Raw genomic sequence first — 870,000 nt, forward strand, 5'->3', positions numbered from 1 at the left:
TTCTTCCTCATCCTGGTGAATAGTCGCTAGTTTCTGTTTCTCCGACAGCACCTCCATAACTGAAGATGTCACAAAATCATTACCTCTATAGAAGACGATATACTCCTTGTTCCTAGAAACAAGCACTCCCCCTGTCAATTTCTGCAGATAGATTTGTGAAGTTAGAACTATATTGCAGTTATAGTGACACCAATAAACAGACAATTTTTAACCCAAAAAACAAAAAAAATATGACATGCACATGCAGAGAGAAGGGCAACATATGTACATTAGATTAGTTTGATGTACCAACCAAATGTCTGTTACATCCTAAGTGACCATGCAGATCAATTGTACATTAATTATTCAGGATAATTCTGCTGAGGTTTATTCATCTTTTTAAGTAGTATAACTTCATGTCATTTTCTTTGCACTCATATATACACTAATATATCATGTTTAGCAAACCAAATCTGCTGAAACATTTTAAAGGACATCAAACCTTATAATTTGAGTTACTATTACAGATGAAAACACAATTCTCTTAGATGGAAAGAGAGCATTTCTTAGTAAAGCTTTTTATTGTAAGTCAACTCTTTTTTTTTTTAAATCTGAACTGATAATTTTTAGCACCTTGTTATCATTAGCAAACCACCAAGTATAAACTATGAGAACATGCATTCAAATGTTCAATTACAAAGGGATCCAAATCATTACTCTGCCATGTAATTCAGAGCCAGGAGTAACTTTTGGGGGGGTGTGAATAATAATAAATAAGTTATTTGTTAAAAATTCTAGAAGTATCGTAATTAACCTTAAACAAATTAGTCTTCCTTAAGCACTTATTTTAATATTGCAGATGAAAGATATATTCTCCTGGAATATTTCAGGAATTTGACAATACAATATTGTTATTTCAATTTGGTTAAAGCTTCCATTCTTTGGCATCAAAATATCATACTTAATGGTAAGAAGTTTGTATCCAGACACATACAATTGCCATATAGAGGAACTTATAGTAATAGTAATTTTGCAATTGACAATGAGGCAGAAAAGTGGAATCTTGTATGTTAGGGTAAATACACAGAGCTTACCATGAATGACATTATACACTAGGTAACTACAGATGCATTTGATACATGTGCAGCTTGCCATAGATTATATATCAGAAGGGTAACTACAGAATGTCATCTAAAACTAAAGGACAACCAAGGACAATGAGGCACTTAAAGGAATAGTAATTTTGCAATTGACAATGAGACAGAAAAGTGGAATCCTGTCTCTTAGGGTAAATACACAGAACTTGCCATGAATGACATTATACACAAGGTAACTACGGATGCATTTGATACACGTGCAACTTGCCATAGATTATATATCAGAAAGGTAGCTACAGAATGTCATCTAAAACTAAAGGCCAACCAAGGACAGCAAAATTTGGACCGCCACAGGCAGAAGTCCAAAAAAATTGAAATAACTGTTGAGAAGCTGCAAAATGGAAAAATAGTTGCCAGGATACTTGAAACATAACCAATGAGAGGCTGAAAAATGGAGAAATTTTCTGCTTCAAGAGAATAAACATCAATGTCAAAATTCTCTAAGCACTTCAACTGCTGCAAGAAACTGACCTCCAAAAACAATATTAACAGCTAGTGGATCAGCACTAAAAGGTATAGTTTGTAAACTTAAATAAATTAGAAATACCATGAAATTTATAAATTTGCTCATCATTACTGCTGGACCAGCAACTTGCCATGCCACCAAAAAAAAAGTGTAGGAGCAAAAAAATCTTAAGCACAGTATAACAAAAAGGATAATCTCTAATCTTAAAGATGCTCCCTTATTCTTATGGGAACTTGTGCTCAGGAAACAAAGCATCGGATGGAAAGACTAACCAAGGAATCCAGACATCTTTGTGCAAACATTTAAATGCTTGATCTCGAAAGGCTTCAAGTTTACAAGAGGTTTACAGATAATATGTAGCTATTGCAAATTCATGATTTTAGGGCCAAACTTGCAAGTTATAACCTGAACCACCAAAGAACGAAGAAATAATCCTCTCCAGAAGCAATAGCAAAAAAATACAATGCAAAAATCAGACTATAAGGTACTGTAATACAGAAAGTATGTGTATATAACATAGCCTTTATGCCAATGAAATTGAGTAATTAACTAAGAAATTTATTCAAGAACATATTCAAATAAAAGAAAACACTATCATATGTCTAATTCCTACCCAATGTAAATCATGTAATATTATCCACCTTGATTTCTTCAGCCATTCTCTCATTAGATGTATTTGGTATACCACGTTTAATGGCTATCTTTGCGATAGAACTTTTCTCCCATAACTTCACAATAGCAGCAGCTAAGCCTTGGTGTTGCCTATTTCTTCCTACAGAATGGACAAATAATGATGGCATCTTACAAGAAAATGTGTATTATGTAAAAGACGGAGTAGATTTTTCATGAATTTGATAATCATGACATACCTAGAGCAAAATGAGGAGGCATTGTTCTAGCAAGTCTTCGCAGAGCTGTCATTTCTCTGTCTCTAAGAGTACTTCGGGTCTTGTAAGGAAGAAGTCTAAATGGTCGTGCATAACCAGGAATTACACCAGGAAGCAAGTCAGCATCAACTGGAAGTGGGTTACGACCAGACCAATCTTGATATCGTGGTCCCAACTGATCTAATATATTGTCAATATCAGAAGTATCTGGAAATTGTTCAGATGGATTTCCGCAGGTAGAAGAATCAGCTGCAGATCTTCTTGAAATGTTAAATGACTCTTCTGATGGGTTCCCAGTAATATGAACGAAGTAATCCTTGATTGAAGGGATACAGTTAGAGTCAGTATTAGCAAGTTTTGAGTAGGTCTGGATGCATGGCAGTTCATATGTCATTCCCCTATATAGCACAACTGACCTTCCAGACCTCCAAATCACCAGACCTCCCGTTTTATTCTGGTAAAGTAATTTATGTTAGCTCTTAAATAAAAAGCCTTAGAGATGAAAAGTATTAATTTAATAAAGAGATAACAAAAGCAACAGAAACTAAAGCCAGGCCACTTGGAACAACAAGCAAGAATAGTCTTAGAATCAATTCTGCACTAAATTTAAAAACAATCATTTTTTCTTCAGAACTCGACAAACAAAATGAGAGACAAGGACTTATTAAGAAAAGCTCAGATGCCACCAAGGTCCAAGTAAAGAGACTAGAAGTCATTAAAGAGACTGCATGCGGTCAAGGTCTGTAATTAGAAGAAGTAAATGCACTCAAACAAGTCCATGAGTAGAGCATCAACATGAAGACAACTTTGCTAAAGACTTCAGATACCATGAGTTAAAAATGGCTAAATACCAATGCCAATCTCTTATCAAATGATTAATTATATACTGAAAAATTGTAAATCCATTGGAAGAGAAAAACACCATATATCCTAAGAATTGCGAGGAAAGATGCACTGATGTTTCTGTTTATAAAGGCAAATGGTTCGAGCTGATGGCTAATACAGAAGGGAAATTCAAAACCACCACTGCTGCATGAGATGGTTTCTATTAAAAGACAAAACATAAGCCACCCAAAATAGTATCTTATTTAAAGCATGGAATGATAGGATGCAGAGACTGTAAACTTCAATATTCAAGAATGGCCACCCACCCAAATGAAAATTTAAAAACATTAAAAATCGATCATGATAAAATGATGAATTACAGTGATTTGAAACCTCAAGACCTCAATCTATTGCAGAAAATTATCTTTCATTAGTTCAGGCAGGCAGAAAAAGATGCAAATACCTAACTAATTTCCCAGAAGAGTGCATGCTACTATGTTTCTATTGGTTGATCAAATTCTAGATGGAATCTTTAGTTTCGAGAAACACAATGCATGCATATAAAGAAACTACTGTTGCAGATGCAAAATAAAAGATTACTTATGGATGAACTAGATTAACACAATGCATATATGGAACGAAAGATTGATTAGACAAGTTCTTCCTATAAGTTATAAATATAGATATAAGATAGACTGCTTGAGGATAACACACGAGACACATGGAGGATCTTATAGCAGCTGTCAAATATGAGACTTTGAAAGAACATCTACAACCATAAAAGATCCATAAGGATACCCACATTAGGAATAACAATACATAATTCACAAAGTTGAAATGGTCCATAAGCAACAGATACACACACAGAAGAGGAATTAGTTGCATCTAGTTTCTCACATTTTTAAGCTTTGTAATGCAAAGCAACAGATCAATAATCTTTTTCCATTCTTTTTGCTTGAACTGTCTTCGTCTTGTTAGGTTATATACTTCTTTATTCTTCGATCAGCTTGCTCAAACTTCAACAGCATTCTGAATTATGACATTTTGATCAAAACCTCTACACTCTCTTACAAGACAAACAACTTGGTCCAAGTGATATTAGTGTGAAATGGATATCAGTTAAGCAAATTGTGATACTATTATCTTCACTTTTCCCAGAATTAATGCTATCACAGACTTCTTTAGCATCAATGAGCTATCCTTTTGACAAATGAACATGCATTTAAAGACTGCAAATGCAGATTCTTAGAATGCTTAAAGATAGTTTTATTCGAGGGGAAGAACAATTACATGACAACAATCAATGTAACTTTAGTAAGAAAAACTAACCTCTAAAATCTCATGTGTTCTCTTCATGTTCAAACTAGGTGTGCCTTCAAACCTTAACTTGACCACCTCGGCCTCCTTCCACTTCTCATGAATGCTTTTCACAACTGCCTCAGTCACCCCTGCTGGCCCCACAGTCATCCTTTCTTTCATCCTTAATGCAGCATCTCTGAGCCTTCGTAGCTCTGGCTCTGGAATGGTCCTCTCTGCCAGTTCAGTGTTACTTCTGTGCAACTGCTCTCCCTCCTTAGAATCAGTCTCTCTCTCCCATGGTAATAACACTGGACTCACCAACTTAACGACATTATTGCCTGGATTAGACCCATGTTTAGAAGCAGACTTATCGAAAGAAGCACACACATTAATTTTGGGGGCACTTGAACCCATAGAATCCTTTAGTTTATCAACTATCACACTGACCCTACTCTTTCCTCCATTTTCATTCAAATCATAGTCTCTTATAGGCAACTGAAATGCAACTTTGGGGTCTGTATCAGCTTCCAAAAGATCAACTCCATAGTCTCTGAATGAAGCACCTCCCACTGAACTCGTTTGAGAGGTCTTGTCAGTGGAAAGGACATGGAATCCTCCCTTGACAGAGACACCGGAATTATCACCGAAATTCAAGCTAGTCTTATTTTGGTCCAAGCAGCCTCTCCTCGTCGCATCCACAGAGGTCCCCTTGTGCCTCTCATCCTCTTCACCAAACTCAAAATTCTTCATCAAAGTCTCATTTACAAAACCAGAATGAATATGTTTTTGTCCATGTTCAGCTCCATGATCCCATGGAGCTGATATCGACCGCTTCCTAAAAGGAATGCTCCTGCCATGGTTCGGAGGAATTTCATCAACAGAACGCTCCCAAGAACCGTCTGAAACTCCTGAATCTGAACATTTATCAACCACACTTCCACCTAACTTCTCAACAATTAAATCCAAACTTGTTCTCCGTCGCTCTTCATCAAAGTTCTTAATTTGATCCCGAGAATCCAAATCGGCAGCCCCATAGTTACCTATGGATCGATAGACAGGTGTACCCGGTGCAGACAAGCCCTGAGATGGCTGAATCTTTTGGTTCTGCCAGGGGAAAGAGGACCTGCAGGAGGAGATCTTTACGGACCATCGTTCGAGAGTCTGGTCGCAGAAACTTGGCCTGAGCTTTTTCTTCTTCGTATTCTTTTTCTTATTATGGATGTCCGTATCCTTCTTCTCGAATTCGACTGAGTCTTCGTCGGGTAATTCCTCACCGCCTGTCCGGAGAGCTTGAGAGGAGAGGCAAGCACTTGAGCCACGGAGACAGGAACGGGAAAGAACCGATCTTTGGATTCGAAGAACAGGAACGGAAGAGGAGGCGGACGATAGGAGAGGTGAGGGAGATGGAAAGGGAGAGAGGGAAAGCCGAGGGTTGAAGGCAGCGAAGGCAATCGCCATGAGAGAGAGGAGGGAGCAAACACACTTGGCTAAAAACAGCGGATAATATCCGCGTGTACAAGGAATCCGGATCATGATCCATCTTTGAGGATCCGATTCGAGCCGAACCCATTTCGAGCGGAGCCCACGATCGTGGTCCGATTGATGCGTTGACGTTGGACCCAGAGAAGCATCCGATTAGGAAACACGGATCAGGTTACAGACATGAAAGAGGATCCGAATCCAGCACGCTGTGATTTTTCTTGTCGGCTTACATGTGGATCGGCCAAAAAACAAACTGTAGTAACAATCGTAACAGAGAAAAAGAGTAATGTCAAGAAGAACAGTGATAGTGAGATAGAATCCAAGTGTATATAGAAGAACAAGACCATGTCTGTCAATTATTAGCCCTCGCAGGAGAAGCATAATGGCCCCTCCAAGCACCAGCACTAGAATCCTAAAAGGATGAACAGCATCCTTAATTCCATGATAGCATCTAATTTAACATGTACAGCATCCATTATATCATCCTTAGTTGACCATATACAGCATCTAATACAACACTTTTGAGATGAGTTTCTGATGGCAAATGCATTGCTAGGGCACATGCAGTACAAGTGTTACTCCAACCAAATGAAGAACACTGATAAATCTCTTTCTGGGAGGTCCATGACTTGATACAAGTCAACTAGATGATAAAGCAACAAAGGATTACAATTAGCTAAAGCATATAGTACACTGAAAAGTCTAGAGTCTAGACTAATAAAGATTGTTATTGCTTTACCTTCCAAGCTGGAAAAGAATGAGACCATCAACAAACAAACCACTGTAGTACACCAGGATCAGGCGGTGACACATGCTTTAGAGGATTTGGGTGATTAATGAGATGTAGTTATCTTGAACCAGCTTCTGCAGGCTGTTGTTGAGGTGGCGAGCTTTCAAAGAGGTCGACCTCCCCCACACCAATAGGTGGCCCGATGCTGCATCGATTGGTGTTGTGTATTGCAATGGCATCCTTTATCTTCTGAAACTGAAAAGATAAAAGAAGATGATCAGTGCCCATCTTCCTTCCATGAAGCATGTGAGACCACAGAAAATGGCTTCGTTATCATTGGCATATGTTTCTCATTCAGCAAAAAACCACTATAAATCCAAGATATTGTCATTCAAATTCAAACCACACAATTTGCCATCTTCTGTGCTACTGGTGATTAAAGATAACAAGAAGTCTCTTCTGTCGCCAGGTCAAGGAGATGGCAAAGGAGTTAAATGAAGTCATTAACAAAGAAATGAGTAACACCACAAATTTAGAACTTGAATTTGTGCCAATTAACATTATAAACCTTAAGTTACAGTCAAGCTTTGTTGTTAGTTTCTCTAGCCACAACTAAATTTGCTGACCTAGAATAGATGTCGACGACAAATGTTGTTTGACGTATATATATACCAATCGGAACATCAAGGAAATTGATGTCTGACATGCCCTAGATGTATGTTCTTGAATTATATTGAACTCCTCTCATAACTTTTGTCATCGACGTTTATGCTAAGTAAGCAACTCAAAGCCCATTGTACAACCACATTAACTTTCTGTCTTGCGGATGGATGTTGATGATAGGACTTGCTTGAAATGTTAACTAAAGTTTAGGGAGATAATTGGTACAAATAGAAGTTGAAAAACATAATTTAATTTTTCCAAAGTTCAACAACCCCAAAAGTACATATATTATAATACGACTTGCTCACCTTTGCCAAGGAACATGAAAAAGATTCCAACAGTCCATCAGCACCTCGATAGAAATGGAAATAAGGAAGCACTCTAACGTTCAGCCTTTTGCACATTGGCTTGTTCTCATCAAAATTCACCTTGATGAATACTATGTCTGGATTTTCTTGTACTGTTTTGCAAAGCTGTAGTGTATTTGAAAGAAGGAGAAAATGAATTAATCTACTCAGAAACTCAATCAAGAAAAGGAACACGATAAGTTATTTTTAAAACAATTCTGAGTATAGTGGAATTAAATAAATAAAAAGATCAGACAATCTCCATATTCAAGATATCCAATGCAAGTGCTTAAAATTCAAAATAATAGATGTTACTGAATGTTCATAAACTTGTCAAGGAAATTAAAGGTAAGTCTGCATTTGTAGTTGATAGTTCAAAATGCATACATGTTTCTGGCATTGACACATTTATAAGGCTTACATGTTGTCAAAAACAATACTCATTTCAGTAAACTCAATAAAGCTTGAAACAACAATCAAAGATCAAGGTCATATCTATGTGAAAATAATGGAAAATGATGAGGACAGTATAATAGATGTATGACAGGCACACAAAATACAGGAAATATGCTTGCAATATATGTTGAGTGCTTTGGTAATCCAGCAAGCTCTTCATGTAGAGCATAACTCAGATATGCAATGCCTAATGATGATAATGATAATGACAACAAGAAGATGTTGAAAGGCCCAACTATTTCAGGGTCACGATAGGAGACAAACCGACAACCTTTTAATCCAGTCATATATAGTTGTCCACTATGCCATGTGGTTATTGCATAATACACCAAGTAATTGTAGATGATGTTTTAAGCCTTATAGACTAGATAATAGAAATAAATTTTATTGCCATCTTTGAGTAGGAAATCCTATTTTTTCACCTTACATAGTATAGTTGGAAAGTTCTTCGAGCTCTGACGTCTAGTTTTCAAGAGAGATTGAAATCAGTGTCAGTGTTTACCTTGTTGAACTTAAGCAGCCTTCAAAGAAAAATGATTAACAAATTTTCAAATTAATGTTAGCTATTTGAGTCTAGCTACTTATTCCATCCCTATCGTCTACCAGATATCAGGGAGAAAAAGCATATCACTGTTGTTTGACAAGAAAAGAAGGATAATAAACAAGTTACTAGAGGTGCTACACCAGTGATATTATCCGATTTATGGAATTACAAATCTACGATCTCATAGTACCAAGATAACTTGCTAATACAACCTATAAAATATGAGGGAACCAATTCTAACCCATGATGTTAACTGGTCTAGAAATCAGTATATAAAGTATCATGCGAGTTGATTTGTTCCAAAATCCTGGCTAGATATAAGTTCATGCAATTTTTCTCATAGCACATTCAGAATTGGAAAATTCCACAATAGTTGATGCATCCTGAACAAAAGAGCCATTAACTAAATACAAATAAGTGCATAGTTCGAGCAGAGGGTTGCTCTAAAGCTTTTCATTTTGAGCATTCCTCTGACTGATTCCTATAACTGTAATATCCCACTTCAGTCTCATGTCACAAGTAGGAGACTTGGATAGAATTATATGGGCTCTATGGGTCTGATATCAATAACTTGGGCTCCAGTATTAACTGATGGTTCGAGCCCAATAAAGTTAATGGGTTTGTCCATGAGTTAGAACAATGACAAATAGTACCAGAGGCAATGTTACAATATGAAGCCATCGATGAGTTGAGTGTCATGTGCACCATGTTAGAGTTTGATTTTATGCTATGTTGGTCTTTGTTGGGACATCAGGTCTTCACCCTGATTTAATTCCATATAAAAAATTAGAGAAGACTTGGATGAACTTAAGGCTAGATGACCTTATTACCATTAACTTAGGTTTAACTATTTTGAGGCAGTGATTCAATGTCAACAAATTATGCTTCACTTATCTCATTGGGTCATGACAATAACTCTCTTGATTTATTCTTGTTCTTGCATACGCATTGGCCATAATAAAGTGCAATTTCCCATATTATGCATAACACAGCAAAAAACAACGAAGGATATAGTTTGAAGATTAGAGAAGACTCGGATGAACTTAAGTCTAGATGACCTTACTACCATTAACTTAGGTAAGTATTTTAAGGCAGTGATTCAAACTCAACAAACTATGGGTCACTTATCCCATTGGGTTGCGACAATAACTCTATTGATTTATTCTTGTTCTTCTCTACACATTGGACATCATAAAGTGCAATTTCCCATATTATGCATAAGATAGTAAAAAACAATGAAGGATATACTCTGTGAACAAATACAAAAGCCTTGATCACCGAGAACAACGAATAAAAGAGGATTATGCTTTGAAGGTAAAACAAAGGATATGCAACATAAAATCAACACTTAACCAAAGAAGACTAAGAGTATTATGTTTGACTTTGCAAAGCAACTAAACCACAATAATTGAACTTTTAATCATGAACAATTTAACCAAAGCAGCAGAATCATAAATCCACATAAAGAAATTAAAGTAGTACTCGTAAAATGGCACAAGAAACTAAAAGGAAGAGCCAAAAGATAACATGAAGTTACCTTGGGATACAAGGCTCGACAAGAAGCACACCATGTGCCATAGAACTCAACAATTACGAGTTTATCACCAGCTTCTTTTAGTGCATGTATAAACTCTTCTGTTGAATGAACATCGATCATATTTGGCCCTGCATTTTTTTCCCACCACTTTGGCCTCTCATCGTCAGTGACAACTGCATGTACCTGAAATCAGTGTCCAGTGAATAACTTCCAGTGTGAAGTGCCGTACAAGTATTATTCTTGATTGTTTATATAAAAGTGGTATATCTATTCGCTAGAAAGGTAACTTCTAGAATGAGAGAGTGGCAGAAATTAAAATATGACCATCGAACACATAACAGAGATGTGCCTGATTTGACAAGATGACAAGCACCTATATGCTTCTCACACATGCGATACGGAAAAATCAATAGAAAGAATGAAAGTAAGTTACCACTAGCATGAGAACATCTGAGAAAATTTAAGAGGTTGTGTGTTGTTGCAGCTAAATAACATCAAGATGCATATTTTTCCTAAAAATTCATATAATGGATGGGCAGCCACTGATATTCTCCTCAGAATCAACTGAATCTTCCGAATATTATAAATCAGTATATTCTTCTTGGCGTTTACACTCCAGCAATTATTTTCTTCTTGTGTGATGGTTTCTCTGCTTGACTCGCATGAGACATATTTTATGATCGTCACACAAAACCACGTCAAGCATGACTCGCCTTCCTCAACAGAAAGTAATGCCTTGAGAAGTTTCAACATGATACGTATTCTAAATTTGAAACTCCTTAGTGAACTTGGCATGGCATAGTTATGTTGGTCTTTCAATGGTTGCCTTTCTTCACTATTAGTATGAAGTCTCAACAAATACGAACTTTTACTGCCACAAAGGCACAAAAATAGGGCTACTACCTTGCAAGCTCGCACCACAACACCAAGAAGGTATGCACGCTAATGTACTGAAACATAAAAAAGATGAGATCGTAGCTACATCTCGCAAATCAAGAAATCAACCATGGAATTTGATCGTACTAGAATTCATATAACAAATTCACCAAAATTAGTCTAAAGTTTCGTGGCTCTTTGAAACTCGAATCCCTCTCAAGAAAGGGAATCTGTTTTCTATTATTTTCACCACAAAGTGATATGTGACCAATTCATTAAAAAAGATTCAAAACATGAACAAGAACAAGAAGTTCGAAATCATTGTGGGGAGGAAAGAAAGATCCAGGAAAAGGTGGCCTCTACCTTCAAGTGATCCAATCGCCTGGGAGGGAAGGTGAGGGCCACCGAAGCCGCACCGTGGCGACGCTGGTGCGACACCCTTGATCGAGGTGAGTCCAGAACGGGCGGGTGAAGAGGCGGAGGAGGAGGAGGAGGAGAAGCGACAAGCGAGAGGCGGAGGTAAGCGTTGGCCATCTTAAGGCAGAGAGGATGAGGAGCCGAAAGAGAAGCCGTTCTTCTTCTTCGTCGGCTTCTCCAATCCCGGCCTCGGCCTCCTTTCCTCCCTCCGTGCTCTGGCTTCTCCAATCCCCGCCTCAATTGTCTCTTTCCTCCCTCCTACTGCCCACCGCGCTGGCCACGGAGGAGGAAGAAGGCACCAGGAGAGAGAGTCTTAACGAAGCAATGGGTATAGACGACTCACGTTTGCCCCCTGATGTGGCTCTCGTCGCGTGTGGAAATGGAAATGTTATGGGTCGAGACAGAGACCGGTGGAAGAAGAGCGGTCCAAACGCAGGTCGGGCCGAGGCTTTGCGCGTAGTGCACAAACATTTCCTCAAACACTTAGGCGACAGCGACCTTTTCCCCTTAATTTTGTGGAATTATGCGGCATGCATATTCTAAGAAGAATAAACAAATCCCATCACAAAAATATTAAAATGCATATTCCATGAAGAATAAATAAATCTTATCACAAAAAAGAATAAGTAAATAAGCATTTACTGTCACCCATGCAACAAATGTGTGGGAAAAGTATGATTTCATCTCTTCATTGCGCTTTCAGAAAAAAAAAATGCAAAGGCATAAGTGACCACAGATCATCAAGAACAAATATATTGTTTCAAACCAATAAAAAATTAACCTCCGTGAATGCAGCTGATAATGTTACAGGAAAGGAGATGACAACAACAAAGTTACAAGTGTTCTACAGCCAATCCAAGATACAAACAGCTCTAGTAACAAGAGCAACACCAGTGAATCTTTGCAGACTGCTTTCTCATGGTCTTGTTGCATGTTGCAACAAGACTCTGGTTTGGGAGTCTCTGCAGAGCCAACCCTGGTCAAGTAATCAGTTGCTCATCTTTAAATAATGGTACATGATCGCGGTCTAGAAAACAAGATAATGCTATAAAAAACGCAGCTCACGGCCCCATGTTTAATTCATGGGGTCTTGGCGAAACCGTCATTGGCTGCCATATAAACATGATAGACTTAAGGATATGCTTGCCCGTCTATCTATCCCAACCATCCGCTCTACTAGCAAATTCCCACTTCGAGGGAAGAGCACCGTACAAGGCTGAGAACTTGGACAAGCAGTTGGTACGGATGTCATAGTGCACCTGCGTGTTACGACTAATTGCAGCAGTCGACAGCTTGGATGTATCGATAGCCCAAGCAGGATGAACATACTCCACAGTTCTCTCTGAACTCGCATTTGAATACAGAAAATTCATCAGCAAGTCCTCGCAATTGAAGAACTGGTTGACCAAGGCTCTTCCTTCTGTTGCTTCCTGGCTCCCGTATCTCTTAAAAGCATATTCACTGTCCATAAAGGCCGCACCGGTCAGTATTACATTGTAGCCGTTTTTCCCCCGAGCATACCTCTCATTTCTATACTGCAAAGGACTGCCATCTACCAGCCGTGGATAGAAACCTACTAGCCTGTCAGGATTCTCCCTCCAGACCCTGAACCCTTTCTCGATGTCGTCACACGTCATCATTATATCATCATCTAGTTCAAGAACTGCTCTGGTTTTAATCAGAGGGTCCACCTTGAACCTGTTGTTGAGAGAATTGAGCTCTTCCACGCGTATCCTGACAGGCACAACAGAATCAAACTCCTCCTCACTAGGAGGTTTTCCTTTGTTCCAAACAACAACTATTTCTCTTACAGATTCACATCGAGAGTAGTGTTTGACATATAGCTTTAAGTTCCAAATACGGGCTTCATAAGTCATTGTAACCATCGTAAATTGAGAGTATTGACCTCCAAACAAGTAAGCCTCTTCTGCACCATTGCCTCCTAATAGAAAATGCACAGATGTGCATGCAGAAGCTATGCCCACAAGAACAAGGAAGCTGAGAACTACCTTTCCAGAGCATGTTTTAGGATTTACTCTTGCTCTGATAGAAGAACCGTATCTATTCATGCCTGCAAGATATCTCCGAGCCCTCAAGTTAATATGTGGACGAGTTCTAAGCCAAGATGATTCATTTCTCCTACTAAATGTCACACAACAGTTTACTGCACCAACAAAGAAGCCTATGGACATGATCAGTAAAAGGAGCAGCAGGGTAAACGTGCAACCTAGGAGAAAACGAGTTGTGGAATCACCAGAAGGAACACGATCTCCATCCATAACTGCAACCCAGTTACCTGAAGGGAGTTGCTGGGCATCCAAATGGTGGTATCTGATGCCATTCCAGGCATTTCGACCTTTCTTTGGTTCTTCAATACCCAGCTTGACAGGAACCTCCTTGAACTCTTCTCTGTTTAGTTTTTCAATTTTGTAAATTTGGATTCTTCGTCCATATGTCCCACCACAGTCCTGGCCCAAGCGATACAAAGAGCCTTCATATATAAAGGGTCTTCCCCCATTTCGAGCTCCCAAGCTTTTGTCAGCTCTATATATAGGATTTTTTGGATGTTGTTTCCAGGGCCCAAGCGGTGAGCTACTGTACCATATTTCAAGTTCTGCATTCTTCTCAATACCAAACCGAGTAAAATCTGAAGCAAACAGCCAATAGTGTCCCTCGTACTGGATTAATGAGGCATCTACAAGGGGTTTCCTTATGAGAACCTTCTCCAAAGTCCATTTTAGTGGGAAGTTTACTGCTCGGTAGAGTCGAAGCTCTCCCTTCTTGTTCCCCTCAGGCATCATATAAATCTGGGGAAAACATTTCAAGTTGGAAGTTAGGTTTAGGAAACATAAATAATGAGAAATGAGTAGAACATTCTTGCGTGCAACTATTATCTGACTCGTTGTTAGGATCTTACAATTCAATAATCCAAGTATTATGATGCAGACCAAATGGCCCAAAATGACCTCATCTGTACCATGCATTGACATTCCCTAGGTTCATAACAAACTACAGGTGAAACAACAACTTTGTTTCCTAACCGTATTCGATTCATATACAACAATTGATTAAAAAAAGTATCATATTTGTTTCCTAACCATGTGATCATAGACTTGAGGTAGGTGTGCCTAGGTTAGCTTCATAGAACTGATAACTGTGCTTCAGTCACACTTGTTAGACATGATGCTTCATTATTCTCTATTCGTATGCTTTTAGGCTAATGTGTTTCCATATAGGGCAAACCTTGAAATATCATGTTAAAAGAATTATTAGAATTATATCGAAGATTCCTTCATAGAAGCATTAGACTAAGGACCTCTGTGATATTTGATTTGATCCCGAACCGTGCTGTAGTAATCATTATATGTATATAATGCAGAAAACTACACATGTCAGCTTTGGATTACTTGGTTCTGGTAGCTGAAAACAAATGGATAAGACAAATGCCAATCTTCCTCTAAAGCAATGCCCAGAAATTCCCATGTGCCACCTTGATCAAAACTTCTTGCAACACCAATGTCACCTTTCATTGTAGTGGTACTTTTCGACTCAAAGAACAAGTACATAACAGAATCCTGAACAAAATGGACTGCATCAGATAAAACTGCAATGATGTAACATAGAAAATTATGTAGCACATATGGAACGTATAAGCATAGTGTGCACTAAGTCAGGCAAGCAAAGATCAGGTAGAAAACAATTCTCCAGAGCTAGAAAATCACAATACAATGACTAACAAATGACTCGATGAAATAAGTAGACTAAATAATAGGATGCAAACCCAAAGTCCCTTATAAACACTATAGAGACACAAAACATAAAAGGAACCTGCAGAAGTTTGAGCTTATCGAACATTAAGAAAACATAAAGAGGCACAGAATCTTCTTGGTGCTTTGCTATTTACAGAATGGTATAAGAATGTGTTCTGTTCTATTCTGAACAACCAATAAGCGGAAGAGAGCAGTTAGAACATAAACAGAACCTACCAAATGTAAGAATAAACATACACAGAGAACCATATCACCATCTATACAATAAGATATCAGTGTCCAGTGCCAGTAACGTCACCTGATGGGTGCTCAATTATGTACTGAACATGATTATCAAAGAGTTTTCATATGATACTACAATAAGCCATCCAAGAATCAACAGCCTAACAGGCTTGAAGTGATTTACTCGACAGACCAGGCCAAAGCAGCCCAAGTTCAAGATGGATTAGTAGTTGGTTATAGGAATTTCACCATTTTAAGTTACCTCTCAATGGTCCACAATATATTAACATAATAACAAAAATAAAACTCTTATCCGATTTATTTTCCGATTGAAGAGATTTAACCAGAGCATTGTTTTATTTGGAGGAATTTCAAAACAAATCCATGCACTTGGAAGTCAAGTCAAGATCTTGACACATCATGGAAGCCAAATCAGGTTAGATCAGTTCACAACATCTTCCTACACATTGGCAGACCCAGCATCCCTAGCAAGCGTTGTCTCTTTTTAAGCATACCAAATATAACATAATAATTCTGTGTCCAAGATTATCTTTATAGCTTAAAGTATCACCAGACTTCGTATCACGATAGGGATGGGAGAAGTAAAAAAGCAAATTAGGAGAATGGGCGTTACGGTTTTGTTATTATTGTTGTTGTAAATTATTAGTCAATAAACCTGTAGGTATCAAAATTGAATCAAGTCATCTTCTTTCTACCTCAAAAAATATATACTAAATATAAAATCCAAAAAAATAGCTCTTTCGATCCTGTAATCTTGAAGTAAAGAGTACTATAGTTGTATGTGCAAGAAAAAAGGTTCTTTCTAATAGATATGTGATCCAACATGACAACCGGTACAAGATTTTCACTTATGTTTTCTCCACAAAGTAGAGAATGGAGCAACGGACCTGAACATAAAGGAACGGATCCGCAACGAAATTGCTCGGATGCCCTGCTCTCGACGGTGATGCACAGGTTAACACAGGATTCGCGATAGGCCATGCTGAATTGTTGGCGTTGCTGCTACCAAGCTGCTTTCTCATAGAAATGAAAGACGATCATAAGCGTGAAGACTTCCCCATTGAGATAAAGAGAGCATAACCAAACCTACCAATTCGATAGGGGAAAGCGAAAAGGGGCTCTTCCCGTAGTACACGCCAACGGACCAAGAACCTTCGCTGTCCGGCCGGCAACCGACCAGGGTCGGATCGGAGCGGCGGGAGGAGGAGATGACGAGCCAGAAGAATGTGACGGCGACGAGCCCGGAGGCGGCGAGGGAGCCGAGGAGGAAGGAGACGGCAGAGGGGGAACGGGCAAGGAACCCCAAGGGCGCCCACCTCCACCGGATCCGCGGGGCCATGAAGAGGCAGCAGCGGCAGTAATCCCAGACAGCTCTCGGATTCTCCGCCCTCATCCCTTTCCTCCCCCCCATTTCCGCGATCGGAGCCCTCGCATCCCCGCTTCAGATCGGAGGAGGAGGAGAGAGGGAAGGTCAAAGAGTAAAGCAAAGGCGAAGCCTTCCCTGAATGCGAGCTGGCGGAAAGGATGCGAATCTACAAACCCAAGTGGAGGAGGATATAATTATTTTGAGGAGGCAGTGAGTACCAGTCGGGGGTGGAGGAAACGAGGGAGAGGAAGAAGAAGTCGGCGTCGCGTGTTGACTTGACGGGAAACCATGGCGACGGCGGAGAGTTCCTTCTTTGGGTTGATCTTCAATTGTCCACGAATCACACAGTACTCGTGATCCGGAACCTCCATCGGGCCCGCCAACGGAGACAGCGATGATTGGTGTCGCGACCGGACTCGCGACTTAAGTTATCTTGGACGATGGTGCGCCGATCACTACGCGCCACGTATAATTTTATTTTTATGATTTTTTAATACTTTAATATGCCTCGAGCTCATTTTTCTCTCCTTCATTAATATAATATAAGCGACACAAACCTAATCCAATCAATGAGTTGATTTATCACTAACAAGCGAAATTAAAGATAACTTTTAGTAAATATTACTGTGATATAATTAAATTTTGTTTTCCTATGCTAAGTAAGGTTAAATGTATTTTTAAGTTATATTTTTATGAAAAAAATTAGTATGGTATCACTTTATTTTCTTCAATTGTGGTTGCTTCTTTCTACTTTGTCTCTACATCTCTACTATTTCTCTTTGCCTTTTATCGTTGACGGATTGGATCTTAGATGTTGATTTGACCCAGCTTCATCTTAGATGATAAGTTATTTAGTTTCGTATTGAATTAGAACTCCAATCGATCAAATGCCTTGATGCATTTTGAAGATAAGAGTTAGTCTTGAGTTTGAATGGCATTTCACCCTCGTCGATTGTTCAAGTTAAAGTTCATACCTTCATCTTGATCATGAAAAGATCACATATGGTTTGAATATATAAGTGGTGACAATCTTATTTTTCACTTTTTTTTTTCTAAGTACGATGCATATCTTTTTAAAGTATCATCAAATCTGAGTTAATAGATATTAGAGTCTACTTATGTGATATGCTGACTTATAATAAAAGGTTAAGGTACATTTTAGCCCTTGTAATTTTAGGTATTAATCTTTTAAGTCTTTACAGTTTACTCGTGTATAAAATAATCCTTACATTTTTAAAAATATAGTATATAAGTCCCTTCCATCAAGTCTAAGTTAATAGACGTTAGAGTTTACTTATATGACATGCTGACTCATAATAAAAGATTAAGGTTCATTATAGTCCTTGTAATTTTAGTCTTAAACTAGTATAGTTTACTCGTGTATAAAATAATTCTTTTATTTTTAAAAAAATAATATATAGATTTAAAAACGTGGACCAATTATCTAATCAATTTTCTTCAAAACGAGCCTTAACCACGATCTGGTGAGCGACACGCTAGCCTTGCCTTGATATCTGTCGTAGAGAGAGGTCTCTTAGCCTTGCCTTGATAGCCTTGCCTTGATATCTGTCATAGAGAGAAGGCCACAATGGAGAGCTAATCCCCTAGGCCCAAAGAGAAAATCACTAGTCATATTGCATTTGGAACTTCTCCCCTGTCATACTTTGACTCGCGTCTAACACTGTTACTGGATCAATCAGGGCACGGAGAAAGGTGAAGGATTCTATCAGTGCGCTTTTCCCTTAAGAGCCACAATATAACTTTAATGCCTTCGCTCTTTCAAGAGCGATCGCTTATGGCATCACACTCACAAGGACACCACTAGCCTTAACCTCAGTGTCGACCGACAAAATACTCCTCTGTTAGTGCGACTAGCAAATCGGGCGTGAGGGGCCGAGAGGAGCCCATAGGACTCATCCTCTCATTCTATGTCCTCCGTCTCTTTGTCGTCGTAAGCTTGCTTATTCTTATCCTTGTTGGCTCTTTTGGTATATGATTGAGAATTATAAGATTGTACGATAATACCCAATAATATTAATTGAAATTTAAGATTTTAAAAAAATTTTTACATGTGCACATGAATTATAATTCTCAATTATAAGAATTATAATATTTTTTTTTAAGTCTTATCGATTTGTATATCAATATTATTATAATTTTGGAATGGATGATACATTTAAAGATATTTTCCGAATAACATTGAAAAGATATATATCATAAATTTAATATATTATTTTATTTAATTTTAAATTTTAATATAAATTTTTTATATATAAAAGTACTATAATCATAAATTTTTTTATGTTTATAATTCTCATCTTCGGTCATGTCGCCTGCCTCGTGTCCCGCTTGCCACCGTCAATCAATGACGGGACAAACACGTGGCCTCACGGTTTGTCCTGGTCCGCACCTCCATCGAGGGAACCGGCGGGGGTTGGGGTGATGTGTCTCAGGCTCTCCTTGGCCGACGTCGTCGTGAACGCCGGTGCAGTCGGGAGTCGAAGGAAGTCACGGGTGGAACGAAGAGTAATCTATTTTGTAGACAAAAAGGGATCTGAATTCCAATTATTTTCGTTCAAATATTATATAACATGCGTGCTTGGATCTGAATTCCAACGGCAATTGCATCATGATAAGATTATCCAGCTCAGTCTCGTTGTCTATAGGACCTTGCATGCCCATCGTCGAGCTCCGTCACTGCGAAGAGCCAAAGGAGGAAGAGATCGGATCGACTTAGAATTCCCACCGTAAATGGGTTCGGAGGAAGGCGGCTCCTCTTCGCCCCTCCTCCGCCGGCCCACTTTGTTCCCCAGAAGCCCCCAAAGCTCCCTCTTTTTCTGCTTCGCCCTTCTCCTCCTCCTCGCTGCCGCCGCCCTTTTCCTCTCCTCGCTCCTCTCTTCGACGCAGGATCATCGCCCCCCGGCCGCTCGACCCCTCGCCAAGCTCTCCCGCCCCGTCGTGCTCCTCATCTCCTCCGATGGATTCCGCTTCGGTTACCAATTCAAGGCGCCCACCCCCAACATCCGCCGCCTCATCGCCGGCGGCACCGAGGCCGAAGAGGGCCTCATCCCCGTCTTCCCTACCGCCACCTTCCCCAACCACTACTCCATTGTCACCGGTCTCTACCCGGCCCACCACGGCATCGTCTACAATTACTTCGTCGACCCGGTGTCCGGAGATCACTTCACGATGGGGAGCCACGAGCCTCGGTGGTGGCTTGGCGAGCCGCTCTGGGAGACCGTCGCCGCCCAGGGGTTCAACTCTGCCGCCTATTTCTGGCCGGGATCCGAGGTGATCAAAGGTTCGTGGACATGCCCTGCCAAATTTTGTCCCAAATATAATGGATCCGTGCCCTTTGAGGAAAGGGTTGATACTGTCTTAGGGTACTTTGATCTACCCAAAGATGAGATGCCCGCTTTCATTTCGCTCTACTTCGAGGACCCGGATTCACAAGGTCATATCGTCGGGCCTGATCATCCGGATATTACTAAGGCTGTAGTTCGAATCGACGAGATGATAGGCAGATTGATCTCCGGATTGGAGAAAAGAGGAATCTTTGAGGATGTGACCATAATTCTGGTTGGCGATCATGGCATGGTCGGCAACTGTGGTGGCAAACAGATCTATCTTAATGATTTATCCCCATGGATTAATATCCCAGAGAGTTGGGTACAGTCGTACAGTCCTCTGCTTGTGATCCGACCCCCTGAGAATGTCTCCTCCTCAGATGTGGTGGCCAAAATGAACAGAGGGTTGAGTTCGGGCAAAGTCAACAATGGGGAGTATCTGAGAGTGTACCTAAAGGAGGATTTGCCTGATCGACTACATTATTATGCGAGTTATAGGATTTCACCAATCGTTGGTTTAGTAGCTGAAGGGTATAAAGTGGCACGGGAAATGACAGACACTTGCGAGTGTGGAGGAGCCCATGGCTATGACAATGCCTTCTTTTCTATGAGGACCATCTTTGTGGCCCATGGACCACGGTTTGAGAGGGGCGCAAAGATTCCATCATTTGAGAATGTGGAGATATACAATTTGGTCACAGCCATTCTTAAGCTACAGGGTGCGCCGAATAATGGGTCAGCCTCATTTCCCAATTCTGTCCTTCTGCCAAGTTATTGACATATAGGCTGTGGAAACTTGTTTGCTAAAATGGTTATGTGCACAGTTAATTTAAGTTCGACCTTTATGTAATCACGATGATGACCATTCTATCCAATGGACAAATTTTCAGTAAGTCACGATTGCTTTCATTTTATGCATCCCTCCTTTTATGTTGGTAAGATAAAACTATGATCTATCATCAGTAGATGCTTCCATTGCCATTGGCAGATTATACATTATTTTAGTCTATAACACATGTGAAAAAACAAATTTCTTCCTGACTTGCTATATTTTTCTGTATATTAGCTCCTGATCTCAATTTTGGAATATGCCTCTTTGTCTGTGGGACAAAAGTTGCATTTATTTGATCCTCCTCAGATCTACGATGGCAGGATTCTCATGGTAAAACTGTACATGAAGAAATCAAAACATGTTGCACACCATATCTGGAATACTCTGCCTGTGGGTCTGAAAATACAAGTGGATTGCCTTGATAATGGATGAAGGGCAATTTACATGTGGTCGTGCGGCAGACTGTTATCATCATCTTTTAGTGCTGCATATTGTGGTGGGCTTAAACAGCTTGGCAGGTGTATGATGGTACCTTTGCTCCAAAACAGAGGCAGCAACTACTTATAATAAGCTGCACAGCCATGAGAAATGTCTATAATACTGTTTGGTTGTCAAACCATCCCATCAATTATAGTTTGGATGGTTCTTATTTCACATGTTCATGCCCTTATTGTATTGAAATATATTCAATTCAACCAGATCAATCTATCATGCATAACACCTGATACAATGTTTCATATATAAGTTGATTTTTATTTCTTCCGTTGAGGTATTTTTCTCCTTGTTGTTGCATGTAACAATATCAAAGAATACTGAATGACTTAGTTGGATTAGATGCAATGAACGATGTCAATGCTTTCTTTACTGAGTGCATCTCAACAATAACTTGTTTTATGAAATTATGTGTATTAATAGACAATGTGGAGGTGAGGACCATTTTCCTGGCATCTACATAACTATATGATCGAGCTGGGAGCTTGCTTCCTCCATCTTGGTCATTTTGCTTCTTGTTTATCTGTGCTATTTGTTTGTGTAGTTCGCTTATTTGCATGAAATGAAGCTGTTATTTTTTCTGGAGGGTCTTTCTCTCAAGATTGCAGAACCCAGCATTGCTGCACATGAAATTTTTTTCTTCTGCAATTTACTGTGAAATTAAATGTTCGGATGCAAAGGTGATTGCTGATGAGGCATGAAAGAATGAGATGAATCTTCGTTTCGTTGATGCTAATACTGTGTGATATGTCAAAATTATATATAACATTGGATATCATATGTTTGGGATAGATAGGCATATTTTGCACTTGGTGATACCAATTCTCATGTAGTCATTTTTGAGAATTTCAGATAACTGTGTCCATTGATGAGACTGCAACCCTGGCGGATGTTGATAAGCTGTGCAATTTTCTTGCTTGTGACAAGCATTTGAGTACCTATGAAGAATAGATTGTTTTCAAAATGAGATTTCACATCTCTCACAAAAGATATCCATCATTAATTGAAATTCTCAGGTCAATATCACTGCAGAATCTCTTGCTCCAGATGTCCAAATGGCTATCCCAAAGGGCTTAGTTAGAGAGAGCCCATGTTTAACACATCAAATTTTCAACTCATATGCTATTTAATTTTTTCTGAAGTTAGATGCCTTGTCAGGGCACTCAAATCTTTATGTTTCTTTTTTTCAGGTGCCACACACAGCATGAGCTTCAATGATACCTTTATAACACACATTCATTCTCATGAATTCTTTAGCATTGTGACTCCAATGCAAATCACAGTTACATTATTAGATATGGTTGCGGTTCATGGTTTTTCTGCTAGTTCAGCTTCTCAGTTTCTGTCTTTTATTTATTGTAATGCATTGTGCACATTATGCTTCATAAACCAGTAGTTATTTTCTTCTTAATTTTCCTATGATTTTTTTGATATTTAATTTCTAGAGTCATCCTTATTTGTGTAATTCTTGTAGTTGTAAGCAAATTTCTATACCTTATTATGAATAAATTGGAACTACTTCTTTCACAGTCATGGTTGAGTTGTTTCATTGCCGGTGTGCCAGCACTGCATATGTTAGCATCAGTTGAAAATCCACCCTTCTACAAATTGACATGACTTTCTGATGATGATTGTACTTTGTAGAATATATTTCTGGTCCTGTTTTGCTAAACAACTTTCTCAGTGATGCAATTATAAATGTAAAGCGTGTTTCTGCCTTTTGTGTAATTAGTATGAATGAATAATATTTCTCTTTCCTGTCTCTGAATAACTTCTGATGCCCTGGCAAAGAGTGACCTTTGTGATTTGGAGATCCTAGTATTTGTCCACTTGGTTTGGTGTTGAACATTTCTAGTAGTTAGATTGTCATTTTCATTTTGTAATCTTAGGTGCCTACTGGTGGGATTCCTCATCCTCAGAATGTCCAGGATCAGCAATTTTTCTGCTGATTTCTTACACATACATAGCAGTGATGGGTTCAGCCATTCTTCTACAATTGTGATTCTCAATGCAAACAACATGGCAAAGCGTCTAGAGGTCCTTCAATTTACTTTTTAATGTTTTATGAAAAGGTATGAAACTTCTGTTCCTCCAGCAACAAGTTTTTTTCTTCATAATTTTAACTTCTGACCGAAAGATATTCCTTTAAATTTTTAGTGTTTGCACCATTCTGGTGTTATCTATAACAATTCTATTACCCCATTCTTTTCTGTGGAGTCAATGGAACTGTTGCCCATGAATTCATTGTAGACTTGAGGGGGTTTGAGGTGCTTAAACCATCTTAACTGTCACTCATTCATTTAGTTCACTATTTTCCTGACCCTTTTATTTGCTGCAATTTGAATTATTGCAGACAACTGCTGGTATAGAACATAAAGATTTTGCTAAATATCTTATGGATTCCATGCACCAACACAATGTCTTGGTCAGTGCCAGGAACACTGATACGTGAATCCACAGAAAGTGAAAGCAAGGTATCGTGCCACCATTCCCTGTTTTCGAGTTGTCTTGTGGAGACCATTATTTTGAGCTACTTTGGTTTTTCCCTTACAGGCTGAACTGGATCGATTCTACTATACTCTTTTCTCTGAAAGGGAAGAAATTGCACGGATTGAGAGTGGAAAGCTGATATTAACAATAATCTCCTGAAGCATAAACATCCGAAATTGCTTGAGTGCAGTTCTAAGAATTCATTCACCTAATTGAATAAGTCGATTTTTTCAGGTAAAGAAAAAAAAAGAAATCTTGTCATTTTGATTTAATTGTTGTCTTTTTACCACCTTCTCTTTTGAAAGTTAAGATAAAGACCTTGCACAACGCATACAGCTAATGATCGATTTAATTGCTTTCGCAGAAAGGTTCTTCTTGTTTAACTTGGGATGATTAACAAGTTTAACTGCAGGGTGCTCCTCATCCTCCATCTCTGCTTATGGGTGATGCATCGAACAAACTCTACTCGAGGGAATACGCATCTTTCCCTGCTTCTTGGCTACGAGGTGCCTCGTTCTGGCTTTGATTCTCATTCATCTGGTTTCTATTAGCAGGAAGATAATTGAGAGTGACCATAATGTTGTGTGGTTCATTCACTAGGATGCGTCAACTATTCTCAGCTGCACTCTTCTTCATTCGGTCACAAATGTCTGAAGAAGCTACAGCTGCCACTGCATAGGGAAGTCTTCTCCTGCCACTCCCTTGCACTGTACACATGTAGAGTTGAGGAGTGGTCGCTCCTGCGCACCTGCCGCGTCTTGCAAAACACCATTCTCTACTGAAGAACAGGTTCTTTTTCCAAGTCAAATTTGTGCTCTTTAGTGTTGCTGTTTCTTTACAAGCCAAAGATACTTATGGAACATCTGCATAGATTATGTCTCATTTCATTCCTTTCTCTTATAATTCTCTTTGTCATGCTAAAATAAGTTGATATGGATGGTCAGTTTGCCAAAGCCTGCATCTTTGTAGCTTTGAACAGTGATAGAGAAGGAAACTTTTGTAATATGGTAATGTAGAACATTCACTTGACAAATGAGTATGTGACATCAGAATATAGCCTGTTGGTTGGTTTATAGAATTCAAATAGATATACTACCATTAACCTAAGCATCTTGCATCGAATTAATGTTTCGGTGTTCGCATTTGTGTACATTTTGATTTATATATGATAATATTTTAGTTTAACTCAAGACATCCAATTAGTAAATAATTGATTCAAATAAATCATGAGTTTCTTATGGTGTTTAGACCAAATTTTCTAACAAGCTTCCACATAGATTGATGAAACGAGTATGAAGTAGTAAATTCTATTCAAGTATGGAGATTGCTATTTACAATCCCTTTTTATTATATATTTTTTTTTCAATTTTTTAATATTTTTAAAACTATTTTTTCGTAAATAGATATAAATACTCTCAATTCTCCTCTTCTTCAAAATTTAAAAATATAAATAATAAAATATTATTTTATTATTTTTAAAGAATGAATAGTAAGGAATTGAGGCAAAGTGATCGAATCAGGATCCCCTCCAGCTATTGTAAGATTCCATGTGACAATTGGGACCCCACCATGGTTGCGCCCAGCGGCACACGGCTGTGATGCAGGAATTCGACGGTTCCAATTGAAAGGCATCCTTGGAGAGGATCTGTCGAGGAAACAGATCCGTCATCGAAACCTGCTTATACCCATCGCTCTGTAACGCACGCAGCTCGGTCTCGTCATGGCCGCCTCACCGGCGTCTTCAGCTCCTCCTCCGCCACCGCCGTCTGCAGCGAAGAAGGGCTTCCTCCGCCGCGTTATACCATTTCTCCTCACTGCCAATCTAGCCGTCGGAGGTTCTCTCTCTCTCGTGCTAACGTTTACACTTCTTTTTGTCCGCTCGTTCCAAGATCGAGAGTAGTTTGAGTCTCGATCGCGTTATATGCTCGTTATTTATGATCCAGGAAAGCGAAACTGGGTTTAATAGTCGCCATGGAGTCTCAGGTTTCGGTGATCTGATCTTCCCAGAAATAAGCCCTTTCGAGCTTAATATTTTCTTGCCATATATTCCTGTCATGTAACAGATAGGAAATGGCTGCATCAAACTGGTAATATCTTGGCATGACTAGTCTACTTTGATGTGTTCCTTTATCGTATGATTGGTACAGTCATTGTGGAAATAGGGTTCTGGACTACCACCCTGTTGTATGACTCAAAAGATACCCGAGACTGAATAAAATCAATATCCTGAAGGCAAATGATTTTTATGTTGGATCTATGTCTTAGGGAAAAAAAAGAAAACTTTAGGTAATGCCTTTCCGAAAATATAAATATGCGAGTCGACGATTGAAAAAGAACTAGAAAATAGTCCGCTAGGGATTGAAAAAGTCGTATGACATATATTTTGTTCGACCTATCTAGGAGCATTGATGTCCAATTTACATGAATGTTCGCCCTAACCCAGGTTGATTAGTTCTCAAATTCCTGAAAGAAAATTCCAACAATATGGTATCTAGGTTTACCCACAGGTAAAATTTGAAGACCAACGTTTGGTTATCCCATAGACTAGTTAAGGGAGATAGGAATGAGCATAAGAAATTAGTCCTATAGATCGAAACTTTAGCAACTGAATTCTGGGGTGATTTTTTTTCTTAATTTTCAAACACATTGCTGCTAGTTGTATTATGTGCCTTGTTTTTTATATTTTTGTAGGGAAAATATAGTGTTGATGAACTTGGTGTAAGTTTTCTGATCATGCCTGCAAGGATGAATCATGAGAAAGGATGCAGTCCATTTTTCCCATTGTAGCAATTGGCCAAGCATTCTCCTTTCATGTCCTAATTGAAGTAGCACACCTATCTCCTAACAAAATAGACCTGTGAAATAACATCATCTCATATTCTTTTGTTGCCTGCTTTTTTGGATCTTGCATAGTGTAGCAGCAATTGCTAATTATGCCATGCACAAACCATAAGATGACTGCTTTCACAACACTTTAAATGTTTCTTTTGAAGCTTGACTGTTGTTGTTGCATTTATAAAATACCCACTTCATTACTGTTCAATCTCAAAAGTTGTTTCAATTTTAAATATCTTACTTGTAAATTGTTGCCCTCAGATTCAACCAGCCTTATTTGACTTAACACTTGTTACATAAAGTAACTGTGAAAGTAACAACCGGCAATCTGCTTCATGTCCATTTTAACTTGTAAATGTCCAGATATTTACCGGCTATAAATGGCTCTATATCTAAATATGATCTTTTCATTTGGACTAACTAATCTGGGAGTTGATTTCTGGAGGTATTATTGTTCAATTGCAGATGTTACTCCTTAACAGCTACGAATTTGTCTTTGCAACAATCGTTTTTTCGTAAGATCAAATATTCATATTTATAATGCATGGTTCTCATCCCCAATTTAACAATCCTCTATTTGCAGTATATGTCCTTCTTAGGACCTCAAAGAAAGAGTCAACTGAGAAGGATGAGGAAGCTGTGGGAGAGGTTCCTGCTTCTCCAGTAGCTACCATCAAACCTGTGATTCCTGATAAGGAACAAGTTGTTGGATCTATTCCAGCACCCGTAAAGGTTCTGCCTCCTATAGCAGAACAAGAGCAGCGGGAACTCTTCCAGTGGATTCTGGAAGAGAAGAGGAAAGTTAAACCCGGTGATCGGGTTGAGAAGAAGAAAATTGATGAGGAGAAGGCTCTCCTGAAGCAGTTTATTCGAGCAAAATCTATTCCTATGATTTAAGAACCTCATCTTTCTTAAATCCTTTATGATGTTGTTGTACTTCACCGTAGCATGGATGCAGCTTATCCTAGCACTGTTTCTCTGTTATAGTGCTAATTCTTCATAAACTGATACTTTTGCAGTGAGTTTGGAAGGTATTGCTTTGGATCAATTCCGTGTAAGCCATAATTGATTGACCTGTTTGGGTACTGCTATGCTCCCAGTTAACTAGCAGTTGCTTGTAACCAAACGAGTTCTGCACTGGCCAGATGCTTCAATTGTCAAATTCTGATGTTGCTATTTTTCTTGAAATAATTCCTAGTCATACACAATTGTCAAGGGTCGTCAGATTCTCAGGCTGTGTTAGCCCGTCATTTGGATTAACATTTGTGCCAGAATGCAGTAAGGATTATGAGGTTTGCACCCATCTGGGTGATCTCAGTTATTGTGATATTGGAACATTATGAAAATTTTACTATGGATTTTTTTTTTCTGAAGTATTCTTGTGTGATTGATCGCAGCATATTTTTCTGGTGCTTGCTTGTAGACATTTTTATGTGCATCCACCGTTTTTCAAAAACTTTTACATGATTATGCTGATGCTGGAAGTTAAATTGTCACATTAACTTTACAGATTCAACCACAAGACCGGAGTCACCGTGCCGGTTTGGCACCAACTGCAAACATTACAGGTAATGTTTCCTTTTGTTTGCAGATCAGTGTTATTTGCAGAGTATGTATCCTTTTGTTACTCTTCCTGGAAGATCCAAGTCTTAATGTTTTATTTATTGTCTTGTATGGAACTCGATTCATGTTTCAGCCATATGAATTGTATGTTTCTGAGATATGTATAATCTCGTAAGCTCTCATGTTCACTTTCCCTAGTGGATCTGGCGTGCGCAGAGATCTCGTTTCTGTTTATGGTCTATTGTATCATGCATGGTGCATTGCATTACGGGTGCAATCTCTTTGTGATGCCGAGTGGCCACAGCCTGGAGGTGCTATCGACAAAGCATTCTTATGATGCTTAGACTGCTAAAGATAAACCCTTTTTGGAGGTCAGGACGATTCAAGATTCAGATTATAAATGGTCGTCATCTGATTAATCAAGATTCATGTGGACGATCAAAGAAGGGGGGAACAGAACCTATATGATACGGTAGTGTAAGTAGCGTTTGGATATCCGACACGATATCCTGGGCCCGGTAACAGAGTTTTGTTGTGGGCCCCCACCTAACATACCCATGTTGTTGGTTTGATATAATCAAGATTTTTGTATTACTAAATTATTTATTATTAAAATTCAAAGTAAAAAAAAATATTTTCAAGGGTGAATTAAAAAGAAAATCCCTAACTTTGGATTTTTCTTGTAGGAGTGTTCCAAACAAAAAAAAAAAATTCTCAATGTTTCACTTATAGTGCGGTCCCAACTTTAGTTGTGCTTGACTGCCCAATCCATTGATCCTCACCTAGTCGGTATTGTTTACCAATCCACATGTAGAGACCTAAGTGATCGAGGGAGATGAGAAAGCGATTGGTATTGTCAGCTCACATACGGAGGAGTAGATGGCCAAGGAAGAGAAGGGGGCAATTGACATTACAACCCACACGAAAAGAGCATAGATAGCTAAGGGAGAGGGGGTGGACGACGAGGCTAACTAACGCATAAAGGATACGATCGATCATGATGATAACCAACAAGTAAGGATTGTAAACGTAAAGCGAGTGAGCAAGGAGCAAAAGGTGATGATTACCACAGGAAGGTGATCGATAAGAGGTAAAATGAATATTTAAAAATATATATTTTTAGAATTTTTTTTATGCTTAGGTGCTCTTACGTCAAAAACCATTAAAAGATTTTTTTTGAAGAATTCATCATATATTAAATTATTTATTTATTCTGGTTTAGGTGATAACTTAAAATCATATTATATAGTATATATAATAACAACAACAGAAAAGTAATTGAATCTGACACGGATTCTATGATCCGCGATGCATATTAGGGCATCGATTTGTTGCTCCTTCCCCCTTAAACCTCGACCGCACGCCGCTCCCGGAGCTTCCTCTCTCGCTCCTCGTGGCTCCACGCCGTAGCCCTCGGAGCACCGCGAAAAGGAGGTTCTCTCTCTCTCTCTCTCTGTGCGCCAGAGCTTCGTCTCTGTTCGTCACTTCCTCTTTCCATGCCACTCTCGCAATAACACCTTTTAACGTTTATATTTTCGTCGATAGTACGTTTTCTGCTTTTGATTGCTCACGTTGTCCAAATAATTTCATCTGGTTGTTAGGTTTTTGTTGTTGATGTTCCGTGATCGAGAGCAAATATTAAGTAGGGAAAACACTATGTGCTTGTCAGTTTGGATCGGTTAATCTAATCTTCGGTTTACGCATGCCTTGTAGTTTGCTATGGAGCATGGCTCTGCGACAGATTCGAGCTCCTCGACGTTTTCCTTGATGGATGAGGACCATACGTTAGCGAACTCTGTCAGATACACACTAAATCAAGAGTGAGTACTCTCTTGTCCAATCAACTTCGTGTCTGTTTACGGTTTTTTTGCAAACAGATGGTTTTTTTTCTCTAGTTAATCGTTGTTGTTGACTCAACCGTGTTAGACTTGATTTGAATCGTTGCCGTCTGTTTGAGAAGGTAGAGCTCTTGAGAAGGGTATATGTATAACTATTAACTAATGCTGATAATAAAAGAATCCGCGCATAATTGTCATGATTTTGAGATGTTGAAATCGGTTTAGCCTATGATGATTTCATTGTCTGCTAACGTTGACATTCGAGAAGTTCTTCGACAAGGAAGTAGGATGACATTTGTCAATATTTATGTTGATTATTATCACTTTTCTGTCTTTACGTCTGATGCCTGTAGCAGATACTCAGTTCTAGTGGAGAAACACTTGTTCATGTTGATATTTATACGTGTACGTCATATAGGTTTTACTTTATGACATGTAAATATCTGTTGATATGTATTGCTCAGTTTATGATGGAACCCTTTCCAATTGGCTTCTGGTGTATGAATCTTGATGACACCGCATACTTGTTCATCAGTAGCAAAGTGGTTCTTTGCTTTCCTACTACCATAGATAATTGGGCTTTGTAAAGAGGTTTGGTTTTGATTGTTTACTGATATTTATTCCTCATTGAAAAAATCTGGCTTTTAGTATCATTTATTTTAAAAATAGTGTGATTTCCAGAAAAATGTAGTCATGGATGTTGATGATTTACAGGACATTCATTAACTATTTGTGCCTTTTGAAACACTTGTTTTCAGAATATTTGTATTTTATTTTGGTGATAAAGTATTTGATCTTATCGGTAAACTTCTTTTATTAACAAAGCTGATATGCTTACTGTTTCTGGACAGAGATTACCTTGCCAGAAAACTGTTTCTTGTTTACCATCCACAGGCTAAAGATTATTGTTATTGGCATATGAGTTTTTCTTGATGAATACCATTAATTAGGGATCCAATCAGAAATTTAGAGGCTCGTTCCTTTTATTACATCAAATCTGCTATTGAAACTTGTCAATTCAAAGTCATGTTGCAATCGATACAGTGTTGTTGTAGAGAGGTTTGGATGATGATAATGACAAATATTAGTTGCCATTTCTTCTAGTTCCTTATGTTCATTGTATCTAAAAAAACTGAATTTTTCACTCACATATATGAACTGTCTTTCTTGCAGTCCAAGGGTGATATTTTGTGGGTATAGCATTCCTCATCCTTCAGAGAACAAGGTCAACATACGAGTTCAGACTACAGGTACCGTATGTGCTACTAGCTTCTTCTTATGGTTCCCAGATAGCAGTAGTATTTTTGGTGGTGGTGATTATGACTGTCAGCTGTAGACAAGCTACCTTAGTGGAAACTTTCCTTCTCTGGTTTGCTATGGATTGTACACCCATTTAGTCCATGGTCGGGTTGTGCAGGAATTATAGTTTATAGACGCAACAGCTAACACATTGTTTTATGTATGCAATGATTTTTGGTCCTTTATCATGTGAGCATGCTATCTAGAATTTCTTAGCTGAATCGTTACCAAATTTTGCATATTTGAATTGTGGGGTTATTATCCAGGATGCAACAAAATAAATTAGGAACTTCAAGAATTGAGTGTCACCTGCCATCATCTGCTCCAACTGTTTCTTGCTCTAGTTGCTGATTATCTATCAGAACAATGGATCGCCCTGTCCGTAACATAATAATTTTTGATTGGATGGATAGGTGATCCAGCAAAGGATGTGCTGAAGGATGGATTTCAGAATCTGATGGTTATGTGCCAACATGTTAGGTCTACATTTGGAAAGGCAGTCGATGATTTCAAGTCTCCTGAAGGAATGAAGATTGATACTCCATGAAGTCCATCTGTTCACCCTGCCAGTGCTGAATTGTGGCCTATGTAATCAGATCTTCATCGGTTGCCGTGCAAGTTTTATTTGGATTAATATTTCACAGCTGGGTATAACAAGGAAACGAGTTGCTTTATTTGGGTTTAGTTTAACTAGGGTTTAGTTTAAATAGGCTTTCTACCTGTAGCCCCCTTTTGTTTTTAAGATGATGAGATCACTTGTGTTGCTTTTGTAATATCATCCATCCTTCACATTCTTATGCTCGGTTCTATCATTGCCCCATAAAAAAAAAGGTCTCTTTACTTTGTGATCTCTCTTTCTTTTCAAGATAACAAGATCTGTTGTCTTTGCATATAGATTGGCTATGCAAGTTGCATTTTGTAAAATCATCCATTTTTATGTTTGATTTTTGATTCTAGGACAAGTGTGGTGTACCAGTTATTTAAAATCAACTATATAAATCTTTTTGAATCATTGATCCAATTGTCTCACGGTTCCTTATATGAATTCTTTTAATGATTGAGCTTTTTGTACTCTTATGAAACCTAATATCCTTAGTTAAATCAAGGGTATTCAATATATATATATATATTTATTTATTTATTTCTTGGACCTCTAAGATCAGTTGTGTGTTTCATTTAATCATATTTGTATTATTTAAAAATCACTTATATTTCAGTTATGTAGTCTACACCAACGCACGTGCATTGCACGTGGTTAACACAATTCATTCTGTAACCAAACAAATACAAACAAGTGAGGTGACAATAATAATAATAATAATAATAATAATAATAATAATAATAATAATAATAATAATAATAATATCTAATAAAGGTTTATTATGATGGAAGACACCAAGCGCTTGGATGCCAACTGGTGCATGAGCTTCCATGACGGTCGAGCGATTAGCTTCAACCGGACATCTGGGCGGACTCGATCCGGGGCTGGTTGACCTCCGCCTTGGGAACCACTACGGTGAGCACCCCGTGCTCCATGGACGCCTTCACCCCCTCCACCTTGGCGTTTTCCGGTAGCGAGAGGCGGCGCATGAACCTGCCGCTGCTCCGCTCCACCTGGCGCCAGGTGTCGCCCGTCTCCTGCACCTCGCGGCGGCGCTCCCCGCTGATCTGGAGCACCCGGCCTCCGCTCTCCAGCTCCACCTTCACCTCTTCCCGCCGCACTCCCGGCAGGTCCGCCTTGATAACGTGTACCTCCCCCGTCTCCTTCCAGTCGACCTGCATGCCGGGGAGCTCGGCCGCCGCCGCCGGTGGCGCCGCGGAGGACGAGTCCCACAGCCCCTGCGCGAAGGGGTCCATTCCGCTGCCTTGCACGATGGACTTGGCTGCCGGCTGCTTCCCTCTTTAAGACCACGAGGAAGAGATGCGTGCGACGGGGTGGATCGGAGGGGCGTTTTATAGCAGACGACGGGACGAGGTCGGAGCGCCACATTTGCTGAGAACGAGAGGAAGAGGCATAGCCGCATCCGCTGCAAGCGCCCGATCGACGACTTCTCCAAGATTGACAGCAGATTGATTGGCTCTTTCTTTTTTCTTTTATTTTCAGATCGATGCGATCCACTTAAATCGGATTTGAATTGGAACAAAACAAAGCAAGAGAGTACATAGATTTAGGTAACTAAATAATTAGTCAAGTTTAAGTTCAGATATCAATGTATTATTATTATTATTATCCATAGATTAAGCATGTAGGATTTGAGCATTTCCTAGTCAAAATGGATCGAACAAATTTCTTAATATGAGATAAAAATGAAGGAACGCCAATTTCTTTTTTTTTTGTTTTTTTTAATGGTCAGATCCACCCAACCGACTTGAATTTGATTATATTAAATTTTAGTCAGAAGAATGACACAAACCAAAAAGTGTATATCTGATTCAATGTCAATCCCCAATCATCCCTACTGATGTGATGGTGATGGTGTTCTTACAGGAGTATCAAAGCCAAATATAACTAATGTGATCATCTCCCCCTTATTATTTCATTTCACATTTTGTGTGCATGGAAATGGAAATCCAAACCAGTATTCCTGGATCGAATTCGAGACAGATTTGGATAGAAAAATAGGCATTTGGAACATCAGTCCCTATATAAGAGAAAACAATATATAGTTTCAAGCTTCAAGAAGCAATATATGTTATTTTCCATGTATCATACAACAAATATACAAATTTATATACCAAGTGGCATTTGTAAGTACAATAAACAAGAAAATTCAAGCAGGCAATCACTGAGGCAGAATGGATGAATACGATGAACAGTAATCTTATGCTACCACTGAAAATATATGCAGCTTACATATATTCTTGGTTCCAAAATGAACAAGCATTAATGGTAGAATTAGAACCAAATTGATTAAACTGAAAGAGCATTGGTTATGTTAAAGGGCAGGAGAAAAACACATAATAAATCCAAGTAGCACATATAAGTATGTACGCACGACAAAGGTGGCAGACAGGAAAGACAACCATCGAGATCGAATGGTTGAATATGCAGTGCAGTGATCTTAGGTAACCACCCAAACACATTCAGTTTACATTTGTGATCGGTCGCAAAACAGTAAATTTTAGACCATGAACTAGAAACAGCATGAGCATTAGTTGTTATATAGGGAAGGAGAAAGCAACGCATAGGATATGTATGTTATTTTACAAGCACGATACCACTTGTAGTTCTATACCAAGTAGCATGTATAATTGCTACAGAGGTAGGAGGCGAGAAAATTCGTGTAGACAATCATTGAGACAGAATGGAAGAATATGCTGAACAAAGGATCTTTTGCTACCAGCCAGAAGTATTCAGTTTTACATCTATGCTCAGCTGCAAAATGAATGCCCACAAACACCAACAGTAAAATTAAGGACCAAATCGACGTAAACTGAACTGAAAACAGCATGAACATTACTCGTTATCAAAAGCAGGAGGAAGACACACATAGAGATACAGATAATATGAAGCTCCTTGCAATAGTTTTGAGCAACACAAAAATGGCAACAGGTACCAAGTGTGAAGTAGTAAAAAGCTGCTCAACAAAGCCCCAAAATGCACAACAGCGTAAATCCAAGTTCATAATATTGGTGTAACATACCAACCTTGGTTATGCTTCTGGGTCGCATCAGGCATATGTTTGTTCTCCCAGGAGAAGAAGACTTGAAAGTTGTAATTCAAAATGAAGTGTCTGCAGTACAGCTCTCTATTCCATATGGTGTCGAAGTTCAACGCCACAAATGATCAGTCCAGTTCCAAAAGCTTCTGCAGAATCTAGGGGCTTCATATGTACATGGTCTTATCTTTGCATGTAGACAAGATGTTCACATGATTTGGGCCGTTGATGCCTATGTCACGATGGAGCAACTTTAGTGATGTGCAGCTGAGGTGGTTCACTGTCATAGTCACCTCGAAAAAAAAAAAAAACTAAAAATGGAAAATATAAGAGCCAAAACCTCCAGAATAAAATTATGGACATGTAGTGTAATCTGAACAATGCATTTTCAAAACTATGCCATTACAAACTTGCAACTATCACCACTGACTCTAGGGTAGCTTGAACTAGCATCCAAACAGAAAGTCTCAAGACCTTGAACGACTGAAAAAGGATAACAGAGAGTAACAGCACCAAAGTCATACTGTGTGAGTAGTGTATCAATTATGTTCCTTTAGAACAATTTATTTATACATCCTTATCGACAAGTTATTTCGCTTCCATATTTTAGCATCCCCAGCTTTATGTTCCTGAAAATTTCTCCCTTTCCTCTCTCATTCATCTTGATGACAATGATATGTATTTAGTTGACATACAAATTGAATTTGATGAATAAGCACTTACGATTTCATTTACCATGTAGCATTGTCCAAAAGTTGTAAATTACAGAATATCCACTTTGGAATAGCTCATTATCATTAATTTCCTTCCTGTCATCTCCATATGCTTGTGCTTAAATCTACATCCATGTGTGATTCTATGATACAACTACATGAACCAAAGAATTTTATAATGAATGCTGCTAACAAGCGGGAGGGGATTTCCAAGAAAACATAGGTTGAAGCAGTGAGAAAGGATATGAAACCTCATCAGTTGATGAACATGGTTCTTCAGATATAGCCAAGTAATTGGAAAGAATCCACAGACAACTCACAATATCTGGACTTTAATACTTGCAGATAGCATGTCAATTATGTTAAGAAGATGCATATGGGTAGCTAACAAACATGATCTACTCATTTTCTGTAATGGATATTACCAATAAAAGTACAAAATACAGTCTTCCGAAAGACTAATCCAACTGTCAGATAAAGTCACTTACCCAAATATTCCTGTCAAGTGAGAGCCTAATTACATTCAATAGTTTGGAAACAAACAACTAACAGGCGCATATCATTAGTATTAACTTGATACAACATGAAAGAACAAGTCAATTTGACAGATGATCAACAAGGCGATGGGAGAGATGCACCTCTGTTGCACCTTTGCTGGATTTCATACGATACCAGAACCACCAGATTACATGACAAATATAGTCATCTCAATATTCAGTTGGCCCATATGATCAGTGGCAGTGACAAACTTGTCATGAGCAAAAATATGACAAAAAGATGCCAACCACAACAACATGTCTAGGACTGAACTCAATTGATAAAAGGCAATCTCAATAAAGTCTTCCAGTGCATTCAGGAGACCCACAATAGCAGTCTTTCTGTTTTATGTTACCATCTGCATCACGGACCTGATCTAACGAATAGTTATAGTGATATGTCAGTTCTTGTAATGGAGGAATATTTTCAGCAGCAAAAAGCATTATGTGTGGTACTCTCTTGTCGTCATGATCGTAAAGAACATTTTGTGCATAGAGGTTAGGTGAACAGCTATGATTAATAAATCTTCCCACATTCCCATACTCAGCTGCATCAATGGTGAAACCCACATCGTCCACAGTTTCACGCTGGGAACTAGTCTTCAAGCCTGGAATAAGAGAAGGAAGTCCCTCCCAGAGAGAGTGATCATCATAGTTATGACCAATATCAAAGAGATACTCATCGTTACTCCTCTTTTCAGCTTCTTTATCCTGAAGCAGCTCCCCGATGTACTCACATATAAAACTTCCTGATGGAATGGAATATAATGATCTCACCCCCCAGCCCCTTGTTTTTGTCCTGAAAATTTCTAGTGGTATTTGGATTCCATGCTGGCTCACCCTGTTGTGGCACGATGAGGGACACTTGCAGGACGGGCCACACTCATACAGAAGAGGTTTTGCTTGCACAATAGCACCATTAAAGTTGAAAGGAATTTCACCTCCATTCTTCACAGCACATGCACACCTCCCTGAATCGGAGCAGCCATTCACGCAATCACAACCTTCTGGAGGATTCTTCACATACCATGAAGGATATTTGATCTCTGTTATGTACTTGAAGGGAGGAGGGTGCTCATCATTTACTGTGTTGATTACACAAATTGGTATCTTCTCCTTCCCATCTGATATATCCTTCACGCACAAACCTTCTCGTACTTTTGACCTCTTTGTTTTTCTGACTTCTTGAAGAGCAAGTTCTGGTTGTCCTGGCATTCTTCTTAATTGGAACTTATAAACAAAGAAGCCATGAGGCCCTTTCTCCTGCCAGTACTTCTCAACCAAATACAAACCAGCATAAGTTAACGTTGAGACTAGTTTGGACCTTCCATCGTGGGAACTTCCTCCTTTCATCTCCTTGACTCCATGAATAACTCGAACAGGAGTGTTTGTGTCAATACTGTTCTTCAGTGCCAGATTTCCACGCTGAAGCTTTTGGTCTTCTGGTGGCTTATCTGTACCGGCAGGATTTCCTCCAGAACCAGAATATATCAAGACATCTGAGCTATCCATATCATCATTATATCCCCCAGAAGCCACAATACTTGTTGCAACGTATATACCATTTTTCTTTAGGGCATCTATGCCTCCTTGAAATGGGCGATGAAGACCAACAATGGAAAGCTCCACCCTGAAATGAAATTCATCTCCAACTTCAACGCCAGGAACAATACCTATGATCTGCTTACCAGTGTTAACCCATTCACCTTTTTGTTTAAGGATATCAGCTGCAGTCAGGTCAACCCTCTTTGTCTTGCCTAACCCCTTTGATTTTGCCTCCTCAGTTTGCAATAGTTTCCTGCAAACCACTTGAAAGAGCCGCAGCGCTCTTCTAACCTTATGACGAACCAATATGTCTTGACTATCAGCACCACTATAATTCCATCCAGAAGGAACAATCGGAGGGATGTTGACGGACAATTCTCCTGATCCATCAAAAACTGAAAGGGGTGGAGCGTCTATGACACTCTGATCATAGGATCCTTGGTAAACTGTAACTGCTCTTTCATTTTCTTCACCGTGAGACAGAATATCCTCATCCTCCACGTCCCTCAAGGCTAGTTGCATATTCAACTTGGTTCGTTCCCTCTTCGCCTTACGTTTATGCACCACAACAGAATGAGAACTAGAATATCCAGACACAGTATCCTCATCCTCCACTTCTTTCAAGGCAAGTTGCATGTTCAACGTAGTTTGTTCCCTCTTCACTTTGTGTTTTGGCATCGCAACAGAGCGAGAACCAGAATTACCTGACTTGAAACCCTGCTTCCATGGACATCTGGGAGCAGCCATGAGAGCTTGAATGATCAGCCTTTCGCCATGAGCTTCCAGCTTCTCAACATCCAGATTGTGGTCAATCCTAGCATCATTTTCATCCACAGTTGCATCTAAGAACTTTCTCTTGGTACTTTTACTAACCTTTTGATATTTCGTCACCATTTTATCAGTTGATTTCCCCAATGAAAGTCTCTCCCCCCTTGCAGCTACTTTATCAAGATCAGGTATCATGCTCCCTTGAGCATCCCTGTTAAGTTGTTTGATTGCCTGCACACCCAACCTTTCATCAGGAGCTGCTCTAATAGGTAATTTCTTCTCCCTATTTTCTCCAGAAAGAGACTGCTTTTCTGCTTCCAAACTCTTGATCTTGGGAGAGGGAAGGGGAGACTTCAAAACCTTAGCTTCTACCAGGAGAGTTTCTTCTTCAATCTTCTTGATCTCAGTCCTTTCCTCCATCCCCTTGGCAACCTTATTGTCAGCAGGAACTTCAACAGTAGCAAAATCTTTTGGGGCCACTGTTTGTTGATCCACAGCAGGCATCTTCTCCTCTATCGGACTCTTGCTCTTTGATGAAGCATTCGCTGCAAGTTTTAAGGCCTCCTCCCTGCTCATACGAGGAGCATTTACTCCGCAACCGATTGGATAATCCCGAACAGCTGAGACAGCTTTCCTTGACGGAGGAGGGTACATCTTCGGTGAACACTGCTTTACCAGATCACCGTCGGCATTCAGTGTTTCATCCGTTCTAGATACAACTGATGCTTTGGACTGTTCGAGTCCATTCTCCAAAAACAACGGCACCGGCAGCTCTAATTCACGGTTGTGAATAGAAGACTCCTCCATGCCCTGGTCCAGTTCCTCTTCTTGCTCCACTTTAACGGCTGCAACATTTCCCGAACCCATCGTCGAAGAATCCACAACGTGAGGTTTCATAGTACCGACCGTCAAGCAAGGCTTCCCCTCTATGTCGGCCGGGGCCCCCTCAGGAGGCCCACAAACGCCAGGCTCGGCGACCTCGTTACAGGCGGCAAGTTCCTTGGATTCCGGAGCAGGTGGGGGCGGCGGAAGAGGCGGCAGGGCCTCCTTCGGCTTCCATCCAACTACCACCGCGTGAGGGCCGCACCCTTTAGGGAAGTCTCGGACGCAAGGAACCAACGGCCGCCGGAGCTTCGCCGCCTCCGCCATGCTCTAAACCCTGCAGTTCCTCGCCCTATTCCACCACGCCACGATTGATATTAACAAGAAGACCAGATTGACAGGAACAGCAAACTAGGGCAAAGGATGAAACGACCCCATCGAAAGCCCTAATCACAATGGGCTTCACAGAATGGAATCGGGCTACTTCGCCTCCTCTTCCTCCTCCTCCAAGTGTTCTTGGGAAGAATGGAAGGTGAGTGGGAGGAGGGACGAGGGTAGGCGAGGCGAAGGGTTTCTGTTGGGAACGGCGATGGGATGAGTCAAAGTGCAGGCAAAATTGAGGTGTTGGTTCGATTTGGAAGAGAGAGGGAGACGGCTCATCAGACAACAACGGTGAGAGGGAGATGCGGTTTCGGCACCTATACATTCGAACCCAAACCAACACCCTCGTTATCATTTCCCCGTAGTTCAATCATCTTCAGGTGCATCCGCCGCTGGCGTCAGCAACATCCCCCCCGTGGGAAGACTCCGGAAATATGTCCACGTCATAGGACGCGTCGAATGCAGTGGAGCCCACGAGTCGAGGGAGTCCATACCGGAAGTCGATCGATCGATCGAATCTTTGATTTCTGGATAATTCATTGAACAAATGGATCAATAATTACCAAAGAAAGGCTTGATATTGTTAGAACATCATAAAAATGATTTTTGCAAGAAATTAAATATTTTTCTATTTCAGTGTCAACACAATAATTAGTGGATCGAACTGAACGAGTGTTCCGCCTCCCAGAAACTGTTAGATGACAACAAAGTAGAATTATTTTGCTCCCCACAGCTAAACATTTACAAATCTGCGAGTAAAGTTAGCTTATGAGCCAAGAAGTTAGTACTCTCTATCTATCCAGATGGGAATAGAAAATTACAGCCGGATCACTCTCGCAAGCTCCTCCATATCTTGTGGATGGGGCAAAGTGAAAAAAAAAATAATTAATTCAGAATTTTGAGCTCATGAACTACATACAAAGTTTGACCACAAAACCTGTCAAACTAGGTCTTATGTTTCTTGAAAGTTCCATTCCCTAAGCATGCATTGCAGTCTGCAAGAATCATCCCAGCACTAAAGTAATCAATACACCACAGAAAACTTTAAAAAACCTGCTCCGTCTTCAATGTTTGTCACCTCTCCCTTGATATAATTTAAAAAACTTGTTCCATTTTGCACTTAAGAAAACTTAAGTACAAAATGTGGCCCTTATCCAGCGCCTGCCATTAAAAATCGATAGATATAAGGCTACAACCATGATAAAAAAAAAATTCAAAAATTAACAGGATGACACAACTAGAAGCAATTAGTTGACTTAAGAGAACAAGAAATGATGGAGCCATAGAGAATATTTATCAATTTCTGATTCAAAGTTGGATCGACAAATATTATAAACTTATATAAGCATAATATTACTAATAAAGGAAAAAAAAATAAGAACCAAAAGTAATCTTGAACTAATCCTAGATCTCCCCCGAGAACATCAAACCACAAGGGTTTTAGATTGTTGTACCCTAAAGTTAAGTCACATCTGTTTATTTCCACATTATAGCTGGACATGCTTTCCTTGTTACCTTTCAGCAGACTAAATGTGTAAATAAATTCCATGGGTAAGGCTTTATGACTAAAACTTGAAAAAACAGCATTTGAGTAAATTAGACATGTTGCTCCAAAAATTCTTTCTTCAATGCTTAGCCAGAGATGACATACAGAGAGATGTAACTTAGGAAGGTGAATGCAAAACCTAGAGAATAAAGAAAAATAATAAAAACTGCCAATCATTTACTAATTATTGCTAATTTCCCATCGTAAAAATGAACTTGACTATGCTACAGGGTCACAGAAACTGGCACTTGTAATATCCTCTGTGCTATCGACAATGTACACAGATGACAATCAAAACCAAATAACAGCTTAAGATGATAGCACTGATCAGATGATGTTATATGATAGCAAGTGCATAAGATGATATATGACTGTCCTGATTATTGACAAAATCAAATATGAAAAAGCATGGAAATGCTCAATTATAATTTACCATACCGATCCATCACTATATCCCGTGAACGGTTCACAATCTGTCTGCAGTATACACTGATGTCCAGAGTGTTGAAACCAGTTCTTTCAAACAAGTTTGATAATGTGTCCTCAGAAAAGTAGAAAGAACACTGACATAATTACACCATATCATTAGCGGATATAGCCAATAAAAAGAAGTAAATATATGATGAACTGGACAAGATTCAGAACAAATCACCCACAGTGCCATCACCTCTGACATAGAAATTTTCGCTAATCGTCTGACCTTTATTTGCAAGTTTGATCTGAGTTTCAAAACCAGGAACTAAGTTGGTGCTTCATGACAAAAATTTACAAATGTTCTAAGAACATTAGCATATATACAATAGGCAGAAAATTAGTAAAAATCGTTACTAAAAACTACAATAGAAGTTTTCAAAAGAATGCAAAAAAGCAAATAAAAAAGTTCTGTTTTGCCTAAGGTTTTCCTTGGACGACTAACTTTACTTATTACCCATATATAATGAACCCTTAATCATATGAACCAAGATGCTTAATTGATATTACTAGTGGTGAGCTCATCTTGTTTCGTATAACATAAATACCCTTCCCCTTCTGATATGGGAGTGAGACTGATCAATGCACTGAAATCTCTCCTATTCACGGGCTTAACTTCCGAACAAATGCATGCTTGAAGACAACTCCTAGCCAAGTCTAAGAACTTAAAACTTATAAGTTAAAACCAACTAGTTTTTAACATGTGCAGTCCTTGTCCTTAAGAGCTTCAGTTTCATTATGGCCTCAATTAACACATTGTTACCCTTTAGCATACAGCAGATGCCAAACATAAAGGAAAAGGAAAACATTAGGCTCCATAGGTTTGGGCCACAGAATGGGTCATATAAAATTCATTGTCCAGCTGTTATATTACATATGCAAATATGACCAAGGAGACAGATAAATTCACTGGTAGAATATAAATGGAATATCTAGGACTGAATTTTGATCTAGATAAAGATGTAAATATCTAAACACAAACACAGATACAAGTATAACAATTGACGTTAATGTGCTTGACAGCTCAGAATATAAGTTCAAAATGCAAGTTAGGAGTCTTAAAATAATCAGATGAACAAACATCAAATGCCTCGCCCACTCAATGGCCGTAGGCATGACACACGTTCAGAGTTCCATATACATCAAAGTTCAGTTATAATAGATATATGGTTCACATCACTTGAGGACAATCAGCTTAAGCAAATAAGGAGATTAAAATGTTGGCAGATACCAAATGTAGTTGCCATTAAACAGCTTTGACACATATGCAATGATTTCAATAGGCGCTCGAGTGCTCGCCTAGGCGCTCGGGCGAGGCCCGAACACCTCACTTCATTTCCAAGCGACGCGCTTCAAAGAGGCGTCGCTTGGGCGCTTGCCCGAGCCCAGGCGTCGGGCGCTTTAGGCGAGCGGCTAGGTTAAACCAGGCGACCGAACCAGCATTTTAGATCTGATTCAGTCTCCGATGCTTTAGTTGGTTCAATCGAACCAACTAAAGCACCGATATCAGCGTGACTTCCCCAACCCTAACCCTGCTCGTCGTTCACGCTGCCGCTCCCGCTGCTCGCTGCTACCACTGCCACTGTCGTCGCTCTCACTGCCGCTGCTACCGCTGCAACTATCGCCGCTGCTCGCTGCTACCGTTGCCACTGTCTCTGCTCCCGCTCCCACTGCTACCACTGCCACTATCGCCGCTCCCGCTATCGTTGCTCGCTGCTACCGCTGCTGCTGTAGATGCTCGCTGCTAATGTTGCCACTATCGTCGCTCCCGCTTTCATTGTCACTGCCACTGCTTGCTGCTACCACTGCCACTGTCACCGCTCGTCGCTCCCGCTGTCGCTATCGTCGCTCGCTTCTCCCGCTCCCGCTACTGCTGTCGTTGCTCGCTGCTAACTCTTCTCACATCGACTCGATAGTATACTGTTAACAATATATTAACAGTATACCGCTAACTGTATACTAGTAACAATATTTTTTATTTATTAGATTAATAATATATTATTTTGATTTTAATACTGCTAATTTTTATTTATTTGAAATTATTGTTATTGTTTCGAATTTTGTTTTTTTTTGTTAATGTGATATTGTGATTTTGTAAGATTTTTTTAATTTAATGTCATATTTTTATTTAAAAAATTATATTTATTAATTATATTATATATTTTTATATTTTAGCGCCTCGCTTCGCTCGGGTGAGCGCCTCGGGCGTTTTTGGACCTTGGCGTATTTTGGCGTCTAGCGCTTTTTAAATCACTGCACATATGAGATGCTAGTTTAAGCGCTTTAAAAAAGTTCACAAACTCTCACCATGATGGATAGATATAAGAATAACCAAGATTTCAAATACTGGTCAACACAGTGCATCCTGATTGGTATTAACCAATTTGACAAAGCATTGGTATCATATCATATAATTCAGAACTGGTTAGTACTATCTTTTTATTCAATGATTTAAATAGCGCCCGGGCGCTTGCCTAGGTGCTCGGGTGAGGTGGGGCCTGGGTGCCTCGTGGGTGGACCAGGTGGTGCGCTTCAATGAGGCGCTGCCTGGGCGCTCACTTGAACCCAGGGGTCGTGCACCTTGGGCGAGCGCCCGATTTAAATAAAGCAACTGAACCAGACTTTAAAGTCTAGTTCGATTCAACAGTGGTTAGTTGGTTTGATTGAACAAACTAATTAGCTTCTTACTCGCAAAAGCCACCCTTGCACGCCCGCGCGACCCTGAGCCAACCCTAGCACTACTTCTGCCTCTGCCGCCGACGCTTTCTGGCGTTGCCTTCGCCGCAAACGCAGTGGACTGAGCCTTCCTTTGTCGCCGATGGACAAGTCTGATAGCCTAGCAAGAGCCCGTAGGTTTCTTTTACCACCGCTCCGTGTGCAGTTCCTCCCATCGTCGAGGGAGAGGACCACAGGTTCCTCCGCCATCGTCAGACACCCTCTGGAGCTTCCGCTGCTGCTTTCCGCAGCTTCCGCCGTTGCCGCTCGTAGCTTCCTCCACTGTCGCGGCTATCTTAAACTGAATCCTTCGCCGCTACTACTATCGTCCATAGCTTCCTTCGTCACCGCTACCTTCTTCCCCACTTTCCATTGTCAGTGACACTTTTATCCCCCTCTACTACTGTAACTAGTTCTTTTTTCCTCTCTAACTACTATTAACAGTAAATAATATACTATTAATAGTAGATTGTTAACTACTGTACAAAGTAATCTCTGTTTACTAGATTGATAATATACTATTTAGATTTTAACACTGTTAATATTTGTATATTTAAAATTATTATTAGGATTTCAAGATAAATGACAAGTGTACAAAGCAATTTAGTAGATCTTTTTAATTTAATATAATATTTTTATTTATATAATCATATTTATCAATTATATTATATAATTTTTATATTTTAATATTTCATAGCGTTTCGCTTTCTTCAAGCGAGCGTCTCGGGCATGTTAGGACCTTGGCGTTTTTTAGCACCTAACATTTTTTAAATCATTGTTTTTATTATTATCCAGCTAATACCAAAGGGTATGGGTCGGTATACCCCTGGTACATCAATAGTGTGTTGGCCCAGTAGAATATCAGAACTGGTACATGACCAAGATTTAAAACCTTGAGAGTGTGAATTTGACACTTTTGAAATGAGATGTTGTTCAATAAGCAGCTGATGACTTATTACTTGTCTAATCATGGTACATGGTAGGAAAATTGATCCACAGAGTTAACAATGCCAAAAGGTCACAAACAAGAAAGAAAACATATATTCAAATTAATGTTCCATTTAAGAACAGGTGCAGTGGAACTATCTAACAAAAGTAATGCAAAGTACAACAAAGAAAAATATAAGCTATTAGAACACATTGATGTCAGATAAAACACTACTCGCAATGATCAAATACCAAGTATTAAGAACAAACTTCAATGATCTAGCAAACCAATCAGCAGAACTCTCAGAAGACTTACCTGAGTAAAGTCCCCAAGGGCATAGTCTCGAAAAAGTACATGGCCACTTGGCTGGAAGATTGTAAAAGACATGATACTAAAAGTTAAGCAAATAAAATCAGCAGAGAAACAAACTTTGTGACTATCAGGTTGGATACTCACTTTAAGAATGGTTCTGACATTCTGTAACACTGCAGGCATATTCATGGGAGAAACTGCAGACAACATAAAGATCTGCTAAGGTGTCAAGTGGTAAACTGTGAGATTATCTAATAACATACACAGCCAACTGAATTACAAGTGAGAAAAATCAACAGTTAAGTCTGAAGAAATCATTTAAAGTAAAGAAAGGAAGGAAAACGTCAGTCGTAACAAGCCTAAAATCACCATTCAAAAAGAAATTCTGCATGCAAAAGACATTATTTTGTTAGAATGGCAATTGAAATGATTGACACACAGGAGGTTGTTGGAGATTGTTACAAATGCTAATATTTGAATTTACAAAATTGAAGTACATGAATTCATTCATTTGGTGATAAATAGCTAACTAAAGAATCGACAGATCCCACTTCCAGACTTATCACATCCCCAGCTTGTCATGGGAGCTGCCAAGGGTCAGCACTATATATATATATATATATATATATATATATATATATATATATATATATATATATATATATATATATATATATATATATATATATATATATATATATATATATATATCTCACTAGGACAGGTTAAAAATCAAGTCCCAACTGCTACCGGCCAAAGCAATCCAATGCACTACTAAGCAGAATGTTTATAAGAAACAAAATTACAGGTTTTCACAACCAGCACTATTTGAAGAGTGGTCTCTTCCACTAAATTAATCAGATGTGTCAGAATGTAAATACAGATCACCACTAGATGCTCCCAAGTCTCATCAAAATAATCTTAGAAACTGCCAATTGAGTGAATCTTTTGTTATCCCATGAAGTACATCTCTCAGAAGAACCATCTTAATCTTTGTAACATACCCTAGCTGGTAAAACCTCAATCCTAGAAGTCTTCACAATTCAGATCATCTTATACATAAAAATCTCATATTGAAAAAACAAAACCCCAAATATGTTCACATGAAATGAAAACAACTAGAGATTTCAGAATTTTGTTCACATGCTCTCTGGGTTATGAAACCCATAAAACACTGCAACTGATATGTCTAAATTTCAGAATTTTCAAAGCAGAAATTTAAGAATTAGCTCTTAAATATTTTCATTTTTTTCGCAACTTATGCCAGTTCAGTAGATGCATCAAACATTATCTTACAAAAATATAATCTACATTATTGCTGATTTGCAGCAGATAACCATACTACAGAATGGCTGACTCCAGGACATGAAGCTTTTGGTATTTCATGGAACCATTTTGAGAAAAATTACCATGGTAACAACATCAACTGATGATGGCATTATGATCTTGGAAAGATCATCCTTTGTCACATCACAAATAAAAGCATTCAATCTGTCTGAAACAGAAGCACCATTTTCCTGACAATTTAAAAAAATGATAGATCAAAAATTAGACTGCTACCATCCATTGAAGTATGCAGAACAAATGAACCTTTTCAATACTTCATTTTTTTTATATATACCTTAACAAAAGCAACTGCATGAGGTGAAAAATCGCAGGCATGAATAAAAACATTAGGAAATGCAGCCAGAAGGGGGAAGAGAGTGTTTCCAACTCCGCAACCAACCTATAGCAAATCATCGAAATCAATTAGCACAAACACCCATTGAATAACTAAATTTCTCATACAGAATAATCTGGAATTTAAGTAAAAAAAACATGCAAACATACACACACAATCATAAAGGTCCAGGTATAGTCACCAAACAATCAGAAAATGGCTGATAAAGCAAAGAAAAAAAAAAGAGAAATGAGAGGGACGGCAGCCTATGTATTCTCATACGTAAATGTGGGAAAACTGAAAAGGCAACTTGTTTTTCTTGAACTCAATGGTGACATCAGACAAACAGTGATAATCATCCTAGTTCACAAACTTTGTCCTAATCAAATAGCTTCAGCTTTTCTCTTAAAATATATTACATATTAATAGAAACATCTTTTCTATTTTTCCAATTCCTCATACACACATGGAGATTTTAGAAGAGACCAGTGATGCTCCTCACATCTGTGATGACTAGCAAAAATGTTTCAGATTATTCACTGTGAGCCAAGATATACATGTTTTAACCCGACTATAACCATATTATAAATGATTTATTTACATTCTACGACAAATCAAAATTTTGACCTTGTGACACAACACCAACAATGAGGAGAAGAAAACGCACCATGTGGAAACTTCTATCATAATATTTTATAACAAAGCAGAAAAAGGAGGAGAATAAATCAACCAAGAAAGTTGCATGAAAACTAGTTGGCCACAAATCATCCCCAAAATGAACCGAATCAACCGTAAAAAAGCGGATTACATCTAGCACGACATTAGAGTTTGCATTATCCAGGGTTACCTCTAGTACGACCTTAGGATCCATAGATGCCTGACCGCTCTCCCCGGAAGACTGCGAGAGGACAAGTTGAACCACCATCTTAGCTAACAAGAAGAATAATTCAGCTAAAAAAAGTCGAATAAATGGTAGTGGCGGTCTTTACAGCGAAATATCGTCGCCAATCCTTCTCCAGGTAGTGGCGATCTTTAAAGAACTGCTCCAACAAAACATTTCATCAAATGGTACAACGATTAAGAGCAACGGTAGATTGTCCAAGAGAGATGGCGAAGACGAACCTTGCCCTGGTGGCGCTTATAGAAATCGTCCCAATATTTGGTGGCGTTCCTCTCGTACTTTTGATTCTTTGCATTAGGGTTCAGATGGCTAGAGGCGGAGCGGCTGAAGTGAGGTCGGACGTTTTCCCCGATGCCACCGCCGCTGCCGAGACGGCGAAGCGATCGCATGCGGCAGCAAACAGGGCGGTGGCCGAGAATGGGAGCGAGCTGCATCGAGGGCGGTCGATCACTCGCCGTCACACCCACTCTCGCATCCGCCCACTGCGGACCGTGTAACGTATTTTGGAGTATCTTTACACATTTATCCTTGCACAGTTTGGAAATATCACGTTTGCCCTATATATATATATATATATAGTCTGTTTTTATGTTGTTTAATTATCTTTAAAAATGATAATTCTGTTTTTTTTTTTGTTCTGACCGGTTTAATTGTGTGAATGGAGCATCCATCCGTTATGTATATAAAATTATAATTTGTATAATCTAAGATAAGAGAGGAAATATATTTCTGAGAGGAGATAATAATAAATATAAGAGATGGGATCGTTGACGTTGCCAAGGCCTGCCTCGATGTCAGCCAGCCGTGCTGGCTGTAACACACGTCACGGTTTTGACCGTGACCACAGACAGAGCGGACAATAGAGACTACGTGGTTGACCGGACAACCATGCATGGCCAACGTCAATGACACGGGTGAGGTGCCTTCTATGGTCTCCCTTGATGCTCGTTTAAGGTCTTTCGTTATGGTTTGAGGGACAAAACAACGAGCAAGGAAAGAGAGAGAAGGGACGGAAGCCGTCTCCCTCTCTCCTGCTATTCACCCTTTAGCTTCCTTCGCCGTCGTCGCGGGTCGTCGTCGCGGCTTAACGAAGAAAGAACGAGCAAGGAGATGCCCATCGGAGCAGCGGACGATGGCGGCCGCCCGCCTGCGTCGACGGCGGTGGCCATCGACAAAGACAAGAACAGCCAGCAGGCGGTGAAATGGGCCATCGACCATCTTCTCCTCGGCAGCTACGCCGTCATCCTCATCCACGTCAAAACCAAGCCCCCACTCAACCGTAGGTACCCCTCCCCCTTTGGTTGCTCATGCGTACGAACATGTACCCGAACGCCTTCTTCCTCATGCGCCCGTTGCTCCTAATTCTAGTCTCTTACCTTTCGTCGTCGTAGCTGGTTGGTGTACATGACTCGGTTGTTGTTGCTGCAGATGAAACCACCTCCGATGCGATCCGAGAACAAGCGGAGAACGAGATGTCACAGCTGTTTCTCCCCTTCAGGGGATTCTGCGCTCGAAAAGGGGTGAGTAGCAGTTGCCCTCGGAAGCCACAATTTCTCCTCCTTTTCCCTCGACATTGTTCTGCAATAGCATCGATCGAACATGATCTTAGTTCATAGATACGTATGGCTGAAGCATATCATACCTTCAGGTGCACATGACGGAGGTCGTACTGGAAGACAACGACGTGTCGAAGGCCATCATCGACTACATCAATACAAACTACATCCAGAACATCGTTGTCGGTGCCTCCAGCAGAAATGCACTGACGAAGTACCGCCACTTCTTCGTAGTCTCTGCAATCTATGAATCTCTCGTATTGTTTTCCAACAGAAGAAGAAGAAATCTCTGGTTTGGCTTTGCAGGAAGTTCAGGAACCCTGATGTGCCCACAAACATTGGTAAGCTGGCGCCGGAGTTTTGTGCAGTTTACGTCATATCGAAGGGGAAGCCGGTGACGGTCAGGACGGCGAAAAGCCCACCTCCTCTTGCCGGTGTTCTTCCTCCACAACCGTCGGTTCTGGCTAGCCCTCAAATGGCAGACCCTGATGACTCGATCAAGTAAGACAAGTCGGTGTTTTGATCGTTATCACCTGTTCATGAAAGCATGTCATGGATGGGTAAATGGCATACCGTGCTGTTTTAGAACACCATTCACGAGGGCGGGCTATCGAGGGACAATGGCACCGGGAACACCAGATAGAAGGTCCTTCGAGAGGAACATGGATCATATAAGGACACCGTCGCGGGAGCGCCCGCTGTTGGGAGGCAGAACACCACCCGGCAACGTGTTGCTCGACGGCATCGACTCTTCTCATCGCCCGCCGAGGCCATCCGCCTCGCGCGATATGATCTTCGACGACCTGGACTTCCAGGGGGGCACCGGGTTCCAGTCCATGGACTTCGGCTCGATGGAGATCTCATCTACCTCGTCGGACAGCCCCAAGGGTTCCCTCTCCCCTACTTCAGGTGTAGGTGCTCCGATCGTTGTTCTTGCGCACATCTTTTAACGCGTGTTCCCTGGTGAAAGCTTCTTCCGATGCCAATGTAGGCACAGCGAGACTTGGAGGCCGAGATGAGGAGGCTGAAACTGGAGCTGAAGCAGACGATGGAGATGTACAGTACAGCCTGCAAGGAAGCCATCTCAGCCAAACAAAAGGTGAAAGTCTTGACCAACTCAGGGATGCGGTCGGTGCTAATAAGCTCACGAGGCGCCGTGATGCAGGCGAAAGAGCTTCACCAATGGAAGCTGGAAGAAGCCCGCAGGGTGGAGGAAGCAAAGCATGCCGAGGAGATGGCCCTTGCACTGGCAGAAATGGAGAAAGCCAAATGCAAAGCCGCGGTAGAGATGGCGGAAGCGGCGCAGCGGATTGCGGAGCAGGAGGCGAGAAAGAGGATGAACGCGGAGATGAAGGCCAAGCGCGAAGCAGAGGAGAAGGTCAAAGCGTTGGATGCCTTGGCCATGACCGACCTCCGGTACCGGAAGTACAGCATCGAAGAGATCGAGATCGCCACCGATCAGTTCTCCGCGAACCTCAAGATCGGTGAAGGCGGATACGGGCCAGTGTATAGAGCTTGTTTGGACCACACGCCCGTCGCCATCAAGGTCTTGAGGCCTGATGCTGCACAAGGAAGGAAGCAATTCCAGCAAGAGGTAGCCACAGAAAGAGAAAAAAGGGTTGTTTATATGCCATTGCTAACCTTGTTATGACGACGACGGAAGTTGCTGGTGGTGATCGAGTTGTTTGCAGGTTGAGGTACTGAGCTCCATACGGCACCCCAACATGGTGCTGCTGCTGGGGGCCTGCCCCGAGTACGGATGCTTGGTGTACGAGTACATGGACAACGGGAGCCTGGAGGACCGCCTCTTCCGGCGAGGCAACACTCCGCCGATACCATGGAGCGTGCGGTTCAAGATCGCTGCAGAGATAGCCACCGGGCTGCTCTTCCTGCACCAGGCCAAGCCGGAGCCGCTGGTTCATCGGGACCTCAAGCCGGGCAACATCCTCCTCGACCGCAACTACGTGAGCAAGATCAGCGACGTGGGCCTGGCGCGGCTGGTGCCGCCGTCGGTGGCCAACCAGGTGACGCAGTACAGGATGACGTCCACCGCCGGGACCTTCTGCTACATCGACCCGGAGTACCAGCAGACGGGCATGCTCGGTACCAAATCCGACATATACTCCTTCGGCATAATGCTTCTGCAGATCATAACCGCCAAGCCTCCCATGGGGCTCACGCATCATGTGGAGAGAGCCATCGAGAGGGGATCCTTCACGGAGATGCTCGACGCCACCGTGAAGGACTGGCCGGTGGAGGAGGCGCTCGGGTTCGCCGAGCTGGCTTTGAAGTGCGCGGAGCTGAGGAGGAAGGACCGGCCAGATCTGGGGACAGTGGTGCTACCGGAGCTGAACCGGCTGCGGAATCTTGGCCATGCTTATGAAGATAGTTTCAGCGGCGGAGGCGGGAGCGGCATTCCCTCCACCGCCAGCAGCAACAGCAGCAGCAGCTTCGGCACTGGGCCGCCAACTTTGAATGGAAACCTTCGAGCCACGTCTCTTGCCAATCAGGTGCTGCACTCATCACCATTACGAGAGCTAAGCTCAGATCAGATTCTAATGGCAATTGCACTTGTGTTGACCAGGAGAAGGCTTTGAACACTCCAAACGTAGGGACGCAATGGAAATCTACGATGGACACAATGCAGCAGTGAAGGAGGGACGGAGTGTAAAGCTAGGAGGAAGCTTAGGGCAAAACACAAAAATTACCTTGGTGCATGTATGACATCTCATTGTTATCTCCATGGACATGAAAGGAAGGAAGTAAAACTCATATCGATCAGAAAGAAAGAGACTGGAATTTTGCACACGCACTCCACGGACGCATCTGTTTCCTGGTGATGTATGCTGCAGTGAAAACACTTGTATGCGTGGGCTGTAAATTAACATACAGGTCACGTAAAGCTTTAACTCCGGTCAAGAGCAATAAAGGTTGTCTTTTATCTTAGACAAGGCATCACGCAAATATAGTGCAGCAAAATTTCGAACAGCAATTAACGTAGTGATAAAGGAGGCGTAGTTTAGCAGAAAGAAAGCATGAGTTCTTCTCTCGAGCAAAGAAAACGTGAACATACAGCACGCATTCATCATGACCATGATCTACAAAGAAGATAATATATTTAACAGCCTAAAAACAAGCGCACAAGAGGAGGAACTCCTCAACCTGAAGAAAGAGAGACAAGGAAAATTATCCAAGTAGCATGCATGGAACAACCACCTAGGTAGATCTTCTACTAGCAGACTAACTCTAATATAATTAGGCCGAAGAAGACTTTGGCAGGAATTATATGCAAATCACATGTACTTGTAGGATCCCAAGGTGGAATCGATCATGCAACAGGGTAAGGTTACAGTAGAATCTTGGACAGTGCACCTTACTGCAGCTACTTGTTCCTTAAGCTATACATTAACCATCAAGAAGTCAACTGAGGTGGAGTGGTGAAATTGGAAATAGCCGTTTCTTGTGCCTAAGAGTTATCTTAAAGGAGAGGCAGCAGTTTAGAAGAAGCATAAGTTTCAGGGACGGACCTTGTGTGCTCTCTCTCCATGGTTTCCTACGGCACTGCATCTTTCCTTACACAAGCTGATGCGTTGTTGAGGAAGAACCTGATCTACCAGGTGCACATTCCATGATGCTCTGCCTCCTTGTTTCTCCATGTTTTTGTTGTCTTGTGTTGCCATGTACTTCCATTGCTCTGTCATCCTCTTCTACACTGCTGCGGTGGCTTGTTATGAATGTTCACATCTTTTTTCTCCTCTCAGTAACCCTGATATCTGTGGCTTTTGTTCATTTAACAAATATAAGAGAGAAGAAACCCGGTTCACAACTTTTACAAAGTTTTCTTTCTTGTATAAAGTTTAGAAAGTAGAAACAGCAACAGAAGAATTAAATGTCATACATCACAAATACTAAAGCCTAGCAAACCTGAGGCATTGATTAATTTCCTGTACATAGGTTAATCAATGTCAGAAATCATCAGTGAGAATTAGATGTTTATTTTTCAGTGCACAGGCATCATATACCGTACGTATGATACCAATATCCAGGAAGAGTAGTTTGCCGATAGCTAAAAAGCAGAGAAGTTTAACCAGAATCCACCGTTTGTAGATTAAGTTCTCTGAAATTGAGTACAAAAATGTTTGATACATCAAGCCACTTTAGGCAGAACCAAGCTGTTTAATATAAAATTGATGTGTTGTTTGGGAGAGAAAGAAGAGCATATATCAGACAAAATTAGCTTCCTGAAACTTGTTCAGGCATCCTGACCAAACTTGAACAGGTGTGAAGCTAATGAGATCTTATCTCAGGTCAAAACTAGTGTGTTTTGAGAAAGATAATATTAATGCCCCCGTTAGCAATGATCATTGTGGAGACATAGCAAAATGATACAAGTTTTTACATTACCTAAATGATACGTGAGAAGTACTATCATCAGGTAACAAGCTCTCAATATCTTTAGGAGTAATGTAGCTAAGGACTGGCAACTTACCCTTTTTGGTGCAGAGAAGAAACATCAAGCAGAACATCATTTTGACCATCTACCCGGTATTCCTCTGCTTGTTAATCATCTCCATCCAATCAGTTGTGAACAATGAACTGGACAAGCCCAGATACCATTGTGGCTGCAAATGTATCGATGCAAATGGATCGGGGACATGTCGCGATGTATGTGGAGTGCAGTTCTCAACTTCCATTCAGGCAATTGCTTGCCCAGTACCAAGACCCCAGGAATGGCCTGCTCTAGTGCAGGTGCCCAGTGCCAAATATAGAGCAGTAAGGGCAGCCTCCCACAACTTTCGGGGCTTACCTGATGGCTCCTGCTTCAAGGATCTCTCTTGTGCAGCAACATCACTCTTCACTGGACAAAATGAATCCATTGCAAAAAGTAAGTCAGTTGAATTTCTAACAAGATCAGAAGAATTTGCATATTTTGAAGCAACAATCAGCAACCAAAATGCTATTTGCAGGTCTAGTGAAGAGGATACTCTTAAATTCAATTCCAGAGAACAAGGAAGATATTTCAAGCTTTGTTTCTGTAGCTTATCTTGTATGGATCTTTCTAATCTCAGTTCCTTATCTGAACCTCTATTTTTCGAAAATCTTAAGGTTCCAATTAACCGAAGTATGTTTCAGGGAACAAACAGCATTCCTGGTCCAGACAACTATGTAGAGCGCGGTCTACTCTCTCAATCCCCTGTGCACCTTATTTTACCTCTCTGCCCAGTAAAGTTTAACTTAACAGTTCCAGTAACTATAGGTGATGTTCAAAATAAAAAAGGCAGGTAGCATTACTTGGGAGAATTAATGAAACGAAATTGGAAGAACCATAATATTAGTTTCTTTCTTCGCAGAGGTCAACTGCATAAAAAACCTATATCTTTGGCGTGAAAATTCATCCATCATCAACGAAGAATTATTTCAAGGTTATCGGAAAGGAAATCCTGCTCATAAGATCAGCGAATATGTTGGAGGTCAGAGTAAAATAAATTAAGTTTGTAATAACAGGTATCAGCAGATTATGAAGGTATTCTAAATCTTGAATTCTCTTGCAGCTTATGATTTCCTGAATACAAGCAAAATTAATTTCAATGTAAACTTGTGGTACAACTCCACCTATAGCAATCGGGGCAAACCACGGCTATTGCGGGTACCAAGAACCTTGAATATGGTATGCATAACAATCCTAAAGACTCAGATTTTGATCATACAATGTGATGTTTAAGATTCTCTGTTCCTCTTCTATCTCTGTAACCATAAAGCTACTTTAAGAAGGCTAACTTTTAGAACCACCCCCACCTCACTTCCAAAAAAGAAAAGTCACACAGACAGAGAAAATAAAAGAGGTCAGGAATGCTGAAAGTAAGAAATAAGAGGCTCAAATATAAGTGCATGGATCTAGTATTTGTGTTTATATATAACGTGCTTTCAAACAAACTAACAAATAGAAGTGTATGGCTCAATTTTCTTGGGGAACATGGTAACCTGAAGCATCTGAACAAAACTAGTAATAAGGAAGAATGGGACTGGTTTGAGTTTGTTTGAGTACTAAGTGGTTGCACACTTGAGACATGATTATACTTCATAAAGAATTACTAAATTTGAGTAATTTAGTGAAATTTTGACAGCACCAAGGAGTTTCATCCTTGACTAGCATCCCACTGCCTTATTAACAGCACACACATAAAATTTTACGGTCATTTTATATATTACCACTAAGAACTCTTAATGATGATATATTAATCCAAAAAGATATTCTTTCCATGCTTATAGTCATGGCCCCTTAGGAATGGATTGTTTATCAGTTAGCAACTACAATGTGGAAAAAAAATAGGCTGTATGCCAACAATAATTTATGTCCAGGTTCAAAATTCAACATCCTTTTTGTTCATAAACAGAGTGTCTTATTTGGTTCAGGTCTCAGAAAATAAATAAAGAGAAGATATTTGTCTGGATAGGAATAAACTAAAGAACTTCAAATTCATCACCAAGATAATCAGTTGAGAAGTAATGTATATATACCACATCACACCTAAATAATGCACCGATGATCCTAATTAACATCATAATCAAGATTTATGATATTAAATGTTTCCTAAGATGCAACATAGTGTCACATAAAGCATTCTCAAAAATTTTAAACTAATTCATACATAAAATTGATACATGTTTTACAGTATGATACATTTTTTTCAGTATAATACATTTAGAAGTGCACTGGACCGCCTTTTGGTATAAAACATTTATAACAAAAGATACACATCTAGCCGAGTAAACAACATCCTCTGTTAAACATTTTGTCTCCACTACAACGACTACTTAAATCAAGTTTCAAGTTACAGATTTATTAATTACTTCCATGGGAATCAATATCAACTATTTCTTTCATATCAGTTGAAATGTTTTTCAACCAGATGTTTCCATGTGTTTCCCAAACATTCAGGTCTCAAATGCATTTCTTCGCCAATTTAAGTCTTCGAAGAGTAGAATCCTTCTTAGTTATGTCAAAGAAATGCCCAAGGCAGGGACAAGGATTGCTCTGGACTTGTCAGAATTACTTGGTCCACTTCTTTATTCATGGGTGGTCCAGTTGCTATTACCTGTAAGCAGGATTCTTCTCACCTATTTGTTTTTTTCAAATTATGTAAAACTTTAGCAAACTTTGGGTTCGTTCCATGTGGTAACTTCATGTTCTTTCAAAACAAAACTAATCTCTATGTTTCTTTTATAAGGAAAAAACTTTGGTTGTTGCATAGCCTTTTTTTTCACTAATTTGGTCAGCAATATATTTGTTTCTGTAACATCACATATTACTAGATGCATCAAAGAAAGCAGGGATGGTCAACTTCAACCTATAAAGATGCAGATAATCAAAACATGATGCTAGCAATGTTCTCAAAGGAAAGATTTGCAACGTAAACCATATTGTAACCTGGGTTGGTTTTCTAGACACCTCAAAATTCAAAAATTTACCTCTATGTTTGCTACTTGTCAGTGTATCTTTTCAAACTTGGTCCATGTCCTCGTCTTAGTCATTCATCATCTCATCAGAAACAAGTTAACTTATAGACAGAAAACTTTAAGAAATCCTCCAAGAAATACATTGTGAAAAAAACAAAAAGTTTCAAACACAATTTGAAGTTAAAACAAAAGCAAATTTTAGTATTTATCTCCATAGCAAACTTTGCCAATGGCACTTACAATCTCTTTGATGACAATGCAGGTCTTCTTGATTTCTCTAGTACATGACAAGCAGCACATGATACGAATTATGATGAAGGTACATGGGCTTGGAGATGGACCATATTGGGTGATCACTTACTGCCACTTTTTGTCCATATCATTTCTTTATATGCTGTGGTTGGCTACTTTTGGATCTATCATAGGTATGTCAATCACCAGTTTAAGAATATCCTGGATTTGGAAAATGTTTTATACACTCAACGCTTTCTTGCTGGACATCCTTTCCAGGCCTAGATATTTTCAGACTGAATAACTACTGTATCCAATTCTTATTCTATGGACTCTACATAAACCTACAGATTGTACTAGCCTTCTTGGCAGGGATTGGATTTTCTGATGTCCACAGTGCTGCAGGTAGTCTATATTCTCCATGTTTTTAGATCTATTACAGTAGTGACTTGCAAAAGTCATAGTTTAATAAAAATCTTATCCTCAGTTGTAGGCTACATTTATGTGTTTGGTTCTGGACTTCTGGGTTCCTTCCTTTTCCAATTCTATATTGAGCATCTAGACTTCTCGAGTAAGTTTTTAAATATTAAAAGAAATAAGAGAGTGCAGAGTTCCATGTTATGACATCATTGGATGTGATTGAAGGAAAGACGCTATTCATCATGGAGCTAATTCCTGGTTTCTCATTGTACCGAGGACTATATGAGCTCTCACAATTTGCATTAGGAGGTCATTACCAAGGAACCTATGGTATGCAGTGGAAGGATTTGAGCGAACATGACAATGGCATAAAAGAAGTTTTAGTCATCATGGCATTAGAATGGCTGATTCTACTTTATGTATCATATTACCTTGATCAACTGGCACTTGCAAGGAATGGAGCATGCAGATATTCATCAATTTTCACAAGAAACTTCAAAAACAGGAGCATTCAACCCACGGTGCCAATCAAAATTCCCAGTTCAACTATAACTGTGGATCAAGAGAACTCTGATATTTTTGAAGAGGTAACCCCTGTCACAATTACTCCCTTCAGATGTGATTATTTCATTTACTAGATGCTTTGGCATCTTGTGATTTTCCGGACAGGTCTGCAAAGTTGAGAATTTGTTGAAAAAATCTACCGGAGGTCATCCTATTATTTTAAGTAATTTGGAAAAGGTTTATACGGGAAAGGATGGAAACCCAAACAAGCAGGCAGTTCACAGCCTATCCCTAGCAGTTGCAAAAGGAGAATGCCTTGGCATGCTTGGTCCAAATGGATCAGGGAAGACCACCGTTATCAACATGGTACCTACTTCGGATCCTATTTTGACATTGGAAACCAGAATCGATTAGAAAAATCCTAGACTGAAGACATAACATTGATATGCATGTAAGATAATTCTGGCTCTTTAATAGAGGAATCCTTAAGGCTTCATTAACCACATTCAAGCTACAATTTGGAGATAGGTCAATGTAATGGTACATATTCTGAGGACTTATCTATAAGGCTTCAGTGTTTCAGAAGAAGCAAATTTCCTAGCATACTTTAGAACATTTTAAGATCAAATTCAGCATGATAGGATTATTCCAGAGGTCTTCTATGATCAAACATGTCAACATTCCACACTTATTTCTATGAAAATTCTATGTGATATGCCTACTTCAATTCAAAATTGTCAAATACATTCACTTGATCATGGCACACAAACGAAGTTATGGAAATGAAGCTATAACTCAGTGAGTAATTCACATCCATGACAAAGAGAATGCACTATTACCATAGTTACACACAGTCGATGAGAAATTAACTAGCAAATTCTCATAGTGAGATGGAGAATACATCCTAGAAGGAATGATAGCCATTTTCATTGATAACAATGTTGAAGCTGATTTGTTGTACTTGCCTAGAAGGTCTAGTCTTGATGAGGTCCTTCAAGAAGCTTTCTTGACTTGTCCAAAAAACTGATTAATAAAAAAGAAACCATAATATGTCAAAGAACAGCAGATACTCTTGTTCTCTTTCTAAGAAATTTTCCACTACCAAGATTCCCAATTTTTTTAGGAAAAGCTATCATCACTCTTGATAGGTTGGTTTTGCGAGGTAAATCCTCAGTGCATTGGATCAAAGTACTTGACAATCAGATCAAATAACAGTGCATATCTGAAAGTTGATTACTAACATTAACTTGTGTAGCGATAAGTTCCATGTTGCAATCTACATGTAACTAATTCTGGGTATACCTCTCTGTAGGTGACTGGACTGCTTCTTCCAACATCAGGAAGAGTATTTCTTAGCAACAAAGACATAAGTTCAAGTATGGACAACATTCATGCAAAGATCGGCATCTGCCCACAAAAGGAGTATGAGTCCCTCATCATTTTTCTTTTTTCTCATTTGCTCCTCATCTAAAGTAATAAGTTAAATGTGATGTGCCCATGTTAATATACAAAATCATCTGTGACATTGAACTACTCCTGTGACAATGTTAAAGTAAAGCATCCATTGTTTAATGGCATTGACATTTTCACTGCAGCTTGCTCTGGGATAGTTTGAGTGGGAGGGAACACTTGATGTTCTATGGCAGGTTAAGAAATCTAAAGGGTCTGGAACTACAACAAGTAAGAAAAAGATCATAGTACCAACTTCATATTGTAGCATATACCTTGTTCTACAGTATCAAAATGCTTGCAAGCTTTTTAATATTCTCTTTCCAGCTGCTACTTACAGAAAGATAATTCCTAACCTTGATTGGGCCAAACAGGCAGTTGATAATTCACTCAGAAGCTTGGATCTTTATGAAGGCAATGTGGGTGATCACCTTGCAGGAACATATAGTGGGGGCATGAAACGGCGGCTCAGCGTAGCAATTTCCCTTATTGGAGATACACAGGTTTGTCTGAGTAATTAAGTCTTACCATTTTTATTTAGCTCTCGTCCAGTATGTTCTTAAGTAATATTAATGGCAAATATTATACAAAGACATCACAAGCAGTTGGCCATGCAGGTTGTGCTTTTGGATGAGCCAACCACAGGTCTGGACCCAGATTCAAGGAATTACTTGTGGCACGCCATTAAATTGGCAAAGAGAGATCGGGCTATTATTCTTACCAGTAAGTTCGTACACTTGGATCTTGTTTAAATGTGATTGCAATAGCAAATCAGCCTAAATTACTTCAAGCTGACATAGATCTTCTTTAGGAAGACTTTAAGTATGTCATCAGCACCTTTTAGTAGTTTCTATTTGCTACGATGACTGTGTTGGATCTAATAATTAAAATGAGAAGTAAATATTTCTGTTGTATCATATTTTTTTTGCCTTCTTCATTGTACTTGAAACTAGGATTCGATCTCTTTAGTTTTACTTCCTCAACTTCAGAACTACAGACAAAAAATTGTTTTGTAACATCTAAAGAGTCTATTATTCCAGATTTTTAGTGTACTTGATTATCAGTTCTCGTAATTCAGAACTACAAGAAAATAAAGTATTATATTCCATTTCAAAGGGTCCTGGTTGTTCCAAGTTCTCTTTCATAGAGCATTAGATTCTTATAATAAAGTGGTTTGAAGGAGAAGATAAATGATAACAATATTCCATTTCCAGTTTGAATTTAGCATGCATCACCATGATTTTCTTGCTGCAAAGCCTTTAGAAAGTTACTTGCACACAGCTAGGTGTAGAACATAGAGAAGAAACGGACTGTTAAGCATAGGGAAAGAAAGCATCTGGATTAGCTACCAACTCCAATGAGATTTCAAAGAGGACTAAAAAGAAGTAAGAAATTGATAAGGACATAATGAGGTTGTTTGATTCAGGCCTTAGTCCTTTAATGATCGATTAAGGTAAGACTTAAACTTATGCATCTGCTGATCATCTTGCCTGGTCTCTTTAGATTAGAAAATTACGAAAGATAAAGTTAAGGTCAATGGATTATTTGCTTCAATCTTTTTACGCATTCCATATTTCATGAAACAATGGCATATAGATGAAGTAGGCATGATTTTTTATTTAAATTAGGTGTTAAACCCCACCAGCCTTGTTTATCAACAAAATGCACCATCCACCACCAGTATGGAACTAACCAAGGCATCACAATCTTTCCCACTCGGACCTAACATCATCATTAGGGTCTAAAATCTACAGATCAAAAATCATCTCTGAGGCTCCAATATAAGTTTCTCCCAAGAAAACTATGACTAGAATGTGCACAAGATAGTCCACATCTTGGCACGTGCTAACTCACGTGGGAAGCCAAAGTTGCTGTGGTACCAATTGTCAAAACCAAGCAATACACTAGACTGGCCCAATACTTTGGATGAAAACAAGCCTAAACCAGATGACTTAAAAAGCATAAACCCAAGAACAATTAGTAACAACTAACCATTAAGGGGAAAAGAAAACAAAAAGAAATGAAATGATGGAATAGTCCTACACAACTACAGAGCAAAACAAAACAATGACTCCAGTTGCTTTTGTCCAAACCTGATTTCCTTGTAGACTGAGTATAAGAGAGGAGTCTAAAGAATTTCTCATCTTTTTCAAGATATATGCAGCATGATACCATTCATATGAAAAATTGGCACTAGAAAAAAAAAAATAGCCCAAGATCAATTAGTAACAACTAACCATTAAGGGCAAAAGAAAAGAAATGATGTAATAGTCCTACACGACTACAGAGCAAAACAAAACAATGACTCCAGTTGCTTTTGTCCAAACCTGATTTCCTTGTAGATTGAGTATAAGATAAGAGTCTAAAGAATTTTTCATCTTTTTCAAGATATATGCAGCAAGATACCATTCGTATGAAAAATTGGCACTAGAAAAAAAAAGTTAGCCACTGTGCTGCTTTGATCATTACCATCCATTGCTCCAAAGAAGAATATAGAATGATGATGATTATGTGCCAAATTGAGTTTCAACAAAGGGATGGAGCTCAGCACAAGCTGGGGAAGATTGGAGAGCCTGAAATGCAGCAAATATGTAGACAGGGAAGAGCTTTAGCATTTGTGTCCTTTTCCCAGGAGAATTGTTCACTTAAACTAAGAACATGAGGGTACAACAAGTAGAAACTAAATGATATATGCAACAACATGCTTAGGGCGCATATGTGTTATTCAATAATCCATGGAACACATTCTCTTTTAGAACCCTGACTACTGGCATGTGAAAACAAGGAAGACAACATTCAAAAAGATATTAATGTAAATTTGAGCAAGTATTATTGGCATTAATCATTGGAAACTAGTTTACTCGGTAGTATATCAGAAATTATGATCAATTGATGAACATATGCTAGAGCCACGATTCCAAAACTAATTATTTTCCAAATTTCCCCACATACTAATTTAGAATATTTTTGAATCACTTTACTCTTTATTTATTATATGATCCATAAAACATGTAAATTTTAAGGTGCTCCTCCATAGCTACAGATTTTGATTTCCAAAATGAACTATCATCAACAGTTTATGATGAAAAACTGGCCTTGACGAGGACAACTTGTACACATGAATGCAAATTGAGCAGACAAATCTATGATTGATATTTCTAACCTTCACTTAACTCAAATTGCAGCACACTTAATGGATGAGGCAGAGTTTCTTTGCGACCGTCTAGCAATCATTGTGAATGGCAGATTGCGGTGTGTTGGAAGCTCAAGTGAGGTGATTGATAAAACTTATTACCTATGACTCGACATTTATCTCTTGTTCTATGATTAAGTACAACATATGTAGAGCTACAAGATTAATATGATTCAAATGAATGCTTGCTAGAACTTCTACATGTCGGTTATCAACTATTTAGAGCAATACATATCTATAAAATCAGAACATGAGGGCTGATGATATTGCTTCTCAAAAAAGTTCGATACCAAGAACCCAACAAAGTTACTCCAGCAAGTTAGCTAATTTCCAGAACTTATTCAGCAACCAATGAGTTGTTGGTCTCATCACTAAATGATACTACCACAGACCTCACAACACTAAGCAATTCCTTCACCAGTAAATGTATATAAATGTCTTTGTTAAGCATCTGGAACTCTTTACAAAGTTATAAAGCTAAAACATTCTCCTTTTCCATGAAATCATGCTTCAATTAGTTCACACAATTCTGGATATATTTGACAATAAACGAGTAGGTTTCACCTCACACCACCGGGCCAAATCTAGAAAATGAACCACGGAAGTGGAATTTTCATGTGAATGCATTTTGAATTTTTTTTTAATTGAAAATCTAGAAAATATGCAACTTTGCTTATTGCAGAATCATGCTAAAAAAAAGGCTTATTTTACATGCAACCATCCCTTTTCCAGTGCTTTCCTATGAAGTTTCTGTTTTAGTCACAACAAAGTTCAAGAAAACAACTCTTGCTGGTTATTGGAAATCTTTTCACGTACCTTTATGTATTACAGCTCAAAACAAGATATGGAGGATCGTATCAACTTACCATATCAGCAGATCCTATCAACAAGGACATTATTGAGGATATGGTGACTAGCCTCTGTTCAGACGCCATGAAGATTTATGATGTCATTGGGACCCAAAGATTTCGGCTACCCAAGCAAGTGGTAAGAGTTCAAGAGATCTTTAAGGCCATAGAAGTTCTCAAGAGACAGGTAGCAATTCATGCTTTTGAGGTGACCGGTACCTCTATGGAGGATGTCTTCAGCAATGTAGTTAATCACGCACTGGAAAGCGAAATAGATTAGATTTTGTCAGAATTTTGTTGCTTTATCATTTCCAGTGTAAAATTACTTTTATGCAGACTTAAGATGAATGTAGCAAAGAGTGAAAGTAGCATGTACATAAAAAGTGCATCCCTATGCAAAGCTCTGATGTGAAGGCCACCAAGAGTGTTAAAAGCAAATGCTAGCAAAGTTAGCCCTTCAGAAAAGAAAGTTGAGAGGGGAAAAAGCCAAATTGAATTACTGCAACTGTTAATAGTTTTATCATGTCCTCTATGTTTGTGCAGCATATTTTGAAACTAGAAATGCAAATAGTTGGATCTTATCGAACATTAGAACAATTACATTGAAACATAAAAGTAGGCTCCTAGAAAGATATCATGACAATCTCGAGTATAAACTCCTAATTCAGAAGTACCACCATAAGAAGTAGATCAGATCCACAGTGACCAAATGGAAAGTTACGGTGGTTCAGGTGAGAGTAGCCTATTTAGCATTTGCCTCCAAAGCGCTAGCTCATGGCCCTCAGAGGACATCCAGTAACAGCAATCTTAGTAACACAACTGCATAAACTTGTGTATCCTACGAACTTGGAAAATCCTCACCCGTCCGATGAAGAAAGAACCGAACGATACTAAGATGAATGAAGCAGAAGAAAAATTAGACGGTGGACGGGTATCAGATACGTCGATCTAGGGTGGTTTCAGATGAGGGTGACGAGCGGAAGGTCCGTGAGTGGTCGCCGGGGACGGCAGCGGGGCGTAGTAGCGGTGAGACTCATCTGATCGCGTCCGCGGCCCCTCTTGTCGGCCCGGTCGGAGGTGGCGGGAGAGGGGATGGATGGACAGATCAGGACGAGGCATTGGCGCCCGCGGGCGGGCGGGCGGGCGGACGATGGCGGGGACGAGCTTGGAATACTAATAACGACGACATCACAAAATCCCACGGCGCCTCCTGCGAACGCGGCTAAAAAGACATGCAACGATATTACAGAAGGAAGAGTATACATTAAATATTTCTTTTTTGGAGAAACCTCAAATTTCTGAGTTTTCTCCCCATAATTTAATATTAGTTCAACTACTAATATCTCATCTTTATTATTATTTTCTAAATAATATATTATGTTTAAAAATGAATAAATTCAAGTTTAAAGCTAAGCGAGAGAAAAAAAATTCTCATAGAAATCATTTTACGAACCCTGAAAATGTATAATAAAATTAACAGTTAAGATCAATAGAAACTTAAGCTAATTAAAATTTAAGTACAATATTTGTTTAAAGATAATTACAATGCTTTGATTTAGTAATTATAACATTTTCTAAAGATAATTAAGACCAGCTGTAATAAGGGTAATTTTGTTCCTGTGAAATAATTGAGACAATTCATGGGAAATATAAAAACATTACACCTAAAACAGGAAAAATCTAAAAATTGTTTCACAAAAGAAAACAACCAAAATTATTAGTCTATGATAATTTATGGTAATTGGGATTTTTGTAAAAGTAGATCATTCGAACAAAAGGCTTCAGTATTTACACAATTTTGTAATCTTAGCACAAATCTAAAAATTCTAAAGATTGTTTCACAAAAAATAAAAATCCCAAAATTATTAGTCTTCGATAATTTATGGAAATTGGGATTTTTGCAAAAGTAGGTCATTCGAACAAAAGACTTGAGTATTTACACAGTTTTGTAATCTTAGCACAAATCTATACTCGTCATGGGATTAGTCCCTGCCAACAAGCAGGCAGCAGCCCTGGTTTTGAGAACAGAACAAAGCAAATGGAGAACAGCAGTCTGCAGACCGGTAGAGGAAAGTGGTGTTGTCTGCAACACAACAAGCATTCGATGAGGGAACTCCGGTTGCAATTTGCTGTGTGCTAAGCAGTGATATACAGTGATAAACTAATGTACAGCTCCGATAGGAATGTTCTCCCACAGCAAAGCGAAACCCTATAGCCACTAACGTGGCACTGATGGTCTTCTCCTGCGATACACGACATACCAACAGATTTATTCAAGTTTCCATCGGCAAAAAATAAAATCTCCAATACCTACAAATGCACATTCTACCATGGAATGCATTTAAGCAAGAATTTTGGTTTTTTTGGTGTGTTGAATCGAAAATAAAGAATAATGTGTTTATTAAGTTAAACCAATTGTCTAAATCAAACTCTTATGATGGTGGAGAAAAAACCAAATATGAATAATAAGAAAGAAGTTGTCATTGTCAGAGGGCTCCCCCCAACCCCATTTTCGTCTGTTAGCTTTCTTGCACCTTGAGAATTTCCGCACCCCTTGACTGATGCATACCACACTTTCTTGGTTTCTATTTCAACTTCCTCGGTCCGTGTTTCAAGATGGGGCAGACAATAAATATTAAATACAAAACCAAAATAAAAGGAAGTCCTTTAAGAAGTCAATAAGCAATCACTTACTGAAAAAGGAAGAAACCCTAGACAAGAATGATGGAGAAAAGCCTATGGTTATACATTGATTAGGACAAGAACGATGGAGATAAGCGTATGGTTATACATTGATTAGGACTAAGGAGTATATGATAATGCAGTTATGATCAACAGCCAAGAGAATGCTAAATGAAATCCAGACTTTTATATTGAGAACCAACCACCTCAAAAATAATTAGCATATATATATATATACACACACACACAGGCAATTCAAAAGGCTGTTCAAAGCTAGACAAATGTCTCGATGTTGGGAGTTTGCTCTAATGGTGTTCTCAACCTAATCAAGTAATATAAGCAGAAATAATATTTTTATGGATTTAACTAAATATTGCTCAGCTTTTAGTTTCTTAAACACTGATACAACATCGATTTGATATGCATGTTACTTGTGATCATATGGGTAAGATCTTAACACACAAACTGACTGGTCAAAAAAATCCAAGTGTAAAAGTTAACAACCAGCATAACAGCAATCAACAAAACCAATTCAACATAAGAATGATTGAGAAAGCTGAGAGCATTATGTTGGACCTCATTCACGGAATAATTATGTGAGAGATTTGCCAGCCCACTCTCGCTCCCGTCGCTTGAGCTTAGCTTGCATTTTGTTAAATTTTTCTTTGCCCTTCTCTAGAAGAGGATCATGCACAACATATTCATTTGGGTCATCTTTCCTAGTCATGCCATCCTGCAAAGAAAGATCTCAAACTAAATTATCATGACAAGGGAGGACGGAAAAATCCTGAAATGGGAGACAAGTGGTGGCTAAATAACCTTCTCAGAGGATTCGGGAATGAACTTCAACTGGGTTGCCATCCATCCAGAATCATCTTCCTCGTTATTATCCTTAGAACCATTACTACTCGGTGAAGAGAGCTTTGTGGAGAGACTCTTTTTAAATCTTTGCAGCTTTGCTAGAGTCTGGTAGAAACACAACCCACTTAGCAATAATCAAGCCATGAAGAACTGTTAATAAGTAAATGGCAAATTAGTAGCTACTATTAATAAATCCAAGTTCACGAACACTTCATGAATCTCCCCAGAACAGCAAAATCGCATGGCATTGTGCTTATTAAAAAAAATTGTAGTGAATTTAATAGCAGAATAGAAGTTTCATGCATGTCAAGTGAGTACATACATCTTCTTCACGGCCCTGATTTCGTCGCTTCTTCTGCTTCTGCAGTTGTCTTTCTTGTTCAGCATGATTAAGTAGCTCCAAATCTGCATCTGCCTTTGCCATAAGTTCAGCCCTAGCTTCTGATCCCATACCCTTTTTCTTCATGGACAGTTTTTCAACCTTGGTATTTTGACCTTTAGTATCATCATCATTTCTCCTGTAAATATAAGGATATATTTAAAACAGATCAACAACAACAATAGCAACAAAGTCACAAGTCAAAAAATTAAATAAAAAAAGGCATTGCAGGTCCTCCAGTCCACGATACACCATCAACCTTTCTTGTTGGTTTTGCTGACTCGACTAAAACAGATAAAACAATTTTAAATAATAAAAAGAGCATGTTGTCCTCACCCAGCATCGTCTCTAAGACCATAGGAAACAAAAGAACCAACCACTCATTCAATAATCAGCCAGACGTGTGTCCCTTCCAAGAAAGGTATAAAATAATAAGCCTTGGTGGAGGAGGAAAATTTTCAGAAACAACAAACTGATATTTATGATCTCTAGCCTCTATACCACCACAACTGATGAACCTGAACTAAATTGGAACCAACACACCAGTAGGTTAGATCTGCTAAACTAATTTGCTTTCATAAGTTATCAGTGATGCGGTCTAGGTTAGTATAGTATCATGTTAAGTAAATGAGTCAAAGTCGGGTCAAAAGAGTCAGAACAGTGGTATTAATTTGGAACTAGTTTAAAATTCCATCACTTCTAGGTGAAATTGTTTCTAGGTCCTGTTACTTCCATAGGGTTCCACATTAATTTCTTCTATTAAATGCTAAAGACACTTGGATCACAGCAATTTAAGAATAAGGAAGCCTGATGACCTTCTATCAGATGATAGGCAGACCTAACTTCCCTTGTCAGAGAGAACTGGAAGGGCTCAAATTCATTAAAATAAGAGATAAGACGCATAGTAGGATAAAGGACCTGTCAGTTCCTTATTTCCTTTATTTATTGGCCTGACAAATGTTAGAAGTTCATGCACTCGAAAATGGTTGTAACTTGTACATCTGATTGGCGTTGGTTGCAGAAATCAGCTTACAGCAGAGATAATAAGATGAAAAGTAAGTGATCTTTGGAGTTACTGATGAAGTGATCTTTGGAAAACAAGGTTGTATCATTATTATGACATTAAAATGAACAGTCCAACTACTATGATGCACGTTATAGAAATGGCAAACAACCTGATTGACACAAAGAATCCTATATTAAACAGAAAAACAATTTCTGAAAAGCATGCAACAAAAACACAAGCATAGCAAATACATTGACTTAAAAAGACAGATGAAAACCTTGATGACTTTATAAATTATGACATTATGAAGATACAAGAGCTAATAAATCCATAAGGAAAAAAATGTGGAAGATTAAACACCCACAAGTATAAGGACCTATTGGGTAACAAATCATGGATGGCCATATAGAAAGAGGCCTAAAGGTCACATCATAGTCAACTCATCATCACATTCCATTGGTTGAGTCAATTAGCTAGATGGTGCTAACTGAGTTCATATCCCTTCTTCCACCAATTTAACTATCCTTCCACGCATAAAAGAACCAAGGTGCACTACTGCAAAGAAAAGCAAGCTGAAGCTATCAATGAGAATCCTAACCGAGAGGAAGAAACCGCACCACTAAATCCTAGAGTCAAAGCAAATCAATTGGCATAACTCATCACCGGATGCATCAAGAGGACATGAGTGAACTTTAAGGGATATAGCTGGAGGTTCAGTGTCAAGTCAACTCATTCAATGATTTACACAAAGAAATGAAAAATTGCAATTCAGGTTTCATTTAGAATTAACCTAGACTGAGGCCTAATTTGTGCTTGCACCCAGGGTCATGTTCATATACTGTTAGTTCAATTGCAGTACTACAGTCAAAGCAAATCAATTGGCATAGCTCATCACCGGATGCATTGAGAGGACATGAGTGAACTTTAAGGGGTATAGCTGGAGGTTCAGTGTCAAGTCAACTCATTCAATGATTTACACAAAGAAATGAAAAATGGCAATTCAGGTTTCATTTAGAATTAACCTAGACTGAGGCCTAATTTGTCCCTTTACCCAGGGTCATGTTCATATATTGTTAGTTCAATTGCAGTACTACAATCAAAGCAAATCAATTGGCATAGCTCATCACCGGATGCATTGAGAGGACATGAGTGAACTTTAAGGAGTATAGCTGGAGGTTCAGTGTCAAGTCAACTCATTCAATGATTTACACAAAGAAATGAAAAATGGCAATTCAGTTTTCATTTAGAATTAACCTAGACTGAGGCCTAATTTGTGCCTTTACCCAGGGTCATGTTCATTTACTGTTAGTTCAATTGCAGTACTATAGTATTTTTCTCAATATATTTTCTAGTGTTTAACTAGATTTATTATCATTATAAATTCTCTCTTTGCAGGTAAGCTGAAGTGTGGTTCATACCATACTGTACATCTACGCACATTATGATGTAAGCTTACCAGCCTTACCAGCATTGAACATAGACCATTAAGAAATAAGACCAACTTGCAGTAGTATGTCAGGCATATCACTTTTGGACTGATGGGAGCTTAACATAAACAGAAAAACTTCATTCATGGGTTATTTATAGGTGCTAAACTAATAGCAAGATATATTAAAAAAAGAAATGTCCAGGAATGTGAAATTTAATCAAACATATCTCAGATTAGATTCTGATACCTTGAAGGTGATGCTTCACGGTCTTTTTGCCTAGTTTTTTCTGTCACAAAGCGAGAAATATTTATCACCAAATACAGACATAAAAATACATTTTGTAACATTTGAAAAATTGTTACATGTAGACAGAATGGAAACTGAAAGAACAACAATTGTTAGTCAACTAAGCCCACTTTAAGCATGAAACCAGAGGAGACACCAAAACTGAAAACACTGAGAAGCGACATATTTGCTGTATTCTTCCTCCTAATACAAGCTTGTCAAACTGTAACCCTTCTTATATCAACAAAAGTTCACTACAGTCTACATTCCTGGGCATACAAATTTCTTCTTTCTACAAAGGTTTCATGAGTTGATTGTCCAAACCTCTCTTCTACATCAGCCAATCACTTTTATTACCGTTCAGAAAAGTGCAAGATAATATGGAAAGCAAAACAAGGGTATGCTATAATTCATATAAGCTACATGTGACTTAGGTTTTTACCAGTGATTAGATGGTCTCTGAAATTAGAACATGGTACTCAACCTACAACTAGATGAAAGTCAAGCAAACGGCTAGCGGAACTCTTTTAAAATTAAAGCTCGACTACTACATGAATTCTTCAAAAGATATATTTCCAAGACAAATTTTACATAGAACAGAACAAATACTTAATTGCCTTGATCGCCAACATTTTCACTTAATCTTAAATAATCAAAGATCAACATAATAACTTAATAAACTTGTCTTCACCAGTCTATGTAGACATAAGCAACTGTGGGTAATTTATCAGATGCATAAAAATACATCGAGTGAGATAGCACACATTACCAGCAGGTAACTTATCATGAGTGGCAACGTCACCCATCTCCTTTCGCTTTCTCAAGATTTGCAAACGCATTCTGGCATCAAAGTTGGCTTCATCATCGTCATCACTATGATCATCAGCATCTAAATCATCCATTTCATGTTCTCTGATGGAGTCAACTTTATTGGAGGTTAAAGCCTCTCTGACCGCTAAACGAATCTCGTTTTTCTTTTCTACTTCTGTGGAAGACTGCATGCCAGCAAAAGCTTTAGTGCTTCTATATTGTCTATTCATTGACTGTATCAAGCATAAAAGTAAATCATGTAAAAGATACGCATAATTAGACTTTAAAATGACCAAGTCGCAGACATAAGTGAAGATAGGTCCGTGGTGTTTTAACACATTGGTGCTGAAGATTATTACTTGAAGAAAAAGAATGTGTTCAAGAATATATATCTCGAGTTTGGAATTGTCACAGAATTGTTCACAGATAAACAAGAAAAGTGCTTTATTAATTACAAAATTCCAGGTACTAAGAAGTCCCATACAGATGAACTAGTAAAGCCAAAACATGCCTTTTTGCAGTTTATTCAAGACAGCATTATCAAATAGTTCACCACATCAGATTGAAATTTAGCACGAGACCAAAGGAAAGAAATACATTTTAACTGGTGTGTACTCACCAATGGTTCTGGTTTTGCTTCTTTGAGGAAACGAGGATCATCTAACACGTCATGAATGCTTTTAATTTTTTCCTTTATGTTTGCAGCCTCCATTTCGTCTTCTTCAACTTCTTCACCAAAGGATAGCATGTTTAGCTGCCTACACGATGCAAACAAATCAGTCCAACTTACTAGAGGCTACCAGTCATCTTTACGAAGATGAATACGGTGGTAAATGAAGAATATGAAAGCACTCAAGGAATTATATAATGAGCAAAAGTGAAGCAAGAGAGTATGTACTTGACAGCTTTCTTCTTCTGATCCTGTCCCTCAACAACAACCTTGGCATCAGACTGAGGTTTCTCAGGCAGTTGTCTCGGGACAATATCATCAAATGGATTCCACAGCACCTCAATAAATAAAGAAATTGACTTATTATTTCTTCATGTAAGAAGTTAATGGAGTAAAGGATATCTCCATAAAGAGAAGAAATTGTAGGTTGACCTAAATATACCAACACAACTTAAAAAGTACCTCAACAGAAAGAATCTTTGGAGGGGGATGCACTGGCCGATCATCTTTATCAGTTTCAAAATCACCCAAGCTTAGCAGATTAAATATAGAATCCCCAGTGACCTGCCATTATTTGATGTGAGATCCACAAATGCCATATTTAAAAAAAAAATCAAAAAGAAATTACAACATCCATCACCTTCCCAAAAATTGTGTTCTTCCGATCAAGCCAGTCACTGCGGTCTAATGTCATGAAGAATTGGCTTCCATTCGAATGAGGTGTGCCAGCATTTGCGCACGCGACCAAGCCCCTGTGGTTAAATCGAAGGCGAGAATGGAACTCATCCGCAAACATTCCCCCATAGATGCTTTCACCACCTGCCAGTAAGAGAAAAATGCCAACCAAAAACTTATACTGATGACAGCGCACAATAATTAGCAGAAGGCATGGAAGCAAAATTAGAGGATATGTACATTATACAGCGATGACTAGATCGATTACTAGGATGCACTGTATAAAGGGAAACCCTAAATCGATTGAGACCATACAAAGGGAAAGCCCTCAGTTGGTTGAAACCATACAAAGCGGAAGCCCTAAATCGATTGAAAAATAATGAATAGTGCACAAGAGGAGGAAAATGGATTCTTTAAATTCATTTCTATTCCTTTGAAGAAATTGATCATACAGCATCGATTCCTATCCAGTTGGTGCTCGGACGGACAAAAATAGATTCTTGGATATGATTTCGATTCCCAGCTTCTTTTTTTCTCTCTGAGACGAGTAATGCACCGAGATCCGATATATGGAATTAATCATAAATCATCAACCCCGATCGAGTGGTTTATCGGAATACAAGAGTGGGTTAGGAGGAGGAGAAACAACAAGAAAACACGCGCAAGTAGATACACACCTGTGCCGGTGGCGGTGGGGTCGCCGCCCTGGACGAGGAAGCCCTTGATGATGCGATGGAAGTTGGTGCGGTCGTAGTAGCCCTCGAGGCAGAGCTGGACGAAGTTGCGGACGGCCTTGGGCGCCTCCCTCGGCCACAGCTCGATATCCAGTGGCCCCGCCGTCGTCTGCAGCACCACCTTCCCCTTCGTCGGCGGCTCGAGCACGTACACCGACGACATACTCCTACCCCTTCTCTCCCTCTCCCTATCCCTATCCCTCTCTCCCGACCAAACCAAAACGGCACGACGTGGCGGTGGAGTTCGGATCGGGTCGATGTGGCTGCGAACCTGCGACTACGGGTCGGGTTTCGGGACCTTCTCGCCCGTTATAATTTGCTTCGTGCTTCTCGCACGTGAATACAAAAACCAGTGTAATCAGAAAAATATACGATACCAATAAATTTTGGATTTGTGAGAACAAAATAAAATAAGTGCCTAAGCATCAAAGTGATCCTTCTTTTATCAAGTTTATACGTCATAATAATAATATTTAAATATAATCAAATATATCCAAATATAATCATAATCAAATGAACATAAATACACCTAAATAAATCTATAAATTAATAATTTTCTTTATTAACCTCATTTTTTAAATTTTTATGCTCGATCAATAAAATATCTAACCATAAAAACTTAAAAAAATTATATAAAATAATATTTTTTTGATAAATTATAAGTGATAAAAGTGAGATTCGAAGCTAAGATATTACAATATACCATCCAAGTATTTCTCAATTAATTGACATCTTCAAAATATATTAATTGATGTTTCGACTTTTAACTTTTGGTAAGAGAGTGTAGTATATCACTGCAAATCAATGTTTAAGGTATTAAATATAGATCAATTATCGTGTAATCATTTTTTTTATCTTCGTATGTGTTGATGAGTGTCACAAATAATCGAGCCCATTTTAGGTGGAGGAGTGATACTCGGTGTCGCTATGGACGCTTGCTCGATTGAAGTTAGAGTTGATCATTTTCCCATTGATCAGTTCACATAATATACTTACACTCAAAGCGCGCGAGTTCACATGATATTTCACCCCAAGCCCTTTGACATGAAATGCATGAGCCATCGTCGGCTGTCGACGACGCTGAGGACGACGGGGACCAATCAACCCTCATGCCACCATCGCCCGAGAGCCTATCCTCATCTAGCATATATGCCTTTGATCATGAACTCTCTCGGCTGTGGCAGCCTCCGGTGGCTGCAGCTGTGCACCTGCAAGGGACCAGCGACGAAACAAAGAAAACGATACATCAACCCTATACTTCAACCTTATAGTCAACACCCGATAAAGCGGATATATGGTCAACCCACGTATCTCAAAACAACGATTCAGATGATCCTTCACATTCACTACATTAGCCATGCTATCTAGAAAACGTTATACCCAAGTAAATTCAAATAATGATTTAACCCATATCAAGATACCAAGTGCAACATTAATATCTTGTCTTTGGACTTCAATATTAATTGTTAGTGATAGTCTCATTGTAATGATCAAATACTGATAATAAGGCATATTAAATGATAAACCCTTCTTTGGATTGATTTATCATTTATATGTATAACTTTATAATTGTCACGTATTTATCATTACAAGTATATATAAAATCCTACTAGTCATTAACCTTCATTTGGACCGGGTAATTATCGCATGGATGTAAATACATAATATATTTAATATTTTTATGAGAAATATTATATATGAAAGCTCACTTTGATGACTTCATACATTAAATTACTCAATCTAATATTAAACAATCACTAATTGAATTCGAACCATATTAGTCAAATTGGTTTGATCTTAATTTGTTGACTAAAATATGTAATGCAGGTAAACCATTCAATTTATGTCAACAAATAACTTTATAAAACTAATATTATGTTTAAACCAATATAATATTTATAATAATATTATTATTAATTAAATTTATATATTGCAATAACATAATTAAGCCAACATAATATTACATCGATATTAAATTTGCATATTGTAACAACACAATTAAACCAACATACTATGTAACTTTAGATAAAATCTAAAGAAAATTTAGGAAATTTATGCCTTGCAATGCAAAAAATGAATTTGCATATTGATGAATAGGAAAGGACATTAGAGAAAAAGATATCTCATAATTAAAGTGATATAACACCATAAAAAGGCTTGAATGTGAAGCATGTTATGGCATGATTACATTAAACCTTCATCTTTTCTAACGGTGATAGGACCAAATCACTCCAAAATACTAATGAAAATATCATTAAAATACATGAAAAACAAGTTCAGATATTCATCAATCATTGTAGGATGTCTCCGATACCGATTGTTGATTTTTTTAACATATCAAATATGGATAAAATAATTATTTTATAGAATCAAAACCGAATTTTGATTAAAAAACATGCTTTATAGATCCAAAATAAGATTTCAGAATGTTTCAAATCTACTATAATATGTATGAAATCCTACAATAATTAATAAACATATTAACACAAAAATGTACCTGATGAATCTATTAGAGTATTTTCTGAATTAATCGGTGATTTGATTTTTTAATTACAGAGTATCCTTAAGAGCTTTAGATTAGATTTCTCTTTGACGGGTGAAGAAAAACTTCATTCGATACTGCAACTAGGGACCATAACCTTATTTACAATCATAACTGATGAATCTACAATTATGATTATATTCATAATTGATGAATTTGTAATTATGTCTCAAGAGTTTTATATTTCTAACTTATTTCGTCATTAAGTTAAAAATATGATATCCATACAATTAATTTTCATAATAATTATGTCCCTTAGTCAAATAATTTTACTTTAATTAAATCACTTTAATTTTAGCTAATAAAAATAATAACTTAATATATTTCATTATACATAATTATACACTTAAAATTCGCCACCTCCGGTGGCTGCAGCTGGTCAACCCATGTATCTCAAAACAACGATTCAGATGATCCTTCACATTCACTACATTAGGCATGCTATCTAAAAAACGTTATACTCATTGGACGCCAGTTTGCTTCATACTCGAGCAACAGCGATGTCTTGTCGGATTACTCGACCACTCTTTCGATCCCTCAAAGTAATCAATCTAATGTCACACATCATTACGAAACGAGTCGACTCAAGTGATACTTTAATTGTTCGGATTTACATATATTTCTCCTTATTTTACCTAAAGCATTGCATACAAAAGCCAACTCGTATTACTAAACGACGCATTTAAAGTTGATGAACTTGATTGACTCAGTACCTACCCCGGAATATTTTCAGGGTGATTCAGCTGGGTCAAACAGCGCTTCAAATGTTCAGGGGTTTGAAGGGTCTTTTTCTGCCCTTTGTCATGGGTTCGTCGGTGACGTCAGATGCTTGACGTCGGGTGGCGTGGCGTGTTCCGGTTGGACCACGAGAGCCGCTTCCCCCCCGCCGGACCAGCTCAAAAACCTACGTTTCACGTGCGCTGACACGCGCCGTCGCTGTCCCAACCGACAACCACATTAACCGCGACAGCGCCGTTGAGTGCGGCCCCCTCGGGGCTCGGGTCACCGCGGCGGAGTGCAAGCGACCGCACCCGCGTTCGTCCGACCGGGCCGAGCATCGGATCCGATTCGGCCAAGTAGTTATCATTATCCACGCCACGCGTTCGGCATAAGTGGGGGGAAGGACCTGAGGAGGGACGGGGCCCACGGGGTCCAGAAATATCTAGCATCCGACGGCGGGAACTCACGGCGTGCCGGTGCGACCCACGTGTCGAAGGATGAGCGCGCGAGTTCTCACATTGTCGTGGGGCCCCATGAAGTTGCCAGATGGGACACGTGTTGGTGAGTGCCTGCCGCTGATGGGAAGTCGAAGGGTGCGCTTCACGAAGCAGGTTCGGACGACCACGAATCGCTTCCTTATTGGTGCCTCAGATGGGCTCGAGCTTCCGGACCACCTCTTTGTCGGGAGGGCGTCGGCGACGAAGCAGCTAATCCACGAGTCTCGTGATACCCCCGTCGAAACCCAACACCTGTCCCCCTTCGCCCGCTTCCTTCCCTCTCGTCTCTCTCCAGGAATCTTCCCAGAGAGCGGTGCCTCCTTCCACTCACACCACTTCCCGTAGCTCCATCTCGTTCTTCCTCCTCCTCGTGTAATAATCCGTCCGCTTCCCGGAAAGAGTGGGTAGTGGAGTCGTCTCCTTGCTTCCTTTTCCTTCCTCCTCATCCGCTTGCAATCATGGAGGCAATGGAGCTACCATCAGATCCATGGAACTCGGATTGAGGGAGCAAAAGAAAAGCCCCCATCATTTGCTCGATTTTTCCTGTGACGCCCCAAATCTCCCCTTGATTCTGGACCCGCCTTCGTCCCCATTCTTTCTATTTTTCTGGCAGTTTGGTGAGATTATTTGGTGCATATATATCTACATAGCATCAAACCGTTTCATCCTCGCAATTTTGCCTGCTACGTGCTGTGGAATGCCCTGAGTGAGTAGGGAGACTGCCATGACTTGTTTGTTTCGTTTTCTCTTTTTCTTGTTGGCTGATTAAGCTAATTCCTAGGCTTCCTTGATTTCCTTCTTCCTTCCTCTGATCCAGGCAAGGGGGTTGGTTGGATGTTGTTGTCGAGGTCTTTAGGGCACGGGAGGCAGAGCTGTGAAACCCGTGAAACGTCTCGGCCGGAGACGATTCTAGAGCGACGAGGCCGCGGTGGACGGGGTTGACCTTGAGCAAAGTTAGGATGTGCGCGTGACTTCTCGTGAGGTCGACGCGCGCTGCTTCTCGTAGTCATTGGCTTCATCACCGCGACCACGGCACTCGGGGGGAGAGGGGAAGTTGATGGATGAGATGCCTCCCGCGCTTGCTTTGCCACCGCAGGTAGGCAGTTCGCTCTGCGATTCCCCCGTGGAGGGTGCTCGTCGCAAGCGTAGCGCCGAAACTGAGGACCTGCCTTCCAATCCCATGCCGGCATCGGGTTCTGGTTCGGCCGCGGATGTTGAGCAAACTGAGGTGATGGCGCCAGTGGCGGCGGCTTTGGAGGAAGACGGGGATGATCTGGAGGTCCGCACGATCCCGGGGAGTGATGAGGAGGATCCGTCATCCATCGAGCCTGAAATGTCCGTCGGAAGCTCTAGTTCTGTCGTTAGCGACAGCAGCAATTTAAGCTGTGCGATTGATGAGTTCTCGATTTCTGACTCTTCTGGTGAGATGGGGACACCTTCATCCATGGACGCAGGAACAGTCCATGGTAATGCTGTACCAGGGCCAGCTTCGTGGGAGCTGGGTGTCAACCCACTACCTGTAAGCTTGAATGTGACCACACCATCTGTCATCGAGCTTGGAAACCCAGAAAGCAGTCGGAGTGGAGATGGCAGCCATTTGCGGAGCTTGTTTTTGATGGAAAGATTACCACTTTGGGGATTCATAACAATTTGTGGGCGACGACCAGAGATGGAGGATGCTGTGGTTGTGGTGCCTTATTTCTTCGAAGTCCCACTTTGGATGCTGATTGGTGATCAATCCATGGATGGGCTAGACCCAGATGTAATCCGCACACCGTTGCACTTCTTTGGGGTCTATGATGGTCATGGGGGTGCCCAGGTACTCTCATTTTGGTTAAAACATTCACTTCTATTGCTGATTGCTGTTGAAGCTCTTGTGTGGAAACTGTAAAGTCTGTTGGGCTCTTATATGGCCTGTTGTCTAATATTGTAGGTTGCTAACTACTGTCGTGAGCGACTCCATCTTGTGTTGATGGAACAATTGGAAAATTTGGCTAAACATTTGGGAGGCACTAGTCGTAGTGATTGGAAGAAACACTGGGAGAAAGCATTTGTTGATTGCTTCCAGAAAGTTGATGATCAGGTTGGAGGAAAAGAAAGCAGAGGGAATATGGGAAGCACAGCTGAAGCACAAAGTGAAGGTGACATCCTTTGCCGTAATGTACTAATAGAAGCTGTTGCTCCGGAGACTGTAGGATCGACAGCTGTGGTTGCTGTTGTTTGCCCATCACACATTATCATTGCTAACTGTGGGGATTCGAGGGCAGTGCTTTGCCGTGGAAAGCAACCCATACCTCTATCAGTTGATCATAAAGTAAGATTAAATTTTAAATTTTAATGGTATGGATCTCCTAGATCTTTCTGATAATTTACTCTACTACAATACCATATTCTACTTTATGTTTCAGCCTAACAGGGAAGATGAGTATGCAAGGATTGAGGCTCAGGGTGGCAAGGTCATACAGTGGAATGGATATCGTGTATTTGGTGTGCTTGCCATGTCACGTTCAATTGGTATGTGTCTGTCCCTCCTAGAAATGTTTTAGTAGCAATGGAGTTAACTCATTAAGTTTACCTTTCCATAACAATTGGCTTGGTCTATTTCCAAATTGTCGATGATCATGTTTGTTAAATTCCATTGCTGTATACAATGCATCGGAATAGCGGTAACAGAATGTAGGCTTCAAAAGATATACAGTTGAATAAGCCCATCGATAGCTTGTCCATGCAATGGATGATTTCGAATATATTACCAAAGTTTCTATATATTTTATATCAGATTATTAGTTAACAACAAAAGTGACTTTTGTCTATTTGAGGGAAGAGGGCACCTCTGTAATTTTTGTATTGGGTGAAAATTACAGGCATTTTAGTATTTAAGGGAGATATTAATGATTAATATCATGACACTTTTGTGGTCAGGGTGAACAAGTATCCTTTGTTTAGAGCTCAAAGTTCAGAGTCTAGCATGAGTTAAACATGTATATTTAGTTAACAACCCCTGCATTATGAGAACCCTTTACCTTAGAAAATTAGACAAAATATGTTGAGGATGGAGGAGCAAGGAAACGAAAAAACAAAATATTTCCGTTATGGCTTTGTTTAGAGCTCATTATTTAGAATTTGTGTTTTACCATCATTAGTCTCCCAATTCAAACTTGTCCTTTCATCAAATACAATATTTCTGTTAATAATAACTTTGCTACTAAAAGGATTATACAATCGATATGCTTTGGATTATAAGGAATAACCAATTAAGATACATTTTTCAGATTTTTCATCAAGCTTGTGATGGTTTTGTGAATTTATCAAAGCATAAGCAATACAACCAAAAGTTCTTAGATGGCTTACACTTGGCTTCATATCATACCAAGCCTTAAAAGAAGTTTGATTCATAACAACTTTTGTTGATGAATATTCAACAAATAAACTATTGTTGTAATTGCTTCTGCCCAAAACTGATTTGGAAGATGCTTTCCTTTAAGTAAACTTCTTATTATTTCAATTACAATTCGATTCTTACGTTCAACTACACCATTTTGCTCCGGTATATATGGTGTTGTCAATTTCCTACGAATATAATTTTCTTCACAACAAGAATTCAACTCATTAGATAAAAATTTACCACCTCTATCTGTCCGAAGTGCCTTTATGCTTCTACCACTTTGCTTTTTTACAAGTGCCTTGAATTTTTAAAAATTATCAAATGTTTCATATTTTAATTTCAGAAAATATACCCAACTCATGCAGCTATAATCATTAGTAAATAATAGAAAATATCGACTTCCACCAAGTGATTTTATATTTATAAGTCCACATAAGTCATCATAAATTAATTCAAGACAATTAGATGCTCTCCATGCTTTTCTAATAAGAAATAATTTCTTACTTTGTTTATTATAAATGCATCCTTCACATACATTAAGTGTATTAATTTTGGACAATCCAAAAATCGTTTCTTTATTATTTAATAACCTTAAACCCTTAATGTTAATTTATCAATATCTTAAATGTTATAAATTAGACTCATTCTTTTGAGTTGTATCAAGTGCATGCATTTCAATATTTGAAATATCAAGTGGAAACATCTTGCTTTGCGTCATGCAAATATTTACTGTAATCAAACCAAATTTTTTATCTTTAATAGTATATGAACCACCATCAAATATAACTGAATATCCATCATCTATTAATTGTCCAACAATCTACTTTTATATGATCAAACTTTTTACAATAGTGACATTGAATTCAACTCTTTTAGTTTTTTTTATCATAATTTGATTGCTTTTGTTCATCATGTCCATCAAAGTGCTCTCTTCCTCTTCCTATTCCATTTTCTTTACCACAAAATCCTCTTCTGCCACGTCCTCTTCCTATTAATTTTTTGTTTTCTTTTGAAATAGAAGACTCCCCCTTAACTTGAAATGCTTTTTCTTCACTTTTTTCAAGTGACCTGTTCAACCTTGCTTCATGTGCTTACAAGGAACCCATTAGTTCATCAAATAAAAATATGAATAAATCTTTTGACTCCTCAATTACGGCAACAACATTATTAAATTTTAGAGTTAAATTTCTCAAAACTTTTGCAACAATTATATGATCATGAATATGTTCATCATAAAATTTCATTTGACTAACAATTTTAGTCACTCGAGAAAGAAAATATTGTACCGATTCGTTGCTTTTCATGAACAAAATTTCAAACTCACGACGAAGGGTTTGAAATTTTACCGTAATCACCCTTGATGAGTCTTGAAATCCATTTTGAAGTATCAACCAAGCTTACTTTGAGGTTGTCGTTGCTGAAATTCTTGAGAAGATTGTCTCATGTACAGCTTGTTGAAAGAAGAACAATGCTTTTGAGCCATTCTTTTTATTCTCTCTCAGCCTGGTTTCTTCATCTGGATCTGCATATCCATTCTCTAGTAAGTTCCAAAGATCCTGAAACTTGAATAGAGTTTCATTTTGATGCTCCAAAATTCATAGCATTTGTCCGAGAAGATGATAACAAGGAGTTAAGACATGGAATTGCCATTGAAAGTCATAATGTCGAGTTTAGATTGAAACTTAATTTTGATACCACAAATGTTGGGGATAGAGGAGTAAGGAAACGAAAAAAACAGAATAAAGACATTCCCAAGTGCACACATACTACCTTGCTTCATGAACTATGGTCTTATTTATGGGACCTAGTGGCACTGATAACTACCTCACTCCGCCATTTCACCCATGATTGAGTTAGGTGTATGAACTACCCTATAACTTCTAGATCATGGGCCACTACTTAGAACATGCCTATAACTACTTAGAACATGACAACTAACTAGATAACCACTATGAATCAATTCTCAACAAAATAGTAATATAACGATAATGATCCCTTATTTTACTTTTTTCTTTAGCTTTTAAATAATCCTAAACACTAGGTATGTACATTCTCAAACCTCATGCATCTACTAGCTAACAGAAATATAATCACCTTTATGCTCGGATGAAATTTATTTTCCTTTCTTCAATATCATAATAGTCACCTTGGTTTATAGGGCATGAATGAGCTTGTGGGAACAAAGATATCATGGTTATTAAGTCATGTCTGGATTTATCTTAACTAGTTTTTGTACTTACAAGTTAAAACAGCCAAGCAGCTACTGTTGGGGACACTGGCCATAGTGGAACCAGCAACTCATCCATGTACTAAATTGACACACGAGTTACTGCCAGGTAAACTGGTAACTCGTTTTTCAGGCTATGAACAAAAGAGACATGTGATGTGCTTCTGGTTTCTGTGGATTGTGTAGAACCGATAGATAATCTGTTTTTCATTTCTTGTGAAATCTTCAGATGGCATGTACTCTTCTTATTGTTAGATGTATTTTAGTATGCAACTAGGCACCTAATCTAGTTGTTTTATTTTTCCTCTCTAAATGTAATAGTTAGCAACAAACTGTAATTTCTTTGTCTCAAATTCTACATAAAATTTACATATGAGGACTCCTACAATCTGGCTGTGCATAAGCAGGTTAAAAATTTATTCAGGTATATCTTAAGATCTATCTGCAAACACCACTACAGGCAGCGGATCAGTTGCTCATGAACTTTTCCCAAGCTAATCATCTAGAAACCAAAACCCAAACCCGACTTGGTCACTGGGGTACCTAGAGTGCTGTATTAACCCATCCTAAACCAAATTAAAGGATACAAAAACCCTTCCCATACTCGATTACGGTGTACATAAATGGTTTAAACAGGTTGGTTAGACTTGGGTACCTAGAGAAAGTAAGAAGATCCGACCTGCTACCATCATACCTCTTATTAACAGTGACAACTGGTCGGGTAATGGGTTGCACAAACTATTATCTAGGTACATGAATTCGAGCATGATTTTGGCTTTGGTATCTACTAGCCTACCTGAACTCATTTAAAGCCTGATTGACGGTCAATTAACTAACTTAAGCACAGCACTACTACCAGTTGGTTATGATAATGATGAAATTGGGAGACATGGGTCGATAGTTGTGTTGTGTCCTGTGTGTGAGGCAGGCCACCTTTGACTTGTCCTATGGGTTGGATGCTTGTGTCCCTAGAAAAGTCACCTCACTTGGAAAGGGGAGCTATCTTGCTTACAACCTAAAGCTTCCTCAACTTAGTACTGATGGGAGACTATTGGAACTCCTTATTTTTACAACAACACAGCCGATTGCAGGTATGTATGAAAGCAAAGGATATAGCACCAGCTGATGATTATCAAAACTAGTGGATGAAGGGCGAGTATTGTGTTGTGTCTCATGTATTATTCTCTGCTTTGATCTGAGCCTTTGGGCCTCATGTTTTTGTCATGAAAATATGACACCTCATATGGGAAAGAAGGTACCCTGCTATATTCACAAGCTTCCTTGACTCACTAATAATGTATGGCTATTGAACCTTCTTGTTATTTTTTACATTGGACTTCATAGATTTTGTTTTCCTATTTGTTTTCTTTACTCATAACTGAAACCTGTTACACTATGTCATGCATGACCAAAAAACCCTGGTTGCTCATATTCCAATGTGCTGCTTTCTTGTGTCTGGAGTGTGACAAAGAATGTGCAAGTTTCTGTGAAACATTTTTCCCCTCGATTACATAGACCCATCTCTCTTGGAATAATTTCTTGGTAATGTTAGCATTTGGTGATTCATATGACTGAACACTTTTATATTTACCTACGCTGAAAGGTGGCACCTGGTGTTCTTATGTTCATCGCATGTTAAGGTTGTTCATTGTTTGTGGGGCATTCCAAATATAGGCAAAACTTTTTTGCAGTTTCAGTTATGTTTTCCTTCTTCTCTGACCTCAAAGTGTCTTGGAACAGCATTTGAACAAGTTAAAATTATTAATATGAATTAGGTCCTGGATTGGTTACATTGATACTGATCCCTGAGTTGTGGTTCTGAAATTAGGATGCAATATTTTATGAATATCATTCATAATGCGAACATGTACAGATTTTATAATTGCATATTTCACTTGAGAAGAAAACTTGTACTTAGGCTGCCAAAATCGCGGTTCATAAGATTACTAAGTTTCTGGATCTAAGAGTATTCATCTGTCTGTTTAATTTTAATGTCTAAACTGGCAACATGTTCTTTTTTTGTGTGTACATATATTAAAATCATAATTATAGTGATTAATGGAGCTGCTGTGTGCAGGGGACCGATACTTGAAACCATGGATTATTCCAGAACCGGAAGTTACAATTGTCCCACGAGCAAGAGAGGATGAATGCCTTATTCTAGCTAGTGATGGCTTGTGGGATGTCATGTCTAATGAAGAGGTGTGCGATGTAGCCCGCAGACGGATTTTGCTCTGGCACAAAAAGAATGGCCCGGTGTCAGCAGCCACTCAAAGGGGTGAAGGAACTGATCCTGCAGCTCAAGCAGCTGCAGAGTGCCTGTCGAGACTTGCTGTCCAGAAAGGAAGCAAGGACAACATCACCATCATTGTGGTGGATCTAAAAGCACAACGGAAGTTCAAGAGCAAGTCAGAACATGGTAGGTTGGACTTCACAAAAGAACCATGTACATGAGAACTTGAATTTAGTTGGTTATATTACTTGGCCCATCTCTTTCTTTATTTTTGGGCTCTAAAAAGGATGTATCCTTATACATACTATAGAACATTGCCAGTGTTCATATATCTAATGCAGGTGGCCAGAACCTTGTAAATGCATGTTCTTGAGATAGGCTCATAAACTAATTGTAAACTAAGTTTTCGTCGAGTCCAAAGGTGGGGGGAGATCCTACGGTGCCCTACATTAGTTCTGCATGCTCATATTGTTTTGGGAAGAGGCACTCAAAGCTCCAAGTCTGAGTTCAAGAGTCTCCGCTAGGTACTCTCGATATGCTCTTGTTGTTTCTTCTCTCTCAAGATCTTTTGTCTTTTATTGTAGTTCCACTTTAAGAAGGATATTGATTATTATTCCTTCGGTTTTTATTCAGGTAAATCTTCTGATCTTGTTGACCATCAACAACAAAGTAGCAGGCTTCAGTTTAGTCTGCTGGTGATGCCTCCTTGTGAACTCTTTCCTCTCACATGCTCCCTGTTCCACTTTATTTCAGTAAATTTACTTGCAGAACAAAAAAAATCTCTGTTTAAGATTTATTATATTTATAGTTTTAGCACGAACTTGGATGGTTGCTTCTTATCATTTTGTGACCAAGTGGTTTAGTGTGACTAACTGTTTAGGTTCATCTTTCTATCAAATATAACCTGCTATGTAATGAAAAGTTCTCTAGTTCCAGAACCTGATGACTGATGATATTATTAGATAACATGTAGAATGTTTGCCTCTAAATATAGAATTGGGTACATGGCACTGAAGAGTTTGCACTTGTACTGGTTTGCGCACTATATTTCTTATATAACATGCATAATTACTCTCAAGTGTCTTCTGCTTGGTGTGTGCTAGTGATGTGATTAGTTTCCTTGGCCTTCTTTCTTCCATGTCATTATTGTGATGCATCCTTCCTCTGTTTCAGGTTCCCTACCTCCAAGTGGAAGAACTCAAAGTCGATTCATTCGCAGCGAGGATTTCCCGACTCAAAAGTGGTAGAATAGAACAGTCTGCTCGAGATTCCACTTTCCAAGAACTCATACATATACCCAGGTGGATGCTCCTATTTTATCTTCTCCTGCCTATCTAAGAATCATGCTATTTAACGTGGGTAGAGGCGATGTCAAGTTGATGCTGTAATCCAAACTTAAGCTGTATTAGCCTTCAAAACATTCAGTTCACTGACCTTAACCCGTTCTTCACCTATAAACCATGCCTGATGGATCTTAGCGGTAAGGCAAGGCATACTAGAGCTGATCTAGATTTACAAATGGGAGTTATTAAGATCAAAGAAAGAGAAGAGGAGTTTTAGAAACTTGCAGAGTATGTAGGCTTAATATGATGTCATGACACTAAACCCTAACCCATATTTCTTTATGATACTAATTTGGTAAAAATTGCTTTTTTTTGGGGGGGTTAAACATAGAAATATCAAATTTATCCCTTCAAACCAAGTTTGAGAAAAAAAAATATTTATGAAAATGGTTTCATATAATATTTTTTTAAAATAATGTTAAATATATTATCATAATTTGTTCATATTGGGGTCCAGAAAAATTAGCATCGTTGAATTTAGTGGTCGAATGTCAAAGATGATAATATAATTCTTAAATTTGAATCGTGGTAGCGATCGGGTAAATTTTGGAGGGATAAATTCGGTATCCGAATATTTTGCAAGAATATGTATACATAATTTCCTGAAAATAAAAAAAGGGCCTTTATTTTAAGCGTGGCTATAAATTCGAGCGTAATATTTGATGAGTTAAACCGGGTCGGGGTTTGGATGGTTTCCCCCTTCCCGAGCGAACCGGTGAACCCTAGCGGACTCGAAGAGGAGGGAGAGCACGAAGGCCCGCCGCTTGGAAGCACGGAGCAGAGCGAGCGGGGGAAGGGATGGTTTGGTTTCAGTGTGAAGACTGTGGCGAGAACCTGAAGAAGCCCAAGCTCCCGAATCACTTCCGCATCTGCTCCGCCTACAAGGTCGCTCGCTCGCTCGGTTCACGAGTGTTCGCTTACCCTCTCCTTTTATCGATGCGTCGTTTGGAGTTCTTGTTCTTATCTGGTTTTTGCTGCCAATAATCTCTAGCTTTCGTGCATCGACTGCGGGAAGACGTTCGACCAAGAGACCGTGCAGAGGCACACGCAGTGCATATCTGAAGCGGTTCGTATTTGCTATCGTCCCGTCCCCCTCATGCTTCGATTGGATCTGTTATGATTTCGTTGTCTTCGTGTTGGTTGTTCTTTTTCGTTGATCATGTTGCTGTATATGTGTTGTTTTGTTTGTATAGTTAAGAAAGTTGTAATCTCTGGGATGAATGGCAGGCTCGCAATACAAATTAATTGTGTTCTTCTTCAAATACAGTTGTCATTGTCCTTGTTAATGTAGATATGAAAATTTGTTCATCTTGTTGGCATTTAGCTCATCACAAGGATTTCTTTCAGGAGAAATACGGTCCAAAAGACCAGGGGAAAGCTTCCCAAAAGGCACAAGAGAAGCCCGACAAACCTAAGCCAAATGCAGATGTTGATGTTAATGTTGGTTTATCTTCACGTCCCCCTTGGTTCTGTAGGTATGCAATTATGCTCCATCAATAACTCTTACATAAAACAAGCTGTATAGTTAAGGCACTCTTGTGGGAATAATTGTCTTATTGTCTTTTCATTATCACTGGGAAGCTGAAACTTGGTTTGTTACAAATTATTGATATCAAATCATTAACTTTAAAGTGGTATCTTTTGAGGCTGAGTATGACTGTTAGACATCAGCGTATATGAGACCAAACAAGGATAGATAAGACATTTGTATAACGTAATATGCTATGACCACTGTTTTGATAATCTTATTCACACATTATAATAAATAACAGATTGTCACCCGTATCTTGCACGGGTAGTAGGCCACTGCTAGGTTTTAGCTGGTACACTTGTGGCTTAGTGGATCCTATTGCAAAAGTAGAAGTGATGATTATCCTTTGGTAACATGTGATGATAACAAGGACTATACGGAAGTATGCAATCACCATCTTGGATGATACTTGTTCACGTTTAAAACTCAAATCTACTATTTGCTGATTTGTGCCCTACTTGCTGGGACACACAACTTGCCAGTTAGATCAAGCAAGCAAGCTGCATCAGTTTTTCTAATGTGAACATCAGGGTTTAGTGTGTGTGTATACATGTATACATATGGATACATATGTGTATACATGTGTATACACATATGTATACATATATATCCATTGTTCCATGCGTTTCTGCTTCTGCATGTCCTTTGATGAGATAAACATCAAACTTCATCAGCATAGGCGTAGCTTTTAGTGAGATGATAATGGTCGCTGACCTGTCTGGTATATAGACAGAAAAGTTTCTGTGTTGTGGATGGTTTTCAGCTCAAGATTAGGCCTAATGAGTGTAATGGTCACTGCAAATAATAATCAACATAAGCTGCTCTATATGGCTGGCCAGAATATAAATTGTGCTTGGTGTCTCACATTTTTAGCTCTGTCCAGCCAGAGCCTAATTTGTGCTTGTTGTAATCTCAACAAAATTTGGCAATGCATGCATATGCAGTCATGGATATTTCTATGTTGTCTAAGTTGAGAATTGAGCATCATATTTAGCTGTTTCATCTTAGAGATGGATAATAATGGAATATTAAATGAAAGTGCTTACTATCTTACATTTATTAGGTTATACCATTTATCTTTTTCTACAAAAAGATCCATAGTTTCATTCATCAGTCATGGATAGCTGCTTCAATAGAATGTGCTATGAAGATATTCTGTAATTTGTTTGTATAATAGCAGGTTCTTTATAAATGACATGTGGCACAATTGTGGTGCATGAATGTCGGTTTCTGAAAACTGTATTTAGAGTCCTTTTTTTGTTGGATTTCCATCTGCAGTCTTTGCAACACTAATACTACCAGCAAGCAGACTTTGCTACTCCATGCCGATGGCAAGAAGCACAGAGCAAAAGCACGAGCCTTCCATGCGGCCCAGAAACAATCTACTCAAACAGTGGAACCAACTTCAAATATGGAGATTGCTGATGGCAAACCATCGGCTAAATCCATTGAATCAAATGGTTTTCTGAAAGCAGATGAATCTAGGGATGAAGAAACTGCCAAGTTGGTTGCAGAAGTTGAAAATGAAAGTTCGGTGAAGAGAAAGAGAAAAAATGATGTAATTGAGGATTTTGCCAAAGATAATGAGAAAAATGTGCATGACTTGAGCAATGGGGAAGTGATACAAGCAAGAGAAACAGGAGCAGAGGGTCAACCAAACAAAAAAAAGCATGTGGAAGATCATCATGATAAGCAGTGCCACAGTAAAGAATTTCCCCAGCACAAAATCAAGTGGAAGAAGCTCGTCACTTCTACCCTCAAGATGGTATGTGCATTTATGAACTGTCGCATTTTTGTTGAGGATCACAATTCATGTAGATGGACTACATCAGTGTTCTTTTGCTAGTAGTGCTGATTCTATGATGTGTAGTCGTTCATCTGTTACTTTCGGAATATTGTTTTTGTAAAATATTTACCATGTTACTTTATATACTTAATAGGATGCTACACTTTTGGATGATACTGGCACTTAAACATGTACATGCTATTGCAGAATCCAGATCTTACAATGAAGGTCAAAAAATTACAAAAGATTGTCATTAAGATGGTCAAGGAGTCTGGTGTGACTCAAGATGAGGCACAACTTCGGGGGATGCTGATGAACAAGGTCAATTTTCGGAAGAATCTGCCATTCCCATTTTTTCATTCCTACATCTTGGACAATTCATTACTTTTTCATTTATTTCTTTTGCAGATCAATTCAAGCTCCCGGTTTGTGGTTGATAACAAGAAAATCCAGTTGGTCATCAAAGCCAAAGATTGCTAATGTCGTCAGCCACAAAGAAAGCCTGTCGGAATTTTGCACTCTTATCATATGTGTTGAGTTTGGTTCTGCAGCTTCTAGTTTTTGTTGGGCACTCAAACTTAGGCTTGCCTTTGCAACTATTTTTTGTCATGATTCTTGCTGATTTAAGTGAGAAAAACACAATTTAGAAATAGGGTAAAGGGTAAAGTTTCTCTATATAAGCAGGCATCAGCCATTTGGTTTCTCTGATGTTATTTATCAAGTTGTTTACATGGAATGTGTACTATGAAACATGGCTGGAGGTTACAGGGAAATTGATCACTGGATGCTTAGTTCACAAATGAGCTTAAGTTGGCTCAAAGTGATACTCTCAAGGCTGTACGTCAGTAAATTATCAGTCTGATGATATGGGTTAATGCTGGTTTGTATTTTATTATTTATTATTTATATTTTCTTAAGCTAAGTGCTGAAGATGATATTTGATCATAAGATTTTTATCAATTAAGTTAATTGTATTAGGTATTGATTCAATTGTTTGTTGAAGTCAGTATCTATGTCATGATTCAAAACTTTGATTTCATGCTGTTTATTGTTATTTTTATATGGTTCTATCATGCTAATTTTAAAAATAATTTCTCATTTTATAGCAATTATTGTTATAGTTTGCTGTGTTAAATGTTGATAACTAGCTACGAATGAGCGAAGAGGTTCAGCCCCCGCGTCACCCTCAGAGTCCAGTGTGCAGAAGACACGTCAGCAGTAATTGCATTGTTGTCGGTCGTGGCTGGTAATTTGAAGGGGTTCAGTGAGCAAGTCCATACATCCGATCTGAACCTCTCGTGGCCTTATTTCTGTGTCGTCTCAAGTATTATTTAGAACCAGAGAAGGAAGACTATAAGAGAAGGGTTGCCCTTGATTCCTTTCGACTCCGAATCCTTCTCTGTGTCTCTCGGGGCAAGAAGAAGCTTCGTCACGGAATATGGGGAGACGTACAGCTACAAAAGAGGAGGTGGGGGGAACAACTTGGTGGAGGTGCACCTTCTGAATCGTCACTACTTCAGATCTTAAGACCGACCGCTTCCAGCGGCGGATTAGAGCCAAGTATGTAACATGACCTAGTCCTCGATAGCTGTTTGATTAGCAAGTTCGTTTGTGGTTTTATCTTGTTTGTGATTAGCAAGTGTATGTGGCATAAATACATACACTTGGTGGGTTGGAGGCCCATGAGACGAGGACTTCCGGCCACGGGCTTCTTCTGTTCGGTTTCTTCCCTTATCTTGTTTCTTGTTATTTGGAGACTCATTCTGAAGCTGATTGATTTGATCTGTCGGTGGCGCTTTCTGTTCTTTATCTGTTTGTTCTCTTATCTGATGCTTTGGAAGAATTCGAGACATTCGATATCTGTTTGTTCTTATGCCTGGTGCATTCGCTTTCTTCATCCTTTGTCTGTTTCTTCTCTCATCCTGTTGCTTTGAAAGAATTCGAAACATTCGATATCTGTTTGTTCTCGTGTCTGGTCCGTGCGCTTGCTTTATTCATCCTCGTCTGCTTGTTCTCTTATCTGTTGCTTTGGGAGATATACCTGTTTGTTCTTATGCATGATGCATGCGCTTTCTTTATCCTTTATCTGTTTGTCCTCTTATCTGATGCTTTGGTAGAATTCGAAACGTCCGATATCTGTTTGTGTTTATGTCTGGTGCATGCTCTTTTATCTATTTGTTCTCTTATCTATTGGTTTGGAAGAAATGTAAACCTTCGATATCTGTTTGTCCTCATGCCTGACGCATGCGCTTTCTTCATCCTTCATCTGCTTGTTCTATATCCGATGGTTGATTAGAATTGGAAACGTTCGACATCGGCATGTTCTTGTGCCGCATGCGCTTTCCTCGCCCTTATCTGTTTGTTCTCTTATCTGAAGCTTCGGAAGAATTTGAAGCATTCGATATCTATTTGTTTTTATATCATAATTGCAAAATGTAACGAGAAGCTATGGAGTTGCTTGTTTATGAACAAAGGGGGAGAACTCCTCCTCACTGCCTACCGACCAACAGAGAGAGACCCAAAGAAGTATAAATCCGAATGTTCACATTCTCTCTTGTGTTCATTTTAGTGCTAAAATATGCCAAAAACAAAATTATATAGCTCAAGGACCCTTTAATTAAATCTAAATTATGTCTATTTATTGTGTCTTATGTCCCCATGATAACATTTATTGTGTCTTTTGTCTTATGTCCATTTCTTTTTGTTCTTGGACTATCCATCATAAAGCAAGTGGTTCTCAATCTTGACAATGCCCCACAAACAGCCATGGACCATTCATCATTACTTTGCTTGGATCGGCATGCGTTTACAGTCCCAATATGAGACTTTAGTTCTCAGACATGTTCTTGTTGTTGCCTTCCTTTAACTGACCGTGCGTGTTGCACGCATGCATCAATTGCAACAGCAAGCCATATGTATTAGAATGATGCTGTAGGTGAGTGCCTGAGGGGGGAGGAGAACCCGTCGGCCGCACCGCCCCGACTTTACGGTGGACAGAGTGGCCGTCCACTGGCGACTGGATTAGTGTCGGCAATTGCTGCCATATCGTACTTATTAACAAAAGATCAAAGTGGCATAACAAATAGGTAAATTTAGTTGACCAAATCTTATTATAGTAGAAGTTTTTCTTATTAACTAAGGTTTCTATGTAGTCGATCCTGAATAATACATTGAGACTAGATTTTGATTAGAAATGGGAGTTGGAGGGTTAATACTTTCTCAGGATAACAATAACGATTGTTAATGATAGTAGTAGGTTTGAGAAAAACTTCAATCTTATGATTTGGTAAGGTTAATTTAGTTTCTCTTGTTTTTGTTCTTGTTTGCATCGTACATGTGGGGCAATGAAGCCTATCGAGGATATGAGGAAACAGATGGCAAACTGGTGGACATTAGCATTTCTCTAATTAAATTAAACTCAGTAGAACAACAAAAAGGAAACCTTTGAATTTGTTCATCGATCTTATAGGTCAACCATGTCAGCCAGTGTAGTCGTGTTGATGAAAAGAGTCTGCATGTTAATCCTCTTCGGTCCTGCAGTGGTATGTTCGCATACAAGTACAAGGACTAGGGTATCATTTGTTTCTTGCAGCCCATGGGAACGAAGAGGAGGGAGGATAGAGGTGGAGGAATACATTCAGCTGCACTAACGACATCTCAAGATGTTGCTCTGCCACTACAACCTGCCTCCCTCTTAAGCCGCTTCTCCGCAAAGTACTCGCCATAGCTCATGATCCAAAACCTCTCGATCTCCTCTGCTTTCCTCCCTGTGACTCGACCGGCTATCAGACCCCACCTGCATAGCACCACAACGTCAGTAAATTTGCTTGCTCTACTCACTTATCGAGATCTAATTCTTGCTATCCAATCATATTTGTTAATATGCTTTTTAGTTAGGAAAATTCCTTTGAAAAATCTTTATTTTTAAGCTTTTTCTAAAAATATCCCCTATTTTCAGAATTTCTTAATAATATATATATATTTTTGACTACTTGGAATACCTTCGGTCCTCCTCCTATGGACCGTTATAGGGGATGTTTTTAGCAATATCGAAAAAATACTATAGCATGGTACAAATACTATATAACGAAATATAAAAATATTTTAAGAATTGATTTATAAAAAGAGAGAGAAAATGCATAGGACTGACTATCAAATCATTGGAAAAAATACTATTAGGAAATTCAAGAAAATAGGTTATTTTCCAAAATAAAAATAAAAAGGTTTTTTTTTTCTCGAAAATTCATCCTTTTTAATTTATTTGTACTTGTGATGTAGCAAATTACTTTAACCACGATAGTTTAACCGTGCGTTGTCTTTTCTCATGCAGGACTTGGGAGGTATCCGAAGGTTAAACTGAACCCTCTTAACATCATATATCTGTCTACTGTCCTGTAACTTTCGTACATTAACCTTAAAGAGTTGTCAGCATCATCGGTTTATGTGCATCCTCGCATTGCTATCTCTATCATGATCATCATCATCATCGTATTTCCTGATGCTAATTATTATTGATGCCATTAGCCATAAAACTTTGAATTCACCGAGAAGGAAGTTATGAAACGGAGACAGAGAGCGGGGTAAGAAATTGCTGCTATTGTAGTAAAGTTTTTAATGTTAGCAGGTCAGATGGATGGATTGAATCACCCACAGAATCTGTCACTTGCACCTGTCTGTACAGGTGAATTTAAGATGCATTTAATGGGATGATGTGATCTACTATAGACCTGATTGATAGGACATCAACGTATCAAGTCCGTGCAGCTTCGCAGCCTTTCCCGTCCCTCTTTTTTGCTGCTTCACCTTTTCAAATGAGAGCAGAGTTTCCAAGAATCATTTCATGTTTCACCTTCTCTCACTTGGAAAAGGTGGATTCTGGAACTCAAGCCCTCAGGATCTAAAAGACACATACTGTGATCATCATAAATAATCTCTATCGATGCTTTTTTATTCTTACTTTCGTTATGACAATTCCAAAGTTTATTTGATGGCTTTTACAAACAGATGGCCTTATACCATGACTGCACTATCATGATGAGATTCCTGTTTGTTGATGCAAGACATGCAAGAAGATGGCATGCTTGGCAGTCCACTAGTATGATATGAGTCTATAATCTTGTTTGCTATGTTTTCCGAAAGAGAAAATGACATGAATCTTAAAGCCAGAGAGGGAGATGGTAAGGCTTGCCTGTCGCCAACAAGCCTGTACATCCTGTGGATGAGGTCTTCCTCTTGCTCTGACATGTCGATGAACTCCCACTCCTTGCTACTGACATCTGCAGAACAAAGACACAAAGTTCATGAGATATCAAGCAAGAAGAGGAATGAAGACAGCATGAGACCTTCGAGTTCACGGTAGATGGTTTCCTGCTGCAGTCTGCAGCTGCGCTTGCCCATGGATTTAGGGAAGGAAGATTGGTCTGCCAAGAAGAAGAAGAAGCAAAGCAGGAGAAAGAGAAGTAAGATGGCTGGGACTTGGTGCCTTCATATGCTCAGAGAGGTAAGTGCCATAGCCTTTATGATGTCATCTACTTATGGCCACTCTTTCTTAGGTCTTTGACTGTTGTCACCCTCATTTTGACTGGAATTTAACTAGGAGTACTATTAAATAAAAATATTAAGTTGATTGTGATTAGGTTTTAATTAGAGATAGAGTCGAAGAATAAAATGATTTTACTATTTAGAACAAGAGTAGAATGTAGTTAGATAATAATAATGTGAAAACATTTCTAACTTGGTAGAAATAACTCATGACCTTACCTCAAATCATAAACAAACAGAGTACAAGATAGTGATGACATCATGAAAACGATTTACCATATCTTGTTTTCTTTTTGTTGACTAAATTTTTCTTTATTTCATCGATATCTCAATTAATTCTTAATTTTATTTTATGGAATTCTTTGGGACTAATTTATGGAGTTGTTTATGTTGATCAAGCCATGCCATAGGACTGGAAGCCATACTAAATTATGGATCGACGAATCAAGTGATATTTCTATTTCAATTCATCGGTGAACCAGACTTTTTCATTGGTAATGAACAACGTAGCGGAATCAAATTTTTCTTTGGGAATGAACAACGACCCAACGTGCTATTAATGTGGGTATTTCTATTTCTAGAGTAGCATCCACAACTCAAATTAAAGCCCTATGAGAATTTTCATGAATAATAAAATTGACCGAGAAATGGAGAAAGATAAGAAAAAGAAATGCAATCTAAAACTTCATCCAATCAACAACCTGCCAACCTGAAAATAATACAGACTATGACCTTCCGGTCATGGAACAATAAGACAAGGTGTTTATCGTTTGTTCAGGATGATTTTCGATTCTTGATTTTTACTTTTTTTTTTTTTTTCATGTTTTCGTGTTTTCTTTAGGGCAATGTGTACGAGGTAAAAAAATACTGTAGTTAGCCTTATTTTTTTGTTTATTATTAGTGTTTTTGTTTTTTGTTTTCATTATATAAAAAAGATTTATGATTGTGTGTGTCATGGGCTAATTTTTTATTGATAATCTAGTAGCGCAAAATATTAGCCAGCACGTTAAAACCTCCAAGTGCTACTGAGACTGATGGGCCTTTGGGTAAGTATCTGAGAGGTGATGCAACATCTTTAGTGTGCTTACTTTATGTTTGATGAAAGTGCTAAGTAAACATTGGGTGTATATTTACCTTCGGAATCCCTTTATATACGCTTGTTCAGTTTGTTTTCAAGAGAGAGAAAAAGGAGAGAGAAAATAAGGTTTTTGAGTTTTCTACTCGACAATCAGGGGTTAAATTTTATCAGTTTTAGCCTAAATTTTATGTGGAGAATCTTTACAGCAAGCTCTACAATCTTAATGGTGTTGATCTACAGTTTACCCTCTCTGAGGTACTTTCCTGTGATACTCATTTTGTAAGACCTAAAATTCTCTTAGAGATCCATATACGTGATGAAGATGTGCTATTCTTAAGCCAAGAGATATGATCTTGATATTATTGTATCCACTTGTTATTTTAGAGAAGACTTATTGTAAACATGTTATCATTACTATTGATAGTGGAAGTTTGAGGTGGACTACGGTCTTATGGTTTTTCCCGCATTGGGTTTTTCACATTAAAAATTTGGTCTCATTGTGTGATTGATTATTGCTCTACTGTTTATGCTGTTCTGGTTCATATTTGTTTTTAATATTAAGTTGGTATTTTGATGAGGAATCTATTTTGATACACAAAGAGGGAAATACTTATTTCTTTTTAACAGGTTTTTTCGAACATGGTGCACGCTATGAGAAAAAAATGCAGTAATGTTATTATACCATTGACCCTTAGGAAGCCTTAAAGAGGGAATTGCGAACTCAGTTCATGCTAGAGAACACAGAGTTCATGGCATGATGAATGTTGCGGCAACTTCGCAAGACCTTTACTATCCGAGGCTATATGAAGCAGTTTTTTGCATTAATGCTAAATATTTAAGACATGTTCGAGAAATATAAACTTTTTTGCTTCCTCGATGGTCTAAAACCATGGGCTCGCCATGAGTTGCATCGTTAGAATGTCCATGAGCTAGCATGTGTAATCAATGAGGCAAAATGGCTCACAGATTTCTCTACAGATTTCTCTACAATAACCTTACTACATTTTTTTCTCACAGTGTGCACCATGTTCGGAAAAACCTATTAAAGCGAAATAATTATTTTCCCTATTTGTGTATCAAAATATAAATTTAATATTAAAAACACACAATGAGACCAAATTTTTAATGTGGAAAACCCAATGTGGAAAAAATCATGGGACCGTAGTCCACCTCAAACTTCCATTATCAATAGTAATGATAACAGGTTTACAATAAGTCTTCTCTAAAATAACAAGAGGATACAATAACATCAATATCATATATATTGGCTCAAGAATAGCATATCTTTATTACATTGATGGATCTCTAAGAGAATTTTAGGTCTTACAAAGTGAATATCACAGGAAAGTACCTTAGAGAGGGTAAACTGTATATCAACACCGTTAAGATTATAGAGCTTTCTGCAAGGAATCTCCACATAAAATTTGGGCTAAAACTGACAAAGTTTAACCCTTGATTATCAAGTAAAAAACTCAAAAACCTTATTTTCTCTCTCCTTTTTTCCTGTTATTTCCTCTCTCTCTCTCTATGCGTCGTTGTTCTCACGCTACACTAACACACGTCGATGCACAAAACCCTTTTCTTTTGCTGCCAGAAATTGCATGTTTCTTTTTCCTTTTAATTATTGATTTGGGCTGAAAAGCTCAATTGTCCAATCCAAGCCCACATATGGGCTTGACCCAATAATTCTTCCTCTCCGGCTCATATAGTGGGCTGTACCAAGCCCGCTCTTCGCCTACATGTTTCAAGCTTCTCCTTAGACAAAGACTTTGTCAACATATCTAATCTATTCTCATTGGTACACACATTTTCCAACTATAACTCTTTCATCTCAAGCACATCACGAATCCAGTGATATCTCACATCAATATGCTTGGATATAGAATGGTATGTTGAATTCTTGGAGAGATGAATGATGCTCTGATTGTCATAATAAACAGTATATTCTTCCTATTTCAAACCAAATTTCTGTTGAAACTTTTTCATCCATAAAGCTTCCTTGCAGGCTTCAGTAATTACTATGTATTCTGCTTCTGTGGTTGATGGAGCAACACAATTCTATACCTTAGATTGCCAAAAGACTGCTCCCCTTATAAATGTCATTAAGAACCCCGAAGTTGACTTCTTGGAATCAGTATCACCTACCATGTCTGCATCTATGTACCCTTCTAACACAGGTTCATCACTGCCAAAACATAAACACAACCTGGAAGTACCTCTTAGATATCTTAATATCCATTTCACTGTTGCCCAATGTTTCTTTCCAGGATTAGAGAGAAATCGGCTGACAACTCCAACTGCATGAGCTATCTCTGGTCTATATTTATCATCTGGTAAAGAGCTGAGAAGTAATATTTTTTGCATCTCATCATCTATATTCATTTTCATAGCAACCAACTTGTTTGCAAGATTCTGAAATAGACTTATGTGTTCAACAATATTACCACTATCTTTAAACTTCAAATTTACAAGCCTTCTGAGGAGAGAAATTTTATTTCCTACTATCTTTTTCGTAAAGAGATTTTCTAACATTTGACAAACAACATCAGCACTGGTTTCATCAGAAATATACTCATGCAAGTTTATATCCATCTATCTTATAATATAGGAAATAGCTTTTCTATGTTGAACTTCTCATTCTTCATCGTCCATAGTAGAAGATTTATCTTTAACTTTGATAGACTTATACAAATCTTTGTAATAGAGCAAATCTTCCATCATACGTCTCCAAGTGGAATAATTTGATGAGTTTAATTTAATCATACCATATGACTATTCCATTTTAATCATACAAGAAAAAACTAGCACCAAATAACCTAGCTCTGATACCATTTGTTGGAAAAAAACCTGTTAAAACGGAATAATTCATTTTCCTCTTTGTGTATCAAAATGGGTTCCTCAACGACATATACCAACTTGATATTAAAAGCATATATGAACCAGAACATCAACATTATATGAACAGAACAACAACGCGTAGAGAGAGAGGAAATAACAGAGAGAGAAAAAGGAGAGAGAAAATAATGTTTTTGAGTTTACTGCTTGACGATCAGGGGTTAAACTTTGTTAGTTTTGGCCCAAATTTTATGTGGAGAATCCTTACAATAAGCTCTACAATCTTAACGGTATTGATTTACAATTTACCCTCTCTGAGGTACTTTCCTATGATATTCACTTTGTGAGGCTTACAATTCTTTTAGAGATTCATCTATGTGATGAAGATGTGCTATTCTTGAGCCAAGATATATGATCTTAATATTATTGTGATCCTCTTGTTATTTTAGAGAAGACTTATTGTAAACCAGTTATTATTACTATTTATAGTAGAAGTTTGTACGGTCCCGTAGTTTTTTTCGCATTGGGTTTTTCACATTAAAAATTTAGTCTCACTATGTGATTGATTTATTGCTCTACTATTTATGCTGTTTTGGTTCATATGTGCTTTTAATATTAAGTTTATATTTTGATACACAAATAGGAAAAATAATTATTTCGCTTTAATAGGTTTTTCCGAACATGGTGCACACTGTGAGAAAAAAATGTAGTAAGGTTATTGTATCATTGACCCTTAGGAAGCCTTGAAGAGGGAATTGCGAACTCAGTTCATGCTAGAGAACACAGAGTTCATGGCATGATGAAAGTTGTGGCAACTTCGCTAGACCTTTACTATCCGAGGCTATATGAAGCAGTTTTTTGTATTAATGCTAAATATTTAAGACATGTTCAAGAAAGATAAACTTTTTCTGCTAAATATTTAAAACCATGGGCTCGCCATGAGTTGCATCATCAGAATGTCCATGAGCTAACATGTTCAATCAACGAGGCAAAATGGCTCATAGATTTCTCTACAGAGATGATAGAGAAAAAGTACATATCAAGGAGAAAAAAGTACTTATCAGAGGAGAGATCTCCAAAAGCTTCCAAATGGAAGCACATGAAGAAGAAAGGTGCTCCGATGGGACATGGATCCAAAGAAAACATCTCGAAGTCGGACATGTCTTTTGTGAGGTGGAAAGCATCCGATGTTGGAATGCCCACAACGAAATGAGTTGCTCAATGCCCTTACAGCTTCTTTCCAGCCAGAGGAGAAGAGAAGGCAATCGGCTCGAGCAAGTCACGTTCAAGTAGTGACGAATTATCTTCAAGCCCTCGCACAAGAGTTATGCGTTTCTTGAACGCATTGCGAGATGAAGTCCAAGAGAAACCTAAGTAGAGGCCAAAGAAGAAGACCGACTCTTTAAGCTCTAGTTTGTCATAGTCTAGCAATGATGAAGGATCACCATAACAATCTTGCATTGAGATTGTGCAATTGTTGAATGCACTACTTAAGGGTTAAGTGGGGGAGCAGTCAAAGGCAACACCGAAAGAGATAAAGGCACATAATAACCTAATAATATTTGTGGACATCAAGTTGAATGGGATGATGACTCGCGCATTGGTGGACATAAGAGCCACACACAATTTCATAATGAACCGAGAGGCAAAATGACTCAGATTAAAGTTGGAAAAAGTCTGAACCGAATGAAGACAATCAATTTAGAGGTAGAACCTATTTTTAGATTGGCGAAGGGAGTTGACATCGAGATTGGAGATTAGAGTAGGAGCACCAACTTCATAGCGCTTCCCTTGGATGATTTCCAAGTCATCCTTGGGTGGAGTTTTTGCAAGAGGCGAAAGCAATACCCATGTCATTCTTGAACTCGTTTTTTGTTGGGCGATAACTCTCCATGCATGGTGACACTTTCGAAGAGAGCTTTGAAAGACATATATACTCTTATGCTATACAAGTGACGAAAGAATCAAGACGAGAGGACCTGACTCATCCTATAGCGATGCAGTTGAAGTTAAAAGGCCTCAGCGCGGGGTTAGTGTTTGTCGAGACAGTCACACTTAAGAATATGTCGGTGTGCTAAGATCTTAGTTGCCAAAGCCCTTTCCACAGAGGCATAAGGTGAAATGACAATTCAAACTCAATGAAGGAGTCAACAATCTAGTAGACCATCCACATTAGGCATCATTAATGCCATGCAAATTGTCAAAGAATCATAGTTGACAGTGGCCATGCAACAAACATATGGAGATGACGAGGTATGCAGACGCAGTTGATCAAGAGAGGTAAGGCATTACAACGACCTCGAGTCCAAGACTCAAAAAAGAACTTGGTCAAGAAAATGTTGAACTAAAGGCCATGAATATAAGGAGATGAGGTATGATACCGCAGCAGCAATTGGGACATGGACGTGGACGATCCCACAGCTTTAGACTTGGCCATCTTGCTCTTTTCGTTTGCGATGACGGTAAATTACCTATACGTTCACCTTTCTAATCTTTTCTTTGTTATGTAGGTCATTTGTGGATTGCACGAGATTAAAGTCTAGGCTGATCCTAGCGAACACATATCTTTTGAGTGTTGCATGCCTTAGATAATCCCAGTTAAGGATGTGATATTTCAGCTAAGTAATTAAATATTATATAGGTTAGATTAAGTTAGCTAAAGATGAAGCCAGTTACTTAGTTCAGATCATCCAATTAGTAAGCTTTAGAACCTTTAAGCCTAGGAAATTTCATCTTAGTGGTGCCTTACTTGGTAAACAGGATTCTAAATTGAAAGAATTATGTTCATTCCAATGACATTATGTGTCTGAATTGGGAAGGTTTTATATTAACTTCTGTTAATCAAAGTCAACCGAAATCATTGGCTTTTCCCAAAATATTATTTTATGATCAATCAGTTGAAGCTATAACTGTGGTAGTATTGCTGTTGATTTGATCTACTGATTTGGAGGGATTCTCAAAGGATGAAGACCATGTCATTGTCTTCAAACAGTGGAGTGAATAAATTCCTTCTTATCATCTTTGTCTGCAATATTTAAGAAAGCATGTGGGTTTGCACTGCCTGTTTTACATTACAATTAAGGGACCAAGAATAGACCTTGAAAGCATTCTGTTTGCTGAGTCTCATAGAAGCACTAAGAACACAAGTGATGGTGTATTGTCTGCTGAATCTAAAGAACATGTTCACATGAGATCTTTGCATGATTTGGTCCCCCATTCCATGGATGGATTTGATACCCAAGATCAAGAGGCTTTTTTTTATTTGAAAGCTAGCCCTGATTTATGGTAGAAAATGTCCTCTTGCATTCATCAGACAAGTGAAAACATCTTCTTATTGATTTGTTTTCTTAGATCAACTTGCTATTTACTCCTTTTCAGATGCAAATGGCAGCATTTTATTATATATATATATATATATATATATATATATATATATATATATATATATGTGTGTGTGTGTGTGTGTGTGTGTGTGTGTAATTTTTTTACACAAAATTAAAACTTGAACATTAATCCTCATTTGAGCCCTGCAATGACATCTTTAAAAAATTTAAAACTCGGACCGAAAAAAAAAAAAAAGTAGGAATCAAAATGCTCTTGATTTTATTCATTATAAAAGCCTAAAATTTTCAAGTATATAATGTTTTATCATAAAATTTTGAAAGGTAAATTTATCATTGTTTTTATAATGTTGTTCATAATATTTTATGTTATTTAACATAATATAAATATATTGTATATAAAAAAATTAAATATATAGTCTGATCCACTAACTCATCGATTCTAATAACTACGAGCGACTGCCAGTGTTGTAGGCATAAACTTCCGAGTTCCAGGGGGCCATGGTGATTACAGATTGCAGATCGCAGATTGCAGATTGCAGAGGTAGGAAATGGTGGAGGAAGGGATACAGTTCCATCTCGCCATGTCTATTAAGAAAGCAGCAGTCAACCAAGAACACAGCAGCTGCAGCTGCATCACCTCATCATCATGGTGCTCTTCTTCCCTCACACCGCCCGCCCTCACCTGCCTCCCTCTTCTGCCGCTTCTCCGCGAAGCTCTCGCCATGCCTCATTATCCAATACCTCTCGATCTCCTCCGCCTTCCTCCCCGGGATTCGCCCTGCTACGAGCTCCCACCTGCACACCAGTAAGTAATTATTCTATGATTACCAACAATTCTCTTTCTTTTCGTGCTGTCGTTATCAGCTCCATCACTAGTTTCATGTTCGTCATCATCACTCCCATCTCACTCACTGCTATCTCTACTGTCGGCGTCTTTCTCACCGACCAGGATGATTAAGTCATGGATGCAGAGAGAGATAGATAGAAATGTAGGAGGTTTTCTCACTCACTGCTATCTCTACCGTCGTCATCTTTTTCACCGACCAGCATGATTAAGTCATGGATGCAGAGAGAGAGAGAGAGAGAGCTGTCCCAAGTAGAAGAGTAAAAGGTTTATGGGGATGGAATGATGTGGTAGGACATCAACACGTGAAGGGCGTGCACGTTTCTTAGCTTTTCCATCCCCTCTGTTGTTCGACTTATTCACCTTATGAAATCCCACCAATTTCAGATCTTGTCTTCTCTCACTTTATCTCTAAATTTCACTTATCTTTAATCTTGTTTGCTCCTATCTATCTTGTCGATATTAATGTGTTGATATTAAATATATATATATATATATATATATATATATATATATATATATATATATATATATATATATATATATATATATATATATATATAAGTAGTTTAAAAAATAAATTTAAGTATTAGTTAGAGTTTTAAAAATAGTAAAATTATGAAAGAAAATATTGAGAAGATTGCTATGATTTTAGATTGAATGAGAGAATAATTATATGATTATGTGTCTCATTCCTTCTCTCCATTTAGAAATCAAACACAACATATTAGTCTTACAAATTTAATATTTTTTTTCATCTGATATCGAAGCTAGATTTTTCTTTTGATGGTTCTTAAATACTCAAATTACAAGGAAGAAGAAGAAGAAGATTTGGGGAAGATCAACTATGGCAAATGATAGCGACTCAAATCTCAACCTTATAATAATAAGTGCTTCAATTTTCAATGGTGACTGACATCTATGATTTTTGGTTTGTGAATATGAGAATCATGTTTCTTTCTTTCACTTGATTTATGGGATTTGGTTGAGAATGATTTATGATGATTCTGATAATAAGAAACCATGACAAAAGATCAAATAATCAAATTAAAAGAAGAAAGATTCAACAGGATGTTTCAGATGCAATCTTCTTCTTCTTAAGGATCATGAGGGCTACAAAAACAAAGAATGTATGAGATCTTTTGCAAGAAGAATTTCAATGAGATATAAAAGCTAGGACTATCAAATTTCAAACCAAAGAGTTAGGAGAATATGAAAATGAGATTTCTATATAAAGTTTATGGAGTTGATCAATCAAATGAAGTCTTATTAGTGACAAGAGAATTCTAGAGTATCATAGAAAAGTTTAATCCTATTGTGACTGTATGAATTATTTGAATCAGTATGAACAAGGGTTGAGTCAATGTTCATCAGAGAAATGGAGAATGCATTTCAATCAAAACTTAATGTTGCTTTCAAAAATAAAGAGAATAAATTAAATAACCAATCACAAAGCAAGAGGGAGTAACCAAACTAAGGAAGTAGAAGTTCATCAACAACAACAACAACAACAACAAATAAAATATGAATAAATTATGACAGAAATTTCAGTAGAAAAAGGACCACCAAAAGCATGTAGAATAAGCAAAAGAAATAATCATGATAATGTATCTTCTTCTTTCTCTCATCTTAAAATTTTAACTTAATATATTAATCTTACAAATTTAATATTGAGAGAGAGAGAGAGAGAGAGAGAGAGAGAGAGAGAGAGAGAGAGAGAGAGAGAGAGAGATGATGATAATGCTTGCCTGTCGCCAACAAGCCGATACATCCTGCGGATGAGGTCTTCCTCTTGCTCCGACATGTGGATGAACTCCCACTCCTTGCTACTGACTTCTGCAAAACGGAGACAAACCTGCATGAAATACGAAGCAAGAAGAAGAAGAAGAAGAAAGAATACAGCGGGAGACCTTCGGATTCACGGTGGGTGGTCTCCTGCTGCAGTCTGCGGATCCGCTTGTCCATGGAAGAGGAAGTAAGATGTCTGTGACTTGTGGCTTCAGATGCCAAGGGAGGAGGGAGGCATACAACCTTAAGGCGTTTGGTAAAAGGAATATATGGTACGTGCAACGGATGGCATTGTAAGCAGCGTCGTTATTTCATCAGCTGCAATGATAGATCAGCTTGAAGGAGGACCACTATGGGAGTTGATTCCTCCTGTAGATAGCTTCCCCACCTTCCTGAGTCCTTGGCCTGGCCGTCCTTCGACTCTGCTGTGCCTTCCATGTGTTTCTTTCTCCACCTCCACTACTATTATTCCCCTTCTTCGCTCAACCACCGTGCTGATGATGCCTGGAGATCAAGTACTCTTCTCTCTGTGTCTCCTATTATCTCATTGCAGCTGGCTGATACACTGATCTAGATGTGCGCGCACTCCTCGATTCAAGAGATCGAGTTCAACAAGAGCATGCGTGATGTTTGTTTGTGAGAGATACAGTGGATCATATAAGGTTGTCACAACTTTTTGTGTCTATGGGGAGGGACACTGTCATCCTCAAAACAGGACCAATTTTGCCGAAGCTTCCTTTTAGAGAATCTCCAAATAGTTTATGTCGATTCCTATTAACTTCCAACTTGCTTAAATAAATCATATCATTCACTTTGACTCTTTTAGCTTCAAAGACAAAACAGAGAATTATTTATTTGGATCAAGCCCAATTAGACCACCTAATCGAATAGGCCCGGCCCATTAATAATACGTTCTCTTTTGGCTTGAATTGGTCGATTGGGACAAAATAGTATGTATGACATATTAATAAAGAACAAGAACAAAAGATAGTACCTTTTAACATGTCCTAATGAAGCATATGCCTTTCCTTTCCTTCGAAAAGGAAATAGTAAACCACCATGCGAACTCCGAAAGAGTTTTCTGGCGCACCCACTCGGTCACGTGGCTTTCTCTTCATCGTACGCTAATCCCCACGCGCCCCCGCCCCCTCGTGATGCGGGCCGACGCCGTCCCCACCACCCAAGAGGAGGCAGCACCGGCTCATGGGCTCCCCCATCCCCCACCCTGACGCCGCCCTGCCTCCTCCGTCCACCGCCCACGTGATCCCTGTCGTCGTCCCCTTCCTGAGCCCACCCGCCGCGGTCCCCCCCCCCTCACGACCCCTCCTGCGTTCATGCCCTCCCGCAGCCATCCTCGACCTAATTCGGGTGGAATCCGGTGGTTGTCGGCCCGCCGCGGGAAGAGGGCAAAGGAGCGAGGCCGAGTCGCTGCTGCTCGGGAGTGCGCCGTCTGCATCCCCAGGTGACGACGTGTCACCTTCCTCACCGTTGGCCTACCCTGCCGGAACTTTTTCACGTACGCTGATCCCCTCCCACCATTTCATATAATAACTAATATCTTAATGGAATTAGTTTAACGGATTTCGAGTGTGTGGATTAGGGGGAGGGCTATCTGATTCACTAGAAGACTGAGCTGTAGGATCCTCGAACCAGTGGCAAGGGAAGGTCCACGTCGTCACCTTCTCACCCGCTCTTACTTTAATCTGTATTCCTCATCGTGATCGAGAGAGGACCCCACGCCTCGCGGAGCTCTTCGACGGCCACGTCGTCACCATACCCTCGTTTCCCCTCCTCCTCTCTGTCCGTACCAAACAGCAGCGTAATTTAATGATAATAATAATAATATATTATATATTATTAAACATAAAAAAGAAATGAAATTAAAAATAACAGAAATAAAATTCTCGATAATACAATTTGAAAGGAGGAAAAAAACGTTACACCGCCACGCGGATTGCATATATATATAAGGAAGAGTGGAATAATTGGGGGCAAAAAGATAGGTCGTGCTGTTTTGGTGTTGGCGATTGTCGAGCTTTCACCTCCGAAGCGTACGACGACGAGAGGGACGGAGAGGGTCGGGGTTGGAGGTAACGTTTGAGCGCCGCGCCCTTATCCGATCCTTTTATTGTTACCGCGATCCTCGAGTTCTCACCTCTCGTCTCCGCTTCTTGAAGGATTAGGGTCGTATTCTTGGATTCGGCGATCTGGTTTCTCGGCTAACCTTTTTTTTTTGAAGTATGTTTGACCGGTACGGAATTCGGTGCTATGCCGGTGGTGTTGCCGCCCTTTTTGTGGTCTGTGTCATCCAACCCTCGGCTACTTTCCATTTCTTGTAATATTAGGGTTGTGTTGTCTGGGTTTGGCGATCTGTTTTATCCCCCGACCCTTTGCGCGGCGTGCAAGTGGTGTGCTGTCTTGATCATCGAATCGTTAGCTCCTTCCCGGTTTCTTGAAAGATTAGGGTTGTTTTTATCCTGGGTTCGGCGATCTGTTTTTTCCAATGGTTTTGGGCGGTATGGAATCGGTGTGGAGGATTTGCTTTTTTGTGTTTTTGTTCGTGGTATGTTTCGGTGGCTGTTTTGGTGAATTTTTCGGTGGACGAGGTGTGCATGGGCGATTCGGGTTCTCCTATTATCTGGTCGGTTTATCCTGTTTCTTTCTTCGTACGTTTGCTTGCTTGCTGATGCTGCCGGCTGGCTTCGTTACGAAGCCTTATATTGAATCCGATGCTTCCACTTGGTGTGATCCAAGATCTTTCTTCTTGAACTCGATTTTAGGTGGTTTGTTGTTTCCGACCGAAGAGATTGTTTTCCTTTTTCTATTGTTTTCTAATATGTTATCGAATTATTTTACACTCTCGATCAACAATCTAGGAAAATATGTTCCATGACATGCGTAATTTGGATATCTTTTGTTGCGCTGGAGGAAAGTTTGAAAAATAAGTTTGAAAATAAGTTCCATGACATGCGTGATAAAAAAAAGTTTTCTTACTTTGTCATGGTTTTCTCTATAGTAGTGGATTTTGTTGGAAATCATGGTAGAAAGTATAATGCGTGTGTGATGCTTTCAGTTTCTTTTCTGGTTGCCAATTATTTGCTGTCTTAACTGGAGTAGCGTCGTGATGTGATTCTTCACTGTTCCTATGGGTTTCGAGAGCCAAATGTACCGTCAAAAGACTCAAAACCCTTTCTATGCCTTTTTTTAAAGTTATTTTGGGCATATTAATCGTTTTTACTCTACCTGAAATCTGATGCTGGGCTTTGTGTAGAAATGATATTGGCTCCTACAGTGTATCTTTTTTATGCTATTCCGACCCCATTTCCTCCACAGGTTTTACCTGCAGATGCTGAAGAACTCTATTTCATTACATGGAGGGGAATGAAGCCACTGACACAGAGATCTCAAAAGAAGCTGCTCTCTTAAAAACAGAGAATGATCGATCACCACGGGAACCAGTCACCGGCAGTGCAGTGGAGACATACAGTCTGTTAGCTTCCCACGACAGTGATTGGCCGGAACACTTATCTTTGCTGCGATCACCTGAGGTGGTTATTGAATCTGTTGCTGGAAGGAACTTCAATTACAATGTAGGTACACAGGCAGGTTCTCAACCACTTTGTGCAAGCCTTCACTCTTTGAACAACCCGGCAGTATCCGTGGAAGAGCTGACTCTGAAAAACTACAAGAATCCTTACTTATCACTGGATGGTAGCTCAAGTTTATCTTTAGGTGGCAGCTCGAGTAGTGGAGAAAAACCTTTGGTCCAGACAAGTTCATGGCCGAATTTTACAAGGATTGCTGGCAGACCAAAGCAAACAGCACCAAAGGATTATCAATTATTGGGTCGCAAGGATGCTGGAGGCAGTGCACTGCCTCCATATGGGTCTCAGACATTGCTTCCACTCCTGCAATCGCAACCAAAGACATCCAGGGTAGATGAGCATGTAGCTGGAGTTGGCAACCACAGAGTCTCAAGTAATTTAAGTGCAAGATCTCCTCATGAGATCCGACCTAAGTCTCTGTCTTCTTCTGGGTTTCAACAATTTTTTATCAGAAGTTCCTCAAATGGTAAAGCTGTTGCATGTAAACATCAAAAAGGTCATGATGTATTGGACAGTGCAATATCTGCGCTAACTATTGAAAAGTCTAATGTTGACAAAAGAATTTCTTCTAATTTGTCTCATGCGCCCGGTGAAGAGGCGGATAGGATGCACCTTTTAGGTGGTGGAGAACTGGTCTCCCATCACGGGGATATTACTTTGAGGGAGTGGCTTAAGCCTAAACGGCAAAGGATAAGTAAGGCTCAGAGGATGCATATATTTAAGCAGATTCTGGGTCTTGTTGATGCTTGTCACACGAAAGGGCTTGCTTTGCAGCATTTACGACCATCATATTTTCTTGTGCTACCCGTAGATCAGATTAAATACATTGGATCTTTTGTCCCTCGAGAACAGGTTGAGCAAGCTCCGAATATTCACCATGAGCAGCATCCATTGAAAAAGAAGAGGCATAGGGAACCAGATGAAGCAGTTAATGAATTCTTGAAACTAAAGCATCAGAAGCTTGCTGACGATGGTAGTGTTACATATCTTTGCAAGATTGGCTGTATAGGAAATGATCAAGGTGAAGAAAATGAAGTTGATACTTCCAAAGCAGGAAACTCCAGATGTGATTTTAGGAAACTTACAGAGGGTAAACCGTTCAAAGCTTATGGTACATCTCACCCCCCAAGTTCTGATGCCATTCGCCAACATCCTATGTGTGAATCAGTAATGTTGGAGGAGGGGTGGTATGTTAGTCCTGAGGAGTTGAATGGTCAAGTTGCCTCTTGCTCGACAAATATCTATAGTCTTGGGGTTCTATTTTTTGAGGTGAGGAGAACACTAAAATGAAATATCTTGTCCGTTTAGTTAGCATGCATTAGTTACTTGATAGCTTATGTTATGCAATTATACCTACCAACTTTAGCTGAAGAAAAGTTGTTCACAGTTTCTTCCTGGAGATACATGTAAGCTTTTATCCTGTAAAGCCATGGGCAATAAGCAGGAAGGGAAATCACTTGTATTGGAATGAGAATGTAGTCATTGCTTTCTTCAAAGACTGCATTAATTGAGACAATTAAATAATGAAAAAAGACACTGAGGTCGAAATGGGGTGGATCTTGAGGAGTCTGGTATGAGTTCATCTTCATGGACACAAAAGCAGCAAGAATTAAATAATATATTTAGTGTAAGCATGTAGGGGTACATGAAAGAGTGAGTTAACCCTTTAATAACTTGGACCTTCAGAGGGAATAGGTCCACTAAGAGAGTTTGCTTCTCAGAGTCAGAACCTGATTTAGTTTTCGGTGCTAGAGTTAGCCAAATCGCTGCACCAATGCAATTTCCAAGCTGTTGCAAAATGTGCACTGTGCAGGTTGTTAGAAGCAAAATCGACAGGGAACTGTGTTATATTAAAGGATTCAAAACTTATTTTGGTAGATAATCTGGACTAATAAAACCAGAGCAGCTGTATGCTCTAGAAACATGCCACAGCGTGCTTGAGAGGCTATGAAGGGAAGGATTTCCATGTAGGAAATATGACACAGTACAATTATGTGTTTTATCTATCAGCAATTCTTTGATGTATAACCAGACATTTGACTTTGGTTGTGTTTGATAAAACCTGTTTCTGCTTTGAAGGAGTAATTAAATTCCACTAGCTATTGTTTCCTCAACACTTAAAAGGGCTGAGGCTTTTGATGGAAACTCGCATTAAAGATGGTATATTACTAGCATATTTTGAGGGACCTGTTTTCTTGTTCTATCCGTGTTTAGGCAGTCCGGTTAGGTTTTGAAGAATGCCACTTTGATGTTTTAATAAAAAGAGTAATGGGTGCGCCAAATAGAAATATGGCATCTTTATGAAGAAATGAACTTCCTTTACCCATTTTGATGCTAACTCGTGCTCTCTCTCTTTTTCTTAACTTATCCAAACAGTTATCTTCTTTTCTACTTATCAACAATTATCCAAACACTTCTTTCGGTCAATTGTTTTATCAAAATTTTCTTATCCACTATATTCTTTTTACCTTCTTTTAGAGTGCAGAGATATGAGATTCCCTCTGCAAGCAAGGGAACCACTTGCCAGTTGGGCTCCTTATCGATGATATATTCATACAGATAAAAACATCTCTCTTCCTCTCTCTCTCACAGTCTCTTTTTTTAAATATATTTATCGATTACGATAAATCTTTGTGGCATGCAGATACATGCAAATTAGGATTAATGAATACCTATAGCAGATTATGTGGTTATGTTTTTTGATAATTGTTCTTTCTTTTCAGCTCTTTTGCTGTTCTGAAACATGGGAAGTGCATTGTACTGCAATGTCAGATCTTCGGCATCGGATTCTTCCTCCAAGTCTTCTATCAGAAAGTCCTAAGGAATCTGGTTTCTGTCTTTGGTTGTTGCATCCAGAGCCTTATTCTCGGCCAAAGTCAAGGTATCTGTTGCCGACTCTATTGGTGGGCATGCTTCCAGATGCCACACATGTATTAATTATAGACATTCATGTGACATTCTGCTGATCGACTGTGAGAAGAATAGACATCATTATATTCCTGGATGGTTCCTGTTTATGCTAATACACATGAAATAATGTATTCGCTAAAGATCAACTCGATGGCTACTAGAGAATCATTCATTGAGGATGAACAATACTGTTGGTTCAGAACTTATTGTGATTAAGCTAGCATATATAATGACCTTTGCCCTGGAATTTTATATTGATAGAGGTATGGGTTTTAGAACTTTAGATAGCATCTGTCCAATTGGTTGCATTATCCGAGTAGAGTCAGATGCTTTTACTTAATATGCAAATGTGTGTTCTTCACATGTCTGTATCATATAGGATATTTTCTGGCAGAAATTTTTGGATACAGATACGAAGATGGGTTAAGGTTATCTTCATGCTAGATTTTTTGGTTGATTTCAATGTTTTCATGTACATGAAATATCATTGATAAAATTAAGTTAGCTTCTTTATTGTAATAGTCACATCTATATCTGCTTTGAGTCTAATTCAATCGGTTTTTATTGTACATCCAATTTGTATATTGTACACTTAGACAAACATGGTTACAGAACCATCCAGTACATGTATTTGAATCGTATTTGAGATCATATATGCTAAGCTAAAGTGGATTTGCACATGGTTTTCTGGGATCCTGCTGCATCTTTGTGTTCATATCTGATAATGAATATCAGCATACTGCCTTATGATGATTTGAGAGGAGAGAAGGTATTATGATCCAATGTTGAACCACAGCTCATTTCTTTAAATGATTAATCAAATATAGTTTTGAGTTAAAAATAGAGAGAGGATAACAACGGAGCCTAGGAAAGGAGGTTGACACACCAACAAGTATGGCATATCGAGAAAAACAACACCCCTTGTTAAATGTATTTATGAATATTGGAAGTTGAGATTGACTGGTGATCTAGTGCTTCGTGGTGCACATAAACACACATTGCACCACAGTTGGACACGACAAAAGAGAATACAAAGTTAAAAAAGCAGCACATTTCAGAAGTTTGAAAATACCGAGATTTTGACTACATCAAAGCAAGTTTCTTGCTGATGGAATCTTCTTAGGTTATTGAGCATTGTTGTTTGTCGTACAGATCAAATTTCTAAATTTCAAGGCACTAAAATGTGCCAGTGATCGCTAGGAAAGGATCCATTTCTGTTAACAATTTTTAGTCATTTATATTGTTGCCCTTTTAAACCATAGATTCACCAGTTTCGAGTTTTTCAGCGCAGGTGCATGATGGTGATCGGTATGAATTCCATGGGACAGTGAGACCTTGCCGTTCTATTTTTGCACAATATGTAGGTCGAATGGAATGCCATCTTTTTAAGCTGTAACCTCATGGTTTCTGTGCTTGAGCTTTGTCCTTTTCTGTTAGTTTGTGCTCGAACTGAGACTTCCAGCTGTTTCTTTCCCCATTTTGTTCCTTCTTGATTACCATCTTGAAATTATGGCAACTTAATTTTGGTGGCATCATCAAATTAACCTTCCACAAGGTTAAGGTTCCGATTATTTTGATCTACATATTTCATTTCTTAAACTAAGTAATGTTTTTTCTTGGACAGGGATATTATTCTGAGTGACCTAGTAAGTGAAGGTAGAAATTTGTCGGCAATAGACCATACATCTGCATCGACCGAAGAAGAAGATGCTGAAACTGACTTGTTGTTGCATTTTCTATTATCTTTGAAAGAGCATAAGGAGAAGCAAGCAGCAGATCTAGTAGCAGGCCTTGAATGCATAAGAATGGATTTCGAGGAGGGTAAAAGAAGGCACTTAGCAAGATCTGAGTTAGTTTTGAGTGGCAAAGTTCCGTCATCAAAGTTTGGCGAGATCTCAGAGTTTCACTCTCTTGAGAAACCTGTGACACATGTGGAAACAATGACCAGATTATCCATGTCAAATTTACTTGATGAGAGATTAAATAAAAACATTAACCAACTTGAAAATGCATACTTCACCATGAGATCCAAAATTGAGATACCCAAAGACAATTCTGTAACTCGTTCCGACACTGATCTTCTTAAGATGCGAGATAGGAGTTTTCAAGTCCAGAATGCTGATGCTGAAATGGAAGTGGATCATCTTGGAATTTTTTTTGAAGGTTTATGCAAGTTCGCTCGTTATAGTAAGTTTGAAGTATGTGGTGGTCTTAAGAATGATGATATCCTTAACTGTGCAAATGTTATTTGCTCTTTGAGCTTTGATGGTGATGAAGACTACTTTGCTGCTGCTGGGGTATCAAAGAAAATAAAGATATTTGAGTTTAGCTCTCTTTTGAATGACACTGTTGATATTCATTACCCACTGATTGAAATGTCAAGTAGATCCAGGCTCAGTTGTGTATGTTGGAATAGCTATATAAAAAACTACCTGGCATCAACAGACTATGAAGGTGTTGTTCAGGTCTGTACTTCTGATGGTGTACAATTGTTTATTTCTTTTACTGTATTTTTTAATAGAATTTCAGAACTATATTAGTGAAATATCATGGTAGAGCACTTAGGTTTCTTCTCAGATGATCACTTTTATCATTCTGAATGGTTTAGAATTTTCTTATTATGTAACCTGATCCAAATTATAAATGATGCATCTCAGATAAAAGTTCTGCATACAAACTATTGCAGTATGCAAGTTAAATCTTACCCCAAGATGTGTTTCGCCTTGGAGTCTGTTGAGATTTTTGAACTTTGAGGTGTAATCCGGAAGGTAGCTTTTCTGTCATGTATGATTTTGTTCCTCAGTATGAACCTGATTATAATTGTTTAGTTGTGGTGTCAAACAAAACCTCTTGGCTTACTGTTGTCTTCCTGTCTGTCTTTTCTCTGATTATAGTAAATTGTACATGGCACAAATTACAAAAACAATGTTTTCTTGGTTCTTATGCCACCAAGTTGATCGTGTGTTTCAATGTGACCATCAACTCCTTGATTATTTGGGAACTTTTTAGAGGACCAAGTTGATTCATCTAATAATTAGGAATATAGGCCTGTTCTCTTTGATGTATATTAAGTCAATCTGGTCCCTAGAAGAACCATTATTAACTTCTTAAGTTCTTGGACTACAAAACAAGACGGACATGTATGATGTGTGTTAATATTCACTTCAGTTTCTTTGCTTTGTTGAGCACTGTAGCAATCATCCTGTATATTTGGAGATCTATTAGGTGTTCTCTTCCTTTGGCATGCTTCTTAGGTAATACTTTGATGGTATGGCAAAAGATTGCTCACTCTGTTTTTATATTAAAATTAGAATGAAAAGTTGGCTGATATATCTTATTTAATGTTTCATTGCCAACAAATGGAAAACCTAGCTTTACTTCACCTATCCAGAGTATATGAATCTGTTAAGTATCCTCGTAGATCTTCTATTTTATTTTATTTTATTTTTTGTTTCTCTATATGTTTCTAAACCTTATGATGTTGCTGGAGTTGTCCAGATTGGGCATCATCCCCAGCACAAATAATCATCTCAAATTTAGTGCTTCATTTTCTCCCCCTCATCAGAGATTTAGATCTCCTTGCTAATATTATTCGTCCATGAAGGTTTCACATTTGGAATAAGTATTCCAATTCACAATATAGCTAGTTGCAAGATGGCTAAAAGTCTCATGCTTCATGAAAGTGATATTGAAGCTTTTATGAGGAAATTTTATCCATGATGCTTTCTTTTTAGTCCGTCGGTATAATTTCCATTAGGCATCAATCTTGATGGAAGGGACAAACTAATAAATTTAAGGATGCTATCTAATTTAGTATCGATAAATTGCTGACATCATACTTAGCCTCCTTTTTCTTGCAGCCATGGACTACACAGCCTAAAGAACTGGTTTACCTGTCCCACTATAATTGGTGTCTTCATCTTATGAAAAATTTTGGTGACTGTTAGAGGTTGCTTGTAGACTTTCTCATAATAATAAATACTTAATTAATTTATCCACAATACAAAAGAACAATGATAAGTTGGTTAACATCTAAAACTACTTTGATTTTGCAAAGCCACAATCCGTTGTCTTTTTCTCTTTAGAAAGAAATGGATTCCCCAGGAAAAATGTGTATTTCATGTATTATACCCCATTCATCTAATATCTTGTCATGTTTGCGTGCTCATGGAATCTTTGCTTTATGATTTTATTAATTTTAATCTTGAAACTTTAAAAGGGTTTCTGAGATTCCATTTTTCTACCTATTTAGTTCCTTGACCTGACTATTTGTCAACTGCTTGATATCAATTGATTGATGGCAGATCTCAAATATTGTCTCCTTATGAGGTTTATGAAACTTTATGGGCCATGTTTTGTTGCTTCCCCTATGAGGAAGAGGTGTTCAGATTAGGGCAAGAAAAGGACAAGATTCTTGAGAATTTAATTGTGTTCTCTACCTAGTTAGTTCTTTCACTTAACTAATTTGTCAACTGCTTGGTATCAATTGATTAATGTCAGACCTCAAAAATTGTTTTCATCTTATGAGGCTTATGAAACTTTATGGGCCTTGTTTCATTACTTCCCATATGAGGAAGAGGTGTTCAGACTATGGCAAGAAAGGGAGAAGACTGTTGAGAATTAAATTGATTTTCTTCTTTGCAATTAAGATCAATCATTCTGGCTGTTGTATCTTATTGAGGCATAAATTTGTTTCCTTCAAAGGTCATCCCTACCCGTAATTTTGGATGAGTAATGATCATCAAACTTGCTCTTTTTTGGCTATGTTTCTTGGGTGATCATATAATTGAATTGCACAAATGACATGCAGTTATGGGATGCAAGCACTGGTCAAGGATTCACACAGTTCAGAGGACATCAAAAAAGGGCTTGGTCAGTCAATTTCTCTCAAGTGGATCCAGCTAAGCTGGCCAGTGGAAGTGATGACTTTTCTGTGAAGCTGTGGAGCACTAATGAGGTATATAATTATTGATGAAATCTATCCCAAGATGTAGACTTAATTCATGGGGTTACCTTCTTTTTTTCTAACATCATCTAGCATAACAAAAATAACTACTGAGGGATTTTTTAATTTTGCAGTCATATTTATTTGAACATCTAGTTGACCCCAAATAGTTAGGACTTACACTTTTGTTATTCTTGTATTAATTTGAACATCTATGTCTGTAATTGGCAATGCCGGTTCAATCACGTCTTTTGTTAGTCAAATGCTGGATGTGCATCCATATAGAGCAGATTGTAAAAGTGAGACCATGAATTAGGATAACAAGTTGCTGCAGGACTAGTAAAACAAAAATAAGCTTGTGTCGTAGATCTTCATTTATAAAGGGTGCTTTTTTAGACTTAATTGCATATCTCTGAGTATATGTTGAATCATAGTTTACCTTTAATGCAAATTTGATATATGTTCTGTTAAAAGCAGAAGAATTGCATTGATACCATCAGGAATACGGCCAATGTATGCTGTGTCCAGTTCTCTCCATATTCCTCCCATCTGTTGTCTTTTGGAACTGCCGATTACAGAATCCACTGTTATGATCTGAGAAATACTAGAATTCCTTGGTGTACACTTGGTGGACATGGAAAGGCTGTCAGCTATGTGAAATTCTTGGATGCAGAAACTCTTGTATCTGCGTCAACTGACAACACCCTTAAGATTTGGGATCTAAAGAGAACAAGTGGAAGTGGTTCATCTTGCAATTCTTGCAGTCTGACCTTACAAGGTCATACAAATGAGAAGGTTTGCTGCTTGTTTGTTATTGCACCCAGTTTTGGATATATGTAGTAATAACTGCCTTTGTTACCACTGAGAAGTGCTTGTGATTTCTGCAGAATTTTGTTGGTTTATCTGTTTACGATGGATACATAGCCTGTGGTTCTGAAACAAATGAAGTAAGTGCACTTACAATATGGCATTGCCTTTTTGCCCCACTGAGAAATGAATGACAGTCTTTTCTTGTAGATGGTCTTTTGTTTTTCATGCCATGTGGGTTATACTTTTCTCCTAAGATGCATCAGACTTCTTGTTCAGTATAGATGCTTCTGAATGATGAAGGCAGTTGTTGAAATTTCATGCTCAACTTTTTACTGATTATTGTTAGTGGTATTGGAAGAGTAGTAGCTCGTGATGAGATATCCTTTTAAATAATTGACTAGTATATAACTTTTGACTCTTTAATCATGATTGACATAGTGTGTTCTGCAACCTTCCCATGGAAGTCTTTGCTTGAACATCCAGGTTAGAGATGTTTTTGATTGAATAAGGCAGTTGTTGAAATTCATGCTCAATGTTTTTTCTGATTATTGTTATTTTCCAGTAGTATTGAAATAGTTGTAGCTCTTAGATGTACTACATTTTAGATGGTTGACAAATATATAACTTCTGACTCTGTAAGTATGGTCAACTTAGCATGTGCTGCAAACTTCATGTGGGAAGTCTTCATTTAACATCCAAGTTTTTTGGTTCTTTTGAGATATGCTTTTGGATTGTCAACATCAAATGTAGTGTACTACAAATATTCCGGATATGATTTCCCATTATTGTAAATCATAATTATTTTCTAAGTTTTGTTTTTCTAATATGCTCTGCAGGTATATGCTTACTATAGAACTTTTCCTATGCCAATGACCTGTCACAAATTTGGTTCCATTGACCCAATCACAGCACAAGAGACAAGTAATGATGGTGGACAGTTTGTGTCAAGTGTTTGCTGGAGAGGGAAGTCAAATATGGTTGTTGCTGCAAACTCCACTGGAAGCATTAAAGTGATGCAGCTGGTTTGAAAGTTGTTTCTTGCTTTACCAGATCCATTGATATTCTTACCAGATGAGGTCTTGGAGATGCAAAAGATTTGGTAATGTTCTTTGACAAAGTTTCTTTTAGATTGCTCCTATTCAGAAATGGTCTGCATCTCCGAATATGTATATATACTGCAATTTCTCTGGCTCCAAAATTAGGTTCATGGGTCTCTGCAAAGACCAGCATATGGTGTCGGGACATCTTGAGATTTGAAGCTACTTGCTCACAAGGTATTCTGCAGATCCTCGGCTTTCTTGAGTTCTTGCATTCTCTTTAATTGCTTTGTTGATTATACGCTTATGGCCTGGATATCCAAATTGGACCAGCTATAACTGAAACCAACACACTAACCTCATCTACTTGTATTCATTCCGAGCTGATAAATGATGACGGAGATGGTTTTACCGGTGAATCAGAAGAATTGTCCTCCAGACTTCATTAACCAGTGTTTCATCGAGAGATAATATATTTGGGCTGATTCAAGGTAAATAATGAAGCTGCAAACCAGTGGAGTTAGCAGATCAGAACAGTGATTGGATGTAAATAAATGAATTTGATGGAGACTTTCAGTTGGAATCATCAACCAATCAGTTATAGAATTTGATCTTCCCATGTTGGTGGATGTGCATGACATAGTGCTTTTTCTGGCTGGTGGTGGAAGGCACCACATATTTGCGATTTTGATTCCCCAGTGTTGGCATTCTTTTGAGGTACTTGATTAAACTTTTTGGATAGTGTAGATTAGATTAGAAGGAAGTTTTATTGCATGCTTTTCTTTATCGAGGAAAGTTTGTGCATATCCTTTTGATGCCATTATTGTAAATGAAAATGATGCTTAGATGTACATGCGAAATTAAGTAAAGCTTTTAGCTACACATTATTTACTGCCTGCTTTCTTTCAGGAAAGTTTGCTGGATGCTTTGATGCCATTATTGTAAATGAAAGTTCACTTCAGAAATTTTTATTTCAGATATATTCCCAACAGGATTAGCGCACGGTAGCAGAAGGGAATAGAGCAGCAGCGACGCTAGGCACGGCACAGGCGTTGATGGCGGCCGTGAGAGCTCAGGTCAGACTGAAGTCTCTCCTTCCGGACGTTGGTACATTATTCTTATTGCTCATGTATTATATATATACACACACGTACACAACAATATTGTTTGATGAGAAAAAGAAAGAAAAAATATTGGCCGAGATGAAAGAAAATAGATGGGATATGATTATAATTATTGGCTATACATACTATAATTCTGAGTTAAATGTGTCACCACTTTGTCATAGTCTTTGAAAATTGATCACCACCAAATGGATGCGGGGAGCTAAAAAATATTGATTCATTTCACACAGTTAAAATGTCATACAGCTGCTTGCGTGCTTGCTTCCGGAAGATAGCTTCAGAAACCCACCTAGGAAACCACGACCATCAATCAGAAAAGAAAATATCGCATGATTCCTTAGGTGGCTATCGTTATTCTAGAGAGCAAAGCAAGTGTCCATCAAGAAGAAGAAATAATAATAATAATAATAATAATAATAATTTATTGTTAGATCTTATATTTTTTATTTTTTATTTATCTAATTATCTGTCCTATTGTAAGATATGATAATTTATTGTTTTTGCTACATCTAGGTTCGTTGCGCGAGGGGCTATCGCTACCATGTGCGATCACCACCTTTGTGAGTCACAACCATCGTTGTTCGCATCCATTGCACGAGGTGCTACAACCACAATCGCTGCAGCAGGCAAGATTGCCACCATTGTGCACAGCCACCACCTGCACGGTTGCCTCGCCCACACGTGGTTGTGCAAGTGCATCGCTCACAACCCCCACGATTGTTTGCGACGTGATTATGCACAACACATGTCAACCTAGTGACCCCATTGGCCTTCGACATCCAGTGACGTTGTTGCGACGAGCAGATGTCATCGCAACAACATTGTTGCAATCGTCACAACCATTATAGGCAATTGCGATGTTGCTGCAGTCATCGCACGAAGTGACAATGCACAACCACTACAACCATCACGAGCAGTGGTGGTGCTACAATCGTTACCGCACCCCACAATGCTTGCATTGGGTATGCGGTTATTACTCACGACGGGGCTGACGACCATCGGAGATTACCATCTTCAATAATACTATTATCAACAATGGCTCATTGATCAAGCACGAGTAACTTTACATTACCCGTAAGCAGGTGATAGTATAGATCGAATAGAAAAGCATATCGATAATATAAATGAATCGTTCATACATATCATAAATAGAAATTGATCTACGAGCGTCTAAAATTTATAGTGATATCGATCTGCAAAAAGAACTAGACTCACATTTTTCACTCTTTCTATCCTTCACAAGATCACTATGAGCGATAAATTTAGAGACAAAGGGAAGATGAAAGAAGATATGTAATCTTTCATTAACTGGTTCACATAACTAAAAGGGAGATAAGAGAAGATTTCTTAATTATATCATGCATGCACATTATGTGTAACTCGTGATTTTAATTCCTCTATAGTTTAAATAATTTTATATATCATTTTTATTTTTATAAATTACTACTAAAAACTCCTTTATCAAATAAACTAATTAACCAACCTACTCAATTATCTCTTAAATTTTATTAAATAAACTAATTAATCAACCTACTCAATTTTCTCTTAAATTTTATTAAATAAACTAATTAACCAACCTACTCAATTTTTCCTTAAATTTTTTCAGACTTCAATAGAGATAGGCTCCACACTTTTAGTTATTTTTATCTTCTTTAATACATCTTTTACTTCATTAGCTATAATTTTATGAATAAATCTATAATTTATTAAATCTACAACTATTATTTATCATTAAATCTAGATCTTTTATGAAATATTCATTAAATAATTTATAAAAATAATTCTTTGATCTTTTCTTAATTTTGTTATAATTAACCATATTTTTTTTATCCTCCTCTTTAATGCATCTCATATTATCTAAATTTTTAAATTTTTTCTCTTAACTTTATTAAGGTTTTCACTTCAACCTTTAGTTTCTCGTAAATCTTATTAGCCAACATAATCTAAATAATATCAATATTATCCTCATCTAAATTTCAAGTCTAATAAATTTCAAATACGATAAGCAACCAAAAATCAGCATGTATAATATTATTGGTAACCAAAATTTTCAAGTCTAATAAGTTTGTTTCGTCGCTGAAATTAAAAGGCTAGACCCTAGTTTGTAATCTCCAAAATACCTCTTTCCATCCAGAACACCCTTGGGGATGCTATGAATAGACCGGCAGACTGACCAGATCATACCTTCGTCAGTTGTTAATGTCTCTATCTAACGAGAACAGCAGAGCATCTGTTAATGTCTATCTAACGACGCAGCAGCATCTTCATGAATCTGCATGGTGCTGTCGATGTAAAGCATACTTGACGACCTCATAGAAGGAAACAACAATGCCGACGGAAGGCCCTGCTCGTCCAACTCGTGGACCTACACCTGTGAAGAGACCCTTTACGCCCCCGCTCCTGCATGATATAATGGAGCACGATGCAATTAGTAGACAAAGTGGAAGGGCGAAAAGTATACATGTCACAACGATTAACAATCCTCCAACATCATCTGTGTTAAGCAAGACGCAGCGCTAAGGTATTATGGGACAGACAGCAAATCTAATTTGCAATGGATGCAAAAGAAGGCATTTTATGGTCTCGTTGTCTGCGCATAGCCTTTTCTTTACATTGTGAAAGAAGCTAGTGCTATATGATGAATTATTCCCGTACCTCCAAATCTCCATCAGAGTCTGCCTTGTAGTCATGTTTAATGCCCTTGCTGGATCCTTCTGAAATGAACATGCCAATGGCACAAATTAGTTAACACATTAGAGGTTGAAAGTATGCTAAATCTGGCCCTTTTCACACATTTGCTATAGTTCCAAAATAATCTCACAAGTGCAAGTTTCGATTATAGATACACTAATCCATTTCAATGAGAAGATGAATATTGAATAACCAAATCACAAACTCTTAGCTTATAATGCTGAGCTTCAACTGAAGTCACACCACATGCACATCCTAATGATAGAAAGAGAGAGTTGTTAACAAACCTCTATTTGTCTTCGTGTTTTTGCGACATCAAGTGGACATGTTGCAGCAGCAGCAAGGCTGCCTGCTACAAAACCAGCTGCGAAATTTGCCCCTAACACACTAGCAGAATTGCCATCCTCGTCAATAATTGAAAGTAATCTCCTCCGGATCTAAACAAAGAGCAAACCAAATATGTACTAGTACACAACTTATTTACAACCAAACATTTCAATTCACAAGGGCTACCCAAATAGAATCAGAGATAAATATTACCGGCTCCAGAGTTGACCAGCATATAGCAGAAAAGGGAACATCACGAGCAAGTTGTGCTCCCAAACCTGTCCATAAAACACGATAGCCTTGCACTGTTTGCAACAGCATTAAGAAATAAAAGATGTCAGGATTTGAAGTAAATGAGCCATTTCAGGTTCAGTTAGCATATTTTCAAGTGGGAAGCAAAAGAAGTGGTATGTTGGAAAGGGTAATGCAGAGTTGAGTTTATAAGTTGACTTCTCATAACAATGTAGTAAGCTCAAGAACTCAACATACAGCTCTGGTTACTTGTAGTACTGCCAGATGTCAGAACACCAACTAATGTTTTCCACATTCCTGGGGGCTTAGCTCCTTTGATAAATTCTTTATACGCCTGTTGGTGGCACAGCAAGTAACTAGTCAAAGAGTTGTCTCAAAAATTGGCTCTATAATATAAAAATAAAACAGAAAGAAAAATAAGAAACCAAGGTTATAATCAATTAACAGGTAGTTTTCAAGAATCGGGCAAGAAAGTAGCTTCAGCCAATTTGATGGCTCGATCAAATTTACCAATTTTATTGGTTATTTATTGCTCAAACATCATTCAACAATTTCTCTAGTAATCAATAAAAACTAAACAGAAATTGTAACAGAACCATTTAGATGAATGGAACATGTACATTATTCACATCCTAATTCATCGTTAACAAGGTGGAAGGTTCGACCACATTGATGGCTCAATCGAAGTTGTTATTTTAATTTGTTATTCCTAGATATCAAACAGCATGTGCTCTAGCATAAATTGCAAGGTAACATGCCTTCAGTTCCAACTAGATACAGAGCCATTATGGCATTATCAATGAACAAGAATACTATGGAACTGAACGAGAAGACCATTAAGAATGTTTTTAGATAACCATATCAGAGTTCAAAGCAAGTTCTAATATTAAAAAATATTAATGTAATATGTCATAATATATCATGCATTAAGATATTATACCAGTGGCTAAACCAATCAGAAACAGTTATACTTTGCCATCTGTTTTGCCTACCTCAAATGCAAGTTACAATGGCAACAAATTAACTTTTCAGTCCTTATCTCAAAGCAAAAGTTTCAAACTGTACCCAACAAAAAATCACCAATTACTATGCCAATCTATCAATCACATTTCCAGCAAATGATAATCTCCGGTTGAAAATATTTCTCACAAAGCTTGATGATGAAGTTCCACTTACACTTCTACAGGGCATTATTTATTCAAGTTTAATACTTTCATCCTAAAGAATCTCAGGTCACTGATGGTAAGAAGAAAGGTTTACGTATGACAATAAGCGGTAGACAAGTTTATGTTATGCTCTTCTCTACCAATAAAAGGAGATATTTAGTTATGAATTAAAATAAATATGAAGTAAAGTTAGCAGCAAAAGAACATACTAGGAATTCATATAAATTTCTGCTCCCAAGAAAACTAAACTATGGCAAGTTCATATCAGTAATGTAAACGTAAAGTAATCTCAAAAGTGTTGGCTTGGTAGAATACAAAAGTTCAATACAAGCAGTACTAACAATGAGAAGCCCCATAGAAGATGATGTGTTGATGAGGTGACACGATCCATAAGAAGTCATAACACATTATAAAATTTACCTGCATACGTGTTCTTGCCAGCTCAATCGGAGAACATGCTATGCATGCTAATGACCGTGCAGCTGAACCAGCAACTAGAGGGGCATAAGGCGTCAGATTTGGAGCATTGGTGGATGTGAACTCCTCAATCCAATTGCGGAATATGTCATAGCATGGTAGGTAAATTCCCACCTGTTTCCAAATTTGAAAAGGTGTCAAGAGGCATCTCCATGTACATGATTGCATATAACATGTGAAAAGAGCTGGACAAAAAGGCATTTCTTCCACATTGACTGGTAGCATCAAATAAGAAGCATAAGATTAAAACACCTTCTCACTAGCACAATGGGTAACAAAGCCCTAGTCCAAGAAAATAAAAAGTAATCCATTCTAGTTTTGAACTAGCACAATGGTAGGCTCAAAAAAAGACTAGCAAACAGGTTCAGGTCTGACTATTACCACTTGATGGACACTTGGTACCATGACTATTACGTGTTTGAAGAATTTGAATATTACAAGTCTACTTTGATCGGAAAATGTAACATGTGTACGAGGGTCCATATTCAATTGAATAAGTCCCTGACAGTAAAATGCTAGGAAGCTCCATTATTGATATTGACAAAGGTAGATTCTATTCAATGTTACAACCATCATCTCATTAAACTTTAGCATCTCTTAGCATTTTGTCATAGCATGGACCCAAATTGGAAATAATACATATAACAGTGTAAAAGATAATAAACAGGTATACAGTGACAATCACACAACATAACACACAGTGTCTACGTGATTCAGCAAAAAGGCCAACACCCACAAGTGGTGGTGGCAAGAGCTTCATTAAGGTGGAAACAAGTACAAGAATAGCGTTTAAGTTCAGAAACATATTTACTGCTCGCTATCAACTTGTAGTTAGATGTATTAGCTATAGTAAGATATGAAATAACGCAAACATCATGAACAAGATTGCCAAACAAAGATGAAAAAATCCACAATGTTAGAAGTTAGAACTTCTACCAAAATTATTAATTTCCATCATCTGACAAAGTGAGTTCATCCAACTAAAGGAGCGTCTTAATTTGCACTATCAAAAATAGGTCTGTTTGGGTTTTATTGAGTACTCTAAATTATAAAAAGTTGTCCATATTTAAACAGCAATAGTCATCTTTTAATAGTTGCTCACATAACATCTGTCATAAGACCAGCTTTTCCCAGGGTACATGGTAAAAACATGAGAAGTAACATGCTATTGTGCATCCGTGAGCAGAAGTTATCAAAGAAAAGTCAGAAAAGAAACTCACAGTTGGTACAGCCAATGCTAAACCTGCATTTGTGCCTCTCCAGAGTCTTGCAAAGCCTTCCTGTAAATTTAAGCAAACAAAAAGCAATGAGAATTGGCTTGTTGAAGTCAAGGAAGACAGGTGGACCAGTCACTATGTAAGATAAAAGAATACAGCACCTGTCTCACAACTTTGTGAAAGACATCTAGCGTTCCCTTGTACTCAAAACAATCAGGAGGGCAAACTAATTCAGCACGAATTATTCCAGCACGAGCACATGAGGGTGAACATCTGAAATCCAAAAACATCTGAACCACGTTGTCAACATTGGTCAATTTCCAAAATTAAATGAAACAGGAAATACCTGTAACTTAGAACTACAAAAACAATTACCATAGAACATTGAGATGGCATGAGTTCCACGAAGGGGGTTTCAAAACTTGAAATTGTGAATTCATAAAACATGGGTAATCTTAACAAACAAAAGTAAGAATTCCCTGGGGGGCACCTGCATAACGAAGCATAGTTCTATGTCCTCGGAGGTGTCATGCTCAAATGATTTGTACTTTTTACCTACAGAGTTGATTGCCTACTGAGGTACAACTTCATCAAATAAATTCATAGACAATGTGGTCTTATTTGCTAAATAGACAGAAATATATAGTTTTTTTCTTTTCTGTCTGGTTCAAGTGATGAGAGAACCAGAATAACAGCATAAGAGCTCCTAAATTGAGTTCTCACTTGAGGGTATGTTTATTGCTCAAACCCCTCTATAAATCTATACCAAGCCTGAGTGTCAATACACCTCCTATGAGATTGCACAAGAATAACATCAGACAAGACTCACTGCAAAATACTTAATAAATAGCTAAATCGTATGCAACTGTTGATGTCAAGTTATCTTTATCGTTTAGACTGGTTCGAGTCATCCTGTTGATAACTCTTTTAAGACTTGCCAAGCCCTTGACAATATCAAACACAAGATATTGAAAACCTAAAGGTGATCAAATAATGTCTTAACCAGATAATATGTAGGTTACGATCTAATAAAGTCTTCCCCTATCCATCTACTATAGGAATTGTGCATTGACGACCAATAAAAGCAACCAAAGATTCACGAGAATCGAAAGCGTTGTTCACATACTACATCAAATCACACAATATAAGAAGGGAAAGACGGACAGAGATCACAAGCACACCATGTTTGGTCCTAGCGATGCCATCTGTCTACCGAAGTGATGATATGGAACTCCAGCCGCCTGAGCTTGCAACCTTGTCTGCAAGAATCAGGCAAGAGATCAATCAGAATCAAATATCCTGAGCAAAAAGAGTAGTGAAAGAACAAATCTCATCATCGCAGCCCGTATATCCGAATCGAATTAACATGCCACCGATAGAACGCATCTCCAAATTCTCTACAGAGGAAAAGAATGGTCAAGCCAACCTTGGCAACGTCGAGGGGATTGACGAGGACGGCAGAGATGACGGCGGCACCAGCGGCGGAGAGAGCCCGCTCCCGGAAGCCCATCTTGTAGTCGGTGGCGGGACGTGGACGAGGGTCCGAAGTCGGCAACGCCGAGGAAGAAGTCGACGGTAGTGAGCGAGACGAATCATGGGGTGTAGAGACATCGTAGGCGCGATCATTAATGGGTCCGACGGCCATCCTTTCGGGGAAACCATGCTCGGAAGACGAAGAAGAACCCACCATTGCGTATATCTCGCTAATGCCTTCTTGCGACGATCGGTGCGGCGGAGGAGGGTTAGAAATATGGTGGAAACAAGGATTCAAACGCTAAAAGAAGGAAGAAATCGGGACAGACCGGTGAAGGTGGGATCGGGAGGTACCAAAGGCGACCCGAGGGCAGAGAGAGAGAGGGTTTCCCGGTCCTTATTCCTGGGGGAGCAACTGCGGACGATGACCTGTCCGCTTCTAGAACAACATAGAAACCCTCACGCCGCTCTCTCTCTCTCTCTCCTCCGCGTTATATTCCATGTAGGCGAAGGCGGGTTAGGGATAAAATGATAATTCAGAAAAATTAAATATTCTGTGAAAATATATATATATATATATATATATATTTATCACAAATTATTATAATTTAAAATTAAACCGTAGCATAGTATATATGAATCTTAGATTGATTTTGATAATTGACATATTAATTTCGTCGAGATTAAATAATTAAATATTTAAGTTGGGATTAACGATAGTAGACTCAGTTAACCTCTGTCAATATATGTTAACCACAATTAAGTTGGCTCTCTGTCATCTTAATGGCTTCCTTCCTTCCGAGCAACGCGAGATTGGAGTCAATCAAATCAAACCCCAAAGGTGTTGTCGACGGGGTGTCGTATCGCTCACTCTCTCGACACGTTTGTCCGTCATATTAGATGCCATAGATTTCTTGGATGAGAGATCTCATCGCTGCCAAGTCGCAGATTTCTTGTCTCTCCTCTGATCCACTGTCACCCGAGGAATGATGCCGGCGGCCGCAGCAGAGGTGGCTCTCGTGAAACCCAGCAATCCCATCGCCAAGTTCAGCAGAGAGTCACCCCCAGGCGCGCCTACTTGAGAGTCTCGGCTTCTTCACGGCCCAGAAGAAGAGGTCGGGCAAGACGGAGATCAAGGAGACGCTGCTGACGCCCAGGTTCTACACCACGGACTTCGATGAGATGGAGCAGCTGTTCAACACGGAGATCAACGGGAACCCGAACCGGGCGGAGTTCAAGACCGACTACAACCAGACCCACTTCGTCCGCAACCCCGAGCTCAAGGAAGCCGCCGACAGGATGCGGGGGCCCCTGAGGAAGGTTTTTGTGGAGTTCCTGGAGCATCGCTGAGTTCTCCGGCTTCTTGCTTTACGAGGAGCTCGGACGAAGGCTTAAGGTTGAATCCCTGTATCCATTGAGTTCTTATTGAGCTAGTTTGGATTTATTTTGGTTAATTTGGTGGCCAATTGTGCAATTATTTTCCTTATTTCTGCTTTCCAAAGCAGTAATTTGGGTTCATTCTATGATAGAATGATGCAAGACTTATTGGAATGAACAATTCTTTATATTTGTTTTGATTTCCTTATAGATTGATGAATAGTTAATTAATGTTGCTTCCTATGAGTTTCCTAGTGGTTTTTTCAAACATTTAATTGTTCCTCTGTTTAGGTTGAATCCCTTTATCTAGAGAGTTTTTATTGAGCTAGTTTACATTTTCTGGTTAATCTGATGGTCCATTGGACAGTTGTTTTCCTTATTCCTACTTTCCAACGTAGTAATTGTTGGTTCATTTTATGATCAAAGGTTGTAAGTCTTATTTGAATTAATTCTTTCTTTAGGTTTGTTTTGAGTTTCTTATAGATTAATGAACAGTAATTTACTGATCTATTTCTTGAGGACAGCATTAGTTAGTTCTATTCTGTAATGTTGCCTTCTAAGATCCTTCCTAGCCTTTTCTTCATCCATTTAATTGTTCCTATGCTTAAAGTTGAACCCTTTTTTCTATAGACTTCTTATTGGGCTAATTTAGATTTGTCTGATAAACTTTTTATGGTCCATTGCACAATTATTTTCCTGATTCCTACTTTCCAAAGCAGTAATTTGGATTCATTCTATGATGTTAGGATGTAAGTCTTTATGAATGAATTCTTATTTTCTTTATTTTAAGTTTGTTTTAGTTTTAGGATCATATGATCCATTCATTTTACTAATCGTTGACAAATTGTTGGACAGAAAACCAACCCTGTGGTGGCCGAGATCTTCTCCCTCATGTCGAGAGATGAAGCCCGGCATGCCGGGTAAGTAAAACAACTGACCACGATCTTTAGCTGCCATTTTCCTGTTTTCCAGTGAGGAAAACATTACAGCCGCTGTTATTTGATGATTCTGTATGAAGCGAACTATTTTCTCTTAGCTGAAATCATGTCAAAATTGCAGATAGTACATGTGGATTTACGGAAGGAAAGGTTAAGAGATTGAAGACAAACTTATAGTCCTGATATGTCCATACCATGTTGTTGCAATTGTGTAAACTTGTGCAGATTCCTGAACAAAGGCCTCTCGGACTTCAACTTGGATTTGGATTTGGGTTCCCTAACAAAGGCTTGGAAGTACACATTCTTCAAGCCAAAGTTCATCTTCCATGCAACATATCTATCTGAAAAGATTGGATACTGGAGGTATATCACAATATATAGGCACTTAAAGGCCAATCCTGGGTTTGAAGTGTACCCAATCTTCAAATACATTGAGAACTGGTGCCAGGATGAGAACAGGCACGGAGGCTTCTTCTCTGCCTTATTGAAAGCTCAGCCGCAGTTCCTTAGTGACGGGAAGGCCAAGCTGTGGTCTCGATTCTTCTGCCTCTCGGTAATCCTTTACATTTCAATCACCACCATAACAAATCAAAATCATTCTGACCTAGTTTTCCATGCACATGCCAATACATACTTTCATATAGTGACAAAAGTATGCCTCAAATTATGGCAGGTGTATGTGACGATTTACCTGAATGATTGCCAGCGAACAGCTTTCTTTGAGGGCATTGGTCTCAACACCAAAGAATTTGACATTCATGTCATCATTGAGGTAACCGATTGATCCCGTAGCCAATTCAGGCTAAGTGTTATCTTTCTCAATTTGCTGCTTTACTAGTCAGGTAGCACATAGAGTACTTGAAATCTATGCTTAAACCTAGTAATAGTTGATGCCAATATGATATCCCTTTTCAACTTCCTGAGATCTCAAGGAATGAAATGAGCTTAGATTCTTATACCAGTGAAGATCCTGCATGCTAAATATACAGCATGACTGGCATGGGTCTTTGATATTATTTGATGCTATTACCTAATCAGGCCACACACACACACACACACACACACACATGAGAAAAGAACTTTTTCTCTTTGTTATGTACTTCATACTTATTATGGCCAGTTTGTTTGCCACACATCTGGTCACCTTTGGAAAGTGTGATATATATGAGAAGCTTCCTATTTGTGGTGTTGTTTCTCCCTTGACGAGTAGGAATTCTCTTATAATCTTACTGTTCTTCAGATAATGTTGATAATTGGTTAGACTACACTAAGTATCACAATGCAGCACTATTTTCTTAGGAGATTAAAGGGTATAATTCTTTTTTCCCCTTCTGGGTTGGCTATTCTAAACGATGTGTTATTGTGTCATGGGGTATACTCATATGCCGTGATCCCCTACATAATTGTAGTAGTAGTTTCTATATTCACAAATGCTAAATCCTTTGTCCCAGACCAACCGAACAACAGCGAGGATTTTTCCAGCTGTATTAGGTGTGGAGAACCCAGAATTCAAGAGAAAGTTGGATAGAATGGTGGAGATCAACCAGAAGCTCATCGCCATTGGAGAGAGTCAGGATCTTCCTCTGGTGAAGAACTTGAAGAGAATACCTGTTGATTTTGCTGATTTTGAGCCATGACTTGCGTGCTGATTTTGTAAAAGACTAGTCCACAGATACATGATGCATTATTTTGTTTAAATGTTCGGAACAGATGATGATTGCATCAATTAGAGGTACGACAGACCTGTCAGAGTCTGCTTTGTATCTGTTGTAGATATATATGGATGCATGTTTCATTATATCTAATGTCAAGTGATTCAAAACTGTTATTCTGCATAAGCTGGTTCAATCAGATCGAGGGTAGATGGTGCAATTGAAGAAGTGATTTCTCTTTTTTTCTTTAATTTGTCTTCTTTGTTGGGTCATGTTCATACTTTCTAATCTGCATAACCTGCAAACCATGATATTGCTGCTTCTGCTCTCACAGGCATCTGTGTTTGCCTGAGAAATAAGAACCACAGAACCATGGGTTGCAAAATGTTGCAGATGAAGCTACTTCATGAAGCTTTTTAAGTATACAAGAGCACTAATATCGACACATAATAACCAGCAAGCTTGAAATCACCCTAGAGTTTTTCCTTCTGTTTCCTTTTCTTTTATGAAGCAAAATGCAGAATTCTGCAAGAGTGCAACCACCTGTGACAAATGCCTGTGGGTAGTAGATTTGTTCAAGAAATTTTCTAAAGGAATATTCTCGAAAAAGGAAAAAGATAGAGCATGGTGATCATAGTTCTTTAATGCCATCTCAAGCTAGCATTTAAGATCATGAAAAGTACTGTGTTGTCAATGTAGACATTTTATCCAAAAACTGAGAGACTATCCCCAATTGCAGCTCAGATTCCTCTATCACACAACTCCCAGTTGTGGTGGACTACCAGGAAATATTAGCAATGAATATCATTCTCTTTATCACCATAATAATATACTAAATCAACACTAGAACAGAAACAATTGAATCAGTGCCTGGTATCCCTGCATTATTATGCTCACTGTATACTGTGACCAGTAGAAGGAAAAATTATGAAGTTAGGCACTAAATAACGTCACAATATTAAAACATTAGGCTAGCAGAATTATGAAGCAAATGCTCAAAGGGTAATTTACTACAGAGGATTCCCACCATTATAGGATTGGAGGGATCTGGATGCAGATTACCCATTATCCACACAACATCATTTTTTTCTAATATCAGAAAAATCATATTTTAAGATTAAAAAAATTTAAAGAAGTTGCAAACACATAATAAAAAAATAACCAGAAAGTCAGAAAAAAGAGCAGAGAAAATATTCCACGAATTAGACCCCAGCAAAATTCATGGCACTCTGAAACAAAAAGAAGACAAGGAAGATTCCAATACACACACAACCTACCACAATGCGAGGACCATGAATAAGTATTAACTGGAAGAGGTGAGTCATTTTCCTTCAATCTCATAAATGCAGCTAGCCAGATAACTGCTAGAAGAGGTTTAATGGACTCATTTTGCCATCATGACCTTGACGGACTCCTCATAGTTGATTTGACCATCTCCATCGACATCAGCTTCACAAATCATCTCGTCAACTTCCTTATCTGTCAGTTTCTCACCAAGGTTGGTCATGACATGACGCAACTCAGCAGCAGAGATGAACCCGTTCAGGTCCTTGTTGAAGACTCGAAAGGCCTCCTTCAGCTATTCCTCAGAGTCAGCGTCCTTCATCTTGCGAGCCGTCAGATTGAGAAATTCAAGAAAGTCAATTGTCCCATTCCCATCTGCATCAACCTCATTTATCATGTCCTGCAGCTCTGCTTCTGTAGGGTTCTGACCCAATGACCGCATCACAGTCCCAAGTTCCTTCCTAGTGATGCAACCTACAGAGACACCAAAAACCAATAAATAGACTATAAAAATTGTGTAGCAAAGCTTTTACATATCTTATAATATTTAATTGTTGTAAAAAGATTTTGAAGATCCATCGAAAATTATATAGAAAACAGAATCTCAGGGGAGAATTTCTGCTCCTATCATTTAATTCTTGTAATCGAATAGATATTTAGCATGGTTTGTTACAAGTGCATTGGATAAAAAAGAACTATATTTAGAAACTTCAAAACACAGTCTTCCTAACATAAGGAACTTTCTCTTGCCTATATTACACACTTCAAAACATAATGATCAATAGCAATTCTTGATCATAATTTCCGGTATGAGTACTGCATCAAACACAAAACTTGTGATTGATAGTAAAACATCGATTTTCCTGTTGAGACACAGTTCTATCTTCAAAGATTTCTCGAGATATTTTCTTACCAAGTTTCGTTATAGCATCTATAACTGCCTAGGTGGGCAGCCCGGCAAATAGACATCGACAGGGATTAGCTTGTTGACTCCACGAACAGTACTGTAAGAATCAGTAAAAGAAACCTCTCTCCTGTAATAGTACAAGCTCCCATAGCACTGACATATTTTGGTTCATGCATTTGCTCATATAATCTTGCTAAAGAAGGAGTCATTTTCATTGTTACTGTGCCGGCCGTTAAAATTAGGTCTGCTTGTCTAGGACTCAATCTTGGTACCAATCCATAACGATCAAAGTCGAATCGCGAGCCTATTAATGAAGCAAATTCAAGTAATTTATCGCATGAAGCCAAAGAGACAAAAAAATTTATAATTTTGGATAAATATACTACTCATTCACTCAATTCATGTATCCCTCTAACATCTCAACCTTTAAATTTCAAGTCATCAATGAAGATTTTGAAACAATTAAACACAATCCAACTTTTAAATACCCAAAACAAAGAAAATTGCTCCTAGATTGTTTATAGAAGAGACCCTGTGAACAGCGGTACTGCAGCATACACATTGAGATATGTAGACACAACTAGAATAACCTCTGCTACCGTCTGTTTCATTTTTACCATCCTCATCAAAATTCAGCAGCGACAGTTAACAATGGGTTTTCCTCAACCAACATGTTAACACAGGCAACCTTATAAAATATGTTCTACCAAAATGATTAGATTGATAACCAATCAAAATAACCCATAGACAGCATATTGGCACTACTACTAGTTAATGAATCATGGATGTAGAATTTATCTTGTGATCAACATCTCCCACCAAATCATTTCTTTCTTTACTTCCTCCGTTTTCTAGTAGAAGAAAAACCAAGTCTAACTGCATATTAGGCATATCATGGCATGGATAGTTAGAGTAAAAATCCACAACATTGTAAATGCTGTTAAAAATTTTCTTCAATTAATCCCCAGATCGATATATCATCCTTGATATTATGAGCAATGAAGTCCCTATGTGCCCGAGCGCTCCAAGTGCTCGATAAGTGGGTTGGGCAGGAGACTTCAACGGGGCACGGCCCAGGCGCTGGGCGGGCCAAGTGCGGGTCAAGTCTGAGTCGAGCCACTTGGGATTCGTGGTTCGATCGAACCATATGAGAACAGTCTCACCCCTAATCGCAGCGACGACGAACGAACCAGTCTTCTCCAACGACAACGGCAACAGTGAGTGTTTCCCTGGCAAACGACGCCAACAACAACGTCGTCTTCCTCCGGCGAGGTAATATCATTGTTGTGTCTTCCTCTCCTAACGGTGACAGCGACATCTTCCCCTCGCGGAATCTCTCTCTTGCACCTCCTCTTCCCCCTTTGCCGTCGCATACTACCTTCTCCTTCCTTTTTCTTCATCGCAGCCGTCCTTGCTCCTCCTCCTGGACCACAGCTCCCTCTCTTTTCTCCTCCCTCTTTCCCTCCCAACCACCTAACCCCAGCAAGCTCTTCTCATCCTCCTCCTCCTTTTATGTTACTATTTTTATTAATATAATATATAAATTTTGTAAATGATTAAATTTGTCATTGGATTATTGTTACTTTTGCGGGGTTCTGTAAATGAATGGATTTTTGTTTTAGTCTACTGTTATAAATCATGATATATATATCTTGCGATCATTTTAGCACCTTAGCGCTTGGATTAGGAGAGGAGAAACTGAAAATAAGATTGCTTTACGTAGTCATCAATGTCAAACATTCATGACCACAATCGTGAGCTCCCAAGTTCAGCCTCACACTAGATGCGGAAGAAAATTGAGTTGACTTACAAGACTAGATGAATATTACCATTAACTTTGGGCTTTTAGCATTTGATTCATCTGGTTCAGACTTTTTTAAAGAATGCTATTGGATGGAATATATACTAGACATGATGAAAGGGCTCGACCTATTTTAAGTGGAAGAGATTTGACATCTCAAATTCCAACCTCTAAATGAGCATTCTAACCAAAGTCATCATCAAAATATAAATCTTGCATATGTAAGATTAAATGCTCAAATTAAAAGGAAATAACAACTAAATTATATACATAGAAACAACTTAATTTTTATCAGCCTTCCAAGTATGACGATATCCGATAAGGATTGCACAGATGATTCTGCTCAACCCATAAGAAAAATGAAGACAGATATACGCACAATCAAACCCTAAAATCAACAAAACAGACCGATATACTCAAAAGACGAAGAAGAGAAGAACAGCGGATCGAATGAACAAAACCAAACAAGACCCTGCTCCGCGAGAAGCAGAACAACCGAAAGATCAAACGGCGAAACCAATCGAGCCAAAACAATTAAAAATGGGACAGTGCAGGAGGGAATATCATCGGACGGAAGGGAGCTAACCATCTCCATCATCGTCGACCAAGCTGAAGGCCTCCTTGAACTCAGAGATTTGCTCGTCGGTGACTTGCTTCGCCATGCCTCCTAAGGGATCGAACACCGGAGCGATCCGAAGAAAGAGATCTCTAACGACAACACGCAATGAGAGAGAGGGAGGGAGAGACGAAGAGGGCGAAGGAGCGATCTCGAGCGCCTTGTGACCCCGACGTGGCAGAATTAGCGACGACAGTTATAAAATCCTCCAATGGGATAACGCCATGTCGATAATCCCTTAACGGACGTCGTATTTTTCTCTTGGTTCTTTTTATTGCCGAGATCATCCTTGATTGGATATCGACCGTCTGATCTCATACGGACGACACTCGTGCGCGTCATCGTCTTTTTAAGGCCTGCACGTGGTGAAGCCCACGAACAAATGCAGGTTATGGATATCTATTAGTTATTCCAATCTTTAACATTCATAATTGTTCTTCCAAGAGTTATATATATATATATATATATATATATATATATATATATATATATATATATATATATATATATATATATATATATATATATATATATATATATATATATATGGAGAGAGAGAGAGAGAGAGAGAGAGAGTTTTGGAGTTATCCATCAGCTCGGCTCAATCTCTGACTCGAACATGACATGAGAGAGGAATCCAAGACCCAGTCGAGATAAAGAAAGAAGAAGAAGAAGAAGAACAGAGAACTTGAGAGTGGTGGATTTCAGTGTGAAGTTTCAAGCTTCAGATCTAATACAACCTACTGAAGTGTGCACATTTCAGCATGCATGTTCGATCAAACACAGCCGCAGAACCTTAGCAACCTCACACGAGAGCTCATAACACAAACAGCGTCGACTGCTGCAGTCCCGGAAAGTTGTCCAACATCTCCGGGGTGAAGACATCGTCGTCGAACATCTCGAACGGCGCCGACGCCGTGGCCGTACGCGGATCCATGACGGTGCTGTCAGAAGCCACTCCAGATCCGGGCGCAGGCTGCACCGACGGCTTCTCCAGGCCATCGAACACCATCGACGTCGCTCCCGTGTCGCCGACGTTCGAGTCCCGGCCGGTGAGCTTCTGCACGAGGGCCCGGAATTTGGCGACGCTGGTGGTGAACCGCATGGGGTTGGAGATGTACACCACCTTGACAGTCTTCTTCTTGCCCTTCCCTTGCTTGGGGCTCCTCGTCTGGTGGACGCTTAGCCTCCCCATGGTGTATGGCAAGCAAAACTAGTGTGAGAAGCAGAAGGGTAGAAGAAGGTGGAGGAATCCGTTTAGTCCCACAGATATAGATGAAGCAATCTGGTAAGGGAGAGTTGGTCATATATAATGTATTTTGCGGTTAATTTCCTCCAATATATATATATATATATATATATATATATATATATATATACACGCGTCAAACACGAGAAGACACATCAAAGTAATCAATTATATGCCAATAATTAATGCGTTATCAAGGTGATAGACATGATTCAGATTTATTAGGTTAATGTGTTAATTATTTTATGGGAGACAATACACTTATATTGATGTATAAGCGTTATGGTAATGGAATATGATAATACATATCCATTTTCAATAAATATGCTTTTAAGAGTTAGTAATCAAATATTAAGAGAGAGAGAGAGAGGCTTGATGCCTGTGGCTAAAGATGGCTAAGACTAGTAGTATGTGAGCCTGCCCACCCTCTTGATTGAAAGAAGTAGGTCCTCTGTGTCAGACTGCTCCATGTCTAATCTCTGAATGCAACCTTACCTTGTCTTCCCATGGACCCTTCTACCACACCACACCCACTTCCTTGTTACATGAGGCCATGAGGTTAGGAGCAATTCCCACCCATGGGTTGCTTTCTAGGGTCTCCCACATGCAATCAGCCAAATCCATAATAGCTTTTATATCATCAGATATCGATGTATCTTTTAATCTTTTCTTGTGACATCAAATGTTGTTGGTCGATATTTTATTGAAAATAAATGAAATAAATAATTTGATTCAGTATTTAATTAGTTTACGTATCAACCCTTTCGATATGTTTCATATGGAATCAGATCAATAAGTCGTAGGAGTGGTTCTTGTTATTATCATCATATTAATATTATTTTTTATATTTAAAATTAAAATTAATTAATTTTTAATTATATTACCAACCAAAAATAAAGCACATGTAATGTAAAGTAAATGTTCTATTCATAACTATTTGTATTCCACCAAAGAACAAATGATATGTGATTCTTAAAATATATTATGAAATATAAAATAGGAATTAACCTATATGATAATATCTTTCCAATATAGTATATATATATATATATATATATATATATATATATATATATATATATATATATATATATTGTAGAAAGGTAAAGTCTCATTAAAACTTACTTCAGAGGTCAGTAATAAAAAAAGAAAAAAAAATATTTGAAGAAGATGACAACTGAGAATCCATCAGCTCCAAGGTGATGTTTATAGTTGGTGTACCTGTCCATCAAAATTAAGTCAGACAACAAGCATGGGCTTAAAGTGAGCAGAACTCAAGACGGTGACATCCCTGGGGTCACCTACAAAAACCTTTCGCCATTAGGAAGTCAAGGCAGCGGCAAGAACACTAGACAGCAGCGATATATGTATATAAGATTAAGATTAACTTATAAAGATGTGATGAGTATATTATGTTAATTTTCACTTAAGTATTTTGGTCAGTGGTTTATACCAAACGAAGTTGATAGATCAATTAACCTATTAGATCCAGATCATAATATTTGATATCAAAGCTGACATTGTATTAGACATGACGAGGGACTCGAGTAAACGGAATCAGAAAACTCAAAAATCTTATAAATTATATTAATGATACAAATTCGACATCTCAATCTTTGATCATTATTTTTAGACATTAATGACCTAAATAAAAAATATTAAAATATAAGTATACAAGCATATTTTATTTTCATCTATAGGGGCATGCCATTAGATGATGGTGATAAGTTACTTAGCACCATAAATATTTTTTTAATTAAATAATAGTTAATTTTCTGCTTAAAAGGCCCAAAGAAAAGAAAAAGAACAGCTATTGGTTAATTGCTCATTATTTTCTAAAAATGATTAATGAGTAACCTATATTCTCCAAGCATTAAAATATTTCATCTTAAGAAAAAGCTTGGATTAAACTATAACAACAACACCACAGTTATTCAAGGTTGATCTCTTGCAGCCACTGAGTGACTCATATGAGATGCCATATCAAGTTAAGAATATATGAATATTAATTTATATTTTTAATAAATTTTTTGATTTTTTATTTCTTATCCCATTAATACTAATTGTTTTAGACTATCACATCCGTATATTTATTCAGCACATATCCGTATTATCTTAAATAATTTTTTCAGTTTATTTTTAAAATATATTTTTTTAATAAATTTATATATTATCTTAATATTTTTACGTGAATAATTAACTCATATATATATATATATATATATATATATATATATATATATATATATATATATATATATATATATATATAAGCTTTTAATCAAACGATATCAAACAATAATAATTTTTAATAAATAAAACGGGATTCAAGCTCAAGTATCAAAATGTTAGCGTACGTCATTATCAATCAAATCAATGTTTTATGTCTGACAAAGAAAACTTTTATAAGAGTATGAATTCATCATGTTCTTAAGAGGAAACAGCATCATAAAAGCTTGAAAAGCCAGTTGGAACGAGCTGTCTGTCCTCCATAGTTTTCACCCTCTTTCCTCCTCAAAAAAAAACAAGAACAATAGATACAAGCAAACAACGCAACTTAAAGGTTGAAAAGCCTCTTCAAGCAGCACGTTGTCCTCCCCGTCGCTGCTTTATATCCACACAACATGGACCATCTACCTGCTCTTCCTTTGTCTTCTTCCCATATTATCTATCTATCTATATATATATATATATATATATACATATATGAATAATCTTTTTATAAAAAAAATTATTCTAAAAACGCCAATGCCAATGTTAGAGATCGATCTATTGAGAACTCCAAATAACTTTGGGCCTCCAATCCAATAAGGATCAAAAAGCGGGTCGTTGGATCGGCCCACGGCCCACGGCCCACGGCCCATGAAATAGACGAGCCGGACCATGGGCTGGTTTACCTTATAAGAGTGATGTATATTATGTTTCCATAATTGCAATAAATTTGTTTTTTCCAAAAATAAATTGAAGGTTTTCTAAAATTGCTGTCGTTAAGTGATTGCTTGATTACATTCTCCATTACTGCTATAGCAGTAGTGATTAGTGAAAGGAGACGACGTCGGACGGCGCCGTCAAGGTGTCGGTCAACGACAGGAATAGGTGTGTGGGCGCCACCGCCGTCATCAGAAGGGCCCATCGACGGAAGAGGAAGCAAAGCACGGCCACGAGTACCCGTATGCGATACACGATGTACGTATTCTGTACAACACGTGCAGGTACAGTCGATGATGAGATGGGAGTCACCCGTCAACTGCTTCATCCTTACACTGAACAGTCGCAGTAAAACAAAAATATATTTTCTTTTGATTTAAAAACATTTTTTTACATTAAAAAAAGTCCCCAATCGTCGACGCATTGCCCAAAAATAAAATAAGAATTGGAGGGGGGATCGAAGAGCGGAGTCAAAGTAGTGGTAGGAGTGGGAAGGAGTGGCCCTCCGCCGTCTCCTCGCCCCCCCCAAATCTAGGGTTTTAGGTGCAGGGGTTGCGTCCTATCCGCTCCAAGTCCCTCCAAGATCGCTCCTTTGTGGCTTGATTCGTCTCGATTCGTGGCGGGTTCGTGCTTCCTCGGAGGCCGACTTGTTTTTTTTGGGCCTCGATCTCCCTCCTTCGGAAGCCGACGGGTGCTGTTTGGACGCTTCCGTCCTGTGTGTACCGGTAGGGATCAAAGGGTTGTCGTTCTCGGTTAAGGGTTGCCCTTGCTTTGTGTTTGTTGGGAGATTCGCTTTTCTTGCTCCGAGAGGTTGGTGCGGAAAGGGGATTCTTCGTTTCCGGTCCCGTGGAAGCATTCTAGGTTTGTAAAGTTGAGATCTTGGGTGTTTTTTTTTCTCCTTTGGGGCTGCTCTGTGGCGGTCGAGGAGAGGATGGCGACGGTGGATGGGGTGTAGGATAGGTGCGGTTGGAGTCGAAGATGGTAAGCTAACTGCGGCCGGGGTGCTGAGCTCTATATCCTCGTTGATGGTGGTTCAGAACAAGTATGTGTGTAGCCTCTACAACTTATATGCTTTGTTTCTTCTTGTTACTTCTAGATGAATCTGGTATCTGTCAATGTTCAACTTGGTTTTGAATTTAGTTCCCGTGGTCATAATTACCCTTTTTTCTTTTCTTGCTTGACACAATTGCAATCAGCTTTATTTTTTCTAGGCTCAGCAGCTGCGATACCTTCTCTGTTTTCTCCCTTATAAATTAACTTTCTACCTCTTTGTCTAAGACAGCAACAATCACTATGCTCAGCGTTCCTTTTTTTTTTTTTTTTCTCATCCTCGTTATGGAATTGTCAAAATGTCGAGTGTGGACATTAGATAAAATAAAATATTAGTCGAAGCTGTGACTTGAAACTGCATCAAAACAACCAAATTTGTTTGACTGTGTTTATTGCATATCTCATCTTCAGTGTTTTCAAATGATTGGATCTTTGAAATGAATCTCTCTCAGTTGGAGACAATGCACAGAAAATTTAAAGGGATGAGAAAAAAAAAGATGATCATGCAGAACTTTTTGGAATGTGTGAAAAGGAGGGGATTCTTTATTGTCTACTTTGTAATGGATCTTTGTCATGTGATTGTTACTGACAGAACATATTACATCATCTAGGAACTCTGTCTAGCCTTTTTCTCAAAAATCAGACTTGAGTGAGAAAGGCCATCTATGCTTTCGAGGATGAAGAATACTATTGACTGCGGTTTTGATTAATGATCACTACACTAAAGTTTTGACATTGCTAAACAGGAAGCAATGTTTTTACTGTATTATTAGGTTGGTCTTTGAAGACGAGCCGGCATTTGTCATCAAACATTTTGGAACATTTAGTTGATGCATGTAATTCTTTTGTATGACCCACAGGTTTATGTAAAGGAACAACTTGGCAAAGTCTGTCAAGAAATCCAAAATGGGAAGAAAGACTAATACTATGTTATTGCATGGCTCTTTGAAGGTTACTAGAGTTTTCATTTCTTGTGAAGTTTTGTAATGTGAATACTTAGGCTTATAAAAGAATGACTTGAAGAAGTATGTGAAGATAAATGGATAAGTAATGTGCCCAGTGCCATAAACCTAAAATTCACTGTGGATAAGAAATTTTTTTTCTTTTGATCTTCTGTAGAAAAAGGAGATAAGGGGTTCATCAAGGAAACTTTTCACTTTGCTTAAACCTCCAAGTATCATGGTGCATCATGCCTTTCGATATGGAATTCTCAAGCTTAACCTGAAATATTTGTTTGGTTGTTGCAAGGTTTACTTTTTGTTGTTGCAATTTTAGATGTTATTAAACTTCCAAAATGCAAGGCTTGCTCAAAGGGATGGAGGAAAAGGGTTGGTGTAGCAAAGCTATATCTATGATTTTTGAAATTCAAAAAATTGGCAGATCCCAATTCCATTGTCATCTTGGGAGACTTGGCTGATATTGATGGGTTTCAGTTGTCTTTGGTTGATTTTAATTGATCTTGTTCTTTGTCAAGCCAATTCTTACTGATCACAGGATCAGTCTGGTGAAATTTTAGTCAAGTTGCACGTTCTTTCACTTCTACCAGCTTTTAGTAGAATTTGGTGGAGCTTTTAGCACCATGCTGATACTGGCCTACCGAGGAGGATCATTTATGGCAGATCCATCCAGATTTGGTAGTGAGACTGTCATGATATCAACCTCTTGTATCAGACTAGTTGTGAATGTGTACACTTGTTGATTTGGGTCAACATGCATATGGACACGGTCGAGTTAATTTATTATTTATCTCAAATCAACATCATTGTTGGTCCCTTTATAAGCATGCTTTTGTGCTTCAGAATGGTTGACGTAGCAAGAAAAGAAAGTAAGGAGAATGAAGAAATGTCTGGAGGGGAAATGTGTTTGAAGAGGAAAGAGAGGAAATTAGGGAAAGAGAATGTGGAAAATTGGAATAAACAACAGGGAGCCAGGTGGCTGGGACCCTCTGTCATGTTGTTCTGGTTAGTATGACCTGTGCCACACATCAAATGAATACATAGATGATTTGGTTCAGCATGCATAATTCAGTACGCAAATGGGTACCTTATGAATCACTGTTCTGTGTGCATCACATTTGTGCTGCTATACGCATTGGCTTTTTGAGCTTTAGCAACTGCTACTTTGCTTAATGGCAACTGCTATTTTACTTAGTAGATTCATTAAGTTAGCTAGGACGAATAGACTTGATTTATTTGGGTTTCAGACCTAAGACAAAGAATTGTGTAGGGATACATGATAGAGAAGTTTTCATTCTTACTGATAACTGCACAGGAGAATATGTTTTGGATTGATGTTAGAAAGTTGAGCTTCCAATAACAACAAAAATATGTTCTGAACCAAGGTTTTCTTCACCATAATATTAGCTCTTTAAATTTTTCTTTGATACTAGAAATGCCATCTTTTAAAAATATCTACAAAATATTGATGTAAGTAGTATGAAAAAATTGGAAATTACCTACTTAATTTTTCTTGAGGAAGCGTTGGATGCATCTTAAGCAAATTTCTATTGGTCCCAAATAAGATTATCTTAAACGGGAAAATATTCTAGAAGGCCGAAACTAATTAAGATTATATCCTGAACTCTTACCTTTAATCTAAAATGGTAGCAGGACCTATGAGTTGCCTTGTCATTTGTGCTGATCTGGCAGCTAGCATGCAATAAAGTGCTCGAGCCATAAATTCCTTCTCTGTTTCGTATTCTCAGTTAAGAAAGTTTTCACATATTCTTGTATTTTATAGCTTCACATGTTAGGCTAGCTACTTGATGCTGGTAGGAAAACACTCTCCTTATTTTTTATTTTCCTGGTAACAGACTCCACATTCAGCTGCTACTGTTGAGTGTTTGACTTCTCTCCAACAGAAGATTAGCTTGGTGCCATAATCTTGCAGTCACTTTGAAAACCAGGAAGATTTTCGACAATGGCAGATACTAGTCCTAGGACAGATACCTCCACAGATGTAGACACAGATGACAAAGATCAGATGGTGATTTTCTTTGCTCTTTTTTTGGAAAGTGATACAAACAACTGAATGTTATTATATGCATCATCTGAATGTTAGGTCGTCTTTCTTCCTTGGCTGTTTTTTTTTAAAAGATGAAGTGGGGAAAGTCTCATCCATTCTGTTTCTTTATTCTCTTTTTTTTACCTGCCCTTGCAATTTTTGTTTCTGCACTATGTTAAAGTACTGTAAACTGCATTACTTCTCTGTATGCTTTTCGTTAAGTGCATATAAAGTACGCCAAGTATGAGTAATTTTCGGTCAACAATTTGTATATTACTTCTTTCTGTGCAATATTTAAAAAACTGGGTTGTTAGACCTAGAAGTTCGGATGCCTCTTATGCATGCTTATATGCTTCTCTGGTTCATTACTTTGTTGATTTTCCATGACCACTTATCTCTACTTTTATGTCATTTCTGTATGCATCTTTCCTTAGCCTTAGAAATTATAAACGCATCATTGACATGATTTTTCCTGGATTAAGTCTGTATGTCTAAGATTTGGTGCTGATTCAGGATTAAAGGAGGTTGTTTTGGAATGGAATCCATTATGTTCTTTGTGGTTGTGTTTCTGAGGACTTCCAAATTATGATTCAAATCAACTTTGATGTCATCTATATTACTTCTTTTGGCATGTTGCATGAAACATACTGTAGAACACAACCTAGCGAATAATGGAACTTTAGAAGCTTTTAGATGTACATGTTGTAAGTAGAGCAGGCCACGATGATGATTTTTAACTATAAACCTGTTTTGATGAGTTTAATTGTCATGCATTGTAGAATGAACCTACTTGTTAAGTTTAAGCTATGGTCTTTTTATTGTCAAGGACCCAGTTTATACATAGTAACTTGGAGCATGATATCTTTATAGTATGATAGGTGGCGTTGATAGAAATGCAACCATGATTTTGTGTTCATTGTAGTTATATGTCAACACAGAATTTGACTGATTTAGAGGATTTATGGCCACAACATGTAAATGGATTATGCTAATATTTGTTTTCTGATTAGAGGTGAATGTACATCTTCATGTCACTTGAATTTAAATTTCATTGTCCTCTGCGACTTTGGATTTCTTTATCTTGATTTGCAGTTAGAACAAGGACAACTTGCTGTTGTTGCAGCATCTGATTCAAGTGACAGGTCGAAGGACAAAACACTGGACCAAAAAGTAACTATATTCTGCATTTTACAGTCAATTGTCACCTTCTGTATTACTCAAAAAGTACAATAACATCATTGAACATTTTTGCCGGACAGACACTTCGTCGACTTGCTCAGAACCGTGAAGCTGCCAGAAAGAGTAGGTTAAGGAAAAAGGTAATTCATCTATATCTCGCCGGAGGTTTTATTGCTGCTTTGTGGTAGCACTAATAAGAAACAGTATTTTATGTTATTGGGTAAAGAGTTTTGTCTAAGATGATGTCATTAGGAATTAGTTGATGCCAGGTTGATGACCCTGTTGTTAGTTCTCCATGTAGCCTCCACAATTTTAATTTGTACTTTATAGCTTACCTCACAATAGTAGGTAAATGTAATGACCTGTCTATCATTATGTTGATTTGGCATAGAAGTGAGCTCATTTTGCAAATGTAATTGAAATTTGTATTATGATGAACATTCCTTTTTTTTTCCTTTTCATGCAAATAAGATTTTTTATGTTAATTTTAATCAGATGTGTTTCTGATTAATTATATATTCACCTCTCTCCTTAAATTACAAGGCTTATGTACAACAACTAGAGACTAGTAGAATGAAGCTTACTCAACTTGAGCAGGAGCTCCAAAGAGCTCGCCAGCAGGTGTGACCCTTTTCTTGATCATCTCCTCTTATCTGTCCTATTGAGAATTATTATTTTTTAACATTGTGGATTATGTAGTCAGGTTGAGATTTATGTCCTTTTTGCAGGGAATTTTCATTTCTAGCTCAGGAGATCAAACTCATGCTATGGGTGGAAATGGTAATTTCTCTTGCATGATTTCTTGTTCTATTTTTGTGTTTATGATAACCTTGTCCATAACATACATAGACGAGTATATTTTGATTTGAACGACTGGCATAAGTGCATTTGTCACAAAGGTTTTTCTCCATGCTACTTGTACTTTTTGTCTATACTTAACCTGATATTTTCTGTTTTTGATAACTTATAGAAAAGTAGCGTAACGAGGGTTTAATAAGGGTTCATCCCTCAACAGATTTGTAATCTGAATTTACATTCAAACTGGCTAACTTTTGTTCTTTCATATGATAAATTCAAAATCATATATGGCTACCTTCGTTACATGCTAGCATAGATTGTGTTTTAGTTTATTTGCCACCTGTCCTATAATCAGTGTCTAAAAAAATAATCATTGCAGGGGCCTTGGCTTTTGACGTAGAATATGCACGATGGCTTGAAGAACATAACCGGCAGATCAATGAACTGAGGACTGCAGTGACTGCTCATGCCAGTGAAAATGATCTCCGTGTTATTGTTGATGGCATCATGGCCCATTACGATGAAAAATTTAAGCTTAAGGGTGTTGCTGCCAAGGCAGATGTCTTTCATATATTATCAGGGATGTGGAAGACACCAGCCGAGAGGTGTTTCTTATGGCTGGGGGGTTTCCGCTCATCTGAGCTTTTAAAGGTATGGGACTTTGTACCTCGCAATTTTTTCATGCTACCTGAAGTTTACTCCATCAAATGAATGTGCAGTGGAAGCAATCTAAATTGGCTAACTTTTTTTTTTTTGTAAAATGTCTAATTTGGATTCTCATTGGCTCCCCAAACAGTTGGGACGTACACATTGATGTCATCATCATTGTGGATCTCTCTTTGGGTGTTTTCTTTTTTCCTTTTCTTTTTGTTGGATCACTATCTCAGTTCTCATTATGCTGCAACTTCACAGCTACTTGCAAGTCAGCTGGAGCCACTTACAGAGCAGCAAGTAATGGGCATTTGCAACCTGCAGCAGTCATCACAACAGGCCGAGGATGCTCTCTCTCAAGGGATGGAGGCATTACAGCAATCCTTGGCGGAAACATTGGCTGGATCACTTGGTCCATCTGGATCCTCAGGAAATGTTGCAAACTATATGGGTCAAATGGCAATGGCGATGGGCAAACTTGGAACTCTCGAGAGTTTTCTTCGTCAGGTGAATTTTACTAATGCTCAGATTTTCCGTCTCCTATTTATCTATTATAGCACAGAGGCTACTGCATACTTTGGATTAGTTTGCTGTTGTGCAGTTTTATCATTTCTGTGTTCTCTTTCTATTCTCTAGGTCTTTTTGGTGTCTCATTTTGTATCCATGTAGCCTTGCTTCTCGCTGTCCAAAGAAGTACTGAACTTGAAATGATTATCATTCACGACTGTTTCTGTTTATTTTTTCCAGGCTGACAACCTACGACAACAAACACTGCAACAGATGCACCGGATATTAACTACTCGTCAGTCTGCACGGGCACTTCTTGCCATCAATGATTACTTCTCACGGCTTCGTGCCCTCAGCTCTCTTTGGCTTGCTCGGCCGCGGGAGTAAGCCAAATTTGTTATTTGTGCCTTACCTGAGCTCATTTCTTCCTACTCTTAGAGCTGATCACAAAAATATCTATCTTATCGGTCAGAGTTACTACTAGCTCCAGTATATCATGGCTGGCTGGATGCTTGCAGTGTAGTTTTAGACACTCGGTGGAGCTAAAACTTAACTCATGTACAGCAAGAATAGCCCACCATTCTCATGCGATGTACCATTAACTTGTGCGAGAAAACCCACCTCATGTTGTTGGCGTTCTGTAAGCTTGTATTGTCTCAGTTAGAAAAAAATGATTATTGAATAATCACGCAGAAATTTTACCTAATGTTGTTTATTGCGAATTGAAGCTGTTGATATGTTTATGAGAATGCCGTGCAAAGGGTGATGTTGTGTTCCTATCTGAGAACAAACAGGCTATTGGATCCTCTTTATGCCACCGATGCATGTGTTCTGAGAATGCCGTGGATTCTATATGGTAACGTTTATCTAACATTTTCCATGAAGATGTTTTGTAGTCGAACATATACATGCATCAAAACCAAAGAGACAAATCCAAACAAGAAGCAAAACAGTACAGAAGGGAAAGCCATGCATGAGTGCGTGGGCGGATCAAATGTATGCTTCAGTCGCCAAGCGTGGGCTCAGAAGCGCCTTGACAGGCACAGCCTTGGGGAGCGCCAACCCAAACTTCTCCTCCATGTCGAGCTCCTCCCCCTCCGGCAGCTTCCAGTCGAACGAGTGCACCAACGTCGCCAGCATGTACTGCACGAACACCATGCCCACGAGCTTCCCCGCGCAGATCCGCCGCCCGGCCCCGAACGGTATCAGCTCGAAGTCGTTGCCCTGCGGGTCGATCTTGGCCGCCTTGCCGGAGACGAAGCGGTCGGGGTCGAACGCGAGGGGGTCGTCCCACGCGGCGGGGTCGCGCCCGATGGCCCAGATGTTGACGAGGAGGCGGGTGTTGCCGGGGATGTAGTAGCCGTTCACCTCGCACTCCTCGAAGGAGAAGTGGGGGAGGCCGAGAGGTGTGGACGGGTGCAGGCGCAGCGCTTCCTTGCACACCGCGTGCAGGTAGGGGAGCTTGGGCAGGTCGGATTCCTGGACCATGCGGCCTCGGCCCACCACGTAGTCGATCTCGGATTGCAGGCGGCGGAGGATGCTCGGGTTCTTCAGCATCTCCGCCAGCGCCCACTCCACGATGACCGCCGACGTGTCGGTGCCGGCTGTGAACAGGTCCTGCATGCAGAGTGCAGACGTGATCAGCAACCAAGGTTTGATCAAACGAAGGTTAGAATCTCGAGGAGTGCTGATGGTGTCCTCCTCGCCCCACCGGCCAATTCAAGAATAGCCTTCGGAACCTAATCTAAAGATGGATGGTGACGCATGCTGGAGTGGAGTAGATTTGTAAGTTATTCGATGGGCATTTGGTCGAGCACCTTAATCAGACACCTAATCTTGGGAGTGGAAAGCTCAAGGAGAACTCACAAAGATGATAGCCTTGACGTTGACGTCCGTGATGGTCTCGCCGTCCTCTCCCTCCCTGTTGGCCATGATAGTGTCGATGAAGTCCGGCCTCCCTCTGCGCTCCTCCTTGGTGGTCTCGTGCTCCTCCAACAGCTTCGTCACCATGGCGTCGAACCGAACATGCACCCTCCGCATCTTCGCCTGTACCCGCTGCAGGTCCATCCACGCGATAGCCGGCACGAAGTCGCCGATGTTGAACAGCCCGCCCCCAGTCAGCAGCTCCACGATCATGTCCTTGTAATGGTTCGACTCGATGCCCTGGACGTCGAACACCCGCTTGCTCACCACTATCTGGCCAATGATGTTGGCCAGGGCGCACACCAGCATCTCCGGCAGCACCACAGGGCGGCCCTCCGCGGCCGCTCGGTGCATGGACACGACCATGTGGCCGAACTCGGCGCGGCGCACCGGGGCCCAGTCGGCAAGCGCCTTGCCGCCCAGGAGGTGGAGGCTGCAGAGCTTGCGGAGGAGCTTCCACTTGGGGCCGTAGTCGGCGAACACCATGTTCTGGCGGTGATAGGTGACGTCCATGGCGCTGATGACGTTCGGGCGGTTGGCGAACTGCGCGTCGTGGGCCTTGAGGAAGGCGCGGGCAGCGCCGGCGTCAGATGCCACGACGCAGCCGCAGCTTCCCATCTTGAGGTACATAATGGGGCCGTAGCGCTGGGCCAGGCGGGCTAGGCCGGTGTGCGCCTGGAGGCCGACGAGGGGCAAAGCGCCGAGGACAGGGTAGCCTCGGGGGCCGGGCGGGAGGGGGAGGCGAGAGGGCGACCTGTGAAGGAAGCGGCGGAGGAGGTGGTGGATGACGAGGCAGAGCGCGGCGGTTGCCGCGATGAAGGGGTCGATTTGCATGGTGGTGCTCAGCAAACAGCCACAAGCAAATTGATTATGTTATGTGATGCTTAGTGCCGAGCTGTCGATATATATACACACACATATATACATACATATATATATATACATATATACATACATATGTATATATATATATTTACATATATATACATACATATATATATACATATACATACATATACATGTACATATATAAAGACAAGCAAACGATATGATATACAGGGACATCATAATGTACACAGCACACACCACACCATTGAATGATTACAGTCACTACACATCGACTCCGGACCATAGTGGAGACTCGGTTGTGATGTCGGTCGACTTCTACCATCGAAAGACACAGGAAAACTCGAAGAGCATTGCTCACCAAACAAGTTGATTGTTTCATACTCCATCTATGATGAATCAAAACTATCATGGATCCATTAGCCGCTGTTGCCGTCCACTTTAGAAGGTCGGATAAGACATTAGGGTCTCCACCACGAACACACAAGCCGAGAAGGTTCTCAGCAAGTGGAGCAGACACCGAGTGTGCGGTTGGGTGGGTGCGTAGAGGTTGGTGGCAACTGTTTCAAGGATTTGCAATGGGAAGACACCAACGGCGAAGGAAATCATGGATGAGGAGGGCCAGACAGCAATGTGGTCTGCTGGTGTAGCTTCCACTTCAAACAAAGACAAAACTAAAAAGGCCTCAGAGGCGATTGATTCCATGTCACCACCGTCTGCATGGTCTCATAAATTAATTACTTTGCTCGCAAGTGTTTGAACGATACGATACGCTACCTTTCTTTCTCTACCAACTGTTACTTGATTGAGACTATATCATGTTGTAGTAATCTTTTAGTTATTGGCAACATGAGAGAGATTAAGCTATAGTTTTTTCTTTATTTTCGTCGTAAAGTAGTAACACACAAATTACTTTCTCGGGGAGATTAATGTACTCGGAAGGAAAGAATGGATGAATAGAGACAACAAAGTCAAAGATGTAAAGCTGCTAGCCGTCGCTCCCCTCTACCTACGACGCCCACAGCGGCGGTGGACTTCGTAGTTGGTGAGATAGCGTCTTGTGGGCCGTTGTTGGCCTTCTATTGTGGCGTCTGTCACTTCACGTTTGGGGTTCCTGTGGGTTGCCACTCCAACCAAATTCTTGCAGCCATCGAATTAATAATTGCCACCGGTTGGTAGTCATCATTGCTCTAAATATCGACATCCAGTAGTATTTGGTGGGTGGGTGAGTGGGATGGATGGATGGATGGATGGATGGAAAAGAGATTGAAAGGGGGCACACAATAAAACAATCATAAGAAGAGTAAAATTCAACTAGTTTGAAGACCCGTTACAGCAGCTTATTTGTAGAAGAATACTGTGTGTGTGTGACAACAAGCGTGTCATCGAAACCTTTTCATATGGTGGGATACGAACACATTTATATTAAAGCATGCAAGCTGATCACACTACATAAGTAGTATTTGCTTTTCCACACACCAATAAGTCTTAAAATAAGGTAAAAAAAAGTGAGACAACAGAATGAATGAATTGCACACCGATGTAACACTGCATTGAGTAAAAAAGACAGGAAGAAAAAGGTCCACGACATAGATATTATTTAAAGATGGTAAGACATCCTAAGCAGCATCCAATCCCCCATATTATCTTCTATCAACAAGAAGTCAGTATCAAAGGTTAGATACTACCTAGAGGACCTTCAATTGACACACACAAAGAGTTCTAGCGCTATATATAGATATAGATTATATATATCATGAAGAGCCACACCTAGGCAAGCACCAACACCTGATTGATTGCTTTAAGTTACAGGACCAAGTTATCCCTCATCCTTGTTGTACACAGATGATTCTTCTAAGCATCAACCAACCAACAGATGCCCTTCCGTCAGGGAGATGCCCATGCAAAGTAGTTACAGACAGCGCGCCTAGAAGCAGTCCAATTCCCGCACCCAAAGAAGCATCTGCCTTGGGTTGGTCCCGGCTTGCGGACGACACACTTGCTGCTCAACACCCCACAGTAGCAAAACATTTGCCTCTCCTTTCCACCAGAGCTCACAAAGGGATGAAACTGGAAAGGAGCACCTACCAGCTCTTTGGGTTTTTGGGTGTGCTGGTTTTGATCTAACAAAATATTTCGTGACGTCTCATATTTAAGGGGGAACTCTGAAGTCTGTGACATTAAGGAATTGGTGATGGAGAACTTAAAGCCCATATCCATGAGATGAACGAGGAGGCGGGCAGTATTACGAGCATCATCGAGGCCGCAGTGTGCACGGCCCTCCCATGTCAAACCGGCAAGCTGGACAGCCTCCTTGAGATTGCAGCGAACACCATGAAACATTTCCTGAAACGGAACCTTTAAGTTGATCCACCTGCTCAAAATAATGGAGAAGAGATGTTTTCATCACTTTGAAATCAATTGCATTCAATGTATGTTCAATAAAATGTCTTTGCTGAGCAGTGAATTAAGACATCAAAGAGATACATTGATGAACTTGTTGGAAGCAGATTTATCAACAACCTCATAATTAAATACACAACGATGTCGTCTGGCAAAGTGTCAACAAGCATTCTTTCCTGCTTTGTCATTAAGAAGCAAGAGCAGCATGGATTGATCTCGAGATTAAGTCAAATAGGTTTGATATACATACATAGAAAGAGGAGTATGAGAAGTTTATGGTAAAAAGTTCTGCCAGCAGAATCATGGTGACCAATTAATGAACTTCATGAAGAAAATCTACATTGTGTCTAGAACAACTATTACTAATCAGATGAAACACACAATCATGGCAAGGAAGAGTGGGTAATCCGCTGGAAAGAAGATTGGTGAACCATCAACATGCATGATAGTTACCTGTTAAAATAGGGAGGCTTCCTGATCCTTTTGAATTTGCATTCAGATTCTAACATAACACGACAATCCCAGTTAGACCATGTCACTACAGCAAAGTTTTTGTGCTTGATTCCTTTCTTTTCTAGCCATTTATCATGCATGAGTAGAGCTTCACTTAGAGGAACACCTCTGTCTACCTGAAACTCCAGAAAAGGAAAAGGTTAACACCTTCGTATTGATATAATATCAAGCAAACTATTCAACTGAACGTGACCAATCTCACGCAGTACTTTGTCCAACAAAATTCATTATGGTTACCGATTGGATAGTAGCAATGTTGTTAAAAGACTTCAATTTGCTACTAGAAAAACAAGTTCTAGATTTTGGGAATCAACACAATGACATTTGGAGAAATGAATTCAACATGAAAACTATAATCAAAAAAAGATTTGTCATTATTAATTTAAACCATGAAATGATAGGTCCCGATGGCATATGAATTTTGCCAATACTGAAATTGTCGCAGACAAGAAAAACAGAACCATCTTCAGGCTTCAAAGTTGGGCAGCATCACATATGCTTTGCCAATGACCAAGGGCATAAAAAACTTATCTTGATAGATTAAGCAGCTGTATCGAGCTTAAAACATATTAATAAGCCTTAAAGCAGCATTTGCAGAAAGCTTTTGATGTCTGCACAAACTGGATAGATATACATTTTTTCCCATCAGAACATGAGAAAGATGGGTACGCCAGGGCGCAGCCATAACAGTCAACTATTAATCAATGATTTAATAACCATCTACACTAACTTAAAGCATTGGCGACAGAACAGTTGCGTAATGACTTCTTGTACTTAACCACACATTCTAGAGTGAACAGAAATATACTCTTAGACAATCCTTTATGCAACCACATATGTCTACATAAACAACCATGAAGACTAAATGAGACCATCTAAGAGTTGAGTAACCATTTCTTTTACTTAAGCACACGTTCTAGACAGTGATTGAAAGAGGCGCTCGGGCGCTCGCCTAGGCGCTCGGGCGAGGCGAGGCGAGGCCCGAGCGCCTCGCTAATGTCCCAGGCGACGCGCTTCAAACAGGCGCCGCCTGGGCGCTCGCCCGAGCCCAGGCGCTGGGCGCTTCGGGCGAGCGCCTAGGTAAACCAAGTGACCGAACCAGAATTTTAGGTCTGGTTCGGTTGTTAGTTGGTTCAATCGAACCAACTAAACCGATATAACCCTTACCCAACCCTAACCCGCTGCCGCTCCCGATCTCGCTGCTCGTCGCTCCTGCTCCCGCTGCCGCTGCTCGCGCCTCCAGCTGCTCGCGCCTCCCGCGAGCCCTCCAGCTGCTCGCGCCTCCCGCGAGCCCTCCAGCTGCTCGCGCCTCCCGCGAGCCCTCCCGCTGCTCGCGACTCTCGCAAGCCCTCCCGCGAGCCTTCCCTCTGCTCGCGCCTCCCGCGAGCCCTCCCGCTGCTCGCGACTCCCTACTCGCGCCTCCCGCTGCTCGCGACTCCCGCGAGCCTTCCCTCTGCTCGCGACTAGAATTTTTATTTAAAATAGCATATTTTTATTTAAAATTTTAAATAGTTATATTTATTAATTATATTATATATTTTTATATTTTAGCGCCTCGCTTCGCTCGGGCGAGTGCCTCGGACGTTTTTGGACCTTTGCGCCTTTTGGCGCCTAGCGCTTTTTAAATCACTGGTTCTAGATTCAACAGAAATCACTCTTAAACCATCCTTGCTCATATCAAAGCAAAAAAAGAGAATCTTACTAGATTGTTTTTCTTTGGGTTAATCCGATCATGACTTAAAATGGCGAATAAACAGGTACAACATGGACTAGTAATTACTAGTCCAACCAAGCAACAGTGACAGGTCATGCAGCTCGGTGGCATTCCTTATATTACAAGGACAACAATAAACAAAGTCATAAGTCTCAACTATTTGGGATCGGCAAGGTAGCATCCTTATACTGCTCATTTTAATTTTGTATTATTTTATTCTGCAACAACAAGCAGTACAGTTAGTATACCGTTCGATGTCTCAGTACCGTACCATCTAACAAGTTATTAAAACCAGTATCTAAAAACCTCAAATCAGCAGATACAATTTCTTTGCAAACTTGGTAAAAGACTATAGAGAAATAACCAAATCCAATTATATCTGTGAAAAGAAGAAAACAATTAATCAAAAACTCTTTACACGCATAATGAAATTCAAGCAGAAAATGAGGATAAACTGATATGCGTAAAAATTAATAAAAACAGATCCTCAAATCAGCAAAAGATAGCATAGAAAATAGAGGCAAAATTTGAGCCTATATTAAATGCAGAAGAAAGGCCAACTCGAATCCTTTGCATTTGTGAACTTAGGTTCGGACTGGATTTAACAAGTTTTTCATTTTAGTCAACTTCTTTTTTTTCTTTCGAACAGTTTTAGTCCTTTGAAATGAACTTGGCTGAGGATCTCATCCTAATCAGTTCAGGATTGATTGAAGAATCCACGAATAAGGAAACCTATATCGATCAAGTATTATGTACAAAGGGTAGATAATCTTCCAAAATTCATTTAGAAGTATATCAACCCCAACGAAAGAAAGTTTATAGACCTCAGTTAAAGGGATGGAATTCTTGATTGTAATTTTTTTATTGTAAGCTTGTCAAAAATATTCTTTTCTTCTTGTACATAGGGGTATATGAAAAGGGAGAAAAAGGCATAATGTGGGCCATTACTGGAAAAGGGCAGCATCAATGTCTATTTCTCCACTCAAGCCTGGTATATGTTTGAACCTGCTATTTGTATTTTATTGTTCAATTGGTTTTTATATGAATTAAACATGTTTTCTCGAATCATCTTCTCCATTTTGTCTCTTTTATATTCTCTTGTTGCTCATTCAATTGCCAACCCCAATGAGCCTTAGCACCCTCTAGGTTGTCCTATATCAGTTCTACTCCCCAACAATCAATTAATGAATTCACATATTAATTCTTAACGAACTTATATCTAAACAAATTTAGCGCTCTTCACAAAAAACTTATCATAAAAAAGTTGACAAATGACTGCCCAAAAAAAGATAAGAAAATAAGCATACAGTAGATGCCGTCCCATATCATACTGACAGAGGTGGAAAGATAGCACAACAGCTTCAATTTGTTAAATGAGCCACTAAGCCATGCTAGCATACTATGCAAACTAATACTTTTACTTGTTCCTTAGTTCTTCAAAGTTCAAACTAAGCTAGGCCAAGGAACAAGGTGTTTACTACTTTAACATATGGAAAAGTTTTATTCTGTTAACCTTGGGAACTCCAAAACAGAATTGACTGATTCCATCTCTTTGAAAAAATGTTAAAGAGCCAACAAACATGTTTACAGCAATGTGGTTGTTGAACAAACAATGGAATATTTAACTACAATCTGATTTTTGGACCAGAACAAGCCATTTAACTTTTTTCTTCTTGTAGTATGTTTCATGAAATAGTTTGCTTCTTTCTTATACAATATGCCTTGGAGTGTTGTGTGTTGGCAGAATATATTCTATGCCTTCATAGACCTGCATGACACCATTTCATCGCAAGTCATTAGACAGTACCAAAAGAAGCTGCATTCAATGTCAATCTATACTATTCAGTGTCAACCTAAAGAAAAAAATGGTTAGCCCCCTTGGTTAATGTTTTTTGTCAATTGACGTTCACATCAAGCATGAGCAAGTATAAAAGTTGGAGCTGACTAGCAGCAAGTTGGTAAATCTCAGTATGTGCAAACTGTCAGAAACCAAAGAACCTCTTGCATTTAGCTAAGACAATGTTTTGATAAAAAGGAAAGACTCTCGGCACAAACAAGGGTTTTCAGTGATAGTCTCACCAAAAAATGCATATTAAGGAATGAAAATTCATTTCTCCTAATATCATGAAGCAGTCAGCCAATCAGTATGATAAGGAAACAGCCACCATTCAGAAATATGATGTTCCATAATACATGTATTCCGTGTGAGATTAAATATCATTAAAGCAACAATTTATATGGACTGGTATTGTCATAACCCATAGCTAAGAAATAAATATAATTATCCTATATTGAGAAATGTAAGAAATAACCAAAAAAAGGAGAGAGGGGAGGGGGGGACAGAGAATGAATTCATAACCTGAATTTGTTGTATCCCAGTGAGTTCCTTGCAGAAATCAGTAAGATGTTGATGATATGCAGGCCGCACATATGTTTGAAAAACAGCTTCTAGTTGACCAGTTGCACTGTTGACTAAGACAGATGGGAACTCAATGATCTCCTGTGGATGTGGATTCCTTTCCTTGTCACATGTGGCCTCGAAGTCAATAACTACAAAGTACTGAAATTCTTGAATTTGAAATTTATGTGGGTGAACTTGAGAAAACATCTTGACTGGTGGCATATAACTAAATCCGTTTTCAACAGGAAATGGATAATCCCGGGTTACTGGATAGACATTGTTCTCAAAAGCATTCAGTTGGACTTGCCGCAACATTAAAAAATCAGGATGGGGAAATGGCAGTGCAAGTGTTTCTTGTCTGTAGAAAGGTCCACTGTAACCTTGATTTAGTATTGCATAGGGCTCCCAACTCATTGAGTTATTTGCTTTTGTAAAATCACAAACAGGTAAATCCTTTCCATCTTTTAGCTCAGGAAACTGTTGAACAACATTTCCACTTTCTTGAGAGTTCGAATGAGATGCATTATCTTTAGGGCATCCTGGGGATGCCTCACGGTTTCCTTGCATTTTATCTGCACTCGAGTAAATAACATAAGCAAAAGCCAAAGTTGCATATATGTAACATGATTACATAAGAAAGATCCACGTGAATTGAAAATTGACAGCATTCACTAAATGTTCAGTCCACAACAAGCCTGCTTTGGCACTTTGCATGCCCCTCAATATGAGGTCAAAAATTCTTGATAGCAATTTATAGCAAAACAATGGCTGAGGAAAACAATTGTGTGCCAAAGATTTTGTGAGATAGCATAATAAACATCACAAACCTTTTGTTTTAATCAAAAGTCACAAGTAGTAGCTTACTTTATTGAAGTATGACATATGCAGCATACTCGAGGCAAAGTTTTAAAGAAAAGAACAATGTAAATATTGGTCAAAAGAATCACTGAGTTTCAAAAAGAAAAAGAAACAAGAGCACCATCCCCCAACCCATACAAGTTTGACATGCATGTGCAATGTGTTGGCAAAACACATAATTGGACAAACTTCCATCGCACTAAAAAAAATTATAAATTTACAACAAGGGTTATGTTGTTGGGACTCGGGGGATAAGATTACACAGCAATTATGAACACAAGTTATAAGTTCCTTTGATCAATTGTTTGATCAATGTTAACATAATGATATTCTTGCATCACAGCTACCTCTGAAAATAAATTCATTCCGTTTTTATCAATACTTCCACAAAAACTCAATAATGGATTCTTTTAAATAACTGAATTTTCTTTTCAATCCTCCTCTTTTGTTACATCTTTCATGCCAAATCTTCTCTGGTATTGGCATCATCACCTGAATAAAAGCAAAGAGCTCCTTCAACATTGCAAGTGCATCAAATTTCCACTCATGCTTCTTTTTCTCCAAGTGGATGAATGTTGCCAATCATGTATTCTGCCATTATTCTTCATGCATTGGAATAGGTTATTACATTTGAAATCTGCAACTGTAGTGCTTGAAAGTGAATAGTCTGGTGAACCACTAATTCAAATATAACCCATTGAACATGAGCTAATTCAGAGCAGCACTAAAATCTGATTGAATGTCAAAAATCTATATTTTCATATAGTTTTTACTTTTTAACACATATGTATGGGAGGAACGGAATGTTATAATATTAAGCCAGAGTGAGACTAGCTAATACAATCAAAGCAAGAACAGAATAAGGGGAGGCCAGCAAAAATCTTGTAACACCAATTTCCATACTGTTTATTTTGCATGAATAAGTAAGTGGGCCCAGCTTTATTTTGGTCATAACTATAGAAGAAGAGTACTAACACCTACCAAATTGATATCAGCTCAGCCACCTTTTTATTAAATAATTAAAAAGCAACAAGCAAAATCCACTTTAATAAGCATGAAATTTTAGACTTGAGGTTTCTAGTTCACTAATCAAATGATTCTAAAAAATAGTGGACAATAATTACCATATATAATATTCTAATTAAGACCTTAAAAGACAAATTAACACAAGACAAAAATAGTTGATTTCTAAGTAATAAATTAGTTCTTCTTGCTGGTCCTTATTTCAATATTGGCCTCCTACTTAAGCCAACATTAGGCATCCAAAAGTTGCCACATTATTGTTAGATTAGCTCTAGATGAACTTGATTTCTTAAAGAGAGAAAGATGCAACTGAGAGGAGTAAGGAAAAACTTTAAGCAGCTTTCCTTCCTTTTTCTGGTTAGCTGAGTGCTAATCTAGATCAGCAGCAATATACAGATATGTTCTTTCTTTCTTTGTTTTTTATTGGAAGTATCCATATGGTCATACCACAATCTGAGGACATGATTAGATTATTCTAAACACTGTAATGAACTATGAGAATTGATGAAAAATTCATCTGGTCATAGACCTGTTTCTTTTCCATTTCATTTCTTTATAATCTTCTTTTTTTAGAACTTTCTTTTCTTGTTTGCTGTAAACTCACATGTGGTTCACATATTATAGAGTCCACTGAGATCCTTCGCTTTTTAGAAACTGTTCTCTCTTTGTTTCTTCTCAATGTCCTCTGATAAGTTATATTAATAGGCACTGCTTTCTGTGCATAACAAGTATCTTGATAATTTTATCAATATGAACCAAAACTTTGAAATTAAACCAACTCTCTATACATATCCTGGATCAACCAGCACATCAACTACCAAGTTTGACTTACTCAAACTTCCTAGCTACTTCAAATTTTCTGAATTGTTTCTTGCACAATGATATCTTTATATGGCAACCTTTGCCTGCTAACAGAGGAATCTAATCATCCAGGCAAGTTGTCTCCATAGGCCCTTGATGTATCTCAAGTGTAGGATTAGATTAGTCCAAAATAGGTTTATCTTCAAGTTACTAGTCCTCAAAGAAAGTCAATTTATTTATGAATCTTGAAACTAGATTTCCTATTTCATATATTTTGTAGTTGATATTTTATCTAACTGTACTTTTAGGAAGTTCTAAGGTCGTTCAAAAGTGCCAACATTACATGATTCAGTCAATAGATTCCTAGAAGTCATGTCTATTTAAGAATCTTTGTTACATTTAACCATGGAGAATCTGTTATTATGAGATAGTAGTACTTACAGTATCCAAGTAATGGAGTCATTTTATGTAGGGTGTCCAATTAGGATTATGTTAAATGGGCCAAGTACCTGCATGACATGTAGCAAAGCAGGATGAAGAGAAGTATTATTTATGAAGATGTCCATCCAGAATGTGCATTGTGTGAAACACCACAATCTCCAGTTACACTCTATGAAGAATTGTTGGTTACTTTAAATAAAATTCCTAGAGTGGTACTGCTCCTCCCTTATGTACTGATCCATTCATGATACATCATAATCTCTCAGCTCTTAGTTATGTCAGTGCTCTTCAAACCTTTTCTATGTGCATATATCATTTATATTAATATTTCACTATTTTGTCATGTCCTCCTATGTTATTATTTTCCTTTTCTAAACTAATTTGCAGATGCTTTCCTGGTTCATCTGAGTAACACCATGCCTAATAGGTGGTAATTTATAAATGACGAGAAAGACAAATATTTGACATTACACTTCAAAAGCTTAATAACACTGCTTGAAGCACCATTAAATTTTTTCTCGTTTTTCACCTTCAAATTCAGTAAACAATGAGTATTTTCCATAATAGCTTCAATTTGCAAAACTTAAGGATGCTTGTCCATGACTTTGTATTGTATCGGACTATTGATAGATTAGCACAACATTCACAGAAGAATTAAACTGAGAGAAACTCTATATTATTTTGAGGATTGAATAGGATAACCAAACAAACTGGGGATGAACCTAAGAACTTCCTGATCAGTATATGTAAAATTTTTCAGAGGACAACAATTCAATGAGTACAGTCTAATTGACAAACGTAATCAGTTATTAACATTCCATAAAGAAAGAAAAACAAACAGCTATGTGATAATATGCTTCAGTATTTACCATCTCAAGCTGTAAATTCAATGTATGTTTGTGAGATAGTGTCCTTTTTATTCCACATTCTAAATTAGCGCAAACCTAAAAAAAATGAGCATAAGTTTCCACCCTAGGCAGAAAGTTTTCCAATTAATTGAAAGTTAGGAGACATACAAAGCCATATGACCTAAAGAAGGCATGTATTTTTTTACTGTATAACCCACTTCTGGGACAAAATAATTTCAATTGCTGATTTCGTCTAAGGATCCGATCTAAGAAAAAACACAAACAAGTTACAGTCAATATAAACCTAACAAAATTTTAGCAAGAATGACCAACGAAAAGAACCAGAACAACGTCCGCAGGTATTTCAGAAACCCTGAACAAGAAAAATAAAACCAATGTCCTTCGAACTACTCTCAGAAGGAAAATCTATTGATACGTCGGACCGTAAAAAAATTTCCGGATCAAGAACGAGTACCATCATCCCTAATTCTCACCGTCCCACCATCGCAACCGTCAAGATCGACCACTAACCCGAAAAGGGTGCCGATCTTTCACCCAAGAAACCAGTAAAGAATTCAAAGATCCGACGCGAGAAAACGATGAGAATACCCTACCTTGGGCCGCCGGATCAATCATGATCGCCGAGGAAGCTTGGTCCCTCCAAAGCACGGATCAGATTCTGCTCCCCATCGCTCGACCTAAAACCCACCAAGATCGAGACAATATCAAGATCCAGCAAGACAAACGGAACAAGGTGATCAGAAATCAAACAAATTGGGCTTCAATTCGATCGAGAAAAGAAGGAAAGCTCGGATCTTTCTCCGTCGCCGTTCTTACATGTGCGTGAGGGGATCGGAGGAAGAGGAGAGAGGGCAGCGAGACGAGCGAGCGGCCTCCGTGCACAACTGGGTCTCGCTTCTTCGCTATAAGACGAGACCTGTGTCAGGGTAAATGGTTCCGGATTCACTGTTTGCTACAGAACAGAGGACACCGATCTCATCCGAAGCCGAACGATCTTAATTTATACGTGGCCATCAATCGTTGGCGGATAAGTGCTGCTTTTCCTCGTGGAATTTAGAGTGGAGGGAATAAAGGGGCCCGCGCTTGTGTTTCGGTTCCTAGTGGGCCCCTCGTGAGAGATGTTTTCATTGCTTCCCGATAGCGCACCGGATGATCGACAGCTGGTGAATCCTACGGTCAGAAGCCAGGAGGAAGGTGCGGAGGAGCCACGACGCTCGCAGGGCATCCGTTACATCGAGGGGCATGGTGGGGCGTCCCAACCGTCACGGGGCGGTGGTGCCGCAACGGCGGGAGCCGCGGATCGCTGCGTGGAGGCCGGCCCGCTTACTGCGATCCAATGATACATCGGCTTAGGCGGGGGCCACAGTTTCGGAAGCGGATTATGACACGTTTGGGGACCACCGGCCCATCGTGGTGGTATGAAAGACGGGCACGGGGATTTGGTGAGCCGAGGCGCTCAAGAGGTGGGACATGTTTCTCTTGATATTTGACCCTCAACCACAAACGTGTGGATGTGTTCGATTCAGGGTCAAAATAAATATTTAAGTTATTTTAATTCGAGTAATTACATTTATTAGATGATGATTTAAGATACGGATATAATTTTGAGGAAGAGGAGACGAAGAGAGCGATGATGTGAAAGGAAGAGAAGAGACGACGATACGAGAGGTCAAAGGAGATGGAAGATAATTTATGACTTAATTGAATCGGACTAGTTTGATTCATCGAAAAAACACTTAGTCAAAGAATAATCATCATCTTTTTATATTTTTTATCGAGGATGTCTTAGTTAAAATTGAAAAAGGTATACTCTTTCATAAAAACTAAAATCTTGATTTTTTTTTATGAGTAAATTGGATAATTATGAATATTGAATATTAGTATATTAATGGTGTCAAAGGGAATCCTAAGAGTTAAAAGACCAATTTCTTTTATGAAATTATTGTTTAAATACATGAAAATTGAAGAATCTCCAATGGATTAAGGCACTTTAAATCTGCAAAGCCAAACAGTTGCTTGAGTTGGTTGTAAGTGCTTAATCTGTAAATGGTAGTCAAATCTCTGCAAGAAAGGTTGTGTCTTCTCATTTCAGTGATAAAGGGCAGTATGTAGCATAAGTTAGAGAATGATTCAAAGTTTAGAAACAGCAAACCACTAATAGCATAACAATCCATGTCCTAAGAATATGCAAAGCCAGCAAATTACAGAGGCATAAGCTCACTCTTAAAACAACCCTACCTGTGTCAAATTCTACAAGAAAAACCAAGTATGTTCACTGTGATTCTTTGTCTCAGAACAATTGCCAGAAACATTGTTTCTGTGATGGAGAAGATGGTGTAGAGACAGAAGAACTCATGCACTCTACTAACTGATGCTTAGTAGAAGGCTTCACCATGGGACAATGATTGCTTCATTTTTTTTCTGTACTGGGGATAGAAACCTGACTGAGGAAAACATACCAAAATGGAGTTGAAAAGACATACCAAGCTCCATTTCAAATGTTCAATTCCAAAAGATATAAGTTTCAATGACAGAGAGGTTAGGTAGTGTATGATTGTGGCTTACCACAAAGAGTACCTTAATAGTGTCAAGGCTTTCTATTTCTACTTGTAACCTTTCCAATTGTTTGCATCAATTACTATAGTGGTGTTGAGAAGAAGAGTATGTTTATCACTTTGATGGGAAAAAAGATTCCTTAGATAAAAACTAATTATAGGAGTATTATTTGGTAAAAATCCATCAATAAAACTTTTCTAATAAAATGTCCGATATATATACTGAACAAATTGAAGTTGAGCTTTTTTGTGTACCTGTTTGAAACTACAAGAGATCGAGAGATTGATTGTCTTCTCTGCTTTTCTTTAGATTCTCAAAGTCAAATCAGCTGATTACAGATAAACAAATCCTTGCAGAAACCGATTAATCTATACAATTTCTAATTGCAAAATCCTTCCCATCTCAATTTCAAGAGTCTACAATCGTTGATTTTTGAGTTATCTCCTACTGTCTGAAGTCTCTCTCTCTCTCTCTCTCTCTCTCTCTCTCTTGCCTTTTCATGCCGCCATTTATGGCCAATGGCAACCTTGGAAGGTGAACGGCTCAGCTTATTTCTACCAAGCCTTCTGTCCTAACAATCTCTCGTGTTTGATCTCTACATGAGAAGAAGCTAAGATGAATAGGGATTACATTTGTATCAGATCCTAACGAAGAAGATGCTGAGCTCCGGCCCGGCGTTGCCGTCGGGGTTGAGCATGTAGAACGTCTCCGAGTCCTTGGACCCGACCACCCGGTCGAAGAAGGCGCGCATGTAGGTGAGCTCGCCATCGGACGGGTCGGTCATGTCCCCCGGCAGGACGCCGGCGCCCATGGACACCGCGTGCAGCAGCTGCATCACGCCAAGGTCCAGTTCCGTGGGGTCCCGCCGGGCGGCGTAGCCGACGTTGCGCCCGTTGACGAAGGCGCTCCACATGGGCTCGTCCAGCACGCGGCTCTTGCCGGCGCCGGCGGCGGCCTTCTTCTCGCACTCGAGGGCGACGCGGATGAGGCCGGAGGAGCCCATGTCCTGCATGAACCTGGCGGTGGGGACGGCCAGCTCGAGGAGGAGGTGGGGGACGCTGCGGGGGTTGTCCTGGAAGGCGAGGGTGATGCGGGCCTTGCGGTGGCCGAAGAGGGTGCCGGTGGTGCGGGTGGCGCCGCGGACGTGGCCGTCGCGGTGGCGGGAGCCTTGGTGGGGAGCGGCAGCTGGGAGGTGGCAGCCGGGCGGGGCGAGGATGGGCAGGGAGCGGAAGGCGGAGCGGAAGGAGCGGAGGAACCTGGTGGGTTTGGATTGGTGGTGCTTCCGTTGCGATGGCTGCAGCAGGGTGACCGGGAACCGGTGCACACTGGACTCCGTCTCCGTCCCGTCGGAGTCCACCGCCGCCTCGCCCGGCGGGGGAGGGGGTGGTGGTGGCCGTGTCATGGGGTGGTTGTCGACGCAAAGCGGCCGGAGCAATGTCCGTCCGGTGGCGGCTGTCGGCACAATCCTAAATATATATGTATATTGAGAGAGAGAGAGAGAGCTTTGACGGATGGAGGGAGGAAGGAGGATGGCGGGAGAGAAGGATGGTGGTGAAGGGGGGAGAGCGGTTACGTTTCGTCTCTTAAGTTAGTGAAGAGTTATGGCTGTGCATGTTTTGAGGCGGGAAGAGAGGGGCATTGAAGGGGTGCGGGTTTCACACCGGAAACGCTTCTTCCAGCCAACGCCCCACAACAACTGTAGACTGTCTCGTATCCATCCATCTTATACTAATCGATAGAAATGAGCCCACACTGGTATTTTCTTACAAGCTTAACATAAATAAAAATTATTAAAAAATTTTGCCACACGGGGATATACCACACTGGTATTCGCTTAGCATACGAGAGGTACGGGGATGATAGACAAAGAAGATGCACTTGTTAACAAAAATCTCACCGCAGGATTATCTCAAATATGATTCCTTTGAGATAGACAAAAACTTTTGTAGTGGATTCTTAAAAAAAACATAGTGCTGCCATAATTTGACCATCCTTGTGTTCATAAGTAGACAAAGAAGATGCACTTGTTAATATAATCTTAATCTCGCTTCATGGTTATCTCAAATATGACTCCGTCGAGGTTGGCAACAACTGATCTTGTCCCATCCACTTCGTCGATCTGTAACCCATGACGGATAGCTTCACTGACAACCATAGCGTCTATCATGTTAACAAGAGACATACACATAATCATTAATGATGTCATTAATCACTAATAGTTGTTATATTACAAAACTATGAAACACAAGTAAAAGGAGGTATAACGTGAAATGGTTTGTAGCAGAAAAATGACTAATTGTATACATGATGAATATTCCACTTTGTTAACTAATAGGCGTGACAATGGAATACCCTTGAAGGTCCACCATTAGCACAGAGTCAAATGTTACACACGTGTGAATATTAAATGCCTGGATTAAGAATTGTAATTTGTTATATAAAAACTACACTGATACAATATGAACGGAGTTGATTTCTGTATTTCTGTCTTCACTTTGAAATCCAAATTTACAAATGACCAAATTAATATAAATAAAATCATTTACTTGACTATGTTCTCTCTTTCCTAAATAAAATAAATTATGGGGATGCAGCTCAGATGGTAAAACGCTCGCTTAGCATGCGAGAGGTATGGGGATCGATACTCCGCATCTCTAGTTTTAAATTTATGACAATACAACTACTGGGTTATCTCAAATATGACTCCTTTGATATTAGTAATAATTTTTGTAGTGGATTCTCAAAAGAAACATTGTGCTGCCACAATTTGACCATCCTTGTGTTCTTAAGTAGACAAAGAAGATGCACTTGTTAATATAATCTTAATCTCACTTCAGGGTTATCTCAAATATGACTCCTTCGAGGTTGGCAACAACTGATCTCGTCTCATCCACTTCGTCGATCTGCAACCCATGACGGATAGCTTCATTGACAAGCATAGCGTCCATCCTGTTAACAGGAGACATGCGCATAATCATTAATCGTGTCATTAATCACTAACAGTTGTTATATTACGAAACTGTGAAACATAAGTAAAAAGAGGTATAACTTGAAATGGTTTGCAGTAGAAAAATCACTAATTGTATACATGATGAATATTACACTTTGCTAACTAATAGGCGTGACGATGGAATACCCCTGAAGGTCCATTAGCACAGAGTCAAATATTACACGTGTGAATATTAAACGTCTGGATTAAGAATTGTAATTTGTCATATAAAACTACACTTATACAATATGGATGGAGTTGATTTCTATCTTCACTTTGAAATCCAAATTTATAAATGACCAAATTAATATAAATAAAATCATTTACTTGACTATGTTCTCTCTTTCCTAAATAAAATAAATTATGGGGATGTAGCTCAGATGGTAGAACGCTCGCTTAGCATGCAAGAGGTACGGGGATCGATACTCCGTATCTCTAGTTTTAAATTTATGACAATACAACTACTGGGTTATCTCAAATATGACTCCTTTGAGATTGGTAATAACTTTTGTAGTGGATTCTCAAAAGAAACATTGTGCTAGACAAAGAAGATGCACTTGTTAATATAATTTTAATCTCGGTTCAGGAGACATACGCATAATCTTTAATCATGTCATTAATCACTAACAGTTGTTATATTACGAAATTGTGAAACATAAGTAAAAAGAGGTATAACATGGTTACATGGTTACGTGAAATGGTTTACAGTAGAAAAATGACTGATTGTATACATGATGAATATTACACTTTGCTAACTAAATACATGATGGAGTTGATTTCTGTTTTCACTTTGAAATCCAAATTTACAAATGACCAAATTAATATAAATAAAATCATTTACTTGACTATGTTCTCTCTTTCCTAAATAAAATAAATTATGGGGATGTAGCTTAGATGGTAGAGTGCTCGCTTAATATGCGAGAGGTATAGGGATCGATACCATGCAACTCTAATTTTTAAATCTAAGACAATACAACTGAAGGAATATGGTGCTGTCACAATTGAACTATTTTTTTTATTCTGAATAGACAAAGAAGATGCACTTGTTAACAAAAATCTCACAAGGTTATCTCAAATATGACTCCTTTGATATTGGCAATAACTTTTGTAGTGGATTCTCAAAATAAACATAGTGCTGCCACAATTTGACCATCCTTTTGTTCTTAAGTAGACAAAGAAGATTCACTTGTTAACATAATCTTAATCTCGCTTCAGGGTTATCTCAAATATGACTCCTTTGAGGTTGGCAACAATTGATCTCGTCCCATCCACTTCATAGATCTGCAACCCATGACGGATAGCTTCACTAACAACCATAGCGTCCATCCTGTTAATAGGAGACATGCGCATAATCATTAATCGTGTCATCAATCACTAACAGTTGTTATATTACGAAACTGTGAAACACAAGTAGAAAGAGGTATAATGTGAAATGGTTTCTATAATTTGCTAACTAATATGTGTGACGATGGAACACCCCTGAAGGTCCACCATTAGCACAGAGTGTTACACACATGTGAATATTAAACGCTTGGATTAAGAATTATAATTTATCATATAAAAACTACACTGATAGACAATACAACTGAAGGAATATGGTGCTGTCACAATTGAACTATTTTTTTTATTCTGAATAGACAAAGAAGATGCACTTGTTAACAAAAATCTCACAAGGTTATCTCAAATATGACTCCTTTGATATTGGCAATAACTTTTGTAGTGGATTCTCAAAATAAACATAGTGCTGCCACAATTTGACCATCCTTTTGTTCTTAAGTAGACAAAGAAGATTCACTTGTTAACATAATCTTAATCTCGCTTCAGGGTTATCTCAAATATGACTCCTTTGAGGTTGGCAACAATTGATCTCGTCCCATCCACTTCATAGATCTGCAACCCATGACGGATAGCTTCACTAACAACCATAGCGTCCATCCTGTTAATAGGAGACATGCGCATAATCATTAATCGTGTCATCAATCACTAACAGTTGTTATATTACGAAACTGTGAAACACAAGTAGAAAGAGGTATAATGTGAAATGGTTTCTATAATTTGCTAACTAATATGTGTGACGATGGAACACCCCTGAAGGTCCACCATTAGCACAGAGTGTTACACACATGTGAATATTAAACGCTTGGATTAAGAATTATAATTTGTCATATAAAAACTACACTGATACAATATGGATGGAGTTGATTTCTATCGAAATCCAAATCTACAAATGACCAAATTAATATAAATAAAATCATCTACTTGACTATGTTCTCTCTTTCCTAAATAAAATCATCTATGGGGATGTAGCTCAGATGGTAGAGCGCTCGCTTAGCATGCGAGAGGTACGGGGATCGATACCCCGCATCTCCAGTTTTAAATCTATGACAATACAACTCAAGAAATATGGTGCTGTCATAATTTAACTATCTTTTTTATTCTGAATAGACAAAGAAGATGCATTTGTTAACAAAAATCTCACTGGGTTATCTCAAATATGACTCCTTTGAGATTGGCAATAACTTTTGTAGTGGATTCTCAAAAGAAACATAGTGCTGCCACAATTTGACCATCATTTTGTTCTTAAGTAGACAAAGAAGATGCACTTGTTAACATAATCTTAATCTCGCTTCAGGGTTATCTCAAATATGACTCCTTCAAGGTTGGCAACAACTGATCTCGTCCCATCCACTTCGTCGATCTGCAACCCATGACGGATAGCTTCACTGACAACCATAGCGTCCATCCTATTAATAGGAGACATGCGCATAATCATTAATCGTGTCATTAATCACTAACAGTTGTTATATTACGAAACTGTGAAACACAAGTAAAAAAAGGTATAACGTGAAATGGTTTGCAGCAGAAAAATGACTGATTGTATACATGATAAATATTCCACTTTGCTAACTAATAGGCGTGACGATGGAATACCCCTGAAGGTCCATCATTAGCACAGAGTCAAATATTACACACGTGTGAATATTAAACGCCTGGATTAAGAATTGTAATTTGTCATATAAAAACTACACTGATACAATATGGATGGAGTTGATTTCTGTCTTCACTTTGAAATCCAAATCTACAAATGATCAAATTAATATAAATAAAATCAGCTACTTGACTATGTTCTCTCTTTCCTAATTTTTCAAGTATATGTTTTTTCTCTTTCCTTGCATTTTGCTCTCTTAATTAATATTCAACACTTTCTAGTCAAATATACACGATTAGTTTGTCAACAAATTTATTATCATATACAAATATTTATTATCATATACAAACATTTAGTTTGTCAACAAGTGTTCGTAGCATCTGATGCTACAAAAAACAAACATGAACATAGGACAGTTCAATTGTATTACCTATGAGGATAAATATATTATACAATTTGGACAGTCTACAACCATTAGATATGTAGCTCACGACAGTTATCAGAACCCGCATAACCGATGCATTGTAATAATTTCTGCCTCAGAAAATATCAATACAATAACAAAAGTTGGAAATTCTTGAGGCAAATACTCATCAGGTGGTGTGGAGATGCATTACAAATGGTGTAATGCGTGTTTAATAAAAAAAATTATGCAACAAAGATAAATCGACTTATTCATGGAGTGAACAGTATATGCCCATGAGCCATACAAGTAATTGTTAGCAACATGGAGTTAGAACAAGTTCTAGATGAATTTAAAGAAAAGAAAGAAAAGGTAATGGCCATAGGATGACAATGAGGAACACACTTACAACTTAGCACGAGACACATAAGCCAGTATAAATTTGCACTCGCCACCCCTGTGACGCAGAAGCTTCTCTACAGTACTGAAAAGAAAAGGGATGCTGGACTGCTGAAAGCTTAGATAATGTCAAGGAAAGAAAAAGCATGACAGCTGAATAACAAAAGAAAAGGTTGCAAAAAATATAGGATATAGATATCAGCTCCAAGAACAAGATCAAATCCTGTAGGGTACTCCTCTAAAATTTTGCTCAAATGATCACTATTTCCCCATTCTAGTTTCTCAGCTCTTAACACTGCAAACCAAATGTATTAATCCACCTCAATTTTAAGTATATACAAAAGAAATGCCACTATTTTTGTCAAAGATGCTCCATAACTAAAAAGACATCAGATTCCTATGAACCTTCAATACATAACAAATTTACTGAAAATTAAAACATCTTACCAGCAGATGTTGGGGTGTCTGAAGTTGAGTGGAGTTCTATATTTTTCCTCATTATCTAAGAGGGAACAAACATCAGTTCTCACAAAATCACGACAAAGACTGCAGCACATGTACAAGATCCAAGTGCATAAAGAAATGCCTCTAGAAATTCTCAATCACATTTCAACTGAATATATTTTCTCGATTCATCGATTTAAGGTGTATACCATAGCTGTTTTCATTTTTTATCTATTGAGACTATTTTCATTTTCTTTGCATTTCTATAATTTAAAATGGACACATTAAGAGACTGTCATGTTAGACAGCTTCTCTAGTTAAGGCCTGCTATTGGACCTTGCCTTAAAGCATGTAACAGTATCAAGGTACCGGTTAGATGGTTTTTGGACCTTGCCTCAAGAACTTCCTCATTGTGATCAGTTAGTACAACCTCATGGCAGAATCTACTACATAAAATACCTGTAACACCTGAAAAAGAAAAGCATGTTTAGTCTAATAGAGGAAAGATTAAAGAGGAGAAAGACAGAGTCATTGTCAGCTCACCAACTCCAGAGCCTAACTCTATAACTGAACATCCTTTAAGTATACCAGCATTCTCTGAAAGGTAATTGTTCAGCAACACTGCACCAGGCCATACTAATTGCCCTGTAAGATCGAAGTCGGCTGCCAGAAATCGATAGACTTACTATAAGCAAAACAAAATCATCAAAGTCTCAAATATAGTTAGTGTTTGTCTTTCCTAAACGATCAAAACTGCTACCACACAAAGTACACAGTACTTTGTTCCATTATCAGGAACAGATAGAGGATAAAACTTTTCTTACTTTGAAACTAGAAGCATTTTAACTTGTGGAATCATCAGAGATGAGTAGTTCTAAGGTTAATCTTGAGACTAAGGAATCATTTCTGGCAATGATACGAGGGTAATGCGGAATGGATTTTGAAAAAAAGCCGATAATACAGTTGTATTTGCTGGAATAAGTTTTTCGGATAAAAAAAGAACGAACTCACTATAATACTTTAATAAAATCAAAAAATAACTCACCACAAGTTTAAAATCACAAAGGGATACAAAAATTTCACCACCCCAATGATAATAAATAAGGATATAGAACTGAAAACAAAAGACTCACCATTCAAAGAAATATCCAAGAGATACAGAGTTTAAGAGAGAACTCCAAGAGAACTTATGTCAACATCATCAGTTTCTAAACTCCTTTCTAGCCCTAAAACATCAAAATAAGTACTAGTGCATGAAACAATCCTTCATGCATAGGGAATTACGAAATTAAATGTTTTACAAGTCGGTAACTAACATCTTTAATGCATTCTTTGATCATGAAGAAAATCACTTTGAAACAGTTTTAACTTTGTCCAAGGAACATGTGCATGAATTATCATATTTGAGTGGACTGGATTAAAGGCTATGAGATGACATTGCGGACTGTAGAGAATACCATATAATCAGCAAGATCCACATGAGCTGATTGTAGTAAATTAGGCACTCCCATGTCAGGGCAGTAGATTCTGATAAGTTGATCAATGGTTTAAAACCAAGTTTTTACCTTTGTTTTGTACATTATGTGAGGACATAAATACACAAACTCCTATTTTTCCCAGAGATTTACTTCCAAAAGACTCTGGTACTGAAAAGAAATGGTTACTTTTGAGGATTAGGTGCTCATCTTCTACCAAGATAGCATCTTAATTAAATACAGAATAAAAGAGATAACTTTGTGTATTACATGATGAAATAGATCGAAATGTATAAGCGAGCATACGCTTACAAAGAGAAGGCAAAAAGAAGAGACAAGAAATGTGGCACTTACTGGAAGCAGAGCGAAGACAGAGGAGGTCGAGAGAATGAGACCCAAACGAGAAGGTGGTGAGCTCATAGCTGCAACGAGAGAATGAGGGTTTACGAGGAACCAAACAGAGGATGAGACGAAGAGACGAACACGGGTGGAGGGAGAAATACTCGCGATTGACGAAGAAGAACGAGGATTCGCCTAAGCAGACCGTATCGTCGTCTCCGTCTTCCATCTGTCTCTGCTGCGTCAGTCGCCTCGTCAAGCTACCGCAATCGCCGTCGCACCGCAGCAGAAGCATATGAAACCCCTCTTCCGAGTGTTGGGGGAATGGACCGCCCCCATTTGGTTCGGTTTTCTGAACCCGGTTCGGTTTATGGTTTAGGGCTTTGATATAGGAAAAATATTTCGTGTTTCTGTTTTTCTTTTCATTTTTAGGATATACCTCAGCCCTATCCGTTTTTCTTTTCATTTTTAGGCTCCTTCACCCAAGGCATCAAATGATCTCGAACAATAATTAAAGGTCGAACTATTGATAGAATGTGATGACGATCGATGAGGATGGTGCTCGCGAGAGTTAGTCCTTCACCCACTACCCTCACTCTTATTTCCTTCATGTATTCTCTCCCTCCACCTCACCCAGGATTTGATCTCTCGATTAGGAAGTTAGACTATTAGCTCTCGACATCATTCACTCTCCATCAAGATGATAGCGACACCATCATCATTGTGGTAAGAGCAATCTTGCTATCATCAATGATCGCATGAAAGTGATGGGGTAAAGTCGAACGATGACTAGAGGTATTTATTATGTTAAAAAAATAAATGAAGAAAAATTAAAAACTATGTCTACCTCTCATAAGAAGTCTTTTTTTGTTTTTTCTTTAAAAAAACTTGCCCTTTGCCTATACCACCCACACCGAGTAACATATAAACATAAATAAAAAAGATATTGGAAAAGTTTATGTTGTGCCTTTGAACGCTCCAAATTCCATATGGATCCTTGTTAGTTCTCATAAGGAGCCTCACGATAGGGCCTAAGGGTTCAAAAGTCTATCAGGTCTCTTTTACCCTCAGAGGCACCTTTTGAAGCTCACATGTTTCAAAAGGATAAAACTATGCGAGTACGCCATTGCCCAAAGCGGATAATTCTTCACGAGCTTATGGATCGCACCAATGACCGACCGACCAAATGATCTAGATATAACTACAATGTATATATATTTAATTATATTTACATGAGGTCCATCAGTATTCTGAATTGATACCAAGAACAAAAGACACATAAAATGGATTCGACTTTGCCATCAAATAGTACTCGGAGAGGATGCTCGAGATGATTTCCTATCACCACCAGAATCTCTAAGACAACATTTCCATCCCCACCAGCCCGAATCTTGAGGAAAGCAGTACCGTTTCTCCCACCTGGTTAGATAGATTCACCAAAAACTTGATTCCATATATATATATATATATATATATATATATATATATATATATATATATATATATATATATATATATATATATATACTATGAACAATCTGGTGGTTGTCGTAATTTTAGGTTTATTATCAATAGTAGGAATCCAATACGATCCCTTTCCTTTATGAGTGGTTGTCGTAAGAGGGAATAATGTATGGAAAATGGTCATTCTGATATGATCCAAAGGAATCTGTCGTGTATTCCTCAAGAAAGTTATTCCTTTTTTTTTCTATTTATTTAGGTTGATCCCTCTTCCCACTAGTTTACCTTCATATTATTGAAATTTTTTATTAATTATTAGGATATGTTTTTTTTATCCTTACTGTATTTATATAAGAAATTATAAGAAATTAATCTAAGAATAATAAAAATGTAGCTTGAGCCCATCTATTACTATTATAAGAAAAATATTATGTGTATCGTCATCCGCCGTTGATGAGCAAGAATCAAATACATGTCTTCCTTTATCAAAATTTTATTTTTATAACATTGATTCAGCTTTAGATATCATCATCATCGTCGTCGTCATTGTTAATAGTAATAAAATAGTATATATAATGAAAATTTAAAAATAATATCTTTTTTTAAGACGATTCTTTTTTTTTCATAATTTTCAATTGATCGATGTCCCTTTACATTATATTTCCTATAATATTCTTGATAATATACAATAGTAGCTCTCATATTTTCTGATCGATCAATCTATTTCATGAATCGATTCATTGATGCTAATATTTTTAAAATTTATAGAATTATTTAAATATATTATAGTTTTTTTCCTTTCTAAATAAATAAAAATATTTAAAGGTATATTTAAAAATACGGTAACTAACAACAGGTAAATCTCATACATTATGATTAGATTTATTTATCCCCTGATTACATGCTCTAATTGTATTGTTAGAAGACATTTCAAGATTTATGCTAAATAAAAAGTGTTTTTAGAATATATAAAAATAAAGATATCTATGGATATGTTTTTCCAAGAATTCATCCATCTACTTCGGAATTATTTTAATATCTATGAGAATATCGAAAATATTTCCGATAAAACTGTTAGCTATCGTTGGTTATATATATATATATATATATATATATATATATATATATATATATATCAAGCCAAAGAGATAGAAAAGAGAAAACGGGGGTGCAACCATCACTGTCCGTCCATTCATCGGTCACAGATCCGAACCGTTTGATCCTTCATCTGTTCAAGGACACCGAACGGATCACGACCGCACATTTGTCCGAGTCAACGACGAAGACCAACGGTTCGTGGCCTGAAAGTACCATAAAAGTACAGACGCTGAATAGTGCCGAAGGTTTTTCTTAAATTGTAATTTTGAAGTCCTTAGGGATGTAATCATAAAAGTACCATTTCAATCCCCAGCTGACACCAAAAAAGGCCGGACTTTTACGGTGCAGACGACAACACTGCGCGGTTGGATTCGGTGTCCTGTAGAGAGAGAGAGAGAGAGAGAGAGAGAGAGGGGAGTCTGTGGGTAATGTGGTCTTGGGTTCAAGTGTGTTCTTTACCTATTATGGCGGTTTTGGTTTTGTCGCAAGGGGTGGAAAGGAGAGAGAAGTGGTCCGTTTGTGTGTGTGTGGAGGTTTGATGAAGAAGATATCGTCGTGCGACCGGGAACCGCCGCTGCGCAATCGGGTTCTGGTCTCCTTTGGGATGGGAACAAATCGGACCGGTTGTCATTACCCTATAATCTCACGTTAGTAATTTTGAGTTCCGGAGGGTGGGATTGATTGGCACTGCATGTGGATTGTCGGAAAGGTCGGATCTTTCCGTTGTCTTTTTCGCGTGGTCTCGGTTGTGCCCATCGGAACCGCCGTTGATCGGCGAAAAGATTTGTACCCCATTAGTTTTTCCGGTCACCGGTCTCGGAGCCGGCGGCCAAGATTCGTTCTTGGAGTCGATTTCTGCCGCGGACTGCTCTGGTGAGACAGATTTGCCCTCGTATACGTCGGGTCGTTCTTCGCCGGTGTCCTCGCCGTCGCCACCATGGCGAGCTCGTCCGGGTCGGTTGATTACTGGAGGAAGTTCTTCCGAAGCGCCAACTCCGACATCTTCGAGGTCATCGAGCAAGCGATCCTGGTGGCGGCGTCGGATTGCCCCCGGCAGTTCCGGAGCAGGAGGGATCAGATCGTGGAGAAGCTCTTCGCCGCGCTGCTGCCGCGGTGCTTCGGCTGTGACCGCGTCGAGCTGAGAGGGGCCGAGGGCGACGGCAGCATGAGGAGGCTCGGAGAGAAGGAGAGCAAGGCGGACAGCAGCAACGACGGGCCCGAGTCCTTGAATCGGGCGGTGAGCAACTACACGTATGACGAGGCGGAGGCGCTCACCGAGGAGATCGAAGAGGAGGGCCAGATTGTTGGAGAGGTCATGAGGATCAAAGAGATCCTCGGAAACCAACACGATGAGGTAATTTGTGTGGCTTTTCATCGATTTAGTATTGCATTATGATCCAGAGAATGTAAATTGGCCGCATTTAGATGTGTGATGTTGGTGGAGTACCATTGAGCTTGAGCTTGCTGATGCTTCTTTGCAGTCTGATGCTGTCTTGTTGGAGTCTTTAAGGATGCTGCAACTGATGGAGCTTTCTGTTGATGTCCTCAAGGTGTTGATCTTGCATTCCTCTCTATCCCTTTTGTTCTATGTTGGACTCAAGATCAGGATGCGTACATTATTGCAGCAATTTGATGATTTCAAAGTGCCTGTAACTCCTTTGCATCATTGATCTGTTTTGGTTTCTTTTGGTTGTTAGGCGACTGAGATCGGAAGGGCTGTTAATGGCCTGCGTAAACACAACTCGAAGCAAATTCGCCACCTGGTTCGCACTCTCATCGAGTGAGTTTCTCTTGTCGTATGATATGGTTTACTGATGGTGGTAGAGCAAATGATATATTCTATAGAGTTTAGTGCACTGTTCTTTATTTCAGAACGGATGCAAGTTTAAGATGTTTTTGTTGCTTGTGGATAGTTTGTGATCCTTTCTTTCTTTAGGTCAAGTATACAATTGCACTTTGCATTGTGTGTGATCAGAAGATTTTTAAATCTGAGTTTAGACTGATGCATTTGGTCTTGCTGGAATCAGAAATGGTTTCTTCAGTTTCTTTTGCATTGGATGTTGGATGTGTTGTACCTGTTTGATACTCGGTCGTGCGCTTCCATTTAGTGAAAGATAAAAAGGAAGCAAAATTGTTTCCGGTTAAGAGGTGCATATACAAATTGTTCTTAGACTTTTCTAATCGCTTGGGTTTATGTTTGGGTTGCAGTGGTTGGAAGGTTTTGGTTGATGAATGGGTCAGTGCTGCCGCTGCCGTTGCCGGTATGTTATATGTTCATCTCATGTCTGGCACAGATATACATTTATGATCTCTCATATGTGAGTATGAACTTGTGATTTACAGGTAACTCTCCAGACTCTGTAACTCCTTCTGTTATCGATGATGAGGAAGGGCTTCCTTCTCCTCCATTAGACGAGGGAGCACTATTTGCTACTCAGACAACTTCCATCCAACTCTCGAAGGTACGATATGAAATATTTGTAGCACCGTTGCTCTATTCTTTACAATTGATATAATGTTCCACCTTTTCGTGCGCTAATTGGGTGCCGTTTTATGCGTCTTTTTACTCTTGGGTCTTGAAGTTCTTTGACGGAATGGATGATGACGGAAGTGAGTACTGGGGCTTTTCGGATTACCTTCTGGGTTTCCTTTTCTTGTTAATTTTCTGATTTATGGTATCATCCTTGTGCTGGCAATTCGCTGCAGATTTTAGAAACAGTGGGGAGTCTGACGAGGGGTGGGAAAATGGAACGAAGCCTACAAACTATGAAATATTAAAGAAACAACAGCCTATGCAGCTACCTGTTGCTCGAGAAGAGAACCGAGAGATGAGGCGAGGTCCGCAACAGTCTAACTTTGTAAAAGAGAAGGGACATGTAAGGAGGCGAGAGCCATGGCAATCAGCTATTCCAGAAGATAAGTTGCATATGAGAAGACGAGAATTAGAAATGAGGCAACCAGAGCTTCATGAAATCTGTGTCTGGCAAGCAACATCCCAAAGCATACTAAGCAAACAGAGCAAGGCTGTGATTGTTGAATCGGGACCAGGCAAATCAGCAAAGTTCGCCCCTGAGCAGAAAGCATCCAGCGAGGCGAAAGTTAAACAACAACAAGACACTGCTGCACTTAAAAGGAAGCCACCGATGATCCTGCAAGACGTAAGTTTAACCAAACATATGGAAATTTGAAATATGATAGGTTTTGAAAAAGTCTGAAACTTTTTCATCTATTAGAAATCAAAATACTCCGAAGAAGCTTCTGTCCAGGCTAAGCTGGAGGTCGTAAGGCGGAAGCTTCACGAAGGCTACCGGCAAGCAGAAAATGGTTCGTTTTTTACTTATAAGCTTCGATCAGTTGCTCACAACTTTTTCTCATGGCGCAATTGTAGAAGTTAATCTGATTCATTGCGTATGTTTCATATGATGCAGCAAAAAAGCAGCGAACAATACAAGTAATGGAGTTGCATGATATTCCAAAGCAGGCACACAACAGCCAGCCTGTTCCGAAATCCCGAAGCCACTTTAGGAATCGGGCAAATGGGTGGCAATAGTTCAGTCAATTATCCAATCGGAGTTTGGAATTGCAACCGATGGCGTTCCTTTCTCATTCAAAGGAAGAACCACAGCTCGCTGCATTTTCCTTGCATATGGTACTGACACCTTAATCATGTATCACCATAAAGAGGGCACTCAGGAAGCCGGAATGTCAACATTTATGTAGAACCAGGTGTACATTAATCTGAGATAAATTGCTGATCATGTACAGAATTCGACAAACCCATCACATTTCTGTGTTTCTCGATCTCTCCTTTACGACGTAAAAGCAATGCGTTTCAGGTAGCATCTCGCAGTTGCAGTTTCTCTGAATGCCTCGGCTGATTCTTGCACGATCTCTTGGTGGCTAACTGCTGCATTGCACTTCTTGTACAGCTATTACATTGTTGATTATGGTTACAGTGATGATCAATCATGTAGTTGCGGCAACTTCATTCATTATCTGGTAACAAACGACATATTCTGCAATGCATTCTGGTTTAGCCTATTTTACACACTGGGATTTACTGGACACAGTTGCTAAGATCACTGCTGTTTCTTGTTGTTGGGGTTGTCGATCAGATTCAAGCTAATGTTTCTGTGTCAACCAAAAGTGAAACCACATTGCAAAAAGCTTTGCTTGTGCTGCTGTGTTCTGTTCTTATAGAAACTACAGAACACAATGAAAGCTAGTCCTCTAATGGTGGCATGGGAGTCCAAGGCCATAAAAAGAACACCCAACTCCCCCAATTTAATTGGCAGCGCCACTTTCTTTGACGGTGGCCTGCTTTCCCCCACTATGTTCCTTCTTTTTGATGCTGTATTCCTTCGTCCTCCTCTCGGTGGAACTTTTCCTCCAAAGAAGATTTGGCCGCAGAGGAAAGGTAAAGTGAAGAAATGGCTGGTCCACGATGAACAGGAGAAGGCACATCTGCCTGCTCTGTTCCGGTAGTCAACTCATCAATCAGCTTCTCTTTGGTTTGGTCACCACAGAAAATGCCGGCACTGTGACAGTTTCTTGGGGTTGAGAATTCAAAGCTTATGTTGTTTCGTGGGTATTATGTCGAGAAGAATTATACGGATGTTAATGTTAAATTTAACCGTCAATGTGATGTCCAAAAGTTAGCTTCACATAATTGACTTTTCCAGAAGAAGTTATTTTCCAGAAGAAGTTTCCACATCAGACCTGACGCAGCCATCCATAATCACATCCAACACAAAGGTTGTGGAGCACTATTGACCACTCTTTTGACATGGCAATCATTCAAACAACAGAGTGGTAGGTTGGCCGACTCTGTGAAAAAGCACTTTGGGTGAATGAAAAGAGAGAGAGAGAGAGAGAGAGAGAGAAAAGATCAAGGAGCATAGTTGTTCTTTGAAGGACTTGCAAGTGAGAGCTCCACGCATTTTTGAGGGATTCCACCTTCCAACTCAACAAAATTGTGTAGCTGGCCATGACACTAATGAGATAGAAAGAGCAAGTTGGGTTGTCTCTGTCTCCTTCTCTTTGATATGTTTCTCCTCTTAATTTATTGTTTGGGGGAGAATGTGAACAGTGTGCTTTGAATCACAAGGAATGGAGGGTGGAGACACGTATAAGCTGTCAGCTGGTTCTACTCACCAACAAGTCGGCGGCAGGATTTGTAGTTTCTTGTGATAGGGCACAGGTTGCTCATGTTCAACCACACAACTTGGGGAGCAACAACTCACTAAATATAACACAGTTTGAAGGCTGCAATGAGATTCCAGGCTTTACCTCTTTGTAAAAATGGCCTTCCTCCTGCATTTAAGATGTTGTTTAGGTGACATTGCAGACTCTTTAGTACAGCATAAGAACCAGAAAATTGATTGTGGTACTCAAAACTGGCTTCTATGTGTCTTGTGGCAAACAACAGAAACACATGAAGAATCCACATCGATCGACCACATCCCCAGCCTTTCAAGCTCCTTCTGTACCAAAGCTGATGCCATCTCTTGAGACCAGAAGACCATGTTCAGTTTGCTCTCGGTACGGTTCATGGTGATAGCACCTAATTTCACACCAACGGCTGAGTCATCAACTCTCACATCAGCATTATCATCTAAAGCTTTCCTAGCAAGATACACAAAATTCTTGTGTTCCATCAGGTGGGAGTTGCTTCCTGTCAGGGACTTGCACTCTGCCACCACCTTGTGAATGTAATCATCATTCCACATCTTCAAGGAAGGTGGAGAGCTCTTCACAAACAACAGCCCCACATCTTTTACAACAACAAAGTCATAGGAGGGATGCGGCAACTCGGATAATGAGCCACTACCTGGAATCATGTTACCGTCTATCAACCACAAGTTATATCCTAATTCCAGGCACTTCTGAACTATAGTGGCTTTAACCCATATCTCCCTTATGATGTCTGTTTCATGTTCATGATATACTGACTTGTCGTGCCTAATGCTAGAAATCAACTGATCTGCATCGATTACAGGATATCCTCTTCTGGCAAGGTCAATCAAGAACTCTAGATTGCCACCAAGGAGAATGAAGTTCAGTGAACCAGCTTTTTCAAGATTGCAAATCAAGTTTTTAGCAATCCTCTCTGTTGTCTGGTACAAGCTTATTACGATTATTGTTTTCTGCTGCTTCAAGGAGTATAGTAAGGACCTGAGTCCACTAAAGTCGCTCACAATTCTGCCTGGCAGTGTTTCTGTGAAACAGAAATCATACCATTTTAAGTTCCTCAGTGGCGGCACTTCCCAGAGATTGAAACTAAGAGATTCATCTACCAACAAACTTGAATCAGGACCAACCGTCTTCCCATAATTTACACCTGCATCCCTGTGAGAGATGCTGAGTGCTCTTTCTTGCTCAAAGTTTGTATAGATATTGTAGTACCCTCGGGAATGGATGAATTTGATGAACCAAGGAGTCCAAATTCTCTCGCCAAACCTTTTGTACCATCCTGTTGTCACCTGCAAATATAGCAAAAAGAATGAAGGATAAGAGATGACATTCTTGTAATAGTTGATATGCCAAAACATGAAATAATAGGACAGAAGGAGAATGCAAATTTTTAAAGGAGTTCTTAGTGTGCCAATGAGGCTCCTTTTATTCGGAAAATCTCTTGTACTCAAAAACTTTAGCAAAACTTCTTTTGCTGCTCACAACAAATAAGATTACCATGCCTTGAAGAATTGGTTTGATTTCTTTGGATTTGTGCTCATCATACCACAGGCGGAATTCCTTCCATGGTTTTGGAAAAAGAAGCTGACCCCATGTGCCAACCATCTGGTATAAGAAAATTCGTGTTTCACTGCCCACTTGCAGCTTGTTTCCATTTTTACCTGTAATTTGTATATAATGAGAGTCATACATGTACCATAAGCCATAAGCCAAACCTTTGCGTTCACAAAAAAGTAACAAGAAATTGGCTTCAGAAATAACTGTGGAGTGCACACCAGACTTCTATGGTGAAGAAAATGAAGGCAAAGAATGCAATTAAATAATGCTTGCACCCTCATCTACTGCTTTGTTATCATCGTCCACAAAACCACTCTGTAACTGCTCCAGACTGATATATAGTTCAACGAAACAAATCATAACAAGCAAAACTAAAATTGTCCATTGTTGCAAATCCAACCATCCAACTTTAAAAAAAAGAGAAGCAAGTCCGACTGGTAGAAAATACTTACAAATCAACGAAAGAAATGGTCTTTCAAAAACAAAAAAAAGATTATAATCTGGTTGCTATGAGAATAAAGAAGTGTGTCCTGCAACTCAAGGATATTCCATGGAAGGAGGTGAATCCATCTTTCATGACATAGCAAAGAGATATAAGGAGTCCAAACATTTGAAGAAGGTTAATCTCCATTGAGAAAACTGAACTCCCTATATCTTCTTTAACTCCATTGAGTTGATACTTCTGATTGAACAGAATTCCAAGAGAAATTTTGCAACAACATATGCAATAACATGGCAGCAATAGTGCACTAATAAATGAAAAGTAGGTATATACCTAAAAGGCAATCAACGAACTGCTCAAAGTATCTGGTGAAAATGCATCAGCATCTATATAGATGACACTGTAATAGGAGTTTAACTTATGGCTTCTTACTTTATGATGACCGCAACCAAATATTCGAAAGTAAATTTTCAACCTGAAATCTGATACGATGGTGTCAAGATCAGCAACATAATTAATTAGAAGACAAGAAATCCCAATCGGAATACACACTGACCTTAAAGACAGGGTTAAGCTGGAATTAAAAACCAGATAATTTTATTGAATGCGGAACAGATTTGTATGATTCCATCGAGCAGTTCTGTAGATATATGATATTGATGAATATTATAGACTACAATAAGGCAAGATGGTGTACTATGTGCTAACAGTGCCAACTTTGACAAACCTAAATCCTTCTGAACTTGTATATCTTGTCATTTTCCTGCCTAAATTAATCCCACGAATTGCTTTCTTGAACATCTCAGAAAGATCTTCCAAAAGTCGGTTCCATAAGAACTAGGCATAAGCTATAACACGAAGAGAGGAAAAGGGTTCATCATCATACCAGCAACGAACCTCGGCCGCTGCAGAGACGCCCCATAGATGGACGGATCGTAGTTCGCCGGGTCGTAGTAGTACTTCAAGATCAGCCCTTTCAGGAACTTGTAGTACAGCGGGGACAGCTCGAGGTCGTCCTCCACCACGAAGGCGAACTCGTCATCGGAGCTCGGCCACCATGCCTCCAGCCACTGGGCCTGTAGCCCGGCATTGGCCGTCCGGTAGTGCACGATCTTGTCCCCGTGGGGCCAGTGAAGGCGGTCGACGAGATACAGGATCCGGCGCGACTCCTCCAGCTTGCGGTCGAGGGTGGCGCCGGAGGAGCCATTGAGCGGGCGGAAGTGGTCTACGAGGACGTGGAGGTGGACGCGGTCACCGGTGTAGTCGGCGGCGGCGAGCGATCGGAGACATCGGCGGAGCGAGTCGATGCGGTCGAATGTGAGGAGCTTGATGATGAACGTGAAGCGAGGATTAGGGTTGGGGCTTGATGAAAGGAGAAGGGAGGAGGATGAGGAGTGGTAGAAGAAGAGGAGGAGGGCAGAGAAGGAGAGGAAGAAGAGGAGGGGAAGGAGCGGCCTCCGCTTGGGTTGCATTCTTTGGGAACTAATCATTAGGGATAGCGTTTGAAGGAATCATCTACCGATCGTCCGCTCGGGGACGCACTTCTCCTCCTCCTCCTCCTTGCTTGGAGCGCAGCCCGACGGGAGTGGTAGAGATCTGAAGTCCCCCATCGATCGCAGGCAGGTAAATTTTGCCCGGTTCATTTCTTTCCTTTCCCCCTCTTCCCGGTTCAATGGACTCGCTGTTTGGTTCAACTCAAGCTTGGGTCGGGTCCTAATAATAGGACAAATTAGAATCAGATACTGTCGTAATAAATAGCAGCAGCTATCACTTTTATTGCCGAGTTGTACGGAACGAGCACCGTTCACTTTGCTGGATACCAGTGCACATGCTCGTAAGGTTGACGGATTGGAGACGACATCAACCTGTAGAAGGTCGATCACCAACAGAGACTTCCACATGACCAAACCTTAAATCTTGATTACTAGATACTAGATGTAGAACATCGATCGGATCTCATGACTTCATGCAACAAACGATGAACATACTACAAAGAGACACTGCACTGCATCCTACTGAAAACAGATTGATCCCAGCAAGGCCTAACTCATCAGCCACTGCTACCGTCAATGGCGTCAACAGCAACATCATCGTTGCCGGTGGCGTTGGCAGCAGCAGTAGCAGGAACGCTGGTGCTTGTGCTACTACTGAGGCTCAGCATCATTTGCCGGACGCCTCTGGCATACTCGAGCAACTTGTCGATGGCCGGAATGGTCTCCTTCACCTCATTCTGCTCCTCGAAGTCTCGCAGCCATGCATGGAACGCAGGGAAGGATTCAGGGTCGACGAGCTTCACCTCCATCACTTCTTCGAACACGGCGAGCCAGTAGGAGCCGCACCCGAGGACGACGTCCAACAGACCGATCTTGTCGCCTCCAAAGAACCTCCTGCCCTTGAATGCACCGTCCCTCATCTCGCACTCGAGTAGCTTCAGGTTCTCGTGGACTTGGTCGACGGCCGCCTTCTGGCCTTCGCCTGACGACGAAAACACCGCTCCGACCGCCGGCGCAAGCTGCATTTGCAACAGGCCCAAGCTAAGGATAAATCCAATTTGGACATGAGCGTAGATGGGATCACCTTATCCTCAGCGAAGTGGCACCAGAAGCGGGCAACGGCGCGCTCGAAGGGGTCGGCGGGCGTAAGCGGGTTGCCGGCCCAGGTCTCGTCGATGTACTGGAGGATGATGACGGACTCGACGACGGGGCGGTCTTTATGGAGGAGGACAGGGACCTTCTTGTACACGGGGTTGTGGAGGACGAGGGCGGGGCTGACGTTGACGACGTCCTCCTCCTGGTAGTCGAACTCCAAGCCTTTGAGCTTGAGAGCGAGCTGGACGCGGTGGGTGTGGGAGTCGGCCCATGAGCCGAGGAGCTTAAGAGAGGAGTGCTGATCCATCAATGCCGATCCTTGGAAGGAAGGAGAAGGCAAGGGGTCGATGCTTCTCTTGATCTCTTGTATGGCTCAGAAGCTTTAAAGCCTTTTTATAGAAGGAGAGGGGAGGTTAGTGTGTGTGTCACACGCAGAAACCCTAATATCGATCACTTGGAAGACTTGTAATAGATTGTTTCTGAACTTAATTCCTTCAGAGACAGAAAACAAACTGGACTAAAATGGTGATTATGACCAAAGGAGATGAGTACTGTGTGCATATCTGAAAGAGATATGGAGAGGTTGAGAAGCACAGATCAAGCACATAGAGGTGGGCATGCAGGAGGAGGATGGAGGTAAGCCAGGCATGTGGATGGAGTCAGGTGGAGTGGCATAGCATTATGAGGGAGGGAGGGGAAGTCTACCACCATTTCTGCCTGCTGCAAGGTACGCTTGTCAGTACTTGGCCACATACGCCAATGAGATGTTGCGATCATTAGCAAAGGCAAAGCTCCATCGGAGTACACAAGATCAAAGACTCTCTCTCTCTCTCTAGGTATAGAGATCGCCAAGATATCAAACATGGTTATGACCAGCCATGGAAAAGTTCCTGTCCGTCCATGGGACACTTCTGCATGATATCTCATTTTGCCCTGTCTTCATCCTGCTCCAAACGCTCTCATCCACAACACGACACCAACACCACTTAAAGGAGCAGTAGCTCTTAGTGGAAACAGAGCTTTAACGCAACCCCACGTCGAGTGGGGGGGAAGGGGGTAACGTGTGGAGGACGAAGGTCACCAGCTCCCGTCCTGGCACAGCCACAGGCAGGCGACGGTAGGTCGCCCTGTAAAACCCTCGTTCACGTCAATTCCACACAGCAAAAGAAGGATAGGAAGATAGTGGGTGTGGGGGGGGCCTTTCATGGCCACATCCATCTTTCCGTAGAGATATTCTGATTCCTACCACCCCCCACGTCTTCTCATCTCTCACTGTTCACTGCGGGCTCGGTGATGAATGCTGCCTGAGATGAGTAAAGCAAGAAACTTCTCTTCTTTGGATGGGAATCTCTCTTCTCCTAACACTGATGGCTCAGTGGCACTGTTCCAAGGTAAGGATGGGGAGCAGAGTGATGCACTTTTTACTGGAGCCCATTCCTCGACTTCCACTGCTGCTGCTGCCACTTGCTGCAGTTTTTCTCTGTACCCTTTATAGGACATTGCCGGACAAAGGAGCTGACAGAGCCCACTCTTTTGTTCTCAATGGCACGGAAGTGGCTTGCGCTCACCACGAGAGCTATTGCTTGAGTGGACCAGACGAGTCTCCCTTTGAAGGGAACAGAGCAGAGCTCTCTGTCCATGGGGATGTGCATGCAGGTTTGCACGCATACACAACACAAGCAATCAGCACTAGTTCTGATGACAATTTGATGGAACAAGGAATTTTTGGACTGCAGAAATCTCTCAGGTTATATAAGAACTGCAAACCAATCTCTTGCTACCAATCAACAACCAAGAACATAAGTACATGGCTTCTCCTCTACTCTTCCTTTCTTTTATTGTTGTTGTCTCCTTTTAAGCTTTCATCTGTTTAATATATTGCCAAAAAAATATAAACTATCTTCTAAATCCAACATATAATTGGCTACTAGGCTTCTTCATGTAAGTCAGTGACTGAGAATTGTAGTAAGAAGCTATTGCTCAAGAAAAGAAGTATTGAAGAGTCTGATGGGCCAAGCAATGTAGTGAATTGCATGTCACCATTAGAAAAATGCTCCAGGAGTGGACCAAGCATTGTTTTTCTGCGTGCAGTGGGTTAAGAGAAGTCAGACTTCTTCCACCTCCCCTCCTCATTTCTTGTCCTTGTTGCAGCAAATCAACCACTTCTCCTTGTCTAACTTGCTATTCTTATTGAGAAGGTTCAGATTGAAACGCTGGCATTCTCCTTTCTTTTTTGGCAGACTCAGGCGGTCTCCAGTAAACTACTGACTCTTCTTCTGGTCTCATGATGCGAAGTGGGAAACATGTCTTCTCGGGTTGGACTTGCACAGATTTTACTCTTCTTCGTTTCTGCATGTCATGATGGATCTTAATTACAAGAGGTGGAATTGCCTGCACTTCCTTTTGCTCTTCTCACCTGTTGTGTGGATGCTTGCTGACCCACTGTGGACTTGGCATCGGTTTCAGGCAGAGGGGACCGGCATTCCTTTCCCACACTTGTTGCTGGGTATTGAGCCCAGCCACGGAGGAATCGTCTGCATCTGTTTACCCTCTTCGCATGCTTGTCTTGATGCCTTAGCCACGGCCAGCACGTCACTCTGAGCTCGGCTGATGACTGAGAACACGGCGGCCGGAGGGGATGAAACACATGGGATCCGACTGTTATTTTATGGCCTCTTCCACCGCATCATCATCACTATCACCATCATCAATATCCCTAATGACAAGGTGAGTGCTTGCCACATTAAATTGGATTTCAATTTAATATGTCTTTTCAAGTATGTTGCTAGTCTTCTCCAATTGAATCTTTCTCTATATACTATCTAACATGAATGTCGAAAAGGATCTCATGAGATATACTGTTAATATAAATTTATAGAAAAATATAAATCAAGAAAATAAAAAAGGCATCTTGGAAAAAATCACCCTAAACAAGTCTTCTTAAGCTCCACAGATATATCATTGTTGGCCTTTCCAACAGCGAAGAGATGGTTTCCGGTTATATTACCCGTCACTATCACTAATGTCCTGCTAAATAATGATAGCATGATTACTACATTTAATCATACGGTTTGTTTCATTTAGATTAATAACGATAAAATGTTGCTACCAAAATCATTAACTTATCCTCTTCCCAAGGAAAAGGACAAGCGGTGCAGAAACCCCTACAGAATAACTGATTCGGATAAGGCTAAATGTTGTCCATAGATATTTCATGCACTTTTTACATGACATATATATAAATATATCATGCGATGAGTTACCATCATCCGCATCTTTGTCTGAAACGTGTGTCAAGCAACTTGTGCATCTCGTCTTGTTTGGGTCATGGATTGCATGATATCCCGTCCATTCATGACACTGTTTCACCTACATCTCATAGGCATGTTAGATTAAGAGAGAGAAAAGCAAGTATAATTTTGATTCTCGTCGGACGAATGATCAGAAACTGACACGTGAACAAGGACAAAAGTAACTGCATCGAAAGGCACAAGATCATGATGATCATCGAACGTCAGGGGCACGCAGAAATCATCCACCGTCCATGGTTCTTGATTCCCTGGGCCAACGCACGAGGACCACGACAAACTGGTAAAACCATTTGCGACACGAAGGCCACCCTCCACAGTGGAACACAGACGTACACCCAGAGCAGGGGATCCGGCGGGCCCACATTTCTGGCCACGAAACTCAAGCCACGTACGCAGAGGAGCAACCATTCGAGGGGCGATGAACTGCGTCAAGCATGCCGCGGATCACGTTAACGTGGCGGTCGTGGCGTCACCATCTGCTAGTTCGGGCGATCGAGTATAAAGAGACTGGAATTAAACATGATGATAGCAGCCGTCCCTTCCGGTAGTATGGTCATCAGTCAATAAAATAACCGAAATAAATGTCACCTCGCCGTTCCCAGAACAACCAACCTGAGCCAGAAATCAGAGGGAGAGAGAGAGAGAGAGGAGCCCAAGAAAACAAAAGAGAAAGATCCACCTCGAACCCATCTCCTTTCCTCTACTTCTCGTCTCTTGGAATTCACCCAATCCGTGCTGCTCTTAGATCAGCGCAAGCAACAGCAGCGGCGGAAGAGTTTATCGGTTGGAAGGGCACTTCGATCGGTAACGGATCTTGGATAATCCTTGGGGTTGTAGGAGGAAGAAGGGGAGGAGGGATGAGGGAGGAGGAAGAGACGGAGTGGTTCGCTCGCTGGGAGGAGCACCTGCCGTCGCCGGAGGAGCTCACGCCGCTGTCGCAGACCCTCATCACCCCGGCCCTTGCGATCGCCTTCGACATCCCCATCCCCGCTGACGGCAACCCCAGCCCGATCCTGTCACCGCACTTTCTCCACCGCCCGCTGCCCCCTCCCGCCTCCCCCCACCTGCCGCCGCCTCCTGACTTCGAGACATCTGACCTCAACTCCGCCTCCGCCGCATCCGGGAGCGGTGGCGGGGGCGACGAGCCCGCGCGGACCCTCAAGCGGCCGCGCCTCGTCTGGACGCCGCAGCTCCACAAGCGGTTCGTGGACGCGGTCGCCCACCTTGGGATCAAGAACGCCGTCCCCAAGACCATAATGCAGCTGATGAGCGTCGACGGCCTCACCCGCGAGAACGTCGCCAGCCACCTCCAGAAGTACCGCCTCTACCTCAAGCGCATGCAGGGCCTCAGCACATCCGGCGGCGGCGGCGGTGGCCCGATCTCCGCCTCCGACGCCGCCACAGACCAGCTCTTCGCCAGCGCCCCCGTGCCCCATCATTTCCTCAGTCGAAGGCCGGTCGCAGGGCTCGGGGGGCCTGATCCGTTCCTTCCGTATATGCCGGTGACGGCGCTGCAGCACCACCAGCAGATCACGGCTGCCATGCAGCAACAGCAGCACTACCACCAGAGGCATCTGGGGCATTTCGGATCGCCAACAGGCGGCGGGGGTTTTGACCATGGGTTTCTGAACCGGCCAGCCGTTTCACAATCGGGGATGCATCAAATGCTAGGAGCAGCGCCGGGTATGGGGTTGATGCAGTTAACGCCCTCGTCTGCGGCTTCTTTCGTGGATGATCTGGAGCCTGCAAGGGGAGGCAGTGGCGAGAGGAAGGTACTGACCCTTTTCCCGACCGGTGAGGACTGATTGGGCTATTCTATCATTCCCATGTCTATTCTAATTGTCATTATTAGTGGGCCTCAGTCGGAAAATTATTAAGGATCAGTTGATTTCTCTTAGATAATGTGATTCTCCCGGGTATGAGTAGTAATGCTTGAAGCATATCGTTTAAAGTCCTAGGATTCTGAATTCGTCTTCTCATATAGTGTATTGATCTGGCATTAGCAACCAATGATATTTGTTTCTACATCATCACATTCTGCTTACACTGGATGCCTTGTTTCAGTGCTTATTGACTGCAAGATTTGGGGTTAAGTCCTCGGGGATTACTGATGGATAACAGGTTTATTTTCAGAATAAACAAAGGAAAAAGCTTTGTTTATACCTTGAGAGAGGGAGTTAGGAGTTGAATGATACATGGATACTCTTATTGCTAGTGTGCTATTTGATCCCTAAGCCTCTGCTTCTGCAATAAGTGTACTTAATAAGTGATTACAGTTTTATTAGTTTAAGTTCTTCTTTTCCTTCTCTATCATGGGTTTGAGGTGATTTGAGTTTTTCTTTCTTCTCTAGGTTAGCTTTGTAGGTGATGTTTCCTTATTTAGTAGAATATTAACAAGAACAATGTCAACGAGGGTGGCACCTTTGGGTAATTATTGTTGTAAATTGCATGATGGAACATTTCTGTTTCATGTAGGCCACTTTTATGTTAAGGATGTTTTCTTACGCCATGACTGTCATCTGAATCTAGAGCATATGTTGCTGTCGTATGGAAATCCTTTTGTGTGTGATAGTCTTCTATCTTCCGTTAGATTCATGTCATTCCTGCTTTCAAAGAGTTGACTTCCTTGACGAGAGAGATTTAGCTTGGGTTTACAAAAAGGGATTTATGTTGTAGTTGTATTACTTTTCCATATTTATTTAGGTTGTAAAAACATAGGTCCGGTAGCTTCTAGTTCAGTTCTTTCCTAGAGACTTGCTGATCATTATAACTAATGGTCATCAATTGCCCTTTTTGTATATATCACAATACGATGAAGCCAGAGCTATTGATTCTTAGGGGAACACTGATTATTGTAATTATTTAGATAGTCAAGGAAATAATTATAGGAAACCAAGTACAGAATGAAACGGATCAAAACTTTTTATCACAACCCTTTCTATATTTACAAAATTTCAGATCGAGTCAGACTTAATAGAATCTGATCTGTTCCCTTTTGTATTTTAAAGACCAGCATTAATGTGATTATCAGACAAAATCAGAACATGGTGTGGCTCGAAAATATACGGCTGGCAATGTTGTGAAAGCAAAGTGTCGTAGGCAAGTTGATCGTAATGATGGATTGGATGTACAACTAGGTGAGGGTGCAGATGCTGGATCTCAGTGACACTGATAAATCTCGACTGTGATAGCTCAAATTAAGAGAAGCACTTCCGCAGCTTTTGGACTTGCCAAAAGCTCTTCAAATTAGGTTAATTTGAAGAGCTGGATGAACAGAATCTATTGGTTCTAAAAGTTCTAAATAAAGAGCACAATATACCCAACATAGCTATACATTCTTAAGCAAGAAATGAAATTCATTGGAAGAACATCAAGATTCATGATAGTGCAAGACCTAATTATTGTGATGATAGGCTCACAAAGCTCTATCAGCCATGCTCATTTTTTGAATATAGTACCCTTTAAATATGTTGTGCTATGACATCCATTCCTTCTTTTGAACGAACATTACACCCTTTCAACTCAGAAAAATATCGGTAACCTATTACTAGAAGCTTGTGGTGTTTTAAATGAGTAGGTGAAGCAGTGATTTTCTACTTTTTATAATATTTTTTGCTTTCTGACACAAATGCTTGCAGAATTAGTTAGCAGCAAAAGTCCACATTAAGCAGGCATTTAGCAGTTTGTTCCATTGAGTTTGTAACTATTATATAAGTCCAAAAGATCTTCAAAGCATAGGATGATATTGGTTCTAACCTATCATATCTGATTTGATATTATGTTCAAAGCTATATATGACTGACAAATTATTTTGTTGTCCTTATCATGTTCCGATCTGAATTGATGTTGCTCACCATGGTTAAATGGGTAATATGGACTTTACTGCTAACTAATTCTGCAAGATTATTGGTTTCACAATGAATAATAAGCTTATATGGATAAAACTCCACAGATAATAAGCACAAGATGCCAAGTATTCTTATTCCTAGTCATTTGAGGTTAGGTTAGCTCAGAGAAGGTGTTTTATCTATGGGAACACGTATTCGGGTGAATACTTTGAACTTTCTAGTTTCTAGAAAGTACCTAGAACCAAGGTTCGTTGTATCGTACCGTACCGGTATTTCGACCCGGGCTCGGTACGGGACCGGTGTACCGGGCAGTACATCAGGGCGTACCGAGCGTCCTGGTATACCGAATATTTTTTTATTTTTTTCATATTATAGCACTGTGATGGTACCGGGCGGTCCGCGTACTGATGACCTGTCGGACCGGTATGTACCGCCCGGTATGGGTGGTATGCTTTGGTACGACAAACCTTACCTAGAACAATCTAGAAAGTTACATCTCCTGTATGTCAACTATCACATCTGAAGTGATATATTATGTTCAAAGCTATTTAAGACAAATTGTTGTTTTTTTTATTCTTATAATATTCCAATCTGAATTGACATTGCTCACCATGGTTAAATGCGTGCGTAATGTGGACTTTTGCTGCTAACTAATTCTGCAAGAGAAGTGGTTCCACAATGAATGAGACCTAATGTAGATAAAACCTTATTAACAGAAAACAAACATAGAATGTGTAGAAAAATTCCTAGTCATTTGAAGTTAGGTCAGCGTTGGTGTTTTATCTATGGGAACATGCATTTTGGGTGAAAATGAAAACTTGCAAGCAACAGGACAGAAGGTTGATGGAAAATCTATGGTGGTTGTCATCCACGAAAACTGCTTTGAATGAAAGATTGTTGACTACTACTTCCTGTGACACCTGAAATTATTTGCACAGGTAAAATGTAGTTTCCTTTTTTTTTTTTTTATGAGACTGTAGTGTGGAATCATGTGTTTTCAGTGTTTGCCGGTTACTAAGTAGGAATAGTTTTTTGCGGTGTGTATCTTTCTTGAATCATTTAATCCTGCAAATAAAGATTTCACCTATGTGACCTTGTTTTTATCTTTTGAAGAAAAAAGATTTGCTTATACAATCCTTTGTTTGCCAACAGAAATCATGTGGGCTTTAGGATTGGGAATAACATGGCATGAATTACACATACCTCCTGTATGTTCTGCAATCGAATCATTAGATGCTTGCTTAATGGTCAACAATGAAAATAATTACGCTTGGGACTAGCATATCCCAGAATCTTTGGCTGGCATAAAATGACTTGGGATACTTTTTTATTATTATTATTATTTTTCCAAGGAAAAATAAATATGTATTACTGAATCAACCTAATACAGATTGTGCTTTGGACATCAATCAGCACACAAAAGGTAAAGAGCATCCTGCACTATTTAGTTGTCAAATATATTCTCATATGCTGGAAGTGCCTTTTTTTTTTGTGTGTCTGTGTGTGTGTGTTTTCATGTTGATGATCTACTACACATGAGAGTCATTTAGCGGTACAGTTCTTAAACAATAAAAATGTTTTAAACCGTAAACTAATATTTTATAATCTTTTAAGTTTAGATCACCAAATGAAGTGTCAGCAACTTGGAAGTCCTTGATTCTGAATCGTGCACGAACACACGCGTCATGTCTCTCATGTGTAGTACCAAACCAGAATCCAGTGCAGAGCATGTTCTGGTTGCTTTAGATTACCTTTTGACACTTGGTACTTGATGAAAATATAACATTGCCCCACCCGGGTACCATTTTGCCCGGATTCCGGTGCATGATGTTCTTCGTTAGTTGGTTCCAGATTTGGGATTTGTTGATTCTGCTTCTCTTTCCCAATGTATTGGGATGAATCGAAATGATGTTGAGGTTGAACATTGGTTTTCAATCTTTCGCGGTGTGCCCTGTACGGACAGTCACACCATTCACATGCATCTTAATATCCGAATTGTACTTGCCACAAATTTTGGATTTTTATGTAGCATAGATAGACGTTGCTTGAGAATTTGGTTGACACTGCTCCAAGAGGAAAGGAAAAGCAATAATACTTTAGCAAATGGTTGTTTATAGTAATTGATAGCGATTTCTGTATTGCTCCCCTCAAACTCTAAATGTCGTACAAAACTTACTCTTCAAATTGTTAGAACAATGACGTTGAAACTTAAAATAACTTCTTTTTTTTTTTTGTATTTAACTCTTTTAAATTTGTTTAAAATTAAACTACTAAAGAGTATTTTAGTTATTTTAATTTTTAATACTTTCGAAAATTCTGAACACTTGGATATGTATAAATGTTGTTTAAAGGGTCTAATAGAAATGACGATTATTGATTGTTGGCTTGTATCATTCATCAGGGTAACAGAAACAAACGCTTGGATGTATAGTGATTGTATCATTCGTTAGGGCATTGGGTTCTTGGTAATTGTGGCTTGCTTTGTCATATTGTGAGAAAAAGATATCGGAGCCTTAGTTCAGATAAGATCTTCAGTGATGAGCAATCACCCTCGGAGACTCTACGCAATGGCTTCTAATGCTGGAAGAATTTTAGCTATCGTTCAATTGCAAGATACTAATTAGTACAAAACAAAATAGAAGGTAATGAATGATCTATTCATGCAAAAACTAGCTAGGAAATTGTTCGACGTTGAAGTGCACATTTGGGCTTCATTCGCAGGACTATCATACATAGCACAACAGATTGAGTTTTGTTCTCAAGATTATCATGCGTAGCAGACCACATTCAGTTCTCTCAAAAGACTATCATATATAGCACAACATGCCTTGGAATGCAGGTAATTCTGTGTTGAAGCTGTGATGTTATTTGCACCACTAGTAACAGTAGTTATTGCTAATCCTTTGGTCTATCTGTTAAGTTTCATGCAGAATTTAGTTCATCTTTTTTTTAAAACGACGGTTGTAGAAAAAATCATGGCTCATGTTACACTATGCCTCTGTTATGCTTGTGCTAACAGGATATGCCAAAGAATTAAATATGAGATGATTCTAGAGTGGGGATACCATTGATCCTTCGACAACACATTAGGTGTGTTTTGCACGTTACTGGTGTATCTATGCTACATCTAATATATGCTTAAAATGCTCAACATAGGTATGAGAGGCTGATGAAGGGTTTCTTTGTTTTGATGGATCCAACATTTAACGAAGACCGGATCTAGCTTGTCCTCGAGAAAGAGATGGTTCTAATATCCTAAAGTGATCCAAAATATTATTATTTTCACCTTGTTGAGTTCCATCTCACTTTTTCTGACGCTCAAAATAACCTCTAATAGCATCAAGAATTTCGTAAAAATCATTTGAAGAGTTGACAAATGCTAGAGCACAAGGTACATTTTGATGTTCGGAAAACTAGCACATAATCGGTGATAGTGTATGTGGAGACTGAGGCTGCTCCATAGAGCTTCCAAGTTAAAGTTTGCTTAAACATCTTTCGAGTGTATAGGCTAATAGCATTATGATCACAAACACCTCGAGTGACAGAATTATTGTTCATTGAATTGGCTTCATTACTCTTATATTAGGTCAAATAAAAATTAAGTTAAAATTAACCTTAAAACGAAAAGACTTGCATAACTTAAACTATGCTTTAATATAATAAAAAGATGTCGAATTCTTCTTTCATATAATAATAGTTTTCTATAGATATATTAAGAGACAAAAAAAAATATTATTTTATTAATATACATAAATTATAAATATTTATTATAATTTATTTATTCATCAAAATATAAGTCAAAAGTCGAGAAATATTGTGATGTCAACTCAAAAATAAAATCCAATTAGCTCTACCTAACGGTGGAGGAAGGTCTGCTCTAATGAAATCTGATATATTACTATAACCCACTAGCATACATCAAATGTCCAAATGAGCACTCCCCCAAAGCAGAGAGAGAGAAATTTATCATACGGGATGAGTTTATGTTCTCCCAATAATAGATGGAGGCAAACTCATATCACACTCCTAATAATGGATAGAATGATATCCCTTACTCACAAAAATAAGAATATATTTATCCTAACAACGAATGAAATAATATATTAACAACGACCTGCTAATCATCTTTGAAGGGAATCATCCTATTTGCCCTCGATAAATAAACAAAATTATCTCATATTAATCATATTTATATCGAAATAAAATAATATATTAAAATATTTTAATTTATATTTTTAATATTATTAATATCATATAATATTAATCAGTCATCAATTGACTTGAATTCTAACTTAATCGGTTCAATTGAACTCAATTTAACTAGAATATAAATAAATCGAAACCATCTTAGATATATATAATTTAAATTAAATAAAACTTAATTTAGGTTAAATAAACTTGAATAAGCTAAGACCATCTCAACATGAGCATACTTGAATAAATTAAAATAGATTGAGTTAGATTGATACTAGGCTGAGTAATCTAATTTGGTTTAAACATGCCTAGTAAACATGACTGTGCTAGGCATCCATCGGTTGAGTCAAGCTACGTACGAGTTGGGTCGTGATCTACTGGCTCCGCTTAATCTGTTGGCTAAGTTTATGGTCCGGGCTAACCTACTGACTGATTTTAACATAAATATTAATTAATTCTATTAATTTTAAATTATAGAATTATGGAATTATAATCAAAACAATCAAACGAGCCGGATCCAACAAGCAACGTATATAAAAGGAACTAAATAGGGTTTCGGCTCCGTTCATGATCGAGATCAAAAGAATAGAACGAGCCGAATCCAACAAGCAATGTACATAAAAGGAACTAAATAGGGTTTCGGCTCCATTGTTGATTGAGATCAAAAGAACGAAATGAGTCGGATCCAACAAGCAAGCAACGCATATAAAAGGAACTAAATAGGGTTTCAGCTCCGTTCATGATCGAGATCAAAAGAACGGAACGAGTCGGATCTAACCAGCAACGTATAAAAAAGGAACTAAATAGGGTTTCGGCTCCGTTCATGATCGAGATCAAGATAATAGATCGAGCCAGATCCAACAAGCAACGTATAAACGTGAATCAAATGATTCAGAGAGCACACAGCCAGACATCGCATATCCCATAGAAAGGAAGACATAAAAAGAGGAAACAAGAAATCCATCATCAGTTTCGATCACTGCCTTATCCGGATCTAAAGAACAAAACCAAACAATCGAATCAAAAGCGCAAAGAACAAACCTGAAGGCTTCCCAAGAACCACGCAGACCAAAAATAAGAAAAGCGAAATCCATGTCCAAAAGTCCAAGAATCGAGTTGAGACCTGAAGCGAGGCAAGGGTTACACAGGAGGGATGCGGGAGGAGCTCAGCTGCCCCAATCGACTTCGCTCTCTTGGACGGCGATGAGACGATGTGTTTCTTAAGGAGCAGACAGTGTGACGAGCGAGAGTTAATTTCTTGATCGAGAGGAGGGAATATAAAAGCCGTTCCGATTCGTTCCAACTACGAATTACATTACGACGGATCCGTTCCGAACTTAGATCAGAACTTGATCTTGATCTGGATCCACGCAATCATGACCCTCCATTTAAGGAGTACATATATATATATATATATATATATATATTGATATGCTTCCTGCCACAAATTAGAAGATCTGTGTCTTCGATCTAATGATCGGCACGCATACTTGGCAGTGTTAATATGAAACCGTGCTGTGCTTGGTGGCCTCGATGCAAATAATTCCACGAGGCCTGTTCCCTAATCTTAAAGCTTGAAGTGGCGTGTCTGCCAGGATGCTCTCATGGCCATTCAAGTATTTTGAGGATGATCTCAGGAGTGACGTGCCTGCGAACAAGACGGGCTTGTCTTGTACTGAGACTCGGATTTCTCCTCGGTCACTATCGTGTGTGTGTGAGAGAGAGAGAGAGCGCACTGTCATCGCCTTGCGAAGCTGCTCAACTGCTTCCTTCCCAGCCTTATCTTATTTGGTTCTTCTCCCCACTTTGATCAGAAGAGGGCACTCGGAAAGCTCGTGTTTGCTGTCATGGACATCCTCTGTCCACAGTCCCTCATCCTTTTCTTCCTCCTCTTCTCCCTCTCTGCCCTCTACCTCTTCTTCTTCTACTTTAGGAACAACTGTCGTTCGGCCGGCGGCGGCGGGTGTGCATATCCCCCCCATCTCAGGCCATACCCGTTGATCGGCCACCTCCCACACTTCTTGAGGAACCGCCACCGCATGCCCGACTGGATCGCCGAGTCCCTCGCCGCCACCCCGACAAACACCTTCGTCCTGACCCGCCCCGGTGGCATCCGCGGCGTCTTGACCGCCAATCCCGCCAACGTCGAGCACATCCTCCGCGCCCACTTCGACAACTACCCCAAAGGCCCCCAGTCCATCTCCCTCCTCCACGACTTCCTCGGCGACGGCATCTTCAACTCTGACGGCGACGCCTGGCGCGTCCAGCGCAAGACCGCCAGCTTCGAATTCAACACAAAGTCCCTCCACTCCTTCGTCGTGCGCTGCGTCCAGCGGGAGATCCTCTCCAGGCTCCTCCCTTTGCTGGAGAGATGCTCGCTCAAGGATGCTGCCTTCGATCTGCAGGACGTTCTGGAGCGCTTCGCGTTCGATAACATCTGCAACGTAGCATTCAACCAAGACCCCGCCTGCCTCGCGGAGGATGACGACAACGGTGCCCGCAACAGCTTCTTCTCTGGCTTCGCACCCGCCTTCAGTGACGCCGCCGTGATCAGCGCCGGCCGGTTTCGCTACGCCGTACCGAGACTCTGGGTCATAAAGAAGCTGCTGGGTGTGGGTTCAGAGCGGCGGCTGAAGGAGTCGATCGCCACGGTCCACGACTTCGCCATGCAGATCATAGGGTTGAAGAAGAAGGAGAACAGAGCCTCTTCTTCGTCGCCCCAAGCCGAGGACCTTTTGTCCCGGTTCATCGCCAACGAGGATCACTCCGAAGAGTTCCTTCGCGACATCGTCATCAGCTTCATGCTCGCCGGGAAAGACACCACGTCTTCGGCGCTGACCTGGTTCTTCTGGCTGCTGTCCTCGCAGCCAGAGGTGGAGGCCAAGATACTGGACGAGATCAGATCGGTCCGAGCGCGGCGTCCCGACACGACCCGCACGGTGTTCGACTTCGAGGAGCTCAAGGAGATGCACTACCTCCACGCGGCCATAACGGAGTCGATGCGGCTGTACCCGCCGGTGCCGTTCAACACGGTCCATTGCCTTTCCGACGACGTCCTGCCGGACGGGACGGCGGTGAAGAAGGGGTGGTTCATGACGTACACCTCGTACGCGATGGGGAGAATAGAGACGGTATGGGGGCCGGACTGCAGGGAATACAAGCCGGAGCGGTGGCTGGAGGAGGAGACGAGGACGTTCCGGGCGGAGAGCCCGTTCAAGTACCCGGTGTTCCACGGGGGGCCGAGGACGTGCCTGGGGAAGGAAATGGCGTACATCCAGATGAAGTCGGTGGCGGCGTGCATGGTGGAGAGGTTCGCGGTGGAGGTGGTGGACAAGGAAGCATGCCCGGAGAAGATGAGGTCCTTGACGCTGAGAATGAAGCGTGGGCTGCCGGTGCGGCTGCGCTCGCGTGAGTGAGAGATGTGCGGCTCATGAGTTGGTGCTGTGGTTGTTCTCCTATGGTTTCCGATTCGAATTGGAACATTGGTCCACACACCTGATGAACTCGACATGAGCGGTGGATGGTTCCTCGGCCACCGGATGGTTAGCTTATTTTATGGTACAAGGAATCAAGCTGACGTAATTTTGTTGTCGCCTTTGTGATGGAGTCGTGTGAGTTAATTAAGAATTATTTTTATACTTTTTGGTGTGGTAAACAACATGGAGCCGTGGCCTCGGGGCCAACGCGGCTTGGTTCGGGTCCGGAAGGCGGGATCTTCTTGGTGCGGCCCTCGGGTTGGCCGAGGGGGTCGGTCGCGACGGTCCGATGGGGACGGGATCAGTCGACTCTGCCGGAGGGGGCTCCTCGGTTGGGGGCGCGCTCCGTCTGCGGTCCTGCACACAAGTCGGGTCGGGAGACGCGACCCGACCCCTTCGACGATTGAGTCAGTAGATGGTGGAGGGGATGGAAAGGAGAAGAAGAAGAGTTTGAGGTGTCTCCTTGGTGTGTTCTCTCCTTCGTCGTCTGTCCGGTCCCCTTGCTCGTTCAGAGTGCGAGGGTATTTATAGGGGAGCTTGCTGCTGTTTGATGTGCCCGCTTGCAGGGGCAGATGGTGGCGTCTGACATTGGTTTGGTGTGGCGTGAAGAGCCGAGCCTAAGCGGGTGTTAATGCGCCTCGGGCTGTGTTCTGGTCCGTTTGATCGGGTACCGTCGCGTCGATCGAGATGTGTGACGTCAGCCGAGCCTTATCGTAATTACTATCCTCATCACTTTTGACTCTCGCAATATCACGATTTTTTTAATCTAATTAAAGATTATCTTTACATTTCTAATATCATAATTTTTTATTTTTAAAAATTATATTAAAATATTAAAATAATTATTTTTTAAAAGTTGTAAGTTAAAATGATGCACATGATATCACGTGTTAAATAAAGCACCAAACTAATAAAATATTATTTTAAAATATTAATTTGATGACGACATATGTTAATAATTCCAAACCTTGCCGAATACAATTTGTCTGTCGTCATTTTTATGATCGAAATGGGCCCAAAACCGAGCACGACTTTTGACCAATTCACACGCCAAAGTCTTCTCCGTTATCACACAACTTTGATCTCACCCAAAGTCTTCTTTATTATCACAAGACGACAACACAAAATTGTCTCACCGCCCAAGTCGAGAATAACATAATGCTACGTTTTGTTTCAAAGCTTGCGACGTTGCTGAGAAATTACAAGGGGTGATTCCCACGTTAATATTATTATTATTATATATATATAATATAAATAAAAGAAATAAGCATGCATGGTACGTACCAAGTAACCATCGCATTAAATTTATAACCTTTGTTAGGTTTTAGTGGAGGGTGGATCAATGGTCAGTTCTCGGAGTCCATCACATATAATAAATTTATGATGTTGAATTAGTGTCTGATTTAATTAGATCACCCGTTTTTTACTGTTCCTCGTTCCCATAGTCGTTTCTATACCAACACGGTAGCTTTCTGAGGTCAAATCCAATGTGGAAGGTTCTCAGTCGGTTTTCGTGGTCGTGCTCACTGTTGACCGGCGTGAGTAATTACTCTCACATTAATTATAGTCAACCACACAAGTGGACACTGACCACGTGGCGTCAACTAATGCCTCCCTCTCTCTGCAATCGCAGTGAAGCTACGAGGAAGAAACCCCCCGACACGTCTATATAGCTCTTCCTTCCTACCCTCCCCCTTCTCATCGCAAGTCATCTCCTCCTCCTTGGTCTCGGTGTTTGTGACAACTGGTTGAGTGAGTGCAACATGGTTGCGGAGGGGACGACAGGCAAAAGGGTGGTGGACGAGGTCTCCGGCTGGCTCCGGGTTTTCGACGATGGATCGGTGGACCGGACGTGGACCGGACCGCCCGAGGCCCTCTTCCTCATGGAATCGGTCCCGGCCTTTGACACCCCTCGCGACGGCGTCACCCTTCATGACCTCCCTGGTGACCCCTCCCTCCGCCTCTACCTCCCTTCGCCGCCGCCCCCTGAAGGGCGCCGTGAGCCGCTTCCTGTTTTCCTCCACTTCCAGGGGGGCGGATTCTGCATCAGCCGCGCCTCCTGGTTGATGTACTATCAATTCTACGCCCGCCTCGCTGCCTCCGTCCCAGCGGCCGTGGTCTCCGTCGAGCTTCCCCTCGCCCCCGAGCACCGCCTCCCCGCCGCCATCGACGCCGGCTTCGCCGCCCTCCTCCGCCTCCGAGATCTGGCCCGCGACCCGGAATCCGAGCTGCTCCGCTCGGTGGACTTCTCCCGCGTGTTCCTTATAGGCGACAGCTCTGGGGGGAACCTGGTGCACCTGGTGGGTGCGCGGGCGTGGGAGGAGGAGGAGGCGTTCTGGTCGCCCCTCAAGGTGGCGGGCGGGATCCTGCTCCAACCGGGGTTCGTGCGCTCGACCCGGAGCCGGTCCGAGCTGGAGCTCCGGTCCGACTCGGTGTTCTTCACGCTGGACATGCTCGACAAGTTACTCGCTCTGGGGCTGCCAGAGGGGGCCACCAAGGACCACCCCTACACGTGCCCGATGGGGGAGGCGGCGCCGCCACTGGAGACGGTGAGACTGCCGCCGTTCCTGGTGGGCGTGGCGGACCGCGACCTGATAAGGGACACCAACCTGGAGTACTGCGAGGCGATGAAGAAGGCGGGGAAGGAAGTGGCCGTAGTGATAAGCGAGGGAGTGAGCCACTCCTTCTACCTCAACAAGTTCGCCGTCGACAACGACCCAACCACCGCCAAGAGGACGGAGGAGCTAATCGCCGCCATCAACGACTTCGTCCGTCGCCATTGATCCATCCATCTCTATCCGCCTCTGCCGCGATCGCCTTTTCTGTCGCTATCAATAAATAAAAGTAATATTCTTATGTGATGTGGAAGTGCTAAATAATGTGTTTTTCTGCAATCCCCACAATTGCCTTCTTCTCTACGTTTAAAAGAATTCATAGTATTAATGCTCGTCGATTTTAGTCTAATGGTCAATCCGATGCGTCAAACTTTCTTCCGATTTAGATTTCATTAGGTGTCTCAAATGAATGTTTACTCTCAACTTTCACTTTAACTCGCGAGACCACCTCGATCATGTCGTTCATGCTGTGTCTTCTCAGGAGATGTAGCCTGCAGAGAAAAGCTACATCACAACAGCGAGGAGGCTGCGTGTTTTGGGCAGTAGAAGCCGTCGATGTGAGAGGCGTGGAATGAGAGGGTCTCAGATCACTGCGGGAAGCGCTATGTTGCGGGAGAACAAAGCCTCATCTCTCGGTGTCGGCAAGGATGCGGGGCTGACCGCACGTCACACGCTTCCACGCACGCCATTAACGTGGAGACGCGTTCGAGACGCAACGAAACCCTAATCTGTGATGGTTTCGCTGTATAGTGTGACAAAGGCAAGAAAGAAAAGGTTGCGTGTGAGATCAAACCTTCGAAGCAATGCTGAGCATGAGATGATCGAAGCTGTCGATCGATGATTAGACTGGCCACGTGATCTACTGTCTCCATTTTTGCCTGTCAGATTCATCTTGGCAATGGTCGACAGGCATCAACTATTGTGCCAGCTGAGAAGCAGCAGTCGCATGCCTTCGTTCTCGGAAGGATTCATTGGCTTTCTTCTGTTCCCCTTACTGATCAGATTATTGCTTTGTTCATTCTCCACGAGTCTGCAAACCTATTACGTTGAGCTCCACCTTTTGCTACTCTCTACAGTAATGATCGATGTGCCTTCTTTTTGGCCTCGTCTTTCTTCTTCTTCGTCTTCTCCGTTCGTATACGCATGGGGAGCACACTCTCACGTTGATCGAAGGATGTGCGGCTTCTTCGATCCAAATCAGATGGTGGATCGCCTATGAACATAAAGCAGTTCAATGTCAATAAATCCCTTTAATTGGATTTAGATAAGCTCGAGTTCAGCTACCAAAGTAGATGAATAATTAAGGTGAATTTTACGAGTGCCTTATCCATTGTCATCCTCATCCATCCACTGTACTACTGTACATGTGGCGTGAAACCAGTCGACATGGATTTGATTCAAATACCATCATATTGGAATTTACAAGCATTTTATGTTTCCTTGGGTCAATGCTTTAGGGGATAAGAAATCATAGCGTGAGGAAATGAAATTTTAGATATTATGACTTGATTAAACTATAAATATTTCATGTATCTCTATATTTTATATTTTAATGGGGAAGAATAAAATATGAGAAAATATATAATTTTTTTAGAATTTATATGAGATAAAACTTGTGTTTGGATATATTCTTTTTTTAAATAAAATTTTATCTTATAAATTTTAATACTTTGATTTCAATTAAAAATAATAATTGAAAATATCAGTAAATATTTTGTGCCATCGTCATATGATCTTAGATAAAATGTGTCTTCGTCATTTACTATTTTTTTAAAAAATAATGATCATTCAATTGACTAAATATATATATATATTTTAAAATATTAAATTTATTTGATTTAATCTTATCTCTTAAATATATAATCTGTGTTAAACGACGATCTTTCAAGTCAGTAAAGAAAAACTATGTTACTGTACTGTTGTTATACCGACACTCGTCCTCTACTCGCAAGCTCCGTAGTCCAATAATGTCCTCCCTGAGGACCATCTCCACACACAGCAGGTGGAGGTGCCCTGTTTCCATAGAATATGGTGAAGCCTAACAGCGGCTACGGGTGCACCTCCTCCTCTCCTGCAGCCTTTTCCGACGCAACCTTCGTCTTCCCTCCCCTCGCCGTTCAACGTGGGACGTACCCTTTCTTCCCCTCACTCACACACACAGCCACAGCCACAGCCACAGCAGCAGCAGCAGCAGCAGCGGCAGCAGCCAGAAAGAGACACCACCGAGGTGCCTGACACCAGACGGATAGGAAGACAGAGCAAGGGCCATAGATGGAACACGTCGCGCGCGCCCACTGGCGACGGATCACCTCTGCTTTTCTCTCCGTCCAAAGGCCGACTGCGACCTCTCCTTTGGTGGATCATCCGTTGGCGCCTTCGTCCGGGGAGAAAGCGACGGCGAGACGAGGACACCACGAGCTACTACACTCCAACTGCAACAGGCCATTTCTCGACGTGTAAGAGCTGGTCGAAGCGGGTGGAGGAGCTTCGGCCATGGCCAGCGAGGGAATAATGTTGGGGAGATTGCCACGTACGCAGAGCATATCCACCACGGGAACAGCAGCGCCTGCTGCATGCATGCCTGCCATTAGCTCCCCTCTTACGTGCATGAAACTTCGCAAGTCATTTTGTCCGAGGAATAGATCAATTAGAATATTATTAATACTATCAACTCGATAGATTAATTGATTCATCAACTTCATTTAATCTAAATTACTTTACTTACTTTGAATATGAGACCGAGCGGGATATTTCAACTTAAAAGGAAATCTTTGTTTTGGTCTCCCAACAGTGATCAAAGTAGACGGGCAAGTCAACGCCGACATCATCAGCAACGACTGAGAACGCACGTCGACCGCTGTGTGTTAACCCCAACAGCATCTACAGTATCGAACACTGCGGGCAAGGGCAGTGGTGGTAATTTACCTGACCTTGCGTCCAACTCCAGGAAGGGTTAGAGAGAGAGCGAGAGAGAGAGAGAGAGAGAGAGAGAGAGATTCATTCCTCCTTATCCGTTCCTTCCTCCTAAAGAGACAAAAGCCAAGCAAACGAGAGGAGCATTTTTAATGTCCGTATCGATACTGTACATGTATTGTGTTACAAGAGGGGGAGAGAGAGAGAGTTCAGGAAACCTTTGTCTTCTTCCTCCCTTCCAGTCTCTCTCTCTCTCTCTCTCCTCACTTGTAGCCTTGTTGCCGCTGCACAGATCCAAACTGGGTTAAGAACTCGATCCCATACCACCGGTTCTTAATATACAAATCAAATCCAATCTTTCGCCAGCCTAACATGAGTTGCACACTAGTTTTCTTCCCAAGAACACTAAGCAAAGAGAATATGATGGGTTGGTTGCACAACGAGGGCATTACCTGCAATGAAGGGAGACGCTCCTCTCCCGTCACAGTACATACATCAATCTATCAACCCCAACTGGCCTACTCTTACTGTAATCATCCTCGGGATCATCTCGACATGAGATTTCTACGATCCTCCACGTTGATCGGCCCGTCTCATCACTTGGTGAAACACACAAATGCCTTGACTATTTGATTTGAGATTTCCTGGAGAGTGCAAAATATTTTATGCACTGTTTTCTTGCGTAGATTGGAAAAGAAGGCCTATAGATGTGATTGAGATGAAATCTACCGCTTTCTACTTCGTCTTCCTCCTCCTCCTCCACTACGCAGTGAGGGTGGGGTCCACTCCGCCGAGTTATTTCCATTAAGGCCGCCCGAATTTGTCGCCTCCTTCTCTGCCTTCGACAGCTCCCTACTCTCCTCGCGTGCTGCTTTCTACCTCCTCTCTCTCTCTGCTTTTTGTATCCGCGCCTCGTCTTTCTTTGCCATTGATAGTTTCCCCGGGATTAGCGGGATCGATGACAGGAAGAAGCGAAAGAGGGTACCGGGAAGAAGCGTAGTCGGTGCCGGGAGAGGGAGGAGCCCGTGTCATGAGAAAAGGAGAGAGCTTTCTTTGGCTTTGATGCTATTTCGTCTCTGCTTCTTGATCTTACCCGCCCGCTGAGCACGGTTTCGCCATGGCTGGAAGCAACGAGATTAACGCCAACGAGTCAAAGGTGCTCGCTCTCTCTTCTTTAATGTCTTCTGCATTAGATTTCCATTTCTGATGGGTCGGCAGCGCGGCTGTCTGTTCGATGTTAGGGTTTGGCCTACTTGATTTGTATCTGTCTGCGGGTTTCGTGATGATTCATTCTTGTTTGGTTCGATTTGGCAAAAATCGGAGCTTTGATGGATTCGATTCGATTTGGTAATCCCTTGTGCTTTCCATTCCGAGTTGGTAATCGAAGAGCCCCATTCGTTTCATCTCGTCTGCATCATCTCGTAGATTTCGATCAGGTAGAGCGAAAAAACACGCTTTTCGAATCGTTAGCGGCTCCTCCTCCTCCTCTTCCCAGAATGCTGGAAAGTTTGCTTTTTGATGCACATTCGCCTTCCGTTCTTCCTGTACTTGATCGAAAGCTCGAAGCAGAGGAAGGCCTTCTTGTCGCTCTCTTGATCTCACCTCCTCTTCGCTGTGTTCGATGACGGCGCAGACGGTGGTTCCGCTCAACACATGGGTCCTCATCTCCAACTTCAAGCTGGCCTACAACATGCTGCGCCGCCCGGACGGCACGTTCGACCGCCACCTCGCCGAGTTCCTCGACCGCAAGGTTCCCGCCAATGTCGCCCCCGTCAATGGCGTCGTCTCGTTCGACGTCCTCATCGACCGCCCCACGAGCCTTCTCGCCCGAATCTACCGCCCTGCCACCGCCTCCGCTGCCGTCGCGCTCCTCCCCGACCTGTGCCGGCCGCCCTCGCCCGACCCCTTCCCCGTCATCATCTTCTTCCACGGCGGCAGCTTCGCCCACTCCTCATCCAACAGCGCCATCTACGACTCACTTTGCCGCCGGTTCGTGTCCCTCTGCGGCGCCGTCGTTGTGTCCGTCAATTACCGCCGAGCACCCGAGCACAAGTACCCCTGCGCCTACGACGACGGATGGGCTGCGCTCCGGTGGGCGTCGGGCGAGCCATGGCTTCGCAGCGGAAGGGACGCCAAGCTCCGGGTGTTCCTCGCGGGGGACAGCTCGGGGGGGAACATCGCGCACCACGTGGCCGTGAGGGCAGCGAAGTCCGGAGTCGAAGTCTCCGGCAACGTGCTCCTCAACCCGATGTTCGGCGGCAACCGCCGGACGGAGTCGGAGAAGAGGTTGGACAGGAAGTACTTCGTGACCATCGAGGACAGGGACTGGTATTGGAAGGCGTACCTGCCCGAGGGAGCGAACAGGGATCACCCGGCCAGCAACCCCTTGGGTCCCAACGGCGCGAAGCTTGAAGGGCTGCCCTTCACGAGAAGCCTCGTGGTGGTGGCAGGACTGGATCTGGTTCAGGACTGGCAACTGGCGTACGCGCAGGGGTTGAAGAAGGCCGGCCACTCCGTGAAGCTCGTCTACCGTGAACAGGCCACGATCGGGTTCTACTTGTTGCCCAACACCGACCATTTCTACCAAGTCATGGATGAGATACACGACTTCGTCGGCTCTAACTTGTAGAAGCAACTGTTCTATTGGACTCTGAATCATAGGCGTGTGTGACTCGGTAGCCTGAGCTCGTGGTAGATGACCTCCTCATGGAAAGAAGGATGTTTCTTCAGATGAACATTGCTTACTGTAGCAAAGGGAGAGACACGAGCTGGATCACTGCTTGGTTAGTGTTGGCAGTAATTATGAGAAGAATCGAAGGCCATTTCAACTATATGATTGATTGCATGTATTATAAGTACTTTTCCACCGCTAGGTAATTAATTAAAGACCCAACAAGTGTCTCTGTCTCGTAACAGTTGCTCCTTTGGAGGTTCTCTTTTGGCAGTAGCGCTCGCTATCTTGTCAGCTCACCAGTGGCATGGTCTGGAAACAGGGTTGAATCATCTTAGGCAATTTCCTTAGTTGTTTGCAAAAAATAATAATAATAAAAAGGAAGAGAAGTTGGATCACAGTCAGTCTCACTACTTGGCAGCTTCTTTGGGAGCTGCACCTGTTGTCATGTGGCGGGGGCAGAGTTTGGGAGACTGGAAGGGAAGGGCTCAGAGACACATGGGTTTTTGTTGTGTGTCCAAAGGGGAAGAATCCACCTTTCTCGTCTGTGACAATCTAATGGGGACCTGGTCGGCCCTGTTCTTATCTTGACTTCCATGCTTAAGAGATGCATGGTTTGATGATTCATGTATCTCAAGTCTCATTCATACATGGGATAGGGTTTGATTCGATGAAGGTCACAGAATGGCGTCCATGAGAAAAAGTGCTGTGTAACAAGATGAAGCCATTAAAAATATGGAGCAGCATGTCGCTGCATATGCACTAAGACGAGCACTGGGCATACTGTAGTCCCATTTCTTTGACCTGACCTGCTTTATTCACTCGTCTAAGGACTCACTACTTGCAGCATATTCTTTCAAGTAATATAAAAGAAAATAAGAACGGAATCTTTGAATGATAAATCAAAATATATATATATATATATATATATATATATATATATATATATATATATATATATATATATATATATATATATATATATATATAACAAACTGAGATTAAGGAAATTAATTCTCTTCCAGACTCTTGACAATGCATGAATGACCAGTGCATAAAATCATCTCACTACAAGAAGAGATGCTATTTTCCTGAAAAATAAACTCTGAATGTGGCAACCTTACCATGAGGTTAAGACTAACTCTAAACGACTAATTTCGGTACTTGGTCAATCGGAGAAATTAGGATGATACGAGCATTGAATCACCTTCAAGAGAAAGAAAAAGTACCTCAAGTTTCCAAACATCAGCATTGGATGTAATTTGGCAGTCATCTGAGTGAGAGCTTCCAGGTGCCTGATATAAATCATCATGAGCAACTATTTGCTACCAGATTTGGAAAGTTTGTACCCAAGTGCTTCATTGTAGGGTACCTGCAACATAAGCATGTTAGCTCGGATCCTTGTCTTGGACTACCTGGGCGGCTTGCGGACCTCATCCGCCACCAAGAATTGTCCAATTGGACCACAAACCATGGAACAATATGCGATAGATCTGGCACATTTGCTTGGGCATGGGGACCTGCCTCTGTGTTTGGATGTATTTGGAACTTGTGATGCCTCCTGAAAGCTTGCTCGATACTTCTCTCTGTGTCATTCTCATTTGGCATGGGAATCTTGTCTCTTTGGAACATAAAGATTTCTTGGAGAGAGATATCTCACCTTTAGAAGAGGGAGCCAGAATCAATGACCTCAATGGAGAACATTCTTGGAGAAGATTAGGATTAGCCCATTTCAAGACTCAGATTGGTCCGAGGTTTAGTCAGATGTAGTCCCTGTCCTATTCCATAGGAAAGCCTGTCAACTTAACAAACAGATCAAGCTGGGTCAGTATAGGACAGTAACATATATTTATGAAAGCTGACTACTTTAGTACAGGAAATTATATTTGTACCCAACAAATAGGAAAAATGTACAAGTTAAAAGAAGACTATCAGGTGACAAAGAAACTTGAGAAATCAAAGTGAAAGCCAAAACCATAGGAAAAGATTGGCATTTTTCAAACACGACCAGCTGAGAAACACACATTTTGGTAAATTATTGAAAGACTGAATGGAGAAAGTATCCAAGTAGGCATTGATTTCCACTGAACAGCACAACTCATTAAAATCCGATCCAGATCCTGTCTGGGGCCACAAATCCTATTCTATCTTTCATTTAGTACACACTATGAATACATTAAGAATTATGATGGCCATGGACATAACAATACATTATTATATCCTGGTATCACACAAGTTAAGTCGCTTACATGTTCCATGACAAGGCTTTCCATAACCTGAATCTGAAACAAAACTGTTAGGATCAAGAGCACTAAGAGGGGGGGGGGTGAATTAGTGCAGCGGAAAACCTTCTACGAAAAATAAAAACTGCTTTCGTTCGTTAAAAGTGATTTTGGTAAGAAAGCCGATTCGTAAATCACTTTAACTTTTGTTTAAGCGAGATGCAGCAAAGATATAAATACGGTTTGCAGTTATGATTCTAATCAGATAGTAGGCGCAAACTGAAATATGATATTCGTACGAAAAAACTGATTTACGTCTAAATGCTGATTCGTAAATCACTTGATTAAGCGAGATGCAGTTTAAGCAAGGATATAAAGGCAGTTTGCAGTTATGATAGAAATCAAAACGTAAACGCAAACAGAAATATGATGATCGTACGATGAAACTGATTTACGTCTAAACGCCGATTCGGAAAGTGCAAAGTTTGAAACCCGATCGTATATGTGCAGAAAGCAGTAAGCTTTAGAGGAGGTTTGCAGTAAAGATAATATGCTCAAAGTAAATGCAAACCGAGATTTAGAGTGGTTCGGTCAATCTTGACCTACTCCACTTTTGGCTTCCTCCACCGACGAGGTCACCAACGTCAACTAGAGGCCTTCCTTCAATAGGCGAAGGCCAACCACCCTTTTACAGTTTCACTCCTTTTGACGGACTTAGGAGACAACCCTTACAGAATTTTCTCTCCTCTCTTTAAAGCTCAGAACTTGGAAGAAAAGAGGGAGAAGAACTTTTGGCCTTTACAACAATTTTGAGCTCTAAAAATCACAGAACAAGATCAGGATTTCGGTGAATATGTTGTTTTCTTTCAGTGCTGAATGGGTGGGGTATTTATAGGCCCCAACCCAGTTTGAATTTGGAGCTCAAAACTGTCAATTCCCGGAATTCCGGGATCTGGCGGTTGCACCTCCTAACTGGAGCGGTTGCACCACCTGGCAGAGCTCGAAGACTGAGCCTCTGGGCGGTGCCACCTCTGTCAGGGGCGGTTGCACCTCCTGCCAGAGCTCGAAGACCGAGCTCAGGCGGTGCCACCTCTTGTCAGGGGAGGTTGCACCGCCCAGTCTCGCTTGGAGATTGAGCCCAGGCGGTGCCACCTCTTGGCTGGGGCGGTTGCACCGCCCAGTCTCGCTCGGAGACTTAGCCCAGGCGGTGCCACCTCCTGGCTTGGGCGGTTCAACTGCCTGGCAGAAATCAGGGTCCGAATGAGTTGATCCATTCGGCCCAATTTGGGTTTTTTAGGGGCCCAATTGCCCCAAGATTAAGTTAATGGGATCACCTCCCATTTCCAACTTAATCATTGTGCTAACTACGATATTTCCTAAGACATTTACTGCAATCTTGCTCCGGTGCGTCAATCGCTTCTTCCGGCGAGCTTCCGACGAACTTCCGTCGATCATCCGATGAACCCTCGGTGATGCTCCTGCGAACTTCCGACAAACTCCTGGACTTGCGACGATCCACTTGGCGAGTTCCGACGAGCTTCTTTGGCAAGCTCATGGACTTCTCGGATTTGTTCCTGCAGAACCTCCGACGACTATCCGAACTTCCGTCGAACTCCCAACGTAATCATTGTCTTGACTCCGGCGCAACTTCTGCTGCATATCTTACTTTCATCGTAGTTAATCCTGCATACTTATCTCAACATATAGATTAGATAACAAATGACAATTGATTTCATCATCAAAATCCGAGATTCAACAAAAACAATTTCAGTAAAAATTAATAGAAGCCTTGCGATGCAGCAATATCCTAGACAACATGATCTGTTGTTGCTATCTTGTTCAAAGAAAGAATGAAATGGCCTCAATCGACAACCTTGAAAATAAATGCAAGCTTGTACTTGGGACTGACACCTATATTCAATGAAACAATCAAAACCAGTAAAATCAATTTAAAAGAAGCACAATTTTACATGTTAACATGACTCCTCCCCCCCCCCCCCACACCATACCACCAACCAATCAGTGCAAGGAAGATCCCAAAAAAATGAAGATAATGTGACATGATAAGAAAGACGGCCTGATTATTGACATGTTGAAAACATTTCATTTCTAGTTCCATGTCAAAACTATCTTACTAATACAAGTGTTAAACAAGCCACAATGTTTGATATATAGTTGATCAGCTGCGCATTGCTGTCTATCCAACCCACCAACTGACAGTGCACACAGTAGTAACATAGTACATAGGTTTTGTACTTACAGAAAAAACAGCTGTCACAATTTGAGGACCTCTCTTATCTTCAGTGCTTGAGATAATGACCACCAGATAGTGGCGAAAAATTTCCTATATGCTGACTTTACCTTGCCTTCATTATTTAATAACCACAAAAGAGAAGTGTTGTCCTATCTCTTGGTATCCATTACAAATTTGTAATATGCACAAGAAGTCAATCAAGCAAAATCAAGAACCATTCACCACTTTAGCAATCACCAATCAGCAAGAGTTTGCACATTCCCTGTGCCAGTCTGCAAGAACATCCAAAGCAGAAGCGTACTGCATTGAAAGCTAGAACAATTAAATAGAAGTAACAATTAAATGAGTGAAAAAAGGGTTCTATTGAAGAAACCACAGCGCAAAAAAAAGTAGCAGAACCAACATATACAAACAAATATAATCATTTATTGCCAGTATTAAAAAAGCTACATTACATGATCTCAATTAGATCAGTGTTTTGTCCAAGAGAATAGCAATGGGGTTTTGAGTCCCTTGCATTGGATTAAGACTAGAAAAGAGCTAGAGAATCCATGGCCAGTCTCCAAATTGATCAAGTAAAGGACATGATGACTCCTGGAATTATCCAACCAACAAACAATGACCAGACCACTTATCAAGCTCATTGACAGGAAGCTTAAGATGATGCAGAAATGGACAACCCCAAAAGAATACAGTGCCAATTATCACTCCCTGGTTGCCATATGGATGTTTCCTGATATGGTACCGAAGGCTTTGTCATCTCACTGATAAGCACAGAAATCAAGTCATCATTTTTGGCTAAAAAGATTATAAAAATTTAATATTGAACCGATATATTCAAATTTGACATGTTACAATATCTGCACGAAGCTTCATGTGAAGTCACATATTCATGACCTTTTGGTCATGACTAATTAATCATGAGAAAATCATCATCTAAAGCAACTACTGAAACTGTTCATTGCAAGAATCTGCACCAGATGGAACCTGGATGGTGAAGAGAGATATGCGTCCCCACTTTCTACACCTAAGCCTAGGACAGACCAAAACTTCACTATATTCTTAGATGATGTGAAGATTTAGTTAGCTGAGTTATATATATACATATATATACATATACATATATATATATACATATATATGTATGTATGTATATATGTATATACATACATACATACATACATACATACATACATACATACATATATATATATATATATATATATATATATATATATATATATATATATATATACATACATACATATATAAAATTAATGTACATATATAAGAAGAATAAAAGACATAAGAAACAATCTCCTAAAAACATCAAAGTAGGAGAGGCTTTATGACTGCATTTCTTTTCTTTCCATCAATCATCTATATCATTATAAACCTCTAAAACAACTTCCCTGTAGCCTTTCCCATCAACAGCAGAATGAAGTGATGCAAACTTAAATCCTACAGCATCTTCAGCAATACGAGCCCGTTCATACCACCTTTACTCCACAACCATCATCCACTAGTATAAGATATATTGTTTGCACTATCTTCAGCTCACTAAAATCTATCCGAGAAAACCCATCTAAAGCACTACTTTTCCACTGAGCAATAAGCTAATTCTACCAAGAAATGTTATTATATATTTTTTGAATTAACATGCATAAGTTCCTTGTTGAACTGTTCTCAGGTTCATTTTAGCCACAAATCATGGTTTTCAAGACAACTAAAACTCCAAATATATGGTTAGTCTACTATAACAGCAAATCATTTGGCAAACTAATGAAAACATGTCTTCCCTTTGTTCCCTTTAACTTATAACTAATTTTAAACTTAATGACCCTTAACTTATAATTAATTTTAAACCTCAAGTTATTGATTATTACCAGAATTTTCCTATACCCTTGATCTAGAAAATGCCCACTGCAAGATTGCTTTAACAGTGTAAGATCTTTGATGCAATGGTTTCATCATCCTTTTCCACCTCTTCTAAGGAGAAGAAAAATAGCGGGCAGAGGATGGTGTAGAAACTGATACGAGGAGAGGGCAGAAGTTGGCTATGGTCAAGATGGAGTTCCAAGTGCTTGAGGAGAAAGGTCATGATCTGGCCCGACTAAATCATTACTACCCAAAATACTCAATCTCAACTTAATATCAGCAGTTCCATCTAACGTTGTAAATACATAAAAATCTTCTACATCCAATGTGGAACTAAACTGGATGTCACTATCTTTTTTCTATAACCAAGATTTATCCCAAAGTTCAATGCTAATCTTAGATTTAATCCCTATCTTCAAGACTTCAACTTTATTGACCAGAGGGATCTATTACTGCAACCACGGTACATGAACACTTTAAAGGATATCAAATATTAAAATGTTATGGTGCTAGCTAAAGCATTATTCTGGATAATAGTTTTATCGTGGTGCTAGCAAAGATACACATTCAAACACGTAAAAATTATAAAAAAAATACATATTGGAATTGTTAGCTAAAACTCACCGAGTAATATCTCAATATCAAAAGCCATGGAACTTCATGATCAGCCATTCAGTTGTTAATTGTTAGTTTAAATAATTCCATCTGTAATCTGTCGTCAATTTGCTAGAGAAAAGGTAGGCCTTCATAATTTTGGAAATCATCTGGCATATGTCGACCATAATCTAATAATTCCATCTGCAGCATCCAATTAAAATTTTACGACACACACGCATCCTCAGGATTTCCATAGCCACGCTTCCACATCATCCCAATGACTGTCTCTGCCTCTAATCTCCTACCTATGTTGGAATATCCCTTGTACAAAATGAAAAAGGTTTTCTTCGTTCGACCAAATCTAAAATTCTCCATCTCATCCAGAACCCCATGCATCTCCTCCAAGCGATTCTGCTGTCCATACATCACCATCTTGCAATGGTACAATGACCGGCAAAGCCGCCACCCTGCATTCTCTGCCTGTCTAATGAACCCAGCTAGCCGGTCCACTGCATTACTTTTGAAGTAACTCGATATGATGGAACGCATCACCCCCACTGTAGTTACAACAGTGTTGTGCTGGAATGCCTCGGATATTAGTCCTTCCATCGCCTCAGTTAAGCCTTCCTGTGCATACATCCTGATCAAATGTACATTGAGACAATGTCTATACTCATCCCCTGGAATCAACTTCATCAAGGCCTCCACCTTTCTGACTCGATCAGGGTGACAGCTCTTAGTATAAGCATATATCATTGTCCGAATCAAAGGTGTCTGCCTATTGTTAATCATCTCCTTTATTTGATCATAAGTCTTTTCCATCTTCTCTAGATTGCTTGAGTGGGCATAACCTCTTAACATCAGGAGGAGGGTTTCAGCGTCAGGCTTGATTGGTCCCTCCACCATCGATTGGTACATCCTCTCCATTTTATCCCACATCCAGGCCGTAACATATGCGGCAATGGCAGTGTTGTAGGTGGTGATGGTGTAGGAAAGGTCCGAATCATCAATTGCTTGGAGGACAGTCTCCATATGGTCCACGAGCAAGGAGCGGCCAAATACCGAAAGGAGAATGTTATAGGTGACAATGGTTGGCTTGCAATTGAAGTCCTGCTTCAGATCCTCGAAAACTGAGACGGCTTTCTTGGTGAGGCCACTGTACATATAAGCAGACATGAGGGCATTGTAGAGGCAGGCGTTGCGGAGGCCGGCATCTATGGCGTCAGAGAAGAGCTCCGTTGCCAGGCCGACGTTCTTGGTGCGGCCCGCCAGGGTGATGGCCTTGGAGTATTCCTCGGATAGCATCGGGATGCCGGCGTCAGCCAGCTTCTTCCTGCAGTTAAAGACCTACAAGACGATGCAAGATACAACCTTTAAGGATGGTAGAATGATTCGGAATCCTAGGAAATGGAGAAATCGGGAGATAGAGAGAGTGGCGCGGGGGAAGAACCTGGAGGGCGAGGAGGGGGCGGGACTTGAGAAGGGAGAGGAGCTCGACGGAGGCGAAGCCGGCGGGGAAGCAGAGGAGTAGGGTGGCGAAGGAGACAGAGTCCAAGAGAGCCGCAAGATCCTGGTCGTCGGGCAGGGCGAGCAGCTGGTCGGCTAGGGCGGAGACGGCGGATCGAAGTGCCTCCTTGCCCTCGGTGGCGACGGAGGCGGGGTTCTCGGAAAGGAGGAGAATGCGGTCGCGAAGGTCGGAGATGCCGTTGGAGCAGAAGCCACGGGCGGCAGCGGCAGAGGTGAAACGTAGGTCGTAGGGGGAGCCGTAGAGCGGGGTTTGGAGGGAGGCTATACGACCGCAACGAAGAAGTAAGAGGAGGTGGCTCACTCTCGCCATAGCCGCCGCCGGGCGCATGGGGTGGCGTCGCCCGTGCTCTCCAAACTGCTGCGCTGTGGAAGGGGATTTGGAAATGAAAGGTTGGGCGATTGCCGGTGAACGGAACCACATGGGCCGGGCTTCCCATCGCAAATGAATGAGGTAATTACATCCCATAATTAGCAATGTTACTTTAAATAGTAACATGGAAGTCCTTATACTCACATTTATTCTCAATTCTTCTCAACTTCATCGATCGAAAAAATTACCCGTATTGTCACATACAAAAGGAGCTAAAATGAAAATAATAAAAATATAATTTTATTTTTTCAATTATTAATTTTATATCAATTTCTTGATCGTTTCCTCCTCTCCTCCTCATTCAAACTTGCTCATCCGTTGCTCATCGCCCATCGCCCATCATTCACTCGTTGCACCCTCTCGCTCATCATACATGCTTGCCCGCCACTCATCCATCGCACTTGCTCCCCTGCCGCTCGACCGCCACCCCTCTTTCCAACTTGATCGCCCATCGTCCTTTTTTCCAATCTGATCGCCCACTGTGCTTGCTTGCTCGTCGTTGCTTTTTCCAACCTGCTCACCCGTCATCCCGCTTTCCAACTTGCTTGTTCGTTACTCGTCATCACCATCTCCATCTCCATCTTTGTTGACGTAAAAACCCGAGTAGTATCAGCCAATTTGTTATTTTTTGCCTTAAGAACTAAGTTGGTGTGGTTGCTCCGCGATATGAACTCAAAAGCATTTTCCCAAGGATTAGAGAGACTTGGTACGAGGGGGTTCTATATAGACATAGCTTCATCTTATTTACCGCTCTTGCAAAAATAGAGATACACATGACATACACAGATAGCAAGCTTCGCTAACGATGATGAAATTATCATCGACCATGGTGGGGATGCCGAGGTGGACGATGAGGCAGGTGTGGGTGAGCATATTGGAAAGAGGGACGACAGGTGATTATATTAGAAAGAGGAATGATGGGCGAGCGACGAGTGAGCAAGTGTGACAAGTAAAGATGATTATATTAGAAAGAGGGGTGATGGACGAATGAGCAAGTGCGGCAAGCAAATGATCGACCAAAAGTTTATATAAAATTAATAATTAAAAAATAATATTTTTTACATGGCACCATACGTATGATTTTTTACATATAGACAAAATTAACGATATAAAAATATTAAAATTTAATATTATTTTTTAAAATATAAAGACAGATGTTAATCATAATTAATTACATAAAATAATTTATAATACCCCTCCAACGTATCATGCAACAAAGTATTCACATGGCCGGGCTGCCATCACAAACATGGTCTCAGAGAGACATTCGAATGGTCGTGTGTGGAAGGCTACAATGAGAATGCAAAAACGTCCCATCATTTTTTTTGGCTCCAACTAACTCGTCACAAATGTACAATCATAAAAATTACAAGTTTCAAATACTTTGATAAAAATAACAAGTGCAAACAGCGAGGAATCAGATTCGGCAAGATACCTGAGTAGTACGGTGTCTATCAGAGAAACTATTCATCGAAGTATATGATCTAACTGCGACAGACTTCATGTTAATATGATATAAATCAAAAAAGAAAAAAAAAAGACAACGTTTTAACAAACGTTACAGCTCCTCCTACAAAAGCCGGCCAAATCTGCAGTTCCAACCATGTACTCTGGATTCTTTGTGCACTCTCCAAGTGCAGCCCACCTCTCGCAACTTTCGTTCTCGTCTGTACAGTTTCCTTGACTTGTGATAATCTTGTCAAAGGAGGCTACGTGAATCCACTTTGTGGCCGACCATTTCTCACCTTCTATCACTGGGCACCCTGCGTGAAGGCTGCCTTGATCTGTAGTAGCATCTGGATGAAGGCTGAAGAACAGAAGAGCATTCCCTCGCTTCGGCTTAACTAAAATGTCAATCAGATGCAACGATCACAAATTCTCCAAAACAAGATGAGAAGGTGAAGCACTGTTACAAGTGTTTCAGTCTCCTGGACCCTCACCTGCTTTTCCTCGCTGGGCACATTCTGAAAAGCTATCATCCTTGGCATCTTCACCACGGTGCCGAGGTTCCTGCACAAAGCAAAAGAGACAATCACCAAAAGCGACACTCCAGATGAAGAATAAATGATGGAAGTTTGACAAATGGGATATCTGATGCATGACCATTTTGTTATCTCATTATAAGTTTCCTTGCGCTAAAGGAAACAAACAGAGGTAGCAGTAGAAATAACCTCAGCTGAAGGAAACACAGTTTCACCACCTTTGGCCACGTCTGTTAGATACATAAGAACAGTAGCAATACGATGACCACCACGAGCGATATTAACCTTATCAGAGAAGTAATCATAGTGGGGGTCATACTTCTGTCCAGGCTCATACCGTAAGACTTGAATGTCCTCACCATTTTCTGTATGAAAACAAATATCAACTGAACAATCTTTTAAAACACAAACAAAGTTATGTCACCATTTTTTAAAATGATGATGTCATTATCAGCAATGTGAATGGTGATACCTGTCAGAAAATAAATTAACTCATTCAATAGGATAGAAGCTCCAACCAACATGTTGAAGCCAAAACTACTTTTCTGTATCAGAGAACTTTCTGGTGACCATTTCACACTACTTAACATGACTTGGCTATTGGTTTTATCAAGAAAATGATTATGAACAATATGCAATCATGTTATTTATATGTACGACTGCAATACAATTGTGATTTTTTGAATAATGGAGGAACATTATATCTGGATGTTTTAGACAATCTATCTATGGTTATATTGGCTCCTTTCAATACAGGAATGCGCTACCACAGAACCCAACTATTGGTTTTCAAATATTGGTGGGCCTATCAAACACTTACTATTTTCGTACTCAGTTGTAGAGTCCTTGTGATATCGAAAGTACAGGGGACCTGTTAATAGTTCAGCAGCAGGAAATATCAACCTATTTGCTTGTTGGCAGTTGCTGCTGAAAAGAATAATCGCTGTGAGGATCTTCTCTGAGGTAAAATATAGCATTATGACCAGGAAATTACAGTAACAAACTTCAGGTTCACACAAGGACGAGCGTCATGATCTTGCATATCCTTTTCATCTAGTTCCTTAGAAAACCATGCTCCATGTATCAATGATGCCCATGGGAAGGCTTGCCATGAAGACACTAATTGGGCCTTAAAGTAATTTATGGAGTTTTATCAGGAAATTCAACCCATTGATGGTCCTTGATAGCTTGTGCATATGGTTCTTCTGGCAAAGTTCTTATTCAAAGGTGGTGTCAATCAATTGGCATGCAAAATTAGCCTCAAAACTTGTTCTTACACAGCCATTTTCATAAAAATATCAGTGCAAATGTCTATGCAGATCCTGATTAATCTGTGGTCTACTTCTTTTGGCAATTGGCAAACTCAATCCATTCACATTATCAGGCCATTTCAGAATTGTAATTTAAGAATTGTTCAGTCACGTTTTTGAGGTGGAATTTACCACTTTCCAGAATGTCAAAATGCTGGGAAACATTGCCCCTTTGTACATCACTTAATAGTTCACATTAAATTAAATGGTCTACTTTCACAATCAGAAAAACATAAAACCAACCACATTTATAGATATGCTGTACTGCCCCTTTCATTTCAACAAAGAGTATATTGTCACTCAAGTTGGAGGGACATTAGATTAACAATAAAAGTGAACTATCAGAAAGAGTAACTATGCTATCAGAGGACAACTGTCTTGTGATTTTCTCATGCCACTAAAGGTTAACTAAAGTTACTAAAGTTACTATAGTCCATTCTTCATGGTTCCCATTTTGTACTTTCAACAGAACACTGACTTCCCTTCGAATTGATCTGATGTTGGGTCACAAATTCCAAATCAGGAAAATGATCAGACATATGGATGACGCAGGAGCAACAATCCTAAGAACAGTACCTTCCCATTAAGCACTGTAAGTAATTTGGTATGCCTATAACATTCCATTGTTAAGAAAATGATTTTTCATTTGTGTATAAGCAGCTTTATGAAACTAAAATGGCTGTTAGTAAACCAAATTTAAAGGATAACAACATAACCTCTATAATTAGCTTGGGTTCAAAACAGAGGGAATGGGATGCAATAAAAGCTATTGTGAGTCAAGAATAATCGAAAGAGTAACATATAGGTAGTTTCTGTCAAAGCTTGGAGGGTATGAACTGTGAGTAATAGGACCAATGGTACTCTTATTACATGAATGGTTAACATAATTAACTAACAAACCAATGGTACTCCTGTTACATGAAAGTTTAATGTGATTAACTAACAAATATAAGAAATTTGAGAAAAATAACTTTGGTTCAGTGAGTGTTTTAGAGATGACAGAGTTAAACTTGAAAGGTACATTAACGTAGGTATCTTATGTATGATTAAGCAGCTCCTAGTGTCAAAAAATAAAGAAACCACGCAAGTGAGCAGCCAATCAATAGATTAGCATAGGCGTAAATCCTTACCTTTTGCACCTTTTATGTATAAAATAACAAAATATCAAGAAAAGGTTCCTTGGCATCTGATATTTGCTAATGGTTTAGTCGATGATAACCACGTAAGGAAAAATCATAAGAAATTGAGAAGAATCTTCCAAACCTAAGGGCTTTAGTTTAATTGGATCGACACAGAACACAAAGACAATACCTTATTTAAAATTAAGCCAAAAAATGAAAATAGAATATAGATTACTCCTACAAGTACCAAACAAATAGAGATTCTGATCCCTTTTATCTAATATACAACAAATATGAGTTTGAAAACTATATTCTTTACCACCATGAGAAGTAAAATCTTACAAGACAAAGATAAATCAGAACACCACACAGTTAGGAAGCAAAAGAACCTATGCAACTAAAACAAGAATAGTGAGATTGAAGATTGTAATTACTGGGAACTAAGACTTATCATATACCTCCTAAACCAGGGGTATTTCCATGAGGATACAATTTCCCAGTAGAAATTTTATAATGCATGAAAGAAAACATAAAAAAGAAGGACGCCTACCAAAAAAGCGGGAGTAACAAAAAGAAACAAATGAAAGATCAAAAACCAAAAAAAGATGTAGATCTTTATATGACTTGAAGAATAAAGACTTCACAGTTACATTTATTGAACAATGGGATTCCAACCTTACAGCAGTCTTTAATGGTAAGAACAAGGTTTGTTGTATGTTTATTTCACATTATACCTTCTCTTCAAATCCTCATAATATTCTCTCATGATTTAGGCCATAGACTCTTAATAGTTTGTAATCTGTGTTTATATTTATGAATAGGGCAAGCCACACTTGATGATTAAAAGGGTGGAAGGATAGAGTTAACTAACAAATTATACCTCAAAACTAATCGCATGGATGTATCTCCAGCATGATTTATGATTCTTAGTAGATCAGTTAATGACTAAGTTTCCTGTATCCACTATTTTCTTCACTTATTCTTTCTTTTCATATAAGAAGTTCTGTTTGAACTCTTCGTCCTAAAAGCAACTAGGTGGTCAAAACTGACATAATGAACAAGTAAATGGAGTTATAAACTGTTTCCAGTCAGACAAATAAAAAGAAAATTGCATTATTCTTGTCATCAATTCATCAAATGCTTGTTATAGCACCAGCAACATTGGCACATATACAAACACTCTATCCCTTCAAACAATTTCCATTTGATTGTTTGTGATTTCCAATTAAGGTAAAATGTTGGTGTTTTACTTGGATATGATGTAAGAAACTTAGTACTTTATTTCAGAATCCTCAGAAAGCAAGCAAGCTATTTTGGCTCTTGTGGCTAATTTATTGTTCCTGGCAGGCTGATGCATGCCACTAAGATATGCTATCTCTCTAGAATGTCAAGTGCTGATTGACACGAGTACTACTAATTTTTTTCTAGCGTTATAATGAACAGAGAAGCAATTATAGTAGTTCAACCATATCCAGCCAGGCAGCAAGACTGCAATCACTCAAGTATTCACTACATGAAAAAAAATTGACAACCATGTAGCAAGTCCATGTGAATAAATCCTTTCAGGAAATCAGAAAAACTATTACAACTATGGTTTAACATGTATAAATTTGATATGAATTAGAAGGTTCACCTTTAGGAAGAAAGGTCCATGCGGCAATTTTGTCCTCAATACCTTCAACAATTGAGTCCTGCAAAATGTTTATATCAGATGCAGCAAAGTCAAAATGATCATCCACTTAAATGCATAATAGATCCTTCTCCATCTAGTCCCTACTCTTCTTCCACCTGCTTTCCCCTTCCTTCCTATTTCTTTTTACACATATTTTTCTTTCCCCCAAGCACCCAATTTTTCCACTTTAAACTTCCCCATCAATTCTTCTATAGGACCAGACCTGAGAATTCAAAATACATCACAGAATAATTTTGTTGGGTAGTTTTTTCTAGTAAAGTCGCATGTATAACCTGGAAATTGCAATATATGACACCGTGCTACATTACACAAACAAAATGGCATCATAACAGCATATAACTAATGTAATACTTGTTCGTGTTTGTTATCTCAATTCAAGCTTTCTGATCTTCGTTTGTTGGCAAGATATCATATCTTTTCTTAGATATGCATTACTGTTACCATGAATGCTTATAGACACACCTTCAAAATCTTTAAAATGCTCAATATGTAAAAATGCATACACATCAGCATAAACATATCCAATTTACCACAATGAATCTCTATCTGTTCACAGAAAACTTCGCATCACTGTTCATCCTGTTAGACATCATGCAATATAATACAACTCTCTCTCCTGCCTCCCTCTCCCTCATTTATTTTTTGGGGGCAAGAACATGATGCAGGAACTAAGTAAAGCTCACCGACAGAACAAGATTTCAAACCTTTCCCTTGTTGATGAACATCCCGGAGCTAGTCCGGACTTCGCTCAACGTGCTTTTACCCGACAGATTATCAGCCACAGCCGACCGCTTGAGCTCCAATCTCGCCTGACCAACAGCATCCCTTCAGATCTCAGCTCCAGACCAAACCCCATAACAAATTGAAAATAAAAGAAAAGAAACGTGGCAGGAAAAGACGTCAAGAGGGGATTCGCAATATCGGATCGTACTCACGAGAGATATCAGGTGATCGCATTCTTCGTCCGTCAGGAACCTTTCGTAGACGAAAGCCCTACCACCACATTTCCCCAAACTTCACAACCGATCCAAGGAGAATACCCAAGAAACACAAGAAAAAAGATCAGCGAGAAAGGGTTTGAGCACTGACCGAGGTTTCCAAGAGAGCAGCTTCGATCTGGATGGATCAATGATGGGATGGGGCAAGGATCGCTGGACTAGGACGATGAAGAGAAGGAAGGGCAAGAGAAGGGAGAAGGGGGGAGCTCTGGATCTCCGAGATCCCATCAGAGGAAGAGCGGGAGCGAGAGAGAGGGAGTGTGGAGAATGAGGAAGGGACGGGGGATTGATCGGATCTGCAGCATGTAGGGCAGTCCTGCTATCTTACCTTCTCTAGTAAAAGAGGAGAAGCGAACGTGTCGCCTGATGAGGTAACCAACGTGTTCCGTTCGGAGCGTTGATGCGGGCATCAAAGGATCGGACGGCCAAGATTGTCCAACGCTTTCCCCTCCGGGTTCCTTATCGGGTTTATTAATTGTACTTGGTAGTTAATTGGCGGCGATCTAACAGTCTGCTCTAATACATTAATTATTGTGGGCATTGCAGTTCCCTATGCATTTCTAATTCAATATCAAGAAACTATCTACATCATTCATTTATCAGATAAGCATTTAAACCATCAATATTAATTGAGTTAACTATATATAAATTCTTTTAATGATTTCTATATCAAATCTTTATCATCTTTTCAATGTCCACAATTTATAGAGTTATGAGAAAAATCAACCTATATTTATTTCTTAACTAATAGGGAGGTAGGTAGCTAGCTAACCAATCTTGAAATATTTACACGTAGCACCAAGAAACGTGCATCGCGGGCGATCCGTTGCAAGAACAAATGGCAACGGGGCAAAAAGCACAACCAACGCCGTTGTGTGATGCGCCGCTGCACCTTAAATTCTACGTGCTGAACTGGGAAACCGATAAATCTCGACGTTTCCCAGTTGTGTTTCCATCCACGGCGTTCGTGGCCGTACTGCCGTGTGACATGGAAAGCTTCGTCCTGGTGGGGTCCATTGCCTTCCTCAATCGCAAGGCAGGTATCTGAACGAGTAAGTCATTTGCGTCTTGTTCAAGAGAAATAATCCATCCCTCGCTTTGAACCCCTACCTTATTATGTAAGAGAACAAATGAGGAAAACATGTGTTCTTTCCGATTACATCCCCCCAGCAGCTACCCTTTAAATGCACCCGTCTCTCTCCTTCCCTTTCGCACTGCACATGGAAGACCAGACGCTCTTCTTCACTCCGCCGTCTCAGTTTCCGTTTTTGGTAAAGAAAGTGAAGATAGAGACAGAGAGATAGCGAGCCATGCAGCGCTTATATAGGACCGTGCATGCCCTGCTGGGGTTACCTCATCGCGACGACCGTCGGCGGCAGCCGAGCCCGGGTCACCGATGCCGGAATATTCCCCCACCGTACGGCGAAGGGCTCCGCGTCGTCGCAGACGACCAGCCGCGTCCGCCGAACGTGCTCGAGTGCTCCGCCATCGGGAGACTGCCGAATCGCGTGGACCCCGGCGCTCGTGGACTCCACGAGCTCGACCGCCGCGGGGGCCTCCGCTTCCTCACCGAAGGCCTGGGGTCGGAGAGCTGCGACGGGGGGATGGAGGCGGAGGAGATGACGGGGAATGCGGATGCGTGGGGGTGGAGGGGCCCGCCGCGGCAGAGAAGGGTGGCGGAGTCGAGGAGGCGGCCGCCCCTCCCACCGCCGCTGCCTTGGCTGGCGGGGCGGCGGAGCTGGTTCATGCGGGCGGTGAGAGAGGGCGGGCGGATCCGGCTGACGGAGGTGTGGTTCGAGCGGCCGCCGAATATTCTCCGCGCCTCCCGCGGGGGCGGGCGCCTCCGGTTGGACCTCATCGCCGAATCAGATCGCAAGGAGGACGACCGCCACGTCGTACCGGGTCAAGAAGAGCGTGAGGGAGCAACAATAAAAGCAGATGAAGGAGAAGAAGATCCCTATAATGTCGATGTCGAAGAGGAGGAGGTAAGAGCACCGGCAGTGTCGCCCGAGAAGACGGTGACGCTGACGCGGAAGGGGAAGGAGCGGAGGTGTCTGATGATGGTGAGTGGTAACGGGGATCCCACCTGGTGGAGACGCCGCCCCGTGACGACCGCGTGAGCACGTGCGACGTCACCGTCTCAAGGGTACGGATTAAGGTCGAGGATGAGTAATATTAGGTTGATATTGGATATGTTGTATTTTTGGTTAATAATATTAGGTCGAATATTACAATATTAACTGAAATTTCTTTCAATGTTAATTATTTTTTATTTTGGAATATATATATATATATATATATATATATATATATATATATATATATATATATATATATATAACGGCAATTCCTTTCATAACAAAGACCAACAATGGCAGTATCTATTCGGAAGCAAAAGAATACAGCTTCCCGTGTACTGTGACACCACACACTTCTAATCCAATACATGATCAAGCAACAGCTAAAAAAGAAGACCGTGTCAAAATCTATGAACAGGAAAACGAAGAAGGAAGGAACGAGAACAACTACAAATCAGTATCCCATATTCCTTTGGATGAGGAGGCATCCATCTTCACAACTCTCTGTTTCCATGGATGATGCCTGCTGCTGCTGCTCCCGTCAGTCTTAGCTATCACCATGTCCACCTTCACAATGTGATGATCCGAAGTGCCTTTGGATGAGAGCACACCGTAAGAACCAGGCACAAATTTGTAGGGCGAGTATGGTGAGGACAGGATGTAATCTACTCTCGTCCCATACTTGCAGGTCCCCTGCACATCTACAAGTAGAATTGAGAGCAGAACCATTACTTCTCCTGCAGCAATCTGAGCTCGAGCACAACCAACTGGCGGGGGAATGGTTGATTACCTTGCCCCTTGGCGACCACAACAACAGCTTCACATTCCCCTGCGAAGTTCTTGGCATCCAGGTACTGTTTCCCCCTTAGGAACTTCATCACCTCAACTTTGGGCGTTGGCTTCCCAATTTCTTCATAATACTGCAAGAGATCAGTAATGTTCAGAAGCTTTGCATGGTACAAAGAGATGGCCTCCCCAACTTCTGCAGACAAGGATTCATAGGAAGACTACCTTGACGATATCCGCCCATCTCTCTGCAGAGTAGTCTGTTTCATCAAGAGAGTTGAGGCCACCAACCAGGATGTGAGGTCGGTCACTGGAACGTAGTATCGAGTTGATCTGTTTCATCCTCCAGTTCTCGTCGAGGTGATCGAGATGGGTGCAATGGAATTCTACTTCTCCTGCTCCGGGGACCTCGATGGTGGCTTTCAGCACATTCCTGTTCGAAGATTTGCAGTTTTCTTGAGCATGTGAACGAGTTCTTACGTGATCACCCACAAACAAGCCATTAAGGATACTTTCAGATGCTGGTCAATCTTGGTTTAACAATTGAGGAAAGAAAAATGGAAGGATCTGACTAGATTGTGAGAACAGCAACAATGTTCGTGATACCGAACATCAAAAAGTAGGGATGTTTGATCACTCAGAGAGGCGATGAGCTCTTTAATCTATACAGTAACAAATATTAGAACACCCGAAAGCTGCTATCAGCTAGTTCTAACTATGATTGCCCCAGTCATCTAATCTACAAGGTAAAACACATTAAATCTTTCTCTGGATGTCAAAAAGATTTCCTAGGGAAGCCAGGATATATAGAACTCTGCAATCAGAGCCAAGAAATTGGTGAAGGAAACGTGTTCCTTTTGCAGAAGAAAGAACATACCTGAAGTCAGCATCGTCCAAGATCTTCTCAGCTTTCCACTGCTTGATGGGCCACTTGGACAGTATCGCATTCCCGTACTCCGGCGCCCAACTCTCTGCAAACACGTACTTCATGCCCAGCCCCTCCGCCAAGTCCGACAGCGGCTTCATCCCTTTCTCCTCTTCTGCCTTCACGTTCTGCAGTCCGATCACATCGGCTCCTACCTCTCTCAGAACCTCTAAGATGCTCCTGTCGGCCCTCAGTTTCTCCGGCTCCTTCCCCAGACCATGGACGGCAGACATGCTAAAGCTGTGAGACACAGGAGCTTTGCCTTTCCACGCTGCGGTCGTCTCCTCGCCCACTTGCCTCCGTGAACTCGACTGCTTGCTCCTCTCCACCGAGATCTCGTTGTCGGGAAGATTGATGGACACCCTCAGCTTGGCCTTCGCCAAGCTCGGCTGCTTTAATATGCTCTTGGGCCTGTCGTTGGCCGCCTTGCACCGCATGTCAAGCTCCTGCTCGGCTCCGAGACACCTCCCGGACTTGGGGACGGCAGGCGCCATCGAAAACATGGCGGCGTTGAAGGTAGCAAGCCGAATTGGCCTGGTCGATTCGGGGACGCCAATCAGGTCACCGGACCGGACCGCAGGCTGATGACGATTGCCACAGACGGCTTCACTTTCCTGCGTTGGGCGGCCGAATCTATAGATCGGGACAGTCGTCTTGGCTCGGCGGCGCTTGAGGGGCCACCGGTGTAGGGAACAGAGGCGGCGGAGCTTGAGGGTGATCATTCTGAGCATTGGGGTAAAGTGGTCAGAGCAGGAGAGAGGTGGTGGCTCCCTTGAATTGGAGGAGGACAAGAAGCCTGCTATGGCTTTGGACAAACCATAGCTCTTCCTTCCTCTTCCCCTGCTTCCTCTTCCTGCACTGCTGGATGACATGGGATGGGAGAAGGAAAAGTGATTATTAATGTAATTAGTATTATTAGGTTTAGTTAGAGAGGTGGACTAAGTAGCCTTCATCCTCCCAAGGTTCCTTCTTTTTTGTGTGTGGAACAGAACAGTTCGACAGATGTCGAGGAGATAACGGAGGGAAAGATAATTATATGTCCTCCCAACTGCCCCAAAGATGGTGAGGGTCCTCCACAGGTCCATTGGCCAGCAGGGTGATGGTGTGATGCCTCCTTTTCAAGGGCAGAAACAACTGGCTGCCTCAACCACTCCAATGCATGCAACCAGGATCCTTCTTAGTCTTGCTGTGTTAGCTCACAGTCTTGTTCAGGCAATAGAAAACTCACAATAAGAGAGAGAGAGAGAGAGAGAGAGAGAGAGAGAGATGACTCATATGACAAGGGGTGCAGCAGCATGGACCCTATCTGCAATCAAGAGCAGTATGTACAGTGTGGATCAGAGCAATAACTTTCAGTTTGAAGCAACTGAGGCTACAGGTTATGCATGCAGGTTTGGAGTGCCAGGACGCAGATTATGGTCCCCTTGGGAGAGAGGCCAGCCATGAACCCCACTGCAGAAAACAGAGAAACATGTTTTCATTTACCTAAGACCTTGTCAGCAGCCGCAACCTTCATCTCAAGCTTGGATCTTTCTTTAAGCATAAGGCAAGCTGGCCTTGAATCCATACAAATGCATGTTGTCAAGAAGCACTTGGATTTTTTTTGTTCTTCCTTCCTATTCAGGGGAACTCAAACCAGTGGTTGGGGAAGAAGAGGCTGCAAATACTGAAGTAGAGAAACAAGAGGCGAAAGAGAGAAAGGTAAAGAAAAGGATAGAAAGAAAAGAGAAAAAGAAGGAAAAGGGCAATGGCCAGAAATAAAGCTTGGAAAGAGACAACCCACAAAGCCATTGTGCCTTTAGAATCCATGAGAATTCAGTCATTCTACTGTTACAGACCCAAACCTCCTTTTCAAATTGAGTCAGATTTAACCAAAGAATTCCGATCTGAGCTATCCTCTGACGAGTACAGATGAGAGAAACAACATGTTTACATGTTCAGCTATCAGTTGCAGAGTGCACAGGACAGTGCCTTGGCAGCTTCAAAGAAGAAAGAGAGAGAGAGAGAGAGAGAGAGAGAGAGAGGAGGGCTTCTTTCCATGCACTTTGCACCATATCATCACGCAAGACACTGCAACAGTGGAGCCGCTTGCGACTGCTTGCCGTGCATCACCCTCAACATCGATCATGCAGTACATATGATACCTAGTTTTTGGCATTTAGCCACTGCTCTTTGGACATCAGCAAGGACAAGACATGCTCTCATCTCATAAAATTCATGCTTGATGGTGGAAGGGTGGCCCAAATCTTGCTCAAGCTGCTTGGCTTCAATTTGCTGCTGGCTTTGAGGATAGCTTAGTGGACCTTTTGTTTCACTTTGTGATATAGAAAGCACTAGTCGACAAGGCCATCCCAGTATCTGTTCTTGCACATCTCAAAGCCCTGGAATCAACTTTTCTCTGGGATCGAACATAAAGGCTGTGGCAGCAAAAAGGTCAAACTGTTGTTAAGTCTACACCAAATGACCCATTGAGTGAAACAAATCTATCTTAGCTTGTCAAACAGTAGAATTTGGGTCATGCCAAGTGTTAACTCAAAGATCAGTACTAAGATGGATGTTGTTAAGCTCTGGAGCAAAAGGCTCCTTCTCTATTAGACATTGGGTTGACCATGCAAACAAGTATGGCTGGTGCTGTTTACCCTCCTTTTGTGTGTTTATATTCTAAGGTCTTTTGTTTCTAGTTGATATGCCTTCTGTTTTCCCATTTCAAGTCTTTCAAATGAGCTTTTCTATTAGTAAGAAGCTAATGCAAAAGTTACATCAGTGTGTGGTTTGGGTCTTTGATGAATATGGGTTTTATAAACGAAGTTTGGTTTTTAATTATTATAATTAAGGATTCAAAATATCATTTGATATATTCTAAAAATATAAATTAGTCTAGTTGATAATAGAACACTCATCCAAATTGGATAAGATACTCTAATACTTCTTAAAATCTAAGTATAATAATAATAATAATACGAATGGATTAAGATATTTACGTTTAACTAGAATGATCCTCATCGACTATAATATTTTTTTTATTAAATTTTTAATCCAGAGAGCTGAATTTTGGATATATTCACTCTGGAAAATAAAAATAAAAAACATTATCTTTTTTCTGAATTTAATCATTAGCTTGAATAAGTAGTTCTAGAGAATGGGCAAAGTACTTGTGCTTTCATTTCAGACATTAATCTCCATACTTTTATATTCTCCAATCAGTGATCTTAAATTAAATGTCAAAGACAACTCACAAACAGCCTATATCACATTATTAACACATTACAGTGTCATGATCTTTTAATGCTACTTTACTTTCCTAAAGATTACCCATGTTGTTGTCCTCTAATTTAGGTGGAGATAGTAACCCAAACATAGTCCACTGGATCACTTTGTAGAACCTCCTCCTTTTCTTTATGATTGTATATGTTTCACACTAATAATATATAATGATGATAACCAAATAGTCATTTCATTAAATATAATTTCATTTATGATTGTATGTATATTTTATGATTACACTTGATATGTAATAATTGACAGAAGCACAATAAGGACTAATAATAATTAGATGGTGGGTTATATTATGGTGTGACTAATAAATTTATATAGGTTTTAAATAGTTTGTGAATTGTAAATGCTCATTTATTTGTTCCTTATTGAAAGCTTGATAAAATAATAATTGTACATATAGATTCAATTTAATAGTAATTGTGTTCTGTGAAATTTTAAATCGAATTAAAATTAAATTAAATCTATATTAAATTTTGTAACAGGCACGGGGAGGGCACGTGTGTTGGACGCCACCCGCATCCGATGACTTGGAAATTAGAAGCCCTAATTTGCCCGCAACCCAAATACCAAACGTCGCCCGGCTCGGTTTCCACCAAAGACGAACGAAACAGAGAGAGGTGTCCGTTCGGCGGGTTGTAAGAACTTCACATGGAGGTACGCAACCTCTCTTCCTCTGAGTCTTCTTCTTCTTCGTTGAATTCTCATGTTGATCAGGAAGGAAGGCGGTGTGTGGTGCAAACAAGTTTTGAGACATTTTTGCCGTCACTGTCGTTCGATTCTTCTCGGGGGTTTTGTGCTAGCTTTTGGATCCGTTTTCTAGGGTTCGTGATTTGTCTGAAGATTTGATTTTGACGAACATAGTTCTTGTTTCGGAGTTAAATCTGCGTTGGACTCGTTAATCTGTAACCCTAGCATCATATGGGCGTGAAGATATGAAAACGACTGTGGTTTGCTAAGGTCGTACATCAAAATCCTTTTTCCCTTTTACCTGGTTCCATGGGTCAATCGAGTGCCGCGCTGCTGTTTTGTCTTGGATTTTTGGTTCTTTCTTGATCTCCCACCCTTATTTCGCTTGACAAATGTATTTTGTTCGTTTCCCGTTATTACGAATATGTTTGTGGTTCTTGATTTCTTCTAACAAAGATATAAACTTGGTAAAGCCTAAATCGTACACTTCACTTTCATGTTGGCATTTATAGAGATTTTTCTATTCAATTTCTTTAATTTTTTTCGCAATTTATGTCATAAATCCGTTATTTTACAGCACAATATTATTTTAAATGTTCTATGTCTCACATTCTTGAAAGCTTTTGCCTTCACTGCATCCTCTACTGTTAACGAACTCTTCCCTTTTGGTCCCGTTCATCCTTTTAATTATATATAAGTGCTTCTGAAGCTAACATCTATCTCATCTTTCACCCAAGTGCTTAACTTGCTTTCTAATGTAACAATCTTGACTTGGCCAGCTGGAATTGACAAAAATCGTCATATAACAACACTACATTGCGTCCTTCCTTGTCAATTTATCATGAGAGATTGAATGCAACAACTATCGATTCCCATGTGTTGCTGACAACTTAAATGGCAGAAGAGGGCTAACCCCATTGGTTTTATACTAGCTAACCCCTTAGAGCATAGCTTGCATTTTAGTTATTTAGGCTTTTGCATTAAGTAATATTTTTCCAAAACACAATGGGGTGAAATGGAACATGAAAAGAATATGGAACAAATTATAGATTTTGAGCATTCATGTGCGAATGAGGCATATCTGCCAGAATTGCCTTAATCACAAGATAACTAGCTGAATTTTGGGTATTAGCCAAAGTCAGTTACAATCAGGCGTTTTGGACATGTTATGCTTGAAAATGATGGTTCAAGTTTTGACAGCTTAGCTGTGCTGCTGGGGTTGACTAAGGTCAACCGGCTTTTATTTTATCTCTCGGCTGTTCACCATAATTGATCAAATGATTGATCTGGAGCAAATTTGGTTCCTTCTCTTGTTTCTTTTTGGTCTTCATCTGGTGACAAATAAAAAGATGGATAAGTAAAACAAGAGGAAGAATCAGTTGAGAAAAGAAGGACAAGCGGTGATGACGACAAACTCCACCACCTCTGGTGGTTCCCACACGAACTATAACCCATTTCGTAATCTTTAATTCTTAGAACCTATCCCCCACTCTATCCTACTTCAACTGCATCCAAGAAACCTGCTTTATCAATATTTAATGGATTGTGCATAAAGTACTTGACTTTAGGTTTGGCATTTGTGCCTTGTGATCAAATATGCTTAATTCTAATCCAATTGCATTTGTGCCTTGTGAGTGGGGTGTTCTCAATGCCTTAGCTAGCATATATGGATGAAAGATTTCTAATACGGCATCAGGAACATTTTCTGTTAAGAGGAGAGTCAGCATAAAACATGCATTTATATATATAAAAAAAACAAGATGGTATAGTGATTCCATTATGAGGATGGAAGGGATCAGTTAGCAAACTGCAAAGTCTTGAGTGTGTCCTCCTCCTGTTAAAAAAGCAGGTTTGCAAAGTTAGAATCAAACTTGCCAAACACCAGTATTGCTGTTCTTGTTATTAGAAGCAAGAGAACTTAGATAACACATATTTATGGACTATTTGGACCTGAGAAAAGCTCTCACTTTTCCGGTCTACATTGTGTGGAATGATTTCATCATAAGATCTCTGTAAGGATTCTTGCCATCCCTCATTTTTTGTGTCTTGCATTAGATCAAATGTCATAAGTATTGCTTTTCTCAACACCAGTATTGCTGTTCTTGTTATAAGAAGCAAGAGAAATTTGATAACACATTTATGGACTATTTGGACTTAAGAAAATATCACTTTTCCAGTCTACATTGTATGGAACCATTTCATTCTAAGATCTCTGTAAGGACTCTTACCATCCCTCATTTTCTGTGTCTTGCATGAGATCAAATGTCATAAGCACTTATCTTTCCTTAATGTCTTGCATGAGGCAAGTTCTCATGAGCATTATTTTCTTTTATATATCTTGAACTGTGTCAAATGTCATAAGCACTATTTCTTTCTATCTTCTGTACAAAAGTAACAAAACTACTTATTTCTCTGCTAAATTGGTTGTTGTCACAATCAGATGGGCCTATTGAAATACAAAATTGTTGTATGGTTAAGGATGATGCTCATCTCCCAACTGGATGAAATTAAGTATGTCTAAATTTCTTTGATTTAATAATCATCTCCCTTTTATTTCTGGTGGCTTTGTCTAGTCTGGCATGCCAACTGGTTCCCTTGATGTTTGGACGACCAGTTTTGTCTCCCTTTATTTTACCCTTTGCTTTTTTTTTTCTGATAACCTTACAAGCATGTTTTTTCTCTTTTTCTTTTAGTATGCTCAGCTTCTCTACTTGAAGATGTAAGGCTGCTTACATTTGATTCTGTCCAAGCCGCACATTGGAGAGAATACAAGGCTTTCCCTCAATCATAGTTTTCTTCCCTTTCCCTCTCTCTCTCTCTCTCTCTCTCTCTCTCTCTCTCTCTCTCTCTCTCTCTCTCTCTCTCTCTCCAGATATTATTTTTTCAACTCAAATTCCAACTTGTCCTATGTCATCGCTGGAAGGGTTTATTATATGACAAAAACCTTGTGATTTAGTTAATCTTGACTTCTCTTTTTTTTTTTGTGACAGAAATCACGGAAGTCCACCAACAGTGTTGGTTCATATGCAGTGCAGTGTGGTGAATGTTTTAAATGGAGGCTAATTCCAACAAAAGAAGAATATGAGACTATCAGGCAAAACTTCATTGAGGATCCATGGTTCTGCCACAAAATTCCAAATCTTTCCTGTGATGATCCTGGTGATATAGAGTATGACAATAGTCGAGTTTGGGTTCTTGATAAACCAAACTTGCCCAAGACTCCACCTGACACTGAAAGGCGGCTAGTTATGAGATCAGATTACTCTAAAATGGATGTGAGCTATATTATGCCTAACGGAAAGAAAGTAAGGAGCTCAGTGGAGGTTGACAAGTTTCTAGAAGCATATCCAGAATACAAGGGTAAAATGTCTGTGGCAGATTTTAGTTTTACATCTCCAAAGATTCCTGAAGAGATGGTTCCCAAGGATATGGAGGGCAAATCTTCATCAGCCAGAAGCAAGCGGTTGAAGACACAAAATTGATGCCATGCACAAATGTGGATTTTGTCTTGCCTGTAAGCAACCGAGCAACAGACTGAGTAATGCTTGTGGATGTTGTTCGTGTTTGTTCCCAGCTAGCAGGGAACATTCCCTGTGAACCGTAATGAAATATGTTGATCATCCAGACAGCATTTCAGTGACTGTTTCCCGGTGAGTTGGTTGAAATCAAGTTCTTTGTTGCCTAGTACCCTCACTATTTGTATCTTGTCAGCCTATCCTAGAAAATTTTCAACTTTGTCAAGCTACGTACTGCTAGCTAAATCATTGTACTAATATGTTAATGATGCTGCTGCACCAACCAAACGCTGTGCTTTGCTATGCTTTCTGAACTGTGTTGTAGGTAGAAAACGTGGTTGTGATATAAGTCTCTTGATAATCGTTGTCATGTGTTAGAGTTGCATGTCGCATTAGGGTGGGATCGCATCTGATGTTGTTGCAGAGGAGACTTTTATAAGGTTAGCATAGGAGACTATTAATAGATTATGTTGTTTTATTTAATTAAGTAGGATATATTATAGTTATGATTGGATTCTGAGTATGATTTTTAATTAATTAAAAAATAATTATGATATGATGTTAAAAAATAATTATGATATGATGTTTGGGGCGATGATCTTTTCTCTCGTTTATAAATAGATAGAATTTCTTAAAGATTATATACATAATGTGTATATATATGTGGATACGTATGTAAGTGAAAATGGAGAATGAGGATATGTGATATTATTGAGAGATTATAGATTTTTTTTATTTATTTTTAGTCATGTGAATCGATCAACGAGAGATTATAGAGTTTTTTTTTATTTTCTTATTGTCTTTAATTCATCGTTTATAGTTGTCTTGTGAAAATAGAAAGAGAGGAAAAAGTGAGTCTAGTTCTCGTTGCATATCAATATCGCTATAACTTTTGGATTTGACAACATATGCCTATCGATTATAACCTTTTGAATGACATTGAAAAGTACTCATTGTAAATTTGATATATTGTTATTTGGTTCAGGATTTTGGTATTAATAGTTTTTGTTCTTATAATTGAAATCAGAGTTATATTTGTGAAATCTAAATACTTTTAGAGCTATTCATTAGCACCCTTTGCTTATAAAAAAGTGTTATTCAATTTTTCTTTACGATGTATGATCGATTTGTTTGTATTATTGATCTGTTTTTTCTCTTTGGTCCGTTTTGTTGCTTACTTATGAGCGATGTGAGGTTCCTCGTGCTTTATCGATAGCTTGCTATTGACAACATTATTGTTAAGGGCAACAACCTTCGATGGTTGTTAGTCTAGTCGTAAGAAATACCTAATGCAAGTACTGTAGGGTGTGGTAGCCCTACGATAACACCACTATATGTGGTAGCTACAATAGTATTACTGTTAGCGACAACAATAGTAACACTTGCTGCCCATAATCGATGTCAACTAGACATTGAAGGTCGTGGTTCCCAGCGATTGCACAGCAAGATGTAAGGGCACAATCGTGCACCGCAACGACCGTGGAGGTCGTTAGTTAGCGATAGGGGCGTTCCACCCACGATGAATGCGGTGGTAGGGCGTTCCACCGCTAACCCGTGGAGGTCGTTAGTTAGCGATAGGGGCGTTCCACCCACCAATGAAGTCAACGATCAATCGTGTGAGGATAGTTGCCCCACAAGCGACGATAGACGATAGACGATAGACGATAGATGACCGCTGCATCGTCGACCCACATGCATGTGTGAAACGATGGTTACATTATATATCCTTTAGAAACCAAAATTTTAATTATATATCCTAAGTCAAAATTATAGTTTTACACTTTAATATTTATTTATTTTTAAATTATGTCCTCAATTATAAGATTATTTAATTTAATTGAATATTTTGATCGGACTTGATCACATCGATATTTTGATTGCTTACTAGATTTAGATATCGAATTTGGAGAAAATTAAATTTTGATTAATTTTAATTTTGATAAGTCTAATTGGGTAAATAATCGACTCAAATCTATGAGCCCAATTTGGATAGTCTAATTTTGGGTTTATCCAATTAAATAGGATTGATTAATATAAGGATTTCATACGGATATATATATATATATATATATATATATATATATATATATATATATATATATATATATATATATATATATATATATATATATATATATATATATATATATATATATATATATATATATATATATATATATATATTATGATGGTCTTTAATAGTTTTCTCATATGGTATATTGATAAAATTTTGTACATGATAAATAAAAATTTAATTATTATTCTTAGATATTTATTTAATTATTCACATGTATATATTTAAAATTATAAAATAATATTTATTTTTTACATAAACGTATGATTTATGTTTCATCATATTTATAGTTATCATATGAGTTTTTCTTTATACTGATTAATATATAATAATTATTATGATTACTATTATTATTAAATTATTTAAACATAAATTAGATTAAAAAATTATTGAATATTATTTATAACTCATATATTTATGTTTTCACCAGTAACTATTAAAGTGGCCTAAAATGATAGATTTATGGGATGTAAATTATAATAAATATTTTTATTATTTATATGATATTTTAAATTATATTTTAAATTATTATATTATCGTCAAAGTGGTTTAGACTAATAAGTTATAAAATTATATTAAAAAATTAATCATAAATAATATTAAAAAAATAATATTCATAATGACACATATTATCAAGAGATTTAGATAATCCTAAAAAGAATCTACTTTGAATAATAATATGATTAGGTATGAAGATGTTTTGAATATCCTTACAATCCTCCATGAATATTTTTGTATGAATATTAAATATATATATCAATTTTTTCACCTAAAGGTGAAATAGAGATGATATCAATAGTTCATTTATTGAAAAACTCAAATAATTAATATTATATTATTGTATTATAGTGATACTTGTCTTTATATTTTTTAGATTAAATTATTATAAATAGCTTGAGTGTATGTAATTTAGATTTAGATTAGATTAGTTAAAAAGATCACAAACTTAACTATCGAAAGTTTTATGAAACAAATAATTAAGACAAATGATTATAAAATGTTTAAAATATTTTATTTTTTGATAATTATTAATAATACTTAGACTTCATTAGAGTATACAACTAATGTATTGGAATATTTAAAGATCAATTTAAATTTTCTGATAAATCATTGACTAACATATTAATGTAAGAACCGACTAAAATTTAATATTATAATATTTGAGGAATTCAAAATTATATCGATATGTAAGCTCGAGAATATTGAGCATGAATATAGTTAAGTCATTTATCGTATAATTTATTCTTAATTCTATTTTTTCTTAGTTTGGCTCATTTAAAATTTACTATAATAATATTATGGATAAGTGAAACTTAATTAAACCAATTAGTATATGTGTTTGGAAAGAATTAAGATTAAAATAAGAAAGACTCATAATATTATGAATAATATTGAATAATAATAAAAAATTAAAGTATAAATCACATTAGTTTATAAATTCTATATAAATTTATAAAAAAAATCTTCACAGTAAAATGCTACTTCTATAAAGATCTTGTGAATGACTATAGAGTTTGGTTTGAAAGGAATATATAAGTATGATATTTGTATGTTTTAAATCAAACATTACAGAAATCCTATTCTGATACTTGGTAGATTGATTCTGACACTTCAATATATATTACCAATAATAAAGATTCAATTTATCATAGAAATCGAAAAAGAATGAAATATTCATCGTTATAATGAATCATCTTAAAACGAAAGCGATAATAGCTTGTGCTTATCGTCTATGCCTAGAAATAATTCATTTGATGGATATGAAGGATGTATATTATATTCCCATAGTTCTTGAAATTTGGGTTCATTATCTAAAATTGTTAGGATATTATTTTCTTATTGTAAACTTAATGTATTTATAATTCAATAAAAGTTAACTTTTGAATTATATATAATAATCCATACAAAATTAATATGAATATTGAGTTTACAATGATCCTGTAATAAAATATTAAAATAAAATATAGTTTTATAAACGCTTTTAGGTTATATATGCTTATATCCGTAGGTCATTTAATGTTCCATATTTTAGTGGTATGCATAAATAAAGTCGAAAAAATCAAAATTATCATATTTGATAGAGGTGGTAAATTTTATGGTAGTTATGATAAACCTTATCATAATTTTGATTCTTTTATTAGATTCTTAGAAAAATAAGATATTTATGTTCAATATGTTTTACTAAATGTTCCACCAATAAGTTTGTTAAAAAATGAACTCGTCCTATTATAAGAGCTTGATAAGTTATTTTTTTATATCTAAATCAATACAAGAAGAAGTTCTAATGACGGTTATGTATATCTGGAATAAGATTCCTATTAAATCAATTATATTAACTCTTTTGAGTTATATATTGGCAAGAATCCTAACTTGAGACATTTTTATATTTGTGATTGTCTTAATCTTCAAATCATATAAAAATAAATTTGCTTCAAAGGATTATTCTGGGTATTTTGTTGGTTATCAAAGAAAATTCAAAGAAAAATAAGATATTTTTAATCATGAATTTTCTTTGATAACATGACTTTTTAATCATGTGAATTAGTTAATGAGATATTATAAATCTTCTCATCTCTCCTTTGTCCTTAATACATCGTTCATAATGATCATGAGAATAGAGGAGAAAACAAGTTTAGTTTTCCATCGATATTATTATAGCTTTCAAATCCAATAACAATACACCCTAGATTAGATAAAAGTTTTTTAAAATACATATCATAAATTTGATATCTTGTTATTTGATTTCATATCTTCGTATTAAAATTTTTCGCATAACAAAAAATAAAAAAAATAATTTTTATGCTCATAACTATAATCAAAAGTAAATTTTTTTGTAGGATTAATGCTAGAGAGTGTTTAAGTTAAAATATTTTTATTTTAAAAATAAAAAAATATTACATCATAGACATCTAATTTAAATAAAAAATATAAGATAAATAATTTATTAAAGATAGTAGTTGTCTGGTACTCGAGGAAGAGATGGTTATTATTAACGGTATATAATTCAGGAAGGTGAGTATATTTCTGCAGTAGTTTGGTCTGATGATTGACTCGGGTTCCACGTGTCATGATACGATTGATGCAAAGTATTCATCATATTAATATGATGGAAGTCAAAACAAGAAAAGGGTAATCTTTTCCCCCCTTTCATTTGTGCGGCGATACGAGGATAGGGCAGTGGGCGCACGCAGGCCTTCCAATCTCTCTCGATCGCTCTCTCTCCTTCGCGCTGCCTCTCCTCTCCGCTTGGCTTATCGAGATGTACCCGTTATACGCGGCAGCTGCTCCTTCCGGCTTCAGGATTCCAAAGCTTCATGCCATCTTCTCCGCTCCCAAACCCACTTCCCGCTCCTTGGCCCTCATCTGCAGCAAACGAGTTCGAGCAGAGGCGCGACCTGACGGCGTAGATTCCACCACCGCCACCGCCGCCACAGCCGAGGAAGAAGGCAATCAAGAAGCGCCGGAGAGTAGCAGCGGCAGCGGCAACAGCAAGCCTACCTTGGTTACTCCCATCAGCGATAAGGAGATTAAAAAGGTAGGCTGTATTGTCATAACTGTTCCAATCACATGTATTAGGTTCTTTCTTTATCCAACATGCGCTGAGAGTATCTTAGCTGACGCAACCTAATACGCATTAAAACCGAAATTATTTCCAAACAAAGCCTTTTTTTTCTTATGGTGTCATGAGATGCTTTGATAACCCTATTATTTCAAACAATTAGGTGACACTAAGTTCTTAGAATACAAGTCAATCTTGAGGTTCTTGAATTGTTTGAAATGACAGCAAGTTCTTAGCATATTATGCCCATGTTTCCTGACTTCAATTTGTGTTGGTAGGTTGTTCAAAAGACTGCTGCAACCTTTGCGCCGAGGGCTTCCACTGCAACCAAGAACCCTGCTGTGCCTGGCACTGCACTCTACTCTGTGTTTGAGGTCCAAGGATACGCATCAATGTTGCTTGGTGGAGCTCTCTCCTTTAATCTTATATTTCCCTCAAATCAACCCGACATATGGAGATTAATGGGGATGTGGTCCATTTGGATGTTCAGTAAGTTTCTTTCATTCAGCTCTTAGAATATGTTTAGATCAGGTTTAGTTACAATCAACAATGTTGGCATTATTACCTCTTCTTCTTCCTCGTCTGTTTTTATAGTGGATTAGTGCCTAAAAAAATACTAGTACTAATTGTCTTGTTACAAACATCAGATGCTCTGTTTTGCTTTTCTTATTTTTTTGCCCATTCTATTTCGCTTAACATTGACTTCATGAAACTTAGCTTGCGAAAATACTCACCAGGTAGATTGCCAAGTTTGGTTATTCGTATGTTTCAAGAATATATTCTCAGCACTTATGTTCTACGATCTATTTATTTCTAATTAATCTAGCAGATTCTAGCATTTGACATATGAAATTCTTAAATTTTATCAGTTATGTGTTGATTTATGGGATATCCATTTGTTGAGAACTTCGTACTTGACTTATACTCTGGATTTCCAGACAATTGAACTCATAACTTCTAACTAGTTGTCCTTGTTTTTACGATGTTCCGATATATCAACATGTGTGTCGGAACTTATTGTATTTAAAAAATGAAAGAGGTTTTGGAGAGGAGGGGAGGTGCGATCAAAAAAAGGAATATGCAACCATAATGGAGAAGAAGATGAGAGACGGCAATAGTGGAGTAGGAGTAAGAGTACTAATGAACATGGGAGATCCAAGAGAGAGTGAAAGAGAGAGGGACGTTAAGAAGTTATATTTAGGATTTTTATTAGGGTAAAAAGTAAAATTACTAGAATTGTGAAAACTTAAGGTCCATATTTTGATCTACTAGGAAACATACATTGGGCAATCCATGGTTTGAACAATTACTTATGGTTTGCCAATTGAGCATTTTATTTACTGTCTTGAATAATAATGTAGACATTTAAGAAGAGTAAATTAGATTATGTCAATCTGTGGTACTTATGTTTTGATTCTCTATGTCCTAATATAATGACTCCAAAGTCATCCGATTCTGCAGCCATACCTTCCCTCAGAGCGCGTGATTGCTTGAAGAACGAGAAAGAAGCTCTCAACTATCTTTTTCTTCTCATCCCACTCCTGAATATATTGATTCCATTTTTTTGGAAGTCCTTTGCAGTTGTGTGGTCTGCAGATACCATTGCCTTCTTTTTGATGTATGCATGGAAGGTAATCTCTTGATTTCTTTTCAGCTCCATTTGCGTTTCCATTCTGCACTAATTCTGTCCATTAATCTACAGCTTGGTTGGCTTCAAAGATCAGAGTGACGGCGCACCAGGTAGAATGTTTCGAGCATATGGTGGTCTTAAGATTTCGTAGGACTATAACATGATGTCTTTCCAAGAGTCAGCTTCAGCTCAGAGATATGAACACGGTTGAGCCTGATTTCATGTAAAGTCGAACTGCACAGTTTTCGGTAGTTGCAGACATGAGGGACTACCAGAGAACTTGGCTTGGTAGGGATTGGGGGATCAGTAGCTAAACAAGCTTGTGGAGAATGATTGAAGGCAGAAAAAGGTTGCTTGTTGGATTCCTAAAGTTGTATATTGGCTAAGCATATTAATTGCATACCCTTTTGCTTAAAAGGAAGGGAAGGAACCCCAAAAACTGATGAAAGAGGATGCCCTCCCTGTTTAAATAATCTCAATCTATTTAAAGTGACTCTAAATAGGTTTTGTAAAAGCTGTATTAGTAGTGTTATAAACTCATAATTTGCATTATCTTGAGCAGGTACTTTTATATGATTTGAATTATAGCAATGATGATGAAGCCAAAGTTTTGCTCCATGACAACCATAATGTGAGATAGGAAAAACATTTCACAAAGCTTGCAGCAAAGGATCATGTTGATTCCATCTCCAGTGGATGGAATGTCTATTGTGCTTTAACTGAGCTTGGAAATAGATTACCTTCTGATATTAACCTATCATATATTAATTGGTTATGATATTTTGGTAAAGATTCTAATTGGATATTGACACAAATCTGGGTATGACTATTGGATAGAAGAGCATTTCAATTTGTATCATTTAATCACTGTTACAGACTGCCTATTTATCCTCCATTGGAGGCATTCAACTGCAGTCCTGATACTCATACCCCTCTGTATGTTCTAAGCTAATAGAAGTCCAATCAATGGTGTATACCAAAATGAGGGCAAACGCCAACTCCTATAACTCACAACTACTGCTCTACAAGTTGGAGAAGAAAGAAATAGAAAGGTTATGAAACAGGAGGTACACAAACAAAATGTGCATTAAGGTTGAGATTCAACCTTGCAGCTATTGAATGAGATCCAACAGTTTATAAACTATATTAAAACAAAACATAATTGTATCTCTACCTTACCAATTAGCTTAGAATCAAATCAAGCTTGACTAACTAAAAAGACTAGTTGAGTCATGATAATGGCAAACCACACCTCAAAGCTTGTGTTCATACAGGTGAATTTTTTGGTGATGCTTGAATAAAGAATTCCATACATCCATAAGGCAAAGGGAATAAGTTCCATTGACAACAAGAAACAGACAACAAACCAATTCTTATTTCTTGATCATTGTACTGGTAAAATAAGAGTGCCATACATACCAAAGAGGAAGCTAGTTGCTTTGGGAGGCAGGAACAAACTTAAGTGATATGCTATTGACACAGTGGCGCTCATCTGTGGGGGTGTTAAACCCCTCTCCCTTGAACACATGACCTAAGTGACCGCCACAAGCAGCACAGGTTATTTCTATTCTCCTTCCATCAGGGTCCGGCTGCAATTTCAAACCCAAACTTATTAGTCAATCACTACATGGACGCAAAAGAAGGGCACCAAGGCAACACTAAATCATCGAAAGAGAAGGCCACCACCGTTCGATTTATGGCTCCAGGAAGACCCTCAAAGAAGGCTGGCCAGCCACACCCAGAGTTAAACTTAGTAGTGGATTTGTACAGTGGTGTTCCACAACCAGCACACTCGTATATACCATCAGCAAAAAACTTGTCATATTGACCAGTGCCAGGATACCTGAAAAGCATCAGAATTTATAGCATAACCCTGATTTATACTACTTGATTTATACACAAACCAAAATAAGAACAAGTTTTGTCATTTATTTTTTTGCTAGATGTATTTCTAAGCTCATTCGCTTAATCATGCTATAGACAAACCTGGAAAAAGAATTTTGGCTCTAAACCTTGGTGTGCATGTGCCCAATTCCCTTACAACGGTTACTATGTGATTTAACATTCATGGGCAAATATTAGATATAATGGTTGTTACTATAGTGATTACCTGGAATGTGACAGGAAATCAACATATTGTAAATGGCATAAATAATTGGAATACATGAATCATCTAATGGAAGCTTTATATAATATCAAAGGTCCATAAACAATTGATAGTTCCATTTCTTTCTCTAATCAAGCCACAAGATAAATTGTTTATGCAAATAAAAATAAAAGCTTTTTTATGTGTTGTTGAGCAACTATGATTTTCTTATAATTCATATGCACACGATAACAAAACACAGATTGCCTATAACAGCCATAGCATACAAATCTGACATACTGTTCCTTTTCTTTCTTTTTTTTTAATCCTTTAAATGATCATGAACCAGTATCCATAGCGCAAGAATCAATATGGCCAAAGATAAATCAAATTGACTTTCGAATTTAAACTCAGGAAATTATTTGTTTGACCTATAAATCAATGTCCAACCAATAACAAAATCAAACCACCTTCAATCATCTGGCATATGATTATTCTAGAAGATCAACATAGGATGGGAACCTTTCACAAATATCTCAATTTAATTTCCAGTGGATGTTTTCTGCTACTATAAGATGAGAATACAAAATATGGTCTGACAGCAAACTTGCAAGGATTAAGTCATAAGGTAGGTAGTTGCTGGGCCATGCATCTAGGTCAATAACCGAAAGCAGGATTTTACATGACATGATGTTGGCTGAGCTAAGACAACATATTCATTGTGCAGTTTTCAGATAAGTTTAGTGCCTGAAACTGTTCATTTGCCCATGCATGTGACTATGTGAGCAGCTGTCTTCATGAAAAAGGCACTTGATATACACCTGTTTGATGTTTCGTTAACCGCAATGTATCAAAGTTCATATAACATACTATGAATAGCACCTAAATCAAGCGAAGACCCAAAGCATAACTAGTAGACAGGCTATACATATTTCTGCAGATTTGCAATAGAAATCTAATGGAATATAAAGATCATGATTGCCAAATCAACTAAAGAAACATTCAGTTTTTCTTCCAGTCTCATGATTTCCTTTAAACTTCAAGTTGCAAATTGTTATCTCCATCATGTTTGTGAAAGGGTAAATGTATCTTGCACATAAATCCTAATGCAACTCTCTATTCTAAAAGTCAGTCAAAGTGAATCAAAGTAACAACAACCAAGGCAGAATAAGCAAAGATTCTGGTCAAACTTTCAACTTAGGATAGTTCTTGTAATAGCCCAATTTAGTCTCACTTCGGAAGTGAGCAAAAATTTGGATCACTAATAAGGGCTTGATGTTATTTACTTGAAACTAAGCATTTTGATCATTTTTTTTGTTAGTGGTTCAATCTCAATGATGTCAACGAGTCAACTAATCCAATCCATCATGCTAGGTCATGACAATCCAATCAATAGATGAATAAGTTGGAATTAACTCAACCAATGATATCATGAACAATAGCATACTTTCATCTTCCGATCAGTTCTAAGTGACTTTTTTTTATAAGAATGTCACTATTCTTCAGTATCACTGAACAAAAATCGAGACAACTCCACAGATATTTACCAAATTATAAACAATCTTAATGAAATAAAATAAACCCCGAACAAGACAAATGTCACTTTGAATCATACAGTGAAAGAGTAACATGGTTTCTTGAAATTAGGCATATAGGATTACTTTAAAGAAAAAAGAACGATACTCTGGAAAGCCACACAACGAAAAGTAAAAGAAGGCGAGTGGAATTTAAAACGAAACAAGCCCAGAAGCATCTTTAAATCCAAATAGGCCCGAAATAGTCGAATAGATCCCTCAGAAATCAAACAGAACCACTAAAGGATTTAATCCGAGTGGAGCAACTTAGATCTCGATGGAAAGATCCCTTTAAAAAAGCAGCTTTTGGAAGGAGGCGCATGAGAACCCACTAAAATCATGCAGGCAAAACAACAATCACAAGCAAGGCCCAAAAAAAGCCACGCGAGGCTTACTCAGTCCCCTTCGACCGAAGGATCCGGAACTGCTCCGGCGACAGGATGGCCTGCCACTCCTCCTCGGACTTCTGCACGGGACCCGACGATGCCATCACCACGCCGATCAGCCGACTCGGTGGAACGAGGGGAAAAGGAGGAACCTTCGAGGGGGTTTTATAAGGGGTTCGCGGGGAGGAGTGGGACAGCGGGGTCTTGAAGGAACGAACGTGGACGGGAACCCGGGCAGGGGGGGTTAATGTACGGACAGCGGCGCTTAGGGAAATGGAAGGAGGGCGGCGGTGGATCGCATTCCTTACAGACTGGGGAGCGACTCCCATCTCTTCTCCTTCCTCTTTCTTTATCCTATTTGTTGATGACGCGTTTATAGCCTTTCCCCACTTTTGTACTCTTCTTTTTTGTTTTTTTATGTAGGATAAAAAATATTCAGATATTACAAATAACTCAAAAAGGTTATTTGTGGTTTCCTTCGCTTCCTCATTGCATTTGCACTTATGGAATTATTGATTTCATCTTAATTATTTGTTCAAATATATAAACCAAAATGTATTCTTATAAAATATTTTTAATTATTCTTTTTTTAAATTTAGTATTTTATATTGAAAGTTAGTAATTTATTAAATTAATAAAATCAGTTAGTTATATTATTAAAATATATCATAACATTAAGAGATTGTTAGTTCATTGTATTATGCCAATAAACTTGTGTCTGGATGAAAGATCAATCTTAACTTATTTCGGAGTTTGGTGTTTCTGGAATTGCTGATAAAAATTTTAATATGTTTTATCGAGTACGTCTGATCTCTTTTATCTTTATTTTCTACCATAAGATATATATCGAGTACGTCCGATTTCTTTAACGTTCAAGTTAGAAAATCTTAATATGAATTTATGTATGATCCTTTAAAAAAAATTTAAAAAAACATTGACCATATCAGTGCTGTAGATTGATGAAAAGGCTGATAGCACCTAGTCGTCGTTAGTGGTGAGGAAAATATTCATTGAATCGAGAAAATAAATATTGAATATTTTATACTGTGATCGATTCGCTTTTGTGTGTTGAATATTCTGTACTTTGATTCTGGCCAATGTGATAGATTCGTTTTCGTGTGTTGACTATTCTCTATTTTGATTTTGATCGGTACAATAGATACATTTTAGTGTATTGATTTTATTTCCTTTTTTTTTTTTTTGCATTGTTGTCGTTGACCGTAGAGTTATCGTGGCTTGGTTCGATCCCGAAAAATACAAATTCATCCGGGGAGTCATAAGAGGGTATTGGAGTAGAGAGCGGATCAGGTTGACATGATCCTAAGGCGTTGTCTGTGTGCCAAAGGTAGACTCGATGTTGTCTAAGGTGCGTCTTAGCCTTGTCGAGGTCTCTGCATAAGAGATCAATGTTGGGGGATGTTCCTGACCCAACCACTTCGATGGTAAAATCAGTTGGAGAGTGAAAATAATCGAGATGTTTACCCATTTAGGCTTTGGGGTTGGCTTTTATACTTACGACTAATGGAGTGTGGTCGACGGTTGGTCACGAGGCCCTCCATGTTGTGTAAAGACTCATTTATATCGATAACTAGAGAGCACACCTCTCTAAGGATAGTGTCAGGGAAGGACGATTGAGATAGCATCGTTTATTAGGGTTGGAGCCTATCTAGAGTAAGTAGGGGATGGTCCCTTGTGCCAACTGTCCATATAGAGGGAAAAGGGGAATTGGGCTATGCCGGCCAGGAATAATGCTCTCTGCGGTTTGACATGCATGCTTTCCCAAAATCATGGTTGACGGTGGGAGACGGGTTGCTTATGACAGGTAACCTATTCGAAAGGAGGGAGGGATGGGCCTCACTATCGAGGACTAATGCTCCCTACAGCTAGCTTGTACAACCTTTTTGGAGATCGAGGTAGGTAGGAGCCGTAGCATCGTGCTCCTGCCGACAATTGCAAGGGAGGGGCATAAGTTCTTCTGCGTACGTCATCGCTCAAGTGATAATCTATAGCTAAATGAGTCAGCAATGTGATGCTTACGTCATTACTTTTCCTATCATTTTTATTTTGATTTTGACTGATAAAATAGATTCACTATAGTGTGCTTTGTATTATCCATCTAGTAATCACATGTCCCAACTAGTTTTGGTTAATATTTCTATTATTAAAACTAAATAAATTATAATAAAACTATATATATATATATATATCATGTCATAGAGCCACAAACTTCGATAAATTTCATAATAACTTACATGATAAGTTACATTTTGTCTTGAGTCAAAATGTTATTGTTTTGGTGTCGTTGACTAGAGAGCCAACTGGTTTGATCTCAAAAGCAAAGATCTGTCCGAGGGATCCATTTGAGGGCAAGGGTGCGATCCGAATGGGGGGGTTGAGATGGCAGGTAGATTCCCAATATATTGTTGGCTCACAATGATCGTCCTACCATGGTCCTAAGGTACAACTTGTAAGAGAGCTTGGGGTCATCCCAAAGTGTGGCTTGTCCATGCATGGGAGTATTCAGCCTCATCCTGAGATACCTTTTAGATATGTTAGAGACCTGCACAAGTGGTCAACAACGAGAGGTTTCTCATCTCGACTCTTCGGACACTAAGTTAGTAATCTAATATCTCAAAATATGAGTTTAAATAGTTTAAAATGAGAGTTCTTCTCCTTCCCTGTTGTAAAGAAAGAGAACGAAGTTTATGATTGTCATAGAAGATAGTTTAAGATTGTCTTTTTTATCATAAATAAAAAAAATTATGATTATCTTTTTTATTATAATAAATGAGAAAGAAATTTATATTTTTATGCTTTGCTTTAAAACTAAGTCAAAGTTACTTTCGTATTAAAAATGAGAGAATAATTAGTTAGCATATAGTACTAGACAAAACCACTACATTTAGACTTCAATAGCTTAGACAGAGTTGAAATGTAAATGGAGAGACCGGTGGAGATGAGTCCAATCTACTCACATGAAGACGGCTTTAAACAGTTTGAACATGAAATGAAGACTCTTACTGAACTAAAAACTTGTGAGTCCATCCCCAGATCATGGGTTGATACATGATCTTGTCAATTGGAACAAGCTTACAAACAGTTTAGCTTCACTATTGATCTATAGATCCACTAAGAATGATGGAAAGGAATCGCCTTCTCTGTTCTTGTCTATGAAACAACAGCTTCGCTGATGGTTATTAGCTGATGAGAAGAATCTCAAACAATTGGATGCATCTCAGACAAATCTTTGATGCGGACGATGATGATCGTCGTATCATCAGTCCGGCCTTCGCGTTCCAACCACAGCTTGTAGGATTCAGCAACGATCTTTGAGCAGGCGTCGCGGGGATCCACAAAGCTAGAAACCTGCAGTGATCGAGCGGCGAGGTCTTTAAGAGAGTGAACACGATGAGCTCAGAACTGCAGGAAGCAAAGAGATCTTTGAGCGGCTCTCACCATGTCAACTACTGCTTGACTGGAGAGGAACTGGAAAACCCCATCGCTTGCTATGACGAAGAACGAATGGTTGTCAGTTATCTTCACCACCTTGATCTCCGGGACGGCGACAACACCGATGCTCTCCGCCACCAAGTCCCCGACGCTCCTGGTGAACATCGTCCCCGGATACATCCCATTCTGCACCCACAGCCTTGGCGGGTCGCCGCTGTCGTCGCTCTCCTCGTCGCCCTCGCTCTCCTCGTCGCCCTCGTTCTCCAATTGTTTCACTGTCAACACCCTCGCCCCGCACAGGCTCACCCTCTCGCACTCGTCCTTCCGCAACGGCGTGTGGTCGCTCGACAAGTCCTCCGCCACCACGCGGTCCCAATCCCAAACACCTGCCACCGCCCGCGAATCCCCTACGTTCGCGACGAATAGCGTGTCGCCCCGGATGAGCACCGTGATCGCGGTGGTGCCGCTCATCGAGTCGTCGATCTCGCTTTCGTGGAGCGCCAAGTTCGTGGCGGCGAAAGCCGAGTCGTACGCTTCCGCGGGGTTCTCCCACAGGCGAGGGTCGGCGGACAGGACGGCCGTGAGCTTGTCGCGGACGAACGCGGCGCACTCGGCACCGAACTTCCCGTGGCCGTCGAACACGCCGAAGAAGTGGAGGTCGGGGTTGCCCTGGAATTGCGTCATCACGCAGAAGCTGTCCTGGTTGGCGCGGTCCGGCGAGCCGGGGAAGTAGCCCCGCTGCGTGAGGGAGGAGTAATGCAGGCGGAGGCCGGCGGAGGGGACATCGGCGGAGCCGAGGGAGGCGGCGGAGAGGACGTGGCGAATGAGGTGGCTGTGCTGCTGCAAGCGGTCGTCCTCGTCGACGCGGGAGGGTTCGGCGTTATCGTCGGCGGAGGCACGGCAGTGGGAGCAGTGGAGGCAGCGGTTGCAGTTGCAGCCGCAGCCGCAGCCGCAGCTGCAGCAGCCCTTCTTGGAATGGTCAAAGCACTTGCTATGCACACAACCCATCCTACAACTTAAAGCTTCTATTGGCTTGCGGGATCAAATAGGAGGAAGACAGAGAGGAGGCGGAGGAGTCATAAGACCTTACGGTCTCTTTCTTTTGGCTAAAGAAGCAGCTGCGGCACAAGAAAATGGAATCAGAAACGCGGGGTTTCCCATCCATGGGTGGAGGAAGGCATCACCAGTTACCAGAAACAAGGAATAAAGATGTTTAGGCAAAGGGGGAGAACCACGTTACCGGTTGAGTGAAAAAGGAGATCGAGGAAGAAAGAGAAGCAACAGCATCTCGTTTGCTGGCAGCACAACAGCAGAGGGGAAGCTAAGGATCCCGATGCCCTACAACATAAAATGATATGAGATGTCGGAGGCATACCGATCGATTAAGAACGAGAACCTCTGCGAACGCAGCTGGGCGTCACCCGATCAAAAGCAATAGAAAAAGAGAAGGGATGGGGACCGGAAGAGGAGGAGTAAAGAGATGGGGTGGGGATCTCTGTTCTTCCCGAAACCCGAGGGAATGATTTCAACCTGAAAGTAACTCTGTTGTCTCTTCGCCATACGTTGTCACGATTCCATGATGGGATCGAGATGTGAACTAAATTAAAGATAAGGATGTAATCTAAGAACCTACAAAACTACATCGGCAAGTAGATTTCCTTGTAGATTATTTGTCTACTGTGTAAATCTAAGTAGAATCTAATATTTGCACTTTGGATATGCATTCGTCAGGAGAGGTTGAAAACTCACAAGAAATAGTTCAAAGCAACAACAACCAAATCTGAAACAAAGGATTAAATGGAGAAAAGAATAGCCAACCCTTGCATCTAAATTCCCCCCCTCTCCCCCCCTCCCCCCCATTGACACTTTTGTCTCAATTCCCCGGCTTCATTTCACTCCCCCTCCTCCTCATCCTATTTGCAGCAGGTCTTCTCCCATCCAAACGATGCTCCCGACCTTGTCACGGGCGCATCAATGTCTTGACAGCCATTCAGTTCTCCTACGTACGTTAACACAAACCAGTTCCCGTTTCCCTCCCCATGCTATCTCTCTGCTTCCCACCTCTCTTTGCCCTTCACCGGCTATTCTTCGACCTCTTCAAGTCGCCTTACTCTTCCAGGGAGGGTGACGAGGACTTGTAGAGATCGTAAGGTGCCCAGAGGTAGTCGACGGCACATGGCTTCCTGGAGTCCAACCTCAACCAAGGCTTCCCTTTGCCGCTCCAGTGGAGAAGGCTAATGGGCCCTGGATGAAGGCTTCTGCACTTGCCTTCGATGTTGTCTCCGCCCAGGCCGTGCTGGTTCCACCTGTGATCGACTGCCTTTATGTTTCCGGCCAAGACCAACAGGAATGGTGGCAGGGAGCCCAAGTGGTAGATCCTCTTCTGCTTCTGCACTCCCATCCAGTCCTCCACCATCTTGGTGTACCCTCCCGACCTCCACATCTCCACGTCCATCACCATCACTCCGGTGTTGAAGTAGCAGGGCTGGCGGCCGTCGAACGTGCTGGAGAGCGTGGCGTCCGACCAGAACGCGTCGGTGAAGTACTTGGTGAAGTTGGCGTGGCAGTACTCCGGGGCGGCGACCACGTGCCCCTCGAGCTCCACCTCCCAGAGGTGGCGGATGTCGTCGACGACGACGATGTCGGAGTCGAGGTAGATGACGCGCCGGACCTCGGGCGGGAGGATTTCCGCGAGGTAGATGCGGGCGTAGTTGAGCGGCTGGTCGAGGGCGTGGCGGATGGACCGGGAGATGCGGCCGCGCACGCGGCCGGAGTCGAAGCGGTACACCCGGAAGTCGAGGTAGGGGAAAGCGGCGCGGATGCTAGCCAGGACGTCGGGCTCGAACTGGGCGGCGAGGAAGTGGAAAGTGACGCTCTCCGGGCAGGAGGTGTGCTGGAGGATGGAGAGGACTGCGGCCATGGTACCGCGTAGGTAGTTGGCATCGAGGGTCATCGCGATGTCGACGCGACCCGCCTCCGACGGCGAGGGGCACTCGTTCCCGTTCCGGAAGGCGGGCGCCTCGCGGAACGCGGGGACGGAGGAGACCATGCTCGACGGGCGGCGGATGACGTCGACGCGGATGCTCGAAGTGGAGGTGGCATTGTCCGCGACGGCCACGAGGAGGACGAAGGACAGGAGGCCTTGGCGGTACCGGTGAGAGGAGGCCATCCTGCCGCAACGAGGAGCGGGGGATGGCAGGAAGGTGGCGTCAGGGACGGAGGATAAGAGGAGGGGAATCCATGGGAGGAGGTGGAGGAGGAAGAGGTTAAAGGAGGGAGGAGAGGCGGGTGGGCGATAAGAGCCGCTGAGCTGGGAGAGCAGTCAATGAGAATGTGAGGAAGGGAGCGAAGCACGGAAGGGAAAGACCCATCGACGAGCCGTTTCGTCCCTAATGTATAGCTATTGCTTGTCGGGGGAAGGCGCGCTGAGGATGGGAAGGTGGTCAACGGAAGCAGTCCAAGGAGACGCAGCGACGAACGGGTTGATCCGCATCCGCATCCGCATCTCCTCTACAACGTGTCTACTACTTTTGTTGTCCTCACCGTCGGATCTGATCAAGATCCACTTATCCGACCATCACGACCATCTAATTTATGCGGTCTCCTTCTCCTGTCATGCACACGGTGGGCCCGACTTTGTGGACCCGTTCAATTAGGTCACACGATACGGCACGATCTCTGCGGTCACTTCCAAGTATACACCACTCGTGTTCTCCACCGACGTCTCCTTCCCCCGCCGGATCGGGCGAAGCCCTATAGGGGAAACAAGGCCTCCGCCATGGATTTCTTCAAATCGGTCTTCTCCGCCGATCCTGACCCCGCGATCTCGCAGCACTCCCCCGTCGGATCGCCGCATGACGAAGAGGATCGAGCAAGAGAGGACGACCGTGGCAGCAGCGGCAGTCCGAGCCCCAATTCTGAGGCCTCCGCTGGCGGCGTTGGCTGGAGCTTCGGTGGTTTCATCAAGACGTTCGCCTCCAAGTCGGAGTCCGTCATACAGACCTACCGTCGCGACCTCGCGGAGTTCGGTACCGGGCTCAAGAAGGAGACGGAGGCGATCCGGGAGGCCGCCGTACGTGCCGTCGGCGACCTCCCCGGGTCACTCGATGCTGGCGCCTCCGTTGCCCAGGAGTCCCTCGAGTCCGTTGGGCAGGCTATTGACGACCTAGGCGGCTCGGTGTGGCGGGGGACCGCTGAAATCGTCTCCCAGGGCAAGGAGGCGATCCTGTCGGTGGAGGCTGGAGCTGATTCCGCAGCTCAGCACTCCACCGAGCCCGGGCGGCCCAGTTCGTCCAGCTCTTCGAGGCGTTACAGCCGATTCGAGGTGCAGGTACTCGCAATACAGTCAGACGCGAGTACCTTCTCGGAAGACCCGGAGGACGCGGAGGACTTCAGCGAGTGGAGATCGGGGTTTGATTTGGCTGAGAAGGAGGAGGAGATCGAGAATCTTTGCTATGAGAATGGGGCTTTGGATGGGCTTCTCAACAATCTGGTTCCTGGTGTTGTGGACTACGAGACATTCTGGTGCCGGTACTACTATCGGGTGCATAAGCTGAAGCAGGCAGAGGATGCTAGAGCAAAGCTTGTGAAGAGGGTGATATCGAGAGAGGAGGAGGAGGAGCTGAGCTGGGAGGTTGACGATGACGAGAGTGAGGAGGAAGAAACCAAGAAGGAAGAACCGAAAGAGCAAAATCTCAATACAAAAAGACATGTCATCGAAGTAGAAAAACAAGAACAACAGAATGATGAGGAATTAAGGTCGACCATGGAGCCTGCAGCACAGCAAAACCCTGCCGAGGCATCCCAAGTTGAGAACTCGGGAGCGTTGGAAGCGAACGTCGATGAGGGAAAGACATCAACAGCTGGATATCCAGAAAATACTGAATCAATTGTTGGGCATTTGAACTGCAAGTTGGATGAAACTTTGGTGCCTGAAGGGAAGGCAGTGGCTGGAGGGTCAAGCAAGGACAGCGATTTTTCAGTTATCTCAAGCCAGAATTCTACGCCGGAGGAAGATGATCTTGGGTGGGATGAGATTGAGGATCTGGGTGAGCATGATGAGAAGAAAGTTGGTGGCTCCAGCGGGAGCCCTGTCAAGGTGGTGGACCTGCACAAGAGGTTCGGTGCTGCTGAAGAGGATGAGGATCTCAGCTGGGATATTGAGGACGACGACGACGAGCCCTCCAAGCCTTGAATTGAGGATGCAAGTATGTTTAATATGATTACTTTTCATTTCTCATGTGTGCAGCAAGGAGTTTGGTCAATAAAATAAAACTTGCTTCTTTCTTGTTGTGCATTTTAATGCTAATATACATACATTTAGACCAATTCACATGATTTACCAACTATTAAGTTCCAAGAGGATGAATTTGGTATAAGTGGACTTCATCTTGATGTTTCTGAAATATGAATGATTATCATGTTTTAGTGCAATAACACTGGTTTATCTGTGAGATTGCTTATCTATAATCTGTGCTGTGCCTCTAGTGGATACTATAGCAAAGTGAACATCTGACACACCTATGTTGGAACAGTTCTCTCTTTAGTTATATATGTCTACCAATCTCTTTAATTATACATGTCTTCTTCAAATGGTTACTCATGCTTTAAAGTTCTGATGCACTGTTGAATTGTAGCCTTTTGGATGGACTCTTTCTGTTGGTAAAAAGAAATCAGTATGAACTTATGATTGCGGTGTCATGATAGAATTTAAAAACAAAAACTGAGAATTCAATCAAAATTTTCAAAAGCATAGCCAACTGAACCCCTTGGCGTTCCTCGCCTCTCCAATTTTATCAAAAGAGTCTTCCCCTTCTATCTTTTCCTTTGCTACTTTCACAATAGATTTACGGATCTATCAAATTCAATAATTTTGTTGTTATCCACCTGAGATTTGAATAAACAAAGCCTCTTTTATTTCAAATTTGCTATGTAGTGAATTGCATCAGCTCTGTGCAGCACTATAGTATAATGCATACAACAGTACATGATAATGCTAGCTTGTATGCAGCCCATGATAAGAATCTTAAGATTATGGGACAAGTTTAGAAGGATAAACAAACATTGAGGACTCAATCATTTTTGAAGTGAAGAAAGGAAAAAAAAGATAAGACTTTAAGACCTTTTTATTCTATTTTTGGGATTCTAAAGAACTTTGTTTGTTTATTGTAGCTAAGTGAGATGTTTACATGTGAGCCTCTATAAACCCAAGAAGAAAAAGAAAAGGATGGTGTGGTAGGAGCTGGTCTTTCTTCCCCCATTTCCCACCATCTCCAACTAAAAGGAGAGAAGAAGAAAGAGATGTCCCTGTTTCTTTTAACACAACAACTAATAATTAGATTCTTATGTTGTCCTTTTGTTATCTTTAACATGTATGCATCTTGCTGCTCCTTAACCATAGTTCACATGTTGGCTGAAGGAGATGGTCTGGTCTATCATCTTTGGAAATAGTTTTCTTAACTGGCCTTAACTTCCAAATTTATACTGGTCAAATTTGAGATGTTATTACACCCATCTCAAATGCTTTAACCCAGCTAAAACTGGACTTATTATTTACAAGACTTAGAAAATGCCATCATTTTGCTGTTGTTAACTCTCCATCTCATTGCTGAGTTACATGTTTTAGGTCCATATATAAACCTTGCTGTGTAATTTGGTCTAATTATAAGCTGTGGTGGAAACAAACCTTCATCAAGTTGCTAGCTATACCAACAACCTATTACATAAGCAAATCTCCCAACTAATATTAGCTAAGAGATTTCATTTCTTACAGATCACATGTGATCTTGAATATGAGATCTATCATTTGTACAAATATGTACTAATCAATCAGTTATCGATTTTTTATTATTATTATAGTGAGAATCCAATTAGAATTCTGTGATGGTTATTTTACTATTGCAGAGCATATTACTACCGTTCTGTGTTGAATTCTCCAGTTAGAGTTCTTCTGATTACATCAGACTATCTGGGAGTTCCAAATTAGTGTAGATTGAATGATTCAGCGAAAATCTACTGTTGAAGATAACTCTTAACATAAATATTACAAAATTCTAACATGCCCAGTAGGGTGGATTCAAGCACTTCGCTACCTCTGCTACCCTAGAAACTTTAAAGAGAGAGACAACCACGCCGACGGAAACATAACTTATCGACAATAAATCCCCTCTCCACCATCTTCACGACCATAACAACCCACATCCACTCAGTACAGCATCACAAGGCACGACAAAGAGAAGGCACCTCAAAAGCTGCTACTGTGATCTACGCTCGCACTTCTAGCGGAGATGGCAACGACGGTAACCTCCTCTTCTGGATGCGTGGGGGAAGATGCCTAGTGTACTTCTTGGGGCCGACAGTCCAGGGTAAAAACACACCGGTGCCGCCGCGAGGCGCCTTCTTGTTGGGGCTCATGACCATGGCTCTGGGTGGTGGTAGCATGACGACGGGACTGCGGAGAGCGAGTCCCCATGCAGCCGGGATCATCGCATGAGGCCCGCAGGCGATGACTCCGGTGGTGGCTACTTTCTGTGCAGGTTGCCAAAGAGCCATGGTTTTGGTCGGCTGCTGCAGCGCCGTCGGTGAATCTGTCGGGTGACTGGCAGCTCTGACCTTCACGAATGTGATGATGATCCTCCGATTTGGTGACGCGCACACAACGTGCCTCGCCATGTCTGCGCTGTTGCCACGCATAACGAGGAGCGATCTGCAACAATTTGTGTACAAAAAAATGATTACTACACAAAATGGATGACTCCTGCGATACATCTGGGTCAGAAAACTGTGGATGGTCTATGCTGTTGCTTGGGTGGCAGTTTATCAGGAGGGTTAATGGTTTATGAGAAAAGATTCTGGGACTAGTTCAATCCAGTGACTTCAGGAGCTGAGTTTGTGCTGGGTAGTCCTGTCCCTTCCAGAACAGAAGGGTTGTGATAAGTTCTAGTTTGGAACTGGAACTAAAATCAGTTTTAGATGGTTTTAATTTCAATTTGTTCCAATTTCAATTCTATATTCCAAGAATAAAAATCAAAATCAAACCACCAGAACCAATTTCAGGTCGATTTGAAACCATCGAGCCGTTGACCTAATTCGATTTTGGTTCTGATACAAGTTGATCTCAATAATGTTGTATCCTCTTATTTATGGCATGCTAAATTTGTAAAATGGATCAAATATGGAGGTCAATTTTAACTCCTGGGCTGCCTTCCTTTTTGAGCTCTCTCATGAGCAGAGCTATGCTTGTTTTAGACAGTTGAAGTAACTTAAATTTACTGGTTTTGGATTAAGAAAACAGTGGATGAAAGAGAGCGTACCCTTCGTTTATCGATAATGTTAGAGGGCCCTTGTAGTTTCCTTCATGATCACTGACAAGAGAGCGTCCAAAAGCCATTGTAGTGTCAGATAGAAGAAGCGTGGAAATGGGATTGTCCAAATGTGGAGGTTTGAAGTATGGCTGTGAATGCTCATCCTGCAGAACAACCAACAGTGGGTGCATGTAAGAAATCGAAGGCATAAGATCTCCATGATGCTCTAAGAAAAGGGATTTTACCTCATCAAAGAAGTTGATTATGCAACTGTTGGGCTTCCTACTTTCTGGAATTAAGCGCCACTGAACCAAGTGATCAATTACAGTTTGCAGAGCAGTCGGAATCGGTTCGATATTACCTACATCAAAATATTTCTTTAATTACCCAGCAGTTATTGGCCTAACACATTTGTGACACTCTTGGATGCATTGTGACATCCAATCATCTCAGCCCACCAGACAGACTCTCACAATTCATAATCCATACTTAAGGTTCCGTAATGAGTAACTAAAAACCAAAGGTGTCTGCAAGAGACTGAAACCCTACCCACATTAGTGGCTTGTCCTTGCTAACAGAATATATTTTAGATCGTTGAGCTTTTATGTAATTCAATGATCATGATTGAATACCAGTAGAATCAGAATGCTGCTAATAGTTTAGAAGCTAAAATGACCGTGTTACTTAGAAACAAAAATAAAAATATAGGATTGTTCTCAAGAAATTGGGGTTTACTTGCTGCCTCCTTAGTAGTTGATTGGAATAATGGGACACCAAGTTGAATGATCTCTCTCTTATTCCCTTTCATTTGTTTGTTGAAGAAAATAAATGTTTCTCCTGAAAACATATGCACAAAAACAATTGTTAGACGGATTCAGCATCTGATGATCAAATCGGATAAACAATGAATTTTTGCATGAACTTGTAACATATTTATGTGCATCAGTCTGAAAATATGCAGACGAATGTTTTCATATCATACGAACTCGATATACCAAACTTCAGTTTTGGCAGAAAGAAAGGCAGAGTTTATTGAATTCATCTATTTACTGGCATCTTTTGTAAAGCATGAGAGGATAAAGCAGAACAAAGGATGGCTAGGTCTTACTAAAAGTATGGTATAGGAAGAGAAAATTAAGAAATAATGGAAGCACACAAGGCAAACACTTGATTTTTATTTCACTTCATTCCGTGTAATTTTATTCCAGATTTTTTTTTATTTGCTCTCATTGAAGAGTGACTAGACATTAACCCTTTCTCCAAATCCAGTGCTTGATCCATTTATACTCGGTGAAAAAATGCTCCTGATATTTTAATATGTCAGTTCCAAGTTCTATTAGACAGTAAAACTAAATGAAAAACTCAAGCAAGCGTTTTTTCATTACCATGAACATAAACCCTCTAACAGAGTGCTGTATGTTGCATCCCTAACATAAGCAACTCTGGTCAGATTCAAAAAACCAAGTGTAAAGGAAAAAATCTCATGTTGTTGTGGATTAAAGTTTATTGAACTGCAGTGGAACATCTTAAAACTTTAGTCATCTGGGAAGGATTGAAGCAAAGACTGAATAGGAAAACCACCAATATAAGTTTGTAACTCTGACCTTCCAAGCTGTAACCAAGAAGTAAAAAATTCAGATAAAAATCACCCTGGCCTCAAATTATATGAATTAATTTCTGGTGAAGAGCTTGGCAAAGCAATGCAGCTACTTTATGCTAGAGACTAACATATGACAAGCAGCCAACTAAGAGAAAAATTTTACCCGAAAGTTCTCCTCCGCGTCCAGCAAGACGTAGTTCATTAATGTAGTCAGCAAGAGTGAGAAGCTCTGAGTTTGTGAAAATGTCCTCGTACAATTTAAGGCCCTTAACAACATTAACCTGATCAACAACCACAGCAGAAATCAGCACATTTTATCATAAGGAAAACTCAAAAATATAAAGCTGAACAACTACTAATCCTACGGCATCTTCTATTGCATCTCTATACAGAAAGTGTGCCCAATGATGGTAAGATGGAACTCGCCATATGCCCCTTCACTGACTCCTTGGCCACAAAACCTTTTAAGATCTTGATCCGTTCGGGACGTGCCAAGCAATCTTCATGACCCACACAAATATTGACCTCGTTGAATGAAATTTGTCCCTCCTGATGTTCCTCTTGAGATCCTAGGACACAAACACTTAAAAATATTAGTACCTTAATACAAAAAAACACCCGTGGAAAAACAAATGCAAGCGCACAATCTTCTTGAGATGTTATTGCCTTAAATGATGGGAACTCTGTACATATAGCCTGATTGAAGCAAGTAAGCTAAACATTATACATCCACCTTTTGCTTGCAAGGTGGTACTACTGTTGTAAAAGGGAATTCCTCAATGATAAAAGAATCTTGACATCATGTTACATATGTAAGCATTAGATATTGATAATATGATTAAAAATATTCAATGTTTGTGTCACAGTAGTTATGTTTTTACTAAGTTTTAGAAAAAAAAAAATGAAGTATAAAGAAGAAAACTAATGCAGCTTCAGCATATCAATTAGCTTATTGTGCCTAATCAACTATTAGTGTAATCTGCCTTTATCTTTATTCTAAAGAAATAGACTGAAGAAAAATTCATAATAATCTACACAGAGACCCAAATGCTAAACAAGAGAGGAACAGATGTCATATCCAAAGGTAGGCAATTGCATCTTGCTTGCTGCTTCCGTGCAACAATTGATCTCCCGTCAAACATCATAGAGCTAAGAATGTTCCTCAACTTAGAATATTCCTCCAACAAATCCCTGGACCAATGTTCAACACGCTGAAATTCTAGAAGCACGGGCCACACACGTTTCCGGTGATCTGGCCCGACCTAGCGAACGCCACGGACCCAAATGAGACCGAGGACAACGGTGTACAACTGTGTGGGGGCCAACGTAGGGTCAATTAATAATTGCTGTAGGCGGCTGCCATTTCGATCTTGGCTGCTTGAGAAGTGGAACGCTGCTGCCTCTCGCGCTCCTGCCTTCCGTTAACGAATCATTTAACTCCGGCTCAAAAATAATTAACGCAAACTACGACAAAGATGGGTCCCACGGCACCTCTCACAGAGGCGTTCTCCGTCACGTGGTCCGGCCGCGTGGCCGCCGCTGCACCGAACCGCACCGCCGACTGACACGGCGAGCGCCCGGGCGCATCACCAAACCAGCCAATCTGGGTTGGTTGACCACCAAACGAACCGACACGTGCGGCCGAACGACCTCCCTCAGCGGTAAACACGGGCAAATAGCCGACGCAACCCGTCTGATTATGATCAGACGGCATTACTGAACATTGCTAAGAGTTGCGCACGACGAACCCTTGCCACGTGGCACCAAAGAGCCTCTCGGAGAAACCCCCAGCAAAGTGCTGTGGCTCCAAGCACGAGACTTCTCCAAGGTTTCCGAGTTAATGTACTTCCCATTCCGAGGAGTACATGCCCGCTTGTAAAGACCCCCTCTACATAATCCCAGACAAGAAGGTTAATTGTAAAGCGTGAATCAAACACTTCCCTAGGTCCCAAAATGAGTACTTCGATTCCCCTGTCCGTGAACCGACTCACGGGCCTAGTTGGGTACGGTGACTCGATTGCCGCCGCCTGCTGCTGGGGCGGGGCGAACGCCGCTGGAATCTGACGGCGAAGAGTAGTCCATCAAGGCCGTCCGATCCACCTCGAAAACCCCAATATAGCCGGAGGAGGAGGGAAGGAGGTTAGACCAGTCAGTGACGCGAATTTGGCTCCGATGCGGCCGACTAACTAATATCAACGGAATACAGATCCAGAAATTTCGAATACAAATATTAGACAAATTAAATGTGAAAAAGTAGTCAGTAAACACAACGGTATCATTAAAAGGATAAACAAATAAATATATAATATATGTATTTGGTCGATGAGGAAGAAATTACTAGTTACCTCCCTTGGCGTCGCCCCCTTCGGTACCCTTGTGATCCGAAGAATCACCGGAAGAAACCTCGTCCGCCGCCGCTTCCTCCACTACGGCAACCTGAACGCCGTCGTCCGCCACCGCCTCTGCAGCAGCAGGTTCTTCCTCCGCCGCCGCTTCCTCTTCAACTGCGATGCCAACGCCGTCTACCACTGATTCCTCTGAAGCAGCATGTTCCTCCTCCGCTTGAGCACCGCCGCTCTCCACCGGCTTATCCTCCTCTGGCGTCGTCACCAGCTGCTTCGCCTCCGTCGGATCCTCGGCCGCGGAGGCGAAAGAGGCCACCTCGCGGTTGGCCGCGACTACGCGGAGCTCGGCGGCGACGTCAGCGATCGAGTAGTACTTCTGCATGTGGAGCACCGGGATCCAGTTGAGTCGCCGCCGGTGTACGGCGGCGAACACCGCCTCGTACTCCGCCGCCCCTCCGATCTGCGCCAGGTGGCTGCACAGCGCGTCGATGATCGCGTTCGCCGCCGCGAACTCTCCGCGGAACCACGCGATCATCGCGTCCCTGGCGTACACTTCCGGCACCACCGCGGCCGCCGCGGCAGTCGCGGCCCCTGCCACCGCCGTCGCCATCAACCCCACCGACCAATCACTCTTCCTACTACCCACCCCAAATCTACGCCACGGAAATTTCTAGAGCGAGAGAGGGAGTGGGAGCGACAGAGCGAGCGGTAGAAACGTATAATAATTAGCGAGAGAGAAGATACTAAAGGACGAGACAGAGCAAACGAGACCCCGAAGGCTCTATAAATACTAGGGGAACCAGTACAGCCTCGGCCACGTGGCGAAGACATAGGGCCGAAGGACCCCAACCGGGACGACCGGGAGAGTACAGGGCACTTATTTGGGAAGAGGTGCTCGCGAATACCCACCGAGATGCTGCTCACCGCCTCACCGTGTCGGTGACGGGATCCCAACCTTTTGCGTCTTGCAGCACGTGCTCCTCGCCCGACGCGCACGTCGATGCCTCCGCCGCCTCTCGCTCGGGCGGACTCGTGGCAGCGCCGGGTGGGGCCAGGGATCTCCGCCGTCCGATTCTTGGGGACCGTTGGTCAACGGACCCTCCCCGCCGACGATAGTGATTCAGCCTCCGTGATCCAACGGTTGTGATCTCGCTGAAATTATTAAAAGGGTTGCGTATCACACCATCATATATAAAAATACGTAGATGCGTAAAGACATCTGTATTGTTACGCTGCGGCTGTTCTAGCAATCCCGTGGAGGGTGGCGTCAGCGAGCACGTCCGTTGAGGTTCGCCTTTTGCGCCTCTTGCCATTTTGCGTGTAGGTTTACGATAGCAGTCGACGGGAGGATGCGGAGGAGCAGAAGGTTGGGGGGAACAGGCAACAGGGTTCACACCACCCACAAATGGCGGTGGGTCCCACGCCAAGGAACGCCCGGCTACCTCCCTCTCGTAACGCCAAACTTGTGTGGCACGCACACCGAGGTGGCCGCGCGCCTTATTCTGGGCGAGCTTCCCGCACCTTCCGGTCGCGGATTTCAGAGTCGCATGGGTGAAGAGTCGAACAGTTTGATCTAGTAAATAATTACACCGATCGTTCGGGTCAACCGTTCGAGGAGGAAGGGCCAATGGCTCCTCGAGCAATCGAAAGATTCAATCTCGAACATAAAAGTCAACCAAAAGAATAATAATAATAATAATGGAGCTACATGTCTTCAAGAAACCAAGGTCTACGGGCTGGAGTTCGTCAATGCCAACTCGAAGACTGCCAGCACATCTGAACAGAATCCGAAAGCTAAAATGGGTTGTGGAAGGAGTTGGAAGGGTCGGAGAAGCATCGTAGGCGTTGATGTCTGACGCTTCCATCTGAACAGAAGTCGGGTAAACGTCATGATGCTTCGAGATTCGTGCTCGGCGTTTCCTTCTCCGCCTTTTACTTTCTTCCGCTTCCAAACATCTGCCTCCTCCTTCTCCTCCGGTCGGCGCATTGTCGCGCGCCATTTGCAGCCAAAACGACGCTTGGCTTTGCGTCCCGCCTCGTTCGACAGCGCAGCCGATGATGGTTGGCCGAACAAGCGGAGCCCCTGTCCCGCGGGTCCCACCTGTAACGATGAAAGTGGAGGAAGACGATAGCAGCCACCCAACTCAGAAAAGAAAAACAAAAAGAGAGAGAGAGTCCAAACTCTTCTCGTTCCAAATATTCTTGGATATATTTTATATATATATATATTTAAAATAATTAATGTGATTATATGACACATTCAACTCATTTTTTTTTCAAAAATTCCAGAAAGTAAATTCTATATAGAATGTGAGAGAGGTCGCTGTGGGGGGCCCACTCGATGGTGATGGGTGGGTGGTGGTCTGCATGTGCCGATATCCGAGTCGTCACTGCACGGTTTATCATTCATTGATTGCATTGATGTGAAGAGGCTCAACACATCGATGACGCTACACGAAGAATCTGCTTTAAGATTCGAATTTGTCGGTATCCGACGACCATAATTACAACTTTGACGAGTGCATTAGTTGAGTTGTCTTTTACATCCTTGGCGCTATAAGGGAATGGAGGCGACCTTTCTGATTGCACACACGTGGCTCTTATCCGAGAAAGGCAAGTTAGGCATAAAGCGTGATGGTGTGGGTACTTGGTAATGTCGATGGACATGAAAGGCATCCATGTCCACAGCAGAGAGCATGGCGGAGAGCATCGTGTGCTTCTCCTTTTCAATTGAAAGGCCACGAAGATAGGAGTTAAACCTAAAGGTTAGGAAACAAAAGAAGAAGAAGAAGAAGAAGAAAAGCAAAATTATATAATATTTTTAAAAAGAAAATTAGATAATATTTACTTTTGGGATTAATTCATTAGTTTCTCCCCCTAAAAAATAATAGATGAGCAATGTGTTTTAATATCAATCTTTTAAGTGAATTTGATATATCAAAGGAGATTTAAAAGTGTTAACTTTTTGATAAAAAATCTGATATATCATTACCAAATTAATATTGAAGTTGTATCTCAATTTGATTTGCTCTATGTTGTGGATGTAAAAAAAAAATTAAAAATATTTTGTGAATATAATTTTTAACAAAGATTCAAAATGTCCCAAATATTATGAGTGTCACTTTTATGCTAATAAAAGTGACGTATTTTGTTGGACATTTGCTCAACCATTCATTTCATTGGTACATGAGGTTGCAGCTCGGTTGACTCTCCGCATCACCGGCGAGTGGTGCGACGGCAGTCGCTATTGTCCAAAAGCCGGTGGCCCTCCGCCGATTTCCACTTCCTCCGGTTGCCACCTCCACCCCGGCGATCTCCGGATGCATGCGGCGGCGCGTTGACTTCCAAGCCTCTGGCGCCATTGCTTTCTTTCTGGATCGTGCTACCGCAACTGGACCTTCATCGGCGCGCTCTGCTCCGGTCAACGCCCGTCGTCCGTTCATTGGTCGACAGCCATGACCGGTGGCAGAAAACGTTGCACCAAAGACTTACCTCTCATGGTGGAAACAGAAAGCCGAAAACAACACGACACGATGCACTGCGTCATGATACGATGCAATGTGGCAGAAACAGAGGGTGGTGTTGAAGCATGGCAGAAACAAAGCCTGCAGAGGATGGATGGATCAAAAGGTGACGATATATCCACCTCAGGGAACGAAACCTGAACCATTCCATGAGCAAGCGTGATCGCTGTGGTCCTTTTCCTTGTTCCCCTTCTGAGGAATAATCTACAGGGGAAAGAGATCCAAGGTGCTCTATGGGTGGTGGAAACTTAAAGAGACGATGATGCACCATATCCAAGCCATGTGAAGACATGGATTGGTGGATGCAACATACACATCTCCGTAGTGCTCTCAACAGTCTACTCAAATTCTCCTAATCAACCATGCTTTAGAGAGAGAGAGAGAGAGAGAGAGAGAGAGAGAGAGAGAGAGAGAGATTTCTTTTATGACGCTTTGATGCAAGTCATGATGCAATCCTGCCAATTGTTTATCCTCAGATGCTGACGCAAAGATCCTTATTTGGGAAGCAGAGTTGATATATATAGATACATAAAGGACAGACAACAAAGCATGGTCTTGAAATCTAAAGAAAGATTCTACCTTCAAAGAAGGAAGATGACAAATCCATTTCTATTTAACTTATACACAACCATTAAACGAAGCAAGTGTTTCCATGAAAATGACTGTGTTCATGTCATTAGAACTCAGCTACAACATCTTCTATTGATCTCCAAGTCAAATGCAAAGTTGCACAAGCAATCAATATATATGTATCCTGACAAACCACAAAGCTTCTGCTATATCTTTATTGCATGGGGCTCCTAAAGGCACCTTTTCAAGGGTCATCTTGGAGACTTTATTCCTTACTGCATCATCATTCAAGGAGCAGTGAGCAGCACAAATGGCTCCATCACTCAATAAAGTTCTTAACCCACAACATGCTCTTTTCTGAAGCTTTCATATGTTGTGCAAGTTGACCACACACTGAATTTTTGTTCATATGAGCTCCATCTAATCTTATTATTGAGCAATAAACAAACACAACTTGGCATGCAGTCTATGCTAGATTGACTAATACAGCTTGATTAGATTAGTACATACATGGTATTAAGTTTTACCTTAGGTTTGCTACTCTGTTCTATATCCATAGCAGGCAAGATCAATTGAATGGAATCTGAATGAGAATCTGTTCCATGCTATTTCTGTAGAACACTGGAAGAGTGACAAATAGTTCAACTGTTCCTAAGAGAATCTATCCTTTCTCTTGCAGTCCAATTTGTAGGAGTCTTTGGGTGGTGAAGAGTAGTTCCTGCAGCACATGGCAACAATGATTAACACATTAGAGATGCAGCATTTGTTGTGGCTTTAGCTTTCCAAAGGCAATGGAGGAATCAGATGCTCTTTTTGCGCCCCCCCCCCCACCCACTCATTCAGCTAAGTGGTTAGGGAACTCCAGTACTTTCAAGAAAGCATGGCTTTCTTTTGGGCAATCAAGTCAGTGGGAAGGAAGAAAGACAACTTCCTCCATCTGTTCTATGATTAGTGTTTCTCTATTGCCACATGAACAACAATATCAGTGAAGGTTATCATATCCTCATGATGATAACCAATAACATTAGCAATTCAATATTTCCATATTACTTTTGAAGGAAGAATATTATTATTAGTTGCAAGTTAAACCACAAACCTTTGGTGGAACATGGAATACAAATTTCATCTAACTGAATCCTTCTTTAAAGAGGGAGAGTCCAACTACAAAGTTCAATCAAAGAACATTTAGGCTCACCTTTTTTAATGATGTGACACTAATTAATTAAGTCATATATGTATCAAGTCAGCCAAGCATGGAAACATATATTAGTCAATTGCCTTTATAGGGAACAAGACAGCTGTGCCAACTACAGATGTTGTGATGGCAATTGTATGTTATTTCAGCTACAGAGAAAGTCCCCATTACACTCATCCAACTAATATTTTCTTATAAGAATCAAAAGCATGTTAGTTCTGCATAAACAAGATTGCATAGGTGGTAATGCTTCCAAGCAAACTTGCAGTAGTCTGAAACTTGTCTTCTGTTTCCCATCTTGACTTTTGAAACATGCCAAAAGCAGATCAGGGGAGGATAATTTAATGAGTTTGGAGTTGGTGAATCTGTGTGATCAAATCTTTGCTCCTTCCAACACCAGGATCTTAGATGTGGGTGTTGATGAGGAACAAGATGCATAATGTTATAGCTACTGAAGCATTCACAGGTAATAGCAGATGCATTTTGTAGGCTTCTTTTATGTGTCTATTCTACATATAATGCATTTCACAAAGATATTAAACCCAACAATCTGAATCACTCTGTCAAAACTTTGAAGATATCAAGTAGAATAATTCCATACTGACAAAGCTAAAGAAGACCTCTTTCTCAGTAGTTTGTTTCATAAACTCAGATAGGATACTAAACAGGGTATGGCTACAGCTATAGGATACATATACCTGACATTATATTCTCACAGCTATGAGAGTATAAAAGATAGTACTAGTCATCATGAAGCATGCAGCAGTAAAGATCTAGAAATAGAATATAAATACATTGACAGAAACCAATAGCTAGCAGCAAGCTTGCAGTGATGTCAACCCAAGAGAGACTTATCAGCCAACAAGAACTGCAGCATGCAACAGGGAATATACAACATATGATGATACAACTGGATTTACTGGGCACATGATTTGGCACTCAAATATTTTGGAAGAAACATCACTTTGAATTAACATGCAATCCATAAAAGCTTAACTGATGGAAGAAAAATCAGTTGAGGATGCCAAGTCAGAGATTATCTGATGCCCAGATGCAATCATCATAAATTTAATGCTTGATCAAGTTGCTTGTGATCTTAAAGAAAGAGAGAGATCGTAATCCTTTCTCAAATAATAATAACAAGATATTATTAATCTAAGATCAAATCAAATAAGAGAGGAAGCAATTAAGATAAAAAATAAAAAAAAATTATATTAAACTTTTCAAAAATAAAAATACTTATAAGATTTTAAACCACTATTTGACTTGAGCCCTATAGGCTAAAACATTGGATGGATATACACATTTAAATATCATCTATTTATAGGTATAGAATAATAATTTAAACCAAGAGACCCTTATATCTAAGATTCTATCTAATCAACTTATTTAAAAGATAAAAGATAAGAAGCTTAAAACCCTTCCAAAGATAGTACTTTAAATTTTAACTCTCCCTTTTATACTTTTGGATATAAGTCTGCTTCTAAGATTTTTAAAGGATTAAAATATCTGAAATATTATCTTTACTCTACATCCATGTGTTTGGTTTGATAAGTTTTGCTCTATGCTTATTAGCTTATGTTCAGAGTCGATTCCTCTTTGTTTCTTTGCAAGATTGCTAAGGGAATCATCTTGCTTCTGGTATATGTTGATAATATTGTTATTACTGTGACTGACTCTGAATTGATTTCTCAGCTTCAGGGGCGACTTTAGGATTCTTTTCATATGAAGGACTTGGGTCCTTTACAGTATTTTTTGGGCCTTGAGGTATATTTTACCTCAGTTGGTATTTTCTTACACTAGCATAAATACATTCAAGAGTTAATTACTTTGGTTAGCCTTCAAGATAGTCATTATATTGATACCCTCTTGCAAATTAATATTAAATATCATCGTGATGAGGGTGATTTTCTCTCTAATCCCTCTTTATATAGATAATTGGTGGGGAGCCTAAACTATTTGACTATTACTTGGCCTGATATTTTCTTCGTTGTTCCATAAGTTAGTCAATTTATATAAGCGCCTAAGCACCTCCACCTGGCCGTTGTTTGTTGCATTGTTCGCTATTTGTAAGGCACTTCTGCCCAAAGTCTTTTCTTCCTTATGGACTCTTTTATTCGTTTAGTTACATATAGTGATCTTAATTGGGATGATTATTCTTATACTGGACATTCAATTATTGGTTAGTGTATGTTTTTTAGTACCTCTCTTTTCTCTTAGAAAAGCAAGAAGCAAGATCGAGTGTCTAAGCCCTCCACTGAATCAGAGTACCACGCTATGTCCTCTGCATGTTCCCAAATTGTTTAGCTTTGAGGACTATTGCCTAGGATTTTCCCAAATTGAGCCTACTCCGCTCCATGCAGACAATACTAGTGCTATTCAAATTGCTGCTAACACAGTATTTCATGAGCGCACCAAGCACATTGAAGTGGATTGTTACTCTATTCGTGAAGCATATGATGCTCGCGTCATTTCTCTTCTGCATATCACCACCGATCTCCAAACTATCGATGTGTTTACTAAGGCTCTCTCTCGACACCGACATCACTCTCTTGTTGACAAATTAATACTTTTTGATCATCTAGCATCAATTTGAGGGGGGATATCAACGACAAAGATTATGGCAAAAATTATTGTAGAAATTACAAGATTTATTTTACCATAATTAGTGTATTAGTTGTGTATATATTCTTACCTAAAATAGATTATCTATAATTAGTGTATTAATTATTTATATATTCTTACCTAGATTGTACAATAATTTACTCAAAACTTGTCAGTATGGAGAATTAAATACTTTGAAATATTTAATATTTAGTTTCTCACCAAATATGCGTTCATATGAAGACTTCAAATTGATTAGCTTAATAGGAGTTTAATTAATAATATAAGTTATACATTTTGTCCATAAGGCTTTGGGTAAATTCTTTATATAAAGTCAACCCTTACAATTATCTATGAGATATTGAATCATTCATTCTACCATATCATTTTATTATGGTGTATTTGCATAAATGAATATCCTTTTGATATCATACTCTTTACAAATGGAGAAGAACTTCCTATTATTATCGGTGTGTAACATTTTAATTTTCCTTTCAAGAACACTTGTTAACTTAAACTTTTAAAATTTTAAAAAAACTTTTAATTTTTTTGTTTACAAAGTAGACCCAAGTGAACCTTATAAAATCATCAATAAAGAGAAGCATTAACTTACAACGTGGAACATACTCTTCAATATAATATGATCATCATCTTTATCTTAGATTACGATGGTACCTTCTTTCTCTATTTGTTGAATAGTATTATCAGTCGTGATAATTGTATCATTATCTTCATATTGACAAAGATTAATAAATTTAGTATCATCACCAATGAGATAATGATCATATCTCGAATCAACAATTAGAAGTTAATAGATATCACAACCTCCACTATAATAGTTTCAATCATAAAATATTTGCCCCAATTTTTATCAGTATTAGAATGATCTTATTTATTTGTAATATTTTTTCTTTTAATCTTAACATGATAATTTTTCTTAATATAACCTAGCTTACCACACACTTGATCTTCTTTTGATTTATATTATTGTTCGAAAAAGACTTCGACTTGCTGTTAGCATCATCCTTCTTCTCTTTATATTTTTTATTTTTATTTTTATTTATAAAAATGATAAATTCATCTCCCCATGAAGTAAAGACTCTCATCGTTGTTTGAGCTACGAATTCTTGAAAAGCAAGAAAATTTTCTAACTAAACTAATGATGAGTGTTGAACTTATCATTGAATAAATGTAACATAAGAAATATATTTTTTCAAATATCACAAATAATATAATGTTTTATTCATGCATTAGATTTAGACTTATTTGAGTCTAGCAATGATATCTCTAAATATAATTTTTTTATTTTAAAAATACTATTCAAAGAGATCATAAGAGATAGATCTTTTTAACATAAATTTAGCTCTTGTATTTAATAGTCCCCTTCTCTTTAGGACATTCGTTGCTCTAGTGTTGGTGTTGTAGCATTGATACCAATTACATCTACATCTCATAGATTTTCCTCTATGAGATAGGATTCCAAACAAGTTTTCAAAATCATATAGATAAACTAATTCAGAAGTTCAATATCGAACCCACTAACTCAATTATTATAATTTATAGTTGAAAAAAGTTATCGTCTTCGCTAAGAAGGTCTTGAAATACAAATTATCACACTTACGACTCTGATATCATGTAAAAAAAAGGAAAAAAATCACATGCAAATACAACTCTTTCTGAAATAGTAGTAATAATATATTTTGTCCAATACCAAACTAAATAGAAAAAGAAATCAAGACAAAAGTAAAAAAAACAAAACTATATTAATTTTCTCAAAAAAATAAATACTTAGAGGATACTACTATTGGACTTAAGTGGTATAGAGACTAAGATGGATCTACATATAAATATCCTATTTATATGTGTAAATAATAATTTAAATCAAGATCTCTTTATCTCTAAAATATCATCTAATCAATTTATTTAAAAATAAAAGATAAAAATCTTAAAATTTTTAAATGTTAACATTGACGTACACACAGAAGAATATCTAATCAACTAAAGCTACCCACACATTTCAAGTTGAGGAAAAAAAAAAAGAGGCATCAACTTAACAGGAAGTGGCATTTCTTAAGCTGAGATGACAGATGAAATCTTCTACTCAAACCAAACTTTCATCAAAGCCTGTCAGGTTAGTTGTTCTCACACTATACAAATATCAAGCATAAAGAGATCTCTGAAGCATCTTTTTCATGTGAACTCTCCACTAAAGAAACTCTCTCTATCAGATTCAGATTCAGATTCAGGACTTGCATGCTTAGCAACTTGGTCATAGCTAGCTCAGTTACCTCAACATCTCTACATCTCAAAAAAGCTCTATATGAGGATGCTTTTAGTGTGAATTAGGGATCACAAAAAAGCTCAGAGACTATTCCACTATAGACATTCTGCACACAAATGCTCATCACATCATTCTAACCTCATTTTTGTCTGCTACAGAAATGGCAGACTGCCCTCTTTGACATGGTGCAATCGAAGGAAAGAAGCACAGTGCATGTACAACAATACTTCGGTTATAAACACCAGAAGACTTATATTGAAATGGAGTAATGCATGAACATCACGTTCAGAATGATGATTTAATCTCTTGAAACTGAGTAAAAATGGAACCACAGCTTCGTGCCAATCTTCTTCAAGATGATCTTACCTGATGAAGGACAAAAGTATTCCTTAAAGGAAAACAAGTTGACTTTGACTACATTTAATTACAACTATCAACGGAGGATGGAAGCGTTTGCGATTTCAAGGACTACAACTGCCTACAGAGGACGAAGTACTGCGATCGCCATCGATTTGGAGCACATCACCAACCAGTGTTTGCTGATCCAACCTCCGTGAAGTTACGGAAGCATCAGAGCCAAGTAGCCGACAACGCTTACGTTGTGGCAACTCGATGCATCTCCTCTTCCGGCCAGCCATATTGCATGACTCGGCCGTTGACGCGATCGTTCGTGGCCTTTTCATGCAGCTGTCTTCGTCTTGATCACGGTCGATGTGGTGGTTGCTTGGTCGACGATGGCCGGATTCCTGCATGGAGGAGATGAAGAGAGCGTATGGTGACTAAAAACCTTCGAGATCAAGAAACAACACGACGCATGATGTTAGAGTGCCCTCTATCAAATTTAGTGACAACAAGAACACGCTCTCAGCTTTTCTGGTTGCCATTAGCATTCGTATATAGAGTAGAACGATTAATACTATGTTGTTTGATATGATCGTAGTCAGTAAATATGCGTGATATGATCGGAGGAAGATGGATCCAAGAACATATGTGCTTCCTACGCAGAAATATGCGTGCAAGCAAGCGTTGGGTTACCTTCCTCGAGAAGGCGCGCGTGCGTCTGCCACGGCTCCAAGGAAGCTTCCGTGCATTTCGGTGAGGATGGAAGAGGAAGCCAGAGAGGCCGCGAACAAAGGAAAGAATCCCGTCCATGGACAACACAAGCTCGTCGATGCTCTTCTGATCCGGCATCCATCTTTTTTCCTCCTGGATCAGAAGAAATAAAGGAGGACATGAGAGGTGATAGGGAGTCTAATATGGAAGACAGCTTAACAATTGTATTTTCTCTAATATGCTAATTACCATAAACATCTATCTATTTATATGGATTAAGAAAATAATAATAAGGATCATGTATCTGCTCAAATGTTCATTAATCTTAATATGATAACCCTATTCAAAATAACTTTTCATGTTTTTGTATTTGCCCATAGTGTTTTTTTTTTCAATATAAAATATAAGGTAGTAAATTAAATTAAATTAAATTTATTTTTTTTATTATTCCTTCTTAAATATAATTTTCTTATCAAGTATTCTTACTTCTATAGTGATCGTTTAAATTACTTTGATATCGAGGAGTAGTACCGTCCCAACTTGAAAGACTATCTATCTTTGTAGCACTAAAAATCAACTTAACACTACCACTCGATCGGTCATTTTGTACTAAACGAGGGTAACTCAATCTCCAAATTATAGTAGAATAATAAAAATTATTAGAAGAAAATTTAAATTTGAATGTTACAAGAAAAAAGCAAGACTCAATGATATTAATAGCTTCTATCTGAGTGCAATCTTGATTTCATCTTTTCATCGAAGGAAGTATGACAAATTTAGAGGACCAAAATTTTGTTTTAAGAAGGGGAGAGTGCAACATCCCTCATTTTCGAAAATTTGTAAGGGTCTGTTCGTAATGTAGGGACCTAAATATAAATATTAAAAATTAAATATGATTTATAAAAAAATTATATTAAGTTTTAACAAAAAAAAAAAGGAGGACATGTGTCACTAACTAACCTAAAGAGGGTGCCACCACCTATGTTTGTTCTAAGAATAACACATAACACATAGGCTTCTTTCATGTATGCTTGCCACCTAGTAAATTCTTGTGTTAGCTAAACCTAAGTAATTAAATGAGAAACTAAAGGAAAACTTAAGAGTTGCAGTGTAAGTTTAAGAAGAGAAGAAAGAGGAATTGAAGTAGAGGAAGAAAAAACTTTGCTTTGGCTTGAGATTTTGCGTCAATTCCACATCTTTGGGATTCAATTTTGTTTAAGGTAAATATTCTAACCCTTTCCTATAGAACTTTTGATCTATGATTTCATCTTAATCGTAAAAATTTTAGAAGATTTTGGTTTCACATATGATATTTCTTTCGTTTGGGAACAAAACTGTGAATCTAAATTTTTTTGAAGATTTAACCTTTTTATATTTTTCTAGCCATAACTTTCTATACCGATTATGATTCAGGCAAAACTAAACCGAAAATAGACTCAAATCTCTTTCTTTTGACACCTAGATTGATAAATATAGAGTTTATTTGCCTATCCAAAAAAATAAAAAAGTTATTATGTTGAAACGTATTTTTGGAAAACGTCACTCATAAAAGTGCTCCAAGGAGAAAGAACCTTTGATAACGAAGAGGTTGTGTCGCTATAAGGTTATTCTAATGGAAACACATGAAAAGTAGGGGATAGAAAAAATGAGGTTGTGTCGCTATAAGGTTATTCTAATGGAAACACATGAAAAGTAGGGGATAGAAAAAATAAGGTTATAAAGGTTATTAGTCTGACATAGTTCATTACCATAAATCTTTAATCGGTTAAAATCGACTCAAAGATCAAATTTGATCCAATTTTAGTGTCATAATTTCACAAATAACATGGATCTAATTTCAAAAATATTATCATATCAATCCAATTGGATTAAGATTTTAGTTTGATTCGATTGAAATAAATTGATTTGTTTAAAAATATATTTTTTTAAAAAAATAATTAAATTATAAAGTCAATTAACCAATTAATCAAATCAAATTAATCGAGTTTGAACCAATTTAGTTAGATAGGTCCAAACTGATTTTTAATTCAGATTTATCTTATTTTAACCGGATCGAATTAAAATTTTGTTCAATTCGAACTAATTTAAATACTCTTTTCTTAGGTTACTACAAATAGTCTTTCATATCTACTTAAGTGCTTTTATGTGCCTATGATGACATTAGAATTGTGAGGGTAGTTATCTTTTAAATATCAATCTAACATATGTGTGTCACATTCTAGATTTATAAAAGAATACTTTATTTTATCTTTGAATTTAAATCACTATATTTATCATATTAAATATTTTTAACTAAACAAAGAATCACACCTTTTTAGTGAGATAAAAAAAAAGTCTCATGCACTCAATCTCAAATATATTAGAAAGTAATAGGTTACTTTAAAAATAAATATAGAATAAATCAACAATCACACATGCTATTAGGAACACATAAAAATTCATAAAATTAATATTTAATACTCAGGATGCATATATAAATATTAATAATTTAAAATGAAATGATAGTATATCAATTCATTATGGAACTCATGTAGCATGAAAATAATAATAATTCTTATATGGTAAATAAAATCATGCATCATTCATATGCAACACATCTCGATAACATATATAACAGTCAGATAATAAAGATGTATATCATACTCGATGGTACACTCTCAAGAGATACTCTACGAAATAAATTTCTCTCAACAATAGATAGAGAAAATCTATATCACACCTAAACTAATCTAATTTAGATTTAATTAGCTCAAGTATGCTTAAATTGATCAAGTCGATTTGGAATCATTCCGAATCGGCTTTAACTAATCAAACCTATTTGATTCAGTCAACTAACAAGCTCAAACTAAAAAAAAAAGACTATATCACACAATGCTAGTCCAGACCTAATCGATCCACCAGAGTTTTGGACGAGTCACGTGCGTCACATATGTTTATCCCAAGTAGTAGGTTGGGCTGAGATACAACGGGCTAGATAGAGGAGCAACGATGTGTCTAGCACCAATTGCATAGTTGGGCAGGCATAGCTTCATAATTTGGGCTAAGCTTTATCAATAAACTAGGTAACTACCTAACTCGTGGGTTAGGTTATACTTAATCATATAGATTGGATCATACCTAACCACATGAGTTATACCATGTTTGACTATATGAAATAGGTTGGGTCATGTTTGACCACAAAGGTTGTGTCCTGCTTAACCACATAAGCTAAGTTATACTTAATCACATAGGCTGGGTCATTCTTGACTATATGTACTGTGTCGTATCTAACCACATAGTCTTAGTCATGTCGAACTACATAGGTTAAACCATACCTGATATATTGGTTGGGTTATGTCTGACTATATGTTCTAGGCTACACATAATCACATAAGTTGATTTAGTTAATTAATTTAACTTTGGTCAAATATTAATTTGATATCTCTTATTAAATTAGATTATAATATTTTAAAATACTTTAAAAATATTATAAAATAATAATCAATCTTAAATTTATTTTTAATGAATTGATTAATTTAGATTTATGATTCTAAATTTAAAACTAATTAGATCATAAAAATTCATACATAATTTGTTGAAACATAAATATGTCTAATTAAATAAAGTAAAATTATTATTAAATTAACAAATCATTCTAATATTATAATTCAAGGATCATTGTTTATTAATTATAAATATTAAAATTAAAACATTATTATGCATCACACAAATTATAATAATTCTAATATTAAATATTTTAAAATATAAATAAAACTTAATAAAAAAAATAAAGATTCTTACTGATCCTTTCCTAAATCCTCTCACTAATAAGCTTGGTAAAGAATGATGGAGGGAGAGCCTCTTTGTATATGGAAAAATGAGTTTTTCCTGAAAAATAAGTAATAATTTATTTTATTTTTATTTTTCTTTCATGCATAAAAATATAATTATAATATTTATTTTTTAGGATTCACACACAAAAATAAAATTTAAACTATATTTTTAAAAATTATATTACTCATTAAAAAATAAATAAATTAATAATTCATTTGATTGACAAATTTTTTAACTTATCCATATGATTAAAAAAATTAATTTTAATTATTTTCTTAATCCTACTATATAAACTAGAAAGTTAATAATTTAAATAAAATAATATCTTATTTATATTAATTTGATTTATGTTAAGAGATAAAAGAATAATCGGTGATTCAGTTGCCCATTCAGAGGAGTGAGGAAGGAAACTTTATCTCATCACTCAAGTCAAAGTTGCTATACAAAAGAGACTTAGAACTTAATGAGCTCGATGGAACGAGGAGAGTAGAGGTAGAGGTAGAGGTAGCGGTAGAGAGAGAGAGAGAGAGAGAGAGAGAGAGAACTCCAAGTATCCCTATCCCCTTGTCATGTTCGCCGTGGGGTACGACATTTGACTTATTTACTTATCATACAGAGATTAGTCATCATAATATCAATAGAACAATGACACCCAAGTAGCAGAGGATATTCTCATACAAATCATAAGGAGTGTGTTCGTAGTTGATGGGAGACAACATCTTATAGCATCATCTGCAGATTATTTGTTTATTTGCATATAGATTTCTAGATCACAAAAACATTACATTGCAGCCTTTTTTGTCCGAACTCTATTAGCGGCAATACCAACGTCAATGACTACAAAACAACATGATCATAAATCCTCACATCTTTTCACAAGAATAATGACTCGATCTATTGAAACTAAAGTAAAAATGGACCTACAAACTTGCTGCCCTCTCTGAGAGAACAATCAAACCTGATGAAGGACAAAGTATTCCTTCAAGGAAAATGACCGAGGGGTCTGCAAGTTGACTTCGGTTAAGGAAGATATTGGCCTGCTTTACCATGGCTTTGACTGCATTTACTTACAACTATCAACATAGGATCAAGTGTTTTTGCTATTTCAAGAACTACCAACTGAGGACGAAGGACTGCGATCGCCGTCGGCTTCGAGCATTCCACCAATCGCCGTTTGCAGATCTTGCAGATCCAATGCCCGTGGAGGAGGTACGGAAGCATGAGGATGATGCCTCGACGGCAACTCCATACCTCTCCTCGTCCAGCCAGCCGTATTGCATGACTCAGAGGGCGACGAGATGATCCGTGGCCTTTTCGTGGAGCGCTCTTCATCTTCGTTACGGCTGATATAGCTTTCAGCCGGCAATGGGTGGTTGCTTGGTCTACGATTCACAGAATCCTGCGAGATCATGAAGAAACACTATTGAGTTGACCTAATTTTTGAACACCAACAAACAATAGACTGCCTTTTACCATCTCAATGACGCTCCTCCTCAGGAGGATCCATCCAAGAACGTATGTGCTTCCTACGTGCGAAGAAACATGTGTGTAAAGAATTGTCGGGTAATAATTACCTTTGGGATCAGACTCCATGTGATATCCTTCCATTGCTGCCGCAACCGGAGTTCGCAGGTGCGGACGTTGAGGCGCCTGGAAGATCCATCAAGTCGGACGTCGAAGCGGCCGACGGCCATGACTGAGACCACCACCGCAGGATACCAGGTACAATCCTCGAACGCCTCGACGACGTCTCCGGGAGCCCAGTCGCTGAACAGGCCACCGATCGGCAACGGCGGGGGTCTGAGGAACTTCCTCGGCACTCTTTCCACAACCAGCGGCCTGTCCGTCGGGCGGCGATCGTACCGGAGGAAATACGTGTGGCCGTTGCCTGAGAGGACCCGGGCGGTGCTCCAGGAGTAGGAGCCTTCCTTACACTTGTAGACCTCCACCGAACTTCCATTGGACAGCCTCATGGTCACCATGACGACGTCGGAACGAATGCCGAGTCTCTACAACCTCTCTCTCCCACAAGCCCGACGCACTCTAATGACAATGAAAGTAACAAGAAATATAGGGTAAAATCCAATGGGGTATAAAATGTCTCATGTCTCGCAATTAGAATCCTTTTGAAACTCGGATATCGGTCAATCTGGTAGTTGGCACAACGCGTGTTCGTCAGCGCAGCTTAGCAATGCAGTTAATCTGGAGATCGGTTAATCTGGTGGCTAAGCACAAGCAAATGCAGCCCTATGATTGAAGTGGGTGGATCCATCGTTTGCTCGGAGTTTGATAAATAATAGATAAATATTATCCTTTAAATATGTATTGACGTAAGTATAGTTTAATAATATTATATTTTAAAGATTCATTAACTATTATTTTATAAACTTATCTTTCTACTCTTTTTAGTATTTATATAAAAGTATATATATATATATATATATATATATATATATATAAATTAATAAGTAAATAAATAAATGTATGTATGTAATCTTATAAAAAAATTGTATGGCTCAAATATATAATAAAATTAATAATTATTATATAAATAAATATAAAAATAATATTTGAAAATAAATAAATAATCGTAAGTCGCTTTTGGACTTGTAATTATTCATTTATTTTTCAAAGTCATAGGTTTTTCCTTTTAACATTGTCCTCTTTGTGATATATCGGGACTTATCTATTATTTATTTTCAGAATAATTAATTTATTTTTTTATAAATTCTTTGATACTTAAGCAATATTATAATTAGGCTAATCCTTTACGAATTGATAAGGTGCCAACTTAGATAATTCCAATTAAGTTCATGTTATTGATAGTAATAAAAATAAAAAAATAAAAGATGAAATGATGGTTAGAGTTTCTATTATATAGTGATAATTTGATATTTTAGAAATTAAAAAATATATTAGTATTTTGTAAACACTACAATGCTAATTCTAATATAAAAATTATATTAGCATTTTTAATAAGCATCTAGACCAAATGTGATTTTTGAAAAAAAAGTATCAAATATAATTTCATATTTAAATTATATATTGACCCTCATTGCGTGTCTATCGAAGTCCTCGACTCATTTAATACTACTAAATCCTGAAGTATGGACCCGTCTAACTCTTTTTGTTATGTCTTTGTATTTGGAGTATGCCTGTGCGTTTTTCCTGTTAGAGCAACGAATCAATAGTCATGAGAAAGTCTAAACTTTTTAGTACATTGAAGTCCTTCTCATTATCATCTATCTATCTATCATATCCATCTTCTTTTCCTTTACCATCAGTAGACTCACCACTCTCTGAATACAAAGACCTTATATAGTTATAATTTGTCCGCACTCTCGGCATCTTGTAAGACATATCAAACATTGTACGGTTATGTACATATTCAAAGGTCCATGTACTTGATACTATTTAATACAATCTTTTATTTATATATACACTTTTCATGAATTCTTTTCTCAAAATAAGGCATAAGATAATTAATTAAAAGGGCAAGTTGGAATTGGGAGACCGGTGTAATACAAATGCAAATTCCAGTAGAACTAGACATTTTGCATAATCAAATGACAGATCATGCTCCAACAAGTTCATCGCCAACCTCACCCAATAGTAGTTCAAATTTTGATTCCTTAGATGAAACCCCTCCAAGAAATTTCAGATCACTAATAGAAATTTATGACTCAACATTTGCTTTGTTTATTTCAGATCCAACAACTTTTAAAGAAGCAGTTGAAAATGAGGAATGGAGAAAAGCAATAAAGGAAGAAATCAAGTCAATTGAGAAGAATGAAACTTGGGAGCTAATGGATCTACCGAAAGAAAAAAAAGCTATTGGATTAAAATGGGTGTTCAAAAGCAAAGTTTAATGCAGATGGAAGTATTCAAAAGCATAAGGCTCGGCTTGTAGCAAAATGATATTCACAGCAACAAGGTATCGATTTTGATGATACTTTTTCTCCAATTGCCAGATTCGAAACCATGAGAACTTTATTGACTTTAGCTGCTCACTTGAGTTGGCCTGTTTGTCAATTTGATGTGAAATATATATTTTTAAATGAAGATTTACATGAAGAGATTTTTGTTGCCTGAAGGTTTTTGGTTAAAGGACATGAAGAAAAGGTGTATAAGCTAAAAAAAGCTCTTTATGGGCTTAAACAAGCTCTAAGGGTATGGTACAGTAAAATTATTATTATTTTCTTCAAAATGGATTTAAGAGGAGCAATAATAAATCTACTCTTTATCTAAAGAAGGAAGATGAACATAATATTCTAATGGTTTGCCTCTATGTTGATGATATTATATATATAGGTTCATCTAATTCTTCTGCAGCAGAATTTAAAAAATACATGATAAATAGTTTTAAAATGTCAAACTTAGGTCTACTGCACTATTTTCTTGGGTTGGAAGTGAAGGATCAGATGAAATTTTTATTTCACAAAGAAAGTGTGCAATGGATCTACTCAAAAAATCTAACATGATTAATTACAAAACTACAGCAACACCCATGAATGTAAATGAGAAATTGAAAATTGAAGATGATACAAATATGACAAACGCAAGATATTATAGAAGTTTGGTTAGAGGTATATATCTAACTCATACTCGACCAGATATTGCATTCTCTGTTGTTGTAGTATCCAGATTTATGCATAGCCCAAACAAACATAATCTCGGAGCTGTTAAAAGAATTCAATGTTATATTGTTGGAACAATAGATTATGGTAATATTTTTAGCCTCGGATCGGAAGCTATATCTTGGAGTTCTAAAAAGCAAGCAACAATTATGTTATCAACATCGGAAGTAGAATATATATCTGTAACATCAGCAGCTTGTCAAGCAATATGGCTTAGAAGACTTCTTGAAGATCTTCATCAAGAACAAAAAGAACCAACAGAAATATTTTGTGACAATAAAGCCACAATTGTAATGACGAAGAATCCAACGTTTCATGGAAGAATGAAGCATATAGAGATACGCTATCATTTCATTCGAGATCTTATAGCAAGTGGAGCCATAACAATGAAGTATTATGGAACAAATGAACAAGTTGCAGATATCCTCACCAAGTCGCATACAGTTCAAAAGCATATTTATTTCATATCGTAAATCGGTGTATGTAACTATAAATCAAGGGGGAGTGTTGATATTTGATTCATAGTTATCTAGGTAGTTATCATGATCTAGTAGTTATAGGGTGATTTCAATAACTACCTCAAATCATGATCTAGTAGTTATAGGGTGGTTACCACTAGGTCCTATAAATAGGATAATAGTTCATGAAGTAAGATATGTAGAGAGTGTGTGCACTTAGAAATATCTTGTAAGTGTTCTTGTGAATCCTCTTGTTTTAAATACTACATCAGTTTTCTTGAATTAAAAGGATTCTTTTACTTGCATCGTAGTATTCAGTTTTTTCCTTTCTCCTAGCCATTGCTTGAGAGGATCCGGGCGGTGCTTCATGAATAGGAACATTCCTTCCACTTGTAGACCTCCACCGAGCTTCCCTTGGACACCCTCATGGCTACCGTGCCGACGTTAGAACGAATGCGAAGTCTTAAGAACCTCTCTGATGACAATGAACCGAACAAGAAATATATGTTAAAATCTAACACGGGGATAATATTTCATCATGTTTCCTAATTAGACTCTCCTTTCGAAAGCTGCGTTATCTGAGAGCCAACATAGCGCGTTTTCATTTAAACTGATATTTTCTGTTGTAACTGCCTTAATTACTCCTCCGTGGCACTTTTTCACCATGTTACTGCCCTATTATTGGTTTCTTCGGTGGGATCCATTTGACGTCAATAGCACATGTGTCATTATGAATTTTCTTTAATCATACATTATTTTCATAAATATCTTCAAACAATTCATTTAATGGTGAGCCCCTTGCTTCAATTACAACCCATACATGACAAATGGAGGTGAAATGTGGGAAAAGAAATGACATGGTATATATATAGCATGTATCAGACTTTGAGATCTCAGACTCTTCCTGTGCTGTAACGTGAGATAGTGGCTGGAACATCGACATGGATGGCGCCTGAACACAACAGCTGAGTGTCACTCAAGATGATATCATTATGATATAACTCAAACTCACAATGAATCATTAATATCATGATGATTCTTAACGAGTTCATTAAAAATCTCGTTATGATCGATACATTCTTTATGAGTAAAACTTTTAACCACAAGTCTGACCATTATATCATTCAATATTATCCTTTGAGTTATATTTATATAATAGACTCTTTTACAATTATTGGATAATTAAATAAATTTATCAGACACCATTCTAGTTATTAATTTTAACTCTTCTTTTATTGCATTATATTACTTTTCAAAATCATTACTTTTCGTGACCTATGACAACGATAAGGGATCCATTCTTATTCATATATCATAATTTAATTCTTGTAGATATGCAACATAATAACCATAAATGACATGATTCCTTCTCCTTTGAGATATTATCAAAGTTGTGATTGTTCTACAAGACCATTAATAATGATATCAATATAACGTGGGAGTTTAGTATTGTTATTTTATTGTTCATTTTTATCAAATCATTAAATGATTTGAGTAACAACAATCTCTCGAATAATAAATGAGTATCAACTTATATCTCATATATATCAAAATTTAATTTCAAGATTTTCACTCCCACTGATTTGCTATTTTATAGGACTCTTACATTGCCAGATTTAATTATCCTCGTACTATGATTAGAGCAATAAGATATGTACCCCTTTAAACTTTTCTGAATAGATAAAATATTTAGAAATAATTATTTAATCTAATTTTATTTTATTTGAGTTGAAGATCCTTATATTGTCAAATATGTAAATATCTGAAGTTTGATTTCCTATTATTTGATAACTTAAAAGAAGTCATGTAATTTATTTACTAGGAATATCATTCAAGATATATATAATTGTCCTTGGAGCTTATTCTCACATTTATTTGGGTACAAAAGAATAATCTATTATGCTCCTAACCATATCTATAAGGTACGATGATATCTTTCAGTAATCATATTCTGCTGTAACACATTTGGTAAATCATATACCTTATTTTTCTAAGAATCTAGCAAAAGAATTATAATTTAGTTTATCATAAATACCATAAAATTTATTACCCTTATCAAACGTGATGATCTTTGACTTTTCTATCTAATTGTTTATCAGCTTCATTTATATACACTTTAAGAGTGTAAACAGTCATAGACTATATAGAATTAGATATATATAATCATATCTCAACACATTATTTATATGGTGATAAAATATCTATCTTTAATGAGACGAAAGCATAGAGTGATAACCATAACCTCAAGGAGTTTATAATACTATATTTCACTTCAATATTTAATTGTAGGATCATTGTAAACATTTGATTCATATTAATTCTGTATAGATTATTATACAAAATTCAAAGGTTAATTTTATTGAATCACAGTAAGTTTACAACTACCAAAAGGGAAATAATATTCTAACAATTCTAGATAAAGAACTCAAATTCCCAAAATTATAAGAACACAACATGCATTCTCAAGATTTATCAAATTGAATCATCTTTAGATATAAGTGATAGATATAAACTAATATCGCTTTCACTTTAAGATGATTCCCTACATTTGATAAATATCTCATTCTCTTTTGATTTTATCCCTCTTTATTTTTTTATTTTAATGAATATCTATTATTGATAACATATGTTGAAGTATCAAATTAATCCATCAATAATATATGTAATATTTGATTTGAACCGTATAAAGGTTATATTTATACATTTTCATTTCAAATCAAATCTTATATTATATTTCTTCTTCACATAACTTTATTTACTACAAAAGTAACACTTTATTATGAAAATATTTTTTTATGAGTTTATATATTAATTATAAAGTCAGGTGGACTTACGATTCTTATTTTAGTGTTACATACTCCTTGAGTAGTACTTAAAATATTATGAGTCTTGAGCTTACAACTTTATCATTTATTTTGAGGATATAATCTTGAATTCCTCTAATACTATCATATTAAGGTGTCAATTAATGACTTATCAGAAAATTTAAATTGATCCTTAGATATTCTTATGTGCTAGTTATAAACTGTACAGAAGTCTTAAGTATCATAAAATTGAGTCTTTCATACCTTTCTTGATCAGTCACCTCAATTATGTATTCCATAGAATTTTCAGTAATTTATATTTTGTTCAATTAATCTGATTAAGGTTTTACTCACTCAATACAACTTACATATGCTCAAGCCATTTATTTCAGAAAGTACAGGGATAGTTAAAAAAATACAATGAAGAAAGTACCACTTTAATAATATAACATTAATGCTTTGAGTTTTCAAAATACGATGAACTATTGATAGGATATAAATCGGAAATATGTCATTTATGAAGGGTAGAACTATAATTTGGCATAAATTAGACCCGAGGGTAAACCGTAAATATATTGACAGAACATAAACTGGAATTACGAAATTTGCAAAGGGTAAAACTGTAATTTTATAAAACCCTTGGCTTTAGGACACAACTATAATTATGCCAAAAAACCCTAATCTGCCTTCGTCGTTGCCGCCTGCGCGCGGTCGTTGCCGACGTGAGGCTGCCACTACTCACGCGAGGTCGTTGCATGGGTGCGGCCCACCCGCGCGTGGCTGTCGGCGGGGCTCTCTGCCTGCGTGTGGCCACCGCATGGATGGGTTCCACCCGCGTGCGGTAGGTCGTCGCATGGGCTTTGTGATGCCCGCGTACGGTGGCTACATACGCTGCGGTGCGCACGTTGCCCAGGGTAGTCTTTGTCGCAGATTCGCAATGAGGTCGACGGTGACCATTACTACTTAGCAATTCTCGGAGGATAAAGGTAATTTATGCATCGTAAATAAATTAACAGATCTAATGCATTTGATCTTAAAAACCTAAGCTCTGATACCAATTATAAGCATAAAATTTGTAATATGCTTTGTTAAAATATGGAAATAACCTTTATGCCAGGATTGAAATCAAATACATAGATCTAATTTTAACGATGCGTACCTTTTGATGCCATTTGTTCAGAGATTACTGTTTGATCTGCAAGCAGTATCTTTAATCCAAGATCGCTGCAAGCACCGTCTTTAATCCAAGATCACTGCGGAATCTGCAAGGAGTAGATCCTTTCTCCTCTCTTCCTATCTTTTCACAGCACTAACTAAGATTAATGGTTTGGGGAGAGGATTTGGGGAGAGAGTTGAGGAGAAAACTGTAATCCCTCCACGGAGAGGTGTGCGTGTATGTGTGTACGTGCCCTCAGTCCCTAGAGGTCCTGTCTATTTATAGGCAAGAGCAAAGGGTCTACGATAAGATCTTAGGAGATTTCCTCCCATCAAGGTTATCTCCTAAGGAATCGTTTCGTAAGTGGAGTTCTATTATATTGGCAAAAATATGTGTGGTCGTTGCCTGAGAAGACTTGGGCGGTGCTCCATGAATGGGAACCTTCCTTCCACTTGTAGACCTCCACCAATTTTCCCTTGGACACCCTCATGGTTATCGTGCCGACGTTAGAACGAATGCGAAGTCTCAAGAACCTATCTGATGACAATGAACCGAACAAGAAATATAGGTTAAAATCTAACACGAGGATAATACTTCATCATGTTTCCTAATTAGACTCTCCTTTCAAAAGCCGTGTTATCTAAGAGCCAACATAGCGCATTTTCATTTAAACTGGTATTTTCTGTTGCGACCGCCTTAATTACTCCTCCGTGGTGCTTTTTCGCCATGTTACTGCCTTGTTATTGGTTTATTCAGTGGGATCCATTTGATGTCATAGGCATAGGTGTCATTATGAATTTTCTTTAATCATACATTATTTTCATAAATATCTTCAGACAATTCATTTAATGGCGAGCCCTCTGCTTCAGTTACAACCCATACATGACAAATGGAGGTGAAATATGGGAAAAGAAATGACATGGTATATATATAGCATGTATCAGACTTTGAGATCTCAGACTCTTCCTGTGCTGTAACGTGAGATAGTGGCTGGAACATCGGCATGGATGGCGCCTGAACACAACAGCTGAGTGTCACTCAAAATGATATCATTATGATATAACTCAAACTCATAATGAATCACTAATGTCACGATGATTCTTAACGAGTTCATTAAAAATCTCGTTATGATCGATACATTCTTTAAGAGTAAAACTTTTAACCACAAGTCTGACCATTATATCATTCGACATTATCCTTTGAGTTACATTTATATAATAGACTCTTTTACAATTATTGGATAATTAAATAAATTTATCAGACACCATTCTAGTTATTAATTTTAACTCTTCTTTTATTGCATTATATTACTTTTCAAAATCATTACTTTTCATGACCTTTGACAACAATAAGGGATCCATTCTTATTTATATATCATAATTTAATTCTTATAGATATGCAACATAATAACCATAAATGACATGATTCCTTCTCCTTTGAGATATTATCAAAATTGTGATTGTTTTACAAGACCATTAATAATGATATCAATATAACGTGGGAGTTTAGTATTGTTATTTTATTGTTCACTTTTATCAAATCATTAAATGATTTGAGTAACAACAATCTCTCGAATAATAAAGGAGTATCAACTTATATCTCCTATATATCAAAATTTAATTTCAAGATTTTCACTCCCACTGATTTGCTATTTTATAGGACTCTTACATTGCCAGATTTAATTATCCTCGTACTATGATTAGAGCAATAAGATATGTACCCTTTTAAACTTTTCTGAATAGATAAAATATTCAGAAATAATTATTTAATCTAATTTTATTTTATTTGAGTTGAAGATCCTTATCTCCATATGACAATCTCAAATATGTAAATATCTGAAGTTTGATTTCCTATTATTTGATAACTTAAAAGAAGTCATGTAATTTATTTACTAGGAATATCATTCAAGATATATATAATTGTCCTTGGAGCTTCTTCTCACATTTATTTGGGTACAAAAGAATAATATATTATGCTCCTAACCATATCTATAAGGTACGATGATATCTTTCAGTAATCATATTCTGCTGTAACACATCTGGTAAATCATATACCTTATTTTTCTAAGAATCTAGCAAAAGAATTATAATTTAGTTTATCATAAATACTATAAAATTTATCACCCTTGTCAGATATGATGATCTTTGACTTTTCTATCTAATTATTTATCAACTTCATTTATATACACTTCAAGAGTGTAAACGGTCATAGACTATACAGAATTAGATATATATAATCATATCTCAATAGATTATTTATATGGTGATAAAATATCTATCTTTAATGAGACGAAAGCATAGAGTGATAACCATAACCTCAAGGAGTTTATAATACTATATTTCACTTCAATATTTAATTGTAGGATCATTGTAAACTTTTGATTCATATTAATTCTGTATAGACTATTATACAAAATTCAAAGGTTAATTTTATTGAATCACAGTGAGTTTACAACTACCAAAAGGGAAATAATATTCTAACAATTCTAGGTAAAGAACTCAAATTCCAGAATTATAAGAACACAACATGCATTCTCAAGATTTATCAAATTGAATCATCTTTAGATATAAGTGATAGATACAAACTAATATCGCTTTCACTTTAAGATGATTCCCTACATTTGATAAATATCTCATTCTCTTTCGGTTTTATCCCTCTTTATTTTTTTTATTTTAATGAATATCTATTATTGATAACATATGTTGAAGTATCAAATTAATCTATCAATAATATATGTAATATTTGATTTGAACCATATAAAGGTTATATTTATACATTTTCATTTCAAATCAAATCTTATATTATATTTCTTCTTCACATAACATTATTTGCTACAAAAGTAACACTTTATTGTGAAAATATTCTTTTATGAGTTTATATATTAATTATAAAGTCAGGTGGACTTATGCTTCTTATTTTATTGTTACCTAAGTAGTACTTAAAATATTATGAGTCTTGAGCTTACAACTTTATCATTTATTTTGATGATATAATCTTGAATTCCTCTAATACTATCATATTAAGGTGTCAACTAATGACTTATCAGAAAAGTTAAATTGATCCTTAGATATTCTTATGTGCTAGTTGTAAACTGTACAGAAGTCTTAAGTATCATAAAATTGAGTCTTTCATACCTTTCTTGATCAGTCACCTCAATTATGTATTCCATAGAATTTTCAGTAATTTATGTTTTGTTCAATTAATCTGATCAAGGTTTTACTCACTCAATACAACTTACATATGCTCAAGCCATTTATTTCAGAAAATACAAGGATAATTAAAAAAAATACAATGAAGAAAGTATCACTTTAATAATATAATATTAATGCTTTGAGTTTTCAAAATATGATGAACTATTGATAGGATATAAATCGGAAATATGTCATTTATGAAGGGTAGAACTATAATTTGACATAAATTAGACCCGAGGGTAAAACCGTAAATATGTTGACAGAACATAAACTGGAATTACGAAATTTGCAAAGGGCAAAACTGTAATTTTATAAAACCTTAGGCTCCGGCGCTATCGCTGTTGCCTGCGCGCGGTCGTTGCCGACGTGAGGCTACCACTGCTCACGCGAGGTCGTTGCATGGGTGCGGCCCACCCGTGCGTGGCCGCCGGCAGGGCTCTCTGCCTGCGTGTGGCCACCGCATGGATGGGTTCCACCCACGTGCGATAGGTCGTCGCATGGGCTTTGTGATGCCCGCGTACGGTGGCTGCATACGCTGCGGTGCGCACGTTGCCCAGGATAGTCTTTGTCGTAGATTCGCAACGAGGTCGATGGTGACCATTACTACTTAGCAATTCTCGGAGGATAAAGGTAATTTATGCATCGTAAACAAATTAACAGATCTAATGCATTTGATCTCAAAAACCTAGGCTCTGATACCAATTATAAGCATAAAATTTGTAATATGCTTTGTTAAAATATGAAAATAACCTTTATGTCAGGATTGAAATCAAATACATAGATCTAATTTTAACGATGCGTACCTTTTGATGCCATTTGTTCAGAGATTTCTGTTTGATCTGCAAGCACTGTCTTTAATCCAAGATCGCTGCAAGCACCGTCTTTAATCCAAGATCGCTGCGGAATCTGCAAGGAGTATATCCTTTCTCCTCTCTTCCTATCTTTTCACAGCACTAACTAAGATTAATGGTTTGAGGAGAGGATTTGGGGAGAGAGTTGAGGAGAAAACTATAATCCCTCCACGGAGAGGTGTGCGTGTATGTGTGTACGTGCCCTCAGTCCCTAGAGGTACTGTCTATTTATAGGCGAGAGCAAAGGGTCTACGATAAGATGTTAGGAGAAAGCTGTAATCCCTCCACAGAGAGGTGTGCGTGTATGTGTGTACGTGCCCTCAGTCCCTAGAGGTCCTGTCTATTTATAGGCGAGAGCAAAGGGTCTACGATAAGATCTTAGGAGATTTCCTCCCATCAAGGTTATCTCCTAAGGAATCGTTTCGTAAGTGGAGTTCTATTGTATTGGCAAAAATATTTCAACGGAACCCAATTAGTTATATTATATATCTTATCTAATTATACAAGGTCATAAAATCTAATAGAAGCGACCGACGGCCATGACTGAGACCACCACCGCAGGATACTAGGTACAATCCTTGAATGCCTCCATGACATCTTAGGGAGCCTAGTCGATGAACAGGCCTCTGATCGGCAATGGCGGGGGTCTGAGGAACTTCCTCGGCACTCTTTCCACAACCAGCGGCCTGTCCGTCGGGCGACGATCGTACCGGAGGAAATACGTGTGGCCGTTGCCTGAGAGGACCCGGGCGGTGCTCCATGAATGGGAACCTTCCTTCCACTTGTAGACCTCCACCGAGCTTCCCTTGGACACCCTCATGGCTATCGTGCCGACGTTAGAACGAATGCGAAGTCTCAAGAACCTATCTGATGACAATGAACTGAACAAGAAATATAGGTTAAAATCTAACACGAGGATAATACTTCATCATGTTTCCTAATTAGACTCTCCTTTCAAAAGCCGTGTTATCTAAGAGCCAACATAGCGCATTTTCATTTAAACTGGTATTTTATGTTGCGATCGCCTTAATTACTCCTCCGTGGCGCTTTTTCGCCATGTTACTGCCCAGTTATTGGTTTATTCGGTGGGATCCATTTGATATAGGCACATGTGTCATTATGAATTTTCTTTAATCATACGTTATTTTCATAAATATCTTCGGACAATTCATTTAATGGCGAGCCCTATGCTTTAGTTACAACCCATACATGACAAATGGAGGTGAAATCTGGGAAAAGAAATGACATGGTTTATATATAGCATGTATCGAACTTTGAGATCTCAGACTCTTCCTGTGCCGTAAAGTGAGATGGTGGCTGGAACACCGGCATGGATGGCGCCTGAACACAGCAGCTGAGTGCCGCTCAAGATGATCGTGAGCGTTTCCAAAGTCCTCTGTCGAACATGTTTGACGGTAAAGAAGCGTGCAATATTGAAAGACAAATCGAGCAACGGCTATGGCCTGAGCTGAAAGAAGCTACTTACCAGGCTCGAGCTCCTCCAACCGATGGTGATCTCTTTGCATGCCAACCTGCAAATTTCAATGACGATGGTGACAGCAATGTTGTTGCATCCGCTGCAACTTCGGGGATGAAGTCTTGCTTACCCCATGGCCAGAAGAGTGAGGCCCCAAGTGATGACGGAGGCGGCTGCAGCTGATAATAAGTTGGACGCACTCCCATCGGCGACGTCTTGCAAGCCGGTAAGCGAGGTGGCGACTCCGACGACTCCGGAGATGAGGGAGAAGATGATGAAGAATCCGGTTGCCAGATTCCCGATCGGGTAGTAGATCGGGAACAATCGAGCAGGCACCGATAAACCGGAAGCTGCAGTCGATCGGACACACATTTATCAGTGCTCAGAGCAGGAACTGAGCTGTGGAATGTGGTGCATGCAGTTACCTGCACGAGGTGTCTCCTCGATGCCATAGTTGAGAGCCCAACCAGCGACTGCGGCGACGATCGCGTACATGAGGAGGTTGATGAAGAGAAGGAAGAGGGCAAGGGATTTGGGGCTCTGAGATGCCATGACGGGTCGAATCAAGAAGGGAACTCGCCGTTGATCAGATCTGCAAGACCATGATGCATATTTATATGAATACTTCAATGCATCCCACGTTGATGAAGAGAAGGATAGCATTCCTTGCTGCCTCGAGGGGTTGCTTCCTTTGCTGTTGCCACACGCAAAGCATTTCCTTTTTGGACGAGTCATCCAAATCCATCTGAGCCCAATGCAAGGAGAAAAATTGGCTTGGAGCGGATCGGCTTCGTCTTCGTCTTCGGCCCAGCCTTGATTTAAACGGGTTGGATTAACCTGACCCGTTAGCAGCACGACGCCTCCCATCGAGACTGTGACACCGACTGACTTCACGACTTCATTTACGACAAGGGATGCGTTGCGGCGGTAAAGTTCACGCTCTCTAAAACCCTAAGTCACAACGCCTCGTGTCCGGGCATCAAGACTGAGGGGATTGACCTCGAACCCACCATTTCTACTGTGCGTCTGCGGCAAGATCTCCCATTGCTTTCCAATGGCTGCCTCGGCCGCTCTGAGGAACCCTAAATCGAGGCGACTCCTCCGCTTCTCGTCCGTCTCCCCTCTGCTCTACTCATGCTGTCGCGGGGCGATCGTCGGCTCGGAGCCGAAGATTTTGACAGACGCGATCGTCGGGAGCGAGTCCGCGGGCGCGCTGTGGTCGAGGAGGTCCATGGCCACCTTCACCCGGACGTAAGATTCGAAATGGCTTGCGTTCGATCTTCTGTATGGTTCTTCATGCTATGCGATCGTGCTTTGTAGTGTGTTCTGCATTTAGATTCCAAGGAGAAGTCTTGATTTCTATTAAGTGTTTACTCGTCAATAATTTGTTGTTTACGAAGTTAGGAGGGATCCATTCAGTCCTGCTCGAGATGGATTTTGACTTGGCCGGAGGGATACATCTGAGTGCAGAAATGTTTTACACTGGAGAAATATATGGAAAATCTAGAGTCTGAACAAAACACAGATCAACTGTAAAGCAGTTTATCTCAGCAACACAGAACTTGTCTATTTCTAACTTTGGTTCTACTGATGACCGAGGACAATAAATATTCCTTGACGTGCTTTGAAACCCTATCTAAGGTGCAGATATTTTGTTTGCAATTATTTGAAGCATATGTTTTCTAGTACCATAATGCCCTGGTTTTGCGCTAGGTCCTACTAGTGGCATCTTCAACTCTGCATGCACCTATGACATCCCCTGACCAATTTCTGTGTTGACATCTTAGCTAAACTTAAGCATCTTCTGTTTTGCCTTATCTTAATTTTTGTTGTTTTCCCTATCTTTTTGGTTCTTTTAGGCAGTTAATGCAGTTTGCCATAATTCTTGTATCTCACTGCTTATGATAAGACAACACAAGATTTGTTAGCTCAGTTCTAACTTTTCCTCTTATTATCCCAGGAAACCTCATGTAAATGTTGGTACGATTGGGCATGTTGATCATGGGAAAACTACACTGACAGCAGCAATTACAAAGGTTAGCCAGCCTTTTAGGAGTCCAAATCCCTTGCGATTAGTTTTATTTTTGCATTTGATATGATTTTTTTTTTAGCATTTAACTTCTTGACATCTCATGTTAAAATTTTTTAAAGTTCTAACTGGTGGTAGCTTGTCATTTTCTTCAGTTTGTTGTTGAAAACACAGTTCATTATCATCTTTTTCTCTAGGTTCTATCTGAAGAGGGAAAAGCTAAAGCTGTTGCTTTTGATGAGATCGACAAAGCCCCCGAGGAGAAAGCTAGAGGAATTACCATCGCAACAGTTCGTGCATCCTTTTTCTTCATATGTGTATTTAATCGAATTCTGTTTGTTTATTGTGTATATCTCTTTTCTTCTGCAGGCTCATGTGGAATATGAAACTGCAAAACGGCACTATGCCCATGTTGATTGCCCAGGACATGCAGACTATGTTAAGGTAATGTGTGCAACTATTTATTGTACTTGTTTTAGCCACTTTGTGTAATTTTGTGCATAATCGCAAGTTTATGGTCATGACATCATTTATGACCTATCAGTTAGATGCCTAATTGTAGATTTGTATTTTCCAAACATAATAATAGTTTAAGAATTCATCAGATCAAGAATTCTGCGCTAAGGATTCTTAGAAAACAAATGTGAAATCCAATTGTTTGTACTTTGTAGATTGAACATTTTGATGTGTGTGCCTTTCCATGAGATCCTTCATGCTAGAAGCCATTCGGAGAGAGAGTGAACATGGAAAGACATGTGCTAGGAACAAGTGCTAGGAACTGGAGTGGATTCTACTAGACCAAGTATGAAAAGGCCTTTGAGAGCTTTTAAGGAAAAAAATTCCTTTTAGCAAATTTTTGGTTGTTTGATAGTACATTTACAAAGGGATTTTTGAAAACACTATTGCCACTGTCCAGGTTATCGCCTCATCGCAACCACCACCTCCAATTTTATGGTTATTGATGGCATTATCATTCTTGCTCATCATTGTCTCGAACAACAATTTCACCATCACCACAATTACCCCTCTCATGTTGCCACCACCACCACCCCCCTCATTCCCACACTGCTGTTGCTACCAATCACCAACATTTTTGTGAACTGCCATCGTCACCCATCTGCAAGCTTACCATTGTCACCACCTTGCTTGCATCACTTTAGTTGCCACCACCACTAGTGCCACTATTGCTGCTGCCTGGCTGGCCACCATCCATGCTGCCACCCACCATAGCTGCTACAAGTACCTCTGTGACCATTACAATTGAATGCTCATACAATCTCTTTCTTGAACTTCTACTGCTCGCAACTGTCAATCAGTACTGCTTAATTTCATTGTCTATATATGGACTCTTGGACTATTGCTTGACTGGCAATATAACTGATAGTTCCGGTCAGAAGTTTCAAGTCCAGCAACATGAAAAAGTTTTTGACATCAGTTGAAGGTAATAATTTCCTTGGGGAATTCAACCTATAGTTCTCTAGTCCAGAAATGATCTCATAATCAACTTGTATTGAAGTTTCAGTGCTAGATGCTGAAATTACATTAGACATATATTTTCAAAATCCTGCAAATCCTTCATTTAATCCTAGTCTTATTTAAAGCTCTAGATCATTGCAGAAATTTTTGTATTCCATGAGGAAAATTGAGTACTACTTTGTTGTCATCAGGTGATATTTGTGGTTGCTGAGTAGCCTATTTGCTTTAAATGTTGTCCTGATGTAAACATCCTTTTTGCCATATTTCTTATAAAAAACATATTTAATAGTATCCACAAGTAAAACAAGGGAGGGGGAGTACAACTTTATTGTGTGCCTTAATCTTTTATTCTGAAACAGAATATGATCACTGGAGCTGCTCAAATGGATGGTGGGATCCTCGTTGTTTCGGCACCTGATGGACCAATGCCTCAAACTAAGGAACATATTCTGCTTGCTCGGCAGGTCATATCCTATTCTTGTTCAACGATCATTTTCCAGATTCTTATGATTACATTACATTGAATTAACTTTTTTTTTCATGGATTGTCTGAATAATCTTTCTCTAGATTAATTCAGTTCTTGTTTATCTTTTGTTACATTTAGGTGGGTGTGCCATCACTTGTATGCTTCCTGAACAAGGTTGATGCTGTTGATGATCCTGAGTTACTAGAACTTGTAGAAATGGAGCTTCGAGGTATGATGTTGCATGACAGAATAAAAATTTTTCATGACCTCTGTTTCTTTTTAAAGATCTATTTCTGTAGAGTTATGCTTGATATTCTTTTTGCTTTTCTGCAGAGCTGCTTAGCTTTTACAAGTTCCCTGGGGATGAGATTCCAATTGTACAAGGATCAGCATTGTCCGCTTTGCAGGGTACAAATGAAGAAATAGGAAAGAAGGCAATTTTAAAATTAATGGATGCAGTAGATGAATATATACCAGATCCAATACGCCAACTTGACAAGCCCTTTCTCATGCCAATTGAAGATGTATTTTCAATACAGGTAAATCACATGTTTCTTTGGCTATCATCCAACTTAACCTTATTGTTTGAGAATTCATTGAATATTTTTAATAAGATTGCATAGTAAGTAATTTTAAATCATATGATTTTTATACTTATATTTGTTGCACTATGTGTTCTCTAGTTAATACGAAAATTTCTGAAGTTCATGACAATGTTTCTGCATGAAATATTTCTCGTTCTTCTTTCAGGAGATAGTTCATTTTAGTAATTATGATGTATTTATAGAATTTTAAGTCTGAATGGTTAACCATCAAAACACATCCTTTTCAGTTTTCAAGGCTGCTACTGCTGCTGCTCTCTGTTTCTGTGTTTCAGCTGTTTTTTTTTTTCCAAATAGATTTGCATATAATATTTTGGTTTGTGGATGCACAAGATTAAAAAGATAATATATGCATGTTGAAGATTTGAATGTAATTGAAAATGCAATAATTTTGTTACTTGGATGATCATCAGAAGAAATGAATTTACATTATATTTATCTTTAACAAGGAATATGTTCTCTCATACTTCTTTGTCTTGGGATTATGAGAAGATATCTGTTTTCAATGAAAAAATGATAATCTTTCAAAGCTTCAAATATAAAAATTAATTTTCCATGCTTGATTGCTACACATAATTCATGCTCCTTTTAGCTGCAGCATCTAATATGTTATTTTCTTTAAATGCAATTGCTTATGGTAGCATTAGTTGTTTGTGCTATGAATCTTCCAAATATTTTTACCAAAAATATATGATCTCCTTCCAAATATTAGAATACTGAAATTAGATGAAGTCAAAATTACTAAGTTCTATGATTGTTGAATTAACTTGAAAAGTTAAGATATTATTGGCAAAGATATGACACCTCTTGTAGACTTGCACATCGTTTATTATACTGGTTTACTGATATTAGACAATTAGTCTTCTCAGTCTCCTGGCTGTACAAGTTTCTGTTTGATAAATATCTCACTTTTTGTTGGTCCATTCTTCTTTGAACAGATATAGGTTCTAGCCATACCCTGTGAGAGGAACGACATTCACTGTGAAATTATTCTGTGCTGTTTATGGAATCCCTCTTGACAGTCTTTCACAAGATAACCAAAAATCAGTTGATAACTTATCTTGATTTTATTTCAAGGGTTAAATCAATAACCCATAAAAAGAATCATCACTATTGATGTGCTGACATACATCATCCTGACTGTAATTAAGAATTCATCAAATAAAGCACAGCTTTGTCATTGATTTCATGGTTGGAAGTGAGAACTAAGAAATCTGTTTGGTCTCATTTTTTGATGTAACATCATCCTGACTGTAATTAAGAATTCATCAAATAAAGCAACAGCTTTGTCATTGATTTCATGGTTGGAAGTTAGAACGAAGATATCTGTTTGGTCTCATTTTTTGATGCAACTCCCCTAAGATTATTCTTGTCAAGAGGTGTTTATTATCAGTTCCTGATTGATGTTGTTCTGATGCTAATTTCTACTATAAAGTTGGCATGGCTAGTTTAAAGGGAGTTTTTTTGGGATATTGTTGATGTCTGCAGGGACGTGGAACTGTTGTTACCGGCAGAGTTGAGCAAGGAACAATAAAAACCGGAGAAGAAGTTGAAGTTTTAGGGCTGATGCAGGTAAATAAATGCTTTGTCAGAAAAATTCTTGACAATTATCGGCTGCATAAATTTGTGACTAATACATAGTCCTTGTTTATTTTTAGCAGGAAATCAGTTTTTCATACTTTAGTTTATGACATACTTTCTAGTAGGATTCTTCTATTATGCTAGAAATATGCCAGATATAGCTAACATATTTCTATTACCAGGGTGGGCCTTTGAAAACTACCGTTACTGGTGTTGAGATGTTCAAGAAGATCTTGGATCATGGAGAAGTAAATAGATGATTTGGCATTTTATTCTTTTTCAGTATCCCTATATAGAATGGATCATAAGGTTTTTCCTTATGTAGGCTGGCGACAATGTTGGCCTTCTACTACGTGGACTAAAGCGTGGAGATGTGCAACGAGGGCAGGTTGGCATCAATGGTCATAATTTTTTCTGTGAACTGTTGGAGATAACAACCATATTTTGGTCTTGCAACATACAACAATTATTTAGTATTTCAATATGATACTGATGAGCAACACATGCATATCAACGGAGTCTCTCTCGACTCTATCCCAACATGTTAAAATGTAAAGCCAAAGGTATAGGTATACATCATACATGCAAGTCTCAAGGGAATTGAAACTTGACTTCAGGGTCCATTTTTCCATTGGTGCTTTTCGTTCATTGCTAAAATTTTGGATTTATGTTCTTATTCCTTCAATATTTGGTTAACTTATGTAGTGATTTGTCACTAAATATATAGTTAACTGGAGGTATAATTGTCGAAATGAGTGTAGGTAGTATGCAAGCCTGGTACATTAAAGACATACACGAAATTTGAGGCAGAGATTTATGTACTTACGAAGGATGAAGGTGGTCGCCACACTGCTTTCTTCTCAAACTACAGACCCCAGTTCTTCATGAGAACTGCAGATGTTACTGGTAAAGTGGAGCTCCCTGAAAGTGTAAAGATGGTGATGCCTGGTGACAATGTCACAGCTACATTTGAATTGATCTCACCTGTTCCCCTTGAAGCAGGTAATTTTATCTTGGTGTATCTACACCTAAATTTCTCGAGAAAGATGGTAGTTATTTTAATAAGAATGTTTCCTCAATGTCTTTCACAATTTACATCACTATTTATTTCCCAATGAAAATTAGACAACCGGATACTTTTGACAAAGAAAAATAATTATGGTCAACTGACATGTTCCCAGAAGCTATGTTGTTAACCTGCTCATTTGTTAGGATAAGGGCCCAGCATTATATAAAACTGTTCTGTCTTAACTTCTAGCTCTTCATTCAGTAGCTGATACAGCAGTTCCTTTTTTTTTTAAATGCATTTACTACATCTGCTGGACAGGCTTGAAGAAATCTTATTCTTGATATCTTCCAAGCCTTTTTAAGTTTAGTAGTCTAATTCTAGTAATTGAATCCACATCAAGGACCCTCTTATTTGTTTATTTATATATGTTACGTGTTATCGGTTTCCTTACCAAATTATGCAATTCATTTTTTCTTTTCTTTTCCCTTGGATAGGGGTTTTCTTGAAACCCAACCCATGCGCAACCTGCCTATAGAAAAGTTATTTAATGTTCAGTGCTCTGAATATTATAAAAGCATAATTGCTTTGTTTTATGTTCCAGGACAAAGATTTGCCCTCCGGGAAGGTGGGAGGACAGTTGGTGCAGGAGTTGTAGCTAAGGTAATTAGCTGAGCTTCCTTCCACTGCTGCAACACAGCTCGGTATTTGCCCCACAGTTACACTATCATGGGCAACATGTACGAATCTCAAATTTTGGTCGATGTTTGGAGGAATCACTTGAGAGATCAATCAGTTTGCGTTGGCCTTAATTCATCATCAATAATCACCTAAATGTGGAGAACATTTGATAAGTACATTCTACATGAACGCTGCTTTCAGTGAGTTTCTTATGATCCAGTAATTGAATCGATGAAATATAGTTGGATTTATTTTGATCGAAGCTGGTTTCTTGTATAATCATGCATGTGCATTTGCTATGAAGTCGGTTGAACTTGAATAATTAGGACTCCCATCGCATGCGGATCAGGGTTTTTTCGTTTGGTCCGATCCGATAAGGTGGTTATTAATCAACACAAATCAGATTTATTCTTATCGGATCTGAATCAGACAAAAGGTCGCCCATCTATAGTTGATGGATCACTTTTAGGCGTGAGTGATATGGGCTTAGTATCCAACAATCGATTGGAGAAATATGGATCCGAACCCGAATCTTATCCGTCAATTGTGTTGAGATGAGCGGCCATTCGATCGAGTCGGACTCGGATCGGGTAATTAGCTTCAAGTCGGTTCGCTCCAAGTTGGTCTATATGCCTTCTGCCGCCGCGACACCGTGCCCTGCGTTCTCCTCTCCCTCGCCTCCCTGCCCGCTCCGCTCTCCCTCTCCCTCTCTCCATCTACCTTGCCAAGATGGTACTGTTACTTCCCTTCGCAATTGTTCTTTGTATCTTCCGCAGTTCTCTTCTGGTTGATGTCAACTCATTTGGACTTGCTTTCGCCTTTGTTGCAGCTCTTCTTCTCCTACTTCAAGGAGTTGGTTGGGAAAGAAGTGACGGTGGAGCTGAAGAACGATCTCGCCATCAGAGGGACCCTCCACTCCGTCGATCAGTATCTCAACATCAAGCTCGAAAACATCCGGGTCGTTGACCAAGACAAGTATCCTCACATGGTACCCTCGACCCATCTCTTTCTTCTTCTTGATTTCGTTCTTCTTCTTCCTTTTCCAGTTTTCTCTGTGGATTTCTGTTTGATTTTTGTGTGTGCTGGCGTGGATGCATATGCATATCCGTAATCTTGACTCGTGGACTGCCTATTGGTGTCTGCGCTGCTAATGTTAGGTTTAGGGTTTATGATCCTAACGTCTATTGGCGATTGGAAAATCATTCTTTTTTCGTCTGAGCAATTAAAACCAGTTTTCCTTGTCAAAAAATTATTTTATTTGTCGTGGGTGATTCTGTCACGGACATTTTGATGCGGGACTGAAATGGAGAATAATCTTAGCTTGCAATGTGTTGTTTGTCCTTTTTATTTTTCATTAAGGTGATGAATGAGATCCATTTGCCAGAAGAGTTGGTCCTTAAGTAAGATGTATTGGTTCAATGGATTCATTTATCGGTCTGGTGATCTAAGCTCATTGTGGTTATGCCAAACCTCTTCTTGTTGGATTCATTAATCGAATTCACTTTTATCATCTGTGTCAAACCAATTAGATTAGAAGGTGGAAAGAGATAGGTTTGAGCAACCTGAGGGAGAGGAGAGGGTGGTCGAAGTGAGTTGAGAAAATTAAACATTACCGTAGAACACACATAAAGGCATTGAAGCAACACCTCATAATTCACAGACCTAAATTATGAAGTGTAATTAGCAAAAAAGAAAGAAACGAGAGAAGTACACTAAATATGAAGTGTAATTATGAAGTGTAATACACAATATAGCAGTTTAGTGAAACTTGGACAATGCCCACTTTCCATTGTCTGTCTCCTCATAAGGATTTTCCTGGTATGAACATTCCTTTTTCTTGGCTTAAGAGCATAACCATATTGACGATCCTTTTTGTCATATGTAGATAAAAACTTTTTACTCAAACTTCTGCATGTAAAGATCAAAACCAAGTTAGGAATGACACAAAACAAAAAAACTGTAAAGCAATGAAACATTTGAAGATCTATGCAGGAGAAAAGATAAAAGAGTGCAAGATAGGTTGGCGAGATCTGCTCAACTGACAACAGTTTTATATTGTAACCTTGTGGTCCTAGACTACACTTATCTTTCTCTGTTAAGGATCTCTTTGGAATTGAAATTATTTTATATGCTGCTATCGAATTGATAATCACAGCAGCAAGAAGGATGGAGAAAAGAAGAATACCGGGAAGATAGAGCAAAAAAATAAAAGAAAAGAGAGCAAAGTTCCCACAGTGAAATGGAATCTTGATTTTGCTTCAACCAGTCACATTTCCTGCTTCGAATGTATACAGTATCTGCAATAATCTCTATTGATGTACATTGGTGCATTGAACTGTCCATAATTTCAACTATTTGGAGTGGGCTTAATTACCAGTACAGTAACTATTTTCCAAATTATGGACTTAAATATTAGGACAATAAGCGCCAAATATGATCTTCAACTATATTAGGCCAAGATACCAACTCTAGTCATTAGTTCATAATCTGACTTTGGATAATGAATGTGTCTATTATGGGTGAAACATTATCTTCAGTATGGTAAGGTAAGGTTCCTCCTTTGCGACCTGGGAGACGAGGATTCGAGTCACGGAAACAGCCTCTTTAAATATTTAAAGATAAAGCTGCGTACATTGACTGACCCTCTCCAGACCTTGCATTGGTAGGAGCCTCTGGGTATGCCCTTTTATGGTAAGATCCAACTTGAGTGTCCTTTTCTACCTGAAGGCTGTGATTTGGGAATAGTTGCTTCTGTTTCTTTTTCTTACCATTTGGTTTATTAAGGTATTCCAGACTCCAGAGATCGATAGCCTATTCTATCATAACAGGCTGACCAAAGCCATACTTGTAGCATTTGCAGATATTATTTATTATGGGCATGCCCAATACTCAACTTATCTGAATTTGCTTATATTTATGCTTGTTAGTTTCAGAATTTAAATCACTGGCTTATTTGTTGTTTTTACTATTTTGCATCTGAAAAATATAGGCCAGTTACGATTAGGTCTATTCAAAATCTAGTCTTACTTTGTTCGGTGGCTATATCTAGAGTTGAACCATATTAGTTTAAGTCTAAACTTTCTGATTATATGTAAATATTAAACTTTAAAGTTCTAATTTAATAAGTCTATTATCATGCATACTAGAGCACAAACAGGGATCTGATTGATGATTTAGGAATTTGGGAATCTCAAATTGGAAAGATCTATTGGGTGACTATTATCTTTTATCATCTCTACGGAGTAGACTTAACCTGTAACCATAAGATTCCCAAAAGATTTCAGTCTCTTTCTAAGAGACACATTCTGTATCAGGGTAAAGTGGAGTTGTAAACTGCATTTAGTTTTCTTCCAACCTTAGAGAGTCCTAACAAGACCAGGAAAATGTCTGGATGCTTTTGTTAAAGATGGGGGATTCTTGACTAGAAAGGACTTGGGATCTCAGTGTTATGAGAAGTTTAGTTGCTGCAGGCCCTTATCTGTGTTTTATTGTTTGATATTTTAGAAGATGTGGGTTTCTTGACCAGAAAAAGTTGGATGATATGATATATTATCAATGTCATGAAAAGTTTAGTTGCTTCAGGCCTATATCCTTGTTTTCTTGTTTGACATTTTTGAAGACGGAATTCTTGACTAGAAGAAGTTGGACAATATGATATATATACTTGATGTCATGAAATGTTTAGTTGCTGCAGGCCCCTATCCTTGTTTTCTTGTTTGATCTTTTGAATACAACGATTCCTGACTGGAAAAAGGATGGATGATATGATATATTCCCAATGTCATGAAAAGTTTGTTGCTGCTGGCCCTGGCCCCTATCTAGTTTTCTTGTTTGATTCTTCGAAAGCGGGCGATTCTTAACTGGAAAAAATGTAGGATGATATGATATATTCTCAATGTCTTGAAAAATTAAGTTGCTGCAGGCCCCTGTCGAGTTTCTTGTTTGATTTTTTGAAGATGGGGATTTCTTAACTAGAAAAAATTTGGATGATATAGTATATTCTCATTGTTACAAAAAGTTTAGTAGTGGTAGTCCCCTATCCATTTTTCCTCTGTTCATCATTATACCTGTTTTGGTCTGAATGGGGTGCTAAGCTGATTAATTTGTAGCATACCAACATTGTTGTCCTAAAGTGAGGCGACATCATTTGTCCTCTCTTGAGCGGGACAATTCAGCTCAATACATCTGCTTTAATTTTTGAAATAAGTTCGCCATGTTGTCAATATTAAAGTCGCATTATAGAATGTTGAAATCATCAAATTTGTACGTGCTTTTCTATAACTATAATCATATATAATTTGCATATGATTGATAAATTTTCACTTGAGGATATCTCATGAATCATTTTCCTATTAGACATACTCTTTCTTTCTTGTTGTCTGGTCATGTTTGTTATTGAAATACTGTACGCTTTTTCATATCACTTTATTTCGTCTTTGGCTGCAACACGATGTGAGCTTGTGGAATACTCTTCAAAGGCCAAATTGAAGAGGTTTTGCAAGGATTTATAGGAAATTGGTGGGACAGAGTTGCACTGGGATTTTGCTTCATGTTAATGGTATATTTGAGGATCATCCTAGTGTCCTGACTGGATTTGTGAAGATTTTTACCACCTGTATCATTGCTTGTGAGCCTTTCTGGTAAAATTTAGTCACCTTGCATCATTCCTCTCGCAAATGCATCTGATTGCATGGACTCACCCATTATTCTGATGAACAAAACATCTGATGCATTCACTGGACGTACAAACTTCAACATATGTAAGGCAACAAGAGCCTAGGAGTCTTATTTTCCATTAGTTAGATCTCTCACCAGGTTGTGACTTGGTGAGAGAATAGAACTCCATTTTCAGTTCTGTCAATTGAACTGCTTAGTTGGGTAAGAGAATAGAACTTCGAGATAAAGACCATTACATTTGCACCATTTTCAGTTCTCATTTTTTAATGGCTTCATGTATTTTTAAGAACGACGTCACTTTGCTTTGAGCTCAAACTTCTCTGGTTTATTGCAGTTGTCGGTCCGGAATTGTTTCATCAGGGGATCAGTGGTACGCTATGTCCAACTCCCTCCTGACGGGGTCGACATCGACATCCTTCACGATGCCACCAGGAGGGAAGCCAGGGGAGGTTGATCTCTGGAAGATGCACCGGTGATTGTTTCTGCTGCTGCTGGCATTAACCCGTGTTGTGCTTGCCCCTTTATGTGCTGTGCTTCCATAGATGCCTACTACCCCCGACTGTGGTTTTCCTGTGTGCTGGTATCTTTACATTATTACTGCAAGCTTTCAAATGATGTGCTTTCTCTGTAGACATCAACGAACACACCATGGTACTTGTTATTGTAGGGAGCTGCTCTAGAATTTGTCATTTTAAGCTTCCTTATGTTTGTGTTTATGTTTCTGTCTTGATGAAGCTATCAAAAGAAGATACTTTTAATTAAACACTATAAGAGTGGGTCAATGCAATATAACTCATGACTTAATGTGAATTTATCATGATTAAAGTTATAAATATATTGAATCCATTGGCTTAAGTTTGTAGAATTTATGATTTCCTAATTCAAATCTTTATAAGTGAGACTTTTAAAATTTATGAAAAATTGCTGGTGATCATTTAACTTAAGCAAAACTAGCTTGACAGGGCTTAGGTATAGGTGTGCACATTCAAACGAATGACTAACTCCACGTTGTGCGCACATGCGTAAACCTGTTATCATTACTATTGGTAGTGGAAGTTTGAGGTGGATTACGGTTCTATGGTTTTTCTCACATTGGGTTTTCTACGTTAAAAGATTTGGTCTCACTGTGTGATTGATTTTTGCTCTATTGTTTATGCTGTGCTGGTTAATATTTGCATTTGGATATCAAGTTGGTATTTTGATGAGAAACATATTTTGATACACAAAGAGGGAAAAAATTATTCCGCTTTAGCAGGTTTTTCCCAACAAGTGGTATCAGAGCATTTGTTACTGAAAAACAAGAAAGACGTAATGACAAACTATTAATGACAATCCTAAGATGATCAAATCTTGGTCCCATGGAGTTCAATGGGATGCTTCTTGTACAATAGATCACATGCACATCACCAAGGAGATGCTTATGAGAAGCATGCCTACTCAACCTTGCGGCTCTCTCTTTAAAGCCGAGAAGCATGCCTACTCAACCTTGCGGCTCTCTCTTTAAAGCCGAAGGACAAGGGTAGCAAAGATAACGTTACAAAACCTAAGTGACGTGATTGTCAATGAATTGCATTGAACGATCAAGTGGATGAGCATGGGGCTTAACGGAGGATTGACTCGTGCAAAAGTGGACACGAGGGCTAATCTTCGTGAAACGTGCAAGTCATATGAATCGAGTCTTCTCATAAGATAGCACATAAAGCAAAAGCATCAACTTGCAAAGCAAAAGCATCAACTTGCAAAGATAAGAGCGATACCATGTTCCTAGTTGTCTCATCTGATAGTGTAAGACACATCTCGTGTGGCACCAGAGTCGAAGACAGCTTTAAGACGCACACTTGATTTTGGTGATGCAATTGATGAAGATATCGAGGCAGTGACTTGACTTAATAGACAGAGGTGAAGACTTAGAAGGCCTTTGCGTAAGGTAAAAGACTGCAATGGCTAACACTAGTGAAGAATATGCCAAAGTGATGTTTGTCATTTGACCTATCACGAGAGAAACAGTGCACAAGAAAGATTGTGTTAGAGGCAGATTCCCAAGATCCAAACATCATCGCACCAATCTTCAACAAAGTTAATGGACTTCAAGAGCTACTAAGTTACAAACTAACCCAAACGTATTAGTAGAGGCCATAGAGATATTGTAATTCAAGTTCCCACAAAAGATCAACGGACTATTAAGATGCCATCAAGAGGGTGCAAGGATACGCATTAGCCTTGACAACGACTTGATTCAAAACCAAAATCAAATTGAATGATTTGACGATTATGAATCGAATGAAAACAAAGACCATATGATTCAATTCTAGTTCTTAGAAATTGGAATTAGAATTAATGATTCCAATTTGATTTCGAATCAACTAAAAACGAAAAAAGATTAAAATAAATGTGTTTCATGGTGTAATAGTTATTCTTATAATTCTTATAAACTAGTCTAATAACCTGGGTTCGAATCTTGGTAGAGTAATAGAGTAAGGTTTATTATTATTATCATCATCATCATCAGCATCAATCAAAACTGAAATCGAGGGTTCCAAAATGTCTGGAACTGATCTAATTTCAAATTTGACAAAACTGAAACCATCGATTATAGAACTATGGTCAGGGCTTCGTGGAACAGTTAAAGCCAAAGGTGACACTCCAACAAGTTCTTGAGGGCAATAAGAATGATCATGGATTTAACGAGTAAGTGGTTGGTACCACAGATACATGTCTTGAGCAAAACAAAGTCCGTAACACAACGATGACATTTTCGCATCTCATCCAAAAAAATAAAAAGAAAGAAAGAAACCAAAAATTGCAACAATAGCTGCATGTGCTTCACAAACTTCGGCTGGGGCGTGCAAGAGATTAACCACATGAACCTCATCATGTTTGCAGCTACGTAGTAGTAGTAGTAATCAGCAATATGATTTTAAACCTTACCGTAACTTTTCGGAAAAAAAAAAAATTGAACTACCAAAATCAGGAAGAAAACAAATTGTAACTCCATTCGTCTAGCTTCACAATACTCCACCTTTTAAAAGCTCCCAGCCATCATCTGGTTGTGCTCCGTGAATGCCGCCGCTGAGGTTGCTTTTATCATTCTGTTGAATCTCATGTTGTTCTTGCTCAGTGATTGCAGACTTCTCCGGAAGATCATCGTGCTCAAGAACCCCATCTGATGAACGTTTGCTCCTATAGGATGATGAGCTTGATGAAGCCAACAAGCTCAAAGCCGTCGAACGAAGAGATCCATTCAATGGCACACGGCCATCGACTATTTCTTTTAGCAACATGACATCCTCACAGATAATATTAATTTCACCTCTGAAACAAAAATACATAGTTTAAAATTAAGCGCACCTGTCATTTAACCAAGAAAGAAAGAATGAATGAATGCAAATACCAAAAAGAAAGAGATCAGATTTTAACTACCAAAATTTCATAAACTTCTTTTGTTTGATGTAAAGCTTATTGGTGTAAATGAACTCTTGTTAAAATATAGTGAGACATACTTTGAGAATAATATTCAAATTATTCCAGGGTAGAAGGTCGAAGAAATTAAAAAAAAAATCATATTGTAGTCTACATTCAGGATCATAAATAATCAATTTGAGGTTGGAACATTTCAATGTTTAAGGTAAGCACATCAGAAACTGAAAAGAAATGGCAACATCAAAACTTACTGGAGTGCATCAACTACACGGCCACGATCCATCAAGAACTCCCTCATCTGCAAAGTAGAGACATTGGCGTGCTCAGCTGATTCATTTTGTAAGTAATACGATGTTTAAAAATATTGACCAATTTACAATACCTTGGAGTTAGCTTCTGCTTCTTGTTGTAGCTTTTTTGACTCTTCCATTGCTGCAGCCATAACAGCTTCCTGTTTGCTAAGAGCCTTGAGAGCTAGTTCTTCCTTCTCAAGCTTTTCTTGTTCAGCTGCTGCAATTTCCTCCTCCATTGCAGCTATGCTTGCTTCAACAGTTTGGCGAATCTGGATAAAGTTCACAAGTACGTATGACATTTCAAGTTCGCTTTTACTCCAAAAGGCTTAGATAACATAAGATATGCATATTCAAGTTCTTGATGTTCAAATATTAATAGAAGGTTATGCAAATAAATTGTGAAGAGATAATGAAACAATAGACAAATATTAAGAACTTTCTTATTTCTATGGTCTTTTAATGTGATATCATATCTAATCATAGGGATATGTATCCTACGGAATGACAACATTATAAATTCTCAAATAGGGCGAATGCATCGTAGAGGCTCCCACCGATACAATGTCTAGGAAGGCTCAATTCATGAAGCTTTATCCATATCAGTACAATTGTTTCCACCACACAAACTCAAATCATACACATTGCACAGGAATAACCATGTCATTGTACCCAGACTCACCCAATATTAATTCTCAAAGAACACAAATGTTTTCATAATAACGAATATCCATATAAACAAAATAAATAAAATTTTGATAAATATTTGATCAGAACACAATCATGACCTGCAAACTGATACTGTAGAATTGAAATTTTATAAAAAGAAAAAAAATTCCAAAAAAGGAAGACATTATGTGCGTAATCCATATAGTAGAAATTCACATAGGATAGAGTAATACATCTGAAAGTAAATGGCAGAGATAATAATGTCATCCTGGTAGGAGACAACAATAGTAGGATTATTGTATTGTTTCAAATTTGAGAGTCGTCACAATAAAAAGAAAATATAACTAAGTTTAAAGGGAAAACCAGAGAGGATGTGTAAGAATATATTGGTTAAAATACAATATGTAAAGCGATCATAGTCATGAGTTCTATTTGTAAAGAAAAGCAACTCAAAGTACATAATCTGGAATGCGCTCTTAAAATAGATGCAAAATCGCTATATTGCAATTAAGATGAAAGTTGGACTACAAGAAGCATGAGAAACCAAAACCTGAAATTAAGTGAGAATGTAGGTTACTGCTACATCAGACCACTGTTGCAACTTGAATCATGGGACAAAAGGATATCATCAAAAAATATGATGAGAAATGAGGACGCAATGCATGAGGCTCCCAAGAATGCAAGGTCTGGTAAAAGTCAACATATGCAGTCTTAATTTTGCATGTAAGTTCACTGACTTGAACTCATGGTAACCCAAATCACAAAAGGAGCACCATGACTCCAAGGCTTACTATCATCACTAAGGATTTGGCGGAAAGTAATAATATTACTGTTATTAATGTTATTAAATTTATTATATGAGTCATGAACAGGCACATATAGTGAAGAAAAAGTACATTCTTTTGTTTGAAAATTACTGGTCATATCTTTCCATCTTTAAATGTTTGCATGCATCCATTGAAGCAACCTACATAGTGATATAGGGTAAGTAATTCAGCTAGTATTAAACAAGAAACAATATACTATGTGAAATGAGAAAAAAACCATGTAAAGTTAAACGGTTTCAGACGTTTTCGAAACAGACCCATGAATATAATGATGAGGTGAAACAATCTAAAATAGAGCTGGAAGACAGTAAGCACATACAAGAATTCAGTTAAAATGGTAAAGGGATTATACTTTGCTAAATTACATCTCAATGATGGGAAAGCATCCGTTTAGCCACCAAGACAGTTGAGCAATGTCTTGTTTTTAATAATTTATGCTTATCAGATTTAGGAAAAAACCAATATAATGTGTGATAAACATGCACATAGAAAACTGGAGTAAGCATGTGCTTGTATGTATATTCACAAACAAAGTGTCAGTCCACACCTCCTCAATCATTGAAAGAGATTTATTCTTTTCATCTGACAAACTGAGGAGTCTGAACTGAAGCTCTCGAGCTTCAGTCGCCAATATAGCTTTCTCACCATAAACCTCGCCAGCATGCTGTAAATATTAGGAAAATTTTTTAGCATCTTCCTCTAGCAATAAAAAAAGAAACAAGCATATAAGAAAAGTACAAACACCATGTCATTTGCTTCCTTTGCATGTCTTGATGTCTCCTTAAGTTCCTCCATCTTGGCAAGAATATCTTGACCAGCAATGGTAGCAGCCTCTTTAGCCTGCTTGCGCCTTTCTTCCAAAAGCTTCACCTCTCTCATCATATTAGTTGTCAATTCCATTGCAGACAACAAATTTGTCTGCATCAACTTTCAGGAATTAAGTAAAAGCAAACCAGAAAATGAACCGCATAAGCCAGAAATATTTATGTGAACCTAGAAACATTAGATAGCAAAAGAAGATTTTACTGGAAAAGACAGCTACATAAATGTAGACAATGCAGTAACAGAGAATGAAAGCAGATATCGACAAAACTTTACACTCAAGTCAAAGGGAAAAGCGAATTATGGAAGCTAGGAAACATGTAGATGAAGAATTGTAAAGACACATCAACACAAAGCCCTACTTGCCAAACAAAGATATCAAAGCCTTCAAGCCATCAACAGGTACACTTAACCAACAAAAGAAGAAGGAAAACGGGATACGGCCCGTACGATGTTAAACTTTTCCTTTGTGAGAAGTTGAAGATATCAAGTAAACAATTTGTCTTCAAGACCTACATGCTGAACATTGCCCAAGAAGAGTGTAGAAACACCGCATATCAATGATTTTGTACTCCAAATTCCAAAAATTGATTAGAATAAGCTATCTAAGAATCTATTATGACTCACCACTGGGTTTTACACACAATGTGTTGTTCAAAGTCACAGAGATAGTGAATGAACAAACGGCACACAACAGAAGATTTACCTTATTGCTTTTGGCATTAGAAAGAAGATCTTCAAGATATCCAGTGTCAACAAAATGGCCTGATCGGTTATTTAGAGTTGCAGGTAGATCATTGTCATCTGCCAACTCAGAGTGCAGTTCTTCATATTCAGTAGTACTGGTGGTAACCTCATTTACAAGACAACCCCCACAAACTTTAAAATCTTCAGCTGCCATAGTAGCAGCTGAAACAGAATCATTAACTTCCAAGTCATTAAGATCCTGAACGCTGGCAGGCTCAACCGAACATCTTGACTGTTCCACAGAACCATTTACAGAGAAGGTCCCATCATTCATTAATTTCCGGTTCTCTGTAGCATTAGAATTCCTTTCAAATGGTTCCAATGCAGCATTCTGAACATCCCCATTAACAAGCAAAGCAGCTAATGATGAATCTATTTGGGCACTACCATGAATAACATTAACAATAGTTTCCGACTTTCCAGTAGATGATTGCATCATGATTTGCTCCAAAGAATGCTCATCATGTGCAGAGCCAGGACTTATTTGGGGAACATTAACTTGAACACTCAAGTTAAAAAGAGCAACATCCACAAACTTTTCATGAACATGTGAATTGGGATGAAGAGAGGTTTGATCAATTCCCTTCTCCATAAAGTTTGGTTCTGAGTTTGCAACTGTGTTCAGCCCCTCAAAAGCATTATGGCATGATGTTGGGCACTCCAGTTCCTTCATATAATCTGTAATGCCAACCTGTAAACCTCTTGGATCTGCTTCCCCAATGCATGGTGACATCACACTTGCAGAACTTGTATAACCATCAGAAACTGCAATTTCACATGATACTGGCTCTTGTCCTGAAAGATGACTTGTGGTATCTTCCTCTTCTCGATTTCCAGACAGAATAGGCTGTTTGCCCTTCCCGACTGGTAAATTCAAATGTAATGCAATTTCAAGCAAACAGCAAATCAGTTCAAATTGGCCCAACAATTTGCTTGGCATCAACATGAATATATATGCATTCAAGTAGCAAATGGGACAAAACATACCAGCAACTAATACACAGCAAAAGATCACTGGTTTTAGGTGCTTGACTAGTACAGCATAAAAAACCATAATCTCCAGAGTTGAAATACTCAATCACAGGCCAAAAACAATCTTACCGACCGCCATCGAATGTTCTGTTTCATCTATATCTTGCAATGTGCATGATGCTTCACAGGATCCAACAATAGATGGTAGAACATCTAAGAGAATAAATTCAGCTGCAGAATCAACATCATTAGCATGCTCAATGGCAGCAGCCTTCAGTATGCGAAGATCAACCTGTAAGGGCAAGAACAGAGATCATCATCTCACGAATACTTTTCCAACAGAAGGAGAGTTAACAGCCACCACCGACACTTTCCCTGTAGGACTATGAACAAAGATGTAGAGAAAAATGCAGGTCCTCAGAAATCAGTAATTTATTCTTATTCTACTACATGATGGATTGCTTGTCAATCTGTCTCGGTTAGCAAACAAATGTCCTAGTTTCTTTATATCAAAAAACATATAAATTTTAGGGCAAATGAACACGTAAAATAATTATGTAAGAGGGCATAGAAATCTATCGATGACATATTATGTAATACCTGCGGGAATAACTTTTTCAGAGAAGTAAAGACTTCCTTGGAACTCATGCTTCACTCAATTGTAAATAGCCCTGCCAAAAGCAAAACCATCATGACGAAGATCTCAATCTTGATTACCGCAAACAAAGAGAGATCAAGAAGAGAAAAAAAAAGATGGTCCCGGAGTGATGATCAACTGATGGACGCCGATTAGGAGAACTACCCTAAAAGGGAAGCGAAGGCGAGAGCAAGGAGGAACCGACGCGGAGCGGGTAGAGCAGCAATCGATCGGCCTCGTGGATTCGATGGAAACACCCTAGGAAAGGGAAGGGGAAAGATCGTCGGAGACCGTAGACGCACGGGGGTGTGCAGCCGCGATCTCCGGACGAGAGAGAGAGAGACAGAAAGACAAAAGAAAAAGCAAATATATATATGACGTAATTATGCGGTTTATTGAGCCCGAACGAGGGCGGCAGGACGCGCTCGGCTACTCGGAAAACTACCTGCCTCGTAAATGGACGAGTGTTGTGCAAAAAGCGGGTCCCACTTTTTTACTTGGGATTGAGTTCATGTATATATGACGTAATTATGCGGATTATTGACCCGGAAGCGAGGTGGTTAGCTACCCGCAAGACTACCAGCCTTGTGAGCGTAGGCGTCTGCCCCCAAAAACAAGTGGGTCCCATTTGTTTTGACGTCGCATGTAATTGTAGGGTGCCACTTCTTGGGACGCGAATTTGGGCTCGATTAACAGAATGGCGTAGTTGTTGTTTCCAGGTGAACGCATAGAGATTCATGTGAGAGAGTTAGGCCTGCCGTAGGATCTTAGTAGTATGGAGACGTGTGCTGCGGTATGGGAACCGCGTAGAAGTTTCAAGTGAGGGCGTTTTGGAGATGCGAGATCAACGTTTTTTAAGGCTTCAATGCTGAGAGAAGGGAGATGCTTCCGGCGTGTAATCCGGCCTTCAACATTTATCACAATCGTATTCAATAACCACGTGAGATTTCTTTCGACCTAATTATATGTTTATCCAACAGTTAAGTTGAGATTAGATAGTAATGAGGTGATCGTCGTCCATCAAATGTAGATGATTGAAGTCGATTTAACTTGTTTTTATATGAAATAAATACACCATCGAGTTCATAAAAATTGAGAAGAATTTTGGGCGTAGAACAAAAAAAAAACCTTATTTTTTAAATATTTTGAAAAATATCTCACTTTTTATATACCTAGAAAATTGTCACCTACTTATTTTTGTCCTTATTTTTCTTTGTTTTTCTTTTTTTTCTTATTTTAAAACTATATAATAATATTAATATTTAGATAAATATGTTTAGAATAGAGGAACTATTATTTTATAAGCATCACACTCTATAAGCCGAGTAAAATCATAAGAGCTCATCCAAAATAAATAATTTTTCATAAATCCTTATAAAAAGGAACAAAAGATATTGTTAGATAATTCTAAAAATAAAGATAGTTGACACTGTTAGGATCAACAACAGCAAATTTCAATAATTTTGAAATTAGCGCAATGGATAAAAACGATAAATTTCAATAATTTTGAAAAACTTCATTCGACGAAATTCTTAGTTCGATGAAAACCATTAGTTAGATTCGAATAAGTTTGCAAGTGAGTAGAGAAGAGGGAATTGAATAGTTTGTAACGAAGTAAAGTAAAGTACACTAAAAAGAACAAGTAGTAAGAAAAGAATTTATAATGGTTTGGTTATTGTGACATACATCCACTTCTGATTCCTTCTTTTTTGAGATCACCGGTATCCACTAATGGTCTTCCTTCAATAGGCAAAAATCAATTACCTCTTTACAGTGCTTTCTCATTTTCACAGGTTTAGGAGATAATCCTTACGAGCCTCACACCTCTTCTTATATGATTACAAATCTAAAGAGAAAGAGGAGGAGGACTCTTGCACTTTTACGACACTTTTTATACCCAAACACTTCAAAGATTTTTTCACACTTATGTATCACTTTGTTATTTTTTAATGCAAAAAAGGGTGGGATATTTATAGGCTCAAATGGCTTCAAAATTGGAGCCAAAAAGTGTATCATCCCGGGTTTCCAAGGTATTGGGCGGTACCACCGCCTGATAGAGTCTTAGATACTGAGCTATGGTGATACCACTGCTCAATCTGGGCAGTACCACTGCCCAGACCACATGGGAGACCGTTTCCTAAGCGGTTCCACCGCCACAGTCTATTAGTGCCATCGCCAAACAGGGTCCAGCAATCTGGTTGGGCCTTAAATCCAGCCCAAACCAATCTAATTACGGGCCTAGTTGGCTCTTAAGAGGAACTTATCACATACTAAAAGTCCATAAAAATTCTTCTTTCATGAGAAGAGTAAGGAAGAATTAATGGGAAACGAGCATCAAATGAATGATAAAAAATCCATGAATGAAATCCATGAGAGATGTATTTGTTAATTAAATCCATGAGTGAAGGGACTAAGTGTATCAAAAATCATTAAGTGATAGAGCAAGTGTATAGAATAAATTTGATACCAAGTAAATTGATATTCCAGATTTCATAAAAGCTTTATTAAAAAAATAAAGAAAGTCCAAACAATATATACAACAAACTCATGCATTTGGACAATTTAACATCCCTAACTTTACAAATAATCATCACATGATAAATAAGACCAAAAGTCGAATCTTTTCTTTTGTAAATATCACAAGAAAGAAAAACGTTCTCGATTTAAAAAGAAAACCAAAAAAATTGAACAATATATCAAGGAATTTATGCATTCAAAAGATTTATCATACCTAATTCTTAGAGTGTTTCAAGCATTAAACCATCATCAATAAGCGCATCATAATATTGAAAAGCACATGACGTGAAAGGGTACGTCATGGAATGTAAAAAGTATTAAAGAGTACAACTCATCATGGTGCTTTTTAGTTCCCTACTTCCTTTTATCAGCAGAAGAAAATACATAACATATTTAGGTGGTGGTAAATCAAAATGCCTAAACAAAGTATTCAAATGTTGATGAATTTGCTGCATCTCGATTAAGCTAATCATACTCATTGCCCACTTCCGATGTGGGACTAATGAGACGCTACATATACTCTTGCCTCCTTTTCATTTGAGACAAGCAATATCATAGTCATAGTGTGGTGCAAACGTTTATTTGCATAAACATCATATCAACTTATTTCAAAGTTTTGACTTTCGTAAGAATACTTACAGAAACGATTAGTTCAAATATACTAATTATCTATGAATCAGATCTTTTGTTTTGTAAATTGCAAAGAGAAGGAATAAAAATAAACAATCTTATAAAAGAAGATTCAATTTTCAAAGGTCAAGAAATCTGGAAAATATAAAAGAGGAACTTATGCATAAGAATTCTCAAGTTTCAAATATCAAAAAATCAAGATCAAATGTTTATAACATAAGATTTTAAATAATCATTACATCATTAAGTCATCATGATTGAATATAAAGCATCTTCAATCATTTTGCAACTAATAGTTCTACTTCTAATAATCTTTCCTTTATTGTTTTGACTAGAGAGCTTTATGGGGTATTTTGGAACTCCGGTGTACATCCACTATCAATGTATTAGTTTTGCTCCTAGCTTATGATGGTAAACATTTATACAAAGAATGATGATTTTTATGTAACCATTTAACCTTAGGTGCCTCAAAAATCGATCTAATCAACTTATCATTTTATATGGAGTTCTTTATGATTCCTTTAGGAACCCAAATCAATTTGTGTAGACTATATCTCTTAAATGAACATTTATAAGCAACATGTCCGAGTTTACAATAAAAAATATATTTGGTGGGGGGTGATACATGAAAGGTAGGACCTTTAATAAATGTGGTTAAATTTTGGTGAGTGCTACTCACAAATCTGATTCCGTCTTTTCTATGAATGTGACCCTTATTGGCAAGGATCATGTTCAAGTACTTGCTATAAACCTTAAACTTTTTTAGAGTTTCTTTGAGTAGCAAGTTTTCCTTCTTAAGTGTCTCTAAGTATTCACACTTAGTGCATGGAGGCAATGAAGGATTATCATGTTTAAGTTTTTCAAATTCAGTATTTAAAAGGGCATGCTCCTTTTTCAAACAGTTAAACTTTTTGCTCATTATTCTACATTCATCGAACATATCATAAAAATTACTTAAAAGCTTATTGAAAGATAAATTTACATCTAATGAACTACTTACCTCATCTCTGATACCTATTAGTGCGTAGTTGATGATTTCTTTATTGTTTTGTTGTTCGTCTTTGGAATCGCTCAAGTCATCACATGTTGCTTTGAGCACATTCTTTTCTTTGGTTGTTTTTTCTTCACTTGGGGGCATTCGTTTTTAAAATGTCCCGGTTTCTTACATTCGTAACATATAACTTATTCTTTTTTATGTTCAATTTTATTTTTTATGTCATTTTTAGATTTATTTCTTTTTATGAATTTTTGAACTTTCTTGTCAAGAGTGTCAAGTCATCATCATAGTCTTTATCACTTAAATTTTCTTTCAAGTGGTCTTCTAAGTTCTTAGTGCAATATCCTTCGTATTCTTTGGAAGGTTGTTATCAAACTCTTCATGAGCATTGCAAGTCATTTCGTATGTCATTAAAGAACCAATAAATTTTTCGAGCGAAAAGTTGTTTAAGTCCTTGGCTTCTTGAATTGTCATTACTTTAGGATCCTAACTCTTTGGGAGGGATCTTAATATTTTGTTAACAAGTTCGAAATTAGAAAAACTTTTACCAAGTTCATTTAGACCATTGACGACATTCGTAAACTGGGTGTACATGTCTCCAATGGTCTCACTTGGTTTCATCCGAAATAATTCATAAGTATAAACTAAGAGATTAATATTGGACTCCTTTACTCTACTAGAGCTCTCGTGAGTAATTTTGAGTGTATGCCAAATATCGAAAATCGTTTCACAAATAAACACTCGATTGAACTTATTTTTATCTAAAGCATAAAATAAGACATTCATAGTATTAGCATTTAAAGAGAAAGTCTTATTTTTCAACTCATTCCAATCGAGAAGACTTTTGAAAGTTATTTTTCACAATGTTCCATAACTCAAAATCTATAGAAATTAGAAAAATTCTCATTCTAGTTTTCCAATAGTTGTAATCTGTCCCATTGAATATGGGTGGACATGTGATTGAGTGACCCTCTTGGTTGTCGGCAAATGTCATCTCTCTTAGATTTCAAACCAAAATAAGAGTGACATTGCTCTGATACCAATTGTTAAGATCAAGAATGACACTAAGGAGGGGGGGGGGGGGGGGCGGCATTTCAATTAGTGCAGCGGATAAAAATGATAAATTTCAATGATTTTAGAAAACTTCATTCGATGAAAACCGTTAGTTAGACTCGAATAAGTTTGCAAGTGAGTAGAGAAGAGGGGATTGAATAGTTTGCAATGAAGTAAAGTGCTGTAAGAGAACAAGCAGTAAGGAAAGAACACAACGGAATTTATAGTGGTTCGATCATTGTGACCTACATCCACTTCTGATTCCTCCTTCGTCGAGGTTATCAACATCCACTAATGGTCCTCCTTCAATAGGCGAAGACCAACCACCTCTTTATAGCGCTTTATCCTTTTATGGGTTTAGGAGATAACTCTTATAAGCCTTACATAATTACAAAGCTAAAGACAAAGAGGAGGAGGACTCTTGCACTTTTACAACACTTTTTACATCTCAATACTTAAAAATTTTGCTATCCTTTCATGCTGAAAAGGGTGAGATATTTATAGGCCCCAATGACTTCAAAATTAGAGCCAAAAAGTATCTCATCCCGGATATCCTGGGTACTAGGCGATACCACCGCCAGTATTAGGCAGTCCCACTACCTAACACTCTGATATTGGGTGGTACTATCGCCTGACACTCTGACACTGGACGATACCATCACCTGACAGAGTCTCGGATATTGAGCTTTGACGACACCATCGCTTGACAGGGCAGTACCACTGCCCAGACCACCTGGGAGACCGTTCCCTGGGCAGTTCCATCGCCCCAGTCTAGTGGTGCCATCGTCAGACAAGGTCCAACAACTTGGTTGAGCCTTAAATCTAGCCCAAACCAGTCCAAGTACAGACCGAGTTGGCCCTTAACAGGGTTAATGAGATTATCTCCAAAACCTAATCCTAATTATATGCTAATTATGATTTTTAAGGCATACACTAAATAAAATAAGCCCAGTAAGTCTAGGTTTCTTCCGGCGAGTGTCCGGCGGACTTCCGACGATCTCTCGACAATCTTCCAGTGGACTTCTTGTAATCTCCTAGACTTCACGACGATCTTCTTGGCGAGTTCCGACAAGCTTCTTCTTGATCAATTCGGGCAACATTTTTGACGAATCTCCGGACTTCCGATAAACTCTAGAACTCTCAATGAAATCTCGATCTTGACTCCGACACTTCGTTTTGCTTTATGCCTTAATCGCTATCGTAGTTAATCATATATACTTTTCTCAACATATAGATTTGATCAAATAATTTACTAATTGATTTCATCATCAAAATCCGAGATTCAACATTCACTTCAAAACAAAATACAATTTTTTTTTTTCGAAAAACATGCTTTTGAAATTTATCTAATATTTTTAATTAACTTAGATCTTATCATTTCCTAATACAAATATTTTATAGTCTCATGGAGATTAAAAAAATATTTTAATGTTTTTTAATTCAGCTAAAAAAATTATTAACTTATTCACGATCTTATCATGCCATAAGGTACATTTTACTGTTCATGAAGATCAAATAATTTATATATTCCATATGAAGATTCCGTGAGTAAAGTTTTCTTATGTCTCCATCTTGTGATTCATATTATAAACTAGCTTCATAAATACGATAAGATTTCAAAAACGGAATAAATTGGATCAATTCTATCACATTGGTTCGAAGATCACATTTGAAATGGTAAAAATTATATATAGAATACCATCATCCGCATGCACATGCCGTTGCTATCCCACATTATCCACGCTGAGATTATTCAATCCAATGGGTGTATTTTTCTGAATCGAAGTCCCCTTTCAAGCCACAACAACATCATGTCACATCTACGATTTGCTCGACATGATTGACATAGCCAATTCAACTAGTTTATGCCATCAAGAAAAATATTAATGTCAATGGAAGACCACACACGACAAGCAATCATGATATAAGAATGACATGCTATTTCTTTTTAGAGTTGTTTAGCCTTCAGTTCTTGAATAGCTAATCAGTCACTTGAAAATAAATAAATCTATTTGTATCATTAAATTTGTTCGAAAAATTTCACCAATCTTTTCTTACGGTTCGACCTAATTTAATCTGCACTAAATATTGTTTAGGAACACTTCTCGTTGACCACAATGTTTCGGTCAAAGCCGGTTTGATCAGGCCGGATCGATTTGGTTCGACCGGGTTTGAAATTACTGTTACCCCCTCGGAATCCCACAATGACTCGAGTTCAGAAGGACGTCGGACCATTAGTTGATCGAGCGGCGACCAACGATCGAACACCCTCGGTGCATGACCGGATGCGGCAGAGGGATCAGCAAAGCCGGGCGCATCCCACCACCCGCACTTTCCCATGCCTTTTGTGGGGTTTCTTCCCAGAAATAGGGCATTTGTGGGCTCAGCCAAAACCGACGTCCTTTGACCACTTTGTCTGCTTCGCCATAAAAGATCTCTTCTCCTCCGTGTCAAGGTCTTCTCTCTCTCTCTCTCTCGGGACTCCCTCGCTTGGCTCTATTCTTGCAGGCTTAGCCGAAGGACGAGCATCGATGAGATGAAATACCGGGATGCATAGGAGAGGAGGTGGTGAATCCTGAGGTATAACATCTCTCGTGTATCTTAGTTGGTTGGTGATAGGTTGGGGCGGCTTGAATCGGGGAATATGCATGCGGTGAACGCGATGGCGGTGGCGAGGGGGATGATGATGATGATGGCAGCGGCAGCGGCGGGGGTTGGTGGTGGGGGTAAGGGGGAAACGGTGGCGGTGCTGCAGGAGGCGGAGGACGTTCCTTTTGGGACGGTGTGGTGGTACGTCTACGCGGGAATCTCGTGCTTGCTGGTGCTATTCGCGGGGATCATGTCCGGGCTCACGCTAGGGCTTATGTCGCTTGGTCTGGTCGATCTCGAGATTCTCCAGCGCAGCGGGACCCCCACCGAGAAGAAGCAGGCAGGTCCGTCCGTTGTTGCTTCCCTCGTTTCTTGCATTTCTTGTACTGATTTCGTGCTCGATTGCGCCTATTTCTATCAGTGTTTTGAATTCTGATAAAGATCGTCTCTTGTTTTTGCTCGCTTCTTCTCTTCCATGAACGTGGTCTTAGTAGCGGAAAATGCTTATGATCTATTCGGTGTTCTTGGAATTTTTCCTTGCCCTAAATGGATACGTTCTTGCACGACACTTTTCTCAAAGAGTGTTTAAAGAACTTCATTCCTCAGTGGCGGGGAAAAATATCGGGGACGTCTTCGTCATCCCGACTCGTTTCGGGCCCGCGTGCACAAGATGTCTGAGGTGATCGAAGGAATGACTTGGACTCTCCTCGGGTCTGAGAGGGACTCGGCTGTGCTCTCTATGCCGACCAGCACAAAAATCGACGTTGAGTGGGCTTTCCAACTTGATCCCTCCGACTCTCAAGTCAGAGCAATCACAATGAATAGTCACTGACCTTAATTTTTGTGATCTGAAGGGCTTTTTATAGCAGGCCGGGCTAGGACGTCACATGTTGAGCCCGAATATTTTTTCTATCATTTGTCTCCCAAAATTATACTTTGGTAACTCTCTCGGAGGGATCCAGAAGTGCATCCATGTGTTGGCTCAACACGTTGTCATCGGTGCATCAGGTAATCTCTAGAGGAGACAACTGGGAGGTGGGTGCGTCGGACGATGGAGACAACATCGCCCGAACCGTTGCAGCACTGTTGAGGAGCTTACATTGGATAGTGGAGTACCTCGGTTGATCGGTCGATCCATCCTCTTTGATACGTGGGAAGTGGATGGCTCGATCGTTGGGCAGATTAGCTCGGTCGGTTCGTTTGCTTTGGACAATGGAGGTTGGATCTTGGTTGATCTAGCAAATGGTTGCTAAAGCACCCACTTCGTTGCAGGAGAGAGAGTTTTGTTCAACTTGCTAGCAAGCCGAGGCTCCTACATTGGGTGTTTGATCTACAACAACAACAATTGCTCATCTCTTGAAGCACTGCCTCCCTTGTGGGTCTTTTGACTCGTGGCCTTGTTGGTGGTATGAAGCAATGCAATGCCTACTCATGTAGGTCCTCATCGATGTAGTTTTCGAGTTTACTACAGCATTTAGTCTCAAGTATGCAGGTGGTGGCAGCGGGAGTGACATGGACATGGCCATGAAGGACTTGTTCGGCGTGGCTTGGGCCATCGTAGTCGTGGGCAAGAAGTCCCGTAGCAGTGTCATGTGGGCACTGTCTTATGGCCCGATGGGCCTTTGAGATCGTGTTTAGGGCTGGTTCACTGTCTTGTTCCGTAGCAGTGTCATGTGGGCACTTATAGAGACTTTTGATCGTGGGGACCACCTTATACTCTTTATCGCACGATTATTCAGAGCTTATGAAGTCTATGTTTGTAATTTACATTACATATTAAGTATTTGCTGAAATGTCTTCTTGTGGGATCTTGAGTTAAATGCTTCCTTTAATTCGTCTTATCTTTTGTTGATTTTTAAAAGATCATAAGAGGTTTTAGGGAGGTTGACCCTTTGCGGATGGACACGCAAGGGTGTCGCACGACTTAGGCAAAACCAATTAAGTCTGTGACAGATGGTGTTAAAGCGAGACAAGCACACTTAGAAACACTTGATATGCAAACATAGGAAACTTAGCGGGGATGCATTTGAGGGCAGCCAGCACGTGCGATCATTTGAGGGAAACAAGCGTAGAGACGTAAGGAAAGGAGTTGCTCAGAGGAGCGAGCATCAGAGATTGACATTCAAAGGACTGGTCAATCCTTCGCGCGAGAGGCACCACGAGGACTAGCAAGGTGGGAAGAACGTGTAGCACACAAAGGTTAGGATGACTAAGTTCGAGCTATGGTTCAACGTTGACAACCAAACTTGACGGTGCTCAAGGCAAGTAGGGCGCTTGATAAAGAATGAGATCGTATAAGGAGGGATGGTTGTGTAAAGCTTACAGAGGTAAGGGGAATTGCTAACTTGAAGAATTCAATATCATGCAAGGGCTTGGATGCGGACGATGGATTGTCCATGGCCATCCCAAGGCCATCAAAACTCGGCGTTATAGGGCATTGAAAATTTCTCTTCGGCATGGGAAGGATACATTCGTAGAAGGCTGAAGTGCGTAGTAAATTCAGCACGTTGGTAGGCCTTGAGGGGTATAGCGTGGGTCGTATTAGCGAAGAGTCACAATCTAGCAAGTGGGTTCGCGGTGGCAGAACAATACACAGTTTATTTAACAAAGCAGAGTAGTTCAAAGGGATGGTCTCCGAAACTTCCAGAGGGAAGGGTACAAAGAGAAAAGCTGTTCCAATGGGACAAATATCTAGGAGGGATAAGTCTTGATTCTTTAGAGGGAGAATCATGTGCAACGACTCACATATGTTGAAGAGGGGTACCTCATGATAACAACTCCATAAAGCTTAACAGATCGAGCGAGCGGCGAGGAGTCATCGCATGATCTCGTACGAGGTAATGCGTTGGTGGATGCATTACGAGATCAAGTGGGGGAGCGACCCAAGGTAACACCAAACAAATGTGGTCTTAGTAGTGGAAAATGCTTATTATCTATTCGATGTTCTTGGATTTTTTCCTTGCCCTAAATGGATATGTTCTTGCATGATGCTTTTCTCACAAAAGAGTATATAAAGAAGTTTATTCCTCAATGACGAAGAAAAATATCGATGACGTCTTTGTCATCCCGACTCAGTTCGGGCCTGCATGCATAAGAGGTCTGAGGTGGTTGAAGGAATGACTTGGATGCTTCTCGATGGTTGAGAGGGACTCAGATGTGTGCTCTGAGGTCGATCTACACAAAAATCGATGTTGGATGAGCTTTTTGACTCGGTCCCTCCGACACTCAAGTCAATCACCGACAAGGGTGGAGTAATCTTAATGAATAGGTCACTGACCTCAATTTTTGTGGTCTAATGGACTTTTTATAGCAGGTTTAACCTGGGCTGGGCCACCTCGTGTCGAGCCCATATTGGAGCGAATATTGCCTCTATCATTTGTCCCCCAAAGGTGTAGTTCAGTAACTCTCTCGGAGGGATCTAGAAGTGCATCCATGTGTTGGCTTAACACGTTGTTATCGGTGCATTAGGTAATCTCTGAGAGTTAGCCGACGGTGGGTGTGTCGGATTATAGAGGAGGCAAAACTACATGAATCGTTGCAGCACTGTTGAATAGCTTACATTGGACGGTGGAGTACCTCGGCTGATCGATCGGTCCATCCTCTTCGATACGTGGAAAGTGGATAGCTCGGTCGGTCCATCCATTTCGGACAGTAGAGGGTGGAGGGCTCAGTCGTCGGGCGGAGTAACTCGGTCGGTCCGCCCGCTTGGCAATGGAGGTTGGACCTTGGTCGATCTAGCAAAGGGTTGCCAAAGCACCTACTTCGTTGTAGGAGAGAGAGTTTTGGCCAACTTGCTAACGAGTCGAGGCTCCTACATCGGGTGTTTGATCTACAACAACAATAGCTACTCATCTCTTGAAGCACTGACTGCCTTGTGGGTCTTTTGACTCATGGCCTCTTTGGTAGTATGGAGCAATGCAATGCCTACTCACATAGCTGCCTCTGGTTTATTAGACTAGAGTAGTTGCCCTGTACGTCCTCACTGATGTAGTTTTTAAGTTTACCGCGGCTTCTGGTCTCAAGTACGTAGGTGGCGACAGCGGGAGTGGAATGGACACGACATGAAGGACCCGTTCAGCGTGGTTTAGGCCATCGCGACTGTGGGCAAGAAGTGCCCACACATTGCAACTCGACTTATCGCCGTCGTTGAAGTGCTTAGATTGTCACAGACAAAGCTGTAAACATGGAGTTTGATGTATTCTTGTGTACATTTGTGTCTTTTGATTTTGTTCATGCTTTGCACAACATATGTAGGGCTTGCAGTAGGCTTGATAGCCTCATTTTGGTTAGCTTTTGTTGTTGTTTCAGTCTTATAAATGTAAGTTGTGTGCAATCGTCGCGTAGAGGCAAAATACCCAAAAACAGGCCATCCTGGCAGCCATTTTGTGCTGGCTCCGCAGAGTGGTGCGGAGTGTCAACTAGCACAACACCGAGTGACCTAGGTGGCACATGGTTGGGTGGGCTTTTATGGTAGTGTCTAGGGTTGATTCATTGCCTTGTAAATCAATAGTGTCATGTGGGCACTTGTGGGAACTTTTGGCTACAACTGACTACCTTGGACCCTTTATCGTACGTTCGTTTAGGGCTTGCGAAGTCTATGTTTGTAATTTGCATTACTTATCAAGTGTTTGCTAAAATGTCTGCTTGTCGGATCACGAGTTAAATGCTTCCTTTAACTCGTCTTCTTTTTTGTAGGTCCTTAAGGGGCTATAAGAAGTTTCGGGGAGGCTAACCCTTTGTGGATGGACATGCAAGGTGTCATATAACTTAGGCAAAATCAGTTAAGTCCATGACAAGATGGGGAAGGCTCACATCGAGCAAGGTCCTGAGAAGATGGGAAGTCCCAAGTTGTGGGGTTGTTTAGAACCCACGTCAAGCATGGGTCTGTTGTGGGACCCACACCTACGAACCCATGTACATCTACAACGGGGATGTTACGAAGTTCCACGTCGTCGACCTGTCCCTCTTTTGCTAGCTTGTCATCTAGGTGGGCTGTGAGAGGAGCAGAGGCGGGCTCCTGTTTTGCTAGTTGTTGAGATAAGCTATGGGAAGAGCCGAGGTGGGCTCCTTTGCTCATCGTTAAGGGACCTATGTCGGGTGATGGGTCTGATGTAGGACCACCTAGGGACCCATGTAGAAACTTGCAATCGCGGATGCTCTTGAGGAGAATGGTGTCGCCTCGCTCGTCGCAAATTTGCATTGACGGATCGCTTTGTTGGGTTAATATGATCGGGCAGATCGCTTGATTAAGATGCACGCATCGAGTAGATTTACATGTGGGGTCGAGGGACTCATGTCGTGTTGTAGAAACTTGCGTGCAGAGTAACTTGAGGAGAATGATGTCGCTTTGCTCGTTGTAGAGGAGCGTGACGCCTAGATGAAGACCTTCGACATTGGGTGGAGTCGATTTGGTGCAAGGAGTAGGCTCCTTTTCCTCTTCCTTCTCCTTCGTTGGACGACCCCAATTTGGATGCACGTGGAGACCATGGTCAATCCACCCGCTTTGGGCGGTGGGAGCTGTCTCCACCAAACTATTGCCTTCGAGGGGAGGATTCAATTGATCCATTCGTATTGTCGCTATGGCGGAAGGAGATGAGATGCCCGTGTCAAGCGAATGGAAGTCGGTAATCGTCGACTAGCTCTTTTCCTTCTCTACTCGTCGACGAGGGACCCACGTCGAGTGATGGGTCCGTTGTGGGATCGCCCAAGGACTCGTGTAGATCTACAGCGGGGATGCTGTGGAGTCGTCACCATTGCCGACTTACCCCTCTTTCGCTCGTGTCAAGGCGGATTGTGGGAGGAGCCAAGGCAGGCTCCTCTTTCGCTCGTCACCAAGGAACCCATGTTGGGTGACGAGTCCGCTATGGGACAGCCCAAGGACCCACTTGTCTACGATGGGGATTCTGCAAAGTCTCTGTTGTCGACCTGCCCCTCTTCCGCTTGTGTCAAGGCGAGCAATGGGAGGAGTCAAGGCAGGCTCCTCTTTCACTCGTTGCCAAGGGACCCACGTCGAGCGATGGGTCCACTGTGGAACCACCCAAGGACCTGGGTAGATCTGTAGCAGGGATGCTACAGAGTCATCTCCATTGTCGACTTGCCCTTCCTCTTATACTTGTGTTGAGGTGGATTATAGGAGGAACTAAAGCAGGCTCCTCTTCAACTCGTCGTTGAGGGAACCATATCGGGCAACGAGTTTGCCGTGGGATCGCCCAATGACCCACTTGTCTACAATAGGGATGTTACGAAGTCGTCTTCATCGCCGACTTGCCCCTCTTCTGCTCGTGTTGAGGTAGGCTGTGGGAGGAGCCTGGGTAGGCTCCTCTTTTGCTCATCACCGAGGGATCGATGTTGGGGACAATGGGTGACCTGTGGTATCGCCTAAGGACACATGTAGATCTGCAGCGGGGATGCTACGAAGTTGTCTCCATCGCCGACCTACCCCTCTTTTGCTTGTGACAAGGCAGACTGCGGGAGCAGTCGAGGCAGGCTTCTCTTCTGCTCATCGTCAAGGGACCTACGTCAGGCAACAGGTTTGTTGTGGGATCACCCAAGGATCCATTTGTCTACATTTGGGATGTTACAAAGTCGCCTTTGTCATTGACCTACCCCTCCTTTTCCCCCCCTCATGTCGAGGTAGGTTGTGGGAGGAGTCGAGATGGGTTCCTCTTTCGCTCACCATCGAGGCACCACATCGGGTGAAGGAAGCCTCTTTCCATTGACGGGGAAGTTGTTTCGCTCTCGCAATAGGGTTAAGGGACCCACCTCTAGCGGAGGAGATTAGTTTCTATCAAGGAGTCCTGCTTTATTTGCTACAACGGGGTCGTGGGACCTACCTTAGGTGGAGGATGTTGGTTTCTACTGACCAGTAAGTTGCTCGATTTTCGCAACAGGGCAAAGGGACATGTCATGGGCGGAGAAGGTTGTTTTTTGTTAAGGAGTCCTTTATTTGTCATAGTGGGGTCGAGGGACCTACCTTAAGCGAAGTTTATGCTTGAGATGTCGTTATCTCTCGATCAGATCTGGTTTTTTCCTGAGATGCCTTTATTTGGTTTTTACCCGATCACATCTCTCGATCGAATCTATCTGTCGCGTCATGGGCGACTAGGCCAATCTGCCACATTGGGCATATTTCTCTAGGTCGGCTGATCTGTCACATTGGGTAGTTATCTCTAGGTTAGCCAATCTGCCATATTAGGCATTGGCTGACCTGCTCGCGTAGCATGTTGGTCGAGGTGGTCACCTCGAGCGATGGCCAAGGTGGGTGTCTCAAGCACTTGAAGAGGTGGTCACAATGGGCATTGGTCAAGGAGGTCGCCTCGAGTGTTAGCCAAGGGAGACTCCTTTAGCGCATTTTCATACTTAACTCGAGGGGCATGTCTCGGGTGCTAGCTAAGGTCGTTTCCTCGAGCACTGGTTGAGGAGGTTGTCTCGGGCACTCGCTGAGGTGGTAATTGCCTCATGAGTGGTGCCTTGGACGATTGTTGGATGCTCACCCCGAGAGGGGTGTACTAGATGTTGTTGAGAAGCTTACCTTAAGAAGGGCGCTTTGGATGCTTTTAGATGCTTTACCTCGAGAAGGGTGCATTGGGTCATTCCCACCATACTATCATTAGAGAAAAGTGCCTCAAGCCATGTCGGTCGTGTTATCATTGTATAAGTGTACCTCTAGCCATGTCGGTAGTGTTGTCATCGTACAGGAGCGCTTCAACCATGTCGATCGTGCTTTTTTTGTAGAGGGGTGTTGTGGACTGTGTATGCTGCATTGTCGTCATAGAGGAGCGCTTTGGGCCTTGTCGGTTGCATTGTTATCGTAGGGGGGCGCTTCGGACCGTGTCAGTCGTGTTGTCATCGTAGAGGAGCGCTTCGAGTCATGTCGGTCATGCTGTCATCATAGAGGGGCACTTCAAATTGTGTCGATCACGTTGTCATCATAGAGGAGTGCTTCAGGCCATGTCAGGTGAGCTATCGTTGTAAAGGAGTGCTTTGGGCCATGTCGACCGTGCTATTGTGGTAGAGGAGTGCTTTAGACCGTATTGGTCATGCTGTTGTTGTAGAGGGATGCTTCAAACAATGTCGGTTGCGCTATCGTTGTAGAGGAGTTCTTCAAATCGTGTTGGTCGTGCTGTCGTCGTAAAGGGGTGCTTTGGATCGTGTCGTTTGTGCTGTCGTCATAGAGGAGCATTTCAGACCATTTCAATCGTGCTATTGTGGTAGAGGAGCGCTTTGGACCATGTCAACCCGACTTGGTTTAAGCCTGCGTGCACAAGAGGTATGAGGTGGTCGGAGGAATGGCTTGGATGCTCCACGGGGGCTAAGAGGGACTTGGATGTGCACTCTAAGGCCGACCTGCATGAAGATCGAGGTCGGGTGGGCTTCCCGACCCGATCTCTTTGATGCTCAAGTCAGTTACCGACAAAGGTAGAGTAATCTTAGTTAATGGTACTGATCTCAATTTCTATAGTTTGATGGGCTTTTTATAGCAAGTTTAACCTGGGCTGGGCCACTACATGTTGAGCCTATATTGGAGCGAATATTTCCCCTATCATGGAGCATTTTCACTTATAATTATAGTTTCCGACATGTTACTATTAGATCAGTGGGTGATTCTCTTCGAATATAAGCTCAAAAAAGTCAATTGTATGATTTATTAGTCAACATCTTTTTTACATAGATATTTCGATAATTAATCTAATTGGTAAAATAAATAATTGATAAACCACTCAATTTAGAGAAAATTCTGGAATTATTTTTTTCACTATCCTAGATCTGGCTGTTTATTGATTCTATTAGAATTAGTTATAAACCACTTTTTTTAACCAAAGTTTGAAATTTCGTACCGTACCGGTGTATCGAGCTTTGCACGATACGGTACAGTATGTTGTACCGAGTGGTACGTCAGCGCATATCGAACGATATGCTTATATATATATATATATAATATAAAAAATTAAAATCAATATATAAAAATAATATAAAAATATTTTTTAAAAAGGCGTACACAGCCTCGGCAACGTTGTCTCGTTTATGGCATTCGGTGAAGAAGGCAATGAAGACATCGAAGGCCACAGATGTCTCCAGCCTTCGGCAAAGAACATAGCGAAGGCCGCAAATGTCTCCGGCCTTCGGCGAAGAACGCGACGAAGAAGGACGCAGAGTCGCGGACGAGGCAATGAAGGAGACCGCCTCTTTCACTACTCTAGTCGTCGCCTCCCCTGACCCCCGCACCTCCAGATCCTCCTCTTTATGACTCCCCTCGTCGTTACCTCCTGGATCAGGATCAAGATCGTCGAGGGAGGGCGGCGTCGGATCAGGATCGAGAAAGAGTGTGGAAACAAGTTTGAGTCGAGGTTCTCCCGATTCTTCCTCTTCTTCGAACACCCTCTCCTTCTTCTTCCTTCTTCGATTCTTCTCCCTCAGCCTCGTCGTAGCTAGGTCGTAGCTAGGCCGCTATATCGAGTAGACCACCTGGTAGTGGGTGGTTCGCATACCGGTTCATGGGCGGACCGGTACGTATTGCCCGTATTGGGCTGTACGATTTGAAATCGCAAACCTTGCTTTCAACACTATCAAGGGTAACGACATTTATGGCATGCAACAAGACTTAGGCTGCTTGATAGTGATTTGCATGTGTTGACATGAAAAAGGAGTGAAGGTAGATGTTCACTAATAGGATAAACTTGCAATTCACCATTGACCCTTTCTTGTCTTGTTTTGATTTATGCATGCATTTCCCATGACCCATAAGCCTTTCTATGTTTCTCTGAATCAACTTTACAGGTCTTCAATGTCCTTGTCATGCAAATCTTTGTTATTGCATCATTAAGTTTTTAAAAATTCAACTCGATGAGTCTTCCTATGTGTAGATTATGTAATTTATCTAAAAATATGGTTTATTGCGTATATCAATTGTGGCAAAAGATCATGTAGCTAATTCCAAATAGTTGGAACTTACAGTTTTGTTGTTGTTTTTGTAGTATTATGTAATTTATCTAGAAAACCTTCCAAATCTTGGGCTAATACTGCAGAGTACTTCGTTTTTGGTCTTTTTATTGCAATACAACCCTTTTTTATCAAATATCAAAGATGCCCTCATAAAGTGTCCCAGTTTTCCTTTTTGATCTGTTTCAAGTACTTCCTTTGATTCAGTTTAAAAGATATAGTCAGACCAAACCAATTACAATATTTTTGAATAATGCTTATTCTGTTAAGGTCTTAAACAGATCAATTCACGAAGAAATTAAATCATCAAGCATGTTTTACTGCTTGACTTTTACACCTCTATGACTTAATTTCTATTGTGTCCATGAGCTTTCCACATACTCAATTAAACTTATTAATAAAATCTATGGCACACTCATTGAATTTATATATATTGCTAGCTGAAGCAAAAACTTTTATGTTTTAGCTCACAAATTTTATGCACATTACTTTTTTTGGGCATCTCTTTGACAAACCAGCTATCCATTGATTATTGCAGCTCAAATTCTTCCTGTTGTTCAAAAGCAACACCGACTTCTTGTGACTTTACTTTTATGTAATGCTGCTGCCATGGAGGTAACACTTTTCTTAAATTATTTTTAAATAATTTATACATGTATATGTTTCTGGTCATCCACTAAAACCATATGCCATAGGATACAAACATATAGACCTACATAATCAATATAAAATATAACAGAATCATGACAACTTCCCTCCAAGTTCTGATATTTTGCTCCAAGAAGTTGTAAAAGTTGAAACAAATAAGATAGAGGAACTAGAAGCCAAGGAAACTCCTACATCATTTTTGATACATCCTTGAACAATATTCATATGATTTTGGTAGTCAGAGGCCTTTTGGGAACTTCTATTCAAGGTTCGCTGTACCATACCATACCGGCGTTTCGACCCGGGCTGAGTACGGTACGGTACCGGTGTACCGAGTGGTACATCAGGGCGTACTGAGCGGTACATCAGGGCGTACCGAGTGGTACACCCTCGTGTACCAAACAATTTTATATTTTTATACTATAGCAGTACTACAGTATAGCACTGTAGCACTGTAGCGGTACCGGACGGTCCGCATACCGATAACCTGTTGGACCGGTACAGGCGGTACGCTTCAGTATGGCAGACCTTGCTTCTATTTGTGTTAGTCCTACTTAAAAATGGTGAACCAAGATTTGGTATATAAATGATAAAGTTATTAGCCAGGAATAAAATGAGGAAAACCTTTAAATGCACTTTCTCACAGAAAGAGTTGACTACATTTATGATATATCAACATATAATGAGGCTTTATCATGTAGGTAATTATGCCGTTTTTCACAGGCTTTAAATCTAATTCAGATTGCCAAACAATATGTTCTCCTGCTTATCAAGTTTGCGTAACTTCTTTTATTTGCTTCGACTGCACATGCTAATGGTGCCCAGATTCAATTGTTTGATGATGCAGGCTCTTCCTCTATACCTTGATAAAATTTTCCATCCTTTTGTTGCTGTTGTCTTGTCTGTAACATTCGTTCTGGCTTTTGGAGAGGTACTTTGGTTGATTATTGATTATTTTTTATGCTTGAAATTGCTAATCTTACACTATACATGTAGGAAAACAATGCTAATATGCTATGTTTTGTCCAGGTTATTCCTCAAGCCATATGCACAAGATATGGACTAGCTGTGGGTGCTAATTTTGTATGGCTAGTACGTATCTTGATGATCATATGCTACCCGATTGCTTATCCTATCGGCAAGGTGATTATATGTTAAAATCAATATAATGCATCATATTTTAATTTGATTTATCCATTAGATTGTCTGTATGTAATGGCATCCGAAATGTGGTTATGCTTGACTAGCATAGCCGAGACAATCTGGGTTTAGTTCCATATTGAATTCACAAGTGGGTTTTCTGCAGGCAGTTCTATGATGAAGATGTAAGGGATTTAAACAAGGGACATTATGAATAATTAAGAAGGAAAAGAAGGAGACATGCATTACACTTTAATGGCCTACTAGTAAATTCATCTGAAGTATTCTAGTCTTTTAAGTATGCTTCATGCCACTTATTGGATAATTGTTGTATTTGGGTTGTTACATATTCAAGTTTGGGGATTTTGAGGAAGTCTTTGCCATGCTGACATGTTCTGGGTAAAGGGCACGGGATCATGTTGAACGATGTCTCCTTTTCTGTTTTATTGGCTGTTTCAGCAGGCATGGACCCATGCCATGCCGTATCTGTACATTATTGGCATGGGTTATTCCAGTGGTAATTAAATCCTTGATTATAAAATCTCAGTAACTCCAACTAATCAGCTTTAGTCATGTTGATCATATTATTATCTTTGGCCTGAGACAGTTGTTGGGGAAAATAGCATGATGCAAAAACATTGTTGCAACAAGTTTTATCTCAACATCCTGTAGATGCTTTCAGGCAATATCTAGCCCCTTAACAAGGATGTAGACGATCAGTGAGTGTACTTATAGCTTGGAAAGACAAAGTATGGTCTTGGGCTCTTGCATGAGACTTGGGATGCGTACTGCCAAACTTGGGCTGAGCAAGCTCCTGTGCAAGTTATTAGCTTAGTATGTATGACTTGGTCTATCACGAGAGACCACAGGTTTTTCATCCTTTGGTTGTTTATCTTTTGATGTAGTTGTCTCTGTTATCAATTTTGCATTGCTCATTATGTGCTTCATTACTAATACTCTTAGAATAGGTTATAGTTCAGTATGGATATTGCTTATGTACTTATCTTTAGAATTTGAACGACTCTAGGACTCCATGGTGTATGATTCACCAATTATTATGATTATGAATTAAGAACAGGATTTATTACTCTACTGTGCCTAGTTGATAAATTGCTTATTGCTATATGTGTTACTATATTTTCTTTTGAATAATATTTGCAAGAAAACATTAATTATTAATTTTATTTTGCTTCAAATGTTTATTGGTTTAATTCTGTATAACTAAAGTGTGCCACTCCAGATTCTTGATTGTGCACTTGGACATAGTGAATCTGCACTTTTTAGGCGTGCTCAATTAAAGGCTCTTGTATCCATCCATAGTCAAGAGGTAAAATAACTATTATATTGTAGTACCTACTAACTTCTTATGTTAGTTATGCACATTAGTTGGACTTGTAAAAGTGCTGGAGTCTATTCGAAGTTTTCATTAGTTCTCATTGTTATCTAATATTACTAGCATTTCTTTAATAATATAGGCTGGTAAAGGTGGGGAGCTCACACATGATGAGACAACAATAATAAGTGGAGCTCTTGATTTGACTGAAAAGGTATATGTTATCAAATTCTGATGTTTGTTCTCTTTTACATTGGAGTACATGCCTTAAAGGAATACCTTCCGGTACATGTTTAAATGAGCACCTGGTTTTATATCTGTATTAACTGGTAAATGCTACATGAGAAGATGCAGGGAGATATTAAACATATTATTTAATGTAGTTCTGAACGATCAGTTACGCAAGCAAATTAAATCTAGTAACAAAGTCCTGGGAAATACATGACCAATTGAATATCAAGTTCACTGCTTTGAGCTAACTATCCTGATCCAGAAAATACTTGTGTAGGAAATTATGTGTTTGATGGGTGTTGGAAGTCATCCAATATTTTTTTTGTTAGTTAATTGATGTATTATCAGTGTTAAAGTAGCTTCAAGAGATAACACAAAATGGTTTTAGACTACATTCATTTATGTTACTATCTAGGTTTTCCATTGTAGGTGATCTTAGTCATGCTATACTATATCAGCAAGCCATATGGTCCCAACTACTTATGGTCGTTATGTGGATCCTTACTGCCATCGAACTATACCATCGGCAATATTACTAGTCAAACTAAAGATCAATCACATCTCTTTTTTGTTGTTTCTAATAATTTTTTGTCTTCCTCTGTCTTTACTCATATTAGCATTTTTAGTTGACTCTTCTGATCTAACGGGTACATCTACGAGTCTCCTTGGATATTAATCTTAATCATGGTAAGGTTAAATAGATCTGCTGGATTTACCTTTGTGGACTTAGCACTGATGAGCCCTATTTAAGAAACTCCATCTGTTGAACTACCATCTTTCACTATTTCAGCGGTCTACTGAGCATGAGAATATCATGATCCTGAGATAGAATACAGAAGGGTTTTTATATAATCAGATATCTTTATTCCTTGATCAATGTATATTGGCCTGGTACTTGAAATCACTTCCATTACACCATATTCATTAGTTTTTGGATTTTGGAAAAAAAAACAGTATAAAGAGATCACAGATTCTTGGCCCATGTATTGATGTTGTATCAGAACACAATGAAATCTTCAACGTTGCATAAACTGGATCACATTCTTTTTTGCTGCTCCTATGCAAAAGGCCATGTGCATTCTTTCAGGGTAATACTGGCATGGAAATTAAAAGGGAAGAATGGAGTATCTTCTCCTTCACCACCTAAATCCTTACACTCATCCTCTTTGCATCCCTTTCCATACCCCCACATTGACAGAAGTCTCATGCATTGAGCTGTCTTTTTTCTTAATACTAAACATCATGGCAGCAATAGGTCATGTTTCTTCTACATATTGAATAATTTCAAGTGTGGAAAAATTATTATAGGAGACCAAAAGGCGTTTAATTAAATAGTCAAAGGCCTTCCTTGATTTTATTTCTTATTTAAACTTTAAACAATGGTGCACTACTTTAAAGATTTTTTGTTTGTTTAACATTCATTGTAAATCTTTATAAACTGGACCACTTTTGAAAAAACTTGAAAGCATTATTTGTCAATATACTGGTTAGAACATAGCTTGCATGTAAAGGCTTGGTGGTTCATCAATCACTGGAGTGTCATATCTGATTTATTGGTCACTGATTTCGTTCTTATCCTTGGGCTGTTGGGTAAGTAAAATTCTTTTAAAAGAAAATACTTAGGACTTACCCTCTCCTATACTAGATTTGAGGGCATAGGCTAGATGAAGTATACTGAATGATCTTTTAGTGATCATGTTGGCATGTTGATCTTATTTATTTTTTTGTGTGTGCACATTTATTATTTTCAACCAAGATGGTAGTGGTACTTGCTCAGATGACAAGTCTCATACTGTTATATAAATACATAGATCAATATGTTAGACCCAATTATGCACTGTAAGCAGCTTCAAATTCATTGGCCACGAGTACTTAGTGTAACTTATCTGGCGTTGCATTCTGTATCAGTTGATGGTTTGTTCTTTATTGTAGTAGTTTCTTCTGGATTGTTTATATATCCTATTTGAAATATGTGTTCACGAGTCCTTTTACAAAGACTTGTTGAATTGATTTTGAGTACAGTTTTTCACTTAATTATAATATGCAGCTCTTTAAATTATAGTGCTTTCGTAACCTGTTTAATTTTTCTTTTTGGATATCTTTGGATATAGTGTGCTTTCTGACTTCTTGCTTGCTTAATTTAGCTAGGTGAAATGCCACAGCTTATTCTTATTCTCAAACAACTGCATCGCGCATAATTATTTGTTGTTCTTCTAGAAAATAAATCTAAGAGTATGGTTTGGATATTATTAGATTATGTTTTTATGTGCAGACAGCTGAGGCGGCTATGACTCCCATTGAATCAACATTCTCATTAGACGTCAATTCAAAATTAGACTGGTCAGGATCACCAGATGGAAATAGTCTATTGTTTGAACTATTGCTATCTTTTTCTTATTTAGATTTTGAAAAGTTACCTTAAACTAGATGTCAGTAGTATCTAATTCAATATTCTAGCCCCTTTAGTACTTATTTATATATTAATGTTCTGGTGGCTCACCATGTTGTGTCATAAAGAAAAGTCCTTTTTTCTTATTCGACCGCTTATTGTGCGTAACGGCTTATTCTCCTTGATAACAAGATTCATATAGTCAAAAGTCATTTGACCACTATTCGAAAAGGTAGAGACATGTGAGAGGCCATTGAACCCAGCAGTAAACCACAAATGTGGTTCACAACACCATGACCGTTATGAACAAAATGGTTAGGTTGATGATACATATGGATTTTTAAGCAACAGGATATCATGTTCATAAGGGTCAAATCATATTCTGGTTTGTGATTATACATGCAATTGCAACCCACTAAGTAACTTAGTTTGCTGTAGTACCGTTGTTGGATTTATGTTTCAAGCTAAGTTAGCAATCCCAATACATCTTAAGTCTGTCAACAAGTCAATATTTTGTCATGCAAAAACTAATAATCTCTTTTCTATGGTCAAAACTCCCAAAGGCTTATCTTTAAGGACAGTGTCAATATAAGAATAAGTTGTAATACTTATTCTGAACAATGCTTCTAGATCACAAAAAAAATTATTCAGATAATTTCATTCTTTTCATATCCTAAATTGAATTAACAAATGTCACTATTTGATTGGACTTTTATGCAGGGAAGCAATTGGCAAGATTCTCGCTAGAGGCCACAGCCGTGTTCCTGTTTATTCGGGGAATCCGAAAAACATTATTGGCCTTCTGCTGGTGAGTTTTGGTCTTCCGTACCACCTCTAGACTCATAGTGCTTTGATTTATATATTCCTCCAACAATACTGCTGGTTGTAATAATTGCTGTTTTTTCATTTGACATTCTCTTCATGAATCCAGGTGAAAAGCCTTCTTGCTGTTCGTGCTGAGACAGAAACACCAGTTAGTGCTGTTTCTATCAGAAGAATTCCAAGGTTTTACACCTTGTACTGTTGAGCTTTGTTGCCTATACAAGAAGAGTATGCTTATATCTGAAATTTTAACAGGGTTCCCGGAGATATGCCATTATATGATATACTAAATGAGTTTCAGAAAGGAAGCAGTCATATGGCAGCTGTTGTGAAAGCTAAAGGCACAAGTAAAACTCCCCCCCCTGCCGAAGGGGAGAAATTAGAAGCAGACAATAAATCTAGTGGAAAATCTGAATTGATGGCTCCTCTGTTATCTAAAGGAGCCAAATCAGATAGTGTTTTTGTTGACATCGACAAATGGCAAAATAAACAGGCCATTGGAGATAAAGCAACCTTGCAACTGAATGATGCAGCAGCAAGTGTACTTGCTCATTTAACCGAAGATCAAGATGGGGAGGTCATTGGCATTATCACCCTTGAGGATGTGTTTGAAGAACTCCTTCAAGTAAACATGACTTTTACATGCTAAAATTTAACTATTTTTTTTTAGTAGTTCCTTACAAGGTTTTGAACATCATACTAGATTTTACCGGCCCCAAGCAAGGATCAGCACCAGATCATATGACTTAGTATGCTTGTTATATATTCTTTTATTATTTTCTCGTTGATATCAGATGGTATAGGTCAGTATAGTGGTATAAGGTCTATCTGATAAGTTGTCAATAACAGGAATGATCTGAAATCTTAAACCTTGAACCTCCTCATATATCACAAATAGACCTATAGTGTCTTTGTAACCTTCAACCGCTATTCTGCTTTAGATGTTCATTATATACCAATCCTGACAATTTAGGTACATACTCAAGTGACTTTGAAGTGACGGAGAACTTGGAGGTTATATTGCATAGTTTCTATGTCGATGCAAGCAAAATGTATGATCAAGTTATCAGCATGTCTATAGAACCATGATGTTTCATTTTAAGTCTTCAGAAAAGCAGGAGTTGATTGTAAATAATGGCATCATCATACTTCATGCAGGAGGAGATAGTGGATGAAACAGACGAGTATGTTGATGTCCACAAGAGGTATGCTTTAATGCTGTCTTGCCGGTAGTTTGTTGTTTCTGTCTATCTGGATCATGTGATATTTTACAATGGGGTGGGTATTGTTCTCCAGGATACGAGTAGCTGCTGCAGCTGCTGCTTCATCGGTTGCCCGGGCTCCATCTCTGAGGAGGACGACTGGACAGAAGGCAGCGGTGAGTCACTGCATCAGTTCTTTTGATCGAGTCCCAGGATCAATGGTTTTCATTTATCAGTGGGAGAATCATCTTAGAACCACATCATGTGCATTGTTGTCTGCGGAGTTTAACTTGCATTTATGAAGTTTCTAAATACTAAACATGGTCGCTTTCATGATCATATTTCGATGGAATCCTATTGTTATAGCTCAAAGAATATGCTAGTGACAGGCACAAGGAAAATGCCCAGTATAGGTGTTTACCTTTCATTTTTCTTCCTCAGGGTGCTCAAAATCGGCAAGGACAACAAACTACTGGGATCTCAAGGAAGCCTACTGATGCTGATTTAAACACGCCTAGGCACCAGGTGAATCTTGCGGAACCTCTAATGGGAAACAAGAGATGAGGGGGAGGAGGAGTATTGCATCAGCTGCTTTAAGCATGTGAGTATTGTTCCATATGTTGTAACGATGTGGGTCATCATCTTGTCGTAATAACAGAAGCTCGATCAGTACTTACAGGAGGATTACTAGATTTTGTGGTTCTCCAGATTCAATCCATCAGTACATTGTCGTTAGCATGGTTCCGATGTTTTTGTTGTTCCCATCTCGTTTTAGCATGGTTTCTAAATCATCCCCGAGAAAGCAAGCGCAGAGGCAATAGTTATTCCTCCCTCTTTAATATCAGTTCTTTTTTGTCCAATCCATCTTCCTTGATCTAAATGATTCACATGGATATCATGCCAGGGTTTGGAGATTGAAGCCCATGATTTCCATATAGTTACGGATCCCTAGAGAATGCTGCCATGTTGCATCTTCAATCCAGGCGAGGTGAGTCGGTAAAGATGGTGATGATGTTTCTTTCGTTGGGCCGTTAGCAGCAATCATGGGTGATTTAACAGACTGTATGTCGGTTGGGCTCCGCGACAAGCATTCGGCTCGCGACCACGAGGCCGTTTTGGCGGCCCAGAAAAAGGGTGTTTGACGTCCGGATGGGCGTAAACAGCGAGCGTGTGACGTGTCAGCACCGCATGCAAGCATCGGAGCCCCACGGAACACGACAGCGAGGTTTGCTTTGCTGTCTTTCGTGGCAATCTCCCATTGGACGACACGCTCCTCCTCTATTGGTCCAGCCGTTGCTGTCGCGCTTTTTATTCTTATTATTTATTATTTTTATATCCTCCTTTTCTATAAAATCTAATAATAATGATAATTATTATAGGGTGAATTTACGAAAAAATATTTTACTTTTTAAAATTTTTCATAAAAACCTTTTTTTTTTAATAATAATTTTATCTTTTCATCGACTGCCCACTTTGCCCTGCCCTGCCCAGCCCAGCCAATCGGCCACCGCCTCCATCGTCGCCATCGTCAGATCCCAACTGCTTGCGATTGACGGTGCTCGCCCGAAGTCGGCAGGAGGCGACCCCGTGCACGATGAAGCGAGGCGGCTAGCCCTCGTGCGAGGGCTAGAGTGAAGAGGGCGACCCCCCGCACGATAGAGGGCGGCGGTCAACCCTCGCGCGATGCGTGGTTGCCCCACTCCGCCACACATGGGGCCTCCCCCTCCATTGCATCTCTCACACAAGGGTTTCAAGTGGAGGGGGGGCAGTCTTGCTTGGCAAAAGGGAGTGGTCCTCCATGGCAGAGGGGGGCTGCGAGCGATGATGTATCCGTCGAAAGAAGTAAAATAGTCTTTTCATATGATAGGGGGCTGTTTGGAATATTTAGGGGTGTTTTGCTGAAATTTTTGTAAAGGTAAATGTATTTTTGGGGAATTCGCCCATGATTATGACTATATATAGGTGTACCTTGTCTTAATCTTATCCTCGTCCGCAGCTCTCCCTCCTTGTCGGAAGACGAGGGGAAGAAGAAGGGATGGGCAAGCTAATGGCGTCCCCTCGCCCCTTATACCTACTTCTTGTCGTTGTATTGGCCACGGCGCTTCATCCGGCGCAGCAGGTCAACCTCTCTACCCCTCTTTTCTTTTTTCCTTTAGATCTTTGTCATCAATTAGTCATTAAATTTTACGGAGGAGAAATTTTCCTCCGATCATCATGCCGATCGCATCCAGCGACAGCCGCCACCGTGCTTCTGAATCCTCCTAGATGAATTGTATGCCAGAGGACGGGGAATCTTTGTCATAGGTTTCTTGAATCCGGACGACGTCTAGTTTCGAGGCTGAATTGGGGAAAGGACAGAACCTTTTAGCTGTGGAATGATCAAGATCATCCAGTTCTTGTCTACCCCTCTTCATCTGAATTAGGATTTCTTGAATCCAGTTCTTGTGGGTTGGAATTCTTGTTGAGGTGATATGCCCAATGTTTTGACCCCAAATAATTCTCTCTCCCTCTCTTGTGTTTATGTGTCAATTGTAAGCAAAACATACATGAAAAAGTCTTATGGGTTAGGTGTTGGTTTTGTTCATAATCACTTATTGTTGTTGTTATGGATCGTATCTTTAGCTTTCGTTCTATGTCATCAGTTACGATGACTGAACTTTGTTTCAAGTTAATTGATTTGCACTTCACCTTGTATTATGCTTTAATGATCATAAAATTAAACATTAGCTTCTGTTTTACAGGTATTTGCAGTGGAATCAACACCTCAGCTCAGGTCCGACTCAATGATTCTTCAGGTGTTCTTCTATCTCTATGTTCCAAACAGCCGATTGTTATGGTTGGATGTATCTTCTTCTACTCCACTTCTGGTGTTATTTTGATTTCGATCGTGATTACATGACAATCAAATGATCCAAACAGCCACTTGTTATGGTTGGATGTATCTTCTTCTACACCACTTCTGGTGTTATTTTGATTTTGATTGTGATTACATGACACAGAAATCAATCGTACAAGAGATTAATGCTAACCCTAATGCTGGATGGCAAGCGGCCATGAACTCCCGTTTCGAGAATTATACAGTAAGGCCCTGAAACCTGATTTCGATCATTCAGATTTACTTTAACAGCACAGAGGGGATCTCTGAGTCTTGTGGAATGATCCTAATCGCTAAGTTTTCTTTATTACTTTTGTAGATTGGCCAGTTCAAGCATATTCTTGGAGTGAAGCCAACACCTTCCAATGAGGTTATGGATATTCCTAAAAGAACTTACCCAAAATCTTTAAAGCTCCCTAGGCAATTTGATGCAAGAACGGCCTGGCCTCAGTGTAGCACAATTGGAACAATTCTTGGTCAGCTGTTAAACTTCCATTGTTTTCTTTTTCTTCTTATTTATGGGTGATAAAATTAGATGGAAGACTAATGTTTTTTTTTACTGTGTGCCAACTATGGCAATGGGGCATATCGATCAAATTGGTCAACAGATCAGGTAAGCTTGTTCATTTTGGTGGTCTTTGATATAAAACACAAGACACACCATTAAATACATAGCTTGTTCATGATGGACAGGGGCACTGTGGTTCATGTTGGGCTTTTGGTGCTGTAGAATCACTTTCTGACCGTTTCTGCATTCACTTCGGCATTGTAAGAGCCTGCTCATCATTTCATAAAGATCACCATTTTGTGCATCGAGGAGACTAATGTAACTTTGCTCCGTGTTTCTTTTTTTCTTGTCTTATAGAATATTTCTCTGTCTGTCAATGACCTTTTGTCATGCTGCGGGTTCATGTGTGGAGATGGATGCGATGGAGGGTATCCTATAAGTGCATGGCGGTACTTTGTCCAGAATGGCGTTGTCACTGATGAGGTAACCAACTACAATGCAGTCAACCTGCTTTTCTCCGAATTATATCATTTCCTCTTTGTCTTATATAAATTTACCTTGCGATAGCAGATGCTGATACACAGTTGTCTTGTATTAGCTTTCCATTAGTCTTTGGCATGTGGAGCATCATAACACAGATATAAGTTGGCATGAGCAAGACCAACTACTGGTCTTAACTGAATACTCTTGTCCACTGTCAGAATATGGGTAGTCACTGAGAAGTGATGTCAGACTAGTTTTGGATACCAACTAAAATTAAACACTCTATGAGTATGATCTGAATTGGCGCATGACGTGGTTGTCAGATTCAGAACTTGAGCATATAAATGAAGCTACTGTATCTGCAAACATTAATGGGAATCATACACCTAATAATAAGACTTTGATTCGACAGAGTAGGACAGCGGGCCATATGTGATGTTGACAACAAGGTTTATGAAGTAGGCCATATATTCCAAATAATAAAATCAACATTGTAGGATTATGAAGTAAGGTGGCAACAAGGTTTCTTTGAACAAGTTAATCTTGAATAGAATATGCAATATTTGTATAGAGAAACCCAGAAAAAAAAATCTGTCTTGTCATTGCTGAAGAATAATGAATGACAATACTGGTGCTACCTTTTCTGGAGGTTATGTAAGGATTGGTTGGATTTGCCCAAACAGAACTATGAATTTTGATACTTTTCTTCTTTACTTGTTTACTATAATTAAAATGGGAAGCTAATATATGTATTCTGCTGCCTTTGTGTCCATTATCAAACATTTTGATACTTTTCTTCTTTACTTGTTTACTATAATGAAAATGGGAAGATAATATATTTTTTCCGTCTTGCTTCTTTGTTGTAGATTGACATGCTTAATTATGGTTGGTCTTGCAGTGTGACCCATATTTTGATGACGTCGGTTGTGCTCATCCGGGCTGTGAACCCCTATATCCAACCCCACAATGCGAAAAGAAGTGCAAAGCCAAGAACCTTCTCTGGGACCAATCAAAGCATTTTGGTGTCAATGCCTATATGGTAAACTCGGATCCAAAGGATATCATGACAGAGGTCTACACAAATGGTCCTGCAGAAGTTGGCTTTACGGTTTATGAGGTGTGTCAGAGGCAAACTCATTTATGGATCATACAATCACTCAATTAGAGTCGTCCTAATCTTGATATTAGCATATACACTTTGTTTCAAATGCTTTCATCCTTCACGTGTACTAGATATTTCTTTTACAAGCTAGCTTAGTCAATTTGCTAACATTTTTTTCCGAAATTTTCTGCTTTGCTTAGGATTTTGCTCACTACAAATCAGGAGTCTACAAACATGTGACAGGTGTTGCAATCGGCGGCCATGCTGTAAAGTTAATCGGATGGGGAACCAGCGATGAGGGCGAGGACTACTGGGTCTGTTCATAATAAATTCTTCAGTTTCCGATATTTACAAGTCATTCCAAGACGTCTGATCTTTGTGTCTACTCTTTTGTGCAGCTTCTTGCAAACCAGTGGAACAGAAGCTGGGGTGACGTACGTACAAGTGTTAAATCATTGCATATACTGCATGAAGTATATTGTTTGTTTGATGGACTTGTTCATTGTCTGGCATGTGTGCAGGATGGTTACTTCAAGATCACACGGGGTAGGAATGAATGTGGGATCGAAGAGGATGTTGTTGCTGGGATGCCCTCATCAAAGAACTTGGTCAGGTACTACGTGAACAGCGATTCAGAAGCCGATGCCAGTGCTTAATTTGAAGTGGCCCCGTATAGGACCGCCTATGTTGTTGTTATGTCAAACCCTAAAACTTGTTTTATGGCAAAATACTAAACTTGTTAGATGCTTATGTTAGTACCCCTTGTTGACTTATCTTCATCCTCATCCGCTAAAGCCAGGATAAGCTTCTGTTTTGAAAAAATATCTCAGGAAATTTCGACATGGACAGTATCTTCTTAGCATCTAGCATACTCTTCCTTTTCATTTCAGATAATAATCGACGGATGGGAGTATTTAGGTTAAGGATGGGGAAATAATCTATTAGATTCTAAGAGATCAGATGGATCAGCAACCGAAGAAAGGGCAGGGGGGTCAACAATAGATCAAAGTTGAATTTAGGAAAATTTACCTGGATTATTTGCGCACAGCTTCTCATTTCGCTGTGAAGTTGGGGATTGTTTCTTCTTGGGACAAACAAATGACCTCAGAAGCAAGCACGCCCTGAAGAATACGCTGGGATAGCAGCAGTAACAGCAGCAAGCAGTTCTCGAGCGCTCTCACCGTTTATGCCTGTATGAGACAGCAAAGAGGCCAAGTTCATGCAGATGCCACCACAATAAACAGCAGTTGACGGAGCAAGAGAGTCCGGAAATGGCTCACAGATGTCAGCTCTGCACTGGTGCCATATCAACAGTCTGATGATAGATGAAAGCAGCCTGACAAAACAATGAACACGGTAAGTAAGCGACAACCCGAGTGAATCACGTGACAAGAAACGATGAATTAATTTATTCGTAGCCTTCAAATACCTTTCTTTGTAGGAGGCAACACATACCTGAACAACGAACACCTGGCACTACAAGAAACAAACAAGCTATTTTGATCTTTGGCTCATTATCTAAACTGAAAACATAAGAAAATTACACACGGACATCCACATGACTCGATCTCGATCAACCAGCACCAAAGTGACGTGAATGAAAAAGATGTACATCACTCACGAACCCTGATTAGCTTTCGATCAAGAAGAGTTACAGCACTAGTTTGACTGAAGTAATCGGAGTCTGCATATTCCAGCTTTGCAATACATCGAAGCACAGTCCTGATCAAGACTTCCTCATTTGATAGCCCCCAAGTCTCAGCATTTGATCGATTAAGCACTAAAAAAAAATCACTGAAGATTATCTTTTACTTGAGTCATCAACTGCAGGAACCTTGGCAGGGTAATTTGAAAATTCAGTTGCAGCTAATATTGAAAAATCATATGGTTGTGCTGAAGCAGCAGCACTGTCTTTGAGCAATGAAGATTTGATCACTTCCAAGTCTGCTTGGTCTTGCGGTGTGGTTGACCTCACCGGGCTACTCGAACCTGATGTGGAGACACCAGACAACCGTGTATCATCTAACTTCCCTGCATACATGTGTTTGTTCTTTCTCACAGCATCCATCTCCTGCCCGGTTGGCACAAATGTCCGTGATCGATACTTTCTTGCTCGCTCATCACCCTCATTGTTGTTGTACAGTACATAATCATGATAAGTAGGGGCAAACTGTGTCAAGATACACACACCGAATAGAATATTAACAAAAGATTGCCTAATATATATATATATATATATATATGCTACTTTGATTCAACACAAAATGAATTAATTTACAAGGAAAGTCACCTGATGAACCGTGTCATGGTAGAAATCATTGAACTTCAGAGCATGAAAAAGGCTTCCCCTTAAACCACCAGATGCACCAATGTTGGCGCCTGCATATTCCTTGTATGGAAATGCATACAGGTGGCCAACAGCTGCTGCAAGCATCTCAACACACAACACAAAGTTCTGAAGATCAGCAGCTTCTTCTGCATTCTTTATCAAGTTGGACTTGGCTGCGAGAAAAACCAACACACCCTGCATGAAAGGTAGGTAAAATGCTGTTGTCAAGAAGGAAGACCATATGACAAGCAAACATGTGTTGTCCACAAGTAGCCCTATATACTAAACCCTAAAGGTTCGTTCATTAATTATGCCAGAGAAAAGGCCAGCATTGCTATCCAAACAAATATGTTAGAGAATTTCAAACCAATCAAACAATAAACTTAGGTTAACACCAAGGTAAACCCCAAGTACCTGCCAATATGTGAGGAAGACGACAGATTTGATTATAATGAACTTTGGAACTGGGTTGAAAGGCTGGAGTAAATCTTTGCATGCTACATAGAACAAAGCAAGAGCATACAATGCCATGGAATATGATATAGTATAGATTATTGTGATGTAAAGATAGGCTTGGTCCACGCTGAAATTTCCATCTTCATATTTCCCTTTTGCATATAATATGAAGGTAATCACAACTAGAATAGGCTTCAGGATCACAAATTGCAAACCGCCTTGCTTGCACCTTCTTATAAAACGTCTGTAAACAACAAGTATGTTCAAGAATGAATAACTGAAGAAAATTGAATTCACTTGTGACAATTTTACACAAGTCTCACTTGCTATGTAGCATAAACTTCAAAAATCATCAACAAGGAAAAAGAGTCTCAGAGAACGGACCCATCAAGAGGAATGGAAGGAAAACAGCACGTCATTAGGTACCATGATGGCTTCAGAGATCGTCCACTTAAACTCAAGACCACTGCACCTGGACCTCCCACCCAAGCCAAGCAGAGCGAAAGGAAGTTATAAATGACCCAAGCCTCATAGCTGAAACAGTTATGTATTATCAGAATAGCTGATGCACAAACTTGTAAAAACGGTTTTGGTCATCAAGTCCTATCTGTACTATAATGCCTTAGAGCGAAAAGTTCTTGCATCCAAGAATTTCAAGTCGAATATCAAAATAAGTAAGCACAATATATAAAATTATAACATTCCTTTTTTAATAACAAAAATCATGATGACCCCTTTTTTTTTCTTGTATAGGACAATTTGACCTTAACAGAGTCGGAGACAACAAAAGGATACAATCTTGGTTTTATAGGAGGAAGCAGAACCGCAGGGAAAAGAATTATACAGCAGAAACAAGAAAAGAATCGAGATTTATTAGATCTGTTCTTCAAAAATCAATCTCATCCACAAAGGAATGTGATTTTGTGATTCCAAGTAGAATCAGGAAATCAAAATAGTAGGCGAAGGGTAGAAGTAAAACTACCCAACGTACAGATCAGCAAAGTATGCCATAGAAGTATATGTTTGTTAGACCATAATAGATTGAGCATATAAAAGGAAACAAGGATGTTGTAGTCTTGTAGACAATGGCAGCTCACTGCTTACTCATGAAGTAACATATCTGAGCTTCTTGCTCTTTCGCCCAGACCAAAAACTAAAACTCGCATTGATATAACTGTCAGTTCTAGGTTACCAAAAATGTAACAGTGATATCTGTTATACATAATAATATTTCAAAAGCACAATGTAGGTTACAACAAACTGAATTAAGGGAGGCAGATTGAAAAGGGAATTGAAAACATATCCAAATAATCAGGAATCACAGATTCTTTTTATAGCACTCTGCAACTAAATTCAGCTGCAGGCTTGCAGAAAGACAAAAGCTGCTCATGGCCTATATCCTTCAAACCAAATATCGCATTCCAGTATTTTCATACACAACAAACTGGGTGAAAATAGACATGTTCAATTACATGAACTTCTAGAAGACATAACAAATATACGAGGGTCAATCTGCTTGAGAAACTTTGATAGATTTAATAAAAAGAAAATGAAATGTGGTATATAATTCAAATTTTGATTATTACGATGCTATCGATTAGCTTGAGAATGGTGATATTTCATATGACATTCATCTCAACCATGTAAGGGATTCTTTATGCTCGTAACAAATGATGACTTAAGTTCAGCAAGAAGCAACCAAGCTCCTAATTCGAACTCCATTTGCAACAGTCCAACAACCTCACCACATAGAATCAGATTTGCAGTTATCAGTACCACCAAGCCAAAAACGTGAAAAAGAGTTTATTTTCTTTCAAAACTTCCTCTTATTCTCTTCCTACACTTTCTGTACACAGATCAGCATCTTCAGTGCTAAAAGCTACAGTATCACTCCCAGTTTAACCATAAACTGCAGTTTCAATTGCCAAGTTAACTTCTTTTTCATTTCAATAGTTCATTGAAAGAACCTCACTCATGAGCTTTACACGAACTATCAATTTCCAAAAGTATGAGGTAAGGTTCAAAACTCCAGAAAAGGATAAGCTGAAAAAGAAAAGATGTGTTCAGTTTTAAGGAAGAGACGCTACATCCTCCTCTTACTCTCCTGAATCCTTTTGCCATCACAACAAACTTTAACCACATAAGAAATCTCCAGTATTTCATTAAAACAAACTCACTCACTAGCAATACAGTAACCATCAAATTCCAAAAGTATGAGGTAAGATTCAAAACTCCAGAAAAAAAGGGATAAGCTGAAAAAGAAAAGATATATGTTCAGTTAGATGCTCCATCCTCCTCTTAGTCTCCTAAATCCTTTTTCCATCACATCAAACTATACACACATAAAAACTCTCAAACAGTGACAACTTATAAACTTGATCATGCCTTGTGTCACGATCCAGCCCAAGAGATGTGATCCATTAATTTTCTTGAGCTCAAACCATTAACTTTGTTGAGTACAAACCATTAACTCGAAATGATTAAGCCAAGTAATAATAATACATTCATCAAACCCTTCCATATTTTTATCTACTTCAGATATAAGACTAAATCAGGGTGTTACAATTCCCTCCTCCTTCACCTCTATCAAATCCTAGCATGATGCTTGTGAAGTCAAATCCAATGGATAGCCCTTTCTTATTCGAGTCCATCACCATGTCCAATTATGCTCTCGTATCATTTGTCATTATCCAACCGATGAGATAACTGATCAATTAATTTTATTGACTCCAAACAATTGATCCAAAATAATTAAGCCCAAGTTAATATTAGTACACCATTAGATTCTCCTAAATCTTTGTCCACTTCCGATGTGAACTAAATAAAGTGTTATAGATAGCTTACTCTTAGAGCAAAATATTTTCCCTCGATTCAGTCAAAAAGAAACTTAAGCTTTTCTTGGAGAAGAGAAGAAAATGAATACTTCTCAAATATCTTCCTAGTTCCTAGTTCCTACTTCCTACACAATCTCATGTAATTAGAGATAACATACATTGAAACATCAAGCACCTCAAAGAACCTCAAGTTGTTAAAAAGAGATTTGAACAGAGTATTAAGCTATATTAGTGGTAGACAGTTTTGGATAACTACTACATGCAAATACTGGTCTTCTCCATACATCCTATGAATTGGTGCATGCCACTGATATATGTTAAGACTAAGAATAAAACTGGAGTAACACTGCAGTGTTGACTATTCTTGATCAAGACATTTAGAATGACAATGATGACAAACATACTTACACTTCTCGAATAGAATTAAAATATATTGAACGATCATTAAGGACGAGAGACAAGAATGACATAAGTGCATAGACCTGCCAAAAAAAGGTATGAGCTGATCAGACAGATAATTATTGAATTAGTACAATCAATAGAATCCATATATTGGTACAATTACGCAATAATACATATATCAGAATCCATAACTCAGTGCACAGGATATCTCAAGCACCACCAAATGTCACCCAATTCTTTTTCATTTATCTTTTTTTTTTTAAGAAAGTTACTGAATCATGTCAGCTACGTTAATTCTCCAAAATTATTTTTGTCAATGTGTAGATGCATAATTTGAGGCACCTTTTATTCATTGGTCATGGCAATATGAACGAGGTACATAAGCCAAAATAGGGGAAAAAAGAAACTTATAACCCAGTGCATTATGATACAACATCATCATGCATATTTTCCAAATAAAGTAGCTTGCACAGGTTTCAATTGAAGCATGACTATTCAATTGTTATTCACTTATTATACATATCCATCAAACCCAGTTCCCGATTTCGTCCCAAAGGATCAGAAAGCTGTCCCTTACTAGTCATTTTGTCAGCAATTTACTGATTTTAAATGGTGGTTCTGCTCATCTTTCATAAGAAGGTACATCATGATTTTTCAATTGCTATTAGTTCATGATAAATTTTGAGCTTTGATGCAGTTCGCAAGATTTCAGCAATGTTGTACCTTGCCTGCATAATTTCTGCAGAGAGTTCTGTCCATTCCAAAGTTGCACCCTCTTGTATGTTGTTGGCTTGTGAGAACAGGGCATATATAATAGTGCATTCAAGTGGAAATTAAGTTCATGGTTCATAGGACAGATCCAGAGAAGGAATATAGCATACACTCGGATGCCTATACAGAAGCATGACATAAAATTATATAATAAAGAAACCATATAACTACCATCTGTCTGAAAGATAATTAGCCTTGGCCATTTTCTTGCTCTACCGGGGAAAGATAAGAAAGCAAATAATATACCAAAGCCAAAAAAGTTTTAAAGAAGCTTCAAACTAGAGCATTCAGATTTTCATATGCTTGAACTCCTGCTGGTACGTCTTTTAATTCTATATATAACATACACTGGTTACATTACAACCATGTAGTAACCCTTATGCTCAAGCAAAAAAAGAAGAGGAGCATGGTAGAGAGTAAGAAAGTAACAGCACATGCCAAATTTAAGTACTAGTTCTAAAGGTGCAGATCAGCCAAGAATGTTCCTAAGCTATGAAAACTCAACGCAGTTGGACTTGTGAAATTAGGCCACAAGATTTCATATCTCCATAATGGAATTATTAGAACGCAACTGGCCTATGTCAAGAAACCATCAATAACATCAACAACGACAACAACAGTATTAATAAATACGGAACCATTCAAGCAAATAGCATACCGGCACCATGAAGATGATGCGAACTATGTAGCGCTGATAGGTAGGCTCCGTATAATTCAAGAGGTGCCTGTATATGTGAAGCACCGCCAGTGCTATGGCTCCCACCGTACATGGGAACGCGATGATGACAAATAGAATAGGCGCCATCCAAGAAAAGAAGAACCAAATCGAATTCCCGTCGTCCTCCAACCAGCGATCAGTCTAACGCTCAAGCGGATCGGTAACTAAAAGCCGCAGATCACAGTCACAACGAAATCTCGCAGTCCCCGAGTGGCCGTTCCCATGGGACGGGGTCTGCGACCTCGGAGGGGAATCTTGAGGTCAATTGTGGGGAAATCAGCGGCGGAAGGGAGCCGAAACCAGATCTTGGATAAGGGGAACGAAAGCAGTGGGAGCAAGTGATCGACAGACTCTGATCTAGGGTTAGGGTTGAAGGATTGGCGAAACGAAACTGGCAAAGGTGGCGGTCGTAGGGTTTCTTCTTCTTCGCCGTCCTTCTCCCTTCCTCACGGCGGGGGAGATACGACGGGATCAGCGGCACGAGGATCCTCCCGCATGCGGAGGTATTGGCAATTGGAGGAGGAGGAGGGCGGAGGCGGAGGAGGAAGACGACGCCGCAGCGAAGGAATCGAAATCACACAACACCTCGTTGTTACAATTTCCTCTTTCGAATTCAGGGAATGGTGATCATGGTTGAACTATAATAAAAGATAAAAGAAACTAATTACCTGTTACTATAATTAATTGTTTAGTATTTAGTTAATAATTTGTTAAAAGAGCATGATAACTGTGTTTATAATATTTATATTTTATGTATAGGCATTGCAAAAGGTAATTAATTATCTTATTGGGTCGGGTGGGAAATGAGACGGTGACGTCCGACCCGTTTTGAGGGTTATTCTTGGATCTCATATGATCGGATGATGAACCGCCGATCGGGCAATTTTTATTGGGTCGGGTAGGAAAGAAGACGGTGACGAAGTGATACCGTTTCAATTCCCGTCCGACCCGTCTTGTGAAGATTACGGTTCGATGTGGTACGGTTTTGAGTCCAAATTGGTCGAACCGAATCAAATCGGGTCGATTGGATGTATCGCGGGTCGGATTGAGATTGACGTCCCCGCATCCGTTCCATCTCCTCCCTTTCCGCTCACCTCTTGGTGGATAAGACAGAGCGGCACAGCGCCGAGAGCAGTTGTAGAAGAATGGAGGTGTCGTTGATGAGCAGCACTCGCTGCTCTTCCTTCTCGCCCTCTCCCACCTGGAAACCCTCGGTCTCCCTTCTTGCCCGCCCCGCTCTCCTCTCCTTGCGCTCCTCCTCGTTGTGTCCTCTCGGCCCTCTCTCCTCGTCCAGGGACCTCCTCTCCCGCCGGCATGGCGGGCGGAGGGTGACGGTCATGAGCATGGAGGCGGGAATCGGCGTGATGGGGACCAAGCTCGGCATGATGACCTACTTCGAGCCCGACGGCACCGTCGTCCCCGTCACCGTCGTCGGCTTCCGCGAGGGCAATATCGTCGCCCAGGTCAAGACCGCCGCTACCGATGGCTACGACGCTGTCCAGGTGGGCTACCGCCGCGTCCGTGACCGCAAGCTCACCAAGCCCGAGCTGGGCCACCTGGAGAAGGCCGGCGCCATCCCCATGCGCCACCTCCAGGAGTTTCGACTCCAGTCCGTTGACGGCTTCGAGCCCGGCCAGAGGCTCGTCGTCGAGGATATTTTCAAAGAGGGTGACCTCGTCGACGTCTCCGGCAATTCCATCGGCAAGGGGTTCCAAGGTATCGTCTTGTTGCTTTCTTAAAACCCTATTTACTCCGGGGTACAATCCGATCTGAGCTTTATATGCATCTGGTCGAGAAGGCATACATTCTCATCACCATACTAGACTTCAAACTGGATGCTTCATTTTGACTCCATCCACATTAGTTTTTATGCACAACATGAGTATTATGACCACAAAAATCATGTTGTGCCATTGGAATGACCTAAATCCTATTTAATTCTGATGCAACACCATAAGATTTAGAGTTGCCCTAGTGCAAGCTCAAACGCCACTTTTAAAATGCAGAACTGGATTGAGATATGCAATCATTTTTGGCTAAACGATTTTGTTTTCCAAGTAGATTTCAAGGACTTCTGTCTTGAGAGGAGCATCTAAATTAGCATTGCTCAAAATTGGTGACAATTGACAATCACACCAAGGTGGTAATTGTTTGGTAAGTTTGGAAGATCTTAGGTTCTTACAGTTATTTTGGATTCATTTTTTTCAAGAAATAGCTGGATTTTGGTTTGAAAATGTGTATTTGTTCAAGGAATGCTCTGGTATAAAGTTTAATCAAAAGTGCATTTTGTTGGTCTTCCATGCCAATGCACTTTGATGTAGGAACCATTTACCGGTACCACAATAATGGATCATTTGAGGTGTATTCTTAGATTTGGTTGGAATATAGGCATGCACAGGTTCAACCATTAAGGATCTAACTGAATCGACCTGATATGTTTTGTCGTTTGGGTCTTCTTCAGTCTCAATTTGACCCTAGGGTTTGTGTTGTGAAGTTGGTTTGAATGCGAACTGGTGTTTGAGTCTATGTTGGCTGTAATGTACCATGTTAATATGGCATTGGCAAGGAGAATTGAGCCATCAGGGGTGTGCAAACGATGTGCTTGCTTAGGATGTCGACTGGCATGATGTTGGGCTACCAAGTCCGGTTTGTATTTCTCTGGTTCTACATCGTTGTTTTGCACTGATGTTTCATGTTGATAGACTGTAATTTTATTGTCCATTCTTACACGTTTTATTGTACTACATAATGCTCTGCTTTGTATGAATTTCTACACCGAGGACAATTAGGCATCATTTATCTTATTATTTGTTTTCCATCCATATTATGGCAGATTAATTTGGCATGTGGATGATACATTTTATCTTTATTCTAGTTTACTTCATGAGTTCTTTTTTGGCTCTTCACCATATGCCTTTTTCTTGGACATCTGTATTATTTTTTATCTATAATCCTCAATCCGTAAACCAGATAATCATGTGTGAACTATCAAGTTATTGTGAAATATAATCTACTGAATTGAGTTCATCCCTAAATTTGCATCTAGACTGGTAGGTGCCAGGAAGAAACAGCCATCTAGACTTTTGAAGAAAGTGTATATTTGACTGCAAAAAATTCGGCCGGAAGATGAAGAGGATCCATTTTCCTTGCAGGTGGAATCAAAAGGCACAACTTCCGTCGTGGACTGATGACTCATGGTTCCAAGAGTCACAGAGCCCTGGGTTCGATTGGTGCTGGTACTACTCCTGGACGTGTGTACAAGGGAAAGAAGATGCCCGGAAGGATGGGAGGAACCAAGACCAAAATCCGAAAGCTGAAGATTGTCAAAATAGACAGCGAATTGCGAGTGGTCATGATAAAAGGGGCTGTTCCTGGAAAGCCGGGCAACCTTCTCCGAATTACGCCTGCCAAGATTGTCGGGAAAAATATACCCAAGAACTAGCACCTATCTATCTTTATTGTGTCCAATTCACCTTTCGGAAATCTGGTTGCTTCCTTTTTTTTCCATTAGTCTTTAGCAGTACCTATTAGCTTTCTTTCTGGACTATGCTGTTGAACAGAGTCGTAACCATCGCAGCAGTTTTCCCGGAAACCTGGTTGTTTCTTCAACTTCGAGCTTTGTAATCCAACATGTAGTGTTACTACAAGTATGGAGATGGATGTTTCTGTATAATTGTGTGTATAAACCTGATAGCATGGAAGTTCAATTTGTGTATAATTTTGAGTTTTGAGAAATCATGCATCAATGATTATACTCTCTCTCTCTCTCTCTCTCTCTCTCTCTTCTCTCTCTCTTCTATCAGTGTTATACAAAGTTAGAAGACATAGCACGTTGGATTTTTGCGTGTAGAACATTAACAATCTACTAAAAATGCTTTCCTGATGCCAGTTTCCTGCTTAAAGTTGGTCCTTGTTTGTGACATGGATCAAATTAGCACCAACCGTGCTGTCCTAAGTGTCTTCACCTCTCTGTTGCTCGAGTCGCCGTTGCGCCTCCCTCGAGGCCTTACCCAACTCCTCGTCTCCCGGCAGTTGTTGACTCGATGATTCCCACCTCTCCAACTATTATCCGGCAGTTGTTGACTCGATGCTCCCACCTCAGTCCATCATCTCTCACGAAGATTTCCATGGCAAACACGTAGGAAAACAAGCTAAACTACCTTCGCATTGTAGTCAGCTCTCCTAAGACGAGCTTTAGTGTAGGAAGGACGCACGAGCAGAGCAGCATTGCAGTCCACATAATCTAACAGAATCGGCACCGGAAGAGGCAGCAGATTGTACCTCTTTCAGCACAGAATGCCAATCGCTTTGTTTGCGCGGTTCGCTGCACTTGGAGAGAGGGGTTTGGTTGCGGTTTACTTGCGCGATTTCCTCGGAGCTCGCTTCGTGTCGTGCGAGCTTGTAATGAAGAATTGCCTTCTCCGCTTCTTCCATTCTGAAACGAGTTCATGCTGATGCTTTAAGTGGAAATATCTGAGGTAGGAGAAGAATGTCGTTGTGGAATTACCCGAGGTATAGTATGGCTAATCGTCGATGCGCCCTGCCGAAGCAAGGATCTCGTCGCACTGCTTCTTTGCACTCGCCGACGGCCTCCAGGAGTCGGTCCATGGCCATGAGGGGGGCTGCCTTGTTGCTCCCAAGACGATGCCTTGCCCTGGTCGATCAGAATGGCGCGATCATACAGTGCCACCGCCTCCGCGTATCTCCCCTACTTGTACTCCTCGTTGCCCATCTCCTTCAGCTCCTCTGGCTCCAACCACTTTGACAGAGCTAGGCAGCGTACCTCGGGTGTCGCGGCCGAATCTTGCTTGCCGTCGGAGGAGATCCCGCCTCTTTCCTTTGCGGTCTTGGGCAGGCAATCGAGCACGTTCAGGCTCGGAGTGACCGCCTCGGGAGCCCGGATGTTGCCCAGGTTCACCGGAAGACGTGTGGACGAGGGCGCTGGTGGTCGTGGATCACGCCGTCGAGCTGGCCCGGCCGGCGCACTCGACGGGCAGCCTTGAGGTAGCCGGGGGCTACCGTCTTGGAATTCTGCGGCGCCGGCGCGGCGGGTGGAAGGGCCGCGCTCGTGGGCACCAAGAGGGACGCCTCGTCATCGGACGCTGCTCGCCGGCGCTTGGAGTCGGAGGGCGGTAGACTGGGGCTATCTACGACCGGGTGACGGGGGCTCGAGAACGGATTCCTTCGGCGATAGATGCTATTGTAAATGACGCGAAGGCCACAACCAGAGGCCGCCTTCCCGTCCGCCGCCATGCGCCGGTGCTTCCTCTTCCCTACGACGCATTTGATGGAGGAAGAGACAAGGCAAAGACGAGCCAAAGAGATGTCATCCACCCTCACCCTATCCCATTCTGCAGCTAACAAGAGGGAGGGAGAAGAAACACCATGGAGCAGGGGAGTTCGGAGTTGCACGTACAACAGGACTGGCGTGGAGTGTGATTGACAGACCAAAAAGAACACGTTCTTCCCCTTCCCTCCTCGAATTCTGACTGACTTTTGGAATGCGAGGGAAGAAGCAGAGAAAGGAAGGAAGAAGAGCGCATAGAGAAGAAGAAGACACCGTAGGCGGATGCATGAAGACGTTTTACATTTCAATCCTTGGAAAACTCGTAAATATCCTATCAGCCCATATATATATATATATATATATATATATATATATATATATATATATATATATATATATATATATATATATATATATATATATATATATATATATATAGTTACTAAGAAATTAATAATAATAACAAGTAAATTATAATAAAAAACCAAATCAAAAGGATAGTCATCTCCTGTTTTAGGGATGACAGTACACATTACAACACCTGCAACTAAATGGCTCCACAACCAGACTCTGATTCATGAGACTGTAGCAACTTGTTTTGCCCATGAATCAATGATCAATACCATGCAAGCTTCATGCAGGGAGTAGAGCCACACAGCAGTTCATTTTAAGATCAGATTCACCCATACAAATAAACTTCTCAAAGTCATTTCATTATTGCATACAGAAACATCAACCGGACGGGCTCGCATTAGTACCATGGATATCGGCAAAACCTAACTGAAGCAGAAGTTCATTAGCTCACTTGGTGGTGGACTGACATCGGACACAAACACTATGAGCCTATTCTTGGGATCATCAAACCAAAGTCCTTGTGCCCCTCGACTTCGGGGCAGAAGCAAGCTCCACGGAGACTATGAATCCTGACTTGCCAGCTTCCCTGAGATAGCGCACATCGCCGTTCATGAGCCTGAGCAATTTCCTGCACACAAGAAGGCCGAGGCCCTCCTCGGACGGATCCTCGCTGGTTCCAAACATTTCAGAAAGAAGATCATCTGGCACTCCGCTTCCGGTATGTGTGATCCTGAAATAAATCAGCCAAGAAAGATTACAGCTGAGAATACAGGATTAATTATTGGGAAGAACAGAAAACGGCAAAGACCATGGAGCATTTCCCTTGATCGACTAACCCTGTGTTACCAGTGCACTAAAGCTCTTCTTTGGACCTGTCAACAACCAACTCAAATATAATCATTTTGTCTAACCCTAAATTGGCACCACTACCAAAGGTATATATAATAACAAATGCTTCATGTGCCGACTACCTAACGCACGAGTTAGATCTTGACAGAAGAACCCAACTTCGAGCCCACACCCTTCTCACCGAGTGAGCACATTAACAAGTATGCCTGACACTGTTGAGTCAAAGTCACCATGAATCAGAAATTAGGAAGTGCCATATGTTGTTTATAACTCAGAGAAGTGAGATCTTTAGAATATAAAGTTTAAATTGTAAGTGCACACTCAAAAATAAGCTACCTAACATAAACTCCTACAAACAACTCGCTGACCTGGACTGGTGCAATATCCTTAAGACATCAAACATTCCAGTCTCCAATCTCGAATCCCGATAACTCGAACTTAGACAAAACCGTAGTCCCCGAAAAACTTCCAATGGTAGGTGGATAAAATTGAACATCATTCTCCATCGTCTTTCAGCCTTGTACAATTCAAACTCCAGTTAAAACCAAAGCACCAGCAAGTACAAGCTGACGTGACACAAAGACCACTTTTCAAATTGCCCTATACATATTTGTTTTAATACTAAAAATTCCTAGTCACAGCCTCATACCGAGAACAACCTGAAGTCACCACTGAAATACTTACTGAAAAACAAAGAACAAATATCAATAACCAACATAAACAGAGAATAAGAAAAAATGCAACCTATATAAGAATTTCAAAGCACAAGCCAATATAAGAACAAGATATATTACTACAAAGATGAAGGAATTTGTAGTAAATGGATATTTGAAATCCTCAAACATTGTTAATAATCAACAATTATGGCCAAACTGTAATATCCCGATTTAGTCTCACATTAGAAGTGGACGACGACTTGGATTGGCTTGGTTTGATGTACTACACTATTGTTAACTTACATCATACTTGCATCCATCCGACCATAAGTCAATCCAAGTTTTCGTTCACTTTCAATGTGAGATTAAATTGGGACATTACACAGATTATGAGGGCGGGATGATTATCAAACAATAAACATATGAACTAAAATTGGAAATACAACAATTTGACTCCCAAATACTCACACAAAGTGGATCATTATCACTAGAATCTACGATGCTGGAAATGTAAGTATTTCACTACAGCCATACTATCATTGAGAACTAAAGGGGATTATTTTATACATTACTTGCATACTCGTATTTATGTTAAAATTTATCAGCATTTTAAGATGTTGTGATAGGTCCTAGCCTCATGATGAGAAAATATTATATAAAGATCAACTTTATTAGAGGAAGACAACACTGGTTAGCAGGAAATACAAGCAACCAAGAATAAACAAGCAGCATAAATATTTGCATTCTGCTGAACTACTACTTAGCACATATGAGCATCTTTAATAGAACTAGTTTTGTATTGACGACAGCAATTACCATTAAAGAAAGAAACTGTTCTAGAACCAGTTACAGGCCGTTGAATCTATCATACCTCAGTTCAAGGTGTAAGACATGGAGAGATTTTCCCAGCTGGTCCTTGATAAGGCTAGCAGCAATTTCAACCAGACCTCCAGAAGGAGAGGATTTCACAGACACAAGCAAGAAACCAGCAAGGATCTGTTGAAGCCTAAGACTGTCACCAAAAACACCTTCATTCATGAACCCATCAGACAGATCATAGACTATTCTGACTCCCTTTGACTGGCTGGCAAGCATGACTTGACTTACTGCAGTAACCACCAAATCATGCAGCACAAACTCGACCATTTCCAGATCTAACCAGCTAAATGAAACATATAAAAAGGATGAATTAACATCAGTAAAAAAATTGTAGATATAGTACAAAAGAAAACTAGGCCGAACTAGCACTATGCAGGACCCTCCATCCATGCCAAATCTACATGACTCTTATGCATAAAGATTAAATTCGTAAATAGATAAAAAAAATTTCTGATGGGGTCACATGGCCAATTATGGAACATGTTGACATGACCACAAAGACAAGATTTTTAGGACACTAATAAATGACTTGATTGGGGAGAACAAATCTGTATAATCTAATAAATACCATGATGAGATTTACCTGTCCATAATGTTCTCTAAATCCAAGTCATCAAGAATCCTATTTAACTGGCGATGACATTTTGCCCCAGTATTAAGGAGCTGTCTCTGTTCATCACACAAGTCAGTTCCTTCCAGCATCTTTCTTGAATACATTATACCTGAAAGGGGATTCCTAATTTCATGCCTTATATAACCCAAAGCCTTCAACCTCTTCATCACACTCTGCTCAGAGATTTGCTTCACCTGGAGCACATGTTGCAGCTCATGACTAGCAGTATGAAGAAAGCAAAAGACTCCTGTGACCATACCATCCTCGCCCACTTTCTTGCTTACTGACAATAGGCACTCCACAAGTTTACCATTCCGATTGATAAAACTAAAAGGAGCCTTCTCAGTTTCTTGCCCTGTCATTGCATTGTTAACTAAGATGCTGAGAATTACATATGTGTCTTGGTTCTTCATGCGGCAGCAGGCTACATGACTCCCGAAAACCTCCCCCAAAAGCATCTTGTCTATCACCTCATCTCTCTGCCACCCAGATAACTTAGTCATAGCTGCATTCCACTCCGAACACCATCCAAATTCATCTGCACCAAATATTGGAGGTATAAGCGGACTGGGGTTATGGACAATGGCTTTATAGTCTCCTTCAATCCGGGTAAATTTGTCCAACACCATCTTATGACCAGTCATATCTTGAGCCACAAAACAAACACCAACTACATGATCATTGATGGCACGACTTGCACAAGCATTAACGATCAATATGACAGGACCATCATCACTCCGAGGACCATAAGTTTTCATTTGAAACTGCACATTTTGCTCCTCTTTTCCTGATCAAATACAAAAATAAAAATAAGAGTAGCCTATTAAAAAGAAATAAATAGATATAATGACTGAGATGTGAGAAATATTATGCTGTAAACCATAAGAGCTGTGATCCAATACAATATGGTATGGGGCCTATGGGAAAATTGAAAACCAAGAAATATGAGGAGGAGAAACAAAAGGAGCATTTACCCTGTAATGCCAAGTGAAGCATCTCCCTGACAGCATCTGCTGAACATTCTTCCACGAGGCTAAGCAAATGTTTCCCTATTGCTTGGTCAACTGATAGACCAGTCAATTCAGCAATTTTAAGATTCCATCCATTTATGATGCCATCAACATCCACAGCTAAAATTGGCACAGTCGCCGTCTCTATTAGGCGGACCATTTCATTTGTTACCGCCTGCAGTTCTACCAACCCTTCAAGTTTAAGGTCATTGATCCTGGAGTCCAATGTGTCCTTTTTGCTCACACTGTCATTTTCATTCAGGGATCCCCTTAGTATAAGTTGTAGCGAGTGAATGGCATCCATCTCATAGTCATTCCAAGGCAAGCTTTTCATCTTCACGACTTCAAGGAAAGCCTTGAATGAAGATCTTGGGTGCATTCTGCTACCGTCATCCTTGTCTGAAGGATCATGCTTTGCACCTCCCCATCTAACTTCATCAGCAGTATGAGATCTGAACCAAAAGAGGACATCCCTGGACGTTATTCTGGCAGCAGCCATTCCACAAACTGAATCGCCAAGAGCTGACGCACCTGGATATCCAGCATCCATTAGACTATCAGTACTTAAGCCTGTCGAATCCATGTGATACTCTGTCAGCCAGTAGGCAATGTCCCGTATCTGTGGCTCAGTTGGAGCTAAACCGAGTCGCCACACCTTGTTCTGGTAAAGAAGTGCAGCACCACCACATTTTACTAGATCCATGATATTGGGACTCTGAGTTACAATGCCTATAGGAGAAGTTTCTTTGAGCAGCATATCACACAGGAGAGTCTGGGTCCGCAAGATGTTCTTCTCACGTATCTGGTTCTCTAATTCAATCTCCTTGCTGACATGTATCGCAAACACTTGCATTAAGAACTCACATGCATATCTTAAGGGGAAAGGGACAAACCTTGGGGTCTCGTTGTGGCATACGACAAGCCCCCAAAGCCTCTTCCTCTTCTGCCGCTGTGGTTGTTGCCCTGCCTCTGTGTCATCATCCTCGTCACCTTCATTTACCACCACAGCCATAACTAGTGAAGCAATCGAATTCATGTTCTCCATATACTGCAAGTGACAACTATGTGGTGCTCGGAGGGTAGATCCACAGAAGGTGATGTCAAAGGGAAGCTTGTCGTGTTGGTATATCTTGATGGACTTGGCACGACAATCACAGATCATTCGAACCTTGTTTTTCATAAAGAGGAACCTGGCAGCCTGGGGAATGTCTGTCGCCGGATAATGTAGCCCCAGATAAGGATCCAGGCCTGGCTTTGTGATCTCTGCGAACACCTCACCATGATCATCCTCATGGAACTTGTAAACCATGACCCTGTCGTAGCCAGTGAGCTCAAAGACTTCATCTATCACTGTATTACACAGCCGCTGAATGCTGCCACCAGGCAGGGATTGAAGCTTAGCTATAGCCTTGGCAGCGAGCTTGTAAGACTGCAGAGCACCAGCGGCAGTCATGGGCACCTCACTAGGTTTCACGGGTTCGAAGTCTACGATCAAACAACCAGTCACACGGTGCACAATCGCATAGAAGGGCTTACCGGAGGTCTTGCAGTGGACTAGGATGGGATTGAGCAGAGACACCTCGGCGAAGCCAAGAGCCTTCTGCAGCGCCGCCGTGCTAGGAGAAGTGAAGAGAGACCTGACGTCGGTGCCGATTCCGAGCACGGGGTGGTCGCCCACGCTGGGAACCGCATGGCTCACCATGGTGAGCATCTCCGGGGCGTTCTCGCTGTAGGCGATGACTTTGAACGACTTCTCGTCGAGGGCTAACAAGCAGCCGAAGGACTGGATGAACTTCCCCTTCTGGATGTGCTGCAGGTAGGCCGTGACCTTCTCCGACCTCCTCTGGTCCCCGGAGGGCTCCCGGAGCGCGTAAACCGATTGCAAGTAGTCGAAGGACTCGCCGAACTCCTCGAAGTCGGCATCAAGCTTGGCGTCCACGGTTGTCTGAGCCACTATCCGGGCGCTGTGCCGGCTTCTACTGGAGCTGGTGGAAGACTGCGTGGGCCTGGACGACGACATCTTCTTCAGAGCTCGCACCAAGGAAGCCGAAGCCCGTCGGGAAAGGCGACGCCTTTCTTATCGCGTACTAAGATTGCGAGTGCGGCCACGAATTTACCACCGCAGACCTCAACAAGGAGATGTTTTGTGCATCGCTAAGAACAACGCCAGAAGAATCTCCAAACTGGGGATTTACTTTTTCACTGCAAGGGACAGAGACAAAGCCAAGCATCATCCAGGAGAAGCGGAGTAAAAGGACCAAACGTCTTACGACTGCTGCCGAACTGAAGCTGGAGACACAGCAGCAAGCATGAAGCTCACCGATCAAGATTTCTGCCGGTAAGGTCGAAGTATGGAGCTAAATTTTTTTCTTGCAGAGCAGCAGCAGGTCCTCGCTACGACCAACTTTCTTCTTCCTTCAGCTTCGACACAGAGCGACAGGAGAGGATGCAAAAAGGTTAGCAACTTTCAGTGAGTCATGCGGAAAAACTTGGGCAAGAAATATCCCCTCCCACGAAAAGGTTTGAAGGAGTTGATGATCTAAAGGAAGAAGAAGATGAGAAGAACCCCCGGTTTACCCTCGAGAAAGCCCCTCGAGTGCTCCCAATCTCGGTAATTCCTCCACGCCTCTGAGGAATCGCGAGGATTCTCGCGAACGGCACCCGAATCCTAAATCCAAAATCCTCACGCATTCCAGGGAGCAGAGCACAGGGTAGTCAAAAACCGGAAACCAGCGAAACCGATAAACCAGGGAGCGGACGGGGCAGATCAAGTGCAAGTGCGTGCGGGCGTGGACGCGACGAGAGGGGAGCGAGCACCCATTTGGCCTCTACTTTTCGGGGTTGGAAGAGGACCAAAAGTCACGTCCACGGTCATGAGCCGCAGCCCGCGGAAGGGGCGGCGCGCACCCGACCAATTGCCTCGCCCGGCCGGGGTTCACCAAGAGTCTCCAACCGGACTCGTTGTGCTCGAAAGCCGGGCGCCGCGCTGCACCTCTACTCCCTCCCTCACTGTCGTCGCAGTCACGGATGCGGCCAAACCCAGCAATCTATTCGAGGATTGAAAGAGGAAAGAATAGGGGGACGAATCCAAGCGCGGATATAAGGATACAATATCTCAGCGACGAGTTCACGTCAGTCACGTTAAACCAATATGACATTTTCCAGCATCATTACATGCGTATCCATCCATGTCAGTGTATAACAAACACTGTACATGCGTACCAATATGACATTTTTTTTTCTTTTTTTGAATGATATCCCTTTTTAAATTCTCAAAAATACTCATTAAAAATATTTTTATTCAAATCTAAAAAAATCCGTTAACTATTTATAATGTTATATGGATTATTTTTTTTCCTCACAAAATATTATATATAATATTAAAATAGTTACATTATAAACAGTTTTTTAAGAAGGAATATTAGAAATTGTGATCATAATTTGTGAATTTTTTTAAAAAAATACTATTTATATTTTATTTTTTTTATTAATAAAAAATATTTCTATATTGACAATAATATATTGCAGTATGGAAAAAATGTGCGTTCCACTAACTAAAGACGCGTGCCTCGCTCGCTGTAACGCACCCGAATGATTGACCAGGTCGACGTCTGGTGTTCCTGTCATCTCCCAGGTGTTGAGGCACAGACGACGCGGGCCCACGTGTCGGGAGGTTTGGGTAACGCAGCAACGAGTAGAAATAGGATAACAAGCCTAGGAAGGATGACAGCGGATATAACGGGTCGGATCCTTTGAGGTGTTGATATCGATCCAACCCAACCGAATCGTTGCCAGGTCGGATGCCTCCTTGTCCTCTCTCCCTTCCAAGTGTTAATCCAAAGACGACGCGGGTCCCTCTTCTCGCAGCTGTGGAAGGCGGGGGCAACGGGTAGCAATAAGGTGACGGGGTTTAACGAGGGTAGTAGTAGCCGACTTAACGGACCGGACTTTTTGGACGCTGAATCTACTCGACCCGGTAAATGATGATTAGGGTTGTTGTCGTTAGCGGAGGCAGTTAGTCATGGATGAGGCAAAGTGACAGCTGTCACGCATATCCTGTTAGTGTGCGTGTTCCGATCTTTTCGTCGAGTGGTGACCAATGTCGCGACTTGAAACCGACATACTCAAGTGATCCCACGTCGAAGTGCAGACACGATTCTGCGATCTACATCCTCGTTGCTTTAGGGATCGTGCAGGCATATGATGACCCTTCATCCGGAGGTTTTTTAGTGCCAACGCACGAATCTAAAAGCGAGGGGGGTCGAGACATCGGATTCTCCAGGCCCCCCAAGGAGGGAATCTTGTGGCGAAGACGCCTGTAGCCAGTGGATCCCAGAACCAGAAGCTCATCTCGGACGTGCTCCGCCGTGCGAACAGTGGACAGGAATGCTGACGTGGCACGATCGTGTACTGGTTGACTTCGAGGGGGTGCCATCCAAGTACCGACGGCCATGGCAGCAGCAAGCTCCTGTGCTTCTCGGTGCGCGAGAGAGAGAGAGAGACAGAGGACCAGTGGGAGTTCACGTGGGCACCAGGCGCCATGCCAGGCTTCCCATTCCCAATTAATATTGCGGAGCACTGGTCGGCAACAGTGGCACATGGTTCCCATCATCGTCCCCACCCACCATCCTTTCTCTTCCCCCCTTTCTTTGTCCTCTTTGGGGGTGGGGCAAATCCCGATCGACCACCTCCGTTAACTCTCTCGGTTGGTCCTGCGCAGGTAGATCGGAAAAAGAAACAAAACAATCAATGCTCTTCGTTTTCCTAATGATCTCTGCACTGCGGCGAAACAGAGGAGAGTGGGCGGCATGTGGAAGGGGCGAGCGGGCGGATACGAGGATCGGGTGGCGTGATCACCCCCCCTCTCTTCCTCCATCATCTCCTGGGAATCCTCCACAGGCTTCCGCGGCGTTTAAGGAAGGCTGCCCCAACCATGCCTTTTCTCTTCCGTGCTCGATGGGCAACATCGAGGCTCTTCGGACAGGTACCAAGGCCGGTTCACATGTCCCCTGTAGCACCAAGTACTCTCAAAGTGGCCTCCCCATTTGCTCCGTGTTCATCTCCTAGGTTTACTTCGTAAAGTACTCCTGTGTTTGGTTGCATGTGTCTACGTCTATTCCGTTATATTCTCTCCCATACTACCAGCAAAATCTATTTACCATGGATTCAATAGTTCATCCACCAAGTGAGAAAAGTGTTCTTTAAATGTGAACTGCATGTGTTGACACAAATAAAAATCAATGTAGTACATGACACAAGTTTGGGCTTGGATTGGCAGAAGCAGGAATCCGAGCAGGACAAGTCTGTTTCCGGATGCAGTTGGGGTTTAATTGTTTACAATCTATTCCAAGGCAAAAAGGGCCGACATAACATAGTGCAGCATCTGTTGAACAGATGCTGATCCAAATCTCTTCCTCATATCTTTTCGCCTAATCCTTGGATTTGATCTCCAGTTCAAAGGTACAAAGCTTTTGCTAGTGCAGCAACATGGAGCCAACAAGTAAAAGCAAGCATCTATCTATTGGACGTGAATGAACTTACATAAAGATGCGAGTGAATAGTTCATTTTGTCCATTTATCTTGGACCGGTATAACCTTCGATCTAATATCAAATCAATTCGATTAACAAATTAGTTACTTGAGTCAGCTGCATGTTTCGAATAGGAGTAATGTTATTGAGTGGTATTAAGGTAACTAATATCCTACTCGGCGTCATTCCTAAGTCTATTTTGAGAGATAGGGGACCAAACACCACATTGATCTATTGATTTCTAGTTTGGTATTGGTAAATTGGAATCATGATAAGTCCACATGCTAATCGCTACTGATACGATATGATATGATGACGAGATCAACATCTACTTGCTATACGGTCGACACCTTGATGCCATGTCGTTGATAGCCTATCACCATGTTATTGACACCTCGACATCTCATATCCACGGCCTGTGCACGTTCTCTAGATTCGATGCAATGCGATCCCACTTAAGATTGGCCTAGGAAAAACATGGTTTTGAAACCTCACTATAAAAGGTTCGTCAGGTGTCGTCCTCAACCCTCTGAAAAGACTCAAATTCTAATGCATTCGGCTATGAAGGACTTCAATTCTAATACATTCATCTCAGAAAGACTTGACACTTTGTGGATCCCTCATAATCAAGACTACCTGAAACATCAAAAGGGGCTTTGTCGGGCACACCACCGATGTAGTTTCACAAGGTTTAGTGCATTATGAATCAATTGGGTTTGACACTTTCAAATGCCAATCTAACAAGTATAGAATTGGAACTCAATTAGCTCCAAATCGATATCCTAATCAAACAACCATAATATACACTAACAACCTCAACTCTCCTATTGAGGTTAAGGTTACTGATAAATATATTTAATTCACATTAATTAAGGAGTAAGAAAATAAAGACCTTATAAATGCCGAAGTCATCCTCTAAAGGCCCATATTGGAGCTCATCCCGAAAGAGCAAAACTATGCAACTCACCCAAAGCGAGCAATTTCTCGCAAGCCCTCATACTTACACCAATGATGACACATGATGACTTATCAACTAGCACTAGAAGAAGAGCCTAAACCTCCAACTTCGTGGTTAACATCCACTAACGAGCAACGGATCGCTCGAGCGAGCCAAGGACGAGGGCCTTGGTCCGCTAGATAGTGGTTGTTGTTGCTATTGTTGGTTGCCTCACCGACTCCCTCCCAAAGTGGGAGGATTTAATAGTTCAAGAAAACTTCCCTCTCGTAAAAGGCAAAGGAGCCCATTCACTCGCTCGGACCGAGGGTGGCGCTTCATCTACCCTTCGACACGAACTCAATAATAATGACTGAGTAAAGGGCCCGACCGACACTTATTAAATAGGTTTTGTGCCAAGGCCCTCCTTTCCTCTTCAAGCATCCCGAATGTGTAAGCCGAGGCCCCAAGGCTTGAACTTCCAAGGAAGGCAAATTCTCCCCTATTCTCAAATGACCTGCTCCTGAGACGTTTACAAAGCAAGGTACATTGCAACCTTCTTCCTATGCTTCTCGATGGCTGAAGACGATGCGAAGATCCATGTCTACAATGCATCAAACAAGCTTAATGCCAAATCAAAGAAGTGAAGATAAAAGAAAAAAGAAATACGTCACGTACCCTGAGACATAAGGTTGAGATCCAGATCCTCAAGCGACTGCTAGCTCACCTAGAGGATGGTGATAGCCTCGTATAAGGCTCGAGCAACATGGCGAAGTTTATCTTTCTATGACCCATGCAACTTCATTGCAATGTTTTGAGTGCTGATATTGCTTTCCAATCATTTCTTTGCACCTCCAGATTTAGACTTGTAGTTTGTAGATGTTCCTTTTGCTACTTCTTCAATCTCCTGGAAAAAAGATTAAATCACAGAGGGACAGATAAGGCCTCAAGTGAGGTACAAGGAAATGAACACTGATATTAGCAAGAGGCTGCAATATTTTTCTACAGAAGCAATATGAAACAATTATAGAACTAAAGAAATTTGAAAATCAGGCTTTACTACCATGGCAAACCCAAATCAGAAAAGCAGCACAAGCTACAGGCTTAAACAAAAATGCTTGGCCCTTTGCCTTTAGCACATAAGAGGCATCGATGTCAAACAAAGATTCTCTAGAGAGTTCCAAGCAAGCTGCATATCAGCTGACACTACAAGAATGGAGTAACAACAAATAGAAACAGCTTCTGGTGCATGTCTGCGATGCGTCATAATATCCAAAATACCCCTCCAAAATTTTAAACATCCTATAGAGCCCTGTAAATCCTAGAAATGTCTATGACCTCATTTTTTTTTATTTCAAAAGCCACGGTTTTTATAGCAAAAACCAAACATAGAGTAATCGTCACACATTCCCAACTTCTAAAGTTGCTTTCCAAGTACATAACCAGCACAACTTATTCAAAGAAATCATTACCCATTTTTCCAACAAAACCATGAACAAGAAAAAGATGCAAGGAACAAAAAAAGGCAGCTACAGCACATACCTTTCCTTTAGGAGGTGCAGATGCATTAACAACAGGCTTAAAAAAGGACTCTAGCCTGAAAAAAACCAAAATGATTCCATTGATCATAAGAAAAAAAAATGAGGGTTCGGTTAGTAAGACAATGAGTGCTTACCGCCCTTGGGAAGACTTATTCTTGGCGGCTATAATATTTTCAATTTCCTAGAAAATATGCAAATACCAAATAGCTCAGGACTCTTGACGAAAACTAATTCATAGAGTGGTGGAATCAACAAACTGAACAGGATGCATGTCTTTGTAACTCGATCATTGTTGAAACCATTTTCATTCACCAGAAAGCACGTGAGACCATAAGTATGAGAAACAGAAATCCCAGTCAGTTTGTCTCAAGACACCTAATGTGTGGATCATAAGCACCAACTTCCCTTTTAGTTACTTCCTCATCTGGAGCAGTCCAAATCAGCTCTGGAATTTCCATAATCACATTGGGTTCTTTGAACAGGCGACAAGCTTCTTGATATGGCCATTCCTCAAGTATTTGGTAACTGCAATTGGAAGTGCATGATTGTACAGTTGAGAGATCATAAAAATCATGATTTACGTTATCGATCCGTACCGATGTACCGACCAGCTATCGATACGATATGTATCAAGCTGTACCGAACCATACCAAACATATCGACATATGATATATGAGGGCATACCGATACACCGCTCATACCATCCCCTGTCAAACCAATACACACCGCTTGTACCGAGTGGTATGCCACAATATGACGAACCTTGATAAAACCTATGGCAAACTCCAAATATGGTGGGCCTCCTCCATCTTCATATACTCCAAATATGTATTCCTAATAAATTATAACAGTAACACGATAATTGGATTTTAACTATTAGGGACTTCAATCCTTCTTATAAATTTATAAGTTCATTCATGATGAAGTAACCAATGCAATTACTCGTTCTACATGGTATCAGAGCATTCGAGTTTTCTGGTTCAGATCCAATTCCTGGTCAGCCTTATTTCTTGATCAACATTTCTGGTCAGTCCTTTCTTTGCTGATCATTGTTTCGACTTTCATTGCCATTTCTAAATCTTCATCTTCAAACCTTCCAATCTTTTAAGCATGTTTGCAACATAAAAAATAGTCACCTCGACCAACTCGACACCAAATCCAGGACACATAGTCATCTGAAAATACCACCGTACAAATAAATACTTTAGAATTAAATGGAGTTATTCTCTTGGCACTTCTTCTGCACCTGAGAAATCTGATCCAAAATTTGAAATCTCAGATGTAAAAGTTCAATGGTGATGTCCTGGCTATTGCACTTCATGCAACATGAGATAAGCAAGACAATCTCCTGCTGGAAAATAGAAAGGACATGGGATGCAGTCACATAAACCTACTCCAAGTGTGCTGCTAACCAATAATATGAATTGAAGAGGCAGATTGTCCACTAAATAAGGTAACTAACCAGTTACCAACTACTATGCTATTCTGAAGGGACTTTGGTTAGGACTAGATCTCTGTCTGGGTATCAAAATGAAAGAAAGAAGCTTAAAGATATGATTGAATGAACATGAATTTTTAATTTTCTGGTTGGGCCTTAATCCCAAGTTTAATGAAGTTTGTGAAAGAGTCCTGGGCAGAGGCCTTCTCCCATCTATTAAAGAAATATTTTTCTTAGTTCGTGAAGAAGAAGGTAGGAAGTTAAGCTCGTCTGTATAAGAATTCAATCTGAGAAAACTTAACCTTGGCAATCTCAAAATTTTTTTTGCATGCTACAAGGAAACAATCCATGGACGAAAAAAGAAAATTGTGACATGACTATTGCACAAACCCAAGATATACTTGAGATATGTGTTGGAAACTCTATGGTAAGCTTGAGCAAAGGAAATACTATAACATTCTAAGTTTAATTCCACATAAGAATACGTAAAATTATGAATTGATTTATACGAATCAGATAAGTGTATTACTATTATATTAGGCTTAAGCATTTTGGATCAGTGACTCAATTTCAATAGATATGTAAAGTTATCTCATTGAATCTAATCATGAAAATTGATATCAAATCCGACCTAATATTGGATAGGTAAAATACTTGAATAGGAAAATCCTACCCGTGAATAGAACTAAAGGGCACGTCATAACGCAGAGCCACCATAATATTGGGCCTCACATGCACTTTGATTCTGGACCTGTTATATCCATGACAAGAACGTCAAACCTTAATGTGGGGAATCAATTACAATCCTAATATATTAGGAAAATAACTATATATATATAATTCTTAGGCAACTATCCTATTTAAATTAGAAATACCACTATTTAGGAATATAACTATAAAGGAATACAACTGTATTCTAATTAGGAATAGAGTTATATAAAGATACAACTTCTATATTCAAAGAATACAATTGCCATAGGAATATAGCTTCCATATTCAACATTTACAACTTCCATATCTGTGTGATTCTCTAACACTCCCCCTCAAAGAGTTGCAAATGTTTTGTAATCCAAGCTTGTGAACTAATGTAGCTAAAAGTACTACTTAAAGATCAAAATAAGTAATCCTATGTTGTTGTGTTGTGACAATGAAGTAATAGAAGTATTGCCCACAACTCTAATTCATCATGATAAAACCAAATATGTGGAAATAAAATGACATTTCATTAAAGAAAAGTTGAACGGTAGACAAATTTGCATGCCTTGAAATTCATCCACAAAATCGATAGTTGTTGCTTTGATAAAAACTTTACTAGATCCAATATTCTATAAATAACATGACAAGTTTGGATTGCAAAACATATTTACAACTACTTGAGGGGGAGTGATAGATTTGCATTCCCTGTAATTTGGATGGGGACAAATTTGCATTCCTTGTAATTCATCCATATAACAGTTGGTTGATGCTTTGACGAAAACTTTATCAGATCCAATGTTTGATAAATTACTTAACAGGCATGGATTGCAAAATATATTTACAACTGCATAATGGAGAGTGTTGGAGAATCACATAGATATCGAAGTTGTAATTCTTGAATACAAAAGCTATATTCCTACAAGAGTAACCACATAAGGGAGAATGTTGGAGAATCACATGGATATCGAAGTCATAATTCTTGAATATGAAAGCTATATTCCTACGAGAGTTGTATTCCTATAATATGAAAGTTGTTTTCCTCCAATATGGAAGTTGTATCCCTATATGAATGTATTCCTAATCAGAATATAGTTGTATTTCTATATAGTTATATTCCTAAATAGTCGTATTCCTAATTTAAATAGGATAGTTAGGATTTACATGTATAGTTGTATTCCTAATATATTAGGACTGTAATAGGTTAATTGTATCTTACCTTTCATCCTTATTCTAAATTTGCAAGCTCATTCATGATAAAGTAACGAATCGAATTATTTATTCTACATAATATGTATGCATATTCCAATGTTTGCGATTTTGTTGGACAGGTATGCATGGACTGATATTTATTGGTCAAGATGCTAACTAGTATGTGGACAACTCCAATGTCAAGCGGTTAGATTTGGTGTGTTAAAAAAGAAATAATTTCTGGGCTCGAATCTCACCTTTGCCATTTACTCTTTGTAAATAAAATAAAATATTATAATAATAATAATGATGATGTTAGGGCTCGCAGAGGAAGTCGCGAGCCCATTATCCTCTTCTCACGAGGACACCATCGTCGATCCTCCTCTTCTTATAGTTTGTGTGCGAACCACCCAATTTCAAGGGGTCCAATCTAGTGCATTAAAAAATTAATAATGTTAGGTATCGCGAAGGATGTCACAAGCCCGCCACCCTCCTCTTTTACAAGGCCACAGTTGTCTATCTTCTTCTTTTCTCCTCCTCTTCATCTTGTTCTTCTTCTTTCTCTTCCTTCTCCACGACCTCTTTTTACTTCTTCCTCCCTCTCCCTCCCCCAACTTATCGACGTACTAAGTGTCGATACACCAATATCAACAGAATGTACCAGTCACAATGTCTGATACGAAATTGCAAACCTGGTATATGCTATCTGATTTTACCTTGATATGATGAAGCATTGAAGAAACATTCTGCCTGATGAGGATGCTAGAAATTTAAATGGGATGTCAGAATTTTAAATGGAGATTCTGACATCTTAATAATTAGGGGAAATTGTAACATTGCAATGACATCGAATTACGAAAAACAAGATAGAAAAGTAAAGACTTAGATGTTATATTACTAACAACTCGGCAAAAGCCTACTTCACCGAACTATGTTCCTTAGGTCATAAGAAACTTGGCAAGAGTCCTCAATATGCTAGCTAATGGAAACAACTTTAGTGTGTAGGTTACATTTTCATCCAAGCTCTCTAAGTTAATGGATAAGGACCATAATGTGGTAGCAAATCTGAAAGTGTATTTTAATTAATTATGAAGAAAACAAACTTTGTTTTGTCAATTGATTGCTTGTGTCATATCAACAAACTAAAAATACTACCAGAAACTCTAAAATTATCTGGATAAAATATATAAATAAAAGCTAAAAAAGGGGCATATAGAACAAATAAGAATGCTCAATAGAAACATAAAAAACTACGTGAAGGAAAGACAATTTCACATAGGGTTCGCCTTACCGATCCATACTGATGTACCGACCACCATCAATATGGCATGTACCAATCCGTACCAACATACCATGTGTCGGTATGATGACACGTACTGACAGTACGAAAAAATTGGCCGACGCGAGCTCTAAAAATTCCTAAAAAATAAAAAAAAAATAGATTAGAACTTTTAAGTTGAAAATAAATATAAATTTAGTATAATTTTAACAAAATAATCTAGATTTGGAAAGAATAATGCCACATCTTTTTTAAGCTTTGAGAAGTAGCTTTGTGGTACGTTCCGAACTGTCCTTCTATTGATATTGAATTATCTAAAAAGAAATGATTTGAATTGTTAGATTATTTTTTAAACAACTTAAACTTTAAGATTCAAATGAATCAAGTAATCAATCGATAGATATACCCAATTCTATCATAAAAAAGAATGACGAAACTCCACGAGCGATAAATTGAGGTCCTCAATCCTATGTATCTATATATTAGTTTGATATGTTTGTTGGACACAATCTTGAAATTGATCCCATAACATAGTATATTGATACACCGTATGTCATTGATACATCAATGTGGTGATGGTTGTAGTCTAATCGTCATGAACTACACATGTCCGAGGCAACTCTTAAGGCAAGAATGATTGTGGCATGTATTAGTGAGAAGCATGGAGAACGTCAGAACTTCTACTTTCACCACTGATCTGCTGCTCTGTGTCATAAGATTGATCACCGTACTATTGCTCAAAGAAGAATGTGATAGAAAGAATAGAAGATAAGAGAATAAAAGATAAGAAGAATTATTGAAGAAGCTTTAGCTTAAATGCATTAACATGTCCCTCTCCTATTTATACAAATTAGGAGGAAGGATTTCCCTCAACAGAATATAGAATTTCCCTCAACAGAATAGAGAGATTTCCTCATGTAATTAGGGAAATCTTATCTGCTATCATGCCCCCACAAGATGGTGCTCCTGTCAAGGATACAAATCTTGGATCGATGCAAAGCAAACAGTTTACGAGCCAGAGGCTTCGTGAGTAGGGCAAGAGCATATCGCTGTTGCTATTGTTGCGGCGACGATGGCGGCTGCAACGGCGACGACGACGACTGCAGCAGAGGAGAAAGCTGCGACAATAGAGAAAGCTATAGCAATGCTGTAGCAGAGGAAGAAGAAGCAAAGGACAACAGCTTGGGAGAAGAGCATATCACTACTGCTACAGCTGTTGTGGCTAGGACGACGGCAGCGGCACTTCTCGCTCGAGCGAGATGCGGGAATGAGGAGAGATCGCTGGCCGGGGAGCAGTTGCGAGGCTGCGTCGGCTCTGCTTCTGCAGGAAGAGGCAAAGGATGGGCGGCAGTAAAGAATGCCGCCAACGCAGGGAGGAGAAGAGGGCGCGGCATGGTGGCCCTTGTTCAGCTTCGAAGGAGGCCGACGCAACGATCCTGGAGGACGTCCGTGGAAAACGCTGCACTACTTTGAGATGGAGTCATGGTCCACGAGGCAGTAGGAGAAGGAGCCGAGATTCGATGGAGTCCAGCAAGGAGACGGGTCTACTTCGAGATGTTTAGAAGTAGTCTTTACGGCGAAAGCTCTGATACCATGATAGAAAGAATAGAAGATAAGAGAATAGAAGATAAGAAGAATTATTGAAGAAGCTTTATTGAAGAAGCTTTAGCTTGAATGCATTAACATGTCCCTCTCCTATTTATACAGATTAGGAGGGAGGATTTCACTCAATAAAATAGAGAGATTTCCTCATGTAGTTAGAGAAATCTTATCTGCTATCAGAATGATTAATTATTACCATACTACTATTAGTCGTAAGATTCTTCATAATATAACGATTGTGAATACGATAAACTTCGCTCCCTATCTACGTCATGTAAGCTATGTCACTTTTACTCAAAATCATCCACTGTCTTCCCCTTCCATGTACAAACTTGACTAGTATCTCGTCGAGATTCATAATCTGAATCTTGGATGATATGCATAAAATACTACTCCTCGATCCATGCACCACCCTCAACATAGACGAGACTCCTCGTTGTTGCCGCCATCATTAATTAAGGCACTATTATCCACTTCATTGCCATATCTTTGGACCGAGATAGTTGTTGAATACGATTGAGAAAGTGTCTCGTCGCCCGACTCGATTCTTTCTAATGGTGTAACTGATGCTACCGCCTTCCCTTTTACCTTTGTCTTGCACGCTGGATGGACGATTATGATGATTGGGTGTCTCTAGTTCCTCAAGTAATCCAATTCAATATTGTCTAACTCCTCCCGTCACGTTCTAACCAAGGGGCATCTTCCTCCTGCTGAGGATATGCTTCCTTTTCTTATATTGCCTCGATGATAAAACACGAAGGACGTGGAGAATCTCCCGCCTCATCAAGTAGAGGATCCTCTTGGTTCTTCACTGCTTCGACTCACTCTATCATTGGTTGTCAATATTCTTCGTAGTATTGGAGGTCGATAAGATCAATCTCCTATTCCTCTGACTTCTTGTCGAGCTTAGCACACCGCAACCCTAGCCACATGTTGTAGTGGACATATATCAGTTTCTCCAACTATCTATACGATAATCTGTTGCGGACCTTCATGTGAATCAATACGAAGGTCGACCAGTTACGTTCGCAACCCTAGCCACATGTTGTAGTGGACATATATCAGTTTCTCCAACTATCTATACGATAATCTATTGCGGACCTTCATGTGAATCAATACAAAGGTCGACCAGTTACGTTCGCAACCACTTGATGTCGTCATCTACAAAAATACATGAATGGTAACCTTCCTTTAATTTAATATCTCTTCCAAAATTATAACCACCACTCGATTGCAAAAAGATATAAATAGGACTTTATTAGTATAATAAATAATTAATGTTAAATATGATTTATAATCAATATATGTGTAACTTTTTCTTACCGGGATCCATATTGTAACGACACAATATAGCTACGACGTTGAAGAATGAACCGATTGTTTCCTGAAATAATCAACCCTCCATAATAGCATCAACTGCATTGACAATATTTGGCAATAGTCCATAATAGCTTTTGGGGTTGAATGTGCTAATTTTATAGTTAAATCAAACATTTTAGTCATTCCCCAACAATTTTTCCCAGTATATCATCAACGTTCATGTCCACCTCGTCAGAAAACAATTCCAAAATAATGGTACCAATTGATCTGCCTCCCTTCTCTAGTTGCTCTTGGCCACATATATAGCACGCCAATTATTTAGTAGCATTCATAGTGAAGTGGCACAAGAATTACAGAATGGCAGAAGAATCTGTTAGTAATAAGCTTCAGTTATTTAATGAAGCATCAAAAATGAATAAACAGAAAAGGCAGATTCTAATGTCATCATTAATAGGTACATATAGCCCGGTCTCACGAATTAGCTATACAGAAAACATATGCAGCCAATTGGTATTTAATGAAAGTTGGGACATCCATCATAAACCAGCAACAGAAGCAGGAGGCAACTATAGGATGAGATGCTTATGATTCACTTTTTCGGATGCCAAATGTGGTAACTCAATTAAAAAATAGCTTATTCCCTTACTCTTAGTAGTTTTTTTTTTTCCTTCTCGATAAGACTAAAGCATGCAATGGTCATATAGTGTTTGATAGCTGCTTAAAATTTCAATTTCCAAATCTGAATTAAAAGGAAATTTAAAATATTCGGATTTTAATTGCAAGGAAAAAACTCGAATAGTTCTGTATGCTAGTTTACACATATAAATATCAAACTCATGTAGGACTAAAAAGTTTTAGTCAACATACCTTCAAGGCATATAATCTACTGCAAACTAGAAACATCAAAAACAACCTTCACTGTCCTTTTGCTATACTTTTCAATTCCCTGTGTCACCAGCCTGCAGCAGTAGGAATCATCACCTGAATGGGTTCAGAAATGGGAGAAAAAGAGCAAAAGGACCAGAAGCAGCACGATGGGAAAAAGTCAGATATGTCCCAAAAGGTACTTATAGTGGACAAGCACTTTACCTCGATTGCTGCATTCAGATCCTCGGTAGCATCTTCTCTCTTTGAGTATCTAAAGTGTGCAATAAGCTTAAAGAACATTACTATTCGACCATGAAAATGTAGGAGAATAAATTAAAAGAATTCATATAGAAGGTTAGTAATGACTTGCCTTTTGGCAAGTTCTTGTTTCTTCAATTCCGGTGGCTGACCATCAAATACATAACTGGCATGACAAAAACAGAAAGCTGCATTAGAAAACAAAAAAAATGAGAAAACATAACTTCCCAGATAAAGATGTGGACTTACACTGGCTTTTTTGCCAGTGTAACAAATGGCTTTTTTGCCACACCAAACGTCAAAACAAGACGAACAAACAAGCAATCCCATTGAGTATAGATTAAACTCAAGATTCAAACTTCTTTCTTGTCATTAATAAAGAAAAAAAAAAAGAAAAAAAAAAGGATAGATAGAAATGATTCGTCAACCTTGTGACTACCCCAGCCTCATTGGTGAGGGTTTCCATACCAGTCCTTCCCCCGACGGTCTATACGAAACGGAAATAGCCATAAATTACGAATCCAAGAAAGATTAGGCGGGGAAACGAGAGTTCAAAAGCTCCGCAGCCGTCTGTCATGACCCAAACCCTAAACTCGTCTTAGCATATCCAAGGAACTCTCGCACGAGAAACCAAAAAGAAAAGATCTAATTAGTCACAAAGCCCAATGCTAGAATGGAGCGATGAGATACGACAACGGACAAGGAACTGGTAGATGCTCATACTGGCACTGACCGCGATCTTCCGGCCGAAACAGCTCTCGAACTTCTGGTCCTTCATGGCCTTGGGGGCGTTGTCCGCGAGGAGCTTCGTCCAGCAGGTAAAGAGCAGGAGACGGGGGACCCCATCACGCGGGGAAGAAGCTAAGAGACAACTACAGGGACAGAGGAAAAACAAAACCCTAACCTTGATTCCCATGCCGACGGGGATGAGGAAGCTTCGGTCGTAGAGAACCCGCAAAATAGAGACTAGAAAGACCGGGATCGAACAAAAGGGAGACCGATGAAGAGAGAGGGTTTGGGCGCTTAGAAACACTTCTATTTCCCTTCCCGCCTCACCGATTCATCTATGTTTGTTTGGATCCGTCATCACCCGCTTCCGTCCACAACGAAGAGGTAGGTTTTCTGGGCCGTCTAATGGGCCACATCATTGTGGAGCCCATTTCGATTGTATAACCATTAATCTCAAATTTTAAAGCTTAAATTATTAATAAATGATCCAATATATCTAAAAGTTTTAATAAGATTTTGAACCGAGCATTATGTTAGATTTGAAGGATCCTAATGTTATTAAGAGAGGGATTGTGTTAAAAGTAGTTGAGATAGTAAGATAAGAGAGTCATTCCTTTTGTTCTGTTCCATGCGTAAGGAACAAGGAAAACACAGCATAACTTGGATTTTGCCATCTCCATCTTGTCTAATTGAAACTGTGATGGAATCAAATTTGGAACTCTTCTGATATCTCAACACGTCTTCCTTGATAACGTCATATGCACATACAACTGCGTCTGCCATATCACTTTGTGCACCCTTACGAAGGTCGATCAGCCATGACCAAGCCATGCATTGCATGCACCCCGCACATCACAGGACGTAAGGGTTAGGAAATGAATGACTGGTGTGCGGCTACGTGCATGCATGCATGATTGCTTCGCCGAGTTACAGGTTCGGTGAATGAGAGTGTGGCGGTCCCACAGCTCCATTGCCAGTTTTCCAATCGTGGCTTGCTGATGTGGCTGTTTGCTGTTATGGAAGAGGCAATCCAACCGGGCTGGCAAGTGCAATGTCCAGGGAGAGGATCGGCTACGAGTACTCAAACAGCGAATTTATTCGAGATCGCGTTTTTAATGGCCACAACATCCCAAAAAAGCATCGCCTCCCTATTTCTCGACCGATGATTGGATACATAGTAACGATTGTAGGCTATCATGGATTCTGATCATAGTTCCGCTTCCGTTCGTTCACACCCCTTCGTTCTTTCTTTCCATCTCTATAAAGACCGCCGGCAAAAGGAACATCGGTGTGTTCCTGTCCTGCTTACCATGGCTAGGAGCAAGGTTAGGCTATCGTGGATTGTCAACGACTCCACACGCCGGGCCACCCTGAAGAAGCGGCGCAAGGGGCTGTTGAAGAAGGTGGAGGAGCTGAGCATTCTGTGCGGGGTGGATGCGTGCGCGGTGGTGTACGCGCCGAACGAGCACCAGCCGCAGATGTGGCCGCCCCCCCCGGACACGGCCCGGATAATAGCGCGCTTCAGGAAACTTCCGGAGATCGAGCGCACCAGAAAAATGATCAACCAGGAGTCCTTCCTCCACCAGCGGGTCTCCAAGCTGGTGGAGCAGCTGCGCCGGCTGCATCGCGAGAACCATGAAATCGGGATAACCAAGCTGATGTTCGAGGGGCTCCGGGGCCGCGATTTCGACGACCTGTGCCTCGAGGACGCCTCTGCCCTTACCTGGATGGTGGAGACCAAGCTGCGAATGATATACGAGAAGAGGGAGGAGGTCTCCAAGCGGCTGTCCATGCCCCCGCCGCAGCCGCAGGCTGCCGCGGCTCTTGCAGCCACCGCCACTGAGACGCAGCAGACGCCACCGGCCCCGCCACCACCCACGGGGTGGAGCAACCCGGTGAACCATGGACAGCAGGCGGTGGAGGCGGTCCAGCAGCCGAACTGGGTCACGGACGTGATGGTTAACTGGTCGCAGCAGGACAGCGATAATTTGCTTGTGGATCTCACCACCACATGGCCGGCTACCCTGTTCCACTGATCTCAGATGAACTCGCGTGGTGACGTTCTAATAATCTGCTTGTTCTATCTCCTCTAGTCTTTCTATTCCATCGCCCATGGGATTCTTGTCTTTCTTTCCATGCATCTTTCATGGTTATGTTTATGTATATAGACACATATACTATATTTTTGTACCTGTTCTTCATTTTTATGACCATGTCTTATTCTCTACTTTAAAAAGAATGAAAAGCATATTGGAGACCAATTCATATACCTTATTTATGTGTATATCCTAACTCATCAACACTTTCATGTTCGATGAAATGGGAAACAGAGTAGCATGTGACATTTGTTTCTCACTGATATCTGGATGTTCTGAAGCAACAAATAACACTAGTGAAGATTTCATCACTGATAAGACTTTGATCAAGTTGACAAAGAAAAATAATTGTGCTGAAAATGTTGATATTTTGACTGCAAAGCTGCAAGTCTGATGCATGATGCCAAGAGTGATGCATTACGTACAGCTCTTTGCTCTTTGACCAAAACAATTTCATGTGCTATCTTGTTTTAACGTGAGTGGAAGAAGAAGAAGTTCTTACGATTCAATCGGCAGAGGTATTATTCTCGTGGATCAAAAAATGGAGGAATGTACACGCAAGGAATGTGGTAATTTTTTCCTGTCAACTCGGCCTGTAAGATGTCAATCGAAAGCCACCATGCATTGACAGGGCGACATGTCCGGTACATGAATGCACACAGACAGAAACAGAAACCTAGAGCTTCATGTGGCGTATGAGATGCCTTTGGCTTCACAGGAGAATCCAAATATTTATTCTTCTTCTCCATCAAAGAACATAGCATGTACACTGTTCTTACGAGAAGTCGTCTCTACTGGACAATGGAGAAGACAATCATCATTCCTTCTTATAAATTAATTCCTCTTGCTTGTCCTAAACTTCCCGTAGATTCTACGTTTAAGTGCAGAGAGAGATTGATAGTGATAAACTGCGCGCTCTAGTTCAACTAAATCTCGCCATGAGCATGACGCCATGGGGATTACCAGTACAGTAACTTGTGGTGTCTCCTCCGTTACCGAGCACCTAAGCTAGAATTTACACACGAAGAGCGTCTCAAAGACTCGGAATCCTCAGCGTCGGTCATGTTCTCCGGGGTTGGACTTGTCGAGGATGGACCACATCACCTGGACGTCATGGTAGGAGCAGGCCATCACCTCGCCGTGAAGAGCCATTCGGTGGCGATCATGTGCTTCTGCAACCAGGTAAGCGTGGCCTTTGTTAGTCCATGCCACCGCGCAATCAGAGCAAGAAAGCAGGGAGACAAGGCAGGAGAGCAAGCACACTTCACCTGGTTGGGGATTCTTCTGTCTGGGTGGATTGATGAGGGTGCAAGCCTTCCTGAAGGGGGAGGTGATGGTGCGAACCCAAGAACCCATGGCAGCAGCCTCCGCAGTTTGTGCGCCCGAAGTGAATTGAACTGGTGAATGCTGAATCTGAGACCTCCATCTGCTCTGGGATTATATAGAGAGAGAGAGAGAGAGTGAGTTGCAGCTAAGGGAGGACATATTATTCTGCAACCTCGCACAGGCACATGGATCACATTATTCTGCAATGGTCAGCTCTGCCTTCTTCTTCTTTAATAGGAACAGTATCAAACATGCACTAAAAAGGAGTCTGAATCCATCTCTCCTGGTGCTAAATAATAGCATAAGACTTGCCCGTGTTGGAGAACTCCCATGGAAAATTTTTGTGGCACAGCATCGCACAGTACTTTAATGGCCTGGGGACTTGGGAATGGCATCGACTGAGATGGTCAGAACCCATCCATTCGATGGGAGGTGGTCTCTATGTTATCTTTGGATGTCTTCCCGGTCCTCAACAACGATTGTTGTTACTTTATCCTCGCACTTCTAACCATGCATGTTGCTTCCATGTGAATCACCACCGTCCTCCCTCGGGGAAGAAAGCGAGAGGCTGACACAATGTTGCAGATAGTCGGGGTCTGATGTGACCTCCTCTCCTGCTGCAGTTCCAATCGCTGTTTTGCGCAGGACGTGATGGCTTTCTTTTTTCTTCGGTGAAGGACTTGTGAGGAGGATGTTTCAGGGTTCAGAGCCATGTGTTCATTGCTCAGGAGAAACCACTGAACCAGTAGCTTCAGAGACCACAGGAAGATGAGCGGATTTGAGCACTTTGAGGAAACTCAATCACCTTCATGCCTTTCACTTTATGGAGAATCTACGCACCAAGGAAATAGTTATTGCTCTCTGTGATAGCAAAAGAGGTGAAGTACAGCTCTCGTTTATTGTTCATTGTTAGAATAAAATTGCTATCATTAACTCGAGATCAAGTCAGATTTTGTTTGACAGATGACATATGTAGAGTCGACAAGCACGATTAGTGAGCACTGAGACAAAAGAAAAGAGATTAGAGATTATGAAGCTTGGGAGTTGCATTTAGATTTCTGAATCATCTTTCAATACCAAAAACATCGCACGGGAGCAAGACGTTAGCATAAAATTATAATTATATTATTATTATTAAAAAATTAATGTCAAAATCAAAATAAAATAATAAAACTAGAATTATATACTTTTGATATACCTTTCATCTCATCTATAAACATATCTGTACAATCGAAAGATTATGAGATGCAAAGAGAACTAGATTGACATTCTCTTCTCTTTGTATTCTTCGTAAAATTACTATAAATGATAACATAAGGATTAATAATATATCTGTAATATTTTTTTAATTTTTATGAGGTTCTGTCTATTTGTAAATGAGAGCAAAGGTCCATGATAAACAATTAAAAAAATCTTTCTCATTAAAGTCATCTCAATAAAAAATTAAATTTTTTTTAATAATTATATTTTATTTTTATTGATCGATAATACTAATTAGAATCCAATCAAATCTATAATATATCTTAATTAAACAAGATCATCCTCTTTATCGTGCCTTTGTTGCGCTGCCATCATCTGTCACTTATGTATTGCATCGCAATGCCATGCACATTGTCGATGCCACCCACAGTCACGTCGACATCGCCTGTGACGTAGCTAGTATCCTTTTAGCGTTAGTCGTGGTCAACACCCAAATTGCCAACTTCCACCGTGCACAACCCTCTACGACTGTCGCCATGTACTGTAAAAATACGATGTTGTGCCCAATCATAAGCCACACATATCCACACAATTGATTCCTTACCATGCTTGTTCATTGAGTACAGTCGTCATGTGATCTCTCATTGGTCCGGTGGCCAACAACCACGTGTGTCTTAGCATCACCATTCATTGTCATCACAGCCTATAGTTGCTGCCATCAACATCGGCCGCAGGCAAGCATGTAGTCAAGTTCTACTACTGTGACCCCGCAATTGCTACCCTTATGCTACCATCGATAATAGCAACTGCTCTAACATGGGTACTCCTTCATGTTAGGAACGAATCCACGTTAAAAGGGGGGATAAATTAGTGCAGCGAATAAAAATATCAATTTCGTAAAATCTTCATTTCGTACGATAAAATCGATCTAGGAAAGATATTAAACTTCAAGGTGTTCGTAACAGTATAATGAAAAAGTAAAGTAAGTAAGAATATTTGTAATAAAGTAAATTACACAAAAGAAAAGCAAACTAGATTTTTATAGTGGTTCGATCATCATGACCTACATCCACTCCCGATTCCTCTTCCGTCGAGGCCACCGGTATTTACTATCGATCTTCGTTCAATAGGCGAAGACCAACCACCTTTTACAGTTCTTTCTCTTTTTACTGGGTTTAGGAGATAACCCTTACACCCCCCACTTACTCCTCTCTCAAACTATTCTAACACTTAAAAGAATGAGAGGAGTTCATATAAGATTACAGTAACGTTTCTTTCTTTTTTCACTCTCAATACTTGTGTTGTTTAACCAGGAATGAGAGAGGTATTTATAGGCTTCAAGTTGATTCAAACTTGGAGCCTAAAAAGGTCTCATCCCGGGTTTCCCGGGTCTTGACGGTACCACCACCTGTGCTGGGCGGTACCACCACCTGCAGCACTGACACTGGGTGATCCCACTGCCTGACATAGTCTCAGAGACTATGTCTGAGTGGTACCATTGCGTGACACAATATCAGAGACTATGTCACGACGGTGCCACCTGTTGGGTCACTATTTGGCCCTTTCATTGGGCCCAACACAATCCATATATGGGCCCAACTGGCCCCTAATTATATTAGCCCAATTTCAATTCTAATTATGTGCTAACTACGAAATCTAAGATAATTACTAAGCTAAACAAATATGTAAGTCTAGGTTTCTTCCGTCAAGCTTCCCGAGATCTTCCGGCGAACTTCCGACGATCTCTCGACAATGTTCCAGCGGACTCTTGACAAACTCTAGGACTTCACGACTATCTTCTTGGCGAGTTCTGATGAGCTTCTTTGGCAAGCTCTTGGACTTCTCAGTTAATTCTGGTAGAACTTCCGACGAATGTCCGGATTTCCAACGAACTCTTGAACTCACAACGAAATCGCGTCCTTGACTCCGAGACTTCATTTTGCTTTATGCCTTGCTATCATATTTAATCATGCACACATAAAATCTACTTCGATCTAGACAATTAATACTAAGCTAATCAGATGTTGTTCGGTACGTCATTGGTTCATCGACGCCTCATCTGATTGTTCGGCGCATTGTCCTCTCTTACGACCTATTGCCCAATCGGCCAATTAATCTCTATAACTCCGATTTCCTTAGTGCAATATCCAATCTTCTTGGCCCGATACCCGAACTCATGGCCTGAAACCTTCTGTCGATATGTTGATCGATCCTTCGGCTCGACGTCCAATCTTCTGACATATTTTTCTCCGACTCAACATGATTCTTCCTGCTTTAATTGTCTCTCCTTGATCGAAGCATCCTGCGTCACTCAAAATACATATTAAATTATAAAGACTATCAATTGGTTTCATCATCAAAATCTGAGATTCAACACTTCCTCTATCATTACCCGAAACAAAGCTGACGAACACTATACTATTACAACAACACCCACTGCATACAGTGCTACCACTTGCATAGCCCCTAATCGCGACAAGGTTAACAACCAAGGTAGGTTGTTGTTCTCCTATCTGTTGTGATTTTCTTCCACGACATTGAGCGACCATCACATGATATAGCACCACCCAACGCAATTGCTGCAATGTCCTGCTATTACCCATGACAAGGTTGACAACCAAGGTAGGCCACAACCTTCGAGAACACTACCGTTGACAACGAGCTACCAACATAACCCATCGACCATGATTTCATTCGTGTGAGCAAGGAAAACTTTCGCTTGTAAGCAGGTGACTAAGGGATAAACAAAATAAAACGAATCACCATTCACAAGCAAATGTCACAAAATAAATGCTTGATGGGAAATCATGACACTTTGTCTACTAGTTGGTAAGTCGACCACAAGTGTTCTGGGTGACAGTATTGTAGCTGGCAAAGGTACCTCGATGGAATGATTGGTTGCTCTAAGGTTAAGAGCCATTGTCGACTAGGCCAAATAAGGGAAAAAAAAGGATAATAGATTGCATCATCCTCATTAGCATCTAAACTTATTAAATAAGATTCATGAAGACCTATGTTGGGATGCCCACGTGGCTGGGGGTCTCAATTAGTGGAGAGAGGCTGGGGTCATTAAATAATCATTAGTATCACATTGGGTTTTGCATCAAGGTGAAAGTATTAAGAGCTAGAAATATTGACTATCGATTATTGTGGGTGAAGGTATTATTGGTTGGGGTTAGACTACCATCCTTACTTAAGAGCCTATTAAGTGAATTGACATGATGACGTTTTTGTGACGTAGGCCCTCATTTTAACCGAAAATAATATAGTAGATGTTGGTGATATTTATATTAGTCTGACTTTGTTTAAGCCTACGTGTACAAAAAGTCTAGATAGAGCTAAGATGGTCTTGAAAGCTCGAGCGAACGTCAATCTACATAAAGATTGAGTTCACATAAGATTTTTTATGTGGTCCCTTCGATGCTCAAGATAGTCTAAGAATATAAAGTAAGAGTTTCGAGTAAATAGTAACTAATTATTGTGGCTTGGTGAACTTTTTTATAGTGACTTTAACCTATGAAAATATATTTGATATGGATGAAATCATCCTTAATATTTTATATTGGGTTGATGACGACATAGCCCAATTGTTAATCGAGGTTTGTTTCCTCTTGTTGACTATGCTACCATGTGTGGAGTCATGATTAGGATAAATATTTCTCTTATCATCATCTAATCAATCAATTTAATAGAATCAGTTAGCACATAATAAACTTGGTTGTAGGTATGCAACATAAAATACACAAAGCATATACACATATCTTGTATCATAAAAGTAACAACATTAAAAAGCAATATAGAGATGAATAATCTTCATCACTTATGACTTCAATCCTATTATCTTGTGAAGCTTAATCATTCTGGCGCAATGCATACAAATGATTGTATCTTATTCTAAAATCAAGAGACGTTCACACTTTCGCTCGCTTGCATCGACAATGGCCTAGCTTCTCCGAGTTGACCACTCCTTCAAGTCGTACATGTTCTTCAAGATGATTTCACCTTCAAGTCACTCGTCTCTAAGATACCATAACCTCAAAACGATCGTACCTTGTTTTCTAATCGTTCTCAAATCAATCTAAAGTTAACTAAAAGTCAATTATATGGTATCTTTGATTTGATCGAAGCTCAATTTAACCATATGGATTGTTAAGTTTCTTTTAAGCTAGATGAGAACAGGTCTTACTTCTCAAACATATGGAATCGTCAACCTCACAATGCCATACATGGTTTAATTTTTCTTTTATTTTTACAAAAGGTAAGAAACAGTGAGATTTGACCCCCAAATCTTCGATAAACTATCAAAATTTTTACCAACCAAATTAGTCGATATATTTAATTTAATAATAAAACTTGAGATCACCCAAAATTGACGTTGACCTATCTATCATGAGGCTAAATGTGGGCCTGATGGGCTACACCCAAGCCCAACTAACCTCCAAAATATTTACATGTAGGCCCATGATTAATAACATAAGATGTGACTCAAAGTATACCTTTTAATGCAGGATTTAATTTGGTTAAGAAAAAAAATAATCTAAAATATCTCCTTTATATATCTATCCACATAGGATAAAGTTTAATGTGCCAAAGCATTTTAGATTGTATTTATTGAATAATGCCATATTAGCTTTCTTAGATTAAAAAAAAAATCTATGATATATAAAAAAAGAATATATATTTTTATTATTAAATCAGTACAAAAATTAGTTACTTTATGTATGACATTATTCACCCCAATATAATCATTTGCATTGATTTGAGATTTTTTTTTTCTAACTCTCAAGAAAAATTCAATCATGATTCCTTTATGACATCCTCTAAGAAAATTTATCTCTCTTTGATGCAATTTTATTACTTAAGATTGACTGCAAAAATAGATCATATCATATCAGTAGTTTTTTTTTTCCCTTAATCCCTATCCCAAATAACTAAAATAAAAAATACAAAAAGAAGATATTAAAAATAGTTCACACTTCTTTGGTCGGTGGAGAGAGAGAGAGAGAGAGAGAGAGAGATAGAGAGATTCACGTTTAGTCCTTTGTGCGAAATCCATAATCTCCATCCTTCCTCTCCTTGGCTTCGTGAGATCCTTCCCGGTCGGGCGATTCCGCTCCCATCCCTATGGAGGAGGCGCAAGGTACCATTTGCAGCGTTGTCGTCGTCTATGCCGATGGATTTACTCGTACCCTCTTCGCTCCTCTGCCTTGCGCGACACGATCTGCTTCGAGTTGCCGCCTTTCCGGATCCTGCTGCTGGATCTTTGCATAAAGATGCGGACTTTCCGATTGTGAAAGCCAACACTTTTCCGCGTGTGGGTTCGATTTGACGTTTCTTTCGTTGTTGATGGTGTTGTTTGTAGAGTCGAGAGATCTATCTCTTTTTCGGCCGGATTATATTCTACTTTCTTTACGCTACTCTTTTGGGAGTCTTGATTCGTGTTCTCGTCTTCTTCGCCGGTTTTCCTGCCTTGGACGACAAGATCTGTTGCATCTGGCTGGTTCCGTCTTCTTCTTCCTTACAATCCACGGTGGTTCTTGATTTATGGGGAAATTGGACCGATAATTGTTGTTCTTGGTTGATGTTTTTTCGAAGAAAGATACGTTTTTTTGCTCGTAATCGCTGTTTCTGTATATACAGTGGTTGACTTCATGTTGAATACTTTACATACACACACACACACACATTAGTACTGTGGCCAATCCGTTCTTAATGGGCGTCTCCATGTCTTTTGGCACGTCGAATCTTTGTCCAGGAGAAACTCTCTGCAATCTGTTTATGTTTGCTTTCTCTTTCTGAATGTGTTGTTTTTATCTTTTTCCTAAACTTCATTTTGAGATTTGGGCATGGAATGACATGCAGTAGTTGGTGATCTTCATATCTACAGTATGTTTATTGTCTCCAAACTTGTTCTTGGATTTCTCATTGATTATCTATGCGTAATCTTTTAGTCGAAATAACTTCATCTGGGTAGTATGATACTGAATTTATTTCTAATGTTTATTGTATTTATGAGAAGAATTCGTAGTCTTCATGTGATTACAGTCTTTGTTTGTAGGAATTTTATCTGCCTTCCACCAACAATCTGTTGTACAAACATGTCTTATTTGGATAATCATTGAGGACACAGTTAACATGGATTGAGGCTTATCGTTCTTTTTCCTTTGTGCATTTTGGTTCCAGTGGTGGAGTCAAAAGATGGGACCATCTCTGTGGCTTCTGCATTCGCTGGTCACCATGAAGGTACTTGTGTCACTTTCTAGCTATAATTGTTTCCAATGCCTTCTTTTGGTTGTACAATACCAAGTATGGAATAAAAGATATTCTTGATTTCTTCTCTTTTTCTTTTTTGTTAGCGATCTGAGTATTATTTTGTTCCCATTCCAATGCTTGTTTCAACCAGCTGTTCAAGATAGAGACCATAAGTTTTTATCAAAAGCTGTTGAAGAGGCATACTGTGGAGTTGAATGCGGTGATGGAGGCCCATTTGGTGCAGTTGTTGTTCGTAACGATGAGATAGTTGTTGGTTGCCACAACATGGTGCTGAAGGACACGGATCCTACTGCTCATGCTGAAGTGACCGCAATAAGGGAGGTTAGTACATCAGTCGGTTCACATTTCTTTTATATTGTCTATCTTCATGTGATCCTTGAATTTATGATACAATGCAGTAACATATTCAGATGTAATCAATGTAATTGTCTTGGTTTTCTTATATCCTGTGTAAGAAACTGATAGTTTGGAGGGCAACTAAATAGTCTTATTTCATAAGGTAAATGTGGACTGTTCTTATACAGTCTGCATTGCCGTTGTCTAACAATGTGAGCTTTAGTATTTTTGACCTTGTTGGCATGCTAATTTGTATGGCTTTCCAGGCTCCTGGGTTTTAAATTGTTAAAGAATCTGTCAGATTATGTCTCCTCTGTGAACCATGCAGCATAACTTGATGCATCTTTTTCTTGATGATGTATTCTATAGGCTCAAACCGGTAAAGAATTTTATTTCAATTAAGGATTGCATGGATCATGATACAGATCTTTAATTGTTCTCCTGGAAGTTGTTGTTTCTTTTTCAGATAATCATCTGATCTACATTTTTCCATGAATGACATTCTGTTTTCAAAAGAAAATTCAAGCTGGCTACAAGGCATGCTTAAGAGTTACCATTCTGTGGATATTAAGATGATTCTTTGCTTATCTTATTAAGTTCATTTGAGAATTTAGGAATCAGAATAGTTCATAAATTGCTTCTGTATGCTAGTCAAGAATCCTGAAAAACATAAAAACAAAAGGAGATCGGAGTTGCTAGAATATTTCTGTTCTGAGAATGTAACCTTTAAGTTGTATTCATGTAATGATTTATAGCTTGTTCAAATAGGTTTTTATTAGTGATGGATATCTGTCTACTTAAGGTCTAGGTTTGAGTTGCTAGAAGGTTTTAGGCCTGGTGTTTCTGTATTTTTTTCTTTTTTAGGGTTTCTCCATCCATTTGCTGGTTTGGTAATAAAAGTTTTCTTGACAATAAGAGGTTTGTCACTGTATGCATGTTACCTTGGTGGCTCACATAGCTGACCTTAATATCTTCGAGAGAAGTCATAAACAGGCTCAGAAACCTCATGAAAGAATAGTTCAGCTGGAAGGGACAACTTTTTTCTTCTCTTTTCAGATTCTTAGGCCAAAACAAACTGAGACCCATGTATTGTTCCTCGCCGAAACCCACAGTAGATGGAGCTGGAGACATTGGGCCATCCTTTTTTGCCATCTTAATATCGTGAGGCACTTGGGAGCAGAGTTCTCAGTGGTCTGATGATGAAAACACAAAAAAAGGGACAGCAGCTGTTTTTCCTTTTCTATGATGTCAATTTACTTTCTCCTCTTACCTCTACTTCTCTAGTCTGTTTCATGTTACCCATGATCTGCTCAACATCAGTGATTATGTTTTTCCATTCGAAATTTGATATTGGCTGATTCGATTCGAGCCAACAACCTGTGTTGGTGTACTTTCTGACATGAGCTTGATTTACCAATGATGATGTTCTGGACCTAAGACGTTTTGGGGTAGCAGTCAGCTGCATCAATTTTCTTAGAGGTTTAATTTCTGGTTAAAGCATTTCTGAGTTAAACCTTTTGAAGAGTTTTGCTTAGTAACTTGATATATGAACTTTCCAGATTTAATCTTGAGCACTTAATCTTAAAGTAGCCAATGGTCACTTATCGAGACCCACAGCAAGCGATCAGCCTGATAATCTAGGCTTGAACTATGGCTTTGTCTGGAGAAACTTGAGAGTAAGCTTGTTTTACATACATCATTTTATGTTGTATTACTTTTGTTGTTTCAGGCTTGCAAAAAGCTCGGGAAAATCGAACTTGATGATTGTGAGATATATGCTTCCTGTGAGCCTTGTCCAATGTGCTTTGGAGCAATTCATCTTTCACGAATTAAGGTGGCCAATTGTTCTTTTATGTTCTTCTGACATTTTGAATTCTAGGTGATTTTTGCTTATCCGATTCCCCTCCAAATGCAGAGGCTGGTATATGGTGCAAAGGCAGAGGCTGCCATAGCTATTGGATTTGACGATTTCATCGCTGATGCTCTGAGAGGTACTGGGTTCTATCAGAAGGCTCATCTGGAGATCAAACAAGCCGATGGCAACGGAGCGATCATCGCTGAACAAATATTCGAGAAAACCAAGGAGAAGTTTCAGATGTACTAAATATCTTAGGATGCCAGGCAAAAGCATTAATATTTCCTTTCCGGTCTTCTAAATGGAAAACAATGAACAATCTCGACAAACTTCCTCTCTTGCCAATGCTGATGATACTCTTTTAATCAATCGATAGCTCTACTCTTTAATCAATCAATAGCTCATTTCAATGCGTTTTCATCTGGTGTAGCTCTCTTGTAAACCTCTCACGAACTCCGACTGGTGTTATACAGGTGGAATTTTTCTGTGTTCTGCGATAACTTGAAGGTGTTATTTGATTCGTAAACCTTGAATATCATGTTATTTGATTCGTAAACCTTGAATATCATGATACATTGTGCTTGGTACAAGATGGAAACTGCGACAATGTTATGGTGTTGGATTGTATACCATCCTTATCTGACAGGGGCTGCAAAGATCTAAACCAAATCTTGACAATGTTATTGTGTAATTAGATTCACTCCCAGGTCTCCTCTTGATGACTATCCAACATCAGGTAGAAACTTGGCACTTGCGATCAAGCTTAGCGCTTAATTAGTTTATAAGAGTTGGGTGTATCATCATTAACTTAAGTATAATCATTTGTTTAAATTCAATAGCAAAAGAAGAGTTGGAACTTTGATGAGCATACTATCATAAATTTGGACTTGTATCTAAATTTCACAACAAAAGAAGAGCTGAGCTTCCTGGTGTCAAGATAATAAATAACTCTGGCAAAAATTGGAATTTGTTTTCTTTGTTTCTTTCGGAAGTATCGATTGCAATTGGAATGGAAACATCACTCAAATCCAACCACAACAGACATATTCCAAGCCTCACTTTTCAAGATTTTACTCGGACAAAAAAGAAAAGAAAGGAAAAGAAAAGCAATCACAATGTAAAAAAGGACACCAATTTACATCACTCATTCACTCGAATTCTATAGCAAGGATGGAGGCAAGAGCAGCATATGCTCTCTGGAAAGGAAGACTTCATGCTCTTTGCAACTTATTATGACAAGAAAAGAAAGCAATACCAGTCTCAGCTGGAAGTTAAACACAATATGTCAACAGATAAACAAAATAAGCGCATGTATCGGAATTATTTCTACTTGTATGCAGTGCCTGAACAAGGTTAGCGTGATGCCAGATCTCCCAACACACTTCTCAGGCAGCTTGGACCAGATTGCAGCAGTCGAAATGGTTAGCAGTATAGCAAACTGATGATTGGTAGGGGTTTCTGAGTGATTCACATAATTCTGGAGTGACTAGGTTCGAAAAGCCTTCAATGTAGGAACACTTCCATGGATGCTTTGAAGTCACATTAAGGTGGACATTGGACAAGCAAATGCTGTTGAAGTTATCCCCCTTGATTCCCTCTAATGTGCCAGCATGCTTGATAACTGTTCCCGAAACATCTTCGATGGTGATCATGTCTATAACTGGAAGTGCATTTGGATCGTAGTTCTCGTCTGGATGCTCACCATACCGTCCCGTTATCCCGATCGCTGTCTTGACATTGGTCATGATGACATTGGAGATGTGTATGTGCCGAACATACCCACCGCGCCCTGGGGACGTTTTTATCCTGATGCCATACAATGAGTTGAAGAGACAGATGTCCTCTGCCCGCACATTTGATATGCCGCCAGACATCTCGCTTCCTAAGGCAATGCCTGCACCTGAATTGGCCTCGCCAACAATGTGCCGGATGCTGATGTTGGAGCTTGGTCGAGCAAAGGAGATGCCATATTCATCCCATCCACTTTTGATAACAATGAGATCGTCACCGGTGCTGATGTAACAATCTTCGATGCAGACATTGTCAGATGAATCTGGATTTATTTGGACAGATATTAATGAAACATGGCACATGGACAGATTATTAATCAGATTAAAGAAAACAAGTCAAATATATGGAATCAAGAAAATCATATGCGTATAATACATAGAATACCGCCATGGGTTTCTCATTTTAGTAGTCAACCTTGCAATAGATCTTGATGTCTATCTGAAAGCGATATTTATGATTTACAGAAAAAGCAACACTATAGAATAACAATACTGATGAATCTAAGAATATAAATTTAGCTACTGCTTTACTAGACCTCTAAAACTCACGTCTACATTTGAAAATTTGCAAAAGCCCAAAACACAGAAGTCTTTCAACAATCCTTCATACTGCAATTACAGAGCTACTTTCTCAGCAGTCCATCCTTGCTGAGAAAAACTGATTGACAACAAGGTATATTTGCAAGCTCATCCACTGATGATAATATGTTAGCAGGAAACTTATATTTGCGGTATTTGTGATAGAAGCTCAAAGAAGCACTTGGATATTGAGGATCAATAAATTAAGCTATATTGCAGGAATGAATGCACAAGCTTGTCATTAAGGTTCCACGAACGCAATGATTTAAGGCATATCGACTTCATACATGGAGCATAGTTAATGGAGCTGATGATGCATTTGAATCATTCACCTTGTTTCTGAACTCTAGAGACAATTACTTGGTTCATAGCTAATTCCTTATCATAAGTGTGCTTTGTCATGCCTGTTGCTTATAAAGATTACTATGAACATGACTTGTGGGACTGGCTAAACTTGATTTGATTTAGCTGACATTAATCAAGACCAATCCTGAGATTGGTGAAGTCCATCAGTAAAAATGTCTGATCTTTCGATAGGGTGTTGGGATCGGCCACAGTCAAACTAATCTTGGGTCAATCCTGCCAACCCTTCGATCAATTGGTCCAACCAATCACTGAAGTCATTTAAACCAAGTCCAACCTATACCAGTCAAGTCCTAGTCACATCAAGAAGAACCCTATCCCATAATCTGATGAAGTTGTATGCCAATTGTATATCCTATGACTGATCCATGCCTGATCCATCCAAGCAAACCTTTTATTGGATCATATGGAATTCCATCTTCCTATTAATTTGACTATTATAGAGTGCACAAGGATAATGTTAATCTGCCGATTTCCACACTGGATTTGTTCAAACCATTTCGTTTCAAGTTTATACAGTTGATCATCATAAATTCCGAACGAGATCATAAACAGGATAGTAAATTAGGCCTTATATTAAGAGCCAGAGTTTGGAATAATGGGTCTCTTCGTATTCTATTCAGAGCCACAAATTATGAAGTTATGAAACTAGAGTATCAGCAAACTCAAAATTTGGCAACTAGACAATGTTAAACAAAAAGAAAAACCAGTTTCACCAGATAAAACTGTCAGTAATTAGGTATAAACATCTTTATCAGAACATCCCTACTTCACGTTGATACCGAATAATGCAACCACAATTCAAGCTTTTAAATTTTCGGCTTACCGGGATCGATCCCATCTGTGTTTGGTGAATCAGGTGGAGCAAGAATTGTGACATTCTGGACGAGCACTTGGCTGTTAATCCACTAAAAATCAGTTTCAAGTCTCCCCTAGCACATGAAGCTCCACTCGAGCATCAATGTAAAGAGCTAAGAAGAGAAATAAATCAAAACCCTAGGAGGGACAAACCTGCAATATACAGGGTGGATGGCCCAAAACGGTGAGTTGATGAAAGTAAGATTTGAGATAACCACTCCTTTTGAGTACATCAGTTCTATGAGATGCGGTCGAGTATAGTTCAGAGTGTGGTTGTTAAACCACTCCCACCAAACACAGCCTTGGCCATCAACAGTCCCATTGCCACCTGGAGGAAGTTGATAGTAAAATCAGTATAATGATTATACAGTATACCATAGTGAGTCCTGGCCATTTGAATGCTGAAACTGGACCGCTGCAAAAGCATCCAACAGGAACTAAGAAAAGGTTGTCCTAGCATAACATTCGATAAGATGTCAATTGCTCCGTTGTGACTTAACAGATAACCACTACACAAAATTCATTTGATATATATACCTGTTATTATTACGTCTGTCAAGTTGGAACCATGTATAAGGCTTTGATGCCTTCCACCAGGTAGCTCCCTGCCTCGGCCATATGAAGGCAATGGATCAATGACTGGCCAATCAGAAGAATCCTGTATGAAAACGTCACAGATCAGCTTCCAGTTCATCACATGCAATCTTATATGGCAAAAAGAGGGTAAAATATTGCTCCAATTATGAGAGGCATGATATGCCTAAACTGAACACAGATACAACATAATTCAGACAACCTTCATCAACACGAACAAATTTTGAAGCTTGCTGTTTCGGATTCAACATCGAGGAGACAGCTGCTACAAAAGCCTAGTAAAACAGTGGGCTTGCAAACAAAAAAGTAAAGGCAATGCGGGCGCATGACCACTAAGAATTGTAGACTCTTATGTACCCAATACTGCAAATTTGAAGCATTCACTCACCATGGATCCAATTATTACTGCATCCTTGTCCAGCGATAAAGTGAGATGGCTTATGAGACTAAAACTCCCCGTCAGCCACTTTCCAGCAGGCACAAAGAGCTGCGCCCCACCCTTATCAGCGAAAGAATGGAGATAAAAGATAGCATTCTGAAATGCTTTGGTATTTAGCGTGATGCCATCACCTACGGCACCAAACTCTGTTACACTGACACTGTGTGGTCGGTACGTGCTTGATCCCATCTCCTTGCAGTATGAGCCAGGCAAGGCAGCCCATGAGGACTCACCGATAATTGCAAGAATCGTAAGAATCTCGAGTAGCTGAGTGGAAAATACATAGGTTAACATTCAGATCAATCTCAAAATCAGATCAAATTTTAACAATTAAAAGAAAAATATGTAACACACATCCTTTATAATGTGCACTTTAAGAATGAGGCCCAAGATATTTCTGTTTCTCCATGATCCAATTAGGTAAACTAGTTCTCCAGAACCCAATTGTGAGTCTCAACTTGAATTAGCAGAATCAACTAGAGTAAACCTTGAGCAATTGTCCTTTAAAATGAGATCTTACGTATTACGGAAGGTGCAATTAAGAGGTTCAATTCAAATATCGGTCTACAATCATCGCCTTTCAGAAACCAAGAAATGAAAAACCCGAGGGAGGGAGTATATTATTTTGATCTGAGATCAAGAATTATAGATGACAACGAGGGAAGATAAAATCACGTATCATCATAATGTCTACTGGCATCTCGTGAGCAATTTGAGCCACAATCGTATCACAAAGAGAATTTATGTATCGATCAAATTAACAGAAGTAAATGGAAAAGAACACCAAAATGGGACCAAAGAAACAAATGGATCGATCAATAAACAGAAACAAACGTATGCAAATAATGACATTATCAAAACTCACCTGGTTTTCTACCAACTAGCACTTATACAGGTTGGTGAATCTATCAATCAAATTACTAAAACAATGTGTAGCATTAAAGGGAGGAGATAAGTTCCGCTTGAGAGCCTACCCTATATCGATCCATGAGAAAGAAGGATCAATATTGCAGCCTAGCAATCTACAAGTCCAGATAAGGATTCTTCGACAAAAAGGAATTCTATTCCTTCTGATAGAGCGTAATGGCTAAAAAACAGGATCAAAAATCATAAATCCAATATGCATCTAATATCAGAACCACGAGTTATGCACAATATCATATCATTAATAGAACAATAAATCAAATCAATTATAAGATAAGACCATTTCACCATGCAGAATATGGATCAGGAAAATTGGAACTTTCTTTTGCTTCGTTCCAGGAGTTGATGGTTGGGGTTGCAGCCAACAAACAATATTGGTAAGACGACAAGAAGAAAGAAAGAAAGAACAGATTAAGAAATAAAAAGAAGTGTGTTTTTAGTCACAGATCTCTATATGTCGAACCACATTTCGGTGTTAAAATAATACTTACAGAGAAAGCACAGAGAAATGGAGCATCAGAAACTAAGATCCACTAAGAAGGAACCACATTGGTGCGCTCAACAATTGATCTGAAGACATTAAGAAAATAGGAATCCAAGAAGAAAGCGAGGAGGAAGAGAACCACGTACAGCTGCAGATCTCTTCATATGACCGGGCTCTGATCTCCCCAAAGAAGCAAAGCAAGAAGGATCTACAGAGGCCGAAGGGAAAGCACCTCCAACACCCTCGAGGGACCTCCGGTCGATCTAAATGATACGATCACCATCAAGTGGAAGTGGAACCTGAAGACCAATCCCACCACCAACCTAAAGGGGGAGAAATTGCAAGTAAGAGGAGAAAAATCATGACACTGTCCTTTCTAAAGAACAAGCGGTCCTTGTCCACCACCTTTTGTCTTCAGCTGCTCCCTCCCTCTCTTCCCGGACAAACCACCCTCATGGCTCTACTGTGCCTTCCCGAGCTGCCTCAAACCCACTGCGAATTGGAGCAGACCAGGTTGGTTTTGGTGTCCCTGTGGGCAGAGAACTCCCATGAAATCACGGGAATGAAGCTAAGAGTTCTGCCCGTGCTGCTGCTTCTGCTGAGTTCTTGTAAGTTAATTGGCTACCTCACTCTTTTAAGACTGCTTTCCTCTGAAACCATACTCTCTCTCTCTCTCTCTCTCTCTCTCTCTCTCTCTCTCAGCCTGAGGGAGAAACATATGTCATTTCATGAAAGAATTGGCTTGGTCAGTTACAGTTTGGAAATCTGGCAAACCAAAACCCGGGGAAGAGGGCAGATTACAGCCAGCTGAGGAGCAGTGGGAAAGGGTCAGCAGTTCTACATGGCCGGTCATTGCCTCTTGGATTCCAGTGACCAGAATACCCGTGAAGACTCCCATGAAATGACCTTACAGCCCTCCCCTACCTCGCTTCTCGTGTACGGTTAACGTCTTGTCATCTTCTTGTCAAACAGTATCCCATAAAGATCGGATGAACTCTTTATGTCACAAACAATGGCTTTCAGTCAGAGTGAAGCAGTCTGATTCTTTGGATTCAATTCCACATACTTCGTCTTGCCATCCAAAACCAAGCAAAATTTAGTATAGAATAAGAGAATTAGCCGAAAGGGAATCACTTACCAACATTTGTGGAGGCAAATCTTCTGCAGAAGGACAGTAGGACTAGTTGAGTCATTCCAACCGGGACTACTTTGAGCATTAAGACCATGATGAAGTACGAGCTTAGCAATCATGTTCTCCCTCTTTATGGCTAAATTCTCAATCAAGCAAAGCTTGCACATGGTTCCAGAGCTGGACCTGTCCTGCTCGTAACTTGGAGCAGGGAGAAACTTGTTCCCACACCTCGGTCGAACTTCTTGGTGATGAGAAAAAGGAAACCATCATCACAGTGCACTAAAAAATCCGATTCAATCCAAATTTTAATTCGATGGCATATTAACAGAATGAATGGCATGCATGAAGACGTGTTTCTTTCTTAGTGCGAGTTCAGATCCAGAATTCTTCTGCCTTCTGGTGAGCAGTCTCAGCTGACGACAAGGACAACATTTCTGCAGTGCGCTGCAGTGGCTTACCTACACTTCTCGACTGCGGCAGGGGCAGCAATAACGTGCTCTCAGTAGGCACATGTATCTGCCACCAGCTGCATCAGAGGGAGTACATAACTCGGAGAAGAATCCGTGCTTCGTGACAAAGAAGAGACTTCCTTTTACACTTGGAAAATAATCACCGGGCGTTAATGAAAGATTAATGTGAGGAAACAGCTTCGGTTTCTTCTCAGTTCTAAGCAAAGGCCGGGCGTTGGGAACAGAGATTCTTAGGAGTTAAAAAAGGATTGGAAGGTCTAAAAAGGGGTTGGGGGGAGGGGGAGACAGGGATGGGAGGGAAAAGGACATGGAAATAAAAGGTGCTGCCTGCTCTTCCCTGCTGCATCACCGTAGAGTCCCCCAGCTTTGGAATCCAATGTCTAAGCAAAAATACCATAGTTTTTTTCTTGATGTATAAGAATGCCATCCTCTCAACCCTTCACCGGACGAAGACATCATCTTGTCGTTGGTAGAGGAAGAGAGAGAGAGAGAACAGTGAGGGACTGTGTGAACAGTGGGATCAATGATTTGGTTGCATTGTGGGAGCATCAGCGGGGAGGGAAGAGAGCTACCGAAAATGCTTGCCCTGTTGGGTGTGAGCTCTCTCATCAATGGCTGCCATGTGAGTGGGCGAGGGCCCGCCGGAAGCGACATGGAAATGCCAACGCCGTTGCTCTCTCCTCAGCTGCAGGGTGGGAGCTTTAATGAGGAGGAGTACACCATGAAGGCTACCTGCCATGGACCTACGTAATTATGAGTACAGCTAACTCGTTACCTGCTGTGCTCAGGAGAGCTGTCGGACGCACTCCGCACATCACATGCCACACGTTGCCCACCTGATGAATCTTGAGCCGTCCATCAGCATCCTCTCGAGCACAGTCGGATTCTCAAATTCCTTATTCATCAAGTAATTCAATTTACTGATTCCTAATAAAAAGATAACAAAAATACTTACCAATCTTAAAGCAATTCATGGACCAGTGATGGATTCTTGGTCAATGTTTTCCTCCTCACCTTGATTCGTCATGGATGATGACTTCATGGAGCACCAGACTGCAGGAAGTCTCAGCCACAGAGAGATCAAGAACCAAAAGAACTCACTGAATTAGCCAAGTTGATTCAGCTACTAGAATCCTTTTACGAGCATTCAATCCATTAGTTGGTGTGGATAAACAACAGACAGCATTTTGATGTGCAGGAATAATCACCTTCAAAACAGTAAAATGAGTGAGACACATCAGTAAACTTTGGTTGACTCTCCAACTTTGCTAACCAGTCAAACATGAACACAGAATGAAAGTGAGACATGGAAACAGGGAGTTCCAAGGAAGTAACAACACACTAGTACTTTTGACACAGACACATAGACAAGAGCGCTCATACATCTCATCCGCTGGTGGAAGATTACCACTTGGTTCAAATGTTTATGTACTCTTTGGACAAATACATGGCGAAGAGCTCACACACAAAATAACCTTTTAGTTGCAGAAAATGCAGTGCATTGCGCTGTGTCCATCCCTTTGAAAAGCGGCTTGAAACTTGTGAAGTCGTCACACGAAAATTTACTTCTTTGGTTCGGTTGAGGTCATCAAATTCCTTGGATATTCTTCTTTCGGACACAAGCGTCTGGTGTAACTGTTGTTGATGCCCCTCGGATGCCATCATTTAAACTGGAACAGGACTAGAATTTTGTTCTGACAGAGGATCCTCAGTCCATCAGCTCCATAATGCCTCCCTCTTCACTACCAGAATTGAATTGATCTTCGATGCGCATATTATACTGGCACGGTCGTACCATGAAGTTCCTCTACTGTCCTCTACCCCGTGACTCAACCCTCTTCTTTAACTCCTCAATGGTGAACATCATTTCAGAGTCCAGTCCTCCTGCAAACTGCCAAGCAATAACCAGAACTATATCAGGTATAGTTCTTCTTAGTGTTTGAAATAGATGTCATATCCTCAGAGAAAAACTGAACTAGATGTCATATCCTCAGAGAAAAACTGAACTGCTTGGCAGTTTGAAATAGATGTCATATCCTCAGAGAAAAACTGAACTTTCCGATCATGAATAAATTGTTTCCTTCATGTAATGTCTTTGCCGATTTCTTCTCAAAAAATAATTGTGTGGCCATGTTTGATCTCATAAATCATGAGAATTTTACCAAGCAGGACTTGGAAAGAATCACCCTTTTGCATGGTTATAAAGAAAAATGTCTTCTTTTATAATCCTACATTGTATATATTAACCCAAACTGTGGCCTATGATTGGTGAGAATTATTCTCAGATAATTGCAGTCCAATGACTTGCCTGGTGTGCTCTGTAAGCAAAACGCACCCCCTGAAAGAGAAGTGCCTTTTGTGCCGTCTCCTTTTCTGAAGGCCGAACTGATTCAAGCTCCATTGACACTCTCCTCATGTAGACTCTTGCAAGTTGCAGCGATACCTGCTTCATCTGCAACAAGTATATGTTAATTACTACCTCTTGGAAAAGGCTTCTACAGAGTTCACAGTACTACACCTAAAATATATATATATATATATATATATATATATATATATATATATATATATAAAAAGCAAACTTTTGAACATGAGAAGGTGATCATAGGAAGAACGAGTGATTGAGGTAATAAATGAAATTTTAGGTGTATTAACATTTTATTGTGCTAGTGATAATAAAACACACATTTGTATTTAATCTATCGAAGCACAAGAATCATCACATGCATGCAATTACTTGAGGCCATAAGCAACTTAGAGCATACCTTGCAAACCATCCCAGATTCTAGCATCCAATCAGTTGGAATTTTGCACTCGCTATACAACAGCATACTTGCAGCCCTCAACTTAATCAATCTACCAACGCTCCGCTCCAATCTTTCATCATTAAAATGGATATAAGGAGAAATATATATTTGATAGAGAACTAAATAGAGGATAGCTGAGTAGTCAGAAGAGAATGGATCATCAGATGATACTCACTTATCTAGTAAGTTTGAAATTTTTTTTAGGGTGGCCTCACATGGTAGGCAGACATCATCCTTGAAAGAAGAGACTTCAGCTTCTAACCGTTTCAGATCACGGAATTCAAAGGCAGCCTCGCGCAGGGCATCAGCTTTCTTTTCAGGCCAGTCAAAATGCTTCAGAACAGCTCTCTCATCAGCCTGCTCAGCATATAAAAGTGAAATCACATGAGCATACACAAGATGCAGCAACAAAGTATCCAAGACTCTAAGAAATAGTAAACAGTGACAAATCATAACATAAGATGTTAAGATTAATCTTCAATTAGTCACATTGCAAATAAGTCAAAGGATACAACATATTATGCTGCCATGCTGCAAACGTAAATACCTATCCAGTTTGATAGAAAGTGCCCAAACAAATGTTTGCGAGAACAACAAAATATATCCAACATATTTGAAATAGTTATCGGCCTCATTAATGTCAGCATAGGTGTTAACTATATTTGCATAGAGTTTCGAGTCAATGAGCTTTTTCCCACATTCATAATAATCTCGCCAAACTAACCGCTATGATCAATGAATCAATTGGATTTCAGGAAGATAATCACCACGTGAAGGCATAAAAATGTTGATGAGTGATGTCAGCTTTTCTTGTTCACTAGAAAAAGAATTTGTTTTTTCATGACACAGTACACAGTTAGAGTCAAGGTCGGTTTATAAAAGATCGTTTCAACCTTAAAAATCCATGAAGTGCTCAAGAAATTCTTCAAATTAAGATGAAGGTCAATAAGTTGTTTTTCTCATACTTCAAGTAGAACTCTCTATAGTTTCGCAATGTTGCTCATAAGCCAACAGTACCAATGGACAATGAAGTCCTAGGTTCATTGTTGAAACATCAAACTTTCCTTAAAGCAAGCTCAATCCCTACCAGAAGAGTGTAAAAAAAATCAACAGAGGAGTCTTCTTCATATATTCAGATAAAATAAAAAAAGTTCTTAGCAATGTATTTGCAACTCCAATGATGTCATAGACTATGCAGAAATTTATCCTTCATTCTCACTGTAACAACCATCAACTTGTACACAAGCCTTACCAAGGTGGAGAGCTCTCCATCAAGCCAATCAACAAAAGTCAAGACTTCTTCCATATTTGCGAAAGACACTGATCGCACCTTCTCTATAAGATTTTTGATGAGGTGCCGTTTTGTTTCCACATCTGCTTTGATCTATGGAAGACATTAGGCAGGCATGAAAAGAATAAATACTTTAATGTTAAAATGTCATGACAAACAGTTGTTACCAATTTTTCTCTGGAAATTTCCACAAAAAAAAAAACAGTTACCGCTAATAGGTGAGCCGATCGATGTTGAAGTTCCCCAACAATGCTAAGATGTGCCTTGTTAGATTGAGGACGGGCACAACTGCCATTGTTCATGGATCCTTGCTTTCCATCTTGCTTGGTCAATGAATGATACAATTCAGCTAGTGCAGAAGCCTTATGCATTGTCACTCTTCCTTGTGCATTATGAGGTGGTGGTGGTGGTGGCGGCGGCGCCCTAGCAATAGGGGATAGGGGAGATGCCAAAGCTGGAAAATGGTTCTCGACCAAAACTTCCAACTGGACTTCTACAGCTTTGGTGATAGGATTCAGTACTGAAGACTGGTTTTTGCAATTATCATGTCTTCCAACCTCCATTTCTGCAATATTTTCTGACTTTTGAGGAACAACCTCCAATACATCTATAAATCCAGACTTTCTGACTGATTCCACCTGCAATTATTTCACATTGAGGAACATGTTAGATTTCATCCATTACAACTAAACTTGAAATGAGTATATAGATAAAGCAATTGTTCATAGTAACATAGTTTCAAACTTTTCTCCATCAGCCTTCACAACCTGATCAACTTTAAAGTGTATCAAAAAAGATTAACATGTTAAACCCAACATTAAGAAATATCGTTCTGTAATGGCCTCTTCTACCAACGTAAATAGATTTAGATAAAACAGCTGTAGTCCCAACCAAGCTAAGGAAATAAGAGAATTATATGACTTAGTGTGTTTTCTTCGAGCAACCACAGTGCCAAATTCGAGTGTGTGAAGATATGACCATACACATACCTGGTCATGCTTCTCTAAAGCTTTAATTTTTGATTCAGCACCAGAGAGATCTTTCTCTAGTTTTTTTTTCTGTGACTCCAATTCAACATTGAGGACTTGCAGATTCTCTATCTGAGTTTTCAGTGCCAACACCTCAGATTGCAAGTCCCTCACCGTTCTCTCACTCTCATCAAGTCTACCCTGCAACTCTTTGATCCTTGTACTGGCTCCATCCTCAGGCCCCTTAAAGTTTGATTCCAACCTCCGCTGCAACCGAGCATGCTGCTCAACAACCTGGCTTCCATGAAGACCAGCAACCTTGGCATCCTCGTGACTCCTTTCTTTTGTAATTCTCACATCATTGACGACCGGCCTTAGCTTGTTGAATTGGATAGACTTTCTAGCCACATTGGTGCTGCTTGGCCTTGGCCTCGAGCCCGGTGAGGCTCCATTAGCTGTAACTGCTCTCGGACTATCCTTCATTCTGGAAACTCTGGCTCGACCTGCAGATGACACTGGCGAGGAGACCTTGTGATTAGCAGTGGAAAGCTCCTGCTTCATGATTCTCTCTGGTGCAAGGGCTGCTTCAAGGCTGTGATTGTTAGGCAAGAGAGTTCACCAGATCATTCTCACCATAGAGCAGAAGACGGAGAAGCAGGTAAGCATGGAGGATGATGAAAGATATGAAATTGGTCAGTGGCTCAACAGTTGACTAATAGTTGAGATGCAGCAGTTGCTTTTGGATGCTGCACAAGCCACGGAACTAACAACTAATAGCTTCAAAGCAGCTGAGATCAAGTGACCGCCAAAAATTTAGTAGTTTATGTGCACAGAGAATGTAATCAAAGGAGAAGGATTAGCTGTGGGGTTTGGGAGGTTGACATGATGCAGGAAGAAGATCAGTGTGTTTGTTTCTGTGGTAGGAAGAAAACTTAGTCTCTGTGCAACTGATAACATAACAAGTTGATATTGGCCCTGAAGTGAGAAGGTAAGCTTATTAAGGAAAGGAAAAAGACACCACAAACTACAGATTTGATAACATGAGGAAGTGTTTTAAAGAATGGGTATAATGACAAGTGCATAGCTCATACTAAATATGCAGGCCAAGGAATCAGGGATGATGACACAGTCAGTTAAAAAAATGACTGCATGCTGTAAAGACTATATTCATTGATAAAAATTCCCACCAGCAGAAACATAGAAAAGATATAGAGTCTTTGGATTCCCATTCATGAAATTAAGAATAGAAAAAGGACAATTGGAACAGTCTTTTTGGACTATTTACTTTCATAATGGGATGCAGTTGATCTGGACTATGGAAACTTCCTTTAATTCCTTCCTCATGATGACCCGACAAAGCCAATGGGTAATCTCTTGCATGATTTAGGAATATAATGGAAGAACAAACAAATAATCCTGCCACCATCTAAGAAAAAGATCAATTAGAATAAAACATTACACACACCTCCTCAGCTTAAGACATATCCATATTGAGACAAAATTGAGCTAACTACCATGAGACAAGTCTAATTTAACCCTTTGTCCATCTCTTTAACACAAGTTAACTCTTTTTACCTATATTTTGGTGTGGTTGCAAACAACTACAGCATCCACCTGAAATACTTGTCATGTGTCTCTGATACATGTCCAATTCATTTTCCAGGATAAAAAACTTTGGCTATACTACCCCAACAACTGTCTTCATCCCTGCTAAATGGAATAGCAAGAATTATAAGGCCACAACCATTAAGTTTACTCCACTTACTTCTTAATTTACTTAACCCATCTCATAACCATTTGACTTGATCTTCCACCATAATCATTAAGTTCTTCCGACTCCACTAATATTTTTATTTGATGGCCGCCCACAGAATTTTGTCAGCTACTAAACTCTATAAGAATGTAACCATTGTGTTGTAAACCAAGGAATTTCACATGGATTCAAGTTTTATATGGCAGTACCGGTCATTCACATGCTTAGCCCTTAATAAGGAACCATCGATAATATTCACATGTAATTTGCCACATGTTCTTTCTCCGACTGCTTAACTAGAACAAGAACTGCACGCAACAAAACAAGCCCACTGATCACAAAATCCAGCAACAGTCCCTTCCAAGTGCACCCATATGTACTGAGAAACACAACAAGTGGAGAAGATGCAGATCACCAGACAGCAACGCAGACCAAATTGAATGCCCACTTGATCCCTGCCAGTGGACAGAAGACACCAGTTTTGTCTGTAGCAATCCCTCAAGCATCTGTTGTGCAGGTAATCAAGCAGGAGTGTCTGCAAAATCTTGATGTGGGGTCTTGGTTCCACTGCAATCTCCTTATTTTTCTTGTGGTCTCACTGCATCCCCACGGGAAATTTGTCCCTTTGTAGATGATGACATGGCTTTCCACATGCAAAATGAAAGCTCTTTGCAATCACTTCTTACCTTCGATGGCATTCGGACCATCCAATATCCTTTACATCCTTGAATAAGAAGAGATGCTCATCAAACTAAACATCTTTTTTCTTTCTTTTTCACCGATGAATGAAGAGGCAGCGAGAATGTGATGGCAGATTGACAAGCCTCTTGTGATGCCAATAAAGAGCCTGCATTGCCTACATCACTCGTACAGTTTATGCAGCAATAAGATAGAGTGTACGTTCCTCTTCTGATCTCCTCGGTTCTTTCCTCTGCAAACAGTTCACGGGAAACTAACTGGTACCTGAGTTAGCCGACGGAATTGGCGTCCGTGAAGCGAGAGAGAGAGGGAGAGAGAAAGGCTGCTGCCGAGGGCCTTGGCATCATCCGATGAAGCCGGAGAGAGCACAGATCACTCGTCGTGCCCACGAGTCCCAGCCTTTGATCCCTTCCTACCCCGGCCCAGTTAACATCATTGGAGCCCCAATCTGAGGACATACCCTTCTCTACCTAAGCCAGCCCATGAAAGTTGAGCAATTAATTAATAGTATCATATCACAAGATTATTCGTTGATGAATCGGAAGCTGCGTGATCAAATTCAACGAAATAGTACAAAAGAGACGGCTGCAGTACAGGTTGAGCTCCTTGTACTGACGCGTGCAGCCACGGGTTTGGTACTTGAAAGTAGTGGTACCATCAAATCCACGAAGAAACGGCAGTACAAGTCCACAGCCTGTGAGCGCCTCATAAATATCCATCCCTGGAAGCGGCAAAGCTCATGTCGGTTCCACAGCCGGAGCAATGGCAACCACAAGGTGAGCGCAAATGGATGCAGGGAGGGAGGGAGGCGGGCGCAAGACGGGGACGAGGTAGAGCATGGGATGGGGTCAGAAACAGAGTCGTCGTGTTTCTGCCCTTTCCATGCACTGCCTCTTCCCTGGCTCTCTTCCCCTCCCTTGCTGTTCCTCTCTTCCCATCTTACCACCCCTGTACCGTTGTCTGCCTTCTTCTGCTTCTTGTTTTCTTTCACAATGCAGGGGGCGGGAATTGTATAGTCGATGATGAGGCATTAGAGGCAGGTAAGTAAGTTTCTTTGCAGGGCTCTAATCGATAGCAATGACAAGTGCCTCGGAAGTACTTGCAGTCTCCCCGCACCACATCGCCCTTGCAGCAGAAGAATCTGACGATGTCAAGGAGGATGATTCATTCATTGCAAAGCAGAGGGTAGGAAATAATGTTCTTTTCATAGACAAGAGTATAAAGCATTTATACTATTGACCATAATAGTTGGTGAGAAAGATATGCGAGTTTCCTTCTTTTCTTCTTTGATCAAACCCATGTAGACGACTTTGATACCATTACAACGAAGAAACACAACATAACCAACCAAACAAGCAACGGCTACAAGAGCAACAGCAGCTTTCGGTGCCACCATGACCAATCTAAGCAGCTGGCTTCTCCCACTCGAGGGGCTTGACTACCTCCCAGGTGAAGTCTGGGTCGTCCCTGCCGAAATGTCCATAAGCTGCTGTCTTGAGATACCTGTACCCACCCCTCTTTAGGCCAAGGTTAATGGTGATCAGCCCAGGCCTGAAGTCGAAATTCTCCTTTACAATCTTCAAAATCTCCTTATCGGGGATCTTGCCTGTTCCGTAAGTGTCAACAAACACGGACAGCGGCTCGGGCACCCCGATGGCATAGGAAACCTGGACGATGCAGCGACGAGCAAGCTCACTGGCCACAATGCTCTTAGCTGCCTGCCTGGCGACGTAGGCACCGCTTCGGTCGACCTTCGTAGGATCTTTGCCCGAAAAGGCACCACCTCCGTGTGCTCCCCAGCCACCGTAGGTGTCGATAATGATCTTGTGACCGGTGAGGCCAGCATCACCATGAGGTCCACCGATAACAAAACGACCAGAGGGGTTCAGATGGAAGATGGTCTTTTCATCCAAGTACTGCTCCGGAATAACAGGCTTGATAACATGCTCCTTCAAGTCAGCGGCAATCTCGTCGTTAGTCACGGTCTCATCATGTTGGGTGGAGATGAGGACGGTGTGCACGCGGACAGGAATCATGGCACCATGGTCGTTTCGGTACTCAACAGTAACCTGGGTCTTGCCATCGGGCCTCAACCAGGGACAAGTTCCATTCTTGCGAACCTCAGTGAGGCGAGCACCAAGCTTCGTAGCAAGGACATGGCTGAGGGGCATCAACTCAGGAGTCTCATCGGTTGCGTAGCCAAACATGTGTCCCTGGTCGCCAGCACCAATCTCCTCAGGGCGCTTTGTGAAGTGGCCATGAACACCCTGAGCAATGTCAGGGGACTGCTGCTCGATGTTCACAAGCACCTTGCAGTGGTCGGCATCAAGGCCTACATCCTCGGATGTGAACCCGATATCACGGCAAGTGTCACGGACAATTTTCTCATAATCAATATTGCCCTTGGTGGTGATCTCACCAAAGACCATGACCATGTTGGTCTTGGTGCAGGTCTCGCACGCAACCTTGCTGTCGGGGTCCTGCTCGAGGCAGGCATCAAGCACCGCGTCTGAGATCTGGTCACAGAGCTTGTCAGGGTGACCCTCATTGACAGATTCAGAGGTGAAAAGGAAGGTGTCCTCCATCTTAGTTAGAGCTGAATCTGAACAAATACAAGAGACATCAAGCTAATATACCAGAACAGCAATGAAGCTATGTCGAGATATAGGCATTGTATAGATACTGTTGCATACATGTCATAGAAAGATATGGATTGTAAACCTTAACGATGCACGAGAACCACAAGAACAAACAAACTAAACATACCACCTACTGTTCACCAGGTGGAACAATGTCTGAGACCAGAAGCATGGAATTATAATCTTGGAAGGTACAGACACATATAAAAATTGGCAAAGAACTGAGTACAGAGATTAAAAATATACAAAAGGAAGTCTGCCTTAGAACATCTCATCAGGGAGGAACCAGAATTTTCTAATAGAACCAACAGCAAAACTAGTAACACTTTGGATCTTCTGCTACGTGAAAATGAAAATGACTCGACTTAAGGGAGCATCTACACGCGTTTACACCTTCTAACTAGAAGAAGGACAGATTTGAGATTCTAAATCACCAAAGAGATATAGGACAATGAATAAGAATCTATAGTCAGGTTTTAGTTGAACCGCTTATGCCATACCGCCAGGGATACAAGCTTGAATCAATCTACTAGCTAAACATGGAGAGAATTAAACGTGTTTTAAGGAGAATTAAATCTGACACGCCGAGCAGATCCTCAGCTACGCTGCAAAAGTTCACGATCTATAGTCACTCCATCCAGCTCAAAGTAAGGTAACAGAAGATCAACAAAAGGGAACTGGATTTGTTCAAGCTACCACCTTTTCCACCTTAAAACCCATGGATCGAGCAAAACCAGAAACCAACAATAAATTTCGTTCAAGGGTTTAGCCAATTCGAAGCCGACAGAAGCATCAACAACTCCAACACGGCGCCGACCATCGAGATCGGCTCGAATCATTCATTCTCGAAACAAGCAAAACAGAGCTGTAACCAGGGAAAAAGAACGGATACTTTGTACCAATACAAGTTGCAGGCAACGCACAAGACGAACGCGGATCAAAAACATCAAACGGAAGAAAAGATTGCTCACCGTAGAGCGAAGCGAGAGAGGAGGAAGAGAGGAGGTCGAAGAACCCTAATCTCCGCCGCCCTCTCGCTGGTTCGAAGAGGTGCAAACCCTTTTCACGCCTTCCAGTGGCTAGAATCCCGAACCCCTTTAATAGGCGCGGAGACCGAACGCAACCGGCACAGGAACGCGTTTCTATGTCGTGACGGGAACGCGTTCGGGAATCCGATCGTGCCGACTCGGATGCGACCGCCCACGGCACCGACGGTGCTGGTGGGCGCTCGGGTCACCGGCTGCAACCGGCGTTTTCACTCACCCACCGTGCCTTCTCTCGGCTCACTACCAACTCGGCTCGACCGTTTGGCTTCCCAACTCTGCAGTAATAGTAGTGCGCATTAGGTGTAGACTTGTCTCACATGGTTGGCTCGCTATCTCCTCGAGCTGCACCGATGTGGACGGGTGTCAATACCACGTTTTCTTCTCGTTAACGTGGACGGAAATCAGGGAAGGTGCAGATCATCCGAGACCTGCTTCTTGTCCTCATCCAAGTAGATATTTATTTGATCTCCAGAATTGAGAACGGGACGGGTCGTGTCCAGAGGCGTGAGTCAGGCTCGGAGACGCGACTCGCTGAGAGGACACGAGCTCCGAGCCGCCGAAGCGACGTCTGAGCCGGGAAAATTGACTCGGTCAAACAGGAGTAGGTCGAGTCGGTCCATTTGACGGGACGAGATGACGTCACCTGACACGTGGCAGAAGATCTTTGTGGGAAATTTTATTGCTATCGACGCTGATCGTACATTGTTAATGAGAACACTAATTAGCAGTTGTCTACGTGGCCACCCACACCACTAAATAACCAGTCCATGACCAACTTGTGTCGATTTGGCAATCGATGCAAAGATATTAGAGAGAGAAAGAGAAATTAGTTTAATAACTGACGAGGCAGTAAGGTTTGAAAGTTGAAATCTCTCCCGAGTTGATCAGATTTAATGACATTATTTCATCAAGTACGAGTCTTTCCTAATTTACGATTAATATAAGCTTAATTAGGAATTGCGAATCTTTTGAATGAAACTAGAATCCGATTGGGTATCTATTTTTCTATCTGAAATCTTTGGGAACCAGATAGATTCGATTACCTAAAGATGAAATAAACTGGTGTTTAGTGGCTTCCATGTACAGACGCATTCTGCAATCATCCATCAAACATGCCGAATCGTGGGTTCGATGGATGCCACGACTTGCTCACTTCAACATCAGAGTAAAAAATTAGCCATATTTAGGCCATTAGAATATAATACTGCAAAGAGTGAATTATTGAGTCGTCATCATCATCCGATTACAAAGAAAGAATTGTTTATGTTCGTGTGCATTGCTGTTGTTGCTGGATGACACTGCAAGCACTTCCACGTAATTGGTTCAGTGACGACGTGCTCACATGAGCTCCAACGTGGCTTAGGCTCTTGTTTGAGCTGTTGCTTGTTGCCATCAGTATCTGTCCTGGGGGATTCGGAGTTCCAACTTCCATCCCAAGAAACATGCACGAAACATGCGTTTTATCAAATAGATTAAAGGAATGGGGATTACAGCTGGGAGAATCCAGCGTGCGTACAAAATATGTGTGTGTGTGTGCGTGTGACCATAGCACTCTTAATTTTCTATGCAGGTGCACTTGTCTTTGCATATTAATTAGAATTCTGTAAATAAATTATTTATAAACTATAAAAATCGTTATCAAGAGGTTTTTACAAGACTTATGGTGACATTTTGCCAAATAAAATCCTTTTGACACTCGAGTGAAAAGATAATATTAATATTATGAAAGAGAGAGAAAACAGGATTATATCGCTACCGTGGTAAATATTATTAAACTATTTTGGCAAGATCTAATTGGTACAAAAAAAAAAGGTTTAAAATCAACAAAGACTCTACCGTACCTTGTGAATTGTTACCTTCCTTAACGCGTGCTGGATTCCAAAATCGATGAAGATTTCTTTCTCCCCCTGCAGCAATGATAGATTCACATGCTCAGTAGCTGTTGTCGGGGAATGTAGTTGGAACTTTAACCAAAGCATGTCTGGGCTGACAGGAACCTGTGTCACATTCAGCACCAAATAATGCCTAATTCCTCCACGATAAAAAGATCGAAAAGGTTCGAGAACCAGGTGCCGTGATCAAGTTTCGTGTCCACCTCATCAAGAATAGAATATGAGCAAGTCTCAACGATCTTCCACTAAGCTTTACGATCTCCTTTTGTTCATCCCAAATAGACTAATGCTATATACTCGATGAAAGCAGTAACAACAGAGGATACAAAAGCTTCCGGGAACGGTTAGCCAAACACCAAAAGTTGTCACCTGAAACTTTTAGGGTTCCACTTGCACACAAACTTACCACCGATGGTTTTGATGCATCTCACGAGCCTTCCACTTTCAGACATGGACATCAAAGCAATAAGAAAATTGATGTTTTCTCAAATGCGCATTAACTTATCAAATGTTCGAACCAACACAATCGGCACCTACAAGAAATCAATTATGGTCGAGCTTGATATTGCTTAAAACAAAAACGTGAGTTAGTCATGCAGCAGACATGACACAATCGATAGCTTGCTTGCAAATTCCGGTCATTGTGGCCTCTGGCCCATAAACCTGCAATAGAGTCGAGCATCTTCGGCTAAGCAACAGGCTAAAGTTTATGTAATGTCCAACCCGATAAAAGTGAAATCATTTAGAGTTACCTCGAGAGGAATGCCAAGTTCCTCACCCAGTTTCCTCATTTTGGCCAGGCCAGTTTGATAGTTTGGACCACCTCTTCTAACATAAATGTGCATCCTTGCAGCCTTTAGCTTTGACTCCTGTCGTTAAATATGAAAGAAGCAGATTACATGTTGCAGCAGAACATAAGAAACTGAACTTAATTCGGTGAACTGACCTTCTCTTTCAGGGCCTTGATGATACCATTGAATGTGGCAGCAACATCAGTAAAGTTTGCTATACCCCCTCCAATGAGAAGAGCTCTCTTACGACCATCAGGATCTGCAGTTGCACACTGACAGAAGAAAAGAACCATTTCCAATATCAATGATGGACATGAACATGAGGAAGAGACGTAGATGAACAATGAAAAAATAAAAGATCATCCAATTCATACATCAAGGACGACTCGAGCATACTTAAGGACCTCCTCCTCATTTGGAGCACCACTGTATTCCGCGTAGTTTCCAAGTTCAGATGCATAACCTAAATCTCCAACCTAACAAACAGATCATTTAAATTTGAAGCTATAAGTCTAGCATAGCCAGCAGCTACATAAATACCATATAGGTTTTATAATGTTTGAACTTTGAAGTGCTGCATAATGTTTTTTTTGCAAAATGTTGAGGGATAAAACAGAGCTAACTGTATCAGCATAAATGACACTAGCACCACCACCAGCCACCATTGTCCATATGCGTCCTTTGGGGTTTAAAACAGTGAACTTCAGGGAGGCACTAGTCTGTAACAATGTAGCTTAAGATCATAATCATATTCAAGACAGATCAAAGAAGCAACACAATTAGCACCCTGAGATATAAAATTGACTGTTTGTTAGAACAAACAGATTTGTGGATTTAGAAAGAAGTTAAAATAAAAGGTGATCTATGATACTATGCAACGTTTAGTATAGTCAAAATTTTGAGGAATCTTTCTAAAGAAATTAGAGTAAGATTTCAAATATAGAGAACAAATGTGGCATGCTGCACTGACCCTGCTAGCTTTCTCTGATAATTATTGCTAGATACCACCAAAATGCCCAAGGCGCTGCTAGAAGGGTTCAGTGAGTAACGACCGCTTGAGATATTGATAACAGCATGCGCATGCAGAAGCATCTCAAAGTAACAATAAAGCAATTGGATGAAGAAATATAAATGCTGAAATATATTTTTCATGTAAAAAATGAATAAATAGATATTGCAAAACTACAACGGTCGAAATGTGTTCAAGTTCTAGATTTTACATCTTAAAGAAGGAAGTCTCTTGAAGAAATCAATTTCTACATGAACTGAACACCTCAAAATGAAAATCTATTGTTTACCAAAATGTTGTTTTTCACACCTTGGATTTAGTTGAAAGCATTGCCTCTTGGTCTAAAATGTTATTGCTTTTAACTTCCAATTATATGATAGAAGGTAAAAGCTATCAGTAGATAAGAAAATTATAGCACCGTGCAGAATATGACTAAAGTCAAATCACATTACTATTTTTATTACTGAATAAAAATAGCTTGACAAGAGTGTCTTGCCATTACTATTTTTATTAACTAAATGAGAGAAGTTATCCCTACATCTTGACCAAAACAAAAAGGAGCAGGGATAAGTGTGCCCTATATATGACAAACATGAGTACAAGTATATTCCAATTACAGGGGTATTTGAGATCTTTTTTATTTTGTTACCCTTAACCCTGTACAAATTTATCAGATCAACTAAATAGAAATAAAAACAGTATGGTCAATGTTGTTACCTTTTCATCAAGTTCATGAACAAATTTTTCTGTGGAGCTCAGGACTCTACCAAAGGGAAGTGGAAATTCTATGCTACCCCACCTACATTGTGTGTCAAATTCAACAGCAAATTAAAAAGAGAAGTGCACATACAAGTCAGAGTCTTTCATAATGCAACCTTGAAATCAAACATTGACAACATACTTCTTGAAGTTTTTGAAAGCAGCTGTGTCATCCAGTTCTCCTCGCATATCTAGTGGGTATGGTTCACCATTTACCAAAGTGAATGGGTTCATTTCTATGAAACTGAAATCCAAGTCTGCAGGAAGTGCAGAGAACTTGATTAATTATAGAAATCAGGATGCCAAGAACAATAAGAGGGGGTGAACCAAAAATTATATATCTTTTGGCAAAGGTAACAAAGTTTTTTTTTTTTTAAAGATATTTCCATTACAGCATACTTGATGCTCACACATGAACTCGAACCTAATACCTATTAATTGTGTAATAAAGCACTAATCAATCAAATGTCTTAACAGAGATGCAAAGGTAACAAAATCACAAAAAGAAAAATCTATTCGAATAACTGCTCAAGAGGGAAATTTTATTATATACCACAATCCACTTCATTGACATGTATTACAGATAGTTTTGGAACAAGAACATAGAAATTTCATGCGAACATCTTCAGGCATATTTACTCTAATCTCCTAGCATACCTTGGAACACAGTGAGAACTCCCTTTATGAAGTCCCCTATTTTCCCTCGAACCTGACAGAATTAGTGCAAGAAGGATATTAAAGTATATGTCTTGAACATATGGCTAGCCAGTGGTGCAAATTTCAAGCAGAATTTGTCTTAAAGTGATATCTATTGGCGAAGATCGTACAACTCATGCGTTTGAAATTTGGATGACTGTTGGCATTTGCTGCAAATTCATCAATCCAATCAGATAAAATAATGATTACTTCTTCGAGTCAGTGTAATTCACCTCCAAGGGAAGGGTTACGATCAACGGAGCACATGCCTCGGATGCCATCGACTTCTCCGTGGGAAGGTAAACCGTCTTAACCTTGTCCCAGTTCTCCTCGATTTCAATGCCACCACACTCGGAGAAGCTAATGGTGCAACCAAGCCTCTCGGAAACGATCGAGAGGTAGTACTCTTGATCATGGGGAATGAATGGCTCAATTATGAATGTGGTAATCGGAGCCTTGCACCCTCCCATCTCAACCTTTTAGCAACGAGAATACATTATAGACCCCCTCACGAAGTGGCTCGTTAAACAATGACAAAAGAAAAACCATAGATCACCTCCGTTCCCAGACGTTCCTTCACAAACTGCGCGGCCTGAGCCAGATCCAAGTTGAGAGCCACCAGACCGCTCTTCCCACGCTTCCCAAACAGCATGTCGGGCTTCACGACCAATTTCGTGGACGAAATCCATGGTTCTTTGTTGACTAACTCATTGAAGTCCGTCGATTCTGTCACCTGTTTTAACTCCACAGTCACAAGTAACGAATAACCAACATTTGCTCCAAGGAATCCAATGTAATCTCCAGCGGTACATGACAATCTCGTCAAAAGAAATCGAAATACATAAGCTCAAACCATCATATCGATCCAAACATCATCAGCTGCAAAGAAATCCCACGAATCGATCGCCGAAGACAAAACAAACGCGAAGACGGACTATCTGAAAACTCTAACGGCGTGGACATTGAGAGATTGGAAAAGCCAGCGAATGTGGGCGATTGAGATTGGAATAAAAGGGCACCTGCGCGGAGCGGATCTGGAGATCGGTGCCGGCGAGCCGCTTGAGGTGCTCCTTAAGGAGGCGCTTGGAATCGTACTCCCGGATCTTCTTCCTAGCCATCTCCACCTCCTCCAATCCAACAGGAGATAGTTCGACCCCGAAGCAAACGCGCCAACCGGAGCGTCCATATGTATCGATGATGGGTGTGAACGGACGGTGGGGATCGTTGAAGTTGGTAGGTGGGCGTTATCTTCGAAGGAAGGTGGTAGTTAGCTCAACGGACGGTGATAGACACGCCCACCTAACTTCCTTCGTCAAAGAGGACGGGTCTTGATCGCGGTCGCATAATTACTATTCAGACTCTTATGCGAGCTAAAGCATCCACCGTCAATGTTGTGTTGAGATAGGAGAAGGGCCGTTGGATTTGCCCCTCGTTTTATTGCTGTGCGTTGCTTAGGGGGCCCGAGGCCGTTGGGAATGGTGAGGTATTAGATCCTCTCCAATTATGCTTTAAAATAAAAGTATCCAATACAGGCGTGGTAGTCAAAGACAGTTTCAAGAGCACCCGGAGGCCGTCAGATTAGCGTTTGCTGTTTGTTAATTAGAGAGGATCCTGTCTTGGGAGAAGACAGTGTATCCCGCCTGGGGCGCCTCGTTTTCGTGCTGCGTTGCCATTGACAGCCGTTGGATTTGGATACTCCTCTTACATCCACCGTTAAGAGTGAGCAGATCTCCAGGTAGTAAGAGAGCACGTGATGTAGATCCACCACGTGACTCTCAGTGTTCGAGGCCGGGCCACATTGGGCAGAGATCCTGACCATTTAGTGGATCACTTTGACCAATTTGATCGGGTTGTTCGGCATGGCATAGTGAAACCATTGTTGCAAGAGTAATTACATGTTTGAAAACATATAATCTAATATTATTATTTTTAATATTTTAACTTCTCATTTGCAATTTAATGTTTGATATCGAATCAGTTCCGATGCCTTATGCCTTTTTACCGAAGGGTTCCGATGATTTGATCGGATCGTTATACTCAAAAAATTATTTTTATATATTCGAGTTGTTATGAATATTAAATGACACATCCGGATAGATGTATCACTATTTTTTTTTTTTCCAGTGATAGGAAACATTCTGTCAACTAGACTAGCTCGCTAACTGTTGCCACCGAGGTACCGATGTGGAGGATAAGAGTCGAATCACTCCCCCACTCACAATAATATATGGGCAATAACAATATGTTAACCCTCATGGACAATTGTACACGGTCCATAGATAGTGGTCCTCGGATGATCGTTCAGTCTTGTTCCCTCTCGATCAGCCTCCGTGGATGCCAACCTGTAGGAAGATATTAGGGCTTGTTGCCCATGTGGACGAAACGTCAAAAGGAGAGTGTTATGACGGTTATATATGGCCCCCTCGGTGGGCCAAGTATAAAAGTCAACCTCTAACGTTTGCGCAAGGGTCGGAGCTCTCTTAAAAATCCTTCACACTCTATACAATTATAAAAGAGCTAACTTAAGCATAAGAGAAGTTGAGTCGAGAAACTCTCCTCGACACTAGTCTCTATGCAGAAACCCATCAAAGAAATCAAAATCCACCTTGGCCCAACATTAGAACCTCGAAAACCATCTTCGATACATCGATATTGCGTCAACTAACCCTCAAGGTTGCCATGAGGGTTCCTTAGATGATCTTACGCCTTTGAAAGAAGATGTTGATTTATGATTGATCGTACTCTAGTAAGATATTTAATTATTACATAATTAGTTTGCGGTTGAAAGTAAGAATTTGTAAGAAGTATAGTTGTTCATAAGTCTTTTTTTTTTCTTAAATAATCATGATGTTCTTTCCGTCATAAACTTATCTTTTGGATCTTCACATCACTTAATGGAGTTTGTGTGAATCGCCAAGAACGGTGCCGACTGGACTAGGAAAGAAGAGTCATGGAATCTCTGATGATCTGAGACGTAGGATTGCCGACATCAATCAATCCATGATTCCACATCCCAACCACACTGTTCTTGCGCCCCTCTGCTGTCCTTTTGCCTGTCCGTCATCTCGGGGCCATGTATGACGTGCCTTCACTTGATCTCGTGAACCAAAAGGCACTCTGTGAGATCAGCTTGTGTGAAGCATCATGGACGAGAATTTATTGGGAGGAGCGCGAGTGCCACAAAAGACAGGAAGCAGGAGGAGACGACGCATCCCCCCATTAGATCCGATGAGCAACCTTCAACCATGCATTAGACGCTGCAGCATCATTCAGATCTCTGCAGTGCCCGTGACGCTCCTCGACATGGTCTGCAACCCACCGTCTTCGAAATGCAACTGTTGATAGTGATGCACATCGATCATCTATTCGAGCTCGGTTGTAACACAGCAGAAGAAGAAGAAGGAAGGACGGAGGAGCAATGGCCTTGTCAGGCGACTGATCATGGTTTACGTATACTTGTTAGGAGTGTTTTGTTTGATGAGGCACGTTAGGGGAGGCTATTAAGTAGGCTTCAACCACTCTCTCCTCCATGGGGAGTCTTGAGATGCTGCAGCCCGTGAATGCTAACTTCTGTTGTCTCCTGCTACGGCTCTCTCTCTCTCTTCTTTCTCAGCCACAAAAAGCTAAAGTACAAGGCAAAGTCACGAGCTCTCTGCCTACACCACCGCCGGCCTTTCTGCCTTGAATCCTTCTTTTCTTTGTTCTTTCTTTCTTTCTTTCTTTGATTTCCTTTCTTTTGTTCCGTTTGTTCAAATGACAGCTCTAACCTTGAGACAAGTGAACGATGTACTTCTGACTAGGTTTGAATTGGTGATCTGCAGCCACTGTTACTTCTCAAGTGTGTGTTGAACTTCTCATCCCTGCAACGATTTCTCTCTCAGCTCCATAAAATTTCTGTTCAGTGGCTGCTAGGAAGAAGAGAAGAAGGGCTACAAAGCTCTAGAATCTTCTCATCATTCTCCACAAATGTTCAGAACAGTTCATAGATCCACCAAGCAGGACCCTTTGCCTATATGTTAAGGCATCGTTCTCATCTCCTTTACTAACACTTGCGGACCTTGCTTTTGTTTGCTTCGTTGGAAGCCAAACAAAGGATCACAGAGAGAGAGAGAGAGAGAGAGAGAGAGAGAAAGAGAGAGAGAGAGAATGTGTTTAGATTCATGTGAGGAAAGTAAAAGAGTACCAGACAATGATGCCATGATAAATAAGAGAACACCACATGGCAGTGTCTTATGTGAAGCAGCCTTGGCGCTTCATGTGCACCTCCCATCATAAGTAACACACTCCACCTCTAACTGATTCGATCAATGGACGCCAACTGCAATCCTCTTCCCCTTCTTCTTCCTCTCGTTCAGCTCAAACTAAAGTAGCCTTCTCTCTCATCTCCCCTTCTTTCATCTCTATGGCAATTGGTCATCTATCATTGTCCATGTCGATCACAGTCGCAGTTCTTCTTCTAGGCCTTCCGAACTCTGATGGAAGGTCACATTACCACAAGCACAAGAACAGTCACAAGGACCATGGGGGGAACCAGATCTCTGTGCCACCAGAGACCGCCCCTGCCGAACCACCAGGCAGTAGCAACGACGGCGGCGATAATTCGAGCTCAGAACCATGTGTCTTCGACGTGAGATCGTTCGGAGCACTTGGGGACGGATCCAGCGACGACACCCAAGCCTTCCGGGCTGCATGGAAGGCCGCGTGTGCGGCGGAGTCTAGTGTGCTCCTGGTGCCATCGGATGGTGTGTTCATGATCACCTCCACCATTTTCTCGGGCCCATGCAAGCCTGGCTTCGTTCTCCAAGTGAGCTCAGAGGAACTCACCTCGGCCTCTGTCGTTCTTCTTCTTAGATGGGATCGGTTCTTATAGCAGTGCTCTGCTGTGTAGATTGATGGAGTGCTGATGCCCCCAGACGGACCCGACTGCTGGCCGGCATCGGACAGCAAGAAGCAGTGGCTAGTCTTCTATAGAGTCGACGGCATGACTCTGAAGGGAGAAGGAACCATCGAAGGGAACGGCGAGGAATGGTGGAATCTCCCCTGCAAACCTCACCGAGTACGTCGTCCACAATCTATCTTAGTGTATTCAAAGGAAATGAGCTAAATCTGTGGATCTAATTCCATTTCAGGGACCCAAAGGAAGCACATTGCCCGGACCTTGCGACAGTCCTGCGGTAAGCACTCGATTCAGAAACTTGAGACATGTTCTTCTATTCAGCTTGTCTCATCTCATCGTCCTCCTGTTTTCTCCAGTTAATCCGGTTCTTCATGAGCTACAATCTGACCGTGAGAGGCCTGCGCGTCGAGAACAGCCCTCAGTTCCATGTCAAGTTCGACGGCTGCGAAGGGGTACACATCGAGGACCTCTCCATCAGGTCCCCTGCTCTGAGTCCCAACACCGACGGCATCCATATCGAGAACACCAAGTCCGTCGCCATCTACAATTCCGTGATAAGCAATGGTCTCGACTCCACTCGCCCCGTCCCAACCCCGCCCCCTTCTCTTCCAGAAGCACTAATCCTACTGTTTCATGATGCCCGTAGGCGACGACTGCATCTCCATTGGTCCGGGCTGTTCCAACGTCGACATAGCCAATGTTACTTGCGGGCCAAGCCATGGCATCAGGTTCAAAGCTTTCTGCTACCGGAGTAACGCTTATGATTTCGTGATCGCTGAATCTAACGCAGGTGTGCCGCAGCATCGGGAGCCTCGGCGTGCACAATTCCCAGGCATGCGTGTCGAACATTACGGTGAGGAACGCGAGGATTAGGAACTCGGACAATGGGGTGCGGATCAAGACATGGCAGGGGGGGACGGGATCGGTGTCCGGCATCAGCTTCGACAACATCTACATGGAGAACGTGAGGAACTGCATCATCATCGACCAGTACTACTGCCTGACGAAGCAGTGCCTGAACCAGACGTCCGCGGTGTGGGTGACCGACGTCGCCTACGCCAACATCAAGGGGACGTACGACGTGCGGAGCCCGCCGATACACTTCGCCTGCAGCGACGCCGTCGCCTGCACCAACATCACCTTGTCCGAGGTGGAGCTCCTGCCCTACGAGGGGGTGCTGGTGGACGACCCATTCTGCTGGAACGCGTACGGGATCATGCAAACGCTCACCATTCCTCCCATGTCCTGCTTGCAGGAGGGGCAGCCACAGTCGCTGCAGGAGAACCCGGTCTTGGGTTGCTGAGAACGCCTTGTTCGAGCTACCATGAGCGATCGAGATGTGCTGACAGCTCAGTCAAATTCAATTATTGAATGCTCTTCAGATGTGTTGACCATGTGGTCATGAGTCAATGCTGTGAAGACGCTCTTGTTGCCCACACAATGTTCGAGAATGGAAGAGACAACATACAGTAAAAACTGCATTGCGTTGAACTTATCACGTGTATGTTGTTAAGATGAACTGACATCTTTTGTTTTTGAACCGATATTGTTATCTCGTTTGGTTCATTTGAGTCTAATTCTCAGAATAATCTTCAGAAAATACTCAGGGAATTATATTTAATCAAGCATTTATATTTATATTTTATTGGTTCGTGCACGGTTTAGATCATGGGCTATAGCCCATATAACCCATGAAGTAGGACCCGCCCGACTCGACCAACATCAAAACCGGCTTCGCCTCTCTCTCTCGCTCGCTCGCTCGCTCGCTCGCCGCCGCTTCGCGCTTGCTGGCCGACTGCGCACCAAACCATTCAAGGCAAGTCAATCCCGTCTTGTTTTCGCCAAAGCAGATCAAATTTAGGGTTTTACGATCAAATCGTAGTGGTTCAGTTGTGCAATGGGTCATTTACGTAGATTAGGGTTTCGCTCGCCTCTTGCTCGGAGTATGTTTGATTTCAGCCGACTGTCTGTTGATCTCTCTTAGTGTGTGATTGCGAGGCTCCAGAGAAAAGGCGATGCCGTCGATTCAGACTGCACTGCCTCCCGAGCTTGCTGACAACGTGATCAGGGTAATGACACTACCGTACTTCTCGTTTGCACGGTTCGCTACATTCTTCGATTCCTTAAAATTTGTTCTTCTGATTGATTTTAGTTGTATCGAGAATGCCTGCGGAGGGCGAAATATATTGGCCATCAGGTGTGTGTTAACCCTCTCATAGTGTTTTTGTGACCAAGAACTTTGTTACTGTTTTATATGCTTGATTCTGTGTTCTGATGTCTGTCTTAATCCACCCATCTAGGTAAATCTTGCGTCCATTCTTTCTTGTCGGATCAGATGCTTATGGCATGCTATAATTTTATAACTTATTGAACCCCATCAGGTCTTGTAGTGGCAGGATTTTCTGTTATTGTATATGCCTGAATCCCATCTGCATCACCTATATACCTCTCCTATAACAATTTATCTATTTTATGCTTGTGTGGTTGCCTAATGTGTTCTTGATTGTTAAAAAAATTATTAGTTTATTTTCTATTGGGTTTAACGAAACAATGAAAGCAGTGTAGCATAATTTTTTGGCGTGAAGAGTGCCCTCTTCGTCGATTTTAATTGATTATCTCTTAACTTGAGATACAAAAATTTCGATATTCCAGTGCTTTAGTTAATTTGGGCTACATACATGAAAACAAATCTAAGGAAGTTCTGGGATATTGCTGAAGTATGGAGAGATTAAATGATAATATATTATGAAGATGACACGGGAAGTGGAAATGCAGTTAGAATTTGTGGCTGGATGAGTCTTATGGTAAGACTACCCATTTTCAAAGTGCCATGACATGTTGAACTTTTTCAGTTATTAAGGTCTCCTTGTACTGCCTAGTGATATTGATCTTTTTATTCGCTTAAGATAGAAAATTGCCAACTAACATCTCCACTTAGCTAGCGTAAGTTTAGTGCATCTTGATATGGTAAGAGGGAGTGTCACTATGGATGACAGCATCCTGGGCCACACTTACAGGAAAAGTTATGTTGTTGGTTCATGGGAAGCTTGGACATGGACACAACATGATACAACCCAGCAGACACATCGAGTTTAGGAAATGACACAGCATGAATAGAGTGCTTATATATGCTTACATATATGTATTATTAGTTCACAAGGCTGTAGGACAATTATCTAGGATGGCCATTGTGAGTTCTGATATATGTCCAACATAGTCATGGCTTTAGATTTGTCACATCTATTCTTCCTAGATCGGTTTATTTCACCACTTCCCAGGTACTATGTATTTCGAGTCAAGGAGACCTGCTATAATAGGTTTTATTATGGTGCTTCACATTAATGATCTCATGTTTGGTTATAGTGCTTTGCACTCTGCATTGAGAGATATGTATCTGCCATGTCCATTAGGTGTTCTGATATGTGTTGCACAACTTTAGATTTGCAGCGTCTGTGCTTTTAGGTGGTTTTATCCATCACTTTCCAGATCCTAAATACTCTGAAGCAAGGTTTGAAATTTCGTACCGTACCGGAGTTTCGACGATCTCTCGGTACGGTACGGAACGGTATACCGCTCGGTATACCGAGCGGTATACCGAGTGATATATGTATATATATATATTATATATATATATTTTTTTTTATTGGCCGACGTCGCATCGCCTCGGCGACGTCGCTTTTTCCTTCCCCACACGGGGCGACGTCGCCGAGGCGACGTTTATTTAAATTATATATATATATATATATATATATATATATATATATATATATATATATATATATATATATATATATATATATATATATATATATATATATATATATATATATATATATATATATATATATATATATATAGCGACGTCGCCGAAAAAGGCGACGTCGTGTCGCCTCGGCGACGTCTCCGAAAAAGGCGACGTCGCCGAAAAGGCGCTGCGTTACCGCCCGTTACCGAATGGTACCGGGCGGTAACGGTCGAAATTTCGACCGTTACCGCCCGATATTACCCGTAACGGCCGATACGGGATTTTTTTGCGTGTACCGCCCGGTAGGGGGCGGTCCGCGTACCGGTCGCCTCTCGGACCGGTACGTACCGCCCGTACCGGGCGGTACGATTCGGTAAGTAAAACCTTGCTCTGAAGTCAAGAAGCAAGTCCTACTGTCTAGTATTAAGTATGTTTGATACTAATCATCATAATCCGATTTCATAATACAACTGATGTCAACTTGATATGCTTAAAATTGCAAGGCCCCAAAATACTTAATCCAAGTAAATGATTTTAGATCTATCTAGCCTATTAGCCAACACAATCCCTTTTTCTACATTCAAAGTGGAATTTATCAAGATGTCACAACTTCTTCCCAATTTAAGGCTTGTCATGTTCATCAAGATGCATGCCAATACATAGCTCAAAATCATACTGTAGTATGTGAGGTCAACCTTGTTGCGGCTCTATGTTATGTTATGAGTAGTCTTTTCCTAGTTGACCCATCATCATATCTAATATTGAGTTTTGCTTTGATATAAATTATTGCACAGACATCACCTATCATGATCCAATCTGATGGTAATTGACCTGTCAACTTGATAGGTGTAAACCACATGACGGAAAATGTTATGCCAAGTGGATGAGTTAGACTGATCTAGCTCTATGTACAATCATGCCTTATTTCCAATACCATTTCCATCATGGGACTATCAGGGTGTCAAATTATTAGTGCATTTCGTTTGAAAGGCCTTCCGTAAATGTTGTGTATATGCTGATCCTCAGATTATTTGAAGTTTTTGATGTTGTTGTACTGAAGTTAGCTATATCGAGGGTTTCAGATTACCTAATGCTTTCTTGCAGCAACACAACACTAAGCTTGTTGTTGGAATGGTGAGGCAGCAATTTAGGAAACACATGCACGAAACTGATCCTGAAAAAATACAGAAGCTGAAGGATGAGTAAGCTAGCTACACGAGCTTTTGGCTGTTCTTCTCTTTTATGTTCAGGACTTTGATTCATCACTTAACACTGTGAATGACAATAACTTCGCAGCGCTGCTAGGGGCCTTATCAATCACATGCTCTATGAGGCAGAAAAGATGACAGGTCGTAAGTTGGCTGGTTCCAAATGATTTCCCTGATAATATATGTAATAAATCAGTGACCAATTTTGAACTAGCTGCGCTCTGTCGTATTGGCCTCATGCTGTCTTGTTCAATTAGTTTGCTGTAAAAGCACGTTTGGTGCTTAGTCCTTGTATCTCTGATTTTTGGGAGGGTTATTTTTTCAAATAGTGTTGGTGCCACTGGAAATTTGAAGTAATTCCTGTGACCCTATGTTTTTTATCCCCCATACATCAGATATACCTTTAAGAACATCTTAATCTTTTTCTTTGGCTAGCTTGAATCAATTTATAAGACTCCAATGCCTGGTCTGTCATTCATTGCACTTTCAGTCCCATTTCTTTGTGCATACAACATCAAGTTGGGTGTTTCCATAGAAAGAGGAATAATTACTCAAGATGATATAGATATGTGCTAAGGATACTTAAAGAGATGTTACACAAATGTTATTGATGTGAGGAGATTAAAGATCTATGAAGATTTTACTAGAAACTATTAAGTAAAGAATACAGATCTAAATAACTTAGTTTGATGAAGAATATTATTTTGCATCTGCTGAATGATGGTAAAAGATGTATAGTTGATCCCAAATGGTTGGGGCACTGCTGGCTTGTTGGTGTTGTTATTGTTATATCCAAAAGTTCTTGCCGTCAGTTAGTGATTGCATAATGCACCTACTCTTTTGGATAACAACTTTTTAACCTGTTTGCATATACGAGATTATAAAACACTACTAGTAGGAGGTAAATACACGACAGATGCATTTGCCGTTGGTTCTGCAGCAACACCTTTGACATATCTTTCCTGTTTCACTCCATCTTCAGGGACATGTTGAAGGAAGAATGAGGAGCAACTTTTGCTTTCCGAATTTGAAATCAGTAAGACTTCATATCCCTTTCTTTTACCTGATACTTTGTCCTTTGTTCATTGGCTTCTGGCAGTAGGTTTCATCACACTAGTACGTGGTTCTAAGGATGTGATTTGTAAGGAGACTTGGGGAACAAATGATCAACATAAGTTCGCAACAGGATAATGTTAGTATCCTTTTTCTGATCTTTTGAATAATGTTTATTGAGTCAATTTAGTTCAGTTGTTTATTAATTCTGTTTAGTAGTCGGATATAATTTTATTTAATATTTATTTATTATTAAGAATCTAAGTCCGGATAGAATTCTATAAATAGTGATGTAATCCTTTTTTTTTTGTAATAAATCAATCAATCAATGAAATGTTATTCCACTCTGTGGACAAACCCTAGGAGGCCGAGGTCGATCCCCTCGAAGTGATCGTCGATCCCCTCGAAGCGATCAAAGAGGTTTATTCCCCCAAAGCGATCATTATCATTCCCTTTTCTCCCCTTTCTTCCACGATAAAACTTTAGGATCTTATTAGATAATCTTAGAGCAAAGAACTATCTAGAAAAATACAAAAGAAATAGAGTATAAAACCAGAAGAATACAAATTCAGTATTATCTTATATAGATAGAACAAATCAAGTGGATTTCCTATTCTTCCAGCTTTTTGTTAAAACTGCAGCAAACCTCATAAGGCGGTGCATGATAATTTAGTTCTCCCAGGAATTGATGGTGCAGATGGGAAGAAAAAGGTGATCCTTGACTGTTTACAGACAATTAAATAGTGGAAAATTGTGATGCACAGGATTTGAAATGCACCATTAAGTATACCTTTCAAGATGAACCATGTAATGTTTGAAACAATAGTGAGTGCATGCCATTCATTAAAGATACAATTTTTTGTGCCAGATGAGCAACCAAAAATGGTTCTTTTTGACGATAAACAATGAGAGTGAACTACAACCTCAACTCTCTAGACAGCAAAGATGCAAGGAAATGTCATCTATTTTGATTTGGTTTCTTTCCCTCGAGGAATGTAGGCTATAGTAATTGTTGTTCCTGGCAACATAAATTTGAACTACTAGCGATCCACTCAAGCTTAACAAGTAAATCTAAAGCATACAAAATCAAGCAGTGCAGAAGTAATCAAAGGCAAGATTGGGTTTTGAATACTTTGTTGTGAGTATTTTGGAAGCCACTATGGCATTGGCAGCCTCTGTGTAATGAACTCCATCCCAACTAATATACTTGGAACCAAGAGGGCAAACTTGGGAGCCGAAAGAACCACACTCCATTGTCTGATTGAAGTTGTATGGAGGTCCACCATAGCCGCAACATGCCATCAATGCAGTCTCAAAGCCTGCAAAAGAGAGGCAATGCATAGTTGCAGAATTTGTCAATAAGAGCAATTTATACTGTCATATCAAGATTAACATGGTAAGATCATCTGTTCTTGTATACCATCAAGTGCATCAAAAGATGGATAAGCTTTAGAATTTACAAGAAAAATTCCAATTTACTTCCTCTCATGTTATCATCTTTAATATTCGTGAAATTTTGAAAGAAATATGAACTATGACGATAGATCGCTTACCGTATTTGGTGAAATTAGCAATGAGGTCATATTTGATAGAATAGATATCAGTATAAACAATGGTGGCATTCTTCAACTTTGAATTCAGTTCATCACAAAGTGCACTCAATTGGGCATTGAATTCCTTGGCAGCATTGTTGAAGGGAATCAGACATCCATATGGATCAAGACGGCTGTCATTTTTGCGTGGCAGAGCAAGCTTTTGAGGTAAACATCCTAAGGGGCCAGTGTTGTGTACCCAAAAGTTTTTTCCTCCATTATCATATAAATTCTGCATTCAAGAACATGAAGATTGCACTGTCTCAATGGGCATGAGGAAACATAGCTGTCATTACCCAAATGAGTAAATCCACAAGAACAGACTATGGACATGAAATGTAGCATCAACCAAACATTTTTGTTGAAATCTATGTTCAGGAACTGGCAAAGATAAAGGTGAACATAAGTCAATGCACTTGACATGGACATGAACAATTCCTTTATGAAAATTAGTGCATCTTAGGAATTGTTGTTGAGAAACTAGTGCAGCACATACCACAAAGAATCAGATTTATAGTGCAGATTTGCGATACCCAAGACTTGCCTTGATAGCTTTCTTTATCTCATGGATGACGGATGGAATTTTGCGGATAACCTTAGCGTAGGTTAAATTTGCAGAGAAGGCTGCTGCCAGATCGTTCTGCCCTATGTCGATAGCATACAACGCATTCTGGAATCCCTCTCCATCAGTGAGGCCCTTTGCACCTGTGACATTCACCGATGGCTAATGAGTACACGCATCGTCACACAGTTGGATCACGAACGCAGGTTGACGAAGAAGATGAAACCTTGAGCAACGAGCTCCAAAGATCGCAACTTGAAACGGAGGAACTGCTGCACTTGGACGGCCAAGGAGAAGGGCACATTGGGTGGCCGCGTACAGGAGCCGATCACCGCAAAGTTGGCTCCGTTCCTGAAGTCCGACCCCAGCGATTCCATGTACGGGCTCAGATAGCTGGAGTGCAAGCTCTCGCCTGGCAACGCGCACCGATTCGATTCATTCTCCTTGCTCGTTGATTGAGCCGAAAAGGTAGCGGAAGACGGCAGAGGGAGGTGGGGGTCACTCACACAGGAAATCGATGACGAGGCGACCGTCGCAGAGGCGGCCGGAGGGGCGGTGGAAGAAGGCGCGACCCTCCTGCTGCGCGAGGAGTAAGCCGAGGCCGGCGGCGAGGCCCCCAGTGTCGGAGTTGGAGTCGCCGAAGTTGAAGATTACGGGGCGCCTGCGCAGGTGCGATTCGTGGGCAGACTCCATCGGCAATGCCGGCAGCAGCAGCAACAGTGTCAGCGGCAAAAGGCCGGTAAGAGGAGGTCGACCCGCGGCACCGCCCATGCCCGCTCCGACTCCTCCTCGGTCGCTGCAGCGAGCTTCGCTGTATCGGGATTCGCCAGTGTCTTATATCGCGTAGTACTCAGATTGGATAAGATCAAGGACACCGATACGGTGCAGTTTTGTCGGCGTGCTCAGCCCTCTCGCTGGACGCAACCGTGTGGGGTTTGATTGTTTCACGGGTGACAGAGAGTCTGTAATCAAATCTAATTAATTTTTCTTTCCATACTTGTCATTATAATTTAAAAATATTAATTTTTTCCTTATTTACCATTATAATTTAGGAACTAATTATAAATATTCCAAATAAAATAAAATTATATTTGTTAATATGTTAAATAAATATAATATTAAATAAATATTAAATTAAAAGAATTTTCCTTAAAAAGAGAGCTCATCTTCAAGCCTTCCACACCAAGAGAGATAGATTTCCTTATCTTTCTTCAAAAATAAAATTTTTTATTTTAATTTTTTAAATTAAAAATTTATTTATAATTTATTTTTTTTTAATTTTTAAATATTAAAAATTTTATCAGAGTAAAATATATTATCTGAAGTTTTAAAGATATTCTTTAATCCCTTTTAAGATTTTAAATTTTATTGTTTGATTAGATTATGTTAAAATTATTCATATCATCATATAATATTTAATTTTTATATTTAAATTAAAAAAATATTATTTTTATTATATTATTTTTTTAAATATATTATTATTATTATATTATTATAATTTATTTTTTAATTTATTTTTATATTTTAATATATTATTATTAACGAATATATGTTGTCATAATTCAAAATTAATGAGATTGGATAACATTTGAGTTGAAATAGCTCATAAGCTAGGAGACTCAACTAACAAACCAAGCATATCCCATTGGTCAAGCCGTAGTTCGTAGGCTAACTTAGCCCAATTCAACATGGGTAATCATGTGTGATACACATGACTAGGATATGGGCTGACTCAACCTAGTGTGGTGCACGTATAGTCATGTACAATACACATGACCAATATATAGGTTAGCCCAACCGAGTATAGTAATATGCAATTATTGGATTTGATTAGTCTAGATTGATTCGGGGTAATTATGAATTGATTTAACTTATTTAAAGTTTATTTAACCTAAATTGAACATAATATAGTTTAAATTGTACCAGTTTATAGTGGTTTCATACCAGTTGAATGAGTATTAGAGATTGGTTCGCTAGGTTCTAGTTAAATCAAGTTTAATTGAATTGATTAAATTATGATTTAAGTCATTTGAGGGCTAATTGGTATTATTTAACATTAATAATATTTGAAAGAAATATTTTAATGTGTTATTTTATTTTGATATAAACATGACCAATATAAGATATGTTATTTTCTTACCGAGGGCAGGTAGGGCGATTCCCTTTGAGGATTAGCAGGTTATCAAATATGACGGCTGGACGATTCCTACATCCGTTATTGAGAGGAAAGTATTCATACTTTGGCGGGTAAGGGATACCACTTCATCCGTTATTGGAAGTGTAATATGGGTTTGTCTCCATTCGTTGTTGGGAAAACACAAACTCATCTCGTAAGATAAAGTCTCTTCATATATTGTCAAGGGAGTACTCATTCAAGTATTCAATATATACCTATGGGATGATTAATTTTTAATCAAGTATTCATTTTCAATTAACTTATAAGGGTTCCAACTTAGCATGAATTTTTTTTATTTTTTATTTTTAAAGTAGCTTCCCACTAGCACTAGACCGAATTATAATAAAGAGTATACTTTCCTTTATCACTAGGTAGAGCCACTTGGATGTTTCTTAGAGTTAACATAACTATATTATTCAATAAATATTTTTAATAAATGAAGTATAATAAATGTTTACGAGTTATGAACAAAGTGATATTTATTTATTTAACTCTGGTTGTGCTGGTGGAAAGATATTATAATATTTTTTTTTAAAAAAGGATATGTCATCTTTTTATGATATCAGAGTATTGTCTAAGGTTTGTAGGTATTTGAGTCACTTGATTTATTTTGACTAATGATTGTCGTTGATATATTATAGGAGTAATAAAGTCAATTCAAAAGAACATTGTTGTTGTCACTCTATGTGCTCGTGGTCGCAATATTATTGGCATACGCACTTGGAGAGGTATTCGAGTAAACCGAAACTTAAAAGTTCCATGCATCATAGAGTAATTTCAATCCTCACATACACTTGTCACTAATTATGTGCCAGCATTTTCGACACCATAGAATGCACCTCATGCCCCAACACTTGTTAACGCTTTGGATAATATGCATAGAGTCCTCAATACTATTAGAGGTTATTTTAAGCATCAAGAGGAGTGAGATGGAGCTCCACAGGGTGGAAATCATGCTTTCTTAATAGAGTAGAAATTCTTGAGCATAAAAGTATTGTAAATTCTAAAAGTGTTGAGTCTCTTCCTCGTTGAGTTTAGAGATTATACTAAGTTGGTGTAAGGTCATTTGTAAAAGACCTCAAGAGTAGTTTATCTTTGCATGTTGAAAATGTGCAAAATGACCTTAAGGTAAGAGGAATCGGGAGTAGACGTAGGTCAAGATGACTGAACCATTATAAATCGGTTTACATCCTCTTCTTACTTTCCTTATTATTACTTACTTACTACCCTTACTCATATTTTTAGTTAAACAAATTTTGATATGAGTTTTATCAATCAAAAATTTCAAATCGAAACTTTATTTCGAAAGCATTAATTCACCCCCCCCTTCTTAGTGTCTTTACTATCTTAATAATAGTGACCTGAGAGAAGTTTTAGGATGCATTCTATAAGTAGTTTTTTTTTTATTCAATTCATTTTGAAAAGAAATAAGAGTTCTTTAGTATATACCAAGGAAGTAGGCTTGTGATGGAATATGATCATTATTTCACTAAGTTGGCTTAGTTCTCTCCACATATTATGTTTAATAAAAATCAAAAGGCTTGTCACTTTGAGAGGGGATTTCGTCCATCAATTAGAAAGTCCATTGCTTTATTAATTTTACCAATAAATGTTCGAAGTGCTAAATCGAGCTCCAATGGTAAAGAAATTGGATAATGAATTGCAATAAGCAAAAGATCAAAAGTGATCTTTTGGTGCTTCACTATTGCATATGGGAGATCATAGGACCCTAAAAAAAATAAGAATAGATAGTTAAGGCATCAATAAGTAGGAGCTCATAGTAACCAAGTTCTCATTAGATGTTATTTATGAAAAAATATTGATCATATTTCTATCTCATGCCTCATGGGACAACACACATGCTTTTCTTATCAACAACCAAGGCACATGTCAAAGGACTATTCACAAAAGTAATATCAACGTCGAGCTCTACACCAAATATCTGAATAGTAATCGCAAAGACTTAGAAAGGGAGGTCAAGCGGGGGTCTATACACTGATCTATCAAGATGCTGAAGCTTCAGGATCTATCATTAAGAGTATAATCATACTCTATGGTATAGCTAATTCTGTACTTATATATTTTGGTTCTACGTATTATTTTATATCACTTTACTTTGCTATGAGACTACGTAAGAATCTTAAGATAATGAGTGACACATTAATGGTAGCAACATTATGTCACAGACTTAGCTGGTTTTGCCTAAGTCGAACCAGCTAAGTCGTGCGGCACCCTTGCACGTCCGTCCGCAAAGGTCAGCTTCCCCAAAGCCTCCCACGATCCCTTTGGATTCACAAAAGAGAAAATGGGTTAGAAAAAATGCCTCACTTGAGATCCACAAGCAAACATTTTTTAAAACACTTTATAGATAATGCAAATTACAAACAGACTTTGCAAGCTCTGAACGATTGCATGACAAAGGGTCAAAATGGTCCATTATAAATCGAAAATCTCTCAAGTGTCCATATGACACAACCTTTATTTACAAGCCTAAAGCGGCCACCAACCTAACTAAAATGAGACTATTAAATCTTTGACCATCCCTCTACATGTTGTGCAAAGCATGAACATACCAAAAGATACAGACATACATAAGCATTACATCAAACATCCTGTTTAGAAGTTTGTCCGTGACATTCTCCCCCACTTATTCCTTCGACGTTCTCATCAAAGCCTTTGTCGATACTATAACTCCTTGCCTTTGCTGAATTTTCAATCTTCTGCTCTAGTTGCAATGCGCCTCTTGGCTCCCAACTGCCCTCCGTTATTGTTTTTGAGTAGTCGAACCTTTGATTTGCCATGCTGCTTTAACTCGCCAATGACTCTGACTCTAGTGTGGGGTTGGTTGAGTTGTGTTGATCTCTGTTGGTTCTTGCGGATCCTCTAGATGAAGGAAAAGACCATCCTTACTATGCGCCAGTCTCTCAAATGCCTCATACTGCTTAAACTGGGTGGATGCTTGTTGGAGCTTTAACGAGTATCACCTCATAAACTTCTGAAGTTTTAGGTCATTCCTCCACAAAATTTGTTCATTGACTCTTTTTTCACTTAGTTGTCACTTGCAAGTAGATTCGCATCACTTCCGCTTTCAATTGGTATTTCATTAGGAAATGAAGCGGATAATCTACTCTCAGTAGCACTGATTACCGTTGGTGAGAATTTGACAACTATTATCTTTCATTATCTTCGAAGGGTCTTTGAACCTGTGCAGAGCTCCTTTGCTGGATAGATAAGAGAATTGGGGTACTCGATTTCGCCCATTAACTTAAGTGTTGAGAAGGCAAATGTTACTTGACTTCGCCTGCCTTCTCGAGGTTGTACTCCATGCATCGAGCTGGTTACTGGCCTTCGCCTACTCTTTGCTCACACTTCTGAAACACTTGAAGTGTTTGCACTCCTTACGTTGAGTTAGTTATTGTGATTCACCTTCTCAATGCCATCAAACTTATGGAATGCAGAAAGTTTTCACCCCAATTTGGAGTAAGTCTCTAGTAGTTTTGGTCGCCAATGGGATTTTACTATCTTCTACATCAACCAGATCGCATACTCTACTGAGTAGCAAAGGTACAACACCGTGTACTGCCTGCTTCATTTCTTGGTCGTGCACTCTTGCATGACTCGAAATCCTTCACTTTCGGCTATCTTGATGAGAAGCTCGTTGACACTGGTCTTACGAAGTTCTTTGGCCTCTGCTCTTCAGCCTTGTCTCGGTACTTGGAGTTTTCTCTGTATGCTCCGCCTCCTGGCCCCTTTCATGACCAAGTGCTCTCCCTCTATGAGAGCAAGGGATCAATGACTTTCGCAGAAGTCCCGCCTCTGCGGTACCATAGCGTTGCCATGCCCATGGCCCTACTATCCATCGCCTCGCATCTGCATCTCTTTTCTTCACAATCAGTAGATATATCTTTGTGGTACTCCTCCGAGTCCACCTCCATTCTAACTTATGCTTGATTTTGTTTAGCTAAGTCCCTTTGGACTCGTCGTCGCTTCCTCACCTTTTTTGACCCCCTGCTTCAACACCTCTATGTTCTCCAAGCAGCTCCCTTTGGTTGATAGAAAGATAGACTACAACTCCCATACATGGTCTCTGCCATCACGTTATAGGATTTGCACCGATTCTGTTCTCCTTAGCTCTTTTGGTAGCAACGTTCGCTTACTCGACCTTGTCCTCTAACTTGCCAGACTTTCTTAAGCGAATATGGGTTCTGGAGCAATCCGACTCTCCAACTGCTTTGATCATACCTCTACATGATTAAGTCCCTCCCATGGGACTCATTGGTACTTGCATTCGAACTTTTCCCTTGGTGGAACACAACCCCCATATGCTGATGACCAAGGCTTTCATCCGATGCAAAATTCGATGCACGCACGGAAGACCTACCTTTACGGTACCATGGCCTTCACTCCTTGAATCCATAGCCCTTCTTGTCGTCGTGTTGTTCACCGAAGTGGAGCTTCTAGTAGCTCCAAATCATACCTCCGTATGATCTAGTCCCTCACGAGACTATGTTGTGTGTATCGCATTGCCACGAACTGTTCCACCATGATCTACTGCACCATGTCGCCTCCTGGTGACATCTCTATTGCATTCTGATCCTTGTGGGATGAACTCGAATTGTGATTCCTCCATATGTGGCCTCTGCCAATACATCGCAGGGTCTCTTCCACCTTCGATTTTGTTCGCTCCTTTGGCAATTAACCTTCATCCACCCACTCTTAGGTCACACCTAGATGAAGCACTGCTCTAGGATAGTCCATCGCCTAGTAGCTCCCGAAGTCTGGATCCTAAAAATGGTGCACCGAAGTCCACCGACTTCGCTAAAAATGGTGCACCATTGTCTGGATCCTGTGCCTCTACCCCTACCAGCACAATCTCTGTTGCGCACCGCTTCCTGCCTAGCAACTTGAATGACAACACTATGGTATATTCTTTAAGAGTACCCGCCTCCGCGTCCTCTTGCCCCGTGCTAAGGCTTTCTGAACCCAACATCGCCTCCGCAAGTTGAGTCGCCTTAGTTCCTCCATCAAATGCTTCTTCGAGGTGAGGTGCATGTGCCCAAAAGCTCCCTTCGTCTTTGACACCATGCAAGATGAGTCTGCTCCGTCAGAATGAAGGACCCATGGAACAACATGATCTTACTCTTGCCTCTGTAAGAGTTCATGTCCTTGACCTTTGTCCAAGGAAAGCACTATGCCTCCGCTCCATGTTCCATCTTCTATGCTGGCTCCCTTCGTATGGCTTGGGTACTTCACTAAGTTACACCCAAGTTGCTCCGCTCCTCGTTTTTTGCATTGAGTTGATGGTGGCCCTCGCGCCCACCATTCCACGGGTTAGCCCTCCCTTGAGTCCGATCTCCATATCGACTCCAAGTGTGCCTTCATTTGTGTTGCTTTGGGTCGCTCCCCCACTTGATCTCGTAATGCATCCACCAATGCATTCTCTCAAGCGAGATCATGTGACGACTCCTCGCCACTTGCTCGGTCCATTGAGCTTCGTGGAGTTGTTGTTTGTTGAGGTACTCCTCCTCAACATGTGCGATCCGTCCCACATGATTCTCCCTCTGGAGAGCTAGGACTTATCCCTCCTGGATAACTGTCCCATTGGAGCAATATCTTTCTTCATTTCAGAGACCACCATCACCTTGGACTACTCTGATTTGTTGAACAAACAGTGTATTGTTCTGCCTCCTGCAAACGCACTTGCTAGATTACGACTCCACGTCAATATAGCCCCCGTTGCACCACTCAAGGCCTAGCAACATGCTGAACTCGTTGCACACTTCAGCCTCCTACGAACGTATCCTTCATATGCTGAAGAGAAAGTTTCAATGCTTCATGGCGCCGAGTTTTGGTCGCCTTGGGATGGCCACGAACATTCCATCGTCTGCATACAAGCCCATGTATGAGTACCGAATTCTTCGAGTTAGCAATTCCCCTCACCTCTATGAGCTTTGCACAACTCTTTCGGTCGCTGAGCAACTCATTCTACCTTGCATGGTCTCATCCTTTACCAAGCGTCTCGCTTGCCTTGAGCATAATCAAGTATAGTTATCAACGTTGAGCCGTAGCTTAAACTCAACCATCCCAACCTTTGTGCGCTTCGCATTCTTCCAAGCTTGCCTGTTCTTATGGTGCCTCTTATACGAAGGGTTGGCCATTCCTCTGAATGCTAATCTCATATGGCCGCTCCTCCGAGCGACTCATTTTCCCTACATCTCCATGCCCGTTTTTCCCCCAAACGATCGCGCCTGTGCTGACTGCCCTCAACGTAGCCCCGCTAGGTCCCCCACGTTTGCATGCCAAGTGTTTCTATGAGTGCTTGTCCCGCTCTGATACCATCTGTCACAGACTTAGCTGGTTTTGCCTAAGTCGTGCGGTACCCTTGCGTGTCCGTCTACAAAGGTCAGCCTCCCATGGTCCCTTTGGACTCACAAAAGAGAAAACGGGTTAGAGAAAACGCCTCACTCGGGATCCATAAGCAAACATTTCCGAAAACACTTTATAGATAATGCAAATTACAAACAGACTTTACAAGCTTTGAACAGTTGCACAACAAAGGGTCAAAATGGTCCATTATAGATCGAAAATCTCTCACAAGTGTCCACATAACACAACCTTTATTTAAAAGCCTAAAGCGGCTACCAACCCAACTAAAATGAGACTATTAAGCTTTCGGCCATCCCTCTACATGTTGTGCAAAGCATGAATATACCAAAAGACACAGACATACATAAGCATTACATCAAACATCCTGTTTAGAAGTTTGTTCGTGATAATTAGTTGAAAAATCTGATCAAATATTTAGAAATTGTATTATACTATTGAAAGTCATGATTTGCTAGTAGATCTTATTTTTATAAAGTTTCAAGATTTTGATACTATATTAGGTGTGGACTGACTTTCAACATACAATGCATGTGTCAATTGTTTCTAAAAATCTGTTATTTTCTTACTATTAGATCAACCACCCTTTTAGTTCACTAGGATTTAAGAAAGGCTTCCTTTTATTATTTTAGCCTTGAGTGATATCCGATTATTACTAAAAGGATGTTAGGGGTACTTAGCCTTCATTTATGAAGAAGAATATAAGAAGTCAGTATTAAAAAATATCCCTATTGTATGAGATTTTCTAGATGTTTTTTCGGATGATTTGCTTGGATTGCCACCAGATACACAGGTTGAATTTATAATTGATCTTTGTTGAATCTCGTATTTTGATGATGAAACCAATTGATATGTGTTAATGTTTTAATTTACGTTTTGAGTGACGCAGGATGCTTCGATCAAGATGAGACAATTAAAGCAGGAAGAACCATTTTGTGCCGGAGGAATGTCAAAAGATTGGACATCGGGCCGATGGATCAATCAATGTATCGACAGAAAGCTTCGGGCCATGGATTCGGGCATCAGGCCAAGAAGAGCAGATATTGCGCCAAGGATATTCGAGTTGCGGAGTCAACTGGCCGATTGGGCAATAGGCCGCAAGAGAGGACGATGCGCCGAAGAATCGGATGAAGCGTCGATGGACCAATGACATGCCGGACAACTTGATTAATGCTTAGTATTAATTGTCTAGATCGAAGTGTGTTTTTACATGTGCATGATTAACTATGATAACAAGGCATGAAGCAAAATGAAGTCTCGGAGTCAAGGACGCGATTACATTGGGAGTTCGAGAGTTTGTCGGAAGTCCGGACGTTCATCAGAAGTTCTGGAGGAACCAGCCGAGAAGTCTCGGAGCTTGCCAGAGAAGCTCGTCGGAACTCGCCAAGAAGATCGTCGTGAAATCCAGGAGTTCGCTGGAAGCTCGCCGGAAGAATAGACATAGGGACTTGTTTTGTTTAGCAAATGTCTTAGGATTTCGTAGTTAGCACGTAATTAGGCTTGGATTTAGGCCAATCCAATTAGGGGCTAGCTAGGCCTATGTAAGAACTATGTTGGGCCCAATAAGAAGCCCAAACAGTGCCCCAAGAAGTCTCACTATCGTGCCTAAACAGTTCCCCAATTAGCCATACCATAGAGTATGATTATACACTTAATGATAGATCCTGAGGCTTCAGCATCTTGATAGATCAGTGTATAGACCCCCGCTTGACCTCCCTCTCTAAGTCTTGGCAATTACTATTCAGATATTTGGTGTACAGCTCGACGTTGATATTGCTTTTGTGAATAATCCTTTGACATGTGCCTTGGTTGTTGATAAGAAAAGCATACATGTTGTCCCATGAGGCATGAGATAGAAATATGATCAATCTTTTTACATAAATAGCATCTAATCAGAACTTAGTTACTAGGAGCTCATACTTATTGATGCCTTAACTATCTATTCTTATTTTTTTTAGGGTCCATAATGTGATCTCCCATACGCAATAGTGAAGCACCAAAAGATCACTTTTGATTTTTTGCTTATTGCAATTCATTATCCAATTTCTTTACCATTGGAGCTCGATTTAGCACTTCAAACATTTATTGGTAAAATTAATAAAACAACGGACTTTCTAATTGACATATATGAATATTCAAATGAATTATATGATAAGTTGATAACACAATCATATTTGGTAGAAAGGATTAAAGAAAGTTTGAAGGAAGATATATATCTTTAGATGATAGCTAAAGAGATAGCTTAAGGATCTAGACCAGAATTCCTCAAAGCTAAAGATGATTTTATTACATTTCACGATCGATTTTGTACTCCCGAAAGTCATCAAGTAAAGATATAATTATTGGAGGAGGCTCATAGATTAAGGATTAATATCCATCACAAGACTACTAAGATGTATCAGGATTTATGCCAAAACTATAGGTGGCATGGTACGAAGAGATATAACAGAATTTAATTCTAAATATCTAATGTGCTAATAAGTGAAGGTAGAACATCAAGTAATACCATGGTGTGCTAGTTAACATTATCTTGGATAGAAGTCTAAGATTTACTTCTAAGTTTTGAAAAAATCTATAAAAATCTTTGGGTACACAGTTAAAATTTAGTACAACTTTTCACCCATAAACTGATGGTCAAATTGAAAGAATAATGCAAACTCTTGAAAACTTCTTAAGAGCTTATGTCTTGGACTTTAGTGAAAGTTGAGATATGCACTTATACATAATTAAGTTTACTTACAATAATAATTATCACTTTAGTATACTTAATAATTTTGACTTATGATTTGATGAATAAATAAATATAACAAATATGATATTAATTGTCAGGCCAACATGCCAGACCAAACCTACAGATCAACCCAGAGCCTACTAGCTAGGCCTAGTCAATAGACCAGACTATGCCTAGCCCATAGATTAACTTAGTCCAACTCAACATAGGTAGTCACGTGTGATACATATAATCAGTCCATGAGTCATAGGCTAGCCAAATCTGGTGTGGTACATGCATAATCATGTGCATAACTAATATATGGGTTGACTTAACCTAATCCAGTATTTTATGGATTTGAACTTAAATAATGATTGAATTAAATCAAATTTGAATAATCTAGATCTGAGCTAGAATGTGGAAAGCTCATCAAAGTTAAATATTTGAATTCGCGTGGTTGGCAGGATGAGCCGAGAGATGCAGTGCTGCTTGTTTCTGCCAACGAACAAATCTTCCTAATGCGATGAATGCTGCTGAAATGACTGACAAGCTCGGCCTGCACTCACTACGCCACCGCCACCGGTCGGCATTCCATGCTTCTGATGCATAAAGTCATTGCTGAATCAATATAATCCAACTTGGAATTGGTTTTTTCATACTGTATCAATTGTATTCGTTGGCCCCTCCAGGAATATTCAGAGCACATTGTGCCACATCAGGAGAAGGATCATACGAGGGCTTGGACTGGCTGTCAAACAACATAGCGAACAAGGTTTGATTCAACCATGCTTTGAAGTTTTTGACGTCGAGGGAGATGGCTCGATTTCTCACCTTGCGCTTACCTTCTATTTTTATTTGCAGGCATAAATATGGAGAACCATTCCTCGCTCGAGCTGAAAGTGTCAAGGGTTTGTAATCCATTTATTTTTATTTCCTGTGGTTCTAATTTTAGCTTGCGACATCATTCCTACATAAATTATTGTATCTGCTTCGTATCGTACCATACCGACGTTTCGATTCGGGGTCGATACGATACGATACCGATGTACCGAGCGATACATCAGGATGTACCAAATAATTAAAATTTTTTTTCTTCATACTGTAGCACTGTAACAGTGCTACAGTATAGTACCGTAGCACTATAACGGTACCGAACGATCCGCGTACCGGTAACCTATCAGACCGATACATACTGCCCACGGTATGACAGACCTTGGATTATTAAGCATAGCCTAAGTTTTTAAAGCTCGTTTCTAATGTTGGTTTTGATCACGCATCATGTTTCGAGACTGAAGCAGAGGAGGTGTCCCATTGGCAATCATGCAACAACGGAAATTACCAAATAACAATAGAATAAAGAAAATGAGACACGCTATGATTTCATTTTAAGTTGCAATATATTACTAAAAATTAAGAAAATAGTTTGGCACGAGCTGGGCACGATGAAGGCTTCCGACGAACTCGCTTTACAGTTCGTCTCCTTGAGGAAAAATAATTCAGCTTTGCAGGACGAGTGACTTGCCAAGAATCATGTCGTCGGTGGTGAAGTCCGCAGGTTTCCGAAAAGTCCCTCGACCAAAGTCCAGGTTGTATGAATCTGCAAGACCCTCTACCAAGCCAAACTCCGGTGCCCACCCGAGTTCTCTTTGTGCCTTCTCAATTGATGCAAAGAAATGCTGCAACATGGTAAAATAGTTTATCGTGCTTAGAATACACTGCTCATTTCTGCACAAACATTAACTCCTTGATAAGAAAAGGTTCAAAAACATTTTTTATGTAGGAACCCAATTACAGCATTAATACAGTTAAGAATTTTATTGAAAGAATGTGGAAGCACATTCTATATGTGAAAAGAGAAAGAGATTGTCAAAACTATGTTTCTATCAGCTACTTGTCCTTGCTACCAAGTTTCCTTGGTTTGGCACATAAAAGATGGGAGCATTATTAACAAGAACTTCAATAATAGGATTTCGGTTATGTGCAATTTAAAGATTTACATATAGTTCAGCATTATACAAAAATTAAATAGTCTTAAGCATCTTTGCTTTTAAAAAATTACTCATTATGTAATCTTTTTGCTTCACCAGCTTGATCACCAAAGCTTTTAATATGAATCAATACTCAACCTAGCTATTAACTTTGATAATAGTTTCATATATCTTGTCTTTTACTCTCCAGAAATTTAGATTTGCACTATTACACTCTGTTATTGTCTTATTTTATCCTATATTTTGGAACATTTAAGTGGGACTTTTTTCTACAAATTTGTGTTTTGCAGCCCATTGTAGCCCGTTCAGTACTGATAAAGATGCAGTCCATCAGCCTTACATCCTTAAAAGAAGTGTACACTACACTGAATAAATCATAGCTCCTTAAACCATAAGGATTTAAGCTTACCTGATCGCGAAATGGAAAAGCTTTCTTTTTTCCAAAATCAAATTCCTTGGGGTTATAGTGAACAATCTCCGGCTCGGGAAACCCAGCACCCTGCAATTAGATAAACAAACAACAACAACAAAATGAACCCCTAAAGAAACCAATAAAATGAACATGTACCATCAACAGGAAATATTTAATTTCTAAGTTATCAATTACCTTAGCACATGCCCTTGCTAACCCATCAAAGGTTACATATTTAGATCCTGAGATGTTGTAGACTTGCTTGCTTGCTTTTGAATTGCCGAGAACCGTGACAAATGCCCGTGCCAGATCCTGTAATGCACTTGCTTTATCAAAGGCTGCCAACAAGCTGACTTTGTAAATAATCATTGCCTCTAGGATAACCATACCATATTTCTCCAATATTTAATAAAGGAAAAAGAAGTGAATATAGCTCCATAATAACACGATATAATAGAACCCCGAACATCCTCTGATGAAGAACTGCTCAAAACAGAAGCAGATGCTAAATGAAGAGGCATATGGTGGCAAAAGAACCAGGGAATGATAAGTGGAACTGATACACAGGGTGAGATACAAGAACTTATTGGGTGGAGCTGACATACAAACTTCTTGCATAAAACCACACAATAAGCATCATGCTAAATCAAAATCATTAAAGATCGATAGCTGCATATATTTAGCTGTGGATTGGATTGAGGAGTGAGCTTGTAGCATGTGAAATCAAGAGAAGCTGCTTAAATGATGTGATCTTTGCGTGCCATATTAGGGTCCCAAGCATGGAACAAGGACTTATTTAAGATCACTTTGAAATGGATAAAATAATTGAGGGAAAATCAATTAAGCAAGTACTAAAATCCAATCTTTTGAACTAAATATGCATTATTGGGTATATAATTAATAAACTAAAAAAATTGGGAAAAAGAAAACGGCGGAACCAAGAATCTTTTGGAACAATTATGTAGGGAGGCATGGATGAAGCATAAGTTTTACCAAAGGAGGAGACTGCAAAAATAGAACTGACTTCTCTAGTGGAGGATATAGCCTTCAACAAATAGGAAATGGGCTTAACCAATTAATATTGACATGGCAAAGTAACAACTCAAAACTTTGTCATTTCAATTACAACAGCAGAGAAAGCAAGCCTGCAATTTCAACCAATCAAATTTATAGGGTAAGCTGGGACAGATGCTAGATAAAGATTGAGCACTCCAGTTTTTATGGTGGCTTGGAGATGTAAAATTATCAGACTTGAAAGGTCCAATTTTTGTTGTGCATCTACAGAGAGATATAAAGTTGTTTTCTGTGCAATTTTACCAACCTTAACATGTCCAAGCTGGGTGATTTGAACCCCAGAATTGGGGACTGGAATTGGCCTTCCAGCCTTCAAACGATGGAAGAACCATTCTTCCACGGGGTTGTAATTCAAGGGTCCATATATGTAGACTGGCCGTATAGAAGTCCAGTTTACACCCCTGGAATCCAGCAAACTCTCTGTTTCAAGCTTCCCTTTGTGCCTGCTCTTTGGGTCAACTGCATCAGTCTATTAATTGCTTTCATGAGAAATTAGTGATGCCAAAATAAAAACCAGAAACTTAATTTCCATAATGTCAGGCCAAAAAAATCACCTCAAAATGTGGCAACAAATCAGATTTAAGATAAACTCCAGCAGATGAGCAATATATGAACCTGCAAAAATTTCCAACAGGCATGCCAAAGGATATAATAGGAGAATATTAAGATAAATTACCATGGTGTTTAAGAGCATACGAATTAAAAAGTAAACCAAGACCACCAATTTGATGAAAATCATGTTAGATTACAACAAATAACTAGCAATGATAAATAGTCCTTAAAGTAAAGTATTTAATGAACATTTAAGAAGAATACAAATAATGTGTTGGATATACTTTTGCTTTACAATGACATACTATTGTTTCAACATTTTACGAATCAGGAGATTTGAAAGTGTATCCAAAGACAGTAGGTTAATCAACATTGTCAAAACCATTTCACAGCATAGATTATCAACTCTACAACAATTTCACTCTTCCATTTCCCAACTTTAAGAAGAAAAATGAGAGAGAGAGAGAGAGAGAGAGAGAGAGAGAGAGAGAGAAGCTTACTGCTCTAGTTTTGGCAGTGCATCCAATATAGGCTCAACCTCGACAGCTTCACGACCTGAAATGTAGGATTAAATTAGGCTCAACGTCAAATATAGTGATGTTCATAATTCAGGTACAAGCATCTTCATCCTTCAGTCAATTATATCTTGCAATAGTACATATGATGAACAAAAGATTAGGAGAACTAAAAATTAATTGAAGGTTCACCATTAATGTCATAAATGACATCAAAGCCCTTAGCTGCAAGGCTCGTCTTCACGAATTCAAAGTCCTTTCTGTCCCCTTTCAGATGCAAGATCTGCAAGCATGGGTAGCCAAGAAGTAACATATCATAATCTAAAACTAAAACACTACACATATTATTAGGTATATAAACAATTTAGTGATAACATGGGTGCTCATAAGATTGAAACACAACATGGGAACCGGCATTACTTGTCTGATTCCACTTACACGATTTTTGATACTCACTCTCAAAGCTTATATTTGTATTGGGTCATTTCCTAATAGCTTAGACTTGGGGATTTCTGGTAATCGAATAAAACATTCATCATAGTATCAGAGAAGTTCATGAGTTCAAATCCCTCTTTCCCTGTGTTTGTTCTTTCTTTGGGCTCACACCAGATATTCCTAAACTGGTTTGCACATGAGAGGATACGTTAAATCTTACAATTACTAAGTCTTTTCGGATTAATGTGCGTCCGATAAAATCTTCTTCACTCACAAAAATAGCAGGATTAAAAAAGACAGCATTTTCAATCATGTTACTTGAGAAAGTATTAATGAACCATAGAAAGGGCTATATTGGAAAGCTAAGTCAAAGATCATCATGAAGTTCTAATATTGCATAAAAAGACTCCATCTTCATGATGCCCAACCAATGTATGCATGTATCTAGCAAATTCAAGAGATCATTTCTCCTAAAAAGATCCAAAACTTGCCTTGGATTTGAAATCCTCATAGTCCTGATCAGACTCACCAGGCAGCTGCTGGGTGATGGGTGCCTTCCCCCGAGTAAACAACGTCACCTACCAACCACAACACCTACCTTCTTCTATTACATGTCCACTGAAATAGAATAACCAAAAGAGCATCCCAGAATTGCTCTTATTGCAGGAGTCAACGTAGAATCAACAAGAAATCAAAACCTGGTGGCCCTCTTTTACAAGGAGTCTGGACAAGAACACACCAATGAATCTGGTGCCTCCCATGATGAGGATCTTCTTGGCACCTGATGCAGTGACCTGCAGAGCACCCTTTGGCTGCCATGTTCTCCTCCTTTTCTGCACAACATTGAAGTCGGACAACAGCTTAGCTTAAGAAGGCGTCCCCCAAATGGAAGGGAGATGGGTCCTTACTTGGAGTGAGATACTGAGGGCCGCCCCGCTGAACTCAGACAGAGACGAGGGAAGGAGCGGGGAGGATGAGGAGGCCCAAGGAGAGGCCTGCCTTGGTTGCATCGCCACCAGCCTAGCCATGGTCCCTTCTTAGGCGAGCGGAGTCGACGGCCTCGCGAGGTGAGCTGATGCGGGTTAAATTGGTTGCGGAGGTGTTGATGGAAGACATCGGCCGTCCACTCTCGTCCGCTGCCTCACGTTTTGGCGAGGATAAGAGACGAGCCCCCCCCCACCCCCCGCCTTCGCTCGTGTCCACAGCTTTTGGGTGGAGAGACCCCTCTCGACCTCTGATCATCTGCACATCTTTTAAAGGTCTGGTATCAACGGTTGGATGAGTAATGGAAACCCCGAGTTGTCTGGTATCAACGGTTGGATGAGACATTGCACGAATCTTTTGATCATCTGCACATCTTTTAAAGGTCTGGTATCAACGGTTGGATGAGCAGTGATTCGATGCAGGTACAGTTTTAAGCTCCGTGTCTCCCTCTCCTGCCCAGGTACTGTGTTAAACTACTTCCAACACACAAGTAGTGTTTCTATCTATGCTCCAATTTGATCTGCCATGGTCCAAACACAATCACCCTGTTGCAGATTAATTATCCTTGAGGGCATGGATGTCTTGGTATGGAGTTTCAAGTGGACTGATTTCATATAAAGGATTTTGATGCATGACACTGATTGTTTCATGAAACACTGATTTGGACATCCCCATTTCATGAAACATAATTAATCGCAATCTGCCAAATCCTTTGATCTTTTCACAAATCTATATGGGCCGGCCCACAAATCTATATGGGCCTGAAACGTTAGATCCGGCTGAAACGGGTCCAACCCGGACCCATCGAACCGGACGAGAAACCGGTGTTGAAGGACCAATAACAATGTCCGCGAGCACTGCCGTGGGACTCGATGGTTCTGCTTCCTCGCATCCACCTCGCGAGAGGGAACACGTAGCGGCTTTCTTGTTTCTCAATCCGGGCTTCTTCTCCCCGATCTCCTCGTTCTCCTTCTTTGCAAGGTACTCATCTTAGGGTTCTGATCAACTCCTTGTCGCCCTCAAGGAATCCGACATTTCTTTCCCCGATCGGATTCGGCCTTGTTTTCCGTTTCCGTGTCCAATTGGTTTTCAGCGGAAAGACGTCACGATTCGGGACTGTGACTCTCTCTCTCTCGATAAATTCTTTGTGCTGGATGGATGTCAGATGTGACTATGGTTTCGTGCATCTCTAATTGATTCTCTAAGAGCCTCGTGGTTTGTGTCACGAGCAGTGGGTTTGAGCAAATAGGAGACTGATCGAGCGCCGCTTACCTTCGTCCTCCCCTTTCGCAGTACAAGAGATATGAAGCTCGTCCGCCGCGACCTTGTCCCCAACGGCCCCGGGGGCGTTAATGTCTGTTCGTTTGTTCCTCTCTTATTCTTTCACTAGGGTCTGGAACCCTAGATCTCTTTTAGAAACTGAACTTGGATTTCACCTCTAATATTTTCGCTCTTTGTTACTGGGTTTGCGTCGTCTGCAGCTCGTCCCGGAAGAGGATGATGACATGTGGCACGCGTACAATCTGATTTCTGCAGGAGATACCGTTAAAGCTGCGACCGTCAGGTAATTTTTTCTTTCTTTTCCCTTTTTATTTTGGTTTCTTGGTCCGCTATGTGTAATGAGTATTAAGGATTGCAGCTTATTATTTTCTTGTACTTGTGTCGGTGGCTTGATCCCGTGTTTGCAAGGTTGCCAATTTCTTGTTAAACAGTAGGCTTTTCGTTGATTGTATATGTCAAATTGTTCTTGATGTGATGGGTTTTAGAGAACATTAATTGTTGTGCACCTTGAAATATTAGGTCAATTAGCATTTGAACTTATAACCTCATGCTCCAAGGGCTTACTGATCTACTTCTGTATCATACCATCTCTCATATGATTTGGTTATGCAAATAATGTTCATTCTTAGAAAGCATATTCTGGATTTGCTTGTAACCAACTTTCCACCATGTCACAGGAAGGTCATTCGAGAGATGGGTTCTGGTGAACGCAAGTCTGACCGTGTTAGGTTAAAGCTGGAAATTAAAGTTGAGGTATTATTTGGTTTATCTCTTAATCAAGCATTCAATATATCCTGTTCAAAGCTTATCCTAGATACTGTGCACAAAGTCAGCATGTGGACTGTTGGAAGGTCCCTTGATAGTATTGTGAGTGTTAGGAAAGCAACGGGCGAGTTGATGACCATGATGGTGGAAGAATAAGCAGTTTTGTTGGTTCAATCTGTTGTCCGACATTTTGATTTTGAGGATTATATTTGGCATATGAGGGTGTCATCTCATAATGCATGACATCAGCATATGACGCTTCCAAGTCCATGATCTCCTTGGTTTTGTATTTATTGAATTTTTTTCTTATTTGCTAATTTCTTCTGTATTTGTTGTTTTTTTTGTCAGATAAATCTTTGCATCATTTATCTTCTCTTTTGTATACTCGCTTTTAATTTTCTCATTTCTTCTATAAAGTTCAAGTGATCCATGTTGGTTCCTTTGTTATTTGAGTTTATGAATATTTTCCCTAACTTTGAACATTGTGTTTGAATTCATAGGGCACAGATTATGATAAGGAAGGGTCAGTCTTGCGTATAAGGGGAAAGAATGTCCTCGAGAGCGAACATGTTAAGGTAAACTATCCATAATTTTTGTCTTAGTCACCAGCATTCTGGAGTTGCTAACTTGTTTGTACCATGACAGATCGGACAATTTCATACCTTAGTGATTGAGCCACATAGGCCATTTCTGCTAAAAAAGGTATAATCTGAACTATTACCATCTAAATTTTAGCTAATAATTTCTGCATAAGAATGATTAAAACTACTTGTACCTAGATCTTTCATTCTGTGATATGGTTAAGATTTGAATAACCAGTTAATTTATAATGATCAAATTTTAATTTCTTTTGTTTCCTTTCGTAATCAAATGGGGAAAAGGAAATACAGCAATATTCCTCATGTCATTGCCCTTACTCATCAAAATAAATAGTTTAAGCTTTGTAATGTGTTTGAAATATGACATCTTGTTAACTTAAGCACTGGTTGATGTATGGTTTAAAAAACTGGTCACAACTGCAATGCTCTGGTTGGTTCTTACTTGTCCAATAAAGCATCATTAGTAGAACCATAAGCTTGGTACTGCCTATTACTACTTCTTTATTATTGTTTTGTGTTATACCATGGTTTCATAATAGTCTAACAGGTTGTTGAAACGAGTATTGGCTTGTATTTAAGACCTTGCAACGTAGACTTCAATTACATGTAGCATATTTGGATATTTCAACTAGTTGAATTCTAGTGTAATTAGGGGTTAGGAAGATACCTACCAAGCCAATTATTTGTTTAGACTTGATAGAGTTCAAGGATAAGAATTCTCATGTCTAATAGAGTTGTAGCCTGTTCCTTCTTGTTTCCTTATTTGAGTCAATTGAATAACTATACTTTAGTCCATTTTTCATTTTTTATCTAGGTTGAATTTACAGACTTATTTGTTTCAGTCCAAGAGCCAATTTGTGCGTACTGAATATTTCACTATATTCAGTCATTAACATTATTTCGCCATCTTCCAGGTACTAGTGGGACAAACTTGAATAACCGGAAATTTAGCTGATGTGTCGTTTCTGTTTTTATTACAGAAATGTCCTTGATAAAGTAGGATTAACCACTGGTTACTACACTAGTATTTGTAGGAAGGTAGAGAAGAACGGGTCATAGGACCATTATTTCTCTGTTCTCCAATATTTGTGGACTGGATCAGCGACTGGTCACTACACTATTTGAAGTATAAAATCTCTTTTTTCGATCTTTTGGTAGTGTGAGAAAACTGGCCCGACAACCATAATATTTGTAATAATTAAACATTGGGAAGATCTTTTTTTGAAGCTTTAAATTTTTGTGTTTTACTTTCATATATTAGCTGCTGGTTGTAGAACTACAAAAATGCACATTTTATTTTTAGGTCTAACGACAAAAGAATGTATAAGAATTTATAAATCAATTGACTGTTGAATGTCCATCTCTTTTCTCTCGTCAAGTGAGAATTCAACAACCTTTCCTACTTGTTGGTGGCTATTCACCATTTGTGTGTATTGGTAAAGGCATAAAGCTTTTTGTTGGATGTCAGTTGCCCAGTTGCCATAGCACAATCCTTCTCCTTTCCACTTGACTGTTGACAGAAAGGTTCTAATATTACCTGTAGATAGGTAGAATTAAATAATATAGTAGTCCTTAAATTATTTGAGGGTGTTGCCTCAACAAGTTAAAAGGCAGTGGTATCACCATAGCTGATTCCATAAAGCTACAAATGAAGGCTTTCTTTGATTGTTGTGGGAAGCAGTGATTTAAAAAGCGCTAGGTGCCAAGGTCCAAAAGCGCCTCGCCCAGGCGCTCGCCGGAGCGAAGTGAGGTGCTAAAATATAAAAATATATAATATAATTAATAAATATAATTATTTAAAATTTTAAATAAAAATATGCTATTAAATTAAGAAAATCTAAGATATAAAATCAAAATAATATATTATTAATCTAACAAATACAAATACTATTATTAGTATATTGTTAACAGTATACAGAAGGAGAAGAAGGAAGAGGAGTGTAAGGGGGTGTTGATTGAGAAAAGAGGAAGCGGCAACGACAGCGGGAGTGTAAGGAGGTAGCGGCAGGGGGAGCGGGAGCGGTGAGCAGCGATAATAGCAACAGCAGCGAGCAGCAGCAGCGGCGAGCAACGACAACGACGAGCAGTGGGAGCGACAGCGGCAACGAGCAGGGTTAGGGTTGGGTAGCGATAGCTGATATCAGTGCTTTAGTTGGTTCGATTGAACCAACTAAAGCACCGGAGATCGAACCAGACCTAAAACGCTGGTTCGGTCACCTGGTTTAACCCAGGTGCTCGCCCGAAGCGCCCAGCGCCTGGGCTCGGGCGAGTGCCCAGGCGGCGCCTCTTTGAAGCGCGCCGCCTGGAAGTGAAGCGAGGCGCTCGGGCCTCGCCTCGCCTCGCCCGAGCACCTTTTTAAATCATTGGTGGGAAGTCAGACATAACCATTTTATCTATATGAGTATGTTGTTTCTGTCACCTACCTGTTATTTCTGGAGTTAGAGTCTTGCCATAATAATTAAGAGATGGGAGAAGTATCTTGTCTTGTGAAGTTATATCGATAAAGAATGCGTCCTTTGAGTTAGTGTTGACCATCAAGATAATGTCAATATCTTGACCTTTGCTGTATCACTTTGTATGAAAATAAACTTGTTCATCCTTTTTACATAGGGGATGATTCTGCTTATACTTTGTTTCTTTTTTATTCTTGACAGAGCAGTTGTTTTGGTTTAATAATGTAGGATATTTGGGATTCGGTGGCACTCGATATACTTCACCAAGCATGTGGTATGCTCCCTTTAAATGTATATCTTTCGCAAATAGTTTCAGAACTTTCCACTAATTTGTTGTTTGTCGTGGTTGCTTGCAAAATGTTGATAATCTGGATGTCATTTTAGTCATCCATGAATTGTTTTAAGCATATTACTCTAAATCAGATCATGGAATGTGTATTTACTACTTAGTAAACCATGGATCCTTAAACCTTGTTGTACCTATTCCTTGGTTAACGTTATTGCTTATCAAATTACTTTTGGACATGTAGTTTTAACTTTCTGAATACAAGGCAAGGAAAGGAAAATCATTGTATCTTGGAGTTTGAAAGTAGTGAATTAAGTTTGTTGAAACCTTTACTCATTGTTTATCGTATTTTCTCACATATTGTTGAGACCTTCACCATTACCTTTCCTTCCACCACCATTTCTGGGCACAGAATGTTCACAAAGCATTTCGTTGCCTTGTGAGACTAACTGTTATTTTCTTCTAATCTCTCTTAAACTGCAAGAGTAACTAAGATTCTTAGAAGAACAAATAGTGGTTTATTTCCTGATCTTGTTCATAAGTGATCTTACTTAATCTACTGCTGTTTAAGTCCCATTAGAACTCCTGACAGGTATATGATAGCAATTGTATAAAATAACATTTGGACCAGTACATACCAATCGGTATTCATTAACTTGATGTAGCACCAATTGCATCTCGATACTGCTTGGTATATCAGGCAGTATATGGCTGTTTGTTATCTGGTATCTTATTTTTGTTCCTACCAACAAGTTTTCTATTAATCCCAGACTGGATTTCTGAAAGCTGCTTGTAGCTTACTGAGCACACTGTTTATGCCACTGTAATCTGTGCAGTAATCCATCTTCACATGACCAAACTGATCTTCATCACTATTTTAACATATTGATCAATTCATCAGTTTGTATGATTAATTAATTTGTGATGTGAAGTTTATAATATCCTTATTTTTTTGCCAACATTCTTTAATGTTGAGTTATGGATAAACATCTGCTTGTTAATCCATAATCTAGACTAACATGAACTTCACCTTGTGTTCATCTGGAAATATAGGATTTACATTTGCACTTGATGAACCTCTAATTGATTGATTTCTCAGATACCTATGCTCTGTCTAAAGTGTTTATTAATTCCTTGGAAGGATAAGTATTAGTAAATATTTTTCATCTGGTTTCCCAGTAATTTACACTTAAATGTGTTTGTAATTATTTTTTCCCTTGAAGTTGAGGTGAATATTTTCCTTGTAATTTGATACTCATGGTGAATATGTTTCAGATCCTGCTGCAAGTGCCGACCTAGCTGTTTTTCTTATGCAAGAAGGACTAGCCCACTTGTTCCTCATAGGGAAGAGGTAAGTGATACTAAAAGAGAATGAATTGGTCTTAGGACTTCTGTAAATTAATTATTCAGTTTTGTTACTTAAACCACCAGTCAGAATATTTGTTATGAATACCTAAATGTTAGAAGACAACCTTAATTGCTTTTTTGGCAGAAATTTTATAAGATGTTTTTTTCTGAATTACCTTTTTTGTTCTATTTTGTTGCGATTCATTGTTAGTAATTTGAGATGGATAGTGTTGTTACATGAAGCTTCCTTCCTAGTGGCTCATCCTAAATAAAACTATGTGAGCAATGTTTGAAAAGTCACCATGTATATGTGTTTCTTCTGCAGCTACTAAAGACTTTTGAAAATGCACCGTCAGTATTACTTGTATCCTCATGGTTTTAAGCATTTTGAGTAAGTCCACTGAGGCAGTGTTTTTATTGTAATGAGACTTCGTATGCTTTTGATTTGTTGAAACCATGATCTATTTTGCCGAGGGCTTTTGCAGCCTAGGATTTTTGAGTCCTTGCTTTTTGTATGGCTGCTGGGGATACAAAATGCATTTACTTTTTGTATGATAAGTTGGTACGGGACATTGTCCGAGATTGTCTTAAATAAACAAAAAACCAAAGGAAAGGGAGGAAAATCATTGAATAATTGGTATAAACATTAAATCATGCCTGTGGTTTCTTGGTGTATCCTCATTGAGTTGAGAGAGTTCAAACTTCTTGTTATCCTTCTTTTCCTTTTCTTCCCCTCTTTCTCCTTTGTCATATATCTTGAGGGGGATTTTTCCTCACCCGTTGGGTTGATCATAAATGCAGTGAGCTGTTTGATTGTCATAAATTGTTATTACAGGGACAGTAGGACGAGGATGTTTCATTTAGGTACTATGACATGTGCAAGTAATTATATCTTGGATAAGTTGTGTAAGAATAGTTGTTCTGTATGTTTGTATGATGAAAAATAACATGGGACCTTTTGCTTTGTTATCCTCTTTTTAATAAGTGTGACACCATCAAAGTTGTCAAACAAGAACTGAAAATTCCCATACCTTTCAAGGGGTTACTCGCCATGACATCTAGGAATTTTTATAACTTTGATGGTTCTGAACTTGGCTTAGGTAGACAGTTCTGGCATCTAAAATATATTGGTATGCACCATTTCCGGCATCTGGCTTGGCAGAGTGCCCTCACAATCATGTGTTGGGGGGAACAATAAAATAGAACTTGTAGGTGTTGCAACTAGTATTCACATGGGCTGCAGTATGTTTGATTTTGCACATAGGCTAAAAGTGAAATGCTCAGTGCAAGCAGTACATTGGTGCATGTCTGAGGCATCACTATAATATGATGAAGCTGCATGGGTATTCTTGTCTGTTGTTTGGTCTTTTGCATGTGTGAGGCATCACTATAATGCTTTCTTCTGTACCATTCTTCTAGTTATCCATATTCTTTTTTTTATCCCAAAAAAAGAAATCTGATTCCCAAATTTTTTAGTTAGTAAACCCAATTGACTGCCAGAACAGGACCAATAAGCTAGAGAGTGGAGAGAGACACTAAGTTATTGATGCTTACACCCAAAGCAATAATCCTTTTGCATAGAACCATATCTTCTGATGTCATCATTAGATTCATGTGTTATTACAAGTTAACAGTGTGCTATTGACTAATGTAGATATATGGCCTCTTTCTCTCTCTCTCTGTGCACACGAATTACTCTTGTACCTTTATACCTAACTAACCAGATGATTGATCTCCAAACAGCATAACTACAACTCGAGCTCGAATAGAGACCGCAATTCCTCGTAAGCATGGACCTGCAATTGCTGGTTATGAGTTGGTATGCCGTGTACTATTCAGTATGGTTGTCTGTAATTCGATGTCCATTTGATCAAAATTAAGCAAAATTATCCATTTTGTAGGCTCTCAAGAAGTTTTTCGAGAATGTTCTCCAAGTAAGTTTATTTTGGAAAATATTTTTTTTTGCACTTTTGATATGTGTTCTTAAGCCACAAAAGAGAGAGAATTTCATGTAAAAGTCTAGACATTTAGCTTTTTGGCCTGATAAATTATGCATCTTTTATAGGCTTTTCTGAAGCACATTGACTTTAAAGTTGTTCGATGCGTCGTGATTGCAAGCCCAGGTTTCACAAAGGTCCAATCAACCGACATTTCTAGAAAGAGATTTTTTTACGCAACCTGTTTGTCATATCTGGTTACTTCATAATTCTGTTAAACTTCATTGTTTGTTAGTAATTCCTAGTTCAATTTGGTCTAAATTATATGGTTCTCTTAATAAAAAAAAATGTTATCCTCTTCTGGATTTTTTTTTTTTGGTTGAAAGAAATCGAATGAAAAGATGAGTACAGATGATGGATGTGGTTGTTATATTACATCTTGCTAGTTCTGAAAGTTAATTGGTCACTAAAAAGGAGTTTAATGTGTTCTGCTTTAGTCTCGAGGTTCTTGGACCATCTTATTTGCTATTCTTTAGGTGATATAGTTGCAGAAATTTATTTTTTTGTGGACAAGATCAAAGATCTCATCATTCATTATGCCTTGATTATGATGCTTCAAGGTACATGTTTACCTACTTCATCATGTGGAACAAGTACAATATGGATAAGAAAGGAGAAATAGAAAGTACTTGTTCATTTTCTACTATGATGACGGTAGAAAATCCCGACAAATTCATCATGAGATTAATTATTCCAATAAAAAGTAAACTAGTAGGTACTTATTTACCTCATGAATTAGCCTCTTTATCTATTCTTGCATGATCACTCTTGTGTAGGTCTTAACTAACATTTGGTTAGAGAAGTATTGGACCATTAAGAACCCAATAACTTTTCGTCTAGATGGGTGTTGGTCAGCAATCTTGTATCTCATCAAGTGTTAAGTGGTCATAGAAAGAATGAGTTATTACTTCAATTTTTTTGGCAAAGAATTATTGTGGTTTTCCTTGGTTGTAGACTCCAACAGTAACTGAATCAAATGTGCATGTGGAGCTGGTAACTGTTTTGTAGCATCTTTTGTGTAACTTTTGTATTTGTCAAATTGATGAAATAAGTATTGAGGAGTAGGTTCTCAAGATATCAAACTAACATTACCTCGAAGGATGTTAACTAGCATGTCATCAGGCACAATCATATTCTTCCTCTCTTGAGAGAGGCCATCCTTTGATGTCATTTATGAGCCTCTCGTTGTAGAGCATTATGCGATGAAGCAAATCCTGTCTTTTTTGGAAGTAACTAATAATGAACGAGTACTGTTTTTTTGCTCATGTTATTAGTGAATGTTCAAAAAAATAATTAAACTCAAACCTATTATCTAGGACTTTACAGGAGCTGTATATTCCCATGTAAGTATCAGTTGAGGTCCAATGAGGATTGTTCATGGTAATTTAGACTAGAATTGGCCCATATGGATCGAGGTCTTATCATACCTTGATATCTTATTACACACAAGTACATTCAACCAAGGTATACAGTTTCGAATGATACCGCCCTGTACGGGCGGTACATATTGGTCCGACAGTAAATCGGTACGCGGACCGCTCGCTATCAGGCGGTATATATATAGAAGCGACGTCGCCCCGCCTGGGGAGAAGAGAGGCGACGTTGCACATTGTTTTTTAAAATTATATATATATATATATATATATATATATATATCGTATCGCTTGGTATACAATATCGTCCCGTACCATACCAAGAGAAGATCGAAACTCCGGTACAGTATGATATTTCAATCCTTGCACTCAACTGATTCCATAACGAGTGAGATGTGGGATTGTGCCAATGGAGATGGAAGTAGTGTTCATGATAAGTTAAAAATATTATAAGATGTTACCAATCCATTGGAACCAAGGCTTGACGCAAACATGTGTTGGGGATAGTCTAGATTATTTAATCATTTAAAGTAGTTGAATCGTGTATCTCTGATTTTCTACGTTTCCTTTTGACTATTGCAAAAGTGAGTATTTTATGTTTGGAGTGTGTGTTCAATGGTTAATGTCAATTCTATAAACAAATTCATTTTTAGTGTTTGAAAATTAGTACTGTTATTCAATCTTTGTAGTTTGTACCAATTTTGTCATTAATATATGTACACTCCAACTCTTGTTGTTGACTGCATTGCAGGATCAGTTCCGTGACTATTTACTTTTAGAAGCAGAAAGAAGAGAGCTAAGACCAATAATAGAGAACAAATCACGCCTAATTCTTGCTCATTCGAACTCTGGATATAAGTGAGTTCCTAATTCTGTCAGCTAGCCTATTATTTATTAGAGTTAACAGATGTTTGAATTGTTTACAGCAATTACGTTGATTTCTTGAATTATTTCATGAGTTCTTATTTTTATTCAGGATTAGTTTTCAAGTTTGTGGCATTAGGCTTTTCTGAGAATGTAAGCTAGCTTTTAACCTGGCATGTTAATCTGTTCTTAGTGGAGGCATCATCTTTGCTTTGTAATTGGAGTCATTTGATGCCCATATAAGCAACTTTTCTCAAAATAGCTTGTGCATAATTTTTTTATTACTTTTTTAAGTATCATTTATATGATAGTTCACTTCGCATGGAAACTTACAAACAATAGACCATATAATTGTCTAACAACTGGTTAAACCTTTACTAAATCGCACATACCGTACCACATATGGTTGTTTCCATTATATTTTTGTTTGATAGGCCTTTAGTGATTCTAAATTTGGAAAGATTGAATGATAAACAGAATTCAGAAACAAGCATGCAACAGAACATGCTAGATGGATTCAATGGGAGCATTATGAACCAGCACTATGCCTGAGTTGAAACAGGAATAGTAGTGACATTCACAGAGCCAGTATGTCCTCCCCTTAGATTGGGCTGCTGGAGCTGGTTTAGGGGTACAATTGGTCTTGAGGCAAGCAATTAATCTCTGCATTTGTGAAGGCCCCACAATGCATGTACTCAACATACTCTGATTGATCAAGGAAAGGAACACTAGGCCGTACAACCCTGTTGACAAACTTGTAGCAAGCAACCATAATCTATTGATGCTGATCAGAAGAACAAGTGAAGGCTTCGCATGTGGTGCATCATGGACCAGCTTGAGATGTAACCTTTCCTTGCAAGCTTAGCAAATAATTTGTCTTTGTCCTTCATTGTCCTCAACACAAATTCAATCTTCAATTGTTGCAATCTCCAGCTCTTTCTTCTTCTGTCTCTCTGTTTCTTGGGTATTGATAAACCCATCTAGGGTCTTTGTGCTATTAATCACTAGACATAAGAGCTGTAGTATTGCCAATGAAAAATTGGATAAGAGCTGCTCCTGCATTGTAGTATGTTATTGGTAAGTATTTGGAGTCAAAACTGAGCTGAAGGCTTTTGAGGTTGATACTTTGAGTCCTACAGTGAGTGTAGAGATTGACCATTCACCACCAATGGGCATTGTCCTCATATAGCAACTCATCTTTTTAGAACCGTTGCAGTGCAACATAATGTCCAGGGAAACCTGGGTCACTTGTTGGACGTAGTCCATTTCAGATTTCATATTTAGATCAAATGCCATTTTCATTTGTGTAATTTCAGAGTTGTCAAAACTGAATGATTCTTATCCAAGTGAGAACTAGAAGATTATAGTCGACGTCAATTCAAAATGTAGAGATTGACATTTTAAAGAAGTCAGAGAATTGCATTTTTTTTTTTCAACAATATTTACATCATCATAAGTTGTAGAATTTCTCAGGTAGCAAATTGTCAACATTTAAGTACAATTGCCTTTCAGGATCTGGTATAGCTTTATTCTTAATTCAAATAAATGATGCTGGATAGAATTGTCATCATTTCAATGCCCTAGTGTAACTATTGCTTCCTTCAACTCTTAAATAAACTATTTTGGATATTACTTGGTACCTTTACTTATTTTTTTCACCTTTCTGGAGCAGACACAGTTTGAAGGAGGTGTTGGATGCCCCAACCGTAATGTCTTTGATAAAAGACACAAAAGCTGCGCAGGAGGTAATAATGTGTAGAGAACTAGTACTATTTTTTTTTCACTCTCTCTATTTTCCTGATAAGTGCGCTGTGGTTTTTCAATAAAATTTTCATATTTTTCTTCTTTGAATCTTTTATCGAATATTTTTAATCTTTCAGGTCCGTGCTTTGAAAGACTTCTTCACTATGCTTTCAAATGTAAGCTTGCCCACTTGACTTATTGCTAGCATGGATATAAATCACTTATTGAAGAATGTCTCTATAGCTACAGGATCAAGGAACAAGGGCTACACAATGGCCTTACAAGGTCTTCAATCATGGAGGGTTTTCCTGTAGATGAACACAATGTTGTCCTTAAAAACTAAGATTTAAAGGAGAAATATTGAGCATCTAACATGATAATTTCTGCTAAATATGTGATTAAAGTGTCTATATTTACATGCAGAGTAATTCTATTTATAATCATGCCTTTGACATCCTGATTATGTGGACAAATATTATGCTAAATTTCTAAGCTCAGTAACATGCTTTCTTAATGCTGCTTGCCCTAAATTATAGTTTGATGTTTGTTTTTGGAAGATTATGAAATAACAAGTATATTCAGGATACGGCACGCGCTTGTTATGGGCCAAAGCATGTTGAGGTTGCACATGAGCGGATGGCCATCCAAACTCTTCTGATCACAGATGGCCTTTTTAGGTAAAATTTATTTTCTTTACTCAGTTTACCATTATCCATTGGGACATTATTTCTTGTTGTTATTGGTATTGTTTATCATTATCAACTATTTGTTGGAGTCAATATCATGTCGGCAATCTATTGATATAGAATTTTATTGGTATTGTTTATCATTATCAACTATTTGTTGGAGTCAGTGTCATGTCGACAATCTATCTATATAGAATTTTATTGGTATTGTTTATCATTATCAACTATTCATTGGAGTCAATGTCATGTCGACAATCTATCGATATAGATTTTTTGTATTATGTAAATTATGATGATCTAAAATCTATCACATTACATGCATATGATTATTAAATTTATGAAATAATCATTTGATACTGGGCCTTGTCAACTGTTAAGCTAAATAGTGACTTTTTGACAAGCTAATTAAGCAGATATGTGCAGAGCAAGGCAAGATTATTGTTGGGAAAATATTTAAACTATCATCTTTATTAACCATATTTGATAAAAGAATAATATTGTCTTACCTGAGTAAAGAAGTTAAGTTTTTAAATTACTTGCGTTGTCACTCAGAGACAAGCTTGAAGGTTATCAGGTAATTAGTGACTACTCATTTCATCTAAATTTACTGTATGTCCTATAGATGTCAAAGTTTCAGTGGCTTCATTTGGAGTAGTTAGTGTAGCATCACTTTTTTGTGTCATTGACCTTGTTGTGTCGACTGCCAGCTATATAACTTGTTCTATCATGCTGACCCAATCATATCGATGGCATCAAATAGACGAAAAAGTTATAGAAATATGGAAACAGAAAGGGTAAGGACTGACCTCTTCTCATGAGGGTTTATGCTAGCGGCTGATTCCCAGCTTTTATATTGGTTGGAATTGAGGGAGGTTAGAGATCGAGTCTTGGTTCTGCTTTTGCGCCATGACTTGAGGCAGGAGAGGATTGGCTCAGCTCATGTTTGCAATGAGATGAATTGAGGAAGTTGAGGGGTTCAGGTTTATGTTCAGTATGATATATAACATTAAAAATGTGATATATAACATTAAAAATGCTCTTGAGAACGGGGCTGGCTAAAGTGTTTAGGCATTGGGCCAATATTCAATGTAGTAAATTGTCATATCATATATGTTTATACTCTAGAATAGATCCTACCTAGACCATTGAAGAAGAGATTGCAGGATTTGAATTTGAATCACCTCTGTGGATCGGTCATAAATGAACAATATGTTAGATGGAACAAAACATAATAATCAGGTCCTTGAGTGCTTAGGGAACAGAGGAAATAAATAATCAATGGTGATGAAATATATTTAGTAGGCAATTCGATTTGTTTCCCTCTTATTTGATAGTTATTTGAACTTCTATTTTATGTTACTGTATATTGAGTTTGAGATTGCTCAATGTGTTGTATATTTCTTGCTAAAGGTACATCTATATAATTTTTTGTTCTCCAGAAATTCTGACATTGCGACGAGGCAAAAGTATGTTAAGTTTGTCGAATCAGTCAAGGATTCAGGTGGCACCGTACATATTTTTTCTTCAATGCATGTATCTGGAGAACGTGAGTAATGATCTTTGTGGATATATGGGCTTTTATTTTTTCTGTGCCATATTTCTTCTCTTTTATAAATAGCACTTCATTACATCATTCATCATTTTTGGGCTCATGCAGAACTGGCACAGTTGACGGGAGTTGCAGCTATACTGCGCTTCCCCTTGCCAGACTTGGAGGACATCGAGATGTGAGAGAGGAGCTCCTCGAGAGCATTTTGTTCCAAGGCCGCTCATGTACCAAGGATGCTTCAATTTCCATCAGCTTTCTGCCATAGATTTGCTATTGAACACAGTGGAATCCAAGGTGTATTATTTATTCACCTGATGTATAGGGATGCTGTATTGCCAATGACTAGCTATATAATGTAATGTTTAATTATACAAGCTTAATCATAACCGTGCGGCTTTCTTGATGCATCATTTGGTGGTGATGTTTAAGCTATAAAAAATAGCTGCTTGATCGTGTAAAGAAGAGCTAATCAGTAATTCTTGAGTGTAATTTTTGTTGGACTTTTCAGTTACTTCTCATGAATCCTCTCATTGCCTCTCTTGTCACATTCTTTTTTTTTTCTTTCACACGATGATAATATCATCCGGAGTCAAATAAATAAATATTTTTTTTATTTTATATAAATTATAAATATTTATTATAATTTATTTATTCATCAAAATAAAATTCAAAAGTAGTCATAAATTTTAGTAAAAAGCGTAGCGATATCAATTTAAAAATAAAATTTAACTAATTTTATCTGAAGATAGAGGATAGTTTGTTCTTTATTAAAATCTGGTCTAATGTTAATATAAAATTATTCTAAAATTTAAAAATAAAATAAAATATTTTTAATAATGTTGAGTAGGAATTTTTATAAATCAATTATAAGACAAATATATGTATAAAACAATAATAAAACACCACATTCTTAATCATCTTGATCATATTCATGTCAGTACGAAATAATACATTGAAACATATTAAATCTATCTTTCAAATAATATCAATTAACCTTAATTGACATGAATACTAATACAATCGATCTAATTGAACCCAACTTAATTAAAACTTAATTGAATCAGTTTTTAATCCTTATTTGCACAATGATTGTACATGATTGTACAATATAGCGGGCTAGGTTGGGCTAACCCGTGTACTAGTCACGTACATTGAACATGATTGTACATGTACTATATCAAGTTGGGTTGGACTGAGGCTTAGCCTTATTGACTGGGCCTAATTTACAAGCTGTGGCTTTACGAATTGATCTCAGTCCAGATACTAATCAATACCTTCAATTTCGAATTATAACATCATAAAATTATAATAAAAACATATAATCATTAACATTGAGTTATTACATAATAAATAGTAATAAATTATAAAATAAATAATAATTTTAATCAACTATTATATAAATTTAATAAAAATCAAATATTACAACTAGCATCATACATACATATGGAAGATAAAATTTTAGAAACTCTATATAACATAAATAATTATAATATATTATAATCTAAAAATAAATTTTTTAAAAAAATTAGAAACTACATATAGCATGAATAATTATAATATATTTTAATTTAAAAATAAAATTTTAGACTTTTTTTAGAAATGACCATGATAAAAATTTTAGAAACTCTATATAGCATAAATAATTATAATATATTTTAATCTAAAAATAATTTTTTTAAAAAAATTAGAAACTACATTAGCATGAATAATTATAATACATTTTATTCTAAAAATAAAATCTTAAATACTTAAAAAATTTATTTTTTTTTTAAGAAAAAATAGGAATACCTATCTCTCATCACCAACATACAACTCATCTCGCCACTTAGTAACTAACAAATGAAAAGAATCCTCCTCCCCTTAAATTAGAGAAAGTGAACCTAAGGTAATAATTTTTTTTTATTTTAGTATTTATTTAATCTTTATTTTTATTTAATTTATGGACAAAAATAACATCATCCGAATACTTATTTCCTAAATTTTATTTGAAATAAAATAATTTATGCTTAATGTTGATCTCATTAAGGAATTGTCGATTTCGTCCTCAAAAAGTTGCTCGTAATCAGCCCAAAAGAAGGGCTTGGGCTTGTAATCAGCCCAAAACAAGGGATTGGGCTTGTAATCAGCCCAAAAGAAGGGATTGGATTTGGCGGCACGTGTACTGTGAGATGGAAACTTTGCGTGGAACGCCGACACGTATATTCTTGAATCTTGCTTTTAGCCCATGTGAAAAATAATTGAACTGCTTCTTTCTCAACTCCATTTGTAAACGAGCCCTCATATTATCAAAACATTTACTATATATATATATATAAATATATATATAAGGCGTGATGGGTAATAATATTCTTCGTCGAGGAAGAAGGTTGGAGGGGGAAGGAGGGAATTGGATTCTTGAAGGCGATGCAACCGCCTACCCTGCTGTCTCTCACCATCGACTCCGCCCTCCGCCACATCGCCCACATCGCCGATCTATCCGCCATCCCTGACCCCATCGTCCTCGAGCTCTTCTGGGTAACTCTCCTCTCTTTCTTTGCCCCCTCGGCATCGATTTCATCACTAGGGTTTCTTGATCTGGCCGTCCACTACAGTTTCCTCTCTCTCTCTCTCTCTCTCTCTCTCTCTCTCTCTCTCTCTCTCTAGATGGATTTAACGATTAGAGTTTCTTGATCATGCCGGCAGTTGGGGGTTCTCGTAGGCGGATTTGTGTTCGACATACGGAGACCCGAAGACGTGAGATTCCGATGGATGTCGATCTGCTTTTCATGTTTGATTTTGTTGATCTATAGGTTGTTGGGCTACTCCTTAACCAAGTAATAGTTTCTTTTTGCGATCTCGAGTTGACGTTGCAGCGATAGTCCACTCGTACGAACTGGGAGCGCGGATCTTGATGCTGTTTGGGTTTCATGGCCATTTCTTGGCATTTTTAGATCGATCTTACCGTAATAAGTGGAGATGGACTGAACAACCTGTGCATACTATATTTCCTTCTGAGACCCCTGTGATAACTTGCAAGCTCCTTAGGGTAAGCTTGTCTCTGTTGACCCTTTCTTGACCCTTATTGGTGGGAGCGTCGTCCACTGGGCTGCCTTTAATTTTCTTTTATGATAGATTCCTCCTAATACTGTAGTTTCATTAGTTAGCTTTCTTGTAAAGAGGCTTTTACATGAGAGTGTTGAGGGTGATGGATGGGCACTAATTCAATACGTCAGTGTTTTCAGTTCCTTTATTTATCAAGGGAAAGAAAAAGGATGAGAACAAGAAATGGTTATTATAAAGAAGAACAAAAAATAACATTGTAGTTCATCAGTTCTTTCTGTGTTGGAATTTTCGAGTTGTGAGCATCATATGATTGTTGGTTACAAAGACATTTAGGAGAGTTCACTAGAGGAGGGGGACCAACATCCAACTTGATCTAAATTGGAGGTTGAGGTGGGAACTAGGAGGAAGAGAAGGAAAAATGAAGATGACAGTGGGGAGAGATAATGATTAAGAAGAGGGTTTAAAAGCTTCGGACTTGATTTCCATGACTCGAGTCATAGATTCCAACACAGTATTTCACAGTTGGTTTGTACCACTGGTAATTGGGTGGCTCAAACCTGTATGTACCTCTGACTCGCAAGTGCAATGTCAATATTAATGTTCATCTTTGAAAACTTCCTTTCCTTAGGTTGATTGGATGTCACTTGATAAAATTATGACACTATCACTCTGACTCGCAGCCATGCAATTTATTGACCGATAACCTTGTAATATCATAGGGTTTTGTGCCCACAAGTGCAATGTCATGCACACATCTTTTGTCCTATTACTATTGAATTAGTTTGTTAAATCTTTTAACGCAAACCATTTAGCTCAGATGATTCATGCATCTTTGCCTCTTTAAGCATGTACACATCTGACATGACCAATTTTAATTGGACAGAAAACCTTGCAGGCAGGAAAGTTGACAGAGAAGGTGTTGAAGCTATTCATGGCAACTGGCAATGAAGATATTCTATCCTTTGTTCATCGCCTTAATATTAAACCAACCCTTACCCCCGTCCTTCCGACCAGTAAGAATCATGCAATTTACTTTCGGTTTATGCCTGAATTGTAAAAGATAATAAGCATTTCACTTTCATAATTCATATGTCACAGGGTGCTCCGAGAAATTCTAGATCACACAGTGTACTTTTTTTGCATTTAGATTTTTTCATCGTGTCCTAAAAGAGTTGATGTTCACATGGTGATTGCTGGCGCTTCAACCTAACCTCACTGCTTCTCTGATAATGTAAGGGAGGTTATGCTCATTTTCTCTTGATCATTATAGAAGATCCCGACATGGATGGCCAAAAAATCTTCACTGCTTTTCTGGTGATAATTATCAAGGTCTTGCTCATTCCTTTTGATGACTATAGAAGACCCTGACAAGGAATGCCTCCAAATCCCAAGGTGCTACACTGGTTCTGACATGGAACAATTGCACTTGTCACTGTAAAGAATTGTCTATCGGCAATTGTCTTTCGGCACAGCACACAGCCAATGTACAGACATCCACCACATAATTCTTGTGCAACACAGTCTATGAGCCATATCTGAAGATTTTCTCTGTGGATATCATTCAGTTGGGGGATATCTGAATGCTTGGTATCCTGCAGAGTGGACTTGAATATTATCGAAAATGGTGCCCCAACTAAGATTGTGACTATGGTGTCCTGCGGCTTGTGGCTTGGGATGCCATGTTGACTGTTTCACAGAGGGTGATGGTGCCAGTTTCATGGCATCAATGTTGCTCAACAGTAAGGTCATGGGGCCTGCATTGTTTCCGGAACTGTGTTTGACAGGCATAGGAAGGAAGCTGGCACAAGACCGCGGAGAATATATGATGGGCATAGCAGCTTAAGGTGATCTTTATTTGGAACTTGAAATGAAGAGTGAGATGCCATAAGGGGGTTGACACATGGAGTGTGGAAGATATAATGGGAAGGGCTGAAGCCAATAAATGAGGTTGTGTGGCTTATTCCAATCAGTGAGGCTCCACAGGATGTCAGTCACAGCATATCTTTTATTGTTATCGCTATGATGGTTTAGCTGCAGAGGTGGTGGAAATGTTGCAAGCTCCGGATCTCAACTGTCAAGGGTCATAAGGTCGATCGGGCACCTTCCTCTCTCCACTTCTGAGTTATCTGCTGGTCTTTTTACTGCCACAAAATGAATATGGTTGTGTTCTCTAAGAACACTTCAAGTTACACGAGAATGGATTTATGAAGTAGATTATTGATTTGCATTAGCAACACCCGCATGTCGCTGGAATTCACTGCAAGTCATGAATGGCCAACTGTGCCAAAGCTATTATTGTCCCTTTGGGGGGTTCGCATGCATTGTCCGCTCCACAAGCTTGGTTTATTTTTGGTTCTTGTGTTTACCAGAATGAGGCTGGTACTATATTTTTTTTGGAGTCTCCCACCAATTAAAAGTGCAGGTCGGTGCATATATGATGTGTGTGTGTAGTCTTTGTTACATATTGTGATCAATTGATCATGAATAAGCCAAACACAGGTGGTGCAACAACACGGTAGCTATGTAGTGTTTTCATGAAATCAGGGTTCGTTTTAATGCTATTTATCATGTTATTTTCTTTTTTAATGTTTCCATGGAATTAGGGCTTTGATGTAATTTATATTGTGAACGGTAAATTTATATTGTGAAAAGAGAGAGAGAGAGAGAGAGAGAGAGAGAGAGAGAGAGCTGTGTGCGTGACATCCTCTTTCGCCCTAAAGCACATCTGCAACCAACCACAAGTGTAACTCGCCAAGTTCCATATTTTGTAAGCCCAATACAAGTGTAAATTTGCGGAGAACAAAACGGTTTAAAACTCCTATCAAGAGTTCCAAAGACAAAGCATTACTACTCTATTGATCAACCACAAGGATTTCTCGAGCAATGGAGTCCTCACCATTTTATGGTGTGAAGTCTCTACTGAAGTTTCATTTTCATTGGGCCAAATTACATGTGCCTGATGCAGGTTGGAGATACGGAGAAGCTAGGGATATCAGAGTCCTTGGAAGTAAAGCAAGCTGTGGTTTTGTCGGCAACTGAGATGATCTCATATTACTTGTGCTCCACGGAAAAGAGAGGATAGAATGTGATCTTCACGCACTTTCTTTAGCTGAGTTTTAAGATCAGTATGCATCAACTGCCATTCCAAGTGGCATTTTTGTTATCTATGTATGTTCTTAGGCTGCATTATCCGATCTGTAATGAGTTAGTAAAGGCAACAATCTTTCTCCAGTTTCCACATTTTGTGACGTTGAGTTTTTACAGATAGGATTAGCGATTGAATTGTTGGAGGTGGACCAGTTAATCTGGAAAAGATCTTTTTTTAGTCTGTTCAGTGACTTGCACTATGAAACTTGAGATTTTGTGACATGCAATTCTTGTTGGCTATGAAAAGTTCACGCAGCCGAGACGAGTATGTCACACCTAACAAGCAAAAGTTTCCTTGGATGAACCGTTCGTTCGAGCTGCACCAAATGGACTACTCCAGCTTTTGTGCTATCACGCTTACATTCCACAAATAAGGTCGGTGCATGATTTCTTACTGCTTCTTTTATGAATTCTGCATCATTATTCTGTACATTATCCTCACATTTTTATGGAAATTACTTGACGACTTCGACCTCGGAATGAATGACACCTCCTCTTTCCGTCTTTCTTCAGCTCGCTGCAAGTCAATGAAGCCTTGGTTTGGACAAGTCCTCGACTTGCAGAAAATGGAAACACACACTGATGCTTCTTCTCTTTCCCTTCTTTCTTTTGATTATAGAATCAGTCATGCAGTTTTTATCCACACCGCACACAATTTTTCTAGCTTTCCTCAGCGGTGCATCTTTCTTCTTCATCCGCTTAGATATTTTGTCAGAGAGAGAGACATCAACAAGTTAGAAAGATTGGTATTGTCTAACCTTGACCGGCTTCTCGTTGGTAGATCTTTCTGTGGTTTCTTGGATATTTATCTATAAGAAATTGATGGAAAAGTTGGAAAGGTAGATGTTTGTCTAATTCCTCCTTATCCGAATCCAATTCCACGGTGAAAAGTTATGATGGTGATGCAATATTCCCCATCCCATTCAAATCCATTCGTCATAAAATTTTATCTTATTTATTTTCTGATCCTAATATTTTTGAAAAAATTATTAAGTCACATCATGAATTTTTGTGATAATGTATTTCTACTTTCTTCCAAATCCACTAATAGAACACATGTAGAATTTATTTTTATATATTATTTTTATTGAATATTAAAAATTATATATATATAGTGATTTTACGAAAAATCTGTATTGTTCGACACCATCATAATAATATTTTAAAGGCGAAGAGGGATATAATGTCTAAAATTTTAGGTTATAGAAAAAGAATAATAGTAGATATATATATATATTCGTCACGTCAACGGTTTATCCAACGGAAAAAAGATCATCTGCCCCGGTTTCCGTGATCGCCTTGGATCGGACGGTCGGCGCTGGTGCAGTGGATATCGCCTCCGACATACCGGAACGTGCCGTTCCCGTGGGCGGTGCTCCCACGTGATCTATTGCCCTTTTTTGTCCTCTTTTGACCACATTTTTTAACTTCTTTTTTTATTTCCTTTTTATTTTTAAGGTAAAGGCTGCCCCCTTCCTTCGCACTTCCACGCGCGCCACCGCCCCTCTTAAAATGGCTACCTTTCGCTCTCTCTCTCTCTTCCTTCTCCGCTATATTTATTCCCCTTCCTTGCTCTGTAAAGCGATCGCTGCAGTTTTAGCTTGGCGTTTCTTCTTTGGTGCCTCGGCTGTGTGTGTCATGAATGCAACGGGTTCAATGGGGCTGGCCGTCGCCGTGAGGCCCTGCTGCCGCCTAATCGCCGCCCAGATCCTCCCGAGATGCCCCCACCGACACGGCCGCCGTATCGCCGCCCTCCCCTTCTTCCTCAGATGCTCCCGCGGCCGCCGCCACTTCTCCCGGTGCCCCTGCGCCCTCCCGCCCCGCCGATCGGCCGCTGCGTGGGTCCGCGCCGCCGTCGCCCCCGCGAGGGACGGGGCCGCGGTCTCCGACCCCCGCCGCCTCTCCACCTCGGTAGGGCCCGTGCCCCGGCCCGGCGGGGACAAGGACTTCGGACGGATCTTCGTCCAGGACCTCGCGGCCGTGAAGCCCCTCGTGATCGACAGCGTGGAGCAGCCACCTGCGGTGGGGGGGGAGAAGACGAAGAAGGAAGCGGTGGAGGAGGAGGAGGAGGAGGAGGACCGGTCGGAGGTGGCTAAGGGGCGGTTACAGTCGGAGTCGGAGAAGGAGGCGTGGAGGCTGTTGAAGAATGCGGTGGTGACGTACTGTGGGAGCCCTGTGGGGACGTTGGCGGCGATCGATCCCGCGGTGGAGCCACTCAATTACGACCAGGTCTTCATCCGCGACTTTGTGCCCTCGGCCCTCTCCTTCCTCCTCAAGGGGGAGATGGAGATCGTGCGGAATTTCCTCCTCCACACCTTGCATTTGCAGGTAACGCGGATCAAAATCTCATCGTTCTTCTGTTGTCTATTGCCAATTGCGTTGTAGATCTCTCGGTGGAAATCTATTACATTCCAACAAGTTTCTTGGTGATTTCGGATAATAACCAGTTTCTTGGCTCTTTACGTCTGGCTTCATCAGAAGCTGCCTCGCGAAATATGGAAATGGTTAATGTTGATGCTGGTTCTTAGTTGATTGATTTTGTTTTTTGGCACCTCCAAAACATTGCTCCTTTAGTAACATGGTTTTTTTTTTTGGCTGCAATCTGTTGATGGAATCTACTGAATTTTGGAGTGTTTTTGGATGTTTACTATTGGATCTGTTGGCGTTGTTTGATGTGCTGGTTTGGTTGATGATGTTCTGACCATAATTTATATGTCCTACCTATGCTTTAGATCTGAGTATCCTTTATTTTCAGCTATCATAAATCTTCTTTGGGTATAATTTCATTAATATTGCTTTAACAAAATTGATCTCAAGTTCACCACTCGCTCAAAAGAACAACAACTTCAAATTTGTCGAGGGTTTCATTATCGTAATGGTCGGGCAATTTAGTGTTTTATTTGGATTTACTTTGTACCTTTTTTACATATTTTTACTAATCAGAAGCATCAGATGTACAAGACAAAAAATAACTGTTACTGCAATTGTAGATTTTTTTTTCTGGTCTAAAAAATCGATTCATCCTACCAGAGGTTCTTCTGGTCAATCACACATTTCGCAGATGCTTTTCCATGAGAATCATGAGCCTTTGTGATAAATATTTTGATTCGTTGGCTCATCAATACCAACTGTGCTGATTGGCTTTGGTTTATTTTCCAGACTAAATCAAGTCAATGTTCTTCCAATTTCACATCGATGAAAATTTAATGAAACAAAAGTTATATGACAAAATGTTGACAGAAAGATTCTTCTATAGGCTTCTTGAAGCATACAACTTGTGGTTCATTGCCTACACTTTCTTTTTTCTGCATGTTGAACTTAAATAAATATAGGCAATGCTTTCTGATTAAAATTTTAATGCAATGATCTTACATAAATTTGTTACTATCTCTTTCGTCAATTGAATGCTACATGAAGTAATTTTGGTTCTTTCTTTTTTGATGTGCAGAGTTGGGAAAAGACTGTGGATTGCTACAGCCCTGGACAAGGGCTGATGCCGGCAAGCTTCAAGGTTAGAAGTGTTCCTCAGGGAAGCAATGATGAAGTTGAGGAGTTCTTGGACCCTGATTTTGGTGAATCGGCCATCGGACGTGTTGCTCCAGTAGATTCTGGTGGGCATCTTATTAAGATTTCTGGAGTTGTTTGTTTTCTCATTGAAGTAGTTTCAGGAATGGGTCTAATAGTGACTATTGATAGGGTGTCTAATTCATGCCTTTCTTTGGCAGGATTATGGTGGATCATCTTGCTAAGAGCTTATGGAAAGATTAGTGGTGACTATGCATTGCAAGAGAGAATCGATGTGCAAACTGGAATCAAACTGATATTGAACTTATGCTTGTCTGATGGGTTTGACATGTTCCCTACACTGCTTGTCACTGATGGCTCTTGCATGATAGATCGAAGAATGGGTATCCATGGGCATCCTCTTGAGATCCAAGTAAGCGGAGTCTGATGCGACATTTTTTCTTTAAGAATAGCTTAGTGCTTACACATTTGTTGCTTAAAGCTGTTATATGCTGTATTATCTGAGCAAGTTGGAGGCTCACTTTCAAGTTGCCTATCAGATTTAGGTTTTTAATAGTTAATTGTCGTATTTGTGGTATCCTAGTTGACATGGGTAGGGTAGCTACACATAGGATGCATTTTATCCTGAATGCTATTCCTGGACTTGCTTTGTAGGTTTGTTTGAGAGGCAAATTTATGTTGTGCTCTTCCTGACACTCGGTATTTTCTTTCTTGTTTTGAATTCCACTATCAAAACCAAGATACTATAACAAACTGGATTTTATTGTTCATTTGTACTTTAATCTCTGAAAGATGCTTGTAAATAGCAAAACAATTAATGTTTAATCCTCCTATGATCACTTGCATGCAAGTATTCAAGTGATTACCATTCTGAATTCTTATTAGGTTTCAAAATTTTGCCTTAGTTTTACTTGTTTGCTGGTCGAGTTGTTCTCTGAGCTGGAGCATTTCTGGACATTCAATGAATCAAATTGTTTGATATGATTACTATTTATTTACATCAGAAAGAGATCTATCATGTGTTTAACAAGTTACGGTATACAGGCTCTATTCTACTGTGCTCTGCGTTGCTCACGTGAAATGATTGTTGCCAATGATGGATCAAAAAATGTATTGCGTGCTATCAATAACAGGCTGAGTGCATTATCATTCCACATCAGAGAGTACTATTGGGCGGATATGAAGAAGGTCAATGAGATTTATCGTTATAAGACTGAAGAATATTCTCAAGACGCTATTAACAAGTTCAACATCTATCCTGAGCAAATTCCTGGTTGGCTGGTGGACTGGATTCCTGAAAAAGGTGGCTACTTTATTGGGAACCTTCAACCAGCTCACATGGATTTTAGGTTCTTTTCGCTTGGTAATTTATGGGCCATCATTTCATCTTTAGCCACTCCAAAACAAGCTGAGGGCATTCTTGATCTCATTGAAGACAAATGGGATGAGCTTGTTGGGAATATGCCTTTGAAGATATGTTATCCTGCCTTAGAAAACGAAGAATGGCGCATAACTACTGGAAGTGATCCGAAGAATACGTAAGTATTTACACTCAGCATGGTGTTTTTTAATATTAATAATGTGATATTAGTAGGTGTTTATGTTGAGTCAACTATAGAAGTCCATCCACAATGTGAAGTAAAATTTCCACATCAGCTAAAACTATTTTAGAATTAAGTTATGGTCCTTGCTTTTTTTTTTGGCAATTTCCCCCCTATCATCTGAGAAATTGAGATGAATCTTTTGTGTTGACCATGATAAATAATATAACCAAAGATAGCATGATATTTTCTTATGGAATTACTGCTTTCACCTTTTGGCTTTTTCTGTTTGTCAGGCAGCTGTCTCTAATTCCTCGTCTCATGTAATATATAACTAAAGATAGCATGATATTGATAATTGTTTTTGTTGCATTTTCTGTTCTGAGAAATTTCCTATTGAAGTTACGACTGTGGAAGTCAATTCAGTGATTGCTAATTAATAAGCATTTGCACTACCTCGAACTGTGTTTTATAACATGTCATCCCACTCTGAGGTTTGAGCTTAACCTTTTATTTAATTTCTTTTAAACCATGCACCATCTTGGAAAGATGTTGCAATCTTATTTTGTGGAAAGCCATACACTAGTGAACATAATGTAACTCAAACTGGCACATGATGACTTTGAGGGATTTGGATGTATGCTAAGAGATCAATTAGCGGCAGTAATCACGTGGGTTTTCTTGCCATGCTTACCTACCTAGGCTACGCCGCTATGGTACTGGATAGTTTGGAAATATGTACTTTTTATCAATGAACAATATTTTGTGATAATTATGGAGAACAATATGAAATATTGGCTAACATATCTAAACCAGACACACATTAAACTGTTTGCATATCTGGATAATCTATATTGTTGAACTCAAGATAAATATGTTACCCTCATGGGAAGATAACCTAAGATATATCTGCAAGTTAGTTGGCTGTGACTTGTCTCTTTTCTATTGGCTAACAAGAAAAAAAGAACAGAAAGTTGTAGGTTTCTTTTTGTCAAGTCCCTCTTTGTAACAATAATAACTTGTTTTGCAGGCCTTGGTCATATCATAATGGTGGATCATGGCCTACTCTGTTATGGCAGGTATTATAGCCTTAACACGGAGCACTCTCGGACTCTCTATTCCTTCCAAGCATTTTACTTAACCAAATATTCTGATGTTTCAGTTCACGTTGGCTTGCATCAAAATGGGTCGACCTGAATCTGCCCGAAAGGCAATTGCCATAGCTGAGAACCACCTTTCAAATGACAGGTGGCCTGAATATTATGATACCCCAACTGGAAGATTTATTGGAAAGCAGTCTCGGCTCTATCAGACATGGACAATTGCTGGGTTCCTGGCATCAAAGTTGCTGCTGGAGAATCCAGAGCTGGCTTCCATACTAACATTTGAGGAAGACCTCGAGCTTCTGGAGGGCTGTGCGTGCAGCCTGGCTAAGAGTCCTCGTATCAAATGCTCCCGCCGTGCTGCCAAATCACACATCTTCGTATAACTACATCAAGATTTTTTTTTCTTCATTTTTTTTAATCACCATACTGTATGTGTAGAAAGAAATAATAAATGGAAGGGATCGTCATCCGCACTTGGAGAGATTGGAGCCCTTCTTGTTTAGATAAAGACATTATTTATTTGCCCACTTGTCCCATGGGGTATGCTCATTATTTTTGTTGAGCTAGCACTGATGGTGACAGTGTGGCCTAATGGTACCCAATGTTGGGCTATGTAACAGGAAGTCAACATGTATATTATTGATGACACATTGATTCACCACTGCTACCTGACATAGAATTAGATGGTGATTAAGATTTGTTTCTAACAGCATAGTGTTGTTTATTGCGTGGTTTCAACTTGAAATTTGTAGTTGTGTGCTTATACCCCTAAATTAATCCTGCAAAGTAGGTTTGTGATTCATACCATGAAATGATAGAACAGGTTCTGAACTATGAAATCCATTGGAATGATACAGAGAGGATAGCTGAGTTGTGCAGCTCTTTCTGTTGTTTCAGATGATTCTGCATGAACTCGTTGTTGATGCACAACTACTTATTTTCTACTTGAGTATTGTCTACATGTAAAATGGGCATGCAATTAAGTTCAAATATTTTCGGTAAATCCCTGTCTTCTATGTGTATGCCAACTTACTAAGTGGCTCATATGAAGTGCATGCAATCCACCCAACTTAAATATCTAGCTTGATTGAACAGCATGAGCTATCCCAAGAAGAAGAGTGCTAAAACAGAAGCAGCAGCATCAACCAGAAAAAGGACCTATAGCCATGATAAAAGACTTATTTCTCATATATATGTTTGGAATGACATTGTCTTGTTTCAGAGGTAAACCATGAATCCCACTTTACCCCAGCTTGATATTATCAAGCACTTTTGACAAAAGTTTACTGCCCAAAAACAAGGCTTCATTCCTCCTACCAGTGAGCAAATCACTACGCTCAGTAGGTTTGGCGATTTGCTTACTAGGAAGAGGAATGAGTTCATGATGCCATTTTTGTACTAAGAGGACAATCAATGACTAAAAGAGGTGGTTTTACTAAAAAAAAAAAATTATTGGAGGTTGTTTTAAATCTTGATAGTGAATTTGCTATGTCATCATTAATAGGAAATATATTGTCGGCTAATTATCATTCGATGATAATTATTCCATCCATCTGTCTACGTGAATAAAGATCCAAAACAGTTAATCGTAAGCTTTATTCTTGTCTCTTACGATTCGATATAGAAATTCATTTTTAATATAGAGAAGGAAAGAATTTTTTTTACTACTCACGTCTGCACAAGTCTCGAGTTACTAATTTGGACATGAAATGGATCAGAAACTTCTTTTGATCTCGATCTACAAGCACATACAAAGTTTAACATTTTGAGACACTTCAAATAATCTTATATATATATATATCCAAATCATATTAAACTAATCGAAATATCAACGATATTTTCTCCTAACAATGATGAAATCGTCAACTAAGATAAACAGGGAATAGGGAGCTTAATTCGGTTTAATTTAATTTTATATTAATTCGGGCTGATTTAAAACTATTTGGTTTGGTTAGAAAATTTTATTCTAAAACCGAACCTAAAGCCGAATTGAACCGGGAAGTGGGAACTAAGCCGAACCGCTTTCTCTCACGTGGATCGAAGGCCTACGTGTCACCATTGCGGCCTATTAAGTGCGCCTGTTTCGTATGCGCCTCTTTTAGGGTTCCATCTCGCCTGCCTTCGGAGCGTTCGCGATCGAGATTGCGATCGTCAGCAGTGGCGGAGAGCCCCTCTTGAGTCCCCTCGCAGTCGGAATCGAAGCTTTATTGTGGATTCCCTGGCGAATTAGATGAGCTCGTCAGAATCCCCTTATGGAGTCCTCCCGACCGACATCGTCACACAGATCCTCGCGCGGCTGCCCGTCTATTCCCTCTTCCGATGCAGGTCCGTCTGCAAGCTGTGGAACCGATTGCCCTTTGAGAAGCACTTCGTCGACCTCTACTTCCGGATCGGTCCCAAAGACCCCATCTTGCTGTTGGAATTCCCCGAGTCCAGCGCCTTCCTCTCGGTCGACCGATTTCGAGGGGTATCGGCCTTCTCCCTTGGATTCTTGAACGATAAGGTCAAGATCAGGGCCTCCTGCAATGGCTTGCTGTGCTGCTCCAGCGTTCGGAATCGTGGCGTTTACTACGTCTGCAATCCGGTCACCCGAGAGTTCCGTGTGCTGCCGAGAGCGAGGGAGAGGCCCCTCACTCGGTGCCAACCGGAGTACGAGGCTACCCTCGTCGGCTTGGCGTTTGATCCCGTCTCTTGGAAGTTTAATGTTGTTCTTGCTGGATTCCATCGTTTTTTTGGTCACCGGCCTCATGGCGAGTTCGTCTCCCTGGTGTTCGATTCGGAAACCAATTCTTGGAGTCGATCGGTTTCGTTGATGCACGACGAGTTCACCCACATGAATCGCTGCCAAGTTGTGTTTTCTTGTGGCTTACTGCATTGGTTGACGCATAGCTGTTCTTATGTGCTTGCTTTTGATTTGAAAAGTGGAGTTTGGGGGAAAATCTTGCTGCCCGATGAAGTGCTGACGACAAGGTCTGGATCCAGGGTTTATCTTCTGGAGCTGGAAGGCTCGGTGTCGGTCGTTCAGATAACTGGGGTTTGGATGAGCATATGGGTTTTAAGAAATCATGACACTGAGCAATGGACTTTGGTTGATAGAGTGCATCTCCGGTGCATCAGTGCGTTTGCTGCAAGCATATTTCCTGTGAGCCAGTCGAGAGATGTTGCCTTCATGGCGACGCAGAAGAAGATTTTGATATACAACTTGAAGGGCAAGGTGTGGAAGGAGGTATATGGTGCAAATGGAACTGTGACATATCCACTGTGGTTTTCATCTTATGGTTTCAGGAGCACACTTTTTCCTTGTCATCTTTAAGGTTTGGAGTATTCTCAAAGTGGTTTACATGAGTTGTAATTTCCTTTTTATTCAACTGTATGTTATGTACATAAAAGAAAGACGAGTCCTAAAAGGTTTGATGTGTATAAATAATTGCTGAATTGTTTGTCTTTGTTGTGCATGTTTATCATCTTCCTAACAAATTTTAGCTCTACACGTTCTCCGGATAGTTCATGATGAGATTGGTTTTTCTACCGAATACTCAAATCAACCAACTTGCGAGGTCCATGCAGATTTTATAAATTTAGGATAACCATTATTTTAACAATCTGCTGTCATTTGGTGTTTGTTCATCAAATATTTTCCTGTGTTTCCAAGGATCATCTGACTTATATATATATATGTATATGTATATACATATATGTATATGTATATGTATATATATATATGTATATATATGTATATGTATATATATATATATATGTATATATAATAAGAAATTTATTTTTTTAAGAAATATGCCAACATATTGTTTATTCTTTATTTCTTCATATTGCATTTGTAAGCTCACCTGTGTTAATTATTTGTTTCTCACTCACGTATCTTGTTGTTTTGCCTATCAAGAACATTGGAGAAAATGATTTCGCTTGAATATGATGAATAATTAAAAGGCATTTCTGAGTTGTTTTTAGGTCTTTCCTGGTGCTAGAAGTATATAAGATCCTTATCGTGCATATAAAATTTGCGACTAGCACACAGCAAACTTTTATCTCTATTGTTGCAGTATCAACAAATGTCTCTTTCTTGAATTATTAACAAGTTTGAGCGTCTTTTGTTGTGTAATCAGCGACCAGATTATGCCATGCGTTTGGTCAATATTGAGTTTCTCTTACTAATCAACAAGTGATATGCATGACATATTATTGCCCAGAGATTGTCACACAAGGCATAGTCATCATCCATATGGTATTGCTCTTCGTCATTGATATTTAAGATTCTGTATAGCCATTATATTGACTTCGTCTTTTTCTTACATTGCTTGTGCTTCATAATGTATAAAAAGCTTGTGTTCATCGAAATGGATGTGTGCGGTTATAGGAATAGAATAAGGATTTCATTTGGCATAACTCTAAGAATGGATAAAATGAGCTCGATGTCTAAGATGATATAAATATGTTTGAATGAGACATCTATCTGTTGTTATATTGTGGTTCAATATAACTAAGTATTAGTGGTACAAGAAGTCAGACCTGAAAAGATCTTGTTATAAATTATAAATAAGCATAAAATATTCTTGATTTATTTAAGGATATTGCATTGTATAGAATTCAATAGTAGGAAATCATCCATGTAGCTGACCCCAATATTTAGGACATTATGACTTGGTAGTATACACTGCTTCTCTTGCATTCACAGATACTCTTACATTACCTTTCTAAGCATAGGTGAACATTTGGGCCCATGTAAATTTCAAACTATAAAGCATTTTGTGTTCAATTTTGCGAATTTTAAGTTCATGCACACTCGACTTGGGGCCATGCGGATGACTATTTTTAGTTCCATTTCTTAGGGATACAATTTGAATGTTCTGTTTTAAAATCTTTGCTAAGGGAATTTTTGTCTACAGACTGAAAAGATTGTTGAGTACATTTGAAGATAAACATAGGATTTTATATATTATTTTCAACCTTAGTAGTATGTATTAACCTATTAATCTTCTAGCTAGCGTAATTTTGGAAGGTTATACAAGCAAACTCGTCCGTTGGAAAATTTGAGAATTCCCAAATCTTCCCTAAACTCAGAATGGTTGGTATGTGGAATCTCCATATATGTTTGTTGTATTTTAATAATAACACCGATCTTTATGTACATCAGAATCTTCACAGTTTTCTCTAAGATTCTTCCTTCCACTTCTTCTAATTGTGGATGTTGGTTGAGTGCAAAATTCTTATATGCAGAATTATATCCGAGCTATGATGGAAAAACTTTATTATAAACAAAGCAACTTATCCAGTGGATATGATTCTTGCGAGGTTCATCTTCCTGAGCTATGATTTGTATAATTGTATTGTGTCGTGTGTGCTTCTGACCTGGGTTTTTCGGAAGAAGAATATGTGGGAGGAAAAGACTAGGAAGTTTGTGAAGGTGCAAGATGAAAATTAGTGAATTTGTTGAAACTACTACATATAGTTTGCTAAAAGCATTTTTAATAAAGCTTTATGATAAATTTCCTTTGCTTGATTAAATTTAGAATTTTCAGACAACCACCTCGGAATTTAAGAGCATTGTATCATTAACACTGCTACTCTTTCCATGTTTGCAGCCCTTTCTTCTTACTTTGATAATTACATAAATTACAGCAATAATGATGCATGATAAAGATTATCTTTATTGTAGTCAATAATTTTGCTAGGTTATCCACTCAGAAACAGATCCTCATGTTGTTTCAGGGAATAAAGGGTCCGTCCTGCTGATGTGACCGTGACAGTGGAAGAGTTCTTCGAGTGGTTGCAGAATGCAATGCAGTCCGGCATGTTTGAAGCCAACAGCCAACAGCATAGCAAATGAGAGCCCTTCTCCCAGAATTGGCAGTTGCTTCAAGAACAGCTTCTAACAAGAAGAAAGGTCCTATGAAACCCTGTAAAAAACATGACCACCTTATCCTATTAGCCATAACAACACTCCTAATCCTGCTTGAACAGATGATTACTTCGACCGGGTTGCGTCATCTGCAGTCACTGATGCTAAACTATGCTAGTGTGGAAATCCAATCCAGCAAGATTTAGACTTTATGCAAGTCTAGTGGTTGAAGATTTATACTTATGTTGTAAGGTACTGTTGAGAATCATTTTCTGGCTGTGCAACAAAGGATGTCAAAGTATCATGAGACACTTTTCAGTGTTAGACAGTATGCATGAAGTTGATCTGTGTCAGACTAATGAGTTGGCTTGTTTCTTTTTGAAGTATGTATTCAGAGCAAGTTGAAATGTATGGTCATTGGAGACTTTGCCTGTGGTGATGATGGAATAAGCAATGAAGTAATAGAGTGCAGTGAGACCAGCTGCAAACAAGTGTTTTTTGTTGTCAAAGAGCACAGAAATCCATCAAGATGCTAATGTTTTTTTGGTTTTGATTTCATGTACAAATAAATCCAAGCTATAGGTAGGTTTTCACTGAACTTGAATTTAAATACATGAGAAATGTAGCACTCCACTATGCATCAACAAATGCCAAATCATTAGAAGCACACTGTTTGGAATGCTGTCAAATCACTACAACCTTCTTGCGGTACTTATATATTAGTTTCTCGCGTTAAAGAATACTTGCAGCACTTAATTAAGCACCCGAGTAAAGAGAGAGAGAGAGAGAGAGAGAGTTGTCGGCATTCTCTGTGCATGATGTACATCATCACCGGCCCTTGTCATCTGCATCGACGACGCCTGCGGTGCCTGCGAGCATCAAGTACTTGTCTTTCCGGGTGAGGCTGGTGCAGTGGAAGCCCAGAAGCCGTCCGATCTCGCCTTGCAGATGGTTGGCCATCTGGTAGCTGCTGCAGACCTCACCGGCGATGGAGCCGGTGGGCACCCTCCCCATGAACTCCACCTCGTAGCACGGGAAGGGGTTCATGAGGAAGAACAAGGGGTCCAGGAACTTGAGCTTGTTGGTGCTGGTGCCGTAGAACATGGTGACCGAGGTCTCCGACGCCACCGGCGTGACCTCCCGGCTCACCTCCGTGAACAGTGGGCTGAACCGGAGCAGGTACGGCTCGCGGCACGTTGTCCCCTCGGGGCACACCACGACGAGTTCCCCTTCCTCGAGCAGCTGCTTCATCCTCCTCTTGTCCTCCTCCCTGTTCCTCGTCAGCCGGACGGTCCTGATGGGGGAGATCCACTCGCTGATGCGGCTGACGCTGTAGGTGGTGGCGGTGACGTTGCGGCGGAGGGCGGCGGCGATGACGAGGGGGTCGAGGAGGGTGCGGTGGTTGGTGATGTAGAGCCGGCTGCTCCTTGCCTCCTCCTCCTCCTCCTCCTTGCGGGGGGAAGGAGAGGAGGTGACGACCCGGTTGCGCATGCCAAGGAGGGCGAGCAAAGGGATGGAGAGAACGTAGGGGAGGAGGATGAAGCTGAGGGCGCGGGCGGAGGCGAGGAGGAAGCCGAGGGGAAGCCACACGAACATGCACAGTGCGGCGAGCGGGGTCGGCCTGAAGGCGATTCTGCCGTCGTGGAACACCAGCGGCTTCGGGTACTTGGAGCTTGGCAGCGGATGCCACCTTCTCTTCTCGGCTTCGCTCACCGAGTACACTTCCTGAGACCAAACCCCAAGTCATGAAACGAGCACGTTTGGCTCGAGCCATTTATCTTACTATAAATTGGGTCCTTTTTATCTTATATAATGTGTTGCTGTGGATAGCATAGATTTTGTTGACCGACCTCACAATGGGAGAAGAGACGTTGCTTGCGAAGAGAATTGGGATAGCTTCCGAATCCAACAGCCCCGCCTTTCCCCACCTTCTCATCTCCGAGCAGCTCCTCCAAAGCCAAGCTTGCCTTCGTCTCCTCCTCCTCCTCCACCATCAACCCGGTGTAGTACCCGCCGAACACCTTCAACTCCCTCCCCAACACCACCTCCACGTCCAAATACCCCTGCAGAAACTCTTCCACCATTACGGTTGGCATGGAGCTGACACACACCCTCCTCCCTCCTCTCCTCACCACCTCAAACCCTTCCAAACCAACCTCCTCCAGGAAGAACTTGGGCAGCACAGCTCTGCCAACCCTAAATTTGTCCTTCCTCAGTCCTAGGAAGCACACCATGACCATGACCCTCAGCCCCACCTCATGGCTCAGGCAAGAGATCAGAGGGCACAGAATCAAGAGAAGCAGCCCCCTCAATAGCCCTCCTGCCTCCAGTGCCACCAGCATGAAGTATGGGAACGTGGAGGATGTCCTGAGGAGCCCTCCCTCCATATCACAAACTATGGTTTTGCCGGACAGCTTTTCCGGCGGAGGATGCTTCTGTGTCCTCCCATAGCTTGCGTAGGAAGTCCTCAGCCTCCTTATCGAGAACTTGTAGATCAAGTAAAGGGACTTCAACAAGGACTTTGAATTCATCCTCTCTCTCTCTCTCTCTCTCTCTCTCTCTCTCTCTCTCTGTGCTGAAGCTATGTACTAGTAGTAGTCGTATGGATAAATATATATAAGAGTGAGCGAGAGAGAGAGAGAGATTGGCTGGTGAGGGAAAGTGACAAAAGATGAACACTCCCCGGAAGCAGTCTTCTCAGGGGCTTTGGCCAACGCAGCCTACGGTTGGAGCATAAGTACGCATCCGTCATTAGAGGGTGAAGGTGAACCGGCTCAACCTCTGTGTAGTTTGGCCATGGCCACGGATCCTGGAGGGACAACAAGAGCACAACCGGTGGCACCACAGAGGCCATACATTCGGTGGATCAATCGACTGCGACGGGGGCATTAACTAGCAACGCCCGCCAACCAATCCGAAGCCCTTTCAAGCACGCACAGATTGTGGTTGCTTGCCTCCATCGACAATTCAAGTTCATTCAATTGTCTTGTTCTTCTCTATCGAGCCATCCTCATCGACATGGAGGCCCCATGCAAGCGAATGTGAACCGGGCGGCACCGTCGTTCTTTCGATTCGCATTCCCATTCCCATTCGTTGATGCCAATCTTAGTCGTCAATCTAACGTGTAAAAGATGACCCAACTTGATCAGCCCTGAACTCGAAGAAAAGTATTCTCCCGGCTTTGGATCTCTGACTCGAGCGAGACAATACAGTGGAATTCCCACGAGATTAGAATCGAGAATGCGTCTTATGAAACGCTCCATACAATATAATAGAATATATTTACCGTAAAGATGATTAGGTTGGTCACATGTCGAATCTCGATTGATTGATTGATTGATTGATGAAAAATACATGTCATATCACCTTCAAGGATTACCACCACATATGAGTTGACAGTCGGATCACATAAAACCATTACATGCAAAAATATGACTATCTAGAAGAACACGTAGACCAAAAAATTAGGATCATTTTCTTCCGCATACCACAACTTTCAGAAAAAAAGGAGAAGGAAAACCTATCATTATGGACCAACCAGGACTTAATGTTTGATGCCTCTGTTTCTAAGAGTAGCTCCATTGTTGCAGTAGTCCATCATCAGCTACTGCTGATGGCCTCTGAGCTGATCTCAGAAAACTACAACCATCTGCCATCTTAAAACCCTCTCACATCATTCCGGACGGTAAGACTGACTTTACCCTAATTAATTACAAGGAAAAAGGATAGTCAATGTACTACTGCTCTCATTAATATGATCAACCGCGACTCCACTGCTCATAAATTCGATTGCTTGTTTCTCTCAGGAACATGTTTGGTTCTGTGGTATCTACATGATCAAACATCCATCAAAGCCTTGGGGGGGTGTGCACGACAACGAATGGTAGCGTGGCATGCCAAGCATCCTTTTCCAGCAGCGTTCCTTGTCCCCTGAAGTGGGCGACTCTACTCCACAAACAGATGTAGGAGAACATTTGAACCCTACAAATGTAATGCTAAAACGTGTGGGTGTATGAGGTCCTCAGCTTAAAAAACTCATATAATGGAACATGTACATTTGCTCATTTTGACTCTATATATATGTACATGAAAGAGACATGGAGTGGTCAACCATCCAATCAATCAATCTCATTGTCTGACCTTTCTCTTTCATGATTTAGATGTCACATCGTTTTTGTTATGCATCATTCTCAGACAATTAATCATACACCTATTAGGTTGTCGGATCGATGTAGTATGAAACGATTCCGGGGGATTGCTTGCGTCGTCACCGAGGAGACTTCTAATAGTTGGCGCATTAAGTGGAAAAGGTGCGAAGTTAATGCCTATAACGCCTCACCAGTTCGATCCTCCTAACAATTATCCGTCACGTTCACACAATTTAGTTGTACTTAGGCCTTTGTTTGTATGTTTGTGGTTGGGTAAGTCAATGCTGTAGCTGCATATGTTAGACACGCCAGCACCGAGCGAACACCATCCATCGTGTCATTCAACAGGGAGGTCGGCTCTATAAACGTAGACCACCGGAACACGGTTGGAACCTATAAACCGAATCGGAGGCGAACTGAATCGAAACCGGTCAACGGTTCCACGATTTCGAGTCTCCCAATTCGATTCCAAACCCATTGAAAAAGAAAAAGAAAATTAAAACACAAATAGGTTTCATAGTGTATATTAAAAGAAAATTAAAACCCAATGGGTTTGAATCTTAGCGGAACCATTATATATTATTTTATTAACAGTTTGAATTGAAACCGCTTCAAATCGGAATAGTTACTCTCGAAACCATGATCAGGTCTATATATAAGGATGCAATTCCAACTATGTCATACAACACCTAGCAATAACACAAGGTTACCTACTCAGGAAATGAAATTTCTCAAATATTTCCTACACGTGCAAGGAAAGCAACATTTCATCTATACATTAAATGAGCTAAATCAATAAAAAAAAATTGAAATTTCTCAAATATTTATATTCTATTGACACTCGATTATCACAAGGGATTGATTATATCTCATTCAAGTGGACCAAAAAGTATAAAAGAGATAAAGCAACAAAGGTTAGTTACTACAAAGGGTCCTAACATCATCAATGTCATTTCTTCACCCAGAGAGAACTAACTAGGTTGAACAAAGCATTGAACTTTTAGAACCTCTTCATTCCAAGAAGATCAAGAAGAAATCTACCATTGGACAAGGACCTATTGGTAAACAAAACAAATAGTTAACTTGCGTGTGTTGAGAAACCAATATACCTTCAACTGCATGTAAAGAATATATGATCTGATTTAATAGGCAGGTATCAATCACTTGTATCTGGGTAGCACCATGAATACCCCCAGTCAACGAAATGGCAAACCGAACTGATGTGACCGTCAGAGGTGGGTTCTCAGCAGTAAAGCACTGTATGTGAAGTGCCACGGATATTAAGCCAATTAATGGGTTTGGTTGGGCACAAGTTGGCCCTCCTGCCTGTAGTATCTCAGCAATAGTTCTAACGAAACATGTTGAGTTGCTTTGAAGGAGCCTTCCTTTCTTTCTCAGAAACATGTAAGCAACTACACCTACAAGCACCATTTTTGGCTGTAGATGAGTTGACTGTCTCGCCGCCCTATTGGCTCAATTATCCAATGAAAGGTGGGGTAAACCTATCACTTCATTACATAAATAATGTACAAGAACAAGAAACAAAAAGAAAGAAAAAGGAAAAGACAGGAGTAAAACAAAGAGAAAGAACACTTCAGCATTAAGAAATATGCAAAAGTAACTCTAGTTCGTTGGTAACTTTCAGTTTGGACAGACCAATAGAGTTAAAGAAACCTTTATGATTGTGTCCATTATTGAGTTGTGTTGTTCATAATTTTCTCACATTTATGTATATCTTAATGCTATTTTTACACAATGCATCATGATAAAATTTTGCTTATTTGTAAAATCTCGAGATTTTTACATTTTCACATTTATGTCACTCAGCAGCGTATTTGTTCATAAATTTTTGCTTATTTGCTAATTTTTTACATTTATGTCACTCAGCAGCCAGTGCTACTAAGGCACTTATGATATATTAAGCTAGAAACCTGTGAAAAATAATCCCCAAAAAACACCATAGGAAAAGGAATGGACTATGCACCTTTGATCTACATGACAAAGTCTGCATAGTGCAACTTAACCACACAAATTTGATTGCCAGCAAAACTAAACCTGACATCAAGGAGGGACAAGCATATGGAGGACTGATTGCTAATTGAATTTGTTGTTCCAACAAATCCTTTCAACTTTACTATGAAGCAGATTTCCAGAGAATAATTGACATATGGCAGAGAATTAGACACTGTATTCTGACACTGATCAGTATATCACCTGTATCAGTAGTAGGAAACAAGTATCATCACAACAGAACCATAATTATCAGAACTGGACATAAACATGGTTTCATCCGACTGAAAAAGCTGGGAACCGCATCCTCGGCTAAGAGCCAATCCCGTTCAGATATGGTGTTGTACATGAAACCAAAATATCAGCCCAGTCCAACCAGACCATGTTGGTTCCAAAATGCCACCAGAATAACTAGAACAAATAGTTTTCTTGATTATGAAGAAAAGTAATCTACATTTTTCAAGATTCCCCCTCAGCCAACCAATCTTTTACCTATTAAAGTCAGAGTTTAAATTATTCTACAATTTTTTTGTAAATTAAGCATACAATCTGATCGATTTATCCACCAGTCCGACCAATAACCCTAAGCTTGATGACTACTGCCAGGTCCAGTTCTAGTTATGATGACTACCAATAAGGTGTCATGACTACGTGATGATTAAGTTGGACCAACAATAGCAAATTGCGGTTGGTGGAAGTTGAAAAAATGATGGTTGACCAGAGAGGCCAAATGTATGCTTTGTTGACTAATTTAGCAGTTTAAAGAAAAATATACAACAACAGTTGGTGGAAGCAGCAATTTACAGCCAGAGTATGGCAAGTTTTGCCGGCATGGTTACATTTCTTACAATGATTCTTTTCAGTTCATTGATGATAATTAGGAAAGTGTTGCAGTAATTTGACAATCAAATCCAATTGAATTTATTGATCATGCATAAGATGTGAGGATGGCTAATAAACAGCAGTCAACAATTCTTCTAATTACATAAGCACACACTTGTTTTACCTTTGAAAGTTCTTACCAAGAACAGCCATGATGCCAATTGTTGCTGTCCAGACAAATGCTGCAGAGCTTGACAGACCAGAAGCTACATGGGAGTACTGCAAGTAATATTAACCCACTAGAGCACAGATACAACCATTGAAGACAACTATGACACTTCAGATAAAAGTTGACGAGGAATGGCACCTGCAGGAGTAAAACCACCAATAAGGCTGAATGGTAGACCGATATCTGCTAACTTTGACTTAGCAAGTTAATAAATCCCTTTGTACCTGCAAGATATATCTAGTCAAGGAATTGAACCAAGTCCTAAAGTAACATTGACAAAACCGAAGCATCACCTTGTAGTTTTATGAAGATTAAATATCGATGGTGCACAAAAACTGTAGCAAAGATTTGGATTGTGTTCACATGTGATGAAACAAATAATTGATGCCAGCTAAATCTCATCCAATAGACCATTCAACCAAAATGCAAGATGCAATTGACATCCAACATCTTAACATAACCATATTTGTACAAGCCTCATACCACCTATTTGGGACTGGTTGTGAATCCTAACAGTTGATTACATACGTGCAGAAATGTATCTGTGAATTTACAGCCTAGTATACTGTTCTATCGTTGGATATTTCCATCAAGTATCCTTTTATATCTGCTTGCAACATCAAATAGTGGTACAAGATTAGTGTCAACAAGAATACATGCAGGATCCTACACACCATTGCACTTATGCCAAGTTGTACAACAAAAATACAGGGTACCAAAACTGATGGATCATAATGCAAAACTGCAAGGACAACATAACAAGATGGCTTGCAAGTTCAAATAAAATGGCATCACCTTTGGATGGACCATGACGGACATGAATCAAGTTGAATAGATGGAAAGAATCGTAAACTGTTGACTGCTTCCTCCAATAGCAACCCACATATAAGACAACTTCCTATTAATATCCCAAAGTTCAGTTGCAATCAAGCAACCAAAGTGATCTTATCAAATTTACCTTTAAAGAAAAATTATTGACCCTTACTTGAACTCACAATATTTGCTACATGTTTTTGCATATCTGCAACAGCAATGTTCCACTCTTCCTTGAAGGGAAAAAAAAAAGATTTAACCATTAATGGTCAAGCATTGAAGTCAAACAGAAAGCATGCTGCAAGCAAAAGAAGAGGTGATGAGTTTCTCAATGTATAAGGGATGATTGGTCAGCCTCAAACAGAAAGCACACAATACCTTATCCTTGCAAAACAGTTGGTAAATACTAAATACTTCACTTGAATACAATCAGATACTTCACTTGCATACATTATCAATACGATGAAAATTTCCTATTATTTTTATTATATAACCTAGAAAATTAGTATGAAAAGCTGCACTAGAAAAACCATAGTCCAAGCAACTTAAAGCTTGGACCACATTTGCAAATATTAACCTCAAATATATCAAGGCCAGGAGCCAGCAAAGAAGATATAAGCAAAAGACAGCAAGAAAACTACTATTGAAAGATGATAATGCCACAAATATAGTGACAAGTGCAAGAATGGAGAGAAATATAGAAATAGGATTGATGATCTTACATTTCATTGGAGGAAGAAGGAAAATAATGAAACAGGAGAATGACAAATGTCTGGATCTCAGTTCTCATGCTAAGGCTATATTACCTTGACTCCTTTCATTCAGATAGACTGAAGCGAAAAATATGAAATTGCCCCCCATAAGGGAAGGTAGCAACAGGTTAAAAGAAATAATTTAACCAAAGGTGTAGAAGATACTAACATGATTGTCAATGATGATTACCCAAAGGCATGAACTCCCACCAAGAGAATTACCTAAGCTAAACAAAGTATCGGGACCTAGAACCTCTAAGAAAAGATAAAGACAACAAGGAACCACTAGGATGAGGCACTGTTGATAAGAAGTTTTAGAACATCATAGTAAATAAGCGAGACCTCCAAAGCTTCAAAACCAGCAGTCTATCCTATGACTAAGTTATAAGCAGTCTATCCTCAGACTAGGAATCCATTAAAGCAAATTCCTAGCATTCTAAGCAAAATTGACATCTTATGTCAGACAGGTACAAAATGCATGTTCTTCGGTTAAAATACATACTATCTTGGCAACTATTTATAGACTAAAAATCATGATTCGTCTTATCGGTCCGCACCGATGTACCGATCAGCTGTTGGTATGGCATGTACCGAGCTATACAAAGCTGTATCAAACATACCAACACATGGTACATGGGGGTATACCAATGTATCGCCCATACCAGTCCCCTATCGGACTAGTATATACCGCCCATATCGAACGGTACACCATGGTACGATGAACCTTGCTAAAAATAACATGATAGTTTTTTCTATAAGCAAAGTTGTCCATTCCAGAATTCAGGATTCTCAATCTGCAATAATATCAGTCTTTCCAACATTGTCAGAGAGGCAAGTCATTACATCTAAACCTGCATATTGGTTTTTCTAAGTTTAACCAGAACAGAGATAAATTCACAAGAGAAACAGATTGCTTAAATACATGGCAAAGTCAACCATTGATGCCTTCAGATATATTCTTCAAATCTGACAAAACAAGCATACTCTCAATTTTGTTAAGAAGCAAATCATGAACCATGAAAGCTATATGCAGCTTTATTTTGATACTCATCTGGATGATGCAATAAACCAAAGATATTTGTGATGATGGGATTGAAGGCAAACAATCAATTCAAGAGGAGAATTCAGTGCACAAAGCACGTTGATGAGTGAGATCAATTTTTTAGTGCATACAAAACAACCAAAATATGTTGATATAAGTTCCAAATACATGTTCAATCTTACCAAGATGGCCATTGATTTTTTCCAAAATATGTTGAAAAGTATACCTATAGCCTATAGCAATGGACAAAATGATTAGAACTACTGGTTTCTTACTCTGCAGATGTGCTGCTTATAAAAGCCACACTCACTCAAGTATTTGTGCAGAGCATACCCCAATCATCTTGAGCAGGATACATATACGAGAGAGAATTTCTTCAAAGGGTGCTACAGAACCCATCCAAAAAACTGTAAAAGAAAAACTGAAGAACAGCTCCCTTAGCTCCTGGAAGCAACACATCCAACACAAATGCATGCATCCAACACAAATCCATGGTCAACATTTTTCTTAAACTGATTCTGAGGGGAGTCGCATACTGCAACACAAATCATCCATCAGCTATCACAAAGAATAACAAAAAATTTCATAGTTATCAGTATTTTAGACCACAAATAAACATCAAGTGAAATACACTATTGTTTTTTAGGCCAAATTTCAATTAAGTGCCTAATGTCATTTTGTTTCCAAAGGAATTCCTAAATTCAATTTATGTTTTCAAACAAATCCTGCCATACATGTACTCAAAGACCTTGACGGAAAGCTAATCTGGTTGTGCGATAGGATTATACTTGCCAACCCTGATGAAAACATCTGTGTGAAACATTTTCAACAGACCCTATATGATGAAAACACTGATGAAATAAAAGGGCACATCACAATTGCCCTTATATGTAAACTGTGAACTACTATGGGTATATTGTAACTACATCAGCTTTCTGTCAAGGTCTATGGATGAAAGTTGACTGATGGACTGAATTAAAACATCAACTGAAATTTAACGAATCAGTTGAGAATAAACTGATGACTTAGCTAGGTGCCAACTTCATCCCCGGAAACTGCAACTCCTGATGTCTTTCGGATAGGTACCACACCAACTGATGTTTTGTATGAACTGTGAACTGTCTATGATTTAATACTGCTTCCATAAAAATATCAGGAATTAATTGAAGTTTAAAAGCCCAATTGAAATTTGCTCCAAAGTTCAAGGATCAGTAGTGTAGGTTACCTACATATCCGTAAAATACAATACTATTCTCTCTTAGGTACTAAATACATCCCACCTAGCATTACTTATAAACCCAACAAACCAATAAAAAATCTCCAAACACAAAGATATCAAAATTTTTGAAGGCAAACCATGAACAAAGAAAAGAGATGTTACAAGTTGACCAATTTTATCCTTATCAATGACATTGCTTGATAAACTTGAATATGGGGTTCTCCTATAAACTCTTACAACCTCATAGCCCTGAGGTTTTGGTCATGTTACAAAGGAAATGCTCCTATGAGTTTTTCTTGTAGCATTAAAATCCAAATTCCTGTTCAGTTCTCTTAGATATATACAGAAATTCATTCTGTTGACCATTCCTAAATTTACACTATTGACTAACTTTACAAAATAATCACCAAACATCGCCTGATCATAGATTGTGTAAGTATGCATTTCACGGCGTGGCAAAGACAAATAATGTCCCAGAAGTTTTAATACACGTTACTTGCTTTGCTGTAAGCAATCCAGGAGTCAACCCTAGAATGAAAATGAATGTGTATGTGTGTGTCATATGAACTTGTATATTTCAGCTAATCCATATAGGTCATATAGATACTAACATTGGATGTAAGTATAAACAAGAACAAAGAATAGAAGCATATAATCTATAAAAAATTAGAGAAAGAAAATTCCTGTCGTAGTACCATAATTTCTTCAGGAAGGAGGAAGCCATAAATCAACAACATGTAGGTTCAAACTATGTACAAAGTAAAAGGTCAAATGCCCATGAGATAGCCGAGGGTAAAGTGCTTATGATGCCATGTCACCGGTGTTTACCTCAAGAAATGGTCTAAATACCAGGTGTACCACTAACTATGACCCAATATTTACGAATTAGATGAAGGACCAACACATGGGCCAGGCGACCTCCATATCATTTTGCATTTCTCTACAATATTATGTTTTGCTATTCTAAGTGGTTATTTTAAACTACCTGTCGGCAGTTGTTGGCTCTCAACAAGTTCAAGATGGTAAAATAATTAAAAAACAACAGGGACGACACCATCACCGCTGCCACAACCTCCACCTCCTCTCTTTTTCCTGCACTTCACCTCCACCCACATCGTCATAGCCTTGGATCCACATCCTGCCATCGCCAGTGCTACCTCCTCTTTGTGTGGTCATCACTGACAAGGTTTAAAAGGCTGCCAAGAACAATATGAATGGAGCAGTAAGTACTAGTCCAATAGAGAATCGGATCATGACCAGCCCATTTCAAGCGATGCAGGCCAGTTCAAGAGTTTTTTAATTAAAAAGCCACCTTCTCTCAATCACTACACCAAACTCTGCGTCCCTTGCTCATGCCTGCACCTGTGCCCTAGGCCACCCTTCGCCAACCCATGGTATGCAATTTTGAATGGTACCACCCGGTATGAGCGGTACATACCGGTCCGACGGTGTACCGATACGTGGACCGCTATAGTGCTACAGTAGAGAGAAAGAAATATTTAAAATTAGGTATACCGCTCGGTACACAGTACCGTACCGTACCAAGCCAACCTCGAAACATCGGTATGGTACGGTATTACATACCTTGCGCCAACCCATAGGTCAACACTCCTACAGATCCTCTTCGTCTTCTTATTCCTCTCTTACTCTCCTCCTCTTTCGCCTCCTCCCCCTTTGGTGGTAGCATGTATCTGTGTACCATGTGCTAGTACATCAATAGGAACAAGACCCATACCAGTTTGGCCAATGACCAGTATGGATCCAATACTAGATATTTTAAACCATGGTCACTGTCACCCCCTTCAACGGCATGCACAGCCATCTTCTCAGCTTCCTCCAACCTTCTCCTCTCGTCCTCTCTTCTCTCCTTCATTCTCTTTGATCCGTGCCAGCCAATAAGGGACCATACCATGCATCAGCATGCCCCCATACCAGGACTGACTGGACAAGGGTCACAGATCTGAACTTGAAACCTTAACCTCAAGTAGTGATTTCTTTGATCACCTGATATGAAGCATGTACACAATGACATGATATAGACGAGCCAACACATCAAAACTAGTAAAAGACATGACAAAGCATGGACATAGCCATTAACACAGATTTTACATGTTATATTTTTTTACACAAGTTAAACAAAATCAATGATATACAAAATTTATAGAAGGCACAACAACAATTTATATGGTTTATCAAATTTCACCAAAAAAAATTCCAATGTGTATATGAAACATTGTAGTAAGTACACATCCTAGTCTATGAACATTTTATTGTGTTGAAGACTTTTATAGATTGATATAAACATCCTACATACATGCAAAACATAAAGAAAATATGAGTTACACAAGAGTCCTAATATGTTTTGAAGTATTTGAAGCATGTCGAGAGGTGTCTGACAAGTCTCAGAATGGCATAGCAAGTATTTTGAATTGTTCATGCTTCATAGATCACCTACAAACTAGTTGGTCGCACTCTATTATATACTGCACAAACACTAAATCTAACTATGAATCAAGATAGCACAGTTGGTTCAATAAATATCAAACAGACAAGAAAATAAAAGGTCTACATCTAGGACAATTTGTTTAACATCATCAATGTGAAACTACAGCTTTTTATATCACAAAAAAATAAAAAACAGCTGCCCCACAATGTGTAACATATCAAAGCTCAAGTGTTTAATTACTAGAGAAATAATGTAACTATTTAATGCATTTCAAATCATACAAACACAAAACTCAGCTCTGCACCAGTTCAGGTTAAGATAGGATTCCTTGCAAAGTAGTGTTATTCCACCTTGCAAAGTAGTGTTATTCCTTTTCCTTTGCCCACAAAGGATAGGATTCCTACCACATTTAGAAAATCAGGAAAAAAATCAGGAAATATAGAAAATTGATATTGGTTTCTGTTTCCTGTAAATCATAAAATGCTCAAGAGTGTTCAACAATCACAAAGAAAAGAACTCTTTCTTCAAGCCCTTTTAGCTAAGAAGGATAAAACAAAAAAGTACAATCGCATACTCAGCAAGTCTATCAATTTGCCCACAAGACACTTTTGGTAGCACACAGTAAATTCACATTCGCTTTAACTCAAAGGAAACTGAACTTCAATTTTTCTAGTAAAGGAAAGCGGCTAAACATGAAGTCCAAACTCAGGAAACTATAGGAACTTGTTAAGGCCTATCCATGTCGAATGCCAAAATGGGAAAGATTTACAAAAACAGTCTACAGTTGTCAATTTACAAATTACAGACCCTCAAAGTGTGGTAGTATATTAAAAGAGCCCAACAGTTAAATCTTAGATTTTACAGATATACTCTGCAAACTGATGTTCATCAATAAGAATCTATCTTAGTTCACCGAAGTATCTGCATCTAAGAAAATAACAGAATCACAGGCATAAGGACAAGTCAAAGCATGCACTTGGTGAAATAGCAGTAAACCTCTAGTTGCACTGCATGTGAGACCATGTGAAGAGTACTTCAACAGGCACTTGAAAAAGGCATACAACAATCTAAGCTCATCTTGCAGCAAACTCAAAACCATCGAAACAAATCCCACTTGTTTCTAATGTATTATGCTGCATAGCATCATCGACATTCACATCTTGTGTTTGTTTGGTCCAAGGAGCACCATGAAACATATTCTCCATTTCAGCAATGAATCGGTCAAGCCCATGTTCAAGAATTTCAAGGGATTCTTTTGACAGTGCACTTTTTACCGCAACAGATACTGCTTTATGACAAATGCGACTGTATCGTGAGATCAATGACTCTTGGGCACTGGAATCAGCTGCCAAATGAGGTCCACAGTATAATGTCCCATCTTTTGCATACTTTGTCCATCTCTTCAAAATGTACTGAGGAGGGAGATAGAGAATGTTATTATTGTTAAGAACTTTTAATGCATGCATACACAAGATGCCCATTGATTCAAATTTTTTACAGCTACATTTAATTGTAATATTGGATGGATTAAACTCAACAAGCCCAGTGCATTTTTGAGGAATAGAAACTCTAAAAGTATAAACTGTCCCATCCATAGCAATAGTTTCACATAGGCAAGCAAGTTGGCTCTTGTACTCGTATTCAAAATCCACATATATTGTCCTTGTATATGATTCTGCTGCTTCAGCTAGAACAGGTATATCAACCAACAAAACAGGTTTAGTTTGCCTAGATTCATAATCTTCAAAAAGTTCCTTTTCACGTAGTTGAACTAATGCCTTGAAATATTGTGCAATAAATTTGGGCAGAGGCAGTTTCCTGTAGAAATGAATCTTGAAGAGATTGTCCATGCCTTCAGCCCATTGTTTTGTTGTCATAGTAGCACAAAATGAATTAAGGTAAGCAAGAGCCCATTTTTCTGTGGCTGCATATAGGTCCTTCAACCATGCACTATTTCCAAGACAATGTTTAGAAATCAAGCTATCCCATAATTTACATAAAATTTCTTCAGAACTACTTCCAAATATGCAATCCTCAAAATCTTTTTGGAAGTTGGATTCACGGTTGGACACACCATGAAAATGCTTTGGAACATTTTGAAGTATGTGCCATAAACAAAGTCGATGGCATGTATCAGGAAAAATCATAGTAATCGCTTTTGACATTTCAGCACAGCGATCTGTAAAGATTGTCTTTGGCTGTCTACCAGACATAGCGGCCATAAAAGTTCTAAATAACCAAATGAATGATTCTATAGATTCATCCAACAGCAATGCAGCACCAAATATAACAATTTGCTTATGATGATTTACGCCAATAAATGGTGCAAATGGTATGTCAAACCTGCTCGTTCGATAGGTTGTGTCAAACAAGACTGAATCACCAAAGTAGGCATAATCATTTATTGACCGTGCATCCGCCCAAAAGAAGTTGGTCATGCGTTCCTTTTCATCTATTTGTACAGCATAAAAAAATGACGGATCTTCAGACTGTTTATTTTTCAGAATATCTAAAAGGAACTGTGCATCTCCCTTTTCAAGATCCCGCAGCCTTGTAGCACTCAAACAGCTGTTTTGGTTCTTCACAAGCAATTCTCCATCTCCCATACTCTGTACCTCCTCTGACTGAGAATCATACATCAGAGAAGGTTTTACCCCATAATAGTAATCTGCTTCAGTAAAGATTGCACGTTCAACAGGCAATTTCTTTCTATGTGACCGCAACATGTGAATCTTATTTGGGCTTGCAAGCAGATGATTGTGCTCTTCAATGAGCTTATTTACTACCCATACATTGCTACGATTCACTTTGAACTCAATACGAGCCAAACATTTTGTTCTCTCCAGTGGACGTGGTTTCTTAGTCACATGAGTGCGATGCTCTTGACGAGTACCTTCATTGCTACAGACATAGTGCCTATCTCGTATGCTATTATCTCTTCTTCGGGAAAGATGCCCCTTGCGCACACTGAATCCCTTTTTCTTGGCATATGAATTATAGAATTCATATGCTTCCTCTTCCGAATGAAAAACCATACCAACCTTAGGTTCTAACTGTAAAATTTCAGTTGCCTCAGGAGCAACAGTCACTAATTCATCCACATTGCCAGTATTTAAAGATCCATCCAAACAAGTTATACTTCCTGATGCATCTCTGTCATCAACATTTCCCACTGAACTATCGATGTTACTGGAAATTTCCACTGCTCCAACAAGGCCATTGTCATTTTCTACTAGTCCACTAGTCATAGTGGCTTTTCTCATTGATCCATCCATTTCATTGGTACCTTCTCCAGACACATCAGCAGCCACAGCCACACTTCCTTCTAGTGATATATTTATGGCCTTGGTGCTCCCAACAGATGCATCCACTGTTTTGATATTTTCTAGGGGCCCATCCATGGTGGTTTAATTTTCTACAGTTCCACCAGTATAAGACTCATTAATAGTTGACTATGCCTTCAAGAAAGAATACTCATCATAACAATATACCTTCAAAGCAGGTGTTCTGTCTACAACTTCTTCAACTTTATCTTTGCCGTAGATGTGTCCCTTATGACTCCCAGGGAAAAATAGCAACCCTTGTCTGAAATTGTATCAGTAGAAAGCAAGCAAAGGTCAGTGATATAATTAAGAACTCAAATTAAGCAGCTAAAGGAAACAAGTTGGTACGGTAACTGTAGCCAAAGGCTTGAAAGTTGCAGCGTTTTTGTAGGTCACTTAATTAGCAAAACAAGCATTAATAAAAATCATATTTATGGCAAAGGCAATGTGATTTGAAGAATCATCAAATGATTTTCTGTAAAATCACATATAAAAATAAATCTACAAAAAAATTAGGCAAACAAAAGGTAGAAAAGTTGTTGAACATTCACAACAACAACTAACAATTTAACAGCAGAGCAATTCTGTCAAAATCAAGGTCATATTTTCGTGTGTCGGTAATGTACCAATCACGTCTCGAACCAGTACTGTATCTGTCCATACCAGTGTACTGTACCAGTTCTGAGTTTCAAAAAAAAAAAGTTTTTAAAGTTGAAAAAAATAAGCATCCAGTACAGAGCCTATACACCCCATACCAGGTGGAACTGACTCTATAACAAGCGTACCAGATAGTATCGCCTGATATAAGTCTAGTATGGACATAATGACCAGTTTGCCTTGGTTAACCTATCAGACTGATGAATATCATATGCACCAAACCGTACTAAATGTATTGTGAATCTTGGTCAAAAGCAAGGTTTGTTGTACTGATACATACCGCTCGGTACAGGCGATACATACTAGTCCGATAGGGTACCGGTACGTGGACCGCCATCTACCGAGCAGTATCGGTCACTTGACCCCGTATCAGGCAGTACGGGGTCTGTACTAGGCGGTAACGATCGAAATCCGAACGTTACCGACATGTACCGATCAATATGCTTGGATTTTGATCATTACTGACCTATACCGGGTGGTAACAATCGAAATTTGATTGTTACCAGTCAAGGGCTGAAATTGCCCTATTTTAAATGGTTAATTTAATCGTTTGAGACTTAGAAATGGGTTTTTAAATCCTTTTCTCTCTCCAATTTCAACTTATTTCACTCTCTTAAACTCTTTTTCACTCACATCTCTCTTATTTTCACATTTTCATTCTCTTAAATTCAACAAAGCTATAATTTGTGGATTGGATCAAATTTAGGAAGCTAATTTATGAGGTTTAAGAGGAAGAACACTCTAACCAAGAGGTATGCGTTCTCTTTCTAGAGGAAGAACACTCTAATTTGTGGATTGAATCATCGTATTCACAACCGTCGTATTATGGAGAATCTTACGGCCAACAACAGTACGGTGACAGTTGGCCATACTTCTTCGAACAATAGTACGATAATCGATTTTACGATACGAAGTAACAGATCAATAGCGAAAGTAGAAATTCTGACATTCTCTATGCTCCACACTAACACATGCCACATTTATCCTTGCCTCAAGAGCCGCCTCGGACACATGTGGTTCACGACGATCAGACTACGACCATCACCACATTGATGCACCAATGACATACGGTTTATCAGTACACCATATCGTGAGATCAATTTCAAAATTAAGTCCGACAAACATATCATATTGATATACAGATACATAGGATCGAGGATCCCGATCCACCACCCGTGGAGTCCCGTCGTTCTTTTTGGTGGTAGAACCAAGTATATCTATCGATTGATTACTTAAATTCATTTGAATATTGAAGTTTAAGTTGTATAAAAAATACCACAAAACTACTCAAAGCTTGAAAAAGATATGTGACACTATTCTTTCCTAATTTACATTATTTTGTTAAAATTACACTAAATTTATATTTATTTTTAACTTAAAAATCTTAATCTAACTTTTTTTTTCTATTTTTAGGTTTTTTTAGAGGTTTTTTTTATGATTTTGAGCGTACCGACGGGTACCATCAGTTAAGACAAGGAGGGTGGTATCATAGTAGGTAAGACATGATGTCCTACATTCAAGTGGAGATGCTAACCCCACTCAGCAATGTAAAAGAGAGTGCACACATTCATTTCTTATCCAGGAGCATCATATTAACCAACTTATAGGTTCTTATGTCTGTACCTAAAAATATATGTATATAATGACAATTATGTACATTCAAAGGCAATTAGCAAGCACAGATGGTTGCAGATATTGATATTTGAAACATACTAAAACAAAAAACATATGTATCATGATAACGAACACCACTTTCCAAGTCAGAACAAAAAGTCAAAAGTTAACAAGTTCAGAGTCCATGTTCACAACTGATCAATTTGGCTCGATGTCAATTTGTGGCATGAGACAACACACCATTCATTTCATGATAGAACCTTCCCATACTTCAGAGAACACAGAAATTAAGTTCAGGCACTCCACAAAGAGTTCATGACAATCCATATCAACACATTTGATACAAATAAAACCTGTTCACAATTTATGGTTACACAATATATGCATTTTGTTCAACAACCATCACATATTAAATTGTGTCCTGTTCCTGGACAATCCAGATCAATTTATCAGACATGCATAACCTTGTTCCTAGATCACAACAATCCATCAGAAAATTTGACACAATCAGAACTTGCTAATGGTTGAAAATAATCCAAATTCCATAAAAAACATTGGACACATATCATGAAAAAAACCAGTAACTTGAGCGATTGAAAAACATTTATGATCCAACAAGATGCATGTACATCATACAGCAACCACCATGGTTTAAGAACGAGAATTGAAAAGATATATATAATGAGACTCCAATATAACACGACATTTATGAAAAAGTTCAGCACAAAAAATAATTGATATAGTCAGAAAAAGGAATCTATGTTTCAAAATGATGCAATACGTAAGGCATCATCTAAACAAAAATTAGCTGATCAAGACTAAGACAAGATGTTGATAATTTAACCACAATTCAAAAGCAGAAAAAAATATTTGGCGTCGCATGTATCATACAAAGTAACCATATATATAATCACTAATTCTGCACGAAGAAGATGTTTAGAACAATCATGCGGCAATTACACAACGTGAAAGAAACTTGGTTTTGGTATCAATAGATCGTCGTCACGATTTAAAACCAATCATCAATAACTAAAGCATGATTTCAGCACCGAAATTGTGCATCCCACACAAAACCTAAAACTCACTTCAGAATAACAATCACTAAATTTATCAAAATTATAAATAGCACGAGGCCAGGGACGAGGAAGGGTTTCAGGAAACGGCTGCAATAGGTCGGGGAAGCGGAATGCTTCGGGGAACGGCTGCAAGAGGCGCGAGAGGAGTAAGGGTTTCGGGAGACGGCTGCTAGAGGTCGGGTTAGAGGAGGGGTTTCGGGTGACTTCTTGCAGCAGGTGGCAATTGAAAGATACCGAAACGAGAAAGCGTTTCCAGGAGCTTCGCACAGGTCGCAGAGCAGCGGAGACGAGAAGGGAGAGGGGGAATGGAGGGAGGAGGGAGAGGAAAAGAGAGAGCTAGAGAGAAGAGGGAGAATACCTCGCTTGGTGCGGGATGGCGATGTCACGGTCGGCTTCTTGGAAGACGGTTCGGTTAAATACCCGTTAGGGCCGGAATCGGACTGCGGCCTACCCACTGCTCAAATCGGATCTGGGTTGGACCGCTACGACCCAATTCCGGCGGCTCACCCACAACCGGATCCGAGTGAAATCGGACTGCTACGACGCGATGCCCGCGGCCCAGCCACTTTCCTCGAACCGGATCCGGTTACAGAACCTATCTTGTTAGAACCGAATCAGGTTCCAGAACCGACGGTTCCGATTTTGTCAAATTTAGAACCTTTCAGATTTGTTTCGAATCGGAGCCATCCATTTAATTTTTTGCTTTTTTCCCAAAATATTCCTTCGATTATCAGTTTATTAACTTGTTAAAAATGATAAATTCATTATTTGGAAGGCATTTGATCATTTAGATTTTTCTTTTATTTTTCTATCCATGTGGAAAGAATAAAAATTATTTAGCGTATATCGGTTGTGCGCCTCGGATCTGATTTCAAATGATGTTTGCAGCTGCAAGACAGATCAAAGTTCTTTTGATCAGTGTTGTCATCTAAGATCTGCAAATGCAAAATACCATCACTGATCTCTTTTTTCTCTTATTTTCTTTGTGTCGGTGCGAAAAGATGAAGGCAGATACAAAAAGTGTTCTTTGTAGAGTTATAGAAACAGTCACAAACAAGGAAACCAATCCCTACAAACTTTCAAGCTCAAAACACAACTCAGCAAAATATTACAGGTTTCTATATAGCCTCACAAAACCTTGGATTTTCCTCGTCCTATCGATAGGTGAAACCTTAATCCTGTTATCTATCAAACAAAAGAACCTCGGATCGTAGGCATGAAGTGAAAATTTCCGAGATCATAAAATCATACGGTGACTGATCAGAATACCATGCAGCTAGCTACACTCTACTTGGAGTCTGCGGCCAATGGCTAATCCCGTGACAGAACAAAGTGTTCTTCTAGAGAGATAAAGCTTGATGCGTTGTTCGCAGCTGGTTCGAAAATGTCGCCTAGCAGTTCATTCAGGCTTGTTCCTGTCCTTGGATCTCACTTTTGCAGCACTTTGCATGGTATCGCTGGGTGGTGCAGGCCGCTGAATCTGAGACTGGGTGATGTACTGCCTCTGCAAATCTTTAAAGCTTTCAATGAGTTCATGGAAACTCGGTCGATGTTTTGGTTCGCTGTAAGGGAGAGAAAAAAAAGAAAAAAGAGACGGTTAGTGGAGGCTAATTAAGAAAAATGCAGGAGAAATTGTATTCAAGATATTTAAGGGCAAAAAAACAACCTGCGCCAACAACTCTCGATTATGAATGCCCATTGTGGATCCAAATCTTTCGGAAGATCCAACCTCTGATTCAAGAATCCAACAGCTGCGATAACCTGGATTGAGAAAAACTAAAGTGTGATAGAAATTCAATTCAAAATTTGAGCCAAACTTGTTAGAAATGGTGAAACAATCAACCAAACAAGCATCTCCCGGTATCAGTGTTTGATGGCATGATATGAATGACTGAGACTATTAACAACTGGAGAAATAGTATGATACTACACAAAAGCATCATACCAAAATGAATATGTTCTATGTTTCCACCAAGGTTCGCAATACCGTACCGTACCGGTATTTCGACCTGGGCTCGGTACCGGTACGGTACGGTATACCGAGCGGTATACCCAGGTGTACCGAGTACTGTCGGTCCGCGTACCGAAAACCTGTCGGACCGGTACGTACCACCCGTACCGGGCGGTACGGCTCGGTATGGCAGACCCTGGTTTCCACTATCAACCAAGAACATGTGTTTGGATGACAACAGAACACGGGCTTTCCTGAGTTAGAATAATAATTTATGATAAACATACGATGGACTAAAATAACTTCAAATTCATTTTGATAGCAAAAAATGAAGATGTGGTTCATCCGGTAATCACACTAGTTATGTTAGTTTAGCTTTCATGCATTGAACATCATTAAAAAGCAATAGAAAAGTTATATGCCATGATCATACATCACGATCAAAGGTATGAAGAACTTCTATAATAATGTAGACTGTCAACAAATGGAAACTACTAAAATGTAATAATAACCTGCATTGAGTTGAGATTACACCAGGGAACTTCCTCAGTGACAAGTTCCCACAAGATCACTCCATAGCTGTACACATCCGACCTATTTTTTTCACAGACCAAAAATAGAAGATCACTGAAGCAGCATGTTGATTACCAAAATAAAATATACACTAAGCCAAATTAACATCTGAACTTACTTCTCATCTGAAGGTTCATTTCGAAGGACTTCTGGAGCCATCCATTGAGGCTAAAAACCAGGAACATAATTCAGCATCACGAATAATTAAATGCACAGAAACCATCATCAGCAGGAATGCATTATAAGCTTTGTCAGCAATATCAATACCGTTCCTCTCCCAGTTTTGGTGGTCAAGAAAGTCTCATACTTCAAACGCGAAAGACCAAAATCACCAACCTGTTTTCCATAAACAAGTTAATAGAGGATAAGGTGTTTCTGTCTAGGTGAGAGAGACCAATGATACATGCAAGGCAAAAAGCCAACCTTAACGGTCCAATTCTTATCGACCAACAAATTTGATGACTTTAAATCACGGTGGATGATAGGAGGATTGCAATGATGAAGATAATTCATCCCCCTTGCCTGTCAGAAAGTAAGACTTTTAATGATGAGCCAAACTCATATGCAACATGTGGAAATGAACAATTTCTACAAAAAAAAATAGCAGATTTAAATATCTTGCTAACAGACAAATAACTTTATCAGAAATCAAACAGAATATACATCTGGACTTGGATGCAAGAATTTTTCTATGCAACTGCTACTAAAATTTCTGAGGAATATGCATGCATTACATTCATTTTTAAGGTTATATGCACGAAAAGTCACAACATGAATTAACAAGTAAATGCTGAGATCATCTTTCATCAACATACTTCCCTTTGATATTCACTTGGAGGCATGACCCAAGTCCCACCAACTCCTATCTTCTCTATGGCCTTTGTTAGAACTTGGAAGACAAACACCTTCTCCGGCCCCATAGTACAAACACCTCCCATAATGACATTATTGTTGGGTCCAGTCCATATGTGGGCTTGGACAATTTGGGCCATAAGCCCAAATCAACTAATTGGAGATTCGAGAGAACGAAATTAGGGTGAGATTAGAGTAAGAGCGTGCAGCGTGCAGAGAAAAGAGGAGAGAGAAAGTAAGGTTTCTGAGTTTTCTGCTTGACGATCGGTGGCCAAACGTTGTCAGTTTCGGCCCAAATTTATGTGGAGAATCCTTGCAGCAAACTCTACAATCCTAACGGTGTTGATCTGCAGTTTACCCTCTCTAAGGTACTTTCCTGCGATATCCACTCTGTGAGACCTAGAATTCTCTCTTGAGGAGATCCATCCTACATGATGAAGATATGCTATTGTTGAGCCAAGATCTATGTTCTTGATGTTATTCCGATCCTCTAGTTATTCTAGAGAAGACCTACTGTAAACCTGTTATCATTATTATTGATAGTGAAAGTTTGAGGTGGACTACGGTCCCGTGATTTTTCCCACATTGGGTTTTCCACGTTAAAAAGATTTGGTCTCTCTGTGTGATTGATTTATTGCTCTATTGTTTATGCTGTGCTGATTGATATTAGCATTTTGATATCAAGTTGGTATTTTGATGAGGAACCTATTTTGATACACAAAGAGGGAAAAGAATTATTCCGTATTAACAGGTTTCTTCCCAACAATTATAATTTCAAGAAACATATGGTTTCTCCTGGTGCTTAAAACATAGCCGTTCACCAAAGCTTGTTCTTACTTTTCCAATCTTTCAGCTCCTCAACTCTGCCACCTATTTTCTCCCTCTAGCTTGTTCCTTCTGCTCCATCCTGTCCTCACTACCCACCTTTAATCTGAAAGTCCCACCACCTACCAAAATGTTTGCCCTAATTTCCCAACTCCCATACTATCTGGGAAATCCAAAGTCAGGACTGGTTGGGGAATTTTCTTTTTTTTTTATTGAATTCAGAAACAAATTAAAATAGTTAACCGTATGGATCTGGATGCTGCATCATTTACTGGCTCTGAAATGACACCTATACCACCCTTTTTAATGTCCATATGCATGCATATAGTAAATTGCGGTGCCTGTGATATCTTGCATTGTTTAATGTGAATACAATTAGACTTAAACAGGGATACAAAATCGAAACATGTACATCTTCAAATAAGGAACTACGCTTACAATATCTAGAGCCATGAGAACGCGCCGTCTCCAGTCCAACTTTGTTGTATTTCTTTGCAGTAAACGGAACAAACTCCCACTACATTTAAAATGGAAGAAAAATGTAAGATTGGATGCTGATTAATATGTTTTTTCCAATATTATGTCTCTGTCTAAAGTAATGAACACCTGAAAAGATTCAGAACTGTAAATCACAATCCTGTGTAGATAAAAATGGGACGAGATAACTAGGGCTAATAGTTGCATCCAATTGTTGAATTTCCTAATATGTAGTAACAAACTAAATTAGTGACACTATCATCAACTTAAAACTATTATATGTGCCTTTACGAATATCATTTACAGCATAGGATATAGGGTTGTGTTTCACTACAACCTGACACTGAAGAAAGCTTCTTTTTTTTTAGCTTGAGGCAATTATGATATCGCTGCCATGTTCATGGCCATACAATTATTGCAAAAGTCAAGAAATGACAAAGAAAACATATATACAAAGTTATAAACACCAACTACAATCATGATTACCTACAAATAAAATTCTAATTATCAACTTTACAGGGGTTTTGTTATGTTCTTGGCATGATATGACCGAGAAACCCCATGTGCTGGCCAAAGCTGGCCTGGTCATACTACAGAATAGTTGACACTGGCATGACTCAACAAAACCCCCTGGTGCCATACAACAATCTCACAAGAATACTACAATGACACCACTTGGTGTACGCTGACTTTCTGTGGATTGGGAGCTCTCCGTTGAATAACTTGCTACTAGAAATTTGAGGCAAGATCATTTGGTTTCCTGATTATAAAGGACAGACATCATGTTGCCTAATTTCCTATATATGTAAGATCATTCTATGAATATTAGAATTGAATTCCTGTTATGAAAAAGCTGGAATATATGCACATTTTTGGGTAAAAGAAGCTAATATTCACAAAAAAATAATGTTTACATTGTTTTTGTTCGACTTTAGAAAGAAAATGTTGAGTACTAACCGTGGAAGAAACTCTGTCACAATACAAAGACGATGTGGAGAAGTAACCGCACCCATAAAAAGCAGTATATTTGGATGCCGTAGCTTCTTCATAAGTGACACCTTAAAAAACAAAGCATCGTTTGGACTTTGGATTGCAATGGGAAAGGGAGACATTCATCACTAAATTCAGAGAACCACAATGGACCATAAAGTTAATAACACCATGACAAGCATATATGAATACTAAAAGCAGCAGATATTTGGAGATCTAAAATACAATCTGGAAAAGGATTCCTTAATTCATTTCAACATTGAGACATTTTAGATTGCATGCTATTAAGTTAGAGCAACCGATGACTAAAAACTTATAAAGTTTTCTTATCTTTCCAAGTTTTCATCTTACAACATACACCAAAAGAAAAAAAGAAAAAAAAAACAAAGTTTCAACATTCTACCTCTTGTCTAAAGGAAAGCATCACTTCATCAGAAAGTTCCTGCATTGAGAATAATTTAACTGCCACATCCTGCAAGAAGCACGATACAAAATTTTAATCCATAACAAGAGGCACATAGCAGTTTGAACATCATAACTATTAACGATATGTCCAAGTCATCATTTAACAAAAGACCTACTTAAGAAGTTGAAAGGTTCATACTCAAAAATAAAAAAGATGAAATTATGCTCGACTTTGACCATACTTTTCAATGGTACCTTCTTGGGAGAGGACAAATTATATAAAACATGCCAGAGGCAGCTAAGCTGGGAATTAGCAAATCTTTCATCTTTGTGCAACTTGCTGGCCACTTGATTTCTATTACTAAATTGGTGTGGATACATCATGAACACTTGGATAATGTGTATAAATGTTATCCACTTAACTAATGTTGAAATATATATTGACCACCAAAAAAAAAACCCTATAACCACCAGCATTAGGAAAATATCAGATGTCTAGAAAGTATCTTTTCAGAAGCTTATAGAGATCAACAAGTTAAAATCATTACTTATCAAAGAGAAAAATGCATGGTTGATTGAGATGAAATGATACAAATATTCTAGTTTGTTTTCTTTGGAAAAAGCATATCCCATAATACATTGAATATCAGAAGAACTTGGTTCTAAGAAAACATGAGTTCCTAACCTGAAAATAAAAAGCTCTAAGCATTCCAAAACATGGTACTCCCCTTGAAAGAAAGTCATCAAGTTATTGAAGCAAAATTAACACTCAGCCAGTCAGATAGGAATCATGTCTTTTACCATGAAAGAGTTCATAAAGACCCATAGACATGGAATAATATGTATATCACTTATAATACTCATCTCTAACTTGAAACATTTGTTATATGTCTAACCCATCATTCCTGAGCATCAAATCACCAGCAGTATGCACAAAACATCTACGTGGTTGAAAAACAAAGTACAGACAAAGTTCAGCTGCATCTAGAGAACTCGCGAACAGTTTATTTAGAGGAAACTAATTGAAAAAAAAAAAGCAATACTAGAAACCTTATTTTGGAGTTGACTTATATGAAAGAACAGGAGAAGCTTACCGAGCCATACCACTGAGCATGATATACAGTTCCACAAGAACCTGCAGAAACAGAGGATATTTACAGTGAGAAGTAGTAATGGACAACAATGATGACAGCATTATTCTCTTAACTAAGTCAGTTCTATTGGTTCGATCATTCAGCAACAACACAAGTTAGGCAATAAATAGATGATTAATTTTAACAGATGTAGGTGTTAAAATAATTACTTGGTAGCAAGCATCCACCAAAGAGATGATCATTGCATGAGGACATTCAACCGAGGAATGTTGCAGAATTTTGTTTTTATCTTTTCCATTAGGCACATCCTAAAGAGGTAAGACCAGACAATCACTACTTTTGTTTGTGATGAACAACCAAACTTCATCATTGCAAGTCTCGACTCATTACAAAAAAATAGGAGTCCTTTAAAGGGGGGTAATATGAGATTCAAGTTTCAAACACAGTGAGTCGAAGAGTGTCAGAATCAAATTTCTAACAAGTTGAACTCTGTCACTAGCAAAAAAAGTCAAACTCTGGCATTCATCAGTAACAATCAGATAAGAATTGCAATTGGAAGATGAAGAGACTGTACTGGTCTAATAGTCACATGGTTGGAGAAAGAAAGGAGATCAACAAGGAACTGTAGGAAGTATGCTTCTATGAATATAAGCCCCCATAAAACCCTCTTGGAACAGTAGGAAGTATGTTTCTATAAATATAAGTCCCTTAGATCTATGTGTCTATGATTATATACCCCTTAGATCTATGTTTCTATGAAATATGAATATAAGCCCCTTAGATCCCTCTCCATTTTTTGGAGCAATATAGTTACACTCCACAAAATAATTATTGAACAAAGATGAAGACATTCAAGGTTAAGTGTTCTATCTAGCTCAAATTCCTAAAATTCATTGCTAGTTTCTGCAAATTTAATTTTTTGGGCGGACAACACGATATTCATCTCATGGAAAAACCAATAATAGAAATGGAACAAAACACAGGACAGAATTTTTTTATATCACAAGATAGGACTTTTCCCAAGCCTAAATTATGCAACCATGGTTCCAAACAGTTTATAAACTGTACAAGAACCCTTTATTATGTAATAAATTTGTATCGAGCAACAGATGTTCTTAAAGTGTAAACTAGATCTATTAACATAAAAATAATTTGAATGGCCAGATTAAGAAATTCATTTTTAAATAAGTTCTAAATCTATATGAAATACCAGGAAACTGAGGCCTCCTTTACTAGCCAAGGGCAGCTTGATTTATGTATAGAACAAGCAGCACATTATTAATTGTCCAACTCTCTTATAGAAGCACAACAAACTGTCTTGGTACTATGAACATTCAACACTAGCATAATATGTCAGGTGATGTCTCTCACTATATGTCTTATCCTATGCAATGCACAAATTTAACAGCCCAAGCACATAATGTTCAAATAGCAAACAATCAGGATTTGAATTTGGAATATCAGCGATAGCTATAAGAAACATCTCACCAATTCTCTGCATAATCATAGGACAATTATAACGTGATGCACAAGCCTTACAAACTAATGGAGCACCTGATAACATAGATTTAAGACAAGACATTGTGTTTTATAAATGCTAGTAATTTTTTTCTACAAAATTCCTGCAACTGTGGGGTATACCTCAAGGAATTGATTAATAAACGAGGCTGCAAGTTAATGGCTACTGGATGATGAGAATAAAAGTGAGATGTCATATGTACTGATGTCCGCGAGAAAGGCAACCATTTTTTTGTCTCAGGAGATGCTAGCAAAAGAACTGGTGAAAAATTCCTTCGAAACATTAAGAGCAGCATATAATTGTTCAAGATACATGGGACAATAAGCAATGAATTTAGTCTGACTGCTGGCAATTGTCTAGACGATAGCCAGCAACCAAAAGAGCAACCAAAAGAATGAAGATATAAAAGAAGCTGGAATTCGAATTCGATGATTCAATTGTTCTTATCAGCATGTTTGGATTAGAGTTTAGAACAACTTCCGAAGCAAATATAATCATGTTATTGCAAGAAGACGATGATTACCTTGTCCAATATGTTCTCCAATTTTAAGGTCTTCCCATAAGATCTCATAATCTAAGCAGTCAGTATCCATATCCACTTTCTGAACAGTACTGCTGCCAGTGCTCCCACAGCTGCTAACACTACTTAAGCTCGCATTATGAGAGGAACAAGATCCAGAAGCCTCTTTATTGCCTGTCAGATTGATTTCAGTCAATTGATTTTCTGTTCTTGTACCAGATTCAGATGGCTTTTGAAGATTGTAATCATTTTCTTGATTATCATGCAACCATGGCCAGACAAAGAGATTCTTTGCATCATTACCGTCTTGCTCATGCCCTTTCCAAGGCCATGATATCCCCTTTTTGGCAAATAATGCTTCTGTCTTACTGATGATCTTGTGAATGCCTGTTTTTCCTTCATCTTCATCATTATTTGCTTTGGTTATTTTGCCAGGAGATTTCTCCTCCACTACAGCAGAGACCTCTGTTCTAGGTGTGCTAACTCCACTTGAAGTACCATCCTCCTTATGGTCTGAGGAAAGTGCATCATGATCAGAAGACTGACCGTATCTGGTTCCAATTTCACGTTCCAAATTGGTTTCGCCTGCCCTTATTCGAGAACGAACTTTGCAAGTAACTTTAGAAGCCTGTTTCATTGATTTTAAAAATAAAAAAAGAATAAACTAGAAAAAAATTAACAATATATGCCAGATTCTATAATGAAGAATGATCCCAAGTGATCCTATGACATATGATGCCTATTGAACTATTTTGCTTCATGAAATTGCAACGTTTTACACTCACCAGGTTTGTGATTTTGGATGCAATAGAAACTTGGAAGGGTTGCTGATCCGAACCAAGCTTATTTATTAAATTTATTCTTGGTCGACTTGCATTGCTGCAGACAGACGCTCGTGGCTTGATAGAGATTGGAGGGGATCCCACGTCCTGAAAGGACCTTGAATCACTAGAAACACAAATTATGCCAACCAAACTATCATCATCATCATAAAAGGGAGTGTTGGTGGCAATAGCTAGAAAACGTTCTCCAGACTTGTTCTTCACAGGAAACTTCCCTGTCCAGCTCTCCCCCATGGTTGTACGGTGAACCATGTTACTAGCAATGTTGAAATCACACACATCAACAAGCAGCTCAATTGCATCCCGACCAAGAGCTTCAGACGAAGAATAACCATAAAGACTTTCTGCTGATCGATTCCTACAAAAATAAATAAGATAATCTTTGAAGAAGACCCTTTATGGATTCCTAGCTTAACATTTCAAAGACAAAAGGATCACACACTTGTGTGTTGATCAAAACACAAACCTAACAGCAAAATATTATTAGCAACAGCACAGCATAAGTTGCAAAATACTGGAAACATTTTAAATGCCACAAGAAGAATATGCAGCATCGTTCATGATATAGAATGGGCAAAACAATTGTTGCACCATGGAATACAAAATGACAAAGAAAAGTTTCAATTAGAATGACAACATCAGATCCATGTTTGAAAATTTTAATATCACAAAAATGCCATTGTCTGCAAGTAACTCTCCACAAACACAAAATTCATGTATACCCATGTTATAACACCCCCAAGCTTAATCTCACTTCCAATGGGGAAAGATATAAATTAACCTATGAGGACTTGATAGATGTACTATTATTAATTTGGTCTTAATCATTTTCAATCAATGGTTCAGACTCAGCAAGGTTAATGAGGCACTTATCCTATTGGACCATATCGTGACACTTGCAAACCTCAAGAAAACCCTTACATGTCCCTGATTTTAAACCCTGATTGATGCCAATACCAGATTTTATTCTCAACTCGATCTAAGATAGATGGGCCTTGATGTGATCTAATCAGGTCTATTATCAGCTGCATGTCTCATAAATATTTGCTATTTTTTAGTGGGACATAGAATATCAGAGTGCTTTGCAGCTATACTCCAGAAATTTTCCCTTTCCAGCCTATAAATTCAGCACACCAGAGGACAAGCAGAAGATACAACAGGTCAGGGTAGAAAGAAGAGGAGCATGTGAGGTTGCAGATTCTAACAAGTGTCCAATCCAGGTATTGACAACCTTAGTCTGCAAGCAACTATCACGCTTGACAATGATTGGCAAAGGATTTAAAGCTGCAAGCAGCAGTTTCCATTCCTTTCTTCTCTAAGACTCCATGCATATTATTTTCCTCATCAGCTATTTCTCCAACAGAACTAGACAATGTGGAAATCACACATGAATGAAATGTTCAGTAACCGAAGTTGTACGTCATAAGTAGAAACACAAGGTATATGCTGATTGTTCCACCAAAATCATGGCAGAAGACAACATATTCAATTCTAGTAAAGCTACTGATATTGATCAAATAATCCCAGCATATCAGGTGAAAACTAAGCATAGTGCTTTTTCCAGTTGCTTGAACAGTCCCATACGCTGGTGGATCTTGAACACTACCTCTCCTTGCTACCAATTATACTTGCAATTCTCATGCAATTTAATAGAACATCATAGGCTAAACGATACTTTTTAAGTACCCGCAATAAGGAATCATATGAAACTTCATTGATCTAGGATGGATAAAGAGCGGGAAGAGGAGATCAAAGAGCTCATAGACGAAAGCAAGTATGCACAGCTCACCAATAAATTATCCTGCCCTCGAGATCGAATATATGAACCGACTGCCCCATCGACTGCAAAATGTTCAGGTACTGCCTTTCCGAGAGAAGCATGCCAGCCGGACCGTCGCTGGAGCCGCTCGTCCCCCGGATCTCTCGCTGTAGACTCGACGAGTGCCCCGAGGAGCTCGATCCCTTCTCCCAGGCAGGACTGGCCTCCTCGAGACCTCCACTGTTCCGCCTCTGAACCAGTACCGTCGTCCGCTCCGGCAACACGGACACGGAGCGGGACCGGCCGCGGTCCGACAGGCGCCCGCCGCCGCGGTCCGACACGCGCCCGCCGCCGCCGTCCACATGCATCATCTTCGACATCTCATGCTTCAACCGGGCATGCACCGCCTCCAGCTCCTGGATCTTCTTGAGCAGCTCTTCTGCCGGGGATTCCATGCCCCAAAAGCGGCTCCTTTTCGCTTCAAAAAAGGAAGTGGAAGAGGCAACGGTGGCAGGGGTGAGCGAGGGCGAGGGTTCATCGGCTGCTCTTGAATCTCCGAAGCGGTGGAGAGTGGGTCTTCTGCTCCAAGAAGCCTCCTTTTCTTCTGCACCTCTCCATTTTCTCTTCTTAGAAGGGTAATCGCCTGCTCTTTCCTTTCTATAATCTGAACTCTTTCCTTAGCTTGTAAGTTTGCTGCCACTAGGAAAGCATGTTCAGGGGGGCTGCTCCCTTTGCTGAGTTCCAAAAGCCACATTTTTCCCCCTTAACTCTTCTTGCCTTGCTATGTATGCCAGTTCATGGCCTAATCTTTTCCGTCTCAGCAACTGGAGTTGGAGGCAAGCGAGCTTGTCGGGTCGTTGTGTTCTTCTTATCCGCTCAATTGCCGGCATGGATACTTCCGACGCAACGTTTCATTCTTGGGAATCTAAACATTGTTGCTGTTGCGGTGCAGTTCATTTCCCATGACTGCCCTTCTTTTGCCTTCCTTGTCGGCGCTCGCTTCCAGTTGTTTCGACTGCCTCTTGCAGTCCATGTTGCTGCTCCAGTTCTCACTTTCATGCTTGTCATTTCCCTCGAAAGAGAGCAATCTTAACACATCACGAATCTTCCATCACGACCTTATCTTCCTTAGGATTTAGTCCTCCACTAACCTCATCCTCGGGGTTGTGTTTTGCTTGCAAGCATGTCGGCTTCTGGCTCACCTTTCGGTCGACTCATAGAGAATCAATAAGCTTTGTGAAGCTTCACATGGCTGCATCTTCTTCTGTGATTCAACTGCATTCCTTCCAAACAGAGAAGAAAAGAAACTCCAATTATCTGCCTCTCTTATTTGTGTTGATGGAAGATCAACTGATCGAGGATAAAAATTGTACATTGATTCCATCAGCTTCACTTGTGCTCATAAATGCTTCAGTAGATCATCAGTATCAACATCAGCATCAATAATGTGTCAGGAAAATTGATTGCACGGAAGCAGCCATCCACGGAAGACGACAACTACAAAGGTGCAGATAGTGAGGCATCAAATTGCTGATCTTTCAGAGCAATTGCCCTAAAAAATAATCTTCCAAAGATGCTACTTGCTTGCTCATCCGCGGACAGATTAAATGTCACATACAAATATGTACGAATCATGCTAGATTGATTTCTCCCTCTTATTATATATTATGGGCCCAATTCTTTAAAAAAATTATTTTTTTATTATTTATGATAGATCATTTTTTTATTCTCGCATAACATTCCTCTTGAACATCTTTATCATTTTACCTTTGGGTTTTCAACATCGTCGTAACTATCTTCATCCTCATCGTGAATATCTCTGCCCTGTTACATTATGGGCTGCTGTGTTTATCTTTCGGGAATCACCCCTACGGTGATACTATCACTTCATTCATCTCTATTTTGTTTCACCATGATAATTACTCATAAACCCTTCAGATTCTTAACTCTCCCGACGTATTCCTATCCGTGCCTCCACAAGGGAGTCAGGAGAGGGAGGTCTAAACGCAATTTTCTCCTTCATCCTATTATGGCCACCTTCGTCTCTTCACAAGACTTTCGCTAACTTTATATGGTCGGTTTCACTCTATCGAGAAAGCAAATTATATTTTTTCCTTTCTTGTCAATGGTCTTATCATCTAAGAGATTTCTTCATTATTCATTTTAAATAACGATATCATATATGAAAAAGTAGATAGTCGAATCTTACGATGAAAACCAGACAAAGACGATAATCGTAGATGCCCACCTAAAAGAACGAAGAATGTGATGACGCAATGGTTATATTATTTTTTTTAAAAATAAAAATATCTAAAAAAAGAAAACTCTAAACTCGAGGAATATGCGATAAGTACTTGTTTGAATATATATAAAAACACAAGAAAATTATGGTAAACACTGAGAATGGGAATTGTGACGGCAAGGCTGCGAAGTTTGGCATGAAATGTCCCTTTCTTTTTGGTAATTACAAAAATCCACCTTATACGGTGCACGCCGGAGGGGTTTTTCCCGTCGAAAAATAAAAGAAAAATCGATCAAAAATTCAAAAAAGGGGCACAAACCATTTTTATACGGTGTATGATCGACACGCCCAAACTCAGTGGATAGCCGCCCCCGAAATAGGCCAACTTGATCAAGACGCCCAAACTTCGCCACGCAAAACCTTTGCCCCCCTGCCAGCCGTCCATCCTTGATCAGACGGTCGACGACCCCGAAAGTACTGCGAACTTCAGAGCCCTTTCTTCCTCGCCTCCACGGTTTCTCCATGGTGCCGCCCCTTCCATCGTATGCGGATGAGCCGAGGACGCGAGAGAGAGAGAGAGAGAGAGAGAGAGAGAGAGAGCCTAACGGTGGATTTTGCTTTTGAGACCCTAGAATCCTCTTCGATCTCGACCGGCGAGGCTGCATGAGTAGGAGGGGAGAGGTCGGTCGCGGCGTCAGACGAAGGTTCTTGAAGCACTCATGGCGCCGTTCATCGTCTCCTCCCCGTGGACGCTGCCTCCGCCTCCTCCCGGCTGCGGAGTTTCGTCTCTCATCCGGGGTTCTGCGAAGCCGAACCCCCGCCGATGCGTTGGCCACCTTCGACGGTTGAGGCTGAGGCCCTCCGGCTGCCCCATTCGCAGGTGATTCATTCGGGTCTCCGATGGGTAGCGTATTTATGGAATTGGTGAAGTTGCTTCTGTAGGAGATAGTTGTAGCCGAAAATTGAACTTAGATCGCACTGGAAGCTTGGATTATCTTGGATGAAATCCTTGGAGATCCGTCGTTTTAGCTTGCGGCAGCCCCGCTGTTTCTGGGTCAATTAGGCTTCTTCGTGACAAGGTGAACGTGCTGTTAGTATCGTATAAGTTGGATTAAACATCACATCCATACAGCAGATTGTCTGTCGTGCGTTATGGATTCAATCGAGGTTTTACTAGTTATTGGAAGGCCTTGATCATAGTTTAATTGATTTATGGGATTTTTATTGCGACATCTGTGTTTGTTGTAGAACAATGTCTTTTGACAATCTCCAACAGTAAGCATTTCGCCTCTGTGGTTAGTGACATATGGAGATGATGAAATCAATGAGCACGATGGTTTTAGAACCACAGTAAATGGACAATCTTGGGGAATAAGGGAAATGATACATGGATATGCTACTAGCAGTGTAGGGTCTTATGGTGGAGTGTAAAGTTCTTACATTCCTGATGCTCATGAAATAAGGAAGGTTCTTATTGATTTTAGTTCAATTACTTGAGTGTTTGTAACTGTAGATGAGCTAAATTACTAATTAAATAGCTATGGACATGACTGCAGAAATTTTGGAAGTGGAAATAATTCAAAATTTGATTGTGATATATCTCTCCAGAAAATAGAGGATGTTCTGGTGGTTGGTGAATTATCTCATGACATAAACAGAGCATAGTTGCATAGTTGATGTCGTGTACCTAATCTCCTTCTTAGTATTTAGATGAACAGGACCCAACAGAGCATACATATATATACATATATATAGATATACATATATATACATATATATACATATATATACATATATATATATATATATACATATATATATATATATATATATATATATATATATATACATATATATATATATATATACATATATATATATATATATACATATATATATATATATATATATATATATATATATTTACATACATTACTGAATTCATATTCCATGCACATATGGGAAGATTAAAAGCATATCATATGAAGACTTTGTGGGCATCATTATAATCTGATTTATTAACCACTGGATCTGATGAACATTGGAATTATTGTATCAGGTTGGATGTATTCACTTCAAAATGCTTTGCTGCAAACACTGATGTTGATGGTGACAATGTAGCAGCTGAGAATACAGTTGCAGAAAATCCTAGGCCTCTTTCATCCAGTTGCTCAATATCAGTTCATCTGAAATCTGATATTCTTGATTCTATACCTTTAGATTTGTCGAGCAAAAAGACAGATGCAAACCATGTCTTCACAAACCTACATGTATAGTCTCTCTCTCTCTCTCTCTCTCTCTCTCTCTCATTCTCTGTGTGTCTATCTGTACATCTGCTTACATCAATTACATATTTTAAAGCCCTGGCACTATTTGATTATGCTTGTCGGTTATTCATCTTCAGTATTTATTAACTTGAAACTTTTGGAACCTCACTTTCAGGTTTTATCCAAAAGAGAGCAAGATGCTCTAGCAGCTACTCCAACACATCCTACAAGTTTATATGGTAGGTTCAATCTTCAATTAAAGAACAAATGCTAAATGTCATTTCTTTCATGATAGGATAGAATTTGAAGTTTTGCACCTTATATATCCATCTTTATCTGAGAACAATATATACAGATTATGTTATTTTTTGTTACGATCAATAATCTCATTGTTGGTAAAGATCCATTTGTTGGTATTTTTATATTGGAGTCAAATTTTAAATCTATGCTATGTTGACATGTAGTTTTTAAATGATCCTACAGGATTTAATTTAAAGTAGAAACTGGAATATGTGTGAACTTTTATATTCTAAAAGGCAAAGTCTGATTACATCATAGTGTTTATTACAAACAGACCTATTTTGAGGATACAACTGCTACTATCAATCTAACACAGGTTGAACAGTTCCACTAGAGAATCACAAAATTACTGAACCTTCCCTCTGTTCACAATATCCCATTTTGGTAACCAATCGGCAAGATGGTTTCCTTCTCTCAAAATGTGTGTGATCTTAACATGAGCAAACTCTTTTAGGGACAGATGTGTTTTGAAGCTAAACACATTTAGTCATGTCAATCCTCTCCTCTGAACTCCTTCAAAATTGACCATTGGAAAACGCTCTTCAGGGGAAGGTCACCAGGAGAAAATAGAAGAATTCTGATGTTCTGATACTTTCCCAGTTGTTCCATTTTCCTTCAGGTTTTGACTTAATATCAAAATATTCTTTAGCATGACTGCATGCGTAGCAGCAAGAGAGTGTGCCTGATCAAGGAAATAAACTTCCTTCCATATATTAGAACATTCTTCGCTCTTCAAATACCTCGAAGAAGACATGCAGAGGCCATTTTTGTTTGACATGAAGCAAAACAATGAGCAAGTATTTATATCCATGGCATTAAAAGGCACACCATGGATACTCATGAACCTTTTGATAGTGCTCAGCAAATGGCAATTGAACTTTGGGATAAAGTGCGACCAACTGGTTCCTCCTCACTTACACCTTAGGCTTAAACCATTCACATTCAGCCAAGTAGGTGAAAGGTATTTCCATGTTAGGATCCTCTCCCAACAAGCCTTACAATAAATGATCTCGTATGGTTAGTTTATTTATATCCATTTCAAAGGTAAGGAACCCTCCACCTAAGCACCCAAGGAAGCAAACTGCTACATATAAGTCTCTGCCACACTTCTGCATGTTATGCATGCTGCAGCCTGATCTTTCGAAATATCATGCATAGTCAGAGGTATGTTGAAAATCCTCATATATTTTGGATGAGCCAACCTTGTTCATGCAGTAAGTTCACCAACTTCCAATCAGAGAAATGAGCTAGGTTCTTGTGATAGAGAATTCAAAATCAAACATATAATTAACTCCCAGATATTCCTTATCACTGGAGTGTTTAGTAACCAAGGGTGTCCTGGTTTATCTGCCTTTCCAGTATCAAATTGAAATACAAGGAGAATCACTGTCACACCCAAGCATAATGATAGGGCTGCCAAGATTCTTTGCTTTTATGCTTGGCTGATACATATCTGTTCCAGAGACTGAGGATCTAATACAAGTTTTGCAGACAGCATTTCTCATCGGTTTAAGCTGTGAAATTCAGAGTCCCTCAAAATCCTTTTTGCAATTCCCAGATTCGAAAAATTAGACCATTAAAATTTTCCCCTCCGCAAGAGATAACCTTCGTGCTTCTTTCCAAGTTCATAGGAGATTGTTTGGAGAAAAACAGGATGCAGAGGATACCAAAAAACGATAAGAATATAATATTCATGCAGTAAATTTGTTGTTGAACTTATTAGATATTCCAATCATCTGATTAGATAAAGGCCAACATCTGAGCTAATTTTCTTAGCTTAGCAGATGTGCCAGTTGGAACCCATCTCCTTTAATATGACCATCCCTCTTGTAGCTCTCTATTTATCAACCTAGAGAGTGATTGGATTCCCAGTAAACAAATAAAAGAAATACAGGATTTTAATGATGGAGACATCTTTTGAGCGTGACATTGTGCAGAGGAAATACACTCCAAAAACCAGTAACTTCGAACATTACCCCATATCACTTAGTATCTTCTTAGAGAGCCTGGATGCTTCGAACATTACCCCATAACTTCGAACATTACTCCAAAAACCACGTCAAGATTTTCCAAATACATTATTTTAAAAACACTATCATGCTTCAGAGAATGAAGACCTGAAGTGCTAAAAATCTATAATCACTTGTACATATTTCAGAAATAAATGCTCTATGTTTAATTGAGACCATCTTACGAAGAACAGGTGTATCATGGTAGCCAATCATTTTGTAGAAATTGTTGCACAAGTTGATAGCCTATTAATTTTTGTCTTGGATGTATTTTCAATCTTTAGAAATAGAAATCAGCTTTGAATGAACATTTGCATGCTCATGGCATATGTGGCATATGAATAGTAGTGAATAAGCATTTAATGCCAGAACATTTCTTACTCTTAATGGTAGGCCAAAAAGCCTTGTGAAACAAACCTTTGCAAAACACTCGGTGTTTGGATAAGGTGAGTATTAGCGAGATATCTTTGTGAATCTTGTAAACCTAGATCAAGCCATCACAAGATGTCTGAGACTTCAATATTACATATCACATGCTACAGAAGTAAGTTCTTGAAAACTACAATGCCATTAACCCATCTACAAAACAAAACCCTCAATAAGAATAGTCCAAATAGTAGTGATTCAGTTTCAGAGAATATGTTTAAGTTATTGAACAAAGGAATATGTGATTCATGTAGTAAGCCGATATCTCTAGTATATGCAGGCAGTCTAGGCAAATATTAAAAGAAATTGCAATGCAGTCATTGAATTTTGTCTTTGAATTGAGCAACATAATTCTTTATGCAACTTACCAAAAGAACATAATATTTTTATGTTGGCAGCAATTTTGTCAGCATTGATATTAAGATTTAGTTGTTTATGACTCTAAAGTGCAGTTCTATATGCTATCTCCTTGGTGGGAAATTTAGTCGAACAACTCTGGAACTTCGTTTGGCCTGCTGCTGTTGCAATTGTTCATCCGAGTCTTCTGCCTGTGGCTGTTGTGGGTTTCTTCACAAAGGTATTGAAAATTTTGACTTTTCCTTGAATATTCAAAGAAGGTTGTGACTGACACATTTCATTATACACAGCTAGCCATTTTTGTTGGGGGCCCATTGGTTGGTAAACTTATGGATTGTTTCCCTAGAGTTCCTGCATATCATAGCCTAAATGTTATTCAGGTATTTAGGCGTCCTTGGTACCTTTGTTATGCTTTAGGTCTTCTCCTTTGGCTAGTAATAACTATGAGCCAGGGAATTTTTCCTTTGAACTTTATGGTTCCTTGTTTTTAAACTTTTTGTCAATGATCTTATTATGTCAGACAGCTGCTCAGTTGTTATCAGCTAGTATGATCATATATGCACTAAATAATACCATAAAGCAAAGCTCTACATCTTCTGTAATTCTCCAACCTTGGTTCATGGTACTCGTTGTGGCTGGGGCAACTGAAAGGCTTGCAGGCTTAGCATTGGGGGTCACGATGGAGCGTGATTGGGTTGTTATGGTAATTTGGATGATTTGCACTTGTTGAGTTAACAAAATTGTGAAAATCATATGAGCTAAATTTCTTCTTTGTTTCCCCTGTTTTGCTTCTCTGGAAGTTAGCAGGCAGAAACAGGCCAGTTGCACTTGCCCAAGCAAATTCTGTACTTAGTCGAGTTGATCTTCTTTGTGAGGTAAACATTACTACTGTCATGTAAAATCAAAGATTCCAATTCTACAAAATTTTCATGATTTTTTTTTCTCATATATAGACTGTCTGCAGATAGCTGGTGCTTCACTCTTCGGCATTTTGTTGTCAAAGTACAATCCAGTGACATGCTTAAAACTTGCTTGTGGTTTAACAATATCTGTGCAACCTATTCTGGTAAGTTTTCCGTATCCTTTTATGAGTATATTAATTGCTGATTAGAATTCCTTCTTTCACTCATTTTGTGTTTATTTTGCAGGTTATCCTGGGTCATGTTATCAATTCACTTTCCAGTGGTGTTCTTGATTGCTCAAGATCTGGCGTTAAACCTGTTGGTTCATCTTCTTTGTTTGATGCCAGGAAGATCGGTTGGACTACTCATACTCTATGACGACTATTTCTCATATCTCAAAGGTTATATTTATGGATATGTCTAACACTTAGAAAATATGCAGTTGAAAATGGACTAGATGCGTTTGGACATGGCTGGAAGGAATATAAGCATCAGCCTGTGCTTCCTGCAAGTTTGGCATATGTGCTTCTTTACTTCAATATTGCTTTAGCACCTGGTGCCATAATGACCGCATTCCTAGTACATCATGGTAATTATAACTCTTTATTAAGAACCCTACACTTCTGGTGGAGATCCAACTTTCACATGATTTTTGAACCCAACATTTTTTTACACAATTAGATTCTTATATGTTATTTAGTCTTAGTTTTAAAATTTAAATTATTATTGTCTGAATTCTATCACCATTATATAACACATCTGTGTCTAGATAAGACATTCTGTTAATTAACAATGTAAGATCTGAAAGTAGGAACCACTGCTACATTCACAAACAAATAGCCTCCTAAAAGGGCATGGTAAATCATTATAAGCTACACTAACTAGACATTCACATAGAAATAAATCGGTTTTGCTGCATCGAGTGCTAGCTTTTGGAGGTTATGGTTGTGCTCGTCATTAATGTGACCAGAAAATTTGTGCTCATTCAGAAGCTGTAAACAGCCTATGTATTTGCACTCACTTGAATGAATGTGACCCATGAAGTAAGAACGTCTATGATGGTTGAGTTGAATCTCTTATTCAGAAGCAAAAATGTTGTCACAGCAACAAAGATAGTGTCCCAACTATTTGGGTTCTGCCACACCTTTTGGTGAATGCATCTGCCTCCACAAGTCTGCTGACAAGGTTGCAAATAAAGTCCTTGTCTGAGGGTCTAGAGAAGCTATTAGGAATGCAATAACTTTTCTAAATAAAGTTCGCCTTATTTTCTTCAAATGACAATGACACAAGGGTTTATGTTCTCATTCATTTAGTTGGAGATGTCTAAAAACTCCCAATAGTCATACCCAGTGATGATCATGACCAAAGAGCCTCCTCCTGGCTACTAATAAAGTTACTTTTATCTATACATAGGTTATTGTCTTTTTGTCTCTTGATGAAGTCAGCTTTTCTGTGTTCATATTTAATCCACCAAATGAATCTATTGACTCATCTCCTGTCTGAAAGACTCTTAATACCTACTAAAATTTAATCTGGGTATAAAAATCCTAGGGTATAAAAATCCTACTCTTATTGTTCATAACAAGAAAAACTTATAAGTTAGGAGACATAGGGAAGTTTCACATGGTTCAAGTTTGCCATGTATAGAAGCGATCAGTCTCTAACAATGATTGAGAGGGAGAGAGAGAGAGAGAGAGAGGCATGGAGGACAGGGTGGTTGAGGAGGTGGAGCTGAAGGTTGAGGACTGGTGCCATGTTGTGTGGCAAAGGAGGTAGTGACCTGGGCAAACAGCAAAAGGAGAAGAACCAGCAGCACAAACAGAAAAGAGAAGAAAAAAAGGTTTAAAGGTACGGCAGGTTACCAACCGATACAGCTCAATATCAATCATCTTATTACCTGGTAAGCTTGCCTTTGGACCATACAGGGCCAATCTGTACATTGGTCAGCCATTTGACCGGTTAGAGCCAGTCCAAATCTAGTGGTATGGTTGAAACATTAATCCTTGGTGTCGAAACCATCCGGAGGCTAAAAGCCCTCTATGGTTGCACCTATGAGATAGTCTGACTAGAGAACATTAATGTAGCTGCGGTCGTAAGTCACCTTCTCTTGAGGTTAGCAAAATTAATAACTTGAAATGGAATTACTAAATCACCTACTTAGGGATAAAGTTGGATTTTTTTTCTGAATGTTTGGATACCAAATGCAGGAATTTATGGTTGTCCTATAGACATTCATTGGGATTTTTTTTCCACATGTTTGGATGCCAAATGCAGGAATTTATGGTTGTGTTATAGGCATTCATTGGGATGATTGCTGAGCCATCTATGACTGCAAACTGTGTCTGGATACCAAACACAGGAATCTTTTGGTTCTGCTATAGACATTCATTGGGATGATTGCTAACCCTGTTTGTGGTTGAAAACATATTTGGAGGGATGCTGAGATAAGGAGGCCATTTATAATCTACAGTTTATTACCAAGGGATAAAGCTGATTTGCCGACTGGAAGTTAACTATTGGTTTTGATAGTTGCAATCACTGAGATGAATGCCTATGATGGCCATCTACTCATGCGTAATCATATGAACTTGCTGAAAACAACCTTTTTAAGTCTGTAAAACGATGCTTCTCTTATTTCGAAGATTGAAATGCTATGGTAAATTATGGCCTACACTTTAAGATAGTCAATTTTGCTGTATTTGGAAGCCCCTGAGAGCTAGGAATTGTCATGGCAAGGTATTATCTACTGAGAGTCAATCATGCTTGCTCAATTGAATGTAAGGATACATGATAGATGAGTTGGGTCAGATCTGTTTGCTGTTTAAATCGCAGTTTTGAGAAACTTTTGCTTGGCATGAAACAAACTGCCTCGCCATGGATGAAGGCTTTACCGTGCAACTAACTAAATGGATCCTAATTTGAAGGTCAAGCTAAGTGATCCATATATTCAGATTGTTGTGGCTCCTTTTATGTTTTTTTCCTTGCATCAGCATTGGTTACTCATATTCTACTCAGTCATTAAGACCTTGTTCTTGCTACTGTGACTTATTTTTGGTTTTGTAGAGAACTTAAGATATAGCAACTGCTAAGCTTATATAGCTGGGCTTTTGGTCGGATATTTTGATTATATGCATTTACCACAGTTGCATCCATGGTTTTTGCAGGGATAAATCCATCAATTATTGGTGGATTCAGTGGATTATGCTCTATCATGGGTTTTGCTGCGACGTTCATGTCTGCAAGTCTAGTAAGACAGCTCGGCATATTAAAGGTTGCAATTTCTTCTATGGTATTTTGATTGCTTTCAGACCTCTTTTCTAGGAACACCATCTAAAAATGTATCTCTTGTACCAGGCAGGAGCTGCTGGATTGATTTTTCAGGCATTTTTGCTCACATTAGCTGTTTCTGTGTATTGGGCCGGTTCTATTACTCAGCAAGCTAGACTACTAATTTTTCTCTCCTTGATTGTAAGCATCATAGTATCTTTTCCCTTGGTAATTCGTAAAATTACATAGCGTAATGATATGGTTCTGCCACGTTTGTTTTTTGTTCAGTTAGATTCAACCTTTTGCAGGGAACAAGGATTTTACTGCATGGTGTTTTTTTTATCTTTGTTTTCAACAGGTAGTGTCACGATTGGGCCATATGTCATATGATGTTGTGGGGACACAGATTCTTCAAACGGGAATTCCTACTGCCAAAGCAAATTTGATAGGGATAACAGAAGTTTCAATGGCCAGCCTAGCTGAACTTCTGATGTTTGGTGTAGCAATAATTGCAAATGACGTTTCACATTTTGGTTTTCTGGCTACACTATCTGTGTCCTCGGTTGCAGTAGCTGCCTTGATTTTTTGCTGGTGGTTAGCTAATCCAACAGATGGTCAGAAAAAGCTCTTCAAGTTTGATGCTCCACTTTAATGCTTGTGAGTTCTCTGTCACATTTTTGTTATCTCAACTTCATTGAGCGTTGTTCTCTTTTACTTGTGTGGCTCTATCTGTTCCTACTGGTTAAATATGGATTGAAGATTCTCTGAATGCAGATTGTAGCAGAGTTATGTTGGAGTCTGTAAGGCAGCAAGCTTTCTTCCTGCCTCTGATCTCCAGTCTGGCATTTAGTTATCACCTGGAGAATTTTTTAGGTGCTTCAGCTGGGAATGAAATGACTGGGCATAAATTTGGCTATGGAGCTCCTAGACAAACATCAACCAAACACTTCCAATAGCTGGAAATACACAAGCCTAAATGCTGCTTCACATTCTACTGAGTACTACTATTTGAGTTCTTGAGATTAAACTTAATCATGTGTTTGTTCAATGATTTCAATCTTGATTTCATAGAGTTTTTTCTTTTGAAAAAAATCAACACATTTTGTTATCACAATTGGCCATGTATATATAACAACCTGAGTAAAGTCCTTGGTGACCAAAATAAATACACAACATGTCTCACTCTCCATAGAAATTGGAGCAGTTTGACCAAAAATTTGCTAGAGTATATGCTATGTTAACATGTGGAAGTAGAAAACAGAACAGAAAAAAAATTCAAGTAGTGATCTTGTTTGCAAGTTGTACTGATATCAGAAAATTGTGATTAATCTTGTGCACTTGATTAATTTTGTGGAAAGGGATCCAAACTTTGTCATGTGTAAATTCTCAGTATGATTTTCAAACTTTGAATTGTTTCTGATGCTGTTGGGCTCTTTCTTGGTTAAACTACTTTTTCTCTTGAGCTGTTCTGTGCTAGAAAATACTGGAGGGTTTCATATCTTCACAAGCTGTAAGTTATTTCATTGTCTGATAAATGTTGCTAATGTTGACATGATTTTTTTCTGTGACTTGAATTACCAATGTGAATAAGGCTGATACAATTTTATTATCGTAAATAAGAAAAAGTATTTCTAGGAGCAATTGTTGATATAAACGCAGTGCTGACATAATTTTATTTTTACCAATAAAATATATTACATTTTTATTCAAAAATAATATAGCATAATGTTATCCTATGGGCTGTGCTATGACATGATGCTATTGTCGAGGTTGGCCACAAACGATATGTATCGTGGCTTCCGATGAGCTGTCCCTCTTTTATTGGGTGACAGAAGCTGTTTGCTCTGTGGCAAATAACACGCGGATGTCCGATGTTCGTCAACCAATCTTCCTATATAGGCACGAAAAAAGAAGGGGTGTCTTTATCATCACCACGCTGGTTATTTGGGCCGCCTCGTCGTTTCTCTGCTCGCACAGCTCTCTTTCATCGCTTCGAGGAGTGAGGACGGCGGCCGATCGGCGCGGTTCTCGCCGTGCAGCGGTGTGATGGCGACCATCTCATCCTCGTCAACGTCCAGAAGGAGGGCCACTACGAAGAGGGCGAGATGCAGATGCAGGAGACCACCGGATCTCGTATGGATCACATTCTCCCCAAGTTCTTTTCTCCCCATCCTTTCGCGTCCCTCTTTCTTCCTCATGGTTTCATTGGTTCCATCTGTGCTAGTCGCGAGAAACTTTTTCGTTTTAACGTCTCCTCGGTGTTAATCGGATCGGGATAAATCGAGGGTAGCCTTGGTTGGGCTGCACGGAAGAAACCCCAGCTGGAACGAATTGTTGGATCGGGCGCTTAGAGAATGATGGTTGAACTGGAAAATCATTTTGTTCTTTCAAGAAAATTGACCAAATTATAATGGGCTAAGAGATTCAGAACTGAAAACCCTCAGGTGCTACTGAAGTGTTTGAATTGTTTGCGTTTTAGCCTTTTCTAGATTCTACCTCTAGGAGTTTCCTTCCGTGCGGTTCATTTCTCGTGATTGTTATCACACTTTCATTCTATGGTGTCGGCCATAACCCTCTACCTGTTTCAGCAAGTATTCAAATCTCTGTATTTAGTTGGTGTTAAATGAAGAGTTGGTTCTAAATGCTAAAAGGTTAGTGACACTGATAAGATTATATTTAGTTTCATCGGTTGAAGAATTGGTGAATGCTTAATAAAAGTTCAAATTTGACTCCTCTCCCATATGCCCCCATGTATGACTGCTTTCTGTCATGCACATTTTGCGGAACCCACACTAGAGCAGACAATTCTTCAGGGCTAATTTTCAGAGAAATAATGATTTGTGTGGACCTTATCAAATGCCATCTACCGTGAGCCACGAGGAACTGTCCATGGGGAGAAGTGTCATTGCTTCTAGGTGGACCTCGCCTGGTTTTGCTAAAAAAAGGTAGACCGCGGAAATGAATTGCATTTGGTCTTTTATTAGGTCTTGGTTCTCCAACTATCCTAGAACTGAATATGGTTTTATTACACAGCTTTAGACACTAAACTCTCAGCTTAATACTAATGCAAATCAAAATGTTTATTTATCATATATTTGTCTTCAATATTTTTTTTTCTTTTCATGTAAATTTGTGAGGTGTCTAGTTTAAGTTAGCAATCATGGATCCACAAAAATTTAAGAAAACCAACTTTTTTGAAAATTAAAACTCTATACAATTTTGATTTGCTGATTTTGAGATGGCGAAATAAATGCACACAGGATCTTTACCCTGTATACGTATCCACATTTTTGGAGGGTTCTAAAGCATTTTTGTTCTTTTAATTGGCCTTGGTGCACATTTTCTTTCACTTGGTTCATTGTTTACATACTGAATAAGGAAAAGGTTGTGACATACTAAGCATATATCGAAAATGATTGTCTCAGGCTAATGGATCTCACTTTCCAATTTGCTTTATCTTTTTTCATATCTTTATAACTTTTGAAGTTGAACACATAGTGTAAAATATATGGTACTGGTTGTGGCAGTAATCTCACTACTAATCCATAGAAATCTTTAGCTGGTTTGGTAATGGTTTTATTTGGCTCTGCAGAAGCATTTGTCCACACTAACAGAGTTATCTGACCCTGGTACCCCAAAGAAATATGCGGTGAAGCCTGATGCTGAAAACTTGGGACATACTCAGCACTCTTTCCAGGCAAAAGGAGGTGATCTATTTCTGAGTTTTTTACAAACCTGTTAATAGAAAGATGATTCTTTGCTAAAAGTTAAGAGACTTACTGCTTGTAACTTTTCAGATTGTTATTGTGATGAAGATCCACAGGAGAGAGGCTGGTGAAAAGATATATGAAGCTATCGATAGTATTCCTCTAAGCTGTTTGGTCACTGGGAATAGAGGGTTTGACAAGATCAAGAGGTCAACAAGATGTCCTTTTGCTACTAACATTTTGTTTGTCCAAGTGGTTAATGAGTATAGCAACTGTCCATTTACTGAATCATTTGAGAGTAATTAGTAATCCTCCAATTTTTTTTCTGTCCTCAGGGTGCTTTTGGGTAGCTTAACTACATGGTGAATAATGCTACTTGCCCAGTCACAGTTGCAAGGAGTGCTGATCCTGAAAGTTAAACTCATCTGTTTTGATCTTCTGCAGCAACCTTGCCGGTTCCCTTTGATAGCAGATAAAAGATTTCCTCAACTATACAAGGAAATTTTCCTCAACCTGCAGTTGAGGAAATATTTATCTGCTATCACTCTTGGGCGCATATTTCATGCAGAGCTCAAGATCACCTTCCCCCAAATAAGAAACTTGGTTGTTCACATAAACTTGTTTGACAAGGTTGTACTTGTAAGTTATGATGTCTATACACTAATTTCCCATTGGCCACAGTTCTGCTATGTTCATTTCTATCGTTGCATGTTAAATCTCTTCCTCCCTCATTGTTCGAATCCTATGTTTATAGAACTTCTTATACAGGTGTTGTTGGTGGCCAAAGTGTGAGATGCGGAACATGAAGATTCAAGCTGAGCATGTGAGCTTAATTTCTATGCCATGTTCTATTTCTTTGTTTCATCAGTGTTCTACTCAATGTTGCAGCATAAGATTCTGTAGTTTCCGCATTGCATGTTCTGTGCCAAATGTCCAACTCCCATGTTTTATTTCGTGCCAAATGTTTCTTATATTTACAATATTTTTTCCCCATGTTTCATACCTTATCAGGGAATTCACTATGAACAACATATAAGAACATTTTCCTGCCATTAGCTCCATGTCTTGCTTGTAAGGGTGAACCATGTCATTGAGCTCAGACCGACCAAATGTGTTGTGGTTTCTGAGAGAAATTGGGCCTTTTATCTTTCATACTGAGGATTACAGTTCCCTTTTTATATTTCCTAATATTCTTTAAATTAGATCAAAATATTTTCTAAACTGGATCTAATACACCAAATTTTATCCATATGTCATAGATTCTGTTGACGAAAATATCGTATGTGTTGATAAATCAATGTGAGATAGAGTCAGAATGTGTTAAACTCTATGATATTTCTATCAATAGAATCGACGATGTGAGGAAAAACATGATTAAATATTTTATTTTAGAATCGACGATATGAGGAAAAATATGATTAAATATTTTATTTTCATAAATATAAGGATCTTAATATAATTTTTGTAAGTATAACGATCGAAATGTTAAAGATAATTAATTACCGAAGATATTCTATAATTAGCTCGAGTTTAATCGTATAAATAGATATCTTAATAATTATGTTATATCTACCAACATTATTTACATCCAAAATCTATATAATCCTGCGGGGTTCTATGAGGACTTTCGATGTCCATTTTTAACCCTAAAAAAAAATGCCCCCTTTGTTTTCAGGGATAATCTAAATCAAGTAAACAAAGTGCACGGAAAAAGGAGAGCCGGTCAAAAGCGTAAGAAGGGAAGAAGAAGAAGCGGGGCCCATAGGCAGAGAGTCCATTTCGAGACCTCTCTTACCTACCAACGGCTACCATTCACCGTGCGGATCCTGTTTCCGTGGACGAGCAACGACTCCTCCCTCCAATCTCGTCCATCCCCTCCTGTTCTTATTCCTTCTCCGCCCCCTCCCCCAACACTGCTCTCCATTCTTCCTTCAGCAGCTCCTCACGATGAAGCCAGCACTGGCGCTTCTCCTCCCTCTCTCCCTCCTCCTCCTCCTCCTCCATGCCTTCCCCCGTCCTGCCACCGCCCTCTGCGTCCCTCGCAACTCTTCCAACCCGATCAACGTCGCGGCCCTCCCGCCACCTTCCGTCACTACCACCTCAAGCCCCGCGACGCCCTCACCAGCCCTGAAATCGCCTTCATCGCCCTCAAATCCGTCACAGCTGCCGCCTTCCAATACCACCCCAACCCCTGCGACACCCTCACCACCCTTGCAATCGTCGTCACAGCCGTCGCAGCTGACACCCTCACCACCTGCCTTTTCGCAGCCCGCGGCCGCGGTCGCCACCCAATTATCCGCCCGCCACCCGCTTCTCAACCTGCTCCCCTTCGCCGGCGCCGTCAGCGCGCTGTGCGGCCACACGGACTACCCCGACGTGTGCGCCTCGTCGATCCAGCCCCTCCCGCACCCGCCCGGCCTCGCCGGCCCCGCCGCCCTCCTGAAGCTGCAGCTGCAGGCGTGCCGGGAGCAGGCGGAGAAGGCGCAGGCGCACATCGCGGCACTCGTCAGCCTCCCCGGCACGAAGGCGCGGGATGCGAGCAGCCTCCAGGACTGCGACGACAACTACGACGACGTGATCGACAACCTCGACGAAGCCGCGGCTGCCTTGGAGTCCAGGGACAAGGGTACGCTCAAAACCATGCTCAGCGCCCTCGTCACCGACTTCTCCACCTGCGACGACGGGTTCGCGGAGATTGCCAAGGTCTCGCCGCTGGCGGTCATCGACGAGATGCTCACCAAGTTGGCAAGCAATTGCCTGGCGATCGCGGCCTTGGTCTGAGCGGACCTCCCTGCTTCGGAGTCTTCTTCCTGCTCGCTCTCGTCAGTCCGTGCGTGCGCACGCGCAGTTCCATTAGTTCCGAGTAGTGCATGGAGAAGAGCTGAGCCCCGATGAAGAAGATGAAGCCTCTTCGCTGTTGTAATTGCGCAGTGGGGTTTTGTTGCTCTCGTTTCATGAGGGCTACCTGCGGATGGTAACATGTTTTGTCACAATACAATTGTAGTTGATCTAAAGAGCGAGTAATTATATGTATACAATATTTTTATTTTCTCCATTTAACGAATATCAATATTTAAAAAAAAAATTATTTAGTAATGACATCAAAAGTAAAAGCTCATAATTAATTTAGTAATGACATTAAAATTATATGTATACCTTATTGTCATATAGTCGATACCTTATCGTCGTTAAAATGATATGATAATTAATTTAGGCTCAAAAAATTACTTACTCCTCTTCGTCCAATATCACTCTACTCATAAATATATATATATATATATATATGTTTGTGTGTTAATTTTTTTTTAAAAAGTCTCTGTGCTTGAATTTTTTTTACGGAGCTCTCCAACTTTGAATAATTATCAAATATTTATTATTTTTTTAATCAAAATAATCATTTTACTTTTATTAACCATTACTATCTATCATGTCGATCACTCTCTCTTGATTATCTATGTCTTTTATGCACAGGCTGAAGATGCTTGTCCCTCTATATACAGGCTAATCTCATTGATTAATCCTCTCTATGCATATAATATCTTTGAGATTTAGCGAGAACGATTAGAGTTAGCATGACTGCTTATGTCCACATCCACAATACTCCTAGGTTTAGTAAGGATATAAGGACAATAATGGAGATAATATAAAGAAGAGGAGGCTACGATTTATTCAATCAAAGTATGAGTAAAACGTTATATTAATGTGGCTATAGGCGTGAAAAATTTTCAAAGTTGGAACGTTCTATGAAAAAAATTTAAATTTAAGAGCTATATATATATATATATATATATATATATATATATATATATATATATATATATATATAAGGCTTTAATCGGGTTTCGGATCCGGGACGGGTTAACTGATAGGAATAGAACGGGATGGGTTAAACGGACCTGTTTGGGCCGGGTCGACACGAAGGGAGCTGGTCTACACTCGGCCCTCGCTGACTGGGCGGCTCTCCCTTCGCCAAACTATAACAATGGCACAAAGAGTTGGACGCCTGACCACAACCGTGGAGGAGAAGAGGTGCCCACGGACGGTGTTTTCCCGATGGACGAAAAGGCGAAGAGGACACGAGAGCTGCTCGCCAGCTTCTACTCCACCGACCCCTCCGCCGGCGGTGGCGCTGGCGTCGGCTCCGCCGCCTCACCCCGGAAGATGGCCTCCCCCGACTCCATCAATTCCCCCTCCTTCGATCCCGACGTTTACATGAGCCTCCTGGTACCGGATCCTTTTTCCGCTTCTCTTCTCCCTCTCTCTTTGGGTTCTTTGGTTCCTCATCCTGTCTGGATCTGATGTCGCGAACGTATCAAAAATCTTGGGCTCTTATTGCGGTATTTGAGTTGTTTGACTCGTATTCCTTTCTGGATCTAATGGCGCTGTAATGCTGTGGAATCATTTGATTTCTCTTAGATTTCCCCGAGAATTTTGAACTCTCCCATACGACTTTAGGTTCTTTGACTCGTATTCCTCTCAGGATCTAATGGCGTCGTAATGCTTCGGAGCCCTTCGATTTATTGTAGATTTTCCATCGAAGTCGTTAGGGATGTTGGAATTGTAATTGATGTATGGCTTATGGTGGTGGTGTCGGAGCCGCCTCTGCCCCTGAAAAGACTGCCTCCCTAAACTCCGTGAACTCCTTCGATCCCAGCAGTTACATGAGCCTTAGGCACCGGATCTCTCTACCTTTGCGGGATTACGGTCTACTTCTCGTCCTCTGGATCTAATGGCGTCATTATGCATTGGAACACCAGATTTCCCGTATTGGAACCGTGATAAGGTTGTGAATCCGAATTTTTTTACGGGATTCAAAAGATCTTCATATAGTGGATTTGATTTTCTTGATTCTTGCCCTCATGTTAGGCTCACTAGCATTCAGCAGAGTTCAAATTGTCAGTGACCTCTCCTAAGGAGTTCTATTAGGCCTCTTGTTGGTCCTAAGAGTATTCCTTCAAGATGTTCTGAACCATCATGCTGTTCTTAGAGTCGATATGTTCATCATGGAGCGTTTGGTCTTGACTTTTCAGCTAATACATTGTGACTCTTTAAGCAAGCCGCTTTTGTCACATCGTGAAGAAAACCGACACAACCTTTTTCTGTTTTTGCATTTGGAAAGGCCACTTAATTTTGTCCATGTTAAGAGATACATAGACTGGGACAGACGAGAAGTTTACAAACTATCGAAAGACATACAGCTTCGAGTTTTCTCTTTTTATAAACATCAGAACATAATATTTTTTATTTCCATTTTGTAACACTTTATGTTTTAGTCAATTAATTATTCACATTTTGAGTGAAGAGTAATATTGTTGGTCTAAGGTTGATCATGATTGCGGTTTTTTCAAGTTTTAGGTTCTTTGAGGTATATGATACCACTCAAGTTAGATAATCCCAAAAGATTTCCTAAGCAACTGGATTATCGATGAAAGATCTTGCTATTGAAATGCTTTTGATGGAATAAACTAATTGCTATAATTTCAACGAACAGACTATGATTTCAGTGCCATTCATAGGATGCTTTTAAGTAAGAGAAGCTTTGTGTATTAGTTAGTCCATCAACTAAGAGAAGCATTATTATGCTTAACAAAGCTCATTGGATCAAGAACTGACAGAGCCGGGCAATTGTTACCTGGAAATATAGCTGAATAATTTGTTTGGAATGCTGCTGCATACTATTGTTTGATATGTTAGTAGGACAAGAGTGTTTCATCGTAATCCAGGATGATTTCTCAGATTGGTGACTGTTTTTGATATTCAATGCATACTCTTTGTGGGTCCTTATAAATGCAAGTGATAGGATTTTGTGTATAAAAGCATAACATAAGATTGAGCTTACAGATATTTATATATAATATATATAACTCTCATACTGCAGGAGAAGTAAAATGCGAAGCTAAAATTAAAGGTTTCAAATATAATCTAATGGACAATTTGCTTAGATCATGATCTGTGTGCTCTCTATACGAAATAATGTCCCTAGTAATGTTGACATCTTAGAAAATATGCACCGTCTGAAAAAAGTGCAAGAGAAGAACAGGGGAAGAAAGTCCACGAAACAATAGAAAACAACAAATCCAGCCATCAGGGGATGTGGGCACATGAATGACACTAGAAAAGGAAAGAGAAAGAGAACCATGGAATGAGGTCAAACCAGGTGAAGTGATAAGTAATTTTTATCTCCCTAACTGACACAAGGTCATGCATGTAGGCAAGTATTACTGGATTGGTAAGAGGATAACCTGAATCATGATATTCTCAAAATTGATGGCATTTTATTTTGTCATAAAGCTCAATGTGTTCTAAATCCTCGGATTCAGGAATTCAATCGTTCACCTTTTCAAGAGATATGGTAAAGCTTGTCTCATCATGTATGTGGACTCAATTTAAAAAGTGATGGCCACTACAAGTGAACATAAGATGATTGCTACATACTCAGGTGTTATGTTTAACAAAAGGATGAAATTGTGTAGGCAATCAGCTTTAGTTTAGTGGTAACTGGTGTTGCATGATTTGAGTGAACAAGTATATGTGGTCTATGGTGGAGGAATCATGGTGGAGGAATGTGATTAAATTCAACATTTGCACTCTTGATGACAGAGATAAATTGATTTGTTGTGCAAAATGCAACACCACTGTTGCAACTTCATTCACTAGTTGCATAATGATGCTGATTTGATGGTACTTAAATTTTGCAATATGATATCATATGATGAATGACTTCTATGATTTCCTTTGTGCTTTCTGTAGGTTCAAAAGTTAAACTTGGAGGGACTTCTTCAGAAGCATGTTGAGATGGCAGCTGAAATCAAGAATCTTGATACTGATCTGCAAATGTTAGTTTATGAGAATTATAACAAATTCATTAATGCCACTGACACTATAAAAAGGTAATGTTACTCATTCGCTTACCATAATCTTGGTGTTACTGTTATATGGAGTTACTATATGTCCATTTCTTATATTTTTTGCTGAGATGGCTTATTTAAGTTTTATCCTTCCATGAGAATCATGTTAAGCACACCTGGAATACTTTTTTACTGAATTGTGGTCTGCCTAAAAGGACAAAATTGAAGCACCCAACTGGAAAAAGAAAGTTTATACCAAGCTTCTAGTTGGTGCCGAAGCAAAAATTTCATGGTTATGGTTGTCCATTTGCTAGTTAAATGTAAAATTTCATTTCTTTGAAGACTGAATAGAGGTGCAGTCGTACAAATTATAAACTATTTTGAAGGTTACTGATGCTAGTTCAAAATTTAGAGGGTGTATGTGTAACATCTTTTTGGGGCATAAAGAATATTGATTGAGTGTATGATTTCCTTACCAAATTTATTGAACTTGTGTTCTAATCCAAACAATATTAGTAATATTCAACACATAAAACACATGCAAACAATTATGGGCCAAGCTAGTTTTGGCATAAATTTGTATTTACCTATTAATGTGAGCTTACAGAAGGCGAAGAAGGAATCTGAGTGTATATTGGTGTGCCTATAAATGTAGTTTTATGCCAGCTCAATATTTAAGAGTTAATAGTTGCGGTCAAACATACAGGATCTGAAAAAGAAAAAGAAAAAAAGGAAAAAAAGAAAAAGAAGAAAGAGAAGAAAGAGAAAAAAAAATGCAGGATCTAAATCACTACTGCACTTTGGAAGTCCGGTTCTTATGCCCCCTTTTGTTGACAAGTTGTCTTCACACACAATCTTTTGTGGCTTCTTGTAGTTTTAGCAGACATGTGAAGTCAACTTGATTTGGATATTGCATCAACTTTTCCATTGTCTGTTTCTCCTTTCTCATATATTTTATTTTCTTTACATCATTTATTGGATTCTGAAGCAACACGAATAGGAAGCTTGATCAGTCTCATATTTTGTGGGTTTACTTTAGTTGTTTACTTGTTTTTGTGTAGTTACTGCTATATATAAACTACTGTGCATTTGGAAACAATAATGCTGCACACTAGCTTACTAAAGTTACTTGTAGAATGAAAAATAACATTGTTGGCATGGAGGCAAATATGGAGCAACTCCTTGCTAAGGTATGCCTTTGTTGAAATTTGGGCTGAATGATGACTTTCCATTTATCCAAAAGAGCTGATTTATTCCTTTTTGCTGCAGATTACATCGGTTCAATCCAAGAGTGATTTGGTGAATACATCTCTTTTTGAGAAGAGGGAACATATAGAGAAATTGCACCGTACTCGGAATCTTCTTAGAAAAGTTCAAGTATGTTTTTGAAGCTATTAACTTTTACTAGTAGTTTGAAATTAATTTTCTTGGCTTGGAACTAGAAGTTCTTAAATGTATTGGCTATATAAAATTTTCTTGCACTTGATAATTTCATATTTGAGTGGTTAAGGTGTTAAGTGATAAAAGTATTCAATGATATATCTTGCTTGATGTATTTTTTTTGCTAACCAACTTATGCACTATGGATACAGTAAATTCGATGAATTTCTTTGCTTTTTCTTTGTGTCATCTTTTGCTTGAATAAGGTTTCTGATAATGGTCATACAATTTATTTCATCATCACTGACTTGTTAAAATCTGTAGCTTTCCTTGGTATATCTGCATAAATTCTTTGGCCTCTTTTAACTTACGTGTAGCTCATAATAGTAAACCAAGCAAGAATTATGTTTTTTGGTGTAAATTGTCTCTTTCTTTATAATTGTTCCATCATTCCATGTTGAAAAAAAAAGTGATGAATTATGTATAGTTGATGAATTGCTTTTATTGTTTGAGGCTTTAAGTTTTGCTTATCGTAACATAGAGTGCTTAGGTTACAGATATCTACATATAGAAAATGAGATTAGCTTGTGCAAGTATCTTACCAGGTGCATGAACACATCCATAGCTTTAACATTTGTAATTCATAATTGACCTGCTTGAGGTGTTTGAGAACATGTTCATGTATGTTTGTTTTCTATAATTGCAGTTCATTTATGATCTTCCAACTCGACTTGCAAAATGTATCAAGGCAGAAGCTTATGCAGATGCAGTGAGGTTTTTCATTGGATCTAAGCCTATATTTGAGGTAGAATTTAATCTTTCAATTAATTCATATCATTTACTGTTTACTAATATTGCGTTATTTATTGTCATTAACTTTGGTTGATATTGTTTATGGCTGATGTTGTTGCAATTGTCTCTGGTTTACTAGGCATATGGGGATTCATCCTTCCAAGATTGTAAGAGAGCATCTGAAGAGGCAATAGATTTGGTTATTAAGAACCTTCAGGTAACTCTATGGACTTTATGTTTACATTGTTAAACTGAATTAGTATACGGATCTATCAAGAGACCATTTTCTTTTAGTACCATTCATCTATATTTTCTATGTGAAATATTGTGCAACCAAGGCCTGTCCCCGTCTCAAATTGGAATCTGAATTTTTCAGTGAGGAAACCACAATAGTGTGTAAAGGCTCAGTGTCAGTAACTAACTGAAAGTGACCAATCATTTCACTGATAACAGAAGAAAAATCACTGTGGATGGTCTATTGCTGCAGCTTTCTGTAACTTAACCTTTTTCTTCCAATTCTCTGTCACAAAATTTCCTAGAGAACAACAGATTCAAGGGAAAATAAGTAGTTAAAATCTAGTGCCTAGTTTGTACCACTTAATTGGTTATTCATCAATTTTTCTCCCTCCTTTGGGTTAATTGCGTGTACCTATATTGGCTAATCCAAGCTAAAATGGTGGTCTGTAATTGTTTAAAAACCATACATCATGTCTGTGATTTTGATACCAGGAGTTCTTTATGAGTAGGTCGTACATTTCAGTAAGGTTTCAAGTTACTTCTTCACTAGTGTTGCTTTGAATCCAATGTTCCACATTTCTTTAGAGTTTAGACAAATGAAAAATGTGCACAATATGACTAAGAGACCTCCAGAGCTTGGTATCCAATTTATCATCAAGGGTATATCTTCCTAGTGGTGTGCTCTACCTTTATAATCTGGTCATTTGACTCTCCTTAACTCTCCTTTTGTTTTGGTGCTTATACATACAAATTAGTCCATAAGAGATCTATAGATGCACTGGTAAAATGATATGAATCGACAAGGATTAAAGGTGTGAATCAAGTTAAAGTAAGATCACCTCAGAACTAGTTCAACTGGGCTCGATGGTTGGAAAAGGTCCATCTGATTGTTGTATGTTTACTGATTGAACGGATGATGTTAAAGACTAATCTTGTTTTTTGTTTTTCATCAGATTCCGCCCTATTTGGTGGATGAAATTTTTTCCACAAAACGTTTGTCGAGCTTTTAAATTTCAAAATATTCTCTTCCTTTATAATCAGTATTCAAAGTTTATAGACAGCATAAATATTGCTATGGAAAACATTAACAACCTATAGGGAAAACATTAACAACCTATAGTTCCTTGCATTTTGGAGGAGTGAGGTGGAGTATACTCTGAAAAACTACAGAAAATCACTTTAAAATCTGCTGGTTGTCAAATGTTATCTGTCAGCATGAATAAAGTATTACAAAGTAGAAAAAACTTGAATTGGATAAAAAAATTGTGATTTTTTTTCAAGCTACATGCAATAGTTGTTTTGGGAATTAGAGTTAAAGATAGGTTAAAAAGTTTTCCGTGAGAGCAAGTATTTTTGCTCTTTCCTCTAAAGGTCTCTAAATAAGCATTTTTGATGCTAATGCAAGTTTATCATCTGAGGCTATGAACTTAATACATTGGAATGGTTATGCTGCTAGTAGAAGCTATCTGTTTAATTTGGTTCATGTTTAGCATCCATAGCTTCTTGACTGCTTATGTATTGCCCTTATAAAGGATGAAAAAAGCCTGAGCAAGCTTTAACGTCATAGGAACTTGCATTGTTTATAAGTATTGACATTTTAATTTCTGAGGCACATGAATTTTTCTGGGTCTATGTGCAATTCTGTGTTTAGAATGGCAATGATGATTTCTGTGCAACTCTTCTTTTAAAGTATAAGGTCTGTCTTCCCTGTGCTTGGGCATACTTGGTCTTTGCTTTTCTCGCAAGTGTCAGTATATTAAACAAAAGATCTTCCAGTGAAGGATGTTAGTGGCTTCATATTGGAAACCTTAAGCTAATAAAAAACCATTCTGTCTTTTGAACCACTGCATCAATTTAACTGGAGATATTTTTTTTCACATGGTACCTACCTAGATAATTAGACAACTAGTCTATAAGGTTTTTCAATCTGTGTATAGGAAATTGAAGTTTAGAAGTTTTGGAATTTTACCTACAAAATTTGCACATGTATCATTTATTACTTGCTTTTGAGGGAATGCCCTTCATCAATTGCTTAGATTACTTGTTATCAAGCAATCTCATTTTTTTTAATTCAACCTCTTCTTTGCCTCCTGACTCTTGTGTAGCTTTTGACTCGTTTTAGAATTATCTTTTTTGTCAGTATCTCTGGATTCAATGTTTTGATTTGCAAGACATGGAGTCATAGTGATGCATGCTAACAGTCTTTGATCTTCATAAAAAATGTGTTGCAATTTTCATAAGATATTTTTGGATTCGTGAATTCTGAAGACAAGTAATTTCAGGCAAAAATATACTCGGATTCTGAGCCTATTGAAGCAAGAGCTGAAGCTGTTGTGCTTCTAAAGCAGCTGAACTTCCCTGTTGGTATTTCTCCCTTTTTCTTACCTGTCTTCAAGTGTTATTTCTTTCCTTTTTCTCCAGTTATGCTATTGCCTTTTGGTTTTCATTCATGATTGATCTGTTCATTGTATCTATGATTACTCATGTCCCCATAGGAGTTGGTCTTGAGTGGATCACAGCACTTGTGGTTTTTTTCCTTTTACATTTTCATCGAGGAACCTGGGTTGGTCACACGTCACAGAATAAGATGCACTTAATGCTTTATGTATTAGTTGATTATATGCTGTATACTGTTATAAATTGGCTAATTGAGCACTCTATTTTCTTAGGATAACAACATCCTGATAATATAGCAGCTAATCTGTTTATTATTGTTTCTCATTATTTTAATGTCATTCTACCAGCTATTAGATATGTTGTGGCTAAGGATTGGCATTCCATGTACAAAGCTTTTTATGACTGTGTTCATGTGTGGGTCATGATGTACCTTTCCGATAGGGTACTGATATGAGCATGGCATGATGCTCATGTCACAACATGTGCCATGCTGATTGGTGTCGGGCATGCCAACCCCTGGCAACAAAACTAATTTTATAGGAAAGAGTGATATAAAAAGAAAATGTTATGAATAATGGTCAGATTTGTGTAACATGACAAATTTACCAAACCTTAGCACAATGTGTTCACATGCATTAGATTCTTTATCCTCAGAACAATGTTTATTCTATGTTTACCTGGACCTGTGGTTGATATCATCTTAGCATAAATAATGCATAATTATCATCTTAAAAGTGCAGTAGATTATCTGAATCCAATTTTGATTGCCAACAATTTTGTTACATCTTGCCAGGTGGATAGCTTAAAGACAAAGCTACTTGAGAAATTAGAGGACTATCTCATGACACTTCAGGATGAACATAAGGAGACAGGGGCTTCAGCATTGGACACCTTGGAGACTAGTGAACCATCTGATATAGGAAAATTATCAGACACAATACTTTCTTTAAAAACACCAACAGGCACACACATGGTAGCTTCCATCTGTTATTCTTCTTCTATTGAAATTTGTCTTGTTCTTTAATTTTTGTTTCATAGAACTGGTATTGGTTCCTTGAATTGGTATTATGCAGCAGCACATCTATGTTTCTTTCAGAGTAACTAGTGCAGTTGTTATACAGATCTAGTGCTCGTGCCTTCCTGGAATTCCCCATCTAGGATTGTATTTTGGAAGATCTTTCCCTTTACATTTGGGATGTGATATATTGTCGAAGGTTACCTATTCATTAGAAACATTGGCTAAGAATTATATAATTTAAGATTCTCCTAGAAAAATGTTAATAAAGATGAATGATTCATCATTGTCAAGAAAGCGTAGATCAGATCTTCCAAAAAAACTAGAAATATGCAGTGCTGTGGATTCCCAGTTTTTTTGGCTTTGGTTAATTACTTAGTTATACTAAATTATATGATCTCAGGGCTGCAGAAATTGAGTTTTAGAGACCATCAGTTTTGAGCTATGTTTAATACATATTTATACAACATGAATTCAGTGAGTTCTTGATTTTGAACTTAAAAATGTGACATAAACATAGGTGTCCACAAGTGTTTGTGAGCTTGTATTTTCTCATTTGTTGATCTGATGGAGGTTACTAAAATCTTCATAACTCTTCTTTACTTTTTTGTGATTAATGAAAATTTTAATTAATATGCTTTTGGCATTAACAGTTAGTTCCAATGGGTTATGATAATAAAGGCGATGTTGTTGAATTATCTCATTTTACTAGTTATTTAGTTATCTGAACCAGTTGAGTTTGGTACATGTTAGGGTTTTTTCAGTTTTTGAATTAATTACCTCAACCAAAGTAAAATGAAGGTTTCCACAAAGCTGGAAGGTTTGTTCACAATTATTTTTGCTTTAGAGGGATCATGTACAAAATTTTAGTGACTTGTAGTGAATAGAAGGCTGCTCTAGTTTTTTAAGTGGGTTGCCTTCTTTGTGCAAAGAACTTATTGTGTTTGCTTGTAGCTCCATTTTCCACATATGACCACTAGATTTTCTTGTTATCCTTGTTGAAGTATGGTGATTCCCTTGTCATTCAAGTTATTAGTTTTTTCTTGTTTGTTATCAGTTGGGTTCAGGTGATAACAATCTTTGATCTTTTATACAACCTTCTTTACCTAGGTTTCTGTTGGTGAGGTCTCCAAGATTATCCGTGCCTATCTTATTATATTTCCTGATTCGGAAAGACGACTCATTGAACTTATACAGGAGTTGTTTACCAAGTAAGTTTTTAGTTCTGTGATTGATAAGTTGAGTCTTATTTTTAAATGTATTTGTATTTTGTTTCTCAGCCTAAATAATTTTGAGAAGCTTTTGAAGTCATTTGTACTTATGACTTATTCACTGTTGTACTTGGAAGGCGTTATGGAATTATTGAACGACGAGTAAAAGAAAGGATGACATCTGCAGATATACTGAAAATGATACGTAAGGACTTTAGCTATGAATTTATGCTGTATGTGGATCACCATTACTCTGATGTTCTCTGAATTTTGTTGTTAATTTACTTTTAAAATGCAGCTGCATATCTTTTCTAAATTTCAGTAACACTCTTCACTTGGTAAGCATCTACATGTGTGCATCCTGATGTTAACCTATATATATTTAAATTTCTTTTGGCGAGACATATAGGTCTAACACAATAATATTATCTCATCCACTATCAGGACTTTGATTTACAATTTATTTGTGTCCATGGACATCATATCTGATAATGTTTCTACTTAAGTCTGTATGATACAACCCATCGAGGTCTTTTTTGGTTGCAATCTTCTGGACATTTAAGATGCCTTCTCATATTGGTGAACTATAACCTACATCACACACAACCAATCTGAGTTGCTTGAACTATCATTACCTATTTGTGCCACAAATTAATTGCTTCAGTGTCTTTTGATGCCAAGCATTTTGTAATATTTACCAATTCAACAGTTGTAGTCAGTGGCAAATATCTTAACTCTTAGGTTTCTATAATGGCTTGTGACCAATAACATGCCGATTCCTAATGGAACATCCACCATGTAAAATAGATAAATTTTCATTTCTAAAGCTGTTCATACTTTGTCTTTTGTAGATTGTTCTATAATGGGACAAACAATTTTGCAGCTTGTAAGAGTTATATATTTCCTACTTAATATTCCATTGACATAATGCAGGAGTTATTTGGGAAGATGTGACACTGATGGATGAAGTATTGGCTGAGGCTGCTCTTCCTGCTTTTTCTTTAGAGGTTTTTCTTTTACTCTTTAATAATTTTGACATGAATATTGATCACTACTATGTTGTGCCTTAAAACATTTTCAAAGAATTGTGCTTCTGCTCACAGAAACAGGAAATGTACTATATTTTTTTCGTCATTTCAGTACATAAGTTGATCTTGCATACATTTCTGTTTGTTTATAAAAGTTCATAAAACTTCAAGTTGAAAAAGTTTAATCCGTCATGCACTAAGAACAGTAGATGAACTAGACGAATTTGTTGAAACCAATTCAGTTTGGTATATTTTAAGAGACTAATTATCTCGAGTCTGAACATTTGAATTTATCATCATTTAGGAGCATCACTGTGCATTGTTATCTATTTTTGTTGAGGATAATAGGACTTAGATTAATAATTATAAACCATATACCAAGGTTTGAAGTTCTTGTGGAACTGGAATGAAACACGCTGTGTTTAAACTGTGCCATATTGAACAAAACATGCTGTATTTAAGCTTGTGCCACATTGTCACGACCTTAGCTGGAATTGCCTAAGGCGTGCGGCACCCTTGCGGCCAAAGACGCGAACTTAGCTTGCGTTGCCTAAGTCGCGAGTCACTCTTGCGGCAAAGACGCGAACTTAGCTTGCGTTGCCTAAGTCGCGCTTCGCCCTTGCGATCTTGCTCCGCAAGGATCAGCCCACTTTGTAACCTCTCGCAGGTCCCGAAGGACCTGTAAAAGAGAAAGAGAGTTAGATCGAAAGAACGAGCAACGGACAAGTCCCGAAGTCTCGCGAAAAGGAAAGCTTTACAAGCAATTCGTCGAACACCTTGTGTGCACAAGAGAAAAGAGGGAGAGGGGGAAAAGCAAGGCTTTCAAGGATGAACGAACAGCTGCAAGCCCACAAACAGCCGCTCACCGGGTCCCGGACGCAACACCAAGTTCCCGTAAAGGTCACGTGCGAACTTGCGAAAGAGTGTTCAACGCCCGGTATATAACCGAAGCCCCATCCAGCCATGTGCCACCCGGGGGGTTCCTGGGTGCTGAGATGGCTGACATTTTGGTGAGCGGAGGCAGCACTCCGCTCACCTCCCGCGGCACGCGAAAACGGAGCCGTTTTGGGCTGTTTTGGGGCTGTTTTGCTCGGTTCGGTGAGCGATCGCTTTGCAACGCTGTAGCTTGTTCGAACTTACATATTTACAAGCAAAATGACCCAAAACCATGGGAAAACATGCTGTCAAGCAGCTGTACATGCGGGTGTGAGCGACGAACGGTTCGTTGAACGAAGTTGTTGCGGGTGCGCGATGACCGTTCGTGACATTCTCCCCCACTTAAACTGTCGACGCCCTCGTCGACGCTTGTTGGTAGTTGTTGATGACGTCTTCTTCATGTCGCAGGGCGTCTTCAGGCTCCCAACTGGCTTCAGTTCGGGGAAGCTTTCGCCACTTCACCAAGTACTCTGTTTGCTCCGCTCCGTTGGGTAGCTTTATCTTGCGATCCGCCAGAATGGTTTCCACTCGCTTCTCGTAGGAGGCTGTGATGGGAGGTAGCCGAGTTGGAATACTTCGAGAAGCATCTTGCGGATCTGAATGGTAGGCCTTCAGGTTGCTGGCGTGAAGAACGTTGTGAATTTTGAACCACGCCGGCAGCTGCAACTTGTAAGAAACATTGCCTACCCTGCTGATAATTGGGAAGGGCCCTTCATACTTACGCACCAATCCTTTGTGGACTCTTTTCCTGAAGAATTGGAGTGATGCTGGTTGGAGCTTTACCAACACCAAATCGCCAACTTTGAACTCCTGTGGTCGCCTTCCCAAGTCTGCCCACTTCTTCATCCGTTTTGCCGCCTTCTCCAAGTAAGCCCGCGCAATATCGGCATTTCGATGCCACTCCTTTGCGAAATGGTAGGCTGATGGACTACTCCCAGTATACCCAATTGCCATAGTGTGCGGAGTCGACGGTTGTTGTCCTGTGATAATTTCGAAGGGGCTCTTGTTGGATGCAGAGCTCCGCTGCAAGTTGTAGGAGAATTGGGCGATGTCCAACAGCTTCACCCAATCTCGTTGATTGGCACTCACGTAGTGCCGGAGATACTGCTCTAAGAGCGAATTTATTCTTTCAGTCTGACCATCCGTCTGGGGGTGGAGGCTTGTAGAGAAGTATAACTTTGACCCCAACAATTTGAATAGCTCGGTCCAGAAACGTCCCAGGAACCGAGCGTCTCGATCACTAACGATATTGTGTGGGACTCCCCAATACTTCACTACACCCTTCATCATCAGTCTGGCCGCCTCTTCAGCTGAACAGTGTAGGGGAGCAGCAATGAAAGTTGCATACTTTGAAAACCGATCGACCACCACAAGTATCGATCCAAGTCCCCCTACAGGTGGCAAGCTTGATATGAAGTCTAAGGAAATGCTCTCCCAAGGCCTTTCTGGTACGGGCAACGGCTCCAAAAGTCCCACCGGCTTCCGTTGCTCCACCTTGTCTTGTTGGCAAGTAAGGCATGTTCGAACATACTCCTCCACATCAATCCCCATCTTTGGCCAGTAGAAGGCCCTCTCCACGAGAGCCAACGTTTTGTGAATGCCGGGATGTCCAGCCCAAAGGGAATCGTGACACTCTTTTAAGAGTTCACGCCTTAAATTGTCCACTCGGGGAACATAAACCCTATTCCCTTTTGTGTAAACAAGTCCCTCCTGGACCCAAAATCGTCGTGCCTTGCCTTCTTTGATGAGCTGCATCAGGATAACTGCCTGGGGATCACTATACAGTCCATCTCTGATTCGGGAAAGGAAGTTGGAGTGTAACTGACTTGTTTGGCCTCTGCCCTCCAGTTGTGCAGCATTCACGCACTCCACCTTCCGACTCAGCGCATCGGCCACGACATTCGCCTTCCCGGGCTTATATTCCATTGCCATATCAAATTCAGCCAGGAAGTCCTGCCACCGTGCTTGCTTTGGGGAGAGCTTCTTCTGAGTTTGGAAATAACTCAGGGCGATGTTGTCTGTCCTCAGCACAAATCGCGACCCGAGGAGGTAGTGTCGCCAAACTCGTAGGCAGTGGATCACCGCTGTCATCTCCTTCTCATGCACTGGGTACCGCCTCTCGGTCTCGTTGAGTTTGCGGCTCTCGTAGGCCACCGGATGACCTTCTTGCATGAGTACTCCACCAATAGCAAAGTCCGAAGCATTTGTATGGACTTCAAAGGGCTCTCCATAGTTTGGCAATTTGAGCACTGGTTCTTCCAGAACAGCAGCCTTCAGATCTTGGAATGCTATCTCACATCTGTCAGACCACTTCCAAGGCTGCTCCTTCTTTAGCAACTCCGTCAGTGGGGTTGCCCGCTTCGAATATCCCGCGATGAAGCATCGATAGTAGTTGACGAAACCAAGGAAGGATCTCAACTCTGGCACCTTCTTTGGAGTTCGCCATTCCGCAACTGCTTGCACCTTCGACTTATCCATCCGAATGGAGCCATCACCGATTCGATGCCCCAAGAATAGGATCTCAGTCTGAGCAAAGTAGCATTTCTCCCTTTTTACGAACAACGTGTTCTCCCTGAGAACCTTGAAAATCGTCCGAAGGTGCTTGACGTGCTCCTCGAGCGTTTGGCTGTAGACGACGATATCGTCCAAGTAGACGACCACGAACTTATCCAAATACTCCTTGAATAGCTGGTTCATGAGAGTACAGAATGTGGCCGGAGCGTTGGTTAAGCCGAAAGGCATCACCAAGAACTCAAACGCTCCATATCTGGTCACACAAGTAGTCTTTGCTTCGTCGCCTTCAGCAATGCGCACCTGCCAATACCCCGACCGGAGGTTGAGTTTTGAGAAATACTTCGCCTTGCCCAATTGATCGAACAAGTCCGCAATGATCGGGATGGGATACTTGTTCTTCACTGTTACTTTGTTGAGGGCTCGGTAGTCGACGCATAATCGGAGGCTCCCATCTTGTTTCTTCTGAAAGAGAACTGGAGCTCCGAAAGGTGCTTTTGAGCTGCGGATGAGACCACCGCTTAGCAGTTCACCTAACTGCTTCCTGAGTTCTGCCAACTCTGGCGGGGGCATGCGGTAGGGTGGTCTCGCTGGAGGCTTCACTCCTGGCTCCAGCTCGATACTGTGATCCACGCCTCTGCGTGGTGGAAGAGTCTTCGGCAACTCGGGTGGCATAACGTCTTTGAACTCCTTCAGGACGTTCGCCACCACAGCAGGTTCTTGAATGGCTTCTTCGTTGAGTGGCTCTAGCTTCATAGCAGCCACGAATGTCAATTCGCCCTTTCGCACCCCTTTCTTCAATTGTAATGCCGAGATATGTTAGGGCTCCTTGGTTCCTCTCCGAGAGACGGGAACCACGCAGGGGTCATCGCCTCCCATCATACATAGGGAATTCAAGAACGGCATCGGCACCAACTTCGCCGCGTGCATAAACTCCATTCCAAGAATCACTTGGAAGTCGTCCAGTGGCACGACCATCATGTTGGTGGTTCCGCTCCAAGTCCCGATTCTGATGGGAACTCCCTTCGCCAATCCGGAGATTCGCCTGGCCTCCGAGTTCACTGCTTTCATTCGGCTTGGGCTCTTCTCCAATGTCAACCCAAGTCGCTGTGCTTCACGATCGGCTATGAAGTTGTGGGTAGCGCCCGTGTCCACCATTGCACGGGTCGTTTGGCCATTCAGCTTGATGTCCACATACATCAGTTCACTACTTCCTGCTTTTTGTGCCTTCGTCTTCATGTTCTCCCCCACTTGACCCCGCATAGCGTTCAACAAACGCATTGCTCCCATTCGGGGTCCTTGCGACTCTTCATCGTCGCTGCCGGATTCAGAACTGCTTGAGCTAAGGGCAACAGCTTTGCCCTTGTCCGATCGGGGAGGGTGGATGGAAGCTGTCAAAGCGTTGAGTGCCTGCTTCTGTGGGCACTCCCTTACCATGTGCGGTCCTCCGCACAAGAAGCATCCTCCAGGTTTTGAGGCCTTGCCTTTTGGGTTCGGCCCTTTGTGGGAGCTCTTCTTCTTCTGTTCGCCCCCGAGCTCCTTCCCTCGAGAATGTTTTGGAGGGCGATTGCTTGAAGATTGTTTCCTTCTCGCTGGGTCTTCAGAGGAAACGAAGTCGGTGAGCCTTTCTGCAGCTGCAATTGCCCCGACCACGTCGGTAACATTCCTTCGATTCAGCTCCTGCTGAGCCCATGGTTTTAAACCATCAAGGAAGCTGAACAACTTGTCCTTCTCGGACATGTCCTGTATGTCCAGCATCAGTGCAGAAAACTGCTTTACATAGTCTCGGATGGTGGTACTTTGGCGGAGTTGTCTCAACTTCCTTCTTGCGACGAACTCTGTGTTCTCCGGTAGGAACTGAGTTCTCAACTCCCGCTTCAAGTCTTCCCATATGTCGACTCGACACCGACCTTGTTGGATCTCCTCCCAACGAGTTCGCCACCAAAGTTTCACATCTCCATTCAGATACATTGTTGCTATAGAAACTTTGGTATCTTCAGAATCGGGCCTCGTAGCTCGGAAGTATTGCTCCATGTCGAACAGAAAGTTCTCGAGCTCCTTGGCATCTCTGGCCCCTCCGTATCCATGGGGCTCAGGTGCCCTCAAGTTTTGTGGCGGTGCAACATGGGTGTTGCCTCCTCCTGCATTTAGCGTTCTTGTGAGCATAGCCACCTTTGCCGTGAGTTCCGCCACAACATCTTGTAAGTGCAGCACGGAGTCCTTGGTGTCATCAGACAGTCGGTCGACTAGGGCCTCGACCTTGTCGATCCTGGACTCCGCTTCCTCTTGCGAGCTCTCTACCCCAACAAGTCTTTGTTGGCCATGGTAGAGTTCCTCCATGCTCGCTTCCAGAACATCCAGGCGGGTTTCCGCCGTCGTGAGTCTCTCCTTATGACTCTTTTTCCCAGTTAGCGCACCAGATTGCGCTTCCTCCGCTCGCGGAGAGTTGCCAACTTCTCGCTCATCCTGTTCGCTGCCGCGATCCTCGTGAGCGGCTCCAACAGCATGAGAGCGAGTGTGCACATGCAGCCCACCTGCAGCTGCTTGGGGCAAGGGTCCGGCTTGCCCCGTCTTGCTTGATTCGCCATGATGCTTTGCCATGGCGAAGTTGCGAAGTTCGTTCGCTGTTCGATCGAAGAGCTTGCCCGCTCTGATACCACAATGTCACGACCTTAGCTGGAATTGCCTAAGGCGTGCGGCACCCTTGCGGCCAAAGACGCGAACTTAGCTTGCGTTGCCTAAGTCGCGAGTCACTCTTGCGGCAAAGACGCGAACTTAGCTTGCGTTGCCTAAGTCGCGCTTCGCCCTTGCGATCTTGCTCCGCAAGGATCAGCCCACTTTGTAACCTCTCGCAGGTCCCGAAGGACCTGTAAAAGAGAAAGAGAGTTAGATCGAAAGAACGAGCAACGGACAAGTCCCGAAGTCTCGCGAAAAGGAAAGCTTTACAAGCAATTCGTCGAACACCTTGTGTGCACAAGAGAAAAGAGGGAGAGGGGGAAAAGCAAGGCTTTCAAGGATGAACGAACAGCTGCAAGCCCACAAACAGCCGCTCACCTGGTCCCGGACGCAACACCAAGTTCCCGTAAAGGTCACGTGCGAACTTGCGAAAGAGTGTTCAACGCCCGGTATATAACCGAAGCCCCATCCAGCCATGTGCCACCCGGGGGGTTCCTGGGTGCTGAGATGGCTGACATTTTGGTGAGCGGAGGCAGCACTCCGCTCACCTCCCGCGACACGCGAAAACGGAGCCGTTTTGGGCTGTTTTGGGGCTGTTTTGCTCGGTTCGGTGAGCGATCGCTTTGCAACGCTGTAGCTTGTTCGAACTTACATATTTACAAGCAAAATGACCCAAAACCATGGGAAAACATGCTGTCAAGCAGCTGTACATGCGGGTGTGAGCGACGAACGGTTCGTTGAACGAAGTTGTTGCGGGTGCGCGACGACCGTTCGTGACAACATGGCACCGCCTTTTGTGGCAACAGCAGAAAAAATGTAAAGAAATAATTAAAAGAAAATGTAAAATTATACATATAAACTTTATAAGAATAGATAAAATGGAGAAAAAAAAAGAAAAACTTGGGTAAAATAACTGTACTTGCATCGTATAGTACCAGTGAGTTCAAAACTGGTTCTCATTTGAGACATGCATCTTAGGTTAGTTGATCAGTTGTTTCCAGTGTATCTGCCCTTCCAGAGGTCTTTTAAAATAAGCTCAGATCATGCACATGATGTGAGCTCAGATCATCTTAGGTTAGTTGATCAGTTGCTTCCAGTGTACCTGCCCTTCCACAGCGTGTTTCATTCCAGTATAGCACATGATGTATGTCTGATAGAGAGCCAAAAGACATGGGTGGGCTATAACAATGACTTTAATATTTCTCTATATTGTGGGACAGAGGAAGGAACACCAAAAGGAACTCAAGAAGTTTCTCTTGTAATGCTTAGATCACTCCTTAGCTCTGGTGGCATGAAATTTGGTTGCCTCTAGTATTTGCTGTGAGAGTTTTCAAATCAAAGCCTTATGGTTTATTTATCAAAATTATTTTTTAAAGCATGATTAATATCCTCAGATACATTGTAGATTATGTTGAAATGTTTTTGTTCTTCATGAGAGTTTAGTTTGTGATGTTCCTCTGCATGATTCACATCCTTGGATACATTGTAGGTTACCTTGAAATGTTTTTCTTCTTCATGATAGTTTAGTTTGTGATGTTCCTCTGCTTATGGGTCTTATTCAACTTTATTTTAGGCTGCTAGGAGTATCATCAGACAATTTATCTCGACTTCCTTCTCCCATCTTCTTCTTGAAGTTTCAGGTGATACTCTTGCTGCTAATGGTGATCCTTTGTAATTTGTGAAAGCATCTTTGTTGACATGACATTGTCAGAAACTTTCAACTTGAGGAAATATTACTTGCTCACCTTTGCACTTAGTAGGTGGTACAAACATATATATGCAATGGGAATAAGGAGCACTTCTGATGTCAAGTCTGGAAGAAATATTTAGACTTCCAGATTCAGAATTAAGAAATATGACTCCAGCCACTGTGGGGGAAATCGAAGTCATGAAACAATGGAATATGTGAATTGATAATAGATTGCCTAATAGTCTCTTGACTGCATTTCTTATCAACTTTCACGTATCAACTGTTTATTACAAGAACTTAATATATCAAGTATAAAGTGGTAAGAGTTTCCTTGATAATTAACTGCAAGTCTTATTAACTTTTAACTGTCACAAATAAATAAATATGCCAATTGCTGTAGATTTAACTCAAGAGCCAAGTCTGGAAGCGACTAGTAAGTTTGTTATTCTGTCTATTATAAGTGTTTATCTAGCAGTAATAAAGCCAATGCATAGATTTCTCTGTAGATCTGAATGTGGATATACAAATATCAATGTTCTTCAGAATTAGATTTATAGGTTGTCAATTTACAGGTTATATGGCCTAAAATATGTGGCCAAAATGATGTAGATGAAGTCAAACATAAGAAGGTCATGTGGAAAGAAAGCAAGTTACATCTGAAAGAGAGGATTTTGTGTTAATATGAGATGAGAATTTCTTTCCTGCTAGCATATGGTTGTAGATCCACAGTTTTCTCTATTCTGGTATCATGTCTATGATTTAACTCTAAGATAGTGGGGTTATTTCATTATAATTCATATGTACTTTTGGAGACATTTGATTTTATTTTTTGCTTTAATATTTCTACCATTATAGACACAGTGCAACCTTATTCTCTCCTTGTTCAGTTGTATAAACAGTATATAATGAAGTCATTCATTTTCAGCGCTTATATCCTTGATGGAGGAAATAATTTCACAACAATCATCTGGATTTGAATGTGTTGTGAATATTAGTGAAGAAATTAGTTATTTTACTTATAGGAAAACACTTCTTTTCTTAATTTGGCAGAAGCACTTACCAAAAGCCAACCTATGCCAAAGAAAGGGTCAGAAGAGTCTTCATTGCAAAATGCACTGGAAGGCAGCAAAAAGGTTGTGATACAGGGTAGTTTGGATCTCTTATTGGTAAGGCTTGTAGTTCAGTGAGATGATTATTAAATTTTATCTTCATCTAAGGATGCGAACTACATAATAATAGTTTCTCTTTTGTTTGGTACAAAGATGCAGAGTTGAATTAGTATTTGACTAATTCTCATACCAGTGCACTGAATGAAATTGTACATATGAGGATTATACTGTTTCTTTATATGACAATTCATGTTTTTGAAAAATTAGATTGATGTAAATTGAATATCAATTGTTTGTTCTTGTCTTATTAACCTTCTGCTGGAATGTAATTCTTGATTGTTTTAGACAAATTACGAGTCATTTCTTTGATGTATGATAGATTACCTCTCTTTGTAAATTATACTTTTTTATGGAGTATGTCTCTTATTTGAATTATGGTGATGGTTAAATTCTGCTATTTACATGATTGGCCTCTTGTGCATCTCTCTCAGTGAAATTCTGAGGAAGGTTCCATGTCTTAGGAAGTACAAATTAATTCTCTTTGGTAGCATTCCAATGCTTATGAAGAACTAACATGTCTATACTATTTACAAGAACTTATATGCATGAGTTGGCATCTGAAAGGTGTCTATATTTAAGAAAAAAGGTGTCTAGACTTTGAGTAGCATATGCAAGAAGTGATAAGTGGTCAATCAACAAGCAAACCGGTTGCAATTGTGAACAAAGATAAGAGGGGATCATGTGATGATGGATCTTTTATTTCTTGGCCTATGCTATGATGTTTTTGTGATACCAACTAATAAAGGAACCCATTATTTTTTTTCTCTGAGAACATGGCATGAAACTAAAAAGTATAAATCAAAGATGTAGAGGATGCATAATACTAGCTAAGTTTCTAGATTGCATATGTTTGTATTCTGATGTTTCACCATATCTGTCTTCATTGCATCTTTTTCTTTTTCTCACTGCCTATTGGTGTTTGAATGTGAAGACGGGAAAAGTGGAACCTTCACTGACAAATATAACTGATTGCGCAGCTGGTTATCATCAGCTTCGTGTTGATGCTTTTTACCAATGAAGTGCTCTTTGTATTAGTGTTGAGAGATCATTTCATCTTTTGATGCATATATTTATTGTCAATCCGTAATGGTCAAGATTTTTACAATTATTAAAAGGTCAATGTTATTGACATTGTCTTACCAGATTCCCTCTATAAATGACTTTATTGTTCTCTTCATTTCTTAATAAAGTATTCAAGTCTGCTTGAGGTAGCTTTGTTCATCACTCGAAGGTCATTTTGCTCAACTGCCTGCCATGAATGAAGGATTGTACAGTAGGCTTTAGCCTTACTAAGAAGCCAAAGTATAGGCAACATTGAGTGCAAAAGTTATCTATTTTATCTTATAAGCTGTTTCACCATCATTAGTGATACTTATGTAGTTTATATTATAGATCTTGGTATGAACCTAGGCCAATGGGTGTTGTTCAGATTTCACCCTATAGGACCTATAGTTTATATTCTAGATCTTGGTATGAACCTAGGCCAATGACTTTATATTTCCTGTGTTTAGGTACACCCAATGTGGACAACATAATAAATATTTAAAATTGCTGATAAGTACAAACTCTAAAAATGCAAAGACAGAAGAAAGTGCTGCTTTGGGTTATTTGATTTAATATTCTTGGAGATAATGCAATATGATTGGATCTTGACTGACATAGGATATTTTTCATCTTTAATAGGATCAATTTTAAAAAAATTAGCTACATCTCTATGGACTTTATTTTCTTGTTGGTAATACAAGATTTTCTCATTGATGGAAAGAAAACCCTTGGGGCTCTTCATATGTATATCATAAAAAAAATTCCTCTGGATTGAAGTAATTTTTGTTGGATTACCAACTATGGGTTCCCGTATATGACATCAGGCACCAAAAATATGGACTGACAATTTGAGTTGTCTGATGTATGGTATATTTTTTGACCAAATCCAGTGGGCCATATAGTTTTGTCGCATAAATGTTCCTCATTTGAGAGAGTATCAACCCTTGTTTAACCTTATTCAAGACTCCTTGATATGTGATGTTTAGTCCCCTTCCTTATTTGTACCATGACAAATTAGCATATTTTAATTTAGTTTTTGTTAAATTTATCTGGTGTGATTGGTGTAATTATGTAATTATGCAACCCATTAAATGCAGGAATTCCGTCAGCTTCTTGATGATAATTTGGAGTTGCTAGCAAAGCTGAGAGACCTAATAGTTGATTGGGTGCAAGAAGGTTTCCAAGGATTCTTTCAGAAACTCGATGAGCTGTTTCTTGCGCTTTGTGGAAGAGGTTATATTGCAAATCCTGATTCAAGTGTAATAGATGCAATACAAGTGGACAAAGTGCAGACAGGACTTGTTCTTGTGCTGGCTCAACTTTCTGTCTTCATAGAGCAGATTGCAATACCCAAAATTATGGAGGTAGAGCTAATGCCTTATCTTTTATTTTCTGTACTACATGCTTTGAATGACAAAATTCTACTGTATGTTGTCTTAATTATGGCTAGTTTTATAACAGTCAAGTGATATTATGATTCTTTATAATATACTTGTTAGGAAATAGCTGCTTCCTTTTCTGGAGGTGGTGCCCGTGGCTATGAACATGGACCAGCTTTTGTACCTGGTGAGATCTGCAGAATATTCCGTTCAGCTGGTGAAAGGTTCTTGCTTCTTGTAAGAATTTCTCTCTATTTATTGCTCTGGTTATCCAATGAGAATGTTGAATTAAGCATGCAGCATATAATGAATTTGTTAAATCTATGCCATTGACAAAATTGAGACCATAACTGTATCGATTCATAGACAAGGAGGTATTTTCTGATTGCTGCTTCAGTTGCAATATATTGACCATGTAGCCTATTAATGTATTGCAAAAGTAATGCATGCTGATTGCTCTGCTGAACCAAGATGTGATCTCTGTAAGGTTGTTGTCACAGTTTAAAGTGTTACTTTGTCTAGATTAGTTAACTTAATTAGATTGAAATTGACCATTTTTTTTGAGTTCAGATTGTCATTATGGAGACTCTGTTGACTAGAATAATCAAGGAAATCATACATTCTATTTTATGATATAGCTAACGTTAAAAAATTTGGGGTATCATCTCTTCTAGATTAAGATATAGGTTGACTAATTGAACTCAACATATTAAGCCTTTCTCACTGTCGTTTTTATCCTTTACTGCATTTTAGTACTGATACTTTAATTTGTGATGCAACAACATCTGCATACTGATCTTGATAGTAATACCTTGTAGTAGCTTAACTCATTGCCATGCTTATGTACCTCTTATGATACATTTTTTCTTTATCTGATCTGCAGTTTATTGTGCATAGACCAGCAAAAAAGTACATGAACCTTTATGATGCTACAATAAGCACGGATAACAGATGTGATTAGTGCTTTTGCTCTGTTCTAGGACAAAATACTGCAGCTAAAATGGCCATGGACTGCAGAAACAGTGGATTTGCTTCAGTATTGCATTCTCATAGAGAGAGCAGGTTGTAGATGGAAAAAGAAATATCTTCTTGTGGCTCAGATTTGCCAATGCCTTTCAGGGATGGCACAGTACCATGTTATTCCGATCATAACATCCCTGTCCCTGCTAGTACAAGCCAAAAGATGGTCTAGCCATGTTTTGGCATGGCTCAACAGTGCACTTGCCAGTACCTTTCTGGCTTATCTAACTTAGACCTATTATGGCTCACGGTTAATCGGGACCTAACTTATAGCTTTTTGCCAAAACCCAGTGAACTTAGACTAACCAAAGCTGTTGGTTAAACATTTGAATGTATTAGTTGCATCTCATTAATTATGATTTAAACTTCAGTTTTGTGTGTGTATGTGTGTGTGTGTGTGTGTATATATGTATTGGAAGTTCACTGGTGTTAAAGTTTCAACATAGAAATGAGTAAGGCTATGAAACTGTGGTTTTTGTTGATATGCAGATAGTTGACTATGAATGAACTAAACTGTTTGAGTGGAGTAGGCTACTTTTTGTGGCTTGCAAGATAGACTTGGTAACTAGAGCGACCATGTGCTACACATTGGAAAGTTAAAGTGGTTTCCATTTCTGTAGGAAATTAGTGAGATCATTTTTTGTCTCAATATGACTAGTGAGGCTGTGTGGGTTCATGGTAAATATTCACTTACAAGGTTAAAGAGCATAATTTATCCACTTCCTTATATGCCATGGTAACTCGCTAGATGTTGAAAATGAAGATGGAAAAATAAGTTTATTCTTTTCATTAAAAAGGAATGTTACCTGTGTTGCATGTTTGTACGCAAGGCAGAATGGTATACTAATGATTATCACTTCAACTTGCAGTGAATTTTCTAGTTATTTTTGTTCTATTGATATACATGAGAGAAATCTTTTCTAATGTGTTACTAAATGAATGAAGTCAATGGATCAAGGATTGCAATTTCGGTCTATACTGGTGTCCCTAGCCCTACTTGGTGTAGTACGTACTGATTAGGGTTTTTAAATTAGAAATAAATATAAATTTAGTATAATTTTAGCAAAAATAATGTAAATTAGGAAAGAATAGTGTCACATCTTTTTCGAGTTTTGAGAAGTAGCTTTGTGGAATGCTAGGGATCGTCCTTCCATTAATATTAAATTATCTACAAAAAAATATTTGAATTGTTAGATTATTTTTTATACAACTTAAACTTTAAGATTCAAATAAATTAAGTAATCAATCGATGGATATACATGGTTTTGCTACCAAAAAGAATGACGGGACTCCACGAGTGATTGATCGGGGCCCTCGATCCTATGTATTTGTATATTAATATAATATGTTTGTCAGACCCAATCTTGAAATTGATCCCACAACATAGTATACTGATATATCATATGCCATTGGTGCATCAATGTGGTGATGGTCGTAGTCTGATCGTCGTGAACCACATGTGTCTGAGGCGGCTCCTAATGCAAGAACGAATATGACATATATTGGTACGGAGCATAGAGAATGTTAGAACTTCTACTTTTGCTATTGATCTACTGCTTCATATCGTAAGATCGATTATCGTACTGTTGCTCAGAGAAGTATGACCAACTATCACCATACTGTTGTTGGTCGTAAGATTCTCCATAGTACGACGATTATGAATACAATGAGCTTCATTCTGTGTTTACGTCGTGTATGTTCTATCGCATCTGCCCAAAATCATCCATTAGCCTCCCCTTCCCCTTCCGTGCATAAACTTAAAATGAGTTGAAAGAGGGGGGAGGAAAGGGTTTAAAAACTCTTTTCTAAGCCCAAACGGTCAAATTAATTGTTTGAAATAGGGCAATCTCAGCCCTTGATCGGTAACGGTCGAAATCCGATCGGTACAGGATGGAAACAATCGGATTTCAATCATGACCGCCCGGTACTGATCTCGTATCACCCAATATAGGGTCAAATGATTGGTATCGTCCGATAGAGGGCAGTCCGCATACTGGTATCCTGTCAGACCGGTATGTACTACCCGTATTAGGCGGTATGCATCGGTACAGCAAACCCTGCAATGGACTGACCTTGCTACGACTACGAGGGTTCTGTTATGATCAATATAATTGGGTATGATTATAGCTATTATTTTGATGCATTTACAAAAACCAAAGAGATTATTGCTTTAATTTTATTGTGAAAGAGTTGTTTTCTTTTACCTACCTATTTTATGGTCTTGAAATCTCTCTATGGTCACAGCTAATTAATTTCTTTTTTGCAGTATATAAATATGAAAACCCAAAAGATATCTATCCTTCTGAAAAAGAGGTTCACCACACCTAACTGGATCAAGGTGAATGTTGGGTTGATGGCTAGTTTGGCTTCATTGTATTACTTAAATACACTTTTCCACTTGATGTTTATGCTGAATATTTTGACAGCACAAGGAACCACGAGAAGTTCACATGTTTGTTGACCTGCTGCTTCAAGAGGTCTGTTAGCTTTCTATGTGATCCATTTCTTCATTTTTTTGTTCTGTGCAATTTTCTGTCGACTTTCTATATGTGCAGATTGTTCTGACCATCGAACCAGTGAAGATATTTCATTTGAAGTTACTTTTAAGTATCTGATGTTTCTGTGAGATTTTGTACTGCTGGAACACGGTTTAAGTTACTGTATCTGAAGGATAATTGATGTTCTTGCAAACAGTTGTCATAGAATAAGGTTTACCTATTTGTTTATGATAGCAACAGAAGATAGATTAATTTTGGGTTGCAAATGTTTATCTTTTTCATAGCCTTAATGATGCTTGCAACAGGAACAGTGGGATGTACAAAAGAACTTGTTTATCAAACTAGCACTGGAGGCTTGCTGATACTAAGCTGAGCTCCTTGATTAAGACACTACTTTTTAAAGATGCATTCATCATTATTCTTTCTTTGTATTCAGATGGAGAGGATAGAGGGTAAATTTTATAATCCAAATTGGCAGTTTGTTTACACTCCAAAGTTGACACTAAGAAGATTAGTGCTTCCTACAGTTCATAATTTTTTTTTTTAATGTGGGTTGAGTTGCCAGACCACCTACAAGTAATTTAAATATAAGATTTTGGTCATTCTAGCTTTATATGCTAGTTCTAGTTTTTTATTTTAAATAAAAAAAGGGATATATATATATATATATATATATATATATATATATATATACACATATTAAGAGGAAATAATTGGTGTTAACATGCTAAAAATAAAAAATACATGAGCATACACATGTATTTAGAATAGTTGAGGGATGTAAATTACCCTTGTCCATGAGAAATTGTGATCTTCTTGGGATTAGTGGATCTGAAGCCACAAGCTCGTACAACTCGTGATTTTAGGTATGTCAGCAATCATATGTTTGATGACTTCATTGAACCGAAGAGCCCCCTGAATTCCATATTATTTCACTTCACCAAATGCATAGAAAAACTTCACAAAGCTATGACAGGTTGCACTGTTTTTGTGACATCTGGAGTTGCTGAATGCAGTTTCTGTTGTTAATGAAGTCTGTTGGAGCTATGTTTAAGTATTGGTTATCGTGTTAGTATTTGTTAAATCTTCTTGGAAAGGCTTCATGGTTATCATGGGGCAAGGTCAATTTCTTTTTAATGTTTTGATAGCCCATCAACATGAGTCCTGTTATATTTTTAACAAGGATTGATTTAACTAGTCTCTATTTCCTTGCAGTTGGAAGCTGTAGGAATCGAAGTCCGACAGATCTTACCTCAAGGACTGGTTCGGCGGCATCGCCATTCTGACAGTACAGGGAGTACTAATTCTTCTCGTAGCAACCCAACACGTGAAGATAAGTTAACCCGAACAAATACACAGCGAGTGAGAAGCCAATTTTTAGAAAGTCATCTTGCCAAGTTATTTGAACAAAAGATGGAGATATTTACTAAAGTTCAGTACACACAGGTGAGAACCGGTTGAAACTTTGTAACATAGCTAGACTTCATTAGTGTTCAAGAGTCCTGTCTTTCGGTTGGCTATGATGGTAATCAAGTAGGTCATAATTGTTTATGTGCCAACATTTTCTTTAAAAAAAGTAGTATAATAAGGTGGTTATGTTAAAACTGTAATAACTATATACTGTCAAGAATGAACTACTTGTAATGAATCATTCTTTCCTTCAATGTAATGAAACTGACTGAGGTACCAACGAAGTCAAGTATTCGGCCAGCAATAGTTGATGCTTGTTGATATAGAAGTTTGGTGGTTCTAATATTGTGAGGCTTTAGTTAGTGTCATACTGTTTTCTCAGTTGGCCTGTAGTAGCTATTCTTAATTGGAAGGTTAGTAATAACTAATAAGAGACTTCGGAATTTCCATATACTGGCTTTAACTCTTTTTTAGCAATTGCAAGCTATAAAATCATGGCCAGTATCTGTAACATAGTATCGCTGGATAGTAAATTGTCTATTTAGTGAACCATAATGCACCTAATATATCGATAATTTGCAGGAGTCAGTTATATCGACCGTAATAAAATTTTGCCTGAAGAGCTTACAAGAGTTTGTGCGACTCCAGACATTCAATCGTAGTGGATTTCAGCAGATTCAGTTGGATATTGAATTTCTGAAGAATCCACTGAAAGAGTTTGTAGACGATGATGCAGCAATTGATTTCCTGCTAAAAGAGGTAATCACATGTCATCAGTGCATAAGGCTTTTGTCATTTAAGATAATTGAAAGTTTTATGGTGGCTTGTCTTTTCTGCAATTTAATCAATATTCATTTAGCACAGAAGATACACTTTATTTGTCTTCTTATTATGGTATACCGAAGAATTGAAATTTCAAATATGTTGATGTCCTGCCCTTTCAGTAAGTATCTAGATAGTGCATCATTGTGTTGAAGGATTAATTTATTTGATATGTTAATGTCATAGTGGATCCATAACAACACTGCCTTCAGGTCTGATATAGTGAGTAATTCTAGGTCCTAGTGTCAATTTAACTAGTTTTCTGAATTACTAGTAAGATATGAGCTTCACAACCAAAAACCAGTTCCACTGTGTTCTGGCGGAACTCGCAAGACTTACATTTTAGTTATTTAAGAAACCTTAGAGGGATTATAGTAAATTACACTGCAGTTGCTCCTTCAATGTACTACTTAACCTTAAAAAGTTAAAAGAACCTATCTATGTTCCTTCTAAGGTTTCATAAACTTTCATAAATATGACTCGTTGGTGTCCGAGTTGGCTTATGATTCTTGCCTAATTATGACAAACTCATGATAGTCACTTTTAACTCCCACATTTGTGTTTAAATGATCCAGCATTGACCAAGAAAATGCAACATTTATAGCTTCTGTTATTGATTAATTTCTGAAATTTCGTGTTGCAGGTGATTGGTGCTGCTCATGAAAGGTGTCTTGACCCAATCCCCCTCGAGGCTCCCATTTTAGACAAACTCATAAGCACAAAGATATCCAAGAGCAGGGAGGAGAACCAAAGTTCCTCTTTGGCGTAGAAAATGGAGAACTTCGGAGAATCTATCTCCAACTCTGTTTTGAAGTTTAATGTGTAATTTTCTCACCTTCGGTCAATTCATTTCAAGTTTAGGGGGTATAACATAGGTTCTTTATCAGGTTGTACATAGTGTTTAGACCTCCAGATGACACATCAGGTTCACCAGCACAAACAGTAGAATTATATTTCTTATCTTCTCCCTCTTAGCAGCTATGCAGTCATCAGAAAGTTCAAAATCCAGAACTATGAAAAGAATCAAAAAAAAAATTTGGAAACCAAACACTAATCATCTTCATGGGCCACCAGGAGTCATGGTACATTAGTTTCGCGTTCTGCAAGTTTTTCTTGATATGAAAATGGTGTTCCTTGGCCCAAAAGATGTCCAATCTTGGCTTAGACGTACCTTAGTAGTGATAGCATCGTCTGGTTCATGGCTCTCTGGAACATACGGGAACCTGAATTGTCAAAGGAACAAAACATTGATTGTTATTTTTTTCCCCATTTCCTTGCAGGATACAAGAATCTGACAAAGCCCAAGTTGCTTTTTGTTTTTTCTGAGAGAAGGCTTTGATGAGCACAACTCCACAGAAGATCCATTGCCAGCGTTCTTCATGTCATGTCTTGGTATCTTCTTACTTGTTCGAGCACGGCCGGATTCTTAAGCTTGTAAGAGGAGAATGTTATTGAATTTGATTGGCTTTCCTTTTGCAGGGAAGCAACCCCTACTTGGTATTCGAACTCTCATGACAATGCTTTTGTCCATAGTTTGATGAACAGTTGTTTTGGATAGCTCTTTATGTATGTAGTAGATTTCTGTTATAGTTACGAACGTCGATATAAGATTAATCTCCGATATTAACATTGATTATTGCGGTTTCTAGGCGCAAACCTGGTGAGAATTTGGCTTCATGTGCATGACTTATATATATCCTATCATGAAAACCTTGTGGTTCTCACTTATTACTTGCATGGTTCTCTCTGCAAGAGGCCTTTTATTACAAACATCGCACAGTAACATTTCTACTTATTGGTGGGAAAAAGAGGTCATAACATGTTTTAGTCCTTCCAGTGCTAGTCCTTCAAGGAATGCACTTACCTGTCTTCAAACTGCCCAGTATACAGGAATAGAGATATAATTCAAGCTTATGGATGTATTTGAGTGAAAATTTTGAAGATTTTTATCCATTATAGTGAAGTTTTCCTTTTCCTTTTGTTCTAATTCAGGTTTTGACTTTTAGCACCCTAAAAACTGCAGCTAAAAATACATCATAATTGTGTATACGACAGATTATAGTCAATTGATTAATTTGGTTATTTAATCTATTTTATACGAATTATTGATTAATTTTGTTATAAATAGTTCTTTACGCACGAAGTTAGTACATAATTCTTATCATCTCTTCTCGAAAGCTGAAAGGACTGAAATGACTATGTAGCGGTGTCCAGAAATCAATGTAACGGCTGTTACAGTAGTACTCGTTATAAGCACGCGTCACACTCTTCGCCTTTACTTCTTCAAAACGCGGGGCACAGACCCCGGCCCTCGAACAAGCCAGCGGTTGTCTCGATCAGCGTCTGCCTCCACCTCTGCGTCGAAGGCCATGGGATCGATGGGACGGACGTCGACTCTGGTGCCCGTAACTGCGGCGGCGATCGACGAGATCGGGTTTGCTCTTCTTCGGTGGTTTTTGGTGTCGAGGGTCGAGGTATCGAGCGATTCGGAGGAGAGCCATGGGTTTTCTGGAAAATCTCTTCGAGGAAGAGGGGGCGGGGGATGGATTGGACCGCGCCTCCGTCGCTGCCATGTGTGCGGAAAACCACAGGATGTCGCTCCGTTTGGTGATTCTGATCCGTATGAAAAACTTCGAACTTCAATTTAAATTTTCGGATTTTATTCCCTTTTATATATTTCTTCTTTATTATTTTCGTTTCTTCTGTGCTTTTCTGTTATTTGGTTCTACAAACTTTGCTGCTTTAACACACAGATCTCACCTTTTTCCTTTTTCGGTTGTTGGTTTTGCTTATGCTGAAGGTTAAATCGCATGAAATATACTCCATCATGGATTTTTCTCCTTATGAATGAGCTCATCCAAAAACTTCGGAGCAAGCCATATGGTTGTGGTCATACGGAAGTCTAATAATAAGTCACTTATAGCATCCTCACTTTTTTTTTTCTGCTTCTGATTTTTCTGAATCTTTTTTGCTATAACGTCCTAGTCATCTACTTGATAATGTATATTTTGGGTCCTGGCCACACGTCACAGTCACCGCCACCGCCACCGCCAGATCAGCAAGAGGAACACTCCTATGCGCCGAGCCAGAATCCGTATCAAGGCGTTCCTCGGTACATCCCATCCTGAAAAGCTCGAGACGACACCGTTCTGCACGTCCCAGGACGACGGCCGCACAAAGGTACCATCTCGCCCCTCGAGGATCGGTCGCCACGCCCAACCTGCGTACGACCAACCCTCGTATAGTAGTATAAAAACCTCTGGCCGGCATCTGGCCAAGGGAGAGGCAAAAACAGAGAACAAAACACTAACTTATTCGTTGAGGGGCCAAAGTCGGGAACCATCCGACGAGGGTCTTTCGTGCAGGAGAGCGGCCACCCCCCTCGAGGCGCCACTATCCCGATCGAGAGGTGTCTTCCTCCGGACGGATCCAACGTCCCGACCGACGCTCAGGGCTTTCCATCCAAAAGAGCAGACACCCCTGAGGCACGACCGTCTCGACCGAGGGATTCCAACCAACATTTCGGCGCCAGCACCCCATCTTGAGAGCGTGATCGACCTCGGCAACCAGCTCAGCCGACTGAAGACTCCCGACATCGACCTGTGGACCAGGTCGTGCTGGCTCATCAGCCACGGCGCATCAGTTCATCAACATTTTTGACGCTAGAAGGAGGGCCTTTCGTGCAGGAGAGCGGCCACCCCCCTTGAGGCGCCACCATCCCGATCGAGAGGCGTCTTCCTCCGGATGGATCCGACTTCCCGACCGACGCTCAGGGCTCTCCATCCAAGAGAGCAGACACCCCCGAGGCATGACCGTCCCGACCGAGGGACGCCAACCAACATTCCAGCGCTAGCACCCCGTCTTAAGGGCATGATCGACCTCGACAACTAGCTCAGCCGATCGAAGACTCCCGACATCGACCCGTGGACCAAGTCGTGCTGACTCATCAGCCACAACGCATTAGTTCATCAACATCCGATTAGTTCTTGGCTTGGCTTTTAGTAATACTAGATGTGATGCCCCGATTAGTTCTGCATTGGAATGTAAGATTAGACGAACCTGTTATTAGTAACATCGGCATCCGAGATTACGATGTTAATAACTATTATTAGTAATCATTATGACTCACCTATTCTACACCTTATAAGCTCAGATGTTCTTCTACAAGTAACCTGAGCATGCCATTTCGTGCCACGGGTTATATGAGTCTGATAATAGTAATTTGGTCTGAAGTATATTGCACCACGACTTAGAAACTCATTCTATCGTGGTTATCAGGTTGGCTTATATATTGGATTGAATTGTGAAAATAAGAGGGATTCAACATTTCTCTATTGAGAAAGAACTTCTTCCATTTAAGGCCTTGGTTTTGATCTTGAAATTGCCAATCCAGTTTGAAGCATTATGGCCATAGATCACATGGTGGAGTCGTTGTAGTGTGAAGTAGAGAATCCAAGTGCGAATATGCCTTGCTTTAAATGCACAAGGAAAATTACGTTGTGTTCTATGGATCAGATTTTTTGCTACTCTTGTTAATGTGCTTCTCTTTGTTGCATAATAGTCTTCGCACTCACTCCTTATTGCCCATCGTGCTACATTTTCTTTTTCGTTTGTTCTTTCATTGTAAGATTTGTAAGGATTATCTTCAGTAAATATATGATTTTACTGGGCAAACTTTTACTATCAGGGGCAACATCTTTTCTGTTTACCAAGTACAAGTATCTTGGTATTTTCATGGTGTTTTGTGGTGTTGGTATCGTTCTCTTCCTTGGATCAGTCGAAGGCTTCAATAAAGACAGTGAAGAAAAATTTTGCAAGCTAGCCTTGTCAAATGCTGTTTTCGGTACAGTATCCTTCCTGATCGGAGCACTTCTTTTTATTCTGGTTTTCTTGGAATGAAGATTGCGACTTTGGCTAATGCTAGGACAACTTTGGAAGCCAGAAAAGGTGTTGGAATGGCTATTGTTACAGCTTTTAGGTCTGGTGCTGTGATGGGTTTTCTTAAAGCTGCCAATGGTCTGTTTGTTCTCTACATTTCTATCATTCTAGTTGGCCTAAACTGTGGAGATGATTGGGAAGGCCTCTATGAGTCAATGACAGGCTATGATTTTGGTGGTTCTTTAATGCCACTTTTTGGAAGAGTTGGAGGAGGTATATATACAAAAGCAGCAGATGTTGGTGCTTTTCTTGTTGGAAAAGTAGAAAGGAATATACTTGCAGTTTGCCAAGAAACCCTGTGGTAATTTGTTTTAAAAGAGACCTTTATTTATCCTAGTCGCTCATGTCAACTTTCGTATGGTTGTCATCCTTATATTAATGTGAATTTTATGAAATCATGCAAATAATCACATGTCAGCGATACTGAGGTAGATACTGCTGTAGTGGGTTCTGATCTTTTTGCATCTTATGCTGAATCCTCTTGTGCAGCATTATCTATTGCCTGAATATCTTCCTTTGGTATCAATCATGATATATCAGCAATGTTGTATCCTCTCCTTATGAACTCACTGGGTATTGTTGTTATGGTGCCCACCCTCCTTGCTGCTGAATCTTCTGATGTTAAAACTGTGCCTGATGTTCAACCTTCACTAAAGTGGCAACTTATCATTTCAACTCTTCTCCTGTATCCATCTCAAATAGATAGTTTTCTTCCCCTCATTTTGACTGCAGAAGGCATGTTCATTAGCACTATGATGCTTGACTTCTAAAATTTGTTGAATCTTGCAGTCCTGTGCAAGATGTTGCAAAGTCTTGTAGAACATGTGTGGCAACTAATGTTATATTTAGATTCGTTTTGGGATAAAACCTGTGATCATTCCCATATTTGCTGTCGGAATAACTATCTATCTTAAGCTCCAGCTTGGCTGGCATGTATGGTATTGCTCTTGCTGCCTCAGGAATGCTTGGCACTATAGCCACTTATCTGGCAAGTGATAATGCTGCTGGAATTGCTGAGATGGCTGGAATGGTCTGCAAACTCTGTGAGATAACGGATGCTTTAGATGCAAGAATGGGTAGCAGCAACATGGTCAAAAACAGAAGAGGAGAACTATGAGTGCTTGATTATTTGTGATTATGCCTTTTATAAGTTCATCATTTGAGGTACTTGGGTACATCATTAGAGAGCCAACATGGATCTTCCTCATCATTGGTTTTCATTTCCATCTTGAAGAGATTCTGGGTCTGAAATCTTGTGGAGGTGGTGTCTAAGTATATTTGACTCAGATAATACTCTTGTGTTATTCTTGAAAAACACACTGTTATTGGCAAGTGTTTAGCTGTACTGCCTTATTCCTTGCTCTTCTTGCAGCATATCTTTCCGATTGTTAAGGTACATCTGTATCTAATTCCATTTAAACAATGAAGTATGGTCATACTTTTTCCCTTCTCCAACCTTCTTGTTGGGTTTCCTGTGCACTTAATTTAGTTAACATGGGTGTTTTTGATCATTCATCTCGACTTGTGCAATATGACACACTAATGTCTGTGTTGGGGATTTTCTTGTTATTGGATCAGCAGCTCTCCTCTCTGTTGCTTTATTTGGTGCATTCATAAGCAGGGCCAGAATCATGGCTGTTAATGTGTCAAGTCCAAAAGTCTTTATTGGATTAATTGTGAAGCTATGCTTCCTGCCTTGTTGCTTTTCTACCATGGCCATGACAGGTGTTGGTAAAGCGGCCTTGAAGACGGTTGAGGAAGTTCAAAGGCACTTTAATACAAATCCTGGACTCAGAGATGGAAGGACAAAGCCAGAGTATGCAACCTCCTGTGTCAAGATGACAAGATGTCCACAGATGCCTCATTGAAGAAGATGATTCCAACTGATGCACTTGTTATTCTCACTCCTCTGGTTGTTGGGAACTTCTTTGGGGTGCACACTTGTTCTTCTTGCTGGCTCACTGGTTTCTGCTGTGCAGGTACACTATACCTATATCATTAGAGCTTTTTTGCTTCAACTGTCTTAATTATCCATTGTCAAGTGTCCTACTCTTCATATATCTTCTGTTGAACTCGTAGATATTCGATTCGATCTCTCTGTAGGTTGCTATCTCATCTTCGAACACAGGTGGGGCTTAGTTAGGATAATGCAAAGAAATACATGGAGGTTAGTTAAGTTCAAAATGAAAATGCTCTTTAGCAAACTGTGATCCACAAAGTCCATCTGATTCGTCATAGTGGTATGGTGTTAATCTTTTGTTAAATCTATCGCCTCCTTTCATGGCTTTGAGAACATATCAAAGACATAATGATAATAATATTGGATTTTAGAGATCAAGTTTAATGGAGTCCATCTGTCTTGTTATCTTCTAATGCAGTTAGTATATATGTATCTATCTGATGGGTAATTAACCATCAGTTGTTGAATCCAAGACACTCATGTCAAACTCAAACTTATGGGTAGTCTCTGTGCAGGCTGGTGCTTGTGAACATGCCAGGTCACCAGGGCCAAAAGGGATCTTCACAAAGCCGCTGTGATCAGTGCCACTGTTGGCGTTCCTCTTAAGGACACATCTGGACCATCTCTCAACATCTTGAGCAAGCTGATGGCTGTTGAGTCACTAATGTTTGCCCCCTTCTTTGCAGCTCATGGTGGATTGCTTCTCAAACTGCTCTGATATATTGCTTCCAGGGTTGTATTCTTTGTCATCACCTCAAGTAGATCTTACCATGGAGAGAGATGGCTGGAGTCTGTCTGCATTTATGTCAGAAAACATGATCAAACTTTGCATGCTGCTGAACATTTCCTGCCAAAGTGACCAAATGACACACACTGCTATATATTGTCAGCTGATCGGCCAGGAGAATGGTTTATCTCGTCCTCCAAACCATGCTTTTCAAATCAAGGAGGCTGTGTGTGTGCTTGACCATGTTTCATCTGGGAACAAAGTGAGCATGTTACTCCAATGCATGGCATCAGATGCACCCAAGAAAGTGGCAGAGAAAAGAAGAGAGAAAGAAGCTCTCAGCCATTTGCATTGATCTCAAATGAAGTGGAATCATACTGGCAGCTGAAACTACACTCGCTGGGGAGAAAGAGAGAATAAAAGAAATAGCAGGACATCATGGAGTTACTGGAATAGGATTAATGATCAGTGTCTATTGTGTCACTACAGAATTAAGAAAGATTGTGATGCCCCAGGTGGGTGGGAACTATATGCAAAGGAGCACTACCATTTGATGGCAAAGCACACTACATTTGGGGCAGTAAGATTGCCACACTTGACATCAGTTTGGCAGATGATTGATGCCACTGAAGATAATCTCACAGAAACTTTCATATAATATATGTACCAAGATTAAAGAAGGAATGAAAGAAGAATGTAAAGGGAGCACCAAAGGACTAAACAAGAGCCAGAACAATGTTGGAGTTCCTTTTCACTACAATAAAGAAGGTGTAGTGATATGCTTGTATACGAAACCACTCATTGGATTCCTGGTATAAACTGGGACTTCAAAGAAGATGCGTCTTCATCAAATTCATGTATTACACCTTATCATTCCACGACAAACTAGCATTTTGAAACCAGGACTAGAATTGGCTATGCTGGCATTTATATGAAGACTATCATGAAGAGTTGTTTAGCTCATGGATTCTAAATCCTCAGAATATTCAGATAGGAATATAATTTCTTTGAGTGCCCTTTGATTGGAATACAATGAAAAGCAAAGATCACTCACATTTGTTATTGTGATGGGAGCCATGCATGAAAGCACAAAAGAGATGATAGGCATCAACTTGGCCATCTTTATTCACAGGTCATGATTTCTTCAAACTCAACATGCTTATCTCCTAAGCCAATATGATCATAATGTTCAACAAGTGTTAGCTTACAAAGGTATCTTTATTAAAGTTGATGCATCTGTTAATATATACTTGTGTTTTAACAAGTGTTGAGTGTCTTTATTAAAGTAGATGCATCTGTTATGTACCAGCAGCCATCATGCTTACATTGTAAGCTTTGGTTTAATTCCCTGCCTAATATTTAAGGTAGATGTGAACATTATGGTAAGATCATGATGATTGCAGCTTTGTTTATTATTGTGTAGATCACTAATGTTTTGTATATCTCTTGAATTTTCACAATTAAATCTCATCTCTTCCACTAAATTGCACAATTAAGTCTAGGCAATCAAATCTGATCATGAGATATCATATTATGATTATGATGATACAATCGAATCTGGTCATCGAGCATCCTACTATGATGGTTTGACTAAATTTCCTTGTAATGCAACTAACTCTATCATAAAATAGTGTCCAAATCTTACCGAATGAAAGCAAATGAAATGTTGCTCGAAGATGATTCAATTATATTCGGTCTTAGAGCAACCACTAATCAACCTATGACCAACGTATATAGTTACACAATGAGACACATAATTAGTAGTCTGTCGTAGAAGACATAAATGATATGAGAAGTTTGACACACAAGTATTCTCATGTTACATCACACCCATTCGATCAATGTGCCACAACCCGTAGCCAATGTATATAGTTGTATAACGAGAGACATGATCGACAACCTATTGAATAAGACATCGTCTCTCGACCCTTTTAAAGTGTCAAAACATGATGATAGAGACAAATGACATGAGAAGTTTGAAACATAAAGCATTTTGATGATACATTACACACATCCGATCTAACATGAGAAGTTTGAAAGAGGGCACGGTCACCTCGTCATCCAGTTCAGTCGACAGAAGGCTCCCGACATCGACCCGTGAACCAAGCCGTGTTGACTCATCAGCCACGTTACATTTGTTCACCAACATAATCAACGTGTCAATCGGGTCACGATCTATAGTCAACATATATAGTTACATAACGAAACATGATCAGTAGCCTATCAAATAAGATATCGCCTCCCTAACATTTTGAAGTGCCAAAACACAATGAAGACAAATGATATAAGAAGTTTACATAAGTATTTTAGTTACACATTACACTTATCTGATCGAAGTGTTAGTCAGGCCTTTGGCCTATGGGAACAATGACTCGACACTGATGGGGTGATCTAGTTTGCAAAAATGACAATTTGTGATGCCTACATTAATATGAGTCACTACTTCTTAGTAGCAATGCATGATGTTTTGACACATGATCCAATAATGACCGAATTGAGTAATATAATAGTTCCCAACATTAATCTCTATCTTGATTTAACAGTTATCCCGGTAGATTAAAAGAGGCTCTCAAGTGCATACTTGAGACTCTCCAAGAAATTGTAGCTCTCATAATTTCTAAACCGCATAAATCGAACTTATGAAAGAATGTAAATTTTTACGGAGTCATCTATCGAATTTATCATCTTCTCAACACCTCTTCTTGTGATGAAGTGTGGAATTAGATCTCTGTTGAATTCGAATCTTCTCAACAACCTATACCTAACTCATCAAGTACTAAGAAAAAAAATTAGATCATATTATTAGTAATCCTAAAAATGTAAAAATATAATACATTTATAAAGTTGTAAATTTATAATCATAATTTGACTTGCAAAATTCTTTCCTTCACTCTTCTTGCAAAGTTTATAATCATAATCTCATTCTCACATACTATCTATCTATCTATCATCTTCTTTCTCGTTCTTCACCGATGAAACCAAATGTATGGAATGTGCACAAAAGGCTCAGAGCAAAAGATTCTTATCTCTTGTTTTATTTATCTTTCTTCAGGAATAAGCACCTAAACTTTTATCATGTGTTGTCGTAATTTTACTCGCTTATTGATACCTAAATGAAGTGAACTTTACCTCTCTTTTCTTTGCCTTAGGAATGATGTCACTTCCTATATCGTCGAGATAGCATTAGCACATTCTAATCTTTATTTTCTTCATTACAATGTCTATGTTGGGATTTAAAGTAGGAGATGAGAATTGGAAGACCCCTAACATTCATTATCTTAGTGGTAAGAATGAATATTCACATATCTCCCTCACAACTTTATATCATCAAATCTTTATCGTATTTTAATATAAATCTAGAAATAATTTACTTTTTCTATTATTTTTATCAGAGTATTCTTGTGATTATTGTATTGCTACGTAATTTACAGGTCTCATATTTGTGCCCCCATAAAAGTGATTTATAAAAGCTTATTATTAGGCCAAATATTTCACTTATTTTTAAGAATAATAATAAGAATAATATATACAAATCTATAAATAATCCAAATTTCTTATTTCTATAGTAATGAAAGGAAAATACAAAGATATTTATTATTTCTAAGTCAAATAGTAAAATTGGAAGCCACTTGGCTTCTCTTTCCCTCCCAAACCCGCACGCGGTGAGTGGGGCTCTACGGGAAACCGCCTTTAAATAGCCCTCAGCCGGTCAGCCTCTGCCTCCCATCTCTGGTGTTCGTCGTCGTCGTCGTCGTCGGGGAAAGGGAAGATGGCGAAGCTGGGAGACGCCTTGACGGAGGTGCTGATACCCCTCGCGGCGGTGATCGGCATCGGCTTCGCGGTGCTGCAGTGGATCCTGGTGTCCCGAATCAGGCTCTCGAGCGGGCCGGTGGAGAAGAACGGGCGGCCCGAGAACCTCGTGGGGGGGGAGCCGGAGGAGGACGAGGAGGAGGGCGTCGATGGCCCGGCCTCCGTCACCAAGTGCGCGGAGATCCAGAGCGCCATCTCCATTGGTGGGTGTGCTTCCTCTTCTCTTTGGTGCCCTTTCCTTCAAAAAAGCTTCCGCTTTCGACTGCAAGTTGTGATTTTTCTGTGGTTCTCTATCTACATGTATAGATTAAGCTCGCTTTTCTGGTGATCACTCTGAACTCTGATTGTTTTTAGTCTGATATTGCGTGGAATGGTTGATCATGCGAAGATTATGGTGCTCAATTTGATTGATTTGGCCTTCTGCGGATGTCTACGAACTTAGTCTTTCTCTTCCTCTTAATCTTTCTGTTCTTCTTGAGCTTTCTGTTCCTCTTAATCTTTCTGTTCTTCTGGATCCTTTACCATTTAGTACTCCCTCTCATCGTTTGCCGTTTCTCATCTGTATTTAGCATCATTAAATATTTGTATTGCATAATCATAAAATTGTTTTTCTGATTCTGAGGAGGAAAAAAAGCTTCCCTTTTTGTTATCTTCTTCAGTTTATCTCTGCTCTGATACTATGTGTTACGATGACATCAATCTGCTGAATCTCAACAACATAGCTCGAACTACAGTGATAGATCCATTTAGCCTCATACAATCACATTTTGAAGATACATATGTGCATACCTTTTTGATAGATCAGTGCAACAAAAGATATTTGTGCTATCATTTCTTTTTCTTGTTAGAGTTAAAATAAGAATTTGAACAGTATCTGGAATACTTTGATTTGGCACATTACCATCCTTTATGTTGATTTCATCAGCAATAGGAGGGTCATCTGGTTATGCAGAGAATGCTTGCTGATATTTTTCTTCCACCAGTCTGCAGGTAAAAAGTCCAAATGCTGAGAACAAATCCTTTTCTTGTCTTTGATGATTATTTGTAATTTCTGGATTTCTCTTCAAGCTTAATGCAAGTATCTCCTTTTTTGTGAAAATTGAATTCGCTTTTGAATGATTCGGCCGATATCTCCAACATCTGTGGGAATTCTCTGCTGGATTTCTCTCTTATTAGTAAATATCTCTTTCTCCTTTTCATTATCAGAGAAGATTTATGTATGGTTCTCCATTGCGCATGATTAAGATCTTCACAGAAGCTTTTGGCAGTAAACTGCTACCACATATATGTACATAGATTGTCTCTGACATATAGCTAGTGACACTGTTCTTTCAGGGGCCACATCATTCCTCATCACCGAGTACAAGTATCTTGCAGTTTTCATGGTGATCTTTGGTGTGATCATCTTTCTCTTCCTTGGATCAGTAAAAGGCTTCAGCAAAGACAGCCAACCGTGCACCTACAGCAAGGACAGAATGTGCAAGCCGGCCGTGGCAAATGCTGCTTTCAGCACGCTGGCTTTCCTGCTCGGCTCGCTCACCTCCGTTCTCTCTGGTTTTCTTGGCATGAAGATTGCAACCTATGCTAACGCCAGAACAACTGTGGAAGCAAGAAAAGGTGTTGGAAGAGCTTTCATCGCGGCTTTCAGGTCTGGTGCTGTCATGGGCTTCCTTCTTGCTGCCAATGGCCTACTTGTTCTGTACATATCCATCAATTTGTTCAAGATATACTACGGAGATGATTGGGAAGGTCTGTACGAGTCCATCACAGGTTATGGCCTCGGTGGTTCCTCGATGGCGCTCTTTGGCAGAGTTGGAGGTGGTATATACACCAAAGCCGCCGACGTCGGTGCTGATCTCGTCGGCAAAGTCGAAAGAAACATACCTGAAGATGACCCACGCAACCCGGCGGTAATCTCCTACACCGACATCATGCGTCAAATATGTCTTCCTCGGCCTAAATTTGGTGCAGTTTTGATCGGTTTCTCTGCGAAAAGTGCAGGTGATCGCTGACAACGTCGGAGACAATGTTGGAGATATCGCCGGAATGGGCTCGGACTTGTTCGGATCATACGCTGAATCTTCCTGTGCTGCGTTGTTCGTGGGCTCGATCTCTTCGTTTGGCATCGACCATAACTTCTCGGCCATGTCTTATCCTCTGTTGATAAGTTCCATGGGGATCATCGTTTGCTTGTTCACCACCTTGGTTGCCACTGACTTCTTCGAGATCAAAAGCGTCAAACAGATCGAACCTTCCTTGAAGTGGCAACTAGTGATCTCCACAGTCCTCATGACCGGGGGAATCGCCATCGTCAGCTTTGTTGCCCTGCCACCCAAATTCACTCTCTTCAACTTCGGAGAGGACAAGACCGTCAAGAACTGGTAAGCTTCTTTGTGGATTCTCATTATGTCTGTCCGAGCTCGAGAGCTCAACCGTGCACTACTGTTCTTACATGATGACAGGCACCTCTTCTTCTGTGTTTCCGTCGGGTTATGGGCGGGGCTCATCATCGGCTACGTCACCGAGTACTTCACGAGTAACGCCTACAGGTGAGGAGCCATTTCACCATGGCCATCACCCATGACACCATGCTTCGCACTAAAGCTCGTCGAACCTTTGCAGGCCAGTTCAAGCTGTTGCAGATTCCTGTAGAACGGGTGCAGCCACTAATGTCATCTTTGGACTGGCTCTCGGATACAAATCAGTCATCGTTCCAATATTTGCCATAGCTATAGCCATTTACGTCAGCTTCAGCCTGGCTTCCATGTACGGGATTGCTGTCGCAGCTCTGGGAATGCTTAGTACGATAGCCACCGGCCTCTCCATCGATGCGTACGGACCCATAAGCGACAACGCCGGTGGGATCGCCGAGATGGCCGGAATGAGTCGCAAGATCCGCGAAAGGACTGATGCTTTGGACTCTGCAGGCAACACCACCGCTGCCATCGGCAAGGTTCTTCTTTTACACCAGGAATAGTAGGAAACAGAGTGTTGATGCTCTTCCTTTGTTTGACATCGCTGATGTTTGCGCATCAGGGTTTCGCTATTGGATCGGCAGCTCTGGTCTCCCTTGCCTTGTTTGGAGCCTTCGTGAGCAGAGCAGGCATCGACTTCGTCAACGTGCTGTCTCCCAAGGTTTTCATCGGATTGATGGTGGGAGCCATGCTTCCGTACTGGTTCTCTGCCATGACCATGAGGAGCGTCGGCAGCGCGGCGCTGAAGATGGTGGAGGAGGTCCGGCGGCAATTCAACACCATTCCTGGCCTCATGGAAGGCACCACGAAGCCGGACTACGCGACCTGCGTCAAGATCTCCACGGACGCGTCGCTGAGGAAGATGATCCCGCCGGGCGCTCTCGTCATGCTCACCCCCCTGATCGCCGGCACGTTCTTTGGGGTGGAAACTCTCGCCGGGGTCCTCGCCGGTGCGCTGGTTTCCGGCGTGCAGGTATGGTGCCAAGATCGTCTTCTTCTTCTTCTTCTTCTTGCCTGTTGCAGCTGCCATGTCGCATTCCCAACGGTGTTCCCATCCATGTAGGTCGCTATCTCAGCTTCCAACACTGGTGGTGCATGGGACAACGCAAAGAAGTACATAGAGGTAGATCGATCTTGAATCTCCCATTGCAATCTGTTCTTGTGTTTGATGCGTGGGCTCGATGACAGGCAGGTGTTTCCGAGCACGCCAAGACACTGGGTCCCAAGGGGTCGGACCCGCACAAGGCCGCGGTGGTCGGTGACACCATAGGGGACCCGCTGAAGGACACGTCGGGGCCCTCCCTCAACATCTTGGTGAAGCTCATGGCGGTGGAGTCGCTGGTGCTCGCTCCCTTCTTTGCCGCCCATGGCGGACTGCTCTTCAAGTGGTTCCGGTAAAAGAACGCGTGCATGGGTTGGTGGCAAACGAGGAGGAGAGCTTGCTGTGTTCCATTAAAGGCTTCGAGAACAGGAGGACTCCTGTGGCAATCGCCTTCTCTTTCTTTCTCTCGCTGTCGTTGGTGTTGTTGTGGTCTTTTACGTTGAACCCGAATCAATACAATGCTAATAGCATTGACGGCTTCACTTTTTAATTATCTTGTTTTTTCTTCTTCTGTGTTTAATTCTAAATAAAAATATATTTATGTCAGACGTAAATCCTGATTTAAAATATAATAATATATTAAATTTGGATAAAGATTCAACTCCGATAAAGATAAAAGCTCATCATTTTATATTATTTAGATTAGGGAATTAACCAATTCTCGTTTAGTATAACACAGAAGACAATCACAAACTACTTTCTTATAGGAAGATAATAATCCTAAACTTTATCACTTCTTTTATGACAATGACGGTGAAGGTAATTCTAAACTCTCTTCTTTTTTTTAATGATAATAATATCACAAACTTTCTTCTCGAAGTATAAAAATATATCCTAAATAAAAAATAAATAAAGGACTTAATGAAATACTTAAACCCGAACTTTGGTTACTAAATTGAGCATTGAAGAGACTAGATCGGGAAACCTTTTTGTATATCGATCTTAGTGTATGTGGTGCTTCGTGAGTTTGACATCTTAGATCCACCTTAGAGTCACTTTGGAGTCATCTTGGATCCACCTTAGATCTATCTAGGAAAAATCTCAAATATACCTTAGTAGAACGATATTTTCTTCTTGGAGGCATATAAAATATTTTTACATACATAGATCTAGATCACGTTAGGCTGACCAAGACGTCAACAAAATTTTTTTCTAAGAGACTCTTCTCCCATTATAATTGTTCGTGATTTTAGATTTTATGATCTATTTTGAATCCACATTGAAGCTATCTTGAATGTATTTTAGAAATACAATATTTTCTTCTCAGAGACATCTCGAATATTTTTTAGTACACGGGTCTAAACCATATCGAGCCGACCAAGATGTAAACAATATTTTTTCCTAACATACTCTACTTTCATTATCGTTATTCGTAATTTTATAATTTTTAATAGAAATAAAAATAAGAGAAGATAAATAAAAATGATCATAGAAAAAAAAAGTTCGTGAAGTTGGTCGTGTTGTCCGTTTTATACAGCGAAACGAAACGATGCGCGGACGGGTCGATCCCTCACCAAACACCCCAACTGCACAAATGACCGCTATAAATATGCCATTTAATTGCCGTGCGACAATGACCTTCTTCGTTCCTCCAATTCCAAGCTGTTTCCTCTCTCCCTCTTCCTCATTGCTGTAGGTAGGGTTTCGCTTCGTCCCATCGAGGGGATTCCAGGCGGATTCCGGCGAGATCGTTCGTTGATTCGATCGATCCGGTCGTCCATCTCGTCGGACCCCCGCCCGCCGCGATGTTCCTGGTGGATTGGTTCTACGGGGTCCTTGCTTCCTTGGGCCTGTGGCAGAAGGAGGCCAAGATCTTGTTCTTGGGGCTTGACAATGCCGGAAAGACCACGCTGCTTCATATGCTCAAGGAGGAGGTCCCCCCTCGTTATTGTTCTCCTTTGTTGGGTTTCCTTTTGGGTGCTTCATCTGTCTGGCTTATTTTGGTTGTTGGATATGTTTGTTTGAATGCAGAGACTAGTTCAGCACCAGCCGACTCAGTATCCGACATCGGAGGAGCTGAGCATCGGGAAGATCAAGTTCAAGGCCTTTGATTTGGGGGGCCATCAGATCGCACGACGTGTCTGGAAGGATTACTACGCAAAGGTCTGCTATTTTTCTGCGACCTGCTTGTTAGAATTGGTCTTCTTGATCATGATTGTGTTCTAATTTCACATATCTTTTATATTCAGCTCCTTAAATTGTTTGGCAACCGTGTTCAGTTAATAGGCAATTGACTCTTTTCCAATTAGATTAGATCAAGTTTAAAACCAAAACCAAGTGGTTAATCCTTATTAATCTAGTTAACATACCCAATTAGTCTCCTAAGTGCTGATTAACATGAAAATGCCATCCAATGGATGGCATCAGCCTATGTTCCAACAACCAGTGCTGGGATCTAATTTACAGAGTCATATATGACTTGTAGTAGCCATCTTTGGGGCTATTGGAATATCACTGGTTTGCAGGGCTTCCAGATCTGGTCTGCTCATCAATGCCAGGAAGCAAGAATAATCAGCATATTCACAGACGAATGCCATAAAACTTGGACTCTAGTACTGCTCTGCACGCTAATAGTCACCTTCAGTTTAGAGAATACATGAATCATCATCAAAGGGCTTCTTCATTCATTACGGGTTGTATCTTGTGGACTTAGTTTACTTTGAACTAAGCAACCCTCTTATAGGTGTCTCCTACCTGTTCTACTTGGTGTGGCACTTCATATAATTGGTTGTTGCATTCTTCGGTTATTCTCTTTCCTTGTTGTCTATGAACGTATATCTTGAGTATTAAAATAGTGTTATCAGAAATGGACCATTCCAGTCGGTGACATCAGAAAGCCAGGATCCAGATTGTGCAACTCATCTCATTGTGCCCATTGCTCATTGTTGCTGTAAAAAAAAATAAAATTATCATAGGGTTGCTATTTGGTTTACTTCATTGCAGATAGACTTCAAGAATGTCATATATATGACCTTCATGAATGATCTCAAGTGAACCATGGTCAAACATAGCAATCCAACTAAGGCTATTCCCTCATACAATGTAACCAGAAAAGTCTTGTACCATGTTCGGTGACCCAAAAAACAACCATGTTGATTATGTACCTAAGACAAAATGGTGAAAACTAGACCAAACTGCTCGTTCATTTCTCTTCGACAATGCTAATCCATAACATCTCTTTACCAATGCCCATTAGCTTTGTCTTTGCACATCCATTTGGGATACAACAATCTAGATCAGTATTACTGAAAAAGAATGAGGGAAGACATTCAAGGAGGAGCGAATGTCAAGAAGAGAAAGAAAAAAAGAGCAAGAGGAGAAAGGAAGGAAGAAAGAAGAAAGAAGAAAGACAAAAAAGCAAAAAGATGAAAGGACAATTTTGTCTTTTTAATATTTTTTTTCTTTTTCTAAACCTGTGATGTAACCATTTACCCACTGATTTAACAGGAACTAAACACTCAGGGCTTGGTTGGGTCGACTTTGCTGACACTAGGAAAAAATATATTTACGCTTGATGTCCCAAATCCAAAACATCAAAATTTTGTCGTCGTGTATCAATTTGCCAATCTATTGAATCCAACTAAACATGCTGCTTGCATTTCATTTCTATTGTAGCTAATACTACAAAAAAAGGGCAGCTCAGTGAGAGAGGCTTGCACCAACTGGAACTGTAGGATAGAACCTCACCACTGCATCCCTATTGTCGGCATTGCAGCCATTATTAAATTACTGAACTATTACAGACCTCGTTCCCTGTTGTGTTTGTCAGTAACTCTAGCTAACTTCCTTTTTGACAGTTATACAAAATATTTACTGGTGGTAAGAGTGTGAAAAATTTTGTAAACTTTCCAAGAAATCGTTCATTGTTTATCTAAACTGATATAGCTTTGGGCTATTATTCACTGATATATTACATGCTACATTTCTTCTTATGATCTTGATTAAATTAGTCAGTGCATGCTTTCTAGATTTTGTGACATTGTATCCCTCTGTATAGTAGATGTGATCTTTTACTCTTTTAATATGCTGGGTATGGCTACTGTCTAAATAGGTGGATGCGGTGGTATACCTAGTGGACGCATACGACAAGGAGAGGTTTGCAGAGTCAAAGAAGGAACTAGATGCACTTTTGTCTGATGATGCCCTTGCCAATGTCCCATTCCTCATTTTGGGGAACAAGATTGACATCCCATATGCAGCATCGGAGGATGAGTTGCGCTACCATCTGGGTCTGAACAACTTCACAACCGGCAAGGGCAATGTGAATCTTAACGACTCCAATGTCCGTCCCCTTGAGGTCTTCATGTGCAGTATTGTGCGTAAGATGGGCTATGGTGATGGCTTCAAGTGGCTTTCGCAATACATTAAGTAGGGGTGAGCCTTTGGTGCCATCTAGCCTAAACTCAAAAACTTTTGCTAAACCATGGTCCTTGGTCGTTGTTTGCGTGATGGACGACACATTGTGATTTCTCATTGGGCCTAGACTCGACTCTTCTTTTTTGGACCATGGAAACCATGCTTGTAGTGTCAACATCTGGTTTGAGTTTGGAAGGATCGAGGCCGTGCTGCTTCCATCCAGATATTTATTTGTTTCACATAGTAAGTACTCATAGAAACAGGAATTAGTGGTTTCAGTTGTTTTCTGCTTCCATCCAATCATTTATTTGTTTCACACAGGATTTAGAAAAGCAGGATTCATGTTTCACAGAGCACATCGTTTTTCATATGGCATGATCTTGTACTCGCTGTCCGAGCTTGTGATTCATGGTGATATATCATAGAACTGTCGTGCCGAATTGCTACATCTCTTGGTGACACAAAAGAATTCGAAGGTTCATGAATGGGTCCTCTGTTCCTTCCTCATTAGACTTGCCTACTTCAGGAAACTAATATTTGGAATTGGTGCTGCTCCGTATTTTTGTTCCGATTTGATCCTTGGCGCTGTCGAATTTGGCCGTCAAAGAATGGATGCAGTTGCCCACCGTGTCTGAGATGATAAACAAAGTTGATGGCATCCATATATGTTTCCTAGCATCGACTTACGATTGATCATGAACGAAGGACGCTGAGCTCGTGACTGTTTCCTCTCCGCAGGTTTACTATATATGTTTTGGTCAATGAGGTTTGACTTCTTCGTTTACCATATATGTTCTGCTTCCCTGCTCTGTTTTGCTTGTCTAGCTGCCATCCATCTCATGTTGGGAGTCGCCGTTGTTAGAACATTATTAATCGATCTAAAAAATTCATGCATGACATAATGATTCACCCAATTACAACTTTCCATCAGCTCGAATCTCAACAACTCGTCTGCGAGTGTCGAAAAGTCAAAATTGATCGTTAAACGTTCCTCTTCGAATTATTATTGGCAATCGTGCCACAAATATTCCTCGAAGCTACAATATACGATACATCGCACAATCACCAATAGATTCAAGTGTGACTTGTCAGCACACCATCTAAAAGATTACTTGCCGTTGGTCATTATTTTCTATATTCTTTTAATACAATGGACCAGGAGAGAAACAAAATACCTATAATGCCCTCAATTTCCAGAAGCAAGACGGCATAATCCCATGCATCACAGGGGTATGATTGGAAAAGAAGGTATTAACCTCACACGTTCCCACCTACCTCTCGGATGCATCGGCCTACCTCCGTTGATTCGTCGAGAACTTCTCCGGGCGACACTTACCGTCGTCGTCGTTTTCTTCTTCCTCAGCCACCCACGCGCTCGCCCACCGAAACCTTAACCTTAGATTTCTCTCCCTCTCTCTCGCGTTCTCGCCCGGCGCTCCGATGGCGTGGTCGACCCGGTTCCTCACGGCGGTAGCGTTCCTCGCGGTCGGCGTCGTCTTCGCGCCGGACGTCCTCGGATCGGGGCCGGAATCCCCCGCGGCCGCCGTCTCCGCCGCCAAGCTGTGCCACCTCCTCGCCTTCGCCACCGCCTGGGGTGCTGCCCTCTGGGTCACCTTCATCGGCGGCATCATCATGTTCAAGTAACCCCTATTCTCCCCCCCAAACATCCCAACTTTGATAATCGTTGCTATCGTCGTACTAGAATCGATTCAGGCATAGAGGTAAAGGTTCATTTGCTAGTGATAGCTAGAATTTCGCATGAGTGTAGAAATCTTGCAGATATTTGCCGAGGCATCAATTCGGCAATCTCCAGCGCAAGATGTTCCCGGCGTACTTCATGGTGGTGTCCGTGTGCGCGGCGGTTTCGGTGGCAGCGTTTGCCTACCTCCATCCGTGGAGGTCAGCCTCATCCATCGAAAGGTATCAGCTTGGGTTTCTGCTCTCTGCGCTCGGCTTCGACCTTTCCAACCTCCTCGTCTTCACGCCAATGACCATCGAGGTGATTCAGTCAACTCATCCAAGATCTTGAAATCTATAGGCTCAATTAGAAATCCATAATTGTTGTGTTCTTTATCATAGATTCATAGTAGTAAGAAAAGATACTATAGCTATTACTTTTGACCAGTAATATTGCTCTTAGTATAGCTCAATGTTATCATTGATTCTCCTCTACATACAGAGGAGGTAAGACTGCATACGTTGATCCTTTCCGAACCAACGCAAGTCTCATGAATTGGGTTCATCCCTTTTATGTAGCTCTTCTTGTGATATGACGATCATGAGAAAGTTTAAGACATCGTGTTATGGGTTTCTTATTTTAACTGCTTAGATCACCTTAAAATGTATTATTAGCTAAAAATGTCCTAACTGTTAAAATTGTGATTGGATTCGAAAAGGTAAATCTTTGAACTTGTACAAGTTTATTTGGCAAATTTCTATAGCTTGGTGTTAGAACCCTTGCAGATTCTAAACTTGGGGTTGATCTCTTTAGGGGATCGGCCTTCTTGGAACTCTATAGGGGTTCCTCCCTCCAAGTTGTTGCTCAAAGGCTGCAGAAAAGATTCATCTATTGCTTATGAAAAGAGGAGGAATACATGACTATTTATAGGGCTTCTAAACCCTAACTCCTAATATGACTCCTACTCAAGACTCCTACTTCTAACCAACTCCTAATAGGACTCATACTCAAGACTCCTATTCCTTTACAACTCCTTATTCTTCTCTAAAAAACAACCTCCTAACCCTAGTCGACCTTTTCACCTCTTTAATAGGGGTCGGCTTAGGTAGGTTTTACATAAATGTCCCTCTCAATTAGGACTCTCCTAGCTAGAGTCCTAACACTTGGGTTATATATTATGTTTGTTTAGCAAGTTCTTATATAGGAGAAAAAGTTCCATTGCATCCTCGTCTCTTTTCCTTCAAAATTTTGAAGGAGGTCAAAAGGACAAAAAATTCATATGTTGATCGTTTCATGAGTCTGCATAACCCCCAGTATCTTCCCTAATTCTATTAAACCTCCATGGAGTTGACCATGAATGGCTAGATCTTCTGGGAGTTAATATAAAGAAATATGAATTTTCGAGGGGGATATAAGCAAATACTTCTTTTAAGACTATTCATGCAAAAGTCAACTTAGGGGCATATATGTAGAATACTAAATATGTTTGGATAGTATACTAGCAAAAATACACGTAAAGACCCATACTTATAGTGGATATACAAGCAAAAATACTTTCTTATATTAGAACATGTCTCTTTTATAGTATGTGATTCAATCATTTTGTTGTGATCCATAAAAACCTGAATCTTGTCCGTACTTATGTGGAGTCGAGTTGGGATTTGGGTTTATGTTCAAGTATTTCGAGAGTGCAAACTATTTGTGAAGAATCAGTAGAGTACTTGACAAGTTTAAACATCACTCTGCACCTCCTCAGAGAATTTTGGCATAGTCCAAAATATTTTGTAATTGATGTCTCATTTTGTCGGATGTAAAGTTACTCTACATTTCATGAAGGATTTAGTGTTGCGAATCGGTCGACTATTTATGCTAGAAACAACAAAGATTTCTTGCTAATTGGTTAACTTTTTGTTTGTTCTGATGCAAACAGGCTTGTATCTTCTCATTATAGTTAGAAAGGGCTAACTTTCTTTGCAAAAAACTATATAACTAGAGAAATTGTGATGCTCATAAAAAAAAGTTAATTATCTTTTTTACTCTTTGCATCTTCGTATTGGAGCAGATGATGAAGAAGAGGCACAAGATCGAGAGAGACCTGAACATTGGCCAGGAAGTTGGAGGGGCAAAGAATAAGGAAGCCGCAAAGACCAACCCGCAACTCGCTGCGATGAACAAGAAATTCGGTATGATCCATGGCTTGTCTTCGCTTGCCAACATCACGGCATTCGGCAGCCTCGCGATGCATTCGTGGTATCTAGCAGGGAAGCTTCACTTCTGAACGAAGGCAACACTGATGCCGTCTGAGAGTTTCTCATATCTGCTCACCCATGTTGTTTAGATGGTCTTGAATTATGTAAGTGTGGAGATTTCTTTTACCTTCTAATGGTTTAGACACTTATTCGGCAGTGTGTCGATGATGACCACTATTATAATGGATTGAAAGAAGACTATTGTTGTGTTCGCCTTGGAGTTGTTGTACTGCCAGTGAAGAAACATCAAGCCATAGTAAGTAGCGCAAGCTCAGAATAAGTAAACAGGTAGCTTTTGACACAGTTGGAGCTAAAATTTTGATGCATAGCCTTTCTCCTCTCTTTCTTGGTAATATAACAATATTGGCTCATCACAAATTCATAGCAGCATCATAACAATGTGAAGAACCTTTGGTTTTTTCACACCGAAATTGAACTTTTTTGCTTGCTGATTAATATGCTGACAAATGTTTTAAAGAACAGTAAAATGAATGTAAATTTAAATCAAGATTATGCGATTGGATGTCATATCAAATCTATGATCCACAGGAACAGTAGTCAAGACACATTTTGTTTCTTTCTCCATGTTTAGTCCTCAGATTGAGTGATGTATGAGAATTACTTACAGAAACTACTTTTAGCTTTGGGTAGTTCAACCCAACAAGATGAGCATTCTGTTCTTCACCATTAAGCTTTTCAATAAACTCAAGCATCATCACCACCCAGGTTCCCACAGCAACATTGTGCCTGCCTATCTCCTGAATTGCTCTAATAATCTACGCTAACACCGGAAAGTCTCGGCTATGCGGGCTAAAGCCATTGAAGAGCATCAAATTGGAAGACCCATGCAGCTATTGCTCATATATCACTTCTTCGATGACCGGAAACCTCCAAATCCCATCATAGCCGCCACATCGGGGTCGACATCCTCCGTTTCTTCTTGTGCAGCCTTCTCTTTCTGAGATCCAAAAATTTTAACTCATAAGTAAACAAAGTAGGAAGAAATAAATGTAGGGCATATTTGTTATACAGAAGAAAATTCTTCTCATTATCAAACATGTGGCAAGCACACCATACATTGAAGAATATATACCATCTCGAATGTCATAATTACCAAGTGAATAATGCTTCTTACAGGTTGACATGAAAATTTTGAGAAGTCCTAATGTAGTGAGCCAAATCATTTATCACAGAACTGATGGTCGTATATGCAAGAGAAATTTATAGCAAGTCCTAATATAATGATTTACTTTACTCTCGAATGTTTTCCATCTTTTCATGTCACCATATACCGATCGTTGCGAAGAAATATGTGAGCAACTAATTTGTACATGTACTTTCTCAATGGTTAATACCCTTATAGGCAATTTAAATCAGTCGAGATAATGTAAGAGCAAAAAATGGTTTCACTTACGACTCGCTATAGGATATTTAGATCGTCAATGTTCTTTTCACGTTTGCATGACACTACGACTGTCAAATTAAGTACAACCATTCAAATGTATCATTTGATTTTCTAGGCTCCTAGTATTGCAGACAGCTATTGAATATGCCATACTTGGATGGACTCAGATGAAGTGGCATCTGTCTGTCTTGTTCCCAAAAAATATATGATCTCTCAGCGGTTCATGCCCTAACCTATTAACGGTAACCAAAATTGCAATGCTTAACACACTGGAACCAATTCTTCATATTGGTTGCCACTCTCTCAACAAAAGGTCTTGTTTAAAACAAATTGAAAACCGATGCGTCCATAGTCAAATTGCAAAACAAGATCACACATGCAACCAATGTATTCACATCTCTAAGCACAAAGTCATGGTCTTTACCGAGTTCAAAAAAAAATTGATAAGACCATTAAAAAAATAGTGGACAGTAGCAAAGGTAAAGAGACTGCAGTCCAAACCAACAACCCTTATGAAAACTGCTCACCTTCTTCTCCTTCTTTCTTTCACGACCCAGACACTCCTCCTCTTCCTGCTGTTTTCTTAGCCTCTCATCCAAATCTGTGGCAAACAAATAAAAAAGGACATACACCATTATATAGAGCGAGAGCCAGTCGTTTATTCTAGTTCATTTCCACAAAACAGGGGAAGCAAAACTGCAAAACTGTATAATGAATCATAGACCAGCACTAAACAACTAATGAATTTGTACGCTAAGAAAGTTCACTCGATTTCCTTACCTTGCTCAGAAAAGCTCTCCGGAGCTTTTTGCTTCTTAAGCATTTCAAATCGTTCTTGAACCTGTAAAAAGAAGAAAACACTTGGGTATAAGAATGATAACAAAGAAATCAAGAAGTACAGATAAAAGTTGCAGCATGACAGTTGAAGCAATCATTTTATATCAGCACAAGAAACAGACTGATCCTAGTATAGTGGCATGCTGAAGTTAATAGTGAAAACTGCGATCAAGCTGCATAATGAAGAAAATAACATACTAAATGCTTCAGACACTGCACCTGCTGTTCCTAACTAACCATTTTTCTTCTGATCACATATACTCGCTAAAATTACCACAAGAAGGTTTACTATATCATACAGCATAGATCAATGAAACTTTACAGGTAAATAAACATGCGTTTTACAAAGAATAATTTAGATTAATCCTTTCAATATATTTGATTATGTTGTTAAATGGCCATAAATAGTCAATTATTTTTGTTCTTAGAACAACCGAGCATAAAATTCCTGTTGAAGAGTTGCCCTCTCCACCCTCATAGACATGCCTAGAGCTCTCTGATCTGAATAGAATCAAGACCAATGATATTAGTGCAACTTACAAGAAACAACTCGTCCAACAATTGTAAAAACAAAAATTGCATGGGACACCCACGCTTCTTCCCATTGATGTGGTCCAGGTAATTGGCAGTCTTTTACAACTCATTCACAGACTGAACAGTAGTATCCAGCCTGCAAAATACAAATTCATAGACTGAATGTTGACTTCATTACTAACCTATAAATTGAAAGAGTCGCTTCAAAAGTACAAAACTCACATTTATAGCATCTGTGTTACCATGACTCATGAGAAAAATTTTCACTAGAAAAGTGGATTCCTGATATCATTGCCTTCATGTGTGCAGATGTGTGTGTTATCTTATTTTGCAGGAAATAATATTTTAGCTGGTAAAATCATGATGGACATGATGTACCAAATCTTAATTGATGTGGGACACAGAAATAAAACAGCCTAGAAATGGCCTGCATACCAGTCATCTGCCATCCTGTCACGGACAAACTTCGAAACAGGATGTTTGATGTAATGCTTATGTATGTCCGTGTCTTTTGGTATGTTCATGCTTTGTACAGCATGTAGAGGGATGACCGAAGGCTTAATAGTCCCATTTTAGTAGGGTTGATGGCCGCTTTAGGCTTGTAAATAAAGGTTGTCATGTGGACACGTGTGAGAGATTCTCGGTCTGTAATGGACCATTTTACCCTTTGTTGTGCAACTGTTCAGAGCTTGTAAAGTCTGTTTGTAATTTGCATTGTTTATGAAGTGTTTTCGGAGATGTTTGCTTGTGGATCCCGAATGAGGCGTTTTCTCTAACCCGTTTCTCTCTTTTGTGGGTCCTAAGGGACATGGGAGGCTTCGGGGAGGCTGACCTTTGCGGACGGACACGCAAGGGTGCCGCACGACTTAGGAAAAACCAGCTAAGTCTGTGATAGATGGTATCAGAGCGGGACAAGCACTCATAGAAACACTTAGCATGCAAGCGTGGGGGACCTAGCGGGGCTGCGTTGAGGGCAGTCAGCACACGCGCGACCGTTGGGGGGAAAACGAGCATGGAGATGTAGGGAAAAGAGTCGCTCAGAGGAGCGGGCATCTGAGATTGGCATTCAGAGGAATGGCCAACCCTTCGCGCAAGAGGCACCACGAGAACAGGCAAGCTTGGAAGAATGTGGAGCGCACAAAGGGTGGAATGGCTGAGTTCGAGCTACGGCTCGACGTTGACAATCATACTTGATGGTGCTCAAGATAAGCGAGGCGCTTGGTAAAGGATGAGACCATGCAAAATGGAATGAGTTGCTCAGCGACCGAAAGAGTTGTGCAAAGCTCACAGAGGTGAGGGGAATTGCTAACTCAAAGAACTCGGTACTCATGCATGGGCTTGTATGCGGACGATGGAATGTTCGTGGCCATCCCAAGGCATAGAAGATGGAACATGGAGCGAAGGCACAGAGCTTTCCTTGGACAGAGGTCAAGGACATGAACTCTTGCAGAGGCAAGAGCAGGATCATGTTGTTCCATGGGTCCTTCATTCTGATGGAGCGGACTCATCTTGCATGGTGCCAAAGACGAAGGGAGCTTCTGGGCACATGCACCTTTTCTCGGAGAAGCATTTTACGGAGGAACTAAGGCGACTCAACTTGCTGAGACGAAGTTGGGTTCAGAAGGCCTTGACACGGGGCAAAAGGATGCAGAGGCAGGTACTCTTGAAGAATAGGTCACAATGTTGCCATTCAAGTTGCTTGAAGGAAGCGGTGCGCAGCGGAAATTGTGTTGGTAGGGGCGGAGGCCCAGGATCCAGATAATGGTGCACTAATTGCAACGAAGTCGGTGGACTTCGGGAGCTACTAGGCGACGGACTGTCCTAGAGCGGTGCTTCATCTAGGTGTGACCCAAAAGCGGGTGGATGAAGGTCAATTGCCAAAGGAGCGAACAAAATCGAAGGTGGAAGAGACCTTGCGATGTATCGGCGGAGGCCACACATGGAGGGATCACAATTCGAGTTCATCCCACGAGGATCAGAATGCAATGGAGATGTCACCAGGAGGCGACATGTTGCAGCGGATCGTGGTGGAATAGTTCATGGCAATGGGATACACATGACGCAGTCCCGTGAGGGACTAGATCATACGGAGGTATGATCGGGAGCTACTGGAAGCTCCACTTTGGTGAACAAGACGACGACAAGAAGGGCTATGAATTCAAGGAGTGAAGGCCATGGTACCGTAGAGGCGGGTCTTCCGTGCGTGCATCGAATTTTGCATCGGATGAAAGCCTTGGTCATCAGCATATGGGGGCTGTGTTCCGTCAGGGGAAAAGTTCGACTGCAAGTACCAGTGAGTCCCATGGGAGGGACTTGATCATACAGAGGTATGATCAAAGTAGTTGGAGAGTTAGACTGCTCCAGTGCTTATATTCGCTTAAGGGAGCCCGGCAAGTCAGAGGACAAGGTCGAGTAAGCGAACGTTGCTACCAAGGAAGCTAAGGAGAACAGAATCGGTGCAAACCCTATAATGCGATGGCAGAGGCCCCATGCATAGGAGTTGCAGTCTGTCTTTCCATCGACCAAAGGGAGCTGCTTGTAGAACACAGAGGTGTTAAAGCAGGGGGTCGAAAGGGGCGAGGAAGCGACGACGAGTCCAGAGGGACTTAGCTACCCAAAATCAAGCATCAGTTAGAATGTAGGTGGACTCAAAGGAGTGCCACGGAGACATATCTACTGATCGTGAAGAAAAGGGATGCAGATGCGAGGCGACGGATAGTAGGGCCATGGGCATGGCAGCGCCATGGTACCGCAGAGGCGGGACTTCCGTGAAAGTCATTGATCCCTTGCTCTCATGGAGGGAGATCGCTTGGTCATGAAAGGGGCTGAGGAGATGGAGCATGCAGAGGCAATCTCCAGGTACCGAGACAAGGCTGAAGGGCAGAGGCCGAGGAACTTTGTAAGACCGGTGTCAATGAGCTTCTCATCAAGATAGCCGAAAGTGAAGGACTTCGGGTCATGCAAGAGTGCATAACCAAGGAACGAAGCAGGCAGTATGCAGTGCTGTACCTTTGCTACTCAGTGGAGTAGGCGGCAGGGTTGATGGAGAAGACGATATAATCCCAGAGGCGACCAAACCTATGAGAGAATTACTCCAAGTTGGGGTGAAAACTTCCTGCATTCCAGAAGTTCGATGGCATTGAGAAGGTAAATCACAGTAACTAACTCAACGCAAGGAGTGCAAACACTTCAAGTGCTTCAGAAGTGTGAGCAAAGAGCAGGCGAAGGCTAGTAACCAGCTCGATGCATGGAGTACAACCTCGAGGAGGCGGGCGAAGTCAAGTAACCTTTGCCTTCTCAACCCTTAAGAGGATGGGGAAACCGAGTACCCCAATTCTCTTATCTATCCAGCAGTGGAGCCCTGCACAAGTTCAAAGGCACTTCGAAGATAATGGAAGATAATAGTTGTTAAATCCTCACCAACGGTGATCAGTGCTACTGAGAGTAGATTGTCCGCTTCATTTTCCAACGAAATGCCAATCGAAAGCGAAAGTGATGTGAACCTATTTGGATGTGACAACTAAGTGAAAGAAGAGTCAATGAGCAAATTTTGTGGAGGAAGGACCCAAAACTTCAGAAGTTTGCGAGACGATGCTCGTTAAAAGCTCCAACAAGCATCCACCCAGTTCAAACAGCATGAAACATTTGAGAGACTAGCGCAGTAAGGATGGTCTTTTCCTTTATTTGGAGGATCCGCAGGAATCAACAAGGATCAACACAACTCAGCCAACCCCACACCAGAGTCAGAGTCATTGATAAATTGAAGCAGCATGGCGGATCAAAGGTTCGACTACTCAAAAACAGCAACGGAGAGCAGCTGGGAGCCAAGAGGCGCATTGCAGCTGAAGCAGAAGATTGAAGACTCAGCAAAGGCGAGGAGTTGCAGTGTCGACAAAGGCTTCGACGAGGACGTCGAAGGAATAAGTGGGGGAGAATGTCACGGACAAACTTCGAAACAGGATGTTTGATGTAATGCTTATGTATGTCCGTGTCTTTTGGTATGTTCATGCTTTGTACAACATGTAGAGGGATGACCGAAGGCTTAATAGTCCCATTTTAGTAGGGTTGATGGCTGTTTTAGGCTTGTAAATAAAGGTTGTGTCATGTGGACACGTGTGAGAGATTCTCGGTCTGTAATGGACCATTTTACCCTTTGTTGTACAACTGTTCAGAGCTTGTAAAGTCTGTTTGTAATTTGCATTGTTTATGAAGTTTTTTCGGAGATGTTTGCTTGTGGATCCCGAATGAGGCGTTTTCTCTAACCCGTTTCTCTCTTTTGTGGGTCCTAAGGGACATGGGAGGCTTCGGGGAGGCTGACCTTTGCGGACGGACACGCAAGGGTGCCGCACGACTTAGGCAAAACCAGCTAAGTCCGTGACAATCCGGTACAGATCATTCGCAACGACCAGCCATGATATAACAATGACAAGCATTTGTATGGCAATATAAACATAAAAGGGCTGCCAGTACCTGGACTTAACCAACGCGATAAAAGACTAGCTAAATTGATAAATTTCAAATTAACCTATGATAAATCTCAAATTAACTTAGTAATATTATAATCATGGGCTAATTACATATTACCTTATGTATTTGGACCTTTTAGCATCGCGAACCCTGAACTTTCGAAATTTATATTGGGATCCCCATGGTTATGAAAGTGAAATAATTCATCTTATTTTCCCTAACACTGTCGGTTGTCCTAACAGAATACATAGCAAGTGACATCATGTGTTGGATTGATATGAAACAGATAAGAAAAAAATAATTTCAACGGTGATGGGGCGATTGCTTTTATGGCGATGATCGCCCCGTCGACACCGCTGCCGTTGCGATCGTTGTGGTGTCAGAACTTGTTGACGAGGGACTTGGGTGCTCCTTTGTCTATGTCGGCCCTAACGTGCCCCACCTCGCTAGCTCTGACTCCAACGCCTCCTCCTCCTGCATCCACCACTATGATGTGGGTGTTTCCATAGGCACCACTATGTTTCAATCCATCCGTCGAAAATAGTAGTGGCATAATTGACCATGATAGTATCTTTCGAAACACTGAGGAGATCGAAGACAAAGCAGCCACTGCAAACATCAAGGTGATGATGGTGGAGAGCCACAGAAACCTCAAGGTGCTCACAAGGCGGCGGCTGAAGCAGCTGCTCAAGTTGGTGGTCGGGCTACAGAGCTTCAATGTCACCTCCGTCGAACAGATGGTCATGTACTCCTTTAGTTTCAAGGTACGCCGGACTCCACCTCCTTCCTCTCTGCATCAGTTGCCAACCTTATGGAGTTTGCGTGCTCACATTAGTGACGCCTGCCTTTGATTTGCAGGTGGAAGATGACTGCCAGCACATGTCGGTGGACGAGATTGCAGCAGCAGTGTATCAAATGTTAGGCAGGATTCAAGAGGAGGCAAATATGTAGAATCTTTGTTTTGTTCTTGTAGTATAAAAAAGTCTGTTGATTGCATAAAATAATCTGGCCTTGTGATGTGCAGTAGCAGAACTCCTGTTCACCAGGATAGCTGCTATTGATGATCACCTGAGTATGCTCTCTGCTTGGCCAAAAAAACTCTTCAAACAGTCTCACTAAGAACACCCAACACAACAAGAACTGGGTTAAAAGCTATGGAACAGAGGATCTTTGCATCTGAACATGAACTTTCAGAATTTTCCTTGGATTTCTTTTCCTTCAATCTATCTACTTTTACTTTCTGAGTTGCCACCAAAACCACAACAGATCCAATTAGCTACCTTACTGGTCAAATTTTCTAGCTAGATAGATTCACATAAATCCTAAGATACACGGATGCACCAGAGATGGATCGGAACATGGTGGTGCTTGTGACAACGCCGTCATCAGAGTGGGATATGTTGACGTAGACAAAGGAGTGCCCAAGGTCCTCGTGGACAGGGTCCAATGCCACAACGGCTGCAGCGACAGCGGTGCCCAATATGGCAGCCATCACCGTTGAAACAATCGCCTTATCGCTGTTGAAATTACCTTTTTGCCCATCCATTTCGCATCAATCTAGCACATGATATCACGTGTTGTATTTTCCGTTAGGGCAGCCGACTGCGTTAGGGAAAATAGGATGGATTGTTTCACTTTCATAATTATGAGGATCCCAACATAAATTTTTAAAGTACAGAGACCGCGATGTTGAGAGGGTTCAAGTACATGAGGTAATATGTAATTAGCCTCATAATCACTAGAACCCTTAAGGCACCACCGCACATCTCCCATTCCTTAGTAAGGAAACATGTATCATACATCCATATCCTTGGGATAATAATAAGCATATAACCCACTCGCCACTTCATTTTTGTCAATATTTTCTGTTTCAGCAACACTTCTTACCAGTCAAGAGCGCAAATATGAGAGGTCTATCCTCATTAATGTTCTATAATTCAAACTAAATACTTGGCTGATCTAACCTATGACTCTAAGTTTTAGACTCACTTCTCCAGATCAGATATAAATATAATTTCTCATTAAAAAAGAAAAGAAAAAGTTCTGCCTTCTAACATCAAAATTGTGCAATCAGCTAAAAGAAGGCCATAGATTCCTTCGAAAGCAAAGCTGCCATGAAGACCATCCCCTAAGGATACGTAGATCCAAAACAGTTCCTCAACAGCTAAAGTATGAGATAGAACATACCTGTTGGCTTAGTGATGCAATGGGGGTAACAACCTGCAAAAAGAAACGAATGTAACCCATGAGAAACAAGTAATCATATATCAAATTTTAATTTATTTGAACCATCTAAGCAATCAAGAACCATTCTATCAAGTTATATTAATTACTATATCAACACTAGCAATAAGTCAAATAAATAAATCATGAATGCTTGGCCATGAGTATTCTGTAAATAATTTTGCTTGGGATACAAAAATAGCGATAACAACAAGAATAATGTATTCATTTGAAAATAATAGGACAAATGATGTTAAGGGAGCTCTTGAGATAATCAACATGGGTAAAGAGTACTCGTAATCGTAACCCAATTGGAGTATGGAGAAATTTATTGAGATAAGGGGATGGTTTCTTTATATTTTTCAATATTCAAGATACTCAAAGGTTGTTTAATAATTGAAGTTCTTTGATATTATTATAGGAGTAATGATTGGAGAAGTTCTTTGATATCCAACTCCTCCCTCGAACTCCTGCACCACAAGACCCATCTCTATCAACAACTATGCATATTTCAAACCACAGACCTAAAGCTACGGAAGAATTTCATTCAGCAAGATAGCCAACAGTGGAGAGGAGAGGATGAACCAGTAAGTTCAACCTGAAAAGATGGAAAAATAGTTGCAGTTTGTTTCTGCAGGAAATTAAAAATCCATCTCTATCAAGTTCAATCCAATATTGCCATGGAAACAAATTCAAGTCCAGATTAAAAAAAAAAAGCGAAATAGTGGAGGGTAAAATGAAAGTTTCATGGTCATTAATTGGTGAGCTCCAATTGTGGTTAAGGCTCAATTTGTGGAATAGAGAACACCTATAATAACAAGGATGTCGATTTGAATGTGTCTAAAAATTACAAAGTTTTAAAGATGACTTCATAGTGAAAATACGGTTTAAAGGTTTTTACATTCACATTGAATCCCCTTGGTTAAAGAGGTAAGAGATGAATGGAGTAAAAAACATGCAACATTGACATAGATGGCTACACTATCCTAGACAATAAACAAGAAGTTGCATGTCTTCAGAGCAGCAGAGAATACCAAAAGAAGAATAAAAACTCTTACAGTTGAGCATCCTTTGTAACACAAATGTAAATATAAATCTACAAGTATGAGTATTTATTGTTTAACAATCATAAATTTCTAACAAAAAAGGATTATCCTAAGCAACTAAACTTTGTTATGACAAACCTGAGTTTTCCCCAAGTGGGATTCGAGGTCAACTTCATAGTTCCTGTGCTTCAAGGGTTTCCTTTGAACAAGAGGAGCTTTTTCTGAGATTTAAAGCAACAAATTAGGGCATGAGCAACTATAAAAAGTCATTGATATAAAGCAACGAATCAATCTGGAAGATCTGCACATTTTATAACTTACCTTTGAATTTGAATTTGGACTCCTCATCCTTGTTACAGAAAAAAACATAAGGATTGAATGAACATGCCAACTAGTTTAATATAAGCTTAATAAATATATCTCTGGTCAGTGCATTCACCTCTTGCCTTTCTCGTTCTCGCGTTCTCATTTCCTACGAAATGTGTTGTCTACTCCAACAGCCTATGCATACAACAGGTAGCAGACATGTAAATTGCAATTTAACAGCACTTTCATCATAATGCAACTTCCCAAAATCGAACTCACGTTAGTGCGAGGTTGAGCCATTAGAATCTGCTGTCAAGACGGCTCTTTCAGCAAGGGAAGCAACAAAAGCTCCTCTACCTTCAGTTCCAATATCAACAATGACAGAAAGAACAAAGAGAGAGATCAATAATCGATCGAAGGGCTAAGATTCCACACAGTTAATCCAAACCTTGACGATCGCATAGCACTAAAGACCGCAAACAAAAATCCGATATTTGATTCCGAAAAGAATCAGCAATCGAGCAAAGATTTTGACCTAATCATGGAACGACCATGGATTTCTTATCGGAAAGATTAGAAGGGGATCACGACCAGGGGTCGTCGCGACCAAACTGTACCGTATGTTGGCTGGCGATGGAACTCGTAGCAGCGAGAGGAGAGGATAAAGATTGGATGAAGGATCGAAACGCGCGGACTCCGCGGGAGAGAAGGCAAAGACTTGCTCAATATATTTATATAAAATTTACCAAATACGTACCAACTCGGGCGTTTGGTCTAGTGGCATGATTCTCGCTTCGGGTGCGAGAGGTCGCGAGTTCGATTCTCGCAACGCCCCGTTTCGACAATATGTGTTCTTTTGGATGGTTGATCGAACCTTACGTCGTTCTTTCCCAATTTTATTGTTGATTGGCCGGTTCGATTAGTAACTCGACCGCTTCAAGGTCCATCATTGACCGGTTCGATTCGTCCTGACTTCTATAGAAGGGTTGGTTCGCTGATTCAATAGCCGGTTCAATTAATACCTCGTCCAGAATTTTATCACCCTTTATTTTTCAGTGTCCGGTTCGATTAATAATTCGACCGGTTCAGCGGCCATCACAAACAATATAAATCGAGCCGATTCCATTAACAACTCGACCGATGAAGGGCTGATCTAATGGTCGGTTTGATTAGTAAATCGACCGGTTAAGATTCGAGGCGGGCTCAGAGAGCGGCTCCTTCAAGATTTGAGCGGAAGGCGCGATGAGCAGAGCCCATAAATATCCCTCCGTCGTTGGAAGGGGCGATAGAGAAGGGCGAGAAGAGCTCGCGGGTTCCTTCGAAGCTCGATTCGAGGATCGTTAGGCCTTTCGTGAGGGCGATCGACATCAACGCCATGACCCAGAGAGTGGAGATCGGCAATCGCATCTCCCCTCACCCTTCTACTACCGTATCGCGGGTAATCTCCTTAAGCAGGATCCCAAGTCTTATGCCCCTTTTTCTTGATCTCGAACGGTTTCTTATTCCGATGTCCCCAGATAGAAGCAGTTTGGGTTCCATGGGACTAGAGATGACGGTGATGGTTCAATGTGAGTTTTCCGGTTGGATACGTGGGAAGGAAACATTAAGGATCAACATCCTCTTTTCTCTCCCATCCACCCAGAATTGAATCCTCCACCAGTCACAAATCAGGATCAACATCAGTCTAATCCCCATAATGTTGCAGGTTAGAATCATAGCATTACTGAGAAATGGAGAGTGGATCATGAAATGTTTGAGGAAATAGTGATGGAGAGGTCGCAAGTGGTATGAACTGACTCTTGCGTGTTTACTTGCGTTCTTTACAGGTAAGCATTGTCATGAACTTGGAATCATCATTCAAGACTTCTCTTACCAATATGAGCCGATCAACTATTAGAGGAACCCAAAATCGAGAAGTTCCCTTGAAATTTTTCGTAAAAGCTTATTATCTATCTGTTGCCAACACTCTAAATCTTGTGCCAGAATACAAGACAAACCAAATTTTAGATGAGATTTGAACTAGAGTTCATTGACTACCCTCAAACCTGGCATTGGCTCGAGTTCAGAATTATCTTGCAGACTAATACCATTTTTCTTTCACTAATATCTGGTGTTTAATGCTTTGACCATATGGAACACAATTTCATAACTCAAGTGCTTTCTTTAGGCTCGAATTTATAGGGAGGAGAAAAAAACTCATTGATCTGTACATCATACTTCTCAAAATGTCAAGGTAATATGTGCTGTCAAGTAGATACCACTTCGTTATATGCTTGTTTTATTTTCACTGAAGTTTACATGCAGCTATATGTATTTTATCTCTCTCCATCCCCTAGTTTGGTGCCTGTTGCAGATATTTCTGTGCTATTTCTATCAGAACATATGCTCAGAACTGTGGTTTATGATGTTAATTCTAAAATTATCTCTATGGCTGCAGTCTGTTGTGTGAAACAATACTCAGATCATGACTCTATATAGGCCATACCAATTTCCATGCAGCTCAGGCACATGCTTTAGTTGTGCAGTATCTTGTATCTGGAGACCCATGCTTAGTTCATGTCGTGGCATGTGTGGCACTTATCAATTGGCGAGGGTGTAGCATGCCACCTTGGTCGATTAGGTTGACCTTAAAGACACTTGTTTGCGTGGGGGAAAAATGTAGCCTTTTCAAGTCAATGGCTAACTAATATGTCCAACATAATCTCGTCTGCGACTAGTTATTGATAATAATGTCCAGAAAATACTATGTTCTCAGGAAAGTGATTGATTTTATAGAGACTAAGATAAGTGGAATGTCTGAAACTCAATCTGAATGTTGAGCCACATTGACTGGTAATATATTAAATGTCAGATTTCTTTGACATGAAAATGCGTTTATAATATGGCAATATGGCTCGATGACATATTTTATTTCTGTTATCATTAGTTTTTCTTTGGCCTGAGTGGCATTTCTTCGCTCTCTTCTTTTACGGAGGTTATCCTGCAAGATCTTGGCCTTGTGACTTTTTTATAGGAGAGATTAGTTCCTATAAAGTAGAAGACCAGAGGTCACAAGCTTCACAAAATGTTAGGAGTTTAATCTGGTAGGATTTCTAAGATGTAGGCTTTAGTTAGACAAGGGAGAAGTATGTTCCTGTAGCATTCTTTAGGGTTTGATTGATCATCAAGACACCTTTAGAGATTCTAAAGGAGGGAACAGTCGTCTGGTTCATTGATCTCTAAAGTCGGCAGCAAGTACCTTCCCAAGCAGTGAGTAGGTTGCCCATTAGTCTGCTTCTAGTGCTTGCCAAAGACAATTATGTTGTCACAACCATTGCACTGCGAGAACTATTGAAAACTTTTGCAATTCAATTAGATGTGCTTTGTCATTGTTCATCTATCAAGAAAATTCAAGGAAGGTTGACGAGAATTATTGGTGAGGAAATATAATGCCTAATTTTCATTTCTGGTGAATATTATGATGCCATTCCATTTCACCTGCTTTAACGGTATTCATTCTTTTCAAACTAGACTTGCTTCATGTTATCTATTGATCACCATACTCATTGATAATACCATGTCTATTTTAGTTAATTCATGTCAAAGTGGTTGTTTTCAAGTTGAACCAAACTATTTGTCAACTTTATTTAATTCAACCTCGATTTATTACTGAATGAAATGTTGGGTTGCCTTTGATTTTTAATTAATTTCTGCAAAAAACATGTACTATCACGTAGTCTTTGCCATTAGCACAAACAAGATCATCTTTTCTAGCTAATTAGACTTTTGCCGTTTCATATCAATTATGTACTGGTTCCTGTTTTTTTTTTTCTTTTCCAGTTCCTATTTTTTATATGAATATTTTCTTAAATAGATAGCAAATTTTGTCATGGAAGTCCTTTCATACTTTGTAAGCAATAAATTTGTATTACTATAAATTTTGAAGTAATATTTTCTTAAATAGATCGTTAATTTTGTCATAGAGGGCGAGCCTAGACACAATACTCAAGGTTGCCTCTTTGTGATTTAGAAGATTAGGGTTGGAGTGACGAAAATAATAGATTTAAATATTTAAAAATAAAAATATTAAATATTTAAAAGCAAAGTTATATGTATTGATCCTCCCTAAAGCTCGTATTTGGAGAGTCTTATGCGCTGGATATATATATGTTTTTTTATATTTATATACCCAATCAACCTATATAGACTATTTAGGTGTTGCTTGTCAGAAGGTTTTTGATTCAAGTTCCTTTTAGGTTTCCGCTTTAGTTGCATTTGGTTACGGATATACTTTCTATTTCAGGCAATATCGTAGGGATATACGTTATCCTTTAGCTAAGACAGCTACCTTAGATCTTTGAATAAAATGAATGCAAGACTAATCTAATGCTTGATGAACATAGGTTCATCAAAGGAAGGAGGTAGAAGGAAGTCTAGGGAAACTTAAGCGAAAAAAGTTGACGCCCAAGACGGGCCCACCTTTAGCTTTTGAGGCACACGGGTTCGCCACATACAGCTGGATTCTGACGCCTCATTGGAATATGTTGGCCCACTTGGATCCCTATATCTCCCATTTGTTGGGAACTAGAGAAATTTTGGTATATCTTCTTTTGCGACGAACATTGATTTTTTAAGAGCAACTACCTGTTCTCTCTCCATTTATTTCCTCTCCTTTTTTTTCGTTTTCTACCGCTGCTTTCTTTTCCTTCTTTCGACTTCTGATTTGTTGTTATATTAAAGTGTTCATCGTTTTAGTGACGTGTGCGCCTAAGCTCTAGGAGAACTTAACACCTTGATGTGCCTCGAATCTTTTTATAACATCATTTATTCTGATTAAATATGTCACCGTCTAGATGTTTCTTAAATTGAATGCATATATATATATATATATATATATATATATATATATATATATATATATATATATATATATATATATATATATATATATATATATATATATATATATATATATATATATATATATATATATATATATATGATATCTTTTGGCAGGATTATGGTTGTAGGAATTGGCTGGACATTATCAAGAATATTGTTTGCTTAAAGCATTTGATGGTTTATGATATAACTTTCATCCTTGTAAATTGCTGCATGCTGCTTAATTGGTGCATGCAATTTGCGAAGATTGGCATGCGGGCCATACTGCCTCCCGTTCCATTATGTATCCGAATCATCTTGGCTGGGATGCCATTCATGCAGCAGTAAGAAGTGAAATCGCGCTCTTATGATGCTATTGTAAATAAATGATTCTAAACACCTGTGTATTTTTAGGGCGAACGTAGACACCACACTTACTGTGTCCTTTATATGCACCATGGTTGATCAATGATCAGATCTCTTGTCCACTACAAGTAGCTTCCATCCAAGGGCAAGGCTACTGCAACGCACTAACAATATTGCTGGTCTAGTTTTAGCCTATTGCTGCCTATTATGTCCATGTGTATGCACCATTTCAAGAGACTTAGCTAATCTTCTCCATGCATGTGGTCCATGGCATCTCGGGGGCTTCACCGACTAAGCCCACCACCACAGCGTCTAAGAGGTTAAAAAAGGAGTTCATCTACAGTGATGTCCATCCACTTTGCCTTTTGTCTTCTTTCTCGGGGCGTGTATGAAGGTGAAAAGAAAAAGAGAAGGGGATGAGTCTTTTTTTGGTTTCATAACAGCCCCTGCCACTTGGTAGATTCCCGTTTTCACATGCACAACAGCACTTGGTGTTGGGATGCATGAAAGCCCTTACCTTCCCTTCCCTTCCCTTTAGGTTTTCACGCTTCCATCTCTAGCAGCATAGGAACCAACTTCCTTTCTTTGTGTGTGTGTATATATATATATAATGCTGGAATACTGCTCCATGACATCTTGCTTTCGCTGTTAGCCTGTAACTAATATTTAAGGCCACCTTCCCTGCTTCCCACGTGGTCAAAAGCCCTAATCTCAGCTGTGATGCCAAAGGAGTGTCTTAATTAACTGCCGGTGGCATTAAACTATTGTCCATTCGTAACTACGCATGTGGATGATAGAATGAAAACAGTAGAGAGCTACTGTTCCTAGATGCCGTGTGTCGTAAGTGTGTGCAATTTAGGCATACAGTTAATCTAGCCTTTGCGATGACTCCAGATGCAGGTTGGGTTTGCACTTGCGATGGGAATCACCCGCACATTGAACCGAATCTAATCTAGCACCGACGATAAAAAAAGGAAGGAGAATATGGATCAAGCTTCCATAGTCTTGGGGATTGGACCTACTGCCTATTATGCATAGCATTACTCTTTACACAAGAACACGATGTGTTGTTCTCTGATAAGATGGTAATGCCTATCAATCAATGGACGGTTATGTGGTCTTGACACCAACTGAGGCTGTACCAAGGGATGTGGACATGTGATGAACCGGCAACACATGAATCACACCCACATCTCCATCCTTGAGTGCGTCCAAAAAGAACTGGAAGCTGTATGTTGATGCATCGAAGCACCGTGGAGAACAGCGGAAGACGGAAGACGATGCCTGTAACTTAACAGACGGTGTCTCACGCTCTACGTTAGATAGGACAAGCAAGCATGGACTTAGTGGACGAAAGCAAGAGGTAATGAAGAAGCAGGATGCAATCGCAAACATGAACGAAACGCGAAACAAGAAAGCCTCGATCCCTCATACACTAACAGAGATTTGATGTACTGTACAGAACTCGATTTGCTAGTTTTCTTGGGTAGTAATAATGCGGAGGAGGTGGAGCGGGTTACCTCGAGGGGACGGGATTGAAGGACCGGGCGAAGCCATTGATGGCGCCGTAGCTCTTGGAGCTGAACCACAGGCACCCGAGGAGGCCCTGCCGGTAGGGCAGGAAGGTCCGCCGCCTCATCTCCTCGGCCTGCGCCCGGTTTGTGGTGTAGTGCCGCTCGTGAGCCGATGGCGCCGCCCGCCTCCGTCTCCTGATCCCATTCGCCGGTCTGGGCTGCGGCGCATCGCGCTGCGTCGGGGCCGCGGCTGGCGGCTTCGTCTCCGGGTTCGAGCTCGCAGGGGGTTTCGGCCTGTCCTTGGACCCCGAGAAGGAGATCCCGTGCCAGAACTTGTCCTTTCCGTGGTCGCTCCCCTCGCTCTTGCTCCGGTGGAGGAGATCCTTGAGAAAGATCCACCGCTTCGAACTCCGTCCCGACGAGGAAGACGAGGACGTCGACGACGAAGATGAGGAGCGGGAGGACGCCGACACGGGCGGCGCCGGTGCCTCCTCCGCCTCGATCTGCGTCAGATCTGGGGGCTTCTCGAGATCCTTGCCCCTCTCCTCCCGATCCGTGCCCTGCATCCGCCAACGGAACGGCAGGTTCCTAAGCGGGGAAAGCGATCTGGCCCTCCGATGGACGGACCGGCTCCGGAGCTTCAGGTCCCGCCCTCGGACGCCGATCTCCAGCCCCTCGCGGTTGTACCTCGGGCCATCCTTCTCGTCATCATCCTCCTCTTCGGCGAGATCTGGGAGCGGGGCGAGAGCTTGTGGGCGCTGGAGGTGGGAGGATAGCTTCATGGGGCGGATCTGGCCATTAAGGAAGAGCTCGTCGGCGGAGGCCGCGGTGGAATGGGCGGGGAAGCGGGCGGAGAACTCGAACTCGAAGGAGAAGTCGGTGGAGGCCGGATCCGAGGGCGAGTCGGTGACGGAGTAGGGAGAGGAGAGAACATAATGCATCGGGCTGGAGGGGGCGCTAAAGAAGAAGAGGCCACCGCCGCCGCCGCCGTAACCGCCGCGGCCGGGGCTAGAGGGGGCACTGGCGAAGGGGGTGGAGCAGGCGCTCTCGAACTCGTCGCCGTGCCCCTGGCTCGTGGGATCGAGGGAGCCATCGGGCTCGCCATTGCTAGGGTTTTCTGGTTCCATATCGCACAGAGGAGAGGAAACAGTCACGAGGAGGAAGAGAGAACAGACGGTAGGCGTCGGCGTCTTCTCCGATACGCAATCATGGAGGAAGGCGGGGACGGGAGCCTTTTAAAGTCCTCAACAGGCAAGATTGAAGAGCTTTCCCGTGAATGCCCTCCCTACGCCACCCAAACTCCGAAAGTGCCACTGCCAACACTTCTTTGATAGCAGTAACGCTAAAATAAACCAACAATTCTGTTGTCGCCCTCGGATTCTCTCACTTGCCATAAGATTCGTGCGCATTCCTAAGCGACCGCATCGCGTCGTGCGAATATTCTCACCCACACCAAATCCTTATTTTTCGCTTAAAGGTATATATCACATGAAACGTGAGGGAGGGGGAGGGGAAGTTGGCCGATTGGTGAGAAGAACATCGGCGGTCCCACGACGAAGGACCACTCGCTGGTATGGGACCGGCAGTGCCAGCCAATAGCTGAGCCGCGGCATCTCGCCACGTGTCCAGGGATCACGTGATCGGTCCGGGAGCGGGACCACCGGCCGTCCCTGGTCCCTCCGTCCGATCGCCAACGTACGGCCAATCTTCCCCGTATCTCACCGGTGACGACAGTTGCTCTCGAGTTGCGCCGAAGCTACGTAGGGCTTCTTCGTGGAGACGACTCACGAGAGCGCTGGGACAATGTGGGTGCGATTACCGCAGGGGTGGCCCGGGCAGTTTCGGTAGAGACGATGTTTGGTGTCAGGGAACGTGGGGTGGTGTCCATTTTCCCAGGCCGTGCCAGGGGCGCATGATGCTGACCTTTTCGTGCTGTGCTGCTCTCGATGCAGCGCCTTCACCGTGTTGGTTAATGAACACACAACTACATGTTCTACATATTGTTGACGCCTTTTGACCTGAGCCACCGTCGCACAGGTCGGCTACGTTTCGTTACGATCCGCTTGAAGCGGTCGTAGCAGCAGCGGAGTAGGGGAAGTAGGCGTAGCAGAGTGATACTGACGTGTTTGAACTTTGAATGAGTTAGGCGTATTATGGTTGAGCTGCATACATGAGACAGTAGTTCGGCTAGTGGACTGAGAAGAGTACCAGCCAATGGGAAGATGATGGTCGTCAAAGAAACAACCTGCAACAAGACGTCATAGGGTGAAGGGAGGAGGGAATAAGGTCCAATCAAGAGGGAAGGATAATGATGGCGTCAGCTAGGGAGGGGCGCCTCGCTACCTCGCATGGGGAACTAGCGATTTGCATCGAGATTCGTGCATACCTAAACCTTCTTGCTGTCCTTGATCGGACCTCTACCTGACCTACTAACGGATCAATTCTTTCCCAAACCCGCTAAAGCCTACCAACCCAATGGATCAACAGAAGGGGAGTAATACTTAAACCGTCCTGCTGTCCTTAATCGGACGTCTACCCGACCTACTAACGGATCAAGTCTTTCCCAAACCCGCTAAAGCCTACCAACCCAATGGATCAACAGAAGGGGAGTAATACCCAAACCGTCCTGCTGTCCTTAATCGGACGTCTACCCGACCTACTAACGGATCAAGTCTTTCCCAAACCCGCTAAAGCCTACCAACCCAATGGATCAACAGAAGGGGAAAAATGGCCCATCCGATCCACTGGGTCGAGGTAAAAACATGGAATACAGACACTCGTCAACGGTAGAAGAACAAAACAGATGATGGCTTCTTTCATCATCTTCTTCTTCTTCTTCTTTTTAATGTTTTTATTGCCAATAAACAGAAAAAAGAAGAAGCCTAAGATCGAGTTTATCTAATGCAGCTTAGAATAGTTTATATGATGATCAACAAGTTATGGATACAGAATTCAGCATAAACACATGAGGTTTAAGGGTACCTCTTTCTGCAACCTCAAGGGACTGAAACTGACATTTTCTGCTGGAACACCTGGATGGACAATTGAAGAAACCTCAAATTCACCAAAATAGGTGTTTGTACTTTGTTTTTGTGTACTAATTCATCAAAACAGAATAATCCATACCTCTTCGAAATGATCTAATTCAGGTCTTAGTTCTTCCTCAATGATGGCTGATGTCAGTTCGATCCCATGGGAACCTTGCAGATGGTCCTTCAAGCTACCAAGAACCTGAGACATTACAAGTGTTCTTCAGCATACAAGTTGGGACATTCTGTTATTGCTACCTTATCCTGTACGAAAGAAGTTGCTGAAAATGATGAGATAATCTAGGAAGAGAGATTCATGGCAATCTAAATTGTCGAGTGTGATAAATTTGAGTCTATTTTCTTTATCTGCAATCAAGAACAACATGCACAACATAAACTAAATCCGCTGAAGAAACATATGTACAATACAAACTATATCCAAGAACCATAAGAAAGCAAACTTAAAGGAAATGTTTCTGCTTAAACTTAAAGCCAGTAACTCATCGTCTGAATAATTGGCAAATTTGCTTATGCCTACCAAAAATGGATTCAAAAGAAGAAAAGGCTACAAACCGCAGACATTCTTAGCAATGATGGAACTCTATGCACCAACAAGGAAATAAGATTGGCACCCTCGTTGACAATACTACAAGCTGCAGAGTCCTTAATCCATGGATAGGTGTTCACTGTGCAAGAAAGGTATCTTATATCATGATGAAGTGTGTTATTGGGAGGAAGAAAGCATATCAGATGGTGGAATATGAACTAACAAAGTACATGACAGTCCAATGTTCGCCATTTCGCCCAGACCGATACGAAATGGGGGACACACATTGATCTGAGCACTAACCGGTATGCGGACCCACCCCGGTCCGGTCCAACAAATAAAGGGAACTAGTTTCCCACTTCTCACGTGACCGCTGCCTCTGCAGCACTCGCAGGCATCCTCTCCGCCTTCACAGGGCTCACGAGCATCACCTATGATGCTGCGATCGATGGTGACCTCCGCTTGCCGCGACCTCACTGCACCGCCACATCTCAGGTAAGGTCTCTTCTCCTCTTCCTCTTCCTCTTCTTTCTTCCTTCTTCCTCCTTTGCCACTTCCTCTTCTTCCCTCTTTCTTTCTCATTCCTCTTCTCCCTTTTTTCTTACTCTCCGAAACACTGGTACTTACCAGTGTACCATGTGTCGATATACCAATAAAGATCGGTACATGCCGTGTCGTCAATCGACCGACACGCCAGCTCCGACTGGTAAGGCGCACCTTGCATGACACAATGTGTCAAGTGACATTCACAACATGTGTAGCCTTCAGTAATACATGAATCCAAAAGCACACGTGTAAATGCTTCTAGCTGACTAAAATAGTTGGAGAAATTGTGGATATATGTCAGCATTGTTGTCAGTCAAGATCACATTTTAGAAAAAGGACACACATGCTATTTCTCTTTTCTGGTCAAGTTCCGCAAAAGAAAGATATACAATTAAATCATGCACAATACTCTCAATAAATGGCACAAAGTAAATATATGTTAGTGGTTAATGCGCACCATTTCAAAACCTTCTTCAGTAGGAAAAACTTCAAGTCTTTGGGAAGTCACACACTGACATTTTTGTAGTCTCAAAGAAATTCGTGTGATTACACAAAGAACTCTAAATTTCTGCCTCATCTGAAAGTATGAAACAAATTAAGCGTCAGCAATGAAGCATAAAAAGCATAATAATGGAGGCTTTTTAGAAAGGTTAGGGTGCTCATGTTTGTAATGTTGAAAACCTACAATTCAATGCTATTCTAAGCATGTCTAATTATCTAGAAGTACCTGACTGATCCCACAAACCTTTTGCCACAATACTTGATCAGAAAATCCTTCTCACACAATAAATAACTAAAATCTTTGCCCTTTGTAGTATGCAAAGAAGTCAAATGTAACTTGATGCATTATTTAGTCTGTAAGTATGATATCCGGCTTCAACATTGATTTGAATGGAGATGCACCAATCAATTAAAAGGCTCTGTAATAGGTTCCTTAGGTACCAGTGACAGTATTCATCAGTGTTCCATCTCAAGTTGAACATTTTCTGAAATCAAATGTAGCATATATGGCCAAAATCTGGCATGAAAAGCAGCATATGAACCACAGAATTTAATGTTGTGACACAAAACAAATAGAAATATCATAAAAAATTATGTCAGCATCTCATTCTAGAAATAGCAATGTCAGAAAACCACTAGAATTTGAGACCTAAAATTAGCAGGACGAAAGAAGCCAGCTGAGGAGCTGGCGTATCAATATCTATGAACATCACTAGGAAATATATTCTGCAGCAAACATAGAGTTGCGGCATAGACACACGAGGAACCTGCAATAAGCTTTCATTTCTCCAGGCACACATGTACAAAAAATAGAGACATACAAGCAGGATATAGAAGCTGTGATCTGACAACTTTGAATGGCGACTATAGTGATCTAAGAAAGCAATATATGGCAATACCTCAGCTGAAAGTTCTTTGAAATGATCATTCTGGTATCTTGGAAACTTTTTCCTGTGAAATCTCACAAGTAGAGCAACAAGCTACAAGATTACAGTCAGGCAATAGCATTAAGGGATATTGACGAATTAAATAAACTAAAAAAGAAAAATGGTCTAAAAGAAAGTACCTCTATCTCTTCAGAACTGTAACCATGAAGATGCCCACAATTCTGTAGCACATATGAGAAATTTTAGGTGGCAGACTCCTCAAGTGTGAATTAAGAACCAATTTAGATAAAAGAAACCTCCTGTTCATGAAAGAATCATCAAAAGCAAAACAATAGTGAAAAGATGTTAGTTCGGCAGCATCACCAACCATTGAGGTTTATTTTGTTACGGGAAGCTTTGGAGTTAACTTTACGTAAATACTGTGAAAGATGTCGGCATATATATGATTGCTTAATGGTAGGTTCCTTGCTCCATAGCTCCAATTATCCTAACTAAACCGAGCAAGATAGAGGCTTCTCATCTTTGCCGCAACTTTTTTTCATCTGAATACCTTAGATCAACCAGGGTCTCAAGTTAGGTCAACCAACAGATCAGCAGACATGGAGTATTGATGTAACCAGGCTGAAGTTCTATTAGATGAGGATCTACATGACTGCTACCAGCAAGCTATCATAGTTAAGAATAGCCTCGCCAAAAGAGACTGTTGCACATCCAACGTGCATCTGACATGTATACAACTTACCATGACAAACAACATACTAGACCTGGTACAAAGTTATACTAATCCTGGTCGAGATGGATAAGGAAACTGAATAACTATTTTAGATCAATGTGTATTTTATTAGCAGTTACCTGAACTTCTAAAACATCATGGGTGACAATTGTAATTCACTTTGGTAAAGTTGGCATTCACACCACTCTTATCTCCACGTTATTTTCTGTGCTTCTCCCCAATAATAAGTACCATGGAAGATGACATATATATGTACTCTAGAGCATACAACCACTCATTGTCAAAAAAACTTGTTGCAAAACCCTGATCTAATTAGTCCTACATCGTCTGTGGGCTAGACCATGATTAGTACATGAGTTACAACTCTTGAGACCTCCTTGTTGGAAGAAATGGTCCCCATGGTTCTGGTTCATGTTTGGATGAGTATAGTATCAGATTACAATACCCTAATTAATTAGTCCAACATTGGTCATAGGCTAGGCTTTGATTAGTACATGAGTTACAACTCATCCCTCTCTTAGGGTACTCCTTTTGGAAGCACAGCCCACCAAGTTTTGAGCTCAAGTGGTAAAACTTATTTAGTGAAGATTTTATCAATTGCTTTTGAACCTTGCCATGCCACGTCTACCATATCCTCACACTCATGCTGCATCGGTGAATAGTCAATTTTTAGACTCTAGTAAGCATATGATGGAATTCGTCCCTTATCAATCTTTTTATAATGTTTATCAGCATGCCTTGAAAAATGAATGGAGTATATGAATACAAGTCTGAGTACTATAAGATATTTGCAGGTACTCAAGTTATATATCCTTCTAAGTTCAAAGCAAGGCCCTTCATAAATTTAATCACCTATGATCCATCCAGCCATGCTAAATGGAAACTTTCTGTCACATGAAACCAGAAATTAATACATGGAAGCATGTATAGTGTAAGATTCTAAATGATGCTCAGAACTTGGCTAACTTTGCAAGTCTACTAGATTGAGTTGACTTTCAAATCCAGTTGGATTTTTCGGATTTACAGTCCTAATATGTCCTTTGTTTGAATAGAACAAATTCATCCAGTCCTTGTGTAGAATGAAAAAGGCTCAAAAGATATTCTGGACCTCTAGTTAGCTCAGTAAGAAGCCAACAGAACAAGGTTGAGCCCCTTTAGCTCTGCAAGCCTTTACAAAAGCTTATTAAGAAGCAAATTGTTTTGTTCCCATATTTTCTGTGATATTTTGACAAAGTAACACTATCCATCTTAAGTTCAAGTTCCAAAGTATGATTTTAAGCAACAAAATAACACCATTATGTGTTGTTAACTCACTAGCATAGGACAGGAACTTATAAGAGAAAATGAGGTCTCAAGGAAAGTACCTTGATTATCTTGTACGAACGTTTGTGGTATCCTTTCATGCCCATTAATAATCCTATATTATGAAGCAATAAAGCTGCTTCCATATACTCAAAATCTTTTTCATGCAACCGTGCATTGCCATCAACGAGCTCGTCTGATCTTCTAATGCCATCAAAAAGTTCCTATTATATGGCATAAAAACCACAAGCATGCAGATTATTGCCAACAAAATCACAGTGACTATATAAATTATTGCATTAGACCAAATATCAGCTAAGGGATGGATGATACCTTGGCGATGCCAACACAATGTAAAGCAGATTTCATCCTGTTGTCCCCATCGAATCTCATGGCTAGGCTTACTACTGACCGCCATCGAGCATTCATACCAATATCATAGTCCATCCGATCATTTGTGAGCATCTCAGAAATGACCCCTTCACTGAGAGCATACCCAGAGACCTCAATGTTGTCAATTCCAAGAGTCTCAAAGATCTCCAATAACAGCACAGCACCCGCAACTATAAACTCTCTTCTCCTCTTTCGAAATCCCAATCTTTTTGCTCTCTCTACCTCACTAGGATTCGGACTAGTAAGCTTTTCAACAAGAAGCCCCAATTCATCTCTACTGAACCTCCACTCCCTGCCAAAGTCTCTTCTCATAGATTCATCAAAGCCATCAAGAAATATGGACCTTTCGATCGAACGGATTGTTCCTGATGAACCGACAGCAATCTCAAACCCTAGTTCCTTGACCTTGTCCACCAACGGCGATTGGTTGAGAACGGAACGGATGTAGCTGCGGAGATCTCCAAAGTTTCCATGTCTCTCGTGGAATTCGGTCAAGGAAACGTGTCCGAGATCAAGAGAGGTAGCGTAGAGGACTTTCCCCTTGTTCGCCACCACGACTTCGGTGGAACCCCCACCGACATCGACGACGAGAATGGTTCTATGGAAGAGGGGAAGGAACTGGAGGACGCCGAGGTAGACGAGCCGGGCCTCCTCCTCACCGGAGAGGACGTCGACCTGGAAGCCAAGCTCGGCGCTGACGGCGGTAACGAGGTCGTCGCGGTTGGGGGCGGAGCGGAGCGCGGCGGTGGCGACGACACGGGCGAGGCGGACGTCGAGGGCGCGGAGGGCGAGGGAGAAGGAGCGGAGGGCGGCGACGGCACGTAGGCGGGCATCGGGGGCAACGGAGCCATCGGCGGCGCGGCCGCGGCCGAGGAGGACGGGCTCCTTGAGGCGGGCGAGGGCGAGGAGGTGGCCGCGGGGGAGGACACGAGCCACCAGTAGCTTAAAGGAGTTTGTGCCCATGTCGATGGCAGCGACGAGGGTTTGCTGCCGCGGCGGCACCGGAGGGCCCTCCATCGGCGTCGGTTATCCAACAAGATTGAAGGCATCGGCGCGGCGCGTCACGTCAGTTGGTTATCATACTGATCGTCAACTCTTGTTGACCACGTGGCAGCCTTCCAATAGTGAGCTGACTGGGTCCCCACAAGCGAACCCAAACCTTCACTTCTCGCTCATGTTTGGCTCGAGGACTAATGATTCACGAACCAAATCAAGTTCATTTAAGAAATTAGGTGGTCCGATTCCATTATAAATCTGACACTCTTTTTTATGAGATTCCAATATTCTTTATTTTCTCATGTTAGAACTATCTTCATCCTATCATGTTATCGCTTTCCTTCACCTCCTACGATCACCCCCTTTATCGCATCCTCGTGGAGACCACTAAGGCTCTCAAGCATGCTCTCGACCTTGTTCGTTATTGTCATCACATCAACCTCCTTCGTCTCCTACGATCACCCCCTTTATCGCATCCTCGTGGAGACCACTAAGGCCCTCAAGCATGCTCTCGACCTTGTTCGTTATTGTCATCACATCAACCTCCTTCGTCATGTCGCGCCAATAGCCATACCATTGTTTAACACTCGAGTGCCATCTGGACGTGATTGCCACTAGTCACAAGAGTACCCTTTGCAAACAAGTTCGTGTGGATCCACACATTGCCTATGACACCCTCTCCCCCTATCGCTAGCATCGACCTGGCGTGGCATTCTCAAAGAGGGCAGCATGGACCTGCATAACCTCGTCCATGGAGGTGCCCTTGCAGTTAGTGGCAACCAAACAACAATGGAGGAAGGCTTTTACCAGTGGAGTGATGTAACGAAAAAAATATGTGACACAACAACAATAACGAATAACAATAACGGAGGTCAAAGCGACCACCGTGAGGGCACAACAAAGACAATAACCATAGGAGGTAGTGGGGTGGAGACATCACAAGGGGGTGAAAGCGATGAACGACAAATAACCACGATATGACGAAAGCTAAAAGCGAAAAAATAGCTAGGAAGGATGTTATGCATTAATAAAGTAAGAAAAGAGATTGCTCTAAAAATAATAATAAAAACTTATTAATATTTTTGAAGAATTTACCCATCTAAATTTGGATTGAATTCTAACAAAAAACTCTAAAGCAAATCAAGCATAAACTACAAGCCACAGAGATAGAATTGTCAAAGGGTGCCTGTCAGAAACATCCACCAACATGCATCACAATCCTGTTAAAAGATGATAATAAATCCAACACGCCGACACAACCCCAAAGTCTAGTAGAAGTTACAAAAATTGTTTTCTAATAATTAATTTTCTTTCCTATGATATAGTTACATGCGTCCATGTGCCGTTCCAAAAGAAACATACTAATTTGTGGGATAAGAAACAACAAGATACATTGAGCAAAATCTATGTGCTATGGGTGTTTTTGAGTCCCAGATCGGAACAGAGACTCGGATTGATGCACATTAAATTAGAAAGAGACATCGATGTTAATATAAGATCACCTCCTAAATGTGTTGGAGTGGGAGAGAAAGAATCGGTAGTCGGGATGATCGACTTGCAGATGGCGAAGCCAGTCGTCCGCAGCCTGCGATAGTGAGCTTGCTAGCTGCTGCTCTTGCAGACCAGTGGATGTCCAAATAGACCCCCTGAATTTATATGAGGCCAGTCCAAAGACTGGCAAACACAAATTCACAGGCCGGTCATTGGAGTTCTTGCCATTCCGACTCATACAAGAGTGAAGAACCTCCGAAGGTGGACTGGCGTTATCTGTCAGAAATGAGCACACTATTAGAAGGGGGAAAGAGAACCCATAGCACTTGCAGTAGCATCTCTATACAAATTTCTACAATGTAGCGATGTAATAATAGAAGTGCTTGATGGACTGGCTGACATATCCCCTCAACTGCTAATACATTCTTGTTAATTATAGTTCCCAAAATTCTACTATCAAGGGATGGGATACAGCACATGGAAGAAAAATATGATAGAGAAGCCTCTAGCCAAAAATTATGACAGCCTCTAATTATGAGTCCCGACATTCTTTAAATCTTGAAAGAAAAATATGATGCTACCAAAACACTTGTAATACATGCCATTTCTTGAAAGAAAAAAAAAATCAAACAGAGAAAACATAATGCAAGGAAGATATGCTCAAGTTATCTTAATCCAATGCCAAGAAAAGTTATCTTATTCCAAGCTATGAACAACAACATGAATGTATCTATATAGATCAATATATCTGTTCATTTATTTGGCATAAAAAAAGTTGTAATAGTGACTCTGATGGTGTGTCCTAACATCCTTGACAACTGTTTACCTACTGCTAGCAATGGCAGTAATGAACTGTAGCCCAATCCTGCACTATTTCAGGGGATGGTTCTTAACATATTATATGAAGTTCTCTTGGCACCAAGGTTTAATAAATAAAAAAGTGCATTCGTGCATAGTCCTTTATAGAAAACAAGTCGAATAACTTGAAATACTTCAAACAGAAATCACTCCTGTATATACCAACTTCAGATTTCAGTGTTCATATGACTCTCTCTCTCTGTGATGCTATATGGTTCTCCAATTTAATTTCTTTGATAAATATGAAACAAAGATGTGCTTCTACTTGTGCAAATGCATTAAGTAGCATTCAGATGCTTACCGCTAGGAGTAGCCAGTGAGTGGAATGTCAAAAAGCAAGCATCTAAGTCCTTTAATGTGGGTCCCATTGGTATCCTATATATTGGATACCTGCAGCATAAACATCATAAAAAAAAATAATGTATTTTATTGGAAGGAGGTTAATGAAACATCTCCAAGCATATAGCTTCCACAAAAATTGGCAGTTGAAGAAACATGATTAACAGTGATCCCAAAATTCACTGAAACAATACCAGGCAACAGACATCCAGCTTAATGGCAGCATATCACAGCTCTTGTATGTTTTCAGGTCAGGAAATTTATTTGCAAGAACCGATATCTACAGCCACATATCAGCAAAAAAGAATAAATATTTGATGTACATGATATTTCAAAATGTTAACGAAAGAAGACCAAACTTACCTTGTCAGCCAATGGTTCTCTTCCATACGGTGTATCCTTCTCAAAGTACTCAAATATCGGAAGAGTTGGCTTGGGGCAAACCTCAGTATTATCATTTACAAAGCCTCCTTGGCCAATGTGATTGGCAGTGCCCACGGATGAGCTTCTTTCTCTTGATTGGTTCTCTTCACTCCCACTGCTGCCCTCACTGCTGGTATCCAGGTAACAATTCCCATCGCTTTCTTCAGCAGATCGCCTTACAAAAAGCAAAAGAGTCAACTAAAATCTATAATGACTGTTTGACAAGATATCAGTGTTTAAGTGGCAGAGCAATACCATGAAATATTTTACCGTCTAACGTCGGTATGATCTATAAACAAGAGAGATCTGTTTTATAATACTGGAAACATGTAATAACTGAGCTCAGGGAATAGTAAAGTAAAAAATAGCTGTAACAAAAGCGTTGTAAAGGAAAAAATAGAAATATTTTCTTCGTCTAATTCTTATGATTGTCTGCTCAAACAAAATAACAGACATATATTACCTTCACAATTATCAATAGCAGGCTTATGACCTAGTGGCTTGAAGTAGATCATTAAGCGTTCATTCCTCTCTGATATGACATAAAAATCAGCTGCTAAAAACAAACCTAAGTACACAAATGAGGACCAGATAAAAGCATTATAATTGTGCTATGTAATTTAATAAAATAGCCAAAGTAAGCTCCAGATTCATGTTCAACTATCTCAAGTAACTGAACTCTATTTTGGCTGCATTTTTTAAACCAGATTACAAATCCGACACTTCCCTATATTCTTTCAGTGACAGTTTCATTTCTTCAATCACAACTAAAAACGTATTGGTCACTAACATGAAAAGATTAACACTCAAGTTTAACAAGTACAATCATTTTGGTGATCAATGTTCAGAAATACTGTACCTCTAAAATAGAGATTCTCATCCATTTTCTAGGAAAGACTTAATTTTTGGCTCCTGCCAAAAATAAAGATAATTACAAATCCTTCCTAACTAGTGTTCAACACAAATCCTTCCTAACTAACGTTCAACATTTTAAGGGTTATCCACATCTGAGAGACAATTGGAAGCTTCATCATGACAAAATATGCAAAACTTATCATACGAAGCCTAGGAGAACATATACAACACACCTGAGAACATTTACATGTTTTGTTATCCCTAGGGAGATTAATGACACTACAGAATTCTCTAATATCATTTTTTGTAGAATGACCAAAACACCAAAACCATGCAAGACAAAGAGCATTGTAAATTATCCATTGTATTGTGTGGTTCTTGCTGAAGGCACTGACAATATTAGGGGATTATGAAGATCCCTCCAATCTCAATTCTGTAGAATGATCAAAGCAGCAAAAACAATGCAAGACCAAAAGAGCATTGTAAATTGCCCAGTGTTTGCTGTGATTCTTGCTGAAGGAACCGAGGACTATTCACTAACCATATAACCTAGAGATCAAGCGGCCCCAACAAAACTTGAAGAAAGAAATGTGTCAATTATCTGACTACATGACCAACAATAGATATGCCATTAATAGGCCAGAAAATTATATTTATCATTATTATGATGAGTTGATGATCATTTGGGCTCCTGTGCAAGTGCCCATGTACTAAAAAAGCTTCAAAAACTATAGGCTACACTTGCCTAGAGCATCACATACCTTGGTGACCTGGATTGGTAAGTGTTTAAATATATGAATAAAAAAGATCTTAACAGAATAAACCAAATCCGAAACCGAGACTCACTTATCATTTAATAATCTTCAAATGTAATTTTGGCTAAGTAGCTCAAATGGCACCTGCAAAACTGGAGGAACAGATCCTGCTTCACTTATACCCGAGAGTTAAAAATAAATCTACTCTGCATCACGTAGTAGTTAGGTTGAAATACAGACATCTAAGTCATTATACTTAATTAGAATTAATTCAAGTGCTATTTTAATTTAAACATAAGCACCATCTCCAAATCCATTTAATAACAGAATACCTAACATGGTCATGCGGCTCAACAATAAACTCAATAACCAACATTCTGGATACTTTTCAAGCCATTTAGCTCCATCAAGAACAAGGTCGTTGTCATGCACTTCTCCACTATTTTTTACCAGGCTTTTTTGGTCTTCCTATTCCTCCATTAGGATTACTAATTTAAATTGCTTCAATTTTGTTTAATACGAGACTTGAATATTATCTAGACATGTCCGGATCACGTTAGGCAACTTTCAAGTATTGTCCTTCAGTAACTTATTGTTGCTTTTTTATTTCTTCTTTGCAACATCAGTTATAACAACAAAAGGATTGTGCTAGCGAGGTGACTTTCTTTGAGTGGACATGACCCAAAATGATTAACCTATTACAAATTATAGACTATTTAGCTCTCCTATCAAAGTCCATCCTTTTATATTATTCTGACACAGGACCATCGGATTAATATAATATAACCCACTAAAATCTAAGTGTCTGCACCAGGACACAGCGAATAATCTTCCACCGTGTGGTGACAAGGGATGAACATGATATCACACAAGAAATGCCATCTCAATTCATTACTGCAATGTTGACAGTGCTATCCCGCAGAGATGTTAGCTGGTATAATTTGTAAGGGTCTAAGAATAGTCCTAGCAATTGGTCTCTTAACTATGAATCCCACAAGAGGCAAATATAAGCAATCCTGGTGTTGCTTTCCAAAACAAGGTGTTAGTCTTGAATGAATCATGAATCATGTTTCCATCTAAAGGTCACAAAACCATAATAAAACAATACCCAAATTCCTAATTATTGTATGTAAGACATTTAGTAATCGGTTCAGCACATACTGTCTGTCTCCTTTATGTTTATGACAGGAACATACATGGACCATTTATAGAGGCTAGACATGCAACATGCGAACATCACAGAATGCGCAAGCATAGTACACCACTCCGGTGCCAACGCAGTGGCATATTATTGGCATCTCAATTCTTGGTGATCTCAGAAGGCATAAAAATAAACTCATTTGTAGTAACACCACAAAGCTACACCTCATTAGATCACTCAAAAGCCCTTGTAACTAAGCATGGCATACTCAAGGAAATAATAAAACATTTAAATGAACAACGAATTTTATAACAATTAAGTCATAAGAAAGGGTTATAGACCTGAGTTATTGCTGGCCTACCTCAATTAGTAGATCAATAGATGATGCTTAGTATAAAAATAGTATATACATCCATAAAATCATCAGAGATATACATAAACAACTATAAACAACCTTTTCCCAGAAACTCCAATAAATAAAAGCCAAAATTTTAAAAGATGCGCCCACCATCTATAGGTAGATTTGGACTCCATAATAATGAAAATCCATTTCCCATTAGGGGAACAACTTGGGCCAACACACTTAAAATAACAAGAAACATGACCAAATCACAATAAACCAGATTGGGAAATCCAATCCAACTAGGGTAAGTAGGGTTTATGAACTGCCAAGCTACCTGCTTAGCTAAACAGTTGGCATATATTTTTGTGCAAATTGCTCCATAGGATCAGAAACAATATGATATAGCAAATATAACAGCTTTTCACCTAGTTATTCAAACATCAGGCTTCAAAAAATTATGTGACGTGTCCTTTTTCACATATTTACATTTTTTCTACTATAATCATCACTTCCCAAACAATATAGTATGAAAGGGAAACAAAACCAAAAATGAATCATTTGATGCAATTAGAAGTCTCCTTTTAAGAAAAATTATACCATAGTTACATGAATACAAGCCTTTTCTAATTCTCACCAGAATAAGAGAATGAAGACTGACAAGAAAGAGCTGGCTTACGATAAGATGTTATGTCTGGTCTTTCTAATTTGCATAAGAAAAAAATAGGCAAGACACAGAGCTCTGAGGTGTCTTGCCTATTTGTTGAAAGACTCCACTCCTTGAAATGTCTGGTCTCGAGGTGTCTTTGCAACAACTATGTCTAATTATCGACAGTATAGGTGCCAAGAATTACAGTTCACATCCACAACAAACAGAGAGAAGGAATGGAGGTCCGAAAACAATTTATCATAAGACTGCTTGAATAGACACAAGTGCCAATGGTTAGAAACATCAAATCATTAAGGAGTACCCTAATGCAAACAAAAAGAAACCCTTAACATTGTTTCACCACGGACTATAGCAGTCGTAAGCACACAGGCATTGATTATAACCTCCCTTGTCATGGAAATTTGCACTTTGCTCTCAGCTCAGTGCAAAATTGCAGCAAAATCCTTATCTTTGCTTATAATTAAACAACTAAACAGTATAGATACTAACCCAAACTTCTAAATTACGAGAAAAGAGCACCAAGCTTTTTATAGGGCATAGTAGTTAGTAGATCCATACCCCGAACTTGATGTGGCCGCAGAGGTATCCACATACAGCTGAATGGCGGAGAGGAACGGCACATAGTATTGAACAACAGTATCACTCCCGTCCAGCACCAATGGCACCCCCGCCCCGTAAGCACTCCACTCCTTGAAAGACTCCCAAAGATCTCCGACGCAAAAGTAGGGCTGAGATTTCACCTCGTCGCCATTCCTCCATCGCCTCAAACTAGCCTGTCAGTGGTCAAGAACTCAGAATCACTCATCCGAACCAATTAATATGCGGGATCGATAGAAGCTAGAGAAACAAGAAAGATGGCTCCTTTCGACCTAAACCTACTTCCGAACCTTGGAGAAGTACCGGGCGGGTACGACGGGTGTGGTGGACTCGAGCAACCGGTAAAGGTTTCCAACTGAAGACGCCGGTAGCGGTGGCGGAGTAGGAGAAGGAGAAAGTGAGGGAGAAGTTGACGAAGAGAGAGACCGTTTCGAGGAAGCATCATCCCGCTCAAATCTTTCCTTGGCCACCATGACCTCGGCCACGGCCTCCGTCGTCGCCACCGGGGACGGCCGGGTCCTCAGCGTCGCCTCCTCCTGCTGCTGCCGCTGCTGCTTCTGCAGCTCGAGCTGCCTCCTGACTGCCGGAGGGTTGTAGAAGCGGTCAACGCCGCTGACGCGAGTCGACGAGGAACCGCCGGAGCCGGCCATACCGGCGATGCAAGGGAACGGAACCCGACGGGCTGTGGATCCAGGGGGAGCGTTCCGAACCCTAAATTTGTCGGTGAAGGTCCCTCCCCAGTCCGCAATTCAACGTCGTCAACGGCGATCGGTGTTTGTTAGGGTGTGCGGTAAGGCGGCTTTAGAGCGGAGGGTAACGGCGGTGAGAGGTCGACTGTGGTACTCCGCCTCCCTGATCTGGCGTTTGCCCTATTTTATCTCTCCCTTTCGCCCTTTGCGCAGAGGTCCCGCCACCGTCGGCAATTCCCACCCTCCAGTGGCAGGTCCCGCAGTCCACGTCCCATAGACGAAGGCAATATTGGTCGCTCATCTACGGACGAGCTCCTAAAATGCTTTATACGACAGGATTATGTCAGCCGCCCGATCTGTCCTCCGAATTGATCACACCCGTTCGGATGACCCAACGGGAACGGTGTGGTGATTTGGCATTCCAAAACTAGTGGTCCATCGTAGTGTCGCATATATTAAATATGCGTCCAATCGTAGAATTATGTTTTGGAGGTATGTACTCATCATTTCATGTACGCATCAGGTTGACTCGATTCGAGGGGTAGTCAATCGAGTGGACCGAATTACCCAAAATAGCCCTCGCTGGAACACGAAATGACAAGAATATCCGGAGAATAAGCGCTGGGGATTCCGCACGTCGATGCGCAGGATAACCCTCGAGATTCGTGTCTCCGAGTGGATCGGACGGTAAATAGAGAAAGGCTTCCGTTTTAAGGTTGATGTTAGGTGGATGTTTTTGTTTCTGTCAACAAAAACAAATACAAGAAATAATAATCATTGGGTACGGTTGCATGAAAAATCAATATCTGATTATTTTATAAATTATCTCAAGGTTTCAGTTGTCCCATAAATTAAAAAGATTAAAAATATTTAATATTTATGTAAGAGAGTACATAAATTATTAAATAATTTTATCCCTCAAAACCTCTAGTATTAGGTTTTTATCACATTGTCCCTCTCTAATTGATTTTTATGATTTCTATGAATGAGTATTTTTTAAAATAAGTATGATAATACCTTTGAATGTCATAGATCCATGACCAATTCGATTTGATTTACTTTTCACGGTTCATGTGAGACCAATTGGAATCAGATCAAATCAAATTTTGTTGAATTTGTGAACAAGTATAATATGATTGTAACTCAAGTATAATCATGATATTTTTATTAAACTTTTCTTAAAGTAAATTGTGAGCAAGCGAATGAGGGTGAGAGGGATGAGGATGAGAAAGAGTGGAAGGATGAAGAGATGAAGGAGATGAAAGTAATTCCAAAAAATCAAGAAAAAATCTATATTTTAAATAAATCAATTAAATAGTTAAGATAGAGTTAAATCGATCTAGCTCAATTCAAAAAAAATCATTTTAATTAAAAAATAAGTTAAACATAGTCAAAAGATAATCATTATCTTTTTTTATAATTTTGTTAAGAGTGTTAGGGGAAAATATCATTAACGTTTTAGTCAGCTTTATGTGATCTGGACCGTATATATAGGGTTATTTGAAATATCCTCAAGGTGGAAACATTGAGCTCCTTAGGTATCATCTATATGAAGATCGAGGTCAGAAGAGGCTTCCCAACTCAATCACTCTGATACTCAAGTTAGTAACCCGAGATATATTAGTGCGGACATGAGTAGTCAAAGGAAGTCTATGTTCCCTATGTTAAATGTGAGCTTTTATAATTAGTCATAAAAGATAAAAAAAAAACTTTTAATTATCATTCTAATCATAAATGGTACGAAGCTTGTGATTACCTTTCTAATCATAAATGATAAGAAAGAAGCTTCATCTTCTCCTCTCTCTTTGCATATCACGGGGCAATAGCACAACGGATGATCACCCGATAATATATCTCTTATCATTTGTCTCCCATAAGGTGTGTTTCAAGGCTCACGACTGTAGCATATTTTGTTCTACATTTCCACCATGATTGATTTCTCTTTATATGGATCGTATTTTTCTAATGCACATACCTTGGATACATTTTTCCTTTTGCCTCAGTCATGACAGATTATTTTCACATGGGTTAGGTTTTTTCAACTCACGTGCCTCGGGCACATTTTATCTTATGCCTTCGTCATGATAATTTTTTTTTTTTCACTTAAGTTTTTCTGACTTATATTTTAGGCACATTTTACCTTGTGTCTTTATCATAGCGAATTTCTATTCATGCAAGTTGGGTTTTCTCGACTCATCACCTCGAGCATATTTTACCTAGTACCTCCATCGTGAAGAATTTCTCTTCGTGTAGGTTAGGTTTTCCTAATTCACGTACCTCTAACATATTTTACCTTGTGTCTTTGTCATAACAGATTTTTCTTCATATGAGTTGGGTTTTCTCGACTCATGCACCTCGAGCACATTTCACCTTATGCTTCTACTATGACGAATTTGTCTTCATAGGGGTTGGGTTTTCTCGGCTCACACGTGTCGAGTATATTTCACTTTATACCTCCGTTATAATGGATTTCTCTTCACATGGGTCAGGTTTTCCCAACCCATCCACCTCGGGCACATTTTACCTTGTGCCTTCGTCGTTGCAGATTTCTCTTTATGAAGGTCAAATTTTTCTAACTCATGCATCTCAAGCACATTTTATCTTGTGTCTCCATCGTTGTAGGTTTTTTTTTCACACATCAGGTTTTCTCGTCTCATAGACCTTGGGCACATTTTACCTTATGCATCTGTTAAGGTAGATTTCTCTTCATGTAGGTTAGGTTTTCCCGACTCATGCATCTTGGGCACATTTTACCTTATGCCTCTGTCATGGCAAATTTTTCTTCATGCATGTCAAGTTTTCCTAACTCATACGCCTCTAGTACATTTGGTCTTGTGCTTCCATCATAACATAATTTGGATCATTTATCCGACATATTTTGAATCCTTTATCTAGTGCTTTTTGAGTCTTTAATTCACTGATGTATCGTTAAAAGTGTCCTAAAGGGACACTTGCCTCAATCGCAGGAGGAGAGAGACCAAGTCCTTATTTATAAAAAACACCCTCACCTTATGAGGGAGGCTCATTCTTCCATTCAAGTCTCCTTAGAAATCTTATTTGTTTCATCCGGGTTTCCTACAAGATGAGTAGGTCATTGAGGCTCTCCTAGTCCTGACGTCGATACGACAACAGATCAATCTTCTACAATATTGCTCTTCATCTCCTCAGGTAGGGATGTCTCTCTTTTTTCACACAAGTTCCTCTCTATCTACTAGCCACCAAATGGTTAAGGTTTATGCTTCATCTTTAGACAACCCAAAGGTGGAGAAAGTCTCGACCTCTCCTTTGTCGGGGAGGTAATCTCCGAAAGCTCAAAAGTTCTTCGGGATATAGAGTTCATGAAAGGCATGCATGAGTATGATTCAATGGTGAGTGCACAACTTTTGAATTACCTACGAGTTAAGTATTTCATCTCAATCGAGTTTGACTTGGAAGCTCCTGACCTGATCAGTGTCCATGCGACCCCACATCAGGGTCTTTTTGCTTAACTTGTGATGCCCTCGAGGCAAGACTTGGTCTTTCTCTACAATGGTGGGAGATATCACCTTCTCAAATATCGCACAACTCGTAGCACTATCTAATAATGTTCATCGAGGAATGCTAGTGTGTCAATATTATTCCGACCCGTAAATTTTTTACGGCTTATTTTTGATGTAATAGAAAAAGTGGCTACTACTTGGCTACTTGAGGGGGCTTTAAAGTTAGTGGGGCCCTTTCCAACTATAAGAGTTGGAATGAGTGTTTCTTCTTCGTAGGTTCAAGTCAAAATTGAGGATTTGATCCCACTTGATCAACACACTACATAGACAACACCCCCCCTTTCTTATCGAACGAGGAGGCAAGTTAAGTGCTTCGGCTGAGAGATATACTCTCTTCCTTCGAGATCCTCCGAAAGATAAATGAAGACTAGCTAATCGAAGCAGGTCTTAGCTCGGCTCCTTAAGGCATGACTCAAACCTCGCATTACTTTACCTTATCCCTCTTTTTAATCCTTTACAATCTTGTGATTGTGATGCTTTACATATATGAATTTTCATTCCTTGAAGAGACAAGTGTCTAGCTCCAGTTCTAGCACTACAGTGACCTCTTCCACTCCATCCACCATTCGCAAGTTGTCACTCGAGGTGTTGGGCCTAACCGATCCGGCCACCATGCTAATGCCAATAAGCTAAGAAAAAAATATATGATTATTGTGAGGAAGGTGCCTCTATCAGTGATTCCATCGATTTTGCGTGCAAGAAGGACATGACAAAACTTCGAGGGTCCATAAGCAAAGTCTTAGATCGTGTCTTCTTCAGTAAAGAGACCACCGTAAGGTAACATTAGTATAACTCCCTTAGGTTGTTTCTTAGCTTTCTAATGCTAGTCCTTGTCGAGAACCTGATCACCATATAGTAGGTTGACACTATCACCCTTAGCTTATTTAGTATGGGCTGACTTATGATTGTGCTTTATGCCGAGGGGATATCGACCACCATGAATCTGGTTGTGAAATATGACTTATCTCCAAGCGTGATATGTAGGTTCACAATCCCAAGAGAGGTGATCGAGTCACAGATAAACCCTGTCAATGAAGAAGTCATAAGGGGTAAGGTCATTTGTCGCGAGCCCAAAATTTTGAAAAGTATCATAGTATAGAATATCAGCATAGCTCTTTGTATCAATCATGATCCTCTTCACTCTAGCATTAATCATCCTCATGGGATTACAAATGCATATTCGTGGTTTGAGTTGAGGTACTACATCTATTTCTCTTTGAAGATGATTTATGGGTCATCTCTTATCTATGGGCACTTTTCAATGGTAGCTTGAGAGTAAGCTTTACGACCCAAACAATTATTTCCTCTCGAGACAGGTCCTTTAATGACATCGTTGATCTGTCTTTCTGTCAGCCCCTGAGGTGGGGTGAAGGTTCCCAGTACTTTTGGATGAACCGCCTAAGGTGTCCCTGATAAATGAGTTCTTTAATCTATTTTTCAAGTCATGACAATTTTTCGTTGCATTATCGTAATCTCGATGGAAGCGATAGTACTTGGATCTATCTCTTTTTGCCAACGAAGTCTTTATTGGTTAAGGGTTTTTTAAGAGTCTCTTCTATTTTATATATAAAAGGACTTCAGTTCTAATCATATTCAAGAGGGTTGACTCGAGCCTAGAGAGAGGCAACTTGGGTTGGTCACTTCTTCGCTGGGATGAATTTGGGGTCAGCGAAGATTGTATTTGATCTTATCTCGACCTTTTGTATGTCTCTTTATATTTATCCGAGACCATGCCTCTGCAACAAAGTATTGCTTAGCCTGATGGAGTATCTCAGGTATCATCACTAGTGGCCTCTCTACCAACAACTTGAAAAGACAAGAGAGTTTAAGTCTCATCATGAAGGTTTGTATTACAAGTGAAGGATGAACATCTTACATGCCTCGGATCTCGTTGATGAATAGAGCGATAAAGTCCGAGAGCATCTCATCCTCCCCTTACCTAAGTTCGAGAAGCATTACTACCGATGACTTCAGGCATATATTCTCGAGGAAGGGAAGTTTGAATTCTCTAGTGAGCTAAATGAAGGAACTGATAGAGAGTAGCTTCAGATGGGTGCATCATTCTCATGTCGGGCTTCTTAACGTAGTTGGGAAAGCATGACATATTAGAGCATCCAAAGTATCGTATAATAACATTTGAGCACAAAAGGTAGTGATATGCTCTAGTGGGTCAATATTACCATCAAAGATCTAATGATAGGAGATGGAAGGTGGTTACGATTGGCTCATCTTGGATGTCGTTGGTGAAGGACAATCGAACCGTGGTGGGGTTGGCCGACCCTTCTTCTTTAGATTGTTGGAATTATCCTCGTATTTCTTTTAAGCATTGGTCCATTTGTCATAGTTGAATACTCATGGAATCATTTGTCGAATCTATTGAATGGGTTTGAGATTCAAGTAGAACAAAATGGTGGTGTGGTGACTTGATGAATTCCATAGGTAAGGAATGAGGTGTTTGCTTGACTGGTGGCTCGATAAGCCTCTAACGCTCTTGAGATATTGGTATCGCATTGAGTGGGGGAACCCCAACGAGCAATGGTGCCGGTGTCGATTGAGCTGTTGACTGTGGCTAAAGTGGTTGCGTCACTTGTTGGGTTAGTTGGGGCAAGAGCGGAGCAACAACTTGCATCGTACCCATTAGCGTTTGCACATGGTATGTGAGGTTTAGGAATGCTTTAACAGGGACGAGCAAGTGACTCAAAGTCACCCCTAGGTAATTGAGCAAATGCTAGTATCGCATCGATGTTGGCACCGAGATGGATGCATTCACATGTAGAAAGGGTAATTGTTGTCTCTCTTGAGTGAAAGTACTGTGGGTCGAGAATAGGGCCTCCTCACTTAAGCGTTCATCGTAAAAGATGTTAGGTGGACGTTCTTGTAATATTGGGTCCTCCTTCTCATGCCAAAATATTATAGAAAAATATCATTCACATCTTAGTTAGTATGATGTGGTCCAAACTCATATATGTGGGGTTGTCCAAGGTGAAAACATCGAGCTTTTTCGACACCATCTACATGAAGATCCAGGTCAAAAGATGTTTTTCGATCTAGTCCCTTCGATGCTCAAGTTAATAACCTAAAATATGTCAGTACAAACATGAGTAATCAAAGGAAATGCTATTTTTTTTGTTAAATGCAAGCTTTTATACTTAGTGGGCAAAAAGAAAGCTTGTAATTGTCTTTGTGGTTATAAATGGTACAAATAATACTTGCGATTACTTTTTTCATCATAAATAATAAGAAGGAAGCTTGGTCTTCTTCTTGCTCTCTGGGCATCATATGATAGTGATGTGTCCGGACATCACATGATAGTGACGTGTCGGATGATTAATTGATAATATATCTCATATCAACTAAGAACTTCTGTCGGAAACAAATAAGACAATTCCCTTTGGAGATTAACAGGCCATCAGATGTCGGTTACATGATTCCTACATCCATTGTTGAGAGAAATGTATTTACACTTTGGTAGATAAAAATTTATCCCGTAAAGTATGTTTTTTCATTCATCATCATCGATGTAATGTACGTCTTTATTATCTGATTATTATATATATCATTAAGTTATATTATATTTGATTGATGTATGATTTTATTTACTATATAAAATTTTTTATTAATTTTTGATAAAAGTGTTTCATGTTATTATTTTTTATTGAATTATTAATATTTATATACATAAATATTAAAAATTATTTTTATAATTTTCCAAAGATTCTTGTCAATATATACGATTACAAGTGTTTTTTTCTCATATTTGTTTTTAGAAATGTTGACTCTACGATTTGATATTTAAATTTAAAAATAAAAAAAATATAAATTTATTTATTTTATAAATATAAGAAGTGACATATGGGCTAAATAAAATTACCATCAATCGCTTCTTTAATCCTAAATCCTAAATTTTAACGTTACGAAAATGAGACTGAGAGTGACTATTATGTGGAAAACCGAGTGTTATATGTATGATAAAAATGTCATACCAACCAACATAAACTGACACAAATTAAGGTATTTCCTTTCCTCAAATACTTTTGGAATATCTCAAGACTTGCAAAACAAACTACACTATACCCAATTGGTAAAGACCTTCCAAATAAGCAAACTCTGTCCAATAAACAAACTCACTCGGACGATATAAAAATCCATGCTAACACCCGCGGCTCATCACAAGTATGTCCTTTGCTTACCTACAAATTAATGAACCCGTTGCATACCATCAATCCAAATGGCACAGAAACAAAATGTGCCATCAGACGTGACATCCTTTGTTGAACCTTTGTATCGGTACCACCTTACCTCGATGAACACCAGACCAGACTGACCAACACGAACCGAACCGACAGTGACAGCGACGCAACTCTCCTGGCTGGAACCGTTTTCTAGCATGCCAGAAGTGGACAACCTTCTGGTCTCCAGAGAAAGAACCTGCAATTCTAAGCACAATAAAATCTTTTAAGGTGATCATCAGCCCTTCGGTATTATGGATGTCACCTGGCATCGTCACCGTACCAATTCTCAGCTGAAGTTGAATCCACCAGAAGGAACTGTGTTCTGGCCACTGTTTCCAAACTGAAATCCAGTTTGAGCAGCATCACCGGTAGGCATTGCATCGTCTTCCTCCTCCATCCAATATGTCTCGAGAATCTTCACAGCTTTCTCATAGATCTCGGTGTTATCATGGCTCTGAAGATTCTCGATCTTCTCCAAACCCTCAGCTTCATCAATCAGCTGAGCATACGAATTCACGGCTCCAGTAGCACCCAAGTTCTTCTCCGCTTCACCAATCTTCAAGATATTTTCGAGCCCTTCCAAGCAAACAGTTACGATCCTGGGGTCTGGACAAACCAGGAGATCGCACAGGGGCTTTATACAACCCTGGCCAACTATATACCTGGTTCAACAGATAAAAACCAATTAATCTAGGAGGACATCAACCATGTACAAACTTTAAAAACGAACAAAAATATTAGCAAACAGAAAAGCTATCATGCACATACTTTATCTGATCATGAGTACCACCGGAAGTTGCATTGGAGATAGCCCATGCTGCCTCTTTCTTGATATCAAATTCTGCAGTCTGCAGAAGATGGACTAGTGGAGCAATAATACCAGCAGCTATCACAGCCTGCATTTAATTCAATTGAGATATATGGGATTATGCTGATACAACATTTAAGGAAGTTGAAATGAGAGAATCAAACTTGCAATACTGTGCATTACTGTTCTGATACCATTTATAAATACCAAGAAATGCACATGCCAAATAAATTTAAGCTTTATCTATTTCATCAAACATACCTGAATTTGCTCCTTGTTCCCAGCTGTGATATTTGATATGGTCCAGCAAGCTTCCTTCTTGATGCTTTTCTTATGATTGTGAGTCAAGAGGTTCAGAAGACAAGGAAGTGCTTGGTGGTTGATAACATACTGTAACGAAAACCACAAGTTATACCATTAGAAAGTAACGAGAAAATTGGGATATAGTGCAACCATCTCAAAGAACAGCATGAAGTATATTCAAATACAAAGAGCAAAGATACAGAATACACAAAATGAAATAAAACATATAATACATAATGATAAGATAGAGGAAAATAAATCATCATATGCATGCATATACTTGTCAAGTGTAAATTGGCATAAATTAATTTCAATCATTCATTGACAAAAGTTCAATCAACTTGTGAAATTTTTTTTAACAGTGACTTCTTCAATCTCTTAGGAAACTAAAGAAGAAACAACATAAAAGTGAAAATAAGTCACTCATTTAACCAAGTGCAAAAAATTCTGTCGAATCAATTATAACTTACATATACGCATGTAGAAAGCAATCTAGGCAAACTATGGTTGGTGTATCTCTAATCCCTTGCAAAATCCTAAGATCCTTGAATTAAAAAAAAAAATTCACTTTATAAAAGTGATATTTTCCTTGTACCTTCATCCTTAGTAGTAAGTACCTTAAATCATGGAGGGCATCACCCACTTTTTTGCAATCCAGATACAAAATCTTATTCCAACATTTCAGACTATAAAAAACTCAACTCTTCTATGATAACTCATCAAAATACCAAAATTTCAGCATTTGGCTGCCTGACACTTCATAGTTTACTTTTAATTTTTCTCATGTCAATCTATTGACAAGTAAGAAACAACATATACAATGATTGGAAAAAAAAAACTTTTAATTATCGGTTTGATAGAGGATAAGATGAAAAAAAATCGTTTTAGATGATATGAGCATATGCTTGAAGACCTCCGAATATAACAATTAGAAGAGGTAAAATGATTAATGTTAGTAGTACGAGAAGAGATAAAAAAAAACCTAAAATGATCTTAATAGAAACTATAAATAAAAATTTAAATACTCTAAACTTAACTAAACATATGGCTTTTTATAGATCTCAACTATAGCAAAAGACTCATGTAGCTGATCCCAAATAGTTGGGACTTACGACTTTGCTATTGTTGTTGTCAATCTATTGACAAAACACTATTGTTAAATTCAATGTTCAAAAATTAGTTTAAAAGAGCACCTCAATGATGAAGGAATTTGACATCCCAGGTTATAAAATCTAACAACTACGGACACTACACCACCAAAATAATTAAAAAAAAACAGAAAGATACATCCCAATTTAATCCCACATCTGATGTGGGAGGAGAATTGACTAGAGCTACATGAGCTTGCTATTCTTAATTTTGGCTTAAGTGTTTTCGGGCATTGGTTTCAAGCCTATCAAGTTAATAAGTCATTGTTGCATCATGGATCAAATTAATAAGTCAACTGAAACACTGCTTTCTTCATAATAGAAGAGAGAAATGAATTGACATAATCAGCAACAAAATTTCCAAAAGTTGAAAGATAAAAAAGTTATAGTCTATCTTCAACTTGGGTAACACTAATTACTAGTTAACAACTTGTAGAATTTCTAATTTTAAATATATTTTCATTGATTTCCTGGTATGTGTTTTCAATTATAGCAAGGATGAGTTTCAAATCCAAAATTCAGACTCCACACTGAATACACAATTACAGAATGCATCTATAAGAATTATTGTCAACACAATGTGTCATGTGACATGAAAGAGATTAGAGAACCCAACCAAACTTAACATCAAACATGTCAATGTAGAACATGACATCTTTGATCTTGGACATGCCACCAACTATTATGTGGCCATAGGAATGTCCTAACTATTGTCATTTTTTCTTATCACGGTTTATAAATATATTGCTTGCGTTAGATCATTTGAGTGATGAACACAACGAATTGATATTACCCATACCCCACACAAAACATTGAGTCCATCATGAGAATATTAAACATATCTTAATTCCAAGGTGCCAAACATTCACTTCTCGAACATAGCAAGAAATAACAACGATACATGTACCTCAACAAAAGATTTCTTTGTTTATGCATTTCAAAATCATGCAGGTAAAGTAACTTCCAATTAGCAGATCATAATTTTATTAGTTACTCGTGTATGATGCCATTCACAAAGATCTCGTACCACATGCACAAGCTATTGGCATCACCAAGATATGATTGTCAACCAAATGAAATCTTAAACGTGTCTACTTTCATCAAAGTAAGTTGCAAGATAGATGTAACAACTACCAAGGCAACAACAATACAACAAAACAAGTAATGCAAAGCATACAAAATTCAAAAGACTATGTAGCATACCTGTGTCTGGACATCATCTCCCGTGACGATATTGCCAACAGTTCGAAGCGCTGGAATAAGTACAGAAGGAGAAGGATGGCTGCCATAAAAAAAACATTAAAACATAAAAAACCAAAAAATAACAATTATAGAGTAAAATTACTAGACACATACAGAAGAAGCTCCACAAGACGTGGACAAACACCAGCCTCAAGTACAGCTTGTATTTTGTCATTGGTACCATCAGACAGATATGACAGCGCCCAACATGCATCTGTGAGCACTTCCTCATCATTTAAATGGATTAGCCGCTCCAGGGCTGGAAGAGCAGGTTTGACCTGCTCACCATAAAAATAAATAACGCTTAGCGCAAACATGAAATGAATTGGGAGAACATGAACAGTACACTAATACAGCACTTAGTATTAACCTGCTCAAAGGCTGGTTGTGGCTTTCCTCTGCAAAAGTTTGACAAGGTCCATGTGGCATTCCTTAACATGGAGAGTTTGGCATGCTCGTTCAGCTGTTGCAGAAGTGGGAATAATGCCCCACTGCTAAGGACAAGATCTCGGCATCTTGGGGAATCACCAGCCACATTTCCCAAAGCCCATACCGCCTAATTATCATACAATATATCAGCTAATTTTTCGAACACAGAACACAAAGCAATAGAAATAGAGGCACCAAACACATACACACAGGCCCCCATGAGTAACATCATTTACCTGCTCGCGGACATCATCACTTGGGGAACTGAGAAGTTTAACAAAAATGGGCACTGCTCCATGATCTATCACAACCTTGGTGTTCTCAGAAGTGCCAGAGGCAATATTGGTGAGTGCCCAAGCTGCTTCAAACTGCCACATGCCACCACAAACAATAATGATAGAACAAACTAAAGCATAGCAGCAAGAAAGATCACCATCAAGTCGATTTGGCTTTGGCAGAAGAAATACCAACCTGAAGTTGAGGATAATCTTCCCTCTTCAGAAACTCCACAAATCGAGGAACAACGCCCGATTGTATCACCTCCTCGATCGGAGGGCTCCGTTCTGGTGAAACAAAACAACTAATCAGTACAATTGACACGTAAAACAATTCAAAATGGATAACAATATTTGGGATGAAAAGAAAATTATAAGAGGTGGAACAGCTAAACATTACAAATTTCCTGATCAAAATAATACCTATCGAGAGCAATTTACGGAACTGCGTGGTGGCTTCTAACTGCAGAGTGCTATCATCAGAATAAACACCCGCCACCATCGCGGGAAGACTTTCCAACTGCAAATCACCAGACCAAAGAGCAATGTGAGGAAATCGTGAGCTCCGAACCCGAGACCTTAACCTTCGTACCAGTAATCATATCGATCCGGACGAAAACCCTAAAACCCCATAGAAATCGAAAACTCGGGGCGGAAATCACCTTTTTCTCTATGGTGGAGGCGTGGGTCGTCGTCTGGGGAAGGGACAGCGCCTGCATCCCTTCCCGCCGCTTCTTCTGCAGGCTCTCCTCCCGCCGGTTCTTGCGGATCTCTACCATGTTGTCTTCCCTCCGCCGCCGCCCCTCCTCCGCATCGACGGCCACCTTGTACTTGTTCCGGCGGACCTCCGCCCTCTCGCTCGGCCTCAGCGACATCCTCCTCCTCCGCCGCGCACGCCTTCCGCAAAGCGAGAGATCGAGCAAACCCTAGGCGACGGGGAGAAGGCTAACCCCAAATCCTAGCGGAGCCCCAAAGGAATAATTAGAGAGGAAAATTCGAGGAAGAGGAGATCATTTTATAGACTCAAAGTAGGAGTGGGTCCGTTCAAAGGGAGGACGAGGAAACCCTAGATTCGAAATAAAATTTCAAACTAGGGCGACGCTGGAGATCGACACCCACTGCTCTACCGAAGGCATGCGCCGCGGGCTCCACTAAATTCGTGGTAACAAGCAGTTGGGTGAGTACGAAGAGTGTCGGTCGGGAGACCCTTCGAATCGGACACGGGCGTAGAGGTGGCGCAGCATACCACGAGCAGGAGGTTAAGTAAAAGCGAACCGGTCAATGTGGCGCTTTACGAGTGGACGAGACGTGGGCACCTTTTGCCATGTTTACCGTGGTATCGTTATTACGAGAGTTCCGAGTAGTAACGCACCGTTAGAATGACGTGCGTACTGACGATACGTTTGAATTTACATACAAGAAAGGCACCTGGAGTTACTCTTAACCACGAGAACACCACTCTCTGTTCGTGGCATGACGGAGACCGTTCGATGGAGAGCGGTTCGATAGCACATTCGATCATGCCCGTAACTTCTGCCTGCCTCGCTTGGGGAAGGTATGATGAGTTGGACGAGTAAGCTTGTTTCAGATGGCTCGAACCCGGTTTAGGTTTTACCTAACCCGGCCTAGTTGAACCAAACGCCATGTTTGCTCACATCCAAATCCAAACGCCATCACCGTATTTGATATAATATATATGTATATATATATATAATATTATTCAATTATAAATAATATGCATGCAAATTTTCTTATAGAATCAATCGATAATGGTTTACTCATATAGAACATCTATAAAACTTGTAAAATTTAGGGACACATCAAATAATTATTGTACCATCCAACTAAATGATTAATAAAATTAATTAGATATTGAAAACATATGCCAAGTAGCTAAATTCACTATCATTGTTTTTTTTTTTTTATTATGACAAGAAATTGTCTAACAACTATCAAAGCTTCTTTTTTATGTTTTTGTTTTTGCCCCACTACAGTTTGATTTATATTCTTTGGCTTTATAGGGAAAAAAAGGAAGTATTTGTCCTTTAAATTTTACCATTGTATATACACTAGAAGAATAGCCAAGACTAGTGTTGTGGGAAAGTATAACTTTCCATGTAGCTTCCATGCATAGCATTTCCTGCTTAACTTTGATATATTTCCTATGCAAAAATAAATTCCGTGATAGAAAAACTATTCTGCCACTTACAATGCTGCGTCGCGTCGTATATTTGAAGTCGTCTGCAAAGATTCAGCCCGTCATCGATCTAAAATAAAATATGCTTCCCGGCAGCCACCGTTGGGCGTTCCGCCGCAGGGTGTGTGTATTACTGCATGCATCCTCCACTAAGCAGAATCAAACATGGAGTTGAACATTTGATCGTACTACTGTATCTATACAGAGATGGATGTAATCTGCAAGCATCCTCCATTGAGCTATAAAAACAACATGGTTTGATGGTGTTTCTGCATGCATTTCAACAGCAAAACATGAATTGAATATAGTTTCAGTAGATGATTACCACCTCGTAATGATGTCAAAGAAGATTAGAAGAGGAATCTCTCAGCTGATGCTCCAGTCTCGGCAAAGGCAGTGAACCTTAGCGAGGGCTGCCATATAGTCATCCGATCTGAGGCAAGATGAATCAGATAGCCATATTAGTGAATGATAACCAAAAATATATATGCATGTACTATGAACTAATCTGGAATCATTATGAACCTTGATCCATATGGGCACTGGCATGCTGCAACAATTTGAAGCTTCGCCGCATCCATATCATTCTATATATGCAAAAACATAAGTACACAACACAAGTCTATGCTGTAGCATAGAAGACTAAGCACTGATATAAACAACTTGCACATTAGTTCCTCCACCAACTCAATATTTGCGGTCACATTTAAGTTCTTGGATACATTTAACGAAGTTGATGCTGAGGTTCTATCAGTTATTATTATTGTAGACATTTTATACAATATCAGTTGTCTGGTCGAATGACATACCAACCTAGAGCTGATTGTATCCAAGTTATAATATCGATCATTCTTGTCCAAGATCTTATCTTGTAATACTATCTAATTGTCGAGGTCCATGGGTTCCCAAAAGTGCTAAAAAGAAAAGGCTTCCTATGATAACATTATTACATTTCTAGATCTTAGCTCTAAATCTCATGCATCGTGGATATTATTTGACCATAGTCAGATGTTTGAAATCAATCTTCATTTTAAAAAAGAAAATGATTTTATAAAATGACATGGTTTCTTTAAGATGAATCCTCATATCCTTGTAGGCAGTTAATAGACCATAAAATTGGGGAAAGAACATTATGTTATGGTTTTGCAGGACTACTGGTTTCTTTGATATGGTAACGCTAATTATATAAGCAACCTATTAGTGGAACAAAAGTACTTTGCAAGAGAAATGCTTCACAATTACAGACCTGAGATTCATAATAAAGACCAGCATATAGAGAAGCATAGAAATATTCATCCGCTCGACCGTTGGCAAAGATTTCAACTAGCTGGAAGAAAAAAGAGGGGATAACTAGTGTCATTATAGGAACATGAATTTGATTATTTATATCGATGCGCGACTATATCAAAGCTGATAAGTAATTCAGAATCTAGCTATAGTAGCCTGGATCTGTAGGTAATGCATGTTCAATCATTTCCAGAAATAAATGAAATATAGCAATGGAAAACAAAACAAAATTCATCTAAGCATCTACTTGATTACATGACATATAGCAAAGGACGAGGTTGATGTATTTCTTCTTCCATTTATGAGTGCAAGATAGGCATTCTTGCTTCCCTTTTATATGCTTATTGATCTGACTCTTATTTTTATGGCATATTTATTCATTAATTTAATTCCTTCTTACCATCTATCACTTGAAATTCATATGAAACAAAGCCTTGTGTTTACTCTTTCCACTTTAAGATGGGACATGAAATTTGTACTTCAGAATATTCTTGGTGGCGATGAGAGCATATAGGACAGCGACCATATATTCAAGTCACATAATTCACTGAATTTAGATGTGCTTCAGCAAAGCCTACTGTCTCCATCACCCAATGAACATGATAAATCCAAAAACCTTAAAGACCATCTTGTTTCTTGTGTGGTTTCTAGCAGTGCATCATTTCTTGTCCTGTTTTTCCTTTTTCTTGTGGAAGAAAAGAGTGTTTGACATCAACAATAAAAAGCTCGTTTTAGTTATTTGTCCAAAAGGAAAAAGAAGAAATTTCAAACTGGATCCAGTTCAGTCATTTTTCCAGTAGCACAAATTAAAAGTGACGGATCATAAAAGTAGATGAGACTAATCAACAACTACATTATATGAGCTAGAAAACTTCTTTTCCAGCTTTCAAAGAAATGGAAAACAACATTTTTGTTGTCAAGAAACATATAGCCCCAAGAAATATTTAAGCAAAGCTAGACCAGACCTTCTTAGGGTCCCCACCATCTTTAAACATACTATAGGCTTCACGCATGACAGGCCGTGAATCTCGACCTACCTGCAGAAGCATTTGCACAAATCAAATCTATATCGAACTCAACAGTATTTGCTGCTTTCAAAACAAACTATACTTAGCAACTGCAAAATTATCACACATGGTAGATTTAGAATAGATGATTTTTTGTTGCAAAAGTTGCTTGTTTACTGCTTCCCTTGCTAATACCTTACTCAATGTACTGAAGCCTTTTTCTTCTTTTTGCTTCTCAGTCATTAAAATTCCTTTTTTTTTTCCAAGCTCAAGAATTACTAAGATTCCATGAAACCCTGAACAAAGAATTCCTACAAACTTGCCTCTAAGAACCTACTCCTAGCATCCTCCACCCCGTAAAGCTGCGCTTCACAAAGAAAGCACCATATAGATTCTTCAGTGTCATTTGGATTTTTCGCAACATCCAACCTGAATTGCTCTGCGCCTTCCTCAAACCTACCAAAGGAAAAAGAAAAGGTCAAACCTGCCAATGTGTCCACACACTTGTGAACAAAGAAGTCCTAATATTTTCTAAGAACCCAATTACCAAATACCAACCAATATACTGGTTGCAAGCGGTCTTCCACATTAAGCATTAGTCTTTCTTAGAACTAAATCGCGTTGGGGCAAATATTTGTTTCTTGGCATGAAAAAGAGTCAATTCGGGACAAAGAGACAATACCTATTCAGGTAATAGAGAGACAATCCACGCTGCCAAAGATCTGAAGGAGAATCTTGACATCAAAAATGAAGGAAGACAAAGAGGAGGGGAGAACAAGAAAGATGAGAAGTCTATGAACGTACATGCCTTCTGCCGCGGGTCCAACTCAACGGCTCGATCGAACTCGGCCAAAGATCCACTGACGTCCCCCTGCCCAGCTCCAATGTGCTCCAAGAATCAGCAATAAGCCCAAAGAGGAGAGGAAGCAGGACTCACGAGAGGGAGGGGGGATCGAGGACGCCACGTACCTGCCTGAAGAGCAGCATGCCGCGGCGGACGGCGAGGGAGGCATCGCGCGCAGCGCCGCCGCCACCCGTCAAGGCGTCCCAGATGGAGGCGGAGGCCGTCGGCAGGAAGATCCGGCGGGGAAGCGGGAGGGACGGGAAGAACGCCCTATGGCGCGGGTTTTGGAAAGGTAGGGGATTGATGGCGGAAGCTTCGGTTCCATGGCGGAAGGAAGAGAGGGCAGCAACGGATAACGTAGAAGAAAGCATAGGACATCAGACTCGAACCTTTTTCCGCCTCTCAAGGCTCCTTTAAAATTCCTATTCCATTTAAAGATAAATAAAAATAATTGAATATGAAGGGCTCAATAAATTAAAATTTATTTTTTTAATTTTTAATTAAACTTTCTTTGTCGAATGTGAAAAAAAAGAATAATGATTAATCTTTAAATAGGTAGATTTGCAACGTTGTCGAAAAGGAGAGAGAGGAAGTATGAAATAATGAGGGGTTGTACTTAAAAAAATTTTATTTTATTTTTTTTTAATGTAACCGTATGAAGTAAAGGATTACCAATAACAATCAATAAATGAGATATTATAATTATTATTATATTTTAAGATATTTCTTCATAATTATGAGAGTCAACTCGGTGGATAATTGACAACTGATGGGGTAATTGATCAGACAAATTTTAATAAATTTAATAATATGTTACAGGTTTGTTTTTATCATTTATTAATTATCATTTCCTTATTTCCTTTCCAATTCTCCTCGCTTCCCTTTGCCTTCCTTTGCTCCTTGCCATGATAAATGATTTTTTTATGCTAATAATATTCAAATACCTGTTTCTTTAATTTAACCTCATCTAAGAAGCAAGGATAGTGTCGAACAATATATGTATGTGTATGTGTGTGTGTGCAAACCCCTTACATTTCACCACTCAGACCCTAATCATGGACGCTAAATCGAGGTTGCATGTCAAAACCTGTTTACGTCTCTTGCAGAAACCAACCAAATATCCAGTAACTCTTTCGAGCAATAGCATACCCGTTGTTTGCCGCGCAACCAAATCCCGCGCCGAATGCCTGAGATCGTATCGCGCAACCGGAAGTGCTAAACCCATGCATTGCATGGAACTCAACAAGACAGACAACACGATGAAAAGCAACCCCATCCAAATTTGAAATGATTGACGTAGCAAATGCAAAGAAGAATTGTGCGACACCAACAAATTCACCAAGTCAATCACACTCATTAATCTTTTCACCCTAATAAACTGGACAAAAACTAAAATCTTTCTGGAAAAGATTTCGGTAAATACCAGATGACACAACTTTTTGGTTTGATGAGTTCTGATCTAGTTCTGCTTGGCTGCATGCCATCATCCCAGTGTGATCAATCATAGCTAGCATTCAGAAACTTCAGCAACTCGTTGCGATTGTTCTCTGCCATCTTGTCTTCCTTTGATTTGTCAAGCTTCAAGAGAATCTGAATGATAAATAGAAGCCAATCAATCGACCGAGACATTCTTAATCGACTTCAGCAAAACAAAAAAAAAAGAAGAATTCTCACCTTTTTACCAGAAATAGCACTGCGTCGGACACCATCCTCTTTGTCACGACCAAGGAACTGAACCAGATGGAGACAGGCAAGGATAAGTCAAAAACTCGATGAAGCTCGAAGAATTTTATAGTGCATCTAAAAATACCTTTGATAGTTGCACAGGGCTGCTGCAACGCTCAGTTTGCTGCTTCTGTATGCAGCTCCCATAGCCAAAAAAATTCACCAAGCAAACATGACATCCAGCAAGCCAATCCAAAGACCATTACCCGTTTACAGACCCCAGCTCCCATGTCAAAGAGCCAACCAGAAATAGGCAGCAAATATATTAAGGACTTTATAAAAGTATTAAAACCTGAAAAGTTCTATTGCTGCTCAAGAACAGATGCTTCCGAGTAAAAACTAAGAAAATAAAGAAAAGCACAGGAATTATCGAGACAATGACTAGTTGAACCAACTATAATGGTGCCCTGTGCCCACCCTCATAAGCAATCTGCCCTAGTCTGACTTTAGATAAATTAGGTTCTTTCCTCATTGTTGCACTTCATTAGACATCCACAACTAGTAATCTATAAGCCTTTAACTATATAAAACTTTCCAAAATTTGAAAGAATTACATCCTTGTCAACCAAACAGAAGACATGCAAAGCAAACAGACACAGGAAAGAACATAATAGCTTACCTCCTTATGCTTCTGTTTTTGATGCTTGTGTCTATGTTTTTTACTTCGCTCTTTATCCTTGGACTAAAGAAGAAATATATAAACAGTCCAAGTTATGACACTAAATTTATTTTAGTATGCTGATAACATGGATTCAAACAGTAGGGTACAACTCACCTTCTTGGATTTCTCATGCTTGTGCTTCTTATGACGGCCCTCACTGTCGGAATAGCTTTCATCACTGCTGTAACACAACAATGGCCATTAAGACATATTAGCTTAATGACATGTTTGAAATAAGGAAAAAGAGAAATAATTGCAGAATGATGATGAACCGATTTAAGATTTCCAACATTGACATTCATTGAGAAGTTTCCATATGAATGGTTCATGGTATAACCTATTTACCTCCATCACACATCTGCTGGGCACCCTAAACATCAGGTCATGGTCTCCGAGCCAAGGAGAATACAGAAGAATAAGCAACTCAGAGAGATGTTGCACATGACCCATATGTGATTTCTTAGCCAAGGAAGATTTTGACATGTTTTAGCTTGTATCAAATATGGAATTCACAATTGTAGCTGAGACATCACACCACTGATCAAAATGCCTAAAAACGACAAACCCTAGAATTCAACTATGCAGTTTCCAGTTTGATCAAAGAATTTTTCCAGTCTCCCTCTTAATCTCAAAGGGAGTATTCTGGATTTGATGCATCTGCACGTCTAGATCAACAAGGAAAAATGAAATCTTTACATACAGGAATTTCCAATCACCGAGAATTAATCCAACAGACTGAGAAATTTGAGGACGCGCGACCTGACCAAAACCCTAACCCTAAATCGACGAGAAGCGAAGAGAAAAATAAAGGAAGCTACGCGCCTGTAATCACCGCTGTAGGAAGACGCGGAGTGGCTGGGAGATCCGTGCCTGCTCTTGCGCCTGCGCTTGCCTCGCGTCCGGTGATCCTTGCGAACCTTTAGATCGCCTCGATCACCAGAGCGTCGGTGGCGGCGGCGGCGATCTCGTCGCCGAGAAGAGGAGGAGGAGGAATCGGAGACGGAGGAGGCGGAGGAGTGAGAAGAATCGGAGGACGACGATGAGGAGGAGGAAGACACCATGGCCGGCGAAGGTCGAAAGCTTCACCCGTTGACCCCAACCCACGCCTCCGCAATCACCCTTATTCACTCTTATGATTCCTCTCTCTCTCTCTCTCTCTCTTTTCTCCCCTTCGATGACCGACTTCTACACCAACCCTAACACACGTGCAATGCATGTGATAAGCTCAAGATAAGAATATTCCTCTTTTTCTTTATTTTTTTTCTCTTTTTTCTTTTATTTTTTGTGTACAAGAATATTAAGATTATTAGGATTTAATATATTCTTGAAATTAAACCTCTTTGACCTTTATAACTATTTTCTCTCTATTTGACCATATATAATTATTAATTATACCATAAGCAATATTTACTAATTTATGGGTGCTCTCTTAACAGTGGGCCTTCTCACGCAATAAACAGCCCACCTCAGTAGGGCCACATAATTTAGAAGCTTGATTATCATATCCAAAATTATGAAAAAAAAGGATGGAATTTATTCCTTGAAGACATTAACATTCATCAGTTGAATGTAGCCAAATCAGAAATACAGGGGGAAAAAAAAAGGAATGCATGAAATTAATTCCTCTATACTGTTGATTATCAAAAAATAAATAGTTATTAAGAAAAGATGAAAGGAAAATAAGCTTTTGGAATCTGCACCAACAATATCATCATCATAATTACAAAACCATGCAAAGCAAGCAACTTGGAGACCACAGTATCATCATTTTGGTAATAACTATGTCCAAGCACTACAAGCTCGACCTTACTTGCACAAGAATCTTAACTATGTCCACGCAACTTGGAGGCACGAAGATCGGCCGGTCGCGGCCTCGTGGCCATGGGCCTCGTGGCTGGCTCGTAGACCACCCTGGGAAGGCAGGCGTGGGGGAGGGTGTTCACCGGCTACGGGGAGGTCCTCCAGCTCACGAAGGCCGTGCTGCCGGTGATCGGGCTATACGAGCTCGCAAACTGCTCGCAGACGACAGGGTGCGTTGTGCTAGAGGCAGCGCCCCGCCGTCGGTCGGCGCCGAGCGCCGGTGGCGCTGGTGCTGTGGTTCGAGTTGGGCTTTCTGGGCCTCAGCCTCGGGCTTCTAGACATGGACTGGGAAGGCGGTGGGCTTGGTGGGGACGATGGCAGCCATGATGTGTAACGTCATGTGTGTGATGTATGCCTATGTGATGCTATCATCGGGGCTGTGATGGGTTGGCCAAGTGATGGAAGTACTCCCAATTCAAACTGGTGAGGCTCCCAATTTAATAGAAATAAAAAGCAATCTCGAGACCTAAATTAGATGATCGATACATATGCTTGCAATTAAATTGAAAGTAAACATGCCATGCAGGAACTGTATCTCAATTGGAGTCATGAAAGTTCAAATTTGCTTGCGTGGAAGTCAAATCCACATCACAAGGACATGATGCGGCATATTGGATTCTCTCTGCGCCCATGGGTTTTAGGGCCCACAACCAAATAATTCTGTGCTACAAAAAATGCCTTTCTCGGTACCTGATTGATATATCTAGTGAAAATGACGTAGCCTCCACGCATACACTTGATCCAGAATATGGGTTCATGCATTCAGTCCCAGGCTGGATTCATCACAGTAAGGATAGACGTGCCACGCAAGAAACAGGACCAAAAGGCCGCTGAGTGGGTCCCTTCCCAGTGCGACAGAGGACACGCGGAGGACAGAGAGCGCTAGAAGTCAATAAATCCCCACTAACGCACGGATGCGTCCTCGGCTTACGGTTCACACCCTTCTCTAGTTCACTTGTTTATGATGGTCATGCTCGCCCATACCTTAGCCTACTCCGGGCAATCACGTAATTATGTGATCATATTTTAGTACATTGATGGTGTTCGATGTGGTTACTACCTACCAATTCCCAGATCAAAATATATAACATGTCAGTTGTTACCAGGCCTACTTCCAGAAACACCACATGGACGGGAGACATAAATAGGGCTTAATGTGCAGTCTCAGCCACATTACAGAGCATCCCAACTGTAGAAATCATGGTGAAAGCAAAATGCAGGAAATGCATCTAAGAGTAGAATCAGAGCCCACTAAAACTAAAACAAGGGGCAAGGGATTCCCAATATGCTTTCCACCGCCTGCCAATCCACTTTCTCCTGTGGCAACTCCCTACTTGTTTGATTCATATTCTAGTGTTTCTGAGTGCACCATCCATTCACGATGGGAAGGCATCAATCACCCACTGATTCAACAAGCTTCCCAATCAGATCAACACAGCATCTCCCATTAATATACCCACTAAAGACAACCCAGGGACCATTTCCCCAATCACCATCAGAGCATGCACGCACTCCACCCCCACCGTGTTCCTACGGAGCAGCAGACGCAGCCTTCTTCCTTAAATACGCTCGCCCTTTCCCACCCCCTCAGAAGATGATGAAAATAAGAATCAGAGTAGGAGTGGGAGTAGTGTGCGCATGGCGGGTTTAAGCGTTCTATTAGAAACCCAAGAGACGTTCCCAAAAGACACCCATATCATAAGCAAAATTTCCCTCAAGAACTATACTTCCTCCGTAACTTCTTGTTCTACCCGGAGGAGCACTTTTCTGGAAGACTGTTACCTCTGCAGGAGAAGACTTCAACACGGCAAAGATATCTACATGTACAGGTCAGGAACCAAAGAGAATTTTCTTTCTTCTACAGTTCAATATGTTCCCGGAGTGTCCCTGAATGGGGCCATTCGGGGAACAGGAACGCTGTTTCTCTCACTCTCAGGGGTGTTACTTAGCTGGCTTCTGACTTAACATTACTGCAGAGGGGACCGAGCCTTCTGCAGCGAAGAGTGCCGGCGCCGGCAGATATTTATGGACGAGGAGAGCGGGAAGAGAGACAACTGCTCCCTGGCCACCGCGGCGAGCGGGAAGCACCCGGTGGGGCGCCGCGGGGGGAGGGCAACCGCCAGGCGACGGGCGCTCGCCGGTGGTTTTGCTCTTTAGAAGCCGCAGTTGGCAGGAAGAGGCAAGGCTCTTTAGGTCCTTTTCGAGAGCTCTGTTGTCTATACGGAGGGCAGTGTAAGAACCGAGGAAAGACCACCGATTGCACAATCCTCTAGAAATCGAGTGACTGATGCGGCGTGAGCTCTCCAGATATGAAAATGGAATGCTCTTTAGGTCTATCACGATCTAATCGCTTTGATAATTTGGTTTGACTTAAATTATATATATATATAATAAAGGTCTATCAACACAAGGGAGGACGACAAAGAGCTACCTACACTAACAAATAAAATAAAATAAAGAAATAACCAAAATAGTTTTCTCTCCGTCAATAAAAGATTTTTAATAGGACAAAAAGAATAAGAAAATGGTGCATAGTCATCAAAGAATCAAAGAACTGTAAATATTGCCTTATCCTCTATGGTAAATTTTCTTTTAAGATAAAGTAAATATAAAAAATAAAAGAAAATTTGAGTTTTAACAATTCCAATAGCTACTCTCTCTCGTCACATAACAAAGGGAAGGGTAATGCGGTGCTACATACGCCATTACAGCTACGTGAAGCAAAACGCGAACCCACATTACGAGCTATCTAAGTCAGGATTGCCTTATGTTACATCAAAGTAGTAACTCTCCAGAGATATCAGATTCCTCCAAGTATAACGATGTCAACGAGTGCCTATCATGAAACCAGCACTATGACACCTTATCCAAACTAAAAGCTCTCAAGCACGAGCACACACAGGAGAAAGTGAAAGCAACGTCCACCCAATATTGTTGCTTTCCTCTTAGGATACTTACGAAGCTGTGTGTGCAGCCAAACCCCATGTTGCCCCACCTGTGCCCCCTACCGTTATCTAGCAATATCATGGATGGTTTACTACGTGACAGGAGGATAATAGATTAGAATATATGCATCCTAAGCTGAGAACACGATAGCTTTCACAAGGCTAAACCATCTTGATTTCAACTTATAAATTAGCATCAAGCATCAGCTTAAAGATTCAAATAACTCGAGAAATTTGTAATGAGGATGTACCTTGCAGGGTCGATTGCATGTGATAGACTCCGAAGCACTGTGCAGTGATACTGCACTAATTAGTAGAGAAATCATGTTTTTGAAGTGCAGGTGTTGATGTTGATTTCAGAATAAAATGCTCGACTAGCTGCGATTTTGACATGAGAGGAAAAGCTATGAAAAAGTTGTCCAAGTCGGCTTATTAGAATGTGGAAAATAATTGATGTTGGTACACACCAGAGATCTTTTTTGGAGGAAGGCCAAATTATGATGCTTAATTTTCAACATCTTCGTGCAACATTCTCAAAGGCCTGCAAGCAAGAAATTCACTCATCAGTCGTCACAACGTTAAAGTAAAACAAGAGTTGTCATAATCTTAATGGTCGAGAATATCTCAAGCTTACCCATCTCACTCCTACTGAGCAACATTTTAGAGCACTTCTAACATCCCTCTGTCATGATTGATATATAGTATTGACAAGCTTATAAACTATATGCAAACAACAAAAACCTTAATCACGGTTGGTTGTGGTAATAGACAAACTTTTGAGGATTGTAACACGAGGTAGCAGTTTGTGAAGTTCCTACTATGAGCAGAGTATACATATCCCACACTACCTTTAATCTGTCTTCAGACAACCAAACTGAATCAAAGTATTATGTCATGCTGGATTTTTCTTGTACTTTTTCTTTTGAGGGGACATCCAGATGGAATACATAGTACTTTTCCAATTTGTATGAACATGCACGTAAACAGAAATATTATGAAGTCCTAAGAACATCAATGTCAATACTTTCGCTGATTTAAAGGCATGGGAAGGAAAGGGCTGCAGTACAATACAAAAGAGCTCAGAAAAAATTCAGATGATATGTTAGTTTCTCAGTAAATGTGGCTAAATAGAATGAATTGTTTTATCTCGCTGCCACTAGTCAGAGTTAGAAACAAAATAAATATATCTCTGCGACAGGATTGTTTAGAAACAAAAACAAGTCAACAAAATAAATACATTTGGAGTAAGGCCAAAGGCAGGAAGAGGGAAGGCCACAAGCGTGGACAAGGTTATCAGTGATGATGTTGATGCATGTCCCTCTGAAAAGCATATTCTGAACCTCTTAAAGGTCGAACAAGTAGAAAATGCAACATGGATGGCTTTCCTCTGGCTTTTAAGGTGGCATGGATTTGATGTATGTTTAAGTGGGAAAAGATAAATAAAAGCAAGAATGACCATCACCTTTTGATTGTTACGTATGTTACCAAATAAGCAGACAATAAGTAAAATGTTTTACGTAACTATAATTACAAAAAAAAAAAAAAAAACTAGCACTGCAGAGTTACAGAGATCGTAATGAAAAGCTATGAAAACTGTATATTGATGATAATGTGTTAATATTTCCTATTCTTGTGTGCTTAAGGTCTAACTTCAGTCGTTCATAAACCAATAATTTTACACATCATAAGCTGGAAGCATGACATAAGAAGCTTAATGAACAAACCTTATGGCACACATATACTGCAGTATTATGTTTCACGGTAAATGAGTAAATCAATACAACTCAGTTCTTATTATGGAAATATACCGTCACACATTACAAACATTCATACTAAGGTACACTTTGCAAATAATGGCCTGTTAAAAAAAGCTAGATGGAAATTGAAGGAAACCAGCAAATTGCTGACCACCATAGATTCTTATTTTCGAGATTCTAGGACGATAATGAAGCAGCCTTTCTGGACTTATGGTAGAGTTGGAAAAAAACTATAACAGTATAAAAGAAAGCAAGGATGGCCATAGACTATACTCTATAGAGTGATTTAACTTTGCAAAAATAGTAGCCACGTTTAACTTTACTCGTTCCCTCAAAAATAACTTTTAAGGCACATAAGAAATGGGAAAGGATACAAAAGAAAATAAAGAGCATAAAGAAAGGTTTTGGATTAAACAATTTCTTAAAAAAGTTGTCATGATAAAACATGTACACTCGCAAGTGTCATGTAAGCTGTCAGTGCAAGCATATCCTAAACAGATGCAGTCAAAGCCTTTGCAACTTATATTGTAGTTTCCAAATGGAAAGATTACATTATTACACAGCATTCATAAACATAATTCTTGTCAACACAAGCATTCTGCAAGGGAAAATTCAAGGTAAGCTGTTTAAGTATTGGAACTTTCAGTTCAACTAAAAATAATAAGCTGATTTCAGGTTCTCTTAGAATAATGGACCATATCATCAACACAACTAGGGAGATAAAAGAAAAACAACCCCTATAAAGCAGACAGAACCCAAAAGCAATGGGGATCAGCGTACAGAGAATCTTGAAAAGAACGTTCCTGCTTTGACATGCAACTCGAAGACATGCATCACCCACAAACAATCAAAACATAACCTGCATCATTAATGCTTCAAAAACCATCCACAAATTATTTAGCATCTAAAATTCGAAGTAATTAAGTTGTCCCACAAGCTCAATTGTCTTGACCTTAATATCCCAATGAATTTGGAAGCAAAAAAGAAAGAGCCATATGAAAAAGCAGGGAAGCCATATTGGGCTGGAATTAAACCTTTACTACAAAATTTTAAGAAATGAGAATTGAACCTCACATAAGTATGAAAAAAGCCAAAATATGCCATTTAGTTCCGTTGTACAAGACAACGACAGGATCATTGCTAGACTAAACTAAATTCGAACTACCTTTTTTTAATTTTAGGTACTCAAGTACATCAAGATAATACTCATAAAATGATATTTCGTTGCAAAGAGAACACAGATACAACAAGTTTTGATAAAAATATTTTAATTGCTCAAATCAAGAAATCCATATATGATATGTCAAAGTAGTTGATGAACCTTAGGCTTGTACGCCTAGATTTCTTCTTACAAACAAGACAACATGTTGCTACTTATGCACCATCTCTCCTGTTTGATGCAATGCACAACAAGAATCACGAATGAGTTATGCACACGGGGGTTTCTTTATCTAATAAAGGAAGTACAATATGGATCGAAGTCTCCAAGAAAGGGATATGATTATGCATTAATATCCAGATCAATAAGTACATCCACCTTACTCACGAAGAACCAAAATCTCTACTTATCCACGGGTAGAATCATTGTGCTACTCATAGATCAACCGGAAAGAGAAAACGGAAAGAAGATTGAAGCATCACACATCGTGAACAAAGACGATCAGATCTGCTCCTTTTTATGCTAATCCTTGACCATAAGAAAGATGAACAACAAGAGAAGGAGAGCAATCGACATCAAGTTAAGAGGAAAAGCAACTGAAAGATCAGATCAGAAAGAGAATGGAAGGCGAGATCTACCTCCACCTCTGGCTCCGCCATCTCTGTTCTTCCACCCGCAGTCTTTCCCTCTCTTTCTACCCTCTTGAATAAGTGTGAGATGTTCCTCAGCGCGGCTGCCCCTTTATAGCCTCGATCAGTTGCGCTCGGCCTAAAATGGTTCTTTATTGGGCCAAATCCGGTCTGGCCCACCAATAAATTTAAGTACCCAATTCTATTTGGCCCGCTTAAAGATGATAGTTCAGATGAATAAAAAGGCGAATTCTCGGAAAAACTCATAATTTTCTATTTTCTCGAAAAATATCTTTTTTAATATTTTCAAAAAGATATATTTTATTTATCATAACCCTATAAAATATTCTTTAATATGACAATTTATCCAATCCCTCATGCATATATATATATATATATATATATATATATATATATATATATATATATATATATATATATATATATATATATATATATATATATATATATATATATATATATATATATATATATATATATATATATATATATATATGTTGAAGCGTATTATTTAGTTTCTTGGAAGTTCCTGCTCTCGAATCATCTAGGAATGGCAGATCAGCAGCAACAGGCTCCACCGTCGGAGCCAGAGAGAGGCGATGCCGCGGCGTCCCGAGCTAGGCTGTCTTCGAGGTCCCCCATGGGGGCGGAGGGGCACCCGGCTCAACTGGAAGCGCCGCCCGTACCGTCCCCGCCGCAGCGGGAGGAGATGATGGCCTGCGTGGTGGCGCTTGAGGCGGCGCTTCTCCCTTGCCTCCCCGCCCGCGAGCTCCAGGCCGTCGACCGCTCCGTCCACTGCTCCCACCAGAGTCAGTTCCCTAACGCCTTCTGATCCATCTCCTTCTTTCTTGCTCGCTGAATCCGTTTTTGGTAGAAAAAGTTGGGAGCTTAGAGATCACTCATCTTTGTAGCTTAGAATTCCAGTCACTATTGGTAATGCAGGATAGATCAGAACTTTGGATTAACGTTTCCTTGAATAGATCGCCAAAGCTTCAGTGCCTACTTGCCAGGTTTTCATGGGTCCCGTGTCTGGGACAGGTGAAGATGGTAATCTGAACAGATAGATGTTTGTTGTTTTGCTTCAATGACAATGGGCCATAGCTTCGTTGCCAAATTTTGTAGACCTAATATAGAGGTAATCATGCGTATGGTTGCTGAAGACTGACATTTGGCCATTAGGTGTTTGTTGATTTGCTCCAACGAGAATTATCTTGAGCATGCCATCGTGAATAGCTAGTCGGTTGAAAACTCTGGATACTTTGGGCTTGCTGCTTTGATATAAGAATTGCAACATTGAATAGAAAAAGGAGAGAGAGACGAAAGAACAAGTTGCTGAATCCTAGTTTTGCTCATCAATGGAATTAGATATATTGCTGGTTAAGTTCACTCAACATAGCATTTGCTTATGTCAATGTACATGGAATTGTATGTCTGCATCCACAAGTCATGTTGGATACGTATCTGTTCTACAGTCACTTATTGAACTCTTTAATGATACAAAATAAAGAATATTCACATGAATGTGTATATATAAGAAGGAAATCCTTTTATTACTATAAGTTCTTTCATTAATTTGACTTTCAGTATTTCACATTGTTAGAACATTATAACTCCTTGTGACACATGGATACATGTCCATGTCAGATTTTCATGCCCATATCCATGAGTTAACTTTTGTGAGAAGCGGAAAATCTAATGCATGTCATTCATGGTACTGTATCTGTCGGGTAGCAGTGTTGAACCACAGCGATGTTTGGTAATTTACTAACCAGGGAAATTTTCTGCTTCTGATTATATTCTGGTGCTTATGTTTGATAAATCTTAACCTTAGGGTTTTGAATAAAGCATGTTGATATCACAAGATCAGATCTGCAGAAATAGCACTTTGTGTAACGTAGTTGGGACCTTTAGATCAACTAAACATATGATCATAATTGCTTAATTATCTCATTTTCATGGTTATTTGCTTAGTTTGGGCGCTTTGTAATGTGGAGAGTTGAAGTTTAAGCTAGTAACTGATACTTTATGGTTTTAAAACTAGTTGTTGAGATATTTTATCATCAAGGAAACATGATCATCCGTTTTATTCATTTTTGTTTGTCTTTGTCACTTGCTCTCCTGGAACTTGCCGTCAGATTTGGATGGAATAATATTATGAAAGGTTGTGTTATTACACCTTGGAGTGCAACTTCTAGATACTACTGTTAAATCCCTTGAGGCGAGCTCTATGATGGTACGGAGTAAAAATATCCTGAAAATAGAAGTTCATCTCTGCTGAAACCACAAAAGATTCAAATAGCTTCATAGCCACTATGGATTTTTTGGGACAAGAGATCTGAGTTACCAAAAATTTACTTACTGATATTTGCATCTTTAAAGAAGTATGCTTTTCTAGAGAAGAATCTCATATACTGGAGATCCGCTTTATATGTATGTGTTTGCAATGAGATCTTTAACATGCATGGAGACTGTTGTTTATAGTGTGTTGGTCCTTCTACAACTGGAAAAGAACTAGTTTGTGGAGATATCTGGCAGTTATTGCTGACACCATTGCAGTAACATGGCTCTACTTTCATATGAATTGGTTGTTGTTATCCATGATAAGTACCCAGGAAAGCATGGAAAGAAGAGTCAACTTTTCTATTTGTATATGATTCCTCGAATTTATACTGATTTAGAGAGCTTGACTCGTCTTTGCAACTAAATGAAATAGAACAGCAAGAATATGAAACTCCAAAGACAAGGGTATATATAATGTCTTTGCTTTTGTTTGACAGAATTACAATTGCTTCATTCTTATTATTGACAAGATTGTAACGTTTTCCCGTGTTGAAATGAAATATTTAGATTATTTTCTTTTTGACATTTAGTTTATCTCATTGCTATTGCTTAAGATCATAAGAGTACATGAGATTAGCTAGCCTTTACATTAGTTCATCATTGATCATAATTGTGTTTATGGTCGGACATGTTTGATCTCTCCAGTTTTACTGGTCTGACCAAGAATCAGCATACAGATTGATTGAACAAGTTCATCTGATTTGGTTCAAAATCAATTTATTTATTTATATTTTTAATAAAGACAACTAACATTTATTTACTTTACTCTCTCTCTCTCACAATCGATCGAGTGGCTCTATTGTTATATCGCCTGTTGCTTTGTCACCACCGTCACTGCCCATTAGCTCACCATTGCCTTGCCACCAATTCTCGTCCTCCTCCTCCTCCTACTATGCTTTTCCTTCTCTTCTGGAGATGCTCGGCCTCCTCCACTCTTCTCTTCCTCTTTCCCTTTGACCTGGGTTGCCTGGGACACTGATGTACTATGTGTTGTTATACCAGTATATATCGGTTCCGTATCTATCCAACCAGGGACTGGTTTTGGTCTCGAACCGAAACTTGAATCTTTGGATCGGAATTCTTGGAACATTACAATTACATAACTTTGTTGTAATACACTAGGAATCCTAACAATTCACTATGGTTCTATAGTTACTTATTTCTTTTAAATTTGATAGTTAGTTATTTTGTTCTTTTCTTTAAGGTTCTGCTAAATTGCAATTCGTGAATGACAAAAATAACGGTTTATATGTGGTTGTTCGTTTCATTTTCTATTTCTTCTGTTTCCTTGGGGAGCTTAAATATAATGGTCTAAATTATCTGCAAACTCTTCACACACACACACACATGAAAACCTTGTCAAGTATGTAGAAGCATCATATGTGATTCATTAGTTGCATATCCATAAATTAGGGCTTGTATTTCTAGCATGGATTCCTGTCAACAATCAACATTGATCTTCGACCGATTGTCTCTAGTTGATGTTGAACGACACGCACGAGAATTTATGGAGGCCGCTAAAAAGCTCCAACTGTATTTCGTCGGGCTGCAGCGTGAGGACGAACCCACCAAGGAGGAAATGCTTCGCAAGGTACACTTTTGTGTGTGCAAATTTAAAGGTTTCTCATGCATCTTTGCTTGAAACTAAAGATGAAGCCGAGTGGTTATATTCATCTGGAATCATATGTTTTCCAGGAGATATCCGTGATGGAGGAAGAGTTAAAAACTAAAACCGAGTTGATCAAGAAGCATCAGAGGCTGATTGATGGGTGGAGGAAAGAGTTAAAAGAACAGCTGGAGAAGCACGTCACAGAATTGGAGACGGTGTAGAACCTGGAATTTGCATTCAACCACGAGGAAAGTTTTTGTGCTAAACAAGGAAGAAATGATCCTTTTCTGGCTTACTTAACTGCCCAACGATAACAGTTTTTATGTGCTAAAAGTTTGATTAGAATAAAATGCAATGTCAGCATATACTTCTCGATAGTCTTGGTAGGTTTAATCCCTTTGCTATAATACTATATGATGACATCGGAAGGTATCCAAAGGTTTACCCTATTGAGAAACTGAGTTCCATGAGCTTCTTCTAATTATGGTTTTTACCTTGTGGGATTCAAGATAGAAGACTATTTTCTTTTGGATCAAGCTCAGATCATAATTCCTTTTCTTTTTCCGTAGCATGTAATAGGCACACCACCACAGACTAAAGGGACACTGAAAGTTAAGAAGAGAGTGTATGGAACGATACCCAGAACACAGGCAGCGTCTGAAGAGATTCTCTTGCAAGTATTAGGTACAAAATCCAGCCACCTACATGGGTGAAGAAGAAGACGACATGGAAGAACAATTACGGATTGCTGTACAAAGAACAAAGCTTTAGTGTAAATTTACAGTTGTTTGCCAGCGCGCGTTGGACAAGCTTGGCTCTTCTAACCCTTAGGATTGGCTGTTGAAGGGATTGGCTCTTCTGACCCTTAGGATTGTTGGCTGTTGAAGGGATTGTAAGACCTATCAGAATTAAGTACCACAGATTAGCAAACACCCTTTAGATCTCTGAGTTTTTAAGGAAGAAACGTCAATCTTTGCCAACTACTGACTGGAGGCCACAACAAACGGTAAGAATCTTCAACAGGGAGAATTCAAGGTGTCAGTTTGAAGTACCTTAATCTTTAGACAAGCCCTGCAGAAAACATCTTCACAATTAAATCGAAGAAAAGAGGATAGATATAAAGCAACTCACCTCACCGGGCAAGCAAGTTTACCTTCTTAGGAGCTGCTTTTGTTGTGTTGGAGCTGCCTGGAGTAGATATGGGATCATGAGGTTTCAATATCTCAAATGAACAGCACAGGCTTTCATCTATGCTCAACAATGCACCTGCATTATCGAACTCCCCGCAGTAGTTTGGCGCTGAAAATAGAGTAACTAATTTTCGTTCTCCGAAAAACTCGTATCCATCTTCAACTACCTAGGATAAAATTTTATGAGTTGTACATTTGTATCACATGAGTGGATGGATATATAGGAACCGAAGTGAGTAGGAAGAAGGAAAAGGGAGGAGGAAAAAGCTCTACTAACTTGATGACCGCGGCATACTAGATCAAGATCATGCTTTTCCAAGAACTCTGCAAGTTTATCAGCGCCAAAGGTAACTGAAACCCCGCGATTGCTTTCGCCCCATCCTTGATTCTTAGGATCAGGATCAGACCATAGTAGATCACAGAGAAGGCCATAGTCTGGGATTTCAATGGGCCTTGAGATTTCTCTAATTTGATCCAAGCTATTCAGCTCCGGTGAAAGGCCCCCGTGCATGCATAATACCTTTTTATCAATCAGTGCTGCCATGGGTAAACAATTAAAGCAATCACAGAATGTCTTCCATAGTCGAACATTGAATCTCCTTTTACATTCGTCGTAAAATCCATAGACTCTATTTATTTTTGCATCTTCATGATTGCCACGTAGAAGAAAAAATTTATCAGGGTATTTGACTTTATATGCCAAGAGCAAACATATTGTCTCCAAGCTTTGTTTGCCCCTATCCACATAGTCTCCGAGAAATAAATAAGTCGAATTAGGAGGGAAGCCACCTATTTCAAATAGCTTGAGAAGGTCGAGATATTGTCCATGAATATCACCTGTAATATAAACAGAAAAATATCTTTATCCAAGTAATGTAATTCACTGTTTAACAGACACACACAATAAAAGATACACTTAACTTTGCTAATCTAATAAGTATTTTATAAAACCATTAGCGTGCATAAAGTTATGGCAAACTACATTTTTTTCCGAATTAACCTAAAACCAAAAAACAACGATTTCAAATATTTTGGATCACATCTGATTAGCAAAGTTTTAACTACTAAAATTTCTTTGAAACTTGTGCTATAGTAAACACACTTACCAATCATCAAAATTATATCCAGTAAAATTTCTTTACAAAACTTAAGTACAAAATGACTTGAAAACCTTTAAGTAATCATTGACATATTTCTCAAATTCACTAATAAAGTATGTTGTCATGAAATGTAATGGTCATATTAATAATATGCAATGATCATCTAAGACGTTAGAGGCAAATTGTAACACCCCAAACAATCCTACACTATAAATAAAAGAAGGAACAAAGTTCTATGTATGACTTGAATGCTCCTCGTAATAATTTGAGCTTTAAGTATTTTAGGATGCATGTAGCAAACTAAAAACTTACTTTTTGTCATGAGACATTTGGTTATCTTGACATCAAGAATGATTATCTCAATAGTTATATAGACCACTATTTCAATGAAGATATTAGGTAACTTAATAGTCATCTAAAAAATGAATGACTAATTATAGATTATCCCTTGTAATTAACTATCTTTAGTATTTCAATCTCTATACTTTCAAAAGTTATATTGAGATCTTTATATTTACGAAAGCGAGACATTTAATCCCGTTGTTTCAATAAAACCATCTATCTTTCTTATTTTTAATCTTGTAAAATTATATTTTAAACCATGTATAAGGATCTCAATATTTTACCTATTCTAATATATTTTTTGAAAACTATAGAGATCAAAATGCTAAAGTAGTTAATTATGAAAAATAATTTATAATTAGCTCGAAAATGAAATATGTTCTTTATGACAAAAATCTGCAACATATGTGGACGAAGCAAACGGATGGAAGAGTAAAGGAAAAGGTCCTCTCAGAATATTAAGCTATTAGGAAAAAGCCCCAAATTTATGTTTGGCTCATCTACAGACGAAGGATCTGCAGATTTGCCCTTTGGACGTGAGCAAACAGTAGTTCGTGCTGAAGCTTTTGACCGAAGAGAAGGAAGACAAAAGGGAGATATACGACGAACATTGGCCAAGCAAGATGATGTGCCAAACAAGATCACCCTATTCGAACGGCAACCAAATAAGACCAATTCCTAGAGCACGAATCAAGAAATCGAGGAGAGAATGCAGCGATGCGGCAAAGGAACTGAAAGTGAATGCAGCAAAGGAGTACGAGAGAACCGACCGCAGATCTTGATGGGGGGGTGGAGGTCGAGGAGGTTGGGCTGGGCGAGGAAGACGTTCTTGGCCTCGAGGCAGAGTTGACGGATCTCCGCCTCCGACAGCTGGACCTGGCGGCCGCTCCGTCTGCCCTCCAGCAGCCGGTGTATCACGTCGTCGAGCACCGCCCCTTCCATGGCCCCCATCGAGCTCTTCGTCGTCATCATCTTCCCCCCTTCGTCGTATCGGTGGCGGGGGAGGAGGAGGCGACGACGGGGACGACCCCTTTTTTATTTTCCGTTTATTTATTTGAAGAAGAATGATTCAGAGGCGCGGCGATGCGAAATAGGCGTTAGTTTGGAGCCCACGAGCATTTGGTACGCGCACAATTTACGCGCGCGACCGACGTCCCATCTGGGCCACCTCGGCGGGCAACCGCTACACGTCCGTGGGGTCCAGCATTTCCCGCGCTTCAAATTTGGGCCTGCGATGGTGGTAGAAAAATATTCTCCATTTACTAATTGGTATTTATTTTTGTGTCCGAGAGAGTTTATCGGTAGAAGAAAGTGCAGAGGCGTTGGGAGTCATCAACGCTAGTTGACTGTCCTTCATATTCTGGATCAAAATGCTTGCACCATATCTTTTTACCTATTCTGGGCCTTACAGATTAAGGTCCATCTTTTTTGCCTCGAGAAGATTGAAGGAGAATTAAGGTTCATCTATTTGGGATGTTCCTACCAAATTTTTGGCATTAATTAGTGAATCTCATGAATTAAAAAATGTGAGCTTATAACTATCGAGTCCAATATAGATTCACATCAATCCGCTAATTTCATATATAACATGTGTCTATGTGGACTAATTATTTTATTGTGTTTATACTTCACCAGGCATATTTGAAAATGTTTGATCTTTGTTATTAGAACTAGTCAGCCCAATGGGTGGATGATGAGAATGAGAGTCGTGTTAGTGAACCGATGCGCCGTGGTCGATGAGTCAGCATAGCTTGATCAATGGGTCGATGTCGAGAGCTCACGATCGATTGGAAGAAATGTTGAAGCCGACTTATATTGGGAAGGTCGAGATGCTGACGTCATATGTGGGAAGGCGTCTTTTGGTCGGGGCACTAACACCGTCTTCCGGGATGGCGTCTCTTGATCGGGACACACTGTCTTCCGGGAAGGCGTCTCTTGGTCGAGGCGACTATGCCTCCGGGGGTGACCGAGCTCCTGCACAGAAAGCCCTCGTCAGGGGTGGGGTGGGGTTCTCGACTTTGGCCCCTCGTAGTTGCTACTTTTCCTCCTCCCTTTCTTCTTCTTCCTAACCAGATATTGGTCAGGGGCTTTTATACTATTGCGCAAGGATCGATTGTACGTGGACTTGGCGTGGCAACCGATCCCTAAGTAGCGAGGTGATACCTTCATGCGACCGCCGCTCGAAATGCACGGAATGACGCGATGCGACATCTTCCCGAGCTTTCTAAGACAGGATTTGCTGATGAGTGTCTCATTGATACGGATTTTGGCTCGACGTGAGGAAGTATCCCTTGTGCTGACTTGACAGGGGTATAATGCGACACGAGTTGTGACGTGGTTGGAGTCTAAAATTTGCTGCTTATCAAGTCAGGACTTCCTAAATTCCTGCTTACCTTGGAACACACAGATCCTCCATTACTTCAAGTTGTTCTCTCTGCCCAATAATATTGGAGCTGCACAGAAGATTCAACATAAGTTGATGCAAAATCTGTGACCAAATAAACACTGAATCAACCTGAACAGTGGAAAAAAGAAGGGAAATGCATTGCAGTTGCTAGAACAATCCATTACTAATCCCTTCCAAGAGGAGCCATAAACGAAATCATATAGAGGTGTGACATTTAAGAGAGAGAGAGAGAGAGAGAGACTGATTTATTGCTACTTTAATGTTATGGCATTCATGAAAGAAGATTCAACATAAGTTCACACAGATTCTGAATCCCACTAAACACATTACAGTTGGAAAAAATAAGATAAATGCATTACAGTTGTAAGTATAATCCATTTATAATCCCTTCCAAGATAGCCACAAACGAAATCAGAAAAAGGTGTGACATTTAAGAGGCAATAACTCTATTCCATTGCTATTCTCATATCACAGGGTTTCGAATTTAGCTACTACTATGCATTGGACTTTGCCATCAAAGATCAGGGTCTAAAATAAATGTTCCTATATCAGTTAATAACGCTATATTTATCAGAAGGCAGAAAAATATCAAATACACATGCAGCTAAATTGGAACTTTTTAGCCAAAATTTGGCAGGACAACACAAAGACATAATACTGGCAAGATTTATTCAAGATAGTTCAAAGTGAAGATACATCAAAAAATGACAGAAGTACTACAAGCTTCAAAATAACTCTACCTCGAGCTTTTAATGACTCCAGTTGTGAAACATAATAAAAGTGGAGAACATTATGCATCAAATAGTATGAATTAGCTCTCCATGGAGATACCAGGTGGGGCACATTCTGCAACAGTGATAAAAATGAAAGGAAGTTACGATCATCACAAAGAGACCAGAAAGAACTGACCAGACTAGGCATTGATTGTTTGGACCAAAAGTATGCTTCCAACCTCCTTGACATGTTGTAGTATAAGCTGTGTATATGAAACATATACATATGAAACATTGATACATGACATTTGTTAGTCAGTTCATGATTGCTTCAAGTGTAGGTAAAGAAACAGAGAGAACAACTATACCTCAAGATAGTAACAGTGATGCATATATATGCTTTGACCTTCGATGCACCTTGTTGTCTTTGAACAGCTTACAAAAGGATTAATAGAAATTGTAGAAATAACCATCATAAAAGACATTGTTGTCAAATGCAGTGGCCATTGAACCAAAAAAGTCGACGATATAAAAACAAAAAGAATATACAGTTTTTTTATAAAAAGACACATAAAAAATAACATTCATTGTAGACTAGTACAATTAAGTCCGGAACACACGAAAACATCACGAAATACAAACTAATAAAAAAGGCTTGTGATATTCAACATATACATCACGAACAAACACAATAAAGTCAATATTCAACAAAGTTTCTACTCTCAATGTCATCAATTTCATCTCTGAGCACAAACAGAACCAAATTTCAAAAGCATTGCTCATACAGCCAAGATTATGAATTACCACAAATTATACCGTTTTGCATTCTAATTGCCAAAAAAATGAAAACCCAAACCCTTGAAAACCACTTCACCAGTGACCAGCTCGACCGTTGTAAGCAGGTATCCACCTGTTTGGTTCTGAAATAGTTTTAACACCCCAACCAGCCTGGCCGCCAGATCGGTTCCTGATTTTCGCAGTCTGTCGTGGTCCGAACTCACTATGCCTGGGTTGGCCTGAACAAGCGCCTGGGTCAACCAACATCCGGCTTGAGGTTCTCACTTGGGTGGCGCCCAAGTAAAGACACCTTGCTCAGATAGGTTTGAGGTGCTTGGGTCTTGCCTCGCCAAGCACTTGCTAGCAAAACTGGTGTCAGTATAACATATGCAGATATGATCTAGAATCCAAATTCTTCAACTAAAGTACAAAATTAAGTAATCTCTATCACTGAAAGAAACAAGATTTTATAAATTTTTTTACGCTTATATCGTTTTCAACTTCAAAGTAACCTAACCTTGTGACAGTTACATTTATGAATAATGCGATTTCATATTGTGTGTGATAGGATGGATCATAGGAATGTATGAAAACTGATTGTCTATGTAAAGCTTGTATGACATAACCTATTCTTTCTTGTATAAGGTCTCCAAGAAATACCTTAGAACCATGAAGAGTTTCACAATAATCCTGTCAATCATATTTTTGGCTTGGCTATTTGGGTATAAAAAATATGACGAAAGTTTCAGCTCAGAAAAGCAAAACATTCTATATTTAGTTCATCCACAGATCCAGATAGAAGACAGATTAAGTCACTGCAAAAAATTACATCTAGAGGACAATAATATGATAATTTCACTAACCAGAGTAGGATGCAAGTTCTAAACAATGAATAACAAACCATCTATAATTCACAGAAATCAAGAAAAATTCTTTTATTTTACTCTACCAGGAAACTGGTTCAGCTAGCATCCTTGAGCCTTTTTATTAAAGCATCTAATGATTTCTGCTTTGGATTCTGCCTTGCACCCCTTGTGCCAAAAGTTCCAAATAGCCGATCTGATGATTCCCTGAACTTCTCAGTAACTGTGATCACCTTCTTGTAGTTGAGCTTGTCGTAGCTCCTTTCCGTGATCACTGGGTTAAGGAAATTCTCAGGGTTGTTACACATGAGCAGATTAACCAACTGTCTTGCCTCTAACAATGCAAGCTTTAACTCATTAGCAATGAAATCATCAGAATCAGTAAACAAGCGAGATTGGTCGTCTGCAAATGACTCAAACCTCTTAAGATCAACATCAATTCCCATCACTGCATTCAAATTAAACCTCTTGACAGTGTCACTAAGGAAAAGACCCATGATAGCGTTAGATATATAGGTCAAGACACCCTGAAGTATCCGTCGAAGGACTTGGATGGGCAGTATCTGCAGTGCTGTAGAAACCAATGTCTCAAGGTATATTATCACCTCATTGGAGTACTCATTCCCACTCGGGGGTGGGCTGTCCGCCATCCAACTAATACTGTCTGTCAGCATCATGAAATCATTGATCTTCTTCCTTAGCAGCCCCTGAAGGAGCTCCTCTGTTGCGATACTAGACTTCTTCAAAGGAAACTCCCTTCTTACCTTCTCTGCTATGCGCAGTGGAATGCCTGAAAGCTGGGCTGCATGGCGAAACAAGAAGTTGCAGGCCTGCTCCAAGACGACCATATTGGCAGCCACCTGCATTGCCTGGGAGACACCAAGACTCCTGGATTCGATGTGGTGTAGAATGGATCCATCAACGACCTCACCCAAGAGTCTCTCAAGGTCCTTCTTGACGATAGGGTAGATGTCAAGCTGCCCACCGTGAGACATGAAGCTAATCGAGTCCTTGATGAAGGACCGGCAGATGACGCAGAGGTCAGGGACGCTGGAGGAGAAGGAGGCGACGTAGGGAAAGGCTGGGGTGATGTCAGATGTCTGTATCTGAAAGGAGAGCACGTTCATGGAATACTCGTACTCCGTTTTCATAAGCATCTGCTCAAACTTGTCGGCGGCAAGGGTCTCAGACACCTGGCGGCGGCAGTCGGAGAGGAGAAGGTCATGGTATTTGTCGCGGTGCTTGGAGAGGACGTCAAGTAGGGGGTCGACCGAGTAACAGTAACGGTGGAGTGTGACGCCGAGGAGGCTGACGTAGTCCTTGATGAGGAGGAAGTGGTTAGCCGTTTGCATCCGGGAGAACTGGTCCTCGAGCACTGACACCATCTTGGTAATGGCGATTTCCCAGAGGGCGTCAACATCGGGCGGTGCGATGAGGCCGCCGCCAGTGCAGAGGATGCGGTCCTCGACGATGAAGAAGCCGACGATCTGTGCGAAGAAGATCTGGTGCGACTCGAGGAAGGGAGTCAAGGAGGAGACCTGGAAGTCAGAGATGAGTTGCAGTTTGCGGTTCTCGAAGTAGTACCGCCGGAAGCGCTCCTCGAGGCCGAGGGTCGTGTGGATGTGGTGGGCACGGTAAAGAGGGATGAGATCGAGGATCGAAGCTTCGCCATCAGAGAGGGCCGCGGCGAGGTCGTCGGAGTCGTCGCCAGACCAGTCGTCCTCCTCCTCGAGGCGGAGGGAGTATGGATGGTCGCGGAAGATACAGGTAGTGATGGTGGAGCCGGAGCGAATACCTTGCTCTTCGGCCTGGCGCTGGCGGGCAGCAGAGGCGCGGTCGATGGCGATCTGGCCGAGGTGGCGGCTGGCGACGCGAATCTGGACCATCCAGTCGGAGAACTCCTTGAAGATCTTCCGCTCGACGTGGGCATGGACAGCGGGAATGAGGCTGACGAGCATGCGGCGGATGGTGGGGTGGGGAGCGGCGGGGAGCAGGTCACGCTCCGCGGCTGCGATGGCGCGGAGCGCGAGGTAGAGGCGATCAGCGGCGAGATGCTCGTTGGCGCGGGCGAGGAGGGCGAAGAGGCGGGAGCAGAGGCGAGCAGCGCGGATGGCGGCGGTGAGGTTGTCGGCGACGGAGCGGGCCTCGAGGTAGGCGTCAAGTGCTGCAAGTAGGGGGCCGACGGTAGACTGGACGGCGGCGTTGGAGTCGGCGAGGGCAGACTTGAGGGAGTCGACGTCGGAGAGGAGGGAGCGGAGGTCGTCGACGGCACCCATAAAGTCCTGGTAGTGGGCCTTGCACACGTCCTCGATTTCCACCTCCTTGGACCGTGCGAAGTGATGGAGGGAGGACAGAAGCGCCTCAGGCCGCCCGGACGCGAAGGCCCGGCGCACGAAGGGTCCTAGGTCCTCTCCGTTACGGATCGCCGTGGACAGCTGCGCCTGCTCCACCTCCGTCGCCCCCTCGCCGCCTCCCACCGCCGCCATTGCCGATGAATCCGGTGCCACCTTCCGCCGCATCGATCAGCCCTCGATAGAGAGGGAGGGAAGGAGTCATGCGCTCGTCCGACTTGCGTATAAGACGGGAGGACTCTGCCTGCTTCCCCAACAGTGGAAACAGAGTTATTGGAATGACGAAAGCACCCCTTTGAGTCCGGCTCGCCCGGGGCCCGCGTGCGGAGGACGAGGGCCGCGTCATGACTCGGGTCTCGACGCGTTTAAGACGCCGCGGGTGGGGCCGCCTTAATACATGCCTTCGTCGAACGGGACCCACCGATCAAGCAGCAGAATTGACAAAAGTCATACGAAAATTTATATGCAAGAGAAAAATATAATAAAATAAATCAAATAAAAAGTTTATCATTTAAATCCTCTTTCCCCAAATGCATCCATATATTTATTTATTAGTTCTAATAAATACAAAAATCTGAAGAATGAGATTTTTTTTTTCCAATGGAAGGAGAAGGTGTTGCATCAAATTTAAGTACTTTTGAAGCCAGAAAATAGGAATAAATCAAAGCTGGAAAAGCTTGGGGATTCAGAAGGATCTCATGGAACCAATATGGAGAGCAAAGATGATGGGTTGATGGATCTGATATGGACTTCACAATAGAGCAAACTCAACTAAGAAAATTACTACCTTTGGCTATATCAATTAGAACTCAAGTTCAATCTTGGACTAATTCTGATCATCTAAAACATAATCTTATATCATGCCTATGGTCATTTAAAATCTCCTATATTCTAAAACATGAAAATGCAACATACTTTGCTTTACAATAAATAAAAAAATATAGAGCATTATAGACAAATTAGGAATGATCTTAATTTATTCCAACAATCATTTAAGATTTGGTCATTTTTACCTTTTAATAATACACATCATCCTATGGTCTTGTAAAATCTCCTATATTCCAAAACATTGAACCTAATAAGGGTTAGGTGATTTTACTGCACTCTCTAGTAAATCTTGGGAAACACCTAATAAAGAGAACACAAAAAAGGCATCAGTCGACAATTTGTCACTCCTAGAGACAACCATTTTAAGGATAAACCACTAAAGGTATATGGAAAACTGTGCTAACCAGAGACTTGAAAACCAGAGGAGAAAGCAGATAAAACAGTAAACAGTATGATGCATGTAATCTGAAGTCAATATTGTAGCATAGTAAAGAAGAATTTTAAGAGACAATTTAAGATGGTAAATGCAAACCAAAGATCAAGGAAGGTCAAAATTAACAAACCTTGTGATCTCTGTACTCTGATATGGGAAAGATGATATCATAAGGAATTATACTGTTCTTCGATAATCCAGAAAATAATTCATAGAAGAAAGAAATATCTGATCATACAACCTGAGAAGCTGAGCAAGATACATCCCAAATCCTCAAAAAAATTATGTTTCACTAATCTGCCAAGACCAAAAAGTAATCTCTTATAATAAACCAGCTAAAATTTTTGGTAACACTTTTAATAAAACATATCACTGGTAAACCCACCTTGCCTTCAATATGTTCTCTGTCTTACTTCTAGCATTGGTTAACCAGAAAGCACATCTTTGAACTTGAGGAAAGTAGTATCAGTCAACTCCACAATCACCAATAATCCCCACAAGAACATGCCCCATCCTTGAAATGATGAAACCGATTGATATCTCTAAGTACTATCTCCGTGGAAACAATCTTGCATATGAACTTGAATGCTGTGTGGCAATCTCTACACACTCGAAGATTTTTCTTCACTCTAATTGGAACTCCAGCTGGAGTACTGATCAATGCAAATGCAACAGCAAGCTTCTCACTGTGATGAGAAAGGAGAACTTCCTTCTCCCCTGGTTCCACATCATGGAGATCGGTCTCAACCATAGGAACATATCCAGCTTTTCTCATTAGGTCCCCAAGCTCTTCTAGCTTAGCATATATCTCAGCTGTCCTATCATGACTTCTATCCCCCACTATGAAAGTATAAATTTTGTCTTTCATTTCAACCCAACTCATTGCAGGCTCCTTCTTCACCCTGCTATCTTTCATCAACCTTCTGACTTTGGCAACATTGTCCCACATGCTTGCTGAAGCATACATGTTTGCAAGCAGCACATGTGTTCCAGACTTCTCAGGCTCAAGGGCAAAGAGCATCTCAGCTGCTTGTTTACCCAATTCTATATTTCCATGAACCCTAGAAGCCCCTAAGAGTGCTCCCCATACTGACGCATTGGCTTCAAAAGGCATACGATGCACGAGTTCCATTGCTTCATTTAATCTACCAGCACGCCCAAGAAGGTCAATCATGCATGCATAATGCTCTTGTGTTCGTTGAACCCCATACATCTCTTCCATCAGATCAAAATATTGTTTTGCCTCATCAATAAGGCCCGCATGATTACAAGCACAAAGAACACTAGTCAAGGTAATGTGGTTTGGAGATAGACCCTCATCAAGCATCTTAGAGAATAAATCCAAGGCCTTCTTCCCATGCCCATGTTGGGCGAGTCCTCCAATCATAGCAGACCATGAGACAATCCCCCTCTCTGGTATCTCAGAGAAAGCTAAGGTGGCATCTTCAACACTACCACACTTTGCATACATGTTAACGAGTGCATTCCCAGCAAACACATCATACATAAACCCCATCTTTAGCACATGTACATGTATCTGTTTCCCTTGTTCATAGGCAGATAAACTAGCACAGGCATTAAGAAGGCTACTACAAACAAATGAATCTGGTTTCAGGTCCTGATTTAGCATCTCACAGAAGACTTTGATAGCTTCCTCCCCTTGCCCACTCTGGGAGTGAGCTGTAATCAAAGATGTGAAAGCCACCACATCACCAGATTGGCATTCCTCAAAGACTCTCCCTGCCTCCTCCAGGCAACTGCATTTCCCATATGCATCAACGAGACCATTTACTACATGAGGATCTGACAAAAACCCTGCTCTTGTTGCGAGTCCATGCACCTGCTTGGTTACAGTAATTGCCTGCAAGCTTGCTGTGGACTTAAGAACTGCCGACAGAGTGGTTCGGTTAAAGTTCAGACCTTCTCTTCTCATCTTAGAGAAGCAGGCGAGGGCTTCATCATCACTCCCACTATGTGAACACCCCGAGATCAAAGCATTCCATGATATTAAGTCCTGTTCAGGGATCAAGTAAAAGGCCTTCATTGCATCATCTAAACAATTGCATTTTGCATACATATCAACAAGTCCAACACCGACAAATGAGTCAGAATCTGAACCAGCCTTGATCAAGTTACCATGTATCTGCATGCCTAAATCCAGCATCCCTGTTCCTGCACAAGCCTTAAGAACGCTAGACAGAGTGAACACATTTGGAACCATTCCTGATGCCTTCATCTCCACCAACAATGCCAATGCCCGGCTATCATGCCCATGAAGAACACAACCAGCAATAAAACAGTTCCATGAAACGATATCCGGTCGAGCAATTTTTCCAAAAACCATAGCTGCAGCTTTGGCGTTTCCCAACTTGGCGTACATATCCACAAGAGCATTGGTGGTAAAAGGGTCCGAGTGGTATCCAAGCCTGGTAAGGTAGCCATGAACTGCCCTCCCGCAGGATAAATCCTGCGAGCCAGTGCATGCATTTAGGATGCAGGAGAAGCCAAACTCATTCGGCCTCATTCCATCCATCACCATCTCCTGAAACAATGACACTGCCTCCTCGAACCTCTCATTCCTTACACAGCCTGCGAGCAATCCGTTCCACGAGACAGAATTGCGGTCAGTAATGCCGTCGAACAATCTCTTGGAATCTAAGAGGAGGCCGAAATTGGCGTACATGACAACGAGGGTGTTCGCAACAAAGACGTCGGACTCGAACCCGGTGACTATGACGAAGGCGTGGACTAGTGTGCCAGCGATGAAGTCGGAGGAGACAGAGCAGGCCTTGAGGACGGACGGAAGTGTGAACTCGTTGCTCCGAACGCCCAAACATCGCATCTTTCTGAAGGACAACAGCGCCTCGCGGCCGAGGCCGTTGTTGGAGTACGCGGAGATGAGGGCGGACCAGGAGATGTGGTCCGGGTCGGGGAATTCGTCGAAGAGCTTGCGGGCGGATTCGGGGGAGCGGCATCTGGAGTACAGGGTGAGGAGGTGGTGGCGGAAAGGAGGGCCGAATGAAAGGCCGCACTTGGCGAGGTGGGCGTGGATCTGAGCGGCTCCGCCGACGGACTGGGTGGCGGAGATGAGGGTTGTGAGATTGGAGACAGAGGAGGCCGGGGATTCCGGTGGAGGGGAGAGGTGGGAAGAGAGATTGGCGGCGGAGGCGGGAGTGAGATGGTCTTCGAGGATGGATACGGCGGCGGTGTGGAAGGGCTTGAAGGGCGAAGAGGTGGGAAGGGGGAGGCGGCAAAGCTTCATCACAACCCCATGGAAGAGAAGAAGCGTAGGACGGGTAGGGAAGCAGCATACATGCAGACGCAGTCCAACTCGAGTCAGGCGATAATTATTGGGCCCAATCCAAGGCGAGTGTTACCTGCGCTGGCAGCGGGTTGGCCTCACCCAGTTATATCGACTGGTTGCTCTTTGCACAGCGACATCACACAGATGGTATGCTTGCGAGATCTCGATGCATGAATGAATCCCTTGGCAAATTGGGGAGGACAATTCATTTTCAACTACATCGAAAATATTAATTTGATCGTGTATGACTCATTCACCTTATGCCAAAAATAATAATAATAATAATACTTCTTTTTTTTTATGTTAACCATTTTGATCTTGCTATATGTGTAGTTGTGTGCAATATGCTTATCTGACTGCACAAATTGGTATATACTAACAACACTTGGAATGGAGATCAGCACTTGAGAGCATCAGCTTGGTTTTCTGCAATGGTGGTTAAACAAGCAGCATCAGAATTTAAAGGTCCAAAAAATCAGCCAGTCAATATCTCTGATCATTTTGATGGGTTCGAGAAATTTTATACTCCTCCCCGTACTAACGAATAATGTGTCTGAAAAAAATACACATTAAAATGTACAGATTAACTTGGAAGGAAGGATTTTAAAACAGGGCAGGAGAAAAAGAATGCTAAGGCTGACTTCCTCACTGAAATTTGTATAAGAAGAACCAACAACAACCACTTTGACTGCAGCTAGGCATTTGTCCCCCTCGATCTGCTTCCGCTTAACTGCAGCTAAGCATTGGTCCTCATCAATCTGCTTACGGAATAGAAAAAATATACTCACAGTGCTTGCAGATTTGGTTAGATCTTTACAATCTTGACATGCATCTTCCAGTTCTCTATATATCTTTTTTGCATTTAATCATCTGGATCCATTTCTTCATCTTGCTCCATGGATCTATTTGTGTCACTTCGGTTTCCATTATCAGGGTCCGACTGTCCATCTGTTTCGTTGTCATCTTCCAGCAACTCGCCCTCCTCAACATCCTCATCTTTGGCACCAGTGGCCTTCTGGGAAGCCATTGCTAGGCCATGAACCATCCACTCAGGACATTCTTCCTCATTCCCATATAACAATTTGCCGCTGCGGCTCATCACATGACCAGGAGTGTCTGAAGATTTTGAAGTACGGCACGAACATTCTGGAAAAGGATGGGAAAGGAAAGAAGCAGGTTTCGATGATTCAGCCTCTGCTATGAATCCGTCCACACCCAAGCTCTTGTTAAGATGATCCCGCACCAGTACTGTCCAATTATGTGTTGGATGATATAGGTTATCATGTATAGAGATGAGCAGCCCGACAAGTGTTTTTCTGGTGGAAGAAAAACTCAGCAGTCACATTGTGGTCAGGGAACAAATGCAGTTGTATCAATTTATAAACATAAAATCTTCTAAAATGAATAGCCCGCACCCATTTTGCCTGTTGCCTGTGACAGACTGAATTTCTAAGAAGTGTCATAAACCAATTGGTTGAACTTACTCATTCAAGAGGTTGTTATAGCATATAAACAAGCTCTTCTAGCACATATAAGCAAAGGAATTATCACAATCCACATTTTTTGGGCCTTTACAAAAATTATTCAACTCAAGCATAAAAAATAATAATCGACGTAGGAAATTCTGCAAGGTAAGCAAAATTTAATTACTTCAGAAGCCCATTACTTTAAATAAACAAAAAACAAACTGCTCCAAGTCTAGGAAGTATAAATATTTCATCAAACACGGAGCTAGAGTAATTAATTAAATTTTGTGGTGTCACGAAAAAAGCATATGATCAAGGGAGAGTTCTACCCCAAAAACATGCCAGTTTCTTTTATAAAAATCCTGATAATTCTTTGCTGTATCCCACCTGCCCTCTCCTGAAATTTGTACAGCAGTGTTCAATAACTCAGAGGACTTTCAGATTGTTACCCTCACAGCATAAACTCTAAATATTACTATAATTGCGGCTCAAAAAACTGATGCGATTGGCTCATACCAACTGGTATTTATCGATCCAACTGTGATGGTATATAAGAAATTATACCCAGGTATATAAGCAACTGTGACTGGTGTACAGTTCAATATCCAGATCTAAGTCGAAGTTTTTTGCTTAGTTTCGATGCCTGAAACAAATGACATGACTTATTCTTCCATTATCTCTGGTCTCCAGAATGTCCAAATGATTTCAACGACATTGACAGTAGTAATGATGGTGGATATGAATCTTATGTTCTTGTGACATAGAGAGGTCGACAGTGGACAAAGAAGCATGCATCTAGTCATACCACCTAAGGTAAAGCTCATGTTGTCAAATTTATCATAATTATTTTTTAGAGGAAAGAAAGTCAAGGGAAAATGCTTTAACAAGGTTTGGATCAATCCAAAACAAGAACCGGCCAGTCCGGCCAGTAGCAACCCATACCAACACTACCAGCCTATACTGAGTGCCGGTATGGTACTCGACTACAAATATGTTGAGCTTCTTTTATGGTGTAGAAGCTAGGTAAAAACTTTTCAATCATTTGTCCAAATAATCATCGATTTAAATTTTGATAGGAAAACAACTTGCATAGCCCCAATCTTGGTGAAATAGCCTCAAAGAAATTAAAGTGATTGAATTGGCTTATTTACTTTGCAGCCAATCAGGGTGCCGGCTCGTTTGATAATATGCACCACTCAATATATTTGACCTATATTAGGACTTTGGACTATCAGAGACTAGAGGGACTGGGAGATAATTATTCACCAGAGGAAAGGCCAGAACATGTGTGCTGCAGCAATTAAAGATTTTGATATAAATTTAAATAAATTTAAATTTACAAAACAAGAACGGAACCGATCTTTCACCATCATTAAAAACTGTAAATCTATATCCTTAGTTAAGAGTATTTAAATCTTTATTTATAATTTTTTGTAAAATCTTATCAACTCTCTATCTATCTTTTCTTATTATAGCATAGGTGTGCTTACTACATGTTCATATTATTTTAAGCAATTCTCTCTCCTAAATTATTTATGAATGAAATTATTTTTTTTAATCTTTCCTACTAATTTCATATATCTACATCAACATTTTCATACTACTAATATGAACTTCTTGTATATGTTGCTTCTTAAATGCTCGACAATTAGATCCATAAAGTATTGTTGCTCTCATAAATGACTCATAAAATTTTGCTTCTGGTCTAAATGATACTTGACAATCACACAAACCTCGTAACTATATCCTCATATCATTTCCTAATATTACTAAAATTGGATCTCATGTATTCAGCCCCTAACTTAGTTGCCCTTAAATCAAAGTTTTGGTCAAACAAAGGGGCATTACTAGAGAAGGACAGCCCAATGGGTGGAATCAGTTTCAAATTAGCTTGATTTTATTTTCCCTAGAGAATATTTGAGTGCATACGATAACTAATAAGGATCTTTTTCTTCAAGTCGGTCTGCAGGTTCTCTTCTACCTAATGAAAATTCTGCTGTAATAAAAAGTACAAGAGAATCCCAGCATCACTTAAAAGTGTAATTGCTGCAAAGATTTATTTTTCTTTGGAACCACATATTAAATTTATCGAAGATAGTCAGCAGGATATTGCCAGGATCTGATGAAAGAAAGAAGATAAAAACAATGCATCACTGAGAACAGATGAACACAAAGATGCAGCTTGCAACAGAATAATTGTTTTTCATTTCTCAAGATGTAACAAACTAATATGAGGGCTTTTACCTGTTGGGGCGATAGGTTACTCCAGAGGCTGTTTGGTAAGAGCGGTGACCCATGACCAAGCTTGAAAAATCAGGCCACGCACTACCATCATTGTTAAAACCAGGAAAAAAAGCATCAGCTTCAACAGAAACATAATAGTCAAGAGCATCCCAGAGTAGCCTGTGTGCTTGTTTCCTAAGATCCACAGATGAAGGGTCAGGCTCTGTATCAGTCTCAGCAATCCAACCATACCAACCTTCCTTCTCATGCTGATAAAAGGGCCTTGCAGGAGGTGGTGGAAGGGGTCGTGGTCGAGGCCCAGCTTTTTTCCACTCCTCAATAAGTTGTTTTTCACTCTTCACAGGAGGAGGTTGAGGGAGATTTAAAGGAAGAGGATATTCAGGACCAATCAAGTTTGAAAGCTCTTTCTTAGTGCACAAGGAAGTACGATCTACTAAGTTTGTATACATGGCTCGCAAAGGAACTAGGATCCTCTGTCCTCCAAATGTCTCAGAACCAGCCAAGTAAATTATGGTATTTGGTGGATATCCCATTGCCCGAAGGAGAAGTCCAACCTGCAAAGATTCAACCAATTTTGGTGCAGATATTTGAATATGTTAAAACTAACTCATAACAACAAGAAAGCACACGGAATATTGAAGACTAGAACAATAAGTAGACATGGTTATAAGTAGTTTATGTTCAATATTTGAGGCTTTGAGCAACTTGATTGGACCCACTAATAACATGAGGACTTTGTAAAAATGCTCCTATTCGACCCAAACAGAAGTAACAAATTAACTTTATTGACCTAAAACCAATCCAAACTAATGATAGCGAGCCCATCAAACTTTATAAATCAACTTAATTTTCCTCCCACTTCTAAAGTTGGAATCACAAAATTTTCCTACTGAAGACTTGATGTCATCATCAAAGTCCAAGGTCCAACACATAATCCAAAAATCATATCAAATTGGTTGCATGCGAATGCCTCTAGCTTTCTACTTGGAACTCCCCACCATGTCTAATAGTGGATCCACTTTGATACCAATTGTCGCAGTCCGACACAATGGAAAAAAATTAGCTCATTAACCTGTTATGTCTGAGAGACTGAGACCAACTTACCAAAATGCCTACACCCAAGTTAATAGTAGTAGGCTCATCTAACCTTATAAATCAATTCAATCTTCCTCCCACTTCCAATGTATGATAAACTAAAGTGTTATGAAGAAGGTTACAACTTCTTATAACAAACACTAGTGGCATTTACAAGTTCAAAGTTAATCTAAAACCAATACCTTAGAAGGAACATGATCCTATTACCATCATAGCAATTTTGTTGTTCGGTAAGTGCTCTACAATTACTACTACATTATACAGACACTGTTCTCTGATAAGTAAAAAAAGAAAAACCCAAAATGACTCCATCTAGATAAGATGGATGTAATGCCAACTGAGGATAAGGTGAAGGAAACATTTATGACAAGTCGGGCAGGGTAAGTAAAGACTACTTAGTGTGCTACGAAGCTGTTAGTTGATTCAAACTCAGGCATCACAACACAAGAACACATAAAAACACAATGATGAAAATGGCAAAGTATTCAATGAAAGGAAGGACTCTTGCTTGCAGTGATTATACTTTCTAAGACAACCTTATAGACATCTCATATCTACTTTATGTCAATTTCCTGGGGATATTCTTGAAGAATGTTCTTTAAGCAATGGCTGGGAAGCTTGAACTTCACCACAACTAAGATAAGAGATAGACAACCAAATATGTGAACGACAAGACAACAAAAACTGTTGAAGAATGATTGCAAGTGCAAGAACTAAAGGCTTGTCGCTCCAACGACTGCCTTTCAGCTTTTTGTAATAAACATAGAGAATGATAGGATAAAAATACCTAACCACAAAACATTTAGAAGATTGGGAAGAAATATATTTCTAGCCTCCAGAAGAAACACCATTTCTTGGCATCATCTAAACAATATAATATAATTATGTGAATGAATGAACTAAGTCACCTCTTCAGGGATGAGAGGGCATGAACCATTCGTTTTTCGAGCAAATGAATCAACAACAAGATCTTCGTCAACTGTTCCCTGCTTTATCAGCTGCTTCCTTGTGTATTGCATAAGCTCCGTATGAACATCCTAGCCAGTGTTAAGAAGCACTCTGGTCAAGCAAAGCATGAGGTAATATAAAACGTACGAGAAACCAGCAAGTCTAAAAGCAGAGTAATGAGTTAAATGATGCATGAGATACAAAGGCACAAAACCACATATTACCAATAGCACTGAAAAGGTACTGACAATTCTGACCAACCTGGAAAAGTTCAGCACAACCATGAAATGCTAGGGTGTCCCTCACAAAGCCAGGGTGATACGACAGATATGGACCACCAGTTCCTCGTAACCTGCAATGACATTCAATTTGATATTAAACATAGTATTCAAACTTAAATTGGTCAGTGAGGAATAAATCTGATCCAAAGTTTGAGGGTGGAATACAAGCATCAGTTCATAGTCAAACTTACAGATAAACTAACTAATTTCTTATATGTACACATCAGAGAAGTATTTTCTCTTGGGGAATCAAGGTTTAATTAGTTCATGTACTTAATGACTTAACTAAAAAGTGATACCTTTCTACCATTTGGTTGCCAAGTGCCCGGATATCTGAGCGGAATTGAAGAGCATGGAAGGCAACTCTGCATCTAAGTCTCTGATATTCGTCCATGTTTGATGGAAGGATAGGCTACATAAGCAAGAATAGATAAGAGAACCGAAAAGAATTATAAGGTACTGATGAGATTTTTCATACAGGCCCAAGTACTTGAGTAGAAGTGTCATCCTAAGTTGTCTTAAGTGCCCAGTCATTTCATTTCTCCTAGACAATCATTGCATACCTCCACCAAAACTATCAGACACATTTCAATAGACAAAATACAAGTCCTTTCAAGAATATCACTCCTATATTTAATTCCTTAATACAAGGATGATTAAAGGCAAAAGCAAGTCATAGAGTTCACAAAGAAAGAAAAGAGGTAGAATATGCAAGCAAATTCCTTTGCCATTCTTGGATCTAGTGACTCCAGGAAAACATGCAGGAACCATGGAATAAGCAGCATATGTATTTCTTCATAAGGGAGTCACAGAAAACAATTTACTTTCAGAGTTCCACATAATCTCTTCTGGGTAATAGCTTCAATTTCAAATAGTTAACTTACAAGTTAAATTAGTTAATCATTATAAGAGCTGACACAAGTAGACATAAGCCAAAACCTGGACAGCAACAATGAAAGAGGAATAATGGGCCAAAATTGACAGAAAAAAATGTGTGATTATATGTTTAGAAGGTTGGAAGACACCCATGTTGCCTACTCCGACTGACAGACTTATGGTTCCATTTCTGCTGGTGCTGATGTTGCTAGTTGTATCTGGTAAGATACTCTTTATTATCTGTTCATTTCTTTTCTGTAGAAAACTTCTGCAAAGTTGACTGGCATTTGTTTACAGACAGCCAGCCATAGCCATCAAGATTCCTTTTATATTCCCACCAGGTTCCCAATGTTATCATATTTCAGGTATTAGAAGTCTCTTATATAGTGCCTAGAGAGACTTGTTAAACATGTCATCAACCACAGTGGGTTCCTTATCGCCTATGTTATGTATACATGCATCAAGACTCCAATAGACATATTAGCTACATGTAAGAGATCTAGTTATTGAGACATGTTAAGTTACAATCTTTTCTTATTTTGTATCAGAAGCACCACAAGCACCTTCAGGTAAATAATTCTCTTTAGCAAAAACATTTAATATGATATCTACTGCACAAGGAAGGAAAAAAGCTAACAAACCAGAGAATGAAATTTCTCCGATCATTACAAGCTGTCTGCTCCATAACTGATAATTCTCACTCTTAATTGCCAACAACCTTTATCACATCATTTGTTTTGCTCATATTAGTTTAAGAGTCAGTGGAACTGAATGACTTATCAAATAGTGTTAACAAGCCAGTTTTGGGAGCCTCCACCTAACCTGTGATGCAGGTCACAATAGGTCAGGTCCTTTGTGACATACAGTGCATAGCATTATACACTCACACTTAGATATAAAGCACTCCTCTAATAAGATTTCACTTCTACTGCCAAAATTCCACATGGACCCTTCATTGTTTTCTGTTAAAAGTTAAGAACCTTCGTTTGAACTCATAATTCAAAGCACTCAGATGAAACCTTGCATACAACACCATAGCAAAACCTCCCCAATAAGTACATTGCTTGTCATCCAAATTGGCTTCGACTTCGAGTGCAAAGAGTGCAGCCCTTAACACTTTGCCTTCTAGTAAGATACATGTGCAATGTTCAAAAAAACCTTGAGAAATACAAACCTTTCTTAATAATTCGTCTTGAGGATCAGTGTAGAGTGCATCTCCAACTCAGTTGATGCATGTCATAACCATAGTTCCCTGACTGATGTTTCATTCAAATATCTTGCTTCTATATGCTTCTAATATCAAGCATAAAATTCTATGACGCTGTTACCTGATTGCAGTAAATCAGGTTACAACATAGTGATGTGACTTCTTTATCTTACTTTGCTTTCATGGCAGTTTGTCTGAAATTGCTCCCTCCAAGAACTGGAGATCAATTCTTGAAAGGGTAGTATCAGCTCAATAGCTACTATGTGATCTTCTAATTGATGCATGCATTAAGTGTTATGGAGTACAACAGTTACATAGATAACCAATTATCAATATTAAAAGGCTGTCTGATTAAATAAAACTAAAAGCTCTCAGAGAATTCAACAATGCCATGCATGTATTATTTGTTGGATGGTAATCTCCCTTGAGTAACTCATATAAGCTTCTACTAGAAAGTTTCTATTATTTGTGCCAAATGGGGGTGAATGGTGCTCAAGCAGTGTTTGTATGTGCCTCTTCATCTTTAAAAATTAAGAAAACATTGTTTCTTTAACTGTTGAAAAAACTGACATCCAGAATACATGTCTAATTTTACAACTCATTTCCATTATGTAATACTAGGTTTTTTGATGGAGAGAAAAACCATTCTCATTTTAGAATAATATACAAAAAATCTAAATATGCAACTAGAGTCATACCTGAAGGCATCCTCCATCAGAAACTAATATCCTAATAACCTTTGATTGTTTAAGTTTAGGTAAGACTTCTCTGGTATAAAAGCTTGGGGAAGTTGAGGCTTTGGGTGATACTGTAGGAAATTTTGTCTTTTTCCTAGCCTCCTTCAGATCTTTAGGCAAGCTCTTTACAACAATAACGTCATCTGAAAGTGATGCTATGAACTGCTCTTCGTCATAGAGATAAGAGAAACTCCTAAATTTTGGACTGGTGGACAGAAAAAAAAGGTGATTAGCAGATAAATATTTAGAAAAAAATGACATCAGTGTCCAAACAAATGCATATAAAGCATCATTAGAGAGACCTGATGCCTTTTGACCGAACACTTTGTTGGATCTCAGGAATAACAAGTGTGGCATTTAAGAGCCTAGCAATAGCAACAAGGTCGCATATCTGCAAGACGAAAATATATATGAATGTGCTAACCACACCATCTCATGCTAGCATATACTGAAAGGCATGAAAAACAGCCACAAGCCATGTCAAGTCTGTTCATATGAAATAATGGGTAGCAGAAAAGGCATAATACTTGCCAAGACATATGGTAAGTAGTATTTATAACGATGAGATCTTAATTCAGTGGATGTGTGCTATAGGAGAAAGAAGAACATACTGATGATCTTATCTTCTCAAAACCACCGGAGATCTTTGCATAAATAAAACCATTCTGCTGACCTGGCACTGTGAGATAAATATGAAAAAATAAAAAACCTCGTAGAAAGTAGAAAAAAGAGAAATACCAAAAAGATAAGAAAATTGCTGCATTTATAGTAATCCACACTGTCAGGTTTAGAAGGCAGAAGTTTTCTCATCATACAGCTTCCATCAAACCTTGAAAGGCGCCCCAATCCAATTAGATAGAACAACCTTCGAATGAATCACTTAGAAGTCAACTAACTTTTTTCAAATAATTTAAAAATAAATTTCTTTTACTTGCTAAAATGATGTTTACTTTTGCTGTTTTGGCCAAATTATCATTGTAAACCTGCAACTACAGATCTCTACAGTTAATGCTATTAAATAAGTATATTTGTCATGTGGGACATAACTTAACAACTCTAGAAAAAGAAATGGTGCCATTGAAAAAATATCCTCTAGTCATGGTTTTCAAATCCTAAGAAAGGGGTTGTTATAAAATGTTACTAGATAAATACGTCAAACATTATAAAACAAGTGATACCAGGATAGAAACTCCTGGGCTTAGCATATGGTTGCAAGACCTCCAATGAGCTCACTGGACCCCATAACCTTCGATGTCGAAGTTTCTGAAAGAGCATCACAAATACAATGATAAAACAACTTTAGACAACTAAAACAATGGTGCTTTTTTCACTGAAGTAAATCTTAAGGCAAAGTATCAAATCAAATGGCGGTTTCAAGAAAAACAATACCGAATTTTACATTATCATCAATCAAAAAGTGGGAAAAAAAAGCATGCTGATGGCTATAGATTGACGTACATGTCCCACTGGATACAGGTAGTCCTCTCGCAACTTGTATTGTATAAAGTCCCCCACTGAATAATTTGCAACAAAGAGGTGCACAAACAAAGATAAGACCGATAAGGTGATTCCCACGAGAGCGGCCAACTTGATCTTGCTCTTGTGGCACATCTTAAAGCATAGCTCGCATTTCAAAACCTAGTAGAAACAAGCACACCGATTTAAAGGTCAGCGCAAACTAGACAAATCAGACAATACGAATGGCATTACGAACCGTCCGATGCAAAGCGCACATATTACAACGAAAGAAACGGCAATGAATAAAATTTTTGCATCAGACCTATAAAGATCGGATTACCAATGAAGAACGCAAGGTTAGCAACCTAAAGAACAGTGAAGAAAGAGCGAAAAACCATAAACACACACAGTGATCTGACTCCGGCAATATCTCAGTCATGGAAGTCAAAACTTAGAGAACGAATCGATGACGAAAAAGGGGCCAACTCCAGGAAGAAACTACACCAAGAAACGCCAAAATCACGTTCGGGGATCACCGTTACACAATGCGCGATCTAGACAGCCCAGAAGCATGAAGAAAGGGCACGTCCCATAGAGATTTGCCGCTACGTCGTGTCGAGATCCTTTATTGAACAAAACGAAAGCATCCTCGGGTTCTAGGTTCTCCACCGATCTGGAAAAAGATCCATCTCTGATCCAAGAACCAGCCGCGCGGATCGAGGAGAGAGGGCAAGATCAAGAGGGAAGAAGAAAGTGCAAGAATCGAAGAGAAGGAAACGAGAGAGAACCTCGATAACCCCTTGTCCGTCTTCCCGAAGGTGAGATCCGCGACGGGAACCAGAACCAGCATCCCCCTTGTCGAGCGATACAAGAGTTGGATCGGTACCCTCGACGTTCCTCGGATCTCCTTCGAGGACCAAGAACCAAAAGGGAAACGAAATAACTTGAGGGAGAGGAAGTGGAAGAGTTCGAGGAGGAGGTAGAAGGGGGCAAGAAGACTGTGAAGCCGTCGAGAGGAGCTCTTAATGAAATTAACTGCATCATCGTTGTATCATTTAATTGGGCAGGATTGGGCTTGACTTCCAAGGATGGGCCGCTAATGGGCTATGTTGATAGTGTAGGCAATGCACGTGTTATGCACGTGCTTGTCATTGTTCTTCTTGGATACAATATTCTTTTTGTCGCTTTTACATAATTATCCTTATAACTTTTAAAAATAACACAATTACATTCATACGTTTTATTAAAAGAAAAAAAGACCCAAAAACTTAGCGGTGTTCTAACAGTGCTTTGATAAGATCTTTACAATCTAAAATACTAGTATCTTAAAAATTTTAGGATGAGATCTCAAGCTCTCAACCCTATCCATGAGTCTAATATACTACCAATATATCAATATTTTAAGTAGTATACTTATGATTATTGATATGACTTATACTCCTACAACTGAGGATATCCTTTTTCATATAATAATGTCTATCCAAATTAATTAGAACTAATTATAGCAAAAAATAACTAAATTGAATATATATATATATATATATATATATATGTATGTATGTATGTATATAACTTTACCAATGACTTTATTATTTACTTAAATTTTAAAATATGGAAGTAGATAGTTCAATGCCGAAACTTTGAGTTTATTCTAGTCAGTATGACTCTATCAAGTTCTTGATTGATTGTTTAGAATTTGGCTTAATAATTTATCTATTGATAGGAATCTATGTCACATGAGATCTAACTCACCCTTAACTTATTTATCTATATGGATAAAGATTTAAAATAAGGAACATAAACTTCCTTTTCGTTTGTATAAAAATATATCGTAAAAAAAAAAAAAAGATTAACTCTCTCCTTTTTAAACTATTCAAATTTATATTTAGAAGATCTCGAATTATTAACTTGAGTATGGAAGGAATCAAACCCACCTATACGATACATGCTTGGCATCAATTCAAAGTTGAGCTCGTTTAACCGCAAAGGGTTCCGTACCGAAAACTCTTAGAGATATGTGTATTACCTTCCATTAATCCTAATTAGGAGTTGGAAGATTTGGTCTCATGTCTTTACTAACTAACCCACAACAAAGATAATGGTAGCCAATCTCTAAAGTCATTGCAATGATCTCAGAACAGTGTCACCATGTTCTCAATTATATACACAACCAATGGATACCTGCCGGCAACAATGATAATGGTAATGAATGACTGCAATATAACATTGTAGAGTACAGAAAGTAGTATCAGAGGCAAGTCTAAACTAGGAAATGAGAATTTCTGTGATTTCTGCACTCGAGACTATCGCAATTACTGTCTACCACAGGCTCTACATTTCACTAGACTAACAATTGCATGAATTCATTCCCCATTGCTGTCCCCCAATGGCCCTCAATTTCTCAAACCAAGCAATTTCATGATTTCATATTACTTTGCAGCATATAATTCACAGACTCAGGAAGTTATTCTTCCTTTAGCAATCATCATTTAGGAAAAAAACATCATGCCAGAAAATATACCTTTAGACACAATCAACATCAAATGCCACAAGTCTATTAGACGAGTTCCACTGTTGCGATGGTGAGCCTCACACACACACCAGATTATATGACCGTTTATTGCAGGGCATGTGGCACACAGGTCATGAGAATCCACAAACGCAGATAATCAACAATGGTTAAGACATAAAACATCTCCAGAAAGCACCACACAAACTAGGATATGATAATTACCGGAACTAATAACACAAAGTGGTTTGTTTTCACTGGATTTATAACACCGATTCCATACCGGAATACTAGTGTAAACATCATTATCAAAATACCAATGAGCTCAAATGATTTTGGCAATGACAGAACTTAAACTCTACCTCTATAGAAAAAGGCTTTTTTTTAGTGCAAATGTTTGCATATAATGCTCTAAAAAAATCAAGTGATCTGAGAGTTTATTGCCAGTATCCAATGGTGCAGAATCAAGTTCAAAACCATGTGCACTAGATTATTTAATCTTTTTGCGGATGTGAGATAAATTGATTCGGATATTTGTCCACATCTGATCGTGGTTTTGACTGATGATCATAGTATTCAACCACTGCAGCTCCAGCTAAGGCAGCTAGTGTAAGAGCCTGTGCATGCAACCTGCAAGATATATGAAAAAACAAAGAACTCCATGTCAACCCTTCAAATACATTTGAAAGATTATAAGCCTATGCGGAAAAGGTCAAAGCTTCTGGCCAAACCCTCATGAAAAATGTAGATACAATGAATGATAACATGTTCTAGACAACTCCAAAAATGGTACGATGTCATGAAATATTGATTTATAAAGAACAATCAACAATAAGGAAATCAAATCCTATGTTTAATGCTTTTAAAGTTACAAAGAGAAGAGAAAACCAAAAAACAAATTGCTCATAAGGGTAGCCGTTAAAAGATCAGTTCACGTCCATGATAGACTTTATCATTCTACCAAAAATTGGTGGATTCAAATATTAAAATCTTGGAATCCCAGTATCACTTGAAAAAAGTTGCAGTATGCATGTTAACAATAGCTACAGTATAATTTTTGACTCACAAACAATCACTAACTTGCAAATAGAAGTTACCGTAAGTAGAAGTTCTAGGTATCTCGATCTATTATTTAACAGGAAGGAAAGATTAATTAAGACATTGGCCATAGAGTAATACTAGAAGGTTAAAAGTGGAGAGGGTCAGATTTTGTATGATGGTTGGTGCCCCTTATATGTGGTGGTAACAAGAAAAATAAAATTAAGAAACGCTTTTGTTCATGAATAATTAGGTGTAACCTAACCAGTAGGCTAAGGAAAAAATCAAGATGATACAATATGACATGACATGAGCAGAAAATGATACAGAAATTTCAACAAGTCAAAAAGAAAGGCAAAATGCACAATATGCGTATCACTCAACATATGAAATTGCTGATCTTATCATGTGTAGGACCTCTTAAATATGTTCAGAACTATATATCATGGTTAGACAAAGTGAATCGGTCATGATTAGTGGTGTGAGAAGAGATAAAGGGCCGATAACATATGTGGGGGCATTACGGCTTATCGTTGTTGTACGTACTCACCAATTTGCATATGTTTTCAAAACTAGAAGTGAAATAAAAAAAGGTAAGGAGCAAAATAATAGGTTAAAATCCAAACACACAAAACCAAAAAGACAAGAAGCAAAACAAGTTGAAATCCACACAATCAATCATCATATTTCACATTCAACCTTGTCACAAAAGGTTAAAATCCAAACACATAAAACCAAAAAGACAAGAAGCAAAACAAGTTGAAATCCACACAATCAATCATCATATTTCACGTTCAACCTTGTCACAAAATGAAAAACAAAAGCAGGGCACAAAAGCTCTATTGGAACTTTCCTATGGATAGAAGATTCAATGATGAAGTCCTTCAGTACACAACCATAATAGTAAACTGAAAATTGGGTAGATTATAAAATGTTCATGCTATGTACACTTTTGTTGATCTTACACTCCATAACATATTTGGAATTAGTGAGCTAAATGCTTCTTAAAAGCACATCAAATCAGTGTTTGATAATTATCCAAATCCAGTACGCTTTTGGGTAAGTTTGATAAACATCTGGTTTATAGCATCAAATGGCATGTAATACAATAACTTTGACCCCAATATCAACTATTGTCATCAACAACACTTAAAGTGAAAAATCAACAGGTACAAAATTTCTTTAAAAAATAGCCCCTTTTTGGAAGAAATTATTTTGGGTAATCAGAGAATTCCTACACAATTATATTCTTCTAAAATATTTTCTTTCATAATTTTGTCTGACAAACCAAACAGTAAAAGGAAGATCTTCCCTTATAAATTTTGTTTCCTTTCATTCTCTTTGGAAAAAAAACAGAGTGTCATACTTTATGCCATACATACCCTCTCTTGGAAAGGTAGCATCTTCTTGGCATTGGATCTACATACTTACACTTGAGGGTCTTACAGAAATATATGAACATTTAAACAAGACGTATACAATAGGTCCTTGAATCTGTTTATACATATCAATTATCTAAAAAGGGGCCAAGAATTTATGTATTGGCATGGTCAATCTGAACAAGAGTGATGTGCAAACCATGAAGTACTATTCAGCACCATTTCTTCAGTCATTCACCTGTTCGGTAGTTCTTATAAATACAGCTAGCTTGATCTTTAACAAAGTTGGGTTGAGATCATAGGCGTACAAACAGAGTTACCAACATATGAAGAACGTGGCTTTGGAACATACACTTTTTCATGTACAATCCACATAACTTATTCTCTCTTCTTTTCTGATATCTTCTGTTGACTACTGTTTTCCATTTTCTGTTGTTCTTCTTTAGTCTATTGTGTCCTAAAGATATAAGGTATCTTGTGATAAACACACATAAAAGAAAAGCTTGTTTCAATAGAGAAACAATGGAACTCCTATTTCCAGGTTTTGAGCTATTAAAGTACTCATAAGTCACATAAAGACTTCAAAATGACAACAAACAACACCTGTAAATGTCTAAAACTTTCATCATAAAGGATGACAATAGGCCCAATAACTAGCTAACTTGATGTGTAATTGGCCTGAATGGTTCAGGCTTAAAGGAACAAGAATCTTGAATCACCAGCTTGTTAGCCTTTATAAAAGTTAGACCCCAAAATCTTATAAGCAGAATATCTGCATAGGTGTATCCATTCCTGAAACCTGAAACCTGACTGAGCAGCATACAATTACAAGCTCCGTAAAGATGTTTCCATCAAAGACTATCTTTATGTAGGTATGATGTCTACTTATATACTATTAACTTATGCAAAGCTTTCATGGTGGACATGGATATAAAGTTTTGTTTCTCAGTGCACTCAATTCATTTCATGAACTTACTGTATGAGATACTATTCACAAAATTTAAAGGAAGATGTTATTATGAAATCTGTGTTTACTAATCAACTAAAGCAAATTAATGTCTTAGCTGACTATTGAGCTGCATTTATGTATTTTATTTGTCCCAACCATCCGGCAACAGGTCAAACTTGAGCCTGTTAAAAAACCTGTGTGTGTTACTTATAATCTTTAAAGTTTAAAAAAAAGCTATCTGAACAGAAATTATGACCCTCGTTTGCTTAGACATCAAAAACTGGACAAAGACTTGAGTTTGTTCTGAATAAGTAGAAATCATACTTGTAGAGAATTATTAACAATCGTGCAAACATGGAAAACCTCTGCTGAACTCAAAAGTTTCATATATACTGATGATCCGGTCAACTCCTAGAAATTGATTTTCTATGAAGGTGAACCTATCTATAAGCATGGCTAAACTCTGGAAGACCTTACATAACCTACATTAAGCTTCCTAACCACAACAACCATAGCAATATGAATATGTACAGGAACAGGTAAAACATTGAGCACTGTCAAGGCCCAACTAATAAATAATGGATGCGCTTTCCATCCATTGATTGGTATCTGAGAAACGTTAGATGTGATGAGCACACTCATCAACTTCATATCCAGTAGCCCATGATTAATGGTACTTAAAATTTAAGCCAGCGCCCTTATAATATCCAAGAATCGATTAGAACTAGGGTTAAACAGCAATCTCGGGTGTCATCAAAGTCCCATGGCGGTGGAAACAATCACATGTTCTTCAGAAAGTACGCATCAAAAAGGATATCATCCGTCGACTACCCACAACTGTCTGTATCCACTCCGGCAAAATAACAGGGAAAATTAACCCTTCAATCATCTCAACCACGATCCACAAGCACCCCCCAAAGAAACAATGAGAATCACTTCTAAGGGCAAATGCCATGTGAATGGTAACAGAACATAAGAAACCCTAATTCTTAAAGCCTGAAATCATCGCAGCAATTAGATGAAAAAGATAAAATCAAGAAGCATAAGATAACCTTTTTCGAAAAAAATTAAACAAACAAGAGGAAATCTTCGCCTAGGAAAGAACAGATGAGCCAAAACAAACCTCGCGTGGATGATCTTGACGCTGGTTTTCATGTTAGGGCGAGACCAGTTGTAGGCGATCGAACTCCCGATTCCGCTAAGCCAAAGGCACCCTGTTCACCCACAAAAACACCGACGCGAACAACGAATAAGCCGAATCGATCAGACCCCTTTCAGCGATCAGGTCTCTCGAATCTTAATAGGAAGAGAAACTGAACAGATCAATAGATTACCGACGGTTCGAAGCTTGTGCTCCACAACCCAACTCCTGATCGATTCAAGCGAGCTCCGACTCTCCGCCATCCCTTTCGACTCCCTCCGCTCGCTTCTTCTCTCTCTCTCCTCTTTCTCTAAAGCTTTTGGCCGTCGAAATATAAGTAGGCACGGAGGCGTAGGGAACGGGTCCCTTATATAGAGAGGAGGTGTCAACTAACGTGCGCAGCCGTCGCGTTGAGCGAGGTTTCCTAGTCAATCTACGACAACTCGAACCGACTCGTTTAGATCGTGGGCAAAAATAATAATAAATCAAATAGTAATTTTTTTTAAAATGAGTGGTGAAGAATTACTGGTCAAAGTATTTAATAGCTAATAAATTTATCCTGTAAATATTAAAAATGTCAAGATCTTATGATCAAATCTCTCAAACTATAAAAAAAAATCATTCAATAATCTATTTTTATATTTATTGAAATGTTCGATTATATGATATTATCTAATTAGGTAAGACATATTATAGATTTGATTGAATTTTGATTATAATTATCAATTAATATAAAAAAAAATTATCTAATATTTATTAAAAAATAATTTTAAAAAATTCTTTTAATTACTTATCCTAAATCCTCTATTTTGACCTATAAATAAACAAAAATCTTTCCTTAATCACTCCTAGTATAAATAAATATATAATTTTCTCTTATTTTTTCTTAATCACATGAATCAATTATTGAGAATGACTTTGAAACCTGAAGACAATACACCTATATATTTTCTGAACTATCATTATTTGATTTTAATTTTTGATATTAAATTTTTTTTATATAAAAATAATATAATCATGATTTTAATGCTTACATAAAAAGAGCTATAGATAGATAAGATCGATAACTTGGCTTAGCATACTGTTCTCTCAAATCCAATGGCAACAACCTGCCTCCAATACAACAATGTCAGAAAACATACGAAGCAATTGTCATGTTGGTGTCAAGGAAGGTGTACCTGTAATGCACTCATTCAACTCTTTGTGCTTTAATCAATCAGGAATATTACATAACAAACATGCATGCACTTCAATCAATCAAGAACCGATATCAATGAGTTCTAACATAAACAAGTTCTCTTTCAAGTTTCAAAGATTTGTACTGTATTCTTGATAGCAAATTTAAACCCGCAACTTCAGTATCAACTACATAAATTTATCGGTATGCTACCTGCCCTCGAAAATTTCGTGGAGAAGCATTCTTCCATTTACGGACAATGAACAGTTTCAGGCTTATAGAGAGATTTCATGGTCACTTTATCTGGAACAGGTTCAAACAGATTATTCGGTTCATGCCTTTCTCCAGACATCAACAATAGACATGCTGTTACGGGTAGCGAAGATCTAAAAAGTGTCATCGGAACAGTTTGAATGACATTACTGTGTTTCTTGTCATCGGGGAGTCGTGTATCTCAAGATCGCACCAGGCTGCATCACATCAAAGACAGCATGTGTGCTGGGGGTACGGATCGATTGTACCCCGCTTGTGACGATGAAATCTCAGGAACATTGGGTGGGAAGAAGGTCATCCTCGGGTTGGAGTCTGATACACCAATAGCTGGTGGGAAAGGGCCCCAACAACTGCATTCTCTGTCAACACGAGAATATGGATGGTGGGATGCAAAGCACTCGCGTTCCCATGCACAGAGGCGGTTGCTTCCCATGTTCTCGGCATCCACAGCAGTTTGACCCAATGGAATTGCTGGAGAAACAAGAAAAGGACCACACTGGTCCAGTGGATTGAAGCCCCTCGAACTTCCAGGCTGCAGCATTGCTGTTCCCTCCAGACTTTGAGAAGTTTGCAGTCGATAGCGTTCATGGATGTTTCCATGGTTTCTAAGATAAGGTGGAACCAATGAGGGAACAGAAGAGCTGGTAGCCCCAGCCCTGGAACCACTTCTGGGAAAAAAATGGAAACAAGGGCCAATCAGAATTATCAGATAGACAAGATATTTAAAGCATATTTACCATATCACATCGGATGACTAGCAGAGGTCATAAAAAGGTAAGAATTAGATCTATAACCACTGGCATACCCATCATTCTTAAGGCAATAGTAAAGCAGAAATCAAAAAGGAAAATGTTGACACGGTTCTTTCTTCCAAGGATTTAGAATCAATCAGTGAGAGAAACAGATGATGTAAAGTCTCCTATGGGCTAGACAAATCTGCAGAAAAGTCGAGGAAATATCCAGGCTGCCTTTTCAACAAGACCAAGTCCTTCTGCACGTTAGAACTAAAACAGGGTGCAAAGTGGAGAGGAATAATTTCTGCCATACTTCACTTGATGTATATGAAGCTTGTGAGATTTTGAAAGAGTAACATCACAATTATAAGTCAATAAATACTTGAGAATATAGCTTACCCATGGCTGAGAACAAAGGGATGGAAAACAGAATCAGCGGTAGGTAAACCATCAGTTCTAAGCCTTGGAAAGCCTGATGCTGCGTCAGCACCACCGACATGGGCATTGGGAGAATATGATGGATGATGGTGTTGCCAACCACGATAATGAAGATTACTTGGAGCCATCATAATAGGATTTTGAACATCTCTTGCACTTGGGAAGTGACTCCACCGGTAGTGATATCCAGGACCATCAGTATGGACATCAAAAGGATGGTTACTTGAGGAAGAAGAAGTTTGGGGCAATCGTGCACCAATAAAAGGGCATGGATGAGCAGCTGACAGGGTAGCCTGATTCTCCATTACAATAGCATGATATCCCAAAGGATCCCGAACTGCAAAACCACATTATGTTACTCAGCTATTCCAAATTTTTGGAGCAACGTATCAATTAATTATACATTTTTCAGCAAAGTATTGACTTACAAGCAACAGGTGGAGAAGATTCGCCTTCCCTAGTATGAAAGAAGGACAAGTTTAGTACATGCAAACAATCAAGACCAAGTATTTCAGACATGAATAAAGCTTTTGACTTGGACATTCAATGAAACTCAATAAACATAAATAAGAGCATTCACACCACATTGTAGTGATTATTAGTGCAACATTACTTTCTCTTTCAAAAAAAATATCTTACAAAAAGGGAGTTGGCTTTATTTTAGTGAATTGTCAGTCAAGCATGCATACAGCACTTTCATCAATAACTTTGACAATGCCAGAAACAAAAAGATTAGGAAATTGAAAAATAAAATTGCCACCGCAGAACCAAGAGGCTACACGATTAGCTGATGCAAAGTACATATAAGTTATAAAAGTGGCCTATGATGACATATATACGCCACCAACCAACAACGACCTTAATAGAGAAAAACACCCACTGCACTTCTTGAGTTCTCTCACTATCAGGGGTGGAAACTAATGCAATATCTGTATCATAAAACCTCTTTGTCATTCTTTATAAAATAGTCTGCATTATGTAACAAAATCACAGATCCAGATTTGTGGAAACTCTTTTATGTAGGTTAAAAGGAAAAAAATGCATCTTTTAGGAACAAAGTCTATTCATTAATCTGTCCAAATGCAGGCATTGAATATACATCCTACATTTACATAAGAATTCCAAACATGCAAAATAGTATAGCAAATCATTCACAAAGATAAAGTCCCTCAACTATATATATCTAGCTTTTTTTTTTGGCATCACAGCAGTGTGGCACAACCACACTCCAGATGGGGGGCAGTTATCCACCACTGAGGAAAAGAGGAAACAGGCACATAAAGTGCTAGAGGAGGATTCAAACCAGCAACCCCAAGAAAGCCTCCTGGGTGGCATAGCCATCCAAGAAAGTAGGCCTCAGCTTTCCAGCTTGTATTTAACTTCAGGTCCATAAAGAAGCAGATGGTTTACTACTTGAGTAGGATGCTTTATTCCTAAATGTTCATGGAAATTTAAAATTACTGTTGGGAAAAATCAAGTGAGAAATAGTATAAGTAGGCTCCATGAAAAGAATTTCACAAAAATCTACAGGTGGTCATCAACTTGATTTTTTAATGAAAAGCACTATTAAAATATAACTAAATTGGTACATTAAATTTTTTTCTGGCACTTCTTAAGACCTTCAAACTTCGATTCCCCTACACCAAACAACACAAAGATTCACATTCTAACATCACCAAGGTAGCACTAACTGGGAAGAGGCATGCACCTACACGGCCATGTCACATTCATGCCCAACTATAAACCTGTGCATGCCTTGGGTGGTACACACTGTCTTGACTCAAGATACATCCATGTGGAGTCAATTACAGCACAACATGCATAGTAATATTGATACCTGAGACCATCATCAGGATTAGAAAGAAATATTGGGGATGAAATTAGTCACTCCAAACACAATTCCAACAGTATCAAGGTTCAAAACAGAAGGCACATACTGGTTTAGAAAAAAGAAGGTAGTTCTTTCTTGAAGGAATCGATGAAGAGTTGATCCTAGGAGAAACCTATTGATTGAACCAACATATGAGTCACGTCTGGTGCAGACATGATTGGTTAAATAATTCAACAGTAAAAAATAAAGCTCCATACGACCTTGGAATAAAGCTCATAAAACAATTTTCTTTTTTGTAATAGGTGCATAATCAATTCAAGCATGAAATTTGGTAAAGAGAACTCAAAGCACAATGTTCTGACAACTCCCTGAATTAAACACCTACAACCATCATTGATTGCAAGTTAGATCAGACTAGTGTAAACTTCATATTTTCTAATAGGTCCAGCAAAGAATTTAAGCTAATGAATTGTTTAAGTTTTGAAAATTTTGGATCAAGTAATACAGCTTGTTAAAAGCAAGAACCATCTTCCACCAATAATGAAAAAAAAACTAACTTCCATAAATTAAGGTGAGAACTAAATGGATCCTATCCAACATTTAAAAATCACATAAAATAATCGAACTTACTCAAACAATGATGGAATCCTTGCCAAGCCACGAAATGGACACCAGTGACCTCCAAATGGCTGCACAAACAAATAAAGCAATAAAAAAAGAAAGAAAGATCATAACATGTTCTTATATGTGAAAACAATCCTCTCAAATATGAAGCATATCTCAGAAAGAAATATAAGAAAAAATGAAAATTCCAACCGAAATCGAGACATGATGACTGTACAATCAGGAGGATAAAACGTAGGAAAATGAGGCGAGAAACCACCATAAATTTAAAATTGTACATAGTATAAACAAAATTCCCAACAAATGGATTTAAAAGTTGTGGTAATTCCTGAACTAAATATATGCTGGATTTGGCCACAAGCTATAATAAAAGGGGTATAAAAGTCAGATATTGAAGTTAGTTCCAGAGCATACCAATTAATTTACCACCAAGACCTCAGTTTGTTGACTTGTGAGACTTATGTTCGTGAAGATAACTCTTGGCCGTATATCTTCTCTTCAACTAAGTCTAGACTTGTTTCCACTTGTATGTAATTGTAGATTTCAAGTAACTGCTGGGATTGCTACACATCTGAACAATAGATTGATGAATCAAACGCTGGGCTCTATAATTACTCCTTAAAATGGTTGTAAGTCAAAATTCTCTAATTTCTAAATCCTGCTTCATACATTGCCTCAAAAAATGGATGTTATTGCAAACAATCCTTTCCTATGGTGATATAAACATGTCTATCAAAAGAGTCTCTACATGCATTGCACATCCAGTACACAAGCAGAAATATGGATGGTCAGTAGTAAATTTTTTAACAACTATGCTTTGAACAATGCTGATCTCTAATTCATCGTTATCATAATAACAATAGGTCACAAAGAAAAGCTCAACAAGCAAAATGAGTTCCAAAAAATAATAAAGCAAAGTTTTTTTTAACTAGTCAAATTAAAGAGATTGTAAGATTGATTTACCTCACATCAATTATTCACATATATAGTTGTTCCTTATTCTATGTTTTGACACCAAAACTTCTACCTTTTGTGGTTCCCGACATTTGCATTTATAAAATATAAAAGAAAAGTTGTATTGTTATCCTTCTTATTACTTACTAAAGTTTATTTCATTCAGTTTAGCTATCTTAGTTGATAGTTTGCAGGCTCTTCCCTCTTTTGAATAAGAGAAACATTTCAAGATGAGAATGGTTAGATCCTTGTGACTTGCAGTCAGCACAAAAAAGATACATAAAAGCTTGACATGAACAAGCAAATTGCATAAAAGTTTAACTATATAATCCAATTTAGAAAGAGCCATAGACAAAACAACGGGCATACGAGCAACATAAGCTATTGTTTACAAACATGTTTTATAGTGTGAAAAAAAACCATTATCCCTTTACAATATCCTAAACCATTTTTCATGGTGCTGATAATGAACCAACTTATTAATCATATGGTTACTCAAATCTCTATCTTTTTTTCTCGCTCTTTTATTGTACAATAATGTCTCTATAGTCATATTATGTCCTTAAACTTTGATACTTGTATAGTATATCAAGGATGCCTACTCGTCAGCAAATTTGCATACCAGAATCTACTATCCTTTAATAGTATATGCAATAGGCTATTCTGTTCCTGCAGCCAAGATTTTGCTAGGGAAATTTATGCCAGTCTCTGTACTAAAATATATTATAAAAGAGGGTGGTGATTTCAGTTATCAGCATACATTTTCCATATAACCAAGACTGTAGAGGTCTTCATCATGGATATAGTCATCCATATTGAGCTCTGGTGTTGGATGAGAACCATTTGCATATAGCCAGTTGCCTTCCTCAACTTTTCGACAATTAGGGCATTGCATCACACCTTTAGCATTAAATGCTGAACCAATGCAATCTGAAGAAATAATAGAAATGGTGAATTTTGACCAGAAGCTTCATTAAGAATGTCTAATATAAATCAACATGTTGTACAGAAGGTTTGTTGCAAAGAAGTCATATGAACAGTTTATTGCAAAAGAGTAATACCAACTAATACCCCAATTGTAAGATAGAAGAGATAAAACAGAATCAAGTTAAAATGCGCCAAGCAAAAGGTAGGATACTGAACTTGTCCTCTACCTAATAGAATGACATGTGAGATGAATAAACAGAAGACTGACTTCTTGAATGATCAAAAAGAGACTTCTATGGTTACACAGAAGTCAAATTTTAAAAAGATTCTGCATGGGAAAAATGATAATGCAACATACTCAAGAAAAATCCAGTAAAAAAAATAAACAGCTTCTCACAATTGTACAAACTTCTAGCTTTATTTTTTTTTGTTGTATATACAGAATAAGTAATCAAAGTATTCCAATAATTTTTTTGAAGTGAGGTGGGAGGATATCGAGTCCTTGACAGCCTTCAACATGTGGCCCTCTAGCACATGATGAGAATAAGAGGGAAATGAAAATGATTCCCATGAGAGATGAATCCAATGATTTTTTAATAATTAGTTGATAATCCTCGTAAATCAATACAAACACAAGCACAATTTAAACAGTCCCATGACCCCATCCTTATGACAGCTAAATTTCTGAAACAGGTATTTAGCCAACATTTCATAGTCACCAGACAGACAAGGAAAATGGACCACAACTTTGGAGACAACATCTGCAGTCTAAGATGCCCAAATGAATCGTCTACTTAAAAATAACAAAGATAATATTTTTATCTTTCACATGCTTCTACTCATCTAGAATGAGGGAGCTTGTTGGTTCTGCACCCCTCAAGAATAACAAAGCATAAATTTGTAAACTTCGAAATTCCAAGATAACATCGTGCTCATAAATAAATAAATAAATAAATAAAAAGAAACAGAAATAGACAACTAGCGAAACCTACCACGCAACTCATATGGGCAAAATTGCTTTAGCCATTAATAAAATTTCTTAATATATTTATTCTCTTTCGAGACCGCAATTCCTATAAATCTTAGCAACAAGATAACAGGAAAAAGTTAATCCAAACAAGCAACCTATCCAATTCTAATCCAAACAACCAACCTATCCAAATCTAATTTTCACATCTAAAAAGAAGGGATCTTTCCATCAATTTGCACAAATCTCCGGCTCTATTAATAGAAACCAAAAGGGAAAAATCAAGCCATCGGGAATCGAGTAGAACAACCGACCGAGATGGAACTCGTGCCCACATTGCAGCCTGGCGGTAGACCGATCCCCGCCGCTCTTCACCGCCTCAAGGCAGATCGAGCAGGCGATGTGCACGACCTCCTCGCGCTCCTTGGTGTCCTTCGCTGCTCCCCCAAGGCCCATCCCTTCATGCCCTAATCCCCACGAATCTCCCCGGTCGTCAAGAACAGAAAAGGCAAACAATTACCTCCTCTCCCAACTCCCAATCCACAGGCTCCTCCCCGAACCCTAAGATTCCGATCGAGAGGCTCCTCTCACCCCTCCACTTCCGAGAAGATATCGCCCTCCCTCTCACAAAACTGTGGCTTTTATTGCGTGGTCCAGAAACAAGCATAGCACATACAATCACATGTCGCACCTCCGCGTACAACTCCGTATGCGTGCCCGAAATCGTGTGTCCTCCACGTGATGACCGAACCGTATGAGACGGACATGGGTGCCACATCATAGGAAGTCATATGCAGTTGCCGAGACAAAGAACTGGATCCTGTCCAATTCTTGCAGGACACCATCGGACCATTCGTATCGAAACCGGGAGATGTGGCGGTGGATGTATTAGAATTTTAGGATTCCGATCGAAAGAATAATTGGAGAGGATCATAACAAGCAAATAATAGAAGTTGAGGTGAGGAGAGAACATTTAATCCTTACTAGTTTTCGTTTACCCATTTGGATACCACCATAGCGTGCACGTATCTTTGGTGGCGCGTATAATCTATATATTTATATCCTTTAAAATAAGTAATTTTTATCTATTTCTCTAATTTAATTTTACTATATATCCTTTCAAAATATAGAGAGTTAATTTTAATTTAAACTAACTAATATTAATTATTATTTAATTCATAAAGAATCATCTACTATGGGATGAACTCTGCAATGTAATTAATTATACTTTTAAGGTGGACACTCAAAGAATAATAATGATTAAATGATCCAACTCTTCAACCAATGCAGATTAAATGTGGTCTCTTCAAAGAATTAGAAGGGGATGCCCAAATTATAGCATAGGAAACAAGTACTTTGTTTGAGCCACTTCTAAACAAATTATGAGACCCACATAGAATTTCCACACTTTTTTTAGGCTATTTGTGCAACACAAGCCAATATACCTTTCTTTTTTTTTTCTTTACAGAACCAAAAAAAAATCCGGATCACAAATATAAGTTGGTTACTTGTTCAACATACAGTAGTTATACAGTAGTCTTGAAGAAGTGCTTATTATTACCAAAGATGAGTCTTCAAAATTTGATACAGTTTGCAGTGTTTTTCATCAATTAGAACAAGCTCAGTGTTTCGGCTTTGGCTTCTTTACTATCATGACAGTGCACTGTGCATGATGAGCACAATGATCACTCACACTGCCCAAAACAACCCTGCAGGAAAGTCTGTAGATTAGTAAAGTCAACAAGAGCAGGATGAACATGAAAAGGACATGTTTACTTTGTTCATTCCATGATTCAATTGATAAAGCATCCTGATCTAGTAGGAAGTCCAGTTAAAATGTCCTCTAAAGCTCTCAGAAACCAATATGTTAACATATAGAATTTAATCTTGATTTATCAAGTTCCCTTAATAATCTAACTAGTTAGGTTCTTTGATAAAGAAGAATAGATGGTTAGAAAGAAGAAGAGCTTGTTCTTTTTTCCTACTCTAGCAGTATAGGACATGTGGAAAAAAGAAGCTCTTTCTTTTGGGACACTAATAAGTTAAAAGATAATTGCCCTTAAATAGGCTAACCAGAGCATGGTTATGAAAGAGTAATATGCTAATTACATGATTAATCTTAAGAAATGCAAAGATAAAAATTTAATTTCAATTTCTTCTTTTGATAGAAATTGAAGTTATTTCTGATAATAAAAAATAAATGGCTGCTAGCTATCCGCCTGACTGCTTCAAGAGTAATAGGTTGATCTACTTGGCTGCCACAGATCCAAAGACGAACTGTTATATTAAACCATCTGTACATTGTCAACAATCTCCTCACCATGGATGTTTCAACAAAAGTCTATTAATATGTTCCTCAAGTGACTACTTAAAGCATTGAATCCATGAACAAGAATACAATTTATGGACCTTTTTATCGCTCCATAGCCACGGCTGCCGACCACCAATATTTCTGCCTGATGTTTCTCCGCTGCATCACATAGAGCATTCCTTGGATCACCTTCCACTAGTTCATATTGAATGTCACCCACCTGCAGATGAATGAAGACAATTCCATAATAACAAGCATTAGAAAGTACATAATTGTACAGATATTTTAAAATGACACACACTTGGTGAGTTTGCTCAAACATGTTACAAATGGTTTACAATAAAGACTTCGTGCTTTGTTTGTATGACAAGATATTGATCTTTCCAACAACATATTATATCTTCCTTACGACATGTTCTAAGCTTTGACTACAGGAAGCATTCTACACCTAATATAAGAAAAGTAAATGGTAACTCTACTGATTGCAAAGCACTCTTCACTGCTTCTAGCTTGCCCAAACCTAATATAAGAATGCTAGTTCCTTCACGGCAGATTGTTCCCAGGCATAGGAAAAACAGTGAAATCAGGTTAAAGTACTAAAGCTGATAGGAATTCAGTCAGCTGACCTTGATAAAGACTACCAACATAGAGTCATGTTACTCTACTCTGCCCATTAGCAACCATCCATTCTCAGCTACGAGATTTGACTTGACAATAATTAGTACTCTATCCATTACCAACCATCCATTAAGAATGGGAGTCTGCTTGGCGATGAATCATTCTAACTTCATGCGTGGAAAAAGAGAACAATCCTTTCTAGAGTAGTATGCCAAAATCGAAAACCCAGCACCATCATTTGAATCAAGAAAATTCGATGCTAGGAAAAGAAAGGAAAAAGAAGTTAAGTGCTCAAAGGATATCTTTTGTGGAGAAATTGCAGTCTTACTGGTGCATCATGGAGTTTCGCAAATCAGTATGCAGTTTAACTTCGTCTGGTGAATTGCATAAAAGGGCTTCTTTATCATATCCTTTTAGTTGTCATAGCTTTACGCCTTATTATGAACTTTATTGCCCGCAAATGATTCTAGGGCGACAATTTCCAAATGCAGCTACTTACCAAAAGCATGTTACATCAACAAAAGCTGAGAAATCAGCAACATAACAAACCATCAGGGACAATCAGAATTACCGGGAACGCGGAGCAAAGATCCTTTGCTCTCTCGATCACCAACAAAGCGATCTTCTTGAGATCGGACTCTACAAACGGCAGCACATCCGCCGCCCCTGAAATCAAGAAGCTCAAACAAGCAACTGTCAGTCTCAACAGGGCCTTGGCAGAACGCACACCAAATATTTAATCTTCACATAAGAAAGAACCAGGGCCAGCGAGGCCGACGACGGAGGCGGGCGACGGCTTGGAATGGACGACGACGAGCTTAAAGGCCGAATCGGCGACGGAGAAGAAGCGACGAAGGGTCCACTGGAGCGCGTAGAAACTGTGCTCGCTGTCGTCAATCCCCACCACCATCGCCGGCTTTCCCACGTCCGCCGCCATCGTCCGTTGTCTTGTGTGAGGACGAAGCTTTGGTGAAGCGACGGGGATGTGACAAAGAAAAAGATACTTCCCCGATGGGACGCGTTTGGCGCCACGTCTACAATCGCAACCCAAGTCATAATAATGACGGTGAGAAGTAACGAGGACGTCTCGCTCACGTCTTCTCCACCAATCACTCTCCCGGCACGTGTGTAGCCCCATCCCCCAAGAACCGACTGCACCATGTGACTTGCACGTGCGGGGTTTCGTGGAAAGCGACGTTCTCTCTCGACTCCTCACCAATGTAAGATTTCCGCGTTCAAAATCATATGGTGTACCAAATCCAATCCCACGTGTGTTGATATCATCAGGGTCTCCTTTATGCAGTGGTCATCAGATCGAGACTTGGCACATTTATTGTACAGTCGACTTGACGACAACAAAGATGATAAAGATAGATAAGAATCAATACCATTAAGCCAACAGAGTAGACAAGAGGTACAGTTCAGCACAGGAAACAACCAGTTGATTGCAGGCACGCTTGGTGGGAATTGAGTTGCTTTCCTGAGCTCTCTCTAAGATATAGTTTGAAAGGTGATAGAAAGGAGACACATTGACAACAATCTAAAATGAAGAAGAAAACCAACTCAAATAGTTGAAGAAAACAAAACCTTTCCTTTGCATTCTCAAAGCCATTCCTTTGCAAGATACAGAAGAAACCTGCTTTATACCAGCTGATTCTGTAAGCAGATCCTAGGCTGTATTGCCACTTGATACAATATTCACTTGATCTCTGCAGCTTATCAGGAAGGTTTCATCTCATGCCAAAATGTAGTTTGTGTGATATATTTTCCCTCATTCTGCTCTCAATCTGAGAATCTCCTTGGCAGTCCTCATCCTGAAGTATGGCATGTTTTCCTATAGAAAGAAAGAAAACTCCGTAAATGTACAACCCTCAGTGCTCATATGCCCAGAAAAGTAGCAAGCTCTAAATTTGTCCTGATCCACTTGCAACTTCACCAGGTAGACATGGGATTTGAGCATTCAAAGCAGAGTAACTACAAGCTTAAGGAATTAGCACCTGGTTGAAACATAGGCTTAAATCACGGCTATAAAAATCAGCATACTTGAGCATGAACATCCCGCAATCCCACCTATTTAGACGAGTAATCATTTTTTAAGTATTCAAAAAGGAGAAAATTATCAAAAAAATATACATGAAATATAGGTGCCCCCAGCAATATATGCTTAACATAAAAAAAAAGAGCAGCAGCTAACAGTAAGTAATTAAATATACCTGCAATGTGAACATCAACATTATGTAAAATTTTATGTATCCAAAAATTTTGGGTCAGGTTTGAAGTGTGAATCAGTTTTACACATGCCATAACTGGTTCCACAAGTTTATTGGATCTGAAATGACAATCCAAACCCAAAATTTTAGCTCGGATTTTGATAGGGTTTAAGGTATGCATAGTGACATCAACACACACGACGAGACAGGAGGTGAAAGATGACCAGCAAAATGTGACAGGTTAACAAGATGACAGAATCCCGAGAAGCTGCACCACCTTGTGCCAACCTGTACGCACCATGCTGGTGAATACTAGCAATAAGCACAAGCATGTGATGAGTGATTTCCTACGACCACCTGACTAGAACAGCAGGCAGATGGAATTGTGCTGGTCCAATTTGAGCATGAAACCATACCATGGCATGTCATGCATGCACACCAGTATAAGGCTTTGTTCATTGGCTCAAGAACTTGTAGCAATAATAAAAGCACACTTAACTTTTCAGTGAAGTTAAATAACAAAGTAAAAGACCAAGAGAGGAAAGGCAAAATAACACAGGCATGGACAAAAAGTGTGCAGGCTAAATGAAATCGGGGTCTTTCACTCATGACATGATATTGAACTAAATCTTTAAAAAAAGTTCAAGTAAAAATAATCATGTAAAACGAACATGCTTCATAAAGAATCAGATGATCTTTATAATTGTGCTAAAAGAAAATGAAACATGTACAACAAATTATGCATTTCAGCAGCTTTAAGTATGCATAACACATTTAAGATCAATGAGATTGCTCAAAAGAAGTTACATACCCGTTCTTCTGTAAAGGTAGGTCACGAACTGCTTCCAGATCCCAAGATAGTGCATCAACCTGATTTTCACTCTTATCCTTCGCTTCATCCATGAAGTATCTAGCCTGAAACAAGGAACATATTTACAACACAACAGCAGAATCAATCTTAGCCATAGAAGTTCACCAAATTGCATCAAGCTTCTAACTGAAAACATTGTCACTGGAAACACAGGATAACAACTCAAGAACAAGGCTCTCAACAGGTGGATTTACTTTTTTCCTTGTATCTTAATCACCACCATGACATTTAGAGAATAATTTCTTTTGGGTTTTATATTGAACAAGTCCCACGCGGCAAGACTTGGGTTTTCTGCCTCCAGAAATTAGGATAGGGAATAAAACTAGCTAGCTATGCCAAATAACATACAACAACAACAAGCCATAAGGTGCTAAGGTCCCATTGTCGAGCTCTTTTGAGCACAATCACCACTAGTCAAACTAGGAGATATCAAATCATTTTCTACTGCTGATAACATATTACAGTTTTCCAATATTCTGTACATTCCCTTGCACCACCAATCCTAATTGAGTCACCTAGTGTAAATGGGGCGTCTTAAGTCTTCTCTCAACGGGCGACTATCACCTTAAATGGGTTTCTCTTGTTTTGTTATGCTTGGAATAAACCTAGTTATCAGCACATGTGTATTTCTTATGTCTTTGTTAACAACCAAAATAATCCATCTCAATGACATCATGTGTATTTCTTAGAGTTTTAAGAAATAAATTAGGTCATTAAAATCAGAATAGAAAATTGAAAATCAAACTAATAAAATAGAAAAAAAAATCGTGAAACAGAGATAGACCTAGGCAAACAGCATATAGATGGAATAAAACACATGAACAAAAGATATATTTCCATTTACAAAAAAAGGTAAAAATGATTTTAAATAAAATCAGTTGAAAGATTATGATAAACTTTAATACTAAAAAATATCAGGTTATTGATTGAGAGATTTAAAAAAGAAAGGAACATAATCTAAAATACTTGGTACAATTTATATACAAGCATCTGACCTCACCATAGTAAATACCTAAGATAGTGAAGCTAATGATTAGATCTGCAATACCTTTTATTTTTCTCCACATCTGTATTCACATTTAGATGATTGCATCTGTTATTTAAAAGCCACTAGTAGACTCCTGAAGTAGCCCACATAAAGGGTTCGGCCTCTCCACCTGTCGCCTTTTCATGTCTCCCCCGCAAAAGTTCTCTTGTGACAAACATCCAACTTGAGAAAAAAAAATCATTTGAATACATCCCTTCATTGAATATCCAAACTGTCAGAGCTCCAGCATTATTTTCTGATCTCTCTCTCTTTTGTTTTTTTGTTGCACTGAAGGCCAAGATTAATCAGCCTTATCTTTTGGCTGTTTTGGATTATTGTTACAGATCAAATCTAGATCAAAATTGGCCAATTTTCCATACCACAAGAGCAAGTTGTTCAGTTCAATCAACTGCAGCTAATAAAACTCAAGTTGATTTGATCTTAGTTCACTGTGAGATATAGATCACAAAAACCAAACCAAATGTAACATAATTAAATAGCTCTATGTTCCACAATGAAACCCTGCTTTGAGTACTTAGCCTACCTAATTCCAGTTTCACAGAGCTAAAATTGAGCCCCATGCCTGCTTCTCCCCTATGCTTTCTCCTTCATATACCCCTATCGGAATTGCACTGAAGAAGCAACCAAGCACCAACGTTGCAATATACAGAGCATACCCACATGGTAGCAAGCTCTCGTTGAACAGCAACTTTACAGATGGTTGCATGATCTCGGAATATGTTTTGGTAGGACTTTAAGATGCATCGACTAACTTTGCTTACTTTAGATCCACCTACATATTGACTTCTTTAATTGGCTCAAATAATCTCTGGAAGGATCAGCAACTAGGGATACTTGCGGCACCTCCTTTAATTCAGCCAAATTTGATCTCTTTAAGTACAACCCATATGAACAAGATCAAAGGCTTTAAAAGAGGTAAAATGTGGATAGGCCTCTGCTATGAAATAGATTGTAGATGATAGGAGAAAACTGCACACAGCATATGCTTAACTGATTGGAACTACTGGGGTCTAAATATTGATGCACATCAGCCAGAACCAAGAATAAACATATGAATACAAAATCTATCTTCTTTACACAACCTAGAACTGATTGAACATGATAACCATCGGAGGGTCTGAACCAAATTAAATGTGCAAATATGTAGTGAAGGCTTTACAGAGAAAAGAAAGAGAGTTCAGATATGAACATGTTTATAGATACAAGAGTTCTGCTACAGAAACAAAGAAAAAGAAAGAAGAGATAGAGTGAGAAACAGACCAGGGATCGGTGACCAGAAACCCAAAAGAAAAACTCATTTCACAAAACAGAACTCGTTGTTCTCAGAATTATTTCACAGACTCAAATAATCACACAAAACTAGCTGCTCTCAGACATGTGAAACCCTATACACAAACTTAAAAGACAAAACTTCCTGTTTTAGAAAATCTGCAAATGATAAATTCAGCATCTAGAACTTCTTGAGAATGAATGCTGCAACTCTCACAATCCAATTTCTACCACAGCTACAAACTGAGAAATAGATCTTAAACATGAAAACAGCCCAACCTAAAACTTCAAATTAAATCCAAAAATACTACAAATTACATAAGAAATAACTAAATTTCTACTGGACCTGTACCTAATCTCAATAAAACTCGATCACTGTCCTTAAAAAAAATTCATCTATTTAATAATTTACAAGATTGGGAAATCTCCATAGAGTTCATATGCCCATTAAAAACAACAACCAAATGAAGGAGCTCTCTAAAAAAATAAAGTTAAGAAACAAGAGAGAAAAGTCAAAAGTTCATCTTAGTGCCATAAAATTTTGCATTTATATAGTGTCATAAAATCCAAAATCTATTTATTCAACTCTTTAGTTTTCTAAAGAATATGTACTTGTAGCATACCAGTACTTGCAACACTGTTGTATCTATTCCACCAAGTGAATCAAGATACTGAAACTTCTTCTTCTTTACATCAATAATGGCTAGACACCAATGTACTTTTCCGTGTATTGGAACAAATATCTGTAATATAAATTGCAAAGAGGCATGAGGGTAAGGAAATGCTTAAAGTAAATAATATTGATAGAAATAAATGAGGAACTAAAGGGACATAATTACTTTGTCACACTCAACAAGCTTGTATCCTAGCTTCTTTTGTGTTGTCCACCTTCTTACAGCCTTGTAGTCATAACCATTGCTTCCACTTGTCAACTAAACAATAAGCCAAAAAACAAGGTAAAATAATAACCTGAACACAACATTAGCATGGTTTGCTTCAAATGGAAAAATTCCAACCGCAAAAATTCTCATTAGTCAATAGGACTGTCTCAAATCTCATCTACCAAAAGCTAAACACGCTAAAGTTCATAAAGATTACATTAACCAAAACGCTTTCCTAAAAAACGAGAGAGGGGAGGGAGGGTCATTATCATGACTATGCACTGACAGTATATTAATTAAAAAAAGAGGAAGCTATTGATGATTATCTAATGGGTCTTCAGAAAACTTACCTCATAGACTGATAAAAAAAATGTAAACCAAAAGAAGCCAAAGAAAAGCACCTACAGTGACATCTTTGTGCATATATAATGACCACTTTGAAGACCATGAGGAGATTTGTGATGGAATAACAGTCTAAAAAAACAAAATAAACTTGAGAGATCATAAAGAACTAGGATACTTTTCTAAAGGTAATGACGTGCATGTTACGATATTTCATATTGAAGGAGTAACACGAAAAACACAAGAAGTGGATGTCATCATAGATGAGAACAGCCAAAAACAATTTTCTATTAAAGTGTTCCATAGTGAACAAGATTAGTTATTTGCTATTAGCAAGAGCCTAATTTTGCACATATCCTGATTAGATAAGAGGATTTGAGAGTCCATGGACAAAATCCAATAACCAGATAAGCTTATTGCATTCAATTTTTAAAGAACATTTAAGAAATGTGAGAGAGAATTATTTCCAATTCCATGTGAAAGAAGTTGAGGCAAGGCATTAAAGTGCTAAGTCACAACTTTAAAAGAAATGTGAATCTTTAACCTAAGGATGGTGTTTTCATTAAAAAGAGTACTGATAAGTAATTTTTCTTTTGTCAATTATGAAATGTTTTCAACAGTAACAGTTATTCTTTAGAAAAATTAAAAAGAAAGAAAACATGTGACTTAAAGTACTAGACAACAAAGCATTAAACAGAGAGTAAATATTTATACACCACAGAAGCATGCTTGGGTTAAGACTTAAGAGCTTTATCATTCAACATCTTTGGGGCCATACTTCAGTTTTTTAATAAATTTTGCTATTCTAGAAATGATTTGCCCTAATTTCTTTTATACTAAATGAATCCAAAACCATGATAATAAATGTATGGCTGACTGCGCTTGCCATTTGATTGGATTGACTTAAAAATAGGTGTAATTGTCAAAGTGAACGATATTAAAAAAGGTTCAGGTTTTTTTCCCTTACACGCACTGCACACATTCATATTATTTGGTAAAAAGAGATGTTAGACCTCCCACTCAATTCCCAAAATATTACAATCTAATGCCTGAATTCCCTCTAAATCAGTCTAACAATCACATAGTTAATTATGGACATCAACAAATATTCAGGGCCTTCAATTTACCTCATCTGCACATCGCCCAATTTACAATGTGCAACATCAAAGTCCTCCAAACCAAGGAAAAAATTACCAGGGCAGTGTTCTAACAAGTATTAAAACTTGCAGTTCTTTACTATACGTTAATTTTATAATTGTTCACTTAACATAAACCTATATTTCACTAAATAACATAAGAAACTCTCTTTCCTACAGTCCGGTAGAAATGTGATATTTGCAACTCCTGCTGGAGATTTGAAATCTTTCTTAGTAACATTTTCACAACAGTTATGGAGCAATAGAGCTTAATGCTTTATTCTCAGAAGAATTCTCATAGTTTCTCCTACTAAGACTTGACACCTAGTGAATGTTGACAAGCCTCCAAAATCATGAGAAAAATTAATAATGAACATCAAAGAATAAAGGAAGAAACAGGAGCATTCTCTTCTCAGTATAGAATAATACAACACATAACCACACTAAAGGAGATTAGAAAGTCAGCTCTTAGGAGAGAAATGAAGATAAAAGTAAACCTTTTTAAAGAAAAATGTGTTGAAGAAATGGCATTTCAAAAACTTCTCGGGTTCTCTTTTCTCTCTTTCCTTCAACAGTTCAAGGTACAAATTTATGACCTACACAAGAAGGGAAACTCATGTTCATTAAATAAAGTGAGATAGTCCTAAGAAGAGTAGAAGACTAGCTTGAAATCACTAAAACATTCAATCAAAAGTACAAGATAAATTTAAATAAGAATTACTTCATCATTTAGCCAAGCTTTGCGACTCAAGCACCGCAAGACCTCTCTTGTTATCTCAATGTTAGAAGGCTCGTGCACAACTAGGACTTCCCGACTGCAAAAGCCAAAAGAAAAACCACATTTAAAACCAGATAGTATATCTGCATTATTCTTGAATGGACATATATTTCATGGGATTATCTAACCACAACTTATACCTGTTTGTACCATTCAAAGCACGATAAACATCCTCCTCTTCTTCATCAGTGAGAGGGAGAAAAGCATCATTCAAATCCTATGATAGGCAGATGGTTAGAATTACGACAATAGAATAAAACAATAATTAGAAAATATTCATGCTTATTTACAGAATATGTACTAGATCTACAGAGATATTATGTAACAATTGATTAGGAACACATCTCATAGAGATAATCACTTGCAGGAAGCATGAAAGCTTAAGATTGTAATTATTGATGCAAGGAAAGTGAAAAGTGTTGTATGAAAATTTTAGCAGCACACATTTAAGAAATCTTTTGGGTGCAATACTTAGACATATAATTACAACTGGTGTACATTATAATATTTAAATCCCAAAACAAATATTTTTTTAAGAATATAGTCCATTGGTACAGTCAATCATAGGAGATCCCAAGAAGCAATGTACACAGTTAATGTCAATAACCAGAGGCAGCTCAATTGCCTCTTAACTAATAATAGCAGCTAAGTGTTTGAAGGAAAATGGCACAAGAATATCTATATAGCCGGTTCAATGCAGTTGCAGTGAAGGTTTGTAGTTACCATTTCACGAAATTATTTCATCAAACGGAACTCACACAAAATTCAATAATGTTATGCCATGATAACTTAAATCTGGACCAAACATTGCTGGTTTAGCTGCTATAAATTAAGAAAGGCTTAACAAGTGCTGTCTGCTTAGCTCCCATGCTGTGTAATTTTACCTCATCTGAAAGGAACAGCAACATGATAATTGGTTCCAATTCGATTCTGAAATTGTTAAACATTGAATTCAATCAAGTACTTAGTTTGATTACTTTTTTCTTGCTTATATGTGACAGTATTTCTCACATTGTCTTACAAGATACTGCAAGACAACAGTTAAGACCATTTTATATATTAACATGTGAATAAATGAAAAACTAATAAGTTATAATTTAGATCATTTTTTGCGGTTCTACAAGGTCAAGAAGTCCAAATTTGACCAGGAAAAGAGTTGGTTAGCCACAGAAGTATAACCATTGTCTCTAATCTCAGCAGAGGAAAAAGGCCCAGACCAACTAAATTGAGTTTCTAATGGCCAGCCAAACTAAGTCATCGTTGTTTCCATTTGCTCAATGTTTCTTATATGAAGAGTTTCTCCATCATCTAATTTTATTTCCTTCTCTACCATTCAGCAGAACTGTTAAGATTCCTTTTTTAACTCTAATCAGAGTTACACGCCAGTTCTTATTTTTACATTGACTTTGGTCAATGTTCCATATATCATAATGCCAAAAAAAACCTATTATTTATTTCCATAGTAACTCCTCCTATCTAAGCACACTGACAGAGAATTCATAACCAAAGTAATAAAATAATGTATGGAACAGTATATAAAGTTATAACAAAAGAAAAAAAGAATACCTCATTAATATTTGGTTCCTGCTCCTGGTGTGCGAAACGGAAGGAGCTTACTTTCTGCTCAGCCAACTTCACTTCAAGCTCCAAGTTCCTCAACTTTGAATCATGTCTTCTAGCAGATTCCACATACAATTCCTTGTACAAAGGACTCCTACTAACCGAAGCTTTCTCCTCCCACAATGACGTCGATTCCACCACAAGTTTCCTTGCATCCTCAACCTTCCGATTCACTAAATGCAAGTTGGGTGTCTGCTCAGGCTTCTGAGTCACAATTGTCAGCTCCGACAATCCAGATGGCGTGGGAGCAAACACTAGCTCGACAGACTTCCGGCCGGAGACGACCAAGTTGCGCTCTTGCACGCTATTTACTAACTTCTTGTACTGATCCAAACCTAACACTTCATCGCTCCCATCATTGTCCTCCGAACCCTGACTTCCACGAGGACGAGCAGAAGCGTCCCCCCTCTTCCCCGTCCGCCACGGGGTAAAGCTAGCAGTTTTCTTTCCCTGAAGGAACCGCGCCACGAGATTCCCCATCCCGGAGTCCCGTTCCTGCGTCGGAGACGATTCCGGAAGCCGCGATCTGCTAGGAAGGGCCGACCCGAGGCCGAAGGCCCTGAGGACGCGCTGAGGGGCGTGGACAGGGCGAGGCAGAGGGGCGGCGGGAGGGAAGCGGCGGAGAGGAGAGGAGGGGGTTCGCCCCGCCGCCGGCGTCGGGGAAGTGAGGGGCCGGGTTTCGACCGGCGGGGATGGGAACCTGGCTTTCTTGGCGGGAGGGGAGGGCTCAGCAGCGAGATCAAAGACAGGGTGGGGGGAAAAGGGGAGTCGGAAATCGACAGCGAGGCGACGCTTGCGGTTCTCCGTTAGGGCGCCCATGGGGACGCTTTGGCTGACGGATAGGAAAGCCGTGGAGGGATCGTTTCCATCGACGAGCTTAGCTTTTCATTGGGGAGAAAGAGAGAAAAAGAACCCTAGGAATTCTATTCCGGAGGGAAAGTGTTGATAGCCAGGAGCGCGTTTTACTCGGGAACTACGGGACGAACAAAAGAGAAAATATTTCCACCTACTCCCAACTCCCCGCCTAAAAGGAGGAGCACGGCGATTGGCAGTCAACGGGGGTCCCACAAAATTCAAGAGCTGCTCCTGCCTGGGTCCCGATGTTGCCTCCCGTGTCGTCACCTTCCCCACGCCAGAGTCACACTTTTATTATTATTATTATTATTATTATTATTATTATTATTATTATTATTATTATTATTATTATTATTATACAATTTTTTTGAACGAATTATCGGAAAAAAAACTCAAATTGCACTCTTACTTTTTAAAATGATAATATTAATCTTTAAAAAATCATCTAAGTTCATAGAGGATTAAATAAGATAAAAATTGATTTTAACTTGAACAAATAATTTTATTGTATATCCATATTTCATATTTATTAATCGATGTGATATGTATTACACGACCACAAAAGTTCTATATTAAACAAAAGAACACAAAAGTTGGTGATGAATTTGAACAGCAGAAATTATCCAGTCTCAATTTCAAGTATTAGGCCTGCAAGAAAACAAATAGGTGTACAAGAACTTCTCAGACAAGTATTCCCAATCCAGTCGAACTTGATTATATATTCCTTCCAAACAATAAAGAAGAGATTCTAAAAACGATCACGATTTCACAAAAACAGTATCTGTTGAAAGTAAGATTGGGTACATCGACCTTCAACTCTCGTAATTGCAAGTGTATATGCACACGGTACATCTTTTTTCTGTATTAAAGAAAAGAACACAAAAGTCAGGATAGTGGTGAATTGAAACAGCACAAGTTATCCACAGTTTCAATTAAGAAAAGATCCATGTTTCAGGCAGCAGCATATATATTGCCATCTCTAATTAATGTCACCGCAAGCTTCAGCTCTAAATGAATCTAATTCAATTAGTCGAAGCATGTAATGATTGTTTGGAATACAGACTGTTCCTCAGTTGCATCCATATGTTCTCCTTGACCATGCATTTACCCAAAATGAATCTATATAAACACATCCTGACAAACTTCTTGATGAACTTTTCCACATACACTGCCCACAAATTAGACTGAAAGAAAGAGAAAAATCTCACACATTACAATCTAATTGTTTATAAAGTTTTCTACACTCCACCTCTCATTATGCATGTTTATCAGAAAGACAGAGATAGAGAGAAAACAAACAAAGAAAATTTTACTTTGCTTGTCTATCCGGCATATCCTATCAAATTTTGGCCTAAACCAATGCTTGTATGTAGTATAGACATGTTGCATAGGTTGCAACAATATGTATATGGCAATCAAAATTCTTTTAACTCATCCAAAAAAATAAGCAATATAGATATGCTATTTCTTTCTCCTCATTGCAGGTCACTTGGTATTTCTTAGAACTTATAGGATACTCCAAATGAAAGCATATATCACATTCATACATTAACTGAACTACATGTATCTGTTCAAATCTTAACATACTTTTTTTAAAAAAAAATCAAGGATTTATTAACTTTTGCTAACCTACGAAGCCAGCAATTTTGCTAAATTTAACCCTTTCACCATTTTGATCCGCTTCACCAAGCTCTGTAAAACATGGCATTTAAATAGATAACTGATGCATGAACTTAAAACATACCCTGACAGAAGGCACTTCGAAGCAGTTCTGCAACATCAACAGATTAATCGCTGCCTTGAAGCTAAGATCAGATGGCTTGTTAGATACTGAAGGGATAAATGAATAGATTTGTTAGCAGCTGTGCTATACTATACCTGGATTGAAAGAAATAATTGGATTTTAGGAACAGCAGAAACCAGATGAAGGGATTGTAAGTTGGGCAATTGATGATATCAGATACAAGTTTTAATATGATCAATTTTGGTCATCAACGGTCAATCTAATATGGCAAAATTGATATGAAGTGTTTCTAAGTTGTCGCAGTTGAGAGAGGCAAACAAATTCTTCTTGCAAGGATAGCCATTAAAGAAAGAAAAAAAATACTTGTACCTCATATCTCAGATTTTGCTTCTTGCGAAAGATTAAGAGTGCATCAGGCAAAACCCCTTTGACATAAAGCCATTATTTGTTCATTCATTGTGGGCATAAAAAGTTATTAGTTTCAGTGAGTCTAAAATGAAGACATATCTAGAAAAACTACTTTATCTAATGTTAACTTTCTAACTGTTGGTTTAATAGAGAATGATCATTATGTCGATATAGCATGTCCATTGAAGTATTTATTATCTTCGAAGGTTGATGTGGCATGTTCACTAGGCACTGATCAGGCTCCGCCTATCAAATCTCATTTGGCAAAAAAAAAAAAAGTCATACCATTTGTGTCTCTATTGTACTTCAGTGTAAGGATATGTCCATCCTATAGATCATAATGTCTATTTCGAGACATCTACCATTGTTACCTGCATTAGAAAAATGCTTAATTAATACTTTGATTGTTTTCTTGTCTTGAGTGGATGTGTCAAGCATAAGTGGACGCTTTAGTTGCATACATTGGAATTTTTTTTTCCTAGGCTGATGCATTGCACGCCAAGGATGCCCTAATCATATTAGATGCTTCAGTGTTTTTTGTCCTTGGTCGAAGGGTCACACGCAAAAGGGACATTTTGATTATGTGGAGTGCATTAGATGGTTCTTTGTCCTGGATGGACTCAATATGCACAAAGGGACAACTTGGTCAAGTAATATGCTATTGGTGCTTTCTTATCTTGGGCGGGTCTAGGTGGATGTATCACATGCAAAAGGAATGGTTTGATTATGCCGAGTGCTTCCAATACCTTCTGTCCTCGGCAAAAGTATTGTGCACAAGAGGTATGCTTTCGTCTATTTGGCCACATCGGGTAATGGATATACATATCATAAGTAAAAGATGCCTTAGTAATTTTGAACGCTTTGAATATGTTTTTTTTTGGGTCTTGGGTGGCCACACAAAGGAAGCTATGAGTCTTGTTGGTAGTATTGGACGCTTTAGATGTTTTTCGTCTTGTGTAAATGCATTACAAACAAAAGGACAGTTTGGTCGATTAAGTCACACGCTTTAGATGCTTGTTATCCTAGGCAGATGTATTATATGCAAGAGGGATGCTTTGGCCAGTTTGATCGCGTTTAGTTTTGCGTGTGGGTATACCTCTTATATGTTTGTTCTATTAATTTTATTACAAGTGGATGCTTATCATAATGTAGACTAAAGTTCAAAATTTGAATGGGGAGAATAAAATCCCGTTTTTCTTCTTTTAACAGGGGCTCACAAATCTACTTGTCAAGAAACATGGGGCATCTTAAATATGGATAAGCATTGTCAAGAAACACACCCTGAAAGGACACTAACACTCTTTTATGATATAAAACTATAAAATACATGGAGCATCTTAAATATGGGTAGGCATTGTTATTATCGAGCATAAAATTTGTTAGCCCAACAGTTTTGAGTGGTACAACAAAGCTGAAACTGCTGTTCTCTTTCATCCTTAATATGCTCCATGTCACTAAAAATATATGGAACTATACCACTAGTCAGATTTATTCTATTTTCGCATCTGCTTTTATAGTATCATCTTGCAATCTCCTATGAATTACGGAGGTTCTGTTAAAGCATGTATTTTTAGGATAAAATTAATAAAAACTAGCCAACAAGATGCAAAACATGCACATTATGCATCATATATATTGAGAAAGGTCATGAGATGATCCGCTTGATAATGAATACAAGCAATCTACTCTTCATGGTTGTACCTTGTGGTTGGACAAGAACAAACTACAATGTATAGTGACATGGCAAGGGACTTTTATCTGATGACAAAATAGCTTGTTTAAAAAAGTTCGTGCTTCACTAATTCAGATTGTAAATAAGAATGAGACGCACCATCATATGAGTCGTTTTCTGTTCCAAATGGCTTCCACTGGACTCCAGGTTTCCAGTCAACTAAGCCTCTATAACGTGACAAGATATCAGCTAGCAGAAACAACTGGTAAGGCAATCTCCGAAATTAGTGCACCTATATAAATAGTAACTTCAGATATCTAAGACAGCCTCCATTTGGCAAGTTGGAGCAGAAAAGTTATCCTTTCTCTGGAACAGATACCTTTACAGGGTGATAGATGATTTTTAACTGTAATTTTCTGCCCATAATATAGGCTGAAGTTTGTAAATATTAATGAACCCTCCAAGCTTGCTTGCATCATTGAATAACAGAATCGAATTACCTCAAGACACAACAAACTTCCTTTGATCCTCATCCATTTCCCAAGCTCTACAAAGATCTAGCAGCATGTTGGGACTTCGCCATCTCCCTCAAGACAGCACCAACAATCGCCGCCTGCTCAAGACACTCAGCCTTGTGCAGTGAATCTAGCAGAACAATACAAGTCTTAGCACTAAGTTTGCATCCCCTTAGCCGAGTTTCCTCAAAAATCCTGTATGCGTCCATTGCTCTATTTGCATTGCTCATGCCTACTATAAGGGCATTGAAGCTAACTGAGTCAGGAATACCACCGCTTGCTTTAAACTTTTCAAACAATCTATTAGCCTCCGTTACATTCCCTACTTTTGCGAGTCCCGAAATCATGGTTGTGTATGTGACAACACTAGGAACCAGACCCTGTTTCTGCATTTCTTGCCAGAAGACAAAAGCTTTATTATACTTTTGCACTCGACAAAGACCATTTATAAGGATGCTGTAAGTATAGGTGTTAGGAGCGCACTTCATTTCTTTCATTGACTGCAAACATACAAGCGCTTCACTTATCTCCTCTGCCTTCACTAAAGCATCAATGAGGCAGTTCCAAGTGTATACATTAGGAGTTATACCCTTCTGCATCATCTCTTCCATAATAAGATAAGCTTCATCTATCCTCCCCACCTTTCCAAACCCATCAATTAGGTTACTATAGACAACAACATTTAATACTGTTCCATGTGATTTTGCTTCTTCAAATAGCATATAAGCCTCATCAAGCCTGTCAATTTTCGCAAGGCCATCAATCACGGATCCATAGGTAACCACAGTTGGAGGATGACCCTGGACCTTCATCTCTTCAAGAAGCTGGTAAGCTTTATCCACCTTTCCTGCCTTGCAGAAACCATCAATGACAGCATTGTAGGCAAGTGTGTCTAGTACACAACCTTGCTCTTTCATGTCATAAAACAACTTGTAGGTCTCTTGTGCATGGCCAGCTTTCGTAAGACCATGAATCAATATAGAATAGCTACGAGCATCAGGGGGGAATCCATGAGCCCTGATGCCCTCAAATATAGAACGCCCCTTTTCAACTTCACCTGCCTTGAAAGCACAATCCATGTAAGTATTCAAAAGAATCAAGTCAGGGAGACACCCTCGCCGATTCATGTCTTTGAATATCTTATGCCCATCCTCTTTTCTGTCATGCCTAAAGAAGTTTCTGATGAGAGATGTATACACAACAGCATTAGGATTGTGCCCTGCATCCAACATCCTTTCAAACAACCTATAAGCTTCATCAACCTTGCCTGTCCTGCCTAATCCATCAATAAGCGAACAATATGTCACAGCATCAGGAGTGCAGCCCTTCTGGCTAATTCCTTCAAATATCTTCCAGGCTTCATCAAGCTTCTTTGACTTGCACAATCTATCAACCATTATATTCACTGTCAGAACATTAGGAAACAAGCCAGCATTCTCCATGGTATGCTGGATTTGGTAAGCTGCTTCAACTTGACCGGATGTGCAAAGCATGTCAATGATAATATTATAGGTCGAGAGGTTGGGCTCCGCATCTTTCTTCATCTCCTCAAAAAGCTTTAGAGCTTCATCAACTTTTCCTTTTCTCCCCAGGCAAGTAAGAATTGAATTGTATGCGACAACACTTGGAATACATCCCTTCTCTCTTAGCCTGTCTAGGAACTTGTAAGCATCACTAAACAATCCAGCAGAGCCATAGCCCATTATCATGGTATTATAAGCAAAGGCACATGGAACTTTCCTGTCTTGCTCCATTTCCTCGAAGAGTCCGACAGCTTCACTTAACCTATTTGCTTTCCATAGAACCCCGATCATGCTAGTATATGACACATCATCTGGCCTCAAACCTTGTGCTTTGAGCTCGTGAAAGAACTTCCAAGCCATATCAACTTTGCCCACTTTACCAAAACAATCAATGCAGACATTATAAAGCACCAGATCTGCTTCGAATGAGTTGCTTTTCATTTGCTCCAGTACTGAGAGAGCTGCATCAAGCCTTCCTTCTCTTGCAAATACACGAACCATTGTTGTGAACAATTGGATGTTGAGCTCATATCCAACCTCCTGCATCTGGTGAAACATGGTAAGGGCCAAATCAGGTTCACGAGCATTCGCAAGCGCACCAATCAATGTTGTATATGCCGAAAAAGCAGGGCGGAATTTAAACTTCCTCAACATTTGCATTGAATCAACAGCAACTCTCAGTCTCCTGGATTTGATGAAGCTCTTGACCAGCTCAATGCAAACATTATTTGATAACCCATAACCAAGAATGCTCATTTCCTCTAAAAGCTTCTCCAGACAATCATATTTTCCGGTATCAGCCAAAATCATTAGAACAGAATTATATGCTTCTACACTGTGTGGCTCAGCAGTAATCTTTTCCACCCACCGGAAATACTTTAACGCCAAGTTCAAATCCGTCTGTCTTTTTAAGACACCGAAGATGACTTCTCGATTGGGTTTCGCGTGGATCTCAGAAAGAAGTCTCTCCGCCTCGGGTCCCCAAGGGCTTCCATCTAGAACGCGGCAAACTTCATCAACAGTAGCTCTTGTTTGTTCCTTACCCGCATTAACACTGTGATTTCCTCCCACATCAACAAATCGACTCCCTTCTCCAGCTGGCGGCGAAGGCCTATCTGATGTGAATCTTCGGCAAGATCGGTGGCATAAATATGAAATAAAGCTTCCACCTTTCCTGCGAATTACTCGATTCCCGGCCACCGAGAAGGGCCACCTGGGCGGTAAAGGAGCAGCAGCCTGTGTCGTACAAGCTACCGATGTCGCCTGTTCCTGGCTGTTGGGTAAGGTTTCGAAGACGCCGTCGTTGCCATGAACCCCGTGGCGGCATCGAGTAACCCCCCGAACCCTCGCCGCCGCCATGAGGGCAGAAAGCAACAACAAGAAATGGATTCCGAGAGCCGGCTTAAATAGAGAAGTTGCATATTAGCTCTTTTAAAAAATTATATTAATATCTTTATAATTTCGAAATGAGAAATATAGTTCTATTTATCATAATACTATCAATTATATCAATAAAAATATAAATAATAATAATATAAATATATGAATACTAATATTATTTTTTAAAATATAAATATCAAAAATACTAAAATAAGATATATAGATCTATTTATTATAATACTAATGTAACTTTTTGAACCAAAAGAAAGAACGAAAACACACTTAACCCGAACTGAGGTCAGACCTATAAATGATGGACCGGTCTAATCCAATAAATTTGAGTAATTATTTGTTGACAAACAAAATTATACAGCGTGTTAGACTTTGTTATTTAAAGTAAAAGAAATCAGCGTGTTAGACACGTGTTCATTGCTTATTAATATCATGTTTATACGAACATGGAGACCAAACATTTCCACGTCGGCTTCTACTTGAAACTACGTTTCATTCTCTTTCTAAACTCACTCGTCATTCCCACACGGTTATGCACGTAGACGAAGAATCTCGATTACATCATCCATAGGACGATATTCTCGATCAAAACATGCACGAAAATTAAAGAACATACTTAAAGAAATATCCACGATCATCATGCACGAAAATTAAAGAAGATACCTCAAAACAGCAATATGTGCCTCAAGATTCTTTGTCTAATTTTTACCTGCAAAATTCCGAAAACCTTTAATTCGAATACAATTTGATCGCTAATGCTCCAACATAACTATAACGATCACCTGCGACTTGCTTGATTCATAGTAAATCCTTAAAAAGTAAGAGGCAGATAAAAGCAGCACCTCTGAAAGGAAAAACAGCAGTTTGAGACAGGAGGAGACTGCTGCTGCATCGGAACTAGATATCATAACAGTTCATGCAATGGCCTCCGATCTCTGTTCTGGGGGCATAATCAGTCGGTAATTAATCAAATTTCGCTGAGGAGGGAATTTTTTCTGGAAACCAGAAACTGATGAATTTGTTCTTTGAGACCAAAGAATTTGATGTGAAGTGTAAACATAAGCAACTTGACATGATCTCCACTGCACCAAATAGGGGCGAGAACCTGGAAAACAGAACAGAATTGAGATGTTTATTGTCATCTACAAAGTAACAAGCTTCTCGATATAAATGCTGTTAGCAACATTCCTGTTAATTATCATCCACCCCAAATGACTCTGATTTCTAAGCCAGCTAAAGCTATAAACACTCCAACCAAAATTGCCTCCTACCAAAAACTATTGCTCAATTAATGCAAATGAATATGGAAAAAAGGAGGTTGAAGAAAAGGTGCCATTTAAAAGTAATCAGAATACATTTTTAATTTGATTTGCATAGGTGTTCATCCAAAAATATTAGACCCTTATCCCTGTCCATTCTGTATAAATATGGTTTTAACATTGAACCTGTCAATTATTGTATCATTGTATCTGCCGATTAAAGTGGATCTGTATATGGTTTTCGCAGTGTTTACTGTTTAGTATGTTTTTGCCCCTACATATATCCGAAAGGTTCTACCAACAAACCAAGAATGCAAGGTTTCATTAGTCCTCTCCAACAAAGCAGATATAGAAGACATCGATTGGTTTATAATAGAAGTAAAAGCAAAGACAAAAAGAATTGTAAACGTTTTCACCAACTTAATGGTTTTGATCAAACAGTACAGTTGACATTAATAAGCCACATAACATGAAATACATTGTCAATTGTGTGCTTTTATAGTTTTCTTCATATGCTTATTGAGTATGATGTACCAATCAAAGATATCTAAGAAGGGGAGTTGTATAGCAACATCAGATCGGAACGAATATTCAGAAACTCTAAATTTCCAGTGACAATTTTTTTCTGTAGTAACTATATCAAGGGGCCTTGAAAAAAGTTGAATGGAGCCATATCATTCCACTGCAACAGCGGAACATGAGACTTCATAGATGTTACACCTTATAGAGTTCAGAAGACAAATGTAACTTGAACCAAAATAGAAGAGGAAGAGCAGACCGGGGGAAGGGGATCTTGCTACGCTTTTACAATTCACTATCTCCTATATTGAGGGAGTGTCACGGACCTAGCTGGAATTGCCTAAGTCGTGAGGCACCCTTGCGGTCAAGACGCGAACTTAACTTGAGTTGCCTAAGCCGTGAAGCACCCTTGTGCCAACTTCTCGGACTTAGCTAGGATTGCCTAAGTCTTGACGCGCCCTTGCGATATGCATCCGCAAAGGTCAGCCAGTTTGCAACCTCACTCAGGTCCTTCGGGACCTGTAAAGAGAAAGTTGATTAGTTCGAAGAACGAGCGACGAACAAGTCCTGACATCTCGCGAAGAGGGAAGCTTTACAAGCAATTCAGCGAGCACCTTGCGTGCATTAGAGAAAAGAGAGAGAGGAGGACAACAAAGACTTTAGAAGGTAGAATGAACAGTTGCAAGTCCACAAACAACTGCTCACCGGGTGCCGGGCGCGAAGGCAAGTTCCCGTCAAGAAAACGTGCGAACTTGTGAAGATTGTTCAACGCCCGACAATATACAAAAGTCCCATCCAGCCTTGTGCCACCCAAGGGGTTCTAGGGTGCTAAGATGACTGACATTTCGCGCGGTGCAGCGGGCTACAAAAAATAGCCCGCAGCACGCGAAAATGGAGCCATTTTGGGGCTTTTTGACCCGGCACGGTGAGCGATCGCACTGTGCGCTGCAACCTGTTCGAACATGTATTTTTACAAGCAAAAACACACAAAACCAAGGCAAAACAGGCCGCCATGTCTATGTTCAAGCATGCAAAAGCGACGAACAGTTCGTTGAACGAAGTTATTGCGAGTGCGTGACAACCGTTCGTGACATTCTCCCCCACTTAACCTGTCGACGCTTGTTGGTAGTTGTTGATGATTGCTTCTTTATGTCGTAGAGCGTCTTCGGGCTCCCAACTTGCTTCAGTTCGGGGAAGCTTTCGCCACTTCACCAAGTACTCGATCTACTCAGCTCCATTGGGTAGTTTTATCTTGCGATCTGCTCGAATGGTTTCAACTAGCTTCTTATTGGAGGCTCTGGTGGGGGGTAGCCGAGTTGGAACACTTCGGGAAGCATCTTGCGGATCTGAGTGGTAGGCTTTCAAGTTGCCGACGTGAAAAACATTGTGAATTTTGAGCCACGCCGGCAGTTGCAACCTATAGGAGACGTTGCCCACCCTATTGATAATTGGGAAGGACCCTTCATACTTGCGCACCAATCCTTTGTGTACTTTGTTCCTAAAGAATTAGAGTGATATCGGTTGGAGCTTCACCAACACAAAATCGCGACTTTGAACTCTTACGGTCGCCTTCCCAAGTCGGTCCACTTCTTCATCTTTTTGGCCGCCTTCTCCAAGTAAGCCCGCACAATATCTGCATTCCGGTGCCATTCTTTGGCAAAGTGATATGCTGACGGACTACTCCCAGTGTATCCGATAGCCAGGGTGTGAGGAGTCGACAGTTGTTGTCCTGTGATGATCTCGAAGGGGCTCTTATTGGACGCAGAGCTGCGCTGCACGTTGTAGGAGAATTGGGCTACGTCCAACAGCTTCATCCAATCTCGTTGGTTGGCACTCACGTAGTGCCGAAGATATTGCTCCAAGAGCGAGTTTATCATTTTGGTTTGGCCATCTGTTTGGGGGTGGAGGCTTGTGGATAAGTATAACTTAGACCCCAATAATTTGAATAGCTCGGTCCATAATCGTCCCAGGAACCGAGCATCTCGATCACTGATAATATCGTGCGGCACTCCCCTATACTTCACCACATTCTTCATCATCAGCTTGGCCACCTCCTCTGCTGAACAGTGTAGAGGCGCAGCAATGAAAGTTGCAAACTTTGAAAATCGATCGACCATTACGAGTATCGATCCCAATCCCCCTATTGTCGGTAAGCTTGATATGAAGTCCAAGGAAATGCTCTCCCACGGCCTTTCTGGTGCGGGCAACGATTCCAAAAGTCCCACCAGCTTCCGCTACTCCACCTTGTCTTGTTGGCAAGTGAGGCACGTTCAAACATATTCCTCCACATCAGTCCTCATCTTCGGCTAGTAGAATGCCCTCTCCACGAGAGTCAAGGTTCTGTGAATACCCGGATGTCCAGCCCAAAGGGAATCATAACACTCTCTTAAGAGCTCACGCCTCAAATTGTCCACTCGAGAGACATAAACCCTATTCTCTTTTATGTAAACAAGTCCCTCTTGGACTCAAAATCATCGTGCCTTGTCTTCTTTGATGAGTTGCATCAGGGTTATTGACTGAGGATCACTATACAGTCCATCCCTAATCCTGGAAAGGAAGTTGGAGTACAATTGACTTGCTTGGCCTCTGCCCTCTAACTGTATAGCATTCACTCTCTCCACCTTCCGGCTCAATGCATCGGCCACGACATTTGCTTTTCCGAGCTTTTACTCCATTGTCATATCAAACTCAGCCAGGAAGTCCTGCCATCGTGCTTGCTTTGGGAAGAGTTTCTTCTGAGTTTGGAAATAGCTCAAAACGATGTTGTCTGTCCTTGACACAAATCGCGATCCAAGAAGGTAGTGCCACCAAACTCGTAGACAGTGGACCACCGCTGTCATCTCCTTCTCGTGCACCAAATACCGCTGCTCGGTCTCGTTGAGCTTACAACTCTCGTAGGCTATCGGATGACCCTCCTACATGAGTACTCCCCCAATAACGAAGTCTGAAGCATCTGTATGGACTTCGAAGGGCTCCCCATAGTTCGGCAATTTGAGCATCGGTTCTTCCAACACAGCAGCCTTCAGATCTAGGAATGCAGCTTCACATTTGTCAGACCACCTCCAAGGCTGCTCCTTCTTCAATAACTCCGTCAGTGGAGTTGCACGCTTCGAATACACCGCTATGAAGCGTCGATAGTAGTTGACGAAACCAAGAAAGGATCTCAACGCTGGCACCTTCTTTGGAGTTCGTCATTCCGCAACAGCTTGCACCTTTGATTGGTCCATCCGAATGGAGCCATCACCGATTCGATGCCCCAAAAACAAGATCTTCGTTTGAGAAAAGTAGAACTTCTCCCTCTTCACGAGCAAAGTGTTCTCCCTGAGAACCTTGAAAATTGTCCGAAGGTGCTCGATATACACCTCGAGCGTTTGGCTGTAGACGATGATATCGTCCAAGTAGACGACCACAAACTTATCCAAATACTCTTTGAATAATTGGTTCATAAGAGTGCAGAACGTGACCGGAGCGTTGGTTAAGCCGAAAGGCATCACCAAGAACTCAAACGCTCCATACCTAGTCACGCAGGTAGTCTTCACTTCGTCGCCTTCAACAATGCGCACCTGCCAGTATCCCGACCGGAGGTCAAGTTTAGAGAAATACTTGGCCTTGCCCAATTAGTCGAACAAGTCCGTGATGAGTGGGATTGGATACTTGTTCTTCACTATCACTTTGTTGAGGGCTCGATAATCGACGCATAGTCGGAGACTCCCATCTTGTTTCTTTTGGAAGAGCACCAGAGCTCTGAATGGTGCTTTAGAACTACGGATGAGACTACCCCTTAGCAGTTCATCTAACTGCTTTCTGAGTTCTGCCAACTCAGGAGGGGGCATGTGGTATGGTAGTCTCACTAGAGGCTTCACTCCTGGCTCCAGCTCGATATGATGATCCACGCCTCTGTGTGGCGGTAGAGTCTTCGGTAACTCGGGTGGCATAACATCTGTGAACTCCTTCAGTACGTTAGCCACCACAGCAGGTTCATGAATGGCCTTCTCATCGAGTGGTTCTAGCTTCATAGCAACCACGAATGTTAATTCGCCTTTTCTTACCCCTTTCTTTAGTTGTAATGTCGATATTTCTTGGGGTTCCCTGATTCCTCTCCGAGAGACGAGAACCACACAAGGGTCGTCACCTCCCATCATATATAGGGAGTTTAGGAACAACATTGGCACCAACTTCGCTGCGTGCATGAATTTCATTCCAAGAATCACTTGGAAGTCGTCTAGTGGCATCGTTATCATGTTTGTGCTCCCGCTCCATGTTCCGATCTTGATGGGAACTCCCTTTGCTAACCTAGAGATTCGCTTGGCCTCCGAGTTCACCGCCTTCATTTGACTTGGGTTCTTCTCCAAGATCAACCCAAGTCGCTTTGCTTCTCGATCGGCAATAAAGTCGTGGGTAGCGCCCGTGTCCACCATTACGCGAGTTGTTTGACCATTGAGCTTAATGTCTACGTACAACAACTCGTTACTTCCTGCTTTTTGTGGCCTTCCCTTCATGTTCTCCCCCACTTGACCCCGTATAATATTCAATAAACGTATTGCTCCCATCCGGGGTCCTTGCGACTCCTCATCGTCGTTGTTGGATTATGAACTACTCGAACTAAGAGCAACAACCTTGCCCTTGTCCGATCTGGGGGGCTGGATGAAAGCTGTTAAAGCATTGACTGCCTGCTTCTGTGGGCACTCCCTCACCATATACGGCCCTTCGTATAAGAAGCATCCGCTAGTCTTCGGGGCCTTGCCTTTTGAGCTTGGCCCTTTGTAGGAACTCTTCTTCCTTTGTTCGCCCTCGAACTCCTTCCCTCGAGAATATTTTGGAGGGCAATTTCCTGAAGATTGTTTTCTTTTTCCCGGGTCCTCAGAGAAAACAAAGTCGGTGAGCCTTTTTGCGACAGCAATTGCCCCGATCACATCGGTAACATTCCTTCGATGCAGTTCTTGTTGAGCCCAAGGCTTCAAACCATCGAGAAAGCTGAACAGCTTATCCTTTCGGACATGTCCTGTATGTCGAGCATTAGTGTAGAAAATTGCTTCACGTAGTCTCGAATGGAAGTACTTTGGCGGAGTTATCTTAGTTTCCTCCTTGCGACGAACTCTGTGTTCTCAGGTAGAAACTGAGTTCTCAACTCCCGCTTTAAGTCCTCCCATATGTCCACTTGACACCGACCATGTTGGATCTCCTCCCAACGGGTTCGCCACCAAAGTTTTGCATCCCCGTTCAGATACATGGTTGCTATTGAAACTTTTGTGTCTTCAAAATCAAGCCTTGTAACTCGAAAGTACTGTTTCGTATCAAACAAAAAATTCTCGAGCTTTTTTGCATCCCTAGCACCTCCATAGCAATAAGGCTCAGGTGCCCTCAGATTTTGTGGCGGTGCAACGCGGGTGTTGCTCCCTCCCGCATTTAGTGCCCTTGTGAGTGCTGTCACTTTAGAAGTAAGTTCCGCCATGACTTCGTGTAAATGTTGCACGGAGTCTTTAGTATCATCCGTCAGTCGATTGACTATGGCCTTAACCTTATCAATTCGGGATTCAGCTTCTTCTTGCCAGCTCTCTACCCCAAGAAGCCTTTGTTGGCCTTGGTAGAGTTCCTCCAAGCTCGCTTCAAGAACATCCAAGCGGGTTTCCGTCGCTGTGAGTCTCTCCTTATGGCTCTTCTTCCCGGTTGGCGCTCTAGATTGCGCTTCCTCCGCTCGCGGAGAGTAGCCAATTTCTCGCTCATCATGTTCGCTGCCACGATCCTCCAAAGCGGCTCCAACGACATGAGAGTGAGTTTGCACTTGCAGCCCACCTGCGGCTGCTTGGGGCAAAGGTCCGGCTTGCCCCGCCTTGCATGATTTGCCATGATGCGTTGCCATGGCGAAATTGTGAAGTTCCTTCGCTGCTTGCTCGAATTGCTTGCTTGCTCTAATACCACAATGTCACGAACTTAGCTGGAATTGCCTAAATCACGAGGCACCCTTACGGCCAAGACGCGAACTTAGCTTGAGTTGCCTAAGTCGCGAAGCACCCTTGTGCCAACTTCTCGGACTTAGCTGGAATTGCCTAAGTCTTGACACGTCGTTACGATATGCATCCGTAAAGGTCAGTCAATTTGCAACCTCACTTAGGTCCCGAAGGACCTGTAAAAGAGAAAGTTGATTAGTTCGAAGAACAAGCGACGAACAAGTCCCGATGTCTCGCGAAAAGAAAAGCTTTACGAGCAATTCAGCGAGCACCTTGCGTGCATTAGAGAAAAGAAAGAGAAGAGGAAAACAAGGACTTTAGAAGGTAGAACGAACAGTTCAAGTCCACAAACAACTGCTCACCGGATGCTGGGCGAGAGGCAAGTTCCCGTCAAGAAAACGTGCGAACTTGTGAAGATTGTTCAACGCCCGACAATATATCGAAGTCTCATCCAACCCTGTGCCACCTGGAGGGTTCTAGGGTGCTGAGATGGTTGACATTTCGCGCGGTGCAGTAGGCTGCAGAAAACAGCCCGAGACACGTGAAAACGGAGCCATTTTGGGGCTTTTTGACCCGACGTGGTGAACGGTCGCACTGTGCACTGCAACCTGTTCGAACATGTATTTTTACAAGCAAAAACACACAAAACCAATTCAAAACAGGCTGTCATGTCTCTATTCAAGCATGCAAAAGCGACGAACGGTTCGTCGAACGAAGTTGTTCGTGACAGGAGGGCGGGGGAAAATCTTTGTGCACAGGTGTCACCAAATAAAAATAATCTTAACAGATTTACTCAAAATAAGAGAAAGTAAAAGGCTGCTTACCTAGTTTCTGAGTGTCAATGGTCATAAATATATATTCTAGTCTAAGAAAGAACGTATCACAGCCTCAACTTCAACAAGAGGCTGTCCCGCATATAGATGAATTTGTCCCTTTCTCACGACAATAACCTTTAGATCAAATGACTTCACGACCTGATCAAGTTCCTGTCACATGCCGATCATCCCAACTTAGCATCATGTAGTTACTAATATCTCAAAAGCATATGGAAATGAAAAAAGAGGGCATTCATTAGCAATTAGAGAACTTGCTTCGTCTTACTATTCTTATTACTGTTATGAAAAATGAACATATAAATGCCATAAGAAGATAGCAGATATATTGAAGTATTTCTTTAAAGTGGATTCTTAATATGCAAATTCAGAATAGCTCCTTACTTTAATTGTGAGCGGAACGATGTCAGCACTAACATCACCCAAATCTTTAAAAAAGGTCTTCACTATGTAGCAAAAATTTGTTGCATCCCCACGATCTTGGAAAGCAATAGTATAGGAAGGAGCTTTCTCTTCGACTGACGAGGAGCTTATGTCCAAGGAATAAAGTCCTTTAGGACCATTACCATCAGAGCCTCTACGTAAAAAAATAGCCTGAAATATATTGTAGCCAAAGATTAATCAATCTTAAGTATTCTAGCTATGTGAAGATATCAGATGCAAAAATTTAGATTAAAGTTATAGCCAAATTGGTCACAATGGAACAAAAAAATTTGATAATCCAATCAAACTGAAGAGGAAAGAAAATGTTCATTTACTGACAAATGAAGTATATGTAGGAAATGCTTACAAAAACATATGGAAGTTTCAGCCACCATGGTTCATTCATAACATCCAAGTGACTGTTTTTTACTTTGTTGACAAATGACTTGCTCTCTATCCTTTCAATGGGAAAATTATATCGTGAATCATCATTAACTTTCCCAGTTTCTGAGGAGCATCTCCTAGTAACTTCTGTAGAACTTTCCCAAATCTGAGTCTCTGGGAAGACTTCATCAATGTCAGAGCTGGAATTGGTTCCTCCAGAGAATGATATATCTTCAGTGTCCTCCACATAGTTCTTACTCTTCTGAAACTTACTTACACGCAAATGATCACCACTACTTACTCTTCTAACTGTCCCTCGACTTGACGAAGTTGCATAATTCTCGATATCAGGTGATCTTTGGGTCAGCTCAGAAGCATGAGCTCTTAAATCTTCAGGATCAGGACGATGTGCAGCTTCTTCAGCAATCTGCTCAATACCACCTAAGATGAATACATGAATAAACATGATATATACATAAATGACGACTATGGCTTTACTGTTACTAAAAGCTCCCTCAAATTAACATTACGACAAGAATTAGTTACAAAAACAAGCAGAAATAAGCCAGAGTCAAACATGAAAATTGCTAACATGGATTACTAACAAAACTATTCATGCCGTTATCACATAGATGATCCATTGCTATAAGCATTATTGTATACAGTCAACAACAAATATAATTGCTTTAGTGTTGCAAGTCAAGAAGCTAAATAACAAAGTGAGTACATCTTTAGTTGAGATTGAATATCAGAATTCATCAGAAATTACTAATGAATATAAAGTAATACAGGTAGGCATATCAAAATTCATCAAGCAGTTAAATCCATGTTCCTGCATGATAACGCTAGGAATCATTTTCCTCATGTGTTGCTTCATAACTTATTTTAGCATGACAACACACAAGATGAGATATACACTAATTATCATGATACGGAAACTTCACCCCTTAACAATCTTTGGCACTTGAATGATCACAAGGGCATTCAAAAGAAGAGATTGCTTTTCAGACCTTAGCCATTGATTGGCTTTCTTAAGACATTGTATTAAATAGGAGGCATCAAGATACCAAGTCATGAGGAGATGATCATTTATATGTCCCAGAGAATGAACACCAAGTGTAATGCACTTGAGATAAAAGTTAAATGTTTAATGAATGTGCATCAGAAACAATAACTCTCAAACCAGATATTCATCACTACAAGTAAGCAGCAGGATAGCGAAATTGTAGAATATGTTACCGGTAACTGCACAATTTACTAGGAAAAAAACAGAGCATGGACCATAAATGAAACCCACCAGAAAAAATAAGAGACAATAAATCAGACCAATAAAAGATAAAGGAGGAACGAAGTAAGCCAAACAACATCATAGTGCGATTAATCCAGGCAATAAATCAAAGTAGAACAGGCCTGATCGAGAAAGTTATCTCTAATTGAACTAAGAGAAGGAAATATCGTACCACTAACACCGCTGCCGCGCTCATCATTGCTCCTTGAGCCATTAAATCCCTTTGGAATGTTTCCAGCCTTGTTGGTGGATTTCGAGAGTCCGATCTTTCTCTTCAAATTCAGCTTTTCTCTACCCCTCTTTTGCTTCAAATTCAGCTTCTCTCCATTCATCTCTTCATTCATATTCTTGGAGGACACCGGCAAAGACACAGAAAAAGTATTCTCATCCAAGATAACCTTCGTAGCAGCACTCTTCTTCAACCTACCAAGCTTCTTGCCCACCTCCCCCTTTATGCCACTATCTTCAGCAAGTTCCCTCCTTTCGATCTCCCTCGCCTTCTTAGCCATCGCCCTGATCTCCAAGACCTTCTTATCAAGCTCCATCGCCTCCCGCACCTCAATTCCAGCCTTCCCCTCCGTCATTCCCTGCTCGCTAGGCTCGTTCCGCTCGCCGCCAAGAAACCAGACCGCAACAACAGTCTGCACCGCGAGAAGCACAGCGAATCGCAGCGCGAGGCGTTGCACCTCGCCGGGGAGAAACCGGAATTCTGCGGCTGCGGCGGCAGGGGCGAACGGGTCGACCCCCACCGCCGCCCCGCCCTCGACCACTTCTTCGACGTCCACCTCCTCGACCACTCGTTCGACGACAGCTACATCCTCCTCGTAAACGACGATGCGGGGCTCATCCGGCGGTGGCGGCAGGGGAGCGGGAGGTGGAGGAATGCGGGATTTGGGTATTAGGGTTTCGCGGCGGAGGCGGTTGGGGCGTTTGGTACGGGGTCTGGGAGACGGTAGAGAGGAGGCTTTGACGAGTCTCCTCGGGAGCGGAAGACGAACCGAGACCAGAGGAGGGTGAGAGAGGGCGGGAGGAGCGGAGGGGAAGGAAAGGGGTTTCATGGCATGATGTGAGCCGCCATGGTCATGGAGTTGACGTTCTCCGCCTCCACTCGGCTGCGTCGCAAGGAAGAACAAGAGGTGATAAGCTTCGGGGTTCACCGGTCTGCGTCACTCATGTATTTACGATATTGTCGGAGGAAATTAATTATTTTTTATATTTAATATTCTAATTTCTTAATCCATTATGATTACCTTTTGATGCCTCGATAAATTTATTATTTCCAGAGCAATAATAATAAAGCTTCTCCAACGTGACTACTTCGACTGATACATTTTATATATGACATATCCAACATTAACCTTATGCATTTTATATACATACGATGAAGGCAACTTAGAGGAGCCCTTGTCATGTATGCATGGGCATGCAACAGAGTGAGATCCAACCTGTCGCAGCTTGTGATCCATCTTCTATAATGTTATTGTGTAGATTCGATCGAGTTCGGGGAGAACACAGACAAGAACCAAAAGCTACAACTCATGCTCATGCTACAGGTCGTGGTTACATACACAGACAGCTTCGAAGCTTCACAGGAGCTTGTAGTTGAAGACCGCGAGGAAGGAGACCCATGCTAGGTAAGGCTTGATGAGATCGGCGGCTATGGGGTTCACCTGACGGTAGCTCTGAGAGAGCATGAAGAGGACGGCGAAGTGGGCGACGCAGACCGCCATGCCCGGCCTGGGGAACCCGGCGCCGAAGACGAGCGGCGCCCACATAAGGGACATGAAGAGCTCCGAGAGGTACAGCGGAAGGGCCTCGCTGCGGCCGTGGAAGCCGCCCTCCGCCCACACTAGCCACGACGAGAAGCCCAACAGCGCGGACATCAGGAGGGAGCCCAGGTGGAAGGCCCACACCGGCGGGCTCCACGATGGCTTCGTGGACGCCAGGGTGGCGCCGGCGATCGAGATGGAGGCGGCGGTGCCGACCGCGGGGATGGCCACCGCCACGGCCAGCGAGCGGAGGCCGCGCTTGGCCATGGCCAGCTTCTGGTCCTTCCGGTACTTGTGACTGGTGGTGGAAGGCGTGGCGGTGGTCGTCGCTGTCGTCGTCGGCTCCTCCTTGGGCCGGTGTTTGAGCGTTTGAGAGGCCATGAGAGACGCTTCAAAGAAACGAGTAAGGCGCGAGTGTTCGATATAAACGAGTTGGTTCTGCTCATGGAGAGACACGTGTGAGAGTCGTGGAGGGAAACAAGCGTGCCACGTGGAGAGTGGAGAGAAGGGATTTGGTCAAACGGCGATGCGGATGCTTTGGTCAAACAACAATCCGGATCCGAAATTTTAGATCGGATTCGGGGATTGGTGTTCTGGATCCGAAACGAGGATATACACCCGAAATCTTAGGTCGGATTATCCACGAACCCAACTATAGGACTAATCCACCCTTAGAAAACTCCTTGCATGATAGATGAACTGATGGACTTACTGAAGTGGAATTATGGATCATCGTCAATGTCCAGATCTAACATGCAACACAGCCAATGGGCGGTCTGGATTCGATTTAATCTATCATGCATCACAGCCAATGTCCAGATCTAACAACATTTAATGTCACCCACAGGATTTAGCAATCCAAAACAGATCTACTGTATCAGATTTATAACCTTGGGAGAACCACATGAGCTGGATCCAAAGCACAGGGGACCATTGGGTGTCTCTGTTCTCTGTTTCAAGAAAGCTGCTTGGTAACACCTAGTAAAACAATTCTCTGTTCAGAGATTTCAGAAAGACAAACAAATTTTATAACCCATATGACATTTTGATTTCTCTTGTCATCCAAAAGACTCAAAAATTGCAGCTCCGATCTTACCTCTAAAATTTCGAGACTTAAAAAGAGTAACCTTACAGCTGTTCAGATCTTCTGAAAGTAATGCTTCAGAGATTTCAGAAACCATATATGAGAATTTAATTTCCTCTTTGGCAGGAGAATAAAACCAATCCCTTATGATAAGCACTGAAACTTTTTCTCAAGACCAGAGTTTTCACCCTAAATGATTTAGAAAATGCCAGATGAGAGTCATGAGACATGAAACCTTTACAATAAATCAGTGTGGGTCAGAAAGGACAGTTTGCTCACTACTGGCAGTTTATGAGACCTAATTGGATGGGTGTCCATGAATCAAGTGTTCCTGGTTGTGTCAATCAGCTATGTAGACCTACCTTCAGGAGGCCAACACTGCTGTAAATTCTAGGTGGTTGACTTGATCCTTTCAAGAAATGCCAGCCACACCAATCATTTTTCTGCCACAATCTTCTGGAAACCTATGTGGACCCTTTTTACATTTCATAGCTCATAGGTAACAAAAAACATATTCTGTTCTTCCACCCAGAACTTACCTAGACACAGAACCAGAAAGATTTTAAGGTTAATCATCCAGGGTTTTTCTCACTAGAAGTAACTTAAAGAATGTTTTGAACACAATGGGAACATCAGTGATCATATGAATGGATGTTCTTGATCTGAGGGAACTCATGGCATGTTACTGTTCTCCACAAATCTAGTGTTTAGGTTGGAATTGAACCTCTACAAAGTCTCCAGCTGGTTTTGAGTCCACAGAATAGATTTAAGAAAAGAAAACAAGAACAGGAACCACTGACCTGGGAATTCATAGCTAACAAGGCATCTTTACCTACTGGCCACTGAAAAGGACCCTTCATGACCCTCCATGTTCAGATTCAAAGTCGAATTGGCCTTGAGATAACCTTGGGAAGAGATGGGAACGAACTTTAGCTGGGCAAACAAAGTTTGGACAAGAAAGCTGAAAATGATGTTGCAACCACTTCAAGCCATGACAGGCAACCTAAAAGAGGTCATATCTAATACAAGCTTCCAACTTCAAGTTCACTTCCTTCAGTCCATCTTCACAGTTTAAAAACATTATCTAAATTCATCTTGTATCAAAATCCAAATAAGAAAAGAAAAACACCAGAAAGCAAATTACAATCACAGCACTACTCTCTGATTTTTCTTTTTTTTGGTTTTTACATTTCAAGCATATTTATTACAGTCTTTCTCTATGTCTGCTATTTTGTAAAGTATTAAAATACAACATAAAAAATGACCAATCTTAAAGTCTGTCAAAACACAAACAAAACAAAAAGTAAATTGGCAGCTATACAATGACAGTCTTTAATATCCAATGAATTATATGAATGAGCAAGCATTTCACAAGTTGTTTAGGTTGGCAGCTATACAAGATGAATACTAAAACAAGATATCCATCCATCAATCAGGAGTTGGTGTTCCTGTCTATCTCTTTTGTATTGTCATTGATTGACATGCATAGAAGTCCACCACCTCTGTTGGACATGGTCAACTTCACTAATTACTCAAACTTGGAAGTATGGGAGCATATTGGATTTTGGATCCTCCTTTGCCTCATCACAAGCTTTGGTCAATGTCTCAAAATTCCAACCTCAGCAAAATATAATAAAATAACCCAACCATCAAAGTTTAGAAAAGGTAAGAGTTCCATATCATCTTTTGGAAGTCTATGATACTTGTTCTTCTGCTCTTCTACTTTCTATTCTCTACCACCCAATATACAACAAGAAGACAGGGGACAACCAATCACCAAAGACCAATAGCATCATCTCATTCCAATAACCCAATTCAATTATTTATAAAAGAGGCATTTACTCCCAACCACCAAACTCATGGTAATACCATAATCTAAAACTTGTTATAATCAGTAGTTCATTGCCGACACACAAAAATTCTAACATATCAGCTTTTGTCACAAAAACACTTGCTTTAATCTTCTCTTTCTACTGCAGATGAAGCAAAAACTTATCAGATAGCTCCTTGAATATGTAGAAGCACCAAAGAAATTCTTGTAGCTCCTTGAATATCTAGAAGCACCAAGAAATTCTCATGCAGATGAAGCAAAAATTTTGGCAAAAATTTAGCCAAAAAACAAATGAGAGAGCAGGGAAGAAGGACTCAGTTATAGCAAAGGAACAATATGTTTATCAGACATTCTCAGACCTCTTTGTATGTTTAGAAGTAGCAAGAAGTGCATAAACCATTGACCATAAACATCAAACAAGGCATTAAAAAGATCCAGTTTATCTTATAGAAATTCTCATATCCCCTTCACAATCCAGATGCAGCAAGGAGTGAATAGAACATTGACCATCAAACTTGGAAGAAACAACAATCATCTTTCTTCTTCTCAGAAAAGGAAATCTTTGAGAGAGAAGTGCATTAAAAGGAGGGGACTAAACTACGACCAAATAATTCTTTACACACGAATCGCATACAAGTCTTGTTTACAACGCCAATACGGTAAAATCGCATCACCATCAATAACAACACCAATTATTCAAGACTCGAACAGAACAACGAAAATAGCATACCAAGTTCGTCATTTCCCCCCACTAAGACTCCGTGTTTCCCCCGATTGGAGCAGAGATCTACAAGATCCCTCCTTTTAACCCCGGCACTGGGTGATGGCGGAGCAGCTGCGCGAGTAGGGGTTGGCCTGGGCGCCAGGGCGGCAGTTGTAGTAGGAGGCGCCGCGGCGGGAGCAGGGCACGGTGTCGCGCTTGAGGGCGCCGTAGCTGATGTAGCTGGATGTAGCGAGGATGCGGCGGGTCACCTCGGATCCGAGGTCGAACTCTTCACCGGCGAGGCACTCCGCGATGGTGCCACGGCAGCCGGCAAGCACCGGGATCCAGCCGAGGGGAAGCTCGCCCCCTTCTCCGCTTGCGGCGGCCGGGGTGATGGCGGCCGCACCTGCAACGAGGAGGATGGCCGCCACAAGGAGGGAGCTTTCCACCAGCTTCGCCATTCTTTCTCCAAGGAGACGAAAGAAAAAGAAGACTCTCTCTCTTTTAGTACGAGTAGTTGCCTGGCGCTCTCCTTTCTTTGTACTAATAACTCGTGAGGGAGGGAGGAAGATGACCAGAGAAGGAAGAATGGTAGGGGAAGTTTGAGCCACAAGATGGGGGTGTCTTACCGCACAAAGCCAATGAGTAAGGCTGCGTTTGGTGCTGCAGTAATAATTATAGTGGTATTTCTCATAATTAAAATTGCAACTTATTTTTTTATTATATTAATGGTGGCAAATTTATTATATATCTATTGTAATTATTTTTTATTTATATTTATAAAAATAAAATATTTTTCCGTTGTCTTTATTTTTCTCTAATATCATAAATATTTTTCATCATGTTTTTTATGATAAGATGAAAACAATAACTACTAGGAATATTTAAGATATTATAATTATGAATACTAAATATAAACACTAAAAATAAAAAATATTATTTAAAAATCCTCTCCTTTTTCCTATGAATCACAAAACATTATTCTATACTATACTATACTATTGATTACATACATTGGAACAATCTCAAATGATCTTCTGTAATAACCTCATAAAATCCTTCTTCTCATCTGCATCCTCTTTGTTTCCTTTCCCAATCGAATATATTAGTTGCTCGGTCATATTCGCAGCAGCCATCTCTTTCTTCTGACACAACCGATCAATTGTAATCTAAATAAGAACATGAAAGATGGTGTGATGTAACCAATGACACCAGCAATTTTGGATCTCTTAAGACCTTTTTCTTCTTTTTTGTATAGATAAGCTTAAATCGTTGCAAAATGGGATGAATGTACCTATGAATTACACAATTGAAGAACATGTCCTCTGCAATTACCATTGAAGATCGAGGGAATTCTCAACTCCCATCGTCCGAAAAAGTCAACTCGATCGAGAAAGAAGACGACCAAAAGATTACGACTTGTTGTTGAATTTATATACGAGTTCTAAGCAATGGAATCTAAGAAGAGCTTCAAGGCTTTGCCTACCAAGAAAGAGTTTCTAAGAACAGCATTATTTCAAGAACAGGTTCAGATTGGTTACCATGACAAAGGAGTAGGCTTCCGGCTTCTGTGTCTCTCCGGCGGAAGACTCGTCCTCCTTATCTGCTGACGAGAACATCGCCCTGGTAATCCGTCACCGATCAGCAAATATCTACAAGCATCGTGGAGTTGGCTTTGCCTTGCTATGGTGACACCGATCTGTCCCTCTTTTCTTCGGCGCAAAGCAACATCATCACATAATGACAGGTCGATGGTGTCAGTACGAGTGATACACTCGACAGGAGATGCAGCGCAGCCGGAGATGCTACCGGTGCAGCGCAAATTTCACTTGAATGTTCGCACTCGGTGGAACAGCGACGGTAAGTGCCTCGTTCGGTGCCTGCAATCTTGGCTAGGCATTTCGTCGAGCAGTTGGCATGTGAGGGCGCGAATGACTCGACTCCAAAGCGACACCTAGGAGCTAGCGTTGAATGACTCTACAAAGAGGAGCTGAGTTAGTAGATGGCAGGCGGGCAACGTCACATATAAGAGGTCCACATAGGTCAATCCATGAAATCAGGAACGTACAAGGTCGGTCGCTCGTGCGATCGCACCAAACAAAAATCACGATGGGCATTAACGACCCGTGCACCTTTGGATTGACTCGGCAGGTATAAAAATCAACCTCTTAACCCACAAAAAAGGATCGAACATTTTTCATCGTAAAAAGGATCGAACCTTTTTCATCGTAAAAAATGATTCCTTCAAAGATGAGGTCGATCGATTCGTTCCATGGAACGATCGTGAGAGCGATATAAAAGAACCCAAGACTCAGACCTATGATTGACCTCACATTCTCGACCTCCTTTTCCCCCCCCCCAAGACCCATGTGGACAACTTTGCATACTCGAATAGGACCAAGTTGTATTGATTGATTGATCACGACATAAAGTTGCACAATAGTTATATCATCATAATTCTAAATTATTCGAAAAAAATGACAAAGTAAATATCATTATTTTATATTATTTTTAAAAATAGAAGTGTTTATATTATTTTATATTATATATATATATATGGGTAATTATCATAGAAAATATTCATATTTAGAGTATTTATCGAAAGTAACTTTTGGTTTTTTTTTCCCAAACAATGGCTTTAATTTAAAAATATCCCTGAAAGAATTTGTTGTCAAAAAATTTTATTTATTTTTTACTAGTTTCTAAATAATATAGTGATATTTATTTTATTCGTTTATAATTTTTTTATAATATTTATAGTATTTTATTGATGCATTAAAAATATTATAATTATTACTGAAAAATACTATAAGTGACATTATATTGTGTTTCATTAGTTATCATTATTTATAGACTATTACAATATTATACTTTTAGGCTTATAGTTAATTCAGTTGAGGTTTGAAGACTACTTAGATCATGTACAATATTTTTATTTTGATGATTAAAATAGTATAATAGGCCAAAAATATTGTAATAGACCATAAGATTATAAAAGGTGATACATCAATATTTAAATTTGATACATCAATATTTAAAATATAAAAATATATTTTGAATATCTAAATATCACACATATATCATTTTAAAATTTCTACTTACATGCATCTGATAAAATTAGATTGATCATTACTAATTATAGTAATCAATTAATAAAAACATTATATCTTCATAATATTTCTTATTTTTTACATCATTCAAAGTTCCTCTTGTTCGAAAATAATATTGATGTCAATTTTATTGTATTAACGACAAATGATATATATATATATATATATATATATATATATATATATATATGTATATATATATATTGGTGTATATAAATTGGCTTTCCGGCTCACAATCTTCCGGAGCTGGACCGGATTCCCAACTTTAGACCCAAACCAGACCGGCCGGCTCACCTGAGACAACATCTCTACAAAGAGGTACGGATCTTTCAACCCTCCCTCCTGCCGTCGACTGCCTCTCGCCTTAACTTCTTCTTTGGTTCGTGATAGAACCGGTGAGCAATCGTCCTCGCTAATTCGCGGTGAGCAATCGTCCTCGCTAATTCGTATGACGGGGCAATAGGCCTGTGGACTACCTTCCCAAGTTATGATGCCATCCTACTTGTTTAGTTTCTTAACCCTCCCTTTCTTGATGCTGTGATTTGATGTTTTCTTTCTTGACTTATCCACATTCTGAGCTTCGATTGAAGATTCGATTGTGTCGGGAGCGAGCAATGCAATGGCGTTGGTTTCTTTGCTTCTTGATCCATGCCATAATCGATGTAAGGCGGTGGTTTGATTTCTTGCGCCTCTGGGCAATGATTTGTTATTTTGGTGGATGATCCGGGAATTTCCTTGTTTTAGCAATGATTATTTTGGGTTCTTCGGGTGAGTTGTGATAATTGTCATCAAGATTCGAGATTTTTCTTCTTCCTTCACTTGTTAGATGTGTCGCGGAGAAAGATTTAAGATTTTTCGGATGGGCGTCAACGTGCTGTCATCTGAGTGGTTTTGTATTATTCCCATTCGATATAAGTTCTTGAATAGTAGACTAAGAAAATGGCATTGTTTTGTCAATGGAAGCATGTTGATTGAAACAGACAATTTTGGCCTAGGATTTGCTTCGTTTGCTGCTATTTCTGGTTATCTAATTCCAGACAATATTTGCCTACCTTTTAGTTGGACATCTGATTTTACTTTTTCTTGAACCATACAAATTTATAGTTTTGGAAAATGTTGTGAATGCAATGCCTCATCTGGACGTAACCACTTGAGTGTTATACAGTACGAACCAAATTTACCATCCTGACAGTTACATATCAAGCTAGCAAATAGGAACAAACAACAAATTATTGGAAATGGAAAAAAAATATTGTCAAGATAGCAAAATATTTTGTCATTATTTATCTAATTCCTTTTCTCAATTCCTTGGCTTTCTCAAAACCTATTACTACGCTCCCAATGAATTTTCCTGATAATTATCTTATTAGAAATCGAAACAGATCTTGTAAGAAAAAAGATTATCACTTTATATAGTCTAACTTTTGATTCCATAACTTTCCTGGAATCTTTTATTATAATCATGGTTCACCGTTCACCTTACTGGTTCGTATCGGTATATCGACCAGTCATCGGTATGGCATGTACCAACATACCAACACACGATACAGTGGGATGTACTGACAAACTAGTATGTGCCATCCATACCAATCTCCTATCGGATCGGTATGTACTACCCATACCGGTTGGTACGCCACGGTACGATGAACCTTAATTATAATATCGATTTTTCTTGTAATTGTGTTTACATTTAGATTATATAACAACATTCTTTGTTTGCAATGAACAATAAATCCTTATCATATAAAATTAAAGTCACACATAGTTTTACTAGAAAAAAATAAAAAAATGTCATTGCTATATTAGAAATTTTAAATTCATTATATGGGACCTGCACACTCTGAACATCATCTTTAATATTGTAAGCCGTGCACCCTACTCACAAAGTGCTCATGAGTTTTGACATCGCTCAGACTAGTAGCACTTAGTAGCACTAAAGCCGATAATGTCATTCATAGATCACAACATATTTGACTCATTCCATGTTAGATCCATACATGACTTGGATGAATGCTGCTATTTAGACAGATCGAGTCAACCACTAAAAATTTTAGCGCTAATATCATCTCTCACATACTTGATTAGTGGGGCCCACGATCATGGGTTCCTGCTGATCACATCAGTGAGGGACCACATTACCACTGAATTTTTAGAGGTTTGGCTCGATCTACCTGGATAGCTTTTTCCTACTCAGGCTTTGCCCAACATCTATGCCAAGTTTGGTTCCTGTATAGGCTCTCAGTAAACTTCCGGCATATGCCACTCTTTCGGAATTGGATTAGATTCTGAACCTTACAGAATGAAACCAGCCAGCTCATTTGGAATAAGTATGGCTCTTTCTTTACTCTCTAGACTGCAGCAGCTTGCATTTTTCCTTAAATTCTTCTTGGATTCTTGGGAAAAATGGTGAGAGATCGTCCTCCCAAACCAAGTGAAAAAAGGCCTTATTTGCTTACCATTTTTAGTTTTCATGAGGTATACGCACAATATCTCATCCTTTCTGTTTATTTCTTTTATATTATTTTAATTTGATATTTGGTTGGCCTATTACATTCATAATTAGAGTTGATTAACTATCATGCAATTGAGGGTGAGATTTGGTTAAAAGGGTAGGGTTGCTCCTTTATGCCCTAAGTGTCCATTTTTGAGTCACAATAACAACCTCACTGCTTTGGTTGTACTGGATCTAATATGGCACATCAGTATCTCGTTCCATGCCATAATCTTAGGAGGTGTTTTGATTTCTCATGGATGAACCGCAGTCATTGAGTTGTTGGTTTGATATTGTTTTCTCTTGTGATTTCTTTCTTTTGGATTTTTTTATTGGTGGCGTATGTTTTCCTGTTTGTGTTGTTATTGAAAATTTCTTTCTCCACCACTTATTAGATGGATCCTGTACTCTTATTTGGGTTGCCTTCAGAATGTGGTCCTTTTTGTGGTCTCTGCCGTCAATTTTGGAGAGGTTTAGCTATCTCGGTCTTCTAATCTAAGTTCTGAATTTCTCAAGGGTGTTAAGAAAAAGCCTTGTATTATAGATGCAAGCATGTTAAGTGAAACCATAATTCTGAAAGTAGGACTTGCTTTGTGTCATTTCCAGATAATCAGTACCGTATGCTTTGTTTACCTCTAAGTTAGACATTGTATTTAATTTTTGTTAAAGATACAAATACATAGTTTCAGAGCCTGCAATAATACCTCATCTGGCTTAAGTCAGATGAATTTTAAATGTACAATACAACCCACTCAGGTAAGATATATTCTGATAATTACATAGCAAACCATAAACGAGCTCTTTAGTAACAATTAAAATTTTTTTAGAAAGTAAAGGAATTCTTATCAAGATATTTAACAATTTCTCATGTAAATTTTATTTAGTCCAACCTTTTGACGCTTTCTTGAAACCCATTGTTATATCACCTGAATTTCCATATACTTGTGTTTCCACTTTATATTATATAGCTATATTCTTATTAATGTTGCTTTTTGATAGGATATAAATATTTGAGTCGACTTGTCACATTTTCACCAATAAAGATAAGCTTTATTATGGTGTTCATTTACTTCCCTTACCTCTCATGCGAGCTTAAGTGGATACAATAACACATTTACATTTAAGTTTATCGTAAGCTTATTGAAAGACAAAAAGGAATCACTAACCGAGTCATGCTTTTCTGACTAGATTACATATTTTATTTCGCAGTTCTCACTAATCGAACTTTTCTTAACTTGATTATGCTCACTAGAGTAGCTGTCTGTGTTTTTCTGATAGGTGTGAACTCAATATTCGCTACTTAACACATAATCTTGAGTCCTTGGTGTCAGCTTCAGTAGATAAATTTCACTGAGACGATACTTTGCAACTCTGGTATTCTTTGTAATAATTTATCATCAAGGTTGTTCAGAACCCTTATGCATCTGACTGGCTGAGTGAATGTGATGGATGGAAATGATGTTGCTACTGATTATATGGTAGCCAAACTAATTGATATGGGTTTTGAATTTGCTAAAGCTACAGAGGCAATAGAAGTTGTTGGCCCATCACTTGATGATGCAGTGGAATTCATCTTGAATGGCTCTTGTAAGAGCAATAATAATGGACGGGCATATCACTTTTTAAGTTGTTCGACCAGTCAAAGTTTTGACGAAGAATATGTACCATCACATGCTCCGAAAAGGATGAAGCAGTCAAATATAACAGATCATCTTCCGCCATTGTGTGGAACAGATAAAAATGCTCCTCAAAATGCTTCTGGAGTTTCCTTTTCTGGAACTGGTGGCACAGGGAGATCAAAGTGCAGAAAATTAGATCAGCAGACAATTTCTAATGTTTGTGCGGCTTCTGAACTGTATTCTGCTGCAGAATCTGTTCAGCAGGTTCCTGAAAATGATGTGAATGACACAGAGTTGGTGTCACGTGGAAATAGAAGGTCACAGTCACGTAGCTTGTTCAATCAAGAAGTTGAATTAGACTGGGAGCAAAAAATTGGCGATATTTTGAAAAAACATTTTGGATTCTTCTCCTTAAAGGGTTTTCAAAAGAAAGCTTTGGAGGCTTGGTTAGCTAATAGGGATTGTCTTGTTCTTGCTGCCACAGGATCTGGTAGTTTTCTTCACTTGCTTTCACATTGTGATATATATAATTATCTCTTATAAGTGGTCTGTGTTGATGAGCTTGGACATAGTTTTGCAATATTTATTGTGAAAATGAGGTTAAAAGGCATCTTTCACTTATTCAATCACTGATGCTGCAGGAAAATCTCTCTGCTTTCAAATTCCAGCATTGTTGACAAGCAAGATCGTGATTGTCATATCACCATTAATAAGTCTGATGCATGATCAATGTTTAAAACTGGCAAAACATGGGGTATCAGCATGCTTCCTTGGGTCTGGACAACCTGACAGTACTGTTGAGTACAAAGCCATGTGTGGTATGTACAAGATAGTTTATGTTTGCCCTGAGACAATATTAAGGTAGAATTTTGTTTTCTTTCGTCTTTCTCATGCCATTTTGGGAGGTAGCAAAATTTTTTAACATGGAAAAAGTTGAACAAGGGGTGTTTTTACAGACTTATAGAACCACTTAGGAGGCTTGCAGTAAATCCAGGGATTGCATTGTTTGCCATTGATGAAGTTCATTGTGTTTCTAAGTGGGGCCATGATTTTCGACCTGATTACAGGTATGCTATTTTAATTAATAAGTTAAGCCTCAACTTACTGTTTGCTTTTTTATCTTGTGGTGTGATTAATAAATGCTTGATTTGCATAGAGTTTCCTGCTTTTTAAGGTCAATAAAGTGAAAAGTAATAAATATCTTCTGTTTGATCTTTTTTCATGCTGGTAGGCGATTGCGAATGTTGAGAGAGAACTTCAATTCCTGCAATCTTAAGTCGCAACAGTTTGATATTCCCTTGATGGCGTTGACTGCTACTGCAACAATTCCTGTTCGAAAAGACATTATCGAGTCCTTACATATGTCAAAGGAAACAGAGATCATACTGACTTCTTTTTTCAGACCAAATCTTCGATTCTCAGTATGTTGCAGTGTTTTTTCTTCCAAATTTTGCCAATAGTTGCTTCTTGTTAGTCTAATAAATTGCTGATTTTTGCTAATAGTCTCTTCTTATCTTGTGATTCAAACATATAATGATTGAGCTAAACCTTACTGCTTCATTTGATAAAGATGAGCTTATAGCAACTGAAGTCCTGTAACCCTGTAGTAGAGGAATCCTTGTGCACTAGGCTGCCCTTGTTTAATAATTAATACCAAAATTAAGACCATTTGTATCTAGGTTATTTCAAAAACTTTTCTTTAGTGACAAGATGAGTTGTCATGGTGGGACTGAATTATGGCCAGCATTTAGCTTGAGTAAGCTAAAAAAGTGGAGTGTTGGATCGTGAAACTAGTGTCTTGTCTCCTGTAAGAGTGGCTTGAAGTTGAGGAATGCATTCCAAGTATCATATCCTCTTGAGAACCACTTCATAAGAGTGGTTTGGGGACAACAAACAAGTGAAGCTATCCTAACCAGGCAAATTCATCTTTTACTATTTTAGCAATTGAGTTATTTTGGTTGATGAATATAGGAGACAATTAAAGTTATGTATACCAGTTCAATTTCAGATCAGTGCAGATAGGAGAGTGGTATATGTGGTTCTTAAATGAGGCCATATAAAAATAGTGGATTATGTGGTTTTTTTTTTTACTTTGAATCGAGCAATCTAAAGCTATTTTCAGTCTAGACCAATCAAAAACAGATCTGGTACAGATTGAATGACCTGTTTTTTCACATAAAACCATTGAGGGGTCTTCTTCCAGTTGCTCTGTCTGTTTCTCTCTCTCTCTCTCTTCTTCCCCCATGTGTTTCCTCTCTTTCATCTTTATCTCTCCCCTATTGCCAGTTGGCTTAGATATGACCAGTGCTTCAGCTGGATACAGGTCTGAATATTCAAGCAGCTAGTATCCAAGTCATGAAGAAGAGGTAAGGTTTTCACCTTTTTCTCTATTTTCCCCCTTTCACCTGATGACTGCTTATGTGTTTTTGTTCTGCTGGATCACTGGTATTTATTTTAAACATATATTTTAATCCACCAGTTTTAAGTATGTTATTCTAACCTGGATTAACTGGGTGAAATTATATTGAAAATTTTATTCTGTAGCCTCTCAAAACCAATGATAATCAGTGGATTTAGCCTCTTATTACCATTTTATGCCAACCATCTGCACAGAATCAACCATTTGCTAATGCTTGATCCTTGAAATTTTTGAAATTGTTCTTTTTGCCAAGTAAAACTTGGTGTGTAAGAGAAGGATGATTCACTCCATCTATTCCATCAGATCATGATCAGAACTTGTAGAAGCTATTTCCATGGCTATGTGTGTGTGTGTGTGTGTGTGTGTGGAAGTACTATGACCTGGTTAGATGTAGAAATCATTCTAAACTTGTCATTAATATTTGGCCTATCTATTATAGGTGTAAGTATAACCTTCCTTAGTGGATGAAGTAACAGTCTCTAGAACAAATTTTGAAGCTCTTCTCTAAGGTGGTAAAGGATGTTGCATATGGACTATGGATGTAAGTGCTGCCCTTGAAACTATAAGGTATATTTGCATCCTGTCTAGTATAAGTGCCTATAGTACCTGTGTAAATCTAGAGAACTAATTTCATTAAGGTCTAAGAAATTTCATGGAATTGACTTATTAATTTCTCTTAATATGTCTTGCAAGTAAATGAATGTTGAAAAATTGTGGTCTTTTTCTTCCAGAAAATCCGAAACCAGATGGAGAATGGAAATTGGTGAGACTTGACATTGTGAAATTAATACTGTGTGTTGTAATTTAGAAGTAACAAGAGGCAGACTCTTAGATGCTTAATGCATCATTGGAGATGCATGCATGGACCCTTGGTTTTTGAAATACATCATTGGAGATGAGCATATGAACTAAAATATGGACCCATTTTTCTTTATGTTCTAGAACTTGATGACATTCTTTTTATTTTTTTAGGAAAGAGGAATACTCTTGTTTGGGGCATTAAATGCATTTAATTTGGAACATATTCTCTCTTTAAAGAGATCTCAAAGAGCCTTGGAATTGATGGATTATTGTGTTGAGTAATTGTGTTTAATTGAGTCTATTATATTTTATATTTGAGCTTACTTGATTTTACATATAAATTTTGTACTTGAGTTTCCTCTATAGTTATGTTTTTTATAAATACTATTATATATCAATATGTTATAGAAAGAAGTCATAGTTACCATATATGCATTTTGCATTAACATATACATCTGCACATGCAATTCATTAAAAAAAAGATCTATTTAAGTATAAATAAAAAATCATTAATCAAATATACATTTCTATTATGTAAATTTGTGCTAAGACCAAATAAATTTTTTTCAGGATAATATTGATGCTTATTCAAAAGCTTATTTCAGTGATAATTTATAAGAAATGAATAAAAGTTTAAGTGATGAATGAAATAAAATGTTAATGAGATATTAGTAATGGTTAAAATATAAATCACATGTGTTCACATTTTTCAGGCTTATCTGATGGCATATGCATTATAGTTTCATGTATACAATAACACCACATATTGAGGCTGCATGGTCTTGTCCAAGGTAGTCATATGACTGCATATGCATATGCAGCCACATATGAGCTACAAGCTCATAAGACTATTTTAGTTCTGTTGATAGTTCTAGTAGCTAGCTGGTTGATGCTCTCACTAAGAAGCTAGTGAATAGGCATTTGTTGTATAAGCTGTTAGTTGCTAATCTTTTTGTATCGTGTTTTCTTCAACTTTCTTGTTGAGCTCTACTATGATATTATAGGAAAAAAAAGCACTTCATTCATAACTTTTTCCCATTTCTTATAGGTTAAACATAGTAGGACATCTTCAGTGTCATCATATGCTAAGGATTTCAAGGATCTTATAAGGAATTACATGGTGCCAAAAATGACAAGCAGAAAAGGACATAAAAATATCTCATATGAAGAAAATGATAATTCTGAGAACTATTCTTCAGGCTATGACATGTCTGCGGAAGACGAAAGTTCACTGTTTGACAGTGAAGAAGATGAGGATGATAATATATGTGACAATTATAAGGTTAATTTAACTGAAGATTCTTCTTTGAAGGAAAATCAACTGACTGTTGAGTACCTGGAAGATGATCTGGACATTCCTTATGTTGTGGATGATTTGGATGGTACTCGTTTTCATTTGCAGTATTTATCTTGTGGGCCTTCTAATTTACACCAATTTGTTGTAGCCTTCTTGATATTAATTTATCGATTTTGTTTAAGGCAAGAGGAAGATCTCATTCAGATGCTTTTTATTTTCCATACTGATTTAATTGCAAGAATATGAGTGAAAATTAACATGTCAATCATTCTTGTTTGGAACTAATTTATATGTGATGTATTACTATGAATAAGATACATGATAGGTATGGATTTAAATCAGACTGGTAGTTATGAGTTTATACTGCCTGAAAATAGTTATAAGATGATTATTTGAACCTATCAATCATGTTTCTTGAGTTAGGAGACTATGAAGAAAATGTGAAAATCAAATGGAAAGATTCTATCAAAAACATCATTGCTTCGGTTAATAAAGAAAAAACTATTTTAAAATATATTTGGAAGTTCAGATTTCCATATATGAAAGGAACTAACCAAAATCTGCATTATAATGCAAATTTTTGATGGAAATATTAAAATGGCAGAAACTCATTTGTTTTACCTTATCCAGCTCCATGCGGAAAAGAAAATAATTTTGGAACGATAAAATTGGCCTATTTTCACCCCAAGATAGATTCTATAATCATCTTTTTGGGCAGGGGTTCTCATTAAATGTCATATGCTAAACACAATGATGATATAAGACATTAGTGGGAAATTTATATCTTTCGATAGTGCTAACGAAGCTCTTTTACTGATATTAACTAATAAATGTCTTCTTAGAGCCAAACAATCGTGAAATGCTTTTTATAGTTATTAGTAAAGTGGAGACCTAGGGTTCTTTTAGCTTCTTTTTTGTTTTTTGTTTTGCTAGTTCAGTTTCTAGAGTTATGTTGCTATAGGGGCTGTAGATTGAGTGTGTTAGGAAACCGCAAAGAGCATCACATGCGCAACGGAAAATAAAAACAAAAACTGATTTCCGAAAAACAAATTTATCGAAAAAGATCCCCTCTAAATCAGAGGTGATAAGATTACAAAAAGCTTAAGGATAATCACGCTTGGTTTCTTTTATTATGAAGTGGTGATATAGCAGTCTGTTACTTGTCTAGGTACTATTTTCTATGCATAGGGATTCATGACAATGAAATATTGTTCTTTTTAATATTTAAATTTCGTTGCAAGTAGTTGCAATGATGTTTACAGTTTCCAATGGGTTATCTAATGGTGTATCTCACATTTTAAATAGGTTATGATCCAATATGTTTCTGCCTAACTCAAAAATATCAAGTTAATTTATTTCTAATATGAATTTGAACTTTCTTGCCTTCTGTGTGTTATGGATAATTGAAAATCAACTTGGACTACCAACTTTTGTTTCAAATTTGTCATGATACTGTTTTATATATGTATTTTTTATTGTACAGAACAGAAGTCAATTTTAATTCGTTGTCTCTATTTGTTTTACCATTTTTCTTCAGATAAACAGAATTCAAAACTCTGTTTATCCGAACATGAGACTTTTGGACTATAAAAACAGTGTTGGTCATATAATAGGATGATAATGAACCTCTATAGTATTAACTTTGCTGATACATGTGAAAAAAATAATAAAATATATGTATTAGGATGCAGAACAAAATGCATCATAGATTATTTCATAGTAATATGTTTTTCTGCAAAAATGTCACATACACCTAATGCATCTGTTATTAGATATTTAGATTCTAGGTTCATGCAAGACTGTACCATCAAGCAACATTGTGAGGGAGCTTCTCATGCGTTCAAAGTTTCAAAGTTCCAGTTATTCCTGTTCTTTAACAAAGATCCTACAATTCATCATCATTATAAAATTTGTCCATGATTACAGTATGAAAGTACAAGTTTATACATTTAGCTTGGTACATTTAATCTTTGCTTTCAGGATGAAGACTGCATATATTGACCTCGAAATCCGAATTGGCGGGAGTCTCATGGAATGGGCTGCCATTTTTATTTCAAACTTATCACTTAATTGTTGGATGTGATATTTATATTTTAGAATATATGCAAATTACATGGAAAACATGTTTTCCTTTGTAAAATCCAGTAATTTATGTTTCTTTTTTGTTTTCAGCCTAGAATTAGAAAACTTTGTGTCTTAATTTTTTAGAATGACACACATATGTATCATTATGTTGCTTGATTCTCTTCTCTAGGTTAATTGTCTTGTTTATTTTGTAATGTTTCTTCCTCAACTTTTCTGCCAAACTAAATACGGAATAGCTGAAACCACTATAAAAAAAGTTTTAAAAGTTTGTGCCAAACAGAAGCAGATATTTCCATCCTTTCTTTCAAGCACCAATATTGCTCAAAGTTCTTTCTGCTTTTGATCTTTATGTATTCCCATCTTTAAATGGCAGTATTGCACCAATTTACTTCTAGCTAGTATTATATATTTATAATACTTTTTCTTTCCTCTCCCAATTTCTCTTGAATGTCTGTTGGGTAGCTAGTATTATATATTTATATATATGCATATACCTTTATTAACTTTTATATCTCATGAGATGTCCATAGCATATTTTGGAATTTTTGAAATCGTAAGCCATGGTGAAAACTGCAACCGTTTGTTCTATTTCATTCTCTTTTTCTTCTACCTAATTTTCATGTTGCTTTCTTTCATGAATTCTTTATGTTCTTTTACCTAGTTATTCATTTTTATGTCTACAAAGAAAGCTATTACTTCCATCCAATCCATTTAGAGCTCTCATTTATCTGATCAACTACTTTTATTTATGAGTCTGTGTGAGATATTTTTGCATGAAAGATGAAATTTGGGTGTATTCTCTTGACAGCAATCCTTATATACAACACACCTAGCTAAATCATACATTTGTTCTCCCCTGCATATCTCTGGGTTTTCCTTTTCTATGACACTATTTTGTGCTACTTGTTAATCGTAGCTTTTTCTTAGAAGCAAGGTTTGCCGTACCGGACTGTACCGCCCGGTACGGGTGGTACGTACCGGTCCGACAGGCTAGCGGTACACCTGGGTGTACCGAGCGGTATACCGTACCGTACCGGTACCGAGCCCGGGTCGAAACGCCGGTATGGTACGGTACGGCGAACCTTGCTTAGAAGTATTGCCACATCCAAGTCACTAGTCTAACTTTGTATCCTGGAACATGCTTCTTTACGTACATTGATTCAACCAGTATGAGAATGCTTTCTTACTGCTGCTTCTGGGCATGGATGTCATGGGCAGGGAACATCCTGGTCCTCTTTGTAATTTTTTTGAAGCTCCCATGAAATCTATTGCAAGGCCTACACCGATTTATGTTTTATAAATTTTGAGGTCCATTTTTGTTCCAACAAACTTCTAAGTTAACTATGAATCATTTAAAATAACCCTCTTTTCTCTGTGCCTGAAATTGGCAAAACCATACAAGATTTATAATGTAGTTAAATTTTTTTCTAATGCTATCTTCTTAATTTGAAACTTTAATTAATATAAGGGCATATATCTTCATCTGCTGATGACAAGTAACTCCAGTGATGTTATTGAAATTACTTCCTATCCCTAAATTCTTCGCTGCTGCATTTTTGCCTTAGTCTTCTTTGTCATAGAGTCGTAGACCCTTAAAATATGAAGAAGTTTACTTCAACTTTATGTTTTGAGAAAATACATCTGCTGCTTCATTCATTCCAAGTCATACTTGTTGATGGACTTGGTTAATGAGATGATATTTTCTGATCATTGAATCATAATCTTGTGCCTAAATCAAATTGAGGTTCACAGTACATGACTTCTTGGACTTAACTTTTTCTTCACTATATCCTCCATTTGTTGTGTGTTGTGGTTATTTTCCGTTTCATAGAGCATTGTAGAGACTAGAGATGGTCATAACTTGTACGGTACAGCTAGCAATGATACACAAGGAACTCTGGAACACCTAGACTGGCATGTGATGAGCCATGTCGACCAGCACTGACCATTACAACAAATGGATCAGTCAATTTTTGGCTTGTGCTAGCTGACACGGACCATGGTGAAAGGCACAGCACGTTACTCTTTACAAGCTTAAATGGTGAACACCCTCATGCCTCAAAATGGCAATCCTTCATGGTCTGTCATGCATTTGCTTAAGTTGACTTTGCAACTAGTCGCATTCCACAATAGACTGTTATAAAGTTGTTTGGCCTTATATTACTTGAAAGTTTCATCTTCTTTAACAATTGGTACTCAGATTCACTTGTCATAGTCAGTTTTCAGCTATGCTCTTTGTTCATTGGCTTTGATATCAGATTATGTTAAATGAATTTTCTTGCAGTTTCTTGTGGTGAGTTCCCTGGTACTTCTGCAGCTGAGAATTTGAAGACACCTGGCACATCTGAATTATATGATATACAAGGATCTTTAGAAGAAGGTCCAACAATTATCTATGTTCCTACCAGAAAAGAAACTTTAAAAATAGCTGAGTACCTTTGTAAGTCTGGTGTCAGGGCTGCAGCATATCATGCAAAGGTACACGTTTAGTTCATTGATTCATCCACAAAAAATAGTTTCTTCTTTGGCATGCCTCATTTTTATCAACAAATTTATGTTTATACCTTTTTAGTATGTGATCACAGGTGAAGCTAGCATTCTTGATGTTCATAATATTTGGATTGATTTACTGAGTTGGATTTGAAGAAATATTATGGGGTGGTCCTGATGTCTAGTACCTGAGTACACTAACTGCTAATGTCTAATACCTGAGTACTTTTCGAAGAGTCAATTATCCTTTGACCAAAACCAGTTAACTGGTGATTTTGTCAGTTTCTGTTGATTTTGTTTATTAAAATGGGATCTGATAAACATTTTCGGAAGTTCTGATTAAGTTATTCCTTCCTTAGCATCTCATTCAGCATTATTATGATAGTGTTTAAACTTTAAAATTATAATTTCCATCTAAAAAATTTAAATTATGAAAGGGAAGATTTAACCTCTCTGGAAGCACACAATACATAGAATTTCTATGATTAGGAATAAAGTATTTCTAGGATCCTAGTTAAACTTGCTAATTTACTATCGAAGAGTCCCATTTTAGAAAGCCATGAATTTAGAGTTGTAAACTGAACATCAACATTTGCTTGAATTTGTGTTATGAACATTGGACAATACCACAAAAGTTGATGCTATGCATTTCCCCTTGTGTTTCTTATTGTTTACCAAGTGGTTTTATTTGGTCCTTCTGATATCTATTTTTTTTTACTAACTTTGTAAAGAATGTAATTCTCATCAAGATATAATTTACTGGGTGCTAAAATTTTTAAACCTTTACTAGTAAAGTAAATTCCAATGCTAATACTACTTAAACCATGTCTCCTGTTTTAAATACATTGTGCAATATTCTGCAGCTTGCAAAAACCCACCTGAGGCATGTCCATGATGAGTTCCATCAAGGTTCTCTACAGGTAATTGGAAGATGATTTGTACTAAATATGAAATACCACCAAAGTGAGAAAACAACATTGTTTGTTTGCTGGATATAGCTTAAGATTAAATTGACTTTTAATGAATATGAATGCTATAGATATGCTCAATCCTCTCATATTTCTCCCTTTTTCAACATTTTCTTGGGTTTAGGTTGTGGTGGCAACAATTGCTTTTGGAATGGGTATTGACAAGTCAAATGTTCGAAGAATCATTCATTATGGTTGGCCACAGGTACTTTACTTCATTATTGTTGGCAACATGTACTTTATTTTAGGTCACTGTCTGACATTATGTGTTTATTATTCAGATACTAAAATTTTGCTAGCAACCAAGGATAGGTTATTGTGAATCCTAATTCTTCTTGCTAGGGATGTTAACGATTTATTACCTTTTTTGCAAATGAGTTTACATATGTCTGTCCCTTTAGGTTGTTGCTAGTGACTTTTGATTAGAACTCCGAAAAAACCTAAATTTAATATTTTTTTAATTTTAATATATTTATAAGAGTATAAGTCTATTATCTTTTATATGTTTATAATTTGTAATGCCATAATAAGCAATATCTAGCATTAGTGAAGGGTAGCATATGATTCTTTTCTTTCTGTTGCCTTCTATAATCCATGATGATTCAGATGAATCAAATCAAAGTGGCTGAACTAATGTTTCATTACGAAGGAATTACTTTTTGTTTAGATTATACACCATGATATTTCTTTAAAGTGTACGGGACCACATGTGGTCTTACTTGATACATAATTCATCCTGATTATTTCTTCAGTTCTTACTCTGTTCAATGGGAGTTGAGAAAGAGGCTGTTCCGTTTTAATAATAGTACTGAAAAACTAATTCTGCTTGGGATAGAGAGTTAACATCCTCTACGATCTTTGCAATTCTATGGCCTATGTATTCTGTTTGATTTCAGATTAAGTACCTAGCAATTGAAGAAGCATACAGATTAGTCACCTCATGGGTCCTTTTCACCGAAGGCTCAGATCGAGGCTTTTTTGTTTCCATCAAGGAATCTGATTTGCGCAACACAAGTATGTGATGTAGAGTTTTAGCTTAAAAGATTCGCTTATAAGAGCTAAAAGGTCCTAGCACTGTTATAAGATGGATTTCAAGAGTTAAAGTTTCTATGATATAAACAGTTTAATTACCTGACCGTGTAGCTTGCTTGAATTGACTAATTATTAGTAATTGTAGAGTTAATTGGTCTCAAGATTGAGCTTTTTCTCTAGGAATTAATTAATTTGTGGAAGGCAATAATGTTAAACAAAGTTTTAGCTTTTGTGTGTGTATACATGCAAATGTTGGTTTGCTCTAAACAGAGATCAATTGCATCCAAAAGAGAGCAGTTAACTTTTGTATATTTATTGTTTTCAAGTTTTCAGGTACTTCTTTACCACATTATATCTTGTTAAGTTGTAGTCATTGGACATGCCTGGCTATTATGACTTAAAATAGTTTATTAAATATTTTGATTGTCTATGTTGTTTGGTCACTAATGTTTTCATGTATCATCTGATCAGCTCTGCTACTTGGTCACTGATGGTTTACGTATCATCCGAGTTGATCACTCATGATTTAAATATTATCTGATTACTGTTGTTTTTTGCAGAGTTTGGAAGCATATTATCAAGAAGCTGGTCGAGCTGGTAGGGATGGAAAGCTTGCAGATTGTAGTGAGTTCACATATTTCTACTAGAATTCTGTTGTGTCTGAAACTGCATATCACTTGTGTTCTAAAAAATTTTCACATATTTTGATCTAGATTGTCCTAGAAAATGATGTTAATATCTGAAGCAAAATTATAGTTATGATAGGAACTCACAATTTGGTAACTTGGAGCATTTTGTAACCACAAAAAGGACCATAATAGTGGGGAAGCAGGATTTGTTGGGTATTTGATGGTAAAAGCCATCTCTCTATGGATGCTAATGGGGTTTGGTTTTGGAACCCTTTAATTCTGAATATTGTGCTGACTTAAGTTCTTACTTCTTATGTTTGTTTGTGAGAATATAAAGCTCGTTTTTATCTTCTTGCCAATATTATTTCCGCTCTGTGGAATCAAGCAAGAGAAATGGAAACCTAATAGCTTAGACTACCTTAACTAGGTCAAGCATTCATGAAAGGTCCCTTCTTTCTCCCACTGCCTTGCTCCCATTGGTTTTCTTTCCTTTATCATGGAAATGTTATAATACAATTGAAGGTGGAAGAACTTTGTGTGATATTTCGATGTACCTTCTTTTCTCTCCCATTCTCACGGAATTATGTAGTCATTCATTTTTATGTTTATTGATTTGAAATATGCAACGTCTTTGAGGCTTCTATCCATAGCTGTAAGTGTTTCTTCTGCCTTGGAGATTACATGTTTCTCAAATTGTTTCTATGTTTGATTGGCTCAATGAACAGCGTTATATGCTAATTTATCAAGAATACCAACACTTCTTCCTAGTCAAAGAAGTGATGAACAGACAAAACAAGCATATAAAATGCTGTCTGATTGTTTCCGGTAATATTCTTTTCTCTAATATAATTTTTTTTTGTATCGTACTCTTACTTGATATTATAATTTATAGAAATATAAAATTATGTCTATCAAATTCGCAGATATGCTATGAACACAACAACTTGCCGAGCCAAAAAATTAGTGGGGTACTTTGGGGAAGAATTCTGTCATGACGGGTGTCATTTGTATGTTGCTTCTCTTGTTCATGTTGTTAGAGAATTATGTGCAAGCTTCTACTGTTGTCTATCTTATACTGAAGCAAGTCATAAGCAAGGGCTTATAAGATCATGTTGGTGATTTAAGCAATGAGCATTAAATAATATGTTATATAACATGCTTCCATGATTCGTTTGTATGCTGTTTGTATAAGTCATCATGGATGTCATTTGTATGTTTCTGCCTTTGTATATGTTAGAGAATTATGGGCAAGCTTCTGACATTATGTGTCTATTTTATACTGAAACAAGTCGCTAAAGAGCAAGGGCTTATAAATAAGATCATGTTGGTGATTTAAGCAATAAGCATCAAATAATATTTTTATATAACATCCTGCCACGATCATTTTGTAGTGAGATTCTGTTTTTTGATACCTGATACATTTTTCACCATCTATAAGTTATCCAAAAATGGAACACCTTCAAGCTTGTCCTATTTATGCAACTTGCTTGTTGAAACGGTGAAACCTATTTGGCCTTTTTTTAAAATATATAAAAAGAACTATAGTTTTTTTTGTTAATATGATGCTTAAAATCATCATTGCAATTGCCGGTGGTTCTAATGCAAATATCCGTTTACTTCTGTAGCTAATTTAAAGATATTACCAAGATATCCTGAAGAAGTATAAAAGAAGTTGCTATGAAGAACCATTCAAAATTGATAGTGCTCCATGGAAGGTCTTAATGTTTTGGTTTATAGAGTTCATACCCAAAAAGAATTTGGTAATAAGACTTTCTTTCGAATGAGACTAGTTAATTGGTAGAAAGATTGGTAGCAAGATCTATTTTTTCCACTTTGTAGATAAGGAGCAAGATTCTAAAACTTGGTTGGTCCCTGTTGGTCTCCTGCCTAAGCCACAAATTGCAGTGTCTTTATCTGGATATGATGCTTTGTTGACTGGTTCATACTTCATAGCAGGGTCTGCCGTACCGAACCGTACTGCCCGGTATGGGCGGTACATACCGGTCTGAGTGCACTGTAGCACTGTAGCAGTGCTACAGTACTCAGCACACCTGGGTGTACCGCTCGGTATACCGTACCGTACCGATATCGAGCCCAGATCGAAATACCGGTACGGTACGGTATTGTGAACCTTGCTTCATAGCATGTTTGATTTGTTTATTACTTGTTCTATTATCCTCTACTGGATGCATTTACGTGTTTTTTTTTCCATTTTTAATTTTTTTTGTTCTTTACTGATTTTCATTATATTGCAGTTTATTCTTTTATGATTGATTACGTCTTGCTTGAATTTCTAACCTGATGATACTACTGAGACAGTCCTATCTTATCCCAACCCCATTGTTGATACCAAAATCAATTCTGATTTCTCCAACTTCATGGAGCATTCTAGCAAAAATTCAGAGTCTAGGATAATGGAGATTGTTATAGGAACAAATAAGCCAGAAAATATGGAAAAATATATCCTTTGCTTATGTTGTCCTTTATTAAAAAAAGAAAGGATTATATAGTTGAAAAGTATTAGAAGCAAGCAAGACTGACTTGTTAGATGTATCTAGTTTTCCATATAAATAGATACATGTCTAGTACATGTTGGTTGGGATCTAATTAGTAAGACTGTAATGAGTGTTCTAGCAAAAAAGATGATTTTATCCAATATAAAATACATGGTATATGTGTTGTAAAGTCAGAAAGAGAAAGAAAAAGAAAAAAAAGGGGCAATTATTTGGTATGATGGACATGAAGGGAATCCCCAAACCTTTGACAATTGTTAACAAGGATTTAAAGCTTGTGATGGCACTGTTGTCATTATAGGTTACACATTGATAAATTGAACTTTGACTAGTTACTGCAGGGTTTGATGGTATGCCATCAATTTAATATAAGTTTCAGGTTATTAACATAATTTTTACCATATGTTAACCTTCAGTTCTACAAAGGTTTATGGTCATGCTCGAAAATTACTATTTCAATTTCATTTTTTAAGACAACTTAAGCTTTCATCTAGTATTCAGTATCTCAAACCTCTAGAAGGTTCCAGGAATATCGAGGAGGTCTATCACTAAGAATTTGGCATGATTATAGTCAGGATTGGTCTTTTACACTCATTTTTCACCTCAAAGTGAAAGTTAAATGTTGCATCTATGTGCAAGTATCACACCATTAAATCTGAAGGATGGTCAGTGTGTCTAGTCACCAGTCCATTAAACAGCTGACTTCTTTTGACATCATCATTTTTAGTTGCCATTTGCATCATTGTTAATGACCCTTGCACACGTCTGGAAGTTTCAAAGTTCTTTTAGCCTGCATATATGATAGATTCCCACTTTGACTTTTTCATTCTGTTGTTTGTTTGCCTCTGTTGTGATATATGAGCCTATGAGGTATTAAGTTTCCCTCTTATAGTATGAAACCTAATCTTTGAAATCACTATTTAGTGTAGGGGAACTTCAGTCTGCAATTTCACATAAATGTCTCTTAAAATTAAATTGATTGCTTATTGCTTTTTTTTAGTGTAGGCAGTCTTCAGCAATGTTAACATCTTGATTGACTTCTTAAATAATGAAATCTTGGCAAAGACTTTAAATTGACCTCTAAAACTATATTCCTCCTTAAAACTGTCAACCACAAAGACTAAACTATCTGTGGGGTACTTTTCTCTTAATTGACTTCTACAATAATGAAGCCTTGTAAGCAAAAAAGTACTCGTAAAGTTGTAATAGTATGACATGGTTTTTCCCTTCTAGATTTATGTATCTACAACAACAAAAGAAGTCTGAATTTCCCAACTAGCTTTATTTATGTAACAGATTACCCTCTGAAATGTGAAATATTTTTTCGAGAATTTTTTACTACCTCTTTTTGTTGTTTTTCCTGCTAAATATGCATATGAAGATGTGATATATGTGTTGCTGGACCTCCAAAGACTCAAAATATGAAGGCTGAGGCAGTTATTTTTCTGGGAGTGCTGAAAGCTGAAAGTGTAAGTGCTTCACTCATAGTACTTTTTCATTTTTATGATATTTGTCTAGGAATTTTGAGTGAATGTAGCCTTTCCATTGTCTCTTTCCTTGCACAATCATGTCATATTTAACATGTTAAATTGTGGTCTCTTCTTATACCGGTGGAAATGCTCTTGTTTTTGTTGTTGGAGCAATCATTCACAAAATATGAAAAAAAAATTATCATATTCACTTGTTGGTTAAAGATTTAAAGTTTCCTAGATGCCATTTCTTGTCTATCTTTTGTAATTTAGTCTTTTCAATTCTGGAAAGAATGAGGATCAGTGGCATGGGTCGTTAGAAATGTGAAGTAGTGGCTGATATATGCCTAGGCTATGTTTTGGCCTGTGTTTGGCAGGCTATCATACTGTGCTTAATAGATAACCACAGGCCTTTGCACCAGGAAATGAGAATTCTCATTTAGATATCCATCAAGCTTCATCTCCCTCCTGTTGCAATTCTGAATTTAAATTGACTTGTCCATTTGTTGAGCATGCAATTTTTGGTCCTTTTGGAAATGTCCAAAGCATCTTAAATGATTTCTCTAATGATGTTATCTTCAATAAATGCTACCTCCAATTTACCATTCTAGTTCTGCGACACCACAATTATGATACATATGCCTTAGTTTGTTGATTAAATTGATTGTGAAGAAATTATACATTCACTTAAATATATAATTTTCTATAAGTCTAGATGACTGTCTAGGACCTTAGCTAAATCACAACCTGTTTGGAGTATCTAACTATGCATATCTTAGGTGCTGAGATGCTTAGTGACCCTAAATAAATATACGTGTTTTTTCATGCATATTCTTTTGAAAATGTCATATAATTTCCTACCACTTTAATTGTGTTTACTTTAGGGGCATACTAGTGATGGATATGTATATGATACTGGCAACAAGATGCTTAAAGGGAGGTCAAACCTCAGGGTGGTGATCAGCCGAATAAGGGAACAGGTTTGTGTTCTTGTCATGGTATACCATGTTACATCAAGATTTATGGATCTATACGGAGGCATTCTTAACTTGAACTCATATGGATGATTCAGGAAATGCTATCTACTGCTACGTTATGATGTCACCCAAAATTGACCCATTAAACCTGCATATGGTTGTAATTTTATTAAAAGCATTTTTATTGTTCTATTGTTGATCAAAGGAAGTAATGAACAAATCCAAGAGCATAAGTTTAAAATTTTAAATTGAAACATGGTAGCACTCCTATGGTAGGGATTAAGCTCTGCAGAGACCCAACATTCTTGAAAGATTGCACTTTGGGCATCATTAGATTCTGGTTTATTCGGATGATGTGTAGAAGACAACATTTAGGATGCATGATGGCCATTATGAATCTGTTGTCATGTCTTTTGGCTTGACAATTGCTCCTTCCATTTCTCAGGGTCTCATGAATTATATTTTTAGGCCATCACTGAGGCCAAAGATATAAACCTTTGCCCAAAATTGGTTTCAGTAACTGATCAGATTAGTATGAAAAAAGAATAAAAAGGAATTGATTGACATCATCTTATTTAGTTCAATACCAGTCCTTGGTCAGATCAATAAATTTGATTTCTTGGTTGAAGCATTATGTCAAAATTTTGATTTACAATCCCACATGGGCGGTAGCACTGGGAGCATTTGAAAAGTCAATTAGAAATTATGAGACAACATGAGCTCTATATAAAAGAGAGCAAATAAACTTCTGGGTCTATCTTTATGAGCAATTTGGAGCATGTTACCTCCTTGAAGGTTGAAACAGATCTTGAGTGACGTAAAACACCAAGAGAAAGATGGTGAGAGAAAATTTTGGGCAGGAAAAAATGAGAAATTTAAGATGATAGTGGAATGGCCGACACACACCAGAATTTTGTTCAAGGAAATGACCAATTTTCAGGGCCCTTGTTTTCTTCATTGAAGAAAAACTGTTTTGTTTAGACTTACAAGGTAACAGATGGCATTTGAGGAAAGAAAGTGATAACACTGGCTCGTCTTAGTATTGCCACATTTCAATTACCAGTTTGAGATTGAGATAGATGCCCTTTGACACCAGAATTGGAACTGGTGCATTATTGACCCTGGTTGGGCTTCCTGTTGCATGATTTAACTAAGCACACAGTGGTTGGTGATCACAGTGCTCCATATTTGCTAAGTTGGTGATTGTGATAAAGATGGATCACCACTCACCCAAGTACATATTGGATCAACATTGGCATAACATCGGTGGACTCAAAGCTACTTTTCTATTCTTACTAGATTAAATATTGACATGGGATAAAAAATTCAGTTGCAGATGTGCTATGATGGATCTCCAGGGAGACTGAGCTACACTAGTATACATTTTCTGCCTTTTCCTTGCCTAATTTGGCAGCTGGATATGATAAGAGTCAACTTTGCTAAGCTTCACGTGAAGTGCATACTGATCCATCTTCCTTGCCTTGACATACTAGTTGGTATCTAATTCATCTATTCTAGGGGTCTAATTATAGTTGTCAGGTTTCCCCACGTTGAGATCAGATTCTAGTTTTCTTTATGGCACACTGGACATGGAACAACCCAAAGAGTTGCAAGTGATTTAGTTATAAATTCTACTGGCTCGAGTGATATAGGGCAAAAGTATTCATACCAAATCTGGTGTAAGACGAGTTTGTGGGAGTTTTTTTCACGAGAACATAGGAAGGGTACAAGAGAGGAATGAGAAGATAATGGTAGGAACATATAACAAAAAATTGACAACTACCATACCCACTCTGGTTCAAGAAAACACTCCTAGGAATAAAGGTTTCGTACAACAACATAATCCAGGAACATCCACAATGAGTCAAACTCCTTCCTACCCAGCCATCACAGCAGCAAGAAACATTCTTATGGGGATGAAATATTCTATGAAATTCAACGCTTATCACCTTCCTTTTCTTTTGGAGTCTTAGATCAAATTCAAAGCTTATGACATCCTTTTTTAAAATCATTCATTCAAACCTATAAATGTGTCTTTAGTTTCTTTTGGTATTCCTTTCTCTTCTTCTTGGACAATCTTGGTAACCAATATAAGATTGTTGTAGATGTTGTGACTTATTAAAGTTGCAAAAGACACCTAAATTAGTTAAAGTTGTTCAAGAGAAAAATAAAATTAAAATTATTCGAGAGAAAAGTAAATCATGGTCCCGCATCATCAAGATATGGAAGTATGTATGCCAGTGGGTCAAGTGTGAAGCTGCCAAATTGACTTCTATAACTGCTTCCTATTCGTAATAGAATTTGAAAGGACAATGTCATTGTAGGCCTCTTGACGTATCAAGTAAGTCCATAATCATGGTGCTACTTCATCACACCCCTACACTAACAATCAGGTCATCGAGCTATTTGTAGAGCATGTAACAGAAATCCTATTATAATAGTCAATCTATATCCATCATGCATGCTTCGTAGAGTTATGACAAGTGGGACATGTTATAGAATTTATAAGAAAAAAATATTCATTGTATGTTTTGATGTTTGAGTGGAACAACTTAATGTGGAACCATTATTCCACATATACAAATACAGGTCTCATACTGGAGCGGTATTTTCAATGAGCACACATTGAAGTAATGCATTAGCAGAATTTTAACATGTTGAGCTGCATTGTCATGATTCTTCTTAGTTGTCACTAAATATTATATTGATGTTATTAACGTCTTATGTTTTGACGAGCTTTGCAGTCTCATAAATTTGCTACCGTCGACCGGCTATGGTGGCAAGGTCTTGCACGCATATTGGAGAACATGGGGTACATCAGAGAAGGAGATGATATGGTGGGCAATTAAAGTTGTAGTGAAAATATCTGTTTCTTTTGATGCAAAATGAATCCTGGGGTATCTGACAACTTTTTCATCCAGGAATACTATGCCTATTTTGAATTGCATGTGTTACTTGCAGTGTATTTACACACCATGATGTAATTTCTGTCTTTTCAGCGTCTAATGGGACAATTTCATAGATTTGTGCTATATGGTTTTGCTACTATATAGATTTGCAACGATAAGAGTTTTAGCATGAAGCAAAATATTTTAAGATGACGTTTATTATATTATCATCAGTCCATTAGGCTTAAAAGTTTAGCTTTTGAACAGATTCTTATCTATTGCCCTGAGCTTCTCTGGTCTAAACTTACTTAGTTCTTTCTTTTTTGTTCTTTCAGGTCCATGTATCGATACGATTTCCTGAGCTAACAGAATTGGGCTTAAGGTTTCTCCACACTGAATCAGAAAAGGATTTTTTCGCGCATCCAGAAGCAGATATGCTACTCGCAACCAAAGAGGACCAGCCATATTCTACTTTCTCCGAGTGGGGCCGAGGTTGGGCTGACCCCGAGATTCGCCGTCAGCGTCTCCAAGGCAAAAGACATCGGAGGAGAAAAGGAAGAAAACGCTCTCAGAAGTACAACGCGCATAATCCAAGCACAGTCAGAGGAAGGTTGGCTGCAAAGCTTTCAAAACGAACAAAACATTGACTCCGTTGGAGAAGAATTGATGAGGTTTAGGAAATGCTTTATTTTCTGCAACAACTATGCCCAAAGTTCCCCGAACGTAGAGGATGGTATTTGCAAGGCTTCCAGCCCCGTCGTATCATCCATGGCACAGTTGGTGGAGAATGGCACAGTTGGTGGAGAGTGAGGTCTTGTTCTTCCCATGCCTTTTTTACTTTCGTTGCCAGAATTAAAGCCATCATTTTTCTTCTTTTTCCCTGTCAAATTTTTAGCCACTGTTGACTGTTCATTGAATTTTACCCCTTCATGTTCAGGAGAACCTTATTGTTGGTGCAGAGGGGGTTTTGATAGTTGTGCTGCGAGTGAGTGTTTGATCTTTATACTTATATGATTATTTCTCTAATTTGTCTCATTTAGTATTTTAATCTTTATATTTTCAAAAATTATATTAGGATTTTTATGTTTACGATTCTTATATAGAATTAAAAATAAAAAATAACGAGTAGTTTTATTGGTATAACAAAGTTAAATATTTTAATAGGAATCTCAATATAAATTTTAAAAATATAAATATTAAAATATTAAATATGATTAATTTAAAAATAATATATAATTAACTCATATAATGGCATTTCCAAATCAAAATATTAAAGATAATTTTTGAAAATATAAAAAATCAAAATATTAAATATAATTAATTAAGAAAGATAATATATAATTAACTCATATAATGTCGATCCCATTAACACATGATCAGTTTGGGCGGAGGAATTGTCCACTGTGGCCTAAACACATTTCTTCGAACACTTGGTGCGCTGCCCGCTGCCATGCATTACTGAGGGAGAGGTTTACATTTTGCGGGATTCTGTTGAGGTGTTGCGTTGCCTCGGGGACATGTCCCTCCTCCCGCCCTTGAGGCCTCCGTCGTCGTCAGGGTGGGAGGAGCTGCCCCCCGCCGCCCGCCGCATCCTGCACTCCCTTAGCACGTGCACCTCTCCCTCCCACCTCCCCCGCATCCTGGCCCAGATCCTCCTCCACCGCCTCCACCCCAACACCACCATCGCCTCCGCCTTCGTCAACGCCTGCCTCGCCCTCCGCCGCCTCTCCCCCGCCCTCTCCCTCTTCTCCCGCCTCCGCCGCCCCCACGTCTTCCTCTGCAACACCCTCCTCCGCACCGCCCTCCTGGTCCCCTCCTCTTGCGCCGCTCCGCCGCCCCTCCTCATCCTCTCCCACATGCTCCGCTCCTCCGTCGCCCCCAACAACTACACCCTCCCCCTCGTCCTCAAGTCCCTTCCCGACCTCCCCGGGGGCCGCATGATCCACGCCTTCGCCCTCAGGTCTGGCCTCGCCTCCGACCACTACGTCCGCAACTCCCTCCTCCACCTCTACGGAGGCCGCGGCGACATGCCCTCCTGCGAGCGTCTGTTCGACGAAATGCCCGCCCGCGAGGTCGTCGCCTGGACCACCCTCATCGCCTGCTACACCAACTGCCGCAGACCCGGCGACGCCCTGATCGCCTTCGAGCGCATGCAGTACGCCGGTGTCGCGCCCAACCGCGTCACCATGGTCAACGCCCTGGCTGCGTGCGCCGCCCACGGGACGCTCGACATGGGCGTCTGGATCCACGACTACGTGAGGAGCCGCGGCTGGGAGCTGGACGTCGTCCTGGGCACCTCGCTAATCGACATGTACGGGAAGTGCGGGAGGATCGACGCCGGCATCGGCGTCTTCTCCAGCATGGCCGAGAGGAACGTGTACACCTGGAATTCCCTCATCATGGGGCTCGCGCTGGCCAAGAGCGGCGAGGAGGCCTTGTCGTGGTTCTCCAGGATGGAAGGCGAGGGCGTCGATCCCGACGCCATCACCCTGCTCGGCGTCCTGTGCGCCTGCAGCCACGCGGGCCTAGTGGAAGCGGGCCGGCGGGTATTTGATTCCCTGTTGCGGGGAAGCTACGGGTTCCGCCCGGAGATCAGGCATTACGGGTGCATGGTGGATCTCCTGGGACGCGCCGGCTTCCTCGGCGCAGCCGTCGAGCTCATAGAGACAATGCCGTTCGCGCCCAATGCGGTCATCTGGGGATCGCTCATGCACGCCTCTCGAACTCGCGGGGAGTTGAGCTTCGGCGAGCTGGCGGCGAGGAAGCTGGTGGAGTTGGAGCCGACGAACGTGGCTTACCACGTGGTCCTGGCGAATCTGTACGCGGAGATGGGGAGGTGGAGGGAAGCGGAGGAGGTGCGGAGGCTGGTGAAGGAGGGCGGACTGAGGAAGGATGCGGGTTGGAGCTTCGCGGAACGTGTGGGGTAGAGTGGATCGGTCAAGGTGTTCGCCATAAGTCCTTGGGCGAAGGTGGCGGACGAAGCAGGGGGTGTGGCGATCGGAGAGAGCAGGGAGGACGGGGATGCCGCATAAGGGAACAAGGCGGAGGCCTCCGAAGGGGTGGGGGGTGAAAGCAGAGGGAAGCCAAAGGGTGAGGTTGTGGGCATCAGGGACGTCGACGAGAGCCACGGTCCAAGGAGGGGGTGACGGGGGGTAGAGTGGATCACTCAAGGTGTTCGCCATAAGACCGCCTATGTATGCTTATTGTTAAACCTTTGCCATATAATTGGAATGTTTGTGACAGCATTTGACGTATCCCACTGTATAACACGCTGAGGATTCTTTGGGAATCATCCATAAAGAAGAGGAGGAGGCGCCTGTCGTTGAAGGAATCTACAAAACAGCAGCAGCAGCATTAGAAATAGGAACAGAATGCCTACGCTAAGAAGAGCTTATCACTACAGATATCTTTTCTCATGAAGATGCCAACTACTAATCGTAAGATCATAAACTCTGAATTCCACCTTCGTAACTTACCCTTGAAGAAAAAAAGAAAAGAAAAAGGACGAAAGCAGCAACAACAAGCAAAGAATAAAATGGGTTGTGCAGCTCAAACACGCAGTTCCACGGCGGCGCTGCCGTCCAGAGGTCACAAACCAAATCGTCAAACAGGAGATAGGCGTGTAACGGTACAAGTCTAGAGATCCCATACATTTCCCACTGTCAACATGAGCGGTCTACGAGTAAGCCAGATAGAGGCCGCTTGTCTCTTCGTTGCAACCGCTGCTGCACCGTCCTTCACCACGAGATCCTACAGCGGGTGGTAAGGCACGTAGCCCAGCGACGACTTGACGCTGCTCACGATGTCGCTACACCTAATCAGGAGGCTCAGCATTTGGTTGGCGAAGTCTCCGTTCGGGTTGCCTCTTTCCTCCACCTCGCCTCCGTGCTGCCTGTAGTTATGCGGCTGCGGGTCGCTGGATTGCGCGGCCACCGGGCCGCGGGCTTCGTCCCTATTGAGACTGCCACGATGTGGCGGGGGCGGCGCAAGTGCCCGATCGGACACGCGAAGCGAGGGTGGTGGCGGAATTGAGACGGATGAAAAGGATGAATGGGGAGGAGGTGATGGATGGTAAGGGTTGTGTATCAGCCGAGAAGGGTATGATTGAGACTGTGCGGATGATGGTGGTGGCGGTGGCGGAGGAGAAAGGAAAGTAACGGACTTGGGAGTCTTACTGATGACGGTCGCTACTGGAGGAAGAGAGGTTGAGGGTGCATCTGCATTGCTACGGCCATTGCCGGCAACCACCACGGGTGGCTCCGCCTTGCCGTCGACGTTGTCCAACATGAATTTTACGCGGGGAGACTCTCTGCTGCCCGTGGCGCCGCCGCCCGCGCCAGCCTCGTCGCTGGATTTCTTCAGAATAGATTTGAGCTGACCGGCAGGCGGAAGAGCGAAAGAAACGCTGCCGCTGCTTGCCCCGCTTCCAGGCCTGACGAATTGGGGGCCTTCGGACCTCTGCCCGGCGGCGTCGGAGGCTGGCTCTGGCACCAGCGGCGCGTCGGCGTCGCGGAGGTAGTAGTGGACCTTCACCTGGCCGAACATCTCGTTGCTCCTGGCGTGGTTGAGCGCGGCCTCGGCATCGGGCTTGAACTTGTACACCACCTTGCAAGTGTTGGATTTCCAGTAGACGCGGAATCCGGAGAGTTCAAGCGGCCCGAACCGGGCGAACTTGGCCTTCAGGGAAGCCACCGATGGCAGGGTCGTCCGTGGTGGGAACTTCATCACGAGGGTGGTGGGCGAGGGTGCCCGCGGCGGCGGCGGCAAGGGTTCTTGCTTCTTGACCGGCTCTGCCGCCTTGTTGTTAGGTTTCGCCGGCCCCACGGACACTGATGCCGCTGCGCTCGGCTGTTGCTGCAACTGCGCATCGGGTACCTTTGGGATGATGGTTGCCTTCTTCTCACCTGCCAAAGCCTTGAGCTTCTCCATCTTCTTCTGCTTCTTTGCGCTCATCTCTTCTTGTCGATCAGATGGGGTTCGTTTGCGTCCAGCCACGGTGGGATCATCAGGCCTGAAACTGGCTCTCGGCGGTTTCGGGATGGAGGGCGACGCTCTCTCATCCTTGGCGGCCTTCGACGGAGCAACCTCAGCAAGTGCTGCAATGGGCTCATGCGGCGGCCGAGCAGCTAATGATTTGCCGGCTTGGACGTCCGGCGCTTCAGCCTCGCTGGCCGGCGGAAGGGCCAAGCTCTTCTGATAGACCAGAGACCGGAACCTGAGGAAAACATGGAGCGCGACCCACGGGGCGTCGCGGTCCATTCCATAGAAAGGATCCAGCGCTAGCTCTTGCAAGTCACTCACCAGCTCGGGCAGCTGCAGGGTACGGGAACTCAAGTCGATCTGGGGAAGAAGAATAGCAGAAGCATAGGGCTCCATGGCGCGTGCAACCCCATCTCCCCTTCTCAGCGACTCCCCTTCGACGCTAACGGGCTTCCCTGCTGATCTCCCATGAGGATCCTCGACCTTGGTGGACACAGGCAGTCCAATCCCACCGCTCCGTTCCTTTTTCTTCTTCTTCTTCTTTGTCACGTCGGCAGCAGTGCCGTCAGGTCCCACGGAGCTACCACCATCCTCACGCGGGCGCTTCTTTACCTTCTTCATGATTCCACCAGTAACCTTGGCATCCTTGGACTTCCATCCTTCGGCAGGTCGAGCCAACAGTCCCGCCCTATACCCGTCCTTAACCTCGGCAAGTACATGAGCAGCGGCGACAGCGGGGTCTACCTTTCCGAATTCAATCTCACCCAGCTGCGATGCTGCTTGTCGAGGACTAACAACAATGGGAACGTCCACGGCCACCGGCAAGGTTTTCTGCTCCGGTACCGGTCTATCCCCGCCGGTATCTCGAGAGACTTGCGGCGGAAGCTTGTCATCGGCGGAAGCAACGACAGTAGGGGCTCTCTTCTGAAGCACGTAGTCACCGAGGTTGGAGCCGCCCGCCGCCGAAGCCGGAGCGTACGAGGCGTCCTGGAAGACGAGGGTGGGCTGGACGTGAGGGGCATAATGGGCGGAGATCGGCTGCTGCGGGGGCAAGAGGTTGTAATAGCTGCGGAAGGGGTGGGCGGGGGAGGGGAAATCGGGAAGGGAAGGCTTGGGAGGGCCGACGCGGGTGCTCGGCGTCTCCTGTTCGTCCCTCCGTTTCAGGACGTACTTGTTCTTCTTCGCAGATGATGGGAGCTTGGCCGCTTTGGGCGCAAGCTGCTTAGCATTGGAGGAGATCTTTTTGTGGCGCAGCGGCTCGGCAACCACCAGTGGACCGCTCAGAGGAGTCGCTGGGAAACAATAACATTTAAAAAATTAATAATAATTAGATCAATTTGACTATTAAAAAATAATTATTAATTAATATAAATAAAAAAATGTAGAGAGTTTAACCGATACAAACAAGAATGGAGATTTTTACTGCTAGAAGGTAAAGTTTGATGAAGACCCACGTGGGGCCACCTCGATAGATATTCCCCCTCTCGGCGGGGGGGTGGGAGGACGGGACCATCAGAGGGCGTCATCCCATCCCAATGCCCATTATTACACTTTGACCTGATTTATAGCGTGTGGTGGGCGGTACACGGAAGGTGTCCACGGAAAGCTGGCGGTGTGTTCCAAGTGCTGGGGATAAGATGTCACATGCCGTCGAGCATGGCAATATGACAACGGTACCAAGAATATATAATGGCTGATGGGGTGTCCGGATAAGGGATTTTTTCTGGCCAAAGGGTAGCTGAAGTCAACACAAAGAAACGATCCCCGCGTATCAGACTGGTACTTTTAACAAACAGCAGGCGGGCAAGGCATAGGAGACCAGTCGCGCCTACCCTCTCGGTGGACCCTTCAGAAGTCATACAGGTAGAATGCAAGACGAGCCCTCCAAAAGACACCCCCCATCTTAGCGTGTTACTAATCTCTTCCTCAAACACATTTTGGTAATGAACTTTCAAGTTGCTCTCTCTGCCTTCAATCAAAATTTATTTTTACCATCCTAAATCGTGCCAACGTCCTAACAATAAATCAGATGTCCACTACAAATTCTAACTTCTGGGCATGACATAAAAAAACACCAAAAATTCTTCTGTTCAATGTCCTCCTCGTTTTGTATAAGGATATCAAAGTCAAATCATTTCTTTGGATATTTAATACAATTGCCCAGTGGTGATCACCAGCAGTACTAATTACAATTCCACAAAACCCTGGAATCGGAACATGGGGATTACCACAATGAGTATCCTCGAATCAACCTTTCCATCACTTAAAACTTCACAATCAAGTGGCTTCACTCGCTACATCCAAACACTCGAGACATAAAGCTACAAATCCATGCTCAAGCCAGCCATATCCAGTAAAAGAATACTTCGCAAGATCTATAACTTCCCAAAGCCAGGACTCCATGTGAATTCGGAATACGAGGGGCAACAATAGTGCATGCTGTTAAAATGGCAACTCTGCAGCTCTTTTTTTAAGTATAATGATGTGACAGCATAAACACAACATCCAGATTTGCAAGAAAAAATGGACATATTTCCGAGGGACTAAAACAATGATGTGGTTGACAATAGATATAATAAATTTCAACTCAATGGTCAATGGACAATCCAAAAGGAATTTTCAAAAGGTTCATACATGAAAAACCAGAGTTGTAAGGCTACACAACCAAGCATAACCTTTCCTGACAGGAGTCTCTGTCGCTTCATCCTCTATTACCCCAGTCCTCTCCATCAGTTCATTCTTTCGCACTTCTTGTGTCGTAAAGAATGGACACGACCCTCTCATCAGAAAACCAATTTGAAAAGAGAAATTCTTTCGCACTTCTTATTTGATAACAAAGCCTTACATCAGAAAACCAATTTAAAAGCAAACGGGCACTCAAAAAGACGAGAAAACCTAGTTTTTTTAATCACAAGCTGGTATATGGAACAAGTGCAAAATATGCATAAATCATAACTTGATAAAAGATGTAGAACAAAGAAACTCCCAACCATGAAAGAGTGATGAAGTGGGAGTTCTATCTGTGCCTTGCCAATTTAAAAGACTTGTGCTGGTGGGGTGACCACTACACGGACTTAAACATTTGACATGATCACCTTAAAATGCCTATACCACAATTATATCTGAATCCAAAAAAGTAGTTGGGACTTCAGCATCAGTAAATCCTAAGGACGTTATTAATTTAAGAAAGATTATCAAAATGGCATGCCAGACATCGAAGAATGAGCAAGGATTTCCAGCATAGAGAACCAAATGACTTGATGTGATTTTGATTACCAACTCAAACATCGATGTTATCAGCAATCAGTTCGCACAATTACTTTGAAATCAATTTTGGTGCTCAAACATCATTTCATTCTAATGTTTCACACTGCAATGATTGCCAGACTTTGAAGCAAGAGCCTACTGAATAACAAAATGTGGTTTCAAACTGGAACTCTATATATTTGTTGTTATCAACAATCAGTTTAAATCAAATGAGTGATTCTAAATCTTTTTTCTATTGTTCAAACCTTGTCTGCATACTAAGGTTAGAAAATCAAATTATTTAGTTTATCCTAACATATAGAAAGCCAAATCACAATGAGAGCATGATAATGAAAGAAAATTGAGGCCATGTCAAGAATTCCCGGCACATCTATTGTATTCCAAAACAAACTGTTAGTGATGAAACACATGCTAAACAACCACACACTTGACGTGATTCTTCGGTCAATGATGAAGATTACCAGTATCATGCAGTTATCCAATTTGAAATATAGATAATATCTCAGTGACAACATAAAAACACAGAAACATAAAGGCATGCAATAGTTAATACCTCGGGGAGCAAATCTTTCAGGCTGATCTGACAACGACCCAGTATGTGAAGATGGCCGTACTGGCTCTACCCCAAATGCTTGTGCATAGGTCTCATCAAACTCCTCAAACACTGCTCTCCGGTATGCAAACATCATCGCAATGTTTTTAATCTGATCTATACTAGCTTGGTCACCTGCCAGAGGATCCAAGGCTGTCTGAAGCACAAAGGCGAGCGCCTTCTCAGGTGAAAACTTGTCCCTCGTGCTGTTGATTTGCTTTGATGAGTAAACACCCCCTGGCTCAAACCCTGGAACATCCACATAGAAGTATCCTGGGACACGGGCAGGCCTGATGTTGACTGTGTTCCGGCAGTAGCAAGTCACAGCAAGAGCCTCTCTCCGGCTAGTTTCGTCAGCTGCCTCTTCGACAGCCTTGACAAAAGGCCGCAAGGTGGTCTGCTTGGACTTCTCGGCATAGTGAGGATCAAAAGGGATGAGCTCCGCAGGATCAAACCAACCGTAGCTGCTATCCCCAAAGAAGGCGACCAAAACATGGCCCTCTCCCTTTGTCCGTCGAACTGACGGCGACGCAAACGCTTCGCTGAAGATGTGACCAGGCCACCATGGGTGCGATTTTACCTTCCCCCACACCATGTCACCCAGTTCGAACCCATTCATCCAGTTCCCCACTGCCCCGTGCGGAATCCTAACCCCATCTGAAACCTCAGCCTCATCCGAAAGCCCGTCCTCGTCGAAATCCCTCCCTTCCTCCTGATCAGCGACAAGGATCTCAGCTCCGGCATCAGCGGCAGCAGAAACGCCTTCCCCGACATCAGATTCGAGAACCCTAGCTTCACTCATCGCGGCCTCGGCATCTGCCGGGGCATCCTTTCGAGGTCCAGACAGATCCGCTACGCCTCGCTCCAAAACCGTACCGCCGACCTCGCTTTTTAGCTCCACGGGATCGAGCTCCATCGAAACCCTAGATTCATCAGAACCATGGCCGACCACGTCAGCAGCCGCCTTGTCGCCAGCCATTGTCCCTTCTTCCGGGTTTCCCATCCCAAAGGAGGGATCAGCGGAGCTACGGCCGATGTCGCGCTCGTTCATGACAGAGATCATGGCCAGATCGGAGCAGAGAAAATCGAAGCCCTGCAAAATGAGCGACAGGAAGCGGCACAGACGAACCCTAGGGGTCCAAGATCGAAGAGCACGCCATATAGCGAGGTAGAAAACTGCAGGGATCGATCGCCAGGAAGAGGGCGAGAAGCAACCCTAGAACAAGAGGGGGAGAGAGAGTCGGAATGCGAGTCGGATGAGGCGCCTCCCGTGAAGCCAGGGGTTGTGTACGGGAAATGTAATGGAAACCTCCATCAGACGGTTACAAGAAAGCCCTGCGAGGCCATCCAACGGTCGTGGATTCTCCAGGTGGGGCGTATGGAGGCTCTTCACCGGCATTCCCGGGTATGGACACCGTTAACACGTGAGAGTCCTCACTCCACCTGACCAAAAAATTATGAGGATTTAATATAACGGTGATTTTTCGAAAAAAAAAGGTAATTCTTTTTTATTTTTTTCACAATATATTTTTTTATTTTTCGAAAAAAGGTAATTGTTCTTTTTCTCTTTATAATATTTTTTAGTATTACTAAAAAAATTATAACTCAGTATAAAGACACCATAATATTTTTTTTAAGAATTATAAGTATATTTATAATATTTTTCTTAAAAAATATTTGTAATATTTATAAATGTTGTTTCAGTCTATTTTATTATATTATAATGTTTTATAATAGAGTTATAGTGTTTTTGAAAATGTGTCAAAAACACTATAACTCATATAGAAGTCAAATTATTTAAATGTTTATTTTCTTAAACTAAAATTATTTTTAAAATAAAATATTTTTATTTAAAAAAATATTCATATAATTTAAAGTTTTTCCAGTATTTTTGACATATTTTCAGAAACATTATAAAGAAGAGACAATGGATTGTAAAAATATTAGAAAAAAAATTATAGACATTGCTTATTTATTCTTATTAAAAAAATTAGAAAAACATATATGATTCATAAGGAAAATTATTTATATTTTTTTTTACTATGTTACAATGTTTTCTGAAAATATTATAATGTAATAGAAAATACTGTAATTGGGGATAAAAAAAAGTGGATAGGTGATTAAATGTCAAATCAATGATATATTTGAAATTAGAGAAAAAAAGGGGACAGTAATAGGAAAAAAAAAAGAGGGTATCTTTTGAGCAAAACATAAAAAGAGAGATTTTTTCTAATAAATTATCTTTAACATATTTTATTTTAAAAAAATATTTGGTGATATAAAAATAAAATAAAATAAATAATATAAGTGCTATATTGATCTATTTAGAATAATATGTGCTAACATGACATTGTTCCCTTTTCATTACATACATGAATATTTTTTATATTTTTTTATTTATGTGTGAAAATATTTAGTTCATCCTTTTTTCATCTCATACATGAATATTCTTAACTTTTTTTTTATTCATATAAGGATAAATCTTCTCTTTACTTTTCATTATTCAAATTTTATCCATATCTTTCTATCTCTTTATCTTATATGTGAATCTTTCTAATATTTTTTTCTATTTATGTTTTAGAAAGACTTAATTCATCTTTCTCCATCTTATACATATGAATATTTTTAATATTAAAATTTAAACTTATAGTTAACTTAATTCTTAGTATATATAAACTTTGATCAAAATAATATAGCAAGTAATTATTCTTTAAAAGATTTACTAATAAATTAGTCTCTAAGAGAAAAAGAGATCTCCTAAGTGGTATCCACAAATTTAAATTTAATATTAATACTTGAAATTTTTATCAACTAAATTAGCAACACATATTGTTACTTTAGACTTTTATTGCCTGATGTTGAAGCTTGTCTTAATTCTAGTGTCAAAGATTCAAAAGGTGGCCCTATCAATTACAGTGGAATCTGACCTAACCAAATCCATCCAAATTTTAAATGAGTAGAATCAAAGACTCAAAAAGAGGAGAATGGATTAAAACTAATAGTCTAAAGAACTATATAGAGAGATATTTTTATACTGAGGTAATCCGAAACATTAGCGTGTCAATTGTCCCAATTAACGTTTTGGATTAGTAAACATTATTATAGGTTGCGGGACCCACTGGGAGAGGTGGTGACCGGCCGCAGGATCTCGAACCGACGGCCGAGATCACTGGTCGCCTCCGACCTTTTTACTCCCTTCCGTCAACTAAGAACCTTAGAAAAGGAAGGAGGGCGTGTTAATGTTTATGCGACATCGTTTTCCGTTTTTGTCCTCTCTCTCTCTCTCTCTCTCGCTCGCTCTCATCGTCCCCTTTCTTTTCCTCCCTTTTCGTCGCCTTCCGGCTCTCTGCTCTCCTTTTTCCTCTCCTCCGCCTCCTCTGGTCTCCTCTGCTTGGATCGATACGATGCCGTGGGATATACGGTATGATCTATAGCCCCTTTCATTGGGTCCGAGGTATCGTATTTGGGAATCTTGAAGTCTTTTGCTTGATCGGAGGTCGGCTTTCTCAGATCCGGTTCCTTGGTCGGTTCTTCTGGTTGATCAGATGGGATTCTTTCTATTTCTTGGATTTCGATCGATATCGTAGTGCGTCTTGGATGAGGTGATTGGATTTGGAGGTCGGGACGATTTGGAAGCGGCTGTTCCGGTTGGGATTGTTAGAGAAGTGTTTTTGGGGGTGGGATTTGAGTGGAGACTTGTCTTTAATCTTTCAGCGGGATTTTGGGAGATTTGATGCTATTTTGGGCGTTTCTTTGCCTCCTGGCTTGGGATGTGTGATCGCCGGGGGGGGTCCTCTGCGCGTGTTGTGGAGGATCCCGTTGCAGGAAGCAACGTACAATTAGGGCTGTGATCTGTTTTATCGTGCTATATTTTCTTACTTTGGTATTAGTTGGTGGTTGTTTTGACCTAAGGCCGGGGATTACCCCCTGGTTAGGAGGAGAATAGGTTAAAGGTTGTCTTTCTACATTGGACGAGTTCGTTTGAGGCATTCGGGCAATATGTTCTCTTCGGGCACCGAATTTTTGCAAGAGGTAGCTGGTGTTTCCGGGTCTGCGCTGGTGCCCACACGATTCGTATGGCCTTACGGCGGGAGGAGGGTCTTTCTAACTGGCTCTTTTACAAGGTCGGTTTTGAGTTCTTTCCTTTTTACATCTGTTAATCACCTTTATGCTGTTATTTTATTTTTAGTAGTTAATCACCTTTTTTATTTACAAGGTATAAATCATTGTCTGTTTATGATTTTAGATTACAAGTCTAGATTACGTTGTTGTGATAGAAATAAAATCTAGATTATGTTGTATTGAAGCAAATTGAAAGTTTATCCAAACAAGGAGTCTGGTATGTTATCTATGCTCAGAATCAGCTATCAGATTACTGTTTTCATATAATTGGTCTTTATTTTGTTTTGCCATTGATTAATTAAGTAAAAAAAAGATGAACATACATATGCCACTCAAACATGTCATTGCTTAGACAAATGATATGTTGATTAAAGTACCATTCCATCAATTCAATAGAACTATTTGACCCCACATCCAAAATAACTCATAAACAGCCATCGTTTCGAATTTGCAAGTGATCCTTAATATTTCTGTGACCAATTTGTTCATATATCGGTGATGCTTTAGGGGGTAAAAAAATAAAAAGCAACGTATGTCCTGAGGGTGGTTGATATATGGTTGGTGTGGGAAATTGATATCAGGTGAAATGCAGACTCAGCTCATGATACTCCTGTTTCTCCATCTAAGCATGTCATATGATATAGTTATTTGGTGTTTGTGGTTCATTTAGTTTACTGCATGCCTATAACTTTAGCTTACAAGTTCGTAACTGCATGCATCAGGTGGTCCGAACACTTACCTATGTCTCCTGTGGAGGGTTGTCCTACAGTGTTTCAGGCTATTTGCAGTCTAACACCAGGGTTACATCAGGTACATTCTGGGTCTATTCCTGTTCTCATTGAATGCTGCTTTTAAAATTTGCTTTTACAATGGACTCCACTTTTTGCATGACATGCCTTAGTCTGATCTCTTTTAGCCATCAGTCCTAGGTTCTTTTTGGATGTTTATTTGGTAATCAATTTGCTCATAGTTTTTTTTTTTTACTCGTGTATCATCTGGAACAAGTGGGGCAGTCAGGAGCCACACATTTAATCATGGGCTTTTATATGCATGAACTCTTAGCAAACCCTTTCTACTTTATATGAAATGATCCGTGACATAAGTTATTGTTTTGATATTTACAATTTGTCATGTTACATGCAGTACAAGTTTTTTGTTGATGGAGAGTGGAGGCACGACGAATGCCAACCTTTTGTCACAGGAAACGATGGGATAGTTAACACTATCTACTTGACTAGGGAGCCTAATCCTGTGCCTGCACTATCAAGCCCTGGAACTCCTAATAGCAGAATGAGCATGGATATAGACCATGAAGCTTTTCAGCATGTGGTAAGTGTTGTTAACAAGTTTTATTGCATGCAATATTATACATGAAGACTAATAAAAAAAGCAGCATCATAGAATTTCACTGGAAGTTTTTGTTAGACATGATGTAGCACCTGTATGAAATTAAAACTTGCTTTTTTACTTAAATTTATGATGAACCGAGGACAAAGAACAAATAGTTTCATATGGTTGTGCTACAAGTTTTGTTAGGTAAGTTATACCAGTTGTATTAAGATAAACAATCAATCTCCTTATGATGAACTAACTAGTTAATATCAATTATATAATGGCATTGTCATACTCACTGTTATATCTTTAGGTTCAAAAGAATGTGTGATGTCCTTATGTTGGTCTTAGGCCAGCATTGGTGGTACCATGCTAAGCTGGTTTGCTTGACGAGCATGTGCTTGGTCACATGCCGAGGTACATTAGTGAAGTCAACAGGATCTTGTTTGGTGTCTTATGTCATACTATGTTGTGCATCTTTGACTGTCTTGTGCTTAGCATGCATGACATAGGAAGATGCACTTTTAAACCATACTTGCAACTGACATCATCAAAGTGAAGGAAACTGTGGACGATCCGTGTCTCTTCTTACTGTACTCGTGTTTCTTTGTTTTTTAATGTAATGCCAGATAGCTTTTACCATGCAATCTGATGTTTTACATGCTTTCCTTTTTACCTTAAAAATGAAACAATCTTGTGCAGATAATCACACTAAGAGCATGTGTAACCACACAAACAACAGGACTTGATGTCCTAACCTATTGAGTGTGCACACAATGCCTTAACCACTATGTCTTTTTCTCAGATACAAAAGTTTACTGTCCCCTTATGTTTACACAACCATACATACCTGATGTTGACAACAAGACTTGAACCTTCGGCCACTTAAGACTTAACTAGGCATACAATTAGGTTCTGAACCAGTCTTTAAAATGATCTTAAAACCTAGTTCGACATCGACTATTACCCAATTCCTCTTTCACATTATAGTTCAGAGTATTAAGTCAAAGTTAAATGTTCCGAAAGTATCAAAGTATATCAAGGATGATAATCTTGTTGGATTACAAAAATGTTGCACAATTTCTGCGAACATTTTCATAACCAAAGTAACTTCTTAAACATTTATTTTTAGCAAATAAAAGATTTGTTATTTGTCTCGAAAATCTCTATGCTACTGAACTGTAATTTCACCTCAATGATTGATTGACTATGTGCTGTTTTCATGTAACTCTGTTTGGTCATTAGGTGCTTGGTCATTTTCTTTTGTTTAAGGTCTCTTTTTTGCAGTAGCAATGTCATCTTCTTATCTTCAATTTTTTGTGTTGTAGATTTTGTCAAAAATCATGATAGTTTTCTGTACAGGTAAGATGTAACAATAAAATCATCCTATAAGTGGGCAAAACAGTTGGTGGTTGCAACATACCTCCATGGTTCCCAGCACCATGCTGAATTTCCTAGTCGCAGAATTATGACTCGGTTGTGGCCAAGTGCATCTTTGACGTACAGCCTTTGAGCACACTTGGAAACATTCCCTATTACTGATGGGATCTTGCAAATTTTAACTAACGTAAAGGGGGAAAGAACAAGATTGTTTTTGGTAAATTAAGTTCAATTCGTTAACTCTGTAGTATTAGCAAGCATGTGAACATCTTTTCTAGAGCAAGATGACAAATTATATGAACTCACCTATATCTTCCAAATTTGTTGAGGATCAGTTCTAGTTTTTTGGCTTTGGGTATCTTTTATGTTCAAGTTTGCAACTAATTTAGAGACCAAAACTGCTCCTATATTGATTAAGGGAAAAACATATGATGATTGCTCAAGCTAACAGGATAACTTTATCTACACCTATCTGCTATGACTTCTGTGTTATCTGATGTTTATATGAACTGTCAGTTTGTTTTTCTCAAGTTTATAGTAATTATTTTGTAATGAACTCTTGCCGACACATTTTCTTGTCTTTGTAATGTCTGATAATAATTATACATTGTTAGCCTTGCATTTATCAAAATTAGTCTGGGTGATCTTCTCCAAACCTTACGTTGGTGGGAGTTTCATGCATTGAGCTACCTTTTTTTTGTCAAAAGGAATCTAGATAGCAATGTAACACATTTTATGCTTAATTTTCCACTCTTCAACGTCAACTATGTTTTTCTGACTTAATTATGAAAGGCACATCAATTAGGAAGATCTTTTTCTAATCAAGAAATACCGAGTGCAATATGCCAACATTCTTCTAGAATATGTATATTTTTCATACAAGCTGACTGCTGCATCTAATTGTCATCAATTAATTGTTTTGGTCTTTTAATAGCCCAAAGTTATTTGTTGCACCAAAGCAGGTGGCAGTGTCAGATGGTACCATGCAGGACACTGCTCTTAGGATATCAGAGGCTGATATAAAGATATCTCGTCATCATATTTCTACATTCTTGTCTGCACATACAGCTTATGATTTGCTTCCTAACTCGGGAAAGGTACAAATGCTTAATCTTTTATAATAGCGTGGACATTGTTATGCATAATATATAATTCTGGTGAAGTTTCCATTCATTTGTGTGTTAAATTTCAGGTCATTGCTCTTGATGTTAATTTGCCTGTGAAGCAGGCTTTTCATATCCTTTATGAACAGGTACTTCCTTTAATGTTGAGCTGTCATTTCTATTTTTGAAATTCAACAAACAATGCTGAGGACTCAATTTCACATATTATCTTTTGATCATTTTGGATATGCAATTAATCAGGCAGGACTAACTCAGTTCAGTGTTGTCAAAAGTGCCAAGTGCTAAAATGTGCCAAGGTTTCAAAATGTTCAAGGCTTGGCACTTTCCCTAGCGAAGCGAGACTAGGCTCACACGAGCGAGTCGCTCACATCATTTCATATTCATATTCATAAAATATAGTTAAGGATAAAAATAATTATTAAAAATAAAAATTAGATAACATATGAGTTTCACGTCATTTCATATTCGTAATATTACTGTTAAAACATTGGAATTGCATATGTTTAACCGCTAAAATAAAGCTGCTACCCATAGTTACCATGATTTAAGATCCTAAGACTACCATGACAATCCAAATGACAAACACTAACAGTCCAATAATTCAACACTCAAGAGCGAGGCTATACTAGTGGAGTCTGACCAAGTTCAAAGATGATGACGGAGAATGGAGAATACACTTTTGTGGTGGTGCCCCTCGATTGGCTGTCTAGTTGAGTTCAAATGTATCTGAATCCAACATTGTCTCATTGAATGCTGAGGCAGGGGATGGTGGTTCATAGTAGGGGAGACAGGGGGTGGGTGGCGGTTATGAGACATAGGTGGCAGTGAGGTGGGTGGCAGTTGAGAGCAAGGGGTGGGTGGCCCTGCATTGCTTGGAGATAGACAGAGATATTAATGCGGGCAGAGGCAAGGGGGGTCGGGGGTGGCCCTACACCACTAGGAGGGAGGAGCGGGGGGAGAGAGAGCTGAGATCGAGCGAGAGATAAGGGGGAGGAAGAGAGAGAAAGAGAGAGCTGAGAGTGGGGAAAGGCAAGAGGGTGGGGGCGCCTGCATTGGGGAGGAAAGAAAAAGGGGAGGGGGTGAGGGGGAGAGAGAGAGATCAGAGTGAGGGAGAGAGAATGGGGGGAGGGGGCCTACATCATGGTTGAAGAGATGAGTTTGTTGGAGAAAGGAGGCAGCGTTCACGATTGCAATCGTCGGGTGACGTCGAAGGAGGGTTGTTGGGTGGAGACAACATATGAGATATACCGATAATGTTGGAGAAGGTCGTTGGGGGGAGGAGGCGGTATTCGCGAGAGGGGAGGTTGTTCAGTCATCTGACAACGTCAAAGGAGGAGCTCTCAGCTGCAAGAGGGTCAATTAGGGCTCGCATGAGAACATGGGCCATCAAGAAATCTAGCTAATTTACTTGATAGAGTCAAACCACTTGGCTTGGTCTAGGTTGAACTCAATATAGGAAGGCAAAAGGAATCTAATCAATCGATCGACCCAAAGCATTTGGCTAAGTTTGGATTGGACTCAATATAGAGAATTTGACTCAATGCAATTGGGTCAATCCAAGCAAGTGCCTAGGCCATTGGGCTCCCAGGAGGCACTCGCCTAGGCGACACCCAAGCCTAGGCGTCTTGCCTGAGTTGCCATGAGATGCTTGGGCCTCACCACGTCCCAACACACATTAACATTTTTTATGTCTTTGATGCTTTGGATTTTTTGTTTACTATATTAGCATTTTGGTAGTTGAAGGGCTAATACTTAAACTAGAAGCCATTAAAACTGTAAGTTAAACTGAAACCCTCCAATAATATTTAATTATGCTTGGGGATATATAGAAGCACAATCAGTTACAGAGGACTTTTGTGTGTCAATGCTTTGTGGTTTGCAATTTTGTGTTCCATTATGGGTTTGGACTGGTAAGGTACTGGTTTGTGTACCGAGTGTCGAAAAACCTAAAAGAACTGAAAAAACAAAAAAGAAGAAACCGCTCGGTATTTCCTCTGTGTATTGGTTGATACCAACCCTATATTGAGCATACCAGATGGTACAAGACCTATACCGCCTCGTATAGATGCAGTACCGGGTGTACCACCCGGTTGACATCAGTCCATGTACTGGTAACCTATTGAACCAATAAATACTATCTATACCAGGACATACCATACCATGTGTAGTGTGCCTTTTCACATATCATTATCTTTCCAAATTATGGTAGTCTGGGAAAAAAAATTATATGCTTAACTGTGTATCTTTGATTCTGCAGAACCTTTGTGATTTCCATTGCAGTTCTTTTACCACTGAAAAACATAAACATTATCCTGTTAATTCTTTCAATTACTTCTGTATTAGTCTTTTTTTTCTTTTTCTCAAGAATTATTTTTTCCTGAAGTTTCTGAAATAAATTGATTTTCAGGGAATTCCTGTGGCTCCACTATGGGACTCTATTAGGGGTCGATTTGTCGGAGTCCTCAGTGCATTGGATTTCATTTTAATTCTGCAGGAGGTGTGTAAATGATGTATCATTCACCTACTCATAGCATATTCCATTCATTATTTGAATATAGTTTGAATGATCATTATGATTAAAGTTAGCTATGGATCTTTAATTGTATAGTACATTCTAAACATGATCTGATTTTGTATGAATAATATTATGTATCTAATAATTAAATATCTGGCTAGAGTATTATTGTTTCCATAAGCTATTGTTAATAAAAAAGATTAAGGGTAATCCTTTTAATAAAAAAATATTCTTTAAATGTGAATCCTAACAGCTAAACTAACTTATGGATTATGAAAGAATAAAATAAGCAACCACTGTGAAAAGGTATTCTTTGTCATTTCCAATTTTAGATAGTCTGTGGTGGGCCATAGGGGCCTTACCTCTTGAACTCTTCACTTCCTCATCCTCTTCCTTAGCCTTCAAGCTTATAGGAGACTATTGATGGCAATGGGAAATATTCTGCCTGCTCTAAGAACACTTGTAGGTGATAAGTGCAGAATGCTGTCAAAATCATGGTTAATTATTGTTCTGATGATGTAGATTGAGGGAATAACAGTGGTGATAATGGTGGTTGGCTGGTTGGGCCAAGATCTATTTTTTTTCCTGTGAAAATGCTTGTCTGCAGATGGTTATTGACTGATCCATTTGTTCACTTTTTATTTTTTTTAAAATGCCACTTTCGTCTGACATTTAAAGAATATGCAATTTTGCATTTATATCCACTAAATTGTACTGTATTTTCTTTAACTAGTCGAAAGCTTACAAATATATGCTCTTCAAGCGAATGGTATTTAGTTTTTCTTTTCCCTTTTGTCTTGTCTCTCTTGGCATATGTATGTTTTATCATAGACTATAAACCTTTGGTCATCTGCAGCTCGGGAATCGTGGCTCGAATCTAACAGAGGAAGAACTCGAGATACACACAATATCTGCTTGGAAAGAGGGAAAGCATCAAACGTATGGTCAGTTAGATGAGCATGGGAGACCACTTCGAAGGCGCATAGTGCATGTAAGCTCCTATTTAGCACTGCCCCTCAAGATCGAGACTTCAGTTTCTTATCTGCATGTTGACAATTTTATTAAGTCCCTACTGGCTTGGTCTTGTTTCTCCAGCAAAATAATGTGCTGTTTTTGAAATATTTATAACTCTTTTTCCTTGTAAGTTTAATATCTTTCTGTTACCCTTAATGTTGTATTTTATATATTGAAATATCAGATCAGTTTCACCCTGAATGTTATTCCTTATCTAGGCTGGTCCTTATGATTCCTTGAAGGATGTAGCTCTAAAGATTCTGCATAATAAAGTATCTACTGTTCCAATTATCCGTTCATCAGCTCAAGATGGTTCATTTCCGCAATTGTTGCATCTTGCTTCTCTTTCAGAAATTTTAAGATGTAAGTCATTCTTCTTTGTGGTGTTTGGCTATGCACAATCATAATTTCCCTTTGACAGTCTCACTATGGATTTTTGTATAATCTTTTGTTTTGGTTATCAATCTCATGCCTAACAGTTCCACTTTCTGTGCTTTCAGGTATTTGCAGACACTTCAAACACTCTTCAAGTTCTTTACCTATTTTACTACAACCAATTTGCAAATTTCCTTTGGGTACTTGGCTACCAAGAATTGGGGATCAAAGTGGCCGTTCGATAACCATGTTAAGAGCAAATGCATCACTCAGCTTAGCCCTTTCTTTGTTGGTTCAAGGTGGACTCTTGCCATGGTGCTATTTTGTAAAAGTTGTGAAATCTGCTCTTTTTGCTCAAGCTCTGTCTAATATATGGTTTTTAAGTGATGTCTCATACTATTCTTATGTGTTTGGTTGTTTAAAAGTAGAAATTTTGGTTGCTGTGGTTTCTTATATTTTTCTTAAATGTTGAAGGTTTAATCATTCTTGGAAACTAGCTTATACCGAGCAGTTGATTACATGGGTGTTTGGCTAGAAATCTAGCTTATAGTCATACAAGTTTATATGTAGGTTTGTGCATGCGTATTGACACATGAAAGGGAAAAAAGAGAGTTTGACTGTCACATGTCAGCACCATGCTTCATGTTACCCCTTATATGTAGTGTGATAGATGGACAGTTCAAAAGATTAATAATTCTATTGATATATATATGATGCGAGGATGCATGACTTCTAGCATCAAGTCGAATCTATCCATAGGGCGAATAACATAAGTGAAATTTGTGATGCCAAGTTGGTCGACGTCATGGTCAAATTATATGTTTTACGTGGTTATACATGGACTATGAATCACTACTGTGAAGCTCTACTTTAGGAGGAAAGATTCTGAGAAAACCTCTTAGTTTGTGGTTGACTTTTGTGATACTTAAGGCAACAGCAGGGACCATGTAGAGTCATAGACTAGAGTGGCAAACACATATAGTTTGTGCATGCTAGGTTAGTTGGTTAATAAGGTGACACCGGGAGAGAGTTTATCTTTCACAGAATGGACATGAATTAAGAGATCAACCCTTCAAATTTTATTTCTACAAGTCCTGTGCTGAGAAGGGCAAAATAGCTACAATGACAGTTGTGTGACATGCAGAGTTACTGAGTTTTTTTTGCTGGAGGTTAGGAACTAACTGAGCATTATTTGCTTTGGATGCCAAAGTAGTCGATGTTTATTTAGAGGTCTTTGTCCGCTCCTGTGTTATAATTTCTAGCTGCTTAGGGTAACTAAAAAATCATGCTAGTTTGGTCTTCCTCTAGTGCTTTACATGCTAATAAGCTGGGAGCACATTCAAGTTGTCCACGGTGCTAGGGCTAGATCAATCGAGCTGATAAAAATTGATCTTGATGATTGGGCCACATATATTTTGTTTGATTTTTATAATGTGGTTTCATCTTCTTCAATATTTAACAGACACAAAGGCATACAATTATGATATATGCTTGGTGTTAGTGCTTCTCAATATGTGAAGATATTATATTTTATCATCTAGGTTATTAACGTTCTTTTTCTCTTCCTTCTATTCAACCTTCAATTAAAATTGTGTCTCGGTAGACATCAATTTGTTTTATACTTTGTATACACATCATGTGCATACCAAAATCTTATGAGTTTAAAATCGGTTTCCTACAGCTGAAGTTAGTGCAATACCAATAGTTGATGAAAATGACTCTTTGGTGGATACATATTCCAGAAGGTATGCTGGATTGCCAGTTTTGTATTTTCAGAATTAATGCTTTATTTTGGGTGGACTTTATGTAGTTTGTCATACTTCTATCTACAGTGACATAACAGCATTAGCTAAAGACACAGTTTATGCAAAGATGCATCTTGATGAAATGAGTATTCATCAGGTAAGTTGTCTAGAACTCCATTCTTTTTTATTAAAAGAATTACACACAAAGATTATGTTTTTTTCCTAATTTCAAAGAGAGAGAGAGAGTTTGCAAACATGCTAAATCTGATAATCATGCAGATGGCAATGCACACTCGTGCTTGTTGGTTGCATTTTGCTACATACAGTTCTAGTTAATTGATTTGAATAACAGTGTAATTTAAGCGAGGCTTCTCCTTACGACAACTGGAGAACATTGTTAGTAGGTTGGTACACTCATGGGTATAACAAGTTTGAAGAAATTGTTTTCATCATCTTTGGTTCTTTTGTTTGAACAATGAGATATGGGTGAAAATCATTTTTTCATCCATATCTCATATCGGTCAGCTAATTGCACTGTGGAAATCATTTTTTGAGAGAAAAGGCTTGGATTGGATGTCTTCAGTTGATCTGTTGGTTCCAGCCTTTTCCCCAAGGATTCACAGGTGGGTCGAAAGCGCTGGGGTTTCAGACTGGGGAAGATGAGCCCCATAAAAATGTTGAAGCAGAAAAAAGACACTAGAGAACTTTGGTTGAACAAGTCCACGCTAGTTTGGTTTAAATCGCATGTTTTTCTTGCTTTTGTTTTTAATACTGCAATTCTCTGGACAGTTTGTTTGTTTTCTATTTTGTACATATTGAGCTGATTGAATGAATGTTACTGGTTCTTCTTTTATGCCAAAATCAGGCACTGCAACTAGGGCAAGATGCAAATTCTCCATATGGGATTTTTAATGGTCAGAGATGCCAGATGTGTCTCCCTTCTGATCCTTTACAGAAAGTCATTGAGAGACTGGCAAATCCTGGTAATTTTTCTTCATTAGTAATGCTAGTTCTAATTTGTTTCCCAGCCTCACCATCTACGATGACAGGGGTGCGGCGTGTCATCATTGTTGAGGCTGGGAGCAAGCGTGTGGAAGGAATAATTTCACTTGGTGATGTATTCAGGTTCCTGCTTGGTTAGCCATGGAACCGTCTTAACTGCTTTATGAGCATTTCAGGCTGCTGTGGAAACGTCGGTTTTTGACCGAAGATTACTGTCAGCCTATCATTTTCTTTTTTTCCTCCTGTGATTGATTAATTTGATAGGGCCTCCTGTGGTTAGAAGGCTGCGAGGGGTCTGTAAATGTTTAGGATATCAAGTTTTATTCACCTTTTTTTTTTCTTTCTTTCTTTCTTTCTTTCCTTTACAAAGCCCCTTGGCCTCCATTGACTTCATTGATGTCATTGGATTGAATTTCTGCACAGGAATGCCACTTACAAGTGGCCACGAAGTGGACTCGAATGATGCCTGTCAAATCTCATCGTTTTAGTCGCCATCTTATGAATCAATCATTGGATTGTTTCCTTGTTTCGAGAATTTTATGGCTTCTACCGTTTGCTCTCTTGCTTTAATCTTCTACACTTTTTGTACGATGTGATGTGTGAAAAAAGAATTTAAGTTCGTCAACTCTTTCTTTGATTTTAGCAGCAATGTTTGATGGTCTGTTTCTGTTGTTGGGTGAATAAAAAGCCGTAACTGGCGCTTCGTCGTCGATGTGATGGTCTGTTGCAATAGAATCATAAAGAAACTGGCTCCTCGTCGCGAGCATTTACTTTGCATCAAATCCACTGGCCTCAAAGATCGACAAGATAGCCGAATCAGCGACTACATTCAAGCTAAGGCAATCGATTACCTGAAGTGGCTCATTCAAGGTACATTAGGGTTTCCGTTTCTTACCCAACAAGCTTTGATTCCAGGAACGAGGGGATCCAATGGAGCCTGTCGGGCCTGCAGCAAAACGAATCAAGAAAGGGAAACGTAGCGACGGACAAGCGCTACAAACAGAGAAGATGGAGTCGGCAGAAGGGAGGAGCGACCTTGAGGCGATTGAGGGGAGGAGGAAGAGCAAGTTGGTGCAAAAACCGGCTCCATTGACGACGATCTTATTCTTCGACCGCAGTCTTGGGAACCCCAAATCGCCATCGCCCGCGCTCCCCCTCCCCCCACCCCCGCCTCTTCTCTGTTTCTCGTGCTCGTTCGAAGCCGCGCTTTTGGGAATTCGAAGTACGCGTGCGTCATCATTCTTTAGAATCTTCTGGAATTAATAAATCAATTTACTTTTTCTAATATTTTTTAAAGGTTTATTTCTTCTTGATTGATTTTTGATACACGTCATCAAACTACTAGATTGGATGTGTGTATATATACACATAAATACTAAAAAAATAAGTATATCATATTTTTTATATTTCTTGAATTCTAATGTATTTTTTGATAAATTTCTCAAAATAATCACTTTTTTTATACCTTTTTCAATTAGCATCTCCTTATTTATTTATTTTATGTCCATCCTTATTTTCTAAAAGATTAAATTACTTTGATCTTCAACTTGTCGATCATCGTCTTCTCCTTTGCCTCTACGATAGTAATTGTCTTACTATATTCGTGCTCGGTAAAGAGATTGTCAGGTGACGAGGCTCTTTCCTTTTTTGTTACTTTTATGCTCAAGAATGAGGTTACCACCGGTGACTATAAAAAGACAACCAATAATACCGAGGTAATACTATGGTTGCTTCAACTTTTAATTACTATTGATTGCCAATTAGAGCTTTTGCTCGATGGGTTTCGAGCACTTAAAAGTGCACTATCCAACCTCTAGCGAGGACGATCGAACCTCTTGTAACTTCTTTGATACTTAAGAAAAGCTCGCAAGTATTAAATTAAACTATAAGATCGTAATCGATTAGATCAATCGTATCACGATGGGGCTCTCGCGTTGGGACGACGATAGTAATAAGTAATGATGACGATGACAAAGAAGAGAAAGAGAGATGATGATTTTATTTTTTAAGAAAATAGGATGTGTTGAAATAAATGAACAAGAAAACATTAATAAAAACAGTAAATAATAATATTTTTTAATTAATTTTTTTTCTTCTATGGATATATGAATGGAATTAAAGATATTCGATTTATGCCTTCGTTACTTATCTTAAAAAAATAAATGAAAAATATTAAAGGGAAATAAAGGGAAAGATATTCGATTGCGAACACTGTAAGGGTAGATAAGTAAAAGCGGAATGATGGAAACAGAAAACATGTCTTATCCATATATGTTGGTGGCTACCGACACGTTGATGCAATCAAATGGCCGTGGGAGTCTCGACGGCGCCAATCCCCACCATAATTCTCCGCCATCGTCTCTGCGTTCCTCTCTCTCCTTCCGCCTCGTCTCCGGCGAGCCTCCCCTTTCTCCGCCCTCAAAGTAGGCAACGCTCTCCGGTCTCGATGTCGCGCGCTGGCGATTCCTCCTCTTCCTCCTCCGCCTCTTGTCCACCTACCGGTCAGTGCATCCGAATATTCCCCCTCGCCTTCATAATTCCTTCTTTTTCTCCCGTTCGATTCGATGCGTATCTCAGAATGCTATCTTTGGAAGGAATGCTGCGTTGTTTGTCGGACGACTGGGCTCCAGTCGTCGCTGTGATTGCTATAATTATCAGAAAGGACCAATTTTTTAGATTGTTCTTACAGTAGATCATTAAATGGGATATAAGATACAGGGATTGGATCAAACCCGAGGTGAGATGGGGGCAAGCTAAAAAGGTTTTCCTTGTTTGGCATACTGTGTCAACCTAAAAATGTTATATAACTATCACTTCATATCCGAGTGGAGCCAAAAACACTCGTATATTTGTTGTTTAAGATTTCCCTCATGTCTCCTTTATCCAAATTTATGTAGACTGCTTCCTGACATAATTATCCACCCCATTGTTGAAACAGGAATATTAGTCTTAATTTCTGATTATTCGAACTATTGTTTTTTGAATTGTATATTAATAATTTATGACATGTTATCCATTGATGTTAAATAAGGAGCTTAGTTTTGCATATTTAACCTAATAGAATGTTTCATATATGATTGATGTTATTTGGCTAAATATATTTGTTTTTCTGATGGCAGGAATACTAAATGATGGTGGACTAAAAATAACATCTCCTGGTGTAATTGGACAAAATGATTTATTAATTGTGGGACCCGGTGTTCTTGGTCGCATCGTGGCTGAGAAGTGGCATAAGGTTGGCTGAATTACTTGAAGAGATTACTTAAAACTCTTATCATTTGTTGATGTCATTCCAAGATCGATATTCCCAGCATATGTACCGAAACAGTTTTGTTTGTGCCACTGTGGTCTGCTTGACATAGTCTTGGATTAAAGATACTGCTGAATAAGACTACTTTTTTCCCCTCAGAATGACAAAATGACATTTATCTGTCCAAAATAATTTTGTTCACTCAGAGATCCCCAAGGGGGGTCCAACCTAAGAATTTGAATCTATATATGAGAGCAGCAGTGAAGATATACTATGATGCTTTCAACAAGTAATTTATGAATTAGCTTAGTGTTGGTTGTGTGCTTGTAAAGTCCTTCAACAGTTGATCCCAAGCCCAGAATGTTATATTGTCAATTAGGTAACTCAGAGCCATTATTAATCTTTGTAGGAACATATATGAGCATTGATCTTTACCAAGTAATCATAGCTCTGTTCAGAGCTTGAAATGATAGGAGAGAGTAAATGTGCTCATCACCATAAACTCATAACTAAGATTTGTTTTCATGTTGTTTTATCCTAATGGATGGATAGGAATCACAGACTTGTCTTAGAATTAAACTTGACTAGAGATAAATAACATTTTCTACACTCAAACTGAGAGAGAAGGTTATTGTGCTTTCTCAATGGGAAGATCATTATGCCAGTCTGCCGACAGTATACTTTCTTTTAGGATATTTAAGTAATCTGGATGTCCACTTTTGAAATTCAATTGTTACTTACATTTGTCATCTCTAACTTCCTATGTATTTGGATATCTATATTATTCTTTTCCTTTTTGCAGATGCAACGTCTTCATTGGTATAAAATATCAAAATGTTTCTCATAATGCTCTATTGTTGCAAATTTTCAGAACCTTCAAGTGCTATGAAAATCTGGTTTGGAATGTTATTATATTATTCATTTCATCATTGATTAGGAACATCCAGCTTGTCAGATTTTTGGATACACGATGACCACAGATCATCATGATGAATTGATCAAGCTTGGGATCATTCCTTCTTTGAAGAAATCAGAGCCTACTAACAAATTTCCTTATGTTATATTCTGCGCGCCTCCAACTCGGACCCCAGATTACCCTGGTGATGTCAGGTAAAGATCATACTCTGGTTTTATGATCTGAAACCTTTTTCACAAATAAAGCATGCATAAGTTTATTTTATTTACGAAGTCTTTTTTCTTTGTAGTCAGAAGCATGTCTTGGTATATAATATCTCCCTAGAAATTTCAGTAAACGTTCTTTATATTTTCTAATGAAGGTGATGCAAGGTTATGCTTGCTTTTCTTATATTGAACATTGAATTTTATCTAGGAATTAATATCGCACATTTCTCGTTCATTTAAGGTTCTGAAAAACATGTTAAGGCATTCTAATCACCCACTGGTTTTCTTAGCATTATTCTAGAAGTTTATCAATTTGCATGAACTTAAGATTTGATACCATGTAGGAAATGGACACTCTTGGTTTGAATCCTTGTGTCCTTTAGCTCAAGTTATGTTGACCATGTAGCACAGCAGCATGTCACAATGCATTTGATACTGAAAGCAAACTGTGGATAATACGACAAAATTATTATAATGCTACTTGTACATGCCGATAATATCACTAGAAACTCATCTATGACATATACAAAGGTCATGAGGTCTCCAGCTGATCAAACACCCAAGCGCAGGACAGACAGGTTATGGCAGTCTCTAGAACTAGTCATGGTGATAGTGATTGTAGAGAATTTGTGTGTCCTGTATGAAGATCCGTACTAATATGAATTATCTTAACCATCAACCTAGTGAGAAAGCATCTCATACATAATGTTCTCAGATGTTGTCTGTGTTCAAGTATTCAATTCTGGACAAGCATGACCGGCACATATCCTACACCTACCTAGATTTGTACATCGGTTTTATTTGAAGTCACAAACTTGATTGAAACTGCATTTTGGGAGTGACACTGCTACAATTTTAAAGAGCAGAGATGATCCTTAAAATTTTGAATTATCCTGCAATGAGTTTTCACATAAGGAATTTCGCTGCAATTGGGACTTATGGTGTTTCACAGGATGACACTTTACATCCTAGTTTGACATGGGATGCTTCCTTTTTCACTGCTGAATTGCTATTACTTGGATGGGCCCATGTTCTTACTTACCTTAGGGGATGCTCTAAATTATTTGGTTTATGTTAATTTTCTCTTTTTTGACCATTATGTGTTTTGTGCATATTTTTTAAGTGAGAATTAAGTTGTGGGGTTATGAAGAACATTTCCTTTGTTCTACTTATCAGAGAAAATTCTGGACATGGATAACTTGTATGACTTCTGACCACATGCAGATTAGCAGCATCAAACTGGAGTGGTGAAGGTTCTTTCCTGTTTACATCAAGTTCTGCCGTATATGATTGCAGCGATAACGGTTTTTGTAATGAGGTATCGGATCACAAGCTTAAGATATTTCTCTGTAGCAACATATTTGTTTTCTACTTCCTGAACTCCAAAAAATTGTCTTCTCTTTACTGTATTTCATCTGAACTCCAAATTTCCTTGAACATACTAGGCAGTAAATATAAGTTTGCTATTAGAATGTTTCTGTTAGATCATTGGTAAGAATTACTTCATTATTCCCTGATATAAGCAAATAGCAGAAGTTCATATCAATGTAATCGAATAATATATGTCATGCTCCACATATAGCCCGAACGAACATTATGCAACTTATAATATGCTTTTGCCTTATCGTGTAGGACTCTCCTGTGGTGCCTGTTGGTAGAAGTCCGCGGACTGATGTCCTTCTAAAAGCAGAAAAGGAAGCTCTCGACATTGGGGGGTGTGTTGTAAGGCTAGCAGGGCTATATATATCCTTCATGCAATTCTGCAGATTTTCTTTTAATTTATGTTTATATTAGTCAGGAAACTAGGATTTTGTGCAGGAAGAATCTGACTCCACTTTTATCAGTTTTTGTGACTACCTATCATTGGATATTCTACCATAATGTTATCATCTTAACTATTTATACAAAGAAGATAGAGGTGCTCATGTGTATTGGTTGGATAAAGGAACGGTTGATGCTCTTCCGGATCATGTACTAAACCTTATCCATTATGAGGTTATAACCTTTACCCTTTTTAAATTTGTTCTATGGTTCCACTTTGTGACTGTTGTTCACTCGATTTTGGTCCATCTCCAATGTAGGGTCAGTTATTTATGATTTTGAATAATATTATGAAATTTATTCATATCATTGACGAGGAAAGTATTTTACAGAAAGCTTGTCCTTTTTCTTTGACTGCACTTCATCAATACAGATATCTAAGTTGCTTGATTACGTGTGGAACCTATTTTGCATGCATCCACTGTATTCTACCTTGATGAGGTAGTATAGCATCTCAATTTGCAAGTGACGGTACAAGAGAATTGTTACTAAGTGAGACAAGGTGTGAAAATTTTATTTTAACTGTTAATTCAAAAGCATCTATTAAGGTCTGATTTATTCATTATTTTTTTTGACATTGGCTAATTTGATCCCATGTAAGGTTAGCCCTGAATTTTTTTTTAGCAAGCAGAAGGATTTCTTTGTTCCCTTGTTTTTTGACTTTTTAGCAAAGTGTAGATCTCCACATCTAATGCTGCGGATGGTGATCTTATTTAGTAGCATAACTTGGCCAACTGATGACTGTCTCTTAATATTAATGACTCAAGATGAACATTATACTATGCAGGATGCTGCTTCCCTTTCAATCGCAATCATGAAAAAGAAGCTTCGAGGTCGAGTTTTCCTCGGTTGTGACAATCATCCTTTATCGAGGTTGCCTTACAAGGAGTTTCTTGTTCATCTGTTTAAATTAAATTATCTGGATGCAACTACATCTGTTGCTCGATCGATGATTTTATTTCTAGCTTATCCAGAGTGTCTATGGTGCAGGCAGGAAATTATGGATCATGTGAACCGAAGTGGAAAGTTCAGCAAGAAGTTCTTGGGATTTACAGGCAAGTTTCTAGATTCCTGGATCATTGCCTTCTGAAACATAAAACACCCTTTGTTCATGTGAAAACCTTGTAATTAGTTTGTTTTTCCAGGAACCGATGGTCCATTGGGGAAGAGGATGAATAACTCAAAAACTCGTGCCGAGATTGGATGGGAACCAAAATTCACAAGCTTTCCCCAATTTCTGAATTTGCTATGATCTTCACCCCTTTTTCTTGCCATTTTTCAGTTTTTTTTTTTGTTCTTTCAGATGATTTCGATCTGTTGTGTAAAAAGAAAGCAATTTAATTTCCCCTTCTCTTAAATGGGTAGATGAGTGTTCTTCCTGTTGTCAATACCCAGTAAGAAGCCTGTTACTGATGGTCATACTTGTGGATTTCTGTGTGCACATTGATCAATAAGTTGCTCTCCTGTCTTAGGACTTGATTCTGTGCTTCACTGTTGGTGTTACTTCGTGTGTGAAGGATACTTTGGTGGTGGAAGGTGTAACACCTCCAATTTAGTAAGAGAACTTATGTTGATCCATAAGAATTAGGTCATTGTCCTACTATTAATTTGAACTTGGCATTTTTCATGAGTGTTATTCCATCAGATTGATATACTGAAATGCTTAAATAGAAAAGAGATTGTACATTAAAATTACCACTGGATTGTCTCACATGTATCTTACTAAAATTAAACTCTAGACATTGTCTGAGTCTTGACAAAAGCATCAAACACTTTTAGATAGGCAGAATTATAATACCCCTGTCAAGCTTATGTGAGAGATTGTAACACTTCAATTGATCTATAAAAATTAGATGAATATACTATTATTATAATGATTGCAACTCCCAAGACATTGTTTAGCTGATATTGCTCTGTCAAAAGATTGAAAATAAACTGAGCATATGGCAGCCTCGACCATTCTGATCGGCATGTGATTGCAAATGATAAGCCATTGATCACCAATGGGATAATAATATTACCAGATCTTGAATAGAAAACTACAACTTTTAAGACTTAATAATGTAGCTACTTTTGAGAACTTTCTATTAAACCTTCCAAGAGCTGCTCAATTCTGTACTTCATAACAGGCTGACCAGATTTGGTCTTCTTGAACATCTTTTCCCTCTGGAACTTCCTTTTGGCTTCAGCTTTTGCCCTCTCTTTCTTCTTTGCTTGGATGATTGCCTCCCTTTCAATCCTAGCCTTTTCGTCTTCTGCATGCTTCTTCTCATATTCTTCTCTCAAGCTCCGCAAACTCCTCTTCTTTGGTTTTCTTTGCATATGCAACTTCTCTATTTCATCTGCATCCTGCAAAGGCAATAGGATTCAGCATGAGAAAAATGTAATACCAACCACCATGCTGACAAACAAAACACAAACCACATTGGTCATGTCCCGAAAACAGTCCATGGATCATACATCCACAATGACCAACAGCTGATACCATAAAGTTCCGGAACAGCGAAGCTGTGCTTTCATTGTGGATATACCATCAGTCGATAAATAAGGATGCACCAAATTCATTACACTGCTAATCAGGGAAGCACTTTGAAGATCGTCATTTTACTGTTTTCTCGGATCAAAATGCAACTGCAAGCGGATCACTCAGCACTTGTGGATAATTTGTAAAACAGAATTTCCTTTTATAAAACAATGAAAATTTTGGAATAAGAAGAAAAAAGAGACCACACAAAAATAACACCATGAATATATATAGAAAAATAGAAATACTGTGACCTTTGCTACTAGGATCCTTTCATGGAGCCCACGTATAACTGCATTGACATGACATGACTAGCATATAACTTTATGTTGAATTTTTTTGGTGTAGTGAGAGGAACACTAGTATGTGCACCTACAACTATTTCCAGTACCCAAGTTCATGCAATACAACCAGTAGCTCATCATGTTTCATTAATCTAGAAGTACATTTCATCTAACGTCAATAAAATAACTCTAGACAAGTACAAAAGATAACATACCTTATCATCTGAAGTCGTTGGCATATGATCACTTGTCAGGTTTTGTTGTTTTTGCGTCTTCTTATACTTAGTCACGTATTTTGCGTTCCTATAGAACTCTCTTTGCTTTTCTATAACCACAGAACAAATAGATACGATGTCAGCCATGGTAAAAGGCATAAAGACAACTGGTCCTAAAAACAATCAATAAAATGTAGTTTTACATGCAAGGGGAAAAAGTGCTGCAGAAGTATAAGTCTGTAAACATAATTGTGCTGAAAATGATGTGTATTACTCTTGACAGAACAGAGGACCGGCAAAAATTACTTTGATACACTCCCAGTGAAGACGGAAAATGGTGGCAAGAAGTTTCCTGAAAGCCTCTTAACGAGATGCTTGTTTAACATCTCGTTAAACTAACAACCTGACATTTTGATGTGGTAGATAATAATCAACAATAGATAGATACTAGGACTGGTTTGAGTGGCTAGTCTTTGTGTCTCAGTGCCCTATCTTTACACATTACTCAAATAAGGTATTCTTGTTTACCATGCCCCGACAACAGGTACTTTCATTTGATAATTCTTTACCTGTAGGATCTAAGGATTTGGAAATTAATAGTAATCCAATTGATGCATGCCTGGCACAGGGGCATACCAATTGGTAAGGCATGGAATTGTACCATGACAAAAAGTCATCACCCCCCATGTGTCAGCAGGGCAATTCGTTCCTTATCAGAAGATAGAGTCACTCTAATATATGCATTCCTTATATATAATGTTGCAGCTCAAAGGTAACAAAACAGCAGAAATTAAGTAAAACCACAACTTTTTCCAATCAATTGCACTGGTTCCTACTAAGCAGAACTAGTTTTTGCTGAGGAAAGGCTGATACGAAATGGAAGCACACACGATCAAGATCAAGTAAATATCGCAAGTAATATCTGATGACAAACCCTAATCTACCAGAACGATAAGCGTAGAAAATCCACATCTTTTTTGCTGCCTAATAAAATTTCCAAGCCAATGAGCTAAAAAGGTCGAGTTTGCTTCTCATCGATGGAGCTCCATATCATCCGCATCGCTTACAAACGGTCGACCACCAAACCTTAAGAAGCCCAAGAAAATGGGAGGTAGGGGAAGACGCGCTCTTACTTATAAGGGCGGGATTGTATCCGGAGGGCCTGGATTTGGCGTTGGCGAAGGCTTCAAGAGAGAGCCCCTTCCCTCCTAACCGCTGCTCGTTCCTCTTCTGCCGCCTCCAGCGACCCTTCCCATAGCTTTCGCTCGTCCCCTCACCCCTACCACCGCCGCCATCGTCCCGTCGCTTCATCTTCCCTACCGCTCTCACAATCTCCGGCCTCCACTAAAAGCGGTATTTGTCCGGTCTTCATCGGGCCGAACCGAACCCCAATTCGAATACGAAAACGAATTCGAACCGTGACCCGACAGGCGGATCGGGTTGGGAATAGGGTTAAACCCGACTCTGACCCGACTCCGACTTCTAACAATCGTTTAACTCGAGCCGTTCGATTCCGACGCCGATGATTTTGGGATAATAACTCATCTTACGTTAGAATCGGTCAAAATTTTAGATGTATTTGTGGTTTCTTTAAAAATAGAAAAAAATTTATTATTTTCTTGATCTTCGTTCTCATAAACAATAATGGTGGCGACTCAAATCGCATCGAGAATATTGAGATGGATGACAACACGAAGACAATCATCGAAATCACGGGTAATTGATCCTCTATTCATTTTCAATATTCATTTTTGCTGCATAATGTGCTTGTAAGCATCGTTGATTTGTTCGCCAAACCTCTCGTAAATGGTTGATCACATCATGCCCTAAAGTCGTCTTATCATGCCTAAATATTTATTTTCTCTTACATCATTTAGGTCCACAAAATGTTACAGTAGATTCAAATCGAATTGTCCAAATTATATACAATTATATACATAATTATATATATATATATATAATAAAATGATTATTTCTATGATGACGAATTAGATCATACAGAGCACTTAATAGTAAACAAAGTTTAATTAAGGTTTCACGCTCCTTCAATTAATTCTCACATGATACGCGTGAGGAAGAAGCTGCCTTACCCAGTTGCGTTAACCCAAGCGTTTACCGAGCTCATTTGAGAGAGAGAAGAGGAGATAGCGGACGCCCATCATCATCGAACACTCTGCTGCTCTCTTCCTCATCGGTGTTCCAACCTGCAGGAAAACCGGGCCAATCGCATCCATGTCGCGCCATCATCTGCTGCAGGATTGCCGTTAACTCCAAGGCTGAGTTCCTGACAACCACGGTCCAATTCACAGTCAAAGAGAGAGAGAGAGAGAGAGAAAGAGAAACCCGCTCCCATTAAACTAGAGGAGCTCCTCGGATGCTCATCCTGTGGCCACTTCTCGGGCGTCACCTTCTCCTCCCCCTCGTGCCATTACTGATTTCTAGGTTCTTGGGAATGGTGGAGAAGCCTGAGAAACACCTTTTTACGAGGCCTTGAGGAAGGACCTGTCTTGTCTTCCCCACAGAGTATTGATCTTCTCTCTCTCTCTCTCTCTCTCTCTTCCCTCCTTGTTTTGTGGCATGGAATCTTCAATGCCCGCTTTGGACGCCCATTTTTGCAGGATAGCTAGCTTCTTCTTCAGCTGAGAACCAAAGCTTCTGCTAGTGGATCGATCGAGCTGGTCTCTCGTCAGTCGGATGAAGGACAGAGTGGTGGTGTGAGAGGAACTGGTGGTGGAGATGGTGCAGCAGCTGCACAGCCTCGGTTTGGATCTCTCGAGCGGGACAGCGACCGAATCGGAGTTGCCGGCTACTCCCTCGGTGGTTTACATGGACGTCAACGTCGTCCCCGAGCATGACAAAGAAGGACTGGCATCCACGATCTCCAGCCTCCAAGGCAGTAGTATTATTTCCTCGAGAGCTTCCGTTGTGGCGCATTCATGGCCGCCGACTAAGACCTTTCTGGTTCTGTCTCTGCAGTGGAAATGTCGGAGTTGAGATCGAAGCAGATATACCTCGACGCTAAACGGCGAGAGGCTCTCGACAAGATACTAGACATCAAAGGTGATTCGCATCATAGCTTGCATCTGCCACTGCATTTCCTTCTGAACCAGTCTGGTTTCTGGCTCTGCAGGAAGCATCAGGGTGTTCTGCCGAGTTAAGCTCATGGATGAGAGAAAGATGGCGTCGCCCATCTCCACCGAAGCAGACAAGATCACTGTTCGATCGGCGGGAACGAGGAAAGAATTCGTCCTCGACCGGGTGTTCCACCCGGAGTCAACGCAAGGTGATCGACCAAATGTTCTCCTCTGCTTTTCTGGGAGAAATCTACGCATGCAGCTAAACGATCAGTTCCTGGATTCTTACTGCAGAGGATGTCTTCCGAGAAGTCAAACCGATCCTGAGATCTGCGCTCGATGGTCACAACGTCTGCATCTTAGCATATGGTCAGACTGGAACGGGGAAGACGCACACAATGGTGGATCTTCTTCTTCTCTGCTACACGCCGATTTTATGCCTTTCTACCAGATGATGCTGATCATGGAAGTGTGATTCTTCAGGAAGGAAACAATGGCCGTCCGGGGATCGTTCCTCGAGCCATAGAAGAACTCTTTCATCAGATTTCTCAGCACGAATCAGCTTCGTTTACCTTGTCGATGAGCATGCTTGAAGTCTACATGGGAAGCCTCAGAGACCTGTTCGTCCACAGGCGATCTCCAGCTCGAGTCACGCATTGGATTCCTAAATGGTATGCCGCCCTTATCTTGTACGCCCATCATCATCCTGCTAATCACATCGTTCGTCTTGGCAGCAATCTCAGCATCCTGAGGAGCAGCGACGGCACGGTGGAGATCGAGGGACTCACAGACGTGCAGGTGACCGACGCGAAGCAGGCTCGCCGGTGGTATGCCAGGGGGAAGCATGCTCGCTCTACCTCCTGGACTAACGTCAACGATGCCTCGAGCCGGTCGCACTGGTGAGCTGCTCGGCTGTCCCGGATCTACGAAGCACTCGGTCATCGTCTCATTCCTTCTGGTTCCGAGTGTAGCTTGACCAGAATTACCATCTCTCGATCGAACGACGCGGTGGACGGCACTAACAATCTTGTTAGCAAGATTTGGCTGGTGGATCTCGGCGGCAGCGAGCGGTTACTGAAGACAGGCGCCACCGGACAGACGCTGGACGAAGGGCGGGCGATCAATCTATCGCTATCTGCGCTTGCTGATGTTATTGCTGCTCTAAGAAGGAGGCGCGATCACATCCCTTACAGGCATCTCCTCGCTGTAATCCTTGTCACATTTGCATCGCAGATTTGCTGTCTCTCGTTGTGATCCTTCTCTGCACGTATACTTGCAGGAACAGCAAGCTCACTCAGCTCCTCAGCGACTCGCTAGGTGCAGAACCTGCAACTGAGTTCAGAGCATCGATGGCAATTCTGATAAGGATCTTTTGGTTACTAAGTTTGCTGCTTTGGTCTTCGTAGGAGATGGGTCGAAGGTTTTGATGATCGTGCACGTCAGTCCTGGCGAAGACGACGCAGGGGAGACTGTATGTTCTCTGAGCTTTGCTACGAGAGTCAGAGCTGTGGAGGCAAGCAGAGAGCTGTCAGAGGTAACGTCTTCCTGCTTGATGTAATGCCTCAATCAGTAGATTCTTAGCCAGCGATTCCTGCGTGGCTCAGGACACCAAGAAACGGAAGCAACAGCGCGTCGCAGAGCTCGAGCAGGGAGTCCAAGAGGCCGAAGAAGAGCTGCGGAGGGTGAGAGACCAGATGGAGAGGACCGCGAAGCTGATCCAGGAGAAGACGAACACCTTGCGAGTTGATCTAAGGGGATCACCGAGAAGCCCCCTGACACTAAACCCTGTGGAACTCGACGGAGGAGACACCAAGACGGCAGAGAAGCCAGTGCAAAGGGCACGCGCAGCTCCGGTTCCTCGTTTCATGTCCTCCACGGCGTGCAGCCGGCGGCGGCAGCAGCAGGCTGCAGAATCACTGGGCAGGGCGAGAAGGAGATCGACGGATTTCCGTGGATCGCAGTCGCACAGCTGCTATCAAACGTCAAAGAAGATGACAGTGGCATACAGGCGAAGAGATCCGCCATTGTCATTGCAGTGTAATCCACTGAACGTGAGCCACGACAGCGTGGGTTCAAGGGGATCCTGGTCATCATCGAAGACCAAGAAGGTCTCTAATTATAATCCTAATCTGAGAGTTGCATTGCATCAGCAGCATCGAAGAAGGATGTCTGATCTAATCTAAGTCGATGTTTGGTGTAGAGTAGTTCGCCTAAGCCGCATCTTTCTTCTTCTCTTCCTCGAGGAAAGGCATGTATCAATGAGATGGCTTGATCATTCTTTTGGCTATGTCAATGATTCCCTTTGCTTGGCACTGCTGGTTGTGATCATGTTTTCCTGTGGATTTGCTTGCAGCTAAGCTCATATATCACACCAAGATGATTGCTAATCCATTCCTCGATATATTCGGATATCATTTATCATTATAAATCTGAATCACAAATAAAAAATGCTCACACTTAAAGCTATATCCATTCTATCCCTATAAATCAACTAAACTGCTACTAATTTCAAATGCTAGAAGCATGGTGAGCCACATGCTATGGAATCATGAGACTTGAAGGGAATGGGGACAACCTAAAAGCTTGGGTCCTCTGATTAATATATACAGATCCTATATTTTGTAGTGGGATGTTGGATCCAAGCTGGGTGGAGGATAACATCGTTTTCTGACTGATGAAATGTTCTTAAGTAGATGGCTGAGCCCCCACAATTGGCAGATGGTCAAACTGTACTGTAGGATTCCAATTTAAAGTACAATTGAAGAGGATAGTTGAGATGTGAGAAAAGGACTGAAACCTAGCAAGAAGACAGTAGAAATTCCAGATCTAGTAGCTCTGGCTCCATCACAACACAATCCAACAATAAGTCTACTGCATATTTGTAGTTTTGCTATCAGAAATTTCTGTAAACAAGTAAGAGAGATAAGACTTTGAGCTATTGATTATCTCAATGTTGAATTTGCCTATATTAACCTCTCACACTATCCTTTTCTTCCTCCTATTTGTTCACATTTGCTTTGAGGTTTTCCTGAGAGAGATTATTCATGCAATATGGATATCTGTATCTACCTAAAACCTTATCTGAATCTGTATACCTCATTAATCTGTATCATAGCCATATCAACACAAATAACTACAAATCTTTATATGCATTTAACATTCTTGCATGACTCATTGCACCAGACTTGGGTAAAGAATTGGCTTTCTCACTATCCAATCTTATCAGACAAGCCTTCATTACATAATACCATGTGAAAATTTACAATGAAGAAACATATTTGATAGTATTTTGCTTCTTCCCTAAAAAGTTTGAAGGATATTGAATGCTTCCAAAGTGCAGGGTGGATTAGAATCAGCATGTTTTTGGTTCAAGAATAAAGAAGATCATGAGAATAAAAGAGAGTTTCAGTCTGAAGCATTGAACTTGGAAGTGGAAACCATTTCCACAGTTCTTTGAAAAGAATCTACATTTCAAACCATCTGACTACTCTGTTTTATTTGCAAAGAAAAAGGAAAGAATCTCACTAATTTAGCACAACTAGTTAGGCAATTTCTGAGAAGTTTCAAATGCACACTATTAGGAAGTAATAGGAAAAGAAAACACTACTTATCGACAACAAAGCTGAAGTCCTGCAAATCTGAAATAGTTAAACCTAAAATTCATACTGATAAGGTATATTTTGGGGTTAGGCCACGTCACGATCGACGTCATGCCATGCTACAGTCAAGTCAGCAAGAGGAGCACCCCCAAGCGCCGAGCCAGAATCCGTACCAAGGTGCTACTCGGTACGTCCCATCCCGGAAAGCTCGGGACGACATCACATGGTGCCGTTACGCGTGCCCCGGGACGACGACCGCACAAAGATATCATCTCACCTCTCGAGGATCGATCGTCACGCCAAACCCGCGTACAACCGACCCTCGTACAGTAGTATAAAAACCCCTGGCTGGCATCCGACCCAGGGGGAGACAAAACAAATCAACCCACGACTAACTTGCTCGTCGGAGGGGCCACAGTCGGCAATCACTCGACGAAGGCCATTATTACAGGAAAGCGACCACCCTCGAGCCACGAGCATTCTGACCTTAGAGTCATCGACTAACGTCCTGACGACGAGCCATCAACCGACGTCCGGATCGAGAGACGCTGATCAACACCCTGGCAACGACACCTCGATTCCAAGGGCTTGATCGACCTTGGCGACCAGCTCAGTTGACCAGGCCATGCTGACTCGTCAGCCATGACGCATCAGTTCCTCAACATTTTTAGGCTATCCTTGCAGGAAAGTGGCCACCCTCGAGCCACAAGCATTCCGACCTTGGAGTCGTCGACCAGCATCCCGACGGCGAGCCATCAACCGACGTCCAGACTGAGAGACACTGATCAACACCCCGGCTACGACACCTCGATTCCAAGGGCTTGACCGACAACAAAGCTGAAGTCTTGCAAATCTGAAATAGTTAAACCTAAAATCCATACTCTCCTGTAAGTTCCATGAACCCAGCCGATGGAAGACGATCGCTTGACAAAATGATCGGATTATATATCACAAATTACTAATTGGAAGATAAACGATAGAAATCTCATGTCACCTTAAGGTCCAAACGCACAATGGGGTGTCAAATCTGGGGCCAGCACTCGTCCGATCGATGTGGAGCTTCTCGACAGGACAATTATCAGGTTGCAGCTCCAACGGCCCATCGGGGAACATCGCCGTCCGATCGGCGGAGGGCCAGGGGAGGCTGCCGTCCGTGGAAAGCCTCACCGTATGAAAGAGTCGAGAAAGTGAAGAGGCGCTCCTCCGCCTCGACGTTGAAGCCAGCTCGGATCTCGAGATGAACGGTCTTAAACTGAGATGCGTGTTCACGAAGACATCTGAGCCGTTGGATGCTTCTCCGGGACGAAACGAACACCAGCGGGAGCGGGGAAATGCTTAAGCGATCCCATAAGTAAGTCCTAAAATTATTTTTATTTAAGGAAACATCCTAAAATAAATATTTATCTTTAAATTCAAGTTTAGCATATAGATATTATAAAATCATAAAATTATTTTTTATTAGTTTTGAAGTTACTAATAGATGTCTTGTCCACATAATATTTATATGTTTTATCTATGAATATTAATTTAAGATTAATTATATATTATCTCTTATAGTTAGTTATTTTTAGTATCTACATCTTTATACTTTCAAAAATTATATTAAAATTTTTATACTTATAAAAGTAAAATATTTAATCTCATTTATTCTTATATCGTCAACTTTGTTAATAAAAATATCACACGTATTGTTACATACAGAAAATGATATTAAAACAGAGTTTACAAGATAATTTCATAATTTATTCTCACCATCTAAAGAAAAAAATATATGAGTTTTGTTGGGAAACAAAATTAGACAAATAGTGCTATTTAATTACTCCACTTTTCTATCTGTACTTAATGGTTTTGTTAGAAAGTAAAGCATTCGATAGAAAAACAAAGCACATAAGTTATAGAAAGAAAATTAATATCGATGGGAATAGATTGTAAAATTATCATTTTACCCCTTTGTTAGCATCATTTTTCATATGTGACAGTATGTGTAGTATTTTTATCAACAAAATTGATAACATGAGGAGGAATAAGATTTAATATTTTATTTTTATAAGTATAAGAATCTGAATATAACTTTAAAAAAAATAAGGATCAAAATGTTAAGGATAACTAATTATACAAGTAATCTATAATTACCTCATTAACTTGTAACATCAAGATTACCATCTTTAAATTCAAGTTTAGCATATATATATATATATATATATATATATATATATATATATATATATATATATATATATATGTATATATATATATATATATGTATATATATATATATATATATATGTATGTATATATATATATATTTATATATATATATATATGTATATATAAATATATATGTATGTATATATATATATATGTATATGTATATATATATGTATGTATATATATATATATGTATGTATATATATATATGTATATATATGTATATATGTATATATATATATATATGTATGTATATATATATTATAAAATCACAAAATTATTTTTTATTAGTTTTGAAGTTACGAAATATTGTCCACATAATATTTATGTGTTTTCGTCTATGAATATTAATTTAAGATTAATTACATATTATCTTAGTTATTTTTAGTATTTTGATTCTTTTACTTTCAAAAATTATATTAGAGTTTTTATATTTATAAAAGTAAAACAATTAATCCCATTTATTCTTATGACATCAACTCTATTAATTAAAAATATGACACATATTATTATAAACAAAAAATAACATTAAAATAAGATTTAAAAGATAATTTCGTAGTATATTCTCACTATCCAAAGAAAAAAAATAAAAAATAAATTTTGTTAGGAAATAAAATTAGACAAATAGTACTATTTAATTACTATACTTTTCACACGTAAGTTATGGAATAAAAAAATTAATATCAATAAAAATAGATTATAAAATTATCTTTCTAATCCTATATCATTTTTCGCACGTCACAGCATGCGCAATATCTTTTTGTTAGCAAAATTAACAGTACGGAATAAATTTAAATATTTTATTTTCATAAATATAAAAATTCGAATATAATTTTAAAAAATATAAGGATCAAAATATTAAGAATAACTAACACGTCAGCCGTCATGCCATCAGTCTTCTATAATCTCACACTACAAACGTTGCGTTGAATATATATATATATAGCTAATTAAAATTTATATGGTCAAAATTGCTACTTCCTAACTTCGAACAGCTAAGCCGCCATCGTGTCAAACTTGCATCGCTTCATATCGAGAATCTCGTGAATAATGTCATCTTCTTTTTCCTTTCATTATTAATCATTAATATATATATATATATATAATTTAATTGACGTTTATAATGATAAAAATGAACATAATAAAAGAAATGCCACTTTCCAGACTTTGCACGCCTGCCGCCACCGAGTCAGACGTTCCAACTCACCGTGCCGGAAATCTCGTGATCGATGTCCTTTTTCTCCTTTTATTTTTATAATAAAAAGAAATTAAATTTCTATTTATCGACAAACATATATACAAAATAAGGACTCAAAATCCATTTCAATAGATATATATTTCAAAATATATAATACAAAAATATTAGCGAAAAAATGACAACCACAAACGTGTCACGATGGCTTATTGTGGACACGTGACAAGCCAGCGGATCAACTGCAACGTAGAGGACAGCAAACACATTCTGCCTCGGACGGATTCCGGAAGCTAAAATTGGCCGTGCATATATGCCCTCTATAATCATTGACAGCAGCCCACGGCTTCCATCTCCTCGCGGCCAAGAAGCCGAGGTTGGATTCGCATCGCCTTCTACGCTGAGATCTTTGTCGGGAGTGTTGTGGCCGGGGGGAATGCCATGGCCTTCGGTTGGGGAGCGGTGATGATGAAGCTGGGGCTCTCGAGACTCGAGGCCTCCGATCACGCGTCGGTGGTGTCGATCAACATCTTCGTGACGCTCATCTGCGCCTGCATCGTGATCGGCCACCTGCTGGAGGAGAACCGGTGGATGAATGAGTCCATTACTGCTTTGATCATCGTGAGTCTCCGCTTGCTTTTTTCTTGTTCCGTTGCGGTGAGATGGGATCTTTCTGGTTTTTGGCCCAAGAGATGAGGTGAATCGGGGTGGGTTTGATCGCAGGGGCTGTGCACCGGCTTCATAATTCGTCTCGCCACACGAGGGAAGAACAACTCTCATATAATGGTGTTCAGTGAAGATCTCTTTTTCATCTACGTCCTCCCACCGATAATTTTCAATGCCGGGTATGTTCTCCTGTGCTACATCGATTCGACTTGTTCCTTCTACTACCCCCAAACAGGTGATCTGTAGGTTTGCTCATCTCATCGAGTTAAACTGCGTCAAGGTTGGTTTTTTCAGATGAACTATGATTGTGATGTTGGGTTAGTTGAACTGTTACTTCGTTGCTCTGTTCATTAGCTGTGTATGTTGGATAAAATTTCTTTGCTTCAGACATGAACAAGGTGTTATTACTTTTATGAATCACACTATTAGGTAGTTTCTTTAGTTTCACTTGATATTGTATATCTAACCAAATTTGTTCTTGTCAATCTAGCTAAATGGGAATAAAAGTTCCAGGAGAAAATAAAAGAAACGAATCCCCCAGTCAATTCTTGTGCTACCTTCCCTGAGGGCTGTGTTTGTTCTGGTTTCAGGAGGAACACTTCTTTTGTTTCAAACACAAAATCTATGGGAAACTCTGACTAATTCATGTAGGTACTGACAACTAGGTTAAAAGAGTAATTTTATATCATGAAATGCGTGGCATTGATAATGTCTTGTGATATGAGGTGTTTGATGAAGCAGGAGAAAGGTATTCATACTTCTTCAGTGAAATATCCAATCTAAAAGTGATTAACGTGATAGTGAGAATCAAGGATGCCCATCTTGTAAATGCAACTGAGCATAGTGTCAGTGCATATCTACCATGTTCATTTACCAATTCCTAGCATATATCTTCGTATGATAACAACATGAACAAATCTGCATTGAGCCAATGGCTGGCAAGTCCCATCATTATATCAAGCATTGTTTGATCTTACTGGAGTCTTAGCAGTGTTCACACTAAGTATAGATGATAAATTGCTGAAGCAAACATTGAGATTTGATATCATGCTGGCAGATCCATCGAGCACAGTTTAAATGTCTGTCCAAACAAGCTAGTGTTGTCACAATTTAGAACTTGTTGAATATCTTAAATTAGCAAAGATGGTCACAATTTATTTATTTTTATTTAAAGCATTTGATCCTTTGTCCCAGTGATGATGAAGATGAGTTCATTTGTCATTCTAACACGTGAATTTTGACTATTTTTGTCATGGCTCCAGTAGCCTAAGCCTGATTACTTGCATGAATATGGCTTAGCCACTTGGCTGAAATGCCAAACGTCAAATATTAGGAACAGACCATCTAGTTGATATCCTTTTTAGGACATCACATGTGGCCCAGCTTGCTCATGTGGTCTACGTGGATGGTCCACAACTTAGCTTTCCTATCATCTTCAAGGATCCAAGTGGAAAGCAATTATGCTACTTGCATGGAGTGGGTGCAGAGACATGTCTCAGAAAGCTCAAGTCTAAGTTAACAATAGTAGATGAAAAATTTTGTGTATACAGGTCCAACTTTTTGTTTCTTGTAGTGTGGTAATCATGGTCTTAAAATCTCACTAGATTTGAGGATTTGGTCCTTGAGTGGCACGGTTCATGTTCCTTCTGTGGCATGAGAATTTTAGTGTGTGTGGCACCAGGTATGTTCCCACAAGAAAAATTAATGGTATAGAGCAATGTGATATAAAGACGTGTGTGATGCAGCCTCCTGTTTGGCATCCGTTCTCTTCTCCGATCCTGTCCCCAGTGCTGAGAAGCAGCAGTGGCGTTGATGCTTTATGCGGCTACAAAATGACTTGTTCCTAAGGTGAGTGAGTGTGAATGTAGGCTGAACAGAATTCAACCAACAAAGGCCCAAGTTTCATGCAAAATAGCCTGATTCAAGCCAATTATATTATAATATATGGTTTTTGCAGTATTCAGTTTGAAACATTGATCGTTGGGGGTAATACTAATCATCACAGTTTTTCTCATTAAACATTTACTGTTAGCTATCTGTTGGCAAAAGGAATATAGAAAAAATTGGACCATGTTCATTAACCATCTGGCATCATTTCAATATAAATAATTCATGTATTGTTTGTTTTACAGACTTCAATTTAATTTCAAGTTCAGCCTTCTTACCAACGTGTTAGAATTGGGAACTTAAGGTTATTAAGGCACATGCCTTTCATTTTATTAGCTAGTCAATAATCCACTTCAACTACTAGAAACTTGCTTTTCATATTATATTTCTTAAAATTATCAGGATTCTGTTGTTTCCTTTGGATTTATATTTATCATATGCCACTATGGATTATGGTTATTATTACCGTTATTGTGACTTAACCTTGTATAGCTAACCAAGTTCAAGCCCCTTCTTGCTCCATCATATGTGTCTTGTCTCTTGTTTTTTCTGCAAGTACACTTAGATTAACTAAACTCTTAGATTTTCGAGAAAAAATGGCTATGTCAAATATATTTAAAAAAGAAACTTGTTTGCTTGTGGACCAGGTTCCAAGTAAAGAAAAAACAGTTCTTCCGCAACTTTATTACAATTATGCTGTTTGGTGCAGTTGGGACATTGATCTCCTTCGTCATAATCTCACTTGGTAAGGAAACAAGGATTTACATGAGTTGACATGCACAAGCTTGTCTCCGTCATTTGGACATCACATTATCTTCTTCAAATAGTTGCATTTTCTAAGTTGTGAACTGGATTTTTCAGTTATACATGTTGCTGTATTTTAAGGGAAAATCATGATGTTAGCTTCTCTTTTTCATCATTTATGGTTAGTAAGTGACTCATTGATAATAATTTGCTAAAATGGATTGGAAACAAAACTAACCTAACAGACAATCAAGACATCCAAAAACATCAGTGTTGCTGATCTAGAGTCACTGTAGAACTAACGTGAAGGGTTATCATTTTTTATTGACTTAGGTTATGGTTGAAGATTATCAGCTGGTCCTGTCCCTAAAAAAAGTCTAATAGGACTCTTATGAGCAAGAAATTGAAGCATACAGTTAAATGATCAAGTTCTAGCTTGTGGTTAAGTTGGTGAACTTTGGTGGTAGTATCTTAAGTAGCTCACAGGGAAGCTATGCCCTAATACAGGATCTAAGAAGTGATTTTACATGTCTCTATAATAAATTCGTATTTAAATTCTTTATCTGCCTTCAATTTTTAGGCAATCAACATATTCCTGTGAATTTCAGCAATATTTTCTTCTCTTTGAATAGTTTATGTACATTTACATGATCAGGATCATGCATTTCCTTCCTCTCTTTTGATTTTGTGAATGCAACAAAATTTACACGGTCAGGTTACTTCATTCTTGACCTCAATTTTGGTTCAGGTGCCGTGGAATTTTTCCGAAAAATGGATATAGGTGCACTAGAAGTCGGAGATTATCTTGGTAAATACTCTTGCAGTGCACTCTTTGCTTGATACTATACATAATTTCACTGACTGCTCTCTTGCTCTTGCTATTGTTCATTTTTTTTATTATTTTATTGTTTATACAGCAATTGGGGCAATCTTTTCTGCAACAGATTCTGTGTGCACTTTGCAGGTTCTCAATTATAGCAGATATGATTTACATGTTTCTTATATGAGGCAAAACATAACTGATTCTAGAATTTTTGTTACTTGAAAATCAGGTGCTTAACCAGGACGAGACACCTTTGCTCTATAGCTTGGTCTTTGGTGAAGGCGTTGTAAATGATGCTACATCAGTGGTGCTTTTTAATGCACTCCAGAATTTTGATCTGGTTCATGTTGATGCCACAGTTCTGTTGAAATTTGTTGCTAACTTCTTTTATTTATTTGCTAGTAGCACCTTGCTTGGAGCACTTGTAAGTTTTGATTAGTGAACAGTGATAATTTATTATGAGCATGTCTGCTGCTTTACTGGTTATATTTTTTGGCTGATATGTTTCCCTCTGGCTTGCAGACAGGATTGCTTAGTGCTTATATTATTAAAAAATTGTACTTTGGCAGGTTTGTGAAAAGAAAGTCATACTTTTCTCTATTCCGTTTTTCACATATTTTCCACATGTAGGAAAGTATTCATAGCATAGCACCATTGTAGAGGATTAAAGGTTCAATTGAATGTTGCTGTGTTTTTTTAGAACTTGATCTGATTGTAAATAAAATATCCTAAATTGGTCTTGCTCTAAATATATCTTTGCTTGCTTTTGCTTCTGACCCCTATCCAGACATTCAACTGATCGAGAAGTTGCTCTTATGATACTCATGGCTTACCTTTCCTATATGCTGGCTGAAGTGAGTTTCTTCTTCAAAATCACTATGCAAACATCAGTTTTCTTACATCTCCAGTATGCTGGATTTGGTTGAGATTAGACTGAGATCATTGCTTCTAAACCTTGATTTGTATTGCAGTTGTTGAACTTAAGCGGAATTCTTACAGTATTCTTCTGCGGAATAGTAATGTCACACTACACCTGGCATAATGTGACAGAGAGTTCTAGGATCACCACAAAGTACATTATTATTGTTTTTTTCTGTAACTATCAGCATATGTTGCTGCTTCTCGTCCTAAGCTATCTCCATTTCAGGCTTGTATAAAAGACTAAAATTTTTTGACCTTTTATTGCTCGTCTTTTCAGGCATGCCTTTGCAACATTGTCATTTATTGCTGAAGTTTTTCTTTTTCTCTATGTTGGAACGGATGCATTAGACATTGAGAAGTGGAAATTTGTCAGTGACAGGTTCGCTATGTTTCTGATCACAACATGTTTTGCATAGGTCATACAGGTCATTATAGAACAGAACAATACAGTTTCATGATTCTTTCAGCTTTTTATTTCATTGACTAGCAGATGCCAATATTTTTGTCAATTCCTAATTGTTATATTTCAATCCATTATGTCCTTTTATGATCAAAATTACTTATTTTTTTATAATGTTCTGGATCTATTGAAATAAATAACTTTGGTTCATTCAATTATAAGAAAAGTTAAATTACAAGAAAATTTTGGTTCAAAAGAAGCCTTTTCTGAGCATGATATCAACCTTTTATTGCTAATCTATGCTCCTACAGGTATTAAGAGTGTGAAAAAAAGTGTGTCCTGATATGACTTTTGCCATCATGTGTCAGTCCAAACTTTATACTAAATAATTTTTTTTATGATGGGTACCTAATACAAAATTGTACCTTAAAATTTTCCTTTCTTCAATCATCAATTTCAGAAAAAATGCTCGAAACATATATTATCTGTGTTTTCTGCATACATTGGTTTGTTAATGCTATGTGATTGATTACCTGGGTAGCTAACCATGTCTCCTGCTCTACAGCCCAGGAAAATCACTTGGAGTGAGCTCAATTCTGCTAGGCTTGGTATTGGTTGGCAGAGCTGCTTTTGTCTTTCCACTGTCCTTCATCTCCAATTTGTTTAAAAAATCTCAGAATGACAAGATTACCTTCAAGCAACAAGTAACTTTTTCGACTCTTATTTACTCTGCTTATTTTGGACCATTTGTTTGCATCTCAAGTCTTTTGACATGTCTTGGGTTACCAACAGGTTATAATTTGGTGGGCAGGTCTTATGAGAGGCGCGGTATCAATTGCACTTGCTTACAATCAGGTCAACATGATCTTGCATCAATAAAATGGATAGCTGTTATTTTCTAGCGCAAGAAGAATTCTTTTACTGTTTCATAATTATCGTCAATTGCATGGGCATTCATTGTCTTCACTTCCTCTTTTAAATTCGAAAATCAAGAGAAAATTTATCCTTTGTTCTTGGTTTTTAAAAGCAAAAGCAGGTTTTATTGGTCAAGGTTTAAAATGTCAAATACTGGCCTGTATTGGTACCCTCTTGGACCTACTGTGTGTGTTAGTACAACATTGTATACTTTGGCATCTCAGTAGGTAAAAATAAATAAATTATTGGTTAAAGTCTTGCTGTAGTCTTGATAGGCTACAATAAATTGTTTGATGTTATCTATATATTGTGTTAGCTGTGAAGCAGGGATTTTGCTTGAAGGGGTCTGTCTTTGCTTTCATTTTAATCCTCTTTTAAAATTTTTGGTAGCAGAGAACTTTGCTAATGCAAATTACGAAAACAATGGAAATATTTGAAATTTTAGAACAAAATCATCATTGTGAAACAAATGGGTGCAAATTGGATTAGTACGTGTCTTCATAGCACACGTGGTTTTTGTGCACCATGGTGGATGTAACTCAACAAATGGTGCATTCCAAGTGCCATGCTACCATATAAATCTAGATGTGGCTCTTGTATCACTTGTTAAAAGGTGAGTTTCAGAATATGACAATGAAACATGGAGGATTTGGAATGGTAAATATAAGGTGTTAGGCAAGACTTGCCCCCACCATGTCACAGATGGCTACCCAAAAATTCTATCCCATGCCTGACTTGAATAAGCATTACTATGTTCCAAGATTATTCTCTCTATGTGAACCATTTCTAGATTGAAACAGAATACGAGAAATGGAATATTATCATTTAAATTAGTAATAGATTCAGTTGGTACATCAGATTGTACTTGCAAGCTTATACATCCTTTTTTCTAAAAATTTTAGATAGTTGATTATATTGGCATCAAATTATGTTTACATACTGAGAAGTACTATGATATAAACATGTCAAGTATTGTGCATATTCTGCAAGTATATATCATGTTATAGATTATTGCTTGTCAAACAACTTGCAAGATTTTTATGCTGATAAAGTGATAAATGCTACTTCTGCAGTTCACTAGATCTGGTCACACTCAGCAGCGTGGAAATGCATTTATGATCACCAGTACCATCACGGTTGTTCTTTTCAGTACAATGGTAAGATATATTCCATCTCCCAGAGGCCTGGTCCTAGAACAGTGTGATGCTAGCTCAATTATTGAATTGCAGCATTGGCTTTGTTATAACTATGTATTGGTTTTCGGCTGTTGGATGTTGAATGCTATAAAGCTTCCCCTAGTATGTTTCATCTATTCTCTTTGGGTTTGCTTTCTCTGCCGGAAAAGATCCACTTAACTTTGTTATAATCGTTTATGTTGAAATGAACTTCATTTGTCTAATGCAATGCTCCTATGATACAAATTCTAAGTGATGGTTCTTTTTTTTAAGATAAAAAAATTATTTACTTATGTAACTTTAACTTACCATCATTTGGGATCTGCTATGAGTATTTTCGTCTAGAGCATCTTATATACTTCATTCAATCTACCCTTGAAAGCAAATGATAAATATGCTGGATGTAGTATCCTACCTTTGTACAGAGGTCATGTTGGTGAGGAGCTTATGTCTTGTTAACTGGGTTTGATTTCTGATCTGTTCTTGTTCTGCTAAAGAAAAAAAAAATGAATATGTGAAATTGTCTTCTTTAAGATGACCACAAAAACACATCAAATTTTTGTTGTTTGATTGTTCTAGTATGTTTGTATTTTAAATTTTATTTGCTGATGCTTTTGTTGTTTGCTTAGGTGTTTGGTTTGATGACCAAGCCTCTTATTTACTTCTTGCTGCCTCCAAACTCGAAGCACCTCACCAGATCTCTGAGTGTTTCATCTGAGCCCTCAAGTCCAAAGTCTTTCCTTTCTCCGCTACTAGGCAATGGTCAGGGATCCGAGCTTGAAGCAGCGCAATGTATACCTCGCCCAACGAACCTCCGAATGCTTCTGACAACACCATCCCGCTCTGTTCATCATTATTGGCGCAAGTTTGACGACGCGTTCATGCGTCCAATGTTTGGTGGCCGGGGTTTCGTTCCATTTGTTCCTGGTTCACCGGTCGAACGTAGTGTCCCCGAGTGGGAATAATCCAAAAAAATCATTATTCCAAGATAAAATCAAATTGCTCCTGGTATAGTCAGTACTCGATGCCTTCCAGATAGACGCATATCTGACTACGGAAAACTCTAGAATTTAGTATAATTTTGCCACTTTGTATCATGATCAACACATATTTTTAGTATCTTTGTGCATGTATATTGGATCTTGTCGAGATCTTAGCAGGATCTATTCGCTTGTATCGACTACCAATTGCTAGCAAGTGTATATCTCTATGCTTTCAAAGAATGTATGATTTACATACAGAAGTACCTTTGCTGTATATTCAATATTTGTATTTTATGAGCATGCTTTTCGGTTTTTCTCCATGCATTTGGAAATGGAAGATAGCACAAAAAGAAAGTATCCAAATTTGATCATCATCAGATGAACAGCTGCTGCATGCTGTTGAAATATATCATGTCTTTTGACTACTGTATAAAGCTGCATGGAAAAGGTAACCATAGATGCATACATTTGCAGTGAGACAATCAAATATAAACCTGAATCAAATTCTTATTGATGAAGTTAGATTTGATCATCTCTAAGTTGACATATGACTTTTTAGGATCATCCCACCTGAATGCATACAAAATATTAATTACTTCCAGGAGTTATATGATAATTTGTTTTATTAGTTGGATTAATCACACTTCTTTTACACACACACATTTATTTTAAATTGGTATATAATTTTAAATTTCAAGTGTGTTTAGATGCATAGTTCATCGGATTAAGAAAAGTGAGAATTAATCTATTGATCGATCCGATCTACTTATCGAATTGATTTTCTTAAAAATATAAGAATAAATTAATAGACTCATTGGATTTATAGTCTAATCACTTGAATATTATTATTTTATGATACTCTTCAATACTTAACTACATTCTTTCTTTCGTGGTATTATTCGATACTAAATGATTCGGATATTTGGAGTAATTTCAACGTTTCAGGGATTTTTATGTAATTACAAAACTTGTGAGGGATGATATCGAAAACTTTCTTTCCTCGTAAATCCCCATTCGTCAAAACCCTAACTCGACCATTTTTGTCTGTCTTAATCAAACCGGCCTGCATAGTTAAACGAGATCGAAGGAAACTGCGATCGGGGGAGGAACGGAGGTCTCATTCTCTTTCCCCTGACCGATTCGCCATGAACATTCTGAAGAGCTTCCCCAGTAGCGGTAAATCGATCCCCTAATCGATTCGGATGCGAATTTGCTTCGTTTTTGTGATGGTTTTTGCTTGAATCTCACATCAAAAGCTGAATCCGTCCTCCCCGATGTCCCATTGCTTGATTCAAGTAGCTCGGCGTGGCCGCTTCCTGGCTCTGCTCACCAAATCCCGGCCTCTCTCGGTGGACACGGCGGAGTACGCGAAGAGGAACTACGCCAGCAATGTCTCCGAGTACAACACTGTCATCGGATCCCTCATCGCCCAGCGAAGGCAAGCTCGCTTGTTTCCCTCATTTCCTGTGTCACTCGATGCTGTGCTTTTACTAATTCTCATGGTATTTGTAACGTATGTTTTAGAGGATACTTGTTGAGGGATGTGTATGATGATATGATGCTTGATGGAGTCCAGCCGGTGCGGGACACCTTCCACGCCCTTATCGTCGGCACCATGAAGGGGAGTCGGCTCCAGGATGCCTTCTTCTTTCGGGATGAAATGAAAGCCATGGGCTTACCCCCTGATGTCAGTTCCTTTTAAGACTTCCTCTTCTTATTTGTTAGTTATTGTTGTCTGTTCAATGAGTTGTGATGACTGTAACTCCTCGAGATCTTAGGTTTAGGGGTTTGTTAAGCTTTGGAGGTAATGGAGTTGAAATTTTATTAAAATTTCAACAGGTTAATCTGTACAACTTCTTGATATCAACTTGTGGGAAATGCAAGAGCTCTGATACGGCGATCAAGGTGAGTTTTTCTTTTGTTGTCAGCTTCCATGAATTTCTTGTCTTACTAAGTTTCCTGATTTATGTCAGGAAGGCTTAACAGGTAATGAAGATTTTGTGTTTGCTACTTGTAACTTATTACCCTCCAAAACATTGTTCACATTTGATGATTCTATTTTGTTCTTGGAAAAGCTTTTGGAAGAAATGAAGAGGCACAGTGTAAAGCTGAAAGGTGAAACCTACATTTGTCTCCTCAACGCTCTTGCAGCAACAGGCCGGACCGACCAAGTGTATGTCTATTCATGATATATATTAACCTACTAGCTGTCTACAGGTTGCTTCATAAACTGGACTGGAAGCCAGTGGAATGATTCTGCCTTGTAGAGACATTTTAAACACACAATACATCTGAATATACTAGTAGCTGGTTCACCGTGATATTTGTATTTGGTTAGTAAGTGGTCATGGATCTAGAAAATACATTCATCACTGTCTTGTAGAGACATTTTAAACACACAATACATCTGAATATACTAGTAGCTGGTTCACCGTGATATTTGTATTTGGTTAGTAAGTGGTCATGGATCTAGAAAATACATTCATCACTGTCTTGTAGAGACATTTTAAACACACAATACATCTGAATATACTAGTAGCTGGTTCACCGTGATATTTGTATTTGGTTAGTAAGTGGTCATGGATCTAGAAAATACATACATCACTGAGACTAACAAGTTTGAAACATAAGACTGCTGGACAAACAGATTTAGTCCAGGTGTGAATGGAAGTCTAGTGCATGCATGTCTCATGCTGCACATTGCTTACAATAGCTAATGCTGTTGGTTGGATATTATGGACAAATGAAATGTGACCTTATGTATGTTTCTTCACTGGCCAACCCTTAGACAAGCAAATCTTGATGTAAAATTTATCTCTAATTAATTCTTAAATTTCTGTCCTTTTTATTTGGATTTATAATTACTCTATGATGACTGCTTGCAAACCATTGAGTTACATTACAGCTATGCCATTGTCCGTGACATGACTGCTGCCGGTCTTGGGTTAAACAAGTTTTGCTATGCTGGACTTATAACTGCATTTAAAAACAAGCTACCTACTACTGAAGAGACCACTGCAAAAGTATGTGATGCAGGTTTTATCTTTTCCTTTCACATATGTTACATTGGACATTAATGTATTATTCTGCCTTTTTTGTGAAAAGATTATTGAGCTTGTCAAGCAATCGAAGGGGTGGTCTTCCATCGAAGCCTCAACAGACAGTGGAGAGAATGTTATGATGAATGTGTCAGAGGAAGAGTTGTACAACATTCCTACTGCAGAATTTGTGCACAGAAGAGGATTTATAAACAGACAGTTAACAGTCTATCATGTAGCCTTGAATGCTTGTGCAGATTTGAAGAGCAAAGAGGTACAATTTAAATCTATATGAAGTTTTTGTATTGGAATTTGCTGCAATATTAGTTCTTAAATATCGTTTGTTTTTTATTTTCCCGGTAGACAGTGGAAACACTTCTTGATACGATCAAAAGAGATGGTTATTCCTATGATGTTTTCATCGTGATGCAAGCAATGAGGTAAGTAAAAAATTTATAATGGACTTCCTGCTTACATATTGTATCCTTGGGATCAAATAATTGTAATAATCCTGTCATAGTGATGCTGATCTTTGATTTGATGCATTGTGGATGATTGTTTTGGCACTACTATTAGTTTGTCTTATTGTTCTTTTTCAAATTAAATTTTGTCTTGTTATACTGAAACTTGATGAAATATGAAAGTATCAAACTGTTATCATTATAGAAAAATGTTAAATCTTGATAATAATATGTAACACTCAGGTTCTAGCAAATAATGTTCAACCAACTTGTGGTAGTATAAAAATTGTATTGTTACATCCTTTTTATGGGATAATCTAGAGTGACTATTTATCAGTTTTCAGTTAGTTATGAAGGCTTTTGAAAATTGTACTATGTTATGCAAGATATTTTTTTAATCTGTAAGGTTAGGTTAGAATGGGATTTTGGGTGTGGCAGACAAAAAGTACTTTCCAAGAAAAGATAAAGAATTTTTAGTCTAAATGTATCCTTTAATTACAACAAAACTGGTACCTGACCTCCTAATTAGTTGTAGCCAGAGTCACCAATATGGATTGTAGGGTCATGTGCTAAAGTTTGGCCCAGTGTACAAGGCTCCTACCTAGTGATTTCAATAGGCGCTCGGGCGAGGCGAGGCGAGGCCCGAGCGCCTCGCTTCACTTCCAGGCGGCGCGCTTCAAAGAGGCGCCGCCTGGGCGCTCGCCCAAGCCCAGGCGCCGAGCGCTTTGGGCGAGCGCCTGGGTTAAACTAGGCGATCGAACCAGCATTTTAGGTCTGGTTCAGTCTCCGGTGCTTTAGTTGGTTCAATCGAACCAACTAAAGAACTGATATCAGCTGCCTCTGCCCAACCCTAACCTTGCTCGCCGTTCACGCTACCGCTGCCGTTGTCGCCATTGCCGCTCGCCGCTCCCGTTCCCGTTGCCGCTGCTCACCGCTCTCGCTGTCGCCGCTCTCGCTGCCGCTGTCGTTGCCGTTGCCACTGTCACCGCTCTCGCTGTCGCTGCTCACCTTTATCGCTGTCGCTGCACCCTCGGTCTTCCCTTACACTTCTCTTCCTTCTCCTCTTTCGTAAGTATACTGTTAACAGTATACTAATAACAGTAATGTATTTGTATTTATTAGATTAATAATATATTATTTTGATTTTAATGTTGTTAAATAATTATATTTATTAATTATATTATATATTTTAATATTTTAGCACCTCGCTTCGCTCGGGCGAGTGCCTGGGCGAGCGCCTAGCGCCTTGGGCGTTTTTGGATCTTGGCGCCTTTTGACGCCTAGCGCTTTTTAAATCACTGCAGTCCTACCAATATATGATCTTGGAAGGGTAAACATACACAACCTTTATCTAACTTTCTTCATCAATCTTGGTGCCAAAGGTCACTTTCTACTGTAGGGTCATGCATGGCCCACATCTGGTGCTTAAATCATATGTATATATATATACACATGTATATATATATATATATATACACATGTATATATATATATATACACATGTATATATATATATATACACATGTATATATATATATATATATATATATATATATATATGGTTTATTTGACTATTAGTTTACCAGAATTCTTTTTTAAGACATATTGTTCCTGATAACGTTCCAATGTCATCATAAATCAGTTAGATTCCTTTTAATCACAACAAATTGTTTTAGATTTATTTAGTCATTTATCGAACAGTTCTGAGGATGTATTGCAAGATATATGGCCACCAACCTATTACATCTTTTGGTGTTGAAGACATTTTGAAGTGTCTAAGTACCATCTGATGCCATGCTATTTGTTTTTAGGTTGTTGATTTTATGGAGTAAGCTTGTGAATGGTTTGAATTTTGTCTTTTGCTTACTGCTTCTGTGTTTCTAGAATATACTATTTTTAGAGTAAATTCTTCTCCCCTATGTTTGCAAAACAGGTGATTGTCAGTTTAATAGCTTGTGTTTCTATGAAAAAGTGGGTTTAAATATGTTTTGGAAGACCAATGCCCTTAGCATAGGATGCTAGCATTCCCGTGAACAGGATTCATAGATGTGTTTCTTGATTCCAGAACTTGTCCAGTGCGGGCACTTGTAACTTGGGTTAACCATGACATGCAACCCATGGCTAAGGAGTTAAATGTGGTTAGCTGCTAATCTTTGTGGTGCAAAGGTGATAGGCTATCTGTTGTTCAAACATGTTATTACATATTGTGAACTATTCTCTTTCACATATACTTAGGCTGATAGATACTTAATTTGAGGGTATCTGACTGAAAGGTTTGGTTGGAGGATATTTTTGTTTTGTTTTGCTATAGGAATATTGCTGTGACCGACAGGTTAACCTCGCATGACTTGATCATGATGGTTATTACAATCGACTCCTGATTTAGGTTCTGACAGAAATGTTGAATATTTACTCCCCATTTTCTTGTGATCCAGTACTAGTTATTGCACATTTTAGAATGATGTTTGTATTTTGTGGAAAGGAGGGAGTTTCTTGCGACCATTTTAATAGTTTTTTTCCCTAATGACAAAATTATCATAAGTTTTTAATTAAATTATATTTCATGGATGCTTTTCCTTTTCTTTTGCTGGAGCCGTGATATCACTGCTCTTGTTTCTTTTTGTAACCTACTATAGATGAGAGGCCATATAGAAGATTACTTTCTGAGACAAAACTATATGCTATGATAATGTTGGAAGAAAGTAGATTGTCCATCCTCATCAACTGCGAAGAACACTGTTGATTAAATAAACTATATACAACATTGTGGCTAAAGCATGTTATAAACTAGTTCAGCTTCTTTACAACTAAGGGCGTATTTTATCTTTTATGTGAAGATCAAGTACATAGAAGGTTGAGGACGTACATGTAAATATCACAGCTAGTGGTTCTTCTGATCTTTCATTGGTACGCATACATGTTCCTCGGAGCAAGATGAAAATTATTGATCTGTTCTTTGAAGTTATGTGAGAAGTAGTGAGATTATATTAAAGCAACAAGAAATCACAAACATGCTAAAAGCCATAATAACTGGAGCATTAGCAATTATGGGTCTCAATCAAAATATGAGCGATCCATGCTTCTTTGCAAAGTTAGATAAATTGGAAAGGAGTATGACATTGTGGAAAATTATTCTATCCTATCGAGATGAGCAATTGAAGGGAAATACAAGTTATATTATGAACACTTTGCTCATCAAGATTATTTTTCCTTATTTAGATGTAAATCTTATATAACTTAAATGCATAGGAGGTTTGTTAAAATTAAGTCTTGTGTGGATTGATCTACAAGTCAGTTGAAGCTTCGAAGACCTTTTACGACAATGTATACTCATGACCTATTTGACTTGGGTATACATCCATCTTTTCTTGTAGCAATATATGCATCAAAAGAAGTGTACCATTATATGATTGTTCTAGAAAGCAGTTCATACAGCCACATATGAGGATGCATTTATGTCACTACCCTGCAAGGCTTGCATGATATTGCACATATGGAGGGTTCAATCACATGGTCCGAGATGACAATATACAGTGCCATGTATGGATTACATTTCCTGTTTGCCTTTCTTTATTTCTTTTTTTTTTATGCTATAACATAAGGGTCATTATAATTTGATGTCTTTCTTTAGTTGTCACTTAAGTGGCACCTTGACCCTCATCCTATATGTTTTGATTGGTCTGACTGGTGTAAAGTATCTTGGTTAGCTTGCTTATTATTTTCTCTTCCGCCGACACAAGTAGATATGTATTAGACATTTGAAAATTTTCTCCTAGCGAGAATGCCTTGCTTACAAGGATTGTGTTTGTAGCTTTGAAGCATTTCTTGGTTAAGTCTTGGCAGCTGAGTACTGACTGGTATTTTTGATGTTTGTAAATGGCCTTGGGGATAGGTGTTACTTCAATTGTGAGGATATTGACTCTGGTGTTAAGATCTTTGAAGAGTATACAAGCTCAAGACCCCCAACTGCTGAGTTGTATGTGGTAAGTTTACATTATCATACTCAGATACGTGAGGTATGGACTCACTACTATATCCATGTGATATTTCTTGTTCTAGTGGAAGAAGTGTGAGGTTTTGGATGCATGATAAAATAAGGAGGAGATGACAGAAGAAATACGAGAGTAAGCGGGTTTTAGGTTTGCAATCCCCAGATTCTCCATTAATTGTTCTATAAGATTTTCCGTGTCCTGAATTGTCAGAATTGCAGGTTGAATACCTTTCCAAACTTCTTTTACTTCTACCTGACCCGGTTTTCCATCTTTGGCTGACTTCTTCGAGTGTTACAAACCTTGCAAGATAAATGTGGTTGTATGTTGATACTGGTCCTGTGAATGTTATTACTCTTGAAGTTCAAACCTTACCGAACGTAATATATGGATATCAAAGCATAAAACTAAGTCATACTTTGTCAAAAGTCAAAACTAAGTTTATACCTGCTAATTGTTTGGAGCAATTTGACAATTGCAGTTACTTCCATTTCACCCATCTAAGAAAAAGGGCAAAGGAAGTGAAAGAATGAAGAAACAATTTTCACTTTTTACATCCACTATTCTGCCATATCGTGGCATTTAGATCATTTCTCGCAACACAATCAAGTCTTTGTGGTCACTAATAAAATTTCTGCTTGAGCTTTTACTTTTTTTTTTTTTTTTTTATGTGTAATGTACAGACCTTGATTGAAGGAGCAATGGTTGGATATACTCCTAGAGGAATGCAAATTGCTCAAGAGAATCTGGTATTTGATTCTTCAAATATTGGATGTTGATTTAACACTTCTGAACCATTTTATTTGATAAGGTAATTTTTCTAATATAAAAAGTTAATCTCATCATCTTATAGGAGAAAATGTATGCAAGAGGATTCTTCTTGAACCCGAAGATGGGAAGTGACCTTCTTCTTGCAGCAGCAGGAGAAAAGGTAATTAGCAATATGTTTAGCCACTAAAATGGTCTGCATCTATTGCTTTTGCTCTTGTGATACCTCATATTGGAGTCATGATCATGTTGTTAAGATAATTCAACCTAACAAGTTTGTGTTCCATGTTTTTTTGTTGGCAATGCTGCACTGCGAGTTTGCCATCCATATTATCCGGTCTTGGGTCTTTACCTGAAAAAGACGGTAGGCTTGTAGGCTTGGTGGTGTTGGAGAATATACTAATACAAACTCATAATTGTACAGACGGGTGGATACACTACTGCCAATTATGTATGGGATCTTTTGCAAAGCCGCAGGATCAGTCCATCTCTTCCTGCAGTGCAGGCCTATTATGAAGGTTTAAAGGTAACAGACCATCTCATTACCGATATATGTGCTGTATTAGTTAGGAAATTTTGCAGACTATACATGAAGCACTAAGATTTAGCAGCATTAATTAGGAAGGTTCAGAGACTTATGTCAGAAGCAGTAAGATTTAATATCTACATTCCAAACTATTTGGGATTAGCTAACGACTAGATTCATAGACCTTGAAGCGTTATCTACCTGGCCATACATCGGTCATTCTCGAGTAAAAGACCGATGCCTTTTTTCTTAACTTGTGCAGCCTTGAATCTATCTTGGTCCTATCACAGTGTTAACAGATTCGGTTTTGCAACTTGCAATTATGTGCATGTCTTCATTGATTTTTTCAGGAAAGGGAGATACCAGCAGATGATCCAAGGCTTGTGTTGGTTGGGCGCATGTATGACAATCTAAACCTTAGATTTGGAGGGAGGAGAAACACCTAGTATGGATCCGTCATGCCCTTGAGATGCTTCTTCTAGAGCCATGAGTGTTGTCTCCTTGTGCACTTAATCCAGAAGAAAGCACAAGAACAGTCTTGAAGTCAACAGTGAAGCTAAGTCGTGTACTTAACCAAAGAGCAAAGCCGGTACATCCGCTTATACTTGCTTGAGAGCAGGTTTTAAGTTGCATTTCATCGAGTTTATGCTACAGATCTATCATTCTTGGTTTTACCAACACAGAAGACCAACTGAGAGTTTCGCAGCAACTCGCAGATTTCCACCCAAATAATCTTCTAACCTGACAACTTCTCAAATGAAACAAACAGAAACCAATGTTGGTGAATAAGCTCAACCATGGCTGCTGTTGATTTTTTCGAGTTTGAGTCTGCTTTGGTGTCTTAAATCTTTCAATGCTTATATCCTTATATTTGAGTCATGAAACAAAGCTCTTGTTCCTCAAATTTGATTGCAGAACTACGTTCCTCAGATGAGCTGAAGTTAAACACCCCCATTTCTTTTCTTTCATTCATCTGATCAAGCAATTGTTATGCCTATCCCTCAGTTTAATCAGAGTCCTCTCACTGTGTGCTGTGTGCCGATTCATGTGAAGTGTTTAATGGTCAACGATGTTGCCAGTCTTCGACTATATTTGATCTATGGAAAAGATGCAAAGAGAAAGTTACAGTCGGTGCGACTGCAAGCCATCACAGTTGACCAGGTTGTCCATGAGAATTTTGCCATATATAATCTCGGTGGTTGGTGTAGTCAAGATGTCTTGATCAATTATAAGCGATGGTTATTGATCAGGTCACAAACTCGGATAATGTTTGTGTTGCACAGCTAAGCTAACCTTTGACCCACGAAATGTAAACCTAGGAATTAATCACAGTATTGGTGGACTTCTAGAAGTATGCTTCTTTTTGCGAGCGAGACTTGGCTGATCGTGACCGGCAACCGGTGACTCTCTCCCTCTTTCTAGTTGTCACGTCGTTGCCGACGGGTCGAGTTCTTTCTGCCCGCACGTTTCCCACGCCGCCCCCCCGACCACCTTCTCCCCTTCCTACCTCCACTTCGCGTCTTCAACACACCTCTCACGAAAGATTTAGGTGAGGGAGGAAAAAAGGATTCATTGAATCATCAACATATAACATCACGTTTTATAGAATGTTTTACGATGCTCCAATCCTTATAGATATGTATATTTGTATATAGCTTACCTCTACCTGTTTCCTTCCGTCTCTATCCTTTGCGGGTGCATGGATTGGATTCCGGAGGAGGATGAATCCTCTGAAGGAATCTCGGAGGGAAGTGGAGACTCCGACGCCGATGCGATCGCGATGGCACCTTCAGAAACCATGGCGTACGACAGCGACGACGCGGAGTCCTGCTGCGGCGGCGGCGACGATGAAGGCGGTGCTGCCGTAGGTAAAGGCGAGGTGGAAGAAAGGTGCGTGTCGTGGAGATGCTGGCTGGTGGAGCGCGCGCCCGAGTACGAGGTGGGGAAGGTGGACGACCGACGAGGAGCGAACGAGCCGGCTGCGGCGGCGTCGGACGCGGAGAGCGCTAGGCTGTTCTGGGAGGCCTGCCTTGCCCATGGCTACCCATGACTCCTGAGTTCCCGACGTCTTATTCGTTCTCTTTGTTCTTTCATCATTGAGATTCTTTGTCAAAGCAAAAAGAAGAAGAAACACATTTCTGCAACTCTGCCTCTCAATTCTGCAACAATCTTGTGTTTTACGAGTGATCAAGATCGTGAGATGAAGCACTTGAACTATCAGAAACATTAGCCTGTGGGAAATGGTGATCCGCTGCTGTTCCTGAGCATGACTTCCTCCTCCTCCTCCTCCTCCTCTAATGCCGGTGTTGAAAGCTGACTCGAAGAGGCGATACGTCTCGGATTCGAGTTGTGAAACGATAGGTCTCGGATTCGAGTTGTGAAACGATCATAAACACATTCAGCACGACTTAATAATCCTAATTAACATCGAATTATGACAATCAAATTATTCTTTGATGAAATATTTTTTTTATTAAAAAATAGACTCAATAATCGAAGCGGGCGAATTCGGATCCCATTTTGGCACAATCCGACCCGGTCCACTCCATGATGCTTTAACCGAACCCGAACCGGATTCGGCGAAACCAAATTAAAAGACCGGAGGTGATTTCGAATCCCCAACTCTTCATCAGTGGCTAAAGTTCCCCCGATCGACGACCCGACAGTCTCCGCCGTGCCGTGAGGAGAGCTCGGTGGCTGTAAGGAGAGCTCGACGGTCGACGGCGGCGTTTCCTCTCCGCCCTCCAAGTACGTCGCCCTCTCTTGGGTTCGTGTGCGTGTCTGCGCCCGCCCAGTTTCCCCCCTTTTGTTTCTTTATCGGTTTTTCGCGATTCGAGGTGGGGTTTCACCCGATCGATGCGGAGGGTTTGGCCTTTCTAAATGGTTGATGCTGTGGTGATTTGTAGTTATCGTCTATTCGATGCGTATGATGGATTAGCTTATTGGTTTTGGGTTCTTGAAAGCTTTTCTAGGGTTTTCGAACTTGATCTCGAAACTTCGCCCTGAATAATAATGCAGGTGTTGGTCCTGCTTGTTGACGATTTGTGTTGTAGATTCGCCAAATCGTGCTATTGGATTGGGGTAAGGATGATATATACTGCGATCGACACCTTCTACCTCACCGATGAGCAGCTGAAGAATTCGCCGTCGAGAAAAGATGGGATCGATGAGGAGACAGAGACCACGCTGCGGATCTATGGATGCGACCTCATACAGGAGAGCGGCATTCTTCTTAAACTGTATCCTCTTCCCCGTTGTCATGGGATATGCCATTGTTTATAGTTATAAAAGATTTGTGTATGTGACAGCAATCATCAGTTTTATGACTTAACATCTTCCTTCAAGTTTATTTCTATTGTGAGTTCCTTAGCTATTAAGACCGCAAGCGGTAATGGCCACTGGGCAGGTGCTTTTCCATCGGTTCTACTGCAAGAAGTCCTTTGCCCGCTTTAGCGTGAAGGTGTAAACCTCAAGCTTCATTTCGGAATTTACTTCTCTCTCTCTCTCTCTCTGTCTGTTAACCCTTTTATTGCATATTTCTCACTATAAACTGGATTCATCTTAATTTGTAGAGAGTTGCTGCAAGCTGTGTGTGGTTAGCTTCGAAGTTGGAGGAATGCCCCAAAAAAGCAAAACATGTAATCATTGTCTTTCACAGGATGGAATGTAGGAGGGAAAGCTTGCCGGTTGAGCTTCTGGATGTCTTATCCAAGGTGAATTTACCTTCTCAAAATGTTTCTTATCTGCTTTCAGGATTTGGATTTTAAGTTCCTAAAAAAGTTTCCTTACAAATTATTTAAATCTTGATGCTTATTCGATGGGATGGATTTGATTTGTTTCAGTTTTATCATTTTATCGCTTTGACATTATTCTTAACACCAGTTACAGCAGCGTTGGTACATCGCTGTGCTGATCGTTGTGTTTGCTTCTCATATACGCTATTCTTTCTGTCTTACTTTCATGTCAGAAGTACACAGAGCTGAAGAATGATTTGGTAAGAACAGAGCGGCATTTGCTGAAAGAAATGGGCTTTATTTGCCATGTTGAGCATCCTCATAAGTTTATATCTAACTACCTTGCGACACTTGAGGCTCCTCCGGAGCTGAGACAAGAAGCTTGGAATCTGGCCAATGACAGGTACTTTACCGTCTTAGTCGTGGTTTAAAGAGCACTGTTGTTGCTTTAGATGTTTCATAGTTGGTGCTACCTGTTGTTTTGTTACTTTATATAAATTGCAAGTTCCAGAGATGCTTAATATTTAGATGATCAATTGATACTTCTTGATTTATTTGTGTTATTTCTTCTTCAGTTTTATATATTTTCTGATTCATAAACTCATTTGTTGTAGAACCTTCACACACGTATATTGCTTTGGCATGAACAACTTATACACTCAGAGTTGAGGTGTCAGCCACCAGTTAGAAACCCAGTTTTGACGCATCTAAACAGCAGAGTCATTTGAAACTTTAATGCATGTTAATTAGGGTTAAGTCATGCTGAATGAGGTTGTCATAATTTGATGAACTTTTCTTGAATGTATTTGCTGACTCAAACTTTGCCATTTTATGCTGCTATATTTAATATATTAGGGAAACTGACAACTTGAAATAGCAGTGTTAAATTTGTGAATCCAAGAGAAGAACTTGGCTTGAACAAAATTTGGATATTGAAATATAAGATTTTTTTTGGAAGTTTTAACCTTGCTTACAGTTTTGGCTTCAGTTTCGCCCCTGAACTGGCTGAATTTTATTTGGAGTTAATTGATTATTGTTGTTCCGAACGAAATATTGCAGCATAGTGTTACTGTAAAGTTTCTTTTGGGATGGACTTGAATGGCAAGGTTGCCAAGAATTGCCCTTAAATTGACTTGATTCACCAATATAGTAAATGAGGGCTGGACCCACATGGTGGTTCTATGTTGAATTTGCATAGCTATTTTTTGTTTTTGCTAGTGGTTTGAGGTTATGTTTATACTGTTTTCAGGCAAAAGGATATATTTCGTCAATTTACGACCTCTGTATATTAGGATAGTCTTTGTTTATGAGTTGATCGGCATCTGGATCATCCTACCAGTACACAAAAATGAAAATTTGTTGCTTTCTATGGATTAGAATTAGGTTCCTAGTTCATTGGGGAATAGAGTCTTAGCTCTGAGGACATGTACGAGAACTTCAGAATCACAGTCAGATTAGTCTTCAGTAAGTTTCAAAAGTAAATATCTTGAGAGAGCCTGAGCATGTGCATATGTGAAGTCCATAATGGATAGTGTCCTTAAGTGGTGAAAGGTTTTTTTGATTCTAGGTTCCCTTTTCATCTATAGCTCCAGTTTCTTTAATATTTTCATCTCAAGGATTCTGACTTTTCTCATATATTGTCACTTTTAAGTTCTCTGTGAATGGTTTTTTTGTAGCAGTTTTTCAAATGTTTTTGCAGTTATGCTGGAGTGACTTGAAAGTTTCTTTTATCCTATTATGCTACTTAATGCTAGGAACTTTTCTATCTTTTGCATGTTTCCCTTGCCTCATTTCCTTGATTCTGTAGTAGTTACTTGAAGTGGATTTTTATTCACTGTTATATCAAATACTTGTGTACTCTGATCATTGGGCACTTTGTATTTTTTCAGTTCAATACTTTTGTTTCCTGTTTATGGCTTATACTTCTCATCAACCTTCCATTTGATTGGAGTATGTTTGCTTCTATATTTTATTGTGTAACAAGCAAAGTTCTACTCTTTTTTTGTACTTTTTTTTATTAAGTCTGGACAATTTTGCACTTTTAAAAGCTATCCTTATGACATTTTCTTTGTTAATTTATAAGCTTGCGGACAACTCTCTGTGTTCGGTTCAAGAGCGAAGTGGTAGCGTGTGGTGTTGTATATGCTGCAGCCCGCAGGTTCCAGGTCCCCCTACCTGAAAATCCACCCTGGTGGTTAGTTTTTGACGCAGATAAGGCTGGGATTGATGAAGTTTGTAGAGTCCTTGCACATCTCTACAGCCTTCCGAAGGCACAATATGTTCCTGTGTATAAAGACAATGATTCTTTCACTTCAAGAAATAAGAACTCAGATCAGCAAGCTCAAGTTCAGAAGGTTGTAAGTACAGCCTCACTCTTGGAACTCAAGTCATAACTTGGTAGTTTAACATGGGTTATAACCTATGGTCATGCTGTTTTGATTAGGAAAGCTCGGCCGACGGTGACACCAACGGGACCAGCACACTCAAGCTTGGAGCTCCAAATTCCGATGCTAGTTTGTCCAAAGAAGCAATTGTGAAAGCAGCTCTAGACAAATTGAAGGTGTCAAAGAAAACTGATGATGACACTAGGACTGTGGCTGCTGAAGGGGACCATAAAGAAGAGACCACCGTGAAGCCTAAGGTAGATCATAAGGCTGATGCCAATACGGAAAGGAACTATGATAGAGAAAGGGAGAGGACAAAGACCAGAGATCGTGACAGCAGGGGCAGAGACTCCGATTATGATGGTAGGGGTAGAGATTCTGACAGGGATAGAGACCGAGAGAAGGATGTTGAGCGTGAAAGAGAAAAGGACCGAAGACATCGTGCCAAGGACAAGGGTTCAGGTACGAAACATTAAACTCAATCTTTATCCATGTACATCTTGGTTTTCTCCTGCAGAAGAAAACCTGAAGACACGTTTTTGACTACATCCTGCATCCATTTGATCCTGAGTTTTTCTTGCAGGACACTCAGAAAAATCAAGACATCATTCGTCACGAGGTATGTTGGTAACATTTTCTGCTATCATTTTGTATACTGAAATTTAGAGCACTCCACTGAAACCAGGAAACTCTTTTTTTTCTCTCTGAAGACCGCAGTGATTACCACAGCTCACACTCATCCCGTGACAAAGATCGACACGAGCGACACAGGCATCATCCTTACGGTTAAATGAGTATGTCTGCTTTGTGCGACTTGCAGACAAAACTGTAAAATGGCGAGAGTCGCATACCCTGTTTCATTAGCAGAGGAGTAACTGATTTCAGTGAAGGCTAAGAGGGGGCTACATCCGAGTCCATGACTAGTGTGGTTGACATCCACCACAAAGCATCCTTGGACGGGACCAACAAGTATATATATAGCTAGTGAGCAAACCATTTAAACAAAAATGGCTCTTTTTGGCTCGTGTAATTTCCGAATATATTTGTGACTGTTTTTTGTTATTAAAAACATTAATATGTTTATTGTGGCTCATTTAAACGAGTACAGTTGCTTTACATCTTCTTCTTTTTTCATTATATTTTTCTGGGGTGGCCGAGAGCATGTTTTTACCTGTGGGCCTCAGCTGGATTGCATCTGCAGCCAAAGAACACGATTTTGGTACCAAACTTGTATCTGTCCCTGATTGAATCAGTACATACCAACATACGGTAAGAGGAAGGATGAAAAGATGTGCGAGGGAAAATACAAGAGAAGAAGAAGAAGAAGAAGAAGAAGAAAGAGTGGAGGAAGGATGAAAAGATGTGGAGGAAAAGTACAAGAGAAAGAGAATGGAAGAAGAAGAAGAAGAAATTGTGGAGGAATACAAGAAGAAAGGAGAGGAGATAGTCGACGAAGAGGATGGAGGATGAGGAGGTGGATGATAGCCGTGCACGATGAAAGGATCTCATGATGGGTGCATAAGAATATATGCATATATGATTGGATTGGATAGGACCATCCAAAATAGGTACTGTCCGTGCAGCATATCCGCTCCAAAAGAGGGAACGGATTGACATCCTTCGTTCGGTACCACCTGATAGATATAACCAATCCGTCGCATATGCCACAAAGTTAAGACCATGTAAAACAACCAATGTTCATCTACGGTGTACGGAGAACATAAACGAAGGTAAAAAGCACAATCTCGTGTTTATGATGAGAAAAGTAGGAGAAACCATCCCATCCCGTAAACGGCATGTACTCGGACAAAAAGAGAAACATAGTTCTGAACCTGAACACAAAACAAAAATAATAAGGGCTGTGAAAACGACTTCAAACCTGACAGGTAGGTAATGATGCCCCTCTCTTTCATGCAGCCACAGGATCGTCATGGCCGCTTCCCTGCAACATAAAGTAGATCTACGTTGATTGGAGGTAACAATAATAGTCAAAAGAAACTAGTGCTGACTTCTTTTTCTGACACAAAAGATACGACATAGGCAGATGCATTTTTTAAGGTTTCCTGAGGAAAGTAAGTGATGCAGCGGTTGGTTAAAAATGCTAATTCACACATTCTGTATAAATGAGATGCTGCTGCTACGTAACATGGTACAAAACCTATGTTTCATGACCAGAACACCTAATTATCTCACATACAATGCAGCAATGACAGCTGACTACATGAATCCCTAATTTACATGCAGAGGTTGATTTACCATAAACTGCCTCGGCTTGCACAGTGCTCCTCCTAAGCTCATAGAACAACAAAGAAAGTATACACACACCACTAGGCTAATAGAACAATAAACACTAACTTCTTACTGTTTGACTACGTCTTCTAACTGATCTAAGCCAAATGCAACCGGGATAAAGTTCTATTATCCTTATATGTCAGATGCTGAACTTGAGACACCATGGCTCGAGCGTTTTCTCTTGTGAGACCTCCATGTAATGATCTTCTCCTGCCAACCGCCGGCATCCCCTTCTTCATCTTTGTTGTCAGGTAAATTTCCAGATTGGTATTTTACTGGTTTTTTGCTTGAATCATCGCTGACACCCACAGAAACCATGGAGTCCATATTCTTTTCCTTGGTCATATTTTGCCCTACCACTTCGTCAGATTCAGATGGCTGTTCTCCAGATTCATGTGTACCAAACAGGAACCTGCTCCTTTTTCCTGCAGATGATAACTTCGACAAGTCTCCTCCGTCTTCCACAGCTTTCATCCACTGGACATCACTCAATAAATCAGTATAAATAACCTCCTTACGCCGTCTCTTCCCAGTGACCTCACCGCTTCGTGTATCCACGCCAATACTCTCTTTGGTTTTCTCTTGATTTGTTTTATGATATACCCAATCGGGCACCTCCTTTTCTTCCATCAGCCTTGATTTATACCTTTCCTTTTGTCGTCTCTCTTCGTCCACCTTCTCAAACAGCCAGAATTCCTCTTCGGTTCTTGCTGCAAGGCGGTTGATCTCTGTCTCACTTGGCACATCAGTTCCCAGCGAGTTTGTGCCACGCCGCATGATCTCCTGCAACATCACTCGCCTGTCCTGCGCTGGAAGGTAAAACCAGCAGCACATCATCATTATGTCAAAATTCGTCTTAAGAAAATATATAAAAACTTAATAACTGAGGTATTATGGCATTTTATAAAAAAAATACTGACCAGTGGACGTAGTATTAAACAACCCTGCCTGGATCACTTTTGCATCTATACCCATCTTCTGCTTTGCACGTTCCAGGATTTCCTCCTCGATTGATCCAACGCTGACCAAGACAAAGACACGGACTTCCTTCTTCTGGCCGATTCGATGTGCTCGATCTTCTGCTTGTTGGTCCATCTGGGGGTTCCAATCACTGTCAAAAATTATAACAGTATCTGCAGACTGTAAGTTTAATCCAAGCCCACCAGCTCGAGTGCTCAAAAGAAACATAAAATATGGAGAGTTTGGTGCATTGAACTGTTTGAGAAACATTCCTCTATCATCTGTCTTAGTCGACCCATCAAGCCTAAGGTATTTAAAACCATGTAACTGCAAATAAATCTCTAAGATATCAATAAGACGAGTCATCTGTGAGAAAAGGAGAACTCTGTGACCAGATTTCTGCAGTTTTGGAAGTAAACGATCAAGCAACTCGAACTTTCCTGATGCCCTGACAATTTCCTCCTTTTGCCACATGTTATAATCTCCTACAAAAAGGTAAGGATGATTACAGCACTTCCTAAGTTGCATCGACAAGTTCTGAAGGCTCTTTGACTTTATGCCTGCATTTTGTGAATAACCCCACATCAGCATAAACATTTATTAATAAGTGAAAACTACATATATTGTATATGATGTACAACTATAGCATCTCCAAGACAGGTAGCCGACAGAACAGAATCTTTAGATTATAGAGACTCTTCTGAGTTAATAAAGAAAAAAAATTGTCCCTCTTTTAGCGAAATAATCCAGAGGGCACATCAAAAGCAAGAATTTTAAAAAATGGCCTGTAACAACCATGCAGACCAGTATTCATTAGTTGAAGTGAACATCAGCAGGTAGAACATAGTCAGCCACAATATTCCTCAAGACCATTCAGGGATTTTGTTAGTGAACCTGTTCGAGGGTTCATAACATCTAAACCATTAGAATACTAGGATAAGGGCTCAAAGGAAAATCACAATGGGCAAACAGCAGCAACAACTTTTAAAGCAATTGCTCGAGGAATAGGAATCACAAGCATGAGAGCTCATTACATAAATTTTGATTGTTCTCAGCTTCCTTTTTTCTCTCTTTTCCACTGATTGCTCTGTCAATACACAGTTATGCCATTTTTACCCAAGTGCAGTTCTAGTCGGGCCACCAGCTTTTTGATCCTTAATCAAAAGTATCTAATTCAAATAATTACAAGTTTAAATCCACAATCAACTCAGGGATGCCAGCCATGTTAATGGTTAAGATTATATCAGGTAAGAATAAGCATCCAGCAACGATTAACCAACAGCCAGTAGTTGCACCAAATAAAGTTACAAAAGAGTGGATTTTGAAGAATGAGGACACAGAAATCTTGAAAGAGAGAAGCCAAAACTACACACATTTTATTTTCCCAATTTATCCAGTATCTACAACATGGGTCCTTGCGAAATGGGCATATAACAGTCACAACTCTAGCATTTTAAATTTGATAAGTGTTCTCACTGATCTGGAAGGAAATAAAGAGAAAACCAAAGAAAAGCTCATGTCCCTTAACTATAAAACTTACAATAGATCAAATTCTTCGGTGAATGACTAACTTTTCTACTGATTTTGTGTTGCATGTGCCTATATCTAACAAGTCAGTCTTAACATTTCAGACTAGTAACACTGTTGCACCATAGCTAACATAGAAAGACTACTACAACATAAATCAGTCCAGTTAAATGCCAAAACCAGAAATTAGAAATATAAATAAGATTTCTACAGCTCCCAACTGGAGTCTGGATGTCCCAAGTTTCACAGAAAGCTCTCTTACCAAATTTTTCTTGCCAGTAATTTGGCATAAAATATTCAGATACTTACACAAGGTAGGTAATCAATCAGAAAACTCAATATGGCTGGAACAATCTCAAATAACTTCTGCTCTACACAACCAATCCAAATTAGAAGTGAAAAGTCTTTCAAGTATAAAATAGATTGGTTGATAAAATTGATGAAAGATTGTTCTTTAATTTCTTCCAAGGTCATCATCTCCTTTGCCAGTTTTAATTGCATTTTAATAAAACCACCATAGAATAGCAAATGTGATGCATAAGCCATTTTGCTGTCTTTGGAATAATTTGGTTTTAAGGGTTGTTCTTTTTTTTTTTCAAAAATGTAATTAGTTTGTAGACTATCTTCTGCCTGAGAAAAAAGGAAGCTGACCCGCAAGTAGATGAGAAGGTATTCATGTGATGATTTCTTTTTTCAATTAAAGATCTCGTGCATTAGAAAAATCATCTACCTAAACAAGAAGGAAATGTGAATTTCTCTAGCCAGAGAAGATGATATGATTAATTTTATTACTCGACTAAAAATTTTAGAATTTCTTTGCTAAGATTTCCTTTCTCTTGGAGGCCTATACAAATGAGGAAAGGGTTTGTAACAAAAGACATGGTTGAATAAATATAAAATTATATTTTCTCACAATATATTAGTTGTGTAAGACCATCTCAGGCCTGTATTTATTCCTTCTTTTCTCTCTGTGTTATCTAAAACTATATTATCCCTTCAAATTAGTCCTTGTTGAATCATTTTGTTTAATAAAAGATTTTGCAACCTTGTTCTTTATTCCTAATCCAACTTAACCCAAAAGCACGGTTCGTCTTACCGGTTCGTCTCTGTGTACTAACCAACTGTCGATATGATACATACCGAACTGTACCAAGCTGTATCGAGTGACACATGATACATGAGGACGTACCGATGTACCACGATACCACCAATACTGGTCCTTTATCGGACTGGTATATACTGCCTGTACCAAACAGTATGGCGAACCTTGCCTAAAAGTATTAACCAGTGAGCAGAACAATATGAAGCAACACCAAAAGATGTCATTTAGAACAATTTTAAGAAACCAGAAAATTGACTCTTAACATACCAGATTCTAGTCCAACCCTTCCAATGTCAGTGATCTGCTGATAATAAGCTTTCTGCCAAGCAGATAAATCACATTTTAGTATAACTTGTGTTTTCCCAGGAAGATATTTTTCCACTTCATCCTTCTTCCTTCTAAGAAGGAAAGGCCTTATAACCTGAGGAATAAAGAAACATTAAGAATATAGACTATCATAAAATAATAATAATAATTATTATTATTACTATTATAATAAGACTATGATAATGGTGAAATGAAACATGACAGTTGCTGGCAAGTACTTGATGTAATCGACGAATAATCAAGAGCTCTTCTTCATCAGTAAGAGTTACTTCGCATTTGTCTGCAAAGGGTGCATTGAACCATTCCTCGAAATTCTGTACTGAATTAAATATGCTAGGAAGAAGGAAATTAAGTAATGCCCACAGCTCCTGCAAACTATTCTGTATCGGAGTACCAGTCAAAAGTAGTCTGCGACGTATATGATAGCTGCATATAATGACACCTAGTTTTCATAAGCAATAGACAATACTAGAAAATCAACATAGTGAAGAAAAAAAAGAAGAAGGGATGACCTCAGGATTTACTAAGGGACAAACTACAAGGATCTAGAAAGTAGAAACATATTTCTTAAGCATTATTTCCTCACAGAAGCAAAGAGCTTAATCTGAATTCAGAACAAAGATATCAGCTTTTATTAATCGAGAAAAGAAATCTCACAACGAGGTAAGATCCTTTATCTCCAGGATAGAAATTCATACTAGGTATATAATGATGTGATGTGAAATTTTGAAATGTCTTTTTCCTCCCTAGAAACAAGAATAGGATCGATGAAGTAATAAATATCATAGCAACATGCACGAGTAAGAACTAGCCAAACACAAGCCTCAAGCAGCAAGTTGAAATTTATGAAGGTGCTAGCTAGCGGCTGGTAAAAGACTTTGTCACATGACCACAACGTCTTGTGATCAAATCCCGTCTTCACCACTTGCCTTTTGTAAAAAAAAAACTTTTTTATGTGTTCAAAAATAAGTTCCATCTAATTTTGAATAATACCGCCTGGTACGGTACGAAATTTCAATCATTGATTTCAAAACTGTGTAAAAAAGAAGGTCCATCTTTCTGCCTATATCCCTTTAGGTTCCATATAAACAAGAGATGTTAAAACATTTCACAAATACAACCCAATTAGACCCTTGAAGGGCATACATGCAAGATCTAGAATCCCAGGTAAAAGTGGCATTTTTTTGTTTACGCACCTAAAAAATGATATTTGCATATTAGCCATTCAATTCTTCACATTTGCAAAATGATGCCTAATAACTCAAAACATATGGTACATTGTTTTATGGTTAATCTACTCAACCATGGTACGGTCAAGAGACTTAAGACAACCATGAGATTGAACTACTATACCACACAACAATAACAACAACAAAGTTGTAAGTCCGGATTATTTAGGGTCGGATACATGGATCTTTTACCATCATTGAAATCTGTCAAAAGCCTTAAAATCCATGTTCATAAGATCTGATACAGTTTTATGCTGGTTGTCAGTGATTTAACGCAACCTTTCACCTTTTTTATCTGGGCTTGGGACCAACATTGCCGCCATTGAATTACTATACTATGTAAGCTAAAAAATGAGTCAATTTCCTAATTCCAAGGTTTTGTTTCATGCTTTATTTTTCACTATAGTTTCTTATTCTCCACCATCAATCTTCTAGAGTTTCAAATTTCCTACATCTAGAACTTCCAACATTTAAAAGACATAATTTCAAGGGCTTCAATGGACATGTAGACTATCTAGATTTTGTAAGAAATAAATTTATTAAGATTCTATTAGTATTAGGCATTTTCAATTGTTCTATAGGATAGATCCCCTGCATTTATCCTTCACAGACTTAGCTCACGTATGGAGCCGAGGAGGCAAACTCAGAACTTGTCACTGTAAGTTGGCTAGTCTAAAGAACTAAATACATTTGTGCTTCTTTATATCAACATAGCAAATAGTTTTCATCTATACTATATCAACATAGCAAATAGGTTTCATCTACAGCCTAACATTATCACTAATACAGCTAAAATCTTAAACTTGCAATGGAACTTCACTTACTGTCCCCTGCTTTGCTCTATTTAACTCTATGCATGATTGATTTTAGCGAACCCATCTATCAAACCTTGCTTAATCAATTCGCAACAAGAGCACTTCAAAGAAGATGATGATCATATATTGCTTGGTGAAAGTCTTGAAGGTGAGGGTTCCTTTTATAACACTTGAGATAATCTTGAATAAACAACCAATCCTCATAGTGTTCATTAAATGATTTCATAGGTGCATATATTCTTTTGTCAAAACAAAACTTTCCCTTTTTCAAATTTTAAATATTCCATTGAGCAAGCTAAATGTAGTCTTGTATTTTTCCATCCAAGTAGCAGACTTGCAGGATTAATTTTTGTTTCCCAAAAAAGAGGAAAAATTAGTATTGAACAAACATAAATATATTGACTTCATCAAATTCAGTTTCTGAAGGGAACCATACCCTGAGATGAGTGTCTTGGCAAGAACACACTCATGGTTTTTCAGGCGATGTCCTTCATCAACAATCATGTAATACCAGTGTATTTTCTTTAGAAAAGCTTTGTCTCTCATTATCAGATCATAGTGTGTGATCATCACATTAAATTTGCCTTGTCCGGAATACTCTTCCCTCATCGCCTTCCTCTCATTAAGGCGCCCATCATATAGAACAGCCACGATACTGTGCCAATAAGAGAACAAAAATGTAAGAGAAATGAGGCATCTGTAATCTAAATTATTTTCAAGACAAGGTACACACCTTGGTGCCCAAGTTGAAAATTCATTAATCCAATTTGGCAACACAGCCTTTGGAGCTACAATCAAGTGGGGTCCAGTAACACACTTATTTTCCATTAAATATGCAATTAGTGCAATGGTCTGGATTGTCTTTCCTAGACCCATCTCATCAGCCAGAATACCATTTAGATTGTTGTTAAATAAGGAAAGCATCCACTGTAGTCCTTCTAATTGGTAAGGTCTTAGTTCCCCACCTTGAAGCATCGATGGCTGCTCTGTTACCTAGGACATGCCAGAGATTTGAAGATTAGTACTCACATCTCATTGAAGGTTATGCAATTAAATAGAGTACCAGCAGTGCAAAATTACAAAAGAAAAATATGTATTAGATAAAACCATTTGTGAATCGTCTTGTCCATATCTGTACCTAGCGTCAAAGAAGGCCAACTGAAGAGACATTTATTGTCGCACACCCACAACTGGAGCTAAAAATGGCATTCTTCAGCGACAATGTACTCCAAAGGCCCTGTTTGGTATGGGGATCATATGCCTAAAATTTTTCATATGTTACAATATTAGATTTGAATTCCAATAGAATTCCTCAACTTGTCTTTAGCCACATTTTCAAAATCTCAACCTAGAATTTTCATTTTCCAACTTGTTCTTGTGTTTAGTTGGAGGGATTTATATTTATTCTACTGTTCCCAAGATTCTTATCATTGGAATTAGAACCCAAATCCCTGTATATTGGGCAGCTAACCAGAATTTCTAAGTTCCCAATCCTAGGTGGGCATGAGGAGGCATATGGGTGAAATCCTGGGATGTCAAGGGGAAAAGCCCATAAAATCCCCATGTCAAACAGGGCATAAAAAGAATTGCATTCTCTATTGGTGAAAATATGTTTGCAACTGATATCATAAGACCTTGTGAACATTATGAATTTCAGCCTTTTCAATCCAAACCTGAAGGATACTTAAGACATAGCACTAAAAGATTCTCATTCAAGACGTAAAGATCTGAAAGGACTTGAAAGTCAATAACTTCTGTATGCACCTCAGTAACAATAGATGAAGTTCTGAAAGTATATAAGTATCCAAGTGGAACCACTGTGAGAGCTAAATTAGACCTTGTTAAATTAAGTTTTCTAATAAATGAAGAAATGACTACCACATAATAACATATCAAACTCATCTGTTTAATTATTCAGTGATTGAAAACTGTCACTAATATTCTGGTGTCAGAAAAAGGACAGCCCACTCTGTGATGCATCGGTCAATGCAGATTTTGTGATATTCAGCCTTACTTCTACCTACAGAAATATTTATTCTGTAATTTAAACCCATCACATCTGGATTCTGATAAGTAACACATCATAACACCAAGACTCACCCTCATCATGGTGTATATATATACATGTACTCATTAAGAGATACAATTCAATTGTTATGCACTTAAAACAAGAGGCAATGGTCAGACTTGGATCAATTTCATGCTTCAACAATCTTGAGAAAGATGAAAATATCACTTGACTTACCGTCCTTTGCTAGAGTCAAAGTTAGATCAAACTTGAAGGTTATAAAAGAAAATACAATTACAAGCAACCAGACATCATCATATATAAAACAGTTATGCCAATAAGCACATAAAATATCTTGCTTCATTTAATTCTATCAACGTAAACCAAGCATTCTAGAAAACATAAAATCTAACATCAAAGATTTCAATTCTTCCATGTCGGATATTGTTTCTGCACCTATCCTTGTTTACACATAATCACATATACATATGTACTGATCATCCCATATTATATATTGGCCGTGAAACATAGGCATGGAAAGGAGGTGCATTTCAATGTTTGCATTTCATCTCATCAGGTCTTGTTATGGCACCACATGCACATTGATATGCACTAACTTGCCCTGAGATAGGCCTTCATGCATGGAATGGTGAAGTGCCAGCAAGATCTGGGTACATCATGCCTTGATTCTTGATAAATTTAAGTAAATAGTTTCAATTGCTCCAAGCAAACAGGAAATCCAACTTGAAACAGTGATTTAAAAAGCGCTAGGCGCTTGCCCGAGCAAAGTGAGATACTAAAATATAAAAATATATAATATAATTAATAAATATAATTATTTAAATAATAATATGATATTATTAATCTAATAAATAAAAAAATACTATTATCAATATGCAGTTAATAGTATATTGTTCACAATATACTAAATCGAGTCGATGTAAGAAGAGAGTGAGTAAGAGTAAGATCGAGGCTGCTGACTGAGAGCAGCGGTAACGGTAGCAATGAGTAGCAGCAACAGTGGCAGCAGCGAGCAGTGATAGTGGCAACGGCGAGCAACGGTAGCGGCGAGCAGTGATAGTGGTAGCAGCGAGTAGCGACAGTGGCAACGAAGAGCAACGACAGCGGAGAGAGGCAACGACAGCAGAGAGAGGTAGCGACAGCGGAGAGGAAATATCGACGACGGAATCGCGAGCAGGGTTAGGGCTGGAGAAGTCGCGAGAGGGATGTTGGAGGCTGATATCGGTGGTTTAGTTGGTTCGATTGAACCAACTAACGCAAATTCGATCGAACCAAACCTAAAACACTGGTTCGGTCGTCTGGTTTAACCAGGGCGCTCGCTCGAAGCGCCCAACGCCTGGGCTCGGGCGAGCGCCCAGGTGGCGCCTCTTTGAAGCGCATCGCCTGGACATTAAATGAGGCGCTCGGGCCTTGCCTCACCTCGCCCAAGCGCCTAGGCGAGCGCCCGAGCGCCTATTGAAATCATTGGTTTGAAATTTAACAATCCTCTCCTAGTTGACCCAAATAAAGGTTAAGTTTGGATTTCCAAAAGTAATATAAGACCTCTATTAATATATTCAGTTTACTAAGAAGAAAAACACAAAAATAGTAGAAGAGAAAGAAGACATTAATGCATGCAAACAAACAAACAAACACAGAGAGAACAATAACATTCTTTTCATAGAGGGCAATACTCTTTAACATCCACAATCTCATTTTACCATGTAATATGCTTTCACAAAATAAGAGACATCCCTAATTGTTAACACAACTTATTACCAGACTCTTTCTTAACCCTCTTAAGTGAGTTAAAACAACAAAAGTTGTAGCAGAGAAATGGTTGCAAAATTACTTAAAGAAAGCTAGGTTTATCACCTGAATAAGATAATGATGGGTCCAACATACACCACAAAGACAATCTAAAATTGATGTATAAATAATTTGTTTTCATGACATAATTTAGAAAGATCATAGTAAACATTGCCCTTACTGTACCTTTTCCTGAATTGAATGAACAGCAGAGTCATACTGACGTTGTCCTTCAAGCAAATCAGTGGCTTTTATGTTCTGATTAGACTTCACATCAACAGCATCATCACCGTTGCCTAGAGAGAATCCCTCAGGGGTTTCATTCTTAGAGATAGAGATGTGTGGAAGACTATTGGTACCCGAGTCTTTCACAGCTTCAACCCCATCAGTATGTTCTGCGTCCTTTTGCCGTTGTACAGCAGCTCCAAGACAAACAAGAAGTTCATTTGTTTTTCCAAGAAGCATTGTCAAGCGTTCATTCTTGCTTTCTTCTACCATCCGCATGTAAGCTTCTTGGTCATCTGCTTTTAATGCTTGGAACCTCAACTTCTCAGCACGTGTAGCACGTTGCCTTTGCCGTGCATGCCATGCCTACATTGCCAAAGAACAACTCAGAGTGTCCCAACCAAACATGGAAAATTTTTTGAATAAAATACAACAGAAATTATACTATAGCAACACCAATTAGCACCTTTTTGTCTTGTGAATTTCTAAATGTTCATGAGAAAACATTATTTTGAATGATCAAATATATGTGAAAAATCACTTAACAAAAAGGCATCAAGCTCTGCTAAGCAGCTAATTTCCACTCGGCACCATCTGCTATAGAATTATGTTCAGGCAAATTGCAGACATGTCAAGCTGCAACAGAAATGCCTATTGACTCTTAATTACAGCGAGGATAGCTTGCTTACTTAGGACAAACCAAAGAAAAGCAGACCACAGACTCTTAGCGGCTTTGCCATACTTAGCAACATCTCATACATCAAATTGAATTTTCAGAAAAAAAAGGTTAAGTAAAGAAATGAAATTAAACATAATCACAACCTGAACCCCATCATTCCGCTGTTTCCGTCTCTTCAAAACAGCTTGTGTTTGTAACTGAAACTCACGGGCAGCATTAAGAACGTCAGCAAAAAATTTCCTCTTGCCAATATCTGCCTGGTTCTTTTCATCCTCTTCTAATTTTGACAGCCTCTGCATGAGAATCCTCTAGTGAGATATGTATCTTTTTGTCCCTTTTAAATAACAAGAACAAGAAAAGATTTCTAAAAGTTACTTAAGGTGATAGCAGTAGAGAACCTCTACATATCTTTTCTTCCGACGACGATTATCGGCCTCCATTGCAAAACTATCTCCAGTTCCATACATGTTAAATGGATATGTCAATCTCATCATTCCCCAGTCAAACAATGTCTTTCCAGGATGTGCACATTTTTTGTGCAACCAATATTCTGCACTCACCTGAGACCGCACCTTCCTCTGCAAGTCTACAAGCTAAAAAAAAGAAAAGATGTTAACCAGAAATGAAGGAAAGCAGCATCTAGTCACAAAGGAAAATGTAAATATCAATTACATATCATATATTGACTCATTATAATAGAAATTGTCCATCAAACTTTGTGAAACTTCTAACTACACAAAATCATATTAATCAATCACTTGTTTCTGCTACTATGTCAGCAAAGGACAAGTTTTATGCCAGAGAGAAGACAAAATGGTCCAATTATTCTTTGGTAAATGAGCAGCTACCCTAAATTTAATACTACATTAGCTTTTGCAGTGCAACACTAGAAACCCTTGCACTAATTATGTACAGTAGCACTAGTGGCAGAGATCTGTATGATAAGACCCTAAAGTCTTATCGTCGCTCTGATACCAAATGATAAGACCCTAAAGTCTTATCGTAAAAAAGAAGAACAGAAAGGGGATGATCACTTCGAGGGGATCGGCCTCCTTGATCGCTTCGAGGGGATCGGCCCTTCTTGATCGTTTCGAGGGGATCGACCTCCTAGGGTTTGTCAAAAGACAAAAATAGTATTTTTCATATATTAATCAAACTTTGTGAAACTTCAAACTACACAAAATCATATTAATCAATCACTTGTTTCTGCTACTATGTCAGCAAAGGACAAGTTTTATGCCAGAGAGAAGACAAAATGGTCCAATTATTCTTTGGTAAATGAGCAGCTACCCTAAATTTAATACTACATTAGCTTTTGCAGTGCAACACTAGAAACCCTTGCACTAATTATGTACAGTAGCACTAGTGGCAGAGATCTGTATGATAAGACCCTAAAGTCTTATCGTCGCTCTGATACCAAATGATAAGACCCTAAAGTCTTATCGTAAAAAAGAAGAACAGAAAGGGGATGATCACTTCGAGGGGATCGACCCTCCTTGATCGCTTCGAGGGGATCGACCTCCTAGGGTTTGTCAAAAGACAAAAATAGTATTTTTCATATATTACTGAAAAGAAACAGTTACATCCCTATTTATAGAGTTCCACCCAGAGTTCATCAGAACTTGAACTCTAATAATAAATAAATATTAAATAAACCTCTACTTGATTCTAATTGAACCAAACTGACTAAATAAACAATTGGACTAAATAGACTCAATAAACATTATTCAAAAGCTCAGAAAAAGGGTCCTAACAGTTCCTCCCTCTTCAAATCAGCCTTGTCCTCAAGACTGAGCAGCATCAATCTCGGGGAGCTTGTCTTTTAGCACTTCAGTCATAGGCTATCTGCAACGCATCACAACCCGTTGATCAAGTAAGTATGGTCTCCACTTTTTGACAGTGTAAGCAATAGGTCGATCTTTCAGTGTAATAATCGTTGTAAGAAATTCCTGGCCTTTACTATCATAAGTTAAAATTCGTCCATCAGCTTCGAATATATCACATCCTTCAATGTGGTGGGCTAATTGGACTGCAACTTTCCTGTCCATAAAATTATTAGTGCTATCTGTATCAATCAAAATAGTGACAGGTTGATGCTTCAAAGTTCCTCCGATTTTCATAGTTTGTGGGTTAGTGTAGCCAGCTAATGCATGCACTGTATGTGTGATGGCTTCAATATCTTCATCAGTTTTCATACCTTTATGATCGGAGTCCAACTTTTTTACTTCCAGTTCCTCTCTAATTGGCTCAATCATCAGAAGTTGCCCTTGTTTACATCGGTGCTCCATACTCCACTTTTCATCATAGTACAAACCCTTTGCTAATCTTTCCTTAAATTCTTCTTGGGTTAGTCTTCGGGTGTCAAGGCTTTGGTTGGGAATAGATAGGGCTGGTGGCTTACTGATCATCTGGTTATTGTCACTTCTGTTTCCATGATTTTCCCTATTGATTTTTTTCTCATGTAGATGTGCGAATGAGATCGCAGCTATCATAGTGCGAGATTGACGAGCCTTAACTTCACACCGGATCTCTGGAATAAGACCTTCAATAAATGTATCCAGAAGTTGTCGTTCCGACCAATCTCTAGCTTGATTTGATAATCTTTCAAACCTACTCTGATATTCCAACACTGTAGAAGTCTGACAAATTTTTTAGAGCTGTCCATCCACCTTCATATATGAGTAGATTGTGTCACAATCTTGGGACCCTTTTCTAGTATTTCCAGATCTGTGCAATGTAGAATTTGAGCTCCCACCTTGTTGAAATTTACTAAGGCTCCCCAGTAAGTCCTTTTTGAAATCATTAAGTACTTCTTGTAACCGGTTCTCAATTCTAATTTCCAATGCTTCCATTTGTGCTTTCACTGAGTTATCGGTGGTCATTTCGTAAGACTGCAAATATGTAATCTCAACTCCTATTTTTGGTGTTGGTCAAGGGCATCAATCACTGCCCTGTTCGGTGTTGCTGTTGTGACGCAGTCGGTGGCAACACTATGTGAATGAAGGGTTGCTGCAAGGATGCAGGGATGTAGCTGCGGTCGTCGCGTGGGAAGCAGCGATGCTTGTTGCGGTCGCTACGTAGAGGGATCGCTGTTGCTGATGGCTTGGAGGCAGCGATGGTGGTGCGGCTAGGGCAACACCGCTAAGGGCTCAGCGCTGCAATGGCTGTGACGGCGCGGATGGAAGGCAGCGTTGCTCTGTTTCTGTCACACTGCGGAAGGAGGCGCTGGTGAGAGGCAACGATGCTTGTTGCAGTCGCTGCGTGGACGGATCGCTGCTGCTGAGGGCTGGGAGGCAGCGATGGTGATGTGGTTGGGGGCAGCGCCGGCAAGGACTCACCGCTGCGGTGGCTGCGATGGAGGAAGAGTTGCTGCCCTGTGTTTTTGTCACTGTGTGAGATGAGAGCGCCGAGGCTGAAAGGCGACGGTTGTGACTGCTGTGACCCAAGGAAGCAATCGCCGAGCAGCCGGGTTGAGGCTGTGGTGATGCCAACCAACAACTGCAGCAGCGGAGGCAGAACAAGAGGGAGGTGGCGTTGAAGCGGCCGGGGTTGAGGCTGCAGTGGTGGCAACCGGCGACTGCGGCAAAGATGCAGAGCAAGGGGGCTGCAGCAACGGTGCAGATCAAGGGGGTTGAGGTGAAGGCTGCGGTGGCTGGCAGCAGCAGTCGTGGCAGGCTGGGCGGCGAGCAGCGTCGTCGCTGGCTGGGCAGCAGTGGCGACGGTGGTGGCAACCGGCGTTCGCAGCAGCAAGAGGATTGCACTGTTTCTCGGTCACAAGGGGGCAGAGCAAGGGGGAGTGGCAGCGGTTGTTCTCGCCCGAGCCAGGGGGAGCGGCGGCTGGGAGGCGAGCAGCGGTCGCCGCACGGTGGCTGGCAGTGGTGGTGGGTCGGCTGGAAGGCGACGGCGCTCGAGGCGTGGCTGCGATCGACGAGGGGCTGCGGCAACAGAGGAAGCTCTGTTTCTGCAACCGCTGCAAGGAGGGGCTGCGGCAACCGGCGGCTACGGTTGCGGTGCCGGCGGTCCTTCTCGCTCGAGCGAGATGGGGACGCAAGGAGAAGAGGTCGCTGGCCGGGTGATCGAGCGGCGGCGATGCGGCTAGGAAAAGTGGTGGTGACGCGGCTGGGAACAAGGGCAATCCGTGAGTTGCCCTGTTTCGGTTGCCGCGAGGAGGGCGACAATCGGCGGCTGCGACCCAAGGGGAGGTGGGCGACGGTGGAGAGGCAGCGATGGTGGCGCGGCTGGGAGCAGCGTCACCAACGATTGCCGAGGAGGAGAGGTCGAGCGGCTGCGTTGCAACGCAAGGGGAGGCGGGCGGCGGCAGTAGGGCTGAGATGGACGCTGGCAGCGTCGTCTCCTGGCCGAGGAACAGCGGCGGCGGTGGTTGCCGACCAGGAAGCGGGGCGATGGTGGGCGCTGGCCGGAGAGCAGTAGCGGCGGGTGGGCTGGCCGGAAGCAGGGGACGCAGGGGTGGCTGCGGCTTCTTCTTCCTCTCGTGTTTTTCTTTTCTTTTTTCTTTCTTTCTTTTTTTTTTATTTTTTTGAATGAGATGGGGCAGCGAGGAGGTCGAGCGGTGGTCGAAGGTCGCTGACCGGGGAAACAACGACAACGGTGAAGAAAGAGTTGCCTTGTAGTGGTGGTGGGGAAGAAGGGAAGCAAAGCTGCGGCGGGCTGCGCCAAGGATCGTTGCTCTGATACCAAATGATAAGACCCTAAAGTCTTATCGTCGCTCTGATACCAAATGATAAGACCCTAAAGTATTATCGTAAAAAAGAAGAAGAGAAAGGGGATGATCACTTCGAGGGGATCGGCCTCCTTGATCGCTTCGAGGAGATCGACCTCCTAGGGTTTGTCAAAAGACAAAAATAGTATTTTTCATAGATTACTGAAAAGAAACAGTTACATCCCTATTTATAGAGTTTCACCCAGAGTTCATCAGGACTTGAACTCTAATAATAAATAAATATTAAATAAACCTCTACTTGACTCTAATTGAACCAAACTGACTCAATAAACAATTGAACTAAATAGACTCAATAAATATTATTCAAAAGCTCAGAAAAAGGATCCTAACACTGTAGCATAGGCAAGACTTTTGTATCTTTGAGACTGACTTGGATTTTTCTATTGCTTACATATTACAGCTTTGTGATAGTCATACATACATATACATATATATATATATGTGTGTGTGTATATATACATATATACATATATATATGTATATATATATATATACATATATACATATACATATATATATATACATATACATATATATATATATATACATATATATACATATATATGTGTGTGTTTATATATATGTACAGACATTTAATTTACATCTAACATTAATTGATCTGTAATTCAAAAATGCAACATGTTATGACGATAACTTCACATGCTACATACAATGAAGCAATACATATTGGCAAATTCATTATTAATTAAATTAAGCATATCTTCTAAAGACAAATGCATGTGATTGTTTATCCTCTTAATATAGAAGAATCTTCTGTTAATATCTAACTAGAGAGCTCCCAGTATGCGATGTACTATCCTATATATTAAGTAGTAATGTGTCATGCGGTAAGTCTTTGAAGATGTATTTTTTCAGAAAACATAATTTATGGTTAAAATTTTCAAGTTTCAATTAGAAGTACAAAATAGACTCGTCAAAGAACAACTTCACTTGGATATACCTCTTATTCAAAGTCCACATTCATGTAACACATATGTCAAGCACAGCCCAAATGCACACTAAAACAACATCTAGAGTTTTATTCATTGAATAATTCCACAATGATACAACTTGCATGCAGGATAATAATGAATCAATTTTTTTGAACCAAGAAAAGCACTAAATCTCATAAAATAAAAATGTTGAGATCATAATGCAGCCACTACAGAATCTCAAGTCCAAGTTCATAAAAAGCACTAAATCTCATAAAATAAAAATGTTGAGATCATAATGCAGCCACTACAAAATCTCAAGTCTAAGTTCATTGGATTGACCAAATGAAATCATTTTATCTTCCAGTTAAATATAAGGTAACAAACTTGGTCGATTGTGAGGGTGATACTGAATTGTACAACTGCTTCTATGAAGTTACCTTTGGTCATTTTCAACCTCTGTATATCATCCAATTTGTGATCTAGGAGGCCCATCTAATCAACTATATGATATTATCAGAACCTAGCACAAACCTACATAGACAAAACCTCCTAATAAGTGTAAGGTAATTAGTAATTTAAAAAGGTGCTCGGGTGAGGTGAGGCGAGGGCCGAGCGCATCCGACACGCTTTAGTAAAGCGCCGCCTAGGCGCGCGGGCAAGCACCCAGTTGAAGCAAAGCAACCGAACTAGATGATCAACTCTAGTTCGGTTAAACAGTAGCTTAGTCGGTTCAATAAAACCCTGCCCCTCGCGACCCCCCCCCCCCCTCCCCCTCTCTCTCTTTTTAATTGAGTATTATAGTCGTCTCAACTTCACCGCCGATGCATAGGTCTGATGCTTCCTCTGCCGTCGACGAACGAGTCCAAATAGATTTCGTGCGTGGTTCCCTCCAATGATGCTACTTTTGTGAGCAGCTCCTTCCACCGCCGAGGGATAAGACCACAGCTTCCTTCGCCACAACCGACAGACACATCTAAAGCTTCCTCCACCCACGACGTCGTAGTCCGTAACTATCGCTGCCACCACTGTCGCCATCCGAAGCTTTCACTGTCTCAGTTGCCATTGTCCGTAGCTTCCTCCGTCGTCGTTGCCATCGTCCAAAAGTTCCTCTGTCACTATTGCTCTCTCCTTCCCCATGTTCCACTATCGATGACTCTTTTATCCCCCTCCAACTACTGTTAACAATGGATTAAATATTGTTAACAGTAGATTGTTAATCCTTAACTAGTATTAAAATTACTATTTAAGTGTTAACTACTATTACCATATAATAGTCCCTATTTAGCATTGTTAATATCTATTTATTTAGAACTATTATTAGGGTTTCAGGTTCAAGATTAATGATAAGTGTACAAAGTAATTCAGAAGATCTATTAAAAATTTTAAAAAATGATTTTGCCTGGAATACAATTATCTAAAGGATCCCAAAGATCCTAATGCAGTTACTTGTATCTTCTGTGATAAGACTACTAAATGTAGCATTTTCCATGCAAAGCAGCATCAAGTAGGGAACTTCAAGAATGCATCAGCATGCAAGAAGTGTCCACCTAATCATATTTATCAATTGTATTATATATTTTTATAGTTTAATATTTCAGAGCATCTCATTTTGCTCTTGGCACGTTTTGACACCTAGCGCTTTTTAAAACATGGAAGGTAAGGACTCTCCTGGACATCACTCTCATACATACTCTACACTATTTCTCTCTAGTTTAGTTATAATCATCATCCTTCATAATGGAGATGTCTGACTTGGGTGTCTGAGAGGCCAATACAAGGAAACCCACAGCACCCTCTGACCACTTTTTCATCTTGTAGTTGACTTTATGGTTGGCACTCGCAAACTCCATAGGCAACTAAGTTTAGATCCAATTGCTTGATCATGCTAACTCACTCAAATGATGCAACATCCAAATTGCAAAAACTGAAACCATTTACTGTTCTTATCATTTCCAGTAATAGAATCATACATGATCCTCAACCTCAATTCCTCATATTGAATGCACTCATTTTAGCACAAAGCAGTAACACTACTAATTCAACTATTTTCAGCATTTAATGATCTCTTAAATCTCCTAAATAGAGGAGCTGCCTTTTCACATTTACATAGCATTCGCTCAAACAACTAATAATACTTGCACCTTACAAAGACCTAAGTTTATCCATCACCTACTTTCAGTCTCTCATTGATCAGAAATGTTAATAACAATTAACATGACCAATGGAACTTCATTTTGCGTAAGCAAATGTCAGCTATGAACCTAGATGTATGCCCCACAGTGTAAATGTATACCATGGGGGCTTCCTAGAATCAAGCATCTCAGATATATGCCATGTAAAATGCAAACATGTAGATTTCATGCATTCGTTCATGCTAGTACTTGTAACAACAGGCACATGAGCTACATACCATGTTGTCATCAGGCAGCAATAGCATGACATGCAGCACTTTGACACTTGTTTGCCACTTGATCAATACAGTAAAAGCATCACAGTACTCAGAGAGTAGAGAAATAATATGCATTAAGAATATCCAAAAGGAATAATCATCCAAGTATAGAATAAGTGAGTATCAATGTTGTACTATGAAACATAAGCACAAAAATGCCTGTTCAGGTTCTCTAAGTACACCATCAACTCATTCTTGTTATTTGACTGATGAATGTCAAAAAGCTTAACCTTAAATGATAAATGCTACAAAATTACCTTTATGCCATACAGCTCAAGCAAGCACTTCATTTGCAAATCTTCACCCCTACTCGATGGTAATACTGATTCAACAGACACGTTCAGTTGGCTGAAAAAATAAAGATATATCTACCAACAAACCAAATAATATAGCAAATATCCTATATCAAATGAAAATATTTTCATAAAATCAGATGGAAATAACTTTTTCATTTTACAAGAATCATATAAACTAGCTGGTAAACTTAAGCTACGATGCTGTTGATCAATGTTATAGCAATCAAAAACCAAATGTTTATATTTTCTAAAACTAACAAAACTAACAGCTATAACTGGACTACTGGAGGAAATTCACGTAGAGATACATATGCACAGAAACAGGATTGCACAAGAAAAAAAGAAAAAGAAGCTCCAACAAAAGTTTTACTGCATCTTTTCTTTTTTCGCTAAGGCACTCCATACTCTGTGGTCTGGCATGGGTACAAGTACCAAAATTTTAAAACCTTGAGTGAAAGGTGATAATTTGTTATTTTCTGGTAGCATAGCATTGATGCCAACAAGAATTAATGATTAAACAAAACAGTGATAAACAATTATAGCAAACTGTATAAAAAAGTACATGTACAGCATGATAAAGATGTCTCAGACACCAGGACACTTTTAAGCAAAAACATTAAATCCATGAGAAAAAATTCCATGCAAGTGATTCAAAATAAACAGAAAAAAGCAATCAAACTCTTGATAATAAAAATTACCCTCAAGTTCTGCAAGACGATGCTGAATGAGACTGTTGAAATGACGTTCTTTTGATTCTCTCAGCGCCGAACTCCACATGCGAGTCGATTGCTGATTTAACAAGACATCCTCTAGCGCTACTATCAAACTACCTTCGCCTGGCACTCCATTAATCTGCATGAAAGTAACAGTCTAAATGCTGGCACATCATTCCAACTCCATTATGATGACCAAGAATACAAGCTAAAACAAAAGGCAGAAAACCAACTCTGTCAAATGCACACAAAATAAAAGGGTTAGCTGGTTGCATCAATCACCCATTAATCCAGTGTCCTGAACATATACAATTTAGTGATTGCTCATTAATCCTTAGTACACAATCGAGAAACCCTATTAATGTACCAAGGGTCAAACCCATTATAACAAATATAAAAAATATGTCAAAGTACAATCCTTGGGTCATCATAACTGTGTAACATATGTATAAATAATTTATGAAGGGACAAACATGATCATGATCTCGTCCTTCCATGAATCGTCACTCTTCATTTTACATGCACTTTTACTCTCAAACCATTTTTCCAGTTAAAAAGTCGGCCTTCAGTCTCTAAAAATTATAAATCGAACAATCAACTACAACATGTCTGGTATCATACTAAAATGGATCTATGCCAGCCATATTATTCTCCTCATGCTGGATGTTTAAATATAAACAACGAAACACTGAAAAGTACTCCGGAGGTAACCTTGATTGAAAGAGTTGCAGTAACATCTGAACAAATTGAGGGATGCTTATAACGTTCAAGCTTATGAACTTCAGAAAGCATTATAACCTTCAAATAGGGATGTAGAAAATTATCTTAGAAACTAAGTTTTCTGGTTCAACAATGTGCTTTCATCACAACACTGCAATCATTACCATGGCTCAACAAGCGTTAGCATGTTCAGAAAAAAAAAAACGAATATCACAAACAAAAGAACAGTATCGATAAGCAAGGTATAATAATTGTCTAGTTTTTCACTCGGTACAAATTTCCGAGGCAAGAAAAGCATGACGATTCTCTGTCTAAACAGGAGAAATCAGATTCTGGCCTAACTCACATCCATTGAGTTCAGACCTCGATAACCAACAGGATATCTGCTGGTGTGCACAGTCCATTCTGATGGAGCATTTGGGCTCCAATGAAAGCTCTTTTTTTATTCACATAAAAACCCACCATTCAATTTATCATGAAGATCTTTACCCCATAGAATTACTTAGAAGCATGATCCTACTTCAATTTATCATGATCCACTTAGAAGCATGATCCTATTACCCCATAGAATTACTTATGACAGTCAACAATAAGCATTCATTCTTTTTCTAGTGTCACGATTTCAAAGTTAAAAAAGTAATCATTCATTCTTTTTCCAATGCCACAATTTCAAAGTCCTCCTGATGGAGAACCATCTAGCTTTACAAAGGATTTCAGAACCATCTCTAATAATTAAGATGATTTTGGATAGCTCTCTCATCCAAATACATTGGTATTAAAAAACTCTTCATTCAATAGCTATTTTTTAAAAATATTTAAAATTTTGTTAGATAAACTAGTCAATCAAACTATTCATTGATCTCCCAAACTCTTCCAAGTCGCAATAGAAATATCATCAGGTCTCTTAGCTATTTAAGAAATACAAATGTAATAAATGCAAGACATGAATAACATTAAAAAAAAATAACCAATAAAGAATTGCCAGCAGCTCCATCTTGTCCAACCAATTATCTTTTTCAATCAATGGCTCTGGTGTGTATATTTAGGAGCAATAATCCATCTATTCATTCTACGTTGACGAGACACATATTCAACAGCCTACGCCTATAAACGTCACCGCCTGACACATTCAAAAAAACACACCAGGAATCATCTCAAAAACGTTGTACGATTTACCAATCAACTCGACAACAAGGCCAAAAAACATGATCCAAGAAGTGAAAGTTAACCCGATTCTGAAATCTCGAATAACCATTCTAGCATAATTAACCCAACGATGCATAATTCTTAGTCAGTAACAAAGTCCTTCGTATAAGAGAAATTCGCTGAAACCCTAATTTATATCCAAACCACGATTACTGACTGATTCAAATATATCGACAAAAAAGGAAGGGAGAGGGCGCGGACCGCAATCGATTCAGCGGAGGCTGGGGCACCACCGCCCTCCACCATCTCCTGCAGCTCCGACGGCTCATCGCCGCGGTAGATGGAGGAGACGGCGCGGAAGACATCGGGAGGGAGGGGGAGATTGCGCGAGAGGAGGTTGAGGGCGCCGACCAGGGTCTTGGCCTGCTCCGCGCGGCGATCGGGGGCGTGTCGCGGTTCCTCTGCCACCGACGCCACCATGGACCCTCGACTAGCGCACGAACCGAAGCCCAACAGAGTCTCCTCTCTTCCTCGTCTTCTTAGTGTCGATCCTGTCGCCCGTCTCTCTTCACTTCTCGTGTGTCGTGATTCTTCGAGCAGTCGATGGAATTCGGCCTCGCCCGCGCTCTTCTTCTTTTCTCGTCTGTAGAAGCTCCCAAACGGATCCGCGTGTCACTTGTGATTCCGAATGTGCCACTTGATACCCATGTGATATGTAACTTCTGAACGGGTAGGATATGGCCTGCATCCGATAATGATCCGAACCGGGAATAAGACGAAAGAAACGATGTAACGATATATATATATATCGGGTAGGATATGGCCTACATCCGATAATGATCCGATCCGGGAATAAGAGGAAAGAAACGGTGCTATGGTGACAACGTGGAGATATTTTATACACACACAAATATATATATATATATATATATATATATATATATATATATATAATTTATATGTTTATTTATATATTTATTTATTTGTTATATTGTATACCTCATCATATTTATGAGCGATTTTTCTATAAAATACTTACATTTTAGATATTTTGGGTTTAATTATAAAAAAATAAATTTGAAAAATGTTTAGATAATATTTCAACTTTAAATAAATCACACATAGTATATCAATATACCTCTATCGATTATTGCCTTCCATCTCATCGATCGCCACCTTGTGCCACACCCATCACTCCTCCTCCATCGAACTCGTCTAATAATGAAGGTACGATGAATCTTATCAAATTTGTTGGGTAAATGATAGACTTTACGAGTGAGCGAGGGTGATCATGAGTGTGCACCCTCATTATCATGTACAAAAACCTCTAAGAAAAACTCATAAAATGATTTTTTTTATTAATAAGCTCTTTTATTATTATTATTATTATTATAACTTGATTTTGATGCCAGGAGTATGGTCAAAAGTTTTAGTGTCTCTCACTGGAATAATATATGCAATAATATAATTTTATGTTATATTATAATATTTTCAATAATATCAAGAAACACACTGTTATATAATATTTTTGTTATTGTATTATAGTGTGTTCATTGTATCATTGAAAACATTATAAAATAGTATAGAAACATTATAATACAATACATTGTAATATAATATTTTTTTATATTATATTATAATATTTTCCTAGTGTTATTGAAGACACTGTAACATAATATGAAAAACATTATAATTGGATCGATACATCGTATCGATCAATCAGATATTAGGTTGAAAAAAAAGAAAGTTTTGGAAAAGAGATGTCTTTTTTGGGAAAAATCTAATTTTTTTCATAATTACATATCATTTCCAATATCTAAAATTTTTATTTTCTTAATATATAATTTATAAACTCTAATTAATCTAACTCTATTTAGAAATATAAAAGAGTTAATTACTTTATCTTATTCTCACTGAAATATTTTCCTTATTTTACTGCCTTTCTCATTTGCCTTTTATAGGTCCGAGAATTCCCATCGAAATCTAACGACATGCTAATACTCTGCTTCGAGATCCGTGAGATCTCCAATCCAACGGCGAAAAGTGTCTCAGGCGACTGCTTTGATGCATCAAGTCTCCACCGTTTGATAAATCATGGGATGAACACAGGGGCTCCACGCTGGCAATCCGCGGGAACCTCAATCGACCAATCACAAGAAAAGACCTTGCGAAGGACCCTTTCCCCCGCACCTATATATACAGGCGGCGACGAAGGCGATCCGCAAAACTGAAGCCTTCGCCCTCCTCCTCGTTCCTCTTCGTTAGGGTTTCTTCGCGAGCAAGATATAACAGAGATGAGTTCCACAACGTCGGCAAAGGGCGGCCGAGGCAAGGCCAAGTCGTCGAAATCTGTCTCCCGTTCGCATAAGGCCGGCCTCCAGTTCCCCGTCGGCCGCATCGCTCGGTTCCTCAAGGCCGGGAAATATGCCGAGCGTGTCGGCGCAGGTGCCCCGGTCTACCTCGCCGCCGTCCTCGAATACCTTGCTGCCGAGGTCGGTTAACCGGTCCTGGAATTGGCCGTGGTTTTGACTGGCGGTTTGATTTGATTAGGGTTTGATTCTTTTCAGGTCCTGGAATTGGCCGGAAACGCTGCGAGGGATAATAAGAAGAATAGAATCGTTCCAAGGCATATACAGCTCGCTGTCAGGAATGACGAGGAGTTGAGTAAGCTTTTGGGAGCTGTTACGATCGCCAGTGGTGGTGTTTTGCCCAATATCCATCAGACCTTATTGCCTAGTAAGGCGGGAAAGGGGAAAGGGGATATTGGATCTGCGTCACAGGAGTTCTAGATTATAAAGATATAATCTTTTGGTATGATGGAATATGATGAATGGAGTGAGCCTGATAATGTAATAAAACGTTTTGGCAAGTTGTTGAATATCCTTATCATAGAATAGGATGAGAGGATAATTGAAAATTGATTATTTTTATGAGGTTATAATCCTTTTCTGGTTCTCAATCTAATTTTCCATTTGCACCTGAAATCAATTACTTTTTGGTTACATTCAGTTGAATTGTATTGTTCGATTGAATCAGTGGCTTGTTTAACTGCATTCTTCTCATTTATAAAGCCTGTCAAGAGGAAAAAGAATCCTCTTTTGATTTGGATATCTTTACAGTGTCGTGATGGTACACTTGTATTGATTCTTGGTATTTGTGATGGTGCTCTAGATTTGTATATCTTTCTGGAGAATCTTTCAGTGTGGTTGACCTTTTGATCTACTTTTTCACATTTTAGGAATGTGATCAACAAGAACACATTTTTTTCCCCTTCACTCTTTTTGCTATATAAGTTGCTTCTGCCTCTTGATTTCTTCCCCAGTGCAAAGGAAGTTGAGTTTGACATTTGCTTATCTTGGTCCTATTGTTTTTGTCAATTTGAGGTTGCTAACTATCAGAGCTGTAAAGTCTTTTTAGCTGGCTGTAAATTCTGTTTATTCTGGAATCTTGTGGTGTGAGCTCCTAAGACGAGGAGTTGAGGAGCTAAGGATAAACAGAGGAGAGAACTATCTATTGTCAAGTATGATGCACACAGGATGTTCTTCAGTGATCTGGAGTGGCAATACAAGTTACTAGTCTTGATGTTTTGTGATTTTTTGATGCTCTCACAGAAAATTGTGCAACATCTGTTATTGTATCATGCATATTCTTTTTTTTTTTGTTCTTTCCTTAATGAATTGGTCTCTGTTTGTTAAGTTTGTAGGAGCTAATTTATCTTATTCCAATGATCACTCAATTAGGTGATGAGAATGAGAGCTTTGTTTTTTGTTTTTTTGGCTTTTTCTGTCCTGAATAATTGGTTCTTCTTTTAGTGTTCACTGCTACAGGAATTAAGAGGAAGAGAAACCTTTGTCATGATTTTGGTTGCTATCTGCTTTTATTATGATAATTGTTAATCAGAAGGCACCAGTGATTTGCTCTTTTAGGGGAAAAGAAATGAGCATGATGCATTTTATGAAGCACCTGACATTATGTTTGATGTTGGTCTTCATCTGTGTTGCAGCTAATGTTCATTTGGCCAAATATATTTTGTTCATAGTCAATCAGGGATTGGCAACTAGACACTATATGATTTTTTGAGATAACATGAAAATTAGGTCATGTAGGAAGAAGATTATCTGGTGTTGATCATTTTGATTGATTCACCAATTTCAAACCACTTTAAGTGCTTTGTGTTCATTGATGATACATCGGTTAGTAGTATGTCATAGTTAGATCATTCTTTGGCAGCTAAAGAATTCAAGCTAGCCCATAATGAATTGATTGGATCGAATCCTCAAATTTTGGACTTCATATATATGGTATATCTATTGCATTATATAATTTCACAGCCAGAGGTTATGGGCAACCAATGAATTGTAGCTTTGTAGATGAAGGTATGGCTCTTTAAATGACTTTACTCATACGTAGTGATGTGTTTGGGAGTTTGGATGCCACCATATGCTTTTGGAAGGTTATAGAAATCTCTTGCTGACATGGTATAGCTGATGCTGTGATTCTTGACTTGTGTATTTTCAACAATCCATTTTATGCATTTGAACACCTACCTGATTTGAATTGGATTGGTTGGTTCTTCTGATTCATGTAAAACCAGTTGCATGGACCAGATTTGTTCTGCCTTTTGATAATTTTCAATCCAACACTTAAGCTGGACTGGCCAGGGGACCAATTTTCACTTTTTGGTAGTTTTGATTTCAATTATCATATAACTATGCCAATGAGTGCCAGTGATGGTTATGGCAATAATCTAGCCATTTGTTATATTTCCTGATCTCATTATTTATTTGTGCCTTTTCAAAAAAAATTTCTCTAACAATCGGTTGAAGTCAAATTAGTTCTCTGAAGAAAGTCAGAATCTATAGCGATGTCATAATGACAAAGCTGGTTATACTGATATTTTTAGAAGTCTTGGCCTGGTTGAGTAACTTCTTTGGGATGTTGGATGCAAGTGTAGGTCCATGAATGAGGTATCAAGATAAATTTTAATTTATGTCTTTGCAAAGGGATAATGTATGGTGTATAGCTTATTAAATTGTATTTGAGAAGGAAAGTTATTCAAAATAATTCTTAAAAGAGCACTTCTTTTGTAGAGATCTGGTGCAATCAAATAATACAAATGATGTTACATGCTATTGATAGAAGGATTAGAGTTATATTGGTCAATAGGGTTTAAATGTTGGCCATTAGTAGGTAGCTTCTCTGTTACACTGAATTATTGGAGGCCACATTAAGTAAAATGAGGCTACAGATTGTTTACATTTTCCTTGTACATTAAATGAGATTTATTGAAGTTAAGTTTTCAAATGGTTGCCTATATCTGTAAGCATCTTGTGGTTTGTTTACCTGTTGGTTAATTTGATAAGGCAGTAAATATATGTTTATCGAAGAACTGTGTGGAATTTGTGATGCAGGTGCCACAAAGGCCACAGCTTGGATGAACTGAAACTCAAGGAAAGTGACGCTTCCTTTTTGTCACTGGTAGATATATGATTGGGTTCAATGGAGAGAAATCCTCAGCTTGCTGCAATCTCAGGTGGTGTTTCTGCATGGTTTGCACTTTGCTTTCTCCAGCACAGGTATTCTTCTCTGATCATTAGACTTAGTGAGTTAATCAATATTTACTACCTTAGCAGGCAGCAATACTTCTTTTAAATGTTTCTGAAAGATTGGAGATAATCATGATGCCTAACTTAAATCTCATTTATGCTTTCTTTTATTTATTATGTGATTGATATATTGGTCAGATATTTACATCTATAACACATTATGGCCATCACCTTTTAGTATCTTGACAGAAATTTCAACAGTTGCTAAATAAAGGTGTACCATATGTTTAAACTGTTTGATTGCTAGCTTCTTGTTAAGTTTGTTTTTTCCCTGACCATGGTGTTCATTTGAGCACTTTTGCAGTTCATTCTTCTGTCCCTTTTTGAAGACTCCTTCCACCTTTGTAGAAAGGGAAATGTGATGAATTATCAAGATAGAAACATCTCATTCCATTTTGGCACTGCCGCTGACGACAGCTCACCCTCCAACAACATTACCGACACCAGTGCTCTTCCTGTTTGACGATCAAAATGTGGCTCCAGGTAATATAATAATAAGACCTGCAAAGTTGGTCTTTATCCACGGACATTTATCAGTCTAATGGAGTGGAACTTTAGTTTGGCACTTATTCAGTCTAATGTTTGCATCGGAAATTATATATGTTTTATATGTTTGGCTTGCACCTCAAAAAGCTATGCCATTTTGTATATGTGATATATCTCTAGTTCTGCATCAGCTACAAATGATGAAAGGATGTGTGCATTTTTGTGCTCCCATGATTCTAGCATGCATTGTGCTATATGGTTTTTTTTGCCATATGGTTATCATAGTTGTGAATTTTATGGTATGATCATTGAACTTCCTGTAAAAATTAAGGCCCAATCAAGGAATGATGCACGAATGACATCAAGATTGTTGATGCATCTGGGAATTTTCCTGTTCCAAGTCTAAAGGTTACAGGAATGACATCAATATCATTAGATCTCTCTTTTTTTATATACTATTTATTGATTCAATATTCCAGCCTATGTATAAACTGGGTTCTCAGAGGCACTATAGATATTTCCTGAAATGTATGTTTCATTTTAAGCTTAGCTTTTATTGGTGGTTTAAGTGCATTAAATAAGGTGAGATAGTTGGTGAGGCTTATGTTCATTGGTTTACATGCAGCTCAAACTCCAGAAACTGATGGACTGGGATTTATGGATGAATGGAATATTGAAGCACCCATGAATGGTCCTGCCATTCCTGTTTTTGGTGTGTCAATCTACATTTTCCACCTTGGAACTGCAATTATTACCTAATGCTTCTTCTTCTTCTTCCTGGGACTGCCTTGTTGCCAGGTTAAAGAGGAGACATTTTGTCTGAAGAGCATATTTATGGACAGCAATCTGTAAGCCACAAGTGGATGTGACTATTTGCAGAACAAAGGTATATTACATGCAACCACCCCTTCAGTTCACTGCTTTTGCATTGCAACCAGAGACACTATGCCACAAGCATATGTTGGATTCCACCTTTTATTCATATTACGTCAAACTATAGGAAAAAGGCTTCTTCCTTGGCTACCAAAGAGAGACTAGCACTTGAAGCTAATGCTTGGCCGCATAGGCTAAAGAAATGGCAGCAAGCAAAGTTGCCGCGGTTGGGCAGAGCCACCTCCACTCTCCGCCATTCTTCTTGCCCTCCTCCACGGCGCCGCCAAAGAGGTTGAGCGCCTGGTCCATTCCCTCGACCTTCGCCAGCTTGCTCTTCAAAGCCGTCTTCATGGCTTCCAGCTCTCCTCCCATATGCTCCATGCTCTCATCCGCATCCTGCTCGATGTCGATTCCTCGTCCAACGCCGTCCTCGTTGCCTTCCGTCACCAACCCAGTGATGAGCTCTGAGGTACTCCTTAGCAAGGACAAAGCTCTGGCCTTCCCCTCCATTTTCTTGGATACTTGTTGGGCGGTCCTCAGTTTCTCCTCCAGGGAATCTTTCTCCGGTCTCCGTGAATCAATAGCTGTCTCGATGATCCTGTTCTCCGCTATGAGTCCTTCAATTACCACCACCATTTTCCGGAGCACGTTGGCCGCATCATCCCTGCCCTTCTTCAGCTTCTCCAACTGCAATCTCAGCCGGCGGACCTTGGCCTTCTCAAGATCAAGGTCTCTCAAGACAGCTTCTTTCTCAGCATGCCGCTGGGCTTTTCTCCCAGTGATGTCTCCGCTCAAATCTACAAGCGCAGACAGAGTAGACGAGAGATCTGCAACCTGTCCCTGCAAAGTGGCGATTTCGCCTTCCTGCTTGGCTTTCGATTCGTCGACCGCTTTCAAGCCGAGCTTCATCTTTAGCTCCTCAGTCACCTGTGCAATCGTAGCCTTACACTTGTTCGCCTCATCAGTGAGCTTCCTCTGGGTCGACTCTCTCTCCAGGGTTGCCTGTTCCAAAGCCTTCTTGAGACCATCCTTCTCTGCTGCGACGAGATCGAAACGCTCGTTCGCGCTCTTGAGAGCTTCCTCTACCGAGCCCAACTTCTCTTCTAAAGCTATCTTTTCCTGCCGAATGGCTTCACTCTTTGAGACCTTTCCCTGCAGATCAGTGATCTTGGTTTGAAGAATACTAATCTGTTGTTCGAGCTCTTCCTTCCTCCGCTCGGTGCCGCCAACCTTTCCCATCCATCGGTTTACATCCTTGATGACCGTCGCGTGTTCTTCCTCGAACTGGCGCTCCAACTTAACGATCCCCTGATCGAGAGCATTATTTGCTGCCTGATAACCAGCGAACTCCTCCTTCGTCTTTTCAAGCACCATCGACATCGCATTTAGATCTCTTCTGCAAGCGTTCCTTTCCATGATTGCAAGTTCCAGATCTTTCTCGATCTCTCCCTTCTCTCTCGCAATCGACAGCAGTTGGTCATCAGTGGTTCTGAGAACTTCCTCCATATATTTTATCTTCTCCCCCATGGTCGCCTTTTCGACTTCCAGGGTTCCGATAGATGACAAATTCTGTTTAAGAGCCACCTCTAAGCTCTCCATCTCCTCAAGAAGGACAGCCACTTGTAGCTCGGCATGGTGATTCTTGTCGCCAGTATCCTCTAGGATGGCATCCTTATCCGAGATCGCTGCATCCAAAGTCTTCTCGATCGCATCCTTGTCCGCGTCCGCCGACTCCAGATGCAAGCCCGCCATCACGAGGTCGGCCTCCACCGGCGTGGTCCGCTCCTCCGCAGCCGTCATCTCCTCGGCGAACTCGGCGAGGCGGGAGGCAAGTACGAGGCGGGTGATGTCGTTCTCGAGGTCGGAGGAGAGGGAATGATCGAGGGAGAGGTGGTCGAGGTGAGACCGGAGGTCGCGTATTTTCTGCCGCAGCTCCTCCGTCTCCATGAAGAGGAGCTCGTTCAGGGTCTTGAGGCTATCCACCTTGCCCAGAGACTCCCCAACGGGAGACGGGGGGGGCACGGCAGCGACGGGGGAGGCCTTCTTGTCCATCGGAACTGGGGGCAGGATTCTTGAAGCAGCTTCGGGGGATGGAGGGGGGGGATAGGGTTAGCGGGAGCAAGAAGAGCTACTTATAGGCGGGCGGGCGAGCGCGCAACGAAGCGTCGGAACTCGCAGAGAGGAAGGGCGAGAGGCTCAGCTGTGGGATCCATATCAGGGTTCCATGGTCATCCCGAAGATTCAGATGGGTCCCTCCACAACGTAAATTCAGGATACGAGAAATTTCCTGTCGCCTGCATTGAGAGATGAGCTGATCTGTCCTCGTCCGGGTGAGGGGACGACAAGGGGCGGGTTTTTGAAATATCAACACTAGGTGGAAGTGGACGGTTGGGATTCAGTTGGGCTTTTCTTGCACATCCTTCCAATTACCAATTTAAGGGGTCAGGCTGTGCCGGTCGACCTACGCCAAGGGGTTGGAGGAGACCTCCCGCCGCGCATCCCCGCTCCACCTTCCAATCGATAGTTGCGACAGATCGCGAGGAGCGAAAGGCTTGGACGCGAAGGCGCAACTCTTGAATCTGTTAGTCGTCCTCCTCCTCCTACCCGCAGTCGACGCTCTTTTGTTGATCTTCCGATGTTGCTTTTTTCTTTGTTCTCGGATGAAAAGATTCCATCGACGCTTTGACGACTTCATTCTCCTTCCTTCTTGTTTGTGGTTGCCTCGTTGTTGTTGATTGGTGATCCATTTGAAGCTTGTTGATGAATGCTACTCGTACTATTTCCGGATATTGTGCAAAACTTACGGTTAGCCCTACCGCATGATATCGTCATTTGGGCATCTTAGCATCTTAAGGCGAATTCCTCTCGAGAATCAACCATTTCTGCAGGTCCTTGCTCATTTTGGATTATCCAAAGTAAATCTTTATCATTCAGCGGCAATCTTTGTTTTTTATTATAAGTTTTCTCTGATCTCTATGGATGTTGCCGCTCTTCGAACTGTGTCTATTGCTTAGAAAGATTATGCAAGCTTGTTTTCAATCAAGGATATGACATCCATGGGTACATGACGCTCTCGTAGAACTTGAACTCTTGATCTATTGACTGTTCACACTTCGTTTTAACCATGGGGATATCCGCTCGAAGATATCCCAATCCGGTGTTTGTCGACTTAGGACATGCTTAAGCTTAGAATCCGTTGGTAGCCTTTGAAACTCTTTTCATGATAAGAATCCATAATTGGGGTTAGACGTTTTACATTTGTGCCTGACTGCCATAATTGGAACTCTCTGCTTTCCAAGCTCATGACTAAATGATAATGTTTGGGTTATAGTTGATGCTCAAGCTGATTTACGACTTTGTTACCTATGTTTGATATTATCAAGATTTATGAAAAGACCATTTGACCAGACACCAAAATAATGCTTCTGATGTATGTTCAATATCAAACATGCTTTTTGACAATTAGTAGAAACTATGCTGTGGTAAAATCATGACTAATTGACTGAATTTTAACTAGTTCTCTCTATTCACCCAATATCAAAATTGGTTGGCACATTAGTGGAATTGAGTTCCAGCATAAGATCAAACATTCTTGTCCTTGATTTTAGGCTCTAGTTCATTGAATCATAATATTTTAATATCATGCTAAAGTTGGATGTTTATAGTGCAGTTTCTGATTAGTTGATTGGAATGATCCCTTTCCCCAATGTCTTAATGCAGCCAAAGGCCCTTTTTTTTTGTCATCATCAAGAGGTATGATCATCTTGATATCTTTTATAAGTACCTGATCTTACTTCTAATTAAGAAAAATGCTTGTGAAAGCTCGATAATAGCCAGCGTGAGCGTCTTCTTTTCCTACAGAAATTTGGCAAGCAATAATGAATGGCTTTAATAGCTGATTTTACTCAATTCTTTGTCTATTGTCACCAGTAATTGATGTGCACTGTTAGTCCACAAACTTCTGGACAGAGATCTAATTGTTGTTGCATATCGGTGAACCTGGGATAGAGGTCCAGTGATTGATGTGACATAGAAGGGCAAAGTACAAAATTACAGTATTATTGGAGAATTCAATGTTGCAATTTGCATGCACAAGATTTTCTGAAGCAGTAAGCTTTAGATGTAGAATCTTCAATTCTTTATTATAACTTTTTGCACAGCTATCAGTGGTCAGAGGCTTGTTGTTGGATAAACAGTCACTGCATCACAGATTTCATGATTTGTCAACAATGGAATGTTTGTTTAGCTTCAGAAATTGTCAGATAATAGAAGTTAAATGAGATATAGATAAGTTGTTTTACTAAAATGTTCTGTAATATGAATGGTCTTCAGGTGTTTGTGGCCTCTTCGAAAAGGGGAGTATTTTGCCTTTAAACAGTGGATAGATCCCCTAATGGGTGAGTCAAAGCCCTCAGGACCACAATGAAATCTTTTGGCTGGAAAACAATTGAAGTATATGTATTTGCGTGTTGCATTGAATCCCTAGGAATGATTTTTAGATTATTTCTTCTAGATTGGAGCATTAATTCTATGTTAATTGCTGTGATGGGTTACTCTAGAGCATTGACTAAATAAAGAATTTTCCCCTTAATGCAGTCTTCTGATCGCTTGAAATGTTCGAATGAACAATGTGATGCATTGAAGCAAAAGAGGAGTCATCCATTGCAGTAATTGTTATTAGCAAAGCTTTTGATGGCAAGTAGCCATCCATCACAGCCACTGTGAACAGCTTGGTACGGTTTCTGATGCGACCTTCATCTTTGCCACTTTCCTGCTTGATTTAATATTCTAGTTTCGTGTTATGACCATTGTTCAATCAGATATTTCCGGGATGAACTATTTTAATTTTCTGCTTCCTATACTGTTTGCAAGCTCCAGATGACCTTTGTGTTGTTCATGCATTGCTCTTTGTGCTGTTGAAGTTGGTTGTTTTGATGCAGAGCTCGTTGGATTCTCGTTGGAACCTGGCGGCGGCGATTTCCGTGACCTATCTTTCAGGTTCCTCATCCTGTTCAATGTGAAAGCTCGTTTTGTTCGTTGTCTTTGTCAACGCACGCCAGGGGATACAGCTCAGAGTTCGTTCGATGGATTGGTCAAGACCGCAACAAGAAGCTATGAAGCCATAGCATATGCTGGGTTCAGGAGGAGGAAGGGAGAGCAGATGGAGAAGAGTCAGAAGAGTAGCCACAGGAGCCTCCCCAAGAGGATCATACTGGTGAGGCATGGGGAGAGCCAGGGGAACCTGGACATGGCGGCTTACACCACGACGCCAGACTACCGGATTCCGCTCACGGTGCTGGGCGTCGAGCAGGCCCGCGATGCAGGGGAGCGGATCTGCCAGGTGGTGTCGGAGGGCGGGCGGGCGGCAGCGTGGAAGGTGTACTTCTACGTGTCGCCCTACGAGCGCACGCGGTCGACGCTGCGGGAGATGGGTCGGGCGTTCCCCCGGAAGAGGATCATCGGGGTGAGGGAGGAGTGCCGAATCCGGGAGCAGGACTTCGGGAACTTCCAGGTGGAGGAGAGGATGAAGGCCATCAAGGAGACGCGGGAGCGCTTCGGTCGCTTCTTCTTCCGCTTCCCGGAGGGCGAGTCCGCCGCGGATGTCTTTGACCGGGTCACAAGTACGGAAACTTCGCCCACCCCCCCACCCTCTTTCCTCCTCCCTTCTGCAGGTCTCTCAACTCGCATGCGGTGGGTCGGAATGCAGGTTTCATGGAGTCGCTGTGGAGAGACATCGACATGCGGCGGCTGGAGCAGGAGGACAACGCCAACGTGAATCTGGTGATCGTGTCGCACGGCCTGACCTCGAGGGTGTTCCTGATGAAGTGGTTCAAGTGGACGGTGGACGAGTTCGAGCGGCTGAACAACCCCGGCAACTGCGAGATCAGAGTGATGCAGCTGGGCCCGGGCGGCGACTACAGCCTCGCCATCCACCACCAGCCGGAAGAGCTGCAGCGGTGGGGGCTGTCGCCGGAGATGATCGCGGATCAGCAATGGCGGGCCACGGCCGTGCGCGGCCGCTGGTACGACAGCTGCCCCTGGCACCTGGACAACTTCTTCCAGCACCTCAAGGACTCCTCGGAGGACGACGAATCGTCGGACGAGCGCCGGAGCGCGTGATGCATGTGGAGTTGGCGTTTCAGAATCGATGGAGGGTTGCCTGTGGAGGCCTTGGCGTTTCCGAGTCCATAGAGAATTACCCGTCCTCCTCGGGCACGCTCTTGGAGAAAAAGTGGCGCAGACGACTTCCCCTTATGTCCTCTGGCGCCGTTACATCCCGCCGCTCCCCCTTTGATGCTTTGGTACATCCCCGGGGGGATGTACCGCAATGAGGGAGACAGTGGCGCGTCCCTACCGACACGTGTCAGATCGATTGCGAATTAGAGAGATAGAAAATAAGACTTTTGGTCGGTTCAATTCATCGGATCGTTTTCTTCAACACGGAATGAGTCAGATGACCGGATCGATTCATGCTCGAGTGATGTGATAATTGCGGTGATCCTGTCTGACGTCAGGTGAGCGGGACCGCAACATCTACGACGTCCGTTGGATTCAGATCCGTACAGATAACGCGCTTCCAAGAAGACCGCAGACGATACCGTCCTCCTGCGCACGCGCTTGAAGACAAGTGGCTCAGACGCATCCCCCCTCCTACACGAACGCCTCACTTCCTGTCGCTTTGTCCCCGATGCTTCGCGGAGGCAGCCGCCCCGCCCGGGTACATCCCCCGAGGACTCGTTGCCCGTTGTCTCGCCGTCACATACGTCCCTCCTCTTTGTTGCCCTACGGAGGCGGCACAGGCCGTAACGGTCGTTATCCCTCCGTCGAAATCCACGACGACGCCGGGACGGAGACAGCGCCGCCCACGAGCGCTGAGGCCACCCACCTCTCGACAAACACGTGTCGGATAGCAACACTCCTCCGAATCGACACGTTGTTTGCACCTCCACAAACCCAGACGATCTAAGCCGTCAGTGTTTGCTTTATGATGGGCGTTCCCCCATTTCCAACGTGCTGTCGTCTTGTGCCGTGGTTTCGCGCATCCATATAGCCACGGGAGGGCGGCGGCTCCCGTCGGTCAAACCCCATTTCGCCGCTCCACGTCACGCTATCTCTCTCTCTCTCTCCTTTCTATATATAATGACCGCAACGCTCGCATCTCCTTCCACCTCAAGACGCCCCTTTCTCTCTCTATTTAGAAGAAGAAGAGAAGAAGCGTGGGCCTGTTGATATGTCTCCGAGGGCGAAGAACAGCGAAGGGGGCGAGGGAGGCGGGGAAACGAAGGAGATGCGATTCCGGGGCGTGAGGAAGCGGCCGTGGGGACGGTACGCGGCGGAGATCCGCGACCCCGCCAAGAAGAGCCGCGTCTGGCTCGGAACCTTCGACACCGCGGAGGAGGCGGCGCGGGCTTACGACACCGCCGCCCTCCAGTTCCGCGGCCCCAAGGCTAAGACCAACTTCCCAATCTTCACCGCCGCCGCTGGAGCCGGAACCGCCCCATCCAGCCCCAGCAGCAGCGGCAGCGGCAACACCGTCGAGTCCTCCACCCCTTCCGCGCCCCCTCCACTGGAACTCGAGCTCGGCCATGCAGCCGCTCGTTTCCCCTTCCTTCACGCGCGTCCGTTCTTGTTCCTAGGCGCTGCTTCGAGATCGGATGCGGCGGCGTTAACTGGGTTCAAGGGAATCGGGACGAGGGTCTCACCGACGGTGATGGCGGCGCAAGCGAGGCGTCTTCCCTTCGATTTGGATCTCAACCTGCCGCCGCCGCCGGAGGTGGCTTGATCCCAACGCCTTCAGATCTTGACAGAACCCACGAACAAAATTATCTAATATTATATACATATCTTTATGTTTTTTTGAGCTGGGGAGAGAGAGGGAGATCCAACTCGGTGTACTTTCCTGTACAGGAAAGAGTTCATGCCCCCTGTTTCTGATATGAATTGTGGTTTCCTCTGGCCATTAATTCATGTGACAAGGAGAGGAAGAACAAATCTGAATCAGAGACTTACTGCATTTAATTTGGATTATTTTTGCCCTCTCTTAAGAGGGAGAACAAACAAAAAGACTTGGCTCGGGAAAAATCCAATGAATTGTGTGTGTGGTGTTGGGTTGCGTCGGTCGGCGCTTGGCTCAATTTTCTCGGTTCAACACGGTTTGAAACAGATTGCGTCGGTTCGTTTCGGTTCGGATCGGATCGGTGCGGTTCCATTGCGTCTGTAATGGGCGACAACTGAAGTCTTACGTGGGCCCCATTCGCTTCGGTCAAATTCATGACTTGGGGAGCAAACCAACTGAAGTCTTTGTGGGTCCCCTCGTGATTGGTGCGCGTTCGAAGACGAAGACGGACGTGCGATCGCAAGTCGGGCCGACCTTTACCGCGTGGCACACAACGCGGCTTCACCGTTTCTCAGAAACGGTGTGCGGGACCCATTCGACGAGTCACGTGAGAGACCACGTCACCTTGTTCGGGGGCGATGCAACGACCTATGACCGACTTCGCCCTGCAAACCCGCGTCGTCCCATCCCGATCGATCGATTGATCGAGTGAGAGAGAGAGACTGAGAGAGAGAGAGAGGGGGGGGGGGCGAGGCGATGGGGTTGAGATTGTGGGTGGTGGCGCTTACCTTGGCGTCTTGGTGGTGCATCCCTGCGGAGGGCGGCGGGGGAGGGCGTGACGAAGAAGAAAGGGAACGGGGTCGGTCGCTGCTCGGCTTCACGGAAGCCAAGGGGAACGCTTCCTATCAGTGCTCTCCCTCCGGGGCTTGCCTCCCCTGCCAGCACTCGGAAAAGGTACCGTTTTTCCTCTCCCCTAAATCCATTTTGCCTTCCATCTTCTCTCGTCCTTGATCGACGAAATGAATCTCCCTAATTGAGATTCAAAAAGAGTTGCTAACTCTTTCTATACATTTGAAGCCAAATATAGTAATATAACATAATAATCGATGAGAAGAACCTTCGGTCGAAAATGTCCAATAAGTGGATGAAAAAAAAAGATCTTTTTATCTAAACGACGAAGAAGATTACATCTTCAAGGTAAGAGGAAGAACCCAAAAGGACAAGAAAAATTGCCACAAAATTCGTAGGGTTTTGTAATTGTAAACTTATGCCTGTCAGTAGAATGCCCGAATTGCCATCACCGGATGATGAAGATAAGGCACTCAAGACTAGCTACTGTCAGTAGAATAGGAACAGATCTATGCGCTTGAATTGTTTGCTCCAACTATATATATATATATATATATATAAAGGGAAAAGCTTTATATTATCATTTAACATTGATAAGCAAAAAACTATTTGATATTGTAGGATTTTGTAGTTGTATTAGTATCTCAAGTCATGGAGATTTTTCTGTGTAAATGGAAATGTAGTTGACTTTTGATTGTGCTGTAAACTTATACCTTTCATTAGAATGTCTTATTGTTATTACTGGTTGATGACCAGTATGAGTCAGAAATCCATCTGTATGTAGTTCAGTTTGAAAGAAAGAACTTTCATCCTCATTTGACATCTATAAGCATAACCTTTGATAGTTAAAATAGGAAGAATAATTTCTGCAAAATTGAAAGAGAGATATGTCACATGAAGATTTCCTCAAGACATTTGATTTTACTGAGTATCACAATTTTTCTTATCTCATTTGATATACTGTTCTCCTTTATTTTATTTACTTATTTTTTACAGCTTTGGTTTGCTCATACAAACTCTGAATTTTTTTGGTTACAGAATGATGAGAAGTTTCTCTGCAGTGAAACTGGCTATCATGTGCCTTTGAAGTGTACAGAAATCAAACACAGTGACAAGGAAGAAAATAAGAATAAAGTGAAGAGAAGGCTGTCCTCTCTTCCAAAGCATCCAACCATTGTGCAAAAACATTTGTTTGATGCAATCAACAACTATAAAGTGAGAAAACTTTTGGATGATTCGGTAAAACGGGAAGTTGGGAATCAGAGCTACATTACTTACAGGAGCTGTGTACCTGTCATCGGTGAAGAGAAATTATCTGTTTTTGGTTTTGAGGTATGGAACTTTACTTTATTGCGGATCAAAGCTTCGATCTAGCCTTTTTTATCTATAATCTATTTTTCTATTTTTTGAGTCTCATGGTTTTGCTTTCATATGGACGTGCTAAATGTTTTTATCATTTAACACTCAAACCTCTTTTAGTTTGCAAGGTTAGTGGCATATCCAATCAAATAAAGCCCTAACCTTTCTTTACATAAGTGGTCCTCATGAGAAACTGAATACTTTTTGGAGGAAAAAATGGAAAGTATCATCGAAAATAATGAAGATATGATAGGTGATTATAAAGAAGATATAAGTAGATGACCCACTGAGTCCATATCTAGGAGATAGACAAAGCTACCTTTGTATTATGTGCTAATGCAAAGTGTCCATCTAAAATGGCAATGAGTCTAAATCGTTGTGGTATATTCAATAGATTGCTCACATGTTCAAATTAGAATTGGAAGGTTAATAAAAAATCTCAGGGAGATGCAGTCTTGAGCAAAAGATGATGATCTTGTCCACTCGAGAGGCTTCGACACATTTGTTACGATGCAAAAGATGGTGGCAAAGTCTTGTTTGCGGAAATGGTTTAAGGCATTGCATCATAAACTCTTTAGAATATTGGATTTATATGGTTTGTGAAGTGTGAACCTAGTAACATTATTTTGTCTGGAAACCTTCATAAGTTAATTACTGGATGATAACCAATGAAGTTTGTGCTGTTCTGTGTTACCTAGTAATTAACAAAATTAAAATGTATAAGAATGCGTACAAGTTTTCGTGTTCCAAACTGCCTTATAACATATGCATAAGGAGGTTCAATCTGGATTTCTTGTCTGGAAGCATGTATAAGCAACATATCCTTCCCTTCCCTGTTGACAGATACCTGCAAAACCTCAAGGGATGTTAGAAATACCAGGTGCCCTGTTCATAATTACCATTACAAACAGGTGGTGAAGTAGCATGAAACATAGCATGCGACTCAGTAAGAAATGTTAAGAGGCGTTGTAAGATGATTGTAGTGGACCACTGTTCTATCTATTAACAGGAAATGTTAGTTTGAGATCTAACTCATTCTGCAGCAATTTTTATAAGCAACATATCCTTCCCTTCCCTGTTGACAGATACCTCTCGATAGATAAAGACTCCCGCAAAACCTCAAGGGATGTTAGAAATACCAGGTGCCCTGTTCATGATTACCAATACAAACAGGTGGTGAAGTAGCATGAAACATAGCATGCGACTCAGTAAGAAATGTTAAGAGGTGTTGTAAGATGATTGTAGTGGACCACTGTTCTATCTATTAACAGGAAATGTTAGTTTGAGATCTAACTCATTCTGCAGCAATTTTTACAAGCTTTTGAAGATTCAAAGCCAGTAACTCTCTTTTATTGCAGGTGATTATGGGGGGGTTGTTACTTATAAGTGGGCCGGTCGTGTATCTGCGGCAAAAGCGAATATCCATTCAGGGGGTTGGATTCATGAAGATCCCAGCAACTGTTCCTAAGCTCTAATGTTGTGGAGCAGATAAAGGATATACAACAATGTTTCCTGCAGATAGACACACTATTGCATCTGCTAAGAGTTTCCTGTGCCATGTGTTTCTAGCATATCATTAAAAAAAATATATCACTTGTATTCATTGAACGACAGTGTTGATGTTCTCCACCTGTTCACATACTCGTTGCACCAATCCTCTCCCTCTTTATCTATCTCCATTCAAGAAAGAATGGTTGTTACAAAAGGTACTTGTACAGGTGATGCTTCTTGCCTGCTTCGTATGCTCAAGCTGCTAGAGCTGATTCTAGTTCCTTTCTGCAGGAGCTCATGCCTTGCCGATGAATTCGACATCGAAGAGAAGGGTGGAATTTGGAGGAATGAGACAAGAACCTGATCCATACAAAACAGCATTTGAGCATATACATGTCTTAATTCATTTGTTCAAGTTATCTGTTCTAATTTGATGTGCTGCCTAATTTATCTGTTCGATCTGTGGAGGATTCTGGTAGAAAGCTCACCTCCTTTGCAGCCTGCACCTCTGATGCCATAGGCAAGCTCCGGAGGAAGCTTCAGTGTACGTTTGCCACCTGAAAGAATGCAACACTCGATGAGAGTAGAGTCACGTATCCCGCAACCCGGATCATGTATTCATTCCCACATTCTGCGTACCAGCAAGCATTGGCGGGATTCCTTCGGCGCCGAGGATGCCCTGATCCCATCCTTTGATGACCTGGGAACATTGATCGAAATCGAGGTGATGACTCTGTTTCGTGGATGAGGGAGCTGAAACAGATGGGTATAGTTACCTCGCCGACGCCGACGCGGAACGTGAGCGGTCGCCCGCGGCTGTAGCTGCTGTCGAACACCGTCCCGTTCTCTAACCTCCCTACGTAATGCGCCTTGCAGATTCCACCGTCAAAATCACACGGTCAATTCCATTGAGGCAATTCTACGAACGGGTCGAGTGTGACAAGGAAAGGAAGCAGCACCTTGATGAACTGCCCCTGGGTGGCCTCGGGCCCGCTGCCCACGACGCGGTCGCAGAAGGCGAGGCCGGAGGGGGCCACGGTGAGGGCGCAGCCGGGGGAACCTGGCTGCTCGTCGGCCGCGCGGGCTGGTGAGTCGAGGAGGCGGGTGAAGAGGAGGCCGGCGAGAGCGAGAGAGGCCTCCCTCCGACCAACGGCGTGGAGACCGGGGTTGGTGGGATTGGGCTCAGAGGCCGGAAGGGTTGGAGCCGGCTGGACGGTGGTGCGGCAGCTGGGGAAGCGCAGGTGGTGGCGGCGGGGGTGAGCGAGAGGGCTGCCGGAGCGGTGGAAGCTGAGGAGGGATGAAGAAGGGAAGGAGGAGGTGGATGTGGTCATGGCTCCAAAGAACTCCATCCAAATCCAAATCCAAATCTTTCTGAGCTCAGGGATTGGATAAGAAGTGTTCCAGAGCACAAAATATCAATTGAATTATCCCTGACTTTATATAAAATATATGCCCTAAAAAGGGTATTATTTGGAGGTGCGGGGAATCGAACCCCGTGCCTCTCGCATGCAAAGCGAGCGCTCTACCATATGAGCTACACCCCCTCACGTGTTCTTTTAAAGAACAACTCAAATATTAGAAAAACTCAAATATTAGAAAAATTTCTTCAACTAAAAATAATACACCGAATAAAATCTTTTTAATTGGAGGTGCGGGGAATCGAACCCTGTGCCTCTCGCATGCGAAGCGAGCGCTCTACCATATGAGCTACACCCCCTAACGTGTTCTTTTAGAGAACAAATCATATATTAGATAAGAAGAATTACTTCAGCATACACCAAGTAAAATCTTCTTATTTGGAGGTGCGGGGAATCGAACCCCGTGCCTCTCGCATGCGAAGCGAGCGCTCTACCATATGAGCTACACCCCCTCACGTGATACAACTTATAGAAAGTAATATTGTAATCATGAGATCGAGACCCAACATATTCCAATTCTTCTTAAGTTAACAAATGGCACAGAGAAGTCGATAAATGCTTGAGTCTTAAGAGCATAAATCAAATTAGATTAGCTTGAAATAAATATGATGCAAAGTGTTCATCCGACAAACATACCTAACACTCTCATAGCGTGACAGAGAACCATCGGAAATTGAATCGTAGCTGAGAGAATATGAAATTATGAACAACAGATGCAGAAATCATTGATTCACTTCAAATTCCATTCGTTGGCGTTCGAACTGTCTATCGTGCATTATTCCATTTGTTGGCAGTCGAACCGCCCATCACGCATTATTGAGCTCACATCCTTAAGTGTCTACATTGATAACCCATTAGGTGTCGATCTACCCACGTCACCAGCTCAGTAACCCCCGCCGTCTTTGACAGTGATCATACGAGCTCACATCCTTGAAACCATGGCCGGTGACGGTGCTACATAAGCATGGCATGTTGTTGGTAAGCGGAGAGACAATTGACTGCTCACTGCCAACCTTCTCCTCCTACTTCGGGGCCTGTCAAACCATGTACCGCCCATAATTGCTCTCCGGCCGTTGAGGAGCACCACTTAACCTCCTCATCATTCCCATGGAAAGGTCGCCCGCATTCATGCATGACAGCTGCATCTTCGCCTACGTCCCCTTCTCAGCCACTGCAGACCGCCGTTACTGCACACCGTTGCCTGTACATCTCACGAGAAGTCGCGCGCATCCACTTTCCCATGGTTCCTCTTGCCGCAGGCTGCCGTACAACAGCGTCTCACCCACCATCCTCGTCCTGTTCCTCCGGAGCAGAGATCCAGCGGCGGCAGGCCCGAGGCAGCTGTCAGCGCCGCTGGTCACCGACATCCTCCTCGCCTTTATGTCCAACCGCGAGCTGAAGTAAATGTTCACCGTTCCTTGGCACATTCCGTAGCCGCTTCTCTCCCTCCGCCCTCCTCCTCCCCCTCGCTCCGTGGCCGTGTCACCGTGATCCCGATCACAGGAACGAAAGCGATAGAGCACGCCATCTAACTTCGGCGAATCCACATGACGGCAAAGAACGCATGCCACAAGATCTTGAGCAAGCCATTAAATCCTTTAACCTGACAACCAATCTCTCACAGTCAGGTTTGAAGTGCATCTAATGCCACTTTATCTCCAGAATACGATCGATCAAACATTGGAGTCCGAATGGTGTGCGAAAACGCTCAGCCACAGCCATCAAATCAAGAATTAGGTATCCGTTGCACATAGTTATCTTATTGATATTATAATTTTTATATTCAAAAAATATATATTAAAATTTAAAGTGAAAATTAATTATATTGACAGAAAATATAACACAATTAACATAAAAGTAACCAAAAAAAAATATTTTTAATAATTTTTTTATTTTTAATAAGTGTAACATTAAAATTATCTTTTTGTCTATCATTTTTACGTCGATCCGATCCGATGTATAATATCATATGATATTTTTTTTATATTTAGAATAAATAAAATTATATTAAAAAAATTAATATAAAAAATTAGATACAAAATTATAATATTAATATAATTTAAGTACAAAGAATAAGATGGAAGTAGCCCTATGTTTTCCCACTTGTCTCGCCTTGATGTGCTCCAAAGAGTTAGCATCATGTCCACTTAAGTCTGCATTCATGGTGTGACGTATTCAACTGCTCGAGTCCCCCACCTTCGTCCTGTCTGCACGAGACTTCCCCGTCGATCACTGCTGTCGCATTAATGGCTTCCAGCTGCCATGATTGCAGCTCAACCTCCGAGCCACGTATATATACGCCAACCTTAGCTCCCAACTGTCTCATCACAAGACTAACCTTGTGATCTCTAGCTAGCTAGCTCACTGCCATGGGTGTCAACAGCGATGCTGCAGCCGTCTACGGTCACAAGCTGTCGACGGTCGTCCCCGGGTCGGTCTCCGGGGAGGCCGTGGTGCATGAGCTCGCCGACGTGGACCTCGTCATGAAGCTGCACTACGTGAGGACGGTGTACTACTTCGAGCAACACGAGACGATCGACGGGCTCACCATTGTGGACATTAAGAAGCCGATGTTCCCGTGGCTGAACTCGTACTTCCCGGTGACCGGTCGAATCCGGCGGACCGAGGCGGGGCGGCCCCTGATCAAGTGCAACGACTGCGGGGTGAGGATCGTGGAGGCCAAGTGCTGCCGGACCCTCGAGGAGTGGCTGCGGGTGCCGCACTCGGCCAGGTGGAGGCCGCTTGTTCCGGACAAGGTCCTCGGCCCGGAGCTGCACTTCTCCCCCATGGTTTACGTTCAGGTGATCCTCTCCCTCACCTATCTGTTGATTCCATAGATATGCATCATGATCTGTCCTACATGGGCACTGTTATTGGATTGTAATGGTCGTTCCCGTCGGTCAACCTCACATATTTGTGTCGAAGGGAAGACGAAGATGATGACTCGTTCCGATGTGTCCACAACTGTGCAGAAGACGGTGAAGGATTACTATCTGCCACAAACCGTCTTATAAGTCTTCGGTAACGACACATTAAGACTCGATTATATGTGCGCAGTTGAAAGGTTCGAGTGGAGACGATGCCATGTGACGTGCTTCCTTCTCTTCTCTGCACCATTATGACTTGAGGCCTTTACCTGCTGCTGCTTCGATTCATCATCTTCTTCTCATGTGTTCTTGTTTTCTCATGTGAACAGTTCACTAAGTTCAAGTGCGGAGGGACGGCGATTGGGTACAGCTGGTCTCATGTGCTTGGAGACCCAGTAACAGGGACGAACTGCATCAACCTGTGGGGACGATTGCTCGGTGGTAATCCACCACCCAAATCCCTTCTTCCGCACAGTGCCCGGACTCCTACGGGAAGGCCTGCGAGACAAGCACCTGCATCTGCCACGCCACTCTCGGTCAAGCAGGTCGAACCGGTTGGAGACTTCTGGCTGGTCACCAACGCCTGCAAAATGGCTACGGACTCCATTACCATCACAGAGAGCAGGCTCGAACGCCTGCAATCCGAGAAGCTGAACGGCGTCCCGGCCTTCGAGATTATCTCGGCTCTCTTCTGGCGCTGCTTGGCAAGTGTTAGAAGAGGCGGCAGAGAACCCAGGGTGGTCACCATCTGCAGACACAAGCCTAGGGCGAAGAGGTGTGCACAACTGAGCAACGAGCAGATGATAAGCACAGTCAGTACCTCAGCTGCTTCTCCTGTCGATCTTGACCTGGCAGAACTAGCACAGCTGGTGTCGAAGCAGCAAGTGGATGAGACGAAGCTGGTGGAAGAATCGATCGGCGGCGATGGCGGCAAGCCGGACTTCGTTGTCTACGGTGCAAATCTTACTTTTGTGGATATGGAGGGAGTTGACTTGAGTGGGCTGGACATCAAGGGCGAGAAGCCTGTTCAGGTTGACTGCGTGATCGATGGGGTCGGCGACGAGGGAGCAGTTCTTGTGTTTCCCCGAGGAGCCGATGCCGGTGGCGGAAGCAAAGGAGGAGCGGCGGTGTTGATCCTTCCGGAGGACCAAATCATGAAGCTTAAGGAAGTGCTCAAGAGGGAATTCGACATTGCTTGAGGAGATGCCTTCTCTCTCATTCATGGTGTCCTTCCTTCAGAATAAAGGATTCGATTTCATCACCAAGTGTTCGTCCTAATGTCGTAAGTTCATTCGCACATCATATGTTGCAGACTATTGATATCTGTCAAGATCAAATGTTCTTCTTGCATGCGTTTCTGTGACAACACACCATTAATGGTGAGTAGAGAGATGAAGCAGTACAAACACGTCAAATGACTGTTTGGACACGCCACTTATATTAAATGCATGAAGAGTCGAAGCTCGACAAAAATAATAAATCATTTTGTTTCACTAAATACCACCAAAATATAATAACAAAGCTGAAAGAATCTTTGATTTAATTTGCTTTCTTCTTCTTTTTTTGCCTTTTTATCATATACACGAAGCATATTGTTTGAGAAAATATCAATTTTTTGAGTTTTTCTCGATCAGTCAACTGATTATTCTCAACCCTACAAAAATGATATATCGAAACATACTGTCACTCTCGTTATTATGTTGGAGGGATCAAAGGTACCTTATTGTTTGATTCAGTCGACCTCATTAATTGTTATTAGATAGGTTGTCTGAATCGATTTCTATTTATTACAATTGACTCTTCTTTCTTGTACTCCTTTCAGTTTTCTCTATAAAGATTCGCTCACCTTAGCCATCGATGGAATCCTTTTGTCGGCTCGTATGCATTCTCTTTCTCGGATCTTTGTTGTTTGATTTTATCTTGTCGATTCTTCGACATCCTCTCGCATCTGTCGTTGCCTTTATCCCTAAATTATAGTTTCTATGGAACCCGCTCTTATCTCTAAACTAAAATAATTCGCTATCTACTTCTACTATAGCAATTAATAAAGCACCCGAATACTTTGAGTTGCATTTATATCGAACATAGGCCTGAAATTTCCTTGATACAACCGCAAATGTCGAAAAACCTCGTCGAAATTTTCCTTGAGATGTTATCAACAACTAAATTATTGTATCATAGTTATGAAGCTTAAGTTCCCTTAAAAATGGGATAAGTCCATATATGACTCCATAAAATCTCCATGAACCTTATTCATTTCTATCTCGTATGCTAGACATACCTTCTTATAATATATGACAATACCAAATCTTTTATATATATCTGTAATAATCATCTTTAGTGTATAATATAATCAGCTAAGAACCAATTAGAACACTTATGATTGTCTCTATTCATTATGATGGGAGTATTGTATTAGTGCTTATTAACTTCTTTCATCAAATGATCATGAATTCAAAAAAATAATTTAAAAATATTTTGTTAAGATATTTTTATGAAGTGTTTACAATGTTTTCATTAGTATTTCTAAAACAATGCAATGAGAACATAAAAACACAATATATCCAACATATGCAATAACATTTATGTAGAGTTGACTAAATATGAAAAAGGCAGAGGACAACAATATGAAAAGTAAAAATAAAATAAAATATTTATTTATACTTTCACTAATTTTTTTTTCAAACTTTAATCAAATTTGAATGGCTAAAAAAGTTAAAAAATGAGACAACTATTTCACATCATAAATCACCTTTGTTAACTATTTTCACTAAATATTGATGGATTCAAAAAATAATCTAAAAATATTTTATTAAGATGCTTTTATGAAGTGTTTATAATGTTTTTCTTCGTATTTCTAAATCGTTAGATAGAACATAAAAATAATATATATCTAATATGTTAGTAATTCTTAAATTCATTACGCCATATTATATATACATAATTGTACTATGATAAAATTATTTTATTATAATATTTTTATGAAGTATTTTTTTTTGGGCAATCACTATAAATTCAAACCAATAACATAACATTTATGTAAAGTTGACTAAATATTGAAAAAAAATTAGCACGATAATCCAAAAAGTCGAAGAATTCTCAAAATATTTGTTCCTACTTTGATCAATTTGAATCACTAAAAAAGTTTAAAGATGAGATAGCAATAACATATCATAATCACCTCAGACTTATTGACTACTTTCACCCAAATGATCATGGATTTGAAAAACACAATCTAAAATATTTTGTTAAGGTATTTTTATGAAGTGTTCAATGTGTTTTCGTTCATATTTCCAAAACACTGTAAAGAGTTTTTAGAAACACTACATTCCATATTTACAAAGTGTTTTGACATCCACAAAGAGAGCAATCTCTCTAAAATCAAACCAATAATATCTATGTAAAGTTGACTAAACATCGAAAAAGCTAAGCATAACATTGTGAAAACTTGAAGAATTCTTAAAACATTCGTTTCTACTTTCACTGATTTTTTCAAAACTTTGACATACTTTAAATCACTAAAAAAAAATTAAAGATAGAACAATGACATTAAATTATAAATTACCTCAGATTTATTAACCCCCTTCACCAAATGATTATGGACTCAAAAAATAATCTGAAAAATGTTTATAGTGTTTTCATTCACATTTCTACAACACTATAAACTATTAACATAAAAACACTATATATGTAATATTTTAATATTTATTTATTTATTTTCATTACACCATATTTCATATACATAATTATACAACAAAATTATTTGCATCATGCATTCGAAAACACTAATAAAAATATTTCTTCACAGTATTTTTATGAAGTATTATAGTGTCAACCTTTCTGTAATAAAAATATTTCATTCTCTTGCAATTCAAATAAATCATTAGAGTATTTTTATAGAATATTATAATGAAAATGATAAATCATTTGTCTAAGATCGAAGTCGTTTAGAGGGACTAATTGAGTTAGCTTTGGTTTAATCATGCCAACTTAGCCAATTGGGCCTTAATTATAATTGATTTGAACTCATTGGGAGACTCATTCAATGACCCAAAAGTTGGGTCAAGTGGTGGCACCGCGTAGTGGAACCACCTGTGAGTTGGAAAACTAAAAAAACTCGATCTCCGAGACTGTTAAGTAATGGTACCGTTAGATTGAGTGGTGGTACCACCAGTGACAGTGTGTCAAGCGATGGTACCACTAGACTAGGCGGTGGTACCGTCGAGTGTCAAGCTACAAGAAGTGATACCGCCCATACCTCGAAATCTCGGGTATTTGAATTTTGACTTAAAGTTTTGAAGCTATTTGAGGCCTATAAATACTCCAATTATTCCTATATAGAGTAGCAAGAAAGTTGAGCTAAATTATGTGATTCTAAAGTTGTAAATCCTATTAGAAAGTTGAGTTCTCTCCTCGTAAAGCTTAAAAAGAATTCTAAGGGAGATGTGTGAGGAATACCTTATAAAAGAGGGTTGTAAAAGATTATCTCCTAAACCTATGAAAAGAAGAAGAGGGGTGTAAAAGGGTAGTTGATCTTCGTTCGTTGAAAGAAGATCGTTAATGGATACGGATCACCTTGATGGAAGGGGAATCAGTAGAGTGAATGTTGGTCACGACGACTGAACCACTATAAATTCTGGTGTGCTAATTTCCATTCTACTTTTCATTACTGTCATTACTTTCTAAGTTAATTGCTAGTTCATTTAACTCTGAAGTCAAGCTCTTTTCGAAACAAGTTTAATCGAAAAGAAATTTTGAACTGACATGATTTTTATCCACTGCACTAATTCACCCCCCTCTTAGTGTCGATTGGACCATAACAAAACAATTAAAATTCTTTTTTAAGATAAAATATGGTTAAAAAGTAAATTGAACTCTAAATTGTAATTTCTACTAAATCACTTGCATTAGACTAAACCGATCCATATATATATATATATATATATATATATATATATATATATATATATATATATATATATATAGTAGTTTCTACTAAATCACTTGCATTAGACTAACTTAATTGATGGAAAAACTTGAGTATTATGTAATAATAATAATAATAATAATAATAATAATAATAATAATAATTTTTATGCGAACCTGTTTTCAACTAGTTATGCGAATGTTTTATTGCCGTTGGTTGGTATGATCATATACATCGAACGGCCAGTGATTTATCACGTGAGATGCACGAGATAAACGCCCGCACAAGTTTAAAGGCCCCCCCCGCGTGCCGCCGAAGGGAAAAGCCCTAATCAACCCCCGAGCGCAAATGGCGAAGTCGCTGCGATCGAAGAGGAAGAAGAGGCTGAGGACGTTGAGGAGGGAGATCTCGGAGCCTTTCTACGAGAAGAAGGAGGCGGCCAAGCTCGCCGCCCAGGATGCCGCCCTCGCTGCCCCCAGGCTTCCTGTGAAAGCTCCCGTCGCTGCCGATGAACCCGCGGCCGAAACATCCGCCGCCATGGGTGAGTCCCATCGGTCCCCTATTCTTGCTTACCGGATTATTAGTCTTCCATCCGGAACCTGCTCTTGTTTATTATG

The 870,000-nt window shown here is 39.7% G+C and overlaps 111 protein-coding genes, 10 long non-coding RNA genes, 5 other non-coding genes and 3 pseudogenes across 231 annotated transcripts in view; 59 read left to right on the forward strand and 70 right to left on the reverse strand.

Moving 5' to 3' along the window:
• LOC135645318 (CRM-domain containing factor CFM3, chloroplastic/mitochondrial-like) overlaps positions 1–6,338 on the reverse strand; it is an 8,354-nt gene extending 2,016 nt beyond the window's left edge. For 2 of the 3 annotated variants that reach the window (XR_010498734.1, XM_065163587.1), the window contains exons 1-4: positions 4,644–6,337; positions 2,472–2,943; positions 2,244–2,374; positions 1–141 (exon numbers count right to left, since the gene is read on the reverse strand). The exon at positions 1–141 is cut by the window's left edge and continues 210 nt beyond it. Coding sequence is in view for 1 of the 3 variants with exons in the window: in XM_065163587.1 (XP_065019659.1) it covers positions 1–141; positions 2,244–2,374; positions 2,472–2,943; positions 4,644–6,146 (2,247 nt within the window). In the remaining 2 variants the exon portion in view is untranslated. Of the gene's footprint in view, positions 142–2,243; positions 2,375–2,471; positions 2,944–4,643 lie in introns of all 3 variants that reach the window. The other variant, XR_010498735.1, reaches the window with a different exon arrangement.
• A 46-nt stretch (positions 6,339–6,384) lies between these two features.
• On the reverse strand, positions 6,385–12,010 carry LOC103993766 (thioredoxin-like 2, chloroplastic). Of its 2 annotated transcripts, XR_672393.3 has the most exons (5): positions 11,612–12,010; positions 10,373–10,555; positions 7,797–7,961; positions 6,835–7,080; positions 6,385–6,738 (listed from the first exon to the last, which is right to left on the reverse strand). XR_672393.3 is itself a non-coding variant. In XM_009413949.3 (4 exons), the coding sequence occupies exons 1-4, from the start codon at positions 11,780–11,782 to the stop codon at positions 6,943–6,945; spliced, it is 657 nt and encodes a 218-aa protein (XP_009412224.2). In that variant the 5' UTR covers positions 11,783–12,010; the 3' UTR covers positions 6,385–6,942. The 2 variants fall into 2 exon arrangements, 1 of the variants encoding a protein (XP_009412224.2); XM_009413949.3 differs by having other exon boundaries at positions 6,385–7,080.
• A 410-nt stretch (positions 12,011–12,420) lies between these two features.
• LOC103993765 (glucosamine inositolphosphorylceramide transferase 1) lies at positions 12,421–17,374 on the reverse strand. Its single transcript, XM_009413948.3, has 4 exons — positions 16,769–17,374; positions 16,566–16,688; positions 15,073–15,240; positions 12,421–14,472 (listed from the first exon to the last, which is right to left on the reverse strand). Exons 1-4 carry the CDS (start codon positions 17,087–17,089, stop codon positions 12,817–12,819), a joined length of 2,268 nt encoding a protein of 755 aa, XP_009412223.2. The 5' UTR covers positions 17,090–17,374; the 3' UTR covers positions 12,421–12,816.
• Positions 17,375–19,434: 2,060 nt separating this feature from the next.
• On the forward strand, positions 19,435–21,284 carry LOC103993764 (uncharacterized). The gene has a single exon (XM_009413947.3). The coding sequence runs from the start codon at positions 19,796–19,798 to the stop codon at positions 21,167–21,169; it is 1,374 nt and encodes a 457-aa protein (XP_009412222.2). The 5' UTR covers positions 19,435–19,795; the 3' UTR covers positions 21,170–21,284.
• A 4,436-nt stretch (positions 21,285–25,720) lies between these two features.
• Positions 25,721–28,088, forward strand: LOC135645320 (uncharacterized). The gene is made up of 2 exons (XM_065163588.1): positions 25,721–26,040; positions 27,624–28,088. Exons 1-2 carry the CDS (start codon positions 25,926–25,928, stop codon positions 27,935–27,937), a joined length of 429 nt encoding a protein of 142 aa, XP_065019660.1. The 5' UTR covers positions 25,721–25,925; the 3' UTR covers positions 27,938–28,088.
• A 1,808-nt stretch (positions 28,089–29,896) lies between these two features.
• On the forward strand, positions 29,897–32,590 carry LOC103993762 (uncharacterized). The gene is made up of 4 exons (XM_009413944.3): positions 29,897–30,037; positions 30,317–30,423; positions 31,615–31,691; positions 32,154–32,590. Exons 2-4 carry the CDS (start codon positions 30,323–30,325, stop codon positions 32,285–32,287), a joined length of 312 nt encoding a protein of 103 aa, XP_009412219.2. The 5' UTR covers positions 29,897–30,037; positions 30,317–30,322; the 3' UTR covers positions 32,288–32,590.
• Positions 32,591–32,982: 392 nt separating this feature from the next.
• LOC103994324 (class I heat shock protein-like) lies at positions 32,983–34,154 on the reverse strand. The gene has a single exon (XM_009414650.3). The coding sequence runs from the start codon at positions 33,595–33,597 to the stop codon at positions 33,193–33,195; it is 405 nt and encodes a 134-aa protein (XP_009412925.2). The 5' UTR covers positions 33,598–34,154; the 3' UTR covers positions 32,983–33,192.
• Positions 34,155–34,749: 595 nt separating this feature from the next.
• On the reverse strand, positions 34,750–40,633 carry LOC135581976 (uncharacterized). Of its 3 annotated transcripts, XM_065162520.1 has the most exons (3): positions 36,751–40,633; positions 35,389–35,710; positions 34,750–35,116 (listed from the first exon to the last, which is right to left on the reverse strand). In XM_065162520.1, the coding sequence occupies exon 1, from the start codon at positions 40,108–40,110 to the stop codon at positions 36,943–36,945; it is 3,168 nt and encodes a 1,055-aa protein (XP_065018592.1). In that variant the 5' UTR covers positions 40,111–40,633; the 3' UTR covers positions 34,750–35,116; positions 35,389–35,710; positions 36,751–36,942. The 3 variants fall into 3 exon arrangements, with proteins under 3 accessions (XP_065018592.1, XP_065018591.1, XP_065018590.1); XM_065162519.1 differs by lacking the exon at positions 34,750–35,116 and having other exon boundaries at positions 35,238–35,631; XM_065162518.1 differs by lacking the exon at positions 34,750–35,116 and having other exon boundaries at positions 35,238–35,710.
• Positions 40,634–42,153: 1,520 nt separating this feature from the next.
• LOC135644697 (uncharacterized) lies at positions 42,154–49,245 on the reverse strand (annotated as a pseudogene).
• A 134-nt stretch (positions 49,246–49,379) lies between these two features.
• On the forward strand, positions 49,380–52,974 carry LOC103994323 (U-box domain-containing protein 35). 5 transcript variants are annotated; one of them, XM_065162522.1, is made up of 8 exons: positions 49,380–49,976; positions 50,126–50,217; positions 50,346–50,467; positions 50,560–50,754; positions 50,840–51,164; positions 51,245–51,847; positions 51,945–52,763; positions 52,838–52,974. In XM_065162522.1, exons 1-8 carry the CDS (start codon positions 49,808–49,810, stop codon positions 52,904–52,906), a joined length of 2,394 nt encoding a protein of 797 aa, XP_065018594.1. In that variant the 5' UTR covers positions 49,380–49,807; the 3' UTR covers positions 52,907–52,974. The 5 variants fall into 5 exon arrangements, with proteins under 5 accessions (XP_065018594.1, XP_018686244.2, XP_065018595.1 ...); XM_018830699.2 differs by having other exon boundaries at positions 51,245–51,352; positions 51,419–51,847; positions 51,945–52,850; XM_065162523.1 differs by having other exon boundaries at positions 51,251–51,352; positions 51,419–51,847; positions 51,945–52,850.
• Positions 52,743–55,124, reverse strand: LOC108953657 (uncharacterized). The gene is made up of 4 exons (XR_010498565.1): positions 54,743–55,124; positions 53,781–54,032; positions 52,962–53,127; positions 52,743–52,880 (listed from the first exon to the last, which is right to left on the reverse strand). It is a non-coding gene; the product is annotated as an uncharacterized LOC108953657 (long non-coding RNA).
• Positions 55,125–55,564: 440 nt separating this feature from the next.
• Positions 55,565–64,724, forward strand: LOC135645696 (ABC transporter A family member 8-like; the record flags this gene model as incomplete). Its single annotated transcript, XM_065164337.1, has 14 exons — positions 55,565–55,724; positions 55,806–55,921; positions 57,194–57,352; positions 57,974–58,136; positions 58,222–58,347; positions 58,430–58,513; positions 58,588–58,949; positions 59,032–59,232; positions 60,179–60,288; positions 60,462–60,546; positions 60,690–60,818; positions 60,933–61,038; positions 63,501–63,589; positions 64,340–64,724. Coding segments are annotated over 14 exons (2,187 nt in total), but the record flags the coding sequence as incomplete, so codon positions are not given.
• A 1,482-nt stretch (positions 64,725–66,206) lies between these two features.
• On the reverse strand, positions 66,207–74,094 carry LOC135644551 (peptidyl-prolyl cis-trans isomerase CYP57-like). Its single transcript, XM_065162219.1, has 11 exons — positions 73,832–74,094; positions 73,120–73,298; positions 72,942–73,043; positions 72,708–72,817; positions 72,429–72,567; positions 71,769–71,994; positions 70,961–71,000; positions 68,222–68,417; positions 67,858–68,004; positions 67,615–67,771; positions 66,207–66,599 (listed from the first exon to the last, which is right to left on the reverse strand). Exons 1-10 carry the CDS (start codon positions 74,049–74,051, stop codon positions 67,631–67,633), a joined length of 1,500 nt encoding a protein of 499 aa, XP_065018291.1. The 5' UTR covers positions 74,052–74,094; the 3' UTR covers positions 66,207–66,599; positions 67,615–67,630.
• A 3,832-nt stretch (positions 74,095–77,926) lies between these two features.
• On the forward strand, positions 77,927–86,949 carry LOC135644909 (protein phosphatase 2C 50-like). 2 transcript variants are annotated; one of them, XM_065162882.1, is made up of 8 exons: positions 77,927–78,353; positions 78,465–79,466; positions 79,581–79,961; positions 80,056–80,161; positions 85,337–85,678; positions 85,834–86,016; positions 86,126–86,187; positions 86,666–86,949. In XM_065162882.1, the coding sequence occupies exons 2-6, from the start codon at positions 78,705–78,707 to the stop codon at positions 85,863–85,865; spliced, it is 1,623 nt and encodes a 540-aa protein (XP_065018954.1). In that variant the 5' UTR covers positions 77,927–78,353; positions 78,465–78,704; the 3' UTR covers positions 85,866–86,016; positions 86,126–86,187; positions 86,666–86,949. The 2 variants fall into 2 exon arrangements, with proteins under 2 accessions (XP_065018954.1, XP_065018953.1); XM_065162881.1 differs by lacking the exons at positions 77,927–78,353; positions 86,126–86,187; positions 86,666–86,949 and having other exon boundaries at positions 78,569–79,466; positions 85,337–85,856.
• A 479-nt stretch (positions 86,950–87,428) lies between these two features.
• On the forward strand, positions 87,429–91,054 carry LOC103993756 (UBP1-associated proteins 1C). The gene is made up of 6 exons (XM_009413933.3): positions 87,429–87,720; positions 87,827–87,901; positions 88,183–88,310; positions 89,645–90,131; positions 90,360–90,473; positions 90,561–91,054. Exons 1-6 carry the CDS (start codon positions 87,634–87,636, stop codon positions 90,630–90,632), a joined length of 963 nt encoding a protein of 320 aa, XP_009412208.2. The 5' UTR covers positions 87,429–87,633; the 3' UTR covers positions 90,633–91,054.
• Positions 91,055–93,647: 2,593 nt separating this feature from the next.
• LOC135646084 (transcription factor TRY-like) lies at positions 93,648–95,629 on the reverse strand. Its single transcript, XM_065165227.1, has 3 exons — positions 95,495–95,629; positions 95,341–95,428; positions 93,648–93,948 (listed from the first exon to the last, which is right to left on the reverse strand). Exons 1-3 carry the CDS (start codon positions 95,547–95,549, stop codon positions 93,810–93,812), a joined length of 282 nt encoding a protein of 93 aa, XP_065021299.1. The 5' UTR covers positions 95,550–95,629; the 3' UTR covers positions 93,648–93,809.
• Positions 93,836–103,551, forward strand: LOC135646086 (uncharacterized). The gene is made up of 3 exons (XR_010498955.1): positions 93,836–93,965; positions 94,483–95,652; positions 103,414–103,551. It is a non-coding gene; the product is annotated as an uncharacterized LOC135646086 (long non-coding RNA).
• A 14-nt stretch (positions 103,552–103,565) lies between these two features.
• Positions 103,566–106,012, reverse strand: LOC103993752 (transcription factor TRY-like). Its single transcript, XM_009413931.3, has 3 exons — positions 105,705–106,012; positions 105,543–105,630; positions 103,566–103,745 (listed from the first exon to the last, which is right to left on the reverse strand). The coding sequence occupies exons 1-3, from the start codon at positions 105,757–105,759 to the stop codon at positions 103,595–103,597; spliced, it is 294 nt and encodes a 97-aa protein (XP_009412206.2). The 5' UTR covers positions 105,760–106,012; the 3' UTR covers positions 103,566–103,594.
• Positions 106,013–107,566: 1,554 nt separating this feature from the next.
• Positions 107,567–120,156, forward strand: LOC103993751 (protein SPA1-RELATED 4). 11 transcript variants are annotated; one of them, XM_018830659.2, is made up of 11 exons: positions 107,567–107,672; positions 108,916–110,456; positions 111,911–112,068; positions 113,722–114,562; positions 116,908–117,054; positions 117,520–117,837; positions 117,930–117,989; positions 118,689–118,951; positions 119,055–119,126; positions 119,223–119,606; positions 119,867–120,156. In XM_018830659.2, exons 2-8 carry the CDS (start codon positions 108,954–108,956, stop codon positions 118,878–118,880), a joined length of 3,219 nt encoding a protein of 1,072 aa, XP_018686204.1. In that variant the 5' UTR covers positions 107,567–107,672; positions 108,916–108,953; the 3' UTR covers positions 118,881–118,951; positions 119,055–119,126; positions 119,223–119,606; positions 119,867–120,156. The 11 variants fall into 11 exon arrangements, with proteins under 11 accessions (XP_018686204.1, XP_065021294.1, XP_018686203.1 ...); XM_065165222.1 differs by having other exon boundaries at positions 119,273–119,606; XM_018830658.2 differs by having other exon boundaries at positions 118,689–119,126.
• A 1,859-nt stretch (positions 120,157–122,015) lies between these two features.
• LOC135582013 (mitochondrial carrier protein MTM1-like) lies at positions 122,016–128,100 on the reverse strand. 2 transcript variants are annotated; one of them, XM_065165226.1, is made up of 11 exons: positions 127,946–128,100; positions 127,570–127,853; positions 127,325–127,402; positions 126,305–126,433; positions 126,147–126,206; positions 124,870–125,040; positions 123,521–123,617; positions 123,245–123,336; positions 122,992–123,141; positions 122,669–122,727; positions 122,016–122,413 (listed from the first exon to the last, which is right to left on the reverse strand). In XM_065165226.1, exons 2-11 carry the CDS (start codon positions 127,831–127,833, stop codon positions 122,278–122,280), a joined length of 1,236 nt encoding a protein of 411 aa, XP_065021298.1. In that variant the 5' UTR covers positions 127,834–127,853; positions 127,946–128,100; the 3' UTR covers positions 122,016–122,277. The 2 variants fall into 2 exon arrangements, with proteins under 2 accessions (XP_065021298.1, XP_065021297.1); XM_065165225.1 differs by having other exon boundaries at positions 127,570–128,088.
• Positions 128,101–128,423: 323 nt separating this feature from the next.
• Positions 128,424–131,788, forward strand: LOC103993749 (magnesium-protoporphyrin IX monomethyl ester [oxidative] cyclase, chloroplastic-like; annotated as a pseudogene).
• Positions 131,789–132,768: 980 nt separating this feature from the next.
• Positions 132,769–136,349, reverse strand: LOC135646085 (calmodulin-like). The gene is made up of 2 exons (XM_065165229.1): positions 136,162–136,349; positions 132,769–133,341 (listed from the first exon to the last, which is right to left on the reverse strand). Exons 1-2 carry the CDS (start codon positions 136,235–136,237, stop codon positions 133,163–133,165), a joined length of 255 nt encoding a protein of 84 aa, XP_065021301.1. The 5' UTR covers positions 136,238–136,349; the 3' UTR covers positions 132,769–133,162.
• A 4,464-nt stretch (positions 136,350–140,813) lies between these two features.
• LOC135582021 (transcription factor TGA2.3-like) lies at positions 140,814–148,262 on the forward strand. Of its 2 annotated transcripts, XM_065164021.1 has the most exons (10): positions 140,814–141,410; positions 143,218–143,379; positions 144,231–144,403; positions 145,514–145,591; positions 145,681–145,740; positions 146,144–146,221; positions 146,329–146,380; positions 146,778–147,049; positions 147,311–147,556; positions 147,797–148,262. In XM_065164021.1, the coding sequence occupies exons 3-10, from the start codon at positions 144,338–144,340 to the stop codon at positions 147,941–147,943; spliced, it is 999 nt and encodes a 332-aa protein (XP_065020093.1). In that variant the 5' UTR covers positions 140,814–141,410; positions 143,218–143,379; positions 144,231–144,337; the 3' UTR covers positions 147,944–148,262. The 2 variants fall into 2 exon arrangements, with proteins under 2 accessions (XP_065020093.1, XP_065020091.1); XM_065164019.1 differs by lacking the exon at positions 143,218–143,379.
• A 123-nt stretch (positions 148,263–148,385) lies between these two features.
• LOC103993746 (flavonoid 3',5'-hydroxylase 1) lies at positions 148,386–150,358 on the reverse strand. The gene is made up of 2 exons (XM_009413922.3): positions 149,423–150,358; positions 148,386–149,173 (listed from the first exon to the last, which is right to left on the reverse strand). The coding sequence occupies exons 1-2, from the start codon at positions 150,311–150,313 to the stop codon at positions 148,547–148,549; spliced, it is 1,518 nt and encodes a 505-aa protein (XP_009412197.2). The 5' UTR covers positions 150,314–150,358; the 3' UTR covers positions 148,386–148,546.
• Positions 150,359–151,894: 1,536 nt separating this feature from the next.
• LOC135645496 (uncharacterized) lies at positions 151,895–162,350 on the reverse strand. Its single transcript, XM_065163905.1, has 5 exons — positions 162,165–162,350; positions 161,942–162,025; positions 157,315–157,928; positions 153,182–153,357; positions 151,895–152,699 (listed from the first exon to the last, which is right to left on the reverse strand). Exons 2-5 carry the CDS (start codon positions 161,961–161,963, stop codon positions 152,213–152,215), a joined length of 1,299 nt encoding a protein of 432 aa, XP_065019977.1. The 5' UTR covers positions 161,964–162,025; positions 162,165–162,350; the 3' UTR covers positions 151,895–152,212.
• A 2,017-nt stretch (positions 162,351–164,367) lies between these two features.
• On the reverse strand, positions 164,368–165,450 carry LOC135645204 (protein MIZU-KUSSEI 1-like). The gene has a single exon (XM_065163366.1). It carries the CDS (start codon positions 165,304–165,306, stop codon positions 164,542–164,544), a length of 765 nt encoding a protein of 254 aa, XP_065019438.1. The 5' UTR covers positions 165,307–165,450; the 3' UTR covers positions 164,368–164,541.
• Positions 165,451–169,190: 3,740 nt separating this feature from the next.
• Positions 169,191–169,263, forward strand: TRNAA-AGC (transfer RNA alanine (anticodon AGC)). The gene has a single exon. It is a non-coding gene; the product is annotated as a tRNA-Ala (tRNA).
• A 139-nt stretch (positions 169,264–169,402) lies between these two features.
• On the reverse strand, positions 169,403–173,229 carry LOC103993743 (uncharacterized). The gene is made up of 8 exons (XM_009413920.3): positions 173,047–173,229; positions 172,898–172,965; positions 171,612–171,731; positions 171,463–171,536; positions 171,072–171,126; positions 170,818–170,919; positions 170,635–170,743; positions 169,403–169,637 (listed from the first exon to the last, which is right to left on the reverse strand). The coding sequence occupies exons 1-8, from the start codon at positions 173,175–173,177 to the stop codon at positions 169,511–169,513; spliced, it is 786 nt and encodes a 261-aa protein (XP_009412195.1). The 5' UTR covers positions 173,178–173,229; the 3' UTR covers positions 169,403–169,510.
• Positions 173,230–175,908: 2,679 nt separating this feature from the next.
• LOC135645368 (probable mediator of RNA polymerase II transcription subunit 26b) lies at positions 175,909–179,217 on the forward strand. Its single transcript, XM_065163687.1, has 9 exons — positions 175,909–176,795; positions 176,923–176,991; positions 177,139–177,221; positions 177,650–177,702; positions 177,785–177,903; positions 178,024–178,051; positions 178,148–178,599; positions 178,675–178,765; positions 178,870–179,217. Exons 1-9 carry the CDS (start codon positions 176,379–176,381, stop codon positions 178,989–178,991), a joined length of 1,434 nt encoding a protein of 477 aa, XP_065019759.1. The 5' UTR covers positions 175,909–176,378; the 3' UTR covers positions 178,992–179,217.
• Positions 179,218–180,665: 1,448 nt separating this feature from the next.
• LOC103993741 (uncharacterized) lies at positions 180,666–184,272 on the reverse strand. Its single transcript, XM_009413916.3, has 3 exons — positions 183,520–184,272; positions 182,132–182,295; positions 180,666–181,923 (listed from the first exon to the last, which is right to left on the reverse strand). Exons 1-3 carry the CDS (start codon positions 184,121–184,123, stop codon positions 180,832–180,834), a joined length of 1,860 nt encoding a protein of 619 aa, XP_009412191.2. The 5' UTR covers positions 184,124–184,272; the 3' UTR covers positions 180,666–180,831.
• Positions 184,273–184,533: 261 nt separating this feature from the next.
• LOC135644807 (glutathione transferase GST 23-like) lies at positions 184,534–185,753 on the reverse strand. Its single transcript, XM_065162719.1, has 2 exons — positions 185,211–185,753; positions 184,534–185,145 (listed from the first exon to the last, which is right to left on the reverse strand). Exons 1-2 carry the CDS (start codon positions 185,526–185,528, stop codon positions 184,684–184,686), a joined length of 780 nt encoding a protein of 259 aa, XP_065018791.1. The 5' UTR covers positions 185,529–185,753; the 3' UTR covers positions 184,534–184,683.
• A 3,319-nt stretch (positions 185,754–189,072) lies between these two features.
• On the forward strand, positions 189,073–190,576 carry LOC135644671 (transcription factor MYBC1-like). Its single transcript, XM_065162450.1, has one exon. The coding sequence runs from the start codon at positions 189,114–189,116 to the stop codon at positions 190,335–190,337; it is 1,224 nt and encodes a 407-aa protein (XP_065018522.1). The 5' UTR covers positions 189,073–189,113; the 3' UTR covers positions 190,338–190,576.
• Positions 190,577–198,318: 7,742 nt separating this feature from the next.
• Positions 198,319–200,171, forward strand: LOC135646254 (cytochrome P450 CYP94D108-like). Its single transcript, XM_065165597.1, has one exon. The coding sequence runs from the start codon at positions 198,422–198,424 to the stop codon at positions 199,988–199,990; it is 1,569 nt and encodes a 522-aa protein (XP_065021669.1). The 5' UTR covers positions 198,319–198,421; the 3' UTR covers positions 199,991–200,171.
• A 1,564-nt stretch (positions 200,172–201,735) lies between these two features.
• On the forward strand, positions 201,736–202,911 carry LOC135644055 (carboxylesterase 15-like). Its single transcript, XM_065161445.1, has one exon. The coding sequence runs from the start codon at positions 201,814–201,816 to the stop codon at positions 202,831–202,833; it is 1,020 nt and encodes a 339-aa protein (XP_065017517.1). The 5' UTR covers positions 201,736–201,813; the 3' UTR covers positions 202,834–202,911.
• A 3,452-nt stretch (positions 202,912–206,363) lies between these two features.
• Positions 206,364–208,409, forward strand: LOC135644477 (gibberellin receptor GID1C-like). Its single transcript, XM_065162064.1, has 2 exons — positions 206,364–206,734; positions 207,212–208,409. Exons 1-2 carry the CDS (start codon positions 206,696–206,698, stop codon positions 208,205–208,207), a joined length of 1,035 nt encoding a protein of 344 aa, XP_065018136.1. The 5' UTR covers positions 206,364–206,695; the 3' UTR covers positions 208,208–208,409.
• A 905-nt stretch (positions 208,410–209,314) lies between these two features.
• LOC135644754 (pentatricopeptide repeat-containing protein At2g30780-like) lies at positions 209,315–217,155 on the reverse strand. Of its 5 annotated transcripts, XM_065162634.1 has the most exons (5): positions 216,651–217,155; positions 215,228–216,547; positions 212,732–213,025; positions 209,622–210,051; positions 209,315–209,544 (listed from the first exon to the last, which is right to left on the reverse strand). In XM_065162634.1, exons 1-2 carry the CDS (start codon positions 217,146–217,148, stop codon positions 215,423–215,425), a joined length of 1,623 nt encoding a protein of 540 aa, XP_065018706.1. In that variant the 5' UTR covers positions 217,149–217,155; the 3' UTR covers positions 209,315–209,544; positions 209,622–210,051; positions 212,732–213,025; positions 215,228–215,422. The 5 variants fall into 5 exon arrangements, with proteins under 5 accessions (XP_065018706.1, XP_065018708.1, XP_065018705.1 ...); XM_065162636.1 differs by having other exon boundaries at positions 209,315–210,051; positions 212,732–212,997; XM_065162633.1 differs by having other exon boundaries at positions 209,315–210,051.
• A 1,243-nt stretch (positions 217,156–218,398) lies between these two features.
• LOC103993735 (probable prolyl 4-hydroxylase 4) lies at positions 218,399–224,518 on the reverse strand. Of its 2 annotated transcripts, XM_065165573.1 has the most exons (8): positions 224,293–224,518; positions 224,139–224,196; positions 223,908–224,012; positions 223,144–223,201; positions 219,269–219,444; positions 219,038–219,107; positions 218,843–218,941; positions 218,399–218,764 (listed from the first exon to the last, which is right to left on the reverse strand). In XM_065165573.1, the coding sequence occupies exons 1-8, from the start codon at positions 224,427–224,429 to the stop codon at positions 218,646–218,648; spliced, it is 822 nt and encodes a 273-aa protein (XP_065021645.1). In that variant the 5' UTR covers positions 224,430–224,518; the 3' UTR covers positions 218,399–218,645. The 2 variants fall into 2 exon arrangements, with proteins under 2 accessions (XP_065021645.1, XP_009412183.2); XM_009413908.3 differs by having other exon boundaries at positions 218,399–218,941; positions 224,293–224,516.
• Positions 224,519–226,564: 2,046 nt separating this feature from the next.
• LOC135644783 (uncharacterized) lies at positions 226,565–228,996 on the reverse strand. Of its 2 annotated transcripts, none has more exons than XM_065162696.1 (4): positions 227,943–228,996; positions 227,291–227,498; positions 227,070–227,199; positions 226,565–226,972 (listed from the first exon to the last, which is right to left on the reverse strand). In XM_065162696.1, exons 1-4 carry the CDS (start codon positions 228,860–228,862, stop codon positions 226,827–226,829), a joined length of 1,404 nt encoding a protein of 467 aa, XP_065018768.1. In that variant the 5' UTR covers positions 228,863–228,996; the 3' UTR covers positions 226,565–226,826. The 2 variants fall into 2 exon arrangements, with proteins under 2 accessions (XP_065018768.1, XP_065018766.1); XM_065162694.1 differs by having other exon boundaries at positions 226,565–226,980.
• A 2,763-nt stretch (positions 228,997–231,759) lies between these two features.
• Positions 231,760–235,771, forward strand: LOC135644583 (methyl-CpG-binding domain-containing protein 4-like). The gene is made up of 2 exons (XM_065162287.1): positions 231,760–231,920; positions 234,944–235,771. The coding sequence occupies exons 1-2, from the start codon at positions 231,915–231,917 to the stop codon at positions 235,433–235,435; spliced, it is 498 nt and encodes a 165-aa protein (XP_065018359.1). The 5' UTR covers positions 231,760–231,914; the 3' UTR covers positions 235,436–235,771.
• A 4,900-nt stretch (positions 235,772–240,671) lies between these two features.
• On the forward strand, positions 240,672–243,283 carry LOC103993732 (protein RESISTANCE TO PHYTOPHTHORA 1, chloroplastic). Its single transcript, XM_009413903.3, has 4 exons — positions 240,672–241,077; positions 241,380–241,590; positions 242,563–242,732; positions 242,804–243,283. Exons 1-4 carry the CDS (start codon positions 240,802–240,804, stop codon positions 242,828–242,830), a joined length of 684 nt encoding a protein of 227 aa, XP_009412178.1. The 5' UTR covers positions 240,672–240,801; the 3' UTR covers positions 242,831–243,283.
• An 805-nt stretch (positions 243,284–244,088) lies between these two features.
• On the reverse strand, positions 244,089–247,132 carry LOC135645585 (peptide methionine sulfoxide reductase B5-like). The gene is made up of 3 exons (XM_065164120.1): positions 246,787–247,132; positions 244,418–244,574; positions 244,089–244,320 (listed from the first exon to the last, which is right to left on the reverse strand). Exons 1-3 carry the CDS (start codon positions 247,104–247,106, stop codon positions 244,162–244,164), a joined length of 636 nt encoding a protein of 211 aa, XP_065020192.1. The 5' UTR covers positions 247,107–247,132; the 3' UTR covers positions 244,089–244,161.
• A 2,596-nt stretch (positions 247,133–249,728) lies between these two features.
• LOC135645583 (probable protein phosphatase 2C 35) lies at positions 249,729–251,954 on the reverse strand. 2 transcript variants are annotated; one of them, XM_065164119.1, is made up of 4 exons: positions 251,603–251,954; positions 251,468–251,522; positions 250,234–251,345; positions 249,729–250,143 (listed from the first exon to the last, which is right to left on the reverse strand). In XM_065164119.1, the coding sequence occupies exons 3-4, from the start codon at positions 251,233–251,235 to the stop codon at positions 249,994–249,996; spliced, it is 1,152 nt and encodes a 383-aa protein (XP_065020191.1). In that variant the 5' UTR covers positions 251,236–251,345; positions 251,468–251,522; positions 251,603–251,954; the 3' UTR covers positions 249,729–249,993. The 2 variants fall into 2 exon arrangements, with proteins under 2 accessions (XP_065020191.1, XP_065020190.1); XM_065164118.1 differs by having other exon boundaries at positions 250,234–251,954.
• A 268-nt stretch (positions 251,955–252,222) lies between these two features.
• On the reverse strand, positions 252,223–253,886 carry LOC135645072 (probable galacturonosyltransferase-like 4). The gene has a single exon (XM_065163134.1). It carries the CDS (start codon positions 253,394–253,396, stop codon positions 252,335–252,337), a length of 1,062 nt encoding a protein of 353 aa, XP_065019206.1. The 5' UTR covers positions 253,397–253,886; the 3' UTR covers positions 252,223–252,334.
• A 22-nt stretch (positions 253,887–253,908) lies between these two features.
• Positions 253,909–256,549, forward strand: LOC135645071 (uncharacterized). The gene is made up of 2 exons (XM_065163133.1): positions 253,909–255,434; positions 256,399–256,549. Exon 1 carries the CDS (start codon positions 254,006–254,008, stop codon positions 255,419–255,421), a length of 1,416 nt encoding a protein of 471 aa, XP_065019205.1. The 5' UTR covers positions 253,909–254,005; the 3' UTR covers positions 255,422–255,434; positions 256,399–256,549.
• A 677-nt stretch (positions 256,550–257,226) lies between these two features.
• LOC103993726 (RNA demethylase ALKBH10B) lies at positions 257,227–263,226 on the reverse strand. The gene is made up of 7 exons (XM_009413898.3): positions 262,476–263,226; positions 260,557–260,699; positions 260,294–260,411; positions 259,266–259,367; positions 258,776–258,891; positions 258,540–258,694; positions 257,227–257,932 (listed from the first exon to the last, which is right to left on the reverse strand). Exons 1-7 carry the CDS (start codon positions 263,083–263,085, stop codon positions 257,491–257,493), a joined length of 1,686 nt encoding a protein of 561 aa, XP_009412173.1. The 5' UTR covers positions 263,086–263,226; the 3' UTR covers positions 257,227–257,490.
• Positions 263,227–278,620: 15,394 nt separating this feature from the next.
• Positions 278,621–279,488, reverse strand: LOC135645697 (uncharacterized). The gene is made up of 2 exons (XM_065164338.1): positions 279,090–279,488; positions 278,621–278,914 (listed from the first exon to the last, which is right to left on the reverse strand). The coding sequence occupies exons 1-2, from the start codon at positions 279,486–279,488 to the stop codon at positions 278,621–278,623; spliced, it is 693 nt and encodes a 230-aa protein (XP_065020410.1).
• Positions 279,489–291,751: 12,263 nt separating this feature from the next.
• Positions 291,752–292,690, reverse strand: LOC135644504 (membrane protein PM19L-like). Its single transcript, XM_065162134.1, has 4 exons — positions 292,515–292,690; positions 292,220–292,439; positions 292,099–292,144; positions 291,752–292,008 (listed from the first exon to the last, which is right to left on the reverse strand). Exons 1-4 carry the CDS (start codon positions 292,639–292,641, stop codon positions 291,895–291,897), a joined length of 507 nt encoding a protein of 168 aa, XP_065018206.1. The 5' UTR covers positions 292,642–292,690; the 3' UTR covers positions 291,752–291,894.
• Positions 292,691–293,018: 328 nt separating this feature from the next.
• On the forward strand, positions 293,019–300,193 carry LOC135646075 (elongation factor Tu, mitochondrial-like). The gene is made up of 12 exons (XM_065165209.1): positions 293,019–293,340; positions 294,050–294,125; positions 294,316–294,408; positions 294,488–294,562; positions 295,954–296,058; positions 296,200–296,290; positions 296,395–296,600; positions 298,152–298,235; positions 298,427–298,492; positions 298,570–298,632; positions 299,006–299,246; positions 299,855–300,193. Exons 1-12 carry the CDS (start codon positions 293,144–293,146, stop codon positions 299,923–299,925), a joined length of 1,368 nt encoding a protein of 455 aa, XP_065021281.1. The 5' UTR covers positions 293,019–293,143; the 3' UTR covers positions 299,926–300,193.
• Positions 300,194–300,506: 313 nt separating this feature from the next.
• On the forward strand, positions 300,507–305,324 carry LOC135646076 (sm-like protein LSM2). Its single transcript, XM_065165210.1, has 3 exons — positions 300,507–300,663; positions 300,761–300,919; positions 304,943–305,324. Exons 1-3 carry the CDS (start codon positions 300,661–300,663, stop codon positions 305,060–305,062), a joined length of 282 nt encoding a protein of 93 aa, XP_065021282.1. The 5' UTR covers positions 300,507–300,660; the 3' UTR covers positions 305,063–305,324.
• A 1,935-nt stretch (positions 305,325–307,259) lies between these two features.
• On the reverse strand, positions 307,260–313,338 carry LOC135645996 (uncharacterized). Of its 4 annotated transcripts, none has more exons than XM_065165024.1 (9): positions 313,158–313,338; positions 312,956–313,026; positions 312,485–312,647; positions 311,343–312,247; positions 310,559–310,732; positions 310,362–310,478; positions 308,411–308,590; positions 308,280–308,326; positions 307,260–307,920 (listed from the first exon to the last, which is right to left on the reverse strand). In XM_065165024.1, exons 2-9 carry the CDS (start codon positions 313,001–313,003, stop codon positions 307,614–307,616), a joined length of 1,941 nt encoding a protein of 646 aa, XP_065021096.1. In that variant the 5' UTR covers positions 313,004–313,026; positions 313,158–313,338; the 3' UTR covers positions 307,260–307,613. The 4 variants fall into 4 exon arrangements, with proteins under 4 accessions (XP_065021096.1, XP_065021097.1, XP_065021098.1 ...); XM_065165027.1 differs by having other exon boundaries at positions 307,860–307,956; XM_065165025.1 differs by lacking the exon at positions 313,158–313,338 and having other exon boundaries at positions 312,956–313,151.
• A 7,106-nt stretch (positions 313,339–320,444) lies between these two features.
• LOC135645833 (DUF21 domain-containing protein At4g14240-like) lies at positions 320,445–339,217 on the forward strand. The gene is made up of 13 exons (XM_065164632.1): positions 320,445–321,122; positions 331,256–331,332; positions 332,213–332,296; positions 332,395–332,508; positions 333,746–333,832; positions 333,981–334,052; positions 336,342–336,409; positions 337,179–337,266; positions 337,390–337,463; positions 337,536–337,905; positions 338,439–338,485; positions 338,577–338,658; positions 338,924–339,217. The coding sequence occupies exons 1-13, from the start codon at positions 320,834–320,836 to the stop codon at positions 339,044–339,046; spliced, it is 1,575 nt and encodes a 524-aa protein (XP_065020704.1). The 5' UTR covers positions 320,445–320,833; the 3' UTR covers positions 339,047–339,217.
• A 1,043-nt stretch (positions 339,218–340,260) lies between these two features.
• LOC103993719 (cathepsin B-like protease 3) lies at positions 340,261–344,223 on the forward strand. The gene is made up of 12 exons (XM_009413890.3): positions 340,261–340,397; positions 340,479–340,601; positions 341,224–341,277; positions 341,482–341,562; positions 341,677–341,833; positions 341,966–341,970; positions 342,051–342,125; positions 342,223–342,348; positions 343,247–343,465; positions 343,651–343,764; positions 343,849–343,884; positions 343,972–344,223. The coding sequence occupies exons 2-12, from the start codon at positions 340,518–340,520 to the stop codon at positions 344,104–344,106; spliced, it is 1,086 nt and encodes a 361-aa protein (XP_009412165.2). The 5' UTR covers positions 340,261–340,397; positions 340,479–340,517; the 3' UTR covers positions 344,107–344,223.
• An 840-nt stretch (positions 344,224–345,063) lies between these two features.
• LOC135645834 (uncharacterized) lies at positions 345,064–351,578 on the reverse strand. Its single transcript, XM_065164633.1, has 6 exons — positions 350,901–351,578; positions 349,478–349,551; positions 346,620–346,769; positions 346,194–346,479; positions 345,741–345,974; positions 345,064–345,620 (listed from the first exon to the last, which is right to left on the reverse strand). Exons 1-6 carry the CDS (start codon positions 351,045–351,047, stop codon positions 345,252–345,254), a joined length of 1,260 nt encoding a protein of 419 aa, XP_065020705.1. The 5' UTR covers positions 351,048–351,578; the 3' UTR covers positions 345,064–345,251.
• Positions 351,579–352,067: 489 nt separating this feature from the next.
• LOC135645835 (large ribosomal subunit protein uL3c-like) lies at positions 352,068–354,717 on the forward strand. The gene is made up of 2 exons (XM_065164634.1): positions 352,068–352,676; positions 354,113–354,717. Exons 1-2 carry the CDS (start codon positions 352,106–352,108, stop codon positions 354,400–354,402), a joined length of 861 nt encoding a protein of 286 aa, XP_065020706.1. The 5' UTR covers positions 352,068–352,105; the 3' UTR covers positions 354,403–354,717.
• A 2,175-nt stretch (positions 354,718–356,892) lies between these two features.
• On the reverse strand, positions 356,893–363,659 carry LOC135585675 (phytochrome A-like). Of its 2 annotated transcripts, none has more exons than XM_009413887.3 (6): positions 363,186–363,659; positions 362,929–363,023; positions 360,573–362,810; positions 359,569–360,385; positions 358,978–359,268; positions 356,893–357,331 (listed from the first exon to the last, which is right to left on the reverse strand). In XM_009413887.3, exons 3-6 carry the CDS (start codon positions 362,626–362,628, stop codon positions 357,106–357,108), a joined length of 3,390 nt encoding a protein of 1,129 aa, XP_009412162.2. In that variant the 5' UTR covers positions 362,629–362,810; positions 362,929–363,023; positions 363,186–363,659; the 3' UTR covers positions 356,893–357,105. The 2 variants fall into 2 exon arrangements, with proteins under 2 accessions (XP_009412162.2, XP_065019436.1); XM_065163364.1 differs by having other exon boundaries at positions 362,929–363,029.
• A 1,275-nt stretch (positions 363,660–364,934) lies between these two features.
• On the forward strand, positions 364,935–365,866 carry LOC135644388 (uncharacterized). The gene is made up of 2 exons (XR_010498463.1): positions 364,935–365,209; positions 365,329–365,866. It is a non-coding gene; the product is annotated as an uncharacterized LOC135644388 (long non-coding RNA).
• A 1,029-nt stretch (positions 365,867–366,895) lies between these two features.
• LOC108953574 (uncharacterized) lies at positions 366,896–378,304 on the reverse strand. The gene is made up of 8 exons (XR_010498798.1): positions 377,995–378,304; positions 377,374–377,427; positions 377,226–377,274; positions 377,004–377,095; positions 368,748–370,802; positions 368,615–368,669; positions 367,751–367,979; positions 366,896–367,676 (listed from the first exon to the last, which is right to left on the reverse strand). It is a non-coding gene; the product is annotated as an uncharacterized LOC108953574 (long non-coding RNA).
• Positions 378,305–379,300: 996 nt separating this feature from the next.
• Positions 379,301–380,026, forward strand: LOC135645698 (agamous-like MADS-box protein AGL80). The gene has a single exon (XM_065164339.1). It carries the CDS (start codon positions 379,301–379,303, stop codon positions 380,024–380,026), a length of 726 nt encoding a protein of 241 aa, XP_065020411.1.
• Positions 380,027–387,596: 7,570 nt separating this feature from the next.
• LOC135644685 (guanosine deaminase-like) lies at positions 387,597–391,469 on the forward strand. Its single transcript, XM_065162486.1, has 5 exons — positions 387,597–387,752; positions 388,796–388,855; positions 389,016–389,206; positions 390,951–391,055; positions 391,137–391,469. The coding sequence occupies exons 1-5, from the start codon at positions 387,737–387,739 to the stop codon at positions 391,323–391,325; spliced, it is 561 nt and encodes a 186-aa protein (XP_065018558.1). The 5' UTR covers positions 387,597–387,736; the 3' UTR covers positions 391,326–391,469.
• Positions 391,470–392,273: 804 nt separating this feature from the next.
• Positions 392,274–407,271, reverse strand: LOC135645953 (probable polygalacturonase). Of its 4 annotated transcripts, none has more exons than XM_065164916.1 (10): positions 406,492–407,271; positions 403,797–406,384; positions 403,017–403,445; positions 402,769–402,900; positions 401,692–401,873; positions 401,475–401,586; positions 401,018–401,161; positions 399,485–400,600; positions 397,513–399,394; positions 397,268–397,430 (listed from the first exon to the last, which is right to left on the reverse strand). In XM_065164916.1, the coding sequence occupies exons 2-8, from the start codon at positions 404,334–404,336 to the stop codon at positions 400,517–400,519; spliced, it is 1,623 nt and encodes a 540-aa protein (XP_065020988.1). In that variant the 5' UTR covers positions 404,337–406,384; positions 406,492–407,271; the 3' UTR covers positions 397,268–397,430; positions 397,513–399,394; positions 399,485–400,516. The 4 variants fall into 4 exon arrangements, with proteins under 4 accessions (XP_065020991.1, XP_065020988.1, XP_065020990.1 ...); XM_065164918.1 differs by having other exon boundaries at positions 403,797–404,367; positions 405,351–407,271; XM_065164917.1 differs by having other exon boundaries at positions 403,797–404,367; positions 405,061–407,271.
• A 142-nt stretch (positions 407,272–407,413) lies between these two features.
• Positions 407,414–410,143, reverse strand: LOC103993709 (S-adenosylmethionine synthase). Its single transcript, XM_009413879.3, has 2 exons — positions 409,838–410,143; positions 407,414–408,829 (listed from the first exon to the last, which is right to left on the reverse strand). Exon 2 carries the CDS (start codon positions 408,810–408,812, stop codon positions 407,631–407,633), a length of 1,182 nt encoding a protein of 393 aa, XP_009412154.2. The 5' UTR covers positions 408,813–408,829; positions 409,838–410,143; the 3' UTR covers positions 407,414–407,630.
• Positions 410,144–411,103: 960 nt separating this feature from the next.
• On the reverse strand, positions 411,104–412,047 carry LOC135644540 (uncharacterized). The gene is made up of 3 exons (XR_010498499.1): positions 411,910–412,047; positions 411,754–411,819; positions 411,104–411,337 (listed from the first exon to the last, which is right to left on the reverse strand). It is a non-coding gene; the product is annotated as an uncharacterized LOC135644540 (long non-coding RNA).
• Positions 412,048–412,270: 223 nt separating this feature from the next.
• On the reverse strand, positions 412,271–416,235 carry LOC135644539 (ATP-citrate synthase alpha chain protein 2-like). Its single transcript, XM_065162197.1, has 11 exons — positions 416,079–416,235; positions 415,616–415,792; positions 415,293–415,535; positions 415,021–415,072; positions 414,506–414,620; positions 414,322–414,403; positions 413,219–413,314; positions 412,970–413,071; positions 412,751–412,867; positions 412,557–412,673; positions 412,271–412,467 (listed from the first exon to the last, which is right to left on the reverse strand). Exons 1-11 carry the CDS (start codon positions 416,175–416,177, stop codon positions 412,396–412,398), a joined length of 1,272 nt encoding a protein of 423 aa, XP_065018269.1. The 5' UTR covers positions 416,178–416,235; the 3' UTR covers positions 412,271–412,395.
• A 3,088-nt stretch (positions 416,236–419,323) lies between these two features.
• On the forward strand, positions 419,324–421,414 carry LOC135644128 (polygalacturonase At1g48100-like). Its single transcript, XM_065161583.1, has 6 exons — positions 419,324–419,863; positions 419,948–420,115; positions 420,189–420,233; positions 420,313–420,520; positions 420,603–420,684; positions 420,758–421,414. The coding sequence occupies exons 1-6, from the start codon at positions 419,462–419,464 to the stop codon at positions 421,257–421,259; spliced, it is 1,407 nt and encodes a 468-aa protein (XP_065017655.1). The 5' UTR covers positions 419,324–419,461; the 3' UTR covers positions 421,260–421,414.
• Positions 421,415–421,670: 256 nt separating this feature from the next.
• Positions 421,671–425,343, forward strand: LOC103993705 (uncharacterized). Of its 3 annotated transcripts, none has more exons than XM_009413872.3 (5): positions 421,671–421,772; positions 421,962–422,025; positions 422,109–422,153; positions 424,806–424,903; positions 424,998–425,343. In XM_009413872.3, exons 2-5 carry the CDS (start codon positions 421,972–421,974, stop codon positions 425,074–425,076), a joined length of 276 nt encoding a protein of 91 aa, XP_009412147.2. In that variant the 5' UTR covers positions 421,671–421,772; positions 421,962–421,971; the 3' UTR covers positions 425,077–425,343. The 3 variants fall into 3 exon arrangements, with proteins under 3 accessions (XP_009412147.2, XP_009412149.2, XP_009412150.2); XM_009413874.3 differs by having other exon boundaries at positions 421,685–421,772; positions 421,955–422,025; XM_009413875.3 differs by having other exon boundaries at positions 421,698–421,772; positions 421,941–422,025.
• A 608-nt stretch (positions 425,344–425,951) lies between these two features.
• Positions 425,952–428,309, forward strand: LOC135646170 (uncharacterized). The gene is made up of 3 exons (XR_010498975.1): positions 425,952–426,101; positions 427,648–427,722; positions 428,173–428,309. It is a non-coding gene; the product is annotated as an uncharacterized LOC135646170 (long non-coding RNA).
• On the reverse strand, positions 426,830–428,999 carry LOC135646169 (GDSL esterase/lipase At1g09390-like). The gene is made up of 5 exons (XM_065165406.1): positions 428,623–428,999; positions 428,343–428,528; positions 428,099–428,259; positions 427,516–427,786; positions 426,830–427,281 (listed from the first exon to the last, which is right to left on the reverse strand). The coding sequence occupies exons 1-5, from the start codon at positions 428,885–428,887 to the stop codon at positions 427,049–427,051; spliced, it is 1,116 nt and encodes a 371-aa protein (XP_065021478.1). The 5' UTR covers positions 428,888–428,999; the 3' UTR covers positions 426,830–427,048.
• Positions 429,000–440,740: 11,741 nt separating this feature from the next.
• LOC135646117 (chloroplast stem-loop binding protein of 41 kDa b, chloroplastic-like) lies at positions 440,741–445,531 on the reverse strand. Its single transcript, XM_065165291.1, has 10 exons — positions 445,271–445,531; positions 445,061–445,195; positions 444,854–444,940; positions 444,120–444,210; positions 443,913–443,967; positions 443,415–443,475; positions 443,108–443,329; positions 441,982–442,098; positions 441,784–441,873; positions 440,741–441,062 (listed from the first exon to the last, which is right to left on the reverse strand). Exons 1-10 carry the CDS (start codon positions 445,388–445,390, stop codon positions 440,883–440,885), a joined length of 1,158 nt encoding a protein of 385 aa, XP_065021363.1. The 5' UTR covers positions 445,391–445,531; the 3' UTR covers positions 440,741–440,882.
• Positions 445,532–446,190: 659 nt separating this feature from the next.
• On the forward strand, positions 446,191–460,696 carry LOC135646157 (protein PELOTA 1-like). 2 transcript variants are annotated; one of them, XM_065165371.1, is made up of 17 exons: positions 446,191–446,327; positions 446,579–446,700; positions 446,828–446,910; positions 447,305–447,380; positions 447,893–447,967; positions 448,038–448,094; positions 450,673–450,718; positions 452,006–452,081; positions 453,821–453,896; positions 453,979–454,011; positions 454,143–454,211; positions 456,199–456,305; positions 457,984–458,056; positions 458,192–458,230; positions 458,637–458,731; positions 460,180–460,286; positions 460,398–460,696. In XM_065165371.1, exons 2-17 carry the CDS (start codon positions 446,650–446,652, stop codon positions 460,469–460,471), a joined length of 1,137 nt encoding a protein of 378 aa, XP_065021443.1. In that variant the 5' UTR covers positions 446,191–446,327; positions 446,579–446,649; the 3' UTR covers positions 460,472–460,696. The 2 variants fall into 2 exon arrangements, with proteins under 2 accessions (XP_065021443.1, XP_065021445.1); XM_065165373.1 differs by having other exon boundaries at positions 446,215–446,327; positions 446,640–446,700.
• Positions 460,697–462,620: 1,924 nt separating this feature from the next.
• LOC135582114 (uncharacterized) lies at positions 462,621–465,917 on the forward strand. Of its 6 annotated transcripts, none has more exons than XR_010498979.1 (4): positions 462,624–462,803; positions 464,215–464,344; positions 464,479–464,562; positions 464,661–465,917. XR_010498979.1 is itself a non-coding variant. In XM_065165415.1 (3 exons), the coding sequence occupies exons 1-3, from the start codon at positions 462,693–462,695 to the stop codon at positions 464,447–464,449; spliced, it is 249 nt and encodes an 82-aa protein (XP_065021487.1). In that variant the 5' UTR covers positions 462,621–462,692; the 3' UTR covers positions 464,450–465,917. The 6 variants fall into 6 exon arrangements, 4 of the variants coding, with proteins under 4 accessions (XP_065021487.1, XP_065021486.1, XP_065021484.1 ...); XR_010498978.1 differs by having other exon boundaries at positions 462,625–462,803; positions 464,430–464,562; XM_065165415.1 differs by having other exon boundaries at positions 462,621–462,803; positions 464,227–464,344; positions 464,430–465,917.
• Positions 465,918–467,961: 2,044 nt separating this feature from the next.
• LOC135644034 (alkaline/neutral invertase A, mitochondrial-like) lies at positions 467,962–473,308 on the forward strand. The gene is made up of 6 exons (XM_065161405.1): positions 467,962–468,806; positions 469,927–470,089; positions 470,204–470,415; positions 471,048–471,541; positions 472,575–472,623; positions 472,707–473,308. The coding sequence occupies exons 1-6, from the start codon at positions 467,991–467,993 to the stop codon at positions 473,031–473,033; spliced, it is 2,061 nt and encodes a 686-aa protein (XP_065017477.1). The 5' UTR covers positions 467,962–467,990; the 3' UTR covers positions 473,034–473,308.
• A 1,455-nt stretch (positions 473,309–474,763) lies between these two features.
• On the forward strand, positions 474,764–478,928 carry LOC103993698 (F-box protein At5g49610). 2 transcript variants are annotated; one of them, XR_010498880.1, is made up of 3 exons: positions 474,764–475,964; positions 476,772–476,890; positions 478,375–478,928. XR_010498880.1 is itself a non-coding variant. In XM_009413862.3 (2 exons), the coding sequence occupies exon 1, from the start codon at positions 474,881–474,883 to the stop codon at positions 475,961–475,963; it is 1,083 nt and encodes a 360-aa protein (XP_009412137.1). In that variant the 5' UTR covers positions 474,764–474,880; the 3' UTR covers position 475,964; positions 478,375–478,928. The 2 variants fall into 2 exon arrangements, 1 of the variants encoding a protein (XP_009412137.1); XM_009413862.3 differs by lacking the exon at positions 476,772–476,890.
• A 142-nt stretch (positions 478,929–479,070) lies between these two features.
• Positions 479,071–481,171, reverse strand: LOC135645805 (probable glycerol-3-phosphate acyltransferase 3). Its single transcript, XM_065164569.1, has 2 exons — positions 480,355–481,171; positions 479,071–480,229 (listed from the first exon to the last, which is right to left on the reverse strand). Exons 1-2 carry the CDS (start codon positions 481,033–481,035, stop codon positions 479,333–479,335), a joined length of 1,578 nt encoding a protein of 525 aa, XP_065020641.1. The 5' UTR covers positions 481,036–481,171; the 3' UTR covers positions 479,071–479,332.
• Positions 481,172–485,556: 4,385 nt separating this feature from the next.
• Positions 485,557–499,045, reverse strand: LOC135645506 (protein FAR1-RELATED SEQUENCE 5-like). Of its 17 annotated transcripts, none has more exons than XM_065163949.1 (8): positions 499,014–499,032; positions 495,477–495,570; positions 492,982–495,400; positions 488,596–488,855; positions 486,699–486,824; positions 486,509–486,611; positions 485,852–485,937; positions 485,557–485,763 (listed from the first exon to the last, which is right to left on the reverse strand). In XM_065163949.1, the coding sequence occupies exon 3, from the start codon at positions 495,384–495,386 to the stop codon at positions 493,059–493,061; it is 2,328 nt and encodes a 775-aa protein (XP_065020021.1). In that variant the 5' UTR covers positions 495,387–495,400; positions 495,477–495,570; positions 499,014–499,032; the 3' UTR covers positions 485,557–485,763; positions 485,852–485,937; positions 486,509–486,611; positions 486,699–486,824; positions 488,596–488,855; positions 492,982–493,058. The 17 variants fall into 17 exon arrangements, with proteins under 17 accessions (XP_065020021.1, XP_065020020.1, XP_065020022.1 ...); XM_065163948.1 differs by lacking the exon at positions 499,014–499,032 and adding an exon at positions 498,665–498,994; XM_065163950.1 differs by lacking the exon at positions 499,014–499,032 and adding an exon at positions 498,890–498,908.
• A 620-nt stretch (positions 499,046–499,665) lies between these two features.
• Positions 499,666–511,550, reverse strand: LOC135644585 (serine/threonine-protein kinase STY17-like). Of its 2 annotated transcripts, XM_065162289.1 has the most exons (14): positions 510,493–511,550; positions 508,647–509,061; positions 508,165–508,489; positions 507,865–508,035; positions 505,823–505,863; positions 504,727–504,795; positions 504,291–504,391; positions 503,295–503,373; positions 501,603–501,701; positions 501,447–501,515; positions 501,298–501,347; positions 501,119–501,200; positions 500,322–500,416; positions 499,666–500,217 (listed from the first exon to the last, which is right to left on the reverse strand). In XM_065162289.1, exons 1-14 carry the CDS (start codon positions 510,915–510,917, stop codon positions 500,055–500,057), a joined length of 2,184 nt encoding a protein of 727 aa, XP_065018361.1. In that variant the 5' UTR covers positions 510,918–511,550; the 3' UTR covers positions 499,666–500,054. The 2 variants fall into 2 exon arrangements, with proteins under 2 accessions (XP_065018361.1, XP_065018360.1); XM_065162288.1 differs by having other exon boundaries at positions 507,865–508,489.
• A 1,516-nt stretch (positions 511,551–513,066) lies between these two features.
• Positions 513,067–526,994, forward strand: LOC135646221 (solute carrier family 40 member 2, chloroplastic-like). 3 transcript variants are annotated; one of them, XM_065165544.1, is made up of 19 exons: positions 513,067–513,584; positions 514,764–514,974; positions 515,147–515,210; positions 518,159–518,283; positions 518,354–518,443; positions 518,584–518,766; positions 518,864–518,938; positions 519,028–519,129; positions 519,212–519,320; positions 519,408–519,554; positions 522,130–522,236; positions 522,320–522,433; positions 522,591–522,889; positions 523,007–524,365; positions 525,825–525,939; positions 526,030–526,148; positions 526,275–526,301; positions 526,384–526,578; positions 526,708–526,994. In XM_065165544.1, the coding sequence occupies exons 1-13, from the start codon at positions 513,424–513,426 to the stop codon at positions 522,882–522,884; spliced, it is 1,782 nt and encodes a 593-aa protein (XP_065021616.1). In that variant the 5' UTR covers positions 513,067–513,423; the 3' UTR covers positions 522,885–522,889; positions 523,007–524,365; positions 525,825–525,939; positions 526,030–526,148; positions 526,275–526,301; positions 526,384–526,578; positions 526,708–526,994. The 3 variants fall into 3 exon arrangements, with proteins under 3 accessions (XP_065021616.1, XP_065021614.1, XP_065021615.1); XM_065165542.1 differs by having other exon boundaries at positions 526,275–526,578; XM_065165543.1 differs by having other exon boundaries at positions 526,275–526,569.
• A 680-nt stretch (positions 526,995–527,674) lies between these two features.
• Positions 527,675–528,994, forward strand: LOC103994313 (vegetative cell wall protein gp1-like). Its single transcript, XM_009414639.3, has one exon. It carries the CDS (start codon positions 527,887–527,889, stop codon positions 528,718–528,720), a length of 834 nt encoding a protein of 277 aa, XP_009412914.2. The 5' UTR covers positions 527,675–527,886; the 3' UTR covers positions 528,721–528,994.
• Positions 528,995–529,939: 945 nt separating this feature from the next.
• On the forward strand, positions 529,940–559,638 carry LOC135644361 (vacuolar protein sorting-associated protein 51 homolog). 2 transcript variants are annotated; one of them, XM_065161867.1, is made up of 22 exons: positions 529,940–530,163; positions 532,690–532,829; positions 533,923–533,977; positions 534,057–534,164; positions 534,874–534,972; positions 535,099–535,176; positions 537,479–537,556; positions 538,387–538,566; positions 539,719–539,819; positions 539,957–540,024; positions 540,753–540,826; positions 548,544–548,610; positions 549,711–549,826; positions 551,971–552,237; positions 552,373–552,489; positions 555,539–555,610; positions 555,699–555,749; positions 556,986–557,216; positions 557,763–557,939; positions 558,646–558,824; positions 559,283–559,394; positions 559,482–559,638. In XM_065161867.1, the coding sequence occupies exons 1-20, from the start codon at positions 529,993–529,995 to the stop codon at positions 558,769–558,771; spliced, it is 2,376 nt and encodes a 791-aa protein (XP_065017939.1). In that variant the 5' UTR covers positions 529,940–529,992; the 3' UTR covers positions 558,772–558,824; positions 559,283–559,394; positions 559,482–559,638. The 2 variants fall into 2 exon arrangements, with proteins under 2 accessions (XP_065017939.1, XP_065017938.1); XM_065161866.1 differs by having other exon boundaries at positions 559,283–559,638.
• A 601-nt stretch (positions 559,639–560,239) lies between these two features.
• On the forward strand, positions 560,240–565,768 carry LOC103993691 (pyrophosphate-energized vacuolar membrane proton pump-like; annotated as a pseudogene).
• Positions 565,769–569,342: 3,574 nt separating this feature from the next.
• LOC135645202 (pyrophosphate-energized vacuolar membrane proton pump 1-like) lies at positions 569,343–573,503 on the forward strand. The gene is made up of 8 exons (XM_065163363.1): positions 569,343–569,640; positions 570,773–571,347; positions 571,439–571,818; positions 571,900–571,986; positions 572,060–572,390; positions 572,474–572,884; positions 572,975–573,034; positions 573,100–573,503. The coding sequence occupies exons 1-8, from the start codon at positions 569,397–569,399 to the stop codon at positions 573,307–573,309; spliced, it is 2,298 nt and encodes a 765-aa protein (XP_065019435.1). The 5' UTR covers positions 569,343–569,396; the 3' UTR covers positions 573,310–573,503.
• A 1,021-nt stretch (positions 573,504–574,524) lies between these two features.
• LOC135644435 (GTP-binding protein SAR1A-like) lies at positions 574,525–577,647 on the forward strand. The gene is made up of 3 exons (XM_065161987.1): positions 574,525–574,887; positions 574,985–575,116; positions 577,065–577,647. The coding sequence occupies exons 1-3, from the start codon at positions 574,759–574,761 to the stop codon at positions 577,383–577,385; spliced, it is 582 nt and encodes a 193-aa protein (XP_065018059.1). The 5' UTR covers positions 574,525–574,758; the 3' UTR covers positions 577,386–577,647.
• Positions 577,648–578,638: 991 nt separating this feature from the next.
• On the forward strand, positions 578,639–581,507 carry LOC103993688 (uncharacterized). Its single transcript, XM_009413845.3, has 3 exons — positions 578,639–579,009; positions 579,149–579,368; positions 581,110–581,507. The coding sequence occupies exons 1-3, from the start codon at positions 578,810–578,812 to the stop codon at positions 581,323–581,325; spliced, it is 636 nt and encodes a 211-aa protein (XP_009412120.1). The 5' UTR covers positions 578,639–578,809; the 3' UTR covers positions 581,326–581,507.
• Positions 581,508–581,784: 277 nt separating this feature from the next.
• On the reverse strand, positions 581,785–592,846 carry LOC103993686 (uncharacterized). 3 transcript variants are annotated; one of them, XM_065162586.1, is made up of 9 exons: positions 592,732–592,846; positions 592,394–592,471; positions 592,248–592,309; positions 592,130–592,157; positions 591,947–592,029; positions 590,727–590,759; positions 583,482–583,542; positions 583,229–583,302; positions 581,785–582,254 (listed from the first exon to the last, which is right to left on the reverse strand). In XM_065162586.1, the coding sequence occupies exons 3-9, from the start codon at positions 592,275–592,277 to the stop codon at positions 582,162–582,164; spliced, it is 402 nt and encodes a 133-aa protein (XP_065018658.1). In that variant the 5' UTR covers positions 592,278–592,309; positions 592,394–592,471; positions 592,732–592,846; the 3' UTR covers positions 581,785–582,161. The 3 variants fall into 3 exon arrangements, with proteins under 3 accessions (XP_065018658.1, XP_065018656.1, XP_065018657.1); XM_065162584.1 differs by having other exon boundaries at positions 592,650–592,796; XM_065162585.1 differs by having other exon boundaries at positions 592,563–592,776.
• Positions 592,847–592,877: 31 nt separating this feature from the next.
• TRNAP-CGG (transfer RNA proline (anticodon CGG)) lies at positions 592,878–592,949 on the forward strand. The gene has a single exon. It is a non-coding gene; the product is annotated as a tRNA-Pro (tRNA).
• Positions 592,950–598,740: 5,791 nt separating this feature from the next.
• On the reverse strand, positions 598,741–601,516 carry LOC135646050 (uncharacterized). Its single transcript, XM_065165141.1, has one exon. It carries the CDS (start codon positions 599,979–599,981, stop codon positions 598,857–598,859), a length of 1,125 nt encoding a protein of 374 aa, XP_065021213.1. The 5' UTR covers positions 599,982–601,516; the 3' UTR covers positions 598,741–598,856.
• A 229-nt stretch (positions 601,517–601,745) lies between these two features.
• On the reverse strand, positions 601,746–607,855 carry LOC135646049 (uncharacterized). Of its 2 annotated transcripts, XM_065165139.1 has the most exons (7): positions 606,733–607,855; positions 606,462–606,623; positions 604,544–604,585; positions 604,377–604,457; positions 603,434–603,553; positions 601,981–602,085; positions 601,746–601,886 (listed from the first exon to the last, which is right to left on the reverse strand). In XM_065165139.1, exons 1-7 carry the CDS (start codon positions 607,807–607,809, stop codon positions 601,851–601,853), a joined length of 1,623 nt encoding a protein of 540 aa, XP_065021211.1. In that variant the 5' UTR covers positions 607,810–607,855; the 3' UTR covers positions 601,746–601,850. The 2 variants fall into 2 exon arrangements, with proteins under 2 accessions (XP_065021211.1, XP_065021212.1); XM_065165140.1 differs by lacking the exons at positions 601,746–601,886; positions 601,981–602,085 and having other exon boundaries at positions 604,377–604,428; positions 606,733–607,854.
• A 1,154-nt stretch (positions 607,856–609,009) lies between these two features.
• Positions 609,010–616,200, reverse strand: LOC103993683 (uncharacterized). The gene is made up of 6 exons (XM_009413840.3): positions 615,548–616,200; positions 615,219–615,433; positions 610,840–611,074; positions 610,671–610,756; positions 610,439–610,527; positions 609,010–609,555 (listed from the first exon to the last, which is right to left on the reverse strand). Exons 1-6 carry the CDS (start codon positions 615,905–615,907, stop codon positions 609,287–609,289), a joined length of 1,254 nt encoding a protein of 417 aa, XP_009412115.2. The 5' UTR covers positions 615,908–616,200; the 3' UTR covers positions 609,010–609,286.
• Positions 616,201–623,482: 7,282 nt separating this feature from the next.
• LOC103993682 (importin subunit alpha-1b) lies at positions 623,483–628,905 on the reverse strand. Of its 3 annotated transcripts, none has more exons than XM_009413838.3 (11): positions 628,585–628,905; positions 628,346–628,442; positions 628,119–628,210; positions 627,884–628,015; positions 627,589–627,774; positions 627,333–627,496; positions 627,180–627,258; positions 624,787–624,915; positions 624,486–624,613; positions 623,998–624,379; positions 623,483–623,913 (listed from the first exon to the last, which is right to left on the reverse strand). In XM_009413838.3, exons 1-10 carry the CDS (start codon positions 628,795–628,797, stop codon positions 624,004–624,006), a joined length of 1,596 nt encoding a protein of 531 aa, XP_009412113.1. In that variant the 5' UTR covers positions 628,798–628,905; the 3' UTR covers positions 623,483–623,913; positions 623,998–624,003. The 3 variants fall into 3 exon arrangements, with proteins under 3 accessions (XP_009412113.1, XP_009412112.1, XP_009412111.1); XM_009413837.3 differs by having other exon boundaries at positions 623,483–623,921; XM_009413836.3 differs by having other exon boundaries at positions 623,483–624,379.
• Positions 628,906–629,944: 1,039 nt separating this feature from the next.
• Positions 629,945–633,679, reverse strand: LOC103993681 (uncharacterized). 5 transcript variants are annotated; one of them, XM_018830997.2, is made up of 9 exons: positions 633,383–633,679; positions 633,218–633,284; positions 633,096–633,135; positions 632,737–632,869; positions 632,372–632,443; positions 631,366–631,446; positions 630,645–630,706; positions 630,448–630,552; positions 629,945–630,268 (listed from the first exon to the last, which is right to left on the reverse strand). In XM_018830997.2, exons 1-8 carry the CDS (start codon positions 633,626–633,628, stop codon positions 630,486–630,488), a joined length of 768 nt encoding a protein of 255 aa, XP_018686542.2. In that variant the 5' UTR covers positions 633,629–633,679; the 3' UTR covers positions 629,945–630,268; positions 630,448–630,485. The 5 variants fall into 5 exon arrangements, with proteins under 5 accessions (XP_018686542.2, XP_065020559.1, XP_065020557.1 ...); XM_065164487.1 differs by lacking the exon at positions 629,945–630,268 and adding an exon at positions 630,270–630,337; XM_065164485.1 differs by lacking the exon at positions 629,945–630,268 and adding an exon at positions 630,270–630,358.
• An 838-nt stretch (positions 633,680–634,517) lies between these two features.
• On the reverse strand, positions 634,518–636,804 carry LOC103993679 (uncharacterized). 2 transcript variants are annotated; one of them, XM_009413834.3, is made up of 6 exons: positions 636,466–636,804; positions 635,758–635,821; positions 635,602–635,664; positions 635,068–635,112; positions 634,932–634,988; positions 634,518–634,847 (listed from the first exon to the last, which is right to left on the reverse strand). In XM_009413834.3, exons 1-6 carry the CDS (start codon positions 636,702–636,704, stop codon positions 634,755–634,757), a joined length of 561 nt encoding a protein of 186 aa, XP_009412109.2. In that variant the 5' UTR covers positions 636,705–636,804; the 3' UTR covers positions 634,518–634,754. The 2 variants fall into 2 exon arrangements, with proteins under 2 accessions (XP_009412109.2, XP_009412108.2); XM_009413833.3 differs by having other exon boundaries at positions 635,758–635,824.
• A 2,195-nt stretch (positions 636,805–638,999) lies between these two features.
• LOC135644417 (uncharacterized) lies at positions 639,000–639,842 on the forward strand. The gene is made up of 2 exons (XR_010498470.1): positions 639,000–639,332; positions 639,480–639,842. It is a non-coding gene; the product is annotated as an uncharacterized LOC135644417 (long non-coding RNA).
• Positions 639,843–640,272: 430 nt separating this feature from the next.
• Positions 640,273–644,067, reverse strand: LOC135645160 (uncharacterized). The gene is made up of 3 exons (XR_010498683.1): positions 644,003–644,067; positions 640,916–640,989; positions 640,273–640,826 (listed from the first exon to the last, which is right to left on the reverse strand). It is a non-coding gene; the product is annotated as an uncharacterized LOC135645160 (long non-coding RNA).
• A 457-nt stretch (positions 644,068–644,524) lies between these two features.
• LOC135644985 (mediator of RNA polymerase II transcription subunit 28-like) lies at positions 644,525–648,424 on the forward strand. The gene is made up of 3 exons (XM_065162997.1): positions 644,525–644,823; positions 647,833–647,945; positions 648,050–648,424. Exons 1-3 carry the CDS (start codon positions 644,565–644,567, stop codon positions 648,182–648,184), a joined length of 507 nt encoding a protein of 168 aa, XP_065019069.1. The 5' UTR covers positions 644,525–644,564; the 3' UTR covers positions 648,185–648,424.
• Positions 648,425–648,709: 285 nt separating this feature from the next.
• On the reverse strand, positions 648,710–651,634 carry LOC135582161 (serine/threonine-protein phosphatase PP1-like). Of its 2 annotated transcripts, XM_065162994.1 has the most exons (5): positions 651,366–651,634; positions 649,431–649,990; positions 649,117–649,320; positions 649,016–649,034; positions 648,710–648,862 (listed from the first exon to the last, which is right to left on the reverse strand). In XM_065162994.1, the coding sequence occupies exons 1-4, from the start codon at positions 651,565–651,567 to the stop codon at positions 649,017–649,019; spliced, it is 984 nt and encodes a 327-aa protein (XP_065019066.1). In that variant the 5' UTR covers positions 651,568–651,634; the 3' UTR covers positions 648,710–648,862; position 649,016. The 2 variants fall into 2 exon arrangements, with proteins under 2 accessions (XP_065019066.1, XP_065019067.1); XM_065162995.1 differs by lacking the exons at positions 648,710–648,862; positions 649,016–649,034 and having other exon boundaries at positions 649,138–649,316.
• A 2,723-nt stretch (positions 651,635–654,357) lies between these two features.
• On the reverse strand, positions 654,358–658,969 carry LOC103993675 (exocyst complex component SEC15B-like). Of its 2 annotated transcripts, none has more exons than XM_065164000.1 (2): positions 655,442–658,969; positions 654,358–654,848 (listed from the first exon to the last, which is right to left on the reverse strand). In XM_065164000.1, the coding sequence occupies exon 1, from the start codon at positions 657,872–657,874 to the stop codon at positions 655,454–655,456; it is 2,421 nt and encodes an 806-aa protein (XP_065020072.1). In that variant the 5' UTR covers positions 657,875–658,969; the 3' UTR covers positions 654,358–654,848; positions 655,442–655,453. The 2 variants fall into 2 exon arrangements, with proteins under 2 accessions (XP_065020072.1, XP_065020073.1); XM_065164001.1 differs by having other exon boundaries at positions 654,358–654,852.
• A 146-nt stretch (positions 658,970–659,115) lies between these two features.
• Positions 659,116–662,354, reverse strand: LOC103993674 (pentatricopeptide repeat-containing protein At4g14850-like). The gene is made up of 2 exons (XM_009413828.3): positions 659,353–662,354; positions 659,116–659,264 (listed from the first exon to the last, which is right to left on the reverse strand). Exon 1 carries the CDS (start codon positions 662,227–662,229, stop codon positions 659,449–659,451), a length of 2,781 nt encoding a protein of 926 aa, XP_009412103.2. The 5' UTR covers positions 662,230–662,354; the 3' UTR covers positions 659,116–659,264; positions 659,353–659,448.
• Positions 662,355–662,746: 392 nt separating this feature from the next.
• LOC135645570 (protein EMBRYO SAC DEVELOPMENT ARREST 30-like) lies at positions 662,747–673,602 on the reverse strand. Of its 2 annotated transcripts, none has more exons than XM_065164077.1 (11): positions 673,372–673,602; positions 672,584–672,763; positions 672,304–672,388; positions 671,737–671,804; positions 671,428–671,516; positions 671,087–671,330; positions 668,605–668,717; positions 668,286–668,376; positions 667,985–668,113; positions 665,982–666,535; positions 662,747–663,587 (listed from the first exon to the last, which is right to left on the reverse strand). In XM_065164077.1, exons 2-11 carry the CDS (start codon positions 672,734–672,736, stop codon positions 663,134–663,136), a joined length of 1,980 nt encoding a protein of 659 aa, XP_065020149.1. In that variant the 5' UTR covers positions 672,737–672,763; positions 673,372–673,602; the 3' UTR covers positions 662,747–663,133. The 2 variants fall into 2 exon arrangements, with proteins under 2 accessions (XP_065020149.1, XP_065020148.1); XM_065164076.1 differs by lacking the exon at positions 673,372–673,602 and adding an exon at positions 673,120–673,274.
• Positions 673,603–675,277: 1,675 nt separating this feature from the next.
• LOC103993672 (uncharacterized) lies at positions 675,278–679,951 on the reverse strand. Its single transcript, XM_009413824.3, has 3 exons — positions 679,793–679,951; positions 679,582–679,672; positions 675,278–675,722 (listed from the first exon to the last, which is right to left on the reverse strand). Exons 1-3 carry the CDS (start codon positions 679,860–679,862, stop codon positions 675,587–675,589), a joined length of 297 nt encoding a protein of 98 aa, XP_009412099.2. The 5' UTR covers positions 679,863–679,951; the 3' UTR covers positions 675,278–675,586.
• A 922-nt stretch (positions 679,952–680,873) lies between these two features.
• On the reverse strand, positions 680,874–688,170 carry LOC135645666 (E3 ubiquitin-protein ligase IPI1-like). Of its 2 annotated transcripts, XM_065164292.1 has the most exons (7): positions 687,839–688,170; positions 686,391–686,560; positions 684,683–684,741; positions 684,159–684,224; positions 682,650–682,678; positions 682,183–682,558; positions 680,874–681,717 (listed from the first exon to the last, which is right to left on the reverse strand). In XM_065164292.1, exons 1-7 carry the CDS (start codon positions 687,978–687,980, stop codon positions 681,252–681,254), a joined length of 1,308 nt encoding a protein of 435 aa, XP_065020364.1. In that variant the 5' UTR covers positions 687,981–688,170; the 3' UTR covers positions 680,874–681,251. The 2 variants fall into 2 exon arrangements, with proteins under 2 accessions (XP_065020364.1, XP_065020365.1); XM_065164293.1 differs by lacking the exon at positions 684,159–684,224.
• Positions 688,171–689,009: 839 nt separating this feature from the next.
• Positions 689,010–691,712, reverse strand: LOC135585993 (universal stress protein A-like protein). Its single transcript, XM_065164622.1, has 4 exons — positions 691,213–691,712; positions 691,025–691,119; positions 689,934–690,055; positions 689,010–689,233 (listed from the first exon to the last, which is right to left on the reverse strand). Exons 1-4 carry the CDS (start codon positions 691,589–691,591, stop codon positions 689,146–689,148), a joined length of 684 nt encoding a protein of 227 aa, XP_065020694.1. The 5' UTR covers positions 691,592–691,712; the 3' UTR covers positions 689,010–689,145.
• A 103-nt stretch (positions 691,713–691,815) lies between these two features.
• Positions 691,816–701,619, reverse strand: LOC135645829 (ubiquitin-like-specific protease ESD4). Of its 2 annotated transcripts, XM_065164619.1 has the most exons (9): positions 700,555–701,618; positions 699,129–699,205; positions 698,932–699,025; positions 698,708–698,806; positions 696,691–696,783; positions 696,475–696,594; positions 693,475–693,578; positions 692,451–692,523; positions 691,816–692,287 (listed from the first exon to the last, which is right to left on the reverse strand). In XM_065164619.1, exons 1-9 carry the CDS (start codon positions 701,425–701,427, stop codon positions 692,225–692,227), a joined length of 1,596 nt encoding a protein of 531 aa, XP_065020691.1. In that variant the 5' UTR covers positions 701,428–701,618; the 3' UTR covers positions 691,816–692,224. The 2 variants fall into 2 exon arrangements, with proteins under 2 accessions (XP_065020691.1, XP_065020692.1); XM_065164620.1 differs by lacking the exon at positions 692,451–692,523 and having other exon boundaries at positions 700,555–701,619.
• A 1,588-nt stretch (positions 701,620–703,207) lies between these two features.
• Positions 703,208–708,809, reverse strand: LOC135644689 (pentatricopeptide repeat-containing protein At3g06920-like). Of its 4 annotated transcripts, none has more exons than XM_065162508.1 (3): positions 705,447–708,809; positions 703,901–703,986; positions 703,208–703,293 (listed from the first exon to the last, which is right to left on the reverse strand). In XM_065162508.1, the coding sequence occupies exon 1, from the start codon at positions 708,682–708,684 to the stop codon at positions 705,835–705,837; it is 2,850 nt and encodes a 949-aa protein (XP_065018580.1). In that variant the 5' UTR covers positions 708,685–708,809; the 3' UTR covers positions 703,208–703,293; positions 703,901–703,986; positions 705,447–705,834. The 4 variants fall into 4 exon arrangements, with proteins under 4 accessions (XP_065018580.1, XP_065018578.1, XP_065018579.1 ...); XM_065162506.1 differs by having other exon boundaries at positions 703,208–703,341; XM_065162507.1 differs by lacking the exon at positions 703,901–703,986.
• A 586-nt stretch (positions 708,810–709,395) lies between these two features.
• Positions 709,396–720,523, reverse strand: LOC103993667 (uncharacterized). 2 transcript variants are annotated; one of them, XM_009413818.3, is made up of 5 exons: positions 719,544–720,521; positions 718,067–718,524; positions 717,661–717,870; positions 717,268–717,429; positions 709,684–709,822 (listed from the first exon to the last, which is right to left on the reverse strand). In XM_009413818.3, the coding sequence occupies exons 1-4, from the start codon at positions 720,427–720,429 to the stop codon at positions 717,304–717,306; spliced, it is 1,680 nt and encodes a 559-aa protein (XP_009412093.2). In that variant the 5' UTR covers positions 720,430–720,521; the 3' UTR covers positions 709,684–709,822; positions 717,268–717,303. The 2 variants fall into 2 exon arrangements, with proteins under 2 accessions (XP_018685347.2, XP_009412093.2); XM_018829802.2 differs by lacking the exon at positions 717,268–717,429 and having other exon boundaries at positions 709,396–709,822; positions 719,544–720,523.
• Positions 720,524–720,685: 162 nt separating this feature from the next.
• LOC103994310 (translocator protein homolog) lies at positions 720,686–723,142 on the reverse strand. The gene has a single exon (XM_009414635.3). It carries the CDS (start codon positions 721,519–721,521, stop codon positions 720,958–720,960), a length of 564 nt encoding a protein of 187 aa, XP_009412910.2. The 5' UTR covers positions 721,522–723,142; the 3' UTR covers positions 720,686–720,957.
• Positions 723,143–724,629: 1,487 nt separating this feature from the next.
• On the reverse strand, positions 724,630–725,389 carry LOC135646257 (protein RALF-like 33). The gene has a single exon (XM_065165602.1). It carries the CDS (start codon positions 725,217–725,219, stop codon positions 724,860–724,862), a length of 360 nt encoding a protein of 119 aa, XP_065021674.1. The 5' UTR covers positions 725,220–725,389; the 3' UTR covers positions 724,630–724,859.
• Positions 725,390–728,180: 2,791 nt separating this feature from the next.
• On the forward strand, positions 728,181–752,504 carry LOC103993665 (ATP-dependent DNA helicase Q-like SIM). Of its 6 annotated transcripts, XM_065164223.1 has the most exons (17): positions 728,221–728,290; positions 728,459–728,636; positions 731,638–732,468; positions 732,620–732,839; positions 732,935–733,045; positions 733,210–733,399; positions 736,247–736,580; positions 740,865–741,058; positions 741,934–741,990; positions 742,163–742,243; positions 743,631–743,694; positions 744,425–744,524; positions 744,623–744,706; positions 747,594–747,681; positions 748,566–748,661; positions 751,403–751,495; positions 751,882–752,504. In XM_065164223.1, exons 3-17 carry the CDS (start codon positions 731,805–731,807, stop codon positions 752,191–752,193), a joined length of 2,688 nt encoding a protein of 895 aa, XP_065020295.1. In that variant the 5' UTR covers positions 728,221–728,290; positions 728,459–728,636; positions 731,638–731,804; the 3' UTR covers positions 752,194–752,504. The 6 variants fall into 6 exon arrangements, with proteins under 6 accessions (XP_065020296.1, XP_065020297.1, XP_065020294.1 ...); XM_065164224.1 differs by lacking the exon at positions 728,459–728,636 and having other exon boundaries at positions 728,181–728,290; XM_065164225.1 differs by lacking the exon at positions 728,459–728,636 and having other exon boundaries at positions 728,183–728,263.
• Positions 752,505–752,905: 401 nt separating this feature from the next.
• LOC135644024 (pentatricopeptide repeat-containing protein At5g56310-like) lies at positions 752,906–754,800 on the forward strand. Its single transcript, XM_065161387.1, has one exon. It carries the CDS (start codon positions 753,064–753,066, stop codon positions 754,471–754,473), a length of 1,410 nt encoding a protein of 469 aa, XP_065017459.1. The 5' UTR covers positions 752,906–753,063; the 3' UTR covers positions 754,474–754,800.
• Positions 754,801–754,984: 184 nt separating this feature from the next.
• On the reverse strand, positions 754,985–761,678 carry LOC135644023 (PWWP domain-containing protein 1-like). Its single transcript, XM_065161386.1, has 2 exons — positions 760,347–761,678; positions 754,985–757,818 (listed from the first exon to the last, which is right to left on the reverse strand). The coding sequence occupies exons 1-2, from the start codon at positions 761,446–761,448 to the stop codon at positions 755,297–755,299; spliced, it is 3,624 nt and encodes a 1,207-aa protein (XP_065017458.1). The 5' UTR covers positions 761,449–761,678; the 3' UTR covers positions 754,985–755,296.
• Positions 761,679–763,663: 1,985 nt separating this feature from the next.
• Positions 763,664–775,529, forward strand: LOC135645554 (sucrose nonfermenting 4-like protein). 2 transcript variants are annotated; one of them, XM_065164049.1, is made up of 13 exons: positions 763,664–764,509; positions 765,230–765,317; positions 765,651–765,836; positions 768,182–768,316; positions 768,412–768,471; positions 770,751–770,840; positions 771,715–771,849; positions 772,091–772,235; positions 772,373–772,546; positions 773,929–773,992; positions 774,080–774,149; positions 774,858–774,975; positions 775,042–775,529. In XM_065164049.1, the coding sequence occupies exons 1-13, from the start codon at positions 764,385–764,387 to the stop codon at positions 775,131–775,133; spliced, it is 1,482 nt and encodes a 493-aa protein (XP_065020121.1). In that variant the 5' UTR covers positions 763,664–764,384; the 3' UTR covers positions 775,134–775,529. The 2 variants fall into 2 exon arrangements, with proteins under 2 accessions (XP_065020121.1, XP_065020120.1); XM_065164048.1 differs by having other exon boundaries at positions 764,239–764,509; positions 768,179–768,316; positions 775,042–775,342.
• Positions 775,530–777,254: 1,725 nt separating this feature from the next.
• LOC103993660 (uncharacterized) lies at positions 777,255–782,678 on the forward strand. Of its 3 annotated transcripts, none has more exons than XM_009413811.3 (9): positions 777,255–777,495; positions 778,114–778,229; positions 779,182–779,354; positions 780,591–780,684; positions 780,999–781,109; positions 781,272–781,361; positions 781,975–782,060; positions 782,178–782,242; positions 782,333–782,678. In XM_009413811.3, the coding sequence occupies exons 1-9, from the start codon at positions 777,300–777,302 to the stop codon at positions 782,437–782,439; spliced, it is 1,038 nt and encodes a 345-aa protein (XP_009412086.2). In that variant the 5' UTR covers positions 777,255–777,299; the 3' UTR covers positions 782,440–782,678. The 3 variants fall into 3 exon arrangements, 2 of the variants coding, with proteins under 2 accessions (XP_009412086.2, XP_018685509.2); XR_010498689.1 differs by lacking the exon at positions 782,333–782,678 and adding an exon at positions 781,561–781,689 and having other exon boundaries at positions 777,277–777,495; positions 782,178–782,201; XM_018829964.2 differs by having other exon boundaries at positions 777,277–777,495; positions 782,320–782,678.
• Positions 782,679–783,160: 482 nt separating this feature from the next.
• On the reverse strand, positions 783,161–785,559 carry LOC135644019 (uncharacterized). Its single transcript, XM_065161377.1, has 3 exons — positions 785,344–785,559; positions 784,211–784,320; positions 783,161–783,536 (listed from the first exon to the last, which is right to left on the reverse strand). Exons 1-3 carry the CDS (start codon positions 785,519–785,521, stop codon positions 783,255–783,257), a joined length of 570 nt encoding a protein of 189 aa, XP_065017449.1. The 5' UTR covers positions 785,522–785,559; the 3' UTR covers positions 783,161–783,254.
• Positions 785,560–786,552: 993 nt separating this feature from the next.
• LOC135645491 (kinesin-like protein KIN-14O) lies at positions 786,553–789,602 on the forward strand. The gene is made up of 10 exons (XM_065163896.1): positions 786,553–786,733; positions 786,829–787,106; positions 787,187–787,270; positions 787,341–787,493; positions 787,579–787,685; positions 787,768–788,183; positions 788,256–788,477; positions 788,564–788,601; positions 788,691–788,818; positions 788,889–789,602. Exons 2-10 carry the CDS (start codon positions 786,947–786,949, stop codon positions 789,465–789,467), a joined length of 1,887 nt encoding a protein of 628 aa, XP_065019968.1. The 5' UTR covers positions 786,553–786,733; positions 786,829–786,946; the 3' UTR covers positions 789,468–789,602.
• A 1,326-nt stretch (positions 789,603–790,928) lies between these two features.
• On the reverse strand, positions 790,929–792,084 carry LOC135645088 (uncharacterized). The gene is made up of 2 exons (XR_010498662.1): positions 791,878–792,084; positions 790,929–791,751 (listed from the first exon to the last, which is right to left on the reverse strand). It is a non-coding gene; the product is annotated as an uncharacterized LOC135645088 (long non-coding RNA).
• A 2,476-nt stretch (positions 792,085–794,560) lies between these two features.
• LOC135585999 (sodium/hydrogen exchanger 1-like) lies at positions 794,561–803,117 on the forward strand. 3 transcript variants are annotated; one of them, XM_065163902.1, is made up of 14 exons: positions 794,561–794,904; positions 795,007–795,128; positions 797,484–797,581; positions 798,329–798,388; positions 798,498–798,544; positions 798,633–798,827; positions 798,926–798,972; positions 799,191–799,257; positions 799,375–799,475; positions 799,602–799,703; positions 800,290–800,428; positions 800,517–800,579; positions 801,713–801,796; positions 802,444–803,117. In XM_065163902.1, exons 1-14 carry the CDS (start codon positions 794,725–794,727, stop codon positions 802,777–802,779), a joined length of 1,641 nt encoding a protein of 546 aa, XP_065019974.1. In that variant the 5' UTR covers positions 794,561–794,724; the 3' UTR covers positions 802,780–803,117. The 3 variants fall into 3 exon arrangements, with proteins under 3 accessions (XP_065019974.1, XP_065019976.1, XP_009412083.1); XM_065163904.1 differs by having other exon boundaries at positions 798,633–798,743; XM_009413808.3 differs by lacking the exon at positions 794,561–794,904 and adding an exon at positions 796,631–796,797.
• Positions 803,118–803,832: 715 nt separating this feature from the next.
• LOC135646093 (pentatricopeptide repeat-containing protein At4g35850, mitochondrial-like) lies at positions 803,833–812,508 on the forward strand. Of its 2 annotated transcripts, none has more exons than XM_065165239.1 (13): positions 803,833–803,973; positions 804,094–804,235; positions 804,322–804,484; positions 804,637–804,702; positions 804,873–804,970; positions 805,703–805,820; positions 805,903–806,109; positions 806,199–806,275; positions 810,189–810,279; positions 810,969–811,034; positions 811,139–811,216; positions 811,478–811,579; positions 811,930–812,508. In XM_065165239.1, exons 1-13 carry the CDS (start codon positions 803,943–803,945, stop codon positions 812,023–812,025), a joined length of 1,335 nt encoding a protein of 444 aa, XP_065021311.1. In that variant the 5' UTR covers positions 803,833–803,942; the 3' UTR covers positions 812,026–812,508. The 2 variants fall into 2 exon arrangements, with proteins under 2 accessions (XP_065021311.1, XP_065021313.1); XM_065165241.1 differs by having other exon boundaries at positions 804,097–804,235.
• A 1,678-nt stretch (positions 812,509–814,186) lies between these two features.
• Positions 814,187–818,813, forward strand: LOC103993654 (cyclin-L1-1). Of its 6 annotated transcripts, none has more exons than XM_009413801.3 (9): positions 814,187–814,327; positions 814,633–814,818; positions 814,958–815,039; positions 815,152–815,292; positions 815,547–815,716; positions 817,397–817,667; positions 817,757–818,159; positions 818,281–818,316; positions 818,408–818,813. In XM_009413801.3, exons 2-9 carry the CDS (start codon positions 814,667–814,669, stop codon positions 818,485–818,487), a joined length of 1,335 nt encoding a protein of 444 aa, XP_009412076.2. In that variant the 5' UTR covers positions 814,187–814,327; positions 814,633–814,666; the 3' UTR covers positions 818,488–818,813. The 6 variants fall into 6 exon arrangements, with proteins under 6 accessions (XP_009412076.2, XP_065018167.1, XP_018685991.2 ...); XM_065162095.1 differs by having other exon boundaries at positions 815,550–815,716; XM_018830446.2 differs by having other exon boundaries at positions 817,397–817,670; positions 818,408–818,622.
• Positions 818,814–819,789: 976 nt separating this feature from the next.
• Positions 819,790–842,350, reverse strand: LOC135645841 (probable ATP-dependent DNA helicase CHR12). Its single transcript, XM_065164652.1, has 12 exons — positions 841,932–842,350; positions 839,790–839,943; positions 839,053–839,117; positions 831,069–831,263; positions 830,814–830,963; positions 829,953–830,357; positions 826,683–826,942; positions 826,386–826,604; positions 824,124–824,331; positions 823,846–823,999; positions 820,910–821,509; positions 819,790–820,798 (listed from the first exon to the last, which is right to left on the reverse strand). Exons 1-12 carry the CDS (start codon positions 842,148–842,150, stop codon positions 820,122–820,124), a joined length of 3,306 nt encoding a protein of 1,101 aa, XP_065020724.1. The 5' UTR covers positions 842,151–842,350; the 3' UTR covers positions 819,790–820,121.
• Positions 842,351–843,893: 1,543 nt separating this feature from the next.
• LOC135644007 (histone H2AX-like) lies at positions 843,894–844,629 on the forward strand. Its single transcript, XM_065161352.1, has 2 exons — positions 843,894–844,162; positions 844,238–844,629. The coding sequence occupies exons 1-2, from the start codon at positions 843,965–843,967 to the stop codon at positions 844,457–844,459; spliced, it is 420 nt and encodes a 139-aa protein (XP_065017424.1). The 5' UTR covers positions 843,894–843,964; the 3' UTR covers positions 844,460–844,629.
• Positions 844,630–848,809: 4,180 nt separating this feature from the next.
• LOC135645699 (uncharacterized) lies at positions 848,810–850,687 on the reverse strand. Its single transcript, XM_065164340.1, has one exon. The coding sequence runs from the start codon at positions 850,685–850,687 to the stop codon at positions 848,810–848,812; it is 1,878 nt and encodes a 625-aa protein (XP_065020412.1).
• Positions 850,688–850,837: 150 nt separating this feature from the next.
• LOC135644004 (phosphoglycerate mutase-like protein AT74) lies at positions 850,838–855,074 on the forward strand. 3 transcript variants are annotated; one of them, XM_065161348.1, is made up of 7 exons: positions 850,838–851,216; positions 852,306–852,388; positions 852,566–852,744; positions 852,968–853,032; positions 853,232–853,368; positions 853,576–854,256; positions 854,343–855,074. In XM_065161348.1, exons 6-7 carry the CDS (start codon positions 853,797–853,799, stop codon positions 854,753–854,755), a joined length of 873 nt encoding a protein of 290 aa, XP_065017420.1. In that variant the 5' UTR covers positions 850,838–851,216; positions 852,306–852,388; positions 852,566–852,744; positions 852,968–853,032; positions 853,232–853,368; positions 853,576–853,796; the 3' UTR covers positions 854,756–855,074. The 3 variants fall into 3 exon arrangements, with proteins under 3 accessions (XP_065017420.1, XP_065017421.1, XP_065017422.1); XM_065161349.1 differs by lacking the exons at positions 852,306–852,388; positions 852,566–852,744; XM_065161350.1 differs by lacking the exons at positions 852,306–852,388; positions 852,566–852,744; positions 852,968–853,032.
• Positions 853,289–853,643, reverse strand: LOC135644008 (uncharacterized). The gene is made up of 2 exons (XR_010498398.1): positions 853,519–853,643; positions 853,289–853,471 (listed from the first exon to the last, which is right to left on the reverse strand). It is a non-coding gene; the product is annotated as an uncharacterized LOC135644008 (long non-coding RNA).
• Positions 855,075–855,751: 677 nt separating the features above from the next.
• On the forward strand, positions 855,752–856,699 carry LOC103993650 (ethylene-responsive transcription factor 11-like). Its single transcript, XM_009413793.3, has one exon. It carries the CDS (start codon positions 855,867–855,869, stop codon positions 856,416–856,418), a length of 552 nt encoding a protein of 183 aa, XP_009412068.2. The 5' UTR covers positions 855,752–855,866; the 3' UTR covers positions 856,419–856,699.
• A 444-nt stretch (positions 856,700–857,143) lies between these two features.
• LOC103993648 (uncharacterized) lies at positions 857,144–860,283 on the forward strand. Its single transcript, XM_009413791.3, has 3 exons — positions 857,144–857,426; positions 858,360–858,653; positions 860,039–860,283. Exons 1-3 carry the CDS (start codon positions 857,229–857,231, stop codon positions 860,153–860,155), a joined length of 609 nt encoding a protein of 202 aa, XP_009412066.1. The 5' UTR covers positions 857,144–857,228; the 3' UTR covers positions 860,156–860,283.
• On the reverse strand, positions 859,343–861,584 carry LOC135644005 (peptidyl-prolyl cis-trans isomerase FKBP13, chloroplastic-like). 4 transcript variants are annotated; one of them, XR_010498396.1, is made up of 6 exons: positions 861,131–861,584; positions 860,948–861,040; positions 860,811–860,871; positions 860,660–860,728; positions 860,413–860,531; positions 859,343–859,527 (listed from the first exon to the last, which is right to left on the reverse strand). XR_010498396.1 is itself a non-coding variant. In XM_065161351.1 (5 exons), the coding sequence occupies exons 1-5, from the start codon at positions 861,518–861,520 to the stop codon at positions 860,467–860,469; spliced, it is 678 nt and encodes a 225-aa protein (XP_065017423.1). In that variant the 5' UTR covers positions 861,521–861,583; the 3' UTR covers positions 860,257–860,466. The 4 variants fall into 4 exon arrangements, 1 of the variants encoding a protein (XP_065017423.1); XR_010498395.1 differs by having other exon boundaries at positions 860,311–860,531; positions 861,131–861,583; XR_010498397.1 differs by lacking the exon at positions 859,343–859,527 and adding an exon at positions 859,745–859,769.
• Positions 861,585–861,642: 58 nt separating this feature from the next.
• On the reverse strand, positions 861,643–861,715 carry TRNAA-UGC (transfer RNA alanine (anticodon UGC)). Its single transcript has one exon. It is a non-coding gene; the product is annotated as a tRNA-Ala (tRNA).
• A 100-nt stretch (positions 861,716–861,815) lies between these two features.
• Positions 861,816–861,888, reverse strand: TRNAA-CGC (transfer RNA alanine (anticodon CGC)). Its single transcript has one exon. It is a non-coding gene; the product is annotated as a tRNA-Ala (tRNA).
• Positions 861,889–861,968: 80 nt separating this feature from the next.
• Positions 861,969–862,041, reverse strand: TRNAA-CGC (transfer RNA alanine (anticodon CGC)). Its single transcript has one exon. It is a non-coding gene; the product is annotated as a tRNA-Ala (tRNA).
• Positions 862,042–863,897: 1,856 nt separating this feature from the next.
• On the forward strand, positions 863,898–865,806 carry LOC135644533 (protein ECERIFERUM 26-like). The gene is made up of 2 exons (XM_065162189.1): positions 863,898–864,390; positions 864,786–865,806. Exons 1-2 carry the CDS (start codon positions 863,959–863,961, stop codon positions 865,653–865,655), a joined length of 1,302 nt encoding a protein of 433 aa, XP_065018261.1. The 5' UTR covers positions 863,898–863,958; the 3' UTR covers positions 865,656–865,806.
• Positions 865,807–869,714: 3,908 nt separating this feature from the next.
• Positions 869,715–870,000, forward strand: part of LOC103993645 (uncharacterized) — a 2,270-nt gene continuing 1,984 nt past the window's right edge. The window contains exon 1 of the mRNA XM_009413789.3: positions 869,715–869,924. Coding sequence (XP_009412064.2) covers positions 869,732–869,924 — 193 coding nt within the window. The 5' untranslated portion in view covers positions 869,715–869,731. The remainder of the gene's footprint in view (positions 869,925–870,000) is intronic.

This window comes from Musa acuminata, chromosome BXJ3-8 (genome assembly GCF_036884655.1).
Source record: "Musa acuminata AAA Group cultivar baxijiao chromosome BXJ3-8, Cavendish_Baxijiao_AAA, whole genome shotgun sequence".
Lineage (NCBI taxonomy): Eukaryota > Viridiplantae > Streptophyta > Magnoliopsida > Zingiberales > Musaceae > Musa > Musa acuminata.

What these genes read in the sequence shown, in the direction of transcription:
- LOC135644361 (XM_065161866.1), top strand. Translation starts at nt 529,993, where the DNA reads ATGGACGAAAAGGCGAAGAGGACACGAGAGCTGCTCGCCAGCTTCTAC. An exon ending in CACCAACAGGCACACACATG is followed by an intron (nt 538,567 to 539,718) that starts GTAGCTTCCATC and finishes TTCTTTACCTAG; the next exon opens with GTTTCTGTTGGTGAGGTCTC. An exon ending in GTGAAAGGTTCTTGCTTCTT is followed by an intron (nt 552,490 to 555,538) that starts GTAAGAATTTCT and finishes TCTTTTTTGCAG; the next exon opens with TATATAAATATGAAAACCCA.
- LOC135646157 (XM_065165371.1), top strand. Translation starts at nt 446,650, where the DNA reads ATGAAGCTCGTCCGCCGCGACCTTGTCCCCAACGGCCCCGGGGGCGTT. An exon ending in AGCTGGAAATTAAAGTTGAG is followed by an intron (nt 447,381 to 447,892) that starts GTATTATTTGGT and finishes TTGAATTCATAG; the next exon opens with GGCACAGATTATGATAAGGA. An exon ending in TTGTTCCTCATAGGGAAGAG is followed by an intron (nt 452,082 to 453,820) that starts GTAAGTGATACT and finishes ATCTCCAAACAG; the next exon opens with CATAACTACAACTCGAGCTC.
- LOC103993751 (XM_065165220.1), top strand. Translation starts at nt 108,954, where the DNA reads ATGGAGGGGAATGAAGCCACTGACACAGAGATCTCAAAAGAAGCTGCT. An exon ending in TATTCTCGGCCAAAGTCAAG is followed by an intron (nt 112,069 to 113,721) that starts GTATCTGTTGCC and finishes TTTCTTGGACAG; the next exon opens with GGATATTATTCTGAGTGACC. An exon ending in AGCTGTGGAGCACTAATGAG is followed by an intron (nt 117,055 to 117,519) that starts GTATATAATTAT and finishes TGTTAAAAGCAG; the next exon opens with AAGAATTGCATTGATACCAT.
- LOC135644128 (XM_065161583.1), top strand. Translation starts at nt 419,462, where the DNA reads ATGGCAATTGGTCATCTATCATTGTCCATGTCGATCACAGTCGCAGTT. An exon ending in AGCCTGGCTTCGTTCTCCAA is followed by an intron (nt 419,864 to 419,947) that starts GTGAGCTCAGAG and finishes TCTGCTGTGTAG; the next exon opens with ATTGATGGAGTGCTGATGCC. An exon ending in CAATTCCGTGATAAGCAATG is followed by an intron (nt 420,521 to 420,602) that starts GTCTCGACTCCA and finishes TGATGCCCGTAG; the next exon opens with GCGACGACTGCATCTCCATT.
- LOC103993672 (XM_009413824.3), bottom strand. Translation starts at nt 679,862, where the DNA reads ATGGCGGAGAGTCGGAGCTCGCTTGAATCGATCAGGAGTTGGGTTGTG. An exon ending in GCACAAGCTTCGAACCGTCG is followed by an intron (nt 679,673 to 679,792) that starts GTAATCTATTGA and finishes GTGGGTGAACAG; the next exon opens with GGTGCCTTTGGCTTAGCGGA. An exon ending in GTCAAGATCATCCACGCGAG is followed by an intron (nt 675,723 to 679,581) that starts GTTTGTTTTGGC and finishes TATATCTTGCAG; the next exon opens with GTTGCATGCACAGGCTCTTA.
- LOC103993698 (XM_009413862.3), top strand. Translation starts at nt 474,881, where the DNA reads ATGAGCTCGTCAGAATCCCCTTATGGAGTCCTCCCGACCGACATCGTC.
- LOC135646085 (XM_065165229.1), bottom strand. Translation starts at nt 136,237, where the DNA reads ATGGCGAAGCAAGTCACCGACGAGCAAATCTCTGAGTTCAAGGAGGCC. An exon ending in GGTCGACGATGATGGAGATG is followed by an intron (nt 133,342 to 136,161) that starts GTTAGCTCCCTT and finishes GTGTCTCTGTAG; the next exon opens with GTTGCATCACTAGGAAGGAA.
- LOC135644477 (XM_065162064.1), top strand. Translation starts at nt 206,696, where the DNA reads ATGGCTGGAAGCAACGAGATTAACGCCAACGAGTCAAAG. An exon ending in TTAACGCCAACGAGTCAAAG is followed by an intron (nt 206,735 to 207,211) that starts GTGCTCGCTCTC and finishes ATGACGGCGCAG; the next exon opens with ACGGTGGTTCCGCTCAACAC.
- LOC135644551 (XM_065162219.1), bottom strand. Translation starts at nt 74,051, where the DNA reads ATGTCGTCGGTGTACGTGCTCGAGCCGCCGACGAAGGGGAAGGTGGTG. An exon ending in CGTGAAGCATCACCTTCAAG is followed by an intron (nt 68,418 to 70,960) that starts GTATCAGAATCT and finishes TTATATTTACAG; the next exon opens with GAGAAATGATGATGATACTA. An exon ending in TTCCCGAATCCTCTGAGAAG is followed by an intron (nt 67,772 to 67,857) that starts GTTATTTAGCCA and finishes CTTTCTTTGCAG; the next exon opens with GATGGCATGACTAGGAAAGA.
- LOC135646169 (XM_065165406.1), bottom strand. Translation starts at nt 428,887, where the DNA reads ATGGGCGGTGCCGCGGGTCGACCTCCTCTTACCGGCCTTTTGCCGCTG. An exon ending in CCTCGTCATCGATTTCCTGT is followed by an intron (nt 428,529 to 428,622) that starts GTGAGTGACCCC and finishes GCGCGTTGCCAG; the next exon opens with GCGAGAGCTTGCACTCCAGC. An exon ending in TGCTAATTTCACCAAATACG is followed by an intron (nt 427,282 to 427,515) that starts GTAAGCGATCTA and finishes TCTCTTTTGCAG; the next exon opens with GCTTTGAGACTGCATTGATG.
- LOC135645496 (XM_065163905.1), bottom strand. Translation starts at nt 161,963, where the DNA reads ATGATTGATCCGGCGGCCCAAG. An exon ending in GATTGATCCGGCGGCCCAAG is followed by an intron (nt 157,929 to 161,941) that starts GTAGGGTATTCT and finishes ACTCGAGTGCAG; the next exon opens with ATAAAATGCAAGGAAACCGT. An exon ending in CTGGGATACAACAAATTCAG is followed by an intron (nt 153,358 to 157,314) that starts GTTATGAATTCA and finishes CTGGAGTTTCAG; the next exon opens with GTAGACAGAGGTGTTCCTCT.
- LOC135644807 (XM_065162719.1), bottom strand. Translation starts at nt 185,528, where the DNA reads ATGGATCAGCACTCCTCTCTTAAGCTCCTCGGCTCATGGGCCGACTCC. An exon ending in GCCACTTCGCTGAGGATAAG is followed by an intron (nt 185,146 to 185,210) that starts GTGATCCCATCT and finishes TTGCAAATGCAG; the next exon opens with CTTGCGCCGGCGGTCGGAGC.
- LOC103993648 (XM_009413791.3), top strand. Translation starts at nt 857,229, where the DNA reads ATGGGGTTGAGATTGTGGGTGGTGGCGCTTACCTTGGCGTCTTGGTGG. An exon ending in CCTGCCAGCACTCGGAAAAG is followed by an intron (nt 857,427 to 858,359) that starts GTACCGTTTTTC and finishes TTTTGGTTACAG; the next exon opens with AATGATGAGAAGTTTCTCTG. An exon ending in TATCTGTTTTTGGTTTTGAG is followed by an intron (nt 858,654 to 860,038) that starts GTATGGAACTTT and finishes CTTTTATTGCAG; the next exon opens with GTGATTATGGGGGGGTTGTT.
- LOC103993686 (XM_065162586.1), bottom strand. Translation starts at nt 592,277, where the DNA reads ATGAGAACGCGAGAACGAGAAAGGCAAGAG. An exon ending in CCCACTTGGGGAAAACTCAG is followed by an intron (nt 590,760 to 591,946) that starts GTTTGTCATAAC and finishes TTCTTTTTGCAG; the next exon opens with GTTGTTACCCCCATTGCATC. An exon ending in AAAGAAAGAAGGAGAAGAAG is followed by an intron (nt 582,255 to 583,228) that starts GTGAGCAGTTTT and finishes TTTGGATCTCAG; the next exon opens with AAAGAGAAGGCTGCACAAGA.
- LOC135645698 (XM_065164339.1), top strand. Translation starts at nt 379,301, where the DNA reads ATGGCTAGGAGCAAGGTTAGGCTATCGTGGATTGTCAACGACTCCACA.
- LOC135585993 (XM_065164622.1), bottom strand. Translation starts at nt 691,591, where the DNA reads ATGGGGCTACACACGTGCCGGGAGAGTGATTGGTGGAGAAGACGTGAG. An exon ending in CGTCGGCCTCGCTGGCCCTG is followed by an intron (nt 691,120 to 691,212) that starts GTTCTTTCTTAT and finishes TCTTGATTTCAG; the next exon opens with GGGCGGCGGATGTGCTGCCG. An exon ending in GGCTATGGAGCGATAAAAAG is followed by an intron (nt 689,234 to 689,933) that starts GTCCATAAATTG and finishes ACTTTCCTGCAG; the next exon opens with GGTTGTTTTGGGCAGTGTGA.
- LOC135644783 (XM_065162694.1), bottom strand. Translation starts at nt 228,862, where the DNA reads ATGTCATCCAGCAGTGCAGGAAGAGGAAGCAGGGGAAGAGGAAGGAAG. An exon ending in GATGGGCGGATATCGTCAAG is followed by an intron (nt 227,200 to 227,290) that starts GTAGTCTTCCTA and finishes GATCTCTTGCAG; the next exon opens with TATTATGAAGAAATTGGGAA. An exon ending in TGTGGTCGCCAAGGGGCAAG is followed by an intron (nt 226,981 to 227,069) that starts GTAATCAACCAT and finishes TTCTACTTGTAG; the next exon opens with ATGTGCAGGGGACCTGCAAG.
- LOC103994324 (XM_009414650.3), bottom strand. Translation starts at nt 33,597, where the DNA reads ATGGACCCCTTCGCGCAGGGGCTGTGGGACTCGTCCTCCGCGGCGCCA.
- LOC135645583 (XM_065164119.1), bottom strand. Translation starts at nt 251,235, where the DNA reads ATGGGTTGTGTGCATAGCAAGTGCTTTGACCATTCCAAGAAGGGCTGC. An exon ending in GTCAAGCAGTAGTTGACATG is followed by an intron (nt 250,144 to 250,233) that starts GTGAGAGCCGCT and finishes CGATCACTGCAG; the next exon opens with GTTTCTAGCTTTGTGGATCC.
- LOC135645585 (XM_065164120.1), bottom strand. Translation starts at nt 247,106, where the DNA reads ATGGGAGTCGCTCCCCAGTCTGTAAGGAATGCGATCCACCGCCGCCCT. An exon ending in CTTCGGTCGAAGGGGACTGA is followed by an intron (nt 244,575 to 246,786) that starts GTAAGCCTCGCG and finishes GATGCTTTTCAG; the next exon opens with GTATCCTGGCACTGGTCAAT. An exon ending in CTGGAGCCATAAATCGAACG is followed by an intron (nt 244,321 to 244,417) that starts GTGGTGGCCTTC and finishes TTGAAATTGCAG; the next exon opens with CCGGACCCTGATGGAAGGAG.
- LOC135646050 (XM_065165141.1), bottom strand. Translation starts at nt 599,981, where the DNA reads ATGGAACCAGAAAACCCTAGCAATGGCGAGCCCGATGGCTCCCTCGAT.
- LOC135645491 (XM_065163896.1), top strand. Translation starts at nt 786,947, where the DNA reads ATGGTGCAGCAGCTGCACAGCCTCGGTTTGGATCTCTCGAGCGGGACA. An exon ending in CAAGATACTAGACATCAAAG is followed by an intron (nt 787,271 to 787,340) that starts GTGATTCGCATC and finishes CTGGCTCTGCAG; the next exon opens with GAAGCATCAGGGTGTTCTGC. An exon ending in CGGGGAAGACGCACACAATG is followed by an intron (nt 787,686 to 787,767) that starts GTGGATCTTCTT and finishes GTGATTCTTCAG; the next exon opens with GAAGGAAACAATGGCCGTCC.
- LOC103993764 (XM_009413947.3), top strand. Translation starts at nt 19,796, where the DNA reads ATGGGTTCGGAGGAAGGCGGCTCCTCTTCGCCCCTCCTCCGCCGGCCC.
- LOC135644504 (XM_065162134.1), bottom strand. Translation starts at nt 292,641, where the DNA reads ATGGCATCTCAGAGCCCCAAATCCCTTGCCCTCTTCCTTCTCTTCATC. An exon ending in CGAGGAGACACCTCGTGCAG is followed by an intron (nt 292,440 to 292,514) that starts GTAACTGCATGC and finishes GATCGACTGCAG; the next exon opens with CTTCCGGTTTATCGGTGCCT. An exon ending in GTTGGAGGAGCTCGAGCCTG is followed by an intron (nt 292,009 to 292,098) that starts GTAAGTAGCTTC and finishes CATGTTCGACAG; the next exon opens with AGGACTTTGGAAACGCTCAC.
- LOC103993660 (XM_009413811.3), top strand. Translation starts at nt 777,300, where the DNA reads ATGGCCGTGGGAGTCTCGACGGCGCCAATCCCCACCATAATTCTCCGC. An exon ending in CGCCTCTTGTCCACCTACCG is followed by an intron (nt 777,496 to 778,113) that starts GTCAGTGCATCC and finishes TTCTGATGGCAG; the next exon opens with GAATACTAAATGATGGTGGA. An exon ending in TGGCTGAGAAGTGGCATAAG is followed by an intron (nt 778,230 to 779,181) that starts GTTGGCTGAATT and finishes ATCATTGATTAG; the next exon opens with GAACATCCAGCTTGTCAGAT.
- LOC135644985 (XM_065162997.1), top strand. Translation starts at nt 644,565, where the DNA reads ATGGCAGATCAGCAGCAACAGGCTCCACCGTCGGAGCCAGAGAGAGGC. An exon ending in CGTCCACTGCTCCCACCAGA is followed by an intron (nt 644,824 to 647,832) that starts GTCAGTTCCCTA and finishes GATTGTCTCTAG; the next exon opens with TTGATGTTGAACGACACGCA. An exon ending in AGGAGGAAATGCTTCGCAAG is followed by an intron (nt 647,946 to 648,049) that starts GTACACTTTTGT and finishes TATGTTTTCCAG; the next exon opens with GAGATATCCGTGATGGAGGA.
- LOC103993719 (XM_009413890.3), top strand. Translation starts at nt 340,518, where the DNA reads ATGGGCAAGCTAATGGCGTCCCCTCGCCCCTTATACCTACTTCTTGTC. An exon ending in TTGGCTTTACGGTTTATGAG is followed by an intron (nt 343,466 to 343,650) that starts GTGTGTCAGAGG and finishes TGCTTTGCTTAG; the next exon opens with GATTTTGCTCACTACAAATC. An exon ending in ATGAGGGCGAGGACTACTGG is followed by an intron (nt 343,765 to 343,848) that starts GTCTGTTCATAA and finishes TCTTTTGTGCAG; the next exon opens with CTTCTTGCAAACCAGTGGAA.
- LOC135645829 (XM_065164619.1), bottom strand. Translation starts at nt 701,427, where the DNA reads ATGGGCGCCCTAACGGAGAACCGCAAGCGTCGCCTCGCTGTCGATTTC. An exon ending in AGGAACCAAATATTAATGAG is followed by an intron (nt 699,206 to 700,554) that starts GTATTCTTTTTT and finishes TGCCTATCATAG; the next exon opens with GATTTGAATGATGCTTTTCT. An exon ending in AGCTTGTTGAGTGTGACAAA is followed by an intron (nt 696,595 to 696,690) that starts GTAATTATGTCC and finishes TTTATATTACAG; the next exon opens with ATATTTGTTCCAATACACGG.
- LOC135645506 (XM_065163939.1), bottom strand. Translation starts at nt 495,386, where the DNA reads ATGGATGGGCCCCTAGAAAATATCAAAACAGTGGATGCATCTGTTGGG.
- LOC103993756 (XM_009413933.3), top strand. Translation starts at nt 87,634, where the DNA reads ATGGTTTGGTTTCAGTGTGAAGACTGTGGCGAGAACCTGAAGAAGCCC. An exon ending in GCATCTGCTCCGCCTACAAG is followed by an intron (nt 87,721 to 87,826) that starts GTCGCTCGCTCG and finishes AATAATCTCTAG; the next exon opens with CTTTCGTGCATCGACTGCGG. An exon ending in CGTCCCCCTTGGTTCTGTAG is followed by an intron (nt 88,311 to 89,644) that starts GTATGCAATTAT and finishes TTCCATCTGCAG; the next exon opens with TCTTTGCAACACTAATACTA.
- LOC135644689 (XM_065162507.1), bottom strand. Translation starts at nt 708,684, where the DNA reads ATGGCGGCGGCGAGGGTTCGGGGGGTTACTCGATGCCGCCACGGGGTT.
- LOC135645833 (XM_065164632.1), top strand. Translation starts at nt 320,834, where the DNA reads ATGCATGCGGTGAACGCGATGGCGGTGGCGAGGGGGATGATGATGATG. An exon ending in ACATTATTGGCCTTCTGCTG is followed by an intron (nt 337,267 to 337,389) that starts GTGAGTTTTGGT and finishes TCATGAATCCAG; the next exon opens with GTGAAAAGCCTTCTTGCTGT. An exon ending in CGACTGGACAGAAGGCAGCG is followed by an intron (nt 338,659 to 338,923) that starts GTGAGTCACTGC and finishes TTTCTTCCTCAG; the next exon opens with GGTGCTCAAAATCGGCAAGG.
- LOC135581976 (XM_065162520.1), bottom strand. Translation starts at nt 40,110, where the DNA reads ATGGCGGAGGCGGCGAAGCTCCGGCGGCCGTTGGTTCCTTGCGTCCGA.
- LOC103993681 (XM_018830997.2), bottom strand. Translation starts at nt 633,628, where the DNA reads ATGCTTTCTTCTACGTTATCCGTTGCTGCCCTCTCTTCCTTCCGCCAT. An exon ending in TCTCTCTATTACCTGAATAG is followed by an intron (nt 632,870 to 633,095) that starts GTATTGTCTCTT and finishes TTCCTTTGGTAG; the next exon opens with GTTTGAGGAAGGCGCAGAGC. An exon ending in CTAGGAGTAGGTTCTTAGAG is followed by an intron (nt 632,444 to 632,736) that starts GCAAGTTTGTAG and finishes ATGCTTCTGCAG; the next exon opens with GTAGGTCGAGATTCACGGCC.
- LOC135645953 (XM_065164916.1), bottom strand. Translation starts at nt 404,336, where the DNA reads ATGAAGCAGGAGCTTTCCACTGCTAATCACAAGGTCTCCTCGCCAGTG. An exon ending in AATCTGGGATGGTTTGCAAG is followed by an intron (nt 401,162 to 401,474) that starts GTATGCTCTAAG and finishes TACTTGTTGCAG; the next exon opens with ATGAAGCAGGTATCGCTGCA. An exon ending in TTGCTTACAGAGCACACCAG is followed by an intron (nt 400,601 to 401,017) that starts GCAAGTCATTGG and finishes ATTGCTTGGCAG; the next exon opens with TTTGCAGGAGGACTGGACTC.
- LOC103993674 (XM_009413828.3), bottom strand. Translation starts at nt 662,229, where the DNA reads ATGAAGCTTTGCCGCCTCCCCCTTCCCACCTCTTCGCCCTTCAAGCCC.
- LOC103993741 (XM_009413916.3), bottom strand. Translation starts at nt 184,123, where the DNA reads ATGATTAGTTCCCAAAGAATGCAACCCAAGCGGAGGCCGCTCCTTCCC. An exon ending in GCGGCCGAGGTTCGTTGCTG is followed by an intron (nt 182,296 to 183,519) that starts GTATGATGATGA and finishes TACAAATTACAG; the next exon opens with GTAAAAATGGAAACAAGCTG. An exon ending in AACCAATTCTTCAAGGCATG is followed by an intron (nt 181,924 to 182,131) that starts GTAATCTTATTT and finishes CTATATTTGCAG; the next exon opens with GTGACAACAGGATGGTACAA.
- LOC135585675 (XM_009413887.3), bottom strand. Translation starts at nt 362,628, where the DNA reads ATGTCGTCGTCCAGGCCCACGCAGTCTTCCACCAGCTCCAGTAGAAGC. An exon ending in GCTTCACTTGGCATTACAGG is followed by an intron (nt 360,386 to 360,572) that starts GTAAATGCTCCT and finishes GTATTTGATCAG; the next exon opens with GAAAAGAGGAGCAAAATGTG. An exon ending in TTAGAGAACATTATGGACAG is followed by an intron (nt 359,269 to 359,568) that starts GTAAATCTCATC and finishes TGTTTCATTTAG; the next exon opens with CTGGTTAGATCTGGAAATGG.
- LOC135644005 (XM_065161351.1), bottom strand. Translation starts at nt 861,520, where the DNA reads ATGGAGTTCTTTGGAGCCATGACCACATCCACCTCCTCCTTCCCTTCT. An exon ending in CCCAGGGGCAGTTCATCAAG is followed by an intron (nt 861,041 to 861,130) that starts GTGCTGCTTCCT and finishes GGAATCTGCAAG; the next exon opens with GCGCATTACGTAGGGAGGTT. An exon ending in AGGTGCAGGCTGCAAAGGAG is followed by an intron (nt 860,532 to 860,659) that starts GTGAGCTTTCTA and finishes TGTATGGATCAG; the next exon opens with GTTCTTGTCTCATTCCTCCA.
- LOC135585999 (XM_065163902.1), top strand. Translation starts at nt 794,725, where the DNA reads ATGGCCTTCGGTTGGGGAGCGGTGATGATGAAGCTGGGGCTCTCGAGA. An exon ending in CTTCGTCATAATCTCACTTG is followed by an intron (nt 797,582 to 798,328) that starts GTAAGGAAACAA and finishes ATTTTGGTTCAG; the next exon opens with GTGCCGTGGAATTTTTCCGA. An exon ending in AGATTACCTTCAAGCAACAA is followed by an intron (nt 800,429 to 800,516) that starts GTAACTTTTTCG and finishes GGTTACCAACAG; the next exon opens with GTTATAATTTGGTGGGCAGG.
- LOC103993735 (XM_009413908.3), bottom strand. Translation starts at nt 224,429, where the DNA reads ATGGGATCTCGGAGATCCAGAGCTCCCCCCTTCTCCCTTCTCTTGCCC. An exon ending in CTGCTCTCTTGGAAACCTCG is followed by an intron (nt 224,197 to 224,292) that starts GTCAGTGCTCAA and finishes ATGTGGTGGTAG; the next exon opens with GGCTTTCGTCTACGAAAGGT. An exon ending in TGCCCAGCGAGGAAAAGCAG is followed by an intron (nt 218,942 to 219,037) that starts GTGAGGGTCCAG and finishes TTGACATTTTAG; the next exon opens with TTAAGCCGAAGCGAGGGAAT.
- LOC135644034 (XM_065161405.1), top strand. Translation starts at nt 467,991, where the DNA reads ATGGCTACCTTTCGCTCTCTCTCTCTCTTCCTTCTCCGCTATATTTAT. An exon ending in TCCACACCTTGCATTTGCAG is followed by an intron (nt 468,807 to 469,926) that starts GTAACGCGGATC and finishes TTTGATGTGCAG; the next exon opens with AGTTGGGAAAAGACTGTGGA. An exon ending in GGAAGTGATCCGAAGAATAC is followed by an intron (nt 471,542 to 472,574) that starts GTAAGTATTTAC and finishes CTTGTTTTGCAG; the next exon opens with GCCTTGGTCATATCATAATG.
- LOC135644023 (XM_065161386.1), bottom strand. Translation starts at nt 761,448, where the DNA reads ATGATCTCTGTCATGAACGAGCGCGACATCGGCCGTAGCTCCGCTGAT. An exon ending in TGAAAGATTTGCTCCCCGAG is followed by an intron (nt 757,819 to 760,346) that starts GTATTAACTATT and finishes ATTGTTTCCCAG; the next exon opens with CGACTCCTCTGAGCGGTCCA.
- LOC135582161 (XM_065162994.1), bottom strand. Translation starts at nt 651,567, where the DNA reads ATGATGACGACGAAGAGCTCGATGGGGGCCATGGAAGGGGCGGTGCTC. An exon ending in CCCCCCCATCAAGATCTGCG is followed by an intron (nt 649,991 to 651,365) that starts GTCGGTTCTCTC and finishes TTTATATTACAG; the next exon opens with GTGATATTCATGGACAATAT. An exon ending in TAGTATGCCGCGGTCATCAA is followed by an intron (nt 649,321 to 649,430) that starts GTTAGTAGAGCT and finishes ATTTTATCCTAG; the next exon opens with GTAGTTGAAGATGGATACGA.
- LOC135645570 (XM_065164077.1), bottom strand. Translation starts at nt 672,736, where the DNA reads ATGTGCCACAAGAGCAAGATCAAGTTGGCCGCTCTCGTGGGAATCACC. An exon ending in ACCTGTATCCAGTGGGACAT is followed by an intron (nt 672,389 to 672,583) that starts GTACGTCAATCT and finishes ATGCTCTTTCAG; the next exon opens with AAACTTCGACATCGAAGGTT. An exon ending in GTAACCTATCGCCCCAACAG is followed by an intron (nt 663,588 to 665,981) that starts GTAAAAGCCCTC and finishes TTCTTCCACCAG; the next exon opens with AAAAACACTTGTCGGGCTGC.
- LOC103993743 (XM_009413920.3), bottom strand. Translation starts at nt 173,177, where the DNA reads ATGCTTCTGCTGCGGTGCGACGGCGATTGCGGTAGCTTGACGAGGCGA. An exon ending in CTGTCTTCGCTCTGCTTCCA is followed by an intron (nt 171,732 to 172,897) that starts GTAAGTGCCACA and finishes GATTTCTGGCAG; the next exon opens with CCGACTTCGATCTTACAGGG. An exon ending in TGTTCTTGGAGCTGATATCT is followed by an intron (nt 170,744 to 170,817) that starts ATATCCTATATT and finishes GACATTATCTAA; the next exon opens with GCTTTCAGCAGTCCAGCATC.
- LOC103993752 (XM_009413931.3), bottom strand. Translation starts at nt 105,759, where the DNA reads ATGGACAAGCGGATCCGCAGACTGCAGCAGGAGACCACCCACCGTGAA. An exon ending in CACCCACCGTGAATCCGAAG is followed by an intron (nt 105,631 to 105,704) that starts GTCTCCCGCTGT and finishes TCCGTTTTGCAG; the next exon opens with AAGTCAGTAGCAAGGAGTGG. An exon ending in TATCGGCTTGTTGGCGACAG is followed by an intron (nt 103,746 to 105,542) that starts GCAAGCATTATC and finishes ACTGGTGTGCAG; the next exon opens with GTGGGAGCTCGTAGCAGGGC.
- LOC135644019 (XM_065161377.1), bottom strand. Translation starts at nt 785,521, where the DNA reads ATGAAGCGACGGGACGATGGCGGCGGTGGTAGGGGTGAGGGGACGAGC. An exon ending in ATACAATCCCGCCCTTATAA is followed by an intron (nt 784,321 to 785,343) that starts GTAAGAGCGCGT and finishes CTGTGGTTATAG; the next exon opens with AAAAGCAAAGAGAGTTCTAT. An exon ending in CAACGACTTCAGATGATAAG is followed by an intron (nt 783,537 to 784,210) that starts GTATGTTATCTT and finishes TTGCCTTTGCAG; the next exon opens with GATGCAGATGAAATAGAGAA.
- LOC135644754 (XM_065162636.1), bottom strand. Translation starts at nt 217,148, where the DNA reads ATGTGGTTCCGTTCACCGGCAATCGCCCAACCTTTCATTTCCAAATCC. An exon ending in GCCCCCTCCTCGCCCTCCAG is followed by an intron (nt 216,548 to 216,650) that starts GTTCTTCCCCCG and finishes ATCGTCTTGTAG; the next exon opens with GTCTTTAACTGCAGGAAGAA.
- LOC135646117 (XM_065165291.1), bottom strand. Translation starts at nt 445,390, where the DNA reads ATGGCTAGGCTGGTGGCGATGCAACCAAGGCAGGCCTCTCCTTGGGCC. An exon ending in TTGTAAAAGAGGGCCACCAG is followed by an intron (nt 444,941 to 445,060) that starts GTTTTGATTTCT and finishes TGTGGTTGGTAG; the next exon opens with GTGACGTTGTTTACTCGGGG. An exon ending in TAGCAAGGGCATGTGCTAAG is followed by an intron (nt 441,874 to 441,981) that starts GTAATTGATAAC and finishes ATCTAATTGCAG; the next exon opens with GGTGCTGGGTTTCCCGAGCC.
- LOC103994323 (XM_065162521.1), top strand. Translation starts at nt 49,808, where the DNA reads ATGCCCATCGGAGCAGCGGACGATGGCGGCCGCCCGCCTGCGTCGACG. An exon ending in AACCAAGCCCCCACTCAACC is followed by an intron (nt 49,977 to 50,125) that starts GTAGGTACCCCT and finishes TTGTTGCTGCAG; the next exon opens with ATGAAACCACCTCCGATGCG. An exon ending in CCCTCTCCCCTACTTCAGGT is followed by an intron (nt 51,165 to 51,244) that starts GTAGGTGCTCCG and finishes ATGCCAATGTAG; the next exon opens with GCACAGCGAGACTTGGAGGC.
- LOC135645320 (XM_065163588.1), top strand. Translation starts at nt 25,926, where the DNA reads ATGGCCGCCTCACCGGCGTCTTCAGCTCCTCCTCCGCCACCGCCGTCT. An exon ending in TGCCAATCTAGCCGTCGGAG is followed by an intron (nt 26,041 to 27,623) that starts GTTCTCTCTCTC and finishes CTCTATTTGCAG; the next exon opens with TATATGTCCTTCTTAGGACC.
- LOC103994313 (XM_009414639.3), top strand. Translation starts at nt 527,887, where the DNA reads ATGAAGCCAGCACTGGCGCTTCTCCTCCCTCTCTCCCTCCTCCTCCTC.
- LOC135645805 (XM_065164569.1), bottom strand. Translation starts at nt 481,035, where the DNA reads ATGAATTCAAAGTCCTTGTTGAAGTCCCTTTACTTGATCTACAAGTTC. An exon ending in GTCTCTTCTCCCATTGTGAG is followed by an intron (nt 480,230 to 480,354) that starts GTCGGTCAACAA and finishes GTTTGGTCTCAG; the next exon opens with GAAGTGTACTCGGTGAGCGA.
- LOC103994310 (XM_009414635.3), bottom strand. Translation starts at nt 721,521, where the DNA reads ATGGCCTCTCAAACGCTCAAACACCGGCCCAAGGAGGAGCCGACGACG.
- LOC135645996 (XM_065165024.1), bottom strand. Translation starts at nt 313,003, where the DNA reads ATGAGTTCCAAGGAAGTCTTTACTTCTCTGAAAAAGTTATTCCCGCAG. An exon ending in CTAATGCCAAAAGCAATAAG is followed by an intron (nt 310,733 to 311,342) that starts GTAAATCTTCTG and finishes AAGTTGATGCAG; the next exon opens with ACAAATTTGTTGTCTGCAAT. An exon ending in CAAAGGAAGCAAATGACATG is followed by an intron (nt 310,479 to 310,558) that starts GTGTTTGTACTT and finishes TAATATTTACAG; the next exon opens with CATGCTGGCGAGGTTTATGG.
- LOC103993679 (XM_009413833.3), bottom strand. Translation starts at nt 636,704, where the DNA reads ATGGTGTCTTCCTCCTCCTCATCGTCGTCCTCCGATTCTTCTCACTCC. An exon ending in TCCTACAGCGGTGATTACAG is followed by an intron (nt 635,825 to 636,465) that starts GCGCGTAGCTTC and finishes GTTGTGTTACAG; the next exon opens with CAGTGATGAAAGCTATTCCG. An exon ending in AGCATGAGAAATCCAAGAAG is followed by an intron (nt 635,665 to 635,757) that starts GTGAGTTGTACC and finishes TTTCTTCTTTAG; the next exon opens with TCCAAGGATAAAGAGCGAAG.
- LOC135582013 (XM_065165226.1), bottom strand. Translation starts at nt 127,833, where the DNA reads ATGGTGGGTTCTTCTTCGTCTTCCGAGCATGGTTTCCCCGAAAGGATG. An exon ending in TTCACAAAGTTGTGAGACAG is followed by an intron (nt 126,207 to 126,304) that starts GTGCTGTATTCT and finishes TTAAATTTACAG; the next exon opens with GAAGGCTTTGCAAGACTCTG. An exon ending in AAACACGAAGACAAATAGAG is followed by an intron (nt 122,728 to 122,991) that starts GTTTGTTAACAA and finishes TGTTCATTTCAG; the next exon opens with AAGGATCCAGCAAGGGCATT.
- LOC135645202 (XM_065163363.1), top strand. Translation starts at nt 569,397, where the DNA reads ATGGCGAAGCTGGGAGACGCCTTGACGGAGGTGCTGATACCCCTCGCG. An exon ending in GACAAGACCGTCAAGAACTG is followed by an intron (nt 571,819 to 571,899) that starts GTAAGCTTCTTT and finishes ACATGATGACAG; the next exon opens with GCACCTCTTCTTCTGTGTTT. An exon ending in TTCACGAGTAACGCCTACAG is followed by an intron (nt 571,987 to 572,059) that starts GTGAGGAGCCAT and finishes GAACCTTTGCAG; the next exon opens with GCCAGTTCAAGCTGTTGCAG.
- LOC135645699 (XM_065164340.1), bottom strand. Translation starts at nt 850,687, where the DNA reads ATGGACAAGAAGGCCTCCCCCGTCGCTGCCGTGCCCCCCCCGTCTCCC.
- LOC135645834 (XM_065164633.1), bottom strand. Translation starts at nt 351,047, where the DNA reads ATGGCGCCTATTCTATTTGTCATCATCGCGTTCCCATGTACGGTGGGA. An exon ending in TTTAATTCTATTCGAGAAGT is followed by an intron (nt 346,770 to 349,477) that starts GTAAGTATGTTT and finishes TAACTGTTTCAG; the next exon opens with CTATGAGGCTTGGGTCATTT. An exon ending in CCTTCCATTCCTCTTGATGG is followed by an intron (nt 346,480 to 346,619) that starts GTCCGTTCTCTG and finishes TGTTGTTTACAG; the next exon opens with ACGTTTTATAAGAAGGTGCA.
- LOC103993688 (XM_009413845.3), top strand. Translation starts at nt 578,810, where the DNA reads ATGGCGTGGTCGACCCGGTTCCTCACGGCGGTAGCGTTCCTCGCGGTC. An exon ending in GGCGGCATCATCATGTTCAA is followed by an intron (nt 579,010 to 579,148) that starts GTAACCCCTATT and finishes GAAATCTTGCAG; the next exon opens with ATATTTGCCGAGGCATCAAT. An exon ending in TCACGCCAATGACCATCGAG is followed by an intron (nt 579,369 to 581,109) that starts GTGATTCAGTCA and finishes GTATTGGAGCAG; the next exon opens with ATGATGAAGAAGAGGCACAA.
- LOC103993732 (XM_009413903.3), top strand. Translation starts at nt 240,802, where the DNA reads ATGTACCCGTTATACGCGGCAGCTGCTCCTTCCGGCTTCAGGATTCCA. An exon ending in GCGATAAGGAGATTAAAAAG is followed by an intron (nt 241,078 to 241,379) that starts GTAGGCTGTATT and finishes TTGTGTTGGTAG; the next exon opens with GTTGTTCAAAAGACTGCTGC. An exon ending in GTGGTCCATTTGGATGTTCA is followed by an intron (nt 241,591 to 242,562) that starts GTAAGTTTCTTT and finishes CCGATTCTGCAG; the next exon opens with CCATACCTTCCCTCAGAGCG.
- LOC103993765 (XM_009413948.3), bottom strand. Translation starts at nt 17,089, where the DNA reads ATGGGGGGGAGGAAAGGGATGAGGGCGGAGAATCCGAGAGCTGTCTGG. An exon ending in CGCTTTCCCCTATCGAATTG is followed by an intron (nt 16,689 to 16,768) that starts GTAGGTTTGGTT and finishes ATGAGAAAGCAG; the next exon opens with CTTGGTAGCAGCAACGCCAA. An exon ending in TTTTCAGCTACCAGAACCAA is followed by an intron (nt 14,473 to 15,072) that starts GTAATCCAAAGC and finishes TGTTTTCCCCAG; the next exon opens with ATTTATATGATGCCTGAGGG.
- LOC135644585 (XM_065162288.1), bottom strand. Translation starts at nt 510,917, where the DNA reads ATGGAATCCCCGGCAGAAGAGCTGCTCAAGAAGATCCAGGAGCTGGAG. An exon ending in GAGGGCAGGATAATTTATTG is followed by an intron (nt 509,062 to 510,492) that starts GTGAGCTGTGCA and finishes TTATTTTTGTAG; the next exon opens with GAATCGATCAGCAGAAAGTC. An exon ending in TTCTCATGGCTCTAGATATT is followed by an intron (nt 501,702 to 503,294) that starts GTAAGCGTAGTT and finishes ACTTTCTGACAG; the next exon opens with GCAAGGGGGATGAATTATCT.
- LOC135645368 (XM_065163687.1), top strand. Translation starts at nt 176,379, where the DNA reads ATGGCGAGCTCGTCCGGGTCGGTTGATTACTGGAGGAAGTTCTTCCGA. An exon ending in TTTCTGTTGATGTCCTCAAG is followed by an intron (nt 176,992 to 177,138) that starts GTGTTGATCTTG and finishes TTTGGTTGTTAG; the next exon opens with GCGACTGAGATCGGAAGGGC. An exon ending in CTTCCATCCAACTCTCGAAG is followed by an intron (nt 177,904 to 178,023) that starts GTACGATATGAA and finishes TGGGTCTTGAAG; the next exon opens with TTCTTTGACGGAATGGATGA.
- LOC135644539 (XM_065162197.1), bottom strand. Translation starts at nt 416,177, where the DNA reads ATGGCTAGGAAGAAGATCCGGGAGTACGATTCCAAGCGCCTCCTTAAG. An exon ending in GTGTCATTTATGCTGATACA is followed by an intron (nt 413,072 to 413,218) that starts GTTAGCTCTGTT and finishes TCTGTTTGTTAG; the next exon opens with GTTGGAGATTTAGGTTATGC. An exon ending in ATGCTCGAGTCGTCCTTGAT is followed by an intron (nt 412,868 to 412,969) that starts GTATGAATTGGA and finishes TTCTTCTGTCAG; the next exon opens with TGTGCAACTGCAGATCCTGA.
- LOC135645554 (XM_065164048.1), top strand. Translation starts at nt 764,385, where the DNA reads ATGTTCTCTTCGGGCACCGAATTTTTGCAAGAGGTAGCTGGTGTTTCC. An exon ending in CTAACTGGCTCTTTTACAAG is followed by an intron (nt 764,510 to 765,229) that starts GTCGGTTTTGAG and finishes TGCATGCATCAG; the next exon opens with GTGGTCCGAACACTTACCTA. An exon ending in TAACACCAGGGTTACATCAG is followed by an intron (nt 765,318 to 765,650) that starts GTACATTCTGGG and finishes TGTTACATGCAG; the next exon opens with TACAAGTTTTTTGTTGATGG.
- LOC135644435 (XM_065161987.1), top strand. Translation starts at nt 574,759, where the DNA reads ATGTTCCTGGTGGATTGGTTCTACGGGGTCCTTGCTTCCTTGGGCCTG. An exon ending in TTCATATGCTCAAGGAGGAG is followed by an intron (nt 574,888 to 574,984) that starts GTCCCCCCTCGT and finishes GTTTGAATGCAG; the next exon opens with AGACTAGTTCAGCACCAGCC. An exon ending in GGAAGGATTACTACGCAAAG is followed by an intron (nt 575,117 to 577,064) that starts GTCTGCTATTTT and finishes CTGTCTAAATAG; the next exon opens with GTGGATGCGGTGGTATACCT.
- LOC135646093 (XM_065165239.1), top strand. Translation starts at nt 803,943, where the DNA reads ATGAACATTCTGAAGAGCTTCCCCAGTAGCG. An exon ending in GAAGAGCTTCCCCAGTAGCG is followed by an intron (nt 803,974 to 804,093) that starts GTAAATCGATCC and finishes GCTTGATTCAAG; the next exon opens with TAGCTCGGCGTGGCCGCTTC. An exon ending in TCCCTCATCGCCCAGCGAAG is followed by an intron (nt 804,236 to 804,321) that starts GCAAGCTCGCTT and finishes CGTATGTTTTAG; the next exon opens with AGGATACTTGTTGAGGGATG.
- LOC103993682 (XM_009413838.3), bottom strand. Translation starts at nt 628,797, where the DNA reads ATGTCGCTGAGGCCGAGCGAGAGGGCGGAGGTCCGCCGGAACAAGTAC. An exon ending in CACAACCAGCCTTTGAGCAG is followed by an intron (nt 627,497 to 627,588) that starts GTTAATACTAAG and finishes TATGGTGAGCAG; the next exon opens with GTCAAACCTGCTCTTCCAGC. An exon ending in GGAACAAGGAGCAAATTCAG is followed by an intron (nt 624,614 to 624,786) that starts GTATGTTTGATG and finishes AATTAAATGCAG; the next exon opens with GCTGTGATAGCTGCTGGTAT.
- LOC135646221 (XM_065165542.1), top strand. Translation starts at nt 513,424, where the DNA reads ATGGCGCCGTTCATCGTCTCCTCCCCGTGGACGCTGCCTCCGCCTCCT. An exon ending in ACATCCTACAAGTTTATATG is followed by an intron (nt 515,211 to 518,158) that starts GTAGGTTCAATC and finishes TCTAAAGTGCAG; the next exon opens with TTCTATATGCTATCTCCTTG. An exon ending in AGCGTGATTGGGTTGTTATG is followed by an intron (nt 518,767 to 518,863) that starts GTAATTTGGATG and finishes CTTCTCTGGAAG; the next exon opens with TTAGCAGGCAGAAACAGGCC.
- LOC135646084 (XM_065165227.1), bottom strand. Translation starts at nt 95,549, where the DNA reads ATGGGCAAGCGCAGCTGCAGACTGCAGCAGGAAACCATCTACCGTGAA. An exon ending in CATCTACCGTGAACTCGAAG is followed by an intron (nt 95,429 to 95,494) that starts GTCTCATGCTGT and finishes TTTGTTCTGCAG; the next exon opens with ATGTCAGTAGCAAGGAGTGG. An exon ending in TACAGGCTTGTTGGCGACAG is followed by an intron (nt 93,949 to 95,340) that starts GCAAGCCTTACC and finishes GGTGCTATGCAG; the next exon opens with GTGGGGTCTGATAGCCGGTC.
- LOC103993650 (XM_009413793.3), top strand. Translation starts at nt 855,867, where the DNA reads ATGTCTCCGAGGGCGAAGAACAGCGAAGGGGGCGAGGGAGGCGGGGAA.
- LOC103993746 (XM_009413922.3), bottom strand. Translation starts at nt 150,313, where the DNA reads ATGCAAATCGACCCCTTCATCGCGGCAACCGCCGCGCTCTGCCTCGTC. An exon ending in ACGTCAAGGCTATCATCTTT is followed by an intron (nt 149,174 to 149,422) that starts GTGAGTTCTCCT and finishes CTCTGCATGCAG; the next exon opens with GACCTGTTCACAGCCGGCAC.
- LOC103993667 (XM_018829802.2), bottom strand. Translation starts at nt 720,429, where the DNA reads ATGAAACCCCTTTCCTTCCCCTCCGCTCCTCCCGCCCTCTCTCACCCT. An exon ending in GCGCGGCAGCGGTGTTAGTG is followed by an intron (nt 718,525 to 719,543) that starts GTACGATATTTC and finishes TATTCATCTTAG; the next exon opens with GTGGTATTGAGCAGATTGCT. An exon ending in TCGTTCCGCTCACAATTAAA is followed by an intron (nt 709,823 to 717,660) that starts GTAAGGAGCTAT and finishes TCTGTTTTCCAG; the next exon opens with GTTCTCGCCCCTATTTGGTG.
- LOC135582021 (XM_065164021.1), top strand. Translation starts at nt 144,338, where the DNA reads ATGGCAGATACTAGTCCTAGGACAGATACCTCCACAGATGTAGACACA. An exon ending in CAGATGACAAAGATCAGATG is followed by an intron (nt 144,404 to 145,513) that starts GTGATTTTCTTT and finishes CTTGATTTGCAG; the next exon opens with TTAGAACAAGGACAACTTGC. An exon ending in ACAAAACACTGGACCAAAAA is followed by an intron (nt 145,592 to 145,680) that starts GTAACTATATTC and finishes TTTGCCGGACAG; the next exon opens with ACACTTCGTCGACTTGCTCA.
- LOC103993665 (XM_065164224.1), top strand. Translation starts at nt 731,805, where the DNA reads ATGGATGGAAATGATGTTGCTACTGATTATATGGTAGCCAAACTAATT. An exon ending in TCTTGCTGCCACAGGATCTG is followed by an intron (nt 732,469 to 732,619) that starts GTAGTTTTCTTC and finishes CTGATGCTGCAG; the next exon opens with GAAAATCTCTCTGCTTTCAA. An exon ending in TGCCCTGAGACAATATTAAG is followed by an intron (nt 732,840 to 732,934) that starts GTAGAATTTTGT and finishes GTGTTTTTACAG; the next exon opens with ACTTATAGAACCACTTAGGA.
- LOC135644671 (XM_065162450.1), top strand. Translation starts at nt 189,114, where the DNA reads ATGTCACCTCGCCGTTCCCAGAACAACCAACCTGAGCCAGAAATCAGA.
- LOC135644533 (XM_065162189.1), top strand. Translation starts at nt 863,959, where the DNA reads ATGGGTGTCAACAGCGATGCTGCAGCCGTCTACGGTCACAAGCTGTCG. An exon ending in CCCCCATGGTTTACGTTCAG is followed by an intron (nt 864,391 to 864,785) that starts GTGATCCTCTCC and finishes TCATGTGAACAG; the next exon opens with TTCACTAAGTTCAAGTGCGG.
- LOC135645204 (XM_065163366.1), bottom strand. Translation starts at nt 165,306, where the DNA reads ATGACACGGCCACCACCACCCCCTCCCCCGCCGGGCGAGGCGGCGGTG.
- LOC135644007 (XM_065161352.1), top strand. Translation starts at nt 843,965, where the DNA reads ATGAGTTCCACAACGTCGGCAAAGGGCGGCCGAGGCAAGGCCAAGTCG. An exon ending in TCGAATACCTTGCTGCCGAG is followed by an intron (nt 844,163 to 844,237) that starts GTCGGTTAACCG and finishes GATTCTTTTCAG; the next exon opens with GTCCTGGAATTGGCCGGAAA.
- LOC135645666 (XM_065164292.1), bottom strand. Translation starts at nt 687,980, where the DNA reads ATGGGCCTTGGGGGAGCAGCGAAGGACACCAAGGAGCGCGAGGAGGTC. An exon ending in AGGATTCCATCATTGTTTGA is followed by an intron (nt 684,225 to 684,682) that starts GTAAGTTCGATT and finishes TTCAATCAATAG; the next exon opens with GTTTCTCCTAGGATCAACTC. An exon ending in ATCTTCTCCACCTGTTGCTT is followed by an intron (nt 682,559 to 682,649) that starts GTAAGTCAATAC and finishes GTGGTTTTGCAG; the next exon opens with TTCGGGATCCTTTGGGATAT.
- LOC103993654 (XM_018830446.2), top strand. Translation starts at nt 814,667, where the DNA reads ATGATATATACTGCGATCGACACCTTCTACCTCACCGATGAGCAGCTG. An exon ending in AGCGGCATTCTTCTTAAACT is followed by an intron (nt 814,819 to 814,957) that starts GTATCCTCTTCC and finishes TTAGCTATTAAG; the next exon opens with ACCGCAAGCGGTAATGGCCA. An exon ending in TTGCCCGCTTTAGCGTGAAG is followed by an intron (nt 815,040 to 815,151) that starts GTGTAAACCTCA and finishes CTTAATTTGTAG; the next exon opens with AGAGTTGCTGCAAGCTGTGT.
- LOC135645697 (XM_065164338.1), bottom strand. Translation starts at nt 279,488, where the DNA reads ATGAGGCTGTCCAATGGAAGTTCGGTGGAGGTCTACAAGTGTAAGGAA. An exon ending in CATGGAGTCTGATCCCAAAG is followed by an intron (nt 278,915 to 279,089) that starts GTAATTATTACC and finishes ATGATCTCGCAG; the next exon opens with GATTCTGTGAATCGTAGACC.
- LOC135644055 (XM_065161445.1), top strand. Translation starts at nt 201,814, where the DNA reads ATGGTTGCGGAGGGGACGACAGGCAAAAGGGTGGTGGACGAGGTCTCC.
- LOC103993705 (XM_009413872.3), top strand. Translation starts at nt 421,972, where the DNA reads ATGCCGTCGATTCAGACTGCACTGCCTCCCGAGCTTGCTGACAACGTG. An exon ending in CGAAATATATTGGCCATCAG is followed by an intron (nt 422,154 to 424,805) that starts GTGTGTGTTAAC and finishes GCTTTCTTGCAG; the next exon opens with CAACACAACACTAAGCTTGT. An exon ending in ATACAGAAGCTGAAGGATGA is followed by an intron (nt 424,904 to 424,997) that starts GTAAGCTAGCTA and finishes ATAACTTCGCAG; the next exon opens with CGCTGCTAGGGGCCTTATCA.
- LOC135646049 (XM_065165139.1), bottom strand. Translation starts at nt 607,809, where the DNA reads ATGGAGGGCCCTCCGGTGCCGCCGCGGCAGCAAACCCTCGTCGCTGCC. An exon ending in ACAGTTCTGAAGAGATAGAG is followed by an intron (nt 604,458 to 604,543) that starts GTACTTTCTTTT and finishes GTAATCTTGTAG; the next exon opens with CTTGTTGCTCTACTTGTGAG. An exon ending in TCAAAGAACTTTCAGCTGAG is followed by an intron (nt 603,554 to 604,376) that starts GTATTGCCATAT and finishes TCATACTTTCAG; the next exon opens with ATGAGGCAGAAATTTAGAGT.
- LOC135646254 (XM_065165597.1), top strand. Translation starts at nt 198,422, where the DNA reads ATGGACATCCTCTGTCCACAGTCCCTCATCCTTTTCTTCCTCCTCTTC.
- LOC135582114 (XM_065165412.1), top strand. Translation starts at nt 462,693, where the DNA reads ATGCAACCGCCTACCCTGCTGTCTCTCACCATCGACTCCGCCCTCCGC. An exon ending in TCGTCCTCGAGCTCTTCTGG is followed by an intron (nt 462,804 to 464,214) that starts GTAACTCTCCTC and finishes TTAATTGGACAG; the next exon opens with AAAACCTTGCAGGCAGGAAA.
- LOC103993675 (XM_065164000.1), bottom strand. Translation starts at nt 657,874, where the DNA reads ATGCGGCGGAAGGTGGCACCGGATTCATCGGCAATGGCGGCGGTGGGA.
- LOC135644685 (XM_065162486.1), top strand. An exon ending in ATTCGCTGGTCACCATGAAG is followed by an intron (nt 388,856 to 389,015) that starts GTACTTGTGTCA and finishes TGTTTCAACCAG; the next exon opens with CTGTTCAAGATAGAGACCAT. An exon ending in TTCATCTTTCACGAATTAAG is followed by an intron (nt 391,056 to 391,136) that starts GTGGCCAATTGT and finishes CTCCAAATGCAG; the next exon opens with AGGCTGGTATATGGTGCAAA.
- LOC135644024 (XM_065161387.1), top strand. Translation starts at nt 753,064, where the DNA reads ATGTCCCTCCTCCCGCCCTTGAGGCCTCCGTCGTCGTCAGGGTGGGAG.
- LOC103993766 (XM_009413949.3), bottom strand. Translation starts at nt 11,782, where the DNA reads ATGGCCAACGCTTACCTCCGCCTCTCGCTTGTCGCTTCTCCTCCTCCT. An exon ending in GGCGATTGGATCACTTGAAG is followed by an intron (nt 10,556 to 11,611) that starts GTAGAGGCCACC and finishes CACTGATTTCAG; the next exon opens with GTACATGCAGTTGTCACTGA. An exon ending in TTTCATGTTCCTTGGCAAAG is followed by an intron (nt 7,081 to 7,796) that starts GTGAGCAAGTCG and finishes TTATCTTTTCAG; the next exon opens with TTTCAGAAGATAAAGGATGC.
- LOC135645841 (XM_065164652.1), bottom strand. Translation starts at nt 842,150, where the DNA reads ATGGTGGCGTCGGTGGCAGAGGAACCGCGACACGCCCCCGATCGCCGC. An exon ending in CCTCCGCTGAATCGATTGCG is followed by an intron (nt 839,944 to 841,931) that starts GTCCGCGCCCTC and finishes ACTTTCATGCAG; the next exon opens with ATTAATGGAGTGCCAGGCGA. An exon ending in TCGTCTTGCAGAACTTGAGG is followed by an intron (nt 839,118 to 839,789) that starts GTAATTTTTATT and finishes CTGTTGAATCAG; the next exon opens with TATTACCATCGAGTAGGGGT.
- LOC135645072 (XM_065163134.1), bottom strand. Translation starts at nt 253,396, where the DNA reads ATGGCCTCCTCTCACCGGTACCGCCAAGGCCTCCTGTCCTTCGTCCTC.
- LOC103993709 (XM_009413879.3), bottom strand. Translation starts at nt 408,812, where the DNA reads ATGGAGGACACCTTCCTTTTCACCTCTGAATCTGTCAATGAGGGTCAC.
- LOC135644004 (XM_065161348.1), top strand. Translation starts at nt 853,797, where the DNA reads ATGGAGAAGAGTCAGAAGAGTAGCCACAGGAGCCTCCCCAAGAGGATC. An exon ending in TGTCTTTGACCGGGTCACAA is followed by an intron (nt 854,257 to 854,342) that starts GTACGGAAACTT and finishes GTCGGAATGCAG; the next exon opens with GTTTCATGGAGTCGCTGTGG.
- LOC135646257 (XM_065165602.1), bottom strand. Translation starts at nt 725,219, where the DNA reads ATGGCGAAGCTGGTGGAAAGCTCCCTCCTTGTGGCGGCCATCCTCCTC.
- LOC103993762 (XM_009413944.3), top strand. Translation starts at nt 30,323, where the DNA reads ATGGAGCATGGCTCTGCGACAGATTCGAGCTCCTCGACGTTTTCCTTG. An exon ending in AGATACACACTAAATCAAGA is followed by an intron (nt 30,424 to 31,614) that starts GTGAGTACTCTC and finishes TCTTTCTTGCAG; the next exon opens with TCCAAGGGTGATATTTTGTG. An exon ending in CATACGAGTTCAGACTACAG is followed by an intron (nt 31,692 to 32,153) that starts GTACCGTATGTG and finishes TTGGATGGATAG; the next exon opens with GTGATCCAGCAAAGGATGTG.
- LOC135645071 (XM_065163133.1), top strand. Translation starts at nt 254,006, where the DNA reads ATGGATTTCTTCAAATCGGTCTTCTCCGCCGATCCTGACCCCGCGATC.
- LOC135645835 (XM_065164634.1), top strand. Translation starts at nt 352,106, where the DNA reads ATGGAGGTGTCGTTGATGAGCAGCACTCGCTGCTCTTCCTTCTCGCCC. An exon ending in CATCGGCAAGGGGTTCCAAG is followed by an intron (nt 352,677 to 354,112) that starts GTATCGTCTTGT and finishes TTTTCCTTGCAG; the next exon opens with GTGGAATCAAAAGGCACAAC.
- LOC103993726 (XM_009413898.3), bottom strand. Translation starts at nt 263,085, where the DNA reads ATGGCGACGGCGGTGGCAGGGGCCGCGACTGCCGCGGCGGCCGCGGTG. An exon ending in ACGCGGAGGAGAACTTTCGG is followed by an intron (nt 259,368 to 260,293) that starts GTAAAATTTTTC and finishes ATATGTTTTCAG; the next exon opens with GAGAAACATTTATTTTCTTC. An exon ending in ACATTATCGATAAACGAAGG is followed by an intron (nt 257,933 to 258,539) that starts GTACGCTCTCTT and finishes AAATTGTTGCAG; the next exon opens with ATCGCTCCTCGTTATGCGTG.
- LOC135644909 (XM_065162881.1), top strand. Translation starts at nt 78,705, where the DNA reads ATGGATGAGATGCCTCCCGCGCTTGCTTTGCCACCGCAGGTAGGCAGT. An exon ending in ATGGTCATGGGGGTGCCCAG is followed by an intron (nt 79,467 to 79,580) that starts GTACTCTCATTT and finishes CTAATATTGTAG; the next exon opens with GTTGCTAACTACTGTCGTGA. An exon ending in TGCCATGTCACGTTCAATTG is followed by an intron (nt 80,162 to 85,336) that starts GTATGTGTCTGT and finishes TGCTGTGTGCAG; the next exon opens with GGGACCGATACTTGAAACCA.
- LOC135646075 (XM_065165209.1), top strand. Translation starts at nt 293,144, where the DNA reads ATGGCTGCCTCGGCCGCTCTGAGGAACCCTAAATCGAGGCGACTCCTC. An exon ending in GACATGCAGACTATGTTAAG is followed by an intron (nt 294,563 to 295,953) that starts GTAATGTGTGCA and finishes ATTCTGAAACAG; the next exon opens with AATATGATCACTGGAGCTGC. An exon ending in TGTAGAAATGGAGCTTCGAG is followed by an intron (nt 296,291 to 296,394) that starts GTATGATGTTGC and finishes GCTTTTCTGCAG; the next exon opens with AGCTGCTTAGCTTTTACAAG.
- LOC103993683 (XM_009413840.3), bottom strand. Translation starts at nt 615,907, where the DNA reads ATGGCCGGCTCCGGCGGTTCCTCGTCGACTCGCGTCAGCGGCGTTGAC. An exon ending in AGCTGGATGTCTGTTGCCTG is followed by an intron (nt 610,528 to 610,670) that starts GTATTGTTTCAG and finishes TTTATGCTGCAG; the next exon opens with GTATCCAATATATAGGATAC. An exon ending in CTCACTGGCTACTCCTAGCG is followed by an intron (nt 609,556 to 610,438) that starts GTAAGCATCTGA and finishes CATTTCTGACAG; the next exon opens with ATAACGCCAGTCCACCTTCG.
- LOC135646076 (XM_065165210.1), top strand. An exon ending in AAGACAAGTATCCTCACATG is followed by an intron (nt 300,920 to 304,942) that starts GTACCCTCGACC and finishes GGTTTATTGCAG; the next exon opens with TTGTCGGTCCGGAATTGTTT.